Genomic DNA, 1,078,929 nt, shown 5'->3' with positions numbered 1-1,078,929 from the left:
AATACTATAGAACACATTTACGAATAGTACTTCAAAAATGCCAAGAATATATTAGCCAACGTAAGGACCATGAAGAAGTTGGGATGCCAGGAAGATCATGTTTATAGCTTTACATGGTATATATGTGTATTTTAAAATAATATTTTTATGTGATGAAAAATTATGTGAGTTCCTCCAACTGCTAAAAAAATCATTTATGCAATTCAACATAATTCTTTATGAAAAAAGTCAGAATGATGTAAGTATGTCCTTACAAGATCAAATACCTCAAGGCAAAGTCAGCTTTGACCATAATTTAAGCATTAGAAATGTTCTCATTAAGAATCAGCAGCAAGACCAGATGTGTACTTTCACCATTTATCACTCTTGTGATGAAAAAAAAATTTTAATTAAAGGATAAAATTGAAAGAGAGGAGGTAACATAATTTTTTTTGCTGTTTATTAGCTTATTTACTCAGAAAACAAAATAATCAACCAAAAATTTATTAGAAACAATAACAGACTGTGGTAAATTGACTAAGTAAAATTTAATATACAGAAATCAAGAACTTTCACGTGTATTGGAGATATAACTGGGAAAATTTCTCACTTAAAATAGCAAACAAAGAAGGTGAATAGCATGGAATGGATTTAACGAATAATGTATCAGATCTATATGAAAACAACTTGAGAGACAACATGAAATAGAAAGGCATATAATCAGCAATGTCAGTATTCCCTAAATGAATCTTTAAATTTAATGCAATCCAAATAAACATGTCAACAGAGTATTTGGAGGGGGGTGATAAGGACTGAAGAAGTTGACTTTAAAATTCATGGGGCGCCTGGGTGACTCGGTTAAACGTCCAACTTCCACTCAGGTCATAATCTTCCGGTTCGTGGGTTCGAACCCTGCATCAAGCTTTGTGCTGACAGCTGGGAGCCTGGAGCCTACTTCAGATTTTGTGTCTCCCTCTTTCTCCACCTCTCCCCTGGTCACACTCTGTCTTTCCTCTCTCTCAAAAATAAACATTAAAATAATTTTTAAAATTCATATATAAAAACAAACAAGAACAGTCATTAAATTTTGGGGGGGGGGGAAGGAGCAGTAGAAGGAGGAGCTGGCCCAACTATTAAACATATTAGAGGGGCGCCTGGGTGGCGCAGTCGGTTAAGCGTCCGACTTCAGCCAGGTCACGATCTCGCGGTCTGTGAGTTCGAGCCCCGCGTCGGGCTCTGGGCTGATGGCTCAGAGCCTGGAGCCTGTTTCCGATTCTGTGTCTCCCTCTCTCTCTGCCCCTCCCCCATTCATGCTCTGTCTCTCTCTGTACCAAAATAAATAAACGTTGAAAAAAAAATAGAAAAAAAATAAACATATTAGAAAGTGACATTAAGTATTTGTAAAAGCAAAATAGTGGACATTTCTAAATAAGGAGATAATATGCAGGCTTTAAAAAAGAAAGAATGTGGGACACTTTATGTACTGATATAAAAGACGTACAACATTTTGTTAAAAGAACCCATGAATAAAAGCTAATGTCTTTGTCATTTTTGTGTGAAAAAAAAAAAGAAGCAAAACTGTGTACACTGCACTCCCCTTTATGTAAAAATGGGGGCAAGGTGATTACTGAATTCAGAAACTAACATACATAGACGATCTCTGGAGGCATTCCGAAGATATTGCTAATATGAGTTGCTTCTGGAGAAAGAAAACTGGTGGCCTATGGGATAGGTAAGAGAAAGATCTCTTCACTGTTACATCCTTTGGTTCTTCTGCATTTTGTATAATTTTGAAAAATAAGTCAATATAGAAATATTTTATAATTTTTGGAATGTGTCCCATTTCAATTATCAAATGCCACCTATCTGGTCACTTCTGTTGAATCAAGAAGACAATATGCTTTGGGTAATTTATGATGCCTGTACATCACTATAGCAGCTCTATCAGATATCCTCCAAAGCGAAGATCAGGAAAATTCTCACATTAGACCATTATGGATATTTGCAAGGGTTGGAAGCCAACTTTGCTTGTCTGTTGCAGGAATGAAAAAAGAAAAAAAAAAACTCAGGAAAAAAAGTCAGGGTGGTCGGTAGGCCGCTGGACACATTTTCTCCTATGGTGGTCTGGTGTTCTGATTGTTACAGTAACATTGGGCTTTTTATTTCACAATGGCCCATTTTGGTAATTTTTATGCAAAACCCCATTCACTTCAATTTTGGAGTTAACTTCATACAGTTCTCATTGTCTTTATGTAAATGTTTCTAATTTATGGCTATAATCCTACCATACACTGTAAATTTTCCAGAGATTAAGAACACTTTCTGATCCATGCAATGGATCACAGGACCAACCCTCTCCTTACAACGTAATCAACAATGAGATTTTTCTGTTGGTTTGAGGCTTTTGGAGTCAGAAACTGGCAATATGCTTAAGCCATGTTATAGTAAGCCATATACAGCTCCATAATGTTATTTTCTATCCATATATTTCACTTGGTAAATGTTATCTGTCACTTAGCATAGCAAAGGGTGAGAATCAAGAATTTTAATATTTAGTTTACAGACTTCCAGGACAAATCCAGAAATAGACCCCAGCACTAGAGTGCCTTCTAGCGCACAGAAAAACAGACGTGTGGTGCCTATGGTAACACCAGTTGTATCTTGTTTGGCTCCTCAAATAAAACAAAAATTAGAAAAAAATATATACCGCCACAAAATAAAAACAGAAAGCGAAAAACTATACGATGTAAATATTTGGATAACTCTCAAACCTTTTTGCTGAACTTTCAAACATAAAATTTAAAGTTTCCAGCCTTGATTAGACACCCAAGTCATAATCTGTATCCAGTACCTACTCCCCAGACATTAGCAATTGCATCTTTCTCATGGCTACACTTTTGTTAGATGAAGAATGTCCTGGCAACAGATTTTACGGATGGAAGTAGTGGTTAGGAACTCTTTATGCGTGCCAGGTTTTTAAACACACTTCTTTCCTTCAGGATTGGAGTTGGGGCTCAAGCCAACGGTGCGTCATCAGGAAGGTTTGGCATTGCTCAGCAGAGAGATGCAGGAGACAAACGACAGATAGACGCATTGTGCAGAACAAGAGGGGTTCAGTGAAATGACAGTAGGGCCCCACTTTCTATATCAGGTAGTGAACAGACACTGCCTGGGGACTGTCACTCATTTCCTTTATTCCTGTTCTTTTGAAGGAGTACAGTTGACCCTTGAGCACAAACAAGGGGGTTAGGAGTGTCAACCCTTGCAGTCAAAAATTCACATATAACAACTTTTTAACTTCCCCAAAAGTTAAGTTTTAGTAGCCTGCTGTATTGGAAGCTTTTTTTATAACATAAACAGTTGATTAGCACATATTTTCAATTTTGATTTAATTTAATTTTTTATTTTAGTACAGGTAACATACAGTGTTATATTAGTTTCAGGTGTACAATACTGTGATTCAACAATTTCACATCACCCAGTGCTCATCACAACAAGTGCATTCCTTAATCCCCATCACCCATTTCACCCATCTCCCCCATCCACCCCCCCGCCCCGGTAATCATTAATTTAATCTATAAAGTTAAGAATCTGTTTCTTGGTTTGCCTTTCTCTCTCTCTCTCTCTCTTTTCTTTTGCTCATTTGTTTTGTTTCTAAATTCCACATATGAGTGAAATCATGTGGTATTTGTCCTTCTCTGAGTGGATTATTTCACTTAGCATTATACTCTAGCTCCATCTATGTCATTGCAAATGGCAAGATTTCATTATTTTTATGGTTGAATAATATTACATTATATATGCATCCATATATACATACATACACACATACGTACATATACATACATACACATGGCCCATTATGTTTATGTATATATATGTATGTATGTAATTATGTATGTGTGTGTGTGTGTGTGTGTATGTACATATGTATGTATATACCACATCTTCAGTCATTCAGTTTTGGATGGACACTTGGGCTTCCATAATCTGGCTATTGTAAATAATGCTATAATAAGCATAGGAGTGCATGTATCTCTTTGAATTAGTGGTTTTTGTATTTGGGGGATAAATACACAGTAGTGTGATTACTGGATCATAGGGTAGTTCTATCTTTAATTTTCTGAGGAATCTTCATATTGTTTTCCAGAGTGGCTGTACCAGTTTGCACTCCCACCACCAGTGCAAGAGGGTTATTTTTTCTCCACATCCTCTCTAACACCTGTTATTTGTGTTTTTCATGTTAGCCATTCTGACAGATGTGAGGTGATAATCTCATTGTAGTTTTGATTTGTATTTCCCTGGTAATACGTGATATTTTTTCATGCGTCTGTTGGCCATCTGGAGGTTGCTTTTTTTTTATTGTTACTTTGCTGTGCCAAATCTTTTTTTTTAATGTAGTCCCAATAGTTTATTGGACTATTATTATCCTCCCTTGCATTAGGAGACATATTAGAAAAATGTTACTATGGTAGATGTCAGAGACATTACTGCCTGAGCACTCTTCTAGGATTTTTATGGTTTCAGAACTCACATTTAGATCCTTAATTCATTTTGAATTTATTTTTGTGTATGGTATAAGAAAATGGTCCAGTTTCATTCTTTTGCATGTAGCTGTACAGTTTTCCCAACACAATTTGTTGAAGAGACTTTTTTTTCCCATTGGGTATTCTTTCCTGCTTTGTGAAAGATTACTTGACCATATAATTGTGGGTTTATTTTCAGGTTCTCTATTCTGTCCCTTTGATCTATTTTTGTGCCAATACCATACTGTTTTGATTACTACAGCTTTGTAACATCACTTGAAGCATGGAAATGTGATGCCTCCAGCTTTGCTTTTCTTTTTCAAAATCTCTTTCATTATCTTGGGTAACTTGTGGTTCCATATAAATCTTGGGACTGTGATGGAGGAGCCAAGATGGCTGAACAGCCTGGAAGTTTTTTGCGTCTTGCATCCATGAAATATAGCCAGATCAACACCAAACCATCTTACACACCTAGAAAACTGATTTAAGGATTAACACAATGATCTTCACAACCTGAGCCACAGAACTCAGCAAGTATGCATGAGGAGAGGAAAACTGGGGGAGAGAGGAGACGCAGAGAGCAGGGAGCTGTTTTTGCTGGTGCAGAGAGGGTGGAGATGGGGAGGGGAGAGTATGGTAAAAGCACCCCTCCCCCAAAAGCAGCTGGAGACAAAGTGGAAAAGCGGAAACAGCCGCATGGACTGAACTAAAAGAAAAAGGAGAGAGGAGAGGGTTTAAATTCCATTAAGACTCTATAAACAGAGGGAGTGCAGAGTCTAAAACTCTGCAGCTCAATACCTGGTAGTGCTCTGGTGGGAAGGGAAACTCCCCAGGAGCAGAGTGAAGTTCGTGGGGTCTTCGGGCCACATGGGGAGAGGTGCTTCCCCTGCTGGGAGGACATTTGGTAGAGGTGGTGAGGTTTCTCCATGGGCAAAGGTCCCAGCATACCTTGGAGAATGGCCATATCCACTGGTGTTGGAGCAAGGATGTTAAGGGTGAAGGCTGGCACCAGATGTGTGTTGTGATTTTCCATAATCCCTGATATGCTGTTGCCACACAATCATGTGAACTTTTTCTGGGATGGGCTGGCACCCAACCACAGTCTCTGGGCATCAGCAGCAGCATGGTCCCTCAAACGTTCCTGGGTGCAGCTGGCACATGGCCATTGCTCAATGAGACCCTACCACAGAGGGTCAGAATGGGTCAAAGCCGCAGTCCTTCAGAAGTGAGGGGTTGGGAAACACAGCAACATCTGAGATAAAACTCAGGAGGGAGGAGCCGCCTGGCATCCTGATGGCTTGGTCACAGACGGTGTAAAAGTGGAGAGTAGATGGAAGCCAGAGACAAAGGACAGGCTTGTGATTGCTGATGGGGGAGAACAGAGTTTCGATACTAGAGACTGGATAGCTGGGTGACACCATTTTCACCGCTCCCGTGCATACACACTTACAAGTACCACAACAGTCCACCCCAGTAAGCTAAGCAGCGCCATCTAGTGGAGAACGGAGTTGTTACACGAAGACTCGCCCAACTGGACCAACCTTGCTCTTCAGGAACACAAGTTTCTCTGCCTGATTAGTTTGTGGACTATAAAGTGCTTCATAGTTTAACTTCTAGGGGAAATGATGTAATTTCAATCGTATTTCAGTCTGTTCACTGGTCAATCTATTCAATTTTATTTTTTGTTCTTTTTTGTTTCTTTTCTTTCTTGAATACAGAAAGAAAAATATTATTTTTATTTTCAATTTTTATTAAAAATATTTTCTTTTTTTCTACTGTATTTTTTACTTTTTTGTAATTTTTTCAAATTCTATTTTACTTCCATCATTTCATTTTATTCTATTTCATTATATTCATTTTTTCAAATTTTCAAATGCTTTTCTTTCTTTTATCTTTTTTCTTTTCTTTTTTTCCTTTTTCCCATTTTTTTCTCTAATCTATCAAGCTCCGTTCAACACCCAGACCAAAACAGACCTAGGATCTAGCATTATTTATTTGATTTCTGTGTATGTGTGTGTTGTTTTTAATTTTTTAATTTTATTTTTTTACCTAATTAATTCTTTTTCTTCCTTCAAAATGATGAAATGAAGGAATTCACCCCAAAAGAAAGAGCAGGAATAAATGACAGTCAGGGACTTAATCAACTCAGATACAAGCAAGATGTCTGAACCAGAATTTAGAACACATTAATAAGAATACTAGCTACGGTTGAAAATAGATTAGAATTCCTTTCCACGGAGATAAAAGAAGTAAAAGGTAATCAGGATGAAATAAAAAATGTCACTGAGCTGCATTCTCGAATAGATGCCATGGTGGCAAGAATGGATGTGGCAGAAGAGAATCAGTGATATAGAGGACAAACTTATGGAGAATAATGAAGCAGAAAAAAAAAAGAGAGACTAAGGCAAAAGAGCACCATTTAAGAATTAGAGAAATCAGTGACTCCTTAAAAAGGAACAACATCAGAATCATAGGGGTCCCAGAAGACGAAGAGAGAGAGAAAGGGATAGAAGGGTTATGTGACCAAATCATAGCACAAAACTTTCCTAATGTGGGGAAAGATACTGACATCAAAATCCAGGAAGCACAGAAGACCCCCATTAGATTCAACAAAAACCGACCTTCAACAAGGTATATCATAGTCAAATTCACAAAATACTCAGCCAAGGAAAGAATCATGAAAGGAGCAAGGGGAAAAATGTCCTTAACCTACAAGGGAAGACAGATCAGGTTTGCAGCAAACCTATCCACAGAAACTTGGCAGGACATAAAGGAGTGGCAGGATATATTCAATATGCTGAATCAGAAAAATATGCAGCCAAGAATTCTTTATTCAGAAAGATTGTCATTGAAAATAGAAGAGATTAAAAGTTTCCCAGACAAACAAAAATTAAAGGAGTTCATGACCATGAAACCAGCCCTGCAAGAAATTATAAGGGTGATTCTCTGAGGGGAGAAAAGACAAAAAAAAAAAAAAAAAAGACCAAGGGCAACAAAGACTAGAAAGGACCAGAAAATACTACCAGAAACTCCAACTCTACAAGAAACATAATGGTAATAAGTTCATATCTTTCAGTACTCACTCTAAATGTCAATGGACTAAATGCTCCAATCAAAAGACATAGGGTAACAGAATGGATAAGAAAACAAGATCCATCTATATGCTATTTACAAGAGGCTCACTTTAGATCTAAACACACATTCAGATTGAAAGGGGATGGAGAACCATCTATCATGCTAATGGTTGACAAAAGAAAGCCGGAATAGCCATACTTATATCAGACAATCTAGACTTTAAAATAAAGACTGTGACAAGAGATGAAGAAGGGCATTATATCATAATTAAGGGGTTTTTCCATCAAGAAGACCTAACAATTGTAAACATTTATGCTCCAAATGTGAAGCACCCAAATATATAAATCAATTGATAACAAACATAAAGAAACTTATTGATAATAATACCATCATAGTAGGGGACTTCAACACCCCACTTACAGCAATGGGCAGATCATCTAAACAGAAAATCAATAAGGAAATAATGGCTTTGAATGACACACTGGCCAGATGGGCTTAACAGATATATTCAGAACATTTCATCCTGAAGCAGAGGAATATACATTCTTCTCCAGTGCACATGGAATGTTCTCCAGAATAGATCACATACTGGGACACAAATCAGCCCTCAACACGTACAAAAAAATTGAGATCATAGTGTGCATATTTTCAGACCACAATGCTATAAAACTCAAAATCAACCATAAGAAAAAACTTGGAAAGGTAACAAATACTTGGAGACTGAAGGACATCCTACTAAAGAATGAATGGGCTAACCAAGAAGTTAAAGAGGAAATTAAAAAGTATATGGAAATCAATGAAAATGATAACACCACAGCCCAAATCCTCTGGGACGCAGCTAAAGTGGTCATAAGAGGGAAGTATATAGTAATACAGTCCTTCCTAAAGAAGGAAGAAAGGTCTCAGATATACAACCTAACCTTACACCTTAAAGAGCTGGAAAAAGAACAGCCAATAAACCCAAAACCAGCAGAAGACAGGAAATAATAAAGATCAGAACAGAAATCAGTGCTATCAAAACCATGAAAACAGTAGAACAGATCAATGAAACTAGAAGCTGGTTCTTGAAAGAATTAACAAAATCGATAAACCACTAGCCAGTTTGATCAAAAAGAAAAAGGAAAGGACCCAAATAAATAAAATCAAGAATGAAAGAGGAGAGATCACAACCAACACAGCAGAAATAAAAACAATAATAAGAGAATATTTTAAGCAATTTTATGCCAATAAAATGGGCAATCTGGAAGAAATGGACAAATTCTTAGAAACATATAAACAACCAAAACTGAAACAGGAAGAAATAGAAAATTTGAACAGGCCCATAACCAGTAAAGAAATTGATTAGTAATCAAAAATCTCCCTCAAAACAAGAGTCAGGGCCAGATGGCTTTCCAGGGGAATTCTACCAAACCTTTAAGGAAGAGTTAACACCTATTCTCTTGAAGCTGTTCCAAATAATAGAAATGTAAGGAAAACTTCCAAACTCTTCCTATGATGTCAGCATTACCTTGATCCCCAAATCGACAAAGACCCCACTAAAAAGAAGAACTATAGACCAATTTCCCTGATGAACATGGATGCAAAAATCCTCAACAAGATATTAGCCAATATGATCCAACAATACATTAAAAGAATTATTCACACAATGAAGTGGGATTTACCTGGGGGGGCAGGGCTGGTTCAATATCTGCAAAGCAATCAATGTGAAGAAAGAACAAGAACCACACGTTCCTCTCAATAGATGCAGAGAAAACACTTGACAAAGTACAGCATCCTTTCTTGATAACCCTCAAGAAAGTAGGGATAGAAGGATCATGCCTCGATATCATAAAAGCCATATATGAAAGACCCAATGCTAATATCATCCTCAATGGGGAAAAACTGAGAGCTTTCCCCCTAAGGACAGGAACAAGACAGGTATGTCTACTCTCACCCCTGTTATTCAACATAGTATTGGAAGTCTTAGCCTCAGCAATCAGACAACACAAAGAAATAAAAGGCATCCAGATCGGCCAGGAGGAGGTCAAAATTTCACTCTTCACAGATGACATGATACTCTATATGGAAAACCAAAAGATTCCACCAAAAAACTGCTAGCTCTGATCCATGAATTCGGCAAAGTTGCAGGATATAAAATCATTACACAGAAATTGGTTGCATTCCTATACACTAACAATGAAGCAACAGAAAGAGAAATCAAGGAATTGATACCATTTACAGTTTCTCCAAAACCCATAAAATACTTAGGAATAAATCTAACCAAAGAGGTGAAAAATCTATACACTGAAAACTATAGAAAGCTTATGAAAGAAATTGAAGAAGACACAAAAAAATGGAAAAAGATTCCATGATCCTGGATAGGAAGAACAAATATTGTTAAAACGCCAATACTACCCAAAGCAATCTACATATTAAATGCAATACCTATCAAAATAACACCAGCATTCTTCACAGAGCTGGAACAAACAATTCTAAAATTAAAAAAAAAATTTTTTTTTTCAACATTTATTTATTTTTGGGACAGAGAGAGACAGAGCATGAACGGGGTAGGGGCAGAGAGAGAGGGAGACACAGAATCGGAAACAGGCTCCAGGCTCTGAGCCATCAGCCCAGAGCCCGACGCGGGGCTCGAACTCACAGACCGCGAGATCGTGACCTGGCTGAAGTCAGACGCTTAACCGACTGCGCCACCCAGGCGCCCCCCGTATGTATGTTCATTAGAGATATTGACCTGTAGTTATCTTTTTTTTATAGTGTCTTTGACTGGTTTTGATATCAGGGTGATACTGGCCTCATAGAATAAATTTGTATGTTTTCTTTCTTTTCCTATTTTTTGGAATAGTTTGGGTAGAAAAGGTATTAACTCTTCTTTAAATTTTTGGTAGAATTTTCCTGTGAAGCTATCTGGTCCTGGACTTCTGTTTGTTGGTGACAAAAAATTGGTTGATTACTGAATCAATCTCCTTCCTGGTAATTGGTCTGTTCAAATTTTCTATTTCTTTCTGTTTCAGTTTTGGTAGTTTATATGTTTCTAGGAATTCATTTCTTCTAGATTGTCTAATTTGTTGTCATGTGGCTTTTCATAATATTCTCTTACAACTGTTTGTATTTCTGTGGTGTTGGATGTTATTTCTATTTCATTTGTGATTTTGTTTCAGTTCTCTCTCTCTTTTTCTCTCTCGTTTTGATGATGATTTTGGCTAGAGGCTTATCATTTTTTTTGATCTTTTCAAAGAACCAGCCCCTAGTTTCATTGATCTCTTCTTCCTTTTTTTTCCTTTCATTTCTATATCATTTGTTTCTGCTCTAAGCATTATTATTTCCTTCCTTCTGCTGATTTTGGGTTTTGTTTGTTATTATTTTTCTAGCTCCTTTAGGTGTAAAGTTAGGTTGTTTATTTGAAATTTTTCTTGCATTTGAGGTAGGCCTGTGTTGCAATAAACTTCCTTCCTATTACAACTTTGGCAGCATCCCAAAGGTTTTGGACTATTGTGTTTTCATTTTTATTTATTTCCATGTACTTTTTGATTATTCTTTGATTTCCTGGTTGACCCATTCATTATTTAGTAGCATGTTATTTAACCTCCCTGTATTTTGTGGTCTTTCCATATTTTGTCTTGTGGTTGATTTCTAGTTTCACAGAATTGTAATAAAAAAAGATGCATCAATATTTTTGAGTTGTTGAGACTTGTTTTGTGGCCTAATATGTGATCTATTCTGGAGAATGTTCCATGTGCACTTGAAAAGAATGTATATTCTGCTGTTTTAGGGTTGAATGTTCTGAATATATCTGTTAAATTCACCTGCCCAGTGTGTCATTCAAAGCCACTGTTTCCTTGTTGATTTTCTGTTTAGATCATCTATCTATGTAGATAGATCATCTATCAATGTAAATGGGTTGTTAAAGTCCCCTTCGATTATTGTATTACTGTTGATTAGTTCCTTTATGTTTTTTATTAACTGTTTTCTATATTTGGGTGCTTTCATGTTGGGTACATATATTTATAATTATTACATCTTCTTGTTGGATTGTCCCATTTATGATTATATAGTGCCCCTCTTTGTCTTTTTTATAGACTTTGTTTTTATTGGGCTGTTGTCTAGTATAAATGTTGCTATTCTGGCTTTCTTTTGATATCCATTTGCATGATAAATGTTTCTCCATTTCATCACTTTCAATCTGCAGGTGTCTTTAGATCTAAAAAAAGCTTGTTGTAGGCGCATAGAGATAGGTCTTGTTTGTTTTTTTAATCCACTCTGCCACAGCTGAGAGTCTTACAGAGTTTCCTTTGTATATAAGCATCCTTTCTCTTGCAACCTTTAAACTTCTTTCCTTCACTATTTTTTTTTTGGTTGCCATTTTAATTACTATATGTCTTGATGTGGACCTCCTTGGGTTGAATTTGTTGGGGGCTCTCTGTGCCTCCTGAATCTGGATTTTGTTTCCCTTCTTAGTTTTGGGAAGCTATTATTTGCTCAGCTACATTTTCTGCACTCCTTTCTCTCTTCTTTTTTTTCTTAGATCCCTGTAATGGGAATGTTATCATGCTTGATGGAGTCACTGAGCTCTCTAAATCTATTCTCATGATGTAGTGTTTGTTTCTCACCTGTTCAGCTTGACTCTTACTCTATTCTCCAGGTCACTGATACATTCCTGTAGCCTACTATTTATTCTATCTATCATATTTTTAATTTCATTTACTGAGTTTTTTTTTAAATCTCTGATATGTTTTTTTGAATCTCTTTGCCAAGGATCTCACTGGTGTCCTCTACCCTTTTCTTGAGTCCAGTAAGTGTCTTTAAAATAATTACTTTAAATTCTCTATCAGTCATATTACTTATTTCTGTTTTTTTAGATCTTCTACTGTGATATTTCCTGTTCTTTTAACTGGGACATATTTGTCTCCTCACATTGTCTACCTCTCTGTGTCTGTTTCTCTGTGTTAGGAAAGTCAGGTACATCTGCTCTTAAAAGTAGGGGCTTTTTAAAGAAGCCATGTAGTGCCCTGCGGTGGAGTGTCCCCTGTTCACCAGGACCTGACCCTTCAGGGGAATCTCCTATGTGTGTTGCTTACATCCTGCTATTTTGTCTGGGTTGCTTTTTCCTTTCAATCCAGATATCTGCACTGACTCTCTGCTTATTGTGGACTGTGCTTGCTCTCTATGATGTTATTGAAACCCAGGCCAACCAGCACTGAGACGGTGTGAGGCAGCAGTATTAGAAAAAAAAGTTTTTATTTAAATTTCATATAGTTAACATACAGTGTAAGATTAGTTTCAGGTGCACAATATAGTGATTCGGCACTTCCATACCACACCTGGTGCTCATCACAAGTGCTATCCTTAATCCCCATCACCTATTTTATCCATCTTTCCCACCAACCTCCCCTCTGGTAACCATCAAGTATTAGAAAATTTGCACTAAGCTACTAATCCTGGGTCATATCCTCTACTGCCTGGTGGGCACATGACAGTGGTGGTGATGGCTGGGGGCACTCAGTGTCTGTGTGTGGGGTACCTGGGCAGGGCAAATTTGCACTGAGCCATTAGTCCTAGCATAGATACCCCAAAGCATGGTGCTTGCAAAGGCATGGTGTGTGGAGGTGGTAGCTGGGTAGGGTGCAACACAACATTAACAAAATTTACACCGAGTCCAGGGCTGAGGCCAACAGGCTTGGAATGGGCAAGTCCTCATCGTGCACCTAGGGTGCACTTTTAGCTGTTAGGTAGCACGTGTTTTGCAACACCACTTCCTGCAGATGGCTTTGTGTTTATGCTAGGGGGCAGGGGAGGAAAATGGAATCTGCCAGCTACTTTTTTTTCCCATAAAAGTCCCCAAACACACTCCAAAATCAGTATAAACACATCTCCCTCCCGTTGTACAAACTGCCACTTCTTTGTTGCCTCTCCATGTGTTGTTGTCTTTTTAAGGGCAGGGACTGGGCTATCACTGGCTCTCCAGGATCACTCAGTGCTGAGTCAGCTGACTTCTAAAGCTCCAGGCTCCAAGTCCTACTGGTTATACAAACTCATGGAATTCAGCTCCTCTGGTTTTCCAGGCCAGACGTTATAGAGATTTGTTTTCCTGTGTGGTCTCTCTGGTGCTTTCCCCTCTCTGCACCCACAGTGCCCTCCCTCCTGCGGGCAGCTCCCAACCACACTTTCTGTCCTTTCTAAACTCTTAGATGCAGCTTCTCTTCATTAAAAAAAAATTTTTTTTAACGTTTATTTATTTTTGAGACAGAGAGAGACAGAGCATGAACGGGGTAGGGTCAGAGAGAGGGAGACACAGAATCTGAAACAGGCTCCAGGCTCCGAGCTGTCAGCACAGAGCCGGATGCGGGGCTCGAACTCACAGACCGTGAGATCATGACCTGAGCCGAAGTCGGCCGCTTAACCGACTGAGCCACCCAGTCGCCCCAAAGCTTCTCTACATTTAGTTGTGGAGGTTTTTTTTTCGCCAGTCTTTGGATCACTCTCTGGTTTCTTTCTTTCTTTCTTTCTTCTTTCTTTCTTTTTTAATTAGATGTGAGTGATATCTGGTTGTAAATGTGGAACAAGTGAGCTTAGAGTTCTCCTACTCTGCCATCTTCCCAAGGGGCTCAACGCATATTTTTTATGTTACGTGTATTATATATGGCTTTCTTACAATAAAGTAAGCTAGAGAGAAGAAAATGTTAAGTAAATCAGGAGTAAAGAAAAATACATTTATAGCACTGTTCTGTATTTATTGAAAAAAGAAAGTGTAGAAGTGGGCCTGCACACTTCAAACCTGTGTTGTGTTCAAGGGTCATCTGTATTTCCAAATGTAACTTTGTTCTCTCTTTCCTTATTCTCTCACTCTCTTTTGGGAGTCTCACCTGTGTTCATGGGTTTAATAATGATTTCGCTTCTTTACTAGTTTTGTCCAGGTGTAGCTTGTTGCTCTATTCCAGTCCTATTTCTTCAAATGGGACAGATTTATTTAGAATATTTCACTATCAGGGGCGCCTGGGTGGCTCAGTCGGTTACGCGGCCGACTTCGGCTCGGGTCACGATCTCGCGGTCAGGGAGTTCGAGCCCCGCGTCGGGCTCTGGGCTGATGGCTCAGAGCCTGGAGCCTGTTTCCGATTCTGTGTCTCCCTCTCTCTCTGCCCCTCCCCCGTTCATGCTCTGTCTCTCTCTGTCTCGAAAATACATAAACGTTAAAAAAAATTAAAAATAGAATATTTCACTATCACTGCAGACCTAACGTCTCTAAAAACCCTCATCATCACCTCACTTGTGTGGGGTTCCCCATCTTTTATACTAACAGACTCCTCCTCAGTCACCAAATTCTGCAAATATTTCATGTACTTTTCTCTTTCAGATTCAGTTCTATTACTTTGGCCCTAATCTCCAGTCTAACTTCTTATAAGAGCTACTGAGTTGGCCTGTCTGGATATGGATTCTGTTCCCTCCAGTCATCTTGCATATTGTGACTGGAATGATCCTCAGTCAAATTTGTCAGCAATTTTCTATTTCCTATCCAATCAAGTGGAACCTCCTTTGCCTCTCTTTCAAGGTCACCCACATTCTTTACTGTCTCCCCCCTCCTCCCATACTCTGTCCTCTCTCCCCTAACACACACACACATGCAAAGGTGGAAATTATGGTGTCTACTCAGATGCTCTCTTCAGAGTATGAGAGTACGAGGTACCCATCCCATCTCACCTCACCCCCTGACCCCAATGAACATCAGCTGCTGATGGCTCAAAGCTGGATCCTTCACCAAGAGGGGACCTTAATGAAAGAGAATGCCTGCTTCCTCCAGGGGATGCCTGAAGCCAGTGACTGGCTAATGTGGGATCCAAACCCCTGTCCTCCTTGCTCCCATTTGGGACAACTCTAATCACTATCACAGCACCAGAACACATAGGATCAGATGAGACCTCAGTTGCAACCAGTTTGATCTTCCTGCTACACAACCCTATTTCCTCACTTCCTTACAGGTCTATGTTCTGAGACCACTCCCCAATAAATCTTCTGCACAAAACACTTGGTCTCAGAGTTTGGGAAACCAATCTAAGATAGTTCCAGGAGTGGTCCCAGGAAGTGTACTCTAACACAGGATTTGGAGATGGATCACTTGCCAGTCAGTTGACAGGGCCCTGGCATGCTGTAGCATGAACTGTTAATATTTTTCCCAGGCATAAACTGAGGTGGGATGTTGGTGTGGGGATTCCTAGACAGTGCAATACTTTTGGTGCTTAAGAATTATAAGGTACATGGGACACTTGGGTGCCTCAGTTGGTTAAATGTCTGACTTTTGATTTTGGCTCAGGTCATGATCTCAGGGTTGAGCCCCATGTGGAGCTCTGCACTGACATCATGGAGCCTGCTTGGGATTCTCTGTCTCCATCTCTCTCTGTCTCTCCCCTGGTCTCTCTGTCTGTCTGTTTCGAAAGAAATAGATAAACATGAAAAAAAGAATTATAAGGTACAGTGTGACTTTAAGGACTTTGGAATTGGGGAACAACTTCCAACTGGCATTGATTTGTTGAAGACTCAGGGTGATTTATGACCAATTCATTCAGAATACAAAAGCAATATGGTCTGACAGAGTTTAATTAGTCTCCTACAGTCAGGCAGACTCAATTGTACAAATGGTGCTGCTTTAGAAAAGTTTGGATTCTTAGCTCCAGCAAGTCTTCTGTGCCGAGGTTAGGCCTAATAAGGAAGGACTAACCCCTGAAATTGGGATGGGAATACCTTGGTAAATGTGGTCAAGAATCTCAGATTCCCCGATTCCCTTGAACCTGATAGGCCTCTTGTTAGGCACCCACCCCTACTCAAGATGTGCTGGGTCAGGTAAGGGATGAGAGTGAAGTCACTGCAGGAACCAGGAAAGTAAGTGTGGGATCATGTCCTGAGGGTACCGGATCAGGGATGGAGAGCAGAACATTAAGCTGGACATAACCATGGGAACACTCTCCCATGATTAAGGATTTAACGTTGTGGCAAACACCCCAGGAATGATGATAAGGTACTAGCCTGATTCTCAGGGTATCACAAAAACTGATCCATATTCAATGAAATAAAATTTCAAGAGTTTCCATGGTATATGGTGGAGGAAAGTATTCATAGGCTTAGAGAAGTGGGCATGCTTCTCTATGTGTCTGCTGTGTGAAGCTAAAAAAAACCAACAGCCAGTGAAGGTCCCAGGAGAGCCTACATTCACCAAAGCAATGTTGCCTATGTTTGTGTCAGGAAGAGCAGCAGCATTGAGAAGCTCAGCCATGCCTGTTGTCTGTAGCCCAGAGCTAGTGGTAGGAAGAGATGCTACAAAACTAGGCTCCCTGATGGATCTTATATTATTTCGAGCAAGATCTCAAAATAATATAAGCCAGATGCCAGTGCTTAACTTTCAGGAGTATTGTGGGCAAAATTATGGCAAAGACTGATGGGATTGGAGTGATATCCAGAAAATCCCAGCTTGGAGTTGGATAATAGAACATGGTGTTCCTGGATATGATATAGATGGGCTACCAACAAGGATATTATTTAATTTATACAGCCAAAAAAAAATCAATGATTGATTGTCAGAGACAGGGCAGTATCTCAGTAAAAATCATAATTCCTTGCTCAGTTTCCAGATCAGAATGGAACCCATTGGCTGAAGGAGGGGCTGAGTCTTTAGAAGTAAGGACTCTTCAATACCAAGGCATATATATTCACTTGTTATTCCCCTAGTACTTAACCAGGGAATTTAGAACTACCTACTAAGGTAAATGTGCTATGGTGATAAAGAGGAATACTCATAACTTTTGAAGATTATTGAACACTGGTTCTGAATTTACACAAATACTTGGAGACCCAGTAAGCCAACATGGCTCCATATTAAAGTGAGGGATATATAAGGGCCATCAGAGTCCTAGCCAAGGTCTGGTCCTCAGAGGGCCCACTCATCTATTGGTCCTTCCCCTAATCTCCAAATGCCTAATTGGTAGGGACACCCATGGTAGTTTGAAGAACCTTCACATTAATTCCTTGACTTGTTGAGTAAGCACGAATGTAGTAGGGAGGGGCAAGTAGGGATTCTAAAGCTTCCTACCTCAGCAAAAAGAGTAAATGAAAAACAATGCTGAATCCCAAAGGGAATGGAGTAAATTAATGAAACTTTCAAAGACTTGAATATCATGGTAACTCCTATCATATCCCCATGTATTTCATCAGACCATTTCCTGCAAAAATTAAACAGAACACGGCAGGTGATAGGACAGTAGCCCCATTGTAGTTACTTTGCTCAATGTGTTTTTTTGTTTGCTTGTTTTTGTTTTGCTAGAGCAGGTTAAAACACCACTCATCACTTGATGTAGGAAATATATTTTTAGCTGTAACTATCAGGAAAGAGAAGTGGATGCCATTGGCGTTCCCATAGGATGAACAGTGGTTTATGTTTATGGTCTTGCCCTCAAGTCTATGCAAGTTCTTTGTTTCTTTTTTTTAAAATGTTTATTTATTTTTGAGAGAGAGAGACAGAGGGTGAGCAGGGGAGGGGCCAAGAGAGAAAGGGACACAGAATCTGAAGCAGGCTCCAGGCTCTGAGCTGTCAGCACAGTGCCCCATGCGGGACTCGAATTTATGAACCACGAGATCATCACCTGAATTGAAGTCGGACACGTAACTGACTGAACCGCCCAGGTGCCCCAAGTCTATGCAAGTTCTTACATCCTTTACCAAGATGTAATCTGAAATAGGCTGGATTTTATGGACATTCTGTGAAATGTCATATTTATTCACCATATGATTGACATCATGTAATAGTAACAGATGAGAGATATAAGGCAAGTATGTTGGAGGCCTTTGTTTATACATAATATAAACACCAAATTATAAGGTTTACACACCATAAACCTTAGAGAATAGGTAGTACATCTACAAAGATTTATAGGATTTCTGGCTCCAGACAACATGGAGTAGACACAATCTGCCTACTTCTCCCACTATAGACTCTGGAAAAAAAAAAAAAAAAATATATATATATATACACACACATACACATATATATACATATAAATGTATATATATATATTTGATAGATATATCCAATATAATAAGGCTCTAAGAGGTGGAGAAAAAAAGGCAGATCAAGGAGGAAACTTGGGATCTAAGGAATGACATTACAGGGATTTCCCTTGCTTCTGCCCTCCTCCCTTATGTATCCCAGACTAAGTAATAGAGAGACCAACAACCCAGAAATGCCAACAGGTACAACCACCACCACCACAACAGAAACTACTTGTTTTCCCACTTTCCCCTTATAGTAAATGGCATCACTGACTGCTGTGCCTGAGAAGTAGCAGCAGTAGGATTGGGGGAAGAGGCAAGGGTGGGTAGAGGTTAAGAAGGATTTAAATGTGGGGTGCCTGGATGACCTAGTCAGTTAAGCATCCAACTTCAGCTCAGGTCATGATCTTGCAGTTCATGAGTTCAAGCCCTGCGTTGGGCTCTGTGCTGACAGCTCAGAGCCTGGAGCCTGCTTTAGATTGTGTCTCCCTTTCTCCTCCTCCCCGCTTGCACGCTATATCTCTCTTTCTCTCTCTCAAAAATAAATAAACATTTTTTAATTAAAAAAAGAAGGATTCAAATGATAATCCAATGATAAACAAGTTTTAACTGTATTATTTATGATTTTGTCTTCTTGGTTATCGATGATGTAGAGCTAATCATCAGTGGTGTAGATCAATCATCAAAGGAACTTTCTAGGGATACATACATTCTTATGTTGTTCACTCAAGAGCAAAAATTCATTTTCATTGACTTTATAACTTAAAAATCTATCAGCCAACTTCAGAAACAAGTGACTTGAAATATCTTATCCTCATTTAAGTGGAATATTCTGCCCCATTTAATAAACTAAGATAAATTATTTATTAAGTTAAACTTCATTCCTTTGAAATCCATAGAGTAAATCAACCATATGCAATTTTATTATAGTGTTTACTTTTTATTGATAATCGAGTTACGTGAATGTCATATAAGTCAATTGGTTGAAAAACAGAAACACTGTGATATCAAGAAATGTTGAAATGTTTGAAAGGTGATTGTGAAAACGGACAAAACTCAGGACAAATTCTGGCTTGTTGAAGAGACAAATGCGGTACCCTGGTCACTACAAGGAAGATGAACTTCTGTATTTCTTATTCAAAGAACACAATGAGAAGAGCTCAAGAATTCTGTCTTCAGCTGCTGACCAATCTGTAAGAGGCTTGGAAACTCCCCAAGACCAGGACTGAGAGCCATCCCCTTCACCTCTGATCCTTGAATGCCTGATTCTGATTCTCTTTGATGGTGCCAGGCCCCAAAGGGATTGGTTGCGTGATGTAGACTAAGGATTGAATTCACCACGACTGGACAAAAGCACTCTGAACACAGTGCTCCTTCATTGCCCACTGGAACAAGTTCTGAATCCCATCTTTTATGGCACTTCACACCAGGATCACATATAATCCTAGAGTATCTTTATTTGTTCTATAATTTAATAGTACACCTATAAAATAATTACATTATACTTATAGCTTTTCTTCATTTATAAACAGACAAAAAAAAACAATTAAATACAATTTGAGCCATTGTAAGGTAAACTTTGTACATACCCCCAGAAGGAGCTTCACACTGCAGCATATCATATTGCTTCCATTGCTACTCCCACAGTTGGGTTCAAAGAGTGTGTGCTCATGTTTGTATTCCGTGAGTTCATAGCTTAATCCTTCCCCTATCTACTTGGGTTCTGTGTTAATAAAATGACAGGGTTGCCTCTGTGGTCAGCCAGAGACTCCCACCCACCCCTACCCTACTCTACTCCGTTGACCTCAGGTACAGTCATGTGGACTTCCTTCCTTCACAGCGTTTCTGCTGTGGGCCCTGCACGGAGTCTGGCTTGAGGTTTTCCATTAACTGGAAAAATAAATTCGAAAGCTGGACACACTCTCCACTCTTTCCCTCTATCCCAAGGTTCCAGCCTTCAAGGATTTCTGTTGAGTTCTGCCTCCTGAGTTAGGGCTGTGTATAACCATTTCTAAAACCAATGCCCTCTTGTGCAACAGCACATTCTGCTCAGGTCTCATGGAGTTACAGAAGCGATAGAAACGAAACCCGCAGCGTAGAGGCAGGAGATGGATTCACTGTCATGCCACAACCTTGCTCTCCAGGTGAACACCTCCAGATCCCCCATCACGGTCAAAGGTCAGGAAGCCTCAGCTCTCCGAGCAGCTTGTAGAGGGTCTCACAAACCTGGAAATGGGTTTTTCTGAGGGCCTTTGGCAACAGCACTTGAGCCTGAGTGCTCGGGGGAATTACCAATGAAAGGTCTTCAAAGTGTGCTGCTTCCCGCCAATGGCATCTAATTCACATTTACAGATTCCATAAACGTTACTCACAGGGAAGTCTTTGCGGGGCAATCTAGCAAAGGGACTCAAGGTAAGTATAAGTTTTCAGGATGATAAATTATGTCAACTTTCTTATGCCAAGAGTTCACAACATGAAAACCTCAACGATTCATAAAAATGAAAAATGAGTTGGTCATCTTTTTGTTTTTTTCAAAAATTCCATTCTTTGAAAAGGAAGCTTCTGTAGGATAGTTTAACTAGCTTTCCGTTCTATGTATTTTATTTTTTATTTCCTCCTACACCACAAAGTGAATTGACTCCTTATACTTTTAAATATTTCTTTTACCGGGAAATATCTTTTGTTTAGTGTCATGGCAGTAAAATAGTATAACTTCTCACACCACATATGCATATTAAATATCATAGGGCTTTTAAGTTCCCCCTTAATGACTTCCCAGTGAGTCCCCTCCCTACACCCTTCCATCCCGATCCACTTCCTATATTGTGCTGCAATGCTTTAGGACCTTCAGTGAAATATTATTCATTGTCAAATCACAAGGTAAAATCACCTGGCGTCTCCCTGCCCAATCTAAGAATAGGTGCATGACAATGAACTGCTGACTAGGCATTATTTCTGAGTGAAACACCTTGTGGGCCTGACTCAGAATAGTGCTGCAAAGCCAGAGTCCAAACACGTGAAACAATACAAGGATAGGTCTATAGTGCTTTTTAACAGCTCTTTACAATACAGGTCAATTACAAAACCAGCGTTAATATGGAGACCTTTGTGTGTAATAATATTCTAATTGCAGCAATAATAGCATGCACATCAGGGTTCATCTGAGTCCACAGAGGGGGGGGGGGGTGGGGGGGGAAGTGAGGAAGAGGTGGTGGGGGCCGGGGGTAGGGGAGAGTGTGGCCTGCTGAGCAAGGTCCCCAGGGAAGCCCATTTCATGATCCCAGTGGCTCAAGTCGTCTTCTCAGTATTGGGTTTTTAGAAGAACCTCCCTGTGTCCGGACATCGTCCAGAACCGCATCACAGCAGCGCGAGGACAGCCCTCCCTTCCCAAGGGAACCTCTCAGCTGGAGGGCCCTGGCCCAGCGGGAGAGGCGTGAGGGCCGCATCGTTCACTTCCTGGGAAGGGGGAGCTGGAGTGTAGGGTGAGGCCAGGGAAAGACTCGCTTTTCCACATGGTGGAAACATCATTGCCGGATTGGCAGGGCAGCCCGGGAAAGGCCCTCTCCGGCCGCTGACTGGTGGACGGTGGGTTTCCCGCCACGTCCCTCGGGCCTGAAACGCAGCCCGTTTGGGACGCATAGGAGAGGCCCGCGGTCGGTCAGGAACACATCGCAGCGAAGCTCCGCTTGTGGCCCGCGCGTGTGACAAGGGCGCCGTGGGCCCCCGGAAACGTGCTTGCTGCGGAAGGGGCCACCGGGCAGCGCGTGCGTGGGCTCAGAGGACGGCGACGCAGGCGGCGGCGGCCCAGCCAACTGGCGCGCGGGGCGAGCTGCGTCCCGCCGCAGGTGCTCACTGCTTGTCCGAGTCGCTCAGGTTCACCGACATGCACCGACACTGCTTCACCTTCTGGATCTTCTTGAGTCGGAAGGGAGGGTCCAGCCCGGGACATTCGAGCTCCACCAGGACCGAGGTGACGCGCTGGGGCTTGCAGAAGGCGCACGACTGGAAGGACTCCTCCTCCTTGCGGACGTGGCGCGGGATGTAGAAGGAGTTGCACTGGCCGTAGCAGAAGCGGTTGAGGATCGTGCGGCTGCGGCAGCCCTCCTCGCTCACCGTCTGCCGCAGCGGCTGCGTCTTGCACCAGTCACTCTTGAGGTACTTGCGCTCGGTGACCACCAGGGCCTCCTGGCTGGAGGCCAACACCTCCTTGATCTGGTGCTGCCATCTCTCCGAGTGGTTGCTGCTGCCGTCCTTGTAGGGCGAGGGGATGGCGCCCGCCGGCCGGTTCTTCCGGGCCTCCGCCACTTTCACCAGCACGGCCACCAGGCACAAGGACAGGGAGAGCTTCCAGAACATCCTGCAACGAGAGAAGAGTTAGAGGGGGCGTCTGTGGCGGGTGCTGGCGGGCAGCCGGCCTTCGTGGTTTCATGAAGAATTAAAAAGCCAATGTTGTCCAAAATAGCGCAAGCCAGTTTGCTGCAGCGCCGGTAATAGTCAAGAAATGTCACTGCATTTTCACTTAGTACTTGCGCAGTGCCACCCTAGGCGCATCACGCGTCTACCTCATTTGATTCTCAACACAGCGGTGGATCGGAGGTGGCATATATTAGCCCTACTTTGTAATGAAGGCACTTGAGGCCCATAGGCATTGAGTAATTTGCCCAACGTGACACAATGGCTAAGAATGTCCCACGATTTCGAGCCAGGCATCTGCCTCCAGAGCCACCGAAAGTAACCGCCTAGGCATGGATATGATCAAGAAAATTAACAAGAAGTAAAGGAAAGGTGGGTATGGTTCCACAAGTTTCTTAACAATGAGTACTGGTGCGGAGTACTGGTGCGGGGTGGGGCGGGGAGGCGCCCGGGTGGCTCAGTCGGTTAAGCGTCAGTCTTCCTCTCAGGTCATGCTCTCACAGTTCGTGAGTTCAAGCCCCCTTCGGGCTCTATGCTGACAGTTCAGAGCCTGGAGCCTGCTTGGGATCCTGTGTCCCCATCTTTCTGCCCCTCTCCAGCTTGTGCTCTCCCCAAAATAAATAATAAATAAATAAATAAATATTTATTTAATAAATAAATTAAATAAATAAATAAATAAATAATGAGTACTAAACTTAGGAATGGCCACAGGTTAGGAAAAGTAGTATTTACACCTCTGTTAATTGCTATGAATAAAAAAATCACATTTCACATCTGCACGAAGATATCCAAGTTAATTCAAGTGAGTCATGAGTTAGTTTCTTATAGTGGAAACCACTTCCCAGTTGTGAATTAAGAAACGAAGGCTGGGGGCGCCTGGGTGGCGCAGCCGGTTTAAGCGTCCGACTTCAGCCGGGTCACGATCTCGTGGTCCGTGAGTTCGAGCCCCGCGTCGGGCTCTGGGCTGATGGCTCAGAGCCTGGAGCCTGTTTCCGATTCTGTGTCTCCCTCTCTTTCTGCCCCTCCCCCGTTCATGCTTTGTCTCTCTCTGTCCCAAAAATAAATAAACGTTGAAAAAAAAAAAAAAAAAGAAACGAAGGCTGTATTAAAACTGCCTTAGACAAGGCAATAGATTGTATCTTCCGTCTGCGTATTAGGGCCTGGTGACACAAGTGTGCAGGGATGGGAGCTGGAAGAAAACTTCCTTTGAAACATGTTTGGTAGAAAGCAAACTGATGTCTCTGAAGCTTAAGTCACAGTTTCCATTGTAATATTTACATTAATACCCTCAAGGGACAGCAATGCCTCTCAGTAGAGATGATTCTTATATCCCGACACCCGTAGTTCCTTCTTCACCCTTGTCATACTCACATGTGTTCATTGCCTCCCTGGGTATTTTAGCATTTGTAGAACTGCATGAGGCTCTCATCCCTTTAACACGCACACCCTTTTAACATGTACAAAATGGCATGTGGTTATATGTATATAAAAATTGTATAGTTGTAGAGTGTATACTAATTACATAACAGGCATAAACATCATGGCTAAAATTTATAGTAAGTATATTAACTCTCTGAAGTATTATCAACGTCTTAAATATATTTCTGCTAATAATAATAGTTCGTATTTCTTGGTGCTCAAAACCTATCACTCTTCGGGCGCCTAGGTGGCTCAGGTCATGATCTCAGGGTTCGTGAGTTGGAGCCCCGCATTGTGCTTTCCACTGTCAGCACAGAGGACAGCCCACTTCGGTTCCTGTCTCCTTTGCTCTCTACCCCTCCTCTGCTCTTGTGGGCTCTCTCTGCCTCTCCCTCAAAAATAAATAAACATTAAAAAAAAACATTGCTCTTACATTTTCCTTTCATGTATAAGCACATTTAATCGTCAACATTCTACGAAATAGCTATTATTATTTCTCCCATTTTATAGATGAGGAAACTGAGGCATTGAGAGGCTTCACAACTTATCAAGATCACATGGCCAGTATGTGAAGTATTTGAATCCTGGCTCCAGGCATGCTAGCTCTAGGTGAGTATACCTATCTCATTGTTAAAAATAGTGGTGTTAAAATATTCATGCTAAAATATTTCTTTATGTCATTATTAGTAGTCTAAGTGTAAGCCACAAGAGGCTTTTGCAAATCGTCTAGCAGAGAATTCCTTCATTCATCAAGTTTTGTTGAGTATTTATTCTGGAATAAACTTTAATAAGCCTTGTGAATTCCAGCACCTCCCACAGAGACAAAGCTAAAATTCCTCCAGTGTCAGATGAGCCCTGACAAGATCTGCTGTCCCCATCGTTACCTCACGGGCCTCGTCACCTACACTGTCCCCCTTGCTCATTCTGCTCCAGCAACACTCACTCTGTTTCCAGAACATATGTGGCATTTTTCTGCTCTAAAGCCTTATGTTTTCCTTTCTCCCACATATCTGCATGGCCTTCTCCTACGGTCTTCAAGTCTTTGGTCAATTATCGCCTCCCCAGTGAGGCCTTAATAGGTAACTTCACCATAACCCTGACATTCATTGTCTCCTTCATCCCTGCCTTGGTTTTCTCCATGGCACTTAGCATCCTATAGAATTGAATAATCTTACTGATTTTTGCATTGTCTGACTTCCAACTCGATTTAAGGTCCAAGAAGGAAGGACCGCCTATTTTCCATTATTATGTCTTGCATTCAGAACAATGCCTAGTACATTATAGGTACTCAATAAATATGTGCTGAAGGAACCATGAATGCCATGCATTTCATTGCAGTTTATTTTTTTTTAATTTTTTTAACGTTTATTTATTTTTGAGACAGAGAGAGACAGAGCATGAACAGGGGAGGGGCAGAGAGAGAGAGGGAGACACAGAATCGGAAGCAGGCTCCAGGCTCTGAGCCACCAGCCCAGAGCCCGATGCGGGGCTCGAACTCACGGACCGCGAGATCGTGACCTGAGCTGAAGTAGGACGCTTAACCGACTGAGCCACCCAGGCGCCCCTGAGCTTGCAATTTAGAAGTTAGAGAAAGGCATGCAGTTGACAGTGCTATAGTTTTAGAGACACAATGGCATAGGTTTCCATGGTGGTGATCCTGGGACGGAGAACCTCTGAATCACTGGGATGCTTTAGAATGTAGATTCCTCACCTCCACCCCAAAACATTCTGAATCAGTAGAGTTGAGGTGGAGTTTGAGATCTGTATTTAAAAAAAATGCTTTGGGTGATTTCCATTGGCACCAGTGCCCCCAGGGGGTAGGGGCACAAGGAAAGAGCATCAGTTCCTCCTGGAGAGGGAGCAGGGGATGCCCAGGAAGTAACAGGTAAATGGGTGGCTTAAATTCCAAAGAACATTCTTCCAGGCAGTGACACTGACGAGAGTGCAGAGGTAGATAAATGTAATGACAAGAGGCAAGGGAAGTAAAAACATTTAGAGCAGACCGGGGAAAAAGGGAAAGATTTTCTTTTTTTGTAAAAACATCTCGTGCAATGCAATTACTGAAATTATGAGGCCGAATTTTTAAAGGACTTTCCTCATGCCTCCTTAGTTCCAACACGAATTGTCATATTAAAATGGCCATGCTTCTAGCAGACTCATGGCAAGCAATTGAGTATTGGACTCATTCAACTTACACAGCTTATTATATTTGCAGAATGATTTGTGATCTCAGTAGTCTCTTAAAAAGAAAGTATGTTGGTTCCATTTTAATAACTTCCAAAATTATTAACATTCTGAGTAAACACAACCAAAAGTTTGTAAGTCCCGGCCAGGAAAGATTTACAGAGTCACCCCTGGTCCTCCATACCTAGTTCCAGGAGCAGCTTCACATGCATCTCTGATAGGCTAAAAAATGCATGCTTTCACTCAACAGGTCCTAGCTGTTGTCAGGGAGAACAGAACTAAAACATGTTCTGATCAATTTGGGGCAAAACCCCTTCGAGTCACAGTATTCGATGTGATGACTAACAACATGCATTCTTTGAACACTTGGAAACATTTTCAAAACATCTGGCAATCACCCTTAGAAGTTATGCCCCATAAGAACCTAAGAAGAAAAGCAAATCTCCCATTTTCAAGACCAAGAAAAGAGGCTGATGAGAGCTAGGTGACTGGGATCAACCCAAGCTCCTCTCTTTCCTTTCCTCCATCTCATATCTTTTTACTCCTTCACACATAGCAACAGGAAGGTTGTCAAGGATCTGGAATCTCAGTGTCAGGACAGGTAAGTAGGCAAGAGGTATTTGCTGCAGCCGCTGTTAGGCTGTATCCTCTTCACTTCAAGGGCACACTAAAGGCTCTGAGCCAGGTTTTGCTCATGGCCGATACTACAGTGGCCCTTAAGTGTGTGGGGTTCCTCAGGAGAGAACAGGCATGCCTCTTTCTTCAGTTCACTGTTTCACACACACTTGCACACACATGTCGGTGGCCCCACCAGGTCCTGAATTTAGCACTCCAGAGTCCAGCTTTGCCTTGGATCACTTTGCTACTCAGAGAAATGCATACAATTTGCATTTCGTTGTTTGCATCGAACATCTTTCATCTTACCCTCACATCTTGTGTTTGGCTTGTCTCAGAAGAAACTCGTAAATAAATCTTGCTGGTTTTATTAACCATCCTTGTGGCCTGACAAAGTTATAAATTTGCAAGGGGTGCCAGGACCATAAATGTTGATATGCTAAGCAGCGGGGTTGGTCAAAGTAGGCTGTGGGGAGAGAGAGGTAGCAAAAGCACTTTCTTCTTTTTTTTTTTTTTATTTTGACTTTAAAAAAAAATTTTTAACCTTTATTTATTATTGAGAGTCAGAGAGACAGGGGAGGGGCCGAGAGATGGAGACACACAGAATCCGAAGCAGGCTTCAGGCTCCGAGCTGTCAGCACAGAGCCCGACGCTGGGCTCGAACTCACAAACCTCAAGATCATGACCTGAGCCGAAGTTGGACATTTAACCGACTGAGTCACCCAGCCGCCCCAGAAGCACTTTCTTCTTAAGTAACACCCCCCGGGCCTGGCCTTTGTTGATACCAGAACAGGGGCTACACAGACCAGGGTAGTAGGTAGGCAGCTAAAGAATAACTGGCCCCTTCTGTCAACCTTTCCTAGAAGTGTCCAGGGGTTCTACAATAAGAGCTTGAGCAATAATGCTTCCTAATTTCTAGGAAAGGCCGTGGCAGTGCTGAATCCTCCCTGCCAAAAGGTGTATGTAAGTGACCAAAGGCCAAGGGTTCAGTTAAGCTGATTAACTCACTCCCAGAGTGACCTTATTGAGTTTTAGAGGTCGAGTCAAGACAGTACAGAGCTGTGCATTAGTGGAAGGGGGGATGCGGCCCGAACGTTTTCTGTGACCTGAGAATTCTAGGATATCTTTGGAAGGTTGAAGGGGAGCACCCAAGGCTGAATGTCAGCACACACATCTGAGACAAAGTTGCTCCCATGGCCCCAGTGAAAACAGAATCCAAATCAAACAGGAAACTCCAAACAAAACCCCCAACAGGGTTAGCATTTAGAGATTATTTTTGTGAGTTTTACTACTGGCACCTCAACAGCCAAAGGTACTTCATCTCCACATGGATTCTTGGGCTGGGAGGCTGTGCTTGAGCTCTCCAACTAGCGGTGGATATTCCTTGGCTCAGGCCTCCTCCTCCTAGCCTAGATCGCTTGTCTGCTAAAACCACTTGCTTTCAGCAACTGTAATCTGCAGCTCACTATGGCCCGTGGGCCTACCGCAACCTGAGGTCTGTTTCTGTAAACAAGGTCACGTTGAATACACCCATGCCTATTAGCTACATTTTCTTTACGGCTGCTTTTGTGTCACAAAAACAGAGTGAGCAGTGGGGACAGAGATGGTAGAGCCCACCAGTCAAAAATATTTACTGCCTGGCCTTTCACAGAAAAGTTTTGCCAAATCCTGTTCCAAACTTTTTCTCTCCCAATTCAGTCATTGCTTTCTTTTTTATCTTTGTCCTCTTCTGCGAGAAAAGTAGCTCTGAATTTTAAAATTTCTAACTGTGAAATATTTCAAACATAGGGCAAGCTAGAACATATAATAAACTCTCTCTACCCACCACCAAGATTAAAACAATATTAATATTTCCCCTCTTTATTTCGCTATCGCTTTCAATTTCGAAAGAAATAAAGCAATATGGGTGATACTAAAGTGTTGCCCTCCTATCCTTCCACACCCATTGAAAGGACCAGCATCCTAAAGTTGGTTATATCATTCCTAGTAACGCTTTTCCATGGTTACGGGTTATGTTTTGTGTATGAGGTCATGTTTTTGTGCACATGTTTGACCTTCACATATCAAGTATATATATATATATATATATATGTATATATATATATATGTACTTCACATATATATAGCTATACTCTTCTTGAGCAACTTTATTTTATTTTAATTTTTAAAAATTTCTGAGCAACTTTTAAATTCAACAATAGGTGTTTGAGATTTTACACATGTAGACGTTTTTAGGAGGAATCTATTCACCTCCACTGCTGAATCTTAAATACCAGTTTATAAATTCACCTTATTGAAGGACAGTGAGGTTGCTTCTGTTTGGTCACTATGACCAACAATGCTGCACTGAACAGTTTTGTGTATGTTTATTTGTGCCCACCTGTCACAGTTTTTCTAGAGGAGACACCGAGAAGGGGAGATCCTGGGTCATGGGGTATGTACAACTTGAGCTTGACTAAGTTTTGCTAAGTTACTTTTCAAGTGCTTACACCAGTATTCTTTCCCCTGAGTAATATGTGAGTCCCTGCTCCTACACACACTTGCTAACACCTGGTGCTAACGATTTATTTCCTTTTGCCTATCCGAAAAATTTGAAATGATGTCTTATTATTATTTTAAGTTGCATTGTTCCAATTATAAGGGAGTTGATCACTGAGCTCAAATACTGTAGTTGTACACTGAAAGGGAGTGATTGCAACTTATTCTAAGTAAAGGAGGAAAATTAAAATTTTAGGAAAGGAAAAATAAGAAGTAGTAACTATAAATCTTCTTTTTTTGAATTTTTATTTTTTATTATTTTTTATTTTTTTTAACATGAAACTTATTGTCAAATAAATCAAATAAAACTGTCATGAGAAGAATAGGAAGTGGCTTATGATTTCAGAGCAGAATGATCAGGGAAACCCACATGACTCAGAAGTTTGAAGTCCAGGGGCACCGGGGTGGCTTTGTCAGTTAAGCGTCAGACTTTGGCTCAACAGTCCTTGAGTTCGAGTCCTGCATCGGGTTCTGTGCTGATAGCTCAGAGCCTGGAGCCTGCTTCAGATTCTGTGTCTCTCTCCATCTCTGCCCCTCCCCCGCTCACGCTCTGTCTGTCACTTTCTCTCTCTCTCAAAAATAAATAAAGATTAAAAAATCTTAAAAAAAAAAAAAAGAAGTTTCAAATCCAAATGGATTCATTTACTTTTCCAAGTGAGATTGCCTGAATGGAACACTGACTATCATTTTGTTCCAGGAGAAGTTTAATTTCATCTGGAAAAATTAAATTATGTTTTTAAAAAAGGTTTTCAACCAAAGAAGAAATGATACTATCATTACTTACTTTGACTTCTGGATAGCAAGTGTATCATTTAGGAATTTGTGATCAGGGTTCTTAATCTTTGAAAAAATTGTTGGGATGAACTCAGTCTGGGAAATGTAACACTGAGGCAAGATGGCAACAAAGCATTAAGTTAAATAAGAAAACGGATGGGAAAGCTCTTTGAAAGCTGTAAGCTTATCCACACACGGTTGCTTTTCTCTAGAGCAGAGTCACTTGGGGATGGGAGTGAGAACATGGTTTCTGGGCCTGAGGCTGCCCATCTCATGACCTTATGTGACTCACTCCTAAGCTTCTCTGGGTTCTCCCCTGTAAAATGGTGTTAAAGGCACTTGCCACCCCCCATTCCATGTTTCTGTTATGAGGAATGTGGAACTGAGATCCAGTCATAGTCCAAGAACTCTCTGAACGAAAAGGACCATGAGTTTTATTTGAAAGGAAGGAAGAAATTATGAGCAATCTATTAAAGATTTTATAGCCCGTGACATTATTCTCTGCAGCCGTTAAGCAGAACCTTCATCGTCATCATCATCATCATCATCATAGTTATTATTATTATTATTATCATTTTCAGATGAAGATTTTAGGCTGTGGTTCAAGGAATCCGTCATACTTCAGTAATTCTGCACTCCTCAAGCCCTTGTGGGACAGCCTTGTGTGTTCAGGATGAGCTTCTAGAACAACAGGCTTCCACGTCTTCGACAGCAGGGTAAAGATTTTCCATCAGCGTACACATAAAAACAGAGTGGCCTGTCCAAAATGCTTTGAGCAAAATAAAAAGCATGTTGCCCAAGCACCCCATCAACTTTTCTTGTTCACTCTCTAATTCCAGCTACTTTGTTTCACTTGTAGTGTGACAGTGCATAACAGTGGGACATAGCATGTGCCGAAGCCTCACAAAACTGTGTACCCCCGGCTCACTTCCTCTGGAATTCACGACAAGAGTATTTTTATTCTTTCTCTTTAGTCTTTTGATGTGTTTTGCTGATTTTTCTCTCTCTGGCTTCCTCTTAGAGGTTAGTGTTCCCCAGGGATTTTTCCTGCTTTTTTCTTTCCTCACATTCCTACTAAGAATTTCATCTGTGCCGACTTCAGCCACCAGCTGCTATCTGCTTATGATTCCCAGACTCCACCAAATATTCCCTGGATGCTCTGTAGGCACCTCAAATTTTATGTGTTCCAAATCTCATCCTATTTCCTCACTCATCTCTTCGGAAAGTTACTATCTCAGAGGCCAGAGAGATGAGAGTGAGGGCAGGCCCTTGTTGATTTACCGCCTGAGAGCCAGAGGCACGATGCTGTTCAGGTGCTGGAGCCCAGGTTCTTCATGGATGCTTCCACATACCATGGAGCACAGAGTTGATAGGTCTAAGTCAATGAGTAACAAAATGTGAGAAACGACCCCCCTGGGAAAGAGTTTTACTCCCCAATAAAAAGAGACATGCCGGAAGAACTTATTCTGGTCTGGGTTGTGGTGACACAGGATCTGATAACTGGTGCTTCGGCAGCCACCATGAAGATACGGCATGGGATGAATGTCAAACCTTTGCCATGTAAAGCACAAAACGGAAAGCTGCTGGATTCTTGATTATGTTGGAAAGCCACTGAATTAATTATCCCTAGAGCTGCTTATCTGGACTTCAATGTTGTTAGTTAATAAACTCTTTAGTATTTAAATCACTTTTATTTGGGTATGGAGAGTATCCTATCTTCTCCCATATTAAATCCATTAATAAGACCTTATTGTCTTTCTTGCCTCACTGCTAAACCTTGCTGTTACTACCTTGGTCTGGGTGCTCATCTTGGTCTGGGTGCTGAATATTACACCAGTCTCCTCATTGGCCTCCTGCCTTCACACTCACATACACCTTCCAGAATCCTATTAGCATGAACATCCTAACATGCAGATCTGTCTATCCCTTTCAGTTAAACCCTTTTCAGATTTCCCATCATGTGTAAATTCAAAGTCTTTGGCACAGTGTATACAACTTCTGTGATCTCTGTCTCCTCCCGTCTTATCACATTATCCCCTCACAATATGGCCTTATGCTTGAAACACACAAAACTTTGTGTCCTACCACATGCAAGGCTGTTTTCCACCTGCAAACATTTGCACGGTTATTTCTTTTGTTTCTCTGACCACCACTGGGCATTTAAGTTTCATTCAAATGCCACTTCCTTTGTGACACCATCTGTGTTTCCTGTATTCTTCATTTCTGCCACCATCATACCTGTCTCATTACAACCACAGGGCACTGGATGGCTATTTGCTGCACACTTTCCCTCACTAGAGTGTACGTTATTGGAAGATAAGATATTTAATCTTTGTTTCCATACTGACTTGTAGTAGGTCTGCAGAATAGTTTTAAATGCCTGTTTATGTATGAATGAATGAAAGATTGAATGATTTTGTAGGTTTTAGCTACACTGGTATAGATGTGAATGTTTTTATTTTGATTTTTTTTTTTTGGTGTATTTATTTTGAAAAAGAGAGAAAGGGTGGGGGGTGCAGAGAAACAGAGGGGGAGAGAGAATTCCAAGCAGGTTCCAAACTGTCAGCTTAGAGCTCGACGTGGTACTCAGTCTCACCATCCATGGGATCAGGACCTGAGCCCAAATCAAGAGTTGGATGTTCAACCAACTAAGCCACCGACGTGTCCTTATTTTTTAAAAAATGTTTAATGTTTATTCATTTTTTTGAGAGAGAGTGAGACAAATACAAAGAACAAGTTTGGGAGGGGCAGAGAGAGAGGGAGACACAGAATCTGAAGCAGGCTCCAGGCTCTGAGCTGTCAGCATGGAACCTGACGTGGGGCTCAAACTCAAGAACTACAAGATCATTACCTGAGCCGAAGTCAGATGCTTAACCGACTGAGCCACCCAGGTGCCCCTATTTTCAAAAACTATAAAGAAGAACTTGAAACTGGGTTAACTTTTCAGTAGTAATGATCCTTTTTATGCAAGAGTCTAATCATGATGATTTAATGCATATTAGGCTATCAAAATCAGAAGTCAACATAACTTTTTAAAGTAGAATAATTTTTTTACAATCTAATAAACTGTTGCTTACATTTCAGTAGCTATATTTTTTGGGGTCCTTATTCTCTTTTTATTTCAAGCTGTTGCCCACTTTTTTTGTACTTTCTGCCACTGACCTAATGTTTTTGGCATCTCTCATCTTCCAACTGGCAGAAGTACAGTCCTGGGGGTTACAGAAAGTCTTTCCACATTTCCAAGAGGTATGTGTTCAAGGGTGGCTTTGAAGGAAGCAATTTTCAAATTCTCAACCTCCATTTGTTCCTTCTCGTCTCAGAGATCTGCCCTAGAAGTTGTCTTTACACTGAAGGTGTCCGCAATGGGACAGGCAAGTCCGCTGCTTCCTGCCTCTCTCAGTGTCCCTTCCCCCACTTGACAAAAGGAAATGACAGCTTTCATCCATCCTGCTTCTACTGTGTTGTATTGCTTGGGGTATAACAAAGATTCCAGGGTACAAAGTGAAAAGGCAACTCTCAATATTGGTGCTCTCACTAAAAAGTAAAAGTCATTTTCATAGTTCCTTTTCCATGTCAGATTGTTTCCAATAATTTGCTTTAAATCAACCCTGAAGGAAGACCTAAATTGTTGGGTGATCTGTCACCAAAAATAATTTTTTGTTGACGTGATATTTTGCATGTAAATAAGTTTGAAAGGTTTTAAGAAATGGAGACATTGTTATTAGAAAACACATGTCTATTACAACCTTTTCTTGTGAACATATTTCTTTAGCATAAATTGTACACATAATATAACCATACACACACACACACACACACACACACACACTATATGGTAGAAATTTTTCTGCTGATTTGCTGAATCTTGTTTCTTCCTGGCAATAACTAGTATTTATTCATGAAATTATAAATAACAATAGCAAGTCTCCATGTATGGGGCATCTTTTTAACAGAGGTAAATAATTAAAATTTACCTTTTTGTATTTAATAGTTTGTTTACTAATTTGTGACTTATGCTATTTTGATCAAATACTATTCTATACTCTAATGAGTAAACAATCAGCAGGAAATATCTAAATACTTAAAGCTTACAACAAGAGAATTAAAATTTGTATATATACCTTTTGGTCACAGAAAAAGAGGGACAATGTGAAAAGACTTTTAAACATAAAGCATGTTATAACAGGATAAATTCTATGGGGGAAACTAGAAAGACATATGAATTCAAGGAAAAATGATGTAAAATTTCCTTTCAGGAAGTGTGTCTACATGTATTTTTTTAAAATGTGTAATAGTGGGCATAAACTATAGCTGTGGTAATTAGCTATGATAGTATTTACATTCCTCTGGAGACATTAAAAAGTATTGTAACAATCTAATTTTAAAACATCAGTGTTGCAATATTCTTTAAATGATATTCCCTGCAAATTTTAGATGTCAGTTAAAGACTGTGAGAGCTTATATAGATTTAGAACTAAAAATGTTTATAGGCTGGTACACTAAGTATATGATTATATTACTACTTCTAAGCATTAGAATTGTGTTAATGATACTGGGCAAGAAGAATAATTTATTCTTGAATTCTGTGATACACAAAAATTTTATGACCCCAAGTAAATGTTATGAAGAAAGATCTCAGACTTTGTTTCTCTTCTATTCACACGCTCAGTCTCTTGAATTCTGCAGCCTCTCTTTTCTGATGGTTTTTCAAAACACTCTGTTGGCTAGTGGGTCCACAGAGGACTGGAAAGCCCCGTATTAAGTAATTTCATGGAAACAAGAAGTCTGGTTCAGTTGCTGTTAAATCTTATGCACCTTGCCTTTTTCATGTTAGCTCCTGTTGACAACTGATAGTGAATTCGGACCAATGAAAGGGTAAATTTAAGGCTTTTGATCGAAGAAAACAAACATAACCAAGACAACCAAAAGACTTATGCCAATGGATGTGGAATCATGGGAAAAGTAAAAAAAAAAAAGTATGAAAAACTTATTTAAAAAAAATTTTTTTTTCAACGTTTATTTATTTTTGGGACAGAGAGAGACAGAGCATGAACGGGGGAGTGGCAGAGAGAGAGGGAGACACAGAATCGGAAACAGGCTCCAGGCTCTGAGCCATCAGCCCAGAGCCCGACGCGGGGCTCGAACTCACGGACCGCGAGATCGTGACCTGGCTGAAGTCGGACGCTTAACCGACTGCGCCACCCAGGCGCCCCTGAAAAACTTATTTAAGATGAATACTAATACGCAAAACCATCTCTATACACCTATAATAGGCAATACTTTTACTAATGCTATAAACATTAATTGGTTTGTTCATTCGTTGAACATTATGCATGTTCTATGCCCTTTCCTAGGGGCTGGGATATAAAGATGAATAAGATATCAATTTCATGATAGAAATGAGATAAATAAAGATAAAGTCACATTGACTCTGGAAGTAGGAGACTAGTTAGTGAGCTGTTGGAGTAATCCATGAAAGAAACCAAGTGGGACAGAACGAAGGGGCAATGAAGTTAGAAGAGAAGGAAACATTTCAGATATTTGAACTTTAACATGTTGTCGTAATTGAATGGACGTGTGGATGAGGAAGATTGGGAAACCCAGGTATCTGCCTCAGCCAACAGGAAGACGATGAAAGGCTGCCTTTCTCATGACAGAGAATAGGAGAGGAAGAGCTGGCTGGCAATGATAAAGGAGTCTCCATGGCTCAAAAGAGCAATCTGGTAGATGGGCCTCACAGTGTAGATCTGAAGTGATATCATTATGTGGGGGTAATAAGATCACTCAGGGGTAGAGCAAGACGTGAAGTGGGCTGCAGGTGGAACTCTGGGATATAAGCTTTTCCAGACACTGAGGAGAGGAAACCTACAAAGGAGGCAGAGGAAGGGTAGAGCTAGGCTTTAAGAAGTCAGATGAGAGAAGATCGAGAAGTGTTCACTGGATTGATGTTTCATCAGTCTTGGCTGGAGAAGTGTTAGAGAGTTGACAGGGTGGGAGCAAGATTGCAGTGAGGATAATAGGTAATAGATTCTGGTTTCTGTACATTGAAATGTTGTTGGTAAGCAGGAATTCATCTAACCGTCCAAATATTTAACAGTGTACTCCAAATGGAGTAAAAGGACCAACTGGGAAAGACAGAAATTACTTTCTGAACCACATCAGCAACCCAACCAATATCACCTGAAAAGCTGAACAAAATGAGGCAAGTGCCAAGCTGATGCCTGTGATTGAGGTTCCTGGTACTTTTCCTAAGGTTTCCTTGATGTTCAGATAATCTTCTCCCCAAACACCTAAGCTGCTAGTCCTCTTCAATGGAAGACTCCATCAGAATATATATCAAGTCTGTTTTGATCACTACCATATCCCTGGAACTTAGCATGGGTCCTGGCATATAGAAAATGACCAATAAATATTTATTGACTAAATGAACAAATAGGTAATATTTTAGAGAAATTACAGATGTCATAATTGCTAATATTCAAACAGCCATAATACAACTGATATTTGAGAAAGAAGAAAGCCTGAGAGATTAGGAATCAGTCCTTTGCCTTTTATTTAGGAAATAAAGTAACTTTAAGTGTACCATTCAGGCAGCTAATATTTACTGAGTGCACATGTGCTCATGATATGTTTGGTGTCCATTCTGCTTTTTATAACTCTCTGTTTAGATCTTTTCTTGGATCACCCTAATTATAAATAATGTAAATAAAAAGACTCCTACCGAACTTTTGAAGTAATTCTAGAGAATGTTTCTTGTTAACGTCAAATAAAGCCAGTTATACCTTACGTCAAGCTTATCGAATATTTTCTAGTGTATTGTTTCCAAACACAAGTATTGGCACATATTTCTATAGAGCAAGTTCTATTGACAATATCTACTATCTGCATTCAATACAGATTCAACATAGGACTCTTTTTCTTTAATAAGTGGTCCTCAAACTTCACTATAAATGAGACACACCTGGGAACTCGTTAAAAATGCAGATCCCAGGACCTCATACTGCAGGAGTTCTGATTCTCAAGATTTGGGCTGGAATCTGAGAAATAGCATTTGTAATAAGCACTCCATATTCTGAAAAACACAGCCTAAGTTATTTGTCTAAGATATAATTATCTAGGTTCTGGTCCATTGCCCAGGGCAAAGTTCATTAATTATATCTTCATTAATAAGGACTAGAGACTAATCCAGTGATATGGAGCAATCAGTGTTAACGTTAATTGAAATTCAGATCTAACATCTCTTCGTTCTGTGAGCAATTTCCCTATGTTTAGAGGATTTCTTTAATGGTTTGTGACAGGAAGATGTGAGGGAGATGATTTGCTAGTAATTGTGCTGTATGTTTCCATTTAGGATGCCTTTCTCTCACGCCTGTGTACTGTGGCCTCTGCAGCTCCATGGATCTTAATGTTGGGAGAAATCCCTGCATGGGGCCCAGGTGAGAGGGTCTGGACCAGGGACCCGGCCAGTGCAATTCAGATGTAGTGGATGTTGGCTTTCACATGCATGCAGAGGCCTGCAAAGGAACCAACTCCAGAGATTGGAGGTTTCCAGAGGCTGGAAGTGGCATGGGGAATGGGGGACTATTAATTCATGGGAAAAAGATTTCTTTTCGGGGTAGTGAAAATGTTTTGAAACTAGATTGAGCTTGTGGTTGCACAACTTTGTGAATGTACTAAAATGTCATCGACTTGTGCATTTTAAAATGGTTAATTTTATAGTACGTGAATTTTGTCCTAATTTAAAAAAATAGCAGAGAAATTAAAATAAACAATGTCTTCAACAAATTCCATTTATAGTTAAAATCTAAATCAGTAAAAATCAACCATTTAAAAAAAAAGTACATGAATAGGTTTATAGCACATTAAATACTTTATCTCTGAGGGGCGCCTGGGTGGCGCAGTCGGTTAAGCGTCCGACTTCAGCCAGGTCACGATCTCGCGGTCCGGGAGTTCGAGCCCCGCGTCGGGCTCTGGGCTGATGGCTCAGAGCCTGGAGCCTGTTTCCGATTCTGTGTCTCCCTCTCTCCCTGCCCCTCCTCCGTTCATGCTCTGTCTCTCTCTGTCCCAAAAATAAATAAACGTTGAAAAAAAAATAAAAAAAAAACTTTATCTCTGAGAACATACGTAAATAAAAGTTCCATGATTGCCCTTCAAGGACATTATAAAAGAGATGTCTGCCTTGGGTGAAAAATAGCATTATGTATAACCCACGTTAATTTGCTTTTCTTTTTAAACAATGTTTTTGTCTTTAAAATAATATTTTCATATGGTGGCAAAAATTCTGTTTCATACTTCTAGAAAATTTGGATAATTCAGAAAACATTAAAGAGAAATACAAATAAATTTCAATGACTATAGAATTTTCTAATACATATGTGTTCAGTGTACTTAATTATTCTTCCGTTTAGATTGTGTCCCAATTTTCAACTTTTTAAGTATTACTGCTATAAGTATTTACCTGTGTATGTGAAGTTTGGAGTATCACACAGAGATCTCTGGACTCTAAAATTTAATGGGTTTGAGCATTTATTTAGGAAATCGAGTGTCTTGGTCCAGGGACAGATGGTTGAGGTAGCTGATGCAAGCCTTGATAAGAATGAGTGTGGAAACCAATAGTTCAGAACTCCTGACCAGTGAAAGAGCCCACAGAAGTGACAGGGGCGGAGCAGAAGCAGAGGAATGACCTTTGAGAGAAGGAATGACCTTTGATAGACTTACTATCTTCTCAGTTTACCATGTCAAAGATTTTTAAATATAACAGACATTTTTGAAGATCCTACACAGGAGAACAGTGAGAAGAAAACATTATTTGGGGGAGGTTCTCTTCAAATAAATATAGGAGAAGACTTTGCTGGTGAAGAATAAAGGAAACATATGAACAGAGTATCAGTATGAAGTGTCTATATGTGTGCTCAATGAATATCTAGTAATAAAAGGAGGAGTCTTGGGGTGCCTGGGTGGCTTAGTTGAGCATCTGACTAGATTTCAGCTGAGGTCTTGATCCCAGGGCTGTGCGATCAAGTCCTGAGCCTGCTTGAGTCTCTCTCTCTCCCTCTCTCTTCTTCTCCCCTGCTCATGTTCTCTCTCTCTTTCTCTCTCAAAACTAAAACTAAAAAATAATAAAAAATAAAAGGAGGAGTCTTGACATCAAATGGGACAATATCCTTTTATGTTAAAATAAATAAAATATTTTAAAAATGATTTCTCTGGGTAACTCAATAATAGGTTAGTAGAAGAATTCTGGAAATTATGGATAAAATTTCCTATTTTCTTCCTTAGGGCCCTTTTCCTCTTGTCACAATTAATTACAGATACATTTTGATCAGAGTTTCGTAAAATGCGGTTCCCTGATTAGCAACATTTATATCACCTGGGGATGTTCTAGAACTTGTCCCTCACTTCCATCCCCCAGATCTATTGACTCAGAAACTCAGGGGGAGGAGATGGGATGTTTTGGGGTCCAACAATCCACCTTTTAACAAGCCTTACTGATGATTCTGGGTTTTTTGTACATAAGCTTTCTATTACGAAACTTATAGGTAGAGGACTTTAATAATAAGAATTTCGAACAATTGCAATTACTTTGCTCCTTACTAATGGCACTACATTTCTTACCTGACACATTGATTTAAAAAGCAATGCAAGTGCTGTATATAAAGTGTCTTGGGGTGCTTGGGAGGCTCAGTTGGTTAAGCGTCTGACTTCGGCTCAGGTCATGATCTCACAGTCCGTGAGTTCGAGCCCCGCATCGGGCTCTGTGCTGTCAGTTCAGAGCCTGGAGCCTGCTTCAGATTCTGTGTCTCCCTCTCTCTCTGCCCCTCCCCCACTCACTCTTTCAAAAAATGAATAAACGTGAAAAGAATGTAAAAAATAAATTGTCTTAATCATTCCATATAAAGTTTTCATCCGAAATACTTAGTAAAATACTCACTAAAATGCTCATCTAAAAATTCATAGTTCATTTGTTATTTCATAGTTCCACTTTTTCTGGAAGTTACATTTAGTGAAGGTGCACAGGTAAGTGCACAGTGACACAGTAAGTGACACAAAACTAAGTTTCAGATAGCGGGAGGTCCTATGAAGAATGAACACCAGAATGATGGGAGAAAAAATAGTTTGGCTGGGGTGTCCTTAGATGGAGTGGTTAGGGAAGGCCTGTCTGAGGAGGCCATACAACCTGAGCCCAAGAAGGGATGATACTCTGATTTCTGGAAAGAGGGAAGAGCTAGCATGGGAACAGCCTGGGGTGAGGACAGCTTGTCATGCTCTTGCAAGAGAAATGCCAGTGTGGCTGAGGGACAGTAGCGAGACATGGGGAAGAGGCAAGTGGGACCAGATCATGTATGATCTTTTGGACTACAATGAATGTTTGGACTTTATTGCATGTTCAGTGAGAAGCCAGTACAAGGTTTAAAGTAGCAAAGTGGTATGCTATAATTTCATGCCTTAAAAACTGCTCTGTGAAGACAGGAGAGTACATTAGTAAGAAAGCAATTTGGAGACCATTTGGGGGGCTACTGGGATAATCTAGATGAGAAATAATGGTGGTAGAGAAAAAGAGAAGGAAATGGTTTTGAGACATATTTTGAGAATGAGAACAACACAACATATATTTGGCTAGATTTGAGAGTGAAGCAAATTTCTTGAAATAAAAAAGACTAAGGGAAAACTGGTTTTAGGTCAGAAATCAAGGATTTGATTTTGGCCATGTGAAGTGAGACGTCTAGTAGACAACCAAATGGAAAGGATCAGTTAAGTTGTTAATGAGTCTAAAGGTGAGATGTGACAGTGAAGGGGAGATGGTGTTCAAAGCCAGGCACACAGATAAGCATATTTAGGCAGACACTAGAGAAGAGTGAGTGCTAAGAACGGCTCTGGGGCCTTCCCGGCTTACAAAGGTATGCAGAGGAGAAACCAGCAAAAAAGATTGAAATGGAGCAGCCAGAGGTGAATAAAGTAAATGAGGAGTAAATGTCACATAAGCCAAGAGAAGAAGATGTTTCAAGAGGGAGTGGTTAACTCTTTGGAATGCTACTGAAATCAAGTAGGTGAAAAGAAAAACAACAACAACAACAAATGGTCCATGGATTTGACAACATGGAGGCCACTGTCAACTGAACAAGAGCTATTTCAGTGGAGATGCTTTAAAAGGAGGCCACATTACACAGGGATGAGGAGAAAATGAGAGATGAGGAAGTAGGAACAGTGGCTATAGACAACACTTTTTGGAATTTTGCTGTGCATGAGCACAAAGGAAGGAGATGGTAGTTGGAATGGGGAGGGGGGGCAGATTATGAGGTTATGGAAAGGTTATGGATGGTTTCAGTGTATGTGTGTGCAGTGATGCCATTAAGCTTGTTCTTCACTGAAACAACAACGAATGGCTCCAACTTATCCTATAAATCTTCAGGTCCAACCAACTGAATTTTAACTTTTTCTTCACTCACAATTTTGATTATTTATTAAATGCTTTTTATTAAATGGACCTATTAGTCCAATGTCTTTTTGCCTCACTTTCCCCCTGAATAATTTAAAGTATTAATTTGTGTTACCTCCCCTTTGATAAGGTCAAAAGACATTAGTATAAGATAATATCTCAGAAGCGCTTTAAGTCCCTTGGAGGTACTCTATATCAGCAAGGCTTTTATTATTTTTCCTCATTTACTCATTTCCTTTCTCTCTCTGGGAGGGCACTTCTGAGATTATACGAGGTTGGGATTTATGAGTTAAACAACACAAATACTTAACAACACAACTACTAGCACTTAAAGAAAAAGGGATAGGGGTCATTGCATAATATTGTAAATTTTGGGACTAACAATTTTGTTTTGTGGGTTTTCTTCCTGAGGCTGTGTTCCAGAGAGGGCAATAAAGGGTAAAACTCATTAGTGCATCATTATCTTTTGTCTGAAGGAAACAATGTGTGGTTTCTGGGCAGCCCACTTGGTGTTTGCATTGGTCCTGGATGTATTTCAAACCAACTATATTGTTTGAACAATTCCCTCTCTTAAACATGAAAAAGACCACCACTAAACCACAGAGTTGATGCTAAATTACTAGGTGATGACTCTTCTGGCTCCTAAAGGTTTCTAGATCTCAGTCACTGAAATCATGGATCTTTCTTCTAATGAGAAAGATCTAAGCCTTTATGGTAGACCTCCCATGCAGTCTCCCCACTGCTGCCCCCAGTGTGCTCCATGGACTTCTGAGAAGTTTGCTTTAGAATCAAGGTCGTTGAGTTCTCTCCAACCCTGACTCTTAATAGCAATTCTTTGGGAGCTACAAAGTATTCCCAGGTCAAATCTGCAAATTCACAATTATCAGCAATTGTATAATAAATCAATATGTTTGATAACGAAAATCTAGTCTGTTTTCTCATTATCAAAATAAGGCATTAAGTGGATAGTGGTGATTTTATTTTTATACTGTTGCTCCCTAAGTTTACTTATCTTCCTTAGGGATTTCATTGGACTTGATTTTTGTTTTTATTTTTTAAAACGGTGGCATCAGAAGAGCATCTATGAAGAAATTGAAAAAATACATTTGGGGTCATCTTGGCAGAAAATATTTTTTGTAAGGATTTCAATTAGATGTAGTACCATCTACTGTGCTCAAAAGATTTGTTGATTGATTTGTTTGATTTGCTTATTGATTGATCTATTTATTTTATTTATTGCTTTAATTGCTTCTAGGAATCATATGTCTAGATTTAAGCAATAAAAATAAAAACAATTGGTTTATATTATTTTCCAAAAATGCAAAAGTTTCAAGGTTTGAATGTCAGAGACCTAGAAAACTGTAGGTATAGAAGAGTCATCGTATAGTGACTGAGCCTCAAATCTGGGCCTGAATTGTGGGTTTTATTTTTGTTCTTATGACGATCAAGTGTCCAACATGATCCAGTTGTGCAACATATATGGGAAGATAATGGGTAAGCAGTGATACGGTTGCTCTGGAACCAAGCTGTCTGGGTTGCAATGCCAACACTTTCCATTGGTAAAATGGAAATGCAACACTGGTTGCAATTTCCAACACTTTCCATTGGTAAAATCTTGAGCAAGTTTTGAACTCTCCTTGTACCACGGTTTCTTCATCAATGACCAGCTAAGGAAACTGAAACTCCATCATTATTAAGAGCCAGGGTTCAAATTTATGTCTGACAAAATGTTCCTCGCTCTTTCCAAATATACCGCAATTACTAAAAAATGAAAATTTCCTTTACCTATGTATAGTTTAACAATGTGTCCTTCTAATTCTATCATTTAGATATAAAAAAAACACAAAATGATATTAAAAATGGAAGGAACTTATTGTGCTATTTTGAAATTCTTAGTAAATTTTGTATAAGGAGACCCATATTTTTAATTTTCTCTGAGTGTTCACACTTAGAGGCAGAGAATTCAGGAATTGTCTGCTCCAGGCCTCTCCTGGCTGCCCTCTATCTCCAAGGGGATTATTCCAGCACATTTATAATCTGCTGGGGCCCATTTGTGTGCCCTTGGTTAACACTGGATGGCAACTGTTTCTTCAAGATAAATTCTTTGATTTATTTTTAATTATGAATTTGTTGAAAGCAATTTAAATCCTGAAATACCACATTATAGCTAGGAATATACCTAGTGCCAGCAGAAAATAAGAGTCCTGTGACCTAGACCCACTACATAAACCCTTACCATAAAAAACCCAAATCCTATGTAGCATCATTCAAAGATACTTCAGAGATGCCAAGACAGTGAAGGTGATACCTTATGAAACAGCAGGTTTTGTCATCAATGTTTTTTCTATTCCCTTTCACAGTGTTGAGAACAAAATATCATCATTCCTGCAAAACATGCCTGTTAAACTCCTTTCACATAAGCCAAAGAGTTGTTTTTCACGTATCTAAAGATGTCAGTTTTTCCCAGTTAATTCAGGCTGTAGTTGACTTACTTGTGCTTTTCAAAGGACTATACATTCTTTTTTTTTTTTTAATTTTTTTTTCAACGTTTATTTATTTTTGGGACAGAGAGTGACAGAGCATGAACGGGGGAGGGGCAGAGAGAGAGGGAGACACAGAATCGGAAACAGGCTCCAGGCTCTGAGCCATCAGCCCAGAGCCTGACGCGGGGCTCGAACTCCCGGACCGCGAGATCGTGACCTGGCTGAAGTCGGACGCTTAACCGACTGCGCCACCCAGGCGCCCCAAGGACTATACATTCTTGGAAGGCAAGGGAATAGAGAGATGCTCTTGAAAACATGAAATGCAGTTTTGAAGTATTATCACCTGTCAAATTCAGCCATCAGAGAGACATGGCTAATTAACTCATGGTGAAAAATGTCAATAATTTTGCTAGATGTACTTGCTTTTTCTCTAAAGGTTCGGCAACAATTCTGAAAGGTCTATGTGATGTAGAGAGAAATGTGTCCTTTCCTTTTTTTCACTTTGTAGCTATTAATTCTTCCCATGTCTGAAGGTCAAAGTCAACTATTGAAGTGTAAGAGTTTCTAGATTGCTAACTAGATGAATTTATAAGAACTAGCTCTGTTCAAAAATTATGTTTTGACCAAAGAAGTATATTACATTCAGAAACATCCACTTCATGAAGAGAAACATCCTTCTGTGTAGCAACATATTTCACTCAGATCCTGCCCCAAATTTGTGCTTTTGGTCAAAAGAGGCTTTGGATTAAAAAAAAAAAATTGCATGGATTGCACAGCATTACTGGATGGTAATTGGAAAATAAAAACTCTCAAAGTAGAGACTGTCTTTATGTTAGGACAGCATGTTTTTATTTCTTGATTAATTTACCTTTTTTTTTTTTAACATTTATTTATTTATTTATTTTTGACAGAGAGAGAGAGAGAGAGAGAGAGAGAGAGAGCACAAGTGGGGGAGGGACAAAAAGAGAAGGGGGGAAAGACACAGGACCCGAAGCAGGCTCCAGGTTCTGAGGGGTCAGCACAGAGCCCAATGCGGGGCTTGAACTCACCAACTATGAGATCATGACCTGAGCCGAAGTCAGACACCCAAGTGACTGAGCCACCCAGGTGCCCCCCTGATTAATTTATTTCTTGATAGAATGTCAGTTACTTCTAAAGACCAGTGTTGTTGTGGGTTTTCGGAGTGCAATAAAGTGGTGGTGTTGATGGTGTTTTGCTTTTTCAAGTTTCCTGGGTTTGGGGAAGGAAGAGAACTGGTTGTCAGCTTCAAGAGATAATTGTCTTGGTCGAAACCACATTTTAGGAATTGATTCATTTTAAATGTATTAAAGCTAAAAGTTCATCACTACATGAAACACTCTTGCAATGCATTCTTTTAAAAGGCAGATAGTTTTGGAAATTGAAGGACCACCCCTTAAGTTTTCCAAATGTACATTTCACATATTAGGAGTATGTGAAAAACAAAAGTTAGTGATGTGAATACTCAATACATTTGGTCATACACTCAATGCTCTTAGGTTGGGGCTATAATTGTAATTGGTATTTTTTTTCTCTCCCTGACCAAAATAATAGCTTTTTTGCTTGTGTCACTATCTGGATGGATTCTTCTATCATGTCTCTCTTCTAGATTCTTCATTTTTTATTTTGCTTCCTTTTCATTTTAGTTGCCATCTTTATTTTCTCACTTTCTTATTTTTCCTCATAATAGGACCTAGCTTTTATGATCACCATTTCCGAAAATAGAATTTCTTTGTTCTCATTGGTAAACCAACCAATCATACTAAGTTTCTTTATTTTTGGACTTTAGGTCAAGATAAGCTGGCTATTACCATATATGGTATTCACTTGACACTTAAAAAAAAGTGAAACCACATTTGGTCTTTCTTCCTTTACCTTTCAATTTCTCTTGGTCTCCTAAAGTTAATCCTAGTGTTTGTCTAGTACGTTCTGGAAACAGAAAGGCACACTTCTTGTTTTTGATGATATAATCGAAGTATTTCCATTTTCCCATAAAATAAATTTAAAGCAAAATGAAAAAGACTTAAAAATGTTTTATGAAAAGGTCATCAACAGGTTGTCAGAAGTTGCTTTCTAATTTGTACAAGCCAGCTCGAACTCACCTACTTCTGAAAACATTTTTTGTGTATATCCCAAGATCATGGTTCTCCTACTCTCTTTTTTTGGAGGGGGGGGCAACTCATCTCGTCACCATTTCTGCATTTTCCTTATGTTCAGTTTCCCTAATTTGCTCTTAAAGTCTTTGAGTATAGGTGTCATGTCTTAAAACTGGAATGGGTCCTAGTGGTCTTCTTGTTCATTCTTCAGACACAGGAATCCAAGCTGCAGAATACCTACCTTGCTTTTGACTTTGTTTTCAAAAGCAGTGACACTCGGGTGAGACTCTGGGACAGAGTGAAATGCACACTCTGCTTGCAGATTAGCTGCTTCGAGGTACGGCCATGAAGCAGATATTTCATGGATGGATATTTAGATGGAAAACAAAACACTTTTCATGAAAGCGTTTTGTTTTGTTTTTCCATCTAGATTTTAAATTCATTGAGAGGAGGAATTATTTTTTCACATATATATTTCTTTTAAAAGTTTTTTTTTTTGTATAATATTTTGTATTAGTGAACAAAAAAGTTTTTTTTTTTCAATTTAGCTTAGAATCAACAATCTGCTTCAGCATCCTGTCTTTCATATTTTTTTTGGAAAGCAGGAAAAGTAGAATAAAGTACCAAAATAGACTCCTAATATAACTGTAGTTTGGGCAAACTTTGTTTATGATCCCACTAAGTTCTGTCTTTGAGTCCCTTAGTCTCTTCTGGTTTCTCTGCTCTGAGTTACAAAGGCTTCATATTTTCCTGACTCTGTCTTGTGAGTGATGGAAGCAGTTTATAAATGTCATTAGTGTGCTTTTGCTTAGGATTTCTTATTTCTATATATTTTAAATATGAAACAGAAAAATACAGAAAGTATCCCAAAGGAAGCACAAATGACAGGATATCATGTATTAATGACATCTGTTAGAATATTATCTATTCACAATGGAGAGTTTTCTTTAGATCTCTCATATTGTGCTTACAATGGCTAACTCTTTCTATCCTTAAGGATAGAAGGTATATCCTTAAGGAAGTATATATATTGCAATTCAATCAGGTTTCTTACAAATAAAAGTGGAGGACTGGATTTTTTAAATTGAAGTTTAGTTGGCATATAGTATTATTTTAGTTTCAGGTGTACAACTATTGATTCAACAATTCTATACATTATGAAATTCTCACCACAATAAGTATAGTCATATCTTCACCATATAAAGATATTTACAATATTATTGACTATATCCCCTATGCTATACTTTTCATCTTTGTGATTTATTTATTGTATAGCTGGAAGTTTGTAACTCTTAACCCCTTCTGAACAAATAAACCAACAAAACCAGAAATAGACTCATAAATACAGAAAACAAACTGATAAGACTGGTAATATTTATTATACCTTGGGTTGTTCATATAAGTGATATATATATATATATTTGTGTGTGATATGTGTTTTTAAATATAATTTTAATCCTACAACAATAATTGAAATGTCACAGAAAATCCTGAGGTGGGGAGAGAGAGATTGAGAAAGTGTTGAAACTAAAATAAAAAGTAAATATAAAGCACAGACTTGTGGAACATCTTTGTCAAGGAAAGCCATAAATAATACTCTGGGCAGAGTCTTACCTTGATCACAGTGAATTTGGCTTCTGACACATTCAAGGCTCTGTTGAATGCTTTACTTTGATAAAGCAGTTTTGGAACAGTAGTAATTAAAATGGGAAGGTAGAGTTTTAATGGGAAATACAATTTTAACACCTTTCTGTCAGTATCTAGCAGTGACATGGAGCGGGAATGACTACTAATGAAAATTTACAGTAGATTTATGAAACGATTCCAGAGAAAATTTTATAGGTCCTTTAACCTCTAAAGGCACCATTGTCAGGAGTTCTAATCAAAAGGCACCTCTGCCCTATCAGTTCCCTTGTATAGGAATGTTTGTCCTTGCCCCTGAGAAAACATTGACTTACACATTTGTAACTTCTAGTAATTTAGGTTACAATTTTCTCTGGTGTTTGCTAAGAACCAAAGCCTGTTTGGCCAGATACAATACACTGTAACTTCATTCTCCTGTTTTACTCTATTGTTTGAAGTACCTTTCCAGGAGTGAACATTCCATCTATGTTGAAACAATCAATACATATGTCCTTGAAACTTTCCAAGGGACAAGAGGACTCAAGAACAAAACACCAAATGAGTAAAATCAAAAATTTTTTCACACCCCCTACAGATTTTTTTTTTGGAGATCCAACAATGACTTTTTTTTTTAACAATGACTCTTTTAAAATAAATAGTATGTATACAAGCATGTAATAAAATGGAACAGAGTGGAGAGTTTCTGTCATCTCTCTCTTAGCCTAATAGGGATATAATATCATCAGTTTCTGATCGTTATTCTAGAGCAGGATTTCTCCTTCTTGGCGCTATTGACATTTTAGACTGGATAACTCTGTGCGGGGGGAAGTTATCCTGTATATTGTAGGATGTTTAGTAGCATCCCTGGCTTCTACCCACTGGATATGAGTTGCAGCCCTTCTCTCCCTCACAGACACAACACCAAAAAATGTCCCCCAGATAGTCCCAAATGTTCTTTGGGAAGACATTTAACAATATACCTAAAAAAACCTCTATAACGGTAACTCTCCACAAAGAGAGGTCTCACTATTTGGGAGATCCACACCATAATTCATTAAGTGCATTATGAGAATTTATTTAACTAGTAACTTATTGATATTCCTTTAGATTTTTTTTTTTATATAAAAAAGGTGCCAGTGAAACGTTACATGCAGGGTGCATATATATTCGGGATGCCAGTGAAAAGTTTCACACATGGATTATTTCAATCTATGTAATTTCACCTTTAATATAAATTGCTAGAAGTAAATTGCTGGGTCAAAGGTTATGTGTGTTTTTAATTTTGATAGGTATTTCTCAACAGCCCCTTTTAGAGGCCAATCAACTTCTTGGTGACAAGATTTTTTTGCGAACATAGTGTGTTGTTAACGTTTCGACTTTTGCCAATGTCATAGGTTAAAAAGTGGTGTTCCAATGTGCTTCTAATTGTCATTCCCACATTAGGAGAGAGATTAAGTAGCTTTTCATTTATTTGAAGATCTATTTATATATCTCCTTTTACGAATGTCTGTTCATATCCTTCACCTTTTTTAACTGACTTTTAGAAATCCTTTACAGACATTCTTTGTGATATGTATTGCAATATTTTTTTTGTCCAGTTCTTTGTTTTTTGACTGGCTTCTAGGACAGAATATAGGGTTTGGAAAAAGACTCAGATACATATGGATATTTAGAAAGTGATTCTGTTGGTATTTTGAATAAGTGAGGAATTAATAGGCTATACAATAAATGGTGTTGGGACCACTGAAAAGTCATGTGTGAAATATAAAGTTGAGTCAATAGCTTACATTGTACCAGTATAAGTTCCCATGGATCAAAGATTTAACTAAACGAGTAAGGAATCAGAAGAAGCCAGCGAAGTGTTTTTTAATAATCTAGGTATAGAGAAGATGTTCCCAAGTATCACAAAACAAACAAACAAACAAAACATACTAGGTTGAAATACATTTCCTTTTTGAGGCCCTTTCTTTTGTGCCCTTTTTTCCCACCATAATTTTCTGAACTTGTTCCAAGACCAAAACCGACATATCAGCAGGGCCTCAGCCCCTTTCGAACAAGCCTCAAGTGACCTCAGGATAATGACGTTGAAGCATTAATGGGGCGTTAACAGCCACACCACGAGCAGCTCAGGACTGTGGAGAGCCCGTGGGCTTTTGGACCAGGCACACCTGGTTCTCACCTTGTGTTCCTGCTGTGGAGGGACTCTATAGAACCTTGGGCAATTCACACAACTGCTCTGAGTCTTAGTTGTCTTCGCTTTCTCGTAACCTCAGCTGAATGAAATGTTACAAGGCATGTGAAGCGCCTAGAGGGTGTAGGTGCGAAATGACTGATGCTCATTCCCCTACTCTCCCTTCTCCCTGAAACACCGGATTCTGTACAAGCTTCTTCCTATATCCCCATGTCATCTCCAATTACACACTTACTGAGTAGGAAATGTCATCATTTCTCGGCTCAAGATTACTTAGCTGTACCCTGGTGCTGAGTCTCCTTTTAGAGGCAGTGTTGTAGGTAGGACTATGGCTCCTTGTCTTCTCTCCGAAGTACCTCCTTTGGAGAGATGAACAGCAAGCCCCAAGTATGTTTCTTTTTAAAAAAAAAATTTTTTTTCAACGTTTATTTATTTTGGGGACAGAGAGAGACAGAGCATGAATGGGGGAGGGGCAGAGAGAGAGGGAGACACAGAATCGGAAACAGGCTCCAGGCTCCGAGCCATCAGCCCAGAGCCCGACGCGGGGCTCGAACTCACGGACCGCAAGATCGTGACCTGGCTGAAGTCGGACGCTTAACCGACTGCGCCACCCAGGCGCCCCCCAAGTATGTTTCTTAAGGCTCTCCTGGCTGTGAGCCTGGAGCTACAGGGGAATTTTTGAGATTGAAAGGACAGGGGGAGGATCCTGCCCTGGAACCTGTAATCCTCCTGTATTCATTTTCTACTGTCATAGCAAATTACCACACATTTGATGCCTTAAATCAACACAGATTTATTATCTTACACTTCTGTAGACATGGAATTCAGTAGACTGAAATAAAGGGGTCTACGGGGATATGTTCCTTTCTGGAGGCTCTAGGAAGGAATCCACTTCCTGCCCTTTCCAGGTTCCAGAGGCTGCCCACATTCATTGGCTCATGGTTCCCTTTCTCCATCTTGAAAGCCAGCAAGGTTGCATCTCTTTGACTATTGTTTTGTACTCACATATCCTTCTGACCCAATCTGGAGGGGTTCTCCTCTAAGTACCCTTGTGTTTATTTTGGGCCCACCTAGATCATCTCCCCATCTCAAGATCATTAACTTAATTACCACTGCAAAGCTCCTTTGCCACGTGAGGTAACATATTCACAGGTTCCCGAAATTAGGTTGTACACACCCTTGAGAAGACATTATTTGGTCTACCATACCTTTATAACATGATCTGGATGCTGTGCACAATCTGGGTGGTGGGCAAACCATCCATGAGACATTGGGAATCATATTTTATAATTATGTCATCACGATAAATACATTGGCTGGGTCGTTTGGGGTGATGATTTTATCAAAATTAAGGCCCTTTGTATAACCAGCACATGATTTTAATATGCTGGTTTCTGTAGAAATCAAAGCAACTCAATCTCCTCTCTGCCTCTAGCATTAATCCAGCAAGCATTTAAACCCGTGTTCTCCCTGGCTTGCTTGGCCATCCAGGCAAGCAGTCCGAAAGGCCCTGGGTGCAGCTGCTCAGGCTATCATCCGTGCCATGGCTTGGATCAGGTTACTTTGGCCTTCTCTAACTTGGCTCCCTCCCAAGAAGTACTTTGATTTAAATATTCTATTACTGATCTACCAGGCACTCTCTGACCCCCGTCCATCTTTTTGGCAATTCCAAATTTCCATGCTTATATGAACGTGTCTTTAAGAGCATCTATTGGGCAGATGCACACTTCTTTCATTGCTTCCAAAAAACTGGACTATAATGAAAGTCTCTTAATATTGACACACAGCACAAAAAGTTAATGTTGCCAGGTTAGAAACTGCATTTCTAAACTGTTTTTCTGGGCCTATGAAGAGATGGCCTAAGTGCACTGGCTGGAGAGAAACTTGAGCCCCTAGGATGGGGTCAGTTATCTTGTTACCTTTTAACCCTATTAGCTGATGTTCCACTAGCTAAGCAGTACTCACTAACAGCGATCCTCAAAGCCCAGACTAGTGACAAGACAGTTTGAGAAGTCAAGGAAGGGAAACAGAAAGCGAGCTGGTGAACCGGAAGCCCGAATTAAGTCAACTCTGGGGAGAGGGTACTTCTTCAATACATTCATTGGTATCCACAGCATGTTGATTAATCTTGTTCAAAGTCTGTTGGCATTTTCTACCACTGTCTCAGGAGCCCATATACGAAATGGCATTAATTTTTATTAAAGAAAGGGAAATTTTATCTTGATAGGTTTAACAATATGTACAGTTGTTTATCTCCATAGATCACTGTCTATTTGTAACTTGAAGCCACTTATAGGTGTCACTAAGAGTCTTTAAAACAAAGATAATTGCAGGGGTTTTAAATCATTAAAGAACATTAGAATTAATTTTAGTGTTTTTGCTTTTGGACCAACTTCTTAGGGTATACTCAGATTTTACAGAAAATACCTTGTTTATGACAGCCCAATAGAACTAGAAAGAAAATAAAAATATTTTATAATGCCATTTCTGCTGTTGACAGTAGGAAGTGTTTTGAATATGTGTGTTGGTGGGTTTGGGAAAGCCATTTAGAAGGTGAAAGAAAAAGGAGTTAAGGTGTGGCAGAAAAGGAAGACGAGAAGGACTCTAGCTGCACCAAACTGTCATTTAGTTAGTGCTTATTGTACAGGTGGAATAAATATTTATAATCTCTCATCCTTAATGCAGGCCCCCACATGTGATACTGTTTTCCCAACCTCATAGATACACAGAGTAAGGCCTTAATTACTTGTCCGAGATCACATAGCCACTAAGATGTGGAGACAAAAGCAAATCCACTAGTGTCTGAATTCTGTCTTTGCGTATCCCATCATGCAATATGTAAGATTATAGAAATCACCCATGACTGATTCTGCTTTCTTAGCAGAGGAATATGAAATTATAGAAAGTGGGTTAATGTGGAAATGCCCCAAAAATAATTTTCAGACAGATACACAAAAAATAGGTATTTAAAAAATGCACTTACTATAGAATCCTTGATGGTATGTTCCAGGTAATGAACACACATCTTATTTAGTCCCTCCAGGGACCTTTAGGGGCATAGTAGGCTCCTTACTCCTCTGTTATATTTGAGGAAGCAGAGGCTCTAGAAGTTGGAACTCTATTTAAAAATTTATTTGAATGTTAAATTTTACTCAGAAGGATACAATTGCCTTTTAAATGATGAGATTTCCTACCGGATTTTGAAATTTCTGATATTGGATCTACTATGGGAATTTAGGGAAGTAGGTGCTCAACAATGTTTGTTCAGTTGGTAAATTCTAAGTCCCAAATAACCATGATTCTCACTGGCTACTCACTCTTTCTTTATTCATCTATCTCCAATTCCTAAAATTTCAGAAACATAATTGGCCATAAGGAGAAAGCTGTATCTGGATTGAAAAAGAAATATTTTGGAAATGGTAAGAATTGTTTTCTTTACAAAAAACAAACAAAAAAACAAACAAAAAACCAACCTAGAACCACAAAACAACTACATCAAGTTAATTAAATAAATAATTAGTACTAAACCCATTCTCAACATGTTCAGTGAGTTCCTTAGGGAAGTCTGACTTGAAAACACATCTCACAGGCCCCCTCCATGCATGTCCAAGTGTTCTGGCTCCTCAGTTCCAACATTACCCAGGGCCTTGCCAGGGAAATGATAAACAGCCTGCCTGCTGGGGTTTTATGACTTTCTAGCCTTAGAACAGCTCTTTATATCCAAGTAGAGCTTTAGATGGCCAAAGCCACATCAAGGAGAATCATTTAACTTGAATTGTTTTACATCTCTGATTCTTACACCCCAGTGAAAGGGCTCGTGGGGATTTTTTAAAGGGAGCATTTGATGAATCCCTATATCAGCAGCCAGAGTTGCCCTAAGGTGAAACAGGACCAAAACTGTTTGGATTCAGTTTCCTTTATTATCTGACCACTTAAGATGACAAGAAACTTTTAGCCTCAGTTCAGTAGGTATGTGAGGGTGTTGGGGAAGACATTCTTCTGCAGGACTTTCTTGTGAGGTGAGGGAAGTCAAAATGGATGGGTTCTTACAAAGTCGTGTCCCAGAGATGGCATGGTCATTTATATTGTGCCTTTTTGATTGACTCATTTGAGCCACTGGATAGGCTTCTCCTTAAAAATTGCCTATGACTTTGGTTTTCTTACAGTTTGTTAAGCTTGTGACAGCATGCTGGCATCAAAGAATTTAGGAAATAACAACAAGGCATAGAAAGTCAGAACCAGAATGAACATAGGAAAGTGACAGCTCATTTAGCAAAATGGCATATCCTCCCAAATTGCTGATCTCATGGCCCAGGGTGAAAGAACTGCCTCATCTCGACATGACTTCCCAGCAGCCTAACCCACGGGGCTTCTACCCTAAAGCAAGCTAGTGTAAATATCTACCTGATATGTCTATTATACAACATGGTTAGAAATGAATATATCAGATAAATAAAAAACAAAGAAAAACAAACAAACAAACAAAACAGAAACAACTTAAGTCTGCTCACAGCTCTGTTTTATTCACTAAATTCCAGGATTGTCAAAAAGTCCCGAATATATTTAATGACTTAGAAAAATGGTAGTGCAGTGAGTATATTAAGTTGTATAAATTTCCCTATGCTCCTGGAGAGTAGATGCTTTGGTGATGTACTTCCCAAATGATGTCAGTGTACTATTGATCCCCCTTAGGCTGGGCTTTCTCAGGTTCATTTCCACAGACACTAAGACACTGACCATACCGTTGTTGCTTAGATAAAAACAATGTATTTTATTAATAAGCAAACACAAAGCAAGTCCTTACATTTGCCACCCAAGGACTTTGATAGAGTAATCTTAGAACATAGGTTATCTCTAAATGCTAGTTAATGTTTCAGTTCCAAGATTCTGGTTTTAGATAATAACTGACCACTGACAACGTGATTGGGCCCCAAGTTTCTTAAGAAAAGGGAGTAGTTCAATGTTTCCTAAAACATGAATCTCAGAATGTTCGTTCCATGGAATAATAGAGTTCTGTGACCAAATGAATTATGGAGACTAGGGTTAACATGGCTATACAGCCTCCTTTTCTGAAAGACTTAAATGTGACTAATGTGATATGTGAGTCTCTAAAAGAGAGTTATAGTGTGAAGTATTTCCTGACTTCTCAGACAATGGAAACTTTGGAGAAGTATCTCACCGGACTAGTGTTACAAGCTAGGGACATACTTTGGGACCTTCCAGACAAGATGATTTCTAAAAGTTTTTCCTGCTCTAAATTCTCTGATAATCTTTGGTTCACACGAAAAACCAAGCTATTCTCCAGATACTTCCTATATGCCCAGCTCTCAACATTCCTTTCTAAAATATATGACTCCTTTAGAGTGTAAGGATCAAAAGGATCACATGTGGCTTCCATGAAAAGAAAGGTATTTTGAAATTGTAGTGCATAACAAAAACATACAATTCAAGGGGAACTTTACACATAGTTTTAAATAATGTTATCATCACTAACCATTCTGACATGGAACAATACTAAATGAAATCACTCTTTTAAAAAATGAAAAGATCAGTGTATACCAGGCAACGAAATGATAAGCTCTATGGAGAGCAGCTATTACCAAAAAGCCAGAGAGTCTTTCCGCAGTGGACATGTATGTATAAAGGACTCCAAGTTGAATGTCACGTCTCTCATATTTTTCCTTGCATATAAATTATAAAAATTGGGCCTCACACTTTGAGGGAATCATTCATTTTGTCTAACAACCAAATGCTTGTGAACAATAGTACAAAGTGAACCAATAAGCTGGATGGAGAGACAGTTGTTCCTAGAGCTAACTTTTGCTGTTTTAAAGAAATTTCAGAAGAAAAATAGACAATCCTGTACACTTTGAAATGCAGACAGACATGTAGAAGCCTGTGCTATTAAGGGCTTTATTTTATTCTATTGAGTTCTCAATCAGATTTGTTGACAAATAATTTGGATAACTGAACTTATTCCCAAGAAGTTTGTGGGATTAAGAAACTTGCTTAACCAAGGAAGACTCATTTAAAAGCTCCCGTTTAGATTCCCACAAGAGGAAGAAATAGTCTCAGCTATTTAGCAATTTTTTTTCTCTTTCTGGCACAAACTGATATTTTTTCTTGTATGTTCTCTCAATCTCCATTTATAGAGATTTTCTTTCTTTACCCTACCCTTCTGGAGTACCTCAAACAAATTGATGGTATAATTAAAATTTTGATTTTTCTGGGAGATAAGTTAATAGGGGAAGGCAACATAGTTAGAGCTAGACAGAAGTGGTGAGATTAAACATGATCAGATCTGCGTGCCAGCCCTGGGGAATGTGTCCATCTCAACTCATGGTTTACAGTCACTGGAGTTTTAATCAGATTTGTATATATTAGCATTTCATAATTTTCCACAGAGCTCTTTTTCCTTTCTTTGGAAAAAAAACCCTCCCAAACAAAGGAAATAAAGAAACAGAATAGTATAGTTGGTGTGTTGTTATGCAGCAAGGCCAGTCACTTTTCCACCCTTTTGACATCTTTCTCCTCCCTGGCATTGACTCAAGAATCTTAAGGTGCTCTCATTGTTCTTCAGATCTAACAGTCACAAATTTCATCAATCCAAACAACTGGGAATAATAGGCATTGATATATGCTTTGGTTCTAGTCCTGGATCTTCACTAACTAGCCTCTAACAAGCCATGTGATCGATCTATTAGTTCTTCATCTTTTTTAGCCCCTATTTCCTGTTATAAAAAATGAGGGTTTTGAACTAAATGGTCTTTATCGTCCCTTCCATCCCAAACATCTATGAGTCTTAAACGTAAAGAAAATTTTCCAAAATAAACCAGAGTTATACAATTTATTTTCATTCTTACAACAAATTTTAATTAAAGGACTAATAAATTAAAAAGTACAATTTCAAGCAAATTGCCAGACACAAGTAATAAAAATGGTAAATGACATTTGTTAAGGGCCAATCTATGTCAGGTACTGTAATAACCATATCGTAGAAGTTACATGAATTGATCCGTGCAAGAACCTCACTGTTACCACTTTACAGGTAAGGAATAATGCTTTGAGAGTTGCAGTACCTATCAAAAATAGATAGCTAGTGACTAGCCAAAGTGGAATTCAAACCCAGCTTCTTTATCCTCCAAAGTCATGCTCACAACCAATGCAGTTTACTGCCCCTAGAATTCTGCTTTGAATTGTACACTGGTTCCCTCATACTTTTCAAGCTTTTTAACTTTTCTGAACTTTATTTGTATTGGTGCATTCATTCATTCAACCAGCAGCATTTGAGTGCTTATATACCATAGGCATTATGATGGATATTACAATACAGGGGTGACTACAGCATTAAACCTATGTAGGAAGAGTTCTAGTTTTGTTAAGGAGTTGGGCAAGAAAGGTTGTGTTTAAAATAAAATGTAGTAGGTCTATGAGATATATGAGACAGGTGTGCATGGTACCTGGTAGTAGAGATCAGGGAAATAAAAATCAGTTCTTCAGAGAACAAGAAGTGAAGGGATATCTGAATTGGCACTTTAAGAACCAAGAGAAATGTGTTAGGTGAAAAGGCTAGGAAAGGGAAAGGCATTCCAGGCAAAGAGAACAGATGAGTTCAAGGGTTTGTGAGGGTATCACATTTTCTGAAAACCGTATTTATCATACACACAGTGCCTCTCCATAACTGAGGCACTGTGTGTATGATAAATACCGGGAGATGACTCTGTAAAACTCTATGACTGTATGGAACTCCATCCTGAAAACATTAGAGAGTCCCTCTAGAATTTTAAATATATTTATGTAATAGGGAGGTCTCTTCAGAAGCAGCGATAAGGCATGAGTAGGATGGAGGGTGTGGGTGGCCCTGTCTAGAGGTAGGAAGAAGATTTTAAAATGTTTCAGAATATGCAGCCCCCCACCCAAAACTCAAACAAAGGATTCAACTGGTGGAATATAGAGAAGCAGTTGAATATGAGTGATGTTTGGAGGCGGGGAAGCAGGATGGGAAGGATTTTGGTGATGGCACAGATATTGGAAGTAGAAGAGAAGGAGATACTAGTGGCTGTGTCTCCAAATTTCTGGTTTGGCTGACAAAATGGATGGTAGCTGGCTCTTTTCTTGGGAAACTAGTCAGCAGAAGGAGGAAAGACTTGAAGAGACACACAGTTGAGTCTGGAACATGATATTTTTGAGTTGCCTGTGAAGTTTCATTCAGGTAGGTAAACGTTCCTACCACATACCAAATAAGACATGGTGTGCTTACCTTGGGTCATGTAGATTTGAGAAAAGGACAGATTATAAACAAATAACAGTGTCAAATGTGTATTAGGCATAGGTATTAGTTAAAAATTATTATAATGGCAATAATATTAATAAAACTATAATTTTAATCACTATGTACAGGAATTGAGTACTGTATACTTTATATTGATGCATACATTACCCCATTAATGCCCTGATAACAGTTTGGATGTAAACATCTGGATATGAATCCTTTTTATAGAGATGAGAAATATGGATAAGATAATGTAACTTATCCAGGGTTATGCTGTTAGTGAAATTAAGTGTAAGAGCTGACACTTACAAACTCAGGTTTGTCTCTGTCTTCAAAGCCAGTGTTTTGTTTGTTTTCTTAGGCACAACACTTCTTTGAGTTTGTAAAGAGGGAAGATTATAAAAAGGAGAGATCATAAAAAGAACAAAGAGCCAAGAATGACAACGTCTAGAGAACAAATGTGAAAAAGAAGCATTTGTACAGCAAATTTTGGGTAAAAAGATAGAAAGCAAAGTTCAGCCAAGGCTTTCATATAAACCAACAGAAAGATAATATCAAGAAATAGGCAGTAATGTACCATGTTAGCTGTGGCCAGGAGGAATAAGATAAGGATTCAAGTGAATCCTTTGAATTTGGAGATATGCAAGGTATGAATGATATTTGTCAGAGCAATTTTACTGTGGCAGGTGTCACAGTGACCAAATTGCATAAGGCTGAAAACTGACAAGGATGTGAGAACTTGGCACCACAGTGCAGACTATTTGCTCTTCGTTTTAGGTAAAATTGGTTTATAACATTATAGAAGTTTCAGGTGCCAAATATTATTATCCAATATTTGTATGCACTACCGAGTGTTCAGTCTTAAAATCCAGCTACCATTCATCACCATACAATTGACCCCTTCACCCGTTTAACCCATTCCCCACCCCGCTTCCCTTCTGGTAACCACCAATCTATTTTCTGTACCCATAAGTTTGGTTTTATTTGTTTTTTAGATTCTACATATAAGACTATACAGTATGTGTTTTTCTCCAACATATTTAATTTAGCATATCTTCAAGGTACATCAATATTGTAAATGACAAGATTTCATTCTTTTTAGTGGCTGTGTAATATTCCAGTGTGTGTGTGTGTGTGTGTGTGTGTGTGTGTGTGTGTGTATGTGCCAACAATGTGTAGGTTTCCCTTTTCTCCATATCCTCTCCAATACTTATTTCTTGTCTTTTGATATAGCCATTCTAACAGCTATGGGGTGATACATCATCGTGGTTTTGATTTTGGTATTTCCATAATTAGTGGTGCTGAGCATCTTTTCATGTGCTTGATGGCCATCTGTATGTCTTTGGAAAAATAACTGTCTATTCAGATCTTTTGCTCATTTTTAATTGGGTGTTTTATTGTTGTTGACTGGTATGAATTGTTCATATATTTTGGAATTGATCCCTTCTCAGATATATGATTTGCAAAACACTTTTCCCATTTAATAGGTCTCTTTTTGTTTTGACAATGGTTTCTTTCACTTGTGCAGAAGCTTTTTAGTTTGATGCAATCCTCCTTGTTTGCTTTGCTTGAGGAAGCATGATCCCTTGCCTTTGTAGTCATATCCATAAAAGTATTGCTGAGACCAATATAAAGATTACTACCTATATTTTCTTCTAGGAATTTTACGGTTTCAGGTTTTACATTCAAGTCTTTAATACATTTTGAGTTAATTTTTGTGTATATTGTAAGATAGTGGTCTGGTTTCATTCTTTTGCATGCGGTTGCACACTTTCACCATCACCTTTTATTGAGAGACTGTACTTTGGATGTTCTGGGTTCCTTTGTCATAAATTAACTGTCCATATATGTGTGGATTTAACTCTGGGCTCTCACTTTTATTCCACTGATATGTGTGTCTTTTTTTATGCCAATATCATGCTGTTTTGATTACCATAGCTTTGTAGTATAGTTTGAAATCAGGAAGCATGATACCCCCAGCTCTGTTATCCTTTCTGAAGATTTCTTTGACTCTTCAAGATCTTTTGTGGTTCCATAAAAATTTTGGAATTGTTTGCTCTCCTTCTTTGAAAAATGTCATTGGAATTTTGATAGAGATTGCATTAAATCTATAGATTTCTTTGGGTAGTATGGACAATTTTAATGATATTAATTCTTCCAGTCCCTGAGCATAGAATATATTTCCATTTATTTATGTCTTCTTCAATTCCTTTCATCAGTGTCATAATTTTCAGATCTTTCTCTTCCTTGATTAAATCTATTCCTAGGTATTTTATTCTTTTTGATGCATTTTAAATGAAATTATTTCCTTAATTTCTCTTTCTGACAGTTTACTAGTGTATGGAAAGCCACAGATTTCTGTATGTTGATTGTGCATGCTGCTACTTTGTTGAATTCATTTATTAGTTCTAACAGTTTTTTGGTGGAGTCTTCTGGGTTCTATATTTGTCATCTGCAAATAGTGACAGTTTTACTCCTTCCTTTCTTTTCTTTTAAAAAAAATTTTTTTAATGTTTATTTCTGAGACAGAGAGAGACAGAGCATGAGGTGGGGGAGGGGCAGGGAGAGAGGGAGACAGAATCTGAAGCAGGCTCCAGGCTCTGAGCCATCAGCACAGAGCCCGACGTGGGGCTCAAACTCACGGACTGTGAGATCCGTGACCTGAGCCGAAGTCGGACGCTCAACCGGCTGAGCCACCCAGGCACCCCTACTCCTTCCTTTCTGATGTTGATTCACTTTATTTCTTTTTCTCCCTGAATATTTTGCATTTTTTATTTTTATATTTTTAAATTCAAGTATAATTAACATACGGTATTACATTAGTTTCAGGGGTACCATGTAATGATTCAATAATTCCGTACACTTGTTGGTGCTCATTAAGTGTACTCTTAATCCCCTTTATCTATTTTACCCATCCTCCACCTGCCTCTTCTCTGGTAACCATGTTTGGTCTCTGTATTTAACAGTCTGTTTTTTGTTGTTTGTCTCTTTTTGTTTGTTTGTTTGTTTCTCAAATTCCACCAGTGCAAATTCCTCCTGCACTGCTGATGGAAATGCAAATTTGTACAATCACTGTGGAAAAAAGTATGGAAGTTCCTCAAAAAATTAAAAATAGAATTACCATCTGATCCAGTAATTCCACTACTGGGTATTTAACTAAAGAAAATAAAAACACTAATTAAAAAAATACATGCACCTCTATGTTTATTGCAGCATTATTTACAATAACCAAGATATGGAAGCAACCCAAGTGTCTATTGATAGATGAACCCATGTTTTGCCTTTTTGTTGTCACACTTCAAATTTTCTTATTTTATGCATCTTTTAAATAATTATTGCATTTTTAATTATTTTTACGATTCTTACTATTTTACTATGAAGATTAAACTAGTTGCTTTAAAAGTGCATACCGTTACTATGCATTTACCTTTTCCAGTGAGATTTTTACTTTTGTATGTGTTCTGTTATTAATTAGTGTCATTTCAGTTTAGAGAGGTTCCTATAATATTTCTTATAAGGACAATGTAGTGTTCATGAACTACCTTAGCTTTTGATTATCTAAAAAAACTCAATCTTTCCTGCAATAATGAATGATAATCTTACTGGGTAGAAGTCTTCATTGCACTTTTTTTTTTCCTTTCAGGACTTTACATATGTTGTGCCACTCTGTCTTGCAAAGAAAGATTTCTGCTGAGAAATCTACTGTTAGCCTTGTAGGGTTTTTCTTCTGTGTATTATGCTGTTTTTCTCTTGCTGATTTTAAGATTCTCTCTTTATCTTTAACTTTTACCTTTTTAATTATAATGTGTCTTGGTGTGACTCTCTTTGGGTTCATTTTATATGAGACTTTCTGTGCTTCCTGGATCTGTATGTCTGTTTCTTTTCCAGAATTAGGGAATTTTTCAGCCATTATTTCTTCAAGTAAGTTTTCTGGCTTTTCCTCTTTCTTTTCTCTTTCTGGGACCCCTATAATGCCAATGTCATTCCACTTGATGTTGTCCGAGAGAGTCCTTTAAGTTATCTTCATTTTTAAAACTCTTTTTTCCTTTTGTGTCTCTACCTGGGTGAATTCTATTACTTTGTTTTTCCAGGTCACTAATCTGATCTTCAGATTCTCCAGTCTGTTGTTGAACCCCTCTACTATATTTTTCAATTCAGTTGTTTTATTCTTCAGCTCTGTAACTTCTGTTTGGATCTTTCTTATATTTTCTGTTTCACTGTATTCATCCATTCTTCTTGTGAGTTTAGTGAGCATCTTTATGGCCATTGCTTTGAACTCAATCAGATAGATTGCTTATTCCAATTTCACTAATGTCTTTTTCTGTTCTTTTTTTCTTTTGTTTGGAATGTATTCCTCTGTCTCCTTACTTTGCCTGACTCTCTGTATTAGGTAAATCAACTAACTTTCCCAGTCTTGAGGGAGTGGCCGTTTGTAAGAGATGTCATGTGGAGCTCAAAGCACAATTCCCTCTGACTACTAGAGCTAGGGCTCAAGCGTCATCCTTGTGTGAGATGCATACATGCATTTGTTGTTTTGAGGCCACATCCATGGTGCAAGGGTGGTGCCTAGCCTGGCTGCCAGTACAGACTAATCTTTCAAGAAAACTGATTAAGAAGGGAAGGCAAAAGTAGCTACACTGAGACACAGGTTATATTTCCATCACAGCAGTGACAATAAGACCTGTAACAATTTTTGCTAGGTTCATGAGTAAAGAGTGGATGCAACTAGACTTTTCAATATTAGAAACTATTAAGGAATAATGTATCTTAGATGATTTGCCAAAATAGCAATCAATGTATTTCCTACAATTTGCCTTCTAGGGCCCTAAAGTAAATTGCTTGAAGAAATTGGATCTTAAAGATTGCAGATTGAGAATTTTTGAAGTATATCCATATTCAAGCAGAGATCAAAGAATTTTGGGCTAACGATGATGACTGGGGATTGAGTAAAAATTCTTAAAAGAAACTTTTTTAACATTTATTTATTGTTGAGAGACAGAGACAGAGCACAAGCAGGGGAGGGGCAGAGAGAAGGAGACATAGAATCTGAAACAGGCTCCAGGCTCTGAGTTGTGAGCATAGAGCCTGACTTGGGGCTCAAACCCACAAATTATGAGATCATGACCCGAGCTGAAGTTGGATGCTTAACCAAGTCACCCAGGTGCCCCTGAAGAGTTCTTTTTAAATGAGCTATCTTGAGGTGTCTGGGTGGCTCATCAATTAAGTATCCTACTATTGTTCTTGGCTCATGTTATGATCTAACAGTTCATGATTTCAAGCCCCACATCAGGCTCTGCACTTAGAGTGCAGAAGCTGCTTGGGATTCTCTCTCTCCCTCTCTCTCTGCCCCTTCCCTGCTCATGCTCTCTCTCACTCTCTTTCTCTCTCTCTCTCTCTCTCAAAATAAATATTAAAAAAATGAACGTGCTACCTTGAAGATCATGACTCAGATTTTTGAGGAACTAAGGTATTTGACAGTGGAAGAAATCACATGTGAAATTCCTTAAATAAAAAATTGACTTTAAAACATAAGATAGAGAAAGAGAGAGAGAGAAGGCAAAAGATCAGCACTCAACTAGAGTGGTTAAAAGAAAGGCAGCTCCAAAGGAGGTAGTTTATTATTTATCCATTAATTTATTTTGCTAGATTACAAGTACATGTATTTTCAAAGCAGAAAGGGAAAAAGTAGAAGGAAGCAAGAGGTTTAAATTATAATAGTCATAGCCAAATCATATAGTAAGAGACTATAATGAATCCTGGAACAAGATCTGTAATGAAATGAGAATGAAGGGGCATTCAGCCAAATGCACAGGTAGATGTGCTGACCTTGAAATGATCAATGGGTAATTTGCCTTTGACTCCAGGGAAAATATGTAATGATGGAAGAGTAAATTGGTACATTTGTATAAAGAGGAGTGAGAAGGTGATGCTTGTGCCTGAGCCATTTAATTTTCTCAATCCAGGAAATCCAGGAGGGGGTATGGCAATTTTTTCCTAGTATGAAATATTGAAAATACGGGTTTCATGTATAACACAAAGTTCCAGCATGGGTTGTAGATCTGGAAGCCATCTGTTATGTGCATGAGGATAAGATCTTCCAGGAGTGATGTGAGGTTTAAAATAGGTAAACACTGAACCTTGGAGGAAAATGATATCTGGGACGAGCAGAGGATAAAATTCCTTCAGAGGAGATGGAGGAGTTTGGAAGGAGCATCACGCAGAATCCAAGAAAGGCAAGAGTACCAAAGAGCTGAGTGCTGAACAAAGCATACTGCCACACCACGTTAGAGAAGATAGGATGGAAATGACCAGTTAATTCCTAACAAACTGCCACACCACGTTAGAGAAGATAGGATGGAAATGACCAGTTAATTCCTAACAAAGTAGGTACCTTAGTTAAAGCAGTTTTGTTTATGCTGTGGGAGAGAAAAATAAATATAGAACTAGAACACACCTTAGAAATTACAACCTTCCTTCCTCCCTCCCTTCTTCTCTTCTGGTTCCTTCCTTCCTTCCTTCCTTCCTTCCTCCTTTCTTTCTTTACTCTTTTTTAAATTTCAATTTTAAGTGAAAGCTATTTCAATATATTTTAAATTGAGAGCAAAAAACGGAGTGTGAAAATAGAGGAAATAGAGAAAAGACTGGGCAAGATGGGACATTGCATTCTCTAAGATGGAAAGTAGGGAGAAAAGAATGGTGACTTGTGGATGGAAGTTCTCTAGGTGAGGAGATTCATGTCTGGTAGCCTCTCCATTCTGTGAAGCTGTCTACTGTGTTGACATGACTGTGAACATGGGATGAAAGCTAACAAAAACATGGTAAATGAAGGAAAGAGCACTGCAGGAAATTAAGAAGGGAGATAATTATGCTCAAGGAAACAACAGAAAGAGTTCGATAACCTCTACCTGTAGTATTTTATTATAAAAATGAAAAAAATCAATGATATAAATTCTGAAAAATACACACGATTTACGCAATAACTTCCATAAAGTCCTATGGAACTTTGTGTCAGACATTGAGCCCTGAAAGGATCGAAAGACTCCATTTCCTCCAATAAAAAGACTGAGTTCTGCCTTATTAAAACTAAAGAAACATTAAACCTCAATAGATTTCATATATTTGAAACATTACAATTTAAAACTAACAAAAGTCAATAGAGAGAGGAAAAAGTCAAATAAGATTGTCTAGAAAGTAAAATTTCCTGGCCACAGGGGCTTTAAATGTAATTACCCGTATTACCTCTGTACTAACTTAAAATGTCCAGGGGTTAAGCTTTAGTGTGTCCCCAAATGCCAAGGTCTGTGCCTATGTCTTGACTGTCTTAATTAAAAGAGATTTTTAAAAAATCATCTTGAGAATGGTTTTTCTTAGCTCTTTCTTGATTTATTATTTCCCTAACAATGTCAACCCATTTAAGTAGAAATAACATAAAGTAGCTTCCTTAACTTCAATAACCTGGGAAAAGGTTTACAGGAGTATGGAATCATCAAATTATCCTTCCATCCACGTCTGTATTAAGGACATGTAAGAACTTTTTAGAACAAAGTTTGGCAGCCAGCATATACTCAATTAATATTGCCTATTTATAAAATATTAAATTCAGTGAAATACTATGTGTATGTGTCTCTCCCAAAATGAATCTGAAACTTGGCACACTGGCTAAAAATGCTTTGAAACATCTCTCAAATGAACAATTTTTAGATATTACATTTTAGAAATGAAATAACAGTATCAGATAATTGGCAGCAAAGTCATTTTCCCAAGTACCGATGCCAAGCACATGGCAGACATCCATTATGGGTTGATGTAGATCAAAAGGGGCTGAGACACCATCTCATGCTTATAGAATTTCAGAATTAGAGACACTTGGAAGGGAAAAGTTAGCATCATTTGCCACGTGAAAGCCAAGCCATGTGCACTGAGCTGCATTTCCTCACTAGGCAGGACCCGTTCCTTCCATCCTTATTTACCACCCCCTCTGGGTTTCTTATAATAGCCAGTGAATGCAGAATTAGTCAAAACTAAATGCCTCACTCCAGTTACAACAAAGGCTGACTTAGGGTCTTCCTGTTGGTGATAGGTCTCCTCTCTGTGCCTGATAAGCCAGAATCTTTCCCCCTCTCCAGATAAGCGTGCACGGGTGAACCATCGAAAAGTACTTAGAGAAAAAAAACAAACCTCTAACACTTCTAGAGAAGGGAAAAGTCAAACACCGCTCTCCTTTCCTGGACCCCCACCCAAGGGCCTAATTTTCTTCTATTAGACCACATTCTCTGGTCGCTCTTTCACATCAGGCTCTTTAACAAAATAAATTTATGAATTGATGCATAGTTTTAAAATGTGCTTGAATACTTCCAGGACTTTGAAAGACCTCCTGAAATAATGTAGTCAGACTCGCTGGAACACATAATCCATACACACATGATGAAGAAATGACTTGGAGCTAACAGTAGGCTTTGGAGGGTAGGAGGAGGAAAAGGGCAATTGACTTGTCATGTTAAACTCCGTGTAACACGGATGAAGTGGAGATTTTAAACTGCAGTGTTATTGTAAATTTTCCAGTAATCTAGATTTCTGAATTGCAAATACTGGAAACCAGTTCTGCTTTCCTGCTTCACACTGACAGCGACACTTTGCTTACCCACATCTGAGATCTTGTGGCTTTCGATTCATTCTGTTGTTGATGCCTCCTCTTCTGTTTTCTCAAAACGTAAATATTTGTTCTGTCTGCATCCTAATTGCTAGTCTTGGTGTCTTATTGTGTATGAGGGCTGTGGTAACTCAGATGCCTCAGGGTCTCTTGCTATGTGCTGGGATTTCATGTCTTATGACATTAGCTTGGCATAGTAGTCAGCTACCCTGTTCCATGCCCCTGACTAAACTGCACTTATGTCTCTAATTGAAAGCCAAAATTATTTGAGTCCTCTCTACAGAGAGGAAACCCAGAACTATTATTCTGTACACACACCAAACCACAGGAGCCTGGGTGAGGGTCTGTAATGACAGGGCCTCCTACACAGCACATTTGCAAGCTTTCTACTAATTACCTTAATTTTCTTTGTCTAGACTAACTTATTGCATTGAAAAGCTCCTTTTCTAAAGGAGTGGGGGTGGGAGTGAAAGGGACATCGTTAGTCCTTCAATTCCTGCCAAGTAAAGAGGAGAGAAAGACATGAATAGAACCAAGAAAACAAATAGAACAGAACCAGAAGATTTGCCCTTGAATGGACTGTTTCCTAGAGCACATGCTGATTTAAAATTGATCTGGGAGTCTGTGATCTAGGAAGACTGGAATCACTACATCAGAAAATACATTAAACAATATATAAACCCAAAGAAGAAAGGTGTTTCATAAGAGAAAACAGTCACTAAGCAGGAAAATGACACTCTGATGAGTGTCAATTCCTACATCACCAGCAATAATGAAAATTCTGTTTTGGTCTGCTTTCTTGACATTTTCCCAGTTTGTCTTTTCAGACTGAAAGTAAATGGGTTTGTGTGCAATAACCTGGCTTCTCTTTGGCTCATTCTTGTGGTGAACACTAAGAGAAATTTAATGTCTCAGCTATAAGCCATTTTGAAAACTTTTTTTTGTAGATAAAGGGGTTGGATCAGCTCAAGTAACTCAGGCTGCATTTTCACCATCCTTAAAAGCTAGAGATGAAAACAAATATTGATATTTACAGATCGTATGGCTTTAAGGCTAGGAAGAGGAGCATGAGAGGTCCTCATAGATTGCCACAGTGAACTGAAAGGCCAAAGGGCAAGGCTGGCTCTTCCTGGGCTGCAGCTGCCCCTTTGGTTGTCAACAGGCCAAGGCCATGGGAACATTAGTCCTGGCTGGGAGCCCTAGAAACTCCTTTCCTGTGAGACATTCTCTTTAGCCAAATTCTTAAGGCCTGCTGGTTAACTGACTTCCCACCTCTCTTCTGTTGGGAACATTACATGTATTTCCATTTGCCATAAGCAAAGACTTACTGGTTTCCTAGGATATGATGATGGGCTTCATTTTACTGCTATCTTGTGTCTCCATTATGTTTCCCTTGATTGATCTACTTTTGAGTTAGGTTAAATTAACTCTCAGTGGACCAAAAATTCAGTTTCTATTTTTGTTTTCAGAGGTTTGTTTTTGCATCTTCATAAATTGTGCATAATAAAGATATTTTTCTGGATTAAATATACTGATAAATCCTCAAACTAGGTGTAAATTGAAGAACTGATGCCGTGTTTTTCCTAGCAGAACAAGGAAATAGCTTGAGTTTCTCTTTCTAAGTCTGAGGGCACCATTGTTGTGAAGGTCCCAGATGTGTCTTGGGTCACTGGCTCTAGGATAGGCATAGGTAATTTGGGCTGAGCAGCTACACACTTGGAAGTGAACGGTGCTGCTGCGGGCTTTGTCACTCATTTATCCAGAGTAATTTATTACAGACTAATTTATTACATTTATTATAGAGTAATCTCTGTGTCCCATTTCTAGGAGTGATAATTAGATATTGATTAGATTGGTGGTTTTTAGCCAGACGTGACTTTGCTCCCCAGGGGATGTCTGTCAATGTTTGGAGTCATTTTTGGTTGTCACTACTGCGGAGTGGAGTGTTACTGGAATCTAGAAGGATAGGCTCCAGGGATAATGCTAAACATCCTACGGTGCTCAGGACCATCCTCCACAAGAAAGAATTATCTTGTCCCTGATGTCAATAGTATCAAGAAATTTAATTCATGAGAAGTCATGAATTAAACTGACAATTTGCTATTCTCTCACATCTTTCCAGATTGACAAACCTTTCCAATTGACAAACTGACAATTTGCTGCTCTCTCACATCTTTCCAGATGCGATGGAATTTAGAGCTATCTCTCGTCACTCTACGGCAACTGATTCAGCATTTTACTTTCTTAGGAGCTGATTCGCTTTTTCTATAATGCTGGATAACTCTTTGGATTTTTTCACTCAGTTTTAATGGAACTGGAATCATAAGAAGCTTTGGCGTAAGAAATTAACACCAAGCTAATCTGCTATAAAACTTTGCTAATGCTTCTGATTTGGGATAAAGGTGTCATATTTTTTTATGCCTGGTAGATTTTTATCTAGATTTTTTCCTAGTAAATTAGGGGTTCTTATAAAATTATTCACCACCAACTGGAATAAAAAGTTCCTTCCATTTATACAAATTCTATAAAATCCCACAAAAAAAAATCACCTTCTTTTTGAAGCCTCCTACTTTCTTTCCAGCACATTCTCAAGATCTCATTAAAACATCAATTCCTCTGTGAAGCATCCCTAAATGTCCTAGGCTGAATTTTCTAGATCACTATATCATGTTTATTTGTCTGTAATTGTATCCCCCATCAGATTATGAATTACCTAAGGTTGGGGCCAAGCTTGCTTCATGTTAGGATGACTCTACAACCCAGCAGAGTAAACAGAGAAAGTGCTCAGTAAAATGTGTCAGATAATTAGTCTAGAAATTATCACAAATATTTCATGTTAGTTTTAGGAACAGAGTACACCTTTAAAAAATATTTGACATAAACACAAAATATGTCATCAAAGGTAACTTGCTATAATAGTAAACCTACCTTGACATTGATCTTTCCTTAGCAATAAGTAAATAATTACATTTTAAAAGGGTTGATACATAGGCTTAACACTATTTCTGAAATTTGACATTTTAAGAGAAAAACTATATATAAGACTATTATAATTTTAAAAGCATATTATATCCTTTGCTATGGAACCAAGAATAGAACTAAGGTTCATATATTCCAAATGCCCCAACTGTGACTTGAAAAACTCTTTGTATCAATCACAGCTATGTGGTTTCTATTATTATTAGAAAAATGATTCCACTCCCATGTTTTTAAGCATTTTCAAGTTCATCTATGCCCTTTCACACATCTCTTTTATTTTATGATCTTTGTAGTTTGAAATATGTGATTTTGGCATACTGAATGCTATACTCTTTTCCTTATCTTAATTGCTAATGTTGTTTTATGTATGATTTGTGTATGTGTTGTAAAGAACTAAACTATCAGACCACTCTAAATCTTCTCATCCCTCTGGCCCACGAAAAGTTTTACAATTCTCAAAATTCAAGACTTCACATTACCCACACCAATTCATTTCATAGACAAAATTAGATTGAATAGTACAGATCACTAAAACATAATACAATCAAAAGACAGTTTTGCATAAAACTATACAAAAAAAAAACAATGACAGTTGCTTAATTAACCAAGTAATACTTATTAATTAGTTATCACTTAAGTCAAAATATATGTTATTATTTATTTTTAAGATTTTATTTTTAAGTAATCTCTATGCCCAACATGGAGCTTGAACTCACAACCCTGAGATCATGAGTTGCATGTCCTATAGGGGCGCCTGGGTGGCTCAGTCAGTTAAGCGTCCGACTTCGGCTCAGTTCATGATCTCACGGTTCCTGGGTTCGAGCCCCACATCGGACTCTGTGCTGACAGCTCAGCGCCTGGAGTCTGTTTCAGATTCTGTGTCTCCCTCTCTCTCTGCCCCTCCCCAACTCGCGCTCTGTCTCCCTCTGTCTCAAAAATAAAATAAATATTAAAAAAAAAAATTAAGAGTTGCATGCCCTACTGACTGAGACAGCCAGGTAGGTGCCCCATAAATAACGTTTAAAACAAAACTAACTAATTAACTACTCCCAACTTATCCCCGTCTCTTCACAGTTGTTTCCAATTGCTCTAGGAAGAATTTGTCACTTCATAATTTGTCCACTTTATGTATGTCTCACAAAACCGCTCACTGCCAGAGCCAAAAGGTAGGGACATGTGCATGTGTCTCATCACATTTATCTTGCCCTCCCACAGTACCTATCACAGAGTTCTGCACATAACTCACTAAATTCAATGGAGGCATGCACTACAGAGAAGCTTGCAAGCAATACGCCTTGCATCTGCGCTTCAAAGGTAGGCTTCTCAGAAATTAGTAAAATGTACTGCAGTGTGTTGGCACTGTCCATGGTATCTTTTGGAAATGAGAGATCAAATAAGATTTGTATTTAATTGAAAGAAGTAGTTGTCAGCTCATAAATATTAATCACCTGCCTTGTCTGCTTAATATTTTAAAGTACCATTTTAGATGGTGGCAACACAAAGAAGCAACTTGTCCTTTGTGGGTTTATAATAAATACAATTAGGAAAGTAAAATGCACACACTCAATGTCAAAAAATGCATAGCAACATAGGTTATCATGTAGAAAATGCCAATGGAAGGAAGGAAATAGTGATACCAGAGTTCACAAGAGAGAAGACACTGAACAGTAAGGTCCCTGTAGATGCCCTAATGAAGGAGGTGAAAATTGGCCTGACCTTAAAAGGAAGAAAGAGATTTAAAGGGGAGGGGATTGGGACACCTGGGTGGCTCAGTGAGTTGAACATCCTACCTCGGCTCAGGCCATGATCTCATGGTCTGTGAGTTCGAGCCCCGCGTCGGGCTCTGTGCTGACAACTCAGAGCCTGGAGCCTGCTTCAGATTCTGTGTCTCCCTCTCTCTCTGCCCCTCCCCCCTCATGCTCTGTCTCTCTCTCTCTCTCTGCCAAAAATGAATAAACATTAAAAAATTTTTGTAAATAAAAAATAAAGGGCAGGGAATTATGAAAGGTATTCTTGGCAAAAAAAAATGTGAAGAAATGCCTTGGAAGCTGGAATGCATTTAGCATGGTTACAAAGGAGAGATGCGAGAGGAGTATTTTGATGTGAAAGAAGGTTAGGAAGGTGTCTCTAAGAAGACAGAGTGGTGCATTAGACTAAGAATGTCAGATACCAAAGAAATTTAGATTGGTCTTGATAACTGAAAAGATCTTTAACAAAGTAGTCAATGAATTAAGAGTTGTTTTTGGAGGACTAACATGGCACTTAAAGGAAAATTCTGGGAACAGGAAGTCTTTGGGAGAAAATTATAATCGTCTACTTATTATATTAAAAAAAACCAAGAAGTCAGGTTATCACACCTTAAATGCTGACTGACAAGTTATTGAATAAATGAGTAAATAGATTTGAGAATCACAAATATGTTATGTGATAGGAGAAAGAGAAGAGACTGTTAAGTTACTATAAAGAAAGACAATAAGATTTAGTGATAAACATTTGCTTTTTTAAAAAGGGAAGATTTTATATGGATTTTTTTATGTTTATATAAAAAAACATAGAAATAGGATTTAGGTTATTTAATCTCATAAAATATCTAAGACTTTCTTTTGAAACTTCCAAATCTTTCCCAATTGCTCAGATTTAATTTCTCCATCCTAGTCCTTAGAACTTTGTAAGCAGTTCTCTTAAAGCTCTCATACTTTGGTCTATATTGTATTATTTTAGTACAAGACTCAAAAGCTTTGGGTTTGGGTTGATAAGAAAATAGTGTTTCCAATAACTTATAAAGAATAACTAGTTTTGTCAAAAAAAAATACATGAGTCTAGTTTAAGATATTGAGAGTTTGAAGTAATTGTAGGACTTTTAGTAAGGGGTGTCTAATCGATAGGCAAAGATAAAGAGTTCAAGAGTGAGGATTTGACAAAAGTGTCCCTTTGAGCCATGAAAATATTCAGTTGAGGTTCCTGAGAGAAAAGGAAAAAGGTTATACAAAATGAATGTCCACGTTCAGGGAGGGAATGAAGAAAAATGAAGCCAGTGAATTTCCTTTAAAAGAAAATTTCTAAAGTAAAATAAGAACTAGGCCCATGTGGAATCACAGAAACTAAAGGAGGAAAGGAATTTTGGAAGAAGATAAGAGTAATCCAGGAGAATAATGACTGAAAGAAAGATCTTTGGCTTTGGTATTTAAAAGGTCACTGTTAACTGTTGAAAAAAAAGAAGACCCAGTCCAAGTAGCAACCAAAGTCGGATCAGACTTAAGAAGTAAAGCAAGAAGTAGAGATAGAAAATGAAAGGAGCTTGAAGGTAGTATGTTAATTACTGAGTCAAATTTAGAAAGAGATAAGTTACCATAGGGTTAAAAAAGAAGTTAGTGTGTGCCTAGGTGTTAGGAGATCTGAGCAGATTTACAAGGTAAAGAATCCATAAGGAGTAAAAGATTAAAGATGGAACAGGAAATACTGTGCATCAGAGCAGCAGAATGTTCAAGAGGATATGGGAATTTATGGTACAGAATGACTAGAGGGGGACTAGTCCTGTAAAAGAGGAGATGCGGCTCTTTCTCTGAGATAAGATGGTCCGGCAAGCTATGAATATGTGCTTTGAGGCTGTGAAAAAGATGTGGCTCTGAGTTGTGCAGAGGTGGCGAGGAATAAAAAGAAAGGTAGAGTTCCATTTATGGAAAGAAGTTAGCCCTTGAGAAGGATAGAACTGTGAGAAAAGACTCTGGAGGCAAGATAAAACAGGATTAGGGGCAAATTTAAACCATGAAGACCTTATAATGAGCTTATAAATGAGTAAGTTTTAAACGCATGGCACAATTTTTTGCTTTCTCCAGCAATGCTCAGAAGACTGAGTGAATGTGGATGTGACTCAGGATGTGGGGGGCAGCATAATTAAAGGCCCCAGTGAGATTTGGTGTGGGGGGTTGGGGAATAAGAGGAAATGGAATAAGGCCAAAAATGGCATTAACTCAAAAGCTAGAAAGGATTGCTTTCTGTTAAAATGAAAGATGAAAATAGAATTCTTTTAAACATTGTCAACACCCAGTTTCTAATCTTTAATTTTCTAGCTTTATAATGGCATTTCCTTTTTGGTCAGTCTGAAAAGATGTTAATGATACTTTTGTTATATGCTAATTAAAATGGTTTTCATTGCAAATTGCAATGTTTTGATTGATCAAAAGCAGATATTGTGCTGACGTATGCAATAAATGGGCATCTTGAAACATTCCCAGACTATATTCTTTAAATTAGGTCTTTCATATATCTGGACATATTGCAAATAGTATGACAAGACCATGAAGATCAATTAGAATGGAAACTTAGAATTTAAAATACTGATTTTGAAAAAAATAATCTTCCATGGCCTCAAGAACCTACTAAAAGTGTTCTATAATGAGCTAAATATTGCAAAATGTTCTTCCATTTGATTTATTCTGTTGTATTCTGAATTGGGCTGGTTTCTCATCTTCCCCATGCTTTCAGTGGAGCTGATCCAAGCACAGAGTCTTCTTTAACATTGGAAGGGACTTTGCATTTGGATCTCATCCACAAGGATTCAAAGCTAGATGGAACACTGGTTCTTTGAAATGAAATGACTGTGGATCTTAAGTCCCTGACATTTGAAAAAAAATCTGGTTGATTTGTGTGGAGATCTGAGTTCAGTGACGAATCCATATTTTGAGTATTGGGGCCTCCTTGTCATTAAACATTTTTTTTAAATGAACAGTTGAATGAGGTGCAAAGTTTAAGCGCAAATAAGAATGAAAAACACACATAGAAATCAGATGTGTGTTTTCTTTCTTTTTCCCTCCTTGAATGCTGAGTTCACACTAGTTGAGGCTATTGAAGACAAATCTTTGTTGAATTAATGGAGACAGGAGGAAGAATCATTTAGAAAATCAGAGGTTCTTAGGGCCAGAAAGGATCCTACAGATTATGTCACCATTCCTTATGAATTTTGTATATCCGGAAAACTGTGACTTCAAAAATAACATGATATGTCTAGGTTTACACACCTATTTACTGAATAATCCAGGACAATCCACCAGAACTGTCAGTTTAGTTAGCTAACTTTCCATTGCATCATGCTGCCTCTTAGAAGTTTTTCTTAACCCAAATAATTTATTAATTGGATAACTTTCCATAGAGAGTATAGATTTTTCTTGTAGCAATAGCATTAGGATTCTAGGGTAATTTATTTCTCTCCCTATAGGAATCAGCTCAATTTAAAGTATTCAACTAAAATAATTTCTAATAGTTATCTTTGAAAGTGATTCCAGTTTTTCGTAGTCTTCATAGTTTTAAAAGAGATTTTTATGTTTTTAGAGAAGTTTTAGGTTGACAAAATTTTTGAGAGGAAGGTAGAAAGATTTTCCATATGCCACCTGTCCCCACACACTCATAGCCTCTCCCATTATTAACATCACTCACCAGAATGGTACCTTTTTTTTTAGCTAAAGATGAACCAACATGAACATATCATAATCACCCAAAGTCCATAGTTTACCATAAGGTTCACTCTTGGTGATGTAAATCATGTGGGTTTGGAGAAATGTATAATGATGTGTCTCTTATCATTATAATATCATACAGAGTATTTTCAGTGCCCTAAAAATCCTCTGTGTTCTGCCTGTTTATCCCCCCACCCCCACCCTTTGTTGGCCACCACTGATCTTTTTATTGTCTTCATGGCTTTGTGTTTTTCAGAATGTCATATAGTTGTAACCACATAGTATGCAGCCTTTTTAGTTTGGCTTTTATCACTTCATAATGTGCATTAAGGTTCCTCTATGTCTTTTAATGGTCCGTTAGCTCATTTCTTTCCAGTGCTGAAAAATACTCTATTGTTTAGATATATCACAGTTCATTTATCCATTAATCTATTAAATGACATCTTAATTGCTCTCAAGTTTTGGCAATTAAGAATAAAGCTACTATAAACATCCTTATGCAGGTTTTTGTATAGGTATAACTTTTCAATTCCTTTGGGTAAATACCAAGGAGTATGATTGCTGGATCATAAGGTAACAGTATGTTAAGTTTTGTAAGAAACTGCTAAACTTGTTTCCAAGGTGGCTGTGCCATGTTGCACTCCCACCAGCAGTGAATGAGCATTCCTGTTGCTCCACATCCTCTCCAGCATTTGGTGTCATCAGTGCTCTGGGTTGTGGCCATTCTTATAGGTGTGTGGTATCTTATCATTGTTTTAATTTGCATTTCCTTGATGATATATCATGTGGAGCATCTTTTCATATGCTTATTTGCCATTTGTATGTCTTCTTTGGCAGTAGGCTTTATTTAAAAAAAAATGTATTTGTACATAGGAAAACAGTTTTTGGCGGAGCATAAAGAGTCCCAGGACAGGCATCAGTAGATTTGGTCTTGTCATGGATCTGCTGTCTACAAGCTGTGTGATGCAAGATCCAGCCTTCTTGAGCTCATGTTCATTGGCTGTAAATGAAGAATGATAAAGTTCTTCTAGCCCACTTTGATGTAGGGATGAATCTTATAAGATGTTATATTTTAAAGTTCTTGAAAAATGCCTATGTAAACTGATAACACCTTTTCCTAATTATTAAGCTCTTCTCTTATGTAGTATTCCATGGATATTAAGAGTAGTTGGTGACCACTCTCTATATATTTGAAGATTCTCAATCTCATTTTAAACATTTCTCTTCTATCAATTGCATTCTTGTCTAGGTACCTGGAAAACATCTTATAAGAAAGAAAAATTCAGTGGTATTTCTGCAAGAGACTCTGTATGGGAAATAGTATATGGCAACCTGATTTCAGCATGCTGAGATGCCAAAGAATGTTAGAAGTCTACGGGAAATCACAGAGGCTTTGAAGTGTCTGCATCTTGACCACTGAGCTAACGGACCCCTGAATCAAAATCTTGTCACTTGTGACAATGTGGATGGACCTGGAAGGCAAATGTTAAGTGACATAAGTCAGAGGACAAATACTATATGATCTCACTTATTTGTAGAATCTAAAAAGACCATATTCATTAGAAGCAAAGATCAGACTTGTAGTTGCCAGAGGTGGAGGTGGAAGGGGTGGAGGGGTGAGGGGGTGCAAGAATTTTGTAAAGATGGGCAAAAGGCACAAATTTATGCTAATTAGATAATTAACTTATGGGGAGATAATGTGCAACATGATAATTATAATTAATAATAATGTGTTGTATATTTGATAGTTTCTAAGTAAGTATATATTAAAAATTCTTATCACACGGAAAAAATTGTAACTAGATGAGGTGATGAATGTTAACTAATTGTGATAATTCGTGTATAATATATGCATATAAAACATTATGTTGTACATCTTAAGCTTATACATTGTAAAAGTAAAGGTACTTTCCATCTTGACCATGATAGGGCCTAAAAGGAGAATCTAGCCAGAGGGTGGAAGGCTAAACTACGTTTCAATTCTCTTGCAGTTGGTATGTTGCAGCTTTCATGGCCACAGGGCAAATGGCACATGCAATTTTTATTGTCATTTCCCCATTCTCTAGGAGTTAAATTACATGGTTTTCTTCTGATGTCTTCACTAGGGCTCTCTACATACTGGCCAATCTGTCAGATGTGTAAAAATCCCCTAAATTCAACACGAAATATGGACATTGACACAATCTGACAGGACTCCACATTTAATTAGGCACACGTTCCCAATGAACAATCATAAAGGAGCTCACACACTTTAAACAGTTAACACTTCATGTTTAAGGCGGTATGAGGTCTCAGGCTTGCCACCGTTTATTTACACAATGAATACTTTTGAGACCAATTGAAACGAGATGTATATGGAGAAGTATAAAGAAATGCTGTGCACAGGTCTATAAATAATCTAAGTAGAATTCAGTTCCTCAACAGATAACATCAGAACTCTTACAGAGTTTGGTTTTCTTAATTCCTCTCCTATAATTCCATGGAAAATACTCCACAGATTTACAGACAATGTGAATCTGCTTTAAAATACACTGACTTAGAGAAAAAAGTGAAGAAAAACAAATTCCAGGTATAGGTGGATGAACTCTTCTCCAAGAGTGAACAATCATCCCTGGTTGAGGGGCTTGCCAGTGTCCCATGAGTCTAGAAAGTCCCCAGCCTCTAGAGTTGCTTGAATCATCAACTCCAGACTTGGATGCTAAATGCATTAATGTCTTGTCTTCCTTTTTGCATCATTTCTTTCTTCTTTATCCTGGAAGAAAGCAGTGACCTATGATCTATCACTTTCCAGGTTTTTTGGAACAGTTTCTAGAGTCAGCACCTCTTTCTCAAATACTACTTATAACCCAAGAAGGAAGGAGATGTTCTTTGCAACTAGTGAGAAATAACTTCTTGAGCAGAGGACTATCACTGCCTTTAACTCTGCCTACACATTCAGGAAAGCCACATAACACAGTAAAATGGAGTTGTGAGTTGGAAGTTTAAAAATTCATTTATTCCAATTCAAATTAAATTGAGAAAAAAGTAATGTGTTCGTTTGATTTTCACTTTGAAAATGAGGAAGGTAGAAAATGAAAAAAAATTTTTTTGCTCTAACATGAGTCTTCAAAGACACTTGACATATAAGTTAGAGTTAGAAATAAATGCATAAATACGGAAATAATCTAAAGTAAAATTATACATTAGGGAAGCTGTCTTTTAAGTGTTTTCTCTTCGAAGTCACTATCTAAAATCCTCCTTTCAAAAAAATATAATTTATTGGACACCTAGAGTTGCACCCTGCAGTAATCCTTGGAGCTTAAACTTTTAATAAACAGACCAAAAATAAACCAACTCATGAATGCCTATCTGATTCTGCTGCCATCTTCCCTTCCCTTTTCCAAATAAAAATGAATCTGCCCAGGTCCCTTTGGGGTAGATCATTCCCTTCTGCTAAGTGTGTCCTTTTTGGTAGCACACTTAGATTTTTAAAAATAATTCCTTGGGATGCCTGGGTGATTCAGTCGGTTGAGCGTCCGATTTTGGCTCAGGTCATGATCTCGCTGTCTGTGAGTTCCAGCCCTGCGTCGGGCTCTGTGCTGACAGTTCGGAGCCTGGAGCCTGCTTCGGATTCTGTGTCTCCTTCTCCCTCTGCCCTTACCCCACTCATGCTCTGTCTCTCTCTGTCTCAGAAATATTAGAAAAAAATTAAAAAAATAATTCTTTGACGTTAAAAAATGAGAATTTAATGACTCTGGAAGAGCAGTGGGGAAGATACAAAAGACTGAATGGATTAATAAAAAAATGAATGAATTGGCAAATTCAAAACATATTTTTTGAACATCTTCTATGTTCCAAGCACTGGAACTACTAAAAAGAACAAAGCATATATGGCTCATAGATTCATGACACACAGTCTATTGATGACCAATAATGCCAGGATAGCAAAGTATTTCTCTGCCCTGAGTAGCCCATGGAAATTAGAGATAATTGCCTCCTCTCCAGTCACATAAGCGATTCTCTTGCACTGTCCATCTCATTTGAAGTAGATCATCTCATGCTTCTTGTTATAATAATTTATAAACATGTTTTAGCCATTCTCCACTTTATTTTTCTTTCACTTGATTTTAGGTTCTTTTGAGAACAGAAACAGGGTCTTATTTGTCTTTACATTATTTACAATAACTATAGCTCCATAGAATATTTTTAAGAAATTTAATTTGTTTTCTTCTGGTTCAGAAGAATGATCAAGAACAAATAGAAGGCAGAATTTTTTTTTTATTTACCTTCTTTATTTTTTTCATTTTCTTTTTTAAAATGAGAATACTTAAGTTCTACTCTCTCAGCAAATGTCAATTACACAATACAGCTTTATCAACTATAGTCACCATGGTATACATTCAGTTTCAGACCTTATCACAGAAAGCTTGTATCCTTTTACCAACTTCTCCATTTCCCTCACTCTCCAGCTCCTGGCAACCACCATTCTACTCTTCTTTCTACAGATTTGACTTTTTTTTTAAATACTATGCAGCATTTGTCTTTGCCTGGCTTATTTCACTTAGCATAATGCTCTCTAGGTTCATCCAGGTTGTTGCAAATAGCAGCATTTCCTTCTTTTTAAGGGTTGAATAATATTCCACCGTGTACATATATACCATATTTTCTTCATTCATTCATCTGCTGACCAACCCTTAGGCTGAGATGATCATGTGATTTTTATGCTTCATTTTGTGAATGTGGTGTATCACATGTATTAATTTGTGTATGGTGAAACATCTTTGCATCCCGGGAGTAAAACTCACTTAATTGTGGTGTATGATCCTTTTAATGTATGGTTAAATTTGGTGTGCTAATGTTTTGTTGATGATTTTTACATCTATATTCATCAGGGATGTTAGCCTATAATTTCTAGAAAAAGTGTGTTTTTTAATTTGGAAGGTTTCAGCACCTAAACTTAAAGTTCAGATCTTAGAAATCCCTAATTAGTTTCGAAAGAAAAGTTAGAACTGAATAAGCTGAAATATTTCATGGCGTATAATTTTCAGATACTACATAGTTCCTGAGTTGTACTTATTTAATTCTCATAGTCCTTTTGGTATAATGCTAAAAATTTTCAGACTTCAGCCCAGGAATCCTAGACAGAAAAGCTGGTAAATACACAAATGTTGCATTAGTTCAGAGTGCTTAAATCTATTCCAGAATGGTACCACCAGGAACACAGGTACAGTATGAGATTTTTTTTTCCCCATAGAGCCGATAGTATTTGGTTGCAGTTGTGATATCTCCTAACCACAGCTGTCCAAGTAAGCACTGATGTCCACGAGTAAATGTTGACATGGACAAACACATTTGCATAAGCAGAGCAGCAGTGATTACTAAATTGTTATAAAAATTTCACGTTGTCACAGAAAACAGAATCGGGATTTAAGTTTCATCGTTTGTGCACGGCATTTCCTTTTTTTCTTCACAGTTTTATCTCATTCCCATAACCACAGCATGTTTTCCCCTTTTAGAGTTGGAGTTGGCGCATCTTGTCCCCTCCCTCTCACTTCCTTCCGTGCTGTCAGTGCAGAGCCCAATGTGGGGCTCAATCCCACAAACTGTGCCATCATGACCTGAACTGAAATCAAGAGTCAGTCACTAACTGACTGAGCCACCCAGGCACCCCTAAAATAGAATTACAAAATTTTAAAAAAGGAATCAATCATAATTTAAGAATTATGGCCACATAACTAGGAGGCCATATTTTGTCATGTTAAATAATGCAGAATCTGTATCCAAGTTCAGGCCTCACTGTGCTTTGGTTCTACATTTATAATAACGAGTTGTTATAAGGACTGGATAGAGTTTCTATGTGAAAAACATAGCGTAAAAAGCATTAGAAATAGCTACGATTGGGGATCCTGGTTGGCTTGGTTAAGTGCCCTATTCTTGATCTAGGCTCAGTTCATGATCTCGTGATTCATGAGATCAAGCCTCTCCTCGATTGGCACTAGCAGTGCAGAGCCTGCTTGGGATTCTCTCTCTCCCATTCTCTCTCTCTCTCTCTCTCTCAAAATGAATAAAGTTTTAAAAAAGGAAGAAATAGCTATGATTATTGCCAATGTGAAAATGAGTACATGTTGGTTTCTAAAGTGGGGTGTATACCTCAAATATCATTTTAAATAAAGAGGATTAGTACCAAGATCAAGCAGAAATGAATGATGCAAAATGACCCTGTGACAGTATTTGGTGTGCCCTCCTATCGTCTCTGAGGATGGAAAAGAAAGCTGTACATAAACTAGGATTGAGTGTATATACCTCAGGGAATGTTGATGTCACCCTTATTTTGGTTGCAGATGATCTTTTTAGGAGTAATTTATCGGCAGATCAAGAGATAAGTACAAAATAGATCTTCAATGATTTGAGTTTAAGATATTTGTACTGGGAAGATATTCAAAGCATGTTATTCATTAACTACTCACCCCAGCTATCCTTGGAGAATAATGTTATTTGAAACAGATGCAAAACCTGCAGTCAATTCATAATTCCCACAGAATAGATAGATTTTAGTTGCCAGGACATTTTAGTCACCTTTGGTTTAATAGTCCTTGGGTTTTCTTTTCTCTGTCAAATTTATTTTTCCAAGGTGGGACAAAAATTAGCTTTGTGACATCTCTTTACAGTTTATATGAGTTTCTAGTAGAACATATCCTAAAAGTGTTTATTCAATAAATACTTGTTGCAAATGCTGAGAGACTGACTTTAGTCACCATTTATTAACGAGCTACAGTTTTCTCTGTCATCAGATTCCAGTATCTGTATGTGGCTTTATATACTATATTCATTTAAGTTATGTTTGATGTTTGAAAATGAATAAATCTTCAGTTAGTGTTATAATTAGTTCAAAATTTAACAAAATCTTTAAAATTTTCTTAGTCTTTGCAAATCCTGGAATATAAAATCTCTGACAAGTTTGGGAAATTTTGCTGAACAATAAGTAATAAAAATCAAAGTAGGCTTTTATTTAAAGGTAGCAAGTTGAACACATACAAAAACTGCCAATGCCTCCCAAAAAAACTGCTTAAATGACAGGATATTAAGAAAAGGATGAAGGATGAGCACCTGGGTGGCTCAGTCGGCTAAATGTCCAATTTTGGCTCAGGTCATGATCCCACAGTTTGTGAGTTTTGAGTCCTGCGTCGGGCTCTGTGCTGACAACTCAGCGTCTGGAGCCTGCTTCAGATTCTGTGTCTCCCTCTCTCTCTGCCCTATCCTGCTTGCATTCTGTTTCTCTCTCCCCAAAATAAATAAACATTAAAAAAATTTTAAAGAAAAGGATGAAGGTATTAGGTTAAAAAACAGATATAGGGGCGCCTGGGTGGCGCAGTCGGTTAAGCGTCCGACTTCAGCCAGGTCACGATCTCGCGGTCCGTGAGTTCGAGCCCCGCGTCGGGCTCTGGGCTGATGGCTCAGAGCCTGGAGCCTGTTTCCGATTCTGTGTCTCCCTCTCTCTCTGCCCCTCCCCCGTTCATGCTCTGTCTCTCTCTGTCCCAAAAATAAATGTTGAAAAAAAAATTTAAAAAAACCCAACAAACCAGATATAAATCAAAATGCATACAAATCCAAACAGGAGAACAGACAATAGCAACAAAATGTTGGAGGCTGGAAGGATGGGGTTGGTAATTCTCTAAAGACCATAAGCCAGCAGGGAAGCAGTCAAAAAGTAATTAAGTACACAAGGAATCTCACAAATAGGGGTGAATTGGGGGCTAAAAACAGGAAAGTTGGTTTAAGGTCTGTTTAGGACAGAGTCAGACTTTAGCACCTCTACTGCTCTATGTAGAAAGAGATCATCTTGCCCCAGAGTGTGATGTATATGTTTATTTTTTGAATACACACATGTACATTCATTCTTTGGAGATGGTCAAAGCAGAAGGTCTCTGGACTAAAAGACAGCTATAAAGTGAGGACGCTTGTTAAAAAGAGGGTGATTGAGGGAATGTTGGAACAGGAAGTCTCCAGACACCCTCCTAACTCAGCAACCAGAACTCTGGCAGCCATCTCCTAGACAGGATAGGAAGAGCCTTCCCAGGGAAATCTGTTAACCCAATGTGCAGTGGAAAAGGCCTAGTGATATTGCCTTTGGGGTCTCCCCAAATAAAGAACTAACATAGATCACTCATAGTACATTTTACTATTAGCAAGTCTATTCAGCAGTACTGCACTGCCAATCAGTTTTTTAGTTCAATTTTAAATTTGTACCAAAAACTGCGAGGATGTGTGGTAGGCATCTGAGGAAAGCCTTTAGTATTAAAGAAAGCCCCAAATCAGCCAACCAATGAGCAGAAACAATTCAGAGGAAAGAACTATTCGGGGAGAAAAAATCTTGACATCCTCAAGGAAGACATCCTCAATGGAACCTTTGGGAAAAAAGAAAACACCACCAAGAAAGGACTCTTCGGGGAATAAAAGCTAAGGAATTCTATAGCAAAATAATTAATAATAATAATAATAACGCAAAAAATTAGAAAAATGTAATAAAATGGGGAGATAAAGTTGAGGGAATCTTTACAAACTGAAAACAAAACAATAAAAAATGGAAAACAGGAGAGAGATGATTAAAAAAAATTAAAGGACCTGTCCAAGATTTATCTGAATAAAAGGAATTTCAGAAGGAGTGGAAGGGAAGAAATTATCAAGAAAATAATTGAAGAAAATGTTCAAGCAATAGAAGAATCCACCATTATCTATCATAATGAATGAAAACTACATACCTAAATACATTGTTAAGAATTTTCAAAAGTGAGGCAAGGTGAAAATCCCAAATTCTTCCAGAAAGGAAAACAAACAAAAGACAAGAATAGTTTTTACATAAATAGCCAAGGATGAAAATAGCATTGGACTTCTCAACAGTTCTACTAAAAGACAGAGCATGATGGAACAAGGGTTTCAAAATTCTGAGGCAAAATGATTTTCAAACTGCAATTCTCTTTCAAATTAATAAACCTATTTTTATTTATTCATTAACAATTAAAGTAATACATGTATTTTCAAACATGCACATTGTAGGAAGTTCAATCTCCCATGTGTCTTTTTTGATGAAGTTACCAGACTGTGCCACATCAAATTAAGGAGAAACATAATAAAGGGAAAGCCATGGGCTCAGAAACAGATGCAGTATTTGGTGAGCTGTGCTGGTGTGAGAGATCCCAAAGATGGCTGCTGTGCAGCTGGCCCCAGAGCAGCTTCCGGACTGGACCAGGTCAGAGGGCACTCACAAACACTACCTCAGTAAGATGAAAATCAGAGAACAGCTAATGTGATTAAAATATCAACAGGAGATGATGCAACTATGGAAAGTTTGTGGCTGGAGAAGCAATAAATAGAAAGAATATAAAAATAACAACCAATTATTAACTCAGGGAAAATAAAAGATGCAGGAAAGGGAAATTAATACTAGTGCACTGCATAGCTCCATAGTGAATTGTGTTTACATATTTATAACGGTATATGGAGTTAATATTTTACCTAACCAAATCTTTAGTATTAGGAGGATGTGTATTAGGGAACACGTGTGTGTATTTGGGAGATGGCAGTGATGGTTTTGGTGCCATGAGGTGACAAATCTCAAGCCTCATCTTCCACGGATGCTAACAGCTGAAAAATTAAGATCTCAAAATATAAGCAAGTTATATACAGAAATAGAGGTAAATACCAAAAAGGTTAGCTGTTGACATTGGAAATAATTGCCTTTCAAAAGTTGAAAATTTGGTGATGGACTAGCATCTGAGGGGTTTCTGATTTCTTAATTAAGCTTTGTAGAAAAATTTGCCTCCAAGCTGTGAGAATGCAACTTTGATGAATTAAAAAAATAAACTCAAGAAGGAAAAAAAGCCTAAAAGTATATAAAGCATTCAAATAAATAAATAAAATAGTAACTATGGAAAGAAAATACATAACAAGTAAAAGCAGATCGAAGAAGTTCAGCAAGTCCTGAATTATAATTTAAACTCTGATAATTAGTGAAGTACTTTGATTTCTTTTTCTTTTTTTCTACACTGATTTCTACTAATTGGAAAGATAAGGGAACAACTGAAAAGTGGATAAAGTCTTCCTTGGGCACTCCACAACTGGCTACTCCAGCAATTCTTGAACTTGGTCTTAGAACCTTTTTTACTCTTAAAAAAATCATTGAGAATCATGAAGAGCTTTTGTTTCTGTGGGTTGTATCTATCATATTAATCGTATTAGCAATTAAAACTTAGAAACTTTTTAAATTAACTTATTAATTCATTTACAAATAATTATAATAGATTCACTATGTGTTTTATGAAAAGTATATTTGCCAATAGGGAGAAGAGTAACATTCTTTTAGATCTTTGGTAAGTCTCTTTAATATCTGGCTTAACAGAAAACAGCTGGATTTTCATATCTGCTTCTGCATTCAAACTGTTGTGTTGAAGTACATGAAGAAAATCTGGCCTTACAAAGATATGTAATTATGTACCCTTTCTAGATACTTACTGTGAATGTTCTTTGGTAGTGCACCAAAACCTGACATAAAATTGTTTCTAAGGGTCAGTTGAAATGTGGAATTTAAAATGATATCAATTAACTTCCTGAACTCTGTTACATTAAAACTCATCGGTCTACCATTCGCTTCAAATGGATCTTGTATTCAAACAGGATTTCATCAACATCATGCACTGGCTTCCTGAAATGCAAAGATCCTGAAAATGCTGACACACTTATACAATATGAAAGAAATCAGCCATTATATCACTGCCAGTCTCATCAAGAAAGTCTTTGACAAGCTGTCAAACTACTGTGGCAGATAAAATTTTCCAAACTTCTAATATTTTCTTAGAAGCTCGGAGTTTTCCATTGGCAATAAATACTGTCAGTTGCTCTCCTTGAAGTGACAGACTCATTTGGTTCCATTTTGTTAAATTCTTCCAGATATACACGTTGGAGTAACCCTAGTTTTCCTGATGTTTGTTGGTGTTCAATGGTGTTCAACTCAGTCACCCAAGTGCTTTGCCTTGAAACAGTCATGGTGTTTCAGTGTGCAGCAAGAATGTTTTTTGTGTGCTTCTCATTTGCCACATACAGTATTAAAAAGACATCTACTCAAGGGTTGATATTTAATAAAATTAGGAATTTTTACCACTCTGTTGAGAATGTCCTTAGGTGAAACTGAAACTGGCAGGGTTCTTTTTTTTTTTTTTTTCTTTTTCTGTGATTGCATGGTCAAATACGACTATGATACAGTTTGGAGACACTGCCCTGACTGGTGCTGAGACACTTTAAGTTTTAGCCGCCACTGCTTTTGTACCATAATTGCCAATGTCAACCCAGTTAAAAAGACCAATAATGCCTTAGTATTATTATGACCTTTTGGACTGCCAGAAACTGTTTCAGGGACTCATTCTGGGCTAAACAGTATGCTCCTGGAAAGTGGTGATTAATCCTTACTTACTCGTCTTTGTTTCTATAATATATGGTCAAAAATACAATGACTTGAATGAAGATAGTTGAATGCAACATTTATGTGGAAAATAGTAAATTAATGGGAGAATGTGACAAGAGGCAGACCCTCAAATAACAAATTTAAACTTCTGTATGATACTACTGCTTACTATTTCCCTTAAACCTTGGCCTCCACTCATCCTCCACCTCCTCTACTGCTTCCCAACTGGCACTAAATTGGCCTATAGAACAAATCAGCGTTACGCCAAGCCTTGCATCCAAGACTTCTCCATCCAGCTGAAACCAGTGCCTTTATAGCTTCTTTTCCCTGATCCCTAATAAATTACTTGGTGTCTTTCCAAGAGCTGATTGTTCTGTCCCCCTACAGGCAATATCCTTCTGCTATTTCCTAACTTCTCTACGTTTTCCCTGGTCTTTCATATCTGGCTAAAATCCAAATATTTTTATGATGTATTTCCTGGTCACCTGACCCTAGTGACATATGCCATCCCTGGCCAATGATTTAGGTTAGGTTTCGATCACATGACTTAAGATTTTATAAGTAAGCAGTCAATTTCTTGCTAATTGATTCATGGGTATTAATCTTATCTCCCTAGACGTCAAGCTCTCGAAGTGTGGAAATCATCTCTTTCAAGATGAGCCCAAGAAGGAAGGAGACAGGTTCAATGAGTGGCTTGTGAACCAATAATTATTACATAATCTGTCATCATTTATTTTTCTTGCAGACTCCATAGTGTTAATATGATACAGGCTTATTATAGGTCTTCAATAAATACTTGTAGATTAATTGAATGCAGAAAGCAAGGGTTGCTATTTGGGAGAAAGATTATCCACCAGGGAGTTAAAAGACTTGAAGGGTTGTATGTGGTAAGTTTGAACGCAGCAAAACCAAGTAAAGTTGATAGATTCCAGTTTTCCAATTGATTTTCATTATATTTATTTGTCCACCATAATAGGCCCAGGCAAGAGTGGAAAAGAAGAATGCAGTTAAAAAGAATAAAGCCTTTTGGTTCTATAAATAGATTACTTTACATAAAATAGCTCTTTCAATAATAGTAAGATAAAATTTTCACAGAATCAGTCATTTTTGTGTCCTGATACAAGGTTTTTACTGAAAAAATTTTCTTGAGACACTTGCTTAAAACTGAGATTTGGTAATCAATCTCACAAAATAATGCAGCACTTAAAACAAAAAAAAAAACACCATAGAAACTGTGAAATGGAAATATTCATTGTATATTTATTATTTGTCAGATACGTGGCTATCACTTATTTAGTCCTCCCACCAAGTCTTCAAAATAGGTATTTTTATCCTCATTTAGAGAAAAAGTCACTGACACTTAGAAAGAGTAAGAAACTTGACCAAAGTCACAGAATGTCTAAGTGTGGGTTCAGTGTTGGGCACTATAGTCGGAACCCATGTTCTTTTCTCTCTATCCCATAAAGGGATTTCTTGTTTTAATAAGATGTAAAATAGCCTGATGAAATAGTGACTAATTAAATGTATTATAAGCTACTCTGTGACTACTAAATGCAATACTATGCTCCTTCTTGCTAGTTGAAAGATGCCCTACCAAAAGAAAAAAACATAAACTTTTTTGGATGAGGTGTGCATTCGGGGCGATGGTAGTTGTTTAGAGGCAGGTGATGCAATCGCCTGCTTGTTGCTGACTCAGAAGGGCAAAGCGATTGGAAACATAAACAGATGGTCCCAAGGTCCCATTCCTTTTGTGAACTATGTGACGCCAGCTCAACGAATCTCCAGCTGTGGCACTGGATGCCCTTCTACTACATCATTTTACCTTGTCAGTCTAATGAAATAACTGAAATTGAAAAATGACAGAGCTGCTGTAACCTTTAGAAGCAGCCCTGCCTCTGAGACACAGCCATTTTGTGCTCTGAGGGATTACGATTCCTACACTAACAGGTGGTGTCAGAAAGCAGAACCTAATCCTCCAGGGGCTGCCTTGGTGTTCAGTTTCGCCTTTCACTGTAGGTGTAATCCATGCCATTAGTTTAATATTTCTCTGTGGGAAAGACACCAAGAGACAGGATCCTGGAGAATGTCCCGGGATTTCCAATATCTCTAGAGGAAATTATTTATATCTGACGTAGGGCTTTTCCCTTTAGAATTTCCTATATAGACATGTATAGAACTACAGACTTTGTAGTGTATGTGTGCAGAAACATATTTGTTTTGAATTTAACATCTCTTTACACACCCACTGCATAGGCCAAAAAAGTATGAAGTCCTGTGTCTGGAGAACACAATGCTCCTTGGGCTAAATTCAGGGAGGATGCACTTCTGTTTGTTGCTGTACATTAAAGAGTAAGAAGCAAGTTAGCAAAGTTCCCTGTATGAATACATTCTGTCGTATAATGGCATAACAAATTGATTTAGACAAGAACAAAATAGCCGAGGATGGAAAAAATGTTCTGTGCCCAGCTATTAATCCAAGTATGGGATAGGATTGCTACCTTTTGTCTGAGTTTCCCAGGATGTTAGTGAAGGGGACCCATGTGTAACTTAGGCAGTCTCCATAGCAAGTGCTAGCATGATCAGGGCAACCTGGAATCCCACATCATTTTGCAAATGTCTGTGTTGGCAGGACCACATTATCTAGATGGCCTTGCCTCGCCCACCTTCCCACCCCTTACCCACTTTTTTTCCATTAACCTTTCTTCCACTTTATGTTCCTGGCCGAATAAAAAAATAAGACAGACTCGTTCCCAATGGCTTTTGAACTTTCAGTGTTTAGGGATACATAAAAAGAAGATCCATAGGAGCACCCAGAGTTGAATTTTCTAAAACTACTTTGGAGAGAGGTGAAGGTGTGACAATTTTAAGCCCTATTATCAGTATGTACTACTGCCATGTCTCTTGCCTTTCCTTCTCTGAGCTGAAGCTAGGATAAAGCTAATGACGTGTAACCTCAGGGTCCCCTAGAGGCTAGCAATATACTCACATGGTCATATGGTTTTGTAACATTTGCAAAGGTAAGGTCTATTAGCTGCAATTGGTTAATACTGAAAATCTTTCCATTTCAACCTGCCCTTCTGCATACTTTCCCTCGTCAGGTAATACTGGCATGGCCAGGGGCCTACTTTGCACTTTTCATCTCTAGGAGAAGCAGAGTTGGAAATATATTCATCCTGGGTTTGGTAGGATGTATTTATGTGGTTCACAGTCACTCCCGTACATGGCTGAATGAACTTCCAGTAACTGATGCCTTTTAGGAATAGTGCATTGACTTTCTTTTTGTCAGAGCTATATAGTTGTAATTTTAGATTCTGTTCCTTGGAGAGGTTCCTCAAATTAATTTTTAAGCCCCACGAAACCTGGATCTTCCCTTGACTTTCTTTTATACGTCTCTTGGTGTTTGCCTTATGTTAATATTTTATTCTCTATGGATAGAAGATTTCCTGTTGTTAAATGTATGATTGTGGAATCCTTATTACACTTTTAAAAATTTGGTTCAGGACAGTGTTCTATTCAGGGTTATGCATAGCCTCTGTATGTTCTAATGCCATAGTGTGTTTACTTTTGAGAAAGGTTTGAGATATGAATATTTTACATATGGCTTTGGGGACTATGTTTTTACTAATTGCAGTGAGTGTCATCTTTTAAAGCAATGTTTTAGGGAGTACATACCTAACGTTTACCTGTTGGTTACCTGAAGTTATTCCTATTTATTGTTTCCTCCATAAACTTAATGTCACTGAATTATTTGACAGTGTAGGGAATAGTCATCTTTAACTCTGAATGCTCATGTAAGATTTTTTATTTGCAGCGTTTTGCATCAAAGCCACAGATGGACACTAAATCATTTAATCTTTGAGCTTTTGTGTTTTTCTTTGAAACCGGGGGACATTTTTTACTTTGATATTTCAGCATCAAACTTTAAAGTATTAGTTAAAGATTCTGAGAAATATAAAAACACAACATCCTTCAAAAGAAAATGTAGATTTGTTTTATAACAGGTTACAAATTAAATTGAGGACCTCTGTTTCTGGCCAAGTTAGAAAAGAGGGGACTGAATTTGTGCTCCTGCCTCAAACAACCAAACCCCAAAACCAAAATCAAACCAAATAAAACAGACAAAATATTTGAAACTGTGGTTTTCAAAACAATGAACCCAAGGAAACAAAAGACACTGATCCTTGAGAGATGGAGAACAAGAAAGGTGAACCTTATGACTGCCCCAGCTTACTGCTTTGAGAGTTTCTAGGTTGTACTGCAGGGAGAGGGAGCACAGGCGGAGCCCTATAGACCTCCTGAATTGAAGAGATAAAGCTGAAAGTCTGGGGAGATCAAGGCAGCTAGAGTTCTCAAAACAGAGTCTGTAAGTGGAAAGAACAGCACAGGGAGAGAATTTCAGATGTCTTTCGTGGGTCCTCTTATAGCGTTCAGCTGAGTACTGATCACAGAATTCATGTGAAGAAACTACCCAGGGCCAGGAAAAGAATTATCTAAATGGATTAGAGATCCAAAAGGATCAAACTGCTTCCATGTAACTTGACCACTCCCCAGAACAAAACCCAAGAATTTTTAAAGCATTATAGAATTATCCAGTGCCCAACAAGGTAAAATTCACAATGTCTGGCATCCAATCCAAGATTACCAGGAATGCAAAGAATTGGGAAACTATAAACCACAATGAAGAGGAAAAGCAATTAATTGAAACCAACTAAGAATGGACACAAACGATAAAATTAGCAAAGAATTATACTAAAAGGTTATTATATTATAGCTATATGTTCAGAAAGTTGAGACACAAAAAATATAAAAAGACCCAAACAACTTCTAGAAATGGAAACTACAATATCTGAGATTAAAAATACACTGGGTAAGGATTAATGAAAGATTATATATTGCAGAATAAAAGATTAATGAACTTGAAGACACAGCAATAGAAACTACAGTTGACACTTGAACAACACAGGAATTAAAGGTGCTGACCCCCTTGTGTAGTCGAAAATCCACACATAACTTCTGGATCCTCAAAAACTCTACTAATAGCCTAGTGCTGACCAGAAGCTTTACCAATAACATAAGCAGTTGATCAAAACATATTGTGTATGTTATATGTATCATATACTATATTCTTATAGCACAGCTAGAGAAAAGAAAATGCTGTTAAGGAGATCATTAAGAAGAGAAAATACATTTACAGTCGTGTATTGTGTTTATTATAAAAAAAAAAACCCTATGTAAGTGGACCTGTGCCGTTCAAACGTGGGTTGACCAAGAGTCACCTTAAAAAAAGAACTTAAAAAATGAAAAGAGCATCAGTGAACTGAGGCATAACTTCATTTGGTCTAATATATGTACAGTTGAAATCCCCAAGGGAGGGGCTGAAATAGAAAAAAATATTTGAAAAAAATAGTCTAAATTTCCCAAATTTGGTGAAAACTATAAACCAACAGACCTGAGAATTTCAGTGAACACCAAGCAAAGAAATATGAGAAAAATTATGTCAAGGATCATCATAATTGAATTGCTCAAAAACAGTGAGGAAATACAAAAATTACGAAAGCAGCAATATAAAAGGGACATATGTACAAAGAAACAAAGGTAAGGATAGGAAGAGATTTTACTTCTGAAAGAATGCAAGCGAGAAGACAGTGGAACATCTTTGAACTATTAAAAGAAAATGTTAAAGCAAACACTAAAATAACAACAAAGAATTATAGATATAAGCCAACAAAGCAGTTATGTAAGATATATTCATAAAAATTTCTTATTTCAAAAGAAGGCAAAAAAGAAGTAAAGGAGAACAGATATAAAATAAATTGTTAGATGACGGACTTAAACCTAACAATATCAATAATTGCATTAAGTGTAAATGGTTTAAGCAGTCCATTAAAGGAAGATATTGCCAGATTGGATGAAAAGGCAGCTATATCTATAATAAAGACGCCTTAAATATGAAGTTAGATTAAAATAAATAAGAAAATAGATTAAAAGTAAATGGGTGCAAAATGGTGCACCATGCTAACACTAATCAAAAGAAAGCTAGAGAAGGTTCCAGGTGGAAAGGAAGGAGTAGCATTGTCTTTATTCTCAAATGACATAACTGTCTATGTAGAAAATCTGATGGAATCTATTAAAAGGTACTAGAACTAACACGTGAGCTTAGAAAGATTACAGAATACAAGGTGAATATATAAAATCAATTTTACTTTTATATAGTGGGAACAAACATTTGTAAATTGAAATTAAAAAGTGATATCACAATAATAACAAAAATATGAAATATTTAGGAATAAAACTAACAAAAGGTACACTATACACTACAGAACATTGCTGACATAAACTAAAGAAGACTTAAGTAAATGGAGAGACATCTTGTCTATGGATTAAAATACTCAATATTGTTAGGATGATAACTATGCTTAAGTAGATCCACTGATTTAATTCAATTTCAATAAAAACCCAAACAGGCTATTTTTTGTAGATACTGAGCTGAGTCTAAAGTTCAAATGAAAATGAAAAGAACCTGGAATAGCCAAAACAATTTTGAAAAAGAAGAACAATATTTGTAGGTGAACACTTCCTGACATTAAAACCTTTTATGAATTTATTGTAATCAAGATAGTGTAGGGGTGCCTGAGTGGCTCAGTTGGTTAAGCATCCCACTCTTGATTTCAACTTGGGTCATGATCTCACGGTTTGTGAGATCAAGCCCCGCATTGAGCTCTGTGCTGATGGCATTAGCTTGCTTGGGATTCTCTCCCTCTCTCTCTCTGCTCTGCCTTCCCTCCTTCTCTCTCTCTCTCTCTGTCAAAATAAATAAATGAACTTAAAAAAAAAAAAGATAGTGTGGTGTAGCATCAAGATAGACAAGTTAATCAAAGAAAAAGAATAGATTGTCCAGAAATAGATCCACACATGTATCCACACATGATTTTTGACAAGCATGTAAGGGTAATTCAGTGGAGAAAGGACAAACTATTCAGCAAATGGTGCTGAAGCAACCGAATATCCATATTTGAAAAAGTGGACTTTGATCCATACTTTTGCACTGTGTGCAAAAATTTTGTGATAGATATAAAATCACATATAAAATCACAAATTTGTGATAGATATAAATGTAAAACTTAAAATAAAAACTCCTTTAAGAAAACAGAAGAAATCTTTGTGACTGTAGGCCAGGCAAATATTTCTTAGCTATGGCACCCAAGGTAAAATGTATTTTTTAAAAAGCCTGATAAATTGGATTTTATCATCAAAATTTAAAATGTCTGCTCTTCAAAATAAACTGTGAAAGATGTTATTTAAAAAATGAAGACAAGAGCCACAGACTTGGAAACAATATTTGTAGCACAGATATCAGATAAGGGACTTGTATCCAGACTCAGTATATCCTAACGTCTCCAAATTCACTAATAAGAAAATAAACTAATACACGGGCAAAAGAACGGAGTCACCACTTCATTAAAGAAGATATACAGATGGCAAATAAGCACATGAAAAGATACTCAACATCATTAGTCATTAGGGAAATGCAAATTAAGCTCATAATAATACTGCTGCATACTTGTGAAAATGCTAAAAAGGGTGACCATATCAAGTGTTAGCAACTGGAACTATTTCACTGTGGGTGCAAATGTAAAATGGTACATCCAGTTTAAAAGACAGTTTGGCAGTTAAAATAAAAAACTTAAACCTGCACCTACCATTTGATACAGTCTTTCCATTTCTAGGCTTTAACCAAGTGAAAAGAAAGTATTTCTGTATCTAGACTTGCACAAAGATGTTTGTAGTAGCTGTATTTATAACAACTCAAATGCACATCAACAAAGTAAATGGATAAACAAATTGTGGTAGAGCCAAACAGAGGGAAAAAAAGACTGAACATAAGGATACATTGAACAAAAGGATACATGCAACAACATAGATGAATATCAAAACAATCACCCAAGTTAAAAGCCAGACACACTTAATGTTTCCATTTATACAAAACTCTAGAAAATGCACTGGGTGGTAGAGGGATTCCAAAGGGCTAGAGGAAGCTTCTGAGGGTGATGGACAGCTCACTGTCCTGATGGTGGTGATATATGTCAAAATCCTACATTTTAACTAAGCATAGTTTATTGTACAATTATACCTTCCTAAAGCTTTCTAAAAATGAAATTGAAAATATGTGTTAATTCTGTATTGGCTGTTGTTTGCTTCCCGCTGGTTTCCTGGTGGTCATGTGGACTTCTGATCCATTATGTTCTTACAATTTGGTTGGAAATCTCTTGTATTCTTCAGAAGCTTCAAGTTGCAGATGTACAGATGGAATTGCTTGTTTGATTTTCATAGGCATTGAAATACTTTCCCTGGGCTTAGTGTTGTTAGGTCTCTGATACTACCTTTTTAAAGCTAAATTAATGAGGATATGAAGGTTTTGTGAATAAGTTGCAGAAAGTTGAGGAAGCTCTAGTAAAGGACAAATATGCCTCATTTTAATAAAATGCCTGAAACACTTATTGTCTAGACAGCAATACTCTACTGATGGAATTGCGTTCTGTATCAGGGATTTTCAAAGTGTCTTCCTGGAAAAGTCAATGTAGTACTGATAATTCTGTTTTGTAGTTTCACTTCTTCATTTATTACCACCAGTAAAGTCATTCCAAAAATGACAGTGCCGGGTAACCTAAGTAATCATGTATTTGTAGGTCATGTGCCACATTGTTTTTGAGTGAGTATATTAGTAAAATGTACAAGATGTAATCATCTGCATATAATTCTATGTTAAATTCCTTGCTCTTTTGATATTAATCATTACTGTTCTGAGCCAAGTGCCCCATACCCTATGGGCATACAATTAGTGAATCTTATGATTTAAGTAGGAAACAGTGCATATAGGAGAGACCTGGCCTATCCAGGTTAAACATCTGGGTATTACCAATTTCATTCATATAATATTTCAACATTTGGAACACCTTTAAAATGTTATCATTAATTTTGATATAGAACCAGTACGTCTAAAAAAAAAAGAACTAGTATGTCTATAAAAGAAACATCCAGATTTTTTAAACTGAAATTTCACGCGAATGTATCTTTCTACTTTGTGAAAAAAAATTGATTCTACTCCATGATATTCTAATTATATTCAACTTAAAACTGGCAATCCTTATGAGCAAGCAGAACTGACTAGTAGAAGGAACATTGGATAACAAATTCCATAAATCTGTATTCTATTCTAAAAGGTGGGTAGCCTTGAAGAAGTTTTATCACCTGTAGAATGAGAGCTGTTTGGATTGACTGATTTCCAAGACCCCTCCCAGTGTTACATACCTGATTAGGACATATCTTTAGAGAAGGATTCAGGTCAGTTTCATATCTGGTATTTATGGTAGTCTCTGCCATGCAATGAACTTTTTAGGGGTGCTACATGGGTCCTCAAGTTCCACTACCAATTACTTCTCAGTTTTCTAATTGAAGAATTTGAATTACTGTGTTTGAGCACTGAGGAAATAATGAAGCCAAATGCAAGTGCTGGGTTCATCATCAATTCTCTAGTTCCTGAGACATTCTGACTGCCAGAATCAGGCATCTACGTCAGCATCACCAGTGAGAATTGGCTGATTCCAAGAGGGAGTCTAATTACACCCGCAGGGCCCCATGAGAATTTTGGCACCTTTTGATCCAAGATGTAATCGATGCCGAAGTAATGATAAATAAGCTTATTCTTCCCCTTCTCTTGTCTTCTCTAGTTTTAAGTACAGCTGGAATATTCCAATAAATTTATTAGGAGTCTTTTATTTTAGAACTTAAAAAGATATTTGTGTTCTGGAGTATCCAGACAAATCTTTTACATTGCACATAGTTTGTAGAAGAATTTCAAGCAGTAGCTAATGAGGAAATTGAGTTTATTGCACTGGTGTGTTCCCATCGCTTTAACTGTCTATAACGTAATAGAATGAATCAGTAGCACTGGAACAATAACAAAAGTACTTGACAGATGAGACATAGAATGACTTTTCTAAACCTTCTTTTTCTTTTTTTTTTTTTAAATTTTTTTTTCAACGTTTTTTATTTATTTTTGGGACAGAGAGAGACAGAGCATGAATGGGGGAGGGGCAGAGAGAGAGGGAGACACAGAATCGGAAACAGGCTCCAGGCTCCGAGCCATCAGCCCGGAGCCTGACGCGGGGCTCGAACTCACGGACCGCGAGATCGTGACCTGGCTGAAGTCGGACGCTCAACCGACTGCGCCACCCAGGCGCCCCTAAACCTTATTTTTCTATATAATTAGACACACCACCATTAACTCAAATTACCTTAAAGAGTTAAGTCTTCTCCAGCAGCTGACAAGTTACATCCCTATGTCAACAAAGGAGAGACATTGACAACATCTGGTTTATTTTATCCCCAGGTGGACTTTGCCTTTGACTAATGATTATAGAGAGTTAAAAATCGATTTTCTTACAGTTTTGAAGTAATCTCCCACAAGTCTTGTTTCGTATAGATAAGGCCCTGTTTTTCTTGGTGGATTCATCAATTCAAAAATGTTGACTGAAAACCCTAACTATTTCAGGCAAGCAGTCAAATAGGGTGACTAGGTGCATAATCATTAAATGAAGCATTTGTTTTACCCAAGTGTCTAGACTGGCACCACACATTGAGGTGTAAGGAGGGAAATGATATGAAAAAGGAGTTTTGTTGTGATAACACAGCTGACGCTAATTCTCACCTTGCTTTACTGGCAAAATAAAATGATGTATCTTTCATTTGAATCATAGAGTCTTTAATCTTGTATTAGAGTTAGTCATCTGCCTTTGGAAGTGAATCTATCAAAATAGGGCTAACATGTGGGCAGAGCTGGGACTAGGGTGAAGCAAGTAAGGTGCTTCCCTCAAATCAAAATTTAAGTAGGAGCAAAAAAAAACTCAGTAATTAAGATAAACAACATTTTTAAAAGATGCTAAAAAAAACCCCAAAACCAAGACAAACACCAAGTCCATGCAAACTATCCATGATGAATAAAAATATCAAAATTTTAATAAAGATAAAATCAGTATTATTTGGATTTTTATCCCTTGTGGTTTGAGCTTCATATGTATAACTTCACACAGTATCATTGCTGACACCATCTATATTTAAAACTTTGATATTTTGTTCATCATGGATTTTTTTGCACTAATTTTGATTATTTAAAATATTGCATTAAAATATTATTTATCTTGATTACTTAGGTTTTTGGCACCCTCTTGAATGTTGTACCAGAGGTGTTCTTGTCTTGCCCTTGTCCCAGCCCTGGCTTTCTACCTCAATGCCCAAGGTCAGGGATTGATATTCCAAGGTCACACAGTCAATAAGTGGTGAAGTCTGGATTCAACATTAGGCCTCATCAGGCCTTCTGTTGAGGACTGTGGTCTAATACTTCCTAAAGTGGCTGTGCAGTCTAACAGCTCTGGAGAAACCAGCTTTGTTTCTTTCCAGACTGGGATAGTAAATCCAGAGCTAACAATCTCAGAGATGAGATTGAACTTTGACAGGGATCCAGGAATGAGTTAAGAGCCAATTATCTCATGTCAGAGGAATCTTTACATTTTTTTTTTGTTATTGTTATTGGACAGGATTCAACCCTAAACACACACACACACACACACACACACACACACACACACACATACACACACACACACACACAAAGGAACTGGTAATGCAAAATGGTAACATCTAAGGAGTAATTTCCCAGAGAAGAATCTAGTTTTATATAGCCTAATGATGAAACAATAACTTCTCTAACATAGTCCTGGTGCTTTTCTGATGTTACCTCACCTGTGCATTTATTTCATGCAAGCAAGAGCTCTGGTACACAAAAGTAAGCCCTTGGAAGAGGAAGGGGTGCTTTCCTCTGAGATAGGACAGAAGATGTCAATGGCTAAAAATAAGGGAAAATGTTTACTTGCAGAACAGAAGAGGAATATCAGATATTTGCAGGTAGAACTAGTAAAGTTAAAGTTGCTCCAGACAGTCAGCTTAGAAGTCAGTGAAGTAGAACACTGGAACTATTGGTGGGCAGATGGGGGTGGTGACAATGTGGAAGGAGAGGGCAAAGAGGTGGACAGTTTTGGAAGACTCTTTGTAGTAAGTGTGGGGAGAGCTATTCTAATTTTTTCACAAAAAATAAGACCACAAGATCATACTCCAATGGGAACAAATCTAAGATTACATGGTGGAAGAGAATACGAACCTAAGGTTTACTTAACTGAAACTTAGTTTTCAATAACATTTCATTTTTCATTTAGGAAATTTTCCTAAAGGGTAACTCTTCTCTTCCATTTAGTGTGTTGTTGCATTTATATTATTAACATGTTGTTCATTCCAAGTACCATCACAGCAAGATTGTTCATTAAAAAAAAAAAGATTATACAGAAGGAGAATGAATAACATGGGTGATACATGCTATACTGGGAAAAAAAGAGGAAAGAACAAAATCACTTCTGTAAAATCATAGAGCATTATCAATGGTAAACCCAAGAAAGAAAGGCTATTTTCCCAAAGTAAGAAGCAAAATTAATCAAATTGCTATGTGTCCTACGGAAGTAACTTTTAAAAACATTTCTTCCAACTCCTCATGGCAAACAACCACATATCTTATAGAAATGAATTCTCTGGAGAAAACAGACAATGAAGAAAGAAAACCTATGAGCTCAATGATGTACACCAGCTAATCCATAAAGGCAAGCTGACTAGAAGTCTGAATTCATAGATTACTCACTTTGAATTACTGGGGCCAGCAATAGAATTGGCTATGTTCTCTCTGCACCTTGGTTTAGCTCCTCCACCCCCCTCCTCCCAAATGTAGTGTTTTTCCAATCTTGTAAATGGATCTGCCTTCCCTTTCTTGACTGAGCTTCCTGCTTTCTTCTAGGGAATGTAATGCAGCATTTGTGACAGCTGGTCACATTACTAGCATCGCCCTTCCATATTTTCTGTTCAGATATCAGGCAAGCCACAAATTCTGGAGAATCATAGCTTTGGTTTGGTTTGGTTACAAAATATTTTTTAAGAAACTGTGAAACCACACGAGTTCATAGCCCCAAAGGCTTCCAAGCATCCCTGGTGAACTTAGTTAGTACCGTAGTGGAAATGGGGGAGGGGTGAAACTTAAAGAATACAATTCTAATCAAAATATTCAGAAGGCTTCCAAAAATTTTAAACTGAACTCTTTAGAGTAAAAACAACTAAGCATTTGGATGTGATAAAGAATATATCAGAAATTATAACATTTTTTTCTAAAAATTTCAAGTATCCCAACGGGAACTATATTGCACCCAATAAACTGAGATTCATTGAGCTCTGCTAGTTCTTTTTACATTTGCTTCCAGTATTTTATTTTTAAAACAACCACATAATCAATATTTCAGAAAAGAATACATAAGAATACTTGGTAATATTTTTTATTCTGTTTCTGATGTATATTTCTTAGTAAAGTGCTACATGGTTTCCTTGCTCAGTCTCAGTATTCATCTAATAAACAAATCAACAGATTTATATTTGAAATATTTATACAAAATTTCCAAGTGAATTATTTTGTCTCTATTTATAGTAGGCTTCAAAATTTGTCTTTGGCTTATAGTGGGTCTTTCTTATTTTCCTTTACAAAGTCATGCAAAGCCAGGATCTCTTCTTTAAGTGAGTTTTAAAAACATTCCTGGCAGTGTCAGTATCAAAATAAATAGAAGTTCCATTCCTGAAAACTAACATGGAACTGAGTCGGCTATAAAAGTGATGTTGTCGCAACTTATTTCAACAAAGAGAACTTCTAAAATTAAAAACATGTTTCTTCTGTCATGTGTCATACAAGAAAAAAATTGGAAATAAAGGAAAACTCAGTGTGTTCCTAATTTAGATTCCTCTTCTCTACTATAAACATAACTTTCTCCGACAACGACACACAAATATGTTGTGCTACTCTTGAGTATTGAAGGAATTTCTTTTTTTATGTTTGGTTCCCACCATTTGGACACAGCATTAAAAAATAAAGTTTATATACATGGATGATAATGAGAGGTGGGTCTACTATTTATTTACACGTATGTTTTTTTTTTTTTTTAATTTTTTTTTTCAACGTTTATTTATTTTTGGGACAGAGAGAGACAGAGCATGAACGGGGGAGGGGCAGAGAGAGAGGGAGACACAGAATCGGAAACAGGCTCCAGGCTCCGAGCCATCAGCCCAGAGCCCGACGCAGGGCTCGAACTCACGGACCGTGAGATCGTGACCTGGCTGAAGTCGGACGCTTAACCGACTGCGCCACCCAGGCGCCCCAACACGTATGTTTTTTTAAATAGGGTGTTAGTCCTAACTTGAAAACCAGAGCATCATGAAACATATTTCTTTGAGAAATTATAGTTTGGGATGTTAGTCTGAATGCCAAGTTTTTAGATAGCTTGATTAATTCACAAATTATTAAATTACCTGATTAATGATATTAGCAATTTCTAAATCATAAGCTTATGGTTACCTATGTGTATGTTCTATATAAAATATTTTGTGATTTTAGTTATAGGTTTATGGAAAATTCACAATGAATATTAATCAAGTACAAATAAAATCCATGCAAGCAAATCTACATTTTTTAGAATAATTGAGCTGACTAAACAACTTATTTTCTAAAAGTAAAGTATCCAAGAATTTGAGGCCATCATTTCTTGAGAGCAAGTCATGTATACATGTATACATGTGGCATTAAATTCAAAGAGCAGGAAGCTGAAGGTGTGTGGTCTGAAGACTGTAGGGTGTTGGCTTATTCTTTTCTTTCTGGTTTCTCACTCCATGACCCTTGGCAAAGCAATTCTCTTTCTCCAGTGTGCTCTTCTAAACAATGGGTATAAAAGCACGTGCTACTCTACTATTTAGCCTGACAGAGGCTTTCTGAACAATGCTTCTGGTTTGTATGTCATATTTCCCAATTATTTTGTTTTTATTTGTTTCCAACCTGCCTCCACCCAGGTTCTGAGATCTCAAATTCACTGATGGTAAAATAAATTAAACTGGAATTCTTAACAGATGCTTCGCCATAAATTCTTACGGGTTTCAGCCAAATGCATGGCAAGCTTTACGGCTGCTTATGAGGGTTAATAAGATTAACATCTATGAAGGGCTCTTGGGAGGAAACAGCAAGTTAAAATGATCACACAAGTAATCCACATGGTGGACTCACAGGGGCACATTATATTCCCTTGTTTCCCAAATTGTGATCTACTAATCACTTTTATTAGAATTACGTTAAAACGTAGATTACAAGACTTTGGTAGACACTAATGAATCAGAAGTCCTAGAGCAGACATTGAAAATCTGCATTCTTAAAAAATCTCAAGATTAGGGAGTTGGTGAATCTTATTTGAGAATTTTATATCTCAGGCTTTCTTTACACAATGGGGCATGGAGATCAAGCTTGAGCTGAATATCAGCTGAAATCAGGGTGGCTGCTGTCATTCACTGTTACTATCAGCTTCCTCCTTCCCCTGGTTAGACTCCTAGTTTACAGTTCTCATTGAGATACCCAACTGAAATGATTTGGAAGGGATGGTAGGCAATTGTTTACTGGAGTGATACTTATCCAGAATACAATAAATAGTATATATTGAGTCTCATAAGAAGGAAATTGATTGAAAGGGAACAACCTTCACACTCAGGTAGGAATTCATCTAGTATTTGGCACTTTTGAGACTAGAAGATCTTCTGCCTCCTGTTCAGACACTTGTTGTCAGGGCATTTCTCGAAAACCCTCAGGGAGGAGAGATGAATTCCCTAAGCCATAGCTGCCAGATTCCACATAGCAATTACACCCATACCAAATTCTCTCTGCCACTACTCTCTGTGGAGAAATGTAGAGATTTGTAGAGAAGTCTACAAATTGTGGGAAAGCAATGGAAGGCCGTAACATCAACTTTACAGGAGGATCCCAACTACCCCAGAATTGATTAATTTATTTTTAAATTTGTCAGTTCATTCAACAAATATTTGAGGACAGATGTGCATTAGAAGGAGCACAGAGTCAGAGTGACACTAAGCCAAATACTATTACTCTCAGATTCATCATGTACCGTAAGAGAATCATGATTATGCCTACTTTACAGGGTAGATGTGAGGATGAAGTGGTATCTGGGCTGAAGGCACCTTCTAAATAAACTCTAATGCAGAGCAAGCATTCTTTTTCCCATGTGCAAGATGCTGCAGTAGAGGTTACAGGAATGCAAGGATGTTGAAGACATGTTTTCTTCCCCCCTCAGAGTAACTGCAGTGTCATAAGGTGTTGACATCTACACGAGCAGCTATAGTGTGAATGTCATGGGAGTGGATGAAATGCTAAAGTTCTGGAGGATTTTGTCTGGGATCACATGGAAAGTTTTGTTGCAGTGCATACTGGCATATTATTTGGGCTTTGAAGTGTGGTTAGGATCTCAAATGACGAGTAACTAGACGGGCATTTCTCAGAAAGGGAAGGACATGAGGAACAATGTAGGCTTTCAAGGATGGAAGATGTGCTTGGGAGAAGATACACTTTGCCTCTAAGTCCATCTCCACCTTGGGACCATACTCTTCCATGTGGCAGTACAGAGAGCAGCTATAAGAGGAGAGTAGCTAGGGTCAGCCATATATGCGTTGCTCTTCATGAGACTCAAAGAAACCTAAGCCAGTATGTCTCTAAAAATGGAGATTTCTCTCCAAGATGTTTGAAATTTGGGCAACTGTAAAACATTATCAAAATTCATGTCAATGCTAAAATGGTTCACAGTAATATGTATGCAAGGGTGGAACATGAATAGATAAATTAGGCTTTTGTTAAATTTCTCTTCTTAGCCTATTGAAAATAAAAATTGAATTTTCACAAGCTTTCTCTTCATACTAATCATCAACAAGTATTTTCATTTGTTGGCATGCTTAATCAATATATAGTTCTTGTTTAAAAAATTGATAACTCTCTTTGACAAAATGTTTATGGAGACACTTGTCTTAACTTGTTAATTACTACTACATGCTTCATCTTCTATGCAAAATTTAGTTGTAAAATATTCAAGATGTTGTATGTATTATATAAATATTTGCATTTAAAAACCTGAAATAATGGAGGGGGTAGCCAGTTAGTTAAGAGCATGAACTCTGGGACAACTGAGTGATTTGGTTGGTTAAGCATCTGACTCTCGATTTTGACTCAGGTCATGATCATCATAGTTTGTGAGTTTGAGTCCTGCGTTGGGCCCCATGCTGACAGCATGGAGCCTGCTTGGGATTCTCTCTCCTTCTCTCTCTGCCCCTTCCCTGCTAGTACCCTCTTTCTCAAACTAAACAAATAAACATAAAAAAAAAGGAGCATGAACTTGGAGTCAGACAGCCTGAGTTTGTAACACAGCTCTGAGATTTCAGTAGGCCTCTGATCTCAAGCCAGTTGCTCAACCTCTAGCTGTCAGTTACCATATGCAAAATACAGCTAATAGTATCCATCTTTTACAATTGCCATAAAGACTAGGAGGACCCTATATGTAGTAAATTCTGAATGGATTGTAGCTAATATTAAGTCCAAATATTTTAAATCAAATTGACTCACCAAAAAGCTTAAAGAGAGTTTTATAGCCTCATAAAAATGTTAATAAAATATATTAAATCAAATAACATTTTAGTTAAATTAAGTTATAAAAATTAATAATTTTACTTAATTTACGTTTTTATTATCTACAAAAGTAATGCATCTTATAATAATGTAATATATAACACATATATATTATATGTGATTTATATAATTATATTTTACATTAATGTGAATATATACAGTGATACTATAATAAACATAACATAAATAAAAATAAACAATATAAACATAAACATAAATATAATATATGTAAGTGTTACATATTATTTATATAATTATATTAATGTATTGTATAATAAATAATATGTATATAAAAGAATAATTCATTGATATTTTATTAAAGATGAATTCTCTTTCTCAATTGTATTGCTTTAGATTTCCAGAAGCATTTTTGGGCATGAAATATTTTCTAGATAAAGAATTAAACTTGGAATTGAGCATTTCTAATGCCTGTTAATTTACATATATAAATAGCTATTGACTAAATAAGGGTTCTGACATCAAATTGTCAATACAAAGATTTCTGCCTTTAATTTTTAAAAAGGTATTAATTACAAAATAAACTAATATGAATATATAATTGATTATGGTGGTTCACCAAAGTAAAGCATTAATATTAATAATTCAAGTAAACTCTTCAATAGATATCTATTTGGAACCTGTAAGGAGATTCTGTAATAAAGTGGTCCTCAAACCTCAGAATCATGTGAAGGCTCAGTAAAGCACTGATTTCTGGGCTTTATCCCCAGATCTCTGATTCAGGAGGTCTGGGTGGAGGTGAGAATTGCCTTTATAACAAGTTTTTAGGTGATACTGATGATGTTGGTCAGAGAACCACACTTTGAAAACCACTGCTATAATTCATTCCAAGAATTAAAAATGTTGGATTCTTATTGTCTCATATGAACAAAACTTTATTAAGAAATCTGTTATATTATTTTTCTCTTCTTTGAACCAAGGACCAATTATTTGTGTGTTTTTCTTTTGTCTTTCTTTTTTTTTCTCTTTAGACTTTTTTTTTTCTTTGAGTACAGCTGACACATAATGTTACATTAGTTTCAGGTGCACAACATAGTGATTCAACTTCTCTATATATTTGTTCTTGAATTCAAAGAGTAAATAGAATCTAGGAAAATCTGTTTCTTGGAAAACGATTTCTGGATTCCATTGCTGACATTTTTTTTTCCACTTTAGATATGCTCTACTAAGACCTCTTTGTATTTTATTTCTCCTCCTCAACATACTTTATTTTAGTGATAATGACAATCTCCCTTTATGGGACTTTAGGATTTTTCTTTGCCTAAGTCCTTAAAAAATTATTTCCTTGTATCTACCTGTACATTGTCTTATAATCTATAGTTACGTTGAATTACCACCTGGAAGTACAATTTCTGGAATGTGACACTTTGGAAATAATCCTTAATTGCAGAAAATGTTGCTTATTCAGCATAATGTGCATTAATTTCATGGAGGATAAAGGGGCAAAAGAGGGTAAGAATATGTTGAAGCCCGAGTAAACCTCAGAAGTATCCAACCACAAAAAATGCAGATGTCATTTAGGAAAAATAAAAAGATGTGACAAATAGCTAATAAGAAGTTGCCAATTTTCCTATTTCGCCAAACATTCATACCAGGAACTTTCCTTGCAGGTGCTGCACCAAATATGCCTGAAGTCGGTGCCTTTTTTTGAGGCAAGTGCTCCATTCAAACAACAGGGCTTGAATTGCCTTCTATAATTTTGCTCTAATGACCAAAATATGCTCTACATGAATTCAGACTTCTAAATCACCTTCTTCTATCCCCTTCTTCCTGCTTTCTTCCCTCATCCTGTTTTTGTCCATTTGATTCTGCATCACATCTAGTTTTGAACCTGAATCTTCTAGACACACGGCTATCTCCTTCCCTTCCTGGTGCCTGAACAAGAACGTGCAAGCAGTACTGCAGAGTTGGTCATTGCTGCCACCCTCCCATTTTTGTAGTTTCCTTCCCATTTGGAAAAAAGAGTGCGGTTTAGTACACACAGTGTGGCATTAAAATGAAGCTGTAGGCTCCAGTCTATCCATTAACTGCAATACCTTCACCTACAAATTTAGGTTCCTTATCATATTTGTTTGATTTCATGAGATGGTAGTGAGAATCAAACTAGATAATCCAGGTAAGTTTCTTTGTATGCTATGTAAGCATAACCTACATGACAGGGCCGGGACTAGGGTAAAGCAGGTGAATTGCCTGGGTGCAACATTTAGGGAGGTGCTCACTCTCAGGGTTGTGCCAACGCAGAGTGTGAAGGCTGCCTGCAATTTTCCACCCTTAACTGTTGTCACATGCAACTCAGCTGTGATTGAGGGGTTAAAATCAGAATGAAAAACTGGCATTAAGTAGATTAAACACTATTCTTTTTCCCAGGGGAGATGTAATTAACAGAGACAACAGTTTGGGGATTAAAGAAAAAGAAATAAAGCTCCTAGCTGGTGAAAGACCCCTCAAAAATTCGCAATGGATACATGGCAACATACTCTACCCACGAATAAGGCTAATCCTGGGTTTCAAGAACACTGATTTAAGAGTACTAGCCGGGAGGAAGCTTGCACTTTTAAAAAGAATTTGCATTGACTGAGTGCCTTCTCAGAACAATTTTCCCACTTGGGCCCTCAAAGAAAAGAATTTAGAAGAATTTTACTATATTTAATTCAGAACCCACATTAAAAACAAACAAAACCCACACATAATTAGAGCAGGAAGCCCTCTCTCTGACTTATCCTAGAAACTGTTATGCTTCACAAGCAGATTGAAGGGAAATTTTTCCCTGCCTCAACATAACATTAAGACAAAGATTACTACATAGTGACAAAGCTAAATCATCTCAGGAGGATAGAGTTCCTTGCTCACTAATGATTATCATGTGCCAAGAACTAGCATGCTATTAATACTTGCAAAGTTCTCTGGACTAGGAATCCATTACTAGCAAAAGTACAAGTCCATTTTTATTCTAGGTAATTAATCTAATTTGACTTTCTCCTGATTGCTGCTTAGCAGAAATGGATGCTGACTCCCTTCTCTGTAAAGAACAAGTAGACCTTTGCACTTCTCGCCGAGTAACCTTACAGCATAGTTCTCTCTATCACACCCTGTCTATGTTCAGTGAGTTCTCCAAGTGCAGAAAATTGTCCAGGGCTATGATTATTAGCATAAAAGATATCTAGTGCCCAATGGCTGGCATGTAAGGAAGGAGGGGGGCCTGGGAGAAAGGCCCAGGAAAGACCCACAATCCAGGCCCCCAATCCCAAAGGAAAATAATAACTAAACCCTACACATTCAAGGCGATTTTCCAGAGAATACAAAGTTAGGCAGCCTTCAACCTTCATATGTTGCCTCCTTCAAAGAGAGCTGAAAAAGCATTTACCTCACTATAAATAAGATGGCTTTTAAAGAATGAAGTTCAAAAGTGTTGATTTCAGGGATTTACTCAATCTCTAAAGATGCTTCAGGCAAAGAAACATGTTTGAAAATATCCTCCCAGGGTTCCATGCAACCCACTCTTCTACTGAAAGTGAATTAAATTGGACAAAATCAGAGACTGCAGAAAAGGGCTGAATACATATCAGTCATTAAAGCCGTCAGTGGAGAATTCTGGAAATAGATATGACATATATTATAGATATTTCTGGATTAAATTGATTTTACTCTTTCTCTCTAATCTGATTATTTGACCTACTCTTGGGTATGATTAATTTTGCTATTCTAAAGTTAAATTGTTCTAAGCAATATGTCAGAGAAAAATAAAAAGGCAGAGATAAATGGAGAATAAAATCCCTGAGAAACCTGCCACCCAAAAATCATCTCTGCTAAAATGTACACTGTGTATAAATATTTCCTTCCAGACTTTTATGCATACTTATATACATATGCATATGTTCATACATATGTTCAAAAAATTTTAACTTGTCACTTTAATGAGCATTTTTTCATGTAAATAAATAAGCTTTCATACATTATTCTTACCCACTGAATTGTGTTCCACTGTGTAGATATCATAGAAGTTATGAATGCTAAATTTAGATTAGACTGAAATATACTATAATGAATGGCATCCTCATTAGTCCAGATAGACCACAAATGCTTGTTTGTTTTTTTTTTTTAATTATGAAAAAATATCCTATGTTAGATATGGTCTTTACTAGGAACTCACTTATGTGGTGCAATCTCTAATCTTTGGCCTGATGTGCAGGCCACAAGAGTAAAGCCTGCCAGAGCCCCACCATGTTCCCTCAGTCTCCTTACCACTTCTGTGCACTCCAACCTGGTTCTCAGGAAGTAACTAACGCCTTCCTCTTTCATGGAAGACTGCCATCACACCGCCACACCGAGCTCACTGTGCCTGCATGCACAGGCAGCTGGCAGTGCCTGGGAGTCCATGTTCTCCCTGGGGCAACCCTCAGCCAGTAATTGATTGACAGATGTAGATGTATTAATATCTCAGCTCTTTCACTTCTGGGCAAAGATAATTCTGAGGCAAAGATAATTCTAAAGATAATTCTGGGCAAAGATAATTCTAATTTTGCACTGTACTTTGGTGTTGTCCCACAGGATTTAGAGCCAACTGCTCACCATGGTTGCTGGTTTAAAATGCACTCCTTACTGACTGCCTTGCTTTCCCTGGTCACTTCTGTGCACTTCCCAATATACTGCTTGCACTTGAATCCTTGGCCCAGGGTCTGCTTCTGGGATTACCCAAACTAAGACACCTGTTATGGTCTCTTCACCAGGAGGGTGCTGAAGGCACCCCCTCTGTGTTGTTGCAGAAGTAATGTGGGAATTCACCCAGTCACCAGACAGGAATACTCTCCTCACTGCACATCCGTATAGCATTTGATGTATTCACAGAAAAGCAAAGCAGTGAAGGCCACGTTTATTTTTCATATTGAAAAACTGCAGACTCTGAGGTTAAGCATATTTTGTACACGGTCATGCAGCTAGTTACCAGAGGATCTGTTTTCTTATCAGACAATTGCATCTTTACTAAGTAGCAGTTGTGTTTCAACAGTGAGGTTAGCTTGGGATGGATATGTTGCCTGAATATCTTTTATGAAGTCTCAGCCTTGAAATGTACAGTCTATTCAGAGTAGTTTAAAAGCATAGTTATTTGCTTTATTCCTGATCATAATCTCCGCTTCCCATCCTCTTGATGTTATGTCTGCAGCACCTCTTTCACTTCCTTTGTCACCTAAGGGTAAACTGTCTCTGCCGTGCACTCTATGGGGTCATAAACTCATAAGTGCCATTTAGCTGAGCCTTAGTAGGTTGGGCTCAAGGGGGGACAGTGATGTGCATAGTTATAGTTCAAGGCAGTGTGCCGTATAAGCACTCTAAGAGAGGTGGAAGGTCCTTTGGGAGGACAGAGGAAGGAAAGATAAATTCTGGCAGAGGGAGCAGGAAAGGCTTGATGGAACAGGTGGCCTTTAAGCTGGACTTGGCAGGATGGGCAGGATTTCAACAGGCGGATGTCAGGGTGGGGAGGGGCAAGGAGAAAAGAGCAGCATGAGCAAAGAAAAATGAAATATGTGCTCAGGGAATGTCAAGTGGAGTGGGGTAACGGGTTCACAGAGCACATCGTCAGAGATGGGAGAGACGTGCTTAACATTACATGCTGAAGGACTCCACTCTTAGTGCCTGGGGGGTATCATTTTATTTGGTGAGCGCAGATCTGTGAGCAAGGACATGTCTTACTTGGTGTGTATTTCAAGAATATTTATCTGAAGACACAGTTTTGTTTTTTTTTTTATTAAATGCTACTGTGTTGTACTCAGTCATCTTTTTGCTATAGAATAAAGTTCACACAGAATAACATCAGAGTCTTTTGCCATGACTCTGACACTGTATAGCATCTGGCTTTGCCTGCTTTTCCACCTCAAATCGTGCCACTGCCATTGGTACACTTAGCTCTGAGCACATTTGCTTCTAGAAGTTCCTGGAAGTTCCTTCTGCTCATCTCTGGCCCAGGGATTCCACACTGCTCCTCCTTCCGGCCTCCACTGGCTTCCTTCCCCCACCCCCCAAATTTTATTGAGGTATGACTGACACAGATCGTTGCATAAATTTAAGGTATACAGCATAATGGTGTGACCTACATACATTGTGAAGTGGTTACCACAGTAAGTTTAGTGAGCATCCGTCATCTATATAGAAACAATAAAAAGAGAAAGAAAAAAAAGAAAGAGACATTTTTTCCTGTGAGGAGAACTCTTAGGATGTACTTTCTTCACAACTGTCCTATACATCCTGTAGCAGCGTCAGCTGTCGTCACCGTGGTGCATGTCCCATCCTGGTGCTTACTTTCTTGTACCACAGGTTTATACCTTCTGACCCCCTTCCTCCAATTCTGCGCTGGCTTCTTCTTAACTGACATTTTTTTCAAAGAAAATCCCCTTGCCCACCCAATCTAAAGTAACATTTGTGCGATTTTCTACATAGAAACTAACAAAATTATTTATGATTTGTTTGTTGTACCCTCTCTGCCACTGTAATTGGCTCGTGAGGGCACGGATCCTATAGTCACGGTCTTTCGGGGCATCCCCAGAGCTCGGCAGGGCGACTAACACATACAAGAATCTAAACAAAAAATTGTTGAATGAATCAATTGAATGAAGTAGGATTAATATTGTTAGAAAACCGTAAAGACATTACACTGCTTTGAGATATCTCTAAATAAGGTATTCGGCATCTGATTATGGAGGTTTGTATCAAGGTCTCTGAAACATACTGGCTCAAGTGCGTAGAATATCATACAGCTTTGGATTTCCTTGCTAGCTGATGCATCGTTTCCAGGTGAAATTTCCTTTCACTACATTTGTTCCTTCTTCCCCACATTTCCCACCTCCAGCATTTTCTGGCCATTATTTCAACTAAGTGCTAGGCTTGGTAATTTTCCTAATGATCTGGAAATGGCTTGCTCTCTTGCAGATGGCCATCGATTGAGTTGCCCAAGACCTGGTCATAAGTCATGACTTGCTGAAAAGAAAGGGAGTTTTTTTGAAGTGGAGGGGGCCTTTGGAGGTCATCCAGCAGCTTTTGAAACACCTCCAGCATCCAAACTAGTAGACCCGGCACCTTCCCTGGCAATCTGGTTTCCTGATTTACTATGAGGTACGGAGCTGTTTATGATGCTTTTGATAGAAAATAAATGACTCTTAATTCCACTGTATGATGAAGTTCATATTTGAAATGTTTGAATAGGTTTTTCAGACCATGGTTCTGCAATTGGCTATAAAATTTTACAGTCTTGTTTCAAGGATTTAAAAATCTGTGATTGGGGCCTCTACTCCAGGCTACAACTGGAAGAATCATAAAGCTGAGGCTACAGCTGAGAGACACTTCTTCCTGGCTTTCGAATAAAAAAAATGCATCAAACTAAAGAATCAATGCGTAAAGGTTGGTAGGCCTGATTTAAGACTACTTCTAAAATTAAGCTTCACCGGGAGGCTGAATGAAAGAACATTAATTAACACACTCAATGATCTCTAGAGTGAAAGGCAATCAGAACTGTCAGACACAGTTTATTCCTAAACTGAGTTTACATGGAAAGAAATTACTTGTTTTATAATTATTTTTATTGTGCCAATAAATGGACACAATGAGATTTCATCACAATAGTGGCAGTTTTGATATCTAAAGGGAAGCCCTACCTTTGTTTATCATGTGGAATTTCTTCCTCTGCAAGCACATGATTTCTCGCTGTAGCTCCACGAACATAACACAACTCATTCTCAACATTTGAACTTTAGAATAACCCAAGGAACATATGTATATGAATTGCCCGAAGTTATGTTGTAGGTAAGTATCCATGGCTCGAATAGAAGTTAAAAGTTTGTATTTCCTGGAGCTGTATGATTCAAGTGGCTCCTCATATATGTAAATATTATTTATCTCACATCTTTGAATGCAGTCAAGAACTGGAAACCAAGTTAAAGTGATCTCTGAATAGCAAAAACGGGTGGTGCAAAATTCATGCACAAAATCTTCTGCATTTTTTTAGAAGACCATCTTCCACAAGCTTGTGTACCTTTATTTAATACTTAATTTTACTAAGCTCTGTTATTTGGCTTTCTGTTGCTAATAAAACAAATTCACCGTGGTTAAAAGTAAGGAATAAGAAACCACAGATTGGAAGGAGGAAAAGGAATAGACTTCTTATGTGATTCAGTACACAGCATACAGATGAGAAATGTCTCAGCCTCATAAAGATGACACGACTTAGTTATAAAGCATTTGGAACAGTACCTGGCACATAGCAAGCACACTATAGATACTTATTAAATTAATATAAATAAATGTGTGCTTAATAAAACATGAGGGCCTACGGCACAATTGATGTTCTCTAGGATGATAATGATTTTACAAAGGAGGGTTTTATCGCTTTTAGTACATTATGTTTAATAGGGCAGGAAAATAAACAATTTTGAAAATATTTCCATCAGGGAAAACAAAACATTTAAACTTAAAAAAATAGCCGTTAGAGTGGTACGTTGTGATTATTTTCAAAACTCACATAGGATGGAAGTCCAACACCTGATGTCATCTGACAAATAGGGTTTTCCGAAGTCTTTCTGTTCTTGATTTATTCCTTGATTTACTGTGTAACATGGAGTCTATCACAATTCTGAGATGTGACAGAAACTACTTTCTAGTGACAGCAGTATATTTGGAGTCAGTTTGTCATGTGAAAGGAAATGCTCGAGGTACAGTGGGGACCGAGGTTCTGCATCCATCTCTGGCCTTAACAGTGATCTCAAACTTACAGAAAACTGCCTAAAATCATATGCTTATGCACCTTCAAAATGTTGCCAACTTTGGGCCTTCTCCTACTCTCCACCATAGAGACAAGCACTCTGAAGACACGGGTCCTGTCACTGCCCCTTACACCATGATGCTGAACGGGAGAAATTTGCTTCCCTGGCTGGCCCTTTGCCTGGAATGTCTCCATCCCACTCCTCTACTCCCTGATGAAATTCCAGGATTTCTTCAAGGCCCATCGCAAATGCTGCCTCCTTTGTGATGCTTCCCCTCCCCGCATGCTCCACACACACCACAGGAAACGGGAGGCTTCTTTGTGCTCCACCATCACTTGGCATCTACGTCCACCATGACCTCTGTCTTAGTGTCCTCCACTGGGAAGCAGAAAAGCATGGTGGCTATGAGCTGAGGCCTGGAACCTGCATGCATCGAGGCTTGTAACCCGCTTCCACCAGTTGTATGTTGACAGACCTTGGACATGTTCTCCTTGCTGAGTCTCAGTATCCCAGTTTGAAAGGCCAGCATAAATATACTACTTAGTGTATAAGACTGAGTGAGAATTACACGGGATAATGAACAAAAAATCAATTAACAGAGAGGGTGTCATATGGACAGTTCTCAGGGAATGCTGGCTGGCACTGTTACTATTACTAACATAAGTCATGCATGTATCTTTTTTCACTAGATTGTGAGTGTCAACAGTGATTTCTTTTTTTTTTTTAATTTTGTTTAATGTTTATTTATTTTTGACAGAGAGAGAGAGAAAGACAGAGCATGAGTGGGGAGGGGCAGAGAGAGAGGGAGACACAGAATCCGAAGCAGGCTCCGGGCTCTAAGCTGTCACCACACAGCCCGACGCGGGGCTCAAACTCCCGGATCGCAAGATCACGACCTGAGCCGAAGTCGGATGCTCAACTGACTGAGCCACCCAGGTGCCCCAATAGTGATTTCTTAATAGTGCCCAGCCCCACCCTGGCACACAGGAAGTTCTTAGTACTTGTCAATGAATATATGTGATTGCCTTCAGTGTCACACGTGATTTTCCAGGACTGTGTTTTCCTGAAGGGCTTACACTCCCCGAGGGGCCAGACCACTCTTCTTCCATGCCTTTGTTTGCCTGTAATGGCCTGCCTTCTGCCTGTTGTCCCAGAATATTTATTAACAGCACCCACTTAACCTCTGAAAAATGTCTGGTTTGGACAATAAATTTTATGGTCACCTAGTTTCGAGAGGCATCTCATCAGCTTTATTCCCAGAAACTAAGTTCCTTGATGTACAGAACACATACGACATTTGACATTGTGGGGAACAGTCAATCAGTTGCTTTCTGGAGCTAAAGTCCTTCCTACAGAGGAAATATTCAATAAATAGTTGATAAAAATAAATGGATGAAAATTGAGTCATTATTTTCCTTTTTTGGGGGGAAATAAAATAGAGTGAAATACAGGATGTGAGTCTAGGAAGATAGGAATATTGGACTGAGAAACTCTTTCTGCCATTTAGAATTAGAAGTGGCATCACCCTACATGGGTAGAACATGAGAGCATTTAATAATAAATCCATAATGAGATATAAGGGCAAGACCAAAGAAAAACCCAAGTTAAGGGTATATATGCTTCTATATATGTTTGGCCTCAGATCTACTTATGAATAATATTTTCAGGGAATACTACTATGAAATTTAAAGAAAAAACTTAGTTCAGAGTTTTCTGGGTGTTTGCTTGTTTGTTTTTTGATTCTAGGCAGTGTGATTCACTAGCCTAGCCCTCAGGAAAATGGTGCAGTACTTGCTTCCTCATTAATCCTCTGGTTCCTTTTCCTAACTTATTTTTCTCTCTCAGCACTAGGCCCCCATCCCCTCCCTGTGTACCCTGTTTCCTGTGTCTCTCTCCCCCTGTGCACCTGTATACTGGCCTTGGCAATCCAGAGTTCTTTGGTCACTCTTCAAATACCCCAGCAGTGTTTTTCTTTCCAAGTCACTTTCCAAATTATGGAATGGAAGGTGTTATTTCCTATTAAGGGAATTTCAGGCACCAGAAAACCCACTGGGAGGAAAGGCAATCTGAGGATGAGGATAGCATCCTGGAACACGTCTGGAGGCAGCATATTGAGTGGATGGAAAGCATGGGCTTTGGAGTTCGGCCGAGTTGGGTCTGAATTCTGGCTCCTTGCTACTGGAAGTGTGGCTTTGGGTCTTCATTTGTGTGAAAGGAATAACAATAAGACTTGACTCTAAGGTTGCTTTGAAAATTAAATGGGATTGTCTTTGTAAGACACCTACTAATACGTGTGTAGGTTGTAATCTTGCTGAAGGTTATGAGTTAGAGCTTTGGAAGTAGATAGACAGAGGGCTTACCTTTTGCTTAAGGGGAAATAACTTGACACCCATGCTTCTGAAGCACAGAGATAGTGGTGCTTTTCTCAGGGTGGTTATTAAGGCTTAAGTGCATGTAAAAAAGACTGACTCCAGTCCTTGAAACATAGTAAGTCCTAAATGAGGTGTGGCTATTATAATAACAGTTATAATTAGATTGCTCTACTATGGTCGGGCCCGATGAGTGATAGAGATTATTTTTCTTGTCATTATTATTATCAAATCTTTGGCATTTCCGAGTTCGTTTGAGAGATGGATATCTTCCTTATTTCAACATAAGGTAGAACCCTGAATCTAATGAATCATTTTATATAATAACATTTCTTAGGTAGGGGCAACTTAGTCAGTGTTTGAAATCCATTATGTTTTTCCAGGGAGAAGCTAAGGAAATGCAAAAGTACATACAGATCACTTGTTATTTTCTGTCCCCCATCACCACTTACCACAGTCATTTGCATGCACCCACCCGATATGAAAAGGTGACTGGACCTATTTTTAATGCCATCTTGGGCTGCGGAGAGCGGTTTAGAGCACTCCAGGTAAGCCGCTGTTATGAAACAGGATTCCAGGTCAGCTGCCTCTAGTCACGTAGATGTACCCAAACTTATGCTCTGACAGAAAAACAAACATTTGGTTATCTCCTTGTGCGTACTTGGGGGAGAGGGGGAAAAAAAAGAAAAAAAAAAAAAGAAAAGGATCTGACCTTTTGATATTCACTTTCTCCATCCTGCGTTCTGGCCAGTGGACAAGTAAATAAAGGCTGGAAACTACAAGCCTGCTGTGCCATTCTTTGTCATGAACTAAAATCCAGCCAACGCCAGATATGAAACCAGAAACAAGGAGCATTACTACTCTACTGAGGCACATTGCCTTCCTCGGATCATGTTTTTCCGAAGAGCTACACCTGAATGTGACTTGCTGGGATTCCAATAATCCTTTTTTATGATCGTGGTTACGATCCTTTCGGAAAAAGCCAGTAATGAGACCCCTGTCTCTGGTGTGCAGCAAAACCCAGAAGCCAGAGCATTCCGAGAGCAGAGTGCCGAGGGAGCCTCCTGAGCCACGGGCAGGCAGACCAGCAGGACATTTTAGATGCCACGGACTGTCTGCATCTACTCTTAGTTCAAAGAACTAGGAAAAAGTTGCACAGCACATCTATTGTACTCTCACAAAAACAGAACAACAACAAAAACGAAACTGCTAAGCAGATGATGTGTGGGAGTTGTAAACTGCTTAGCATACCAGGCACACGCTCTCCTCCAGTACAATGTGTGCTTCCTAGTCTCTACAAAGCAAAACTAGTGATTCACATTTGCCCCTTTTGCCCTGTTCCCACTTCACTTAGCTCAGAGGTAGCCCTCCCTATTGAATGCTGCTGTTATCTGGTTGGCGTGTGTCTCCCCTGCTGGACCGGGTGTTGTAGGAGGCCCGGAGCACAGCTTAGTCCTTTTTTACATTCCTAGTGCCTGGCACACTGTAAACACTCAATAATGTGTGTGGATCGTATGTGTGTAAATCAGAACCCTGACGAAGCAGGGCAGAAGTTCTAAACTGATGGCCAATTTGCTAATATTACCGGTGACTTTTTCTACATTTAAACAGTTATAGATCCTTACGTTCAACTCCACATGCTCCAAGTTACTTGTTTTTTTCACGCACCCTAAAAACATTTTCAATGCACCTACCCTTCAGGCCAGCTACTGAAGGGGTTTACACAGATGGAAAAAATCTTTTCCCCTCCTTTAATGAGATTATTGAGTCTGTGTCATGAGCCACAGTCTATATATTCAGAAGCCTCCCTAATAAATATTTTTGGGTTTATTTGATAGTCTTGGCTGTCATTTGAAACAGAAAATCAGTTCAACACCACAGCAGTTACTATTGACTAAACAGCTCCAAACCTCAATTGGCCAATGTTTTAATCATATGGAGACAATCTGAATTTTACTGCCATTGAGAAACAACAGGAATATCTAATGCAGGAATTAGGAATGCATATCAATTTTCACAGTGCAGTGTGGCAATTATGAGAGTACACTTTCTTGTTGTCATTAAAAGGGCTTTCTGGTAGCCAAACTATTGTTCTGGTGTGTGGTGAGTCTAAAGACTCCAATGGCCTCTCTGCCTTTGATCTTTTGAGTTTCTAAAGTTGTGGGATTTTGCATGCTACACTGATAATCTGGGAAAATGTACAATCACTATAAAAGGAAATTTTCCTATTAGTCCAAGAATAATCGTTTATAGCAAAACCACCTGACAGAAACATGTGGGTGCATATCACCCTTGTGAAGACCAAAGATATTTTTACAACTGAGGATTATTTTCTTCCCTTTGTACAAATCCATATGGTGCCTATTCAGACATCAGTCATCAGCAATACTGTCTAATTCAACCCCAAGAATAGAGTTCACAATTTTTGCTCCAAATATGGATAAAAAGAAATTTTATGAAGAGTTAGCTGTTTCATCTTCCACAGCCCAATTACTTGAGGTCAATGGCATGTAAACTCAACTGGAGTAGGGAAGCAAACATGAATGAAGTAGCCAAGGAGTATGGCTTTCCTGCCTTGAACAGACCCTCCTTCATCTATGCCCTGCTTCCTGCTGCTTCCTCTCCTGGAGTAAAACATCTTCCTGACTTTGCAAAGGATAATGCTTCTCCCACACTGAACAGTCCATCTGTTGCCAACTCTCATGGTAAACTGGGAGCACCACAGTAAGGACTGCTGGGCCTCATTCATTCATTCAATAGAGAGTAAAGGAGGGAGGTGCCCACTATTTACTGGGGGATCTGTCCCAGGTGGATGTCTGGTTGTGCATGTCTGGTTCCAGAAATAAAAGGAAAGAGGAAGGAAAAAAAGCACTGTGCCAACATGACTTGGCTAAGGAAGAGCAGAATGTTTTCCTCCTGAGAGTGACCTTCCTCTGACAAACAAGAGGGAGAAGGTTCTGGATGGACTCTGACACCAACTCTTTTCTTTTCCCAAATCCTGTCCAGAGGCTCCATTCGTTGGTTAAAGTAATTCTAAGTATGGGGGCGCCTGGGTGGCACAGTCGGTTAAGCGTCCGGCTTCAGCCAGGTCACGATCTCGCGGTCCGTGAGTTCGAGCCCCGCGTCGGGCTCTGGGCTGATGGCTCAGAGCCTGGAGCCTGTTTCCGATTCTGTGTCTCCCTCTCTCTCTGCCCCTCCCCCGTTCATGCTCTGTCTCTCTCTGTCCCAAAAAAAAAAAAAAAAAAAAAAAACGTTGAAAAAAAAAGTAATTCTAAGTATGACCAAGTAAACCAGTCTCACTAGGGCATTTGAACCAGAGAAGACACTAGTTGTTGGGGATGAGGAAAAACCGGACTACATACATCATAAGAAAGAGCCATCCTGATCCAAACAGAAGGAAAGGAAAGTCATTGCCATTATTTCAGTAAGCCAAAATGTACTATGACACTTGGAGACCTGAGAAGAAGAATTTAAGGCTACTTTACTCCTCCTCCTACTTTATTCCATTTTCTATCTGTTCATCACTTGCATTGAAGACACTGCTGGACTTCTAAAAATGACTGGGACTATTTCAATGGACCTCAGCCTTGGAGAGTTCAAGCTCTGGGATTATTTAGTATTACAGAGAGCAGGAGAAAAGTTCATCCAAATTAAACAACAACAAACTCCACTGCATTTTTACAAAATCCTTCTACCGTCCCCAAAGCAAAGTGATTTCTCCCCCACTTTGGCACATATCCTGAAGGCTGCACCTTGGACCTTTGTGAAATCTCCTACAGCACTTCATGTACTGTTGATTTAGGCTTAGCGTAGTGGCGGAGGTCCACTGGGGAACGTGGTGTAGTAGAAAGAGAAATAGACAGGGAGACAGGGAACATGGATGCTATTACCAGTTCTACAAAAAGCTAGTTAACTGTCTTTTACAAAAATTTTTTTTGAAAAAGGTTTATTTATTTTTGAGAGAAAGAGACAGACAGAGTGCAAGAGACAGAGGGGCGGAGAGAGAGGGAGACACAGAATCCGAAGCAGACTCTGAGTTGTCAGCACAGAGCCCGATGTGGGGCTCGAACCCACAAACTGTGAGATCATGACCTGAGCTGAAGTCAGATGCCTAACCCATTGAGCCACCCGGGGGGCCCCCAGTTAGCAGTCTTAAAAATCACATGACTTTCTGGACTATCAGTTCCTTATCTGTAAAATGAGAAGATCAAATGAATTGTTTCTTTGTGTCTCTAAAACTGTAAGTTAGAAGACTAATACATAACACAGGTCATAGGGTGGAGAAAACAGAAAGGTAATAATGAAAAACGGCACACGGTATGATTTGCCCAGGCCTTAAGCATCAAAAATTCTTCAATGGAAGTGACATCTCAATCCTCCAACACCCTTGGCACCTTATCTGCCCACATCCTTACCAATTATACCCAGTTTTCATCTTGTGTTTTTATTATTGAAATATATGTTCTGTCTTCCCCATTAGCTATAAGTTCCTTGAAAATATAGTCCATCTCTGATATTCTGCCATTTCTAGCTCTGGACCCATAAATAATCTTCCAAAGAATCAATGGTTTGGACTTAATGTTTAATTCTCTAATTAACTTTAATTCTTCTACAAGTTATTACATTTGAAAGATAAAATTAAGACTCAAACATTGATCTCAGTTTATAAAATTGGATTTGAACTCTCAATTCTAAAGTACTCACAGAAATGAGTTGTTCTTTGATTAAACATTCACAGGTACTCATTCTGAGAACCTTTGCTTTTTTGCCCCAATGCACTAATACCAGAAGCCTGCTAAATACATCCATCCATCCATCCATCCATCCATACATACATACATAAAAACAAGAGTTACATTTTTGTGCCTGGGTTGAACATATTATCTTAAATAATTCTTAAAACAACACTATAGAATTTTAAATGAGGAATATTGCTACTAAGTAGCTACTAAGTCATAGTGCCACTCAGACAGGAATGGAGCCTGGTTTATCTGATTCCAAAGTTCATGCTTACCAGTGCATGCTCCCTCTGTGTTTGATTATCCACCCAACACAACCTACCTAGACTGTTGTCTCTGTGAGTCTTTAGTAGGAACCCTACATCAATGTGAGGCAATACAGCTAAAATTATTGAAGAAAAAGGCAGTATGTAAGAGCTTTGTTGTAGTGAAAAGGCAGTGAATTTTATTTGGAGTTCTTAATTTAATGCTTACTTAGCCCCCTGATGGCTTCACAATGTTAGGAAATTTACTGAAGCTTAATAAGCTTCAGTTCTTTGTCAGTAAAATGTAGACAATAGCACTTATTATAAAAAATTCAATGAGATATTGTATGTTGAAATACCTGAAATGCATAGTATGTGCTCGATAAGTCCTTCTTTGTCCCCCTCCCGAATCTGCCTTTCAGCATAGGCACTGCCTTCCCAAACAAAGTCTGTAACAATAAAAAATGCTTTACCTCCCTAGAAGTTACCGGAAGCCACCAAGGCTCCAGCCATCCTGAAAGCCATTTGCTATCAACACTTCCATTGAGTTGAATGGAAGTTGCTCATCCTGCCATATACAGGATTCTTTTTTGGGCCTTATTTGAGTACTTCGTGGTCCAGAACTATGTTCTCCATGAGCCAATCTCACAATGATACTTATATTGAGTAAAATCACAAGTATCCTTTCTCATATGTTCCTCCTTAATTTATTTTTTAAAAATGCGGCCACTGGTTCTGCAACAACAGTGACCTCTACAGGGGTATTCATCGATTCATTTGCCAAACATTAAGTGTCTTGGACTAGAGATGTAAAGATGAAAATGCATGGCCCCTTAGATATCTCACAGGACAGCAGGGGAGAAAAGAAATGAAAAGACAGAATGCAGCATAGAGCTATCTATGACTGACTGGGAAAGCCATGCAAAGAGTCTCTGACTCTTTAGGGCACTCGCCAGACCCGATCAGCAACTGTGGCCTTCAGCCATCCAATTCACTCATCCAACAAGTCCTTCCTGATGTTTGAGACTAGCCTAGAAACACTCGCAAAGATATGTGGCATGAGGCATGACTTTCAGGACTCTTCTCTCCTTATAGAAGCTGGTTGGCTCAAACCCTTGTAAATCCAAATTGAATAAAGCAACGTCTTTGTCTTTTGGTCTTGACCATGTAGCCTCAGTGTTATGTGGAAGCATCAAGGGCCAACTCTGTATCTGATGTATGACTCCCCTCAACTGAACTCAATCCAGTGCCCCCCTCACTGCCACCTGCCGGCAAAGCTTCCTTGGCTCACAGGGTGGCTCATTCCACTTGAAGCAACTTCAGCTGATAGAAAGTCTGCCATCGAATAAGCCAAATTTACCATCCTATAGAGTGAGGTGTCTTACATTTTTGTCCCCCATGGACTTCCTTTGGGTCTGATGAATCTCCTTTTCAGGATAATGTTTCTAAGTTCAGAAATGTATACTCTTAATAGAAGACTGTGTGTGTGTGTAATATAATAAAATATAACAACATATATTAAAAACAAAGTGTGATATAGATTCATGTGGTCTTTTTTATAACCTATTAATAATAAGATCTAGAAATAGGTATAATAATTACCATAATTTTGAAGTAGTGATATGTGTGATATTTTGAGACATCTGTATCAACTGTAATGTGATATGAAAACAGCTCTGGGGGTGCCTGGGTGGCTCAGTCGGTTAAGCGACCGACTTCAGCTCAGGTCACGATCTCGCGGTCCGCGAGTTCGAGCCCCACGTCGGGCTCTGGGCTGATGGCTCGGAGCCTGGAGCCTGCTTCCGATTCTGTGTCTCCCCCTCTCTCTCTGCCCCTCCCCCGTTCATGCTGTGTCTCTCTCTGTCTCAAAAATAAATAAACGTTAAAAGAAAAAAAGAAAATAGCTCTGATCTCTATTGGTGACAAAGCGATGGTTCTGCTAACACTACTGTGGTTTGTTGCTCACATTCATAACTAAAAGAAATGGGAAATGACAATCACAGGGTAGTGGAAACAAGGATGCAGTTTTTTTTTCCACCCAAATTCACAGACTCCCCTGAGTTCTCATAGACTACCCCAGAGTAAAGAATTCTTTCACAGAGATTTTTAAAAAACACTGTTCCTTGCAACCACAGAGAGCAAATAAGTCCTCTTGAACTCTCCTGCTTCTCCTAAATTAAGCCCTCCAATTCAAAAACTGACATTGTTTCCATATTCTTCAGTAACCTTATCACTTAGTCTGTATGAGATAGTTTGCTAATTCCTAATTAAAGCACTGAGACCAGAAAGTCAGCAAGTATTCCAGTGTGTTACAACTAGCCCACAAAACCCCAAAGGGATGAAGGATAAACTTGCACTGGCACCCTCTCATAATGAACTTGTCTCTCACAGGAGAAAAATCTGTCAAAATGGTCAGTAAGCATTTTAAAGTCAAAGCAATACTTTTTTAAAAAGAGGAGTCATTGACTTTTAATGACAGTTGATTTTCTTACTGAAATGATCATTTTAAACAAATGTGTAACACAAGGCATCAGTTACACAAAGCAAAAAATGAAAGTTTTTTCCCAAGATGACTGAATTTGTCATTTTTTTTTTTTTTTGGCCTATGCTACATGTGTGTATTTACAGGTTTTTGAAGACTGCACCTTTCAACAGATAATAAGCAGGAGTCTCTGATCCTAGCCATAAACTAGATATAATTGGATCTCAATAGAGGTACAATTAATTAAGCACCAATTCTGCTCTGGGAAATAAAAAGATGAATAAGAAATGGCTTCTGTCCACAAGGGAACCTAAAATTTATTGAAAGATGTAAACATATGACAAAAACAATTATACAAGGGAGACTAAAACCATCGTTTATTGGAGGGGAAGAAATAGCCAAATAATGTAAAGAAAAGATAATAATCAGTAGACTTATAATATTGTCAATCAAATGGTTTTGTTAACAAGGCAAAATGATACCATAGACTTTCAAGGCATCCTGTATTATAATACTATGCAAACACCATTATAATTACTAGGATATTCTTTGTCTTTCCCACTTGTTTGAGCTCTTCACAATTATCCCATATAACCTTGAAGCACCTCCCACATGGTATCCTCTCCACACATAATATAAATAAGTGAATGAAGGTGTAACATACTATGGGAAAGCTGGAGGACAGGGGTTTGAAACCCAGTTCTGCAATTTGCTTGGCTGTGTTAAATTTGAAAGCTCTTAATCTCTCTCTAAACCTTAGTTATCTCTCCTGTAAAACGGCGATAATAACAAGAATACTAGGATTTTGGTATAGATTATACGATACCTACAAACTGTTTAACAAACAATCATCCTTCAAGGACTGTCAGCTATCGTCACAGAAGGAAGCATGTAGAACTGATGCTCAGAGCTGGAATGAAATATGATGATCCACTTCCACTTTCTCCTTTTAAAGAGTGAACTCAAGAGACTGTAGGTTGTCCCTAAGGCCATACTTCCAGTGTGAAAAACAAGAACGGGTGAAATCCCAGTTCTCCTGAGTTTCCCAGCTTAGTAAGTTTTAATAATAACCAGATAACACTCTTCTAGGTCAAAAGAGTCTTAATACCATTTGGTTCTCTAAAACAAAGTAATGTTATTGTCTGTTTACTCCAAAGTTTACATTCTCTGAATTCATAAAAGTGAGATACCTTAAGTACCTTTCCCATATTATTTGTCAAGTTGAAGTCTTGGATATATATACCTGAAGCATTTCTATTGCTCCAAATATTTAATGAGGAACAATGAGGCATGCTCTCTGCAGGCTAGAGGATGTGGCCCTGAGACACGAGCACATCCTTAGCAAAAGTGTTAAAATTGACACCTATCTATTTTTCTCTCAGATAGTAGGCTTGAGGATTAATATTTTTCATTTGTTTATAGTCTATCAAATGAGACACTCCTATGACTACAGATATAAATCAAGCCACAGTCAATCAAGATTATTTCCATATATGTAATTTTAATCATTTAGTGATGAGTTGGTGACATAGAAAGAAGTTTGCTGTTGTTGTTTTTAACCGAATGAGTAAATGGCTTATACAGGAATTAAATGCAACAGTGTATGTGGAAATATAAAGGGTCATGCTGGTGATAATAACCATATTATTTTATTACTGTTGCTGTTGTTACAGCTATACAAACCAGAAGCTCAAGAGCTATTTGTTGAACGAACGCTTGCATAATGGCCACGTTCTTAGCTATCAAATGTTGTGGTTATCATCAACTGCCTTCATCAATAAAACTTGCAGAAGATAAATCCTTGAGGTTGTAGTAAAGATTAAATTACATAATATGCAGGAATGTGTCTAGAATAATCTGGTAAGTGTTAAGCCTTCCAGAAATGTTAGCTGAATCTTAACTTGTAAAGTGATGAATAAGGAAAAATTAAAGATAGCTTGAAACTTTGATGAAACTTAGATTCCTAGAAAAAGCAGTTGGCAATGAAATCTCAGTACAGAGCTGCTGGATTTAAATGAACTCTAAGTACAATATCACACATTTATCAACTATCCCCAAATGCCGCTACTGCAATTAGAAAATATAATGCATTACTCAGGGTTTGTGTTGTAATTGCATAAAAGCAGAGCGAAGGTGGCAAGTTTCCCACAGGTGATAAGATTAGCTTCCTCTAGCTTTTAGAATCATGGTCATAGAACCAGGTGGAATGATTTTTAATGCAGACAGTATTTGTACTAGACAAAGTCAATTTGGCTTAGCATTTCACATGAGCTAGTCAAGTGTTCGCCTGCTCAGTGTGTGCCCTTTTTCCGCTCTCTTGCTGTTTAAATAAATTATAGGAGAGGAGAATTTTAGCTTGGAACTGCCACTAATCCATAACATGAAAGTCATGTTTGCGAATATTTGTGCTCTTGGCATCATATCCTTCAAAAACTCTATTTCAGGAGAATTTTTCCATTAAGTCATGTATTTCCTTTGTTTCTAATTCCCTTGCATTCACAATTCAGAAATGTTTTCTTAGCGTAACATACCCTCAAGTATGTCTTTTCCTGAGGGTTCCTGCATCGGCCAGAACACTATGATCTTACTTACCCTGTTTTGCCTCTCAAACAGGTAAGTACCTTCAAAGAGATTTCTCCTTCAGCCATGGGATTCCTTTATTGCAAAGTAATCTAAAAAAAAAAGAGACGGAAACCAGAGTTTCTCTGACTGAAAGGAGCTTCGAAGCGATACAACAACTGAAAAGCCACGGTGGAGATTCTCAGCCTCTAGGATTTATCTCTTCCTCCCTTGTTGCTAACACCCCACTATTAAAGCATTGTGTTTGGTTCTGTGGTGACCCTGGATGAATCCTCCCCTTTCATCCAAGCTTTCTCAGCACTGGGGCACTGCATAGTTTCAGACGGTACATGGGAGTGCTACAGAGGCTAATCTGACTGCAAATGCGGAGGACACACAGTGACCTCCCTTTCTTCCCAGACACCAAGAAATCTTTACTTTGTCCTTGAAAAAAACCTTTTTCTCTGATTCAAGGACACCATACCTCCTAGCAGAGTAGAGTGGCACCAGAGAGAAGCAGCGATCAGAGCCTCCAAGGCCTCATTCGTACACACAAAATTGAGCCTTGCTGGGCAGCCCCTGAAGGTCCCAGGGTTCACTTTCCTGAATTAGCCTCAGAATTATCCTTTCTTGACACAGAGGTCATGGCTTCCCTCACCCTCATGTGCCTGTCCCCAGTCCAATGTCCCTTCTGCCTCCTCTTCTCCCAGGAGGAACCTCAGCTTTTCACCGAGAATGTTTTTTTCTGGGCCTCTCAGACTTTGTTTTAAAGCCCCCTCCTGAGCTGCCTCCTAGGGCCTTCATACTTAGTAGCAAGTTGTGTGGCATTTGAACTAAAGAGGGCAAAGAGACAAAAGTATCCTGTAGCTAAAATCACCAACTTAGCTAAATTGAGACGAAATGTGCAGAAAGTACCACCGCCAGTTACAGGCTTCCCACTTTAAGAGTGATTATCTCTCCTATGCACATTTATACTTTGCCCCCATGATTTGGCTGATCCGTGAAAGAGACAACAGTGCGAGGCTTATGAGCCTTGAGTTTTTAAAAGGCTGGACCAGGTGTGCTAAGGACGAGGTTTGACCATCTCTGAGATTCTAAGAGGTGGATGCATAATTCTTATTTTTTAGCACATGGTCTTAAACTCTGGAACGCTAAGAGACGCTATTCCAGCCCTTCTGTTTTGAAACCAAATGCGCGAGGATTCTACACACACTGTTGATTGCCAGCACATAAAATGTATTCTTGTGGCCTTGAACCTGCCTTTGACACATGCTTAATGTAAAGGCTAGGTTTATGGCTAAAGCAGCTCATAAGCCTTTCCCCTGGAGAACCAACTCAAGAAACCTTATTCTTTTTTTATCTCTTATTCTCTGCATTCTACTTCCCTTTTCCCCACCCACCTGCGGGCAGAGCAAAGATAAAGACTGAATAGCTTCAAAGAGTGAAGTTAATTCAAAGCAAGAGAAATTGAGTTCTCTCTCAACTATGTTGCTTTCCTTATTTTGCCAGGCGGCACCAAGTCTGGAGGCAAAAGTGGAAACAAGCCTTTCTGAATGTGGTATCCCTTGTTAAGTAAGGCCCTAGACTCTGCTTTCCAAAAGAAGGAAGGTGCCGACAATTAGGGAGGCAGGTTCAGCTATTTGGGGATTGGAGTCTCCCGCTGGTCAACAGGAGGCAACACTTTTCGGAGTTTGTATGCTGCCCTCTCCTGGCCTGTGTATACAGGAGTGTTAACAGCTCATCAAGTGTATCGATTTTCATCCCATACCTGTGTGCAAGGTACCTGTGTACACATGAGACTGTTTAGAATACTCAGAAAATCTCACTAAATTTTATACTTGAAGCTTATTTGAGGAAATAAACTCATTATTGCTTTGACTCTTGGATTCCAAGAGTCATATTTAAGGATGCCAATCTTTATGCCATCTTCTCTCATACCCCAGTGCTTTGACCCTCTCCTTATTCGTCCTCTTACTGCCATGTGGGACTCTGCTCTGCAAATCAGTGTTCCACATGAGCTGGGTCCTGTGGATGTGCTGGCCAAAGACATCTTCCCAACAGAAAGTGGTGGCCATGGGAAATATCTGTATTTAGATTAGTGGTTTGAGGACCATACTGCAGCCTGACATGTGATCAAGATTAATTCTATGCATTATTAGTCAGCACGTCCAATTCATATAAAGGAGTACTGTGTCGTAGGAAGAGAAACAGCTAAGTGAACACAGGAATAGATGGCACCGGAGGCCGAATTTATAATTGCATGTTTTCCCCTTCGAAACAATTTGTCTTATTTGTGCTGGTCCTTTGTGTGACTTGTTTTAAGCCCAATACTTGGCACGTTTGGTTGCAATAATTCATTACTTTCTCCTAAATACTTAAAGGACCCTGATACTGAGAAAATGCTTACAATCTGGCATGATTGCTGTAGCGACCCTGGGGTACAAACATGGCTGGTCTAATCTGTTGTGTGCCTGTGACTGAGCAGCCTCTCAATGTTTGTCCTTGACCTAGGCCGGCCAGGCCTCTCCATATCAATAGGAACTCGGGCGCCCAGACTGGAAGCCTAATTCCATTCCTTCGCTTTAGAAGAAGAGGGCTGAGGAAGAGGTGTTTACTCTAAAGAGATTTAAAGGCATGTACCTTGTTTAAACTTTACCAGACGGGTAACTTGCGGGCATCTAAAGCTCTGGCTGGCTATACTAAAATGCACAGGGAATGAACTTTTGATTACTTCTCTCAGTGAAGAATGATAGCACAAAACAATGAGTAATCACAGCATTGTTTACATTTATCTTCAAAAAGCCATCGTGTCTCTTAGTTCAGACAAAGTGTGTATATACATTCAGTCTCAAATTTACTTTGTCGCCACCAACATGACCAAAGTTGCTTTAGAGTTTGAATGGCAAGAGGGAAATGGGCCTCAATTTATTTCAGATATTATAGTTATAGATTGAAATTGTTTATAGTGACACAAGACTCCACTTTTAACTGTAAATAGAATTTAGTTGGGTCAATTAGTTAGTATTTATTTAAATAGGTGAATTCTTCACAGTCAGTTTCCTTTGTGATGTAAAAAGAGAAAAGTATTCATCTATAAAATAAAAATGCTCTCTCCTAAATAAAATATTCATTTGCCATGTATATTCTTTGACATGATTTCAAAAATACCCTGTTAAATCATTCAAACTTGGCAGTGGGCAAAAATATGGACATTTTTCATGACTACATGCATGCATTTTCCTTAATGGCAAAAGAACATGTTCATTTGATAAAAAAAAAAAAAACACGGGTCAATGTAAATTCTCCATTGTGATATGTAAAACAAATACCTTTCTTATAACTTCCTTATCTACCTTGGGCAGGCACATGTCTTGGATAAGGAGTGCCCTGAAAACCAGCCATGACAGAATGGGGAATTGATTGCGAATTACCAACGGATGGTTTGAATATGTTCCACCAAGAATCCACAGAGAACAGTGCTAGTAAGATAAGGTATTCTATTGCTCCTGCACCTGCTACAGTGACATTCTCTTGTTGAACTAGAGCCTCAATCCGAATATGTTCTTCACTGCAGGAAAAGCTGGTTTTCCAGGCATTCAGGGCAGTTATACGCCAGTTATTTGAGGATCGCCCAAAGCAAGACTAATCTTTTAACTCAGGCTTCATTCAATCTCTATTGGCTTTTCGAAGGGCAAGACTGAACTCATTAAGCAATGTTAATTTAATCACAAGTAATCAACAGGAAAAAAAAAAGTTATATAACCATCTTCAAATTTTGAAATCAAACATGGTAAAAACCCAGGGAATAGATTTTTTTTTTAAAACAAAACTCATGTCTCAAAATGAAATGAAGAAAAAATGGAAAAGAAATGGCCAGACGTCTACCGAATTTAGTATCAAATAAAATCAAACCAAAAATGGGCATTTCCTTACAAGTATCACATTTATAATACATTTCCAATTCACGACTCTTTCCTGTAGTAATATATGAGGTCTTGAAACTCATCCTGCCTGAGGGTGCAGAATACAAATGCATTTTCCACTCATAAGACGATGTAAAAATAAATCAGGTACACAAGAAGAGTCACTGACCATTACACTGAGAAATCCCTTTCTCCCTTCTCGCTTCTTCTTCAACCACAGCAAAGCGATACAGAGATATTTCACTCAAGAGCTTAGTCCACGTTGGCCATTCGCTTTAAAGATCAAAACCATGCTCAAGTCCGCTCTGGTTCCTGTTCCTCTGGGGAGGCTATTAACCTGATAGGTAGGTGGGCATGCTCAAAGCCTGCTTTCTAACAATCAGATAGTGTTTGAGTTGCTGTAGGTCACAGTTACAACGGAGGTCACCGAGATACAGAAGTGGGCAGCATGGCAACATGCAGGTACTGATGTTATTTTAAAGGAAGAGATGACGGTCAAGTTTGAAGGTCCTTGTTTTACGCTCACGGATAATTGGATAGGTGAATATACCCTGTGGCCCCCAAACACATGTTAAGAGCTTTGATTATCCAGGGTGAATCAAGCGAGCCACTCACTCAGTGCTTTCTACTCTGACCGGCAGTGGAACCAACGATGTCCATTACTTTTAAGTGCCTGGCGAACGTAGAAACCAGAAACCTTGTCTGTGCCACATTAGTCGTGACAAGCTGCATACCTGCAATGACGTGATGGAAGCCTCCTCCTCGGGTCCCTCTCCTCTGAGCTATATAGTCCACTGCCGGCCGCGCGCTGGCTCTCCCTCTGCCGCCTTCGGGGGCCGGAGTGCCGCGGCCGCGCATGCGGAGGCGCGCGGGGCTGGGGGCCGCGGGCAGCCGGCTCCGCGGGGCGCGCTGGGCTGCGGCTCGCAGATGTGCACGGGCGCGAGACTCAGCTCTGACTCGGCGCGGCGCTGCACCGGGATATTACCGCGGTCTGGGATTTCTATTGGCTCCGCGCACCAAACAAATCACACCCGCCACCCCCCTTCTCGGTTTCACTCAGCGCTTGTTTCTCATCTAACCCACAAACGTTGCAGCCACACACACTTCACTCGCTTGCAGTGTTTCTCTTTTTCTCCTTCCAGTCTGGATTTACAACCCTGTGGTCAGCTGTAACATTTTTTTTAGCAGACTTCCAATCCAAACCTTCTTGTTTATGTAGAGAAATTCTCCATCCTCCAAACCCGCAAAAACCACTCATTCCCCTCAGATCTTCCTCCTTTTGTTGATGGGTTTGCAATGTGAAGAATGTACAAAGCCTGTGTGTGTGTGTGTGCGCGTGTGTGATGCGTCCGTGTGCGCGCGCGCGCGAACACACACACGCACACACACGCACACACTCACACACACACACACCAGACTCCTTTTGTTTTGAATAACTGAGGTCAGTGAAATTAAAGGCAAGCTGAGCCCAATAACCTAAGTGAGAGCTCAACTAATAAAATCTTGAATGAATTCAGTGGAAAACACTCATTGCTTGAGTTTGTTTTCTGCTCCAAATAGAGCTTTGGTCATTATCCCTATTTTTGTTTATTGAATGCAGAGGTTTTTAATGCAAATCAGACTCTTACAGCATCCAGTGAACATGGAACAATGACGCCAGACCAATTCTTGTGCTGCGTGGGCTCCGTGTGTTGTATCAGAAGGCTCCAGTGACCCCTGCATGCTTTCTCTGATTATTTTTTGGTCTTCGGTCCACCGATGGTCTCAAGACAGACACTCTCTTAGTGCGATTCACTGGCCAAAGAAAGCTGGTGAGAGTCTGCTGATAAAGTTTCCTGAATTTAAAATTTCAATCTGTATATGCCAATAGTGAGGAAATGGGCCCCTCAGCAGAGAAGGAGCCCAAGAAGAATTTTCTGAGTCTGACAAACTTGGCTTGGAAAATTAAGAATAAAATAAAATTTCACTGTGTTTTCTCAAACAGACCTTCCCTTGGCTTCCGTCCCCCCTAAAATCATTTTTACTTGTGCCTGTGAAAATTTTAATGACAGTTATTTTTGATAAGAAACATTGCTTCTGAAATACTGAGCTCTATTTTGATTTTCGACTTGAGGTTTTTTCCTAATGTTATGACTTTTTTATACTATTTTAGTATTTGATATTCAGGTTTCAGCCCAGCTCGCAACACATTTTGTTGCAAAGTCACAGGAAATAAAAATTAGTTTTGAAATTTATTATCACCAAACAAACTACCTGCTTGTTTTTCTTGCTTGGACATGTTCCAAGAAGCCTTATTTTCAGAAGAGGCCAACCTGAAACCAGCCGAAATTGACAAAAGAAATACAAAACAAAACCACATTTATCCACATTGGTTTCTGTCAACCACAATCCAACTTGAAATGGCATCTCGTTATTACTTTTACAACTCCAGTCCATTCCTTTTCCTTAGTTAAAAAAAATAACACTGTCATAAATCTTTGAATGTGTGAAGTGTATTTCCTCTAAAGGTCTCAACATGTGTAGAAAGAAAGGAGGTATAGGTAAGACTTTCCAGATTTTCCAGGTGGAGAAACAGAGTCAGAGAGTGATAAAGTGATTTGCCTTAGGTTATGAAGGTAGACAGCAAACAGAGCTGGGGGATTCAATGATTGCTTTCCTTCTTATCTTTTGAGATTACTGTTCTATACAAATTATTCAACTCAAAGGAAAGTAAAGTGTTAATACAGCAGATTTTGGATTCCCATGTGCCCTTGCAAAGAAGAGCTAACAATTCGTGAAATCATATGATCAACTTGGTAAATAGTTATTTTACACATTATTCCAGGACATGTCATGATATGTTCTGATAAATTGCCAATAATTTGTAGTTTCTTAGAGTTGTCTTTCTAGAAAGAAGGAATTGACTGATAAAAACAGGCAGGTTATTATATTTTCTGCTTGTTATTGGGGGTTCACTATCACTCTTTGTATCCCTGAAAAGACAGCGTAAATAAAATCATGGATAACTTAAAGTCGCAGAGAAATCTTAAACTTTATTTTAGGTGATAATTCAAGCCTTCTTTCTTTTCATTAATGAGGAGCAAAACTGGATGGTTAAGAGACACCTCTTCTAACCAATTAGTCACATGATTAAGAGAAAATAAATGAGTATTTATTTTTCTACATTTTATTCTTTTGATCATTTTGCTACTCTTAAAAGATAGTTTTCGAATACCTTTCTCAAATGCTGCAATCCAATTTTCTCTTTGTACATGACGTAGGTGGCAGTAATAAGAAAAACTGCATCTCAGAATGAGCTACATTAGACAGGCAAGCAGATTAATGGCAGAACAATCCTATTTTATTTTCCACTCATTCAGCCACATCAGGATCATCTTGTTAAGGTCACTGTGTGTGGCACTTTTTACAGGAGACGCTCACAAATTGGCATGTATCCAGAGGAGTCAATAAGACACATGATTCTGGATATTATAATGTATAAGAGATGATGGAGAGAATTGGGAAGTTTGTCTTGGAGAAAGGACTTGAGGTGAACATGATAACAATTTTCAAATAATATATGTGAAAAAGGAAATATATTTATCATCCATATATGCTTCACATGTATTGTCATTTTCACAAATATTTTCTTGAATCTTTTAAGAGCCCTATGAGGAATATAGGATATGTAGTATTAGCCTGATTTTACAGATAAAGTCTGTATAGAAAAGGATAGTAAACTAACATGATTTAGTTATGGTTAAGCCAGTAAAGGATGGGAAAAACTTGAAAAACATTCCAAGCCCAGTGCTTTTCTGGGGAGAAGGCAAAGAAGGTGAACTAAGTTCCAAATAGGGTAAGATTTCTCATAATAAGGGGATGCAATTAATTGTGAGGATTTCCTGGGAAATTGATGCTTTGCCAAGGACTGAAGTGGTCAAGAAAGGGCTCACATTCATTGAAAGAGATGATTAAAGCATCGCAGAAAGGGTCAAACTGGATGATCCATGGTCTATTTCAGTTTGACAGCATCTTTGATTCTGTTATGGGCCTTTAGATATTATAAAAGAACTTGTAGTTTCACCACATGATCTTCATGATATATTATTAAGTTTAAAAAGGCTTTGATTATGATCTAAGTATATTTCTGGACTAAAAATGACTACAGGCAGTCTTGTAACGTTTTACAGGTATTATAATATGTATAGTTTGTAATAGGAAAAAAAATAAAAAATGATATATGGGGAAAAATAAAAGAGGTGGCAATTTTTCTCGACTATTCAAAGATATGAGATTTCCACACAACTAGCATACTGAAGACTGATTGCATTCCTAATAATATAAGCATCATACTTGATGTTTCCTATACCTATTTATCATTTTCTTTCCAATTTATATTAGATACCTTTTTAATGCTGATATTTTTTCTTGCTTATCTCATATTCATCTTAGTAGCTTTCTTTTAACCTCTCAATTTATTGATAAATGTATAAATAAATGCTTGTTTAGTCCTTTTATTGCTATAATAATTTCCCTTAGGTTATTATGACAGTTTAAATTTGAAATTATTAAAATGATTTTTATATGTGAAAAATGTTAATTCTTCAATTTAAATTTATAGTCATACATCAGATAAAAATCTTCATTTTATAGAAGGTAGAAACTCTGTTTATTAATGTTGTATACTCTCATCAAAATCTCCAAATGAAATAATATTTATGATTCCCTGATATATATGAATCTACAGTTTTACCACTCACAAATTTCTACTGTTTACATGTATGGAATAACATTTATCTCTCTTGTGTCACAATCTTCCTGCTCCAAATGCATACAAGTGATTTATAAGATTTATATGAGTTTTATAGCAAAAAATATAGCCCTTACTGGGTTGCAGAACAAACTCCTTGAGCATGAGAGTGCCATCTGTCATGTTTGTGTCACCCCAATGGAGCAGAGAGCACAACCCACAGAGGAGCTTGGGAAATTAACAGGAAAGGGAATGACCACATATTCAGCTCAAGCTCTATATTTTCCCTTAAGACCCAGGGAGCAGGTGGCTGTGGGTGTTTTTGATTCATTAGTTCCTGTTCATTAGATGTCAGCAAGGCCTCTGCACTGTACTCTTAGTTCTGAGATATGTATGGAAAGAAGCTAAGAGGGCAGATTCAGAGTAAAGGGAAGATAGAACCACCTCTGACTTCAATGTGCTTATGACGCAGCAAATAGAGGAGATAGTTAAAATAAGATTTAGTAATGACAAATGTAGTTGAGATAATGGCCAGGACAGTCTCAATTATAGTGCCTGCCACCCCACAGCTCTTTCCCCAACCTCACAGCCCAGTTAAGGAAGTACTAGATAGTTTCATAGATGAGTGTAAATGCATCAAACTCATGTCCCTATCGCTACAGATATCAGACTGGACTAGGCTCAATGGCAGCCAATCCATGCAAAGATAATGGTGGTAAACTGTCAAGGAGATTTCCTCTTTTGAGAATCTTGAACTAAGGCTATTTATGTATCTCTCTCTCTGTCTACCTACCTATTTATCCATCTATCTATATCTTTCCATCTATCCACTTATAGTTGGCAATTGATAGCAATAACATAAGGTTAAAAAGTCTGAAAATCAGAGAAAAGAGAATATCCTACTTATGATCATGCTAAAAATGGTCATTTATGAAGTTTTGGCTAAGAATGCAGCACTAAGAATGCAAGCCAAGATGAGGTCCAGTTGTTCAATCTTTCTTAGCTTCCACTGGCTCTATTTATATTTCTCTTGTTTGTATGCATTCTTATACTAAATCTCCCAATGCTTGAGGTAAGTTTTGTGAGTTTCTCCTCCTTGGAAATGAGACTACAAGAGGAAAAGAATGCGGTGAAATATGGGGGAAACTCCCATAATCTGAAAAGTTTAGATTAACCGCAGGCTGAGTTTTGGACGATGGACATTACTGCACTATCATTTGGTATGTGGACTTTGATGTCAACACAGGGGTGAATGCTGAGTCACTTACTGTTTGTGATTTCTGCTTTTCTTCTTCGGTTTTGGTTTTTACATATATAAAATAAGGTTAAAATACCCACAGTGTAGACTTCAAGGAAGATTAAAGTAGATTTTGCTTCAGAGAGATTGTACAATGCTTGGTCCAGAGAAAATACTTAATAAGATAAGGAATCCAAACTCAATAGAGCAGACATTTCATATGCTATGGATAGCAAGAGCTGCAGAAATTCACTAATCAGCATTTGAATGCGGATGGGAGAATCTATGTTCAAAATGAATTGGGAAGAGGTTGTCCTCTCTGGGGTTGCCTTTAACACCCACAATATAGTCTACTGATTTGATTTTTAGAGATAATCCCAAATCACTCAGAGCTGTACCATACGGGAAGAGACTAGGCTGCCTATTTCTATTTTAGAATAAATTAAGACAATACAATTATATGATGCGTCTCTCACCACTCCCTAAGGGCAGGGACTATGTCTCATTTGATTTTTTATATCCAGTGCCTACCAGTGTTCCTGGTACATAGCTGGCACTCATTAAAGTTTAGTTGAATGACTTATTTTATAAATAATTTTATGAGAAAATTGACCGATTGATGAGTTGGTTTGTTAATGGAACGATAACTTCTTTATATGGATTGTAAACTGGCTTGGAATGTAATTCTAAAAAAAGGGGTTCCAATCTGTTTTGTCCACGAGAAATACTGTTTGAAGTAAGTGGTTAATGGTGCTTGATTGTATTACTGTTCAAAATACTAATTTCCCCACTCGATTGTACCCATCCCTAAGAGAGAGTCATATAAGTCCTCTTCCTTGACTAAGACTTGGCAATTTGGCTTACTCTCGTCATAGGTTACATTTTATTTCCCCAACAAAGCTTTTAGAGCTATGCATGGCTCCCAGTTCCCCACCGGCTCTCATTTTCTTCCAGGAGACCAGCGAGGTCCTTGGGTCTCTGAATCAGGACAGCATGAGAACAGCCAAATTGATACAGATATGAGGATGAGAAATAAACTTTAGTTGTCATAAACCACTGTGATATTGTGGTCACTTAGTGACCGTAACAGAACATAGTTTCAGCTGACTGATACCACACATTTTAAGTCACTTAAGATACCAGAACTCTTTTGCTTAGATAAGATCCAGTATGCTTGTTAATAGGCAAATATCCACTTCTCCTACTTACATTGGATATTACACTAATATAAATGCTATGTAATGAAATGCTAATAAAGAAGTATCAGATTTGGCACCTAATTCTCCCTTCTGTGTTCAAGCTTTGTTCACCCCAGTGCCATATACTTTCTGAATACAAGGCTCATGTGTATTCAGGAATCATTTCTGAAGCTCATTTCCTGACATGAGGCCACAGAGGACACATTGGGTTGACAACTGTGATGCTCCAGAAGGGGCCCATGCTGGAATGAACATCCACACCAACAGGACCTCTGAATGTGTCTTGATCACTCCTTCCCTTCTTCAGTGACTCTCCTAGGAAGGACAATAGCAAAGGGGGTGGGTTTGTTCTAATTCTTACCAGACTTACTGATCTATCACACTTTGTTATAGAAGTCAGTTTCCACATCTGTAAGATGGGAATGTTAAGACTTATCACCCGACATTGTGTAAAAACCATCCATAGTATAAGCAAAGTGTTGAGCAAACAGTAATGTGTGTTTACACCTCTGTGGATTTTCACGTGCACTTTCTTCTTTCTGAAATAGTTTTTCACCTTGAAAATTCCTGCCATTCCTTGTAGACTCAGCCTGATGCCACCTTGTCCTTCAGCATCCTCTTTTTGTAGTGGATCAGACATTCCTTTCCTTCTAAAATTCCCATTATAGAAAGTCTCCCTTTGTCTTGTTATTCTTAGTGAATATAATATGTTGCCCATATTTTACTGCAAACTGCCCAGATTAACTTCACAATTAAGACAAAGAATTTGGGAGTCAGACAGCCCAGGTTCAAGCCTTCACTCCATCCGTGTCTCAATCTCTCTCTGACTCAGTTCCCCACGTATAAGAGGGATATCGATAACCCTTCTTCATGTATGTATCTGGTAGACTTCTTGGCAGTAGACATACAAATAAGCTTTGTTAAATGAACAAGAGGCTGCTCGTGCCATTGTGGAAAGAAACTCTACTTTTCCCTCTCTTCTAGTCTATTCTATTTAATAGACACGTTCCATGATTGCTATGTAACATCCATTGGTTACATCTCAGAAAAATTTCTGGAGGAACAGCCAGAACTTAAATACTCTGCAGTGATTTTCTTTGGTTGTGCTTATAATAGTAGAAGGTATTAATGTTTAATTAATTTCTGTTAAGAATGGCAATATACAATATTATTATTTCTTTAAACTCTAGTCTGGGTTACTTAAAATGTACATTGATCGGGTCACCCCTCTCCAGTTCAGAGCCAGAATTAAAATAAAACAGTCATCACTGTCGCTTCTGTTCTCCCACACACACATTCCTGCTGTCTGAAAGGACCCAAAGCAAATGTTCCTGATATATTTGGAAGGGAACAAAAATTAGTACGGAACAGCATTTGACCTCTGTCTTATATTAATGTGAATCTTAGGCTGCCCTACACGAATTTCCGAAAGTGACATATCTCCCTGTGGGATCAGTGACAGGGGGACAGCTGGCCAGCCTCAGAACAAGCTTGGCCCCATAAGGGCTGCAAGGCTGTCCTGTTAGAAAAGCAAGGGTAACAGACTCCTCCCCAGCTGGTGCCTTTGTATGGACTTTCTCATCAAGGGTAGTTACAGAACCAGGGTCAAGGAGTCACAGATCTATGGGGATTTGGTAACAATAGGATAATGTTCTGTTAGTCTTAAGAATTCAGAAATTCATGAATATTGAAGAAATGCATGTGGTCACCATAAGAAAATATTGATTAAACTTCTGTACCCAAGTGTCAGCATATTAGGAGTTAATAAAGTGAACCAAATTGATTGGTAACATTGATCTCTAACTCAGGCAGTGGAATTAGACCTTGGGTGGGTGAAGAAATCAAAACCAGTAGACATACCCTGTGTCTTTGCAAATAGGTCTAAAGTTTATTCTTTGGTTCCATATTATCAAAAATTTCTTTAATATTTATGTATGTGTGCGTGTGTGTCCCTGCATATATGCATGTATGTATGCGTGTATGTATTGACAGTCACTTGTAGACAGGATGCAAGACAGAGTTGAGTTTAGTGTGAGACCCCAAGGCATTCATATACATCACATTACAAACAGAAGTACCTTGTCCCTCTGTTCTCCTCTTGAATGGTTGGTTGCACTACTGAATAACTCCTTACCACATCTTCACTCAAATTGGGATAAATTAAAAGAACTAACATCTCTTATGGGTATATTAAGCTTTATGTACTTTCAGTGGTTTAATTCATTTAAGCTTAACTATAATACTTTAATTTAAATAGCATTGTTCTCATTTTACAGGTAAAAAAATCAGAGGCTTCCCCCGCCAGCAAATTTAAGACCTCAAATATGAATTTGAATCCTCCATACTCCACAACTTATGCTTTCTGTCTTGCAGTAAATATTTTCCCATAAGAAAAATAATGCATGCTTACTGTAAAGCTCTAATGTAAAGCTCTAAATGCACGGTTAAAAGAAAGCATATCAACCATAATTCCATCACTAACTTTTTAGTATTCTCTTTTCTGACTGTTCATTTTTTTGCTCAGTTGAGATCATACTCTATATTAAACTTCCATATTGCGTTTCTATTTAGTATTATATTTGAACATTTGAAATCTGAAACAAGATTATTTAAAAAAAATTTAAATGTTTATTTATTTTAGAGAGAGAGAGACAGAATGTGAGCAGGGGAGCAGCAGAGACAGAGGGAGACACAGAATCTGAAGCAGGCTCCAGGCTCTGAGCTGTCAGCACAGAGCATGATGTAGGGCTTGAACCCACGAACCATGAGATCATGACCTGAGCTGAAGTCAGATGTTTAACTGACTGAGCTACTCAGGCGCCCCATGAAACAAAATTGTTTATAAATCATGTTGTAGTTACATAATATTCTAGGTTATGAATACATTAAACCAACTTTTCTTATCAGACGTTTGAATTATTATCAGATTTGCTATTATAACTAAATCTGTAAATAAATTTTATTATATAAAAATAGCTATACATTGTGGATATCGTAAAAGATACATTCTGAGAGACGGTTCTGGGTTTTTGTATATTCAGCTTTTTTTTAAAGTTTATTTATTTTGAGAGAGAGAGAGAGAGTGGGGAGTAGCAGAGAGAGAGAGAGAGAGAGAGAGAGAATCCCAAGCAGGCTCTGAACTTTTCAGCATAGAGCCCAATGCAGGGCTCAAACCCATAAACTGTGAGATCGTGACCTGAGCCGAAACCAAGAAGCACGCTTAACCGACTAAGCCACCCGGGTGCCCTATGTACATTTAACTTTTAAGTAACACTAATTTTCTCATTGTGACATCCTTAGCCATCTATTCTTGCTAAATTTGGAATTCTGTGCATTAACTAACAAATATTTCAAGCTCTTCAATTCTTTTTTTTTTTTTAATTTTTTTATTTTTGGGACAGAGAGAGACAGAGCATGAACGGGGGAGGGGCAGAGAGAGAGGGAGACACAGAATCCGAAGCAGGCTCCAGGCTCCGAGCCATCAGCCCAGAGCCTGACGCGGGGCTCGAACTCACGGACCGCGAGATCGTGACCTGGCTGAAGTCAGACGCTTAACCGACTGTGCCACCCAGGCGCCCCCAAGCTCTTCAATTCTGATAATATCTTCCTTAATTTAATATTTATTTGCACACTTATTTATTGGTGATTAACACCCCTCAGAGAGGATTCCAGACAGAGCCAATTTCATGTGAACCGCAAGGAATTCATATAACTCACATTCTAAGCCTGAGTACCTTGGTTCCTCTATGATCCAGAGTGGTGCATCAGTCTTCATCTTGTTTTCCCAGAAAAGAAATTCCAGGTATTTTCCAGGTTCCAGTACATTTCTAAGTGAACTTTTATTTGTTTCTGACACCAGGTATTTGTCAATCATTTTAATATTTTATAGTATTTATCCTATTTGTTTTACAAAAACCAATGACTATTGATCGTGGAGGTAGGAAATGGAAATTATCATGTAGAGCCAAAGCGGCAAATTTTTATCCTCATTTGACCCTCACGAGCCTACAGTTATTTGACTATGTGTATGTTCAGTAATGAAAACACAATTAAGAAACATATGAAATGTTGAAAATGCATGTAAAAGATAGTGCTTAAACAGCGAGGTGAAATTAGGGATATTAGAATGACTTTAGCAATTTGGTGATTGAAACTTCTCTTTAGAACTATTTCTTAGTTTGTGGCCTGTGGATGGTCTGTGCCAGAATAACCTGGGGTCCTTTTGAAGAATGTAAATTCCTCTGCTTCCACCAGGAGTGAGAGGTGGACTAAGAAATGGCATTTTGATACATTTCTCAGGAGAATCTTCGCCACTTTAAACTTTGAAAACAATTGCCCTTAAAACTTCTTTTTCCACTGGTCAGCGTTTCCATGTTTGGCATTTGAGTGGGTTTTCAGAAATATGTGATAAATTCAAGGAATGTCTATAGTACATAATACTGGTAAAGGCTACTCATACACAAATCTAAAATTGCTTGAAAACTTTCTATGCTCTGCTGTTCCATCATCTATGAAATTGCTAGTTTCTTATTACAGGTATCATTTTTTTTCTCATTTGTCCAATCTTGGATTTGTCCTTTGTTGTTTCCCGTTTTTAATGACAGGACAATTAGGTGTGTGTGTGTGTGTCTTAAATTATCAGTGTGTGTTAACCAATTTATTTGCTTACAGTTGCCTCTTGCCATCCACTCTTGGCATCCAGGAGACAGTAGAGCATGGTGGCCAAGTGTGAGTCTGCGTTCAGATGAACTGGCAGACCCTGACCAAGGAGAAGACCCTGGGCAAGTCAACCCAAATTAGGTGTTATTTTCATCTGCACTGTAGAAGCCAGTGTTTACAACAGCCATGTGCCTTGGTATTCTGTAAACTGTTTCTTTGTATATGCTGTATTCCTTTGACTTTTAAGATCTTAGTATGTATTTTTCTGAATCTATGAAGTAGTTCTTTATATAGCAAAGGTCTTAATCATCTGCCATGTCTACCATAAATATTTCCACAGTAAATTGTTTCCCTATACATTTACCCATGCTATTTTAGAAATATAGCATAAAAGTTTTAAAGTATATTCTTTCAATATATTAATATATTTCTTTGTTATGTCTTTCATTATTTTGCAACATTTGAAATCTATTTCCCATCCAAGGGTGAAGTCAATTTTTGCCTATATTTGCTTTTATTTATATTTGAATTATAAAATTTGACAAAGAATAATATATTAATACAGGTTAATTTTAAGTAATATGAAGTAAATTAAATTTAAGTTAGGTAAAATGTATTTCATTACATAGTGTAAGGTGACATGGTTGGTGAATAACTAATACTTCTAATTTATATTAGACTAGATATTTGTATGTATGTTAGATTATATATGTTTTATATATTGATTATATTTTGTATAAATGATATACCCATTTCTCTGCTTAAACAGCCCTTAGCTAACAAAATAATGGTCCTGATCCTATTGGCTATGGGAATTTTCATAGTAACATAGATACTAATCAACAGAGTGGTTGTTTTTCTCCTGATTTGAATGGTAATAAGTGAAAGTTTTACTGTTTCCCCATTAGGTATAAAGTGGCTGATTAATATGTATAAATATTTGTCATAAATATAATATTTGTTATATGTCATTTTATATTGGTTAATTATGATAGGGAAACGTTCTTCTGCAGTAAGAGACTATTTTGAAAATGTAGTTAGTGTGCACTCCTCCTTATGCTCATTTTGTGTATAGCTAACTGTGCTTTAGGGTAGGGACCTAACAGCAAGAGGAGAGAAAGCATTTATTCAATGCTCAGCTTTCGAGTTTCAAAACAGACCTTCTATCTTCCACATCAGGACACTTTTGATTGTGAAAAGAGGCACGTTTAATTATGTTAGGACAACAGGGTAGGCCCAGACTGTCCCCAGCTACATTGAGAGAGTCACAGTCATTCCAATCACAAAGGATAGAGTTGGAATAATGCATGCAAATGTAAGAGGAATAAAAATCCTCAGAGCTGGTGAGACACCAGACAGTCGAAGGAAATGCAATGGATTTGGAAATTGTTCAATGTCCCTCAGAAGGGATTCTGAGCAGATACTCCAATTCCCTTCTGGGTCTAAATCCCCTGAAGGCAGAAGGCACCTGTGAAGTCCTAGTTATTCTTATCCTGCTAGTGTGAAGCTGACATGGCTGAGGGTAAGTTTAGGTACAGGTGGCTCAGTCAGGCTCATAGGACCGTGCCCAAACAGGGTGGCATGGGGAGCAGTCAAAGGAGTGAGGGATGTGCATGGGGAGCCAGTGAACCTGGCAAAGCCCCTTGATAGGGACCAGAAGGATGAAGGGGCAGATGTTGACGTCGACAGACACCTGGAGTGAGCAGGAAAACTAGTTTCGAGAAATGACAAAGGGAGGGGGAATGACCGCTAAGGACCATGGAGCAAGGATGTGTGTGACAAGATCGCGCTCTATATTCGGAAGATAATTCTGACAAAGTTATAGAAGATGTACAAGGGGAGGGATGTAGATGGAATCTGTAAACACCCAGCTACCAATACCGGAAATCATCCAGTCATCTTTGCTTTCCTCTCTCCCTCAGCCAAGCTTCCTGTATAGCTGAAGACCAAGTCCCATTGTGATCTTGAATCTTCTTGCTCTAACTCAGATCTTCTTTACATAATTCATGTACTTTGAAATGACTTTTTTTCTGCCACTCCTTCCACATTTCACTAGCTCTTACTCTTAGGAGGTAAGCCATGGATCTCGCTGAGAGTCTATTAAAATGTATAGGGGCGCCTGGGTGGCGCAGTCGGTTGAGCGTCCGACTTCAGCCAGGTCACGATCTCGCGGTCTCAGGCTCTGGAGCCTGTTTCCGATTCTGTGTCTCCCTCTCTCTCTGCCCCTCCCCCGTTCATGCTCTGTCTCTCTCTGTCCCAAAAATAAATAAACGTTGAAAAAAAAAATTTAAAAAAAAATGTATAGACCTGCTCAGTCCAATATGGTAGCCAGTAGTAACACGTGGCTATGGAGCACTTGCATGGTGTTGGCTAGTCCTAATTAAGATGTGCTGTCAGTGTAAAATTCATACCTGATTTCAAAGATTTCATATTTTGAAAGGATGTAAAACATATCATAATTCATTTTTATTATATTTTTGAAATGATAATATTTTGGATATATTGGGTTAAATAAATTAAACTTTCTATTAAAAATAATTTTACCTGTTCCTTTTATTTTTTATGTGAATTCTAGACCATTAAAGTTACATGTATGGCTCACATTACATTTTACTGGGCAGTCCCAGTATAGATACTTGCTTTAGAAAAATACACAGTCACGTGAACAATTTTTTTTTCAATATATGAAGTTTATTGTCAAATTGGTTTCCATACAACACCCAGTGCTCATCCCAAAAGGTGCCCTCCTCAATACCCGTCACCCACCCTCCCCGCCCTCCCACCCCCCATCAACCCTCAGTTTGTTCTCAGTTTTTAAGAGTCTCTTATGCTTTGGCTCTCTTCCACTCTAACCTCTTTTTTTTTTTTCCTTCCCCTCCCCCATGGGTTTCTGTTAAGTTTCTCAGGATCCACATAAGAGTTAAACTCTTATGTGGATCCTGAGAAACGTGAATAATTTAAATGCATATTTAATTGCTGGCATCTATAATCTTATGTAGGATTGGTAGAATCCAGGTAGAAAATCGTAGACCCAGGGGTGCCTGGGTGGCTCAGTCGGTTGAGAGTCCAACTCTGGCTCAGGTCATGATCTTGCAATGTGAGTTTGAGCCCCGCATCGGGCTCTGTGCTGACAGCTCAGAGCCTGGAGCCTGCTTCGGATTCTGTGTCTCCCCCTCTCTTTGCCCCTCTCCCGCTCATGCTCTGTCTCTCTCTCTCTCTCTGTCAAAAATAAAAATAAACATTTAAAAAATTAAAAAGAAAAAAAAGAAAATTGTAAATCTAATCTATTCTCCAGAATGCTCTCTGATGGAGCTTTCAAATAACAGGTATAAAAATGTCATGGCTGGATCTCTCATTACCTACAACATGAGATATGAATTACTGTAATATGAATTTCTGTATAATATTTACTTTTCCAGTCCTTTTTCTGGACACATCCTGAGCACACACATCCTGTCCTTCAGTTTCTCCAAACAATTTGACCTTCTCCCAAACAGATATGTATATAGCTTTTTTCCCTTTCTCAGCCTCTTCCCTCAGCCTAGGTATTGCCTCCTTCCTAGTTTTCCTGTCTAAAGACTCCTCATTCAACAAGTTTCCATTCAAGTATCATTTTCTCTGTTAATCATTTTCTGGCATCAAAGTTTGAGGTAGTTACTGCTATAGAGTCATTCTGTCCAATTGCAGTGTATTCACATCACTATTATGTCAATGTACTTCATGTTGCAGTTATATATACACATAACTAAGGGTATTACACATAGATGTATGTATCTGTCTTCCATACTGCAATATGAACTCTTTTAATCAATGACCTTAGTCGTTAATAGTAACAAAACCTAACCACACAAATAAACAAGAAAAACACCAAGTGAAAGAGAAAGTTGACCACAAGTTTCATATGAATTGACCTCTTTCTTAGCATATCGTGGGTGCACCATAAAAGTTCGTAATGAATGAAAAAGAAATCTTAGAGAAAATGTCACGTATTAGATTTCTGTTTATGTTAATAAAGGCTCAAACTATGTGAATAGAATTGTGGAAATAGAAGAGAGATAAAAGAGATCTATCCCATGTTTGGATAGAGAAAATAAGAGAAAAAAGAGGCCAAAGAGCACTTTGAGCCCACGTGATGGAAATGAATGATGATGGCATTACTGGAAATGGTGGGAGGCTGGGAAAAGCCAAAATGACAGAAAGGTTAAGATAGAGCACAGAAAGCTAGGTGCTGAGCTCAACTGGGTGTCCGGTAACAGCAGGGTATATTATGAGGAGATTCCAGCAGTTACAAAACATTTGACTAGAGAGTTTGGGTGACACTTGAAAATTATCTGCTTAAAATTTGTAAACACAGCCATGGGAGATGTGATCAAGGGAGAATATGCGGAAGAGAAAGAAGAGAATCAAGGCCAGAGTCCTGGGTGATAACACTTAAGGGTGGGAAAGAAGAAGTGAACCCAACAAATGAGATAAAGACAAAGAAATTAGAGATGGAGAAAGAGAGGGAGAAAGTTATGCCAGAAAAAAAAAAAAAAAGAATGGAACAAAATAAAATATATGCAAACTTGGGCAAAAATAAGTATCAAGATGATGAGGAAGTTGTGAGTGTTAAATGTCACAGAAATCAAGTGTGATGAGGACAGAGAAGAATCTATTAGATTCTATGTATGTGAGTACAATTTCTTTGCAAGGAATAGAAATTGTTTGGGCACTTCAAGCAGAAAGGGACTTATATGAAATTAGGTGTTTATGAAGTTGTTGACAGGGAAGGAATAGTGAAAATCAGGGGCTGATGATTGGTTTCAAACTCACATGGTCCTCGTGGAAATCGGTGGTCAGCATGGTTCTGCTTTTGTTCCTGCTGGTGTCACCACACCCCTCCACCCAGGGAGCTGACCACACTTGTCCACTTCAGGAGGAAGATGGTGATCACCTCGCTTCAGACTTCTGAGTCTCACGGGGATGCATCTCATTGGTGACACCTAACCGTGCCTGGAACTGTACTTGCAATGGAGTCTGAAAATTGTTGTTTTTATCGTTTCATCCCTTTCGACCTTGAGTAGCAGGATGAGGATTGAGGAAAAATAGATACCAAATATCAGTTCACCTTACCCAATATTTTGGGATGAACAAGTTACATGTGACCCGTGAAAGAATGGTTTTAGCAAAGCGGTAAGATCTGAACGCAGATCTGAATAGGTAAGAAATGCAGAGTAAAATGGAAGAGCGGCAGTTGAAGCATAACTGCCCTTTTGAGATGGTCCACTATTTTCTTGCAGGTTCGAAAACACCTCGCGCTTGTTAGGGGAATAGCCTCTGGACTAAATCTCAGCTATTCCACTTACTAGTTTTGAAATTCAGAGCAAGTAGCATAAGCTCTAACTATCCACTTGCTTATTTGTAGGATGAGGGTAATAGTAATACTTGCAGGATGCACTCTGAGGGTGAAATTATTTAATCCTTACCGAGTGCTCACAATAGCACTGGGCACAATGCAGCATACAAGGCTCTGGTACTCTTGTTAGTTGGGCCCCATGCCCTTTTGAGTAGGACCCCTAGCTACCATAACACGAATTTCCTAATTTTTATCAAGTGTTACATTAGTTTGCTAAGGCTACTATAACAAAGTACACAGAACAGGAGGCTTTACCAACAGAACTTTCTCACAGTTCTGGAGGTTGGAAGTCCAAAATGAAAGTGACAGCAGAATTGGGCTTTCCTGAAGCCCCTCTCCTTGGCTTATAAATGGCTGTCTTTTCCCTGTGCCTTCAAATGGTTTTTCTACTGTGTGACTGAGTCTAAATTCTCTCTTATAAGGAGGCCAGTAAGACTGGAGTAGGGCTCAACCTAATGACTTCATTTGAACTTTAACTCTTAAAAGATCCTATCTCAAATATAGTTATATTCTGAGGTACTTGGGGTTAGGATTTCAACGTATGAATTTTGGAGGGACAAAATTTAGCCCATAATAGGTGTATCTGACTGAAAAAAACTTTACATTTTATCCTTTGGGGAGGGAAATTTGGAAGCGTGTTAAAGGACTAAGTCAGATACAATTTTTCACCAGAGGAAGAACTAAAAAACTCAGTCATTAATTGGTTTGCTTGAATTCACACAGCTGATAAGTGGCAACAAATTCTGCCAAGTTCTAACACAATGTTGTTATACACTTGACCTCAGAGACTCTTATTTATGTCATCTAAGCCTGAATACTTCTATATATATAAGAACAATTCTTATAGCTTCCGTTATTTAGATATTGGATTAAGTACTGCTCTCATCCCATTAGGGTGGAAAAGGCAGAGAACTAGACGCTTTTACAACAGAGATTGAGTAAAAGACAAAAATACGAAAAAGCCCTTGGGGTAGGGCTGTCCCAAGAAGGCCACTTGCTACTGTGTGGCTACATGAAGTCTCCACCAACTCCGTGTAAAACCTGTTACTGGAATCCTCTAGCTCAGGCCCCATGGCTGCTTTTAAGGCAGTCTGTGCCACATATGTATCTGACTGATGTGGTCAGTGTGGTCATATCCAGCTTATTAATAAACTCTTTTGGCCTTGCAGATTGCCTAGAAGATTCCAGATTTCCCCAACTACTCTGTTTGCTGGGCAACTATCATCAAGTCTCAAGTAGCCCAGCCATCTCTGTCCTACTATTTAATGATTGGGCATTCTAATAGTATAATGTACTCACTTTAAACAGGTGATCTATTCTTTTTTTTTAATGTTTATTTATTATTGAGAGACAGAGGACGAGCATGGGAGAGGCAGAGAGAGGGAGAGACACAGAATCCGAAGCAGGCTCCAGGCTCTGAGCTGTCAGCACAGAAATCCACGCGGGACTCGAACTCACAGATTGCGAGATCATGACCTGAGCCGAAGTCGACGCCCAGCCAACTGAGCCACCCAGGCAGCCCACAGGTGATCTTTTCTAATCAGGAATTAAACAGTATATCAACTCTTCCTTCATCGTCCTCCGTGAGGCGTAGGCTTTAGAGGTTAAGGAAATACACTTGAATTTGATCCTAGCTCTGTCTGCCCGTTAATGGTTTTGTAACTTGGTGCAGATTTTAATCTTCCTAACCCTATTTTTCTTACCTGTGCAGAGGTAATAGTAGTGACTTCCCTTAAAGGTTATTGTGAGTATTAAGAAAATGCAGGTAGCACGAGTTGCATAGTCTATGGTATATAATATGTACTCAATAAATATTAGCTATTATTAATATATATAACTAGTTATGTTACATATAATATGTAATATATATAATATATAATAAGTCTTGGAGGAGGAAAAAATGCACATGGGGAAAATAGCTGAAAAATAAGCTTCTAGTTCATATTAAACAACTGCTATTTGGGGGCTAAGTTTCCAAATTTATATGTCACATATAAAATTTTTGTTCCGAGATCTAATCTCCCTTTTCACAGCTCACTCTTATTGATATTTCCAATTTTTGCCATCTATTCTATTATTATAAAATAATTCTGTGATGTAAAAAGTACGGAGAATAATACAATGAATAAGCACATACCTACAATCCAACGTGACTTCACACATGACAAAGCACGAGTGGAGCCTATTGTAAGTTTTTATACAATGCCCTTAACCTCTCTCTCCCTCTAGATCTTCAATCTTAAATCATGATTCCACCTTAAATCTTAAATTTTGAATCCTGATTCCACATTAAAATGGGCACGAAATAAGAGTTCTTCCCCCAAGTAATAGTTCTACTTGATAGCTAGTGAAGGAGCAAGGATAGAAACATCTATAACTGGGTACCAGACTCTGAAAACTGTGTTTTCCTAGTGAACATCGTTCTGTTTGTTAACTTACAGAGAAAACTGCCACCACCATACTTTTCTTACCCACCGTATTTAGAGGAATGGGTTTTAAATTCTATGCCCTTACTCATTAGTGAGTCATGAAATCAAGTTAGTGGGTTGTGGCCTGCATGATTAAAAATAATAAAATAAGACAAAACAGAAAAGAGAAATGAGGAGAAAATATCAAAGTGCACGTAACAAGGACAAATTTTCTTATGTGAACTTTTTGTTTCACTTGTTTCAGACTTGTACATGATTACATATTTATATATGTATACACAGTCGCTATGTGAATTATGTTTATGTATTATAATTCAGAAAATTAGATTTCTTCCCATGATTTCTATTGAAAAAATCTTAAAAATGGCTGAGGTGGAAGATTTGAAAATGCTACAACAGACCTGCTGTCCAGTCTTCAGCATCTGAGTGAAGAGGAAGCAATGAGATGATAGTGCAATATCAAGGCAGTGCTTCAAGACCAAGGCTTCCATCCATCCAGAAACTTGAGACAGGAAATGTGCCTTCAGTCCTTCTTCTCCCATGTAAACCATTCACTGCCTAGGAGTGTGTATAGACAAGAGTGCACCCTCCATCCTGAACACCAATACCTCTGAGAGCCGAGGTGGGGTCTTACTCTTCCTTGTGTTCTCCATCCCTCCCACTACCCAGTGACTTTCAAAGTAACATGCATGAAGTAGGCTTTTCACTAAATGTTTGTTTTTTATGGGGACCTGGGATTTATATTTATTATAAATGGTAAGATATGTGGACACAGAAAAGACTGTCATGAAGAAAGAAGTGTTGTACGCTCACAGATTCTGGAAACAAGAACCACAGCATGTCATGCAGGGCCACATGGGGAAACACCGAGGTCAGTCAGGAGGTAGAGAAAGTGAGGGAAGAGCATGGGCCTTTACTGTGGTTTCTATGGGAAGGAATGGATGAAACAAGCTAAGTGAGTTTTGGATCAGTTATTTTGAATTATTTCAGTGGCCCCTGGGGCCAAGGAGCTGTCCCGAGTTGTCTGGTACCTGACCCTCGGGTGATTAGGGCAGGTGGATAGTGGCCCAGAGTGTGAGAGCCCACGAAGCAGGTAGTTGGGTATATGGGCTCAGAATTGTTGGTTTGCAAATGAAAGGCATACTGAAAGGTGAACTGTTTGCTATCTCTAGGAATTGGCTGGTCAGAACCAGCATCAGCAAGACCTCAAGATATCAAAGCATCAAAAATACAGAAAATAAAGAGATATGATTAATGATTAACACAGTTCGAGAAATGGACATAGACTGAGTAATAAAGTTGTTTTGTAATAGTTGTGCTGTGAAGCATACAGCAGAATATATGTGTATAATTTTATGTTGTTCTCTCTCTCTCTTTCTCTCTTTGTCCCCTATTAATACGTCTAGTTTGGTGCTTGGTATTCATTTTTCTTTTTATATTTAAATATAATAATAATCTTGAGTTAGTAGATATAAATTAGTTTCTGCATGAAAGGAGATTCATTAGAACATCACTTTGCATCAAACCAGGAGTTATAATATATTAAATGAATGTATCTACTCATATGGAATCCTACTTTTTTGGCATAATAAAGCAAAGAAAGAGTGATAATAGTGGTTTATATTTGTTAAGATTTCCAGGTAAGATACAGAATGCCCAATTAAACTTGAATTTCAGATAAACAACAAAAATTTTTAGTATAAGTATGTTTCTCATACTTTAGTATAAGTATGAGATAGACTAAAGAAATATATTGTTGTTTTCCTAAAATTCAGTTTAACTGGGTATTCTATACTTTACTTTTTATTTTTTTTCCTTTGGCTAAGTCTAATACCTTAATGTGGTAGACAGAATTCTAAAAATGGCTCTCTACGACTCCACACCCTAATCTCTGGAACCTGTGAGCACGAGGAATTTCCACTCCCATGATTATATGATGATATATACAGTTCTATAGAACACAACTGACCTTAAGATTGGAAGGTTTTCCAGTGAGCCTGATGTAAGCAAATAAGCTTTTATAAGCAGAGAGCTTTCCCTGGCTGATGGAGGAAGAGGGAACAGAAAAGAGGGCAGAAGAAGAAATCAGAGAGACTCAAAGTGGGGACAAAGTGAAGACTCTACACTCCATGGCTGACTTTGAAGATGGAGGGGGACCGCATGATAAGGAGTATGGGCAGCTTAGAAGATGGGAAAATTGCAAGGACCTGAATTCTGCCCAAACGTGAATGAGCTTGGCAATGGATTTTTTTCCTAGATGCTCCAAATAAGAACTCAGCCCACCTAATACCTTGATTTTGGCTTTGTGACAAACTGCACATCGTACCCAGATGAGCCCATCTAGACTTTGGATCTACAGAATAGTGAACTTGTATTATGGATATTGTGATTAGCATCTATGTTTGTAGTACTTATGCAGCAGGAGAAAATAGAGATAGGCTTTATATACATTTGTTTTCAATACACTTCACATATATTTTAAAACTTGATTTTCAAATGGAAGATAGACACAAGATGAGTTTTACTGCAAAGTTTAAGGTCCTCTGGTTTTGCAGATATAATTAAAAATCAGATTGTCAGGAAGGTTTTGTTTTGTTTTGTTTTGTTTTGTTTTTGTTTTAAACAAGTGTTATAATAAAATACTTGAAATAAGGCATGGATGTTTGTGAAAACCTAGATTGTTTGTTCTTTGCTTTTTTTTTTTTTTTTAATCTCTCCCTTAATTTTCCAGATATGAAAGCCATCCTTTTGGAGAGGATTTCCCACGTTTGGTACCATGGAAGAGTTTTTAAAAGAAGTGAGCTTTAATGGGATTGAAAACTAAAGAAGGAGTCCGTTTGGGGGCCTAAAGTAGAAGAGATAGAGAGGATTAAGGGCCTACATATAAGGTACCAAGGGAGTAGCTCCAAAATTATTCTGTCACTTTGGTTGTAGAGATAATCCAAGGCTTTGTGTGTGTTCTGCAGACCCCTAGCCAAGTATTAAGTTCAAAAGCAGCCTGCTCCATTTTTCATTCCACATCTGAGCATGGCCAAGGAATAGGATTAGAAAGCAGTGAGCTGGGGCTCATACTCTGGCCCATGGGGCTTTGAGAACATGATCCATGTTTTCACAAAGAATGAAGACTGACAGTACGGAAGCTTGCCTGTTCTGGCCTAAGGATTCACACTGCTGAGAGATAGCGTGTCCTGAGCTATACCAGGTGTTTATTGTAAGGCCCACCCCAAACAGCTCCGCAGAAGGAGATTCACACCATTTTCTTCACCCCAGCTTTCTCTGACTATACACACAAATTCACTCTTTTTTCCATTGTCTGTAAGGTCAATAGCCCTTTCCCTTTAACCTAATAGTTAAGATCGTAAGCCCTAGAGGCAAATCAACTTGGGTTCAAATACTGGATGTAGAAAAAACTCTGATTTTCAGCAAATTACTTAACTTCTCCAAGCCTCAATTTCCACATCTGTAAAGTTGGAATAATAATAATCAAACTCATAGGGTGTGATAAGAATGAAATAATATGTAAATGAAGTTATCATTATGCTTGGCATATGTTATACATTTTTAATAATTAATACCATTGACTTTATTCATTATTTGTACTATAATTAACTGTTCATTTATGTTCATCTCTTACCAGATTATGAGTAAGTTTGGAGAGTAGTGGCCATATCTTACTTCTATTAATTTCCCTGAACGTCTATCATGATGTTTGGCGCATAATAGATACTCAATAAATGCTTGCTGAATGAATGGATTGATGAGTCAGAAATTGCTTTGAAGTGTCCCTGCTAGAAAATGTGTTTGGCTGCTTTTTTAAAAAATGAATAGTATGCAGTGGGTTTGGGTAAAGACAGAAGTTTTTCCTTACCAGGTCTGGGAAAACACATTTTCAGCATCCCTGTAAACTTGGAAAGAAAGAATTGGATGGCATGCTTTCCAGATATATCACATTAAGTGACAGGCCAGCTAAGTTTCAGTCTTGTCCCCATGTACTTTTTTAATTGACCAGCCATGGCAACTACCCAATCCAATGGCTTGCCTTCTCTCTGCCCATAGTCTGTTTCCCTAAATTTATCCCCATTATCAAAGTGAGAAAACTGCTCCCAAACTCACTGCCATGTGGACATACCAGCATGGTGTTAGTTCATATTTTGCCTGAGGTGTTAGAGCCATGTGGATGCACTTGAAAAACAGGAAAGCCAAAACGATTCCCAAAGGATTCCAGAAATTACTTTTGGAAGCACATTTAAAAAAATTCCAAGTGGATGTGTCTGGAGTAAGAAAAGCCTGCAAATGTGTATGTCCACCTTCAAAGTTAAAGTTTCTCTAACTCAATTGCATACTTATGGGTTTGTTGTTTCTAAATGTCTGGTAAGATGCCCTGAACTATTTGTGTACTATCACATACATCTCCATATTTCAGTGCAATTTTCCATCTAAAAACTTTCCACATTTTTCCATGGAGATAATGCAGTTTTCTTAAATCCACACATACTCCTTATGAGTCAAGTAACCTACATCATTATTCTCAGACAGGAAGTTTGTCTGTGTGTTTGTGTATGTGTGTATAGGCACACACGTGTGTGTGAGGTGGAAAAGTAATGTTTATGTTTGACTATTCAAAAGATTTCACTGATTTCCTTCCTCATTTCTAGAATATGGTCCTCTTTCATAAGATATGTTTCTGTTGGAGAGATTCATTTGGTTCCTAAAACCAATCACTTATACCTATAAGAGTGTTTGTTCAACAAACATTTTTGAGCACTATGTGCATAAGGCTCTGATAAGAATTCTGGAAAATGCAAAGTGATACAACAAAGCTCTGGATAAATAAGAGTCTGGTTGTATACAATTATACAAAATGCAAGCAAAAGCAGAAATGATACCGCTTATGGAGTTCAACAAAGAGTGATCATTTCTGGCTCTAGTGAGCTGGAAAGACTTTGGAGGAGGTGAAATTTGAACTCAACCTTGAAGTATGGGCAGGATTTTTGTCAATGGAGTAAAAGAAATATGGTGGGAGAAACTTCCCAAAAGGCAGATGAATAAGGAACAAAGAGACAGAGCTAACAGATTATAGGAATGTGTCAGGAATGCATACAGGCTTGTTTATCCAGAACAGAGCTTTTATGTTGAGAAGGAATAGGAGGAATATTTGCAAGGTAGACAAAAGTCACTAGAAAGGTCAAGAATGGCAGCTGTATCAGGACTCATTAGTTTGTAAATAACAAAATACAAGATAAATAAATGACTTAGAACTCTTCAGGAAAACAAATAAACAAAAGAACCCAAAATTGATACAATTCCAGGCTTCAGGAAAATAAGGTGTTGGAAATACCCTGTGGCACTTCAAAGAATCAAGAGAAGACTATAGGAACCAGAAGAAGGGATATAACCAGCAATCAGTGACTCCAGGACTCCAAATCCCCCTTCCATTTGCTTTATTTTATCCCTTTTGTTTAGTTGTATTCTTTTCTGTTATACAAATCTTTGCAGAATAGAGTTAAAAACAATGGCCACCTATAAACCCCCACTTCACATACCTCTACTGTCATGCTGTTAGAGGCAAAGCTGCCTCTTCTTCTGCTCTATATCAGGAAGCAAAGTGATTGGACTCTAATTTACTTAACTTCAGTCACACGACCACCCTAGTCCAATCACGTAACAATGGGAATTGCCATTATGATTGCCAGGCCTGTATCACATGCCCACCCTGTCATCCTATGAGAAATGAGCAAGCTTTCTGGAAAAAACAAGTACAGTAACAGCCACAATTTATTGCACCATGCTAAGAGTTTTATTCTTTTTGAATTAATTCACTCATTTATACATTTATTTCTTTGACTTTCATCATATAGACAAAGGGGAATCATTAAAGGTGTTTTATCTAGTAAATAAACCAATCAAAGCAGAGATTATAGTGTTCTCCAGGGTAGACTGGAATGAAGAAGAGAAAGCTATTTGATTATCATACAAAAAGTGACGCAGCTGGAACCAGGGAGGGGTCATGTGAATGAAGAGAAAGGAAGCGACAAACTGGATAGTTAAGAGGTAGATCATTATGGAAGAGACGAGAAGACTGCAATTTAAAATATGAATAATATAGGAGTCAAAAATGACTATTTACTGACCAGAGTAAGGGAGACAATTAAGGCAATACTAATTGAAATTGGAAAGTCAGAATGAAAATTAGACTGAATAAGAAAAGAATATTCCATAATAATAACATTCTGGAAATAATGGGTTTGAAGTGATAGGGAGTCATCCGGGTGATATTTCTTGCAGGTAGTTACAAAGTGCTCCAGAGGGAAGTTGAGCTAAGGATTCACACTGGGATCATCTGAATCAAGATGCAGTTTGAAGTTATGGGAGGGGACCAAAATTCCATAGGAAAGGATATAGAAAGACAAAAACCAAGAAAGCATATAGGATGATGGGGCAGGAGGAAGAAATCTTTAACCAACGATGGTTCTTATTATGAACAGAATTGTGTCCCCCTAAAAAGATATTTTGAAGTTCTAACCCTGGGTACCTGTGAATGTAACCTTATTTGGAAATGAGGTCTTTGTAGATAAAATCAGGTTAAGATGAGGTCATTGGCATGGACCTTTAATCCAATACGAGAGATATCCTTACAAGAAGGGGGAGATTTAGAGACAGACATAGACACAGAGAGAATACAGCTATGTGAAGGTAGAGACAGAGACTAGACTTCTGCTGCCCCAAGGCCAGGAGTGCCTGGGACCATGAGAATCTGGAAGAGATGAGGAAGGATCCTTTGTGAGAGGCGTCAGGGGAAGTACAACTCTGCTGACATCTTGATTTTGGAAGTTGTGAAAAAGGGCACGCAGATCCTATTATTGAGAGTCTGGAGCTCTTCAGGTTTGGGAGTGAGTTTTCATCTACTCTGAATAGAAACAGTCAGCGCTGTAGACTCTTCCACAGCTGAGCCATTAGGGAAATTTGGAAAAGAGAAAGTTTTAGGTTGGGAGGAAACATTTTGGGACTGCTATGTATTCCCAGGCAATAAACTATAAATGGAAGGAAAGGAGAATCACCTGGTCTCCTATTTCTGGAGTTGTGAACACTCCTGGATAATGTCACAGGCAAAATTAGGAGACAGAAGACATCTCTTAAAAAGGGCCCAGTGTTTGGGATACATATTTACTAAATTTTGTTAATATTTTAAAATTCCCTTTAGGCCCATGGGTTCTCTGTGTTTAAAACTAGGGGATTAATGTAGCCAACTGGACCATCCACTGGAGAGATTAGCCCATATTCTTGTGAAAAGCTTGAACCAAGAAAATCTGCCAGCTGCATAACAAGCTAGTCCTCTGACAAAAGGGCTACACATATTTTCACTATGCTTTGTGTGTTCACGAAATGATCCAATAGCTTTTTTGTCAGTGAAGACCCAATGGATTGCTTAAGATTACTGGAGACTTTCACCGACCTTCAAAATTTGATCTCAGTGCTAAGTTGTTTTAAGGCCCAACGTATTATGTAGCAAGAAATGGATAATGTTTTATAATAAATCCTTTAAAAATATGTCTATAAACATCCAGTGTTGTAATACAAATGCAGTAAATGTTATTCCTGGTAGCCAGAATAGGCTTCCATACCAGGAGCAGGCTCAGTCCTGCTTAGTGCACCAAGCTGAAATTCACTATCCTCAGGGTGGCCAGGATTATGAGTTTTACTTTAGATGAGGCCAATATCATGGTCAAATCAGAATGTTTCCTCCCCTATACATGCAATTCCTTTAGGAAAGAAGAAATGCTTCTAGAACTCAAACCTTGGGAAACGATACTCTCTTTGAAGTGTTTTCCTTCAGTTTTTGCACAGGTAGTTTAAGAATTGCCTGATTGAGACGTGAAAACTTTCTCCCGAGTTTTCTGCTGAAAGGAACATTTTGGCTACCATTTGGAATGAAAAGCATTCTTCTCATATAGGAAATCTCAGTTAAAGTACCACTAAATATATTAGCTATGTGACTTAGGGCAAGTCACTTCACTGCTCCAGGCCACAAGTTTCTCTTCTGTAAAATGGACAATAGATTATTTCTGAGCGGGTTGATCCTATAATTTACTTTCTCAAGTGAATTATACTAGCCACAGGAATGCACTGGAACTATCCTGGGGAAACTCGAATGTATACTTATTCCTCTCTCAGGAGTCAAATCTAATCGCTGGGCTGGTCTTTATGTTACAACTTTCCTCTGGGCAGGATGTGTCTATTCTGCTTTGGAGAATAGTTCAACTTAATGGAAGTGTTTATGTCTCTTAGGTACAGCAGAGGTAAATGTTAGGGCTTGGGTTGCTGCTGGGGAAGAGTCAGGTCTCTTATGTCTTATCTAAGCAAAACCCAACTCCAGACTCACTCTTCTCCCACATGGGTTGATATCCAGGTCCCGAGAGAGAATGTTTTATTCCTACAACCTGGGATCTGGGTAACCATGAGCCAGTACTAATACTTTGCTGTTCTGAGAGTGATATTAAAAACCATTGCGGTGAAGACTGTGCATAGGTTACTGTCTTTCATTTGTGGTGACAATAGCCATGATTCTTACATTGGAGGAGGTAATAGAGTCTAAAGGAACCTAGGAGTAGCCCATCTTTTTATCATTGGCAGATTGGAGACTAGAGATACGATTTTCAGTTTAGAACTAACCTACTTCACTTATGTAATAATTAATTCATCCAGCAAAAACTTCATGATTATAACTATGCACCAAACATTGTAGAGGAGACTCAGCTTATCGGCTGGGAAACTGATGATTACATTACAAAATTGATGGAATAGAAATCTCAACAAAACATTAAAAAACCACATACTTTGTGAGGTGGTTCTTATTTCTCTCCTTAATATGCTTTTCCAGTCTACATTATTTAAATTACTTCAACTTACTAAAATGCAGGAATTTAGTTAACCCTTTTGTCATCCAATTCTACCACCCTGTTCAGCCCAGAGGAGTTTAATGTTGGTTTAAAATGGATTTCTTGTCAGCTTATCTCTAATTTTTTTAAAAAATAGTATGAAAAACATATTTCATATTATTAAATGTGCATTTAGGAATAATTTATTTGGGGGACATTTACTTTGGCACCCATTTTAAATTTATTTCTCCTTTGTTATTTTAAGAGATTAAAGGTAATTCATGATATAAAAAATAATAAAATAAATAAAATAAAATGGATTTCTTGTTAATGACATTGAATTGACATCCAATGCAGTTATACCAGAGTGACACTGTATTTACACAAATTCCCTCTTGCTGGAAAGAATCTAGTTTCATCCATGTTTTTTCTCTCTTCTCATTTCTTTCATTTATTTTCCTTCTCTGTTCTTTCACACAGACACTTAGTCACACATATGGTGTTTCTGTGACACATATTCATCTTTGCCTTCTTCACTCTGTCACACGCTCACTGTCCTGGGCACATACACATCCCTATCACTCATCCTGTCGAAGCCTCTTACACACTGAGTTTCTCGCTCTTAACTACACATGATCTCAAGTCTGTAATTTCCTACAGATGCTCTCTGTCCCTGGAGACACATTCTCTCTCCTTTGAGCACACATCCTTTCTCCAACAGCTTTGCTCTCAAATGCACACACCCACATCTGCAGGCACTCATGCTTTTGGCCCCCCCCCCCGCACACCTCAGGCTTCCCACTGGTGATCAGAGTAGGGATAGGAGACAGGAAGGGTGGAGGAGATACCAGTAAGTCATCTGCCTTCCACCCACATTTTCTTTAATTTTTTTTCTTCCTTTCTGGTAAGCAAAGAGAAAACTTGCTGTCGTATGGTATGGCTTTTTCCAAGCATAGCTGTGGTGCTAAGGATTAATGTAATAAGAAGGCATTTGAGAAACCTTCAGAGTGATGTCTTTACAGGGGACAAGGAAACATTTTACTGTCCCCAAAGAGAAAAACCTATCTCATTAAACAGCTATTCTTCTAAGAATTGTGGACCACTGGGAGTAGTTCATTAAATAAGGCACTGTGCCTCTACCACAAATATTAGAATTCTAGAAGAGACAGTACATGAAATAATCAGAAGTTATTATTGAATATTGATCTATATCAGGAATTGGCAAACTTTTATGTAGCGGAAGCCATATAGTAAATATTTTTGGGCTTTTAGGCTACAACTATTCAACTGTGCCATCATAGAATGAAGGCAGCCATAGGTAACACATCAGTGAATATGTGTGGCTGTGTTCCAATAAAACTTTATTTATAAACACAGGTAGTGGGCTGGATCTGAACCATTGTGCCTAGTTTGTAGACTCCTTATCTACATAAAACACGATGTTTAATTATACTTTTTCTTTTTTCTTCCTCCCCCCGCTCCCCACCCCCCGTTTCTCTTACCATTTGATTTGAAAATGGCTGGATGAAATTCTCAGCAAATTTGGAAGATTCATTTAGAATGGTCAGATGTAAAGAAATCAGCTTTGTACTTCATGAAAAGTTTTCATTTGCTGGATCTAGAATCATGCTAAAAAGATAAGAAATCATTTTCTGAAGTAGTAACTGTATCATGCAATGAGAACAGAGAAGTAAACAACTGTTTCAAGTATAAGCCCCAATTAGATTTTTACCAGAATCAGGCTGCTGCTGCATATGTAGCCACCTCTCTCTCTCTCTCTTAGGATATTCCTGGTGTGTAAGGGAATAACATACAAGAGGAATGAGCCCTAGTACAGAGAAGCTGAGACAGTGGGAGTGAGCAAGACCTTGCTAATGGGCATGTTGAGGAAGGTTACGGCCACACAAGGGAAGCTGGGGAGAAGGATGACATGATCACCTTGGGGACTAGTTGACTCCAGTAATTCATAGTCCAATTAAGGTTTTTAATTTTTTTTCTCCTCCAGTAAACTCTCATCTGAAAGTATTTTGTTCTTTCTTTTTTATTATATATACATATATTTTTTTTGAGAGACAGAAATATTGAGAGCACAATCAGGGGAGGGATAGAGAGAGAGGCAGAAAAAGAGAGAATCCCAAGCAGGCTCCAGGCCACTAGCACAGAGCCCAAGGTGGAGCTCAAACTCATGAACCGTGAGATCATGAGCTGAACTGAAATCAATGATCCAATGCTTAACAGAATGAGCCATCCAGGCCTCCCTGAAAGCATCTTGTTCTTGAGCCAACTAGCTAGAAAGTAGCTGTAGATTTGCATGCTGCACTCTCTATTAGTTTTCCTTTGTTCTTGAAATACTATTTAAATTTGGCAACCATTCCTGTTTCCGATTCTGTGTCTCCCTCTCTCTGCCCCTCCCCCGTTCATGCTCTGTCTCTCTCTGTCCCAAAAATAAATAAACGTTGAAAAAAAATTAAAAAAAAAAGGGGGGGCGCCTGGGTGGCGCAGTCGGTTAAGCGTCCGACTTCAGCCAGGTCACCATCTCGCGGTCCGTGAGTTCGAGCCCCACATCAGGCTCTGGGCTGATGGCTCGGAGCCTGGAGCCTGTTTCCGATTCTGTGTCTCCCTCTCTCTCTGCCCCTCCCCCGTTCATGCTCTGTCTCTCTCTGTCCCCAAAAAAATAAACGTTGAAAAAAAAATTTTTTTTAATTTGGCAACCATTTCTGAATAGTAGAATATGGTGAAGATATGTGCATATTAAGATATTTATACAGTATATTGTTAAATGAAAGAGAAGAGCAGATTTTAGTGAGGTCCTTATAGGAAAATTTCACATTTTGTGTGCTTACATATAGACATAGACACACATACACATATACACACTCTTGTCTAGAAAAGTTCATACAAATATGTACAAATTTTTAACATGGTCATTTCTGGGCAGCATGGTACTACTAAGGTACTATACTTTCTCCTTATCTATTTCAGTCTCTGTCTTTGTCTTTCTAACCATAAGCAAATATTAGGCTTATAATTCAAAAGGTCAATGAGGATATTTTCACTTAGAATATTTTTTAAAGTTGAACAGTCATGACTTCAATTCTAGAAGGAGGGTTATTCTTATGTTGAGACTGGGGAGGAGAAAGCCTTCCTCTTATTTACCTTTCCAGGTCTTCTTGGCCCTTCCTACATGAGTTGTTGGAGTAAAGTTACTTCCCATATGATTCAAGAACGTGCTTTATGAAGTGAAAGGATAACTTTGTCCTTGCATTTAACATTATCTATGAGTCAACAGTTGAGCCATATTAAAGAAAAAAGAAGATTTTGAATGCAGTGTTCTTTGTAGATTTGGGCAAATTACTTAACTTCTCTGAAACTCTATTTCCTTATTTCCATAAAAAGAATTAATAACACATCTTACAAGTATATGAAGATTAAGTGATGGGGCAACTGGGTGGCTCAGTTGGGGAAGCGTCTGACTTGATTTCCGCTCAGGTCATGATCTCACGGTTCATCAGCTCGAGTCCCACATCTGGCTCTGCAGTGACAATGTGGAGCCTGCTTAGGATTCTCTCTCTCCCCTCTCTGTATGCCCTACCCTGCTTTCTGTCTCTCTCAATATAAATATATACATTTAAACAATAATAAAAAAGATTAAGTGACCAAACAGAAAACACTTAGCAGACCCTAACCCATGATAATCACTTAAAAACAAAAAAACAAACAAACAAACAAAAAAACCTAACTTCTTTCTCTTTCTCACATTTTCCTTATCCTCCAGCAACAGCTTTTCCAAATGAAAGGAAAAAGAAATGGGTTATACTGCCATGTTTAAAAAGTCCCATTGAGGGGCGCCTGGGTGGCGCAGTCGGTTAAGCGTCCGACTTCAGCCAGGTCACGATCTCGCGGTCCGTGAGTTCGAGCCCCGCGTCGGGGCTCTGGGCTGATGGCTCAGAGCCTGGAGCCTGTTTCCGATTCTGTGTCTCCCTCTCTCTCTGCCCCTCCCCTGTTCATGCTCTGTCTCTCTCTGTCCCAAAAATAAATAAAACGTTGAAAAAAAAATTTAAAAAGTCCCATTGCATGTTCTCTAAATTCCAAGCCATTTGCTTTCTCTTTCATTCTCTGAGAAGGCAAATACCCAGACAGCAAGAAAATACTGGCAGGAAGAAACAGATGCCAATCCAATCTGTGCTTTGAATGGTCAATATAATTTCATTTCATAATGAAAGTCTAGAAACAACATTTGAAATAATCCAATTATTCTTGACAATATCATTTTTGGAAAAAAAAATCTTGAGTCAGGCAGGTTTTATTTCAAACCAGAGATTTAGTTTAGTGCATGTGATAGCATTTCCCCAGATTCCCCAGTTCACCACTGAATCACCAACCCCTTTCCCTGATGCCTTGTGACCCAAAGACCACCAAAATTTACATAACATCCAGTTTCTTCCTGTTAGTGGAAGACTGTCATTCAAATGTGTGCACATTTCTTGGGTTTTCACTATTCTACACATCACTACCTCATGGTATGAACTGGCATGTCATGCCTCCCTATCAGGAATGTTGGGGTTTTCATTGTAGACAAAGATATTGATACCGATTATGTGATTTTTCGTATAAGGGAGAAACAGTGTCAGCCTCAGCACAGACCAAGGTGAACTCGAATGTTCTCTACAATGTCCTTCTCTTGCACACACTTTCTCTCATAATAGTATCACACTTAACCACATCATCCAATTTGAGGGTATCTTCCTTTGCTCCTCCTTTGTTTTTCTTTAACCATCTAGTCCTCTCTATCCCTGCCACCAATGCCAAACTCAGGCCCCTATCATCTTATCTGACAACTGCAAGATGGCCTTCCCATCTAGTGTACTTGCCCTCAGTTCCTTTTCCCTCAAATCCATTCTCCACATCTGTGTCATTACCAATGTTAATTTGATGGGACACTTTTTTGTTTACAAATACTCATTGGTCCTCAAGACCTACAGAAAAAACTCCATATTTTCTAACATGGCATTCAGGACCCTTTGTAATCTTGGGTCAGCATCCCTGGCTAGATACATGGATACATATCTTGCCATTTTCTGCTTCCAGTGTTTCATTCCAACAGCATAAAACAGATTCCAAATTCCCATATACATCATCCTATCTCATGAATTCTGTTTTTGGCTCATGTCTTCTCCTTTTGAAATGTATTTTTTCCCTATTGGCTAACTTCTAGATGTTCTTTGAGATATAATTCAAGTATAAAAATTCTATGAAGCTTTGCCAAACTCTCCTGGATAGATTAAGTCCCTCTTTTTGTGTGTGTTTTTATGTAACTTTTTCATTGCACTTATCAACTTGAACTAAAACTATTTGTGTATCCATATTTCAAATGGTTCTATTAGCTCTTTGAGGGCAGATAGCTTGTTTTACTGTGTCTCTGAAGGGTATCATAAAGACTGAAAGACTGTAGATGTCTACAGATACCTACTGAATAAATTGATTAATCCATAGGTATGTATTAGTTATCTGTTGCTTCATTACCTCAACATTTAGAGGCTTTAAATAACAGATATTTGTTATGTCTCATACTTTCTGAGAGACAAGAATCCAGGAGTAGCTTAGCTGGATGGGTCTAGCACAGGTCTCTCAAGTCAAGATGTCAGCTGAGGTTGTAGTAACCTGAGGGTTTGGATATGGTTAGAGCATACACTTCCAAGCTCATTCACATGGCTGTTGTCAGGGACACTTCATTTAACCTCTCCATGGGCATCTCCACAGAATTACTCATGACATGATAGCTGGTTTCCCCCCTAGTGAGTGATCTGAGAGAGAAAGAGAGACCATAATCTAGATGAAGTCACACCGCTTTTATAACTTAATTTCAGAAGTGCTGTAGCATTACTTCACGGTATTCTACTGGACACAAAAACCAACACTGATACAATGTGATGTGGATATCAGAAGGCAGGGATCACTGGGTCATCTTGGAGGCTGACTACAACTGGCAAAATTTGTCACATTCCTAAAATCCTCCTAAGTAGATATTCTCTCATTGCCTACTTATAGGTCATTTCTGGACATAGAAATTACTCACAAAGCAATGGAAATAAAAACAAAAATAATAGTCCAGTTGGGTTCCTAAACAAATGGTACACAATTCAGGGCAGAAAAGCATTCGGACAAGAACAAATACAATGGATGCAGTTTGTATTGAGCTCTGTAGACAACAGCTCAGCTAGCCAAACTCTTTGAGCCCTTTTGTTTGCTTGTTTAAAGAATGAGTGTACTGATTCACATATAAATATATTTTTCTAAAGAAAGACATACTCACTCATAGACAACCTTTTTTTAAAGAGGTGAGATGGCAGCTAGCCCTGCACAGAGGTTGCTTCCTCCCTGGCTGGATGCATAGTTTCCATGCCTCATATTTCTAACATGGGGTAGAGTTCTTGCCTCCCAGGAGGGAACGATTTTTTTTCATTCAGTTGTTTTCCATATTCCTTACTGACTTCCTTCCAGAGGAGGAGTAACTTACCTGGCTGGAAACTGGGAAAACAGTGCAGATCTCCATTTTTGTTTGTTTGTTTGTTTTGGATGTATCTCATATTTCTGGCCACTCATGACTATATGGACTATACCTATTCTCAGGCAGTCCATTTTGTCATTGGGTCCAAGCCACTTTCTCTGAACCTGTTTATTGTTAAATAAAGTTGTTACGTTGAACTTCTATGATTTCCATATCTGTCCCTCAGCTGGTTCCAATACACTACAGAATCCCAGGTTCAGTTATATTTCCCATGTATACATTCTCATTACACTCTAATTTTTCATGGCGCTCCTTACACGTGCAATGTATTTTTTCCTCTTCAGACAGACATGCGTTATGCCATAGCAGTTACAGTATGCACATGGAAGTCATATCTTCTGGGTTTACATTCCAGCTGTAATATTTATTATTTATATGCAGTTTAGCAGGTTACTTAACCTTAAGAAAATAGTTCACAGAAAAATTGAATTCTGAAAAAACAGAGTTCTCATATACTCCTTCTCCCCTTCACCACAATTTTCCCTATTCTTAACATCTTGCTTTGATGTGATACATTTTTTTTTACAATTGATGATCCAATATTGGTACATAATTATTAACTTAAAGTCCAGAGTTTAATTTAGGGCTCATTCTTTGTGTTGTGCAGTTCTCCAGTTTTTGTCAAGTACATGATATTGTGTATCCACCATTATTACAGTATCATACAAAATAGTGTCGCTGTCTTAAAAATCCTTGTGTTCATCCCATTCATCCCTCCGGCCCCCCAATCTCTATGAGACCAATTAATAAAAAAATAAGATATTGGATTTTACCTTTATTTATTCTTCCTTTAATGTTTTCTCTTTCATTATGTAGATCAGTGTTTGTGACCTATATCACTTTCCTTCTCTCTGAAGCTTCTAACATTTACTGCAGTACTGGTCTACAGGCAACACATTTCCTCAATCTATATTTGTCTAGATCCTTTTTTTCTGTGTTATTTTTGAAAGATAGTTTTGCTGGATATAGAATTCTAGATTTTTCTTTCAAGATTTTTATTTTCCTTTGATTTTTCTACAGTTTTAATTAATTTGTCTGTGTGTAGATTCCTAGGTATTTCACTTGTTTGGTGTTCTCTGAAGTAGTTGGATCTAGGGGTTGATGTCTGTTATTAATTTTGGAAAATTCTCAGCTATTATTACTTCAAACATTTCCTCCATTTCTTTCTCTTTTTCTTCTCCTTCTGACATTCCCATTATAAGCATGCTGTATCTTTTATAATTGTCTCATAGTTCTTGGATATTCTGTTGCATTATTAATTTAATTTTTTAAGTATAACATTCCCAGGACTTATTTTTTTTTTTGTGATTGGAAGTTTGTAGCTTTGACTGCCTCATCTGTTTTGCCAACCCTTCTACCCCCTACCTCTGGCAGCCACCAATCTGGCCTCCGTATCTGAGTTTGATTTTTTTAAATCCATATATAAGTGAGATCACACAGTATTTGTCTTTCTTATTTTACAGCATTTATCATACAGCATTTGTCTGACTTATTTCACTTAGCAAAATGCCCTCAAGGCCACAAATGGCAGAATTTCCTTCCTTTTTAAGGCCTATATATGAATATTACTAATATTCATATATTATATATATTCATATATATTATATATTCATATTATATATATTCATATTATGTATATATTCATATATATATATATATATATATATCGCATTTTCCTCATCCATTCCTGTTGATGGACACTTAGGTTAATATGTTTTGGTTATTTACAATAGGTTATTTAAATACACAGAAATGGAATTGGTAGTTGTATTTTTAATTTGGGGGGGACCTCCAAACTGTTTTCCATACTGGCTGTACCAGTTTACAATCCCGCTAACAGTGCAGCATGGTTATCTTTTTTCCACATCCTACACATACGCTTGTTATCTCTTGTCTTTTTTATGATGAACCATTCTAACAGGTGTGTAGTGATATCTCACTGTAGTTTTGATGTGCATTTCCCTGATGATTATTGACGTTGAGCATCTTCTCATGTACCTGTGGTCCATTTGTATTTCTTTTTGGAGAAATGCCTATTCAGATCCTAAATTTTTAATTAGATTGTTTGTTTCTATTGAGTTGTATGGGTTTTTTAAACCCATATATTTTGGTTATTAACCCCATGTATAGCCTTTATGATTTGCTCATATTTTCTCCAATTCAATAAATTGCCTTTTGATTTTGTTGATGGTTCTGTTTGCTATATAGAAGTTGTTAGTTTTATGTAGTCCCACTGGCGTTTTGTTTTTGGTTTTGTTGCCTTTGTTTTTGGTGTCAAATCCAAAAACATCTTTGTCAAGACTGGTATCAAGGAGTTTAGCCCTATGTTTTCTTTTATTTCCTCTGTTTCTTTCTCTTGTCCTCTGGCATTCCCATCACGTGCATATTGTATATTTTGTAATTGTCCTTATAGTTCTTGGGTATTCTATCCCCCTCTTTCTTCTTATTCTTTTTTTTGCTGTTTTGGGGTGGTTTTTTTTGCACCTCAGCTTTAGAAGTTTGATGTATTGATGTCTGTTTAAGCCCACTAATTCTTATATATCTAGTCTACTAATCAACCTGTGAAGTGCGTCGTGCATCTCTGTTACATTTTTTTTTTCTAGCACGTCTCTTTGATTTTTCCTTAGATTTCCCATCCCTCTGCCTACATTACACATCTGTTCTTGCATATTGTCCACTTTTTCTACTAGTGTACTTAGCATATTAATCATAGTTATTGTAAATTCCTGGCCTCATAATTCAAAACTCTGTGCCATGTCTGAGCTTGTTCTGTCTCTTCAGACTGTGTTTTTGCTTTTTAGCATGCTTTGTAATTTTTTATTGAAAGCTGGATGTAAGATATCTGGTAAAAGGAACAGAGATACATAGGCCTTTAGTCTGAGGTCTTATGACTTTGTGGCTAGGAGTTAATATGTGTTTCTCGCTAGGAGTTAATCTGTGCAGCTCTGATGTCAGAGGCCAAAATTTCATCTAGTGTTATTGTTTTTGTCTCCCCTGTTGGTTTTGGGTGTTTCTATAGACTATTTAAGTAGGGTATGAGGCTTGCAGTTATTTTAGCTCTAATCTTCTGGAACCCTCATGAAGTAGGGGGTAAGGAAGAGAGGAGGGAAAATATTACATAGTCCTACAATTAGGTCTCAATCTTTTAGTGTGTCTAAGTTAGCTATTTCCAAACTCAGTAAGTTAGAGGAGACTGGGGCACCTGGGTGGCTCAGTCGGTTAAGCATCCAACTCTCAGTTTTGGCTCAGGTCATGATCTCACGATTTCATGAGTTTGAGCCCCACATCAGGTTCTGTGCTGAGAGTGCAGACCTTGCTTCGGATTCTCTCTCACCCCCTCTCTCTACCTCTCTCCTGTTAACACTGTCTCTGTCTCTCTCAAATCAACAAACTTAATAAACAAATTTTAAAAAGTTAGAGGAGACTGGAGTTGGATTTTTCCATTTTTCCAGGTTGTTTAGGCTTTGGTAACAACTCCTGCTAGTTAGGATCCAGTAAGAGCATTTTCCTTGAGGCAGCCTATTTTTAAGGAGGACAGAGGAGTTGGGTCATATTTAAAATGGCTGCTTTTCCTTTCTCCTGCTGGAAGAAGGAGAGGATTTTTTTTTCCCTCAGGTTTTCACTGTGAGAACTTGGTAGGGATCCTGGAGGTAAAACTCACAAAAATGTGGAAGCCACCCAAGACTGCATCCCAGTACGTTTATTCCTCAAGCTAATCTACACCGAGCATCCAACAATGCACCAATTACAGTTTTAAGTGTTCAAGCTCATGCTGGATCCAGCTGTGGAATTTTGCTCCCGGGCTTCCTTTCCTCACAAATTGTGGTTCTCTGCATCTATGTGTTTGTTTCTCCAGTTTTCAGGGCAACAGTTTACCTCATTGCCTCAATTATCTGATGCATCTAAGAAGAGTTCTTGAAGTTTAGTTTGTTTAGCTTTCCTTTTTTTCCTGTTAGGAGGACAGGAGAGATGGCTTCCAACTTCCTTATATTTTGGAACAAAAACTGGAACTCCAAATGACTTAATTTTTTGTACTTTACTTTCTTCATTTATACAATGAGTAGAGTCATATCTACATTACAGGATTGATGTGAGGTTTAAATGAGTTAAGGGGTATGTAGAAATTGCAGCAGAGCCCGGCATGTACTAAATTGACAATTAGTAGTATTATTAAAGGGCATAGGGAAGGGACCAGGTTTGTCTTGTTCATTCTGCTCCCCAGCGCCTAGCACGGAGTAGGCCATAAATATTTGTTGCTAAATGGTCTTGAAGACTGACAAAAACTTTGTATCTCTAACATATCACATGTTTTCTTTCACTTCTACAATCATAGGATTGTGTTCATGTCTGTGGCTCTTTAACTCCAGATCACAAGCAAATGGGGCCAATGACACATGTGAGGAGGGACGGCATTGTAGCTACTTCCCACAGTCATTCATTGGAGATGAGGGGCTGACCGGTGACTAAAGAGATTCACATCATAGTACCATTTTATATTTTCATTAATCCAATAGAATGTATAATACAGGTCTGAACCAACTGTTAACTACTGCATAGGATGATGGCTTCCATCACCAACTCTATATCCCTGTGACATCTTGAGGTTTTTTTTTTTTTCTTTTTTTACCTAGTTGGGTCCTTTCTATTGCCTACATAGGGTACATCACATCCTTCTTACCTGAAAGTCTGGTCAGTCTAGGAAATTATGAACGTGACAGGGAACACATTCAGAATGTCTTATCAGAATGAATTTCACAACGTCCATGTCAGTGAGAACCCTTTACTATGTAGGTAATGGGATATTCTCAACATTTCAATACCAGGCAGATATTTTTGGCTTTACTCCATCTAGTGGTTAAAATCAGAAATATTTCCTTTGGCTCTTTCCCTTTCTTCCCACTTTATCCTTGCTTTTCTTCTAATTTCTTTTAAAATTTACTTTCCTTAATTTTAGGTCATCCAGTCTTCTCCAGATCTTCTGCCTCCTATAGATGCAAAGGGTTGTCTGAGATTGTAGATCTTTGGTTTTACACTTTTTGTCTTTTTGTTAAGGTGTTTTCAAAATAGCAGGTATTGAATAGGTAAACACAATTTATGCTTCTTTAAAAAAGATAGACTTTGGTCCTGTCTGTTTCCTTTTAAAACCCCTGTCCATTGAGAAAAGTAGGAAAGGTAGGCTCGAAGAAAAAGAATTAGCATTTAGTCAGCATTTTATCTCATTATTTTAATTACTTGTTCTAGAAAATAGTTAAGGTAGTTTACAAAGTCTTATGAACTTCAGGAAGAATTCTGCAATAAATAGAGTAAAAATAGGAAAAGGAAAGAGGCAAGGGCATAACGTGGAAGCTCAGACAATAAGACAATCAATAAAGATTGACAAACTTATATGAGGGCCACAAATTGCCTATAGAGTGTCCAGCAGTGACTCCTGAAAGGGAAGTCTGATTAGTCACTAGTTTCATAATTATGTATCAGAATAAACGAAATCAAAGATTCTGAAGAAGTGCAAGCATTCCTAACAGACTAGAGTGGAATATCTGCCCAGATTAGCATAAAGATTGTCCAGTGTGTTATTCTGACTCACACCTTCAACATTATTAATGTCAGTACAATGTTAAGGTATTATAACGCCACAGGGGCATCTTTCTTGATTCACATTACCCTCCTCAGAGGTATACATGAAAATGAGATCCAATTCATGTGGTTTGACAGGAGGTCAAGATGCTAAGGTTCAAAATCACGTCTTGTGGATGGTCTGCCTCCATAAATGGGTGAAATTTAGAGCCACAAGAGAAATGACTGAGTCTATCTATCCTGAAAGTTGTTTCTCTCCACAGTTGTTCCTAAATGTTGGGTGTCAGTGAGCTGAGATTGTTACAGTATCTAGTGATTTCTAATAAAATAGTGGTTTCTATATTCGTCTCTTCATGAGGGTTTCCCTGAGATCACCCCAGTTTAGACCAGCAGCCTCACACGTATTTGGTTGCACAGGCTCTCACATGGGTATCTCTGCCAAGAACCTGTCTTACATATTCCCCCAGACAAATCTTTCAAAATTTGCCTCTGATCACACCATTCCCTGTTTATAAAGATTAAGTGGTTTCTTTATTGTTTGAATACTTCAAATCATAAATCTTATTATTTAAAACCTTTCAAACTTACCATTACCGTGTAATGGTAAACTAACCTATCACATCCCCCTGCACAAATGTTTGAATCATCATACCATTGTTGACAGTGTTTTTGCAACTGTCTTATTTGTGGCCTCTTACATACACCACCAAACCAGCAGAAAGTGTATCATTTCTTCAAATCGTATTTCAAATACCAGCTCTTCCATGGTATGTTCTAGATCCCGCTTCCTCCTTCATCCTCTGCATTCTTATGTAGTTGGCACATCTTGTGGACCTCATCTTGTTCCAATTTACCTTTTCATTTCATTTCAAGTGCTTTTCTCCTAGCTCGCTGTGTTTCAGCCACCCTGGCTTCCCTTCAGTCTCCAGGGCCACCATGGACTTTTCTGCCTTGGAGCCTTTGCCACCCCTCTCTTGTCTGACAGGGTGTCCAATTATTGACTCTTTGCATGGTGACACTTATCTCAGTTCTCAAGATATCCCTGCTATAAGCCTTCCTTAAGAAAGCTCATAAAGCGGATGTCCCTCTTTATTCTCCATTTTTCCTATATGACACATTTTTCAAGACATAATTTACAGCTGCATTCATTTGTTTGCCAGTTAATTTTCTATCTTCCTCCACTAGATTGTGAACTTCAAAGAGTGGGCTTATAACAAAATTTTGTTCAGTGAATGAATGACATATATCATGCATGCTGTTATAGTAAAATATTGTAATTATTTGTTTTTATTAAACATCACAACTTCTCTATGCCTGGTACAGTACTGAAAACAGAAGATGATTGATAAATAAAGATGTTTCTTGAAATCAGTTGATTGTGTGGCTTTCTCCTTCATGGTTTGTAAGACTTTTGAGGACAACAATGGCGTTCCTATGTAATACTATTTCTCACAAAATGGTGCACATTACAGTAGTTGTTTTATTGTATTGAAACAATAAATAGAACATTGGATTATGGAAAATGCTTCCTTTTTATTTGTTCCAGAAAACCAGTACATTGAAACTATGAAATTTTATGGAAGATCATTATAGTGTGTTATCATAGTATCCACATGTAATTAAAGAAACACATTATAATGCATGTGTAAGTAGCAGGCATGTTTATATAGCACTGTACATTTTGGAGGCAATAACTTTAGTTGATAATGTCAGGGCAATCATCCTCATTTTCTTCTAAAATGGGCATGTTGCCATTTCTAGTGCTTCTTTTCAGGATTGAACGAATGTTATTTTCACTGGCTATTTTTATCACCCACAAAACACCGTTTACACACACAAAAAAACCCCCTTTTTTTTGTTATTTTGGTTGTCACAAAGTCCAAATGTAAATATCAACATTAATTAGTGGATTGGTAAAATAATGTAGTGGAAAAGAGCTTCAGCTTGAGCCTAAATCTGAAGTAGCTTTAAGCTAGGAACCAAACCACAAGAGACTCTTCAAAACTGAGAACAAGCTGAGGGTTTATGGGGGGTGGGAGGGCAGGGATGGTGGGTGATGGGTATTGAAGAGGGCACCTGTTGGGATGAGCACTGGGTGTTGTATGGAAACCAATTTGACAATAAATTTCATGTTAAAAAAAAAAATGAAGTAGCTTTAAGCTGTGGCTTTACAGTAGACAAGTTTGACCCTAAGAAAATAACTGGTCTCTTTTCAACCACAGTTTCTTTCTCCTTTTTGCTTAGGATTGCATGCAAAAGGGAATTTTGTATATTGCTCTATACACAGTAAGTGTTAAGTATTATATCCTAATAATAAATAAGGAGGAAAATTTTGAAATAGAAAAATAAATTCTTATTTCCTAGTAATTTTCCTAATGTGATCAAAAACTAGCCAATCTATGTGGCTCAAAAAATTTTCCACTTTATGTATGTTGATTTCTTGCCTGAAGACATAGTTATTTTCTGGTTTGGAATTTTTCTCAAACTTTGTTTCTGCCAATACTCTTTAGGGTAATGGTTCCATTTTAAAGGAAATAGAGTACTAGATGTATATAGAAAGAGCTGTCAACACCTCTGTTAAGTCAAGTGGAATCCAATCTGAGCCCACCCATTGCACATGGAGAAATGGTTTATCTGCAAACTGAAAAATCCACTTCATTAAAAAAAAATAGCTCTTTATGATGTGATCAATTACTCAGAATGACCTGAAAATGTCAGATGTGTGGTCCCTACTCCAGTCCAATGAAGGGAGTAATTTTCAGTCACTTGTCCAGTGGTTGAGCCAAGAAGAGAGTAAATATTTATAGGCTTATCCTAGGGTGCTGGCTAACAGAGTGCCTGGACAGCTTCTAGAGCAAATAAACAAGACTCCCCTACAGTATTTAAATTTGTCCACTATTTCTCAGCCAGCTTGATTATATACCACTCATTTCCAACCACATTTTGATTGTCCTGCTGCTAAGTTATAACAAGTATTTTAGAGGGGACAAGAGTTGTTTTCTTTCTTTCTTTCTTTCTTTTTTTTTTTTTTTTTGGACCGCATGTTTAGATTACATGAGCCATTGTGTTTATCCCATTTTTTACTCCTTAGCTTGCTTATTCCGTCTTAGTAGGTGACCACACTGCTTTTTCTCATTAAGCTTTTGAACATCACACAAAGTATCACAACAGAAAAGTATTTGAACAGTCGAATACATAAACTGATTAAGTAATTTCATCTGAAATCAAATATCTAGCTTTCAAGAGACTTGCCGTTGAGAGACAATTAATTTTATGAGGTTCTGAGAATTCATGAAGACTTTAATTTCCTGTTTAAATGTTCACTGATTGCATTAATAAAATCATATCTGTTGTAAGGATTTTTTTTAACCATGTGTCTTTTTAAGTTTATATGTGAATCTTCCTGACAAGTCTTAGAATTGATTCATCTAGGCCAAACCCCTGATTTTACAAATAAGGCAATTGACATCCTGGGAGGTTAGTGAGGGACAGGCCTCAAGACTCGATGATTGCTAGTGATTTTGTGGTATGTTTTCCCCAGACGAGCCTTCTAGCCTTCCTTTTTTTTTTTTTTTAATATATGAAATTGATTGACAAATTGGTTTCCATACAACACCCAGTGCTCATCCCAAAAGGTGCCCTCCTCAATACCCATCCCCCACCCTCCCCTCCCTCCCTCCCTCCCACCCCCCATCCACCCTCAGTTTGTTCTCAGTTTTTTTTTTTTTTCAACGTTTATTTATTTTTGGGACAGAGAGAGACAGAGCATGAACGGGGGAGGGGCAGAGAGAGAGGGAGACACAGAATTGGAAACTGGCTCCAGGCTCTGAGCCGTCAGCCCAGAGCCTGACGTGGGGCTGGAACTCATGGATCGCGAGATCATGACCTGAGCTGAAGTCGGATGCTTAACCGACTGCGCCACCCAGGCGCCCCTGTTCTCAGTTTTTAACAGTCTCTTATGAGCCTTCTAGCCTTCCTGATAACATTTTAATTGTTGTTTCATGAACATGGTGCTATTCCAAAACACAGAGAAAAAAAAAAACCCACCTGGTTTATCAAAATATTTCTTAAGCCCGTAAAGATGGTAATTAATCTTCTTTGGATCATAAACTCCTTTGAGAATCTGCTGAAAACTCTGGATACTCCCAATAGAAAAACTCACACAGACAGAAATTCACATCTCATTTCATGGAATCCATAGACTCCTGAAACCTTAATTCCAGGTTTATTTATTTATTAATAAAGATCTATCATAATCATGGTGGTCTAATTATATTTCTGTACTTGAGTCAATTTAGATATTAAATGCCATTTGAAGTAGTGTGAGGGTTACTTATTAAATGACAGCTATTATTACTAATAAGAGTAAAAATAATACACTAGGCAAAAATACTATTTTTGATTTCTATGACCACATTGTCAGAAAAAACGCGACTATTTCCTTTCAATTTCAACTCAAAAAAGTAAACAGGTTTTGTTTGACACGATGGAATGCTTTACAGACAACACGGAATGAATGTTCTCAAGATTCCCTAACATACATCTAAGAAATAGCAATAATAAATGCCACTGATCTACATTCAGGAATCGGAGGGGATTCCTGTACATCATAGCAGAGTGTTTTATCTGATATGCAATGGCCACATCGTAAGGGGCTTTCGTATGCAGTGGGAGGCTAGCACAAGTTTGTATCTCTCCAAGATTCATGCTTCAGATCTCAGCCACGGCAGTGTCAGCGCAGCTGTAAGGAAAGACATCCACACTTATTCACGCTTAAAGACATAAAGAGAGACCTTATGTTAAAAGGATACTATGTTAGCAGCTTCTAATCCGGCCTCTCCTAACAAATACCCCATCAAAATACCAAACAAGACAGAAAAACAAGCATAGGAAAAGATAGGAATCTGGGTGGAATTTTTAAATTGCCTAACTTAAAAAAATGCAGATGCCAGTGTTATTCTACCAAACAAAGCAAGTCTGCTGGCCTGAAATAAGGTCAGAAAACACTTCCTATTTCCTCAGCTGTTTACTGTAAACAAACATAAATAAACTGGAAAACTAGAAAACTGTATTTTGCAAAGATGCTGCTCTTGAAGGCAGGTCTGAACTCTCCAGCACCTTTTCTTCCACTTCTCTCCAGCACCCACTCAGAGGCCAACCCAGGAAATGAAGAGGCAAGAAGAAGGGAAGGGAGGCAGTGATGTGATATTGCCTTGGAGGAGAACGACTCACAGGAGAAGCACAGCGTCTTCACAAGTGATCCACAAAATGAGGAGGAAAAGGCTGTCTGACAAGGACATTTGCTGAGGATTATGGTCATCAAGAACAAAGTTTTACTCTGAAGTCACCAAGCATTGAGATAAGAGATCCAGCCTCATGACAGCTGAGTGATACTAGATGAAAGAAAGCCCTCCAGACTTTTGCAATTGGTTGAGGGGCTCTGCACATCAGCCCACCTTCCCTCCATTAATAGGAAATGTGGATTCAGCCAGAGTCAACGTGAGTAGAATGAATGAGCCAAGAATAATCCAAGAAGGCTGTTGGGTTTGAAAGTTTTTATTGAGGTCTTCTATTATTCTAGGATGAAGTAAAAAAAAAAAAAAAAGGAATGACTGTGATAAAATACTTCAGGACAAGGGAACAGAACCATCAGCATCTTAGAAAATTTGAATAAAAGCATGTTAAATCACATACTAATGTATTCATGATATGATAGTGAGTGTAAGAAGCAGGGCACAAATCTAGACATACACGATGAACTCAATTTCATTTTAAAATTATATAACACACCCATATACTCATATACCCAGATCGGTAAATGGTGAAATTACGGTTTATTTTTAGTTTCATCATAGTTTTATGTATAATTTTCCACCATAAACATCTGTCATTTTTGTATCAGGAAAACAGAAAAAAAGCTTTTAAGAAAATTAATAAAAAGAAATATTAAGGAATTGACTGAGGTAAAGAAACATGATCTCCAGCCTTATTTTAGCTCTTCAGTATAAGACATGAACAAGCAGAGTACCTTATATTTCACAATAATACCCATTATCACAGTGTGTTTGGACCACAGGGTGAATATATTAGTGGCTGATTTCTTTTGGGTTCTTAGGTTTAAATGTTTAAATATTTCATTTTTAAAAATTTTTTAAAAAAACATTTCAAAATGTTACTAATTATTTTATAACACAAAATTTTTATTTATTTTTATTTTTTTAAGTTTATTCATTTTTGAGAGAGAGAGAGAGAGAGAGACGGAGCATGAGTGGGGGAGGGGAAGAGAAAGAAGGAGACACAGAATCCAAAGTAGGCTCCAGGCTTTGAGCTGTCAGCACAGAGCCTGACTCAGGACTCGAACCCACCAGCCGTGAGATCATGACCTAAGCCAAAGTCAGGTGTTCAACAGACTGAGCCACCCAGGCATCCCAATACAAAATTTTCAACCAGTTGATGATTTATTAAATGTGTTTAGTTTTTCCCAAGAAACAAACAAACAATAAACAATACTAAATCTATTTTATTGCATGAATTTTTTTCATTAAATCCACTGCTTTGGGATTTCTGTGGCCTCTGTGTTTTGTTCTAAACCTTGTGCATTGGCAAAATCATTAGATTCCTTTGAGAAATATTGAGGCTATTGTCAGCAATAATTTTTCGCAGGGACTCCGTGATCAGCACACTTTGCCTTCAAATGGAGATTGTTGTGGTATTTGTGGTACCATTCAGTCTTTCCAATTCAAAGAATCTACTAGTGATAATGTGACTTATTATTTCCCACATACAGAGATCAATGCCAATGGTGCAATGTGGTTTCATTGGCTTGTAGGCAGTTCAGTATTTGCACTCATTGGAGACAACTGGATGTTTCAAGATAAGTCAGGCAATTCTCAGACACAATATAAGCCATGAGAATATACTCGGGTTTTGGTTTGCATTTTTCCAGACCTGTGGGCTAAGGTTGACTTATGTTAACATAACTAATCTCCATGCATGTGGAATAACAATTTTCATACCATTTATGAATAACTCTTTTTATCAAATTTAGAAGTTAGCAACACTAAAGATTGTCTTGCTGATTTGTCCAACTCCTTTACTTTAAATTGTTTTTTAGAACTAACAAATCTTGTACATTAATCTAAATTTCTCTAGTTATTGAGAAAAAGCTGATAAAAACATCTGTGTTAGCTTATATGTGGAATCTAGAAAAACTGAACTTGTAAAAACATAGAGTAGAATGGTGGTTAGCAGGGCCTGGGGGCTAAGGGAATTGAGAAGATTTTGTTTAAGGGTACAAACTTACAACTAATAGATAAGTAAGTTCTGGAGATCTAATGCACAACATACTGATTATGGTCAACGATACTGTATTATAAACTTTAAAGTTGCTAATAGACTAAATTGTAACTGTTTTCAATACAAAAGAAATGATAAATATGTGACATGATAAAAGTATAAACCAACATATTGCACACCTTAAACTTATACACTTAATATATCAACTATATCCAATTTTAAAAAATTATGAAAAAAGATCTGTGTTAGTATTTGTATCTTTGACATCCATGCTGCCGACGAATAACTAATGCTTTCCGTATTGAGATGTCAGAGAATATTGAACTGTGTGGAGTTCTCAAACTTGCACATACCTTTGGGCTCACTGTCCCACTTTTAAACATGATAGCATGTTTACAGGGAACTGATTATGCTGTAGGTGGGAGGGAAGGAAATTATAACCCCCTTAAAGGGAAGTCCTTATGTATCAGTATTTTGGCGTTGCCAAACTAATGCTATGTAACATACATTCCTGTAATCAGTATCTTAATAATCATAATAACATATTCTCAAGGATGTGCTAGTTGGTTAGGGTGACTCTGCTGCTTGTGACTGAGCTCATTCATGTAGGGTGGCTTGGATTTCTAGATCTAGCTGGGACACAGATGTATAGCTCTACTTTTTGCTTCAGGTCTGTGGGTTGGCCAGTAAGCTCAGCTCCACATGTTTCTCATCCTCCTTGGGGCAGCAAGCCAAGTAGGCAAGTTCTTCTGATGGCATGACAGGGGCTGAGAGGGCTGTGGAGCCAAGCACATGCATCTAAAGCCCCTGCTTGCATCATGCCTTAATGTTAATATCCCTATAGCCAAAGAAAGTCACAAGGCCAAACCCAAGGCCAAGTGGAAAGGAAGTACCCTTCTTCCAAAGTGGTCAGAAGAAGGAACGGAATTTTTTGAACAACAATCAAATGTATTACATTGTGGTAAGTTAAAATGCTGGTTGAAAAAAACCTGCTTCTGGCCATGATGAAGTAGCTTCAACTGGACTTAGCCTCACATTGGGAACTACTATAAAAGCTGGAAAAACTACAAAAACGACCGCTTGAAGACATCTCAAGTCCTAAGGCAGCCAGGAGTTGAGAGGCTGAAACCCAGAGACAAGAGAAGCACATGGAACTGAGCACCACATCGCCTTTTCTTTTTCTGTTTGGAGCACGTGCTCATTTGCAGCACGTGAAGTAGAGGCCACATGTAGAGAAGCATGTGGGGCTTGTAGCAGTCTCTCTGAGCTAGAGAGGTAGAGAACAAAGATCAGTGCTTCCAAGGCATCCACTACTTATGAAAATCAGATCAGAGAGAGAAGGAAATAGAACTCTAGAGACTTGAGCCTAAAAGTCTGTGTGAAATATTTCCCGGAGTTTTGTTGTTGTTGTTGTTGTTGTTGTTGTTGATGCTGCTGCTGCTTAATATGCACCTATGTGATGGGGCGCCTGGGTGGCTCAGTTGGTTGAGCGTCCGACTTCAGCTCAGGTCATGATCTCTCCATCTGTGAGTTCGAGCCCCGCATCAGGCTCTGTGATGACAGCTCAGAGCCTGGAGCCTGCTTCGGATTCTGTGTCTCCCTTTCTCTCTGTCCCTCCCTCCCTCGCTCATGCTCTGTCTCTCTCTCTCTCTGTCAAAAGTAAGTAAAACATTAAAAAATATATATGTACCTAGGTGAGGCAAATATTACTGGAAGGGGGGAGAGCTAGGAAGAGATTTCATCAGTCTTATAGTGCTGCAAAGACAGAGGTAGTTTGGGGTATGCCATGCAGGAGGAGACCGAAGAAATACTCTTCAATGAGAGTCTTCTGAAAGAGAACTACAAAATCTGTAAGTATTTGTAAATTAGGCAATACATTTCTAAGTGACTCACAGGTTGAAGATGACATCAACATAGGAATTAGAATATTAGTAATAAAAAATATTTTGAATGGATGACAATGAATAATAACATATACCTTGTGGGATTCTGCTAAAGCAAGGCCTGGAAGAAGATGTAAGTGCGTATTCTAGAACAGAAAAAAAAAATGCTAAAAAGAATTGATCTAAGTATTCATCAAATTAGCTGGGGAAAATATGGTAAATTAAGACCAAAGAAAGAATAAGGAGTGGAATAACAAAGCAAATGGCAGATATCAGTGAAACAGCAAACATAATATAGAGAAAATCAATAAAGCTACAAGTTAGTTCTTTGTAAAACCTAAGGTCCATAAACTACTAGGAAGACTGATATCATAAAGAGACGAAAACACAAATTGCCAGCATGATCATGTCTCATAGATATTGGAGAGGTTTAAAAAAGGATAGAATGAACAACTTTTGCCAAAATTAGGTTATGGTCAAATGGACAACATTCTTTAAATATAAAGGACTACTTAATAAAACCAAAATAAGAAAAAAAAAAACAGAAATTCTGAAAAATGAAATAATGAAAAAATTGAATCTGTGATTACACACCTTTACACACACACGCATGCGTGCACGCGCACACACACCCACACCCACACCTCCCCACCCCCCACACACACCAAAACAAAATCCCAAACCAAAAAACTCCAGGCTCAGTTGTCCTTACTGGTAAATTCTTGTAACATTTAGGGAAGAGATAAGGCCAATGCTTCAGAATCTCCTCCAGAGAATAGAAAATGTGGGAACGCTTCCAAACTCACGTTTGGGACCAGCGTAACCTGACTACTAAAACTCCTGAAAAAGATATTTGAAGAAAGGAATATGAACATACATAAGAATATCCTCCACAAAGTAGTAGCAACATATCAATTCCAGCAACATATCAATTGGACAATAGATAATGACCACATTGGGTTGATTTCAGGAATGCAAAGTTGTTAGATACCTAGAAAATAATGTAACTCACCTCATTAATAGGATAAAGGAGAAGAAAATAACATCATCTCAATAGATTCAATAAAGTATTTGATACATTTAATGTCTCTTATCAAACTAGGGATAAAATTGAAGATAAATGAGACTTCTATATGTAAAATTATAAAACATTACTGAAAGAAATTTTTTTAAAATGTTTTTATTTATTTTTGCGACAGAGAGAGACAGAACATGAGCAGGGGAGGGCCAGAGAGAGAGGGAGACACAGAATCGGAAGCAGGCTCCAGGCTCTGAGCTGTCCGCCCAGAGCCCGACGCGGGGCTCGAACCCACAGACTGTGAGATCATGACCTGAGCCGAAGTCGGACGCTCAACCGACGAGCCACCCAGGCACCCCTGAAAGAAATTTTTAAAACACCAAGGTAAATAGAGGGATAAATCATGTCTATATTGCAAAACTATAAATTGATCCCAAATTGGTTTATAAACTGAATACAACCTATGTAAGATCCCTGCACATAGTTTTGCATGTATGGGAAAATGACAAACTAACTTCGAATTTCATACTAAAATGGAAATGGCAAAGATAGTTAAGTCAATGTTGAAGGAGAAAAACCACAAAGAACTTGTACCCACAGATATCAAGAATTGTCTTAAAGCCATAGCCATTAAAACTATGCAGTATTGGGGGAAGTACAGATAAGGAGATAAGTGTAAATGGAAGAAGATTGCAGAAACAGATCTGCTTATATGCAGTCATTTAATTTATAAACATGCTGCTGCAATACTATGGGATTGTATCCAAAATATGAAGTTGTTCACAAAAACGATAATCATAGGGATTATCTTTTATCAGGAAACACATCATTTCCCTCTGAAATTGAAAGCGTCATTGGTTGATACCTGAAGAGCTGATTCACCTTTAACAGAAGGACCTGGTCACTTTATTGTAATTTTGACAAACAACTGAAGAACACTGTTTCTTAAATGCCAATCTCTTGTGTATTCTGTAAATTAGGCCGGGGCAAAGAGGCTCCTCTCTAACACACGAGGACATTCAGAGCTAAAACGAATTGTTATTATTATTTGGAATGAAACAAAGTGGAAAACAGTCTCCATTCTGCCGGTATAGACACTTCAAATTCAGGTAAAGTGCCTTGCACTTGGGTCATTTGTACTCTTACCAGAGACTGAAATTTTTACAGCTTCAAATCTATTATAATTTTTAGCTGGGAGGAGGAGAAAAGAGTAGGAAAAACCCCAGTTGTCAGGCAGAGCAGGTATCTGACTTGGTCTGAAGGCCATGCTTTAATTTCCAGCCAAACAAACAAGGTTTTTTTGTCTGTCTGTTTGTTTGTTTGTTTTGGTGGGTTTTTTCCCCCAAGTGATATCAAATATCTGCTACCCAGACCCACCATGGTATCCTGCAATGAAAATCCTTGGTTTTAATTCGACAAAGTATCAAAGAAACAGGCAAAACCCTTTTGGGACTAGTTTTAACATGAACTCTGTGCCCCCAACATGCCGTTCTCACTTAAATTTCTATTACGTGGCTGTTCTGAATCCGGTCGCCAATCTACAAATGGTAAATGCTCAGGCCCGGTTTCCTTTCTTGCGTCAAACATTCCCATTTGGCCAAAGTAAGGGAAGTAGAGAGGGTAGGATCAGCCACTGGTGTTTCTACTTTACATTGTTATTTATTTAGCTATTTAGGGTAAAGAAACTTGGAGAATCAAACTACTGGTGTTGAACTGGTTAAGCAGATTATTTTAGGGGATTTCTCTCTGCTTTTCACCAAGAATCCACTACATCAGGAGGAACTCTATTAATACGAGAGATGAGCCATCAACTATTTTATATTTTCAAGGCTTTGGAGGCTGATGTCAGCCCAGACGCATTATTCCCTGGAGCTCTCAAGTCAGGCCCACTACCTTTTAGTGCTGAGAATTTGAGTGATCTGCGTGTTCTGGCTTTACATAAGAGCATGTCGTAGCAGAAAACTGGAAAGTGAGGCTGGGTATTAAGTCAGTTACAAACTAAGTGGTTCTTAAGGCTTTTGCTGCTTTGCCATGAAATTTGCATCTAGGAAACTGGATCTGTGCTCTAGGCACCACATATGTTTCATATTTGCTAAATAAAGTTTCAAACCTTCTCCTCTTGTTCACCGATTTCCCATCTGTGATGTGCATCTCTTCCTTTTTCTCTGAACGACAGTCATTGTGTTCTGCCCTTTCAGATTATTATCTTATAGTGACTGGAACTCATTGGCTTCAGAAGGGTTCTTTCCCCCACCCCTTCCCCCTGCTTCGGGAATGTAACCAGACAGCTAGACCATTCCCAATGCAAACTATGATTGAGACAATACTGTTTCAGAGCTGGGAGACACAGTTTCGTGCCATGGCAGGTAACTGTTTTAGGTAAAAGACGTAAGACCAACACAATCGTGCAAAGGTCTTAATGATCGGAACAAAAACTGCCAATAAATAGAAATAGAAGAAAAGGGTCCACATGCTTAAGTGCCAGTTTACACTGGAGAGCATTTGGAATTCACCACTCTTGGTATGCCGTTGTCTTCTCTTATTTTATTTATCTGGTTTTTCTTTGGGGCAGGGTAGGAGGGAATGACCCGCCACTAATAAATCTGTGGGACACAGCTAATCACTGTCCCTCACTAATAACCTTGACTGACCCTATGTTCTCAAAACATTTTCAAAACTCATTTAAAAAGCTAGCCTGCACAGCAGGAGATATTAATCTATTGTATCTGCTAAAGAATTATACTGTCAGTGAGATTTCATGAACTGAATGCAAAATCGTGTATGGATACATATGTTTCTTTTTGGAGAGAGGTTGTATAGCTTTCTCCAGATTCTCAGAGCAATCCAATGCTTCCAAAAGGTTAACAGCCACTGTAATTAGAATTGCTTCTTTGTTAAAACACACCCAATCTCTGGGTTTTATACAAAGTACTGAAATTTTAGGTCTCTCTTGCTTGCCTAAGCTACCGTCATTTCTGTTTATTTTCTGGATTATCAAGAGTAAAGGGATCATATTGCTCTGCCTTTTGTGTTTTTTTTTTTTTAATTTTATTCTTGTCTACATCTGGGCAACTTTCAGAAAAGCAGAAATCTGTGTTTGGCTTCTCATCTTACTTTTGAAGGGCTGGCAGAGCAGTGACTGCCCACCCTGGTTGCTACAGGATTTTTGTTATTGTTGTTAATTATTATGTTTCTGGGATGCTTTTAAAATATTCTTTTTTTTTTCATTTCTGTCTCAATTACCCTCAGCTTTCTTAGCTCAGAGGAATTCAAATAAATTACTTGTTCCTGAGAAACTTTATGCTGGTAGATTCTTGAAAGACCTTCTCTGCTTTTCGCCTTCCATTCTTAGACACAATGATAGTTTCCTGCTTATCTTAAGGGCTATCTTGTTTCCATAGTTCACTTCAATGAAATTGCCAACTGTATAGAGAATTAGCTCTCTAGCTCCAGAGAGGTATTTGGGATTTCAGTAAGTGGAATTGCTATATTCTATTTACTAAAGAAAAATGCAGTCACCTTCATCTATCCCCCAGCTTTGCTTACATCACAGACCCACAAAGCTGTCTGGGTAGCCTACAGTCTGGCCATATTCATCCAGTTCATTCTTCGTTCAAAGATACCAGCCTACAGCCACCTGTTACCTTCCTACAAGATCTCTGGGGAGGTGATTTGTCAGTAACTGGGTCAGAGGACAATGGACTGGGATAAAAGTCAAAGTTTGAAAGTTAGATTTTTCAAAGTGCTTTTAAAACATTTTGAAAGAACAAGGAATATTAAAGAATATCCCTTGGTGATTTGAAAATCTTAAAAATTTGTTAATAGGTTCACACTTTTGAACTGGCAAACTGATGTAATGTGTATTATTTCATAATTTACACATTAAGGTAGATGGAAAGTGATCATTCAGCTAAGACTACTCATCTTCCTAATCAGTTAATTTTTTAAATTTTTTATATGTTTATTTATTTTTGATAGACAGAGAGACACAGAGCACAAGTTGGGGAGGGGCAGAGAGAGAGGGAGACACAGAACCCGAAGCAGGCTCTAGGCTCTGAGCTGTCAGCACAGACCCTGATGCGGGGCTCAAACTCACAAACCGTTTAGATCATGACCTGAGCCCAAGTCGGATGCTTAACCCACTGAGTCACCCAGGCACCCCCTAATCAGTTAATGTTTACTGGAGAGAAACCAAAGACCTAGTCAAATGGCCGGTACTGCCAAAGACTCAGAACACAAAAGTTGCTTACGAAAGCGTTCTCCCAATTTCTGCTAAAATTTCAAGAGACAACACTTGAAACGTTGCTTCACCTGAGAATATATTTGAGTGTTTTCCTCAAAACTACTTTTTTCTTTATTCAGTGTTCATTCTATGGGCCCTGGATTTGGAAATCCATAGGCTCGTTTTTGATAAAACATTTGCTGTTTTTCTGAGAATGGAGAGCCAAGGATAGCTGAGGCTAAGTGCATAAAAAAGTCTGAACTACGAGTCAGTGACCCACCAAGAAGCATGCACAGGTTATGAATGCCATTCGGTAATGAAGTTATTTTTATTAATCTTGAACTCAGGAAGTTAAAGTGTTGGACCCACAATCCTAATTTCTTAAAGGGCTGATCTTATGAAAATTTTAACCTTAGTTAACCCAGCTTATCACAATACTGAATAACCAGGATGAGTACATAGTTGTTATGAAAAATAAACTGGGCTCTCTGTGTTGTACAAAAAGCACATAGGAACAAATTTACCCTCTAGATTTTAGCACGAAGGAGAAAGGATGCAAGTTATCTAATGATCCCAAAGATAAGAGCAATTGTCTTACCTCCCATCCTGTGTTCTTGTTGGTCACTTGGGATCCAAACCTATAGTCTCCAAATCCCAACATCACTAATAGTGCTTACAGCCTACTGACTTCCACATAGATAAATGGCCCCGTGAATGTCAGGGCAGTTTTGTTTGTCTGTCTGAAGAACATACATCTGTATTTTAAATTGCGTTATCCAGTTTATCCATGGGATAAGAGATGTTTACCTTCACAAATTCCTGGCTTCTGAGCTGAACTAAACAGGGCAAGTTTAAAGACAGGAACTCAGAGCAGTTCATAGCGTTTTGGCAGCTCTGATGTGGTCTGCCAAGGCTGAGTTAGTAAAATCCAGGCTTATCTCTTGGCTTCTGGATTGACTGTGGTGGGATCTCAGGTCTTTTTTGCTACCTGCATCTCCAGTGGACTCCGTGCAAGGCTGGTAGTTGCAAAGACGATAAAATAACACCGCAAAGCATTGTTTGGCATGGGATGAGTGCTCACAGATGTGAGTCCAAGGAATTGCCCAACAGCTTGCGGAGGCCAAGTATGATCTGCCACATCAGTGGCACGCCTTCCTAGGTCACCTCACGCTGGCTCTGGTCCAGTTCAGTTGCTACAGCCAAACCCAGGCTTTTCTCTTCTCCTCTTGTTTCCAGTTTGCTGTGTGTCTATGAAATGAGGTGTTTCTTCATTATCAAGAAGGGCAGAAAGGTGGAGGGAGAATATGAGATAATGAGCACAGATTCTAACAGGTCAGCCCCTCCATTCCACTAGGTTTGTGCTGGCTTGGAAGTGAGCTGCTGACCAGTGTTGGACAGGGCAGCTACCTGCTGCCCTCTACTGTGTTCCCTGCTTCCATCAAGCACCTTACCACAGATCACAGTGAAGAAGGAATGGGAATTAGAGGAAGCAAGGAATGGGGAGTGTCCTCTTTACCAGGGAGATCCCCATGGTCATGCAGCTATGGATTCATGCCAACAAAGCAGCCACCTTTCCCATAGTGAATGAGCTACAGTGATTTTCAGGACATTTTTTTCTTTTCACTAAAATGTGATTATTTTTTCCATATCTGACATTCAGTAAGAAGGAAAATGTGTGTGCAAATAAATATAGGTTAGGTCCAATCGAATGCAAGGTGTCTTGTATCATTGACAATAGAATCCATTGGTCATTATTACACGTTTTGAACCTCTACTCAATAAATGTTGAATTAAAATGTAGAACAAAGAATTACTGGTGAGTAAGATTCTAGAGGTCAATTTAGAAGATATGCATCTAAAGATGATCTTTTGTCCTGAAGTCATCACATCACCCTCCCTTCCAACAGCTGAATCACTTTACTTTCTAAATCAGACTCCATAAATGATCCCATTTTTAAATTTCCAGATGCCGACAGTAATGTGTCTTCCAGTGGCAATTCTCAAGTGAACCAAGTAAAATGATATTTTATCTGAATTCATTGTTGGTCTATTTAGTTCTTGATTATAGATATTGCCCTCCCTGACTTCTGCCAAATGCAGTTTCCTAAATATAGTCAGTGTTTGGTCTGATGTCTTCTTTTGAAGACCTTTCACTTCTTTTTGTCCCAGATACTAATTTTAGAAATTCAAAGCAAAGACTCAATTTTGTTTAATTGTACGCATTAGGAATGAATCTGAGCTTAAGTGTTGAATAGGTTGCCTTTTCAAACCTTGAACTTATTTTCTCTTCCCATCCATTTATTCAGTTTCAATCATGATGAATTTGCTAATGAATTATATAGAAAATCTCTATTTTGCCTTCCTTCACTGTTAGTTTCTCACTTCCTAGCACTGTTTCACGAGATAAAGAATAGTTTTGTCCTACAAAGTTTATAGCATAAACTATATAAATTCTGTAACAGAGCTATAGATTAAGTTGAAGTGAATAACCATCAATCTTTAAATAATCTTTAAGTTGAAGTGAATAATCATCAATCTTTAAAGAGCCATGTCATCTTTACACTTTAACTGATAATGAGGAGGATTTTTTTTTTCATTCTCAGTCTTGCATAGGATGATATGAAATATTTCTTTCACTGCATGTTATAAGCACACATCTATCCTCTGCAAGTTTATTTGGTAGCTTGTCAATATCAGTCACCTTGAGGATAAGGTAACAGTAATTCGATGAGTAATTCATCCTTTTGTGAATTCTAATAGACAGTGCTATAAATTGGAAATGAGAAATATGCTGTGATCGGCCGGGTCCTGTGATGTGTGCATCTACTGACAAGAAACCATGAGCACGTGCATGAACCATATATCTAAGTTTATCTAATAATGTATATCTGTAAAGACAATCTTTCGTAAGTGGGTATTAAGCTTCCACTTATTTTAAAAGTTCCACTAAATGTTCCCACTACAAAAAGAAATGGTAGTTATGTGATGTGATGGAGATGTTAGCTAACACTGCAAGTGTATTTCATAAGTGCGTCAAATCAACATATTATACAACTTAAATTTACACAATGCTATCGATTGTATCTCAATTGTATCTCAACAATAATCTTTTGTGTGTGGGGGGGGGGAGTGTCAAACACTGTAATAAGGATCAGAATGACAAAATTGAAGCAGTGTTTACCTCTTTTGTGAAACTTTTACTTAACCATTGCCATCTCATAGTACAGTCTCACTCTTTTATACTTTGATTGTACTCCATACAGACAGTAGAATGTGGATTTACAACACTTGTTGAACTCTTCGTTTATATATCTCTCTTACATATTAGACTGTAATCTCATGGAAGAGAAACACTATGTTTTAATTACTCTGAACTTCTAGGTTTTGTTGCCTTACACTTAGCAGATATTTAATAAATAGTCATTGAACAAATGAATTAACTGTTTCTGATCTCAAACAGATGGACAAAAATTTCGGACACATGAATTGTGAAAGAGAAATTGAAGGTATATGCCAAATCCTTACATAGAATATTATGTGTGAAGATTGGACCCACAAAGCAGTTACTGTTGTATCTTTATCTTTTGTCTTAGAGTCAGAAACATTTAACTAAGAAGGGATAATGTGGCCTAATATGTTTATTTTGCAGAGAGGGGAAGAAGGACTTATAAAGGTCAAAAGACTTATCCAAGATAAACAGATGCTTTATCTGTTTAGAATTAGCACTAAAATCTCCTCATCCTTTGAAAAATACATGTATTTTTCAGGTTGCTAGTTGTGTGTTTTCAATGTGATATTTGTTATAGATCTGCCTCGGTTTACCCTTTAAGTATGCATTTGTGAGAAGTGTGAATGCACGTGATCATTAAAAATTATAGTTTTTATTGAATCAAAATAAAAGTAATAAAATTCATTAGTGTGTCATTCACAGTCATGTATGAAGACATACAATTAATAATAATGAATACTTACTTTTATTGAGAGCTTATATATTACCATGTATCAAGTGCCCTTCTAAGCATTAGTCATATATTAATTCATTAATCTTCTTAACAAACAGGTATATAAAGATAAGACAATAGTGACAAAGCAATTATGTGCATTGGCCAGTATCACAATCTAGTAAGTAGCAGAGGATGATTTGAACCCTATCTTTCCCTGGAATCCAAGCAATTGACTTCTAGGCTGTTTTCTGCTTCAGATCAGACATGGTCCTCACCATCGAAACAGATACATAAATGTGTGAACACAGCACAAGGCAACAAGTCCTAAAAGTTAGATATTTGAGAATCCAGAAGAAGTAAATAGTATTCATTCGGCTTCTAAAAGTGGCCATAGGGGCGCCTGGGTGGCGCAGTCGGTTAAGCGCAGACCGGTTAAGCGGTTAAGCTGAAGCGTGACTTCAGCCAGGTCACGATCTCGAGGTCCGTGAGTTCGAGCCCCGCGTCAGGGTCTGGGCTGATGGCTCAGAGCCTGGAGCCTGTTTCCGATTCTGTGTCTCCCTCTCTCTCTGCCCCTCCCCCGTTCATGCTCTGTCTCTGTCCCAAAAAAAATAAAATCAAACGTTGAAAAAAAAATTTTTTTTTAAATAAATAAATAAAAGTGGCCATAAACCAGCAGGGAGCTATGTATGCATTGTCATCTATAAACTTCGCAGGGCGTTAAGACCTATCACTTGACTCCCTCCTACAATAAGCTCACATTATCCTCCTTGGTTTCTTCTTCCATTGCACCAACTTTGGTGTTGAGTAAACATGTTGCTGGATCCTGCAGAGAATGTTTGTGGAGTATACCTTTTACTAACTCTTAGTCCTACAGATAACATTCACCAGTTAGGAGCTCTGACACTTAAAAACAAGAAGAGATTGGACTAACTCCGTTTCTCTCTGGATGTCTCTATGAGTTTCTTTCTCCTTTATTCCTCTTCAAAAATCCAATATATCATGTTTATTAAGAGACCTTGGCAGAAGATCAATAAACCCATATTACTGGGATTTTGATTTAGTGTTTAGTGAGTTTGGAATCAATACTAGAGTATTCAAACACATATCAGAATTGATCTATAATATAGTTGAGGTCCTGGTAACATATTTGCCATGGGGTTGCTTTGAAATGTGTTCCTGAATTCTCCTACCAGAGAATGTCAATTTCTCCTGTATTTAAATTTGCCCATTGAAAATTACAAGTCCCATGAAAACTTGAAATATATTATTGACACTATTTTTCATGACATAATATCATCTGTGTTTAAATAGCAAAACCATAATATGGAACAAAAAGCATTATTTACTTGCTTGTTCTTCTCTTTTCTTTCCATCCCTGAATGGAATAGTGGAATGGTTAGCACTAATGAGCTAAACCAACAATTGAAATGGATATAAGAAATCCAGGCATCCCAAAGCAGACACAGCTTGCTGATTTTAGACTCAATGTGGCACATAAGAATACAATCAGATGAATTTAATTTACACCTCTATTTTTGCATTTTATATTAAAATAGCACTATGATACAATGGAATGGCCATTTAAATCTTTCCTAGTTTTGCCACGAACAGGCTGTATGACTTTGAATACATTACTCAGCATGATTTTACATTATTTCCTTTTCTGTAAACAAAGAAGGTTGTAAATAGACTGGTTTCTTATTCTACTATCTTTAAGATTCTGAATCAAATAACATGGATAAATTTAATAAGGCTCTCAAGGTATTAACGTACTTTTCAAGAGTACAACTTTGAGTCAAACAAACCTGGGTCGAAGGCCAACTTTGCCACTTCCTAACTGGGATCTTGGGTAACATACTTAGTATTTCTGAGCCACACATTCCTCATCTATGAAATAGTGAGCTCTTTACCCATATCACTTGCTGTGTATATTAAGGGAATGTACACAAAGCCATTAAACACAAGATCAGATGTAAAATCAATTCCAAACAAATGGTTATTTCTCTTTTCCCATAAACCCCACAACAGATTATTCCTCTTAAAAATCCAACCAGTAATAGAACCATATCAACCAAGAATTATATCATTAGGTTTTATTTCCATTGACTAGAAAATACACTCTCTCTTTAACTTTGGGTTAAACTACTAATTCAATGATACCCGAAGCAAGGCATGATCAGCAGAGAACCAAAAATCTCTGCTGATAATCAGCATATCATGTGGATGATTAGTTTGGTTGGAATGTGCTTTTTGATGTTTTACTATGAAAATTTTAAATAAATAGAGGCGTTCAAGTAATTGTACAACACTCTAACGTAGCCATCATCTATACTCTACCTTAAACTGTTAATTTATTTGTTGTATCACATTTCTATCTACTCATTTTTCCTCCATCCACCTGATTGGCATTTATTGCAAAATTAAAAGAAGTTACCTCCATTAAAATCCTGAGAATAAAAATAAAAACTAGAAATATGCTTCCCCTAGAACCAGACCAAAACATATACCAATGTTTCAGAACTCTAAAAAATAATGAGATGTTTCCTATTCCATAAAATCAGGAAACAAATTTTTTACCTCTTTGATAGGTAAAATATTTATGATAACTATAAATTTTTTTTTTTCAACGTTTATTTATTTTTGGGACAGAGAGAGACAGAGCATGAACGGGGGAGGGGCAGAGAGAGAGGGAGACACAGAATCGGAAACAGGCTCCAGGCTCTGAGCCATCAGCCCAGAGCCCGACGCGGGGCTCGAATTCACAGACCGCGAGACCGTGACCTGGCTGAAGTCGGACGCTTAACCGACTGCGCCACCCAGGCGCCCCTATGATAACTATAAAGCAAGAATATTTAAAATAGTGGAACTGAAATACATTGTAAAATTAGACAGTTCAGCCATCATAGCAGAAGACACATATGTCCTTTATTTTTCGAACTTGAGATTAAAGCTAATTAATTATATTTATTGTATTCTATAGAAATTAACTCCAAAAAGTATTCTTATATGAACTGAAAATACAGAGGCACCTGGGTGGCTCAGCCAGTTAAGCCTCTGGCTCTTGATTTTCGCTCAGGTCATGATCTCATGGTTTGTGAGTTCGAGCCCCTCATCAGACTCTGCACTGACAGTGTGGAGCCTTCTTGCTATTGTCTCTCTCTCCCAATCTCTCTCTGTTCCTCCCTCAGATGTGCATTTGTTCTCTCTCTCTCAAAATAAATAACTTAAAAAAATAGAAAACAGCATCCTCCAAATGCCATATTTTGACACTTATGCAACTCAAATATTAGATGAAGAATATTTGGTTCTGGCAAACTTTTCTATGCCAAATTCAAATCCAAAGGAATATTTCTGTTTAATTATTCTACTATAATGCTGTCAAATGAGCACTGTTAATGAAGATCCCAGTGGTCACTTTGTTAAGGCACATAGTTGACCCTGGAACTCTCCATATTTCAGTTGGTTACAGCAAAAAACCTGCTTTGCAGCATTGTGAATATTTCTTTAGGAATGAAATATCCAAGGGCATTTATATGTTAGTTTAAACTATCTCTGTGTGCAAACTGTTTCTGTACACTATTTCTGTGCAAGCTCTGCCCATCTACGAATGTAATCTTTTAGACTCTGAGCTCTTTCTCCAGGTAGTTTCAGTTTCATGGGATCCATTCTTCTCTCCCTCATTGTGGCACTGCTGGTACCATTTCTTGCTCCCTTAGGCAAGTTCTATCATAATAAAGAGCAGCCTGTGTTTCTCCAGAAATGCTCATCCATTTCTCCTTGGGATTGTCTGCCCTGGAGAGATAGTGTGTTCTATAGAAATAACAGAAGCCCTTGGGCCAGTTATTCAAAGAATATTCACCAAGTGCCTGCAGGGTACCAGGCACTGTTCAAGGTACAAGATTACAGTGGAGTGAGATGCATCCCTTGTCTTTATAGAGCATACTTTCATTCAAATGAGATTGAAACAAGAAGTCTACAAAATGGCTAAGATAATTTCTGGTCCTGATAAGAGCAATGAAGAACATAAAGCAATGTGATAGGGGGTAATGGAGGAAGCTCTTTGGGGTATCAGAAAAGACCTTTCTGAGTAGCTAACAGTTGAATTTTTATCTGAATGATGAGAAAAATGGTTGTGGGCACATCGAGGAAAAGCCACTTCTCAAGCAGTTGAGGAGGAGATAACTGGAGGCATTTAGGTCTCAGGATGGTAAGGAGGGATCTAGTGCACAGAGTGGAGAGGCTGCCTTAGGCAGGGGTAGTGACTTACTCCACTGAAACAGGAGGGAGGCAGGTGTGGGCACTGACTCTGGGTGTTATAACAGTAAAGGCATTCTGGATGAAGCATGAGGTGCAGGCAACATCTGATGGTGAGAGGAGGTGAGGTACTGGATATTCTAGAAGGGAGAGAAAGAGAAGTGACTAGGGCAGCATGGAAAGAGTGTATGGCTTTGCTAAATGCCTGCTTCATACTTGTGGTCTTAAGCTTAATATGTATTCAGTTATCCTGGTTGTGTGACTTTTCTCAGACTATTTCAGTTGCTCTGGGGAGGGGGGTGGTATGGACTAAGTAGATGTTTGGAAATTCCAGACAAGTATGACTGTGGGAAAGAGGAGGAACAGAAGAAAGGATGTTGGTGGGGCAGTGGTTATTGAGGAGGATCATGGAAGCTAAGCTTGTTAAGAAAGGGAGGAAGACCATGTGAGGGTGATAAATGATGGAAAATGGTAGAAGGAATGAACTAAATGAGTTATAGGTGAGAACTTGAGTAAGTTCGCTGAAATTAGTAGAAAGGGATGTTGAGATGTGGGATATTTAAAGTGGAGATATTATAGGTGGTGACAATAATTCAAATGATAGTAACTGTTATTGCTTACTTACAATGTGCCAGGCAAAATGCCAGGAGGTTCAGAGTCATGAGTTCATTCAAACTACACAGCAGTTCTCAGAGTCAGGAAGCTCAGACGCAGCCATTTTACAGAAGAAACTACAGAAGAAACTACAGAACAAAAAGTAAGCAACTTGTTCAAGTCATGTAAGTAGAAAGTGGCTGGGCCATGTTACAAAAAGATAACCACATTTAGAGTGAGGCAATGTGAGTTGATGTCCCGGGTAGAGAAAAGATTATTGGAGCGAAGGAGGAAGTGGTCAGAAGGGCCAGGATGAAAGATAAATCACTGTGTGGACTGCAAAGATGGAGTTATGACAGGGATAGTAGCAATGGAAAGAAAGATGGTCACAGAATCAAATTCATCAGTACGAGGTCGAGTAACCAAGAGGTTGACAAATGATAGCACCAAGAGGAGTAATGGGTGTAAACTTCGGATCGCCTATGTCTCAAGCCATACGGAGGCTTTGAAGAACGAAGAAGAGGTGGTTTAGAGGCAGCAGTGAGGACCAAGGAAAGCCTGATACACCTCCAGAGCCTCAAGTATTTGGGAATGTATATGTTAACTATGTTCTCTTATTTTCTGTGTTCTTGATGGTCTGGCAGCTGGGGCCTCACCGACTAGGGAGAGACCCAATGGGGCTAACCAGTTCTTACAGATAGCAAACTTGCCCAAGGGTGTGCCTTTCATATGCAAACTATTGAATGCAGCTCTTCCCCTCCATCCACTACCCAGCCTGGCTTTTATACTCCAACAGTATAGCTACTCTAAGGAGTAAAGAGCCAGACAAATAGATCTAAGAAAGGCTTAGTCCAGAATCAGAAAGAGCAGTATCCAAAACATAGCAAAAGTTCATGTGCCTCGAGCACATGACTTCTGGCATATCATGCCCAAAGACTTCATCTACAGAGATGTTCAGAAAGAGCATCTAAAAGATGTGCAGCACTGAAAAGATGAGTTACACTCCAAGTTACTGTTCTCCTTCTTTTTTGGGTTCCCTTTGACGAGCATTGAAAGGGCACTGGCATAAGCTGACTCCGAAGGGGACCTTCTGCCTCTTGCATCCTTGTTCCATTTCCACACATGCCACATGCTTTATGTCATGCCACCAGTTATAAGTCAAAGATGAAAGAGTTTTCTCTCAGGAAGCTATTGATATTCTTGTTAAAATTTATTTAGCATTTGCACTTATACAAAGCATTTCATCATATATTACCTGAAGAATGATGCCAATAACAGTATAGATGACAGTAACAGAAGCAGAAAGATACTTGGTCACAAAGGCAGAATTCTATGGTGTGCATTATAGCTTTGCCACTTAGGAGATTGTGGTGCTTGGGAACGTTCTTTAACCCCTCTGGGCTCTGATTCCTATGAGATGCATGATCCTATTCCTCAAAGCTTTACGCTGTAAGTATTGACAAAAATAATGGATAAGAAGAAATCTTTAAATTTCCTAGTACATCACAGGGGTTTTAAAATGTATATTGTTTGTGCATGCATATACAGATGTATTAATACATATAATTTTGAAATATAAATTGTTGAATGTGAAAATACCCTAATTATTACCAGTCACTGAAGCTTAATGATTTCTAAGCAGTCTTGAATGATGTCACTATTGGTATTTTCTTTTCCAGTGGTACAGCTATCAGCTTATTTGAATATACAAAGTAACATATAGAACAGGGGTTAAAAAAAAAAAGGAAAATATTTACTTGTGCCAATAAAGTAAAAAAGCAAACAAACAAGTTAGTTTGAAGAAGATATAAATGGAGATCTAAAAACCCAGAAGATAAAAAATGAAGTGAATACAGAAAATTCTGAATCCTGAGAAAATTCATGGAAAAAACCCAAACAAATAGAATATTTATGGCAAAGAATGGAAGGAAGGAATTGCATACACCAGAAAGACAAGACCACAAAGCAGCCTGGCACCATGAAAGGAGAAAGCATGTCTAAGAGAAATGGAATAAAGCCAGTGAAGATGGGAATCATCAAGGGAAAACTGCTGGAATAGAATCATTGGGTAGGAAATCAAAAGCCAGTGAAATCCAGTTCAGAACAAGTATTAGAAGTAAAAACATTTTTTAAATATTGTGCTTAATAAAATGCCTTAAAACTGGATATTAATTTAAAAAATACCTAGATTGTCAAATGTTCTCTTTCTTCTTAAAGAAATTATATAGAGCCTCAATGTACTTGAATGTGCCAGGGTGAAAAGTAGGGCATAGTGGTCATCAGCAAACACTTTAATCATTGGATGTTTGACTCTCCTGAGGTCAGAGTTTCATCAATTTTTAAATTTAGTTTGATAATTTGGATGTAATTGGGGTATGGTGAATTAGTTTAGATGAAGTTTGCATGTTCATATTAAACATAGTTGCCAATGATTTCAAAAGTCCTTGACTGCCAAGATGAGATGCCTTCACATTTTCCCTGGCAAGGCTTTTCCTGGGTTTATCCTTCTTCATAGACATAATGCTGAGATGGAGCCAAACATGTCAGATATTTATATCCCTTTGCTCTTTCCATGCCATATTTAATCACTAGTCTTAGTTAAATTGCTAGATGAATTTATTTCAGGTAAGATGCAGTGATGGATGGCTGGTCCAAAGGGCCATTCGTTGAAAATGTCTCTTACATGACGTCAGAAAGGACATTGATAAATGATAGATGCTTAGGAGGACATTCATTCCAGGCTCTTTGTAGCTTTTTCCCTAATTCCCACTCATCTTTCAAGTCTCAGTTTAAATATCACTTTATCCATGAAGGTTTTCCAAACCCCCTCAGCTATGTTAGGAGAGCCTGTTTTCTGCTTCCTTAGCCCCTGATTTCTTAGTAACACACACATCATTCTTCTAATGACCTATCAGTGCAGTACTTCCCCGCCCAATCATAAGATCCTATGATTTGCTCAGTGCTGAAGCCTCGATATCTAACACAACAGCTTGGAACACAGTCAGCCCTTAATGAGTACTAGCCTAGCATACAAACTGGTAAATGACTATGTAAATGAAATGAATAGAATCTGAAGAAAAATTTGATAACAGTATGAACCACAAGGAAAACTTTCCACGTTCTTTTAGTCCCTGGAACTATCCAGAAGTACCGTGAAGCTGGTAAGGTAGGCAATAGTATGTCAATCTTATACATAGAGACTTGATCATTGTCATATGATCATAGACTTCCTACCTTTATGACAAGGAAAACGTTCATCTCACGGAATTCATGTTAGTTCATTTGGATATATGATGACTATAAAGCTACACATTGGCAATTTTATTTGATTTCCAACCTAAGAAAATTACTTATCAGCTCTTCATTATTGTTTTACTTTCTAAGTTCAGTGTGAGGTCAGATCAAGCATGTTGTCTCCCAAGGAGCACACTAAAGAAGAGAAGGCCAAGCTTTCAGTAATGCTGAAGAATTTGGAGAAAATTTTACATTGATACAAAGGGCCACTGTGGAAGACACTTGGACAAAACCAGAGTTTTGTCTTTGAACATGGATGATGAAGAAAATTGAAGGGATGGACAACAGTCATTGTTACAAACCAGGAGGCCAATTGTATTACCCATAAACCTTGACAGATGCTGGAATTTTCAGTCACAAAAAATATCTGAATATCTGGTAGAAATCATCTAATGGCCCCTCATTGCCTGTAGAACAAGTTCTTTGCACCAGATACAAGATCTTTCCCAGTCTCCCTAGAACCCACCTTCCCCTTCTCATAACCCACCCAAGCACCCTGCACTATGATCACATTACCTCAAAACAACACGCACTTCTCCATTCTGGGTCTTTGCAAGATGTTCTCATTCTTCCTAAAAGTTCTTTTTTGTGACACTTTTTTTTTTTGGTATGCTTAGACTCCCATACAGAATATTACCAGTTGGGGGGCTTGAAAACAGGAATTTATTTTACCACAGTTCAGGAAGTTTGAAATCCAAGATCAAGGTACCATCAGAGTTGGTTTCTGGTGAGTGCTCTCTTCTCAGCTTGCGGAAGGCACTTTCTCTGTGCATCTTCAAATGGTCTTTCCTCTGAGCACATGAGAAGAGAAAGAGATCTCTGATATTCCTTCCTCTTCTTGTAAGAAAGCCAGTACTAGCAGATTAGGTCCTCACCCTTTACCCCACTTAAACTTATTTACCTACCCCGAAACCTGTTTCCAAAGAGAGTTACATTGAGTAGTAGGGCTTCGGCATGTGAATTTTGGTGGGAGGAAAGGGGGCAGAAAAGGGACAGAATTCAGTCCAGAACACCTCTCCAGGGAAATTCTTACCCATCTTTTAAGATTCACACTGAATACTTAGGTACTAAGGGAATACAATAATCTAGGATTATTGGAGAGGGGAAACTTTAAATTGATTTCTAAAGGATGCGACACATTGTTCAGAGGGAAGAAAAGAAACTTAAGGAGGGTAATCAATGAAACAATGAGGCAAGAATCAATAAGTGTCATGAAAGAAAAGGGAAAAGACTGTGGCAGAGAGGTGCACGCTCAAATAAAGAAGCAATATCGATTAGTCACCAGACTTCGTAACAGACAAACTGAAAGAGACTGAACCCACCAGGGAATGACATACTCTAAAATAGAAATCTCTCTTGGTACTATCAATGTTAGTTAGCAAGTCTTGAAGAACCTGATAGCACCAGAGCTTACGGGTGCTTACGGACTTTCAGTGAAGAAAATGTTTCCCTTATTCCTTGGAAAGTCACTTGCAACTTCCTAGGATGGAGATAATTACTAATAATACTGAATGACCAAGCACATACAAATCTCTGTTTTTAAATCTAAAGATGCTATATCACTGCTTAGAAACACAGAGCAACAAGTTTCAAGAACAGACGTGTAATATCTACACACCTTCCTCCCTTCTCCCTGCTCAATGCACAAAAATGCTACTTCATTTCTTCATGGACTTGGGAGTCCCAGTCAAGGTCACTCCTGTAGGTGGAAGGTCTTTGGTGAAAGGCTAAATGAGAGAGGTCAGCATCTGGCATGAATGCTAGTTGTTATATATTGACCAGAAGGTTCTTCATCTCTTCGGCTAAAATGAATTATGTTCACAGGATTAGAAAATCCCCTGAACGAACCAGTAAAGCAATTTCCAGAAGAAAGAGGTTATCTGAAAGAGTTTCTTCTTGGAAATTTTTCTATCCTTAGAACAGACAAAACAAGTTTCACTTAATGGTCTCTTGAATAAAATGAACAACAACAAAAAAAGAGATAAATTTTAAAAGGCAACATATCCATTCCATTTCGTTCCAGACAGGCTTTTACTAAAAACATTGACCATGAAGGCACCAGCCTTAGTTTTCTAAACTTCAGAATTTAAAATAAACAGCTATCAGTCTCCTTTCCTACTGAGGGAGGTTAAATAGCACATTCTTTCCCACTAAACCAGAAGCAACATAATGCAGAAATTTTACTGACAGTTTTAAAGTGAATTACTGGATGCAAAAATAACAGTAACAGTCCCGCAGCGTAGCTAACCAATCAAATGCTTTGCATGATAAAAATACAAACATGGCCAAATCCTAGATTTAAAAGAAATAATATTTAGATGCTATTAGGATTCCCATTTCGTAAAGTAAATCCAACCTACGAGCTGTTGTCTTCAGCAACTGAAGCTTTTCTCTACAGCTATTACTACATATCTATACAAGGTCAGGATCTCATTATTCATGCTTAAATCGTTGCCTTTTCATTCTATTCTGGAATCTCACCTTCAACTTTTCTTCACTTCCATTCTTTACTGTACTAATCAACATTGAACGTCTTTATTTCCCCCAGCTTTATTGAGATATAATTGACACATAACACTGTGTAAATATGAAGTGCACAATGGGTTGATTACTTTGAATTACAAGTATGGATGTTAAGACTCTTTATCTTCTACTCCCATGCTACCGATCACCTTCACTCTTGCCCTAAAGTCTTCATGCCATAGTCTTTCTTGTATCCAGTGTACACCCAAGCTGCACCCTCTTACCCAGGTCTCTCCCTGAAACACCAATGCTGTAAGGCTCAGCACTGCTCTGCATCTGCCCTCAAGTCTTCCCTAAGAAACACAGCTGGTCTTAACGGCTTATCTCTCTTACTTCTCTTGCAACTGCTACTTACCCCTTTTCTCTTGTATTTTACTCAGTGTCAATACATTATCCTCTCATTTTATGCTTGTATGTTTGTCATTCTAGTTAGGGCTTTAAGAGCCCTGTTGATTTCAAAATAGTCCCCTTGCCCCAGCCAGTAATAAATATAGAATCTACATTCTAAATGACAATTGGCCGGTTGACTCTGGTTCAGCTGAGACCTCCAAAGCCCTTATTGTCCACTATTCTCAAACTTCACTGAGAGACAGCAAATAACAAGACAAACTAATCAAATTTTCTTGCCGCACTTTCCCTATCATTCTCTAAAACAAATTTTAATAAGACAAATTAATATAAAAGAGGAACAACAGTGCACAATAGGAATACTGAGGAAGAGATGAACTCTCTGCATTCAGTTAATTTATGACTGTTGAAATATAGCAACAGACCTTAGTCTTTAGAGAAATTTTAATGTTGTGGTTTTGGAGTAGAGATTCCACCTCCAACAGCCCTGAGACAGTTTGTATTATCTTATATGCTCTCTCTTCACCCTTCTTCCTGCCATATTCCTCTCTCTTGCTGCACTCCTCCATCAGGGCCCTGATCTGTAGCCTTCTGCTACATGGCACTCTACTGCTAGTTCAGGGGCTCTACCTCCAACGTTCTCTGACCCCTAAGGGCTTTAAGGAATCACAGAAGTGCCTTGCTTACACGAAGGGCAGGTACAGGGCTTTTGAAGGACTGTTTTCACAGTCTGACTGAAAAGGAATCAAGCATGGTGCCAATCGACAGTGTGCTAAGCATCTCTACACAGCTGAGTTTGACAATATTGACAAAAGAGAATCTATTGGATCTAGATTTCCCAACCCATCTGTGGATAATGTAGCTGACGTCAGAAAATTGTGTCAGCATCAACATGATTTGGTTGGGATATACATTAACTTGTATACAGAGAGATATTGTAGTCTAGTAGCAAATATCACTGCCCTCCTTCAAATCGCATCAATCCATCTATCCATTTGCAGTCTACACTATTTCACCCATGTGTCAACATCACTGAAGTCATCATGATTTGTCATTCTTCCCACTAAGTTTCTGAATTCTTCTGGAGAACTAAAAGATATTCTCCTTGGCCCTCCAAAAAGCCATACTAAGTGGACCTCTGTATAAGCTGCTATTTAAACACACTCCTCTCACTCCAGGCTTGCTTTATCACTTTCTTTCACCTCCCAAACAGCTTCTGAATCCAAACTTTGTCCAGATAATTTTTAGTTTAAATAAAAGATAAGTGATTACTTACTCTCATGCCATCTGCTGCATATCGAATGTTTGGATCCCTAAAATTCATATGTTGAAACCCAGTCCCCAATAAGACGGTATTTTGTGGGAAGACTTTGGGAAGTGATTAGAGTCATGAGGGCAGCCCTCATGAGTGGGATTAGTTTCCTTATGAAAGAGATCCCAGATAGCTTCCTTCCCCTCGGCTATGTGAAGACACAGTGAGAAGACAACCAGGAAGTAGCTTCTCATCAGACATTGGGTCTGCCGGAGCCTTGATCTTAGACTTCTCAGCCTTCAGAACAATGAGAAATATATGTCTGTGGTTTATAAGCCCCCCAGGTTATAATATTCTGTTATAGGAGCCCAAACAAAGACATAATACCATCCTGTCTCAATGTGGATTAGCCTTTCTTTTTTTTTTTTCAATTAAATATTCTTTTGCTTAGATATAATTACATTTATTCATTTTGTTTAGTGATGTGTTGGTAGAGTTTATAGTGATCTCATCTGTTTCTATATCAGTACCCTGTCTTAAGTTATCCATATCTTCATAGCAAGAAGGGATGCTGTAACATAGCCTAAAAAACTACTGAGGGCCAGGCACTGTGCTAGCTGCTTTTGCATGCATTATTACCTTAGTTTCCATTGAGTAGGACTATTTCATTTTCTTCACACTGTGCAATCTGTAGTAAATCACCAAAAACAGATGTGTACCCAATCATTCTGCGGTGTAGAAGGAAGATGACGTGGTTAGGATGATGATATACTTTATCAAAGCAAAACTACCAACAACAGCAGCCAAAACACAGCAAGAGATGATATCATTTCTCTGGAAATAACCATGCCTCCCAGAATGGAAAAAGCAACTTCAGAGAGAAAAAGAAAAATCCTTTTAAGTCATTTAAGCTGTGAGTGTCCTCAGGACATACTATTTTCTTGTGACATGATAGGCTGACAGAAGCTGTGAGCCCTCACTTTGTTCTATACTTCTCACTGCCTTGACCAAAAGACTGAAAGGGGCTTGCACAGGATTCAATTGCACAAGGGCTGGGTACCCTGAGAGCCCTCTGCCTTCGTGCTTCAAGGTTAACAGAGAAACAGTTTCCCCCAAAGGCTTTCCAAACAGAATTATTTAGGTCTTTTACACCTTTCAACATGTCTTTCTTCTCCTTCACCTCTACCTCCTCCCCCACTACCCTATTCACTCCTTCCTCTAAAGTTGGCTCTAAAAGACTTTGCATCTTGGTTTAGGGTTGGAGTCACATCAATTCCAAACTCAGCAGGCAGGCTCCAAGCCTGTCTACTTCCAAGGGGAGGCTGTCAGAAGCAAGGCTGCCTCTGTGACGAAGACCAGTGCAGGAGGGGAAGCCACATATTTCAGACCCGGAGGGGGAGGTGCTGGCCCCGTTGTGACGGATGACACGATGCCACAGGCTGTGAAACAACACCAACCCAGTGGGAGCTGCACCCTGCTGCTTGGAGATGGCTGTGCACATTTTGGCTGGACTTCGTTTCTCCTCTTCTGTAGACACTGAAGCCAGTGATTAATAGTGGGTTCCAGGGGTTTGAAAGTTATGCAAGTTCTCTGTGGTCTCCAGGGAAACTGGTGCCAAATCAAGTAAACCCATCACATGGTATCGAACCTCTACTAGGCACTTGTAAGCAAGCAGGTTTTTGGGGGGAAGGAAGACACAAAGAAGTAAATGATGTCATCTCTAACTTTCAGGGTTGCTGTACAGATTAGAGATTGTATCTTTAAATTGCAGGATACGTAACAGGCACTTAGTGAAAGAGAGCTTTGGGAATTGGAATGGTGATTATGCTTATTTACTCTTAGGTATGGAGGAAAATGTTGCTGTCCACTTTACAAAATGTACAGGTAGAGAGAGGGATAAAAGGTAGGCAATGTTTCCCTTCCAAAGCGCGCGCGCGCGTGTGTGTGTGCGTGTGTGTGTGTGTGTGTAATCATTTGTACCTTAATAAAAAGTTTTTCCAGAGACCCCAATGGACCGATAACAAGCAAGGTGGGGGTGGAGGCACGATAGAATTGATTGCAGCCAACTGCAATAGTTGTGATCCTTGATTTGAAATTAAACAGAATGGCGACCTGGTTGGCTCAGTTGGTTGAACGTCCCACTCTTGATTTCAGCTCAGGTCATGATCCCAGGGTTGTGGGATCAAGTCCCACATTGGGTTCTGTGCTGAGCATGGAGCCTGCTTAATATCTCTCTCTCTCTGTCTCTCTCTCTCAAAATAAAATTCAATTAAAATTTTTTTAAAAAAGGAAAATTAAACAGAAATGGCTTCTGGATTGTGTCCAAGTTATGTCACTTCTTTGAGGCTCAGTTACCTCAACTGTGAAAGGAAAAATAACAGTACCTTGTAGTGCTGTGATGAGAATCTAAATGAGAAAAAAGCTGTTAGGGTAGCACTCTGCCTGCCAAGCTGCAATTACTCTAGCAGTAACGCACCCAAGGGTTGGACCAGAGGGGAAAAGAAAAGGCTAGTTGAAGAGGCAGTAGATAGAGAAATAGAGAGACTTTGTGTTCAAAAGCTCAGTAGGCTACTAGTTCATTCAGCAGTCTTGGACAATTGGCATCACCTCTCTGGTTGTCAGTTTCCCCATTCTGGAAATATAATTAGAAGCATGTTAGTGTCCTTTTCACCACCAGTGCTCTGGGATTCTTTGAGATGATTTCACCTTCCCTAGAATTCTCCTCTCCAACCAAGTATAGATGGGGGTACTGGCAAAATGTTCAGGCTTTCACTCATTCTCTAACCCTAATGAAGAGTTAGCTCTGTTTTCCTGAGGGGAAGAAAAGGGTAGAATCTTTCTTAATCTCACATTCTGCTGTGTGACCAGGCACATATTATTATTATTCTTCGCTGTCTCTGCATATTATTAAATAGATGCCAAATTCAACTTGGCATTAAAAAAAAAAGCTTTCAGAAATGCAGACTGCTTTGGGATGTAAGATTTTTATGCAAATATAAAACATTAATACATTTAAAATTTAGAGCACTTTAGTCTCCAGGAGAGAAAGGCGTTTATTTTTAGATACTTAATTCAGTGCTTATTTAATAAGTATTTAATAAATATGAGGCAAATTATTTAACCTCTTCCTTTTTGTGTAAAACTAAGGTACCAAGCCTGAAGCAGTCTTCTTGAGAACTTGGGGGTGAATGAGGATAGAATTAGCTTTTTCTACCAGCTAGTTGTGAGGATTGGGCTTCCATTCAATGGCCTCATGTTAAAGCTAGCTGTGGAGTGTGGAGGATGAGCCTCCTACTACCGACGGGTTCACCTGTTACCATAGTAACCACACATCGTTTTGTTTTCTTCTTCTTCACCATCAACTTTATGGAATAGCTTTTTGGTGTAAGTTATTAAACTAAACCCCAGAAATGTAGCAATTGGTCTTCCCAAAGATAGGTGAACACAGAGTAAACAAATCTGAAGAAAACCAATTCTTTCCTTGAAGTGGGTGGAGGTCTGGAGCAAAAATTAAATTGAGAGAAAACAGGAAACTTCTTGTGCTCTATGAGACACCTCGCTCCCCATTGTGATGCTCATTACAAATGCGAGCTGATGGACCCAATGTGTGTGTGTGTGTGTGTGTGTGTGGCATTGGGGGGGGTGAGGTATGCATAAACTCTGAAAATTGGGTTTGCGTTTCATAAAGTCCACATAAAAATGAACCTTAGGGGAACTGGTAATCAGAGACTGGTGTTCTTATGTAGCATGGACATTTTGCTTTTAAATAATATTATTAATACACTTGGCTGCTTTAAAAATAATATATATTCATTATTGAAAGTTTGGATAAAATAGAGAAGAAAAAGACACTGGATAATCCCAGGATCTCCAAGTAACATTTTTCACTGATGGACTTCTGACATGATACATATATGTATTTCAGATTACAGTTAAATAGTAGTTAAATATAATGTGTATATCTAATGTGTATATTTAAATTTACATTATGAGTGGGTTTTTTTGCTACTTTATATTCTGCTTTAACAAATCTAATAGCAAGTTGTGAACATTTACATGGCCACCAAATATTCTATTGTAATTTGGTCAGCAAACTTTTTCTGTTAAAGGCAACACAATAGATGTTTTACTTTTTGAGTCACAAGGTATCTATTGCAACTACTCAACTCTGCAGTTGTTCAGAGTAAACAACCCCAGACAGACAATATGTAAATGAGTGAGCTCGGCTGCTTTCCAGTAAAACATTATTTACACAAACAGGTAGCAGGCTGGGTTCGAACTTCTCCAATAGAACAGTGTTTTAAATGACAGCATACTTTATTCTGAGGATGTACTCAAATAAAAAGAAAAGTCATAATTGTGTCCTGTTGAGCACTACACCTTGTCAGCATAGTGGTAATGTGTATTTTCTTTTCTTTTCTTTTCTTTTCTTTTCTTTCTTTCTTTCTTTCTTTCTTTCTTTCTTTTGTTTTGTTTGTTTTTTTGTTTTTGTAAATCAAACTCATGTGTCTATAAGATTCTTTCTTTGGAAAGAGAGATTTTAGGAGAAGAGCTGTGTAAGAGCTTGTGATACATACTAAAAGAAACTTTGGAAAGTTTATGGCAATTCCTGTGTAGATAGCTAGGGGTGACAGAGTGTGGAGCATTTTTTAAGATGAAAGAGGTTTACCATGACTAGATGCTAGAGCTCAACAAGGGAAATGACAATGAAATTGATCAGCCATTATTCTTGCTGCAAATATATTTTTTAAAATGTTTATTTATTTTGAGAGAGAGAGAGAGAGAACATGAGCCCATGAGTGGGGGAGGGGGAGAGAGAGAGAGAGAGAGAGAGAGAGAGAGAGAATCCCAAGCAGCCTCCATGCTGTCAGCGAACTCAGGGCTCTATCTCACGATGTGAGATCATGATCTGAGCCAAAATCAAGAGTCAGACCCTTAACCAACTAAGCCACTCAAGCACCCTTTTGTTGCAAAATTGATTTGTAGTGTTTTTTCTATACAGGAAGCTTAAACATTTTATTCAGCTAAATTCACCCATCTTGTTCATTGTTAATTTATGTTAAGAACTAAGAAAGTTTGGGGCACCTGGGTGGCTCAGTCGGTTAAGTGTCCGACTTCAGCTCAGGTCATGATCTCACACTCCATGAGTTCAAGCCCTGCATGGGGCTCAGGGCTGACAGCTCAGAGCCTGGAGCCTGCTTCAGATTCTGTGTCTCCCCCTCTCTCTGCCCCTCCCCTGCTCATGCTCTGTCTCTCTCTGTCTCAAAAGTAAAAATAAGAACATTAAAAAAAAGAATTAAGAAAGTTTTTCAGCTCTTGATATTGAAAAATATTCTCTTAAATTTCCCCCAAATGCCTCTTTGATATTCATTTTTCTGTTAAAAACTTGAATGCATCAGCAATTGACTTTGTGGTCGGTGTTGAAGGTCAAACTTTCTTCCTTTCATTTCTTTTTTTGCTTTCTCCCTGCTGGTTTTTTTCTTGCATTCTGCTTGCCTTCCTTTCTTCTTTGTCTTTCCTTCTTTCTTTCTTCCTTCTTTCTAATAGGCAGTAAGTACACACCAATTATTCTATGATCCATAGTTTTTCTATGTATCAGCAGTGTTATGTTGTCATTTAACACTATATTAGAAATCCATGTTTTTTTTTCTGATCAATCTATTTTTTCCCAGTACTTTCTACCTGTCCCTGAGTCACTGCAATATGGAACACTGTTTTGATAATCATGACTTTATTATGTCTCTTAATACATGCCAACCTTTGTTTTTTTAAAGCTATCATTTATTCTTCGAGAGCTTTAGAAAAATTAAGTTTATGAAGAAAATCAGAATTTTATAGCAATTATATTATTTTATAGATTGATTAGAAAAGAATCAACGTATTTCCAGTATTAATTCATCTCATCCAGTCCGTAAAGTATCTCTTAATTTATTAAAGTCACCTTTTAGTGCCTTGGCAATGTCTTCTACTTTATCTCTACAAGTTGCACGTATGTTTTATTAAATTCATTCCATTCAATTTTTGTGTGTTTTAGTACTATCGTGGATTGTCTCACCTTCTCTTACAATATTCCATTTTTCTATTGTAGCAGATATAAAGAAAAGCATTGAGATTTTAGTATAATTGTAATTAGTCAGCTTACCCAGCTCTCTATTGTTTGTTACAATAGTGTTTCAGCTGATTTTCTGTTACATTTCATCTCCTTTGTATATGAGCATTTTCCTTTTTTTCTCTCATTGCATTGTTTAGGGCTTTCAGGAAAACACTAAAAAAGTGTTAATAGCAAAAATCTTTATGTTCTTCCTCATATATTTAGATCAATTCTATTTTTTTGGCTAATATGAAATTGCCTATTATTTGCTACTCATATGCTTTACCATATGAAGAAAATACCCTTCTCTTAATAGTTTATGAAGAGATATTTTGAAACTAAAAACTGATAGATTTTGTCAAAAGAATTTTTTCCATCTTTCAAAGTGATTATGTGGTTTATCTGCTTTAATTCATTGGTATTGAACCATCATTGTATTTTTAATTAAATTACTCTGGTATTATTATTTTATTATGCTATGTAAGGCAGATGTTTGCATCTTTATTCATAAATAATATCTTAATTCTTGCAAATTGGAATAAAGTTAAAATGTCTCTTCCTCCTCCTATATTATAAATATATATAATAATATATAATATACATATTACACAATTATGTACATTATAATTACACACATATGTATTATATATTTAATGGCCCTATTCTTATTTTTAAAAATTTATGTATTTCTTTAAGAAGGATAATATTAAATACTTATGACAACTTCATTTCTCCCCAGTAAAGTCCTCCAAATCAGTTATAGCCTGGCCTTTCTGGCTGAGAAAACATTTGAAATAGAATTTCTTTTCCTTTAATCCAAATGCATGAGATTTTTGTATTATCTTCATTTTACAAGCAAAAAAAAAAAAGAATTTTGCCCTGTTTTTCCCCAAATAAGTGTTGTTGTTGTTGACTTTTGCATCCAAGATTTTCCCATTCCACATCCACTTTCTGCCATCCAAAACCACCTAGACATTTCTGCTGGTTTGTCTTCTGCCATGTATAATCCAGACCTTCTTTTTTTTTTTTTTTAATTGTCATATCTATTTTGGGTCTTCTATTTTACATATCTCTACACTGGTCTAGTGGCTTTCATTCAAACAATCATACCGAGCACTGCTTTCTGGGTAGGGGAGAGAGACGTAGTCATCTTGCCTTCAGAACACATGTGGAAGGATATTTATCCACACAATAATAACTAAATTATAAAGGCTTTTCTAATTCCTCCTCCTTTACCTATCCCTCTTCTCCGAGACAGGAAGGGAAACTCTCGAATATGTGGGATTTGTGTTCTTCACCGCCCCCCTCCTTGCTCATGCTCTTCCCCACCCCACAACTCCCAAACCTCTCAGTGTGACCCTCATTAATTGCTCTGACCTCACAACAGCCCTCATTTGTTCCCCAGAGTATCGCCTCAGATCTGTACATCACTTTGATGACTTCCACATCTGGGATTCGTCACACGCTTGTGTTAACCATGACCATGTGCAGAATTACCCAGCAGGATTTAGGAGACACTCAGTCAGAAAAATCATCCCTACTAAGACCAACATCTGGAGAAAATTAAGGGAAGATATTTTTCCATTGAGAATCCTTTGGAAATATATTTATGATGTAGAGACAGACAGACACTAGCACACAGGCAAAAACGGATGCTGCTTCTTCTGTCCTGACAGATAAGGAAGAGCACTACCTCTTCAGAAGATTCCTGAATTAATTATGCACCATAAATGCAAATGTCTGGCAAATTCACAAATAAACAAGGGATTTTCTCATAAAGTCTTGTTTAGAACCAGGCGTCACTCCCAATAGAAATGTCTCCATGGAGTTTTTTGATACCACGTGTGTGAACAAATAAAGATTTTATAAAAGGGAGGAGGGAAGTGGGCCACATTTTCCTGAGTTGGATCATTGAACATCTCCAACTATTTTCCAAAGCTTTGGGGTTGGCAAAAGCCAAAGTTGGCTTCGCCAAGCATTTTTCCCTTAATTTTTAAATCCATGTGCATTAAGGGAAATTTAATCCGTATGTTTCTGATTCATTTACACTTAACTCATCAAAATATTGTTTTGTAAGAGTCATTTGGCCCTCAAAAGGACTTAGGAGCCCTCTTAGCAGCACAAAAACTCTCTCTCTCTCTCTCTCTCTCTCTCTCTCTCTCTCTCACACACACACACACACACACACACACACACACACGAGATCACAAGGGTACTCACACATATCCTTGGTTCCTTAGAATCAAGTGTCATTACTCTCCCTGAACCCACATCTAAATGGCTTTGTCTTGGTAAATGATGGCCATTTAATGTGTTTTAGGCTGGAAAAAGTTTTATTTTCTACTCTTCTGAGTATATTTGGAATGAATCATTTCAGGAGTCCCTACTTCAGGTGTAGGCTGTATTCTGCCTCTGAATGAGTGGCTCCTTTAAGGACCTAATGTTAGGCAGCTTAGACCTTCCCGTGTTACTTTAGTGCAATATATAATAAAAAATGCATTAATTTTTAAAATGTGGATTACAGTCAGTTTAGAGGAGATCAATGATGATGGTGAAGATTTAAGGAAAGATAGACATGAGTACCTCCATGGAGCCTAGGGTTGAGGAAAGCCAAGTAATGTACATGAAGGTGTAGGTTTGGGGAAGGCTGTGCTAAGGTTTCATTTTTATATTCCCTCTGCTTTATATAAAGGAATGATTTACTGGCAGCTGTAGATTGTGGTAAACATTTCAGAAGTGTTCCTGATATTAAGAGTTGGAAACTATTAGAATGTATTCTTAAGAGAAGTAGCGAAATATGTAAGCCATCTAACAATACATCTCAAAGAAGTAGGATGAATTCCAGGACATCGTAATGCCTATGAAAGTCTCATCTTATACCTATTTTAAATAAAGTCCCATTCTCCTATATGGCAGATGGGAATTTGGGGTGGTAGTTAAGGAGGCAGAAGAGGGTTCAGTAGGTTTGCTGATGGGGGAATGACCTCCATTTCTTTCCCCAAGGCAACCACTAGGGATTTGGTGAACTCAATTGTCATGTTTTGCAAATCTAAACTAGAGGAAACAGGCTATTTGCAAAAATATGTCTGTTATTGGTGACAGCATCTTTTAAAGAGGGATCTGTCTTTCTATTGTTAGCATGACATCATTTGTTTCACCTGACTTTTTCACAACTCATGTTTTTCTTTTCTCAGGGAAATGTCTATAATTTAATTGTATTTTTCTAGTTTGACAGCAGGTAGTCTTTCTTCCTAAAGCTGTCATCTTACTGTGAACAATTTTGTCAGACTCTTAACAGATTTTACTTTTTTGAACATTTGTAAGTTTTCCTAAGTATTTACTTCCAAATGAAATTATACTTGTTTAATTTTGCTTAGGATTAAATACTATTTATATTTCTCCTCCAAGGTTTTGAAACAGAGTATCGCATAATGGATTTTATAAGAAGAATACATTTAATAGCCAATTAGATTAACTATCAAATCTGTTTAAAGAAAAAAAGAGAATCTGGTAATGGCTTGATTTCACCAAACTACTTTGTATATTTTTATTTTCTAAAAAAAAATTCTATTTCCTGGAGCTTAAGTTCTTCAAGTTTTTTTTTTTCCTCACTTAATTGAAACCACTATTTTCAAGGGAAATGAAATTAAAGAAAGATGATATTTTCTCACTCAGTAGAAACTTGTGTCATGTGAACAGCACAGATTCTCCATTGACATAATTTTACTCTTATTATTTTGTGTGTGAATGTTTTAAAACCGTAGCACTCCAGAAATCCTGCTTTCAAAGCAAAGACAACTAAAAATTTGAAACATTTAATCTTTGTTTCTGATCTCCCACTTTCACTCATCCCCAAACCTGGGCAGTTATTTTTCCTATTCCTGCATACTGGCTGTCTTCAGGCAGTGTGGCTGGGCATCCTGAAACTACATGGCCTTCCCTGCTTTCCACCAGCAAGTCTCTGCTTAGCCCAAGAAGATCCATTCAAAAGGCCACACAATGTGTTGTTTTCCCACCTCTCAGAACAATTTCCCACCTCTCTAGTCCTAAACAAGTATAACATCAGCTACCATTTACTGAGTGCTTAGCCTGTGCTAGCACTTTATGTAGCTGATGAGGTCAATGCTCACCTCAATGGGCAAACGCTACACGATTAAAAATGGGATTATTTGTATTTGGGTCTGTTTAATAGATTGGGATTTCCTGAAGTCAGGAATTTGATATGCTATTATATATACCCACTCAATGTTAATTGAGTTAAATATCAACAAACAGTCTTGGTAATGAGGCTTGTAGATATTATCCTTTCAAAGTGGGAAAATTTAGTCAAGAACATGGCAGATTCATTGAACTTCACACATTTGGAGTATAAACTCTATAACAGTGTATCCTTATTGTTTCATTCACGAATCTATTCCCATTTTTTTTGCGACTCAATTTTGTGACACTTAATTGGACACCTACTAGGTGCCTAATAACTGTTTTAGGTCTCTTGACCTCACAGGTCTTACATTCTATTTGAAAGAATCAGATAGAACATAATTAGACAATAACTGAATCCTATAGCAGATGATATAGATCCCGTGGAGAGAAGTAAGACCGTGTAAGAAGGAAAGGAAATACAAAAGATGGAGGTCAGGGGCTTGCCCTGGAGCGAGCAAGGAGGACCTCTTGGGTAAGGGGATATTTGGACAGAGGCACAAGGAGGGTAGAGAAGCTGGCCATGCTAATACCTGAAGGCAAATGCTCCAGCAAAGAAAACTGCAGAGCAACAGTTCTGATGTGGGTACATGGCTTTTGAGGAGCAGGAAGGAGGGCAGGTGGGTAGCAGCCAGTTAAAGGAGGCTGTGGCAGGAGATGAGATCAAATAAGACAGAGTCAAATCTTGGAGAGACTTTTAGGTGATGGGGTGGGAAGGTGGAGGGTTTGAACAGGGAAAAGCTGGCATTGACTTGTGTTTTAACAGAAACATCCTGGATGCTGTGTAGAGAAGCCTGAAGAGGAACAAGGACAGATTGGGGAGACTATGAAAGATGCTAATGCTGTAACCCTGGGAAGAAGAGCTGACGGGTTGGGGAGAAATGGTGGGATTCTAAGTACAGTTTGCAGTTTGAGCCAGTATGATTTGGAATAGTAGAATGTGGATTGCAATAGAAAATGAGGAAGTAAAGACTCCACACTTTTGGGCTTCAGAAACTTGAATGTTGTTGTGTCCATCTATTGAGGTGGAGGAGACTTCAGGGGAAGGAGACAGGCCAGGGTGGTGAAGAAAATGAAAGTCACACAAGACAAGCCAAGGCTAAGGCCCGGATCTGACTTATCCTACTGGTAAAGGTATAGTTTTATATTTCAACAGCTCATTACTTACCTACATAGTGAAAAGAAAAGTTCAAGGTGCCAGTTCCCAGTTCCCACACACCAAAATGATGACCCAAAAAAGAAGGGGCTACCTGATGGCAATGTGAATGTGGGGCAGTTCTGCTCAAGCTACCTCTTGAAAGAAGCAAAGTGGTTTTCTAGTCTGCAGCTCTATTCTCAGGGTGAGTAGGCAGAAAGCTTGGGAGGCGATGAGCAACTGTCTCATGACAGCCTCTCAGGGGATATGGAGAGGCGAGTAAGGGCTGGCCTTGTAGCCACAACCTCCAGGCTTCCTGTTATCTTGTGTTTTTGGGGAATCACGAGGCGTTCCGCCAAGACCTAGAATAGCTGTGGTTCAAGCCTTTGCCTACGTGGCCTCTTTGGATACATGCAAGGCCCCCAGGGTGACATGGTGTAGCCCTTGCTCTATGGGATTCAAGAGTTTGGGTTTGGGATATGTTGGACATCCACATGGATGTTTGAGACTGGGGTTTGGAAAGGGGGTGGGGGAAGAAGAGGCGCTGGAGTTTGGCCAGGAGATTATACATTCGGGTGTCACTGGCACATACATTTTAAATTAAAGCCAGGAAATGATGAGATCACCTAGAAATGAAATGAAGAGATGAGATGAGGTCCAAGTTCAGTATAAGCTTACTCATTAATTTGCATGTATTCAATTATGTATTTATTCTCCTCACCAAAGCATATGAAACACTTAGAATTAAGTTTTCAACTACCTCCACAATTTAAATACTAGATAGCAAAAATAAGGAATTGAAAGAACTTAGAAATTATAAAAGGAACCACGAAGAACAAAGCATGATGTAAAGAACCAAGTATTCAGGCCCTTTGCAGAAAAGAAGGAAGGCTGGGTAGGAGAGGGAGGCATGGTGATAACCATCTGCCGAGATCCGATGATCTCAGCTCTCCTGTACTGTCACTGTAAATAGGAAAAAAATTATACAACAGAGGAATTTTTCACTTTATCTTACTTTCTTCCGGGTATCTTTTTTTCAGCATGTGGTCAGGACAAGGGCAGGGTCAGAGGTGCATACTTCAAGAATAAAGGTATATATATCCCTGGTACTTCGAATGAATGAAAAAAACATTTTAAAAAATGTCAAAGAAGACAAATGCATCCAGAGAAAGAAATTTTATATTTCTACCTTCCCTCCTTAAAACTTGTTATTAGAGTGAGAGCCTCTAGCCCACGAGTCTAATGCTTGCCAACCCCCATAGCTGGAAGTCAAGCAGTAATTAGAATAGAAGACACCTGAAAACACCTTCTCAGTCACAGCTCCTCTGAGTGAGCGCGTGAACACAGAAAGTTTGGAGGTGGCACGTCAAAGTATTGATGATTTTTAACAGGCTTATCATGGGATTCTAAGTATCATCCCGCTCCACCTACTTTAGGCATAAAGTCAAGCGACATCTATTTATACGTTTGAATTTAAACGTCCCTAAGCTGTTATCCTGTTCTCGTTTGAATACCTTTCTCCCTCTTGAAAGCCCCACCTTGCCGAGATCATCAGTACCAAAGCCTCATGGATAATCCTCAGAACAAAGGCTCATTCCTAGATACTTTCCATTTCATCAGGGACATGTTGGTGTTTTTCAGGGTTGTGGCTGCTGCTGCTGCAAGGGCTGGTTACTGGAAACATCTCTGGCAGCCTGGTTCGCCCACCGGTGACCTAGCCAATGCCACCCCTGGTTGTAGAGGTCTGGCCTTTGCAGCATGTATGGGTCAAGAAATCCCTCCCTATTAGGATTCAATGTTGCTCCCTGACCCCAGGCTGGGCTGCCACTACATGAGCTTGCAGCCACACAGCTCTTCGAGCAAACAGCTTCACAGACATTGTCTGCAAGGCACCGCCTTGTCAGGCGGCTGACAAGTGCCCAGTCAGCCTCTAACATGAAGCAACATCCTGGCCTGGGACAAGGGAGACATTTTCTGTCTGTCCTGATCCCAGGCCTGCCAATTTCATGCTCTGGTATTTCATTTTGTACAAAGAACTCCTGTTTAGCTTGTTGTTGAACAACCAATGACTGTTGTAGACAGTGACAGTGCCAGAGCTCAGTGAATTTCTGGACACCTGTTACCTCCTGGATGTCACCACACACCCGTCCCTTGTTATCACACTTGTGCACATGTCCTAAGTCATTTGCTCAGTGCCCTTTTGGATCATGCTGCCCCTGGAAGCCTCTTTCTAACTTTTTAGAGATTTCTGACTCAGATAAGGGATCTGGGAGGATCCTCTGGGTAGGCTCTTAGACATTTCAGGGATTCAGAAGAGTTCTCCCAGAAACTGTGAGATACAAACTGAATAATATCATCCAGCTTCCACAGTGACTCAAACCTCAGTCTGCAAATCATCTTAAGGTGCAGTGTGCTTATCACCCGGGGCCCATGATCTATAAATTTAAAATCTTAGAGGCAGTCACCAAGCTTCGGGAGGGCTTGGCTGAGGTTAGAAGAATGTCTAGAGCAGTGTCCTTGGCAATCATACGTCATGACAAAGAGCTGCCCAAAGGCTTCTGCAAGAGGGAAGGGTCAGCATTACTTCAAAGGACAAGCAGTCTATGTCTTGTTGGAGTCTGCTCTCTCTCTCGTCAGAAAACGGGGATGTGAAGGGATTAAGGATTTCTTTGGTTGTCCTTTCTATTCAAATATAGCCTCCAGCTGGAAATTATGATATCTTAAAGAAAAAAAAGCAAACAGGATCAAAAAGGGAATTTAATGTCACTGATATACATACATTAATTGAATAGCACGCAATTCTAGAATTCTACACTAAGGTAGAGGTTTTTTTTTTTCTTTTAGTTGTCTTCAATTTTATAGATAGATGACCCATAATAATTTATTCACTCAGAAAAGAAAAAGCGCTCTTACTCACTCCCTCTGCCTTGAACTATAATAGCCAGTAAAGTATTTAGGGCAGCAATTTGGGTCTACTAATTTTTGTCATAAGAAGTTGGGCAACTCAGCAAGTCACTTAGCCCATCAGTTCTATCAGCTATAAATATTGTAATATTTATTTTTTTGAGGTTGCTAGGAAGACGATGATCTTTGAAGCATTTAGTGTGAAATCTGTCCCCTAGTATCATGTAAAATAGTTATTATTAAGATTGTTAGTAACTGATATGCACTACTCCATGCGCATTCTCGTTTTTCTGTCCCTCTCTTCCTTGTGAAGTGACTGCCTAGAAATTACATCTTTGAGTTGCCATAAATTAAGTTTTCTGCTTATAAACGGGTATAATAAACTTCAGAGTGATTTTCGTAATTTCCATCCTTCACCTTATACTGCAGTCTCACTGAATCTGTCAGTCAGAACTATGCTTAAAATGTATACCCAACACTTCTGTGAACTTGAACATCTGCCTCTGTCAGCCTCCTGAGAAATACTAAGTGACCACTAGATGTCAGGCTTGTTAAATAGTTAAAATGTACTGTATTTTTCTTTCTTTCTTTTTTTTTTTTTTTCCAACGTTTATTTATTTTTGGGACAGAGAGAGACAGAGCATGAACGGGAGAGGGGCAGAGAGAGAGGGAGACACAGAATCGGAAACAGGCTCCAGGCTCTGAGCCATCAGCCCAGAGCCCGACGCGGGGCTCGAACTCCCAGACCGTGAGATCGTGACCTGGCTGAAGTCGGACGCTTAACCGACTGCGCCACCCAGGCGCCCCTGTACTGTATTTTTCACCCCTATAATTCAGAAACATTTTTTTTTCTTTTTTTAAAACCTTTCTTCTCCTTTTAAATAAATTTTCAGTGCATTTGACCACAGTCTCATGACGGTCACGTCGCCACTGGTTTAGAATGTTCCAGTATGCTGCTCAATTTTATCTGAGTTTGTGAGTCTGTGATTCATGCCAGTATAATTTGGTTTGTTCAAAGATAAAACTATAAGGACAGACTCTAGTGTCTTTGTGCTCATGCGATGAAGCAGCTGACACACACATTCATCCATGGCCCCAAGTTAGGTTGAAGAAGACACACAACTGCAAAGCTCTACGGAAATCAAATGGTGAAGAGACACCGGGCTCAGAGAATGGTCCAAGGGTGGCGACAATCAGAGGCTACATCGGAAAGAAAACAGCTAGTATGATTTTTTTTAAACAGCAACTAAATTCTGTCTTAGACATTTAGGTGTGTGGGATAAAAGGTGTCTTCTTTTCCCTTAATTGCACTGGGACCCTGAAACTGGACGGTGGACATGTGAGCTTGGAATCTTGAAGGGCTGGTTAAAGAACCAGCTCTGAGGGTAGCCTGCATAAGTGCCTTTGCTTAGCAACATTAGTGTCTGGTTTAAAGAGGCATTTAAATGTCTGAATATAATGACGGAAGTGAGCCATAATAGGACTGAGGAAAGAGCAAAAGAAGAATGAATGACAGAAGAGAGCCCTCTGGGGGAAGAATAAGCTTGCCAAGGCACACAAGAGGAAGAACATTGTATTTTACAAATTATGTAGGTTCCCAGGGCCTAAAGTGCATAAACCAAGAAAACAAATAAATTTGATAAGAAAATTATATTAGTTCACTTTTTTCCCCTACCTATGTTTATAAGCTCTGAATTAAAAATACAACTTATTAGGGGCGCCTGGGTGGCGCAGTCGGTTAAGCGTCCGACTTCAGCCAGGTCACGATCTCGCGGTCCGGGAGTTCGAGCCCCGTGTCAGGCTCTGGGCTGATGGCTCGGAGCCTGGAGCCTGTTTCCGATTCTGTGTCTCCCTCTCTCTCTGCCCCTCCCCCGTTCATGCTCTGTCTCTCTCTGTCCCAAAAATAAATAAACATTGAAAAAAAAATCTTAAAAAAAAAATACAACTTACTCATTTGTGAACAGTCATACCCAAAATGTAAGTTTGTAAGTTTGCACCCTAAGTGCATTTCACAGTCTAGAGCTAACCATTACACATGGAACCACCCATGAAGCTATACCATTGTCCCATAAAAGGCAATATTATTCTAATTATCCTATCTTTATATTTCACCCTAGATCTCAAAAATGCTTTTCTGGTGTTTCTGCTGTTCTGGTGAAGGAAACTTTGAGAGCATCCATCCCAATTACTTACATTTCAAAGAGAAGCAAACACCTCCTGGAGTTGATAAATTTACTGCTCAAGATCTCAGTCAGCCTGAGATAATTCTTGGAGTTCATTTACATCTTATAAACATTTTAATTATTCGTGTAAGACAGCATTCTTCAATGTTTCACAAAGCAAACAGGAGAGGGAGGCTTCCCTGGTGTGGATATAGCACATCTCTTCATGGTGATGGCTAAGGGGACCCTACTATGAACTTTCAGAATTAAAAATAATAATAATACTTTATTTATTTTTGAAAGAGAGAGAGAGAGAACACGAGAGGGCCAGAAAGAGGAGACAGAGGATCTGAAGCAGGCTCTGCTCAGTGACTGTAGAGCTCAACGCAGGGTTTGAACTCATGAACTGTGAGATCATGACCTGAGCCAAAATCAAGAGCAGTCACTTAACCGACTGAGCCACCCAGGTGCCTATGAATCTTCAGAATTTGAGTGCAGTTGGCAGACTCAACCCCCTGAGACATTGCTCTCTCTCAAAGGTTTATTCCTTTACCAGCGACATTGGGGAAGAAAAATGGGGTGGATGGATCTTAACTTATCGGTTGGAGAGCCCTTTCAAAAGGAATCAAGTAAAATGTTGTCGGTTAATGGAGTGAACACAGGGTTTGAATGCATGGCCAGAGTTAAAACCTACATGACTTATTAATTAGCCTGGAGCTAATTCTCAGAGTGGCAGAAAAATCAATTGTTAAGGTTAAACTGCCCAGTTAGCCTATTATTACAGTCAGAATTAAAGGTAGTTTGTTGAGAATTCGGAAGAAAAAGCAGACATGGGCATAACTTGTGCAATGTAAAACACGGTAACATAATTTGAAAAATCATCTGGCTTTTCCAGGACAGTATCAAATTTCATGCAACAGAATATATTAAATGTGTAAAGCATTAAAAGTGTAAATATGTAAAATATGTAAATACGTAAAAATGTAAAAAACATAAAAAATGTAAAAAACATAAAAAATGTAAAAAACATTAAAAAATGTAAAATATGTAAAAAATCTTCTCTGTAAGACTTCTTCTACGCTTAGATTAGTTACCTTTTTTATTTATACTAGCCTTCTTTCTAAGAGATTGAAAATGGTTTATAGAAATACATAACTACAAACAAAATAAAATTAACTGCATTAGTCAGCATGTCCTGATGTACTTGCATATAAATACATTCAAATGCTGGAAAAACTCCTTGGGGAATTTATTTCTAAAAATATCCTCATTATTTGTCTAATAGTAGAAAAGCAAAAATGTGCTCAAAAGCTCTGAGGGGGAAGTGATTACTTTGGTGAAGGAAATCAAGAAGGACCTCACTAATATAGTACTGTATACTAAGCGGGATTAAAATTCAAAAAAAGGGAGGACCTTTGAGCTGGGTATGCAGTAAAGGATATAAGTGGGTGAGACTTTCAGGGAACCCTGAATCCCACCTCTAAATCCCCAGATGGCTCCTGATGGAGAAGTCTGGGGAGCTGTCCTATTGTGAATGCCATGGCAATTCTTACTGGTCCTGCTTAAATTCTTCCTAGAGAAAGCAGTAATATCAAGGATTCCTACATGATGCCTTCTGATGTCAGTGATATAAATACAGGACCCTTTTCCTCCTCTCCTCTCTTCTCCCTTCTGAATTCCTCTGCCTTCTTTCTTCTCATTTCCTTTTCAAATTTTCTTTTTTCCTCTCTCGCCTTCCTCTCCCCCCTCTCTTTTGGATTTGATTTGCTAATAGCCAATAAAAATAGCAAATATTGGGGCTTAAGTGGATGAAAAGTCCTCAAACTAATTGTCCATTACTTCTTCAACTAATTATCCTACTGATATATTTAAATATAAAGTGAGTCTGGCTCAACGACTCATACACTATTTCCCAAATCTCTCTGGCATGTGGGAGATCTGTTTTGCCCATTGGTGGGTAAAAAGTTCATTTCAGATGCCCTTCAACCTAAGGCCAAAATGCAAGTTCATTCTTGGTTCTTGTTGGAAATGGCATGAAGTTACACTGATTTTTATTTTTTTTCTACACTAAGCACTAGTTACCGAAAATCTAGCAGATTTAGATCATATTGTTAGGATTGAGAAGTTTTGTTATTTAATACCTGACAGTGTTTCAGACCTCTACTTTACTTTGCAACATTTCCTACATGATCTCTGCTATGTTCAGGACAAAGATGCTCTATCAGTGTTCTAGCCAGGTTTGAGTTTCTATTAATTTTTATTAATTTCCTAATTATTACCTTAGTTAACTCCATCATTATTAATTCAGTTTGGAATGGGTTTTTTATTAAGCCTATGAGTATTTCACATTTAGATCTGCAAGATTTCTGGCTCCAAATTGTATCATAAATAAACTTTAAATTGATATACGTTGCAGTTCAAAAAGAAACTATCTATAATATATCCAAATATTGACCTTGTTGATATAGCTAGTATATTTAATTCCACCCTGCCCATACCACTTTCCCTAAACAATGACATTTCAATGCTGATGTGTTGCTGATGATGAATTTGAGTACTTAAACACATTGCCATGTTCTGCCAAGGTAACCATAATCAAATTACTGTATGTAGAACATTGTTGCTACTTATTTATATTTTCTCCACCCTTGATGGTTAACTTTATGTGCCAACTTGATTGGACTATGGAGTGCCCAGATATTTGGTCAAACATTCTTCTGAATGTTTCTATTTTAACATTTAAATAAGTAGATTGAGTAAATCTGATCACCACTCCCTTACGTGACTTCATCCAATTGAGTGAAAGCATAAATAGAACAAAAACACTGACCCTGCCCTGAGTAAGAGAATTCTTTCCCACCTAAACGCCTTCAAACTAGGACATGTTTTTTTTTTTCCTGCTTTTGAACTCAAACTGAACCATCAGTTCTTCTGGGTCATGACTTACCCTGTAGATCCTGGGACTCACCACCTCCATAAACTGCATGAGTCAATTCCTTATAATAAATCAATCTCTCTCTCTCTCTCTCTCTTTCTCTCTCTCTCTCTCTTTCTCAGTATCTATTACCTATATATATCCTATCTATCTATCTATCTATCTATCTACCTATCATCTATGTATCTACCCTCTATCATATAATCTTCGACTGGTTCTGTTTCTCTGGAGAATTCTGACTATATATCTTCCAACATTTACTTTTCATTTCCAACAGCATCCCACTTGGAAATTATTTTACTCACACTGTGCACATATTACACACACCATTTTTCACAGTGGGACCTTAGGTACCTGTAATCTTGTTACTGAGACTAAACTGGATGCCTTTCTCACTGGATACTTATAAAGATAAAAGCACTGACAAGATCAATAATCATGCATAGAGAGGTCTTACTATGTGTCAGACACTGCTGTAACTACATTATATGCATTTTAACTCTTTTAATCACAAAGCAACTACTATGCTCTTTTTACAGATAATAAAAGTGAGGCAGAGAAAGTGAGATAACAACTGTTTTAGCCAGAATTTCAGCCATAAACATTCTGACTCCAGAGACTATGAAGGACCAGATAAGGAGCTTGGATTTTTACCTAGATGGCAACTGGAAGCCATTAAGAGGTTTTTCTTAGGAAAATCACATTGAAATTTCCCACCCACATGCATCTGGCTATGTCAATTGGGGGGGCTGACCCAGAAGTAGGAGGGGTAGGCCAGCTGGGCAAGAAATGGAGGATCCTTGACTGATGTGACCAGAGCTTCATTTAGGCCACTCACTTCTGGGAATTTACCTGCTTATTCCAAAAAAGCTAATCCAAGCATCATGCTCCAAAGAAGTGCCTCTATCCACTAGTTCTCAAATTGCTACCCAGCAGTCTTTTGACTTGTGTTCAAAACATTGGAAACTTTTCACCAGGACTGTGACATAGAGGGACAGAGTGTGGGAAGATGGCTGGAGTCCTCTCACTGCCCTGTGGGCCCAAGTGACGGGACCAGTGTTCCTACTACTCAGGCCACTAGGAATCCTCATTTCCAGGGCTGATGCTCCAGCTTCCCATCATCTTGTGTGAGTCCTGAAAGCCTTCCTAAATTTCCCTTTCCTTCAGGTGAACTATAGTGGGTTTCTGTTGTTTGTAAATGAAGAATTCAAATTGATATTCTAAGTTATATAACTCTTTTTATACAAGTGACTAAGTTATTTATATATACTTCTTTGTTTTCTTTGCTTTAGACAGAAAATTATTCTTAATATCAACGCTACCTTTCAGCTGGCATAACAGGGTATATGCTCTCTCCCAATGCTCCCAAATGTTCCAAAATTCCTGGGTACTGAAATGAACAGAAATTAAATTTCATTGTTAAAGCATATTTAAATTGCATTTCCTCCATCAGATTAGAAAGTAAAAATCTAAAACGTCTGTATAATATTATGAAGAGATATGCCATTAATATGGACAATTAATGGTAATAATAATATATAATAATGATTATGCCCGTTCTCTACAGCATTGGAATCCAGCTATCCTGATATGTGTCAGCACTATAATATTATTATAAAAAGGGACAGAAAGCATCCTTATATTCTAAAATTTCAATATTCTGTAATATGCTGTATTCTAACATTCAAGTGGATGAGATTAGGATGTACTTTGAATGATGGAACTGTTCTAGCATAATGTTTTGCTAAGATACTTTTGAATATTTAGCACTTTATGGTTAGAAGAGTGACATGGAGAGTCTCATCTCATGGAAGGAAGATCATCTCTTTTTGTCCCTCGCCTGTAAGTCACACAGACAATTTTGTAATAATGGATAAATCAATGGAGACACAGATAAATGAACACTAATTCTTTGAAATATTACATATTTGCCTTGTTTAGTGATTTAAAAAATGTTAACTCATTTGATACTTACTGAATAGCTCTGTGGATAGAGTAAGATAAATGCCATCATTATTTTCCCTGTAATACAAATGAGAAAGCTCAGATTCAAAGATATTAATAATTATTATACTTAATATTTGTTGAGTTTCCACTAGCTATCTTGAATTAATTTCTCACATAATACTTCAATAACAAAGTATTTCTATTATTGTTATTTAACGGGTGGGGAAATTGAATCTGTAGAAAATTAAGTATCTTGCCTAAAGTCCCACAGCTAAAGAGGATCAGGTTTAGAGTTGTGTCTCCCCTCTCACTCCAAACACTGGGCTCTAAATATTTTTCTTCTGTCACCTAAGATGACACAAATAGCAAACAGCAGACTCAAGGGCTCCAAGACATACATTTCCCTGCATATTTTACTTCTCTGAAATTGGGATGCATCTTATAACCAACAGCATCATGCAATCACTGTCTCCTGTCTTAACCATTGCTGCCTGTGTATGCAACCCTCCATTGCTATTCTTGGTGCAGGATTGGAATGCTTCAGTAAGCAGACCCTTTGGGGAAGAAATAAGAGATTTGGCTGTTGCCTGAAAGACCTTCCATTGACACCTTCTGGTAAGGTCAAGAAAAGATTGGCATCCCTACATTAAAGCAAATAAATATACCAATGCAACAGAATCAAGAGCCTGGAAATAAGCCAAATCTATACAGTCGAATCACTATATGATAAAGGAGCCAAGAATACACTGGGGAAAAGATAGTTTCTTCACTAAATGGTACTGGGAAAATTAGGTATTAACATATAAAAGAATGAGAGTGGACCCCTTTCTTACACACCACACACACACACACACACACACACACACTTACACACAATGAAATATATTCAGCCATAAAAAAAGAAGGAAATCCTACCATTCGCAATGACATAGATGAAGCTTTAGGGCATTGTGCTACTTGAAATAAGTCAAACAGAAGATCAAATACTGTATGATAACAATTATAGGGGGAATCTAAAAACAAAAAAACAAAAGCAAAAGCCAAACACATAGAAAAATAAATCAGATATGCAATTACCAAAGGTGAGGGTTGGGGGTTGAGGGAATTGGAAAAAGGTTGTCAAAAAGTACAAACTGCCAATTATAAGATAAACAAGTACAATGGGTATAATGTGCAGCATGATGACTATAGCTAATACTGCTATATGGTATATTTGGAAGTTGTTAATAGAGCATATCCTAAAAGCCCAATCACAAGGGAAAAAAAAACATTTTCTTTCTTTCTTTCTTTCTTTCTTTCTTTCTTTCTTCTTTCTTTCTTTTCTGCTTTCTTTCTGCCTTCCTGCTTTTCTTTCTTTTTCTTTCTTTCTTTCTTTCTTTCTTTCTTTCTTTCTTTCTATATGAGATGATAGATGTTACTTAAACTTATTTTGGTAATCATTTTACAATATATGAAAGTCAAATCTTTATGCTGTACATCTTAAACGTACATAGTGGTCTATGTCAATTTTATCTCAGTTAAATTGGGGAAAAAAGAAAAGGCCAACATCAAAACTTACAGCCTGGGTGCCAACACCCAGTTATAGTAATGCAACCCTCTTTTAAGAAGTGCTAGACCACCAGCCCTTGATGATATAGATGAAAGTGCTATGTGGAAAGATGAGGACATCAATGACTCTGGTTCCAAAAGTGACCATGAAGAGCCAGATTTTGAATGAGGAGAAACTTTTGGGATCCTTTGACAACCTATTCCTTTCCCATTTTCCTCTTTGTAGAAATGATAATGTGACTAAGTATTAGCTGAATAAGTTCTAAAGAAGGTTTCAATACATTAAAAATAGAAATTGTTATATAAAAGCATGGTGTTGGTTTGATTGGCAGTGTTTGTGGGCTCTCCCCACCCTTTTAGAGTGGTACATAATAAACTAGTTCATTTTACAGTTGATGCATCTTTGATGTGATGAAATATGGTAATATTCCAATGAGTTAATCTGTTCTTCACCATACCAAGCTGCTGGGTCCTATTTTTATATTTTATACATTTGTATTTTGTGCTTCCTTTGCCTTATAAGAAAGCCAGAGGTCAGAATGCAAGATTGAGATAGCATGTTAAACAACTATTCCAAGTGAGTACTGTGAACCCATGAACAAGTCTTAGACATTGGAAAGCAGGCCAAAATTACTTAGAACGTTCTTGCTTTGCTTATTGTTCAGAGCCAGGTGTCAGCAAGCCTCTGAGTCTGGCAGACATGAGGACCCAAAGAAGCCTTGTATACTTGAAGTTGCAGTTCACTTTAGATCCTAAGAAGCAAGGAGCACACACACACTCTCTCAACACTGTTTCATTGTAAAGGTATGTAGAACTTCCATGGCAGGTGGCACAGTAGTTTAAAAACTTCTGTCCAAAATTCACTGTATTCCATGCCCTGTGCTTACTCCTGGATTGAGCATGGCAGGTCAAACAGCTGTCCACATAAAAGACAGGGGCGCAAAATAACACAGATATAACTTGTCTCTGGTTAAGATGAAGAAATGCACAGCCTCATGGGGAAGGATCCCTGAGGCCAAAGGTAGGTGTTAAACAATGATGTATGAGAAAAACCTTCCTCACCAAGAGAAACAATTTCCACTTTACTAGGTTTCCCTGAATTCTTCAGTTGTTGAAGTTGAATGTTAAGCTAAGTCAAGATTTAGTCTTTGGTAAGAATGATAGAACTATGTATATATGAAATAAGCTGAATAGCCTAATGTGACATAAAAGAACCAAAAAAAAAAATCTGTCTCATCTAACATTGGATACTAATTGGTCTTCAATTTTGATGATCTATTAGATAACACACAAGTGTATTATTTCCTTTAATGTAAGCTGAGGTCAATTTATTAAGTCAGTTGTTCCACAGACACCAGTCAAAACTTCAATCTGGTAAATGTGAAACCTCTGTTGATTTCTGTGAAGTTGATTGCCTAAATAATGTTTTCTTCTTTATTGGAAACAGTTCTTGAAATTATGGGTCTTCACAATATTGTTTATTTTTTAATTTTCTTTTTAAGTTTTTATTTTAATTCCAGTTAGTTAACATGCACTGTTACATTAGTTTCAGGTGTACAATATAGTGATTTAACAATTTTGTACATCATTCTGGTGCTCATCACCACAAATGCACTCCTTAATCCCCATCACCTATTTCCTCCATTCCCCCACCCACAACCTCTCCAGTAACCATCCGTTTCTACTTACTAATTAAGAGTATGTTCCTCAATTTTTCTCTCTTTCCCCGTGCTTGCTTGTTTTGTTTCTTAAATTCCACATATGAGTGAAATCGTAGGGTATTTGTTTTTCTCTGACTGATTTATTTTGTTTAATATTACACACTCTAGCAACATCCATGTCATCACGAATGGCAAGATTTCATTCTTTTTTGTGTAAACAATGCTGCTGTAAATATTGGGATGCATGTATACCTTGAGTTAGTGTTTTTGTGTTCTTTGAGTAAATACTTAACAGTGCTATTGCTGGGTTGTAAGGTAGTTCTATTTTTAACTTTTTGATGAAATTCCATACTGTTTTCCAGAATGCAAGAATTTGCATTCCCATCAAAAGTGCATGAGGATTCTTTTTTCTCCACGTCCTCACCAACACTTGTTGTTTCTTGTGTTTTTGATTTTAGCCATTCTGATAGGTGTGAGGTAATATCTCATTGTAGTTTTGATTTGTATTTCTCTGATGATGAGTGATATTGAAATCTTTTCATGAGTCTCTTGGCCATCTGTATGTCTTCTTTGGAAAAATGTCTATTCATCTCTTCTGCCCATTTTTAAATTGGATTATTTGGTTTGGGTGTTGACTTGTATACCTCTTTAGATATTTTGGATACTAACCATTTATCAGATATGTCATTTGCAAGTATCTTTTCCCATTCCATAAGTGGCCTTTTAGTTTTATTAATTGTTTCCTTCACTGCGTGAAAGCTTTTTATTTTGATGTAGTTCCAGTAGTTTATTTTTGTTTTGTTTCACTTGCCTCTGGAGACCTTTCTAGAAAAAGTTGCTAGAGCTAATGTCAGAGAAGTTACTGCCTGTATTTTCTTCTATGATTTTTATGGTTTCAGGCCTCACATTCAGATCTGCAATTCGTTTTGAATTTATTTTTGTGTATGGTGTAAGAAAGTGATCCATTTCTTTCTTTTGAATGTTGCTGTCCAGTTTTCCCAACACCATTTGTTTAAGACAGTCTTTTTCCCGTTGGATATTCTTTTCTGCTTTGTTGAAGATTAAATGACTTTATAACTGTGGGTTTATGTCTAGGTTTTCTATTATATTCCATTGATCTGTATATTGATTTTTTTAAAGACGGAAGAGTTAAGATGGCAGAGAAGTAAGGGGAACCTGGGATTTCCTTGTCCCTCAAACACACCTGTGTTGAGGTCAGATCATTTAGAACACTCAGGAAATTGATTTGTGGACATGCAGAAGGGTCTCCACAGTTGGAGGGAGACGGCGTGGCAATTGTTAGGTGTGTGGAAGAGAGAAAAATTAGGGGAAAGTATAATAAATGTGCTGTGGAAGGAAGGGAACCCCTTTACCTGGAGAGACAAAAGGGAGAGAAAGAAAGAGGAGTTGAAAGAGTGCAGCATTGGGTTCAAACAAGAGGAAAACCTCTTGGGACCTGGACTGGGGAGCAAGAGATAATGAGTATTGTGGGTGTTTGTTTGTTTTTTTGTTTGCAAAGAATGTGTGGTCCTCAAACTCTGAGGTTTTAGAAGTGCTAGACTTTCTACAAAAAAGAGCTGTGGTGTAAGCTCCTGGGAAGAAGGAGGATATGGCCCTAGAGTGCATAGTGTAGTGTAAGGATCTCCTGGGTCCCACTGGGAGACAACATTACCTTTCCTGGAGTACTTTTGAAGAGGGTATAATACCTCTCCAAAGAAGAAAGACCCATTTGCCAGCTAAGGGCCTTTCATTGGCAGGGGACAGAGGCACTCACAGAGGGCAGACAACCTGGTTCCCGCTTTTAGCAGTGCTACATTACAGATTCCAAGCACTGCACAGACATGGGACTGTTTTTCTGGGACAAAGGACATCAGACACAGCACTGGAGAGGGCCCATTCAGGAGCAGAGGGACAGGTCTGTGTGGTGCCAAGTCCTTTGAAATTTTGGGTTTTGAATCCCAACCAGGTGCCAAAGGAAAAACTCAGGAGAGCTGTGGTACAGGGCACATTGACTGCCCTTGTTATTCTGTGAGGGTTTCCTGAACAGTGAAGTTGTGAGGTCTCCAGTCTGGGGACAAGAGAGTGGGGTAGCACCATTTCCTCCCTCAACACCAACATGGTGGGACTTCAGAGAACAAAAACAGCAGACTCCAGTGGAGGCGGGATCACTTGCATCAAACTCCACTCCCCTGTGCGTGCAACTGTTTATTTCCTGGGGCAGGATGGCAGACTCTGAGTCATCATGGAGGGCCTCTCCTCCAGAAGACCAGCACAGGCAGCACTCCACATGCACCAGGTATATGGAAAATAGAGTGCTTCAAAGCACTCTAAAGCAGTTCAGGGGGAAATAGAATGAGGTTTACTTTTTTTCTTCTTTTTTTTCCCCTTTGGAATCATGCTTATAATATTTTATTTGTTTATTTGTTTGTTTTTCTTTTATCATTTTTTTGGGGATCGGGCTTCTTTTTTTCTTTTTTTTTTTCTTTTTCTTTGGAATCAGGCATATAGTTTTTTGATTATCTGCTTGGTTATTTTTATTTCATTTCCTTCTCTCTCTCTCTCTCTCTCTCTCTGGATTACACTTTTTTACCTTTTTTCCCCAGACTTATTTTAACAAACAAATCAAAGCATACCTAGTTAAATGTCCAAACACTCCCCACTGCAAGCAATGAAGAACTCTGCAGAGGACTGAGCAGTGGGAAAGAATAGCCAAATGCAACAGCAGAATGCATGCAACATACATTAGAAACACTTCCTGAAGTGCCAGGCCCTGGAAAGTGTATGACTCCTTCTTAATATAGGATTACATTCAGGTGCAGGAAGCATAACAAGATTAAAAAAAAAAAACACAAAAGACAGAAAGATAGCCAGAATGACAAGACAGAGGTATTATCCCCAAAAGAAAGGTCAAGAAGAAATCACAACCAGGGACTTGCTCAAAACAGATGTAAGCAATATATCTGTATAGGAATTTAGAACAACTGTTGTAAGACTATTAGCTGGGCTTGAAAAAAGCATAGAATACACCAGAGAAACCCTTGCTGCAGAGATCAAAATCTAAAAACTAGCCAGGCTGAAATTTAAAAAATGCTATAAATGAGATGCAAAACCGACTGGATATAGTTACAATTAGGATTGAAGAAGCAGAGGAGAGAATAGGTGATATTGAAGATAACATTACCAAAAATAATAAAGCTGGAAAAAAAGAGAGAAAGTAGCTATTACATCACGAAGAGAAACTTAAGGAGCTCAGGAATTCCATAAAGCAAAGTAATATCCATATCATAGGAGTCTCAGAAGAACAGTGGGAAAACGGAGCAGAAGGTTTATTTGAACAAATTATAGCTGATGACTTCCCTAATCTGGGGAAGGAAACAAGCATTCAAGTCCAAGAGACATAGAGAACTCCCTCAAAATCAACAAAAACGGGTCAAAATCATGACATATCATAGTGAATGTGCAAAATTCAAAAATAAAGAGAGATTTCTGAAAGTAGCTAAGGATAAAAGGTCCTTAACCTACACAAGGTTAGCAGCAGACCTGTCCACTGATACTTGGAAGGTCAGAAGGGATTGTCAGGGACTATTCAACATAGTGAATGGGAAAAATATTCAGCCAATAATTATTTATCCAGTAAGACTATCATTCAGAATGGAAGGAGAGATAAAGAGTTTCCCAGACAAACAAAAACTAAAGGAGCTCATGGAAACTAAACCAGCCCTACAAGAAATTTTAAGGGGGACACTTTTAGTGAAAAAAAAAGGACCAAAGCAACAAAGACTGGAAAGAACCAGAGCACATCAACAGAAACACCAACTCTACAGGTAACACAACAGCACTAAATTCATACATTTCAATAATCACTCTGAATATAAATGGACTAAATTATTCAATTAAAAGACATAGGGTACAAGAATGGAACTTTAAAAAATCCATCTAAATGCTACCTTTAGACCTAAAGACATCTGCACATTGAAAGTAAGGGGATGGAGAAACATCTATCATGCTAAGGGACATCAAAAGAAAGCCAGAGAAACCATACGTTTATCACACAAGCTAGATTTTAAAACAAAGACTCTAATGAGAGATTAAAGGGCATTATAACATAATTAGGGAGTTTATCCATCAAGATGATCTAGCAATTATAAATATTTATGCCCCCAACTTGTTATCCATAAATATATAAATCAATAATAAAAATAGAGAAACTCATTGATAATAGCACAATAATAGTAGGGGACTTTAAATACCCCACTTACAACAATGGACAGATCACCTAAGCAGAAAATCAACAAAGAAACAATGGTTTTGAATGAAACACTGGACCAGATGGACTTCACAGATATATTCCAAACATTTCATCCTAAAGGAGCAGAATACATTTTTCTCAAGTGTACATGAAACATTCACTAGAATAAATCACATACTGGGTCACAAATCAACCCTCAACAAGTACAAAAAGATCAAGATCATACCATGCATATTTTCAGATCACAGTGCTATGAAACTTGAAGTCAATCACAAGAAAAAAATTGGAAAACCCTCAAATAAATGGAAGTTAAAGAACATTCTACTAAAGAATGAATGGGTAAACCAGTAAATAAAAGAAGAAATTTAAAAAAATACATAGAAGCAAATGGAAATGAAAACAAGAGTCCAAAACCTTTGGGATGTAACAAAGTTAGTCCTAAGAAGGAAGTATATTGCAATCCAAGCCTATCTCAAGAAGCAAGATAGGTCCCAAATACACAATATAACCTTACACCTAAAAGAGCTGGAAAAGGAATAGCAAATAAAGCCTAAAGCCAGCAGAAGAAGAGAAATAATAAAGATTAGAGCAGAAGTACATAATATAGAAACAGCACAACAAAAATCAATAGAACAGATCAACAGAACTAAGGTCTGGTTCTTTTAAAGAATAAGCAACATTGATAAACCCCTAGTCAGACATATCAAAAAGAACAGAGAAAGGACTCAAATAGATAAAGTCACAAATGAAAGTGGAAATATCACAACCAGCACCACAAAAATAAAATATAAGGGAAAGTATGAAAAATTACATGCCAACAAATTGGACAATCTGGAAGAAATGGACAAATTCCTAGAAACTCATGCACTACCAAAATTGAAACGGGAAGAAATGGAAAATTTGAACAGAACCACAAACAGCAAAGAAACTGAATCAGTAATCAAAAATCTCCCAATAAACAAGAGTCCTGGGCCAGATGGCTTTCCAGGTGCACTCTACCAGATATTTAAAGAAGAGTTAATACCCATTCATCTCAAACTGTTCCTAAAAATAGAAATGAAGGTTAACTTTCAAACTCATTCTATAAGACCAGCATTACCTTATTTCAAAACCAGACAAAGAACCCACTAACAAGGAGAATTATAGGCCAATATCCATGATGAACATAGATGCAAAAATTCTCAACAAGATACTAGCAAATCGAATTCAACAGTACATTAAAAGGATTATTCACCATGATCAAGGTGGATTTATTCCTGGGCTGCAGGGCTGGTTGATATTTGTAATTAAATCAATGTGATACACCACATTAGTAAAAGAAAGGATAAGAACCTTATGATCTTGTCAATAAATGCAGAAAAGACATTTGACAAAATACAGTATCCATTCTTGTCTAAAAATCTTTTAACACTTATTTATTATTGAGAGACAGAGCATGAGCATGGGAGGGGCAGAGAGAGAGGGAGACACAGAATCTGAAGCAGGCTCCAGGTTCCAAGCTGTCAGCATAGAGCCTGACGTGGGGCTCAAACTCACAAACCACGAGATCATGACCTGAGCTGAAGTTGGCCACTTAACTGGCTGAGACACCCAGGCACCCCTGCAGTATCCATTCTTGATAAAACTCCTCAACAAAATAGGGATAGATGGAACATGCCTAAACATCATAAATGGCATACATGAAATACCCACAGATACTATCATCCTCAGTGGGGAAAAGCTAAGAGCCTTTTCCCTACAATCAGGAGCAAGACAAGGATGTCCACTCTCCCTATTACTATTTAACATAGTATTGCAAGTCTTAGCCTCAGCAATCAGACAACAAAATGAAATGAAGGGCATACAAATCAGCAAGGAAGAAGTAAAGCTTTCACAATTTGCAGATGACATGATAAAAAAACCCCAAGACTCCACCCAAAAATTGCTAGAACCAATACATGAATTCAGCAAAGTGGCAAGATATAAAATCAATGTGCAGAAATTGGTTGCATTTTTACACCAATAATGAAGCAGCAGAAAAAGAAATCAAAGAATCTATCCCATTTGTAATTGCACCAAAACCCATAAGATACCTAGGAATACACCTAACTAAAGAGGTAAAAGATCTTCACTCTAAAATCTGTAGAACACTTAATTAAAGAAATTGAAAAGGACACAAAGAAATGGAAAAACATTCCATGCTCATGGATTAGAAGAACAAACATTGTTAAACTTTGCTAACCAAAGCAATCTACACATTTAATGCAATCCCTATCAAAAGGCCACCAGCATTTTTCACAGAGCTAGAACAAAAATCCTAAAATTTGTTTGGAACCACAAAAGACCTCAAATATTCAAAGCAATCCTGAAAAAGAAAAACAAAGCTGGAGGCATCACAATTCCAGTTTTCAAACTATATTACAATCTGGTAGTCATTAAGACAGTATAGTACTGGCACAAAAACAGATACATAGATCAGTGGAACAGAATAGAAAACCCAGAAATGGACCCACAATTATCAACTCATTTTTAACAAAGAATATCCAATCGAAAAAAGACAATCTCTTCAACAAATGGTGTTGAGAAAAGTAGACAACAACTTCCAGAAAAATGAAATTGGATCACTTTCTTACACCGGACACAAAAATAAATTCAAACTGGATGAAAGACCTATGTGTGAGAAAGGAAACCATCAAAATCCTAGAGAAGACAGGCCCAACCTCTTCGACCTCGGCCAGAAGAACTTCTTACTAGAAAAGTTGCCAAAGGCAAGAGAAACAAAAGCAACTATGAACTATTGGGACTTCATCAAGATAAAAAGCTTCTGCACAGCAAAGGATACATTAAACAAAACTAAAAAAGCAGCCTAAGGAATGGGAGAAGATATTTGCAAATGACCTATCTGTTAGAGTTAGTATCCAAAATCTATAAAGACATTGTCAAACTCAACACCCCCAAAACTAATAAACCAGTTAGGAAATGGGCAAAAGATATGAATAGACATTTTTGCAAAGAAGATCCAGATGGCTAACAGACATGAAAAGATGCTCAACATCAGTCACCATCAGGGAAATACAAATCAAACCATCATGAGACACCACCTCATACCTCTCAGAATAGCTAAAAATAACAACACAAGAAAAAATAGGTGTTGGCAAGGATGTGGAAAAAGGGGAACTTTTTTGCACTATTGGTGGGAATGCACACTGGTGCAGTCACTATGGAGAACAGTATGGAGATTATTCAAAAAACTAAAAATAGAACTACCCTATCATCCAGCAGTTGCACTATTCAGTATTTACACAAAGAAAACAAAAATACGGATTCTAAGGGGTACATGTATCCCAATGTTTATAGCAGCATTGTCAGCAATAGCCAAACTATGGGGAGAACCCAAATGCCCATCGACTGATGAATGGATAAAGAAGATGTCTTTTGCTCTTGGCTTCTGGCTTTAAAAGGTGAGTGATACACACATACACACACATATATACACACATACACACATACACACACACATATACATATATATATCCATATTCAGCTATACAATAGAATATTACTCAGCCATCAAAAGGAATGAAGTCTTGCCATTTGCAATGACTTGGCTGGAGCTAGAATGTATTATGCTAAGCAAAATAAATCAATCAGAGAAAGACAAATACCATATGATTTCACTCATATATGGAATTTAAGAAACAAAACAAATAAACATATGGGAAGGGAGGGTGGAAAGAGAAGAGAGGGAAATGAACCACAAGAGACTCTTAACAATAGAGAAGATACCAAGGATTGATGGAGGGAAGAGGGTGGGGGATGCGCTAGATGGGTGATCGGTATTAAGGAGGACATTTATGATGAGCACTAGATGTGGTATGTAAGTGATGAATCACTGAATTCTACTCCTGAAACCAATATTGTATATTAAATAACTAAAATTTAAATTAAAAGAACAACAATAAAGGAAAAGACAGAAGGAGCTTTTACTATATTTACATCCAACAGAACTTCACGAAGAACAATCCTTATTGCACAATCAGGTCCCTTGGTGGGCGAGGCATTTCACGTGGTGGAGTGGATTGGAAGGATTAGGACTGTATGGGGCATCAGTTCTTCCTGAGCATAGCTTGGGGCTCCTCTAGCTCCCCCGCCCCCAACTTCCACGAGTTTATCTGTGTTTTTGTGTCAGTACCATACTGTTTTGATTACTACAGCTTTATAATATAACTTGAAGTTCAGAATTGTGATGCCTCCAGTTTTGCTTTTCTCTTTGAAGATTGCTTTGGCCATTCAGGGTCTTTGTGGTTCCATGCAAATTTCAGGATGGTTTGTTCTAGTTCTGTGAAAAATACTCTGGTATTAATAGGAATTGCATTAAATATGTAGATTGCTTTGGGTAGTGCAGACATTTTAAATGTGAAGCCACCTGTGAAGCCATCTGGTCCTGGACTTCTGTTTGTTGGGATTTTTTTTTATTACTGTTTCAGTGTCTTTGGCAGTTTAAATTTTGGTCTGTTCAAATTTTCTATTTCTTACTGTTTCCGTTTTGAAAGTTCATATGTTTCTATGAATTTATCCATTTCTTCTAGTTTGTCCAATTTTTTCGCATTTAGTTTTTCAGAATACTCCTTATAATTGTATTTCTGTCATTTTGATTGCTATTTCTTTTCTCTCATTGCGATTTTATTCATTTGCTTTGTTTCTCTTTTTTTCTTGATAAGTCTGACTAGAGGTATACTGATTTTATTGATTTTTTCAAAGAACCAGTTCCTGGTTTTATTGATTTGTTGTATTGATTTTTTAGTTTCTATACCTTTTATTTCTGCTCTAATCTTTATTATTTCCTTCTTTCTGCTTGTTTTGGGTTTTGTTTGTTGTTCATGCTCTATCTCCTTTTGGTGTGAGATTCAGTTGTTTATTTGAGATGTTTCTTGCTTCTTGAGGTAGGCCTGTACTGCTATATACTTCCCTCTTAGGACCACTTTTGCTGCATCCCAAAGATTTTGGACCACTGTGCTTTTATTTTCATTTGTTTCCATATATTTTTTAAATGTTTTCTTTATTTCTTGGTTGATTGATTTATTGTTTAGTAACATGTTATTTAGCTTACATGTATTTGTAGTCTTAACAGATTTCTTTCTTGATTTCTAGTTTCATAGCATTGTGATCAGAAAAGGTACAGAGTAGGACTTTGATCTTCTAGAATTTGTTGATGCTTCTTTTGTGGCCTAATATGTGATCTGGAGAATGTTGCATGTGCACTTGAATGTGTATTCTGCTGTTTTAGGATGGACTGTTCTGAATATATGTTAAATCCATCTGGCCCAGTATGCAATTCAGTCATTGTTTCCTTGTTGATTTTCTGTTTAGATGATCTGCCCATTGATGTAAGTGGGTGTTAACATCCTACACTGTTATGGTATTATTATCAATTAGTTCCTTCATGTTTGCTATTAGCCTTTTTATGTATTTGGGTATTTCCATGTTGGGTGCATAAATACTTGCAATTGTTAGATATTCTTGCTGGATTGTCCCCTTTATTATGATATAGTGTCTTTCTTCTCCTCTTGTTACATTCTTGGTTTCAAAATCTAGTTTGTCTGATATAAGTATTGCTACTCTGGATTTCTTTTGATATCTATTTGCATGGTAAATGTTTCTCCATCCCCTCCTTTCAATCTGCAGGTGTCCTTAGGTCTGAAATGAGTCAGCCAACTGTAGGCAGCATATCGATGGATCTTGTTTTTTGTTTTGATTTGTTTTGTTTGTTTAATCTATTGTGTTACTCTATACCTTTTGATTGGAGCATTTATTCCATTAACATTCAAAGTATTATTGATAGATATGTATTTATTGCCATTTTATGACTTGTTATGTGGTTGTTTCTAAAGATTTTCTCCAATCCTGTGTTGTCTTTCTCTCTTTCAGGGTTTACTGGTTTTCTTTAGTGATATATCTGCATTTATTTATCTTTATTTTTCTCATATTTGTTAGTGGTTTTTCATTTGTGTTTACCATTAGGTGTGTGTATATCATCTTCTGCTTATAGCAGTCTGTATTAAGTTGATAGTCGTTTAGGTTTGAACCCATTCTTTTCTCCTCTCCTCCCCACGTTTTAAGTATATGGTATCATATTTTACATCCTTTTTTTTGTGAGTTCCCTGACATATTTTTTATAGAAAAAAATATTTTTACTACTTTTGTGTTTCCTAGTTTCATACTGTCATGTTTGGCTTTTTTTTTTTCATCCAAAAAATCCCTTTTAATATTTCTTGCAGGGCTGGTTTAGTGGTCATGAACTCCTTCAGTTTTTGCTTGTCTGGAAACTCTTTATCTCTCCTATTCTGAATGATAGCTTTGCTAGATAGAATATTCTTGACTGCAGATTTGTGCCATTCAGCACTTTGAATATATGATGCCACTCCCTCTGGCTTGGAAAATTTCTGCTAAAAAATCCCCTGATATCCTATTGGGATTTCCCTTGTATAGTTCTATCCTCTTATGTCTTTCTGCTCTTAAAGTTTTTTTCTTTGTCGCTATATTTTGCCAATTTAATTGCAAAATGTCTTGATGTGTATCTGCTTTTGTTGATTTTGATGGAGATTCTCTGTGCCTCCTGGATCCGGATGTCTGTTTCCTTCTCCAAATTAGGGAAGTTTTCAGCTATTATTTCTTCAAATGAAATTTCTGCCACCTTTTCTCTCTCTTCTTCTTCTGTGATTCCTATAATACAAATGTTATTACATTTGATGCAGTCACTGACTTCCTAAAAGCTATTCTCTTCAGTTTCACTTAATTACTTTTCGGAGGGGAAGATGGCTGCGTAGGAGGACGCTGGGCTCACCGTGTCCTGCTGATCACTTAGATTCCACCTACACCTGCCTAAATAACCCAGAAAACCGCCAGAAGACTAGCAGAACGGATTCTCTGGAGCCAAACACAGACGAGAGGCCCACGGAAGAGGGTAGGAAGGGCGGAGAGGTGGTGCGTACTACACGGACTGGCGGGAGGGAGCTGGGGGGGGGGGGAGGGGCAGCGTGCCAGCCAAGCAGAGACCCGGAGTCTGGCTTGCAAAAGTGGAGAGGCCGGAGGAAGTGTGTTCAGACAGCGAGCAGGACTTAACATCTTGAAGGTTATAAGTTAACAGCTCTGCTCAGAGAGCAGGAAGGCTGGAGGACAATGGGAGGGAGAGTTGTTGAGGCCCGGGATGACAGAGTTCAGCTTGGCAGGGAACAAAGGTGCTCGCCAGCGCCATCTCCCTCACCCATCCCCCAGCCAAAATCCCAAAGGGAACCAGTTCCTGCCAGGGAACTTGCTTGCCTGAATGTGCCATGTTTTAACTAGGTGTGCTCTGGTCTGTTTTTTAATTAACATCTGTCATTGTTATTGGAACTGAAGCTCCACAAATCTTTTGAGTCAAGAGAGGTGGTGTTGGCAGGAGTTTGTGCCTATCTTCTTGGGGAGAGGGGCCACCTCTCTGGTACTGAGGAAGGGCTGTTCCACCAGGGCCTAGGGGAGGCAGGACTTGGTATAAGTAAGGCAGGTAGTTAGCGTTTGCTCTGTTGCCACAGATGGCTTTGCTGATTGCCACAGGTGCCTCTGTGCTTATACTGAGGTGTCAGGGAAGGAAGTAGCACCAGCCAGTTCCTTTGTTCTAGAGGGGTCTCTCTGGGAACACTGTCTCTCTGGGACAGCTCCAAGGTAAGCAAATAACCTCCTCACTGTGTGCCCCAGGCGATCTCTAGATTGCTGCTTCCACACACTGTATGCCTGCTGGTTGTTTGCCTGACTTCTTTCCAAGAGCAACACAATTTGGTTGTCTGGATATCATATATCTACAGTGAAAGCAGATGAATGTGTCAGATGTTTTTCCCTTTTTACTAGCTGATCAAGATCTTCAGTTCATGGCTGATCGGCCATCATGTCATAGATGTTAGTCGGCCACATGCAGTGTTTTCAGTCTTTGGAACACAAATCCACACCCACACAGATCTGGGGCTTTACATCTTTGGGATATTGTTTCCTCACTCAGTAATCAGGGAGTTCAGAGTTCAGGGCTTTAGGCTTCAAAACCACCAGAGACTGAGAGGGCTGTAGATTACTCTCATCTGACATGGCATCCCTGAGACTAGTCTGCGTTTGGATGAACCAAGCCAGTGAAGTCTGTAAGAAGCTCCGTTGGTTTCACAATTAGTTTATCACTCACCTTTTACAGCCAGAAGCCAAGAGCAAAATGGGTATTAGACTGCCCAAAGATTCACTGTATTAAGTACTCAAGTGTCTTAAATGGAGTGTAGAAACTGCAGGTCATAATCTTCCCTTATCTCTACCAGTTTAATTTGTTTCTCTATACGGAATACATTTCATAGATAATTGCCTCTATTCTCTCTCCACAACCGTTTTGAAAATACCATGCTTTCTTCTTACAACAGCTGATAAGTTATTAGTAATAAAGAATTCTGCCTTTTCATTCTTAACTCATTTGAAATGCAATATATTTGAATACTTTAACATTCACCCTCAAACTAATCTTCTTCGGAAACATATCCCAGAAAGTCCAAAGTAAATGGAACTTTTTGGTAAATCAGACTTTTTATTTAGGGCAGGACTTAGAGATATTTTAATCTCTTAGGGCATAAAAGAATTTATAAATTATTTTAAACCAATGAAGAGTAGTATTTATGTATTTTGAATGTTAGCAACATCACCTTTACTGGAATGGGGAAAAGAGAATACATTTTGAAAGAAATACAAGAAAATGCATCCACAGTCCCACCAATTGGAGTTAAGCATATTAACTTTTTAGCATATTTATTTGTTTTTCCCCCCTCAGGTTAAAAAAAATGCACGTTATAAATGAACATACAAAAATTTCTTGAAAAATTAGAATGTTACTCCCATTTCCAAGTAAACTTTTATCTTCACCGTCACCTCTGTCATGATCCATATTGATTCAACCCCCAAGTACAGACAATTGCTTTATCAGAATGTTTCTATGCACTTTTATACACACCACACACACACACACACACACACACACACACACACACAAAGTGGTTTTTTTTTCTGAGTTTTTTAAAACATAAAATAGTTGTACACTTGATTTATAAGCTTACTTTTGCATTCAACATTATTTTTGCGGGCTCTCTGTATTGGTGAATACAGACAGAATAATTCACTCTTATAACAATTGAATGATAATCCATGGTATTTAATTTCATTATTTCCCTATTGCATTGTGAGGTTACTTTATTTCCTTTTCCATAATAAAGCATATGAAATGTTAACCTTTGTCTCTGTCTCCTTATCCAAATGTATTTCTTTAATCCAGAGATCTGAAAGTAGAATTGATGAGAGATTGGGTATGTACATTTTCACATTTAATACATACAACCAAATTGCTTGCAGAATGGTTGTAATGATTTTTACTCCCATCAGGGAAGTGTTGGAGAATGTGGATTTGTATACTCTCACCAATATTTAACACAGTTGGATATTAAAACATTGCCCTTCCAGAAAGATGAAAAATTATCATTACTTTATTTTTTAATTTAAACTTAATTTAAATTTTAGTCAGTTAACATACTGTGCAATATTGGTTTTAGGAGCAGAATTCAGCGATTCATCAATTACATACAACACCCAGTACTCATCACAACAGGTGCCCTCCTCAGTCAGTACCCATCACCTACCCAGCCCATCTCCTACCCAACTCCCTCCATCACTCCTCAGTATGTTCTCTATTGTTAAGAGTCTCTTGTTCATTTCCTTTTCTTCTCTTTCCAACTCCTCTTCCCATATCTTCATCTGATTTGTTTCTTAAATTCCACATATGAGTGAAATCATATGGTATATGTCTTTCTCTGATTGACTTATTTAGCTTAGCATAATACATTCTAGCTCCATCCAAGTCATTGCAAATGGCAAGATTTCATTGTTTTTGATGGCTGAGTACATTGTATGTGTGTGTGTGTGTGTGTGTGTGTGTGTGTGTGTGTGTGTATAATGGATACCTATAGTTATTTATAGTTAATTTGTATTCCCACCAACAGTGCAAGAGCATTCCCCTTTCTCTGCATCCTCACCAACACCGGTTGTTTCTTTTGTTGTTAATTTTAGCCATTCTGAGAAGTGTGAGGTGATATCTCACCATGGTTTTGATTTGTATTTCCCTAATGGTGATTGATGTTGAGCATCCTTTTATGTGTCTGTTAGCTATCTGGATGTCTTCTTTGGAAGTGTCTACTTATGTCTTTGGCCCATTTCTTAATTGGGTTATTCGTTTTCTTGGAGTGTTGAGTTTGATATGTACTCATAGATTTTGGGTACTAACCCCTTATCAGATATGTCATTTGCAAATACCTTCTCCCATTCCTTAGGCTGACTTTTAGTTTTGTTGTTTCCTTCACTGCGCAGAAGCTTTTTATCTTGACGAGGTTCCAAAAATTCATTTTTCCTTTTGTTTCCCTTGCCTCCTGAGACATATCTAGTAAAAAGTTGTTCCAGCCAAGGTCAAAGAGGTAGCTGCCTGTGTTTCTATATCCACTCATCTATTGATGGGCACTTAGGCTGCTTCCATAATTTGGCTAGAACAAATAACATTGCACTAAGCATAGGGGTGCATATATCTTTTCCAATTAGTGTTTCTGTATTCTTTGAGTAAATACTCAGTAGTAGAAATATAGGATCATAGGGTAGTTCTATTTTTGACTTTTTGAAGAAACTCCATACTGTTTTCCACAATGGCTATACCAGTTTGCATTCCCACCAACAGTGCATGAAGGTTCCTTTTTCTCCACATCCTTGTCAATACCTGTTGTTTCTTGGTTTTTTGTTTTTTGTTTTTTGTTTTTTTTTTTTTTTAGCCATTCTGGCAGGGGTGAGGTGATATCTCATTGTGGTTTTGGTTTGCATTTCCCTGGTGATGAGTGATGCTGAACATCTTTTCATGTGTCTGTTGGCCACCTGGATGTCTTCTTTGGAGAAAAGTGTTATACCTTTTTCTCATTTTTAAGGAGATTATTTTTGGTGTTGAGTTGTATAATTTCTTTATATATTTTGGATACTAACCTTTTTTTCAGATATGTCATTTGCAAATATTTTCTCCCATTCCATAAGTTACCTTTTAGTTTTGCTGATTGTTTCCTTCGCTTCCTCCTTGTGCAGAAGCTTTTTACTTTGATGTAGTCCTAATAATTTATGTTGTTTTTGTTTCCTTTGCTTGAGGAGACATATTTAGAAAAATGTTATGGCTGATGTCAAAGAAATTACTGCCTGAGCTCTCTTTTAGGATTTTTATGGTTTCAGGTCTCAAATTTAGGTCTTTAACCCATTTTTAATTTATTTTTGTATATGGTGTAAGTGGTGCAGTTGCGGTCTTTTGCATGCGGCTGTCCAGTTTTGCCAACACCACTTGTTGATGAGGCTTTCTTTTTTCCACTGCAAATTCTTGCCTCTTTTGTGGAAGATTAATTGACCATATAAAGGTGTCTTTATTTCTGGACTCTCTATTCTGTTCTATTGATCTATGTGTCTATTTTTGTGCCAGTATCATACTGTTTTGATCACTACATTGATCAAAGTTGTAATATAACTTCAAGTCTGGGATCGTGATTCCTCCTATTTTGTTGTCTTTCAAGATTGCTTTGGTTATTTGGAGTCTTTGTGGTTCCATAAAAAAATTAGGACTATTTTTTCTAGCTCTGTGAAATATATTCTGTTTTTATTTTGATAGTGATTGCATTAAATATGTACATTGCTTTGGGTAGTTTGACATTTTAACAATATTTGTTTTTGCAATCCATGAGCATGCAATAGCCTTCCATTTGTTTGTATCATCTTCAATTTCTTTCATCAATGTTTTCTAGTTTTCAGAGTTAACATTTTTCACATTCTTGGTTAAGTTTATTCCTAGATATTTTATCATTTTGTGTGTAATTATAAATGGACTGTTTTCTTACTTTCTTTTTTTATGTATTATTTCTTTCATTATTAGTGTATTTTTTATTAGATTTTTATTAGTGTATTATTTCTTTTATTATTAGTGTATAGAAATGCAATGGATTTCTGTATATTGATTTTGCATCCTGTGACCTTACTAAATTTATCAGTTTTAGCAGGTTTCCTTTCTTTCTTTCTTCCTTCCTTTTCTTTCTTTCTTTCTTTCTTTCTTTCTTTCTTTCTTTCTTCTTTCTGGTTTTCTCTGTAGAGTATCATGTCATGTGCAGATAGTGAAAGTTTTACTTCTTCCTGACCAATTTGGATTTATTTTATTTCTTTTTTGTGGTCTGATTTCTGTGGCTAGAACTTCCAGTGCTATGTAGAATAAAAGTGGTGAGAGTTGACATCCTTTTCTTATTCTTGACTTTAGGGGAAAAGTTCTGAGGTTTTCCTCATTGAGAATGATGTTTGCCGTGGGCTTTTCATATATGATCTTAATTATGTTGAGATATCCCCACTCTAAATTTGCTTTGTTAAGGACTGGAATTTTTTTCATGAATGGATATTGTATTTTGTCAAATACTTTTTCTGTATCTATTGAAATGATTATATGGTTTTATTCGTTCTCCTGTTTATGTGATAAATGACATTGATTTGTTAATATTGAAATATCCTTGCATCTCAGCAATAAATTCCACTTGGTCATGGTGAATATTTTTTAATATATTGTTAGATTTAGTTTGCTAATATTTTGTTGAATATTTTTATATCTATGTTCATCAGAGACAAGAGCATGTGTTTCTTTTTTTGTGGTGTCTTTATTTGGTTTTCATATCAGGGTAATGATGGCCTCAGAGAATGTATTTGAAAGCTTTATTTCCTTTTCTATTTTTTGGAATAATTTGAGGGAATAGTTATTAACTCTTCTTTAAACATTTGGTAGAATTCACCTGTGAAGACATCTGGTCCTGTACTTTTTTTTTGTTGGGAGTTTTGGATTACTGATTCAATTTCATTGTTGATAATCAATCCATTCAAGTTTTCTATTTTTTCCAGCTTCAGTTTTGGTAGGTTATATGTTTCTAGGAATTTTTCCATTTCTTTCAGGTTATCCAATTTGTGGGCATATCATTTTTCTTAATATTTTCTTATAATTCTTTGTATTTCTGTGATGTTGGTTATTTTCCCTCCTTCATTTCATTTTTTTGAAGACAGTACCATATACTCTATTGATCATACATGGCAAGGTAGGAATCCCCAAGCTCCTCCCCTTCCTCAGAGGGTCTACGATATAAACTGTGGAGGTTGGGAGCTTCTCAGTATGTTGGCAGGTGAGTTGGGGCAAGGACTTCCCAGCAACTGAGGGCCTCTGTCTTCCTCTTGCTCTTGCTGGGGCTAGTGGTCCAGGGGGGTCTTACTCCTTGGAGGCCATGTGGACCATAAGGTCCATCACCCAGTTGCTGAAGCCAAATTCAATGTGTCAAGGAAATGAGCTTGAAACAGTGGTCATTGAGAGCAATGCAGTCCCAGCATCAAACGTGTAAGAGTGAGTGTTACTGTGAAAGTCTCAGTAGACAACATGGTCCTTGGTGTAGTCCAGGATGCCCTTGAAGGGCCCCTCTGATGCCCGCTTCACCACTTCCTTGATGTCATTGTATTTGGCAGCTTTCTCCAGGCAGGGGGTCACATCCATGATTGACATGTTGAGGGTGGGTACATGTAAGGCCATGCCAGTCAGTTTCCCATTGAGCTCAGGGATGACCTTGTTTACAGTCTTGACTGTACCAACAGAAGCAGGGATGATGTTCTGGACAGCACATCTATCATTACACAGTTTCCCAGAGGGGGTATCCACAGTCTTCTGGGTGGCAGTGATAGCATGGACTGTGGTCATGAGTCCCTCTATGATGCTGAAGTTGTCATGAATGACCTTGGTCAGAGAGGCCAAGCAGTTGGTGGTGCAGGAGGTATCTTGACAGAGTTGTCAGACTTCTTATGATTCAAAACGATCACAAACATGGGGGCATCAGCAGAAGGAAAAGAGATAATGACCCTCTTGGCTCCACCCTTCAAGTGAGCCCCAGGCTTCTCCATGGTAGTGAAGACCCCAGTGAATTCCACAATATACTCAGCACCAGCATCACACCATTTGATATTTGTGGGATCTTGCTCCTGGAAGATGTAGCTGGGCTTTCCACTGATGAAAGTTTCCTGTTCTTGGCCTTGTCTGTGCTGTGGAATTTGCCATGGGTGGAATCATAGTGTGGAACATGTAGACCATGTTGCTGAAGTCAAGGAAAGGGATTATTGATTGCAACAATATACACTTTTCCAGTATTAAAAGCAGCCTTGGAACCAGGCCCCCCAATATGGCCAAATCTGTTTACTCGAACCTTCACCATCATGTATCAGGGACATGGCTGGCACTACACCAAAAGATGCACCTATCTGTCAAATGGGAAAGAGCAGAGAGCCTGTCCTCTTTTGTTTCTAATTTTGTTTATTTGACTCCTTTTTTATTTTTATGACTCTGGTTAAAGGTTTATCAATTTTGTTGATCTTTTCAAAGAACCAGCTTCTGGTTTCATTCATCTCTTCTATTTTTAAAATTTTATTTTCTATTTTGTTTATTTCTGTTCTAATATTTATTATTTCTTCCTTTCTGCTGGCTTTGCATTTTGTTCTTCTTTTTTAGTTTCTTTAGGTGTAATGATAGGTTGTTTACTTGAGATTTTTCTTGCTTTTTGAGGTAGCTCTGTATTTCTATATACTTCCCTCTTAGACCAGCCTTTGTTGCATCCCAAAGATTTTGGACTGTTGTGTTTTCATTTTCATTTGTCTCCAAGTGTTTTTTGAATTTTTGGTTGACCCATTCATTGTTTAGTAGCATGTCATTTAACCTACATGTATTTATGGTCTTTATAGATATTTTCTCATGGTTGATTCCTAGTTTCTTAGCGTGGTGATTGGTAAAGATCCATGATATGACTTCAATCTTCTGAAATTGTTGAGTCTTGTTTCATGGCCTAATATGCTGTCTATTCTGGAGAATGTTCTATATGCATTTGAAAATAATGTGTATTCTGCCATTTAGGATGGAATGTTCTGAATAGGATGAATAGGACGGACTGCTCTGTTAGATCCATCTGGTCCAATGTGTCATTCTAAGCCACTGTTACTTTGTTGATTTTCTGTTTATCTAAGATCTGTCCATTGATGTAAGTTGGTGTTAAAGTTATTATTGTATTGCTATCAATTATATCCTTTATGTATGTTATTAGCTGCTCTACTTTTTGGGGTGCTTCAAGTTGGGTGCATAAATATTTACAATTGTTAGAACTTCTTGTTGGATTTTTCCCTTTTTGATAATATACTGTCCTTTTTGTCTCTTTTTACATTGTTGGTTTTAAAATCTAGTTTGTCTAATATAAGTATTGATACTCTGGCTTTTGTTTGACATCTATTTGCACCATAAATGTCTCTCCATTCCCTCACTTTCAATCTGCAGGTGACTTTAGGCCTAAAACGTATCTCTTCTTTTTTTTTTTAATTTAAATCCAAGTGAGTTAACATATAGTGTAATAATGATTTTAGGAACAGAATTCAGTGATTCATCACTTACATATAACACCCAGTGCTCATCCCAACAAGGGCCCTCCTTAATACCCACTAACCATTTAGCCCATATCCCACCCAACACCCCTCCAGCAACCTTCAGTTTGTTCTCTGTATTTAAGAGTCTCTTATGGTTTGTCTCCCTCTGTTTTTGTCTTATTTTTGTTTCTCTTTCCCTATGTTATCTCTTTTGCTTCTTAAATTCCATATATGAGTAAACTCATATATTTGTCTTTCTCTGACTATTTCACTTAGCATAATACACTCTAGTTCCATCCACATTGTTGCAAATGGCAAGATTTCATTCTTTTTCATTGCCAAGTAGTATCCCATTGTATACATATACCATATCTTCTTTATCCATTTGCTAATCAGTGGACATTTAGGCTCTTTCCATAATTTGGCTATTGAAGATAATGCTGCTATAAACATCGGGGTCCATGTGCCCCTTTGAGTCATCATTTTGTATCCTTTGGGTAAATACCTAGTAGTGCAATTGCTGGGTCGTGTAGTAGTTCTATTTTTAATTTTTTGAGGAACTTCCATACTGTTTTCCAGAGTGACGCACCAGTTTGCATTCTCACCAGCAGTGCAAAAGGGTTTCCCTTCCTCTGCATCCTTGCCAACATCTGTTGTTTCCTGAGTGTTCATTTTAGCCATTCTGAGAGGTGAGGTGATATTTCATTGTGGTTTTGATTTGTATTTACCTGATGATGAGCGATGTTGAGCAACTTTTCATGTGTCTGTTAGTCATCTGGATGTCTTCTTTGGAGAACTGTCTATCATGTCTTTTGCCCATTTCTTAACTGGATTATTAGTTTTTTGGGTGTTGAATTTGGTAAGTTCTTTATAGATTTTGGATACCAACCCTTTATCTGATATGCCATTTGCAAATATCTTCTCCCATTCTATCAGTTGCTTTTTAGTTTTGCTGATTGTTTCCTTTGTGTGTAGATTTTAAATTGATGAGGTCCTAATAGTTCATTTTTGTTTTTATATCCCTTGTCTCTGGAGACATGTCAAGTAAGAAGTTGTTGCAGCCAAGGTCAAAGAAGTTGTTTCTTGTTTTGATGGCTCCCTGTCTTACATTTAGGTCTTTCATCCATTTTGAGTTTATTTTCATGTAGGGTATAAGAAAGTGGTCTAGGTTCATCTTCTGAATGTTGCTGTCCAGTTTTCCCAGCACCATTTGCTGAAAAGACTGTCTTTTCCATTGAATGTTCTTTCCTGCTTTCTCAAAGATTAGTTCGCCATACGTTTGTGGGTCCATTTCTGGGTTCTCTATTCTGTTCCAGTGATCTATGTGTCTGTTTTTGTGCCTATACTATACTGTCTTACAGCTTTGTAATACAGTTTGAGGTCTGGAATTGTGATGCCTACAGCTTTGATTTCCGTTTTCAACATTACTTTGTCTATTCGGGTCTTTTCTGGTTCCATACAAATTTCAGAATTGTTCTAGCTCTGTGAAGAATGCTTGTATTATTTTGATAGGGATTGCATTGAATATTTAGATTGATTTGGGTAGTATTGACATTTTAACAAGATTTGTTCTTCCAATCCAGGTGCATGGAATGTTTTCCCATTTTTTTATGTCTCCTTCAATTTCTTTCATAAGCTTTTCATAGTTTTCAGTATATAGATCATTTACCTCTTTGGTTAGGTTTATTCCCAGGTATTTTACGGTTTTTGATGCAATTGTGAATGGGATAGATTCTTTTATTTCTCCTTCTGTGGCTTCATTATTGGTGTATAGAAATGGAACCGATTTCTATACATTGATTTTATATCCTATGACTTTGCTGAATTCATGTATCTGTTGTAGCAGTTTTTGGGTGGAGTCTTTTGATTTTCCATGTAGAGTGTGTTGTCTGATTGTTGAGCCTAGAACTTCCAACACTATATTGAATAACAGTGTTCAGAGTGGACATACTTGTCTTGTTCTTGACCTTAGGGGGTAAGTTCTCAGTTTTTTCCCATTAAGGATGATATTAGCTGTGGGTCTTTCATACATGGCCTTTACCATCTTGAGGTATGCTCCTTCTATCCCTACTTTATTGTGGGTTTTTATTAAGAAAGATGCTGTATTTTGTCAAATCCTTTTCCACATCAATTGATAGATAATGTGGTTCTTATCCTTTCTTTTATTGATGTGATGTATCACATTTATTGATTTGTGAATATTGAACCAGCCCTGCATCCCAGGAATAAATCCCACTTGATCGTGGTGAATAATTCTTATAATGTATTGTTGGATTCAATTGGCTAGTATCTTGTTGAGAATTTTTGTACCCATATTCATCAGGGAAATTAGTCTTTAGTTCTCCTTTTTAGTGGGGTCTTCGGTTTTAGAATCAAGGTGATGCTGGCCTTGTAGAATAAGTTTGGAAGTTTTCCTTCCATTTCTATTTTTTTGAACAACTTCAAAAGAATAGGTATTAACTCTTCTATAAATGTTTGGTAAAATTCCCATAGAAAGCCATCTGGTCCTTGACTCTTGTTTGTTGGAAGATTTTTGATTATGATTAAATTCTTTACTGGTTGTGGGTCTGTTCAAATTTTTTTATTTCTTCCTGTTTCAGCTTTGGTTGTTTATACATTTCTAGGAATTTGTCCATTTCTTCCAGATTGCCTAATTTGTTGGCAACTAATTGTTCATAATATTCTTTTATTATTGTGTGTATTTTTGAGGTGTTGGTTATGATCTCTCCTCTCATTTGTGATTTTATTTATTCAGGCCTTTCCTTTTTCTTTTTGATCATTCTGGTAGAGGGTTATCAATATTGTTAATTCTTTCAAAGAACCAGCTCCTGGTTTCATTTGTCTTTTCTATTGTTTTTTGTTTGTTGTTGTTTTTTTTGGTTTTGTTTTTGTTGTCAGTATCATTGATTTCTGCTCTAATCTTTACTATTTCTCTTCTTCTGTGGTTTGAGCTTCATTTGATGTTCTTTTTCCAGCTCCTTTAGGTATAAAGTTAGGTTATGTACTTGAGACTTTCTTCCTTTTTTAGGAAGGCCTGGATTGCTATACACTTCCCTCTTATGACTATAGTTGTTGCATCCCAGAGATTTTGGGCTGTCATGTTATCATTTTTGTTGGTTTCTGTGTACTTTTTAATTTTCTCTTTAATATCTTGGTTAATCTATTAATTCTTTAGTAAGATATTCTTTAATCTCCAAGTATTCATGGCCTTTCCAAATTTTTTCTTATGGTTGACTTCAAGTTTTGTAGCACTATTCTGAAAATATGAATGATATGATCTCAATCGTTTTGTACTTGCTGAGGGCTGACTTGTGTCCCAGTATGTGATATATTCTAGAGAATGTTCCATGTGCACTTGAGAAGAATGTGTACTTTGCTATAGGATGAAATGTCCTGAGTATATCTGTTAAGTCCATCTGGTCCAGTGTGTCATTCATAGCCATTGTTTCCCTGTTGATTTTCTGCTTACACGATCAGTCCGTGGTTGTAAGTGGGGAGTTGAAGTCCTCTATCATTATGGTATTATTATCGATGAGTTGCTGTATGTTTGTGATTGATTTATATATTTGGGTTCTGTCAAGATGGGGGCATAAATATTTACATTAGATCTTCTTGGTGGAATATTATGATATAATGCCCTTCCTCATCTTTTGTTACAGTCTTTGTTTTATTTTAATTTTAAGTATGAAATTTATTGTCCAATTGGTTTCCATATAACACCCAGTGCTCATCCCAACAGGTGCCCTCCTCAATGCCCATCACCAACACTTCCCTCCCTCCCACCTGCACCCCCCCCCCAATCAACCCTCAGTTTGTTCTCAGTTTTTCAGAGTCTCTTATAGTTTGGCTCTCTCCCTCTCTAACTTTTTTTTTCCTCCCCCCCCCCCGCCCCCATGGTCTTCTGTTAAGTTTCTCAGGATCCACATAAGAGTGAAAACATATGGTATCTGTCTTTCCTTGTATGACTTACTTCACTTAGTATAACACTCTCCAGTTCCATCCATGTTGCTACGAAAGGCCATATTTCATTCTTATTGCCACGTAGTACTCCATTGTGTATATAAGCCACAATTTCTTTATCCATACATCAGTTCATGGGCATTTAGGCTCTTTCCATAATTTGGCTGTTGTTGAAAGTGCTGCTATAAACATTGGGATACAAGTGCCCCTATGCATCAGCACTCCTGTATCCCTTGGGTAAATTCCTAGCAGTGTTATTGCTGGGTCATAGGGTAAGTCTATTTTTAATTTTTTGAGGAACCTCCACACTGTTTTCCAGAGTGGTTGCACCAGTTTGCATTCCCACCAACAGTGCAAGAGGGTTCCCGTTTCTCCACATCCTCTCCAGCATCTATAGTCTCCTGGTTTGTTCATTTTAGACACTCTGACTGGCATGAGGTGGTATCTCAGTGTGGTTTTGATTTGTATTTCCCTGATGAGGAGTGATGTTGAGCATCTTTTCATGTGCCTGTTGGCCATCTGGATGTCTTCTTTAGAGAAGTGTCTATTCATGTTTTCTGCCCATTTCTTCACTGGATTATTTATTTTTTGGGTGTGGAGTTTGGTGAGTTCTTTATAGATTTTGGATACTAGTCCTTTGTCTAATATGTCATTTGCAAATATCTTTTCCCATTCCGTTGGTTGCCTTTTAGTTTTGTTGATTGTTTCCTTTGCAGTGCAGAAGTTTTTATCTTCATGAGGTCCCAATAGTTCATTTTTGCTTTTAATTCTCTTGCCTTTGGAGATGTGTCAAGTAAGAAATTGCTGCGGCTGAGGTCAGAGAGGCTTTTTCCTGCTTTCTCCTCTAGGGTTTTAATGGTTTCCTGTCTCAAATCCAGGTCCTTTATCCATTTTCAGTTTATTTTTGTGAATGGTGTAAGAAAGTGGTCTAGTTTCATTCTTCTGCATGTTGCTGTCCAGTTCTCCCAGCACCATTTGTTAAAGAGACTGTCTTTTTTTCCACTGGATAATCTTTCCTGCTTTGTCAAAGATTAGTTGGCCATACTTTTGTGGGTCCAATTCTGGAGTCTCTATTCTATTCCATTGGTCTGTGTGTCTCTTTTCGTGCCAGTACCATGCTGCCTTGATGATTACAGCTTTTCAGTAGAGGCTAAAGTCTGGGATTGTGATGCTTCCTGCTTTGGTCTTCTTCAATATTACTTAGGCTATTCGGGGTCTTTTGTAGTTCCATACAAATTTTAGGATTGCTTGTTCCAGCTTCGAGAAGAATGCTAGTGCAATTTTGAATGGAATTGCATTGAATGTGTAGATAGTTTTGGGTAGTATTGACATTTTAACAATATGTATTCTTCCAATCCATGAGCACAGAATGTTTTTCCATTTCTTTGTATCTTCTTAAATTTCCTTCATAAGCTTTCTATAGTTTTCAGCATATAGATCTTTTACATCTTTGGTTAGATTTATTCCTAGGTATGATTCTTGGTGCCATTGTGAATGGGAACAGTTTCTTTATTTGTCTTTCTGTTGCTTCATTATTCATGTATAAGAATGCAACTGATTTCTGTACATTGATTTTGTATCTTGCGACTTTGCTGAATTCCTGTATCAGTTCTAGCAGACTTTTGGTGGAGTCTATCGGGTTTTCCATGTATAATATCATGTCATCTGCAAAAAGTGAAAACTTGACTTCATCTTTGCCAATTTTGATGCCTTTGATTTCCTTTTTTGTCTGATTGCTGATGCTAGAACTCCAACACTATGTTAAACAACAGCAGTGAGAGTGGACGTCCCTGTTGTGTTCCTGATCGCAGGGGGAAAGCTCTCAGTTTTTCCCAATTGAGGATGATATTAGCTGTGGACTTTTCGTAAATGGATTTTATGATGTTTAAATGTGTTCCTTCTATCCTGACTTTCTCGAGGGTTTTTGTTAAGAAAGAATGCTGAATTTTGTCAAATGCTTTTTCTGCATCTATTGACAGATCATACGGTTTTCATCTGTTCTTTTATTAATGTGATGTATCACATTGATTGATTTGCGAATGTTGAACCACCCCTGCAGCCCAGGAATGAATCCCACTTAATCATGGTGAATAATTCTTTTTATATGCTGTTGTATTCGATTTGCTAGTATCTTATTGAGAATTTTTGCATCCATGAAAAGATGCTCAACATCACTCCTCATCAGGGAAATACAAATCAAAACCACACTGAGATACCACCTCATGCCAATCAGAGTGACTAAAATGAACAAATCAGGAGGTTATAGATGCTGGAGAGGATGTGGAGAAATGAGAACCCTCTTGCACTGTTGGTGGGAATGCAAACTGGTGCAACCACTCTGGAAAACAGTGTGGAGGTTCCTCAAGAAATTAAAAATAGACTTACCCTATGACCCAGCAATAACACTGCTAGGAATTTACCCAAGGGATACAGGAGTGCTGATGCATAGGGGCACTTGTATCCCAATGTTTATAGCAGCACTTTCAACAACAGCCAAATTATGGAAAGAGCCTAAATGCCCATGAACTGATGTATGGATAAAGAAATTGTGGTTTATATACACAATGGAATACTACGTGGCAATGAGAAAGAATGAAATATGGCCTTTCGTAACAACATGGATGGAACTGGAGAGTGTTATGCTAAGTGAAGTAAGTCATACAAGGAAAGACAGATACCATATGTTTTCACTCTTATGTGGATCCTGAGAAACTTAACAGAAGACCATGGGGGCGGGGGGGGGGGGAAGGAAAAAAAAAGAGAGGGAGAGAGCCAAACTATAAGAGACTCTGAAAAACTGAGAACAAACTGAGGGTTGATGTGGGGGGGGGGCAGGTGGGAGGGAGGGAAGTGTTGGTGATGGGCATTGAGGAGGGCACTTGTTGGGATGAGCACTGGGTGTTATATGGAAACCAATTTGACAATAAATTTCATATAAATAAATAAATAAATAAATAAAATCTTTGATATACTTATGGCTACTCTGGGTCTCTTTTGACATCCATTGGCCTGATAGATGGTTCTCCATCCCCTCACTTTCAATCTGCAGATGTCCTTAGGTGTAAAACGAGTCTCTCATAGGCAGCATATAGATAGGTCCTGTTTTCTTATCCTTTCTGATACCGTATGTCTTTTGATTGGAGAATTTAGTTCATTTACATTCAGAGTGATTATTGAAACATGAATTTAATTCTATTTTATTACCTGTAAAGTTGTTGCTTCTGGTAATCATCTCTGGTCCTTTCTAGTCTTTGTTGCTTTTGGTCTCTTCTGTTTTGTTGTCTTTCCTCCATTCTAAGAGTCCCACTTAAAATTTCTTGCAGGGCTTGTTTAGTGGTTACTACCTCTTTTAGTTTTAATTTGTCTGGGAAACTCTTTATATCTCCTTCTATTTTGAATGACAGCCTTTCTGGATAAAGAATTCTTGGCTACATATTTATGTATTTTTTATTCAGCACGTTGAATATATCCTGCTGGTCCTTTCTGGCCTACCAAGTTTCTGTGGACAGATCTGCTATGAACCTGATCTGTCTTACCTTGTATGTTAAGGACTTTTTTCCCTTATTTCTTTCATAATTCTTTCTTTGTGTATTTTGTGAATTTGACTATGATATGTCTTGGTGATGGTTGTTTTTTGTTGACTCTAATGGAAATTCTCTGTTCTTCTTGGACTTCGATGTCTGTGTCCTTCCCCAGATTAGGAAAGTTTTCTGCTATAATGTTCTCACATAAACCTTCCGCCCCTTTTTCTCTCCTCATTTTCTGTGACTCCTATGATTCAGATAGTATTCCTTTTTAATAAGTCACTGAGTTCTCTAAGTCTTGTATCATGATCTTTTTTCTTTGTTCCCGTCTTTATTTCTGCTTCATTATTCTCCATAACTTTATCTTCCATATTGCTGATCCTCTGCTTTGCTTTGTCCATTTTTTTCTTCATGGTGTCAATTTGAGATTACATCTCAGTTATGGCATTTCTAACTTCAGTCTGACTAGATTTTACTTCTTTTATCTCTGCAGAAAGGAATTCTCTGGGGTCTTCTATGCTTTTCAGAAGCCTAGCTAGTGTTCTTATATTCGTGGTTTTTTCTTACCTTTTTTTTTTTTCTTTCCCTTCCCTCTTTTCTCTATTCTATCAAGCTTAATTCAACAAGCAAACCAAAACAGACCTAGGATCTACTTTCCTTTATTTGATTTTTTTGTATTGTTTTTAATTTTTTAATTTTAGTAATTGTTTTCTTCCTCTAATCTACTATTAATTCTCTCCAGTATATTTTCAATTTTCTTTATTTAATTTTTCATTTCTGATTTTTTTTGTTTTCTATCTCTTTGTCTTACTGAGGTTCTCCACTCTTATCTCAAGTTCAGTAAGTATATTTATGATCATTAAATTCTTTATCATATTACTTACCTTTGGTTTGTTTAGATGTTTTGCTGTGATTTTGTCCTTTTTTTTTCATTTGAGATATATTCCTTTGTCTATTATATGTCTCAAATATATTCATTTGAGATATATTCCTCATTTTTGTCTAACCTCTGTGTCTGTCTCTATATATTAGAAAGTCAGCTATATGTCCTGCTCTTGAAAGTAATGGACTTATACAGAAGAGGTCCTGCAGTGCAGTGTCCCCTGTTCATTGGAACCTGGTGCTTCAGGGGTATCTCCTATATGTGTTGCATGCACCCTGCTTTTGTGACTGAGCTGCTTTTTCCATCAGTCCAATTGTCGGCAGTGACTTTCTTTGCAGGGTTTGGTCCCTGTGTTGTAATGGGTCAGTCTGGGGCCTCCTTGGGCTTGAGTTGAGTCAGACTAGCTGTTTGCCAGGGATGCAGTAGCACTTAACTACAGGGCACTTCCCAGTGTCCCTTGAGAAGTTTTCTTTGTTGGGTGAGACTTGCAGTCAGATCACCTGTCTTTCCCCATCCCACTGCTGCAGCCACAGTTGGACTGGTTTGTGTGGTTATCTTCTCCTCTCCCTGTGGCAGGAGTCACTTTGGAGTGGTGTTGGTCCCTGTTGGGGCTGCTTGCACACTGCCAACCTTGTGGCGCTGCTTTGAATGGGCTCCAGCCAAGTGCATATTGGAGGAAGTAGGTCTAAAGGAGAATGTAAGAGTGTGGCATCTTGTGTTAGCAAGGTTTGTTCAGGGCTGCTGTGGGAGGGGAGCTGGAGCTGAGGCCTGGCTGGAGGGGGTGTGTCCAGAGGAGAATGCTAAGATGGCAGTATTGTTAGCAAGTTAGGTAGTGAGTGTTGACACTTTGTTCCACAAGTGTTCATCTGTTTAGGCTGGGGGGCCAGGGAGGGAAATGAGAACAACCAGCTCTTTTGTTCCTGTAGAACAAAATCTCCCAAAGATCCCTGACCTCTTAGCACAGGCTCTAAGATTAGTAAAGAAATCTCCCCCACCCCATATGCCCCAGGTTTTTTTCAAACTGCTGATTTTATGCTGTATTTCCTTGGGTGTTTGTTATGCTGTCTCTGGGCAAGGACTCAATTTCCTTTCACCCTTCTGGTTCTCCCATTCCTGAGTCTGCTATTTTTAAAGTTCAAGGTGTTAAAGTCTGCTGATTGTAAGAACTTGTAAAATTATGCCCCTCTGATTTTCAAAGCCCAATGTTATAGGGATCCTCCATGCCTGGAGTGGCTGGCATGAGGGTCTTCTTCTTTACCTTGTCTGCTCCCACGGCATATCTCCATCCCAGGGAATGTTCTACAGATTCATTTAGCTTCTCAACCACATCTCCACCCTCCTTACCCTCTGGCCTTTTCTCTACATTTAGCTGTGGAGAGTCTGTTCTGCCAGTATTCTGGTCATTTTCTGAGTTATTTACACTGATGTGTTACCTAGTTGTATCCATGGGATGAGGTGAGCTTAGGGTCCTCCTATCCCACCATCTTCCCCAGAAGTCCAGTTGAATATAGAATTTTAAAATCAGATTTTCACTTTGCTGACTTCTGACATTTCACATTGCCAAAGATAATATAAATCAGACTTCTGTTTCTTTGCCCCCTGGCAACTTTTGGGATATTTTAAAATTCTCTTTCATTAGCGGTGCCTAGGTGGTTCAGTGGATTAGGTGTCCGACTTCAGCTCAGGTTATGATCTCGCAGTTTGTGAGTTTGAGCCCCACATCGGGCTCTGTGCTGACAGCTTGAAGCCTGGAGCAGCTGGAGCCTGCTTCAGATTCTGTGTCTCCCTCTGTCTCTCTCCCCCTCCCCACTCACACTTTGTCTCTCTCTCAAAGATAAATTAAACATTAAAAAAATAAAAAAAAAATTTCTCTTTCATTAGTATTCTAAAGTTTCACTATTAAACTCTTGGTATGAATTCATATTATCTATCTATCTATATAACTCTGCCTCCTCTTTTCTCATATTTAAATACTTTATTGCTTTAAAACTTTAAATACTTATATTGAGGTACTCTTCAGATTGACCTCGTCTTTTTCCTTTGGTGTAAATCCTTCCATATTCTGTCATTGACAATGCTTACCTTATAAGCATTTTTATGAACATAGTTTATAAGCTCACATTTCACACATTTCTCCTGTATTTTCTCCCATGGAAAGCCACAGTCTGTTTCATATCTCTGGGTCAGGGTACACTTTATGCTCAGGGAATGCCCTTCTATTTCCTGCCCTGCACATGCTGGTGTCATGACAGCACACACCTTTCATGTATGCAGGATGATACTGGACACTATGGCCATTGGAAATGGCTTAGTTCTCTAGTAACCTTGGGAAGTGTGCAAAGCTATCCCAGTCGCTGCTCATGGCAGAGTGTTGTGTTTCACAGTCTAAGCTCCCTGGAGGTAGTGTTAACTGAGTCTATGGTCATGGAAGTATGAGAGTTTTTGGCCACTGCCCCTGTACTTTCTGTTTAGATCCATGCCTAGCTCTCCAGTGCCAAGTTATTTTAGTTTCTGACAATATTCACTTTGATTATTTTCTTGTTAGAAATGGTTCCCTTTATCACTTTCATAAGCAGCTATGTGTTTTTTAATCTTGAAAATTTAAAAATTATTTCCATTTGGAGTGGAGATTTTAGAATGTGTTTAATCTACCTTCATAAATATTAGATCTTAGTCTAGAGGAAGCTGAAATTCTTTTCAAGCAATCTTGTGCTAGGGCCATTAAGGCTTATTATGGAAAAGAAGTAGAAAGAGGGGCTTTTGTGCCTGAACACTTGAAGAAACTTAGGAAGACCAAAGGTAAGAATAAATCAGGGACATGGGACGGAGAGTGCACACTGCAAACTGCAGTATGTACCATCATAAAGTTGGTTCCCTTATATATCTGCAGCCCCAAAAGAGCCAGGGCAAATAACTAGGATAAGAACTAGTATGTGGAATTATGTACCTCATTGCTGTGTCACCCCACTGAGTTGGCCTACGGGCAACTCTTTCAGATCCACTTTCCATCTCTTTCTGTAGCCTGTGCATTGCAATCTCACCTGCCAAATGGCCAGTTCTTACTTGACTGGGACTATCACCCAGCCTGGACCTGAGAGCTCACATGACAAACACCACAGCCCTATATCATGGAATCGAGGTTTCAGAGTGTTTAAGACCTTTCATGACCAATAATTCAGTCTGCCTATACTTCATATCCACTTCTCTGGTCCAGGAAACCTCTGGAAATGTAGTGTATGGGGAAGGAGACGTTCCTCTATTTGTACTTTGGGGCCAAAAGTCATCCTGCACTGAGAAAGATGGATGATTTTACCCCTGATATCTTATTACTACTGTCTTCTCTCCCTTGCAGGTCTAGCTCACACTAGCTAGGTTCCTAGAAGAGTTTCTGTCACACACACAGGTGAGACTACAACTGCTTTCTAACAACTCCTATTCCTATTTTCCAGAGATGCAGTTTCCAGTTTCATTTGTTCAGGATGCAGTCTCCTTGACTTAGCCAAGTTTCATTTTTTGGTCGCTCTTTTGGTCCTGATGCTTTATTGACTCCATATGGTTGGTAACCAACCTACCATCACACCTAACTGCTCTCCATGTCTTTCCTCTGGTCTCTGGTATTCTGACTCACCACTTGGCTTTGGCCCTCTGCACGTCAAACCAAATGATTCCACTTGGGCTAGGAGTGGTGTTTGAACATGTATTTTATCTTTTTAGAAAAATGACCTTTTGGAGGAAAAGAAAGGGAAAAGAGTAAAGTACATATTATTTTTGACTTCTATTTATGTGCCTAATTCTGCACTTGATAGTCTAGATATGTTGTCTTAATCCTTTCAATCAATACTGGAATTAGATGTTACTAACCTTTAAAAAGATAACAAACACCAATTCATTTGATTTCCAAACAAGTTGAAGTGATTAAAGTGTCGTAACTTAATAAAGACATCAAGATTTAGTAATCAGTTTATTAATCAAGGAGTACTCATGTCTACCCAGTAACTAATGATCTTTGCAAAGATGAAGTTGCAAATGGATTTTCAGCCCCAGGGAAACTTCCCTAGGCATTCAACGGCATATGTAATAGTTTCTGTCTTAATCTGACTTTTGAATAATGATGTCTTATGTTTTATACATCATTTGGTATTTTTTAAAGGTTAATTTGGTGTACAAAATTCTGAATAAAAAGATACAAAAACATGGTTGTACAACAAAATATGTGGGATATCTGCATGTGACACATGACTTTAGTTCTCTCTCAATTCTTCATGTTCATCAAATTCTTCTCTATTTTCTCAAAATGGCTTACTTCCCGTTGATGTTTTAGAGAGTATTAGAATAAGCAAAGGGTTACTCATAGACAACAGTAAAGCCATGGGCTATTTCAATGTATTCTTTCAAGTAGATAATTACCTCTGGTTGATGTTTTAGAGGGTATTAGACTATGCAAAGGGATAGTCATGGACAACAGTAAAGCCATTGGCTATTTCAATGTGCTCTTTCAAGTATATAATTAAGGACACACAAATCCTATGTGTGGAGACAATCAGTGCATTTACTTGGACTAAATTTATGCTAGTTAGCCAAGATTTGCTTTCCTCATAGACCAAAATTATTCAAAAACCATCATACATGTATAAAGAGAAATGAGCACTCAACAAGGAGAATGGTGGATGCATGAAAGTTCTGAGTAGCAACATGCACTCACATACTTGTAATGAAGAGGGAACGTTTTTGCCTTCATTTATTTTCCTGGTCCCTGACAGGGGTAGAATTGCTGACCATATTTCACTTACTTTTATTCAAGCAGAAAATCCATTGAAGTTCCACAGGAAACATTGCTGTAGACATTGCAAAGGGAAGAATCAGGTCAATGCAGTTTAGAGGATGAATTCGTTTTGCAATTGAGTGTGGACACTCTGGGCCACTGCTTCAGCGGATAACTTTGTAAATCGCTTTAAGGGAGAAAAAGACTTCTTAAAAACCATTTTAATCATTAGAAACTTGAGAGCTTTTCTTCTATGCTTTATAGATCAAATTGTCCCAGAGTCAGGTGGGAGATAGTTGCTATGTGCTTATTTGAGTGAACTCCAAGAACTCCAATATTTTCTTACATGCTCCTCCTAAAATACACTGTTTTGTATACCGAGCTTTGTCTAAAGTATATTAAATGGAGTCATTAGGTTATTTAAAGATTTTATGTACTTGAACTCAGAAACTGACTCACAGGCTTACTAGGAGCTCCTGACTTGAGGATACTTGCCTGAATATTTTTTTCCTATCATCTGTTGACATTATTACACCTTTCATTTCTGTATAAATTTTTGATTTAAAATTTTCAGTAAGGATGGGCATCCAAGGAATGACAATTTATAAGAGATAGCCTCCAAAAGAACCAATTCTATTTGTGCAAGATTCATTATCCATTCATCTAATAGGTATTGCTTTCAAATAATGTTTCTTTGAAGTAGCCTTTCAATGTAGCTTCAGTACCATCTGCCCAAGGCTGTCCTGAATGTTTCTAAGAGAGAGCATCTATATATTTATATTTATGTGCACTTTATGTACTCCTTTTAAAAAGTCATAGGATGTATAATTAAATCTTTTCTAAAAGTCTTAAAGTAGTTACAGTGTTCCGATTATTGTTCCTATGTAAATTTCTCCTATCAAGTGGCTTCCATTTTGTGACAGTTCTAGACACTAGTTCACAGACTTACTACTGATTTCTCACCGATGTTGGTAATTTTTTTTAGAATTTAAACTTATCTACAATAATTAATAATTACCTTATTTACAATATTATGTTTCTCTTTTTTAAATATCCAGAGTCGGGGCGCCTGGGTGGCGCAGTCGGTTAAGCGTCCGACTTCAGCCAGGTCACGATCTCGCGGTCCGGGAGTTCGAGCCCCGCGTCGGGCTCTGGGCTGATGGCTCAGAGCCTGGAGCCTGTTTCTGATTCTGTGTCTCCCTCTCTCTCTGCCCCTCGCCCGTTCATGCTCTGTCTCTCTCTCTGTCCCAAAAATAAATAAACGTTGAAAAAAAAATTAAAAAAAAAAATAAATATCCAGAGTCTGCAATGCCTACATGGATGCAAAAGCAAACAAGTTAGGCCCATTTCCCCACTGTGTGACCTTTTGTGTACCTGACCCAACATTTAAAATTTTTTTTAATGTTTATTATTTATTTTTGAGATAGAGAGACAGAGCATGAGCAGAGGAGGATTAGAGAAGGAAGAAGACATAGAATCCAAAGCAGACTCCAGGCCCTGAGCTGTCAGCATAGAGCTGACGTGGGGCTTGAACTCACGAACTGTGAGACCATGACCTGAGCCAAAGTCAGAAGCCACCCAGGTGCCCCTATTCCCGACCCAATTCTTAAAGGGAGTCAGGTTTCTTATTTGGGGCCCATGGATGAATTTCAGAGGGTATTCTGTGAATGCTCCAAAAGTCAGTGGAAATGTTTCCTGTGTGAGAGTGTATGTGGATTTTCATAAATTTTACCAAAAGAAGTTGGGTGGTGCAGTGGATTGGTGCAATAGAGTGGGTTCTGGAGTTGGACTGCCTGAATTTGTATAGCAACTCACTACATGGCTGTGTGACTTTGAACAGGGTACTGAAACTCTCTCTGCTTTAAAATTCTCAAAATAGCAGAAACGGGCTGCTGTGAGGATTAAATGTGAAGATTTTATGGGTATGTAAAGCCCCTAGTACTGTGGCTTGGCATTTACTAAGCACACACTAAAGATTAGTAATTACCATTGTGTTCTCAAAAGAATTTGTAACCGCCAAAGAGTTAAAAGCCACTGACTTAAGGCATTTTTAGGATTATACTTGAAAGAAAAATACCAGTTTCTGAGTTGGGAAGTCACACTCAAACCTAATTCCCATTAGCCATTAGCAAAACATAGAGATGCATATTCATAATGAGGCTGAAAGGGCTGGTAAATTGCTCTGAAAATGTGAAAGGTCAGTCTGTGTTGCTCCTGCATGAGAGAAAAGGCATCTACCCAGTCCTGGCCTAGCCCCCAGATGAAACACTTTCAGTCAGCTCCTGACTCCTGTACCATCCAAGCTTGCCTTAAAGCCCTAAAATAAACTTGCAGGGTGATAGCTTAAATTGCAAGTCTACATTTATGGATGTTTTTCAGCATTTTCTTTATCAGCGTGTGGAAGTCAAAACTACAAAAACAAGGAGATTCTGCATCTTTTAATGAAAGATAAAACAACAATATAAACATACACAAATTTACAGAGAAGGGATCAACTTTAATACATTTGGAGTAAAAGGTGTTTCTTATTTAAATATGGTATAAAAATAAATGCAAGAAACGTTAACTGAGAATGTATAGACAACAGACAAAGACAAAGCTTGTTTCTGACTGTGAACACATTGGTGAAATGAAACTTTCTGTGCTAACTTATTGTTTAATAAACGTGAAGCCATATGTATACTTATTGATATATGCTTTTTTCTTTTACAATTCTTCCAGTTTTTGACTGAGTGAATTTTCAGTGAACTGTGTGTCTAGCAGAAGCTTTAAGAGAAGGAAAAAAAAAAGGTTTACTCCACTTGAACTTGTTAAAAAGGAAACGACACAGATCCAGCTTAGTACAAGGAGAAAGTAAGCAGACAACATTTTGCAGTGGAGGCATTGAGACAGTAGAGTCCCTTGGAATGGCAATGCCTGAATGTACACAAAGAGAGAACAATTCAGGTCCTTTGCTCATGCAACATCTTGGCCTAATGTCCTCTGCTCCAGGTAACAACAAAGAGCTACAAAGTATATGCAATGACTCCAGTCTGCTTCCATGCTACAAGATGATCCTTTTAGTAGGACTGAACGAGGCTTGTTAACCTCTTTGACGTGAGAGATTTCCCCTGAGAAAAAAATATAAAACAAGGGGGAAAAAAAAGAGTATGATCACTGAAAACCCGATTAGGAGTAGCATTTATTTACTGCAGTCGATTTTAGTGCAAGGGTCAAAATGGAACCCTTTAGATACACCTTAGTTCAACTTCCTTCCTCCCTCCACCAACACATCAAACAAAATGATCCACCCCTCTTCTACCCTCCCACCCCTCTACCCACTTCCTCCCCACTGCAAACAGACTGATGGGTTCACAGCACAGATTAGCAAATAATAAAACATGTTCATAAACGTTTCATCAAGGCTTAGCAATGATGCAACACCTAGATTTGCAACTGGTTGTAAACATGTTACAACAAACCTTAGTAAACTGCTCTGAAAGATAGCAATGTGAATGCATTCTTGTTCAATTGCTGGAATTAGTGGCATGTTTATAAATATCTAGATATGCAGAGTGTATGACTTAATTAAATAAAATTCATTTTTTTGAAGGTGGTAGAAACTCACATTGAGTCTGTCCCCCATCCTATGTGATAATGGAGAAAAAAGTGCCAATTATACATCTACAGATAAAAGTCTATTTGCTTCTGACTTCAAACCATAGACATCTTCTTATCTTTTTCCACCCAATTTCCTCCAACCCCAACCTCAGAAAAATCCCATATATTCTGATTCCACATATGTGTTAATGCCTAGAGTACATATTCATTTTTTTTTGAAATCTTGAAAACCAACACTGTCCCTGTTAATACTAGTACTCTAGAGAGATAAAAAAAATTTAAATTTCTGATCAAAGTAACAGATTGTCAATTGATAGTTTCTGTTTCATGTTTCATTTTATATATACTAGTAATGAAAATAAGATGGTCCACTTACTGAATGAAATTTATATTTCTCAGAGGATAAAATAATAATGGAAAGACAAAAGATTTTTTGAGAAATATAATATTTTAGTAATAAATTACTCATAATAATAGTCTTGATTTACTGCTACTATGGATCAGATTTTGATAAAAAGTGGTCTGCTGTTGGGAGACAAATCATCACTCATGGCCATATTTCGGAGAAAAAAAGCAATATGTTTAAGATATGATCAATGATTTCAAAATCAAGCTTTCTTTACACGCTTCACAGTAACTGACAAGGGTCTTGAGGATGACCTGAACAGCAGCAATGAAAACCAAGCACCGTTTCCTTTTAATCGGGGAAAAGGGATCAAAACTTAGCTTTCAGCAACTAATAGTAGAAGATAATTTCCCACTGGCTATGCTTTAGTCACTTTATTGGAGGAAAAAAATAAAAGAAAAAGCAGTTTGTTAACAAGACACCCTACTTTACATTATATATTGGCCTTATAAACAAAATGTTTGCTTTTTGTCTCCACTTCTGTGTTTGTTTTCTTATCCATAAAATCGGGATAATCACAGTACCTACTTAAAAGCTTTCTTCTGAAGAATAATGAAGCTAAATTGCCTAAAACTAGTCTTGGAATATTCTATGTACTAAGTTCATGTTGGCTATTACCTCACTATATTATTGCTATCATTGTTTTTATTGTTATAGGTTTTCTAATTAGGACACTGAGACCAAAGTCACTATTCTGACTCTAAGAAGGGCATAGAGTTGCTAATGAATTGGAATCTAAAGTTTTACTGCTTTTCCAAACCCGGGCAAATTGATCAAATAATTTTGGAATCTAAAAGCTACCCTTCTATACTTGAAGACCACACTATTTCCTACATTTACTACTATATTCAATTCTTGTGCTGTTACTATAAGTGTGTACATGAGTTTATATATATATATATATATATATATATTTATTCTGAGGCTGAACAATATATTTTTATTTATTTTATTTTATTTTTTGAACAATATATTTTTAAAAAGTGCTTACTATCTCTAGTGTCATTTGTGGGATGAAGAAAATGTCATATTTATTGAGGCATAAGACTGAATGCTTGCACGGCAGTAGAGGAGGGGAAAGATGCTAATGTAAAATTGTTACTTTTAAAACTACTGATTAGTGCAATTTGTTAAAAGCTACTGGGAAGAAGAATGAAATAGTAACACAGAAAGAAATTCATTTGGAACTCATATAATCATTTTTTATTTGGACTATGAAAACCACTGTTATCTTTGAAAAAATCTAATAAATATTAACATGGCTCTCTTTCTCCAGAGTTTTGAAACATCCTTGAAGCTATTAGTACTTGGGATGGTATGGGCTTCACTAAAAAGGGAGTGAGGTACGACATTAGCTTGAAAGGCTATTGTCCTAGGAGATATTTAAAAAACACTCATTCATGGAACCCCATAGAAAAGTACAGGCCTACAGTCAATCTGGAAGTTTGTGATAACAGCAAAACAGGTGAACAGAAATGGGAAACAATCACATGATGAAACACTTTGTTTGATATGAACTGAATGTAATAAGGATATTCATTTTGTGCACTGAGACAACTAAAAGGCAAATTTGGGTACAACATTTAAAAAAAAAATTAAATTCCCCAGTCTGGGGTCAAAGTAAACAACATGGGTATGCAATGAGTCATGTGGATTTGAAGATCTGATTTGAATCTGTTGGTAAACCCTGTTCAAATCCTGCCTTGTTCACACACTGGAAAAAAAGAAAAAGATAGGCACTATTCTAGTGCAGAAGGAAATATAGTTAATCATTCTATTGGAAAACCTTAAATTAAAAGTAACACTGATCCTTTCTTGTAGGTAAGAAAGGGTGTATTTATGCACCTGCTGTTTTGTAAAAATCCTTTCCAGTGCAGTTCCTTGGAGGCTGTATGGAATCAGCCCTTGCCAATTATCTTTTCATAATTTTTTCAAGTTGAAGAATCTGAGAAATTTTTATAACTAAGTTCTAAAATCTTAATACTGGGAACTGAGGGCTAAAAAACCCTAAACAATTGCAATTTTTACCAAATTGCTTACAATTGAATTCTGTATGAATAACATTTATTTTTAACCAAATGACTACATATGTGTTGTGTCACTTATCCCTTTCTGATAAGATTCTAAAGAATAAGGATTACATTGGAAACAGCAATCCATAGGAAAGACAAAGACAGAAACTCAGAACAAAACAAAACAAAAATTCAAAATCCTATGAGATTTTGTAATATTTAGTTAGTGGGGAAAAAAAAGAAGCACATAATCAGTTTCAGGACAAAATACACCTCAGATTTTGCTGGCATCTAGGTGAATACTGTATCTACCTAATCTACAAACAATATAGTTGTCACAAAAATTCATATAAACAAGGAGAGTTTTCTGGCGTCTCACAGTAAAACCTCACCTCCATCAAATCAATTCCTCCTTATCTTAAATGCTGCGTCGAGATTTTGTTATAGTTAGGAAAATATGCCCCACACCCCAAAACAAAACAAGCAACCTATGTGTTTGTTCTTAGTTCTTCTAAAGTAACTAACAATATTTAAGAATTTTACATGATTTTAAAAATCTTTCTTGGTCTCAAAGTAGTAACACAAAGTTGACAATAAGGAACTGTGAATCAGTAGACATGAATACGAAAGCCAGGCTCTTGATTCTACTCTGAGAGCCTGAGACACTATGGAGATGGAGGTAACTCTCCATACTCCTTTCCATAAGGAGGAGTTCAGAGAAGCTCCTCCTAAACTCTTCCTTAAAGGGAGTTCAGAGAAGCTACATATGCTTGGGTGACTAAGCCACTTGTTTTATTACTGTTGTAAAAACACACAGCAGTCTTTCTCAGTCGATAGGACACTCAACAGACCAAGGAGAAATGAAGGGATAGATGTTTAGAAGACAGCCATGAAAGAGCTTAAAGAGAAAAGTAGGGGATTATTAGCATCTTTTGGATTAAAAAAAATAGTTAACCTCTTAACTCACGCATTCCCTTACCATTCCAACTTGTATGTTTCCTGTCATTGCATCCTACTGTCTCCTAAGTGTTGCTCTAGACCCTGGAGTACATTCTAGAATGTCTTGTAGACTCCAGAGGTCATATTGAGGGATTGAGAACAAGAAAATGCAAGTCTTGCCATTGAGTGCCTGTTGGTGTATGTGACCCAGTTGTCTCACATAGGCCAGCCCCACCCCTATGTGATAAGGAGCTGACTGCTTGGTGATGATGTGATACTGCTGGGCCAGATACGGGGTGTGCAATTAGAGGCACTGAACTCAAGGATGCTGTTTGGTTTTTTACTCTCATGTTGAAAAATGCCCTTGTTTAACTTACAAGTACAAATGTCTTTGCCTGAATTCCCAAATACTTCATAACATGGCTACCCTGGCCTTTCAAACTGCCTATCATCACTCCATAATATGGTTCATTTTATCTCTATCAGCTTGGGCCACTATCCATACATTTACCTGTTCAGATCCTATCCACTCTTCAAAGACAACTTTATCAATGTCTTTGCTAGAGTCTTCTAACTGGCCCCCTAAACTGCTCTGCTGATTCCCTCTCTTGGCTTTCTTGCCCATAGAATCAGAGCTAGTGTATTCACAAGCCGTTTTGTATAATTCATTAAGTTGATTGGTTTGGTGAAAAAAATCAATAGCTGTTAAACAACATTAACATTATAGAAGTCCTCAAATACATACTTGATTCTTTGCAGGAGTTGAGATCCTTGGCTGAAGTCATATTTTAAGACTAAACTTCCTGAAACCAGGGAAATGAGATTCAAATGTCTTGGGCTAAGTAAATTTTGACTTGGCGGAGGAGAGGCACAGTAGAGTGAAAAATGGGAAACACTCTAGTCATACCCTAAATATTGACTAATTAAATGACAGAATCTGGGTCTTTTTAATTCTTATTTTTCCCTGGGTGCTCCTATCAAGGAAATTAATTGGAAGGGTGTTAAGAAGGAATTGAAGCTAGACTACGTGTTTGGAAAGCTCTTCCCTGCTTAAAATGAAACCAATTCTCCTGGGTAAACTTGCAGGTGAGTTTACTGAACATGTGAATAATTTTAGCAAAACTATGGGGAGTGTCAGTTCCTAGAAAGTTAAAAATTTAACTTTAAAAAAGTTAAAGATGTAATCAAATGGTTGAGAGGAAGGAAGAAAAGAAGGAAGGAAGGAAAAGAAGGATTCGGTAGCTAGTTTGGGGGATGGTATATGTGATGTTGAGCACTGGAAAAAATTCTATCATTAGACTAAAAAGAGAGGGTTTGTGAACACATTTACATTTAAGTGTATATTACTAGCTTCCTGTGCATATTGAGAAAGAACAAGTAACACCAAATACTTTCATTTCCTTAGTTTAAAATATTTTCCTAAAATAAAAGTGGTATATATCCATTAGAAAAATGAGGGAAACATAGAAAAATATAAATAAGAAATAAACATTACTTAAATACAGTTATTTACATACTAATATATCCTTCTATGTTGTATGAATTTTTTTAATTTTATGTTTTTACAAAAAACTGAAATTTACAAGCCATTTTGTGCATAGCATTGGCTTATTATGAGTAACATACATATTATTCATGTTACATATTTTTTTGTAAAATAATTTCAAATTCATTGCATTAGTGAAAAAGGAAATCAATTTAGACAGATGCTACCAACATTAAGAAAAAAATTTAATATCAGCATGTATCAAAGTGCATCACACATCATAAGGGGATGTACTGTTTCTGAAATAGTATTTTAGTTCTACACACATATAAACACACACAAGCAGATTATACAGTAATACAATATACACACACACACAAACACATATTAATTATTATGTCAAATGTGGGTGACAATACAAAAAAAGATGAAAGCCACTGTTCTGAAATATAATTTTCAATAGTTGTATAATATTCCATTAGGTAGATATACCTTAATGTATGTAAGAAATTCACAATTGTTGTACATTAAGGTTGTGTTTTTGATTGACAGTTATATGGTACAATGAATATTCTTGTATATGTGTGAACATCTGGGTTTTCTCAGAATTAAATTATTAGAAGTTGAATTACTGATTGAAAGTGAAAGAATTTTGAAACTTTTGACATATTCTGTAAAGTTCTGTTCAAAAAAAGTGTTTAGCAATTTGTATTCCTATTAACTGTGTATGAAAACACTGATTTACTTACTCCCTTTCTAACACTAGATATTATCATTTTAGAATTAAAAAAAATTTTTTTATGTTTATTTATTTTTGAGAGAGAGAGACAGAGCATGATCAGGGGAGGGGTGAAGAGAGGGAAACACAGAATCCAAAGCAGGCTCCAGGCTCTGAGTTGTCAGCACAGAGCCTGACGTGGGGCTTCAACTCAAGGACCATGAGATCATCACCTGAGTAGAAGTTGGTCCCTTAACTGACTGAGCCACCCAGGCACCCCACTAGATATTATCATTTAAAAAAATAACCTATTTGGAGGAAAAGGTTATTTTGTTGTTTTTAAAATTTTACTTGACTATTAATGAAGATAGATTTTCTTTCTGTTTTGTCATATTTATTATTTGTATTCTTTTAAAACTGTTCAAGTCCTTTGTTCCTTTTTTGAATGGTATATTGCTGTTGTAAATATTTGTTTGCAAAGAACTCCTGTGTAAACTCTGCTAGGTCTTTGTCATGTACATGCTCACTTACTCATTTTTAAAAAGGGTTTAGCAGGGGCACCCGGGTGACTCAGTCAGTTGAGTGTCTAACTTCAGTTCAGGTCATGATCTCATGATTCATGGTTCAAGCCCTGCATTGGGCTCTGTGCTGACAGCCTGGATCCTGCTTCAGATTCTGTGACTCTTTCTCTCTCAGCCCCTCCCCCGCTTGTGCGTGTGCTCTCTCTCTCTCTCTCTCACTGTCTCTCAAAAATAAACATTGTATGGAAACCAATTTGACAATAAATTTCATATATTTAAAAATAATTAAATAAATAAATAAATAAACATTAAAAAATAATAATAAATAAAAAGGGTTTAGCAGACTTGAGGATAGGAGGTTGGTTGCTTTAACAAAGGTTTGTGGAGTAAGTCATGTAGCAGTCTTTTGTGGTATCTCTGTGGCCAAGATACAGAAGGGTCAATGAAGTTTGTAATTAAACAAAACACTATCTTCAAGGTGTGCTAATTATTGGAGTAGTGGAACTCTGTCTTCCTCTCTGTTCTCTATGGTCTTTTAAACAGCTATTTTCACCATTAAACTGATGTAGTTCTGATAAAATATATGCATACACAAACTTGGTAATCTTGGTTAAAAGGCTGGGTAACTAAGAGATACTTTAAAAACTTATATAAAGCTATAACTTACAAGATAAAGTTTAATGAAAAGAAGGATAGAAAGCCAAATTTAGATTAAAATAAACCACTCACCAAAAACCTAGCAAGATTGAGGAGACGTACTCTGAACTGATGAGAAATTTTTTTTTTAAGTTTAAGCCCCAAATGACTCTACATTTTGACATGGTTGTGGTGATTGGGAACCAGCGGGAGGGGAGGGAAGCTGGTGCAGTTTTCAGGCTGGTTTGTAAGTTACGTGACACATTTTTCTTCTTTCTTCTTTCTTTTTCTTTTCTGTTTTTATTTTAAAGTTTATTTATTTTGAGAGTCAGAGAGAGCATGCATGCACATGTATGCATGGGGGAGGGGCACAGGGAGAGAGAGAGAGAGGGAGAGAGAGGAGAGACTCCCAATCAGGTTCTGTGCTGTCAGCATGGAGTCCAGGGTGGGGCTTGATCTCACCAACCGTGAGACCATGACCTTAGCTGAAATCAAGAGTCAGATGTTTAACTGACTAAGCCACTCAGGTGACCCTCTATTTTTTTTTCCTATTGGGAAGACAGTATCCCCAATCTGTGCTGGTTAGGTTATGTCTCTAGTACTGTATTCAGTTACCATTTTGGAGGACTGCTGACTGGAGCAAATGTTTGAGGTAAGCAAACAAGATGATGAAAGAACATGAGACTATTACATGAGAAAACATTAGAAATACATTTTTATGATGCAAGTCTTACTCAGATTTAATTTAATAGCAATTTAAGGCGTCTTTACTATATTGAGTCCCATTAAGTATCCAGCTTAGTTTTCATAGAAACATCTTTCCTTTTCATACTCAAATTTCAGAAGCTGATATAGTTAGTTATGTAATTAGTATCAATTCAGATATGATAAAATGAACATGGCAACAAACATAATTGACTGTTAACCACATAATTCAACTGGTAGTTGCCGAACTCTGTGGGCACAACTGGAGGGTTGCCTCTTAGCTGTGACATTTGTTGTGCCCTTGGCATCTACCAGTTGGGAGAGAGCGTCCATTAGTCTAGAGCAGTGGTTTTCAGAGCGTGGTCTCAAAGCCAATAGGAGCAGTATCACTTAAGACTTAATTAAAAATGAAAATTCTTGGATCTCAGCAGAAAGCTGCTAATCAGACCTTATGAGAGGCGAGATTTAGCGATCTGTCTCATCAGGTGTTTCTGCTGCAGCCAAATATGAGAACCATGGATCTCTGGTAAGAAGAGGTCAGGTAGGAATGCTTCTACCTAGATAACAGTTCTTAAACGTTATTGTTCTGACATGTTTGTAACAAAATGTAAATGGGGGCGGAGGGGCAAAAGGAGAGAGAGAAGGCCTCTGACTCAGTTTATCTTGTATGAGGTAATGAAATCTGCATTTTCCAAGCCCCAGTGATTTTGAGATTATGGGATATGGGTAGTTGAACTGCACAGAAAAACAATAAATTTGAGATTTTAGCTAAAGAAAATAAAAAGAACATTTGAAAGGACTTTATGTAATCACGCCTTCAAGAAATTTGACAGCTGTCAAGATCTAGATAAATGTTTATTTTCTTCTGTCCAGTTCCAGAGACAGAACTAGGGACATTACATGGAAGCTACAGAAAAGTAGATTATGCTGAAAATAAGAAATGAATTTCTAATATGGGGCATGGACTTCCTGTGCCATCCAAGAGTACCACATCTCTGGAACTTACGAGCCAGGGAATGCTAGATGCCTACTTGTGACTGCACCCACAGAAGAGATTGATGCAATGTGCTGGACACTGAACCTGGGGAAATCGAAGCCTCTAAATTCCTTTTCAATTCGGAGGCTTAAAAAATTCATCTTTCTCAGTATCTCCTCAAAGTACCTTGAGGACTTAACTTTTATAATTAGAAAAGATAAAGACTTCCCAATATCTTTTACTAGTTTTATTAGAAATATGTTCCTCTTAGATATTAATAAGCATGTTTTAAGTGAATACCCTTGATAATAGGTGTTTGTTATCCCCCTTTGTGATTCAGCCATGTCTACTGGGTAATTTTTCTGTTCCTGATGAAATAGAAGGGAAAAAAATCTTTAATATCAAAGCAAGTAAATCAAAATGACTTCATAAACCAAAAAAAAAAAAATAAATAAAAAAAATAGCAGAAATTTTCCTTTCCAGAAACAATAGTCAGTAGAGTTTAGAAATGGTGTTTTAAATTTTCAATACCACAAGTCTATCTTAATAATGGTCTTTTCTGGTTGAAATTATAGGTATAAGCATTGTATTTGTAGTTGTCCAATGTTTGCTCTTATTACTCGTAGAACCTAGCCACTTAAAAACAACAACAACAAAAAAACAGCGATCAAAATGTGACGCATAATGCAGGAGATATGGGATTTTGCCCAGTCTGGGCTTGCTGGAGGGTATCTGGAGGTGCCTAAGAAAATGTAACAGGGTGACTGTAGGATTGAACATAACATATCTAGGTCAATAAACATGTATGCAATTTATATAAAGATGTCTATTTTTTAATTTTAAATTGCCTATTTTAGTTGTATTGCCTTGAAGTCCTAGCAAAAATTATAGAAAAGTAAAAATCTTTTTTTTTTTTTTTGACCAGTATGGCTGGTCATCAGTATAAAAATGGTGCTGATGAGCACATAGCAATGGTACATGTGGCTTTAGAATGGGTAAGAAAAAATGAGAAATAGATGGCTTGGTGATGATATAGGGTTGCCTAGTAAGACCTCATATCTAGAAATAATTAACATATTAATCTACTTTTAGCGGAAATTAAATTTAGACATCATAACAAAACCAATCTTTATCAAGTTAAGCTCCATTTTTATTTTCCTAGCTACATAAAACAAATTTCTGAAAAGAATATGTAAACATGCTGCCTTTAGACCATTGATGAACTTGTATTTAACTCTATGTAATTCTCTTAAATTCTATTTAACTCAATGAGGTAATTGAGACTGATACAGAGATTCAGTTGATTATCTGCAACTACTTTGCCAAACATTGTAAGACTGAGTACATAAGCACACTGGAACATTCCATATTCTCTTGCTTTACCCAGCTAAATTCTGCGACTTGATGTAAGATTCAGATATAGTTGAGTAATTTTCAATTTTACATATCTTCAAATAAAATCAAAGTGATAATGTAAAATTACTTATTATGTAACTTTTGCAATTCCTAGTTGATAGTTTGAAGTTTATTTTTCTATCAACTCTTCCAACAAACTTGGTTCAAAAATGTTTTAGCCTATATGTAAACTTATTGGTGTTAAAAGTTCTACACTCCCACCTATACTTTTTCTATTTTACTGGCCAAGTTCTTGTTATCTTCAGGTGTGGATTAATATAGTAGCTGCTAATCCTGCAAACATGTCCTCCTGTCTCTAGGTTCTCCTAACTTGCCCTCCACCCACATCTTCAGCAGAGATGAAGATGGCTTAGTGTGTGGATCCAGAATACAAGGTGTCTCCTTGATGACCTTCTTTTGTACTATGCTCCTCTAACTGGAGACTTCATGGCAGTCCCTGCCTGGGACACAGCTGCGTTTATCAAGTGCTCAGACACTTTTTCCAGTTCTACTTTTGTTCTCTCTCCTTCAGCGCCAGCTCCCCCAACTATCCAGTAGGCAGGTCTCTTGCTTAGGCCTTACTTAACTCTTCTCCCTGCCTACTCTGTGCTGCTTTAAGCATGATTTATATGAAGTAAGCTAGTGGGAAGCTAGTAGGAATTTCGTTCTGTTCATTGAACAGTTAACTTTCCTGAGAAGAATGAGCCAACTTAGGTGCACATTAGTGGCATCCCAAAAGTAGTTACTTCTGTTAATATCTGTTGTTATAAACTGTAAGCTTCCTAACAGTAGTAGCTATTTATTATCTATGTACTCTAAGGTAGGGAGCAAAGTGCCTGACCTACAGTAGGTGGTCAATTACTGTTTTTGTTGCTGTTGCTGTTGGATAAAAGAATCCAATAGTGCTTGGATACATGAGTACTATTGGGTTATAAACTTGTTATGCAGAGCCCCCAGGGTGGTTTCCAATTAAACAGGAAACTGGGACCTTGTAACTCCTGGTGTTAACCCAAGGCTTCCCGTATATTAGAAGAGTACTTTGGGAAATGCTATTAAACTTCTGCCTCTGGGATATGTACTAGGAATGGGGAAGTTTCCCACTGGGGACTGTCTACTCAGCAGCCTCAAACCATTCCTTAGGGGGCACCTGGGTAGCTTAGTCTGTTAACCATCCAACTTCAGCTTAGGTCACGATCTCATGGTTTGTGAGTTCAAGCCCGTCATCGGGCTCTGTGCTGACAGCTCAGAGCCTGGAGTCTGCTTCAGGTTCTGTGTCTCCCTCCTTCTATGCCCCTCCCATGCTTATGCTGTCTCTTCCTCTCAAAGATAAACATTAAAAATACATATTAAAAAAAAACATTCCTTAGGAACCCCCAGGGTTGCATTGGATGCTCCCTGACCAAAACCACCGTACAATCCACAGCTTATAAAACTTGAGTGGCAGTTTAAGAACTAATGATGTTACTAGGGGAACATAAAGGTATGCTGTCCAAATGAAATCAGCTACATTTCACACCAATCAATTTACCACATGCTGCAAGGAACCTGAAATTGCTTTCTTAGGCAAGTTGTCACCACAAACAGTTTCAGTAAAACAAGATAGATAGCCATATATGCCAACAACAAAATGATAAATGAGATAGTTTCAGGTCCAGAAGAGAAGAAAGAGGAGAAAATGTTTCATCCTTTAGCAGATAGATTTTAGGTATTTACTGGTAATATCTATGGTGGGAAACCCCAACAACCAGTTTATAAATTATGTTTACCTAAGATGCTCTAGGAATTTTCTAACATAGAGATCTCTATGAATATACCTGTAATCTCAAGCAAAGAATCTCAACCAGAAAAGAATATGCACAAAGTTCTCCTTCAGATTAGTATGCATTAGTATGCATTCACAGGTGTACAGATATAAGATAAATAAAAACCTTCCCTAATCTATGGTATATTCGTGATGGATGTTTATCTGAAGCAGAATCTGCTTCATTATGAGGGATGCTTATGTAAATCAAGGGTCTCACTAAGTCCTTGAAGCCTTTGCTGTAATGCAACTTCATTAGTAAAAACACAATCTGGAGAAGGACCATTCTGAATACTCTAAGGTATTGTGGTAGAAATTGGTATCAAGGGAAATGAAAGCAAAGACAGGCTATAGGATAGTCAAAACTTAATGTATACCGAGTGAATGAATAATCCAGAACTAGTAAAACAGTATATAAAAACAATGACAAAAATGTAGTGTATGCGTGGATCTTAGATTACCAGGTCATTTTTCTCTATTGGAATTACTCATAGTGAACAAATCTGAACAAGTGACAAGTTTCTACAGGATCCTTTCTAACAAAGCTTATCTACACTTAAGGTACCTGTAAGCCCAAAGGAAAATCTAGAGCACTCGACCAGAAGTGCCAGGGCTTAATCCTAAATGGAACCAATGTCCAGTCCAATGGGCAGTTGGGAGGTCCACATGAATAGATTTCACACTGCATTGCCCTACTCCTGGCATTGCCCCACAGCTAGTCTTGGGGCTGTGTTTCCCAAGCCCGGAATCTGTATTATTCATAGGATTATACTGAATTGACTGAATGGTCTCAATGTATAATCTTGGCGGTTATTAGGGTATGTGGAGAAGATTTTATGCTGGATTTCACATTTGATGAAAAACCAAGTTAAAAATCATTTAACCATGACTAGAAACAATCCATAGAGCCTTTGACAGTGTCTTAAAAAAAAACAGTGAAAGACTCCCAGAATGTGACTACAGTTCTTCATAGATTGAGGACCAAATGGTAACCAATTTTTTATTAATGTGTAACACAGTAGTTTTGAAATTAAGAATACAAAGTATGATTCCTGCCTTCTTCAACCAGTTATTTTTTCATCTAGTGTGTGCTCTCGTGTTAGGGAAAATATAAAGATAAGAGAGGAGGAAAAATAAATAAGTAAACATCTTTTATAACTTTGCATCCCATTTAACCAAGCAATTAAAATTTTTATGACCATAAGAAAAAAAACCCATTATTTTACTTGACAGATATTTATCATACTTTGATCTACAATATGAAGAAAGAAAGAAGGAACAATGTAGATATCCATCAATAGAAGATTGGAAAATAAATTTCAAGTATATCTATTCAGAGGAAATTTGTGTAGACAATAAGTAAAATTATGTAGAAGAATATGAAAAGACCTGGAAGATATTTGTGATGCATTTTAAGAAAATAAAGCATGTTTCAAAAGCATATTTAATGTATAACCCCATTTATTTATGTATTTATATAAAGAATACTTATATTCATTTATATATGTTTGTGCAAAGTGCTAACTAAAGCTACTCCTGGCTAGAGAGATTATAGATAAAGAAGCAGGGGTTCAGCAGTTTCTAAAAATTCGTATGGCATGAAAGCATGGATTAGGTTTCAAATGTAAATATTAACATGTCAAGCTTTCAGGTCTGGGCTCTTTTTACCTCATTTTGTTGCTTATATTAAATTTACATGAGGCGTGTTACCCAGCATCTCCATAATGAGCTCAGGTAAAAAATTTAATTAGATGTAAACAAAAAGAACATTCTAAAAGAACTAAGTATTCTATCTTTCTCACTTATTAACACTCCAAGGAAATTACAGGATTTTATTTACATTTGTTCTTATCAGTATGCATACCAATCAATTATAGTGTTACGTAAAGATTTGATCCCAAAAGATTAACTGATTTCAGAGTCAACTCAATGCTTTTGTTAAAATTCTCTCACAGAGTTTTCACAACTTCTGGTAATTTATGACCATCTCCAGAGCATGCCTTCCAAGCCTCATGCTTCCAAGCCTAGCATAAGTACTGGGGTCACAGGGTTGGGACAGCCAAGATGGTCATGATATCCTTTCTGTCAATTCTTTTTTTTTTTTATTTTTCTTAATTTTTATTTATTAGCTTTGAGAGAGAGAGAGAGAGGAGCAGAGAGAGAGGGAGAGAGACACAGAATCCGAAGCAGGCTCCAGGCTCTGAGCTGTCAGCACAGAGCCTGATGCGGGGCTCGAACTCACAAACCACGAGATCATGACCTGAGCTGAAGTTGGACACTTAACCAACTAAGCCACTCAGGCTCCCCTTCTGCCAATTCTTTTAAAGGCTCTGCAGATACTGGGCTTCATTGAGATAGAGTAAATTTTCTCCTCAAAAGAGGTTAGATTAGGCAAGTTCCTGGGAGCTCAACATGAACATTCCCTATTTCTCATTTCTCCTTTTATAGCCCAGAGCCAGGCTGATTTAATTTCCCCTTCACACAAACTAAGGAGAGGAGGTAAGCAGTACAGTCAGAACTTGATATATGAGTTTTGGTTGAAGGTGTGGACGATCAATCCTCTTACCCAGTTTCCCACCCCTCCCCCCTTATTTCCTATCCATTCTCCTTGTGATTTGTGTGGCAGACAGATGCCATGAGACTTCAGTGGTTGGAGAAATGGTGTCAGATTTGGTGATGGTGATGGAGGAAGAAAACAGCTGTTAGAATTAGCACAGCACATGAACTTTGTCAAAGGGAATGACGCCTATGTAGTAAGAATAACATTTAAAGGCATGAGAGAACATAGCAAACCTTGAAAGACCTTACCCTTAAGGTCTTATCTGATGGCAAGGAAAACAAAGTAATAAAAAAGTAAATCACAGGAAATGAGATGCCTTGAGACAACAAGGGCAAGGTGAAGGTATTACACAAATTTAATTCTTAACCCTCCCGTGTTGGGCAAAATGAAAAGAAAATAAGTAATCTATAGAGGAGTGAATTTAAAGTCAGAAAACTTTGCTTCCAGTCTTGGCTTTAATTCTCAACAACTGATTGATACTGGTGAAGTGATCTATCCTCGCTATTCCTTAATTTGCTCATCTATGAAAGGGTGGTGACACCTGCCCGACCACCTCCTCAGATTGTCATATATGTCAACAACAGTGACAACAAAACAAGCAAGAAAGAATGAGTGTCTCTGGAACATTGTAAAATGCTGTGCAACTGTTAACTGTTTATTCTGTAAGGTGCTGGCAAGAGTTTATTGGTCTCAGCAACCAACAGAAGTTTTAATGGTATTGGGAAGAACTGTTGAGCAAAACATTTTTGATTCTTGTGTGAAACAAAACAGTGATGCCATTTTTATAAGCCAGGTTATGAGTAACTGTGTTAGAACATGTAAATAAACTTCTACAAACAGATACTAATTGGAAACGGACTCAGACTCTAGAGGAGTGGCAGGTGGCTGATCTTCAATCAGTTGGAAGAATATGAAGGAGCAAGGCGATCAATGGAGAAAGAAAGAATTTGGGAACAAAATAAATGTGGGGTCAGTGCCAGGTCCTAATAACTGTGATTCTGGGCAAATTTTGTACCTCCTCCGACCCTTCAGTTTTCTCACTTATCAAATGGGTAACATAATGAGTATAATAATACCTAACTTGCAGGGTTAGATTATATTAAATTATATAATATAAAGTGCCTAGTGCAGAGACTGGTACATGGCAAGAAGAGGAGTCATTACTATCTCACTTTTCCCAGCCCCTTTCATAGTCTACATACTTGTTTACCTATATTTTCCCTTTTCTGTTTCTTCCTTGAATACTGTCTATCCTGTAGCCTCCCTGTATTTGCCAGACTAATCTGCACACAGGACTCCTTTAAAATGTTTATTTAAACTCCATATTGCCTTCATTATGTCTACCTGATTAATAATAAAATCATTTTTCATCCTGTGTTAGAATTATTGTATTGATCCTGTAAAGATATCCTATTAAATTTATTATGTAGGTACATTGGATTCCTAACACACCTGCTGACCCTAAAAGTAATCACAAACATGGAGGAACACAGAACCAAGGGGGAAAAAAAAGAAATGAGGATAGAAAGAGTTAAAGGGAACTTCAAATAGAAACTAATCATCCTAAGATTTAATATTGTATAGTATATTAATTTTAATTTTTGTATATAAATAATTGCCAGGATAGAAACTTTCTTCTCATGAGTAATAAAATAGATACAATTGTTTGTAATCTACTGAGGAAATCAGAGAGCCTTTCTAATTTCCTTATTCCATTTCTTTAGAGTACTACTGAAACAAAATATCCAATGAAAAATATTACTTTTTGTTTTCCTGGATGGAAAAAATAACCCCAAACAATTGTGTCTGAAGATTATCTGTAATTTATTAGTGTGTTGTGTGTATATCCGTGTGAATGTGACTCAACCTCGTTTTCTTCAGTAATTCCAGCCTTTTCTCCCCTTCTCCTTAAAAGGATGGATGTCCTTCTTGTCCTAGTGAAATCCACTTAAATGTAATTTCTTCTGGGAATTCTCGCATTACCTGTGGGTGCTCCCTCCCCACCCCAACACCAAGCAGAAAAGTTTATCTTTCTCCTGTGCATCACAACATCTTGTTTATACCATTAGATTCCTTAGCAATTAAGGTATCTACCTTATACACCCTCCTGAGACACAGCACAATGTCTGGAATATAACTGTCATTTCTTGTATGAATTTTGACTGAAGGCGTAGATGATTAGGCTTGCCTTCCCCTTATTTCCTATTGATCTTTTCTTAAGTTTGCAGTGTGTGACAATGTGGTACTATTTTAAAAGTTGGAGAAGTAGGTCAGAATTGGGGATGGTGTTGGAGGAAAGACAACTATTTTGCTTCCCTTTTCCATCTTCCATATGTTGTGTTATTGCTTTTAATCATATCAAAGAAAATTCCATTCCAATCTTTAGAACAATATTACTTCAGCATCATGTTAGGAAAGGATGAATTTGGAAGAATTATTAAATATTGCACAGAGCACTGTGCAACAGCCTACAGCTACTTTCTCCAGCAAAATCTTGAGGCTTTTTTTAAAATATTGTCTTTATCTTCCCATGATGACTTATGAGGCATGGTTAGGAAAATTTTATTTTAAAGGTCAGAGATTCCAACAGAACCAGCCAACATTTTTTGAAGTTTATTGAGTGATTAATTCCTAGAGTTCTTCATTTTCCAGCCCTTTAATTTTTGCAATCACATTGACTGTTCAAAGTATATACAGCTTTTTAAAGTCTTTCAAATACTCTGTTCCTAGTCACAACTGGCAATTCATAAATAGAACTGATTAACATTCCCCACCACAAAGATATTTGAAGGAAACTAAAAACAAAAAACAGCATCTTTGTTGACTCCAATTTGCTTACATTTCAACACACATAACTCCACTTAACTGGCCATCACAGCAAAAGCCACAACACACACACACACACACAGCAGCGTGGAGCTAACCACACAACTCAACAGACAATGCAGACAAACTTGAGTATAAACCAAGATTTTTCTACCTCTTTTTCATAACAGGTTAGTGCTGGCCCTCAGTGTTGGTGTACAGTTTTTATGGCATGGGAAAATAGGGATGTTTCTGCCCTATAAAAATAAATGTGTTGAAGGCTTTAGTTTGAGCTTACACAACGTCAGAAAGTTGCAAAGGCACTGGCACAATACAAAAAAAAAAAAAAAAAGGAATCCCACATACAAATATATCACCAAAATATCACCAAAACACATGGCAAGATACTAAGAAAACAGTGGTAGGAAAACTGGTTTCTTGGATGATTTATGCAACAGTTTTCAACACCTTCCCCAAACATAAAGCATAAGAGAGGCATGCTGGTGGGTCTTTGGTGGGCATATCTTGTCACCAACCACCATTCATACCAAGTCTTTGGCTTTAAACTGCTCATTAGGCCATTTTCTCTCTGCAGAGGTAGAAAGCACAGAACCCTCATTGCTCTTTAACTTTTAAAAAAGCCTTAGGAAGGGCTAAGAGAAAGAGCATGTAGAAATGCATGCACCATCTTTAAGAAAGAAAGGGATACATGGAATGAAAATAAAAATACATAAGAGATACTTTCTTCATTTTATATGCCATAATATATACTTCTTTCCAAACCTTAGTTTGACACAAATGGTTTCTTACGGATGACATCTTTACTCTAGAAAGAGCTGGGTCAGAAAGATAAGCAGGAAGCAGAAGTTCTGAGTTCGAATAAAGACAATACTTTTGTTACATCAACGGATGAAAGGTAAGTGATGGGGCTAGAAATTGGGAAAATTTCCCAATTAGACTTAATGATTTGTAATTCCTCAAAAAAAAAAAAAGAAAGAAAACTTACCACATTCTGTGCAAATTTCTCAAAAGATGTTCTGCGATCCATTGAGTGTTCCGACTTACATGAATGGGGTGGGTGTGGCAAAGGGAAATAGGGAACATAAATAAAAAGAAAGCAAGGAAAACAGCATAAAGAGACAGGATGATGAAAGGAGGCAATGCCAAATCCATGTTCTAAGTCACAGGGACCGGGAAGGTAGGAAAGCTGCCAAGGAAGGACGCTAGACACAGGACATAGGCTCTGTTTTTATTAGAACTTCTATTTTTAACACCAAAACTCTTCCTGTGCAAACAAAATGGTATGATTTCAAGCAAAATCAAATGACACTAAAATGAAGTAGATTCATGAAGGTTTTACGTTGACATTTGCAAAGCCTACATATTTGAAAATCAGTGGAATATCTTCAGAATTTCTTCATACTTTTCTGTTAGGACTAGATTTCTGTTGATTATGTCAATTCTGTCAAGCATTGCTGTCCAATAGAATTTGCTGAAAGGATGGAAATGTCATTCTATGTTGTCCAATATTTCAGAAGCTGAGGCCATTGAGTACATGAAATCTGGCTAGAATTTATGTACTCTTAATTTAAATTTAAATTTAAATTTAAATTTAAACTTAAACTTAAATTTAAATTTAAATTTAAACAATCCCATGTGGCTAGTGGCTGCTGTATTGAACAGGGCAAGTACAGAGTATTTATTGGCAAAGGCAATGGACTTTAAAAAATCAGATTAGCCTAAATGACAGTCATGAATTACACAAAATTATAATTTCATCTCAAAAATTTCAGGAAGCTATGGACTATTTTAACATTAAAAAGTAATGAATGATGTTCAATTTTTATATTCAGATTTTCCATACCCTGCCTTAATGATTACATTGATTATAAACATTAATTGAATAATGAGGTCTATTGCAGCTCTTCCAAAATGTGTTTGGCTACCTTGTTAGGTGTGTAAAGTTCACCATCAGGATACTAAGTAATCCAGGATGAATGCCAAATTAAAATATTTTGAATCGAACATAACTACATTTTGGCAACTATCATTGAAAATAATAAGCCTATATTTGGTTATGGGGTATGTGGCCAAAACCTTACACTCAAGCTTCCTGGACAAAGAAAACCCTCTTCAAGTTTTTGACCTAATGATGTTATTCTTTCCTTTTCATTAATTTTAATTTTTTATATTTTTATATCCATAAACTGGCCATACAAGAGACTAACATGAAACATGAAAACAGGTTCTAAAAAACGTAAAGCATGAACATCTGCAGAAATAAACAAAACAAAAAAGAAAATAAGCAATCAACAAACAAAAACAAAAACATCTCAGATGGCCCTTATAAAACACAAAGGTTTGGGGAAGGTCTTGGAGTGTGTTCACTTACCATTTGTCCAATACCCTGGCCTCAGTAGAAGGAACTACTCCATACAATTATAACTGAGAACCAGATCGAAAAAGGTCACAAAGAACCAATACCTTTTTCTTTGCCTGTAGAAGCTCTTGATAGGCACTGGATCTTATAAAACGTGGGTATGAATCACTTTTCATCAATTTGTAAATGTGCTCCTAAAAAGAAATAATGGTTGAAGCACTTCTTTATTATTTCTCAGGGAAAAATAAAACCCTGTGTCAAGAATACAGGGTATGGTTCAAAACAAATCTGGAAACAGCTAAAATTAATAATGATAATGTTGATGAGAATACTTTGTGTTTACAGAACATATGAATCTTCAGATTTATAATTTTATTCATGATCAATATTTAAAGTGGGTTGAGAGCTACAGAGGAGGCAAATCATATCCAGTCCTTGAAAAACATGGAATTCAGTTAATGGAAGGTCATGAAGTTATTTCAAATCAAGTTGTTGATTTATATAGGTCATTTGAGAATATAAATAAATCTACTATCTCTTAAAATTACTCCAGGCCAAAAGTGAATGATATGAAGTCAAGACTCAGTAATCACACTAGCTATCTACTTGGAGGATGCAGACTGCCCAGATGAATCATCTCTTCGGTACTAATTATATTAAAAAATTGTCATCCACATCCACTTTGGGCCAGAGCACAAATCCAAGAAATATTTTGTGATATTTAATTGCTAAATCTCCTAATTCGTATGCATTAAAAAAAACTTCCTTCAGTGACAGATTAGGTAAATATTTAATAATTTAAACCTATAATCAGTCCACAATGTCCTATTATGATGATGAATATTGATAGACAAAGAAGTCAAGGAAAAAAATATATTCATCCCATTCAGTTGTTAGCCCCATCTAGGGAGATTCTGCCCTGGCCTATTGAAGTTCAATGGAGCATAAATGCTCCTTCCTCTTTCTAGTCTAGTGAAAAATCAGTTAGATATAGAGAGTATCCTGGATGTCCCAATCTCTTTTTGTTTGCAGAAAAAAATATATTTTAGGAAATGACTCAGTTTCCCCAGTCTCAAACACACCATTGCCACGTAGAGCAGAAAATCCTCTCTGCTATGATTTGGAGTTATTCTCACTCAATATCTAGCCCAAGGCTCACCTCCAAAAGTATGGTACATTCAAGACCCTATCAGAATTTGTTGTTGGAAAAGTGGAGAGAGGTCTTGTTTTGGAGTCAAGCATTGAAGGTTTCAGATCTTATCTTGCTCGAGACCTGCCACTTACAAACATGTAAATTTAGGTCAATTATCCCATCTCTCTGAGCCTTAGTTTTCCACTCTGTACAATAGGGTTGTTGTGAGGCTTAAAGGAATGATACATATTTAGCAAAGAAGGGGAGTATGCATAGTAAGTGCTCAGATATACTTGCATATATACCAGGCACACTTCTAGTGATTGCCTGTATTAGTTAATTTAATCCTCACAAAACTTCAGTGAGGATGGGAACCATTATTATACCCGTTTTAAATATGAAGAAGGTCACAGAGCTCTGACTAGAACCCAGGCGATTTGGCTCTAGAGTCTGCTTTCTTAACCATTACACTGTTTCTTTTCTCAAAAAATGGCAGGAATTTTCATTACTATATTTTTGAGGATGGGGTTAAAAAACCCATCAACAACTGGAGTTAAATATCTGAGCTTAACTGAAAAAGAAGCCCAGGGTCAGGTGGTAATGTTTTCTATAGAAAATTATGCCTTTTCATTTTACTGAAGACCTATTAAGCAAGAATATTTTTAATGCCACAGATAACAAAGAAATGTTCTTTTTAAGACTTCAGGGAGATCATTTCAAACATTTTACATATTGTTGGCTCTAGAAAAATGCTTGAAATTTTATCTTGAACTGAAAGAAAGAAAAATCCACACAGAAGTAAGCAACAGGACTATAATTTTCATCCTGCTCTCTTGCATGTGTCTGTAATTATTTCTACATAGAAGGCCATGGGAAAGCAAAGATGGGTGTCTGTTTAGCTATCTCAACCTGTGTTAGTTTTCTATACGATGGCTCGTTTCTTTAGACCAAAGCCAGGAGAAATGTACTTTCCACCGGGAGTGAAAATAAGGTCTTTTAGATTTTAAAATCTTCTAGATTTTATTTTAGTAATATTGTTATTTGAAAAACAAGATACTTTCTAGAACTAATATTCTTCTTTTGAAGAGGTTTAAGAAATTAAGATGTATGCGTGTTCCAATTTAAAAAATTTACAGGGGCGCCTGGGTGGCTCAGTTGGTTGAGTGTCTGACTTCAACTCAGGTCATGATCTTACAGTTCATGAGTTCAAGCCCCGGGTCAGGCTTTGTGCTGACAGCTCGGAGCCTGTAGCCTGCTTCCGATTCTGTGTCTCCCTCACTCTGCCCCTCCCCCGCTCATGCTCTGTCTGTCTCTCTCAAAAATAAATAAACATTAACAAATTTTTTTAAAAAGCCAATTACAGCATATCATTAGGAAAATAATACCCAAAAGTTTAGTTTTCTTCTTGAGCACAATATTTTTTTAGAGAAGGAAAAATTCAGACTGTGTCTAAGGAGGCAATTGTGCCCAGTTTGAGGAAAAAAAATCTAAATATTTGTCTTAGGATATTAACATCTTAATATTAATTTCCTTTTTTTCCTTTTCACAGATTAAAAACTTAACTTGGGAAATTCATATATGCCTAATTCTATTATTTCATTGTATCATAAGAGACAAAACTGGCTTGAGTGTGACATAACTGTAACCTACTCTAGCTTAGCTCTGACTATTCATAATGATGAATAATTTAGGAATGTCAGCATCTTAGAATCTCCACATTGGAAGATACCTTAAAGATTTCAACTATGTGTTACTGAGCTGAGGTCATCATTAGATAAGTGTCTTCTCGCATACTGGGAGATGAAGTAGAAAAATGAAGTAAAAGTGTTCAAATATTTCAAATATTCCCCTTTAAGAAATTTTCACAGAAAGACATTCAAATTTATAACACATTCCCAAGCTTCAGAAACTGTTCAGTTTAATGTGTCTCTCTTTTCTTCCAAATCAATTGGAATTATTTTACATACAGTTACCTGAATTGAAAATATTAAGTCTAGCTGCCAATTACAATGAAAATAAAGCAGAAATACCTCAAACGTCAATTTTCCAGGAACACATTTGCGACATACTGTGAGGCCCACCCATATACCAACCTGAGCATCTTCGAACGTGTATCGTCCAGGTTCCTTCACATTCTGTGTGGTTTTATCATAGCTCTTAGAATCCAAGTTAATGGCACTGGGAGCTCCAGGAGCCAGAAATTCTTGCCATATTTCCTGAACTCGGGAAGGGACTTCTCTAATAGGCCTTTTCTTCAGGTCTTCCACTGCTAGCCAGAATCTATGGAAAATGTGACACCAAGCATTTACTGTGATGCCTTATAATTTGCAAATTCTTATAATATTGACTGATCACACAATTCACAATAATGCATAACAATAAACTCCTTTTTTTCTCAGGGCTTCCAATATATGGCCTTTACTGAATTTTTTTTCATTAGTTGTATTCAACGTTTTTTTTTAATTTATTTTTGGGACAGAGAGAGACTGAGCATGAACGGGGGAGGGGCAGAGAGAGAGGGAGACACAGAATCGGAAACAGGCTCCAGGCTCCGAGCCATCAGCCCAGAGCCTGACGCGGGGCTCGAACTCCCGGACCGCGAGATTGTGACCTGGCTGAAGTCGGACGCCCAACCGACTGCGCCACCCAGGCGCCCTCATTAGTTGTATTCAAAAGTATAAATGCTTTCAAAAGGAAATATTGAAAACAATCTCTTTTAAGTGTTTGCTATTGAAAGCAGATCTCCCAGAGCCCTGATTCTTCACAACTTTAATTTTTACTACAGCAAAATAGCACCACTAAAGAACCATTTATTAGAAAGGAAGAGGAGATTGTAGGGAATTAGAGTGAATGACACAGAGCATCTGCTTGGGGGATAAAGCAGTGCATTGTACTATATTCTTTGGATCTGTTGTCCATGTGAGCAATGAGAGTTAGTATGGAGAGGACTTTCTGCTCTACGTGGCAAGGGAATCACAGCGAAGCTTTACTGGAATTAAAAGAGGCCTGGACACAAGATCAGAAAAGGCCCTAGCTGGAGAAATCAGGGCAAGTAACTAATTTTAGGCTGTTTACTTCAGAGAGTTATGGAATGACAGAAGCAACAAGCTTTCACGTGCCACTGTTTGAAAGGTTTAAATTTGCAGAGGCATCAAAGCAATTCAGAAGCTCTGGAAAACAAACAAACAAAACAAATACTGACTTTCTTCTAAATATGTAAATATATTTTATATGCTTCTGTATAGAATATATATGCTGTAAGGAAAAAAACCCACCAGAACATGTTTTGGCTAAGAGCAAATAGCAATGTCTAATAATAAAGGGTCACATTGTATTAATAGGTTTCATTTCTTTAAATTTTGCTCTGTGTTATATCATTTTGGTTAGGACTAGAAATAATGTTGAAAAGATGAAGATGGCGGGTGCCTGGGTGGCTCAGTTGGTTAAGCATCTGACTCTTGGTTTCAGCTCAGGTCATGATCTCATGGTTTCGTGAGTTCAAGCCCCATGTTAATCTCTGTACTGACAGCATGGAGCCTACTTGGGATTCTCTCTCTTTCTCTCTCTCTCTACCCCTCCCATGCTCGTGGCCTGCCTCTGCCTCTCTCAAAATAAGTAAATAAACTTAAAAAATGAATATATATATGATATATATATTATATATATCACTATAATTTGTTAAAATGAAAAAAAAATACTTGAAAACGGAACATACTAGGTCTATGTTATCCTCAACATAGACCATTATCACCCTAATGGCATATGTAGTCATGAAATGGGAAAATGACAAAAGACAAAGTTCACTACAGGCTACAGAGTCTTAAGAGAGGTACAATATGACCTTTATAAACAGAACCTTCATACAAACAGAACCTTCATAATTATTAAGTTTTAACTTGGGCATTAATGAAAGGTCAGAAATAAGTAATAAAGCAGTTGAGCTAGAGTTAGAAAATCAAATACTACTCCATCTAGTGAGTTTCCAGTTTCTAGAGATTATTTTCCTGTAGATATACGTAACAGTAGATAGTCCAATTTTGGACAACGCCTTACACATGAAACTACCGTTATTGTCTTCAGAAGGGAAGGCTCAAGACTATTTCCTCCAAAAATGAGAGATTTGGACACTGTGCAATCTAATTGCCATCTGAGGGAGCATAAATTTGTAATGAATGCTCATTCAAGTCCATTCCAGCATGCTTTCAACACCTTAATTGAAAGAATTTTTCTGTCCTCAAAGAAGCACTAGAGAGAAAGGTACACCATTCAAATAACTGCCTAACATTAGGACCCCGGGAGCAGCTATCAAGGAACAGGGCAAACCACATAGTGTGGGAGTGCAAAGCAGGAAAAAGCCTTCTGCTGGGCAAAGCACTGGGCTGGTAAGGGAAAGCTGACATAGATGCAGTGACATCTTAATAAACTTGAAAACACAGAAAAATTAATTAGAACACTTACAGGAATAAGTGCAGGCTCTATTCTAAGCGGTTTAGTCATATTTACTAATTCGATCTCTACAGCACTAGAGTATGTGCTATTATTTCCCCCATTTTTGAGAAAAGGAAACTGAGGGCATGAAGATTAAGTCACTTATTTAAGGTTGCCCACTATGAGTGTCATAGCTGGGGTTTGCCCCTGGATAATTTGCAGCAGTTGATGTGCTCATAACTGTCCCTAAGAGCATCATCGCCTTTCTTTCTTTCTTTCTTTCTTTCTTTCTTTCTTTCTTTCTTTCTTTCTTTCTTCCTTATGTCTATTTGTTTTGGAGATAGACAGAGAATGAGTGGGAAAGGGGAAGAAAGAGAGGGAGACAGAATCCGAGCAGGCTCCAGGCTCTAAGCTGTCAGCACAGAGCGTGATGTGGGGCTTGAACTCATGAACTGCGAGATCATGACCTGAGCCAAAGTTGGACCCTTAACCAACTGAGACACCCAGGTGCCCCACATCATCACCTTTCTTATTCTCGGCCTTACTGTAGATGCTGTAATAACTCAGTAGAATGGAAAGGACACTGGTAAAATCCCATCATCCTTAATATATGGTAGCTGGAATATGAGGAAGTAAGTGTCTTAATGTCTTTGAGTCTTGAGTTCTTAATCAGTAAAATGGGATAATGATGTCTATCTCACCAGGTTTCCATTAGATGACAAGATAAATTATGTAAGAGGCACTTCTGAGTGCCTGACACATTTTTAGACACTCAACAATAAAACTCATATTACTATATTTCCTTAGTACTTCCACTATGCTGCATGTATTACCTGAAAAGGGAATGAGTAAAAACACACCAATGGACAGCAGAGGTTATATTTGAGGAATAAGTTATCAATAAACAGTATTTCTTGACTTTTTTTTCCTGTCTTAATTCTGGAAGAACATAGGAGTGTCATGCTTCTGTAAAGAGCAGGTGCTTACAGGCAGCTGCTTGATAAGACAAACTGAGACTAACTTAAGCTCAATTAGCCCTCCTGGACAACTGGACTATTCTTTCTTCCTCAGTGTGTGATACCAGAAACAGTGGGCTCAGATTTGGGGAGCAGTGGAGTATAGCCTCTATTGGCTTTTAGAAAGCCTAGGATTCCAATTACTAGCCCATCTGACTCGGACAAGATGCTTAGCCTCCCTCAGACATATTTTGCTTATCGGAAAATGGGGCACGAATGTTTAAATTTCATTTTTGTTGTGGTGATTAGATGTTTGATAATCAGAAAGAGTGAACACTAAATATACCATGGCATACTTATAACAGTATGGATAGGATTATAACATAAAATATTTTAAATATGTCATATTTCTTAAATGAAATGACTTAGATGGAAAACTAGCATGGTAGGGGTGCCTGGGTGGCTCAGTCGGTTGAGTGTCCAACTTCAGCTAAGGTCATGATCTCTCAGTTCCTGAGTTCAAGTCCTGTGTCAGGCTGTGTGCTAACAGCCCAGAGTCTTGGAGCCTGCTTCGGATTCTGTGTCTCTCCCTCTCCCTGCCCCTCCCCCCCCCTCTTTCTTTCTCTCTCTCTCAAAAATAAACATTAAAAAAATTAAAAAAAAGAAAACTAGTATGGCATAAAATTATTGACATAAGAAATGGTTAAGGCTTGAACTAAGGAATCAGCAGTGATTCAATTCATTCATGAAACAAACACAGTTGCCACTATTTCCTTTGCCCAGAGCTTCTTTCTTCTTACATTTTGGCTGGTTATATCTTGACATCCAAATCACAGCCTAAAGCTATTTCCCCTAGGACGCCTTTGCTGACCTCCAACTCTAGGTTAGCTATCCCTCTGTACTTCTCAGATCTAAATAACCACGATTTTGTGTTGTGATCTGTGTTCTCTGTATCCACCACTAGGCTGTAGTTTTAATGAGATCAGGAACCATTTTTATTTGGTTAGGTGATACTGGCCAGGCTTATTACTTGTTTATTTCTTAAGTTTATTTTTACTTATTTTGAGAGAGGGAGAGAGCACGAGCAGGGGAGGGGCAGAGAGAGAGAGGGAGAGAGATAGAATCTCAAGCAGGCTCCAAACTGTGAGCGTGAAGCCCAATGCAGGGCTTGATCTCACAAACTGTAGATCATGACCTGAGCCAAAACCAAGAGCTGGACCTTTAACTGACTGAGCAACCCAGGTGCCCCATTTCTTGTTTATTTTTTCATCATGATACCCCTGATGTTGGCATTTATTTAAACACTTAGAGAACTAGAGGAAATTCCATCTTCCCATCTGCTAAAAGGCTAAAAATATCTTTTATCTCTGCTATATTTTTTATGCATTCCTTTACTCAATAATTGATGATGTGACCTTGATAAAAAAAAAATCCTTAGCAGTGTAGATCTTCTAAAAGCCTTCCCAAGATGGGTTTGCACAAACTTGAATGAATAGAAGGCTGCATCCCAACAATTCATGACAGGCATGCATATATAATAAAATTATTCCAGGTTCCAACTGTGATCATCTTGCTTCAACCATAGGACATCTGTTAAAGTTCTACATGCTTCTGAATGGTTTGGTATTGGTATCTGTTAAATCATCTGTAAAGAATGTGACAATGCCTGGAGCTGCAGTGTTCCAATGAAAATAAATGAATGCTGGGACCTTACCATAAATGAGTTCCACAGGACCGCATAAGTCATGGGAAAGTAAATTCGGGTATCATTTTCAAAAGAATAATGAATTAAAGAGCTCATGGAAAAACATTTTTATGCAGTGGAAAGTTATCACTCACTTTGGTGATCTTAAAAAGAGCCATTAAAATCTATTGCAGTGTCTCACATTTAAAAATTCAATTTCCAGGTGCCTCTTAAGTTCGAAAAAATTCAAAAATATGTAAGGATGATGCATACAACAGATGGGTGGAATGCACACCCCTCTCCTACTAACAGCTCAGTGTGGTGCGGCCCTCAACTGTCCTGAAGCTGTATTTAAATGTGCCAAGTGCACGAACTGCCCCACAGTGTTGTTTCAAGTTATTTTTTAATAGGCACCCAGACCTTACTTTAAGAAGACCAATACTGATAAATAATGATAATTTAACTTCATAAATATTATTGGCCATTCTTCACTTTGCCAAACATTAGTTCAGGTATTATACTTCTTTATGGAGTCCATTTCAAATGCATCACACTTATATACTTAATAGATGAAGAGATAATGTAAAAATAAACCATTATAAGGAACTAACAATTCTGGATAGGCTTTTCCTTTGTTACCTTTTTCCCTCCGTCAGGAGGCAGAAATTCAATGGGTTCATCTTGTCATCATGTTGGTACAAGGGTAACTGATCTATTTGGTGCAAAATAACCAGCCATATCACAGTAAGTCTCTCTGACACAGAATAGGATACAAACAATGTGTCTTACCTTAAATTTTCTGAGCTGAATTCTGACTCTAGAAATTTAAGAAACTGTTCTCTCCCAACTGGGTCTTTCAATGCTTCATCCATGCCAAAACCCCACCGTTTTACCCTCTGCTGACTTGGTTCTTTGCTATAGGAGATAAAATGAGGAAAAATATACTCCTTTCATGCCAATTCTGTCTTCTGCTATTACACTTCCCCTCAAAATCATATATATCTTGAGGTTCCCATCTTTAACATATCTTTCAGGGAAAAAAGAATCTGTGATTGATGGCTGTGCATGAAATCATAGTGAAGTATACATTAGGCATTAACAACAGTCTAATCTTTATTAAGCCTAGGCACTAAGTGCTCTGGAGGGATTCTTTTAGATTTTTTTCTGCAACTTTTGAGACAGGTACTATTATAATTCTTATTTTATAGATGAAGAAATCAAGGCACAAAGAGGGTTTTAACTTGCCAATGTATGACACGTAATAAGGGGCGATATTCTAGCCATTCTCACCTCAAAGCACAATTTCTTCACCAGCATATAGTGTGGAGTCTCATGGTGGTATGTTGTACTGGAGGAAAATGCATTGGGAACCAAAAGGCCTAAATTCTAGTTATGAGTTTGTTGTTGATGAAATGTGTGACCTAACCCTGGCTGAATCACAACATTCTGGGGCCCCAATTCCTCATGTATAAAATCTCGAACTTATGGATGAAGAGCCTGCACTTGTCAAGCATTTAAGAACACTGTCTGGAGGCAAAAGAAAGAAAAAGTCCATAAACACAGTCTAGAGAAAGGCCATAGGATATGAAATCCTCACTCTGTATAGTGATAGGCACTGCTCTCCTCATGACTCTGTCAAGATTGATGCTGTAAGTCTTCCCTTATACAGGTCATGAAGGAAACCAGGGAATCTTAAATTGTGCTTTGGTTTTCTTAAGACGTCAGTATCTTGTCAGATTCTCTTAGAGTGTTAATGGCAAGTTCATTTTGTTTTAAAATTGAATGGATAGAGCCATACCTGTATTGTGCTTAAATAAGTATGGATTTAACAATCATTTTGCTTGAATACAGGGGCCTGTGTGGCTATGCGGAGTTTCAAAGAAGCAAAAACCATGAGCTAAATTTCAAGAACTGAAGATCCCAACTCTGAATAATCTATCCTGAAACTCCTGTACCTCTAATTTTGTGCCAGTCCTCTGGCAATGTGCATCTGAACACAAACGCAAGTATTTAAGGTTTAAAAACCATTACCTTGAACAAGAACTTTATATCATGGGCTAATAGAGACACAGAGTAAAATTAGCCTTACAATGATCAGTTATGGAATTCTTCCTATTTTACCCCAAACCTGAAATAAGTGAAATAATTGGAGAGAAAAGAACATATCACATACCTTGCTTCAAGTTCCCAGAAAGTAGTATCATCAGACAGCCATGGGTTAGAAGGGTCAGGTGGCACAAGAAATGGGTCATATTCTACATACTGTTCCGTGTAACTTAACAGACTAGAGAGAAAAAAAAAAAATTTTCATCTTCGTTCGTTTTTTCGCTGAGGTTATACCCAGCCCCAAATAAGGGATACGATATAAAAAGGTCTGGGCAAGGAATCACTTGCTTATAGAGTAAAACCCAATGGCAGTTTCCATGTTTCAATAACTTTTGTGCATCAACTTATTGTGCACCTTGGAAGACAAACGTAGCTAAGGAGTCCATGTCTGTCCATGCCCAAACCAAGTGAGGCAACATCCGTCCATTAAAATGAAATAAAATGGAAAGTGTCAGTGTGTGAAAAACAGTGCTAAGGGTCAGTTCCAATCCTTGGCCAGCCAGTCCACTCACAGCTGAAATTTTAGCAAACTTGGAGAACGGGTAAAGGAAATTTTTATTAAAAGTATCTAGACAGGGCGGCAAGATGGCGGCTTAGGAGGACGCTGGGCTCACCGCACGTCCTGCTGATCACTTAGATTCCATCTACATCTGCCTAAATAACCCAGAAAACCGCCAGAGGATTAGCAGAACGGAGTCGCCGGAGCCAAACGCAGACGAGAGGCCCACGGAAGAGGGTAGGAAGGGCGGCGAGGCGGTGCGCGCTCCACGGACTGGCGGGAGGGAGCCGGGGCGGAGGGGCGGCTCGCCGGCCAAGCACAGCCACCGAGTCTGGCTTGCAAAAGCGGAGGGGCCTGACGGACTGTGTTCCCACAACAAGCGCGACTTAGCGTCTGGGAGGTCATAAGTTAACAGCTCTGCTCGGAAAGCGGGAAGGCTGGAGGACAAAGGGAGGGAGAGCTGCTGAGCCCCCTGACAACAGAGCTCAGTTTGGTGGGGAACAAAGGCGCTCGCCAGCGCCATCTCCCCCGCCCATCCCCCAGCCGAAATCCCAAAGAGAACCAGTTCCTGCCTGGGAACTTGCTCGCTCCGCGCAAACACCCAACTCTGCGCTTCGGCGGAGCCAAACCTCCGGCAGCGGATCTGACTCCCTCCCGCTGCCACAGGGCCCCTCCTGAAGTGGATCACCTAAGGAGAAGCGATCTAAGCCTGCCCCTCCTGCCCCCGAGCACCTTGCCTACCCACCCCAGCTAATACGCCAGATCCCCAGCATCACAAGCCTGGCACGGTGCAAGTAGCCCAGACGAGCCACACCACCCCACAGTGAATCCCGCCCCTAGGAGAGGGGAAGAGAAGGCACACACCAGTCTGACCGTGGCCCCAGCGGTGGGCTGGGGACAGACATCAGGTCTGACTGCGGCCCCGCCCACCAACTCCAGTTATACACTACAGCACAGGGGAAGTGCCCTGCAGGTCCGCACCACTCCAGGGACTATCCAAAATGACCAAGCGGAAGAACTCCCCTCAGAAGAATCTCCAGGAAATAACAACAGCTAATGAGCTGATCAAAAAGGATTTAAATAATATAACAGAAAGTGAATTTAGAATAATAGTCATAAAATTAATCGCTGGGCTTGAAAACAGTATACAGGACAGCAGAGAATCTCTTGCTACAGAGATCAAGGGACTAAGGAACAGTCACGAGGAGCTGAAAAACGCTTTAAACGAAATGCATAACAAAATGGAAACCACCACAGCTCGGCTTGAAGAGGCAGAGGAGAGAATAGGTGAACTAGAAGATAAAGTTATGGAAAAAGAGGAAGCTGAGAAAAAGAGAGATAAAAAAATCCAGGAGTATGAGGGGAAAATTAGAGAACTAAGTGATACACTAAAAAGAAATAATATACGCATAATTGGTATCCCAGAGGAGGAAGAGAGAGGGAAAGGTGCTGAAGGGGTACTTGAAGAAATAATAGCTGAGAACTTCCCTGAACTGGGGAAGGAAAAAGGCATTGAAATCCAAGAGGCACAGAGAACTCCCTTCAGACGTAACTTGAATCGATCTTCTGCACGACATATCATAGTGAAACTGGCAAAATACAAGGATAAAGAGAAAATTCTGAAAGCAGCAAGGGGTAAACGTGCCCTCACATATAAAGGGAGACCTATAAGACTCGTGACTGATCTCTCTTTTGAAACTTGGCAGGCCAGAAAGAATTGGCACGAGATTTTCAGGGTGCTAGACAGAAAAAATATGCAGCCGAGAATCCTTTATCCAGCAAGTCTGTCATTTAGAATAGAAGGAGAGATAAAGGTCTTCCCAAACAAACAAAAACTGAAGGAATTTGTCACCACTAAACCAGCCCTACAAGAGATCCTAAGGGGGACCCTGTGAGACAAAGTCCCAGAGACATCACTACAAGCATAAAACATACAGACATCACAATGACTCTAAACCCGTATCTTTCTATAATAACACTGAATGTAAATGGATTAAATGCGCCAACCAAAAGACATAGGGTATCAGAATGGATAAAAAAACAAGACCCATCTATTTGCTGTCTACAAGAGACTCATTTTAGACCTGAGGACACCTTTAGATTGAGAGTGAGGGGATGGAGAACTATTTATCATGCGACTGGAAGCCAAAAGAAAGCTGGAGTAGCCATACTTATATCAGACAAACTAGACTTTAAATTAAAGGCTGTAACAAGAGATGAAGAAGGACATTATATAATAGTTACAGGGTCTATCCATCAGGAAGAGCTAACAATTATAAATGTCTATGCACCGAATACCGGAGCCTCCAAATATATAAAACAATTACTCATAAACATAAGCAACCTTATTGATAAGAATGTGGTAATTGCAGGGGACTTTAATACACCACTTACAGAAATGGATAGATCATCTAGACACACGGTCAATAAAGAAACAAGGGCCCTGAATGAGACATTGGATCAGATGGACTTGACAGATATATTTAGAACTCTGCATCCCAAAGCAACAGAATATACTTTCTTCTCGAGTGCACATGGAACATTCTCCAAGATAGATCATATACTGGGTCACAAAACAGCCCTTCATAAGTTTACAAGAATTGAAATTATACCATGCTTACTTTCAGACCACAATGCTATGAAGCTTGAAATCAACCACAGAAAAAAGTCTGGAAAACCTCCAAAAGCATGGAGGTTAAAGAACACCCTACTAACGAATGAGTGGGTCAACCAGGCAATTAGAGAAGAAATTAAAAAATATATGGAAACAAATGAAAATGAAAATACAACAATCCAAACGCTTTGGGACGCAGCAAAGGCAGTCCTGAGAGGAAAATACATTGCAATCCAGGCCTATCTCAAGAAACAAGAAAAATCCCAAATACAAAATCTAACAGCACACCTAAAGGAACTAGAAGCAGAACAGCAAAGGCAGCCTAAGCCCAGCAGAAGAAGAGAAATAATAAAGATCAGGGCAGAAATAAACAATATAGAAACTAAAAAAACTGTAGAGCAGATCAACGAAACCAAGAGCTGGTTTTTTGAAAAAATAAACAAAATTGACAAACCTCTAGCCAGGCTTCTCAAAAAGAAAAGGGAGATGACCCAAATAGATAAAATCATGAATGAAAATGGAATTATTACAACCAATCCCTCAGAGATACAAACAATTATCAGGGAATACTATGAAAAATTATATGCCAACAAACTGGACAACCTGGAAGAAATGGACAAATTCCTGAACAACCACACTCTTCCAAAACTCAATCAGGAGGAAATAGAAAGCTTGAACAGACCCATAACCAGCGAAGAAATTGAATCGGTTATCAAAAATCTCCCAACAAATAAGAGTCCAGGACCAGATGGCTTCCCAGGGGAGTTCTACCAGACGTTTAAAACAGAGATAATACCTATCCTTCTCAAGCTATTCCAAGAAATAGAAAGGGAAGGAAAACTTCCAGACTCATTCTATGAAGCCAGTATTACTTTGATTCCTAAACCAGACAGAGACCCAGTAAAAAAAGAGAACTACAGGCCAATATCCCTGATGAATATGGATGCAAAAATTCTCAATAAGGTACTAGCAAATCGAATTCAACGGCATATAAAAAGAATTATTCACCATGATCAAGTGGGATTCATTCCTGGGATGCAGGGCTGGTTCAACATTCGCAAATCAATCAACGTGATACATCACATTAACAAAAAAAAAGAGAAGAACCATATGATCCTGTCAATCGATGCAGAAAAGGCCTTCGACAAAATCCAGCACCCTTTCTTAATAAAAACCCTTGAGAAAGTCGGGATAGAAGGAACATACTTAAAGATCATAAAAGCCATTTATGAAAAGCCCACAGCTAACATCATCCTCAATGGGGAAAAACTGAGAGCTTTTTCCCTGAGATCAGGAACACGACAAGGATGCCCACTCTCACCGCTGCTGTTTAACATAGTGCTGGAAGTTCTAGCATCAGCAATCAGACAACAAAAGGAAATCAAAGGCATCAAAATTGGCAAAGATGAAGTCAAGCTTTCGCTTTTTGCAGATGACATGATATTATACATGGAAAATCCGATAGACTCCACCAAAAGTCTGCTAGAACTGATACAGGAATTCAGCAAAGTTGCAGGATACAAAATCAATGTACAGAAATCAGTTGCATTCTTATACACTAACAATGAAGCAACAGAAAGACAAATAAAGAAACTGATCCCATTCACAATTGCACCAAGAAGCATAAAATACCTAGGAATAAATCTAACCAAAGATGTAAAGGATCTGTATGCTGAAAATTATAGAAAGCTTATGAAGGAAATTGAAGAAGATTTAAAGAAATGGAAAGACATTCCCTGCTCATGGATTGGAAAAATAAATATTGTCAAAATGTCAATACTACCCAAAGCTATCTACACATTCAATGCAATCCCAATCAAAATTGCACCAGCATTCTTCTCGAAGCTAGAACAAGCAATCCTAAAATTCATATGGAACCACAAAAGGCCCCGAATAGCCAAAGGAATTTTGAAGAAGAAGACCAAAGCAGGAGGCATCACAATCCCAGACTTTAGCCTCTACTACAAAGCTGTCATCATCAAGACAGCATGGTATTGGCACCGAAACAGACACATCGACCAATGGAATAGAATAGAAACCCCAGAACTAGACCCACAAACGTATGGCCAACTCATCTTTGACAAAGCAGGAAAGAACATCCAATGGAAAAAAGACAGCCTCTTTAACAAATGGTGCTGGGAGAACTGGACAGCAACATGCAGAAGGTTGAAACTAGACCACTTTCTCACACCATTCACAAAAATAAACTCAAAATGGATAAAGGACCTAAATGTGAGACAGGAAACCATCCAAACCTTAGAGGAGAAAGCAGGAAAAGACCTCTCTGACCTCAGCCGTAGCAATCTCTTACTCGACACATCCCCAAAGGCAAGGGAATTAAAAGCAAAAGTGAATTACTGGGACCTTATGAAGATAAAAAGCTTCTGCACAGCCAAGGAAACAACCAACAAAACTAAAAGGCAACCAACGGAATGGGAAAAGATATTCGCAAATGACATATCGGACAAAGGGCTAGTATCCAAAATCTATAAAGAGCTCACCAAACTCCACACCCGAAAAACAAATAACCCAGTGAAGAAATGGGCAGAAAACATGAATAGACACTTCTCTAAAGAAGACATCCGGATGGCCAACAGGCACATGAAAAGATGTTCAGCGTCGCTCCTTATCAGGGAAATACAAATCAAAACCACACTCAGGTATCACCTCACGCCAGTCAGAGTGGCCAAAATGAACAAATCCGGAGACTATAGATGCTGGAGAGGATGTGGAGAAACGGGAACCCTCTTGCACTGTTGGTGGGAATGCAAATTGGTGCAGCCACTCTGGAAAGCAGTGTGGAGGTTCCTCAGAAAATTAAAAATAGACCTACCCTATGACCCAGCAATAGCACTGCTAGGAATTTATCCAAGGGATACAGGAGCGCTGATGCATAGGGCCACGTGTACCCCAATGTTCATAGCAGCACTCTCAACAATAGCCAAATTATGGAAAGAGCCTAAATGTCCATCAACTGATGAATGGATAAAGAAATTGTGGTTTATATACACAATGGAATATTACGTGGCAATGAGAAAAAATGAAATATGGCCTTTCGTAGCAACGTGGATGGAACTGGAGAGTGTCATGCTAAGTGAAATAAGCCATACAGAGAAAGACAGATACCATATGGTTTCACTCTTATGTGGATCCTGAGAAACTTCACAGGAACCCATGGGGGAGGGGAAGGAAAAAAAAAAAAAAAAGAGGTTAGAATGGGAGAGAGCCAAAGCATAAGAGACTTAAAAACTGAGAACAAACTGAGGGTTGATGGGGGGTGGGAGGGAGGAGAGGGTGGGTGATGGGTATTGAGGAGGGCACCTTTTGGGATGAGCACTGGGTGTTGTATGGAAACCAATTTGTCAATAAATTTCATAAAAAAAAAATAAATAAATAAATAAATAAAAATAAAATAAAAAAAAAAAAAAAAAAAAAAAAAAAATAAAAGTATCTACAGGAGTTAGGTAAGGGGGGAATCACTAACATTTTTTTTTAATTTGTATTAAAAAAAAAAGAAAGAAAGAAAAGAAAAAGACGGAGAGGAAAGGAAAGAAGTTGGAGAGGTGGGATTTGGCAATACTCCAAAGCGAAGAACACGTGTGCCGCTAATAACAGATTTAAATGAAGAAAAGGAAAATATCTAAAATCTGTGTTTAGTTCAAATTCTGAAGCCATGCAATAACTGAAAAGTGTCAATGTTAAGATGAATTTACAGAGAGGCTCTAAGTTGCCAAAAAGTAACTTGATAAATTGAAAGGTTCATTTCTCTCAGCAGGAGTGAAAAATTCAACTCCTTGGAAGTATCTTCTGTATCTGATTCTAGTTGTGCAGGACTGGATCTCGAGAGACTGAAGACAGTAATGATCATTCTTTCATTTAAACTATAACAGAAGAGTTCCCTGAAAGTTTCCTTCCCTCCCCTCCCCTCCCCTCCCCTCTCTTCTCCTTCCCTTCCCTTCCCTTTCCTTCTTTTCTCTTTTCCTTTCTTTCTTTTCTCTTTTTCTTTCTTCTTTCTTTCTTTCTTTCTTTCTAGGTTTATTGTTTTTTTTTTTAATTTTTTTTTCAACATTTATTTATTTTTGGGACAGAGAGATAGAGCATGAACGGGGGAGGGGCAGAGAGAGAGGGAGACACAGAACCGAAAACAGGCTCCAGGCTCTGGGCCATCAGCCCAGAGCCTGACGCGGGGCTCGAACTCCCGGACCGCGAGATCGTGACCTGGCTGAAGTCGGACGCTTAACCGACTGCGCCACCCAGGCGCCCCTCTAGGTTTATTGTTTTTGAGAGACAGGGAGAGATAGAGCACAAACAGGAGAGGGGCAGAGAGAGAGAGGGAGAAACAGAATCCAAAGTAGGCTCTAGGCTCCGAGCTGTCAGCACAGAGCCCAACGTGGGGCTTGAACTCACAAACCATGAGATCATGACCTGAGCTGAAGTTGGACACTTAATCGACTGAGCCACCCAGGCACCCCATTTTTGAAAGTTTTCTATGTACAAAAGAAAAAAAATAAAATTTCTTACAGGATCCCATTTTAAACACAGTTAACTGTCACATGAATTTTTTTTATTTATATGGGCATCTTGAAATACTTACCTATCAGCAACTTTTGACATTTTTAACCGATGTCTATCTAACTGTATTTGCCAATATTTAATCTGAAAAGAATTAAAGAAGTAGTTATGTAAGTAGTGACATTCTCAAAATTTTCAACTCGAAATTCTGATACACTGGGCAATTCTAAATAAGAATATGTTCCAAGTCAGTAAAATTTCAAAGTCTGAAAAATCAAATGAGATGACTCTGAAAATTAAAGTGTTTGAAAAAACATAGTCAATATCCCTTTAGAACAGCAATGAATTTGAACATTCTGCATACTTTGACAAAATATAACTTTATTTTAAAAGCATTATAGGGGCGCCTAGGTGGCGCAGTCGGTTAAGCGTCCGACTTCAGCCAGGTCACCATCTCGCGGTCCGTGAGTTCGAGCCCCGTGTCAGGCTCTGGGCTGATGGCTCAGAGCCTGGAGCCTCTTTCCAATTCTGTGTCTCCCTCTCTCTCTGCCCCTCGCCCGTTCATGCTCTGTCTCTCTCTGTCCCAAAAATAAATAAAAACGTTGAAAAAAAATAAAAAAAAATAAAAAAAATAAAAGCATTATAGAGATTTTAAACATTTATTCAGAGTGAAAAGCCAAATCAGAATCAATCCCCAATATTAAATTCAGAAAATAAATATATTTGTTATTTGTACTATAATTTTTTTTTTAAATGTTTATTTCTGAGACAGAGCATGAGTGGGGGAGGGGCAGAGAGAGAGGGAGACACAGAATCTGAAGCAGGCTCCAGGCTCTGAGCTGTCAGCACACAGCCCGACGCGGGGCTCGAACTCACGAACTGCGAGATCATGACCTGAGCCGAAGTCAGTCGCTCAACTGACTGAGCCACCCAGGTGCCCCATGTACTATAATTTCAAAGTAAACCCTACTTCCTAATACTAGCCCAAGAAAGCATCAAAGATAGGTGTTTGGGGAATAATTTTACCAACATTTCATAACAAATGTTCACAGGGACATAATCACACATAGAAAACTTCAAAACTCTCTAAATTACTTTCCATTCATGGTTATTATAAATATACTAGAGAAAGTATCATTACACTATTGCTAAACCAGATCACAATAAAATATCAGGGAAAAGAATAAAAAAGTTATTTTGAACCAAACCAAGAGATTTCACTATTATTTGATATGAGAGACCCTCGTGTTTGCTCTCGAATATTACTTGGGGCCCAAACTATTTATCAATTTGCGAAACAACAAGTGACATATGCCATTACTGCACACCAGTGTTACTGCAGGAAAACTTCAGAGGCTTATGAGGAGCAGGGGGGGAGAAGCGAGAAAAAGCTCTCCGTGAAGATCATGTCACATGATTGGATACAGAAAACACGTGACTCAACGGTCACCAGCTTCTAGTCTTCCGTTCTTCAAGAAGAGCTCCAGAGTACACAATAACTCTTGAAATGGAGACGCCTAATCATCAGTGTAGGTCATTTTAAAGACTTGGTTAGAGGAAGCAGGATTTGGGGAATTAAAGAGTGAAGAGATGTGAAAAACACCTCTCTATATTGATACATTTTCGAGGGACTACACACCTTAAAATAAGTGATTTCACTAACTTTTAACTGCAAATCTTCTCTATGAAACAGTCAACCCTTCAAATAACCTTTGAGAACCCTTGTCATTAAGATTCACCATGCAGTCTTCATAGCTACTACTCTGTAAACCCTTAACAGATCATTTTTTAGGTAGACCCACCTGTTGTTGTAATTCATCTTCTGTTGGAGGTTTAGTTTCTGGTGTGGGTGTGTGGGTAGGACTGTGACTTCTAATGTCATTTTGTAAACCATAGACAGACTATATTAAAGTAAAAAAGAAATATTTTAGGACAAAATATCATTTATAGCCACAGACTTTCTAAAAGGTAATTTTGTGTTATATATTCAGTAAGGTAACACAAAGCTTTGTTACATATTTGATTAAGCTTCTCATTAAAATTCAAAGACACTGCTGTCATAAATATCTTATGAATATAAAATAGAAGCCCAGCTCTTTGAAAAAATATGTGGTTAGATTATTAACTTTGACAGAATAATCGATTATATGGAAAGATCACGGTAAGTCTGATAATAAAATTTGGGGATGGACTGAGAGTACTAAGTTGGGAAATAACACTGTATAGCATTTAATAAATATTGATTTCAAAATAAAATAGGGGTGGATATAGAATAGATTAACACTTTATAAACCAAAAGAAAATGAAAAGAATCTGAGTTTTACAAAATGGAATACTGAAGAGAGAGACTACGTCAACAATTCTGTTGTTGATTTGGTTTCTGCTAGTGTGATCAAGGACACCCCAGAGTGCTCCAAATTTCCCACCTCAGCATTGGGTTATTTACCTCACCACACGGGCCTTGACATTTGGTGCCTTTGGGTGCCTTTTGCAAGCACCAGTGACCGCAAAGTTTTCTCCTATCTTTGGAATCCTCGATGCCCCAGTGCTTCTTTAGTATTTTGTCAAAAGGCCAAATCTACTGTTTAGGAATACTCTTTTTTGACAAAGACCCACTGCTTAGTACATACAAATAAATATTTAGAGTCTTACAGAGACAAAAAGAAGTCTTCACCTGAAGGCGAGGCATCTCACATATCAACTCAAGGGAGAAGCCAAATAACTTTTTCTTTCATATCAAAGAATTATGACTTTAAAATAAAGGATTTAATATAAGCTACTGAGCACTTTTTGTTTGGACAAGAGGATGAAAGATAAGGACATAATAAAACTGCTCAAGCCCCACAAAATTGAAGTTACCAGATAGGTTTGGAAGAAACTCTTGAAATCAGAAGAGGCTAGATACAGATGTTTAAATGAGTCAATTTTCAGGCCCATCACTAACCATACAAGTATCTCTACATTCTATCGTGTTTTGTTCCTGACCTGTTTTTACTCGGACTCTATCTTTTCTTAATGTTAACCTGTTAGCTCTATACATGGACCTTTGGACTTGGTTTTTCCCTTGTAACTCCTCCTTACTTTGCTCTTAGCCTTTCTTCAATAAATACTCACTTGGATTTAACCTGCCTGAATTATCCAATTTAGACTATCTTTGGTAAATCTTTCAATCTGCGCTCTCTTGACCTAGTGTCAACCTCTTGGAACTTAATTTCTGTCACTGGGCATCCATTTCAACCCAACAAATATGGGTTGTATTCACGTATGCCGTGAATTAATTATTAACAGGAGTGGACTGAATGGCTTAATTTTTTCTGTTCTTCCATTCATTCATTCAACATTTATTGAACACCTACTGTATGCTGGAGATAATGCTGAGCACTAGGGATGTAGAAATAAACAAAGATAGGTATGCTTCCTCCTCCATTGGAATTCACAACCTAGCGGAGGGGAAACATGTTACACAAATAATCACACAAATAAACATATGATTAAAACTGTGGTAAGTATCATGAAAGAAAACAATAACAAGAGCATGGGGCCTGTGTACAGGAGACTTAATTTTCACCGAAGAAACAGAGAAGGCCTATGTGAACTACTAATACTCATATTTGAACTTTGAACTCTGAAGTGACAGTTGAGGTTGATGATGTTTTTAAATTGGGTGAGTAAAAGATCACCAATTATTCAATAATTGTAGAAAATAAATGTAGACATTGTCCAATGTTTATTATTTTTCAGGTGTATTACATTAATTTTTATAGAGAAAATAAAAAGACTCTAAGGTTTAAACATTACATTCTTTTTTTTTTTTTTTTTTTTTTTTTTTTTTTAAATTTTTTTTTTCAACGTTTATTTATTTTTGGGACAGAGAGAGACAGAGCATGAACGGGGGAGGGGCAGAGAGAGAGGGAGACACAGAATCAGAAACTGGCTCCAGGCTCTGAGCCATCAGCCCAGAGCCTGACGTGGGGCTCGAACTCCCGGACCGGGAGATCGTGACCTGGCTGAAGTCGGACGCCCAACCGACTGCGCCACCCAGGTGCCCCTAAACATTACATTCTTATTTACCTTAGTTTAATTAAAGTACTTAATAAGAATCTATAGTTCATAGAAAAACGCTTATAAGATAAGATAGCTGACTATTTTAACAGTAAGTTTTTGGGTTAAGATTAAAAATAATTTAAAACACTGCTGGAAAAAATACTACATTTTGTGGTGTCATGGAAGTAAAATGATGTATAACTTATCTTCTGTCTCTCTATTTCTATGATTACTTCAGTATGTATGCACAGCACATAGGTTCAGGAAGGTCCACGGAAGAATCACATCACTGGAAGGTGGTGTTTAAAGCTGTCTTCTAGCAGTCTCGCTACTGGCTCTGAGGTTACTGTGGAGTTTCCATTTTTTGTCTTACATGCAGGTAAACATCAGGAGTCCTGTCTTTCATCAGTCAGAGTGCCTTTAATTTTCTGGGGACCAGTGATAGCTTTTAACTTTGATTCTTGGTTACAGTGAAAATGGCCACGAATAATGAGGTTTTACATAGAGGGCTTATTTTATGAACAAAGGAGGTAAGGAAATTGATACGAGTTTGGCAGACAGGTTATGAGGATCATCTGAAATGTAAAAGGCTTTGAATTTTTTTTTAAGTTAATATATTAAAATATTGGCCTAGGGTGGGTGGAGTAGACCTAGCAACAGGTAGGAATGGAGAGAAAGGGACATGGAGTTGTCTGAATGTCTCAATGTCTGCAGCTGGGGGTAAAGAAAATTAACTAATTGGGATCCATTTTGAGTTGTTAGCAAAGCTAGTTACTAATCAAGATGCTGTGACGTGATGAACATGTCCACTTATTCAAATCCAGGATTCCTGGACCAGCTTTCTTCATATAGGGTACCATCCAAATGAATACTGGGTAATTTATTCATAAAATGAAACAGATCTGATGTTCTACATAAATATGTTCATGTATGATTTCCCTTCACGTCTTAGAAGAAAGAGGTCTAAGAAAATTCTCTACTTTTAAAGCAGAAACGAAAGAGTGCAGACAGTTTTTATGCTTGTCTATACCGAGTGAAATCTCTGGGATTTTTCTGACTGGTGGTGGAGGGAGGGGATATTTCTCTTTCTTCTGGATTGCTCAGCTCAGCTAGAAAATGGATTGTGACCACATTTGCTGCCATGTGCAGGAAGCCCTGACAGAGAGAGGGTAGAGAAGAGAGGGCAGGGTTAGAGAGACCCTGATGAGTCCCTGGGCCCATCACCCCCAGGGCTAACTCTGCCCCTGCTGGCCCCCAAGGCTTTAGAATATTCCCTGCTTGTAGCCATTTTGATCAGAGTGTCTATTGCCTGCAAGTTTATTGTCCTTCTTACTTAAAACCCTTTTGTGTCACTGTAAGGCATGAGTAGTTTCTTCTGTTAAGATTAAAATGCCACATTATGCATCCAGACAGGAGGAAATGCCAGTATTTTTATGTATAAACAGCTGTAGCCACTGCATTAAAAGCAGAAAAGCTAGACATTTAATTGTGAATTTGCTAACCGTTCTTCCAGAATGTGCACATTAGCTATTAACTAAAATATAAAGTACCTCAATGCCTAAATGAAGGTGATAGAAAAAAGAAAAGTAATGAGACAAGAAACAGCTTACTGTTGTTTTGAAATATGGGCTCTGGAGTTATAGGAAGTCATCCAAAGTGTGGGTTCAGTCATGTATGCACAAATGCTTTTTTAATTTTCCTCCGGTTTTGTGTTGTTCTAGGACCCTTCTAGTTATTGTCGTAGAGAAGGATTCATCCTGTGATGCTTAATTTTTTGTGTCAGGTTGGCTGGGCCACAGTGCTCAGATATTTGTTCAACCATTATTCTGGTTGCTTCTTTGAGGATGTATTTTGAGTGAGATTAAAATTTAAATCAGCAGACTTTGAATAAAGCCTATTGCTGTCCATAATGTGGGTGGGCCTCATCCAATCAGTTGAAGGCCTGAAAAGAACAAAAAGATAGACCTCATCCAGGCAAGAGGGAATTCTGTCAGCAGATGGCAATTCTTCCCGGGGACTCTAGCCACTGGCCTACCTCATTAGATTTGGGGCTTGCCAAGCCTCTACAACTGTATGAGTCAATTTCTTAAAATAAATCTTTATCTCTGCCACTCTCTCCTGCCCCCTTTGGGGAACCCTGACTAATACACAGGCTGACCTATTATAATTAAAATTTTAGAAGCAGGCTGAAGAAAGCCAGGCACACAGTGCCCCTTAAAATTTGCCTAGATTAGGCTGACTTCCTTCTGACTATGCTACCTTATCATCCATAGAGACTTACAGAAACACATTTTCACCTACTTCTTTCTATTTTAGTAAAGACAGGTTTAAAAACTGCCTAAATACTTAAACATATCTCAAATAAGATATACATCTAAGCCTTCTCTTCACATATTTGATATACATATTTGAAATTCAACAATTAAATATAACATTCCAAACCCTGATATTGTTTAGGTACATGTGATGGATTACTACTTTAGGGATTCACTGAGTCCCTTATTCTTGTTATATAATCATGAGAAATATTATTGCAGCTGAATGCCAAATAAATTAACAGCAGCTCTCTCTGCTAAGCTCTCTCTGTTTGCAAAGATTAAATATAATTCAGGGGTTCCACTTTCTCACTAGCAGTGGTTTAAGACAGAGCGTGGTCTCACAGCTAAGGGAATAAAGGACACAGCCCAATTAGCTGTGGAAGACAAAGGCAGTTTCCAGAGGTGACAGATTGGCCTCTGCCATTTGTGTCTAGGGCTTACAATCCCACAGACTTGCCTGCTCCCCAAGGACATAACTGTGAACACTTCAGAGGATAGTGGGATAGTTTGTTGTTTTGCCATTTTTTAAAATAAAATGGTGTGGCAATTGAGAATCCCAAATCATTTAAATTCCCTCGATAACATGTTATGGACTGAGTTGCATCCCTTTGAAATTCATGTTGGAGCCCTAATCCCCAATGTCACTGTATATGGAGATGGAGACTATAAGGAGGTAATCAAAATTAAGGGAGGCCATTGGGTAAGACCCTAATCCCATGGAGCTGCTGTCCTGATAAAAGGGACAGACACCATAGCTCTCTGCCATGTGAGGACAGAGCAAGAAGACAGCTGTGTATAAGCCAGGAAGAGAGCTCTCACCAAAATCCAACTTAATCTGGGACTTCTAGTCTCCAGAACTTTGAGTAAATAAATTCCCATTATGTAAGCCATTTGGAGCATTTTGTTATGGTAGCTTGAGCAGACTAATATATACCACTTAACACAATTATGTGGCTATATATGTATAGACATTTGTCTGCTTGCTCAAGGTATACACTGTCATTAGATCATGAGCTATGAGCTCAAGGTCATGTCTGTCCCATTTATCATCTAAACACCAGTAAAAGCCTAGCATAGAGACCTGTTAAATCTACTGATTGAATGGCTCATTCCAGTTACTAACCAAATATGAGCTAAAGTAGCAGTGGTCATAATTCTAAAAAAGAAACCAGTATGTGGCTTAGAGTCCTATAACCTTCTATGTAAAATGACACTTGTGAAGATTCTAGAAAATTCAACATGTTTGAATATGAGAAGCTATATATATCCAAAGGTGAAAAAAAAAATCAGCCTTCTCCAATTGTTGAAAACAAGGGCATGCATGAAAACAAGGGCAAAAACTTTCTTTTTTCTCTGGTAATTTTAGAGTTAGGGAGCTCTGCTTTAGGCCCTGTGGTTCTACCATTATTGATTTACAGGAAACTCTACCACAACCAAGACAAATAGAGCTTAGTAGTTCCATCTCTACAGCATTTCACCTTGCCAGGCCTGGTGTTTTCCCATTGTTAAGTGAAGCACAGCAATGCCAAGTAATGCTTTTCAAGCGTTCAGAAAGCAGGATGCCATGTGAAACACCGTTAAAGTAACAATACCGGATGGCGTTAAGAAGACAGTGTAAATGATGGCTCTCTTATCTTTCAGTCCTATCTGCCCATCCATATGCTTTCTCTTTCCGAGTCAGAGCATATCTCAGTCGGTGTCTGATGGGAAAACTTGACACAAAGTGAGGTATCATGAAAAGTAATTCTTCAAAATTCAGAAGTAGTGATAGGTGGCTAAATGTGCTTTTGGAGAGCTGATTGCAGCTCTGGATGCCGTTCCACAGCACAAAGCCAGTCCCTAGTGCCCTCAGGCTGTGCTGTGTGCAGAGGACTGAAGGAACTGCATGAGGCCCGTCACAGGAGAGCAGGGCCAACAGGCCTGCTTTGCTCTGGCTTTGCCTCTTTCTCTCAGAGAGCCCCTGGGAGCCACAGCTTTGGAGCACTGCATCTGAGCAGGTTTTGTGGCACTCTTCCCTTGGCTTCTTTATCCTGACATCAAGGTAAAGTGCCTTAAAAGAAATAAAAAGTACTTGGATCACACTGGGGCCTCTGAACATGATATTTCTAGGGATAGAGGAAAAAGACCACAAGAAATAAGACTAGAAAAAAAAGTGTTTAGTGCCTATAGCAGGGACATACACCCTGGAAAGCCCTAATGCTACATAAGGAAACAGCCATAAAAGGGAAGGTCTTAAACTTCTGGGATGCTTTAATTCATTGGTGCCAGTCATGGGCTATGTCCTCAAGCCAGAAATTCTGATATGCATCAAGGGTTCTTCACGAAATGAATAAAAATGCCTTCTGTGTGTCTGTGTTATTAAATAAATATGTAGGTACTATTGCTATGTATTTTCAAGAGATTATTTACAATGCCACCGAATTCTGGATAGGTTTCTTTTTGTTTGTTTGTGATGTATTTGCTCATGTAACAGATACCAAATGAACAAACAACCACTCTCTTACGGTTGTGTCACAAAATTCTGGTGTTAAAAGGGGGTCCTCATGCAAACTCTGTAGTCCTGCATCTTTATGATGTCTCTTTTCCTTCAGAATTTTCTCTAAAAATGCCCTTCTCTCATCAACATCACTTTTTCCAAGATAATCTCCATCTGTGTTTCCTCATCCTCCGGGTTCTGAAAGAGAAGCCTTTCTCTGTTGATGACCCTTCTTTCCAATGGAGAGAGGAGGTATCCTTGGCATCTTTGCCCCATCAGGGCCACTTGCACGCCTTGGGACCTGTGCATGCTGGAAAACCACATGCTGGAGAACCGTGATGGTTCTACTTGGTCAGGAGAGATGGACTGATGGAAGACCAGGGTTTGAGCTCCCAGATTTTCTTCCAGCCAAGGAACAAGGAAGAGCAGGGAAGATGCTAGAATATATTCCAGGAAGTGGGAGAAAATTTGTTATGACTGGCATCCTCCTATGGCGTCCTCCTGTGGTGTGCAACTTATTACCGAGATCAGCACAGCAAAGGTGGATTTTACCTTCCGTGTTTTATGTGGGTTTCTCATTCTGGATGACTTCTTAATGTCCACTTCAGTGGTATTTACACATCCAGGCTGGAAATGGAAAAACAGAGAGACAAAGGAATCTTTGGGGATGAGGTTTTTGATTCATGCATTAATGACTTGCCATCCACAACCTGAACAAGAGCTGTGATGACGCAGGTCTCTGGAAGTTCTTTCTAAATGGCCACAGCCACCCATCAACGGAGCCAGTAAAAAAATATAGTACACTCTCACTCCTTGCACATAAAGGACTTCAGATACCATTCTTGAATATATTCCAGAGAAACAGGGACAAGAAATGCACAGGCTCTGCCTTTGAAAGTGGGTATTGACATTAGTAGGGGCTAATCCAACAGACTGGGAGCAAGGGTGTCCAGAGACCAAGCGGCTGATGGCCCAGCTGGTACCCACAGACAGCCCTGCTCAGAGTACTCCTCTATGTGAGGTGACACTGTTATCAAATGGCTGTTTGCTTCCCAAGTTGGAAAACTACAATTAGTTGACCCAGCTCAAATCCCAGGTGAACTTTTTTTGCAATGATTCGTGAAATTGGGGGACTAGGAATATTTGTTTTCCATACACAGAATAGGATTGTGGTCAGCCTGTTACTGGTTCTCTGACAATCTCAGGAGCATCATTTTGCCAGACTTACTGTTCTGTTGCACAGAAACAGAGAACTGTAAACCTTCTTTTGTATTTGGAAGAGGAGAGGGGTTGAGGGAGGGAGTAAGAAAAGAGGGAGAGGACGGGGCTGAGGAGGAAGGAGAGGGAGAAAAGGAAGGGGGGAGGGAGAGGGAAGGGAGAGGTAGTGGGAGGAAAAAGAGAAGAAAGGAGATTCAAGAATACAGGGGACCTTATATCTGGAAAGGTCCTTAGATATCACTTAGTCTTTAGAAGTGATTGGAAGGAAGCATTTTTGTGGGTTGTGTTTCCCTAACTTTCAAGTTTTGGTACCAGATATAGGGATCTCTGGTACTAGTGTAAGAAGTATCATGTTGTATAACTCTGTGCAGTTTCTCTGTTTTTTTCCCACAGAATGTAAGATCGTTAAACATGAGATATACTTGAGAGTGATTACAGAGAAACTATGAATGTGGAAAAAGACTTTTGCACAGTTGGGATGTTACGGGAGGAGGCGGGGCAAAAAGGCAGCAGTGATGTGATTCTGGAAATAAGCTGTTCTCCACACTCACTGGCAGGCAAGGGGCTTCACTTTTGGTTTAATGAAGACTTGCATGCAGGAATTTCCTTGAAGAACCCTCTCCTGATAGCACAGCCATTGGGAAGAAGCTCCACCATAATAGTGTAAAGGATAAAAACGTAAATAAAGAAAGCCCCTTTTCTTGATTTTTTTCTACATAGGTTGCATGTGAAATATATATACTACAGACACACAAATACACACATGCATGTGCATGTACACACACACACTGCACTAAAAATGAATAAATCACAAATTTGGTTTGCATATCTATATATGCAAACCATATATATAAACCATGATCTGCTTGGCAGTAAAAAGGAAAAACACCCACATGGGTGGGATGTAGTTACTAATTGACACTGAGTAACTCACTTTAGCTACCTCACCATACTGATCAATATCTGATATTCTGATTTAATTTTTCTGTGGCTACTAGCAGTATAAGTATTTTTCAAGAGACCCCAGTGAGTTTGATATGCAGCCAGAATTCACAACCACTGATAACAAAGATAACAAGTATAATGGTAAAACTATTAAAGTAATATTAAAGTGTTTTCATTTCCTATTCAGTTTCCATTTCCTTGCAGCCTTCCATCCGAAAGGCTCGGTCCATTAGGAAGACAAGGCACGGAAATTCTTTATGCTCTTATTGATTCATGGCAAGACAGATCATAGAAATCTTCTTCTATATGTTAAAGGGTGGGAATAGTAAGGGCATGCCCTTCCATGACCTGGAGAAAGACAGACCATTTATTATTTATTTAATAAATATTTATTTCTGATATTGTGATAAGTTTTGTGATAGTGACATACAAGGACAAAGGGATGATCTTCTAATATAGTAAGCATGATAAGTATGTGAATCATCACACTGTAGGAGCACAGGACTGGAGAGAAGTTTGGCCAAGGCATTATGCAACAGAACATTTCATATATCCATTGTTACGTACATCCTCTTGGCTCTCACCAACATGGCTGAAATATATTTATTTATCGTTTGAGCAAATTTGATCCCAATAAGACCATGCTGTCTTCGGTTATTTAATTTCTTTCTTTTAGTTTTAGAGAGAGACAGAGTGCAAGTGGAGGAGAGGGCCAGAGGGAGAGAGAGAGAGAGAGAGAGAGAGAGAGAGAGAGAGAGAAGAGAGAATCCCAAGCATGGTGCCCGATGAGGGGCTCAATCCCATGACTCTGGGATCAGGACCTGAGCCAAAACAGGAGTCAGATGCTCAAATGACTGAGCCACCTAGGTGCCCATCTTTGGTTATTTTAATATATAAAATGTACCACTAGCTGGCACCAGATCCACATGAAATGTTATGGCTAAATTGGTTTTCTGCACTACTAAGCATAGCTTCCCAAGAAAATACAAATAACATCACCATTACCAAGTAAGCACTCACTAAAAATGTTCAAACATGTACTCCTGGCCAGATATAATATTAAATTCATAGTATTGTTCAATTTAAGGAATAATGAAATAATATTTACACTGACCTAGAAAAGAGTCATAAATTATTTCTAGTGATTCAAAGATAAATTTATTTTCAATAGAATCAAGCTGTGTTGTGACATTACTGTAACACTATTTATTAAAAAGTACAATTGAATTCCTTAGAATCCATTCCTGAGGGAGCAAAAGGATCATATTATTGAGAAATATTACTGCCATAGTGTACATGTAAGTGTCTCAATGAGTTGCAAAACAGAGATGAAATTTTGGTTTCATCATTGATGAAACCATCATTTTACTTAAAACAATCTGAATATCATTTAGTTCCTGTCATGCAAAATGACATTATTGTAGCAGAAGGCACACTCTGCTCAGGATAACTGGGGAAACTTAAGGACTCTTCAGTGAAGAGAGTAATGGAGAACCACTTTCTTTAATTCAGTCCCAGTAGCCGAAGTGAAATTTTCTGAAGCGATTAAAACAATGTCCTAAATGACAAATAAATGGAGAGTTAAGAATAAGGTGGCAAATAGAACCGATAATATCCATATTCCTGGAAATTAAAAAAAAAAGACATGATTCTGGGAAAATCAAGACTTTGAATGTTGAAATATTTGTCTTTTTGTAACACAGTACAAGGTTTAAAAGTTCAATTTGCAATGTATTTTACCTCAATGAAAATGATTCTCTCCTTATCCTCATTAAAAGTGGTTATAGATTTTAGAGTGATCAATCTCAGGATACTTTTTTAAACATTCAATTGAAGCTTTTATTTCTGTTCTTGGGCCAACAGGGCTTACTAAATGCTACACACAAAGGAAGTTGTTTAAGGTAACTACACTGGAATTCCTTTCATTCACCCTATCATTCATCTGATTACTACTTAATCTTATTTGCTGGACACAGATCTGGATTATGTAATCCTGCTTCAGTGTAGGCTATGAACGAATTCTGAGAGTCAACAGCCAGAAGGAAGGCTCCTGCATCAGAGGGGAGGGAAATGTACCAAGATGCTTGGAGCTGTGGAAAGTGGTCGGGTCAGGTAGAAATTATAGCCCACAGTAAGGACTTTGATTTAAGTCTAAACATAAGGGGATGTCATAAGGGAAGTGACTTAATATGATTTATATTTTTAAAAACTCAATCTCTGTAGGGCACCTGGGTGTCTCTGTCAGTTGGGCGTCTAACTTCGGCTCAGGTCATGATCTCACAGTTCATGAGTTTGAGCCCTGAGTCGGGCTCTGGGTTGACAGCTCAGAGACTGGAGCCTGCTTTGGATTCTGCGTCTCCCTCTCTCTCTCTGACCCTCCTTGGCTCACACTCTGTCTTTCTCTCAAAAATAAATAAACACTAAAAAAATTAAAAAATAATCTCTGAGCCTGGAGCCTGCTTCAGATTCTGTTTCCCTCTCTCTCTGACCCTCACCTGCTCACTCTCTGTCTCTCTCTGCCTCTCAAAAAAAAAAATATATATATGTATATATATATATATATATACACATATATATTTATATGTATTTATATATTATATATAAATTATATATATTCATATATATAACATATATATTATATATAACATATATAATATATATATAAAATATATAAACTCACTATGGTTTCACAAAAAACGCAAGATGGATCATAAACCTTAATGTGAAATGCTAAACTATAACCCCCTGGAAGATAGCATAGGAGAAAATCTAGGTGATCCTGAGTTTGGTGATGACTTTTTAAACATGACACTAAAAGCACCATACATTAGAGAAATCAATGATACATTGGACTTCATTAAAATTAAAAACTTATGCTCTGTGAAAGACAAGCCAGATTGGGGAAAAAAAAAACCACAACGCTTGCAAATGGTACATCTGAGGAAGGACTGTTATCCCAAATATACAAAGAACTCTTAAAACTCAACAATAAGAAAAAAAAACTCAACAATGAGAAAATGAACAACCTAATTTATAGGTGGGTAAAAGTATCCACATATCAGTGAAGACATATGGTATCTCTCTTTCTCTGCCTGACTTATTTCACTTAGCATAACCCTCTCCAGTTCCATCCACATTGCTACAAATGGCCCGATTTCATTCTTTTTCATTGCCAAGTAGTATTCCATTGTATATATAAAACACATCTTCTTTATCCACTCGTCATTTGATGGACATTTAGGCTCTTTCCATAATTTGGCTAGTGTTGAAAGTGCTACTATAAACATTGGGGCACAAGTGTCCTATGCATCAGCACTCCTTCATCCCTTGGGTAAATTCCTAGCAGTGCTATTGCTGGGTCATGGGGTAGATCTATTTTTAATTTTTTGAGGAACCTCCACACTATTTTCCAGAGTGGCCGCACAAGTTTGCATTCCCACCAACAGTGCAAGAGGTTTCCCATTTCTCCACATCCTCTCCAGCATCTATAGGCTCCTGATTTGTTCATTTTAGTCACTCTGACTGGCGTTGAGGTGGTATATCATATGTGGATCCTGAGAAACTTCACAGAAGACCAGGGGGGAGGAGAAGGGGGAAAAAAGTTACAGAGAGGGAAGGAGGCAAATCATAAGAGACTCTTAAATACTGAGAACAAAGTGAGGGTTGATGGGGCGTGGGGGAGAGGGGAAAGTGGGTGCGGGCATTGAGGAGGGCACCTGTTGGGATGAGCACTGGGCGTTGAAACCAATTTGATAATAAATTATATATAAAAAATAAATAAATAAAGATGGATAAAAGGTCTGAACAGACACCTCACCGAAGAAGATACACAGATGACAAATGAGCGTAAGAAAAGATGCTGTACGTCGTGTGTCATTAGAGAATTGCAAATTCAAACAATTAAATACCACTACACGCTTATTAGAATAGCCAAGATCCACAGCCCTGACAACACCAAATATTACAGGGCATGTGAAGCAACAAGAACTCCTATTCCTTGCTGGTGGGAATGCAAAATGGTACAGCCCAGTAGTGAAAGCCTTGACGGGTTTGTTTTTGTTTTTGTTTTTGTTTTACCTTTTTGTAATTCAAGTGCCTGACTTGGGCATTGATGAGTGAGCAACCATTTCAAAGAGGAACCCACTTCAAAGATAAAGAAGCAGTTTGTCTCCAACACAGATGCTCCTTTGTTTTGGAGATCTTGGTTGGTTTCAATACTGATCATCTTGGCTACTTGTTTTTATTTTATTTTTGTTCTTTCTCTTCCAGTGTTTAAATTTCCACTCTTATGTTTTAAATTCACCAATAAAGAGTGAGCCCATGAAACCCTAGGCCCCCAACCTCAACCCCAAGAAAAGCAGTACTCTGGGGCTCATGCGCTCTCCCCTCTCCTCAACTTTATTATGTGGCCCCAGATGTGCTATGTAATTACTTTTTTCTGTAAGTTGTAAAGCATTATTTTTTTCAAAGTTTCCTGATAATTGTTGTGGAAGGGCAACTTGCAGAAGAACCACATCATTGATCCAACCATAAAACACTGGTTATTGATAGGCTGAGACCAACACAAAACAAGCCACTCTGGAAGACAGTTTGGCAGTTTCTTACAAAACTAAACATACTTTCACCATTTGATCCAGCAATTGTATTCCTTAGTATTTATCAAAAGAGTTTAAAAATTATGTTCCCACAAAAGCCTGCACGTGGATGTTTGTTGCAGGTTTAGTCACAATAACTGCCAAAATGTGGCATCCTTCAGTAGGTGAATGGATAAATAAACTGTAGTATGGAACACCATGGAATATTATTTATGGATGAAAAGAAATAAGCAAACCATGAAAAGACATGGAGGGCCTTAAATGCCTATTATTAAGTGAAAGAAGTCAGTCTGAAAAGGCTACCCTGTATGATTCCAACTATACGACATTCTGGAAAAGGCAAAACTATGGAAACAATAAAAAGATCAGTGGTTTCCAGGGGTTAGGGAGACGGATGGATGACTTAGGCAGATCACAGAAAATTTTTACAGTGGTGAAACTGTTCAGTATGATACTATAACGGTGGATACATCTCATTATACATTTGTTTAAAGCCATAGAATGCACAACACCATTACATTAGAGTGAACCCCAATGTAAATTATGGACTCTGGGTGACAATGATGTGTCTGTGTAGGCTCTCTGATAGCAACAGAGGTACCACCCTGGTGAGGGATGCATTTTGAAGTCAGAATCAACACAACTTGCTGATGGATTGGGTTAAGGAGCATGGTGAGGCAAAAGAGTCAACAATGACTCCTAGTTATTGGCAACTGGGTGAGGTGGTGCCATTTATCGACATGAGGAAGTCTGGGAGAGGAACAGATGTAAACAAAGAGAGAAATCAGGGATGGCTCCTGGATTTCATTTACACACAATTTTAGTAGTTTTACTGAATTCTCCAACTAGAATACAGCTCTTTATGCAGTCATTGTCAAGGTTCGTGGCTCAGAACACTTCAACATTAATGCTTATACAATAATCTGTCCCTGGCTGGCCACATCCTTTTGTGTCTTTGACTTTTTAGGTGCATATCATTGCGTGTGCAAAACCAATGTCTGATAGTCAGTTATGGAAAACCTGGTGGAGTAGCATCCCATTACTCACAGCCTCTACTACATTTCTCTAAATTCTTCTCCAGTGCATCCTACCACACTCTCTTAATCTGCTCTGGTTGAAATCAGACCACTTCTACTTAATATCTAGTAACTGTCTGTTCATCCTTCTGTGATAGTCCCTTTTTATAGACTAGCAGCTGCCATGCAGACAAGTACAGCCAGATTGTCACAGTTCTCAACAAGCTACCAAGAGGACCCTAATGAGTGAGCTTGCTATGGCTTCTCTGTGATCACAGGCATTGCTCATGTTTCATGTCCAGTTTTTAGACATTTAAAATATTTCTAGCTAGAATTTATTTGGAATAAAAAAAAATCACTGGGTAGAGGCTGAGTTGTCATACTTACCTTGAATAAAATATGAGCTCCTTCAGGAAGTGACAAAAGCCTGAGGCAGGTATGCATGGGTCTACCACTCATACAAGTGATTGATCTCCCTCATGTCCTATGATTTTTTTCTTCACAAAATGCTGGTTGCAATTTGAGGGCATGGAAAGATTTTTAGTTGGGGAATGAAAAAGACCCCTCTTAGACTGAACACACACACTCCAACTTACTGTGCACTAGGAAGTCCTGGGTTCGCATCAAGGGCATTTTCATAACCTACAGCTAACTGGCATTTGGGATGGCATTATGTTGCTGTCCTTCTGGGATCTCATTCATGGGAGGGTGAGTAGCAACATGATTTTGGGATTCCTCGTCCATAAGCTTAATATCATCAAATGTCTTCACTTTTTTTTTTTTACTTTAACTCCTAATGTGTTTGTTGAATGTAGTCATGAAGGAAATAAACCTAAACCAGATCTCTGATGGCAATGGAAATTTCCCCAGCATAAAAGTTAAGAGCTGAAAAGTAGGAAAATGGATCACTTAACTGAATTGGTGAAAACAATTTTGCAGGTAATATTGTTGGTCTTGATGATTTAATGGTGTGCTGTAACTGGTGAACAGAACCAAATAAAATTCCTCATAGTATAAATAACTCACCAAAAAATAACTAAAATTCCTAAGTAGTACAAATAAGTAACTTCAAAAGGCTTACAATAATTGTTGCAACAAATGACAATGGGACAACTAGAAAAGAACAACTTCATGAAAATCAGTGGATATTGGAATTGGCCTTGAATTCAATAGCCTTGAATTACAAAGGATATGGGAGAGTCTTAAGTCATATGTTCCCAAATGGAAAAGAGGCATATTTCCCTCTCCGGACCAGATACACAGAGAAAGGCTGTCTTTACACACAACTCAGCTCAGCAAGACCTCTATAAAGAAGATGAATTTCAAAGACACACTCTGTTGCATTAAACTTGATTTCCAAAGGTAGGAAAAGATAAGTATTTTATTTATCTAGTGGTGTCAGAAAAGAGAGGTTCACATAAAGTTATTTTGCAGATTAAATATTTATCACTGAGAGCCAAAACTCAATTTTATTTTCACCATTGGAAAAAAAAAGATATTCTAAAATAATTCCCACACATTCCTAGATTCTTGCACAATTATATCCAAAGCAATGCAATCTTTTCTTGTTGATTCAAGGTCATTATTGAGAACTACACTTACTGTGCCATCCTTAAGACAGCAATGCCTGTGAGGCTGGATGGCCTTAACTCTTAATGGTTTTTGAGCTTTCATGACATTTTAGGTCATTTTTTGAATGCCTCTGCCTTCTGCCAGTCAGTTGTCAATTTTGTTGCTCTCAGTGTCCTTCCTCCCAGCACCAACCCATCATCCTCTAATCTGTTACTTGGGTTCTGACAGGGGTCAGGAAAGCAGAAAAATGCTTCTTGAACACAGTGTCTCATATTTTTGCAAATGAGCCAACCAAAGCACCTGAGTTAGAGTGTGGGTGTTTTTAACAATTTCTCTGGCTAAAATTTTTGGAGTTTATTCTTGCCTAAGTGTTAGGTAGAATTAGGTTTTGGGATATGTGAGGAAGGAAATGCAAGAGGTTTGACAAAGGGAATCTAGGTAACTTCTCACATCTTTCAGAAAACTTATCAGGACATAAATATCTACAGGCTAATTAAGTGGGTCAGAGTAGATGACATGAAAACTTTTTCTGGAGTTCTGAGATACGGGGACTTCACACAGAAGGGGGGCTGGCAATTCATTCTGTGCTCAGGGGCGGGAGGAGAAGTGCAGTGAGACACTGGGCAGTGCCCCACAGGAGTGTCTGCCCCAAATCCTGCAAGGGAACCATCATGCCCCTGCTCTACCAACCACTGGTGGGAGAAGCCTTCCAGACACAGTACTGGTTTTAGATCAGTTGCTCAGAAAAGACACTGACCAGCCCTGAGCTCCTCCTAGCCTCCCCATTCCATTCCTCATTGCCTTTGCAGCAAAGGCCATATCCATCCACCAGGGTGTTCATGCTATGATCTGGCAGTCGTCGGCCACAGCTTGCTTTCCCTTCCTTCCCGCATTTCATTCAACAGCAAGTGTTGTGCACTTTACTCCAAACACATCCTGAATTTATCTGCTCCCCCTCGTGCCACCATCCTGGTCCAAGCTGCCATTATCTCCCACCTGGACTATCTCAGCAGACTTCTGATTTGTCTTCATCAATCCTTTCTTGGTTTTTACACTCTACACCCAAGTTGTTCTCTGCACTGCAGCCAGACTGACCCTTCACTACTGTAGCCATGTCACCACTCTCCTCTTCAAGCCTCTTCTTATCACATTTCGGATAGAAGGCAAACCCTTTCCCATGTTCTACAAGGTGCTACATAAATGGCCTCTGTCTACCTTTCCAACTCTGCTTGGTATCTCTTTGCCTCTGCTCACTTCAGTCCAACCTCATCCACCTCCCTCCTATTCCTTATATGTGTCAGGTTCTTCCCTTTGGACTGGCTGCTACTTCTTTCCACAAGTATTGTGTAGCTGGCCCCTTGCCATTTGGGTCCGACATAATGCTTCCAACCCTATCACCTTGTTTTTAATTATAGCACTTGCCTCTACATGTAATGTTCTTATATATTATCTTTGTTTATTCTTTCTCTACCAAAATGTAAGCTCCTCAAATATAGAGGCTTTGCCTGTCATGTTTAATGCCATCATTTTTTTTCTGTTACGTAGTAGGTGCTTAATGAATATTTAATGAATAAATCAATGAATGAATGAGAGAAATCATACATTTTACATAATAGCTATTTCTGAACACTAGTCGTGCTAAAAAGATGAAATGAGTTTTATTTACTGTGTTTTGGTATATGTGTGTGTATGCTCAAGCATATTGGTACCTATAACTTGAATCCCAGACCAATTGGTCATAAATTATCATTATTATCTTACATTATGAACAGGAAACATATTGTCTAATTCTTCAGTTAGGCTTCAAAGAAACATTTGTTTCAAGAAAATTTAGCTCAAATATTTTTTTCTCTTGAACTATAAGTAGCCCATTGGTTGATAAGTATATATGGCTAATGGTATATTGCTTCCAGATTTTATGGGGGTTGAATACTTAAAAAGCAGGAGGACACTGGGAACTTACAAAGGCTCAGTTTTAGAGAAGGCAATATGAGCAGACTCCTCTGCCCCTGTATTTACAATTTCCATTCAAATTGTCTCCATTTTGACCTACAGTCTTCAAGGACAAATAAAACTTGTGCCTCTGTCCATTTTCCCTACCTGGATGTTTAAGGCACAGTGGAGTTAAGATGAAACAACTTAGCTATAGGGCATAATAGCACAGCTCATGAGTCAGTTTTTGGTTTTCAAAAGCTTGTGGGTTTCTAACAATATAAAGTCACACAATCCATAAAAATGGGATGTCTTTCCATTTGTTTGTGCCTTGTTTAATTTTTTATCAGTATTTTGTAGTTTTCAATATACAAGTCTTTTACCTCATTATTTAAGTTTATTCCTAAGTATTTTGTTCTTTTTATGTGTCCTGTTGTAAATGGGATTACTTTCCTAATTTCCTCTATAGATAGTTTGTTGTTAAATATTGGAACCTTTGCACACTATTGTTGGGAATGCAAAATGGTGCTGCCATTATGGAAAATAGTATGGACATTTCTCTAAAAATTAAAAACACAATTGTCAAAAGACCCAGCAATCCCACTTCTGAGTATTTGTTTTAAACAACTGAAATCAGAATCTCGAAGAGACAGAAGCACTCTCATGTTAACTGCAGTACTACTCACGATGGTCAAGATGTGGAAACAACCTAAATGTCCCTTGACAAAGAAAGGATAAATAAACTGTGGTAAATGCATACAATAGAATACTATTCAGTCTTAACAGAAGAAAGAATGAAAGAATGAAAGAATGAAAGAAAGAAAGAAAGGAAGGAAGGAAGGAAGGAAGGAAGGAAGAAAGAAAAGAAAGAAAGAAAGAAAGAAAGAGAAAGAAACAAAGAAAATCCCACAATATGTAAGAACATGGATGAACTTTGAGGTCATGGTGCTAAGTTAAATAAGCTGACAACCTAGAAGAAATGGATAAATTCCTAGAAACATACAATCTTCTAAAACTGAACCAGGAAGAACTAGAAAATCTGAATATACCGATTACAAGTAATGAAACAGAATCAGTAATCAGAAAACTATGAAAAAATAATAGTACAGGACCAGATGGATCCAAGTGGATTCTACCACACATTTAAATAAGAAATAATACCTATTCTCCTCAAACTATTCCAAAAAACAGAAAAGAAAGGAAAACTTCCAAATATATTCTATGAGGCCAGGATTTTCCTGACACCAAAAGTACACAAAGTCATCATACACACAAAAAAAATCTATAGGCCAATAACCCTGATGAACATAGATTCAAAACTCCTCAACAAAGTACTAGCAACTACATAAAGTACATTAAAAAATTATTCATCGCAATAATGTAGGATTTATTCCTCGGATGGTATGATGGTTCAATATTCACAAAAATCAATCACATCACGTACCATGTCAAGAAAACAAAGGAAAAAACTCATATGTTAATTTTAATAGATGCAGAAAAAAGCATTTAACAAAATTCAACATTCATTCATGATAAATTGTACTGGAAGTCCTAGCCACAGCAATCAGACAGAAGAGATAAGAGACATCCATATTGGTAAAGAAAGAAGCTAAACTGTCACTATTTGCAAATGACATGATGCTATACATAGAAAATCCTGAAGATTCCACCAATAAACTACTAGAAATTACAAATAAATTCAGTAAAGTTGCAGGGTACAAAATTACAAATTGGTAGCATCTCTAAACACTAACAATGAAGTCGAGAAAGAGAAATTTAAGAAACAACACCATTTACAATTGCAGCAAAAAGATTAAAATACCTACAAATAAACATAACCAAATAGGTGAAAGACCTATACTTTGAAAACTATATAACACTGATAAAAGAAGTTAGATGACACAAATGGAAAGATATCCCATGCTCATGGATTAGAATTCATATTGTCAAAACATCTATATTACCCAAAGGAATCTACAGATTCAATGCAATCCCTATCAAAAGGCCAACAGCACTTAAAAAAAATACAACTAGAACAAATGATCCCAAAATTTACAGGAAACCACAGAAGATCTCAAATAGTCAAAGCAGTCCTGAGAAAAAAGAACAACAAAGTATAACAACTCCAGATTTCTTCTTAAAAAAAATTTTTTTTTAACGTTTATTTATTTTTGAGAGAAAGAGACAGAGCATGAGTGGGAGAGGGGCAGAGAGAAAGGGAGACACAGAACTGGAAGCAGGCTCTGGGCTCTGAGCTGTCAGCACAGAGCCCGATGCGGGGCTCGAACTCACAGACTGCAAGATCATGACCTGAGCCGAAGTCGGACGCTCAACCGACTGAGCCACCCAGGTGCCCCTAGATTTCAAGATATACTACCAAGTTGTAGTAATCAAAGTATGGTCCTGGCACAAAAATAAACACATAGATCAATGGAACAGAATGGGGAGACCCCAGAAATAAACCCACATTTATAAGGTCAGTTAATCTATGACAAAGGAGGCAAGAATAGACAATGGGAAAAAGACAGTTTCTTCCATAAATGTTGCTGGGAAAACTGGACAGCTACATGTAAACGAATGAAATTGGACCACTTTCTTACACCATAAATAAAAATAAATGAAAAATGGATTAAAGAGGTAAACATGAAACCTGAAACCATAAAAATCTTAGAAGAGAGCACAAGCAGTAATTTCTCTGTCATCAGCCATAGCAACATTTTTCTAGATACATGTAAGAAAGGAAATAATAGCAAAAATAAACTATTGGCACTACATCAAAATAAAAAGATTTTGCACAGTAAAGGAAACCATCAAAAAACAAAAAAAGTCACCCTACTGAACGGGAGAAGATATTTGCAAATGATATATTCCATAAGGGGTTAATATCATATATATATATATCTATATATCTATATATATATATATATATATATATCTCATACAACTCAACACCAAGAAATCAAACAATCCTATTTAAAAAAAAAATGGGCAAAGACCCTGAATAGACGTTTTCCCAAAGACATACAGATGGCCAACAGACACATGAAATGTTGCTCAACCTTACTAATCCTCTAAGAAATGCAAATCAAAACCACAATGAAGTATCACCTCACATCTGTTAGAACTGCTAAGACAACAAAGACAAGCAAAAACAAGTGTTGGTGAGGATGTAGAGAAAAAGGAACCCTCTTTCACTGGTGGTGGGAATATAAGCCAGTGCAGCCACTGTGGAAAACAGTATAGAGTTTCCTCAAAAAGTTAAAAATAGAACTAACCTATGATCTAGCAATTACTACTGTGTATTTATGCAAAGAATACAAAAACATTATTCAAAGGGATATATGTGCCATGTTTATCTCAGCATTATTTACAATAGCTAAGACATGGGAACAACATAAGTGTCCATCAATACACAAATAGATAAGAAAAATACGGAACAATGGAATATTGTACAGCCATAAAAACGATGAGATCTTGCCATTTGTGACAACATGCATGAACCTAGAGGGTATGATGCTAAGTGAAATAAGTCAGACTGATAAAGAGAAATACCATATGATTCCACTTACGGAAAAATGAAATGAATAACAAAAAGCAGAATCAGAACTATAAATGCAGAGAACAAACTGATGATTGCCACAGGGGAGGAGAGTGGGTTGGGCAAAATGGGTAAAGGGGAGAGGAAGATACAGCCCTCCAGTTTTGGAATGATTAAGTCATGGGAATAAAAGACACAACATAAGGAATATAGTGGATCATATTGTCATAGCCGTGTAATGGGACAGAAGGTAGCTGCATTGTGGTGAACATAGCATAGTGTAGAAACTGTCAAATTACTAAGTTGTACACCTGAAACTAATGTCAACTCTATTCAAAAATTAAATAAATAAATAAATAATAAGCCAGTTACAGAAAGACAAATACTACATGAGTGCACTTTTATGAGGTGTCTAGAATAGTAAAATTCACGGAACCCAAAAGTGGGATGATAGTTTCCAAGGGCTGGAGGGAAGTGGAAATAGGGATTTTCTAATGAACAGGTTTATCATTTGAGTTAAGGAAAATGAGTAAGCTGTAGAGATCTGATCTCATGTTAAGTATTCTCACTATAATATAAAATTAAAACAAAATGTGAGTTTTAGACATAGAATAAAAGAGCTTAATTTCCAAAGGACTCATTCTGTTATCACTGTTCTTCCTTGCTCTGTATTATGGAATTAAAGATGAAAACCCCCTAGGAAAAAAATCTAGATTCAAGATGTAAAACATACAAGTAATACAGATAATAAGAACAGTTCTTACATCATGGAATACTTTGTCATTTTCCAGCCATTGTCATTTGAGTTTTGTAAAACATTTTATAAACCACACAGGTTCAGTCATTCTGAAACTAATTTTTACTGAAACAAAACATCAAAGACTTGCACATCAGAAGAAGGCATCAATTTTATCTGGTCAAACCTAGCACCCAATTCAAGATTCCTTCTGAAACGTCTCTAACAGAAGTCATTCAACCTTAGCTGCTACAAGCATCACACTTTCCCCTAAAATTACCCCATCTATGTCCATTCTTTAGAATGTAGAAAATCTTTTAATAAGTCACTTATTGAAAGGGTTATGCTATCTTTTAAAATGTTACTACCACATGAAAAAATAGAAACAACATGACTACAAAACAGTTAGGATCATGGGCTGTATTAACTCCTGGAAAAGTTAAGTAGCCCCTGGGAGCCCGAGTGTCTCCTACACAGTGGAGGTGAGAGTAATGGTACCACACTTGTTGTTGTACACAATAATGTGTGTAAGGGGTTAGCATATTCCTGACACACAAGGTACATGGAGCACATGTTAGCTGCTATTATTATTGGAAGTAAAGTTTGACAAACAGAAAATAATTACACAGCAGGAAACTGGGTCTTTCAGACTGTTAGAATTTGAGGAAGTTACCGAATGGAACCAGAAAACAAAACGAACAGACTTTAGCAATTTAAGACCAGATACCATATTTAATCAATAAATGAGTGAGTACCTTTTGGGGACTAATTATAAAGTATTGTGGAGGGAAGAGTGCAGAGAGCTCTGTTCAGTTCAAAATCCTTCGGCTCCATCAAGTCAGGCACCAGATTCATACGTTTGAGTTTGCCTTCCTCAATGACTGCTTTAACTTTTCGCTTCTCAAAGGGCTAGCTTCTAACGTTTGAAAATATGTAATGACAAATGTCTTTATGTTGGAGTTTATTACATGAAATGTAATTTGGAAAAATCTAGCTGTTACTTGTGAGAAGATACATAAAATTGTTGAAAGGGAATAGCAGAGCCGAGGAGAAATTTTTAGAGCTTTCTGGGCTTGAAAGAGAATTTATTTTTGTTCTCATTAATTTAGATTGTTTTAAATTTCAACTTAGTTATGTTTATCAGAAAAAGAAAGTTCATTTGAAGCTGACACCTGACATTGGATTAAGAGAGCACAGCCTTTCTTTCTCTTTCTTCTTTCCTTCCTTCCTTCCTTCCTTCCTTCCTTCCTTCCTTCCTTCCTTCCCTCCCTCCCTCCCTCCTTCCTTCCTTCCTTCCTTCCTTCCTTCCTTCCTTCCTTCCTTCCTTTCTTCAATACAATTTGGGGAAATTGTATCTGAGGAAAATCAAATGACCAGAAAAAACAGAGCCCAAATAATCACTGTTCCCTATGGAATCAGAATCCATGCTGGCAGTATTGGCAGACTGAGCCCATTTTTGCTTGCTCAGCTATCCCTTTATAGACCATGTGCACTTATGTGCGTGCGTGTGTGCACACGCATGCACACATGTTTTTAACTTAAATTTCATTTGATTTCAAACCTATGGAAAAACTGTAAGGAAGTTCAAAGAACTCCATAGACTCTCAGATTCTCCAAAGATTTTTATTCTACTTCTCTGCCTATAGTAAAAGACCAGTTACTGGCGACTGTGGTGGCACACAGGACTTTACCTCAGCTGTCATAGGAATGGGTTCCTTTTCTTCCTAGCACTTGCCCAGATGCCCAGCAGATGCAAGACCAAAACTGTCCTCTACTCACTTCCCTGAGATGTTGGCTGCGGCCCTAGGGCCTTGCTCCCAGGACCACATCCACACCCTCACCATTTCAGAAGGAACAGGATAGAAATCTGAGCACAACATTTTGAAAAGCTGCCAACACACAGGCTATAGAAACACCAAGTTAATAAGGGGGAAGACGGTTTTTATTCTCACTCTAGCCATGGCTCACATAAATAGCATCAGATATTACATAATAATAGGACACTGTATCTCCAAATCTATTCCAGGATAGAAAGAACAGAGGAAGCATAAAAGATGTAACCAGGGAGCAAAAAAGAACAGTTTCACTCACAGAGGCTCATGATAGTTACATTGTCAAAATATTTTTTAATCCAAAGGAACAGATCAGAATGATAGAAAAGCTGTTCTTTTTTCATAATACAAAAGAAGATTTAAATTTGGATGAACACATTTTGGATTTCCTAAAACAGTGAAAGGAATCAGAAGCTGGATTGTGGACCACTGGTAGGCCTACTTGAGCACTGAGGACGGAAAATTGCAGCATTTCTATTGACTTCAGCATAATTTGTTTCTCATGGACACCCCAAAACTGACAATGCCAAAAGTTACAACAGGAATATCATTGAGACTTTTCAACAATATATAGGAATATATTAGGAATAGGAATATATTCAACAATATATAGAAATATATTCAACAATATATAGGAAATATGTTAAAGTTCTGCTACTAAGCTCCAAATGAACACATGGAATTATGTACATAAATTATACATACAGTACAGAAGTAAAAACTACCCCCGACACACACACAATCCATAGACTACTATACCTGCTCGTTCAAGTCCAGAGTTAGCCCTGGGAGTTTCTAGGTTTTATACCTGTCCCACTTATACAGCACATTTCACATCATGGCTCTTTCCAGCAGCCTAACATGGCTTATAATACTTAGCTCCTTTTCAGAGATGTTGTGATAACAGACATATACTGCTATTTGCCTGCCTCAGAGATCAAACAAGAAGAAAGAATGAAATCTTGCCATTTGCAATGGCATGGATGGAGCTAGAGACTATTACACTAAGTGACATAAGTCAGAGAAAGACAAATACCATATGATCTCACTCATATGTGGAATTTAAGAAACAAAACAAATGAGCAAAGTGAAAAAAAAAAAAAAAGAAAGAGGCAAACCAAGAAACAGACTCTTCACTACAGAGAAAATGATGGTTACCAGAGGGGAGAGGATGGGGGATGGGTTAAGCAGGAGGGCACTTGCAATGCACAGTAGACCACATAACAAATGAAAAGTTCAATTAATAATTAAAAAAAACTAGTTGCTATGCACAAAGCTGACGCTGGTGCAATAAAATAGACAGATGTGTATTATGAATTTACAAAGAATGATTGATTACTATTTAAATAGAGATTGCATGGGGTTTTGGAGCAAATGCCAGGCTTTTAGCCCTCAGTAAGGAATTCAGTCTAAGTCCTGTGATGGTTAACAAAACTCAACTCCTCACAGTCTTGCTTGTAAAGTAAGGACAATAATTACCCACCCTACAAAATCTCTGTAAGGAATGAGTGACATAATGAATGTAAAATGCCTTTGTATAAAGGTATTAATCAATGATCTTATTGTTATTGACATAAATCTACAAGTACTATTATTCCCTTACATTTTGCAGAGAAGAATCCATGTGGCAAGTATTTCACATGTGTTTCCGCTGAATAATGTACGTCTGAACAGAAGCACAGCTTGAACAGCTAAGTATCTGGAGCTCACAGACGATGCCATAAATCGATGAGCTTTGTGATAGCTGACAAAGTTCTGTTGACTCAGACCTGGTCACTGATGCCCTGGTTGGTTCAAATATCAGAGCCCTGTGACAGAAAAACCTGTCCTACGTCCTGCATCAGTGTGTTGAGTGCCACCCAAAAGGTGCATGTAGGAAAGAGGGAGAGCAGGTATCATTAATTTGCTCATAAATTCAAACTGTATCCACGGAGCATCCACCATGTGCCTGGCACTGGGGTGGACATAGTCAGGAGCAAGCTAACTGCAGGGGTGAGGACTCTGTATTTTTATAAGGAATGGGTGCTCCGGCATGCCTGCCATCTCATTGTCAGTAATAAAAATCATTTGTATGAGGTACTGTCATACTCCTCTTCATAATTTTGTTTTGTTCAGTATTGTGGCAGAAATTATTAGCTCTCTTAAAAATGTGAAAATTAAGGAGCCTGGGTGGCTCAGTCAGTTAAGCATCTGACTCTTGGCTTCAGCTCAGGTCATGATCTCATGGTTTGTGACATGCAGCCCTGCGTCGGGCTCTGTGCTGACAGTGCAGAGCCTGCTTGGGATTCTCCCTCTCCCTCTCTCTCTGCCCCTACCCTGTTCACATTCTCTCTCAAAATAAATACATTTTGAAAAATGTGAAAATTAAAGTTGAAAAATGTTGCCTAAAGGTCAAGATAGGCAGCAAGAGGCATTCTTTAGTTTAGGAATTATACCTTCATGTTCCTTCTCTGGGGATTTGGCAAGGAGATCACCTGGCGCAACTGTGAAACATGTATACAGTTTCCTCTCTCCCACTGACCTAGAACCCTGTGTCTCCACTTCCTACTTAGAGGTTCCCAGAGGCAGTGCCCTCAGCACTTGCATGGATCACCCATAGCAATGACAGGGATTTCATTCATGGTAGGATCGGACCTGGTTTCCTCTTTTCTATCCAGTTTTGTTTTCAAATTCTTTCCAGTGACTAAATTTCACTGTGGGAGTCACTCGCCAAGATGGTAGGTGATGTTCCCTAGTGATATCCTCCTGGTATTCATACCCCCACACATCACACTTTACTACCATTGGTCTGTGTGACTAATAGACTATGGCAGAGGTCATGGTGTGATACTTTGAAATCTGGCTATAAAGGAGTACTTGGGGCCCTCTTTCCATCTTGGGGTGTCGTGGGGAAGCTATGTCTTGAGTACCCTTACGTAGAGGTCTTTGTGGTCAGGAACTGGAGCCTCCTCCCAACCATGGAATGAGTGAAGTGGACTCCCCAACTCCTTCAAATGACTGCAGTCCTGGTCAACAGCCTGCCTATAGCCTCATGGGAGATCTTGAGCCAGAACCATCCAGGAAAGCAACTCCAAGATTCCTGACCCTAAGAAGCAGTGTAAGATAACAAACATGTGCTTTTTTTAATGCTGCTAAGTTTGGAGGGGGGGGGGTAATTTTTTATGCAAAAGTAGACACTATTACATTTATTAAAGCTTTGAACTTCAAATCCAGCTCTTTTAGTTCCCAAAAGACTTCAGTGATGCCACCAGCTCATACTTATCTGCCAACTTTTTTCACAATCTTACCCTTTGCGTTCTTGTCTCCCTCAAAAGCATGATTGCCAAAAGAACTTTAACTACCAATTATTGAACAATGACTATGTTCTATGTACATATAAACAACTTACATACTTTATCTCAGTGCATTCTCAATGGTCTACGAGGCAGCTGTTATTACCCACCTTTCACAACTGAGGAGCCTGAGACTTGAAGGTGTTTAGTAAGATCACATACCTACGCAGTAAGCTGGTATGGGAGCCAAGTGTTTTCAGCTGTAGTTGTTCTCCTGATGTACTACATCGAACTGAGTGGCTGTGCGAGCTCCCCTCAGGCCCTCAGCTTTCAAGACAGGGAGAATATAAATGGAGAGAAGCTGTGGTTTGTAGAGTTTGCATCGTAGGAGGAGTGGGGACAGAAGTGAGAAGCACGATTTTTCTGTCAAGCTTTATGTAATCTATCATTTGGATTTAGCTCACAATCAAATATTGCTCTACCTTATGTCTCATCACATGAAGGAGAGATAATCCCTTATCAAGATTTTCTGAATCATGGGAAAGCATACCAAGATAAATATCATCGCCCTTCTTTAACGATTTTGTTACAGAAATCAAAAAGAAACCTAATATGGGCCCCAACCAAACTTTTGAATGTCCATATCAAAATCCTAAATAAATAAGAACAAACAAAATCCAGTATTACATTAAGAAAACAATGCGTCACAACCAAGTGGGGGTTATTCTGGGATTTCAGGGATCAGTCAGCATTAGGAACTCCGTTAAGAGAATTCACATATTATTAATACATGTGAAGAGAAAACATGAAAAAAGCCTGAGAAAAAAAATTCCTCAATCATTCCTACTTAAAACAAAAGAACACTCTACACCAGCAGTTCTCTTTCAAGGGTTCTGCAAGATCAAAAATATTTTCATAGACTACTATGACATTATTTGTCGTTTTCACTGTCATTCTCTCATGGCTATACAGCAGTTTCCCAGGAGTTACATGGCATGTGACACAACAACAGATTGATTGGAAACCAGACATGAGGACGCAGCTGTCTTCTACTGATTAAAATGATTTGCAAAAGTATAAAACAGTGCCACTCTTCTCGCTAATTTTCCTTTAGTATATAAAATATGCCATTTTCCATTGAAATTCTAATTAATTTATTTTGTTACTGGTTTCTTGTCATTTTAAGTAAATCAAAAATATTTTTTTTAATATATCAGTTTTTTTTTAAGAGGGACAGAGAGTACACGTGCATGCAAGCAGGAGAAGGGGAGAGAGAGAGAGAGAGAGAGAGAGAGAGAGAGAGAGAATCTTAACTAGGTTCCACTCTCAGCATGAACCCCAACTCCAGCTGGCTCCCACAACACTGGGATCATGTGAGCCAAAGTCAAGAGTCAGATGCTGAACTGACTGAGCCACTCAGGCACCCCAGTTTTAATTTTAAATATAGTAGCTACCAATAGAGAAAACTCACATAAACAAAAATTCTTTAGGGCACATAATAATTTTTAGGAATGAAAAATAATAATATGACCTAAATATTTGAAAAATCACACCTATATAAGATACAAGTTAATGTCCACTTTCTTAATTATATACCTAGTTGCTTTTCTTAAGATATAAAAGTAAAGAAACACCATTTTTATAACTACAACAATTGAGAAAGAAGAAAGAAAGAAAGAAAGAAAGAAAGAAAGAAAGAAAAATGTAACAAGAAAAGTGTAAAAACTGCATGAGGAAAATTTAAGATGCTTGTGAAAGACACAAAAGGAGATATGAACAAATGGATAGGATGACTCAACACCATAAAGAAGTCAATTCTCCCAAGTTTTGTATAAATTTAACAAATCCAGTTAAAATGCTAAAAACTCTTTTTTTTTTCTTCTGATGCTAGACAAATGGTTCCAAAGTTCTATGGAAAAATAGCAAAAACCTAAAATGACGAACAATGGGTGAGAAGTGGAGTCCGAGGTGGAGGAAGCAGCCTTACCACACATTAAAACAGACTGAGATCAAAACGTCATGGTGCAGCAGGTGAAATCCCCAACCTGGACCTCATTCTCCTTCATAATTAAAAGGGAAACTAAAGAACCAACCAAGACAAAAAAATCATTAATATAAATGTCACCTTTCCTGTTTCTAAAGCACAAAAACAACCATTCAGTCTCTGGGATTGCTAGGGGTTTTTTTTGTCACTTTAAGTGCTACTTTTCAGGAACTTGAAAGTTGATGGGGGGAGGGGGCAGGGCAGAGCAATGCAATTACCCTTGTTGGTGTGGTGAAATATCAGACATTAATGAAGATTGATGAGGATACCGCATAATCATGTAAGTCTTTTCTGGCCATTTTTATTTTTATTTATTTTTTTTAATGTTTATTTGTTTTGAGAGAAGGAGAGACAGAGCATGAGCAGGGAAGGGGCAGAGAGAGAGAGAGGGAGACACAGAATCTGAAGCAGGCTTCAGGCTCTGAGTTGTCAGCACAGAGCCTGAGGTGAGGCTTGAACTCATGAACTGTGAGATCATGACCTGAGCCGAAGTCTGACGCTTAACCAACCGAGCCACACAGGTGTCCGTTTCTGGCCCATTTTTAAGTATTTTAAAACGAAGAGATAAAATGTAGGATGTCATATGAAGAAATCACATAACTACTTGCATATTTTAAGAGGTTTCTAGGCTTCATTTTCTCAGAAAGAAAATATGCTAAATATATTTTCTCTCGAAGAAAATATTGTCTCCTGTGGAGAGTGTATCCCAAGTTGCAATCACTTCTTTAAAGTAGTAAATAAAGAATAGTCTTATCAGAAATTTCTGTGGTGGAGTGGAGACATTTTCCTCAGGATAACCAAACATTATATGAACATGAAATTATTATGAAATTTATATTATTTTTATGATGATAATATCCTCTCAAACATAAAGTAAGATGTAGCTACTAGGTCCACATTCATACAAAAACTACCAACATTCTCAATATTTGAGTTAATGAAGCCAATGGCATAAGTTATTTGAAAATTGAACACCACTCTTCACAATAACAACAGCCAGAAAACAGCAGAACTGCTTGCAAAAATCGATTCAGTTTTTGATCCAATAAGAAAAAGGAGCAGTCACTCAATGTACACCAAATTTCAAAAGCACGTTATCTATTTTAGAAATGGAAAATATATGAAAAGCTATGTTGACTATGAAATATGCTAAAAAAATATTCAGTCAAGTTCTCTGGGAATGCATCCATCCTCCTTTCTGGAGTTACTCCAGAGAGCTGTCACTGCTTCTGAGGCTGAGTGGCATTGAGACAATTTAGGTGATTGCTCTCACATGTGTGAAAATCATGCTCTGGTCCTACCCAACACCACATCATTGGCTAAAAGGATATCAGATATTAATTCCACATGCAAAGTAATAGACTTTGGTTCACAGAAACACATGTGCAATCAAGGAGCAACCTTCCTGTTGATGGATTTAACCTTCAAACCTCTTCTTCCCTCTTCCGTCTGTGTGCCTAGTGAGTTTACTACGCATCTAACCCATAATGTACTGAATTTAAGATCTGTATAGATAAAAAAGCATCATGTATCACCTCTTTTCATTATGTTGACTGAAATATGATGCTCTCGAATTTCCGTCTGAAGTCCTTTAACCAATAACTTTCCGAGTGCATCCTCCCTGAGGGAGAAGGGCTGACTCATGTCAGAGGAGGGAGGTAAGGTCCAAGTTCTGACCTAAGAGAAGGGAACCTTATGCAGCAGTCCTGGGCTATTCAGAACACGAGATCTCCCTGCTCTCTGATGCCATCCACTGAACAATTAAAGGGATAAACACATTCTTCATTTAAAGAAAATCTGCCTCCTTTTTATCCAAAGAAGGATAATTCTCCTTTTTCCAGGGACAGCTGCTAAGATACTGGAAAACAGATGATTAACAGCATCCAGCTTTTCTGCCTTAAGCTTAATTTCTTAGCTCTTCTCACTCTTGTACATGTTATCACACCTTCCTGCCCGCCTCCCATCATCCTACTCATGCTCCTCACAAGATGGCCAGCATTTCTAGTTAGCCCCGAGAATGCAGTGCCTGGGGTGAGGTACCACTCTCTAAGTATGTTGTGACCACTTCAGAGCATGGCAGAGGTGTGCCTTCCCTCATCTGGGATGTTATGGCTCAATTAAGTGGTTCTAAGACTATTTGATCAAGTGTAGTTTTTCAAGTATAAATGTGATGCACGCTCCTTGTAGAAAATTTTAATTACCTATATATCAAATACCCAACCATTACTACAAATCAACATTTGGCATATTGTCTCCTAACTGCTTCTCTAAACAGCTGTTTTTTTAAAACAAACTTGGGATCATATTAAATATAATTATATATGCATAAAATTTCATTTCCTATTTCAGCATAGTTTTTCTCTACATTTATTTTTGTAAGAAAGACAGAGAGAGAGGGAGAGAGAATTCCAAGGAGGATCTGTGCTGTCAGCATGGAGTCCAATGTGAAGTCCAATCTTACCAACTGTGATATGATGATCTGAGCCCAAATCAAGAGTCGGATACTTAAATGACTGAGCCACCCAACTGCCCCAAATTTTCTCGACATTAAAAAAAATTCTTTGAAATGCTCATCTTGAATGGTTATATAATAGCTTATATTATGAATATACCTTACTTAACTACCTCTTATTTTTGAATATCTATGCTAGTTCAGATTTTTAGCTACCTGGATATATTTAACCACTGTAATTTTGCCTAGTTTAGGATAGATTAACTTACTGTTTTAAAAGATTTTAACTTTTTATTCATACTGCTTACTTACTTTTCAGGAATGTAATGTCAATGCACACATCTACCATAACACTTAGGAGTGATTCTCTCCCTATTGATCTTGGCAGGATTATGTAGGATTAATTTAAACTGTTTTTTTTTTTTTTAATTTTAATGTTTATTTACTTTTGAAGGAGAGAGAGACAGAGTGTGAGTGGTGGGGCGGGGGGTGGGGGGCGTCAGAGAGAGAGGGAGACACAGAATCTGAAGCAGGCTCCAGGCTCTGAGCTGTCAGAACAGAGCCTGACGCGGGGCTTGAACCCACAAACAGTGAGATCATGACCTGAGCTGAAGTCGGACGCTCAACTAACTGAGCCACCCAGGCACCCCGGATTAATTTAAACTTTTAATTTCAGCCCATTTTAATGGACTGAAGAAAATCAGCATATCTTTCTTTTAAGTTGCTCTTTTTATGACTAGAAAGGCTAAACGTGTTTCCTATTTTTAATAGACATTTATATTTTTGTGTGTGAATTGTCAGTGTAATGCTTTTTTCCACTTTTTATGTGAAGTCACAGTATTTTTTCTTTCTGAATTATATATTATTTTATACATTTAGAACACTAAAATTTATTTGTCATGCTTGTTCCAAATAATTTTCAAAGATTATCTATTCTCCTTTTATTATGTTTTTAAACATAAAAACTAATTTTTAAGTTAAATTTATTTGCCACTTATCTTTGTGATTTCTTTTGCTGTCTTTAGGCACAAAAAGTTTCCCCTATCCTAACATTAACTAAATGTAAATATATTTTTAAATCAGGATTTTGCACCTTTTTAATTTTGATTTCTTTCTTCCTTCCTTCGTTTCTTTTCCTTTCCTTTCTAAAAAAAAAATATGCCTTTTAAATGAATTTTATGTGTTTTGATGTGAATAATAAGGTGAAAAGTTATTTTTTCCAACTGACTTCTTTTAAGAGCATTTGTTGAATAGTCTACCTTGTGCTCATTATTATGTGATGTTTATTATATATCAAGAGCTTAAATATGCTTATGTTCATTTCAGAGCTATCTATTCTACCATTATCATAAGGTTTTATTCATTGCATATTAAAATAAACATGTGAATGATTTCCACATATACCACCAGTCTTTTAGATCATGGTTTTCACATATTTTAATTATTAATTCCATTTACCTTTGGTCAACTGGAGTAGTTCTCAAGTAAGATTTTTTCCCCCAAAACAGTTATGTGGGTGATATAGTAACATAGTTTCACTTATACCTGAGAATTTCTGTATTTTCATTGTACATGAAAGACAAATTACATATAATCTTTATTCCTTTAAATTATATACATGTTGTTTTGCTGTCTTGCAGCAGAAACTAAATTTTGATTGTATGTAGCTAGCTAACTACTTTTTTTTCCCTGCCTGGATAGTACACATAATATAAAGTGTTTTTTTCTTATAAATTTTTTTTTCAACGTTTATTTATTTTGGGGACAGAGAGAGACAGAGCATGAACGGGCGAGGGGCAGAGAGAGAGGGAGACACAGAATCGGAAACAGGCTCCAGGCTCTGAGCCATCAGCCCAGAGCCCGACGCGGGGCTCGAACTCACGGACCGTGAGATCGTGACCTGGCTGAAGTCGGACGCTTAACCGACTGCGCCACACGGGCACCCCTAAAGTGGTTTTTTTTGCACTTACAGAATATAGTTATAGTTAATTTTTTCTTAATTTATAGAGCTAATGAAAACAAAATTTTAACTTGAATAAGTGGATATATATGTTCTCAGTAACTTCCAAATGTAGCAATATTTTGAGAATGGAAAGGCTCATTTTAGGTAGAGTGGTAGAAAAGTTCAAATAGAAGGCCAAGAACCAGACAATCCTTAACCCTCCCACTCATTTTTGAAAATCCTTTAGCCAACATCACAGTTAATGGTATAACATGAAGCCCTTTCCCCTAAGAATGAGAATAAGACACGAGTGTCTGCTCTCACTGGTTCTATCAATGACTAGAGGTACTAACTAGTACAATGGAGAAGTCTTAAATCCCTTGCTAAACCTGGGGATGGGTGGACAGAATGAATACATCAGGAGTCAGAGAACAGGTGGGAACTGTAGAAAAGAGCACTTCAGTTAAGTCCAGCTTTATCTCTGTCCAAGCCAGGAGAGAAGGACTTTAAGAGACTTTTGTGAGACTTTAGTATGTGTCTCCTACAGTGTCAGGGACACCATAGATTGGTGATGGCACAATATTGAAAAAACTAGCACAAGAGGCAGCTTAACCAGCCTGTGGCAACAAAAGAGAGTTGAAGTTTTGCAAATGAGTGTGCTCCTAGGGTTCAATGGGACAGAGAACATGGGCTTCCAGAGGTCCAGTTGTAGTTCAGAGAAGAGAAAGCTGGATGGGTCTTCTAAGGTGCCTATCCAAGAGGTCCTCCTGGAGGGATGAAGAGACAGCAAATACAATAGTCCCCCCTTATTCAGGGCATACATTTCAAGACCCCCGTGGATGCCTGAAACTGCGGATAGTACTGAACACTCTGTACCATGTTTTTTTTCCTACACATAAACACCTATGATAAAGTTTAATTTATAAATTAGACACGCTAAGAGATTAACAACAATAACTAGGGGCGCCTGGGTGGCGCAGTCGGTTAAGCGTCCGACTTCAGCCAGGTCACGATCTCGCGGTCCGTGAGTTGGAGCCCCGCGTCAGGCTCTGGGCTGATGGCTCAGAGCCTGGAGCCTGTTTCCGATTCTGTGTCTCCCTCTCTCTCTGCCCCTCCCCCATTCATGCTCTGTCTCTCTCTGTCCCAAAAATAAATAAACGTTGAAAAAAAAATTTTTTTTAAATTAAAAAAAATAACTAAGAGTAAAATAGAACAATTATAACAATATATTGTAATAAAAGTTTTGTGAATGTGGTTGCTCCCTCTTTAAACCAGCTTACTGCACTGTACTTACCCTTCTTGTGACAATGTGAGATGATAAAATGTCTACGTGGTGAGGTGAAGTGAGGTGACTGATGTAGGCATTGTGATACAGTATTAGGCTACTACTAACCTTCGGACCATCCATCAGAAGGATCATCTGTTTCTGGCCCCATGGTGGACCTTTGGGTAAGTGAAACTGCAGAAAGTCAAACCACAAGTAAGCAGGGAGTGCTGTAGATATTGCTAGAACCCTAGGGGCTAAGGAAGAATTATGTAGCTAACCAGATTAGGGATATATTGTCCCTAATCAAAGACAGCTGCAAGCAATAAATCCCCAGAGATAGAGGTGTGGTCAGCCAAGGGCCTATACAAGTTCCCACAAGAGAAAGGTACTTTTGCACATCTCTAAACCCAGGGGTTATGAAAGCTAAGTCAACCTATCAGTCAAGTAAGTTAAGAAGATATCCGCTCCTAGCATCTCCAGCTCCCACCACTCTATCCCTGGATGTGTCAGAAATCATGGCTACTGAGATGGGAATAGGGAATAAGAAACTAGATTGGAAAAGGCAGAAGAAAACAACAATTGCCTCCCTTCCCACCTCTAGGAGCCTGGAAAACAGAAACCTCAATTTCAAATTAGATGTGTAGTTTGATTATGTCTTGCAATTGCATATTTGATCAAAATTATGTTTGGGAGTTACTGTAGCCCATAGGATGTTTCACCTAAGACCGAACAGAGAAGTCATGGGGTCCATACCAGTTTTTGTTTGGGTACAGAAGAACTAGCATGGTAGGATGTATTTAAAGAGGAAAGTAGGAACCTAAAATAGTTACTTTACAATCACTGGCATATGTCATACCATTTTCACTCAGCGTCTTTAAGTCAAATCCAGCCCACATTTGGCTTTTGTATGTAAGAAAAAGATCTCTGTTCCCTTAAGTCTTTCTTCCTTGGGATAATCATAACTAACCAATGACTCCCCAAAGCACTATATTATAGCTCCATTAAATATCTCATCATTTTCATGATAATTATCCTTATAAGTCTCCATCCCACTCATCCCAAGATAAGAATTTCTCCATCACAGGGACAGCATCGTATTCATCTTTGTGTTTCCAGCCTTCAGTACAGCAAGGTTCCATACATGTTGGTGGAAATATATACCAAATGAATGGGTCAATTAAAGAAACACTCTTTTCCAATGAAAACAATGTTTTTACCTTATTCCATTTTTTTTCTGGCCAACCACTTATCCTATTAATACAGGACTATATTTAGTATATTAATAGTATATTTAGAAAAATGTATTCCATAGGAATAATGAAATCTCATGATGTACTCGTTTGTTTAATGTGCACACTAATACATGATCACGCATCAAAACAGCATAGGGGTATACACATAGAGTAGTACAACTAATCCTTAAAAATGGAATTCTGATTTTTTTCTCCTTCTCTGAAGAATTATTTTGAATGTATTTATTCCCATCCAGGAGAAATGAATGGCAGGATTTTCCCAATACTATATTCATGGCCTACAGGGCATTAGCTTCATCCTTCAAAGAGATAAAAATGCCTGCAATTCATTTTTGTGGGACTTTGGTTTTTACCACTCCGATTTCAGATGTCAAAAACCCATCCACCATATAAGGCAAATAAACCAAGTATACTGAATACAACAGAAAACTAATAAATAGGCTTTATCATATTCTATTTCAAGGTCATGACTATACAGTGAACAAAGACATGCAGTGAAATAACCAGCAGGTTTTCTGCAAGACTGGACCTGACGTTATGCGGATAGAATTCATTTTTATCTTCTACCGTCATATGACATTGGTGTGTCCTTGTGATCAGACATTTTTCTGGGCTCATTGCTCCTGGGACATGCCCTCTATTTCACTTTAAAAAGATGTTTTTATCTGAGGTTAAAAAAAAAATTAATAGGATTTTTGAACAGCTTTAAGTTTACGGAAAAATTGAGCATAAAGTACAGAGATGTCCCATATGGTCTCTCACCCACCCCGTGGTTTCCCTTATTATTAACATTTTATGTGAGTGTAGTACTTTTGTTACAATTGAGAAGCCAGTATTAACACATCATTGTTAACTAAAGTCAGCAGCAAACACTGGGGTTCACTCTTTGTGCTGTAATTTTATGGGTTTTGAAAAATGTAGGACATGTATCCACCATTATGATATCCTCCAGATTAGTTTCACTGCTCCCCAAATTTCCTGTGCTCCACCTGTTCACCAGTTCCTGCCTCTATCTCAAACCCTGAAAACTATGGATATTTTTCCTGTCTAGTTTTGCCTTTTTCAGCATGTCACAGAGCCGGGATCATGTAGTACATGGCCTTTTTAGATTGGCTTTCACTTAGCACCATGCATTTAAGGTTCACCCATGTCTTTTTTGTAGCTTGACAGCTCATTTCCTTTTATTGGTGAAAAATATTCCAGTTTATGGACCACAGTTTCCTACTGAAGAACATCTTGCTTTTTTCCAAGTTTTGACAATTGTTAATAAAGCTTCTATAAGCATTTATGTCCAGGTTTTTGTGTAGACATGTTTTCAACTCATTTTGGTAAATATATGGTAAGAGCATGTTTCATTTTGTAGGAAACGCAGAATGGTTTTCCAAATTAGCCATGCAAATACTTAATATTTCACTCCATTCTCTTGTTTGCATGCTTTCTGAAAATAAGTCTGGTGTAACTGTTATCCTTGCTTTTCTGTATGGGTAAGGAGTTTCTCCCCCTCTGGCTTCTTTAAAGATTGTCTCTTGGTCTTGATTTCTGCAGTTTGAATGCAATATACTTACACTCAGATTTTTTGGTATTAACTCTGTTTGACATTCTCTGAGCTTCGTGGCTCTGTAATTTGGCACTGATTTTTGGAAATTAACAGTCATTGTTGCTTCAATCAGTCATTGTTTCAATTCTTCCTTTCTGTCTTCCTTCTCTTTCTAGTCTTCTCACTATTTATCTATCACACCTTTAATATTGTTCCACAGTTCTTGGATAGCTTGTTCTGTTTCGTTTTGTTCTTCTTTTTTTTTTCTCTATACAATTTAGTTTTGGAACTTTCTATTGATACTTCTGCAAGCTCACTGATTTTTTTTTTTTCCTTTGGCCATGTCCAGTCTATTGATAAGCTCATCAAAGGCATTCTTCATTTCTGCTACAGTATTTTTTTTCTATTTATAGCCTTTCCTTTTGACTTAAAAACATTTTTTAATGTTTATTTATTTTTGAGAAAGAGAGACAGACCATAAGGGGTCAGGGGACAAACAGAGAGAAGGAGAGACACAGAATCTGAAGCAGACTCCAGGCTCCGAGCTGTCAGCATGGAGCCCGATGCGGGGCTTGAACCCACAAACTGTGAGATCATGAGGTGAGCTGAGGTCAGATGCTTAACCAACTGAGCCACCCAGAGGCCCCACCTTTTGACTTTTTATTAGAGTTTCCATATCTCTGTTTATATCAAACCTCTGCTCTTACATGTTGTCAACATTTCCTATTAGAAGCCTTCGCTTATTCACCATACTTTTCTCAAATTCCTGGTCTGATTATTTCACTATCTCTGCCATATTTGAGTCTGATTCTAATGCTTTATCTCTCTTCAAACTGTTTTTCTTTTGTCTTTTTCTTTTTTTCTTTTTTTTTTCTATATCTTCAATTTTTTGTTGAAAGCCAGACATACATGATGTTCTGGATAAAAGTAACTGAGGTAAAAAAGCATTCAGTGTGTGGTTTATGTTTATCTGCCTAGGGGTTAGACTGTGTTTACTGTTTTCTATTGCTCTAGTTATCAGAGACTAAAATTTTCCCTGAGGTTCTTGTTTTTATCTCCCCAGCTGTCTTGGGGAGACAACCTAGGCATCTTAAGATCTGAGATGTGTAGCTCCTTCCCCTGTAATCCTCTGTTGTTACTTAGCACTACTAAGGTGGTGGTTATACCTGGGCGAGGGGAAGCACTGGACAGTGTATGGTTAGGTATTAGTCTTCTAGGGAGCCTGTGGCTCCTGGGCTGTAACCTTTACAAGATATTTTCCCCTCTCTCAAACTAGAGGGAGGCTTGAGTTGGTTAGGCCTTGGTAAAACCTTGGTCAGTTTGGCTCTATTGCTTCTCTTGAAGGCTAGTCTTTTTACAAAGAAGAGAATGTTCTGGGCATATTTAAAAATAGTTTCTTTTCCCTTTCCTCTGTGAAAAGCAGGAAGGGACTTTTCTCAGATCTTTGAATCTAGTCTGAATCTAGTAGAGATTCTGGAGGTAAAACTCACAAAAGTGTGGGGCCTGCCCCTAACACTGGCCTCCCCTGGAGTTGTCATTGTGAAGCTTGTCTACACTGAGCCTCTAGCAATTTGTCAATTATAGCTCAAGATTTCTTACCCCAGCACTGGGTCCTGTAGAGGTTTCTGTTCCTGGGATTTTCCCTGGTCAGTTGTGATCTCCTGTAACCACCTGTCTGCCTCTCCAGTTTTGAGGACTGACACTGGTTTGCCCTGAGACATCATTCCCTGATGCATCTAAAAATGGTTGTTGATTTTCAGCTTTTTCCTGTTATGAGAATGGAAGTGACAACTTCCAAGGTCTTTGTATGCTGGACTGAAAGTCTTGATTCACTTTTTAAAACTATTATTGTTTTTTTCTTATTATATGTTGGAAATCAAATGGCTATGTCCTGGGTTAGGAGATTATAGGAAATGCATTGGAAAGCAGAACACTGCTTTCTGGCCTTGCTGAAAACAGCAGCCACACTTTGCTTACCTAGTTAATGTGTATCTAGGGGTTAGGTCCTACCTATACTCATAAATTCCTTAGACCATGTTATCTCATGGAATATTTTATCCTGTCTTAACTTGTTTTTCTGCACGCTTTCTATACGTTCTTACTGGCACGTAGCCAATACTGACATATTGTGCAATGTTTCCCTGAATGTATGCTCAATAAATACGGGAGCCTGAGAGCAGCTCAGGGAGACTTCCCTTGGCCTCCCTCTCACCTCTCTTGACTTGCATGGAGTCTTGAGTAATACTTTCTGCCATCCTTGGCTTTGCTGGACAAAGTTGAAACCGAACCCACAACTATATATGTAAAGACCCATTATTTCTAATTTTAATACAAATCAGAAAGAGAGAGAGAGAGAGAGAGAGAGAGAAGACAAAATAAACAGAATTTCAACATTCAGAGAACACTACTGTTGATACTTGTGTATCTATCCTTTTCAGGGATTTCTCTATGCACACATCAGCCTGTCTATGTAACAATCTGTGTATCTATCCATCCATTTTTCCAACTACCTACCTATCCACTTACTCCTCTGCAACAACCAAATAACTACCTTTGGGCCTAAGATGGTAAGACTGTATATAAAATAAATGGTTGTGGTATTATCCTTTAAAAAAAAATCTTTGCAAAGAGGTTAGAGAGGGAGAGAGCCAAAGCATAAGAGACTCTTAAAAATTGAGAGCAAACTGAGGGTTGATGGGGGGTGGGAGGGTGGGTGATGGGCATTGAGGAGGGCACCTTTTGGGATGTGCACTGGGTGTTGTATGGAAACCAGTTTGACAATACATTTCCTATTAAAAAAAATCTTTGCAAACTTGATAGGTAAAAAAAAGTAAGCATTTTTCATTGCATTTTAAACATTTCTTTGATTTTTTCTCACTGATTTACAAGTTCTATATTTATTAAAAGATCACTCTTTTGCTATATATAATATGGTGTCATTTACCTTGTTTTTCTCTTTTGTTTTTGTGGTGTGTATCACTTTCGAACCTAAACACAAAAAAGATTTAATTGATGGTTTTGTGTGATAAATAAGTCTGAAGGAACTCAAGTTGAACTCAAGTTGAATATAATGAATTAGTGAAAATTATAAGTTGAATATCAAAATTATGGATGAGATGATGGAGTATTAATCATATGGAAGGTAATTTATCATCAGCATATAATGAAGTCTCCTTCTCCCATGCAATGAAAGTTATAAAATATTGAGGATAGCAAAGTACAACTACCTTCAATGATATGAAAAAAAAACTCATATGAAGATGCTTAATACAAAAGAGTACATGTTGATAGTTTCTATAAATTGATTATTTATATAAAGATTAAAAGTAGGCAAACATCTACATTGTATGGGAAGTTACTACTGGTAGAGAGAGTAATGACTGGAATGGTCACTAGTGGGGCTCTGGGATCCTCGTAATGTTTTTTTGTTGTTGTTTTGTTTTTTGTTATTTTTTAAACTGGATGCTTGTTACATGGCTGTGTTCAATTTGTGAAAATTCATTGATACTTATGCTTTATGCAGTTTTCTGTACGTATATTATACTTTAATAAAAGTTTAAAAGATAACTGTCCCTTGACCTCATGCTAGGTTTCCCTACCCTTTTCCCAAGAAAATGTGCCATGTTGGTGTCTCCAATAGCATATCTGCAGGAATATTTTTAATTATAGTCTTGTGCTTTATAGTTTGTGGTACAAATAATATTTCTTTTTAGTCCTGTCTTCAAAGTATAACTAGGCAACTGTGGGTTTTCAAGGTGAAGAGGAAGGGTGGCACACTATATATAGCCAACTCCATTTCTCAGGGCACACATCTGACTATGCCCAGAAGTAAAAGGGCCTATGTTCCCTAAATTACAGCTTTTTGGATTAACCCTCAAAGTCAGTGTTAATTAACTTGGTGGGGGGAATCCTTTCACCATGTATACGTATATGAAATCACCATGTTATACATTTTAAAATATCTTACAATTTTGTCAGTTATACCTCAGCAAAGCTGAAGAAATGTAAAACACAAACAAAACAAAACAAAACAAAACAAAAGTCAATTTAAAGGATGTAAGCTGGATCCACAGTTGTGGAGCACAAGTTTGGTTGGACCCAGAACACCACCACCATTGTGAAAGTCTCCACTAGACTTCCTTTTTTCCTTTATGGTGATTTTATTTCAAGAACCTCATTGCTCCTTTCTATTATTGGACTTCAGGCAGAATCACCAAAATCTAACCAAATAGGCCTTAGCAACTCTGAATCTTATGGGACTTATGCAGATCTATCACCTCTTCCCCCAGACGCCTTTAAACTTCCTATTTTTTTTAAAGTTTATTTATTTTGAAAGAGAGAGAGAGAGAGTGAGAACATGTGAATACACATGTGTGAGTAGAGGAGGGGCAGAGAGAGAGGGGAAGAGAGACAATTCCAAACAGCCTCTGTGCTGCCAGTGAAGAGCCAGATGCAGGGCTCAATCCCACCAACCATGAGATCATGGCCTGAGTCAAAATCAAGAGTTGGATGCTTAACCAACTGAGCCACCCAGGCACCCCAAAACTTCACATTTTAATAAATTTACACACACACGCACACACACATGCTTCATAATACTGCTTCATACTGATTTATTTGAAGAAAAAAATGTATAGGGAGCTTAAACACATTTTCTGGAATTATGGGACTATATATAAGGAAGAAGAAAGATAAGAAAACTTCTAAATGAATTACTAATTTTCTTTGACTCTGTTGCTTCCCACAGACAAACAGTTCCTGCCTCAGAGGCTCAATTGTTACCCTTAACATAATGAGCTTCAAAATTAATTTGATAGCCCTAAAACATCCCTTAAACTATGTCACAAATCTATAACTATAGGCATTTCCATCTGGATGTTATGTTGTCATACTCAGCATGCCTAAAACAAACTCAGCATTCCAAATCTGCACCTAAATTTTAGAAAAATCCTTTGCATATTTCATATTTCCCTGATCTCTCAATTACTTGGTTTGAGATTTCAAATTAAGTTGTATCCTACAAAATGCTACATTGAAGCACTGAAGACACACTCTTTGCTCTTAAGACCATGGTCTGACAGATATAAAACAAGTATTCTGAAGTTAGTGTCAATGAAACCATTAAAAATGCTAATATGCGACCAGAAGTCCTAGCCAGAGTAATCAGGCAAGAAAAATAAATAAAAGGTATCCAAATCAGAGAGAAAGAAATAGAATTACCTCTGTTTGCAAATGACATGATTATATATAAAAATTCCTAAAGAGCCTACCAAAAAAACCTGTTAGATTTAATCAACAAATTCAGTAAATTTGTAGGATAAAAGTCAACATACAAAATCAGTACTGTTTCCATACACTAACAAATAATTATTTTAAAAACAAATAAAGAAAACAATACTATTTACAATAGCATCAAGCACAATAAAATCCTTAGGCATAAATTTAACCAAGGAGGTAAAATACCTGTACACTGAATACACAAATAAATGGAAAGATATTCTGTGCTCATGGCCTGGAAGAATTAATGTTGTTAAAATGTCCATACTACCTAAATCTATCTGTAGGTTCAATGCAATTCCTATCAATATTCCAATAGCATTTTTATAGAAATAGAAAAAAAAATCCTAAAATTCATACGGAGCACAAAAGACACCAAATACCCAAAGTAATATTGAGAAATAAGTACAAATCTGGAGGCATTACACTTCCCAATATCAAATGATATTACATAGCTACAGTAATCAAGAGAGTATGCAATGGAAATTTAAAAAAAAAGACATACCTACCAATGGAACAAAATCAAGTCTAGAAATAAATCCATGCATATATGATCAACTTAATATTTTTAAAAAAAAATTTTTAACGTTTATTTATTTTTGAGACAGAGAGAGACAGAGCATGAACGGGGGAGGGTCAGAGAGAGAGGGAGACACAGAATCTGAAACAGGCTCCAGGCTCTGAGCTGTCAGCACAGAGCCCGACGCGGGGCTCGAACCCACGGACCGCGAGATCATGACCTGAGCCGAAGTCGGCCGCTTAACCGACTGAGCCACCCAGGTGCCCCGATCAACTTAATATTTGACAAAGGAGAACAGATACTCAAAAGAGGAAAGATAGTTTCTTCAATAAATAGTGCTGGGAAAATGGATATTCACATGAAAAAGAATGAAACTAGACCAGTATCTTAGCCACTCACAAAAATTAACTTGAAATGGACAATATGTTAAAAAAATAACTTGAGATGGATAAAGGCTTAAATGTAAGGCCTGAAACCATAAAACTTCTAGAAATAAATATAGGGGGTGGGGCACCTGGGTGGCTCAATTGTTTAGGGTATCAACTTTACTCAGGTCATGATCTCGAGCTCTATGCTGACGGCTCAGAACCTGGAGCCTCCTTCAGATTCTGTGTCTCCTTCTCTCTCTGCCCCTTCCCAGCTTGCACTATCTGTCTCTCTCTCTCAAAAATATATTAACATTAAAAAAAATAGGGTAAAACTCCTTCCATGGGTCTTAGCAATGATTTTTTGGTTATGATACCTAAAACACAAGCAACAAAACAAAAAATCAACAAGTGGGACTACATCAAATTAAAAAACTTCTGCACATCAAAATAAACATTCAACAAATGAAAGACAATCTATAGAATGGGAGAAAATATTTGCAGGCCATATACTGGATGAGAAGTTAATATCCAAAATATAGAAAGAACTCATACAACTCAATAAAAAAATAATAAATTCAATTTAAAATTAGGAGAGGATCTGAATAGACATGTTTTTTTCAAAGATGTCCAATGGCTAACAGATACATGAAAAGATGCTCAACATCACTAATCATATGGGAAATGCAAATAAAAATCACAACGACATATCACCTCCTATCTATTAGAAAGGTTATTATCAAAAACACAGGAGAGAAAAAGTGCTAGAGAGGATGTGCAGAAAAGGAATCCTCATGCACTGTTGGTGGGAATGCAAACTGGTGCAGCCACTGTGGAAAACACTATGGAGGTTCCTCATAAAATTAAGAATAGAACTACCATATGATCTACCAACTTCACTTCTGATGTATTTCTAAATGAAAAGAAATTACTATCCTGAAATTACTACCTGCAATTACTATCTGCATCCCCGTGTTCATTGTAGCATTATTTATAATGGGAAGATATGGAAATAACCTAAGTGTTGATCAACACATGAATGAATAAAGAAAATGTGGCATGTGTTACACACACAGACACACACACTGAAATATTATTCAGCCGTAAAAAGAAGGAAATCCTGCCATTTATGACAACATGGATGAAACTTGAGGACATTATGCCAAGTGAAACAAGTCACGGAGAAAGACAAATCCTGTATGATCACTTATATGTAGAATCTAAAAAAATATAACAGATTCATTGACACAGAGAACAGATTAGTGGTTGCCAGAGGCATGGAGTGTGTGTATGAAGGAAATGGGTAAAAGTGGCCAAAAGGTAGAAATTTCTAGTATAAGATAAATAAGTCCTAGGAATATAATGTCAGCATGGTGACTATAGTTAAATATGTATATTTTAAAAAGTGCTGAGAAAGTAAATGTTAAAAGTTCTCATCACACACACAAAATTGTAACTATGTGAGGTGATGGATGTGGTAATCATTTTGCTACATACACATACATCAAATGATTATGTTGTATATCTTAAGCTTATTCTATAGTATGTGTCAATTATACCTCCGTAAATGGAAAAATTAATTTATAAATGGTAATATATGTAAGAATAAGCCATTGTATGTGGAAGCCATAGGTAAATAATAACTATTTTCACTATTTTGTGATGAAGATTTGTTCAATTTAAAATCAGGAAGAAATGGGGCACCTGGGTGGCGCAGTCGGTTAAGCGTCCGACTTCAGCCAGGTCACGATCTCGCGGTCCGTGAGTTCGAGCCCCGCGTCAGGCTCTGGGCTGATGGCTCAGAGCCTGGAGCCTGTTTCTGATTCTGTGTCTCCCTCTCTCTCTGCCCCTCCCCCGTTCATGCTCTGTCTCTCTCTGTCCCAAAAATAAATAAACGTTGAAAAAAAAATTAAAAAAAAATAAAATAAAATCAGGAAGAATTCAAAGATTATTATTTTTATTTTGAACTTTTAATGAAGTACATTTCCATTTCCTGTACTTAAGTATTTTTATTCTGTAAGCCTTTTTTGAAGTACATGGCATGAATCAATCTCTAACAGATTTGGGAAGCAAAGAAGTTGATCTAATTATTGTCTGTTTGTTTGTTTGGAGATGGGGGGGAGGGGGGAAGGATGCAGAGAGGGAAGGAGAGAAAGAAATCCCAAGCACTCTCAGTGTGGAACCAAGTGAGACTTGAACTCATGAACCATGAGCTCACGACCTGAGCCAAAACCAAGAATGGGATGCCTAACTGACTGAGCCCCAAGGTGCCCCAAGTTGAACTAACTCCTGATACCTCATGCTGGAAGGACCACTAAAAATTACTAATCTCACTATACAAAGGAGAAAAGGAGAAAATTGCCTTTTCTCCGCCATATTTCTGGCGCACGGATTTCAAAGTATACTTGAATTAATCATTCCTATCATTTAAGGTTGGCAATGATATTTAGTTAAGTATTAATGAAGTTTTTACATTGAGATTTTATTTTCCAGTTGCTTCCACATTGGTCATACAGAATCCAAATGGGGTAAAAGAATAAGCCTCATTCCAACTCCACCTAATCAAATTTCCAAAATATGAAGACAACTTTCTTGCGTTTTCTTATCCTTAAGGCCACTAATCTCTCTGATAATTTCACAATTAATTTTTTTTCTTTATTTAAAAAAAAATTAATGTTTTTATTTATTTTTGAGACAGAGAGAGAGCATGAGCAGGGGAGGGGCAGAGAGAGAGGGAGACACAGAATCCAAAGCGGACTCCGGGCTCTGAGCTGTCAGTACAGAGCCTGACGCGGCGCTTGAACTCACGGATTGTAAGATCATGACCCGAGCTGAAGTTGGACGCTTAACCGACTGAGCTACCCAGGTGCCCCACAATTATTTTTTTCTTATTTTTGACTTTGCCCCTTTAACATTCACCTCAACTACAGCTCAGCCACATTTTTTTTTTAAGTATGGTTTCTAGAACTAGGCACAAAACTCTAAAATTGAGTTCCTCAGCACTGTGACAAGGGTAATTTTTACTTCAATTGAATTAGTTCCTAAAATTCTATTAATACAGACTAAGAATATGTTGGCCCTTGAAAGGGCTTCATTAAAATGTTGAAACATTAAATACAAAAATTAACATAAATCCCAAATTATTTGACATTTACTACAATTTAGTGTATTTCTCCAATTATGTTCTTGAGTAGTTAGTTTTTGACAATTCTATGTGGAATCCCTGAAAACTGAAGAGTCCTTCTTGGGGTTTATGACTTTACTTTTCTGGAGTAAACATAAGCATGCTCAGAGAAGCTAAATTTATTTCATAATGGTATTAAGTGCAATAGAAAGATTATATGTTAAGTGGCCTCATGGTTTTTTAAAAAGTAAAATCATATTACATATATTTTCTATATATTCTTCAAGTAGAAATTTATGTAATATAATATTTTAAATTAATTTTTAAAGTATACTTTAAAGACTCTGAGCTGCTGAGATTTCCCTTTCTCCACTACATTTCTAGCTAATGGCTTCCAACCCATTTTTGATTAAGTAAATGCCAGAGTAAAACCAGATCAAATCAAAGCAAACCAAACAATGCAATGTGGCAGATACTTGAATTAATAAAATCTTCATGAGGATTAACTGTTCTCTATTTTTTATTGAAATGTTTAATGGTAGGATTTTACAAGAAGAGACAAAATGAAAAAAAAACCAACAAATAATGCTATTAAAATAACTCCATTTCTGGTTTTTGAAAACAGAGATATTTTCTATATTGATGAAGCTAAAATCAATCCAGGAAAATGTAATTATGTGACTTAAAGGTCTTTCAATTAGGTTGTATTATAAACCAGTGAAATTTGAGTAGAGTTTTTTTTTATTCTAATGGGAATATCGATCTCTAGACTTTCAAGACTTATAGTGGTCAGTTAATATTTTTATAATTAGTCTTTTTGAAACCAAAATAAAAACAAGGGCATTCTTTGTGATCTTTTTAATGTACTAGTAATTTATGCCAACTAGATTTATCAATATATTTATAAAAATTTTAGATTGTTCTTGAAATAGTAGTAAGTTACACAAGATTATTCTATATGAATATAGGAGATAGTACTTACTGGAGAAACACTACTGGAACTGGGCCTTTAGATTTCATATTGTATAACAACACCTGACCACGGTGTTCCCTACATGGTAGCTGGGTGCCCCTAGATCAGGGATGTGTGGCCTACAGTGTTTTAAAGATGGCTTTAACTTTGGGCTCTTGAAAACAGTAAAATGAATGAAAAAAGAATATTCAAAAACCAGAAGTAAAATATACTAGTAAAATATTCCTATCACAAGACACCTATAAATATAGCCATATCACACATGCAATATTGCTAACTTTTTATCCCCTCTTTTTTTCAGAATGGAGGCATGCAGTGAGCATCTCACTCTTGCTGCAGCTGCTTTCTTTGACTGGAGCCACTCTACTCCCCTGTTGCTCCCCTTCCTTTGTGAATCAGACTATGGAGTAGAAAATAGTTGGTTCAGGCCACTACTAGCCTTGTGTACATGGGCAAGTCATATAAATCCCATGACCATCTGTATTTTCCCCCCAGAAAACAAATGTGTAGTCATGCCTGTCTTAAAGCGTTCGTGACTATGTTCATAAAATGCTTGCACTGGATGTGAATTTTAGGAATCAAGGACTATGTTTTAATCAACATTTCATGCAGTACAATGCCTGGCACATGTTGATACAGAGTAAGTAGTATTCTTACATGATGTTGCAACATTGTAGGAAGGGTGGCATGCTGAGGTATCCTGTGTTTCATGGGGTTCAGATATGGCTTTTGAAGGAAAAAGTGATTAGTCATTGTGTTGGCATGTGTCTACAGGACTGATCCATTTACCTAAAAAAGTTGGGGACAAAGGTTGTCCTTCAGACGTTTCAAAAAGTAAGTTTTAGAGGTGAATAGAGAATAATCCCTTCGAAGAGAAGAGTCAACACAATCAGATCATTCCAGATATATTAGTTGATAAACACCAAGGAAAGTCATGTTATAATTCTCCTATTGCCTAAACCTAAGAGATAGATTTCAAGTTAGAAAATAATAGCCTAAATAAAATGAAAAGTGTAGGAATGATACTAAGACAGATATCCCACAGATTAGCTTCCTCAACATTTGCAACTGCTGTCATCAGCACCTACACGTTGACTAAAGGAAATGAATTATATATATTCAGGGTGGTTTCTCCCTCTGGGCGCTCCTTAGGATGATTTTCTAATTGGAAGCCTAGTAAGGGGTGCAGCAGGGGACCCCTTGGAAAGCATTCATATGTGTTCCTTGCTGCAGGGAGACACAGAGGACTGAAGCATGACTCACACTAGACAGAGCAGAAACAACTGTGTACAAGTTCTGTCTCCAACAGGGCCACACAGAGGGCCAAGGACCATGGAATAAGTCCTCATGAGCAACCCTCTTGAGATGACAGGAGGATGCAGGCCATGAAAGCTGAACAAGGCTAGCGATGGGCCACCAGATGTCCAGGGGCATAAAGTGGATAAACACAGAAACATAATGTATTGACTGGTTTCCAAAGACAGCTTAAAACAAACAAATAAGTAAGCAAAATCCTACTTCATATTCTTTCCATTCTTATGCATGTGACCTTATAATCCTTTTTCACCATGAGTAACAAAACTCAAACTGAATATTGAGCAAAGAAGCCAGTTAATTCTCAATTCTAATCTAGAAATTCAAAGAGAGAAAAATTCAATATAGAATTTAACAATTGCATTGTTATCTGAAATTGAAATATATATATATATATATATATACGTAAATCTTTGGAAAGCAGATCTATTTTGGTCTGATCCTGAAGGAAGCTGAGAGGAAAATTTTAAAATATTCTCATCAATCTTGATTTGGCTCATGCTGTGATCCTGATATTTATTCTAATAATACTTACAGAAATATTATTCTCTAATGTCTTGCCTGCTTGTGTTTAAAGAAATATATAGAAAACAAAGACATACTATTAAAATATAAAGAAAAATATGAGATCAGACATGTTTTCTTGTGAATGCCCATAACCAGTGTTGAATTCCTTACCGAGTTTTCTGGCATTAATCAAGGACATTCATTATTTGTCACTCTGGGTCACACAGCTTATGTAAGACTGCTTTGTTGAAGTCTTTTTTCTTTCAAGCGTATAAAAGTATCAGGTACCTCAAATTCCAAGAGCGATGTCATATTGGGAAAATGCATAACTTTATAAATTAAGCGTGACACTACCGAATTCTGGTCATCTTACACGGAAGTGGCAATCCTTCCTTAATGAAATCATCAAGATTTATGGAAGAGTGATGGGGTTACCTCATTCTTCCCTCACTTTCTCAGGCATCCTTCACTTTCCAAAGGCTCAGATTATGAACTGGAGATAACGTGTGCACTCATGCTTACCACAGGTCTATGAACATCCCAGAACGCTCTCTCTTGGCTATCGAGGATCTTCCTTTCAATCTTGTCTCTCTTCTTGTCCACTCTGTCAACATGGTAACAATGGATAAGAAGTGATATTAATTGTAGCACCTCTCTGGACAAAAGGCCGCAACTTGAACAAGGTTTCCAAAAGACTCACAAGGACTCACTTTGCTTGTGCTTCTGCTTGCATGAAAATGAACTCCCACTTCCGGGCAAATGCTCTCTGCAGCCTGGCCAGGCTCTCCTGAAAAATACACCACAGGTGAAGACTTCCTGGTGCTCATGATCACTACTCCCTTCTCATTTATCTACCGTATGAATTTGTCAAGAAAACGTGGTCTCTAAAGTAGTAAGTGTCCTCCAGTTCTGAATGATGAGTCATGCTCACTGAACAGAACTCATCCTCATATTAACAGAGGAAACAGGGAAACCTATCACAAATATTAATGTTTATGAATAATTGACTTGAGAGAATACAAGTAAACATCTAAAATACTAAAATTACTTTGTATATAAAAAGTGCTCAGTACTAACCTATTGGAGTTTTCCGTGCCCGTTTTAGTGAGGAACAGAAAAGCAGTACATTCTTACTATGGATTCAGTCAATCCATCCAGTTCCTGACAAGAATGTAAACCCTCAGAAGACTACTACCATTTCTAGTCAGTGCTTCAAAGCCAGTAAATCACGGGGTGCCTGGGTGGCGCAGTCGGTTAAGCGTCCGACTTCGGCCAGGTCACGATCTCGCGGTCCGTGAGTTGGAGCCCCGCGTCGGGCTCTGGGCTGATGGCTCGGAGCCTGGAGCCTGTTTCCGATTCTGTGTCTCCCTCTCTCTCTGCCCCTCCCCCGTTCATGTCCTGTCTCTCTCTGTCCCAAAAATAAAATAAAAACATTGAAAAAAAAAATCAAAGCCAGTAAATCACAACATAGCAATTGTCGGAACAAATTACATCAGATTAATTTTACCTGCTGATGGTGACCAACCTGAAGGTTCTGCAAAAACCATTTACCCAAAGTAAATGTTCTTCACTTCTCTAAGTTTGGATGTCTTTACTATATTCAGGACACATCTCACATTTTCACACTTGAGTTTAGCAAGTAAGACATACTCCTCCCTTCTCCCATGAATTTGTGTGTGTAGAAGTTCACCGTCTCCAAGGAAGCAAGCAAATCAGGGATTTGGGCCATTATGATGCTCGATCCCTGGGAATCTGGTCCTTAAAATCCAGGCATGTAGAAAGTCAACAGAATTCCCAGAAATGACCATAGGCCTTATTCCTGTTCATTTTATGACATTCTTTGCCAGAAAGTCCTTAGTACTTACAGCTTCATAGTCAGCTAGTTCCAGCCTTGCCTTGTTTTGCATTGTTCTCTTGCAGAGATAAACCGCTAAAAGGAAAAAAAAAATTAATTACATCTTCCCTGCTTGTTAACATGAAGGCACTTACTGAAAATAAAAGATAGTGTTATAACTCAAGACATCTCGGTCTTTGGTGATTTTTTCCACTCATCATTTTCAATGATTTATTTTTTTGACAAAAATAAAGAAGGTATGACATTTTTACTGAAATTCAAACATAATGGTATTTATAAGAAAAAAGATGTTCATGGGGAGTGGCTCAGTTGGTTAAGTGTCCGACTTCAACTCAGGTCATGGTGTCATGGTTCATGGGTTCAAGCCCCATGTTGGGTTCTGTGCTGACAGCTCAGAGTCTGGAGCCTGCTTTGGATCTCTGTCTCCCTCTTTCTCTGCCCCCCTCCCCTGCTCACACTCTGTTTCTCTCTCAAAAATAAATAATAAACATAAAAAAATTTAAATTCATTCAAAAGACATAGAGTATCAGAATGGATAACAAAACAAGACCCATCTATTTGCTGTCTAAAAGAGACTCATTTTAGACCTGAGGACACTTTCAGATTGAAAGTGAGGGGATGGAGAACAATATATTATGCTCCTGGAAGTCAAAAGAAAGCTTGAATAGCCATACTTATATCAGACAAACTAGACTTTAAATTAAAGGTTGTAACAAGAGTTGAAAAAGGGCATTATATAATTACAGGGTATATCCATCAGGAAGTGCTAACAATTATAAATGTCTATGCACCGAATTCGGAAGCACCCCAATATTTAAAACAAACACAAACACAAGCAATCTTATCCATCAGAATGTGATAATTGCAGGGACTTTAGTAATCCACTTACAACAATGGATAGATCATCTAGACAGAGAATCAGTAAAGAAACAATGGCCCTGAATGATGCATTGGACTAGATGGACTTGACAGATATATTTAGAACTCTACATCCCAAAGCAGCAGAATACACTTTCTTCTCGAGTGCATATGGAACATTCTCCAAGATAGATCACATACTGGGTCACAAAACAGTCCTCAATAAATATAAAAGAACTGAGATCATACCATGCACACTTACAGATCACAATGCTATGAAGATTGAAATCAACCACAGGAAAAAGTCTGGAAAACCTCCAAAAGCATGGAGGTTAAAGAACTAATGGGTCAACCAGACAAGTAGAGAAGAAATTAAAAGACATATGGAAACAAATGAAAATACAACAATCCAAACCCTCTGGGATGCAGCAAAGGCAGTCCTAAGAGGAAAATACATTGCAATCCAGGCCTATCTCAAGAAACAAGAAAAATCCCCAATACAAAATCTAACAGCACTCCTAAAGGAACTAGAAGCAGAAGCGCAAAGAAACCCCAAACCCAGCAGAAGAAGAGAAATAAAGATCGGAGCAGAAATAAACAATATAGAACCCAAAAACAAACAAACAGATAAAACAGATCAATAAAGCAAAGAGTTGGTTTTTTGAAAAACTAAACAAAATTGATAAGCCTCTAGCCAGGCTTCTCAAAAAGAAAAGGGAAAGGACCCAAAAAGATAAAATCACAAATGAAAATGGATTTATTACAACCAATCCCTCATAAATACAAGCAATTATCAAGGAATACTATGAAAAATTATATGCCAAAAAACTGGACAACCTGTAAGAAATGGACAAATTCCTAAACAACCACACACTACCAAAAGTCAAACAGGAAGAAATAGAAAATTTGAACAGACCCATAACTAATGAAGAAATTGAATCAGTCATCAAAAATCTCCCAACAAATAAGAGTCCTGGACCAGATGGCTTCCTTGGGGATTTCTACTAGACATTTAAAGAAGAGTTAATACCTATCCTTCTCAAGCTGTTTCAAAAAATATAAATGGAAGGAAAACTTCCAGAATCATTCTATGAAGTCAGCATTACTTTGATTCGCAAAGCAGACAGAAACCCAACCAAAAAAAAAAAAAAAAAAAAAAAAACCAAAAAACCAAAAACCAAAAAACCAAAAAAAAGGCCAATATCCCTGATGAATATGGATGCAAAAATTCTCAACAAGACACTAGTGAATCGAATTCAACAGCATATAAAAAGAATTATTCACCATGATCCAGTGGGATTCACTCCTGGGCTGCAGGGCTGGTTCAATATTTGCAAATCAATCAATGTGATACACCGCATTAATAAAAGATAAGAACCATATGATCCTGTCAATAGATGCAGAAAAAGTATTTGGCAAAATACAGCATCCTTTCTTGATGAAAACCCTCAAGAAAGTCAGGATAGAAGGAACATACTTAAACATCATAGAAGCCATTTATGAAAAGCTCATAGCTAATACCATCCTCAATGGGGAAAACTGAAAGCTTTCTCCCTGCAATCAGGAACACGACAGGGATGTCCACTCTCACCACTGTTGTTTCACATAGTGCTGGAAGTCCTAGAATCAGTAATCAGGCAACAAAAGGAAATCAAAAAGCATCAAAATTGGCAAAGATGAAGTCAAACTTTCACTTTTTGCAGACGACATGATATTATACATGGAAAACCCGAAAGACTCCACCAAAAGTCTCCTAGAACTGATTACTTGAATTCAGCATAGTCGCAGGGTACAATTAATGTACACAAACTGGCTGCATTTTTATACACCAATAATGAAGCAACAGAAAGAGAAATAAAGAAACAGATCTCCTTCACAATTGCACCAAGAACCATAAAATACCTAGGAATAAACCTAACCAAAGATGTAAAAGATCTATATACTGAAAACTATAGAAAGCTCACGAAGGAAATTGAAGAAGATACAAAGAAATGGAAAAACATTCCATGCTCGTGGATTGGAAGAATAAATATTGTTAAAACGTCAATACTATCCAAAGCAATCTACACATTCAGTGCAATCCCAATCAAAATTGCACCCGCATTCTTCTCAAAGCTACAACAAAGAATCCTAACATTTGTATGGAACCACAAAAGGCCCTGAACAGCCCAAGTAATATTGAAGAAGAAAACCAAAGCAGGAGGCATCACAATCCCAGACTTTAGCCTCTACTACAAAGCTATAATCATCAAAACAGTATGCGATTGGCACAAAAACAGACACATAGACCAATGGAATAGAATAGAGAACCCAGAATGGGACCCACAAATGTATGGCCGACTAATCTTTGACAAAGCAAGAAAATACCCAATGGAAAAAAGACAGTCTCTTTAACAAATGGTGCTGGGAGAACTGGACAGCAATATGCAGAAGAATGAAACTAGACCACTTTCTTACACCATTCACAAAAAATAAACTCAAAATGGAGGAAGGACTTGAATGCGAGACAGGAAACCATCAAAACCCTAGAGGAGAAAGCAGGAAAAAACCTCTCTGACCTCAGCTGCAGCAATTTCTTACTCAGCACATCTCCAAAGGCAAGGGAATTAAAAGCAAAAATGAACTATTGGGACCTCATCAAAATAAAAAGTTTCTGCACTGCAAAGGAAACAATGAACAAAACTAAAAGGCAACCGATAGAATGGGAAAAGATATTTGCAAATGACATAATGGATAAAGGGCTAGTATCTAAAATCTATAAAGAACTCACCAAACTCCACACCCGAAAAACAAATAATCCAGTGAAGAAATGGGCAGAAGTCACGAATAGACACTTTTCCAAAGCACACATCCAGATGGCCAACAGACACATGAAAAGTTGCTCAACATCACTCATCACCAGGGAAATACAAATCAAAACCACACTGAGATACCACCTCACACTGGTCAGAGTAGCTAAAATGAACAAATCAGGAGACTATAGATGCTGGAGAGGATGTGGAGAAACGGGAACCCTCTTGCACTGTTGGTGGGAATGCAAACTGGTGCAGCCTTTCTGGAAAACAGTGTGGAGGTTCTTTAAAAAATTAAAAATAGACCTACCCTATGATCCAGCAATAGCACTGCTAGGGATTTACCCAAGGGATATGGGAATGCTGATGCAGAGGGGCACATGTACTCCGATGTTAACAGCAGTCCTTTCAACAGTAGCCAAATTATGGAAAGAGCCTAAATGTCCAGCAACTGATGAATGCATAAGGAAGATGTGGTTTGTATATATAATGGAATACTACTTGGCAATGAGAAAGAATAAAATCTGGCCATTTGCAGCAACGTGGATGGAACTGGAGGGCGTTATGCTAAGTGAAATAAGTCAGGCAGAGAGAGACAGATACCATATGTTTTCACTCATATGTGGATCCTGAGAAACTTAACAGAAGACCATGGGGGAGGGGAAGGGGGAAAAAAAAGTTACAGAGAGGGAGGGAGGCAAACCATAAGAGACTCTTGGATACTGAGAACAAACTGAGGGTTGATGGGGGTTGGGGGAGAAGGGAAAGTGGGTGATGGGCAGGGAGGAGGGCACTTGTTGGGATGAGCACTGGGTATTTTATGGAAACCAATTTGACAATGAATTATATTTTTAAAAATTAAAAAAAGGAAAAAATATATGTTTAGAAATTTTCTTTATCTTTATTAAATAAGAGGGAAAATAAAGCCTTTTAAATAAGACATCAAATGAGCTTTAACATCTAGAGATACAGATAACACCATTTTTTTGAAAGGAACTGCATGAAGAAGGAATCATTATTGGCACATTTGATTATTTCCATAATCTTCTGTCAACTGAAAGAATCTCTTATTGTAAACTGAAGGCTTCTTGGCATCTCCTTTACTACATTTCAGAATCATCAACTGTTTTTCCACTAGGAGAGAGAAAGCTGTAACTTCTTCCCTGAGTACAATATGACTTTTTAATTCCATTTTTCTGAGGACTCCGTGTCCTTGCTGCCAGGGGAAGCCCACCTGGGCAACAGATTTACAGGATGGGTGCCAGAGGGAGTGCGGAGGTCACAGCAGCTCTGATATTGACAAATAATGTTCCTTAAGTTATTTCAGGATTATTAGCAACTCTTATGATACCATCAAGACAATCAGAGCCCTCTGGTACAGTCCTGATTTCCAGGACATTTTTTGCCATTTTCCATAACATATGATATTTGAATCTCATGAAATTCAAGATAAACTATACATATGGTAAGTGCTGAATAGATCTGCTGGATGAAGAGTGTAAATTTCACTTTTTTGTAAGGTTGGTTCTGGAGGTGCTTTTATAATTCCCACCATTGTGCTAAGCTATGCCACCCTCAGTTTTCGATAATGAAGTCCAGCTGATACCACTGAGGAAATTATCTTACACAGAAAATCTGAGATCTCTGCAAACACTGGTGTTGTGTCTTCAATTTCTGCTCTCTAAAGCTTCTTTTATGAAGGCCCAGGCAAAGGAGAAAGCCAACTACGGCCCAATGCTAACATTACTACAGACACGTAAGAACCCAGGAGATGATTTGAGAGCATATCTTTGTATAAGCAACCATGGGAATTTTATTTTTCCACTAGTATTACTAGTAGTAGTAATTTTCAAAATTTATAATTCTCAAAATTAGTAAAAGACAACCTTCAAAAACAAAAATGACATGATGCATTCATTTTCTAATTAGCCATAGTTCATGCTCACTCTTGAAGAAACTCTTACTGATAGGGCAGATTTTTTTTTTATTTTTTATTTTTTTAATGTCAAATTTCTTGTCAAATTGGTTTCCATACAACACCCAGTGCTCATCCCAACAGGTGCCCTCCTCAATACACTGATCTTAACAAAATATCTAACATGTTCTCGGCAGCTGGTAAAAGAGATTGTAGTGTATGTGCAATACCCCTGAGAATGTCTCTTGTTGAGAGAAAGACAAAAATCTTCCTAAATATCTAAATTAAATAATTTCAGCTTTCCCATAGAATTACCTTTAACCAAATTTCAAGCTTGAACTACAAGCTCCATGGGTTTGTCCTCCTGCACCAGCCTCTACTTGCTTCATTTATTCTGGTCATCTAATCTTTGCTCTTTTCAAAATCAGACCCCCTCTGGGAAACATATTTCTACCCTCATTAGGTAAACTAATAAATAAAAGCAGGAGCAGGGTGATTTTTTTTAGATGCCTGTTCACTAAGAAGTTATGCATCCTTTAATATAGTTGTCCTTCAATGCAGTTTTCTTTAATTCTCTAGGAAACAAAGTGGAGGTGTGGACAGGCAGAACCAGGTAAATAGTAGTTGTTCCACAAGTATTTGTTAAATAGGGTCTTTTCCAAAGGAGTTATTTGGAAGTCAAATCTAAAGTGATTTCTACTAGTCTTTTTTTTTGTAAAAAGGAAGAAGGAAAAAGTCTGGGTTAGCAAGTGGGGAACATTCTGGATACTGTTAAAGATACCGCAAATACAGTTGGGACTGAAAGGGCCCAAACCTCACTGAACTAGTCTAGATACAGGACAGTATGTGGACAGGTAGAGATGATCCTTCCATTCTTTATCAGCAGAGGGTGTCAGCATTGAATAGGATGCAGATGAGAAGGGGCGTCTTAGATGAAAGAGGGTTTCAATTCTTATTTACAGTTTATTGAAGATTTTAAAAATGAGAGTAGTTACGCATCATCAAAACTATGGCTCAGGTCAAGTGTTTTTGCACTAACCCTTTATCATTTAGGGCACCAGAGTGCTCCGGAGGGCACTATATATGGACATAGGCCCAAGTGCAAGTATGAATATTCCTTAACAGAACCCTTGAGTTTTCTTCTGCAGTGCCAACATATTGAAAACAACTTTAAAAAATCATTTCCTGGGTTATTTTTAAATGTTTTCCATTATTGAGAATTTAATTTAAATTTCAAGTTTAAATATATCTCTCTGCAGTAATTTTCGACTAGAGAAGACAGTTTTGAGGACTTAGGCTCAAACAAACAAGAAATTTAATAGAAGGATATGCCACTAAGTGGAAGAAAGTTCGAGAAGGCTTCACATACCACTTTGGCTAAAATGGCCACGTAGTAAATGTGGCCTGAATATGCCTTAGGTGTAAAAGTTTCTGGATCACACATCTACTGAACATAGAGTGAATGCTGGCATTAATTTTTTCCATTTAATTTCATAAAGCTCTCCACGGTGGAATACTCTGTTGAACAAAAACCGATGTCTATGACAAAAGTGTTCAGAGCTATATCACAGAGGTCTGTGAGAAAATCATGAAGGTACCAATATGTAAACATTAAAAGAACATAAGTATATAATATAATTCATGAAGACTAGAAATATAATTGCCACATACATATTTGAAAAATATCCAACTTGCAACCAAAGTCATACAAATGTAACATATACTGCCATGATGAAACTGTTTATCTTTTCAAGTTTATTTGTGTGCACAAATCCTTCCAAGTCCCTGAATGAAAACTCAAGCAGTATCTACACTCTTGCTTGTCACTCAGGTAATTCAGAGTCCCAACTTATAAACAAGAATGTCTATCCTGAGTAACTGTCAAACATTCATGTCTGGTTTCAAGCCTTGAGGTCTGCCCCTCTCCCCCAGGTTCTGTGAGTAAGAGAAGCATGATTGTCTTCTTTGTCTTCCTTGTTCTTCTGTGTCCCTGCCAAGTATTGCTGACCAGGGCTTCTAAGCCTTCTAGAGTTGGAGGATAAGGAGGAAGGGGAACAAAGGAGGGTGCTGCCGTTCTTACTCGACTGATGCCAGTGTGGTGATCTAGTGTTGTCATTCTCTGGACTGGGCAGAGGTTTAAAGCTGATTATGTTTCTCATGTGACTTAGTAGGATGCTTTGGAGAAAACCCATCCCACCATTGCCGGGGATCTCTCACCTGTAGCCATTGTTGGGGCTGATCACTGCCACAGCCCTTGGACTGTACCTCTGGCCTCTCTCTCCAGTGTGTTTGCCTGTCCAGGCTGTTCCCTAGGACAGGACCATCTCTCACATACAGCTTAGATTACACATGCACTCTTTGCCACAGAACATAGCCACCCGCCTTTCAATTCCTCCATCCATAACAAGATAGCCTGTCCCTTGCCCTTTGTAATTCCAAGGCCTGGAATTCATGATCCACTGTGTCCCAGAAGTAGGTGACTCCTGTCAAGTATTCTCAGAAACCCCTTGAAATCTTTGTCACTGGACTTGAGGTGAGGTGCATTCCCCATTCATTCCTCCCACTTGGGGCTGATGGGGCCAATGACTTCTGATGACCTAACGGCTACAAAACTAATCTTTAAGCCAACATCTTATCCTTGAATACACTCAATGTGAGCTGACAGTAGCTAGTGTGACAATTTGTATGTCAGTGTAGCAGAGCACTTTCACACCTGGTCTTGATCCACTTAACACTTTGGCTGCATTTCCATTTTGTAACACCCAGTTACAAAAATCACTTTCCACTCATCAGAAGAGCAGAGATGTTACAGAGTGGCAATAACCCATTCTGGCCATAGAGCAGTGGAGCAACACTGTGGGTGGGCATGTGAACAGCAAAGATGTCTTTGGGGAAAAGATTTTGACAATGAGTAACAAAGCCTTGAAACATTCACGGCCATTGTTCCCGTACTTGCTCTTCTGAGAATATAACCCAGGGAAACAGCAGGAAAAACAGCGGAGGTGTAAGCCTTCATGGCAAGGAATATAGGAACACAGTGGGGCAATGAATTCATGCATTCAATGAAATGTTATATTGTCATTAAAAACGATAAACCCAAAGGGGTGCCTAGGGGGCTTGGTCGGTTGAATGTCTGACTTTGGCTTAGGTCACGGTTTCATGGTTTGTGAGTTCGAGCCCTCCATCAGGTTCTCTGCTATCAGGGTAGAACCTGCTTCAGATCCTCTGTCCCCCCTCTCTCTCTGCCCTCCCCAGCTCATGTGAGCTTTCTCTCTCAAAAAATAAACATGAAAAAAAAAATGATACACTCAAACTGGTTAACTTCAAAGTTGAAATAATTTGATTTTTAAAGTCCTTATCTCTCATTGTAAAAGTTCAGACAATAAAGAAAAAAATATAAATATTAAAGGAAAAATCATTATAATCTCACTTCTGTCATTGTTTGGCACATATTCCGGATTTTTCCCTTCTATATACATCCACTAACATGCACATGAATATCTGTATTTATATCAAAAATCTGCATATATTTACATAATCTGCATATATTTACTTAAAACATTTTCAAACTTTACTACATATGTTGTCTTATTAACTTTTTTCTTTAATATTATATTGTGGCTAACTTCATATCAATAACTATTGTTTGGTAATATTCATAAAAATTATTTCATGACAATCCATTTATTATTTATTTAATGAGCCATTAATGTTGAACACTTGGATTATACCCTTTGTCTTGCATTATTCATTAATACTTCTGCAAACATGTATGCATATATGTATACAAGTATGTATGGCTGTATATTTTTTAGGTATCTGCTAATTTCCTAAAGTACTATTGCTTTATGAGGATGTGTGCACCTTTCAATGCACCTTTCAAGTCCTTTGATCTGTGGAACTAAATTCCATAGAGTTTAGGCATGAGTAAGTCTTCTTATACCCTCTCCAACTCTGGAGAGTCCATTTTCAGCCAAGCAACCAGAGTTATTCTGTGAAGACTTAAATCAGATTTCTGGGGCACCTGGGTGGCTCAGTCAGTTAGGCATCCAACTTCAGCTTAGGTCATGATCTCAAGCACGGTTCGTGAGTTCAAGCCCCACGTCGGGCTCTGTGCTGACAGCTCAGAGCCTGGAGCCTGCTTCAGATTCTGTGTCTCCCTCTCTCTCTGCCTCTCTCTCTCTCCCTCTCTCAAAAATAAATAAATATTTAAAAAAAAAGACTTAAATCCGATTTCACTTTATTTTAACTTCCCACTTGTCAACTACTTCCTATCTTATTTCAGGTAAAAACCAGAGTCCTTGCTCATCCATTACTTTATCCTGGGACTTTGTTTCCCTCTTCTCTGGCAGTACCTGTGTCCCCCTGGGCCCAAGCTCCTTATCTCCCTCCTCAGGGCTGAACTGCCATTTTCCCAGTGACGCCTCTCCCCCTGCCCCCCCTCCCCCCAGCCCAACATCCTCTTCCACACAACTTTCCACCTCCTCACACACAACTTCTTTTTAAATTTTTTTTAAATGTTTATATGTTTTCGAGGGAAAGAGTGAGACAGAGCATGAGTGGGGGAGGGCCAGAGAGAGGGAGACACAGAATCTGAAGCAGGCTCCAGGCTCTGGGCTGTCAGCACAGAGCCTGACATGGGGCTCAAACTCATGGACCATGAGATCGTGACCTGAGCCAAAGTCGGCCACTTAACTGACTGAGCCACCCAGGTGCCCCCTCATACACAGCTTCTGTATCCATTCACATGAGTAGCTGAGGAGCTTACTCTCACCCCCTCCCACCTGCCCTGGAATGCCAGCTCTACGAGCACAGGGAGTTCTGCTGATTTTGTTATCCATGTGTCCCCTTGCCTAGAACATACTTGGCACATAGTAGGTGCTCAGGACATACTTGTTGAGTAAAAACACCACTAAATATTTCCTGACCATTTGGGTGTCTTTTTTCTTTTGTGAATTAGCTATTCATGACTCTGCTAATTTTTCTCTCGGGGGATTTGATTTTTTCTTATTAGACTTAAGTCCTCTTTACACGTGAGCAATAGAAACTAATTTTTAGGTATATATGCAGGACATATATTTCCCCATGTTTTTTGAGAAGTTTAATAAATGATACAGATAATATTGAGCATACTTCAGCAAGCATTGATTTACTTTTAAATTATATATGTGTGTGTGTGTGTGTATATATATGTATATGTATACATATACATATATGTATATATGTATATATATATGTATATATGTGTGTATATATGTATACATGTGTATATATGTATATGTGTGTGTATATGTATATACATATATGTATATGTATACATATACATATATGTATATATATGTATACACACACACACACACACACACACACACACACACACATAGCATTCATAGGACATGTTCCACAACCTGCTTTTTTTACTCGACTTAGTACTGAGATTCACACAGTTTTCCATAGTTTGTATCTCTTAACCGCTCTCTTCTATCCTGTGAACGCAGCCCACATTGTTTAAGCCATACAGCTATTATTAAATACTTGGATTGTTCTCCTTTTTTCTTTCTTCTCAGTTTTATTGGGACACAATTGACACGCAGCACTGTATGCGTTTAAGGTGCACAGTGTAATTACTTGACTTACAGAATTGTGAAATTATTACCACAATAAGTTCAGTTAACATTCAAAAATAAGGTTTTTTTTCCTTGTGATGAGAACATTTAGGATCCACTCTCTTAGCAACTTTTTTTTTTTAATTCCAATTCTTTTTTTTCAACGTTTATTTTTATTTTTGGGACAGAGAGAGACAGAGCATGAACGGGGGAGGGGCAGAGAGAGAGGGAGACACAGAATCGGAAACAGGCTCCAGGCTCCGAGCCATCAGCCCAGAGCCCAACGCGGGGCTCGAACTCCCGGACCGCGAGATCGTGACCTGGCTGAAGTCGGACGCTTACCCGACTGCGCCACCCAGGCGCCCCTCTTAGCAACTTTCAAACTATGCAAACAGCAGTGTTTGCTGTAGTCATCCTGGCACACATCATATCCCCAGAACTCATTTATCTTGTATCTGGCAGTTTGTACATTTTGACTCCCCTTCCTGCAATTCCCCCACCTCCCACCCCTTGCCTCTGATCTTTTTCTATTTTCCTAGGAGTCTGTTTTTTTTTCTTTCACACTCCATATAGTAGTGAGAAAATGCTTTCATTTTTCAGAGCTATTACAAATAATGACTCCATATAGGCTTCCGTTAGCATATTTTCTTGGAATTGGTAGCAGGGATTTGTGGGACAGGCACAGCATGCATTTTATAAGACACTGCCAAACTTCTGCCCAGTATGCCTTCCCAAATATGCCAGTATCCTCACCTTCAGGCCAGACTTGATTTTGTGCCAATCTGGCTTGAAAGAGACACTTTGATTATGTTTATCTGTTTTCTTTTTTTAATTTTTTTTTCAACGTTTATTTATTTTTGGGACAGAGAGAGACAGAGCATGAACGGGGGAGGGGCAGAGAGAGAGGGAGACACAGAATCGGAAACAGGCTCCAGGCTCTGAGCCATCAGCCCAGAGCCTGACGCGGGGCTCAAACCCACAGGACCGCGAGATCGTGACCTGGCTGAAGTCGGACGCTTAGCCGACTGTGCCACCCAGGCGCCCCTGTTTATCTGTTTTCTTATATTTTCACTGCTTGCACATGAGAGGTTTTAATGGGAAAGATGTCTATGGATTGCCCCCCTCACTAATGTGGCTCTATTTAATACTTTGTACCCCGGTTATTTTTCATTGTATCTATATTGCAAACCCTGGTTCCTTTTTCTAATTGTATTTGCGTGATACAGCTTTGCTTCACCACTGTAACTGATAGAGTCAGCATGTTTTACTTAACTTCCTTGCAGACAGATATTACTGGTTTTTATTTATGAGCTAACTTAAAGATGCCTGTTATTTTAATAGATGGACTTAAATATTTACATTCATTCTTTTTTTTTTTAATTTTTTTTTAACGTTTATTTACTTTTGAGACAGAGAGAGACAGAGGATGAACAGGGGATGGTCAGAGAGAGAGAGAGGGAGACACAGAATCAGAAACAGGCTCCAGGCTCTGAGCTGTCAGCACAGAGCCTGATGCAGGGCTTGAACTCACGAGCCGTGAGATCATGACCTGAGCCGAAGTTGGACACTTAACTGACTGAGCCACCCAGGCACCCCTTTACATTCATTCTTGTATCAGCTATGTTTATTATTCCTTTTCTTACATCTTCATGCCTCTGTCTCTCTCTCCTCCAGGATTGTAACTTTTTTGCTGTCTACTTTTTGTGACATGGAATGAGTTTTCTTTAATTTATCCTTTAATAATTTAGAATAAAACTTGCTACTATTCCATTAGTGGCCATTCTCATATGTTTAAATAAATGTCTAATATATTTTTCTTGAATTTTAGCTGCAGAAATTAAATACAGCCGAGTGCTGCCCCCCCATAAACGATGAAGAAAATAATACATCTTGACTCTCTGCTATTTTTATAATTTTAGTGACTAGATTTGACTGTATGCTCCATTACAGTTTTATAAAAATTAATTATAGTATTCACATTCCATTTGGAATTCCTTTTATCATAATTATTTAGATCCTGGAGGGCATGGAGAGAAAGCTGTTGTCTTGGAAAATTAAGGTGAGTAAACTTTGCTTTGCACATTTCTTTTTAAAACTAAATTTGCGAAAACTATTCTATCACAACTCAGATCTTCCAAAAAAGGAGGGCCAGGGCCCATTGTGGCTACCCTGTCTATTTCTAGGTTCCCCTGGTGTTTGCTCACTCATTTTGGAGTGAGGCCCCTGCACTGGTGAAGCTGACCTAGGGAACCCTGGGTTTGCTGTGGCGGCTGTCGGCCCAAAGCAACAACAATCCTGCAAGGATCCTACGTTCCTCCCCTCTCCCCACTTTCCCCCCTTTATTCTTAAGCTTGCTCCCTAAACGTCCGAGAGCCTGAGCTGCTTTATGAAATCCACGCCAGAGACAAAACATCAGACAAGGCATAGGACTGTCTCTTTGAGTGCTGCGTTTAAGCTAAGAAATCTTAATCCAAGACAGGGCAAGCCTTTCCCTACCCTCCCAATACTTACTTTTATCTCCAGCCCACATGGGTTGATGACTCATTAATGGGGTAGGTCTGAATTTCATCCAATTCCTTAAAGCTGCCCTAGTTTCTTGAGAAAAGAAATTGTAAGTCTGATATCACTTCCTTTCATTTGGCTAATTTCTGTTGATTCCAGAAAGAATACATCTTCCAAGTGAGTTGTATGTGGTGCCATTCTCTAATTTCCACACTGTCCTAGTAGTTCTTTCCATTCTAGTTTTGTTTTCTTTTCTTTTTATTCCATGCAGGGGCAGCGGGAGCAGTTTTGGAAGATGTCCTGGAAGTATAGTGTGTAAGTTCAAGATGCAAACATGTTTTGTAATTGTATCTATGCTGAATGAACATACCCTTAAAACTTCGATGAGTTTTGGATTTTTATTTAAAAAAATTTTTTTTTAACGTTTATTTATTTTTGAGACAGAGAGAGACAGAGCATGAACGGGGGAGGGTCAGAGAGAGGGAGACACAGAATCTGAAACAGGCTCCAGGCTCTGAGCTGTCAGCACAGAGCCCGACGCAGGGCTCGAACTCACGGACCATGAGATCACGACCTGAGCCGAAGTCGGCCGCTTAACCGACTGAGCCACCCAAGCGCCCTGAGTTTTGGATTTTTAAAAAAACAAGAAAAGCTTAAAAACATTACCCTTAATTTCACTCTAAAGGGAAGAGGTAATTATCTTCTTTAAGAACAGAATTTCCAAAATAATTCTTTGAAGGAATTTTAAATTTAATGATCACACAGTCCTATAAAATCTAATACTCATTTAATGATTCAACCACTGGGAATGAACTTGTAGGAATGAAAGGTAATGAATAGCAAAAATTTAGGGAATTTTATTTTCTTAAAATTTATAACTCAACGACAACTCATACATTAACTAACTGAAAGAAATTAAATCTTAGCAGAAAAGTAACTAGAGGACATATTACGAAAATAATTTTAAAATTCTTTAATTTTTTGATATATGTTAATGAAGACCTTGTTACTATAAAGTCGAAGTAGGACTTCACTACTGTATGAGATGAAATACCTTAACTAAAGAAGATTAATCAAGATAAGAGAGATCTACTATGGTAATTGAACACCTGGATGGTGAAAGTCTTCAAATAACTGCCTTGAAGGTCTAATCGTAAAAAGAATTCCTTTAGGGCATCTCTGGAATAGTAGCCAAACACCACAAAATGAAAAGAATCAGAGCTGTGGACTTGTATCTCCTCCTAAAGGAAGAGGAAGTGCTCTCTGATGATTCTACCACACAGACTGCTGCATCTTAAGGTGTTTACATGTATTATCTCATCCACAGCCTTACATCAACTATCTCAGAAAACGTATTATCATCTTTATTCAACTGACAGCAACAGTGAAATCCAGAGAGATTAAGTCTATCTCCAGAGCCATACAAATAAGTAGGTGAAATCCAGAGAGATTAAGTCTATTTCCAGAGCCATCCAAATAATAAGTAGGTGAGTCAGAGGATTCTTGGGTTTGTAATCACATAGCAGATACTTATCACATGCAATATAGGAAGGCAGCAGCCATGGGAGCCCCACACTGGCTCTCAGAGAGGGCTAAGAAGAGAAGTCTTTTGCATTTGTTTTCTACATGCTTCCATTTTTCTTAATTTCTGAGAATGTTGCTCTGAAATATAAGAACTATTACTGTTACTGTGAATCTTATTTTAATCCAGTTCTCTGGGCATTCATCCATAAATTATATTACAGATTGTATGCTCCAACCACTTAAACTGCTAAAGAAATGAAACAGAGCTGTTTAATTTGTCTTTCTTTGTAAATATACCAATGGTTCCTAAAAGGTTTGATTGCTTTGCTAAGGCTCATGAGTTTCGGCAATTTGTAATTCCGTATGTTGCCAAGATATTTTATCTCCTCAGATTTTCTTTCTCTTAAAAATTACAGCTGATCATCATTTGCTGATTCTGTACCTGAAAATTTTCCTACTTGCAAAAATTTATTTGTTGCTCCTCAGTCAGTACTTGTGATGTGTTCATGGTCATTCACAGCCATTCAGAGCAGCAAAACTTGAGTTTCCTGATGTACACATTCTCAGTTGAGGTGGAAGAAGGCAATGCTCTGCCTTCCTTTTCCAGCTCATTCTGCACACAAGTGCCCTTTCTGTGGTATTTTTAGTGCCACCTGTTTTGCATTTTTGTGCTTTTTCTTGGTGATTTTGCTACCTAAGATGACCCCCAAGAACAGTGGTGCCGTGATGTCTGGTGTTCCTAAATGCGAGAAGACTGCTATGTACTTCTTGAAGAAGATATATATGTTGGATAAACTTCATTCATGCATGAGTTAGGATGCTGTTGGTTTTAAGGTCAATGACAATTATGTGTATACATATATATGTGTGTGTGTGTATGTGTATATATATTTAACATATATATGTTAATTATATAATTGTATGATTATATATAAAATTATATATATAATGTACATATTATACATATTATATATAGATTGTATATATAATATATTATATAATATATTATATATTATATAATTATATATCATAATGATATAATTATTGTACCTGAGGCTTGCAGGAAGTGAACCCTGTATTTCCACAAGGAACAACAGCTCAGTATCCACTAATACAGTATTTGTGGCAACTTTATAGGACATGACTACCTCAAATAATAAGAATCAAGTGCATGTGTTTGTACCTTATTCCCTCCGTTGGAGAGCAGTGAGTTAAACAGAGCTTTTCTATGATAACAAAGATACCTTCAAAACTTTCAGAAGCTCTTTCAGAAGTTACTCGTAGTAGTACCTGACTTCTCATTCTTTTTTATGTGGCATTATTATCTCTGGTGCTTATAGCATTTAATAGGTTTTTAAACCAATAATGTATTTTTTAATGTAGCATAATAAGAAACGCCATAGTTTGACTTTTATCATGGTATTTCAGAACCACTGTTGTAATAAAAATATTAAATTTCAAGTAACTTTCCCATAATACTAGGTCAGGAGCACTTCATTTCTCTTTCTCTTATTTAAATTTATCAAATGAAGCAATAGGTTCTGAAAATCGGTGCCTTTTCCAAGGGTACATCAATAAAACATCCAGTAGGAATAGGAAACCTAACAGATAATGCCAAAGAGCTGTGTAACTTTCTAATGAATGAGTAATCTACATTCACTGAACTGGGATCAAGATAGTCATGGGAGTACCTGGGTGGCTCAGTCAGTTAAGTGTCCAACTGAACTGATTTCGGTTCAGTCATGATCTCACCATTCATGAGCCCTACATCACTATCTGCACTGATAACATGAAGCCTGCTTGGGATTCTCCCTCTCTCCTCTCTCTCTGCCCCTCTCCCACTCACAATCTCTCAAAATAAATAAACCTTTAAAAAAAAGTCATAAATAGTATTTTTGGATATCTGAACTTGGATCCTCCCCACTCCTTTTCCTTGGTTTCTTAGATAAAAGGAAAAAGACACAGGCAGTATGTTATAAAATAATATTATAATCTATAAAAGGATGAGATTGACATCAGAAATTACCGATAACTCGGGACATGAGACTCATGCTATGCCTATTGTCTAATCCCCGATCATCAATTTAGAAAGACAAAATCACAGATATCCTAGGAGAGGCCATGGGGTATAGGAAGTAGAAGGAGCAATGGTCCATGAGTTTTCAGATCTGGAGTCTGCCCACCCTCATTAACTGTGCTTTTGGAAAAGTCACTTAACCTTCATGAGACTCCAGTTGCTCACCTGTGTAATGAGTATAAAAATACTTGGTGCATCTATTCCACGAGATTGAGGTTAGGATTATAGGACATGATATACTGAAGAGTGCTGTGTTAACTCCAAAGGGAAAGTAATGTGTATAACAGTAGCTATACTGTTTTTCGGGTTCACTGGACAAGTTTCTTCTTATTACAGAGTACTTTTACAAGTGAAATATCCTTTTAAAAGCCTTGTTGGGTATGGATTTCTACATAAAGCTTTTTTTTTGTTCCAAATGGGACACTGCAGAGAGGGCCCTTGAGATTTTTTAGTATCTCACTTGTGAACTGTCTCTTCCTTGCAGAACTATCATGAATTAGCACCGCTAAGAATTTTAAATAATAAACTTAAGTACATATGTGTTGTTACATCTGAAGTACACTGTCCAACAATCTTGAAATATTTTCCAAACTTTATGTTAATACATACTTCAATTTTAAACATATGACCAGTTTTGTTCATAACAGGCAACCATTAAATTATATTTTTAATTTCATTATTCACTCTATTTTCTCATTCTTTTTACGCTTATTATCGCTCATCATTTGAATACTGAAACTCTATATAAAACTAAGTAACTGATCAATGTTTTATGTTAATAGCTGCACCATATTTTTGGGCCATCAGGAGAGAAAAATGATAGAAAACGGTTTTTTAAAATTCATTTATTTATTTAATTCAACAAACATTTACTAGATGCCTGCTATGCGCCAGATGGTGGGAGTACAACTGTGAATAAAACAAAAAGACAAGGGTCCTATTCTCAATGAGCTTACATTCCAGAGACACTCAAAATGAAGAGGGCCCCGAGAGGGCAAAAAAGACAGAACTTCCAACTGCCCAAGTACATACAGGGTGATGGGGGTCAGAAGCCTGGAGCTGGGTTCACTGCAATACTGTCTTCTACCCGCAGGGGGCCACATCATACCAATTACTCTTTCAGCCTTGGCTGGTAAAAATGGAAAAGTGTCGGTTTTATAAAGATTTTAAGAATCTTAGGATGAGAGGGGTCTATGTGAAGTAATTACATGAGTCTCCAAAGTATCTTTAGTTCCTGGAGAAGAACTGAATATCTGCCTTTATGAGGGGAAAAAAAAAAACAGAAGAAGAAGAAAAAGTGCAAGAGATGTGATGGCTATTGGATGCATTCCTTCATTCAGCAAATATTCATTGAATGCCTACAGAGTACCCGTGTTCTTCTAAGCCCTGGGGATAAAGTGATGAGGTCAGTGGTCCATCACTGCTCTCAGCTTATAGGGAACTGGTCTAGAGTGATGGGCAATGTATAGTACTATGAATAATGTGAAAGCAATGTCCAATATTTATTGAATACTTTCCATGTGCCAGGAACTATTCAAACATCTCACATACTTATCGTGTCCAAGTGGTGTAGCCACACCAAGCAGGTGCTAGTAGTTTTCCCATTTTGCAGATGAGGTAATGCAAGTAGGAGGAGATTAAGTAATTCTTAGTTGAGGCAAGAGTCAAAGTCAAACATTAGACATCCAAGAACACTGGTTAATCACCAAACCATGGTAGATACTGGGGTGAAGCCCCCACTTGCGCTAGCTCTGTGTCTTTCAAAATAAATAAATAAACTTTGTAGAAAATTACTCAAGCTCATATGAGGTATATGGATAGTAAATGGGAGAGAACAGATGACATAATTTTTAATAATAACAATGCAATAGAAAAATAACACAACATAGTTGCTATGTTAATGTGGTTGAAATATATTATTTTTTTGTTAGAAAATAGCACACCTGTTTTCTGTTATTCATCTAAATGGAGAGACTCTAACACAGAGAGAATCTAAATAGAATCTAAATCTAAACAGAGAGAATCTGATATGACTCACATAGTGATTTTGAAACTTGAACACAGAAAATCTCTAAATGACAGTGAATCTCAAAATGGCCCTGGGTCAGTTTTATGGCAACCTCTCCCAATGGATACTGGAGGTTGATGGTGGCTCAGAAAAGCAGCCGATAGGGTAGGAAAAGTTGATTTTTAAAAGTAACTTGGCTGACCTATATGCAACTTCCCTCTCAAAGTTCCCTTCCATCTCTTATTTCTTCACTCCTATTTGCCAAAACAAAAACTGGTTGAGAACCTTGGCTTCCCCGCCCCCTCTGCACTCCAACCCCCCCCCCCCACCCCTGTCAGCACTACAGAAAGTAGCCTCAATAAAATGAAACCATCTGCTTCCTTATGGACAGAACCACAATGACCTTTGAGGTCGTTTCTCTTCTTTTTAGGAGAAGATAATGCTTATACTAATAAAAGCTTGAAAATAATAAGGGGTATAAAAAGAGTAGTGATGAAAATACTACTAATAATAGTAATAGCTAACACTTCTCTAGCTCTTGCTATGTGCCCGCCACCATTTTAATGCTTTATAAATTAGACAATTAATCCTTCAAGCAACCCCATCAGGTGGATGTATTACTGTTATCTCTGTTTCACAGATGAGAAAATTGGGCACAGCGAGCTAACTTGTTCAAGTATATAGCTACTAAGGAGCTGAACTGAAATTTGAACCCAGTTGTCTGGAAACAACTATTCTTATTCGGAGAAATATTCAGTACAAACTCTGAATCAAGGGTGTATCCTAAAACGCAAAGTAACCTGGAGAACAGTTTCATGGCTCTCCAGGCTGAAATAAGAGGCCTAGGACGTTCAGGACAGTACAAAGTAAGAGTGAAGTAGCCTGATCAAGGCAGAAGAGGATTAGGGTGACAACTTTGCTAAACATCTAAGGACCTGTTTCCTGAACTCTTGTGTTTATGTTTTGCTCTTTGACTTTACGTGTTCATTATATTTCTTTCTCGTTCTTTGGAAATTCTGATAGGTTCCCTCCATGGACCTTCCCCAGAGGTGTCCTGATTAAAGGATATTAGCAAAAGCATCCGTGACCAGAGCGGCACTACAGGTCTGCAGACGGTAAGTTATTCCAATTAAGGTTGTAAAGACATTAAATAAACCAGATTGTGTCACAAACCCAAGAAAAACACACAACAGGTAAAAGTCAGGGCTTTGACAAATGAACAGATGAGACATAATTTCAAAAGTCAACAAGTGATGCCTGTTCCTAGGTGGGTGACAAAGTTTTCTGTCCTTTCTGAGTCTGATTCCTGACAAATGGGAATTTTAATACATTTTTTCCTGACTTCATATGATGGCTGTGAAAATGGAAGGAAATGATCAATGTAAAGACCTTTTGAAAATGTATAAGGTATTATGCAAATGTAAGATTAAATGTATCTGCAACAGAACTGATTATCAGCTTTTTAGCCAAGTCTGATGAAAACTCTAAGTACACTTCAGATTGAAAGGAACATATAATTTTTAGAAATAAGTTAGAATTTGACTTCATGACCTTGGCAATAATTCCATTTTAAATATTCAACTGTATATTTATAGTCTAGATCTCTCTGTAATGCATACATTTCTTTAAGCTATGATTAGCCAACTATATTAAGAAACAAAAAAAGATACATTTTTTTTTTCAAATTTACGTTGTAACTTTATATAAACTGAGATGTATTCATTTGTTCATTAATTCATTCAGTGTGCCAAGTAAGGTTCTCGGCACTTAGATACACTGAAAATTCAGTCAATATTCCTAGCTGCCTCAATCCTTACGTTAAGCTGGGAGGAGACGAATACATAGGTAAACAATAATTATTTTTAGTATTCACTATACATCTCATAAATAAATGAATAACCACCACTACTTTCCAAGCCAATTTCGTGTACAAGTCACTTCCACGTGTCTCCTCTCCACCTTCTCTGGGCCTGACAGAAATGATGTGAGCTACAAACATATACCCCACCTAGAGAGGGAGAGGTGCTACATTCTGGACTGAGATAGGAATACTCTGCTCATTTCTACTCTCTTCTGGACGAGAAGCTAACCACCTGTGACAGACATATTGCTCACCCTACTGTAATGCCTCTCTGTTCACTGAAGCTTCCCCTTATTTTCCAAATAAATCCCACTTTCTTCCATATTGAAGGCCATGCCACTGACCCTGCAACACCATTTCCACCATTTCCTCACTCTTTGCCTTTAAATGTTTAAAGAAGACATTTGTTTTTTTTAAACAAAAAGTTATATGGTCCCTTCAATCTGAAGTATACTTAGAATTTTCATCAGACTTGGCTAAAAAGCTGATAATCAGTTTCATTGCAGATACATTTAATCTTATATTGCATATATATATATATATGTATATGTATATGCAATATAGTTGGAAATATAAGGCTGAAGATGGAAGAGTTTGGCTAAATTTCTCAGAGGTAGTAAATGGAAGAGGAAGGGCTCAGCTCAAGGCTTCAGGACAAAAAGTTCCTAGAGTATCCCAGAGACTCCATGAGAATAGGAGTATCTTATCAGGTGCTGACCCTGGCAGTGGTAGTTTGTGGTAAAATCCCTCACACTGCTTCCTCATTTGGTGTTCATATAAGTTAATTAAATCAGAGTCTGGGGGTGCCTGGGTGGCTCAGTCAGTTAAGTGTCCACCTCTTGATTTCAGCTCTGGTCATGATCTCATGGCTCGTGAGTTCAAGCCCAGCACCAGGCTCTGTACTGCCGGTGCAGAGCTTGCTTAGGACTCTCTCTCTCCCCTCTCGCTTGGCCCCTATCCTGCTTGCTCTTTTTCTCAAAATAAATAAACTTTTAAAAATTAAAAAAAAAATCAGAGTATGGATAATGTATCCTATAATTAGTTTCTCTCATACACTTGCTTCTATTCTTTTTTGAGGTTCATAACAATTGTATGTCCATTTAGAATATGAAATTTAAACCAACTATTCTACATTGCTTTCATCCATTCACAACTTTTGATGGACTTCTGACATCTTACAATTTTGTCCCTTAAAAATCTCTCTTGATTTCTAGTACAAGGGACGTTTTATGACTGCTTAACTGTCATTTCAAGCCCCATAGGACCAGTATAGAGGTCCTCGTTGAAATTCAAAGATGGTCATCTCAAATATTGCTGTTCACAATCCCTACGTTGTTTGCTTCCTACAAGTTTGAGCATAGATAGTTGGCGTCTTTAAAGCTAAGTATAATTCATTGGACCACAAAATAAATCCTAGGGATCATTCAAAAATTCACTCAAAAATGTTTATTGAACACCTACTGAAACTTCGGCTATTGTCCTAGGCACAGGGGATACAAAGTGAAATAAGATCTAGTCCACAAACATTCAAGTGACTCACAATCCAGGGAAAGAAGATAGCTGCCTGCCCCTCTCACCTGGGCAGAGAGGATGGGGGCGAGAAAGGCTTCCCTAAGCTGACGGTATGTTTGCTTAGTCCTAAAGATCCAACTGTGTTAACCTAGCCATGACATTTTTACATGACTCAATTTTCCTTCGATTTTCTTCTCCTTTCCACGATGGGGATAAATCTATTGTGATAAAAAGTTACACATAAAGACATCCTTAAGAAATAAAAAAAAATCTTATTCTAGATAAGCAGCAGGAACTTAGTAGGACTCACTTTTCTTTTTCCCTTATTTATATAGTTTATGTTAAAATCATACATATTTCTCCCATAATGGAGCTTGTAATCAAATATTTAACCATGTTTTTCTGGGTGTTATTTTTGAATATGTCTTAGAACCCTTTTATCTGGAATTTGTCATGCCCAACCTTGCTCCAAGGATGCCCTCTATGAAAGCATGGACTCACCTCAGGGGGAAAAAAAAAAAAGCATTTTTAATTTGACTCCAAAAATTTTGGCATAACTTATTATTAACTTGCTTATTTTTAATTTTTTAGAGAGAGAACACAAGCAGGAGAGAGGGTCACAGAGAGAGAGAGAGAATCCTAAGCAGGTTCCATGCTCAGTGTGAAGCCTGAGGTGGGGTTCAATCCCACAGCCTTGGGATCATGACCTGGGCTGAAATCAAGAGTCAGAGGCTCAACCAACTGAGCCTCCCAGGCACCCCTGACATAAATTTAAATATTAATAAATCATATAATTCTAAAATGTAAATACCCACATTTAAAAAAATATGGGCTCCAAACAGCAAAGAAAATACATGGACAACCTCTTCTGTGGGAGGAATTTGTATTATTCTTTCTTCTTGAACTCATATATTAATTACGCTATCTCTATAGAACTGATCACTTGTTAGTCTGCTTTATAACAGAACTATATTTAGAAATTAGTTGACATTTGAAAATTTCCTATGATTATAAGGCTTCTCTGAAAAATTTTTCTGATTTCAGTCATCTTTACAATTGTTATTAATCTACAGTTTATGAAAAAACATAAATATATTGCAAAATTTTCTAAAGAATAATTTTTAAAGAGTGAAACCTTATTGCAAAATTTTCACTTTTTCTTAATAGGAAAATTTCATAACTGTTAGAAAGTCCACTGTAAAAAAAAAAATGAGGAAACATAGTTGTTTAAATCTATGGTTCCCTGGAAACCTTGACAAGTCTGTGAATACCTCCAGAGGAAAATGTAGCCCAGTCCTAACTATTCTGAAATTTCCAATGTGATTTTCTTCCCTGAGAATACCATTTTGAAGAGTGATTTTAAACTGTCAAACATAGGAGATATATGAGATTTTCAGAACTGATATATTATTATTGTCTGCCTTTTTAATTCCACTTTGATTTAAACTCTAAAATTAATTAGTTTTTAAAAATCAGTGTTTGTTTTGGCATTTATCAATTTTTTATCACTCTTTCTTGCATCTCATTCTTTCCTTTTCAGCATAATTTCCAAGATACAAATAGAAGTCATTCCCTCTTTTTGGAAGAGGGGAGTCAGGGTGGAGAAGAGACTGGAATCCACTGCACTTTTTTTAGCAAAATAATACACTAACTAAAAATAAACAATGCATAACCTTCTCCCAGAAAAGATAGAGGCTGTTAATGATATACAGCTTTGACGTTACTTAAAGCATGTTTTGCTATGCTTTTTGTGTGGTCCACATACGCAGACATACATGCACGGTGTGAGTATAACATAAATTTACTTTCTTCTGTAGTTTTGGAGTAAGTCTAATAATTTAGAGTGACTTGAGTATTCTTATTGAATATATGCCAGTCACCTGTAGTTTTACAAAAGGATAACATTTTCTCTCTGTCTTCCTTTTTCTCTCTCTGTAAATTTCTGTCATTCTCAACTTGCTCAGAAAGATTAAGCAGTAGAAATCTAAAGTTTAGAAAATCTGCTTTGAAAGAGAATACTTCTTTACTATTATAGAGTAAATTGTTATTCCCTAGGGGTGGGGAAGAGAAGGTTTGTAAAGGTTTATATGCATTGCCTAACACAGAATATTGATTAGTCAACCATGCTGGATAATGTGTGATATTAGCCTTAGACTGCAGAAAAATAATGCAAGCAGATGGACATAAACCTATTAAAAAAACAAATAAAACACAGTTCATATTCTTCCCAATTTCAATGAATAACTCATATTATTTAAAATGTTTCATACATTGTTAAATATACAAATATCATAAATGATACTAAAACATTGCGGTGCACCTACTGTTAAAGGTTACCAGTAGCTAATACTTTTTTTCCAGCTCAGAGGGCAGAAGATTTAAATGCCATGAGGAGCTAAAATGATCCATATCGCTATGGTTATGAGCCTTGAAACTTAGAGTGTGCACCTTAAACTCAATTTCAAAGTTTCCAAGGAAACCAATGAAGATATTTCAAGACAAGATTAATGTGATTTACAAATCAAAATCCACTTAAGACTGTTGTCACAGCATTACGAGTTAATTGGTGCTTGCCACATTTTTCTAGAAAGCCAGAAAAAAATCTTATATTCATCAACCCAGCAATAACTGAGACAGCAGCCCTCAGTTTCTTCTCTGCTTCGTTAACATAATATATTTTGAATACAATGAAGAATACATAAAAGAGTCCTTTGTTACGAACTCAGATTCTGTAAAACCTTAAAAAAAGAGACAATAAGAGCATCAAAAAGCCCACAGATCTGTGGGGATGTGCAAAAGAGTAAGAGAGAAAACTACTGATTGAGTAAACATTTATGACTGATGCTCTGCTAGGTGTAAAATGCGATTTGATTTTGAGATCCCATTATATTGATGAGGAAACTGAAATTCAAAAAGTTAAGTCACTGACACAAGGTCACAGCTAGTAAATGCTGAGTGAGGATATGAAGCAGTGTTTCTGGTTCCCAAACTCATGGTCTTCCCAGTGAATCATGCAGAAAGAATGGTAAGTGAAGTGCAACGTGTTCAGGGTCCTCGCGGAAGTTCTAAGGTGTGGAGTTCAAGTCCAGAGCTGATGTATGTCTGAGACAAAGAGCTAGAGGTGAGAGAAAGGTCATACTGGAGGTATGCTGGAGGGTAAGGTTCATTTGTGGACCCTGCCTGTTACCTCTCCTTGACTGCTGGCTGATGTGGATTAGGGACCGTCTCTCACTTACCGTTGTTCCTGCCACTGCATGAGCACAAGGCCTTGCACACCCCTAAATGCTCAGCATTTGTTGAATAGCATTGACATAATTGGTTGTGTCGGGTGTGAAATAAAACTGATTTGTGAAAATGTCACCTGGGGCTTTGAATCTTCAACTTCTAATTTCCCAGGGTCCATCTAACATGCCATCTGGCATGGTCCTGCTACTTATATTGTGACACAGACTTCAGCTGGGAAGTCCTCTGTGTCTGTGTTCACTACAGTGGCCTGAGGCATACAGATGCTACATGGGACCAGGATCTCTAAGCAAATGTTTATAAAGTTTACCCCAAGTTTGTGCTGGTCACTTCAGAAAGAGGTTGTGGAACTATTCACTTTGATATCTCCTTGTGTTTCTGTGTGACTGTGCTTTGGAAAGACTGCCAGTATCTCATTAACTGTCTTCTCAAGGTACTGCACGAGCCATTGTGCAGGATTGAACCTCCAAAGTGCACTCAGCAATTGCTACGTAGTGTCCTGGTGATTCCATTCCCAGAATTCACTCCTGACACATTTTATCTTAAGGGTCTTTTCATCGGGTGGTTTGAACAGAGAATTGCAATAGTCAGCTAGGCAGTGGAATTCGGGTTCTCTCTATAAACTAAGCAGAGTTACTCAGCTGGCAACATATGTCTAAAACAGAAATATGTTTCGGAAGGGTTTGCAACAACAACAACAACAACAACAAAAAGAAGAGTTTGCAAGCCTTGTCCTCTGCTTCCCTGCCACCCCAAGGAAAAAGCCTGAGGTATAGCCTGAAACTTGACAAATACCACAGTGATCTGGGAGTACAATGTGTTATCACTTTTATTATAACAGTTGGGAGCCAGCCAAGGCTTTATAAAGAAACCATAAAGCAACAGCAGGAGTTTGGGCAGCCTTAGAAAAATATTTCTTGGCTTAAAGAGAAACTTCGTAACAAGAATCTGACACTTCTAACTTAGCATGAAAGCACAGACCAGGTCAATCACAGAAAATTCAGCTTGCCAGAATTTGTTCCATAGCAATAATAGAAACACAATGGCAGAGCACATTTAGCATATACTTGGTAGCCTGAGAACAGTTGCAACCATTTAAGACTAAGTTATTGAAATTTTGTATTGGATGCTCTGCTAAACAGGGCTTCAGCTATCTTCCTACTTATCTCACTTTATAGTGTGTTCTAAATTTGGACAATAATGAGGGGTATGACTTTGGCCTGGTAAGTCCTGCCACTCTCTGGAGCTCAGTTGCCTCATCGTTAGCTGAGACCATTGAATTGAATCATTTCTCAGGCTCCCTCCAGCTCTGACATTCCACGGCTGGAGGAGGTCATGGTCTAACACTGACAGTAGCATTCCGGGGTAGGGAAGAGTTTTAGTGCATACAGCCCCTACACCCACAGAAAATTCAGATCCTGGCCAGGGTCCTCAGATTTCCTCTCTTGTTTCACTTTCCAGGGTTCTCATGACAGCCTTTGCCTAATGTGATTTAAAACAATCTAGAGGTGCCTGGGTGGCTCAGTCGGTTAAGCGTCTGACTTTGACTCAGGTCATGATCTTGCAGTCTGTGAGTTCGAGCCCTGAATTGGGATCTGTCCTGACAGCTCAGAGCCTGAAGCCTGCTTCAGATTCTGTGTCTCCCTCTGCCTCTGCCCCTTCCCCCACTTGTGCTCTGTCTCTCTCTCTTTAAAAAATAAAAAGACATTAAAAAATTTTAAAAAAATCTAAATCTCCCTTCTGTTAAGAGAATGTAGAAGCAAAATACTAAAAGTCCCCCCACCCCCTCTTTGCTCAAGAGGAATATAAAAACAGATATGCAAATCTCCCTTTAAGCAGGTACTTAAAATTTTTTTAAAGTTTATTTTGAAAGAGAGAAAGAGGGGCGCCTGGGTGGCGCAGTCGGTTAAGCGTCCGACTTCAGCCAGGTCACGATCTTGCAGTCTGTGAGTTCTAGCCCCGCGTCGGGCTCTGGGCTGATGGCTCAGAGCCTGGAGCCTGTTTCCGATTCTGTGTCTCCCTCTCTCTCTGCCCTTCCCCCGTTCATGCTCTGTCTCTCTCTGTCCCCAAAATAAATAAACTTTGAAAAAAAAAAAAAAGAAAGAGAGAAAGAAATTGTGCACCTGAGCATGGGAGGGGCAGAGGGATAGAGGGAGAGAAAGAATCCCAAGCAGGCTCCACGCTGTGCTGTCAATGCAGAGCTTAATATTGGGCTTGATCTCACAAACCATGATATCATGACCTGAGCCCAAACCACAAGATTTGGCAGCTTAACCAATTGAGCCACCCAGGTGCCCCTAAGCAGGTTTTAATTAAGGGATTTTTTTTTTTTTTTGGCAAATCACATGGACTTGGAAGTACTGTTATGTTTGTTGTTTCAACTCATGTTACAAAAAACCTCTGTTATCCAACCAGAGAATCACACAGTGTAGACTATTTACCACTCAGGCATAAAAGTTCTGCCTCTAATTTCCCAGGTTAACATTTCAAAGTAAGACTGAAAACTAAGTGAGCTATAATAGTCTGTTTTCCACCCCCGCCACTCAATACTCAAACAATGAAAAAAATAATACCTCTCCTGCTGATATGCTTATTAACCAAAACTGTCTTTTCAGCTTTAATTGCTAGACCTGAGAAAATTGAGTCTTCATGAAATAGTACTTCTAATTCATACAATCTAGGAATATTAATATTTATTTAAATTATAAATGATCTTGCCTATAGTCTTCTCTATTTTTTTTTAACTTTCCTTTTCATTCTTTGATCTTCAAAAAGTCGGCATGGGGAGTCCAGATCGTTTTTGTTTTCATCACTGCCATGGTGACTAGCTATTTTTTTTGCTTACTAAGACTTTAAATGAAATAAATGTACTTCCTGTTGTTATTATGCCTAAATATAATGGGATGTTTTGCTTGTACCCTGACACCATCAAAGCTCCCTACCTCCTTCCCATTCCACCTCTACCTAGGGGTGCCTGGGTGGCTCAGTCTGTTAAGCGTTCGACTTTGGCTCAGGTCATGATCTTGTGGTTCATGGGTTCGCGCCCTGCATCTGGCTCTGTGCTGACAGCCTGGAGCCTGGAGCCTACTTCAGATTCTGTGTTTCCCTCTCTCTCTGCCCCTCCCCTGCTCATGTCCTGTCTATCCCTCTCATAAATAAATAAACATTAAAAAAAAAAAAGAGGTCCACTTCAACCAGAATGTTTCCATCCTGATTCAGGTCCCAAAACATAATAACCACAATTACAATTTCCTAAGTGCTTCCATTGTGTCACTTGAAGAAAGGCACCTGATTGTGTGAGTCAAGTGATTCACAAGGAAGCTAGAAGGTGTCCTCAGTGAACTGGTATTAGGAGAGCTTGTTAATTCAAACAAACCCCTACAGCTGTGCTTGTCAATGCAAGGCCTGCAGTGCACTGCTCCAGGGATCCTGAGGGCTGTAAACGATGCAGTGATGCAAGTGTTTCCTTCAGTTTGCATCAGGAAATATCAGGCAAAAAGGTTACATTAAAATCTGGAATGCATAAACTAAAATCAGCTAGTGAACAGAACTTACTGAGGCTTCTAATGCAGACTTTGCTGAGAAGTCTGTCACATGATACTTGGCCAGAACGTTGCAAAGCTTTGAACACGCATATCCATGGATAATTGAGATTCCAATCATTTTCCAGGAGAATATTTTATCATTACTGAAGTCCCAGTGTTGTTTTCAGTTGGTCATGATTTTCAGTGACTGATGTCCATGGCTTTAAATAATTCAAAATTAATGCTTATCTTATGTCATCATCATCCACTTAGATTGTTCTGAACTGTTTAGTTAATCCCATGATGCATATTTGTATCAGTGGCATTCCTAGACAATAAGCTTCCAATAATTTCACAGGTAAACAGCACACATACATTACAGTTCATATATGAGTTATCCATACTCCTTTTTTCTGAAATAGATACACCTATTTCATAATTTTTCCTATACAGTGCCACCTTATGGTCATTTTTTTCCTACCTAAAACGTACGTGGGTAAGATAATGGAGACCTTATCTTTTACCCTACCTAAATGTGCCATAATAGAGTGGTTGAAATTCAGCTGTAAGTTATAGCATAGATGGATGAGAAAATGATTTCCCAAACAGCATTGCCCATTAAGGATCAGTATTCTAGAGAGGGAGAGGTGCTAGATTCTGGACTGAGAAAGGAATACTCTGCTCATTCCTATTGTCTTTTGGACAAGAAGCTAACCACCTGTGACAGACGTATTGCTCACCCTACTGTAATGCCTCTCTGTTCACTGAAGCTTCCCCTTATTTTCCAAATAAATCCCACTTTCTTCCATATTGAAGGCCATGCCACTGACCCTGCAACACCATTTCCATCCAGTGAGTAGGCTCACTCTTTACCTCTTTTCTCTCTTCCCTTATTTATCCATTCATCTCTTTTCCTTTTCCCCACTCCCTTGCCAAGTAGTTGAGAAAGCAGTCCCAGCTGCCCAGTTTCCTCACTGCCCATTCCCTCGTTGGAATCTGATCTCCACATCCTTTTCTCATTCCCTTTTGCTGGCTCCTCTTCTGGCAATTTCTTCCTACATTGTTAATATTCTCGAAATTCTGACCTGGTCCTTCTCTTTGTTTCACTCGGCATGTCCTTCCTGAATGATCTTGTCCACAACCATGCCTTGAACTACATTGTAGACACCGAGGACTCAAAAATCTCCCCATCTGATGCTGACTTCTCTCCTTTACTCCAGAATTACATTGGCAGCTGCATACTGACCATGTGTGGCTAAACATCCAGCTAGTTGTAAGTCTTGTAAACACCACCATGGTATGCAAATCTGAGAAACTCTCATGCTTAGTGGACCATGAAAGTAAGGCAAGTGTGGTAGAGCTTTATGGGAAAAGCATAAAACTCAGAAATCCTGGCTCCAATCCTGGCTGTGTCATTTTTAGCAAATAGGGAAGACTCTTTATCTCTCTGGCTCTTTTTTTTTCCATCTGTTGACTATGGCTAATACCATTTTGAAGATTTTTTTTGTGAGGGATTAAATCAGATAATGTACGTAAAGATGCGATATAAGCTGTGAACTCTTACTCAGATGTCTGATATACTATTATTTGAAATGCTGTTGGATAAACAGGGATATCCATTTAAAGTGAAACAAAATGTAAAACCACCAGGAATGCAAATATCAAACTAATCTGACTTGGCAGGGGCGCCTGGGTGGCTCAGTCGGTTAAGTCCAACTTTGGCCTAGGTCATGATCTCGCCAGTCCCGAGTTTGAGTCCCCCCATTAGGCTCTGTGCTGACAGCTCAGAGCCTGGAGCCTGCTTCAGATTCTGTGTTGCTCTCTCTCTCTCTGCTCCTCCCGCACGCACACACACACACACACTCTCTCTCTCTCTCTCTCTCTCTCTCAAAAATAAACATTAAAAATAATTAATCTGACTTGGTAAGCTAAATAAATATTGACTGCATGGCTTCCAAATATTAGCGTACATCTGGAAGTGCTTATTGATGCCAATTCTTGGGTTGGCATCTTAGATTTCATTGGTTGGGAAAGAGGCCAGGTTTCTGCATTTTAAAATTATCCCAGTTGATACTGGTAAGTCAGGGCCATACATTGAGAAAGAGTGAAATATTAGGCACTTGAGAGACTACAGGTCCCCAAAACTCCATTCTAGTGACTTGCAAAGGCATCCAGACTAATCCCCTATTAGGAAGCATTTTGATTATTTCATATTATAATGGATTTCAAGGCTTCCAAATTTGGGCTTTGTACACAGAGCAATCATCCATCACCCACCCCCAATACATATACACAAACATACACATGTATATTTACATATGTGTATCATAGACTGATTAATGGAAAAATTTTTCCTCGTAATATGCGAATAAATAATAATGTAAAGACACAAAATAATGCAGACATTAATTAGGCAGTTAAAAGTTGAATATGCATTGCTATAAGATATCAAATGTGTTTCTCTTTTTCTTGTCATACTGTTGATTGTGCGTGGCATAAAGAAAAGACTACAAGCCAGCAGAGGCCAGGGAATTGCTAAGGAAGAGCCAAACCAGAAACCAGTAGATAATGCAAGTCATTAGGCATGAGTCTTCTCAACAGATACGCTTCACTATTTGGACAAACAAGCATCAAGAGATTTCCAAGCTGGTGGCTCAGTTAATATGTGAAGTTCTTTTCAGTACAGCAGGGAGCATTTCTAGAGTTGAGATTAGAACTAGAGATGCATTTCAAAAATACTAATATAGTCTTAATTTTATTTTGTAGATACCATGTTTAGGGATGTTTAAATTTTCCATTTGGATAACCATATGTGTATTGTATGTAGGCATGATGCAAGTATACATATAATACACTTAAACGTGTGTGTGATATTCACATACATATGTAAATGTATATATGTACATGTCAATATAAGTGAAGAGAGTAAATCAGGTGTCTTCATTTTTGCCAAAGTCAGGTAAAAGTCAACTGTTTAGTGGCTTACTTTTTTTTTTTAATCAGTAAGTTTCGTGTCTTGAAATGACGAAGTGTGGGACATTTTATAAAGGAGGAGAATGATTTGTGCCAATATATACATTCTAAAGATGTCATAAATTCTTTACTTGTTTTTAACTAAAAGTCTTGGATGATGAGTTAATTCTCACATTATACTGGGTAAATGTGTTTTGTTTTTAGGACATGGTTTGTTGTTATTTGTTTTGGCTAAACTAGTTCATGGTGAATATTTAATTTACAAAATAGATTATAATACCAATACTACCCTTTATAACTCTAGTAATAAAAATACAGTATAGCTTTTCTTTTTTGTTAACAGAGATGCATGGGTGTTCATCAATTCTACAAACTAGAAGATTGCTGCAATTTAGCTGAATCAGTGGAGATTTTTATTTTTTTAATTTTGTGTTTTAAAATTTTAATTATCCCAGAGCCTCTGTAATTTTGAATGATGATGTGACATTCTTAGTGGGGTGTGATGTTTTATCTTTCTTTCCAGATGCAACTCTGAACTTGTGCCAGGGCACATTAATTTGCAAGTGACCACTGATCATGATAGCTTTGGGGAAAACATGTCAGAACATTAACATGTTAATTCTGTTCATCACAGGTTTATGGTGGAACGGATATAAAGTTTAAAAACGTGCAAGGATTATTAGAATTCAGTTTAGATGCACTCTTGGTTTGTCTACCCTTTTATCAAGGTCTGCCAACTTTGTGTGCCAGGTTCCTCTCTTTTTCCATTCTAGGCCACTTCCAAAGCTACAGGGAAATCAAGAGGAAAATAACAGCCTCAAATTTTCCATGACACTGATGGTTGGACTTCAGACACTCTCCAAAGGCCAGGGGAAAGGGAGAACACATGGAAAAGATACAACCAACTTTGTTTCCCACTTCTCTCAGATGTTGATTGAGAGATGATCCCATGATGAAATATTGAAGATAAAATGAAATAAAAGCAGAAACAAAATAGACAAAAACAACTTGCTTAGGAGTGATTTGTTCTTCCTTTCCCCTGTAAAAATCTGCTCTCTGGTTTCTGGCCCAGCATGTAAACAGCTTGGAAATCGTTATTCCCATCTATCCTCACAAAACTTTAAAAAGCTGAATAAAGTAAAAACCAACTGTTTCTTCCTAGATCCATCAGAGAATGGAGACCAGAGGGCAAATCACTGTCTCTAAACTAGAGAGGCAGACAGGCATATACAGAAAATCAGGACTCACTGGTGCAGAAGCCCAAAAGCAGAAACCTCCATCTGGGGTAGGAAAATTAAAACTGTTAACTGACTTATTGCTGGAAGCTCAGTATGAACAAGCTAGAACATTAAAAACTCCAGGGGACTGGGGACATCACCCATTTGTGAATTTTACCTCCAGGAGCCCTACCAGCTTCTCGCAGTGAAGATCTGAGAAAAATTCCCTCGTGCTTCCAACAAGAAAAGGGAAATAGCAACCATTTTGAAATACACCCAGAACATTCTGTTCTTTTTAACAAAGCTCTTCTCAGGCGAAACTATATTACATTACAGTGCCTAATAAACTGGGGTTATATCTGAGTCTAAACTACCTGGGGGAAAGGGAAATACCAATTCCAGCCCAGTCTTGTCTGCTTCCTGGGGATAAACAAATAACCAATTTAAGCCCCTTATACTGTTCCTATGTCACTTAAGGGGGGGGAGGGTGGGGGCCGGGGAGATCATCTCAAACAACCAAGGAGCATCTGTGAAGGTCACAGCTCAGGGGCACAATAAAAGACTGAGATCTAATCATTGGACTATATACTGCTTCCCTTCCCACACTTACACACGACTCCCTCCGCATTGATAAAAGGTTCCCGTATAAAAGAAGAAGCAAATGTAAAAAACAAAACAAAACAAAACTCATGTCTCAGACCTTATGTTAGAAGAGATATCTAAGGAAACCCAAATACAATAGGGGAGCCAAAAACAAATACACCAGAGGAAAATACAGCCTCCAAAACCTACAGCTACAGAAACAGGGAACGCAGCCTAAGGCCTAGTTAAACATAAAACCTCACATTAAAGGCCATCTTAGTTTCTTCTATGCAGTACATTATGTTCAACTTTCAACAAAAAATTACAAGGTACGTTAAAAAAAAAAAACAGTTTGAAGAGGCAGAGCAAGCATGAGAAGCTGATTCGGATGTAGAAGGGATTCAGGAATTATCAGACATGGAATTAAAGACAACTGTGATTAAAATACTCAGGGCTCTAATGGAAAAGGTAGACGACATGCAAGAACAGGCGAGCAATGTAAGCAGAGAGATGGATACACTAAGAAAACAATCAAAAGGAAACACAAATCAAGTGAGGAATTCCTTTGATGGGCTTATTAATATTAATATTATATTAATATTAATTATATTACGTTAATATATTAAATATTATATTAATATTAACATACCACAGCTAAGGAAAGAAATCAGTGGGCTTGAGGATGTCAACAGACACTTGCAAAACTGAGATACAATGAGAGTACCGGAAAAGAACAAAGAAAGAACAGAAAAAATATTTGAAGCAACGATGACTGAGAATTGTCCCAAATTAGTAATACTCAGTACTATGGATTGGATTGTTTCCCCTTAAAATTCATATGTTGAAGCCCTAACTCCCAGTAAGTTCAGAATAGGACTGCATTTGGAAATGGACCTTTAGAGAGATAATTAAGGTTAAATGAGATCATAAGACTGAGACCCTAATCCAACATGACCGATGTCTTTACAAGAAGAAGAAGAGACACCAGGGATATGCATGCATCGAGAAAAGACCATGTGAAAACACAGTGAAAAGGTGGCCATCACTAGCCAAGGAGCAAGGTCTCAGTTCTCCTGAGACTAACTATCCTAACAGCATTTTGATCATGGACTTCTAGCTTCCAGAACAATGAGGGGGGGAAAAAAAACACCTTCTGTTGTTTATGTTACCTAGTCTGTGGTATCTTGTTATGGGAGCCCTAGCAAACAAATATAGGCATCAAACCACAGATCCAGGGTGCTCATAGAACATCAGATATGATTAATACCAAAACATCTTCCCTCTTTCCCTCTCTGTCTCTGTCTCTCTTTCTATCTATATTTATATATCTATCTATATCTATATCTATCTGTATCTATATCTGTATCTATCTATCTATCATCTATCTCTATTATATTCTGAAGGTGAAAAACCAAAGACCAAGGAAGAAATTGGGGGGAACCAAAAGACGTTGAAAGAAATTGGGGGGAAGATGGGGGAAAACACATTTAGAGAACAAAGGATAAGAATTACATGAAATTTCTCATCAGAAACCACACAAGCAAAAAAAGAGTGGAATGAGATATTTAATATGTCGAAAGAAAAGACTGAAAACCTAGAATTCTTTATCCTGCAAAATTATCCTTCAAAAGTGAAGAAGAAATAGACACTTTCTCAGACAAATGAAAATTGAGGATATCTGTTGTCAGTAGGCCTGTCTTATAAGAAATGCTAACAGAAGTTCTTCAAAGAAAAGTAAAGTTATATAGCTTGAAACTCAGATCTACATAAAGAAGGAAGACTTCTAGAGAAGGAATCAATGAAGGCAAAACAAAGTATTTTATTTTTAGTATTCTTAATTGATCTAAAGGATAATCATTTGTTCAAAACAGTAACAGCAACAATATATTCAGTGATTATAGCTTATAATTAAGTGAAGGGAATGACAGCAGTGTTGTAAGGTTGGGAGGAAGAAAGTGGGGATATTCTCTTATGAGGTCCTTATACTACTCATAAACTTTATAGTGTTATCTGAAAGTGATCTTAGATTGGTTGTAAATGCATATTTAAAACTCTAGGGGAATCTTTAAACAAAAGCATATGAAATGCTCAGTTAAAAGAAGAGAAGGCAGAGAAAAGATGGAAGTAAAAAAGAAAGAAAGAAAAGAAAAACAAAGAAAAAGGGAAATAAATAGAAAATAGCTACAAATAGGATAGATATTAATCCAACTATATTAATAATCACTTTAAATGTAATGATCTAAATATGCCAATTAAAAGACAAAGACTCTCAGAGTGGACAAAAGATAGGACCTAATTATACGCTGTCTACAAAAAACCCACTTTAAAAATAAAGACACAGATAGGTTACAAATAAAGGGGAGGACAAAAATTTGCCATGCTAACACTAATAAAAAGAAAGCTAGAAGAGTAGCTAAATTAATTTCAAAGCAGACTTCAGAAAAAATAACAACTATTAAGAAGAAACAGAGACATTATTATGATGAAGGGGTTAATTCTTCATGAAGACATAAAAATCCATGTTTATTCTCCTAATAACAAGCATCAAAACACTTGAGACAAAAACTGAGAGACTTCAAAGAGAAATGGCAAATATATATTATGATTAAAGACTTCAGCACACATCTATCTGTAGTTGAGAGATCCCGTGGTGGAAAAATTGGTAAAGACAAGCTGAACAGAAGAGCATCCTCAATCAATCAGATCAAATTGACATTTATATCCATCAACAGCAGAATGTATAATCTTCTCAGGCTCCAATGGGACATTCACCAAAACAGACCCTGTCCTAGGCCATAAAGTACACTCTAACAAATTTTGAAAATAGAAATCTTACAGAGTATGCTTTCAGACAGCAATGAAATTAAACCAGAAATTAGTAACAGAAAGATCACTAGAAAGCCCTCACATGTTTGCAAGTAAACAACACACTTGAAAATAACGTTTTCAAAAAATTTCAAGACAAAAAAAAAAAAAACACTTTCACTAAAGGACACTAAGAATACAGGTTATCAATTCTGTAATGCAGTGAAAGCTGTGCTTAGAGGGAAATTGATAGCATTGAATACATTTTTTTACATTTTTTTAAAAAAGATCTAAAACCAATAAACTACACTTCCAAAATAGGAAGTGAAGAAAAGGAAGAGAGCAAATTAAATCCAAAGGAAGAAGAAGAAAAGAAATACTAAGAATTTACAGCAGAAATCAATGAACTTGAAACAGAAAACCAGTAAGGAAATTCAATAAAATCAAAAGTTGGTTATTTGAAGAGATCAATATTAATAAACCTCTAGGAAAGCTAACCAAGAAAACAAAGACAAAAATTACTAATATAATAAATTTTAAAAAGGGCTATTACTACTGATACCATAGACTTTAAAAAGATAGTAAAGGAATATTTTTTAATTGTTTTTTTTTAAAATTTTTTTTTAACGTTTTTATTTATTTTTGAGACAGAGAGAGACAGAGCATGAACGGGGGAGGGACAGAGAGAGAGGGAGACACAGAATCAGAAGCAGGCTCCAGGCTCTGAGCCATCAGCCCACAGCCCGACGCGGGGCTCGAACTCGCGGACCGCGAGATCGTGACCTGGGTGAGGTCGGACGCTTAACCGACTGCGCCACCCAGGCGCCCCTTTGATTGTTTTTAACGTTTATTTATTATTGAGAGACAGACACAGACAGAGCAGGAGCATGGGAGGAGCAAAGAGAGGAGGAGACACAGAATCTGAAACAGGCTCCAGGCTCTGAGCTGTCAGCGCAGGGCTGGAACTCACAAACTGCGAGATCATGACCCAAGCTGAAGTCGGTCGCTCAATTGACTAAGCCATCCAGGCTCCCCAGTAAAGGAATATTTTTGATTAATTAACTAATTAATTAATTAAGAGAGAATCCCAAGCAAGCTCCATGCTGTCAGCACAGCACCTGATGCAGACCTTGAGCCCACAAATCATAGGATCCATGCATGACCTGAGCCAAAACCAAGAGTCAGATGCTCAACTGACTGAGTCCCCCAGGCACCCCACAAAAAAAGATAGTAGAGGAATATTAAAAAAAAACTCTAGCCTACAAATATGGTAACCTATATAAAATACACCCATTTTTTGAAAGATACAATCTAAGAAAAGCCACACAAGGATAAAAACATAATCTGAATAGACCTATAACTGTTAAATAAGTTGAATCAATAACTGAGAATCTACCAAAACAGAAAGCACCAAGATGTTTTCAATGGTGAATTCTACCAAACATTTAAAGAAGAAATGATACCAACTCTCCACAGTCTCTTCCAGAAAAGAGGCAAAATAAAAAGGAGTCATTTATAACAGTCTATGAGTACAGTATTATCCTAAGAGTAAAATCATAAAAACACATTACAAAAATGGTAAAGTATATATCAATATTCCCATGAACATAAATACAAAGATCTCCAATAAAATATTGGCAATCCACATCCAACAATGTAAAAAGAATCATATACCATAGCTAAGTGACATTTATTCTTGGTACGCAAGCCTGGCTGACCATTTGAAAGCCAATTAATGAAACCCATCACATCAAGAGACTAAAAAATAAAAACTATATGATCATATCAATAAATGCAAAGAAAGAATTTTTTTAAAATTTTGTTTAATGTTTATTTATTTTTGAGAGAGACAGAGTGTGAGCGGGAGAGGGTCAGAGAGAGAGGGAGACACAGAATCTGAAGTAGACTCCAGGCTCCAAGCTGTCAGCATAGAGCCCGATGCGGGGCTGGAACTCACGAACTGCGAGATCATGACCTGAGGTGAAGTCAGGCACTCAACCGACTGAGCCACCCAGGCGCCCCATTGCAGAGAAAGAATTTGACAAAATCTAGCACCTGTTCATTAAAACAAAACAAAACAACTCTCAACAAACTAGGAATAGAGGGAGACTTCCTCAACTTAGTAGAGAACATCTACAAAAACCCTATGGCTAACAGCATAATAAATGGTTAGAAACTAGATGCTTTCCTGTTAAGGTGAGGAACAAAGCAAAGGTGTCCCTTTGCACACTCCTATTCAGTATCTTCTGTTAAGTTCTAGCTAATTCAGTAATACAAGAAAAATAAATTAAATGTATACAATTTGGACAGGAAGAAAGAAAACTGTCTTTGTTCACAAATGACATGTTTATCTATGCAGAAAATCTAAAAGGCAACCAAAAAACACTTAGAACTACTAAGTGATTATGACAAGTTTGAATGATAAAAATTTGCTTTTTTTGTAATCCAATAATGAACAATTCGAATTAGAAATGAAATATGCAGTACCATTAACATTAGCATACAAATGTAAATAGTGTGCTAAAAAAAATAGTTTCTTTTAAGAAATTTAATGAAATGAGTACCAGATTTTTTAAAAACAATATATTTCATTTGACTAATGATTCAAAATATTATTTTGACATTTAAAAATAAACATTATTTTTGACATTTATTTTATTGTTTAATGGGAGATTTTTAATTAAAGTATAGTGACACACAATATCACATTAGTTTCAAGTATACAAAACAGTGATTCAACGAGTTTATACATTATGCTGTATTCACCACAAGCCATTCTATTAGAATGGCTAAACTTCAAAATACTAAACACTGGTGAGGATGTCGAGCAGTAGGAGCTCTCATTCATTGCTGCTCAAGATGCAAAATGGTACAGCCACTCTAGAAAATTATTTGGCCATGTCTTACAAAGCTAAGCATAACCTTACCATATAATCAAGTAATTGTTCTCCCAAGGAGTTGTCCAAATGAATGGAAAACCAATGCCCCACAAACCCTGCATACTAATGTTTACAGCAGCTTTATTCAGTTACCAAATGTGGAAGCAGCCAAGACGTTCTTCAGTTGGTGAATGGATAAACAAACTGTGGTATATTCATAAAATGGAATGTTATCCTGTTATAAAAAGGCAGTGAGCTATCCCATCATGCAAAGACATGGAAGAACTTAAACACATGTTATTAAGTAAAAAAAAAAAAATCTGAAAAGGCTCCCTACTGTATTATTCCAATTATATGACATTCTGGAAAAGGAAAAACTACGGAGACAGGAAAAAGAGCAGTGGTTGCCAGGGGTTCAGGAGGGAAAAGGGAAGGATGAATAACTGGAGCACAGGGAATTTTTAGGGCAATAAACCTATTCTGTAGGACACAGTAATGGTGGATGCATGTCATTATACCTTTGTCAAAACCCACAGAATATACAATACAAAGATTAAACTCTAATGTAAACTAGGGACTTTAGTGAATTATAATGCATCAATATTGGTTCATCAATAGCAACAAATGTACCACTCTAATGTAAGGTATTAATAATAGGGAAGAGTATGAGTAGGATTGAGGTGGTTTTATACATTCCGTTCAGGTTTTTTTTTTTTTTGGTATACCTATCAAACTACTCTAAAAACTAGAAATTAGAAAAAAACTGGCTTCAAAAATAGACATAGGAGTATAGTTACATCAAAAGTGAATGATAAAGAATTTGGGAGTGGTATGGAGGACTATGAAATAGAACTGTAGATGCTCTTAAGTTAAAGCCCTTATGAAATAAACAACATCTAAATTACGTGCCAAAATGAATGAAGCTGGAGCAACCCTCTTTCCCCTCTGCAGTTTTGTTAATGGGATGGACTCATTGGAAAACTTCGCAATGTTTTAGGGCAGGAAACAAACAATGCCTACTTTTAGAAAAGTGAAGTTCTTTCATGGCTTCTGTTTCAATGTACAACTCTGTTACTGTGTCTACTTGTTAGCACAGTACTCTCGAGCTTCCTCGTGCCTTGTCCTCCAAGCCCTCACTGCAAGCACTTTGTGCTAGATCATTCTTGATGCACATACACCTGGGGAAGTCCATTCCTGACCCCATTTTAATTGGCTTGGAGTGGAATGATTCTTGCTCTTGGATGGAAAATATCAGAAATCTCACTTAAGTTGATTGTCAAAGAGTGGTGTTCATAGATGTGTAGCCCTGCAGCCCATACTGGCTTGTCTTAAGCACTAAACATAATCAACATATTCTGCTTTTCTACAACACCGAGGTGAATACAGAAAAGTGTTTCTCCACATAAACTGACCTGTAAAGGTTTATTTTTTGCAGAACCTACTTGGTAAATTCAAACTGGTGGTGGAAACAGAGGTTGGGATGCCAATATATAGTGAAAGAAAACATTCCTCAAACCTGCTTAAGCACTAAACTCCTGTCTGCCCCAAGTTATCTTAGAAAAGACAGACTAAGTAATCACTGTGCTTTGGGCTTTGTGGCCCAACCACATCACAGCATCAATATCCTCTTTATAAATTTTTTTTAATGTTTATTTATTTTGAGACAGAGAGAGACAGAGCATGAATGGGGGAGGGTCAGAGAGAGAGGGAGACACAGAACCTGAAGCAGGCTCCAGGCTCTGAGCTGTCAGCACAGAGCCCGACGCAGGGCTTGAACTCACGGACTGTGAGATCATGACCTGAGCCAAAGTCGGAAGCTCAACTGACTGAGCCACCCATCAATATCCTCTTTATAAACAGGAGCTCACATTTCATAACAGTATTTTTTAAGCACATGCTGGTAGGAAATTCAAAGTTGGATAATTTGTATTGCTGCTATGATTTATTTGTGTCTAAAAAGAAAAATCATAGAAGATGTGGCATCATCGCCTGTGGAGGTGATGCAGTGTCTAAGATCATGATTATTTACTTCCTCTCTTTTTTTTATAACATCTTATTGAATAACTATTTTTCCTTCACTTGTATATAATCCAAGCAAGCTAGACACAAACAGCTATATGTTTATTCAGGAGGGAAAATAAAATATGATAATTACAAGCTATGTCTATGGTTAGTTAACAAATTGCCGGTACTCCAGCTTTGGGTAGAAAATAGAAGGTGACCCTCTCTAAAATGGACACACTAGGAGTTAATGTGAAACCGAATTACATTAATCATTTTGAGATGACTGACTCTGAGGGATGTTCTGTAAATGATTTGCTGTGTAGGCCATGCCATTTCCTCAGGCTTTCCATTGGAACATCAATCTACTGTGAAATGAAACATGAGCCGTTATTGTGAACACTAACATATTTGTGAAGAACACAAAAGATGTGTCTAGAGAGAACACTGAGAGTAAGGATTTGCTTTTCTGCAAGGAACAGAGGCGATGTATCTGCCAGGCAATAATGATGATGAGCAAAAAACAATATTGATTTACTGAATATGAGAGGAGCAATGCCAGTTTCCTTAGGCATATTAATTTTGATTATTCCAATAACTTTAGAAAGCCAGTATTATTATTTCTGCTTGAAAAGTGAGCAGACTGGGACTCAGAAATATTACATGCCTCACCCAAAGTCACAGAGTTGGGACTGTCTGCCTCCAGCTCATGGGGTTTTGGCCGTGAGCTCTTTCTCAGCTGTTCAAGTGTTTCAACCACTAGAATTTCATCCTTTGTAGTGAGACAACTACCAGGCAATATCCCAGGTTAGAAAAGATCTCCACAAAACTCTCTAGATCAGACCCACAAAGAAGCAGCTGTTTTTTTTTTTTTAATAACTTCTTTCTCTAAGTGCCTCAGTTTGAAGAATGTGTGCCCTGAATGAATAAATCAGTGCTCTCACTACTGGAAATGATCATCTATTCTATTAATTTGTAAGTATTCCGGTTTTTAGATGGTTTCCCATGTTAGTTTGAATCTTTGATTGGCATCTTGGATGAAGTACTAAATTCAAGTTTCTGAAATGACAGAAGTGAAGGATAGCTCCATGGGATTTTTCTACAGCCTTCTTATAAAGATGTCTCTCTAAGAGCAATGCCAAAGAAGGCCAGATGCTGTAAAGCTTCTCACTGCCTTTGCATATGCTGGTCCTTTGCTTCAAATGTGTTCTCTGCATTGTCTCCTGACAAATTTCCCCTCCTCCTTCAAAATTCAACTCAAATGGCTCTCAGTTCTGTGAAATCACTCTGCAATTTCCGGAGAAAATTCAATCTCTTGTTTATTTTAAACTTGTACATAATTTTGCACACACTGCTGTTATATTCACTCAGCACTCTATAGGAACTCCTGTATAATTCTTTCTTCTCATCTAACCAAGAGTTACCCAACTTTTTAGATGAAGTCAGAGTCACCCTGTTACCCTAGCACCTAAGACAGTATTTGGTGTAAGAAAAAAATCCTCAATAAATATTTGTAGAAATGACACTTTAAAACCATGCAGTCTTATCTTGGAAAACTGTAGTCTTCAGGAAGATGTGAAAAGATGTGCACTTGTTGGGGGTCTATGTTCTTGAAGAGCTTACCTAAAATCATGGTTGTTGAACCAAGTTCATTCTAAGTTCACTAAACTTGATTTATTACAATTAAACTTCTGTTATAGCTTTCTTTTGCTTGCCTTCACCTTATTTAATATACCTTCTGCTTACAGAATCATAGGATGCCTGAAATAATAGTGAGAAAAATGGAGCCCCAGAAAGTCAAGGGACTTACCACGAATCACATAGCTAAGTGGGAGAGTAAAGTGGAACTCTGGGTCTCTGAGCCCCTTTGTTATTCTTTCTAGTGGACTAAGGTCCTACGGAAAAATAACAATAACTTTTTAAAGCTTGTTTATAGCTTTTTAACTTATTCACAAGAAACCGTTTTTAATAGTTGTGTGGGGCGTTATACCATGGAAAACGTTGCCACCAGGTTTGTGCCTTTCCAAACAAAGCCATTCACAAATTTGATGTTGGCACTATTGGTCCCATAGTGGTATTGTGGTTTTCTTTTCTCACTCACAAAGCAATAAAATGCGAGCACGTGTTCATCCATACATACTGGCTGTCAATAATAAAATGAGAAGATATTGTACTGACCGTAGTCCGTGTTTTCTGGCTCCCAACAATTTGATGGCCAAAAATAGGGTGTCTGTGGAACAAAAAGAAGTGGAACCCAGGTTAAGCAGACACAAAATTAGTAGAGTTCTTGGTTTATGAGCTGTGTTCATCTTTGGCAATTATCCAGAATAGTTTGCTAATGATGTATGTTTTGTAATACAGGGAAAGTACCCAAACAGGCATTGTAAGACTTTCCTTCTACGATTACTTGCTGAGCCATTGTTCAGTCCAAATATGTGCAGCACCAGCAGGTTCTTTAAATGTCATACATTTGCTGCAATTTGACGTCAACTGACATAATGGTAAAAGGTGTGATTGCATCATTCAAAAAAAAAAGTTTTCATCCACAAAGACTGAAAGCAGAGTATTAAATTCAGCACGACTCAAGATGAAATATATTTAAATATAACAAATCATTTTTTTTTGATTCATATATCTCATTATTGTCATCAGTAGACCCAAAAGCTCAACTGTGAAAATTTACCCTAAGATCTGGCTCTGTTAATTATATGATGTAGCTCTCAACATTATCCAACTAGATTTAAACTTTTCTGTCTCACTTAAAAAAATTTTTTTTTCAACGTTTATTTATTTTTGGGACAGAGAGAGACAGAGCATGAACGGGGGAGGGGCAGAGAGAGAGGGAGACACAGAATCGGAAACAGGCTCCAGGCTCTGAGCCATCAGCCCAGAGCCTGATGCGGGGCTCGAACTCACGGACCGCGAGATCGTGACCTGGCTGAAGTCGGACGCTTAACCGACTGCGCCACCCAGGCGCCCCATTCTGTCTCACTTTAAAAAAATATTTCTTCATAGGGGCACCTGGGTGGCTCAGTCAGTTAAGTGTCCGACTTGATTTCAGCTCAGGTCATGATCTCGTGGTCTATGGGTTCTAGCCCCACATCAGGCTCCATGCTGACAGTGCAGAGCCTGCTTGGGATTCTCTCTCTCTCCTTCTCTCTCTGCCCTTCCCCTGCTCATGCTCTCTCTCTCTCTCTCTCAAAATAAATAAATAAATTCTAAAAAATACATTTCTTCATAAAAACACTTACTGTTTTAAAATTTTAAACTGCACAGCCAGAAGTGATTTTTTAAAAACTAATTTTACTTAATCTTAATTTATTTAATTTTAATCTATTTTAATTGATTGGTGTGATTAACAATTGACAAATCTCAGTCTGTGAAGTTCTAGAACCTGACTGACAAAACCACAAAGAAACTGACCAGGAAAACCCTGTTATCATCAACATTTTGTATTTTCTAATAGTGATTTTCTAGCCCCACTAGTTGGACATGCATGACTCCAGACCATGGGGAAACTGAATGACTACTGTGTACTCTCTCAAACTTTGATGATTACTCCAGGACTCGACAGAACAAATGACTGCAGACATCAAACTTGTGGGTTTAATTATATTTATTAGTCAATTACGTTAGCTATCCATGTGTAATGAGCATATTGAGGTAATCTCTGATGAACCATTTGATAATTCCCTCTCTAGAAGATGGATTCTCAGGAAGGGGGAAAGGATAATTGGGGAGAACTGTTTGAATCTCTGAGGGAGAGCCTTTTCAAATTGCTTGAGACTTTCAGGGGATTTTGATTTAGCCTCTACTTCTGGGAATTGCTAATATAATAAAGAAGTCTACTGATGTTAATTGTGTACACATGTGAACAAAATGACAACAAGAATTCGAGGTGGGGCGAGTTGAAACACTAGAAAAAGCAAGACATCAAGAATTTTTATAACCCCATCCTCACCTGAATCCCACTTGACTCCTTGGGAGATAGAGCTTTGAGGGTAAAATTGGGTCAGGATTTAGGGGAACCATAGGGGGACAAGTAGTTAAAAATCTTGCTTTCATGAGGGCCATTGGTTTTTGAGATACTTCTCAAAAGTGTTATTTCCTGAGGGTTGCTTCTTTATTTTGTGAGGGGCGTGTGTGTGTGTGTGTGTGTGTGTGTGTGTGTGTGTGTGTGTGTACATGTACCTTACTTTTAAAACACTTCTTCTAGTCAGACTGGTCAGACACGTACTTTTTTTCTCAAAGCCACAAAGAATGTTCTTAACTTCATTCTCACCATTTTTCTTTATTCTTCCATCATTTACTTTAGTGACAATTCCCTGACTAAAAGTAACAGAATGAAGCTATTTTATGTTCTGATATTATGTGGAAATGCCATCAAACCAACATTCTTCACTAATATTGCAAGATTTTTTTCTAGGAAAAGTATTTTAATTTATAGTAAAAGAGAATTTAAAGAATAACAAATGCTTATAATTCACTGAAATTTAAAAATTTACTTTCAAAGTTCAACTAGATTTCAGGACGTTTTAATATATGAGTTTCTCTTTGCTTTTCAGAGTTGGCTTCTTTCAACTATGATAAAATTGAGCTAGCTATTCCTCAGTAACTTTTAGCACATATACTACTGTAATGAAAGTCAGGAAACTGACCTAGAGAATCATGTCAGATCTCAATTCCAGCTAGCTAATAGAGGATAATTAGACAATTGCAAGTTTACAATAAATATAGAAATCACATGCTTTATATTGTGCTGAAAAATGGAGACGAATTTACATACTGCAGCATATCAATGAAATTAAATGAAGAGTTCCATTTGTCTCAAGTTCATGCCCAGAAGCTTCTTCAGATTCCTAATGATAGTTAAAATCTCAGTCATTCACTGGTAGAGTAGTAAATATGATATGGCAAGTTTCCTATTTTAATTCATGATTTTTGAAATCCTCCCAGGGAGTTGAATTGCAGCTCAGTGTAATAAAGAACTTTCTGCTGCTTGGAACCAACACAAAAATGGAGGTGGACACCTTGAACAAGAATGTGTTTTCTCTTACTAGAGCTGTTCAAATAAAAACCGATTAATGCCTTCACAGTCATTACAGCAGGAATTCAATGACCCCTGACTTTTCTGGAGCTTCTTTTGTTTGCTTTTTAAATCTCAGTTTTAAGATCCTATGACTATTAGATATACAAATATGTCATATTTAGATCCTATTTCAAATGTTAATAGGTCTTTAAAACATTTACCATTTAATATTTAACATTAATTAATGTAATTTAAAAGACTATCATCTGTCATCTATGTAGGCACATTGAAAAATTGCTAGCCTTCTGCCAATACCTAGCAGTGATGTAATACATCTATCACTTGCACCCATTCCCTTGCTTTGTTCTAAAGCTCTTAAAAAACAGTCTCTCCTCTCTCCAGAATGTAGGGTGACCCATTCCCAGCTCTGCTCATCTTTGATCCATGGCCATGACTAAGACATATAAACCTTGTCTGCCTACTATTTCAATACAGGGAGGACAAGAGCAGAGTCAAACATTGTCAATCACGTTAACTCACAACATCATCACCAACTTTGGGCCATGTCTGAGCTAGTTTGCTTTAAGAAAAAAAATTTAAACTAGGTAATTCTCCAGAAATAAGTAGACTGTATACAATGCTTCCCTTACAGATATGTTATTTTGCACAGAGATAGTTTTACTTGTAATATGATTGTGAGGATAGATAAAAGTTGTTATTTTTGTAAAAACAAAAATCATATTTTTTGAGATTTTTATTAGGCCTAAAGTTTACTTATAGTCTGTATATGAAAAAACATTTTTAATTTTTTTAATGTTTACTTTATTTTTTAGATAGAGACAACAATAGATATTGGGGGAGGGGCAGACACACACACACACACACACACACACACACACACACACACACACAGAATCTGAAGCAGGGGCCAGGCTCTGAGCTGTCAGCACAGAGCCTGACATGGGGCTCGAACCCACAAACAGTGAGATCATGATCTGAGCTGAAGTTGGATGCCCAACCGACTGAGCTATTCAAGTGTCCCTATATGAAAAAATTTTTAAAGCAAGTAAGATTATATGGAAAATGCAATCTTCCAGTAGGAAAGTAACTCCCTTAAAAAAATCAAAAAGTCTTCCTAATATGCAAATAATTTATTTGCTAATAACTAATAATTTCTATTTATCAAAATGTTACCTTTTAAGACCACAAGGTACTTTAACTTCTCAATAAGCTATTTTAAGCTACCACCACATTAACTATAAAAAAGGATAATATTCCTCTATTTTAAAGCCTTTTAAAATTATGTAATTTGACTAGCATATGTTGCTTGAATATTTAGGTCAGTATCATGATTTCAGGAGACTGCTTTATCTCCTAGGTATTCAGTGCATGAAATCCTACGACTATTTGCCTTGTATAAAAGGGTCCTAAGGAAGTGACAGTGAGGGTGTTCCAGGAAGACAAAGATCTTTAAATGTTTTTAAAACATATTACCTCTTTGTTCTCTGTTTGCCCAAGCAAGTTCTTTGATACCCAGGTTATTGTTTTGTCATTTATTTATAGAACGTCTAATGATATTCAGAACAAATGAGAGAGAATTCTCCAATGTCTACAAGTTTGACAATGGGGAGAATCCTCCAAAAATACCTAGAGCAAGAGTCTCAACTCTGGCATTATATGTGCCCTAATTTTATGGGCTAGAATCCACCAGTCAGTTATTAAGAAATCATAATGTCTAATGAAATGTAGAACACACTTCAGGTAAATCATTATGAACTCAAGTGTCAAGTGCATGCTCAATGACCAAAATTAGAGTCCACAATCATTTTTTAAAGAATCTGCATTTTTGAAAGAATGAGCATCTATTTCATTTGAAAAGGATTTAGAAAAACTCGTGTCAGTTTACAGGTTATCTAAGGTATACTTCTGTCTCAGATGAGTGCACACACACAAAGCATCATGCACGTCAGTCTTCGCAGTCTTCTTGTAGGAAGGCCTCAGATACCAACATGCAGAAGGCCTTATAAGTAGCTAAATTCTGTATTGGAGCTTTCCCATGAGAATTTGCTTTAACCGAAGGCAGTCTGATATCATGGACAGGGTCCAGAGTATAATTAATTCAGTTACACCTCTCAACTTCCTTCCCAGTGGCTAATGCAGCTTACACATGAATAACTCTCCCACCTCCTGAATTCCAGTAGGCCACTCTCTGAATTTTTCTTAACATTTTATATAAAACATATCTTCAATCATTACACATTTTAACTTTCACAAGTCATCTTAACCAAGCACATTCCATCTTTCTCCACTTACTGTTTCTTCAGTTTTAAATTTAATATTAATTCATTTCTAACTAGCTAAGTCAAAAAAAATAAGTTCTATTTTCAAAATTTGTTTGTAAAAACAATCAACAAACAAAATGCAGATTTCTATTTTACAGTTAAGGAATATTTTCATCAAACTCACCTGAAACCGGTAAAAGGTGCCATCATCTTTGAGTGTGAGGACGTGATCCGAGATTGGAAAGAAGTAGCCATGGGCAGCCATTAATGTTCCCAAATGTAGTGCCTCCACTATTTCATGAAAACAGACAAATAAAAATGTATATAACACTTTAAACTTTTAAAAGTATTCTCACTTGTATCACCCCCCCAGCCTATGTTATGGATATCCAATACTATCAACAATTCTTCTAATGACATGGATTACTATTACATGATATCATCGGGGAACATTAAGGCATCTAGAACCGCTTATGCTGTGTTAAGTGAGCACTAAATAACCATTCATGCTGCTACTACAGTCCTGCGATCATCTGGAGTGCTCTAGCTTCTACAGCTCTATATTCAATGTTCTAGATATGGACTATGAAGATGTTTATTTCACAATGAAAATATTACGGTTTCCCAGAAGGCTGAGAAATGTTTGGAACATAATACTTTGATGCTCATTCTCCTTTTATAGCAGCCAGCAATTTCTTCCAATAAAATGGTCAATAAAATTTGGTCAACAGAATTATTATTGCATTTGTACAGGGACAACGTGAAGTTTGGCTACCTTAAATTCTAGAAAATATGAAACTCTATAAAATAATTTTTTAGTCCATCAACAAGTTAGATTTATTGATCTGTTTTGTATCTTTCTATACAATTTTGTAATGGATTTATTTCTGTTTTTTAGACAAGTAAATGGTTCTTTAATTCTAGAATTCTTGCAATAGTTCCAGGACTGTATAGATCTATCTTTATTTGTAGCCATCAATCCTGGGAGCTTTGATTCTCCAGCCAATACTGAGTCACTAAACTGCTGGCTGTGGTGCAGATAAGCATAAGAATCCTGTCCCTCCCCGCCACCCTCCCATGCTTATAAAAGCTAATATAAAAATAATTATATTTTTATAATATAAAAATAATATAATTATATTATAAAATATATAAAAAATATATATTTTATATATAATATAAAAATAATTATTAAATTTTATCTGTGGCAGTGCCCCTTTTAGTTGTCATCTATCATCTTGTAAACACTTCAATTGGTAACTTACTTCTGGCCTGTGTCTGTGCTGTTCTTGTCGATAATAAAGAACAACTGCCAATCATCCTCTTTGCCACGTTCTCGGACGACTGTTATTAAGTGTCCCAGGCATCTTATCCACACTACGAATTAAGTCCTTCCCTGCACAGAATTTATTTTTCTACAAAGGAGCATTTTTTCATCAATTATATATATATATGTGTGTGTGTGTGTGTGTGTGTGTGTGTGTGTGTGTGTGTATAATGTCTATATCCTTTTAGCTCAAAGCCAAGACCTTTTCAAAGCCTGTGCTGCTTACAGCTATATACGCACATATTCTTTGACTCTTGCTGAAACTCAGGAGCTAGTGTGGTGTTGTAAGAAGAACAAAACCTTTGGAGGCACTCACTAGTTTTTGTTACTTAAACAATGTGTGCCCCTCCCACCTTACAGAGTTGTTATAAGAATCAAACAAGAATATGTGTAAAGAAGTTGGAATAGTGTCCTGCGTATAGGAGACATTCAGTATATGGTTGCTGTTGTGCCTTCAATATTTACACATGAATTCATGTTACCTTAATCCAAATCACTGCTAGGAAATCCAGTTGCATAAATTTGTGTTCAAGTAGGCTGAGTGAGGGAAACTGGCAGTCCTAAATAGCATCCTAAGTAGCCACTTCCATATTATTTTGTGTATGTGTGGATCACTTATAAAATTGGAATAGTAAGAGAATCTATAAGGATTGCTGGTTCATAATAATGTGCAGGTGCTTATAGACTTGTTCATATTCTGAGTCCCTGGACTCTCCTGTCAGGTAGCACAGGTCAGAGCAACCCATTACATCTGTTTTCATATTTCAAAGTCAGATGGTGCACCTATAATGTTATAACCATCTTTATTTGTTATATTCCCAGCAGTCTATGGCTGAGGAAAACACGATTAACACTACTTTCCAGAAAGAGAATTGAATTATGGCACATGAGAAGGTTTGCAGGGAGTAGATTCAGGAAAGGAAAACTGAGATGCCCAGAAAGATAAATAGAAAAAGCCTTCTGAACTCTAATCACAGGACTGAGTGTGACTAAAGAAACAACAAAACCAGTGGGGTGCTAAAGTACTCATCAGGATTAAAAAAAAATATGGTGAAAGTAAACATAACGAAGCTGCAGGAAAAAAAATCAGAAGCAAACAAACGTAAGCACATTCTGACCTTCCTGCACCCACTGGATACTGATTCCGAGAGATCATACATTTCTGGAGGGGTAGGTACATGTCTGGAGGTTTTCCTCATGTAGCACTACCATGCATAGTCAGACTGTAACAAGTCATGTGCTTTGTCACAGGACCACCAGAGAACGTAGCTCCAGGACCCGAAAAATACTCAGAGGAAAAATCAGGGAGTTGGGGTGGATTGTCTGTTTTCTTTCAAACTTTTAAACTTGGCACTTAGCATATCAAGAGTGATAAGAGCTATTGAGCCAATATTTGCTGGATGAGTAAATAAGCAAATTTATGAACCACGACATATCAAAAATATGAACAACGTAGCACTGCATGAAAAAAGACAACACTAGCTATTTTGTGTTGTGATGATGAGCACCTTGTTCCGCTCTTCCAAGATAATGCAGATGTTCATAGTCTCATTTCACGATACTTTTGTAAGCTTTCGAGGTGAGGCTGTGGTAGGTATTTTAACTACGGGAAAAGGTAATCGCGAGCTTAATGGCATAAATGCCACTAAGAGATCTGAGAGTGGGCATGGTGTAGCGTTGGCGAGGTTGAACTGTTTCCCGCTAGTGATAAACATGGACCTGCACTTCCCCATGGTCCTTCCGCTTCTGAATCTCAGCACGGCCTTAACCTAATAAGAATCCAGAGGACGGCTGACAGTCTTGGAACAAAGTGTTGAAAGAGTTTAATGAGTAATCCATCAAGATGGCCCTCCAATAATGACACACCAGATGGCTCCACAACATTACACTTCTCGGCAAAATAATCACTAATTAATCTTGTACTTGTGTTATTTGCGTCACCCACACAGCTAAATAAAGTTCAACAACAAACCTACCATAAAATTCCAGTTTATTTTTCTTTTGGATAGTCAAGCCGTGAACAAACTGAGAGATAAAAATCCATCTCCAAACCACAGTTACGATGGGAACAGCCTAGTGTAGCTTTGCTAAGCCTGATCTATTCATTGCATTACTACACTCCAAACCCGGACTCAACAGAATTGTCAAAATTCTTTAAAAGCAAAGAGAATTCTGCATAACATAATTTACTTTTGAATCACAAGTACTTGAGAAAGTTAATAGGATGAAACGCATATTATAAAATAGGCTTGTGTTGTTCAGTGCTAGATTTCTGTACATAGAAACATACATATATTCCTATACTTACAACATATTTTCAAAACTCAGTAATATTTTCCTTATCCAGAGGCCCAACCCCTGGAAGTCCCAGCTCCTCCCAAATGTAGTCCATAATTGTGAAGTGATAGAAAAATGTCTCTGAATCAAGCAAATAATAATAAAATAATCTTGCTAAATTATGTTTTTATTTCTATCATACATTATTTATTTTTATTTTCTGTGTAATACTTAAGAATGGTATTGTTTCATCAGCAACACACAGCGTACTTGAGGTAGTAAATGTGATTAGTATGTGGGGAGAAATATTTTGGAAGGAAATCCACTCAAAATAGAAAAAAATGACAGCTGATGATATGATATTAGGGAGAAAAAAAGCTAAAAAGCAGACAGAGGTTAGTTGCTAAATCATAAAATAACAGGCCTTCATCAAGCTGATTCTGAGTCATAAAGATTTTGTTGAACTTCTTACTGTGTAAGGAGACAGGGAAGTGGTCATTTTAGAAACACTTCAAAATATTATATTTTTTTTCGAGTTGGCATTTCAAAAGGTGAAGTTAGTCATGTGGAAAAATCAAATAGGTAGCACATTTTATTCTCTCACAAGGTCAAATAAAAGTGAACTATTACTATATTTAGGAATTTGTGAGGTAAGTCCACATTCTCAATAGTTCTATGGTTACTGAAAGAAGTAGGTATTTCAGATTTCATTGATCTTTTTTAAAAGCATCATTTCCACATAGAAAAATCTTGTGCTGCTTGCTTTTTAACAATCATAATCAGGAAGTAGAAGTGGATAATATGGTGATATAGAATAGATAAGATAAAATAGATTCTGTTTGGAAGAAATAAAAACAGAGGCATAGTTTAGATCAACCGTGAGGAATGCACTAGGTAATTAAGTACATAATATTCCCAAATAAAGGAGCAGAGTACAGAGGCGAAGCAGCCAGGCCATGCAAACCTGCTGCCTGGGTTCAAATCCTGACTCCCTCACTTGCTGGCTGTGTGACTTGGCAACAGACTGGCATTTTCTGGGCTTCAGTGCACTCATTGCAAAATGAGGATAATAAAATATTTACATCAAAGTTTTGTTGTGAGGATAAACAGAGATAATATGTGCAATGTGCTTAAAATAAGGTCCGCCACGTAAAAAGCATTCTAAAACTTGAGTTATTATCACTTAGTTGATACTTAAGAAAGGATACATCGAGTAGCACTTAGTCTAGTGCTAAAACAATGAGGAAACTGGTAGCTGGTGTTGATCTAAGCCTCCAGGTCCTGTTAAACACTTATAATTCAACATCTTTAAAGTCCTCCAGGTGATCAAAGTGGAGTCTTTTGTGTGTAGACGATGAATCTGCTCTAGAATATACCTCTACTTTCTCCTAGACAGCAAAGAACACTACCAGGATCCCAAAGATTTGGTGTCATAGTTATAAAGAAAGATTTCCAGAGGTAATATACCCTGCACACTGGGTTTACAATCCAAAACCTGACAATGCCAGGGATCATCGAGAAAGCCTCTGGCTTAGGAGAGAGGTGGGCAGGACTGACTGACCAGGACATGCTGAGCTGACACTGCTGAGAAATATTGGTGACAGGGGAATCACAGTGACAGCAGCCAGAACACAGATGAATTCTTAGGAAACCGTAATATTTGCTCAGGATTCCAAAAAATCAACCCATTAAGAAAAAAACAATTGGCATTGAGAGTAACACAATCATAAATCAGTGGCCCTTATCAGAGACAGAGTAGGACAGTCAAGTTACCTAATATCAGCAGGTATTAAGAAATTATTGAAATATTAAGAGCGATGCTAATTTATTTTACGTTATATTTTTAAGTTTACTTATTTATTTAGACAGAGAGGGAGAAAGAGAGAGAACATAAGTGGGGAAGGGGCAGAGAGAGGATCCCAGCGCAAAGCCTGCCTTGGAACTTGAACTCACAAACTCCAAGATCAGGACCTGAGCTGAAGTCAAAAGTCAGATGCTTAATCGACTGAACCACCCAAGGTGCCCCTGCTGAAATTTGTTTTTAAGAGAGACCTATGTAATACTGGTGTGGAGAACTGGTTTAAGGTCTATGTTATATAATAACTACATGATATCAAGATGTTTATTTCACAAATACAGTATATCCCTCTGTATAACTGGTAGTTCCATCATTGTACAAAATGGACTACATTTCAACAAGACTCTATTATATTTATATGTATTATAGGTGCATAGAATGGTAATTCATATAAGAGAAAATCACTTTGAGTTCATCCAAGAACCGTGTAAGGAAACTGTAATAGTCACAAAAGCCAAGGCAATAATAAGTTATTCTGGAAAGCAACATTCCCTCTAAAATTCAGCATAGTGGAGTGCCTGGGTGGCTCAGTGGGTTGAGCATCAACTCCTGATATCAGCTCAGGTCATGATCCCAGGATTGTAGGATCGAGCCCCATGTTGCTTCTGTGCTGAGCATGGAGCCTGCTCAAGATTCCCTCTCTCTCTCTCTCTCTCTCTCTCTCTCTCTCTCTCTCTCCCCTTTCCCCATGTGTGCTCTCTCTAAAAAATAAAAATAAAAAAAACAAATAAATAAAATAAAATAAAATAAATAAAATAAAATTCAGCATACATTCTGTAAAATTTCCACCAGTGAGCCTGGCTGAATGAGCTGAAAGGAGGGTGGATGCAGTGAGTTAATTTATTAGACAGGGGGTTTCCCCAGCATGTGTTGGTTCACATGAGCAACAGTACATGCTACTGAACAAGCACACATGCGTATCAAGGAGAAACATGCTCAACTGCAGGTCGTGGGGTTGAATTTGAATCCCAGTTTAGTTCTGTGACTGCATATCCTAAGTCATCTTGTTTCTCTGGACCTTAGAGTCAGCATGCATAAATGCAGGGCTGGATTGCCACATTCTTTCCAACTTGGATTCTCTGGCATTCAACCAAGCTTCACCTGGAAGTTGTGGCAAAAATGCTGCCACCCTTATTTTTCCTCTTTGTGTCAAAGGGAAATTGGTTTTTCTTCTTCTGCAAATAATCCTTCTGTGTCTATGGCCAATTCTCCAAAAAAAAGAAAAAAGTACAGTATAAAGTATACTATCTGAATTGAATTTCAGTTGCTTAAAACTCAGTCCTCATGATGACCCAGGGCTGCTACAGTAAAGAATTTTGTGTGTCCAGAGCAAATATCACACTTATTTCAAACAAATAGGAACTGGACTGATGAGTATTTTATATTTATATATTTTCTGAAGCTAGTTGTAAAAATGCAGGCACGATATGGGAATAACCAGTAATTCACCCCATGTAACAAAATGACCTGGATGCATTTGGTTTGAAAATCAAATGTCACTCCTAAAGAATAAGCAACATAGTCTTCTGATAATACCTAATAGTATCTCTTTTTTCAAAAAAAAATTCACTATTCATTAATGTATTTAAATCATGATTAAGTATAAGACTTAGCATCCAAGATCCATAGCCTTGGTCATAGAAAAAGGCACAGTTACTATGAAATTTCTAAACAAAGCCAGATGTAATTTCCTTTAATACTATTTTGCAGAAACCATTGCTTCTACTGGAGGAGCAGTTTGGGGCATCAGAACTAATGTCTGAAACTCTCTAGATTATCTCTACCACCTGCTGTTCTTTTTTTAAAATAAAAATCCCAGTTGGCATAAACACATGTACTTATCAGTTTCATTTTCTCATGTTTGTGTCTTTATGCTGGGTTTTGTGTGTGTTGGAAACCAGTTAACCTGGAAATAAGCAATGTCTGGGAATTCCTGATTTTTAATACACAATACATGCCATGGTTCTACTCAATACAGATGGTCCCTTGCAAGGAGCAAAGTTTGGAAATGAGAAGGTGTAAATTTGTTAAATGAGATGCAATCATTAAAATGATTGCTCTTTTTTCCATTTAAAAACAGCACAGCCATCCATCAATAATCTGACTTTAATTTTAAATATCAAAAAGTTATGACATTTCACAGAAGTGAGAATGAGGCAGACTCACAAACCAGAATGAAGAAATACAGATGAGCTAATTAAAGGATTAACACCCCCTAAAAATTTATTTTTGTACAATAAGCCAAAATTTAAACACCAGATGTTTTTAAATTAAAATCCAATCTAAAAATACGGTTTCATAAGATTCTTCTAATAAAGTGTGTAGACAACCCTACTGCCAGAATTCAAATCAAGATATTCTAGATGCTATATAGATGAGAACAATAAGACATGACTGATCCTCAGTGGGTTTGTAATATTTGTGGACCACCCTTCTACGCTTGCACCTGCTGGAGAGTGCACAGCACTTTATGAGGCAGTAGTTAGAGCACAGACTTTGAGCAACATTGTCTGGCTGTGCTGCATATTAGAAATCCTCTGGTTTTGGATTTGAATTTTTAAAACTTTCACTATCATGAACAACCTTGTGATAAACATTCTGGTGACATACCTCCTGCTTGACTTCTCCCCTGAATAACTATATTGTATCCAAGAGCCTGTGTGACATCTCCACTTGAATATTGTATAGGCCCCTTGCATTTATCATTGCAAAACCAAACTGCTGACTTTTATCTCACACCTGCTCTTTTTCAGTCTTTCCCATATCAGCAAATGTCAGTGATATTCATTTAACTTCTCAAGCCAAAACACTTGAGTTGTTTTCGATGTCTGTCTTTCTTTCACTTATCACATCCAGTCCAGGAGCATATTCTGATGATTGTTCCTTGTGAACCCAGAATCTACCCACCTCCACCACCCCCAGCCCAAGCTTGTATCATCTCTTAATGAGATCTCATTCAGAGAGGAGATGACATTCAGATTAGTTTCCCTTCATGCCCTGCTCTTTGCCACAGTGATCATTTTAAAAGGTAAACCCAGCAATTCCATTTATAGGTATTTATCTGAAGAAAACAAAAACACTATTTCAAATAGACACATGCACCCCTATGTTCATAGTAGCAGTATTTACAATAGCCAAGATATGGAAGCAACCCAAGTGTCTATCAATAGATAAATGGATAAAGAAGATGTGATCACACACACACACTCACACACACACACACACACACACACACACACACACACACAGGAATATTAATCGGACACAAAAAAAGAATGAAATCCTGCCAATTGTGATAACACAGGTGGGCCTAGAGGATATTATACTAAGTGAAATAATTCAGATTGAGGAAGATAAATACTGGATAATTTCACTTATGCGTGTAATCTAAAAAAAATGAACAAACAAATCAAAACACAGACTCATATATACAGAGAACAAATTGGATGATTACTAGAGAGGAGCGGGTTGGGGGCTAAACAGAGTTGGTGAAGGGAATTAAGAAGTACAATCTTCCATCAGAATTACAAAAGTATGGCCAACTAATCTTTGACAAAGCAGGAAAGAATATCCAGTGGAAAAAAGACAGTCTCTTTAACAAATGGTGCTGGGAGAACTGGACAGCAACATGCAGAAGATTGAAACTAGACCACTTTCTCACACCATTCACAAAAATAAACTCAAAATGGATAAAGGACCTGAATGTGAGACAGGAAACCATCAAAACCCTAGAGGAGAAAGCAGGAAAAAACTTCTCTGACCTCAGCCACAGCAATTTCTTACTTGACACATCTCCAAAGGCAAGGGATTTAAAAGCAAAAATGAAGTATTGGGACTTCATGAAGATAAAAAACTTCTGCACTGCAAAGAAAACAATAAAAAGAACTAAAAGGCAACCAACAGAATGGAAAAAGATATTTGCAAATGACATTTCAGACAAAGGGCTAGTATCCAAAATCTGTAAAGAACTCACCAAAGTCCACATCCAAAAAACAAATAAATTCCAGTGAAGAAATGGGCAGAAAACATGAACAGGCACTTCTCTAAAGAAGACACAAGGCACATGAAAAGATGCTCAACATCACTCCTTATCAGGGAAATACAAATCAAAACCACACTGAGATATCACCTCATGCCAGTCAGAGTGTTTAAAATGAACAAATCAGGAGACTATAGATGCTGGAGAGGATGTGGAGAAATGGGAACCCTCTTGCACTGTTGGTGGGAATGCAAACTGATGCAGTCACTCTGGAAAACAGTGTGGAGGTTCCTCAAAAAATTAAAAAATAGATATACCCTATGATGCAGCAATAGCACTGCTAGGAATTTACCCAAGGAATACAGGAGTGCTGATGCATAGGACACTTGTACCCCAATGTTTATAGCAGCACTTTCAACAATAGCCAAATTATGGAAAGAGCCTAAATGTCCATCAACTGACGAATGGATAAAGAAGATGAAGTTTATATATACAATGGAATACTACTTGGCAATGAGAAAGAATGAAATCAGGCCATTTGTAGCAACGTGGATGGAACTAGAGAGTGTTATGCTAAGTGAAATAAGTCAGAAAGAGAAAGACAGATACCATATGTCTTCACTCTTATGTGGATCCTGAGAAATTTAATAGAAGACCATGGGGGAGGGGAAGGAACAAAAGTTAGAGAGGGAGAGAGCCAAACCATAAGAGACTCTGAAAAACTGAGAATAAACTGAGGGTTGATGGGGGGTGGGGGGGGGCAGGTTGGTGATGGGCATTGAGGAGGGCACCTGTTGGGATGAGCACTGGGTGTTGTATGGAAACCAATTTGACAATAAATTTCACATTAAAAAAAAGAAGTAAAATCTTCTAGTTATAAAAAGAATATGACACAGGGCTATAGTGTGCAGCATAGGAAATACAGTCAGTAATATTGTAACAACTTTGTGTGGTGACAGATGGTAACCTGACTGACTGTTGAGAACTGTCTAATGTATATAAATATTGAATCACTGTGTGATACACCTGAAACTAATAAATATTGTAGGTCCATTATTCTTCAATAATAAAATATAAATAAGATCCTGTAATTCTTAGTACACTCTTCCAACAAGTTCTCATATTTCTCAGAACAGAGCTCAAATTCCTCGACTTGGCCTTCGAAAATCCTACCTGATCTGGCCACCAGTTACTTATCTGTCTTCTATTATTCACTCCTTCACAGATCCTGCCCCAGAGCACAGACCTCCTTGCTGTGCCTCAGACATACCAGGCATGTGCCTGCCATGAGGCTTTGCACTCTCCGCCTGGAATGCCAGCACTCTTTGTCCAAAGAGTAGGTCATCCCACTTCATTCCTTCAGTTGATCTCTGGCCAAGGCCACGACATCAGTGATGACCTGACTGCACAGTGTAAAACAGGATTCACTCTCTACACATTTTTTTTACTTTGTCTTCTCTTCATAGCACTCACCACCACTTACCATATTACACATGTATCTATTTATTATTAATCTTCCAATGAACATGCAAGCTCCATGTGAATGGGAACTCTTTTTTTCTTTTTGGTTGTTTTTAATTTGTTTGTTTACTTTTTTGGTCTGCTATCTTATCAGCACCTAAATTGTCTGTAATATTACAAGCAACTAAAAAAAAATCTATCAGCAAGAATGGACACAAGAATCCTATATTATTTCATAGAATGAATTCTTAGAAATAATACAGTCGAAAGTTACAGACATTTTTAAAGCACTGCTAAATATTGCAAACTTAATTTCTAAAAGTGTATATAATTTAAATTCTCACCAGGAGGTTATAACTGTATTGGTATCCCTGTAAACTTATGAACCATTTTGCATTAGGATTCATTTCCTCATTCTTCATTTGCTGGAATAAATGTCCTGCTTTAATTTGAATTAATTTGTGTTGTGATACATTATACTGAATTTTAGCTAAAAAAAAAAAAAGAAAGAAAGAAAACACCCCAGTCTTAATATATCTAGCATGAGTGAAAGAAAAATACATACAAAGTTTTCAGTGAAGGCTTTGAGAAAGGCTGGGTTAGACCAGGCATGGAAGGGTATTAGACCCATGGGAAGAGTAAAGTCTTCAATTTCTCTCCAATCCTCCTAAAAATGCTTTCCTTTCTAATTCTTCATTTTTGATTTCTTTCCCTAGGATTTATCTTACTTACCTACTTAATTACATTATAAAACCTTTTATACTTCCTTTAATTTTTTCTCCATTATTGATTCATACCAGGCTTTAGCAATTTACTCCATGAGTCTTCATTTCTTCATCTATCCATTCATCTACCCAACCACCCGTCCATCCTTCCTTCCACTCATTCATCCATCTTGCTATTCATCTAACATATAATTATTCACTTTATGCTTGGTTTCATTCCATGGATACAAAAGTGAACGTAACATTCTCTCTGTTTATATCTTCAAAACACACAATGCAGTAGAATATGCTTTAAGAAAGCAGGTAATGACTCTGGCTTCAAATGAGACATGATAAAGAGCTTAGAAGTTGTCACTCCCATCCTGACAACAAGGAAAAGCTGAACAAGCTGAAAATCAACTTTTCCTGGAGCAATCAGACAACTGAGGTTGTGGGACAAACCTCTACCTGAAAATCTGCAGGGACAGGCTCATTCAGAGACATAGCCCAGATTTACTTACTTGGAGAATCAATTCATCCTTTCTTTCCATTAGTGATAAACCTAACAAAATATATACAGGATCAGTGTGTAAAAAACAGGAAAACACTGACAGAAGAAATAAAATACAGTATATTTCATGGATTGGAACACTAAGGTGCCATTTTGTTTCAATTTGATCTACAGATTCATTGCAATACCAATCAAAATCCCAGCAAGCTATTTTGTAGACGCTGATAGAATCATTCTAGAGTTCAGATGGAAAGGCAAAAGACCCAGAATACGCACCATAATACTGGAGAATAAAAACAAAGTTGGAAGAGTCACACTATATGACTTCAAGATTTACCTTAAAGCTATAGTAATAAAGAAAGTATGGTATTGGTTAAAGAATAGAAAAATAGATGACCAGGGGTGCCTGGGTGGTTCAGTTGGTTAAACGTCCGACTTCAGCTCAGGTCATGATTTCATGGTTTGTGAGTTTAACTCCATGTCGGGCTCTGTGCTGACGGCTCAGAGCCTGGAGCCTGCTTCAGATTCTGTGTCTCCCTCTCTCTACTCCTCCTCAGCTTGTACTCTGTCTCTCTGTCTTTCTCAAAAATAAATAAACATTTAAAAAAAGAAAAGAAAAAGAGATGACCAGAACAGAATACAAAGCCCAGAAATAGACCCATACAAATATAGTCAATTGATCTTAGACAAAGATGTAAGGGGTAATAAAAAAAAAAAAAAAAAAAAAAGGATAGTCTTTTCCAGGAATTATTTGTGGTTTTACACAACCAATTGTTATGTAAAAAAAAAAAAAAGCCCCAATGAACTTAGATACAGACACTTACATTATCACAGATGATGTAAGGTTCACTGTAAAGTGATGCCCCACTGCCCCGCCCTTCATATTTCTCTTTGGAAAGAAGTTATGAAATGTAGCCCAAACTTAAGGAGTGAGGAGTTACCCTCCATCTCATTAAGGGTAAAATGTATACATAAATTATTTGTAAATTTTTGGCAATGGACCTTTGTTTTTATCCTTTATTATTTATTTATTTATTTATTTATTCATTCATTCATTCATTCATTCATTCATTCATTCTCTATCAGTATGAACCTATGGATGTATTTTTAAAAAAACATTTTACAATATAATCCAGTGGTACTTGATTTTGTTGCAAAAATTGTTCCATCTCTGGTCACTGGGAACTCTTTCATTGGCTCCCATGTCCCCTTGGCATACCTCCATCATTATGTGTACCCTTAAATACATATTACTAACTGAAAGAAGCCAGCTTAAAAAGATTATAGACTGTAAGACTCCATTTATATGACATTCTAGAAAAGGCAAAGCAAGAGAGATGGTAAACAGATCAATGGTTGCCTGATGTGATGAAAATGACATTTTATATCTGGTTTTCCTGCCCCAAACTTATAATCCCAGTTTAATAATGAAAAAAAAAATCAAACATATTCCAATCCAGGGACAGTTTATAAAATACCTGACCATTACTCAAGACTGTCAAGGTCATAAAAAACAGGAGTCTGAGAAACTCTCACAGTTTAGAGATGGTTACCAAGACATGACAACTAAATGTAATGTGGTAACTTAGATGGGATCCTGGGACAGAAGAAGGACATTAGGTAAAAAGAAAGACAGTCTGAATAAACTATGGACTTAAGTTAATAATGTATCAATATTGGTTTCTTCGTTGTGACAAATGTATCATACTAACATAAGACATCAATAACAAAGGAACTAGGGTGGGAGAAATTGCGGAGAGCAATCAATGAAATTGTATTCAATAGCATGGAAGAGTTGAAGTTGTTTTCAAGAACTCAGAATAAAGATAAATGAAAGATGCATTGGTCACATCCCCAAAGGGCTTCCAGCCTGGCTGTCTTCTGATCTATGTTCCACAATATTGTCCTTTGATCTTCTAAAGAACAAACTCTAACTTTGTATTTGTTCTAAGGATCAAATATAATGCAACTAAAGTTATTTAACATAGTCTCTGGAACAGAGTAGAAACAAACAAATGTGGCTATCATTTTGTTGCTTTCCAACTTAAATCTATTCAAAGTTACCAACTTCTCCCCATCACCCAACTCAGTCCTTAATGATGTCCTTGGGGGCAAGTTTCATCTCTGCTCTACAAAGAAGTTGTTTCTGATAATTTATCCTGCCCAAGCCCTGCCTTTGCATTATATTCACTCATTCTTTCAGTCAAACTAGATGGTCTGGAGCAGGCTGGTTTTCTCTCCTGTGCCTTTACTCTAGTATTTATTATATACAGAAAAGCCCCCTGGCTTATCTTCACTGGGTGAAATTCTATGCAATCCCCAGGGTCCACTCAAATACAGCCTTCCCTCATGAAGTCTTTTCTAAACCCGCCAGGAGTGCACCCTCCCTCCAATGAGCTCCTAATGCTTGATATCTTTTATTGTAACTAATTGTGTTCTGGTATTAGTCTTTCATATTATTTCACAAAGATCCTGAAGGATAGGTTATCTGCTTAAACTCTTTTTATTTCCCTGGCCAAGCACTCTGCACCTGTTACATGTGGAATTTATCAACTGTGTTGAAAATAAAGAAAGGAAAAATGACTTTAACTTTAGAAAATATTTACTTTTGAGTATTTCTTTGATACCTATAATAAATTCCCACTTTGATAATAGATACAATTAAAGCTTGCAATTCAGGGGCTGATATATTACTTTTAAAATACAAAGTTGGAGAGCCTATGTGGCTCAGTTGGTTAAGTGTCCAACTCCTGATTTTGGCTCAGGTCATGATCTAACAGTTTGTGAGACTGGGCTCAACACCAGGCTCTGCGCTGAGGGCATCAAGCTTGCTTGGGATTCTGTCTCCCTTCTCAATGCCCCTACTCCACTTGTTCTCTCTCTCTCTCTCTCTCTCTCTCTCTCTAAATAATAAATTAATAAACATTTAAAAGACCAAATTAAGAGTTAATGTCTTGATTGAAGCCTCACATCTAATAGTTGCTCTAAGAATAACAAGAAGAAAATACGTAGTTTGTATGAAAGGATTATTAAATTTATTATTTTGTACCTACAAATTGCAGTGCTTACTATAATAAAACTTGAGAATTTATTAAATTTTGAAAATAACAGAGGATAGAAAAACTTCGAATGTCATCATCTCAATTTTTAATTAACACATAGCGCAAACACAAAAATTATTTCAACTCAATCAATCCACATTTTACATCCAAGTACATGCTTACATACATTTGGATAGAAAACAGCTAAAACCCAATTTACTTTTCTTCCAGAAATCTTTGAGCCCAACTTTGTTTTAAAGTAGGCTTCACCCTCAGCACTGAGCCCAACATGGAGCTTGAACTCACAATCCTGAAATCAAGACCTGAGCTGAGATCAATAGTTGAACATTCAACTGAATGAGCCACCCAGGCTACCCTAAACCCAACTTAAACAACAAAACAAAACAAAAACAAACAGTAAAATACTCAGACTAAAGGCATTTGAGGTGAGACTCCTGGAACTTGGGACCTTACCCATTCCTCCACTGATGACATAAATGGGCCTAAGTCTAGTCCCTTAATTTTGCCCAAGGTAGGAAATGTTGTATTGCCTAAACCACAGTTTTAGAGTAACTAGCTGAAACAAATTATGAATGTAAAAACTTCACAAAAGCAACACAGCTTGAGACTTAACTATGTTTAAAAAAAAAGAAAGAAAATATATTTTATTCACATGAAAAAAACTGTTAATAAGAACTTTAGTCTAATTACAAAAATGTCTAATGGGAATGGTCTATGAAGTGTGGTTATGAATAAAGATATGGTAAAATCCATTTTAATCATATTAATTATTTAGCATGTTCAGAATTTGAATCTGAGTAACAAAATAAATTTTGAAATTGGAAGAAAAAAGACAAAAGCTTTATATAAATAATTGCTTCCAGAATTTTTATTTATTTTTTTCAGAAATTTTTATTTACATCATTAATAATAGAACTAATTACTTGAATTGTTTAGTTTTTATTGATTAAAATGGTGGAAGTAGGGGCGCCTGGGTGGCTCAGTTGGTTGAGTGTCTGACTTCGGCTCAGGTCGTGATCTCATGGTTCATAAGTTTGAGCCCCAGGTCGAGCTCTGTGCTGACAGCTCAGGGCCTGGAGCCTGCTTCAGATTCTGTGTCTCCCTCTCCCCGCTCCTCCCCTGCTCACACTCTGTCTCTCTCTCAAAAATAAATAGATTAAAAAAAAAAAACTACAGAAAATGGTGGAAGTGGTAAAACTAATTTGTAAAGTAAGTCATGTAAATGTACAATTTGAATATGAAGAGAGCAAAGTTGTTAAAAATAAAAACTAGTATCAATGATAATAAAATACCACCCTTTTTAAAGTTAGCAAGTATGCAATGATAGGGAAACATACTGTATCAGAGAAATAAAAGCTTCATAGTAGTATTTATTTCCGCTTTCAATCTTCTTTGCCACCTCCTCCTTTGTTTCAGTTAATACAACAGTGATATCAATATGTAGGTACCAGGTTGATGGATGAACACCAACATTTTATCTGCCTTATATCAAAACAATCTATTATAAACTGGGAGCTCATTTTAGTTTTAATCAGCATCTTCACAAATTTACTGTAATTAATAGATAACAGATCACACCTGTCAGAATGGTTACAATCAAAAACACAAGAAACAAGTGTTGATGAGGATGTGGAAAAAAAGGAACCTTCATGCACTGTTGGTAGGAATACAGGTTGGTGCAGCCACTGTGGAAAATAGTATGAAGTTTCTTCAAAAAGTTCAAAATATAACTACCCTACAATCCAACAATTGCACTACTGGGTATCTATCCCAAAAATACAAATACACAAATTCAAAGGGGTAGCGCACCCCTATGTTTATAGCAGCAGTATTTACAATAGCCAAATTATGAAAGCAGCCCAAATGTCCATCAATAGATGAATGGATAAAGAAGATGTAGTATGTATACATAGTATTCAGCCATAAAAAAAGGATACCATCTAAAAAAAATTAAATCTTGCCATTTGCAGTAACATGGATGGGGCTAGAGAGTATAATGGTAAGTGAAATCAATCAGAGAAAGACAAATATCATATGATCTCATTCATATATGGAATTTAAGAAATGAAACAAGTGAGCACGAGAAAAAGAGAGAGAAACCAAGAAACAGGCTCTTAACTACAGAGAACAAAATGGGTGATGGGGATGAGGATTAAGAGCACACTAGCCACGATGAGCACTGAGTGATGTCTAGAATTGCTGAATCACTGTATTGTACACCTGAAATAAATCTAACACTGTATGTTAACAATATTGGAATTAAAATTAAAAACTTAATTAAAAAAGACTCAATATAGGTGTAGTTCAGTAAGCAGTCACAGGAGTGCCATCTCTTCTATGTAGAAATCACAACTCCAATTTATAGGATGCAAAAATATTTTACTATTACGCTCACACTTATTTTTACTTACTTCAAATGAAAACTTCTGTGCAACCAACTGAGGTGTCCAAACATAGCAGGCATAGACCAGGAATTTGATGAGTTGTATGCTATCTATTGGCATGCTCTATAGGACTTTAAATTTGAAGCGTTCCTTGTGATTACAGTATGTAATGAAGTTGTTAGCTCCCTGCACTCTGTCTTCTGAACCTGAAGCTTTACTAAATCTGCTCTCTCAGAAAGGTCACCGATGACTACCTAGTACAAAGGAGAGCTTCCCCTTGCTCTCTCAGTGCTCTCTCCTTAACAAGCCACTGATGAATCTCTCTTCGTGGAACCTCTGTTTGATGCCCTCCAAACTCTATCTATTTTGCTGTATTTCCCACTGGCTCCCAGACTCTTCTCTGTTGTTGTCCTCCCAAATGCTATAGTGAGGAACTCTCTTGAAATTTATCTTTGCAAGGGATCCCATTTGCCTTTACTTTTTCTATATGCTTTCTTCTTTGGCAAGCTCATCGAATTTCAAAGCTTTGATTTCCAAATGTATAGCTCATTCATTCACTTAGTACAGGGGGAAACAAGGAGGCAGTCCTATTCTTAGGAAGTGTGTAGTGTATTTTAATAGGTAAAACAGGCAAATAAATGGGCCAACCACACCATGTAATAAGAATTTCAAGGAAGTAAGTGCAGTGTTCTGGAAACACATTAAAAAGACATCCAATTCAATCTTGAGAGGTCAGGACACTGTTCTGAAAGAGTTGATATATAATTCAAACCCTAAATAAAAGGCAGGAGCTATGAAGCAAAGAGGAGGTTCCAAGTAAAGAAAACACCACATGGAAATGCTTGTGATCAAGAGGATAATGCCATTTAACAAACAGCCAGCAATCTGGTGGCTGTGAGGCACAGGGTGGGGCAAGAAATTGTGATCTGAGTGGACACAATGGTAAATATGGCTACCTCAAAAAGGGTTACATATTCAAGCTAAAAAGTTTAGACTGTATCCTATGGGCAATGCGGGATCAATTGGAGTTATGAAACCTCAGAAGAGACATGCTTAGATGGAGTTTTGGAAAGGTCATTGTAGATGCAGTAAAATGAATATATGGGTGTGGGACAAGGAAGAAGGGACATGAGTTAGAAGACTGTGGTCATTCCCCATAAGATGTGACTATGGTTAGAATTAGGCAATGCAGAGATATTTTTTTCCACTGAGGTATTTTATTTGTATGTATATATTATACCCCCAGGAAAAGAATTCCAGGACTTTCCCTTCTATGTGTTTTCGTCTTGCTTCTTCATGGTCCATGATGTGAGCTGAGGCTGCTAGTATAATGAAATCAAACTAGTGGGACCAGAGAAGGTTATTCTGCCATTTTTCTAGATCTTTGTGTTGTACATCAAATCTGGGGCTGATCATTCCACACTTGTTTAACATGTCCATGAGGTTCACAACAACTTTCCTAGTTTTGTGATCATCAATGACTTCAAATTCACCAATGTAACTAACCATGCTTCTTCATCACAGTTAGAAACTGGACAACGACTTCTGAACATGGCCTGAATGGACAGGGAGCTTAGCATCTGCTTGTATTTTCAGCATTGTTAATGCTCTAGAGAGCATCTGCTAGAACATTCATGAGCACCATTATGGCAGCACAGAAAGATGGTGGAAAGAGCAGTGGAGAGATATTTAAGAGAAGTCTACACAGATTTGAGGATAAAATGATGAGGTCAGTTTTTATTTGTTGAATAAATGAAATGCCTGCTAAAAATCCAAGTGAAAATCTCTGTAATATAGTTAGATCTATAGACTAGGAAGTCAGAAGGAATTCTACGTGCGTGTACACACTAGCAGTGAATTAAATAAAGAAGTACATGGCCTGTAGAGAGCCAATAAAGGAGAAAGACCATGTTTGTGTCTGAAAAACCCTGACAGTTAAGAGGCAAATAGAGAAATCTGTGAAGAATACTAAATCGGAGGGTGAGAAGGTTTTAGTGCAAACCAGACAATGGAGTAATGTAAGACAAGAGGGAGTCAAATGTTACAGTGAGGTCAAATTAAGGGCTGAGAAATGATAATTGAATTTAGCAACAAGAAGAATATTACTGGCCACACTAAGTAAAGTTTCAGGTTATAAGCAGAAGATACAAGCAAGATTCCAGTGAATTGAGAGATGAGTTATAGACAGAGGAATTAGAGACAGGACAGCTGAGTTTATAAAACTAAGAGAGAGGAAAGTAGCCAGGATGGCCCGTCTATCGACATAGAACTGTATTGTAATGGGGAAAACCAATGGTGAATAAACTGATAAATATACGGCAGTTCAGGATAGACAAGAGAAATAGGAAGGATGCAATAAGAACCCTGAGGTGGTGCAAAAGGTCAGGATAACAAGCCCAGGAAGCCTAACCCAGATGGGCAAGGAGACAAGAATGGTTATAGACACTGTCATGTTTTTTGTGAAGCATAGTGAGTCAGAAAGGTGACAAATTTCCTCTTTGATTTATATTTTCACTAAAAGTTACAGTCTGCTGTTGAGAATGGCAGAGAATGAGTCTATTGGGAGACTTCAGGAAAATGAAGAAGGCTTTGAATAATGACTCCCATTGAGTAGGAGCTATGACTACAAAACATGATTGCCAAGAGACCCTGAAGGCCTGATTGGGTTTGGAAACTGTGACACCTTGGGGACGATAATCTATAGCACCGAGTGTCTTTTCCATAGCACGTGCACAATTTCAGATAGAGACAGGCCCTTAGCGAGACTGACCCAGGATTATACACTCTGTTGGTGGATCACTGGAAGGACAGGCCAAGAGAAAATTGAAAGCATTTGTTAATTAAAGTGGCTGTTTTGCTCCTGGTACAATGATTCCTCTAATGTCTGTCTTGCCTGTGAGAGGGGCAGTATGGGTATATTGACACCACTGCACCTCAAATACAAGAACAAGCACATTTTGCGTGTGCATAATTGTTAAATGCATGAATGGTCCTATCTTCAAACCTGGGTCTCCAGTTACTGTTCAATCACACCATCACATCACAGGGAGAAGCCTGGGCTTCTACCATTCTCATTACTCAAAGAATATAACAGTCCACAGGGGTGTTGTTTAAGATGATGGGAGAATTTTGCATCATTCGTACGATATAATCTAAGCAATAGCTTACACTTCTGCCCCATTCTTTACTTTTAAACTGTCTGCATCTCTGTCAATTTGCTTGAAACTTTGTGACATGGTGTGCCTAAAATCAATTGTTTGCTCAAATGCCTCGGTTAACAGAGGTCTTCCCAACCACATAGCCTTATTTAACTTTTAGTGGCAGCTCCTGCAAGCCATGCCCCCAGGATTTGCTTAAGTGAGCGAATATGCAATGTGACGGAACATTTGCCAGAATCTGCAGAAGTGCAGGTGGACAATGAGCATAGGCATGAGAAGGAGCTGCATGAGCTCCTCCTTTCCAGCAATGCCGGCGGGGATGGTGGGGCCGGGGGGGGGGGGGGGGGGGGGGGGAGGGGGAGCTCCCAGGTGCCAGGTACTCATGCTCAACTCTTCGCTCTTATTTCTCTTATAAAGGGCTAGGTGGAACAGTAGGGGTGTAGTTAAAGGCAAGTTAAGGCACCAAATTAAAATTTCCTTTATACTTTGAGTAATTTCTTCCTGTTTATGATACTGCATCAGTGACCAAGAACTTATTAGGCTACCATTGTACATATGTTAGTATATTAAGCATTTTATCAAACTTGGGGGCCCAGTTGAGAGCTGGAAAACATTAATAAAATATAGGGGTTCATGATTATACAAAGGCAAGGAAATGGGAAAATACCTATTTCTAGAGGGACAAGATGTTCTCCTTCCTTGATGGCTGATCATTGCTTACCAGATGGAGCAGAAATGTCTCAGGAGAGCAATGCTAGGCTTTGCATGCCCAACCACCCAACACCTTCATCTTATCTCCTGTGTCATTCCAAAAAAACGGACCTACTTTCTCTCCCTAAACCATAGGAAAAGAAATGTCGACAGCTGCTACTTTTCTAAGCTGGAAGCAAGTGGTCTGACCTTGAATCATGTTAGAAAAGATAGGATATCTGAAGGGGTCAGGATACTTTCCAATGGCTTTACATTTGTTGAAAAATTCTCAGGAAAAAAAAAAAAAAACAAAGCATAACCTAAAGCAGTTATTTCACTTGCTATAATACCATTTCTGGCCTAGAGATAAATTTCCAAATGATAAATTTGTTTTTTTTATGATTTTTATGAGACTTTATTATGTCCTTGCTAGGCCTTTGCTTGGGTTTTCCAGTGTACTCTAATATTTCAACCAATAAATCAAGATTGCTTCTAATAGGATCTACTGTTTGCTCATAAAACTCATTTTTCCATGGAATAAAAGCAACCTCCTTTAGGCTGTTTCAGAACATTAGAGTAATTTCTTGTGGTTGGATAACATATATATCCTTGACTTTACTTAGAGGAAAATAGATTATTTGAAATCTATGGATTGATAAACCTGGAAAGTTTCACTTTCTGTTCTATAACTAGACACTCTGTATGGCACGGAGGGTCATGGGAACCTATTGTTTCGCACTTCGAGGTAAACTTCCATCTAGAGTGTGAACCATGAATATTGAAATATGAAAGATAAAAAATAATAACAGCCTATTTATATGTTAATATTTTCTTTGTTAAAAATATTCAATCAATAATATTTAAATGCCCAATATGTGCCAGGCACACTAAAGATGCCAGAGGCAGAGCAAATACAAAACGAAGACTCTGCTCACAAAATGCACATTCTTTTTTTTATTTTTTTTATTTTATTTATTTTTTTTTTAATTTTTTTTTCAACGTTTTTATTTATTTTGGGGACAGAGAGAGACAGAGCATGAATGGGGGAGGGGCAGAGAGAGAGGGAGACACAGAATCGGAAACAGGCTCCAGGCTCTGAGCCATCAGCCCAGAGCCTGACGCGGGGCTCGAACTCCCGGACCGCGAGATCGTGACCTGGCTGAAGTCGGACGCTTAACCGACTGCGCCACCCAGGCGCCCCCACATTCTTTTTTTTAAATGTTTACTTATTTAAAGTTTTTTTAACGTGTATTTATTATTGAGAGACAGAGAGAGACAGAGCATGAGCATGGGAGGGACAGGGAGAGGAGGAGACACAGAATCTGAAGCAGCCTCCAGGCTCTGAGCTGTCAGCACAGAGCCCGATGCGGGGCTCGATCTCACAAACTGCGAGATCATGACCTGAGCCAAAATCGGACGCTTAACCGACTGAGCCAACCAGGAGCCCCCAATGTTTATTTATTTTTGAGACAGAGACAGGGCATGAGTAGGGGAGGGGCAGGGAAAGAGAGGGAGGCACAGAATCCTGAAACAGGCTCCAGACTCTGAGCTGTCAGCACAGAGCCCTACATGGCGCTCAAACTCAGGAACAGCGAGATCATGACCTGAGCCGAAGTTGGACGCTTAATCAACTGAGCCACCCGGGCTCCCCTCAAAACGCACATTCTAATGAATAGGTGCCTCAGATTTTTTTTAAATGACCTGAAGTCAGACCATCATGTGACAGTGGAGGGACAGCCCATGCCCCTTTCAACAAGGGTGGTATTATGTCAACATGCCTTTGGAAGAGGTCAATCCTCAAACATACCCTAAAAAGAGGTCAGTCCTAAGATGTCCTAGGAAGAGGTGAATCCTGGAGTCAGATATGAGAATTCAGAAACTGTGGCCAAGAGTAGGATGAAGAATACCTGTATCCTTTTCTTATTGACTCTTATAAGCCCTGACTCTGGGCCTGAATATGCCTGGAAGGTTTTCAGGGTTTGGGATGTTGACCACTGTGCCTAGATGTGAGGAAGACAACAGGGAATCAGTTTCTAAAGGACTTATCATCAGATGATAAGTAACAGTTACTTTCCATGATGTATTTTCTTTTTACTATCTGTGATGCTCAAAAACATCTTGTGAAAACTTAGAGTCTGGGAGATGAAAGTGGGATTCTTTGAGGATGTACAGTCTTCACAGAACCCAAGGAGGAGTGGTGCCCTTGGTCAAGGTCCAAGTGATGGTAGCAGATGGTCACTGTGCTGGAACACAGCAATCTCAAAAGGGCAATGGTGGCTCTGGTAAGGATGTGGACATCACAAATAGGTGGAGGGAAGGGACGTGAGATACTGGTTCATGAGCGGCCCAGGAAAAATATAAGATATGGGGAAGGGAAGACATGAGTGGGACTAGCTCCAATAACAAAGCCAGTGAGAGCTCACGTCTTCAAAGGAGACTGGACAGATATGCTAGAATTTCAGCTGTCACTACCTGAGTGTTTTTTATGAATGCTTTTATTCTCTTCTTTATACTTGCCATATGAGCTATAGTGGGCTTATAATGGTGTTTTATAATTCAAAATGTTTTAACAACATTAATGTGTGCTCTATATAGTACCATATGTGACCGTCTGATATCCATCCCCAAGAAAAGTCTGTTGAATGACCTACTAAGCAGCTACTAGGGGGCCCTTGAGGAAATAACCAAGGAAAACCTGGCAGATCACTTAGTGAAGGTTAAGGTCTCAGCACTAAAGCCCCCAGAAGGATAATAAACAAGTGTGTGTCCATATCATTGGTTACAAAGAGACCCACAACCACCCAGACCACAGATATTTCCATGGATGAACCCCAGCAGAGGAAAAATCAAATGTCAGGTTTGCTGAAATAGCCAAGTAACCCTTGACAGTCTGAAAAATCTGACATCCTCTCTTTTTGTGGCTAGGATCAAAGTCGTAATGACGTCTGGCAGATCGCCTTCCAAAAAAACTGGATTAAATAAAAGGAGAAGTTATTTATAGAAAATGACAAAATCACAGTCCAAACCTGTGCCTTACATGAAATGGAGTTAATCAGAATTCTATGTAGTGTACATGATGTACCCTAGTAGGCTTCAATGTCCAGGTATTCGTGAATGCAGCAAAAAGGAACAATTCTGAATAATCTAGAGATACCAATCATTTAAATTATAATGTAATTGTAAAATTAAAAAGGTATTATTATTATTAGACATAAGGACTTCTTGGCTTACAGGGGAATTTTCAAAGCATAAAAATCCTATTATGTGTTTCACTGAGTTTCTTAGAGTCATTATTTTAAAAAAAGGTCTTCTTTTTATGTAAAAGCAGGAATCTTTATGTGTGGTTTGCAGCCAAAGGATAGTGAAGAGACTGGTGCATTCATGCCATGGTAGGATCACATTCTGGTCACAAATCTTCTGTGAGCACTGATATCACAGGTTCTATCCTGCTGTTGCAAGCATTTCTTGCCATTCTTAGATATAACAATTGGAAAAACTTTATGAATAACACAAGTAGCCTTGTTCTCAGCTCAAATAAAGACAGGAAAATCCCAATTCATTCTTCATTTGGGAAATGAAAAATCTGCTATCTTAGTGAAAGATAAAGGAGCCTGACTTTTCAGACAGCTCTTAGACAACAGTCTATGGCTCTCTCTGAATAACATATATAATTACTTACATTTCCCTGTCCTTTTTGAGTGGCTGATCCTGATGAACTGGTCTATTTTCAACAATGTCCTATGCTCTAGGCCTTATTATCTTTACCAATTCCTTTATAATTTCCTTTCCTTCTTTACAATTTTCTTTCCTCCCTTTCTTCCTTCTTTTCTTCCATCCAAATCTCCTACCTTTTTTTTTAAAGTGTACACTCGGGGCACCTGGGTGGCTCAGTTGGTTGAGCATTCAACTCATGATTTCTGCTGAGGTCAGGATCTCACGGTTCATGATGTAGAGCTCTGAGTTGGGCTCTTCACTGACATTGTAAAGCCTGCTTGAGATTCTCTTTCTCTCCCTCTTTGCCCCTGTCCCACTCATGCTGTCTCTCTCTCTCTCTCTCTCTCTCTCAAAATAGATAAATAAACTTAAAAAATGTGTATATTTCTTCCTCTCCCCCCAAAATCAAGTTGGCTTATAAAAGAAACATGTGTACACAAAAAAGTTAATAAAATAGACAGTGAAGACCTAAAAAGAAGAAAACAACAGAGAGGTCAACCAGCTGTTAGAAGAATCAGACAATGCCATGGGGCAATTGTGTTTTTCCATTAGGTCTTTATTTTTGTTTTTGTTTTTATTTTCTAGTGAATAGGATAGAAATATCAACCTCTGCTGATTTATGGAATGTTCCTAAGTGAGTTAAACAACTATTTAAAAGTACACTGAATTCTAGCATCATTATGCTTGCTCAAATTTTACAAGCAAAAGGACAGCAATTCTAATTATATTCCCAGCTGTTTTTAGTATTTTCCTTAACTGTTGGCAACTCTAATAAGTAATCTATAAAAAAAATCTGCCAATCAAGTAAAAATGGGAAAGATAATAAAACCCTGGGACTGGCATTTACAGGTGCGTGTGCTGGCCAGTACAAAGCAAAAGAGGAAAATGGCATAACCAGATGGCATCTGCCGAATCTCTAACAAATGTGCAGTGTTGATATCATGTCTTATATCCATCAGGTATGAATCCTAGCTCCCCATCTCAGCTCTTCTCCAAGCCTTAGAGACCTCATCTATAAAATAAACTTGATACTCCTTCTCTGGATCTGAAAATGTTAATGTTTTGATATCAAATGTATCTGGTTTGAGTATTGGTTCTATCTTTTAGTAGCTTCATGATCTGAGACTTAGATTTCTGATATACCATGTACTTCATGAAGTTTCTTTCTCTTTTTTCTTTAAGACTGAGTAACACATATCAAGTTCTCAACATGGTGTTTGCACATTGTTGGTGTTCAGTACACCTGAGTTCTCTTGTCTCTTCCCTATTTCCAAGAACTAAATAGGAAGGAAACATCCAGCATGGTACCAGAAGGCACCCAATTAATTAATGTTAATGTAGTATAATTATTTTCCATTGTTATTGCAATATAGTGATGGAGGGGGATATGAAGGCAGCCAGAAGCCCAAACCAGAAAAGGCTTCTATCAACAGGAAAAAAAAAGCCCTCTTGGTGGCAGAAACCATAGCAGATATGCTAGGAATAATGACTTCTATTTTGGTAATGAAAACTTCTATTCATCGACTTTATGAAGACCTTTCAGTATATTTTGGATTTTAAGTTTTAATTACGTAGAGCAACTGCAGAGATACATTCGTCAAATGACACTAGCAGGCACTTGTTCCATTATAAAGTGCATTTTTAAATGCAAATGCAGAACATGCATATGTACATACATGGAAAAAGTGATATTGTTAAGTAATAAGTTAAATGAGACAGTTGGCCTCAACAGGCTGGATGTGATTGGGCTTTACTTGTTGGTACTGATTACTTTGAATGGGAGACATCATGGAGCAAACATCTGCAGACTTTTTCACTTTCTGCATTTGTAGAGTATTCCCAAGGGGCAATGGGCACCAAGAGAGACTTTCCTGATGATATGAAATGTACAGGATACCATACTTTTTTAAAGGTGGGGTGGTAATAGAATATATGCAAAAAGGAATTACTGTTTTCTTCCGAGGAGAAGCTAGTAACACACTGAAAAGAATACATGAAGAAAACCATGGCTCCTGCTCATCTCATGTGAAAATAATTAGAACGACAAATAGTTTCCCTCGTGTAGTTAACTATGAAGGTTTGGCTGTGGTAGCAGACACATGGGTTGGGAGCAAGTGCCCAAAGATATGAAGCATTTATTCACGTCTCTTTAGGCGTTATTTATTTTTCTTTTTTTTTTTTTTTAATTTTTTTTCAACGTTTATTTATTTTTGGGACAGAGAGAGACAGAGCATGAACAGGGGAGGGGCAGAGAGAGAGGGAGACACAGAATCGGAAACAGGCTCCAGGCTCTGAGCCATCAGCCCAGAGCCCCACGCGGGGCTCGAACTCACGGACCGCGAGATCGTGACCTGGCTGAAGTCGGACGCTTAACCGACTGCGCCACCCAGGCGCCCCTAGGCGTTATTTAAAACAGAAAGTGCATATTTGAAATATGTATACTTGGGTTATGTCTACTACCTTGAACTAAGTCAAACTAATCAATCTTGTTAGAGGTGTATGAGATGGCTCTGATTTATGATTTCTTGCATGTTATCACCAGAAGGTTAAATGATGCCTTAAAAACTCAGAATGTTTTCCTAAAATGGTTTACTAGTATTGGAACAATCAATAATAAGGGAGTCACTTTATTTCTTTCATATTGACATGATAGCTTACAGAATGGACAATAAAATATGTATTTTATAAGGTTTTTTTTTTTACAAGAGGGTCTTGATATAATTTGAAAGAGTGTTTTAAATGTCTCTATTCTCTGCCACCCAAGTAAGATTGTTGTTTGAAGCAATATGAAGAGCACACAGAAAATATTTCTTTTTAATTTGGGGTGCCTGGGTGGCTTAGTCGGTTAAGCATCTGACTTGGCTCAGGTCATTATCTCACAGTTCATGAGTTCAAGCCCCACATCAGGCTCTGTGCAGGCAGTTTGGAGCCTGGATCCTGCTTCAGATTCTGTGTCTCCTTCTCTCTCTCTCTCCCCCTTCACTCACATCTGTCTCTCTTACAAAAATAAATAAACATTTAAAAATTAAAAAAAAGAAAAGATTTCTCTTTATTTTGAATGTAAGATATATGCATTGGAATATGTAGAAAATAGCTTTAACAAAGGGTATACCCAGGATGCATTAGCTAAATATAACACCAAATCTAAGAAAATCAATTACTGTATTCCAAAAGACACTATGTAAGGGACCATCTGATCAGCTGGATTCATGCACCTCTCATGGTTGTTAACCATGTAAGGAAAAGCAGAATCTAAGCCTGAAATAATTGTGCCAAAAGGAGAAGACACACAGGGTAGAGATTTGGAGATCAAAGTTCTGTTTCTTTGAACAGGTTTTTGTGTGATTTCGGACATTCACGTTTTTCTCAGTTGACTTTCCAATTGTAAAATGAATATGTCTTATGTCTGCATGGCTACTTCATACTATTGTTGTAGTATTCAAGTAAAACAATCTGTTTTAAATTATTTAGAATAGCATGAAATGCTTTGCAAGTACAAAATATTATCAAGGATAACAGAGACATTCTATACGTTCTCAATTCTGATATACCCTCATGTTCCTCGAGCTGATTTCTCTGGAAGGCCAACCAAATCCACAGGATATGAAGGCTACTTGTAACACAGTTTTATTATATTCATTAACAAAATTTGGATCATTTTGTCTAGAGGACTTGTAGAGAATTGGGAGGTAGATGACGGACTCTAATGGTGAGCATAATGGGTTGATTTAATTAATTCAGTGAACAAGATATTTGATCCAGTTGAATGATGTGTAAGTGAAATATCTGGTTGACTTACCTGAATCTCAATTTTCCAGATATTTTTACAATAGATAATTTTACAACTATTCAACATTCAGTTTTTATCCTGGATAAATCTCTATTTGTTCCTAATCTCATTCTTCTATCTGCATTTTAAACCACTTCTTTCAAATTGGGTTTGGTTTAGATAAAGAAAAATTCATTTGACATTTCTTTCTCTTCACTTTTCCTCATCTATTTAGGGGAACACAAACTGAATCATTGGTCATCAAAAACTTAATGTCACTTCAGTGGATTCCCATTAGTAAAAATCAAGCGATTATTGATAACTGACTGATCTTGACACTTCAGTCGATGACTGGAGAGGATGTATGTCTTCTGCCATTAAGATTTTTTTTAGATTTGACTAAAGCAATAAGACTAACATGTAAAATAAAAAATAAAAGATAAAATTAATAAACTGAGTAGCAGCAAGTGTAAATAATTCAATTGGGAGCTGCATTATAGAGAGAGTCTTCATAGAATGAATAGGTTGTGTTTGAAGGCTAGTATAAAAATTGCATGCATTTTAAAGAATCCAAGTTAGCTAAATATGCCTGCAAATGTTCAGAGTTTTAAAGGAATCTGGCCTATTTAAAAATAAAATCAAGATTTGGGCACACTAGAATGTTGACTCATTTAAGCTTCACAAAACACCATATTAAAAGCATTTTGCTGAAGAAGAATAAAAAGAGAGAGAGATTAACTACCTTGCCCATGCCTACAGCCAGTAAGTACTTGAATCAAGACTTGAGCTCAAGTATGTCTTCAGAGCCTATGACTCATTTTCAATGTCAGGTAGCATCTCAAGGAATACTGAGATCTGAAGAAGCATGGGTGGATGGAGAGAAAGAGAAAAGTGGGGCAAGCAGGGTACCATTAAGGGAACACAGAGAATGTACTTAATATTCTTTAATATCTAGTAGTCATAGTGAGGCTCATTTCAGATTTTGGCTACTCATTGGACTGAGGATCTTAAAGTACTCCTCACCTTGGTCAGCATCACTTCAAGAGCTTGGCAAGGGTGATTCTTCCAGTGAGAGGCAGCAAAGATTACAAATGAGCAGAGTGATGTCAAGAAGTTATTAATATCTGCCAATCATTTTGTGAAGGATGTAAAGTTCATTGAAGCTTAGTCTTTTGATAAATTTTCTCAAAATATCGTCCATAATTAATGACATGATTGATACTAGACGCAAAGCATATTTACTAACAAATGATGAATGGGTTCTGGAGGATAAATTTTGCAAACAGAAGCCAAAATATAATAATACATATCACAGAAAGGCAGATCTGAAAAGCAGAAGAAATACAGATGTGGAAGACTTTTGCAGTATTGGGCCAAATTTGTTCACATACCTCTGTATCCATGCTGTTGGATAGTCCTTCCCTACACTGGTTCTGGACTTGGCCATGGTACTTGCCTTGGCAGATGAAACTATAGAAAATGTGACTTAAGTACAAGCCACTATAGTAAGACACCAGTGCCAGCCAGCCAAAGGATGAGAGAATGAGATTCGCCTAGCTGACAACCTACCCAGTATCGAATACACCAAAAAATCCTAGATCATCCACCCAACCACCTGGCTACAATCCAGAAGAAGAAAGCCCACCAGAAATCAGCCCAACAAACCCCCAGAAAATGTGACCAGCCAATCCACAGAATTATAAACTAAATAAAATGGTTGTTTATTTTAAGCCATTGAGTTTACACAGCAAAAGCTATTTGATATGATAGAATACTGTTTCAAGCAATGAGAAAAACAAGCAAAAGGTATTACATACTTGTTTCCCAAATAGAGACCTAGTAATCCAGAAGGATCATACTGCAAGGACTGTGTGTGTGTCCAGGCATAAAGGGTTTGGACATCCTTAAAGAACCCCATACCTCAGGATGATAGGAGAGAAGCAGAATATTGTTGTACCACCAAAAGTAAAATAGAAAAGTACCATAGGGTCTTGGGAAGCACAGCGTACTTTCCCAGTGTGAAGCAGCATCACTTGGTGTGCCCCCAATCTAAGCTTGGTAGAAGCAAAGATTATAGACAGCCAGGAAGAGGTCCTGTCAATGTGAACATGAAATCACACAGAAGCAATGGAGTGGACCACCAACTGAAGACATTGGTGGTGGACATTATGCCTCCCAGTAGGTGCCGATATAGACAGAGATCCACCAAGGGCTAAATTCCTCCTCTTACTCTCCTGCCCCCATCCAACAGTTGATGTGCATCAATTTCCTCTCTATGAAACCAAAGTACCATTTTATTTTATCAGCTAGACTCTAACTCTGAGACTAATGCAATTTATTCTGGGCTTTGTGTTTTCATACATATTCTATGTTCTCAGCAATAGAGTTGAAAGGTATTAATAAAAGTATTAACTCTTCACACCACAAAAACATAAGCTAACTTTATAACTATTAACTCATCAACAACAACAACAAATCGCACAAACAGAAACCTGCATCCAGTATTAAAAATTAGGGAAGGGTGCCAAAACACATGACTCCAAAGTCTAATATACTATTAGACTAATCTATTGGATTAGATTGCAACAGCCTCCTAAGACGGTGCAACTCTCTCCCCTTGTCCCCAGATGGGCATCAGAACCTGCTCCTTTCCCCAGGAACTGGTGTCTTCTTCCAACTTGCCATAAAATCCTTTCAAAAATGATTGACATCTAGAACTTCCAACAATCCTAGAGGTCTCCAAACAACCACTTCACAACGAGATAGAAGCCTGACAGAAGTTCCTGTCTTCTTTTGAAATTTTCAGAAAATTTGTACGGTTAAAATTAGACCTTTTATTATAACAATTATTTAGTCTCTCTTTATGAGCAATTCCAAAATACTACGATTAATTTCATATCTGCATCCATCACAGTGAGTTTCATGATGTCAGTTATGTTCTTGACCATATTTAATCAGAATCATGCTGCCAGATTGATTCATTTCTGTGTGCACATCTGTTATATCTTCAGAGCAGTCATCAATGCTTCTCACTCTGCTTAAAATCTAGCCTTTTACTCTGCAGAGGTTAAACTAGTTCATTCAAACCAATCAACCAATCAAAAACTGTTTTTTTGGCCAGTCATAAATATGACTAAAGAACATATATGTTCCTTCCTGGATATGATTGAATTTATCTTTCCATATACCTTCTAATGAAGCTTTACAATTTCCTTAAACTGTTGAGCAGCCAAATAAAATCAGTTTTCAGACACATTATAGCTAAAATTGTATCTCATGTGTAAATTATAAACAATGATTGTTTCCTACTGGCTTATCATATCTGTACCTGTTTCCTGCTTCTTAGACTATTACCAAAGTGCCCTTTTGGTCTTAGCTTACAAGAAATATTCTTGAATCCACTTCACCCTTTGAGCAATAATATTTCTTGTAAATCAGTAGTTTCTTGGTTTTCAGTGACTGTGCCAAATGGGGCTTTGGTCTGGTGCTACAGTTTGTAAAGTCAGACTGACATGAGGCTAAAATGTAAACTCGATAAGACTGTGGCTCCCTATGCCAGTAACTATCTCCTTTTTTCCCTTAGTAACAATATGATGCTGCCCATAGGTGCTTCAACTTTAATTGTTTTAATCCTTTTTAACCTACTAGGATAGGCATGCTAAAAGCTCACGTACCAGATGAGCAGGGGGTGTGCACAGGCATTTATGTATGAAATTACACCTACAGTTTCTGATAACATGGCTTTATAAAGTTAGCTCAAAAGAAGGAAAAATACAAACTTTGCCTTTCAATGTACTGTTATTTCTAAACCATTCTAAGGTGGTGACCAACCGAGGCAGCAGCAAAAGCCATGCTAAACTCTTTTCTAATTGATGTGACAGTTTATTGTGTGGTTGGTGTATTGCCCTCTTTCCCTACTAAGTCATTCTCAGTCACCGTAATACCAATTTTTGTAAGATTTTTGTTTGTTTGATTTCTCAGCATCCTCTCTAAACAAAACACATCTTATTTTTCACTTTAGGGATGTAAACTGTTTCCTGCATGTGAAAGCTCTTACATGACATTTTTAAAAAGCCATTAAATGCCTTCCATATGAAGAATTTGTTCTAGGCAATGCACAATGTGAGCTGGTGGAAACTGTTCCCAAACTGTGGAAATTAGCTCAGTGCTCCAGAACAGACACAATGTCCACCACAGTAAATGGCTCCATGACTTAAATAAGAGCACTAAAAAATCATGTAGGCATGATCAAAGACTCAAAATTACAAATAACATTGTCTTCAACCTCATGCAAAAATGAAGTTAAGGAAAGATTATAAATTAATGAAATTTACCCTTATGTGTTTTATGAAGGGTAATTTCATTACTTCATAGTCATATATAATATAATCACATATATTATATCTACAATCAATTACGAGCATGTATACAGATTACCCATTCTGCAATTGCCAATCATCTGAATCAAATTTTATGAAATGGAACATTAAGTATGTGAAAAATTGTTAAAATACACTAAATAAATTTTAGTTAAATATATGTTGATTGCCATAAAATTTGTATAAATGCTAAAAGCATAGTTTAGATGTAATTATAATTTTTCAGATTGGCTTGCTTGTCATATTAGCCCTGAGAAAAACATATTTCTTAAAACCACAAAGAAAATAATTCTATCAACGGGAAAATGATTTATTTACCTGGATCTTCTATAGTTAGGTTCTTTATTAACCATTGAACAATGTCTGACCCTAGAAAAAGAAAAACACAAATATTTGTGAACATTTGTTTATATATGTTAACTCTAAGAACTTGCAACTTTTGTCACTCACGTTAGTAAGAATGTTTATTTTTTTAGTTTATGTTTTTGAGCATTTAAATATATATATATATATATATATATTAAAGACACATATATATATGTTTATTAAAGTATAGTTGACACACAATGTTACATTAGTTTCAGGAGTACAACATAGCGACTCAAGAAGTCCACACATCATGGTGTGCTCACGGCAAACATAGCTATCATCTGTCAGCCTATAACACTATTATAATACCATTGACTCTATTCCCAATGCAATACTTTTCATCCCCATGACTTATTTACTGTGTAACTGGAAGTCTTTACCTCCTACCACCCTTCACCCATTTTGCCCATACCGCCTCCCCTCTCCCCTCTGGCAACCACTAGTTTGTTCTCTGTAGGTATTTCTCTGAGTCTGTTTCTGCTTTGTGTTAAAATTCCACATCTAACATGAAATCATATGGCATTTGTATTCCTCTGTTTGACTTATTTCACTTAGTGTAATACCCCCATAGAAGTCCATCCACACTCAAATGGCAAGACTGAGTGTTTCTAATTGTTACAATAACATTAAAGATCAACCACATATGGAGTACTGAAAACAGAATGTGAATACATAGTTTGTTTTCAACGAGCCCAGGTGAATACTAGTAAATTATTTAATATTAAATATTTAGGCACAAAGGTTTAATATACCTGTACTGGATAAAATGATTCATTCATCTGTTCATTGAATAAATGCTTATTGAATGCCCACTATGTTTATTTTTTCCTTTTTTTTCAAATTTTTATTCGAATTCTAGTTAGTTAACATATAGTGCAATACTGGTTTCAGGAGTAGAGTTCAGTGATTCATCACTTACATACAACACCCAGTGCTCATCACAAGTGCCCTCCTTATTACCCATCACCCATCTCGCCCATCCCCACACACCTCCCTCCATCGGCCCTCAGTTTGCTCTCTATTGTTAAGAATTTCATATAGTTTGTTTCCTTCTCTCATTGTTCCTTCTTCCCTCCATATGCTCATCTGTTTCTTTAATTCCACATATGTGTGAAATCATATGGTATTTGTCTTTCTCTGACTTATTTTGCTTAGCATAATACACTCCAGCTCCATCTATGTTGTTGCAAATAAATGCCCACTATGTGTGAAGCACAATTCTGAGCATGGCATAACCAATATTTTATAAGATGGTCCCTTATATCTACTCTCAAGCTAAACCAACTTTGTTGTTAGCTTTTAAACACTCCTGTGTATTTCAGGTCTCCATGTCTTTATAGTACTATTCCCTTTGACTGAAATGTCTTACCACTATTTTCAAGACACTCAAGACTCATTTACAATAGAACTTTCCTTAACCCTCACTTTTGTCCACTGAGTTTACAACAACCTCCATTGGAATTCACTGGTACCTGTGTAGAATTGTATTGTAGAATAGATCACACAATGTTACAGCTGTTTATTTGAATAATGCCCTCAAGGAAGTACCTTGAAGTGGGGTACCATATTCATGTTCCTATATTCAGAACATAGCAAGTGGTTAATAATGTAGGAAGAATAAAAAAAATTATTAAATATGTGTTTTTACTTCCTAAAGAAGGAATGTGGGATGGTCTGCAGAAAATGTAATGTATGAGCTAGATTTTGATATATGATAGACAAAACTCAGTCGCTGGAGGCCTATGTCAAAGTTAAAGAGGGAAAAATAGCCAGCAAAAACTATTTGGTGTATTCTTTCTATATACTCCATGCTGGGAATAACAGGAACTTGACACAATAAAAGTATTCACAGTGTATTCAGCAGATCTTGAACTCCAGGCTAAAAAATTTGGATTTTTTTCCCCATAAGTCAGGCAGAGAAAGGGAGACACGGTGTGTTTGTTGTGTTTTGTTTTGAGCAGAAGAATAACCTTATCAGAACAAGTGTAAGGAATTTGATTGACAATACATAGGAAGTGCCTTGGGCCAGTCAAAAAGAAAGCAGGGCAGCCAACATTTCTACTGGTTGAGATCCAGGATTGAAAGAAAAAGTACTGAACTAGTTCAGTGTACAAGTGGGTTAAAGCAAAATTAGAGGCTTGCTTCTGGACTTTGTGACTAATTTGGTATGGAGGTGGCCAGTGGAAGAACGGAGAGAACTCAAGGTTTCCAGTGCAGGAGCATTGTGGATGAAAAGGATGGTGAAAATATGAGCAGAAATGGGAGATTCAGGAAGAAGACTTGATCTACCTGAAATATTAATTTCTATTTAAATGTGGCTTTCAGCATCATTTATTTATACATAAAACAGCAAAAAATATATATGAAAATAGTTTTGTCTACATAGTAAGCTGCATCAGGACTACATGAATGAACTTTTTTTTTTTAATTTTTTTTTTTCAACGTTTATTTATTTTTGGGACAGAGAGAGACAGAGCATGAACGGGGGAGGGCCAGAGAGAGAGGGAGACACAGAATCAGAAACAGGCTCCAGGCTCTGAGCCATCAGCCCAGAGCCTGATGCGGGGCTCGAACTCACGGACCGCGAGATCGTGACCTGGCTGAAGTCGGACGCTTAACCGACTGCGCCACCCAGGCGCCCCAATGAATGAACTTTCATGTGAGCTGAGATTCTACTTCTACTGCTCTCGGGGACTGGCCTCAGTTGCGTCTCAGATGTGTAGATGTACACATGACTGACATTAACAATGGCTAAATAATTATTACTGCTTGATGCAAAATAGCTCAAAGCTATCTTCAAAGTAAATCTGGGGGAGCCTAGCCAGCTCAGTCAGTAGAGCATGCGACTCGATCTTGGGGCTATGAGTTCAAGCCTCATACTGGGTGCAGAGATTACTTCAAAAAACTTTAAAAATAAAATAAATACACTTGATTATCAAATTTGAGAACAATATCCTAAAAGTTATAACAACACTAATACTCAACATTGATTTCCATATGCATGCATTTTTAAAAAGACTTCACATGTTGAAACTAACATATATTCTTTTATATGTTTTGTTTACAACTGCCATTGATTTCAATACATGTGAGAACATGGATTCACCTAGATCCTAAAGCAGCTCTGAGGTAAGGGAGGAAGGGAAACCACTCACAAGAACACAGGTATTTCAGAGAGCTATGTTCAGGATTACAACCTAAGGTTGAGGCATGGTCACCCCTTTAAAAAAGAGGACTCAGTTTTTCAAATATGTATGTATTAATACTTGACAAATGTAGAATTCTAGGTATTCAAATCTTATGTGCTATCTCCAGGTAACTTGCTCATTTTCCACATTTGAGCATCTACTTGGGGAACATATGTGAGCAGCCACTGGACTTTTTCCATTTTTTTGAAGAGAGCCAAACATTGGTTCCAAGACTATAATTTTCTCTTAGTGTAAAAAATGATTTAAAAATGCTTTTAGAAGGAGTTTTTTTAAGTTTTCTTCTTTTTTTTCTGAGCAGAAAGAAATACAAAAAAGCCTAATTTGAAACTACATTTAATTCAGGAAACAGGAAACTTTCTTTCCTAGCCTAGATTTGAGTACTTCTATTATGGTCATATTCTCTGCTCAGCTCTGAAAGGGATGATTGCACCACTTGTCAATATCACTTAGCAGATGCTATAGTGGTTTTATTGTTGTGTGGTCACCTCAATATATTTATGGGTTTAAGTGGAACATTATGAATTACTTTATTTTTAAATGTATACCCAAACTCACCATATTCACCTATTCTGCATCTATGACAGCAAGATCTTAACTCCAAGAGAAAGGTAGGACACAGCGAGAAAAAAAAAAATCCAGCATCATGATGGAAAAAGAAAACTGAAAGAGAAATGTGGTATCATAGTCATATTGAGACCTACAATTCAAACTTAAAAGGGTGCATCACAGCCAGGAGGGGTGTAGGAAAGAATGGCACATTTCTAGCAATGTGTCTCAGCCTTATGTTTAATGAATAAATGAACAGATATGTATATATGTTATATATATGTGTGTATAATGTATATATAATGTATATTGTATATATAATGTATATGTTATATATAATGTATATATAACATATATATGTGTGTATAATGTATATATCCAGAGTATTTTAGCATGCATGCATCTTTATTTTCAATGCCTTACAGTAACATGAAGAATTGTTTTCTCATAGTTTTTCTTTTCTTTAAAAGATGGCAAAGAGCTATTGAATAGCCATAATGTGAAACTAGCTAAGAGATGCAACAATATCTTAAACCCCAAGAAATAAAAAAAATACCTCTATGACTATAACTACCAGAAACTTTAGCCCTGAGCAGTACCTATTATTGCTTTGAATTCTTAGAGGTTACTCTTGTAACCTTTCGAGTTACAAAATTATGTGTTCCCTGTACTTAGCAGAAACAGTACAGGTTTTATTATTGTGTAATCCCAGTAATCTACGACTCGAAATGAAAACACGTTAAGACTGTTCCTCATACACTGCTCATAGTTGCTCACATGCTGTACTGTTTCTTACTTCCATGCCTTTGATGGTGCTATTCCATTTCCATCTCTTTTTCCTTTGGCCAATTTCAACTCAGCCCATTAAAGTTCAGGTCACACATTAACGATTCCAGGAAACCTACTCTACCCACTCCTCCTGCAGGGGGGTGTATTCATCTTTGGATCCCAAACACCCAAACCAGTGCCTCACATGTAAAAGATGCTCAGTAAATGTTGAAGGAATGGATGAAATGACCGCAAGGTTCCCTCTCCAGATCATTCTCTAAGAAAGTTTACAAAAAGATGGCATCCATCATACGAAGAATATTAGATTGGCATATAGTGTTCAGCCACCATAATCACCTTTCACAGTGATACTTGTCCCATTTAAAGGCTACCTCTTTACCACTCCACCCACAATTAAAGCAAAGCAAAGTAAGACATTTAGACATCAGTATTATTTCCTCACCCAGGCTATGGAACTGAGTGGAAGGGGCTTCCCCAATTCTGGCTCTGCTGCAGACTGACAAGACCTGAGCCAAGTCCTGTCCTATACCTGCATTACTTCCATTATACCCATGTTCCCTCTACTGATTAGAGTATACTCTCTCAGCTATAAGTGTCAGCTACAGCTATCTGATACTGAACCTGATGGGAGGCTCACAAAGAGAAAAATATTGTGAAACTTTTGCACATATATATGAGGACTTTGTAAAGCAACCAAAATGTTACACTTTTGATTTGTATCCTTTACGAAAATACTCATTTTGTAATTTCTGCTAAAGCCATTAATGAAAATTTTAGCTCTTAATCAGCAGAAGAAGCTCAAATATTCCTTTTCAATATTTCTCTTTCAGGAAAGTAAATAGGCTCTTTGCTTGGGGTAGAGTTCCTGGATTGGTTTTCAAGCAGATGTTTAATCAAGATCATGACAGTTTATCTGCACTTCTTAAACTTTGTTATGTAAGTTCCATAAACCGTAAAAAGATTTCGTCAGACACAAAACAAGGACTTTGTGACTCTTCAAAGCCTAAGAAGCCGTAAAGTTAGAAAGTAAAAACAGCAAAGCAGCAAAGATAGCAATAATCAAACGATATGAGAATATCAAGATGACCCTAAGGACAGTTTCCCACCCTCTCCCAGAACTCAAAATGATTACTGACCAACCAGAGAAGCTTTTTTTTTTTTTCCAAATTGTCTGCTCAGCAACACCACTCGTCTCTTGTATAAGATGGTAAGAATACATGAAATGTTGTGGAATTAGGCAAGGGAAGGGGAAAATGGTTCCTTGCTGTAGTCTTTGTTGTGATACACAACACTGTGAAAAATCAAGAGAAGGATGAGTTGGCCATAATGTCTCCTCATGATAGGGAGAGAGGATCCCTTTGAAGAACCATTTTTAAAATTTTATTTTATTTTATTTTTCTCTTTTTACAGTTCTTCAGACTCACAAGAAATGAAATAATTAATAAAAGTAGAAGATGTGCAAATCAAATATGAGTTAATGTGCAAATAAAATAACTATGAGTTAGCTAATCATTGGAATTTACCAATTCTATATGCTAGCCACTAGGCATAAAGAAAAGATTGTAGACCATTCCTGTCCTCAACACTTAAATCTCTTTAAAACTAAACACAGGCTATGTCTCATTGTCTCTGTGAGGAACTATGAGATGAAGAAAATATGTATTTATTGATAAATAAAAATTTCCTCCAGTGAAGTCTACAGCTGCAGTAGGAAGTTAGAGCAAACTAACATTTACTGAGTTTTGGGTGCATAATATGGTAGGTATTTCACATAAGTTTCCATTAAAATCTCTACTTCGGCTTTTAACAGTAACTTCTCAGAAATATACCAAATGAAAATATCCAGAACCAAAATAAGAATGAACCGTCCCAAAGGTATATTTAAATTGCAATGATCTTTTCATTGGCATCTGGAATCTGAAGACTTGAATGGCATACAAGGTCTTCCATGGCATGCCTCCTCTCTACCTCTCAGCCTCAGATCCCACCCTTCCATCTTCTGGATATTACAACTTAACAGCATCAATTTGAACTTCTTTGACCATAAATAGCATGATACTTTACACTCTATGCTTTTACAGACACTGTATATTCTGGTTGGAATAACTTCCTCCATTTAAGACACAGCCCAAGTATCACTTTATCTTGGAAGTTGTCTTGGTTATTATCCCCTTCACCTCCTGTTGCACCTGTTCCTGCCCTGGGATCTCATAGCACCATGTCCATTCTTCCATTACAAGATACCATGTTGAACATATAGCATCTAAACATGTATCGCTAGAGTAGAATCCTCCAGTACTTGAGCACAGCACCTGGGAGAGCCTCAAAAACTACTAGCCAAGATTTGAAACTAATTTCCCAAAGACCAAACTCAGAATATAGTATTCCTTAACACCATGGAATCTTCCTGTATTTTGAGGTAGTTGTTGGAATTCTTTAGCTGTTATTGCTAACCAAACAAGCTTATATTTTCAACGCTATAAAATTAAGAGGTATTTTATTTCTTTGGATTAACAATATCTTGTAAATAATCAGAATTCTAATAACAATTGTTAAATAGAGTAAAAAGGTAGTAATTTTGAACAGTGCCTTTTAAACTGGAAACTCTTCATTTTGATAAATAATAATGGTACTATTGAGATAAATACATGTATCCTGTTGATGATATTTATATTTAAGCACTTCTACTTTGCCTCATTTGGTCAATAAAGTTAATATATTCAGAGTTGAAAAGTAATTATACGTGGTCCACAACTACATTTTGGTAATTTTATTTTATTTTATTTTTTTAATTTTTTTTTCTTTTTTTTTTAATTTTTTTTCAACGTTTTTTATTTATTTTTGGGACAGAGAGAGACAAAGCATGAACGGGGGAGGGGCAGAGAGAGAGAGGGAGACACAGAATCGAAACAGGCTCCAGGCTCCGAGCCATCAGCCCAGAGCCTGACGCGGGGCTCAAACTCACGGACCGCGAGATCATGACCTGGCTGAAGTCGGACGCTTAACCGACTGCGCCACCCAGGCGCCCCTAATTTTTTTTTTCAACGTTTATTTATTTTTGGGACAGAGAGAGACAGAGCATGAACGGGGGAGGGGCAGAGAGAGAGGGAGACACAGAATCGGAAGCAGGCTCCAGGCTCCGAGCCATCAGCCCAGAGCCCGACGCGGGGCTCGAACTCACGGACCGCGAGATCGTGACCTGGCTGAAGTCGGACGCTTAACCGACTGCGCCACCCAGGCGCCCCTGTAATTTTATTTTTTAATTAAACTTTTAAAAAATAGACTTTATTTTCTAGTTCACATAAACTTAAGCAGAAGGTACAGAGATTTCCTGTATACCTCCTGTCCTCATACATGCATAACCTTTCCCAGTACCAAACCCTACCAGAGTCCTACATTTGTTACAGTTGATGAAGGTGCATTAACACATCATTATCACCCAGAGTCCCTAGTTTATATTAGAGTTCACTTAGTGTTATACATTCTATGGGTTTAGACAAATTTATAACGACATGTATCCACCATGTTGTATCATGCAAAGTAGTTTCATTGCCTTGAAAATCCTCTATATTCCACTATTCATCTCACTCTCTCTAGCCCCCATCAACTAATGATCTCTTTACGGTGTCCATAGTTTTGCTGGTTCTAAAATGTTGCATCATTTGAATCATACAGTATGTAAGCTTTTCAGGTTGACTTCTACAGTTAGTAATATGCATTTGAATTTCTTTCATGTCTTTTCACGGTTTGATAACTAATTTCTTAGCACTTTGCATTGCTTGAGGGTGCCTGGAATATGCAATGGGGAAAGGATAGTCAACTCAATGAATGTTGCTTGGGGAACTAGATAGTCGCATTCAAAAGAATGAAATTAGACCCCTGTATTACACCATACACAAAAATCAACTCAAAATGGATTAGAGATTTGAATTTAAGACCTGAAACCATAAAAATAAAACATAAAGAAGATCCTTGACATTGGCCTTGGCAACAATTTTCTAGGTATGATATCAAAAGCTCAGGCAACAAAAACAAAAATAAAATAATAAGTGGAAACATATCAAACTAAAAAGCATCTGAATAGCAGGGTAAATAATGAACAAAATGAACACAGAACCTATGAATTGGGAGAAAATATTTACAAACTATCTTATAAGGGGTTAGTATCCAAGATATATAAGAAATTCCTACAACTCAATAGAGAAAAAATATGGGCAAAGGGCCAGATAGATGGATAAAGAATAGGTGTGATAGTATTCAGCCTTAAAAAAGAAGGAAACCCTGCTATTTGCAATGACACAGATGGAGAACATTATGTGAAATAAGCCAGATACAAAAAAAGACAAATACTGCATGACCTCACTTATATGTGGGATCTTGAGTTCATAAAAGCAGAGATGGAATTGTAGTGGCTAGGGACTAGAGGGTAGAGGGTGGAGGTGGAATGGAAACATGTTGGCCAAAAGGTACAAAGTGTCAGTTACACACTATGAATAAATTCTGTACAGCTAGTGTATAACCTGGTGACTATAATTAATGGTATTGTACTGTATACCTGAAATTGGCTACAAGAGTATAACTTTAAGTGTTCTCACAACAAATAATGGTAACTATGTGAAGGGATAGATATGTCAATTAGATTGATTGTAATAATCATTTTCACAATGTATACACATATCAAAAGATCAAGCTGTATACCTTAAATATATGCAATTTTTATTTGTCAATTATACCTCAGTAAAGCTCCCTAACCCTCTCTCTGCCACATGAAGATACAAAAAGTATGTAGTCTGTGGGCTGGATGAGGGCTCTTAGCCAACCGTGCTGGCATCCTGATCTTGGACTTCGAGTCTCCAGAACTGTGGAAAATAAATTTCTGTTGTTTACAAGCTATCCGGTCTATAGTGACTAAGCCTGAGTTGACTAAGGTGAAGGACAAGTTTCAAGGTTTGACAACTATGAATGAAGCTGATCTGTGTGCGAGTTTTGTGTTTACAATTCCTTTGAATATATACTGAGGAGTGCAATTGTAGGGTTCAGAGCATGTTTGTTTGGTTTTATAAGACATCACCAACCTGTCTTCCAAAGTGGCGGTACCGTTTTGCATTTCCACAAGCAGTGAATGAGATTTTCTGTTGCTCTTCATCTTCAACGGTATTTCGTATTGTCACTGTTCTGGATTTGGGCGGTTCTAACAGGTGTATGGTGGTAAAATGTTTAAATTTGCATTTTTTTGACGACATATGATGTAGAACATCTTTTCATGTGCTTATTTGCCATCTGTATATCTTCCTTTGGGGGGGAATCTGGTTTTAATAAATGTTGGATTTAATAAACCTTTTAATAAACCTTTAAACCTTGGCTCAGGTTTTAATTAAGTTGTTTTCTTATTGTTGAGTTTCAAGAATTATTTGTATATTTTGGATAACAGTCCTTTATCAGATGTGCCTTCTGCAAATATTTCCTTCTAGGCTATAGCTTATCTTTTCATTCTCTTGACATTGTCTTTCACAGAATATAAGTCTTTAATTTTAATAATGCCCAGGTTATCAACGATATCTTTAATGGATTGTGGCTTTGGTGTTGTTATCTAAAAAGTTCTTGCCATACCAAAAGTCAACTTTTGGACCAAAAGTTTTCTCCTATGTTATCTTCTGGAATTTTTATAATTTTGAATTTTGCTTTTAAGGTCTATGATCCATTTTGAGTTAATTTTTGTGAATAGTATAAGGTCTGTGTCTAGATTTATTATTATTATTTTTTTTTTTTTGCAGGTGGATATCCAGTTGCTCTAGCACTATTTTTTTGTTTAAAGGACTATCTTGGGGCACCTGGGTGGCTCAGTCAGTCCAGTGTCCAACTTCGGCTCAGGTCATGATCTCACAGTTTGTGAGTTTGAGCCCCACATAAGGCTCTGTGCTGACAGCTCAGAGCCTGGAGCCTGCTTCGGATTCTGTGTCTCCTTCTCTCTCTGCCCCTCCCCAACTTGTGCTCTGTCTCTCTATGTCTCTCAAAAAGTAAACAAATCTAAAGAAAAAATTTTTTAAGCACTACCTTTGTTCCATTGCCTTGCCTTTGCTTCTTTGTCAAAGATCAGTTGACTATATTTTAGTGGATCTATTTCTGGCATCCTTGTTCTGTTCCATTGATCTATTTGTCTATTCTTTCACCAATGCCACACTGCCTTGATCACTGTGCCTTTATAGTAAGGTGTCAGACCTTCAACTCTGTTCTCCTCTTTCAAAATACCGTGTTGGCCTTCTGGATCTTTCACCTCTCCATATAAGTTTAAAAATCAATTTACTGGGGCGCCTGGGTGGCTCAGTCGGTTGAGCGTCCGACTTCAGCTCAGGTCACGATCTCGCGGTCCGCGGGTTCGAGCCCCGCATTGGGCTCTGGGCTGATGGCTCCGAGCCTGGAGCCTGCTTCCGATTCTGTGTCTCCCTCTCTCTCTTCCCCTCCCCCGCTCATGCTGTGTCTCTCTGTGTCTCAAAAATAAATAAATGTTAAAAAAAATTTTTTTTTTTAATTTTTTTTTTCAACGTTTATTTATTTTTGGGACGGAAGGAGACAGAGCATGAACGGGGGAAGGGCAGAGAGAGAGGGAGACACAGAATCGGAAACAGGCTCCAGGCTCCGAGCCATCAGCCCAGAGCCTGACGCGGGGCTCGAACTCACGGACCGCGAGATCGTGACCTGGCTGAAGTCGGACGCTTAACCGACTGCGCCACCCAGGCGCCCCCCCAAAAAAAATTTTTTTTAAATAAAAAAAAATCAATTTACTGATAACAAGGATATAACTTGCTGGTATTTTGATTGGGATTCACTGAATCTACAGATCCAGTTGGGAAGAACTGACATCTCAACAATATTAAGTCTTCCTGTTCATGAATGTGGAATTTCTCTTTATTTATTTAGTTCTTTTTTTTATTTCTTCCATCAGAGTTTTTTAGCTTTCCCCATACAGATCTTCTACATATATTTTCTTAGATTTATACCTAACTTTCCTTAATTAAACTTTTAATTTCAAAAAGAAGTATAGATTCACATGCAGTTGTAAGAAGTAAGACAGAGGAATACCATGCACCCTTTATGCAATTTCCACCAAAAGTTAACATTTTGCAAAACTATAGTGCAATATCACAACCAGGATACTGGCATTAATACAATGAAGTTATATTCTCATCACTACATCACTGCATCACTGCATCCTCATCACTACAAGTGTTCCTCATGATGATCTTTTATAGTCACACTCAATTGTTCTTAACCCCTGGCAACCACTAATCTATTCTTCCATTCTACATTTTATCATTTTAAGAATATTTTAAGAATATTATGTAAATAGGGTCATACCATACACAAACTTTTAACATTGACTTTGTTTTTCACTTGCTCAGCATAAATCACCAGAGATTCACTCAAGTTGTTGCACATATCAATAGTTCATTCCTTCTTATTGCTGAGTATTACACTGCTATGAGCATATCAGACTATTTAATCATTCACCCGTTGAAGAACATATTTGTCACTTTGGGCTATTATGGATAAAGATGCCATGCTATAAACATTTCTGGGCAAATTTTTGTATGAATATGCATATATTTTTATTTCTCTAGGATAAATGTCTGCAACCACACTTGCTGGGTCTTTTGGTGTTTCTTTTTTTGTTAGTATGAAATTTATTGTCAAATTGGTTTCCATACAACACCCAGTGTCTCATTTTAAAAAAAGTGTTTTGGGGGCGCCTGGGTGGAGCAGTCGGTTAAGCGTCCGACTTCAGCTCAGGTCACGATCTCGCGGTCCGTGAGTTCGAGCCCCGCGTCAGGCTCTGGGCTGATGGCTCAGAGCCTGGAGCCTGCTTCCGATTCTGTGTCTCCCTCTCTCTCTGCCCCTCCCCCGTTCATGCTCTGTCTCTCTCTGTCCCAAAAATAAATAAACGTTAAAAAAAATTTTTTTTAAATAAATAAATAAAATGTTTTTGAATGTTTATTTGGGGTGGGGGGCAGACAAAGAGGGAGACACAGAATCTGAAGCAGGCTCCAGGCTCTGAGCTGTCAGCACAGAGCCTGATACGGGGCTTGAACCCACAAACCGTGAGATCATGACCTGGGCTGAAGTCAGACACTTAGCTGACTGAGCCACCCATCGCCCCCCACCCCTCTCCACTTTTCTTTTAAAGCAATGGCCAAACTATTTTGCACTGTGGCTATTTTCCATAGCCACAAATTTTGTGGTGAAAATTTTGTGGTGAAAATTCACTGTCATTTTAATTTGCATCTTCCTGATGGCTAATGATGCTAGCATGTTTTCATATGCTTATTTGATGTATCTATTTTGATTTTTCTAAGTGTTTTTCAGGGTATTGCTTTGTATAGCCTTTCATAGTTACTGTTAAAATTACGTTACATACACAGAAGTTATCACAGCCTCTTAGTGTGTCATCATTTTACCAGTTTGAATGACAATAAAAATCTTGTGTTCTTTCATGTCCCTTTAATCTCCATTTTATAGTCTTTCCTAAGCAATTATTCTATCTATATTTATAACCACATCGTGCTTTGTTATATTGTTTTCTTCAACAATCAAACAATTTAGAAAACTGAAGATATGGTAAACCTAGTGTATTTGCCTATATACTCACTTACTATGTTATTCTTCTTTTCTGATCTTTTAAGCTTCCTTCTTTTAGTGTTTCCTTTCAATTTAGAAAACTTGCTTTGGCCATTCTATTCAAGTAGGTTAGCTAGTGACAATTCTCTCAGTTGTCCTTCATCTGAGAATGTTTTTATTTCCCCTTTACTTCCCAAGGAAGTAATACTGGGCGCAGTATTCTGGGTTGACAACTACTTTCTTTCAGCATTTAAAAATTTCATGTCATTTCCTTCTGTCTTCCACGGCTTCTGATGAGAAACCTGTGGCTATTTGAATTGTTTTTCCCTTCCAGTTAAAGAGTCGTTTTTCCCTGACAGCTTTCAATTTTCTTGTTATTGTTGTCTGTAGTTTCCAGAAGTTTAGTTCTGATGTATATTGGTGTTGATTTCATTTGGTTAATGCATCCTGTTCTCTCAGCTCCTTGATCTGCATGCTATGTTTGGGGAGTTTCCAGCCATTATTTCTTTGAGTACTTTTTTGCGCTAACCTTGTTTTTCATCTCCTTCAGGACTCCAATGACAGAAATGTTAGGTTCTGTGCTGCTGGTTCTAACTTTTCTATGAGGTTTCTCAAAATGAAAGCAAAGTATGGAAGTTTAAGGTAACTAAAGTGTATAGTCCTACTTTTACTGAGGTATAATTTACACACACTGCTTTTTGGTATAAAATCTGGTGAATTCTGATAACTATACATACCACTTCAATTAACATACAGAAGAAAACATTTGCATTATTGTGGTATCTTAAATGCCCTGACGATTGCTTCTAGTCAAGATGACCTCATATTCTGACAAAGAAAATGAGGATTGCCATTTCTGGCACCATGTTTTAGTTTTGGCTGTCCCAGAACTTTATAAAACAAAATCTGACAGTATGTACTTGCTTGTGCCTGGCCTCTTTCCTCAACAACTGTTTTTGACAGTCATTCATTTACTGCATCATCAGTTCTCCTTCTAGGTGCTGAGCTGTTTCCACTGGACGAATATACTACAGTTTGTTTATAGAGCTTTGGGTTGTTTCTGGTTTATGGTCATTGTAAAAAAAAAAAACTGCTGTGAACATTCATGTGCATATCTTATTGTAGACATACGTTTTCATTTTATTTGTTTTATTTCTGTGAATACCTTCCACCTGCTTTTGACAAAGACAGAATACAATATTTCTTAACCTTAAAAGTTAGAAGGTGGAGCGCAGACAAATGCCAGTGGTTTCAGTGGGTCAATAAATCTCAATCTGATACTGAATTGGCCTGAAGTATAGCTCTCATTGCTTTCACTTCAATTAAAAAATGAAGTTTAGCAGGTATTAACTCCATCAACTTACCATCCCCGCATGTACAAATTTGTCTCTATTTATTTATTTTTAATGTTTATTTAGTTATGAAAAACAGAGAGAGAGGGACAGAGAGGGAGGGAGAGGGAGAGGGAGAGGGAGAGGGAGAGGGAGAGGGAGAGGGAGAGAGAGAGAGAGAGAGAGAGAGAGAGAAGCAGAGAGAGGTAGAGAAAGAGAAGCCCAAGCAAGCCCTGCACTAATAGCACAGAGCCTGATGCAGGGCTTGATCTCATGAACCACGAGATCATGACCGGAGCCAAAATCAATAGTCAGGCACTCAACTGAGTGAACCACCCAGGTGCCCTTAAATTTGTCTGCCTTTAAATCTCTCCTCTCCTCTTTTCTCCCATTTTCTGAGGAAGACGGTTCTACCTTCCTACCCAAGGTGAATCCCTCCTTATCTTATTTTCTTCCGTCTCCTCAAGAGCTTCACTATACTTTGCCCTGAAGTCTTTTTCAAACTTGAAAAAAAAAAATGAAGCTTTACAGACAACAGCATGGCACTCAGACTCTACCAAGTGAGAAAATATTGCACAAACAATCCTACAATTCAATAGGTAACTAAAGTGACAAATGTGAATGCAAAGTAAAGGGAACAAGGAAAGATGAAAACAAAGGATCCTGGTTTAGCTTGCAAGCTTGGGAGGCTTCTCTGAGCAATTGGATAGAAAATGTTGAACTATGCATGAGGGAGAATTATAGCTAAGGAAGGTCCCAGAGCAGATAGACCAGAATTAGAATCAAACTACAAGGGATGTGATCTAGGCAGGAAGTGAAGCAAAACCCTTTTTATGAGATGGAAAGAAACAGTGTGACTAGAAAGTGAAAGTATTTTAAAAGGGTGGAAATTGTTATGTTTACATCTCAATTTTTCCTGTGAACCGGGAAGCATAACAATTTTTTGAGGCAGCTATGGGTGACATTTGGAATTTGAAGAAAGATGTGAGGAATTGGTAGTGCCTCTAAGAAAAGTGGGAGAGGCTGCTGATGCAGGATCAGTTTGCTACTGGGTGAGTTTGGGAAGCTTGGGCTCTGGACTGTGAGCACCCTCCCCCCACCACACACACACTCTCCTCCATCACCCCCATCCCCCAAATCTCCATCATTCCCTTCCCTTCTTCATCCCTATCGCCCTCCTCTCCCAACGCCTCCATCACCCCCCTCTGCACTCCCCTCCATTACCCCCTTCCCTCAAACCCCCATCACCCCATCACTCCTCCCCTCACACTCTCCATCACCCCCCTCCCTGCATCAAGTACTTCCCCCTCCTTTCTGCACACTTCCCCCAGCCCCCACCATGACACAGCTCTCAGCTATGCAGACACAACCACAGCACAAAGGCAGCAGGAGGTTTTCATGGTGTGTATGGCACAAAGACAAGCCCTGGAAGTCATTCACTGGTTGAGGGGGTTGAGAGGAACTGTTGAAAGAATTAGAGGAGATTCAAAAGTCTTGAAGTGATAATAAAGGTAGGGAAATTCTGTCATTCCTCTTAGCCCACAGCAAATGCACAAATATGTGATGTATGGGCAAATGGTCAATCTCTGCTGTATACAGTGGCAAAGGATGCAGTGTCCCTCAGGGAAAGACCAGGTTTCTGTTAAGGCCAGGAATCTGCCACCCAGTTTGTATATATAAGCAAGATTCAGTAACTTACATAAAACTCTAGTTTGTCTCCTCTTGAATGATAGAAAGTTACCTAGACCAGCACTAGCCAGTACCCCAGGGTAGAATGACATATGACAGTAGACCCAGAAATGGGAAGTGGGCATCTCTGTCATCTTTACAAATGAGTAGGTATGTTGGAAGGCACATTGTAAATGGCTGGAAGCAGAGTCAGTAATGGGGGACAGACTGGAAGGCAGAAAGATTAGGTCTAAGTACAGTGCAAAACTGAAGAGTTCAGCAAATGTTATAGGCTGAAATGATGTACCTCCCGAATTCCTATGTTGGAGTCCTAACCCCCAATAGCTCAGAATGTGACCAGAGGTATTCGGAGACGTAGTTAAGGTTCAGTCAGTCATAAGAGTGAGCCCTAATCCAATATAATTGGTGTCCCTATGTCAAGTGGAAATGAGGACACAGACATACACAGAGGGAAAACCCTGTGGAGACAGGGAGAAAGTGGCTGATGAGAGAGCATAAGGCAAGCTGAGGGCCAAGTACAGGCTAACAGCACCACACCCCTCCAGATGGGATATGTGTGATATTTCTTGGACACTCCTGGCTGCCCAAGAACAAAGGAAAGGAAAGAAAACAAATGGTTGACTGATAGAAATCAATCATGCACGGCAGGAGTCTCCTCCAGTCTACAGATATCTTAGTAAACTGCAAGAAAAAGGCAATCTTATCCATAGCCTAATCTCAAGAAACCTATAGACTTCATTGCCTGGAGCCCTAATAACACCCTCATCAAGATGTCAAGGGGGTTGCCATCATAATGTGGGAAACAAAGGCAAAGGAAAAATTAAATTCCCTTACTGTCTACAGCCCATTGACAAGTCCTTGAAACAGGCAGAGTGACCTTTCTCTAGAGACTCAGCTGCCTCAATAATGACACTCTGCTAGGGGAAAAAGGGAATCTTGGCTTAACATTATCCTAACCCCCCAGAATCCTATGAGTCTCCTTAAATATATAAAAATTCCTTTGCAAACCTCCTTTACCTATAACTCCCAAGTATATGTTGGCAATTATACTCCAAGCATATGGCCCCTGATATACATCTGAAGGGTCTCATGACTGAGGTTTTACTAACCAGCAATAAATAGTGTTTTCCTAACAACAGCTAGCCCCTCAAGGTCCTGGAAACCTCGCTTCCAAAATTCCTTAGAGACTTATGCTTTCCTTAACCCCCTCCCAACCTGAAGGTATATAATCAGTCACTCTTCACAACCCCAGTGCAGCTCTTTCTGCCCATGGGTCCTGTCCCTGTCTTTTAATAAAATCACTTTTTTTTGCAACAAAGACGTCTTCAAGAATTCTTTCTTGGCCATTGGTTCCAAACCCCACCATCATTCCAAGACTCGATCAGTGGCCATATATAAGCCAAAGAGAAGCCTCACGTGAAACCAAGCCTGCTGATGCTTTGATGTCAGACATCCAACCTCCAGAACTGTGAGACAGTAAATCTCTATCATTGAAGGCAGCTAGTCTGTGGCACCTTGTTATGGTAGCCCAAGCAACCAACAGAGTAGATAAGAAGGCCTTTGGGTAGGCCCTAGAATAAAGGTATAAGAGGCATGGTGTGACTTTATGGGCTGGTGGGATCTAAAGGGGACATGGCACTGAAGTGGTTGCCCATTGGTGCTATGATGAATCTCTGATGATGTACTTAGTGGATAGTCAAAGCATTGGGGTCCTCTATGGAGTCATGCTGACAGCAAAATACAAACATTTACCTGGATATAGATGTTTAAGATGAAAAAAAAAATCAGCAACTTACGGTTTTGTGTTTCTAACCCAAACACACCAGGGGAAGTCCCAAATAGATGAGGAACCCTGCTTTGTAATGATCTTTCTCTGGCAAATTCAACACCCAGAAAAGAACAATTGCTGATCATCTGTAATATGTCAAGAATGTAACTGCATTTTAGAATATTTTATTCTGTCCTCCTTCCTAGAAGAAAACACCAAGAGACAGAAATTAAATTGAAACCCATAGATCAAAAGTTTAGCTTGTCTTCCAGAAATGCATCCATATATTGGTTAACATTTATAAGAGTGGTCCCTTGGTGGTTGTATGACTTTTAAGTTAATATCTTTCTTCAACCAATGCTCCAATCTCCTGCTGATCCTATCAGTGGATCTCGTCTGGGAATCTCAGCATCTAGGATGCCATAAGAGGGAAATGTGCTGACTGCCTCCCAAGGAAGAGTGATGAGTTCCACCAAAGTCTTGATCCTCTTATCATAAATATCACCACCACCTCTCTTGCCACATGAGTTTCCCCTCTCTTGATGTGGCCCCTAGGCCTGGAAAATCTGTATAATGAGACAGTTTTCATAAATTATGTATAAGCACCACATAAATTGTTTTGGCCTCTAACCAGAACTGTATGTGTTTAATTTTAATTAAAACTGAATACATAACTCTAGTGATATAAAAGTAAGGTTTATTTTGTCTCAAGCAGAGAAAATCCTGTAAAAGAGTATGCTCCTGGGAGAGCTAATCCTTTTGGGTTAGTCTCAGAAACATAAAAGGATTTTTTTCCGAGTTCTTGGACTGCAACATTTAGGAGAAAGTACTGGTTGACTGCCATAAAAGGACAGAACCCATAATTCCTGAATAGCCAGAAATGTTTGTGGGTCCAAAGGCAGAATGCTGCATGTGCTACTTCTTAGCGCCAGGGCAGGGGCTGGCCTTGTGGAATGGGAATGATGGCAAAGGGGAACAGCCTCAGTAGAGAAACAATAGCATCTGGACTATTTGCTCAAGGAGGACCTGGGGGAGATGGAAGAGATCCAGAAAATTTTTGAGGCTTTTGGGTGCTAGGCATGGAAGCCAAATGATAATTAAAAAATATGTGGCTTACTGGGGTTGTTGCCAGCATGGAATAGGGTAACTATAGATGAGGGTGGCCAGTTACAGACAACACTGATGGTGGTGGGGTGGTGGTGGTGGTGGTTAGAGGGGGTGCCTTACATTGATCATGTCCAGAGAATAGACCATGGGCTGTACCAATGCTGGGAAGTGTGGGTGCAGCCAGGCCAGAAGGCAAGACCCAAAGACACAAGATACCTCAATGAAGGCCAGTTAGAGCCTGAGGGGCAAGGACAAGGACAAGATGCTTGTGAGAAGTTTGAGGCCCTTCCTGCAAAGCCATGTCATGTAACCTAATTATGCAGTGGAATACTAAGGAACTGGATGTCGGTAATGTCTCTCTTGTTCCATTTTACAGTAACAGCTTCTTAAATCTATGATCAAGTGCTGTTTCCATTTGTTCTGCATGAGTGGGAAGAGGCTCATTTATTGGGCTGGATCAGAATGTCATCTAAGAAAAGGGGGAGAAAAGGAAGGGACTTGGGGAGAAACTTTACCCAAAAGACAGTAAATCTCCAGGGAAGTGACAGTATAAATAGGAAGTGATTCAGTTTTATATAATAGGTAAGATTAAGCCATATTCCCAGTCTCTCACTATCCCCCTTCCTGATGATCCTTCATCTATGAATAGAAATTAGGTTCATGAAGGAGTTCAGGTCAGTTTTACAGAAATAAAAAGATGTATATTTTGTTCAACCTCATTGTGTTATGGTAGTTAATTTTAAAAAGCTGCAATAGCAATCTGAAAGGGAAACTTCTTTCCATTTCATAACTCAGAAGGCTTGACTATTGCCTCCTCCCTGCTGGTGAGAAAACCCAGCTCAGTAAATGAGCCTCTTCCCACTCATGCAGGGTCCAAGGAAATGACCCTTGTCAATGAATTTAAGACACTGTTACCATAAAATGGAACAACAGAGATGTTACCTACATCCAGGTCCTTAGTGTTACACTGTGTAATTAAAATGTCTCTACCATATCATATTAGTAAAAGACATAATGGCAGGAGGGGACAAAGTGAGGAAATGTCACTTCTGAGAGTCAGAATATTAATGGGACCTTTCTGGCTGATAATGTTACTAACCTTGTTAAATCCTATTCGGAGTAAAATTCTAAGGAGTGAGAGCCAGTAAGAAGATGTCCCTCTTGAATAACTTCAGTGGCATCAGGGAATTAACTTGAGAAATGGTGGTGATGGTCTGCTCTAGATAATAGACTTTAAAACGCTGTTTCCAAAAAGATCTCAGCTGTCAAATATCACATTCAAATCACCAACCCTATGTTTTCACCTTCTTGTCTTCATGAAATAATTTCTCTTCTTCTTCTTAGACTTTCATGGTCTACATTTATTTTATTTGAAGTCTTAAAATACAAAGTCCAGACAGTGTTACAGTACCTAACATGGAAAATGAAAATGATTTTCTTCTGTGCATGCTCTATGTTTGCATCCACCCCTCCATGTATAAAACTTGAGTCTGTCCAATAGTCAGATAGCATTGTATAGATAGCATCTATATGTCTTTATGATATTAACCTTTCATGCAATGCTATCTAATGATCAAATTTTAAATATTAACAGGTCACACAGCACTTGATCAATTTTAAATCCACTGGACAAATGCATTCGACATTACCTATCTATATGAATTTATAGAATTAAACTTTTGCAAGCTCCTTCCAGTCATTTTGTCTGTGACCCAAATCATGTCAAGACGAAGACAGAAGAAATTCCTAGGCCAACAAGTGGGTAATGGTACAGCCATTTCCTACACAGGAAAACTGCTCAACTCATTCATATATTCATTAATATTCTTTGAATATGTATTATGTTCCAGGAAGCACCATGATAGTAGAATGCCTAGTCATATGAAGGAAGTAAAACATTCCCATAAATAAATACAGTATGAACACTTCCATATGAGTAGTAGAAATAACTATGAAAATCCTGGGAAAAAGAAATATTTCCTGCTTCTGGTGATGACAAAAGGCATTTCAGCTGGCTGTGAAGACTGAGTAGGTTTTCACCAGACTGACATAAGACCAGCACATGGGGTAAAGCAGGTTTCACAGGTTGCACTAAAGGCAAAAATTTTAATGGAAGTGCCACATAGTTCAATTCAGATGGGATACAGTATGAGATAAAACTTTAAAAAGTTGCCAGATTTCAGAAGACTTCTTCATTCTCCTGTATATATATATATATTTTTTAAGATTTTATTTTTAAGTAATCTCTATACCCAATGTGGGGCTCAAACTTACAATCCTGAGATCAGGAATCATTTGCTCTATCCACTGAGTCAGCCAGGCATCCCTCTCCTATATGTTTCTAAGCATTGAATCATGAGTTGAAAAATTCTCTCATGTTCTTGATTCACGATTAAAATACCTATATACAAATATCCATGATTTCAAAAGATTTGCATTTTTTATCTCCAAGTTCTTGCAGAAAGTGGAAGCCATCTCTTGGAAGCTGAGAGAAAGCCATGACTTTCAATAATACATTTTCATTTTACCTCAAATTTTAAGTTTCATATGTTCATCTGTTCCATACTTTCTAGGCTCACTGTTCTGATACAACTTAGAAGACAAAATTAAATGCAAGAATCATTCAATAAAAGTTCCCATTCTGAATTAAGATTTTCACCACTTTTTCTTGGTTGCTAAAGAGGTAAGCTGTATTTAATTTGCCTTGGCTTGAACAATTAAAAAAACAGTCTAATAATAAGACGTTAACCCATTGATATTTATAGCCTGATTTCATAGAGATACTAAGAGCCAAAGTATGTGCTCTGAGATAAATTTGCCTCCCAGAAGGTTATAACCTTGTAAACTATGGATTAAATGATTGATCTTATACTGATTGACAGCACTGAACAAATGTCAACCTCCATTATTTTCATGTCAGTTTCCTCAAAATTTTGGTCTATCGTTATCAACTGAATTTATTTAAATTAATTTAATTAAAGAAATTAATTATTTGGGATAATTTCACTAAGATTTTTAGCCTTTTAAGAACAAGTATTTTCTTTCTTTCCAATGATTAACATTAGGATAATATCTGTTATAAAGAATCAAGTCAGATCAGAATAAGACATTGGCTTGCTCTGATTCTCCATTTTAGTTGTCTCTTCAAGTTGGAAAATTAACCAAGTTCTGTCTTGTACTATAGTTAGAACACTCCCATATAGATCAAAATCACAGAATTTTAAGACCATTATGTAATGGAGTCAAGCTGTTTGCTCAATCCATAAGTGGATCTGAATTTATTATTTAATTTATAAGGTTACAAGAAAAGTGCTCAGCTAAAAATAATTAATCAGGAAATAGGCAGAACTACCTCATAAGACTATGGAAGAAGTCACATGTAGGGAATGAGGCAGGGTGGGATTATGTGGCATATGGGGAATGATGATGAGTTGGCCCCTATATCATACCAAACCAAGCTGAAATTCCTTAGCAAAAATGTTATATGAGGGGCGCCTGGTGGCTTAGTAGGTTAAGCCTCTGAATATTGATTTTGGCTCAGGTCATGATCTCATGGTTTGTGGGTTTGAACCCTGCATCAGTCTCTGCATTGATGGTATGAAGCATACTTGGGATTTTCTCTCTCTCCCTCTCTCTGCCCCTCCCCTGCTTGTGCACTCTCTCTCTATCCCCAAAATAAATAAACACACACACATACATACTATGTATGTATGTATGTTACATGAAAACTCCTGATATGAAAATGAATACAGATAAGGAAATTAGGTCTAGAAAGTTTACATGACTTTCCAATGCCATACTGGGAGAGAATCCAGACTAGAAAAATCTTTCTCTTTCCTGCTACGCAGCATCTTCCTGAGTCTTTATGTTCTCACCGGGTTTTTATAGACAACGCATTATGGAATCTAATTTTTTAAACCCAAAGTGACTATCTCTGTCTTTACCTGGCATATTTATGCTATTCATATTTAAAGTCATTATTTATATATTTGGATTAAAATCGACCATCTTGGGGCGCCTGGGTGGCGCAGTCGGTTAAGCGTCCGACTTCAGCCAGGTCACGATCTCGCGGTCCGGGAGTTCGAGCCCCGCGTCGGGCTCTGGGCTGATGGCTCGGAGCCTGGAGCCTGTTTCCGATTCTGTGTCTCCCTCTCTCTCTGCCCCTCCCCCGTTCATGCTCTGTCTCTCTCTGTCCCAAAAATAAATAAACTTTGAAAAAAAAAATAAAATGGTACTGTAATAGTACCTACTTCTTTGAGTTGCAATGAATAATGAATACATTTTTGTAAAGCTCTTACAACAGTGCCTGGCACAGTGTAAACGCTGTTCCTAGTTACGTGACTTCTAACAACACAAACTTTGTTAGCATTCGGGCACATTTCTTGCAGGCCCTTATGGGTTTTTTTTTGTTTTTTAATTTTAATACTTTCATTGAGGTATAATTCACATGCCAGAACATTCGCCACTATAAAGTTTACCCTGGATAGTTTTAGGATAGTCCCAGAGCCGTACAACCATTCCCACAATTTCAGAACATTTCGATCACACCAAATAGAAACCCCATTCCCATTATCAGTCAGTATAAATCTATACCTGACCCTCAACCTCAGCCCTAGATAACCACTAACTGCCTCTCTGTCTCTAAAGATTTGCTTATTTTTGAGTATTCATATAAATGAAATCCTCTCGATCCACTTTCGGTAACATCACACCACTTCATTATAAGTGCAGGTACCTTCTAACAGAGAATTTCTAATTCCTCCTGTCCTTTGTGACATTGCTGTATTTAATTCGCTTACCCATATGCTATAATCACCCAATGATTGTGCCTATAATTGATTTTAAAAAGCCATATTTTAGGGGCGCCTGGTTGGCTCAGTCGGTTGAGTGTCCGGCTTCGGCTAAGGTCATGATCGGTTCATGGGTTCGAACCCCACATCAGGCTCTGTGCTGACAGCTCAGAGCCCGGAGTCTACTTCGGATTCTGTGTCTCCCTCTCTCTCTGCCCCTCCGCCACTTGCACTCTGTCTCCCTCTGTCTCAAAAATAAACATTAAAAAAAATTTTTAAGCCATATTTTAGACAAATTAAGAAAAATAACTTATTTTATTTTAATGTTCATTAATTTCTTTCCTGATGCTCTTGCTTTCTTTGTGCACGTGCAAGTTTCTGACCTAAGTCATTTTACTTCCGCCTGAAGAACCACTTTTCACATTTCCTGCAAGGCAAGGCTGAAGGCAGTGACTTTCTTCGATTTTTACTTGTGTGAGAGAATCTTTATCTCTCTATCACATTGAAGCATAAGCTAGCTAGACACAGAATTCTCGGATGGTAGATTTTTCTTTCAGTACTTCAAAGATTCCACTCCATTCTCTTCTTGACTGTATAGTTTCTAGGGAGAAGACTGCTGTCATTCTCATGCATTTCCTATTGATACATTGGTTTTTATCCCCCTGCTCCTTCTTTCAAGATTTTCTCTTTGTCTTTGGTTTACTGAAGTTTGAATATGATATACCCAGATTTTGGTTTTATTATTGTTGTTATTATTTAAAAAATCCTACCCCTCTTTCTTTTAGGCCTATTTTTTTCTACTATAGCTCTTAACATATTAGTCATAGTTATGTTAAATTCCTTATCTGATAACCCCAGTATGTTTTCTACACTTAGTTTGGTTCTGATGATTAATTTGTTTCTTTTTTTTTTTAATTTTTTTTAACGGTTTTTTTTTAATTTATTTTTGAGACAGAGAAAGACAGAGAATGAACGGGGGAGGGGCAGAGAGAGAGGGAGACACAGAATCGGAAGCAGGCACCAGGCTCTGAGCCATCAGCCCAGAGCCCGACGTGGGGCTCGAACTCACGGACCACGAGATCGTGACCTGAGCTGAAGTCGGCTGCTTAACCGACTGAGCCACCCAGGCGCCCCTAATTTGTTTCTTTAGACAGTGTTTTTCTGGGGTTCCTGGGTGGCTCAGTCGGTTGAGTGTCCGACTTCAGCTCAGGTCACGATCTTGTAGTCTGTGAGTTCGAGCCCCGCGTCGGGCTCTGGGCTGACGGCTCAGAGCCTGGTGCCTGCTTCTGATTCTGTGTCTCCCTCTCTCTCTGCCCCTCCCCCACTCATGATCTGTCTCTCTCACTCTCAAAAATGAATAAATGCTTAAAGAAATTTAGCCTGTGTTTTTCTCCCATTTTTGCATCTCTTGTAATTTTTGTGTTGAAAGCCATACAAGTTGTATAAGGTAGTCAGGATTGAAGTAAATGAGGCTTTAGTGTGACTATTTCTATTAAGATGGGAGTGTTCTATAATCTTGATTGTCAGCTAGTTAGTGGGACTGTTTAGTGCGGCTATGGGCTTCACATGTGTTTCTGTCCCACTCTCCTTGAGGGGTTCCTGTTCCCTTCCCTAGCTAGTGTTTCCAATATATTTCCTTGAAGTCCTGCCCCCTGGTGACTATGTTTTGTTTTTTTTTTTCTTTTTTCCCTCAGGTTAGGTAGTGCAGAAATGGGGTGGAATCCTCTTCCCCTAGCTAGAATAAGGTTCCAGAATCGCACTCTGGAAAATTGCTTTCCCCTGGAGACAACTCGTTTGGGCAAAGAGATTGGGACAGTTTCCTTTCCCTGCCCACTGTCAAGGCCATGTAGAAGTCTTTCTTAGAGCCTAACCGGGAGAACCTGGTCTGATTCCTGAAGGGAAATCCCAGAATGTGCACAGAATGTGTGAGGGCCTTACTATGAACCCAGGAGTTTCTCATTCTCATGCTAGTCTCCCTAAGCCTCCAGTAATTCATCACAGTTACTATTTAAGTGTTCCTGTCAGCTTGTGGTGTTTAGCATCTTCTGCTCCTGGTACGCAAGCCTGTGTCCCTATCCCCACCCCTCTGCAGCTTTTCCCCGGATGAAACTCTATCTGCAGGTTTTGGGGTGGCAGGTTGACCTATGACCCTAGTTCTCTGATAAATCTAAGAAAAATCATTGGTTTTAAGTTTGTTCCAGTTTTTCCTGTTGTAAGGACAAGAGTGATGAATTCCAAACTCTTAATATGTTGGAGAAAAAAGTAGAAATCATGTATCCTCTTATCTGTGAGAATGTTAGCAAGTTTCTAAATCTCTTTTTGCATCACTTTTTTTTTCCACCTGAAAACATGGGTGCAGAGTGATTTACCTCATGAAGTTGCTTTGAAGGGATAAGCTCTAGAAAACATTGGCTACAAAGCATGGCATGAAGTAGGGGCTCAATTAATGCTATCCCCATACTCCATAATGCCAAGTAACTAGTTTGGCTGCATGAAAAGGAATGAATTGTTGATTTGCTCCCCTGATTTCTATAAACATAACATATTTTTATAGGTAAGGGGATTTTTATAATAGTGGATCAAATGGCTGTTTCGTAAGCTGTATCTAAACAAAAGAGAACAATCCAATGAATTGCTCATTCCAGTGATATGGTCTGTCTAATCAATAAAATATGAATGTGTACTCTCCTAGGGCGATCACAGAAATTACCACAAACATGTGGGCCTTCAACAAATACAAATTTATTCTCTCATAGTTCTGGAGGCCAGCAGTCCAAAATGAAGGTGTCGACAGGGCCATGCTCCCTCTGAAAGCTCTCAGGGAAAATCTTTCCCTGCTTCTCCCAGTTTCTGGTTGTTCCAGGCATTCCTGTGGCTGCTTAATTCCAATCTTTGTCTCCATCTTCACCTGGCCTTCTCTGTGTCTTCTTCTTTCTTGTCTTCCATAAGAGCACACTTGTCATTAAATTTATGGCCCATCCACTTAATCCAGGATGATCTTATCTCAAGATTCCTAACTTCATTACATCTACAAAGGCCATTTTGCCAAGTTAAGTTCACACTAATAGGTTCTGGGGTTCAGGATGTGGACATATTTAGGGGAAACAACCATTTGACCGACTAAAATGCATTAGCTAGCCATGGCCCTGGGCAAGCCTATCGGTTTGGTTAAACAATTAAAGTTCTGTGTAAAGTTATAGATTGCCCCAGAAGAACAGAGAAGGGTGTTTTTATTCCTTGTCCAATATAATGGATTCTGTGATACAATCACCGGGGCTAGATCCTCAAAGAAACATGATCAATTGTATCAACTTACTGTTTTGTCCCAGAATGGGTCACAATATTTTGTCTTCAGAGGCAATTTTGGATGATTCCTTTGAAGAGAGAGGAAGCAAATAATATGGCTCTTACATTATAAATGGAAAATTAAGACAGAAGGGTAAGCCAGTTACTGTTTACAGTTTAATTAGAAATGCTGACAGAAAGACTTGCAGTGTTGGTAGAACTCCCTATTAGTGCTGTCAACATAGCTGCACTGCCTCATCTTCTTATTTTCTTTCTCAAATTTCAATCTGGGCTCCAGAACCAAAGAAGTTCTATTTTGCATGCATCAGTAACAATGAGCAATTTACACTTAGCTATCTTCGTCTGTGAAACCACAGCAGCTGCTTGGTACTCCTCATTCTACTGCGATAAGCAGGTTTGCTGTTTTCTTCCTCCCTGGCTCAGCACTCACGCCAGGGCTGGGGTGGAGGGCTGGGTAAACAGGAGAGCAAGGAGACAATAGCATTCCATTTCTAAACAAAAAAAGAGTTGTTTCAAAATCCGGTTTACTGTCTTAATTTCCAAGGTGTGTGATTCATTTTCAAAACGTTTAGATATTCTCTTGGATGTAATGCTTTGGCTTCAATCCTGAGAACATACATAGCATTTGGACAGCAGCACACCTCTGATTGGTGCAGAGCAATGCCAAACTGTACAGCTTACTGGAAGGATGGATGCACAAGAACATTTATCCAATTTCAGAGTAAGAACAAGGTATTAGCTGACTCAGTGGAATGTGGACACTTTTAGATTCTGTATTCATAACTTTTAAACCTATATAGGAAAATAAAAGTAAGTGGAGGGTCGACTCTTAACTAGGACTTAATGTTTTTTTCTTTACTATTAAAAATCTCAGAGGAAACATTCTAATGGATATGATAATATCCCAGTTTTATACCTTATGAAAATCTATTTAATTTGTTTCCATTAATCATTAATCACTAGGTGCCCCACCACTATAGCTGTACTTTACTTTTCAATACACTAGTATGTGCTCTGTTCAACTTGAGAAAAACAGTGGGAAAGGATGGCCTGAGGTGTGGGGGCGAGAACAGTGACAGGAAGGTGGCCTTGTGGATTCTCTCTGACAACTGGATGTTCTGCTGTACTGTTTAAGAAAGCCATTTTAGGTGCAGTGCAGGGACCTAGGACAATATTAGTTGCCCTTTCTTGATAACCAATTATACACAAGGCTTTTCATATTCAAAACCTCATTATTCTTCACAATAGCCCTATCATAAATGCTTTCAATTTCATGTTGTATATGATAAAAATAAGGCTTAAAAGGTCAAGTAACTTGCCAATGACCTCACTAAGCAAGAATTTATGGGCAGATCTGTTTGATTCCAAACTCCATTCTCTAAACCACAGATGCTATCCCTATCATGAATAATTAGTAATACTTTTTTTTAGCACCCGTGACATTGTTTTTAATACTTTACATGGTTTTATCCGTTTAATAATTATAAAAACTATAGGATGTAGGTACAGACCAAGATAGGATATTTTCCTCAGCTTGACTAAAGCTTAGACAGGCTTCTTCCTGAGTTTTAGCCCCAACCTCCCTTTTCTTAGAGCATTTACTTTTGAAAACCTGTAATTGTAAACCCTTTCCCTGACCTTTGGGGATGTAAATCTTTTAACACATCTAGCCTGTTTTACAACTTAGGACTGTCTGTCTCAAAGAGCTGGGAGCCAACTCCATGAAATGTAATCATCAAGAAGACAGCACCCCTAAGTCCCAATCTCTGTGAGAGGATAGGAACCTAATGTTAGCGGGGTCTTGACCCAAGTTGTACAACTATTCCCTCTCAGAAAAATACAAGAAAGATGACTTTCTCTTTAAGTAAGGCCAATTGACAAACACAGATGACCTGTGATCTTCCTCACCCAATTCTTAAAAACTCTCCCACCTCGACTTCAGTGGAGTTGAGTTCAGATTGCTTTCTGTTTTCTCTCCCTTTTGTGATAGTCCAAGTAAAGTTTTCCTTACTTGTTTAAATTTGTCCAGTGCAATTTTTGCTTTGATAGTGCTTTTTAACACCATTTTAAAAATAAGAGCTCTGAAGCCCAAAGATGAACTATTTCTCCCAAGATCACATGATTGGTAGGGCCAGGGCCGGAACTCAGGCAGTCTAGTTTTAGAGTCCTGCATGAATCATAATACTCAAAGAGAAATAGTATATTCACAGTGTTATGGGGAAACATGTGCCTTCACATAATAGGTGCTTGAAAGCTGAAAGCCATGCTTATGAAGAACAAGAAGGGAAATATGATCCAAGTCAAGCAGATCTGGTTCAGATGCAGGAGGTTCTTCTCAGTAACCTTCCAGCCTTGGGTGATCACAGTAACAGTTCCTGAGGTTTGTGCTTGTCTGTCCTTGTGGCTGAGTGGAAGTACAAGGGCCCTCATTTCCTCCACTGGCTTTACTCCTCTCTTAACCTTCCAACAAGAAGGTCACAAACACTACTGAGGGATAAGGAGCTAGTGTGTGACATTTCTGGGTGACCTCTCACTACATTACTTATTAAGGTCAAGAAATAAATGTGAACTGGCCCATTTTAAAGATAATCACATCTAATGTAAATGTCATTTGATAAGTTTAAGGACGCCAAACGGAAGACTAAATTACGGAGTGCAAAGTCGAGTTTAGTCAAGAAACTAATATATATACACAGAGAACAAAGGAAATTGTGGAGAGACATGTTTCTTTATGCTCAAAAAGGCCTTGTAGCTCATTGATTTGAAATGCTTATGTATTACTTTTAACTGAGGACAATTTAGGCCAGCTTTGTATTGTGCCCATATTAGAAAAGCAAATGTGATAGTCTCATCCCTTTATCAAGAACTAGAATAAGTCAAAGCAACCCCTGATTGCAAATTAAAATGCTAATTTCCACCCATTTTAATTTTTGATAAATTCCTACTGAGAGCTACTGATTTTAGAAACTTTCAAACTCCTCAGTAGCTTCCATTCTATTTTGTCCCCAGGAGTTTGCCTCAAGGGTCAATTGGTTTCAAGCTCTATTATGAGGAAGTCTAAAATGCTCTCAGGAAGAGTGAATGCCATCTTGGTAGAGAAAACACATTGCAATTTATGAAAGGCAAAGTATTTTAGGCCATTTAATGTGCTCTCAAATGCACAAAAGAGTTGAGGAGACCAGCTTTTAGGGAAAGTAAAATACACAGTCCTTAAGGATGACAGGCCAGTGGTTAGTAGGTAGTAGCAGTAACTGGAATGTGCAATCTAAGCTTTATTGAATGCTTACTAAGTGCCTATGAATGGCTGAAAGGCCTGACACGTGTTAGGCATTTTAATCCTCACAAAAAATACTTTAGATGCTATTATTATTCCCCTTTTATAGCCCAGACTAGTAAAACAGAGAAATTCAGTCATTGCCCAAGGCCATACAGCTGGGTAGCTGAGATTTGAACCTACAGGCTGACACCAGGTTCGTGCTCTTTTAGCCACTAATGCTTAGGGGTAGTGTGATTGTGGGAGGGAGCATTTCATACTATGTATTGTTGAAAATCACGAAGACCAAATTTGTAGGAGGGAGGACTGTTCTTTTCTTTAATCTGCACCTGGAAAGCTAGAGAGGATGAAGCATGGGAAATTGTAAAAGCTTTTCCTTGAGTGGAGGATACGACAGTTCATATAAGGACGTAACTGTAACAGGTTATGCTATAACTATAACAACTCTAACTCTAACTCTAACTCTAACTCTAACTCTAACTCTAACTCTAACTCTAACTCTAACTCTAACTCTAACTATACCTAACTATAACAATGAATTCAGTTACCTGATGGAGCTACTGGAAGGGAATACAGAACCCAAATGCCAAGAGGTCTACTAGATAATGAACAAAGTCAATACTATAAATATAATTGACAGTGCACTAACTTCCTGGAAGTGAGGGCGGACTGGCGTTAAAACTGAATCACAATAGGATGACATATCTCAGATGAAACAGAGTCTAAATTCTTCAGGCTGTTTTATTCACTACATAGAACGGACAGTACATGGTGATGTAGGCATACATTCTAAATATGACACTACTAGGTGGATACTGGTAAGTTATCTCTTTATAGAACTTCTTCTTAGCACTCAACAATCCATAAATAATTAACTGAACAGCTATTTGTTTAGTGTCTACTGCCACTATTTGAACATTAAGCTCTGAATGGGCAGTAACCATGTTTCTAACAGTGAACCAGACATGCAAAGTCAGGCTCTGATGGCACTTACATTACAGTGAGAGAGACAGATAATTGTAATGTTTGCATAAATGAAAATATTTCAGATATTAAATGCTGTGAAGAAAATCAAAAGCATACTATGAGAGGAATCATGAGGTGACAGGTTATGGTAATAATATTCCATTTGACTGAGAAATCACTTTACTGAATTGAAAATGTCTACATTAAGTTGTCTGCTAGGAAAAAGTTTCGAATTCATACTCAATTTACGGAATTACAGTGTATGCATAGCCAAAACTTGAATGTTGCAATATTATACTTGTTATACAGCTAGAGATGATGTATAGTTAGAGAATGGAAAAAGAGGGAATAATACACAGCCCCGTGCCACTGAATTCATCTCAATATTAGATTTTGAGCCAGGAATATTAGATTGAGGGTGACACGTAGAAGAGCCAGGAGAGCATGGCATTGCAAAAGCCAACCAAAAAAAAAAAAAAAGTGTCTCAGTCAAGAAAGTTATGAGTCAGCAAAGAAGGTGGAGACCAGTGAGAACCTAGACAGGCACAGTGAGTTTTGGTCAGGGTACAGATACCTTTTGGATAGGTAGAAAAGCAAAGGACAAGTAATGAGACACAAAACAGACAAGAGTCAACAACAATGTTTTTTGTCTTCGAAAGTCTAACAATCTGAGAAGCAAGACAGGATGGATTCATAACAAGATACATCTTCAAAACCAACATGGCAGTTGTAGTCAAGTGTCATCAATGATCCAGAAGAGACACAGAGAAGGATGAGCTGTGGCAGACAGGAGAGCTTCCAAGGATGTAAGACTTGATCCTTATCTTCAAGAAGTTAGGAATTAGATGAGAGAAGAGAAGGAGAAAGGAAGTTCTAGACAAGGTGCTTGACCAATGTGGGCAAGTGGGAGAAATCATTTGATTGCTGGGTTGCAACAGAGATTTTTCCTCAGGATAATGGAGGATATAATTGAACAGGCTGAGGTCAACAGGACACCTATCTTGAGGTGGTTCAGTAGGGTTCCAGGGTGAGGTTTTTGAAGTGAAAAAGAAAGCAACTGTTTTCTCACGGACACAACACTTACAGTGAGGAAAAAAAAAAGTAGTAATCTAGTAAAATGGATTGCATCCAATTTCTTTCAACTTCAGGTACAGATACCAGTACTTATTTTAAGTGATCTTTTAGGAAATTAAAAATAAAACAGGTAACATTCACTCATTTTAAAAACCCTTCCCCCCTGCAAATCTAGCTTTTTAATTAAAAAAAAAAAGGTTGACATGGGGTTTGGAATTGTGGTTTATGACAATTTGGGTGGTACATTTTAGAAATGAGTTTCCACACATTTGCTATAGAACCTGTTGTTGCCATTTGATCAGAATATTCTGTTCAGTGTCATGTGGAAAATAAGAGATTTAATATTTCATGCCTTCAAGATGAATGTTACAACATCTGAACGAGAATAAATGCCATGATTATCCAATTACCTTGCATCCCTGGGTCTCATTTGCCATCAGTTTTCTCAGCATGCTGATCTATTTATAGGTAAACTGAATAATTCTCCCTAAAGGGGATAATATACTCTACTGACATCTTGCCCCCAAACTCCCTGATTCCACAGCATCGATACATAAATATACTATGCAGGAAACAGTTGCTTATGTGCATAAGGTCTGACATAAGCCACAGCTGCCAAAAAGACTGAATTAGCTTAATCTTATTTCACTTCTTTTTGGTGGTGTTCACCTTTTAAACAAAATTGGTTGTGACAACATGTGAAATGGAGAGACACAAACCACAGACACATTATACTGATGATAGTTCTGCAGCTTTCTGCTGAAGGCATTCCCAAATGATGTATGACACAATACTACAGCATCCATGTTTGTCCAAGAGCATTTGATTAAACTATTATGCTGAGTGTAAAGATTACTCTTCTTAGCTTGCCACTTTCTCTCTGATGTTTGGCAATTTATTTAAAGGAATAAGCTACGTGTAGTGTTTTACCTCCTGTTATCAAGACAATACTGGATTGACTGTAAGGTTTAGAGGTGGTGTCTTTTTTTCTTTTACACCAACATGGTCTGTCAACACAACAGGTGCATCCAATACTGATTGACAGATGTGGATTTCTACTGTAATTCATTTAAGTTGGTCTGATTTTGTCACAACTTATGTAACTTTTAAAAGTGTACACACACACACACACACACACACACACACACACACACCCCTCAGTAGATGGCTCTGGCTCCTATCCAGCTGTACAAATCCTAACCTAGATCCTCCCTGTTCTGTCTCTTTTCCTCACTGTTCCCATCAAGTTCCATTGGCTCTGTCAGTACAAGAATCTCAAAACCTGATTCATTCTCACTTTCTCTGTCTCCACACTAGTCTAAGCTACCATCATCTCTCCATGGGCCTCTTAATGGGTCTCTTGGCTTCCACTCTTCCTTGTAAAGCCATTCTCCACAAAAAAGCCAAAGTAACCTTTTGAAAATGTTCCTATAAAAAGTCCTCTCCACATATCACCAAAGATGGAAGCTGATAGTCCAAGATTGTGATCAGGGGACAGTAATCTCAATTGGGCCAGCCCAAGTCATACCCCACCCCTCTGACCAACAGACACAGTGAGCCCTCCTCACAATATCCCAAGCTAACCATGCTGAATGAATTCTCCTTATAAAAGAGTAGGGGTTCTGATATCAGAAGAAAGGGAAAGCAATGATCCATACTAAAAAACAATGGATGTGTATTATATGCTCATGATGAAATTCTCAGATTGGTTCACAATAAAATGAAAAAAATAAATATGACATGTTGAAATTTTTATAAAGCTAAATATATTCAATTTAAAATTTTTCTATATTTTTATTGTCCTTTCTGTTTTTTTTTTTGGTGATAAAATGCCCTCCCTTCTAATAAATTACAGCAATAGCAGATTCCAGCTTTTCCTGTGTTTTCTTTACTTGGCAAAATAAGGTTAGCAACACTATGACAGTCCCCAAATATATTATTTAATTTTACTTGTTCATAATACCCAAACCTTTGGGAATCCTTAATTTAGAGCACGCATTTCTGAAGTATATTCTAAACTGCAGTTGAGGTTGCCTGCCACAAAAGGATAGAAGTTTATTGGTTTATTTTCAAATATGCTCAGAAGTGCTGGGTTAAAAAATATTTAAAAAGAGAAAAAAGGTATCCTTCTACAGAACTTTTCATAACCTTAAAAATGCTACCATACACTGTGAATCCCTCCCCCCAAAAGATTCAGCATATAGCATATCCCACAATTATTTGGCCAAGGAATTTTCTCATGAAGAATCAACCTAGGAGACTTATCCCGGGAACTGCTAATCTGGAAACACATGAAACACTTCAAACATTTGGTGTTTGCTGGTAAATATAAATGCATCATTATACTTTTTATAAAAAGAGAAAATGAAGAAAAACAAACAAAATTAAGATGTAAATTCTTAGTGTCATATTACCCTTGATTACAACCTTAGTATTTTTGAAATATTCTTTTCTTAGCTTGGTCTGCACATTTGTAAAAAAAGTAATTCTCATTCACATGCTTATATATTCCCAAATGACTGAGATAACAAGCCTTTGTAAGAGTTTGAAACAATATCTTTAGACCATGTCTGAAGTTGTATTACTGTTGCCAGAGTAACTATGAAGTATCACCAGGCAGGGGAAGGCACAAAAATATCTCTCTCTCCAGGTATCAAGCATTGAATAAAGCAAGAGGCTTGGAAACTTGTGATGGAACAGGATGTTACAAAGCTATCATTCCTGTACCTGTAGGTTAGAGCTAACAAGGTCAATTTAATGACAAAGAGTCATGAGACAGTTACACTCAGCTCCCCTGCAAAAGGAAACCATAAAAACTCAAAAATACCAAGCAACATGCTTCTTGCTGTAAAGTTATGCTGGTTACATAACAGGACACAAGTAGTTTTATAATCAGCATTTGTTTAGAGAGAGAGGTCTTATGCTGTGTCATCCATGGAGTAGCAATAGGGGTTCTGATTTATTCATTTGGATAGAATTTATGGAGGCCATGTGGAGAAGTGAGAGAGCCAATACACTAATGTTAAGTAGACTGGACAAGGGGCAAAGAATGATAACCAGAATAATGACAGATGTTAATAGACATCTGTATCACTGAGAGAAAAGGAGAGTATGAAGTAATACTCATTTAAGAAGATGGAGACATCCATCCTATTTCGTTCTTCTAACCCTCCAGTTATTTTCATACTTAATATTACTAGATACTCAGGGTAGAATGGCCACTATTTTAAGAAAGAAAGTACTAACAGGGAGGGATTATTGGGAGGGGGGAGACAGCTTTGCTGTGGACTCAGGATCCAAGCATGGCTGTAGGTCTCAGGATACAAGGGAAGACATCATCTCTTGTTGGGGTAGTGTTTGGTGGCAGGGAAATAGGAGAGCAAGGCTAGGTCACAGCATACAGGCATCAGGTAGTGTGCAGTCCCGCACCTGCTCTGAAGTTAAGTGACGTGATGTAAAGGGAATGTCTAAGTTTATCCCTAGAGTTCCCAGGCCAGAGATCATTAAAACATGGAGAAAGGCAGGGATGCAGACTTTCTCCAGGTACACACACACAGCGTGTTTACCTTTAACTCTAAAACACGGGGATCAAATAGAGGGATGTTAAAACAACAACACTCCAAGACCATCATTTCAAAGAAGGATCCGAAGTAATTCAGAGAAGAGAACATCGTCTCAGGGATGATTAGGAAAAAATTCAGAACTGGGGCACAGTGCAAAAGACACTCAGAATAATGATGTAGTGTGCTTTCTCAGTGACATCTCTCAGCGACTGACAGTTCTAAGGATGTACTAAATTTTCTCCTGAAAGTTATGGCCAAACCAACTCATACAATCACAAACACTACCATCACCACCATCATTACCATCACCATCATCATCCTGGTCGTCATGATAGCTAACAGAGATGGAAGACTTACCGCATGTTTATCACTATTCTTAATGCTTTACATGAATTAACTCTTTAAATGCAAACTTTCTTCAACATTCAGCTGAAAATCTCCCTCCCTTCATTGAGATTTCCTCTTCCTCTATAAACTCAATTATTTAATGGAAAAGAACATAACTCCACATTGTAATGCAGATATGTTACTTATTTACTTTCTTAAAGGACATATTGTGCCTGGTTCCACTTTATGCCTCTCAGTGTACCCAGCTACTAATAATTGCACAATAAACTTTTTTTGGTAAACAAACAAAATAAAAATAAAATGATCTGATATTTTGAAGACTCACTGTCATTTGGAATACAAACACGCCTTTGGATATATCATTCAAAGAGGTCAATTAATTACCTTCATTTACTTATGTCAAACTGTGTATCTTCAAAATTACCAGAAAATAAAAGACAAATTACAAATGAATCTTACATTAGTTGTGATACCAACTATCAGTTGATCATTAGCATAGTAAGGGTGCAAGTACATATCACATTGGAAAAAAAACAGAATAATTATGCTATTGGCTACTTATGCATTACATTCTTGATTTGCAACAGATTTTCATTCATTAGTCATGCCACTGAAGGCATAAAGGGCAAAGAAGTGTCATCCAGAAAACAGCTTTGCTGTAGTTGCTGGGTGCTTGCGGTGGTTGGTGGTGGTTGTCTTTAGCAACATTTATCACATAAAAAATCTAATTCTAAAGCACATACAAAGTTAGTATACTTTTCATTCCAAAGGTGTCTCTGCCCACTTCAACGAGCAATCACCATAGTTTCCTGAAGAAGCCTGTGAAGTTACGTGATAAGTTATTTGCTGCTCCATTGTACAAATATGGATAATTGGGAGCAGGGATCCAATGATTTGCGTAAGTGTTCTGTAGTAGAGACCAACTAACCAAATCTTCCTGGACACAGAGACACATGTGCCCAGCTTCCCTTGCAGTTGTGGTCATGTGACTGAGAACTAGCCAATGTAAGCTGAGCGGAAATTTCCAGGCTGGCTCATAAAAACTTCCCACATATGAACCTTCAGGCATTTTTCTGTTTGAATCCATGGACAAACATGGTGACCACGTGAGCCACAAAGTTAAGCTGAAGAAAAGCACAAGGTATAAGAAGACTGAGTGGCTGAGTCACAACCTGGAAGAAAGCTGACTAGGGACAACTGTTTTGGACTTTACACAGATAAGAAAAAAAATTTCTATTATAATGAATCAACTAATGAACTAAGATTTGAGGGTGTATCTTTTTTTTTTTAAATTTTTTTTCAACGTTTATTTATTTTGGGGACAGAGAGAGACAGAGCATGAACAGGGGAGGGGCAGAGAGAGAGGGAGATACAGAATCGGAAACGGGCTCCAGGCTCTGAGCCATCAGCCCAGAGCCTGACGCGGGGCTCGAACTCACGGACCGCGAGAGCGTGACCTGGCTGAAGTCGGACGCTTAACCGACTGCGCCACCCAGGCGCCCCGAGAGAGTTTATCTTTTAGAGCAACCAAGGTACGTTACTAACACAGAAATTGGCATCTGGAAGTGAGATGTTGCTATAATGAAAGCTTTAAGTTGGCTTAATAGTCACAGAGTACCTGCCTAGGAAATATCTATCTGAGGTTGGAAAGATGGAGATCTGTGTTATTGAGGATAACATAAGCCCATCATCATGTGCAATGCTGTGTAGACCAACTAAGTGCTCTGGGAAGTGAACAGGGAAAGTTAGATTCATAGCTGTATTTATTACAATTGCCTCTTGCTGGCACATCTTCTTTTTCTTTGGCATGCATCCAGAGTAGATTTCTCATGATCCTTTGCAATTCACTGTGGTGTATGACCAAATTCCAACCGTGTGGAATGAGTGATCTGTGCTACTTTCTAGGCCTGGCCACCAAAATCTCCTGTACATGATACTCTATGATCTTTCCTCTTATAGGATGAGGCACACAAGCCAGAGACCTTGAAAGTCACCTGGTGCCAATGGCAGAGCCATAAGATGGAAGAATGCTGGATCCATGAATCACTACTTCGAGGAGAGATGATGGCTGATCAGGGACACTTGCTTTGGATTGTGTGTGCAACAAATAAACTTCTATTGTATTTAGACTCTAAGACTTAGGGTCTTTGCTTTTAACTGACAGCATTACTCTAATAGTAGATTCATACCTGTGTTAAAGAAAATTGAACACAAAATGATTTCAAGGGTCCAAATGCTGCTTCTCCTAATATCCTACCCTAATCTCACTATGATGATGCACTAGGAAGGACAGAAACCAATCAGATATACTTATTCTTTAAGACAATTTTTACCTGTAGAGCAACTATGAAGAATAACCCAAGATGGACATGTCTTCCCTTGGCCACTCTTGGCCTTTTAGTGTTTGCTGTAAACTGAGTCTATTCTTTAGAAAACTGAGCTTTGATGGGCTAGAGCCATCAGAAAAGTAGAGGCATCATTTATGCTGAAGCCACTAGACTAAGGTTCTTTTCCAAAGAGTTTTATTGATTTTGGCAAATGTGCTTCCAAATATATTTGACATGCATAGGCATGGGTGTTTAATGAACAGCTTTTTCTACTGAATGTCCTTTTCCCCAAGGTTTTGTTGCAAGCAGCTTGACATGTGTAGATAATTATGGAAAAATATGTAGACTCACATTTTTACCTTTTTAAAAACCTTTTCCTGTTCTCAGAAATCTCGCTCTGGTTATTATAAATCTTGGTTCTAAATAACCAACAGCATATATTAACCCCTGTAGGAACATGTCTCTGCAACTCTCCTTTATGTAAAGTTGTTGTATTTATCCAACAGGTGTGTGTGTGCGTGCGCATATGATTAAATTACATATGCAGTTCAGAGGCAAATGTAGATAGAAGGCTATGCTAGAATTCATAGATTCAATGTTGAACTGTGAGACTCTCTGAAAATATAACATGCTTTTAGAGGCATATTTTTATTCCGATTATTACCTTTTGAAAGTGAACTGAAAGAAGAAAATACTTAGCAAATTATAGACACTTCTGAAAAATTGACAAGGGGCTTATTACTTCTGTTTCAATTTTTTAGTTTTATGAATTCCTCTGGCACTACTGGGAACTGAGTTTTACTACAATGATATTTCACTAACGTCAAATTAATTCCAATCACTTCAAAATCCAAAGTTTGGTATTGCATACTCGGCTTTCTCATCATCTCACTTCTTATTTTATTAACTGGAGAGGCTGAGGCCTAGAGAAACTACCTGTAGAAGTTTATGTGACTCTATATCCCTCTGTGATGTGCAGCCAATCTCTCTTATGAACACTGAACATAGCAATAACCCCTAAAAATGTAGCTCTACCCCAATCTTGAGGTTAAGCCCCAAATGCTGATACTTTCCACAGAGTTATCCCTGCAAAGATGTCCCTTCTGTTTGTCCAGTGGCGAAGGTGCCCCATTATATTTGATCTCAAAACTTCCACTTTTCCCAAAACCCTCATGCTGATGTCATCCACAGAAATGAAGCCACCAGACATCAGGCCCCAAACCAGCCTGATGTCACAGATACAAACTCTCAGTTACAAGCAGGGCAAAGGGGGACTGGAGGTTCACATCACTTACTACACTTAGGATTCTAGAGGCTCTGAGCACTCAGACTCAGTTTCAAAAACTCAGGATCCTGGCTGTGAACTAACTTAGTACCACTGTTGATAAAGGAGAGATATCTTTTGAGAGCAAACTGTCCTGCTAGACTTTGAACTTCTGGAGGATTGGAAGCATGTCTTGTTTGTTGTATCCTCAGAATCTATCAAGTACTAGGGCATGATGGGCTGTCTGAAAATGTCTGTGGGCTGGCGTAGTAAGGAAGAAGTCAAGACATCCTTGACCAACCACACTGACTAAGATACTGCAATGGAACACCTGCTATTCCTAAACTAACTAAGGTGATATGAATCCCCCATATAAGACAGAGAGAGAAAATACTTAGTGATGACTGCAGTTTCTTCCAAGTGAATCCTGTCATGTGTGTGGGACCCTGTAAGTATATACCCTCTGGTAACTACAATCTATGCATTTAGTTTGTTTAGCAACATATATAATACTTGCTGTAGAAAATTCAGGTAACACAAGAAGAGATTACCAAGAAGTAAAAATCTCCTAAAAGTCTATCACAGGAAAAAACTCCCACCATTTGTGTAAACATCTTTCCAGTAAGGTTTTTAAGGTATGTCTATGGTTATGCTTCCTATAATTTATTTTTATTTCTGTTTTTTGCTATATGAGTTGTACTTTTCTTCCTCTTGAAAAATGAAGGTGGTATGTATATGTGTCTTGTTTATTTTATTCGTGGTCACTTCTATAACTTTAAATAATACATTTTTAGCTTTATTTTAATTCCAGTAAATTAACATACAGTGTTATATTACTTTCAGGAGTACAATATAGTGATTCAACACTTCCATACGATACCCTGTGCTCACCATGACAAGTGCACCCCTTAATTCCCAGCACCTACTTCACCCATTCCCAACCCACCTCCTCTCTGGTGACCAGCAGTGTGTTCTCTAGATTTAAATCTGTTTCTTGGTTTGTTTCTCTCTCTCTCTCTCCCTTTGTTTTATTTGTTTGTTTGCTTTGTTTCTTAAATAGTACATTTCAACAAAATTTTAATTTATTAAGTTCAAATAGAAGACAATTCTTAATGAAAACTATAAAAAAGACTAACGGCAATTTACTTATATTTCCTCTCGTCTCCATTTCCTTGTAGCACGCTCCAGGATTTATACGCCCCCTTATCCTAGAGAAATTGTCATTAATTATTGCATGTAGTATAACATTTCCTTTCTTTTGTGTAGTATTTCCAATAGACATTGTGAAAGATTACATGTTCAAATGATTTTGAATGCTTGTTATTAGTCCATTCATACTACATATGAGTTTTAAAAAATTATTATCCACTTTCAGTTCAGTAAACTTTACCTTCTAGTGCATTTGCTGTCTTTGAAATTCTCTGGATATTTTTTTTTAAAGTTTATTTATTTAGGGGGAGGAGGGATAGGAAGAGAGGGAGGGAGAGAGAGAATCCCAGGCAGGCTCTGCACTGTCAGCATGTAGCCCAACGCAGGGCTACATGAGATCATGTAGATCATGACCTGAGCCAAAATCAAGATTCAGATGCTTAAGTAACTGAGCCACCACAGTGCCCCGAAACGCTCTGAATCTTTGAATTTGTGTACAGTGCTTCTGTTTTCTTTTTATGTGGACAATAGCATAGTTGACTAAAATATAACTTAATTACACAGTTTTGCCTCAAATTTTGTACATCTTGTTGCAATCCCTTTCGGAATACAATGTTGCAGAGGAAAAAGTCTGAATCCAAGGTAGTTTTTTCCTTTATAATTTATAAATTATAAATTTATAATTTATTTTACGTGTATACTTGTAGGAATATTTATAGATCCTTGTATCCCAATAACTACCACAGTTGTCTTTTTTCCTTTTCCAGTTTTATTGACAAATTTAATTTAATTGACAAATAAAATTGTATATACGGTCAATGTGATTATTTCATATATGCTTTCATTGTGAAATGATTACCACAATAAGTTTAACATTTCCATACCTCATATAGATATAGTGTGTGTGTGTGTGTGTGTGTGTGTGTGTGTGTGTGAGAGAGAGAGAGAGAGAGAGAGAGAGAGAGAGAGAGAGAGAGAGAGAGAACCTGTAGGATCTCCTCTCTTAGCATATGTCAAATATACAATATGGTATTATTAACTATAGTCATCATCCTGTACGTTGGCTCCCCAGATCTTATTCACCTTAAAACTGAAATTTGTATCCTTTGATCAACAGCTTCCTATTTCTTCCATCCCAGCTCTTGGCAACCACCATCCTACTCTCTATTTCTATGAGAGTTCACAGTTTTTTTCTTAGATTCCACATGTAAGTGAGATCATACAGTGTTTCTCTTTTTCCCTCTGGATTCTTTCACTTATCATGATGTCCTCCAAGTTATGGAGGACAAAATAATGCATTGTGTGTGTGTGTGTGTGTGTGTGTGTGTGTGTGTGTGTATACACATCCATTCCATTCCATTTTCTTTATCCAGTGATGGACACTTAGGTTTCCACATCTTGGCTATTGTGAATAATTCTCCAAACACAGAAGTGCAAATACCTTTCCAAGATCCTGATTTCATTTCTTTCAGACATATACCCGGAAGTGGGATTGCCAGATAAGTTGGTAGTTCTGTTTTTAATTTTTGAGGATCCTTCGTACTGTTTCCCATTACAGCTGCACCAATTTACAACCACCAACCGTGCACAAGGATTCCTTTTTGCCACATCCTCACCAAAACTTATCTCTTATCATTTTGATACTAGTCATTCTAACAGATGGTTAATGATCTGTTGAGCATCTTTTCATATACTTGAGCATCTTTTCATATACTTGTTGCTAACCTGTATATCTTCTTTGGAAAAATGTTTTTACAGGTCTCATGCCTGGTTTTTTTTTTTTTAATTTTTAATCAGGTTGTTTGATTGCTATTGAACTGTATGCGTTCCTTAATATATTTTGGATATTAACCACTTATTAGATACAGAGTTTGCAAATACTTTCTCCCAATCTGCAGGTTGTCTTTTCATTTTGGTGATTCTTTACTCTGCTTTACAGAAGGTTTTTTGGTTTTGTATAATCCTTCTTGTTTACTTTTGCTTTTGCTACTTGTGTGTTTGGTGTGATGTCCAAAAAAATCATTGCCAAAGCAAACCTCAAAAAGCTTTTCCTGTGTGTTTTTTTTCTAGAAGCTCTAAAGTTTCAAGTTTTAACATTTAACTCTTTAATCCATGGGGCACCTGAGTGGCTCAGTTGGTTAGGCATCCGACTTCAGCTCAGGTAATGATCTCACAGTTGGTGAGTTGGGACCCCGCATTGGGTTTTGTGCTGTGGGCTCAGAGCCTGGGGCCTGCTTCAGATTCTGAGTCTCCCTCTCTCTCTGCCCCTCCCCCACTTGCACTCTCTCTCAGTCTCTCAAAAATAAAAATGTTAAAAAAATGTTAACTCTTTAATCCATTTCAAGTAGTTAATTTTTTGTGTATGGTGTAAGACAGAGATCTGATTTCATTCTTTTGCATTCATATATCCCGTTTCCCTAGTACCATTTATTGAAAAATTATCCTTTCCTTATTTTGTGTTACTGGCACCCTTGTCAAAGAATAGGTAACAGTATAGATGTTGATTTATTTCTGGCCTCTCTGTTCTCTTCCATTGGTCTATATGTCTGTTTTCATGCCAGCCATATACTATTTTTATTGCTATAGCTGTGTAATATAGTTTGAAATCAAGATTGTTTTGGCTATTTGGAATCATATGGTTTAATACAAATTTTAGGATTTTTTCTATTTCTATGAAAAATGCCATTGGAATTTGTATAGAGATGGCATTGAATCTGTTTATTACTTTGGGTATAATGCATGTTTCAACAACATTAGTTCTTCTAGTCCATGAACATGGAATATCTTTCCATATATTTGTGTCTTCTTCAACTTTTTTTCATCAACATCTTTTAGTTTTCAAAGTACAGTTCTTTCCTTTTCCTGGTTAAGTTTATTCCTAAGTATTTATTATCTTTGCTGCTATTGTAAATGGGAATATTTTCTTAATTTCTCTTTGAAATAGTCTAATGTTAGTATATAGAAATGCAACTTTTTTCTTTAGGTTGATTTTGTGTACTGCAACTTTACTGAATTACTTTATTGGTTCTAACAGGTTTTTGGTGGTCTTTTGGGTTTTATATATGTAAAATATTGTCATCTGCAAATGGAAAATTTTATTTCTTCCTTCTTGATTTGGATGCCTTTTATTTATTTTTTTTTCTTGCCTAATTTCTCTGGCTACTACTTCCAGTACTATGTGGAACAGAAGCAATAACAGTGGGCATTCTTGTCTTGTTCCTAATCTTCACGGAAGGGCTTTCAGTTTTTCATCACTGAGTACGTTAGCTGTGGGCTTGTCATATTATGTTGAGGTATATTCTTTCTACATCTGATTTGTTGAGAAATTTTATCATGAAAACATGTTGAATTTAGTAAAATTCTTTTTCTGCATTTATGAAGATGATCATATGATTTTTATCCTTCATTCTGTTAATGTAGTATATCACATTTATTGATTTTTGTGTGGTGAACCATCCTTGCAACACAAGGATCTCACTTGAGCATGCTGTCTAATCCTTTCACTAAGTTGATGTATGTGGTTTGCTGTTTTTTTAATAAGAATTTACACATCTATGTTCATCAGGGGTATTGGTCTGTAATTTTCTTTTCTTGTGGTGTCCTTGTCTGATTTTGGCATCAGGGTAATGCTGGCCTCATAAAATAAGTTTGGAAGTATTATCTCGTCTTCAGTTTTTTTGGAAGAGTTTGAGAAGGACTGGTATTCCTTCTTTATATGCTTGGTAGGAAGTCATCAATGAAACCACATGGTCCTGGGCTTTTCTTTTATGGGAGTATTTTTATTTATAGATTCAATTTCCTTACTTGTTATTGTCGGGTTCTGGTGCTTTGTAATAAACATGTTGCTTTGTAATAAATATGCCTGAAACACCTTGGCTCATTTTAATCTATAGACTTGAGTCTGGATCTATCTTAAAAATCATTCTTGTTGTTCTGATGGTATAACCATTATCTGTAGGCTTAATATTCATTTCTTGCTCCCATATCTATGATATTTTCTCTAATTAAATAAGTCAACACAATAATTTAGAATAGTTTTTAAACAGAATATTCTAGTGCTCAGAATACTAACCACCAATATCATTAGTTGCTTTAACCTCTCCTTATTTCTTATATTTAGGCTGACTTCTTGGTCTTGCTCCTCCTATTACTGACTCAGCTCTGTAGTGTTGATTCTTCACTTTGAGTTTCTAACGAATTTTTAATTTCTTCAATGGCAATTACTTTCTCTTCAGTTTCTTTCCTTATTATGGCTAGCTCCCTTTACATCTAATTCCCTTGTATTATCATCTTCGATCTCTTCATTCAAAACATTAGATGGTATGCTTTAAATTTTACTAAATTCCTTCATGTTGTAAAACATTTGTCCAAAAATTTCTTCTAACTCCTTGTGTGTGCCTTCCCAAAATGTGTTCTTAAACAATCTTTTTCATGTTCTTTTACTTTTGGGCTACATTTTGCATACTTAACATAGGCAAGTTATGTTATGTCTAGGTATATTTGAATAGTGAGAACTATTCCATGGAAGCCTGTCTTTTGTCCCAAACTAGAATGGATAGTTTCTCCTTGAAACTCATCGTTGTTTATTTGAATATTGTTTGGAAAAATCTCTTTAGAACATGAGCAGGAGGGCTAGAATTTGCTCTTTTTAATTATTTTTTAATGTTTATTTTTGAGAGTGAGAGAGACAGAGCATGAGTCAGGGAGGGGCAGAGAGAGAAGAAGTCACAGAATTTGAAGCAGGTTCCAGGACCTGAGCTGTCAGCACAGAGCCCCACATGGGGCTCGAACTCATGAACCATGAGATCATGACCTGAGCTAAATTTGGACACTTAACTGACTGAGCCACTCAGGTGCCCCAAATTTATCTACTCTTTTTAAAAAGTCTTTCAAGAAGGAGTCTGTAAGAGAAGGGAAAAGGGCCCTGAGTAGTTATAGTCAGGTGATTCTGTTTTCTCTCTCCTACATTAATAACTCTGAATCCCCAGCACCAAGGGCTAGCTAGCTTTACAAAACTAAAAGTGTGCCCTGGTCTGTAGAAAGTCCCTTTGGGACTCTGACTTATTTATCTACTTTTGGGGTGGAATGGCCAAACGTTTTGTGATACATTTGTAGTTTATGACTTAAGAATTTTTCATAGTCTCCCAACTATTTCATTTTCTGCTGACATTGTGGGTAGAGACATTCAATCCCTAAAAAATTGTCTCTTAACTTGCCAAAGGGGAAGTGGTTAATATTTTGGTGCCATTCAAGTAAAGGCCTTGACAAAACATTTGTCTTTAGTGGGGAGGACAAATTTTGAATTATTCTGCATCTTCTTTGAACTGCCCATACCCTGAAAACTTCAGTGTCTCAAAATTAGAGAATACCAGTGACACTGTATTCAGAATTCTTTCCTGAGACTCCCCTCATGCTTCAGCGATCCCTCCAAATGGGAATGATTTCCCAAATCCTCATGTATTTCTTTTAGTTTGTACAAATGATTCTGTAGTGACACTGAAAGTGTTTAACATGTTATTGAGAACTTTCTTTAGGATGAAGGTACATTTTTACAAAACACCGTGAACTTAAGTATAAAATTACCTTTTTTTCCCCTGAGATTTCTTAATACTCAGAAAATTTTATAAATCAGAGGGAGACAATTGGGTAGATCAGATGAGGAAAAATTTCCTTGAAACCTGGAGTTTTTAAGAAGAGAGGCTCTAGAGTTGTTGAAAAAGCTGAACTGCTCCTAGAAGATTCTGTCCCAACTCCCAGTGCATTTTGGACTTATTGCCTGCCTTTCCTGTCTGGAAGTGTTTCATCTGACCTCAAATGTCCCCACTAATAGGACTTTTCTTTATAAACCCAGTGTCATTTATACTAATCAGGAGCCTAAAATCCACAGTATTTTTTCTGAAAAATTTCTTCCTGATCCTAACTCTACTGTGCCCCTGACAAACACCTAAATCGACAGCCATCCAGTTACCACTGGAGGACTTTGGAACAATTACTGATCAGGATTATTAGTGCTACATTTAGTTGTCTTATGCCATTTTGTGGGCTGGCCTAAAAAGATGAAATTCTATCAATGAGACATTATGGGAAAATTCATTTTATCCAACAGATGACAAAATAACTTATGAATTAAAATCTATTAATAATTGGGCACCTGTCTGTATTATGCTGTCATTTTGTGTGCATTCCTTTATCTCTTACAAGTTGTAGGCCTTTTAAAGGGAAAAAATGCCTTACTTACCTTTTTAAAAATTATCTACATACTTTGCAGGAAAATTACTTCTCTAAAGCTGGGGCTACTTTTTAAAGGGCTTCATTTTTAATAATAGTTTCTTACTTATCATGTTATTGCCTCAATTTGTTCATTTAACAATAATTCTACCATTACAGGAAAGCGAGGTCATGTGAGAGCCATGTAGTGGTCTCCTGTCTCCAACAAGGACTTTGAACACATTTCAGTGAATATTTCAAATTCGCTGCAAGAAGATGCTTAAGAAGCTCTGGGCATTAAGAGAGAAAGATGTACAAATATTTTCCAAAAATAGTAATTATCAAGTAAAAACATAATAATAAAAAGTAAAATACGGAGTGAAAAAATAAAACATTGAAGAAAGCTTAGCTGAAAAGTCACTTCTTCCAAGAAACTTCCCCTGACCCCTCAGACTAAACCAACTCCTTTGGGCATCCATAGCTTCCTCTGCATAATTCTGTCTTTGCACTCCCCACAATACTTGCAATCATCTGCTTACACATCTCTTTCTCACTAAACTGGAACTGTCACTTGTGGTAGGACAAGACTCTATTGATCTTTGTCTTCTCAGTGCCCAGGTGCTCTACAGAAAGATTAATTCTCCCTTGGAGTGTAACTAGAATGATCTATACCTCAAATCTGTAGACAGAAGGTTCTTATGCTACTCTTTAGCCACCAGGCTTTTTTCTTCCTCTTTATTATCCTTCTCAAACTGGCAATTCCTTATAAAAGGGATGTGCAATTCACACAGGTTTAAATTTTACTACCCCTAAATGCCCAAATGAACTCAGAAGAAACAGGATGAAGATAAACACTAGTGTTCCTCCAATGGCTTATTCTTCCAACAGCAGCAAATTTTCCGAATAGCCAACAGGCCCCAAGTCTCAGGTGTGCCTAGAGGCAGAGGGCTGCTGGGATTTAAAGCCTGTATTTATGGTCTTGATTACCTTTTACTCAGAGCAAAAGGAGAGGTTATAGAGAGAACCAGTCCTTCTGAGGTTTGCACTGAGGCCACATCTCTTCCAGGTTACTACAAATAATGATTGAGTATAATGGGGTTACTAAAACAGGCCATTCCTGGGAGGCACAGCACATTCTGACTATGATTTTAGCTTGAGAACTTCCAAATGGCCTTGCTGAACTTTTCATAGAACTGCACTGGAATCGGAGACACTTTCATCCAACATTCCTTCCTTCCATCCCTCTCTCCTTTTCCTCTTTCTTCCATCATCCCTCCTTCCTTCCTTCCTTCCTTCCTTCCTTCCTTCCTTCCTACTTTCTTTCCCTCCTTCCTTCTTTCTCTTCCTCTTTTACATGGGGTCAGATTTGTACTATGGTCTGACATACGTGCTTTTATAGCAATACAGTTCAAATCTTCATATTATATCCTTTATTATACTCTCTAATGTACTTCAGGCAGGGAACTCTGCATTCAATTGTCACTAATACTACTTACCACTTAATAGAAGAAGAGAATCACTTTCATATGAAAAAATTAACTAATCACGCAAATATCTAAGCCATTAAACACTAGGTACTATTCAAATCTTCTCGGTCAAATAATTGTTTACAATTCCCAATGGCCTGTGAATGGCCTTCAGAAACCATCATGGTACATATGTGTATGTGTATGTGTGTGTGTGTGTGTGTGTGTGTGTGTGTGTGTGTGTGTGTGGTGGGGGTGGGGAGCCACAGGTCACTGCAAAGTCTTAAGTCTAGAGAGTATTCCCCTGACTCAGGATAAAGTGTTCATATGATGTTCTCATGTCCCTGCTTCAGGTCCATCTATATTCATAACCCCAAGACAGGGTCAATGATCTGGAAACCAGACTCAAATTTCTTCACACGTGAGTCTAATGAAGGACATAAACAAAATATAAAAGTAAGTTTGATATCACCTCTTACAATCTCATTAGAATTATTAAGGAATAAAAAAAAACTTTAGAGAATTTTCTTAAGGAGTACATGAATGTTCTATCCTCATAATTTCCCTCTCCCAACCTCCACTCGAGGTCTACATAAATCTGATGAGAGAAACCCACCACGAGGGCATGGGCTCCCAGCCTCTCACCCACAGGTCATGGTGTCACTGCAATGGGACTATTATTAAAAATAGTACATGGTGCCCCCTTTCTAATTAAACTCTCTGGAAGATGTTATATAAGTCTGCTGCAAATTTGTTACTAAATTTGCTAAATAATGCCAAATCATTTATAACATCTTGGATGCAGCTAGAAAGTTTGCTACTAAATTTATGCCCCATTTCATTGGGGAAAAAAATCACATCCATATCAAATAACATTTAGCAAATCTCTGCACCTGCATAACTCCATACTTGTCATCAGGGCTATTAAATAACATCCATTGAGTGAAGATGCAACCCGCTCAAGTGGAAAAGGTGTATGACAGTTGTGGGTCAGGACACCTGAATTCCAGTATTCTGTCTGATGTACCATGAGCTCATCACCTGGGGTGAGTCACGTACTTTCTGGGGCAACCAATCAGTCAAGAATTTTTCTAGGGAATATACTGCTCCTGTCCCTCGGAGGTAACATTCTATGCCTCTACGAGACAGGCACACACAAGAGCTTGTGATTCTTTGGTCTTTTCATCCCACTGTTCAGCACTGTATCAGCTTTCTAGGGCTGCCACAACAAAATGTCACAATCCAGTTGGTTTAAAACAAGAAAAATTCATTGTCTATGGTTATGGATGTTAGAAGTTCTAAAATAGACATGCCAGCAGGGCCATGCTTCCTCCGAAACTATAGGACAATCCTTCCTTGCTTCTTTCTAGCTTCTGGTGTTTTGCTGACGATACTTGGCATCCCTTGGCTTACAGCTATAACACTTCAACCACTGTCTTTGTCATCATGGTGTCTCCATTTCTGTTTCTGTGCCTGAGTCTCTTCTCTTCATATAAGGACATCATGCATATTGGATTATGGCCCACACCAGTGACCTCATCTTAACTTGATTACATCAGCTTCCTGATATATTCCAAATAAGGCCACATCCGCAAATAGTGGGGGGTTAGATCTTTAACGTATCTTTTTGGGGGAACATGATGCAACCCACAACATTCACTAAGATTGGAAAACTGGATCATTGAGTTAAATATATTTCGATGTGTTCTTTAAAATCTGATTTCTATGCCTCTTACAATGAACTGGGAATTACTGATGGTGTCCCATATCCATGTTTTCAGAGTTCTGAGCTATCTTTATAACTTCTCATTTACAACGCAAATGCATCAGAAGCAAAGAAATCTTTATTCCTTTGGATATTTCCTTACCTTTGTAAAACATCTGAAAATAAAGACTATCCAGTCAGCTCAAATATCAAGAGACATCTTATTCCTCATGCTTCTGTGAAAGTGTCTCAATATCTTATTCTAATAGGTGATCAGTAAAAAGGGCTTTTCCGCCTTTAATCACAATTTACTGTGCACAACTTTTGTAATGAGTTGCATCCCAATGTTTCAGAAGACTTAGCTTGACCGTAAGTGGGAGGATGACCCATCTGGTGCATCTGGCAAGCTTTTGGCATACCACCAGGAGCCAGGGGATCTTCCTGTAAGAAATTTTTGGGGGGAAAAGATGAAGCTTGGCCCAGTGAACTTAGAAAGAAAGCTCTGGCCATACAAAGGCTGCAGAGTTGTTGAATATCTCAGTAAGTTCTATGCCTCTGTTTGTCTCCAGGCCCTTGGGACTGAAGTCTGGGATCCATGTTAGTAGGGTGGTTCACTTAGGATTGATCAAAAAAGCTATTTTATAAACACTAAGAGATTCTCCATAAGACAGTGAGGCACAGAACGTATGTGTTACTTGGGTGTATCCAGCACTTCCCTCAGACCTGGGCAAGAGAGGTCTGGCATCTCGTTGCATCAGGCTGCAGCCCCCCTCCTCGGACCTCCATCAGGTGAAGGTTCCACACAGCTAAGGGGATGGGTCCACCTACTGTCTATGCTCTTAATTCTAGGCCATGCTCTTGGTACTCAGAAACTCTGTACCCAAATAGACCTGATTCCTCTTCCATGGCCTTCCCAGGTCCACTCCCCCAATTTATCATCCTGATGGCAGATTGCTCATTCAGTATGCATACAGCAGGCTTGAAGGGTGGCCAAGGGGTTGCTATTCATAGAGTTGCTATGGATAGTGCTTGGATATGCAGAATGGAGCATCCATACATTTTTCCATGAGGCTGATTGGCATGTAAGAGAAAAACAGAGGTAGAAAAAGAAGCAGAAGTAGGCAGTAGGCCGGCAAATGGCATTCCAACCATCATGGAAATCTGAGGAGTGCAAGAATCTGGCCTTCCTGGTCATTATCAAGGTAGACTTATCAAGATGGGAAGGTAGAACATATATTACTGAACATTTTCTTAGCTTAATTCATAATTCAAATATGTAAGCCTAGATTATGAGGGTCCCCATTTGTGCTCCTGCCCTGAAAATGTTAAGAGTGGGTCTAGGTGCCCCTCTGCCACAATGCACCCCCAAAGAACAAGTGGGAGTAACTGTAGGTCCAAGGAAGAACAGAGAATAGCAGGGAAGCAGCTGGGATGACAAAACAGAAGTTCAATGAAGTTAGGTCACTGGTCCCACATCACGTACCTAAACAAGGGTAGAGATAGGATCCATATGCAGGTCTATTCCACTGCATTGCACTTTCTTTATATTATGAAATCTGGAATTACTTAGGGTTCTTTCTCTTCACTGTGTTTCATGATGTCTCTCATTCTCATAGTGCTAGTAGTCCAGCACATTGATAACAATCGTGTTCACATATCTATCCAACACCCCTCTTGCAGCAAGTATTATTAAGTTACTTTGGAAGAATGATTTTAATTTCCTTTTATCTTAACCAGATTCTCATAATTCACACAAACCGATCAAACCACCATGGAGCTCTAGCTACTTCTCTTTTGACTGATGCTGCTCTGACTTTTTTGGGAAGACCTGTCAGGACCATTCTGAGACAGGGGCTCTACCAGGGGCTGCGTACAAGGACTTCCGCAGATATCCCTGCCCCAGAGCACACAGCCTCTCACACTCCCCTCAGAACTGCTTTCACTGAAGCCTTGGCTTTAAATTTGAAGTGATGGGGATCGTGAGGAAAACATGCTTTTTTTTTTTTGTTTAGGAAAACATGCATTTTAAGAAAGGCAAAATTGGGGGGCACCTGGGTGACTCAGTCAGTTAAGCATCTAACTCTTGGTTTTGGCTTAGGTCATGATCTCGCGGTTCATGCGTTCAAGCCCTGCATCACTGAAAGTGTGGAACCGGCTTGGGATTCTCTCTTTCCCTCTCTGTCTGCCCCTCCCCCACTTGCACTCTCTCTGTCTCACAAAATAAATAAATAAACATTAAAAAAAAAAGAAGGGCAAGACTGGGCTTTATTATTTATCTTATCAGGTTATTTTTCACTGAAACCTTTTATATAGTTTTCCCCTATTTTCCATTTTGCTAACAAATGGATTGAATTTTTTTGTAATGGTAACACATTAAGATTAAAAAAAAACTAAATGTTATTAAAAAGATCCAAATTCATCTTGACTTGAACGATCCCCTTTAATGAGTTGATTTAAATATCCGCAGCCAACATTCACTAACATTTGGACAAAGTTGGCATTGATAGGAAGTACAGGAATTAAGGAAAATTTAGAAAATTATTTTAAATTCAGAGTCTAGTATTCACTATTTGACATTGCAACACTGGGGAAAATACAGTAGGCCCAAGAAATATGCTATCTTCATATATTGAGTCTTCTTTTTCCTCTATTATGAGAAATTTGGGAATGTTTTACAAAAGTTTTGGAATTAATCTTGCTAATCCATGTTCAAATAAAGCCACTGGCCCTCAACAACCAGTGAATGAAATGACCATTATTCATGAGGAAATGTGGCCCATCCACCGAAAGGTGGGCCCTGACTCACGGGCCACACCACAGCGGGAGGGAACTGGAAAATGTATGCACCCCGTGCCTGGTGATTTACATAGTGTTTAAGCCTCGCAGTAAGTTACACGGTGTTGTCTTCATACCTGAGGAAACTGGGATTCAGAAAGATTAACCTTCTACTTGAGTTTTAAAAAGTAGACAGTGACAGTCTCTTCAGACCCAGATCTGATGGTAAAGCTTTGTCTCTAACACAAAGAGTTAGAGCTGCCTAACTCTGCCTCAGAGCTGCCTCAGAGTGTGGGCAACCCACTACCACAGACAAACTCAGGACTTACAGCAACTCAAGTTTATTCCCTCACAGGCCTACAGAGCAGAGATCTGAAGCGGGGCTTACAGGGCTAAAACCATTGTTGACAGGGCTGCTCTCCCTCTGCAGGTGCAGAGAACTTGTATCCTTGTCTTTTCAGCTTTTTGTGGCTACCTTGGCTCCTTGAGCACTCTGACCTCTCTGCTTCTCTCTTCACATCCAGCCTCTCCAGCTGCTTTGCCCAGGGCCTTCTCCCTGCCTCCCTCTTGTAAGGACCGCTGTGATTTCACTGGGTTCCCCTGGACACTGCAGGCCACATCTCAGGGACAGCTGATTAGCTGCCTTAATCCCCCTTCTGGGTAACCCCATTTACCACGGGTCCCAGAGACCAGGGAATAGACAAATTCAGGAGCCCTGATTCTTTTTTTTTTTTTAACGATTTTATTTTTCTTAAAGTAATCTCTACACCCAGTGTGGGGCTCAAACTCACAACCCCAAGATCAAGAGTCACACGCTCCACTGACTGAGCCAGCCAGGTGCCCTGCAGCCCTGATTGTGCCTACCGCAGGCCGTACCCACCCACACATCTTCAGGTTTGTCATCAGGTGGCAGGGGATGAATCACACTCTGCGGTTACAGTGACAGGAGCCCTCGGAGCAAGAACGATGGAAGGAGTTGAGCAAATAACGGTGAAACAAGAACTCCACAACCAAGCGCTTGTCCACTGCTTCCTTTCTTGGTGAAATAAAATGTCAGTCTCACTACGGCTTGCTCTCTCTCTCTCACCTTTCTCCCCCTTCCTTTTCTACCCCCTCTCCCCTTTCCCCACACACTTAATTAGACAACCAACCTAAACCATTTAAATAGCTTCTGTGGGGGGCGCCTGGGTGGCCCAGTCAGTTAAGCGTCTGACTTCGGCTCAGGTCGCGATCTCACAGTTTGTGAGTTCGAGCCCCGCATCGGGTTCTGTGCTGACAGCTCGGAGCCTGGAGCCTGCTTCGGATTCTGTGTCTCCTTCTCTCTCTGACCCTCCCCAACCTGTGCTCTGTCTCTCTGTGTCTCTCAAAAAATAAATAAATGGAAAAAAAATAAATAAATAAATAGCTTCTGTGGGTAGAGAGAGCTTAAAATACAAATACAAAGACTGGATAGATTTTCAAAGTCACACAAGAAATCAGAGTACCAAGGCACATGACTTTACCTGCTGAGTAACAGGTAGCGGCTAACGTAAGCTGAGTGCTTATGTTGCGTACCATTCTAAGCACCTCACATGTGTTATCTTACTCACTCTTTACAGTTTCTGTATTCAGTAGAGACTGCCATTACTCCTGGCTCGTTTCACAGATAAGGACATTTGGAGCAGTTAAATAACTAGATTGCAATCACACAATTAAGTATTAAGTGGCAAAGTCAGTCCTCAAGCCATGCTCTAGACTCCCACACTGAGACCCTCATGGCCACATAACAGGCCCACAGTGCATGGTTTCACTCTGATCTTACCTGCAAATCCTCACTGAGCTTCCCCAGGGATATGTCCATCCTCCACAAACATACCATACACAACATTCATGACCAGCTGGTTCAAACCAGTTCAACATTTCCCAAGAGCCTAACATGTATCAGGGCCTGAATTAGATGCTGGGCCTACAAATATGAATAAACAAATGTCCGTGCTTTTCAAAATCTTATGGTTTATATGGGAAAATGGGAATACCATGAAATGTTAATTCGGCATGTTAGGGGCTAGGATAGAGGTATGCATAGTATGTTACAGAAGCCCAACGGAGAGGCCCTCCACCAGCGCTGCTGAGGAAAAGGAATGGGGTGGGGTGGGGGGACTCAAGTTTCCAGGTAAAGAAATACTTGAAATGGATCTTAATTGCTGAATGCAAGGTGAAGAAAGTAAGGATGGAGTTTCTAGTCAGGGATAGAGGCACCATCGAGGCCTAGGGACATGGGAAGCATGCCCCATTCGCAGAGCTATACATGAACCCTTTGCCCTCCACACTCTGGAAAGCCACGTATCTCGGCTTCACCTTTTCTATTTGGATAAATGATGAAGTCACTCCTCCCTCCTGTCAAGGTTGGAAACTATCTATTTTATTTCAAAATTGCCTGAGATGATTTAACCTGAGGGATCCCACAATAAACCTAACCTAATTCTTAGCAATTCCCAAGCAAAAGTATCAAATTAATGGCTCTCCCCTGAGACAAAGCAATTCTCTCAGGAGATATGGTCTTAAAAACTTGAATTTTACTGCATAGTGTGGGTGCTTTTTTTTTTGACAGAACACTGATTTCTGAAAATGAGTAGAAGCAAGCTGTGCAGCTGAACTTAAACGGCCTAATCATGTCATCTGTCTGCCAGAATAAGACAATTTTTTACCCTAATTCACACCATCCTCCGCTTGATTTGAAAGACACCTACATATATTTGACTAAATTCTAGGTGTTTCAAAATGTATACTGTTTCTTCCTAAAGGCATATGAATCTGAGAGAGAAATCCATTATCATAAAGCAATAGCACTGAAAATACCTCTTGACATATATTTAGACTTTCAGGAATAAAATGAAGATTGATGTCATACAGTGAAGTAATTCACCAGAACTCAGTGAAAATTGAGGCCAAATAAACTTTCGAACCAAAATAGTATCCCTTCCTTCTTGTTCTTAGACCTCCCTCCTCATTTCTTGGCCACACAACACAAAATCTCAACTGTTATCGCGAATATCTACAGCAAGGTTATTTGGGAAAGACACCCGCCCACCATATAGGACAAACAGATCCCTGCTCAGTTACCCGCTGGATACTCTCAGTTGCCACCTTGTAGATCTCTACTTAGTTTGCTTTAGTGAATACTGCCCACACTGACCCTAGAGGATGGAGCATTTTCCTAGCGTTTCCCCTGGGGCATAGGAAATTAATAAAGTTAATTTTGACAATTTTGAAATGAAGTTCCCATCCGTATTTGTCAAAGAATATAGCAAATACCAGTTATAATACAATGTACCTTTTGGCCACCTATTATTTCTAGATTGACTACAGATATATTTACATAATTCTACCTTTGGTGATCCTACCTAGTAATAAGGTTATTACTGCTCACTATTGCCATAATGAGTTTTTTGATGCGTAAAATATATATTAAGCGTCTACTCCTCTGTGTTCAGAAATGTTCTATGACCTATGCCTGTCCTGCTTAACAGGTATGTATTGATTTAATGGGTATGACAGAAACAAAAGAAGTAGAAGAGAGTCCTTGATCTCATTAGACTTACGATTAAGTCAGGAAGAGAATATATATGAATGGGGATTCATAAATCATCCCAGAACGATAGAAATACAACTAAGGGCTAAGCTGTGACTTGGTTACAACAGCTCAGCAAAGGGTGACACCAGGTGTAGAAGAGTCAGAGGGATGTGTATTAAGAGATAACTGTGTAAAAGGCAAAACCTCTAGTGCCCAAGGTGGCCAACCTCCTGGCCAGCCTCTTCCTTCCATCAGACTCTCTAAATGCTAACGATGTCCGGGCTTAAATCTTCATCATTCTCACATCTATCTGCATTGTCTCCTTTAGGGGAAAACATTCAGTTACGTGGAGCACATACCAATGATTCCCAATGATTCAACGTCTCCTATGCCAACCTCCCCTTTGAATACCTGATTTGAAGATCCAACCACCTACTTGACAGCCTCATATTTCACATCCAGTAGGCTGTTCAATGCATAACATGTCCAAAACAGAACGTTTAAACTCTCCCAAATATCCCCAATACCCTACAATACTTCCCAAGTATCCCACATATCCATTAAAGATGTAAAAGTCCAGCCAGTTGCTTGGACCAAAACCTAGGAGTCACCTTTGACTCTTTTTTTTTTTGTACATATATAATTCATCAGCAGATTCATCAGCACTCATATCAGATTAACCCAATCACTTCTCACCCTCTCCACTGCCCCCACCTTTGTGCAAGCCACAATTCTTTCTCTCTGCTCCACTTCTGCATGTCTGCTATCCAACAAGCAAAGTTACCTTTTCAACAGCCTAAGTCAGCACCCCACTTAACACATTCCAACTGGTTTTCCATTACTAACAAAATCCAAACTCTCTTACTATGCTTTACAAGACCCCACCCTATTAATAAATTATGAACCATTAATCATATCAGTTTGGCTCATTATGACCCACGTTAAAAATATTAGTGCAGACTAAAAAATACCTTGTTATACCATATACAGTAGGAGCAACTATTTTTTGTTTGTTTTTTAGTTTTATGTATGTAGGCTATGTGTGTATTTGTTTGCAATGCAAAATGTATTTATTAATATGAGTAGCATCTAACAAAACATGTTTGCATAGGGAAACCTGGGTGGCTCAGTCAGTGATCTCACACTTCATGAGTTCAAGCCCCACACTGGGCTCTCCAGGCTCTCTGCTGTCAGCCTGATTTGGATCCTCTGTCTCCCTCTCTCTCTGCCCCTCCCCGACTCTTACATGCTCTATCTCTCAAAATAAATAAACATTTAAACAAATGTTTGCAAGCCCCTGACCTACATGATCTGGCTCATACCCACCTCTCCAATCTTTTCTCACACCACACTCTATCTTTTTCACTGCAGCTCCACTGACCTTCATTTTAGTCCTCAATCAAGAAAATCATCCCTGCCTCGGGACCTTTGCACATACTACTCTCCCTGCGAATGATTTATCTTCAGATTTTTACATGTTTGGTTCTTTCTTATTATGGATCGCTATTCAAGTATAGCGATAGGTGCCCTATCAAAAGTGATACCTTCCTTTCCGCACTGTGTCCTGTGACTATCACATCACCCTATTTAAGCTTCCTCTTGACACTGTAGTCACCTCATCTTATCCATTCACTTATTTGCTTGCATCTATTTTCTTCGTCTCTGTATTAGATCGTAAACCTCCATGAGTTCAGAGTTACATCTGTCTGATTTACTACTCTGTCTTGGTATAAAGAATAGTGTGTATCATACAATAAGTGCTTCATAAGTATTTGTTGACAAATAAAGGAAACTGAAGACCAATTCTCTCCTATGGGGGCATAGCTAGGGAGATCTGTAGTCTCTCTTGGGCTTCTCAGGCTTCCATTTAGAGATGATAACGCAGAGGGATTAGTATCCAAAACTCCTCATTTTGGCTTTGTATTCAGTCTAAGAGGCCATTCATTTCAGCACGTTACACTGTTAATTATGGGTCCACCTTCTTCTATTATGTAGAAAGGATAAATAGTTATTATTAAATAGTCACGTAATAGGTAATGATTTCATTCAGGGAAATCATTATTAAAATTGCACAAACACATCAATGAGCTACTTATTTGACATTAGGACATACTGACTAAATAGATTCCATTTCTCTTTCATTCACCGTCATGTGTACTGCCTGTTTAGAATAAGGAGTCATTTTTTTGCTCTTCCTCCCCATTGATTTCTTAGTTCATGCCAACATGCACATCATTGCTATGATCAAGTAACTTTTTATAATAGTTATTTACTTCCAAGACAGTGATGTTATTCTGGCATTACTGACTTAGTTAACATTATTTTAGACACTAATTAGTTTCTTCATTCATTGTAGAGAATAGTCAAATTGATAATTTTATATAATATACATTTCGTAAGCATTGTTTTCCCTGAATTTTTTTGGAAGTGGATGGAACGTGATTCATTGAACAATGGACATCCTGGGTGTCAGTTAAGTGTCCAGCTTTGGCTCAGGTCATGATCTCATGGTTTGTGAGTTAGAGCCCCATGTCAGGCTGTGCTCAAACAGCTTAGAGCCTGGAGCCTGCCTTGGATTCTGTGTCTCCCTCCCTCTCTCTCTCTCTCTCTCTCTCTCTCTCTCTCTCTCTCTCTGTCCCTCCCTGCTTGCTCTCTCTCAAAAAGTAAATAAATAAGCATTAAAAGTACAAAAAGAAAAGAAAATCGATAGGAGAAGGAGATGAGAAGTCAGCTATTTAGTGTCCTGGTTCTAGCTCTAATCTTTACTAGCAGAAAGAAATGGGTAAGTCACCTAAATTCCTGGAGCCTCACTTTTCTCATCAGTACAAAAAAAGACACCAGTTTAGGTTAACAAAAATCCTACTCTTTATTGGGAGTCCTTGTACTCCAAGAGCTATTTTAAATTAATCCTCAGCTCATCCTCACCAAACCTTCTGGAGTAGGTTATATTAATTCACCCATTTTCCATATGAGGAAAAGGAGGCAGAGAGAGAATAAGTAACACAGACAATTAAGTGGTGGAGATGCTTTGAACCTAGGTGGTATGATTCCAGAACCCATATTCTTATTCACCTATGTTTCTTTAGGATCTACAGTCTTGTCTAACTGTTAAGAGTTAAATTTACATGTTTTGTATACTTACATCTTAGGTTAGCGTATTGTATACTTATCTCATTCATCTGGCAGATTGTAAACTACTTAAATGTAGAGACTATGCCCGGGTTTGAATAATCAGGGGCAATTAGCCTAGAGCCTCGCATGCCGTAGGATTCAATACTTAACTTTAAAAATTGTCAGCGTGGGGATGAATTCAGGCCACAATTTTGAGATGAACTGAAATGAATCTAAGGTTGTTTCTGAGAGTCTGTGATTCAGGGGTTGAATTCTCTTCTTGAAGGGAGTGCTGTGTCTGCATGACCTCACCTCTGACTTATTCTTCAATCTACTGCAGTATGGTTTTCACTCCATTCATGCCACTGAAATTGCTCTTGCCAAAGTCAACAACAAACTGCAAAAGAGTTTCTTATCTCTGTGTATGGTCTCTTCTGAGATCATTTGATATTTTTGCCCACCCCGTTTTTCTGAAAGCACTCATCTCTCTTGTACTGGGTGATACACCACCCCCCTGGCTTCTCTCCCACCTCTCAGGGTGCTGTGCTTGGTCTCCACTTCAGGATCCACTTTCTTTACCTTACACCTACAATATTGGCATCTCCCAAGACTCTGTCATAGGCCCTTCATGCGCTATCCTCCGAACACTGTATTTGGTCCTTTGGCTTTGCTCTATCATCTAAACACTAATGATAAATCTATTTTAGTAGACTTAATAGGTTTTAATAGATAATCATTCCAATTTTAAATCTATACCTCCAGCACAGATCTCTCTCATGAGCTTCACACCTGGTATAATGGTAAAAACTGATAACTTACTCTTAACAATACTTCATTATAGATGGTGCAATACATGTGTGGAGTGGGTTAGCATCTAAAGTGTCCAAATAAAGAATCCATAATCCAGGGATGGATAACTAGCATTTGGAGTTAATCAAGGATCCATATTCTAGAGGTGGTTTCATAAGTGCTTCATATTATAATAGTGTATCCCAGAAGGCTTAACTAGATGCCAAAGTTAGAAATAAAATTTTGCTTATGAAATGAGAGATGTACAAACTGTGTTTTTGGCTGTAAAGATCAAGCAAGCCCAGCAGTCCATCCCTCTGAAGCATCACTCAAGGGCTACCCTTGATAGACCTGTGTCTCCTCACTTCACAAAGAATGCTGTCATTTGACCTGACCCTATAAATGACTGGTCCTACCAGACACAAAGTTTAAGAAGTCTCATGTATCTTGAACACCTACTGCATAGTGCTTTGTATCTTAAGTTCAACATGTCCAAAACTGAACTGATCAACTTTGCATGAACTTGTTCCTCCCTGTAATGTCTTTTACATACTCAGTGAATGCATCTGCATTCACTCATGGTCTGAGCCAGAAATCTGGACATTACTTTTAACTTCTCCCATTCCTCCATTCTCCAAATTCAACCAATTACCAAGCTCCATCAACTTTATCACCTAAATAATTCTCTAATCTACCCATTTCTCTCCATATCCACAGGCATTTCTCAAATCTATGCCACCAACTCTTCTCTCTCCTGGGTTACTATAATGACCTTCTGTTTTTTTGGTTTTTTTTCTGTCACCAGTCTGCCCTTTCTATTTTATTCTCTATACACCAGTGACTAATAAAATGAAAATCTGTATTCTAATTATCCTGTATTTACTCATCATAAAATATGGGTGGTATTCAAAATACCTAACTGTTAATTGTATAGACACCAACTAGTCAGAACAAATACCAAAGAATTTACAGTGAGAAACTGTTGTAAACACCACTTTGAACAAGCCAGGTTATTTGTGCCATTGTATCTCCTACTAGTCTGTAAACAATGATGTTGTAAATTAGGTAGGTCAGAGTCAACCTTTGTATCCTTACCACATAGCTTGACATATAATAGGCTACTGTTAAACCAACAAAAGAATGTGAATGAGAGAAGAATTCAATCAGCAAGCTCATATTTTCAACCTGGTATCTAGAATCAATCTCAATCTAAATTGGGGTTAAGGAGTAGTGTGGATTTAAGGAATAGTGACCTAACACTTCTAGGCTCAGTATGAAATCACACCTGATGCTTTTGCAGCCCCAATACTGAACTCCACATTCACATTCTTACTGTCTCATTCTCATTTCTCTTTAGGAAGTGATTTCATTTCTCCTACTCTCATCTCCCCTTCACTTCCCAGTTTCCTTCTTAAGAACTGGAGATGTTTCTCAGGATCCACATAAGAGTGAAAACATATGGTATCTGTCTTTCTCTGTATGTCTTATTTCACTTAGCATAACACTCTCCTGAGAAACTTAAAAGAAGACCATGGGGGAGGGGGAGGGAAAAAAAAGTTAGAGAGGGAGAGAGCCAAACCATAAGAGACTCTTAAAAACTGTGAATAAACTGAGGGTTGATGGGGGGTGGGAAGGAGGGGAAAGTGGGTCATGGGCATTGAGGAGAGCACCTGTTGGGATGAGCACTGGGTGTTGTATGGAAACCAATTTGACAATAAATTTCATATAAAAAAAGAGAAAAGTTTATTGGTTAAACCTAAAAAAAAAAAAACAAAAACAAAAAGAACTGGAGATGCCCCAAACCTCAAGACTCAGTTCACTAAAGCCTATTGATTGACTTAGTGCAACCGAATTCTTAATTGCCTACCAAGGTTTAGTTGAGCCCAGTTGAACAAATATTTTTTGACAAATTCTTGGAATATAATGATGAACAAGTCATGCTCTCTTTCCCTTTAAGGGAGCACTGTGCATTGGTGGAAATAAATATATAAATGAGTCATTGAGTAAATGGCTAAAAAATGTTAAAAAAATGTTCTCCAACAAGAAGACTAAACTCATATTTAGGATATCAGCATAGTGGAGCACTAAGGACAGTAAGAAAACAATTAGAAGAGTTTGATATAGTTGTTATAAAAAGGAAGCAAAGCAAGTAGCAATAAACAAATTCATAGCTTTGAAGACTTCCTTAACCTTCCTCCCTTAACCTTTCTTAAGGTTACACAATAAGTAAGATTACACAACAGTCTCATCCTCCCGATACAAAGGACCTCTAAGAGTCTTAATCCATCTCTAATAAGTGCTAGGATAAAGACATAAATAGGATGGAATGGGAACACACACAAAAAAACAATGAATCCAGTTAAAGCAGGGGAGGAGAGCTTAGAGAAGAGAAAGCATTTTAGAGGAAATGATGTTTAAGCTAAGTGTTATAGGACAAGTGAAACAGGTGAAGGCTTGGGGAGCTGGGAGAGACAGGCAACCCTTTGGTGAGAGCCTTTCATCACACTTAATTAGATCTTCAATACTTCTGCTAGCCTAGAGCATCATCTCTTCTTATCTCTCTATTATCTATCCAATTTGCCACATTGAACCCTTTCTCTGTGTCCACTGTACCACTTCTGAGGTTTATTGAGCTTACAAGCCCTATACTTGGCTGGATCCCAACACCCATCCCAACGAGGCTGGTTTGTTCACAGTTTTTATTTTGCTTTTCCGTCAGGATCACCTGAACTTCTCTTTGCCATTAGCAAATGTCAGCTTGCATCACCACTATCTTTCAAAACCTTATTCAAAATTATTTTTCTTAAGCAGTCTTTCACAGTGGATAGAAGCATACAGTTGAAGAACTCCTTCCTTCTAAGTTTTTTTAAGTTTTTTTTTTATTTATTTAGGTAATCTCTACACCAAACATGGAGCTCGAACTCATGGCCCCAAGATCAAGAGTCACATGCTCTTCTGACTGAGCCGACCAGGCACCTCAGGCCTCCTTCCTTCTAATGAAAAGTGATCAATGCATTCTATTTAGAATTGTGTATTCATAAATATATATTCAAAGAAAATACATATCTGTATGGCCAGTGATAACTAATGTTATTCAGCCAAGACTGTGAACTTCTCAGCTGAAGGTATCCAATTTTTCATTGCTTCACATCGTCCTGTCATCATCTCAAATGCCTGGTAGAGAAACACCCACACAGTATGGCCACAAAGGCTCATTGAATTTTCACTTAGTTTTCTCATAATTTCTCACAAATGTCAGATTACTGGCAAAAATTTTATCAGAGGGAGCAAAGTAGGAAATTACTTAAATCTCTTGATGGAACTTAATCGTTTTTGAAGAATTAGGGCATTTCATATGGGAGCAATATCGAAATAGATGACCTGAAACAAAACTTGTTTCCCTGAGAATCTGCAACTCCTGAATTGTCTCTGGAGGCTGCTAATATTTTTTTCAGTTCTTTCTGAAAAGGAAAATAAACAAATGCAATCTACTTCTGCAATCACTCTTTGCTTCTCTATGAATACGAAGGCAATATTTTATAAAGGATATGCCTTAGACCACTGATCTTGTGAGGTGCTCTAGAAAAAAGGCTTCTTTGGGAAATAACTGGGAAACACTGCATTGGATAGCCCTGGTTTGGAGATGCACAGTAAACACTAGCATCTTAAACACCATGGTATCTCAGTAAATAGCCTAGTTTTACTTTGTTAAACCCTTCATTTCACAAGTGTAAATGAAAACAGATTTAACAGATTTTTCTCCCTCAACAATATCCTTAGCAACCCTACTGCGTGGAATGTCAGATTGGGAAATGCTATATTGTTCCCTCCATTGAATTCATATGCTGACAGATAAGTGCTGTGTAGTCTGAGGCATTTATTTTGACTTTATATAGAAGCTTAAAGTAGCAAGTATCTTTTTGATGTTTGTTGTATTTAACCACAGTAAACAAGCACAGAGTAAACAGTTCTTCGATGCTAAGTGTTTACTTGTGTAATCTAGTGGATTTTATTCCAACTTTTATAATTGTAGTAGTTACTGCTTGAATGAAAAAAACCTGAAAATAAAAATAGAAATTCTAAGAAATGAGAACACTAGCACTGAACCATAGTGCTGCAGTCTAAGCAGACATTCCATCATTGGGTTGATGGTGAATACAAAATGGATGTTTGATCACCATATACTCACTTGATATTCTCCTCCATAAGAAGTCTTGTTTCTGGCTTGGACTAGGGCCCAGCCAACTTCAGGAGAACTGCAGGCTCCCACATACAGATTCAGAGCAGAATTACAGGTTCTCAACATGGGATCCCCAGGGGGCATGTGACTTACTCAATAGGCCCCAAAGTAGTATTTTAAACATGGACCTGGTCTCTCTAAAGACACAGGATTTGTTTATTTTATTTGATAGCCATTTAAAACAGACTGTTTTCATCTGCCTTTATTTCCTTTTGGTGCCACTCTCTATTTCCAGAAGCTTCTTAAAAGTAACAAATATCGGGGTGCCTGGATGGCTCAGTAGGTTAAGCATCCAACTTTGACTCAGTTCGTGATCTCATGGTTCGTGGGTTTGGGCCCTGCATTGGGATTTGTGCTGACAGTGCAGAGCCTGGAGCCTGTATTAGATTCTGTGTCTCCCTCTCTCTCTCTGCCCCTCCCATGCCCATGCTCTGTCTCTCTCTCTCTCTCTCAAAAACAAATAAACATTAAAAAAAGGTAACAAATATACAGAGAATTGATAGGATTTCAACATTAGTGCTTTACTGAGTTTCAGTAAAGTGGGCTATTAATCTCTCGATAAACTATTGCAAATATTCAAAATGGAAAAACAACCACTAGCAAGAAATCATGGGTATAAAAACTCAGATGTTGATCCCTGACACTTCAGTTTTCATGCCTTAGCACCCCAACTCAATCTAACATTCTTTTTAACTGAACCCATGCACTGTGTCCCTTCCTATTTTCCAACATAGAGCAATTTCTTGCAATTATACCATTTATTCATCCATTCACTTGGCAAGTATTATTGACAGCCACTCACTGCTCTGGTTTTACATTACATTTGCAAAATGAAATCATCATTTGCTTTTCCAATTCAAGAAAAATTTACCTAGACTGAAGAATCTAAGACATCTTATCAAAAGGCAACTCATATCTGAAGGAAATCAGATAAGGGGCAGGCTATACATTTTGTAGGTCAATATTTTCCAAAGACATCTGTTTCAGAATCGCCTGAAGTGTGTTTGCAATGCAGACTAAAAGGCCCAAATGAGACTATCTGGGGTCATGGTCCAGGAATCTGCATTTCTAAGCCGTACTCTTGGTGTTCTCTGTGCACCTAAAATTCCATGGGGAATCCTCCTCTAAAGGGTTGGTGGATGGAAGTCTGCACACACACCCTTCAACAGGAACACCTCCACTCTTAAGTCTTCACTTTATTGAAGTTCCTGTATGAAGTCTTCAAAATCAATGGATTTCAGTGCTAGAGCTTCTTTGAAAACCACTTAAAGTGTGAGATCACCAGATAGTTTGCTCTATGGGGCTCTAGTTTGACCCATCATATTTTAAGCATGGAACAGTGGAGCAAGCATGGATTTTGGAATCAGAAAGATACCCGTCAACTAGTTACTAGTTGGGTATGTTTAACAAGCTAATTAATTTCTGTGGGTCTTTTCTCCTCTATAAAACTGGGTCAATAGCAGGGAATAACAACAAGGTGGTTGTTCAGGTTAGAAGATTGACAGTTAAATACTTAACCAAAGAGTTGGTTTATACTGGGTATTCTCCAAATTTTAAGCCTCACCCCTCCCTAATTTTTTTTAAATTTTTTTTAATGTTTATTTATTTTTGAGACAGAGCATGAACAGGGGAGGGGCAGAGAGAGAGGGAGACACAGAATCGGAAGCAGGCTCCAGGCTCTGAGCCGTCAGCACAGAGCCCGACGCGGGACTCGAACTCACGGACCACGAGATCGTGACCTGAGCTGAAGTCGGACGCTTAACCGACTGAGCCACCCAGGCGCCCCTCACCCCTCCCTAATTTTGTCAGCTTCTAGAGAGTAGCTGTATAAAAGTTCTTTTTAAATATTTTCTAAAATGCTGTTCTTGAAGACACTGGCCTTTATGTTGCATGAAATAACAAATGTTAAATTTCTTACAGAATGAGGTACTAGGATCAAGTTCATTATTTTCATTAAAACATTACATATTTCTGTATAACATCAATGGGAATTATTTAAACCACCACGCATTCTTTTACCTCTTTACCACAAAGTTTGGATACAACATTAATACTCAGTAACAGGAAACACTTCTTACTGTCTCTAGACTGCTTATGTTTATTTTTTAATATCATTTATTCAATAAAAATTTTAAGCCATTCGACAGATTTATTGAGAGGGTATACTGACAAGTGGAAAAGCTAGAATCTGATTACTTGAATATAAATAAACCTCATTTTTTAGCTCTAAGATGTTGGACAAACTATTTCTTAGCCTCAAACTCCTGAAATACTAAATTAGGCTAATAATAGTACCTTTCTCACAGAATTGTTATGGAAATTAAATAAAACAAACCATAAGTAGCACTTAGAACACTATCTGGCCTTTGCTATGCACTCTGACCATGCTATTTAGTATTATTTACCACAGGGAGAGTAGTTAGTGAAGATATATGGTTAAAAGGGCATGTAAACTACCTCAAATCTTCCATGAAAGTAAATGTAATATAAAGCATATAAGTGAATAATGTAGTAAATGATAGGCTCCTTCATCTCATGCAAAAAAAAAAAAACAACAACAACTTGACTACCATCATTATGTAATATTGATCTTGACATCAATGCTAGCTCTAACCCATTACTCAAGAAGACATTCCTCATTTACTTTCCTTGAGACTGTTTATATGAATCAATGGATGAGCAATCAGAAATGTATATGCATTCATGCACACTCCATTGATTTGTGTTATGAAGACCAGTAGACCTATGAAGCATCTAGTCCATTCTAGGACGGTCCCCGCTCAAACAGAGACACCTTCAGCACTGGTTTGTTCTGTCTCCATAAGGTTTGCAAAGGAAGGAACTACACTCATAGGACCTTTGTGGTTAAGTGGTTAGCTGAATAGCTCACTTCTATTTCCTTCTCCCTACCCACACTCTAGGTTCATTACTATTAAAAATCAAACAATGTGAGGTCTTGATTTAGTATTTTCATTTAGCAACACTGTTCCCTCAACACATAGTTCTTACAGCCTTCTTTCTTTTTAGACAAACCCAATTGTCTTTAGACAAACCCAATTGTCTAAACTTCATTTGCTCCTTAAATAATAATCACCATCACATCTAAAACATACTTAAACACTCTCACTGAAGCTTTTATATTAAGGTATTTGATTGACTCAGGAACAAGAACACCAAAACTGGGATCTGTTTTATTGTGTGCAACATTATTTCAAGACTTCCTGGAAGTTAAGGTGAAGCTAAACTGTTTATCCCTTGCTTTGCTTGTTGGGGGAGAAAATAAGATAGAATCTTTAGACAAAGGTGGCTATTAAAGAGCCTCTGGGGTCAGTGAAATAATCAACTGATTTGTGATGGAAAGAGGATAAATGTTTCCTTCCTGGGCTGAAGTACAGTATGTTCAACCCTGCATAGCTTAGCATCAGGGGCTTGGATTTTCCAAAGGGTGTAACTGCTAACTCCCAGGTGAAGTTGCTGGTTGAGCGTTGTTAAGCCTTAATGTTCCCTTTTCTGATGAAATTCCACAATAGTTAAATGAAGCTAAATGAATGATCTCTGCTATGTGTCTGGGCTTGACTTAGTTGGTTCTTCCTTTCTATTTCTATTCTGTACTATAAAGATCATTGTGTATCCCTCTGTCCCCATTAGCCAAAAACTCTTTAAGTATAAGGACTGAACCTGATTTAACTCTATTGCATGATCCTATCTTGACACTTAGTAGACCCTCAATCAATGTTTGTTAAATAATCAGAGACTACATGAGAACCACTAAAACTGTCTTTCCAGGGCTTTGAACAACCTACATACCCACTTAGTGAACATACATGAAAAAATTAAGAAATGAGAATTTTTTTCTGAGAACAAGATTTGCAAATAGGTTAATAATTAAAGAGATCATTATAATAAGAACAAGAAAATTGTGTTTTATGTAACTAGTTTCTGGCCTATAGGTTAGTGAGATGCATAGGTAACTGCTCCCATCTAAATGATCTAGACAGAGTAGAATGAATGTTCTGAGTTCAAGAAGATGGAATCATAAAAGTAAAGCCTTATACTGAGGATATTTTAAAAGTAACAGCATAGGGGCATCTGGGTGTCTCAATCTATTGAGGTACCGACTCTACTCTTGATTTTGGCTCAGGCCATGATCTCAAGGTTGTGAGATCAAGCCCTATGTCGGGCTCAGCACTGACCATGAAGTCTGCTTAGGATTCTCTCTCCTTCTCTCTCTGCCCCTCTGCTGCTCATTTTCTCTCTCTCTCTCTACCCGCCCCCCCCCAAATAAATAAATAAACTTAAAATTTAAAAAAAATATATAAAAAACAACAGTATAGAATGAGGCAGACTTGACAGGAACTCACGAGGTTTGTTGCCCTCCAGCAGCCAATAGTGGGATGAAGTTAACAAAGAAGCTAACACAGTATTCACAGAAATAAATCAGTGCAAAATTCAGTCAGAATTTTGAGTAGTGTAAAGTTTACTTTGAGCTTTTTGGGTTCTATGCATATATTATGTATATTAATTGAACACTATTTGTCAATACTATTTATTTGTCAATGCTATTTGCCAATCTCTAAGGACCCATATGATAACCAAAGCCAAAGAATTTATGAACAGCATAGACTTCATTTGGCTTTTCTTCCTTATTCTGCTCTATGATAACCAATAACTGTAGCTGAAGTCTGAGGATTTACCAATCATCCAGATGATACAGTAATATATATTACACATATTCTTACAATTACTCCCACTCCCTTTTTGTAGATGAGGAGGCAGAACAATGGCATTGGATAGTCTGTTCAAGGTCATATAGCTGATGAATGGAAGAGCTGGGTTTTAAGCAGGGAGGGCTTGAGTGTGTACTCCTTTTAAAAAAAAATTAGTGTTTATTTATTTTTGAGACAGAGACAGAGCATTAGTGGGAGGGGGGGCAGAGAAAGAGAGGGAGACACAGAATCTGAAATAGGCTCTAGGCTCTGAATTGTCAGCACAGAGCCTGACATGGGGCTCAAACTCAGGAATGGTGAGATCATGACCTGAGCTGAAGTCAGGCGCTTAACCAACAGAGCCACCCAGGCACCCTGAGTTTGCACTCCTAATCATTACCTCATAGCTCCTCTTCTCTGATAGGATTTGGAAATGGAAAACAGAAGAAAGCAGTATAGTCTTAGCAAGAAGGTAAAAGATGTTTAAAAGACAAGAAGAACATTAGGAGTATTTTTTTTCAATTTTGGTCAATATCATGTTCTTTATATTATCAGAGATATATAGATATTTTGACACTAGTACTGTATTTTTGTATAGGTAATGCATTGATATCTCTCATAACCCTCATGTTCCATTTCTCCATGGATGCAGTGCAGCCCTATGAATAATTTAAAAGCATTACTATCTAGCAGTGGGTGCCTTAAAATATTGCCAGATACTCCAGAGATACTCCAATACCTCAGAGCAATAAAGAGGAACAGGGGAAAATTTGTCAATACAGATTACTAGCGGAACCATTTACATCTTGGTAAATCTTCCCTGTACAAATCAGTAAGAGAGAAAAGAAAGCATTACATGAATGGCAGCCCTACTGAGGAAAATAAATTATACAATGACATTGGATCTCTTTGGGGAAGAGGGAAGAATATCACATCATTCCGACTTATTGAAATTTTCATATGTGGTTTTTTATATGACTGAAATGGTAAAGCATACATGAGGACATGGGTGAAAACGACATTGAGGGCTGTATGAAAATACAGGAGAAACATACTTTGGTTTCTTGCTAACTTACTTCTGAGACATGAAATTGTGCTAACCAAGAGTGCCCTTATTGTGGGGAATCTACTGGAGTTGTCAACACACTGAAATACCTTCTTCCCCTGTCATTTACTTGGTCACTGCCATGTACAGGTAGGTGAACAGCTGCCACCCCAGGGAGTCTTTTCCACCTACCACACATGTCACTCCCCAGTCTAGCAGCTGAACCTCAGAGAGGGCCAGCTTCTGGTTTGACTGTTAGATGCCTGTGCAATACCAATTATTAGATATGTTGAGTACTGCCCCACTGATGTAAATAATAAACATGTTTCCTCAAGGGCAAATAACTTCTTTAATTAAAAAAACATAAAAATCAGGGCACCTGGGTGGCCCAGTCAGTTAAGTGTCTGACTTCAGCTCAGGTCATGGTCTCATGGTCCGAAGTTCGAGCCCCACATCAGGCTCTGTGCTGACAGCTCAGAGCTTGAAGCCTGCTTCAGATTCTGTGTTTCCCTCTCTTTCTGCCCCCCACTACCCCGCCCATGCTTTCTCTCTCTCTCAAAAATAAACATTAAAAAAAATTAAAAAAAAAACATATGGAAATCAATTAAAATGTAATCAGTGATTTAAGGGACTGATTTGGCAGAAATTAAAAGTGATTCGGATGTAAAGGTTTAGGTATACGTATAGGTAAAGGTAAAGGTATAGGTTTAGGTATAGGTAAAGGTATAGGTTAGTTCATGGTTCCTAGGTAGACTCAGGGAAATAAGTCGAATCCAGAAATGTGCAAAATGCTGTAAAAAGTCAGTTACACAGTTAACTCAAAAATAAAACTGAAAAAAAAAAGTGTGCTTGATAGGAACAGGATATTGGAAAATTACATTGAAAGAAAAGTAACTGACAAAAAGTCAAATAGAATTTGTGTTAGGAACAATTCACATGCTATGAGTACCTTATGTTTATTACATATGTATATTTGTATTCATATTGTTACTTACATATTAATGTGTAATATCTATATATTATATATACACACATGTATATGGTCATTTAATGCTTATAATAACTTTATGAGAAAGGTATTCTCACCTTCACTTTACTCATGAGATAATTGGGTCCCAGATATACCATGTACTTTGCCCAGTGGCACACACAAGTTAGGCAGGTTTCAATGAGGCTCAGATGGCACAACCATCCAAACACAGGGCCACCCCAAGAAGGGTGGAGTTCTCAGTGCTCACAGGGAGATTACCAGCCCACCTGCACCCTGATCCCCAGGTAAGGAAGCAGGCGGGGAGAACTGGAGAGGCCACTGAAGAGGGGCTAGATTTTTAAGTTCACCCCCACCTATAGATAGTCTCGCAAAATGCTTTACCAAGCGGAGGAAGGTTTTTTTTTTTTTTTAATTTTTTAAAAATTTATTTTGGAGAGAGAGAGAGAAAGAGAGGGAGAGAGAGAGAGAGCGCACAAGTGGGGAGGGGCAGAGAGAGAGAGAGAGACAGGGACACAGAATCTGAAGCAGGCTCCAGGCTCTGAGCTATCAGCATAGACACCAACGCAGGGCTCAAACTCACAAACCATGAGATCATGATCTGAGCCAAAGTCAGACACCTAACCCACTGAGACACCCAGGCGCCCCACTGAGGAAAGTTGTTTTACACACAGCTGTGAGTGTCTTTCCGGGCCTTGGTCAGGGGCCAAGTTGAGCCTGCAAAGGAGGGCAACCAACTATGGGCTTAAGCAACCCCAGAGGACAAGCAAGGTGAGCTGGGAAAGGGGGATAATTATATTAGGCGTGGAATGTGGCATGTCACTGTGGGGAAATATTATGAGAACAGCCCAATGGAAGGCCACACTTGAGTGCTTAGCTATTGAGGACAATGTGGGATGCTCCCTGTTTAGAGGAGAAAAACGGGAGAGAATCTTTCATACCCACATAACTCAGAGGGGTAAGTGATGGGAGTAAAAAATTCCCATTGTTTTTCAAAGAATTTGACAATAGCTTTGGGTTTCCATTCTGTGTACTTTCTGTGAAAACTGAGTAAAAAGAGCTTGATTGTCTTCCTTTCACTGATATTTACTAAATATGTATTCTCCAGCTATCTTGGTGGTTAGTGGCATTTCTGTGAAAACCTGGCACTCATGACTACTTTCAATCTTTTCCTGTCTCCATAGGAACTTAGTTTGTAGCTGAAAGAACATACTCTGCAATTTGAGTTTCCTATTTCCTTTTCTAGGTGGGAGGTTTGGGACTAATTACATCTTAGGCAACAGGTATTCCTCAGAACCAGCATGCCTTGCCAGATATTTTGAAAATTATCGCAAATCAAAAAAGATATCCATTTACCTCTCATAGCATAATTTAGTAGATATTCTATGGTTTATGTTAGGAACTCGTCCTGAAGAGAAGGCTGGTTTGGTCCAAGAGAAATACAGAATGGGGTTTAATTAATGAATTCCCCAGTTGCTATTCTTATATTAGTTTGCTAGACCTGTCATAACAAAATACTACAGACCAGATGACTTCAACAATAGAAATGTACTACTCTATGATCCAGCAATAGCACTGATAGGAATGTAGCCAAGGGATACAGGAGTGCTGATGCATAGGGGCACATGGACCCCAATATTTATAGCAGCACTTTCAACAATAGGCAAACTATGGAAAGAGCCTAAATATCCATCAACTGATGAATGGATAAAGAAGATGTGGTTTATATATTCAATGGAATACTACTTGGCAATGAGAAAGAATGAAATCTGGCCATTTGCAGCAATGTGGATGGAACTGGAGGGTATTATGCTGAGTGACATCAGTCAGTCAGAGAAAGACAGATACCATATGTTTTCACTCATATTTGGATCTTGAGAAACTTAACAGAAGACCATGAGGGGACGGGAAGGGGTAAAAAAGTTACAAACATAGAGGGAAGGAGGCAAACCATAAGACACTCTTAAACATAGAGAACAAAGAGAGGGCTGATGGGGGTGGGGGAGAGGAGAAAGTGGGGGATGGGCATTGAGGAGGGCACTTGTTGGGATGAGCACTGGGTGTTGTATGGAAAAAAATTTGACAATAAATTATATTTAAAAAATAAAAATAAAAAATAAAAAAATAAAAAAAGAAATGTATTTTCTCCTAAAGCCTCTCCCCTTGAATTGGATATGGCCTCCTTACTGTGTCCTCACATGGACTTTTCTCTGCATGCACCCCTGGTGTTTCTGCATGTGCCCTAATATCCTCACACCAATCAGATTGGATGGGGGGGGCACCCTAAGGGACTCACTTAAGTTAATCACTGCCTTGCAAGGCCCTATCCCCAAATGCAGTCATATCCTGAAGTACTGGAGATTAGGACTTCAACCTGTGAATTTGGAGGGGATGCAATCATGCAAAACAGTGCCTTAGAGAACATGTATGAGATTAAAGATAATTATAACTAAGTAAAAATATGTCAGGCTTTTGTTCATGTCTTATTTTCATATTCACTCACAGTGTCCTTTTGGTCAAGACAGTTTTGCCCTCTAGTTTTCACTTACTTTGCTATAAAGTGGCAACAAAAAAAATTATCTGTACTTCACTTACTTCAGGTGCTAAATTAATTTTAAAACATAATTTCAAGGTATATATTTTAAGTAGGATGAAAATATCCTTTGCTACTTAAATTCGTATACATTCTTTAATTCTTATCTGATTAAATGCACCAAATTAAAAAAAAAACAGTTAATAATCAAAGGTCCAATAATGAAATATGGGGTGGATGTTCAAGTGTGCATCCTGACTCTCACTCTCTAAAGTCAGTTAAATCCCATTGTGAAGTAGCCCTATCCTTGGATAAGCATGGGACTACACCACCTACCCTACTAAAGGCAAAAATAAAGGAAAGGGGAAGGATGGAATGAAGGTAGGAAGGGAGAAGGAAGGAAGGAAGGAAGGAAGGAAGGAAGGAAGGAAGGAGGATCTTCATGTTGAAAATGAAGTTCTATGTAATACTAATTCTTAACTAGCATTTTATAGTTTTTGAAGAATTTATTATCACTTTCAGATTACACAAAAAGAGTGAAGTTGAAATTGTTAGTTTAAGAAATGGGTAGCACTAGATAACATTTATGACATTTTGGAAGGCATCAAACAAAACCCAGCACATCTGATAAGTTGAATAGATGTATTTCCTTAAAATATCACAGTGTTGAGGGGCGCCTGGGTGATTCAGTGGGTTAAGCATCTGACTTCAGCTCAGGTCATGATCTCACAGTCTGTGAGTTTGAGCCCTGCATCAGGCTCTGTGCTGAAAGCTCAGCTCGGAGCCTGGAATCTGCTTCGGATTCTGTGTCTCCCTCTCTCTGCTCCTTCCCTTCTCTCTCTCTCTCTCTCTCTCTCTCTCTCTCTCTCTCTCTCTCTCAAAATAAACATTAGAAAACTTTATTTTAAATATCACAGTGTTGAAAACCCAGGCCTTGAGAAGTGACAAGCACACGGACAGCTCTGCTAGAGTGCCCTGTGACCTGACGTGTGCCCACACAGCCCCTGCAGGCAAGGCTCATTCAACTGCAGTCTCAACCTTGTCTGGCAGTATGTTCTCTGAGATTCTTCCTGGAACATGGCAAGATGCTGGGGCATGAGGAGCTGCCACACAGCCTAAACTGCAGCAGGCTCTCCATCCCACAAGAGGCTGTCCATCCCTCAGGAAGCTGTCCATCCCACAGGAGGTTGTCCATCCCACAGGAGGTTGTCCATCCCACAGGAGACTGTCCATCCCACAAGAGGCTGTCCATTCCACAGTGGCCTGTCCAGCTCTCAGGTGGCTGTCCATCCCTCAGGAGGTTGTCCATCCCTCAGGAGGTTGTCCATCCCACAGGAGGCTGTCCATCCCACAGGAGACTGTCTATACCACAAGAGGCTGTCCATGCCACAGGAGACTGTCCATCCCACAGGAGGCTGTCCATTCCACAGAAGACTGTCCATCCCTCAGGAGACTGTCCATCCCACAGGAGGCTGTCTATCCCTCAGGAGGCTGTCCACTGTCAGGAGGCTGTCTATCCCACAAGAGGATGTCCATCCCTCAAGAGGCTGTCCATCCCTCAGGAGGTTGTCCATCCCTCAGGAGGCTGTCCATCCCACAGGAGACTGTCCATCACACAAGAGGCTCTCCATCCCTCAGGAGGTTGTCCACCCCTCAGGAGGCTTTCTATCCCACAGCAGGCTCTCCATCCCACAGGAGACTGTCCATCCCTCTGAATGCATTTAGCCTCCTTACCAACCAAATGTATGGACACGGGGCAAGCCAAGTGTTTAAAAATATATTCATGCTTTTTTTTATGAAGATAATTTATTGTCAAATTGGCTTACACTCAACTCCCAGTGCTCATCACAACAAGTGCCCTCCTCAGTGCCCATCACCCATTTTCCCCTCTCCCCCACACCCCCATCCACCCTCAATTTGTTCTCTGTATTTAAGAGTCTCTTGTGGTTTGCCTCCCTCCCTCTCTGTTTGTTACTATTTTTTTCCCCCTTCCCTTCCCCCATGGTCATCTGTTAAGTTTCTCAAGATAACACATGAGTAAAAACATTGTTTTAATCAGGTATGGTAAGATATGCAGACACAGAAATGATGGTCATGAAGGAAGATATCTTTGCTTACAGTTCCCTGACGCAGGAGGGACCTATGTGCCATGTGGGGCCACAGAGGGAAGTACTAGGGTCAGTCAGGAGGCAGAGAGGTCGAGGGGAAATCATGGGCAAGAGCCTCATTATCATTTTCATGAGGAAGGCAAAGTAAGATAAAGACAGCAGAAACAGGATTGCCTGGTTTGAATAATTTCAGGGGGCTCTGAGGAATAGGGGCTGTCCTGAGTTGTCTGATACCTGGCCATGGTGGGTAGTGGCCCAGGAGTGCAAGAGCTCTGTGACAGCCAGACAGAGGATGTAGTTTGGGGTATGGGCTTTGGACTGGTTGGTTTGCATATGAAAGGTCCCTGCAGGCCAGACCTTCACTATCTCTAAAAATTGGCAAGCCCTGGGGTGGCAGTGGTTCCAGGGTAATACAGCCCCAAGATGTCAAAGCAGCAGAAAATATGGGAAATAAAAAATATGGTTGACATACCACATTAGCTGACACTGTGCTATTGCTTAAGGATCGCTTGACTGCTCAACAATAGATATATAAAAAACATAACAAGCATTTAGGGGTGCCTGGGTGGCTCAGCTGGTTACGTGTCTGACTTCGGCTCAGGTCATGATCTCACGGTTCTTGGGTTGGAGCCCCACGTCAGGCTCTATGCTGACAGCTTGGAGCCTGGAGCCTGCTTCAGATTCTGTGTCTCCCTCTCTCTCTCTGCCCCTCCCTGGTAGTGCTCTGTCTCTTTCTGTCTCTCAAAATTTAAAATTAAAATTAAAATTAAAAAAATTAACAAGCATTTATTTAGTGTCTGTGTGTGGGGGGGATATAGAAGTGGGTGAGATCTAGTCCTAATCTCAAGAATTTACAAACCAAAATTAAGGAAATAGAAATGAACACCAGACCCCCCCCCCAAAAAAAAAGTCAGAAGGGGATGATCATAAATGTAAGAAGCTGATAGTGATTTTTAAAAACTTTAAGAAAAATATAATATATAAAAAATGTTTCAGAGGCATACCTTTCTCCAGGCATGTGCATGTGTGCACCTGTCTTCCTGCGTAATGTTATTTCTTTACACCCCCAAATAAATGTAGGACTGAAAAAACTACTAGCACAGGAAGGCCATTGCTCTGGGGCCAGTGACTTTCTTCCGAGGGGTGTCCCCTAAGATCCCAGCTAGGTAGTGTGCACATGATTGTCAGCACTCTGGAGACAGGCTGGGAAAAGGAGGTGAATGTCCCTGGGTTCAGTAATATAGATTTGCATTTATTTGCCTTTTCCACCCAAGCTCTCCCTACTGTACCTGATATTCTCTCATATCAGGAGATTCCCAAGATTTCCAGAAAATAAGCTGTGAGTTTGTTGAAAGTTTGCATGGGGTACAAAAGTGACCTGGGTCCAGTTGCTCTAGATTCCCATTCTTTCAATAAATTCATCTCTTTTCAGCCTTGCTCCTCAGCTAAGTCTTTCATAGTACAGAGTTCTATGGGGGTAAATTAGCTCATTTCTCACTGGTGTCCTCTGTTGCAAGTTGGGTGATAGTTCTGTCTACTCTGCTAAGAGTGGACACTTACTTCTCTTCCATAGCTTCCCTTATTCCAAACCAAATATATATATATATATATATATATATATATATACACCAAATATATATATATACACCAAATATATATATATATAAAATATATATATATATAAAATATATATATAATATATATATATTTGGTTAATATATATATATATATATATATATACACATATATTTGGTTATATATATATTTGGTTATATATATATATATTTGGTTATATCTATATATATATATGTATATCTATCTATCTATATATATATATATATATATTTGCATATCTCACCCATTGTTTTATTCTCTCCCGCCTGTTCTCCTTGTCCTTGTGGATTAACACTTTTCAAATATTCTCTTATCAACACTTCTGTGGATTTGAGGAAGAACAGAAGATAAACTGTCCTGGCCAGTGTTCCACCATGTGTAATGAGAAACTCCCAGTGCAGTTAGGTGGAGTATGCCTTCTGGTTTCTGTGACATCCACACATTTCACAGTGTCTGATTGTACAAGGTGCTCAACAAGAAACTATCACCAAAGAGGCAGCTGCATAGGACAAATGTACACTTTGCGAAGTTAGACTAGTTTGGTTCCACAAATATTTTCTGAGCACATATCCCATGCCAGGACCATGGACACTGGACATGAGGGTAAACAAAACATGACTCTTCCCCCCTGACCCATACTGTGATGAAATCCTCTTGGAAAAGGGCTAGTCTGAAAAATCACAGTGGGAACCAGAGTATGCATCACCCAGGCTTGTTTCTAGTGTTGGTTTCTAGCATCTGGAGGAAGAGAAAGCTGCAGAAACCTGATTACATTCAGATAATTTAAAAGTTAATGGGCAATACCCTGTGGGATTGATTCATCCTTTGTAAATGCCATTTCTTCTTTGGATCCCTGCAATGGGCAAATCAAGTGTGGGCTGTAGACCTCAGTGACAGAAGCAGTGACAAAGCAAAGCTGTCTTCGTAGCTTAGCTTATTTTAATTTTAAGAGAGAAAAAAAAATGATGCTTTATTTTGATGTTTCAGCCTAAAGGCCACTTAAAAAAGAAATTATCACCCAAAGGAAAAAAAATTTGATATAACCAAGTCAGATGCCAGACACAAAGTACCTCTGGGATACAGATGGACTGAGGATAATTAAGAGGAATGTATTATTCTGGGCTCATTACCAGAAGCCCAGGTTGAGCTAACTTAAGTAAAGTGGGAATTCACTGGCTCAGTAGCTGAAAGTTTTAGGAACCCCTGGATCCAGGTGCTTAAAAGTTGCTGCCAGGAGCAAATGGCTCTGCTCTCTTCTGCGCTGGCTTCACTTTCAGACATTTTCCCACTTTCAGGTTTATACCTACCAGCTTAACAACATTCAGGAATAGAAAGTCTTTTCCACAAATGTACCAGCTATGAGTCTCTGATTTCCCAAGCCTAAGTCACGTCTGCTCCCTCGCCATTGATCTGGAGATTAGGTTGTTCCACTCAAACCACATAGATGGAGAGTGTGGTGAGGTGGTTACCCAAAGGAAGTCAAGTAAATGGTGCTAAGAAGAGGAGGGATGGCTTTTAAGCCATCAAATATGATAGCTACTAATTGGTGTAAGATAACACTGGCCTTGGAGTTCTGGCTGCATCACTATTTTCAAAAACTCCCTAAGTTCTTAAACAAGCCAGACTGCTTAGCACGAAGGGGTGGTTCTGAGTGTAGCTATTTTTGAATTATTTACTGATCTTCCACTGCATTTGCCCCCATCAACCGTTAACATCCCTCTCTTGCTAAAAGGCCACCTGACCAGAAAGGTTAAGAAAAATATTCAGTAACCTCCAGAGAAAGGGTAGAATACTTATTTTTAGCTTTCTGGTATTTGATCATAAATGCTTTCAGCCTGGAATGACTTCAATGAGATTTGTACATCTGAAGGCTGCCAAAAAGAGAAGGGGAAAAAGTCAAATATTAAAGGAAACCTTGCTCTCATCCAAAAGAGGAAGATTCCTTAAATTTTTAAAGAAAATGTTAGTTCTATTTTTAACTCTGTTTTTAGGTTCTTTAAGGCTTCGGCTAAGAGGAGAAATAGGGTCTGATGGCAAAAAGCTTTAAAACCCAAAGGTTTTATACCCAGTACATGTTAACCCTGTATTAACAAGTCCTTGATAAAGGGGATAAAGCAGGTGTTCCATGTACAATCCAGTTGTCTATAGTCTCAGTATTGTCCCCAGATGGGTCCTGGAAGATTTCTAAAAGGGACTTGTTCTGAGAGAGAAAGGTCACTAAAAAAACATGATCGCATAAAAATAGATCCACATGACAATTGTCCTTTTAAATTAGTTTGTCACCTTAAGAAACCTATCTGTGGAATGAGTGATCAAGAGGCCAATGATTCTTTGCATCAAGTTTTTGTCAAGGTTTGCTTTTCAAACCTTTTAAATCATTGGTGCAACTCCTTTGAATGCATCTTCTAAGTTGACTCTTGGAATGGTACATCCATCACCAAACTCTGCTCCAAATTCACTTGAAGTTGGCAGTTTTAGGTTTCAAATTGTGACTTAACACCCAACCCATCCTAAGATTATACTGAGCATAGGGCAGCCCACCTGGAGGACCCCACAGAGAAGTATCCAGAGCTGCCATGATATGTGGAACAGATAGTTCCATTTGATTCAGGTGTGATGTTTCTCAGGCTGATTCTCTTCTAGGATGCTCTTCATTTGCTTCCATACCTCTCTCCTCTTCCTTGATAAGTCTTTCACTGATATCAAACCCCCTTTATTTTTTATTTTTTTATTTTAGAGAGGGGGGGGCAGAGAAAGAGGGAGAAAGAGAATCCCAAGCAGACTCCATGCTCAGTGTGGACCCCACATGGGGCCCAATCCCACAATCCTGGGATCACGACCTGAGCCAAAATCAAGAGTTGGATGATCAACCCGCTGAGCCACCCAGGCGCCCCCATCACAGACCTTCTTGATGGCTCCTCTCCACTCTGAACCCCACAGCATGAACAATTCAGCATTTAACAATATACCATTTTACATTCCTACCTAATTATTTCAAATGTGAAATTTTGTTCTCACAAGAATTTTAGCATGGCTGTGATAAATACCTTCTGGTTCGATACTTCACTGCACAATCTCTGAGCAGACGATCTGAAGCTCCATACACAGGTACTCCCACTACATATTTAGGTTGGAATGATTATTGAAGTTTAAAATCCCAGTACTATTATGAGGTAGAAAATTTATTGCTTATGCCAACAATAATTAGACTGAAAATCACATTAAAGAGATCTTTGGACTTCATTTAGTTATCTATTTAGTTTGAGGCTGGGTGTATAGTTTCTGTTTAAAGAAAGAATATTGTCCTTCATCTGTGCTGCACTTAATGGCCAATTGATTTTTATTTACATCCTGGTAATTCTTTGAACATTAGGTTCTTTAACATGAGAATTCAGCACTCTGCAATAAATATGGGGGGAAATTTTGCTCAGTGAGGAACTCCAATACCACAAAAGAAAGGGTGTAGTTTTCAAAACTCATTTTTGTTTGCACGGCAAAATTTGACCTGGTGAAAATGATTCTCCAAACCTCCAGCTAGAGAGGTCATGGTCTAAGTCCATCCCACAGCACAGACTAGAGACAAAATTGAAGGTCCAAGCCGTTAACTTTCCTCTTCTGGCTCTCCCTGGTCTAAACAAACACTCTGAAATCAACTGTTTTCTTTTCTCAATACAGCCCTGTGTACAGGGGAAAAATGGGATTGGCACAGAAAAATAATTTAGTATGTAATTTTTGAAGAAGAAATTTAAAAATAAACAACTACCCAAAATATTTCATTGTAACAAAATGTGACAAAGGGGAGTTAGGACAAAATCTCATATTTACACAAAAAGCACAACTGTTTCCCTGGAAACAGGCTGAGCAGTTATGCAAATGATATGAGCTTGTGGAAATCTGACCCAAAGACTAAATGAAAAAGACAAAAGTGGCTAACAAGGATACAAATATGTCCTGTGGTGATCAATGATAAGAACAAGTCTGAAAACCGTGTAATGTGAGAATCGTGGTATTTAGAGAGAAGTAAGGGACATACTGCTGTGGAATTTGGATGGGCCAAGATTTGGCCCAGGTTCTGGGAACATTCGGTACTTTGTTCCTGTGTCTGCTGCTCAGTCAGAGGAGGGCAAAGAAGGAGGGAAGGCAAAAGGGAGAGGGTCCAGTGTTTCTGGTTCAGGGATAGGTCTCCAGGGAGTTTACACCAACACAGTTCCTTCTTTAGGCTAGCCACTGTCCTGTTTGTTTTGTTCTGTTTTGTTGTGTTTCTTTGCACCGCATCATACTTCTTCAGCACAGGTTGGCATGCTGGTTTTCTTCTCCTTCTCCTAAATAAGCATGGCACTTCCTCACCAAATAAGGCACCAATGTCCTAATGTGAACAAACTGATACTTGTAATCAAGTCTTAAAACCAAAGAAAAAAGCCAGTTGATTGCTACTCATGCCACCTTCCCTTGAGAAGTCTCTTACTGGACTGGTTTCTCTGTGAAGAGAGAGACATTTTCTAGCTGAATACATAGTGAAACAAAGAAGGAAAATTAATTCAAATTATTTTAGGGAATCAGATTATGATATATATTATACTTCATATAACATGTAGCTATGTTATATAATATGACAATATAATTATATAATTATACCATCATGATATGTACAACTATATACACATTATTAGACTTACCTAGATTCAAATGTCAACTCTACTGCTTACTAATGGTATTACCTGGGCAAAGTTATTTAACTACTCTTTTACTTATCTTTGTAAGAACACTAATATAAAAATAATACATCTAAAAGGTTAACATTTACTGAGTGCCAAGTACATTGTAAGCGCTCATTAAATGTAAGCAGTTGCTATGATAGCTTCTTTGACCTAAATGTTTTCATATTCATATATGCATCAGAGACAGAACTGTCATTTTAACATATAATGTTCTCTGCAACATGGGAAATGGGACTAAAATCCACGTCTCTTTCCACTATTCCAGACGGGCTTTGAAGAATATTTACATTTGAATATGAGGATGCCCAATGTTCTAAAAATTCCCTTTCAGCCAAATAATAAAATTTAAATTGAGAGTGTTTTCGGCCTCTGGAGAAATTTGAAGATTGTGTTCAATTTCCTGATTCTCCATCCTGAAACCCATCTCAGCCAGTAACAGACAGCAGAACAGAACTGGCATCATTCTCGTGCTCCCCCCTGAGATAAAGGCCTCGTGCAGTGCCGGATGCCAACAGAGCAAATAATCACACTGAGTGCTCTTTCCACTGCCAATGAATCGAGAAGTGAAATTTCTTGTGAATGTACCTGAATGCCCAGGACATCAGCTGTCCTAGGAGAAGTCATTAACATTTGCCGAGTGTCTTCTACTGAGTACTACGGAGGATACGAATTGAAATGAAAGATTATTCTCATTGTCCAGATGCTTACAGCCTCTAGTAAGAATCACATCATGTGCCCATTGAGGATAAAATGTCAGGTAAAAGAAATTCCATGAAGAAGAACGCAGTGCTAGGAAAACCCACAGGTACAAATGATTATGGCAGGCGGGCCTAGGAAGGGGGCTGGGATGGGAGGGAGTAAAGGATGAAAAAGCTCTCTATCCTAGAGTTCTGGGAGGTGAGAATTTACAAGCCATTCTACATATGTTCTCGGAGAGAGGAATGAAGGGAAAACCAGATGGTGTCATCAGGATAAAAAGACAGCACAAAACACAGATGACAGACACACTTTGAACATGTGTGAATAATAATTCATTATTTCACAAAACACCTCCACGCTCACAATTCAGTCATCAAGATTTATTCATACTTGGGGATAATGAAGACTTTAGTGTCATCCTAACTAAATGTCTAACGCTACGGTTAATTTGGATTTCCTCTCAAAAGAAAGCAATGTTAATGGATTAATTCAAACAAATAAGCTCTTCTTTAATAGGCTTTTCTTTCGCAACCTATCATTTCTAGGTTTTTAGAAAACAACTAACCAAGGAACAAAATTAAGCTTTTCAGGTCTGTTGACTTAAAGACAAGTTGACATTTGTGAGAAATAATTTCCAGAGTTGATTACTACAAAATGAAAATGTCTGCATCAGTGAAATCTCCCAAGATAAATTTGCAAGATTGCTTGTGACTTTCACTCTTTTGTTCTTTCAGTAAATGTCCAGATGGCACAACCCCCTGAGTACTGACATTATAATAACACAGAAATTAGTTAAGAAAGTAAAAATGTGGGGCACCTGAGTGGCTCAATTGGTTAAGCACCAGACTTCAGCTCAGGTCATGATCTCACAGTTCATGGGTTTGAGCCCCATGTTGGGCTCCGTGCTGACAGCCTGGAGCCTGCTTTGCATTCTGTGTCTCCCTCTCTCTCTGCCCCTCCCCTGCTGGCACTCTGTCTCTCTCTCTCTCAAAAATAAATAAACATTAAATTGTTTTTTTTTAAAAAGTAAAAATATGATTTATTTAAGGAAGAAAACCAATATTAATATGTAATGATCTTTAAGTTCAAATGGTAAGATGTGAAAAGACCAATCAACAAATCTTTACATCCCTAAAAGATTTCACTTTGATATATATGTACAGCTATTTTGTTGTGAGGAATAAAAGATAGGACACATTAAAGAGTATTTAAGGCTATAAGGCACTTTGACAATGTGAAGAATGATTATTATTTAATTAAAGTGACAGAACTTAAGTTAATACCTTTTAAGTACCTACTAAGCAGACCTTGTACCAGATGTTACAGAGCATCCAACATAGATAATTCCTTGGTCTTGCAACATATTAGCTGCCTAGTAAGGAAGAGAATTCCAAATCCAGGCCAAAACCAAGCCTCTGGAAGGGGTAGTAAAAATCATCATCATAATATAAAGCATAACTATAATAATGTTTCTAATTATTGCTCATTTTCTATGTGTCACACACAGAAATAGTGACTTTCCCAGTAACATCAACATCAAAAACAAAACAAAACAAAAAAAAAGACAAAGCCTAAATATCCCCTTTTTTCCTTGTCATCTCTTGTGCATGTATTATTGTCTACTTATCTCTTTTCAAACTGTATTTTTAACACAGGACCAGTAACAAGTTCTACCTTTTAATTACTTAGTCTATAAATTCTTCATATCTCTTTACTGTAAAAGCTACCTTTTTAAGGGATACCCTTTTACTGATCTTTCCAAACTCTGCTAAGTCAACCCTGAGGTTTGATTCTTAAAAAATGGCATGAAATGGTCTCAATTCTGAGGAGCTCATATTCATTTGGTTTTGAATATGGGTAGGATGGTTTTCTATTTCTCTCCAATTTCCTTCCGTGTCATCTTCAATGCCTTACTCAAAACTTCATGTGGTCTTGTTCATCAGAGGAACACATTGGAGCAGTGACTTCAGGAGACTGGACTATTGGTGGCCCTCTGATTCATTTCATAGGTCTCAACTGTAGTGCTGAACCTGTCATCCTAAAGCTTGATTTTGTTTTATATCTTAAAAATAATTAACTTTCTATGTGGCTCAATCTTATCTCTGTTGATAACTTTCAGGACTTCCACATATTCTGGTGTCCTCATCTTTGAATTTTTTTCTTTTTTAGCTTGAATTGTCACTTTTTAGTACAATCTGGCATCCTCTGTAAATCTGAAGAGTCCAGGTGCCTATAAAGATAGTTCTTAAATGCTAAGATAAAATTCAGCACCAGCTGGGATTCCCCAGACTTCCAGAACATTGTTTGTTTATGACTGCAGTATGTTTTCTTCCTTTTCTATTGTCCCTTAACCATGCCAAAATAGTCCCAACTTTGCCATGTAGAAATTCTAAATAAATGATATCAATTGCCCCTTTCATAACGTCTCAAAAAGAAGTTACAACATCAGTAAGCGCATTCCTTCATAGTATCTTGGCTATGTGTTTGCCCATTCACTCTGTATTTAACTATGAATCCCATCAGATTCCCAGGGAGGGAGAGGAGAACTGTAAGTTCATACACATAGTTCTTTTCTAGTGAGCTCCTTAAGAATAGAAATCCAGTATTCTGTAGGCATGGGCATATCTGTCCATTAAAGTAGCATTTGGCCCACTGTAATGATTTACTCTTGAGGTCTGTATATAATCTTAAATAGAGAAATCTATCTCCAGAGATTTATTTACAGCTGTTGGTCATACAGCAATAAAATGGGTCAGTTGTGTTGGAAAGAGGCTTTCCTCTAGGGAGACATCAGAGGGAGAAGCCATGGTATTCTGAATAAAAGATAAGGTAACAGAACCATTCCAGACAACCAATGTGGTTGGTAGTCAGAGAGAAGTCTTATTTGTAGACTTTGATAGACATACTTGTGTATTTGGACAGAGTTTTTCCTCCTTGGAATGGAGTAATCTGGAGAACAAAATCAACCCCAATCACAACAATATTCACTTAAAATATAAAATGGCAAAATAAGATGTTTAGAAAGCACCACAGGGAAGCAGAACCACCATGTTCCAGTTACCTGGACAGAGAAACAGTTAATGGTCCTCGTTGATATGTCTATTAGAAAAGCTAAAGTGGGGTGCCTGCATGGCTCGGTCAGTGAAGCGTCCAATTCTTGGTTTCAGCTCAGGTCATGATCTCATGGTTCATGAGATAAAGCCCCATGTCAGTCTCTGCTCTGACAGTACGGAGCCTACTTGGGATTCTCCCTCTCCCTCTCTCTCTGCTCCTTCTCCTCTTTCTCTCTCAAAATAAATAAACTTAAAAAAATAAAAATAAAGAAGCTAAAGCTAAAATAAGCATTTAGATATTGCTCAACTTGTAATGTTTCTTCTCACATTCTGGTGAAAATAAGGTAAGTAAAAGCGTGCCATTCATCTTAGTCATAACAAATTGATCCAACCATATTATATAATAAATCATTTCCCTATAAATACAGAAAGAGCCCAATAAATGTCTTACCTCATCATTTCCCCCAATAAATATCTAACCTTATCATTTCCCAATAGCATTGAGCTATTAGAAAAAGAATTACCTAGAACATATGCCAGAATGTCCAAGCAGCTGAGATTAGAATTCTTTGCTGTTTCTAATCACTTACTGGTGCTATTTTACAATAAGGAAAGAGTGACAACGAAGAGGGAGTGAAGAACCTTTCACAGCAAAGATAATTTAAACACCTAGTTGATTATGTGACAGTTCAGCTTCTCCTCTCATTCCCCCATTTGGCTGACTGTGTAGTTACTATGTGCCAGTCACCTTGTCACTTTGTCAGAGAGGGTGTGGCAAGGAGATGACAAAGAAAGGATGGGCTTTTTGCAAATGTTCCTGTCTCTCACAGATCTAGTTAGCATCTTGTTTTCTCCAAGAACTTATTTTTTCAGAACTCAGCTTTAAAAACTGCCAATATTTTTTTAGAGTACTTTTTTTCTTTCTTATTTACCACCCATAAATTTCCCTTTTGCATTCTTGAATTTTCTTTGGGACATCATAACAACAAAATATTACAAGCATAATTTCTGCCAGCATATTTTATAATTATTTTGAAAATCAATCTCTTTCTGAGTTTCTGTATACCCCATGATATCCATTCCAACAGTAGATAAAAAAATATATATATTTCACAGTAAGCTGTCAGTTTCAGAAAGGAACATCTTAGACTCTTAGAAGCATCTTATAATTACCCAGATAGTCTTACAGGCTCCACAGAAAAACATTCCAGATTACTCATTCTTATTGTTTTTAAATTGATTCCAAATACAATCAGGGTTAAGTCATACAAGGCATCTTGAAAGTTATTCTCAAAAACAGTTAGATGTAAAATATGTACTTATTAAAACCTGCATGGCTTAGACCATATCATCAAGCTGGCTCTTTTTAATTCTTACCTCTACAACTATCCACATGACAAAGTTAAACCTACAGATTGTGCCTCTGTGACACTAATAAATATGAATATAACCCTTAGAGGAATAAAGGAGAAGAGGCAGGACATCTTTATATTATTACATTTAAAGGCAACTTGATTTTTATCATATACACTGCCCAATTTTCATATACATGGCTGAAAACAGCAAGGAAACACAGAGAACAGTGTACATTGTTAGACAGTCAAGTTAATAATAAAATATAAGTAATGATTCTATATCCAGTACTATAAAACATAACAATTCCTATTTCGATGCATTGGAGTAACTCAACATGTCACTCCTTTTGACATCAAACATGTTAAGAGAAAAAGTAGGACAGAGAAAGAAAAAAATGGTCAGAATAAATTCTAGAGAATTAAAATGTTTTTCTGAGCCTTAAGACCAGAGACCAACAGAATAATATTCAGTCTTGCAAAAGAAGGACATCCTGGCTTCTGTGACAATATGCATGAGCCTGGAGAACATTATGCTAAAGTGAAATAAGCCAGATACAAAAGAACAAATACATGATAGCATATATATGAGGAATCTAAGTTGGTCAAACTCATAGAAGCACAGAGTAGAACAGCAGTTGTCAGCAGCTGGGAAAGGGAGAAATGGTACAAAGTTTCAGTTATACAAGACGAGTAAGTCCTAGAGATCTACAAGATCATAGTGCCTAAAGTTAACAATATTATATTGTATACTTAAAAAATTTGCTAAGAGGGTAGCTCTTATGTTAAATGTTCTTATCACTCATAAATAAATAAATAAATAAATAAATAAATAAATAAATAAATAAATAAATAAAAATAAATAAAATAAGGTGGGAGGAAACCTTAGGAGGTGATGGATATGTTTATGGCATAAATATTGCTGATGGTTTCACCAGTTTATACTTATCTCCAAAGTCATCAAGTTGTATACATTAAATATGTATAGCTTTCTTATGTTAATAATACCTACATATGTAAAGTAGTCTAAAAAGAAAAAAGACTTGAGACCAGCCAAACCCACACACACAACATACAAACTATTAGACAACTTTTCTGGCCATAAATTTTGGTCTTGCCAATTGGTGGTAAGTGCTTTACATGAAATCACATTAAAAGTGACTCATCAGGGACACCTGGGTGGCTCAGTGGGTTAAGTGTCTGACTCTTGGTTTCAGCTCAGGTCATGATCTCATGGTTCGTGGGTTTTAGCCCTGCATCGGGCTCTATGCTAACAGTGCCGAGCCTGCTTGGGATGCGCTCTCTCCCTCTCTCTCTCTCTCCCTCTCTCAAAAATAAATAAATAAACATTTTTTAAAAAGTGACGAATTCTGATGAGAAATGGAATTAAGTTGCAAAAGAAGGACAGCAATGAGATTCAACTAATTATCAACAGGTTTCTGATGGAGAACCTTCTCAAGCTAATAAAAGACAAAAGACAGAAATTCAGGAACGGCTGACTAGAAGTCCCTCTTAATTTCTACCATTTTCTCCTCTATTTACAGTGCTTGGTGATTTAGAACAGGCACCAGCCTTTTTGGCTCCTGAAAATTTGTTCAGTAAGTTGAACCTTCAAATATGTTAAATAACTGATTTAATGGGGGCATTTTTATTTGATAGTTGCCAACAGGCAGTCCTGCAGACTTTTCTGATCCCAGTGGGCTGCTTAATGAAAACCCACATCATTTACAAAAACAACAAACAAAACAAAACAAAACAAAACAAAAAAAAAACTGAGAGGAGAATTCTGGTTTATTCCCCGCTATTGAAATTAATTTACAGGGAGTAGGGAGGTGGTAGTGGATATTTCTAGAACTATTACCTGAGGTTTGGCGAGCATTGGTTTTAAGCTTATCTATCACAAACACAGTGATGGCTTCGCTCCACATTCTTCTATAGTGCACAGACCATGATCCGTTTTGAATAAAGCAGATTAATGGGGGGTTTGAACCTCATGTACTAATTGGTTTTCTTTGTTAAGACTCAAAGAGAACCACTGGAGGGTTTTTCCCCCGAGTGCTACATTTCCAGACACAGAACAATGTGATTCTCAGCCACTTACATGAGATCTTTATGGAAGTGAAGTGAGGCCACAGTTCTGCAGGCCAGGACTTAAAGAGCAGCCATATATGAACCACATATTCTGCTCACCCCTAAGTACTCACACTCAAAGTGCACCTTTGGTCCTCTGATATCCTCCTTCCATACAAAACTCCAAAAGAGATCTCATCTACTCAGCTTCTAACCAACAAGTTACCCAGACCAGATCTCGTGTACTTATTGTACTGCTAAATACCTGTGAATTCCAGATATGTATATTCAACAGCTGGACATTTTACCTGGTTGTTCTGCGAGGATGATCTGAAACTCAACATGTTCAAAATTTACCATCCCTTCTCCACCATTTCCATGAAAAGGGAGGGGGGGTGGAATTCCTGTGTTTACCAGTTCATCTGTAAAAGGCATCATTGTGCATTCATTTTCAGGTCATAAATATTGGTGTCTTTGTGGGCAGTGCCTTCTTTCTTACTTGATCTAACCTCTCACTTCCCCTACCCCCACCCTGCCCTCTTGAATCCTGCCACTGAACTAATGAAGTCCATTCTCAGTCCTTAAAGTTTCTCATACATCTGATTTTTTCTTCAATTCCACTGGCCCTAAGGCTCAGGCTGTTATAATCTTTGCTCTAGATTGCAGCCTCAGCTCCCATCCTTGTCTCCCTTGTCTATAAACTGATATTTACTCCCTACATTTTTCCCAGACAAACTGCCATTTAAAATTTTTGAGGGGCGCCTGGGTGGCTCAGTCAGTTAAGCGTCTGACTTCAGGTCAGGTCATGATCTCACAGCTCATGGGTTTGAGCCCCTCATCGGGCTCTGTGCTGACAGCTGAGACCCTGGAGCCTGCTTCGGATTCTGCACATCCCTCTCTCTCTGCCCCTCCCCAACTAGCGCTCTGTCTCTGTCTCTCAAAAAATAAAATAAAAACATTACAATTTTGTTTTGATAATGCCATTTCCCTGATTAAAATTCATCAATTGCCTCTGACTCTTTATAGGATAAAATTCTGTTTCCTTAAGATTCTAACTACTGCTTTCAGTTCTAACTTCCTCTCTAGACTCTCCATATGCCTCATCCTGTGTCAAGGTCACTACAACTTATGAAGTTCCCTGAGCTTACTAGGCCCTTTCATATCTTGAGTTTTTGAACAACTGCTCCCCTTTTGTCTGCCTAACTCTGATTCATCCTTTACAGTGAATCTTAGATGTCACCTTCTCCAAGAAATGCCTCTGACCCCAAGAGCATGGGTTAGACTTCACACACTCCTCAGTGCTCCGGGTTTACCCCAACATGAAAATTACCTCACCTTATTTGTCCGTCTCCTCACTACAGAGTAGTCTCCTCAAGGACAGAGACCATGTCTCGCTTCTCTGTATCTCCAAGCCTGGCAAAATGTTCACAATACAGGAGGCTCCTATGGCGTATGTAATTTATTAGTAACAAACAGAAATCTATAGAACCTGCTACAACCAGCCCTAGATACCCACCTCAAAACATCATGGAATGAATTTCCAGGTTCTTGTTCATGTGGTTTATATTATAAATAAAGATAATATCATTAGATTCCAGAGAAAAAAAATTTTTTATTACTTAAACACAATTTAAAAGCCACAATCATTGACAAAGGTTTATAAAAATCCAAATAATTTATGTGTTGATAAAGCCACACAATAGTGCAACTACTTTCATGGTTCATATGAATGCAAATATCTCCTCTATAATTACTATTATTAGTTATCCACTTAACAAATATTTAATGAACACCCCTATGTTAGACATTGTTTTTGGTGCAGGGGTTACAAAACTGAGCATATGGAACCTTCTTATAGTTTACCGTATTGTCTGGAGGATAGACATTAATCAAATATTACCACTAATGAGTTTATAACTATGCAATAGAATAAAGTACTCCAAAAGAAAATAGTCTCATTTTATGAGAATAGATAAGAAAGGAAACTGGCCTAGACCCAAGATGGGTAGGTCTAAATTGAAAAAAAGGGGAAAGGGGAAGAAGCATTCCAAAAAAACGAGGAAAAAGCCTAGCAGTGGAAATCTTCCATGGCAAAAGGGAGCATGGTGACGTGTAGGAGATGAAAAGTAGCCCCTGTGGCTAGAACCAAGGGAGCAAGAGAGAGTCCTCTGAGAGATGGAGTCTGATGGGTAGGTAGGGGCTGAACTATGTTGCTGTTGGGAATCTTGTTCAAGATTTTCTCTTAATTCTAAAATGAGAAAAGGATTTAAATGGATCAGATCTGCAACTTGAAAATACCAGTGCGGAGAAAGATAGGATACGGCACGGAGTGGATGTGGAAACCAGTTAGGAATCAATGTGATAATTCAGACGAGTGGAGATGACAGTATGGACCTATAGCAATATAAGAGCAGACGGCAAAAGCCAACAGATTGATGGCTGCTTAGAAGAAAAAGGTGACAAGACTTGTTAATGAAATAGGTATGAGAAGAAAGGGCTGTAAGAGAGGTCAAGGTGACTCCAAGGTGATTCCAGTACTTCTGGCATATGCCATCTTTCCTGAGTCAGGAAACAGGGAAGGGGCTGTGGAAGAGACGTGAATTTGTGGAAGAGATGTGACACGTTGAGTTTGAGGCTTCTTTGGGACATGCATTGCATAAGGAGTTGAATATGTTGAGTTTCTGAGAAAAGATCTGCACCAGAGGAATAAATAAAGTTTGTCATTAAAGCTATGGGCATGGAGGCGTTGGTGAGGGAGAAAATATCTTTAAGATTTCCATTGATGCTTCATCAGTCTAGCTATCTCATGAATAGTCTACTCTGTTGTGTTCTCTTCCAGTAATCCTTTTCACACACTTTCCCCCACACTGGGTTCTCTGAATTCTAGAATGTATGTGGAAAGGAACCTTTGACATCATTACGTGTAACCTCTGTGTTTTAGAAGCAAAGAAAATGCAGCTGTTTTCCCCAGGTCTTAAAGGTCCCCAGAGGTAAAACAGACAAAAGCTCAGGTCTTTTTGTCAATCATTCCAGTTTTTACCCGGAGTGAGGACATGAGGACATGCTGGGAGATAAATGTAGGCGTCCCCAGTACTCAGAATCCTACAGATTCTGATATGTGTTCATTCATCATAATGAAAAAACACAGGCTCTAGCAAAGGACGAAACTTATTAGCAAAGGACGAAACTTATGGGGGAAACCCACAGCGCTGGCAAAACGGAAGTGGGATCTTGAGCTGAACTGATCTTGGTTTGAATATTAGTAAGCAAATATTGCTTACTGCAAAACTTGACTAAAAACTTGAACTCTCTAACCCCCTATTTCCTAATTACCTTCAAGTGTTATAAGGAATAAAACTGATATACTAAAAGCTACTGACCAGATAGTAGGCTTTCAGATTACTAACATTTTCCTTGAAAGTAGAAATAAATGTTTTTCATCCATTATATATAGATATACAAAATTAATATAACTTATATAAAACATATAATATATAATGATATATATTAGATATATATATCATTATATATATTTTAAAATATATATTAAATTATATATTAAATATATAAAACTATATAATATATAATTAATATAAAGCTAGAAGCTATTGTAATTGTTAATATGATACATAAGCAGTTACTATTTTAATATATAAAACCAAAATAACAAACCCTTATAAAAGAAACCGTTATTATTGAAAAGAAAATCCCAACATATGATTCAAACTCTTAAAACATTAAATATTGAACAAATAATTATTTACCTCATCAGGACTTAAATCCTATTTATTCTTATTAGACTCTTAAACTCTACAAATGTCCATGATTGTGAATGAACAAAAAATCTACATCCAAATAATATTCAATATTATTAAAATGTAATGTATTTTCCAGAAATAAAGCACTCAAAAAAGCCCCATTTCAACATTTTGTTGTTAAGCAACTAAAAAACTATGTAGTCAGTTTTTCTTTCTTTTTTTTTTTTTAAGGTTATTTATTTTTGAGACAGAGAGAGACAGAGCATGAACGGGGGAGGAGCAGAGAGAGAGGGAGACACAGAATTGGAAGCAGGCTCCAGGCTCTGGGCCATCAGCCCAGAGCCCGACGCGGAGTTCGAACTCACGGACCGTGAGATCGTGACCTGATCTGAAGTCGGACGCTTAACCAACTGAGCCACCCAGGCGCCCCTGTAGTCAGTTTTTCAATTCATTCAAATATGCATGTAGTCAAAGGTAAATGGTACAGTAGTAAAATACTATCAAAGATGGACCAAATGTTGTGGAAAATGTAAAATTAATCATTTCCTCTTATTCACAAACTTGTGCTCCATCTGGATTTGGATCTATATTCTGCTTCCATTCAGAGTTTAAACACAAAGGATTTGTGGCTGATATCAGTGTCACAGTTTGCTTTACCAAGGATTTTCAGGTGAGAGATGAATAAACATTGTAAGTTACAGGATATGAATTCTAGGGCAATAGTTACATCATAGGAGTAAGTTTTATGAGACTCATTCAGAGAAAATCCCCAGCAAAATCTGCAAATATTATATTTTTAGCTTCATAGTTATTTTTGTCCAATTTGAAGATGCAATTGTATAAAAACGCAGTGAGCACTTTTATGATACTTTTATGCAGTATTGTTTGAGCTTCATCTTTCATTTTATATTGTGATGGAGAGTTTGAGTTCAAAGGCAAGATGTAGCCCCACTTGAATGGTGAGGATTCTGGACAAAACAATTCCTAAGTACACGGACACTTCTCAGATCCTTCTGGATTTATTCCTTATCTATCTTTAAAACATGACTTGAAGCAATTTATAATATTAATCCCACTAATCTTTCTGTTTCTCTCTCTCTCTCTCTCTCTCTCACACACACACACACACACACACACACCAGATTAAAACAACAGCAGCAAGAAAAGACAGACAAAAATAAAAACAATTAGAAGAAAAAAGAAGGTGGATATGTCAGTGATGAGTCATGTGAGAAAGTACCAATGAGATGTTCAATTTAGCAATGAGCTTTCTAGAAACTAGAGAAAACAAGAAAAGGAAAATAGAAGTTACACATTTCTTTTTGTTTTAAAAAAGGAAAAAGTCAAGTTTATCATCAAAGACAAACTTTTCTTAGTATTATTATAGAAGAAGTGTATGCCATGGACCCTGTCATAAGCAATGTAATGAACATGATGTAAATATCCTCAATTTATATTTTTCAAAAGTTAACAAAGTAGTATGTAACTAATCATTTCTCTACCTAATCCAAAGGCTTCTATATCATCATACCTAACCTCAGAAAGGACAGGGATAGGCTCGATTGAGGCCAGATTGTAGAAAAGAAAAAAATAATAATAATCAGAGCCCTTGAAAGCCTGAGAAAAATCTGCACAAGCAAGTTGATGACTGCACTCAGTGCCCTGGATGAAACACAGGTGTGACCTAGAACTCATTCCAGTGCCCTGCTTAAGGCATACTTCTTAGGCTTTGGTGTTAAAACTGAGGTTCTGATTTAGTGGGTCTGGGGTGGGCCCACACACTCTGTTTCTAATAAGTTTCCAGGTGATACTGACACAACTGGTCCAGCGACCATGTGTTGAGCACCAAGACTTTAGGGAGCATCAACGGGTGACCTGAAAGAGCTGGGCTAACAATACTTGAGACACGTTTCCCTTGTGGAACAGTCCACACAAGACAGACTCCCAACAATCACGCCACCCTCCTCTCACATGTGACATCACTCGTTCATCGCAACCGGTTTCTGGTTCTGCTAAGGGTCGTGAAGCTAGTAGATTCCCTGTTTCGTTAGGAGCTCTGCAGTAGAATATGGGGCCCTCCTAGAGAGCAGAGGGAGAGGCAGACAGAGGAAGGAGAGCAAGCAGCAGGTGTCAACCGGGGCCACGAAAGAACACAGGAATTAATCCCAAATCACTGTAAGAAATATCAGGGGAGAAAAATTGCCACAAATACCAAAAACTGCTAGTCAAGCAGATGAGGCTTTATACCATCATAATTTGGGGATATGAAGAAGAAGAGGTTGGTAAATACTAGACATAATACTATTATGCCAATTAAATCTATAGAAAAACATCTCATTAAACCTGTGAGGCAGAGAGCTCCTGAAAAGTTCCCAGGAAACACAGAATGATACTTAGAAACTAATTACATTAATATGAAAATGTCACGGATATTCTCTTTATGTAGTAATTACCATTGTTGTTTTATGTTAATGAACATTCTTCATCTATATGTCCAATCTTACCTTAATTTTCTCTTTCTTTTTTTTTTGGGGGGGGGGGGAGAGAGTGCAAGCAGGGGAGAGACAGAGGGAGAGAGAGAGAATCCCAAGCAGGCTCCATGTCTAGCACAGAGCCCAATGCAGGACTTGATCCCACGACTGTGAGATCATGGCCTGAGTCAAAATCAAGAGTCAGACGCTTAACCAACTGAGCCACTCAGGGGCCCCTCCAATCTTACTTTTTAATTAAGGTCTTAATATTGTCAAGCAAGAGTTCTTCCAACAGGATGCTACATCAGAATAGTATGAATTTTTATGGAATCGTATGAGGTACTGCTCCTCAAAGAAGCCAACCAAAAATTTTAGATTTACTATTACAGTGGGTAACTCAAACTTGCAGCCCAGCTTAATCTGATGGGCTAAACTTTTCTTGTTCAGCCATTTTCATTTATGGATATTGTCATTAAGAATTCCTCAACCGCAGTGCCTTTACATAGGCCATGCCCTGTTGACTTGACCACAGTTCCCAGGGCAGATGGGTAGGTAACTTAGACCATTTATCTGCCTAGAATCTAACTGCATTTTGGGTTGTAACCCTCGTATTAGAGTATTTAAGGAGGTAAATTCTCTCATAGGTCATCAAAATATGAGTAATTTTCGTATTTGCGTTTAGATGTAAAGTTACCTTTAAGTTCCTGACTGCAAGAAATTAAATATTTCCTAGGGGATATAGGACACATTAAAAAAAACAAAAAACAAAAAAACAAAAAAACCTTATAAGACAAAGTAGAGCATAATAACTGCTATTAGAGAAGCAAAAAGACAAGTTTTTGTTTTTTTTGTTTTTTTTTTTTTTTGAGAGCACAGATAATGAAAGCTCAGGATGGTTTTCTCCAAAGAGCTCTCTGAACTAGCAGTTGAAGAATGGACAAAATTCTGCAGTCAGAAGGACCCAGAAGTGGGGAAGCGAGATGGTGAGAAGGGAAGAGATGGGGTACAGTCCCAGATGTTAGACAATATAGGCTATTGTCAAAGAAGAACAAGGAACTGGAACAAAGTGGGTATGAAAGGAAATAACAAAAAAGGGGGCATATTTTGTGAGAGCAAATTTCATTCTATTGCAACTTTTTAAAAAATATTTATTTTTGAAAGAGAGAGAGAGAGACAGAGCATGGGGGGGTGGGGAGGGGCAGAGAGAGAGGGAGACACAGAATCGGAAGCAGGCTCCAGGCTCTGAGCTGTCAGCACAGAGCCCTTCCCAGGCTAGATCTCACAAACTGTGAGATCATGACCTGAGCCAAAGTCAGACACTCAACGACTGAGCCACCCAGGCGCCCCCATTCTATTGCAGCTTTTGTCTGGTCCCTGTTCTCTCTCCCTTTCCATCAGAGAGAATTCAGCCACTAGACACAAACACGTAGGCCTACCTATCTGCAGTCTGGTAATTACTACCCTCTTACCAAGGCTGAAAACCATTGCTCTTCTTTCGACACTTGTTCATGACGAAGCACCACACACAACTCTTGTTCAGGAGCCCCATCAACACCCTTCCTCCACATGCTCTGCACCAGCCTCCTCAGCCTACTGACTCACTGTGGAGGCTCTGGCCTGTCTGATTCTGCCTCCTCTCCAAGCTGTGCTTGCCCAGGCCCAGCATGCCCAAGCCCCACAGCTCACGCACAGCCTCATTCTCGTGGAGCCAGAGCATCGATTTCTAACTTACTCCTATCCATGTCTCTAGGCTTTTTTCTAGTCCCTTTTAATCAAACCTGTGGGGTCTGCCTATTTCTGTTAACGAGTCCTTTGTCTCACAGCCACCCAAGTGAAAAACAAAACCAACACCACTGGGTCATATCCCCTAAAGCTTATATTCCCAGTTATTCAACAGATCCTCATGTTGAATCCTCATGTTGAATGAAGGCATCCTCTCTATGCCTTCACTTCCTGGATATCAGAATGTTGGCACCCAAACTATTCCTACACAGGCCTTAGACCTACCATAGTGACAGGCAGCCCCCACTGAACACCAATTCACCCTGAGCGCCTACGTGCTCTGTGAGAGTCTAAAGTGTGTCTCCATATTCTCCACACGTCACAGCTAGATTCATTGGATGGGCTTCCAAGACCCTCGTCCTCTGACCCAAGTCTGCCTGCTCCCTCTCTACAGCCCCTCCACACATTGCTCCCTCTACACATCCTCACCCTGGTCACCCCCAGTTCTGCACACACAGCTGGGGGTCTTGAGGCTGACAGGACTCCTCACTTTTCCAACTCAGCTCGCCTCTGCTGTCCAGGAAACCCTTCCTGACTCCTCATCGATTTTTTCATGCTCTCAATCCCTATATATAACCTATACCATATTGTTTCACATAATCTTTAATACCATCTTCTGTCATTTCACATTTGTTCATTATGTCTTTGCAACTGACCCAGAGTCGATTAAAGTCATGATTCTTACTTGTTTTCTTCTTTGTCTTTTGGATTTGTTTTACTGTCACTCCAAGGATCCAACGTGATGTTGGCATGAGTATTTTATAAGGAGTTGGTGAATACATGAGCTTGAGAGTTTCCATTCTCAGTGGCTACAATTGTTTTTAAATAGTCATGTCAAAGGTGCTGGAGAAAGGAGCGCTGTGCCGAATACACACTTACCAGAGAAGACACTAGGTATCTTGGAAAGAAAGCTTTTGACAGTACGAATAGGAATTCCGTTTTTTTCATCTTGCATGCGTGCTATGACGTCTTCCATCTGTAACAAAATAATTAAAACCCCTTAAAAGTTGAACTTTTTAGAAAAATCAGTTCTTGTAACAATTACACCAGTTTTCCCCAACTGAGTATAATACCACATTCTTGACTTTCTACACTTCATCATATTGATATTTTATTTTGGTTAAAAGACGATGGAGAAAACAGTAAGCAAAGTGGCCACTTTAAACTCCATTAAGCCACTAAAAGGAATTCTGTGCTTTGAATAGCACCCCTCTCTCCTGGTTTCACATTCTTTGGTTATAAAGGTCGACATAAAAGAGTGTTTATTTTTGAAGCTGTCAGAAACCACTGTAATAGCAAAATTCTCCCTCCGTTAATGTTTTCTCTATGGAACTCAGTGCAAAAGAAAAGAGAAACCTTAAAAGTGTCTGTGTGGATTTCCTCTTCAAGCAAGAGACTTTCTATGATTTGGTTTATTGTGAACTTTAACCCACCTAGAAAAGCAGGACCAACTGCCAGCAACTGAGGCTTCTCTTGCCCGGGCATTTACTCAAGGGTGATTCGTACCCGCATGATCAGATGCACGCAGCACTGTAGCTCTCGGCCCATTTCCACCGTATCTATGTTTCAGTCTGATTAGTACAGTATCTCCTGCTTTTGAGAAGTTTTCACGGTTTGAAAGAACTATGCTTTACAAAGCCTGATGTGGAATTTAGTTCTGAGTAACATTCATGCAAATCATAACCGCTGTGTGTCTCTAAACCTGTGGCGCACATATACGCACAAACACACAGAAGTGGTGTCATGGAGCTCAACATCCAGTCATTAACGGACTTGTTCCACAAACAACTAGGATCACCGACTCTAAATCAGACTTACTGATGGGCACTGTGGAAATGAAAATGAATGTAATACAGTGGCTGTCCTCAAGAAAAAGTCACAGTCAGTACTGAAAACAGTGGTAAAATCGGAGTAAGGTTTGTGGTTTGGTTAATAGTGTACCGGGGCGCCTGGGTGGCTCAGTCGGTTAAGCGGCCAACTTCGGCTCAGGTCGTGATCTCATGGTCTGTGAGTTCGAGCCCCGCGTCGGGCTCTGTGCTGACAGCTGTTTCAGATTCTGTGTCTCCCTCTCTCTGACCCTCCCCCGTTCATGCTTTGTCTCTCTCTGTCTCAAAAATAAATAAACGTTAAAAAAAAATTTAAAAAAAATAGTGTACCAATAGTAATTTTACTAGAATTCTATGAGATGTTTATATTAGTGGAAGCTGAGTAAAAGCGCATCTGGGAATTCTCAGAACTATTTTTGCATCTTTTCTGTTTAAAATTATTTAGGGGCGCCTAGGTGGCTCAGTAAGTTGAGTGTCTGACTTTAGCTCAGGTCATGATCTCACAGTTCGTGAGTTCAAGCCCCGTGTCGGTCTCTGTGCTCATAGGTCAGAGCCTGGAGCCTGCTTCAGATTCTGTGTCTCCTTCTCTCTCTTCCCCCCCCCCACTCATGCTCTGTCTCTCTCTGTCTCTCTCTCAAAAATAAATGAACATTAAAACAATTTATTTTAATTATTTAAACAGAAATGTTTAAAGTTTTAATTTTAAAAGCTTGAAATCATTCCAAAATAAAGTTAACAAAAATCACAGTCTAAACCCTATATCAGTGAATTGCCAAATTCTCACCAACACAGCTTCAGAATGGTTTTCAAATAAGAAATTTTATTTGCCTGGATGAGTATTTTTCAGACTTATTAACATGAGAAACTGTTCACCAGAAACTGGAGAAGTGGGAAGAATGGGTTTCTGACTCAGCTCTTCTTATGACCATCCATGTTGCTTTGAGCTAAGTAAGCAACCTCTCTAAGGCTGCTTTCTCACCTGTAAGTGGTGATAATAATATTTATAATTACTCCTTTACAGTGTTCATAGGGTGGGGTTGGGGCTGGGCCGGGGTAATGATTTTAAGGTTAAATGATACAACATACGTAAAGCACCATACACAGATAATAAAGCTTGGACCTCAAATATCCACGCGTACCCCCAATGCTGAGGGATGTTTATTCTCCACTCCCCATGTTTTGGTTTGTTTCTTGTTTTTCTTCAAAGGGAGCACCACTGCCTCAGTCCCCTACACCTTTCTGCCCCTCACACCTGCCACTCCAGGCCTGGGCTGACTGATCAGGCAGAAGAACTGAGAAATGAGCAATCGGTTGTGGGCCCATCCTCCCTCCATTGGGAAGCCCACATCTAACTCTGCTGTGTGAGAGACCTGCCCGAGTGAGCGAGTACGACTGATGAGGACTGGGTTTCAGGATTAAAGTTTATGTGTGCATGAACATTCTTCAATAATAGCTGTACCTGCAACGCAGCTGAGGCTGTGACTTCTTTCTGCCTTACGCTTTAGTTGTGGTTCTCAACTGGTTCGGAATTCGGAAAATGAAGGTGTTATAATCGGCCCTCCAGAGACCCTAACAACAGCTAAATTGTTTCACATAACGAACACTTTTCATCTAACTATAGAAAACTGAAAATAGTTATACTGTTATGACTTTTTGTTTTGTTACTGTTTGCCCTTTGTTCACCTGACAGTGTCCAGGAATTGAAAATAAGCTGTTCTGCGATGTATAGTGGCAGCCTGTAAACCCTTGGATTATCAGTTTAATGGTTTAAAGTAGGTCAGATTAGACAGATGTGGAAACTTCTGACACCCGTTAGTACCTCCAACACCCCAGGATGCGGCAACAATCAGCTCTGGTGGGGGATGAATTAAGGTTCATTGCTATGAGTAGAGGTGTTTTCTCTGCAAAGTCGCACCGCCTCTCAGTTCACTGGATCCCAAAGGAATGAGATTAGGAAACTGGGAATTGAAAGTGAGCTCTGTGGTTTTATTTTGAAAGTTTCAATTTTTTTCTGAGCCATAATTTCCACAATAGAAAAAAAAAATTAAACTCCACATAAAAAGAGGATGCGTGTTCTAGACTGAAAATGTGATCATCAAAAGGTATTCAGTTGTTTTTATCTTTATTCAGATATTATTTATCCATGAAGCTTATTTACCATGACCTAGAAGGAACAAAGAACAAATCAAACAACAAAACAAAAACAAAAACAAAAAACAATCTGGTTTCTAAAAGGTAACATCAGTCCCAGAAGCCACATGTAAAAAACATATCCATCTTACTTAAGAAAGTTTCCTTAAGCATTCACTTGGAGTCTATTTATTTTTATATTAAGCATGGTTTTAACACACTTGATTATCTGCTTTCCCACCATTTGCAGTGGCAACTTCGGTGAAAAACAGAATGTTAAAAGCAGAGAAACTAATAGAGAAAGCTAGGCAGCAAGAGGGACAAGAGAATACATAAAGTAACTCCAATAAATACTAAACCTCTGTAGGATGATTTAAATTTAAAGTCAAGGGGCACCTGGGTGGCGCAGTCGGTTAAGCGTCCGACTTCAGCCAGGTCACGATCTCGCGGTCCATGAGTTCGAGCCCCACGTTGGGCTCTGGGCTGATGGCTCAGAGCCTGGAGCCTGTTTCCGATTCTGTGTCTCCCTCTCTCTCTGCCCCTCCCCCGTTCATGCTCTGTTTCTCTCTGTCCCAAAAATAAATAAAAAAACGTTGAAAAAAAATTTTTAAATAAAAAAAATAAATTTAAGGTCAAAAGACTCAGATAGTTCTCAGATAGCTCCAACATTCCAAAAGAAGATATATACACATACACCCATCTATTGATCAATCAGTCTGTCATCTGTCATCTTCATCAGTGTGCCATTGAGCTGTGAAGGGTTAGACTGTGTTCACTCTCAAGCCCTAGGGTGAGGAAAATTTCAGCATGGGATGACAGAACACTGAGCATGACTGGTCACTGGGCATGCCTGGTCACTGAGGCTCTCTCTGAGTCTTATTTCCTTCACCCTTCAAACAAGAAGTTAGAGGCATGTGATCTGTAAGATTTCTTCCAGCTACAAAATCACTGAAGTCTGGAAATAATCATCACTTTTCAGAACTAGGTAAGTTTCCTCACTTAAGTTAAAGAGCCAGTTTCTGGGGTGCCTGGGTGGCTCAGGCTCAGTCAGTTAAGCATCTGACTCTTGGTTTCGGCTCAGGTTGAGATCTCAATGATTAGCGAGTTTGAACCCCACCATTAGTGCAGGGCTTGCTTGGGATATTCTCTTTCCCCTTCTCTCTGCCCCGCCCCTCCCCTGCTTACTCTCTCTCACCCTCTCTCAAAATAAACTTAAAAAAAAAAAAAAAAAAAAAAAGAGCCTGTTCCCTGTCAGAGACAAATAGATGAACCCATTAAATTGATCAGGAACTTTTACAAATTGCTTCCAACTGTCAGCACATTTTAATTTCAATGCATATAGCAAAGGGATTAAGAGCATGAACTGAGGCCAAATTTGTTTGAATCCTGGCTGTGCTACCTGCAAATTGTATGAACAGGTTAACTTCCTTTACAACTCTGAGACTCAGTTTTCTCAACTGTAAAATGGAGATAATACTAATAGTATACATCTTATCAGGGGTGAGGATTGATGAATCAATGCTAATTAAATGTGTACGCATAATACTGCTATCCTCCTCCTCCTCCTCCTCCTCATCATCATCATCATCAACATAAGTTTCTTCTCTCATCATTATACTAGGAAGCCACAGGCCTTCTCTCTTTCTTTGACAATCGGGCTGGCAGAGACAGCTGTGGTCAAATGCCAAATATTTATTAGAGGCAACCAACTACCAATCACGAAGTAGACAGAGGTACCTATGGACAAGCTCTCTCTTGGATTTCTAATAGAAGACTGGGTTCGTGTTGCCCCTCAAAAGACAGATTTGATTAGAAGAAATGTCAGGAAGAATATTTTTGCATATAAGCAAGGACTATGTAAACTATGAAAAATAATATTTAGAAGAAAGGGGGGAATGAATTACATTCTTTTTTGACAAAGTGAAAATGTCCCTGCTCTCATATTTTCTTGATGAATTTGCCTCTTGAAATTTAGAGGGTCAAAAGACTGAATTACAGGGCACCCGGGTTTCTCAGTTGGTTGAGCGTCTGACCCTTGATTTTGGCTCAGGTCATCATCCCAGGGTCATGAGATTGAGCCCCGCGCCAGGCTCAGCGCCTAGCAGGGATCATGCCTGGGATACTCTCTCTCTCTCTCTCCCTCTGCCCCTCTCCCTTGATTGTGCTCTCTCTCTCTCTTTCTCTCTAAAGTAAAAAATAGAAAAAAAAATTGATTTGAGATTGAGTACTCTTTGCAAAAGTAATCTTTTTTTCTACCCAAACTAATTCTCTATTTGTTAAAGAGTAAAAATTATCTCTTGCAAAGTAGTTTTGAGAATATCCACGGTTCAATTTGTTCAAAAAAGTTTTAGACCTCTATTACAGAGTGCTTCACATTTTAATTACTATCTTACATCTCCCTGTTCTCCCTCAGATGTGAACTTCCAAAAAAAGAAATCTCACCTTACTCATTTTTGTATTGTTAATATGTAAAGTATATGGCCCACAAGGTGGGGCAGGGGGAAGCACTGAATTTTTGTTTATAGCACGTTTGATTTTTCTGAGACCTAGAGCAAAAGTGCAAGTTAAATCATTTTAAGATTTCACTTTGAGATTTTGAAAATGTTTTATTTATTTTTTCCTTTTATCTGACATTTGGTGAAAAACTAGCCTGGGTCAGAAATATTAGAACAGAAGAGCTCAATGTGCAATAAGCTAAAATGTTATTTCTGTTCTATTTCATGCAGGGGTTCTTCAGCTTGTTTATTAGAGGAATTTCTTCCTTCAAAACATGGGGGTAAATCAGTGGCTGTTGATGAGGCTGTTTTCCTACTTGTCGGTGTGACACTCAAGTTCACTGTCACGTACGTGTAAGCTCTTGAGATGAAAGGCGCTACTGAACTCCAACACACTGCTCTTTCTCTGGGAATTCATAATTAGCCTTTCCTTTGGAATAGTTTAGATGTCACTTCAATGCTTGTGATGTATTTCAAATACTGCTCAGGTTAAACAGTGCCCGCCCTCACACTTGGTGGAATGAAAGAGAGAGCAGATTATGCAGGTACCTCTTTGAGGAGCTTTACTAATTATTCAAGAGGGGCCGTCAGATGGGGGACTCCCACGTACCTATGAAAACCAAATCACTGCCTTGAAACCTTTCTTGTTCCCTAATGTTCTAAACAATGATGGGAGTTTAATTAGATTTACTTGCAGCTATATTTGCCAGAACTTTATCATAATACCAGTACTACTGATTTCATGAAGCCAATAGTTGTACAGAGACACCCTGATTGTAGGCGAAACATTTGTATGAAACAAAGCGAAAACATTTTGTTCTCCGTAGTTCTAAAAGAGAAATGAGTCAATCAAAATCTCAAAAAGGAAGTTTCCCAACTTCTTATTGTAATTCACCATTAAGCACAGACATTTGGAAATATAAATGAGAGCCTGAAAGGGCATATTGAATGGATTTTTTCCTACGTGCACATGCTTTCAAATCATTGTGTGTGGCCATCATTTCAAGTGCTAGCTACGACAGAAACAATTACACAGGTGCTTCTTGGATAGCTTAGAATTTAGTGGTGGCAGGTATTATATAACTTAAATCTGCCTATAATTCTCTGCCCTTCAAGAAGCCTTGCTAAAGAAGTATATGATTTGCACTTCTGAATTCAGTGGTGACAGCGAGAAAGCAGAGTCCGCCTCTAATGAAGGTTAAATAAGAATAATGAGATTAAAATTTGCAACCCAAACTGTTTTCTGCTACAATAATTCAGTTAAAGTTGCTTCTAATTGGTATGATTTTCCTGCATGTTACAGTGATGGCAGTCAGTTTCTCAACCCAGAATTAATTGCTTTTTCACATGAAAAAGCTACCATTTTCATGAATAAATTATGACTAAAAAACACATTTATAAAATCTAGTTACATGTAAACCTGTTCTAGTTCATCTTGAGTGTAGATTTACTTTTTCAAGAGCAATAACTAATTTTAAGAAGGTAGAGATTTTATGTTTCTATGATTTTACAGAAGTAGAGAAAGATTTCTTCCAGTTTATGGATGTTATTCTCATTTGTTTTTAAATAAAGCAATTCTCTCATCTATGTTAAGGAATATAATAAACAAACAAACAAACAAACAACTATGCTCATTAGATTTGTTAGGATTACTTGGGTTACAAGTGATAGAATTCTGACTTAAATTGTCACAAACAAGGAAATGTGTTGTAAGCATTGTGGGATATTTTATGTAACTCAAAGATCAAAATGTGAGTGGGTCTCAGGCAGAACATTGTCTCTGCCTTTCATCTTGGCCCCTTTCATGTCTGCTTCACTTTTCTCCACCGTTCAGAAGCTTCTCCTCGTTCTCCAATGGATAGAGCAGGCAACATGGTGCCCCTACCTTCTGAGTTTTATAGCTTGTAGTCCAGAAACCCAAGGAGAAATCGCTTCTCCCTCTCATCCCCATACCTGAAATTGGGGCCAAAACTATGCTTTGTTGGGTGGTTGAGTTTGGAAGGGGTGCTGGCAGAAAAAAACAATTGTGTTCACTATAGCTTTATTCCTATTTTTCCTATTTTTTTTTATTCCTATTTTTCAATAGTAAAAACCTACTGAAAACAGAGGGATAGGGTGGTATGGTAGGAAAAAGAAATGTAAGAGAAGCAGTCTAGGGGAAAGAGAGAGAAACCTGCTGAATAATGATACAGCACCAAAGAAAGACAAAAGGGCAAAAAGAGAAGAACCATGGGGCAGGCAAGCAACTCAACAGAAGTAGTTTGCACAGCCATAAGAGAGAGAGAGAAGCTTCTTGGCTAATTTACACGTAATATGTGGTCATGGTAGTATTTGCCCATGAGTTAAACACACACACACACACACACACACACACACACACACACACAAAACAAAGCAAAACAAAACAAAAAACCCAAGAATATTACATATCTATGACAGAATAACTTACGTTTTCAGATTATTTTGTTGTTGTTGTTCCTCTGAGGGGCCATTTGTTTAACTTTCAAAAGGAGGCTAATGGCTACTTGTTACTGCAGTCAGAGTTCAAGTAGGAGAGTTGCCAGTGTCTCCTGAAATATTGGGAAAGGTTTCATGAAAAAGATAAGACTGAGCTGAGCCTACAGGGTAGCCAGGATAAAGCAATGGAAAGAGAAGGAGGATGCAGAACATGTGAATCCTAAATCAATTGCTCATCCTGGCTTCAAGAGGAGAATGAGCAAGACTCTTGCTTACAATGGTGACCTGTACAAGAATCCTTCTGCCACCTCATCCAGCTCTGTCCACCTCTCTGAAGGCTACAGTGATTCTCAAACCCATGTCCACTGTGTCATCATTTACTTCACGGGTAGCCTGTTTGATATTCTCTCTGTAATAGACTCCTGTTGGCACCTATCTTAGTCCGCTCAACAGACAAATTAACTTGGGAGCAAGTTGAATATGTCACCCTTTATTTCAATTTTTGATTGACCTGACGACCTCATAAACTCTCTGTAAGTTAAATAACAATTCAAATTTATCCACAGCAAGGTCCAAAACAATTATTCCAGCCTTGAAAATTCCCACTCTCCTCACAACGCCTCATGCTCTACAAATGCCCAGCTATGGCTCATTGCTTCACATTTTCTCATACCATTCCTTCTGCCAGCTGTGTCCTTCCTTTTTCTACCTTCTCTGGGGGCAATTCTATTATACTTTTAAGATAATTTTGACATTACTTTTCTTCCTGAAATCTTCCCTAATCCTTTCCCCTGCCTCCCTCACCCCAACTGAATACAATCATAGCTCCTTTGGAACTCATAGATAACTTTATTATAACTTTATTTTTTTTATTTATGCCCACCTTACTTTAAATGACTTGTGTATAAGTTGATTCTTTACCTACTTATCATTTCTTTTATTTTTTAATATTTTAAAATTGTTCAATGTTTATTTATTTTTGAGAGAGAGACAGAGAGAGCAGGGGAGGAGCAGAGAGAGAAAGAGAGAGAAAATCTCAAGCAGGCTCAGCACTGCAGAGTCCAGTGTGGGGCTTGAACTCATGAACTGTGAGATCATGACCTAAGCCGGAATCAAGAGTCAGACACTCAACAGACTAAGATGCCCAGGCACCTCCCTAAGTTTTTGTTTTGTTTTTGTTTTTAAGTAGGCTTCATGCCCAGGACAGAGCCCAACGCAGGGCTTGAACTCATGACCTTAAGATCAAGACCTGAGCTAAGATCAAGAGTCAGAGATGCTTAACCAACTCAGCCACCCAAGTGCCCCTCATTCCTTTTAGATTATAAATATTTTGATGGTGAGCCCCCATTATGTATTTGGGGGCAGAGACCATAAGGAATTGGTGGTGGAGATCCTCTGTTTTTCACTTTACATATTTCGGTGCTATCTGTAGGCTTGTTTGGTTTTTAACCATGCACCTTGTTTATATATTACCTTTATAATGTTTTTCATTAAAAATTTGGATTGAGAATGCTCAAATAATAAGATTAAAATCTTATACTATAAACTATTCAAACATCTATCATCACACATTTTGGGGTCAAATGTCCCCAGTTATGTGCTGTAATATACTGTATGTAAACATTCTGTGCGACGACTAGTGGTCTTCAGCAACTAGACCAGCGGTCTATCTAGAAATTATTTTTTTCTCTGCCTTTTAAATTCAGTGCTAATGGACTAAACTGTTTACATTCTTTTTAAATTAGTCACACCTCATTATCACCCTGGTAGACAGAATCAATAGTCTTATCATCAGCCCTCACTCAGGAGACAGGAGAAATCCTGATAAGTGAGAAATCTTTCTTGCTAACTTTCTCCTTGATGCAGATACCTGATTCTGAATGAGCTCTTTTCCTATTTTAGTTTCTGGAATTAGCTTGAAATTCCTCAGCCTCCAGGATTTAGCAAAGACAGACCCGTCATTCTCTTAAAATAACTTCTCAGTGAATACTTAGGAAACAAATGATCTAAAGACAGCCATTGCCTTGGGTGAGAGAAAAAGGAAGAGAATGCAGAATATACCCTGTATTTACTAATCCTCTGACATTAGGAGGAAGGACCAATAAGAGATGTCAGGAGGCTCTTGACTGAGCTTGCCATTTTAACACAGTCTCACTAATGGAAAGGGCCTCAAAGTACTGTCACAGAGTACAAGAGCTCAGCAATAGCTTTGGAATTATGCTAGTGTTTCAGTTCTTTGATCAAACCTTAGCTTCTCTTTAGAACCATGTATGTCTTCATTGTTCATAAATTCATCCAACACCTTCCGAACCCATTTAAGTTTTGTGGCTCCTTGGGTAATACATTCTGTTACCTGAAGTCATAGGTATTATTTAATTTTTTAACTAATATTGGACTTTCCCAAGTTTAAAAGATGCACCTTCATCTTAAAATTCAAGACTTTAGTGACTGAGACCTTGTCTATCACACTCATGGTACATAAATTATAAATTCTGATCCTGTGTTATCCCCTTCCCCTAATAAGGAGGCCCACCCTTTCGCAAAGTTCTGCATAGAGTACCTCCCTTGGTATTGCCAGCCCTAAATGATAAAGAAATCCTGGTCTATTGCTGGCCATTCAGCACCACAGACCCATTTCCAGGAGCCTGTGAAATAAACTCTATCCCTTCCTCCAAAACCTTCACACTTGGCAGAACAGAAATTTATGCTTACTACCTTATCCATCCTCCATCCAAGATTAAGAACAATCTTATACAATGGACGGACAGCATCTTAGCCATCTACATAAAGCGACTGAGATCAAGAGATCAACCCAGTGGCAGAAAGAAAGCTCTCATCATGGTGTTTTGTGATTCAGAAAATGCCACATTTGCTGAAGGCCTAGAACAGCCCCACTATTCTGTAAACCCCCTACAAAGTTGCAAATTTCATGCATGGGAACTGTTAAAACAAATGATGCTTCTATCAGTGACTTTGTCCTTCATCTTTCTCCTCAGACTCATCCCTCAGGAGAAATTCACTCAGCACTGTTTTCTAGGTACCTCTGTTCTCCAGGATCATTATGTTAAAATCTTTTATTATAGTTTAACAACATTCACACCTACTGCCGAAAGGGGTGAGTATCACCTGTGATATATTCCTGAGCTCCTAGATAAAAAAATTATGTCAAAATTATCAGAGTCATTGAAGTCTTCACTTGATTACAGAAAATCTGAATGTCTTCAAAAAGGTTTCAACGAATACAAATTCGTAAGAATTCATGAGCATAAAAGAGACAGGAATGGCTATGAAGGGAAGATGGAATTTAAATCAGGAGACATCAGATTCATTTTTAGCTTTTACATTAAAATATAAATTATTTAACCTGTAATTCAATTTCAACACAGTTATCTACAAACTATAAAATGCAGTGAAGTCCACCCTTCCACAAATTCAATAAGCATCCAGTATTTGTGACCAAAAACATCATTAACATGACATAATGAAGTTGAACATCCATGCTTAAATAACAAGACAGACAACAAAAACCTGACTTTATTTCATCCCCTCCTTTCTTGCTCTCAGCCTCATTAAGGAGTTCTCATATCATCAAGCTTACATAGTATTTTTAGCCAGGGGATGGGGGCGGGTAACAGTTAGAAATCAACCAAATAAAAGTAAAGACAGAAATATGGATGCCATGTTTCATCATTCCATTAAAGATATTACCACACATTCATTATTTGTTCTGTAAGAATCTATAGAGATTCTCAGAGAAAGACATGAGAATTCTTCTTTCAAGGTCTCTTGTCATTACACAATTTCCATAATGACACTTGGCATGATGTGGAATGATGTTGGGAACGGTAGGATCAAACACAGGAGGCAAGAAGTGAGGCAAGACTGTACAATTAATTTGAACACGTAAAGCTCCAGAGTTAGCCGAGTGTCTGGAGACAATGGAAGGAGGATGCTATGTAGTCCAGTCCAAATGTGAAATGAGACTAAGTTAAAGATTCAGGTGGGAGGCATATTAGTTCACTCATCTTGGGGAAGCCTCCCATTTGAAACGTTTGTATCTTTATCCATTAAATGGAGATAATTCTACTAATAATTCTATTAATTCTATTAGAAATTTCTATTAATAATTTAATAGAAATATTATTTCTATTAATATTATTATTTCTGTTAATATTATTAATAAATCAATAATTTCTAATAATAATTTCTATTAATTCTAATAGAAATAATTCTATTTCTCATGTTCAATGAGGAGCAAGTGACATATATGTATAAGATACATAGTTATAAAAACTATCAAGTATTATTATGAATACTATCCTTAAGTCACTGAGCACATGTACCAGGGTCTTCTTAAGTGCAGAAGTCGAACTGCAGTCTGATTTCAGAAGACCAAGCATTCAGTGGTAAAGTAAGAAGCAGTAAAAATAACAAGAAGCTTGACCTTTGATCCATCTTATACTCATTGTTTTTTGTCCTTTCTGTACCCTTAGCCTGGTAAGAGCTATAAATGTGCGATGAAGTTCTCAGAGTCCAAGCACTGTCAGGGAGACTTCAGATACAGATACTAATCAAGAGGGTCAAGACCAGAAAGGATAGCACACTGAGTGAGGAAATGTAAGAGATACATGTTCTTGCAGCATTGATCATGGTGGGAAAACATGACAAACTTTCTAAGTTGGAGAGACAAGGCATCTGTGTTCACCGTGGAATGTACTATTTCCCAACCTTGAACAGCCAGGCAGCTCTTTGCCCATATGCCTTCTTGGGAATCTAGCATCTGAAACTTCTTGCCAGGGCTCAGAAGCCAAAGGTGTGAGGTCCTTTCTAAGGATAATGAAAGGATGCTTTCCCAGTGGTTTCATTGATGTACAGGTTCACCTGGGTTAGACGCTTCTGTTATAAAAATGCAAACAATAATGCCAAATGAAGTCATGCCCTACACAGCCTTCTTTCTCAGTGAGGGTTCTGTAAGAGAATTAAGCCCTTCAGAATATGAATAATTATTTTCTCAATTCTCTCAAGGTTGGTAGAAGACTAGCAGCATTCCAAATGCATAGGAGAGAGGTTAATTTATCACATACAATGGCTCCCTCAGGCAATTAGGGCTTAATATTCTCAGAAAATCCAGGTTGAGAGTGCTGCTCTGGACAAAACCTGTCAGCGCATGGAGTGCTATTTTTGGAGCCAGAAGCAATAGCTGTGCTCTGCTTCCCCTGAGAGGAAGCAAGGGATTTGGATTAAGTGTAGGCATAAGGGCCGAAGACCCGAATTTTCAATGACGTGATACCAAGATATGTTACTTAAGTAACTTACTTTATGATAAATTCTTTTGTAAAATGGGGGCTCAGAGATGTCTCTGGGACAATTTTTGTGCAGTTTTGCCAGAAGTGATCAAAAAGATGACCTTCGGTCACCCCCACAACATGTAGGTTTCCCCCGTTATGAAAAAGTAACGTTCCCATGAAACCTCTCATAAGCCATAATGGCTTAAGGTGAAGAAGCCATTACCACTAATTTATTTGGAAAGTTTTCTGGACATTCCCAGACCCCCAAAATAAGTCTCCTAGGCTTTTCTGATACCTTAGGTCACATTTTGCCAACAGCTACACAAAATAAGTGGAGATAAAGCATAGAAGGTCACGGACAGAATTCAAAGCTCTGGTGGCATGATGCTGAAACGCTGAATGTAGTTCCTGGGGAAGGCACTAGCCAGCACCACGCTCCCTGACTGGGGTAAGCACTGCCTCTATTAAGGGCTTGCTGCAGAAAGGATGCTTAATATTCCAGTTTGGGCCTTTTTTTTTTTTTTCAATGTGTATTTATTTTTTTTGGGACAGAGAGAGACAGAGCATGAACGGGGGAAGGGCAGAGAGAGAGGGAGACACAGAATCAGAAACAGGCTCCAGGCTCTGAGCCATCAGCCCAGAGCCCGACGCGGGGCTCGAACTCACAGACCGCAAGATCGTGACCTGGCTGAAGTCGGACGCTTAACCGACTGCGCCACCCAGGCGCCCCGGGCCTTTTTTTGTAGAAATGAAAACCATCTTTGGATGTATTTTGGCCAGTAAAAACAGGTACTAAAATATCTCTTTCATAAAAGCAAAGTGGCATAAAGAGAACTTTCTAAAAGCAGGGATACCTGTACATGATTAGTGCTGGCAGAGGTTCATCCAGGCTGCTTAGTCTAAGAATTAATACCCTGCCTGTGACTCTCATTCAAAAACATTTTTTAAGGGATTATAACCTGAATGCAAGGCAAAAGCACTTTAGAAGGACAAAAGCATAATCACGGCCATCATGATTGCCATGATCATCTACTTCAGATGCACACACTAAAAATAAATATATGTATAGTGATTCGGCCATTTGCCTTAGGTTTCATGCTTTTTAAGGTTTTAAATTGGTTTTTGCTCCTGCTGAGCTTGACCTTTTCCTCTGTGTGACATTCCTTGGTTTACTTATTTCATACATTGATTTTTAAATTTCAATTTTCTAGAATTCTTTTGAGATCGATGAGTAAATTGTAGAAAGGCAAAAGGAAAAGCATTTCCCCTTTAACTGTCCCTTTGCTAAGTGCTGCCAATTCAAGGCACTACAAAGTTAAACCGGACTTTATTTTTCAGAAGCATTTGAACAGGCATATGGATCTTCCGAACCCACTGAACAGTTAGCTCTAAAGAAGAGAAAACTCAATGTAAATTTTCTGGCTCATCTTTTACATGTGCAAGCCTGGGAATGGGGAACAGGCAAAACAACCTCCTTGCTGATCCACCTATGAAAGAGCTCTCTCCATACGGGCTTAGTGCAACTGCTCATTCATTCTCTTGTACTCTAGAGAGAAATTAGGATGCATTGTGGATTTGTTTACACAAAATCCCTAAGCAAAGTAGGTCTAAGCCCAGACAACTGGATGGATAACTTCTAGCCCGATAACTTTCTTTTATATCCCCCGTGATTTTGTTTCCTCCATACCAAGGACATCAGAACTCTTGGTTGCCTTCTTCCCGACAAAAGTTCTCAAAGATTTCATGATAAACTGAAAAGACAAAACAAACAAAGGAATGTGCCTTACTTACTGCAAGACAACCTGTATCTATTATCTTAAACTTTGGACTTCAGAAGGTCACACAGACTCAGCAACTATGGCTGGCTTGCAGCTGTTCCACAGCACCAGCCAGAAATCCTGATCTGAAAACCTAAGTGTATTTGGCTATTGTCAGAGGCACACGTACCATGCCCAAAATAGTTCAAATACTGTAATGTTACAATAATTATTATTTATATGTGCACGTGTCTAACAAAATTATGGAATGTAATCATTTGCAATACTGGTTTGAAGGACTAGTCCTTATATCAACAATACTTCCCCTCCAGATTCCGTAAGCTGTGTGACTTTTACAACTATTGTCTCCTGGATCTAACGTGACCTGCAATATGTGCACTTGCATGCAACAAGAAGCCACATTATGATGGTGTCACATGGGGAAAAGTGTCTAACCCTATAATCTGTAAAGTGCTTCCTTGCATGTTATGTGCATGTGTAGCACCACATAATACTAAAAACTAAGCCATATTCGTAAGGAAATGTAATAAGATTGATTGGATGTGTATACAGAATTTGTACTGATATTATTCCATTTTTCATTCACATCTACTAACTTACTCAGTTCCTAAATGCATTCTGTTTCTTCCAGTGAATGTGGCTGAAGTGTAGCCAGAAAATACTGAGAAAACAGATATAAATGCTAAAAGCATAAATTCACCTAAAAGGCTGGGAAAGATCTCAGTGTCCCTTGTGCATGTTTAAACCCTTGCCAGGATGTGTCTTTCATTACAAAGTGCTTTTCTCCTTTAAGCCAACATCCCTTATTACAAAGCACAGTATCATATGCTATGTAATACATACATCGCCAAGGCAACAACAGAGCTCTGTGTCAAGCACGGAAAACAGAAATTAACTTCGGACAATTACCTAGCATTACAAAGAAGGAAAGTAAAATGTGACACAGTGTAACTAGGTAACACAGGTTGTGTGAATGGAAAAAAGAGTCCAGGTGAAGGGAATCACAGGGGAGATGCTATTAAAGAGATAGCTGGGGCAAACCTAATTTCAGCTACACAGAACAACTTACTCCACATGTTACATATATAGGAATTTGTATGCATCTTTTTGGAGGGTGGGTGAGTGTTAATGGGATGTTCATGTTTTTAAAGCACAGGAGTGAAATAATAGAAAAAATATATATTGATCTCTGCCCTGGGGTCCTGACACAGAGCTCCTAAATCCCTTGGCATTTCTCAGGTGAAAGCGTCTTTTGTTCTAATGAGATGACTCTTGATGGGCTTCTGGGTGGGGGCCAGTCACCAGAAAGACCAAGCCATGATTAAAAGCTTTGAATTTTCAGTCCCATCCCCCATTCTCTGGGCGGGAGGGCCTGGAAATGGAGTTAAGGATCCACCATGCCTAGGTGATGAAACCCCCATAAAGCCCCCAGAAGTAAGGGGTTCAGAGAGCTTCTAGGTTAGTGAACAGATCTACCTGCCAGGAAGATAGCACATCTCAACTCCAAGGGGACAGGGTTTTCTGCTCTTAGGACCCTTCCAAACCTATGTATCTGTTCACATGGTTATTCATCTGTATCCTTTACCATAGCGTATTTTTTATTATATAATAAACCAGTAAATGTATTTATCTGAGCTCTGTAAGCTTTTCTAGCAAATAATTAAATCCAAGGAGGGGAAGGATCAAGGGTCAAAAGTTGTGGGTAACCTTGGGACCTACTACTTGTCAACATCTAAGGTGGGGACAGCCTCATGGGACTGAGCCCTTACTTAACCTGTGGGGTCTGCACTAACTCCAGTGAGTGTCACAGTTGAATTGAATTGTAGGACACCCAGCTGGTATCTTAAATAATTGGTGTGGAAAAAAACCCACATAACTGGTGTTAGAAGTGTTGTGAGTGTGGTAGCAGTGTGAGGGTAAACAAGAACCACTTGGAAATAGATGGTTTTCCATATAATACACAAGTCTACATTTCAGTGATGACCTTAAAATCTGCCCTGTGACATGCATACACATACACATGCATGTATATGTACATGCTTTTCTATGTATATAACATTTTCCAACCCACCCATGCTGGAATTTCAGTGAAGTCTTTGATTTCTGACAATCCCTCCCTGCCCCCACCTCAACATACACACCTTTTTGCATCTGATCCCTTTTCTCTTGCTACTAATGCCACCATGAACATTACTATCCCACTCATGCGCAGCTACAGATTCCTGATTACTCTCCCATTTCCAGCCACCGCTTCCCCTAATCATTTCTTTCTGGATAATCCTGCCAGATCAACGTTTCAGAAGCATAGGTCAAAGCAAGCTAGTGGGTTCGTTATATGTAGCCCTACCACTAACTACACACTTAAAAATCTTTGGCGGACCTGGGTTGCTCAGATGGTTAAGCATCTGACTTTGGCTCAGGTCATGATCTAGTGGTTTCTGGGTTCAAGCCCCGTGTTGGACTCTGTGCTGACAGCTCAGAGCCTGGAGCCTGCTTTGGATTCTGTGTCTCTCTCTCTCTGCCCCTCCCCTGCTCACACTCTATCTCTCTCACTCTATCTCTCTCTAAATAATAAACATTTTTAAAAAATTTAAAAAAAACTTTAATGGCTCCACATCACATACTGACTTAAGTCTGACTTAAAATTTCTATTATGTTTCTTACCTCTAAGTGTTTGGTATTTGACATACTGTCTCTAACATGTGGTATGAATTAATTTACTTTTGTAATTAATAATTTTATTATTAATATTAATTTTATTAATTAATCAGCATAATTTGAAAATAATTACTAATAAAAATTAGTTTGTAATTAATTTGATTAATTCAGAAAATTAAACAAGGAGGCCATTAGATCTAAGTGGCTCTAATACGTGGCCTATATAAGCAAACTACAACCTTAGCCTGTAAATATCTCAATGTTAAGAAATTGAAACCTAAGGGGGCACCTGGGTGGCTCAGTCAGTTAAACGTCCGACCTCGGCTCAGGTCATGATCTCACAGCTCATGAGTTCAAGCCCCACATCAGGCTCTACGCTGACAGCTCGAGTCTGGAGCCTGCTTCAGATTCTTTGTCTCCCTCTCTCTCTACCCCTCCCTCACTCATTCTCTGTCTCTCTCTGTCTCTCAAAAATAAATAAACATTAAAAAAATTTAAAAAAAGAAATTGAAACTAAGGCCAACCAATAACAGTCAGCCAACTACACTTTTCCAAATAAGGCAAATACTAAGGACAACCAATCATAAACAGCCAAGTATGCCTGAAGCTATAACCCATCAATTTCCTTTCTTTGATTCTATATCTTCTCTAGATAAGACTTTCCCAGCTCCCATCTCCAGAATGCTGCTAACCAGTTCTGGTTTGGTAATGGCCTATTGGAATCAATTTTTGCTCAGATAAATTCTTAACATTTTTAACATTCCTCACTTTATCTTTTAACAAAATATACTCAGTCTATTTTTGTTTAGTCCTTCATTGTTTCATTGTTTGTCTAATCAAATGTCTATTGAATAAACAGGGAGGACCTTAATGGGAATTATAGCTAAGGGTGCTCCAACAAGAAACATATAAAGTACATTCAAAACCATGTCTTCATGAGCTATAATGCTTACTGGATTAATATTGAGTATCAGGAGGTTCTAGAACATTTAACTCGGCTTGATATGAAAGAAGGGGAAAGTGACATTTATTGTACACCAAATATGAGCCAAGTACCCCACACACATTTAATTACATATTCATAACAATTGCAAATTAGGTATTATTGAATATGATTAAATATAAGGTGATAACCCCCCAATAATTATCTATCAGAAAAGATGGGGCATATTTACACATGAAGTTTTACCAAGTTCCTGATAACGTGGAGATAACATGTGCTCCACAAAACATTGTCACTTGGATGCCAGCTCAATCAGTGACACTTTCAGATACTTATAAAGGTTATGTACTGGGATTAATTTTTAAAAGAGGCAAATTCACTTAACATACATTTAATAATTATGTACAACTTCAAATATCAGATATTGTAAACAAACTCTGAATGAGTGTATTTTTAACAAATACATCAAGCAATAACTTTTTCCAAAGTATACATATTCACCACAAGTCAGATGAGTGGGTGAGTGGGGTATAGTCCAGCTCAAAATTTGCCATATATGGTTTTGTCTTTACCCTACTGAGGAGAAAAGAGGCTCAGCAGGTTGGGACCTACCCAACAATACACAGCTGTGAATCAATCTGCATGGAAACACTAAACCACAGTGATGTTGAACCACTGACAATGATTTCCCCCTTTGTCAAGTGTAAATCCCACAGGGCCTCCAAGATAATCTGAAACAGCCCCACTGAGAATCATCAATTTCTTCAAGTCTCCACCAGTCAAGAAAAGCTTGTGAACTTTACTTTTTGTAGCTAGAATAAAGAAAACAATGCCTTTGGTTTTCATTGTCTTAAAGAAAAAAATAAAAATTAAATAAAATTTTAAAACTGTTATCTGCTTCCTTAACATTTTGATACCTTCATGGATATACAACTTTGGGAACTAGAAATAAGAAATATATGACCCTCGTCCAACAGAACCAGGTGGAAGTCTCAGTTCTGTCATTTGTTGAACGATTTTAGGAAAGTACAGTTCACCCTTGGATAACATGTGGGTTATAGACACTGCCCCACACCCCCACTAAACACAGATGAAAATCCACATATAACTTTTGATCCCCCCCAAACTTAACTACTAATAGCCTACTGCAGACCAGAAGCCTTACTGATAACATTGTTTATTAACACATATTTTGTGAGTTATCTATATTATATCCTGATTCTTACAATAAAGTGAGCTAGTGAGAAGAAACCGTTACTAAGAAAATCATAAGGAACAGAAAAATACATTTATAGTCCTGTATTTACTGGAAAAAAAATCTGCATATAGGTGGATACACACAGTTTTAACCCATGTTGTTCAAAGATCAACTGTAATTTATTTTTTTTTTAAAGATCAACTGTAATTTAACCTCTCTGAGCCTTAATCTCCTTCCCCATAAAATGAGAATTCTAATTCCTTGATGAAACACATGCTTTTCAACTCAACATTTGTTCCCCCTCCCTCTTCCCCCATAAACCCTGACATGACACTATTTCCAAAAGCACCTACTCTGAAGTGAAACTACCTATTCTCTGAGTGGCTATTGTGACTCTATTCCCTTTTAAACCTGTGCCCTAGGGGCGCCTGGGTGGCACAGTCGGTTAAGCGTCCGACTTCAGCTCAGGTCACGATCTCGCGGTCCGTTGAGTTCGAGCCCCGCATCGGGCTCTGGGCTGATGGCTCAGAGCCTGGAGCCTGCTTCCGATTCTGTGTCTCCCTCTCTCTCTGCCCCTCCCCTGTTCATGCTCTGTCTCTCTCTGTCTCAAAAATAAGTAAACTTAAAAACAAACAAACAAAAAAAACAAAAAAACTGTGCCCTATAGGGTTAATGAGGTTAAAACTAGCAGAACATTTAAAGCTTGTTTTGTTTTTCAGAGAACTGTTTTTCCTTAATCAGTTATTGTTTCTTTTCAGACCCCATGAACAAATCTACTAGCTCTCTCTGCAGAAGCTTGCACTCAAAGTCAACTGATTCCAGCCTATGAACAAGCAAGTCCTGCATACCTCACCTGAGATAAAAAGCCGAAGATCCCATCCATTTTATACAGACTCTCAGGCCACACCCATAGTCCCTTCCTCTTGGACAGCAGTTACCTCTGCTTCATTATAATGTTAAAGTCCCCACTATAGGAAGAGCACAAGGTTCACTAACATATCATACGATGCACATATAGGCATGTTTTCTAAGTATGCCTGCACAACTTTATGCCCATCTTTACATGCGATGACAAAGTTCCCCTTTCTAAATATTCATCTAAAACCCTAAACAAAAAGAACCCCTCACCCCTGCTCAGGGAGTCACGGCTTTGGAAATTATTCCCCATGATCTCCTTATTTGCTGCAAATAAAGATTAGTTTGTGTGACAGCCCTCCTGGTGTATTTTCCCCCTGTAACTCACCAAGGAGCGAGTGCACATTAGTTCAGTTACACTTTTATATCACACTCTGTATTACATTATAGTCATCTGTATACATCTCTTATTTGTTCTGTCCCCTTTTAATGGGGATAAATAGTTGAGGATAAATACTGGTTTAATTACATCTGTATGTGTAACCTGAACAGTACCTTCTGAGAGACTGAATACACAAAGAGAAAATAGCCAGGCCACACACGACAATGGAACGCTGCCCCACAACCTCTTCAATCAACCCAGGAAGCCAAAATCACAACATCACAGTGATCCCAGAGTTAGGACCTTGGTAATGACTATTGGCTTCCTCAATTTTTGCTCCTGCTTCTATCTCAGGATCAACCAGAGAAAGCTAAATGCTCTCCCTCAACCAATCATCTAAGATGCTCACCTACAACTTCCCACTTCAAACTCAGCAATGCCTTACTGCTCAGTTAAAAGCTATGGGTATAAAATTAACAGGATTTCTTCCAGGATACATTTACCCTCCTATTAAATAAATATCAGTTCATTTTTTCAAAAATCCACTTACCTACCATTGAGGGTCCTGAATACTAATTCTCAAATGGAGAGGCCAGAACAAGGGCACTGGCAGTGAATTCAGGCCCTAGTGGGGAAAAATGATTGTTTCTCCCCACTGTATTTGTCTTGTGTGGCTCAGGCTTACTTCTTTTCTTCTCGCCAGCCCTGGACACTTGTTTTGGATCAGTATCCTTGGGGAGTATGAACACTGTTCTGCCGTTAAAGGGCCATCTTTGTATCTTCGCGGTTGGTGTTAGGTATCGACAGACATGGAGGTGATAAATATGTCCTGTCTAGGAAATCTGTGCTCTTAGAAAGTAGAGTCATAGGAAACCAAATGTTATGTGACATACACTTAGACTGCTCTAAAATTCTCATTATATGTGCAATTTTTAAGGTTTTACTGCAGAAAAAATTAAATAGACACAAATAAACAGAATACATTGGACCCTTGTGTACTCATCACTCAGCTGTAGCAATCATCAATTTATTACACCAACTTATGTTTTAAAAGGAATATACACTCCCTCTACAAATAGTATTATTTAAGAAAATGTATATTGATTTTTCAGTTAGGGTGACTTTCTCACATAAGAAGTAACTGGGCTCCTGTGTCACAGTTTGGCTGCTGGCCTCCTACCGCTGAGGATACTTTGGCATCAGATGTGATCTTATTTAATAAGCAAAAAAGAACAGTTAATATACTAATAAAGTAAAATTTATACTCTACTTTTTTTTTTTTTTAATTTTTTTTTTTCAACGTTTATTTATTTTTGGGACAGAGAGAGACAGAGCATGAACGGGGGAGGGGCAGAGAGAGAGGGAGACACAGAATCGGAAACAGGCTCCAGGCTCCGAGCCATCAGCCCAGATCCTGACGCGGGGCTCGAACTCACGGGCCGTGAGATCGTGACCTGGCTGAAGTTGGACGCTTAACCGACTGCGCCACCCAGGCGCCCTATACTCTACTTTTATATACATTCATAGATAACATAATTTGTATTAACTCCTTTGTACAGATGATGGAAATAAGGGTCTGGAAAGCCAAGGGACAGACCCAAGGATAGACTCAAGGTTACACACTGGTAAAAAGTGGACCTTCTCGTGAGGCACACTTGTAGAACAGGACAATACGGAATAATATTTCCAAAAATATACACTGCCAAAAAGAAAAATGAACATCATTTTTTTCTTCAAATAAAATATAAATGTTTTTGTAATACAGTCCCCTCTCGGGGAAATTCGGGGAAAAGATTTATACCGCCCTGAAAATTTTTCACTTGGTTGCATACAATGACAGCAATCCTTTGCATTTCAACCAAGACCTTGAAATGTTCTCACTTTAAGTTCTGCTTGTCTTCTGACATTCCCTGGAATTGCTGCTAGGATTAATATAATTTTGAAACTACACAATCCACGTCATTCAATCTCTATGATGGTTGCTAGGATTAATATAATTTTGAAACTACACAATCCACGTCATTCAATCTCTATGAGAAGGGGTTTTTCAACTTATGCTTTTAGCCCTGAGTACAAATCAGAGACAATGAGTGGAGGGACATAGCCAAACCATGGGCGACAAGGCTTTGGATGAACTGGACCAGAACAGAAAGTTTGTCGGGCACTATCTGTAGGATTAAATTGAAGAGTGTTACACAGAAGCTTGAGTGGCAACCTGACAAGGGTGACAGAGAGAAAACCATAGGAAAAAGAAAAGCTGCAATGTAAATCAAATCTGGATAATCTAAGGTCTTGATGGAGAAGCCAACAAAGACAGAAAGGACCTTGGGCAAGAAAACAGGTAATGGCTTTGGGAATGATAGCCAGCACTGTAGAGAATCAAAACAGCACAAGGTTGAATCCAAGCCAAGGCTGGGCTAATATGACCATTTGTAAGAGTGATAAAGATTCTCTACTGCAAAGGCTTTCACACTTTTTCAGCAACCCGTCCAGTAAGATAAACATTTTCCACTGACTCAGTACAAACATGCGTATTCCTACATACATAGATTTAATTGAAACAAAAGTTTCACAAACCAACACTTACCTTACCCTACTCTCTGGTATTTTCCGTTCTATTCCATCATATTAAAATAAAAATACTGGTTACTACTTTCTCAGTTGCTTTCACAACCTACTAATGGAACGCAATTCAACAGGCAGTTTGTAAAATGCTACTCCACTGAGTGCATTCCATGAAGAAGTAAATATAAGCATGCAGTTTCCATCCTTAAGATCCAATCACAAAAATTAAACAAACAAATAAAAAAAAAACTACCTGCCCTCGTCTGCCACTATCTCATCTCATTTCATTTAAAGCTAAACCTCTTGCCTTCTAGAAAGAGCTAACACAGCAGTCTTTAAACTTTTTGATCACAGGACCCCTTCATATTTTTAAAAATTATTAAGAATCCTAAAGAGTTTGTGATTTATTAATATTTACCATTTTTGAAATTAAAACTGAATAACCTAAAATATGTATGTGTGTATATGTATATATATACTTGTTTCATCAAAATTATAATAATAAATCCATTACAAGTTAACATGTTTGTCAAAAACATGACTATATTTCCCAAGACATATTTAGCAAAGGGAATGGGATTATTTTACACTTCTGCAAATCTTTTCAAATTTGGCTGAGGAGAAGATAGCTGGGTTTTCATATCTATGCTGCAATCTGTTGCAATACATATATATACTTTTCCAGATATTAGTGTTTTTATTTTTTAAATTTTTTATTAAGTTTTTATTTTTAATCCCAGTTGGCTGACACACAGTGTTATATTAATTTCAGGTATACAATATAGTGGTTCAACAATTCCATACATCACCCAGTGCTCATCACAAGTGTGCTCCTTAAACTCCATCACCTGTTTCACCCATCCCCCCATCCTCCTCCCCACTAGTGACCATCAATATATTTTTTGGTTGCATAAAATCTGGCCTCACACAGAAAATACTTTGAAAATGAATAGGTGGGGCGCCTGGGTGGCGCAGTCGGTTAAGCGTCCGACTTCAGCCAGGTCACGATCTTGCAGTCTGTGAGTTCTAGCCCCGCGTCGGGCTCTGGGCTGATGGCTCAGAGCCTGGAGCCTGCTTCCGATTCTGTGTCTCCCTCTCTCTCTGCCCCTCCCCCGTTCATGCTCTGTCTCTCTCTGTCCCAAAAATAAATAAAAAACGTTGAAAAAAAATTAAAAAAAAAAAAAGAAAGAAAATGAATAGGTATTTTAATAGCCTTTTTATACAATTGAGGATACTCTGACACTGCACCAAACACTATAGGTAGTAGTTTCTTAATGGTTAGTTGAGCTATAGAATCTGAAGCCTTATCAGTGAACTTTTCATTCTCTATTACATTAAAATCCATTGGTCTATGTTGCACTTTGAATGGATCTTTTACCCAGGAATATAGTGGCAGTGGTTGTTTGGAAAATATTGGTTCACTGAGTTAGGAAGATCTCTCAAATACAGACACATTTCATGATACAATATCAAAAATGACACTTGTTAATATCACCTCTGATCCACTGAGAAGCCTTAACTATGGGAAGCTGCCAGATTCACCAAGCATGACAATTACACATTTTCCAGAATCCTTTCATGTGAAAGCCTGAACTCTGTGTATGGGCAACTAACATTGTCAGTTGTTTTCCTTGAATTGAATTGAATTGAATTGAATTGAATTGAATTGAATTGAATTTCTATATTTTGTTCATTAAAAATGAATGAACACGTCTTCCAAATACTCGTGTCTGAAAGAGTTTCTCCTTTGCCCATTCTTTCCAGTAACAATGGTGTTCCACTCAAAGGACACTAGGTCAGCTTGCCCCTCAAAGAGTGGCACAGTGCTGTTCCCAGAGACAACATCGTACTCAGGCAGGCAGTCATCACCTCTTCAAAGCCATCTTCCACATTGTGGGTAGAGTGATGTGAGTGAATTCAATTATTTTGCTTTTACTGAAAATGTTTTGGTGTTTCTCCCTTGCCTTTAGGCTTAAGCTCAAAGTGCTTGGCACTGTATGAGGTCCTCCCCATACTGAAATTCTCATCTCTTTTCCTTCCCACATCACAGTTTTCAGTCATTTTCCCAAGTGAGCTGTCCTCATGCCTCTGAGCCTTGGGACAGCCTGCCTACCTGGGAAAATTCTGCTTATCCTGCAAGATTCTTCTCGAGGGTCCATAGCGGCAAAACACCTTCTCTCATGCACATTGCTCTCCATATACCTCTATTATAGTCCTTATCACCTGATATTGCATTTGTCATCTATTTGTCTCTCCATTAGACTATGAATTTCTTATGGATCAAAATTGTATCTTGTACAGAAATCTTTTCACCTAGGATACATTATATGTCAGAAATACACTTGTTGAATGAGTGAGTGAATGGGCCAGAGATCCCTTGGATTCCCTTATACTTCCTGTTCATGGGCAGAACTGGTCTCAGACCTAGAAACACATGGGTCTGTAAGCAGAAGTGAATAAGGACAGTAGGCTTAGCAGAAAGGGGCTATTCCAGACACCACAGCAGCAGGTGATGGAGTCTGGTGCCCACATGGAGGATCTGGAGTTCAGGTGTACCAGTTCAGCACATTTTCAACAGATTTAGTAAGCCTGCTTCATACCACTTTGAATTGGGAGGAAAGACTGGCTAGAGGCCAAGCTTCTATACACACTGAGATCCCAGGAGAAGGCTGTGATCCCAGGAGAATGTGTCCCCATGAACATTACTCTCATGACTCCATGGAACACCTTGCCTTGGCCTCACATGTTTCTCCTGACTCTGAAGGATACCCAGAGTGCAGAATACTAGGGATTTGGACAGTTCATAGATGATATCAGGAAGCGGGATTCAGAGCCAAACTGTTTGTGGAATGTTGGGTAAAAAAAAAAAAAAAAGTTCTGAACAGATGTCTCCAATATAAGGCTTCCAGAAGTCTCGCTTTTCCAACTGCACCAAGATCCCTAAGAGAAGACTGTAGTATGCAGTGCTTCCAAAACAGTGGGGCTGCAGAACCATGTTTTATAGGAGAATATCAGAAAGTAATGCTCAGTAGAAGACACTTGGAATGACCCTGAGGTATGCAAGGGTCTAGGTTTCAGTAATGAAAGAACAACAAAGGAAAAGGAACATAACACAACTCCCCCAGGAAGTGGCAACAATAAAACTGTCATTTGAAAATTTGTCCAGAAATGAATCCTGTAACTGATGCAGCCATACATCAAATGTAACAAACTATGGTTTGACTTTCCAATGGAAAAATCTGGGGGGAAAACTAATTGTATGAAAGCTTCTAGAAGACCATACTACTCTAAATATCTAGTTAGAATCCACTTGTAACTTTGAGGTTTACAGAAGACAGACAAAGCGGGGGTTCTCCTGTGTTATCATTGCCAACTTGTTTTCTAAAGGTAGTGAATTATCAAGCTCTGTCGCAAGATTCCTTTACTACTTTTTAAAAAATCCCTTATAGTGTTGCCTTTAGCAAAGTCTGTGCTATGCAAACACAGTTGGCACCAACAGTGACCTTGGTCAATGGATTCACACTAAAGTAATCCAACGACTTGGCACTTCATCCTGCTGGCAAGAGGCACAGAGTGAAGAATGGAATCAATATGTGATCTTCAGCTAGCACTTGTACCTTCTGCTTAGTATTCTTCCTGTTCTTCACCATTCAAATGCCTAACGCTCATGTGGTGCTCAATAAACAATTGTTAAGTGACTGAACAAATGCTGAAAAGCTCCTGCTTTTGTGTGACCAGCTTGGCATGGTTGCTCTCATGAGTGCACATGAACCCCTGATGACATGAAAAAATAAATAAATAAATAAATAAATAAATAAATAAATAAATAAATAAAGGGTGGCCTCAATCAGGCTCTGATGACTCACCCATAGCTCGGCATGGTTGCTCTCATGAGTGCACATGAACCCCTGATGACATGAAAAAATAAATAAATAAATAAATAAATAAATAAATAAATAAATAAAGGGTGGCCTCAATCAGGCTCTGATGACTCACCCATAGCCTTCCCTACTGTGACCTCCAGGCCCTGAAGTTCTGTTAACACGCATGGCTCTGAGATCTTAAATCTAATGCAGCCCAGCAGCTCCCTTCTCCTTCCCATGTCTCCATTTTTAATAAATATTTATCTATTTTTAGAGAGAGCGAGAAGGGTGGGGCAGAGAGAGGGAGAGAGAAAGAATCCCAAGCAGGCTCCATGCTCAGCACAGATGCTGATGCAGGGCTCTGTTTCACAACCATGAGATCATGACCTGAGGCAAAATCAAGAGATGGATTCTTAATTGACTGGGCCACCCAGACACCCCTATTTCTCCATTATTTTAACCAGCCTCTATATGTGACTGGTTCTGTCTCATCAATGGCTCTCCAAACCACCTGCTCCTTTCTGTCAATGGAACAAGTTCCCTGGTTCAGACAATTACAGCTGGACTAATCTGAGAGAATGCCCTTCCTTCTACCGATAATCCGCTACTCCCTGGCAAGTGTATTCTCCCTAAAAAAAAAAAAAAAAAAGAAAAAAAAAGAAAAAAAATCCACAACCCATCAAGGCTTAGAGGCCAGATTCTCATCTGAATGTGGCTTTCGGTTTTGACACCAAACATGCTTGATAATATGTTACCCCAGAATGATGCAGATCTATCCCCCAGCTGTGGCCACAGTGGACTGGGCACACACAGCCTTCCCCTCCACCCTCCCACCCTCCCCAGGAGAAGCAGAGAATCTTGTGCTCCTTGAGGGAAGCTTGATCCCAAGGGAATGAATAAAGGTGGAGCTGGACTTAGAATTCTCTAACATCCTTCCAAAAGTTACTGATCAAATTAATCATGCCAATTTCCCAAGCGAGGAATTAAAACAGGAGTGGGGATAATCAAGGGCTATGCTTGGAGAAATGCTTCTTTATAAGAACCAGAGATAGAGGAAAGAGGCTTTCCACCACCAAGCTTTATCAAAGCATTAGTCAACCAATGGGAAGAGAGTTTTTAAGGACAGCTGGATCCCCCTTCAGATTTTTGTCTCATTCCTACAGAAGGTTGAGGTAAGGGGCCGGGGGGAACTCAAAGAAAAACAAAATAATAAAAAGTTGTTCCATTAAAACTGTAGTGTCAGGGGGAACCAGAAGTATTGCTTTGGAACCACTTGATCCCCATGGAAGGCCCTAGAGAGTTGCTCTGGTCAGGTGGACACACGAGACACACATCAGGGGTCCCTGCAGTGCCTGGAGGCTGGACTGTTGCTGGGTATCACCTCTTTCTGTAGTGTTAGACTGGTGAGGCCTGAAGGAGCTTGGTTACATGAAGATGAGGGGCTGCGTTCAGAGACTGAAGCCTTTGTCCTCTCCCAAGATGTCAGGCAGAAAATGCTTCAATCTGAAAACAATGCATCAATGTTTTTGGCATGGTCTTGCCTTCTTGCTTCATGAACCATAGCCCACACAGCTGGGATTCTGTGCCCTTGAGTTCATGGAGGATTACTTTGACCTTCCAGTGGACAATCTGAGGAAGTCTTAAGCCACCCCGAGATTTCCGCAAATTCCCTTTCTGGCTCAGCTCTGTCTAAACCCAGGGTCATTATTCTGTGCCTGTATTGTACTGAGCTCATATTCGGCCCTCACATGGGTCTCTACAAGAATGCTACTCACTCCAATATTTTGTGAGATCATCTTACCATCCAAGGGAGTAAGACAGAGGCTACATCTCACTGCAGTGTGCGGGTTCTCCTGTGGCCAGACACTTGGAAGCACATGTACACACACTGACCTGGTACTCCCCTTCCCCTGAGAAAAAATCATCCTCCTCTGCTCTGAGAACAGCTTCGCCACACCCAGCTTTCAGTTTCTACCCAAGTATGCTCAGCAAGGAATTTCCCCCAACAAACTCATTCTCTATTTAAGAAGAGTTCTCCTGCCAGCTGTTAAAAGAATAAAACAATTTCTCTGTCTTTCCAAACTAAAGTAATTTCGACACGTAGTAGGTTCTCAGAATATGATAGGTACATAAGTTGTTCTGGGTAGAGTCCTTTACACTGTGACCTGGCATGGAAGCAGCCTGGGGCTGAGGGAGAGTTTTATGTTCCCCATCTAATGTTTAAAGGATTAGGATAGGCATATATCAAATCCCCTGTACTGCATAGATCTTATTCCCTCTTAGAAACCTAAAGTACTTTCAGACACAATCTCACTAACACCCACAGCTCCTAAGGCGAGGAAGAAATGCCCTTGTCTCCAGTTAGAGATGGAGCCCAGAGATGTACATGAGCTAGGGCTCCCAAGCTTGCCCACAAGGAGCACAGCACAGAACCTCAGCTGGGACCACCAGTTTGGGGAACCCAACTGTAGGGCTACAAGACAAGGTTGCCTCACAAACAGTTGCCAAGGTTTGCTCCTTCTGCTCTCAAAAATGCTAAAAATGGAGGGGCGTCTGGGTGGCGCAGTCGGTTAAGCGTCCGACTTCAGCCAGGTCACGATCTCGCGGTCCGGGAGTTCGAGCCCCACGTCAGGCTCTGGGCTGATGGCTCAGAGCCTAGAGCCTGTTTCTGATTCTGTGTCTCCCTCTCTCTCTGCCCCTCCCCCGTTCATGCTCTGTCTCTCTCTGTCCCAAAAATAAATAAACGTTGAAAAAAAAATTAAAAAAAATAATGCTAAAAATGGAGCTTTTCCCATTTGTACTTATTGAGGTAGTATAGCATGGGGTTCACACTACAGGCTCTAGAACAAGTCTGCTGGGGTACAAACCATGGCAAACCACAGGCTCTAGAATGAGTCTGCTGGGGTAAAAACCATGGCTCTGCTACTACTCTCTAGTGTCTGATCCTGGGTAAGTCAGCTGACAGTTAAGTGTCTCAATCTCAGCATCTGAAAAATAGAAATGGTAAATAATAGTATCCACCTCACAGGGTTATTATGAGGATTAAGTGAATTTACACCCTCCTACTCCCAGCCCCCCATACACTCAATATAGAGCTTAGGAAAGTATCTGGTACAGAGAAACACCACAAAAGTGTTAGCTATAATTATTTCTTCTTTTCAAATTGTGCGTTCTTTATTTAGTAACTTGAGTTGATTTTTTTTGCCTGGGTGACAGCATTGTCTAACTATAGAAACTAAACTTGCAGAATCCTGAGCATATGATTAACTCCAATATATTACCATTCTATTGTTCACTCCCCTGCCTTCCTTCTTCCTTCCCTCCTTCCTTCCATTTTCTTTTTCATTCTTTCTTTCCCTTTCTTCCTTCCTTCCTTCCTTCCTTCCTTCCTTCCTTCCTTCCTTCCTTCCTGTTCCTTCCTCCCTTCCTTTGTCCCTTTCTCCCTTTCTGTCTCTTTCTGACCCTCTTTCTCTATCTTTCCTTCTTTCCTCCTTCCCTTCCTTCTAGAAAGATTTCCTAAGTGCCTACTATGTGACGATGGTACAATATTAGATTAGATACAGTAGTAAAGATAAATTAGAAGGTAATTGTGACTTAGGATCTTATGATCAAATAAATGTACAAATTGAAATTTTTTGTCAAAGAAATATCATAGGGGGAACACAGATAAAGGAGTATCTAATTCTATGTGAAACTGTCAAGAGAAACTTCTCTGAGAAGGAGGTATTAGAGCTGAATCTTGATGGATAAATAGGAGTTTGCCAGGTAAAAACACTTACAATATTTGGGAGATTTTTTTTCCAGAATACATACATTTTTGGGGAGCCCACATGCAACAATTATAAAAATAACCATATTTTATATGGTCATAAATCATGTTTCAACACATTTAATGGATTGAAACTATATAGAAAACCCAATTCTACTACGTGGCAATGAGAAAGAATGAAATATGGCCTTTTGTAGCAACGTGGATGGAACTGGAGAGTGTGATGCTAAGTGAAATAAGCCATACAGAGAAAGACAGATACCATATGGTTTCACTCTTATGTGGATCTTGAGAAACTTAACAGAAACCCATGGGGGAGGGGAAGGAAAAAAAAAAAAAAAGAGGTTAGAGTGGGAGAGAGCCAAAGCATAAGAGACTGTTAAAAACGGAGAACAAACTGAGGGTTGATGGGGGGTGGGAGGGAGGGGAGGGTGGGTGATGGGTATTGAGGAGGGCACCTTTTGGGATGAGCACTGGGTGTTGCATGGAAACCAATTTGACAATAAATTTCATATATTGAAAAAAAAAAAAGAAAGAAAACCCAATTCTATTAAGCCATAAATCAGTTACTAACACAATTAACAATGCATATTAGATGGCTGTTTAAAAAATTATAAATTTCCATGCTATTTTATCAATTAAAAAAAATATATGGGTAAATCTTTAAATAGTATAGACTACAGAGTAACACTGCTGTGTATCTATATTTATTGTCATCTATATATTTAAATATAAAAGCATAGTTTTAGAGGTTGTTCTCTACAAATAATTTAACATATTTCATAAATATATAAGGATGTTACTTTCAACTGAGAATGACAAAACAGCTTTTAAAAGTATATGTGAATAGATTTCAAGGGGGAAATATGAAGATGCATATTATAAAAAACTTCAAAAAATGTCACAACATCAAAAAATGTGAACTATGGAATACATGTATATATGTAAGCACATAAGAAAGACCTGCATCTCTATGAACTATTTCAAAATTATTTTGTAAAGCAATTTCTCAGGAGCTGATTATGCAAATTCTCTTTGGACAGGAGAACAATAAGCAAAGAAAAGCAGCTCTTCTGAGGAGTGAGTACGGAATCTTACGTCAAGAGGTGGTAACTCTTTTAAGGTTTTTCAGCCTTAGATACAGCTCACATTTTTCCTCCCATATGGATCTACCCTCTTGGGACCAGAAAGAAGATAAATTAAATAAATAATTTAAACAAGTAAATAATTATACTGATGTTCCCACCCAGAAATATTAACAGAAGGATAGGGGCAAATATCATTTTGAAGAATTTCTCAAAATTAAGCTCTTCTAACATCTTGAAAAAGAATTTTCAGGGGCGCCTGGGTGGCGCAGTCGGTTAAGCATCCGACTTCAGCCAGGTCACGATCTCGCGGTCCGTGAGTTCGAGCCCCGCGTCGGGCTCTGGGCTGATGGCTCGGAGCCTGGAGCCTGTTTCCGATTCTGTGTCTCCCTCTCTCTCTGCCCCTCCCCTGTTCATGCTCTGTCTCTCTCTGTCCCAAAAATAAATAAACGTTGAAAAAAAAAAAAAGTGTTGAAACATTTATTGATATCAAGTTCATGGAGACATAGGTTCTCCTATATTGCTGGTAAAAATGTGAATAGTTTCAGCCTTTATGGACCTCACTCTGGCAAAATGTTAAAATTAACAAGACATGTACACTTTAACCCAGTAAATCCCATTCCTGGAAATCTATCCCACAGAGGGAAAAAAACCGTCAACTTTTAAAAATGGATTTTATATGATTGGATATCTATTGAAGCACAGTTGATACAAACAAAAATAAAATAGTAAAGTAAATATACCTGAGCATACAAACAGTAAATTATGGTTTAACTACACCATGGAATATAATGGAAGGAGTCATTAAAAAGAATGAATTAGAGGGGTGCCTGGGTGGCGCAGTCGGTTAAGCGTCCGACTTCAGCCAGGTCACGATCTCGCGGTCCGTGAGTTCGAGCCCCGCGTCGGGCCCTGGGCTGAGGGCTCGGAGCCTGGAGCCCGTTTCCGATTCTGTGTCTCCCTCTCTCTCTGCCCCTCCCCCGTTCATGCTCTGTCTCTCTCTGTCCCAAAAATAAATAAACGTTAAAAAAAAATAATAATAAAAAAAAGAAAAAGAATTTTCAAAACAGAAGTGATATGAAAAGAGCTGAGTTTTTACTCTCAGTCTCTACTTAAAATAATCGTCAAACTTACCAGAAGACTTACTTGCAAAATGCCATAAATGACCTTGTATATTCAAGTATACCTAGAAGTTACTGGATACTCGAAACGAATGAGCAAATAAATGAAAAAACTAAACCTGAATATCTTCAGGCAGTTTGTTTTTTGTTTTTGTTTTTTTCATTTTTTGTTTTAAAGTTTTTTTAATGTTTATTTATTTTTGAGAGACACAGAGACAAAGCTTGAGTGGGGGAGGGGCAGACAGAGAGGGAGACACAGAATTCAAAGCAGGCTCCAGGCTCTGAGCTGTCAGCACAGAGCCCGTGCGGGGCTCAAACCCACGAACCGTGACATCACGACCTGAGCCGAGGTCGGACACCCAACCGACTGAGCCACCTAGGCGCCCATTTTTTGTTTGTTTGTTTTAAAATCCCACAATATAAGAAATCTTGAGTTAGGGTGACTTGAGATTTCATTAAACCAGGTCCTGTCCATATTTCCATTTTATACTATCAGCATGTGACCTTCATCATCAAAAGATGTCTGTAGCATCCCCAGGCATCATGTTCTCACATATCAAATTCCAAAGACAGAGGAAAAAAAGAAAAAAAAAAAAAGTCTGTCTTTTACTTTTACTTCCTTAAATAGAAAAGCAGTTTTCTGGGGCGCCTGGGTGGCGCAGTCGGTTAAGCGTCCGACTTCGGCTCAGGTCACGATCTCACATTCTGTGAGTTCAAGCCCCGCATCGGGCTCTGGGCTGATGGCTCAGAGCCTGGAGCCTGTTTCCGATTCTGTGTCTCCCTCTCTCTCTGCCCCTACCCCGTTCATGCTCTGTCTCTCTCTGTCCCAAAAATAAATAAACGTTAGAAAAGCAGTTTTCTTAGCAACCACAGAAAAAAAATCCCTTTAGGTTAAGTCACCCAGATTTGGGCTATGTGTGCTTCCTTAAACCAATCACTGGCAAAGAGAATGGACTACATATAATCAACCTCCCAGAAAAGCAGTGGTTCTCAAACCTGAATGTGCACCAGAGTTACTTGGAGGGTTTACTAAAACACAGATTTCTGAGTTGGTCTAGGGTTGGGTTCCTGAGTTTGCATTTCTAACAAGCTTCCTAGTGGTGCTGGCTTGTCTGTGCATGTCTTACACTGCCAGAAACCATGTGGGAACGTGAAAACCTACATAAATTCGGGGATATGTTAAGAGAGGGGCAGGGGTAATGACTCGAGTAATCAACCAAAGTTCGTCCTAAATCTGTCACTATTATTTTAAAATTCCTTTTCAAGAATTACTATGTTAAAAGGACATCACAGGTATAAAATGAGTATCACTTAGGCCAAGTCACTGTACCTCACCTGACTTCAGTTTCAAACTTCCCAAGAAATGTTTTAACAGATCAGTTGGGAATTTTCTGATAAACAACAAGAAGATAATCTGTCACTTGGACCCTCTTCAAGTCTCCAAAGGAAGATGAGTTAATCTCCATGATAAGACTCTGTCCTTATTCCTCCAAGGGAAAATGACCTTTCCCAGAATAATCCTTTTTTATTTTGCTTACAACTTCCTTGCCCGTCTCCTCCCTATAAAAACCTTCCCTTTGTACAACTCCTCAGAGCTCCCCTCTGCTTGCTAGATGGGCAGCTGTCTGATTCATGGATCATTTAATAAAACCAAGTAGATCTTCAAATTTACTCAGTTGGATTTTTTTTTAACAACTATTATATCAAATTAATGATATGACCATACTTCTGGGTAAGAATACAGCCAGAAAGTTACTATCACTGCTCAGTAACTGCATTCTTCAGATTCAATGTCATGTAGATGACAGTACCAAACTTCTAATAAGAATGAATATTGTTGAGGTGCCTGGGTGGCTCAATCAGTTGGGTGATTGAGCATCTGACTCAGTTTTGGCTCAGGTCATGATCATGGGATCAAGCCCTATGTCAGGCTCCATGCTAAGCGTAGGATTCTCTCTCTCCCTCTGCCCCTGTCCCCTGCTAGCACTCTCTCTCTGTCTCTTTCTCTATAAAGTAAAATTAAAAAAAAAAAAAAAGAATATTGTTTGGCTGACTTTAAAAAAGAATAAAGAAGGTGGAGATTAAAATTTTTCTAGCCCAGCAAGCATCCACTTGGTAACCACTTTTACATAAAAAAAATCCAAAAGAATGGACTTCACCAGATGTTCTTTTAATTTTCCAGGGATTAATTTGAGAGTTAATTATCCATTTTAAGTGATTAACAACAACAAAGGAAAAAAAAAACACTAAGCTCTGTACTGATGCTTTTAATTGTACTATGAACCATTGTTCATTTGCATTTTTAAGAACTAGAATCATTTTGACATGCAAAAAATGTCCTGAATGAATCTGCTATTCTGCTTGGCAACACTAAGCAAGTAATTATTTCTACAAATCCTGCAGGATACTCAGATGTTAATGTTTGTTAATAAGAAAGGAAATTATAAGAAAAACACAAAAATGACTTCAATGATGACTTCATGACCAAAAATATATATTTCTTAGTAACTCTAAAATCTTCCACTAACAAAAAACAATGGATTGTTGTTGGCTAAATAGCAACTTGGCTAAACCACCAAAGACCCAATTTTTTTCAAGTCACTTAACTTCTCTGAGCATTGGCTTTCTCACCTGACCCACTGAGGGTTTGGATTGGGTTTTTTTTTGTTTTTGTTTTTCAGTGTTCTTTCCACACATAATCTAAAAAACTCCTTTCTCTGTCCCATCCATTTTGTCTCTGTCCCATCCATTTTGGAGACAGGTGTTATAAGCAGTTAAATGATGGGGCACTTGGATGGCTCAATCGGTTAAGCATCCAACTTCAGCTCAGGCTGTGATCTCACAGTTCACAGTTAATGGGTTCAAGCTCTACATTGGGCTCTGGGCTGACAGCTCAGAGCCTGGCAGGCTCCAGGCTCTGTGTCTCCCTCTCTCTCTGCCCCTCCCCTGCTCCCGCCCTGTCTCTCTCTCTCTCTCTTCCAAAAATAAACATTAAACAAAGTTTTGTAATAAAAAATAAAAAATAAAATAAAATAAAGCAGTTAAATGAGAAATGATAGGAAAAAAGATTTAATTACAAAGTGAAAGAGAACAAGAGGTCAGGATAATTCTGGTCTGAAAGGTGAGTTGGTTGTGACAAAATAGTGATGCCAGTGATTTAGAAAGCAACATAACTGGATTACAGAGTTATTTAATGCCAGCTTGAAGAATGACATCTTTGGAGCGCCTGGGTGGCTCAGTCCATTAAGCTTCCAACTTCGGCTCAGGTCTTGATCTCACGGTTCATGTGTTTGAGCCCCACGTCAGGTTCTGTGCTGACAGCTTAGAGTCTGGAGCCTGCTTCAGATTCTGTGTCTCCCTCTCTCTCTGCCCCTCTCCTGCTGGCACTCTGTCTCTCTCTCTCTCTCAAAAATAAATAAACATATGGGGCACCCAGGGGGCTCAGCTGGTTAAGCGTCCGACTTCGGGTCAGGTCATGATCTCACAGTTTGTGGGTTTGAGCCCCACGACAGGCTCTGTGCTGACAGCTCAGAGCCCGGAGCCTGTTTCAGATTCTGTGTCTCTCTCTCTCTCTGCCCCTCCCCCACTCACACTCTGTCTCTCTCCCTCAAAAATAAACTTAAAAAAAATTAAAAATAAATAAATAAACATTAAAAAATAAGGAATGATGTTGTTGTATCAATGACATGTCTCCCTTTTTTAAAAACATTGAGAAAAATATGTTTTTCTCCTTTAGACTTCACTCTCTGTACCGTAAAAAACAAAAACACCTTTCCAGAGTCACACATGAGTCATACTGATTGTCAAATTATATTAAACACTCACAGAACACAGAGAAAGAAGCCAAATGGATATTTGGAAATGTAAGGGAATTTGAATCTCATTACATCCCAACCTCACTTTTTGCCAAATGTAAGCAGTAAAAATGTGCAAGCTGCAGCTGGCAAAGGCCCAGCATCCTATGTAACTTAACTAATTTTTTTCTAAGGAAATTAAAAAAAAAAAAAAACAAAACAAAACTTTGGCTCCCTTTGCTAGCTGCCCCATAATAAAATGCAGAGGAAACAGTTATTAGCCAAGCAAAGACTGAAAGACATTTTGTTAATCAACTTGAATCACATTACATATCCTGTTAAGAATAGGTGATGCTTAAAAACACACCAAACTAAATGTAGCATCATCACCCATGCTGACTGGAAAATGTGAAGGATCAGATTTAATGAAAGGAAACAGAGGAGGAGTGGTCCGTGATGTACACCTCTCAAAGGACTGTCACCGTTCACAAGCCAGGGATTCTGCTCCCTTTTTCATTAATCAGAAACTCCCATGGACACAGTTGAAGCCTTTGCAGAAGCCTGAAGACGACAGACATGATTATACTTGCTCTTATGTATCAAATACAAAAATAATTAAAAAGTAGGAGAATTTAGGGAACTGAATATTTCCAGAGAAGTGTTCATTCATTAGCCACTCAGTAATCATTACAGAGCATGCCCACTGGGCAAGGTCTGGGTAGGTAGAGACATGCCTGTCCTCATGGAGTTTACAGCCTATCAGTTACTAACAACACCTGGTAAAGAGCAATGTTCCACTCAATGCTTTTTTTAATCAAAGGAGAAAATGATCATACAACTAAATAATTAAATATAATTGCCAGGTGGGCGGGACACTCTGGAGCTCATGGTACAAATCTGTGAGAAGAGATACTTGAGTTTTTTCAGAGAGGTGTATTATTAGCCCAAAACTTCATAAAATATAAGCAATCTCAAAGTTAAAAATTGGTTTTATTATTAAAGGCATTAATAATTCAACTTAAAATAATGGATTCTCTGTAGAAAAGTCTCTGAAAAACATAGTGAAACAGTGAAGTTATATTATAATACATCGAACAAGTTACAAAATAATATGAAATAGTGTTTCTTTACATTGGTAAAGATTAGAAAATATAGTTAAGAGAAAATAATTAAAAAATAAACTTTTGTTTACCTAAAATTGACTATAAACAGAAATAAATGAGATTAGCTATATATCAAGCTGACAACCACAAAGAACAAAAAATTATTTCAAATAACTTTTCAGTATAGTTGTGCAGTTTTAGTGATATATAAGTCTAAGGACAAAAAAAAAGTGTGAAAACAAGCTCTACATTTTATTAGTGGGTTTGCTGTTTGTAATAATATGTATTCTAATCTTGAGACTTTTGGGTGCACACTGTACAGTAAAGAAACTAAGCAGATGTGTTGATATCAGCAACCATGATGCTTACTCCGAGGGAAAGGAAATACAAATGTAAAAGAAAAGAAAGCAAGAACACTCATGATATTACTTTTAATTGTTTTCTTAAGTATATTTATTTATTTTGAGAGACACAGAGACAGTGTGAGTGGGGGAGGGGCAGGAAGAGAGGGAGAGAGAGAATCCCAAGCAGGTTCCGCACTGCTAGCATAGAGCCTGATGGAGGGCTCGAACTCACAAAACCATGAGATCATAATCTGAACCGAAACCAACAGTCAGACGCTTAATCGACTGAGCCACCCAGATGCCCAATTTTCTTTTTGTTTTTGCAATTTTAAATTTAAATTGGAAAAAAATAGTGTAAACTAAAAAATATGTACACATTTTCTTCCCACAGTTCTTTCTACTGAAAAGCTTAGAGACATCAACACAGTAGCAATGAGAAAATTTAGCTCCTTGGTCCTGGTTTCCAAATACATTTCCCACCAGATAAAGAGCTGATGGAGTCCAAGTTTAGGTCTGGACAAGGTGAACTTGGGACAGTTTGGGGTGCCAAAAACTAATTGAAATCAAACTATATCAAAGGACTCAAAGGAGCCTGAAAGAGCTCCCATGGATTCACAATAAGAGAGAGGGAGGGAAGGAGAGAAAGAGAGAGAAAGCCAGGAAACAAAGAAGTCCGTAACATCATCTATGAAGTATTCCTGCCCAAAGTGTTTATCCTGAATCTGACCCAGTGTCTTCTCCGGCACTAATACCATGGCCATTAGCCACTTATAACTATTTAGGTTTAAAGTAATTTATGTTAAATAAATTTAAATTTCTGTTCCCTAAGCATCCTAAGATAACTCCCAGGATCTCCACCCCTCCCCCCCTTGACTGTGCTATGGTCACATGACAAAAAGACTTTACAGATGTAATTAAAGGCCAATAACCAGTGACCTCAAGACAGGGAGATTATCCATCTAATCACCTAAGCCTTTAAAAGCAGAGTTTTCTTCCATTGATTACAGAAAGGAAGCCAGACATTTGAAGGTGAGGGGGTTTAACTGGAGGATTCTAGTGCGGTCTGTGACATTGTGTGAGGGCCTCTGAGAAGGCCCAGGGCCAGGAACTCCGCTCAACATGGAGGGGCAGAAAGACAACACCCCCAAGGGTATCTCCAACCACAAGGACCTGAAGTCAGCCTACAACCAGAATGAGCCTGGAATCAAATTCTTCCCAAAGTCTTGAGATCAGAGTGTGGCCTTGTGACACCTTGACTCGCCTTGAGAGACCTTGGGCATGAACCCTGCTGAGCCCCCTGGACCTCTGACTTACAGAACCATGAGCTACTAGAGATGTGCTGGTTCAAGCTGCTAAGACCACAGTGAGGCAGCTGTGGAAAACTAAGATGTTTGAAGGTTGAACTGAGGTGGCATATGGATACTCACCACATTATTCCTCCAACTTTTCTGAACGTTGGACATTTTCAACATAAAAGGTTAATGAAATTTATATTTTTTTCTCTGAGTAAAAATCTGAGAAAATGCAGAGTAAATTAGAGGGCGGGACTTCTGGCTACTTCTGACACTTGACAGTACTGACCCTAATTTATGATCAGCTTTACTACAAAAGTCCATTTCCTGGTTCTGGATTCACAGAAAATCTACTTGAGAGCCCCAATCAATATTTCCTTTTTAAGTGGCGGAAGTATGGAGAGAGAGAGAGAGAGAGAGAGAGAGAGTGTGTGTGTGTGTGTGTGTGTGTGTGTGTGTGTGTGTGTGTGTAGCAGGGAAGTAGACTTGTGTTAGGAGAAAAACAGGTTATTTATTTCTTAAGGTGAATGGGCCAAAACTGAGAGAAGTGACAGGTGTCTCCACAGATGTTCTGTAAGAAGGGCACATAGATATACTAACAGAGAAGTTTACAAGTTTAAAAGACGTTGGCCTTTCCTTCTTCCCATACTCACTCCATCCCCACACCGACTCCCTAGAAAGAGAAGTCATCTGGGTGCCTCTGTGGCACAGTCGGTTAAGCATCCAACTTCAGGTCAGGTCACAATCTCACCGTTCATGAGTTAGAGGCCCGCATCAGGCTCTGTGCTGACAGCTCAGAGCGTGGAGCCTGCTTTGGATTCTGTGTCTCCCTCTCTCTTTCTGCCTCTCCCCCTCTCACTCTCTGTCTCTTTCTCTCTCTCAAAAGTAAATAAGCCATTAAAAAAAAAAAAAGGAGAAGTCATCCTTAGCTCTATAAAGTCTATGAGGGGAAAGCATCCTACATTTTCCCAGAGAGAGGAGCGGCTGGCAGGCAATGAATGGCAGAGAGGAAGCAGGTGCCCAGAGAGGAGAAGATTTGCCAGAACTGTAAAGGGAAAGAGATTCACTCTATCCTCACTACTTCTGGGACATCTCTTCCCATTTTTTGCAGCAGTGTTTTGAGAGAATAATGGGACTGTGTTCGCCTAGGGTGGAGGAAACCTACGTTCCAGGACTCCCATGTCTACACAAGACTCCTAAGAAGAGAAGCTGAGTAATCACGGGGAAGCAGGCACACAGTCCCACTGACAGATTCCCAGGAGCCACCATGGGAGCTGCCTGGAAGCAAACTGACCCCTGAAGTTTAAATGTGGACTCCAGTTGCATAGAGATGTCCAGCCAAGATTATCTCCCTGAGTATTCCATACAAAATGTCCACTCTGGACACCCTATCCCTCTTCAATAGTCTATAACATTCATAAGTTCCTCCCCTGGAGTGAAGTAAGGTCTTAGAAAACCAGTAAGAGGACAGAGGGGAGTCAGCAGTCACCACCCGAAGGTGACCACACAATGGTACACACCTGTACATGTGATGCTGCTTTGACTCTCTTTTTAATAAAATCATGTCCATGCACTGGCTTTCTCATTATAATGATGAAAACTATTTTTTAAAAAGACATGTTTGAAAAATGAGAAAATTTACTGACTGTGGACAACAAAAGAGAAACAGCGTTATGAACATAGTATAAATCTTCTTGAAGAGAATAAAATGTGCCAAACAAGATACATCAGGTCTAGCCGATCATTTCTTCACTAGCCAGTCAGTTTCCAATGAGCGAGCATTGACAGTGGAGGATGGATAACAAAGTTTGGTTCAATCACAAAAATATATTGATACTTTGCAACATCAGATATGGTAACGCGCTCTAAAAGGTGTAACAATTACTTCAGAGACTCAATAAAAATACAGGTTTCAAGGCTCAACTCCCAGAGATTTTGAGTTTGCAAGTTTGAGGTGGGGTCCAGGAATCCTCCTTTTTCAACAGAGATCCCCACTGTCTCCACAAGTGACTGTGTGATAGAGATTTGCCTGGGATAGCACCTTGTGAAAACCTGCTCTAGTGGTTTGGGAGTTGAGGATGCCACCCCAGGGCACTGCCCAGCCCCACTGAGTCCCGCCCCCTCCCTGCTCAATTTCACGGTGAGCGCCCCCTGTGGTACACTGGACATCCCGGTACTGAGCTCCAGCCACAAAGCCCATTAGGCAACAAAGCTGGGGTGAAGAAGAAACAGAACCATCTGGTTACCTGAAAATGGGTATAATCTCCATTTTTAAGGAACAAAAAAGTTGCTTAATTTTATTCTACCCTGTTTTCATTTCCAACTGGTTTTGGGACGGCCCCTACTCCCAGCTCAAGTACATTTGTTAACACACTTGTTTAAAAAATTAGAAATGGGGACTGTACTATCCTTACTTGTCACAGGGTGTTAGCATCTGACTTTCTCTTCCCTTTGTGTAAAAAATGCATAATTTTCACATGTGAGGCCTAGAAGGGCCCCAAAGCAGCCATGAAGATTATTCACCAGTTGTGATGGACATTTGGGTTGTTTCCACTTTGGGGCTATTATCAACAATGCAACACTAATGTACAATTCTTTGGATGGACATATATTTTATTTCTCTTGTGTAGAGAGCAGAAGTGGAATTTGTGGGTCAGACAGTAAGCTTCTGTTGAGCTTTTTCAGAGACTTGCCAAGCTGTTTCCCAAAGTGGTTGCACCATTTTCCATTCCCATGAATAAGTGTGAAGGCTCCCATTTCTCCACATCATGGCCAACATTTGTTACCGTGTGTCTTTTTGAGGACAGTTATTGTACTGGGTGTGTAGTTGTATCTCATTGTGGTATTTACATTTCTCTAATGACTACTGATGTTCAGCATCTTTTCCTGTGCTTAGGGCACACTTTCGAATAAAGGGACCATTTCAAAATATATTCATTTCACTAATCCCAACTAATCTTTTCTTCTATAAGAAAATGTCTTATTATCAATTTCTTATTATAAATCCCCATCTCAGAAGATACTCTCCTTGTCTTAGGAGTTTTGCCTCATCTAATATTTACAGTCATGATCTTGGTGCCAACCTGATTAGATTCTATACAATACACATCTTGTTTCTGAGGATGCCCCTTTAGGCGAGCGACCCTGCAAGAGGGAGCTGCAGGATGTCCTTGCTGGCCCTCCACATCTGCCCTGCTCTTTCTCCCCCCTACTCTGTGCTCTGCAGGCTGCCTCTATGCCAAGCTCCCTGTGTCCGGCTTCTGACTGGAACATGGGCAAGAAGGGAGCGGAACTGGAGAACATCCTCCCTCTGCTCCCTCCCTGTGGGCTGCAGTTTGGCAGTGACTCCTGCCTGACAGGCAGGCCCTTTCCTGTGGCTAGATGCTCTTGTCATCTCCCACCAAGATGTCCCTACCCTGGTATCTTCAGCTCCAGCAGTGGAAAGGGCTTCATGTGGTGACATTTCCCTTACTGTTCTCTATTCCCTGATGGTCCCTTAAACTTGCCATCCTCTGGGCCATCATTCACTCTCTTCAAATACCTCCTGTCCTAGGGTATTCTTCTTCCTGGTGGCACACTGACTGATACAGAGGGTGAGCAAAACTCCTCTTTTAAATGCAAGACCAGAACATAGATTCATATAAACAAAAGGTTAATACTACAGTTATCTTAAAGTAGTTGCTTCAGCCATATTTGGCAGTTACGCATTATGTTCATCCCTCTCTGATCTCACAGCATTTGGGCTTCTCTTGAGGACTTGAACTCTCTGTCTTGTTTTGTAGTCACTCATAATAGAAGAAAGTTCCACCACCTCTACCATAAATGGCATAATTATGGGAAAGCCACACTTTGGTTTCCCTACAGTCTACTAAGCAGCTTTCTGTAGTCCACGAGTATAAGCACCTTTAGAGCCTATGGGCCTTTACAAAAGATACTCTCTACCCAGACTGGAATTATGGATGGCTGATCATCAAACTTCTCTACCAACAAGGAGTGAGGGCAAGAGAGGAGCAGAGCCCCAACCAAAGCCTACAGAAGGAGGTCCAGGCAGAGTCTGAAGACAGAAGCTCACACCAATTAGATCTCTATAAAAAAGGAGCATGCTGACCTGAGAGAAGGCATCCCTACCACTTCCAGAAGCATTCAAAAAGGATTTTTGACAAGGGCTTCCACTTCTGGCTCAAGGTTGGGTTAGATAACCTTCAAAGTCATCTGCTACTTTAAAATTCTGATTGCATGCTCTTATTTCTGGTTTAATTAGCACTTCTAATGGTGAAATTAGAATGAAATTTGCATTTTCCTACCTTGCATACTTCCTGATAATCCTCTCCATTTTGGAGAAGATACAAGTTATAAGATTTTTGTCACTTAAGTTCTCCTTTAAAGGGAAAAACCACAGTCAGAAGAGGATAAAGTTTTTATATCTGTTGGCTAAAGATAAGGAGGTAATCACAGGTCTGCTCTGTGGGGGTGGGAGAGGCAGCTGATGAAGGGAGACAAGTGTGCTCTGGGCTGAAGCATTTCCCGAAGCGAGTGACCTAGGAGCAGAGTAGTCACACAACCGCTGCCTTACCCTTATTTAGTAAGATGCCAGCATCAGAGGAAATATCTGGAAAACCCTATGGTGTCACAGTAGCTGACTTCTGATCATAAATAAACTAAGGACAAGATTCCCAATCTACACTATATGACAAAGCAAAAAAAAAAAAAAAAAAAAAAAAGAAATCAGAAGTTATCTTCTTTCTCCCCAGAGGTCAGTCACTGTCTTTCCCAAGTATATAATGCTTCTTTTTCTTTTTTTCCCCCTTTGCTTTTTTAATAGCTAAGTTTTGCCATTCTGCCTTGGTGTTACCAATCACCACCTCCAGCCTGCCACATGGAACTGATAACACATACACATAGATTCTAATTTCCACCAAAGGCATCTCCAGAAAGAAACTGCTCAAAAAAAAAAAAAAAAAAAAAAAGGAAAAAAGAAAGAAAAAGAAATTGCTCTCTGGCTGGTCCAGAGATCATTGCAAACATCAGGACAGCCAGTGAATAATGCAAAGAAAGTCATGCCCCCATCCTTTTCCTCCACTCATTTGTATCCAATGTGATAATTCCTTATATGCCAGAACTACATAATCTAAATTAATCTCAATCTGCTGTAAGGTGAGACGACCATTATCATTCACTGTGATTAGCAAACCATAGCTTAGAAGTAGGAAAGCAAACCATAGCTTTCTCAGTATTGGATGAAAATGCTCGTTATATGATATATCACTCACCTTTCCCTGTCTTGGTCTTCCACCATCTATAAAACATAATGAATTTTCCCTTCTCCGTATATTATGATTAAGGAACAACAGAAAAAGTTTTGATAATGATAGACATAAATGATTTAGACAAAACAGTGCCGATACTGATAAGTAAATAACATAGTCTCAACATGGAATTCCTATGCAAGGTCCCAGAAAAACACATCTTTAAATCATTTGGGGAGTCAGTCCACAAAGCAATAGAATTTTGATATTTTTCCCTTTTTTGGTAGATTAAATATCCCATCCAGATTAAGTGTATACATGTAAGGAGTCAATACAATACCTAGACGATATGTTATATTCTTACCCCTCTTTTTACTCATTTGTTCATTTAACAAATATTTATTGAGAGACTACTATTTTTCCAGTAAGTGTATTGGGCCTCATAGGCTGTAACTAGATTCATGTGCCTGGTGACAAGAAAATCTGAATTGGTCTATATGGTTGTTTCAAATTTTCTATTGACTTTGCTTCAATTTAGTCAAATGGTAATGAATAGGTTCTACTGATAATCAGGGTCAGGATAAAACATAAACCCCTTGGCTTCCCTATGTATATCTTAACTTCTCATAGACTATGTCTCATTATTTTATTTCCAGCATTTAGCCTCATGCCTAGCACAAAAGAGACTTAAGGATTAGTTGAACTATAGAAAATAATCATAATGCTAAATGGCAACAGTCCCTCCAATTTCACCTCATGTTTTCCTGACCTGTAAATGATACAGATAGACAAGGCTGGTGTTTCCCAACCAGTTGGGTCAAGACTGGAGCTATTGTAAAGACCCAAAAATCCATATATATATTCTAAGCCTGTGTAAAGACTGAATACATTATTTGTCACATATGTACACAGACATAGACACACACACACATACACACACACACTAATATAATAACAAAACAGTTTTAGTGTATGTAGATTTTTGTGCCTAAGGAAATGAGGATCATTTAAAAGCATTATTGAATTTATAATACATTTTGTTTGGTCATTATATATATAATTTTTTAAGATTATTTTTAATCTTTATTTGTGTATTTAAGGTTGTCCTAAATTTATTTTATCTTTTAAGATGATTATTTGTGTGTGTGTGTGATAAAAATATTTAACATAAGATTTACTCTCTTTGCAAATTTTTGAGTATACAGTGAAGTTTTGTTAACTATAGGCTGTGTGACACCTGGGTGACTCAGTTAGTTAAGCTTCTGGCTCTTGATTTAGGCTCAGGTCATGATCTCACAGTTCATGGGATGGAGCCCCACATCAGGCTCGGTGCTGACAGGATGGACCCCGTTTGGGATTCTCTCTCTCCCTCTTGCTGCCCCCTCAATGGTCACTCTCTCTTTCTCTCTCAGAATAAATAAATAAACTTTAAGAAAATAAAAACAAGTCTCTCTAGGACTTATTTATTTTGTATAACTGAAACTTTGTGCCCTTGGACTAGTACCCCCTCCCATTTAAAATAAAATTATTTCAGTCTCAGTTTTACCTGAAGCACTAAGTCCTTCCAGGATTTGAAAAACAGATGGTCAGGGGGAAAAAAATCATGACTGAATACCTCAGTCATATTGAGAGTTCAAACTGGTAGGTTTGGAGATTAAAATAGGGTTTCCTTGGATAAGCTGCAGTATAAGCCCCATCCTGTAGGGTATGTAGGATATGCTCCTCCATCTGAGGGGATTGGAAAACTGATACATATCCCCTGGGGCTTGGATTGACGTCTGTCTGATTCATACCTAAAAATCTACAGGAAGAGAGATAGTAGCTGACAAGCAATGGTGACGGTGCCCTGAAGAGCAGGTGCTGCAGCCTGTGTCCCCAGAGTGTCACAGCAACAAAGGCTCTGAGGTAGACTCCTTGGACCCTGCCTGTGAAGACAGCCCAGATACGTGAGGAGGCTCCAACAGAAGGAAATTGAAGGGTATTACCCAGTATTCAGGGATTATAGAAGGGATCATAAATAACTACCAGAGGAGAAACACTCAACTATGTCAAGGACACTGGAAATGGGAGATATCAAGTGAACAGAGGGGGTGGTGGGCTAAGAGCCCTTTTAGGTATGAACTCCAGGTTGCCAACATACTTAGGTTACATCTCATACAATGACTCCACTTCCACTGGTTTGTTACTCTAGTGAGAAGATGCACTATAACACATTCATTAGACGAACTAGGAAAATATCAAATGAAATGCATCTCAAATTTATATTAATGAACTTTGTCTCAGAGGGAGAGATACCTTCTCATGTTGGCATCTACAGGTATTGTGAATGGAATACCAACTTCTAATACTAAATGATTATCTATAAAAACTTTTCCTCTACCTTGGGCTGTGGACTGAGCTACCTTTGCAAACTATGTCTATGGTACATTCATTTCATCAACAAAGCTATTCCAGAACATTCCACATACTTACTTCTTATTTGCTTTTATAACCTAATGCTTGGCCCTGTAAGTAGCATTCTCATTGATTCCAATGTTTATGTTTAATGGGTGACTTAATGGAAAATGAGGAAGGAATGTGCCAATATTTCTAGTTCACTGAGAGAGTCAAGCAAAGGGGATTTTAGGACAGACCAAAGTCCAGAGGAAAAATGAAAATGAAGAGCTGGATACCAAAGCCATGTATATTTGATACTTTTCCTGATAATTTATACCTAACTCTGGAACAAAAAAAATTCCCAGTTTGAAATTATCAAGAAGACATCATTTGACAATATGGATTTTTTAAAAACAGGGAAATGTAGGGGTGCCTGGGTGGCTCAGCCGGTTAAGTGTCCAACTTCGGCTCAGGTCATGATCTCATGCTCATCAGTTCGAGCCCCGCATTGGGCTCTGTGCTGAGAGCTCAGAGCCTGGAGCCTGCTTCGGATTCTGTGTCTCCTTCCCTCTCTGCTCCTTCCCTGCTTGCGCTCCCTCTCTCTCTCTCTCTCTCTCTCAAAAATAAACATAAAAAAAAAAAAAACAGGGAAATACAGGTCCCTGATAGTGCCTTTTTGCATCACTCTTGAAAATATTATCATTCATTGAAAATAGAGCAGCAGTACCCTAGCAAAGGCTCTTTCAAGTTGTTCAGAAATACTGAGAATGTCACCAATAGCAACTGTTATTTTTTTTTTGTCATTGAATGCAACTCTTTCATTAAAGTTGTGGACCATTCTAGATTCTTTCAGCCATGCTCTAGTGTGCTTTGATCTTGCCGACTCAGTGTATCCAGCAACACTGACATAGTCCCTAATGCTCCTCCCCAAGTATTTCAGAGTCTCCACTTCAGGGAGATGATAAGAGAGTACAAGGTGGACCCCTGTATTAAATGGAGCCATGTGGCCCAGCTCAGCCAAGGAGCTGTGAGTGGTAAATATGTGCCACTCCTGACAAGCATTCTACATATCTACTGGTGTGAGACCACCCTCTTCTGCCTACCTCAGCAGCCAGCAGTGTTTCAGTGGATGCGGACAGCACAGGGCAGTGCCCTCAGCTGGCTGTGCAGGCATGGAGCAAGAGTGAGGAACGGAACTTTGTTCTAAGTAGCTGAGATTTGGAAGTTATTTGTTTCTGTACTTTAAACTACTCTGATTGAAACAAATGTCTTATTGCCTGTCACTTGACAGATATATGTTGATGGGGTCACTTATTAAGTATGCCTGAACTGCAATAATATCTTTATTTTTATAACTCTGAGTTGTATAATTAGAATTCAGTTTAATAGAGATAATACATTTCTCATTTAAGTGTCACTCAAAATAAAAATCTGCTGATAGGGTAGCCGGGTGGCTCAGTCGGTTGAGCATCCGACTTCAGCTCAAGTCATCATCTTGTGGTTCGTGATTTGAGCCCCGTGTCAGGCTCTGTGCTGACAGCTCAGAGCCTGGAGCCTGTTTCAGATGCTGTGTCGCCCTCTCTCTCTGCCCTTCCACCGCTTATGCTCTCTCTCTGTCTCAAAATAAATAAACACTAAAAAAATTTTTTTTAAATAAACATCTGCTGCTAGTGAATAGTCATTGTGGATTTTGTGTAAATCCAGTGCAGAGAATGGTGTCAGAACAGCTGGCAGCTGAAGTGAGGGCAGAGCATTCCTGAGAGACCCACTCACTGTCTGCAAGATGCATGCAATTCAGTTCAATACACTTTAAAATAAAAAATAATCACTGTTTTCTATGAGCATCACATTATAACAAGCATGATGAGGTACTGTACAAGTCGCTGAAGAGGAGAGTTATAAAAGTTATACATATAAGATCAGATTTGACCCCCAAAAAAGTGATTAGTTTCACAAAGGCTTACAGGGAAAATGCATTAAGGGAAATATTCTGCTCTGGGGAATTCTTTCAACAGAGGAGGGGCATGGCCCAGGCTACTGCTGCCTGGGGCCCAGCAAGCAATCGCCAGCACATTCACCTGCAGATCCTCATCTCTTATGTGGCCTTATCAGTAATAATTTGATCAGTGGTAATTTGATCTCCTTGCCCTTACTGCTCTTTTCTGTGTCTCCATTTGTCCAGAATCTGGGCAGGGAGGGGGCACTGTTTGTTGGCCCCTCAGATGCAGCAACAGAAATGTGTAATGGAGAAGTCCAGTGTTAGCCTGAGCTTGGAAGCAGGGAAGAAATATGGTTTGGATGTGAGAGAAGTGGGGGAATATTCCAGAGTGGAGGATGCTGCACAAAATCAAGGATGAATATTCTTAGCTGAATGTATTTTGAATTCTCTCAAGGGCTTTCACCTACATGATAGAAGTGTATGATTTTTCAGATGGTCAGTATAAGGACCTCATGCCCTCTTCTAGGGACACAAGATTAACAGTGAAGGGCACAGACACATACTGCTTTTGTGGGCAACACTGTAATGGAGGAAGATGGACAAAATCAAGTGATAAGTATGTAAAACATTTATAGACACTAATGAGTCCCAGGAATAAAAATAAAGGCAGGCAAGAAGGCAGAGAAAAATGGGGGTTGGCTCTTTTGGACAGGTGGTTAGGGAGCTCTGGTCTGTGAACAGAGTTATTTGAACAGTATTTGAACAGAGAAAGAACCTGAGGAGATGTGGGTAGGGGATAATCTCAGACCCAGGGAAGAGCAGCTGTACATACCCTGAGGGAAAACTGGTCTGGCTTCCTGGGAGAGGAAAAGATGGGGGTGGGGGGTGGGAGCCCAGGACACAAGAGATAATAGGCTGGCAGTGGCAGGAGAGGCACCTTAAGAAAGGGCCAGTAAACGCCAGGGCAGAGCCCAGAGAAAGTGAAGTGATTAGAACATTCTTGAAAACGAATCTGCTGCTGGGTGTAGGGTATTTCCAGAACCACCAGGAAAACTGGCCAGAGCCCATTAAAATATTTCAGGTGTAAAATGATTAGAACCCAGCCTTAGGCAGTTACTGCAGATGCCAAAATCTGAAAACTCATACAAACTCGTATGAAGATAAGTTGGCAGAGCTCTGGAACATATTGGATGACAAGGGCAAAGAGGAGAGAGAAATGACAGACAAGTCAGGGTCACTGACCTGATTTCACTGCCAATGACGGCAGAGATGGGACATAAGGGCACCTAATAAATGATCACTCCAAAGGGAGATATAGTCACCAATGACAGTAGTTGGTTATATATATATATATATATATATATATATATATATATATATTCCAAACAGCTATGTTTTTTAAAGAAAAGATACAAATCAGAAAATCAAAATAAAGGTAATAAAAAAGAAACCTTATCACAAACTCACCAAACTCAAGATAAACTGCCAAAAAATGTCATGCTTAGTAATGAAAACAAAATAAATACCTTTTAGCCAGTTAATACTGAAATACAACCATTTTGATTATACACCTTCAAACATGAACAATGGAGATTTGCATACATGAATTTGTTAGAAAAAAATACAGTATCTTTTGTATTTTGCAGGGCCCAGTGAAAAACCAAGAAATTCGAGAACTGTCAGAAAGCCCTGAGTAATACATAGTCCAAAATTTATGCTCATTTGAAGAAAAATAATCCAAATTCCTGTGATGCCTAGTCAACTAAGAAACCAAATACCTTTAAATAAAGTTGTTTAAAATATGCATATTTATAATTTACTTTTTAAAGTTTTATTTATTTTTTGAAAGAGGGAGATAGAAAAAGAGAGAAAGAGAGACATAGAGACAGAGAGAGAATGAGTGGGGGAAGGGCAGAGATAGGGAGACAAAGAATCCCAGGCCGGCTCTGCGCCATCAGAGTGAGCACGATGTGGGGCTCGATCCCACGAACCATGAGGTCAAGACCTGAGTCCAAAAAAATCAGCCCAACTGACTAAGCTACCCAGCTGCCCCTAAAATATGTATGTTTATAAAATTTTTTTTTTCAACGTTTATTTATTTTTGGGACAGAGAGAGACAGAGCATGAACGGGGGAGGGGCAGAGAGAGAGGGAGACACAGAATCAGAAACAGGCTCCAGGCTCTGAGCCATCAGCCCAGAGCCCGACGCGGGGCTCGAACTCACGGACCGCGAGATCGTGACCTGGCTGAAGTCGGACGCTTAACCGACTGCGCCACCCAGGCGCCCCTAAAATACGTATGTTTAAAGTAAAGTTGTTTCCCCAGTCTCAAAATGAGATTTCCAGTAGCCTTCTATTTTAAAAATATGAAAAACAAACACAGATGAAGACAGTTAATCTCACAACTGAACACTGTGTTTCAGGTAGTATGACTCTTCAAATCCAATATTTAGGTATTGTCTGGTTTTTAGAAAAGGCCAAATGGATCACAGGCTCAGTCAGAAATCCTTCTTTGAGTTCCCTCTTCTTTTCTCTAAGCCTCAATTACTTCTTAGTAATTCCTGGGTGACTAAATCAAATTAAAGTAACCATCACAGAAATTATGATGTGTAGTCAGACATCAATCATCATTAATCCTTCCAGCAAATTATTTCAAGTGCTAACCACTATGTTTGGAGCTATAATATTAGAATTCTTAAATTTTCACACACATGCATGCACATGTGCACATACACACTAGAGGATTAATACACAGACAGACAGATGAATAGATGGAGACACAGATAGACAGATGGATCCCAGCACTGAAGAACTTACAGTCTGGGTCTGAGAGAGCAGACAGTAGACAGCCTTGAGCTGTCAACCACGTCAGGGATTGCCCTAGCTGCAGACAGCTGCCTCACACAAGGTCATATCCCTTCCTGGGTGGCTTACAATCTAATAACGCAATCAAGTGAGGGCATAAAGACCTGCCCATCTTGGCCCAATTTGGGACAACTCTGAAGGTCACTCTAATTCCAGCAATCCCCATGGGGTCTCTGCCACTGGGCCTGCATTGTAGCCTGAATTCTTCCTCTCCTGCCTCTTGTCTCCTTCTCTTCCCCTCCAGGTGTTGGTCCCAAGAATACTTCTTAATCAGTGTTTCATATCCCAAACTCTGACTACAATCTGCTTCCTGTACATGCACATGTGTATACATACGTACAGATGCATGAGTGTCATATATATTTAACAAGTCTTTATCAAACATAAGCATGCTACCTGCCACTCAAGCTGTTAGAACCCTTACTTCCACAGTGCAACTTGCATAAATATCCCACTGCCAGTTCTTGAAAGAAGAAAAAAAAAATGGAAGCTGGAAATAAGTGCCACTCTGCTCCCGGCTGGACATCCCTTTATATTGCTTCCTCCTACCTCTAGGATCCCTGGCTGGCATCAGCTCCTGAAAGTCTGATGCTCTAACATGAGTCAGTGAAGGAGGCGAGGAGTTGAGGCTAGGAAAGCTTTGGAAGTACGCAAAGGGACTTCCCACACTTCCTTCCTTCCACAACCCAGAGTGTGTTCCTTGTTGTGCTCCACATGGTAAACCACCTGCCATAGAAAATGGTTAGTAACTGGTGTGAAAATCATTCCTACTAATACTTAAGTAAAAACCGTTTGCAAGAAAGGGAAGCTTCTCATCCATGAAGCTTCGGAGTAAATCCATCCAGCAGATCCAGATGGCCATTCTAGCAGCAGAGACAATCATCTTTGTCTGGGATCAGCTAATATTGGCCTACGGGCCAAATCTGGCCTGCCACCTGGTTTTGTATGGCTTATGAGCTAAAAATGTTTTCTGGGTTTTTTGATGATTGAAAAGAATAAAAAGCATAATATTTCATGGTATGTGAAAATTACATGAAACTCAAATTCCAATATCTATAAATAAAATTGTAGTTAGAACACAGCCATGCTCATTCATTTATATATTTTCTATGGCCCCTTTGCCCTACAATAGCGGAGGTGAGAAGTTGTGATAGGTGTCATATGGCTCACAATGTCAAACATATATACTATCTGGCCCTCTACAGGAAAAGTTTGCTAACTCCTGAGCTATATAACTTAGGGTTCCATGGGCAAAATATCACACATCTGGTTATTGGTGAATGTCCCAATTTGGGTCTTCACATAGCTAGAGTGGCTACATATACACAAGTCTGTAAGTGCCTAGCCTCTCACAAAACTCTAAACACCTTCCACAAAAGTATACAATGATTTATAGACTCCAATTCAAGCTCAAACATAAAGGCTGTCTTTCTTCACATCTTTTTACATCAAAATATCTGCATTGAGTATGGAGCTGGAAAAATAACATTTGTCAAATAAATGGGAGCCACTTTAATGTTGAATAGGTGAATGAATGGCTTCATATTCTAATATTTAAGCAGTAGAAAAATGTGCCAGCAATGATGATGCCCATTGTGGTATAAAGAATATTTTAGATCTGCTTCTCAATGTAAGGTAGAAAATATTTTCCCTGGACTTTTCCCTAACATTTCCAAAAATTTAACTCATCCCTGGGTGTCAATGGCTTTGACACAGCACTTACTCTTCAGATACTAAAAATTATGTAGTCAAAGATATCAGAAGATTAGAAATGAGATGTTCAATCCTAAAAGTTCACGTTAAAGGTCAATTAAATATAAAAACGTCTGGGGTTCCTATAAGCACTGCAAAACATAAATATCAATTTGTTACAAATCTACCCATGAAGTCATCTATCTGTCTCTCCATGAATTTATTTATGCAATATTTCTCAAAAGGGCACTGAGGAATTTAGCTTACTCTTATTTTTCAAGGCATATTGAACTTGAGGGAGTCAGAGTTCACAAAGAAATGATAAATACATTTTTAAAAATATTTGTGAACACATAACCCATTTTTGTTACATCAATTATTACCTTAGAAGTGACAATATTTTCTTTTCCACTTATTTTAGCTTTAAATACCTTCCATAATTTAATCTCACCTGACCTGTCCAACATTACATTCTCTTACCCACCTGATTCCACTCGACCTCATCTACTTGCCTCACTATCTACCAAACCATTAAGTCCTTCCCCTACTCACCATGTGTTTTCAGTAACTGTATGTCTTTTGTTCTTCTTTCCCAGAATCCCCTTTTCTTTCTTCCCTTATTGACAAACACCTACCAACCTTTCTAGAACAGGCAAATGTAGGAACTTTCCAACTGCCCCAAGGAGAAATAAACATTACTTCCATCCATTTGTTATTCTTTATTTAAAAAAAAAAACATATTGGGCATCTACTATACACTCAAAAATAGACAAGAAAATGAGATGTTTCTGCTTAATAAGAGCATTGAGGTATGAGCAAAGTTTTATGGGATCAAAAAAGAACACAGAAGAAAGACACTTAGACCAATAGTACACCAGTGTAGAAAACATCTTTAAGAGGAGGTGATGCTGAGTTAGGTACATGCAGGGATGAAGGATGGGAAAGGGGAGAAGGTATTCTGGGCCAAAGGCATAGCAGGTGAGAAACCAGGAAACTTCTTGAAAAGGTTAAGTGAACATGGTAGGAAGAAAACCTCTTCCTAAGTCCATTTTGTCACACTTTTGATATAGCACTTGGAACTTAATGCTATCATTAAGCAATATGGACCTGATATCCCTATTTTAGCTCCTCTTTTTACAATCTGTCAGTTGCACAGCATCAATCTGGAAGCATTTGGGCTAGGCACTGTCCTGGAATTGATTTTGGAAGAACCATGGTCCATCGTTTTTGCCTTATCATCTTGTGATGCCGAGCATGACTCAGCCCTCAAAATCAACAAAACACCTTTCTTCTGAATAGGCCAAAAAGCTCTGGGTAAGATTCTCGTCCTCTTTAAAAAATTCTCGTCCTCTTTATAAAATTCACGTCAGATGTTAAATGGCAGATATTACTTTGTTCTTCCAAATGAGGGAGAGTGAGTGACTCATCACCTGAATAGTCTGTGACACGGAAGAAATGAGCAGCAATCAAGAATGGGGATATAGAAGAGTGTTTGAATTTAAAATGGAGTGTTCTTATAACTTTCATGCTCAAAAAATTCTGTGAGTCTTATGTACTGGTTTTTTATATGTATCATCAGTATACCTAATAAAATAAGCTGTTTCCACAAAGGTAATGAATCAATTCAGAATTAAAATGGTGATAAGTCAATTTGATGCGTAAACTGTCTTAGAATTATGGAGGAGTCGCATATCTTGTTTCACAGCATCTTATTCAATCTTTCAACTGAAATTCGATTTCCCTTTTCCTGACCCTACAAAACCACCCAGGCCTTACTTTCTATAGCAGGACTTTTCAAAGTGAACTCATATTGTTTATCACATTTTGTGACTTTGAAAAGACTATGTTAGATGCTGGAATATGGAAGAATTGAGAACAAATATGGAAGAAAACGCATTTGGAATTCGGTTAAACATGAATTAATAACACCCAAACCATCTGCAAAAATGCTTAAGAAATCTTCATAAAATACAACATCCTCTTTCAGGAGGAGTTCCAAAGCAGAAACGACAAAACTCCAAGGTTGTCTGTATATGCAGATGTATCAGGATAACTGAAATATAACTTTTGACAGGCCTTAGTTGTGAAAAAGGACACTATTAATGTAGTCACAAGTCCGCTGAAAGTTCTGCCACCGACACGGCACAGAGCTCACTCCACTGACAGAGCCAAAATCCCTATTCACATGTGGCCAGTCCACTCTACCTGAATGGTGTTTCAAAAACATGATTAAAAATGTTCACACAAATGGCATGGACCATAACAGTATTAGTAATAATAACTAACATTGAACTTAAATGCTTATGTCAATATATGCCAGGAGATTTGCTCAGCATTGTGTGTATATTATCTCATGGGATCATAACTATTCTATTAACCATATGTTATTATTATTCCCATTTTACAGATGGAAAACTCAGACTTAAAAGTTATTTATTTTCCAAGTTTATGCAGCCAGTAAATAGTGGAGCAGTTATTTGAGTTAAGATAATCTGAAGCTGCTTTTTAAACCAGTTTCCAGTTCTGATCATTGCTGCCTTCGTTAAAGCCTGTCCCATGCTTAGAAGGCAGACCTAGAGTCACTATATTGGAAATGACAGTGTTACATCCCAAAACTTATAAAAGATGAGAGTTAGGCTGCCCTGATATTTGCCACTATGAAAACCATATGATCAGAACAGATATGTGCAAAGTCTCTTTAAAGACAGGCTGGCGGCATGGCCAGGAAAGCGTAACAACTTGTGGCTTAACAGGGGTGACAAATGGGCTTCAGCAGAGGAAGCCAGGAAAAGAAGGAACCTGAAGCAAGCCTTGTAGTGACCTTCCAACCCTTTCAGTGGACAAAAGGGTGATTTAGCTCAACCTTTCAGTCCCAATGCTAAATGTGGCTTTGTGGAGATAACTGGGCAAACTGCTTCTTTTTAAGCACAAGGCCAGCAACCAGTTTTCCATTTGTAATTTGGCTTCTTAATTACTTTGTCTGTGAAGAGTATTTGAATTGACTAGAGAGCATAAGTTGGCAGAATTCTTGCCAATTTCCACTGCAAATTAATAAGTCCTGCTCTGCTTTAGGTACGATTTTATAAGCTGGGATGATACGTATTTCCATACTAGGGATGGACCGACTCTCGGTTGTGCCAACCAAATCAGGTCTCCGAGTCCCCAGGGCCAGGCCCACCCTTACAGCACAGTGGGTTAAACCCACTGAAATCATGCTCAGGGACTGTTTGGCAAAAGGACAAAGGCAGACCCCAGCAACCCCCAAGAGCTTCCCTTGTGCCTCCCATTCAAAATTCCTAAAGCCAAAAGCAAATCAAATTGGAACTTTCATTCCAACATACTAGAATAGTCATCTTGAAGGTTAATGATTTGCACCAACTTCTTCCCTATACTTTCTTTAGAGTTTTTTCTGAGGCTCGCCATTCTTCAAATAAAATGTCATTTTGTTCTGGGACAAGTAACATGTGGATTGGCCGGCAGAACATAAAGAACACTGGCACTGCCGGAAATTTAAACATGGTGGCCAATTCCCGTCATAACAATCCTTCCCATGTGCTGACCCCAGAGGAAAGGGTAAAAGAATGAAAAGCACAGCAGGGCTTTTAACAACGTACTCAGTAGGATGTCCTTATCAGATTGACAACCGTCAAGTTCTCAGGGCAGCCGGATACACCAGACCACATTACCTTCTCAAGAAATATTCCATACCAAATGAATTCACACTACTCTAAACATGTTAAGTACAAAATAATGCTTGGTACTCTTCATGTTTCCAGAGTTTGACTTTCAAGAAATATTTTCCATAGTTCTGTGAAATTTTTAGGGTGGTCTTTATTTGGTGGTAACAATCTGATAATAATATATATCTAATTATTTTCTGCACTTTAGCAGATTAATTCTCATCACTACCATTTAATTTTTTTTAATGTGTATTATTTTTGAGAGAGAAAACGAGCAAGCAGGGGAGAGAGACAGACACACACACACACACAGAATCTGAAGCAGGTTCCAGGTTCTAAGCTGAAAGCAGCAAGCTAAATACAGGACTTGAACTCACAAACCGTGAGATCCTGACCTGAGCCGAAGTCAGACACTTAACTGACTGAGCCACCCAGGCGCCCCCTTATCACTATCATTTTACGTAAGAGGCAAAAAGTATTTCTTTTTATAGAGAAAAAAAACACAAAAAGCAAAGATAACTTAAGCACGCTTGACCAAGAGAAAACACTGAAGAAAGTAAAAATGCTGAGTAGAACTGCAGAGAAATAGAGACAGAAGCAGAAGCATTGGTGCAGGGGCATGGAGCACACATAGTCAAGAAATGAGACTCATACAAAATCAAATGGTTGGCACTGACAGTCACTTTCAGAACACCTTGAAATCCCTGGACATAGTAATTACACTTACTATCCAGCCTTCATTTTGGTGAAAATCCTTTGTTGGTGGACCCCACTATGTCGTTCAAGATCGTCTCATGTACAAACATCTATCGACTTTCAAGTCTGAGAACCTCTCCTCTCTCAGTGTTGGTCCTGGCGTTTTGTTCTTTTTCCACCAGTAATTAACACAGATAATCAAGTGCATATTCCTGAGAGGTAACGGAAAGTCCTTTGGGCAGAGGTCACAAACAGAAAGATGTACGAATGCCATCACAAATTACATATAGACATTTCTCCCAGTGTTCCTAGCCAAATCCCACATTAAATAGGACTTTTGTCATAACTGCCCAGGAATTATCCTGCTTCATACATCCAGGTTAAGAATGGTAATTCTGATGAAAAGTAAAACAAGTTGATGAAGAGTGGCTTGTAGGCCAGAGTTAGCTAAAACTGAAACAGTGCTCACCAAGTACAAAGCCTGTTGGTGGTGGTGGCGGTAGTGCTTTGTTTATTTCATTGTTTTTTATTATCATTTGTTTCTGGTGACCCTGAAAAAGCAGGACTCTGAAATGAAATACTTTATCATGCGCTTGACACCATGAAGAAAGTAAAAACCAAAATCGATAGCCTTGGAATCATATCACTACCTTCAGTGGCAAAGATAAGAAGAGTACAAACTAAATGCTTTTAATAAATAGAACAGTTACACACAAAAAGGAAAGAAAGCACAGGAAAATCTCAGTGGAAATCATGCTCTTTGCTGAGAATCATTCTGCTTTGTTTTTTGTTTTGTTTTGTTTTGTTTTGTTTTTATCTTCCTCACATCAGTGGCAATTCATCTAAGAAAGACAAAAAAGACCTTTGGATCCTTTTGTTTTTTTCTCTCTTGATCCTTTGCAATAATTAGCAGTATCTCCTATAATACTTTATGCAAACCTCCATTACAGCGCTTTTACCATTAGATTTTTTGCTTCAGCACCGGTCTCTCCCAGCAGACCTAGTGTGCTTGGAGGGATAGGCCTGTCTTATACATTCCTTCACATCCATTCTCAGTTCCTGATACAAAATACATGTTCATTGATGTTTGTTATACAACCCAACAGGTTGAAAATTTAGTTGTCTACAGGAGGGCCAAGCAAGCAAATGTAAATGAATGAAAGCCAGGTATAAGATGAACAGTGGGGTGACGGTCACTCTTAGGAGCCCTTGACCCAACTAAATGGGGCAGATGCTATTTAGATCTGGCAGACCATCGGAAAGGACTTTTCTAAAGAAACTAGACATCTGAATACGTATGGGAAGATTTCCACATTTACAAATACTTTATAAGCCAAACAAAATGTGTCCACGTGGCAGATTTTGCCCATGACCACCAGTTTGCAAGGAGCATATGCTAACATACTTGGGATCAATAAATTTAATAAGAAGGAAACTTTTTTTTTTCCTTAGTGTCTGAATTTAAGGAACTATTCTCAGAGTTGTCAATAAGGTCTAATATAAACTGAACACCACCTAAAAACATCTATCTCAAACGGCCATAGCCATAAACAAAATACTGAGTTAGGCCATTCACATACAATCTCACTGGTCAAATTTCCATTCTATTCAAATCTTCAGCTTCCTCTGTGTAAAGAGCTCACTGATTTGTATGTGAATCTTCATGATTTGATGGACTGACTCTGGTAAAGAGCTAGGAGAGCTAGATATTTGTGATAGCAAGAGGTAGGCACTAAGTTTATATATAACTTGATTTGGGGGCACAGAAGTCTATATTTTTAAGCAGTTGGCTCATTCTGGGAGTGGAATATGTTGGATGAGTAACATACACAAATATGATTTTCTTAACCTACCAATTTATTAACTCACTCAGCAAATATTCAGTGGTTGTACACTGGGTGTCAGACTCCATGCCAAGGGTGAGCACACAATGTTGAAAAAGACAAATCTGATACTAAACTTTCAAAAACTTGTACCTAAAAGCAGTGGTTCTCTGGTTCTCCAAGTTCGACACTCCCCCCCCCCCACCCCCAGTCCAGAAGCATTAGCATGAGCTGGGAAATTATTAGGAATGTAAATTCTTAGGGCCCACCTTAGAAACACTGGGGGTGGAGCTCAGCAATCTGTTTTACTAAGACTTTGTGGTGACTCTGATACTTCATGTCCGAGAAGCAACATTCTAGAGGACAATTTAAAAAAATCAAATAAAAAAGAAAGTGTATTAGTTTTCTAGGGATGTCATAACAAATTACCCCAAACTTGCTGGTTTAAAACAACAAAAATTAGCCCTCTCACAGGTCCTGAGTCCAGAAGCCTGAAACCAAGGTATTGGGAGGGCCATGTTCCGTCCAAAGGCTCTAAGGGAAAATTTCCTTTGCTTATTCCAGTTCCTGATGGCCTCTGACATTTCTTGACTTGTGACAACATAACTCACGTCTGTCTCTATCTTCACATGGCCTTCTTCCTGGTATATTTCTCCATGCCCTCTCCTCCTCCTGTGAAGACACCAGCCACCGTATTTGGGGCCCACCCTAAATTCAAGATGATTCCATCTCAAGATCTTTAATTATATCTGCAAAAAAAAAAAAAAAAAGATCCTATTTCCAAATAAGGTCCTATTCTGTGGTTCTGGGTGGACATAAATTTGTTGGGACGGAGTGAGCACTACTCAACCCACTACAGAAAGCAAATTTTAAAATCATCCATTGAGTGAACATCATGAAGGAAACAAGGAGCCAAAATAGAGAATTTAGAGAATAAAAATGGGGAACTTGTTCACTTACAGTGGACAGAAAAGTCTCCCTTAATAGGCTACATCTGAACTTGGGAACTGACGGATGAGATGCAATCAGTTGCTGAAGGACAGGAGAAAGAACAAGACAATGAGTGGGGGGACACATTTCAAGGAGAAGTAGCATATGGCCATGACCCTGAGCAAGGAAAGAGATGCGCATATCCAAAAGAAGCCCCTGTGGTTGGAACCCAGGAAGCAGGAAGAGATGGAGAGAGTTGAGACCAAATCAGCTATTCCAAAGCAGCTCCAAGGTATAGCCCCAAGGCTGAGGACAGGGAAAAGCTGAAGCCATTATTTCAGAAGTCTCTAAGAAGTCACTCTGTAGCTGACACAGACTAGGATGGGAAGAGCCTGAGGTTTGGGATTTAAAATTTTCCTAGACAGTGCCTTTGGTTGTAGTTATTTACAGACGAGACCGTCGTGAATAAATGGATGAGAACACTTCTAAGTTTGTGAAAGACTATACTGCCAAATAAACCGTACTCCCAGCCTGCAAAAACCTGCCAATGTTCAGAATCCAAGAGAACCCTGGGCTCTAAAACTAACATCAACTGAACAACCCCAAGAAGGGCATGATCTCCAATGTCCTCCCAGGAATGAAGTCATGGGCAGTAATGCATGAAGAACAATCTTTCGGAGTGCTGAGTCAGAGGGCACAAAGACAGTGAAGAGTGGTGTTCCTCTCAGAGGGCATAACCTGGGCTTGCAGGATAACCTCAGTAAGAAAAAAGTGCTCTGCTACCAGGGAAGAAAATCTTTTGCTATCCCTGACCAGTCAGATTTGGTAATTACACTGAAACAGTGTCTGGCCTGTGTTCCCCATTCTCCTCTTCTATGAATGAGAATTTTTATTAGGGTTTCCTATGCCACTGATCCATTGCAGATGGGTGAGTTGGGGGACAAATAACTTGTCTTTTAGACAAAGAAAAACACTATTCAGACATGGGAGAATGTGTGTGGATGGCCCAGAATATCTTGGACTTTGGTTCAGATGCAATAACTGGTTAGGACTATGGGCTTTCCTCCTTTGGGGATCAAAGGAGATATGTTATACGTGTGGTGTAAAAACACAAATATTTGGGTGGCCAGGGGCACACTAAAGCAAAGATTGTTGGATTTCCTCCATTAACTATGCTCCACATTTCAGTGTGATAAAGACATCAGCTTTTAGCTGAGTATATTTCCACCCAGGATAAATACATTGTCTAGCCTTCCTTGAGGTTAGGTGGGATCTTGTGACTAAGTTCTAACCAATACGATATAAATAAAAATGTTGTGTGACATCATCCAGGAGTCATCCATACAAATACAAGTTATAAGCTTTGACTCTCCTTTTGTTTTGTTCTTACCATGACCCTGTTATCACCCAAATGTTGCTTGGACAGAGACAACCAGGGCCTTATCATAGGGTGGTATGGTAATGGGAGCTAGGAGAAGGGTGGACAACTAAAAAAAATATTGGAACAGAGCCTTGGACCACATGCCTCAAGATTTTGTGAGAGAAATAAAATGTATGTGTCAATTTGGGGTTTCTGTTATTTGCAAATAATCCAATAGCAACCAATGTAGACTTTCAGCCATTATTAACAGGAGTTTAGATTTTACCCTACTCATGAGATTTCGCGCAGCTTATGAGAGAGTTTCAGGCACTTATTACAACAGGACCCACTTTACATTTTGTTTCCAACTCTGTGAAGAATGATGGGAAAGAGAAACAGAAGTACAGCCCATGTGGAGTATAGTGGCCTGCATAACGATGGCAGTGATGGAGGCAGGGTGAAGGGGATACATTTGTGTTATGTTTTAGAGATAAAATACGGTACTTTTTGATGAACTGGATAAGGAGACTAAAGGGAAAAAAATAAAATATTGCCGATAACTCATGTAAAATACAAAAGATACTTATTTCCATTAAATTCACTGAAAACTGAAATTTCTCTGGGGTATATAAGCCCTTATATATACAAGTCCTCTAGGTTTTCTCCACCAGGACTTGGCTGCACTAGAAGTTGCTTTTCCATTGTTCCCACTGATTACACAATCACTTCTGTGCTGTCAAGATACCTTGCTGGTTTTGTCTTCTGTTTTCTAATTCTGCCAAGTTATTAATTAAAAAAAAAAAGCACAACTTATGTGACAATCTAGAGTCCAAGGTCTCTCCTGACATTGCTGATTATGCTTTTAGATGAATGAACACACTGACTTTAATAAAGAGAATGAAAAATATAAAGACTAAACTGGTAAAATAAAAAGATTTCCTATATTCAGATTTGATATAATGAATGTACTCACAGAAAAAATAATACCTTAATATCCAATACTTAACAAGAAGAGGAGGGCAAAGAATAAGATATGGTTATTGGAATTTGCACCTTTATATATATAACGTTGCCTCTCCTTGAGCATGAGCTAAACCTGAGAATACGGAAAATGTGATAGGATGTCACTCCCATGATTGTGCTATGCTATATCACAAAGCTTAAGGAATTTTTCAGATGTAGTTAAAGCCCCTATTGAGTTCATCAAAACAGAGATTATCCTACAGGGACTTGACCCTTTAAAAGCATCTAGAGGTCAGAGCCTTGAAGAAGCAAATGCTCTCTCTCCATTGCTGGCTTGGAAGAAGCAAACCACCATGAGTTACACAGCTGAGAGGAAGTGAATGGTGCAAATAACCTTAAGGAACTTAGAAGCAGATCCCTCCCTAGGTGAGCCTTTGGATAACAATGCAGCATGGCTGACATCCTGATTTTGGTTTTGTGAGCCACTGAGCAGAGGAACCGGTTAAGCTTTCCCCAGACTCCTGACTTTTGAACCCACAGAAACTGGGAGATAATAAGTGGGTGTTGTTTTAAGTCACTAGGACGTTTGTAGTAATTTGTTCTGCAGCTATAGAAAACTATACATATACACACACGTGTATGCTAAATACGTTCATATATAAATATAAAACTATATATACATAAAAAACTATATACACATATATATGTATATATACGTATATACTCCTTAATTTTATGCTCTTTAAGAAAATCACGAGTCTTGGGGCACTTGGGTGGCTTTGCTGGTTAAGTGGCTGGCTTTAGCCCAGGTCATGATCTCACGGTTCATGAGTTTGAGCCCCACATTGGGCACTCTGCTGTCAGCACAGAGCCTGCTCCAGATACTCTGTCTCCCCATTTCTCTGTGCCTCCCCTGCTCATGCTTGCTCTCTCTCAAAAACTAAATAAGCATTAAAAAATTTAAAAACAAGAAAATCAAGAGTCTTTTTCATCCAAATGTGTGTGTGAATGTGACAATGTATGTATATATGTAACTGTGTGCTTCTTTAGGCATTAGCTCAGCTGAGAATAGGTAACTGCAGCAATAAAGAATACATCCAAATCTCAACTGGTCTCTTAGTGACATCCCTAATGAAATTCTGCAATGACTCTATTGGACAGTTGCCATGTGGCTCCCACTTCAGAGATGCTCATCAGCATGAGGGGAACCACCAGGGCAGCTAACTAATACAAACAATAGCAGTATCCTCACATACAGGTTTTCTGGAATTTCCTTGACAGCTAACCCTTCTCACAAAGTGTGTCAGGGGCACCATTTATACTTCAGTAAATACTTGTGTTTTTCTTAGTATCCAAAGACTGGAAATAATGAATAAACTTGAATAAACTTCATTTTCATTTATATTCCTTTCTCTTTTGCCTACCTCCCTTTTATTAGTCACATGGATAGTGTCCTAAAAACGTCATTTTAAAAGTGAAACTTTAGGGGCACCTTGGTGGCTCAGTTGGTTAAGCATGTGAGTCTTGATTTTGGCTCAGGTCATGATCTCATGGTTTGTGAGATGAAGCCCTGTGATCCAGCTCTGTATTGACAGTGTGGAGTCTGCTTAGGATTCTCTCTCTCCCTCTCTCTCTGCCCCTTCCCTGTTTACTCTCTTTCTTTATCTCAAAATAAATAAACTTAAAACAAAACGTGAAGTAATCCATTTCACTTTTTTATCAAAACCAATTATCTTTAAATATATTTTGATTCTAGACAACTTTGCAGTCAGCCTGAAAAGATGTGTTTATTTACATTTATTTTATTTTAATTTTAAGATAATTATTTATTTATTTATTTGTTTGTTTGTTTTAAGTAGGCTCCATGCCCAACATAGGGCGTAAACTCATGACCCTCAGATCAAGAGTCTCATGCTCCACTGACTGAGCCAACCAGGCCACCCCTACAAACATTTATTTTAAACTTACTATGTATGTGAAGCACTGCAGTGTGAGGTATGAAGTTTATGATTCCTGCCCCAGTTTACCATGTCACTGAGGAAGAGTCAGGCTGGCAGAGTGATTATACAATGACAAGGGGGGCTGGTGTTCAACAGGCAGACGAAGATCATAGTGGCTGTGCCTGTGAAGTAGGGAAAGTTTCACTCTACCATTGTAGCACAGATAGAGAACCACTCCAGTTCCAAGAGGGAATTATTTATTTTGCATTTTACGTAAATCAATATTACTCTTAACAGGCTTAGATTCCTATTGTCTCCTGTAAATCTGATCTCACCCAAGCTTACAGAGCACTCAAGATTAGAAGCCATAATGTCGGGGCGCCTGGGTGGCGCAGTCGGTTAAGCGTCCGACTTCAGCCAGGTCACGATCTTGCGGTCCGTGAGTTCGAGCCCCGCGTCAGGCTCTGGGCTGATGGCTCAGAGCCTGGAGCCTGTTTCCGATTCTGTGTCTCCCTCTCTCTCTGCCCCTCCCCCGTTCATGCTCTGTCTCTCTCTGTCCCAAAAATGAATAAACGTTGAAAAAAAAATTTTTAAAAAAAAAGAAGCCATAATGTCATCTTTTTTTAGGATGTTGAGAAGTGACAGGTGATAGGAATAACCTAATTAGGTGAGCAAAGCACTCTGGGGCCATTGGATGTAGAAGCCATCAATTCTACAAATTTTAATAATCAAGAACAACATTATGGTTTTGTAGCCCACTTTGTAATAATAGCCATGAGTCATTAAAGTGAGGTTAAATTATGTTCATTATGTTCTATTTAATAAAGGAAAGAAACATGTACTATGTTAAATGTTTCCATCAAATTAGTTATTTTTAATGCTACCTAAATAGGTGAATGCCTTGAAATTTCATTCATCAAATATGTCATTTTCTCATAATGCTGGAAAAATCAAATGCTACCATACTAAGTAAAGCATCACATTACATTTGAATAGAGTTATTAATGGTTTCCAAAATTTTTCCTCATTTTTCACCATAATCCCATAAATCAGAGGTAATTCCCCTTGTGCCAATGACTCATTTGAGATGCAACCACTTAATCTTAGTCAAGTCAAGTACTCCGTCCTTTTAACTCCTATTAATGTTCCTTTATTTACTCATCCATTCACTCAGCACATGCTTATTGAGCATTAATATGACCCACAGTTCCATGAAATAAAATATCAGAAAGTTTAATTATGAATGTAAGTCCACAATTATAATATGACATGATTCAAAAATTCTCTGGAGTTTGGTTTGATAAGTAGGTTCTAGAGTTTTTAAATTACTTTATAATATCTTTCATGGAGGTACATATGGGAATACCTTGGGTATTTTGAGAAATGGATTATTTCTATACTTAATTCACAAGTGACATACGCAAATGAAATAGGAAGGATTCTAGCTTTCTCTGAATGCTCTTCAGATAATTAGTTAATTTAAACAACTTTGTAATGTTTTGTTAATCAGTAGGAGAAAAAAATTCAGTCAAGCTAATGCCTCTGTAGGGGCATCTGGGTGGCTAAGTGGGTTAAGTGTCTGATTCTTGATTTCAGTTCAGGTCATGATCTCACAGTTCATGAGTTTGAGCTCTGCATTGGGCTCTGCGCTGACAATGTGGAGCTTGCTTAGGATTCTCTCTTTCCCTCTCTGTTACTTCAATCTTTCTCAAAAAGAAATAAATAAACATTTAAAAAAAAGCTAATGCATCTGTAGACAAATGGATTAACTATATGTTTCTTTTTCAATGGATTTCTTTCGATAATATGTAGATTAGTGTATGTACTCTTCTTGAAATATCCCACGTAGCAACCAAGTTAAGAAGCGCATTTAACAAGTAGAAAATTGTGAAGTAGAAAGCTCAACTGAACTGATTTCATTTGAGCCCTTAGCAAACTAGGATTTCTCCAATAGGACTCACTGTACCAGAAGCTGCTTTTCCATTGTTTCCACTGATTATGCAATCACTTCTGTTCTGTCAAGATACTCGTTGGTTTTGTCTTCTGTTTTCTGATTCTGCCAAGTTAGTAGTTCAAAAAAAAGACACAGCTATGTGACAATCTAGAGTCCAAAAGTCTTTCCTAACATCACTGATTATGCTTTTGTATGAATGAACACATTAACTTTGACAGGAGAAGGTGAAATATAATGATTAAAATGGTAAAATAAAAAGATGTATTAGATGCAGATCTGAAATGATGACATTCATTCACAGAAAAAAATAATATATTAAAATCCAATACTTAACAAGAAGAGGAGGGCAAAGAATGGGTACAGTTAATGGAATTTTTGTGTGTGTGTGTGTGTGTGTGTGTGTGTGTGTGTGTGTGTTTAACTCACTGACCAAAACTAAGGTACTACCCATAGTTTAATGCTATATGGACAACAAATTGGACTCACATTAGAATTAGCCAGCCTTTGAACTGACAATCCAAGGACAAAGCAAATCTGGTTGTCTGAACTCAGCTTTGGTTTCTATGTCAGTTAATTTGCTGTTGACTTTGAAAACTTTAAATTGTTGCCATCCTCAAACCTTGAGAAATGAGTCATCTGTTTCTGTCAAATGGATAAGGACAAAATCAGCAGGGAAATTTTATTTTCAAAGTTCAGAGACAACACAATAAACACTAAAGATTGTTTACCAGTAACTGTGCTATTGTTTTTGTTTTTGTTGTTGTTGTGAGGTTTTTTTTTTTTTTATTTTCCAGAATTCACAATACTCCTTTAAAGAATACAAAAGGCAAGCAACTTTAAGAATACAAGTAACAGGGTGCTGGGTGGCTCAGTTGGTTAAGCACCTGACTCTTGATTTCGGCTCAGGTCATGATCTCACTGTAAGTCCCAAAGGCAGGGCTCAAATTTAGGAACCGTGAGTGCAGAGCCTGCTTGGGATTATCTCTCTCTCCCTCTCTCTCAGGCCCTCCTTAGCTCATATATGCACATGCTCTCTGTATCAAAATAAATAAATAAACTTTAAAAGAAAAAAAAAAGAATACATGTAACAATCAGGCATTCTTTCTGTCAAATTATTGCAATAAACCAAAGCCAACGAATTTGCTTGGTGTAACTATTTGCCCTAGAAAGGGAAGCATAAATAGGCCATTGCCATTTTTTCCCTTAGAGATTATTAGACCATCTTGTATCTTAAATGCAACTTCCAAATTATATTCCTTGTAATAAAGCATACATGATGACTACAATTATCTTCATTTTTCAGTTTAATAACTGAAGCTCAGAAGTTTTGTTTCCCTTGGCAAAAGTCACCATTCCTATGGGGCAGATGTAGGATTTGAACCACAGCGTGGATTACACCCCAGGCCTCTACTATTATTAATAAGCTCATGTCATCAGTGAATTTGGATACTTTCATTACCTGACTCTTCCTTTCCTTTTCTGTACAAAGAAATAACTATGCCTATCTTACTTAGGTTATAGGGTTGTTATGAATGTCAAGTTTCATAATGTCTAGAAATAAGTTCCTAAAAGGAACTTAACAGCCAGGAGGTTTTACTTCAAAGCATACAGAAAGTATGGTTGATTTATCTGAGAGAAAAGTGTGATTTGGCTTTAGGTTAGTCACTTTTATGGTAATTTGAAATTACACAGTTTTTGTCTCCTACCCACCCCCCAACCCCCACCACTACTCTTCCACCAGCCAAGCTAGAAAAGCCCAGTTTTACAGTCAGACATACTGCTTGAGGGAGTAATAGGCCACAGTGGTCCACATTCCCATCCTCCCACAGCACACGCAGCCAAAACACCTACTCATATTTATCCTGGAGGAAGGTTGAGTGAGAAAATACTATGCATGTTTCTGAGTCAGTTTTAACCTAACACCCACAGGATACAGAGGTTGACTCTTTTAAGGATGCAAATTATCCCCAAGTGTGTTGACTTCATATGTTCAAGGGGAGTTCCAGCACTTGCTACCTAACTTCAAGTCTGCTGAAGGGAAACCAATGAAAACTATAAACTTTTTTTTCATATTTTTCAATCCTTTTTCAGGACTACATTAGGGACCTTCCCAATACGTGTGGTGATCTTAAGAAACTAGTAAGATAGTACCCAATTTTTAAATAAAATGGTGAGCTTGGGGCATTACCTCAGGTACCACATTGAGAAAACTGAAAATCTGACATGGAAGCATCTCACCACTTTAGCTATGTTCCACAAAAACTATGCTCCAATCAGAGACAGAAAGCAAGGGCAACTTGAGGATAGCAAATCTTTGATTTAGCCAAATTTACTTGGCAGATTTGTATAAGTTTATTTTATTCCCAATATCAGGTAAGACACCGATATGTTCAGATCCACAGAATTAGAGTGAGCCATTAATACTGATGAGAACACAATGTACTGCACGGCACACCCAAGGGACACTTTTAAGATCTCAACTCAGCCATCCTTTTTGCCAGGCACTGGGCCAAGAGCTGTGTATGAAGTATTTTCATCAATCCTTACGACATTATTATATGGGGCTATCACTGATTCCTAGTTTGTACATCAAGAAAACCACTAGTTGGTGGTGGATCCAAAGCTAGAACACATCACACTCTTGAGCTGTTTTCAAAGGTAAGCCAAAAGTAGTTACACGAGGGCAACTCCTTCCTTCTCCTCCACACTTTTGTGGTCAACAGGAAGAGGACTTCTATCAGGGGTGGTTCCGTGAACAGTGAATAACAAATTATGGAGTTCTTTTTAGTGTATTTGAAAGGGAAAATCTGGGGCACCTGGGTGGCTCAGTTGGTTGAGTGTCAGACTCTTAGTTTTGGCTCAGGTCATGATCTTATGGTTTATGGGATCAAGCCCCAAGTCGAGCTCTGTGCTGACATCTCTGAGCCTGCTTGGGATTCTCTCTCCCTTTCTCTCTGCCCCTCCCCCACTTGAGCTCCTTCTCAAAATAAATAAATAAACATTAAAAAAAAAAAAAAAGAAAGAGAAAATGTTTCCCATATGTTTCTGGACTCTAATTTACAGAAAATATCAGAAGGAAGATGCATGAGAAAAAGAAGGCATTCTTGTCTCCTGTTACACATTAGTAGCTTGTAAGATTCTCTAGCAACTTTATACCATCACTGCAAGCAAACTAGAGAACAAAGGAGAGGGAAACTAGTTAGGTGCTACAGCAGAGACACTTCGGTCACCCCCAGTTTGGTGGGGATCCATCTAGCTCTCTGAGTGAGCACCGGATTTCTCACTCATTGCTTGTTGGGTAGTCTCCCATACTCCACAGGTGCAGAAGAAGTCCTCCTCAGAGGGAAGGCCAGGCTTTGGTCCCAGGTTAATGAGTTTTCACAGACCTCAAAGTGCCTGCAATCTAAGAAGAAAAGTGGATGGTACAACAATGGCGGAATGCTAGCAGTTTGTGATAGGTACCATAAGAGGGCCATAGAGAAACGTGAGAATTCTGAGAAAGGAGTGTGCCAAGCCATGTGCTGGCAGGAATCCATGGCAGAGGAGGCAGAGAGGCATACGCTGTCTGTTAATCTAAACATGGAAAGACCAGATGCCTAAGAAGGTTGACTAATTTAGCGAGGAGGTGATAGTTGGGGAGGACGAAAAAGAGGGCACTCCAGGAGGAAAGAACAGCTATAAACAAACTATTGAAACAGGAATGTATGTATCCATTTCAGTGACCCATTTGCTAAGAGAAATAGTGGATATATAAGAATAACATTTAAAGAACAGCGATTCTTTACTAGGAATTATCCTAAGTGGTTTACATGCAATTATCTTATTTAGTCTGTGCTATAGAGTATGTTCTGTCAACATAAGGCAAGAACCATCACTATTGCCACTTACAACAGGACCTTAGACTCACTGAAGTTAACTGGCCAAGAACCACCAGGCAGCCTGGCCCAGCTTCCTTTGTTATTCTGCTGTCCTTTGAAGCAAAGATATGAGAGATAAGGTTGTGAAGAGGTCACAGGCTGAAGTCAGAAGCCCCTGGATATTATCCTAAGATAAGATATGTAAGCAACAGAAAGCCTTGAAAATTTTGATCCAGGAGTTGGTATCAGAGATGAGCTTTGGAAAGATTAAAGCTTCCCAGAATACTGTTTTAAAACTTGGATTCTTAGTCTGTTTACTTGTTTACAAGCTTATCTCAAGGATGGAGGAAAAAATTTTTAGTTATTTTTGAGTCAGAATCTTTCAAGTGCTCATTTCACCCTCCCCTACCTCTGAACTAACATTAAGCACCTAGAAGAGTCAGATCAACTTTTCTAATTGGCTGAGGATTATAAACTGAGGAGCAGTAAATGAGGGTCTGAGATTGTGCTCAACCAATGGGGCAGGAAACAGGGCACTGAGGCTTGTATTTTACATAAAGACACAAAGGAGCTGTACTTCAGGTAGTCAAAGCTCACTCATTGTGCAGTCTCCCCATTATAGGATACAGTGAGTCTTGGATATGACCAACTATACTATCAACTTTATGAGCAAAATAGCTTCTACTCTGAAGCCTTATGACCTGAGAGAAACCCAGGAGAGTGAAGCCCTATGGCAGGCTCCTCTGTAGCCTAATGTGGGGATTCCCTCCTCTGAGTAATACTGAGATTGGGCATGAAGCAATCTCCAGAAAAAGAAATCTATGCATCTCTGCATTTCAGGTTGTAAGACGGTGATGAGTAAAATTGACATATCACTAACTCACCAAACTGAGAAGGCCTTTGAGGGCACACACAGAGCTAAGTGATTTACAAACACTGTTTGACTGACTTGGACAAAACATCAGATGACTATATGGATAAGTGCATAGTCTCAAGGGGTTTCCCTTCTAATGCAGGGAGAAAGACAACTGTAACACTCAGTAAAGAGAAAAAGAAAGGGGCTCTGAAAGAAAATCATATCATGTCATAAAGTAACCAAGTGGAAGCCTATATCCTAGCACTGGCCATGTCAACACATGAACCAGCAGTGACAAGGAGTCAGCGTGCAAAGGGCTGATGCAGAGGGAAGAGCAATTGCAATGGTACTGAGGTGGGAACACCTCCATTTATTCATACCAGATGTTTGGAATCACAGAAATAAACTTTTTATTCATCACCATCTCGACTATAACTTGTGTAACTGCTATAGATCCTACTGTAGGATTGATATGCACCCAAAGGAGCTGTATCTCTTCAGTGCTCACTGGGTAGAATTCTGAAGGTGCCTACTCCATGGTAGCTCAGCCTGAAGCTCACATGCTAATTACCTCCCACCATGCTGCTTCAGGGGCCACATGTCTACTGCCGTAAGCTTTAGGAGGGTGGGAACATGCCTGATATGTTCACATATACGGTCTTGGGATTTAACAAATGTCTACTATTTTTATATTCTCAAAAACATTGGTTGATGAGATGATTTATGATCAGTTAATGTTATGAGTCATTGTAGTACCAAATTTGGGCAAGTAAAGGGCTATTATCACTCCCACTTGACATATTGGAACAAGGAGGCCACAACTAAGCACAGTGCCAAAGGCAGGTAACTCCCATTCCAGATGCAAAGGCCTTCCATTATTCATAATACTACTGCATATTAAATCTCCACAAACACATGATTCATTACCACACAGATTCAGATGGACAACATGTGATCCACAGTTTCCCTCAACATAGTAATTACCAAAAGAAGGTCTAATGATTTCTAGTCTTCCTAAAAAGCATGTTATTCCAGTTCTCCACCAACTTCCAGAAAAACATGAAAATATGACAGTTTTTTGATTCACAGGAATTTGCCTTGGGTTTCTTTTTATATGGTGTATTGTTGGTACAATTCAGTTTTAGTGATAGGTTAACTGGCAAATATACATTAAATCAAACTCATAAGATACACTCTGATAGGTACTATCAGAAAAATAAGATACACATATACATATACATTTCCTGACCTCCAGGGGCCCTAAAATCTAGTCAAGGAGATGCCTTTCATTATATGAAATAGTAAATAATAATCTAACATTATAATAAAAGGGAATTGATAAAATGTTATGAGGACACATACGACTCACAGTCATCCATCCATCAGTGTGGTTCAGATATAAGGTGGGTAAGAATCTTTAGTAGAATTTTTGGTAAATACAGAAAGTGAAAAATAAACACAGTAACATAAAGTGTGTATGTGTGTGCACACGTGGTTTGTTCTCCCTTAAAATAAAAATTAGTTCCAGAGCATCAACTTTAAGAAACCCAACTCGATACCCGTTCTTGTTGCATGGCAACCACAAAGAAGCACAATGCTGCAAGGAAATCTCTAGAGAATAGCTTGGGTCTGGAACAATGTTTCCAAACAGAGAATAAGGTTTCTGTCTCTATAATCCCTCTTCTATTACAGTAACACCTCATTTGAGAAGCAGCATGCCATTGTAGAAAATCAGGAGTCAAAAGGGCTTGAAGTTGGAGTTTCCTGACTCTGCTACCAACTTGACCTCTGTCCTTTCCACCACCATCCTGGAGAGAGCTGCATGGACACAGGGAGTCAGGAGCTCTCTCCAGCTCTGCAGTCAGACACATCTGCCACTCGCTTTTTGTATAATCCCAGGCAGGTCATTCCGCTTTCACAGATTATATTTTTTTTCATCTATAAATTGGGAAGAACAGTACCTCTGTAAACTGAAATGCATGTTACTAAGTGAAAGAAGGTTACATCTGAAAAGGTTACATACTATGTGATTCCAACTACGTGACATTCCAGAGAAGACAAAACTCAGGGGACAGTAAAAAGATAAGTGGTTTCCATGAGTCAGAGGTTGAGATGAATAGATACAGTACAGGGGGTGTTTTTAGGGCAGTGAAGCCATTCTATATAATACCATAATTGTAGACAAATGTCATTATGCATTTATTCAAACACATACAATGTACAAGAGTGAACTCTAATGTAAACTATGGACTTTGGGTATTTATGACAGGACAACGTGCATTCATCGACTGTAACAAATGCACCACTCTGGTAGAGAATGTTAATAATGTAGGAGGCTATGTGTATGTATGGGGACAGGGAGAATATAGGAAATTTCTGTACCTTACTCTAAATTTTGCTGTGAATCTAAGATGGCTCTAAACACTAAAGTCTATTTAAAACAAAGAATAGTACCTTTAACACACAGTATTGAGAATTAAATGAGATACAACTTAGCACAGAACCTGCCAGGTAGCCAGTGTTCAATAAATATCAGCTATTACTATGATCTTGTTTCTTAGCCTATAAGTCAAAAGTTGCTGATTGCAGTGAAAAGTCAGAACTGCTAGAAGAAGACATACTGATGGTGAAAACATGTTACGGGAGAACACAGAAGAATAATGGGAAGAAGCATAAGAATTCTGAAAGAATGTTGTGTGGAGCCTGTACAGTAAGGACACAGTGCCCTGCATCTTAGCTGACCAGCGAGGCTTAGCACATCATGGCAATACAATCAACAGCACTGGCAGGTAAGAAAAGCAGGGTTGGAAATTCTCACTCTCCTTCAATCCCATGATTTGGGGACTCTGACTAAATCACTTCACTACCCTGAGCTGGGTCCCTGCCATCGGCACCAGCAACAGGATCGGCTCAGCTCCTGTCCGCCGCATGTCAGCTTACAGGACTAGGACCTTCCTGGCATGGGCCATCCTGTTGCAAAAAGCTAAGTAAGCCCCACAGAAATCCATTTGTCACAGCAATGATTGATGACCAATTTCTTCAACTATAAAAAAGGAGACAATATGCGTCTCACAAAGCAGTGGAAAGAATTGAATGAAATGATGCATATAAATCATTTAACACACACTCCCAGCATATAATAGATGCTACATCAGTGTTGGTATGGATAGGAATGCTTTCTAAATGACAGCTCACAGGGACTTTCAGGTGTCAGCACAGAGCTACATTTGCTGCTATTCTGACCTTGGTATTGTGTCTCTGCTTTGAAAACAGAGTCTGCATCACATTCCTGGGCCTTAGTTTTCCAGATCTTATGAACAAGCTGCTTTGTAACATAGCACCTGGCACATTTAGGTTCCCAGAAATGTCTTTTGAAAAAAGGAATGGATAAGTGTATGCATAACATGCTCTAGTCCCCGTTCACTTACCTTCATTTTAATAACCCTCTGCTAGCATTTGATCCCTGCCATGTCCCTTATCTAGTCCCTTTTCTAAAACCTGAAGCCCAGACTCAAAACTGAGTCTGGTGGCCACGCCCTTCTCTCTGTTAGAGAGCACCCAAAGTCCACATGCCTTACTGCTTGGACATACAAGTAAATCATGTTCCAGCTTCCCAGTCTTTGGACTTCACACATGTGTCTATTACACTATCAGCAACTTGCAGTATGATTTGGGTGTGTGCTATCTGTGGTATTTCATTTGCACTGTCGGCACTTACAAAAGGCTCAGCCCAGCTACCTTCATTCACTCCATCTCAGCAAAGAGGACTAGGATCTTTCTGGTCTGGCCCATCCTGTTGCAAATAACTAAATATGTCCTGTGGATGCCCAAAGTACAGTAACCATGCTCCATTTGTCACAGCTGTAATGACCCCTGGAATTCAGCAATCTAAGTATGTGTGGAAGACAGGTGAGTCAGGCCTGCAGTCAGTCTATCGACATATGGTATCAAAAAGTCTCCTGGCAGGGAAAATCGCTCTCAAGAAAGGAGTCAAGCTGGGGTAAGTACAAAGCCAAACTGTAGAGAAGAGGACTGATTCTATGAGTTCAAATCTGTTCTCCAGTCTAGTCCTCCCATAATTCCTGTCTGAATTTTGTCAGGAAGTGGGAAGGAGAGATCATGTGTAGAAAAACATGGGAAAACACCAGAGAACTATATGCGAACCATGTGGAAAAGTGGAGCATTAATGAAAAAGAGCATTCTTTCTACTTCTGTATGGCCTTGGCACATGAAGGACATCAAAGAACCTGACATCCCATAGGGATCTTCAAACCAAAGCACATCTGTGGCTTCATTCAAGAAAGAAACGGAAATAGCTAGAAGTGATAGTGTTGGCTACTTGAAGCAGGTGGACAGAGCACTGGATGATGGGAGTGAAGAGCTATCCACTGACAGTAACTCACCTCTAAGGATTCTAAGTATGTCAACAGAGAAGGGATAAGCACAGAAATAATGGATGTCATCTATTACCTGACTGGACAATTTGTGCACTCAAAGATTATAAACAGGGTGGTTAATTAATCAGCAAAAAAATATATTGAGTGAAGTATCCTGCTAAGGATCATGACTCCATAATTATTAAGTGAGGTCAACACCCAAGAAAATATAAATTACCTAGCCACTTTGTTGAAAATAACAGAAAATTATATGAGTTTATTCATCTATTTATCTAAAAGCAATCCCTAAAACACAACCACAGGTCAGGTTGCTATGACAAACAATAGAGAAGTATATGGCTAAGTTATTCTCAGAAGCATATGGTTAAGTTAAGATATTCATAGATATATCAAAAATCATAGAATTTCAGATGTCATTATAGAGATGTGATTGAAGAGCTATGGAAGCCCAGATTAATCTACTAGGAAAAAAGTAGTTCATAGAAATTTGGATGAGAAAGCAACATTTAATTTGGATATTCCCAAGTACAATAAAAGAGAAAGAAAATATTGTGCAGGTGAATTTTTATAGGAGACTGGGCTCTAAAGTAAATATATGAGAAAAAAAAATCAATAGAGTAAAATTTATCCTTGTATATTCCTGAAATCATCCATGAAGTAAACATGGATTTGAGTCTACACAATCCTGTAGAATTTTTAACTTTAAAGTCTGAGAACCACCAAGTCAATCTAAAGGACAGAATGAAAGAAACCATGTGTACATGGTCTATGCATGAAAATAATTCTGCTTTTAAAGTAACTTCTTAAAGAGGAATCAAGAGATAATTCTATTGTTTCTTTCTCTGTAGAATTTATCCGATCTTAACATGAAGTCTCTGTGATTGCTTAAAACAGAGCTTCAAAATTCATGAAGCAAAAAACTAATAAAACTGAAAGAAGAAATTTTAAAATCCAAAACTGTAGATGGAGATTTCAACATTTCTTTCTCTGTAATAAATATAACAAATAGGAAATAAGTAAGAATACAGAAAACTTGATCAATGGTACCAACCAAGCTGACAAAGGTGATATGCACATTCTTACTAAGTGTACTTGGGACACTCATCAAATGGACCATATTCTGGGCAGAAAACAAACATTAAGAAATCATAAAAATTAGAACCATACAAATTACTTAACCATAGTAAAATTAAACTAGAAACCAGGAATAGAAAGATAGCTGGAAAATCCCCCATATTTTGAAATTAAAAACATGCTTCTAAATAACTATGAACCACCACCAACAACAAAAAAAAAGTCACATGGAAAACTAGAAAATATTTTGAGTTGAATGAAAATGAAAACCCAACATCTTAAATATTGTGGGATGTATCCAAGACATTGCTTAGGGGAAAATTCATAGCATTAAGCACATAAATTAAGAAAAAAAATCCAAGTTTCCATCTTAAACGGTGGGAAAAGAAGAACAAATTAAACCCAAAACAAAGAGAAGTAAGGAAATATATTTAAGAGGATAAACCAGTGGAATCAAAAGCAGAAAACCAATAGAGAATATCAAAGGTTGGTTCTTCAAAAAAAAAAAAATCAATAAAATTGACAAACGTTAGTTTGATCAAGAGAAAAAAGAGAAGAAACAAATCACCAATATCGGGGATAGTAAAAGGGACCATCACTATAAAATCCTACAAATATTGAAAGAAAATAAACAGATGTTAATAACTAGATGTTAAATCACTCTTACCTACTCAAAAAACTTTTGTGCTCATCTAAAAACCTGTTCATGAAAGCCTATAGAGAATCTATTCATAATTCAAAAATCTAGAAACAAGCCAAAGACTCTTCATCAGGTGAAAAGAGAAACAATGGCATCCACAAAATACAATATGACTCAGCAATAAAAATGGATAGAAAGAATACTGATATATGCAATACCATGAACGAATTTCAAATGTGTTACACTAAGTGTAAGAAGACACATTCAAAAGGCTTTATGATATATGATTCCATCTATGATATATGATTCCATCTATAAAGGCAAAAATATAGGGACAGAAAACAGATCAAAGGCTTCCAAGGGATGGGAGAGGTGAGAAGTACTGACTAGAGCAGGATAGTATGAAGGAATCTTGGGGGATGATGGAATAGTCCGTTATCTTGATTGTGATGGTGGTTATGTCACTGTATTTGACAAAACTCATGGAACTTTAATGCAAAAAAAAAGTAAATTTTATTGTTTAGGAAAAACGTGAATAAAACACTACCTGTAACCTTACTGCATATTTTGTGATTTGTCTGTTACTTTGAATTAAAACAAAACAGTGGAGTTGCATCTTGGCAAAGGTCAAGTTCCAAAGTCAGTGATAAGTTAAATATAGGTGTAAAAATAACCACATGCATTGCAGACAGACTCCCATTAAAAACTGTTAAATTTTTAAAAAGTCATATTTTTTAAATTTTCTTTGAAGTGAAATTTAAAATTCACCCCATATAGGTATATAATTCAATTATTTTAGGAACATATATAGTGTGCAAACATCACCAGGATTCAGTTTTATAGCATTTCCACCATCCCAAATGATTTGCTTGTGCTTATTTGAAATCAATAACCAATCCCCACCCAATCCTAGGAAACTGCTAATGTACTTTCTGTGTCTTTAAATGTTTTTTCTAGTCATTTCATACAAATTATATCATACAGTATTTGTTCTGCTGTGTTTGTCTTCATTCAGTTTATATAATTTTTCTTAGTTCACCCATGTTGTTAACATGTATCAGTAGACTGTCTCTCTCTCTCTCTCTCTCTTTTTTTCCACATAGCACTATTGCATCAATATACCTACCACATTTTGTTGGGACAACTGGGTGCCTCAGTCAGTTAAGCGTCCAACTCTTGATTTTGGTCCCAGTCATGATCTCACAGTTGGTGAGATCGAGCCCCACACCAGTCTCCATGCATCAGCACAGAGCCTGCTGGGGATTCTCTCTCACCCTCTCTCTCTGCCCCTCCTCCATGTGCACACATGCATATTCTCTCTCTCTCTCTCTCTCTCTCTCTCTCTCTCTCTCAAAATAAATAAATAAACTTAAGAAAAATATATACCACATTTTCTATATCTATTACCAGCTAATGGACACTCAATTTGTTTCCAAACTTCGACTCTTATGAATAATGCTGCTATGAATATTCACATGTAAACTTCGTGTAGATTTTTTTCTTCATTTCTCTTTTCTTGAGTAAATAACTAGGAGTAGAATTGCTGTACTATATAGTTAGGTATAGTGAACTTTTTAAAAAAGTGACAAACTGTCTTCCGAAGTGTCTCTACAGTTTACATTCTCACCAGCAAAAATGTAAGTTATAGTTTCTCCAAATTTCCCATCAACATTTGCTACTGCAGTTGTTTTGATCACAGCCATTCTAGTGTGTGGACAGTGGTATTTCCTTGTATTTTAACTGCTTCTTCCTAATGACTAGTGATGTTAAACATCCTTTCAGAGAGGTTTATCTGCCATTTGTAGATGTTCTTTGTGGAAATGTCTTTTCAAAGCTTTTGCCCATTTCATTGGGTTGCTTTTCTTTAAGTTGTAAGAATTTTTTATCTATTCTAGATGCAAGTCCTTTGTCAGATATATATGTTTTGCATGTATTTTCTCCTAATCTACAACTTCTCTTTTATTATCTTAATGGCTTCTTTTGAAATGAAAAAGTTGTTAATTTTGATTATGCAAAAGATCACAAGATCCGTCATCTAAGATGTTTTTTCTAGCATTTTTACCTGATTCTTGTGGAACTTCATAAACTTCTTTTCTCTCAAAAAATCCATTTCTTGAACATGCTCCTTACCTGGCATTAGCATACAACTGTGACAATGAATTCCACACTGAATGAAAACAAATAGATGATGGATCTTGTGGTCTTTTGTCTTAACTCCATTTGCCTGGTATCATGATTCTCTCACATTATCCTCATAGTAACTTATGTTCTTTTATATCAAATCCCAATGGCTTCTCCAAAATACTGAAGAAGAATAGATTGCCCAGTTTAGAGATGAGAAAACTGTAACAATGTTGTTTTTCAAGTATGCAAAGGTTATAGTACAGAGAAAAGTATTCAGTATAAACCTCTGTCATTATTATCATTTTAAAAAAGGAAGGGTTGGGGCGTCTGGGTGGCGCAGTCGGTTAAGCGTCCGACTTCAGCCAGGTCACGATCTCACAGTCCGGGAGTTCGAGCCCCGCGTCGGGCTCTGGGCTGATGGCTCAGAGCCTGGAGCCTGTTTCCGATTCTGTGTCTCCCTCTCTCTCTGCCCCTCCCCCGTTCATGCTCTGTCTCTCTCTGTCCCAAAAATAAAATAAACGTTGAAAAAAAAAATTTAAAAAAAAAAAAAGGAAGGGTAGATGTTATAGAGGAGAGAAGAACTAAAAAAAAACAATAAATAGGGGAAATTTTAGTATTACAAATGAGATCTCAGTTTAGGTTCAACATACACTAAGATCTTACTTACTGGAAATCAGACACAGTATGTCACCTGATTTTATCCTCCTGACAATCCTGTGAGGTAGATAATAGATCTCTATCTATAGACAAAGAGAGCTAAGCTTGGAGTAGATAAATGACTTGTCCATGGCTGGGGCACCTCCATTGGAAGAGCATGCAACTCTTGATCTTGGGGTTCTGGGTTTGAGCCCCATGTTGGGTACAGATATTACTTAAATATATATATATATATATATATATATATATATATATTAAAATTTTTATGTATATGTATTTTTAAGAGCAAGAGAGACAGAGTGTGAGCAGGGGAGGGACAGAGAGAGAGAGGGAGACACAGAATCCGACGCAGTCTCCGGGCTTGAGCTGTCAGCACAGAGCCCGACATGGGGCTCGAACTCACAGATCACGAGATCATGACCTGGGCCGAAGGTGGATGCTTAACCAACTGAGCCACCCAGGTGCCCAATATATTTCTTTTTGAATGAGTTTCCAAGGCTTTATTGCTAGTAAGTGAAGTAAGAGTTGAACTCAAAATTAGAGATTGTATACTTTTTCTCAAGTGTTAATTTCAGGAGGAAAAATTATAAAATGCCAGCATACAATTATTTCAGGAAAGAGGAGGTCTTTACAGAAAGCATTTCAATTGTGTGTGACAAATGACAGTTCTTTTCAGGGTCAGTTCTATCTGTGGTGTACAGCTCAATAAAGGTGGGATGCCAAAGGTCAAACCTTTCAGGCTCAGGGTGGCTGCCCCACTTCATGCCTTTTTGAAGAAACCAACACTAACCAAGTGCATACTGCCATTTACCTTGCCTCATTTCTAAAATAAGAAAACTAAAAGTTACTGTCTAAGGCTCTATTCACCTTCAAGTATCTGTTTCCCTTCATCTAACATAAAGATTGTTTAGTGTAATTCCATTATTGAGTTTGATGTTAGATCACAGGGTATGGACTATCAAAGGTCTACCACATTGATTGCATTACGGCTTTATCTGAGGATAAAAGTAAAGTTAGATTTTTATCATTTCCATTCTAGTCCTTTCATTTCTGAAACACACACACACACACACACACACACACACACACACACAAGAAGACCTTAACTAATTACACGCAATGCTTTTCACAAGTGAATATGGTTAATTATTGATATAATCAATCTACTTTTTAAAAAGTTTGGTAGTTTTTCAGAAAAAAAGCACTTAATTTTAATAAACATGAAATATGTACAAAAATGAAAAGGTAATATCAATTATAAGGTTACTTTTTAAAGCAAAGTATTATAACACAGTAGTAATAAAAATGATTTTCAGCTTTCAATCCATGAAAATTTTATTTAAGTAATTTCATGATCATAGTTTTATTAACCCTCCTCACAAGTTTTACAAAGAAACCATGTTTAAGAGTAGAAATCAGTGATAGTAACAGTAAGAATCACCTTAGTGACAGTCTTGGAAAACTGAGAAAAAGCCCTAGGACTGGTATTGACTGATGTCATAGTTCTGTGACAACATTGCTGTGTGACCTTACATAGTAAATCAACCCCCCTCATAAGTGACTTACTTATTTAGAAAGAGGATAAGAATCCCTTCCTATTGACTACCTCAAAAAATTAGCTGAAAATTGTATGAGGAAACACAAAAGTACTTTGAATGTTTAGAAATTCAGCAGAAATTCAAACTATCAGCCAATACAATGCACCTGCTCTGTAAATCTAACCCTTATTATCTCTCAGGTTTTATTCAGGATGAAGAAACAAAATAGAAATATCCTATTATTTTAGTTTTAGATTTCTAACTCATTTGTGACAATGCCCTCTATTTCAGTTATTTATCCAACTGCCAAAAACATTAACAGAGGTCCACTTCCACCTGCTCAGAGCTATGCTAGGAGTCATGGAGAATATGGACAAAAGGCATATAAAAGACATGCTCAAGTGGTCCACAGTGTAGCTGAGGAGGCTGAGATAATGGACACTAAGAACAAGAAATGGTCTGCAATAATGAAGTAGAAATTAGATGAGATCAAGGAACTCCATCAGCAAGTGGTTGTCTCAGTCAATATATTCATGGATTTAAGTTCTTCATCTGAACAATTTATTCAATTATTACATTTTAATCAGGATTTTTATTTTAATATAGTAAGGTTCACATGCAGCTGTAAGAAATGATACAGCAAGTCTGGGTGGCTCAGTCGGTTAAGCATCACACTTCGGCTCAGGTCATGATCTCACAGCTCGTGAGTTTGACTCCCAAGTTGGGCTCTGTGCTGACAGCTCAGAGCCTGGAGCCGGCTTCAGATTCTGTGTCCCCATATCTCTCTCTCTCTCCCCCCCCCCTTTCTCTTTCTTCCCCTCCCCTGCTCGGCTCTCTCTCTCTCTCTCTCAAAAATAAATAAACATTAAAAAAATGTTTTTAAGAAATGATACAGCAAGATACCATGCACCCTTAACTCAATTTCCCCCAACGGTAGCATTTGCAAAACTATAGTATAATCAGGATATTAACATGATACAGTAAAGCTACAGACCATTTCTATTACCACCAGACCTTCAAGATGCCATTACAGCCACACTCACTTCTCCTCTGACCACACGCCCTCCTTAACTCCTAGCAACCACACCCATCTACTTTCTCAATCTTTCTACTTTTGGCATTTCAAGAATGCTATGTAAATAAAACCATGTAGTAGGTAACTTTTTTGTTGGCTTTTTTCACTTAGCATAACTCTCTGGAAAATCAGTCATACAGGCTGTCGCCCATATCGCTCACTGGTTTCATTCTATTGCTGCGTAGTATTCCATGGTATGGCTGTACCACAATTTGCTTCACCAATCATTTACTGAAGGACATCTGAATTGTTTCCCATTTGGAACTGTTATTAATGAAGGTCCTATAACACCTGTGTATAGGTTTTGGTGTGAACATAAGTTATCATTTCTCTGAAGAAGGCCCAGGAGTACAGTAAGTGTGTGTTTAGTTTTTCAGAAACTGCCAGACTGTTTTCCAAAATGACTAAACCAAAATGACTAATTTACATTACCATGAGCAATATACAGGTGTTTACATGCCTCCTCATTATCACCAGCCACTGGAGTTTTCACTATTTTTCATTTTACCATTCTGATAGGTGTAGAGTGACACGTCATTGTGATTTTGACTGGTATTCCGCTCGTTGATAATAATGTTGGACATATTCTCATGCGCTTATTTGTTATCTGTACATCTCTAGTAAAATATCTCTTCCTATCTTTGCCCATGTTCTAACTGCACTGTTTGTTTCTTGTACTGCTGAATTTTCTAAGTTCTGTATATATTTTCTAGATACTAGGCCTTTGTCAGATATGGAGTTTGCAATTATGTTCTCCTAGTCTGTAGCTGGTCTTTTTACCCTCTTTTTTAAATTTTTTTTTTAACATTTATTTATTTTTGAGACAGAGAGAGACAGAGCATGAACGGGGAAGGGCCAGAGAGAGGGAGACACAGAATCCGAAACAGGCTCCAGGCTCTGAGCGGTCAGCACAGAGCCTTCCGGTATCAAGTCTTATAGCTATTTGCCTTGGCCCAAACACTGAAGATTTTCTCTTCTTTTTTTAAAAAGGTTTATACTTTTATATTTTATATTTAAGTCTGATCCGTTTTTGGTTAATATATTTGAGTTTTATATAAGCTATCAGACTTTGAGACTCTCATTTTTTTTTTGGTCTATGAACATCTAAATGCTCCAGTATTAATTACTAAAAGATCGTCTTTTCTCCATTGACTTGTTTCTGACTCTTTGTCAAATTCAGTTGGTCATATTTGCGTGGATACATTTCCAATTCTCTATTCTGTTCCATTGATCTATGTGTGTATCCCACTGTTAATTCTACAGTTTCATAATGTAGCAGTATACTAAGTCTTAAAATCAGGTACACTGATTCTTCCCACTTTATTCTTCTTTTTAAATTGTTTTAGCTATTCTAGTTTCTTCGAATTCCATATGAGTTTTAGGCTAATAAATACTATAACACATACTATACTATACATATACTATAATGAATATATTATATAATACTATAATACTATAAAAATCACGGAATTTTTCTAGGAAATGTGTTAAATCTGTAAGTCAGTTTGGAAGGATTTGATATAGTAAAGATATCAAATAGTAAAGTTTTAAGTCTTCCAATCTATGAAAATATAATTAAAAATAAGGTATAATATTATGGATTGAATTGTGTCCCTCAAAAAGACATACTGAAATTTTAACCCTGAAACCTATAAATGTGATTTTTGCAGGAAATAAGGTCTTTGCAGATGTAATCATAAATCCTAATCCAATGACTGGTCTGGCTTCTTCATAAAGCAAAGAAAATTTGGATACAGACACACAGAGATGAGGACGCCGTGTGACAACACAGAGGCATAGATTGGAGTAATGAGTCTACAGGCCAAACAATGCCAAGGATTGCCACTAAGAACAAAGCTAGGAAGAAAACAAGGAGAAGATTCTCCCAGAGAACCTCCAGAAAGGAATCAATCCTATTGACTCCTTGATTTCAGATGCTAGCCTCCAGAACTATGAGAGAATAAATTTCTGTTGTCTTAAGTAAAAAATGAAAAAAAAAGAAGATATTTTTCTCTATTTATTTAGACTTTCTTTGATTTCCTTGATCAGTATTGTGTAGTTTTCAGCATATAAACCTTGCACATTTTGTTATATTTACACCTAAATACTTACTTCTTTAAAATTGTGAATGATTGTAAATGGCTTTTAATTTCCATATCCATGTGTTTATAGAGAAACACAATAGGTCTTTGTATGTTTATCTTATATCCTGTGTTTACTGAATTCACTAATTGATTTTAGGAGTTATTTTGTAGATTATTAGGATTTTCTATGTAGACAGTCATTGCATCTGAAAATAGTGGCAGTCCTGTTTCTTCCTTCCTACTCTGCATGACTCTCTTTCATTTTGTTTTTTGTTTTGTTTTATTTTGTTTGGGGGTTTTTTGGTAGATGTTTTTATCAGATTGAGAAAATTCCCCCCTACTGTAATTTTTATGAGAATTTTTTATCATAATTATCAAATTTTTAAAATGCTTTTTCTGAACCATTTGATATGATCATGGAATTTTTTTCTTCTTTAGCCTCTTAATAGGATGGAATACACTGACTGACTCTCAAATATTAAAACAGCTTTGCATTTCTGGAATAAATTCCACTTGGTAATAGAGTTTAACTTTTTATATATTACTGAATTTTAATTGCTAATATTCTATTAAGGATATTTTCATGTATATTCATGCAATATATGGGTCTACAGTTTGTTGTCATTATTGTTTTTGAATCATCTTTGGTTTGGGCATAAATATAATACTAGCTTCAGAAAATGAATTAGGAAGTACTGTTTCTTTGTTTTCTGGAAGAGATTCTATAGAATTGGTGTTAATTATTTAAACACCGGGTGGAATTCTCCAATGAAATCAAATGGGCCTATGGGTGCCTGGGTGGCTCAGCGGGTTAAGCATCTGACTTTGGCTCAGGTCATAACCTCAGGATTTGTGAGTTCAATCCCCGCCTCTGGCCCTGTGCTGTCAGCACAGAGCCCACCTCAGATCCTTGGTCCCCACCCCTCTCTTTCTCTGCCCCTCTCCTCACTCATGTTCTCTCTCTCTCTCTCTCTCTCTCTCTCTCTCTCTCTCACACACACACACACACACACACACACACACACACACACTAAATAAACAAAAATTATTTAAAACATTATAAATTCAAGTTCTTTAATAGTTATGGTGCTATTCAAATTATCTATTTCATATTGAGTTAGTTGTGGTACTTTGTGATGAATTGGACCATTTATGTGTGTAAAAGTTGTTCCTGTGGTGAAAAGGAATGCTTTCTATCAACCAGAATGGAGATAAATATTCAAACACCCCACTTGGACTTCTCTGTCATCAGGCTGCTGATGGTATTTGTTCACCTCATTACAGCCTCAGGAGGTGAAAGTCTCAAGTATCCCCCTGGGCCTCTTCTTACATGAATAGTGGTGGGGCCACATTTTTTTCTGTGGTATTTGGCTGGAGATTATTGTCTGAGAAGTTTCTGTCTTACAAGGCTGCCCCTTTCTTGCTCCTTTAATTAGAGAGAGCCGGCATTTCTTACTGTTTTGGTTTGGCTTGGGTTTTGTTTTGGTTTTGTATTATCCTCTGTGTCTGTGGACCTTTCTGGGATGCCAGCTCTTCAGCTTTCAAAGCTTATCACGATCCTGTCTCAGGTTCTAAAGACCTTAGAGAGTCTGTTTATTTTCTCCACTTTTCAGAGTCTCCTTATGTATTTTTTATATATAGTATTCAGACTTTGTAGTTGTACTTAGCAGGATGAATAGGGAAAAGTATGCCTGTTCTACCTCTCAGAAACAGAAGTCATCCAGGGCTTAGTTTTAAATAATTAGTTTCAAATAAATTGACAGAGATGAACTTGTGGTACATTAAACAGCCTGATCAAAACATAAATCTTTACTTATGAAACTAATCCTTTGCCCCTTTATGGACAGTCTGCTACGTCTCAGGAGAAGAAAGCTCAAGAGAGGAAAGGAGAAAAACAGAAAATAGGAGAAAATGGAAGAGTTTCTGTATGCCATTCCTTACTTTACTCCTGCCTCACCCTCAAGGCAAGTGTAGGACCCCAAAATACCAAAAGGTCAGGCATATTCTAAGGCTGACTCCAACATCAGTCTAGCCAATAGAGATTATCTATCTATCTATCTATCTATCTGACATATTTTAATCACTCACTTTTTAGGTACTCTCATGCTAAACACAACAGAGAAAATTACGTTAAAAAATCAAAGTCTCTCTCAGAATACCTTAACAACCTGTATACAAAAAATACTATAATAATAGTAAGGTTCTAGTGAATGACATAAAATAGGCCACATTGCTAGGAAAGGATTAAGTATGTTTGTATTGGGAACCATAAGTTTTTCTTTTTCTCTGGTTTCCTCGCTCCTTGTAACCAAATCCAACACCTACAAGATCAGACATCAGTTGTAAAAGCCAATTCTGAGAGAGGCTGGAAGTATACCAATTGATAAATAACTCATCCTCTTTAAGCCTGTAATGAGATGGCTAATCCAGGAACACTGGCCTCCTAAGCTCCCCTCAGAATTTCCTTCATCCTTTGCTGCACCAGAGGATGGGGCTGGCCAGCCCTGTGCATCTGAATCTCAGACTCACTTTATCACCGTCCTACGTCAGCACAGGGCTTGGCTCCTGCCATGTTTGGTCAGGTCTCCTACAATGGAATCTCCTGACATCCTGGATCATGAAAATTAGGTGGTGGGATTTCCAGCCACTGTTTCCCTCTAGCAGGTATTGTTACTCATTTCATTATAATGAAGCCAGTGACTTCCAGAAAATGGGTAATCTAACAAACAAAGATAAAGTTTTTGTTCTTCAAAAATGAAGCAGATTTCTGCTTCTGGCAATGGGAATCACTGTGTTTCTCACCAAGTGCCTGTTGAAAATACCTATAAAAGCTGAACAAAATATATAAAACTGTACATTTGAAGTCGTCAGAGAGTCATTAAGATAAAGAGAAGCTTCATGGCCAAGAGTCTGAAAAAGGGGAGCCAAGAGAAGTTACCCCCAAAGCCGCAGCTGAAAGGCTTACAGACTGAACGAACTACTTAAAAGTTGCGCAGGAAAAGGCAACAAAAACTTGAGTTCAGAGTCTTCCAGGGATTAATAGCCTTAGGTGAAGACATAGGATGTCATTAGGGACCCCAGGGCACTTCAGCCTACAAGTAAGTGTTAAAAGGAAAACAGATCAGCCCTCATAAGAACCTAAGAAAAGCCTTAGGTCAGCTCAACCCCTTAAAGGATTGAGGTGATTGGCATTTGACCAAGCTACTGGTCAGAAGCAAATCTAACTCCTACGTGGAAAAAGAACATTCATTTAGCCTCAAAATATCTCACGAGTTTTCTTTTACTATATATGACAATACAATATATGAGACTCAATAAAAAATAATCAGCATATTAAAAAAATCTGACCAGGGGCGCCTGGGTGGCGCAGTCGGTTAAGCGTCCAACTTCAGCCAGGTCACGATCTCGCGGTCCGGAAGTTTGAGCCCCGCGTCAGGCTCTGGGCTGATGGCTCGGAGCCTGGAGCCAGTTTCCGATTCTGTGTCTCCCTCTCTCTCTGCCCCTCCCCCGTTCATGCTCTGTCTCTCTCTGTCCCAAAAATAAATAAACGTTGAAAAAAAAAAATAAATTAAAAAAAAAATTTAAAAAAAATAAAAATAAATAAATAAATAAATCTGACCAAATAACCAGAGGAAAAAAAACAGTGCATAAAGACCCATGAGAAATCCAGTTATTGCATGTTTCTGATAGAAACTTCAAAATAACTGAGATTAAATAGTTAAATAACTTGATAAAATTAAGCAGAGTTAACAATGATGAAAACAAAGACAACGTAAATTCTAGAATTGAAATTAAGAACTTTGTAAATATATATACCAGTATGTCATACAGAACTGAAGGAAAAAAATCAGTGAATTGGAAGATGAGTCAAATATTAAGTTCAAAAGAAGGAGGGGCGCCTGGGTGGCGCAGTCGGTTAAGCGTCCGACTTCAGCCAGGTCACGATCTCGCGGTCCGTGAGTTCGAGCCCCGTGTCGGGCTCTGGGCTGATGGCTCAGAGCCTGGAGCCTGTTTCCGATTCTGTGTCTCCCTCTCTCTCTGCCCCTCCCCCGTTCATGCTCTGTCTCTCTCTGTCCCCAAAATAAATAAACGTTGAAAAAAAAAATTTAAAAAAAAAAATTAAAAAAAAGGAGAAAAAAAATGATAGAAAATGAAGAGCATGTCAAATCTATAGGACATGCACAAATGAAAAGATTACTATACATGTAATTTATTTTTTAATGTTTATTTATTTACTTTGAGAGAGAGAGAGAGAGAGAGAGAACACGAGCTGGGGAGAGGTAGAGAGAGAGGGAGAGCAAAAATCCCAAGCAGGCTCCATGCTGTCAGTGCAGAGCCCAACTCAGGGCTCTATCTCACAAACCATGAGATCATGACCTGAGCCAAAATCAAGAGTTGGATGCTCAACTGACTGAGCTACCCAGATGTCCCAACATACATGTAATTTAAATCTAAGTAGATAAATAGAAAAATGGGGCAATGGCGATATTTGAAAAGATGATCACAAAGCATTTTCAAAAACTGATCAAATACTGTAAGCTACTAATTTTTTAAAAAATTCTGTGAACAGGGGCACCTGGGTGGCTCAGTCAGTTGAGTGTCCAACTTCGGCTCAGGTCATAATCTCACCGTTTGTGAGTTCAAGCCCTGCATTGGGCTCACTGCTATGGGTGCAGAGCCTGCTTTGGATCCTCTGCCCCCCTCCTCTTTCTTCTGCCCCTCCCCAACTTGTGTGTGTTCTCTCTCCCTCTCTCAAAAATAAATAAAAACATTTTTCAAAATGCTATGAACCTTAAGAAGAATCAATAAAAAGAAAACAACCCAGCTAGGTATATTATAGTAAAATTGCTGAAGACCAAAGTCAAAGAGAAAACCTTAAAAAAAGATATATGATAAAAAAAAAAGTATATTAACTGCCAGGAGATGTGGACAATAAGACTGACAGCTGAGAGCTGACTTCTCAACTGAAGTAACAGACATCAGAAGACAGTAGAAAAATACCTTTCAAGGACTGGGGGCTAGCTTGGGGGAAAGGCACTAACCCATAACAAAGGTTGGAAACATACTAGAATGGGAGCAAGTGGAATTAAAGTATACTATAGCTCTTGCATTGAGTTGGTAATGGTAAAAAATGGTAATTCACATTAGACTTCAATAATTCAAGGATGCATTTTATAAACTAAGGTAACTAATAGTATAACGGTAAAAGAATGTGTATCTAACCAGCTCACATGGGGAGAAATGGAAAAATAAATAATACCAAATCCACCTGAAGGAATATAAGAGAAGGAAAATATAGAGCAGAATGGGTAAACAGAAAACAAATGGTTTTAAACTAAATTTATCAATAACATCAAATGTAGATAAACTATTCAATTAAAAACAAAAAAAAACAGTTCAGCTGAGTTGAAAATATATATATATCACATGCTGCTTACAAGAGACACACCTGAAATAACAGAATATACAAAGGTTGAAAGTAAAAATAGGAAATACATATACCACAAGAATACTCATCATAGTATTTCGATCAGTCTCAAAGTAGACTTTATGCAAGAAGAACCACTTGAGATGAAATGGCTATTCTCAATGATAAAAGAGTTAATCCATAAGGAAGATAAAACATTTTAAAATTTGTGCACAATTAATAAACAGACTCAAAACATATAAAGAAATTAGTGGGAGATTCAATTCTTTTATGCAGGAATGAATACACCAGACAAACAAGAACAATCAGTAAAGAGATACAACATAACAAAAAAATGTAATTACAAATTTGATCTAGTTGACCTTTTAGAACATTGCAATCAATAACTATATAATAACATTCTTTCCAAGTACACAATGTATCAAAATTAACATATAATGGTCCACATGCTATTTCAAAGGTTTGAAATTATAGAGCATATTTTTTAACCTTAGTGGAATTAAGCTAGAAATGACTAAAAATCTCACTAGAAAACACCACATGCTTGGAAAATAGGCTGTACATTTGATAACTCATAAGCAAAGAAGAAATCATAAGAGGGATTAGGAAATAGTTTGAACGAAATTATAATGGAAATACTGTACCTCAATACTTAGACGTTTTCTACAAAGTTGTGCTTAGAAAATAATTTACATCCTTTATGGGGTGCCTGGTTGAACATCCGACTCTTGATTTTGGCTCAGGTCATGATCTAATGGCTCATGGGATCCAGCCCTACATCAGTCTCTGCACTGCCTAGGATTCTCTCTTTCTCTCTCTCTCTCTCCCCCTTCCCCATTCTTTCTCTCCTCCCCTCAAAATAAATAAACTTTAAAAGAAAAAGAGAAAAAATTACATCCTTTAAAAATATATTAGAATAAGGACTGAAAATCAGTGATAAAAGAATACCAAGAAATTTTAAAAGAAGAGCATATTTAATGCAAAGAAAGTATTAAAGGAAACAAGAAATAAGAGTATAAGTTAATATAACTGAAACAAAGGCACAATGGAGGGATACAAAAAAAAGCGGTTCTTTGAAAAGACTAATATAACTGATAAACACTTGGCAATATTAATCGTGAAAAAATAAAAGGCAAAAATAAATATTATCAACAATGAAAGATGAGATTTTACTACAAATCCTGTAGATGTTAAAAAGATAAGAATGGACTATTTTGAGAAGCTGTGTGCCACTAAATTTGAAAATTTAGGCAAAATGGACAAATTACTAGAAAAATACAAGCTAACCAAAATGATCCCTCCAAAACATAAAAATATGAATAATCCTAACACCTATGACTTAAATAGTCTGCCTTTCTTTCTCTCTCACGCTCTGTCTCCCTCCCACCCCCTTCCTTTGCGTCTTTCTATGACTTTGCCTGGTTCTCTTCTACTGCAGATGTATCTCCTATAGGTGTGGGGGGGGGGGGGAGGTGGAAGAATGGCACTGGCTACAGAGACTACAGGTTTACCTCATCTCAGCTAGTGAGGCTCCCAAATGAGAGAACTTGACTCTTATGGCATTAGAATATAAAACCCCAGGGAAACCGGTGTGAAAACTACACGTGTCACATTCTCCCCCTAGAGTTGGGGTGAGGAGTGAGGTGGGGATATTTGGCAACCTCACGAGAACCCAACAGAAAGACAGACGGCTGGTTCCCCAAAAGAAAACAGGGTACTGCTTCCAGAAAAAAGAGAAAGGAGGCTGAGAATGAAAACAACAGCAGATGTCTACTATATTTCTCTTAATGATTCCCAGTCCTGAAGTATTAACAATATGCATAGCTATGCTGTTTTTTCCTGACATCAGGAAGAGTCAGAATTACGTTTTGAACCTCAGATGAGGAAAAACACTGCCATCACACAGAACATGGGTCACGTGGCATTCAGTGTTTTTATCTTCAAAATGTGGGTGCCTCTTTGTCTGTGTGAAGGCTGAATAAAATTATATGATGTATAAATCTTTAGATATGGGTATTAAATGCTATGCAGATTTTATTGAGATTATTAGTAACAACTCCAAAGCCTTGGTTCCTTCAGTCAAGGGAACCACTGAAATTAATCTCAGGTGTGGATAAATCACACCCCAAATCTAAAATAAACAGCTTTAAGAGATTATTTGAAAAAGGTTATGGTTTAAATTTATAAAAAAATTTTTTAAGTTTATTTATTTATTTTGATATAGAGGGGAGGAGAGGCTCAGAGATAGAGGAAGAGAAAGAATCCCAAGCAGGCTCTCAATGTCAGTACAGAGCCTGAAGCAGGACTCAAATTCATGAACAGTGAGATCATGACCTGAGGTGAAATCAAGAGCCGGATGTTTGACTGAGCCACCCGTGCACCCCTAAAATAATAAAAACTTTGTGAGACTCACATCAATGTGTTAGTCAACTATTTCCTTGGCCCTACCATAATATATTCTTTCCATCTCCTTCTTATGATTAAAAAAACCCTTTTAATGATACATGTGAGCAGAAAAATACATATGCCTTAAATGTAAAACTCACTGGGTTTTCATAAACTACACACATACATGTAACTAACATCCAGATCACGTTCTTCCCATAACTTGATCATATGGAAGATCTTTCAGATTGACAAACTCAGGTTGAAGTTAAGCAACTCATATTCTAATCTTAAAAATGCACTGTTTGGGATGCCTGGGTGGCTCAGTTGGTTGAGCATTCAACTCTGGATTTTGGCTCAAGTCATGATCCCACAGTCATGGGTCAAGCCCTGTGTCAGCCTCCATGCTGAGCATGGAGCCTGCTTGGGATATTCTCTCTCTCTCTCAAATAAAATTAAAAAAAATTTTTTTTTAATGTGTTATTTGATTTTAGGGTCTTCCTTATATCCTTTCTGCTACTTTTCCTCATCTAGAAGCTAAGAGCAACATATGCCCCACCTGTGTCACACTTCAGTTCTAGGACTATACTGCAGGTAACCAAGTCCCTCTCCCTAATAAACTTGTCTCTCCTTTGGTGTCCCTCTCAGCCTACATGAGCTTTATCTAGTCACCCTGGCTCACTGCTCAGTTTCCACCCATCCTCTGAATGCCTGCATTGCCCAAGACAGAATCCCGTCCTCAACTTTCTCCCAACTTCACACATTCTCATTCAATTCTCCTTCTCTGGCCAATTTCATCTGATCATTTTAGTGCTGTGACTCTCAAGGGTAAATCCAAATCCTGATTGTTCTCCCCAACTCCAGTCCAAGATTTTCAACTGCCAGTTCAAGTCCTGTTGATAAATCAAATATGACCTATCAAAAACAAATTCATCTTTCCTCCCCAAACTTTCTCCTTATTTCCTATTCTTTATTTCAGTTATCACTTTGTGACCCAGGTAAGGAATCTTGAAATGATCAACTCTCCCTGGCTCCTTTGCCAAGACTTGTTCTTTCTACTACCATAATGTCCTCTGAAATGAAATACCTCTTTCCCTCCATTCCTCCCCCACTCCTCTAACTCAGTTCTTTCTCTCCTGCCAGCACTACTACAAATGTTTCCTGACTGGCCTGCTAGTCATCAGTCTCATTTCTACAACCCATCTCCCATTCTCTAATTGATTTATTTTCCTAATGCATGTCAGATCATGGCAGGCTTCTGCTTCGGCCATTTTGCATTAGAGGCAGAATAAAGACCAAACTCCTTAGCCTGGCAACCTGCCTCATTTCCAGAACTTTCCACTATGAAATAGCTTCATACAATTTGAATTGGATCCTACAGGATCATTGCTCCTACATTTCAATAATACTATGCTTTTGTTTCTAATGTTCTGCCTCTTCTCTACTTACTACAACAGTATGTGTCCTTCAAAGTAAGGCAAGTATAATCCTCACAGAATAAATCACTCCATTTCAGAATCCAGAGCTTAAAAAAATACATACATTAAAACTTAAAAAGTACAACAATTTTGTGTATACTTCGTGCCAGCATTCTAATAGACATTTTATATAATTCATTTAATCATCATAGCAATGCTGTATTTTAGAGGTGACAACAAACTGGGGTTCATTAGGATTGAATGATTCACCCCAGATCTTACTGTGTCAGACAAATACAGGAACCAGAAACAAAATTCAGAATTATATGACTCCAAGTTCAATTTTCTTTATACTCTGTAGAAAAATTTCTATTAAGTGGTTGTCTATTCATCTTGCCCTAAGGAGAATGTATGTTCTCAGATTGCTGAGAATATGAATTATTTAGTTTTGTCCCCTCCCTAAACTTAGCATACACACCATACACACACACACACACACACACACACACCCTAGCTGGGTTTCTTTCATAACAATCTGACTCAGTAAATGTTGAATAAATGAATGGATACTTTGCCAGGATCCCTTCACAAACATCTACTCAGTTTTTATGATAGATATTAACAATAAAAGAGCTATATTTATCCCTGTGGAACTCACAAACACAGAGGACAACAAAAGTAAAACAACATCACTTGGCATAGTTATTAGTCTAGAAGTAGCTCACATATGAGACAAACCTACTTTTAATATGTATTCCCCTTCCCTAATAAGAAAACAGGTCTCTCTAATTATCAAACTAATTTGAGCGATAGCACCAAAAATAGAAGGAATCTAGCACAGAGATGGGTCCATTCTGAAATGCTTTGTTCTGAACACTCAGCATGTAATCTTGCTGCTTAGAAGATCTTTTACCTTTTATCCATGTATCTTTATCATTCAAACCCAAGGCCATGGTTCCATTCTGCAATATCTTCCTCTCTCTCTAGAAGCATCTGTATTTTTGGCTGCCATACCTTCCTACTGGGATCTTGGCACCTGCTTCTTTTCAAACTGGGTTCTCCAGTTTTCCTTTGATGATCATTCCTCACATGAGCACTGAGTGCCCTAAATTATAACCTTTCAGCAGATTTATTTCTGCTTACACCAATCAAACTAAGATTCTGTGATTTAAAATCAAGAATCCTGCCTGATACAATCCCAGTCTTCTGATTGACATATACAGGGCAATCACAAAACCAGTGTGCTAATCCCAACAATTCTATTTTTTTTTTTTTTTGCTGTTAAAATATAGCATATGGATCCCAGAAGAAGAGAAAGTTGGAGAACAAAAAGGCCAGACTGTTGTGTTTGTTTGCCAAGCTCTGGAACATTCTTTTTTTTTTTTTTTCACTTTTTGATTATTTTTCTGGAATATTCTCTTAGCCTATAGGCCATAAGAGAGGTTGAGATAGGTGAGATGTGATAAGCGAGTTCTTAAAATATATAGCACATATCACAAATTTGCAATGGGTATTGTACAATCTTGTTGGTGAATAAAGGAGAAATTCATCTAGCAAAATTTAAAATTAAAGTAACTGTAGCATTCTTTTTCTTAATGTTTGAAAAGCTAATTAATTGTGGTGCCTGCCAATTTAGAATAGAAATGTTTAAAGACAAAAGAATCTAATTTAGAGAACTCTCTACAAAAGTCAGCTAGATTTATCAACAAAAGAGAAGAGACTATTATCTCAAGTGTCTTTGTGCTGTTTTTTTTTCTTCCTATCCTCTATCAAAAAAAAAAAAAAAAGAATGAGAATATTAAAAGAAATGCTAATGGCAGAAGTTTTCACTAATGTTTTAAATTGGCTTTTTATAAAGCAACAATTACATGAACTATAAAATGGATAATATACAGAGGATCATTAATGAAATACACTGAGAGCTTCAAAATGACTTACAGTAAAAATTCATATTTGAACATCTTGCCATCAGAACTGCTGAGTGCAAAATAATATCCACATTAATAATATAAACACATAGGTACACAAAAGAAAAATTATTTAAAATAGATTCATCTCTTTTTATCTATGATCATGAAATTCAAGAATCAATAATGGATTCATTCCAGTCCCCTAAATTCATTTCAGTCATTATTTTCGAACTTTTTTGCTTAATTAATGAACTAATTAGCTCATTAAGAAAAAGCAAGTAGTATGATAGAATGGCCTATCTTGAATATTTTCCTGACCCTAACTTTGAATAAATTCCATAAAAAATCACCATAGGGGCCCACCAGTAATGAGAGGTAAAGAGACTCGATAACTCACAGCCTGGAGGAATGGAACAGTGGATGAGGTATGAAGACAGCCGACATCTCACAGTTGTAAGTTCTGAAAGGGCAGACCTACGCCGGCCGACTCCATCTTGTTCTGTGTCCTCCACCTTGACCACGCCTCCTCCCCTTGAGTAACCTCCCGCTCACCCGTTCAAACTTCCCGAACAGGACTCTGACCCTTCCCCAGCCAATCGGCTGAGGCCACAGCCATTACCTCACCAACTGCCCCTAGACCCCTATAAAACTTTTGTGCTTTTGAAACTCGCTCTCTCTCCCCGGCATCTCACCGCTGCGACGGTGCAGGTAGGGGATTGAGCTCGAGCTAGCTCGAATAAAGGCTCTTTGCTTTTGCATCGGACTCGGCTCCCTGGTGGTCTTTGGGGATCGCGAATTCTGGGCATAACATTTGGGGGCTCGGCCCGGGATCCCCAAGACCCCCGAGGGACCCCCGACCCGGAGAGCCTGACTGGCCACGGTTAGTGTCTGTTTGTTCCGTCTTTTCTGTGTGAGCTCATTTCTGAAATCGGTTTTGGAGGGACGTGGAATCCCCTCATCTGGTAGTGCCCGGCACAGTCTAAGTGGACGCACTGGAGGACCACGGGCAGGGAGTTTTGGAAGACGTTCCGATCCTCCCTTCTGGAGGGATGTGGAATCCCCTCATCGGTTTTGGAGGGACATGGAATCCCCTCAAAGGTCTGAGCTAGCTTTCAGTTTTGCTTCCACGGAGTTGGAAGACTGTCTCCAAGGGCCCTCTGTTTGTCTGTTTCTGTGTTTCTCTGTTTTGTTCTGTGGACTTACTGGACAGACGTTATGGGACAGACTCAGACTACGCCTGTACCCACCCTTTTGGCTTAAGCCCTTCCTAGCCCCACTCCCTCCGGAGCCAAAGCCCATTCTTGCTTTGCAGGGGACAAAGAAGAAGAAAAGTCTTACCCAGCCTTCAGCACCCCTCTCCCCTGTCCTACAGGGGGGTACTGAAGAAAATTAATTTTTCCTCCCCCGTATAACCCCTCTAGGATGCCGGAAGAACACCATCCTCCCCCTCCGGGGGAGGCAGACGCTGTTCCAAGAGTGGGAGGCGGAAACGCTCCAGGGAGAAGCCCGCCCTTTACCAGACAAAGGGCTCAGAGGGAGCAATCTGCCTCTGCCACCGACTCCACTATTCTGCCCCTACGAGCCACCGGACCCCCAGACGCGGAGGGGAATCAGCCCCATCACTATTGGCCTTTCGCTACTAGTGACCTCTACAATTGGAAAGCTCAGAAGTTTTCCGAGGAACTAGCAGGGCTTATTGATTTATTAGACTCTTCTTTTTACCCATCAGCCCACGTGGGATGATTGCCAGCAGCTTTTGCAGGTCCTGTTCACGACTGAGGAAAGAGAAAGGATCCTCAATGAGGCCCGAAAACTAGTTCCGGGCGCAGACGGGAATCCCACCACCAACCAGGCTCAGATGGACGCCTCCTTCCCCTTAACTCGGCCCCAGTGGGATTTCAACACGGCAGAAGGTAAGGAGAGGCTCCGGGTCTACCGCCAGACTCTAATGGGGGGGTCTCCGAATGGCTGCTAGAAAGCCAACCAATTTGGCCAAGGTAGGAAATGTACAACAGGGAAAAGATGAATCTCTGGCTGCCTTTTTAGAAAGGATCATGGAGGCATTCCGTACCTATACCCCCATGGATCCAGAGGCTCCGGAAAGCAAGGCAGCTGTTATCATGGCCTTTGTAAACCAATCGGCCATAGACATTAGGAGAAAATTACAGAAAATAGATAGACTAGGAGAAAAAAGTCTGCATGACTTACTGGTGGTAGCCGAAAAGGTATATAATAACCGGGAGCCTCCTGAGGACAAGCAGGCTCGCGCCATGGCGGATGCCAGCAGTAAGCAGACTCGAGACCCAGCCAGAATACTACTAGCTACCACTGCTGACTTCCCTGAGGAACGAGACCGCCGTCTCCGGCAGCTGGCAGACGACACAAGAAAAGGTAAAGGAACCACCAAGGTGGGGGAAGCAGAGGCTGAAGAAAGATCAGTGCGCATACTGCAAAGAGATAGGGCATTGGGACCGAGATTGTCCAAAAAGGGCCGGAGGGAAGGGAAGCAAGACTGATCAAGTAAAAGTCTTAGAGCTAGGTGAACTGAGTGATTAGGGGAGTCGGGGTTCGGACCCTCTCCCCGAACCCAGGGTAACTCTTAAAGTGGAGGGGACCCCTGTTGACTTCCTCGTCAACACCAGAGTGCAATATTTGGTCCTCCGCACCCCACAAGGAAACTAGCCAGCAAGAAGTCCCGGGTACAAGGGGCAACTGGTATGAGCCAGTATTCATGGACTACCCGAAGAACAGTAGATTTGGGAACGGGCCGGGTATCCCACTCCTTTATGGTAATACCAGAATGCCCCTACCCGCTGTTAGGATGGGACTCACTGACCAAGATTGGAGCTCAGATAACTTTCAGACAAGGGGGGCCTCAGGTCACTGATGGCAAGGGCCACCACATGCAGGTCCTAACCATGAAACTGGAGGATGAATACTGCCTCCACCAGGAGGCGCCCCCGAGAGAGGATAATATAGACAGATGGCTACGAGAATTCCCCTCGGTTTGGGCAGAGACGGGGTGGGGATAGGACTAGCTGCTCACAGGACCCGGGTCCTGGTAGAGCTCAAGCCAGGAGAGAGTCCGGTAAGGATCAAACAATACCCCATGTCTCAGGAGACCCGGAAGGGGATCCAGCCACACATCCGGAGACTACGAAGCTTAGAGGTACTAGTTCCTTGCCAGTCTCCCTGGAACACCCCCCTACTGCCGGTCAAAAAGCCTCACACAAATGACTACCGACCGGTACAAGACCTCTGGAAGTAAATAAGAGGGTCGCGGACATACACCCAACTGTTCCCAACCCATATACTCTCTTGAACTCCTTGGCACCCTCCAGGGTCTGGTATACTGTACTAGATTTAAAGGACGCCTTCTTCAGTCCGCCGCTGGCACCCCAAAGCCAACCCTTGTTCGCCTTCGAGTGGCATGATCAGGAGGAGGGCTACAGTGGGCAACTCACCTGGACACAGCTACCTCAGGGAATCAAAAATTCACCCACCATCTTCGACGAGGCACTACACGAGGACCTGGGTGAGTACAGAAGGGAGCACCCTGGCCTCACTCTCCTACAGTACGTAGATGACATCCTGATTGCTGCCAACACGGGCAAAGACTGTGAGCGAGGGACCCAGGACCTGCTGGCTACCCTGGGGGCCCTAGGGTACCGGGCATCCTTGAAGAAGGCTCAGATATGCAGGGAGAGGGTAAGTTACCTGGGATATATCCTGGAGGGCAGACAGGGGCAGTTATCAGATGCCAGAAAAAAAACTGTCCTAAAGCTCCCTACTCCCACCTCCCAAACAGAAGTAAGGGAATTCCTAGGCTCAGCCGGCTACTGCCACCTCTGGGTTCCAGGTTTTGCTGAGATCGCCAGGCCCCTATATGAAGCTACCAAAGAGGGGAAAACATTTAAATGGGCTGAAAAAGAAGAAATTGCCTTTAATCAGTTAAAAAAGGCCCTCCTAAGTGCCCCAGCCCTGGGCCTACCAGACATTACGAAGCCCTTCCACCTCTTTGTAGACGAACACAAGGGAATAGCAAAAGGGGTTCTAACTCAAGCCTTAGGCCCCTGGAACTGCCCGGTGGCTTACCTGTCCAAGAAACTAGACCCAGTGGCTGCCGGCTGGCCGCCACGCCTAAGAATTATTGCAGCGACAGCACTCCTAGTCAAGGACGCAGACAAACTGACCCTAGGACAGGAGATCTGGATCACGACCCCACACACCATTGAAGGGGTCCTGAAACAGCCTCCCGATAGATGGATGAGCAACACACGTATGACTCATTACCAAAGCCTCCTACTCAACCCTCCACGAGTGCGGTCCACCCCAGTGCAGCCCTCAATCCTGCAACCCTGCTGCCCGACCCTGACCTTGGTGCTCCACTACATGACTGTGCGGGAATCCTGGAACAAGTACATGGATTCCAGACGGACCTGACCGACCGGCCCCTCCCCGATGCCGAGGCTACTTGGTTCACTGACAGCAGCAGCTTTGTGCGAGACGGACACAGGAGGAGTTACAGCGGATCAAGAAACTCCCCATGGCCCAGGAGATAAAGGGATGGTGGTATACAACTAACAAGGAGCTCGTGCTGCCAGACCAGCTCGGAGTCTCAATATTAGAGCTCAGGAATCAAGATTCACCAACAGGACACCAAAATAGAGCAAGTTGTATCTGCCTGCAAGACCTGCCAACTCACCAGCACGAGAGCCACATCAAATAAAAAAGGAACCAGGCTCAGAGGCACCAGACCAGGAGCCCAATGGGAAGTCGACTTCACTGAAGTCAAACCAGGAAAGTATGGTTATAAATATCTTTTAGTATTTACAGACACCTTCTCTGGCTGGGTGGAGGCATACCCAACCAAGCATGAAACGGCTCAGACGGTGGCTAAGAAGCTACTAGAAGACATCTTACCCAGGTATGGTTTTCCTGCCATGATAGGATCAGACAATGGACCAGCTTTTATCTCGCTGGTAATGCAGGCAGTAGCCAAGGCGGTGGGGGCCCCAGAGCTCAGGACAGGTAGAAAGAATGAATAGAACCCTAAAAGAGACCCTTACCAAATTAACCATGGAGACTGGCAGGGACTGGGTGACTCTCCTACCGTATGCCCTTTACCAGGTTAGGAACACTCCTTACACCTTGGGTTTTACTCCCTACGAGATCATGTTTGGCAGGCCACCCCCTATTATTCCCAACCTTCGAGCTGAACTTCTTGCTGAGTTTAAAGATCAAGAACTTTTTCTTTCTTTGAGAGGGCTCCAGAGGGTGCACGAGGACATTTGGCCATGCCTCCGTGCCATCTACGAGGCTGGCCCGACCCCAACACCTCATCAGTACAGGCCGTAGACCCACCGAGAGACCCTCGAGCCACGCTGGAAGGGACCCTACATCGTGATGCTGACAACCCCCACCGCTCTCAAAGTAGACAGCATCGCGACCTGGGTCCATCACACCCATGTTCGGCCAGTGGACCCCTCCTCGATCCAGAAGGACTTCATCACGCGATAGGCCGTAAATCGGGACCAACACAACCCGCTCAAGCTACAGCACATTCGACCCACCTAATATTGGTAACTCTGTTAACTCTGCTTGTCATTGCTCATGCTGCCGGGAGTCCCCACGCCCCCCAAAACATCACCTGGCAGATCACAGACACCAGCTCGGGACAATACTTAATCAGACCTCCTAGAGCCACCCCAGGGACACTTGGTTCCCAGAACTTTGAGTAAACCTCCAAACTCTGTTCCCCTCATCACCATAAATGCAGCCGGTCCCATGATTGCGTCCGTAAGCTACATGACAAGGGGGGAATGAAAGGGCGGACCTACGCCGGCCGACTCCATCTTGTTCTGTGTCCTCCACCTTGGCCACACCTCCTCCCCTTGAGTAACCTCTCGCTCACCCGTTCAAACTTCCCGAACAGGACTCCGACCCTTCCCCAGCCAATCGGCCGAGGCCACGACCCTCCCCAGCCAATCAGCTGAGGTCACAGCCATTACCTCACCAACTGCCCCTAGACCCCAATAAAACCTTTGTGCTTTTGAAACTCGCTCTCTCTCCCCGGCATCTCACCGCTGCGTCAGTGCAGGTAGGGGACTGAGCTCCAGCTAGCTCGAATAAAGGCTCTTTTGCTTTTGCATCGGACTCGGCTCCCTGGTGGTCTCTGGGGATCACGAATTCTGGGCATAACAGCTCAAGCTGAAAATCCTGGCTGTAATTTCTGTATTCATATCCCCATGTCTAACTCATTAGCAAATTCAGTTTACTCACCCCCAAAACATACCTGAGAGACATCGATTTCTTTTCATTCTCCCTGGTACCACACACCATTATTAAGGAATGAACTCATACACCAGCCTCTTAACTGGTCTTCTGTTGCCACTATTACCCACCTGCAATCCATTTTCCACATGACCCAAGAATGAACTTCTAAAAACCTAATCGGATGGTTTCACCTCTCTTCTAAAAACTTCTCATTGGCTTCCCATACTCTCAGCATAAATTAGAAACTTCTTACTTTGACTTAAAAATCTATGTTACATGAAATTCCCATCTGTGTACTCAATCTTAGCCCTTATCACCACCTTTTTTTCCTACCATACTCATCCCACTGGTCTTCAGTTCTTCAACTACACTGAGCCACTTCCTCCTCAGGACCTGTGCACCGCCTATCATTCTGCTTGGAACTCTCTTATTCATCACCTTTACCTGTCAATCTTTATTTAAATGTTACTGCCTTGGAGAGGTCATGTGTCCAGCCTATTTAACATAATCTCCAGTCATGTTACATGGCTGAACCTTAACTGTCTTCATAGCACTTAATGCTGTCTGATCTTTCTTTCTCTTTCTTTCTTTCTTTCTTTCTTTCTTTTTCTTCCTTCCTTTCTTTTCTTCCTCTTCTCGCTCTCTTTTTCTTTCCCTTACAGATTAAATATCTGTTTGCCCCTCCCCCAATCCCAACTTCATATATTGAAGACTTAATGCCCAGTATGACAGTAAGAAAAGGCAATGGGAGAACAGTGAGAAATCAGCCATTTTCAAACCAGGAAGAGGCCTTACTAGGAAACCAACTGGCCAGCACCTTTATCTTAGATAGCCCAGTCTCTGGAAATGTGAGAAATAGTGTTCTGCTGTTTAAGCCACCCAGTCTATGGTATTTAATATGGCAGCCCAAAGTGACCCACTCTTTCTTTTCTTCCTCCTTCTCTCTCTCCCTCCTTCCCCCTCTCTTTCTTTCCTTTCCACTTTTCTCTTCTAAAAGTTAAGAAACATGCATGTATTTTTTTTCCCACCATTGTTCCAGGAACAGAGTGTATACTTAAAAATGTGTGTGTATGGTTTACGTGTTGATGTCAGAGAGACATCTACAAAATTCAGTTGTTCACTTAGTGAATATTTATCAAGCACCTATATAACCAGGGATTGGAATATGAGACAGACAAAGTCACTATCTTTATGCAGCCCACACCTAGCTGGAGGAGACAGAGAACAAGCAAGACAATTTCAGCCCATGATAACTGCTGGGAATGAAATTTTAAAAGTAATAGCAAAAAAGTTATGACAGACTCATTCAAAAGGGTTCATTAGCTGGACCCACAAAAATAATCAAGTGAGATGTAAAAGTGTTTTACAATTTTATATCTCATTCTGCTGTATCTCTAACACAAACAGAAGCAGCTAACTGGCCATAAACTACACTCAAGTGGAAGGTTCAGTGAATTGCTGCCACTGGGGGAAAAAGGTAGATTAGAAAGTAGACTGACTCTTTTAAGGTTTTAAGTAGAACCCCTATTATCGTTGCCTTCTGTTTTTTCTTGAAAATAAAAAAAAAGAGGAATAATTCTTGCATTCTTCTGAGGACATAATTCTTCTGATTTAGCCCTTGCCCCATACCATGCATCTCATGCCCATGTCTGAGCCAAACACTGGCCATCAGAATGGGATTGCTGCAACAGGCTTAGTGATGTCATGAACCTGGAGACATTTGCAAACCACAATGGGATTCTGTTGCTGTAAGATGGACAAAGGGCACTGATTCTGTCTGCTTTGCTGTGTGTGTGTGTGTTTCCTGACAGACTGAATTTTCTCCCAGCACCTGTCTCAGACTTGCCACCTCAGTGACAATGAGCAACTCAATGAGCTGGTTTAATTTTAATCCTCAGCCCTTCCCAGTTGGCCCTGTCCCTATGCAGCTTCCTCTGCCATAACAAAGAGGAACATTGCAGGTGAAAGGTATACCACCATGCCTTCCCTATTCCACCCCTCTGTCCCTCCCCAGCCCCATGTCAAAACCAGAAAAAAGATCCTGAAAATCTCATAACACTGCAATACTCTTGTTCTTTTCCAATCAGCCTATGTGGTCTGGCAAACAAAGGGAGGAAACCTTGAGAGATTTAAAAACATAATTAGCAGAGAGATCTTCAGGAATGGTAAGGGGACCCTTGATTGTTTTAACCACATTACCAGACAGTGAAAGAACTTGCTGAGAGGCCTTGGAGCCAGCGTTGGAAACCTGTAAACACTCAGGCAGGACAGGAACTTCTCTGAAGGCAGAGAGTCTATCTTCACCAACACCATGTCCCGAGTGCGGAACCCATTTCTTACAGCATATAGGCTGAATGATAATAATTCTGTGGCTTTTTACCTATAATGATAATAATAAAAATTCTGTGGCTTTTTACCTATCAAGCATCTAGCTCCATAGAAAACTAATTATTAAATCAGTGTCAACCTGGAGCAATGTCTCTCGTGGTCCATGGCAGGGCACTGTGTGAGGCACTGTCCAATCTGACACTTTCAGCAGTGACTTGACAACCTGGGGCACACAGATGACACACTTATCATCTGTGAAATAACACACAGCTCAGAGGAACACAGCATGAATTGGGCAGGAGCATCTTGGTCCAGATAAGAGGACATAATGAAATTTTAACAAGATGGTATTTAGTAAACCCCAAAATTATCTTTAAAATGAAACAAAAACTCTACAAGAATGAAAGGGCAGAATGTGATTGAACATCAATATGATTACAACTCAGGAGTTTTAATTGACTATTAATAACAGTAATAATAATAATCATGACAGTAATAGCAGCTAACATTTGTCAAGGGTTTACCATGTACTGGGCACTGTTCTCATCATTTAAAATGTGTTATTAACTAATTTAATCTGTACAACACCCGTGAAGTAAAGTATCAGTATCCTCATTCTACAGGTGAAGAAACTGAGACACAAAGACATAAAGTAACTGAAAATTAATCAATAGCGTAATGTGATTGCCAATCGTATTAGTATTAGTGTTATCTTAGGTATTATTAAAGAATGGTGCCCAGAACAAGAGAATCAATGACATCAGACTGCACTTAAATTGTTGTATTCTGTTCTGGGCTCTGAGAAAAGCAACAACTTTGAAAGAAAAAAATAAGTGGAACAGACCGGTGAATTTGTATCCAAAGAACAGAAAGAGGAGACGAACATCGTAGCTTGTGGGGATCCTCAAACCCAAGAGGCTGCTTTAGACACGGGCTGTGCTGTTTCAGAGGCCAGTCATGAGAATCATGGTAGCATATTCCGTAGACTATTTGCTCTCAGTTTCCCAAATTACCAAGAACGAGGATTAGATGCAAAAGAAAATAAATGCGAGCTCCACAAAAAGCTTTCTAGTGGGACTTTGTAAGATGGGAATCATACCTCACTGACAATATAAGAGCTGTGGACACCAGATGACGGAACCAAGTGACTACCAGGGATCTTTACTCTGTGATTCTAACACAATCAACTGTAGATGCTATTTTGGTAACACATCAGCATAAGTAAATCCCAGGCAAATGGTAAATTATGATAACCAAACTAAAAGTCCTTTAAGAAGACTTCTCTATCTGAACCTCTAACCGTTCTAATTAAATGCAATACTTACTGACTTTTATATGCCCAACTAGCCAGAGGCAGGGATCATGCCTTATTTATAAGCTTACAGCTTACTTCCCCCTGAATAGAAATAGCTATGTTGAAAGAACTATCACCTATTGTTTTGAAACAAATAGATATTTCAAGAGTGAACTGACCTAAAGCCAAACTGTCACCATCTGAATTTGAATTTGGCCACAGATTACCTTAACTGTATTTGCTTTCAACTACTGCTAAACCCATTTTGCATTTGTTTCAAATTGCCTTTCAGTATAATGCATGTGCCAGGTAAATAAATTAATTGGATTAAAAATTTTACTTTTTATTTTCGCATATAATCTGATTTGACTGAATTTACCTTTCTGAAGTTTAATTCAGGAATTTTTGGTTTTGGTTTTGGTTTTGGTTTTGGTTTGCTTATTGTTTGTTGTTTGTTGTTAGTTCCCTTACTATTGTCATTTTCCCCTAAATTCTGGCTTTGTCATTTTCCTCCCATTTCTGTGATCTCACTATATCCCCGTTTTGAACATTGTTCACCCTGGTTCATCCCCATTGCTGGGTATCATCAAGTTGTTGACAAAATCACTCTTAGAACATTTTCCATCAAGTTTTTCACCTCCTTCTAAAAAATAATTATTATCTATTTTTTAGGGAGTATATATAATCTTTTTCAATTGGTACAAATATTTTCTAATATTTTAGTGGCACAGAGAGGTTAAGCCAAGGTCACACAATTAGTAAGTGACAGAGCTAGAATTTAAAGTCCCAACCTTATGTATTAAGTCACTAGGCTATCCTCCTCTATCCACCTCACATTCCACCATGAAATAAAAGGCAGCATAGTATAGTATCAAGCAAATAATAGTTTTAAAATTATTTGGGAACCATGCCATCTCATTCCTGAAATGGCAACTTCACTGTAAAGTTTAGCAGTCTCTGAACTTCACAAAGACCCCATCACTTTACCTCAATAGCAAGAAACACAAAGCAGTGGCGACCAAAGCCATTCATAGGTAGGTCTCTTCTGTACTTGACAAAAGAAGAAATCAGAAAAGACTTTGCAGCCAAGGCTACTCCAGCATAGAGTTGGTACTCATGAGAATTTGTTGAATGGAGGCTAGGTTCTTAGGCTGCTGTACCAGTACTATTTTATACAAAGCAGTGAAATCAATCTGCCACATGAAATTGCACCTACCCCAGTTTGAACTGTCCAAACCAAAGTGGCATTATGCCCCACCAAGCTTTAGTTCATGGTGATAATGCAATGGGGTATAACAGTGTCATAGAAGGAAATCTAGACCAAGAGTGAATAAAAAAAGGGGGGGGGGAATCATTGTTGTGTCTCAGTGCCTCCGTTTCTTAATCCAAAAAATAACTGTATTGTTCACAGAATTCTAAGAATCTAATATACTTGTGTTAGATGAAAAGTGTTCTGTGTAACAGTAACAAGTTATACAAGAATAAGAAATCAGTATCACTATAAAACTCCTAGAAGGTAACCTAGGAGAAAATCTAGATGACTTCGGGTCCGGCAATGACACAAAAGGCAAAATCTGTGAACAAAAGAATTGATAAGCTGGACTTCACTAAAATTAAAATTTTCTACTCTGCAAACATCAATGTCAAGAAAATGAGAAGACAAGCCAAATCCTGAGAGAAAATATTTGCAAAGGAAACATCTGATAAAGGATTATTTTCAAAAATATGCAAAGAACTCGTAAAATTGAACAAAACGAAAACAACCCAGTTTTTTAAAAAATGGGCCAGGGCGCCTGGGTGGCTCAGTTGGTTGAGGGTCCGACTTCAGGTCAGGTCTGATCTCACTGTTCGTGGGTTTGAGCCCTGAGTCAGGCTCTGTGCTGACAGCTCAGAGCCTGGAGCTTGCTTCAGACTCTGTGTCTCCCTCTCTTTCTGCCCCTCCCCCACTCTCACTCTGTGTCTCTCTCCCTCTCAAAAATAAATAAACATTAAAAAAAATTTAGGGGCACCTGGGTGGCTCAGTCAGTTAAGCATCTGACTTTGGCTCAGGTCACGATCTCACAGTCTGTGAGTTCGAGCCCGGCTTCAGGCTCTGTGCTGGCAGCTTAGAGCCTGGAGTCTGCTTCCGATTCTGTGTCTCCCTCTCCTTGCCCTTCCCCCATTCACGCTCTGTCTCTCTCACTCTCAAAAATGAATAAATGCTAAAATTTTTTTTTTTATTTTTAAAAATGGGCCAAAGACCCGAACAAACATCTCACCAAAGAGGACATGCAGATGGCAAATAAACACATGAAGAGATGCCTCTGGTATATGTCATCAGGCAACGCAAGATAAAACGAGATACTACTGTGCACCTATCAGAATGACCAAAATCCAGAACACTCATACCAAATGCTGGAGAAGATGTGCGGCACTAGGAGCTCTCTTTCATCGCTGGTAGGAATGCAAATTGATACAGCCACTTTGGAAGATAGTTTGGCTGTTTTTTGCAAAATTAAACATTCTCACAATACAATCCAACAGTTGCTCTCCTTGATACTTATCCAAAGGAACTGAAAACTCATCCCTACAAAAGCCTGCACACTGACATGTATGGTCAGTGGCATAGCCTTATTCATAATTGCCAAACCTTGGAAGCAACCAACATGTCCTTCAGCACGTGGATGGATACATAAACTACCGTAGATCCAGACAATGGAAAATTATTCAGTGCTGAAAAGAAATGATCTACCAAGTCATGAAAAGACACAAAAGAAACTTAAGGGCATATTACTAAGTGAAAGAAGCCAACGTGAAAAGGCAACATGCTGTATGATGACAATTCCATGACATTTTGAGAAAGGCAAAACTATGGAGACAGTGAAAAGATCAGTGGCCACCAGGGATTAAGAGGAAAGAAGGAAGAAATGTGTGCAGCACAGAGAATTTTTAGGTCAGTGAGTGATACTATAATGATGGATACATATCATTATAAATTTGTCTAAATCCAAAAAATACACAACACCAAAGGTGAACCCTAAAATCAACTGTGGACTTTGGGTGATGATGATGTGTCAGTGTGGGCTCATCAATTGTAACAAATGTACCACTCTGGTGGGGGAGGTTGATAACGGAGATAGCTATGCATGTGTAGGGGTGGGGGTATGTGGTAAATCTCTGTACCTTCCACTTGATTTTGCTGTGTCTAAAGCTGCTCTAAAAATAAGGTATTGGAAAAGCAACATCAGTATTAGTTGTTAACTCAGTCTACGATGATTACGCTCAACCATGATCGTCATTTCTCTAATATGTCAGGTATGAAATTTGTACTATGAGGAGGCAGGTACATATAATTACAGTTTATAAATGTTCCAACATCAAATTTTTAATACTTGTATATTTGTCACTTGGGATATTCTGTATCCCTACTAAGTGTTCACAGCCAAATCCCATAGAGCACAGATGGCTTCCTGGACAGGTGATGCAGGCAGTCCCAGGTCTCAATGCTTAGAAGGGTCATATGTTTGATTTAATGCTCTGCTGTCTCTGTCTTGAAATTCTCATTAGTATTTGAATAAGGGGACTTGCATTTTTATTTTGCACAAGACTTCACAGATTATGTAGCTGGTCCTGCCAGTGGGATAAAAGCTGAATCTGATGCTACCACGGGTGGGCGAGTTTGAGGAAAAGGCAGGCTCAGGGAAGGAAGCTCCTGCATGTGACTGTGGCACTGAATCCAAATCACAGGGACCTCAGAAGTCATCCAGACCCACCTCTGATTTCAGTTGATGAAATCGAGGTCTCCCTTCAGAACTTCAGCACTTTGCCCAAGTTCCCCCCGCTCATCAGCGTTGTGTTTCCTGCATTCTGTCTAATGAATGACCTGCCCTGGAATAAGCAGATGTGGTTGCAGGACTGGCTTTGTGTCCCAGGTCACAGGTGTCCCTCATAATCTGCCTCCTACTGCTCTGTGGGTCACAGCTCCCATTTCCTCAGTAACTTGTCTTCTCACAAAGCCCCTAAAATCAGTCACTGAGAAAATGGGCTGATCCTTACTGGTTTTTGTTTTCCTATTTATCCTCAAGTATTGGCAGCCTGCTGGTGACCTTCAGACACAGGCTTTGGGCTCTGCACTGATGCTGCTTATTGGGAACACATTTACAGTGCTGTGTTATTTATCTATCAAAATGTTTCTGAAGGATGAGGACTCATTGATAGATAACGTCTTGTTTCCAAGCATGACCTTGGGCATCAGATGTTAAATTACCAACCATGAATCTCACTTGCGGTGGCTAAGCACTGAAATGCCTTCTGCTCCGATCATTACTTTATGCTCCTCACATACAAATCTGAGAGAATCCCAAAGTCACATCAAGTTATCTGATTCAGGCTGTTGCCACTCGTGTAAAATTAAACCACATATGACAGAAGGTAAAAGTGAGCCACAGGAATGGAAACAGGAAAATTTAATTGATGTCTGTATAGGAACTAGTCAACATCCACCTCCCTTATAGTCACGCTCAAAATCACTACTGAGAACGTTGGTATTCCTCTTTGTGCCTGTCTTCCAGTTGCTGCCATAGTGATTAGGATATGCATTCTTACCGCAGTTTACGCCTGGGATTAATGTTACATCACTTGATATTTAATGTAAGGGCCTGTGGATAGTGTAATTCCATTTACAGACCACTCAATCCTTTTGCTATGGTTTAAAGCACTCTTACCCATGTTATAAAAACTCCACGATTCACTGTTATTAACTTAGGTATGAACATCAGTTGACTTTAATTTTTATTTATTTTTTATTTCTTTAATGTTTATTTATTTTTGAGAGACAGAGAGAGACAGAGCATGAGTGGGGGAGGAGCAGAGAGAGAGGGAGACACAGAATCCGAAGCAGGCTCCAGGCTCTGAGCTATCAGCACAGAGCCTGACGCAGGGCTCAAACTCAAGAACCGTGAGATCATGACCTGAGCCGAAGTCGGACGCTTAACCTACTGAGTCACCCAGGCACCCTGACTTAAAGTAATTTTTAAAAGAAACTAAAATAGTCTTTTATTTACACACATATCAACAATGCCCTTTGCTTTTCTTTCTTTGCTGTGGGTCCACGTTTCCATTTGGTATCATTTCCTTTTAGCTTGAAGAACTCAATTTTAGCATAACTGGTATTGCAGAGGGGAGTTTACATCAGTTTACTGTAGACATGCCAGAAACAAATTCTCAAGTTTATTCATCTGATAATGTCTTTATTGTGCCTTAGTTTTTCACAAATATGATCTTGTTTATTTCTTTTTTTTTTAATGTTCATTTTTCAGAGAGGGAGACAGAGGATCTGAAGTGGGCTCCTCACTGACAGCAGAGAGCCTGATGTGGGGCTTCAACTCACAATCCGGGAGATCATGACCTGAGCCCAAGTCAGACGCTTAACCGACTAAGCCACCCAGGCATCCCAAATATGGCCTTTTTTTTTTTATTTTTTTTCAACGTTTTTATTTATTTTTGGGACAGAGAGAGACAGAGCATGAACGGGGGAGGGGCAGAGAGAGAGGGAGACACAGAATCGGAAACAGGCTCCAGGCTCTGAGCCATCAGCCCAGAGCCTGACGCAGGGCTCGAACTCACGGACCGCGAGATCGTGACCTGGCTGAAGTCGGACGCTTAACCGACTGTGCCACCCAGGCGCCCCTTTATGGCCTTTTTTAATATAAAATTGACAGGCTTTTTCCCCAGCACTTGAAAGGTATCATTCCATTTCAGTGTGATCTCAACTGTTGGCAACAACACATCAGCTATCCTAGAAGATTCTTATCACTTTTATCCAGGAATATGCTTCTTTTTCCTCTGACTTTAAGATTTCCTTTTAACCTTTGGATTTCAGCAGACGTGTCTGGATGTGGTTTTCATTCTGTCACTGACCAAAATTCTTGGGACTGGTGGAAAACTAACTGTTTTAGACCAAACTTGCAAAATTTTCTGCCAAAGTTTCCTCACCAATATTTTCTTCTTCATTTTCTCTTTTCTCTCTGTCAAAGACTATAGTTAAAGTGTGTTAGACAGTTGAATACTGTCCTTCAGATCACTGTGAAATTGTTTATTTTTAATCTTTTTGTGTCTCATGTTAGGTGATTTCTATTGATTTGTCACCCAATACATTGCTTCTTCTGCTGTGTCTCGTCTGCTGTTAATCTCATCCCATATATATATATATTAATTTCAGCTTTCATATTTTTCAGTTCTTATATTTCTATTTGGTTTGCTTTTTTTACATTTTTCTTATTTTTTCCTTGAACCCCCCACTTCTTTATGATTATCTCTATCATCTCTGGTAGGCTCTTTACATATTTATGATAGTTAATTTAAAGTAGTTGTCTGCTAATTGCAATATCAGTACTATTTGTGGGTCTGTTTCTATAAAATTATTTTCTTCTTGGCTAGGTCTAGTAATTTTTGATTGTTTAGTACATTGTCAATGTTTCACTGTAACATCTTAGAGTTGGTTGTCTCCCTCCTAAGAGTACTGACTTTTGTACCAGTAGGCAGTTAAACTACTGGTGAATCATCTTGACCAAGGTGAAATTTGATTTCATGTTTCAGGAGTATATACCTATTTTTAATGTCTATAGTCTTAGAGCAAATATCTCAGTCTGGATACATAGCATTTATTCTTAAGGGCAGAATTTAGAAGTTTTTAATGGAAAGTTGAAACAAGTTTATCAACATTCTCTAACCTGACAGGACTCAAATTTCAAAGCTGTTAGTAACAGGAAGCAGCTGAAATCCCTGCTAAACTCTTTCAGCTTCCAGCTGGTGCTTTCTCCTTGGGTTCTCTGGAGACTCAACCAGCACATGTGCAGTTCAGGGGTCAAGCAAGGACTTGATGGGAGTTTACATCGTATTTTGCAGCTCCTCCTTCTATCTCTCTTTTCTGGCATTTCTTTCTTCAACTTCCAGCTATCCCGGCCATTCCAACCTCTTTTTATGTTTATGGCTCCCCAGGCTGATAGGACTTTAACTTTCTGCCTCAGGTCTAGCCACCCATGAAATGAGATTTGGAAAGTGCTCCTGAAGGAAAACGTTTACAAATGTTGACTTGACCAATGCCAGTTCCCTTATTTGAAGGGTTGGATGCCCTCAACGCCTGTCTGCTTTTGATTGTTTTCCAGTGATGAGAATTAAAAAAAAAATGTTTCCAGGCTTTATAATTGTTATCAGCACAAGGGTTAGTTTTACACAAGCCTTTCTGCAATTATGAAGACCAGCGTGTCTCAGTTGAATTTTTAAACATGTGTTGTTATGTTGAACAAAATGATTTTTAAATAATTTTTTAATGTTTATTTATTTTTTGGGAGAGAGACAGAGTGGGGGAGGGGCAGAGAAAGAGGGAGACACAGAATTTGAAGCAGGCTCCCGGCTCTAAGTGTGTCAGCACAGAGCCTAACAAGGGGCTCGAACCCACGAAGTGCTGGATCATGACCTGGGCCAAAGTCAGACACTCCAACTGACTGAGCCACCCAGGTGCCCCATAATTTTTAAATAAATAGATAAGGCTATGTGCCTCTCTCCACAAATAATAATAACAGTATTTACTCTGTGCCCTATTTCTTTTATAATTTTAACATATATGAACTTCTTTTATTCTCATGACAGGCCCAATGAGGTAGGTTCTATTATTTTAAGTTTACAACTGAGGAAACTAAAGCTCAGAAATTTTAGGTGACTTGTATAGGTTCATAAAGCTAATTATAGAGTTACTTCAGGGCACACGATTTCCACACTAGCCTCCCCCTCTCCCCCACCCCAGAAAACTGAGATGGCTTTGCATTTCAGTTGAGTGGACTGCCTCCCAGACTGGACTATAAACTCTCTCATGGGAATACCTTAACTATGCCTTCTACCCACCAGTGCACATGAGTACAGTCATAACCATTGTTACATCTTCCATTTCATAACCATTATCATATCTTGCACATCAGTAGGCTGTTCTCCAATGCCTGAGCCTTTTGTCTCTCATATGAGTGAGGAAGATAATGCACTTTTAAATCCCTAGTAGGAAAAGAAAGCACCCTCCTAAAACTGGCATAATTACAATCCCTCATCTTTCAGCTCATCTACTTGAAAGAATAGACTTCATTGTAATTCACAAATTTATAAATTAAGTGAAGCTAATATACGGAAAATAAAATTCATAAGATAACTGAACTTCACTTTTCCAAAGTACTTGAAGGGAAAAGCATCAATGTTCACACATGTTAGAGACATAAGAATGTTGAATAGAACAGTAGAGAATTATACCAATTAAATTAGAATTATACCCACATCATTTGAAGAGTTGAGAACCTCACTGAACTTTAAAAAAAAGAAGAAAGAAAAGAAAACATGGCCAGTTTAATTCTATAGACTTAAAGAACACCTGATTAGATGATAACTTACTATAATTAAACCTTCAAATAGTGAATTCATTCTAAGTCCAACTCATTTTCAGAAAAAAAATACAAACCAAATGAGACAGGATCTTGTCACTACCAGCCATATTTGTGAGCAGGGAGATGTGGTTTTCTGGGCGAAGGTCCACTCTACCGAGAAAGTATAGTGGGGATGTTATTTCCACTGACAAGGATGGGTTCTCCTTTCCCCAGTAACATAATGTTTCCTCTGTGTAACTTCTCCTTTATTCTCCATCTATGCTATTGGACATGTCTGCCCCAAACCTAGCTCTAGCCACATAACCCAGGTCTGAGAAATTGGCCTCCTGATCAATGTAATTGATTTAGGAATGAGCTTGAGGCCCATATAAATTGAAAGAGATATAATCCTGGGAATATGAACAAAACAATTGGTAAAGGGAAGCTTTCTTTCACTGATGTTGAGGGTAGAATGTAAACTTAGAACCAGTGGTGGCCATCCTGCCAACTCTTAGGGAGAGTCTGAGAATAAAAACCAATGCTTAGAAATACTATATTTCTAAGAGTCCTAATAACTTCATTTAAACCAGAATCCTGAAGCTCTGGAAGGTATACCTGAACTTTCAGTTATTTTAATCTTCTAATTGTCCTTAAGACATTTTCAGTTGAGTTGGTATTAAAAACTGGATGTTTGTGCTCCCAAAATTCATTGGTGAAGGTGTAACCCCAGTGTGGCTATATTTGGAAATGAAGCCTCTAAGGAAGTAACTAAGGTTAAATGAGGTCATAGGTTGGGACCCTGATCCAGCAGAACTGGTATCCTATAAGAACAGATCTCAGAAAGCTCTTCTTCCTTCCCATCCATGCCCATGAGAATGCACAAGGAAAGGCCATGTGAAGACACAGTGAGAAGGCCTACACGCCAGGAAGAGAGCCCTTATCAGACACTGGATTTACTGGGACCTTGATCATAGACTTCTAGCCTCTAGAACTGTGAGAAAACAAATGTTGAAGCTACCGGGTCTGTGGTATTCTGTTATGGCAGCCTGAGTAGACTAATAGAGTTGGACTATTAGTTAAAACTATGAGTCTCTATGTAATACAGGAAGTAAGAGTCCAAAGGCAGATTTGTATTGCAACCTTATCATGCCAGTTCACTCCATTGACAAAACTTCCCTTCAATTAAAACCCAAATGATTTCAAAGACCCCATAGTGGGATCAGCATGAGACCCCACTGAGACTGCAAATCCACTCAGTGCCAACAAAAGCCTCCTAAATGCACTTTAAAAATTCTCCTTTCACATTTCCAAGTGGCTTACCTGCAAAACTTAAGGTTCCAATTAAATTTAAAGGGTTTTCCAATCACATGATTGGCACCAATTATTCATTTAATGAACATACATGTTAAGCCTAGGCTAATTACATTCCTCTCAAACCAGAGCCCTTCAGACTCAAGATTATTTCAACTTGACACAAAAAGGTAATACGGAAAATGGTAATCAAGAGTTCTCTAATGCAGGATAAGCCCTCAGATGGACTTCAATTGATTTTGCAGGTTCTAAAATTCAAAAGAGCAAAGCTAATTAACCATTTAGCTGGTTACTCCTTTCCATCTTTTGAGGCATTAATAAAAAGAAAGAATCATACAAGAATACTTGGTAAAATATATAAATAGGTAAATGGATAAATGCATTTGTATGTATGTGCCCATGTGTGCCCGTGTGTGTGTGTGTGTGTGTGTGTGTGTGTGTGTGTGTATCCTTGAATGACACTCTTCTTCACCCTCAGGTTCTGATAATTCTAATGAGGAAACGGCACAAATGTGTTTCCTTCAAGTCTCAAGTATCTTTTTTCATACTTCCTCTCTGCTCCTTTTTCAGGTGACAGCTTTTGCTTTAGAGAAAATGGGATTTAATGGGTCAAATTGACTCCCACTGAGTTTTGCCACAAATAGGAATTTTATCTATATTATGACCCATAACATATAGGCCAAAGTACATCCTCAGTAAATGCTAAAACCACTTCTAACCCACTGGGAAGACAAGCGCAGTCCCCTGACACGCTTTCACATCTAGTTAATGCACAGTGCCCACCAGAGAAGACCACTGTTATAGGTTCAGCGAAACACTCAGACCCATAGGCCTCAGACTGAGCATCAAGTCCCCCTGGAGCAATTGTTCTCAAACTTGAGCATGCGTCAGAATCGCCTGGAAGGATCATTAAAACACATTGCTGCTCCCCAACCCTCCCCTTCCACCTGGGTCTCCAATTCAGTAGTCCTTAGGTAAGACCCAGAATTTGAATTTTTAACTAGTTTCCTGGGGATAATAATGATGCTGGACTGGCAAACCACACTTTGAGAAACACGGACTAGAAGCTTTTTGGGACAGGAGATACAGCTTGCCAGTATGAAGACATCAAGTGTTCTTTCTGGAGGAGGCCTTATAGCTGGACACCCAGTTATCGGCAGTTACAAGATTCACATCTTGCAGGTTTGAGAGGCATCTCAGCGTAGAAATCACATGCCTCACATCTTTTTAAAATTACTCTATAAACGTAGCTTCCCGGAACCCCCCAAAAAACATGTTGATTACTTGAGTCATCATCTAGAAGCAAAATTATGGCTTCCAGCCAGGCATTTATAGGTCTCCCTGTCCAAGTACATTACTAATCAGGGGTCAATTTTACAATGTTGCCTAGTAACAAAGTTGACCCAAACCATCTTTATATGTTTCCAGGGAAACAACTGGAAGATAAGTGAAGGCCAAATTTTCGGGCAGAAGGGGAACGGACTGTTTTGTTTCCCCTGCCCACTGCACACATACCTCTATTCATATGATACTCCTGTTATGAAAGTTAAAATAAAAGTGAAAATAGTTATGTCCAAACCTTCCCCAACTCTTCGATATTGATGTAGCTGAATGTTAAAGCCACCAGTTGGAATGACCAGGCCAATAAAAGAAGAAGCTGACTTGTTCTGTGCTTCCTCGATGTCATATCACCATACACATGACAGTGCACATCTTTTACGTGTTGTGTGTTACATCACAGGAAGCCTTTAAATCCCATGCCAAGGACACTTGCTAATCTCTAACCTGATATGTAAATAAGAAATACATTTCTACTTCAGAGATTCTGTCATCAATTTTTTTCACCTCACTGCTATATGGACTGCTTCATTTTGTTAGGCTGCTTATTGAAAAAGACTTTATACATAAAATATTTTAATCCTGACAATGAATGGAATTTTGAAAAGAAGCAACTCTTAGCCTAAAGAATTCTTACTTCCAGTCACATTCACCTAGGGATCTTTTTTTTTTAAGACCAATTAAATTAAAATGTCGATATGAGATCCAGACACAGAATGTTCTTAAAACTCACCAGTCATTTCTGATGTGTAATCAGGGTTAAGCTCCTTTGATAGTAGAGTACATTCCCTAGAGAAAATTATTTTTCTTTCCTCTTGCCCTCCGTCCTCTTTTTTTTTAAGTAGGAAAGGGGGTAAATGCCCCTTCAATTAGAGCCAAAGGAAAGAAAATACTGGAATAGAGACAGATGTTCTAACTATGTGCCATGGTTAGCTGTTTAGGAGTCCTACTGATGTATCAGAAAGACCATTCTAAATCTTGGGACAGGTGGACTCTTCCTGTGTTAACAGTGTGATTATCAATATCATTAATATTGTTAATGCTCTTTATATTAGGAAGTGAGGTTATAATGAAATAAAATGAAGAAATGAAGCAAAGCTAAAAAAATTATACAAACACAATGTTCCACATTTCACTGAAAGAAGAAAGAAGAACTCATCCTCTATTAGTGAAAAAAATATTTATTTTTTTATTTCTTAAATGCAAAAGCAGCAAAGACTGGCCAGGTAGCTATCCATTTTCTCCCTTCCTGAGCACACACCTCAACCAGATTTTCCTGCCTTCCTATTTTTGGTTGTAGTGCTCTGACTGAGTTCTAGCCAGTGGAGTATGAACAGACATGATAAACACCACATCCAGGCCTGATTAATAAAAACTACTCATGCATGATTATAATGGTTAATTTTATGTGCTGACTTGGCTGGGCCACGATGCCCAGCTATGTGGTCAAAAATTATTCTAGATGTTTCTGGGAGAGTATTTTGGGAAGACATTTACATTTAAATTGGTACACTCTGAGTGAAGCAGATTACCCTCCATAGTATGGATAGACCTCATCCAATCAGTCCAAGGCCTGAACAGAACAAAAGAGTGGCCTCCTCTGGGCAAGAGAGAATTCTACAGCATCAGCCTTTCTGTGGATCTCAAGCCTGTCATCCCACTCTGAATATTTTAGACTTGACAACTGTCTTAATTGTGTGACCCAACTCCTTAAAATAAATCTCTCTATAAATGTGTGTGTGTATGTGTGTGTGTGTGTGTGTGTGTGTGTGTGTGTGTGTGTGCTCTCATGCATGCACCCTATTGGTCCCATTTCTCTGCAGAGCCCTGACTCATACTATGACTTTTTAGAAAGAACACTAAGAATTAAAGGAGAGTGAAAACAAAATGGTATGAGTTTGGTTTCCATGTCAGAAGTCCTCCTGACAACCGGAAACATCCACACTGAATGTGGGTTAGTGAGAAACCCTCATGGTGCTAAGCTACCAAGATCTGTGGGTTTGTTACAGCTGTAAGCATTACTTAATCTGGCTAATACAGCAGATGTTGAAATAGGAAGTATTATATCCTTGATTCTCTAACATTCTACAGCAATGATTCTCAAAGTTAGCTGCATATGAAAAAATGTTAATGTTTTAAAAGATAGTGGTGCTTAGTCTTCATTCCCAGAAATATATACTAATTAGTTTCTAAAATACAGCCTTAGAACTGCAATTTCCTAATGCTCTGCAGGTGATTCTGAAATGCAGATAAGGTGAAGAACCACTGGTATGCAGGCTGACAGAGACCAGACTTAAAACCAATATGGAAGAGAAGCCAAGAGAGTGAAAAGCTTAATATAAGTGAACAGTGCGATGTGCTTGGCACACATCAAAGTTCTTGAGCTATATTATCATTGTTGTTGTTATTAATGGTAACAGGAGGAGATACCCATATGTCTCAACAAAACTACTTCATAATTATTATGATTCCCACGTTTTAAATGAGAGAACCAAAGCTCACACTGAAAGGCGAGGTAACTTGTTCAAAGTCACACAGCTAAGGGCAGAGCTACAGTTTAATTAGTGATCTGGCTGATCTCATAGTCCATACTCTGAAGTCTAAGCTGCAAAATCTCCTGTTAACCTAAAGAAAATGTCCTGATGAAGATAACCAAGAAGCTCACTGTGCAACACACCGGTCAGCCTAGAACCACAGTTTAAAGATGACAGTAAAATTGTATCAGAGAGATGGGACCAAGTTGCTGGGCAATCTGCAAGCAGGTCCCACAAGAAATAGGTAAAAAGAATATGTAAGACTTGGGTTTTTAAAAAGGCAAAATTAAATTGATGAGTAAAGAGAAAAAAAATATTGGAAAATGAAAACATGACAGTGCCTTCAAATACTGGAGAAGTTAGGGGTGACTGGGTGGCTTGTAGGTTGAGCATCTGACTTCAGCTCAGGTCATAGGCTCACAATTCGTGGGTTTGAGCCCCACATCAGGCTCTAAGCCTGCTTCAGATCTGTGTCTTCCTCTCTCTGCCCCCTTCTGCTCATTCTCTCCATCCCCCCTCTTTCTTTCTCTCAAATATAAATAAACATTAAAAAATTTTAATACTGGAGAAGTTATAATATGAAAGATGTTATTATGGTTATTACCAGATAAAATAAGCTTATTCTGCTTATCTATAGGGAGTTAAATCTCCAGGACATAAGTGAGAAGTTACAAAAAAAGAAAGTTCTAGTTGATATAAAGAACACTTTCCAATAACTAGTGCTATTCTAAGAAGAACAAGCAAGGTTGCTATGAAATTTTAATGAGAAAATATGTTTTGTAAAAGTGTATAAAATTCTGGGTATTTTTGTGTCTATTCTCACTCACATTGGTGAGAGGTTCCATCCACTGAAACATTCAAGTAGATACTGAAATAGTGGTTCTGCACTAGAAGGAAACAAGACAGAAGATAATTAAGTCCCATTCCAATCCTGAGAGTCTAGTTTTCCATGGCTTGGACTCCCAAGGAAAGATGTCTTGTGAAATGCCTCATCTAGTGACTGGTGAACAGAACACACACACCACATTTATGCGGTCTATGGTTTCCAACACCATTTATAAGAACATACGGTCTCTTTCTTTCCATCACTTATGTTAAAAAGAAGGTTCACAGCAATACTCTGACCAGTTGTAGCTTGATGAAGACCTAACATAAGGCTAACTCTGGACTACTCTGAATCTCAATACCACAGAATTGAGAATTGAGATTACTAACTCTGGACTACTCTGAATCTCAATACCACAGAATTGAGAATTGAGATTACTAACTCTGGACTACTCTGAATCTCAATACCACAGAATTGTGGATAAAATACTTCCAGAGACAGAATGCAAGACCATGTATGTCTCTCTTCTCTAGAAGCTACCATGGTCAATCATTCCATTTCATTTCTGCATCTGTGCTTTGTCTCATCTTCTCCGGAACAAGCTTTTCAAACAGACCCACTACAGTTTTTTTGTTTGTTTGTTTGTTTTTAAAATTTTTTTTTCAATGTTTATTTATTTTTGGGACAGAGAGAGACAGAGCATGAACGGGGGAGGGGCAGAGAGAGAGGGAGACACAGAATCGGAAACAGGCTCCAGGCTCTGAGCCATCAGCCCAGAGCCTGACGCGGGGCTTGAACTCACAGACCGCGAGATTGTGACCTGGCTGAAGTCGGACGCTTAACCGACTGCGCCACCCAGGCGCCCCAGACCCACTACAGTTTTGAAGCCTGTGCAGTGTGTAGCAGGGCAGAGGAAGCACAGTGTGACTTCAACAGAAGTTTTATTTGGAAATTACCTAGACCCCAAAATGTTGCTTGTGGTCCAGCACTTGAAGCATAGTGGGGAACTGAGGAAAATGTACAATCTGGGAAAAATACATTTTAGATAGGTTCCTATAATTCAGGGAAAATTAAATGAAGGGGGCTTAAATTGTGCCAAAACTTCAAGCAATTCTGCAAAAAAGACATATGTAGCCAATATACCAACTATCTTAAGGTATAACATACCTGATTTCATTGCTAATATCATAAGAACTTTAACAAATCCTAAAACTCTGTGCTGTCTTTCCTCTCTCATAAAATGGACAGGTCACCTGAGGGCAGGGAGGATTCTTCTCCCATATTTAGCACTGTGCCCCCAGCACCTGGACCACAGTATCTGCTCCACAAAAACCCACTGGATGAATGAATGACTAAATGAATGAATGAGCAGGCTTTGAATGTGAAATGCGTGATGTGCCTTTTAGAGAAATATTCCAGGCCTCTGAGTGACTATGATATTTCCACCAAGCTTCTTTTTAGGCATATGACTTATTTAGCACCTTAAAGTTCATGTTGACAGAGAAGGTGAAAGTACGCACACTCCTTGGAGATCAGTTATTTCTGACTTGTTAGGTACTGATAACAGCAGTGATAACAGTCCAGCCTGAGCTGGATATAAACAAGAGCTGTATGCCAACTTCCCAATTGCAGTTTCCATGTTTCATCGGCTCTGTTTTGCTGCCACTGAGAAAAGAGTGCCATTTAGTGGTGGTTAGAGTTAGGGAAAAATGGGTCCACTGTGCTAAACATATAAAATCTCCTCTAGGTTTTAATGCAATGGCCCTCAACACCTGGGTTACAGCCAGGAGAAAGTTTGCGGCTGTCCAACAGGGCACTGATTCATCCACAAGGACAGCCCAGTGGCTACATTTCAAACTAAGAGTGGTGGAGGAAAGAGTGCCCCAAGTCCCTCATAATCCCCTCACACACCTTTTTGTAAAAGAGGCTGCTAGCCAAATGAAGACGCTGCCTCAGAAACAGAAAGCGAGAAGGAGGAAATCCATCCTATTCTCTAGGTGAAAAACTGAAATGTTTTGCAGGAATGTCAAAATCTCCTCCAAAAGGTACGAAATAATATGCTTCCTACTATCACAGTGTATAGGGACCGTGAGAGGGGCTGGAGAAGGCTTGGGTCCTTATCTGTGAGCACTTCCTCCCGGCATGCTATGGAAAAGGCAAGTCTCGCAGAGTCTGGTCCTTAGCATGATATGATCCATCTCAATCTAAAAAGTTAAGAGTGCTTTCCATTCTTCAACTGTACACTGAACCTTAGCTGAAAGCCTATCAGTGGTCAGGCATTGTAGTAGGCATGAGGCACATAATGAGTTAGTCAGGTGCCATGGGGCAGAGGCAGGAGGTAATCAACAGTGAATTACTGAATTACCTAAAAACTATTCCATCACATAACACTTGCGGCCAGTGTTAAGAAGAACAAGGTACCAGGAATTTGTATAACAGGGAAATCTGACCTGGTTACTTGAATGAGGTGACGTTTGAGCCGAATACTGAAAGATAAGCAGGAAGTGATTGGAGAAAGCCATCTTCACACTTGAGAGCAAAAGCAAACAATTGTTTTTCAAAACTCTTCACATTAACAACTTATTCACCATGTAGTTATTGTGTTGCTTTTTTTTAAACATAAGATTTGGAAAGTTTTAGAAACCACACTGTAATTGCAAATAGGCCTTATTTGCCCAGATGACACCATCACAAATTATCACCTTTTCATGTTACTTATGTGGGCCTTCAAATGCACAAGGACGTGTGGGGATCTGCGTGCAGCAATGACTATGAACTGACAACATGAAGGTCTGGTCTATGAGGATTTCCAAGGATGTTAAAATCCACTTCGGTCAACTGCAGAAAAATTTTCTAGGGAGGTATCCAGCATGCCAAAATAAGACCCACATGTAGGGTATTTCCACATGCACACATGCAGGAAGAGAATGAAGGCTGTGGGGATCACAGGAACCATCTGCCTGACTCCCCGAATCTCAGGAGAGAGCTCACAGAGAGGACACAGACTCTTCCAGGGCCCAGCAAGTGTGGCGGCCGAGGGCACCATCTGTGGGATGCCATGAAATCTGTCTCAGGGTGAAACAAAGTCTGTGTAGAAATTTGTTGATAGAGGGAGAAGGTAAAGTCTCTTAGGTAGCAGGTAATGAGTATGGAGCCTGAAATCCCAGGACAGAATTTTATTTGACTTCATTATGCAAAAGGACAGCTTTTGGGGCCAATAAAAGACATGTCAAATTAAAGGTAGAGGAAACTCTTAGCACTTAAGTGATGTGATTAACCAGGGACCCTGTGGAAATCTTCCACTTAGCTGATAACTCTTTATTATCATTCTTCTATTTAATGTGGTGGCAGATTGTTTTCTGAAGATGTTCCCCACCACATCTCCCATCCCACATCCCAATGTGACCTTGCCATGCTCCCATCAAGAGGTGAAGTCCAGTTTGCCTCTGCTTGAATCTATGTGGTCTTTTGACTTGTTGGTAGCCAGAAGAATGTGGTGGAGGTGATACTGAATGCCCTGGCTATGTCAGAAAGACCATGGGGCTCCTGCCTGGTTCTTTTGGGACATTTGCTCTGGAGAGGCCATCCACCATGGAAGCGGTCTGCCCATCCCACGACAGAGAAAAGCCTATACTGATCCAGACTTCCACCCACCCCTTCCAACATGCCACAAATTGAGGATGAAAAAACCATTTTAAAAGTGATCCCCTGAGAAATTTGAGTCTTCCCCCCTGAGCTCCCAGACATCCCAGAGCAGAAGAAAAACACCTCCCTGTACCCTAAATACCTGGCTCACAGAAATCATAAGCATAATAAAATTATACTGTAAACATAAATAAAAGCCACTAAGCTTAGAGAGGTTTGTAACACAGAAATAAATTATTAGAACAAATGTTTATAAGTTTGCTTGTTTGTTTTTAAAAAGGTTATTATGGGCATTGAGCTCATTGAACTCAAGAGAAACCCAAGTTGCAGAGAGATTAAGCCAATTAGATCATGGAATCATAAATAGAATTATACAATCACAGCAATCAAATGATCACCTAAAGTTTGTTTGAGGACGCTGAAACCCTGAGAAATAATGACTTGGATCAAGTTACATAGTTGAAGGCAGATCCAGGAAAAGAAATGAGATTTCCTAAAGATTCTTGGAATCCAGAGATCTTTCCAAAATATTAGACCAAGCATCATACAGTAAAAAGATCACATGTTCTGAAATCAGATCTAAAATGATTATACCCTTACTTAATGCCTCAGTGTCCTTATATTCAAAATAGGAAGAATCCTGAGATAGGTCGGTCAATAATGGGAAAACCACTGTGATTTGAAGGAGGTATGCAGTTTAATAGATTTGTACTGGTGTTAATTTCCTGGACTTAATCATTCATCTACGATTATATAATATGACACTGATATTAAGGGAAACTGTGTGATGGGTAAATGGGAACTTTCTGGACTGTTTTTTGTAATTTTTATAAGTCTACAATTGGATCTAAATAAAAACAACAACCAATACCTACTTAGTAAGATTTTTTAAGACAGTGTTTACAAAATGTCATGGTCGGTAATTAGAAAGCATTCAAATACAATTTCCCTATGCTTTCCCTATCCCAACCTGCTGATAAAGCCAAAACAGATGGTCTGCTGACTCGTGGTTCAGGTCTTGCTCTTCAAGGCAGTGTCCTCACGTATCATCGCTATATAGTCAAGCACACTGCAGCCAGGGAATTTCTGAGAACATTAACCGAGGAAGCGGGAGATGGGAAATGGGAAACTTCCCACAGGAGTGAAATCTCTACGCCTCTTCTCTGACCTATGATTGCTTGGCAACCACAAGCTCTGTTCCAGCCAAGAGTCCTCACACATGCAGCCTCCACATCTATTCGCCCTCGTGCGGAGGTTAGACATCCTCCGCACCACGGTCGTCTGATGCCATCTGTTTGTGGCCATGAGCTAGCTGAAAGCTCTCTGAAACAGCCTTCCAAAGCTAACTGAGCTGCTCTAAATATTTGAAGAGACAGAAATGGGGTTGCACCAAAGATGGTCTAATAAAATATTTAAAGAGCTTTTTTCTAACAGTGCATAGGCCACTTCCGTCTTTCTTCCTCCTCAGGGAAACATGCATCTTATCTGTTTACATCAGAATTGAACCTGACTGGTCTGGGAACCCTGCCATACCAGGACGGAGAGGTGGAAGGGGAAATTTCTGGGAAATTATCAGAATCATTTTAAAAGAATTTCACCAATGCATATCTTCAAATCCTGGGAACATTCATAAAACATATCTAGGAAGATAAAGATACTGAATAAATAGAATAGCAATGGGCTTGGCCTCCTACCTCAAAACCATGGGAATTAATTGTTCTTAAATATACTGTTGTGGGTCCATGACAGGAAACGGATAACCTCTTACAGTTCAGCTCAAGAGCTGTTTCTCAATAGTCAGAATTTGGAGCACAAGATGATCAGTCTGCATCAGTTTACAAAACCAATAACCTCAATCCATCCATACTCAAGGTTCTTTCTACAGTGCTCTACTGTTCTCTTTAACATTAAGCTAATTTCCTACCAAAAGTCCTTGTCTTACCATTCTTGGAATTCCTACTGGATGTGAATGCATGTAGAAACAAAACACATATAATTTAGGAGCACACAAACTCACTTTTTTAGAAAAAAATTGCTAAATATGCCATAAAGCCATGATCTATGGACCCGACTTTGACTCTTGCAATTCTTTTTTTTTTTTTTAATTTTTAAATGTTTAATCACTTCTGACAGAGAGAGACAGAAAGACAGAGCATGAGTGAGGGAGGGGCAGAGAGAGAGGAAGACACAGAATCTGAAGCAGGCTCCAGGTCCAGGCTCTGAGCTGTCAGCACAGATCCCGACACGGGGCTTGAACTCACAGACCACAAGATCATGATCTGAGCCAAAGTCGGACACTTAAACGACCAAACCACCACCCAGGCGCCCCTTGATTCTTGCAGTTCTATACTGGGTGAGCAATATTGGCCCTAAGGCTTGTACAATGAGTGAGAATTTTCTGAATCATTATGTAAAATTCAATGATATTTAACAAAGCCATAGGGCCCAATATTGTCTTATGCAGATTCCTTGAAAATCAGTTGTCCTTGGGTTTGTATGGAAATCTCTGCATTAGAATCATACATAATGAGAAGTCACTGTTCTCTTACCATACTAGATAAAGTTGTTCATTATACAAACGTTATCTATTTTTGTTCATTTTTACTTTATATCCTGGGAGAAATTATCTTTTATCTCTCTTTCCTCAACAATTTTATTATTTATGAAATTAGATCACATCTTACTATCTCCCTGAGATGTCAAATTCCCCCTAGAAGTTATAGTTCTTGGTCTGTACTACAGTTACCTGATCAGGCTGCTTTGTTCCTGTCCCCAACTATCTCCCAGAGTTAGTATGAAGCAAAATGTGATTCTACCCCTGGAGTTCTAGAAAATCATTAAAAGGAAGATACCTCATAACTATATTATGGTAATAAGTTATTTTTATCAGAACTAAAGGGGGTACACTATTAATTTTCATCATATAGCCTGTTATGTTTTATGTCCTCAAAAGGGATAAATAAATAGATGCTCTTTTGCTTTGTAAAATGCAAAACTACTGTCTGGCCTCAGGGACATTTATGTCATCCTCTTGTCCAATCATACAATCACATTTATGAACAAATGACTAAAATAGAGGCCATTTCAGATCTAGTTTTATCAAAGATGACTTGAGAAAGCTCTGATCTAAGTAAAAGACAACAGTGTAGAGAATTTAAGGAGTAGATTAGTCATGAGGACATCAGGAAAGGGCACTATCTAAGAACAAGTATTAATGCTCAGAGGTAAAATCTGAAAAGATAAGGAAACAAGAATTTATTAGGAATAAGTTGCTTCTCCATGTCCACTCCTATGCCCATAATGGCCAATAGAAGTGTGCTCTCTGCTTCCTTGAGCACAGGGAGGTAACCAGACCCAACGTGGGGATAGCTGAGGGGCTGGTTTCTTTTCTCAGACACGTCCCCAAGCACACATGCCATGACATCCATACTAGTGTCCCTCTTGTCACACCCTCTCCTGCCCACTTCTGGCCTGTGTCACCTTGACCCCTCACCTTCTCTCCTGCGGAGTGTTAACCACCTTCACCGAGTCATCCAAACCTACATTTCCGATCCTTAGGCATTTCCCAAGCAGCTGCTAACAACAATCATGATCATAACTTCAAATACTCTGATGATACTCTGCCAGGAGCTGGCAACTACTCTACGACATAAGTCTAATATCCCCACTTTACAGATAAGCAAACGGGCATGTTGGCCCCCTCCAATTTGGGTCCTTATCATTTCTTCCCAAAACAAGTGCTGTGAAATCATCTTCAAACCCACCTCCACTAAACTGCCACTGTTCCATATCTAAAAGATGACATAACCCAGGCCTTTGCCTGACTGCGTATCTTCAGTGTCTCCCGCCCCTGATATTGCCTAAGGGTGCACATCAAATCACCCAGGAACACTTTTCTAAAAGAAGTGCCCAAGCCCACTCCAAAACCTTGCGAATCAGAACCACTGTAGGGCATGGAGTCTGAACATCTCTGTTCTGTTTCTGATTTGTGTCTCTAATTCAGACCATAGACCAGTCTAATTCAGATCACTGTGTTCTGAGAGCACTATTGAAGTACAACTTACTTCAACCATTTTAAGTATACAATTCAATGATTTTTAGTAAATTTACAAACCTGGGAAACTATAACCACAATTCATTTTTAGAACATTTCTATAACCCCTAAAAGATTCTTTGTGTCCATTTGTAGTGAAGCCTGCCTCCAACCCTCAGCCCCAGGAAACATTTTGTCTCCACAGACTTGCCTATTCTGGATATTTCAGATAAATGTAACCTACTAAGTCTGGCTTCTTATACTTAGCCTAATGTTTCTGAGGTTCCTACACGTAACTTTTAGCAGTAGATGGCTCCTTATTAGTGCTATAAATATTCTACTATATGCATATACCTCATTCTTTTGTAGTCATTCACCATTTGAAGGATATTTGGATTGTTTCCATTTTGGCTACTATGAATAATTCTGCTTTAAGTATGTGAGTACATATTTTTGTGTGGATATATAATTTCACTTTGCTTGGTAAATACTTAAGTGTAAAATGGTTGAGTTGTATTCTAAGTTCATATTTAACTTTCAAAAGAAATGTCAGACCCTTTTCCACAGTGGTTGAATTATTGACATTCCCACTAGTGATGCAAGAGGGTTTCATTTTCTCCACAGCCCCACCAACAATGGTAAGTGTCTGTCTTTTTGATAATAGCCATTCTAGTGGGGAGAAGAGGTCTCTCATTGTAGTTTAATTTGTATTTCCCTAATGACAAATGATGTTGAGCATCTTTTCATGTGCTTTCATATGTGCTTTTAATGACTATTCATATGATGCATCTTCTTTGCTGAATGTCTATTCAGCTCTTTTCCCACTTTTTAAATAAATTGTTCTATTATTGAGTTGTAAGACTTCGCTACATATTCTGAATACATGCCTTCCTCAGATAAATGATTTGCAAATATTTTCTTCCAGGCTGTTGCTTGTCTTTTCAGTTTCTTAATGGTGTCTTTTGAAAAACAAAAGATTAGATTTTGACAAAATCTAATATATTCATTTTTATTTTGTGGATTAGGCCTCTGGTGTCATATCTAGGAACTCACTGCCTCATCCAAGATCATAAAGATTTTCTGCTATTTTCTCTTCTAGAAGTTTTATACTTTTAGCTCTATGTTCAGATCGATGACCAATTTTATATTACTTTTGTGTATGATGGAAGATAAGGATCTAAATTCATCACTTTCCATATGGATATCTCATTGTCCCACTTACTATTTTAACAACAGCAAAAAAAAAAACAAAAAACAAAAAAAAAAACCCTGTCCGAATCCCCTTTTAATCACCTTGACATGTTTGTTGAAAAACCAGTTGACTATTAAGTATAAAAACTTATTTTGGGATCTCTTAATTCTGTTTTATGATCTAAATTTGTATTCTTAAGCCACACTGCCTAATTAATGCAGGATCATAATAAGCTTTGGATTGGGTTGTATAAGTCCTCCGCCTATTTTCTTTCAAAATTGCTTTTGATATTCTGGGTCCTTTACGTTTCCATATAAATTTTAGGATTAGCTTATCAATTTCTGGAAAGAAAAAAAGAAAAAAGAAGTCCTGTGAAGACTTAGCTAGAGATTGTGTTGAATCTATAGGTCAACTGAAGAATAACCATCTTGACTGTATTAAGTCTTCTAATCCATAAACATGTAATTTCTCTGCATTTACTTAGATCTTCTTTAATACTTCTCATCCATGTTTTGTAGTTTTTGGGGTACACCTCTTGCATTTCTCTTATTACATGTATTCCTAAGTGTTTGGGGCTTTTTGATGGTAGTGTGAATAAAATAATGTTTTTATTTTCGTTGTTGAATTTTTCACTGCTAGTATATGAAATACAATTAGATTTGTAGACCACTGGTCTTTATAAAATAACATCTTATAATCTTTTTACAGAATTCATATGATGGATTTTCTTTTCATAAAAAGATTTCCATGCCACAATCTCTGCCTGCCACTTTAACATCATTTCCCATCATGCATAGCTCATAGTGTTTGTTTCCTTACTGCTGAACCCTTAGCAGTACCTTATACCCCTATGATGTTTCTTACTTAAATTTATCTTCTATCTCAAGTCTAGGTTACACATCACCTTATCCTAGAACCCTTTTCTATCTACCTGTTATACCACTCACCTTGAAGTGTGAAATGCATGTACACATACACAGAGTTGCTCTTATGTGCTGCTGAAATTCTAAAAATAGAGGTCTATTATTGTTTTTTCTATTGCATTTTAACTAAGTACTTAAATGTACACCTTGAGAAACTAAGACACCATGTGCAGCAAATTCTGCTAGTTTTTAATCAGTATTCATCTCCTTCCAAAGTAATAAATACTCTAAGTTTTCACTGGGCACATTAAAGACTGTATCTCCCAGGAGTTAGATGCAGCAGTGTGACTCCACTGTGGCCAGTGAGCAGGGGTTAATGAGGCAGCTTCCAGAGATCTTCCCTTCCTTTATCTCTTCCTCCTTCTCGCTACCTAGAATCAGACCTGATAGCTGAAGCTGTCCTGGGGCAGCCCCCCTGACCATGAAGTGACCGTAGGAAGAGACTCACACATAGCAAAGTGATAATACGGGAATATCCTGGGTCTCCATACACCAGCCTAGACAGCCTACTTTCAGTTTTTCTATCAGAAAGACATACATTTCTCCCTGATTTAAGCAGTTGTCTCTCTGTTACCTACTGTCAAACTCAATCCAAACATTTACACCACACTTTATTGTATCCTTAGTAGTGCCTACACATTGTAGGTGCTTTAACTGATATTTGCTTATTTATTCCAAAGGAGAAGCAAAAGTGGAAAAAAGAAACTTCATGGGATATCAACTTCTAATTCAATGCTGAACCATAGAGTCATGAAATCTATTTCTATGGTATTAAAATCCTAATTTTTAGGTATACAGTATGACCTTTAGAAACATCTCAGAGTTTTACATCTAATTTCTATTCTAGTTTATTTATCATGATACTAATAAGCTGGAGTGTTTTGTTTTCTGGGGTTTTATTTATTTATTTTTTTGCAGGGGTCATGTAGCAGAAAAGAGCAAATTTATTCAATGATTCCATGGATATTCAAGAGGCAGAAGGCCTGTAATTGAATATAATAATAGATCTCACAAAATCAGAATGGTTAGTGACAATAGCATACAAGCTATTAAACAACTGGATACCACAGATGAAAAGCTGAGGTTCAGAGACGTGGCATGAACTAATTCCAGGTCACACAAACACTGAATGGCAGACCTAATGTCACAACTCAGATCATCTGACCTCCAATTTGGTGTTCTGTGAATCAGTTAGTGTCCCTTTGGTTGTGAAAGGCAAACTGGCTAACTTAAGCGTAAAGGGAAATATTTTTTTTAATCTGGGAATTTCCAAGATCAAAAACTTGGAACAGATAGGAACCAGGTAGTTCTATGAGGTTTCCACGGCAATATTGGCTGCAGGGCTCATGTTGATGTGGCCAATGGAATGAATGGATAAACTCCAGCAACATATAATTTTTCATCTATATCATATATACATCATATATCACTTTTATAAGTATCATATATATATATATATATATATATATAATATACATATATTTTTCCCATTCCTCTCCTCCTTCCTTCCTTCCTTGCTTCCCAGGATAGTGACTGAGAATGCCAGGTATCCATTTTTCCTATTTTCCTTAACTTGATGTAGAGAAATAAAACATGAGGAAGTCTCTTGAAGGTGCTCTGGGAAGTGTTTGTTTTCTGAGAGAGACAGCCAGAAAAAGAGAGTTTTCTGGTTTCCTGGCTTTCCCCTTCACTTTCTATGAATGTACCTGTATGAATATGTGAAGACTCCAGTTTGGGCCCATGAGATGACAAAGTAGGGGACGAAAACCAACACCCTGAGGACAGTAAAGAGAAACTGTAAAGTGCCTGAGTCTCCTGTGGTGTCACTGTGCCACTGAGCCTCCCTGCCAATGACCTCCTCCAGATCTCTTGTTACGTGACATCACATATTTATTGCCTAAAGCATGATAAGTGGCTCATTTCCTGCTTTCAGCCACAGAACATCCCAATTGATACATCGCTCAGGATTTTAAGTTCTGAGGGTCTGAGGGACACAGAGTTTGAGTGGCCAACTCTGCATTTAGTGCCTGCTGTGATTGGAAATGGGACAGTGTGAGGAGCGATCCAGTGGAAGGAGCCTCTGGGACCCTCCACCTTTACCAGTACGAAGCCAAGCACCAGAGTGTGCCTTCCCACTGAGAAGCTGTGGGGAAGGGGAGAAGGAAGCAGAGCTCCCAAAACAAATGTCCCTAATATATGCATTCTTTGCATATTCACTGAGTGCATGAATACCACAAAGCAAACTGGCTAGTTCATGATTGTACCCCTTTAAACACTTAGAAAGTCACCAGTCCCCTTATCTTTTCATCTGACAGCTAGTAAAAAGTGACATGTATTCAGGAATATTATGTTATATAATACGTAATTTTGCAATTCAAGATTTTATTTTTCCTCAGTGTGTAGCCATGAAACAAATTTGCAGATATCAAATGACCCAGTTACATCTCTCACAAATGCTAATTTCTCTTGTTAACGTCTTGTCATTTGACCTTAAGGACTTCTGCATTCCCATAACATGTATAGCATAGTTTTCATTTTTTAATTTTATATTTCTAGCTTATAAACACATTGATTACATATAAGAAAGACCTCCTATCTTATTAAATTGTGCATGGTATTGGCCACTAAGCCATGGACTAAGTAAAACTTGGGCAGAACATAGTTTGACTTGACAGAATATGAACAACCTAAGACAGAGTAAATTTAAGTGGAAGGTCCCAGAATTATTATTATTATGCCCAAATTACTTCACTAAAGAAGCAATATGATTTTGGTTTGAATTTGAAGCTGACACAGGTTAAAACTTGAACATAGGGCTGAGTAGAAAACCTACAAGAAGAAAATTCAAGAACTCAACATAATTTTGGATCTAAAAAAATACATCTTATTTTCAATATATATACATACGAATTCTAGGAGCAAAACCTATGCCCTGTTAATGCTAAAAAGACAAACTCTTCATTCTTTTCAAAAGCTCTGCTTTGTCGGGGCGCCTGGGTGGCTTGGTCGGTTAAGCGTCCGACTTCGGCTCAGGTCATGATCTCACAGTCCGTGAGTTGGAGCCCCGCGTCGGGCTCTGTGCTGACAGCTCAGAGCCTGGAGCCTGTTTCAGATTCTGTGTCTCCCTCTCTCTCTGCCCCTCCCCCGTTCATGCTCTGTCTCTCTCTGTCTCAAAAATAAATAAACGTTAAAAAAAAAATTTAAAAAAAAAAGCTCTGCTTTGTCCATTTTAATCCATATGTAGCATTTTCTATGGAGAGCAGGCCAAGGAAAATGTACATCAAGCACTTGTTAATGGCCTTTTGAGAAAGTGATTTAAGTATATAGGCAAGTGCTGGGTCAAAGATGATGGTTTAAACCATAAAGGAAAGAAAACATGGGGAAAAGTTAGCCAATAATCCAGCTATTAAGGAACATAAAATTGAAACCTAGAGATCTTTGTCACATTCTCAACACATTCAAGAATTGGCATTACTTCTGGACCACAGAATTCATAATCACAGGTCAGAATATTTCAATTGAAACTGATTTGTATCCAGAGAGTATAATTTAGGAAATATATAAAACTTGGGGTGTCTCCCAGATTATAATAAAAATGGTACTAGGCAGGCAAATGTCACCCAGTTCTTCCTAAATGGGGGCCTTGTGCACATGACCATGGATCAGTACATTTCAAACTCCACCCACAGCGATGGTGTTTCCTTAAGAACCCCCATCAGAATCTCTATTTCAGAATCGCTGTCACTAGAAGCATATTTTATATAATCATTTGTCTAATACAAACCACAGAAACTGAGATTCCACCAAGCCTTCTCTGAAGGAATGAATACACAAAAGATAAATTAAGAAAGCTTTATTGAGAGACCAAAACGTTTTTAAATGTTAAGAAATGGTATCTTCCGTATTGGATGGAAGTTCTGCCAGGAGAGGCAAGGGGGCATGCATGACCAGTCAACCAAAGAAACTCCACTTATATTGTACATCTTGTTTCTAAATATTTTCTCTGAGGAAAGCATAGTACAGGGTAAAGCCTCCACACACAGTGTTCAAGAATAATTTGGGCCAGGAAAGATGTTAATGCAACTTTTGACTCTGTTATAGAATCCTCTGGGAAAGGAAGGCTTTTCTTGGGCTCCTCAGAGAATTTCAACTAGCTTGGACAAGACGAGTGTATCAAGGGCTTTGCAGATATGCTGAAATAAAGCTTCTCTGTGTGAGCCTAAAACTCCACCTGCCAAGATAGTTCCTGGGACTAAGCCTGGTAGCTGAGGGATAAATCACTCCCCCTCTTCTTTCATAACAGGCCCTTCCCTCCAGGGCCCCACATGCACTTGGAGAAGGCAAGAGTGCAGCATGGAAAAGGCTATGACAGAAATGTGGTGGAGGGTGTTGTGGGAGCAAGAGAGGGAGCCACGTGGGGCCAGCCAACCCATTTATCGTGTGTGTGTGTGTGTGTGTGTGTGTGTGTGTGTTCAGAAGTCTGGAGAGAAGGAAGAAAAGGATGCAGCAGTGGCTATAATCTTCTACAGGTAGTTTTTTGTAAATATTCAGTGGGCATGCTCTCAATATGCCATCTGGGATCAGCTACTTTGGGGCCAATGACTTTGCACCATCAAAATACATCCCAATTATAGCTTTATTACATATATGGTTGCCTCAAGAATTTTAATAAATACTATTTTCTCTTATGGTAACTTTACTAACCCTCTCATTTACCCATTACACTAGATCTATTGAGCAATCCAGGACAAAACAATATGAAAAAAAGAAAGTTTTAAATGTTATAAAGTAAACATATGAATAATGTCTAAAAATATCTAAAGTGGAAAGATAAGGAGATAATGAAGCACTAAAGAGCCTGATGAGGTTTTGAAATTTGTCATAAAACATTTTTAACCTGCTTTGCAGATTTTAATTGGCTGTTAAGTATCCAAATAGCTGTTGGATCTCTCTCAATCCTGTTTCCACTCTGTTGGTTCCATGCCATTAACCTCTCCTGTTCCAATCTAGATGGCATCTGCAGGTTAGTCTCTTTGTGTCCACTGTGGACCCCATCCAGGGTGTGCTCTACCCAGCAGGTGGAATGATCTCTGTAAATAACAAATGTGGTGGTGTCCCTCCTCCATCTAAAACCCTTCAATGGCTTCTCCTAATAGCCTTCAAGGTAAAGTCCAAACATTTTAGTCTTTCTTATGGCCCTCCATAACCTGACTCCTTTCTTGTTACTTACTCAACTTGTTATTTATGCTCAGACAATAGGACTCTCTGTTAAACCCTACACATGCCATGGTTTTGTGTGGCTCCGCTGCATTTACTGGCCATTCCTCTTGCCAAGGATGACCTGTCCCTGTTCTTAGTCTAGATTGGTAGTTCTCAAGGAACATCAGCAGTATCAACAAGGGGAACTTGCAAGAAATGCACAGTAATGCTTCACTGAGACCTTCTGAATCAGAAATCTGGGCACTGGGGCCAGCAATCTGTCAATAGATGATGTATATCATATACTTTTACCTGCTGTGTTTGTATCTAGGAAGACATGAAGTACAGAACTGGACAACGAAGCAGCATGTCATCAATTACTACATTGTCTGCACTTTGGGACCTAAAGACCATCAGGTCACTTGTTCAAACTAAAAACGAAGTGGCTTAAGGAGAGTAAATGGATAATGAGAGGGGCCCCGTGGCTTGAGGAGTCAGATAAACATTATAGAAGCAGAGACTCTCACTGTCTCATGAGTCTCAGGAGGTCAAGCTGTCCAATCTCATCATTTCACAGAGAATGAACACAAGGCCCCAAAAGGTGAGCAGCTTACTTGAGGTCAGGCAGATGGTCATGGGAAAGCTAAAACAAATGTGTTGTGGGAGGAAAAGGCTGCGTGGCAAAACGGTTGAGCCATTAATGGCCACTGACACAAGCCACCGAGGCAGAATGAGAACCGTGACAAGTGCCGCTCAAAATAATTCAGTGACCTTGCAGTTCTGACACCCTGCCACCAGGTAAGTAATACCCCAGTTAGGCTGACATGATTCCAACCAGTACCAGACTCGACTCGTGGATAAGTGTGAAGGCACTAGAAAGTTTGTTCTTTAAATCCGGAGACTATAGATGCTGGAGAGGATGTGGAGAAACGGGAACCCTCTTGCACTGTTGGTGGGAATGCAAATTGGTGCAGCCGCTCTGGAAAGCAGTGTGGAGGTTCCTCAGAAAATTAAAAATAGACCTACCCTATGACCCAGCAATAGCACTGCTAGGAATTTATCCAAGGGATACAGGAGCGCTGATGCATAGGGCCACGTGTACCCCAATGTTCATAGCAGCACTCTCAACAATAGCCAAATTATGGAAAGAGCCTAAATGTCCATCAACTGATGAATGGATAAAGAAATTGTGGTTTATATACACAATGGAATATTACGTGGCAATGAGAAAAAATGAAATATGGACTTTCGTAGCAACGTGGATGGAACTGGAGAGTGTGATGCTAAGTGAAATAAGCCATACAGAGAAAGACAGATACCATATGGTTTCACTCTTATGTGGATCCTGAGAAACTTCACAGGAACCCATGGGGGAGGGGAAGGAAAAAAAAAAAAAAGAGGTTAGAATGGGAGAGAGCCAAAGCATAAGAGACTTAAAAACTGAGAACAAACTGAGGGTTGATGGGGGGTGGGAGGGAGGAGAGGGTGGGTGATGGGTATTGAGGAGGGCACCTTTTGGGATGAGCACTGGGTGTTGTATGGAAACCAATTTGTCAATAAATTTCATAAAAAAAAAACAAAAAAAAAAAAAAAAAGAAAGTTTGTTCTTTAAACATGAACGCAAATAAATAAATAAATAAATAAATAAATAAATAAATAAACAAACATGAACGCAAATATTATCCATATAAAGGTGGGTGTGTAAACATTACTTGTAAGAAAACAGAGCCTATCAGATTCAATCTATTGTTGCTTCTAAGGTTACAGTAACCACAGGAAAGAGTAGATCTCATAGAAACATGGGTGTGCTAAATATCTATTTTATTTATAAATATAACATTTGTATGTATACATATATAAATACACTGTGCATATACAGCATATATATAAATACTTAGCATACTGAGTGTATATAAGTGTAAATACTGAGTATATATAAACACTCTGTCTATAAATATATACACTGAGATGTGGATAAATATATATAAGAATGTACATAAAAATTATAATTATAAAGACTATATATATAACTATATTACATGTAGTTGGGAACTATATATATGCATTTATATACTATATATTATATATGTTATATTTATATTCATGTATGTATAGTTAGGAATTGTAGACATAATTAGGAATATAATTATATAATTATAACATTGAAACTATCATGAAATTATAACATAATATTAATTATAATATTAAAAATTAAATGAAACTATAATACTTTAATAGCATTGTAATTTAAAACTGTAACAGGAAAAAAATAGATAAATGCTATTATTTGGGGGCAAATATCAACATCAACAAATCACTGCCCCACTCCCTGAGCCATTCCTGCTCGTGGTAAGCACTCTTCAGAGGACTCGTGCTGGCCTCCTGGGCTTCAGGAAAACCTGACATCAAAGTGCCTGTAGGTTCATTCTGACAGGTTCATTCTGCCATCATTTCTTCATCTTTAGTAAAGGTAGTCCATTTGCCCTCCTTAGGAGGTCAGAGCTAATTAAGAGGACAGCCTCAGCTCTCCCTCCCAGCACTCCTAATCAGCTACAAGAGTCTGTTTGTTTCCCTCCAGATCCTCTGCAGGAAGATCCCTTGCTTCTCCTCAGTGAGAGAATTAGGGCCTCAGGAGAGACTTATTTGTGCAACAGAGGACGGAAGCATTCCACTTCACAATTCAGGTAAAGGGCACAGTCCTTCTCTGACACACGCCTCATGACTGACCTTTAAATAAGAGTTGCTGCATTTTTCTGTAAACACTATTAACAATGCTTAGCAAATAAATTTAGCTCAATATTTCTTAAGCATAAACTTTTTAGAGCTGTTTTCTATTTTCATCTCAACATTCCATGGACTAAACGTCACAGAGCCAAGGACAGCACATATCCCTTCAAAGGGGGCTGCCTTTGATCTTAACCCCTCTGCCTCCTAGGAGTGCTTGGCAATCTCATGGACTAGCAACCAGATATGTTCCACACTTAGAAAAATATCTTTGGGATTTGGGCGTTCTTAAAAAACTCTCTCTGCTTTTCAGGTGTGCATGAGCTGTATATGATCCCTACACTCCCAACTTTAGTACCAATGACGGATACTGGAGCGAATGCACACACACATCCATGAACATGAACAGGGCCCTACTATCCATTTTTATATAAAGCCTATTCTTTGACAGGGTTGCCACCCAAGAAACAGCAACCTAGGGTGCATCTATTTTGTTTCCTCAGAAGTGTCAATACATTTGCTTTTTGAAATTTACTTCCTAAACATTTGTAATACCTTTTGTTACTCTTTTCTTCTTCTTTCTGCCTTTTGTTCATTCCACTCCCACTCCTGTTCCCCAACCCAATCTTGATTTGTCTTTATCCTGCAGAAGGGGATTTCATCAGAATCCTACAGCTATTATTTTAACTAAAGACGTAGAGTTGGGGAACCTAGGTGGCTTAGATCCAACTTTGGATCAGGTCACGATCTCATGGTTCATGAGTTTGAGCCCCACATCAGGCTTTATGTGGACAGCTCAGAGCCTGGAGCCTTCTTTGGATTCTGTGTCTCCCTCTTCTCTGCCCTCCCCAACTCATGCTATCTCTCTGTCTCAAAAATAAATATTTAAAAATTTTAGAAAAGTACAGTTGATGAGTGCCACCTGACTTATATTGGACATTTCATTAAACACAGTTCCATCTTGACCTTCCCTCTATCTTCACAGCCAGTGAGCCACCAAGAATCAAGAATCCTTCCTTCATCACATAAGATTTAATAAACCATGGAATGGAGTCTAAATGTTATTCTAAATACAGTATTTATTCTATCAGATATACTGCATTAGCAAGAAAGTTTTAGCAAGAAAGTTACATGATTTGGTTGTCACTTTAAAAGAACAGCCTGGTTTCTAGGAGGTACAAGAATGGGAGCAGAGAGACAAATTAGAGGCTTCCTAGAAAAATCTCAGGGTCACTTGACTAAGGGAAGTACAATAGATGACTTTGGGATACACTTTGTGTGGTATTAATGAGGCCATTGCTAATGGCTTGGAAGGAAGAAAGAATGAGGGCTATGAGGAAATGGAATGAATCAAGGTGGATACGTACGTTTCTACTTGAGCAACAAAGGGAAAAGGTTTCCCTTTAATGACATAAATACAGAGGAATAGGATAAATTTGGAGGAAGAAAGGAAATTAAGAGCTCTGTGTTGGCCACAGTGTGTTCCAGATGCCTACTAAGCAAGCAAATAAAAATGAATGAAAACGGTCACAGTCTTTTTATTGGAAAGGCAAGAACCTGAAAGTGTAATGATATTGGAGCATCCAGCAGAGAGATTTTCCATTACAAGAAGTAAACACTTGATTTTGTCTTGAAGGCAGCACATCTCATTACCCAAAGAACTTTTTTTTTTCCAGAAGGACTATAAGTAAATGCACAGCAGAAATTTTTCTGGATGCAGAGGTGTTAGAAGCTAAAAATAATAGAGCAGACTGATGTAAAAGAGCTCCTTTGTGGTGGGCAGTGTAGAATGTCTGCAGATTATTTTCTTTAGTGTAGAATTCCTTTCCCTAGTATGGATTTAAACTGGCTTAAACAATTACATATTGTCTTCCTTAAAAATGGATGCGTGTCTTTGGTGATAGGGTGTGGATGAAGATTGGGTGGGCTAGCTCAAAAGAGATCAGGAACTGATATCTCAAAATTAGCAGGAAGTATATATAGGCCACAGAATCCACTTCAAAGTGAGACATGACTGTAAAATAGAATGAAACGTGGCTTGATTAAATTTGCCTTTACTTTTCTACCTGTGTATTTCCAGACAATAACTCAGACATAGAAAAATATACTGATGCTTCACCATTGTGGTGTAGCATCACTATGTACTTTTAATCCTGGGGCCAAATCACATCTCTATATAGAGAGAAGATGAAATTTCTTCCGAAGGAAGTAAATATTTTCTCTGCCCATGTTCCAATGGAAAGATTCATTCCTGTAATGATATAAGATTTAGAAAAGTATGCCTTAAAGTAGAAGGAATGAAGATAACAAGAACAAATCTTATTCTTACTCAGAGACTTGGAGGAGCCGTGGCTCTGGATTACAAGTAGCAATAACTACATGTGAGCAGTCCTTTAGAGGTAGGTAAACAGACTTCCAGAACATGGTAATAGGCTAGAATACGAGGGATATGTGCGTGTCAGCTTTAACGGTGGCCACATCTAACAGCCACTATAATTTCTCTCTTCACTGTTTTCTTTTGTTATTCCTGAACATACTATAAATTTTGTAAAATTAAACACCCATGTTTGGAGGAAGCATCACAGGGGAGAGAAGCAGGAGTCCAAAGGGAGCCATTTCCAGGAAGTGGGGGCAGAGAAGAAAGCAAGTAGTGCCCACTGGGCAGCACTGAGATGGAAGCTGGCTGAGGCACATAGCAGCAACCAGAAGAACAAATTTAATAGTAACCATCCCCCAAGGACTATCAGAAATATATGGGAAGAGAACTTAGCAAAAAACTAGAATTACTTTTGGAGGGAAGGAGGCTGGAGCCATTGTACATCTGGACTTTAAAAGAGAATGTGTCCTCATTTTGTCTACAAAATGAGACATCCCTGGAACATTTGACTATATCCTTTTCTAGGCTATAAGCTCTTTCAAAATAAGAATATACCAGGTAAGAAAGATTTGAAAATTATTTCTGAATGAAAAGCTAAATATATCTTTGAACCAAACCTTTTAAAGAGGTCAGTTTGTTTTAAAGCATCACCAAGTCATACTTCTTGAATTTGTATACCACAAATTCCATTGTTATGAATGTTATGAAATAACTGCTTTTAAATGAGCTTGAAGTTGTAATGGTAGGAAGACATGGATTTTTCTGTGCATAAATCATTTGGTTGAATAGCCCCATGTCATTGTTCATTGCCAATAGTAGCAGAGACAGCCAGCCAAAGAGAGCCAGAGGGTAAGTACCTGTAATAGATTTCTTAATATAACACAGTCAGGTAAGTGGTGTGGGTGTCTCTACCAGGAACAAGAATTAACATGGATTTAGCTAGAGTAGCCTGGGGACTAACTGAGGTTCTCTTCCCAACTGAAAAACAAAAAACAAAAAACAAAAGAGCAATAGTGTGCTAGATCTCTAAATACTTTTATAAAGTTTAATAAGAAAATAAGTGTAAATCATATGCTATCTTTCTTTCTGTGACTTATTTATTTCACTTAACATAATACACTCCAGTTCTATCCACGTTGTTGCAAATGGCAAGATTTCATTCTTTATTATCACTGAGTAGTATTCCATTGTATATATATACCACATCTTCTTTACCCATTCATCAGTTGATGGACATTTGGACTATTTCCATAGTTTGGGTATTGTTGATAGCACTGTTATAAACATTGGGATGAGCACTGGGTGTCATAAGTAAGAGATGGATCACTGGGTTCTGCCCCTGAAGCCAAGACTACACCATATGTTACCTTGAATTTAAATTTAAAAATTTAATAAAAAGTTTCCATACAACACCCAGTGCTCATCCCAACAGGTGTCCTCCTCAATACCCATCACCTACCCTCTCCTCCCTCCCACCCCCCATCAACTCTCAGATTATTCTCAGTTTTTAAGAGTCTCTTATGGTTTGGCTCCCTCCCTCTTTAACTTTTTTTTCCTTCCCCTTCCCCATGGTCTTCTGTTAAGTTTCTCAGGATCCACATAAGAGTAAAACATATGGTATCTGTCTTTCTCTGTATGACTTATTTCACTTAGCATAAACACTCTCCAGTAAGCACAAATATTTTTTTAAATGACAGCATTTTTCAAAATAAAAACAATTTAATTAGAATAAAATCATTTAAAAACCTTTGCCTTTGAGATGAAATAAAAAAAGAATGTCTTGTATCAATAGACTTGTTTTATGCTTCAGTATGTAGGCTTTTTTGATACATGATCCATCTAAATTGAAATTAATGTGTATTCTTCATTAATTGGATTACTATTGTATGACTGTCAACATGGTCAAGTTGATGAATGGTGTTGACCAAGTCTTCTTTTTCTTCCCCTGGTTTTCCATCTACTTGTGCTGTCAATTACTGAGAAAGGAATGTTAAAAATTCCAAATATGTTTCCCCCTTTGTTTCTGAGAATTTTTCTTTTGTGTATAATGAAGCTATGTTATTAGGTGCATAAACATTTAAAATTGTTATTATCTACGGTAATATTCCTTGTCATGAAGTCTTTGATATTTACATAACTAACCAAGCTTTCTTATGCTCAGTGTTTGCAAGGATATACATTTTTCCATCCATTTACTTTCAACTAGTGTGTGTCTTTATACTTAAAACATTTAAAGCACTTAACTATAGACACCATATGGTTGGATCCTGAGTTTTTTGTTTTGTTGTGTGTTTTTTTAGTTTTCAAATAATATTTGCCTTTTAGATACAGTGTTTAGTCCATTTACATTTAATGTAAATAATGATGTAGCTGTTTCAGTCTCCCATCTTGCTGAGTTTTTCATTTTTTTTTATTTGTTCCCTCTGAACTTTGTTGCTTTATCCTTCATTTCCTACTCATTTCCTGTATTATTTTAGGCTAAGTGTTATTTTAAAAAATGTATTCCTATTTTATTTATTGTCTGTTTTTACCTTTTTAAAGATATAATTGACATATAACACTGTAGAAGTTTAATGTAGAAGTTAATGTACAGTGTAATGGTTTCACACACATATATATTGCAAAATGATTAGTTAACATCTCCCATAATCCCAAATACTTACCCTTTCTTTGTGGTGAGAACATTTAACACCTATTCTTTTAGCAACTTTTTTTTTTAATTTTTTTTCAATGTTTTTTTAATTTATTTTTGGGACAAAGAGAGACAGAGCATGAACGGGGGAGGGGCAGAGAGAGAGGGAGACACAGAATCGGAAACAGGCTCCAGGCTCTGGGCCATCAGCCCAGAGCCTGACGTGGCGCTCGAACTCACGGACCGCGAGATCGTGACCTGGCTGAAGTCGGACGCTTAACTGACTGCGCCACCCAGGTGCCCCTTAGCAACTTTTAAGTATAAAGTATTGTTAACTATAATCACAAAGCTGTAAATTAGATCCCCAGAATTTACTGACCTTGTAACTGGAAGTTTGAATCCTTTGACCAATATCTCCCTATACAAATGTGTGTGTGTGTGTGTGTGCACGTGTGTGTGTGTGTGTGTGTGTGTGTGTGTGTGTGTCTTACACCTTTATTCATTCATCTGTAGATGGATGCTTGTATTGTTTCCATATATTGGCTATTGTAAAAACAATGCAACAATGAGCATGAGATTGCAGACATCTCTTTGAGATCCTGATTTCTTCCCCTTTGGATATATACCCAGAAGTGGGATTGCTGAATCAAATGGTAGTTCTATTTTTAATTTTTTTAGAAATCTCCATACTCTTTTCCATAATAATTGTCCCAATTTATATTCTCACCAACAGGGCATAGGGATTTCCTTCACATTCTCACCATCACTTCTTGTATCTTATCTTTTTGATAACAGTCATTCTAAAATGTTTGAGTTAATATCTCATTGTTTCAATTACATTTCCCTCATGACAATGATGTTGAGCATTTTTTCAGGTACTTGGAAATTTATACATCTTCTTTGGGAAAATGTCCATCAGTTCCTCTGCCCATTGTTTTACTTGGATTATTTGTTGTATTACTATTGAATTGTAGGAGTTCCTTATATAGTTTGAATTTTACCTTTTAGCAGAAATATGGTTTGCAAATATTTTCTCCCATTTGGTATGTTGCATTTTCATTTTGTTGATATTTCTCTTTGTTATGCTTCTGCTATGCAGAAGCTATTTACTTTGATGTAGTTTCACTGTTTATTTTTTGGTTTTGTTGCTTGTGATTTGGGTGTCATATCCAAAAAATTACTGCCAAGACCAATGTCAAGGATCTTTATCCCATTTTCTTCTAGGAGTTTTACAGTTTGGGGTCTTACATTTAAGTATTTAATCCACTTTGAGTTAATTTATGTGAGTGGTACAAGCTAAGAATCTAGTTTCATTTTTTACATGTCAATATCCAAGTTTTTCATCATATATTTCCCCCATTAGGTAGTCTTGGATCATCAAATATTAACTATATATGCATGAGTTTATTTCTGGGCTCTCAATTCTGTTTTGTTGGTCCATATATCTGTTTTTTGCCAGTACTATACTTTTTTTTATTACTATAGATTTGTAATATAGCTTGAAATCAGGTAGTGTAATGTCTCCAACTTTGATCTTTCTCAAGACTGCTTTGGCTATTCAGAATCTTATGTGGTTCAAGAAAATTTAAGGTTCTTTTTTCTTCTATTTCTGTAAAAAATGTCATTGGAATCTTGATAGATATTTCAGTGAGTCTATAGATGGGTTTGAACAGTGTGGACATTTTACAATATTACTTTTTCTGATCCATGAACATGGGATAGCTTTCTATTTGTTTCTGGGTTTTTTCCCCATTAAAAAAAATCAATATCTTATTGTTTTTGGCGTACAGATCTTTCACTTTCCTTTTTTTAAAAGTTTATATTTTGAGAGAGAGAGAGAAAGAGAGACAGAGAGAGAGAGAGCACAAGTGGGGAGAGGCAGAGAGAGAGGGAGAGAGAGAATTCAAGAAGGCTCCACTCTGTCGGCACAGAGCCTGAGGCAGGGCTCGAACTCATGAACCACAAGATCATGACCTGAACCAAAATCAAGAGTTGGACGCTTAACTGATTGAGCCACCAAGTGCCCCAGATCTTTCAGTTTATTGACTAAATTTACTCTTAAGTTTATTTTCTGATGCTATTATAAACAAAATTGGTTTTTTTAATGTTTATTCCTAAGGGAGAGAGAGAGAGAGAGAGAGAGAGAGAGAGAGAGAGAGAGAGAGAGAGAAACAAAGCATGAGCAGGGCAGGGAAAGGGCAGAGAGAGAGGGAGACCCAGAATCCAAAGCAGGATCCAGGCTCTGAGCTGTTAGCACAGAGCCCGACATGGGGCTCAAACTCACAAACCATGAGATCATGACCTGATCTGAAGTTGGACACTTAATTGACTGAGCCACCAGTGCTCCAATGAAATTGTTGTCTTAACTTATTTTTTGTCATTTCACTTTCAGTATATAGAAACACAAATGGTTTTGTATGTTGATTTTATAGCTTGCAACTTTACTAAATTTGTTTATTATTTCTAACAGTTTTTTGGTGGAATCTTCAGGATTTTCTCTTTATAAGATTATATCATCTTTAAACAAAGACAGTTTTGCCTCATCCTTTCTGATTTGGATGACTTTTATTTCTTTTTCTTACCTAATTGCTCTGGTAAGAGTAAGCATCCTTGTCTTGTTCCTGATCTTAGAGGAAAAGCTGTCAACTTTTCACCACTGACTATAAAGTCAGTTGTGGGCTTGCCATTTACAGCCTTCATTAAGTTAGGTTTCATCTATAGCCCATTTTTTGACAGTTTTTAATCATGAAAGGATACTGTACTTCATCAAATGCTTTTTCTGTATTTATTAAGATGATTATATGGTTTTTATCTTTCATTTTATTGATGTAGTGTATCATATATTGATTTGTGTTTGTTGAGCCATTCTGGCATCCCAGGGATGAATCCCACTGCATCAATGATATATAATCCTTTCAAAATGCTGTTGAATTCAATTTGCTATTATTTTGTTGAAATTTTTTGTATGTATATTCATCAGTTTTCTTTTCTTCTAATATTCTTATTTTGCTTTGGTATCACAGTAATGCTGGCCTAATAAAATGAGTTTGGGAATGTTTTTCCTCTTCAATTTTTTGGAAGAGTTTGAGAAGGCTTGGCATTAATTCCTCTTTAAATGTTTGGTAGAATTCATCAGTGAAGCCATCTGGGCCTGAGTTTCCCTTTATTGAGAGGGTTTTTTTTTTTATTACTGATTCAATCTCCTTACTCATTATTAGTCTCCTCAGATTTTTTTATTTCTCCCTGATTCAGTCTTAGTAGGTTGTATGTTTCTAGTAATTTATCCATTTCCTATACATTATCCAAGCTGGTATATATTGGCCATAGTACTCTTGTAACAATAATCTGTGTGTGTGTGTGTGTGTGTGTGTGTGTGTGTGTGTGTGTATGAGAGAGAGAGAGAGAGAGAGAGAGAGAGAGAGAGATCAGTTGCAATGTCTCCCTTTCTTTTTCATTATTTTTCTGGTCTTTATTTCATTTATTTCTTTTTTTTAATTTTTTTGACATTTATTTATTTTTGAGACAGAGAGACAGAGCATGAATGGGGGAGGGTCAGAGAGAGAGGGAGACACAGCCTCTGAAGCAGGCTCCAGGCTCGGAGCACAGAGCCCAAAGCGGGGCTCGGACACGGACCATGAGATCATGACCTGAGCTAAAGTCGGACGCTTAACCGACTGAGCCACCCAGGAGCCCCTATTTCATTCATTTCTGCTCTGAGCTTTGTTATTTTGTTCCTTCTTAGCCTGTTCTACTTTTCCTAGTTCCTTGAGGTATTAAGTTGTTTAAGCTTTTTTTTTTTTTTTAACACAGTTGACCCTTCCACAACACAGGTTTCATCTACACAAGTCCACTTATATGCACTTTTTAAAAATAAATACATTGCAGTGCTGTAAATCTATTTTCTCTTATGATTTTCTTAATAACATTTTATTTTCTTTAACTTATTTTACTGTAATAATACAGTAAATAATAATATTATATACAAAATATGTGTTAATCAACTAGTGATGTTATTGGTAAGACTTCCAGTCAACAACAGTTGAGTAGTTAAGCCTCTGGGGATTCAAAAGTTATATATATATTTTCCAATGGAAGTGAGTGTCAGTGCCCCTAACTCCCATGTAGTTCAAGGATCAACTAAGCCTTTTATCACTATAAACTCTCTCAGAATTGCTTTTGCTGCATCCCTTAACTTTTTGGTTCTGTTTCCATTTTCATGTGTTTTAAGGTGTTTTAAATTTTCCTTTTGATTTATCTTTGACCCATAGTTTGCTCAGGAGTATGTTGGTTAATTTCCATGAATTTGTAAATTTCCATTTTTTTCCTCCTATAATTGATTCCTAGTTTCATACCATTGTAGTTAAAAAAGATACTTGTTTATGATTTCAATCTTCTTAAATTTCTTAAGAGTTGTTTCATAACCTAGCATATGATTTATCCTGGAGAATGTCCCAGGTGCACTTGAGAAGAATGTGTATTTTTGCTGCTGTTGAATGGAATACTCCATATATGTTGTTTAGGTACATTCAGTCTAATGTATATTTTAAGTTCAATGTTTCCTTAAGATTTTCCATCTGAACGATCAATTCATTGTTGCAAATGGGGTACTGCAGTCCCCAACTGTTATTGTATTGATCTATTTCTCCCTAAATTCTATTAGTTATTTGTTCAAATATTTAGGCACTCCAATGTTGGATACATATATATTTATGATTGTTATATTCTTTTTTGAACCCATTATCATTATATGATAACCTTCTTTGTCTCTCTTATAGTTTTTGAGTTAAAGTCTATTTTGTCTAATAGGCAACCCTGATGTCTTTTAATTTTCATTTGCATAAAGTATTTTTCCCATCCCTTCACTCAGCCTATATGTGACCCTAAATCTGAAGTGAGTCTTTTGTAGGCAGTGTTTAGTTGGGTCTTTTTTTTTTAATCCATTCAGCCACTCTATGCCTTTTGATTGGAGATTTAATTCACTTACATTTCGAGTAATTATTGATAGGTAAGGATTTACTAATGGTCTCTTAATAATTATTGTCAGGCTATTTTGTAATCCTCTTATTCCTCCTCTCTTGCTGTCTTCCTTAGTGAATTGCTAATTTTTCTGTATTATTATGCTTTGATTCCCTTCTTTTTATCTTCTGTGTCTCTATTGTATATTTTTGTTTTGTGATTACTGTGAAGCTTATATAAAATATATAGTCATTTATTTTATACTAAAAATAACTTGGATCTTATACAAAACCCCCACTTTCTACCCCTTTTTGTGTCTGATGTCACAGTTCATCTCTTTTTATATTGTGTATTCATTAAGTTATTATAGCTAAAATTATTTTTAATACTTTCGTGCTTCAACTTTTATATTAGAGTCAAGTGGTTTATACATCAACAAACTACAGTATTATTCTGAATCTGACAATGTACTTTCCTTTACCAATGTGTTGTATATTTTCAAGTGTTCAAGTTAGTAATTAGCATCTTTTCATTTCAGCTTGAAGGACTTGAAAGAAGTTCTTATAAGTTCTTATAAGGCAAGTCTACTGTTAATGAACTCCTTCAGCTCTTGTCTGTCTAAGTTTTTATTCCCTTCATTTCTGAAGGACAACTTTGTTGGATAAAGTGTTCTTAGTTGGAAATTTTTTCTTTCAGCACTTTGAATATACCATCCCATTCTTTCCTGAACTGTAAGGTTTCTGCTGAGAAACTCACTGACAAACTTATGGGGGTTTCCTTTTATGTGACAAGCTTTTTCTTCTGCTTTTCAGATTCCCTATGTTTTATATTTTTGACAGTTTTATTATAATGTGTACTAGAGAAGATCTCTTTGAGTTTAATTTGTTGGGGACCTATGAGCTTCATTAACTTGGACGTCCAAATTTTTCCACAGATTCTGGAAGTTTTCACTCATTATTTCTTCACATAAGCTTTCTGCCACCTTCTACCTCTCTTTTTATTGAACATGATGTTATCTCATAGTTAACATAGGTTTTCTTCACTCTTTTTTCATTTTTTGTTTATCTGTGTTCTTCTCTGACTAAATATTTCCAAAGGTCCTATCATCTACTTCACAGATTCTTTCTTCTGGTTGACCCATTCAGCTACTGATGCCATGGCATTTTCCATTTTATTTACTGTATTCTTCAGCTTCAGGATTTCAGTTTGATTCTTTTCTTTATCAGTTCTGGCTCTGTTAAACTTATTATTTTGTTCATGCATTGTTTTCCTCCTTTCACTGGATTATCTTTCTGTGTTTTTGTGTGGCTTGTTGTTTTCCTTAAAGTATCTATTTTGAATTCTGTAATTGGGTAAATCACAGATATCCATGGATTCAGGCTCTGTTACTGGAAAATTGTTGTGTTTGTTTGGTAGTGTTATGTTCCTTGATTTCATGTGCCTTGAAGTCTTGCATTGTTGACTTCACATTTGAGAGCAGCAGTCAACTCTGCCAATTTGTACTAATTGATTTCAGTAGAGAAATATCTTCTGTTAGCCCTGCTGGTATTCTGAGGCTTTCTCAGACCTTCTATGGATTCACCTGCTCCATGCTTCTTGCTCCCTCTTGTGGCATAATTCTTAAGTTTTTATATGCTTAAGTTTGTGGTCTCTCCCAGGCTAGTTTCTGCATGTGCTCACCACCCATCTGCAAAATTTTGCTTTTTCTGCCACTGGGAGTGCATACATGAGCCAAATACAGAGCAGAGAATGTGTGGGTGAGATGCCTGGAGCACTAGAGGTGCTTGTGGGCCAACTGGAGTGATCTGTAGGCAAAGCATTCCCAGTGGCTCATGGGTGGGCCTCCCAATGGAGTCCATGACATGGTCAACAAGGTCTATGTCCCATTGATACATTTTGGTCCAAGCCCTGGCTGCCACTCACTGCCTCCAAGTCATGAAGCTTAAAAATAAATCCCCTAGATGGGACAAGAGAAATAGACCTCTCTCCCAGCATCCATCACAGCTGAGGAAGCCAGGTTCTCACTCATAGTATCACTTTCCCTCACAGGAAAAACCATGGACCAAGATGGGCTTTCTTGGCACTGAGCTGAGGGAAGAGTGACAGGACTAAAAGTTAATCTGTTCTTACCCTCTCTAATGCATCGAATGGCCCACTGAAACTTCTCCATTGGACTCCTAGACTTCCACCAACCCTGTCTCATCCATGGGTGATTCATCTGGCCCAGAGTGGCTGGAGCCAGTTCATAGGTCAACTTCAGGGTCCACAAGCAGGACTGAGGCCTGTATGCCTTTACCCAATGCACTTGTGGGAAAGACTTCTCCTGGGTCTCATGGCATGTGGTGCTGGTGACAAAACCAAAGCCAAAAGGGTCCACAGCAACATCTTCATAGTTGTTCCCAGGCCTACAGCTAGGACTATGGTTGATGATTCAGCTCTCTGGTTGAGACCTGTCTTCTCAAAATGGCTTTCCTCATTCTTGGACTATTCCAGAGTTTCATAACCTCTTTATTTCCCACAGATTCCACAAAGGCAATTTTATCCATGTATGGATACCAAACTGTTGTTGTTGGGGGGGGGGGACAATTGAAGGAAATATATCTTATTTGGCCATTTTGCTGATGTCCCCTCTATTGCAGTTGCTCTAAAAATAAAATGATACCTCCCTAACTTGTCACAATCTACCTTGAATTAATATCATGCTAAGTTGTGAATAACGTAAGAATCCTTAAAGCACTATAATTTTATTTACATACTTTGTTATTATATGTTTTAATGTTACAATTGTCATATATTTTAATTTTATGTATGATATAAATCTCAAATACTGCACTATTATTTTTGCTTTAAATTGTCTATTGGCTTGCAAAGAACTTAATAAAAGAAATAAAAATAATCTCATGTTTATTGACATATTTGCTATCTTAAGTTCTCTTTATTTCTTTTACAGGCAAATTTCCTTTCCTGCCATTTCCTTTCAGCCTAAAGGACTTTAGTGTTCCTTTGAGTGCAGGTCTTCTAATGGTAAATTGTCTCATTTTTTCTTTATCTCAAATATATCTTCTTTTTTGAAAGATATATTCACTGAATATAGAACTCTAGGTTGACATGTTTTTTTTTTCTTCCTTTTAGTATTAAGCAATATTGTTCTATTGATTTTTGTCCTCCATTGTTCCTAGGGAGTCATTATCTGTGATCCTGATCAATATCCCCATCTGTTTTAAGTGGCTGCTTTAAAGATTTCTGGGGTTTTTTTTCACTTTTTTCCCCCAGAAGTTTTGTAATGATGTTCATAGATATGGTATTCTTTATCATTAATATGGTTTGGGACTTTCTCATATTCTGGATCTATGACTTATGGGCTTTGATCATACACACACTTGCTTTCCCAGCAATGATGGTTCTGGGCCGTAAGCAACAGGTGAATACAGGTAAGACATACTGATTGGCATAGATCACAGAGTAATTTGTCCATCTGGAAGAAACAAAGTTTCTGACTGGCCAAAATTATCTGTAATAGGCCAAAGATTATCACACAAAAAGTGGTAGAAAATATAAAAATATGAAGAAAAACAACAGAACAAAGAATAGTTCTGAAGCTCTGAGGGAAATATGTGGAGGCTGAAAATTAACCTGCACTTCAGTATTGCAGTGTTTGAAGAAAATAAACTAGAAAAATTTGCTGTATATGCTTGTCATGGGAGGAGTCATTGGATGTGAGTACTGGGTAGTGTGGCACGTGTGCATTTGCTGTGCACAGTGGTAGTGTTAAAATTTTTTTTTACCACAATTACATTTATATTTATAGTTTAGGACATGCAAAAATATTCATAATGCTTTCCTTAAATTAGATAGACAGATATGTACATATAGTTCATATAGCGTGTGTGTATATATATGTATATATATTTTAAAATGTAGCTTTATGTATATAAATATGTGTATGTGTATATATGTGTGTGTGTGTGTGTGTAGATATATATAAAGCTATATTTTAATCTAGTGCATTCTTTTTATATTAGGGAAATATTTGATATATTAATAATCTGTATCCATAGGCAACTACAATTTATAAAGTTTTTTAATATATGATTTCATATGACACTCATAATAAGCTTATTAAATAAATAGAACATGTCTTATTCTTATGTCCATTTAATAAATGAAAACCTCAAGGTCCAAGAATGTGTGGCTTACCTACGGTTGCCCCAATATAATAGGCAATGCTGAAGTGTGAATCTAATCAGGTCTGATACACTATATCCTGTCTAATTTTTAATCTGAAACAATTAAAGTGTTCTAGCATCTAATCCATACCTATCTACCTCAAATCCCCAGCAATTAAGAATTACTAATTCCCAGTGAGTCTGGGAGAAGCAAATTTTATTCTATTGCCTGCTTATAATTTTGAGGACATTTTCATTCCTATTATCTATACTTACTTAAAATGGTCTAAAAAGTAAGTATTATTTGTATTTTATTTATTTTATCATTGTTTTTAATATTTATTTTTGAGAGAGAAACACAGCATGAGTGGGGAAGGGGCAGAGAAAGAGGGAGACATAGAATCCGAAGCAGGCCCCAGGATCTGAGCTGTCAGTACAGAGCCCAACGCCAGGCTCACCCCCACAAACCGCAAGATCAAGACCTGAGCCAACATCAGATGCTTAACTGACTGAGCCAGACACCCCAGTGTTATTTGTATTTTAAAGGTAAAAAATAGAAACAGAAAAAATTTAATGACTTACTTAAGAGCACACAGTGACGGTTTAGTCTGGAGAGTTTATACTATCTGAGAAAATTACTCTGATTTCTTTTATGTTAGATACCAAACAGTTATACAGACATTTCACAATAACTAATGGCAGTATAATAACAACCTAGGTCGACTTAATGTGAAGACTGTGTCCCCCCAACACTCCCACACAGTCACAGCCCAGGCACTGGGAGGCTAGGAAGTAGATCTCATTCCTGTCTAATTTTCTCTACTTATAACAAGGAGCCCCCTTACTGGCTGCCAAACCAAAAAACAAATTTATTGGAGCACCTGGTTGGCTCAGTCATGATCTCTTGGTTCTTGGGTTTTAGCCCCACATCAGGCTCTGCACTGACAGCTCAGAGCCTGGAGCCTGCTTCAGATCCATTCTCTCTCTCTCTCTCTCTATCTCTCTCCTTCCCCCACTTGTACGCTCTATCTCTCTCTTTCTCTTAAAAAAATACACATTTTTTTAAAAAGAGAAATTTATCAGAGAAATACTGTCAAATTAATATTATCTGAGAAATACTTGAAACTATTTGCCAAAGACTATGTTATTAACTCTGCTACAGAAGTTATTTCAAGACCATTTCTTTTTTTTTTTTTTTGCCAGTTATTATTAAAACTTTATTTTACATATGACACAGAGAAAGGTTAGGTAAAATGCATAAGGTCACTCAGCTAGTGAGTGGCAGAAGTATGATTTTTACCCAGGTGGTATGACGCTGGAGCCCACACCCATAACATCCTTAACCTTACTATTAATGCCCCAAAGTATTAAAAGTATTCTTTAAAAAATGGCATGGATAGGGTCGATCTAAGAGGGGAAAGGGTAGCATGCAAAAGAGTTAAGGAATATTTGGTAGATGGATTTGTAACACTTGGTGACTTACATAATCAGCACCAACAAATAGATTTATACCATAAAAAAGGAAAAAATACAGGTCATACTGAGGTTCTAGCTTGGTTGACTGTACGTTGTCATTTGCTGAGATGAGAAGTACCACTTGTAGAGAAGACTTACATGGAATATGCAGCGGGAATTTGATTTCAAGACCATTTCTAAGTAGATTAGAAACTGTTAGTTGGCCATCTCTGCTCTAATCTCTGAGTTCAGAAGAAAAATGTGTATAAAAAACACAATTTTCAGAAATTCTGGTAACTCTGTTGAACTTATTCATAATAATTCATAGAAGGGTAAAAATTGAATAACACAGCCATAAAATAAAACAGGATAAAAGGGAGACTCTTGAAAATCCACAGGCTGTCTTCGAAATCAAAACATTGCTAAGTCAAAGAAAGAGGAATTTTCTTTACAGAGTTCCTTTTTTTTTTTTTTTACTTTTACAAGAAGATTGTATAAGAGTATCTGCAGATACTTGAAACCATTTTCAATGTTCAAAAACTAATTAAAAATGTTTAAAATTAGCCAGCTTCATTTCCTTAATGAAATGATCACATTAAAAATATAATAACATTTTATTAAAATAATACTTTGAATTTTGTAAAAAATTATTTTTGTTGGGAAAAGATCAGACAATAAAAAAGTTAAAAGAAAATTAAAGTCATGGAAATCTCACTTCTCAGTGATGACAACCATGAACTTCTAAGTGACTGTATTCAAGACATCTCTTCATATAAGCATACACTGATGTAGCAGGAATGTTTTACTTCAGCAATTTAGGGAATGAAATAACAAGTTAAATATTCAAGTTAGGTATTAATTCTGAGTATCTTCATCTTGCCCTTCCTTCCTCAAAGGCTGTCTTATCTCCCTAGGTTCTTTCTTTCTTTCTCCAATGTCATTGGAGGGAGGCCCATTCAGTCCATGGGGCAGATGCAGATATTACCCCAGGGAGCACAGTCTTCCCTGGACCCTACCAAACATTCTGTCATGACCTAGAGCTTAGGTCACTCAGGTGCCCTGAGCAATTCTTTTCTTTTCTTTTTTTTATGTTTTTTTTTTTAAATTTATTTTTGAGAGAGAGAGAGACAGAGTATAAGCAGGGGAGAGGCAGAGAGAGGGGGACACAGAATCTGAAGCAAGCTTTGAGCTGTCAGCACAGAGCCCAATGTGGGCTCAAACTCACAAACAGTGAGATCATGACCTGAGCCAAAGCCTGATGCTTAACTGACTGAGCTACCCAGGTGCCCTGAGCAATTATTTTCTAAGTGTGAGATTGCCAGGCCCAAAGAATGCAGTTGGGATATTCATACACATTTAGAAAGCTGCTTTCCACAAACATTCTATGAATATACATCAGCAGAAATACTTGAGGGGTGCCTGGGTGGCTCAGTTGGTTGAGTGTCCAACTTTTGATTTTTGGCTCAGGTCATGATCTCACAGTTCATGAGACTGAGCCCCAGGTCCAGCTCTGTGCTGACAGCACAGAGCCTGCTTGGGATTCTCTGTCCCTCTCTCTCTGCCCTCTCCTCTACTTGCAACCTCCTTCTCAAAATAAATAAACTTAAAAAAAATAAAAATAAATTTTAAAAAAGAAGTACTTGAGATTGCCTGTTTTTCTTTATACTGGATTTGTCGAGATTTTTTAATTTTTGAAAACCTGGTGGATGAAAAATATTGAGCTGCTTTTATTTGTACCTTTAATTATTTATGAAGTTAAATAAATTTATTGCCCATTTGTACTTTTGTTGTTTTTGTTAACTGCCTATTGATATACTATCTACATTTTCCTACCATGATATATTTTTTAATCAAGTTATAAAGCATTCTTTCTATTAGAGATATTGAAATTGGCCTTTAAAAAGGCAACCATTTTACCTGATTTTTAATTGGACGGTGTTGACTTGTAAGAGTTCTTTATATAGTCTAGGTACAAATGTATTGTTGGACATGCATTTTGAAAAACTTTTCTTAGTTTGTAGTTTGTCTTTTCATGCTCTTCACAGGACTTTTCAGAGAGCAAACATTTTCAACTTTCATGAAGTTTAACTTATTAGCTCTTTTTTTTTTTAGAGTTTTATGCTTTTCGTGTTGCATGTAAGAAAACTTTGTCAAATCTAAGGACACTAACCTTTTCTTTTATAAATTTTATATTTTAATTTTTTTAGTATATGATTCATTTTGAGTCCATTTTTTTTACATGGTATAAGGTTAAGAGCCAAGGTTCACTTTACTGGTTATGACTAATTTTTATGACTAATTGCTATAGCACAATTTGTTGAAAATAGTATCTTTTCCTCACTGAATTGTCCTAATATTTCCATTAAAAATCACTGACTACATATGTGTGGTCTATTTTTAGACTCCTATTCTGTTCCATTGATCTGTCTGTCTACACCAGCACACTGCTTTGCTTACTTTGTAAGTCCTGAAATTAGTAGTGTAAATTCTTCAACTTTGACCCCCTTTTCTCCATAGTTTTAGTAATTACAGGCCTTTTGCATTCTCATATAAATTTTGGAACCAGTATGTCACTGTCTGTCTGAAAAGCTTCCTGGGATTTTGATTCAGATTACATTAAATCTACAGATCTTCTGGGAGAGAATTAACTAGTAATAATCTTGTGTCTTCTTTTTTTATTGATACGCAGTGTTATATTAAGTGAACGACATAGTGTTTCAACATTTCTCTACATTCGTTACTCAGTGCTCACCGCAATAAGTATAGTTACCATCTGTCACTACACAAAGTTTATAATTTTATTGACTATATTCCCTATGATATACTTTTCATCTCTGTGGCTTATTTATTATATAGCTGGAAGTTTGTACCTTTTAATCCCCTTTATCTATTTTGCCAATCCCCATATCCAGCTCTCCTCTGGCAACCATCAGTTTGTTATCTGTGTTTAAGAGTCTGTTTTGTGTTTGTTTGATTTGTTTTTAGATTCCACATATAATTGAAATCATATGGTAATGGTCTTTCATATCATATTAATATTTGTTACTTAGCATGAGACCCTCTAGGTTCATCCATGTTGTCACAAATGGAAAGACCACTCTTTTTTATGTCTGAGTAATATTCCATTGTATAATAATATTGTATCTTTTGGGTATATGCCTACCTTATGACCCATATATTCTTCCCAGAAATATATGTTATTAGAAGCTCTTGGACAATGTGCCAGGAGACACATCAAAGGACGCTTCTAGTTCCATTGCCTGTACAAGAAAGATATTACAAGTTTTTCTTCATCAGCAAAGAGGATAAATAAATGGTGGTGTATTGGTGCATAAATAAATTATGGGATATTATATGGCAGTCAACAATGAATTGACTCAAACATAACAGTTACTTTAAAAAACATTTCATACAGTATGATTCTATTAATATTACACAAAGATATGTAAAGCTAGTAACACATTGTTTCATAATGCAAATATATGTGGTAAAAATGTAAAGAAGTGCTAGAGAATGATAAATACAAAATTTAGAATAAGGGTAACTTTTTAGGGAAAAGTGATGAGACTGGGAAGGCTTCAAAGTTTTTTTCTTAATTTAATGGTGAATTCACAGGCGCTTATTGAAGTGTTATCCTATACAGTATATACATATTTTACACTATTCGTATCTATTTAATATTTAATTAAAAATCATTTTTTAAGGGAAAGAGCAAGCAATTTTGTTGGGCAGGGAAATAAGGGTAAATTAAATCTGACACTAGTGAAAGAGGGCAAAATCCACTGTTTTAGTCCATTTGGATTGCTCTAACAGAATACCACAAACTGTGTGGCTTGTAAACAATGGGAATTTCCTTTTCACCGTTCTGGAGGCTGGAAAGCCCAAGATTAAGGAATCGACATTTTCAGTGTCTTGTGAGGTTTGCTTCCTGATTCACAGATGGTTGTCTTCACACTGCATCCTCACATGGATGAAGGGGTAAGAAAGCTCTCTGGGATCTCTTTTATACAGGCACTGATCCCACTCATGAGGGTTCCAGTCTCATGGCCTAATCACCTCCCAAAGGCTCCACCTCCCAACACCATCACATTGAGGGTTAAGATTCAACATACAAGTTTGGGGGGATGCAAATATTCAGCCCACATACACATTTGCAGTTCTTTTCCTTTTAATATCGTGCAACTGATTCTTTATTTACACCTTGCTACTTCTGACCTATAAACTGCAAAGCAATGTCCTAAATAATAACTGCTGTCACCAATGTAAACATTTTTTTTGACACCCACCTCCTACAAAGTAACTAAAGCACTTAAAAATGAAAGAAAAAAAATGTTGTTTAGAAAAATGAAGTGCATCTACACATAACACACTATAAGTAAGAGATAAACAGCAGACTCTGGTGTCAGTCTCCAAGTTTCTTCTCACTTAGAGACAGATGAGAACTGAAAGCCAGAACGGCTTGAAGAGTGTTCTGGGTCTGGCTTGGATCTCCATGTTGTAGGGCTTTGTTCTCTATAGTCTGACATGAACCTGACACTCATTTCTTGCTTCATGAGGTCTCCCTGGTGGCTGTAGATCTCTACGACGTGAGCACCCTTTGGGGAATTCTGATGATAGGAAGGAGGGTTTAAACCCCATTTGACAAGGAGGATCACCTTCTGCTTGAAGCAGAAATGAAAGTGGATCCTTAAGTGTGCAAGAGGCAAAGATAAAAAAAATACCATTCTTTGTGACACTCCAGCAAATAGCACCTGACACCAGAATTACTGTTTGATGACTTCATTCCCACCATTGTGCCAGCTGTACACATGGAGCAAGCACACATTTCTTTCCCTCTACAATTCTGATTCATGATGCATGAGGTTGAGAATAATGTGGAGCATGTGGATGTTGATAAGCTCCCCCAGGGTCTCTGATTCTGTGGCCCTCTCTCTTCTCCAATATAAAAGTAATGATTTAGAGGCTACAAGTAGAAAGGGAATCTCTTCTTTCTGTCAAAGAGACGGAAAAGGAGCAGTCAGAGATAGACCTAAGAAAACACAATTCCAGGAACAAGGATGACAGTGTCCCACGTGGTTAAGGAATGAGAAGAGCACTACACAGAGGCCCTTGGTTTTGATGGTTGATGGGTGCTATTAAAAAATGAGATATAGCTATGATTTAAAGGATAAGAAAGATTTAGAATAAGCTCATTTTATAGGCAATGTAATCCAAAGAGAGGGAGAGATTATCTTCAGATGTGTTTTAGTCCATTCAGGCTGATGTAACAGAATACTATTAACTGGGAGTCTTTCAACAACAGAAATTTATTTCTCACAGTCCTGGAGTCTGGGAAGTCTGAGATCAGGGAGCCAGCACAGTGAGATTCTGGTGGAGGCCTTCTTGGTTTGCAGAGAACCTTCCTACTGTGTCCTCATGTGGTGGAGACAGTGCGTAACCTAAACTACTCATCCCTCATAAGGGCACCAATCCCATCGTAAAGCCTCCATCCTCTTGCCCTCACCCAAGCCCAAATACTTCCCAAAGGTTCCACTCCTAAATAGCAAATACCATTGCACTGGATATGAGGGTTTTAACATAGGAATTTGGGGAACACAAACTTTCAGTCCATAGGAAGCTGGGTTTTGCGACTTCCATAGGAAGTCGTTGTACAATTCTTACAAATTAGTTATAAGATACCAACAATTCGTAAAATAACATTGACTAATCTCAAAATATTCTCAGAATAACCAAATAAATTGCAAACCAATAATAACATTAAAAATTATACTGTCTGGCATTTTTTACCACCTGGAAAGTGCTAGAAACCAACATTTCTGATGTTCTCCAAGAAATATTCAATGTACTCCTGAGATTGATCCTAAAACTCATCAACTCTGTGCTGAAACACCCACAACATAGCAACATAGAATTTTAGAGTAGGTAGATCATCCTGTCCAATTATCTTGTCTTCATTCCTTTGTAAGATGAAGAAAGTAGGTTTCAAGGAGGACAGAAGCTGATTGTGTAAATCTTTTCTAACCCTGAGGATACATAACATTAGAACTAGCTTGCTGAAGTTCTTACTATTCTTCTAAATAAGTAAACAATACCTTCTTCTGAACTTTTTTATATAATTTGTCAGCAACTACTGTTTTTCAATTCATCCAGGTGATACATGTGAAACACAACCGGAGTATCACTGGTTCTGGATCAGCTGTGCCCAATTTTATGACATAAAAATAAATGTATTTTGAGTTGCTCTTGGGAATGAAAATATCTCTCTATTATTTCACTCCCCAAACCAGGTTTTGTAGAGACTGGCATTAATCACCACTGAAAACCTTCCACCATGTCATCAACAGGTGCAGTTAGTAATGCCTAAGACTTGTACACAGTGTTATTCTGAACCAAACAGAGTTCCAGGAATGAACTGCCTACAGCAGGAAACACTAATGTGTAAGACATTATAAAGGGAGACATAAAAATGAACAGGCACTGAGCTTGAGGGAAGAACAAAGATGTCAATCATCACTACATTGAAACGAGGTAGGTAGCTGAAGAAAAATTGCTAACAGCATATAAGGGCACCATGGTCCACAAACATAAGCAGATAGGGCTCCATCACTGAGGGGTTTGTGATGTGCTTCTTTTTATAGATAGATGTGGAGGGGAATGGGCTCTGAATTTGGGTTTGACTGGAAGGAAGGTGTTCCTCACCCTTATGCACTTCACTAAATTCTCAAGTGGGTGTTCATGATGTAAGCATGCACAGAAAAATAGGACACGGGTAATTCCATTAGTCAAAGAAACCAGAAATTCTGACTTGGAGTCCAAAATATTTTATGACAATAATCTATATTTCTTGAAATTGTGAGATGCCAGAGATAGGGAAAAGAACAGACTGAGAAGTCCCTAAATAACTACAAAACTAAAAAGAGGAGAGGTTAGGAACAATAATACAAGCAGTTAAGGATCAGGTAAAGTTTAAAGATCTCTGATGACCTTTACCTATTGGGAATCCCTGCTCTAGAATCCTACACGCCCCCCCCCCCCTCCAAATTCACTGGCTAGTAAGCCTAGCCCATCAAACTATTTGTTTTCTATAAGATGATTTAGTCAATTAAGCTGTCAAGATTTTAAAATGTATGCATGTCTAGAGTGGCTATGGGTGTGTATAAAAATTTACATTATTTCTCCAAAGAGATAATTACTGAAAACACTTTGTTCTCAAAAAAATATCTGCCCAACACCTAGTATGATTTCAAAAAGCCTTCATACACATTAGCTATCAAACAACTGGTACCTACTGAAACACACAGTCACCAGTCATTAAGGACGAGGATCCATTGTAACTGTGAGGTATTCTCGCTGATCATTTATTTACAATTAGGAGTATTCTCTCAAAGCACTATGTTAGTTTGGGCTGCTATACAAAAATACCATAGACTGCATGGCCTAACCAACAGAAATTTATTTCTCACATTTGTGGAGACTGGAAGCATATTTGGCTCTCTGGTGACAGTGTGTTTCCTGGTCTGCAGGTGGGCATCTTCTTGTTATATCTTTACATGACAGCAAGCAAGAGCAGGCTCTCTGGTCTCTGCTTCTAAATTTTTTTAATGTTTATTTATTCTTGAGAGAGAGAGTGCACACACGAGCGGGGGAGGGGCAGAAAGAGAGGGAGACACAGAATCCTAAGCAGGCTCCAGGCTCCAACAGAGCCTGATGGAGGGCTCAAGCTCACAAACCATGAGATCATGACCTAAGCCGAAGCTGGACGCTAACCAACTCAACCACCCAGGAGCCCCTCTGGCTCTGCTTCTAAAGAACACTAATCTCAACCATGGAGGCCACACACTCATGACCTAATGACCTCCCAAAAGCCCCAGCTCCAAATACCATCATATTGGAGGTTAGGGTTTCAATATATGAATTTTGGACAGACACAAACATTCAGTCTATAGCAAGCACATTCTCAAACTTCTTCCCATAGACCAAAACCCCAACTGCTTTTAAACTATTATTAGAATAATACATCTACACATTACTGTTCTAAGGCTACCATCTCCTGATGAAAATTTTTGAACACTTTCCCAAAACATTAAAACAGCTGAAATTTTGCCAGAATGCACAAATCTATGAAACAAAAATCTGCAATTTTTGAGGCTTCCCTGTACAGTCTTAGGCAATAAGGGGAAAGTACAAGTTCCTGTCTTTAAAATTCTTCTAATCTAATTTAAGAGAAAAGAGCATACTTCCCTCTGGAGAATTTAATTCTGTCCAAAATGTAAGTGAAACATCAATTTCTTTTTAAAATTTTATTTTCAAGTAATCTCCACACCAGTGTGGGGTTTGAATTCACAACCCCAAGATTAAGAATCACACACTCTACCGACTGAGCCAGCCAGGCACCCCTCAACTTTTAATTCAGTAGGCCAACAACTAGGAGACTCCCCCAACTCTCCCCACTTCTTTAGCTTCCCACCCCTCATTCTCTTACCAGCTTGCAGGCACACAAAGGAGAGAAAAGAAAAGCTATGTTCTTGGCTCACAGAGAATTGAAATGCCTTGCCAAATTTCATGCAGAAAGTGCTTACTAGAATTAGAATTACCTTTTACTCTACTAATCATTAAATAAGTAGGCAGAACCAATCACCTTTACTGTTATTGAAAATTAACAATCTATAATACCATGCAAGTAGAAGAACTTAAATAGTACATTTAAAGACATTTTAGAGCCCAACTTCCTAAAACTTTAGATCTCCTGAAAACCTCAGACACAATTTTTAAAGTCTATTGACTATCTAATGAGACTGTCCCTGATAATTCTGATGTACATGGTTGGCAAGAGGTTAATTTTTTTTTTTCATTCCATCCCATTCATTTTGATTTATGGGAACTGGAAAGACTTCCTTTTCTTACAAAAGTAGAGTTAATTGGGACACTTCTTAATCTCAGTGACTCCCATTTTCCTCTGTGAAAATGAGGGTAAAGCTTTAGATTAAAATAGATAAAACTGACAGGGAACGTGGGTGGGAGAGAAATGAGAGAAACTACTCTAGACTAGGGGTCTTGTATGTTTCAGACACAAGAAGAGATAGAAGGATTTTAGTGGCAGCATTTAGTTTCACTGAATCTCGTAATTTATAATGTTTAAAGCTTTTGGTGACCTTTTCCAAGGCAATTAATTTACTTAACTATTTAGTGAGAGCTACAGCAGGCTTTCAGTACTCACGCATGCATGCCATGTCTTTAAAGGAACAGAATTAAGCAGATAAAATGAGAAAATCATAAAATACAACACTCTTTCTCAGGTAGCCACAGGTTCGTCTTAATCTATGTCTACATGAGCAAAGACCAAGGTCATACAAGTCAGACCACTTACAGTTTGAACAAGAAACAGACAATCCTTGGGAGGTTCTAATTAAACTGACTTTAGAAATTCTGTGAACATCACTGCAGCCTGAATTTTAACAAGCAAAAATTCAGGGGGTGGGGAGGACTATTCAAATGATCTACAGGAGGTAAGACACAAGGAAAGTCTCTTACACCAATGGAACTATGCCTAGCAACATGGTAATTCACATTTCCCTAGTGCTATCCTATAGGGTTCCAAAGAAAACAATTACTCTAAATCTACACCATCATTTTTTTTAACTTTCTAAATCTAAACAGAAATAATGATTCTCCAAGACTGTAGGCAATGCCAGTCACAATGGGGGATCATGTTACACAGCAGGACAATTATAGCAAGATAGAGCTATGAGACCCAATTCCTTTTTTTGTTTTTGGTCCACATAACCAAGGCCACTTCCCTCTTCTACACTCACTCCCCTTCCTCTCAGTTTCTAGCATCGATTTTAAGAACTACTGCTACTTTTCTCATGTTCCAAAAGGTTGAAAAGCACTTTAAATATCCTGCTTAATTCCATCTGGAAAATATTTATTGAGCAGCAGATATGTGGCAGACACTGTATTGGGCATAGCTCTATTTTCAACGAGCTCACCAGTTAATGGACCTGCAAAGAGGGAAAGGTACAAAAGCTAAAAAAGAAACCACAAAGATTAGGAACGAATTATGTAACACTAACATATTAAATCTAATAGCAACGATAATCATTTCTGACACCAAAGAATGAAAGTATCCAGGACAAACCAAGCAGGACACTAGCTTCTTGTGCCAAACCCAGCTATCTGCCCCACTGCACCTCCAGACCTAGCACCCCAGCCTCTACTGACACCACTCAACCGACACAGTTTAAAACTGTAAAATATTAGCACTAGAAAGGACCTTAGAGCTCCTCTAGTTTTACTCCCTCGATTTAGGACTTAAGCTAGAGATTAAAATTTTGGTCCATAATTCCATAATGTGTTGATTACTGGAGACCAGAATGAATGCAAGTCACCTGACTCCCAGCCACCTGTGCTCTTTTAGCTATACCCCCCAGTTTCCCATCATAATGCAATTTGCCCTGTACCTGCCGAATTCTCACTGCTTGGGCGGAGAAAAGCCCCACTTTCACCACGGAGTGCCCCCAACCACTGTGGCTCTCCTGGTCTCACTCTTTCGTGAGCTCCTACAATACTCACAAGCTAAGCCACGCAGCCGACCTATCAAACATATTGTTTCCTGTAGGAAACTCCCAAGTACATGGTGAGTGATTGGAGGGTACAGACTGGTTACCTGACACTGCTGTTTTGCTCCTGGCTTCTGTTGGGCACCAACAAGGCAGGTCTAAATACTTCCTCAGTGGCTGAGTCATCATTTAATGGAACCTAACTATTTCTGTCCAGTTAGGTTGGGTATATCAACAACCTGCTATTACCTGAAAAGGCCACACCTCTCTTCAAAGTTGCACTCCTGCTTTATCACAGGGCAGCCAATATAAGCATTTGGGCATCAAAATTCAAAAGATATTCAACTCAGGTTTAGAAAAGGCAAAAAAAAACCAAAGTGTGTTATAGTTTGAGGGGGGAGATTTGTGGGGGTTGCTCCATATGTGTCTAGACCTTGCCTAAAGCACTTAACCTCTCTGAATCTTGAGTTCCTCATCTCTCACATGGAGATAATGTCTACTTTATAAGTAGAAAATATAGTTGTGAAAATTGTGAAGATCAACCACAAACCAGTCTGATGCCCATTTCCTCCATCCCTATTCTTTTTGGCCCCTAAAACCAGATCTATCCCATGTTTCATTCTGCTAATTCCTTCTATGGGTCTAACAAATATCTAAGGAGTTAACTAAAATGAGCTTAAGATGAGATTCCTTCCTAAGATATGTATGCTTCAACAGAAGACTACGAAATCAAAAATGCTATTTTCTCTGATTCTTTGTGGTATATTGTGTGCAGATAAATCAGGGTAATTTTATGATTGAAATGAAACTAATGAATATGAACTGCATATATATATGTGGATGGGCCAGAGGAAATAGCTGTTATTTTCAAAGCACAGGTGGAAAAGGATTTTTCAAGCGAAAGAAAATTATGTCTCAACATTAGGGTACATTTCATATATCCTCAATGTCTGAATTTTAGACCCTCACATACAAGGTGAGAGCCCTCCTCGCCTACCCCATTCCTCATTCCCTCTTGCAGTGTCTTGGTAATTTACACTGTGCCTGGCAACGGAAAGGGAAGGAGACATCTCTGAGCAGTCCCAAGCACTACAAAGAGACTGCAGGAGAGGTGTGTGTGTCTACAACATGTGTCCTATTAGAATTAAAATATTTAGGGTCACTTTTCAGATTCTAGGGACCCAGGAATTCTATGGCTCCTGGATAAAATTGCAAAGTATCTCACTGTCAGTGAAGTAAATGAATATTTTATCTTAATAACATCATACCCAAGGCAGTAATACCTTTCAGCAAAAGGGCTACCAGAAGTTCACGGACACTATCAATAATCTCAATAACCCTCCTGAGACAGATTGTTTACACCTGTCCTTAATGAACATCCCTGTGGGAATAGAGATTCCTGTGTGAGGCTTGAAGCAAAACAGAAACTGAGCTTAGCCTCTGAATCAATAGTTCACAATCGTGACCTTTTTTTTTCACATAATTATTATTGTTGTTTAGAATGTGTGGGTTAGTTATTCCCAACTGATACTTCCCCGAGTCTGTATTTCTCAATTTCTAAATGGAGATACTGCACTTCTTCAAGAGAGTCATGACTATGGACAACCTATGCTATTCACATTTCATAAAGAAATCCAATATATCACAATATTTATCCCATTTATTTAAAATACCAACATCTCATATTCTTGCAGGTCCTCTGATCTGCGTCTAGCCAATGGCCCTGTGTCTGGGAAACACGTAATGAAACATGGGAATCATAAAGGAATCTTTACATTGAAATGGCTCGACAGAATATGGGTAGAGTGGAGTCGGTAAAACCAACAGGGCTGGTCCCTGGCACTTCTCTGTCTCATTCTGTACAAGCACAAAATAGAGCATCACCGACCATCTGTCAGTGTCTTTTAAATACACAACAGACAGAGGAGCCTGCACTGATCTGAACTAGGCAGGGTCCATACTCCTTAGCCAAGAAGATATCTTCTGGAAGCAGGTTGGACCTGTGTGGATACCACTCAAGCCATTCATTATTCAGCAGGCATTTACAAGATACCTGGTATGTGCCAAGGGACTGAGGATGCAGCAGAGAATAAGAGAGTCTGAAATGCCTGCCCCATAGAGCTTACATGTCCTAAGTTGTTGCAAATCCTGACACTGTCAGCTCTGGGGCCCTGACAGGGGAAACAGATGTGGATGGCCTAATATCCATAGAAAATGCTGCCAGAAAAAGTCAGAGGTCACAGAACTTCATGTCAGGGATTCACATAAATGCTGTATCTTTGGTTTTAAATAGGAGGTAGGGAAAACACTGTCCTTTCTAAATTATAATAAATAATGGATAATCTGATAGTTGGCCATGTTGCTTATTAGTAGCCACCATACAACACCCTGAATTTGTAGAGATATTAAGAGTTTATCCAATAGATAGCGTTATGTAAGTAAGCTGTTAACAGCTTAACTTGTGTTGGAGTATTTTTTAATTTCCATAAATTTAATTATGGACAGCTTCTCAAAAGAACATGTCTTTTTTTTCTTTTTAATATGGCATTGGTTCTATTTATTGATGGAAAACCCTTAAAACTTTACAGTCATTTTTTGAGAATAGTCTTTCTGGTCATAACTATGGGACTATGATCAGGGCATGCCATAGCTTGATTCCCTCGGCTATGAACCAAAGTTATCGAAGTTTCCATCAAGCTATTTTATTTTATAATAATAGTAGATCAATGCAGTGTATGTGGATCGACTTTCTCTCATGATGTTGCAAGAGAGGGAAAGGCTAATGCAGTGAATGGGGCAGGAAAGAATGATGTAGACATAAACACACAAATAGGGGAGGAGAGGCCTAAAAATAAGGCCCAGTATTAAATGTGTCTTGCTATCTGGGGAAAACCAGGACGGCTTCGAATGGCCTAACCGCAAGTTCCCCTCCCCATTGTGCTTCCACAGATAAGGTCACTTAGCGAAACAAAATACACAACGGACAGTTGTCTGTTTGCCTCAGGGAGGACAGACACAGTCCCTGCTTATCCCTGAGTAGTGGGCTTCAGCTCCCCATCAGCCTATGGAATTACTCAAACAAGTCAATCACATCTTCTTATAAGAACCATTACCCCAACTTCTTGTTACCTCAAAGGCTGCTTCCCACATCCCCTGCTTCTTCACTCTGTTCCCAAGGGCAGCCTCCATGTGGCTCTGTATGGTGCAGGGTTCTCCTCCTCCAGGCTGTGAGTATATGTGTCTAATACACTGTCTTTGATCTCACCTGTCCAGTGTCGGGTGTCATGTGTTCAGCCATCCTATAACCCTGGGATGATAATTTCTGCCTCATCACCAGGGCAAAGAGAAGGAAATCAAAACAGAGCTGTTCGAGTACAAAGTTAAAGCATACGGTTGATTCTGAGTATCTAGAAGGTGGTGAGGTATAGGGCATCCAGGAAGGCAACAGAGGCCAGGAAGATGCCGAGAGAGTTTCAACAGGCAAGTAGACAACAGCCATGAGAGGTGTAGCCAGAGGCAGCCTGATGAGATTGACATCTGTCCTCACAACGCAGGGTGAGAGGGCAGGGATGATGCCAGGGCTCCAACAGGGCTGGAAAAGCCAAAGAAAGGATGAACTTGGACTAGTTACAATTCAAGGACTGAGGCACAAAGAACCACATATAAATGAGTCAATGGGACATGGGAGATGTGCATTTAGTCCCAGAAAAAACTAGAACTTTGATTACTCAGGTTGAATTGTGAAGTAAAATAGCAGCATCCACGTCACCTTGATCCCAAGTTATCTGGGTAACACTAGAGCAAATTACATTCACCTCCCTCTTTCTCCTCGCTGCCTTTCAATGTACAAGACAGCCTGGTTTCCAGGAGCTACAGCAGAGCTGATCTGTACAAAGAGCTTGCAGAGAGCTGGAGAAAAATCGTGAGCCACTAAAACTTTAGGATTCTCACTTGGGATCCGAGAACCTCAGAGCCATACCCCATTCTTCTGCCCTTACCTCACTGTAACCAAGTTATTGTTCTGAGGATTAACACCAAACTTTCAAGACTGTTATTCGCCTATTTGAAAAATTATTTTGCAGCTTCTATGCATAATTCTGGCTTCATGGCAGGTCTCCATGATTCTCAGATAATTGGAAGTGCCTTATTAAATCTGTTAACTAACCCACTATGACTGGGGACTTGGGTATTGTCAAGATCACACATGGACTCCATTATCTGATTTCTGAAAGTGGCTTTTATCAGATTATCTCGGCTCCGTAATTGGCCAAATCTCTCCATTCCTTTTCCTTTAATTTAAAAACCCTATTCCGTTTTCAGTCACTGTTAAATACCCCTTCATTTCTTGAGCTTTCTCATCCAAAGTCACATTTATTTTGCCTGCATGTTATCTGCCCTCAATATATTTAGTAAGGGTTTCTATGTGGTCTTCACAATCCTTCCACATTTTGTGGAAGCAAAACATCATTCATTTATTCAACTCATATTTATTTGTGGAACACTTTTTTTCTTTATTTTATATTTGAGAGAGACAGACAGACAGACACAGAGACAGAGCACGAGCAGGGGAGGGGCAGGGAAAGAGGGAGACGCAGAATCTGAAGCAGGCTCCAGGTTCTGAGCTGTCCGCACAGAGCCTGATGCGGGGCTTGAACCCACGAACTGTGAGATCATGACCTGAGCTGAAGTCGGGCGCTTAACCAACTGAGCCACCCAGACGCCCCAATACTTACCATTTTCTAAGCATTGGATAGGAATTTCAGAGACAGTGAAGAATACAGTTTTATTTTCAGGAATTTAAGCATATCTTCTGGATATGAAATGTGACAACAAAACCAAGCAAATTCTCTTTTTTTTCTTCTTTTCCCTAAAACCTCTTCAGATCTTAGATCTGGGATTGTACTTATGAGAACAGCCCTATAATTCAGACCCCTGCTCTCTGTCTGTGCCATAATTAAGTCAGCCAAGTCTGAGCCAGTCTGAGTTAAAACCTGTGTTCCACTAATCCAACAAATCAGGAAATCATTCTGTTTCATTTCTCTTTCCCTGGAGACCTCTGTCTTTGTCTCCAGGCTGGACTGCATGCTTGCCAGCCCCCTGCAGAGCGGTTCTGACCTGTTCTCAGACATTCCCCAAAGGCTGGGACATTGTTTCCACAATCCCAAATTCATCCCTCTGTTCCTCCTCTTTTCCAGTATCTACTCAAAATCAAGGACAGGAGGTAGGTCTGGGGGCTCTTGCTTGTGTGGAAATGGAGACCTGCTTGCCTAATGGAGGGTCTGACTGGGTCCAGAACTCTAGATAGATGACTATGACCAGGCCACTATTCTTCAGGACCGGAAGGGATAATCCCATTAGCTTCTAGAGGAGGCACTGCTAATCCCAAAATCCTTTGTTGGGGCCTATTCTTCCTTCTGGCCCTCTAAAAATCCACAATGATTTGATTCAATTATTCCACTTCAGTTTTTGGTGCTGGATACTTGGCAGATCTTTCTTTCTGGAGACTCCTAGTCCTTGGTTTGGGGAATTATTCTCACATCTCTGTTTTAACTCTTTTTTTTTTTTTTGCCCTTATTATTTGTATTCTTCACAGCTTCCAATTGTCACAAGGTAGAATCCTAGTTTTTGTTTTCTCTCCAATTGTCAATTTCTTTGCCTGTTATTTTTCTTTCTAGGAAAGTTCTTCAACTTTTTTATTTGGCTGTTCTACTTTTTTAATGCCACATATTTTTTAATTTCAGAAAGTTCTTTCCTGTTCTCTGATTTCTCTTTTAAGCATCGAATACGTTGACTCTTGTTATCTCTCTGAGGATATTATGAGATTTTTTTGAAGTGTTCCTTTTTGTATACTTTATTAGTTTCCAGTGTTTACACTTTTTAAATTTTTAATTTCAGTTATTTCCTTTTAGATGTTGTTCTAAAATGTCTGATTCTGAAATATTTCTAAAATTCTTTCTGCCACTGATATTTAAAACTAATAATAAGCTGATTGGATCTCTGCAAAAATATTGGTGGTCTTGCCAGGTGAGTGGGGGGCTCAATGTTTGATGGGTGGGCAGCGAGAGGCATTTTTACTGGCATGCCCCAAAGCTCTTGTCTGGAGGCCTTTTCTTCTCTCCTGAAGAAAGAATCATCTGAGCTTCTGCCTGCTACTCAACATTTAGGAGCAGAGTGGCGAGGAGAGCTGGGGCTCCCACTGTTCAACATGCAGACTTCAGCTTAATTCTCTGATTCAGCGCTCTGCCTCTCCTCACCCCAGGGCAGGCTTCTCATCCTCTACTCTGGTGACACTTGGGCTAGGGAGGCTGTCCTATGTATTATAGGATGTTTAGCAGACCCCTGGCCTTTAATCATTAGATCCCCAAGTTGTGATAACTAAAAATGTCTCCAGATATTGACAGATATCCCCTGGGCAGGTAGGGAGAATAGTCCCTGCTTGAGAACCATGGCCATGATATGCCTAGGCTCTCTGAGACCAGAGTTTCTCCAGTTGTAGGGTTCTGGGCTCCTACAGAAGCAAGGGTAGGGGTGGACATGGGATAGAAACTAGAGGTCTAAACACTGTATGTATAGATTTTCCTGTAATCTTGCCTCATGCTGTCTGTGGTATCTGGAGCCTCTGTGTGCCTTTATGGAAATCTGTGTAGTGTTGCTTGATGACATCTGCCAGCATAAGTTACAGCTCTCTCTCTCCAGTCTCTACTCTTCCAACCTCTTCACATATTCCAAATATGCATGGGCACCTCTACCTACTCCTGACTCCTCTATTCTTCACTGCTGACCTGTCTTTTACGCCTTTTACTGGCATTTACATGGACTTTTAGAAGGGAGCTAAGGTGAACCATGGTCTGTTTTCAACTAGAAACCTGTACTAGTATTTCACACATTTGATTGTTTAGAGGAATATACAAGGATTGTTCCATAGCTATTCTAGAAATTCTGACTAATTATATGGAGTGATCCTGACCATCCCTGCTACTTTTTTTCCCCTAATCCAAACCAACTATCACATGTTGCCAGAGCATTAGTTTTAATAGTTTAAGAAAAATGAAAGAGTTGACAGAATCTTGGGCCTCTTTTATAAAAATCTGTTTTGTAACTAGCCTAAAAGCCTTAACTGAACATGGTAGGAGGACTGTGGAGGTGACGCTCCAGCGCCATGCTGCATTTTGTGGAAACGTGGGTGGACACCTTCTGGTGGACACACACAACAATGTCTAAGGATGCCAGCAAGTAAAAATAAACCTGAAGGAGGACTGGATTCAACCACACATTCCCTTCCCGAGGGCCCTCAAGCAAGACCTCCTGCCCAATCGTGTATTTGTATCATGATAGATTCCACCAGGTGCTAAGAGTGGTGATACATTCATCACATAATTTTCCAAAGCTCTTCCAAGAATAATTGCCAGACATGTGCATTCAACTTGTCTGTCTATATGCCTCTGGTCAGATTTAGAAACTAAGGAAAAGAGAAGAGAAAAGATGGAATAGAAAAACTGAGAAAGAAAGAGAAACCTTGAAGCAGAAGGAATCTGAAAAGAAAAGTGACTCCCATGGCAAGAGGGAGATCTGCTACTCTTTGAACCATAAATACATGTCTTCCATCTAGACGCACCGCACTTATCCCAAATCAGACCTGTTGGGTTTTCAAAACTTATTGTGTGGATTTTCCAGTGGAATTTTACACTACTGACTACACAACACAAGAGCAAAGTGTTCAGTGTACCTCACCCAGCAGTGTGGACTCAAAATTGGTTGGCAAACGTAGGACATTATGAAGCTGAATGAAATACAGCTCATTCTTTCTGAATGTCATTACTTCTGGCAGTGAGTTTATCAGCAAGTGAAATGAGTTGGATGGCACACAGGGGCAGATACACGTTTTTGAAAATGAACTCAGAGAACTTGAGTATTATGAAATCTTAGTTAGTTCACCTCATCTCCTTCAGAACCGGCTTAAGCCTCATCTCCTCTGGGAGGCCTACAGTGTCAGCCCTGCCTGACTCCACTGTTCCACTGATGAATGTCTGCCCCTGCCTCCTCGACTACACCCACTAACCTTAGCTTTACAGTGGTGTTCGCTCTCCCATGAGGCCAATTCCCACCAAGCTTCTCCACGTCAGTGGGCAGGACAGAATGGGGCTAAGGACAGTCTACCTTGCAAGCCCATACCCTTGGCCTAAAGCACTATATATTAAACTGGACAAGGGAACAATAGAAATTTATTCCTTCCATCTCTCATGGAGTGTAGAAATACCTATCTTTTAATGACCTTGGGTGTTATTTTGGTTTTTTCATTGCAAATCCTACATGAATAAAACTTCATCCTAAACCAGCTTAAACTTCTTTTTTAATGGACAAAATTTAAGCCATATTCCCATGGCTTACAAGCAAACTGAAGCCATGCTGTCCATTCTGATGGCCTTGGAAAGTGTACTGATAACTCAGAGATTGAGTATCTGCCCTAGTTTAAAGAATACAAGGACCAGTTAGAGCTCTGGCGAGTCTGCTTTATCTTCCTCAGGTAGGTCATTGGCATAGGCCATGAAAAATACAGAAGATTTAATATTCATAATGACTATGAAGTAACATTCATACAAATAAAACTCCCTGCCCAGACATATAACATCCCTTTTGATTTCTGCTTGGGTCCTACTTTAAATATCATTTCAGTGGCTGAAACATACATCACCTCACTTCTGACCTGTGTGGAAAGAGAAGCTGTGTATTTTCTGCTGGTGGAAATTTTATAATGTGAATTTAAAAGTCCAAAATTGTAAATGTATTTCATAACCTTTAAAATTATTATGATCCCCACCCATGGATGACCTCTGAGCTTCCAGATGTACAGACTACAGAGGTCACTAGAGAATCTTTCCTAAATTATCATTTTTGTGTCTCAAAAGGAGGAATCAGATGTGAAAAGCTGTCCAAGCATCCCTCTAGTCCAAACAACTGCCATCAAACAACTGCCATGTGTTCAGTCTCTCCAATGTCTCCCCAAAGAGGGATTTGCCCAATACTTCTCGCAAAGACCTACTCAAAGTCACACATGATCTCACTCCCGCTGACCTCCACAAATTATTTTCTGTATCTTCCCCCTCACTGGCCTCCTGCTGTCTTCAAACACCTCGGCATTAGCAATTTCGGGCTTCTCCACTTGTTACCTTACCTTTGAATGCTCTTAACCATATTTTACTGTGGCTTATGATTTCTGCTCAAATTATGGTAACCTCATATAGGCATTCCTAAACCCTCAGTCTGAAAAAAAGTTCTTAACCCCATCCATATCCAGTCTTCTCCTAGCTCTCTTTCCAAAGTTGAGAATTAATTAATTAATCAATGTTGAGAATTCTCAGCCACTCTTTCTTCAAACAGTTCTTCCCTCTCTTTTCTTCTCTCCTCGTAGGCTCCAATTACCTCTACTAGATCATTTGATATTTTCTCCAGCTTTCAAGTAGCCTGTTTCATTTTTTTCTCTTTCCCTTTATGTTACCATTTGGATCATTTGTTCACTCGTTCACTTGGTCAAGTTTAGGATCCTTTCCTCTGCTATTAAGCACATCAAATAAACTATTCTCTATTTTGCAGTTTTCATTTATGGCATAGCCATTTGGTTCCTTTTTATTTAGTTTCTCTCTGCTGAGTTTTCCTATGCATTTTCATATATTTTCCACTTTTCCACTGATCCTTTAACAAATATATCATAGGGTTTTCAAGGTTTTTCTGATAACTTCTCTACTTTTATTGACTATTTCCTCTCTTGACTTTGAGTTATAATTCTTGCTTCTTTGTACATTTCATAAATTTTTATTGTGGTTCAGACATTTTAGCATATTAAATAATATATATTAGATAATATATTAGTATCAGTATAGTATAGTACATATTACATGATAATATTAGAGACTAAAGAAAATATTAGTAATTTCCAGGAAAAGATATAGTCCTTCTCTTAGGGCTGAGTTAGGCTAATCTGTAGTTGAGAGGAGTCTGAGCTTAGTTTAGCTTTAGTTATATTCAGTTACCCACTGCTTTCAAAAGTATAAAGACACAATCAGGATTTTCCCTTCAGCAAGACTGGGTTGTTGGCAAGTCTCTGGAAATATTGTTCTGCTATGCCACCCAACTACCAAATTTTCAAGGTCTAAAAAAATCTCTATCTACTTTTCATCCCATCTTATAACTGTTTTTCATTTTGTTTTGTTTTGTTTTTGGTCTCTAGAGAGGTTTCTTTCTTCCTCCACTCCCACTTCTGGCTTTCTATACTCCTCAAGATATCTCTCTTAGTACTGCTGCCTAACTCCTAGCCGCTATAAGGCCTGCACAGTACATTCTGTGAAGTCCCTGATTCATCTACTGGGATGACTCTCAGCTTTCCCGCCCCTTGCCAGTGTTTGGGGGACTGCTGCACAGCCCAAAATGAAGGCCCAAAATGCCTAAGAGAGATCCGTCTCATCTCTTCTGCCCTATCCCTAGACTTCATTAGTCTTCTGCCTTATATTTAAGAAAAGCTTCCCATACCTCAGGGGTAAATTAGGTCAGCAAACCTGCTCTGATTCCATCATTTGCCATCATACTTCTGTGCATTTGGTGAAGGTCCCTAGGAAAGAGCTGGTAGATGGAGCAGATATGCTGCGTTTGAAGCTCCTTGGAATTCTAATCCTTCATGCTAACTCACACACAACTGTCAAAAGCTGAGGTGGTTTCTCTGTATCCTTTTGTCTATGATACGTTTTTCCTTTCCTACTGACACATCAAGAATGAAAGCAACTATGGGTCTCTTCCCTCATAGGAATAGTCTGTCACTTTCTGGAATGCAAATTCTGCTTTCTTTGTATACTGAGCTCTGATGGGTTAGGAAGGCTATAATGCTCTAGAGTATCTGGCTTGAAATCAAGACTGGAGTAAGAGTGACAGTAACTTCCTACATCCACTAGAAGTGGAAGCACCATCATGTCTCATTCATCTCTATATTTTCAGCATCTGGACTGGTGCTGATACTTGATAGTCACTCTATCGAATTTTTGTTGAATGTGTAAAAAGAGAAGGATGGTATTAATTAGACAGTAAATTAGTTGTATTAAACTGGACAAAGATTAATTAAACTAAACTTGCCCTGAATTTTTTGAGGAGATGATGACTACACAAATAATAGAACTATTTAAATCATGTTAGTAATGTTGCCATTCTAAGGCAACTTTGTGCTTGGAAGTAATGCTGCTTATTATGATTTTGTGACATGGATAGCTGCATAGATTTTGCAGATAAAGAAAAATCAATGTAATCTATGCTATATGATTACGACATCAACTGAGAAGAGAAACACAAACTATAACGTACTCATATGGAAAATACAGAAACGAAGTTAGAAAAAAAAATTAAGGAGATTTGAACTGGTTTATTACTCATGACTTTTCTAGGTTTAGAATGAATATAATTATATTATTAGTAAAACCTCATTGCTGCTCTTGGAAATGCCCTGTGGTTACATTCAATATTTCCTCTCAATTTCATGATGGACTATGGAAAATCACAAGCCTAGGGTTCTCCTGGCTCATATTAAGATGAGAAACTACACTGAATTAAATGTATCATCCCCCTTCTAGGTATGTGCTTTCTGATTATATCACAACCAGAGCACTGAGAAAACATTTCCTTATACAGAATGGACTATTCAAATTCACTTTGGGAGAGTGAACATGCTCTTGTATTATCTGGAAAGGTATTTTGTTTTACTGACAGAAATGAGAAGCAAGGGTCAGAACAGTCAGTGTACTATGAGTGTACTTATGGCATCCAATACCATACGCAAGCAAGGTATGGCTCAGCCGAACAAAGAGATCTCCCCTATTATGCAGACTAACTATAGCTAGCTCACCTCCATTCAGCTCTAGTTGGGGAACTGAGTGGGTTATTAGAACCATACATTAATAGCTGCAGCCCAGCAATAATACTTTGACCTAGGACTGATAATACACTTCTCAGTCCCTATTAATTCATATTATGAGCCAAGAAAGCTGTCTATTTTTCCAATCTCAGGAAAGGTAATATTCAGTAGGAATACTTTGTACAATGAGTCACTTGCATCAGTAAAAATACATGTTATAACACACCCTTAACAGGATACTTGTTTAGACATTCTTAAATGTGGTCACCTAGGGATTATGCTGGCTTCCTTTTTGCATCCTATGGTAGTTTAAGATGTTGACTTGATTCTTTAGAACGCTTTGTGGTAGGCAACGTTGCCAACCTTGAGAGCATCTTTCTCTCTCTTGTAGCAATTAAAATCAACCGATAATATCTTTAGTAATGGCCCCAGATGGAAACACAGTTAAGAGCAGGCAGGGTATTTATCCATAAAAGCATGTGAGGGAATTCCTTCCACTGATATCGCAGAGCCCTCGTTGACAACAGGGAGAGAATCAAGCATGCACACTTTCAACCAGCCACAGACCAAGCAATGTCATTCCACATGGCATTTTAGCTGCTATTTTTCCCTCAGTTCTGTCACTTGTACATACCTCTCTCAAAGAGTTACAGTAGAAAATGAAATCAAATCAGTAAAAGAAAGACCTATTTCTTTAGCAGAGGTATCAATATTTCAAATGGAGACTTATTCAAAATTTTTAATGAATCTATGTAAATGCCCTATAAAGGCTTGCATGGGTTAAATCATGACCAAAATGTGCTACACTGATGACTGAGAAACAGTGACATGGTTGTAGGTGAGATACTGGCGGGGGGGGGGGGGGGGGGGGAGGGGATCCAATTAGATTTATCATCTTCCCCCATTTAAAGCCTTTTCTCTGTCATAAAACTCTTGTGTGGGTAAGTGAGAACATAGGGGTTACAGTGAGGTTTGTCCTAAATAACTTGGAAATGACTGAAATAAGTGACTTTAAGATCAGCTCAGAATGAATCAGGCCCCAAGAAGATGCTGGGGACCTCAAAAATATTCTGTAAACAGTTTAGGCTAAACACGATTAACTTGGGGCAACTCTTGCCATTAGTACATTTAGCTCTTGATAAAGCCTGAGAAGTTACTATGATTCTTTTCATAGACACAGATATACCTTTCTGCCCAACAAGGAAAAATACAGTTCTTAAAAACAGAGTAAGAAATACCTTGGAAGTGCTAATTTTATTTCCAATGCTCAATTCCCTTTTTCATACTGTTAAATGGGTTTAAGGAGCAATGCTGACAATCTTGTAAGATTTGCATACTCAAACAACAATACGAATCTTCTTAAGCAATCTCTTTTGTCACTTCATTTTAGCTTAGTAAATGTCCACACAGTGTTTATTAAGCATCTTCTTTCATAAAAGTATTTTGAAGAAAAGCGGCAGAATTATAATGGTCTCCTCCCCCCAAGGGACTCATAATTTGCTACTTTGCCTATGAATATTTGCATCGTAAAATGGAAGGCAGTGAAGAAAAGTGAAGGGTGACTGTAAAGGGGATATTTTGAATAAACAAGTCTATTTCTTTTCTTTTCTGTTCTTTATCTTACTAATTATGATACACATACAGTAAAAAAAGAGTAAAAAAGAGGGGAGGTGTCCCTCTTACCTCTGCCTAGTGACAATCCCTATTACTAGTTTTTAAAAATATATCCTAAAATACACATAAATTAGCATTTCACTGTTTTTCCCATGAAATATATCTTGGAAATCATTCTGTATTATTATTATTAGAGTTGCTGTATTCTTTTGTCATATAATCTCCCATTGTATACATGTACTATAATTTAAAATTATAATATGTTTAAATATTCCCTCTTGATAGACATTTAGGTTGTTTTGATTCTTCTGCTATAAAAACAATTTGGGGGGATAAATGGTATAGAACACTGTTCCAATTTCTTCTATTTCTGCTCTAAATAATTTTGTGGAAAAGTGTAAGGCTGGGCTCAGCTTTTTCGTTTTGTTGTGCCCAAAGACTTTTGTTTTCAATTTTGAAGTCAGCTAATTTACTACAATATGTATCTTTGACTGTTACGTGTAAACATTTCTTGGCACTTGCATCTTGGGTTTAAGACTTCTTTTGATTATGAAAATTGTTCCTGAGTTGCATGTTTAGATTTTTTTTTTCCATTTCATTGTTTGACTCTCTTCTTCAGGAACAGGAAATGCGTGTATATGGTTTCATTTTGTCTTCCATACTTATCATTTTTTTTTCAAATCATTTAACACTTTGCTTATCATCTTCATTTTGATTGCTTTTCTTGATGTTGTCACACTCATATTCGTAATCATATTTATTAAACCACTTATTGAGATATGATTGACATGCAAAAAGGTGTATATGCTTTATGTATACAATATGTGAGTCTGAAGATAAGTATACACTCATGAATCCATCACCAAATCTTTGCCATAAACATACCCATCACCTGCAAAAGTTTCCTATTGCCCTCTTTATTATTTATCACAGAAACACTTAAGATCTACACTCTTAGAATCTACTCCTGAAATCATTGTTGGGCTATATGCTAACTAACTTGATGTAAATTTAAAAAATAAAATAAAATAAATAACATAACATAACATAACATAACATAAAATAAAATAAAAGAGACTGTGGGGGGAAAAAGATCTATGCTCTTAGAAAAATTCTAAGTATACAATACAGTATTGATAACTATAGGCACTATGCCATACAGTAGATCTCTAGGACCAATTCACCTTGTATAACCAAACATTGTACCATTTGACTAACACCTCCCATTTTTCCTACCATATTTTCAATAATCTCTAAATTCCTTTATGTTGCTGTCAAGCAAGACTCCATATTTGATGATTTTATTGATTATTTATTTTGTTTCACTTATTTACTGAGCTCAACCAGCTCGTTTCACCTTTTTCCATTGCCTCACATCTTCCATGACCTCTTACATATATAATTTAAGTTTTTGTTTTCTGGAAGCTATTGCTTTCTTTTTAAAAGAAAAAATTAAATAAAATACTATTCTGTTCAGAAAACTATTTTTTAGGTGTACATTCTCCATCTGCCAGTTGTATTTGTTTTGTCTAATCTTCCCTGTGTTACTTTAGTGCAAAATTTGTTCTTGGCTCTTCTTACCTCCTTCCCTGCCCCCCATAACTTATCATGTGTCTTTGAACAATGTGAGTTCCTCTCGGAGCAGGTAGAAGCAGTTTGTTGGATAGGCTCTGTGGGACACAGGGCTGGGTGAAGGTTCTTCCAGCAGCTACAGGCTGTTCACAGTGCATAGACTCCTTCACTCCCCCAGCTCACAACTATGGCGCATCTGTTTGACTTCTCATTCGTCCACAGCCAGCAATCCTTCCCTCACCAGCCCATGCACCTCATTACTGCTATTCCCAACAGTGAACTGTTGTTTTTCCCCTCAGATTGTGCTATGCACTTTGAAGGTCTGTGCTTTGTTGGTTTTGTTCTATAAACTGTCATTTTGAGCATCCTGACTCCATGTCTCTGCACACCTCTCCTCGCCTTAGTGCACTTGCCCACTCTTCCTCATACATTGTAGCCTGGGATGCCAGATGCCTTCTAGTTCCACTGAAAATGGATGTTGTTTCCTGTTTCCAATCTCCCTATTTTCTGAATAAAAAGTGGGAGCAGCACTCTCCTTACTCCATCATAAAAGGAACACCTACCCACAACCTTCACCTAAGGGCCTCCACCAGCATACACACCCTCCCCGTAATGGACACAATTAGTGCCTGCACTCAGTGGCTCCTTCCCCAATGAAGACCATGGGAAATCATGGGCAATATGGAAGGCAATGAGACCTCAGAACTTCCCTGTAATAAAACTGAGCACAGAAATACACTGGAAAACATGTAAGATAATTAGGACAAAGATGTAACTTTTTGGGGTGCTTGGTGGCTCAGTCAGTTAAGCATCTGACTCTTGATTTTGGCTCAGGTCATATCTCACAGTTGGTGAGACCAAGCCCCTTTTTTTTTTGTCTGTGTCCATTGTCACTGGCCTCTTCTATACCATGCCTGGCATTTGAGGCAAAGGGAAAGCCTAGAGAAGTCATTAACCATATCATCCTTCATTCTCCAAAGTCCCTAAACAGACTGACTTCCTCTCTCCTGCTTTCATAGTCTCATGTTTGTTCACATTTAGGTTTCAAGATGTTGAACTGTACTTAGAGTGTCCAAAAAGGAAAGGTACATATACTTCATCATCTTGAACACAAAAGTCTGTCCTAGGTATTCTACATGTAATTTCCACAATAACCCTCTGAAGTAAAATCATCATCTCCATGTTACATATGAGGAAACGGAGTCACGGAGAATTAAGTGTCTTAAGGTCATACAGCTAAAAGTGGCAGAGCCAGATTCAAACTCAAGAAGTTTGTCTCCACAGTCAGTGCCTTCAAACAGTATCCTAAAACTCCTCTCAAGTAATAAATGTTCATGAGGAAACCCTTTACTGGTCTTGGTTGGCCTTTCCCTGCTGGGCTGGATTCCTGACTATTATACAATCACTGGGAGGGTCCCCTGGGGAACACTGTCCTGGTTACATGCCCCAGACTTTCCCCATGCCTCATCCACAAACATACACCAAATCTAAGAGGTTCAGGTTCTTTACACAAAATAAATTATAAGTCACATTCCTGGTTTTTGAAGGTCTACCACAAGCATTAATAGCAACTTGAAAATGACTGCAAATGTAATCATAAGCCTTTTATTATTGATTGCATCCTTTTGGATTCAAAACTTTTGTTTTGTGCAACCCTCCTCCTGCATCATCTTTAAGGTAATCATTATTTTCTCCTCTTCAGGTCACTTCCATTCTCTCTGTCTTCAGCCCTAGTCATCCCATTTGCTCCTACTTCGCCCCACCAATTCTGTCAACTTCTCTCATACCAAAGCCATGGCAGCACTGAAGTAGAATGGAGCCTTACGGATCACTGCACAGGTTATAAGGTTACTAAGTGACCTGGACAATGTCCCACTGTTTCCTCATGGTAAAACTAAGACTGGAACATAGAATCTCCATGCAGTCTACTTTCTACCACATCACACTGGCCCTCTTCCTCAGCTCTAGAAGAGAAGTGTGAACTGGTTTCTCATTATTTAATACATGAGTCACTTCCTTTCCTTCTACCAAACCTAATCCAGAAACACTATCAGGAAGAATTCCCACCGTATTACAAAAAGGAGGGTGGATGACAGTATCCCATCAGCAAGTCTGAACGCACAGACTATCTCCTTGTTCAATCACAGACAGATTATATCAAAGCTGCCTCACCAGGAATCAGTCTGATTCAACCTCTGAGCTGCTTCTCTTTTTATCCACCTAGCAGCCCAAACTGAGATCTTCCTACCGGGTATTTGCGGCATCCTAAATAAGAGCCAGCCCCCTGCAGCTTTGTTGCGGCCAGCCTGACTATTGTAATTTTCCAGAAGTCTCCAGTTATGTCACACTGCTCAAGAAAAGCAAAATCATTAAAGTTGTTTCACAGTTCCATAAACATGCCACTTGTAGCCCTCTTCTTCTCCTTGGTGACCTACACCACCCACCACAATCAACAGGGGGCATCTAGATTTCAGTGCTGAATCCCTGCAGATCCCAACCATCTGCACACACTCTTGTGAAAGGCCGCACAATATAAATTTCTGTATTCCATGACGAAATAACCTGGCATTAATGCTCAAGGTAAAATTAACTACAGTATTTTTAAAAAGCCTTTAGTCCCCTTGCCTTTGCACTGTTGGTGGGAATGCAGACTGGTGCAGCTGCTCTGGAAAACAGTGTGGAGGTTACTAAAAAAATTAAAAACAGAACTATCCTATGACCCAGCAATAGCACTACTAGGAATTTACCCAAGGGATACAGAAGTGCTAATGCATAGGGGCACATGTACCCCAATGTTTATAGCAGCACTATCAACAATAACCGAATTATGGAAAGAGCCTAAATGTCCATCAACTGATGAATGGATAAAGAAGATGTGGTTTATATATACAATGGAATACTACTTGGCAATGAGAAAGAATGAAATCCTGCCATTTGTAGCAATGTGGATGGAACTGGAAGGTATTATGCTGAGTGAAATAAGTCAGTCAGAGAAAGACAGATATCATATGTTTTCACTCATATGCAGATCTTGAGAAACTTAACAGAAGACCATGGGGGGAAGAGAAGGGGGGAAAAGTTACAAACAGAAAGGGAGGGAGGCAAACCATAAGAAACGCTTAAATACAAAGAACAAACTGAGGGTTGATGGGCGGGGGGGCAGGGGAGAGGGGGAAATGGGTGATGGACATTGAGGAGGGTACTTGTTGGGATGAGCACTGGGTGTTGTATGTAAGCCAATTTGACAATAAATTATATTTTTAAAAATAAAATAATTTTTAAAAAGCCACTGGACATTGAAACATGCAGATACTGCAAAAGTAATCTAACCTGATCAATGCTGAGGAAAGTTGCAATGTGTCCAGGGGCCTTAGCATAAAAGAACTTCTCTGCCTATTAACATAAAAGGATTACAGTAAAGGTAGTACCCTCCTCTCAAGGCATAAAGGTTACATGGCAATGAGGTCACCAGTATAGTGTATGATATGTAAGGCCCTGGCTCAAATTTTCCCAAGAAGTGCTCTGCCTCATATACTGATCTGAGGCAAAGGAAAATTCTTCCAGTTATCCATACTTGTATAGACCCCTAACACATACACATCTGTCATGTGACATATGGATTTCTGTATAAACATCACATGCATTGCCAGTTCTGTTCTAAGAGAAATAACTGCCAGGCTTAGACATCTGTAGTAGCCACATTTTCTGGCTAAAAAATCAAATATGTGACACAGGACAAGACCCTTGAAAGTGGAACCCTTCTAGAAAATCAGAGGCACCAAGTTGCAGATCAATTAACATTTTATTTTTTATTTGATGTAGAAACTTAGGAGAAAACTGGGCCAATTGAGATAAAGCAAGTTGCCTAAGATCACATGGCTAGAAATGAGATTTAGGATTAGACTCCAGGTTTGTTCTTCTCCAAGGCTCCTGCTCTTTCTCATGTATCTAGTTCAGTCTCCTTCATCTCTGAGCAGGTGAGCAGACCAGCATGCCTTTATTTTTTCCCTCTGACAAGGCTTTGTGGAGGACATGAGCATTATGAAGTGCTCAATGGGTCCTCACCACAACTTCATCTGAATCTGTCATGAATTGTGCAGAAGCATGTGTGGCACAGTGATGTAAGGGAAGCAAAACTCCCTTCTGATCTCCAGACACCTCAGATGGGAAACCGCATCGCCACAGATACCAAGGTTATCTGTCAGCAAGCAAAAGTAAAGTAAGTCCAAGGGTCTACCTCCATTTTCAAACTGAGGACTTCCAACAATTGTAAAATCCTCTAAAGGAACACACTCATTTCTGAAAAGTCCTGAAAATTATCTTCATTGAGCCCTTCCAAAAGGATCTGGTCAAGAAATTTAGTACTTTCAGGATAGGATTCCTCCCCAACCCCTGGAACTTCTGGTCTACATTTGATTAGAGGTTCTGGCCCCAGGAACCTCTCCATCCCCACCCTCCAGCTATTCATCAGGACATAAGCCTTTCTGGAGAACAGGAAACATTATCACAAGGATGCCTCCCAAGGGCTGCATCCTTCATGCTAGATGCCAGTCAAAACCAAAGCAACCTTCCTGCTTAGTGATTGTGTAAATCCATTCAACTTTTGCCAATGCCCAGACCATTCTTTGTTGGTGTTGTTTTGGTTGTACAAGGTTTAATATGCAAAACAGACTGTGGCACCAATTCTTCCTTCCAGTGAGGGGTTCTGGTCTTGGAGGAGGAACCACACTCAGGAAAACACAAGCACCTTTTCCATGAGATGCTTAACATACAAGGCCCTCATGGTCTGTTTCCTATCTCTCTATCAAGCCTCAGCATCCAACTCTGTTTCTTCTCCAGTCAATTCAAACTAACTGTAGGGCCCTTAGGTCATACAAGGCCCTACATCACCCTTTCCTTAACTTTGCATTTTCCTTGGCATAAAAGTTTCCCTCTTTCTGTCCTATGAACCTTACCCATCTAACAAATGCCTATTTAGTCCAATTGTGCAGTCACTGGGAAACACTTCCTGATTGATGGGGTTGTCCTCCCACTGGGTCCCCCATACCAATTGGAGTTCAATAACAACTTATGAATTGACCAAACCTGCCCCACAATTAGATTCTATGTAATGTGAGGAAGTTTTCTTATTCGGTTATATAGTTCCAGATTCTAGAACATAGTAGTACTATGTAAGTACTTAATGAATCATCATGCACCCGACTCACTCAATGATTGAACAATATTTATGGAGTAACCACAAAGCATATATAGAAAACACTGGGTTCCTGAGCACCGATTCTAAGTTGTGAAAGCTTTCATCACTGCATCCTCTCAGGTGCCTTAGAGATCAAACAGACTCAAATAATCTGCCTGGGGGGTGTGGGGAGAGTAGGGCATGGCAAGGAGGAGGACAGAGTGGGGGCATTACTATGCCTGGGGATACCTAACTGGGAGGAGGATCCATGGAGGCGAGGTAGAGCAGAAGGACACTCCACAGCACTGCCCTGTATACTCACACTGAAAGAGGAAGGTCTTGGTGCCATCACTTCTTCTAGCTCAGTGGGAATTTTCAGTTGTGGAACTCCTTATCACACTAGGGACGATACCATGCAAATCCTTGCAAAGTCTAAAGCAGCACTGCATTTTCTACCTCAGTGTTTTTACCTTCCGGCTAGTTGTATATGTGTGTGCAAATCTCTCCTTAAATCTGAATGCCAGATTAGAAAGAAGGGTTCATACATACAGGTGTATGTAAGTGAGGAGTCTATATTTTAGAGAGTGCGTATGTAATAATGTCTCACCTAGAACTGCTATAGACAAGATGATCAAGAGGAAAAATAGCAACAGCTGATGCCAAATGTGTGATTCAGATGATTCAGAAATTAAATGGCATTCCAAAGAACGTGTGCAAATTTCCCTCAGACATGGTCCACTCGCCAACAGATTGAATTTTTAAGATATATGAATAACTTTTCTGACAAAAGCTTACTGAAATAAAGCACTGGCTTAGAAAATTAGCATGGTTTCGTGAGATCCAAATATCTCTCTCATCATCCCACTACCTCAGTGCTCAAAATAAAAATAGTTTGTTTCATTTTTACTTATGCTAAATAGAAAGGGAATTTTGGCCTGTTGTCATCCCCACTTGGGTTGCTTGATTGATTAAAAAAGAGAATGAACTCTCCTAGAATAATAAGCATTGCAGTCAATTGAATATTAATTGAACACCTCGGCAAAAAATTTATAAAAAGGAAGTGGTGTGGGAGGGTTGTAAAGAGGCTTTATAATTGGTTTGATCTTGATCTGGATACCAGGTTTATTAGTTTCCAGCTGTTTTAGTCTGGATAAATTACATAAACTCTCCCAAGCTCAGTTTTCTCAACTGCCAATGGGGACAGTATACACCTCATGGATTGGCTAGATGAATTATAAACTTGTCACAAACACCTTGCCTATGTGATCTCTACTTGCTAATATGGCACTAAAACTTCAAAGGAGATCTGCATGCATGTATGCAATTAACCAGAATATGATGGCAGCATAAAATGGCATAAGCATCATGCATGTAACCTAGCGTAGAGTGAACACTCATGTTTTGTTTCCACCCACCTCACCTTTTTGCCAGATTTCTGTTGGGGAAAATGTCAAGATAAGTAAGGCACTTCCGTGTCCTTAAGGAACTCAAACTGGTAAAGGGATAAGATATACACAAGTTATGCCGAACGGGGTACATGCTCTAAGAGCAGAATAAGCCAAGTACTGTGAGAACACAAAGGAGGAAGATTGTGTGTCAAGTTCCCTTGGACATCAGGATCAGCTCCATGAAGGCGGTGTTTTGATGGGCCCCACTGAATTGGAATCTTCTTGAGGTGTGGTTTACGTCCTCGATTAAGCCTCACAACTGAACTATACATGGTAACACAGAAAGAAATTGAAGCTAAGGCAGATGGTCTTCTGATAAAGGATCCTGGGGGAATTCCCACTGGTCACCAACTTGTGGAGTTGAATTGAGGGTCGCCACAGAACAAAATATAGGTTATTACCTAAAAATAGGGCAGTGCTACCAACCTAAGGGAAGGTCCAGCATGCCTTTTTCTTCTTCTGAACCAGAGAATTCCCAATGTTTCAACCAAAGCATGAGGAGCTCTCCCTCAGTAGTGCAACCACAAAAGAAATTGTGTCCTGGCCTATACCTTAACCCATACTATTCATTCTACAGCTTTTTACAGAAACTAACTCCCCCCACCAAAAAAAAATAATAATAACAATAAGGGAGGATGTCAGTGGGATCACTTAGGAAATAAACTACTCCCTGGAAAGGAGTATGATCCTAAGAAGCAAAATGCAATATGGTGGCTTGTGTAGTAATTTGGAGAAGAGCCCTGGTAGCAAGGGTACATTGGGGCTGTGGATTTTCAATATGTCTATTTAGTCCATCAGAGAGACAAACAGTAGGGACAGAACAACTCATTAATCTAAGACCATAGTGCACTGGTCTAGACATAGGGCTAGAAGCTACTCACAGCACCAGAAGCCCAGGCTGTGAGTCTAAGAAGACCCTACTGGCATTCAAACCAAAAGTGGGTAGGTCCATGGACAATCCAGCTGCTCCTGCTATAGCCAAATACTCAATCTATATCAAATGCTCCTCACCCCAAGGAAAATAATGAGGAAACAAAGAAAGGAAGAGAAGGAAGGAAATAAACCATGTGTCCTAAAGAAGAAAATAAAACAGTATAGGGATAATCATCCTAAAAAATCAGTGGAAAAATATACGTTCTCAAAATTATTTACTACAAAAACCAGAAGATTTCAAATAGATTACAGTATATCCATATGACATAATATTTTGCAAACTTTAGACACATGTTCTCAAATAACATTTAATATAACAGATTACAATGTAATATGAAGTGAAAATAGCTGATGTAAAACTTGTATTCATAGTGTTTACCAATATTACAAAATTCTGCATATTTGGTATATATATATATCAATTAAATTTGAGTGATCTATAATTCTTACATCTGAGTGATGTGATTATGCAAGAATTTTAGTTACTAATATTTTTCTACTGTCTTGCAAAATTTCTGTCATTTGGTTACTTCCATGACTTAAAATTTGTTATATTAAGAAAAATAAGTAAGTTTACAAGTGTAAAAAGAACAGAGGTTGAGAAAAAGAGTCTTCAAAGCAATGGGGAAATGTCATCAAGGACAAGTCTAGATGGAAACACAACCCAAGTCCCGAGTCGCCAGAGGACCAGGTGTGTGAGCGCCAACAGTTGTGGTGAGGCAGGAAGCAGGGACTGGAGTCAGATAACAAAGGGACACCACCCTCAGAGACACAGATTCCCTTCTGTCCACAGCACCTATTTTGAATATCAGGGAGGGGTGGGTCAAAGCTGAATTTTTGGATATTACTCCAGCAAGTAGCATCCTGAATGAATTAGAGGTGAGGGGCTATTCTAATAGCCCACGTGTCAAGAAGTAACTGGATAAGTGGTCTCAGTGGCACCCTTTCAGGTACAAGACTCACAAATGTTTAGATACAGATGGCCTGGGATAAAGGAGGACTGAAGATGGCCTCAAAGCCCTGATTCTGAGTAGCTAGAGAACCTTATTATTCACAAAAGTTGAGGAAGGAGTTCATTTTGAATATGTTGAATTTAAAGTGCCCACAGAGTACTGGAGAGAATTCTAACTGGGAGTTAGAAACATGAATTTGCAGCTTGAGAGAGAAGCCTGGACTGGTGATGTGGATTCAGGAATCATCTGAATGGACATGAGAGGTGGTCAGCTAATAGAGGAGGAGACAAGGGAGATGAAGAGCAGGAAGAGAGGGAGAAAGGAGAAGGGTCGCAGAGGAGTTGGAGCAGAGGACAGAGGAAACAACATTGGACAATCACACTTTGTAAGAGAAGAAGAAAAGCAGGCACTGACAGAGCCAGAAGGAAGGAAATGGAAAGGTGAGCCCTTGTTTCAGCACCACAGACAAGGAAGGGGTGGAAGATGCCAAGGGGAGAGTCGGTCTCCATGGTAAACACTGTGCGAAGTTCGAAGAGACTGAGCACGGAGTAATGGCTGCTGGAAATGGTGATTAAGAAGGAGGTCAATTAACATAAGCATTTTTAAGTAAAAAATAAAGCCTGAAATCATCTTGTGTTATGTAATTAGAATAGACATGTCTCTGCAGAAACCATAATGGTAAAAACACACCTGGAGTCCTGTACCCTAAGCATTGCATCATTTCTGCCTCCTCCAAATGCACCAGTGCTCTTCATCTCTGGAATGCTACCAGTTGGAGGCCAGCACCACCACAACCAACAGAACAGCTGTTGTAGCTCTCAGCTCTGCCCTTCGCCAACCACATCCCAGTCCGGGGCCTGCATAGAGATGAAACTGTTCTTCCAGACATTGCTGTGTGTGGGACTCAGCCTGATTGCAGGTGTCTGTGAACAATGTCTGATTTAGGGTATTTTTGGTAATTACTGGAATGATGGAACTGTCCTGTGGTTAGGTAGTAAGTAGGAGACACCAATTCACTCCTAGCTTCCTGGACTAAAAATACATATATTTATCAAGTCTAATTGGATTTGCTTTAGTTTTTTTAAGTCACAATTTTAGCAATGCATTCATCAAAATGACTCTTTTCCTTAATATTACAGAGGAAATTTTCACTTAAATATCCCTGAAAAAGGGTCTTGCTTATGTCTCATCATGCCCCCCAGGGCCAGTCTGGAATAAGGACAAAAACCAGCTGTATGGTTTTTAAATAAGTTGATTATCCTTTTATCTGTTTCTATGAGCTAAAGTAGAAAATACAGATGACTCTTGAATAGCATGGGGGTTGGGGTGCCAGATCCCATACAGACAAAAATCTGCATATAACTTTTGACTCCCCCCAAACTTAACTACTAATAGCCTAGTGTTGACTGGAAGCCATACCAATAAACATTTGGTTGATGCATATTTTGCATGTTATATCTACTATGTACTATATTCTTACAATAAAGTAAGCTGAAGAAAACAAAATGTTGTTAAGAAAATCATCACGGGGCGCCTGGGTGGCGCAGTCGGTTAAGCATCCGACTTCAGCCAGGTCACGATCTCGCGGTCCGGGAGTTCGAGCCCCGCGTCAGGCTCTGGGCTGATGGCTCAGAGCCTGGAGCCCGTTTCCGATTCTGTGTCTCCCTTGCTCTCTGCCCCTCCCCCGTTCATGCTCTGTCTCTCTCTGTCCCAAAAATAAATAAACGTTGAAAAAAAAATTAAAAAAAAAAAAAAAAAGAAAATCATCAGGAATAAAAAAAATACATTTACAGCACTGTACTGTGTTCATTAAAAAAAATCCACATATAAGTGGACCTATGCAGCTAAAACCCATGTTGTTCAAGGGTAAACTGTATTTAAAATTATTTGAATCTGGGCTACCTATTTGATATTAATAACAGTACTAAAACAACAAACAAAACCTGCTTGAGAAACAGTCCAGGGTAACTTCAAGTTGAAAATCCATGTATTACATTTCCTGCAATTACTACATATATTCGGTATAAATGTGTCACTATTGCAGGGTAGAACTCCCACAAATCCCAACTGTCTCAATATGACCTTGTGGCATGCAAGATCTCCAGTCCTCAACATAAACAGTGATAGCCTGGACTATCACTGAACAGAGATGTGGAAGAGTATTTCCAAGTATCAAGTAGATGTTTAGATTAGAACTCTGTTTCCCAAACTTATATACATCCCCAACTTCACAATTTATGCTACAACTGTGACCCTCTTGTACTATTATTCACTTAATTTTTCTTTAAACCGACATTTTTAGCTGAGCCTTTTTCAAAGTAATAACACAACTGACCTTATAGTATAAAACAAGTAAACATGACCAAAAAAAACGGAATTAACCAAACCACTAACAGGTTAATACCTCTGAGAGTTCTGAATCTTAAAGATTTATTCTTTGTACTTGAAAATTTTGTAGCGCATCGTTCATTTGTTATTGTTCAATTAGCAGACGTACCCATATCTCAATTGACCCCCTTCCTAATGAAGCTCAATCTCAATGTGAAACCTTTATGTAAAGGAAATCTAATTACAAATGACAGGATGATCTGCTATACCTAAAGAGCTTTTTAAGACACAAGTCATATGATGGAATCTGGACCCCGTTCAATTCAACAAATTCACCAGGTACTCTTTGGTACTAAGGGCAAGGCAGTGAACAGCAGATATGGTCCCTGCCCAACAGACCTGAGAGCAAGACATCAAACCAGGCAGGAGGGACCCAAGTGATTAGAGATGGAATAAGGGAATTTGGAGATTTGAAACCCCCAGAGAAACGGTTTCTAGCTTGAGATACCAAAGCTGACGTTAAAAAGGAAAATACCAACATATTAGAACAGCTACCACCAAAGTTCTTTATTTCATTCCTTGTGAGGTCATATTACTTAAACATAAGAGATGATTATTATGGAATTTATATTTTTCTTCAAGTCTTGGCCCTCTAGGACTCCATCCAAAATTCAAATTATTTAAAACAGCAAAATCTATTTCTACACATATCCTCTCCCCTTCCTCAGGTCAGTACTGAACGAAATTCTAGCCGCTGGGCAACTTCCACTGTCTTCAGTGCAGAATGAGAGTGTGTGGGCGTCAGGCCTGAGGAAAGCCCAGGAATGGCCTTGGCTCCTGACAAAGAGCAGAAGACAAAGGCTTTGTCTCAAACTTCCCATCTTCCTCTGGTCTTCCCCATCTCTCTCAGTAGGAACTTTTATATTTCCAGTGCCGCGGCCAAAAGACCCTGGGTCATCCTTGACTTGTTGCTTTCTTTCACATCCCACATCCAATCTGTCCCCACATTCTATTAGATGTATCTTCCAAATATACCTGGAATCCGCCTTCTCACCATCTCCATGGCCACCGCTCTGATCCAAACCACCACCTACTCCTACAGGGACTTTTGCAATAATCTACTAACTAGTCTCCCTGCTTCCAACAATATCCCTTACCATCTAATTTCCAGACAACAGCCACAGTAAATTCCTCCATGTGTAAATCAGCTCATGTCACTTCTCTCCCTCACAGCAAGATGTCCTCCATCTCCCTCACAGTAAAATGTCCTTGAGGTAGCCTACATGTCCCACATGGCCTGTCCTCCTGTTCCATATGTGACTATCCTCTTTTCCTCTCCCTATGGCCCTTCCCCTCCAGCCTCTCTTGTATACTTGTTGTCCCCTGACCATCCCAAACATCTTTCCACCTCTATGCCTTTCCCTTTTGCTGCTTTCTGTTTGGTCACTCTGCCCTCAGTAGTGCCTTCTCACTTCCTCTACATCTTCACTCAAAAGTTCGCTTTTACCAAGGTCTTCAAAAGTTAGCTTCTTACCAAGGTCTTCTCCTGGCCACCTGATTTAAAATTTCAGTGTGTCCACTAACACTCCACATCTCTCCTTTATTTCTATGATTCTCATCACCAATTAACATGCTGTGCATTGTACTTAGTTCTCTTACTCATTATTTTATCCCTTTAAAATATGAACTCCCCCAAGAGAGTGATTTTTGTGTCTTTAGTTGACTGCTATGTCCCCAGAACCTAGATCAACGTCTGGCCCATAGAATGTGCTCAATGGACACCTTTGGAATTAATTTGTAGAAGGAGGGATGGAAGGACAGACAAATTATAAAAGTGAATCCTAAGAAGGATAGCAGTCCCATTTCAGAGCAATATCAAGGTCAGTGGATTAAAATCAGAGAGGATACGAGAGTGTTTTACCGATGTAGAAGATGCATGGGGGAAGACATAGGGAGAAGATGTATATTGTTGCAATCAGGTATAGGATATATATAACCAATCAGCTTTCCTCATATCTATATTGGATGTGGCTTTTATTATTCAGCGTCACTAGAACAAAAATCAATAACGAATTTTGTGATCCTAAAAACCTCATTTTGGAAACCTGGAATTCCTTAGCAAGTAAGAGTGACCTTGTTACTAGGAAACTCACTACCAGGTAAAAATTCAACAATGTGATTGGTCAATACTAGAAACAACTACATGGTAAAGCTTGAGATGCTGTGAAGTCTATAAAAGGCATTGCTGAATTCTTGATATGAAAACAATTCCAGCACCATAGATCCTTCTTGGCTTTATAAATCCTCAAGTCTCTCATTAATCTAAGCTTCAGTAACTAATTGATTATGGAATTATAGCATTCTAAAAGTGTCTCAATCCTGAGAGGTAAGTGTACAGGTAATGGGAATCCTCTCTAATGAACAGTGTCTAAGAAAGTAACATCAACGTACCTTGCAGTGGCTCCTACTTCTGTGTAAAGGTGTCCAATGAAATGGTGAGGGAACAACTCTAATACATTGCAAAGTTTAATTACTACTAGACCTAAATCAAACACTGAAATAGGGGTGTGCTATCACTGTAAATGGAAAAGCAATATATTAAGACTTTTTTGAAAAAACGTTCAATCAGAAAACCAGCAAAATCATTTATTAAAAACAACCTGGGCAGCACAGAAAAATTTTCAAGCCAAGTCTCATTTAATTCCCATTGGATTCACTATCAGTACATCAATTCACTCCCCTCAAAGGAGAAGGTGGGTGAACAGACACCAAGAGGACACAGAAAATGAATCACAAATTCAAAATTATTCAAATCCAGATGTAAAGAAAAAAAAAATCTAACCACCTAACTGTGGATTACTAGGGAAGCGTGATATAAAATGGATAATCATAAAAAAATTAATTACAAACCAAGAGAAGACCATCATCCCAAGCCAACATGAAGCAGCCTGTGTGTAGACCTTGATGAGGGATCTTGAACTGTTTGAAAAGTTGAAATAAGGGCAATTAACCCAAGTAGGGTTTGCCTGACTGACACCTACTTGTTCTTTGGTTCCAGCTTGAATGTCACCAGTTCAGGGATACCTTCCCTTTCTCACCCCTCCAACTACAGAGTTTTCCATACATCTGCTGGTGGCACCATCAACTAGCACACAGCAGTCATCAGCACCCTCATGTGTTATTAAAGAGATGCTTAGCCTAAGTGGAAACTAAGACCCAACTTTAGAGAAAATCCTGGAGCCCACAGAGAGTGGACAAGAAGCTTCTCACAAAGAATTCTCCCCAAATAAGGCTTATTCCTTCTATGTATGTCAAACATTAAGCAAAAACTTGGGTGGTACAGCCAACACCATGCTAACTGGCGGTAGCAATATCACGAAAGCTCAAGCTCTTTCGAAGTCTCCAAGACTCTCATCATCTAATCTTCCAAGGAGAAAATCACATAGTCATGGAGAAAGAGTTTGGGGTTCACTGTTTTTATTCCTTCTACAACATTTTGGTGACCTTATGATAATCTTCTAGAAAAGAAATATGAAAACAAATGTAGTAAGATCAGTGAGCTGTGCCCAGGTCTGGGAACATCTTTGCCATCCCATAACTCAGCAGATAAAGAACAAGAGGCTGTAAAACTGCATGCACAGGGGAGTCCAGAACTGCTACACTGATCTCTGCAGGCAAGAAAAGTACTTCTTATCTCCCTTTAATTTTAATTCTGTTGTGTACAAGCTTAAATAGAGGATCAGTCCCCAAGAGAGGATGATATGTTCAAAAGAAAGGGATGGCTAAATAACCTGAGCGAATGCAGTCCTAAAGACTTGATCTTCCCTTTCTAATCTCTGGCACACATAGGCTTGCTAACAGTCTCCATATTTCCCAAGCAAGTCTGTGTTTCAGTTATTCTGTCCAGTTACCACAGTGACCATGTAATGGGTGTCATTCACATAATAGGTAAATACATTAACCTCAAAAAATACTATCATAGTTGCTAGAATGCAGAGAACTTATAAGCAAAAAAAAAAAAAAATATTTGAAAGTGAGCTATGAAAAAGCCAACTATCTTGAGCAACTCCAAAGACTTTTTTGGCAAGTCTCTTTGCTGAGAGCTTTGTATATAAATTCCATCATCAGCTTCGGCTGCTATGGCAACTGGAATATTTCGGAAATGATTTGCAGCAAGTATCACTACATAACCAGCATCTTTTGCAGGAAACAGAAAAGACCATGAGACCTAATCCACTCTAAATTTCAAAATACAGCTTCAATTTTCATTCCTGAAACCCATTTATGCTCCTATTTGCAATCAACTGATAACAACCTGGTACACTGACCAGCACAATGGAGGAGACTTTCATTTTATTCCTTAACTAGTCACATGAAGTCATCTCAGTTTTATTGGGCCTTTCTTTTTGTCTGTTTTAATAAACTATTTTTTACAGCAGTTTTAAGTTCACAGCAAAACTGAGCTGAAAATACATTCTTCCCACATCCTTCTGTCTACCCCCCCCCCCCCACCCAGGCCTGCCAACACACATATACACAGTCTGCCCTACTATCAACATCCCTAACCAAGGTGGCACATTTGTTACAACTGATGAACCTACACTGATACATCAGTATCACCCAAAGTCCATTATTTACATTAGGTTTATTTACTCTTGATGCTGTATATCCTATGGGTCCTATGGGTCACATCCACAAATGTATCAGGATGTGTACACACCATACAGAGTAGTTTCACTGTCCTAAGAATCCTCTGTGCTCCACCTATTCATCCTTCCCTCCCTGCTAACTCCTGGCAACCACTGATATTTTTACTGCCTCCGTTATGCCCTATAGTTGGAATCCTACAGAATGTAGACTTCTCAGATTGTCTCCTTTCACTTGGTAATGCACATTTACAGTTCTTTCATGTCTTTTCATAGCCTGATAACTCATTTCTTTTTGGTGCTGAATAATATTTCATTGTCTGGATGTACCATAGGTTATTTTTCCAATCACCTACTGAAGGACATTATGGTTGCCTCTAAGTTTTGCAATTATGAATAATGCTGCTATAAATATCTGTGCACAGGTGTTTATGTGGACAGAAGTTTTCAATGCATTTGGATAAGTAACAAGGAAAATGGTTGCTGAATTATATGGTAAGAGTGTGTTTAGTTTTGTAAGAAGCCACCAAACTATCTTCTAAAATGACTTCACCATTCTGCATTCCTACCATCAGTGAATGCGACTTCCTTTTGCTCCACATCCTTGCCAGAATTTGGTGTTGTTAATGTTTTGGATTTTGGTCATTCTAATAGGCGTATAGTGGTATCTCATTGTTGTTTTAATGTGCATTTCCCTGGACATATGATATTGAACATCTTTTCATATGTTTATTTTCCTAGGCCTTTCTTTTTAGTCATTTCATATGCCAAGGCCCAATGTCCCACTGAATGCTATGCAACAGAATGAAGACAAGCCCTTCCTTCAGTGATCAGTTGGCTCTGATTTAAGCAAAGAACCAACCATGGTTCTCATATTCTACACTGAAGCTCTCCTCTTCCTGGATTACTAAAAATAGCTAATTTTGTTTGCTAGAGCAAAGGAAACTGCGCAGAAATGGAAAGTAATGCAAACAAGTGGGAAATTCAATACAGCATTGGGACCCGTGCACCCTACTTACACATATGAAAAACAACATAAAAGATGTTCTCAAGCTCTCTGCTTATGCCATGATATGAAGAGAGTTCATTTAGAATTATCAGTGTTTGTCTAAAAGTCCAAACTGTCAAATTAACTCTTCCTTGAAATTTTCAGAGTCTTCCCCTAAGCATTTAGTGAAGTTTAACCCCTCCAAATGAATTTGTAGAAAAAGAGACATGCTAAGCTACCTAAGTATATGCTGCAGGATAATGAGGGAATCTGGGGGGGGGGGGGGGGGGGGGCGTTCCTATTTAAGCAAATGTGCTAGAACCCATAGGAGCTAACCAGCATTCTAATTAAAAATTATAAACTCTTGGGGCGCCTGGGTGGCACAGTCGGCTGAGCGTCCGACTTCAGCCAGGTCACGATCTCGCGGTCCGTGAGTTCGAGCCCCGCGTCAGGCTCTGGGCTGATGGCTCAGAGCCTGGAGCCTGTTACCGATTCTGTGTCTCCCTCTCTCTCTGCCCCTCCCCCGTTCATGCTCTGTCTCTCTCTGTCCCAAAAATAAATAAACGTTGAAAAAAAATATGTTTTAAAAAAAAAAAATTATAAACTCTTTAAAATAATGGCCAAGAAGTTTGGGGACTAAACTAATCAAACTGCCATTCTTTTCCCTCCTAAAGCTTATTGATCTTGTTTTTAAGACACTTATGATATTAGAGTCTCTTAAAAGATTCCTACCTGTGCATTCTTGATGTAGAAACACACTTACATTAACCTTTTGAGGGAAATTTAACACAGTCCACACTATTCTAATCAATATCAGAAAGTGTTTCCAGCAGCTCAATCTTCCAAAAACATATTTTAAATGTTGTAGTCAGTGTGGGCAATATATAAGAAGTGTCAAGCAAAGGGAAGAAAACTTTGATGACATTCATGGATGTCACCTCCACCCATTCATTCATTCAATAAAAATTGTTTCTAGTAACTACTGCATTCCAGGCACTGTTGTAACTACTTAAATATATAAAGTTCGCATTGATTTAACTATGTAAATAGTAGAGTATGTTGAAAGATGGTAAGTGCTATGAAGGAGGAGGACTGGGCTGGGGCTGTGGGCAGAATGGGACATGAAATGGAGTCCTTATTAGGAAGGTGGCATCTCAACAAAGGTTTGAAGGAAGTGAGGGAATGAGCCCTGTGGTCATCTAGGGGAAAGCATTCTGGGCTGAGACAGCATCCAGTACAAAGGCCCCAAGGAGGGGGCTGGTCTGGCACCCTGAGAGGCCAGCAAGGAAGCCAGTGTGAGCAGAACGGACTGAAGGGAGAGGGTCAGGTACAGGCCCTTTCAGTCACAGGCTGGACTTTGGTTTCTCCTCAGAAGGGAAGCCCCTGGAGGGGTTTCAGTTAGAAGAAATAACTTATTTTTAAAAACCTTTTCTATTTTAGAAAATTTAAAACACATGGCAAGTAAAGAAAAATGTGTAAGAAACCCCAGTGTATCTGTGACTTCGTCTAAAATACGGTATCATTTATACTCCCAACCCCACCCCTACCACAGATCATTTTAAAGAAAACCTCAGACATCTTGTCATTTCAACCATAACCATTTTGGTAGGAATCTCCAAAAAGCAGGCACCCTTTTTTCCAACAACACTGTGATATAATTATCGCCTCCAGTGTGGGCTGGAGCAGCTCATATTGGTCTGGCCTGCAAGCACCAAAGTGTGCAACCTGACCCTCTCGGGTTTCCCTGGCTTCACACTTGTAACTTGACACTGGCCGTGGGGGAGTATGTACTCCAGGGAAATCCACAAACACTCAAATCAGGGCTTCTATTTCTGGAGATCCAACTGTTAAATATTTACCATCTCATCTCTGATTCACGCTTGAAAGGATTAACAGTGCTTGTTGATAGCATTATGTCCACTCAGTGGTCACAGTTCCTTAGTAAGCTTATAATTTCTTTAGTTTGTATATTTGAAAAGGGGTCAAAAGAAGATCTACACTTTGTGATTGTTGATACTCTTGAGCCTCTTTTAATTTGTCGGGTCTTCAATATCTCACTTTTCTTGCTTGCTCATTTTTGTAGTTACTCAGTAACACCAAGAAACTAGGCTGCTCATCCTATAGAGTTCTACATAGTCTGGATTTTGCTGACTGCATGTGTGGTTTCACTTAACATGTTCCCGTTTCCTGTAAATTGGTGGCAAGAACAAGTGCCTTGCTCAGATTCAGGGTCCATTTTTTGGACAAAACTTCACACACATGGCAGAAGAGTACTTTCTTTCACCAGGGGCAACAGTAATGCAGGTTAAGTTTTACTTTGTGGTGCTAACAGCCTACTAATGACAATTTCAAAATGATAATTCTTTAATTCTATCACTTTTCCTTCATTTACTACTTGGAATACATTTATAAGAGAAATTTCCATTCATCAACCATTTGGTGAATTTACACTGTAATGGGATCACTGAGTGCTGTGCAGAGAAGAGACTGTAGAGATAAGTGTGGAAATAGATGAGTTAAGTATGAGCCACCATCAGGGCTAAGACTCAGGTGTAACCCTGGAAGCGTGAGAAGCTTCAGATTCTAGATCTGTCTTGAAATACATCCAACAAGAGGTCTCACTGGATTGGAGGTGTGGTTTTTGCTATCTGCACATGGTTTTTGCCACTTGCACATGTCCAGTGGGAGAGTGATAGTTGAAAGTTTATAACAGACCTAAGGCGGGAATGGGAGTTTTGGATATAAGTGCCAATCACTCAGCCAGAGGGTGAGGTGGGGTAGGAGTGGAGAGTGTAGAGGGAAGAACGTACCATCCAGGTTTCCTACCTATCAAAGCTCTGGGTTGCATGTCTATTGCTCAATATGCAATTAGCTCAAAATTACAGCTGTCTGCTTCTTAAAGATGGTAACAAACATTACTGATAGTTATGGTGCTAGCTTGTAAATAAAACACATATAAGTCTGAGAAAATCATGTATCTCTAAATATGTGGTGTTTGAAGAGGTCTTGGGAATGTAGTGTCAAAGATTTACTTACTTAACTGCACACTGTAACCGGGAATCTTTATTATTACCTATATTTAGGTATGTCATGAATTAAAATACAATGACTAATTGTAGTAATTACAGTCTGTTGTAATGCTCTTGATCTATCAAAAGAAAAAGTTGTTCCATTGCCTAACAACCAAATTTTACAATAAACTTCACCTGGTATATTATTTAAAGGTTTTAAAATGTTCAGACCTTCTGTGTATGAGTGGTCCAACTGCCTAATTTCCTTTGGATAATTTCCTTTTCTAAGTTTTAATGGAATAATTTACAAATGTATATATATTTTTCCAGCATATCTGTTCCCACTGACTAGTTTTCCCAAACTTATTAATTTAAAAAATATATATATACACATATATGTGTATATATGTTGATATATATGTATGTGTGTGTACACACATATATATACACATATATATATGTATGTGTATATATATATATATATATATATATATATATATATATATATATAACTAGGGAAACAGGCATTAATATAAAACTGCTTCTCAGCCCACACCATTTTCAACCTCATGTTTCTAGATCCATTCCTGTCTCTATGACCACCATGATCCCCTAGACTCTGGCACGGCCAAAGCCACCAATGAGTGTGCCAGGATATTACAGGGAGTGTGCCAAGAATCTGTGGGAGACATGTTCTCTGAGACATTTATAAAAGGAATAAAACAATCTTATAACTGGATGAGCTCCAAAGGTCTTCCGACAAACATTACTCTCTCCATGCTCTTTTTTATAGAAGGAAAAAGATGTAGAGAGGAAAGTGACTCCCTCTAAGGTCACTGTAACTAAGCAGTGGAAATGAGGTTGGAAGTGGTTTATGGGACTTGAAGCATGGAATTCAGATGAGAATAAAGAGAAGGCAGATTAATGTATTTCCCAATTAGCTAAAAGAGGACATCATATTCCCTCTCTCTCTCTCTCTCTCTCTCTCTCTCTCTCATACACACACACACATATTTGGGCACCCATTTTGGAACAGAAGAAGTTAACTGACAAAACTAATGTCCCATGACTGGTTGTCACAGTGTCTCCTTTCATAGGATACTAACAACAAGGTAATGAGATGGTTTTTAAAGGAGAAAGGCTGCAAAAAATGAAATCAAAGCCCTTGTCAGGCAAACCAGTATTTGCTCACCTGCTGGGTGTGCTTTGCTTGAATAGAGTTTTATTGAAAGATACTATTGTGTTTCCCATGATTTAGATATTACTTTTTCAGCTTTGTTATAATGGTGAACATAGAAAATGCTCTTGTTCCTGTCTAATTTCTATTTGCAATTTACTGAATGAGTCATTTATAGAGAGAATCCTGAAAACATCCAAAATACCATGAGTGGTCCCTGAAAGCACATTCTCTCCACTCCATCCTAATGAATTTAAAAGTGGTTAAAGGCAAACTTACTAAATTCATTGACCTATTAATAATGCCACATTGAAGAAGATTCTAATGGAAATTCTGTGTAACCAAGTACCAAGGGAGACAAATAACAAATGCATATTATATAAAAATAAGCAGACTGTTTCGAGTGCATCAATTACCTTGGTACTTCCCATGGAGCAAAGGCAGTGAATAGGTCTTTCAAATATATTTTTTAACTCACCAAAGGATCTCGACAAACTGCTAAAAGAGCTTTATTCATTCATTCAAACCTAAAAGATATAGGTGTCCTTTAGTACAATTAAAATCTAAGAAGAAGACAATGAAAAGATGCTGGTCACTGATCACCCCTTATATGGCATGCCCTATTCTGAGTTATATCAAGACATGAATGTTTCTATGCCGGAGCAGAAATTCCATAGGAGTAGGAGCCTTGTTTGCTTTGTGTCTCTGCTGTGTCCCCCAGCACCTGCAGTATCTGACAAACGTAGGTGCTCTGTCAATATTCTTGAATGAGTGAATGGAATGTCTTCCCAGGGGAGCGGCTGCTCTAAAGCACCACAGCATCCCGTGGGTGTCCTTAATGAAAGTCATGTCTTCCCTAGGCCTCAGGATACAGATACAGGAGGCAATAAGGAAATGTGTTCATTCAGTTGCATGTAGATACTCAGCTTTTCACCTCAGTCCAACAACTGATTTCCCTGTTATGATTCTATGCTTAAAATGTGCGGGTGGATGCACACATCCTTACCCAGGGGATATTAGGAATAACTCTGGACACAATGATCTCTATTCTTTGTCAAGGGCTGTTTCAGGCAATGATGCCACTTAGAAGCGGTGCCCGCAGTTGCTAGGGAGATGAAGAAAATGGGGTAGGGAAGCACTGAGTGCTTTCTTTAGCCGGCAGCCCAGGGCACAGTGACCAGAATTGAGAAACAAGGCCAGCCCAGCCGCCCAATCAAATCCCTCACAGTCCACTGAGGCTAGAAGTAGCTGTGATCCCATTTTTGGTATTCAAAATAGAACCACCAAAATATTAGCTTAAAACTCAGCTATATTCTCATATTTCAGTTTCGTTTAGTCAATTGCTTTAAAAAGTGGGGGGAGGGAAAAAAACAAAGCAGCCTTATCTTTTCACAGAGACGTGCATTAAGCCTCTGGAGAAAGTATTCCACTTCAGACATTGGCCCTGTACGATTACCAGTAACAAGCCTGCCAGAGGGACCGAGGAAACTGTCTTTTATCAGCTGGTCCATTTCCTGAGAGACTGAGAAAGGCTCACGCTCAGCTTGTAAGTACTTCTGAGGGCTTGGGCAAGACAGCTGCAAAGTATTCTCTAAGGTTTCTATCATGACCTGGAAGTAAGTCTCCTTAATCTAGTTTTACTGTAACTCTGGGCTGCTTCGTACAGCATGGTGTTCAGGCCTGTTCACTGGTCCACACCACAAATACTTACAGTGCATGCGAGTGCTCTGAGCTTAATGCACACAGAAAAAAAGCCCAGGAAAGAAAGGGGGGTTTATTAAAGGAAAGCTAGCTAATACAGAGTTTTAAACTAAACATGTTTGGAGTTTACATAACTCCAAACATTGTCCACCTGCTCTCCATCATCATTTCTGAACTGAGGACCAACATCACGTGTCAGAGTGGCATCAGTGAGCGAGTACCTGGGCAAACCAGGAGCTCAAAAACCTCCCATTTTGCTTCTTTTGCTTATGTTGCAACAACCTCTCCTGTAACATTCAAGGTATGCAAGCACTCAACAAAAAATGACAAGAATCAAAAACCCAAGGAGTCCCTAAGGAACAGAAAATCCAATCACCTTGGTCATGCCATAGGCTGCTGTAAAGAAATTTCACTATCAAAAGAAATCATTTCAGTGTCGTGGCATCTGGAATTAAAACTGTAGGTATCTGACGTTTGCCACTGGATATGGAAGATTTAGACAATAAACTCATCATGTAAAGTATTACTAGAATGCTATATGTGTTAAAGTCAGTATAATACCAGATCTGAGGAACATTATGTTATCACGTTATACTTTACAGTACATTTTCCTATAAAGGAGTCGTGGAAAAGGATACAGATTGTGACATTTGATTCTTTGGCATAGGAGACAAGGCAAAATGCAAATGTTAGAATCAATCTCATATTACAACATAGCACTTCACGTGGGAATTGAAATAGCAGATTCACAGATCGCCATGGTTGCCTCAGTTTAACTGTTCACCACACAGTGCTCACATTCTTGTTAACTCAGTTTAAAAGAATCCATTTTTCACACTGGCATAAGTAACCTTAAGAACTCTAGCGAGCTGGGTTGTAACACCATGGTTGATTCTACTCACAAAAATATGTTAGCATTCCAGAGCAAGAGGCACATCTAGCTCCAAAACACCACTGATGCTGTCCTGTGAGTAACTGAAATATTAACTTTGAGCTTCACAAAGGAGGTTTGATTACAAAATTAAGATCACTAGATTACTAACCACAGGAAGCCCTTCCTTTCCTTTTACAACCGCGCAACAAATTTTCATTCCTGATCGTTATTCATTTAGTAACTATTTATTAAGCAACTACTATGTGTCAAGCACTGTTCTAAGCACTCAGGATGCACCAGTGAACAAAACAAAGATACTGTCCTCACGGAGTTTACATTCTAGTAAGAGAAAGAGACCAGGGACAATAGCATGATACAGAAGTTACATCTAATGTTAGAGGGTAATAAATGTCATGAGTAGCAGTAGAGTAAAAGGTAATGGGAACTAAGAATATCAGGGAAAGGGAAAGGCAGAGTACTATTACAGGGGCAGGGATCATGGAATCATCACTAACAATAATAGACACTAAAATCATATCTATCAGGTAGTGATTGACACTAGGAAGAATAAAGCAGGGTGAAAACAGAGTAGTGCAGGGAGTGGGGAGCTGGCTATCTTAAATGGAGGGCTCAGGAAAGTTGATATGTGAGCTGAGAGGGATCGCAATTCTTATGAATAAATGGAGAAAGAGAATTTCAGACAGAACATCAGGTGCCCATCACTTGAAGTAGATGAGCTTGGCACATTCTAACCCCACCCAGAAGCCAGCACTGATGTAGCCAAGGGCCAGGGGGAAACCCCAGTGGGAGATTTGGTGATACTGGCAGTCAGAGCAATGGCCAGGCCCCGGCCTCGTAGGGCTTGGAGGCTCAGGCAAGGACCAATGGTGCGCTGAGGGTTTTGAGTACACCATGGCACAAGCTAATTGAAATGTTTAACAGAACCTTTTGGTTGCACTACAGAGACTAAACAGATAGTAGGTAGCAACAGTCTGGGCAAGAGATGACAGGGATAGCTATGGAATCATTCAATGTGGATAGAGTCATGGTGTATTTTAAAGGGAGAGCCAGGGGAACTTGTTGATGGATTGGACACAGGGTGAGAGAAAGGACAGAATCGAGAATAACTGAGGTTTTAAACAATGGAATGAATGCTGGTACCACTGTTTGAGATGCAGATGATGGCAGGCACAGATTGGGCTGGAGTGGAGAGGCACTAGAAATCAAGGTCAACTTAGTAGCAGCCAATATTTAACCCAAGAGAAGCCTCACAGTGATTTATTTTAAATTTAATGGTGGCCAATCTTACAATCTGCTTCATTTATAATGGGAATTTTAACGTTTGACTTTATGTACATTTTTAAACGAATAGTGACCCTCTCAAGTTGTGCATTTCCTCTCTCACTGACTTCCTGATGTCTGAAAACAGTTATACCCTATTGCCTTGAAATTTCAGAATAGGAGAAAAAATACTTCAAAAACTGAATGGTTAAAAAAAAATGTGTCAATAACTAACAATGAGTCACTTTCTCATGGTACCAAAGTTTTGAATGGATTCTCTAACAGGATCTCTTTTTGATAATTCAGCTAAAATACATCTCCAACTCTACCAACAATTCCCACCTTATTAACCGCCCCTCTACTGAGCTGCAGACTGCCAAACACAACTAGCTGACCAGATAAGGCCCTGATAAAAGAAGCAAACTATGTAAGACCACCATCCCACAAGGGATGTAAACTCTTCTGTGTCATAAACAGTTCTAATGCTAAATTTCTTGCTGGCCTTGGACAAAATAACGAAGTAGATAAAATTCATCTTTGATGTCTAACTCCCCATTCTGAACTTTTTCACTATCAACAATATCCCTGCTTCTCTAATCAGTGAAGCAATATGACAAATTCAAGCATACTATGACATAAATGACTACTAAGAACTCATGTGGCACTTCTCTCAAGAATGTTAACATCGTAGACAAACAGGAAGCCTTAAGCCCAAGAAACATATTGTTGATCACCAAGAAGAAAGAGGAGAAAGGGTTTTTCCACGATGTCATAAACAGCCACAAACTTTGAAAGTCAAGGGATAGGTGGCGTTGCTTTTGGCTTCTAGTTTGGCAGTGATGTGCTAACAGAGAAATAATTGGCCCTCCAAAAAAAGTATGCATTTTTACACATATAAATGTATGTTCAATAAATACAAGTTTATTATAAATTATACTGATATTAAGAGTATGTACCACAGAATTCATCAAGAATAAAATAGAGAATACCGCTTACTGTAAATTTCATACAGCCCATTGATACTCCCAAGGATGCTTACACCGGTTTCCACCCAATTCTTGTATCCACAGCCAGCCAGCCCATGGCTGAAATTTAACCTGGAGTTAACAAATGAAGTTGTATCTCAATCCATAATTCCTTTCCCAATAGAGTTACTGTCATAATTTTGTGTGTGGCATGAATGCTGGTTGCCGTTTTTCTTTATATTAACAAGTAAGACAAAAGTAAGATAAGGAAGATGAATGTCCAAATTTTACTTCTTTATCAAAGATGTGAGCAAATTCCTTTTGTTGACTCAGGTGAACAGTTTTCAAATAACCAGAGAACATTCCACTCCTGTTTTAAAAAATTTTTGCTATTTACAATGCAACAGCTACAGACACAACGCACCTTTAAGTTTTTATCTGAACTGCTAGTGTTTTCTCCAAAACTTTCTGAAGTCTAGACAGTCAATAAAACAATCAACCAAGTGCTAATTTGTACTGTTTGCTGATCTCTGTGGTGCAAACAGTCCCAACATGGCTATTCTAAGCTTCCAATTCCAATGTGTGACACAGAACCCAGAGTTGGGAAGAGATGAGCAGTTTATTTACCAGATGTAAATAACTTTTGGAGCATAATTATGAAATGTAGGACAATAATGAGGAATTTATGAATTTCAAGTATTTATTACATCCTTTTAATATAAGTTATTGGACTATATTAAAAACCGACAGAGACCTCCTGAGAACTTAACAATGGAGAAGAACACATACCAGCTCCAGAACACCACTGGTCACCAATAAGCAACCTGTTAGGATGGCCTGGAGCCCAATGTAGGAAAATGACCTGCCTCTTATTTTCTACGTTTATCTTTTCTTAGGTATCTCAATGTGCCTGGTGAGGGGCAGGGGTGGCAGGAAAGCTATCAGCTCTTTAGCTGAGTCAAACATAAACCCTGAGCCAGGCTTCTCACCCAGGAACGCACCACACTGAGGACCACATGCCTACCCACCCAGGATTCTGATGACGGATGTGGGAAGGAGAGATCATCAGTGGTTATCCACACACACCAGTATGCATCCTTTAGAAAACATCATGAAATAAACATCTCAATTGTTGACATTACAAATGTCCCTCCTTGGATTATCAAGGTTTCAGACTTCTGTGTTTTGGCCACTCATCAGTTGGTGTTGTTGGATATATTTTTAGGTTCTGAATGTATCTCACAAGGACAACAATATCATCATATCCTTTGCCAAAGCAGAAGATAACATTTGGCAGTAAACACTGATTCATATATCATCCTAGTTCTTCTGAGATTCATTCTCAAGGTTTTGTCTTGCCTCTAGAAAGTGTATCCTTTCTTGCGTATTCCACGTGATAACCATCTCCTGCCATTTTTCTTGACACTACCGCAGACTCACTTCACCCTCTTGATGGAGAGTTTGAGCATAATGCTTGTTCCTTGTGTCGTAGATTTGTCTATGCCTTACAGACATATACCTTGCCACCAAGGAGTTTACAGACAAAGCATAAACATTCTGATAGGGGCGCCTGGGTGGCTCAGTCAGTTAAGCATTCGCCTCTTGATTTCAGTTCAGGTCATGATCCCACAGTTCCTGAGTTCGAGTCCCACTTCAGGCTCTGCACTGACAGTGCAGAACCTGCTTGGGATTCTCTCTCTCTCCCTCTGTCTGCCCCTCCCCTGCTCTCTTTCTCTCAAAATAAATAAATTAACAATAAAAAAATTGTGATAGGAAAGTATAAATAAATACATACACACTGACAATAGATTAACATTATTTTTTTTAATTTTTTTAACGTTTATTTATTTTTGAGACAGAGAGAGACAGAGCATGAACAGGGGAGGAGCAGAGAGAGAGGAAGACACAGAATTGGAAGCAGGCTCCAGGCTCTGAGCCATCAGCCCAGAGCCCGACGCGGGGCTCGAACTCGCGGATGGCGAGATCGTGACCTGAGCTGAAGTGGGACGCTCAACCGACTGAGCCACCCAGGCGCCCCTAGATTAACATTATTAAGTCAACATTGGAATCCAAACATGAAACGCTAATGGAAGTGTTCACAGTTTGCATAATAAAATTTAACAGTAAAATTATATACATCTATAACACTTCACATTAAAAAATTAGGCTCGGTTGGAATGTATCTAGTGGATGGCCTCAAAGGACTCTCCTCTTTAAAAAGTCCATTCTCATATTTGATGGCATTTTAATGTACCCTCGGGTATATGTGTTCACTTGCCAGCAGTTAGGTGCTTCTATCATGAGTACTTTCAGTATGGGAGATTTATTTTACAATCAGAAATAGTCAACATTTATATTATTTGTAATCATTATAAAGCAATAACTATTTGATTATTCAATTCTCTGCTTCATTTGTAAAAAGCCATATAGGCTTAAGTCTTTAAAAATGCATGGCATTTGACTCTTTTTAAAAAAACATGGAAGGTAGAAACAGATGATCAAATGAAGGGCACTGATCCATAAATTGCTCCTCAAGTAAGACATCTGGGTCATCTGTAATTTTTCAAATCGTTCATCATATTGCTAAAGTGATTAAGGTGAACGGCTAGAGCAACAACAAGAAATCTATGTAGACAGAGTAGCATCCACAGGAACTTCTTATCTCCTAGACGTTGTAGTCTGGATCCCTCTGGCAACTTTAACTGGTTGACTGATAATATTTAATATGAAAACTGGTAGGTTGTCAATAAATGTTGACTTTCTTCTCCCTTTCTAAAATAAAAGCCATTTAGTGTGATTCATTACTTGACTTTGATTTTTCCTATGTTCATCCAAGGAATGTAGATATAAAATACTGATATAAAAGAAAAAAACATATAGGAATACATCAAAGTATTACTGTTAATGGTATCTGCTAAATGTTGACATTTTTACAATCTGTAAGAAAATACACCAAATATTAATGGCAGTAGTGTCTCTGGATGGAGGGACTATAGGTAGTGTTTTACTTAATTTTTTCTGTGTTGTCCAAGTTTTCAAAATGATCATATATTACCACTGGGTTAGAGAAAGTTTTATTGTTAGTAGAGTAAGAAAGAGAGAGCATAATCCTATCTCATTTAACTTGTTAAATAACTTTAAGCAAATATTTTATAAAATTAATTTCTGCTTTAAAAAGTTTTAATGGACAGAGCCTTCTATGCATTGATCAGAAAACACTTATCACACTGTAATAACTGCAGAGAGTGTGTTATTCCCAAGGGACTAGCACAGAGCCTGTGGAATAGTATATACTGTTTTGAATGAATGAATGAACAGCAATCAACTTTGACATTTTCATAATTTAAGCAAATGGCTGACCTTTGTCCTTTCTCTAACTTAAGTGATTGGCTCTTTCTATTTAATTTATTTTTTAAATTTACATCCAAGTTAGTTAGCATATAGCACAACAATGATTTCAGGAGTAGATCTGTTAATGCCCTTTACCCATTTAGCCCATCCCCCCTCCCACAACCCCTCCACTAACCCTCTGTTTGTTCTCCATATTTAAGAGTCTCTTATGTTTTGCCCCCTCCCTGTCTTTATATTATTTTTGCTTTCCTTCTCTTATGTTCATCTGTTTTGTATCTTAAAGTCCTCATATGAGTGAAGTCACATTATATTTGTCTTTCTCTGACTAATTTAGCTTAGCATAATACCTTCTATTCCATCCACATTGTTACAAATGGCAAGATTTCATTCTTTTTGATTGCCAAGTAATACTCCATTGTATGTATGTGTGTACATATATGTATGTATGTATATATATGTATATATGTGTGTGTGTATACACATATGTGTGTATATATGTATGTATGTATGTATATATGTGTGTGTGTGTATATATATGTATATGTATATATACATACATACATACATATATACACCACATCTTCTTTATCCATGATTGGCTCTTTGAATAGACCAGAGTGGTTATACCAACCAACAACATGTTCTGACACCTTAAAAAAAGTTATTTGGGTACAGTTATTTGTGTAAACTCAATCCACTAATTTAATTAACAGTATTTATTCAACAAACATTAACTGATGGCACAGCAGGTTCCAGGTTCTTTGTTAAGCACTGGAATAAAGGATGGAGAGACAGTGACTCTCCTCAGTCAACAGACTAGTGGAGATAGAAGTTAACATACAGTTAAAGTAGAGGGTACCAAGGCATGCACTTTCTGTAGCAGCAGCAAAAAGGGGTGGTGTGGGGTGTGGGAGCAAGCCTTCTCTGTTCTAACAATGTATTAAATTAAAATACAGCCATGTTTACAATACAAAGCAAAATAAAGATTAGACTGGACAATTGCCTGAGGAATATAATCAGCGTAAACACCCAATGTTCTGTAAGTTGAACAGACAAGAGGAAATGGCAACCCTCACTGCTATTAGCACAGGCTCACAATAGAAGACTGGAAGACGTGCTGACTGCCACTCACTGCAAGAAATCTTGATCTGGAAAGGGAACTTTATGAAGACTTCATAAATATTGAAGTCTCATGTTAATTTATCATTTCCCAAATCCAACTCCTAGGTCTGAAATGTGGGAGTGGGGTGAGATAATTTTTCCTTAACTTGTACCACCACAGGGAGAAATTCGTCTGGATCAAACTGCTGCAGAATACCAGAGTCACATTTTCCATCTCCACTTTAAACATTATTGTCTTTCCTGTCCCCCAAAGAAATGAAGTTGCCTCTATATTAAAAGTCTAAGCACGGTGTCTTTTTGTCTCCACAGCTTGCTACTTCCAATAATTGAGAATCCACAACTGGATTTGAACCCAATCTCCCTTGCACCTCAGCCAGCTACTATGCCTCCATGTCATTCCACAAATACAAAGCTGGGTGAAAAATCAGATTTACTTTCCAACGACATAATGAAAAACATTTAGCTTAATTCAGAATCAAGCCAGATATTTAACTACTTCAATTCAGACTCTTTCAAACTTTTCTTCCTAAGATTGTTACATCAAACCACAGAATACAGTCATTTATACATAACAACATGAAGATAGGAGCCTTGTGGTTGCTGCAATTCTGAGAATTACCACATGTATCCTATATTTACTCCCAACTGTAAATAACAAATCATACCTAGAACTAATAATCGTAATCTTAAATAATCTCTAGTATCTTCTGCACACAGTAGCAGGCCTCTTAAAACAAAGCTCAAAAATGTGTCCCTGATTCAAAAGCGTGTAATTCTTGCTCATTATTTGTGGAATAAAGTCCATGCTTCTGCTCTAGAATTCAAGATTCTTGACAATTCTGGGCAAACTGCCTCCAGTCTACCTCTTCACTGATTATCCGTGTCCTTTGCAAAATCTACACTCAATCCCCGAAAGACCTTGTATTGTTCCCTGAGCATTCAGAGCATCTTGCACCTTCATGTCTGTTCTCTCCCCGTTCTTCAAACCAGACGATTCTTCCTCTCAGCTCACCTATTCAAATCCAAATCATTCAACTCCCTCCTCTACAGAGCTTCCCAGATTCTCCCATCTGAGGGTAATGTCTCTGCCCTCCACACATTCATCTTTCTGGTTTACATCTCTCTTCCCGCCTCTGCCATATCTTACTCATTTTTATAGATTTCCACAGCAGTTAGCACATGGTAGGTGTATAATTACAGAACTACAAGCAAGTGACAGGACCTTTGAAAATAATTATTCAGAAGACATTCCAGAATTATTTCATTTCTCTGCATAATCACACCTATCCACTACCATTATTTGATGGGCACAGATGTTGTAAGATACTGGGAACTCTGTGTTTACTCTATAGCTGACATCACTAGTAAATATAGATAACAGCTTATCTGCCATTCATTTTTTGCTCATATAAAGAAAGATCATGAAAAAAAATCTAATGTTTGAATATCCTGCTTGTATAAATTTACTGAAACAGGAGTTTACTATTATTTGCCACCCTGAATTTAATTATCAGCTGTATGAATTGCCTTTTATGAGTGAACCCAGAGCCTTGATACTAAGCAACTCCTCAGACATTCTGAGGAAATTTCCTTCAGAAAATTTTAAGACCTTCCTGGCATTAAGTGATAAATACCAACATGATTATTACTTACGATGCTAGTTTTGGAAATCCTATTAAGTGGTACAACAGTGAAGTGTCAGTTCTTCATGGTCATGCCATCAGCCCTACCTTTTCCTAGAAAAATATTTTATAAAATGTAAGCGAAATATATTACCATTCGTGAATTCCCACGTGAGAGACAAATGAAAATAGAATCACAAATATTGCTCAGACCTTGAATTTTTATGCTGCAGCCTTGGAATACTCTGAAGGGCAGAAATCAATTTGGTAGGACTGAGAAATAAAATGAATTCTGAATTCTTCTGACAGTAAGAATTAGATATATAAATTTTATCAGGGTGGAAAACAAAAACCAAGGGATTTTGATGATTTGATTCAATCATTTAAATATATTTCTTTTCATGCACTACATGCTCCCCAAACTACTGTGATATTTTTTATTTGGAAATACAAGGAGAGATTTCTTAAAGAGTGAAGCATCTGATTCTGTGGTAATATAAAAGGTCTTGATAATATGCTCCTGTAGACATATTAAGTGCCAATGAATACACCAAGTTCTGGTTAATACACAATGTTTTAAATACCTGTAGATGTAGTGACAATTTCTTTCATTTCAACAATGATGCATTTGCAAGACACAGCATCTACCCCTTCTAAACCAATGAGGTACCTCTCACAGCCTGTGCTGAAGAGTCAGGCCCAGGGGAACAGACTTAATACCATTCTCCCTTCCCCTAGGTCCAGATACAGGAATAAGAAATGAGCCCTCACTCAAGGACATCTAATGCACAGACTAAGCTGTGACAAATCTATGCCCAAGTATTAAAAGATACACTAGGCAATCAGATTCCAAACTCAAAATTTTGGAGGCAGAAGATCAGAAGAGTGAGCCAGTATAAATTAATGTTGTGAGGAAGTACAAAAGGCCAAGTACAGGGTGAAGGCCAATCAGTAGGAGAAAAGGCAAATGAAGAAGTTAGGGAAGCCTTTACCAATCAAGAACAGGCCTGAGAGCTGTCTGTGTTCCTGAGACTCTGAGATTCCGATTCCAGGCAACCTGTCGGGTTACAGCTTCCCTCAAATATACCCCAAACTCCAATAAAACAGTCACAATATGCCCAAATAATTTAGAGAGATTATGGAGGTCCATAATAATAATTTAACATATTCTTGATAGACTCCTATAGCAAAGAGAAAGGCAAATGGTGCAGTTTTTTCAAGTCCAAGTTGCCTGAGCCCAAAGCCCAGTTCTACCATCTACTACCTGTGCAGCCCTAGGGAAATTATTCAATTTCTCCAAGCCTCGTATATCTCATGTGTAAAATGGGAACAAGTGGAGTGCCCTGAAGGATTATTATGAGCAAGAGGTGAGATGGTGAATGCATAGTGGTCAGCACTAGCCTTCAGTGTTGTTGGATGATGATCACAATTGTGATGATGGTAACAATGAGAGCTTCTTTTGCACTGTGGTATAATGGCTCAACAGAGACATAAATGAGCTTTAAATTCAAACTAACTCCATAGCCACTTATCACTAGCTTGTTCACTTAAAATAGGTAACTATTATAATAGTTAATATTTTAAATGCAGGATGCATTGCCTTGGAGACAATTTGGAATGGAAAATAATAGATATGGAAGTGGAAACCCAGAACTGGTTTTTTTTTCCCCTTATAACCTAGATTATGGTTGCCTTTCTATGGCCACCCACTGACGCTAGATCTCATATATAACCCATGCCTTTTTTTTCTCCATTTTCTCTGCAAACAGTATAACTCATGCTCTCAATTCCCTCCTGGGGATTTTACAAGGGCCTCATCATTGAACCTCCTGCCTTCTCATATGTGCATCCTTTGTTCTGCTTCAGAAGATCCTCCTAATTCATGGTCATCCCCAACTAAACACTCTTCTATACAGCATCACTGTATGCTTAAGAAAGACTAAATTTCATTATAGTGATCATTACAACCCTTCACAATCTGATCTCAGTTCCTGGCACCATTCCCTACTGTTACCCACCAACTTTCCATGGCCCTTTCCAATATGTTCATTCTCTCTGAATATTTTCCCTGCCTACAGGCCTCTTTTAACTTATATGTCTAGGTCAAATCTGTCCTACTTTGTAAGGCTCAGCTCACTTATTTTTCTTTGTGAAATATATTTAATTCCTATATTGAGAATTAATATTTTTTCTATGGCCAAAGAGTAATCTATGTTTCTATTATAACACATCACATTCTACTAGAAAGCTATGATTGTATCTTTAAAAAAAAAAAAGCTAAAGTTAAACTTTAAATGAAAAGGAATGAAAACATGATTGTAAATTTTGTAAACAAGGTAACTGGTATGAGAAAAATATTGCTAAATATATTTGAAACTTCTATATCATATATTTTAATGTCCACATGTGCCCATCCACAACCTGATTCTAAAGAGATTAAAAGGATTATATTAACTAAGAAAAAACAATCATTTACACAACAAAGAGTGTTTCTATTTCAACAGAACAAACTTTCCTAATATGTTGGTCATTTCTACTCGCTACAATGCCAGGCCTTCCTGGTGCTCTTGAGCACAACAGGTGAAACTAGGTGTCGGGGGCTCTGCAGCCCTTTTGAAATAATTCTTAGTGAGTGATCACTGTGATCCAAAACTAGCAGAGGATTCTTGCACCTACCAATTTTTCAGAAGTCGTACAATACTGATGGACATTTTTCCAGAGAAGAGCTTCAGGTGGCCCACAGGTGCACATAAGGGTACTCAGCATCACTGGATATTAATGAGGTACAGATGAGGGCTATGGTGAGGTGTCACTTCAGACCTTTGGAATAGCTGTCATCAGGGAGATGGGAGACAGCAAGAGCAGGTGGGAATGGGTGGCAGGCCTTGTGCACCGTTGCTGGGAATGTGGGTTGGTACAGCCACTGCAGAGAACACTATGGAGGCTCCTCAGAGAATTAGGGATGGAGCTGTCATGCAGTCAAGTAGTTCACTTCTGGGTATATGTCTGAAGGAAAAGAATTACCATCCTGAGAGAGTATCTGCACCCCCATGTTCCTACAGGGTTGTTTATGGTGCCCAGGACATGGAGGCAGCTTGGGCGTCCATCGGTAGATGGATGGGTATAAAGGACGCAGGATGTAGAGGTGGTGGCATCCTGTTTAGTTACAGAGGGAGGAAAGTCCTGCCATTTGTGATGATACGCATGGACCTTCGGGGCATTGTACCAGGTGAAGTGGGTCAGCCAGAGAAAGACAGATACTGTATAATCTCACTTATATGTAAAATATTAAACAAAACAAGAACTTATAGAAACAGAGATCAGATTTGTGGAGCAGAGGGAAGGACAGGGAATTGGGCAAAAACAGTAAAAGGCACAAACCTCTGGTTACAACATAAATTAGTTCTGGGGATGTGATGTACGTGATGACTACGGGCTGATATTACCCTGCATATTTGGAAGTCACTACGAGAGCAGATCTTAAAAGTCCTCATCACAAGGAAAAGGAAAAAAAAAGTAACTATGTGAGATGACAGACGCTAGTTCAACCAATTGTGATAACCGTTTCACAATATATACATAATCAAGTCATTATGTTGCACACCTTAAATTTACACAATATTATGTGCCAATTATATCTCGATAAAAATGGAAAAAAATAAAAGAAAAAAACATACAATAGGCACTACTTTCTGATTAAAGTCTATGGTATGCCTCTCCACAGTTACTCGCACAAAGCCATGAATACAAAATTACAAAACAACCACAGGACAGTAAAAAAGAATTATTTATATTGATTAAGTAAGAGCTAGAAGCAGGAGAAAATTAAAGGATCTGAACAGCTTCAAGGCATCTTTCATGTATGCACAACATACTCCACACACAGGTGCACATGCTTGAACCTGCTCCCAAATAAATCTTGTTTGACATTCACGTCATTACTATCGGAAAGTAACAACATATGCCTGTTGGCAAGAGGCTCTCACTCCATTTGGGTCACTGGCAACTTTATATAGAGACCATTTGGCAGACTCTAAACATCATGCATGGATTTCAGATCTGGTATTTGTTGTGCATGTGTCTCTTATGTTACAGGACAACATTCTGCTCACAAGCTATTATCACTTTTTTAAGTCAGCATCAAGTATTCTCTCTTTCCTCCCTCTCTCTCTCTCTGTCTGTCTCTCTCTCACACACACACACACACGTATGCGCACGCACACACACACACACACACACACACACACACACACCAATTGGAGGGGGGGATATCCATAAATTGATTAGAGAAAAAATGTCATATTTCTTACTTCTCTAGAGAAACAAGATGGCTTGTAACAATTACTTTTTTATCCTTCCTTTATTATTTCCCAAGTACTCTCTCCTCTACAGGCTACACCATTAAGCAAACTAAAGTACAGGGTAACAAGGATCTACTGATGAAACAGAGCAATCCTTCTGCCACCTCCTACAACAAAGATCAGCTTCCCCAAGGCCTATTAGGTTCCTCAGCAATATCATAAATTTGTTCAAAGCACTGGAAACCTCAGTTTCTTCCCTCAAGATTCATACCCAGAATGGGTACAGGAGCCTCATCTATGGTTTCACTGCTAATTGGAAAAGACTGAGGGAAGTAAGAAATCCCCCAACATGCTCCTCCTGGGACCCCAGCTGTGTTACCGCATCAACCCCTGATTGAGGAACAGAGAAACCCCATTCGGTCTGGACCCTCCAGAAAGTACTGGATATATCACAGACTGTCTTCTGGGCATATATTACATCTTCCTCATTTGCACTTCAGCTTATTTTATGTACAGACTCCTCCAGCTATCACCTTCCTTTCTTCATCTGTGTGCAAGTGTTTCTCCGGGTATTTGTTGGAAGAGGTCATCGAGAGGACATGACCACAGGTTGACCAACAACCTAGCCTCTAGCAACTGGAGACTCCTCACCTCCCCTCAGTTCTTGGAATGTAGTTCTTACCCTCTATTCCCACAGTGGGAGCCATTTTCAAGGACACAGCCTGGAGATAAGAATGTGGTGTTGAGACCACCATTGTAGGGTATCTGTGACTGAACCCCATTAAGACCACTATATAAACTTTAAGATTCTGGAGGGCAGTTGCAGGAATCTACTCGACTTGTGTCCACCCCATAAAACCTCTTATGTAAGTTCCCTGGCTCATTACACCAGCCATTTGCCATCTGGAGTGCCTACCTCCTCCTTCCCTGCTCTCTGCTTGCAGGGGCCAATTTCAGATTTCAGCCTGGGACCCCCGAGGGTATGAACCAACAGTATCAATTGGTATGCCCACAAAAGCTGTACCAAATTTTGTTTTTACTTATTTTTTGAACTTCATCTTGTGCTTTAAAAAATGTTCTTGAAGTTTATCTAAATTATTATATGTATCAGGGCACCTGGGTGCCTGACAGGCTGACAGCACAGAGCCTGCTTGACATTCTTTCTCTCTTTCCCTTTCTCTCTGCCCCTCCCCTGCATGTGTGCTCTCTCTCTAAATAAATAAATAAATAAATAAACTTAAAAAAATAATGAAATAATTACTTATATCATGTTTCAATTTTAAAATATATAGACATTCAATTACAAAGATACACTAAATTTAAATGATTAGAAAATCGGAGAAACAAAAATGACAGAAAAATTAAGAGCAGGTCTTAGATACAGTCAGGTAATTATAACACCTGTTTGTCATCTCTTATACCTCTGTGCAAGGAAGGTCACAGCTATGGCCTCTGAACATCCCCGTATTTGTGGGAAATTGCAACTGTTTACAGGACCTACAGTGTCATCAACTGTATAAGATTTCAGGGGCGCCTGGGTGGCTCAGTCATTTGGGCGTCCAACTTTGGCTTGGGTCATGGTCTCGGGGTTTGTGAGTTCGAGCTCCGTGTCGGGCTCTGTTATGACAGCCTCAGATTCCGTGTATCCCCCTCTCTCTGCCCCTCCCATGCTCATGCTCTGTCTCTCTAGGTCTCTCAATAATAAACAAACATTAAAAAAAACTGTATAAGATTTCATCTGTTTGGTGTGAGTATTTTCACACTACAGTGTTAAAGGAGATGAACAAAACAGCCCAAAGAACATTTGTATGGAATGGAATTCTTTATTAAATGATAATATTCATGGACTTGTATAGAATTCTTTATCAAATGATATAGAACAAGCAAGAAGAAAACCTGTAGCAAAAGTGTTCATGACTGAACCATGTAGACGGACCTCAATTGTTACACAATCCCATTATACAAGTCACTGTTGTATGAGAACTAGCAGCGTCAGGAGCTAGACCCCACAGCACATCTATGAGGCTGTGCTGTCCAGTGATCCATGTGACAAGCATGGGTAAGAATGCTGTGCTGATCACAGAGCTGGTGGTGTGCAGAAAAGACAGGCCATCACTCAAGCAAAAGTTAGAAGTAATCAATCAATGTGCGTAGATGTGTTTAGGTTTTGTAGCTATACATTTATGGGTATTTTTAAAGCTCTTATTATTGAAATTCCTACAGGAAAAAAATAACTGTAATTAGGGACTGAAACTCTTGAATATCCTTTTCCCAATGAAATCATTATTCTTGTATGTCAGGTTTTTGATAGAAAAAGATTTCTCAGGGTACAATTATCACATCAAAGCACAGACCGTAAAGTTAGGTAACCATATTTTTCAAATTGAGCAGAAATAGGGGCATATGGCTTGAAAAAAATATTTGAAGTTTATTTGTATAAAAAGATTATAATTTGTGTACATCTTATACTGATTTTCTATCTAATGGCTCTTTTAAAACTTTTTATGCAGTCAGGACTATCACAGAAAAATCTGGAATTTCTTTTTGGCTGAAGATGGATCCACTTTCAGGCAGTTAAAAAAAAAAAGCCCATCCTAGTTGCTCACAAAAATCTACCCATTTTAACATCTCTTGATATGTGCTGGGTGGCCATGTTCAGAGCCTTGGTTCTGCCACCAGCTAGCAACCATGGACAAATCACTTGGCTTCCAGAAAGTTTCATCTCTTCACATGTGAAATAAAAGTGTTGGACTACCTGGCCCATTATATTCTTAAAACTCTGTGACTCTGTAGGCTTTTGAAAAGACCACTAGTCAATCAACAACTCCAAGCCAGGCTGCAGATATTTAACTACCAGAAATCACAGGCCCAGGTCCATATTTAACATGGAATTAACACCTGTCCTGGCAGATTTTAAATCAAGTTCCTCTACCAGTGTGAGTTCATATAGCCATCCTCTGATGACTAGCACTTTAATTTTCAACACATCAATTTAGCCTAACTGAATTTCAAATCTTTGCCTGCCCACACCTCTAATTTTCAAATGCCCCATAACCAACGTATGTCACAGTTATCTTTTCTCCAGCATGCTTGCTCATAGCCCCAGGCTGGACTACTGTCTGGGAAGTTTGCCTTAAAGGGTTTTAAATGTCTAAGTGTTTGAAACCCCAGTTACAGCTGCCCGAAGGTCTTCACAGACAGAATGCCCATCACCAATGACAAAAGACCTGTCTCCTTCCCGCATTATCCTACTCAAAATAGTTCACAGGAGGCTTAACCATTGTGAAAATGCAATGCAGAGCTAATCTTCCACATGGGGCTTGGTGATGTCAGCATATCATATGTTCCCTTTAATATTGTTCCATAATGAGCATGAAGTAGCTAAAAATCATCAATAACCACTTCAGGAGGAAGTTCCCATGGGTCCTTAAGTGCTGGACCATGTGGCTCCATCCTTGGAATTAGATAGAAGGAGGATGTTCCTTAGCTCTAGGAACTTCTAAGACATTTGACAAAGTTGAAGATGGGCCGTAGATAGAAAAGATACATGATGTTTTATAATTAGATTTTACAGTTGTACACCAGAAAACACTGGTTAATAAGTCAATGAAAACTTGATGGCAAATTTCTAACTGAAGTGAGGCCTCATGGCTGGGTCCTCTGATGTGATTGGCTTCAAGTGGCGCATGTCATAGATCTGAGCGTGAAAGAAAATGTACCTTATAATCTGGCAGCTTAAAAAAACCTGACATTATGGAAAGCTGAATGGAATTTAATGAAATGTAATTGAACAGATTTCAACATAAAGCCCGAGTTTGGGTTTAAATAATCAAATCACCAAAGTAGTATTCAAAGAGGGTCTAGCTACACAGCAGCTTCTCTACAACATTAACTAAAGTCTTTCTATGATTGCAAGATCAATATGAAATAAATGGCAAGGGGGGTAATCAAACAAAAAGCTGTTGAAAACATTCATGTAAAAGAGAATTATAATATCCAGAAAACAGGTGGCAGAAAACTGTACCCTCTACTAGTCAAGCTAGTGGATGAATTTTCTTATGAAACTGTATTTCACCCTAGAATCTAGAAGCATAGTCTTCCACAATATAAAGCAAAATTAAACCTTATTTCTCTTTGCATGCAACAAATGTTTCCACTGATGCATCATTTCATCTCTGTTTAGTCTGGCTTTCCATGATTCCTATATTAAATGTGTTCTTCTTTAGTGGATTTCTCCTTCTGTTTTTCCAAACTGTTTGCTCCAGTAGATATCAAAAAACAACTAAAGAGATGTTTGAAATATACATACTATTTTGTTGCCAACTTCAGATCCTCTCTATAAAAAATGAGAAACTCTTAACCTAAGAAGGAAGGTATTATATTCAACCAGTCACTCACTCATTGTGCTTTTGTTATTAAACTGAAAGTCATCACTAAGTTTACAGAACCTCTTTGCTTCCTTTTGAGTGTGGAAGAATGCTGATGACACTTTACTGACAATCTACTGAATTTACTGCATTATAAGAGTTGAGAGAATGACCTTAAAAAAAATACGGTTTTGAACCCTGGCTCTTCAATTGGCATCCTGGCCTTGGCATGTTCCTTAAGTTCTCAAATGTAACTAGTTTAAGAATTTTACAAATAGCATATGTAAAGTGCTTAGCACAATGTCTCACACATAGTAAAAAAAATACAGTTTAACTATTATGTTGTTATTGATATCCTTATTAGTGTCATTATTATTACCATTAGTTATTACTTTTGCACACTATGAGACTAAGTTCTAGACTTAGGGTCTAGCAATCATTCTTGCCATTTTATTTCTGCATTTATTTACCAGTCTCACCTAATCCACAGTAAATGACTGACTTACAGCAGTAAATGAATGACTTATGGGCAATTTTATTGGCCAGCTGGAAGTGTGACCAGAAATGTTTCACCAAGAAGCAAAATGAGCGATACAGTTTATATTCAGATACCCCAAGTTATGGAGTCAGAAGGTGATTATTCATTCATTCACACACAACACAAAGACTTGTGGTAATACAGAGATGAAAAATGATCAGTGTCATGGAGGAGCATCAATAAAATGCTGGGAGAGTTCAGCAGATAGAGGGGGATTTGGTTGGCCCAGAAAGATTAAAACTGTAATGGACTAAGAGTGCAATCTAGTTTCTAAAATTGTTCTGGGGTTACTTTTATGCCGAATCTCCCTCCCACCTGCCGCACCTTCAGCCCCCACTCCAGTCCTGACATGTCTATGGGAATGACTTTTAAACATTTATTCTAAAAAGTACCAGGTAGTTTTAAAAGGTAATCATGTGAGACATAGTAATGGAAAGTGCAAGCAGAGGACGGGAGTGAAGCGAGGCATCAGCCTGTTAGAGCTTGTCCAGGGGAGACCAACAAATCAAGAAATGGATCTGCAAACCACATCATGTGTGACAGGGCTAAATGAAACAGAAACACTAATCATGGAAAAGAGAAAGCTTGGGAAGCCATGACTGATGTTTTTGTATAGGCAAAGTGCTCTTGTGTGAAAGAGGGTTGAGGTATCCCATGTTAATCCAGAAATGTAAATGAGAACCACGGGAAACTGTGCCAGAAAAATACATTTTATGTTCATGTAAGGAGCTAATTTATAATGGTTTGTGGTGTCCAACTATGGCTTCCTCCTGAGGAAGTGGACTCCTGTCTACCAACGGAGGTCGCCCAGAGGGGCACTGGGTAGGGAAGAATGTGTGAGACAGGATGCATGGCCCCTTCACACTTTGCTTATGGAATGTCTAAGACAGTGAAGCATTTTCCTTTTAGAGGAAACCTAATTAATTGTGCAAACTGTTTTCAAAACTTGACTGTGGTGTAGATCTCCTATTTGCTTATCTGTGAGCAAATGAGAAACAGAACTTTACTGAAGGCTTCACCTTCCTTGGAGAGTTTAGATGGAATGCCAATAAAATAAAGCCTCTGAATCCTCCCCACAAATTGACATGAACAAGACTAAGGAAAAAAATTACAGTTCCAACTTCTGGACCATCTAGTAGGGTGTCTGACATTACGGACAATATTACATGCAATAGATAGTCTACGTCCCCACCAGCTTTTGTTTTCACGGCCTCCTGCCAGGGAGAGAGAGTTTCATTCCAAAATGGTGAGTGATGATATCTGGAACTATGCCCTCCAGTCTGCCTCAGTTCACTCCCCACTTGCAGGGAAAGGATAACAAACACAAGGTTTCATTTTGCTTTGAAGGATCTTTCACAGGGAGGAAATTCAGGAGTGACAGTTTAGAAAGAATCTCCAAAGCGGAACAACAAGAGGCAGACCCAGGCTCTCCTCAAAGGCATCTGCTACAGGACTCATTTGTGTCTCTGGCTCTGAGGGCCTGCTGGACTCCTGGTTTTGATTTAAAAAAAAAAACAAAAAACCATTCAGTTGAGGAGATGAGGCAACTAAGATGAGAGTAACTTCGGAAAGTCTGTGTCTTCACAGGTGAAAATTTGCCGCTGATTGTGATAACTAGCTGTGTCTCATCTGGGTCATTCCAATCCTCACTTGGAGTCCATTATAACAGATGTATTCAAAATGACATCCAGGGGCTGGGGGACAAGAAAAGCCTTGGAAAGGGAGAATAGGAACTACCTTGTGAATTAGAAAACATGGGTTAATGTCCCTACATCTATAATCTTGACTAAGTCTGAAACTGGGTTTCTCATCTGCCCTACACAGTAAGGAAAGTAACTCACACAAGGTACTGGTGAGGGCTTAAAAGAAATGTTACCTGTAAAAGCACTCTGTAAAGTTAGAAAGGTACTTAGACGTTAGGTTGTGGCAATCTTTTACTATGCCTAGTAATCATAACTTGACTCTTTAACTCTCAATAATTTAGCAATGACAAAGTAATACTCTATATTTTCTTAATTTTTTGCAAGAATATCAAAACTATCTGCATGGGTATTATGATCTATTAATAAGGTTACTTAAAAGGAAATTTGGAGTTTTATATTTCTTTATTAGTACAAAAATGTTCTTTTTATTTTATATTCTAGTTTTCTTATCTCTAAAAAAAGTTGTCCTTGATATTTCCATTTTAATAAGTTTCTGTGAAAGCTCTACATAAATAGCAATTACAATGTTATAATGTCATGAACACTGTTTGGCTCTGCAATGTTGAAACAAAACAAAAGCAATAATTACAAAAGAACTTGCTCAAAAATCTACTGGTGTAATAAGTCAATGATACACATTATATATATACAATATATATACTTCTGGAAAGTGTTTAATCCCTTCCAAAAAAAAGGTAAACCAGAGATCAAATGTTTATCTCAAATAAGCAGAGGTCAGATGAGGGAAATAAAAGTTTTTCTGCATTCTCAGTTTCTAGACTAATATTATGAAAATAGCAGTTAACTGAAGAGTTAACAATCTTTTCCCTTTAAAGAGTAATTAAGGTGTCCACTAATTACAAGGGCAATTGTTGAAATAGCAGGATTCCTCCTCAGTCATGAGGTTAGCTGGGTCATAAAGACCACTCTAGACCATGTAATGCTTTAATATCAATGACACTACTACCACTTGTATGTTCATGACCGCAGAACTGGTGCACGTGTCAGGACAGGATATCCCCTCCTTTGTATATTCTAGGGCAACAGGGTCAGCATTATTGCCCCCAAACAGTAGAACCCACTCAACTGACAAAACTCTCCTTCCATACTATAGGGTTTTTTTAGGTTTATTTATTTATTTTGAGAGAGAGAGAGAGAGAGAGAGAGAGAGCAGGGGAGGGGCAGAGAGAGAGGGAGACAGAGAATACTGAGCAGGCTCCACATGGTCAGCGCAGAGCCCAATGTGGGGCTCAAACCCATGAACAGTGAGATCATGACTTGAGCTGAAACTGAGCCAGATTCTTAACCAACAGAGCCATCCAGGTGTCCCCTTACTGTAGGTTTTTTTAAGTAGCATAAGAAAGTCTGTGGATTTTTGTTTCCTTTGAACACCATGACCATTCTGTATTTTTATAAAAGAGAAAATTGCAGCAAAAAAGGTCATGCCTTGCCAAAGGGCCCCACCAGTGCTTCCAGTTATAAAATCACTTCAAGGATCATCAGTTGAGTTACCCAAAGAATCTTTAATGTACACAGACACAAAAGAAAGCAAATATTTCCACAAGCATTATTGAACTATGACATATTAGTTGTCATTAACAATCAGCAGGCAGGGGTGCTGGGTTCTGCCAGTCTAATGTTCCAAACAATCAAAAATAATATCCATGGGGCAATTAATTTCCTGCACATTGATTATTCCAATCCCCACACTCATAAGTAGGGCTAAACAAAATAAAATTAAACAGCATAGCAAGAGACTGAAGACTGAGCCCACTTGTAAGGGGCAGGGCTGGACAACAGGGGGCTGTAATCTCAGGAGATGAGTTACATCTGTCGGGTTATTGGGGAAGGGTAGGAAGTTATTCTGGTGCCGTGACGCATATCTTGGAAACTTACCGCTGAAGTCATCTTTACGTCATCTTTATCCCCTGACACCCCCGGCCCCCGCCTCCCATGTGCACAGCCACATGCATGCTGCACAAACCAAGAAATTAGGACCCAGACCCACTGTCCCAGCAAAATAGCTAATGATAAGAAGAGACCAGGGACTTCAGATTAGTCCAGTGTACTTTCTACTCTGTGGGGGCTAGGTGGCCGCTTAGCGCTCCTGGAAGTGGAGCAAATATCATTGCCATTAAGCCAACAAGTTACATAGCAAACTGCAAAACTTTCATTTTTGTCTTCATTGATGGAACTACTTACTAATAAAATGTTAGTCAACAAATGTATTGACTTTGTTGTAAAACTTTTAGCCATCAATCCTTATTCTGTCAGATGCTAATTAAATAGCCACTAAATCTGCCAAGCGATATATTAGTGTCTGTAGGGACACAGGAGCAAAATCAGACGCAGATCCTATTCTTAAAGAGCTCAAAAATTAAAAAACAAAAACAAAAAAGCATGCATGCGGACACAGACACACATACACCCAGTGAGGTGCTGGTAAATGTTTAACAACAATTAGGGAGGAAGGAAAGGGTGAAGAAGCCCTGACTTATAGCATTTGCTAACTCCCATGATGTAAATGCTCCTACTGTGGCTGATTTCAATCTGCCAACATGCCATCATGAAATGCAGAGTTGGGGAGAGATGTGCAAACTTGTCTAAGCTGACTCCAGGACACCAGTACTATAGTTATATTTGTACATATATTTACGTAAATTTACACACACACACACACACACACACACACACACACATATAAAAGAACTAACCAAATATTTTACAGATGTTACGTTAAAGCATTGGAATTTTGATTGATTTTATTTCTTCTTTATACTTTTTTTAGCATCCAACTTTTTTTATAAAGAGTATTTTAGGGGCGCCTGGGTGGCTCAGTCGGTTAAGCGTCCGACTTCAGCTCGGGTCATGATCTCGCGGTCTGTGAGTTCAGGCCCCGCGTCGGTCTCTGGGCTGACGGCTCAGAGCCTGGGGCCTGCTTCAGATTCTGGGTCTCCCTCTCTCTCTCTCTCTCTCTCTCTCTCTCTCTCTCTCTGACCTCTCCCGCTTATGCTGTCTCTGTCTCTCAAAAATAAACACTAAAAAAACAAATTAAAAAAAAAGAGTATTTTATTGATTTTAACTTTTTTACCCATTTTATTGAGCTACAGTTGACATATAGCACTGTGTATGTTTAAGGTATAGTATGGTACTGTATAGTACAATGACCTTACTTACATAAATGATGATCACAATTACTTTAATTGACATCCATCTATCATCTCATAGAGATACAGAAAATAAAGTAAATGAAAAGGGGGAAAAAAGTATTTTTTAGATCAGTATTAGCAGCAATATCCTTATCCCAGACCATTTTTTCTAGGCAGCCCTGGCGTTACTACAATTACCTAAGGAGCAGAAAAACGGAATCATTTTGTGAGCAGGGAAGGTACAGAGAGAGGGAGCAAAAGAGAATCCCAAGCAGGTTCCACACTGTCAGATGCAGAGCCCGATGCAGGGCTCGAATCAATGAACCCTGAGATCACGACCGAGCAGAAAGTAAGAGCTGGACGCTTGACAGACTGAGCCACCCAGGTGCCCCAAAACCGAGACATTTTAAAAGCACATCCGATTAGCATTCAAGCCACAGGTCCTGGTAGAAGTAAGATAGGCAACACTTTACCCAGTCTGTAATACGGAGCATTGCAAGACTTGGCTTAGCCCCACACCCTCCTGAGTCCCACCTTCACAGCCATCAGACTCTATAACCTAGAAGATACCTCCAGAGCATGCTCCTGCCACACGTTCTCAATCATGCCAAGTATTCCATCATACATGTCTGTACATGGAAGAAAGACAGGCAAGTGGGAACACCAGGAGGAAGATGATCTCTAAATAAAGTACAGGGATCCCGGTAAGAATCTAACTGCTTCTGCCAACCTCCCTACACAGCATTCAGTGATATGCCACCTGTCCCTTTTCGTGGTTAATTCTCCACAGTGTCTGCAGCTACCTTCGATAGTTCCTTCTTCAGCTTTCTTAATATACAGATGGATTTTGCTTTGTAACCAATCAGCTTTGCCTCTTCCCAGAAACTCTTCTCCTTCCCCTTTTCTACTTGCGACTATAAAAACTATTAAGCCTACAATCTGAAAAACCACTGATATTTACAACTATTTTTAATATAAAGAGCTGAAAGTTTCATGGGGGGGAAATAAAATGCCTTATTGCTGCATAATGTTTTAACATTTTTTTTTCAATATGTGAAATTTATTGTCAAATTGGTTTCTATACAACACCCAGTGCTCATCCCAAAAGGTGCCCCCCTCAATACCCATCGCCCACCCTCCCCTCCCTCCCACCCCCCATCAACCCCGTTTGTTCTCAGTTTTTAAGAGTCTCTTATGCTTTGGCTCTCTCCCACTCTGACCTCTTTTTTTTTTTTTTTTAACATTTTCAAAGTACCTCCACGTGTCTTATCATATATCATTGGCACAATAATCCTCTGAAGTGGCTGTTCCTAGCACCTCTGTATGTAATGGGAAAGAAGCTCCAAGAGCTTACAAGATCCCTCAAGTTCCCAAAGCCATAGAAGGGTAGCTCCCTGCCTTCAATACACTCACTTCAAGTTTCATATTCCATCCAATCCAACAGGGAATCGTCTGGCACAGACCTGACTTCAAATCCTGACACCACCATTTTCCTTCTGGGTGGCCTTCGGCAGAATCTTCACCCTCTCTGGACCTCACTTCCTCATATGAAGAATGGGGGAATAATATACACTCCATGGGACTGTTATGAAAATCAAACAGAATCAAAGTTGGCATATGATGGGTTTTCAAGACATTCACCTCCCATGTTCTTTTTCCTTTCTTTTTTTTTTTTTTGAGAGAGAGAGAGAGAGAGAGAGAGAGAGAGAGAGAGAGAGAGAAAGCAGGGGAGGAACAGAGGAAGAGAGACAGAATCCCAAGCAGGCTCCACACCCAGCATGGAGCCCAATGTGGGGCTCGATCCCACAACCATGAGATCGTGATCTGAGCCGAAATCAAGAGTTCAGACACTTAACCCACTGAGCCACCCAGGCACCCTTCACTTACCCTTTTCAAATTTGCTCTACCAAATTGTTCACCTCTTCTACCTCCTTCCCTTGTATCACCCTTTTTTCAAACACACTCATCTTGCGTCTCACCTGATTTGGCAATCCTCCCCAGTTCAGCAGTGTGTTAACAGTCCTTTGATGTATAGTGTGGTTTTTTTTTTTTAACGTTTATTTATTCTTGAGACAGAGAGAGACAGAGCATGAATGGGGGAGGGGCAGAGAGAGAGGGAGACACAGAATCGGAAGCAGGCTCCAGGCTCTGAGCCATCAGCCCAGAGCCCGACGCGGGGCTCGAACTCATGAACCATGAGATCGTGACCTGAGCTGAAGTCGGACGCTCAACCGACTGAGCCACCCAGGCGCCCCTATAGTGTGTTTTATACACAGTGTGTTTCTATAACAAGAATTAGCCCACACACAATTGGTAAATCAGGGAAACGTGTCAGTCCAACACAGAAGCCCCACCGGCTCATGCACAATTTTTCCAGCATAATACATTTTGTGCTACCATGACAAAGCAGCCAAACCCAAAGCACACATACACAGGTGGGCGCAGCAAGCCACGGAAGGATGCATCACCACCCACGTGGCTTGTTCCTCCTCTTGGCTCAACCTGGCTACACACTAGGTTTCAAAAGGGTTTACTGCACATTCCTCCCAGATATTTGAACAAAACAAATACACAAACACCAGAGAAGGTGCCAGGACGGTTTTGTGCCAAGCCTGTCACTGCTCCTCTACGTGCAGATTCCGATGCTAATGTCCCTCTATCCTTGTTTTGGGAATCTGGCAGACCCCATACTGCCTTATATGCTTCTCCATCAAGCCACCGTCTTCTTTACCTTTTAAAGATAAAGTCTTGTATTACTGTGTTATCCCTTTGTTTATGGGGAAAATAGGATGCTATTGTAGTTGAGCTATCATTTTTAATAAGATCACTATTGTTTTGGCTAATGTTTAATTAAACATTAAATGTTTTGAGTGATTTATTCCAATTCTATTTCCTTTAAAATGTCAGTTATTTTTAGTGTGTGATTTTTCAGAATGTGAGGGTTTTTTTTAAGGAATGTATTGTGCTACAGCAGAAATGCCCATATTTTGCTTTGTTGTGTGGATATTTTTGAAACATGGGGGCACTGCGGATTGATGGAATAAATGGTACAAATAAAGTGTTCTCACTGCACTTACTTAACTCTCTTTGCTAAAATTCAACTCAGCACCTCTTGCCTAGAGTTAAGAATGTACAAATTCTACCAAGGATGCTACCAAGGTGGGCAGTTCCTACTGATTTTCATAAACATGCTCAACAAAATGCTTCTAAACATAAAACAAGGTTCAAACACAGTGTTCAAATAAATCTACGCAGAATTGGCCTAGTTCTACCACTTAAAGCAGCTTTTATTATATAAAATTATCCCATTTTTAAATTAGCCAAACTTCTAAGTAAGCAAAGATACTGTGAGAAGACCACCTCCAGCTGTAGGATCTGTGGTATGAGTGAACAAGTACCAGGGCAAAGAAATAAGTTCAAATATTTTTTAAAGTTTTTCCTCTTACCCCTAGCACAAGTAATTTGCAGTAAATAAATAATATGGTTTTCATTTGCATTTGTTTTTGACATGGGCAAATAAGCTTTCCAGACCTCAGTTTCCTTACAGGAAAACAAGAATTTTTAAAAACCATATAACCGTACTGTCAACTTTATGAGGTTGTGTGTGTGTGTGTGTGTGTGTGTGTGTGTGTGTGAAAGTACTTGTGAATCTCTTGATTCTCCAATCTTGACATTTCAAAGTGCTCGGGTAAAGAACATACAATTGTCCTCACTGATTTTTTATCCCCTGACACTTCTAGTAAATTACCTTGAACATAATAATTGTTCAATAAGTTATCTGCTAAATTAAATTGAACCATATGCATAATTAACCAAAGTCCAAATTTCTCAATTAAGTTGTTTAAAAGAAACTAGATTTATTCCAAGATAGCAAATAGATTGTTTTTAAAATTAAACAAGAAACTTGTATTTCAAATAAAACTTGAGTCCTGTTACTATCTTACAGATACAAAATAAAAGGCATTGGATATAGTTTCCAAATTGGTTTGAATTTGGGTTTGTTGCAAGTGACAGGTACCCAAATTACAATGTCTGGAAGATAAGGCAGGCAGTGGAAAAACTGTTTACAATATTATGATAGATGCATGTCATTACATATTTGTCCAAACCCACAGGATATGTAACACCAAGGGTGAATCCTATGGTAAACAGTGGACTTTGGTTGATGATGATGATGATGATGATGATGTGTCCGTATAGGATCATCCTTGATAAGAAAATATACCACCCTGGTGAATAATGTCGATAATGGGGGGCTCTATGGAGGGGCAGGAGGTATAGGGGAAATCTCTCTACCTTCCTCTCCATTTTGTTGTAAACCTAAGAGCGCTTTAAAAAAATAAAATCTTGGGGCGCCTGGGTGGCTCAGTTGGTTAAGCGGCCGACTTCCGCTCAGGTCACGATCTCGCGGTCCGTGAGTCCGAGGCCTGCTTCGGGCTCTGTGCTGACGGCTCAGAGCCTGGAGCCTGTTTCAGATTCTGTGTCTCCCTCTCTCTCTGCCCCTCCCCCGTTCATGCTCTGTCTCTCTCTGTCTCAAAAATAAATAAACGTTAAAAAAAATTTTTTTTAAATAAAATCTTAAAAAAATAGAAGACGACATAAGTTAATTTTCCTTTAACATGAAAGTTTACGTAGGCAAGCCAGGTCAGTGGTCAGGGACCCAGGTTCACTCCCTTTTGTTGTTCTGCCATCCAGGTCTCTCACCTTCCACTTCACACCAGGATGACCTGATTCCAGCCAGCAAGAATGAGAAAAGGAAGAAAGAAAGATATATCCTTTTTTTAAAGGGCACGTCCCAGATACTACACAAACCTCTTCTGCTTACATTTCACTGGCCAGAAAGCATCACAGAAAGCACCCCATGCCCACCAGGTCTTGGAAGCCTAGGAAATGTGATCTTCACTCCAGTGGCCATGTGCCTCCATGTAAATGCAGAGTGCTATTACTCCAGAAATGTCCAGGACAGAGAGGTTTACCACAGTTCTATACAGCTACAATGAGCTTTGAATCAAACAGATCAATATGTACAGATAAGTTGATTAGCTTCTAATCAGTTCTCAGAGTAAGAATACCACTGATTTTTTACAGTATTTTTAGTATTTAAGGCCATATGTAATATAATGCTAGTTATCAGGAAGAGTCAGAACTCACCTCCTACAGATAAACTGCTTTAGCCTCAAGCCATTAAAACGCCCAGCCCAAATGACCTGTACTGAGACTTAATACTAAGGCATCTTCAAATTAAGTGTTCTAAGATACATAAATAAATAACTGCATAAGGCCAAGATTTAAGATGGAAGGAGAGATTAATTTGAAATTATCTTTTCTGGTTATAATCATGAATACATCTGTCTTCAGGATAGAGCTGAAGTGCTCTAAATGCTAAAATTCCTAAATGCTGTATTCACTATTATTATCCAAACTTAAATGCATTGGGAATAAAAGTGTGGGGAGACTATATAAAAGCCAAAGAAAGACAATGAATGTTATAATTTTGAGAGGGTCTGTGATAGTCTTTAAAGCATTTATAAGATTCTCTAAGAGATGTGAGACTTCTTGCCTCATCATAATACCCCCAAAGGCAGTTATTTCATAGATCCAAAACAAATAAAACTGAATTTATTTTTAAATGTGCTATTATTTAAGTTTTTTTATTCATTAAGCTTCATCACTACCATCACCCAAAAGAGTCAAATATGGAGGTTACACTCTTAACTAAAAACCTGGAAATTAATGACAGAACAAAGGACTTTAAAGTCCTTTTTTAATAAAAAAGCTAGCTCAGAATGTCACTTTGGCTCAGGTCATGAGCTCACGGCTCGTGAGTTCAAGTCCCACATTGGGCTCTGTGCTGACAGCTCAGAGCCTGGAGCCTGCTTCCAATTCTGTGTCTCCCTCTCTCTCTGCTCTCCCCCTCTCACATTCTCTCTCTCTCTTCCACTCAAAAAAAAAAAATTAAAAATTTTCTAAAAAGCTAGCTCAGAAGTTCAAACAAAAATAACAGAATTTTGGTTAGACAGAAATCTACACGGTCATACGGTTCATAGGTCAAAACCATTCCTGGGGACAGTCTAATCTGTATTTAAAAGCTCACAGATTCTCCAAAGAAGACATGAAAATGCCCAACAAGTACATGAAAAGATGCTCAATCATCATGGAAATGCAAATAAAAAACCACAATAAGATACTACCTCATACTCGTTAGGATGACTATTATCAAAGAGAACAAGTGTTGGTAAGGATACAGAGAACTTGTATCCGTTGTGTACTGCTGTGGGGAATGTAAAATGGTTCAGCCACTATGGAAAATGGTATGGTGGTTCCTCAAAAGAATTAAAAACACAATTACCATATGATCCAGCAATTCCAATTCTAGGACTTGAAAGCAGGGACTCAAATAGATATTTGTACACTCATGTTTATTCCAGCATTATTCTGTGAATAACAGCCAAAGGTGGAAGCAACCCAAGTGCTCATCCATAGATGATGGATAAACAAAACATGACACATATCCATACAATGGAGTATTATTCAGCCTTAGAAATTTCTGGCACATACCACAACATGGATGAACCCTGAGGACATTATACTTAGTGAAATAAGACAGTCACAAAAGGACAAATACACTATGATTCCATTTATATCAGCAATTACATTTATAAAGTAGCAAGGTGGTTGTCAGGACTGGGAGAGAAGAACAGGGAACTGGTGTTTAATGGGTACAAGTTTCAGTTTTGCAAGATGAAAGAGTTCTGGAGATGGACAGTGGTGATGGTTGTACAACAATGTAAATATACTTAGTGCCTCTGACCTGTACACCTAAAAATGGTTAAAATGATAAATTTTATGTTATATACATATTATCACAATTAAAATTTTAAAAGAAAAAATGATAGACCCATTTGAGCAAATATTTATTTTATTAAGTTTATTTATTTATTTTGAGAGAGACAGAGAGACACAAGAGAGGGAGGGGCAGAGAAAGAGAGAATCCCAAGCAGGTTCAACACTGTCAGTACAGAGCCTGAGGCAGGGCTTGAACTCACAAACCATGAGATCATGACCTGAGCTGGAACAAAGAGTTGGATGCTCAACCAACTGAGCCACCCAGGCACCCCAATTTGAGCAAATATTTAAAAAATAAAAAACTCATTAAGTAGGATGTACCATTATACTAAGGACTCAAGATGATAAAATGTAATTATCATTTCATTTACTTTTCCTTAACAGTAATCTAGCAGTCTACGCATATATGAAGGAATTTAGATCTTAAAAGATATTTTTTCTCAGATTTGCCTCAAAATAATCAACTGGGGGATAGCATAAGTGGGGACGTACCAGCGAAACAAGATTCACCTATGGTTAATAACTACTGACGCAATGCTGTGGACACATGAAGGTCCTTTATATCATTTTTTTACAGCTGTATTTGTTTCAATTGTGCCATAACTCAACAGTTTTAGTCACTTTTTATTGTACACTTATTGTATGAAACAGTTTTAAACAAAATTATCAAGAGCCACTAAAGAGCAGCAAATTCTACAATATGCGTAAGAAAGAACATTTTCAAAGGGAAGTGCTCCTTAGACATTACCACTTGCTTTGATAGAGAAACCCAGTTCCTATTCTTTGGGCTTTTGTAAGTAATAGTTAAAATATATTGAATGTTTCCTACTTATCTAGACTTTACATGCACTATTTTTGTAATCCTCACAATAACCTATTATTATCCCCATTTTACAGATGAGGAAACTGCAACTCAAAAAAGCAAAGTAGGGGCGCCTGGGTGGCTCAGTCGGCTGAGCGTCCGACTTCGGCTCAGGTCACGATCTCGCGGGCTGTGAGTTCGAGCCCCGCATCGGGCTCTGTGTTGATGGCCCAGAGCCTGGAGCCTGCTTCGGATTCTGTGTCTCCCTCTCTCTCTGACCCTCCCCCGCTCATGCTCTGTCTCTCTCTCTCTGTCAAAAATAAATAAAACATTTAAAAAACAAAAACAAAAACAAAAAACAAAAACAAAAAAGCAAAGTAATTTGATTCAAGTTCACAGGTATTATGTCAGCTTTAACCTAGGAGTCTGACTGCAAAGCCTTCAATTTGACAAGCACCTTCCTCTAATGCCAAGTCTCTTTCCCTTTCTTGGTAGCTAAGGATGGCCTCATCGATCCTGAGTGGCCAGAACTGATGATGCCTGACTGAGAACCTATGGAGGGAGACATTTCGTTTTCTAAGGGGTAAGACCAACACCTTTGCCTCAGTTGTCTCAGTAAAGCCCTGAGGATTTTAAACATTAGCTTAGCTCAATTTAGCATCAGAGGTTGTAAGACCTTGGGCACAGAAATGCAACAAGAAGATACAGATCAACATAAAATTTATTTTAGAAAACAAGATGGCCCAAAACAAGTAAACTTTCACATCGCCCATTTCTTCCCCTTTTGTGTTAATAATCATCCTATGATGAGTTGCTTGACATCTGTCTTTGCCCCCATGAAATAAGCTCAGTCAGGGCTCAGATGGTGTCTGCCTTGTCTACAAGTTCATCCCTGGTGCTACCATGGTGCTTAAACATAGCCAAGGCTCAATGTATGTGTGGTGAGAGGAACTGAATTCTGAGTGTCACGAGTGTTCACTAATTTAATTGGAAGCAACACGGTGAAAAGGAGAGTAGGGTCTTTGGAGCAAGCATTCATTCATTCATTCATTCGTTCCTTCACTCATTTGTGCATTTATGCAATCAATATTTGGGACACCTACTACATGCCATTTTTCTAAGTGCTGGGAACACAGCAATGAAAGATCGATGTCTCTACCTTGGCTCTGCTTCTAATCCCTGAGCAATCCTGGGCAGTCACTCAGTCTGCAGGGGTCAGTTTCAGCTGTTGTACCAGAAAAACAGGATACTAATAACCAATATGCAACATTATTTTAAGGAAAATGGGTAATATATGTAAAGAAGCAGGGTAAACACTCAATAAATGGCAACTATTCTAATTAGTGACAAATCAAAAGTCAAAACAAAATACTAAGTAGAAGACAGAGCAAGTGACAAATGGCATTTAACTTCCAGAGGAAATGCACCTAGCAAAGTTCAGTGAGAAAAAATGTTGGTAACAATGTGTTCTTTCTATGTGGTGCTTAGTTTTCTTCAAAATGTTTGGGATATATCATCTTAAATAGGAGTGAAAATCTCCCTAGATTTTTATACAAGAGAAAAAGTATCTATTGGAACCAGTTTGCTTGACATTCAAAAGCTTTGTGGCCAAAGAAGGTTATGCAGATTTAAACTGTTTTTGACATCTTCCAGCAATGACCAAACAGAGGAAATTATGTCAACTGAGCTTCTAAATGACCTACAGCCACGGAACACTTGGCAAGCTGGAAAAGACTTATTAGGAAGCCTACTGTAAAGTTTATTCTTTCAAGGAGTCTCGGTAATTTCCGCAATTCCCCCCCCCCAAAAAAAAAGGCTACAAGTCTTATTTGTCAATCACTCTCAGTCAAGAATTTCCACTTATATTTCATTTCATCTTCTCAAAGATTCTGTGAAGCAGTCTCTGTTAATTTTATGAGGGAAATGAAATTCAGAAAAGGTAAGAAATGTACCCAAGCTCACGTGGCTCGTGAAGGGTGGTACAAGAATCCACAACACAGCCCTTCGGATGGGGAGACCCTGCCCCTCTATCACTGTCACTTCCCACAGGCTTTCCACCATCCTTTCAACTTTCTGAGATAAGAAAGAGAAGTGGGCTTTAAAAATATGGATTCCTTATACCCCAACTTTAAATTCTCAACAAGGATTCCAACCACTGTAAATCCCTTTTACCTGAAAGCCTCTGGTTTTTTCTCAGTCCTGTTAGGAACTGGAAAGGCTACAATGCATCCCTGAGATGCCACAAGATGGGAGATTAGCTGAAGTGCCTTTGACATCAAGTCATCTGAGTACCTACAAGTGCCCTTCCTGGATGGTGTCGATAGGCTCTGGTCCCACAACCACTATCATCTCACCTTAGGAGAGCCACCCTCTCCAGATGCTGAAAGTTTCCACAGGATGAGAAAATAAATAAATAAATAAATAAACAAACAAACAAACAAACAAGCAAACAGAGTAGTCATTTGATATCATTTATCATAATATGTACCATCACCTTATCAGGCCTGGGTCTTCCTTCAAAACTTCACTTCTATTTCGTTCTTTTAAAAAAATAATTTGTTGAGCCCCACTTTGTTGCAAGCACTGTGTGCCTAGTGTCAGACTAGGTATAGCATATTCTTTATCTCTTCTCTTGGGTTTGATGCTGTTTTCCCAAAGGTCTTCACTCCTTAAGCACTGTCAAATACAATAGTCACTAGCCACAGGAGCTATTTAAATTTAAATTACTTAAAATTAAGTATAATTTAAAATCCAGGTCTTGGGTAACACCAGCCACGTGTCAAGTGTTCAGTTGCTCCGTGTGGGTAGTGGCTACCATATTAAACAATCCACATACACATTATTTCCACCATGGTAAGAAGTTCCACTGGACAGTTGGATGCTCCAACAGATGCTCCACAGAGCACCATGTTCTGTGTTTTCATCTGCCTAGGACTTCCAGCCAGCATCAAATCAAGAAGAGAACTACTCTCAGAGTAGGACAGACCAAGTTCCCGATCTTACCATTCGTGAGGCTCCAAAGGCTGGAGTGCAGAAGAAGGGAAAAAGGAATCTAGTAACGTATCTCTTGTGAGTGACTAGGCATCCAAGGATGCCATGGAGTAACCAGGATGCTGATTACCTACTGATACTGAATTACAAACACGAAGACTTATTGCAGTTATTTTAAAAGATGGAGAGAGCCACAGAAAGAAAAATAAAGACTCGAATTCAAGCTTCGTGACTGCAGACAAATTGCGTAACTTCTCTAATCCTAAATTTCGTCATCTGCAAAGTGAAAAGGTAGATCCATTCTAGGTTCCCTTTCATTTCCAAAATTCCTGGATTCAAAAGCTTTATTTACTTTACATAATATCCAAGGAACTGTGCAGACTTCAAAGATATATAAGATACCACTTCAAAGAGCTTATTAAAAAGAAGCTAGTAAATTTTAAAAAAGAGTAAAGGCTAGCTACATAGGGATAAAGAATATAAGAAAGGACATTGTGAGAGTCATGAAAATGGTATTACCAAAGTATCTCACAGAATCTGCCTCGCTAACTATCAGGAAGACATGCAAATGTTCACCTTTTTTCCCTTCAAAAAATTTAACAACATAGTAGACCCCATGGCACATACAAGGTGTTTCCTTAAATAAACAGGAATAGGAAAATAATAATAATTACTATTACTGTTACAGACACTTATTGAAGATCTAATATATGTTAGGTTCTATACAAGACACATCCCTAAGTAACTCATTTTGCCATCAAACAGCTCTATGAAGGAAACATTTTTGGTTTTCATTACTTTACAGATAAGGAAACCAAAGTGAAAGTAGTCCGTTGCTAACCCACAACCAGACAGATCAACAGTGGCAGAGCCGAGATTTAAAACCAAGACGACCCGGACACCTGGGGGGCTCAGTCGGTTAAGCATCCATCTTCAGCTCAGGTCCTGATCTCACGGTCTGTGGGTTCGAGCCCCGTGTCAGCCTCTGTGCTGATAGCTTGGAGCCTGGAGCCTGCTTTAGATTCTGTGTCTCCATCCCTCTGGCCCTTCCCTGCTCATGCTGTGTGTCTGTCTGTCTCTCTGTCTCTGTCTCTCTGTCTCTCTCTCTCTCTCTCTCAAAAATGAATAAACGTTAAAAGATTAAAATAAAACAAGACCACCCAACTGCAGGGCACATGTTTCTTCCACTTCACACTGGCTCCTGAAGAAAAAGTTTACTTGCCAATCACAAGGAAGGATGTCAAATAAGAAGGCTCCCAGCCTTACTCTTAAGAACCCAGCTAACGTCACAAAGCTGCCATTTTCCTATTTTTTCAGTAAACGGAAGAGCAACTTCTTCTCTCTGAATGGGCTCCTCAGCCAAAATATCCCAGCCTGGACCAGGTGGCAATTTTAATGAAACTGGAACCAAGTTCATGACTGTCTGTTAGAGCTCCAATGTCCTGAGACCTTTGTTAATTGAATTAGACACAAGACAAAGGGAAAAGAGGGTAAGTTAAATTTTCATATTGCCTTGGGCAAATGGCAGAAAGAAGTGGGCCCTGTTTTCCCTAAGGAACCGGGTACCCACTTTATCATTTACAATTATTTTATAATTAGATTGGTATTTTGTAAGACAGAAGTCCCTGTCACCCTGACCTTCCAATGCCTCCGTTTCACTGCTATGAACGGGAGGAGCAAGAGCTTGTTTTCCACAATTCTGTTTTCAAGGAGACTTAACATTTCATACATCACTAAACTATCCAAATCCAAAACATTTCCGTAGTCTCTGCAGTGATCGCATTCCATCACCAATACCACCTAAAAATACCCTGCTTTCCATCACTCAGTAGAACCACAAAGGCTATTAGAAGGCAATAAAATCCCTAGATAGCTTCTCCTTCCTACATCTGCACTCTCCCCTGATCAATTAGATTCACGGAGGCTGGAGGTGGGAAATAAAGGAAATAAAATTCAGGCCACAAATCCTTATCTTAATCTCACAAATAGCACTGACAAGCAACAACTGGTGCGGGAAAAGCTCAACCGTGGAAGGCTTTCCGGCTCTGAACTCAGGTTAATGATTATCCAAAATCCATCATTGAATTATTACTCATAACATGTCCACTTCTCAGCAAAAAATATCATAGATAACGGTTCTATTCTATCTCAGGGCACATGTCAGTATTTATGTTACTGAGGGGAAAACAGGTCTGCATTTGATTCAGACAGATTAAATTCATATTTATAGTAGACAATATCCCTTAGTCCAGAAAGGAGCTTTCAAGTAATCTAATTCTAGAAGACAGCCCATTTCAGAATTTTTGAGCAATGGCAAGACGTTTCTCCTGGTCCCTGCCTCCCATTGACGCCCCTAATTTAGAAATCTGAAGGTGTAAAGGCTCAGACCTTTTCTGATTACCTATTCGCAAGTACTCCTTCCTTTTCTCATGGGCCTTTCTCTTATCACTTATAAATATACTTCATCAGCACCCTAAACCCAGAAAGACCAAGACAAGTAAGGTTCAAAAAAGTCAACAGTCGGGGCGCCTGGGTCAGTCCATTAAGTACCTGACTTCGGCTCAGGCCACGATCTCACAGTTAGGGAGTTCAAACCCTACATCAGGCTCTGTCTACATGGAGCCTGCTTCAGATCCTCTGTCTCCCTCTCTCTCTGCCCTCCCCTGCACTCTCGCTCTCTCTCTCTCTCTCAAAAATAAACATTTAAAAAATGTCAAAAATTATTTTTGATAATGGAGTTCAAGGAGGGGGGGGGATATTGACACCCTCAAGGTTAACCAGATTGGACAATCCTAAAGAGACAAATGCACTGAGTTAATACAGAAAATGTCAGCTAACTCGCCACTAACAGACTAGTAACTGTCTGTGGCTCAATTCCTCCCAAAGAAGAAGCAAGTCCTTCCCCTTTCTTATGGGTACCTGTACTCTTATGAAACAGACAGACTTCACAAACAGCTTCCAAAGGCAAGTCTAGGTCAAGCCAATCAGCATGGGCGATCGTCCTATGGGGCTGACATCTCCCACTGCATCTTTCTGTAGGAAGGGCCAGTGGGCCCCTCTTGCTCTTCAAGAACAGAGCAATCGGTCCTTAAAGACTAACCTTTTGCCACACCACATACACAGCAACATATTGGACCCCATGGCACACAAGTTTAAAAGCACCCTTTTAAGAGCATGTGCGTAACATGCACCCAAACCAGACTGGAATCTGCTCTCTTCTCCAAAAGACATCATTTTATCTTTTACAACGAAACTGAGCATCATCTCAGGGAAAACTTAGTTTCACATTTAGGTCTGTCTTTAAAAGAAGAAATTAAAAGGAAAAAGCAACTGGAAGGAGAGTGAGCACACGGGAGATGAAGAGAGGAGAGGAACACAGGACAGAGGAGAGGACAGGTGAGGTGAGGTGAGGTGAGGTGAGGTGAGGTGAGGTGAGGACACAGGACAGAGGAAAGGACAGGTGAGGTGAGGTGAGGGCAAAGGACAGAGGAGAGGGCAGGTGAGGTAAGGTGAGGGCACAGGTTTGCTCCATCCAAAAACACATTCATCCCACCAAGGTAGTGAATGAGGAAAATATTTTGATTTTCTTTTCTGGCCATTGAAGCATAAATAGCTGCTGCAGTAATAGCAAAATTATTGGTCATTGTGAGCAGTTCTGCTGGTGAGAGGCCGGCATTCCAGACCATTTGAAATACTGGCCCCAAGGTGCCCTAGATATTTTGTTTTTCAAATGCAGGAATGTCAGCTGCTGGACAAAACGTGATGTATCCTGTCTAGTGGGCAGCATGCTGGCCAGACACCGGATTTGGAATGTGTGTCCCTGCACCCTGGGTTCTAGCTCGGCCGTCCTCCACAGCCAGTGCTGCATCCATAACAAGGATTCTGCCCTGTGGAACAGAGCGAGAAGGGAGCAGTGGTTGGGCCTCATCAACCAAAGCCAAAACTGCGTTCTAGGCTAGCACCTCTACCAATGTCTCAAGAAACCTCCCGAACCCAAGGCAAGCTGGAGCTCAGTGGGTCTCTTCTTAAGAAAGTGGGTTACTTCTCATTCCAATCTTAGTTAAGGCCTGCCGGGATGGAGCCTAGAAAGCCCGAAAATTAAATGTGGCCGAGACTCATATCTTATGAGCTTTCAAATAAAGTGTTCTCAAATACATAAAATGGCATAACGACTCTAACTTAATCACTTGCTTATGAAAAAACAGCGTTGTGAGTTGAAAAATTGGTAAGGCATATACTGCGTCCATATGGATGTTTAAAATGTACTTGACATCAAATGAAGCCTACAGAGACCCTTTCTTGTTAAAATTCTTTTAGTGAAGTGCAATGTTATATTAGTTTCAGATGTACAACACCCTAATACACTACTCTATACATTACTCGTTGCTCACCACCCTACTGTCGTCACCATCTGTCACCATACAACATCATTACAATATTAACCATATTCCCTATGCTGTAGTTTTCATCCCTGTGACTTATTTACAATTGGAAGTTTGTATCTCTTAACACCCTTTACGTATTTTACCCCATCCTTCCACCTGAGATGCCTCACATGAACCCAAAAAGCTGCTCACAGACATCCCAGGCTGACCTGCAGGTCCCAACCCTGACCATGAGGCAGCACCACGATTGTCCACAGCCTGCACCACAGCAGCACTCACTCTGCCTGGAGCATCATCCTTCTACACACTGTATATTTTTCCATAACATCACTACGGAATTCTCCATGGAAAGAGACCTTTAGAATCCTCCCGTCATTTGGAGGAACTCCTATAATCTGGATGAGAGTAATCACAAGAGAGAGACACATCTGACGAACACAAGAAACGCGTGCCTCCCAGCTCTTGTCTGTGCGTCCCACTTTGCTAACCATTCACTGTTCCCCTCTCTCACAGGAATGTGTTACGACGTGTCATTCATAGCCTACCCAGATAAAACGGAAAGGGCACATACATGTCTTTAGTGTGTGTGAATCACCACAATCCTGGTATAAACAAGAGGTGGCCTGCGGGGGAGGGGAAACAGTGAGAACACCGGTGAATGTGTCTAGCTCAAAACCTATTGCCAAGAACTATGTTTCAACAATGAAGCAGAAGTGGAAAACTGGCATGAGAGGACAAAAACAGCAATTTATCCACTCTCTCCGCTGCTACTGAGCAATGTGCCATGGTACCCAAGTTCTTTTCTAAACCTGTGATTGACTTCTTGATTGTTACGCATTTGTAACCCAGTGCTTCTTCCTTTAAGCAGGTAGCGATGAAACATCCTCGTAACAGATACCAGTCCTATACGCCTCTCCAACTACTTTGCTGTTCTTCACATTAAAATCTAGCCTGTACTGAAAATATAAATATAAACAAGGTGCAAGAAACAGGGGTAAAACGGTCACATGAGACCATGACGTCAGGGTTGTATGTCTCCAAACAGACATGGGCCATTTTGATGTGTGTCTTGTTATATAAATTATCTGGTATTTATACATTATTCTTTATATCACAAATACAAAATATGTGTGCTTGGAGAATAAAAGGATAGATAGGCAATCCATAATCAAGCATTATGAGCACAATTTACTGAACTGAGTTATTTTTTTTTTCTGAAAATGATTTAGCAGAGAAATAGTTTCTAAAAATAAATTGTGTCATTAATACTAAACACAGTAATAAAAGGAGGGAAAAATAAGTAATACAAGCATTTCCAAGCTTAACCAACAAAATGATAATGTTGAAAAGAATGAGGCATTATACTCTTTCCCTGAAGACATAGTCTGTTAACTTACCAGTAGCCCTAGCAGCAATTTGGTGTCACACAACAACTTACAGAGCAAATTCAAAATTAGCACTAAGAAGCTCAGGTACCCTAAATAATCTAATAACTATTTCTAAAACTCCTAGCCTCATATTTTCATTTATTCTCATAATAATTGACTAAATGAGACACACAGATTCATGTCATAGTAAGTTTATTTCTAATCAAGATAAGCATTAGGTGTCTGATCAATGTGACCCTAACCTTCTATAAGGAACCAGAAAAAGAATATAGTGTTTGACCAAACAAGAGTAGCTAACTACTGTAATTTTACATCCAAAAATCCAGCTTTCCACATGCACATGCCTATAAGATAGAACTTACGATTCTCATCTCTTGCATATTTTAATATTCAAAGCATACCAAACAATAAAAATATCATAACTTACTTAAAAACACATAACTGCCCTCCAAACAGCTCTTCTCAGAACGAATTCTATTTAGAATGGGCAAATATCCAGTTATTTCGATCGATGTAGCAATACAATCATAATAATTTAGGCTCAAGTGGATTATGTTCTTGATTATCCAGTTGGGATGCTTTAGGTCTAAAATAAGCAACTAATCTCCAATTTTTATTTCCTATCATACTGTGTTGTCCCAGACACAAAAAACTGCATTCACAGGTACAATACTGTTTGTATGGCTAAAGAGAAAAACAACTAATATTGCATCAGGATGTCCATTCACCTTCACATGAAAGCAATACCAATATTGCCTCAAACACATACTCATCACCATCTCTCGGTGATTTGGGCCCACATAGAAGAGGTTAGATCTATCACAGGTCAAGATAACAGACAGCTTTTCAGCTTTATTCATGAAAGAACATACACAAACTCATCCTGGACTCTTCAATGGGCTCATGCTAATTAAAACCTTTAACAATTTTCTTGATTCCAAGGTATGACTTCCTTTTCGTTATTGCTAATGTTAACCTAAAGAAATCTTGCCCCATAAGCGCTACAGGTAATATGCTAAGGAAAAATAATCCCAGCATAAAATGCAATTGAAACGACTGGCACAGAAGTTAAATAAAGAATATTGCTTCCTTAATTTTAGGACTATTGTTGATTATGACCAGAATGAAGTTACCTAAGCAACCACTCTAAAGCACACACAATATTCAAATGCATCTTTATTATGGTGGCTCAGTGTCTAGAAGTTTGTTGCTGCTAGCTGCAATAAAATGTATAAAGCTATCAGATCAGTTGGTGGCAAGAAAAAAAAAAAAGCAACCATAAACGTTTATGTAGGATTCATATGGCACTGGAACATAAATACCCATAAACAAAACCATAAAAATAACCCAAAGTAAAAAATAATTTAGGCTAAGACAAAAAACAAACCAAACACACACACACACACACACACACACACACACACACACACACACACACAAAGTTTAGTCGCAAGTAAACTGTTAACACCAACCATAGATTCATAGGCACATCAACTCTTTGCTGAACTGCAAAGTGGTCTTTTCATCTCTAAAATGCGATACCTTTATACAATCCTTATAACTCAAATGCTTAGGGGAGTATATGAAAAAGCTTCTGAAAACTATTACGGATGCTACAAAATCACAGGTGTAACAAAGTATGTGATGCCCAAACTTGCGGGTACTGCTGCTGATGGCAGGTTAATCTGCGTGAAGTCGGCAGGGAAGCTGAGGGAGGAGTACGGCCAGCCTCATTCACTTCACTGCGTCCCTACACACTTGAGAATCTCAGACCATCTTCAAGTATAGTGTGCAGTACTTTGTGATTTGGGAAGTCTGAGGCCACAAAGTTAGTATATATTCCGGGGAGAAAACAAAATCAAGGAAGACAAAAGTTTCCCTTTGTTCAAGAAAGTGAAGAAAGCCTTACCTTCCTGTACACCAGCATGTTGGGTGATTCATCCGCCACCCCGTTGCTGGTCTGCCCGTAATTATTCCCCTGGGCCATGTCACCCCACACTTGGTCAGCTCTCAGGCACTGGAACGATCCGTCTGCCCTGCAGAGGGTTAGAGAGACTTCAGTGAGATGTGAGTGGTGGTGCTCAGGGGGTTGACTTGAATCGTGTTCATAATCCACAGCTCCCACACCGGGCACACTTGCCGAGAGGCTGGCTGGAGGAAGCGGCACAGAAACAGATTTTTAAAAACTGAAAATACACCTACTGTACCCCCAGGGATTTGTGAGAAATGCCAGTCTTGCAGTTAGAATAGTCATTGGGCTGTGGTTTTAAGTGACTTGATCTTCTGGATACTCGTTTTCAAAAGTGTTTGAGGCTCACCTAAAAAACCCACGGTTAGCGTTTCCGCGCTACAGAGAGCTCTCCGGTCCCCAGTACTTGCATAGCGACTTGATGATGTTTTCCCAAAAGGGCGGAAAGGCAGTACCCTGCGGCGGCACACGCGCGCCCAGGTATCCGGCTAGTTTCCCCGCAGGCAGCGCATCGCACAGGCCCAGTCCGCGTGCCGTTCTCGCTCTCCATTCCCCGGGTCTCCCTCTGGGAGCCGGGGAGCTTCGCCCACTTGCACCTGCCCGGCACTGCCCGCCGCCCGCTCCCTCCCCTCCACTGCACTTCGGAAGTCAGGAGGGAACCGTGCCCGGTCTGTGCGAAAAGGCGCCAGAATCCGTCCCGAACACGGGACCGGGTGGGAGTCAACCCCTCGGGCCATTACCTGGGTCCCCGCGCGTGGCAGCCCGGCTGCAGGAGCCTCAGAGCAACCAGCCCAAGCGGCGGAGAGCAGCGAGACCCAGCTCCCGCCGCCCGGCTCCCCGGGCGCCACAAATGGCAGCAGTTTCAGCACCGCGGACCTGGGCGAGCGCGGCGCCCGCAGCCCGGCAGGGGCGCGGGGCTCCCGGGGCGGCCGCGCGGCGGGGCGCCGAGCGAGGGTGGGTGCGGGGCGCGCGGGGAGGCGCCGCCTCCTCCCCTCCCACCTCCCCTATTTACCTCCGCGGCCAAGGTCACGGCCCCGCGGCGTCAGCCCTCGCGGGCGGGCTGGGTGCCGGCGCTGTCAGCTGGCGGCGAGCGGAGCCCCGACGCAGGGCAGCCTCATCACACTCGGCGGATGCGGAACCGCGCGGCTCAGGCCACCGCCGTCGCCGCCGCCGTGCACAGGCCGCCCCGGCAGCCCGCCGCTCGCGCCCGCTCCCCCCCCCCCTCCCCGCCGCCTGGCTGGCCCGCTCCCGCCGCCGCCTCTGCTCCCGGGCGCGGGGACCAGCCGAGCGCGCGCCGCAGGCGAGGCGCCGGCCCGTGCGCGCGACTGGGAGGCGGGAGGAGGGGCGGTCACGTGGGCCGGGCGGCCGGAGGCGCGGGCGCCCCGAGGCCGCCCCGCCGCCCTCCCTCGCGCCCCGGCCCCGCGGGCGCACACCCCGCGCGGCCGCCGGTGCGGGCGCCGCGGGCGGCCTGGGGGCCCGCGCAGAGCGGCGAGCGGCAGCCGGAAGGGCAGGGCGGGCGCGCGGATGGAGGGATGCAGGGCTGGATGGAGTCCCGCGCAGCCGGCGCGTTTCATCACGTGCCTGCTGACTCCGCTGACAGTGCGAGGGCAGCGGATGATTGATTATCGCTGTGCTTAACTGACGGCGGGGCGAGATGCCGGCGAGTCCCGGGAGGCGAGAAAATGGCCAGGACCGATGGAGCCCTGCGGCCCGCCGCCTGCGGCTTTGTCGGCTTCGTCCTAAGTTTGAGCAATGGGAAGCGATTTGGAGGCTGCCCACTCGAGCTGGAAGCCTCGCCACCTGTGAAACCGAAGGGCCACCCATCCCCCGTGCGCGCCGCCTTCTTGCAAGGGAGGTGCTCAGAGGACCCACCTCTCCGCCCCTGCTCCCACCTGCTCGCAGGTTTCCGAGAGGCCCTGGGGTGCTGATCCCCCAGAATTACTCCTCCGAGTCGATGGCATTAATTCCGCTGTAAGGGTTGGAACGACATGAAGAAGCAAAATCACTGTCGCCCCAATTATAGTAAAGAAACTTGTGTCTCTGGCTTTCTGGGGCAGATTTGGGAAGCTATAAATATCAAGTTTTCTTTCTTTCCTCAGCTGGGCCAGGTGTGGGGGAGAGAGAGACAGGATAACCAAGACAGCCCCTTCTCAACATCCTAGCTGCACACAGAACAGAAGCGACCCCTGGTTGGGTCACCAGAGCCATGTGGCCCAGTGCATTTGCCCCAGTCCCATCTGGGCAGGCACGTTTCACCCAAGGAACAAACAGTTCTCTAACCTCTGTTCGAAGTGCTACAGGGCAAAGGTTCCCATCCCAAACTGCTTTGTACACACCCTGGTCTGACCCATCTCCCGCTCTTCCCCAGTTCCCCAACTTTCTCCATTGTGTGCTCTGGAAAGTATGCTGTTTTTCGCCAAAACTGTCATTTCATTTTTTGTTTTTTTTCTCTAGCATTTCCTAAACGTTCTGTTCCACCCGGAACCTACCTCTTCCCCCTTCAGCCCCTCTCTCTTCCTCTTTGCTCAGTCTACTTCTGGAAAGCTGGCATGAATGGGATTAATAAATTTGTAAAGAATAATTGGGTATGCTCACTCAGCTTGACCACTTTTCCTCTTAAGGGCAAGCTGCCTGAAGGAAGCAAGGTTTCTCCTTTGCATCACTAGACGAAGGGGGCCCTGCCCGTGCTCAGCACTGATGGACCATTCTTATCAATCAACAAACTAGCATATAGAATAGAGCCAACTTTGTATATTTTATGCATGAGATATAAAATACACCCCAGATGCATGGGACCCCATCTATCCATCCATCGTATAGATAGAACATCTATATCTATACCTGGGTCTAGATCTAGATTATCTTGCATAAGTTATCTGTACGTAGGTATAGACATGTATAAAATCTCCCTTGACACACTTTCCGCTATTTCCGCCCTATTTTTTTGGCTTCTTTGGCACCAAGAGTGTCTTTTCCTTTCATTTTGTCCTGAACCTATTCTATCCTGCTATCTCCATGCTACTAAACCAATGGGGAACGGTCAATTATCGTATCAAATGGCTTTTCAGCAGTCGTTAACGTTGATCTATCTCTTTCACATTCTCAAAAGCTTTCTACATTTAGCTACCAGGACACCAATATCTATTATTTCTCCTCTGCATTTCTGGTTGCTATTTATCAAGCTATTACTTGTTCCTCTTTTGCTTTTTCACCCTGAAATTTTGGAGTGCCTCAGATCTCAATCTGTGGGCCTCTTCTCCTCTAAATTTACATGCATTCCCTAGGTGGGCTAAACCAGACTCACATCTTTAAATGTTACCTAAATAGTAATAACTTCCAAATGTATACTTTAATGTAGGTCTGTACTCTGAAATCCAGTCGGTCAACTGGCTCTCCACTTGATACCTAATTGGTGTCTGATTCAGCTTTATGATAACAAGGATATTGTCTCTTTAACTCATTGCCATGCATTCCAGGCATAGGATAGTTCCTAGCCCACAGTAGATGCATGTTAACTAAATGAATCAATGTATCTAATAACAACAATCTGATACATAATCTTTATATTTAGTAATGCATTGTTTACATTATTATCTCATTTAATCCTCTAAAACCCTGCAGAGGTGGTTATAACTGTTATCTCTTTTACATCAATGCACCAACAGGGAAGGAAAGGATCAGACAGGTTAAGTAAACTGCCCCATACAACCCACATAACCACTAAGTGACTGTGGTGGTTTGTGCTGTGTCAACTTGATTAGCTGGAACTACATTTCCCAGGATGCCCTTCCTTGTATTCAAGTGAGGAGAGGAATTTGTGCAAGATTGAGAAAACAGTGAGGCTGCACCCAAGGAACATAGCACCTTCCTCTCTGGTGGCCTTTGCAGTCTGTGTGTTGACATGTACCAAGTCCCAGAAGGTTCTAGTATGTCCTTGCTCTCCCTCACTTCACATTCAGGTCTTCCAAATTCCTTCCCCTCCTGAGCAATGGTACCCCCACACACTTCACAAAAGCCTGAATGTGGACCTACAAAGACAGCAGCCACACAAAGACCACAGCTTTCCACTGACTTTCCTGCCAGCCTCCTTTTATGGTCCCCCTCCTGCACCTGGCCATGCCTGGCTCCCCAGCTTCCCCTGTAGACTTCAACTTGCCCACCCACTTGCCAAAGACCTCAGGGGGGTTAATAGTGTCTTTTTTTCAGATCTTCCCATTCCTTGTTCTGGAAAATAACTTCCCCGGCTTCCCTCACAATTGTATAAGCTCTTGTTCCCATAACACACCCCTTACTCCATTGCGTTCACAGTGTTTCTACTTCTCTGAGTTCTCTACCTCTCTGGCAGAGCTCAAATCCAAGTCTTCCTGGTACTTTTCACTATTCCACAAGAAATCCAAGTTACAGAGACAAAAACCTTGAAGCCATTGATACAAGAAAGTGCAAAACTGAACCACAGAAAGTGTGAAAAGAGTTGATATTCCAACCAGGCTTTTCAAGGACTGATAGGAGGTCTACCTGAAAGGTGATGAGGGAAGGAGTTTCCAGTCAGGCACAAAGGCAAATGCTAAAACCCATTAGGACAATGACTATAATAAGACAACCACTCATTGAATTCATACTACCTCTAAACACATTAAAAATATTCTCACCATTTCTGACAAAATCTACCCCATAAGCTATGAAAAGAAACGGATGTTCCAGTTAGGAAACTTGACTGTGATTGTATACTTTCTAAATATCAGAGTCTGGACTCGGACACACTGCTGCGTGACTCCAAAGCCCTATGAAAAACACCTGAAAAATGCCTCTAGCTACAGAATGGGTTTTTAAAAATCCGAGGGTCTCCCACAGAGATGCCTGTCATTCTTCCGTCTGCCTCCTCTCTCCTGGCACCTGTCTTCCCTCCACACACCTAACTCACACCTTTCTCACTGGGCACTAATAACTCAAGATGACTTATGGCTACTTATGGTTGCAAGGCAAATATCATGGAGCAAGGTTCAGGGCAGAGCATGATTCACCATTTCTTCTTCTGTTATTGTTAAGCCTCATTAGACGGATCATAATTTGTGTTACTGTGCATTGGAAGCAAAATTATGTCTTATTACCTTAATACTCCTAGGACTCGCATTTTTTCTTATCTAACCTTGAGGGAATTAGACTAGATCATCTGGATCTTAGAACATAAGGTTTTAATATGTTCTTTTGTACTCTCCTCCTACATAGTGGCCCTTTATGTTGTAAACAGCTAACAACATGGATATTGTGGTATGTCTTTCTTTCTTTCCAAAACCATGTAAATATGTGATCCTCAGCTAAACTCATGTTTTTATCATTTTCCTTGTGGACCTTATGTTTTGTGATATTTCTGTCAAACAAATTAAATTCTAAGATGTAATAATGCATCCATTTTTCCATTCCAGATAAAACTCCAAGGACCAGGTAAGAGCCCTGTTACTTCACTAGGTGGATAGAATTTCTCCCCAAATAATGGCATTCGTGGTTTTTGTTGGTATTGTTTTGTTTTTTGTTTGTTTTTAGCTGCAGCAGTCTTATCTTGGAAAAAAAATAGAATTTGATTTGTTTTTTAAATACTGGACATAGTTTCAGTAGTTTGTGAGGAGAGTTGTAACAAATTATCACGCACTAAGTGGCTTGAACAACAGAAATGTATTGTCTCACAGTTCTGGAGACTAGAAGTCCAAACTCAAGGTGTGGGTAGAGGTGGTTTCTTCTGAGGACTCTGAAGGAAAGATTTGTTCAGGGCCTGTCTCCTTGGTTTGTAGGTCACTGTCTCTCCCTGTGTCTCCTCACATTGTCGTCTGTGTTTGTTTCTGTGTCCAAATCTCCCCTTTCTATATGGACAAAAGTCATATTGAATTTGGGTTCACCCCACTGACCTCATTGTAACTTGACTACTTCTCTAAAGATCCAATCTCCAAACCAGGTCACAGTGTGGGCACAATTTAACCCATAGCTGCAGTGTTTATTTTTGCAAATCATTAGGGGCTCCAGAATTCCCAAACTGTGAGCTACTTCCTTCCCTCCTTTTTTTTTTATCAGTTGTGCGTGGAAGTGTGTTTTTTACATTTTCATTTTTACACCATACATACACATATATAACATATGTTATATAACATATACATATGGTGTATATATAAAGAATCTAAAGAAATATATGTGACTTTTGCCCTCAAGAAGTTTCCATTCTTTTTCCGAGGATAAAATTTCTCTTTTTTCTCACAACTCACACACAGACCAATCTGCAAATCCAGTTGGCCTCTACCTGCAAACTACGTCCAGAATTCTCACCACCTCCTCTGCTCCCAACCTGGCTTAAGCCACAATTTAATCTCTCCGGGGTGAGTACAATGACCTAATTGGTTTCTCTGCTCCCATCCTTCCCCATCTACATCTGTTCTCAATGTAGCAGCCAGTGATCACTTTAAAATGAAGCCATGTCACTTGTCCATGTAAAATCCTCCAAAGACACCCCATGTCACTCAAGGTATCCTCAAAAAGCCTCATGCTCTGACCCTGTGTTACCTCCTCTGACCTCAATTTATGCTGTTCACCTTCTTACTCACTCTGTTCTAACCACACTGCCCTCCTTGATTCTTTAAACACTCCAGGCATGCAGCTGCCACAGCTATTTGCACTGGCTGTTCCTACCGCCTTGAATGCTTGTCCCTCAGATATTGCTCCCTTCCTTTCTTCAGTTCTTTACTCAAATGGCATCCTGTCATTTGATGCCTATTCTAGAATAGTGAAGCCTATTCTACACACCTTAATTAAGATTATATACTCTCCTTGTACTCCCCTCTCTCATTACACTGTTTTATTTGCTTTCAGAGCATCCACCACCTTCTAGTATACTGTACTACTCAGTTACCGTTTCCTGTCTGTCTCCCCCTACAAGAAGTAAGTTCTGTAAGGTCAGGGATTTTCCCTCTCCTATTCGTTGCTGTATTCCTGGGGTCTAGAACAGAATATGGCATATAATTGACACCGAATAATTATTTGCTGATCTATTGCAAATAAATCCATGAACACGATTCGGTTGAAAGACTGGCTGGACTCAAAGAATCCGGTCAAAAACGTTGAGCAAAACTGAATTCAACTCAAGTTTCACTGTGGATGGAAATGCTCCACCCTTAAAATGCATTTCCTGTGTGTCATGAAGGAGAAGAATGATTCTCTTTCCCACCGTACACCCACTTCACAGAGGAACGGTTGAGAATTCATTAAGTGGTAAAGTGGAAAAGGCATTTTGAATTTCGAGGAGAAAGCACTTTATTAATTTGAGGCTCTTATTACATGAAAGAATTGTGAGCGACACAGGGGCAAGTAGAAAGAGGAGGAAAATGTTGATGAGATTACACTGTTCACAATGCTGCAATGGCATTTTCAGGGATAATTGATTTGAGATTGATAGAAGCAGAGTGAAAAAAGAACAGGGGTTTGTGAAATCTTACCCCATGGACAGGTTAAAAAAAAAACAAACCTTCTTCTCTGTAGTTAATTCTCAATTATTTTGATCACAAAACCCCGTTAATGAAATATTTTCCACTTTTACCATTCTTTTGTCCATTTTATGGCCATTTTCCTGCTAATTAGGACTCCCATAACAATGTCAGAGGGCTGACAAAGAAAAAGACTAAAACACTAAAATTTGTCCTTATCAGAAGTTGATTCCTCTCTCCTTTCTGTTGAAATGTTTAAATTCTGAACTAGATTACTTTCAGAATGACACCATTTTTAAATGTTATACACTTTTTGATTCACTAGAAAATGAGCTGGGCATGTATTGTGACATAACATTTCAGGGCAAATGAAGTCTTTTGGAAAGACAGTCTGGCGGTGATCATATTGACCACATCAAGAGAAGCAGTGGCATAGAAATAGACCATCACTTCTGCTGGTCAGACACCAGGGGTGGCTGTAACTATAGTAATTGAAAACAGTCCGTGCAACAGGCAGGATGTAGTATCTAGAATGTAGTGAAAACCAAGTAACAGGATCAGAATGGCAAAATAAGAGCTAAAAGTTAGTGCCCCTGCAGGAGGGCTAAGCATGGCAAGAACAGGCCATATTTGGAACTTTCGGCAGGCAGCAGGGCCGGGGGCAGAGCACCCCTAGCTGGATGGGGGCCATGGGGTTATGACCCCAGAAGATGGGAAAACAGAGCAATTTATTTCTTATTTGATTTCCAAACTCTTAGCCAGAAACAGTCTTCAAATTGGAAATGATAGAAGACATGATGAGAACAATAAACAATAAAAATGGAAGAGATAATCTTCAAATAATAAATAAAAAAAAACATGATATTGATGAAACAAACTTACTTTCTCCAGGCCACACAGCTCAGCAGAGTTACAGCCAGGACTTAAGCCCAAGCTTTAGAATCCAAATCTGATGCTTCTCCCAGTATGTGATGTTGCCTCTAAGAGGCAACCGAGACTCAGAATAAAGGAAAAATTGGTAAAAAGGCCCTTGATTGTTTTAAAAAGTTTGTCTCCAGAGTCAGAGCAGTTCCATTCTTTTGTCCTGAAAGAACTTGGAAAAGAAATTCTCAGGAACTTTTAAAGTGCGGTAGAGAAAAGATGATAGCAAAATAGGGCCAATGTGCCTGAAATAAGAGAGAAAATCGATACCCAGATTAAATTGGTACACAGACTCTGTCCATAGGAAAGTTCTGTCATAGAATCCAGTAAATGTTTATTAAGTCCCATGATACCAGGCATCATGTTAGTCTCTGATGATGAACACACCTTCCCAAGACAGAGGAGACAAATGGGTAAATCACTGTAGTGTGATGTGTTCGGGATATGTGCATATAAAGTGTTAGGAAAGCACTGAGCTGAGAAGCAAGGACATTTTATCAGTCTTTGAAACTGATGGGAATCTTCCAGATGGACAAAGAGGAGGAATAACACAGAAGCACTTCAGGTGGGTGGAATAACATGTGCTGGGCTGCAGAAACACGAGCAAGGATGAATGTTTGATGAACAGCAAAAAGATTGGTATGGCTGGTTTCAAAGAGAGGGGAAGACTTTGATGGAGGTGAAGCTGGTATACAAATTGGAGACAGCTTGTGAAGAGCCTACACAGCTCATGCTGCAGAGCTTGGGTTTTAAGCAATCAGAGAGTGGATGAGTTTTGAAAACTTAAAGGGAAAAGTGGTGATCACGAAGAGTCAGGGAGGGCCTGCCAGCTACGAGCCATGCAGACTAGTTTAACCTCCTCTGCAAGGATGGTCTCTAGACTGGCAAATGAGGGCTATGTGATGGCAATATATGTTATTCAGCACGGCATGTGATAGTTTCTTTTGTGATAGCTTTGTAGACATGATACTAAAATAGGGGCTTAAATAAGAGTTCATTGGATTCATTGGATTCATAACAGACTGAATAAGGTCGGCAAAAAGAGCACTGATTAATTGACCAGAACCCACCCAACAGGAGGACTTTATGGAAAAGGCTCAGAATTCTCAACTTAGAATTTCCCTAACTGGGCATGTGAACAGTGACTCTATTACAGGTGGAAACGGCCCAGTGACCGGATGTATAAATGGCAAAAAGCTATGAGGAGTAGCTAATGCACTGGAGAATAGCAGTAGGACCCAAAGAGATCAAGGCAGGCTACGAACCTGCCTTGATGAACCACATAAAATGGAATATACCAAGGAGAAATAGTAAGCCTCATATCCAGATCGAAGACAGCAGGATCAAGTACTAAATACAGGATGGACAAGATGTGACTGAACATCAGTTCAAATGAAAAAGACACTAGGTTTTTGTTTGTTTGGGTTGCAGTTGAAAGCAAACTCAATATTGTTCAAAAAGAGCGCACATCTGCCCCCAAAAAGCCACTCTGATGACTGGAAGAAAGAGATATTTTGTCAGTGAAGAAAAAGGCTTGGGCGACTTGGGATAATCCTCTGAAAACATTAAAGGACTCTCAGAATCAAACAATCTTTCAAGCCCCGGAGGACAAACTTCACTTTGACAGGTGGAAGTTTCAGGCATAGATTTCAGTTCAGCACCAGGAAGTACTTTCTAATAGTCAGGCTGTTCAGCTTTAATGAGGAGGTGAATTGCACACCCCTGGAGGCATCTGAGGTGTCTGAGGGTAGACCCTGGTCTGGAAGAGATAGTTGCTACATTGAAGATCCTAGGTCTAGATGACCTCCAAAGTTGCTTCCATGGTCTGACTATAAGATGAGACGGCATAGGAGGAAGCAATTTGAGAACTAAATGCTACCATTTTCCTGGGGGGACTTAAAATGATTTTGATCTAAACAGAGACAAGAATGACAGGAAATATTTAAAATGACAGATGAGTGAAGCCATAACACAGCCTCTCTTTGAGATCATGTTGGGCTTCGGTGTTGTCAGGGAAGACCTCACATGGGACGGGGACTTACTTAGCTTCGAACATTGGGTAGATGGAAAAGGGGTGCAATGGCAGTTGTTCAAGTGTGACCATGACAGACGCTCCACATGCAGAAACATTTATTTTCTATGTTCACGCGGATGGTTTCCACCACACAGTTGTCTTAAGTGCATCTGCCGCCCAGTGACTAGTAGGTCCTCAAAAGATGCTGATTTTATCGTGCTCAGGGCAAGAGGGCGCCTGCTCACCCCAAGTCAAGCCTCCCTTGTAATTCTCTAATTCTCCTTTCTCTGACTCTCCATCATCTCTACTTGTAAATATTGTTTAGCACTATCAGCTAACTATGCATTAGCACTTCTGAATTTCTACAAACCTAACTTGTGTTGAGAAGAAGGAATAGCAAGGAAAAAAATAGAAGAAGGAACTGAAAGCTTTACTTAAATTACTTACTACACTTCTGTAATTGATAGAAAAACATTTAGGAACGTGACCCTAAATTAGTTTGCTGTGTCCATCAACTTTGAATATGAAAATAAGGCAAATATTATAAGAATGACACTGTGACTGAAAGACTGTAAAGCAATCTAAGGTAAAGAGCTTGGTGTCTGAATTAAGATTCTCTGTTTGCTGTATCAGATTTTCTCTTATAGCATGTTAACCACCTTCTCTGCAGCTTGCAATCTATTTGGCACAGGGTGGTGTTCTCCAATTCTTTTTAAATATTAGACCCTTTTCTTTCTAATCGTGTGTTATTCGGGGATAATTGTTCAAGGTATGAAAATCCATATTATTTACCTTTGATTAAAAGAGCTCATTAACTGGATATTTGGAAAACAAAGCTGTTCCCTTTTTTCCTGAGATTCCCAGTGCAGCCTGTGGGCACCTGGGCACCCAACCTTCCCTGAGCAAGAGGCCAACGTCCTGGATTCATCTCTTTCAGTCCTCTCGGGCTCCTAAACACGTGTAACTGAGCCTCCCAAACACCTCAGCTCTTAAACCTAACAACTGTTTAATTCCTGATTGGCAAAAACGTTTTGTGTTTTGTTTTTGTTCGGATGCCTGAGCTCTGCATGTTGAGAAAGAGGTGGCCACGTGAGGGATCAGCAGAAAGAATGCTAGGTTGAGCAACCCTCGCCTGGCAAGGGCCGTGGCATTCCAGGCCTTCAGACCATCTGGCCTGAGGTGCTCCTTCTCTTCACAGACTCATATGTGAAGGTGCCAGACCCAAGTCGCCCATGTGAACACCCAAACCCCCATCACAAAGAACCGTATGTTGGACTCAAACACAATTGACACAATTCCACCCTGACCAGAGGCAGAACGGTCTTGCCGGGAATCCCTTGGGAGAGGACCCAGAGCTCCCCACTCAGCCTCTGAAGTGGGAGGGAAGCTGGGAAGCCACTGCAAGAACTCCTGCAGATTCCCCAACATCTGCCCCAGATACAGCAGTATTTTTTTCTGAATCATTCGATCCTCTATTCGTTAAGCAGCTACATTGTGCCTCAGAAGTTTCTGAATGAATGTCACAGTCCGAAGTAGATGCGGAATTTTCTAGACCCAAAACAGAAACACCAAAGAGGCCCTGAAGTGCCCCAGAGGACATGTCTTCCTGGCTCACCTTCTGTGCTGCCCCAGATATTCCTTATGTCCTATGTTGAACTCATCTAGTTCAATGGCTTTAAATACCATCGATAGGCTGATGGCACACCAATTTACATCTCCAGTTCTGATTTATCCTATATCCCAGAGCTCCAAACTCACATTTCCAACTGTTTACTTGACATCTTCACTGGGACGCTTAATAATCATTTCTATTTAAAGAAGTCCAAGACAGGGGCGCCTGGGTGGCGCAGTCGGTTAAGCATCCGACTTCAGCCAGGTCACGATCTCGCGGTCCGGGAGTTCGAGCCCCGCATCAGGCTCTGGGCTGATGGCTCAGAGCCTGGAGCCTGTTTCCGATTCTGTGTCTCCCTCTCTCTCTGCCCCTCCCCCGTTCATGCTCTGTCTCTCTCTGTCCCCAAAATAAATAAATGTTGAAAAAAAAAAATTTAAAGAAGTCCAAGACAAAACAAGTTTCTCAATCTACATCCCCAATTTTTCCTTTCCCAGAATTCCCCTCTGGGTAAGTAGGGCATTCTCTTCCCAGTTACACAAGAAAAGGCTAAGAATCATTTGGGTAAGTCATAGCCCTTCTCTTTTCCTCACAAGTCCTGTCAGTACAGATCAAAATAAATATCATGTCAAGATAATTCAATCCTCCCCCTTTGCCTGCCACTTTCCCATTTAAGCCACCAGCATCTCCTGACTAGACAGCTTAAGTAGTTTCTTGACTAGTTTTTAGGATTAGCATTCTCCAGATAAAACCAGAGTTGTATATTTAAAATAGGTAACGTATCATGGTGATGTTTAGCAGCTTAGATCTTTCAACAGCTTCCCGATTCCATTAAAATAAAATCCGAACCTTTTACTGTGGCCTGATAAGACCTTAAGTTATCTGACCCCTCATGACCTCTCCAAGTTCATCCCTTTTGCTCAAAACTCAAGAGGTGATCATCTCTATATCTTTTTAATGCAAATTTAAATGTCCCATATTCTTTAAAAGTTTAAATATGATAAAAGTTAAAAGCACTGATTTTAAACTCTTCTCATTTTTTAAAATTATTTTTTCTTCTTGCTGTTCTGAGCGGATAATTTCCACTGTTCTGTTTTCCAGATTGCTGATGCATTCAACTGCATCAGAGTGTATTTTTCAGTTCAGTTATTATATTCTTCATCTCTGATTCTTTCTTATATTTTCTACTTTTTTATTGAGATTCTCATTGTGTTCCACCGTTCTTACAAGTTCAGGAAACCTCTTTATGACCATTACTTTGAACTCTTTATCAGATAAAGTTTTATCTCTGATTCATCAGGTTTTTCCCCCCTGTGGTTTTATCTTGTTCTTTCATTTGGGACATATCCCTCTATTGTCTCCTTTTGCTTGTTTCTGTGTTTGTTTCTATGACCTGGGCAGAACAGATACTTTTCCTGGTCTCAAAAGAGTGGCCTTATGTAGGAATATGTCCTGTGTAGACTGCAAGTGCCTGGTGTCTTGGACAGACCAGCTGGAGCTGAAGCACATGTGGGTGGGTCCCAAGGCATACAGTGCTGTGGCCCCCCTGGTGAGCAGGCTGGAGCTGGTGTGGGCACAGTGTAGGGGGGTCCCAGAGCACACTGTCCCAGTGCTGCTTTGGCAGGATGGTTGCAGCTGGTGCAGTCTGAGGGTCCCAGCATTTACCACGCTAGGGCATGTACTTCAGGACACGTGCAGGCCTGGGGTCTCGGGACAGTCCTGGTAGGATGACTACAGCCAAAGCAGGCGTTGGCTGGGAGGTCCCAGGGCACTCTGTGCCAGGGAAGTCCCAGCTGTAGTGGACACATGACAGTGTGAACCACACTAGGGCCACCTAGGTAAGATGGCTATAGCAGGGACTGGCACAGATGGTGGGGGGAAGATCATGCCACATTAGGTTCACGTTGGAGGCATGACTGAGTCTAGTGTGGGCCAGCGGCCCAGGGCTGTACCTCGACCTTGCTCCTGCCCACACTATTTTTTTTTTTTGTTAAAAGTCTTCTTTATTTTTATTTTTTTCAATATATGAAATTTATTGTCAAATTGGTTTCCATACAACACCCAGTCAGTGCTCATCCCAAAAGGTGCCCTCCTCTATACCCATCACCCACCCTCCCCTCCCTCCCAACCCCCATTAGCCCTCAGTTTGTTCTCAGTTTTGAAGAATCTCTTATGCTTTGGCTCTCTCCCACTCTAACCTCTTTTTTTTTCCTTCCCTTCCCCCATGGGTTTCTGTTAAGTTTCTCAGGATCCACCTAAGAGCGAAAACATATGGTATCTGTCTTTCTCTGTATGGCTTATTTCACTTAGCATCACACTCTCCAGTTCCATCCACGTTGCTACAAAGGGCCATATTTCATTCTTTCTCATTGCCACGTAGTACTCCATTGTGTATATAAACCACAATTTCTTTATCCATTCATCAGTTGATGGACATTTAGGCTTTTTCCATAATTTGGCTATTGTTGAGAGTGCTGCTATAAACATTGGGGTACAGGTGCCCCTATGCATCAGCACTCCTGCATCCCTTGGGTAAATTCCTAAATTCTTAGCAGTGCTATTGCTGGGTCATAGGATAGGTCTATTTTTAATTTTTTGAGGAACCTCCACACTGTTTTCCAGAGTGGCTGCACCAATTTGCATTCCCACCAACAGTCCTGCCCACACTATTAAGGTGGAGGGGGAGCATAAAATATAGTGATCTTTGGCATCTCTGACCCTGGAGAGAGTTCCAGCAGTATGCCACCTGTTTCCCCAAAGTTGTAAGGTTAATAAATGGATTTCCTTCATTTATAATCTAATTTCCTCTTAAACCCCCCCTTGGTCTTTTTCTTTCTTTCTTTCTTTCTTTCTTTCTTCTTCTTCTTCTTCTTCTTCTTCTTCTTCTTCTTCTTCTTTCTTTTCTGTGCCCTAGGATAAATGAATCTGTGCATGGCTCTTCAGTGATATGTCTCCCTAACACTGGTTGCTGCTTTGGCAGTGGGATTTCCATCATTAGTATATCTCTGTCTGTCCTACCCTTTCTCTATGTGTCCCTTCTATTATGTGTGCAGAACTGGTTCAATCAGCCCTCAATTCTTCTTTCAGGAGGAACTACTCTGTATGTAGATATAGATTTTGTGTGACCACCAAAGGAAGAAAGCTCAGGGTTTTCCTACTATCTTGGACTATGCTCAATTATCTTTATCTTATACAAGCTGTTTCAGGGAATAGAAAAAGAGGAAAAATCAGGCAGTGTATAAATCTAGTATAACTTAATATCAAAACTTGACAAGGGCAGGGCACCTGGTGGCTTAGTCAGTTGCGCATCTGACTTTGGCTCAGGTCATGATCTCACGGTTCGTGAGTTTGAGCCCTGCATCAGGCTCTGTGCTGACAGCTCAGAGCCTGGAGCTTACTTGGGATTCTGTGTCTCCCTCTCTTTCTGCCCCTCCCCCACTGGCACTCTGTCTTTCTCTGCCTCTCAAAAATAAAGAAACATAATAAAAAAATTAAAAAAAAACTTGACAGGGGCAGGACAAAAAGAGCACATGATTAACCAATCTCTTTTGTGGTCCTAGAGTCAAGAAAAAGTTAAAGTAGTAAATTATTAAATGTAGTATATATCACACCTGACATGTCTATAAATTATATCATAATCTAAAAGTTAGCTCAAGGATGCAAGGATAACTCAACATCATAAAAATCTTTTACTATCGCATACCAGTAAATACAAGCAGGGAGAAAAAATGTATAATCATCTTATAGATGCATATATTATTCAGGAGAGGTGGGATGTGCTCTGATAAGAGACAAACCCCAAATTCTCAATGACTTAAAATAAGAAGGGTCTATTTCTTATCAAGAAAAGTCCAGATTAGTAAGTCAAATTTACTGTATGTAAAATTCATCATATATTCTGAATATAGAAAATTATATAGAAAAATTATAAGCCATCAACTATTTTACAGCCTTAAAATAACTATAGTGTCATGGAAAAGAGCATTGGACCAGAATTGTACAACTCTGGGCAAGTTATTTAATCTCTATGGGGCTTGATTTTTTCATTAGAAGAAATGGGTGGATTAGACTGGATCATCTTTAGGTTTCCTTCCAACTCTGACAGCTCTTATGTGTCAGCCTCAGCACCATCAATGGGGCTGACATGGTGTGGCTATCAATTTCCAAACACACTTATATTTTTAATTTTTTTCTGCTTTTGTCTAAGCTACTTCCATTTTCCTTTTCCTTTCATTTGCTGGCCATGTTTACATAACAGCAGAAACTATAAACTCTCCATAAATAAGTATTTTAGTCTTGGATCCATTTGTAAAGAGCGATGTGGCCCAGAAATGCCACCCGTAAGTGATCCTCAGTAAAGCTGACTTGTAACAGGGCTTCCATCATGCTTAGCCTCTTCTGACAAAGTGCTCATTTCTAGTGAACTTGGCTAAGAGTGTGAGATATAGTCACTGTCCTAGAAAAGGGAAAGGAATTGAAAAACATTTTCTAAAACCTTATAGAAAAAAAATACACGCATGGAAACATAATAGAAACGTAATTATATGGAAATGGAGCATCATTGGAGTTTCTTACCCAAGGAAATCTGAGCTCATTTCCTTTATATCCTGAGTGAAGGCCCTTCATACAGCCTCCACAAGACTAGGTTAGTGAGTATGTAAGAGAAAGTTCAGGCTATGCAGTCAGACCAGGATGCAGAGTGCTCTCCCATCACGTTAGAGCTCTCAATTTCTATATCCGAAAGGTGAAGATAATAAGACTTAGCTCATAAGATGGCTGAGGGATCAGTGTGGTAATACTTCTTGGTCCTTAGCATGGCACCTGGTACATACGAAGACCTGTATAGAGGTTAGTTCCTTTCTTTCCTCAATGTTTTGATAAAATAGCTTTACCCATACCTGAAGAAAATCTTATCTTCTAAGACAACTAAACTGAAAATGCCTAGAGAACATGGTTAACCAGAAACGGCAAATGTCAGTGCCATCTGTTAATACTAGTGCCATGAAAATTCTTCCAAATTTGGCACCAATGCAAAGATAATTCACAGCCACATTGATAAAGATCTTTGATCTCCTTAGGAGAAAGATGTTAAACACAGGCAAAAGTCCACTCCTATCATTCTTCAGTGGAAATGCCATGCTTAATTCATAATGCACTTTTCTTTCTTTCTTTCTTTCTTTCTTTCTTTCTTTCTTTCTTTCATGTCCCCATGAGACCCCTCAGTAGGTATTTAGACAAGCTGTATCTGTCACCACAAATAATGATGGCATCCAATACAGGGCAACTTAGAATAAACAGGTGAGAGAGACTGGACAGATGGTGAGCATTAACTCCTCCCAGGAGCAGATTTGACAAGGGACAAGAGAGGCTCTCAGAGAAAACTTGCATAAAATGCCTGGTCATCTTACCTTGCTCATGAGTTAAATTTAATTATGTTAGAACACCACTGCCTTATTCATTTCTCTAATGCATTATCAAGGACAGTCAGAGCCCTTTAGTGATCTAGAATTTATTAATGCCCATTGGCATTGACAGCCTGTTTGGAGGGAATGAAAATGCACCCTTTCAGCACTCCAGGGAGATAGAATCAGAGGTCTTTATCTTTGAAACAAAAGCTCTCAAAGACCTGAACTCGTAATCTCATTCATAGCACAGTTGAGAGAATAGCAAAGCCACTGGCAGCTGACCCATGATCATTATGGGAGGTGATGCTCCCTGTCCCTCCATCATTGTGTGCCTCAGGTTGACACTTGATTATCTGGCCTTAACACATCTGGGAGTTGTTTCTCTAGCCAAGATGTAGCAATATGCCTAAGGTGTTTTCTTCCAAGGAGCATGATTGGGCTAAATTTAAAAACCTATACATTATAGAGGGTGACTGGGTGGCTCAGTTGGTTAAGCTTCCAACATCAGCTCAGATCATAATCTTGCACTCCGTGAGTTCAAGCCCTGCCTTGGGCTCCGTGCTGAAAGCTTCAGAGCCTGGAGACTGCTTGGAATTCTGTGTCTTCCTCTCTCTCTGCCCCTGCCCTGCTCACATTCTGTCTCTGTCTCTCTGTCTCTCTCTCTCAAAAATAAACAAACATTAAAAAAAACCTATAGATTATAGTTAGAAAAGTGAAAAATAAAAGCATAAATAATTATAAGCCCATAGGTAAGGGAAGAAAAAGAGAGAAATAACATACAAAAAATTAAGGAGAAATTCCTTTAATAGAAGAGGGCAAGAAATTCTTCAATTTCAGCAAATTCTCTCCGTGGAGAACAGATAAGACATATGAAGAAAAAAAATGATAAAAAAAATACACAATAAAAATAAATTGAGATGCTCCTGGTAGCTCGGTCGGTTAAGCATCCAACTTCAGCTCAGGTCATGATCTCGCATTCTGTGGGTCAAGCCCCACATCAGGCTCTGTGCTGACACTTCAGAGCCTGGAACCTGTTCCAGATTCTGTGTCCCACTCTCTCTGCCCCATCCCCTGCTCACACTCTGTCTCTCCCTGTATCTCTCTCAAAAATGAATAAATGTTAAAAAAATTAAATAAATAAATAAATAAACATAAGCAACCTTATCGATAAGAATGTGGTAATTGCAGGGGACTTTAACACCCCACTTACAGAAATGGATAGATCATCTAGACACACGGTCAATAAAGAAACAAGGACGCTGAATGAGACATTGGATCAGATGGACTTGACAGATATATTTAGAACTCTACATCCCAAAGCAACAGAATATACTTTCTTCTCGAGTGCACATGGAACATTTTCCAAGATAGATGATATACTGGGTCACAAAACAGCCCTTCATAAGTTTACAAGAATTGAAATTATACCATGCTTACTTTCAGACCACAATGCTATGAAGCTTGAAGTCAACCACAGAAAAAAGTCTGGAAAACCTCCAAAAGCATGGAGGTTAAAGAACACCCTACTAACAAATGAGTGGGTCAACCAGGCAATTAGAGAAGAAATTAAAAAATATATGGAAACAAACAAAAATGAAAATACAACAATCCAAACGCTTTGGGACGCAGCGAAGGCAGTCCTGAGAGGAAAATACATTGCAATCCAGGCCTATCTCAAGAAACAAGAAAAATCCCAAATACAAAATCTAACAGCACACCTAAAGGAACTAGAAGCAGAACAGCAAAGGCAGCCTAAACCCAGCAGAAGAAGAGAAATAATAAAGATCAGAGCAGAAATAAACAATATAGAATCTAAAAAAACTGTAGAGCAGATCAACGAAACCAAGAGTTGGTTTTTTGAAAAAATAAACAAAATTGACACCTCTAGCCAGGCTTCTCAAAAAGAAAAGGGAGATGACCCAAATAGATAAAATCATGAATGAAAATGGAATTATTACAACCAATCCCTCAGAGATACAAACAATTATCAGGGAATACTATGAAAAATTATATGCCAACAAATTGGACAACCTGGAAGAAATGGATAAATTCCCGAACACCCACACTCTTCCAAAACTCGATCAGGAGGAAATAGAAAGCTTGAACAGACCCATAACCAGCGAAGAAATTGAATCGGTTATCAAAAATCTCCCAACAAATAAGAGTCCAGGACCAGATGGCTTCCCAGGGGAGTTCTACCAGACGTTTAAAGCAGAGATAATACCTATCCTTCTCAAGCTATTCCAAGAAATAGAACGGGAAGGAAAACTTCCAGACTCATTCTATGAAGCCAGTATTACTTTGATTCCTAAACCAGACAGAGACCCAGTAAAAAAAGAGAACTACAGGCCAATATCCCTGATGAATATGGATGCAAAACTTCTCAATAAGATACTAGCAAATCGAATTCAACGGCATATAAAAAGAATTATTCACCATGATCAAGTGGGATTCATTCCTGGGATGCAGGGCTGGTTCAACATTCGCAAATCAATCAACGTGATACATCACATTAACAAAAAAAAAGAGAAGAACCATATGATCCTGTCAATCGATGCAGAAAAGGCCTTTGACAAAATCCAGCACCCTTTCTTAATAAAAACCCTTGAGAAAGTCGGGATAGAAGGAACATACTTAAAGATCATAAAAGCCATTTATGAAAAGCCCACAGCTAACATCATCCTCAACGGGGAAAAACTGAGAGCTTTTTCCCTGAGATCAGGAACACGACAAGGATGCCCACTCTCACCGCTGCTGTTTAACATAGTGCTGGAAGTTCTAGCATCAGCAATCAGACAACAAAAGGAAATCAAAGGCATCAAAATTGGCAAAGATGAAGTCAAGCTTTCGCTTTTTGCAGATGACATGATATTATACATGGAAAATCCGATAGACTCCACCAAAAGTCTGCTAGAACTGATACAGGAATTCAGCAAAGTTGCAGGATACAAAATCAATGTACAGAAATCAGTTGCATTCTTATACACTAACAATGAAGCAACAGAAAGACAAATAAAGAAACTGATCCCATTCACAATTGCACCAAGAAGCATAAAATACCTAGGAATAAATCTAACCAAAGATGTAAAGGATCTGTATGCTGAAAACTATAGAAAGCTTATGAAGGAAATTGAAGAAGATTTAAAGAAATGGAAAGACATTCCCTGCTCATGGATTGGAAAAATAAATATTGTCAAAATGTCAATACTACCCAAAGCTATCTACACATTCAATGCAATCCCAATCAAAATTGCACCAGCATTCTTCTCGAAGCTGGAACAAGCAATCCTAAAATTCATATGGAACCACAAAAGGCCCCGAATAGCCAAAGGAATTTTGAAGAAGACCAAAGCAGGAGGCATCACAATCCCAGACTTTAGCCTCTACTACAAAGCTGTCATCATCAAGACAGCATGGTATTGGCACAAAAACAGACACATAGACCAATGGAATAGAATAGAAACCCCAGAACTAGACCCACAAACGTATGGCCAACTCATCTTTGACAAAGCAGGAAAGAACATCCAATGGAAAAAAGACAGACTCTTTAACAAATGGTGCTGGGAGAACTGGACAGCAACATGCAGAAGGTTGAAACTAGACCACTTTCTCACACCATTCACAAAAATAAACTCAAAATGGATAAAGGACCTAAATGTGAGACAGGAAACCATCAAAACCTTAGAGGAGAAAGCAGGAAAAGACCTCTCTGACCTCAGCCGTAGCAATCTCTTACTCGACACATCCCCAAAGGCAAGGGAATTAAAAGCAAAAGTGAATTACTTGGACCTTATGAAGATAAAAAGCTTCTGCACAGCAAAGAAAACAACCAACAAAACTAAAAGGCAACCAACGGAATGGGAAAAGATATTCGCAAATGACATATCGGACAAAGGGCTAGTATCCAAAATCTATAAAGAGCTCACCAAACTCCACACCCAAAAAACAAATAACCCAGTGAAGAAATGGGCAGAAAACATGAATAGACACTTCTCTAAAGAAGACATCCGGATGGCCAACAGGCACATGAAAAGATGTTCAGCGTCGCTCCTTATCAGGGAAATACAAATCAAAACCACACTCAGGTATCACCTCACGCCAGTCAGAGTGGCCAAAATGAACAAATCAGGAGACTATAGATGCTGGAGAGGATGTGGAGAAACGGGAACCCTCTTGCACTGTTGGTGGGAATGCAAAGTGGTGCAGCCGCTCTGGAAATCAGTGTGGAGGTTCCTCAGAAAATTAAAAATAGACCTACCCTATGACCCAGCAATAGCACTGCTAGGAATTTATCCAAGGGATACAGGAGTACTGATGCATAGGGGCACTTGTACCCCAATGTTCATAGCAGCACTCTCAACAATAGCCAAATGATGGAAAGAGCCTAAATGTCCATCAACTGATGAATGGATAAAGAAAATGTGGTTTATATACACAATGGAATACTACGTGGCAATGAGAAAAAATGAAATATGGCCTTTTGTAGCAACGTGGATGGAACTGGAGAGTGTGATGCTAAGTGAAATAAGCCATACAGAGAAAGACAGATACCATATGTGTTCACTCTTATGTGGATCCTGAGAAACTTAACAGGAACCCGTGGGGGAGGGGAAGGAAAAAAAAAAAAAGAGAGAGGTTAGAGTGGGAGAGAGCCAAAGCATAAGAGACTCTTCAAAACTGAGAACAAACTGAGGGTTGATGGGGGGTGGGAGGGAGGAGAGGGTGGGTGATGGGTATTGAGGAGGACACCTTTTGGGATGAGCACTGGGTGTTGTATGGAAACCAATTTGTCAATAAATTTCATATATTAAAAAAAAATGAATAAATGTTAAAAAAATTAAATAAATAAATAAATAAATAAATAAATAAATAAATAAATAGATTTGTCTTATGAAATGACTTCTTCTTCCAAGTATGAAATGTCTGACAACTTTGATGAAAGTTATTTTGGAACATTTTTTAATCTGGGCACATTATAATACATATACTTTGTCTTATTAGGAAAGGGCAAAAATAACTGTTCTTTTCCTTGTTAATTAAAATGTGTATCTTGCTGTTTTAATCAGAAATATCCTGTACTACAAGACCAGTGTACCGAATTCTTTTAAGGGGGCATAGAGAAGGGCATATATAAATCAATATTCCAGTGTAGCTAGGAAACTGCCCATCCCTCCAGTCTTGTTTTCAAACATAATTTGAGTGGTTATATGAACAGACTAAGAATGGACAGCCAGCAAAAAGTGACCTAAAGATATGAGTCTTCATTCCAGAAAAATACATACAAGTGGGCTTAAGAATATGAAATATATGTCATGACTAATTTATAAGATAAATGCAATTTAAAGTTATACTGATAATGGATTGAATGCAATCTCTATCAAAAACCCACCTACCTTTTAGGAGAAATTTACAAACTGGTCCTAAAAATTTACATAGAAATTCAACTGGCCTGGAATATCCAAAACAGTCTTTAAAAAAGAGAACAAAGTTGGAGGATTCACACTTCCTTGTAATTTTTTTTAAATTTTTTTTCAACGTTTTTATTTATTTTTGGGACAGAGAGACAGAGCATGAACGGGGGAGGGGCAGAGAGAGAGGGAGACACAGAATCGGAAACAGGCTCCAGGCTCTGAGCCATCAGCCCAGAGCCCGACGCGGGGCTCGAACTCACGGAGCGCGAGATCGTGACCAGCTTAACCGACTGTGCCACCCAGGCACCCTGACACTTCCTTGTTTATAATCTGCTACAAAGCTACAGAAATCAAGATAGTGTGGCACTGGCACAACAAACAAGAACACAGATGAACTTACACAATAATAGAATTGAATCCAAAATAAAACCCATACATTATGGTGAATCGATTTTTTTAAGATTTTATTTTTAAGTAATCTCTACACCCAACGTGGGGCTTGAACTCACAACCCCAAGATCAAGAGCCACATGCTCCACTAACTGAGCCAGCCAGGAAACCCTGGCCAATTGATTTTTTCACTCTCATCACAAAAAATTCCATGTGTGTTTTATTTTTTTACTTATCTTAATGGAATCAATTTTACTGAAGTATGGTTGATGTATATTATATTAGTTTCAGTTCTACAACATAGTGATTTAACAATTACATACATTACAAATTGTTCACTGTGATAAGTTGAGTTACCATCTGTCACCACACAAAGTTTTTATAATATTCTTGACTATATCCCTTATGCTACACTTGTTATCCCCATGACATATTTACTTTATAGCTGGAAGTTTGTGCCTCTTAATCCTGTCACCTACTTCATCCATCCCCCACCTTTCTTCTCTTTGGCAACCAGGAGTTTGTTCTCTATAGTTATCAATCTGTTTCTATTTTGTCACTGTTTGTTCACTTGTTCTGTTGCTTAGCTTTCACATATAAGTGAAATCATATGATATTTATCTTTCTCTGTATTATCACTTAGCATAATGCCCTCAAAGTCTATGTTGTTGTGAATGACAAGATTTCATTCTTTTTGTGGCTGAGTAATATTTTTTATCTATTTATCACATCTTTTTTATCTATTTATCTATCAATGAACATTTAAGTTGCTTCAATATCTTGACTATTATAAATAATGCTGCAATAAACATAAGGGTGCATATATTTTTTTGGAATTAGTGTTTTTGTTTTCCTTGGATAAATACCCAAAAGTGTGATTACTGAATCAAATAGTACTTCTATTTTTAGTTTTTTGAGGAACCTCCATACTGCTTTCCACAGTGGCTAAACCATTTTGCATTCCCAACAACAATGCATGAGGGTTCCCTTTTCTCCATATCCTCACCAACACTTGTTTTTCATCTTTTTGATACTAGCCATTCTGACTGGTGTGACGTGGTATTTCATGGTAGTTTTGATTTGAATTTCCCTGATGACTAGTGATGTTGAACATCTTTTTTTGTGCCTATTGATATGGCCAATTGATTTTTTGATAAGGATACCAAGACCATTTACAGAGGAAAAAATAGCTTATTCAACAAATAGTGCTGGGACAACTAAAATTCACAAACAAAGAATAAGGTTGAATCCTGTATCACACCGTTTACAAAAAGTAATTCAAAATAGATCATAGGCCTCAATGTAAAAACTTTAAAACTCTAAGAAAATCCTGAGAGTTAACCCTCATGGCCTTAGGTTAAGGAATAATTTCCTAGACACCAAAGGCACAAGCAACAAAAGAAAAAATAGATTCATTAGGCTTGATGAATGTTTGTAACTTTTGTGCTTCAAAAGACACTATCAAGAAAGTGAAAAGACAACCCACAGGATGGGAGAAAATATTTCGATAGTATATATTTGATAAGGAGCTGCTATCCCTAATATATAAACAGCACTTACAATTCAACAATAAAAAGATAAATAACCCAATTAAAAAGTGGGCAAAAGAGGGGATCTGGCTGGCTTGGTTGGTAGTGAACACCCATGAGTTCAAGCCCTGTTTTGGTTGGAGAGCTTACTTAAAAAAAAAAAAAAGTAGGTAAAAGATTTCTGCTAAAGAAGACGTAACAAGGGCTAGTAAGTACATGGAAAGGTGCTCAGCATCATTAGCATTACGGAAGTGCATATCAAAACCACAAAGAGAAACAACTGATGCTGAAATTAAAAAGATAATAACAAGTGTTGGTATAGATGAGAAGAAATGGGAACCTTCATACATTGCTGAAAGGTTGTCACATTGTTCTTTCACTATGGAAAACAGTTTGGCCATTCCTCACATTATTAAACATAGAATTAACACATAGCCCACCAATTGCACATGTAGGTATTTACTCAAGAGAAAGGAAAGAATCTGTCTATATAAAAAACTTGGAAACAAATGTCCATATCAGCATTTCTCATAGTAGCAAAAAAGTAGAAACAACCCAAATGTCTGTCAATGGATGAATGCATAAACAAATGTGGCATACTGGAATACGGGGGAATGATTCAGTAACAAAAGGAAATGAAGTACTGATATACACTAGAACAAGGCTCAATGGATGAACCTTGAAAATAGTATACCAAGTATAAAAACCCAACCACCAGTGATCTGATTCCATTTATATGAAATGTCCAGAACAGGCAAATCCATGGAGACAAAATATAAATTAGTGGTTTCCAAGGCCTAGAAATGGGGGAATGAGTGTAGGGTTTCTTTTTGAGATGAAAATCTTCTAAAATTACATGATGCTGATGTTCTTACAACTCTGTGAATACACTAAAGCCCACTGAACTGTGTACTTTAAAAGGGCGAATCTTAATGGTAAGTGAATTATATCCCAACATAGCTGTTGTTAAAACAAAACAAAACAACAACAACAATAAAACCAATGAGTTTCCACCAGATTGAAAAAGATTCAAAAGCTTGATGACATTGAGTTGCCAGAAATGTGTTGAAACAGGTCCTTTTACATATTACTGGTGGGGATCCGTGTAAACATAGTGCCTACTGAAGGGAAATTTGTCATGTTTATCAAAATTAAATATCTGCTTTTGGGCCCAACAATCCAACTTCAAGGAATTTATTTTGCAGATAGAACTTGCACATATGCAAAATGATGTATGTATTGAGATTACCCATTGGAGTAATGTTTGTAATAATAAAAGGCCGGAAATAATAAAAATGTCCATCAATAAACAACTAATTACTTAAATTATGGATGCCCATAAAATGGGATACTGTGTAGGTATAAAAAAATTAAAAAAACAAAACTATTTATGGACTGATATTCAAATATGTTCAAGATATATTAAGTAAAAGTACAGGGTATATTATGTAAGCTTAAACTTGGTGGACAATCAGCATTATTAATCTTTAAATATTCACTCCTACCAACCACTCCCTGTGAGGAATATGCTTCCCCACCTCATTGACTCCGGACTGGATCATGTGACTTTGTTTAACCAATGCCATACGGATGAAAATGAAAGAGTGACATTTGTAAGTAAAGGGTTTAGAGGCCTTGTGATGTGTTCGCTAGTCTCTCTGACGCTCCCACTATCTGCCATGAGAAGAACAAGTGCAAATTGTTGTTGCTGCCTCAGCTCGGAGTACAGAATGATAGATATATGGCTAAACCAGGCTCAAACCCAGCCAGATCAAGCTAGTACCAGCAGAGCCACATTTGGGACAGAGTTGACCCACAGACCCATGAGCAAAAGGTCCTTGGTATAAGCCATTGATAGTTGAAGTTTTTCATTGTCCTAATGAAAGCTGCTTTCAAAAACAGGGATAAAAAAGAATGTATGAAGTTTATTTCCTTGCATATACATAAAGTATATTTCCAAGCTTACACGAGAACCTAATAACAGAGGTTGACCATTGAGGAATTGAATCAGGTGGCTGAGTGACAGAGTGGCATGGAGGATTTCCACAGAATATTCAGAATATTGCATTAAAAAGCAGTCATTTACAGGAATTCCACTGAATAAAATAGATTTTATCAAGTTGAGTCACCCACAGCATAAGGCCAGGTTACTCTAAGAAGCTAACATAAGATAAAGAGAATACAAGTGTAAGAGGTGGAGATGTATGTAACTTCCTGAGGCCTGATGGCACAATCCATGAGACAGCTGCTCTCACAGCTCCTGAGATAGCTCTCTCTTTTGTTTCCAACCTCTCCATCAACTACAAGCCAGCTGTGTATCTTTGGGCAAGCCATTTAACTGCTCTGGGCCTAGTATCTGCATTTGTTAAATGAGTAGGAGTTTTATAAGACCTCTGACAGGAATCAGCCCGTTTTTTTTAATTCTAGAGATGACAAAATGATTGAGAGGAAATTATCACAAAATCCGTGTTAAATGACGTCCATAAAGCTAAGTGAACCTGCAAAAACTTAAAAACAGTTATCCTGTTGTTTCGTTGTAGGATAATTTCACTAACCAGTTTTCATGCAATGAGAATATGGAGGTATTTTCTTTAAAGTGTGAGTTTGTGTCACATTTTTTCTTCAAATTTATGATTTTAAAAGATTTCAAAAATTGTAACAAACTACCACAAAATTATCACCAAAACCATTGGACATCATGTATTTGCTACACCATGCAATAGCTGATAAAGAATTCTACATATGCAGATTTTTTTCTAAATAACTTCTAGCCTTAAACATTTAGCAACAATAAAAATGTTAAAACCTACAAGTAGCCCTGAATCATGCTGAGTTTTTCTTCACTCTCCCCCACAACTCTATTATTTACTCATAGATGCCAGCAACTCAAAACCTGCAAATTCTTTTTTTTTTCAAGGCAATAGTATCATGTTCAGATAGTAACCTCAAACCAAGAGCTGTTTCACTCCCTTAGAACTATACTTTATCCTTAAAAGAAGCCAGGCAGGAGTGTTTTCATTGGTTAAACAGGTAGCAAAGGAATGGAACAGAAGCAAGGGACAATAAATTCACTTCTTTCCATCTAGGGGAAATGAGATTGGTTGGCATGCAAGGCAACAAACAGACCCATAACCCCAGCCCCAATGTGTAACCACAAATGCCAATCTTTAAGACCAATGAACAGAACTACCCGACAGAACGGAGAAATTTGAAAGACTACAGAGTGTTAGAAATGCCATCATTTCAGAGTTTTTCCATTGTATTGCTCACATAAAATGTCTTTATAAGATAAATACCCCTGGGAGGTATTTCTTATGGAGAAATAGGAAGACTTAGTGAGCTCTGTAATAGAAGTCTTTTCCAGTTTGATTCATGTCACTTCTCCAAAATAATATTCTACTGCTACCTCCAGAGTCCCAAAGAACTCAATGAGATCAGGTCATTAGGATTTACTACCCAGCCTTTCACACTTTATCTCATGGTACCTGTCCTAAATCTAGTCTAAAGCAGTTCTATATATATTGAAACAACAATTATTACTATATTTCAAAGGTACTTTGTTTCATAATACTAGCAAGAATAATTGAGGTATTATAGGTTCTACAGTCTAATGTTATTCATTTAGTGTGATAAACTTTTAAATTATTTTAATATCCATACGATGTTTTACCTACTTCATTTCATCTTAAGTCATGACAATTTTCCCTGAACTCAGAATCTGGGATCATCTTCCTTTCTTTTTAAGCCAACTATTTCAACATTCACACTCAGTTGAGATATCTTCCTACATTCTAAATTCTTAGGAAAAAGCAGAGATCTCCTTGAGGATCATCAACCTTTCCCACTTCAAGTAAAGGTAACTTCAAATTTCTGTTACCAGGTAAGACAAAGTAACTTGCAGCAGACCTATAATCCCTATGAGATGATTAGAAAAAAATTTTTTTTTAATTTAATATTTGTTTAACAGCATAATACAGTTTCCAAAGGATAAAAGATCAAAGCAACCAAGATTCTGGAGAACAAAAAACTGCAAAAAGGTAAGCTGGTGTTTATTAGCCACTCTGACTGAGAGCCCTTGTCAATTCTAGTTGTAAGCCATGAGGTTGATAATTTAAGCTTCTCCTGGGGAGGTGGCCACAGCAAGAGAACCCAAACCAGAAGATACTATGTAAGTCTCACAATGTGGAGAGACAACACTGGAAGCTTGTGGAGGCAGAGAGTAAGGAAGAGTGGAAACTGGGTCTGGTGGAGAGCCACTTTCCTCTCCAGGAATTGCCTATTTCTGAAGCTAAATGTCTTGGGAGGCTATAAACCTGAGCAGAAATATCCTGAAATTCAGAGTAGTGCTTTTTGCAGTCTTACTGGGAGGTTGATACAGGAATTAGAGTTCAGGATTTGCTAGGGGGAAGGTCCCTAGTGAATAGATCAGGCTCTTAGAAGAATGCACTGAAAATCTACATTGTAGGATTTGGCATGACCCAAGGTAGACAGAGTCTTTTCAAAAATAAAGCATAGCCTTGACTTGGCCCATTTCCTGAGTGGAGTACAGTTGCAAGCCCCCTCTATATACACAGCAGAAAAAAAGGCAAAACTTCCTTGGAAAAATAGAAGCTGGGGCCTCTATAATTTTTTTTATGCACAATGTCTACTTTTTAATTGAAAAAAAAAATTACTAAGCATGCCAAGACACAGAAACAAATCATTGTAAGCTAAGAGGGGGGATAAAACAATAAAGATACCCAGAGGCAATCAAGATAGTAAATTGACAATTAAGAATTTCAAAATATGGCCTTTTGTGGCAATGTGGATGGAACTGGAGAGTGTGATGCTAAGTGAAATAAGCCATACAGAGAAAGACAGATACCATATGTGTTCACTCTTATGTGGATCCTGAGAAACTTAACAGGAACCCATGGGAGAGGGGAAGGAAAAAAAAAAGAGGTTAGAGAGGGAGAGAGCCAAAGCATAAGAGACTCTTCAAAACTGAGAACAAACAGGGTTGATGGGGGGTGGGAGGGAGGGGAGGATGGGTGATGGGTATTGAGGAGGGCACCTTTTGGGATGAGCACTGGGTGTTGTATGGAAACCAATTTGACAATTTCATATAAAAAAAAGAATTTCAAAATAATGATGATTAGCATGTTCAAGAATATACAGGCAAAGATGGAGAAAATGGAATAAAATATGGACACCTTAACCATAGGGTTGTAACTAATTTAAAAATGTTAAAATGTAAATTCTGGAACAGAAAAATATTATAACTAAAATTGAGAATCAAATGGGTATGTTAGCAGCAGTTTTGACACAGCAGAAGACAGGCTTAGTGAACTCAAAGACATGTTAACAGAAAATAGACAGAAGTATTGAGGTTAAAAAATGAAGAAGAAATACAGAAAAGAGTGGAAGATATTGTGAGCTACACTGAAGAGCTATAATGTACAGATAAAGAAGGGAGGGGGTAAAAACAGTATTAGGGCAAAAAAAGGTATGAGAATTTTCCAAAACAAGTAAAAAATTAACCCACAGATCAACTAACAACCAAGACCTTTGAAAATCAGCAGAAGTAGCCTTCAAACGTGAAAAAGAAATACACTTTCTCAATTAAACAACAATTGGGGAAATCTCTTACTAGTAGTCCTGCCTTGCAAGAAATGTTGAAAGTTCTTCAGAGAGAAGGAAAATGATATAGAAAAAACACTGCAAACCACAAGCTAAGTAAATCAAATAAGATGTAAACACCTAATAGCAAAGAATTTCTGTGCCAAAGATAAAGGAAAAGCCTTCACATCAGCAAAAGAAACGCATTACTTTAAAATGACAACTGAATTCTCAACCGAAACAATGGAACCCAGAAGATAACAGAATGATAGTTTTTAGGTGTTAACAGAAGATAATCGCCAACTTACAATTCTATAAGCAGTAAAAATACCCACTAAATATTTTTAAAAAGATATTTACACACACACACACACACACACACACACACACACACACAAAACCCCTAAAACTAAAACTAGAGACGTTGTTGCCAGGAAAGATGGAAATGAAAAAAGAAATGAAGACCAATAGAATGGGCGAATATGTTTGTAAAAAATAAATAAATATTGAATTTTTAAAATATTTTAACTATTTTACAAGATTTAAAATACATATAGAATTAAAATGCATGGTGAGAGTAACAAAACATTGGCAGGGAGTTGAATGGAGTTAACATGTTCTAAAGTTCTAATATTGGGCAAGTAGTCAAATGAATCAAGGGTGAGTGATGCATGTAACCACTGAAAGAATAGTGGCAGGGAGTGCTTGGTTAAGATGACACAGGAATAGGGCAGCCCTAAGCTTGCCTCCTCACTTGAACACAGATAGATAAATATCAAATTATTCTGAACACCCCATAAATCGATCCGAGGACTGAGAAAACAAAACTGCATGTCTACTGCATGTAGAAAAAATGATCACTTCAGGGAAGGTAGGAACTGTGGAGAGTTGATTTGGGAGAGAAAAGAGCTGTGGGTGTTCCAAAGGGGAGGGGACCCTGACTGCAGAAAGAAGAGTGACAGAAAAAGAGAGAGAGTGAAAAAAGACTGAAAACACATCCAGGAGATTACACAAGAAAAATTTCCCTAAAACCATTGACTGGGAAAAAGGAGAAGGCTTAAATACCACAAGTTTTTGTTACAAACAACAGAGCAGAGTCTCAAGTTTTAGAGGCCAGCACCTTCACCAGGGTCACCCCTGGTGGTTCTCCAGTGGGGGGAAGGAGGGCAGAGACCCAGTAGCAGGCATCATGGTCTGAGAATCCTCCGGGTCACTAGGGGAGAAGCAGTTCCCCTGCTTGGAGTGCATTTGGTAGAGGTGATACAGCATTCTCTGTGGGTAAAAGACCGGTGGGCATGATTCAGTACATTCACCAGCAGAGAAACAAAGACACTTGCCGAGGGCAGCAAACCATGGTGCCAGCTTTGTGTGCTGTGATTTACCATAAACTCCAAACTGCTTTCTGGGATAAGCCAGCATTGGCCACAGCATAGCCAGACCCTCCCACAGAGGATCAGCAAGGGGACCCACAGAGGGGGTCTCTGAAGTTTAGAGTTTTGAAACACAGCCATGCTTCCTGCTTGACATAAAACACAGGAGGGCTGCACCACCTGACAGGTACCCAGTTCAGACATAGACAGAGAGAAGGTGGGGACCTGATGGAAGCCATGGACACAGAAGACATAACTCTTTGCATGTGTGTGAAGACTTCCTGAGGAGTGACAGGCATAAGCCCCCCTCCCTCCACTCTGAAGATGAGAGAGAGAAGCAAGGCCATTTTCACACATCCCTGCCCACCAGCACCAATTCAACCTCAGTGAGCTAAACAGCACCATCAAGTGGAGACCAGAGCTGCTAAGTAGAGACCCTCCCCCACCATGGCTGGCAGGCACATCTCCAGTAGGGCAAGTCAGCCTGAGTAACAGCCCAACAACCCCTTCCCCCAGAAGACCAGCACAAACCACTCACATGAACTAAGTCTACTGATCATAGAGTGCTGCAAAGCTTCAGCTAGAGGGGAAATAGGATCCAGCTTCTTTTTTTTTTATTTTTAAAAATTTTTAAGTTTTTATTTTTTATCTATTTATTATATTTGTTTAGTATTATTTTTTGCATCTAGCTTCTTTTTTTTAATGTTTATTTCTTCTTGAGAAAGAGAGAGAGAGAGACATAGTGTGAGTGGGGGAGGGGCATAGAGAGAGGGAGACACAGAATCTGAAACAGGTTTCAGGCTCTGAGCTGTCAGCACAGAGCCCGTTATGGGGCTCAAACTCACAAACTATTAGATCATGACCTGAGCCAAAGTCAGATGCTTAACTGAGCCACCCAGGTACCCCTGGATCTAGCTTCTTATAACAAGCAGATCAAAACACACCCAGGATATAGTTGTTTGTTTTGTTGTTTTGTTTTGTTTTTCTGGACAAAATGACAAGATGGAGGAATTCACCCCAAAAGAAAGAACAGGAAGTAGAAATTATGGCCAGCAATTTAATCAATACAAATAAGAGTAATATGTCGGAACTAGAATTTAAAACAATTATAAGGATACTAGCTAGACTTGAAAAAAGCATAGAAGACCCTAGAGAATCCCTTACTGCAGACATAAAAGAACTAAAATCTAGTCATGCTGAAATTAATAATGCTATAACTGAAATGCAATCTCAAATGGATGCCATGACAGCAAGGATGGACAGAATAGAGCAGCGAATCAGTGATATAGAATTTATAATTATGGAAAATAATGAAACTGAAAATAAGAGGGAAACAAAGGCAAAAGATCAGGATACAAGACTTAGATAACTCAGTGAATTATTAAAAAGGAATAACTCTCATATCATAAGAGTCCCAGAAGATGAAGAGAGAAAAAAGGGAGCAGAAGGTTTATGTGTGTAGCTATAAGCTGAAAACTTCCCTAATCTAGGCGAGGACACAGACATCAAAATCCAAGAAGCACAGAAAATTCCAATTAAATTGAATAAAAGAAAACCATCACCAAGGCATATCATAGTCAAATTCACAAAATACATGGACAAGGAAAGAATCCTGAAAACACCAAGGGAAAAAAGTCCTTGACCTACAAGGGATGACAGATCAAGTTCACAGTATATCTGTCCACAGAAACTCGGCAGGCCAGAAAAGAGTTGCAGGATATATTCAACGTGCTGAATGGGAAAAATATGCAGCCAAGAATTCTTTATCTAGCAAGGCTATCATTCAGAATAGAAAGAGAGATAAAGAATTTCCCAGACAAAAAAAATAAATAAATAAAGGAATTTTTGACACTACACCAACCCTAAAATAAATATTATAGGGGACTCTCTGAGTGTGGAAAACATCAAAAACAACAAAGGCTAGAAAGGGCCAGGGAACATCACCAGAAACACCAACTTTACAGGTAATACAATGGCACTAACTTCGTACCTTTCAATAATGACTCTGAATGTGAAAGCATTAAATGTTCCAATCAAAATACATAGGGTATCAGAATGGATAAAAAAAAAGAAAACAAGATCTTATTTTAGACCTTAAGACACCTGCAGATTGAAAGTAAGGGGATGGAGAACCAACTATCATGTTAATGGACATCAAAAGAAAGCCAGAGTAGCCCTACTTATGTCCAGAGTAGCCCTACTTATGTCAGACAAACTAGATTTTATTATATTTTTATTTTTTGTTTTATTTATTATTTAAGAGAGAGACCATGAGCGGGAAAGGGATGGGGGAGGGGGGCACAGGATCTTAAGCAGGCCTCTGCACTGACAGAGTGACAGAAGGAAACCCAATGCGGGAGTCGAAATCATGAACCACAAGATCATGACCTGAGTCAAAGTCAGACACTCAACTGACTGAGCTACCCAGGTGCCCCCAGATAAACTAGATTTTAAAACAAAGACTGTAACAAGAGATGAAGAAAAGCATTATATCATAATTAAGACATTTATCCATCAAGATCTAATAATTGTAAGTATTTATGCCCCCAACTTAAAACACCCAAATATATGAATCAATTAATAACAAACATAAAGAAACTCATTGATAATAGCATAATAGTAGGAGGAGACTTTAACACCCCCCTTACAACAATGGTCAATTCATCTGAGCGGAAAATCAACAGGAAAACAGTTGCATTGAATGACACACTGGACCAGATGGATTTGACAGATATATTCAGAACATTTCATCCTAAAGCAGCAGAATACACATTCTGCTTGAGTGTACATGGAACATTCTCCAGAATAAATCACATACTGAGTCACAAATAAGCCCTCAACAAGTACAAGAAGATCGGGATCATATCATGTGTATTTTCAGAGCATAACGCTATGAAATGAAGTCAACCACAAGAAAAAATTTGAAAAGACCACAAATACATGGAAGTTAAAGAACATCCTACTAAAGAATGAATGGGTTAACCAGGAAATTAAAAAAGAAATTAAAAAATTCATAGAAGCAATTGATAATGAAAACACGACAGTCCAAACCCTTTGGGACACAGCAAAGGCAGTCATAAGAGGGAAGTATGTTGCAATACAGGCCTACTTCAAGAGAAAGAAAAGTCTCAAATACACAACCTAACCTTACAACTAAAGGAGCTAGAAAAAGAACAGCAAATAAAGCTGAAAGTAAGAAGAAGGGAAGTAGTAAAGATTAGAGGAAAAAAAAAAACAATACAGAAACAAACAAACAAACAGAAACTGAGTAGAACAGATCAAGGAAACCGAGAGCTGGTTCTTCGAAAGAATTAATAAAATTGATAAAACCCTCACCAGACTTATCAAAAAGAAATGAGTAAGGACCCAATAAATAAAATCACTAATGAAAGGGGAGAGATAACAACCAACACCACAGAAATACAAATAATCATAAGAGAATACTCTGAAAAATTATATGCCAAAAAACTGGGAAATCTGGGGAAAAATGGACGCATTTCTAGAAACATACACACTGTCAAAACTGAAATAAGAAATTTTAAAAATCTGAACAGACCAATAACCAGCAAAGAGATTGAATCAGTAATTAAAAATTTCCCAACAAACAAAAGCCAGACGGCTTCCCTAGGGAATTCTACCAGATGTTGAAAGTACAGTCAATACCTTTCTTCTAAAATTCTTCCAAAAAAATAGAAATGGAAGGAAAACTTCCAAACTCCTAGAACAAGGTCAGCATTACCTGGATTCCAAAACCAGACAGGGGAGCCAGGGTGGCTCAGTCAGTTAAGTGTCCAACTTCAGCTTAGGTCATGACCTCATGGTTAGTGAGTCTGAGCCTGGCATTGGGCTCTGTGCTGACAGCTCCAGATCCTCTGTCCCCTTCTCTCTCTCCCTTCCCCTGCTTGTGTTCTCTCTCTCTCTCTCTCTCTCTCTCTCTCTCTCAAAAATAAATAAACTTAAAAAAAAATAAGACCCTACTAAAAAGGAGACTTACCAGTCAATATTCCTCATGAAACTGGATGCAAAAATTCTCAACAAGATACTAGCAAACCCAATCCAACAGTACATTAATCGCACCATGATCAAGTGTGATTTATTCATGGGCAGCAGGGTTGGTTCAGTATTCACAAATCTATCAACATGATACACCACATTAATAAAAGAAAGCATAAGAACTATATGATCCTCTCAATAGATGCAGAAAAAGCATTTGACAAAATATGGCATCCATTCTTGATAAACACCTTCAATGAAATAAGGGTGGGTAGAACATACATCAACATCATAAAATCTGTATGTGGAAAACTCACAGCTAATATCATCCTCAATGGAGAGAAACTGAGAAACTTTCCCCTATGGTCAGGAACAAGACAAGGATGTCCACTCTCACCACTGTTCTTTAACATAGTACTGGAAGTCCTGGTCTCAGCAATCAGACAACAATAAGAAATAAAAGGCATACAAATTGACAAGGAAGAAATTAAACTTTAATTATTTGCAGACAACATGATACTCTGCATAGAAACCCAAAAGACTCGGCCAAAAAATTGCTAGAATACATGAATGCAGCATTCCAGGATATAAAATCAACATACAGAAATCAGTTGCATTTCTATACACTAACAATGAAACAGCAGAAAAAGAAATCAAAGAATCGAACTCATTTACAACTGCATCAAAAACCATAAGTTATCTAGGAATAAACCTAACCAAAGAGGTAAAACATCTGTACTCTGAAAACTATAGAACACTTATAGAACTGAGCAGAAATCAATAAGCAAAAACAAAAGTTAAAAGAGAAAACCAACAAATAAATTGAGGAGGACACAAAGAAATGCAAAAGTATTCCATGGATTAGAAGACCAAAAACATTGTTAAAATGTCTATACTACCCAAAGCAATCTATACACTTAATGTAATCCCTAACAAAATACCACAAGCATTTTTTGCAGAGCTAGAACAAACAATCCTAAAATTTGTATGGAAACACAAAAGACCCTTAACTTAAAAAAGTAATCCTAGGGGCGCCTGGGTGGCGCAGTCGGTTAAGCGTCTGGCTTCAGCCAGGTCACGATCTCGCGGTGCGTGAGTTCGAGCCCCGCATCGGGCTCTGGGCTGATGGCCCGGAGCCTGGAGCCTGTTTCCGATTCTGTGTCTCCCTCTCTCTCTGCCCCTCGCCTGTTCATGCTCTGTCTCTCTCTGTCCCCAAAATAAATAAACGTTGAAAAAAATTTTTAAAAAAAATAAACACAATTAAAAAAAAAAAAGTAATCCTAAAGTAATCTAAACTAATCCTGAAAAAAAAAAAGAAAAAAAAAAGAAAGAAAATCTAGAGGCATTACGATTCCAGACTTCAAGCTATATTACAAAGCTATAGTCATCAAGACTGTATGGTACTAGCACAAAAAACACACATGTAGATCAATGGAACAGAATTAAAAACCCAGAAATGGACCCAAAACTATAAGGTCAACTAATCTTCAACAAAGCAGGAAAGAATATCCAATGGCAAAAAGTCTCTTCAACAAATGGTGTTGGGAAAACTGGACAGTCACATGTAGAAGAATGAAAATGGACCACTTTCTTACACCATTCACAAAAATAAATTCAACATGGGTGAAAGACCTAAATGGAGACAGGAAGCCATCAAAAGTCTAGAGAACACAGGCAGCAACCTCTTTGATCTCAGCTATAACAACTTCTTACTAGATATGTCATCAAAAGGAAGAGAAACAAAAGCAAAAATGGACTATTGGGACCTCATCAAGATAAAAAGACTGATGAATGGATAAAGAAGCTGTGGCATATATATATCTCTTTCTCAAAATAATTAAAAATAAAAACTTAAAAAAAAAAACCTGGAGTAGCTATATTATTTTCAGACATAGCAGATTTGAGATCTAGGAAAATTATCAGGAATTAAGAGGGAATTACATGATGATAAAGGGGTCAATTTTCCAAGAAAATATAACAATATTTAATATATATGCACCTAGCAAATGAGCATCAAAATATGTGAAGCAAAAACTGGTAGAATTGCAAGAAGAAGTAGAAAAATCCACCATTATTGTTGAAGACTTCAACACCTCTTTTATCAGTAATGAACCAGTCCAGCAGGCAAAAATATCAATAAAGATATCATTGAACCAAACAGTACCATCCAGCAACTGGATCTGATTGACATTTATGGAATATTTCACCCAACAGCAGTAGAATACGCATTCTTCTCAAGCTTACATGAATGTTCACCAAGATAGAACACATCCTGGACCATAATACACACTTTAACAAATTGAAAGGAATAGAAATCATACCAAGTATTCATTCAGCCTATAATAAAATAAAATTGAAAATCAATGAAACAAAGAAAGCTAAGAAATGTAAAAATATTTGGAGATTAAACATCACATTCTAAATAACACATTGTCAAAGAATAAGTTACAAGAGAAATTAAACAGTCACTTAAATCAAAATGAATATAACTTGTCAAAATTTGTGGAATGCAGCAAAAGCACTGTTTACATGGAATTTATAATATTGAATGCATACATTAGAATAGATCTAAAATCAGTTATCTAGAAACAAGAAAAAAGAGGGGCAAATTAAACCCAAAACAAAAAGAAGAAAATATATAATGAACATATGAGCAGAAATCAATAAGCAAAAACAAAAGTTAAAAGAGAAAACCAACAAAACCAAAACCTGGTTTTTTAACAATATCAATAAAGTTTATAACCTCTAGCCAGGAAAATCAAGAAAACAGAAAAGAAACAATTACTAATGAAAAAGGGGCCATAAGTATTATTGCTATGGACATTAAAAGGAAAAAAGAGACAGTCAAGATTTTGCCTGAAGGAAGATGGTGGTGGAGGAGGACACTGGGCTCACCATGTCCTGCTGACCACTTAGATTCCACCCACATCTGCCTAAATAACCCAGAAAACTGCCAGAAGTCTAGCAGAACGGACTCTCTGGAGCCAAGCATAGACCAGAGGCCCACAGAAGAGGGTAGAAAGGGTGGAGAGGCGGTGCAGGCTACACGGGCTGGCAGGAGGGAGCCGGGATGGTGGAGGGGCAGCCTGCCCTGCAAGGCAGAGCCGCCGAGTCTGGCTTTCAAAAGCGGAGGGGCCTTATGGACTGTGTTCTGACAGCCAGCAGGACTTAACATCTGGAATGTTATAACTCAACAGCTCTGCTCTGAGAGCCGGGGGGCTAGAGGACAAGGGGAGGGAGAGTTGTTGAGCCCCAGAGGACAGAGCTCAGCTTGGTGGGGAACAAAGATGCTGGGAAGCGACATCTCCCGTGCCCATCCCCCAGCCAAAATCCCAAAGGGAACCACTTCCCCTCACGGAACTTGCTTGCACTAAGCAAACACCCAGCACTGTGCTTCTTTGGATCCATCCCTCTGACGGATCTGCCTCCGTCCCAGTGCCACAGGGCCCCTCCTGAAGTGGACTACCTAAGGTAAAACAAGCTAAGTCTGCCCCCCCCCCCCCCCCCGCCGTGCACCTTGCGGATCCACCCCGGCTAATATGCCAGATCCCATAGAAACAGCACCACAAGCCTGGCAGTGTTCAAGTAGCCCAATCAGGGGCCACAGCACTCCACAGTGAGTCCCGCCCCTGGGAGGTGGAAGATAAGGTACACACCAGTCTGACTGTGGCCCCAGCGGTGAGCTGGAGGCAGACATCAGGTCTGACTGTGGCCCCACCCACCAACGCATGTTACTCCAGACAGCACAGGGGAAGAGCCCTGCAGTTCCACGCCACTCCAGGGACTATCCAAAATGACAAAACAGAAGAATTCTCCTCAAAAGAAACTCCAGGAAGTAGCGACAGCTAACGAACTGATCAAAAACAATTTAAGCAATGTAACAGAACATGAATTTAAAGTAATAGTCATAAAATTAATCGCTGGGCTTGAAAAAACTATAGAGGACAGCAGAGAATCTATTACTACAGAGATCAAGGGACTAAGAAACAGTCAGAAGGAACTAAAAAATGCTATAAATGAGCTGCAAAATAAAATGGAGGCGACCACAGCTCGGATTGAAGAGGCGGAGGAGAGAATAGGTGAATTAGAAGATAAAATTATGGAAAAAGAGGAAGCTGAGAAAAATAGAGATTAAAAAATCCATGAGTATGAGGGGAGAATTAGAGAAATAAGGGACACAATTAAACACAATAATATAATCGGGATTCCAGAGGAGGAAGTGAGAGGGAAAGGTGCCGAAGGTGTACTTGAAGAAATCATAGGTGAGAACTTCCCTGATCTGGGGAAGGAAAAGGCATTGAAATCCAAGAGGCACAGAGAACTCCCTTCAGACGTAACTTGAATCGATCTTCTGCACAACATACCATAGTGAAACCGGCAAAATACAAGGATAAAGAGAAAATTCTGAAAGCAGCTAGGGATAAACATGCTCTAACATATAAAGGGAGACCCTTAAGACTAGTAATGGATCTATCTACTGAAACTTGGCAGGCCAGAAAGGAATGGCAGGAAATCTTCAATGTGATGAACAGAAAAAATATGCAGCCGAGAATCCTTTATCCAGCAAGTCTGTCATTTAGAATAGAAGGAGAGATAAAGGTCTTCCCAAATGAACAAAAACTGAAGGAATTCATCACCACTAAACCAGCCCAACAAGAGATCCTAAGGGGGATCCTGTGAGACAAGGTACCAGAGACATCACTACAAGCATGAAACCTATAGACATCACAATGACTCTAAACTCATTTCTTTCTATAACAACACTGAATGTAAATGGACTAAATGCGCCAACCAAAAGACATAGGGTATCAGATGGATAAAAAAACAAGACCCATCTATTTGCTGTCTACAAAAGACTCATTTTAGACCTGTGGACACCTTCAGATTGAAAGTGAGGGGATGGAGAACTATCTATCATGCTACTGGAAGTCAAAATAAAGCTGGAGTAGCCATACTTATATCAGACACACTAGACTTTAAATTAAAGGTTGTAACAAGAGATGAAGAAGGGCATTATATAATAACTACAGGGTCTATCCATCAGGAAGAGCTAACAATTATAAATGTGTGTGCGCCAAATACAGGAGCCCCCAAATATATAAAACAATTACTCACAAACATAAGTAACCTTATTGATAAGAATGTGGTAATTACAGGGGACTTTAACACCCCACTGGCTTTTGCAAGCCAGACTCAGGGGCTCTGCTTTCCCGGCGGGCTGCCCTTCTGCCCCGGCTCCCTCCCACCAGTCCGTGTAGTGCGCACCGCCTCTCCGCCCTTCCTACCCTCTTCCGTGAGCCTGTCGTCTACACTTGGCTCCAGAGAATCCGTTCTTCTAGTCTTCTGGTGGTTTTCTCCATTTTGATAATTTTTGTAACACCCATTAATAATAATGATAATGATGATAATAAGGAAAATTCCTAGCAAACTTTCTTAACCTAGATAAAGATGTCTACAAAAATGCAACAGCAAGCATATTTAATTATGCAACATTGAAATATTTTTCTTTGAGACCAGAGATGAGACAGTCATTAGCATTGTAAGAAAGGTTCAAGCCAATGCAATATGGCAAAAAAAAAAAAAGAAATAAAAGGTAATATGGACTGGGAATGAAAGAACATGACTTGCATTATGCACAGACAACATGATTATATAGGTAAAAAGCACAAACAAATCTGCAGACAAACTGTTAAAATTAATGAGTACACTTAGCAGTATGTAACTGGCACTACTTGGCTTCTGAGAGTTAAATGCTATACCTGGCCTTTGACTTTCCAGAACCCCATTATACCCATTGATAAAAGGGAGCCTAGTTCCATGGCAGCATCTCCCACTGTCAACCCTTCAAGCTTCAATGCCATCAAGCTTCTCAAAGATTTTGTTTCCTCCTTTCCTTTGCAAATGCAATCTTGATTGTCTTGGTGGAAAGACCTTCCTCTGACTACTTTGGCAAGTGATGGGTTTGAGTTTTACGTATAAATCCACCCTCACACTCTATATCCCTGAGCCTTCTGACCCCCTCAATCTTAAGCCAAGGAGACTTTGGCATTTCTATTTCATTTTTGTTCTAAGTCATGGTCATACCTAAGCTTCAAGGGTCCATCCCAACAAAATATAAGAACCAAATTCAGGCAGATATCCTTGCTTAAAAGCCTCACCAGTATGTCAGCCCCAAGAATTTTCATGGATTATATACCCCATACTTGGCACACATGTGACTTTCCAGGGCAGAATATTAAATTTTAACTCATGAGTAAGACCCTCCATGTCAATAAATTCTTCCCTATTTATTCTGCTCCAGCTTGCACAGCACTTTAATCCAATACCCCAAATGCCCCCTTTCATAAATATTCTGCCATTTCCTATTAGTGTATATTAGTCATGTGCTACATTTCTTTAACATGATTTCCGTTTTTCCTCAAACAGAGGTTTTGCTTTGCTGCTCAGGGTATGCTGAGGTCTGACCCTGTTTATTGGCCTGAAGCCAATGAGGAGTTGAGAGGGTAGAATTTGGGACCTAACATACTGCAAGTCACTTCATTCAGATGAGATTCTGTACAGTTTCCAGGCTAGGAAAATGTACTCTTCTATGGCAAAGGAAAGAAGACTGCTCTACCTGCCAGAGGTCTTGGGGGAATTTATAGGTAAAAGATGCTCAGGTTAATCCACCCAAGTGTCTCCATCCTAGGCCTCAAGGTCTTCTCTTCATTTATGATAGCCCTGACGTTGACACAGAAAACTTGTCAAGGCTATGCAGTCAGTCTCCTTTGCAATTCAGCAACACTTAGAATCAGATCCCAGACCTGATATTTCAGCATAGCATGGCTTGGGGCTACAGAGAACAATACTCCCCTTAAAAGCTGCCACAAAGGATCCCTAACATTTACAGTATTTCTTTTTTGTTTTTAATGTTTATTTTAGTGAGACAGGGAGATAGAGCATGAGCAGAGAAGGGGCAGAGAGAGAGGGAGACACAGAATCCAAAGCAGGCTCCAGGCTCTGAGCTGTCAACACGGAGCCCAACACAGGGCTCAAACCCATGAACCATGAGATCATGACCTGAGCTGAAGTTGGAAGCTTAACCGACTGAGCCACCCAAGTGCCCCTACAGTATTTCTTAAATTGGCAAGTAACTTTCCCGAGCTAATTGTTTATTTTTCTCACAAGACCATCGGTTCTTTCAAAAATACTCACCTCATACCACAGTGCTTATTCCTGCTCTTACACCCTTTGGTACAGCATCTACTGATCTCACCTCTTTCCCTTCCACCTGCACCTTGTCCCAATTAAATACATGTGAAAGCATCAGTATTTGCTATGTTCTAATTTCCAGAGGGGTTCTGGCATCACACTTGCTCCAACAACAGTTTCTTTTTGATCTCAGATGGGTGGAAAAACCATTATCAAAACCCCATGCTGAGTGTCTGCTTCCCAGAGCCACTCCTTATATCAATTTTTATCACCCAAATTCCCTGGAAAACAGAATCAAAGGCTAATCTTACACACCAATGCTTTATTCAGGTAGGAAGTTTTATTCAGGAAATTAAGAATGAAAGGAAAAGAAAATGAGAGAAAACAAATACACAGTGGTACATGGCCAAGTTGCTACAACCTCCAAGAAAGCAGTTCTTCTCTTCATTCACATAGGATGTCTCAAGGGTCTTGGAACTATTTTGCTATAAAACAGTCATCATAGGGAAGAAGGAAAAATATTGTATCTGCTGGATGTCTCTATCTTTTGTCTCTTATTAGTCAAATTTTATCATATGGAACATTTACTCCCCTGTACTTCCAGGTTATGAGAAGCTGCTGGGGAAGCCAGTCTCCCAGGGTAGCACTTTATCTGAGCCCAGAAGTGGTGGAAGAAGCCAGCACTTCTGGGTCCAGTCATACAAGATTTGGAGACCAGAGCCATAGTGACTTCCACCACACTGAGGATAATGGAGGTTGCTAGAGGCTGGTCCTCCTCAGGGGTAACTGAGACTCCCAGCAATCTTGACAAGAAGGTGGCAGCAGTTTAAGCTTTCTCCATTAAGTAAGTGGCCAACTATTTGGGAAGCGGAAGAGGCCACACGAATCTGGGAGACATAAAAATTGATATATACCATTTAGACAACTGTCTAGTGAGCATCTCCACAGGAATGGAGATACAATTGGCATGTCCAAAACTGAACTCATTATGTATCATCAAGCTATCTCTGCTGCACTCCCAGCCTAAGAGAATACCACCATTTACTCACTTACCAAGACAGAAAACTAAATGTCATCTATCCCCATCACCCTCCTGCAAATCAATCCCCATAGCTTTCTAATTTCCACCTTCTGAATATTGCAAGTCACTCTTTCTATAGTACAACTCCTACCTTCATTCAAGTGTGTATTGTTTCTTGCCTGGAAAATAAAAAGTGTCTTAATTAGTCTCATTGTCTTCATTATTGCTTCCAGCGAAGACATTCTCTAATCAGGGTATGGGGAAAGGGTGGAAATAAGGTAGAAACTAAGAGCACACACTCTGGGGACACCTGGGTGGCTCAGTCGGTTAAGCATCTGACTCTTGATGTTGGCTCAGGTCATAATCTCATGGTTGGTGAGATCGAGCCCCGCATTGGTCTCTGTGCTGACAGCGTGGAGACTACTTGGAATTCTCTCTCTCCCTCTTCTCTCTGCCCCTCCACTGCTCATGCTCTCTCTCTCTCTCTCTCTCTCTCTCTCTCTCTCTCTCTCAAAAATAAGTAAATAAATTTAAAAAAAAGAAGTGCTGTTATTTTTTAAAAAGCATACACTCTGGAGTCAGACTGAGTTAAATTTGATTCTAGTCCCTTTATTTATTGGCTGGGTGACCTTGGGCAAGTTAACTAACACTCCTTTACTTCAGTTCCCTGACGCTTTGGGTATCAGGAATGGGCATATGAACAGTATGTCTAAAGTGAGGGAGTATGATCTATTTCTAGATCTAGTTATGGGATCACTGAGCAGCAAAGTGTCCTACACTTATATTCTTTTAATTTTATTGCCTCCTTGATGCAAAGATGGTGGTCACCGTCTTGTCTTGCAAAAGTTTAAGGAAGATCATTCATGTGGGCACTTTGCGTGCAGTAAAGAGTCTTGCATTTCATGGCCTTCAACCTTTTTCAGGTCACTGATGTGATGGTTTCTAAGACTCGGGCTCTTTCTAGGGCATAGACGTTACTAATATAGTCCACTGAAAAGTGACAGAGTCAGGAAAATCTAGTGCTTTGCAATAATTTTTGATCCTGTCATTTGTGCCACAAGTAACTGGCTTAGAAGGTAAAGAGATTGCAAGAAGATATAAAGAGTATTTGTAAAATTGAAGTAATTTTAGATTTCACTTTATTTATTAAAGAGATTTGTAAGAGAAAAGCCACTTACAAAGGCATATTGAAGGAGCTGAGTGACTGCCTGTGTGCTGGACCCACAAATATGAAATGAAATGGCTGGCACAGAGATTACGTTAGGGAAGGGCATGATGTAGCATCCTACACTGACAAAGATGAAGGGCATTCTAGGGGCTATTTGGATCAAAATCCTCATTTTGTAGATTCCATTGACCCAGAGAACAAGACATTGGGGTCAGTGGTTCCCAGTTTATCTCAGTTTCTATTACAGTTTCCATAGGGTTTCCATAACAGATTACACAATTTTTCTGGCTTAATAAATTTAGTCTTGCATGATTCTGGAGCAGATAAGTCAGCAGTGCCACACTTCCTCTGAAGACTTTAGAGAACAATCCTCCCTGGATCCTCCCAGCTTCTACTGCTTACAGCCACATCAATCCAATTTCTGCCTCTGACTTTCTTCTGTGTATCTCTCCATGTCCTCTACTCATAACAATATCATAGGATATGGAGATGATTTCATCTTGAGATCCTTGACAAATTATATCTACAAAGATCCTATTGCCAAATAAGATGACATTATGACCTCACATGCTCCTCCTTGACACAAGGTTTATTTATTCATGGATCTAAGGGAGCAGGTGCTGGACCCTCCACCTCTCCCAAAGCCTTAGGCCATATCCTCAGTTACAAATGAAGACAATAACACTTCTCTCCTTACAAGAGCTTTACAGGGTCACAGTGGGGATAATGTGGGATATTCCACATGGAGCATTTATCCCAGCATGTGAAACATGGCTAAGGCTCAATAAATACTAGTTGCCATTAATCAAAGCCATCCTTGAGGCTTTGGAAGGGTTCACATAGTATACAAAATAAGATTCAGTGGTCCCCAGGCTATGTGGGGAGTGCCATCCAACAGCTAACTAGTTATTCCCAACTAGGTAACTCCTCTGACTCTGTTATGGGAAAAAGCCCAACCTCAATGCAAATACTTTCAGGGGTTTGTTCTGTTGACTCCTACCTGATTTTTCTGGCTCTTGGCAGTATTTTTTTGCTCTCTGACTAGTGCCAGGTTCACATTTGGAGATAAAGCTCTAGTATCTGGACTACATCAGAGATGAGCATAAATATACAAAGACTCTCAGAGTAAACAGATCTAGGACCTGGGCTTGAAAAGCTGGCTGCTGTCAGGAACCTCTCAAAGACAGTCTCTGAATTAAGTGGCTTGAGACTTGCCAGAAAAGCATGCTATAATCTCAGGAAATGGCCATTAGGATAGAAAGCTCCGGACCAGGACCAGGAAGACAGATGATCCCTAGGGTGGGGCCCAATGGTGGCAGCTCAATGTCCAGTTACAGCATCTTAAGAAAAAGCACAGTGAGATGCTGGGAAGGGAGCTGAGGTGATGAGGCATCTACTGAATCATGGGATCAGGACTGTACCTACTCTAGTGGATAGTTGGTGGCACTACCCAGATCCTCCTTCACGATGGAAGTGCTCACTCCCCCAGCCCTTGAGAGTAGCAGCTCTCAGACAACCTGCTTAAACTAAAGAGAGACACCTACCCAAGGTCACACACCCTCCCTGGACACAACCCATTGCCAATGTCTCATCTTAGCTCCAGAGCCCCTACAGGATCAGAGGAGGTTTCTGTTATAAATGCACAGCAGGCCAACTTCCCAATCAACCCAATCTTGCTCCTTTCCCTCCCCCACAGGTGTGATCCCAAGAAGAGCCAAATAAAACTGTTGCATGCAAATACCCTTCCAAAATCCTAGAAAAGCAGGCTTTTCAAAGTCATTTTATAGATGAGAAAATTGAACCTCCCAGATCAAGCAACTTCTCTGAAGACATACGGCAAAAGTACTGGTATTAAACCCAAGCACGTGCAGCCCCAAAGTCTTGGTTCGTTCACTTCAATCTCTGCCTTCAGTGAGTCACCAGTAATAAAATGGAGATTAAACATTTAAAGATGGGTAAATAGGAAGCTACATGTGCTGTTGTACAAGTAAGATTCCCTTTATGCTTTCCTGGCTTGCCCTGTTGTGGCTGTGGTGTTTTTTCTTGTTATCTCATTCAACATTGGTTGCTGAATGTTTGTTTTCTTTTATTAGCCCACTGTATGCTTAGGAACAGGCTCCAGTTTCCTAGTTGTGTTTGTCTAGCTCCTTCTAAGCTTGAGCCATCTGTTCCCCTTGAGGTGAATGAAATTCTCCCCAACCGCCCCCCCTGCCGAGATTTCCCTACTTTTTACTTCATAAGGGAAGTCAGACTAGGTGCTTCATTGTCACAATCCTCATCAGTATCCTCCTCCTTCTCATCATCATCAACATGAAAACACTAAGAAGCCTTAGGGAGCAATATGGTGGTCATTTCCATATACTTGAAATTATGTCACAATGATACCAGCAGCAGATTTGTCAGATTTATTTGGATTTAAAACTATGATCAAAGTGAAGCAGTGGAACACTGCAGTTAATCAAACAGAATTTTTTTTTCAGTTTTATTGAGAAATAATTGACATACATCACTGTATACATTTGAGATGTAGAGCATGATTTTATATATTGTGAAATGATTACAACAGGCTCAGCTAACATCCATCTTCTCATACAGATACAGGAAAAAGAAAGAAAGAAGAAAAGAAGAAAGAAATAAAAATTTCTCCTGTGATGAGAATGCTTAGGATTTACTTTCTTAACTTTCCTACATATCATAGTTATAGTCATTATGTCTTATCTCTTTTTCTACGAGTTGGTGTGGGTTGATTTTTTTCTTTTTTGCATTCTACATGTAAGTAAGATCATACAGTGTTTGTCATTCTCTGTTTTCACTTAGTATAATGTCCTCATGGGTCCATCCATGTTGTCCCAAACAGTATGATTTCCCCTTTTTTGTGGCTAAATAACATTTCAGTGTGTGTGTGTGTGTGTGTGTGTGTGTGTGTGTCCCAACTTCTTTATTTACTTGCCAATCCATGAGCACGTAGGTTGTTTCCATATCATGATGATTGTAGATAATATTGCTTTGAACATGAAGGTTCAGGTATCTTTTCAAATTAGTGCTATAGTTACTTTTAGATATATTCCCAGAAGTGGAATTGCTAGATCATATGGAAGTTCTGTTTTTAATTTTTGGAGGTTCTATATACTGTTTTCCATAGGGGCTGCACCAACTGACAATCCCACCAACAGTCCAGAAGAGTTCCCTTTACTCCACAACCATGCCAGCATGTGTTGTCTCTTGTCTTTTTGCTGATGGCCATTCTAGTTGGCATGAGGTGATTCTTTATGCTTTTAACTCATATTTCCCCGATGATTAGTGACATTGATAATCTTTTCGTGTACATGTTGGCCTTTCATGTATCTTCTTTGGAGATTTGTCTATTCAGATCCTTTGCCCATTTTTAATTGGACTATTTTGAAATTTCATTTATTTAGTTAGTTCTTTAGTTGTATGAGCTCTGTATGTATTTTGGACATTAATGCCTTATCAGATATATGGTTTGCAAATATTTTTCCCATTCTACACTTTGTTTTTTCACTTTGTTGATGGTTCTTTTTACTGTGCAGTTTTTTAGTTCCATGTAGTCCCACTTATTTATTTTTGATTTTGTTACTTGTGCTTTAGGTGTCATATTCAAAACATTACCAGGATTCATGTCAAGGAGCTCTATTCCTAAGAGTTCATTATTTCATACCTCACCTTTAAGACTTTAATCCATTTTGAATTAATTTATGTGAATGGTATAAAATAGAGTCCAGTTTCATTCTTTTACATGTGAATACCCAATTATCCCAGCACCATTAATTGAAAAGACAGTCTTTTCTTCATTGGCTATTCTTGGCTCCTTTGTCAAATGTTAGTTGAACATATATGCTTGGATTTATTTCTGGGCTCTCAGTTCTGTTCCATTGGTGTATTTGTCTATTTTTATGCAAGTACCATTCTGTAAAAAGTGCCATTGGAATAGACAGGGATTGTTTTGAATCTATAGATGGTTTTTGGTAGCACTGACATTTAATAATTTCAATCCATGAACGAGGTATACCTTTCCATTTATTTGTTTCTTCTTTGATTTCTTTCATCACTGTCAAAGTTTTCAGTGAATAGAATTTTCACCTCCTTGGTTAAATTTATGAAATATTTTATTGTTTTTGATGCTTCTGTAAATGGGATTGATTTTTTTTAATTTCTTTTTCAGAAATGTTATTGTTAGTTTATAGAAACACTACCATAGAGGTTAATTTTGTGTCCTGCAACTTTACTGGACTCATTTATAATATCTAAGAGCTTTTTGGTTGAGTCTTTAATTAGGTTTTGTTTTGTTTTGTTTTTTTTTTGCAAATAAGATCATATCCTTTGCAAATAGAGACGATTTTACTTCTTCCTTTCTGATTCTGATACCTTTTATTTCTTTTCTTTTCTGATTGCTGTAGCTAAGACATCCAGTACTATGTTGAATCGAAGTGGTGAGAGCGGGCACCTCGTCTTGTTCCAGACCTTAGTTTTTATCCTTTCACCACTGAGAGTGATGTTAGCTGTGGGCCTGTCATATATGGCCTTTATTACATTGAGATATGCTCCTTCTATGTCTAACTCTTTAAGAGTCTTTTTTATCATAAGTGCACGTGGAATTTTGTCAAATGTTTTTTTCTGTGTCTATTGAGATGATGATATAATTTTTATCCTTAATTTTGTTAATGTGGTATATCATGTCGATTGATTCATTTCATTCTATTAATGCAGCGTATCAGTTTGATTGATTTGCATATGTTACATCATCCTTGCATCCCAGGGATTATCACACTTTATCATGGTGAATGATCTTTTTAATGTGCTGCTGATTTCAGCTTGCTAATATTTTGTTAAGCATTTTTGCATCTATTTTATCAGGACCACTGGCCTGTAGTTTTCCATTCTACTAGTGTCTTTTTCTGATTTTCCTATCAAGATAATTCTGGCCTCATAAAATGAGTCAAACAGGATTTCTGAATCAAAAAAAATTTGAGTTGATTTTCTGTTTCAGCACATACTATCTATATAATCTTGAGTAAGTTGCTAAACTCCTATGTGCAGTCTTTTCATTTGTAAAATAGAGTAAATAATAGTAATTATTGTGTGTGTGAGATTATATATATATATATATATGTATATATATATATATATATATATATATATATATATAAAGGGCTTAGCACAGTGCTGTAAATATAGCAAATGCACTGTCAGAGTTATCTATTGCTATGTGGAAGTTAAAGGTGAATAAATTTGGATTGTTCATAAATATCATACATGATATTTAGAGCAGTTGAAGGAAAGAATAAGCTGAGTTCTGGCAGAAGATAGCTCTAAAAATGTCTTGGAGAAGTGCTTTTCATTCTGAAGGTTTTTTTTTCATTTTGGGGTTTAAAAATAAATGATTAATTTGGCCTCTGACATGGACAACAGGTTGGTCAAGTCCATGGACTGGCTGAGTAAACATAATAGCATGGTTTCAGGGTGTTTGTTCAGTATGAGATAAAAAGGGAAAACAATACATCAACTCCCATCTTCCCGTGGTCAAAATTTTACCTAAAAGATGGTAACTCCCTGCACTTCAGAGTGCATATGTATGGACACATTGTGGCATTGAGAGAGAAGTCCCAGATTTAGATGTATACACAAAAATGTATAAAGAACTCTGGAAGTGAATAAGAAAACATCAAACAACCCTACAGAAAATTGGTGTGTTGCTTGAACAGGGACTTCACAAAAGGGGATATTTAGACATCCAGTAAACATATGAGAAAGGGTTCATAATCATTTGTCATCATGGAAATGGAAATCAAAAGCACAAAAACATATGACTACACAACCACAAGAAACACCAAAAGTTAAAAGTCAGAGAAAAACTATCTTGGTGTGGAGATAGCAACTGAAATTCTTCCACACTGCTGGTGGAAGTGTAATTTGGCAAAATCCCTTTGGAAAGTAATTTGAATCATATATTCTAAAGTCGAACATGAACCTACCCTATTAGCCAAGAATTCCATCTCTACATATTTACCCAAGAGAAATGCAATGTAAATTCACAAAAAGACCCACACAACAGAGTTCATAACTAAACTACTGTAATGATCCTAAACCACAGTTTCTTGGCCTCAGTACTTTTAACATGTTAGATTGGATAATTCTTTATTGTGAGAAGCTTCTTCTGTGCTTTCAAGGAGACTTAGCAGCAACTCTGGACTGAACTCCAGTAACAACCCAGCCCATAAAAACTAAAAATGTTTCCAAACATCGCCAATATCCCCTGGGGGGCAAAATCACCCCTGGTTGAAAACCATTACCCTAAAATGTAAACAATCTAAATACCTATTAACAATAGTATGAATAAATCATTGGAAAATATTAATTCATTACAATATTACACATTGTATATGTTTATTCATCTATATCACAAAGAATGTTGGATGAAAGAAACTGGGACAATTGGCCTCATACCATAACATTCTCTCTATATAGAGTTCAAACACAAAACAAACCTATGATTATAGAAATCAGAATAGTGGTGGACTTTGGAGGAAATAATAACCTGAAAGAGGCACAAGACAGTCTTTCAGGATGCTGGTGATATTCTTTATCTCACTGGTATATTCAATAAACCAAATCAAAAGTTTTAGAGCTATAGATTTATGAGTTGTGTATGCATGTATATTATGTATTTCTGTATGTATATTTCAACATAGAATTGTATCCTCAAAACAGATTTTCTATTGGGTTTTTTATCAGGAGATTTTTCTTTAAAAGAATATATAGTCTGATACATCGCCCCAATGGGAAACATACAAACACCTTTTTTATTGAAATATAAATTGCCTTTTCCACTCTCCAAAATAGCACCTTCCCTCCTTCACTGAATATGGCCTCAATCTTAGGTCCCTCTGCTCTGCTCCTGATCACCAAACAACCTAAAGGAACCAATACAGGGATTTGAAGCACCATGGCATTCTATTAAACTGACCCCACTCTATAGTTTTCTCTTCTGAAGAGTACTGCACAATATGTATTTCTCAAGTTGCAACGTGTTTTTTGAGAATTTTCTACACTTTCCGATAAGTAATACCTTTCCAGTTTGGCAGTCAGTACACTAAAATAACTGATACATTCTACCTCAGTTAAGTTTGGCAATGGATGAATTGCATTTGATTTTCTGGGACTTCATATAAATCTGTTCACTTAGGACAGAATCCTCATATTTTGATCCACCTATATGTAGTTAGTTACAAACACTGAGTGACCACTCAGCTTAGTTACAGTTAGTTACAAATGCTTTTCAGACCACTGAAAGTCTTGTCTTCTCAAAAATTTCTCCACATAGGATCATTCTTGACAGTTATGCTATTTTAAGCTATTCTTTCCAGTTCTGAAAGCCCTCTTTAAAATGAAAACATTTTCTTTACAGAAGCAATATATTTATTTGTCAGAGTTCATTAAATTAGATAAAATGAGTTAACTTATCAGTTAAGTGATGAATGCAGTTCAAAGGACGTAAATTACAGATTGCTTATTAGAAGGTAGGTGGAGAGAGGAGGATGTGTAACTGAATGGGAAAGGTCATGTGGTAATTTCAAAATTGGTCCACAAATTCATTGACATTTTTCTCATCAAGAAGTAGGGTCTAACTTTCTTACACCATACACAAAAATAAACTCAAAATGGATGAAAGACCTAAATGTGAGACAGGAAAACATCAAAACCTAGAGGAGAAAACAGGCAACAACCTCTTTGATCTTGGCCACAGCAATTTCTTGCTTGACATGTCTCCAAAGGCAAGAGAAATAAAAGCAAAAATGAACCCATCATAAAGCTCTTATTTATCTTGATGGGACCCCATCAAGATAAAAAGCTTCTGCACCGCAAAGAAAACAATCAACAAAACTAAAAGGCAACTAATGGAATGGGAAAAGATATTTGTAAATGACACATAGATAAAGGTTTAGTATCCAAAATCTATAAAGAACTTACCAAACTCAACACCTGAAAAACAAATAATCCAGTGAAGAAATGGGCAGAAGACATGAGTAGACACTTTTCCAAAGAAGACATCCAGATGGCCAACAGACACATGAAAAGATGCTCAACATCATTCATCATCAGGGAAATACAAATCAAAACCACATTGTGATGCCACCTCACACCAGCCAGAGTGGCTAAAATTAGCAAATCAGGAAATAGCAGATGGATGTGGAGAAACAGGAACACTCTTGCACTGTTGGTGGGAATGCAAACTGGTGCAGCCACTCTGGAAAATAGTGTGGAGTCTCCTCAAAAAATTAAAAATAGAACTACCCTGTGACCAGCAATGGCACTACCAGGAATTTACCCAAAGGATACAGGAATGTTGATTCATAGGGGCACTTGTACACAAATGCTTATAGCAGTGCTTTCAACGATAGCCAAATTATAGAAAGAGCCTAAATGCCCATCAGCTGATGAATGGATAAAGAAGATGTGGTTTATATATACAATGGAATACTACTTGGCAATGAGAAAGAATGGAATCTGACCACTTGCAGCAACATGGATGGAACTGGAGGGTAATTATGCTAAGTGAAATAGCATAATGGCATAATTTCTCTTTTCAGAGAAAGACATGTGTGGAACTTGAGAAACTTAACAGAAGACCATGGGGGAAGGGAAGGGGAAAAAATAGTTACAGAGAAGGAGGGAGGCAAACCATAAGAGACTCTTAAATACAGAAAACAAACAGGATTGATGGGAGGGCAGGGTAGAGAAGAAAGTGGGTGATGGGCATCGAGGAGGGCATTTGTTGGGATGAGCACTGGGTGTTGTAGGTAAGCAATTGAATCATGGGAATCTACCCCCAAAACCAAGAGCACACTGTATATACACTGTATGCTAGCCAACTTGACAATGAATTATATAAAAAAAAAAAAGAGGCAGGGTCTATCTCTCCTCACCTTGAATGAAAGCTGGCCTTAGTAACTAAATTGTACCAATAAAACACCGCAGCAGTGTCTTCCCAGGCTTTGTGGCTGGGTCAGAAAAGGCTATGTGCTTTCTACCTGGTTCTCTCGGGCCACTTGTTCAGGGAAAGTCAGCCACCATGGATGAAGTCTGACTACCCTAGAGTCCCAGGCAGAGGAGACACTTTTCATGGACTTCCATCTATCCAACAGTCAGCTTCAGCTGCCACCCAGAGAAAGCCATCTTGGATGCCAGCCCAGCCAGACCCTCAGATGACTGATGCCGACATCTTCTAAAACTATAGGAGAGACCCCAAGCAAGCACAGTCTAGCCCAACCCTCCCAGAATTATTGACCCACAACATCATCCAGGAAATGGTTTTTTCAAGTGGTTGTTTCAAGTTCTTGCTTTGGGGATTAATTTGTTATGCAGCAATTTTAATCAGAACAGAAACAATCATGAGTTCCTTCTAAAGACAGCAGCTCCATTCAGTTGAGCTCAACAAGCACGTATTCAATTTCTACTATGTTTCATGCAGGGTACCAGCACCTGGAGAGTCCAAGGTCATACAGTTATAGCCTCTGCAAAGTAGTGGAGTCAGCCACATTGTGAACAACTACAACAAAGTACAATTATAGGCATAATAAGAGCTTTATGTATAAAGAAGAGAGGTGTGCAAACGAAGAAGTGGTTAGCCACTTCCTAGATATCAAGGTACACTGGCTTTGGAGTTGTTTAGCCAGATTCAAATTCCAGTATTCATACTACTTAATCCTGCAATCTTGGACACATTACTTCACCTTTCTGATCCTATTTTCTCCTACCTTATGGAAAGGGTTCCCTTGCTGTAATATTCATTCTTCCCCAGAAAATAAATAATTTAATTGGTAAGTTTGGGACATAAAGCAAGCAAGTGTGCTACCCTTTTCCTCTTTCTTTTTTCTTTGACTCTGGCTGTTTACAGACCCCAGGAATTTGCTCTTCTCCCTGCCATGTGGTGCTAGCGGTCTGCCCTTTCAGATTCAGGGTGGGGACTATTTGAAAACACGTGCCATAGATATATATCATGTTCTAAGCAATAGCTTTACTCATAACAGACTTGCTATGTGTTTCCAATACATCCTGTCTTAGTCTATTTGGGCTTCTATAACAGAATAACACACACTGGGTGGCTTATAAACCACAGAAAGTTATTTCTCATGGTTCTGGAAGCTGAGAAGTCCAACATCAAGGTGTCAGCATTATTCAGTGCCTGGTGAGAGCCACTTCCTGGTTCATAGATGGCCATTTTTTACTGTGTCCTCATGTGGTAGGAGGGGCAAGGGAGCCCTCTGGGGCCTCCTTTTTTTTTTTTTTTTTTTATAAGGGCATTAATCCCATTCATAAGAGTTTTAGTCTCAAGACCTAATCACCTCCCAAAGGCCCCACATCCTAATACCATCACACTGGGGATTAAGTTTCAGTATGCTAACTCTGGGGAGACATATTGTCTTATTGAGGATGGCTTATTTTTTTTTTTTTTTTTATCGGCTCAATATTTGGGCAGGGGGAAAAAAACATCCATTCAGCCAGAAATTTGAGAACCCAACCAAAATGATGTGGTAAGTCTTTAGTTGAGACGAGGGCATGGGCATTTAGGTGTGGACTTCGGTAAGCACAACTTTGACCCTGGCCTGTGGCCAGAGAGGCTGTTCTGAGATGAGTAGGTGCTTCTTACAACTGCATATTTATTTAGCATTTAGCTGTGGTTACCAAGGTGTGTAGCTTTAGGCGTGAGGCACAGCCATATGGGATTTCTCATCTTGGTGGTTCACAGCAACTTTGCCCACAGTGAGCTGCTGTTTCTATAGAGACCAAGCTGTGTGCACTAGAGCTTTGGAAAACAGTGTAAAAGCCTCAGCAAAGAGACAGTGTGTAGAGACGTTGCCAGCCTCCACAGCTTGACCTGGAACTAGAAGGTGTAATTTTTCTAAGCAGTTGTAGCTGAGGTAAGGATTCAACTTTAGGACAAAGAGAGTCCTTCATCTATAGGCCTTTTACGCATTATTGGGCAGAAAAATCATTGTTGCTTTCAAATGTCAAGGCACCTACATTCCCCCCTAAAGACACTAGAGGGGATTTACCTTTAAATTATTCATGCTCAGTCTAAGTGGAAATGCTAGATTCTCTGCCCAAATTCCACCCTGCCTTCCGGGGTAAGGAACAGTGAGTGGATAGCCTTGAATGTATGTATTTCATCCAAAGGCTGAACGTATTTTAAAAAGACTTCAAGGGGGGCGCCTGGGTGGCACAGTCGATTAAGCGTCCGACGTCAGCCAGGTCACGATCTCGCGGTCCGGGAGTTCAAGCCCCACGTCAGGCTCTGGGCTGATGGCTCGGAGCCTGGAGCCTGTTTCCGATTCTGTGTCTCCCTCTCTCTCTGCCCCTCCCCCCGTTCATGCTCTGTCTCTCTCTGTCCCAAAATAAATAAAAAACGTTGAAAAAAAAATAAAATAAAAAGACTTCAAGGGAACTGAACGAGCTTTCAAAGTGGGGAGACAACATCAGCATATTCAGGTGTTGCCTGGGCTAAAAGATGCCTGCAAGTTTTAGAGGAACAAGAGACAATAAAAGCAGCAAGTTCAAAGTGTTATAAACACAGCTGAGCAGTTCTGAACAGAAGACAATTAGCAGAGCTCTGTCCCACGCCTGCAGAAAAAGGTGGAATATCGAGGCAACACTGGAAAATTTAGTCCTCATTAGGCTCCAAAGCTTCAAAACATCCACAGAAGTTGCTGAAAGACTGTACAAGTGAGACAAGCTGGGGTCAGGAAAGACTGCCCCACAGGCAATGGGTTTCAGGGGATAAAACAATTCCTTAGGCAGCCCAGTGACATGCAGGGGAAAACACCCCAGAAACAGTAGCAGCCACAGGGCAGAACCCACTCATGTTAAGGCTCTGTCCAGAATAGTGTTTTAGCTGAGCACAGTGACCCTGTAACTAAAACTGGATTCCGTTATTGAGGAATAGGGGCGAATAAATGTTGGACAAGCAGCTAACAATCTGTCGGGGAGCCCTTTGCAGAAGTCACCGAAGGAGACTTCAGGAGAGCTTTTGCTTTCCAGATGAAACGGAAAAGTCGCAGTCTGCATAGCCCTTTGCCCTTCTCTCTTCTAGCCTTAAGTATGTGCCGAGACCAAGAAGCAGAATGCCCATCTTCCAGCATGCTGTGATGAGTGTGGGATGCAAGGCAAAGGCAAGTGGATCACAGGTTTTGTGGCCTGGTCATTGTCAAGTCACCGAACCAACATTAACAGCTGTGTCCGTGATTATATCATGTGACTAACTCCTAATTGTTTAGTCCCTGGAGTCACATTTTCTGCTGCCTCAGACGAAAATATTCATAACTGATAAAAATCCTAAATATTTGTCTTTTGGTTTGGGGTTTAGCTTCCTTTCTCCATGATCGTGTGTGTGCATGTGTGTGCATGTATATGCATATGTCTGTGTATATGTGTGTGTATGTATGCATGTGCGTGTGTGTGTCAGGAGAATGTTGTTGAAAGACTTACACCTCTGTCTTAGGCCTTCCTCACGGAAATGACAGGCAGCTTACGAAACTCCTTCAGTATAAAGTTTTCCCAAGGATCAAAAGGATCTCTAGAATTCATTTACTCCATTTTTATGTCTATATTGCCTACATCTTCTAAAGGAAATATCCTCCTCATTTTTCCATCATCTCAAAACCCATATATATGACTAGAGGTTTTTCTTAGTATTTAATTTGCGTCTTGCTGAATTATATTTCTCCTTTGTCCTTAGTGATCAAAGAGAACAGACATCCCATCTCCCTTGAGTGAAAACTGACCATAATAAATACCTCTCCAGCCTTCTCTGGCAAAATTAATGCGATTCCTTGAAACCCAGGGCCTAGAAGACAAATACTTCACCTTTGTCACCCTCTGACACTCCTGTGGACCACTTTCATGGCCTCCATATCTTACTTCTATAACTTGTCTGATGACAGAAAGAAACATGAAAAGAAAGCCTGACGAGTGTCCAGGACTGGGAGAGAACCATCTCCAACTGCCTTCAGGATTTTAGTCCTTATTTTCTAGCCTTGAAGATATTTCTCACTCTTTATTGTTTCTGACAAGGTCGGAAGCATCTTATTTGTTTAGGGAGTGCTGAGTATATGTTGAAGTTATCTGAAAAAAAAAAAAATAATAATTTCAGAAAATAGCCAGGCCCTGGCCCCAGCCTCAGAAATTCTGATTTAATTTGTCAGAACAGAATAGGGTCTCCTCATTGGCATTTCGTTAGAGCTCCTGGGTGAACCCACTGCACAGACAGGCTTGCAAACCAGTGAGCCATTGGCTCTAGCTGTTTTTTATTCTGCCTCCAGTTTGTTCTCCCAACAGGAATCCCTGTCACACCTAAGTGCTTACTGTCCATGGCCGTACCTTGCTGTATACAAACACTCAAGTCTTTCCACCTGAAAGGAAATAAAAAACAGTAAACAGACAAACAAAAAGTTAGTCTTCTGCCCTGAGAAGTCCTATAGCATTCACCCTTTTTTCCATAATAGCCAAGTTTTTGGAAAAAGCAACCTACTCACTGTTTCTTCATCTCCCACTCATTCTTCAGCCCTCAGAATTTTTAAACTGACCTCCTTCCTTATGCACCAATTACAGTCAAGGTGCCCAATCTAAAAACTACTTCTTGTTCTTATTTTACTTCAGTTCTCGGCAACAGTTCACATTACTGTCCACACTTTCCTTCTTGAAACACGTCCTTCCCTTGTCTTTAGAAAATCACACTCCTTTTCCCCGCCACCCTTATCCATTGGTTCTCTCTGCCCAACTAGTACTTTCAAAGCATGGTCTACTCCAGGCACCATCCTTGTCTCTCTCAAAAGTTTTTTTTTATTATTATTTTTAAAACTGTCTTATTTGTTTTTGAGAGAGAGAGAAAGCATGAGAGTCAAAGAGAGAGAGAGACAGAGGCTCCAAAGCGGGCTCTGTGCTGACAGCCGAGAGCCTGACAGGGCTCAAACCAGGAGATCATGACCTAAGCTGAATTCACACTCTTAACCAACTGAGCCACCCCAGTGCCCCTCCCTCAAAAATTTCTAAACACTCTCCCTGAATAATCCTAACTTCTCCCTGTCTTCAATCCCCTTGTTGAAGTGCTATCAATAGATCTATAGCTCTTCGTTCCAGTTTCCTGAGTTTCAGCCCCATGCATCTGGTTGCTTTCTGTCATGTATGCTGTCACACTTGATATCCCCAAATGGAATTAATTACTTCCCCTTCTCACATGATCCATCCACCTTCTGCTCCTGTTTTCCCTTGTCTTTATTAATGGTACCACTAATCATCCAGTCACCAAAAGCCAAAGCCCAAGAATGAGCTCAGCCTTCACTCGTGGACTTCTCTCATATTTTCACAAAATTTCATTAATTCTACTTCTATAGTATCTCTTAAAATTCCCCTCCATTTCTCATGCGTTAGTCCAAACCCTCAACTAAAAAACGATGTGTAGAATGGTCTCCAAATGGCCTGCATCCTCATGTTTCAGCTTTCTGTAATCTTTTCCACATAAACACTAGAATTTGATGACATTACTTCCCTAATTAACACACTTCAAACTTCCTGATTTCTTACAATCTGCTGTTCATTCATTGAGGCCTTTTGTGATCAGGTTTCTTTCTATCCATTTTCACCCTCACCAGGCACACTGAACTTCTTGGCATTATCTAGACAAGGGATATCCCCAAATCCTAGCATATATGATTATTCCATTGCTAGGAATATCACCAACAGCTGTCCATCTGATAAACTCCTCCTCATCTATTAAGGATGGTAAAGTCTGTTCAGGCTTTTTTATCTCCATTGTAACTCCACACCCCAGCATACCTTCCAGAGCATGGTAGGTTCTCAGTGAGTATTTGCCATATGTAACTTTCCCTGCTCACCCCCACTGCAGGCAGAGTTAAATCTAATAACTTATTAGGGTCTCTTAGCCCCATGCACATATGGTTGTAATAGTGTTCATCCTATTAGACTGTAATGATTTACTTATTTGTCTGAATCCCCTAATGAACGATCAGCTCTTTGAAGGAAGGGAATGTATTGTGCTTGCTTTAGCATTCCTATCACTGCACAGTGTCTAAAATATAGTCAACATCGCTGATTTTTCATTAATAAAAAAAATTAATTTTGTTGGTGGGGGAGAGGAGAAGAGGGGAGGAGATGGGAAAAATTTTATTAATTTATTCATAGAAGGAGTAAGACAGATAAATTGAATTGAGAGCTTTCAAAACATGAATGTGCAGCTTTCAAAAAATAAAGAGACACTCACACATTAAACTATATTTGTATTATTTCATATATATTTGCCTTTTCCAAGCTGTGCATGGAACCAATGTAAAGGAGACCAGATGATAATTGAGAGAAGACTGCATCCAGAAATGGTTCTATTTATGTGCTTGGATCTAGCTGCACAGACAAATCTTCCCCTTGGTTTTTTAGTGATGAGTCAATAAATTTCTTTTATTTAAGCCAGATTGAGTGAGATTATTTTGTCAGTGGTCCTCAAGTGTCCTACTGATAGGCAAGTTAAAGGCATCCTCTGGGGGTTAGCTCTAAAGAGGTACAGTGTGTTCCAGTTTACTATCTTTTAAACTCAACATAAATCACCTGAGCCATTTAGAGACTGATCAATCAGTTGAAATAAGATATATGATGCTTTCATTTTATTTTCCTAAAAGTAATACAGGCCAAAATTTAATGCATAATGATTTAGTTAAATGATGGTAAATGATTTCACTTTAATAACTGTGATGAAATTTTGAGAATTAAACATTTTTAATAATTGGCAAGACCAAGGCCATTGCAAAATAGTAGTTAGCTAATTATCTAGACCAGAAGTGCAAAATGCATATGTCTATAAAGGCCAGGGAGATAAAGTAAAAGAATAAAGTTCACCTGGTATCAAATACTAAGAAGTAGGTGGAGACTGTGGCCAACTGGAAATAAGATAAACAATTTGTGTAATCTGGAAACAAAGGCCAGCATTGCCCAATATTTCCTTTTTTTTTTTTTTTTTCCAAAATAAGACAAACCTACATTTAGGTGAAGATCTCCTGATTTTTAAACGTTGATGATGAGAAATTTAAAAAAGACCACTGCTGGGGCGCCTGGGTGGCGCAGTCGGTTAAACGTCCGACTTCAGCTCAGGTCACGATCTCGCGGTCTGTGAGTTCGAGCCCCGCCTTGGGCTCTGGGCTGATGGCTCAGAGCCTGGAGCCTGTTACCGATTCTGTGTCTCCCTCTCTCTCTGCCCCTCGCCCGTTCATGCTTTGTCTCTCTCTGTCCCAAAAATAAATAAACGTTGAAAAAATAAAAAAAATTAAAAAAAAAAAAAGAAAAAGACCACTGTTGAGAACCAGACCACAGTGTTCCCAGATCATATTCCTCAAGAGAAGATGTGTAAATAAGGTCGCTCCATGATCATGTCCAGAACAAGACACAGATAAGGCCACTCCATGACACAAGAATGACTAGCCATCCTCCTCTGCTGATGAACATCACCTGTTTCTGAGTAGATGCTCTTTTTCAGCAGCTGTACCTCTAGACTCACTTTAGTGTTCCTGCCTCCTAGGTATGAACTAGGAGGGTCTGAGTTGACCTAGCTTCTTGATAGCCCCAAATCCAAATCTAGTCTCCACTTCTGAGTTCCCCCTTAGAATCATCTAGCCTCTGAAATACCCTCTTAAGAACCCCTTCCCCAGATACCCCTGAGGTTTCCCCAGAGTGAAATCACCCTTGCTGTAACAATATAAAAAAACCTAATGTCCTTAACTACAGACATGTTCCTTATAGTCTCAGGCCCATTGGCTTAAAAGCAAGTACTTAGAAAATCTTTTAAAACACTGGGCTGAACATAACTGGCCTAGGAGCCAAGTTTGGCCCACAAAACACTATAGCCTTATCATCTCCACTGAAGCTGGTAACAAGAAAGGCAAAAGGGGATGTAGCAGGGGTGGGCAGATTCCTCCCCCCTTCTTCTGTTTTATATCATATGTTGTTTACTTTATCAGTAGATTAAAGGGGACTGGCAAATTAGAACATCTGGTGCATGCTGCTTAACTATAGTGATCATTTTTATGCATGTTAGGAGGGGGAACTTTACTTGATTTGAGCAAATTTATTATCAGAGCTTTCCACCTTAGACATTCCAAATTCAGTCCTCTTGGAGCTTGGAAGTCTGCTGTGTCTTAGAGGGCTTTTTCCTTTGTAATTTATTAAAATGCAAGAACAGAAATCAGGAAAAATGAGAGACCAGTAAAATGATTTCAATGTTTATAGAGGTAACCAAGATGTAATGGTTTTTCCTGACTAGAAGTCAGTTATATCTTCATTAGAGAAAGAAGATTCTAGTCCTAAAATCATATCTCATATAATTAGCAGATTAAAAAATGTATATATGTGTATATATATTTGTATATATACACATATATATGTGCATATATATGTGTATATATACACATATATAAAATGTATATATGTGTATATATACATAAAGATATATACACATATATACATATATATATACATATATACATATACACATGAAAGGCAAAGTCTGTGCTTCATGTCACTCTCCTTACCTATCTCAGTGTGGTAAAAATACATTTATTTTTAAAATTCTGCATGTATTCAGAATACAGGACTCTCAGTCAATTTTGAATGGTAAAAAAAATACCTCTCCTGTCTCTGGGTGCAGACTGGCTAACTGTAGTCTCAGTATCTTGGGGAAAAATCTATAACCACATAACATGGTTCTGAATTTTTCTTACTACTTATTCATGCACATGGTCTGTGTGGCAGGTGACAATCTGACCAAATGTTTTGCCACCACATAAGAAGGGTGACCATATTTGTAGCCTGAACTATCAGAGTCCCCATTGCCCAAAGCCCACTCAGCCAACTCCACATTTTAGAATCTCACTGGCAACATCCCCTTCCAGGTAAAAAATTCTGTCAGGTAGGATAGATTCTGCTGTGGCTACTGAATAAATCAGCAGGAGCACAGTCACCTACTACCCAGTTCACAGAAATGAGCTTTGGAGACAGATTTGCCAATAGTATTAACTAGTATTTCTTACACTCTGGCCATGCCAATTTCTTTGAGGAGCCGCTTAGGTACATGATTTACTTTATTTCTCACAACAGTCCTCTTCAATGGGTGGTATGTTAGTACAGTAAAACCTTGGGTTGCGAGTAACTTATTCTGCAAGTATTCCACAAGACAATCAAATATTTCTTTTTTTTTTTTTTAATTTTTTTTTTCAACGTTTATTTTATTTTTGGGACAGAGAGAGACAGAGCATGAACGGGGGAGGGGCAGAGAGAGAGGGAGACACAGAATCGGAAACAGGCTCCAGGCTCTGAGCCATCAGCCCAGAGCCTGACGCAGGGCTCGAACTCACGGACCGCGAGATCGTGACCTGGTTGATGTCGGATGCTTAACCGACTGCGCCACCCAGGCGCCCCGACAATCAAATATTTCTAATAAATTTTAACTTGCTAACGAGCGATGTCTTGCAATACAAAAGTAGTACGTGAGGCCAAACATCACAGGAACACAACTGAGCCAATGGTTCTTGAAATTCGCTTTGATATAAAAGTGCTTTGGATTACAAGCCTGTTTCCAGAACGAATTAGGCTCACAAGCCAAGGCTTTACTGTATCCTCACTTTATAGATGCGTAAATTGAGGCTCAGAGCTTCGGGGGGCTTTCAGTTTCACCCATTTGCTAAGTAGTGGAACAGTTATTTGAATCGAGATCTGAGTGTTACAAAAGCTAGTGCCCTTTATTATTGAATCATTTTAATCATTTAATCTGTGTTTAGGGTAAAGCTGCACCTTTGACAATGAAAGAAACACATTGCAAGTCAGCGTGCCCCATCACTGTATGACACAGCGGTTCCATTGCGGAAACTAGGTGAGTCCTTCACGTGCACAGAACAGAGCCGGCACTCCAGCACTGAGCTGCGTGGCATGCGAACACCACCACCAAATGCACAGTAGTTTTTATCTGAATAGACTGTTCAGGATGTAAACATCAGAAAATAATGAGTCAGGCTCTCCCAGGCATATGCTTCATTTTTAAGCCAAGCGTGTATAATCACTGCTACTAAATTGCCACAGTAAGAGCATGGCTTGAGGGCATAGTACTTGGGCACATGAGCAAGATGACCACCAGCGGCAATTAACAGGAATAGGCCAAGTGTCTTCACACTCTTCTTACCCCTGGGGGCTGCCAGCTATGCCCTTGTGGGGCCTGAAAGTCTAGGTGCTCTCAAACTGCGACACCTGCTCCCTTTGGAAATAGGCTGCACTTTCTTGGCTTGAATTGCCTCAGTCTCTCTCCTACAGCTCCTTTTGATCAAAAGGTGGTGGAGGGCACATCAGAATACATTAAATTGCTGGACTGTGGACATTTCATGGCCTCCCACAACCTGAGCAGGCTGGCAGTGGGATTAATGTGCACAAGGAAGGACACTTGACCCTGAGCCATGCCGGTCACTGGTGGCCTGGAGACCATGGTCCTAAAGAGCTGGACATGAGGGGGCAGTGGCCCCAGAGGCCTGGGCCCAACCACAGCCCTTTCAGAAGAGAGTGAGGCAGAACTAGTAACGGAGAGATTTTCATGAAAAATGTAATTATCTTAGAGTGTTTATGGATAGAGAGGATAAATGGCCAGATAGATATATGAATAGATATGATAAAAATGACAGATATGATACATAGAGAGATAAAACAGAGATAGTATTATACATTAGACAGTAATATTTATCAAAAGTATTTTGATATACATACTTGCATGCACAAACATGAACACAATCACAGGAAATAGAAAAAGCATTTAAAAATACAATACCATCTAAAAGCTGTCCCTTTGATAAGAGGGAAATGTAAAAGTACAATTCCTTTTTCTTCTCCTTGGTATGCCCTTGAGGAAATGACAATGAATTCCTCCCCCCACCGCTGCCCTGAGGTATAATGAACTGCCTTCAGTTTCTGCGAAACGGATTTTTATCTTTGTGGGATCCTTTGTTCCAATAATGTTATCTTTTCATTCACAGAGCTAATAGGAGTTATTACTGCAGCCCAATACAAAGATACCTCTCTCTAACACTTGTATCCCTAAAGAGTAGCATTGTGAATATTTAATCAATTGAACCATATTTTTTTTTAATGATGTAGAAGAGGACTTTTGCCTCTTCAAGCAATCAATTACAAATCTTTTGGTAAAATGTATAATTGACTTATTGTTTAAATCTACATCGGTATATACTGGGTTAATTAGAAATCTTTCTACCACAAGAGATACTCCTGCAAGTCTGAAGCCCAAGAGTGATTTTACAGGATCATAATGAGCAGATGAAGTCACCAAAGATGTAAGGTGACTCTGGGCTATAATGTGGCTAGCAAGGATTTCTAATCTCTTGTCTATTTCCTAATACCAGGGCAGGTAGAGGAGTCATTCAATGCCTCAGTCAGAATCAATGGCTGTGCAGAATTAAAGTATTAGAGAATGCTTTTAACAATGGTCCTGTAATAAAATTCCCACTGGACTGACAGTCTCTAGATTTTGAACTCCTTGAGCTCAGAGGATATGCCTGCCCATGTTCATACTTCATTACCCAGCCTGGTGCTTTGAATTGAAACGGTGCTTGGTATATGTATTTTTAACTTATTATAATACATATAAATATGATTCATGCTTTAGATAAGTGGGAGAGGAATGTGAGAGCAACACATGTGGCTCTTTGAGACTAGAAGCATCTCTCTTCCACATCCCAAATTCGAAGCTGGGGTGACAGAACTGGTATAAACAAAACAGGATAAAATTTTCACAGCTATCGGAAATAATTTGAATATTTGGAACTCGAATATCTTGTCTTGAATTCAAGTGAAACTAGACAGGCAAAAAGGGAAGGAATACAGTGCATAGAAGAGAATCAATCAATGGGCAGTAAGAGAATTTCATGTAACTACTGGCATATGCTCAAAAAATATTTTTAAAAATCTGAGGAGATCCAACATGGTGGAGAAGTGGCAAGACCCTCATCCTTCAAACACAGCAGTGCTGAGGCCATAGGACTTTGAATTCCCAGAGTCCGGGCTGCAGAGTGACAGAGATGTCTCCAGGAGCCCACGGGGACACCCTGGCGGGCCATAGGTGCATGATTGCGAAATTAGATAAAGCTGACAGCATAGACACAGAAGGGAGGTATCCCCTTCTGCAGAGAGACAAAGGGAAGAGAAAGAGAGGCTGTGAAAGTGGAGGACTATAACTGGACAAGAGAAAAACCATGGATGAGGATGGAGAAGGATCCAATCTCTAACTGTGGAGCTTTTTCCAGACTGGGCCCAGCTGCCCAGTTTGTGCACCTGGGGAGGAGGGGAGCCAACCTTGGGCTTGGTAACTAGGTCAGAGACACAGTCTGCAGAGGGAGAGACCAATCCCCTCCTTGGAGTGCTGTGGGAACAAGGTATACAGCCGTTCAAAGGACAAAGGTTCCTGCCTGTCCTGGCCAGCCAGAGGCCATTTATCGGCAGGGCAGAAGGCATTTCCCTGGAACCAGAGTACACGGAGTGGGACCCTTCAAGACATCGTAGTTTAAATCCCAGCTGAGTGCCAGGGAGGTGCGGGAGTCTGCAAAGCAAGACAAACCTCCTCGTTCATGCCCAGGGCACTGTGAGAACAGCCTGAACACAGTGGTTTGGGACACTGGACCTGGGGAAGAGATACTGGGGTGGCGCCATTTCTCTCCCCATCACCAACAAGGTGGGGCTTCAGGGAATGAACAGTGAGCCCACAGTGGAGGCAGGGCCTGCCCACACAAAACCATACCCCACTGCACCTGGTAACTGCTCCAGTATCCACTGGAGATTGACACTAACCAACCAGACAGCCCCTCAGGACAAGCACTGCCATGGGTTCCAAGGCACCCAGTGGGTTTGCATTTTCTGATTTAATTCTTGGACAATTGTTATTTTATATATATATATATATATCCTCTAATCCAGTTATTCTGGTTGTTGGTGTGTTTAAGCAGACATATTTAATCTATTCTCTTTATACCTGTTCTATATCTCCTCCTTTATTTTCCTCTCTCTATTCTCTGGATGAAGCCACATAGTTTCTCAGCCTGGTCAGTTTTCTTTTCTTTTCTTTTTCCATGCTCCTGTCATTTATTTGTTTGTATGGGACAATTGTTGTTGTTGTTGTTTGGGTGTTTGTTTGTTTTCTCCAGGGGTACTTCAATGAACAAATCAAAGCCTCCCCCACCCCCCAGTGGAGGTTCCAAAATATCACTATGAGTAGGGAGATAAAGCAACAAGAGTAACAAAAACACAGAGCAAGTAACACACTCCAAAAAACACCTCCTGAAGGGCCAGACCCTGGACAGTGTATGACACCACTTTAATATAGTGCTTGCAGGTACAGAACACATAACAAGCCTTTAAAACACATGATGAATTAAAAAATGCTGTAGATGAGGTGCAAAATAAACTAGATACAGTGACAGCAAGGATTGAAGAGGCAGAGGGGAGAATAAGTGAAATAGAAGATAAAATTATGGAAAAAGATGAAGTTGAGAAAAAGATTAAAAAATTCTAGATCATGAGGGGAGAATTGGAGAACTAAGTAATTCAATGAGACATAATAATATCCATATCATAGGAGTTCCAGAAGAAGAAGAGAGAGAAAAAGGGGCAGAAGTTGTACTTGAACAAATCATAGCTGAGAACTTTCCCAATCTGGGGAAGGAAACAGACATTGAAATCCAGGAGGCACAGAGAACTCCCTTCAGATGTAACAAGAATCAATCTTCTGCATGGCATATTGTAGTGAAACTAGCAAAATACAAGATAAAGAGAGTTCTGAAAGCAGCTAGAGAAAAACAGTCCTTCACCTACAAGGGTAGACACATAAGGGTAGTAGCAGACCTATCCACTGAAACTTGGCAGGCCAGAAGGGAGTGGCAGGAAATATTCAATGTGCTGAATAGGAAAAATATGCAGCCAAGAATCCTTTATCCAGCAAGGCTGTCATTCAGAATAGAAGGAGAGATAAAGGTTTTCCCAGACAAACAAAAGCTGAAGGAGTTTATCACCACTAAAACAGCCCAACAAGAAATCTTAAAGGGGACTCTGTGAGTGGAATCTTGCAAAGGCCACAAAGGGCCAGAGACATCACTACAAACATGAATACTACAGATAACACAATGACACTAAATCCATATCTTTCAATAATAATGCTGAATGTAAATGAACTAAATGTTCCAATCAAAAGACATAAGGTACCAGAATGTATTAAAAAAAAAAAAAAGAAAAAAACAGGACCCATCTATTTACTATGTACAAGAGACCCATTTTAGACCTGAGGACACCTTAAGATTGAAAGTGAGGGCATGGAGAACCATTTCTCATGCTACTGGAAGTCAAAAGAAAGCTGGAGTCACCATACTTATACCAGACAAACTAGATTTTAAACCAAAGGCTGTAACAAGAGATGAAGAAGGGCATTATATCATAATTATGGGGTCTATCCATCAAGAAGAGCTATCGATTATAAATGTCTATGCACCCAATTCGATAGCACCCAAATAGGTAAAACAATTAATCACAAACATAAGCAATCTTATTGATAAAAATGTGATAATTGCAGGGGATTTTAATACTCCACTTACAAAAACAGACAGATCATCTAGGCAGAAAATCAATAAAGAAACAATGGCCTTAAATGATACACTGGACCAGATGGACTTGACAGATATATTCAGAACTTTTTATCCAAAAACAGCAGAATTCACATTCCTTTTTTTTTTTTTTTAAATATTTTTTTCAACGTTTATTTTATTTTTGGGACAGAGAGAGACAGAGCATGAACGGGGGAGGGGCAGAGAGAGAGGGAGACACAGAATCGGAAACAGGCTCCAGGCTCTGAGCCATCAGCCCAGAGCCCGACGCGGGGCTCGAACTCCCGGACCACGAGATCGTGACCTGGCTGAAGTCAGACGCCCAACCGACTGCGCCACCCAGGCGCCCCTCACATTCTTTTTGAATGCACATGGAACATTCTCCAAGATAGATCACATATATGGAAACAAATGAAAATGAAAACATGGCAGTCCAAACCCTTTGGGATTCAGCAAAGAGAGTCCTAAGAGGATAATACATTATAGTCCAGGCCTATCTCAAGAAACAAGAAAAATCCCATATACAAAATCTAACAGAACGCCTAAAGGAACTAGAAGCAGAACAGCAAAGAAATCCCAAGGCCAGCAGAAGAGAAATAATAAAGATTAGAGAAGAAATAAACAGTATAGAATCCAAAAAAAAAAAAAAAAAGAACTGTGTAACAGATCAGTGAAACTACGAGCTGTTTTTTTGGAAAAAATAAACCAAATTGAAAAATCCTTAGGAAGACGTCTCAAAAAGAAAAGGGAGAGGACCCAAATAGATAAAGTCACAAATGAAATAGGACTTATCACAACCAATCCCTCAGAAATACAAGCAATTATCAGAGAATACTATAAACAAATATATGCCAAAAAATGGACAACCTGGAAGAAATGGACAAATTCCTAGACACCCACACACTACCAAAACGCAAATGGGAAGAAATAGGAAATTTGAACAAACCCATAATTAGTGAAGAAATTGAATCAGTTATCAAAAATCTTCCAACAAATAAGAGTCCTGGACCAGATGGCTTCCCTGGGGAATTCTACCAGACATTTAAAGCAGAGTTAATACCTATTCTTCTCAAGCTGTTCCAAAAACATAGAAACAGAAGGAAAGCTTCCAGAGTCATTCTACGAAGCCAGAATTACCTTGATTCCCAAACCAGACAGATACCCCCCCAAAAAAGGAGAATTACAGGCCAATATCCCTGATGAACATGGATACAAAAATTCTCAACAAGATACTAGCAAATCGAATTCAACAGCATATAAAAAGAATTATTCACCATGATCAAGTGGGATTCACTCCTGGGCTGCAAGGCTGGTTTGATATTCATAAACCAATCAGTGTGATACATCACATTAATAAAAGAAAAGATAAGAACTATATGATCCTGTAAATAGGTACAGAAAAAGCATTTGACAAAATACAGCATCCTTTCTTAATAAAAACCCTTAAGAAAGTTGGGATAGAAGGAGCATACCTAAACATCATAAAAGCGATATATGAAAAGCCTACAACTAATATCATCCTCAATGGGGAAAAACTGAGAGCTTTCCCCCCTGAGATCAGAAACACGACAGGGATGTCCACTATCAAAACTGTTGTATAGCATAGTGTTGGAAGTCCCAGCATCAGCAATCAGACAATGAAACAAAATAAAAGGCATCACAATTGGCAAAGAAGAAGTCAAACGTTCACTTTTCACAGATGACATGATACTTTACATGGAAACCCCAAAAGACTCCACCACAAAGCTGCTAGAACTGATACATGAAAAATAAATGAAAAAAAAAAAAAGAACTGATACATGAACTCAGCAAAGTCGCAGAATACAAAATCAATGTGTAGAAATCGGTTGCATTTCTATACACCAATAATGAAGGCACAGAAAGAGAAATCAAGAAATCAATTCTACTTACAGTTTTGCCAAGAACCATAAACTACCTAGGAATAACCCTAACCAAAGAGTTAAAAGATCTGTATGCTGAAAGCCAGGAAACTTATGAAGGAAATTGAAGAAGACAAAAAAAAATTGGAAAAACATTCCATGCTTGTGGATTGGAAGAATAAATATTGTTAAAATGTCAATACTACCCAAAGCCATCTACACACTCAGTGCAATCCCAATCAAAATTACACAGGCATTCTTCTCAAAGCTAGAACAAACAATCCTAAAATTTATATGGAACCACAAAAGACCTCAAATAGTCAAAGTAATGTAGAAAAAGAAAACCAAAGTGGGAGGCATCACAATTCCAGACTTTAGCCTCTATTGCAAAGCTGTAGTCATGAAGACAGTATGGCATTGGCACAAAAACAGACACACAGACCAATAGAAGAGAATGGAGAACCCAGGACTGGACCCACAAATGTTTGGCCAACTAATCTTTGACAAAGCAGGAAAAAGTATCTAATGGGAAAAAAAGACAGTCTTTTTAGCAAATGGTGCTGGGAGAACTGGACAGAAACATGCAGAAGAATGAAATTAGACCACTTCCTTACACCATTCACAAAAATAAACTCAAATGGATGAAAGACCTAAATGTCAGACAGGAAAACATCAAAACCCTAGAGGAGAAAACAGGCAACAACCTCTTTGACCTCAGCCACAGAAATTTCTTGCTGGATATGTCTCCAAAGGCAAGGGAATTAAAAGCAAAAATGAACTATTGGAACCTTATCAAGATAAAAACCTTCTGCACTGCAAAGGAAATAATCAACAAAACTAAAAGGCAACCAATAGAATGGGAAAAGATATTTTCAAATGACATATCGGATAAAGGTTAGTATCCAAAATCTATAAAGAACTTACTAAACTCAACACCTGAAAAACAAATAATCCAGTGAAGAAATGGAAAGAAGACATGAATAGACACTTTTCCAAAGAAGATATCCAGATGGCCAAAAGACACATGAAGATGCTCGTCACTCATCATTAGGGAAATACAAATCAAAAACACGAGATACCACCTCACACTGGTCACAGTGGCTAAAAGTAACAAATCAGGAAACAACAGATGCTGGTGAGGATGTGGAGAAACAGGAACACTCTTGCACTGTTGGTGGGAGTGCATACTGGTACAACCACTCTGGAAAATAGTGTGGAGTTTCCTTGAAGAATTAAAAATAAAATTACCCTAAAACCCAGAAATAGCACTACTAGGAATTTATCCAAAGGACACAGGAGTGCTGATTCATAGGGGCACTTGTACCCCAATGTTTATAGCAGCACTATCAACAATAGCCAAATTATGGAAAGAAACTAAATGTCCATCAGCTGACGAATGGATAAAGAAGATGTGGTTTATATATACAATGGAATACTACTTGGCTATGAGAAAGAATGAAACTCTGCCATTTGCAGCAACATAGATGGAACTGGAGGGTATTATGCTAAGTGAAATAAGTCAGTCAGAGAAAGATAGATATCATATGTTTTCACTCATATGTGGAACTTCAGGAACTTAACAGAAGACCATGGGGGAAAGGAAGGGGGAAAAAATAGATACAGAGAGGGGGGTAGGTAAACCATAAGAGACTCTTAAATACAGAGAACTAAGGGTTGATGGGGGGTGTGGTAGGGGAGAGGGGGAAATGTGTTATGGGCATTGAGGAGGGCACTTGTCGGGATGAGCACTGGGTGTTGTGTGTAAGTGATGAATCATGGGAATCTACCCCCAAAACCAAGAGCATACTGTCCACACTGTATGTTAGCCAATTTGACAATAAATTATATTAAAAATAAAAATAAATAAAATAAAACAAAATAAATAGATGATAGATAGATAGATAGATACACAGATAGATACATAGATAAATATTTTAAAATCTGAATTGGGCCCAAAGTGGTTTTTCTTTCGTCATTTACACTGAAATTTAAAGTTTTATGTGTAATTGAATATGGGATCTTTAAAAGCAAATTCAATTTCTTAAACTGAAATCATTCCACGAAATGGAGAAAAGAATGTTGCATATCAAAGAAAAAAACTTGGGAATATGGCTGAGGTCATAGACTGAGTTTCCTAAGCCTGGGGCACACTCTTCTTCTCTAATCACAGCTTTGCCCAATGTCCCTCATCCCATCCCTACACTGACTCTAGACTTCACATACAACCAGCTCTTCTCAGTGGTCCATCTGAGGATAATAAACTTTTGTCATGTTTTTGATCTTATTAAATCAGATCTAGCCTAAATCTGCATGAGATATCGTTAATGCACATTGAAAACATTGGATGTTTCAACTATCTTAGTCAATTCTCAACATGGTATTCTTTTAAACTTAATGATTCTTTTGCTCAAACACATTCAGTGGCTCCCTACTGCAGAAAGGAAATGGGAAAGCCTTTCCAGTGGCCTTCATGTGTCTGTATCTCTGTATTCTCACCCTCTCCTTCCTCTCCACACTGCTTATTATGTTCTAGTCCTACCAGCATCCTTGGAAAGTCTGCTACCAGCCAGCTCCTCCCTTGGAATCTTTGTTCAAATGTCATCTTCTCAATGACCACCCCATTTTAAAATGTAACCACTCCAAACCACACCCCATGCTGACCCCCTTTATCTTGCTCTATTTTCTTTTTATTATTTAAATTTTAGTTAACATACAGTGCAATATTGGCTTCAGGAGTAGAATTCAGTGATTCATCACTTACAAACCGCACCCAGTGCTCTATTATACTGGTTTCTCCAGTTTATTTACACTTTAAATATACAGTAAAACCTTCGGTTGCAAGTAACTTGTTCTGCAAGTGTTCCACAAGACGACCAAACATTTCTAATAAATGTTAACTTGATAAACGAGTGATGTCTTGCAATATGTGATGTCAGATGTCACATGATGTCACAACTGAGCCAATGGTTCTTGAAATTCGCTTTGATTTACAAGTGCTTTGGATTACAAGCATGTTTCTGGAATGAATTATGCTCACAAACCAAGATTTTACTGTACTTTACAATTTATTTTTTTACTATTGTGCTTATTGCTTATTTTCTATTCTTCACCCATTAGAATGTGAGCAATACAAGAGCAGTGATTTTTGTCATTTTTAAAAACTTATGTATCCTAAAATGCTTGGAAGAATGTCTGACATATGGAAGTTATTTGATAAATATTTATTGATAAACAAAGGAAGAAATATGTTCAGTATTTATTATCATTTACTAAATATAAAAATAATATGAAATAATGAAATTATTTCATGAAATAATATGAAATTCAAAGTTAATTATATGTGATTCTCCAGACTTTGGGTCTTATTTCCATAAATAGATGTTCCACTGAGATGTAGAGGAAAGAAACTGGCTTGGGTATCACCTATAACTGTGTTCAAATCACAGTTCTTCCCCTTACTACTTTCGCCATAGGGAAAGTTAAGTAAATTTCTGTGGGCTTTAGTAATCCCCTTTGTCAAATGGCAGTGATGTAGATATTCAATGAGCAAGTAGCACAGTTCCTGATGCAATGGGCACATCATAAACATGAGTCTCTTCATTTTCTCTTCCTCTAATCCCTCAGCAGTTCCCACAAAGTAGGAGACAAAAAGGAAAGTTGAAAGTACTTGTAGAGATCCATAGTGTGTCCCCAAACCTCTCTGCACAAGGAATTATGCAGCAGAGTGGGGAAAATGTTAAGAGGCACGTATCAAACCTCTTCTAACTCTTCTTCACTGGAGGACCTGGCCAGTGGGGATACTGAGAATGAGAACAGGCAAGAGCACACCTTACCCCTGACTGTGGTGACAGAAGTTACAGACTGAACATGGACAAGATAGTGGTGGAAAATGCTGACCACTCAGAGCCATAGAAACCCAACTAAACATCATCAAAGCAAAAACATGAACCCAGATGCCAAAGCTTAAGTGAAAGGATTAAAGAGGAAAAGGGGTCAAGAACAAGAAGGTTAAAAGTGACTAGAGGTAAATGGACTCAGTGAAAGTCATTGCAGGCAGCCATGTCCTGCAGCTGCATTGAAAGGGCTGACTGGAGAAGGTGTTTCTGGAGGTGGAGTGGCCCAAGTCTGTTAGAAAGTCCTGCACATAATGAACAGCATCCCCCACGGCCATGCCAGGCCCTTCTCTGGCAGTCTGGAGATTTTTTTCTACACTGATACTGTTTTTACACTTCTATAGAAGACTTTTAGCCTAGAGAAACTAGAAAAAGAGGCAGGATAGGGAAATATTAATTTTCTTCCTCAAATCAGAGAGAATATTACTTGATAACTCTGAAGCCAGAAAGAAAATTAAAGTAAAAATATGCTTCAAAAAATGCAGTAAATTTTAATCAATGTACATGGACACAATGAAAAATCATCAGCAAGTCAGTGAATGAGTATTTATTGAGTAAATGCCCTCAAGATGTATAACCACACTCCACACCTCTCATGCAAACACCACTTCCAGCTTTGATCTCTCATGTTAACTCCCACATTAGGAGTGATATTGATTGAGAAATCCTTTCAATAATATCAATGCAATGTCTGTATTGTTACTAGTTTTTGTAATCTTAGACATGAATATGATATCTTTTGTATTTAATAAGTAGCTAACCTGTTAAATTCCATAAAATTTATTAACAAAATAATGAACTCACTACTACTAACAGTAGTAAAACCAGGTGCCAGTCAGAGAGCTGAATAGTGGGCTCACAAGGCACCAGCATCCTCTCCTGGGGCTACTGGGCCTAGAATCTGGCTCTCACTTAGCAGGGTCAGAAATTGACTTTATAAAATCATCTGGTGATAATTTTTTTTTTAATTTTTTTTCAACGTTTATTTATTTTTGGGACAGAGAGAGACAGAGCACGAATGGGGTAGGGGCAGAGAGAGAGGGAGACACAGAATCGAAAACAGGCTCCAGGCTCTGAGCCATCAGCCCAGAGCCCGACGCGGGGCTCGAACTCACGGACCGCGAGATCGTGACCTGGCTGAAGTCGGATGCTTAACCGACTGCGCCACCCAGGCGCCCCTCATCTGGTGATGATTGATTTCTACTAAAGAAATTCACAAAACAGGTAAATTCAGATTTTCAAATTTAGGAAGAATCATAATAATCATTGAAGTCAATAATCCCCAAAGAATGTTCTGTGAAACATTAGTTCCTCAGGATGTTAATAATTTTCCTTGGGGGAAGAGTGCCTGGGTGGCTCAGTCAGGTGTGTGACTCTTGATCTTGACTCAGATCATGATCTCCCGGTTTGTGGGTTGGAGCCCCGCATTGGGCTCTGTGCTGGGCATGGACCCTGCTTAGGATTCTCTCTTTCCCTCTCTCTCTGCCCCTCCCCCTCTCAGTAATAATAATAATAATAATAATAATAATTTTCCTTCGGGGAAATACTGAGGTTCAAGTAAGTTTAGGAAATTCTAGGCTAAATAATGTTAAACATGTTCCTTTATCACAGACCTTCCCAGTCTTTCAAATCTAAAATTCTATATGAACCACAAAGAGAATCTCAAACAGTATGAAGTTCCCATATACCCTCTTAACCTTCCCTCTGCCTTAGTTTCTACTATTAACATGCATACATTGGTGTACATTTGTTAAAATTGATGAACCAATATTGATGCATTATTTTTAGCTGAAGTCCATAGTTCGCATTAGGTGTCACTCTTCAGGTTGTACATTCTGAATTTTGACAAATGTATAATGAGCTGTATCCACCACTGCAGTATCATACAGAAGAATTTCAATGCCCTAAAACTCTCTTGTGCTCTACCTATTCATCCCTTCCTCTCTCCCCAAACACCTGGCAACTTCTGATCTTTTTACTGTCTCCACACTGTGCCCTTCCAGAATATCATATAGTTGGAATCATGTGGGATATTCTTTTCTTTTACTCAATAATAATATGTATTTAAGGTTCATTCAGACTCTCGTGGCTTCATAGCTCATTTCCTTTTATTACTGAATCCAATGTATGGATGCCCCACAGTTAGCTTACCTATTCACCTGTTGAAGGACTTCTTGGTTGCTTCTAAGCTTTGACAACTATGAATAAGGCTGCTAAAAACATTTATGTGAAGGTTTTTCTGTGAATATAAGTTTTTAATCCATTTGCATAAATACTAGGGGAGCAATTGTTGGATCATATTTTTGTAAGAAGCTTCACTCTATCTTCCAAAGTAGCTGTGGCATTTTGCATTCTAACCAGCCATGAATGGGCTGTTGCTCCACATCTTCACCAGCATTTGGTATTGTCACTGTTTTGGATTTTAGCCATTCTAAGAGGTAGGTAGTGGTATCTTTTTGTTGTTTTAGTGTGGAATTTCCTAATGACATATGATGTGGAATAAGTGTAAAGATAAAATAATCAGCATTTCATATGATCATTTGCCACCTCTATATCTTCTTTGGTGAGATATACAGATATTTTGCTTATTTTTTTTATTGTTTTGCTCTTTTCTTATTGTTGAGTTTTAAGAGTTATTTGTATATTTTGGATACTTATCCATTGTCAGATGTATTTTGCAAATATTTTTCCCAGTCTGTGGCTTGTTTCATTCTCCGAACAGAGTGTTTTTGCAGGGCAGAAGCTTTTAATTTCAACGAAATCCAACTTATAAATATTTTTAAGGTGGATCATGCTTTCAATGTTTTATCTAAAAAGTCATTGCCAAACCCAGTTCACTTAGATTTTCTCCTATGTCAACTTTTAGGAGTTTTATCATTTTACATTTTAAATTGAAATCTAGGATCCATTTTGAGCTGATTTTTGTGAAAGGTGTAAGGTCTGTGTCTAAATAATTCTTCTTCTTCTTCTTCTTCTTCTTCTTCTTCTTCTTCCTCTTGCATGTGGATGTATAGTTATTCTAACAGATTGAGCACTGCTCTGTTTTAAGACTTTTATTTTGAAGGAGACAATTGGGAAAATGCTGACCTAATTTCTGTTTCAATTGTAGAAGTGAAGAAATTGAAATACGGAGAGGTGAATTATTTTCTCAAGGTCAAACAACACATTAGTATGCTGAATCAAGACTAAACACTGATTTACAAAACAGAATTTCGATTTTAATTTCCAATGGCACATATCTTTTCAATGACTGGTGTACTTGTGTCTGTTGCCTTGTTCCTTTCAAGTTGAAAGTTTTTCCCATATAGATTAAATAATCAGATGATTATTTGGTGAAACAGATCAAACGTTTCATCTGGGTAGTGGTGTAATCTGGATATTTTGTTTCCTATTTTGCTCTGTAGTCTCCTTTTCTAGTGACATATATTCTCAAATCTCTCAGAGATGGTGTCTTTTTCCTTAGTCACAATATATACGTGTATAAGATTAAAGAAAATTAAACATATGAAAGTTGTATGTGTGTATACACACACACACACGTATAATCTTTAATTTTCTTTCTCCTTGATTATATATACCACAATACTTAGGTATTATTACTTGAGGTATAACATCATTAATAAGCATACAATTTATCTTACACCAGTTACTGTTAATGCTAATAAATTCAACATTCAGTTCAATGCATTTTTACTGAGCTCTTTGAATCTTGGAGCTCTTTTACTGAGCTCTATGAAGGAGGGTGGAGATTTCAGAAATACCTGAAGGATTTTTGTTTGTCTGTTTGTCTGTTTGTTCTGTTTTGTTGATAAAGTTTTCAAAGATTCTCCCATGTCTTGGTTGAGCTTTGGAAATATTTCAAAATCTTATCTCTTATGTAGTTACCACTACAGACAGTTAATTTTTTTCATTTATGTTGACTTTTTTGACATTGTACCTAAATTCTAGAAGTTAAGACTACTTGGGCCTGATGATCCCTGGGGGACTGTCAAGAGAAAGGAGTCACCCTTCCTTTGGCTCTAACCATTTCCCCCAAATACATATTTTAATAAGTTCTGTGAATGTAGTATCTCCAATATCCAATTATAGGCTAGTCTATTTTTATGGGCAGCAAGTACTGAAAAACATTCTAAAACTATTCTTTCTATTCCATATTCTTTTTCAGGTGTTCAAATAAGTGAAGCTAGAATTACAAATAGCTACTTCACTTAAGTACATGTATTAATTACCCTTGGATAGGAGGAATTCACCCATGTCATCTCTAGATAAAGTAAATCAGTTTCCCAGAGTGAGACCTTATTGCCACTCAGACCATAGCATTGAATCACTGTCTCTGCTGGACATCACCTGAGGGGTCTAATTACTTTTTCCAAAACCCAATTATCTTACCAGATTGCAAGGTATCTTACTTTAGCAATTGGATGTTTTGAATTGTGGGTGTAAAAACCCCCATCATCTATAAGAAATCTAGAACAGAATTTGTCTGAGTTCATACAATTGACACTAATAAAGTTTCAGTGAAAAGGAACAAAAAAACACCAAATTTTAAGACAATAACATTGACTATCTGCTTAAACCAGCCAGGAACTGGAGGAATAAAAGAATGTAGTAAGCAACAAGACAAAACCCTGCACATAGTTGATGTTCAATAAAAAAATTTGTTAAGTTGAATGGACTTGAGTTAATTCATGGTTGAATTATAGACACTTAAGGACTTATGCCATATATGTGTAAAAGAGGTAGATGTAATTTAGACACCAGAAGTGTGGAAAACCAAGCTTACATTTTATTAATTTAGTTTTAATATTTATTTTTAAAATAATTTTATTATAAAATATGTTAAAACATACATTAAAGTAGAAGAAATTGTATAATAATAATATATATTATAATATATATCACATACATTATACATATACATATATATTACATACATTAAAGTAGAAGAAATTGTATAATATTATAATAATAAATCAACCAGCTTCAACAATTATAAATACATTGTCAATCTTGTTTCATCTATACTTCCCCACCCCTACCCATCTGCTGCACAAAATAATTATTTTCACTAAATTTAGAAGGTCGTGTACCATTACACAAATCTAGTTTTAGAACATTTCTCTAACCTCCCAAAAGTTCCCTTGTGTTGATTTGGAGTCAGTCATACTTCCAACCTCAGATCTAGATAAACACTAATCTACTTTCTGTCTCCATAGATTTGCCTTTTCTGGACATTGTATATAAATGGAATCATACAGTATGTAGTACAATGTTTCAGAGGTTCATCTAATTTTATGGCATGTATCAGTTTCATTCTTTTCATTACCAAATAGTCTTCCATTGTAGGGACATACTACATTTTGTTGATCCATTTGCCCTTTAACATACATTTAATGTAAGAAAGTGGTCTAGTTTCATTCTTCTGCAAGTTGCTGTCCAGTTCTCCCAGAACGATTTGCTAAAGAGACTGTCTTTTTTCCATTGGATACTCTTTCCTGCTTTGTCAAAGATGAGTTGGCCATACATTTGTGAATCCAATTCTGGGTTCTCTATTCTATTCTATTGGTTTATGTGTCTGTTTTCATGCCAATACCATACTGCCTTGATGACTACAACTTTGTAGACAGGCTAAAACCCAGGATTGTGATGCCTCCAGCTTTGGTTTTCTTCTTCAACATTACTTTGGCTATTTGGGGTCTTTTGTGGTTCCATAAAAATTTTAGGATTGTTTCTTCTAGCCCTGAGAAGAATCCAGTGCAACTTTCATTGGGGTTGCATTGAATATGTAGATTGCTTTGGGGAGTACCAACATTTTAACAATATTTGTTCTTCCAATCCATAAGCATGGAATGTTTTTCCATTTCTTTGTGTCTTCTTCAATTTCTTTCATAAGTTTTCTATAGTTTTCACGGTACAGATCTTTTACCTCTTTGTTTAGGGTTATTCCTAGGTATTTTATGGTTCTCAGTGCAATTATAAATGGGATCAATTCCTTGATGTTTCTTTCTGTTGCTTCATTATTGGTGTATAGAAATGCAACCCATTTCTGTACATTGTTTTATATCCTGCGATTTTGTTGAATTCATGTATCAGTTCTAGCAGTTTTTTGGTGGAGTCTTTAAGGTTTTCTATGTAGAGTATCATCACTCTCTTATACCATATACAAAAATAAGCTCAAAAAGGATGAAATACCTAAATTTCAGACAGGAAACCATCAAAACTTAGAAAACAAGCAATAACCTCTTTGACCTCAGCTGCAGCAATTCTTGCTCAACACATCTCCAAAAACAAGGGAAATAAAAGCAAAATTGAACTATTGAGACCTTATCAAGATAAAAAGCTTCTGCACAGCAAAGGAAACAATCAACAAAACTAAAAGGCAACCAATAGAATGGGAAAAGATATTTTCAAATGACATATCGTATAATGGGTTAGTATCCAAAATCTATGAGCGTATCAAACTCTACACCCCAATAAAAGAAATAACCCAGTGAAGAAATGGGCAGACCAACATGAATAGACATTTTTCCAAAGAAGATATCCAGATGGCCAAAAGACACATGAAAAGATGCTCAACGTCACTCATCATCAGGGAAATACAAATCAAAAACACAATGAGATACCACCTCACACTGGTCACAGTGGCTAAAAGTAACAAATCAGGAAACAACAGGTGCTGGTGAGGATGTGGAGAAACAGGAACGCTCTTGCACTGTTGGTGGGAATGCAAACTGGTGCAGCCACTCTGGAAAATAGTATGGAGTTTCCTTGAAAAATTAAAAATAAAATTACCCTAAAACCCAGAAATAGCACTACTAGGAATTTATCCAAAGGATACAGGAGTGCTGATTCATAGGGGCACTTGTACCCCAATGTTTATAGCAGCACTATCAACAATAGCCAAATTATAGAAAGAACCTATATGTCCATCAACTGATGAATGGATAAAGATGTGGTTTATATATACAATGGAATGCTACTTGGCAATAAGAAAGAATGAAACCCTGCCATTTGCAGCAATGTGGATGGAACTGGAGGGAAAAGTGGGTGATGGACTTTGAGGAGGGCACTTGTTGGGATGAGCACTGGGTGTTGTATATAAGTGAGGAATCACAGAAATCTATGCCCAAAACCAAAAGTACACTGTATACAATGTGTGTTAGCTAACTTGACAATAAATTATATTAAAAAATAAAAATAAATTAATAATGGGTGGATGGATAAATAAATAAATAAATAAATAAATAAATAAACCAATTCAAAAAATAAAAATAGAAGGATTGGAATGATTAACAAAAGAATGAAATTTGGGAAATCCTCAAATATTTTGATATTTTAAAAACACACTTTTAAATGACCCATTGCTCAGGGTGCCTGGGTTATTCAGTTGGTTAAGTGCCCAACTTCAGCTCAGGTCATGATCTCATGGTTAATGGGTTTGAGCCCCACGTCGGGCTCTGTGCTGACAGCTCAGAGCCTGGGGCCTGCTTCGGATTCTGTGTCTCCCTCCCTCTCTCTGCCCCTCCCCTGCTCACACGCTGTCTCTCTCTGTCTCAAAGATAAACATTAAAAAAATTAAATAATCCTTTCCTCTAAGGACAATTCATAAGAGTAATTAGAAAATATTTAAACTGAATATAAACAAAAACGCTATATATGAAATTGTATGAGTGGCTTTAAAATTGTAAAACTACTTTGGAAAACAGCTTGGCCTTTTCTTAAAAAGTTAAATGTAATCTCAGCATAGACCCAGTAATTCATTTCTAAGTTTCTGGAACAGAAACAAAAACATATGGCCACAAAACAACTTGCACATGAATTTTTATAATAGCCACTATTCATAATAGCCCCCAAACTGGAAACAAATCAACCGTATGTTATTTTTTTAATATAATTTATCGTCAAGTTAGCTAACACACAGTGTATACAGTGTGCACTTGGTTTTGGGAGTAGAATCCCTGATTCGTTGCTTACATACCACACTCAGTGGTATTTTCCCCTTTCCTTCCCCCATGGTCTTCGGTTAAGTTTCTCAAATTCCACATATGAGTGAAAACATATGATGTCTTTCTTCAACTGACTTATTTCACTTAGCATAGTACTATCTAGTTCCATCCACGTTGTTTATAGGAGCACATTCAACAATAGCCAAATCATGGAAAGAGCTCAAATGCCCAACAACTGATGGATGGATAAAGAAGTTGTGGTATACACACACATACAATGGAATACTACTTGGAAATGAGAAAGAATTAAATACTGCTATCCTAATACTTTTAAATCTATTGAAACTTGTTTTAAGATCTGGCATATTATCTATTCTGAAGAATGTTACATGTGCTCTTGAAAAGATTGTGTTTTCTGCTATTATTAGGTAGAACATTCTATAAGTATTGATTAGTATAAGTCAATTGATAGTCTTAATGAATTTTTATAAATCATTGCTATTTTTCTATATTGTTTTATCAATTACTGAGAGTGGATTCTTGAAGTCTCCAATTATTATTATTGAATTATATACTTTCCATTTTGATTCTGTAAATTTTTGCTTCCTGGATTTTGGAATTCTATGGTCAGTTGCATATATGTTTTTAGTTATTATATCTTCCTGATGAATTGACCCTTTTTACCAATATGAAATGTCCCTCCTTAGTAATATTTCTTCTCTTAAAGTCAGTGATATGTCTGTTAATCTAGTCTGTATTATATAAACACTTCCTCTTTGCTGTGATTGCTATTTCCATGTTGTATCTTTTCCTTTTCCTTTCAACTTATTTGTGTCTTTGAATTTAAGTATGTAGACAGCTCATAGTTGGATCTTGTTTTTATTTTCTTTTTATATCCAATCTGACAATATCTGCCTTTTTAGTGGAGTGTTTAGTTCCTTCACATTTAATGCATTTTAATGTAAGGCATTTAATACCTTTTGTTTGGAGTGTTTAGTCAATTCACACTTCATGTAATCATACATTCAATGTAATAATATTTATGTAATAAAATAAAGCAGGATTTGTATCTGCCTTTTTACTACTTCCTTTCTATACAGCTCATGTTTGTTGTTATTGTTTTCCTCTTTTACTGCTTACTTTTTTTGTTAAATAAATATTATTAGTATATCATTTAAATCTTCTTTTAATTATTTTTCTATTATAGTATGCATCTTAAATTAGTAGTCGAATTCAGATTAATACGAACAATTCTGGTAAGAGATAAGAAATTTTCTCCAATATCACTCTATTCTTTCTCTTCTTTGTACTATTATTGTCATATATTTTATATCTATGTATATTACAAATCCAACAATTATAATTAGTGTTTTATGCAAACTTGTGTTTTTTAAAGAAATGAAGAGAAAAAAGGAAAACAAGTATTCACATGACGTTTTATATTTACCCACATTTTTATTTTTTACAATGCTCCTCACTACTTGGTGTAATTTAAGTTACTGATGTTGTTTCCTTTTTTTGCCTAGATGACTCCCTTTAGTATTGCTTGTAAGTCTTGTCCACAAGCAATAGATTTTCTCAGTCTTTATCTCCAGATTTCTTTATTCCACCTTTCTTTCTGAAAGATAGTTTTGTTGGTTAGAGAATTCTCGATTGACATTTTTCCCTTTCAGCACTTCGAATATTTTATTTTATTGCCTTCAGGTCTTCTCTTTTTAAATGACAAGCCAAGTAGATGCTAGTCACATTGTTGCTCCCCTGTGTATGACTAGTCAGTGTTGTCTTGCTGTGTTCAAGATTTTCTCCTTGTCTTTGGTTTTCAACAGTTTGGGTATGATTTTCTAGATGTGGCTTTCTTTCTGTTTATTTTAATTGGAGTCTGTCAAACTTCTTGGATCTGAACATTAATGTTTTTTTCATCAAACTTGAGAATTTTTTAGCCATTATTTCTTCAAATGTTTTTTGTCTACCCCTTCATCTCTCTCATTGCTTTCTGAAACTACCAGAAGCCTCTGAAGATCTATTCAGATCTCTCATCATTCTTTTGTGCGTGTGTGTGTGTGTGTGTGTGTGTGTGTGTGTGTGTGTGTGATTTTTCAGGTTGGTAATTTCTATTCATCTATCTTCAACTTCACTGATTATTTCTTCTATTACCTCAAATTAACTCTTAAACCCAAGTTGGAGAGATGCATGCCTCAGGTTATTCTCACCCAAAGTTGTCATTTTTTTATGAATAACTGCTTCTCAAAGTTTATTACTTTATTAATTTCTATAGCCATGAAATGAGTTTTTCCAGTTACTTATTTTTTGGAAAGAGAATGTACAAATGTCTCACTCTATTATACTATAAGTCCTGCCTCTATGTTCCTGGACTTGTCTCCTAGGTCTGTCATAATAAAGAAGCATAAGTGTAATGACTTAAAATCACAGAAACTTTATCTTGCATCCCTCTGGACGCTAGAAATTTGAAATCAAGGTGACATCAGGGCTTCACTGTCTCTTAAGTCTCCAGGAAAAAATGTTTCTGTCCTCCTCCAGCTTCTGGTGGCTGCAAGTGTTCCTTGGCTTGTGGCAGCATAACCCCAGCCTCTGTCTGTCTTCACAAGGCCTTCTTGTCTATGTGTCTCATTCTGTGACTTTTCCTCTCCTTATAAGGACAGCAGTCATTAGATTTGGGGAACAACCTAAATCCGGGATGATTTCATCTCAAATATCCTTAACTAGTTAATTATATCTCAAAGATAATATTTTCAAATAAGGTCATATTTGGAGGTTCTGGGTGGTCATGAATTTTGAAGAGACCTCATTCAACCCACTATAGTTCCCAAGCTGACTTTTGACATCAGCATCCGGGCTGACGGATGCTAGCTCAAGTTTGCATGTGTTTTGGTGTCTGTGTTAACTTTATATCACACATATACAATAAATGCTTTGTTCTCTTGTAAATTCTGTGCCTTGATTTTCTCATATTTTAATGAGCTGGGAGCTAATAAACATACCAATCTGCTAGAGTTTTTGCAAAGACTAAATGAAATATTTTTAATGTCCTAATAAAAGTTTTTGTTACATTAAAAAAAAAAGAACTGTCATGTAAATGTCTGTTCCATGGCATTACATTGTTGCTTATTGATGATTTCACATGGGTTAAAACCAAATACAATGCATCAGCTAGTTTCCAAAATGTTTAGAGAATATTTTCTTCCAGCACCAATCAAGAAATATCTGTTATATAGGGGCACCTGGGTGGTTCAGTTGGTTAAGCACCCAACTCTTGATTTCAGCTCAGGACATGATCTCATGGTTCACGGTATTGAACCCCTCATTGGGCTCCTCACTGACAGCATTGAGCCTGCTGTGGATTCTTTCTCTCCCTGTCTCTGCTCCTACCCTGCTCATGTTCTCTTTCTCTCTCTCAAAATAAATAAACTTAAAAAATATCTTCTATATATAAAATGAATCATCAACTGTCATTTATACTTTAATGGTTATTGATAAGGTGCTTGGCTTCAAAATGAGAGATGCCACTGGCGATGCTCACTATCACTTCCTCCCCAAAGTGTCAAAATATAACTCAGTGCTAACCCAAACTTAAAATACACAAAAGATTCTTCCCATTTTAACATTTGTTTCTATAGTCTCTCACCTCTCACTTCCAGAGCAAACAAATGTACAATTATAGAATTGGATTGGGTTAAACGTTTTCTTTTAAAGACCTTTTATCTTTTATCCTCTTATCAACAGATTAACAAAATTCATAATCTTATTGAAGTCATACCAAAACCCAGTCATCTCAAAGACTAAAGGTTAATTAAATCTACCATTTAGAATACTGTATACCAAAGTCTACTCTCCTCACTTTTTAGAAAGTCAGTTGTGTTGGTCTCATGTAGGGAATCTAGCAATTAAATTTAAGATATTGTAACAGGACCACCCGGGTGGCACAGTTGGTTAAGCATCCCACTCTTGGTTTTGGCTCAGGTTGTGATGTCAGAGTCATGAGATTGAGCCCCACATCAGATGCCACGCTGAGCATAGAGCCTCCTTGAGATTCTCTCTCCCTCTCTCTGCCACTTCCCCACTTGTGCTTGCTCAGTCTCTCTCAAAAACCTTTTAAATTAAAAAAAAATTTAAATAAGATACCATAACAATGTATCGAGAACACTAAGGATTCTTTTTAGTGAAAGACACTCATTTGCCCTCATAACTTTAGAGATATGTAGAGCCAATGATCTGTATTCCCTGACCTGATAAATCTATGAAAATTTTGTCAAGTTCTTAATGAAGAAGCAGGACATTTTCTCCAAATCTCTAGTCTTTCAGGACTATCACTCCATGTGTCTAATAGCATTTTTAATAACTTTATTGAGGAATATAATTGAAAAATATAATTGTATATATTTACAGCACACAGTGTGATTATTTGATATACATACACATTGTAGAATGTTACCAAGGTCAAGATAATTAGCACATCCATCACCTCACATAGTTAACTCTTTTTTCTTTTCTTTTTTTAAAATGTGTATTTATCTTTTAGAGAGAGAGAGAGCACACGTGTGCTCATTAGTGGGGCAAGGGAAGAGAAAGAGAGGGAGGCAGAGGGTCCAAAGCAGGCTCTGCACTGACAGCAAAGACCCCCAACATGGGGCTCAAACCCGCGAACTGCGAGATCATGACCTGAGCTGAAGTCGGATGTTTAACCAACTGAGTCACCTGTGCACTCCAACTCTTTTTTCTTGTGGTAAGAATACTCAAGATCTACTCTCAATGACTGTCAAATATGCAACACCACATTATTAACTCTAGTCACCATGCTCTATATTCAATCCTCAGCACTTATTATTCTTATAACTGAAAATTTGTACCCTTTGAAATAATTGAAATTAGTAATTTGTACCATTAGGAAAAACAGTAGAAGCATTCCTCAAAAAATTAAAAATTGAAGTACCATATGAGTCAGCAATCCCGCTTCTGGGCATATATTTGAAGGAACTGAAATCAGTATCTCAAAGAGGTACATGCACATCCATGATCACTGGAGCAATATTCATAAAAACTAAGATACTGAAACAATCTACATTTCCTTCCATGGATGAATGGATAAATAAAATGAGATATATATAATGGAATGTTATTCAGTCATGAAAAAAGAAGATCTTGCCATTTGATTCAACATGGCTGAATCTGGAAAGCATTATGCTAAGTAAAATAAACCGGACAAAGAAACACAAATACTTACATGTGGAATCAAAAAAAAAAAAAATGCAGTGTCTAGCAGTATTATTAACTCAAATTTTATCCCAAGTCTATCTAACACAGCAAGCAATTGTTGAAATCTAATTAGCTTTCAGATGGTTTTCCTCCATCTTGTTGCATTTCCAGGGCTAAAACTAATAGGAACAAGAGGATATTTTGGTCTATTCTATCTGATCATAGGTATTTTTTTAATGTAGAGCACATAGGATTTTAAATAAGATACCATAACAATGTATTGAGAACACTAAGGATTCTTTTTAGTGAAAGACACACATTTGCCCTCATAACTTTAGAGATATGTAGAGCCACACAGATACATATATAAGGGATAATACATGAGGCCTGCTTGTTGGATTATATTAATGATAGCTTATAGTTTTTAATGGCCTAAGTGGCATTTTCACATTCTTTATTTCTTGTTAAGAAAATCTTTGAAGTTGGAAGAGACAATTATTTTAAAGATCAACGACTGAATGAAACTCAGAACAGTTAAGCAAGATGTCCAAGGTCATACAGCTAGAAATTGGCAGAATGGAAATTCAAATTTGGGTCTCTGAATCATCATATTGCTTTGAATATTGTCATTCTAATAAATGTACAATATCATTCATATGTTTGTTTGCCATTATTCACATTGGTTCCTAAAATATAGCTTTACTTTCTAATCTTAATGAAATATACACTTTTAACACTGTTCATGAAGGACCTTTCAATGCTCTCAACTGAGTTTTGGATTTTATTAGGACTGGAAAACAAGTTCAAGGAAGAATAATCTAAGAGCAACTGGGAGCCACAGATTCAAGGACTCTATTCAAGAATAGATCAAACTGTGTTTGTGCTAATGATCTGTAGAAGGCAGGTTGGCTTTCACAATCACAGGGTGATTTCGGTTTACCCATTATCTCCAAACTGTCCATTTTAAGTGATTAGGCATCAGTTTTCAGGGAAATCTATACATTTCTTTCCACCTAGAGTACTGTTTTTGCTTCCTGGTAAACATCAAAGAAAATAAATCCTATTTAGATTATTTCTTATGATTGACACCAATAATTGGTCTCATGAAGCTAATAAGACAAAATCATAAAAGTAGAACTCATTTGGAAAAATAGAGTTTAGAGATGGTGGGGCCATTAGTTGGAAAATGGAAATATCTCTTGAAATGCTCACAGCGTAGGATGGGAAACTGTATTTTATTTCTAAGTATATATTTAAAGGCACTGTGTGGATGCTGTGCTAATGGTACAAAGATTCACTCAATCAGAACTAAATCCAACAACTATTTGTCATGCACTTGGTACATGTTAGAGATTGCTACAAGTGTGGGGAACACAGAAGTTAACAAAACAAAATCTCTTTCCTCATGGTCAGGCCATGTGGCTAGCCTCACCAATGCAGTGAGGCTCCTCTTTATAGAAGAGATGTATGTTGAAGTGGTTAAGATGGAGATGTGTCTTATCACCCTGCCTTTTCTCCCTTCTGGTGTCAATGAGCCATCAGGGGTTGTGTGCTGATGATGTCAGAGCCTCTGTCAGCCTTGATCCACAAATGCCTTCAGGGACTGAGCCCCAATCCCCTGCCCACCCCCAAGAGAACATTTTCCTCATTTAAACTTCAATAAAGCATCTTCATACCCTGACTGCTTTGAGACCGAAGTGAGGGAGGGCACAAGAGGTGAGCAGTCAAGATGGGACAACAGATAAACTCCTCCTAAGTCAGGTGTTGGGAAGAACAAAGGCAAGTGAACAAGCAAAGAGAGCCAGAGATATGCAGGTTACATACACACCAGAAGAATCCCCAGATCTTCCTTTCTCATCGACTGGGACTTCTCCACTCCCATTCTGGTTTGAATGCTTCCCAATTTCTATCCTTTTTAAACAGTAAATAGGAAGTGGTGGCACAAAGGACCCTGACAGGACAGTAAACCATATTCTTAGAAAAAGAGGGTCCACCCTCTTTACTCACACTTAGTGCTGGTGGTACCTCCAGAACCCCAAACACATTCCCTGGGTCAACACTTGAAGAGGTCTTTGTCCTAACTTAATAAGTAGGACAGACTGGCAAATCCATAGATAAGTCAGGTGGTAGACCCTTAAATCAAAATGAACTCAGAAAAAGTTATAAAACTGGCCCAAAACAAAATAAGGTTTGGGGAAATTTTTAGGAGGGTAGATGTTGTTTTGCCCCTTTTTTAGGCCACTAAGTCAGTTAACAAGAGTTACACAGGGCTATTATTTCATGTCCAGAACACTCAGAACCCTCATAAAAAGATACATAAACTCCTACATATGCCATCATGTGCTCCTGGGCCACCCATGTCATAGAGCATATTATTTATTTCCATCCTTTCAGGGAAAGCTCCAGAGCAAATTAGTGTGGCCCTTAGTTCAGATTTTAAAATCTACAGCTACCATGTGACAGGCACAGGGTTGAGCAATTGATAAATATTCTCTCACTTAACCCTCACAAAACCCTAAATCCCTTAAATTAATGGTCTTTCCTTATGCAAATGAGTTTTCCCAAAGGCACCAGGGAGCAAGTAGCCAGGAGGATTCAGCCTCAGGATGTCTGAATCCAAAACCCATCCCGGATCACTACACCAAGCTGAGCTAAGGAGAGGAAGGTCTTACCAGTGCCCCTGACTCCACCTCATAGTCCGCCTTTCCACATTGGTTTCCCAGCCTTCCCCAAGGACCTTGAGCCCAAGTGTTCACTTTTCAGCCTTTGAATTATATTTCTGCACAATAGGGTCTTTCCTGTACCTGCTTTCTCATCAGAGACTTACCCTGAGGATTATGACCCACAGGGTGTGGAGATGAGCTGCAATGATCTAATTCATGCCATAGTGTACATATTCATCACAGCTTGACATGTAATGGCTCTCAGATAATCTCTTTGTATTTCAAGGAGTCATTATTAATAATACAAAAGAATGAGTTATGGAAGCATACTATTGTCCAAAATTTATACAATACAAACGAGGGGTGTGCTACAAATACAGATTTTTCCATTTTCTCTCATTTCTCTCATCCTGATTGAAAGGCCCTATCCCCCAACCCCCCTGATTGAGAGGCACAGGTGAGGAAGCCTGGAACTTCCAGGATAAGGTAACTTTACTTTTCATGGTAAAAACTACTTCATATCTAAAACAACTTAAAATTCAATTCCCTATCCATGATGTTTTTTCCTTCCAAAATGTCTTTCCTTTCCCATCTTTTCCTATAGGTATTGAGAGCACATGGCAGTTCATAGAAAACCTTCAGCATTAGTAGGGAAGCTTCTGTTCCTTGTCACTGGCTCCTACTGTCCTCAATTTGGGTTATAATTCCTGAAAGCTAGAAGTTCTAGGTTGTTGAGGGACCCAGGTTACATCCTAAGCCTTGGATCATCTCTGAATTTTTTTCCCTTGACCTATAGACCAGGAAAGCTTCTACTTCTCCTTTCTGTTGGGGAGAAACATCCCCAGTTAGTTTTTTTCTCTTACTCTATGGTGTGGGTCTATTCTTGTTGCCTTTCACTTGGGTAATAAAGCTTACTAATTTGCTGTAATGGTAAAAAAAAAGGCTACAGGGGGTGGTGAGAGAGAAAGCAGAGAAAAGAAAAGAAAATTAAAGAAAAGAAAAGAAAAGAAAAGAAAAGAAAAGAAAAGAAAAGAAGGGAGGGGAGAGAAAGGGGAAGAGAGAGAGATGGAGGAAGGGAGGGAGGGAGAGAGGAATAAAGACTGCATTAATGAAAGAGAAAACATCCAGAAGAGTTCTGGAAAATAATGTCTCCAATACAGGAGTAAAATCAGAGCTGAGGAACCATACTAGGTAAGAGGAGAGGTTTGTAAGATTTTTACCTCTCTGTGTACATGGGAAAGGCTTGGTTAAACTGCATTAATCCAATGACTTTAGCGTCTTTTCTTCCTTGTCTTTAGCCCAGGCCTAATTGGAGACTAATGAGTATATTAACTAGCTACATTGCAACCAGCAAACGTTTGGAGACAAGGCTGAATTCAAATCCGTGTCCCACCACTTCACACAGTATAGCCCTTGGGCAAATAACTCAGTCTTTTGGGGTGTCAGGCAACCTTTTAAAAGTGGCATCTACATGGCACTTGTGTGGCTCAGTCAGTTAAGCATCCAACTTTGGCTCAGGTCATGATCTCACAGTTTGCGAGTTTGAGCCATGTGTCCAGCTCTGTGCTGACAGCTCACAGCCTGGAGCCTACTTCAGATTCTTTTTTTAAAATTATTTTTAATGTATATTTATTTTTGAGAGATAGGAGAGGGCCAGAGAGAGAGGGAGACATAGAATCTGAAGCAGGCTCCAGGCTCTGAGCTGTCAGCACAGAGCCCGATGCAGGACTCAAACTCATGAACCATGAGATCATGACCTGAGCTGAAATCAGATGCTTAACTGTGCCACCCACGTGCCCCAGATTCTATGTCAACCTCTCCCTCTCTGCTCCTTCCCCCACTCACACCCTGTTGATCTGTGTCTCAAAACTAAATAAATACTAAAAAAAAAAATTTTTTAAATAGTAAAAGTGGCATCTACAAATATTATAACAAAGTTGTGTGGTGATCGGGGTGTCTGGGTGGCTAAGTCAGTTAAGCATCCAACTATTGGTTTTGGCTCAGGTCGTGATCTCATGGTTTGTGGGTTCATACTCCAAGTCAGGTTCAGAGACAGCACGGAGACTGGGATTCTCTCTCCTATTCCCTCTTTTTCTGCCTCCCTTCCCCCGAAAATAAATTAACTTAAAAGAATAGTTGTGTGGTGATAGATGGTGACTGCACTTATGGTGGTAAGCACTGAGTAATACACAGAATTGGCAAATCACTATGTTGTAGACCTGAAACTAATAACATTGCGTGTCAGCTATCCTTCAATAACTAAATAGGCAAATAAATAAAATGGTATCTATATCATTTACCATGAAGCATTCCATACAAAGCACCTCATGGAAGGGTCTGAACATAGTATATTTCAATATGTGTTTGTTTCCTTTCTCCACCATTGTCCTTTGTTAGGAAGAAATACGGAATGATATGCCCTCTGCAAGACGGCTGTCTGCAAAACCTGGAGGCGTTCCACTTTCTGGATAAACAGCCTTACGCCTGGCAAACTGTACTGATTAAAAGTTCCAATAGAGGAAGAACAAACTAATTTGGAAGGGGTAATTAAGACTCTCCATAGTCCAAACAGGATTATTTCCTGGCCATGCAGAGAACCAATAAACCTCCGTCCCAAAGAAAAAGTAATTTTTTGAAACTGCATGAGGTTCCTCCAGAGAGGGAGGTTTCCCAGAACACAGTGGTCATTGCCGTGCAGTCAGCCGAACAACCCAAAACTTCTGCATCAACGAGGGAATCGCAGAATTTTCTGCTAAAGAAACATGATTCTACTTAAACTCTTAAAATATGTACAAACTTGGGGCACCTGCGTGGCTCAGGCAGTTAAGCATCCTTAACCGGATTTCAGGTCAGGTCATGATCTTCTGAGATAGAGCCCTTCATCATGTTCCATGCTGGGCATGTCTCCTGTTTAAAATTCTGGCTGCCCCTCTCCCTCTGCCCCTCCCCCCAAAATATTTGTACACACTAAGTGTCCATAGTACTTAAAAATCACTGCAGGCCATTTGAACCAGGCAATGGTTCCCTCTTCTCATCCAATCATCTGAGATTTAGGAATCTCACCTTCTTCTGCTTTTGTTCATTACACATCCTCCTTTTGTCTCCAGATTGTACTTGGTGTTTCTTCTCACTTTCCATTCTTTTCTCTGCTGTAATCTGCACCTTTTCTTTCCTTGTGAATATTATACTCCATGTTCCCCTTTCCTGTGAAAATGTTACTATTATCACTAGAACAAGGTACTTCCTGAATGATTTTCCCCAATGGGGTCATATTCAGCTCCCCATTCCTCATGGTCTCCTTTGTCTCTAGTGCCTTAGGTTACAAGATGGCTCTCCAACGTTATGAATAGAACCTGGATTCTAGAGATGAGTTGAATTTCTTTGTGAGAAACTAGGTAAGCTTGTCTGAGGTTTAAATTCTAATTGCCAACTTGAGCATCAGGTGATAAGCTAGTAGGCATGTGTTCATGTCAAAAATATTTTCTGGCAGGGCGTCGGGTGGCTCAGTGGGTTAAGCATCCAGACTCTTAATCTCAGCTCGGGTCTTAATCTCAGAGTCATGAGTTCAAGCCCTGCATTGGGCTCTATGCTGGGTGTGGAGCCTACTTTAAAAAAATTTGCTGGCACACAACCACTGAGACAATCCATCTCAAACACAATCCCCACTGTGGAGAAGACCTCTACACAATGAGTAGGACAGAAGACCCAGCTTCACCCCTGGACTCATGGTTGGACCAAGAGCAGGCACTTTTTCCATTTGTAGCCAGTTCATATGTTGGCCACCTTGCTCCAAAGGAAAACTGACCAATAATAGACTTTTTTTTTTAAAAGGAATTTGAAAGGAAAATCAGGCAGGTAGCCCTGAGAGAGATAAAAGTGAAAGGTGCTTGGAAAATACAAGTAAAAACAAAAATCTTCAAAAACAAAAACAGAAGTCCTCCTTACAAAGATTGTAGAGAAATAAAACACCTTTGTTATTGAATAAGCATTAAACCAGAATGCGAGGAGCACCACAGGCGATCCGCTCAGAGATTGCAAAAACAGAAAGAAATCTTACCCTTTTATACAGACAAGCAGATACAACTTGCTACGTACATGTTCTCATGATAAACAATAACTAGTCCTTGAGTGTAATGACTTGCCAGCACCATTTGTCATCCAGAGTTTATCCTAACTCTACCTGGTATTGGGGCAACCATCTCTGTTAGCTAATTGGCTTTATCCAAAGGTAAAACAAGCATCTCATATCTTTATGGCAGGAGTAGATTGGAAACTTGGAGCAAGGAACCCACTAAAGTTAGGCCTCTACCCTCCCACAGAAACCAGGAGATGGGAGCCCTAGCTCCTCTGATGTTTACATTCCAAAGAGATGGCTCCTTCTTCCTTGAGAAAGACATTCATGGTCAAAAAGCTGACACAAGTCCTATCTCATGTTCAGAAGGATTTATATACATTTCAGAGAAGAGAAAGCATTTATAATTATAATTTAATTATAATTCAATTTACATAATTATAATTTATAATAATTTAATTATATTTGAATAGAAATTATTTGTTTATTTTATATATTTATTATATATAATATAGTGTTATGTATATTTTATATATTTATTATATATATTTAAATATAAATGTATTTTATTTATATTTATATAATATTTATTTATTTATAAATATAAATATATAAAATTAAATATAAATATATATTTATATTTATAAATATATATTTAAATATAAATATATTTAAATATAAATTAATATATATGTAATGTATAATTATAATTAAAGTAAATGCTCAAAGAAAAAGTGGGGAGGGAAATCTCTTTTCTAATTTCAATGGGAGGATTAAGACTTTTTATTTGTGTGTCCTTACAAAGATCCTGATGTAGAGAGAGGCAGGTCGAGAGGGGTAGGAGGACAGTCATGATGGACCTGTGTGAGCTTTACATGATGTGGTAACAGAAACAGTGAGTTAGCAGGTGCTATAAAGTAAACAGAGACATCTATCCCAATATTCATATTTATATCAATATCTAGAATTGAGAGTTAGTAGAAACAGACATGTGCATGTAGAAACTACGTGAACAAATCCACCATTTTTTCCTGTTGCAATTGCCTTCCATCCAGAATCGTTTTTTTAAGCCCTGGTTGTCCAGATTTCACTACATTCCTCTGTGTATATGTTATTATAACCACACACCCGTCCTCCAAACACACACCACTACCTAAAGTTGCACGAAGATGCTTTGTTTCTTGGTTTTAAAAAATGGTTGCTTAAAATATGATAGAAAGACTTTTCCCTGAGGGGTTGTCAAGAAAATTTGGGACCCCAGTGTTCTGAACACCCTGCCACCCTATTAAAATTGCCTCCCCTGGGGGGAGCCTTGACATCTGGAACATGTGAAGGTCATTCTATGAGTTCAGAGTCACGCAGAGAACTTTAGCGATAACTCTACATGGTTTTGTGGACATGTAAATTAACAAAGTGAATGAAGGATTGTGACTATAGGAGGCCATCTTTGGTTTCCTTAAATATCACAGCTCCTCTTTGGTACGAATTTAATAGAATTGGGTCATCTGGGTGGCTCAGTCGGTTTAGCGTCCAACTCTTGATTTCAGCTCATGTCATGATCTCACAGTTAGTGAGTTGGAGCCCTGCATTGAGCTCCATGCTGACAGTGAAGAGCCTGCTTGGGATTTTCTCTCTCTCTGCCCCTCCCGCACTCGTGCTCACTCTCTCTCTCTCTTTCTCTCAAAAATAAAAATAAACTTGAAAAAAATATATTTAATAGAATTAGCCTCTGTGCAAGATAGTCATCTGTTTGTTCCTTTGCTCATTCATTCAACCAACTGTTATTGGGCCAGGCAGGGTTCTATGAACTGGGGACACAGTAGTGGACAAGCCACACCAGGGCCCTGCTATTGGGTAGCTATGTCCAAGCAGAAAAGCATATAAAGATACCTTATACTGGGCAACAACTGGGAAGAAATAAAGCACAGGAGGGTGAGTGCTCGTGTAGATAGGTGGTCAGAGGGATCACTACATTCTGTATTTATTATCACTCTGGTGTAGGTTAGGCCCAAGGATGAGCTAAACCACGGCAAATTACATTTCCCAGGGGTCAGTGAAAAAGACAGCAGATGGCTGGAGCTAGAGGCTCTAAAAGAATAAATATGAAAACCCCTTCTCTGTGCCGTGGAGGTGGGCTATCTTCTTAGGGCCTCCTCTCAACATCCCCCAGAGAGCACTTAAAGAAGCCAAGTGAGCGATTAGTCATTGTCACTGCTATTAGAGTAAGGGGACCGTTGCTAAGGAAGCCCTGAGATGTCTTCCAACAGTGATAAAATCATAAAGCCCTGAGGAGGAAGGCCAGGCTGCCAGATGGCGAGGACACCCATCTAGCTACCCAGAGATGCCAGTGTTATCCCAAAGCACGCACTGGGTTGTATTTATACCTGGCACCAAGAGTCTAGCCCACCTGACATCTCAGTGTCATAGCATGGATGACATAGAGGGAGTTAACAAATGCTGTGTTTGGAATGAATGCTTACAGTTACAGCCCAAACCACTGCCAGCTGACTGTGTACCTTCCCTCCCAGACCATCATCAATCAGCTCCTGGAAGACAGGGACCTTGTCTGTTTCTCTTTTCACCGTCCAGTGTACTGCCTTGTGCTTGGCCAGTGGAGGGAACTTAAGGCAGCTGTTGACCAAGTGAGACCAAATCAAATGATCGGCAGTGGTACCCACTTCCTTTCCTTCAGCAAACTCCTCTTAGAAGCAAATGAAACTAAGAAATGATAATATTTCTGTTATTGTCTGGTTTGTATTCTATGTGGTGAGAGTGAACTGTTGTAAGAAAATAAATGGCTGGAGAGGGAGGTTTTTAAATGGCCCTTGAAGGTAAAGGTTTGGAGTGCTAGAATGAGAAGCTTGATAAAGCAATAGCTCCCCTCGGTGGCCATAAAGAGTCCTAGCTTTTAGGACACCCATCGCCACCTGTGTGTTTGTGCAACCGTCCCTGGTGGACTTCTGTCGAGGACAGTTGGTGACAAGACACAGTTTGTTCATGCTCAGACTCCCTTCTGGGGAAGACATCATGCCAGACTTCCCACCACGCCTCATCCTGTGGGGTTCTCCACTCCACCATCTTGCCCTGAGGGCTCCAGACAAAGTGCTCTTTGTGCTGAGGACACCTGCTCATTAATCACAATCACAGTGTTTAGAATGTGAATGCCTAGAGCCACAGTCTGTATTGCTCCTGTGAAAGTAAACTCATAGAAAATCACTGGAACTTCACAAAAGCACTCAAGTAAAGTGATGGGCAGGAAATTTGGGAGTGCTCAGTCCCCAAAGAAGAGTACAGTCAAATGCAAATTCTACCCCCAAATACAAATACATAACTCTATTTTGGACCATGCTCAGCAGGCATCACTCCGAGGAGAGGTTAGCAACCATCCCATGAAAGCAGGAGAGGCCCTGTGCCCAGAGAAATTGGCTTTAAAGAGGACTTTGGCCTGATTCATACCAACAATTACAAAAGCTAGGGTGTTAACATCTCTTACTCCTCACAGAGTCGAAGGAGGGAGCTACTCTGAGCAAGGTAGGTCTTTGTGCCCAGGCTGGGGGTTTAGGGGTCTGGCCAAGTATAAGACTGTGACTAAGTGCTGTGGCCAGAGGCAGACGGAGAGGCAGGGGGTACAATGGTGACAAAGGCTCTGAGTTACAAGGCAGATTTAGAGACGCCACTGACTACGTGATCATGGACCAGTGATCAGCACACAGTGAGTCTTGTTTCCTCATCCTCATGTCCATGCTGGACACGTCCCTAGAAGACTGCAGTGATCAAGGTGAAGCACAAGGTATTCTGAGAGCATGCGAGGAGAAACAATCAGAACTTCGATTTGCATTTTACCTTTATGTTTTTAAATTTCTATTCTTGTATATGTTTTTAAGTCACATGATAGTACAGGAGCGAATAGATAATCTTTAACTGTTGTGGCCAAAATAGGGTGAAGGCCACCAGCTTATGGCACCACCAGTTAGGAAAACATGGGTTCAAATCTCCACTCTGCCACTTATGAGTCGCCTAACTGTGAGCAGATCCCTTAATTTTTCTGAGCCTAACTTTCCATCTGGGTATTAGCAGGATAATAATAGCACACACGTGATAAGATTGTGTGGATTAAATGAGCACTGAGCGTGGTGCCTGGCAAGAAATAGGTATGAAATAGATAATAGCTCTTATTACTCATCCACAAAATGGAGATGATAATTTCTTTCTTGCCAAATTGTTGTGAAATTTAATGACATGGTGTATTTGAAAGCACTCTGTAGAGTATAAGTTCCATACAAGTGGAAGGCATTATTTTTCCTGCTTGTTGAAAAAAAGTTTTCAAGTGACAGACTTTTAGAGCGGTTCAGTCTGACCCTTCCTGTCTGGGGCCACCCGACCTTCTCTCATATTTCCAGGTTATGGTAGAAGGGTCCAGGAGATGATTCTCACAGCACTCGTGTCCTGAGATCTTTCTCTGTAAACACAACTTTAACATTACCTGGATGGCTGGATATGGCCTCGATAGATTCCTAGTATTTCCCCAAATTCTTCTCCTTTAATATTTAAGGTCAGAAATTGAGGCGGGTTGCTCACATAAAGCAGCGCTTTAGAAAACACAAGATTTATGTACTTAATAAGATCTACAGAATCCTGAGAGTTGATGCCAAACTAGGTTTCAAAGACACGGCCGGCTCCCTGAACGAGCTATTTACACAGAAGAGAACATAACCAACTGAATTCCAGCTTTCTTTTGGTAGAGTAAATGATTTATAACTGAAATCGTCACTGTTTTAGCTCTGGTAATACCATATGACACTGGCTGGCAGAGTGATGAGCACGATCAGAAATACACATGGGGCGCCTGGGTGGCGCCGTCGGTTAAGCATCCGACTTCAGCCAGGTCACGATCTCGCGGTCCGGGAGTTCGAGCCCCGCGTCAGGCTCTGGGCTGATGGCTCAGAGCCTGGAGCCTGTTTCCGATTCTGTGTCTCCCTCTCTCTCTGCCCCTCCCCCGTTCATGCTCTGTCTCTCTCTGTCCCAAAAATAAAAATAAACGTTGAAATTAAAAAAAAAAAAAGAAAAGAAAAGAAATACACATTCTGACTCCCCCTATTGAATCGCCTTTAATTTGTCTGTCTCAGTGACCCAGGAACAAGGTGGCAGAATGAGTCAAGATGGTGGAGGAGGCAGGCTGGCACTTAGGGTTGACTGAGGACATCTGGAAACAGGGTGTTAGGTCACGCCCTCACCTCTAGTTCCTTAGGGGCACCACGTTGTGGAGGATGAAACCAGCTCAGGGATGCAGCTACAGCCATCGTTCTCCAGTCCTGAGACTTCCCGGTGACGACACTCCCAGGAGCAAACAGAGTGGAACTTTAGCTGAGCCTGGGCGCCTGGAAAACAGTCAAGGACAAGAAATCCCCCCCTCTTTGTGTTCCGGGAAATGGCTGTCTGCAAAGACCACCCAGCCCTATGTGATAGGATTAGACAGGGCTCAGGGAGACTTCCTGAAGTACCTAGGACCAGGCCAGACACAGACCCTCCCAATTCCCACAGATGACTAGCTGACCAATTTGGAAAAATGCCCAGTAACTTAACTTGATTAAACTTGACCAAGCTTATCTCCTTCCCCCAGGCCCCAGAACTTTGCCTGCCCCTAAGCTTAAGCAAGGTTTCGTAAAATGCAGAACATCTTCCCCTTAATGGCCTTTTCCTGCCCAAGCTGTCTACTCACACCCCTTGCTCACCCACCCTACCCCTGAACATTCACTTCTCCGTAGCTGTCACTACTCTTTCCCGTGAAAGAAAAGACCTTTTTGCCCAACGTTTGAGACACTTTTAGATGTTATAGTCAGAGCCTTCTTCCTATTGCAGTGGTCCTCGTGATTAGAGTTTCTCCTCATCCAGGTCCAGATTTGTTTTTTGAAAAGAAAGCTACATTTTATATTCTACCTCTTGCATTTTCTCTTAAACATGATTTTTCTTGTATTCACCTATTAAACAAATATATACATACCAATACAGAAAGAGAGAGTTGAATCTTGGTGCTATGAATAAAAACAGCCAACTCTCTCATGGCCTTATGCTATTGGGGAAGAAGATGAGAGAGACAGAGAGAGAGAGAGAGAAGAAAACAATAAACATAAAATAATATGAAGTGCTTCAGAGATAAATAAAGCAAGGTAATTGGAAAAGGGTACCCTGGCTTTGGGATGAGTTGAAATTTTATGCATGATAGTCAGATTAGGTTTCACATATGCAAATAGACCTAAAAGAAATGATGGAGAGAGCTAACAGTGCAAAGGCTCTGAGATGTGTTTTTAGGGTATGTTTGGGGTGTTCAAAGAATTTCCAGGAGCCAAATTTGGTTATAACACAATAAGCAAGGGGCAAGAGATAAAATTAGAGAAGTAGCATGTTCTAGACCACACAGGCTTTATAAGCCAGTGCAAGGGCTTTGCTCCATACTCTGAATGAGATGGAACAACAGCAAGGAATGTGAGCAGTAGGCCCGTAGTCTGACTTTTTAATAGAACTAGTCTGGACCCAAGTGGAGACTAGACTGGGAGAGAGGAATGGAGAAGCAGAGAGAGCATGTAGGGATCTAGTGCAACAATCCCTACAATGGAAGATGCTGATTTACACTGAGGTGGTGACAAGTCATAGCACAAGACAGCAGGACTCGAGGAGCTGGCATCAGAACTTGAGTTTGGAGCATTATATATTTTATATGCTTATGAGATGTCAAATGAGAGTTCTAGGTGAAAATTATATATACCGACACAAGTTGTGAGTTTAAGACGAGATCTTTACAGAATCTGGATGTTAATATATAAGAAATGAATGTTATTACTTAAACAATTCTTTTAAGTCAAATAATCATTTAATTGTTTTGTGTATTCAAGCTAAGTGTGCGTATTTAGCTTTGCCTACTCCACAAGTCTGCTTTGTCACATATGCTAACTATGCTTTTGCCTCAGGCCTTTGTCCTCTGTCCCAGTGTAATTCAAAGCACAACAAGGTAGCAGTCGGAGACAATGAGCCAGACTGCAAACAGACACATTGTTTCCTTCCACAGGAAAGAAAATGCCAGCTGGCCTGAAGATTGTACTTCACTACACGGCTCCTTTACATTCTGGGACCATCTCTTTACCTTATCCCTACCTGGAAGCAAACATTTCACGGACCACACTTTGAGGATCACTGTTGTAGATCACCAACACATTCACAGATAACTACACAGCTCTTCTTCATTTCATTCAGGTCCCTGAACACAAATCACTTCCTTGGAGAACATTCCCTCTAAAGCAGCTGTCTCCATCAGCCTCCTTTACCTTGCTTTAGTTTCCTTTGTAGCAGTGACCATTATCTGACTTTACATTATGTAATTTATTTGTTTAGTTCCGTTGAATAAAGCGAGTTCAATTAAGGCGTGAACTTTGTTTTACTGAGTTTTATCTTCAGTGCCTAGGAAACTGCCAGACACATACAAGGTACATAAAAACGAAAGGGAATATGAAAAAAAAAAAAAAAATTAAAAAAAAAAACAAAAACGAAAGGGAATAAACAGAAATATAACGACTGAATGCTTGCTTACCAATATCTGTGAATCTGTGTTCCTTTATTTTGTGTTCATCTAATAAATCTTTGCACTTCTTTATTTTTAAAAACTCATTTTCCTTATTTTAGGTATATTCCTTGTAAACAATATATTATGAGATTTGCATTTTGCTTTCATTTTAAACCAACCTAAGAGTCTTTCACTTCAATCAGGGAATTTAATCCATTTACATTGTAAATTGATATGTTTAACATATATTAATTATCTTACTTTTTTTAACTGTCTTTTTCTTTAATGTTTATTTATTTTGAGAGAGAGAGAGAGAGCACGAGTGAGGGAGGGGCAGAGAGAGAGAGGGAGAGAGAGAATCCCAAGCAGGCTCTGCACTGACAGCACAGAGCCTGACACAGGGCTTGAATTCATGAACTGTGAGATCATAACATGAGCCAAAACCAAGAGTTGGATGCTCAACTGACTGAGCCACCCAGGCACCCCTACTTTTCCTTTTTTTCATAAAGATATATGTACTCTCCTTACTTTTTCATATTCTGCTATATGGACTGAGTTTGGGAAACTCTTTTCATTATTGTGTAGTTTCTCTGATTCTCACATCAGGGATGGAAGACTAATTTGATTCCTCCCCCCACCCCTAGCATTTACAATTATTAATTAGTAACTTTTTCCCTGTGTCCTCACCTAATCATCTTTGCGTTTGCAGTACATACATTCAGCATCCCCATGTAATCCTCTGTCCCAAAACTTCACTTCAGAAATATTAAAATCACTTATGGGATGGCCTCTGTTATGCCCAGAATTCGCGATCCCCAAAGACCACCAGGGAGCCGAGTCTGATGCAAAAGCAAAAGAGTTTTCATTCGAGCTAGCTCGAGCTCAATCCCCTACCTGCACCAACGAGCAGCGGTGAGATGCTGGAGAGAGAGAGCGAGTTTCAAAAGCACAAAGGTTTTATAGGGGTCTAGGGGCAGTTGGTGAGGTAATGGCTGTGGCCTCAGCCGATTGGCTGGGGAAGGGTCGTGGCCTCGGCCGATTGGCTTGGGGAAGGGTCAGAGTCCTGTTGCGCAGGTTGCCGGGCGTGTTTTGATCGGGAAGTTTGAACGGGTGAGCGGGAGGTTACTCAAGGGGAGGAGGCGTGGTCTGAGGTTTCTGCGATTTTCCCGGAAAGGGGGCATGTCGGGGACATAGTCACTCAAGGTGGAGGACACAGAACCAGATGGAGTCGGCCGGCGTAGGTCCGCCCTTTCAGACTCATGGTTCTGTAAGGGGTTAGAACTTCCCCTTCTCGGTCAGGCAGAAGATCTATTTCAGAAGAAAGCAATAGGATCACAATTATATTTGAGCAATCCATTTCATGTGAGTGCTGCATATTATCATAGATCCTATAATATCTCAGTTCAGTCATCTCAAGGTGAAGTTTTGACTCAAGCAAGAATTAGGGTGGATATTTTTGGTCCCAGCCCCATACCCTTTAAGGAAAAGTCCACAGATACAAACCATTCTCATGGTCTAAGGGCCTGGGGCAAGGATAGGGAACATAAATCATAGATTGTCACTTAAAGGACATCACCCATGCCACCAGCATTATCAACTCCCCAGATGAGAAGTCTTTGTCCCTGTTTTCCTCCTAGACTCACAGGGTGGGGAGCCAAGTCTAGCTGGTGCTTGTTCTTACTTTCCAGACCCCAGGAAACAAGAAGGAACACGGGATGAAGGGTTTACTCTTGGAACCCAAACCCTCCCAGTGGGAAAAGGCGGGAGGGAGTTAGATCCCCAGAGCCTGTTGCTGGCTTCAGTTCTAGAGCTAATCGCTTGTCTGAGAAGCTCTTCCAGAGTTCTGCATCCACTTCCGGCCCTGCTTTCTCAAATACAATCATCACAGCGTTCCTCCAACGCTTACAGGGTAAGGGTAATTTTTGTCTCTAGCTTTCAGCTACTTAAAAAATATGCTGGTCATTTAAATAGAAATTTGAAAGGAAAAATAAAAATGCCTTTTCCTCACACCACCGTCTTGCTCAAAAGTTATTTCTGTGGTATTCTACTGGGTAGCAAGCCCACTAGCAAAAAACCTGGGAGGCAGCTTACCAGTCAGGGCTCAGCTTCAATTCAATGCTGTTATCAAATCAATTTTGGTTGTGAACACATGAATACCATGACATGGGTATCTCAATCTCTGTAATTATCTAAACCTAAGGGAGTAATTATGGCTAGGTAATGGGGGAAAAGGAAGGGAATTAGGGAGAAATGAGTGATCATTTTTAATCAGCTGAAATCGTCCAGGACCAGGGGGGCAGGAGATCTGAAAGTAGATATTGGCTTTCCTCAACATCTATTATCTTCCAAAACCAAGATAGCAACAAGAATAGAACTTATAAAGTAATAAATAACAATAAGCTGACAAAGAAGGCAGAGCTGTATATCTAGTCTCAAGGGTTTAGAAAGCAAATAGTAGGTTTTCGTGTCTCCAGTATTTAAAATCGTGTATTAATTTTTCCATCACACGATATGTGGGCAATTCAGCAAAACAGAAATGATATAATTTAAAAATTGCCCTAAATTTCCCCTTCTGATGTTTATTCATTATCTTACTCATCTTCATTTCTGGCCAGAACTGTCAGGAGACAGATTCTCAATGAAGTAATCAACAGTTCTGTGTCATGGGGACAGCTGGTAGGTTTCAGTGGTGGGTGAAGTGGTTGACTTTTCACAGATATCTCTGGCAACTTAATTGATAGATTGAGGCATGACTAAAGGCTAGACTAATGCCCTTGTGGAGTTAATTTGAAAGAATCATTACCATATCAAAACACATGATTATCATTAACAAATAATACAATGCTGTTATTCACAGCAGCATCATACAGGCAAGTAGCAAAGATTAGCAGCCTTTCTGGGTTTGTTAATTTGCTCACAAATCACAACTATAGGAAACAAAATCCAGAGTTACATAATCAGCCCTAGAGGAGGCTTACTGGCTTGCCATATTAGCTAAGACATTTGGAGTATTATTCACAGGCTTGCTGGGGAGGGTTTGGAGGGATGGAGTCCTCACTCCGAGCAGCTGTAGGTGGTTTGCAAAGTGTAGACTTGTATGCAGAGACTGGAATCCAGGGAGATGCTTGGAGAAGGGAGTGGGGGGAGGGGTCGTGGAAACAATACCCAGTAACACTGGTGGTGGCGTGGGAGTGCAGAGGGCGTTGGGAAAGCACAGGGGTGAGCAGGCAGATGGGGAGTTGGAGGGTGCCTTGGAGACTGAGCTAGTTCCCCCTTATTTCTAAGTATAATCCAAAGGCAGATCAAATTTGAAACATTTTATTTTTGAAAACGAAAAAGCCTTTTCTTTCTTTTTTTTTTTTTCAACGTTTATTTATTTTTGGGACAGAGAGAGACAGAGCATGAACGGGGGAGGGGCAGAGAGAGAGGGAGACACAGAACCGGAAACAGGCTCCAGGCTCTGAGCCATCAGCCCAGAGCCCGACGCGGGGCTCGAACTCCCAGACTGCGAGATCGTGACCTGGCTGAAGTCGGACGCTTAACCGACTGCGCCACCCAGGCGCCCCAAAAGCCTTTTCTTTCTATTCATATGAAAGTCTAAGGTGGTGGCAAATATATAAAATGTGTGGTCACATCCCCTGAGTCCTGCAATTCTGCTATTTCCTCACTAAGCATGGCAAGGACCTTTCCTTACAATTACTAAACTGCATTATCTATTTGGAAACAGACCACGTGCTTCACAGGGAGCGAAGAGAGAGAAATTCAATCTCATTCTATTACTCTGGCACCTTCCCTGTCTTAGTCTACCAAGTGGCCTAGATTCAAATGTTGAGCTAGCACTATTTTAACTGGTGGTGATGAAACTAGGGATCAGAAAAATTAACGGAGATGGCCCCAAACAACACCTAGTTAATGACAGAGCCAGGCCCCTGGTCTCCTAGACCTTTAAATCGCTGTCTTTAAGTTGGGAGAGAAAGTTCTCTCCTAAGAGACTACAAGAAAGCAGCTGCCATATGTTGTTGAATTTCAAGATTTCATAAATTTTATGAACCACTAAGAAAAGAAAGATTACCAATTATGAAATTACGTTAATGGCAAGATGCTTACCAATTTTACAGATGCTAGTTTATAATATATGTGAGATATATAATATATATTACATATTAGAGATGCTATTCTATGATATATACACATAATTTATTATGTATATATTAGAGATGATATATCTATCTATCTTAGAAAAGCATCTTAGAACTAAAAAAAACATGCTAATAGAAATCCCCAGTGATCCCAAATAAAGTGGAAGCTCATCTAGGCAGGATTTTCCATTATTTCAGGTGCAAACCAAGCACAGTACCACACCCAATAGATTCAGCCATCTACTTTAATTAGTTGCTTATTCTATAGAAATCTTCACTGATTCTACAGTTGGTGATTTTATAGCATTTACTCTGTGAAAATCCAGTAACATAATCCATTTATATTCTGTATACTTTTGCATATTTTTTTTATTTTTTTTTAACGTTTATTTATTTTTGAGACAGAGAGAGACAGAACATGAACGGGGGAGGGGCAGAGAGAGAGGGAGACATAGAACCGGAAGCAGGCTCCAGGCTCTGAGCCATCAGCCCAGAGCCCGATGCGGGGCTCGAACTCACAGACGGCGAGATCGTGACCTGAACTGAAGTCGGCGCTCAACCGACTGAGCCACCCAGGCGCCCCTACTTTTGCATATTTAAAATTTTAAATTAATACACTTTTAGAGAGGTTTTATTTATTTTTTAATGTTTACTTATTTATTTTGAGAGAGAGGTTTTATTTATTTTTTTAATGTTTACTTATTTATTTTGAGAGAGAGAGAGAGAGCATGTGCATGGGCAGGGAAGGAGCAGAGAGAGAGGGAGAGAGAATCCCAAGCAGTCTCTGTGCTATCAGATAGCACAAACTGTGAGATCATGACCCGAGCCAAAATCAAGAGTTGGATGCTTAACCGGTGCCCCCGAGAGGTTTTAGATTTATGGAAAGATACACTCTCTCTCTCCTGCTCCCAGTTCCCCCCTATTATTAACATCATGCATTATTGTAGTACATTTGTTACAATTGGTAAGTCAGTATTAATACATTATTAATTGACTAAAGTCTATACTTTGCATCAGGGTTCATTCTTGTGTTATACAGTTTTGCAGGTTTTGACAAGTGCATAATGTTCATGTATGCACCATCACCGAATCATATAGAATATTTTCACTGTTCTAAAAATGCCCCTCTGCTTCACCTACTCATCCCTGCCTTCCTCCCTCTCCCCAAATTCCTGGTAACCATAGGATTACTAGGACATCAGCGAAGCTCCATAGTTTTGTCTTTTCCAGAATGTCATAGAGTTGAATTCACATAGTATGTAACCTTTTTAGACTGACTCTTTTCACTTTCACTTAGTATCTTTCACTGAATGTGCATTTAAAGTTCCTCCATGTCTTTGTATGACTTGATAGCTCATTTATTTTTATCACTGAATAATATTCCACTGTCTGGATGTACCACAGTTTATTTATCCACTTACTTATTGAAGGAAATCTTAACTGTTTTTAATTTTTGGAAATTGTAAGTAAAACTGTTATGGAATCACAAAAGACCTCTCTAACAGCCAAAGCAACCTTGAAAAAGAAAAACAAAGCTGGAATCATCCCAATTCTGGACTTCAAATTATATTGCAGAACAGTAGTGATCAAAAACGTATAGTACTGGCACAAAAATAGACATTTAGATCAATGGAAGTGAATAGAAACGCAGAAATGAACTCACAATTAAATGCTCAGCTAATCTTTGACAAAGCAGGAAAGTATACCCAACGGGAGAAAAAACAGTCTCATCAACAAATGGTGTTGGGAAAACTGGACAGCTACATGCTAAAGAAGGAAACTAGACCACTTTTTTGCACCAAACACAAAAATAAACTCAAAATGAATTAAAAACCTAAATGTAAGACTTGAAACCTTAAAAATCATAGAAGAGAACACAGGCAGTAACTTCTTTGACATTGGCCATAGCAACTTCTTTCTAGATATGTCTCCTGAGGCAAGAGAACCAAACTCAAAAACAAATTATTGGTACTACATCAAAACAAAAGCTTCTGCACAGCAAAGAAAACAGTCAACAAAACGAAAAGCAACCTATGGAATGGGGGAAGATATTTTCAAATGACATATCTGATAAAGGGTTGGTATCCAAAATATATAAAAAAACTTATCACACTCAACACCCAAAAAACAAATAATCCAGTGAATAAATGGGAAAAGGACATGAATAGACATTTCTCCAAAGAAGACATCCAGATGGCCAACAGAAGCATGAAAAGATGCTCAACATCACTGATCATCAGGGAAATGCAAATCAAAACTACAACGAGATATCATCTCACACCTGTCAGAATGGCTAAAACCAACAACACAAACAACAATAGGTATTGAAGAGGATGTAGAGAAAAGGGAACCCTCTTGCACTGTTGGTGGGAATACAAAGTGCAGCCACTCTGGAAAGCAGTGTGTAGGTTCCTCAAAAAGTTTAAAATAGAACTACCCTATAATCCAGCAATTGAACTACTAGGTATTTACCCAAGGAATGCAAAAATACTAATTCAAAGGGATACATGCACCCAATGTTTATAGCGGCAGTATCCATAATAGCCAAATTATGGAAACAACACAAGTGTCCATCGACTGATGAATGGATAAAGAAGATGTAGTTTGTATATACAATGGAATATTACTCAGCCATGAAAAAAGAATGAAATCTTGCCATTTGCAATGACATGAATGGAGCTAGAGAGTGTTATGCTAAGCAAAATAAGCCAGTCAGAGAAAGACAAATACTATATGGCTTCCCTCACTCATGTGTGTAATTTAAGAAACAAAATAAATGAGCAAAGGGGGGGAAAGAGAGAGAAGGGCAAACCAAGAAACAGACTCTTAACTTTAGAGAACAAACTGATGGTTACCAGAGGGGCGGTAGATGGGGAGAGGGGTGAAATGGGACATGGAGATTAAGGAAGGCACTTGTGATGAGCACTGGGTGATGTACAGAAAGGTTGAATCACTATATTGTACACCTGAAACTCATTTTACACTGTATGTTAACTAACTGGAATTTAAATTAAAACTTTTAAAAACCGTTATAAACTTCATGTGCAGGTTTTTGTGTGGATGTAAGTTTTCAGCTCATTTGTGTAAGTACCAAGTGAAATTGGTGGATCTTATGGTAAGATTATTTTTAATTTTGTTTTTTTTTAAATTTTTTTTTAACGTTTATTTATTTTGAGACAGAGAGAGACAGACCATGAATGGGGGAGGGGCAGAGAGAGAGGGAGACACAGAATTGGAAGCAGGCTCCAGGCCCTGAGCCATCAGCCCAGAGCCCGACGCGGGGCTCGAACTCACGGACCGAGAGATCGTGACCTGAGCTGAAGTCGGACGCTTAACCGACTGAGCCACCCAGGTGCCCCTGGAGTATTTTTAATTTTGTAAGAAACTGCCACATTGTCTTCCAGGGTGGCTGTGCCATTTTGCATTCCCATCAGCAGTAAATTAGAGTTTCTGTTGCTGCACATCCTCACCAGCATTTGGGGGAGTCAGGGTTTTGGATTTTCACCATTCCACTGGGGGGTAATGGTATCTCCTTGTCTTTTCACCTGCAGTTCCCTTATGACAATGATATATAATGTTGAGAATCTTTTCATATGCTTATCTGCATCTGTATATCTTCTTTGTTGAGGTGCCTGCTCAGATCTTTTACCTACTTTCTAATTGGGGAATTTTATGTTTATTGTTAAATTTAAAGACTTCCTTGTATATTTTACTTTTTAAATTTCTCATAATAAGACAGTTTAAATCATTCACAAATAAAATAATTTAAATAATTGGCAAATAGGGGCACCTGGGTGACTTAATGGGATAAGTGTCCCACTCTTGAATTCAGCTCAGGTCGTGACCTCATGGTGGTGGGATCAAGGCCCACAACTGACTCCACACTCAGAGTGGAGCCTGCTTGGGATTCTCTTTCTCCCTCTCTCTCTCTCTGCCCTTCCCCCACTCGTGCACTTGAATGTGCTATCTCTCAAAATAAATAATTTAAAAATAAATAAATAAATAATTGACAAATAAAGTATAAATAATTTTCATCAGAATGAGAAATTTGCATTAGCAATAAAAATAAAAACCTTGGGGTGCCTGGTGGCTCAGTCGGTTAAGCGTCTGACTTCAGCTCAGGTCATGATCTCGCAGTCCCTGAGGTCGAGCCCCTCACTGGGTTCTGTGCTGACAGCTCAGAGCCTGGAGTCTGCTTCTGATTCTGTCTACCACACTCTTTGCCCCTCCCCCACTCACACTCTATCTCTCCCACTCTCAAAAATGAATAAATGTTAAAATAAATAAATAAATTGGGGCGCCTGGGTGGCGCAGTCGGTTAAGCGTCCGGCTTCAGCCAGGTCACGATCTCGCGCTCCGTGAGTTCGAGCCCCGGGTCGGGCTCTGGGCTGATGGCTCAGAGCCTGGAGCCTGTTTCCGATTCTGTGTCTCCCTCTCTCTCTGCCCCTCGCCCGTTCATGCTCTGTCTCTCTCTGTCCCAAAAATAAAAATAAATAAACGTTGAAAAAAAAAAATGTTATGTGTCAAATATATGCATATATTAGTAACTGTGTTTGAGATAATAATAATAAATTTGAATGAATTGAAAGTGAATTAGGTATATGAGAAGTAAAAGACAGAAATTATAGCAGATATTTAACTATTTAGTATTCTTTTTTTTTGATAGACCTTATTTTTTACAGTAGTTTTAGGTTCACAGCAACATTGAGATTTTTGAGGTACAGAGATTTTCCACACAGCCCCGCCCCCACGTACTCACAGCCTTTCTCCCTTATCAGAATCCCCACCAGAGTAGGACATTTGTTATAACTGATGATTTTACATTAACACGTTATTATAACTGAAAGTGCATTGCTTACATAAGGACTCGCTGGTCATTTCTCAAAGTGAAGTTTGAAAATATGATGCCAAGCACTGGCCCTCAGCTCCCCATTCACCAAGATATTTGCTAGAGATATTTCCCCATCTCTGCTCATCTCCCATCATGCCTGAAGGAGCCCTCTATTCTTTAGACTTAGATTCTTGTTTATCATTTAGACCTTAAGGCTAATGAAGATCCAAAGACGTAATGTGTTAAATACTTATTGTTGAAAGAATGTTTGTTACATAGCACATATATATATACACCTCACCAGTGTCTTTGAGTTTGAATTTGTGTATTAATAAAGGAGACAAGTTTACAGCATTCGCCATTCAGGTCGTCTTCCTTAGCCAGTATCAAATCTTTGAACACTCCAGCTCTGAGATGTAGTGAAAAACAAACTCAATACTACTAGATGTTTCACTTGTAATTCATTTTCCCACTGAAAAATGAAACTCACAATATTGTGTTATATTTTGCTGTGTTGTAACTAGGGAAGCTGTCTATTTTAATTCTCACAGGACTATTTGATCTATTTATCATGCTTGGAAACAGCTCTTCTGTTTAGGTTTTTCAACGGTATGCAAAGCTTCGCTAATGCAAATGCTTTACTAATCAACCAACACGTGGTGTATGTTTCCTCTGGAAAAAAGTTCATGAGAGCTTGTTACAATGAGTTTCATGTTTCAATAGGAGACTAAACCAGATAACCTTTGGATGTGTGCCAGCTTTGTGCTTCTGTGGTGTAGCAGCACATCAGGGCTTACATTCAATGCTTGGTCTCCTGTGAGATAATCCTCCCAAACCCTATTTATCACACAGCTGAAATGAAAACTGAATTATGAAGTGACAGTATTCTAACTGCATATCCCTGAAACACAGAACTTCATACAACTGAGGATAGAACTATAACAGGGCAGCTAAGCAATTGTATATTTGGAAATCTAGTTTAAAATAAATTTGCTTTAGGGGCACCTGGGTGGCTCAGTCGGTTAAGTGTCCGACTTCGGCTCAGGTCATGATCTCACAGTTTGTGAGTTCGAGCCCCTCATCAGGCTCTGTGCTGACAGCTCAGAGCCTGGAACCTGCTTCAGATTCTGTGTCCCCCCCGCTTTCTGCCCCTGCTCTGCTTGTGCTTTGTCTATCTCTCAAAAATAAATAAACATTTAAAAAAATAAAAATTAAAATAAATTTGCTTTGAAAATGTGGGTAATGATTCCAACCTTCACATTAAACTAGATTCTTCTTATTATGTAGATTTCTCCCCTTATGCTACCTCTTTACCCTCCCCCCCAGCCCCTGCCACAGTAATGGTTTTGTGACTAAGACTGGTGTCACCATAATGTTCTTGGGACAAAATGATAGTCCAATGACTCATCAGGCACTAGAAAGGGAAAATATTCAAGAAACATAACATCATTGGCATTTGAAATATTTCAATACTGTGAATCTCTTCCTAAAAATAAAGACAACTAAAAAACTTGATTCACTGATAAAAGCCACAAACTGAAACAAGTGTGACAGAGTACAGAACAAATTATAATTACTTAAAGAATCATTATGATTACTCATAAATACCTTAACATTTGCCAAACAATTTTTCCTGTCAAAATACATTGTTTCTTCTGGGGCTCATACCCTCAATTTGCCCAATTACTTTCCACAAATGTTCTTTTTGGTGGCTGAGACGCACGATGATATTTTGCTTCCAAAGGCTTTTTTCTGTAGGAACAACATTTGAGAAGCAGATGAATACCTTTCAAAGGCAATTGTAGTTGAGGATGTGGGTGAGAAACATGGAAAAAACATTATCTGGGACTCTGGCTTATGCCAAGAAGTCATTGAGTGGAGCAGAAAGTCTGAAATGCAGCTCACGTAGCTGATGGCATGCAGTTTTCAAGATGGCTAGCATCCTATTTTTCTTTCTTTCCCTTGTTTTCCCTGGCTTCTCCCTCCCTTCGCTCAATCCGTGTGTCCATCACTTCTCTTCCCCTCCTTAGTCTTCCTTTTTCCGTCCTTCTCTCTGTGCATATCGACCTTTTGACGTTTACACCTCAGAGACAACTAGGTGTGGGACCTACAAAAATGGGTGTTAATGCCTTTCTGGTTACACCTCTGGGAAATGTTAACCACGCCCAAGATATGATTAATTCCACAGCAACTCATTTCTAGTAAGCTAGAGACTCAGACACATTAAATGTTGTATCGGCACAGAACTCACCCTGGAAAGTTGTCCATACCTTATTTAAGTGGCTGTTTTTATGAATTTACTCCTTGCTTTGAGTGATCCTCTTCCAATGCTTTTTCCTACTGGCTGTTCAACTGCCTGCCCACAAAGCACAGCCATGCCTCCCTGACCCAACAGTATCCTGCACTCCTGACCTTCTCTCATCAAAATTATGTCTCATTCCTCTAAGATACTGTTATGTGACTGAAGCCAACTTGGTTGATTACTGTAAGCCAACACCTTAATAATTTAATAGAGAATGTTTGCGTTTATTGGGATGGTCACCTAGAATTGAGGTTTTCTCAAAGAAGTGATTCAAATAAAGTTCTTATTTGATCAGCAAATGTTTATGAAGTTCTTATTATGTTCCACGGACTGTGTGAGATGTTGGTTATTCAGATGCAGACAAAAGGTACCTGGTCCCTGATAAGGTTTTGGGGTGATGGTGGTGGGGTTCGGAGCCAATGGACAAGAAAGAATTCTTGAGACGTCTAATAAAAAGGTGATTTTATTAAACCACAGAGACAGGACCTGTGGGCAGGAAGAGCTGCCCAGGGACCTTGAGGAGAGATTTGTTATATACTATGGGGTTGGGGGAGGTAAAGTCAAGGAGAAGTTTCCAAAGAGATTTTCATATGCTAAAGAAGACCCACAGGATACTGGAAGCCTATGTATTGTCAAACTAAGGTTGTTTTTTCCCTCTAGAAAAGTATTAGCATTACAACAGTAGTGGGTTCCTGGAGAAACTACTCTGCCTGTCTCAAGTATTTGTCAGTAGACTGCAGGTTATAAGGGCATTTAATTTTATCTGCCATTTCCTTCTGCCTTTGTTTCCTACATTAGTCCCTAGGCCCTATTTTCATGGAGCCTTATAATGCAGTGGCTCCTTAAGTCAACGTTATACAGAATGCACCAGACCCACAACTCCATACATTTTCATACCTTTAAAATCACATCAGGTAGGGTGACTACCTACTTGGTCACCACATGAATTGCAGAAATTTTTAAGTCATTCTTGGTAGCATTTAGATTCTGGAACACATCCCAGCACAAACAACAATCTTGTGAGTTAGAAAGTTCTATACTCATTTTGCAAAGGAAATTGGCTTCACAAAGTCCTCTCTACTTAGGGTCACAGGACAAGCGAGTAACAGTGTCAGGATCTGGAGAAGACTTTGGATCCTAAGTCCATCATTGTCCATCCAACCATAGGTGTCACTTTAAATCCTTCCCAAGGCCACTTGGATATGTACTCGGTAATCAGGAATCACATGCCATCTTCAGCTTCTCATTAGACCACACCTTTCTTTCCCACTGGAAGTATAGGACTGCAAGGTAGTTTTAAACTATTACTATTATAATAGCCTTATGCTAATAATGTGTCATTCTTACTGCATAAAATATTCTGGCTAAAGTCATTCAGCCAGTACCATCTTTGTCCTTTATAAACTCACTTTATTTCTATGTCTTCTCCACAAGTGTCAATATGGCACTGTGGGTAGATTCCAGTTGGTCTTTTTCTTCTGATACTTTATCTCTAGGTACAAATCTGCCACTCATTACTCATCATTCTCTTATGTCAGTTGATCAACAAGTGACTTAGTCCCCCAGCTCACCTTCAATAATCATGCATTACATTGGTGGTACAAGGAGTTGATGAAGCATGAGAAGAGCATGGTACTGCTTTACATTTATTCTATAAATGAACCCAAGATGGCTTCCGTTTATTGGTCCCTAGGTTATTCATTTCTTCCCTGAAGACAAAGACCTATTAGTTCAAGAGCCTGCTATCACCAAACTTAAATTTTTACATATCCAATTCTCTTAAATATTGTTTGAAAAAAGCAGATTTTTGGCCATTTAGATCTTTCTTGTTTTGTATACCTCATGTAACCGCAGCCAATATCTGCTATCAATAGATAAGATAAGCCTCATGTCATAAAGACCTCAAGCTGCTGTTGCCCTTTGGAGCTCTCTGACTCCAAGACTCCTGATGTGCTCTGAGTAGCTTTCCCTGGATACAGAAACCCCCTTTCCAGATTCTCCTCTAACCTGGGAGTTCCCCTGCCCTCCTTCTCTGAGTGGTTTCCTGAACCTGAGACTCTGGAGGGTCTCTGTGAGGGACTTCCCTCTCCAGCAAATCTGTCAGGATCACCCAGCAAGACTTGTGTATACTCCTGCCACCTTGTGGTCATGTCCTTCCTTGATTCCCTCCCAGATCCCTTAAAACCCCTGAAAATAATCTGAAGTATTTATTCTTGGTTTCATTCGAAGACACACACACACCATACACACAACTCCATACATTAGATGTGATTTCAGCTTTTTATTTTTCATTTACGAGTGGTTTTTGGCAATATTTATTTACCTGTAAGTATTGTGTGGCACTGTCATCACTTCAGAGACACACAATTTTTATTTTACAGTCATATTGGTTATAACAGAAGTGAACTAATTCACAGAGTAAATAATTACTAGTCATGTTAACTCATGAATTTTCAAAGGTAACACTTTGTCCACATAGAATCAGTCTTATTTCATCATAGAAATGTTTGAAGATTACATACAGACCAAATGAAGACAATTCTATGGTGCCAGGAAAGTAAGGAAACACTCACAAAAATCTGACAACTTGTCACATGAACACAAGGTCCAACCTAAATGGCTGAATTTAGAGAAAACTGAATCACAAAACAGATAATAATAATAGAAATTTTAACATGGAGAATAAAAGTTCATAATGTCATACTGTTACAAATAAATGAAAAAAATAAGCAAGTAACTGGGGAGAAGAAACAGATCTGCCTTACAGTAAGGTATAGGGGAGGGGGGAGGAGTTAAGATGGCAGAGCAGCATGGAGACCCTGAGCTTGTCTCCTCCTTAAAATACAGCTAGATCAGCACCAAAACATTTCGAACACCTAGGAAATTGATCTGAGGACTAACACAACAATGTGCAAATTTTAGCCACAGAACTTGACAGGTGAACTGAGGGAGAAAAAAGCGGTGGAGAGTAGGGAACTGTTTTTGCAGAGAAAGGATAGATAAAGAGAAAGGGGAAGAGTGCATCCATGGGTATCATGCAAGAAAAACACTCTTTTGAAAGTACCTGGAAAGAAAGAAGGAAAGCAATCTCTGGGGACTGAATGGGAAAAAAGGAGAGGGTTTCAATAACACCAGGATTCTATAAACAGTGAAGCACAGAGCCTGAAGTTACAGAGCTCAGTGCCTGGTAGTGCTCTGGTGAGGAAATAGGGTGAATCACCAAAAGCAGACAGTGGGGTCTAAGGAGTATGTGTGCCACACAGGAGAAGCACTTCCCCTGCTTGGAGAGCATTTGGTAGAGGCCATATGGCCTCCCCACAGGCAAATTCCCAGTGGACCCTGGAGAGCAGCTATGTTTGCTGGTATTGGGACAAAGACAAGAGACTGTGGTGAAACCTGGCACCGGCTATGTGTTGTGATTTGCCATACTCTCTGAACTTCTTCCACTGCACGATTGCATGAACATTTTCTGGGTGAAACCAGTACCCAGCCATTGCTTAGCAAGACCATCCCCCAGAGAGTTGCCATGGGTCCAAGTGTGGGGTTTTGAAACAGAACCCCATCTGAGATAAAACTCTGGTGGGAGGTGCTGCCTGGCAGGCACACAGCTTGGGCATGGACAGGGTAGAAGCAGGGAATGGATGGATACCTAAGAGAAAAGAGGAGTGCTTGATCACAGGTGGGTGAGAGCTCAAAGTTTCTGTGCCAGAGACTAGGGAGCTGGGTGAAGCCTTTTTCACCTCTCCCATGCAGACCCATGTGCACATGCATATAGATCCAACCACTCCAGCAAGCTAAGCAGTGCCACCTAGTAGAGAACAGAGCAATTACACCAAGCCCCAGACAACTACACCCTCCAAACACATCCCCTAGAAGACCAGCACAAGTCCCTCCACCTGCTTAGTGTATGGACTATAAAGGGCTTCATAGTTTTAGTTCTAGGGGAAACTGGATGTATCTTCATTCAGGTTTCATTCTGTTTGCTGATTCACTTATTTGTTCATTATCTTTGCTTCTACTTTTGCTTAAATTGTATTCTGTTTTCTTTCATTTCATCCTCATTGGATACAGAAAGAAAAATTCATTTTTATGTTATTTTTTTACTTTATTTTTGATGTTTTAAAATTTTTTATTTTAGTTTATCATTTTATCGTTTTTTTTTTTTTTAATTTTTTTTTTTTTTCAACATTTATTTATTTTTGGGACAGAGAGAGACCGAGCATGAACGGGGGAGGGGCAGAGAGAGAGGGAGACACAGAATCGGAAACAGGCTCCAGGCTCTGAGCCATCAGCCCAGAGCCTGACGCGGGGCTCGAACTCACGGGCCGCGAGATCGTGACCTGGCTGAAGTCGGACGCTTAACCGACTGCGCCACCCAGGTGCCCCTCATTTTATCGTTTTAATTTTTAAATTTTTCTTAATTTTTTTTTCTTTTTTCTATTTTTTCCCTTTTCTTTCCCTTTTTTCTCTATTCTAGCAAGCTTCTTTCAACAAGAAGACCAAAATAAACTTAGGATCTAGCTTCCTATATTTAATTTTTTTGTTTTGTTTTTAATTTTTATTTTATTAATTTTGTTCCTCCTCCAAAATGGCAAAGCTAAGGAATTCACCCCAAAGAACAGGAAGAAATTACAGCCAGGAGCTAAATCAGCACAGATATAAACAAAATGTCTAAACTAGAATTTAGAATCACTGTAGTAAGAATACTAGCTGAGGTTGAAAAAAAGCGTAGAATCCCTCTCTGTGGAGATAAAACAAATAAAATCTAGTCAGGACAAAATTAAACATGCTATAACCAAGATGCAATCTCAAATGGCTGCCACAACGGCAAGGATGGATGAAGCAGAGCAGTGAATCAGGGATATAGAAGGTAAAATTGTGGAGAATAATGAAGCAGAAAAAAGGAGGGAAACAAAAGCAAAAGAGCACAATACAAGACTAAGAGAACTCAGTGACTTATTAAAAAGGAATAACATCTGAATCATAGGAGTCCCAGAAGATAGAGAAAAAGGAACAGAAAGTTTATGTGAGCAAATTATAGTGGAAAACTTTTCTAATATGGGGAAGGACACATACATCAAAATCCAGGAAGCACAGAGAACTCCCATTAGATTCAACAAAACCTGACCGTCACCAAGGCATATATCATAGGCAAATTCACAAAACACACAGACAAGGAAATAATCCTGAACTCAGCAAGAGAAAAACAGTCCTTAACCTATAAGGGAAAACAGATCAGGTTTGAAGCAGACCTACCCACAGAAACGTGGCAGGCCAGAAAGGAGTGGCAGGATATATTCAACGTGGTGAATCAGAAAAAGTGTGCAGCCTAGAATTCTTTATCCAGCATTCTGTCATTCAAAATAGAAGGAGAGGTAAAGAGTTTGCCAGGCAAACAAAAACTAAAAGAGTTCGCGACCACTAAAAGAGTCCTCCAAGAAAATTTAAGGGGAACTCTTTGGAGAAAAGACAAAACAAAACAAAACAGACCAAAAGCAACAAAGACTAGAAAAGATCGGAAACATCACCAGAAACACCATCTCTACAGGTAACACAATGGCACTAAAGTCATATCTTTCAGTACTCACTCTAAATGTCAATGGACTAAACACTCCAAAGATATAAGGTATCAGAATGGATAAAAAAAAAAACAATATCTATCTATATGCTACTTTACAAGAGACTCATTTTAGACCTAGAGACACCTGCAGATTAAAGTAAGGGGATGGAGAACCATCTATCATGCTAATAGTCATCAAAAGAAAGCTGGAGTAGCCATACTTATATCAGTCAAACTAGTTTTTAAAATAAAGACTGTAACAAGAGATGAAGAAAGGCATTATACTACAGTTAAGGGTTTCTACCAAGAAGATCTAACAAGTGTAAGTATTTATGCCCTCAATATGAAATATATAAATCGATAAATCACAAACGTGTATTAATAATACAATAATGGTAGGGGACTTCAACACCCCACTTACAACAATGCATGGATCATGTAGGCAGAAAATCAAGGAAATCAATGGCTTTGAATGACACACAACGTTTAAATGAATAAACACTCTTTAAAACATTTTTAAAGAACATCAAATAAAGCCCCAAACCAGAAGGAAACAATAAAGATTAGAGCAGAAATCAATGATACCAACATCAATGATAAAAAAAAAAAAAAAAAGTAATGGAGATCAATGAAACCAGGAGCTGGTTCTTTGAAAGAATTTTAAAAAATTGATATACCCCTAACCAGACTGATCAAAAAGAAAAAGGAGGGGCGCCTGGGTGGCGCAGTCGGTTAAGCATCCGACTTCAGCTCAGGTCACGATCTCGCGGTCCATGAGTTCGAGCCCCACGTCAGGCTCTGGGCTGATGGCTCAGAGCCTGGAGCCTGTTTCAGATTCTGTGTCTCCCTCTCTCTCTGGCCCTCCCCCGTTCATGCTCTCTCTCTCTCTGTCCCAAAAATAAATAAACGTTGAAAAAAAAAAATTTAAAAAGAAAAAACAAAAAAAAAAAACAAAAAGAAAAAGGAAAGAACCCAAGTAAATAAAACCATGAATGAAAGAGGAGAGATCACAACAAACACTGCAGCAATACAAATAATACTAAGAGAACACTATGAGCAATTATATGCCAACAAATAGGGAAATCTGGAAGAAATGGAAAAATTCTTAGAAACATATAAACTACCTAAACTGAAACAGGAAGCAATAGAAAATTTGAACAGAGCCATAACCAGTAAAGAAATGGAATCAATAATCAAAAATATCCCAAAAAACAAGAGTCCAGGGCCAGATGGCTTTCCAGGGGAATTCTGTCAAACATTTAAAGAAGAGTTAACACCTATTTTTTTGAAGCTGTTCCAAAAAATAGAAATGGAAGGAAATTTTCCAAACTCATTCTACAAGGCCAGCATTACCTTTATTCAAAACTAGACAAAGACTGTACTAAAAAAGAGAACTACAGATCAATTTCCTGATGAACATGGATGCAACAATTCTCAACAAGATTCTAGCAAACCGGATCCAACAATACATTAAAATAATTATTCACCATGATCAAGTGGGATTTATCCCTGTGATGCAGGGCTGGTTCAATATCCACAAATCAATCAATGTGATATATCACATTAATAAAAGAAAGGATAAGAACCACATGATCCTCTCAACAGATGAAGAAAAGCATTTGACAAAATACAGCATCCTTTCTTGATAAAAACTCTCAAGAAAGTAGGAATAGAAGGATCATACCTCAAGAGCATAAAGGCCATTTATGAAAGAACCACTGCTAATATCATCCTCAATGGGGAAAAACTGAGAGGCTTCCTCCTAATGTCAGGAATACAACAAGGATGTCGTCTCTCCCCACTGTTATTCAACATATTGTTGGATATCCTAGCCTCAGAAATCAGACAACACAAAGGAATAAAAGGCATCCAAATCGGCAAGGAGGAAGTAAAATTTTCACTCTTTGTAGATGACACAATATGTGGAAAATCCAAAAGACTCCACCAAAAAACTGCTAGAACATGAATTCAGCAAAGTTGTAGGATATAAAATCAATGTGCAGAAATTGGTTGAATTTCTTTACACCAATAATGAAGCATCAGAAAGAGAAATCAAGGAAGTGATCTCATTTACAATTCCACCAAAAACCATAGAATACCTAGGAGTAAACCTAACCAAACAGGTGAAAAAGCTACACACTGAAAAGTATAGAAAGCTTATGGAAGAAATTGAAGACACAAAGAAATGGAAAAACATTCCATGCTCATGGATTGGAAGAACAACTATTGTTAAAATGTTGATACTACCCAGGGGTGTCTGGGTGGCTCAGTTGGTTGAGCATCCGACTTCAGCTCAGGTCATGATCTCACAGTCAATGAGTTTGAGCCCCGCATAGGGCTCTGTGCTGACAGCTTAGAGCCTGGAGCCTGCTTCAGATTCTGTGTCTTCCTCTCTCTCTGCTCCTTCCCTGCTCATGCTCTGTCTCTCTCTGTCTCAGAAATAAATTTTAAAAAAAATGTTGATACTACCCAAAGCAATCTACATATTCAATGCAATCCCTATCAAAATAACACCAGCATTCTTCACAGAGCTAGAACAAACAATCCCAAAATTTGTATGGAACCAAAAAAGACCCCAAATAGCCAAAGCAATCCTAAAAAAGAAACCCAGAGCTGGAGTCATCAAATTCCAGACTTTAAGCTGTATTACAAAGCTGTAGTCATCAAGACAGTATAGTACAAAAACAGAGACATAGATCAATGAAGCAGAATAGAGAACCCAGGAATGGACCCACAAATGTATGGACTACTAATTTTTGAAAAAGCAGGAAAGAATATCCAATGAGAAAAAAGACAGCCTCTTCAGCAAACAGTGTTGGAAAAACTGGACAGTGACATGCAGAAGAATGAACCTGAACCACTTTCTTACACCATACACAAAAATAAACTCAAAATAGAGGAAAGATCCAAATGTAAGACAGGAAGCCACCAAGATCCTAGAGGAGAAAACAGGCAACAACCTCTGTGACCTTGACTTCAGCAACTTCTTACTCAACCAGTCTCCAGACACAAGGGAAACAAAAGCAAAAATGAACTATTGGGACCTCATCAAGATAAAAATCTTCTGCACAGTGAAGGAAACAATCAATAAAATTAAAAGGCAACCAACGGAATGGAAGAAGATATTTGCAAATGACATATCAGATAAAGGGTTAGTATCCAAAATCTATAAGGAAATTATCAAACTCAACACCCAAAAACAAATAACCCACTTAACAAATGGGCAGAAGACATGAATAGACACTTTTCCAAAGAAGATATACAGATGGTTAACAGACACACGAAAGATACTCAACATCACTCATCATGGAAATACAAATAAAAACCACAATGGGCTACCACCTCACACCTGTCAGAATGGGTTAAATGAACAACTCAGGCAACAATAGATGTTGGTGAGCATGCGGAGAAAGAAGAACCCTTTTGCACTGCTGGTAGGAATACAAACTGGTGCAGCCACTCTGGAAAACAGTATGGAAGTTCCTCAAAAAGTTAAAAATAGAACTACCCTAGAACCCAGCAACTGAACTACTAGGTATTTATCCAAAGGATACAGGTGTGCTGTACATGTTTTTCAAGAAGCACATGCACTCCAATATTTATAGCAGCACTATCAACAATAGGCAAAGTCTGGAAGGAGCCCAAATGTCCACTGACAGATGAATGGATAAAGAAGATGTGGTATATATATATGTATGTATATATATAGCATATACTATGCTATGCTATGCTATATACTATGCTATATATATATATGAATATCACCTGGCAATCAAAAAGAAGGAAATCTTGCCATTTGCAACATACACTATGCTATATATATATATGAATATCACCTGGCAATCAAAAAGAAGGAAATCTTGCCATTTGCAACAAGGTGGATGGAACTAGAGTGTATTATATTAAGCGATATTATATTAAGCAGGGCATTAAGGAGGGCACTTGGAATGAGCACTGGGTGTGATATATAAGTGATGAATCACTAACTTCTATTCCTGAAATCATGATTACACTATATGTTAACTAACTTGTGTTTAAATTTTTTTAAGTTAAAATTAAACAAAAATAGAGAATCACTACTAAGCAAATGCCACCACAATAACTGTTGCAGATAAGATCCGTTATGGATGCAAAAATTGGTGGGTGACTGTTTGAGGAGAAATAGGATTTGTATAGTTTCAATATATCTCCCCCAGATAGTAACTGCAAAGGGAGAGACAGTAACTTTGCCATAGAAAAACCAACAACAGCCATAAATTTAACCATGTGATTCTGGTAAACAGCATTGGTAGTAAGAAATAGACATCATGTGCCTCTTGGTATGATGCACTGAGAACACCACATCATTTCTGTTCTATTCATGTAAAAAATGGATAATTTCATTGCCAGCATGAGACAATATCAGAAGAATCCAATGGAAGAACATTCTATAAAATCTCTGGTCTATACTCTTTCCAGGTATCAAGGTCATAAAAGATAAGAAAAGTGTGAGAAACAGATACAGACTGGGAAAGACTAAGAAGGGTTAACAACTAAATGCAATTTGGGACATCAGACAAGATCCTGGAACAGATGAAGGATAATAGTGAGGCATATGATGAAATTTGAGAACAAGACTATAGTTTATTAATAATATTGTACCGGGGTGCCTGGGTGGCTCAGTTGGTTAAGCGTCCAACTTCGGCTCAGGTCATGATCTCACAGTTCATGAATTCAAGCCCCGCGTTGGGCTCTGTGCTGACAGCTCAGAGCGTGGAGCCTGCTTCAGATTCTGTGTCTTCCTCTCTCTCTGCCCCATTCCTACTCATGCTCTGTCTCTCTCTGTCTTAAAAAAAAATTTTTAAGTAATATTTTACCAACATTAGCTTCCTGATCTTGAGCACAGTACTGTGGTTGTGTAAGATGTTTACATTAGGGGAAACAGGTTGAAAGATGTAAAGGAACTTTTTATATTATTTTCCCAACTTTTCTGTAAATCTAAAATAGTTCAAAATAAGAATCTTATTTTATAAAAAGGAAAATAAAAATAGTGGTGATCAATGAGGCAAACACTAGGATTTTAATGAAACAGCTGGAAAAATGAAGTGAAGTTGGATGACAAGCAGGATTTGATTCAATTTTCAGTTCAAAAAATTGAAATGAAAAAGTGCTATGATTTACCCAAAGCAACATAGACACAAATACCCTGGTTTTAGCTCAGGTTTGACCATTGCTGTTGTAGGCAAGCTGAGTCCGAGGGCCCAGAGGGGGCTGGGCAGGACCAGCCAAGACAGTCCCTGGCTACACGCAGGATAGAAATCAAACGTGAGCCAACAGGAAGTGAGAGCAGAGTTTGTTGAGGGTATAAAGAGAGAGCAGATACAGAGTATCTGGGAGACTCAGAAAGGAAAGGAGAGAAAGTCTGGTCTTTGCTTGGGATCTGGGGTTTTTATTGAGGAACATGGTCTAGTGTACATGTCCTCTCAGGCATCCAGGAACTGGTCAGAACAAGGACAAAGATGTAGGTGTCCTCACAAGTCACTTGTTCCTTGGAGCTGGGGGTCTGGAATACACACATGCGGCTTCATTCGATCATTCTCACCCAGCCCTTCCTTAGATGCTACCTAGTGTGATGGAAGACGCTAATGAAGTCATAAATCTTTTCTTTTAATGTTTATTTATTATTCATTTTGTGAGAAAGAGAGCTAGCAAGCAGGGAAGGGGCAAGGAGAGAGGGAAAGAGAGAGTCCAAAGTAGGCTCCGCACTGTCAGCACAGAGCCTGACACAGGGCTTGTGCCTACAAACCTGAGATCATGATCGGAGCCAAAACCAAGAGTTGATCACTTTAACCAACCGAGCCACCCAGGTGCATATCATTAACTCCTTGACCTTATAAGGAGGACACAAGTGTAAGGTGGGGGTTCAGGTCCTAGAAAGAATAGAAGCAGAAAAAGGAACCAAAAACAAATTTTTATGGAGTCTTTCAGTTTCCTTATCTCATATATATTCTGTGACAAATATAATTATATAAAATGAGAAAGCATTATGTGGTATATTACTGTGTTTTAGCTTTTGTGCCTGTAAAGTTTGGATGATCTTCCGAAATACATGTTCTTTTATGGTTAGGGAGTATTGAAAGTCATGGTGAGGAATGTCAATAAAACTACATCTAATAATTATGAAAGTATAAAGTCAAATATTGCTTAAGTTAAAATCAGAATAACCATAGACAGTACGTACTAAGTGTGGGGAGTCTGGGGGGGTCCTTCTTATTTGGGGAAAATATCAAAAAATTCCAAGAAACTATGGTCTCTCTATTCTCATCAGAAGGCTGTTAGTAATACAGAAAAACTGTTTATGAAAAATGTTTAATCATTAAGATAAAATGTCCATGAAAATTTCTCCCTTAATAATCAGAGTGCCTTTAAGATTTGAGAAAATAAAAAAGTAACCGGAGAATTTACAAGAACAACAGTGATTGGTCATGCAAAATTTTGCCAGATGATTTAAACAGCTTTATAACATGAATAGCACAAGGTACATTTATTAGACATACTAAAAATGATTTTAATTTTATCTGGAATATAATAAGTTGCTTACTTATGTATTGAAATATTATCATTATATTATACAAATTGGTGGTTCCTAGCCCTGGTGATCCATAAAAATTACCTGAGAAGCTTTTCATTAAAAAAATGCCAATGCCTGTCATCATTCCTCAGAAATTCTGATTTAATTCATGAGGGATGGAGCAAGACATTGATATTTTTTAGAAGTTGCCAGAGATTCTAATATGCTGCCCTTCCCCCACCAGCTGTGGTGAGAAAAACTCTTATAGTTGCTTTTTGTTCAAATATATCCGTCATGTGATATACAAGATAAACCCTGTAATCAAAAATTACATTTTGGTTGGGGCACCTAGGTGGCTCAGTGGTTGAGCATCTGACTCTTGATTTGGCTCGGGTCATGATCACAGTGTTGTGAGATCAAGCCCTGAGTCAGACTCCATGCTGAGAGTGGAGCTTGCTTGAGACTCTCTCTCTCTCTCTCTCTCTCTCTCTCTCTCTCTGCATCCCTTCCCCACTTGCACTCTCTCTTTTTCTCTCTCTCTCAAAAAAAAAAAATTGATGCCAGAAAATATGTTAAATAAATTGAATGTCAATAATTATAGTATAAACATGACCAAAGATTATTACAATCAGAATTCGGTTTGTCATTATCTCATCTCAGTAAAATGAAAACTCTCCCTATTTAAGATTTTTTACTATAAAAAATGTGGTCAGTTTAAACACCCAGCAACCCTCTCTGAAAAAGACTACAGTGTGTGAATCTAAACCTGTGTTTTTGTTTTGCATGTCTATCTATACATCAAATAGAATCATATGTAGTTACATAACCCAAAACCAAGAATTCAAAACTTATATTTGTTAATATTCTTGATTAATGCATCAATAATTAAACACACACACACATATACACACAAGGAAACAATCCTCTGCTGAGTTATTTGCTTGCAAGGCATTTCTCACCTTGTAAAAACTGTGAAATGTATTTGGAATAGATTTAATTAAAATTAACACATTTTTAGCTACTGTTGTGAGGTGACTATTTCCATCATCTATACTGTTGGTCTGATGATTGCAAAAACATACAGGTTTTATTTAGAGAATTGATCCAGAAATCTGGGTGGTGGTTTTCTCAGCATTTCAGTATGCAGTACAGGATTAAAATCCTGCAGGTTAGCCTTTGGCTGGAAAGACAGTTCACTTTGTCTGTTTTGTCTCTCAAACTCTCTTATCTCTCAAACTACAGCCCTGTCTTTTTTGTTGTTGTTTCCAAATATCTCAAAAGAGCTCAAGGAGAAAGTTGATGGATTTCCTGCACACCAAACATTCAGAAACGCAGCTATTAAGCAAAAGTAAAACTGGGAGAAAATATACATGAAATATGTCAAAGAGTCAATCAACTTGATATATATAAAGCTCATTGAAGTTAATATGAAGACAAAAAACCCAAGAGAAAAATAAGCAAAGTGCAAGGACAAAAAATTCATAGAAAAACAAATGACTAACAAACGAATCCAAAAATTAACATCAATAGTAATAGAAGAAATTCAAACTAAAACAATGAGGTATCTTAAAAGGAAAAAAAAAAAAACGTTCAACAACTTTTTGACATGGCAATGCTTATTATAAGCTGAAATAGTATCCTCATACAATTGCTACTAGCAACATAAATTTGTAAAACTTTTCTGGAAAAGAGTTTGGTAATACAGCCAATCTTCATTATTTGTGGATTTTATCTTTGCTAATTCACCTCCTGGCTAAAATATATTTGTAACCCCAAGTCAGTACTGCCAGCACTTTTGAGGCCATTGGTGGACATGAAAAATACAATGCAAAACCCGGGTCACGTGACCTGCACTCCCAGTGCGTTCAAATAAGGCAATCTCTGCCTTCTTGTTTCAGCTTTCATTCTGCAAACAGCAGTGTAGGGGCCAAGGGCAGGCTCCAAAAATGTGCCACCTTGGCATATTGATTATCTTAAATAAAAGTTTGTTAAGAAACAACCAGCGCAAGACACTCAGATTCTCCTCTGTCCCCCTGAAAGCAGGAAACAAATCTCCCATAAGAAAAACATTTTCCCTATACTAAGAAGTAAAAAAAAATCCTCAGTCTTTTAAGACCGTGACTTTAAAGTCGAAAAACCTGCAGAAATAAATGTTACTTTACCATCTACTACCTCAGCTGCTTAGAATTCCTCAAGTTCATTATTGGTCCTCTGAGTGCACATAATAAAACTTCGGAGGTATTTTCTCCTGTTAATTTATCCCATGTCAATTCAATTTTTAATCCAGCTGGAAGACCTTGAGAGTGGAGGAAAAATTTTCTTTCGCCAACAGTGTTCTTTTCATGGTCTATTTAGCAGTATGTTTTTCTCGTTCTGTGCTTTTTGTTGGTGACTTTGTTGTTTAAAATGGCCACCAAATGCAGTGCTCTCTGATGCCCTCAGGCACAAGAGGCTGTGGTGTGCCTCACAGAGAAAGTACATTTGTCAGGTAAGCTTAATTTAGGCGTGAGTCACAGCGCTGCCAGCCAGGAGTTCTACGTTAATGAATCAACAATGTATATTAAATAAAAGATTTTTAAGCATAAACACATAAAACAAGGTATTGATCAGTTGAGGAAGTGTGTTGACCAGAGTCTTGGAGGATCCCAACCTTGAATTTCTTGCAGGGGCGGTCGTTCAGTATTTTAACTTGGTCTTTGCCGTGACTTTTACAGAACATAACTGCCAGGAAAAATGAGAATCGATGGAATATATCAAAAGTACTCTTACAAGTTCATACTCTCAACACCCCAAACCTCCCGGTACTGTGTATCTAGGAAAGTAATTAGAAGAGTGGCCAGTAGTTCATGGCAGTGTTAAAATAATAAAAATTAAAAATAGTCAGTGGTGGTGGGAAGGTGTATGTGATGTGGCCATCCTGCCAGAAAGAGCGGAGGAAAATGTGACATGAAAGCAAATGCAAGCAGCCTCTAGACGCTGGAAAAGGCAGGGCAACAGATGGATTCCTCCCTGGAACCTCCAGAAAGAACCAGACCTGCCAGCAAGTGAAACTGACTTTGGACTTCCAACCTCCAAAACTAACTATAGGAGAATAACTGTGTGTGGTTTTAAGCCACTGATTTTGTGGCAGTTTGTTACTCCAGCAATAGCAAACCAAAATAGGCCTATATTGCATTACACATGGGTAGGAAATACAGGCGGAGCCATCTTGCCACAGAGCATATGGCGAATGATTTGAGCGCTCCTGCCACAAGCGTTTTGAGGTTTATTGTATACCACAAATATACAACTATTTACTTATTATTTGGTAAATTGTTTTTTTTAAGATTTTAATAAGCCTCGTCAGAAGGAATAAACTCAAAAACAGGTTCATTTTTTAAAATAATTTTTTCTTACTGTTTGCTTATTTTTTAGAGAATACAAAAATGACAGAATACAAAAACAGAATACAAGCTGGGGAGGGAAGAGAGAAGGGTGGGGGGGGGGGGGGACAGAGGATCCAAAGCAGGCTCCATGCTGACAGCAGTGAGCTTGATGAAAGGCTCGAACTCATGGATCACTCACGAGATCATGACCTGAGCTCAACCCACTGAACCACCCAGGCACCTCAGAAAGTGCATTTCGATCTCACTCTGTGAAGCGTAGCTTTTTCATTTACTTTTTTTTTTTTTAATTTTTTTTTTCAACGTTTATTTATTTTTGGGACACAGAGAGACAGAGCATGAATGGGGGAGGGGCAGAGAGAGGGGGAGACACAGAATCGGAAACAGGCTCCAGGCTCTGAGCCATCAGCCCAGAGCCCGACGTGGGGCTCGAACTCACAGACCTCGAGATCGTGACCTGGCTGAAGTCGGACGCTTAACCGACTGCGCCACCCAGGCGCCCCTTTCATTTACTTTTAATGACAGTCCTACAAAGTGAATGTCATTTGTTCCTGCTTGCCAGTTTTCTTGTGCTCACACCAGAAGTGAAGCTATAATGCACGTGACTGTGCATTTGTCCAAACCCGTGCGATACTAAGGGGGAACCCTAATGTAAACCATGGACTCTGGGTGATAATGATGTGTTAATGTAGGGTTATCACTGGCACAAATGTACCCACTGGTGCAGGATAGTGATAATAGGGGCCATTGTGCATGGGTAGGAGCAGGGATAAATGGAAAATCTTTTACTTTCCTCTCAATGTTGCTGTAAACCTAAAACTAGTCAAAGAAAAATAAAGTATTAAAAAAAAAAAAAGGAGCCATAAAGTTGGGTTCATTAACAGAGGAGTTACATTTTTGTATTAGTCACCAAGTGTTTCAAACAGGAAGTCAGTTATCTCCAATGATGATCAAAATCTATTTTTGTTGAGTTGTTGGAAGTGAAAAAGCATCATGGGTATTATTGTAAATGCTATTAAAAAGTTCAACATTGAGGATAAATGTTTTTAATCTTGTAGCAATATAGATACTTATTTTGGTGAAACACAGTGTGGTGGTAAAAACAATGTTTTCACTAAGTTAAGAAGCTTATGGAGCAAAAGCATACTTGGAACTGGTTATGGTCTAAACACAATTCAAATAAGCTGTGATATTTTCCTCGCTGAAATAGAAGATGTCCTTATCAAAATATATAAACATGTTACATACTTAATCAAAATTTCTTGCGAACAAGCTGACATTTGAAAATTATTTAAGCTAGGGTAGCACACAACGCTTTTAAAGAATGACTTCATAAATCATTGTGACATCCAGTAGAACTGAATTTTTTGTAAATGCAGCTTCTAAATTGTAATTGCATTTTGTTCGGAATTGTTTGGTGTAGTATGCTAAATAATGACTGTCAAAGATATCTAGGTCCTAATTTCTAGATCCTGTGAATGTTACTTCATATGGTAAAAGGGACTCTGCAGATTTGATCAAGGATCTTGAGATGGTCAGCTTGTCCTGGATTATCCAGGTGGACCCCAAAGGCAGCCACATGTATCTTCACTCTTGAAAGAGACAAAGAGGGAAATTTGACACAGGCAGAAGAGGAGGCCATGTGAGCATGGGATCAGAGATTGGCAGGATGCAGCCACAGGATTGCCCCCAAACACCAGAAGCTGAGAGGCGAGAAGAGATTCTCCCCAGGAGCTCAGGAGGGGTGTGGCCTTGTAGACACTGACTGTGGCCAGTGAGATGGATTTCAGACTTTGGGCAACCAGAACTAAATGTCTGTGTTGTAAGCCATCAAATGCGTAGTAATTCATTACAGTAGCCACAGGTAACTAATAAGATTGGAGATTTTTAATCTACATATTTGATAAATGGAGCACCAACAGCTTTAGGTAGTTCAGCTTTTTTTATTTTAATGTTTATTTATTATTTTTGAGAAAGAGAGAGAGAGAAAGAGACAGAGTGCGAGTGGGGAAGGGGCAGAGAGGGATACACAGAATCCGAAGCAGGCTCCAGGGTCTGAGCTGTTAGCACAGAGCCTGACACCGGGCCTGAACCCACGAACTGAGAGACCATGGTAAGAGCCAAAGTCAAACCGACAAAGTTTAACCGACTGAGCCACCCAGGCGCCCCAGGTATTCTAGCTTTGTAATTTGAATTGCAATGATTGAAAACAAAGCTTACAAACAAGGAAGACATTGAAATTTGTCCCAACAAAAAAAAACAAGAGGACTAAGCCAATTCCATGATGAATGCTCCAACCATGCATGATTTCACTTGGAGCATCTCAGCTTTTGAGAAAACTTTTTGTATGAAATTCCTACTTATAATTGTGCAAATTAACATTCTGTTTTGGAATAGGATGAATACCAAAATCCCACGATTTCACAGCATCTAAATATGGCAAACAAATCATAAATTAAAAAAAACTTCTTTGTTTACGTATTACACTTAGCATGTAACCTATTATGCTGAGTGTAGTAAGTCAGCCAGAGAAAGACAAATAGCATGTGATTTCACTTAGATGTGGAATCTAAAACGCAACAAAACAAAGGAATAAGTAAAAAGCAGAATCAGACCTATAAATACAGAGAACAAACTGGTGATTGCCAGAGGGAAGTGGGAGGGATGGGCAAAATGGGTGAAAGAGAGTGAGAGATACAGTCTTCTGGTTATGGAAGGAATAAGTCCTGGGGATGGAAAGCACAGTACAGGCATATAGTCAATGGCATTGTAATAGCGTTGGTGAAAGACCGCAGCTGCACTTGTAGTGAGCACAGCATAAGGTATAGAGATGTTGAATCACTATAGTGTATGCCTAAAACCAATGTAACATTGTGTGTCAACTATACTCAAATTTAAAAATTAAAAAAAAAAAACACCTATCAAAGTTAGCTTGAATGGGGGCAAAAAGAGAAATTGGGTCAAAATACTACACATGTCAATACAAAAAATAATATTATAAGTATGCTCAATTTAACAGAATTTACTATGAGCTTATCAGGTGCGTCAGCAGCTATAGAGAGACTAATTGCTCAATTAAAAATATCATATAGTCTACAAAGGAGAGTAAATTTAAAATAGCAAACTTTCACATTTATTAACCATTAACACAATTTTAAAGATTACAGACAATTTTGTGTAAAATTTGAAAATAATAAGACCCTACTGGAAAAAATACATTCCTAAAAAAAAAAAAAAAAAGTGACATTTTATTAGAGGAAGATAATCAGGAACTGACCAGGAGTGCCTGGGTGGCTCAGTCAGTTCAGGTCATGATCTCATGGTTCGTGAGTTCAAGCCCCGCCACATGAGTCTGACGACACGAGCTGTGGACATGAGCCCCACGCCAGGCTCTGCACTGACAGCTTGGAACATGCTTGGGATTCTCTCTCCCTCTCTCTGCCCCTCCCCTGCTAACATTCTCTTTCTCTCTCAAAATAAATAAACTTTAGAAAAAAAAAAAAAAACCAAGGAACTGACCAAATTCTATGAATAGGTACCAAGAGTTTTTGCTTCTATTTTTAATGTTCAGAAAATCAGAATTGTTTAAAATTTTGCTTTTTAATGTACATACACATACATATGTGTTGTTTATTATTTTGGAGAGAATTCTACTTTTGAGATTAGCTTTTGAGTAGCACTATTTGTAGGCCCACCAATATGATAAAAATAATTGGTTCATAGACATTTCAAAAATTGTATAATTTTAATTATTTGATGGCCTCCTTTAATTCTACAAAGTGTTCCAGCTTGGTTGATAAATTACACAGCTGGACACTCTTGAGGGGAAAAATCGCCAACTCTGATCTCACCCCAGCCTCATCCTTTTAAAAATCAGTTCAGTATTTGACAATTGTGCCCATTGTCTTCAAGGAATGAAACGGAGAAGCTAACTGGGGCAGGCATTGTGCTGGGTACTTTATATACTCGCATGAGCCTAGGGATAGAAGTATGAATATGTATCAATAGCTCCATTGTAAGGATAAGGTGATGGGTCTACAGGTCTTGAGTTGTGACCAGAAAGCCCCCCAGGAGGCAGCAGAGGTAGAACTGAACTCCACTGGATCTACCTGCTTTCTCCTCCTCCTCCTCCAAGTGCCTAGAATATGAGCCACTCCGATTAACCTCCATGCCCACATCTGTCTCTGTCAGTGGTTACCTCTCATTTTCCTTGTGTGTCTTGCTTGGCCATTCTCCATACAGCTTCGCATTTCACCTCTGCTTGAACATCTGATGTGATGAATAGCCCTGAGTTGCTGAAGAAAACATGCAGCTCTCATGAAGAGGTGAGAATTCCTTTCTCATCGGACTGAGGCAAAATGAATATTCTTGACCACAGATTCCTTATTTATTTTTTACAAATCATTCCTTTTTTTTTAAGTTTATTTATTTTGAGAGAGAGAGAAAAAAAAAAGAGCAAGCAGGGAAGGGGCAGAGAGAGGGGGAGAGAGAGAATCTCAAGCAGGCTCCGCACTGTCAGTGCACAGCCTGATGTGGGGTTCAAACTCACGAACCATGAGATGATGACCTGAGCCGAAGTCAGACGCTCAGCTGACTGAGCCACCAAGGTGCCCTTGACCACAGATTCTTAAAGAGGAGGCTCATCAGAGTGTAGTGTTTGTATTAGGAAACCTTCATTCTCTCCTACCCTTCAATCCCAGAGACCTCTCATTCCAGAGGCTCACGGGTGGATACGTTTGGTATCCACCAGTGAGCTTTTTGGTGCTCATCTTAGCAAACTGATCTGTAGCTGGGGACCCGTCTCCAGTCTGGGGGAAAACCCTGAAGTGCAGGGTGGGTGCAATGTTGGCAGAGGTCTCCAGGATGATCAGAAGATACCAACACAGTGGCCTCAGCTGTCTGGCATGACAGTGTTGCATATGCTCTGCCTCTCGACATCACAAATAGCAGACAAGAATCAGCAGCTTCTTTCTCCTCACCCAAACTGCAGGTGGGAGCAGCTTGAGATCAGTCGCTCAAAAGCCAGTTACTGAATGTAAATTTAATAAACTTGCTATTTAAAAACCTCTTTTTATGACGCAGTATGCAATTAGGAGCTTTTCTTCCAAAGTTTAAAGAATTATCAAAGTATAATTGACATGCAATATCCTGTTGGTTTCAGGTGTACATAATGATTAAACGTTTTCATATATTACAAAATGCTCCACACAAGTCTGGTTGCCATCTGTCACCATAGAAAGCTATTAAAATATTGCTGACTGTATTCCCTGTGCTGTACATTGCACTCCCATAACTTATTTATACTTGGAAGTTTGTACCTCTTAATCCCTACCACTAAATTCATTCTAGGTTGCCAGTTTTAAGCTTGTATCTTTCAAAACATGTATTAAATTTGTCTCTTCCAGATTGCTTGCTGTCATAGTTATAAAGCAAAAGGACAAATGAAGACATGTAAGAAAAGCCATAGTCAAGAACATGGTCTTTAAAATGTTTGAGTATGAAATATTCTACCAAATTCTTCTGAACATATTTTTTTTTCTGTCAACCAAATTAGTTTATTAAGTGAGCAAATTTAAATTTACCTTGTGACTATGAATTTCCCTAATGCTTCTGTGGGTCAAATTGGTGGTAGTTCCAGGTGGATCATGAATCCCTTGACTTTCTTCTCCTGAAATTAGTTTCTCAAGATAGCCTTTCGTCATTCTACAGGCTTCTTCACAATCACATGTGCACAATCCATGGATTGTTTTTGTGTCCATTTTAAACACATTTACCCACCACGTTTGTCAGTCCTTGCCCCTCGTCAGGTTTATCCAGTACAAATCTTTGGACATGTTGCTGGGAACAGGTCACTGCAGGCAGGAGCACCTGTGCTTGACTTCATGTTTCACGAACACTTTTCTGCTCCCACTCACACGGAGGGCATGAGACAGCTCACAGTTTCAATTCATCAAGTCACCGCAACTCCAGGACGCCATACATACACCAGGAAGTAGTGAAGCCTAACTGAATGGTGAGCACCTCCAAAGAGAATACTTTTCGGATTTGAGTTTTTCAGTCTCAACACTATTGACATCTTGGGCTGGAAAATCCTTTGTTGTAGGGGCCTGCCCTGTGCCTTATAGATGTTCAGCAGCATCTCTGGCCTCCACCCACTCCATCTCTGGCCAGTAACACCCCGTCTCCAGTCATCAGAACCAAAAAGGTCTCTAGATATTGCTGAATGTCCCATGGAAGACAAAACTCCCCAGTGTAAAAACACTGAAGTTGACTTTCAGTACAACCCTTCACCAGGGAATTCTAAAAACCTTACTTAGGATTACATCAGAAAGCAGTTTTCTTTCCTTCACAAACATCAAAGAAGGCAGTCAGCTCCCAAGTTTCAGTGACAACTTAAGTCATCAGGACATGACGATTTATAACATGTCATTCAGGAAATGGTAGACAGGTGTACATAGACTGAGACTAGGAACTCAATCCACTATTGTCCTTATTATGTAACTGGTTATGTCTCTAGTTGAGCCCTTAAACAACAGCCTATCTAGATGGAAGATGCCTAAGAAAGAACATCCAACATCATGAAGTTCCACAACTACAGATCGGTTGCCCATTTGGTTGTTGACTTTCAGGCACCGCTAAGCAATTTGATTTTATGTTTTCCAATAAAAATCTTTTTTTTTTTCCCAACAAAACAAAGAGAATGGGCGCTTTGTTTTAAAGCAAACTGCACAAACACCACATCATCCCCATGTAAAGAACACTGGCAGAAACAGTCACTGATGGGCTGAAAAGTAGATCCTATAGGTTCCACAGTTGCATGAAGAAAGCTTTGAGGGGTGCCTGGGTGTCTCAGTTGGTTGGGCATCCAACTTCGGCTCAGGTCATGATCTTGTGGTTTGTGAGTTTGAGCCCCGCGTCTGGCTCTGTGCTGACATGTCAGAGCCTGGAGCCCGCTTCAGATTCTGTGTCTCCCTCTCTCTCAGCCCCTCCCCTGCTCGTGCTGTCTCAAAAATAAACATTAAAAAATTTTTTTAAACAGCTTTGAAATCCTTTTTACAGCTAAAAAAAAAAAGTGTCCACTCAAGTTTAAGAGATTAGTTAGAAGAACATAATCTCACCTTTCATCACAATGTTTCTAGAAGTTTTAATTACAATTTTACATGCTATCTACACTGCCATCTAAATACTACAGAGAGTGGGGGCTGATGGCCAATTTTCCAGGAATAAATATCAGGGGTAAGTAAAAAAACACAGTTGATAGAGGAGATGCGAGATACTTTAACCAGTGGGACTGTCTCTCCACAACCCTGTCATTTATCATGAGAGAAAGTGCAAGAAAGAACAAAACAAACTGTTAGCTCCCTCCACAATGGAGGTTGATTGAGTTAAATAGCACCTTTAGCTTCAGGTTTAGAAGCTAAACCTGGATCAATCTGGCCTGGATCTCCCTAGAACTGCTTGTTCAAAATCCCCTGTGGTTGTTTCGAGCAAATTCCTGCTGAAAAGTCCCGGCAGTGGTGCGCAGAGACCAGGGGGCAGACTCACTTTCCCCACACCCTCCTCACTTCCCAAGTTCAGGCCTGTACCCTGGTCCTTTCTAATCCACATCCTAGAATTCCTGACCCATAGTCTGCAGCCTTTCTGTGGTAATTCAACTAAGGCCAGGTGTGTGTGTGTAATCAGCACACGGAATACATGTGCCCAGTTTTTTTTAACCTGTCCTACTTCCTAATAGACACATATATGCACATGCGCACATGTACACACAGACACTGACATCCCCACATAGTAGGCCCAGTGCTTGGTTACCTTATGCCCCCAAATCACAGGAAAATAAGAGATGTCTAAGTATATCATTACGAATCAGATAACAAGTACCTTTTCACTACAGGGGAATTGAAAACACCAGCTAAAAAAATTAAAACTCTTTAAAAATTGATACAGAATTTTTATAAAATATATGAATAAACACAGTCACAAAAATGAGATTCAACGACAATTAACATAAAAGAAAAAATGAGTCTGTTTGACTTCATACAATTTAATTATTTCATTTTACCCTTTTCAAATTCACTTTGGACCCAAGCACATCCCAGGGTTTTACACACCGATCAAAGAGCTCTGCTAGAGACAGTCAAGTTCAGGAGCGGTTTCCTTTCACATTCATCCATTTTTGCTTAAGAAATAAAAGGAGTCTTTTTCATTTTTTTTTTTTTTTATTTTATAGAACATAATTTTTTTTATTATAAATTCATTTAAATCACTTTGGACCCAGCATGTCCTTAGGTTTTACCCACTCATCAAACTGCTCTGCTGTGAGATAGCCAAGCTCAATGGCAGTTGCCTTTAAGGTTGATCCATTTTTGTGTGCTGTCTTAGCAATCTTGGCTGCCTTGTCATACCCTGAAGAAAAATAACACAGGCAACGTAGGAGTTAGTAGTGAAATTTGGTTTTCTAAAGCAAAAGATAATCATTATTTACTTGATACTGAGGCTACTGACATCCAAAATAACATTTTTAATCTTAAAAATATTTAACAGTGATCATCTTCAGAGTTATGTTTGATACGGGATAAAACCGTTACTTTTCTCATTTTTTTTTCTTTTAATTTTTTTTTTCAACGTTTATTTATTTCTGGGACAGAGAGAGACAGAGCATGAACGGGGGAGGGGCAGAGAGAGAGGGAGACACAGAATCGGAAACAGGCTCCAGGCTCCGAGCCATCAGCCCAGAGCCCGACGCGGGGCTCGAACTCACGGACCGCGAGATCGTGACCTGGTTGAAGTCAGACGCTCAACTGACTGCGCCACCCAGGCGCCCCCCGTTACTTTTCTTAATACAGACTTCACCATACCTCACTTTGGACAACAGATTTGTTACTAATTGTAGTTGCCAATGTCAATAGATTTTGGGTTCCCCTGTGTAGCTCTCTGGCTGAATTCTAGTGTATAAAAGTTTCATTTTTTATTTTTTTAAGTTTATTTATTAATTTCGAGACAGAGAGTATGTGAGTGGGGGAGGAGCAGAGAGAAAGATAGACTCCTAAGCAGGCTCTGCACTACCAGCACAGAGCCTGACACAGGGCTCAAACCCACAAACCATGAGATCATGACCTGAGCTGAAATCAAGAGTCAGACACTTAGCCAACTAAGCCACCCAGGCACCCATAATGTATAATAATTTTTAAATGATCGAAACATTATTACCAATCTCAATATTATACCAAAGAATAACTCAGATATTTTTGCAGGGGGAAGAAAAAGAAAATATAGCACCAAGACATGAAAAAACATCTGAGTAGTAGAAATATGTGTTGTTTCTAACATGTTTAACCAGAAGCGATCTCTGCACCAAAGCATAACCAGCTAACTGCTGCTGTGCCACCAGCAAACAGCACTGTGCGGGAGCTGCAGGGACTGGCTCTCAGTGGGAGGCAGGGGAACGAGGGCCTTGGGGAGGGATGCACCTGCCAGCTGCTTCCAACAGCACCTCTCTACGTGCTTCTCTACAGGCAGTGCCTGGTACCCTGACCTCTTCCCAGAAGCCACAAGGACGCAGTGGGGAAGTTTCAGCACAGATGGAATCATGTACTAAGACCCAGGTACGTTGTCTGCTTCGATCATTTGCTTCTGGAATGAACAAAGGGGCAGGGCAGCTTCTCAAGCTGTCTGCACTTAACACAATTTTTAAAAAAGGTCAGAGGGGCGCCTGGGTGGCGCAGTCGGTTAAGCGTCCGACTTCAGCCAGGTCACGATCTCGCGGTCTGTGAATTCGAGCCCCGCGTCAGGCTCTGGGCTGATGGCTCAGAGCCTGGAGCCTGTTTCCGATTCTGTGTCTCCCTCTCTCTCTGCCCCTCCCCGGTTCATGCTCTGTCTCTCTCTGTCCCAAAAATAAATAAACGTTGAAAAAAAAAAATTAAAAAATAAAAAAAATAAAAGGTCAGAAAGCAAAACAAGAAAAAACAGAAAAAAACAAAAATGAAACCAATGAAGGAGGAAAAAACCCCAAATACCCCCAGATCAGAGGACTATGGTCAAAGGAACAAAGCTTCCTGAGGCAACACTATTGTGAAGCTGGCATGTAACCAGTAACCATCTATGAACTAATTAGGAGCCATTTTTTCACTCAACTGAATTTGTAAATACTAAACATACTGAACAGGGTGCTTACTGATTAGAGGAACTTTGAGGAAGAATGTTCATCAAATGTTCAGGGTCAATATAGGAACTGTGTACATTTATTTTGATGACATTCGCGTCTAAGCCTTATGCTAACCATTCAGTTCTTCTCTTCAAGTCCTACAAAACCCTGTTCCCAACCAGCCCACCACATAATAAGCACACAGACAACCCAGGAAATGCAGCTGCAAGGCTCACGCTGCACCAGCAAGGTGTGGTTTATCCTCGCACGGCCTTTACCTCACAGAACACGGATTCCAAAAAAGACTAACCAATCGTCCAGCTTTAAGTGCACCTCTAGCTTCAGTGTTTTGGCAACAGGTTCTGAAGTACAGATGTGAGGGAACATTTCTCACATAAGCCTCTGGGATCCCCCGTGTAGCTCTCTGGCTGAATGCTAATGTACAACGATTTTTTTAATGTTTATTTATTTATTATGAGAGAGAGCGAGAGAGCGCGAGGATCCCAAGCAGGCCCCATGCTCAGCGCAGAGCCCAATGTGGGGTTCGATCCCATGACCCTGGGATCATGACCTGAGCTGATATCGAGTTGGGCACTTAACCGAGCCACCCAGGTGGCCCATGTACAATAACTTTTAAAGGATCAAAATATTACCAATCTCAACACTACATCAAATAATAGGCTATATCACATTGGGCTCAGAGTTACCTGAAGCAGTCAAATGAGTTCTTACTTTACAAAACTGAAATTATATGTTGATGTGAGGCCAATAGTAGAAAATCTGCCTTGGAAGTTCAGCATTATAGAAGAATTTTTTTTTAATTTTTTTTAATGTTTATTTTTGAGAGAGAGACAGAGCACAAGGAGGGGAGGGGCAGAGAGAGAGGGAGACACGGAATCGGAAGCAGGCTCCAGGCTCTGAGCTGTCACACAGAGCCCCATTCAGGGCTTGAACCCACAAACTGTGAGATCATGACCTGAGCCAAAGTCGGGCTCTCAACCAACTGAGCTACCCAGGGGCCCCATATAGAAGAATATTTTAAACAGCAAACATATCATGCCAAATGACTACATCAGAACCGGTTTTAAAACAGAAAATCAACCAATATGTTAACAACCTCAGCTTAGCAGAAGATGGGAAAAGGCTTTTAAGACACCATAATGTAATGCAATGAATGTGTCAAGACCTACAAGTCAGACGAGTATCTTTGGTGAGGATCACTGGGGTCAGTCTGCAATCCAAGTCGGTATGTTTGAATACATAATAAAATATTTGCAATTCTAGAAAAGGCTTGCAATAGAAGAGTCACAGTTTTAGATAAAATATTTGCATTTCCCCCCCTTTCCCTACAAGCAATGAATACTTAGTCCTTTTTCTTTTGTTCTTATTGGTAGCTTTCCACTTCTGAATTGAATAAAACAAGAAAATCAAAGTGTAGTAGGGCCTCTAGAGAAGGCAGAAAAATGAGTTCATCCCACACTGCTAATCAGCCAGTGCCACCTAGTGACGTTACCAAGTGAGGGCCAGGCGCTGCACAGAGCATTAAGCATCTCAATTCCATTAAGATTCATGGAAGTTTGAACTTCTGAGTTTACCACATTTCAAATAAAATGAAACCTAACAGACAGCATACTAATATATAAATAGTGTCTTTCAATGCAATTTCAAATATTTTATGAGATTTTACTGAAACAATGCCCAAAAGGAATTTGCTGTCCACCTTGATCCGATAATCTCTTAAAAATATTTAGCTTTTAAATTTTGTATTCAAAATGACATTATTATTCCTTAAACCTTACCTATATGAGGATTAAGAGCTGTCACCAACATTAGAGATTCGTTCATCAGCTTGTTTATTCTCTCTGTGTTGGCCTGGATTCCCACAATGCAGTTTTCTGTGAAGGAAACGCACGCGTCCCCCAGCAGCCTGGCTGAGTGTAACACATTTTTAATCTATGAGGGGAGTAGAACATGGAGAGGAGGAGGGAGGGAGAGACACAGAAGAGAGAGGCTTATTAACCCTAACGTTTTTTGTTCACTAGCATATATTATTTGCTGGCTCATAAATGAATACGTAATTTGATAAACAGCACTCCTACAACTTGTAAAGCACTATATCCATGGAACATTTGAGGACACTGAAATCTAAAAAACATAAAAGCCATAAATACAAATAAACTGAAACACAAGAGACCCTGTAGTGTGATAAAACATGGGTATGAAATGTTAGCACAGAGAAAGAGAAATTAATCCCAGTGGTAGGAACTGGTGAAGTCCTATTTGATGGAGGGGACTCAAACAACCAGAGATGGAAAAAGAATCCTCTGGAAGAGAAGCAAAGATGCAAATGTTAGAATGTTCAGGCTGTTGGAAGCAGTGAATGAAGTGAGGACTTCCCAGGTCTCACTGATCACATTTTTTATGCTTAACAAAACAAATATTCCTCAGGAACTTTAAAATGACCTTTCACACATTATTTTAAAACCAACGTAAAATCAGTTAGTTTTTTAGTTTTAGCATGTTTTTCCTTTTTGGTAACATTTCTAATATGTATAAAGCTATAGTCACATCCTACTCTCTTTTGTTCTAAAACATCAGGATCTGAAAACTATACTCCCAACAATGGACTCTACTAGAAGGCACAGAACCTCATGGTTAAATCTGATACTAATGACTTTAATGTAAGGCAAATTTGATTACCCTGATGTATTTTCTATTAAAGACAAAAAAACAGATTTTTGTGTTTTAACATAAAAAGATTAGCAAGACATTTGTTGCACACCTCTATTTGCCAGGCAGCTCGTATTGTTTGGAATCCAACAGGAAAGCAAAAGCTTACATGTGCGAGTTCTGCTTTGGCCTTTTATTTCTCACAAGAACGTACAGGCCTTGAGGACAAATAAATATCTTGTCTTCCTTATTATTCTACCACTGGTACTCAGTACAGTGCCTGATCTAGATTTGACAAATACACTGAATGAATATTCTTAATATTTGTCATTTGCATGTTCTTATCAAATTAAAACCAGACTTTATACCAGATACAAACTGGAAATGAGCCCTTAATATATTTTAGATATAACACTTTACACTAGTAACAGACTCCACGTGACGACAGCCCTGTTATCCGAAGCAGAGGAAAATGGATGAAAGATGATGTCACCTCATTCCATCTTCATGAAGATGAAGTAAAAGAACGATTTTTAAAAAATTTTTTTTTTTTAACGTTTTTATTTATTTTTGGGACAGAGAGAGACAGAGCATGAACGGGGGAGGGGCAGAGAGAGAGGGAGACACAGAATCGGAAACAGGCTCCAGGCTCTGAGCCATCAGCCCAGAGCCTGACGCGGGGCTCGAACTCACGGACCGCGAGATCGTGACCTGGCTGAAGTCGGACGCTTAACCGACTGCGCCACCCAGGCGCCCCAAGAACGATTTTTAGACACACGAATGTTTTCGAGGTCTGTGGAAGAGGGAAAACAGATGAAGGAAAGCCAGAGAGGGACAGAAGGGCATGGGAGGAGGATGCTGAGGACGCCAAGCAGAAGGGAGTCATGGCCAAGCTCAGAGGTCAGCAAGTCTATGGGCTTGCGGGGGTTCCAAATGACCAGGGGAACAGTTCAAGCACAAGTGGGGCGGGGGGAAGCCAGGAGTAATGAATCTGCCTGAAAGTGAATGTGGGTCATTCCTCTAAAAGACTGAACTTGAGAGAAAAAAAAAAGCAGCAGCATGAGGAGGAGACAGTTGAGGGACAGCCTGAGGAGACCTGACTTCTTTCTAGCCACTGGCATCCTCACTGGTGAGGGATAAGGAAGAAACCCACACCCTATTTCCACACTTTTTCTTCCTATTAAATAAAGCAAACCATCAAATTACTTGAGTTAAAAGTCACCTAAAAGTCATCAAATTACTTGAGCTAAAAGTCTTCTAAAAGGGCTAGTCACACTTCCCCTAGGCTTCCTTCCAGGCTTAATCTGCTAACATCAACATATGCTTGACTTCCAATTGCTACTTCTATCATCCCAGTACCTAATGTGAAACCTCCAAAGACTTTTATGAAAGAAAAAACAATACACTTAGATTTCAGTCAAAAAAAAAATTAAAAATCAGATTTAAAGCTTACCATCATTGGCTTGAAAACATTCAACTCAAAATGTCCGTTGCTGCCTCCAACGGTAACGGCGACGTGATTCCCCATGACCTGGGCTGCAACCATGGTGAGCGCTTCACACTGCGTAGGGTTCACCTTGCCTTCAAGAAAGCCACCAAGGAAAGACTCACATCAAACAAGGTCGTGAGCAGCTGCACCAGTTTGCATTCCTACCGACAGTGCAAGTTTATATACACAATGGAATACTACGTGGCAATGAGAAAGAATGAAATATGGCCTTTTGTAGCAACGTGGAAGGAACTGGAGAGTGTTATGCTAAGTGAAAATAAGTCATATAGAGAAAGACAGATACCATATGTTTTCACTCTTATGTGGATCCTGAGAAAGTTAACAGAAGACCATGGGGGAGGGGAAGAGAAAAAAAAAGTTAGGGAGGGAGCCAAACCATAAGAGACTCTTAAAAACTGAAAATAAACTGAGGGTTGATGGGGGGTGGGAGGGAGGGGAGGGTGGGTGATGGGTATTGAGGAGGGCACCTGTTGGGATGAGCACTGGGTGTTGTATGGAAACCAATTGAACAATAAATTTCATATTTAAAAAAAAAAAACATGCTCGTGGCTTCAAGATTAGGTATTATGTCAAATTATCAAGAAAAGAAGGAAATCTGACTTCATTAAATAAAGCAAGACATATAAGAAAGCAAGTGTCCAACCATCAGTGCTGATGCAATGAAGCAAACCAATCAAATAAGGAAGGACAGGTTGCCACAGACCGTGAATGGTTCAACAGCTAATGTGTGAAGAGTTGGGCAACCGCACATTGAGTCCAGCCCACCCCATCTTCTCGGCTTTCATTCATCATGGACATAGTTACGAAGCCAGGCACTGAATATGCAACAGTGGGTGAGAAAGGTGCAGCCCCTGGGCTGCAGAACTTGGGAGGCCAAGCAGAGACAGCAGGCAGCTACAGGACCTGAGGGGTAAATACAGAGAAGCAGGCTGCTATGGGAACTCTTAGCACCTCGCTGACACTTGGGAGACTGCTCAGAGGAAGTGGACGTTACACTGGAATGTTCCTATTCGTCTTGAGTCCCCAGAGTCCCAGTACCCTGGGAGCACCCCTCTGACGAGCTCAGGTGTGAACCTGACATACCAGGTTCTGCCTACCAGTACAAGGCAACACACTGGGAAGGTTATTTCCTCATCTGTGGATCTGGGTTTCTCTTTTCTAGGCAATCACCTTGCATTTGCCATCAACTAAACTCAAGTCATTTTTGAACATGAATTATTTTAAAATCAGATCTCTTCTCATTCTGTACACATGTGTAGATTTAAAAGAATCAACACTCAGGTCTTTCTTCTTCACTATTAGAAGTCACCTTGTCAGTTTTAGCCCAACACACAGAGGCCTCAATTCTGGCGTACTGCTGTTTCCTTACCTGCTCATGTGACCCACACGTATTCTCTGCTTTCACCCTCAGTCACCAGGGAAGTGGTGAAGTGGCAGAGACCTGCGGCCTGCTACTGAGACATGCCTCCAGTCTGAAGTCACCTCCTTATTGTCACTTAAGTGTCACTGTTCACCCACTACATTCGTCTAACAGAGCTACCAACACTTCCCCTCAGGATTCAGTGAATGTCACATGAATCTGTCAAATGGCTTCCTAGAATCCAGACATCCAAAGCCTGTGTAACTTCCCTTACTGAACAGGCCAAAACCCCAAGCAGAAAATGAAATAACAGGCAACTGGAATAATTCATTTTTATTCAATCCAGGCTGACCACTTTCACAGCTGGTTTCAGAATTCTTCTGGCTTTGGATTGTGAAAGAGAGATTCCTCTATTCTCTAATGTAGGAATCCACATACATGCTATTAAAATTCTCTTTTCCTATAATGTTGGGTGATGTTCCCCAATTCTGATCAAAGGTGGCCCACAAAGATATTCTGAAATAACTGTGCCACACACGTCTCTATCTATGTTTGGGATCACGCTTAACACAAGGAGACATGCTCTGTTCATGAGAACACCTGGGTCCCTGTCAAGTTCCAGCGCTAATCTTTACCAGCTAGTCATTACCTGGCATGATACTACTTCCTGGCTCATTTTCAGGCAAGATCAGCTCTCCCAGACCTGAGCGTGGACCAGAACCCAGAAAACGAATATCGTTTGCTATCTTCATCAGACTGCAGGCGGTGGTATTCATGGCTCCACTGAGTTCAACCAAAGCATCATGAGCAGCCAGAGCTTCAAATTTATTTGCAGCTGTGACAAAAGGCAACCCTGAAGAAAAAAATAACCCTATGAGTTATCGTCTAAAATTAAATAGTTTTCTAATTTCAGCAAGATAAATAGAAAGTTCCAGGATATGAAAAGCAAAAACAGAATAAACATATTTACCATTGAAATAAATGTCTCTCAACCATCCATTGATTTTGCCGGCTTTGAAAATGGGTATTCAGAGTTAAGATGGCAGGACCCTAAGCTTGTCTTGTCCCACAAACACAGCATGATAATTATCAAATCATTCTGAACACCCAAGAAATCAATCCGAGGTCTGAGAGAATAAAAACTGCAAGTCTACAAGTGCAAAAGCAACCACCTTTTGGAAAGTAGGAGGTGCGAGGGAGATAGAACTATGGATACGGCAGCAAAGAGGGAGCCCTGCTTACAGAGGCTACCACAGCGGAGCGAAAAACCTGAACTCTTGGAGTCCGCTACTGTGGGGGAAACAGATAAGGAAAGAATCCTGAATGTAGCAAGGGAAAAAAAGTCCTTAATCTACAAGGGAGGACAGATCAGGTTCGCAGCAGACCTATCCACAGAAACTTGGCAGGCCAGAAAGGAGTGGCAGGGTATATTTAACATGCTGAATGGGAAAAATATGCAGCCAAGAATTCTTTATCCAGCACGGCTGTCATTCAGAATAGGAGAAGCAGAGTTTTCCAGACAGACAAAAATTAGCAGAGTTCATGACCACTAAACGGGCCCTACAAGAAATTTTAAGGGGGGCTCTAAATGGAGGAAAAAAAGACTACAGGTAACAAAGACTAAAAAGGATCAAAGAGCATCACTACAAACACCAGCTCAGGTAACACAATGACACTAAATTCTATCTTTCAATAATCTCTCTGAATGTAAATAGACTAAATGCTCCAATCAAAAGACACAGGGTATCAGAATGGATTAAAAAAACAAGATCCATCTATATGCAGCCTACGAGAGACTCACTACTATTGACCTAAAGACACCTGCACTGAAAGTGAGGGAGTGGAGAACCATCTATCATATTAATGGACACCAAAACAAAGCCAGAATAGCCACACTTATATCAGACAAACTAGATATAAAAACGACTGTAACAAGAGATGAAGAAGAGCATTGTATTATAATTAAGCGGTCTATCCATCAAGATCTAACAACTGTAAATATTTATGCCCCCAATTTAGAAGCCCCAAATATATAAATCAATTAATAATAAACATGAAGAAACTTACTGATAATGATACAATAACAGTAAGGGACTTTAACATCCCACTTACAACAATGGACAGATCTAAGCAGAAAATTAACCAGGAAACAATGGCTTTGAATGACACACAGACCAGATGGACTTCACAGATATATTCAGAACATTTCATCCTAAAGCAGCAGCATATACATTCTTTTTGAGGGCCAAGGTAACATTCACCAGAATAGATCACATACTGGGTCACAAATCAGCCCTCAACAAGTACAAAAAGATCAAGATCAAATCATGCATATCTTCAGACCACCATGCTACGAAACTTGAAGTCAACCACAAGAAAAATCTGAAAAACCCTCAAATACATGAGGTTAAAGAATACCCTACTAAAGAATGAATAGGTTAACCAGAAAATTAAAGAGGAAATTAAAAAATGCATGGAAGCAAATGAAAATGAAAAGACGAGTCTAAAACTTTTGGGATACAGCAAAGGTAGTCCTAAGAGGGAAGTATATTGCAATACAGGTCTACTTCAAAAAGAAAAGTCTCAAATAATGGTGCCAGAAAAGGAACAGAAAATAAAGCCTGAAGGCAGCAGAAGAAGGGAAATAATAAATATTAGGGCAGAAATAAACAATATAGAAACACAAAAAAACAGATCAACAAAACTAAGAGCTGGTTCTTCGAAAGAATTAATAAAATTAATAAACCCCCAACCAGACTTATCAAAAAGAGAAAGGACCCAAATTGATAAAATTTTGAATAAAAGAAGAGAGATCACAACTACCACCACAGAAATACAAATAAGAGAATACTATGAAGAATTTTATGACAATAAACTAGGACAAATTCCTGGAAACTTACAAACTACCAAAACTAAAACAGGAATAAATAGAAAAATTGAACAGACTGATAACCAGCCAAGAATTTGCATCAGTAATTTAAAATCTCTCAACCAAGAAGAGTCCAGGGCCAGATGGCTTCCCACAGGAATTCTACCAGCATTTAAAGAAGAGTTAATACCTATTTTTCTCAAACTGTTCCAAAAAAAAGAAATGGAAGGAAAACTTCCAAACTCCTTCTATGAGGCCAGCATTACTTTGATTCCAAAAACAAAGACCCCACTAAAAAGGAGAATTATAGGCCAATATCCCTGATGAACACAGATGCAAAAATTCTCAATAAAATACCAGCAAATCGAATTCAACAGTACATTAAACGAATTATTCACATGGTCAAGTGGGATTTATTCCTGGGCTGCAGGGTTGGCTCAATATTCACAAATCAATGTGATACACCACACTACGAAAAGAACCATAGAATACTTTCAGTAGATGCATAAAAAGCACTTGACAAAATACAGCATCAATTCTTGAAAAAACCCTCAACAAAGTAGGGATAAGATGAAACATACCACAAGATCATAAAGGCCATCTACAAAAGACCCACAGCTAATATCATCCTGAGTGAGGAAAAACTGATAGCCTTTTTCCCCTACAATCAGAAAGAAAACAAGGATGTCCACTCTCACCATTTCTACTTAACATAGTGCTGGGAAGTCTTAGCTTTAGCAATCAAACAACAAAAAGTAATAAAGGGCATACAAACTGGAAAGGAAGAAGTCAAACTTTCACTATTTGCAGACAACATGAAATCTGTTGCATCTCTATACACCAAACATGATGCAGCAGAAAAAGAAATTGAAGAATCGACCCCATTTGCAATTGCACCAAAAACAATAAGATACCTAGGAATAAACCTAACTAAAGAGGTAAAAGATCTGTACTCCGAAAACTATGAAACACTTATGAAAGAAACTGAAGTGGACACAAAGAAATAGAAAAGCATTCCCTGCTCATGGACTGAAGAAAAATCATTGTTAAAAAGTCTATACTACCCAAAGTCATCTACACATTTAATACAATCCCTATCAAAAATACTAAGGGCATTTTTCACAGAATTAGAACAAACAATCCTAAAATTTGTATGGAACCACGAAAGACTCCAAATATCCAAAGCAATTCTGGAAAAGGAAAACAAAACTGGCAGCATCCACGATTCCAGATTTCAAGCTGTGTTACAAAGCTGTAGTGATCAAGACAGTATGGTGCTGGCACAAAAACAGACACTCGGATCAATGGGACAGAACAGAGAATCCAGAAATGGACTCACAACTATAGGGTCAAGTAATCTTTGACAAAGCAGGAAAGAATATTCAATGGAAAAAAGTCTCTTCAACAAAGGTGTTGGGAAAACTGGATGGCGATGTGAAGAATGAAACTGGACCCCTTTCTTACACCACATACAAAAATAAATTCAAAATGGATGAGAGACCTAAATGTGAGACAGAAAACCATCAAAATTCTAGAGGAAAACACAGCCAGCAACCTCTTTGTCCTCCATGTAGCAAGTTCTTACTAGACAAGTGGCCGGAGGCAAGGTAAATAAAAGCAAACATGAGCTATTGTGACTTCATCAAGATAAAAATCTTCTGCACAGGGAAGGAAACAATCAACAAAACTCAAAGGTAACCTACCAAATGGGAGAAGATATTTGCAAATGATATATCAGATAAAGGGAAAGTATCTAAAATCTATCATGAACTTATCAAACTCAACACCCAAAAAATAAATAGCCCAGTTAAGAAATGCGCAGAAGACATGAATAGACGCTTCCAAAGAAGACATCCAGATGGGTAGCAGATACATGAAAACATGCTCAACATCACTCATCATCAGGGAAATACAAATCCAAACCACAATGAGATACCACCTCACACCTGTCAGAATGGCTAAAATTAACAACTCAGGAAACAGGTGTTGACAAGGATGTGGAGAAAGGGGAACCCTCTTACACTGTTGGTGGGAGTGCAAACTAGAGCAGCCACTCTGAACACTATGTAGGTTCCTCAAAAAACTAAACAAGGAACTAGCCTACAACCCAGCAATTGCACTACTAGGTATTTCTGCAAAGGGTACAAAAGTACAGATTTGAAGGGGTACATGCACCCCAATGTTAATAGCAGTATTATCAACAATAGCCAAACAATGGGGAGAGCCCAAGTATCCATCAAATGATGAATGGATAAATAAAGATGTGGTGTATATATACGTATATGTGTGTGTGTGTGTGTGTGTGTATGCCTACACACAACAGAATATTACTCAACCATCAAAAAAGAACGAATCTTGCCATTTGCAATGATGTGGATGGAGCTAGAATGCATTATGCTAAACGAAATAAGTCAATCAGAGAAAGACAAATACCATTCGATTTCATTCATATGTAGAATTTAAGAAACAAAACAGATGAACATGGGAAGGGGGAAAAAGAGGAGAGTTTGTTCACAGAGAACAAACTGAGGGTTGATGGAGGGAGGTGGGTGGGTGGGGGATGGGCTAGATGGAGGATGGGTACGAAGGAGGGAACTTGGGATGAGCACCGGGTGTTGGATGTAAGTAATGAATCAATGAATTCTAACCCTGAAACCAATATTGCACTGTATATGAACTAAAATTTAAATGAAAATTAAACAACAGAAGAATAAAATGGGTATTCAAAACAGCTTTAAAGGGAAAATAATTGTAATACCACCAGAGAGTAAACAAGCTAGCACTGACAGATTTTAATTGCATACGGTATGAATCATAGGTGGGAAACTTTTAAAAGGCAAAAGGACTAACATTACCACTTCTAAAATAGATATAAAACACACGCTCGATGGGAAAATATTATTTTTAACTTTAAATTCACAAGAGTTTAAAGGAGAAACACCTAGAAAATATATGGACCAAAATAAAAAAGAGTCACAATTCATATTGTCACTAACCTGTGAGTGCAGCCACTTTTGCAGCAACCTTTTCTGCAAAGCCAATTCTAGTATTTAACCCAGTACCAACAGCGGTGCCTCCAGCTGCGAGCTCATAGATTCTTGGCATGGCGGCTTTTATTCTCGTCATTGCATATTTCACTTGTTGAACATAACCACTAAATTCCTGAAAACAGAAGGAAAAGAAGGTGAGACTATAGAATTTCCTAATGGCTGACAAGTTACTCTGACTGCATGAGACAAGAATTCCTTTAAATATGTTTCAGCTACTAAGTTATGAGCTACCAAGTGGTATTTGTACTATTTTACTTCATATAATGAGCAAAGTATAAGGAAGAATGAGGATTTGTAAACCTATAAGGTGGGACGATGCCACTGAGGATGATATGTAGCCTGTTTATAATCTCCTCTTTTACTAGAAAGCAAAGAAAAACAACACGGAAAATCAGGCTTAAAAAAGAACTTTAATACATTAAACTGTTGGTTTATTTGCAGGTGATTTCTTATTTTTTGGTGTATCCTAGACAACTCTCCCATGACAAATGGAAACACAGACATTTTCTCCGAACAATTTCAGTTTATAAACCTAACAGAGAACAGAAAGGTGCTTCACAAGGTCTCAAGAAGCTGAATGACTCACTGAACAGCACAAGCAGCACAAGAAGGTAACAGGCTAGAGTAAGATTATAGCTTCAGGATGCAATTTAATTCTGCTCTTAATGTCACACTGGTTCTCAAAATAGGACACACTTTAAAAAGGTAGCCACAGAATTTCTTGTGTCTGAACACAGCAAGGCCCCTTTTAAGAATTATGCAGGGACACTGCTAGGAATTTACCCAAGGGATACAGGAGTACTGATGCATAGGGGCACGTGTACCCCAATGTTTATAGCAGCACTCTCAACAATAGCCAAATTATGGAAAGAGCCTACATATCCATCAACTGATGAATGGATAAAAAAAAAATGTGGTTTATATACACAATGGAGTACTACGTGGCAATGAGAAAGAATGAAATATGGCCCTTTGTAGCAACATGGATGGAACTGGAGAGTGTGATGCTAAGTGAAATAAGCCATACAGAGAAAGACAGATACCATATGGTTTCACTCTTATGTGGATCCTGAGAAACTTAACAGAAACCCATGGGGGAGGGGAAGGAAAAAAAAAAAAAAAAGAAGTTAGAGTGGGAGAGAGCCAAAGCATAAGAGACTCTTAAAAACTGAGAACAAACTGAGGGTTGATGGGGGGTGGGAGGGAGGGGAGGGTAGGTGATGGGTATTGAGGAGGGCACCTGTTGGGATGAGCACTGGGTGTTGTATGGAAACCAATTTGACAATAAACTTCATATACTGAAAAAGAAAAAAAAAGAAGAATTATGCAGGGACAAAAGGCATAAACCAGAACTCAGCTGAGCAAGCCAGGATGTATGGTTACAGTAGAGTTGTCTTTTTTTCTGCCTAAAAACACTGAAAAACCATGAATACTTTTGATTAGTATTAGGATATATTACTATTTGAAAATAAAACATTTTAGGAGATATAATTCCTTTCAGGTAGACCTGATCCATCGATCCAGGATCACTAATACATACACTGGCTGGATTCACTTAAGAAGTCTATTTTTACTGGGGAAAACCTGCATAAACTCAAAAGACAGTTCCAATAAAAGCAAGTGTAAATGCTCTGGTAAGATAAAGTAGAAGAGAAAACGGTTCTGACGTAACAGGGGGACTGATGATCTTACAGAGGAGGCTGACACAGCCCAACCAGACTTTGGCATGGTGGTTTTCCCACACGGGACAAACAGAAAGGAAAACATTAGAAACCAGGGGATCCTCCAGCTTCAGACACACACTGTTCCTCCGCGGGAACCATGCCTAGGGCTAAGAACCCACGATGCAAAGAGAAGACAGACCAAGCCTTCAGAGGCAGCTGAAGCCAGGGAGCTCGCTTCACTCCTAGCATCTGTATTCCAATTAATCATTTCATTTTCCTCACTCCTTCTGTAATGAGATTAAGCTAAGTAATCAAGCTTTTGCAGTGTTCATCCTAGTGAAACTACAAGTGAGAATCTTTTCAAGTAAGCAAGCAGCACACTCTCACCTACCTCACCTCAATTTCTGCAACTCTATCACTTGATATTTGGTATATATAACCATCTTTTGGTATCAAATTTACGTATGCCCTATCTCCCAAACTAAACTATGAGAGAGTTTTACTATCAAAAACTATTATCCATATTCCCGTCATCTCCTTCACGGTGCATGCCATTAGACATTCTTCAAGGCACCGATCAAGAAACACAAAAATACCTTCTGGTATTTGGGGGAAGAGAGTAATCCTCTTTCACATGTGGCCCAATACAATCTTACAGAGTCAGATATGCCGTGATTAATCAATTTAAAAGTAATTTTTATGGAGCCTACAAATCTAGACTAAGAGACAAAAGGAGACAAGATAATTGATCTTGGTGAAGGTGAAGATGGGGACGATGGCAGCTAACACCTGCACGTGCTTCTTACTGTGGTCCCCATGGTTCTAAGCACTTAGTGAACCAGTTCATTTGAACCTCACAACGACGCTAAGATAGAGATAGCATTCTCCTCATTTTAAAGCTCAGAAAACTGAGGCACAGAAAAGCTAAATAATTTTCCCAAGGTCCCACAGCTTGTACTCAGCAACGCTAAGCTCTTGACCAGGCCCAACTGCCCCCAGACGGGCTCAGTGCTCCTCCCTCAGAGGATGTCAGTAAAGCTACTGATTGGTTAATGCAGAGCAATCTGTTCCGGTGAACTCAACTGTGATGAACTTGGACCTCTGAACTAGTATGGTTTGGAGGGTAATGTGTCGGCCATCTGCAGCAACCCCCAAATTGAATCAAATCCAATGACACTCCTATACCTGCCCAAGAGTGAGTGGAACGGCGTCCTGGGTGTGAGTGCGCCCAATTTTGATGATCTGGGCAAACTCTTTGGATTTGGCTTCGAGAGCATCATGCAGCTTCTGTAGCCCTGGCAGGAGCACCTCATGGACTTCTACAGCAGCAGCAATGTGCATCGCTGTGGGAAAGGTATCATTCGAACTCTGTTGGAAAATTTCCAAAAAATGCAAAATGTTAAATCAAAAGCAACAAAAAACACACTTGAATATCCCTGTTAAACATCTCGCTAAATGATTACTCGAAACTCATGCATTTAGTGCTCAATTACATTTATGTGTGGCAAGTCAGAGGTCACTTGAGGTCAAATAAGAAGCAACCTGGTTTAACCAACTCAGGACTGGATTCTATATGCAGCTTACTATCATATATTATTATTGTATCTGCTAATAAATGACAACAAAACCTAAAGAAGTACAATTAACAACTGCATGTAAGGAGAGCAATAATAAAACATCTTACAGTTATACAGTGCAAACAGTCCTTTACAAACATTTCTTCATTCATTAAACTTGAGGAAAATTCTTGTAAGATAGGTCAACACTTTAAAAATAGGAAGCCAAGCTCTCAAAGATATGTGACTTGCCAAAATATTTAGGAACTGGCAGAACTGGGACCTGACAAGGTAGTTCACACTCCACGCTCTGTAATCAACTGAAACCCCGTACTTTTAAACTATTATGTTATTTAAAATGATATATTGTAACTTTTTACTATGGAAAATATCAAACCACTCAGAAAAGTAGAGTGAATGGTATAATAAACACTCAAGTACCTACACCAAAATTCGAACAATTATCAGCACAAGCCAATCTTGCCTCACCTGTAGCTCTACCCAACTCCTCCATCAGACCATACATACTGGATTATTCTCATGCAGACTTCAGACTGAAGTATATATAAAAGTTTATATTTAATTGCAAGTAATAAGTTTGAAAAATCCTTCATACAATAAATTTATGTGAAAACACTTCCCCATTAACATTTAAAAATATATTAAATAACACCTAGCACCAGATCTTGAGTTCTAAATATTTTCCAGTAAGATCCTCTAAGAGTTCCTTGGAAAAATGGGTGCTGACGGGGGCTAGGACAGGGAAAACACTGATGAACATGGAACACCTAGTGGTATAAGAAAGCAAAGAACTGCTTTAAAAAAAAAAAAAAAAAGAAAGAAAAAAAAAAGGATGGCGGCACATCCAAAGGACACAGGGCCAACCCAGAGGGCTTCCAAAGCTGGAACGATGTGAGCAACAACATAAGTAACAGTACTGGGTTAGGACCTTAGGAATAAAATAAATATTCGCGAATTCATGTCGATACACATCAACAGTTAAATAAATATGTAAGTGGCGGGGAGGGGGGTAGACAGAAGAGGACAAATCTTCACAGACAAGTTTCAATAAATACATGCAGAAGGACTGAGAGGAGTAGAAAATCACCACTAAAACGCCACAGTAGTAACTGCTATAGGCAAGATCCACTATTGCATGCTAACACTGGTGGGCAAAAGTTTAAGGAGAAAGAAGATATTTGCAGTCTAAACATTACATATCAATTCTGTGTTGATTTTAACATATGACCAAAAATTTCTTGATACTACTTCCTTTAGCAAGTGAAGCTTAAGTGCCAATGCCTGAGCACAGGCAGATGTCAGTGACTCACTTCCAACAGAAAATGGAAGGTGGGGAAGCCCTGCAGACCCCGCCTAACCAAGTGATTAAAGTTCGTATCACCAGTCCCAAGTCACATGCCATCACATACCCCTGCCGTGAAGCAAGAAGAGCCCTTCACTTCTGAACAGTCTTCCCCAAACCCACAGCCTCTGTCCAATTATGAGAGAGTATCAAACAAACCCAAACTGAGGGACGTTCCACCAAATACCTGACCGCTACTTTCACAAGTGTTAAGCTGACAAAAGACAAACTGTCGAGAGACTGGACTGGACTAAGAACATGACTAAATGCAATGTGTAGTCTGGACTGCATCTTGCAAGAAAAAAAAAAGATATTGGTAGAAAACTAGGGAAATCCTAAAAACGTCTGTTTAGTTAATAGTATTGTATACCAATATTAATTTCATTGCGTGGTAAACATACCAGGGTTATAAAAAATGTTTAACATTAAGGGAAACTGAGAGAAGGGTATACAGGAACACTTTGAGGTATCTTTGTAATTCTTTCAGAATTCTAAAATTACTTAAAAATAAAGAGCTTTTAAAAAATAAACCAAATAATGCGGCGCCCGGGTGGCTCAGTCAGTTAAGCCTCTGACTTCGGCTAAGGTCATGATCTCGCAGTCTCTGAGTTCGAGCCCTGCATCCGGGTCTGTGCTGACAGCTTAGAGTCTGAGGTCTGCTTCGGATTCTATGTCTCCCTTTCTCTCTGGCCCTCCCCTGCTCACACTCTCTCTCTCTCTCAAATAGGAATACACATTAATAAACAAACAAACCAAACAATACAAATATACATACACTAAATTCAGGTGTCCTAATAGGGATTTTTATGAAGTTTAAGGCATAGACCCAAGATTCTTAAAAGAAATAAGAACCCATGTAAGAAGTCCTTTCTACTAAAGAATATAAGCCAAATGAAGCTTCTTCGCCAAAAAGCTAACGCCTGTTTTACAAGAATAATCTCAGGTATTCTTTTCAATTTATAACAAAGAAAAGAGGAGATGGTCCACTGACCTGGCTTTTATTAACGTGATCATTGGGATGCACAGGTTTCTTGCTACCAAGTTCACCTCCCAGCATTTCAATTGCTCTATTGCTAATGACTTCATTTACATTCATATTTGTCTGGGTTCCTGATCCAGTCTGCCATACCACAAGTGGAAAATGATCATTTAATTTACCTTCAGCTACCTGCAGAAAAACAAATTTAAGAAATGAGTTTTTAAAAATAAGCAGTATTCAATATTCACGTAAACTACCATAATCGACTACAAGTAAGTGATCGCCTATAAAGTGCTATTTAAAGATGCCCACTTCTCTCACATGCTACATGATTTTCAGATGGTGCTGCACAGCTTGTGGTTGTCCAGGAAGTCCAAGCTTCAGGATCCCATGTTCCAACCACCGCCACTTATAAAACGAAAATTTCATCTATTCTGAAAGATGCAATTTCATGGATTCCAAATGAAAACTGAATCAAAGCTATCTTTCTTCTGTATCTCCAACTGCCTCTTCTAATAACATCCAGATAGGGCCACCTATAAAGGCTGGCACATGTGGTAAGTTTTTAGGTACACTGACTGCAGTGCTCAGCGGGAACATCCAACAGATGTTACAGCTGGAGTCAGCATGATAATGAACGAATTACTTGAAAATGAGTTCGCTGATAGTTACTTCACTGCAGATGTCCAATGAGCAGCAACTGCCAAGTGCAGAGACATACACACAGTCCAGATCTGTCCCTGCTTCTGTCATATTTTTATGTGCCAGTTCTTGAATTATAAGCTCTCTAAGAGAGTTAGCGCTTAACTTCAGCTTCTAGAATGAGTTTAGCTTGAAAAAAATCAGCATGCACCTTAGAAAATTAGCACCTTAAATAATTAGGTCATTTTAAGTTTTTTTTTTCCAACATTTATTTATTTTTGGGACAGAGAGAGACAGAGCATGAACGGGGGAGGGGCAGAGAGAGAGGGAGACACAGAATCGGAAACAGGCTCCAGGCTCTGAGCCATCAGCCCAGAGCCTGACGCGGGGCTCGAACTCCCGGACCGCGAGATCGTGACCTGGCTGAAGTCGGACGCTTAACCGACTGCGCCACCCAGGCGCCCCAATAATTAGTTCATTTTAAAGTAAAACTTTTTTCCTAGTTATATAAAAATAATAGATGATCAGTGTGGAACATTTTGAGAAGTGAAAACGTTGTAAATTACAACAGCCCTACCCCTCAGGAACAGTGACTCTTGGCACACAATTACGATCATTAAATATATTTATTTAGGGGCACCTGAGAGGCTCAGTCGGCTAAGCGTCTGACTTTGGCTCAGGTCACGATCTCATGGTTCATGAGTTCAAGCCTCATGTCAGGCTCTGTGCTGATAGCTCAGAGCCTGGAGCCTGCTACAGATTCTGGGTCCCCCTCTCTCTCTGCCCCTCCCCTGCTCATGCTCTCTCTCTCTCTCTCTCTCCTCTCTCAAAATAAATAAATATTAAAAAAATATTTTTTAATTTTTAAAAATAAATGAATACATATTTTGCTACTCTCCCCACCCCATACTTATTTCATGCTAGGTTTATCCTAGAACATTCTTCAAGAAACCAATTTTCTATCGCTTCACAATATAACTTGTATAAGCATCTGTTATGGTCGGATACAGTCTAATTTGTTACTATCATAAATAGTACTGCAATGAACATCACTATATATACAGTTTTTTAACTGCTATCTCTATGTCCTTAAGATTACATGAAAAGTGGATTAGTGACATTACATCTCCATACATATCATCATCAAATAACCAACTAGTTTTAAAAGGAATCATGTATACATAAAATAAAAAGTCAAATCTGTAAGTTTAACACCGCCTCTTCAAGTTTTCTTTAAATTATATAAATTAAAAGGAAAAGTCAAGAGAATTAAAAAGGCATAAGATCATCCAGAAATTCTGCCACAATATTTTAAGCACCATATTAATATTCATCCTAACCAAACAAGAAGGCTGCCACATTACCCTGAAATTCATTAACTCAGGAACTCAGTGGCCCTTTCCTCCGCCTGGGCCTGACAGCATCTCGTAAACGCAAGGGGCCTGATGCCACTGCGTAAACAGCACACTTATGGGCTCCTACCTCATCGGCTGCCTTCATTATCGCATTAGCAATCTTCGAATCGAGACCATAATCCTGGTTTACTTCAGCAGCCGCTCGCTTCAAGATGCCAAAAGCTTTTATAACTGGGATCTAAAATGAATCGGAAAAACATCTCAAATTATCAAGTTTTGTTTAGCATAAAAAATTAAGATTAATATTTTATGCAAGTGCAAAAACTAAGTAAACGCTAACTGAAGCAACACTACAGTAACATAGGATTACAGACAGATAGGCGTGGAATGGACCAAGATTCGTCATGTATCTGTTTAGGGAACCAAACAAAAGCAAGTATGTTGACTCGTTTTACACGTTTTACACGTGTGTGTATTCCCTCCACACAAACACGTGCGCATATGCAATGTACCTACCACTCCTCCTGCTTTTTTATAATATGTTATAATGTATGTGTGTTTATATACATAAAAACAAACGGTGCTCAATCATTTCACCAGCAAGCACCATTATTTTCCCTCACTGGATCTCATACCACATCATTATTTTTCTTTTTTCTCTTTAAAAGCAATAAAAATAAAAGTAATATTTAACTGCCAATAAGTTTTAAATAACCAGTTATTAAATGGGTATCATTTCATCCCGAAGTCACAAAGCATGATATTCTAGTTATTGAGGGCTTGACACTCTGTAAGTCATTGAATATTTCTTCAAGCCCAGGGTACTACACACTGATACATCTAACTGAATTTCAAACCCTTTCAGTTTGCAGATCTCTTCACTTCCGGCTCGGAATCACCTCACCAAATTTAAAGGGATGAAACCGAGTAACTTTTGATGACGTTTTAAGGAAATGATATCTGGTTTTTGTAAGATGAAAGAATTATGTGTTCTTGCCAAAATTAACAGTGCAGACGGTAGTCTGGATTCCATACCAGGTTTGAAGGGAGGCAGAGTGCAAGCAAGAAAGGAAGGGTGGGGAAAAGAGGAAGGAATAGCACAATGGAAGCTTCAGTCCTCAAGGGAAATCAAGGTGAAAAAAAAAAAACAAAGAAAAGGAAGGAACAGGACACGTTAAACCTGGGCCAGAGAGAGGATACACTGAGGGGCAAACTGAAAAGGAAAAAACTAAAGAGTTTTCCTAGTTTGAATTCAAAGAAACTAAAATTAAAACATTTTAAGTGTTCTACCCAAATGAGATAGAGACCGATGGCACATAGGATTCGAAACTTAAAAACTTTAAACATGAAACAGATGCGGGACACCTGGGCGGCTCAGTTTGTTAAGCATCTATCGGACTCCCATTTTGGCTCAGGTCATGATCTCATGGTTCGTGGGATCGAGCCCCCTGCATCAAGCTCTGCACTGACAGTGCAAAGCCTGCTTGGGATTCTCTCTCTCTCACTGTCTCTCTGTCCCTCCCCTGTTCATGCATGTGCTCTAAGTAAATAAACCTAATAAAAAAATTTTTTTTAAAAAACATGAAACAGATGGGAATTGAAATTTCTACAGGGGCACACTGGTGGTGGCTTAAACTACTGCCAAAGTCATAAGTGACAGCCTGTCAGCTCTGGCCGTCCAAATGAAGTGACTCACCCCAGTGTCCACAGACTCGTAAAAATGAAAGAGGGTCACAGCAGAGTTTCACTGAACACTACCACAGTGAAATGGTAAACGGACACTGGGGAGAAAAGAAGGGTCTCATTATTCTTAATTGACTCACATTGGAAGTTCATGATCTTTTTTGGTTTCGTTTTCCGTTGGACCTCAGGGGCAAAGGGCTGGGTTTACTCATAGTACTCAGGTCAGGGCACATCATCGTCTGCTTTACATTTTTAAAAGTTCAGGATCTTGACAGAGATGAAACAAAACGTGACAAAACAGATACCCCACAAGTCCACCTTTTACAGACGTGTCATGTGCATAGCTGCCCAGTCTCTGGAGCAGCAGCGGCAATCACACCCCCCAGAACCCCATCCCTCGCCGCCTGAAGCAGGACCATTAAGAAGTGACATGCTTACTCCTACCAACACTGATGACGACTGACCTCCTTAATCCCAAGAGTTGAACTAGATGAGGATATTTTAGGATCAGCTGCTACCCTCTGTCGCCTAACCACGTCGTCTGACCCGAGTTTACCTCACCACCAAGACAGCTGTCAGTGACAATGACAAAAAAAGACTTTCTTCAAAGGAGAGTCAACTATAGCCACTTGTAAAATCGTATAAGCCTGTCAGAGATTCAGTCGTAAAGGCTTGGGAATGGGTTGAAGTTCCACACGGAAGTTAAAATTATTGTATGGTAAAAGTGTATTTAGAAGACAGCTATTAAACCGTATCTCACCGGAGGAGGGCTGGCTACTCCTAGGCTCCTACCCTACCTTGCACTGTGGCACCGACTAGTGCTCACAGTGCAGATGGGCTCCAGCAGCACAGGTAATCTACTCCTTCAGTTCTTTTCACACTCTGACATCTCTGAAACCAAGGCACATCAATGACACGTCACAGCTCTGACAGCCCTTCTTTTCTGGGGCTACAGAATGGTGTATCTTCTAACTGACGTCATCTTAAATTTAGCGAAACATGGTAGAAAGTTTTCTAATCAATCATTCGTGTAGCAATGAACATATACTTATATATTACCTATTATATGCCAGATATGGTTAAGAAGAATATTTTTATGTATTTGTGTATGCTTTCCTAGAAACTGCAACCAAGAAAGATAGAAAATATAGTATTGAAGAAAAATGTTTTCTTTTAAACCAGTTTAAAAAATTAAGTATTGAAACTAAAAATGTTTAAACTGTAAAATTCTAGTAAAAATCTGAATAATCCCAGCAAGAATAAAAAGACAAGTCACTGAGTTCTATCAAATAAAACTCTAAAATATTCAAAGTCACAGCTCAAAATAATAGTACTAAAGTTCAAAAAGGTCTTTGATATTTTAAAGAGAAATATCTTACTGTTCACAAAGCCAGTTACATAATAACTTCATGTTTTAACTCTGTAAAGTATTTATTTATAGAGTGAAGTGACTCATTTGAATAAAGCCAATACTTCCACAAAACCACTTACTGGCATGCGCTCCGTCACACCTCCAATTTTAAAGTTCATCGTGGATCTCACAGTCTGGGCGCCATAATACTTATCATTTGGGACCTTGAGTTCACCAAAGGTATCGAACTCTATCCGAAAGGAATTTTGGCTTGCCTAAAGAGAAAAATAAGACGCTATTATAGCTTAAAAAGAAACCGAGTATCAAAGCAATAACACCTTGTCAGCTGTAAGGGGAAAGAAACCTTAGTAAGTACCACAAAGACCAAAAAATCCCATTGGATTCTCATTCTACTACCCAGTTCTTTTCTTGAGAATTTTTTGTCTTTTTTTTTTTTTTTTTTCAATTTGGATACAGTTGACACCCACAATGTCACATTAGTTTCAGGTGTCCAACATGATGACTCCACAACTCTATGTCCATGCTGTGCCCGCCACAGTACAGCTACCCTCTATCACCACACAACACTATTACAATACCATGGACTATTGCCTTATGCCGTACCTTTTTTTCTGGTGATTTATTCATTCCATACCTGAAAACCTGTACCTTCACCCATTTTGCCCACCTCCCCCATCCCCCACCTCTTTGGCAACCAGCAGTTGGTGCTCTGCATTTATGGGTCTGATTCTGCTTTGTGTTTATTCCTTTGTTTGTAAAATTCCACATAGAAGTGAAATCATGTGGTATTTGTCTTTCTCTTATTTCACTTAGAATCGTACCCTCTAGGTCCATCCATGTTGCAAACGTCAAGATCTCATTTTTTGATGGCGGAGTAATATTCCACTGTGTATATATATCACATCTTGTTTATCCATTGGTCTATCAACGGACAGGTGGGCTGTTTCCATATCTTGGCTGTTGTAAGTAGTGCTATGATAAACACAAGGGTGTATCTATCTTTTTGAATTTTTTTCATTTTCTTTGGGTAAATACCCAGTAGCAGAATTACTGTATCTTATGGTACCCTTGTTTTTAGTTTTTTGAGGATTCTCCGTACTGTTTTCTACAGTGGCCACACCAGTTTGCATTCCCATCAAAAGTGCACAAGGGTTCCTCTTTCTCTACATCCTCACCAACACTTATTTCTTGTCTTTTTGATGCTAACCATTCTGACAGGTGTAAGGTAATATACATAATTGTGGTTTTGATTTGGAGTTCCTTGAAAATTAGTGATGTTGAGCATCCTTTCATGTCTCTGTTGGCCATTTACACATCTTCTTTGGACAAATGTCTACTCAGGTCCTCTGCCCATTTTCAATCAGATTATTTGGGCTTTTTGGTGTTGGGTAACTTCTTTATATATTTTGGAAATTAACCTCTTATCAGATATCATTTGCAAATACTGCAGATTTTAAGGACAGACTGTAGAATTCACATGCTATGCCGAGGTGAAATAAAGGACAGACTCTGAAGTAAAAATAATAGTCTTTTCCAGTTCAGAAGTATATCTCCTTTAGGAAAAGCTTTGACCAATGCAATGTGCAGTACTTGGGTTGATCTTTATTTTACAGGAAACTTTAGAAAACGGCCTAAAAATGATACTTTAAAGGTTGTAAATGTTACATACTGAAGCAGAGCTCAGCCATGGTCTACAAATACCAGGCATGATAGATAGATGAGTGAATATGAACAGCCCAGGCTTTGCAGTCAAGACAGCCCCCCACTTAGTAGCTGTGTCACCTTCAACAAGTCAACTTCTCTCACCTATAAATCAAATGTACAGACAAGGGAGGATGGGCTAGGTCAGTTCTTAACCTTTTCAGGGCAATGGAACCCTTTGAGAATATGAGGAAAGCTATGGATCCTTTCTCTAGGAAAATGAACACAAATACATATGCTGTATGCAAAATCTTACATATGATTTTAGAGAGTTTGTATCTTGAAGCCAATCCACTACCCAGAATAAGAACCCATGATCTAAAGTCCCTATTATGGAGACTCCAAGATTCTATCAAGTACATCAACTTATACTAATAAAAAATTTAAAAAATATATATTTATACTAATAAAAAATTAACTGCTCAACAAATATTTTAGAATATTATAAAAAAGACTTAATGTAAAGTAATAAAAAGTTGGAATTTACATGATACTTTATAGCAAGGAGTCTCCAGAGAGATACTCAGAGCTTTAATTAGTGTGCATTATGAAATAAACATGGTCAGATGATTCAAAAGATTTAAAAATTCCTAGCCAAGTAATTCTGTTTTACTAATAGTCCTCTGAAAAAGAAAAACGTAATTTGTAGTTATACCCTGGGACTAGACAGATTTACAAAACCCTTTATATGTTATAAAGCCTTTTGGATTGCAGAAACAGAAAAGTATCATTGTATCTATGTAGACATATAGTAGTATTACCAATGAGGTACATTTTCTTCTATTGTCTAAGTCTGTGGAGGACTAGCTTAAGCCAATAAGAAGCAGCAGCTAATAAAAATAATCACACCTTGGGGCGCCTGGGTGGCGCAGTCGGTTAAGCGTCCGACTTCAGCCAGGTCACAATCTCGTGGTCCGTGAGTTCGAACCCCGCGTCAGGCTCTGGGCTGATGGCTCAGAGCCTGGAGCCTGTTTCCGATTCTGTGTCTCCCTCTCTCTCTGCCCCTCCCCCGTTCATGCTCTGTCTCTCTCTGTCCCAAAAATAAATAAAAAAAACGTTGAAAAAAAAATTAAAAAAAAAATAATAATCACACCTCAGCATTATGTTATGCAGCAAACTCTTTTCAAGCATCACTTTATCTGACTTTTATAATCACTCTAGGAGACTGTGCTATTGCATCTGCACCTCAGAGGAATTGGAGATTTGGAGAGATTAAATAATCTCAGGAGATCACCCAGTTAGCAAGGGGAAAGACCTGAAACCCTCAAAGCCTGGACTGGCAAAACCCAAAAGCTGTTTGGATTTACTACTTTTTTATTACTACTTCCGTAAGCCAAGACACAGAGGGAGTAACTCCAGACTGGCCACAACAGAGCCTTGAGTTGTGCCCCTAACCCTGAAGAATAAAAGGAGGTGGACATGTGTGGTTAGATTTTTCTCTAACAGAGCTTGGTTATACTGACACCACTATACATCACTATAACTTGCTTCCTACCCTGTAGACCCAAAGCACCTGGGGCTCTGTGTCTCCGAAGCACTAATGAAAATATTTTGCATTACGATCTCTGTTTTAGGTAGCCTAAATAAATCTTCACGTATGTTAAAGTATACTTTGACCGGATAACACTAGCAATGACAGCAGGGGCACTCAACTCATAAACTCAGTGTTCTTCTTCTCATCACCTTGTTAGGAGACAGCAACAAGATGCCAGCTCTAAAAGGAGAATGGTTTCCATCAGTCACTTGTGAAATCAGGTTCAACCCCTTAGATTTACATCACCACTTTCTGCTTCAAAATTATTAAATTCTCGGGGCGCCTGGGTGGCTCAGTCGGTTGAGCGGCCGACTTCGGCTCAGGTCATGATCTCGCATTCCGTGAGTTCAAGCCCCGCGTCGGGCTCTGTGCTGACAGCTCAGAGCCCGGAGCCCGTTTCAGATTCTATGTCTCCCTCTCTCTGACCCTCCCCCATTCATGCTCTGTCTCTGTCTCAAAAATAAATAAACATTAAAAAAATTTTTTTTCAAAATTATTAAATTCTCATCATAAAACAGCAGTATCTTTGCCCCCTAAATAACTGGTTGCTATGATGAAACTCAGATCCATTAAAAGTTACTTGAAAGATCTAGACGAATACATTTTACCATGTTCTTCAGCTTAAACCTTAACAATTTTTGTATTCCAAATCAAGAAACAACAACCTAATCAAATTCTAGGATCCTGACAGTGATCATTAAAAAAGTACAGAAGTCAATCATGGCCAAAATCATAATCTCAGCAAAAACTTCCAAAAATATGCTTACTGTCCCTATAATAAAAATAAACATCCCAAATTTGCAACAATAAACACCGTCTGCAGCAGCTTAGCTAGCTAATAACAAATTCCAAAAAGCCAAACAGTTATCTCTTCATTTAACCCCAGGAAATATATAGGTTGCATCCATTTGTTGAACAGAAACTGAAGCAATGCTGTAAAACACTTTGAAAGGCACCAGGAATTAGAGAAAAACTGTCAGAGGAGGCTATGCTTATGTGGAGTTAGCATCAGTTAGATAAGCACATATATATCCATATCCATATATATATATGTATATGGATAGGGGAACAACGAACCAGGTAACTGCCAGGTCTCTTCAAACATTCTTTCAAATGTTCTTTACAATAATAACCCACAGAAAAAACCTTCCGACAGTGATCCGGTACATACATAAACACGTGCATACACGCACACAAGGCTGAAACAAAAATTTCATGAAACAGTATGTTACACACCCGTATTTTCCATTCTATGCCATTCTATTAAAATATTAATAATAATAATAATAATAATAATACTGGTAGCTACCCACTACACTGATTCCACCATCTACCTATGCGTCCACTTGAGGTCTGAAAAGCACTCGTGTGGTTTTCAAAATCTTCCACATTATCACATACATCATCTCTTCCCAGTGGCCTGGGCATGAAGAGAACGCTCATCCTCAAATAACTGAAAATTATCAGTGCTTTTGAGGATGAAGTGATGAATGGCATCTCTTAAATAGAAGTTTTTAATTCATATAATCCACTGTTACAAAAAAGTAGCATTTCTGAAAACCATGCCTTCTTATGCCATAATTCAGAGAGTTTCTAGCAGAAGGCAGTTCATCACTTCAGGTATTTAACACCAGGGCTTAAAGAGTTTAACCAGGGGCGCCTGGGTGGCTCAGTCGGTTAAGCGGCCAACTTCGGCTCAGGTCATGATCTCTTGGTCTGTGAGTTTGAGCCCCGCGTCGGCTCTGTGCTGACAGCTCAGAGCCTGGAGCCTATTTCAGATTCTGTCTCCCTCTCTCTGACCCTCCCCTGTTCATGCTCTGTCTCTCCCTGTCTCAAAAAAATAAATAAAACGTTAAAAAAAATAAAAATAAATAAAGAATAAAAAAAATAAAGAGTTTAACCAGCTGGGCATGAGGCAGACACAAAGTGTGACTTCCCAATGGTTCCTGTGAGGCTTGTGCTCATTTAAAATCAGCCCCCCTTCCGGAGAAGCATGAAGGGTAATGGTCCTGTTCTCTGCAGGCTTATTGCCATTAAGACACAGAAATACCATGTACTGTTAGCAGCCACTAACTCAGGAACCTCAGAAATTGATGAAATGGTCTCAAAATTTGCATGCCAGTCTAAACCAGAAAAGTCAATAAATACAGGCCTCGAGCCTCTAAGATGTCCCCCTGCACATGCATGTGTAAGATAACCATTAACTAAACCATGGCACTTTCTAAAGAAATGTCTTTCAGATTCTCAGTTTCAGGTGGTTTAAAAGAATATTCAGTGTTCAAGAAAATCCACATCATTTTGTCCTTGTAAAAGGACAACCTCCAAAGATAAAAATCCAAAGTCTGACTTCACAGCGTTTGGGTTTTAAGTTTCTTTCAGGAAAACTCTGGCTCAACTTAAAATATAGGGTGACCACAAAGTCTTGCAATACTGGCAAATATACAATAACTGTTTTATTGATATTGATACATTGTAATATAGAAGATATAATCTGTTTCCAGTCTTCATGGCCATCCTGCAGACCATTAAGGAAATACAGAAAAGAAACTTTAAAAGACGTAGGGCTTTCCATCCACCATGCCAGCAAGGCACTGTCAAAGCTGGTCTCCACTACATGTTCTCACTCTCACTGTGCTATTTCTCCTAGGCAGTATTTATCACATTGTAATTAACTGTGCATCATTTCTTTCCTTATTTAAACACCCCCAGTAATCTCTAAACTCTATGCTTGTAGCAACTGTCTTTTTCAAAGGGCCTGATACATAACAGGTGTTCAATAAATGCATTATCTTATGCTTGTAGTGACTGTCTTTTTCACAGGACTCAGATGCACAGCCTGCACTCAATAAATGCTACCTTCCTAGTGGATCAACATTTATGGCTCATTTGGATACAAGGTAACGTAGGGCATTTATGGTTATGTAAATTCTCAACAGTAGCAATAAAAAAAAAAGCTTTTAATAAAATCAACACAAAGATTTTGAACTGAGATTACAGGGCAAAAGATAGATTTGGAATTACGGGGGAGGGGGGAATCCTACCTCCATTTGATCTTAGCTAACATTACAACATTAAAAAAGCAAGGCAGTGCTATTTTTTCAATATTTATAACAGGACAGATTCAGTTCTCCAGCCGCCAATTCCCTTTTTACAAAACAGTAAAAAATACATACATGTTTTAAAGGCTCTAAATGCACTAAAATTATTAGAGCAGGAAACTGCAGGAATATGAAGCACCCCTGATTTTGTAGTTTCAAGTACAGTAATGCCATGAAATTATCTTAAAGTTCACAGTTCGGAACATGTCTTGGGCCTTTGAAATATGCTAGATGGAGGCATTTATTTAATGAGCACCTACTACTTGCCAAACACTGTCAAAGTACTTTCACATGGGCAATCTTGCTGGGTTCCTGTTATTATTTCCATTTTACATGCAGAAACTGAGGCACAAAGACAAGTTGCCCCAAATCTGAACTTTGAGCAGCAGAGTAGGATTTGAAATCACATCTCTGACTGCAGAGCTCAAACTACAGCACGGTGAACTTGTGCAGAACTGTACCTCTTACTAAACTACCACTTATTCTCCAAACTCCTCCTACCAATACGCGTGCGCCTAGGTATTTAAAACGCTCGTCAAAGCCCAAACTACTGAAGGTGACACTCGAACAGGCAAAGGACTTGAACTTGGACCTTTACGTTCCTTTGGTCTTTCTGAATTAAAAAATACTGACTCAGCCACAGTTAGATGCCATCCAATCTTCCCTAACATACTTAAGGACACTCTGTCCCCCTCAACAAATTTCAAGGTTTTACAAAAGTGGGGAAACCCATCGTCAGCCTACCAAAATTGGCAACTTCGTGAAAAGTAAAATCTTTGAAGTTCCCAGGAACCTTCAACCCCACCCCGAGGCCCGAAAGAAGTTCACCGCCCAGTGGTGATAAGAGGCCGCAGGTCCGGGCCGACGATCAGCACTGGGCCTGCTCAGGGGCAGGGGCGGCAGCGGCCCTCGTCCCCCGCCTCCCACCCCGGCACAGTCCCCAGGGCAGCGCCCCAGGGTGGGGGCCTCCGCACCGGCTGGATCGCCGCAGAACCACCCCAGGGGTCCCCGCAGGACCCTCGCCGGCGGCTGCAGCCCCGGCCCACGCGCTCACCCGGGGAGGAGGCGGCGCTACGAGGCCCGGAAGCCCGCCACGCGGGCGCGCGGCCCAGGCCGGGGTCGGCCGGGACGCCGCGGGAATCCCTCCCGCCGGCCGGGCCGGCGAGCCGGAGGGCTGAAGGTCACCGCGGGGAGGCCGGGGCTCGGGCGGCCAGCGCTCACCATTCCGGCGGCGTTCGGGGCCCGCAGTGGGAGGACCGGCACGCCTCCGAGGCCGGGAGCTGAGGCTGAGCCGGGAGGCCGCACGAGGCGACGCGAGCGCGCGAGGAGTCGGACGACGCGGTACATGGTGCCCCGGGAGCCTGGGTGGAATTTGGGGGCGGCTGAGGCCACGCCTCCACGCCCGCTGTCTGAACACACCCCTCCCACGGCGCCTCGCTCTTATCCAATCAAGCCGAGGGGGTGGGGTGGGGCCAATCGTGAATGGCCAGGAAAGAGAGAGGGGGCGGGCTTACCTCCCGTGTAGTTGGGCGGACCCTGGAAGCCCTCGGCTGCATTGGAAACTAGGGAGAAGGGAATTATGGGCAAGGAAGTTTACGTGGAAACCTCTTTGAAACAGCTTGATCGCTGTTTGAGGCAGAGGGAGGGCGAGAGTATTAGCTGGTGAATGAGTCAGTGTTGGTTGATGACATTCTAGAAAGAAATATTTATGTATCATATAATCACTCATTACATGTTCTCTCTTTGGAATCTTTTAAAATTTCTTCCAGGGGGCGCCTGGGTGGCTCAGTCGGTCAAGCCTCCGACTTCGGCTCAGGTCATGATCTCGCGGTCCGTGAGTTGGAGCCCCGCGTCGGGCTCTGGGCTGATGGCTCAGAGCCTGGAGCCTGTTTCGGATTCTGTGTCTCCCTCTCTCTCTGACCCTGCCCTGTTCATGCTCTGTCTCTCTCTGTATCAAAAAATAAATAAACGTTAAAAAATAAAATAAAATAAAATAAAATAAAATAAAATAAAATAAAATAAAATAAAATAAAATTTCTTCCAGATGACATCTTCCATATAGGAATTTTGGAAATTGAAGCGAAGTATAGACAATGAAATAATAATTATCCATAATGCCAACACTTGAAAAGTCATGTGGAGGTCTCTGCAGTTTCCTTTCTCTTCTAAACGGGTACACTCAAGAACTCTCTTTTAAAGTGTAGTGTGGAAGGTGTCCACAGTTACAGGTGATTTTGGAATCTTTATTATTTACATTTAGGTTCTCCCAAGTTTTTTTGCACTGATAATATATGCATGTTCACATTAAAGGCATATTGTTTTAGTATGAGGTGATGACAGAAAAGCACGAACTGATATAAAATTACATGTGAACCACAGTTTTATCTCTTCTCTCTTCTGCTTTGTATTCCTTGAAACCAGATGACAGTTAATCACGAAAGAAAAACATTGGATGATGTCCAGAAGTCAAAAGTCCAGGACTTGCAAAGCCAAGCTTATTATAAGAGTTAGCCTCTGTCAAACCCCTGGGTAACACTGCTTATGTTATTTTGCGATTTATGAATTTGACTCATGTATTTAAAATATGAAAATTTAAATGAGAGAGCATGATCCTTGAACTACAATCAAAACACTCCAAAAACCTCACCAGAACTCTTTATACCTCAGTGTCACCTCCCCGTGTCAACTCATGATTCAGAAATTACTAAAATTCTTGAGGAGGGGCACCTGGGTGGTTCAGTCAGTTAAGCATTTGACTCGGTTTCAGTTTAGGTCATAATCTCATCGTTTCATGGCTTCAAGCTCCACATTGGGTTCTGTCTGCTTGTGATTCTCTTTCTCCTCTTTCTGACCGTCTCCCACTCACGCTGTCTCTGACTCTCTCAAAAATAAATAAATGAACTTGAAAAAAAATAAAGTACTTGATGAAAAAGTGAAAACAGCAGTTACTTCGAAGTTAGGACAGAATAAAAGAAATTCAGAAATCAAAAGGTAATGCAATGGTTTCAGAAAGCAATGAACCCCCTATCCCATTCGTTTAGGCTTCCCACAATTAAAAGGCAAACAACACAAAGTTTAGTGTGTAAGTAGTATTCTTAGTGTTGTCATCAGTTTGACAGAAAACTACAGGAACGTTTACTAACAATCACTATCATTTCCTAGAAAATGCTAACATTTTGATGCATTTGCTACATATCCCTCATAAACTAAAAGAAATAACAAATTACTAATACTGGAAGGGCATTTTCTTCCCCATCTTCCCAGAAACTATCATTATTTTTGCTGTGTATCCTTTCAGTGTACCTGTGTATTTTTTGCTTTGTATACTGATATGCAAACACAATGGGTTTAAAATTTTAAAGCTTTACTGTTCTATAACTAAACTGTTTTTGAGATCTAGCCATGATATTTTTAACTTAATAGTACCCCTATCACGTGAATTTAGCACATTTTCTTAGCAATCTTTTAAACTTAGTATTCCACTGCATAAATATAAAATGTTTTCTTTATACAGTTTCTTGAAGAAGGGCATCTTTTGCTATTATACACAGTGCTTCAGTGAACGTAAGTTTATGGTTTCTTCATAGATCATAGAGTAACATCACATCATGGAATGACATCACTCTATATTCCTACTGCTGCTTATCATTTTAAACTCTTTTTTTCAGCATTGATATTTCTATGCTAGTTGGTTACTATTTGCCTCATGTATGTTTCTCATTTTATTTTGGATAGTTTTGTTTCCTTTTTACTTTGAGCATATCTCCTGTTTCCACCACACAGTTTAATGTTTTAAAATCCAAGTTGGTAGACTTTTAATAAATGGTCTATTTTAATCCTTTAATCCCTTCCAACAACCACCTGTTGATGCGTGTTACAATCCAGAAATGTTTCTAAGCACTTTATGCATTAATTCTTTTAACAATCAAAGCAGTCCTGCAACGTAGGGTCCTATTATTACTTCTGTTCATAGAAGAGAAAATTGATGCTTAGGGGCATTCGACTTAACAATTTTGCAGGCACATTGTGGGACTTATTTTCTGCATCATTATTAATATTTCTCAGGAAATGGTGCCTGGCACTGCACAGTGATAAAAAATAATTAAAAATATAATAATAAATGTGGTGCCTTGGTCACTTGGTCAGTTGAGTGTCCAACTTGACTAAGGCCCATGTCATGATCTCTGTGGGATCATGGGATTGAGTCCTGTATCAGACTCTGCACTGAGCATGGAGTCTGCTTAAGATTCTCTTTCTCTCTCTCTCTCTCTCTCTCCTTCTCTCTGCCCCTCTTCCTCACTTGTGCTAAAGAAAGAAAGAAAGAAAGAAAGAAAGAAAGAAAGAAAGAAAGAAAAGTTGAGGCAAAATTTATTTTCTTAATAGTGTTGTAACAGTGTCTCACATTCCATATGACCCCCTATAGTATGAATTTGCCACAGGAGAGTCTAAATACCCTCCCCTTTAATATTGGCTGGCCTTATGCCTCACTGATAACCAATAGACTCTGAGAACAGTGGCAGCTGAAGCTATGTCAGAAAAGCTCATGCCTCTTCCCTGTGGTTTCCTGAGATACTTGTTCTGTGGTAAGCCAGCCACCATGTAAGTAGTTTGACTACCCTGGGGCACCTGGGTGGCTCAGTTGGTTAAGCGTCTGACTTTGACTCAGGTCATGATCTCATGGTTCATGAGTTCAAGCCCTGCATCAGTCTCTTTGCTGACAATGTGGAGCCTGCTTGGGATTCTCTCTCTCCATCTCTCTCTCTCTCTCTGCCCCTCCCCTGTTGCTTGCTCTCTCTCAAAATAAATAAATAAACTTAAAAAAAAGAAGTTCGACTACCCTAAGACAGTCATTCCAGAGAGGCCACACACACAGGCATTGTAGTCAGCAGCCCTGGTTGCTCTCCCAGCTGACACCTAGCTTCAGTTCTCAGCCTTGTGAGTGAGGCATCTTAGATACACAACTCTGATGGACTTGCATAACTGGAAGCCCACAAATAGAACAGATTCCAACCTCACTGTTGTAGTTCTGCTTCTCTTCTTGGTTCTGCCCTTGGTTCTGCCCTTTTGTTTTTGAACTTCATCAAAAAGATGTGACCACTGCTTGACCCATGAGCTAGACCAGTGTATTCGGAGGCTCCTAATCCCCTCCCCTGTCCTTGGAATGTCTTTCCTGTCCCTAGCGACTGCTCCAAGGACATAGCCTTGAGATGATGATGTGTTGAAAACATCGCGGGGTACACGTGACTGAGTCAAGTTAGGACCTCTTCACAAACTTGTAAGATTTGGAAGTTGGGTGTGGGGATCCATTAGTCTTGCCACAACTCAAGATAAGCCTCATACATAAGTGCCCTTTGCTTATTAAAACAGCTACCTACAAACCCACAGTGGCCTACCTCTCTCTTGAGTTCCTCCCTGCCCTCTACGTTTGGGGGTGGGTTTCAGATTACACCGGGGAAAGTACCAAGAAGGCTGTGAACCAACACCTTTTCTTTGTGTAGGTTTCATCTTCAGGGGGGACAAGATGGCAGCAGCCATGCCAGACTTTGAGTCTTTTACTTTCAGTGAAAGAGGGGAACTCTTCTTTCCAGAAACTCTCCCCTGAGATGTGAGTAAGAGCTTTCCCAGCTCTTAGCAAACCTCTCTTCACATCTCATTGAGCTATATCAGATCATATGACGCTTCCAAATCAATCACTGGCAAAGCAGAATGGGATAATCTAGTTAAAATATTAAAATGCCATGTACTATTTTTTTAAATGTTTTTTTTTTTTAATGTTTACTCTTGAGAGAGAGAAAGACAGAAAGATGAGAGTGTGAGTGCGGGAGAGGCAGAGAGAGAGAGGGAGACACAGAATCCAAAGCAGGCTCCAGGTTCTGAGCTGTCAGCATAAAGCCTGACACAGGGCTTGAACCCATGAACCACGAAATCATGCCCTGAGCCAAAGTCGGATGCTTAACAGACTGAGCCACCCAGGTGCCCGTAAGTGCCATGTACTATTAATTCTATTTAAAAATTTTCATGTGGGAATGCAAGCTGGTGCAGCCACTCTGGAAAACAGTATGGAGGTTCCTCAAAAAACTAAAAATAGAACTACCCTACAACCCAGCAATTGCACTACTAGGCATTTATCCAAGGGATACAGGTGTGCTGCTTCAAAGGGACACATGCACCCCCATGTTTATAGGAGCACTATCAACAATAGCCAAAGTATGGAAAGAGCCCAAATGTCCATCACTGGATGAATGGATAAAGAAGATGTGGTATATATATACAATGGAGTATTACTTGGCAATCAAAAAGAATGAAATCTTGCCATTTACAACTATGTGGATGGAACTGGAGGGTATTATGCTAAGTGAAATTAATCAGTCAGAGAAAGACAAAAATCATATGACTTCACTCATATGAGGACTTTAAGAGACAAAGCAGATGAACATAATGGAAGGGAAACAAAAGTAATATAAAAACAGGGAGGGAGACAAAACAGAAGAGACTTATAAATATGGAGAACAAACAGAGGGTTACTGGAGGGGTTGTGGGAGGGGGGGTGGGCTAAATGGGTGAGAGGCACTAGGGAATCTACTCCTGAAATCATTGTTGCACTATATGGTAACTAATTTGGATATAATTTAAAAAAATAAAAAATAAAACAAAACAAAAACAAACAAAATATTATCAGAAGCAGAGCTTTGAAAAAAAATTCATGAAAACATCATTTTTAAAAATTAGAGATATATCAGATGTACTCAACACAGTAATGTAACTTTTCTAGAATTGTCTTTCATGTAAAAAGTTTTCATTTAATTCTAATGGGCAGCATTGCTCACTGAACCTTTAAAGCGTAGAGACAACTCATGAACACAGTTACAAAAATATTTACTGAGAATGTGTTTTAAAGTTTTAATAGGAAATATGCTTTCCTACCTTTTTATGTCTCTTGTTCCTTTTTTCATTATACTTTGCAACAGAACTATTGGAAGGTGTGAAACTTAGATTACAAATTAAATCTTTTGCATAATTCACAGCATTACGCCGCATTTTCAGAATTTCAGCTGACTTTGACTGCCACTCCCAAGAGAGTTTCTTAGGTTTCGTTTCAGTCTGGACTGGATACAGTCTCTGGTTGTACTGTGTCACTAAGAGAGGAACATTTTAAATTTTATTCTTTATTCCCATTTCTATTCAATGTCTGTCTACTTCAGGAAGATCAAGACTCTCCATATAAGGAGTCATGTGTGCAAATCCCTGTTTCCTGGCACCCTACGTGCAATGTGTTCCAGGGATATTTTGATTGTTCCTGCCTAGGTTGGCACTCTGCTTTGATACCCATCTAGCCCACCTCTTTCTAGGTTTCTAAGCTCAATGAGTCACCTCTGCCTTGTTCGCTGGGAATATTACATATTGGTCTTACAGGACTCATAAAAGTAATTTTTAAGTTGGAAGGGCACCTGCGTGTCTCAGTCGGTTAAGTGTCAGACTCTTGATTTTGGCCCTGGTCTTGATCTCATGGTTTGTGGGATCAAGCCCCACATAGGGATTCTCTCTCCCTTTCTCTCTGCTCCTCCCTTGCTTTCACATGCTCTGGCTTTCTCTCTCTCAAAATGAATAAATAAACATTAAAAAAAATTTTAAAAAACCTGTAACTGGTTGTTCTAGCCCTCTCAGACTTATCTTTGACACTTTTTAAATTTCCTATGACTTCTGGTAAGCCTGTTACTGGGAGCAGAGGAAAGGTGCTCATCACTAGGAGTTTGTTGGGGGAGGAGCCCAGCTCACCTCGCATCATCCGATGACAACTTGAATTTTCTAGAAATGGAATTATGGCTTCATATATCAACTTTTTTCTGTTTTTTTTTTTAATGTGCTTTTTTTTGGTTCATTTCTTCTTATTTTCTTTAGGTTAGTTTTGTGTTTTGTGGGGTTCTCCCCCCCACCCATTTCCTGACTTGAAATCTAATTCGGAGTTTCTGCAAGGGTGGGATGTATACCAGTGTTCATACCCCGGTGACTGAAGGTGATTAGTTAACATTGATCGTTATCTCACTTTTTATTTTCTTCCAGCCTTACCCATTTAGTAAGAAAGAGTCTTTTTCTTTTTCTTTTTTTTTTTTTTTTTTGGTGCAAACATATATTTTACACCTTTGTAACACTTGCTAATATCTTTTTGTAAAAAAGAAAACGTATATCCTTTTGTAAAAAATAGAGGGAAAGTCTTTGGTGAAAGTTCATCTATAGGTATAGAATTCTGCTACAGCTTCTACGTTTCCTTTCTACTCATCAATGAAACTGATTTTCCATTTGAAACCATAATATAAACTTATATTTTTATTTAAATAAAATGTACATCAATTGGAAATAAAATATTAATTATATTATGAAGGTGTTACGCAATAATTGAAATTTGGTAAACAATGGCCAGTTCATTTATTTCATTACTTAATGAAATTATAATGTAAATACCTTTGAGTTAATCATTGACATTATATATTTTCATTTTCAGATACAAACTTTTATCCATGTGAAAGAAGTTTTTTTCATTTTATGTAGAGGTATTTTTTTTTTTTTACCTTGAACTTTGTCTATAATAATAATGACCTGCTCTCTTCTTGTTGATATTTGTGTTTTGTTTTTGTTTCTATTTTGTTTACTTTCTGTGCAAGTCATAACTTGATGTCCTGCCATGAGCCAACTGAACAATGCAATAGTTTTCTCTTTCATCTGTCCCAAATCTCAACAGCTTGTTGCCAAAACTGATAGTAACTTTTGATTTCTATCAATCTAAATATCCTCATTATCCTAAGTAAAGACTTTGAAAATTCTACTTTAGGATCTCTCCAAGCCTGGGAGATTACTAGGAAATTTCTTAGAAGAGGGTTGGTAGTAAAGTGGGAAGATTTGGCTATAGAAGTCTTCCAGAAAGTAGAGCAAAGAGAAGAAAATATGGGACAAAAGTTAGTAAAATTAGAAATACAGTCCATTATGTCCAACATCTCAATGATTTTGGAAAACAAAGTAGAAGAAACCATTAAGCAAATAAATTTAAGAAAATATCTTAAAACCAGCAGACATGAGTTTTCAGAATAAAAGCCTACCAAGCGACCAGAACAACTGGGAACACAGGACAGAATAAGTCACATCATTGAGAAATGTTAGAACATGGGGAGCAAAGAGAAGAGTCTCCAGAGAGAAAAAATAAATGAGCCACATGCAGAGGATTAAGAATCTTTACTACTTCTCAACCACAACACTGGAGGGTAGAGAGCAGTTGACTGATGTCTTCAAATTGTTGAAAGAAAATTATTTCCAGCTTAAAATTCTATACCCAGACAAATCAAGTGTAAGGATAGAATAAAAATATTTTCTCATGGGCAAGTTCTCAAAAAAACTTGCTTCCCATCTATCCTTTTTCAGAAACCCCCCAGAGAAAGTGATCCACCAAAACTAGGGAGTAAACCAAGAAAAGGAAGGCATGGGCTTCAGAAAATAGTCTCCAACACAGGCAACAGAGACATGGAGAATTCTCTAGATGAACGTATGACAGCTTGCACTTAGCATATAGAACAACCATTACAGAATGAAGCAAATCAGAGGCCCCAGGAGGTATTTCTTCCAGAATATAAAATCTTGAAAGCCTGGAATATATTCAGAAGAGATTTAGATTATTGGAGGAGAATTTGGAAATTGAATTTCTGATAAGTCTCAGAAAATTCAGCAAAGGAAAACAAGACAACTATTAAATCCAGAAAAAAAATAGTTGTATTTCTCAGGAAAGGAAAAATAATCATTATTACATTTGAATAGTCAGTTATAATAAATCAAATATTCAATATTGACCTAACCAAAATTATGATGCAATGTTAAAAGAATAAAGAGATGAAAACACATTAATCCTCCTCTCTGATAGTGGGAAGTCATTACCTAAAACGATAAACTAAAAGAAACAAGAAATAACAGTACTGGCATGTTATTTAGAGACAGACATATACCTGGAGCTGGAAATGATGAAGGTAGAGAGTGATTATTGTTTATGCTGAATGTCTTTTAGAACTTCTTGATTCTTTAATTTTTTTTTCAACGTTTTTATTTATTTGTGGGACAGAGAGAGACAGAGCATGAACGGGGGAGGGGCAGAGAGAGAGGGAGACACAGAATCGGAAACAGGCTCCAGGCTCTGAGCCATCAGCCCAGAGCCTGACGCGGGGCTCGAACCCACAGACCACGAGATCGTGACCTGGCTGAAGTCGGACGCTTAACCTACTGCGCCACCCAGGCGCCCCTAGAACTTCTTGATTCTTAAAACAATGTGTATGTACAATAACCTTGGCAATACACTACAATTAACAACAACAACTGCAACAACAACAACACAAGCTGCCTCTCTGTTCCCTAAGAAAAATAAAGGAAAAAAATCAGTTCTTCTACTAATATGCTGGATTCCATATCCTCCCAAAGATATTGCTCCTTTCTTTAAATTTTTAAACATTTTTATTATTTTTGAGAGACAGAGAGAGACAGAGCATGAGTGGGAGAAGAACAGAGAGAGAGGGAGACACAGAATCTGGAGCAGGCTCCAGGCTCTGAGCTGCCAACACAGAGCCCGACACAGGGCTCGAACTCATGAACCGTGAGATCATAACCTGAGCTGAAGTCAGATGCCTAACTGACTGAGCCACCCAGGTGCCCCATAAAGACATTGCTCCTTAAATTTTCCATCCCTCTCCCTCTGTCATCAGTTTATTGGACCATTGCCACAAATTAATGCTATAACTTCCTGTATTCTCTCTCATGTTTAAAAAACAAACCTGCCTTGACCTCGCATCCCACTTCAACTACCTCCCTGTTTCTAGGACATACTGTATTTATTCATCATCTTCACATCTTCACCCCTCATTCTCTCTTCAGTGAGAGGGCCTGCCTCAGTCACAGGCTGCCTTCAGTCCCCATCACTCCACTGATAACTGCTCTTGTCAAGGTCACCAATGCCTTGCACTAACCAAGGGGCAGGTTCAATGGACAGTTTTCTGCATTTTCAGCAGTATTGATGCAATTGACATGCTCTCCCCTTGAAAATATCTTTCTTGATCTTTGTAATTTTGAACTCACCCTTTATTTCATTGGCTACTTCTTCACACTATTTTTTCCCAGCTCTTCACTTGTAGATGAAGAAGTGACCCAGGGCTCAATGCTAGATGATCTTTCCTTTTTCTTCCTTTAAAAATTCTGCTAAAGCTGCCATAGAGAGGTTTGAGTTAACCACACTCTTAACTTTATACCACATTATAAAGTATAAAGTCAATTCGTATTTGATTTCAATATTTTTTCTTTTCTATTCATCCCCTACCACTTTTAGACTCTAGAAAACTACTATAATGTTTTTCTATCATTTTATTTATATGTGTTCTTATAAAATATGTAGTTTTGTGCATTTTACAAATTTTATGTAAATAGGAATGAAATACACATGCTATTATTCTCTTTCTCAGCCATCTTCCTAGCCATTCTCTTTCACAAGGTGAGTTATCCCTTCACATGATTTTCAATATCACCTTCATGCTTATGTACAGATGCCTCCAAACTTATTTTTCCAGCCTAGACTTGCCCTCTGTGTTCCAGATTTATGTATCAAACTACATACTTAATATCCCTATTTAGTTACCTAACTCAATACTCATATCTCCAACTTATCCCAAAGGATGTCTTAGCTGCTATCCACCCCCTCCCCATTCTTTCATATTCAGTAAATGGTTCCAACAGTTACTCCAGCTAGAAACCTGGGAGTCTTCTTTGATTTCTGAACTCTGCTCTCATTCCCCAACAAATGCAGACAGTATGCCCAATTTACCAACAAATCCTGGCCATTCTACCTCAAAATTATATCTTGAGTCCATCGACTTTCCTTCCCGTTCACTTCCACTAGTATTTATTTGCTAATGAAATAAGTAAATAAATAAACCAGGTTTCAAAAAATAGTAAACTTCATATAATAGTAAAGGTAATAAAGGAAATAAGCAGGAAGATGTTTAGAGAACGATGGAGGGGGCACCTCTTTTATGCAGAGTGATAAACCTAGGGATATCGTGTTTGAGCTGAAACCTGAACACTGAGAGCTAGCCATACAAAGACAGAGGCATTCCAGGAAATAGCTGCAAGTGTAAAGGCCCTGGTGAAATGAATAAACAATTATTGAGCAAGCTGCATTCGTCAAAGTGAGATAATATTCTATTTTAACCGTAGGAGAATGACGAAAACAACAGAGCAAATATGGTATTAATTAATCTCTGCTAATTTTTTTATAAACTTTTATTCTTCCCAATAATACTGATTTATTGGTATAAATAAATACATAAATATATGCAGAGAGAAATGGAAATACTGTCTCTTGTAAAGCATAGTATAAAGTACACTCCTCTTGGAGTCATTCTGGTAGAAAGGACCTATTTTAGGGATTAACAGGTAACTGAATCCCAAAGAGATTGAACTGCAGCTGCTCCTGACACAGCAGTTACCCCATAAGCCCTAGCTTGTCCCACAGCCTCCAGGTCTTCATGCTCAGAGGATGGGAGAAAACCAGGTTCTTCATTTCTCCTCACCCTCAAGAAAGCCCTCCAGAGAAAGAAGGTGTGATAATCTTTAACTTCCTGAGGCCTCCCAGGGCCAACTGTTCCTACCTGACTTTTAGGAACAATAGAGGGATAACCAGCCATGCTCAAAATTGTAGTTTCATAATCAATAAATTTTCTTCAAGCTTTTGACACCCTGTTATCTTACCAGGCACCCAAGACCTTCATGCTATCTTTCAATTTCCAAAAGTCATAAATAATGACATTCTACCCAAATCCGTTTTCCCCTGCCCAACCTTATACAAAAAGTTAATTATCTCTTCCTTCTTACAACCCAAGGGACATCAAATCCACATTATTCAGATATTGTTATAAAATGTAGCTACTTTATACATTCAAATTTCACTTAATTTGGATTGTCAAAAAGAAAGAAGAAAGAAAGAAAGAAAGAAAGAAAGAAAGAAAGAAAGAAAGAAAGAAAAAAGAAAGAAAGAAAGAGAAAGGCAAGATGTGACTTGAAAATTGCCACCTACCGGGAGAAAGTCCTATAATATGGACTCTCCCTGTTACAGGGACTGAGGGAATTCCTGGGAGTTAACAGTACAAAGTAATTTTATCTATTCCACTGAGAATGAAATGAGAAAAGAGCCTGGACTTACATAAAAAAATGATAATCATTACCTGCCAGTCTATCAGCATATTGTTTAAAGGCTGTCTAGAAATGCATGATTCATTATTAATCCCTTTTATCTCTTTTACTTGTTTGATACATGCTTCTTTGGGCCATAACTGGAAATTAATTTGACCCACCTCATAAATAATCTAGAAATGTCATAGAACAACAGCTATCACCATCCTCATAGTCCATCTCAATGTCATAAATCATAGTTTTAATTACATCATTTGTGAGGTGAGCCAATACATTCATAAGAGTTGAAGTATCAATTTAAAAGTTATTTTTTTAAGTAATTGAGATGCAATGTTACTCAAATAATGATATACTAGCAGATGTGCTTCTTTGAATAGAAGAGAGAGGGCTCTCCAGCTATTAAAGAGAGAGGGCTTTCCAGCTATTAAAAAGAGAATTATGGGGGCACCTGGGTGGCGCAGTCGGTTGAGCGTCCGACTTCAGCCAGGTCACGATCTCACGGTCCGTGAGTTCGAGCCCCGCGTCAGGCTCTGGGCTGATGGCTCAGAGCCTGGAGCCTGTTTCCGATTCTGTGTCTCCCTCTCTCTCTGCCCCTCCCCCATTCATGCTCTGTCTCTCTCTGTCCCAAAAATAAATAAATAAACGTTGAAAAAAAATTAAAAAAAAAAAGAGAATTATGTGTAAATGTCGGGATATCTTATCTGTGCCCAACTGCCAATATGAGTACTTCCATGACTAGTTGTCTTCCAGGTGAATAACATTCAAAATGGGCACATCCCTGTTGTGTAAAAAATGTTTTGAATCCCTAGGCTAAAAGAGGGCAAACAGAATGAAGGCCACTAGCTTAGTCTCATCTGGACCCATATAGATACTAAAGGAACAACTATTCTAGAAACAGACAGATCCTAATTTTACCCACCAAATAAGTGCTGGAACACCCACAGAAAATGGCAGAAGCAAAAATAAATCCTCTCTAAAGCATTATACTGATATCTTAGGCTTCAAACTACCCCTACTTTTTTCTTTCAAATATAATTTTGAGCGCTCAGTTTAAAATGTGTACATGGAAATTAGAGATCATGGGTACCTGTCCCCCTGCCAAAATAAATAAATAACCAGCGACCCACACCCACTATAAGAATTATAGACACAGACCCTAAGGCAATCATGTTTGTTATGTTAAGTTACAAAACACAAGATTGAGAATTTGAGGAAGGATACTAGAAAATAAAAATTAGGCAGTAGATACAAAAAAGAACCCAATAAAAATCCCAGAACTAAAAATGACAATAGTCAAAATCAAGACCTCCATAGATGGGTTTATCAGATGATTAGACACAGAAGAAAAGAGAATTGATAAATTGGGAAACATTTAAAAAGGCTATGCATAACAAAGCACAAAAAAGTCAAAAAATAAAGGTGAAAGTGTAAGCAATGTGGAAATCTAAACAATATTTGAAGAGGTAGTGGCTGAGATTATTCTAGAACTGATGAAAGAAACCAATCCACATATGTAAGAAACCAAATGGTTCCCTATTAGGATACACAATCTTTACCTAGATCTATCTTAATGAGACTATAGAAAACAAAAGACTCAAGTTAAAATATAAATATTGTGGATTGGATTTTTAAAATATTTAAGTGAATGCTGTTCACAAAGGCCACATTAAAAGCATACAGATACAAGATAGTTAAATCAAAAGGTTGGGAAAGATAGGAATGCAAGCTGGTGCAGCCACTCTGGAAAACAGTATGGAGTTTCCTCAAAAAGCTAAAAATAGAACTACCCTATGACCCAGCAATTGCACTACTAGGCATTTATCCACGGGATACAGGTGTGCTGTTTCGAAGGGACACATGCACCCCCATGTTTATAGCAGCACTATCAACAATAGCCAAAGTATGGAAAGAGTCCAAATGTCCATCGATGAATGAATGGATAAAGAGGATATGGTATATATATATATATATATATATATACATACATACACACACACACACACACACACACACACACATATACAATGGAGGATTCCTCGGCAATCAAAAAGAATGAAACCTTGCCATTTGCAACTACGTAGATGGAACTGGAGGGGATTATGCTAAGTGAAATTAGTCAGTCAGAGAAAGACAAAAATCATATGACTTCACTCGTATGAAGACTTTCAGAGACAAAACAGATGAACATAAGGGAAGGGAAACAAAAATAATACAAAAACAGGGAGGGGGACAAAGTAGAAGAGACTCATAAATATGGAGAACAGAGGGCTACTGGAGGGGTTGTGGGAGGGGGGATGGGCTACATGGGTAAGGGGCACTAAAGAATCTACTGCTGAAATCATTGTTTCACTATATGCTAACTAATTTGGATGTAAATTTAAAAAAATAAAATTAAAAGGTTGGAAAAGATATAATATGCAAATGCTAAACAAATACACAAAGGAAATCTGAATATCAGACAATTAAGCTTCAAGGTAAAAAATCATACCATGAGTGGATCCTGGGAAGATGGCGGCGTAGGAGGACGCTGGGCTCACCGCGCGTCCTGCTGATCACTTAGATTCCACCTACACCTGCCTAAATAACCCAGAAAACCGCCAGAGGATTAGCAGAACGGAGTCACCGGAGCCAAGCGCAGACGAGAGGCCCACGGAAGAGGGTAGGAAGGGCGGCGAGGCGGTGCGCGCTCCACGGACTGGCGTGGGGGGGCCGGGGCGGAGGGGCGGCTCGCCGGCCGAGCAGAACCCCCGAGTCTGGCTGTCAAAAGCAGAGGAGTGTGTTCTGACAGCCAGGGGGACTTAACATCTGGAAGGTTATAAGCTAACAGCTCTGCTCAGAGAACGGGAGGGCTGGAGGACAACGGGAGGGAGAGTTGTTGAGCCCCAGACGACAGAGCTCAGCTTGGCGGGGAACAAAGGGGCTCTCCAGCGCCATCTCCCTTGCCCATCCCCCAGCCAAAATCCCAAAGGGACCTGGTTCCTGCCAGGGAACTTGCTTGCACCGCGCAAACACCCAAAGCTGTGCTTCTGCAGATCCATCCCTCTGGCGGGTCTGACTCCCTCCTGGTGTCACAGGGCCCCTCCCGAAGCGGATCTCTGGAGAAAAAGCGAGCTGAGCCTGCCCCTGCCGCCCCTGTGCACCTTGCCCATCCACCCCAGCTAATACGCCAGATCCCCAGCACCACAAGCCTGGCAGTGTGAAAGTAGCCCAGACGGGCGATGCCACCCCACAGTGTATCCCGCCCCTAGGAGAGGGGCAGAGAAGGCACACACCAGTCTGACTGTGGCCCCAGCAGTGGGCTGGGGGCAGACATCAGGTCTGACTGCGGCCCCGCCCACCAACTCCAGGTATACACCACAGCACAGGGGAAGTGCCCCGCAGTCCTGCACCACTCCAGGGACTATCCAAAATGACGAAACGGAAGAATTCCCCTCAGAAAAACGCCCAGGAAATAACAACAGCTAACGAACTGATCAAAAATGATTTGAACAATATAACAGAAAGTGAATTTAGAATAATAGTCATAAAATTAATCGCTGGGCTTGAAAACAGTATAAAGGACAGCAGAGAATCTCTTGCTACAGAGATCAAGGGACTAAGGAACAGCCAGGAGGAGCTAAAAAATGTTATCAACAAGTTGCAAAATAAAATGGAGACAACTACGGCTTGGATTGAAGAGGCAGAGGAGAGAATAGGTGAACTAGAAGATAAAATTATGGAAAAAGAAGAAGCTGAGAAAGAGAGATAAAAAAATCCAGGGGTATGAGGGGAAAATTAGAGAACTAAGTGATGCACTAAAGAGAAATAATATACACATAATTAATATTCCAGAGGAGGAAGAGAGAGGGAAAGGTGCTGAAGGTGTACTTGAAGAAATCATAGCTGAGAACTTCCCAGATCTGGGGAAGGAAAAAGGCATTGAAATCCAAGAGGCACAGAGAACTCCCTTCAGATGTAACTTGAATCGATTTTCTGCACGACATATCATAGTGAAACTGGCAAAATACAAGGATAAAGAGAAAATTCTAAAAGCAGCTAGAGATAAACGTGTTCTAACATATAAAGGGAGACCTATAAGACTCGTGACCGATCTCTCTAATGAAATTTGGCAGGCCAGAAAGGAATGGCAGGAGATCTTCCATGCGATGAACAGAAAAAATATGCAGCCGAGAATCCTTTATCCAGCAAGTTTGTTATTTAGAATAGAAGGAGAGATAAAGGTCTTCCCAAACAAACAAAAACTGAAGGAATTCGTCACCACTAAACCAACCCTACAAGAGATCCTAAGGGGGATCCTGTGATCCAAGGTACCAGAGATATCGCTACAAGCATGAAACCTACAGACATCACAATGACTCTAAACTCATATCTTTCTATAATAACACTGAATGTAAATGGACTAAAGGCGCCAATCAAAAGACATAGGGTATCAGAATGGATAAACAAACAAGATCCATCTATTTGCCGTCTACAAGAGACTCATTTTAGACCTGAGGACACCTTCAGATTGAGAGTGAGGGGATGGAGAACTATTTATCATGCTACTGCAAGTCAAAAGAAAGCTGGAGTAGCCATACTTAATCAGACAAACTAGACTTTAAATTAAAGGCTGTAACAAGAGATGAAGAAGGGCATTATATAATAATCACAGGGTCTATCCATCAGGAAGAGCTAACAATTATAAATGTCTATGTGCCAAATACAGGAGCCCCCAAATATATAAACCAATTACTCACAAACATAAGCAACCTAATTGATAAGAATGTGGTAATTGCAGGGGACTTTAACACTCCACTTACAGAAATGGATAGATCATCTAGTCACATGGTCAATAAAGAAACAAGGGCCCTGAATGAGACATTGGATCAGATGGACTTGACAGATATATTTAGAACTCTGCATCCCAAAGCAACAGAATATACTTTCTTCTCGAGTGCACATGGAACATTCTCCAAGATAGATCACACACTGGGTCACAAAACAGCCCTTCATAAGTATACAAGAATTGAGGTCATACCATGCATACTTTCAGACCACAATGCTATGAAGCTTGAAATCACCACAGGAAAAAGTCCGGAAAACCTCCAAAAGCATGGAGGTTAAAGAACACCTTACTAAAGAATGAATGGGTCAACCAGGCAATTAGAGAATAAATTTAAAAATATATGGAAACAAATGAAAATGAAAATACAACAATCCAAATGCTTTGGGATGCAGCGAAGGCAGTCCTGAGAGGAAAACACATTGCAATCCAGGCGTATCTCAAGAAACAAGAAAAATCCCAAATATAAAATCTACCAGCACACCTAAAAGAAATAGAAGCAGAACAGCAAAGGCAGCCTAAATCCAGCAGAAGAAGAGAAATAATAAAGATCAGAGCAGAAATAAAAAATATAGAACCCAAAAAAACTGTAGAGCAGATCAATGAAACCAAGAGTTGGTTTTTTGAAAAAATAAACAAAATTGATAAACCTCTAGCAAGGCTTCTCAAAAAGAAAAGGGAGATGACCCAAATAGATAAAATCATGAATGAAAATGGAATTATTACAACCAATCCCTCAGAGATACAAGCAATTATCAGGGAATACTATGAAAAATTATATGCCAACAAACTGGACAACCTGGAAGAAATGGACAAATTCCTAAATACCCACACACTTCCAAAACTCAATCAGGAGGAAATAGCTTGAACAGACCCATAACCAGCGAAGAAATTGAATCAGTCATCAAAAACCTCCAAACAAACAAAGAGTCCAGAACCAGATGGCTTCCCAGGGGAGTTCTACCAGACGTTTAAAGCAGAGATAATACCTATCCTTCTCAAGCTATTCCAAAAAAATTGAAAGGGAAGGAAAACTTCCAGACTCATTCTATGAAGCCAGCATTACTTTGATTCCTAAACCAGACAGAGACCCAGTAAAAAAAGAGAACTACAGGCCAATATCCCTGATGAATATGGATGCAAAAATTCTCAACAAGATACTAGCAAATCGAATTCAATAGCATATAAAAAGAATTATTCACCATGATCAAGTGGGATTCATTCCTGGGATGCAGGGCTGGTTCAACATTCGCAAATCAATCGATGTGATACATCACATTAATAAAACAAAAGATAAGAACCATATGATCCTGTCAATCGATACAGAAAAGGACTTTAACAAAATTCAGCAACCTTTCTCTTTTTTTTTAACTTTTTTTTTTTTTAATTTATTTTTGGGACAGAGAGAGACAGAGCATGAACGGGGGAGGGGCAGAGAGAGAGGGAGACACAGAATCGGAAACAGGCTCCAGGCTCCGAGCCATCAGCCCAGAGCCTGACGCGGGGCTCGAACTCACGGAGTGCGAGATCGTGACCTGGCTGAAGTCGGACGCTCAACTGACTGCGCCACCCAGGCGCCCCCAGCAACCTTTCTTAATAAAAACCCTCGAGAAAGTCGGGATAGAAGGAACATACTTAAACATCATAAAAGCCATTTATGAAAAGCCCACAGCTAACATCATCCTCAATGGGGAAAAACTGAGAGCTTTTTCCCTGAGATCAGGAACACGACAGGGATGTCCACTCTCACCGCTGTTGTTTAACATAGTGTTGGAAGTGCTAGCATCAGCAATCAGACAACAAAAGGAAATCAAAGGCATCAAAATTGGCAAAGATGAAGTTAAACTTTCACTTTTTGCAGGTGACATGATATTATACATGTAAAATCCTATAGACTCCACCAGAAGTCTGCTAGAACTTATACATGAATTTAGCAAAGTTGCAGGATACAAAATCAATGTACAGAAATCAGTTGCATTCTTATACACTAATAATGAAGCAACAGAAAGACAAATAAAGAAACTGATCCCATTCACAATTGCACCAAGAAGCATAAAATACCTAGGAATAAACCTAACCAAAGATGTAAAAGATCTGTATGCTGAAAACTATAGAAAGCTTATGAAGAAAACTGAAGAAGATAAAAGAAATGGAAAAACATTCCATGCTCATGGATTGGAAGAATAAATATTGTCAAAATGTCAATACTACTCAAAGCTATCTACACATTCAATGCAATCCCAATGAAAATTGCACCAGCATTCTTCTCAAAACTAGAACAAACAATCCTAAAATTTGTATAGAACCACAAAAGGCCCTGAATAGCCAAAGTAATTTTGAAGAAGAAGACCAAAGCAGGAAGCATCACAATCCCAGACTTTAGCCTCTACTACAAAGCTGTAATCATCAAGACAGCATGGTATTGGCACAAAAACAGACACATAGACCAATGGAATAGAATAGAAACCCCAGAACTAGGCCCACAAACGTATGGCCAACTAATCTTTGACAAAGCAGGAAAGAATATCCAATGGAAAAAAGACAGTCTCTTTAACAAATGGTGCTGGGAGAACTGGACAGCAACATGCAGAAGGTTGAAACTAGACCACTTTCTCACACCATTCACAAAAATAAACTCAAAATGGAAAAAGGACCTGAATGTGAGACAGGAAACCATCAAAACACTAGAGGAGAAAGCAGGAAAAGACCTCTCTGACCTCAGTCGTAGCAATTTCTTACTTGACACATCCCCAAAGGCAAGGAAATTAAAAGCAAAAATGAACTACTGGAACCTTATGAAGATAAAAACTTCTGCTCAGCAAAGGAAACAACCAACAAAACTAAAAGGCAACCAACAGAATGGGAAAAGATATTTGCAAATGACATATCAGACAAAGGACTAGTATCCAAAATCTATAAAGAGCTCACCAAACTCCACACCCGAAAAACAAATAACCCAGTGAAGAAATGGGCAGAAAACATGAATAGACACTTCTCTAAAGAAGACATCCAGATGGACAACAGGCACATGAAAAGATGCTCAACGTCGCTCCTCATCAGGGAAATACAAATCAAAACCACACTCAGATATCACCTCACGCCAGTCAGAGTGGCCAAAATGAAAAAATCAGGAGACTATAGATGCTGGCAAAGATGTGGAGAAATGGAAACCCTCTTGCACTGTTGGTGGGAATGCAAATTGGTGCAGCCACTCTGGAAAACAGTGTGGAGGTTCCTCAAAAAATTAAAAATAGACCTACCCTATGACCCAGCAATAGCACTGCTAGGAATTTACCCAAGGGATACAGGAGTACTGATGCATAGGGGCACTTGTACCCCAATGTTTATAGCAGTACTCTCCACAATAGCCAAATTATGGAAAGAGCCTAAATATCCATCAACTGATGAATGTATAAAAAAATTTGTGGTTTATATACACAATGGAGTGCTACGTGGCAATGAGAAAGAATGAAATATGGCCCTTTGTAGCAACATGGATGGATGTGGAAAGTGTTATGCTAAGTGAAATAAGCCATACAGAGAAAGACAGATACCATATGGTTTCACTCTTATGTGGATCCTGAGAAACTTAACAGAAACCCATGGAGGAGGGGAAGAAAAAAAAAAAAGAGGTTAGAGTGGAAGAGAGCCAAAGCATAAGGGACTCTTAAAAACTGAGAACAGGGGCGCCTGGGTGGCGCAGTCGGTTAGGCGTCCGACTTCAGCCAGGTCACGATCTCGCGGTCCGTGAGTTCGAGTCCCGCGTCGGGCTCTGGGCTGATGGCTCAGAGCCTGGAGCCTGCTTCGGATTCTGTGTCTCCCTCTCTCTCTGACCCTCCCCCGTTCATGCTCTGTCTCTCTCTGTCCCAAAAATAAATAAACGTTGAAAAAAAATTTAAAAAAAAAAAAAACTGAGAACAAACTGAGGGTTGATGGGGGGTGGGTGGGAGGGGAGGGTGGGTGATGGGTATTGAGGAGGGCACCTTTTGGGATGAGCACTGGGTGTTGTATGGAAACCAGTTTGACAATAAAGTTCATATATTGAAAAAAAAATCATACCGTGAGATAAAAAGGTTCTTTCATAATGATAAAAGCTTTATTTTGCCAGTGATATATAGCAATTTTAAATGTGGATTGTTCCATATAGAGAAAAACTCTGAGGAAATAGACAAATGCCAATCAAGAGTAAGATTTTTAACATACCTCTTTCAGTATTTGACCAAATGAGCAAACCAAAATTCAGTTAGAATACTCAAGTTTTGAACACATGATTTGACCTAATGAATATGTATAGGAAAATGCCCACATTGAGAGCACACACTCAGGCACAAGCAAAGCATTTATGTAAACTTACATTTTGCTGACCATAAAACAAGTCTCAACCAATTTCATAGGTTTGAAAATGTATTGAGTATATTCTCTGACCACAGTGAAATTTTGTTAAAAATCAATACCAGTAGGATAACTAGGAAATCCTATCTACTTAGAATTGAAGAAATGTACTGCTATTCTTTTGAACTGTGGGATTAGCCAGCACAGTAAGACAATTATTCAAATGATAGGAAATAAAAGAAAAGAATAAAATACTGTCATTATGATTATGGTAGGAAAAAACACCAAAAAATGTACAGATTATGAATATTAATAAGAGTTTTGCAGTGTTGCTAGATACAAACTCAACAGACAAAAATTAATTATATTTCTATATATCACCAACAGCAGAAAGCAAATTTAAAGATATCATTTACTATAAAATTGAAAACAAAACTATAATTGCCTAGAAATAAATCTAACACAAAGAAGGGCAAATCTTCTTTGAGAGAAAGTATAAAATTGGAGAGATTTTGAAGAAGACCCAAACAAATGGAGACAGAAGCCATGTTTCTGGATTGAAAAACCCAATATGCTAAATATGGTATGCTTTCCAGCTAGAAAGTATCTCAGTGTGTGTGTGTGTGTGTGTGTGTGTGTGTGTATTTTATGGAATTCACCGACTGATTATAAAACTTAGATCGAAATGCAAAACACTAAGAATAGTCAAGAAAATTACTGAAGAAGAACAAAGTGGGTGAAATAGCTCAAAATATCAGGGTTTATTTCATTTTATTTTATTATTTTTTTAAAGTTTTATTTATTTTGAGGGAGAGAGAGAAAGACAGAGAGAGGGGCAGAGAAAGAGAGAGAGAGTTTCAAGCAGGCTCCCTACTGTCAGTGTGGAGCCCGAGGTGGGGCTCAAACTCACGAACCGTAAGATCATGACCTAGCCAAAATTAAGAACCAGATGCTTAACTGCTGAGCCACCGGGAGCCCCTATTTTATTTTATTTTAAATGTTTATTTATTTTGAGAGAAAAAGGGATAGAGAATAAGTAGGGGAGGGGCAGAGAGACAGGGAGAGAGAGATTCCCAAGCAGGTTCCACACTGTCAGCACAGAGCCGGACACAGGGCTCAAACCCACAAACTGTGATATCATGACCTGAGCCGAAACCAAGTGTTGGACACTTAACCAGCTAAGCCACCCAGGCACCCCTATGAGGGTTTATTTTAAAGCTACAGTAATTTGGCTATGGCATTGGCCCTGGCATAGGCACATGCAGAGTAGATGGAATGAAATAAATTAGAAACCTGGAACCAGACCCACACATACATGAACACTATAGCTATGCCAAAGGAAATACTAGGAAAAGGAAAGTCTTTTCACTGAATAGTGCTGGTGAAAATTGCATATTCATTTGGAAAAGAAAATGAAATTTGGGGTATGAAAAAGCTTATAAAACATGATATAAAGCAAAAGCCACAGAGAAAGACTGATAGATTTTCATATAGTAAAATTAAGAATATCTTTTCAGGGAAAGGCCAAGATGGCAGAGCAGCATGGAAGGTTTTTGCATCTCTCGTCCCTGAAATGCAGCCAGATCAACACCAAACCATCTTGCAATCTAGAAAATGGATCTGAGGACTAACTCAGAAATCTGCATAACTTGAACCACAGAACTCGGCAGGTACGCAGTGTGGAGAGGTGAACTAGAGGAGACAGAAGCTGTGGAGGGTAGGGAGCTGTTTTTGCTTATGGACAGAGGATGGGGGGGGGTTGCTGGGGGAAGTATAGGACAGGCACTTGGCCTGAAAGCAGCTGGAGGAACAGAGAACGAGTGGAAACACCATTAACAAGAAAGGGAGAAAGGAGAAAGGAGAGGGTTTGGATGCCATTAAGAGTCAATAAATAGAGGGAGGGTAGAGGCTGAAATTCCACAGCTTGATATCTGGCAGAGCTCTGGTAGGAAGCACAAATCCCCAGGAGCAGACAACGAGGTCCAAGGGGTTGTCAGGTCACATGGGTAAAGGCAGTTCCCCTGCTGAGATGACATTTGGTAGAGGATGTGAGACCTCCCTATAGGCAAAGGTCCCAGCAGACTCTGGAGAACAGCCATGTTTGCTGATGTTGGAACAAGGATGTTAGATGTGGTGAAGCCTGGCACCAGATGTGTGTTGTGATTTACCATAATCCCTGAAAGGCTGCGGCTACACAATCCCACGAACTTTTCCTGGGGCAGGCTGGCACCCAGCCACAGTCTCTGGGCATCTGCAGCAGCACAGTTGTGCGAACGTTCCTGGGGGCGGCTGGCACCAGCCATTGCTCGATGAGACCCTCCCTCCAGAGGGTCAGAGTGGGTCAGAGCTGCAGAGCCCTCAGAAGTAAGAGGTTTGGAAACAGAGTCCCATCTGAGATAGAACTTGAAAGGGATGTGCCACCTGGCACTCTAAATCAACCACAAGAAAAAATTTGGAAAGACTACAAATACTTGGAGACTAAAGAACATCTTTCTAAAGAATGAATGGGCTAACCAAGAAATTAAAGGGAAAATTTAAAAGTACATGGAAGCCAATGAAAATGATAACATCACAGCCCAAAACTTCTGGGATGCAGGAAAGGCAGCCATAAGAGGGAAGTATATAGCAATGCAGGCCTTCCTAAAGAAGGAAGAAAAATCTCAGATATACAACCTGAACTTACACCTAAAAGAACTGGAAAAAGAATAGCAAATAAAACCCCAAAACAGCAGAAGATGGGAAATAATAAATATTAGAGCAGAAATCAATGCTATTGAAACAAACAAACAAACAAACAAACAAACAAACAAAAAGGCAGTAGAACAGTTCAATGAAACCAGGACTTGATTCTTTGAAAGTATTAACAAAATTGATAAACTCCTAGCCAGTTTGATCAAAAAGAAAAGGAAAGAACCCAAATAAATAAAATCACGAATGAAAGAGGAGTGATCACAACTAACACTGCAGAAGTACAAGCAATATAAGAGAATATTATGAGCAATTATATGCCAATAAATTGGGCAGTCTGGAAGAAATGGACAAATTCCTAGACATATAAACTACCAAAACCGAAACAAGAAGAAATAGAAAATTTAAACAGATCCATAACCCATAAAGAATCGAATTAGTAATCAAAAATCTCCCAAAAAACAAGAGTCTAGGGCCAGATGGCTTTCCAGGGGAATTCTACCAAACATTTAAAGAAGAGTTAACTCCTATTCTCTTGAAGCTGTTCCAAAAAATACAAATGGAAGGAAAACTTCCAAACTCATTCTGTGAAGCCAGCATTACCTTGATTCCAAAACCAGACAAAGACTCCACTAAAAAGGAGAACTATAGACCAATTTCCCTGATGAACATGGATGCAAAAATTCTCAACAAGATACTAGCCAACCAGATTCAACAATACATTAAAAGAATTATTCACCATGACCAAGTGGGATTTATACCTGGGATGTAGGGATGGTTCAATAACCACAAAACAATCAATGTGATACATCACATCAATAAAAGGACAAGAACCACATGATCCTCTCAATAGATGCAGAAAAGGCATTTGACAAAATACATCATCCTTTCTTGATAAAAACCCTCAAGAAAGTAGGGATAGAAGGACCATACCTCAAGATCATAAAAGCCATGTATGAAAGACCCACCACTAATATCCTCAATGGGAAAAACCTGAGAGCTTTTCCCCTAAGGTCAGGAACATGACAGAGATGTCCACTCTCGCTACTGTTATTCAAGATAGTATTAGAAGACCTTACCTCAGCAATAAGCCAACACAAAGAAATAAAAGGCATCCAAATCGGCAAAGAGGAGGTCACACTTTCACTCTTTGAAGACGACATGGTACTGTGTATGGAAAAACCCAAAAGATTCCACCAAAAAACTGCTAGAACTGATCCATGAGTTCAGCAAAGTCGCAGGATATAAAATCAATGCACAGAAATCTGTTGCATTTTTATACACCAATAACAAAGCAACAGAAAGAGAAATCAAAGAATTGATCCCATTTACAATGGCACCAAAAGACATAAAATACCTAGGAATAAACCTAATCAAGGAGGTGAAAAACCTATGCACTGAAAACTAAAGAAAGCTTATGAAAGACATTGAAAAAGACACAAAAAAAATGGAACAACATTCCATGCACCTGGATTGGAAGAACAAATCTTGTTAAAATGCCAATACTACCCAAAGCAATCTACATATTCAATGCAATCCCTATCAAAATAACACCGGTATTTTTCACAAAGCTAACAAACAATACCAAAATTTGTATGGAACCAGAAAAGACCCAGACTAGCCAAAGCATTCCTGAAAAAGAAAACCAAAGCTGGAGGCATCACAATCCCAGACTTGAAGATGTATTACAAAGCTGTAATCATCAAGACAGTATGGTACTGGCACAAAAACAGACACTTAGATCAATGGAAGAGAATAGAGGACCCAGAAATGGACCCACAAATGTATGGCCAACTAATCTTTGACAAAGCAGGAAAGAATATCCAATGGAATAAAGACAGTCTCTTCAGCAAGTGGTGCTGGGAAAACTGGACAGCGACATGCAGAAGAATGAACCTGGACCACTTTCTTACACCATACACAAAAATAAACTCAAAGTGGATGAAAGACCTAAAGGTAAGACAGGAAGCCATCAAAATCCTAGAGGAGAAAGCAGGAAAAAACCTCCTTGACCTCGGCCACAACAACTTCTTACTCAGCATGTCTCCAGAGACAAGGGAAACAAAAGCAAAAATGAACCATTGGAACCCCATAAATAAAAAGCTTCTGCTCAGCAAAGGAAACAATCAGCAAAACTAAAAGGCAACCAACAGGATGGGAGAAGATATTCGCAAATGACATGTCAGATAAAGGATTAGTATCCAAAATCTATAAAGAATTTATCAAACTCAACACCCCCAAAAGCAAATAATGCAGTGAAGAAATGGGCAAAGATATGCATAAAACACTTCTCCGAAGAAGACATCCAGATGGCTAACAGACACATGAAAAAAATGCTCAACATCACTCATCTTCAGGGAAATCAAAACCACAATGATATACCACCTCACACCAGTAAGAATGGCTAAAATTAACAACTCATGCAACAACAGATGTTGGCAAGGATGCAGAGAAAAAGGAACACTTTTGCACTGCTGGTTGGAATGCAAGCTGGTGCAGCCACTCTGGAAAACAGTATGGAAGTTCCTCAAAAAGTTAAAAATAGAACTACCCTATGACCTGGGAATTGCACTACTAGGTGTGTATCCAAGGGATACAGGTGTGCTGTTTCAAAGGGACACATGCACCCCCATGTTTATAGCAGCACTATCAACAATAGCCAAAGTATGGAAAGAGCCCAAATGTCCATCGATGGATGAATGGATAAAGAAGATGCTATATACACTCACACACACACACACACACACACATACACACACACACACACACACACACACAATGGAGTATTACTCAGCAATCAAAAAGAAGGAAATCTTGCCATTTGCAACTATGTGGATGGAACTGGAATTGGAGGGTATTATGCTAAGTGAAATTAGTCAGTCAGAGAAAGACAAAAATTATATGACTTCACTCCTATGAGGACTTTAAGAGACAAAACAGATGAACATAAGGGAAGGGAAACAAAATATAAAAACAGGAAGGGGAGACAAAACAGAAGAGACTCATAAATATGGAGAACAAACTGAGGGTTGCTGGAGGCGTTGTGGGAGGGGGGATGGGCTGAATGGGTAAGGGGCATTAAGGAATTTACTCCTGAAATCATTGTTTCACTATATGCTAACTAATTTGGGTGTAAATTTTTAAAAATAAAAAATAAAATTTAAAAAAGTAAACATATAAGAGTATAAGAATGAAAGATGTTATTTGCAACATATATAAAGAATAAAACTCAAATATAATGTCCACTTAAAAAAAAAAGACTACTCAACAAAAAAGCACTATGCAAAAAAAGAAAAGCAAATTGTGAATAACAAGTTAAACAGTGGTAACTTCATTAACAAAGAGTATAAATTAAAATGACTACAAGTGGGGCACCTGAGTGGCTCAGTTGGTTAAGGTCTGACTTGATTCAGGCTCAGGTCATGATCCCAGGGTTATGGGATCAAGCCTTGCATTGGGTACTGCACTGAGTATGAAGCCTGCTTAGGTCTCTCTCTCTCTCTCTCTCTCTCCCTCTCCCTCTCCCTCTCCCTCTCCCTCTGCCTCACTCATTCATTCACTCTCTCTCTGTCTAAATAAATCAATTAAAATAAATAAGTAAAAAATAAATAAGTAAAAAAATAAAATAAAAATAAGTAAAAAATAAATCAATTAAAATAAATAAGTAAAAAAATAAGTAAAATAAAATAAGTAAAAAATAAAAAAGTAAATCAATTAAAATAAATAACTAAAAAAATAAAAAAAAATAAATAAGTAAAAAAAATATATTGAAGTTCGAAAAGAGGTAAAACTAAGCTATCTTAAGGATGCATATATGTCAGTAATATTATAAATAAAAGCAAGAAAGTGATAAAGTCGGGATGGCAATTGCCTCTATGAAGGGTGGCTGGTAGGCAAGGGACACGTGTAGATTTCTGGGCTTCTAGCAATGTTCTTTTTCTTGGCCTAAATGGTGGTTACTTTATAATAAAATTTTGCTCTACAATAAGTAAAATTACACTACTGTATTTTGTGTGTGTGTGCTTTACTGTTTGTGTTACAGCCCATGATTTAAACATAGAAGAATGAGAAAGTTCTCTATATACTGATACGGAAAAATTCTTGAGTTATATGTTGTAAAAAAAAAGGTGTGGGAAAGTAAAAGTGTATATAATTTTCAAATTTGTTACTATTTATGGAAAGGAAGGGGGAGAGAGGGAGAGGAGGAGAAGAGAGAGAGAGAGAGAGATTGGCTTTAGAAGAGCAGGTAATGCAGACACTAAACAGGTGTTGTCTTTGGGCAGGAGAAATAGATGGCCAAGGGACAGGGTCAGAAGAGTGAGTATTCACTGTAAGACCCTTTGTTGTGTCTTTTGAATTTCACACCATCTGAATGTATTGCCTATTCAAAATAAATAAAATTACCTAAGAACAAAAAAGTTTTCTAGCAACTCTGACACTACTTACCCACAAGGGGCCGCTATTCGATGATGATTAACTATTCCCTCACCAGGGAGAAACCTGAATGCTCCTGCCTCTCTCCAGGAAGTGAAGAAGTGTCATCATTTAGTTCTTACTTTACTCTACACATCATGTTCCAGGGAGAAAAAAACCCTCAATTCAATTCAAAACTATGCACCAAAAATAAATAATACACATGTAACATGGGATGAAAAAAAGAAAAAGTGGAGAGAGAAAATAAGCCAGGGTTGAGTTTACAAGAAGCACAGCATTCACTACCTCTCCTGGAGTTAATGCGCAAGTTAGATTCTAAGGTTTCTTGCCTATGATGCAAAAAAAAAAAAAAAAAAAAAAAAAAAAGCTGGGGAAGGAAGTATGGCCAGTGACAAATTCACAATCTTGTTCAGGAGAATATTAATACTAGGAAAAAAATTTCCCTGGAGGCCTAAGACAGTCTGAGAGGACCCTCCATGTGCTCATCCTGACTGGTCTTAATGGCAATAATCCATGCACAGTTGGATTATGACTGTGTCACAGTTGTGACACGAAGCCACCTGTCTCTCCTAGAGAAGGGTAAGATGCTTTGGGACTTCAGATGAGGGCAGTTTCATTCATGGTTAGTCATGAATGAAAATGAAAGTAAGAATGCATGCTTTAGAAAAAGAGGGAAAGCCTCAACACTGTACTTAAAAAAAAATCCCCTGTCTTACACGTAAGGTAGAGAGTGGGTGTCTTCACTTGGCTGGATTTTTCAAAATTTGGTTATTGCAATGAATTCTCTTTTTTCTTAAAGCTGAACAGCTTGTGCTTTAGGCTACTAAGGGGTTAAATGCTATACTCTAAGTTCAAGGGGAATTAGCCCTGCTCAAATCACTGCTGGTTAACACAGGCAGGGCTCTGGGCAATATAAAGGCGGAGAAACCAGCGGCCAGGAGACACAGCTTCCTTTGTGACAGGAGCTACAACAATTATAAAAACACTTGGGCAGTCATGGAATTATCTGATATTCAAAGGAAAAAAATAGCTGTCATTGGTGGTGGCTTGGTAAGAATCTATTTGGATATATTATTCCTGTTAGTGATATTGTATTGGTTGTCATTATTCTTAATAATTATTATAAATCACTTGTACAGATTGTTCATCTTCTTGTGGGACCTTTCTGATATTTAAAGACACCTACTTTAAATGTGGTATCAGTTTTCACGTGCTGTTTCTTAGGAAAGGAATTTTATTTCCATGAGGTACAAAAGTGTCTGTTTTCCCTTATCATTTCAGATTAGCATTTCCTAAAAACAGAAAATAGAGCAAATTGAATTTGATTTATCCCCATGTTGACTATGTTTATAAAACAGATATTAGGGTAAATAGTCATTTTAATCAAAATATTTGCCTCATCTGGTGAATAACTCAGTTTATATTGTCTAATAATAAGAATAAAAGCTAATGCAAAATCATTATGTTGGATGTTTGCAAGTTATTTGAGTAATTGGGAGTAGCACCTATTTGGTCGCCTGACTTATTTGGCTTGTCCAATGGAGCACGTAAAGTGATAGAGTGAGGGGCTCCCATGTCACTGAGCAAATGAGATTAACCTGCAAAGTCTTGCCCCACACCTAAAAAATGGGGGGGCGGGGGTTCTCCTCTGAAGCCATTGTTATCTTAACAAAGCTTCTTCTGTTTACTGTGGGGCTGCCTGAAGTAAACTATATTGTTTTCCTCTCTCAACGGAACTCCTATTTTGGAATAAAAATATCACTACTAGTAAAAGCTTAATCATTTTGTTTTCACCTTTGCTGTAATCATTTGCAGGCTTTTAGCTCATAAGAATTCGTTCATTCATTTACTCAACAAAAATTTCTTAAGGGCCTAATATACACCAGACACCGTTCACGGCTGCATATAGATTAGTATAGTTTATACCACACATATATTTACATAGTATATGACAATTTTGTCTTTTGTTCTGCTATGATCTTTCCTCAAAGTACTGTGACAGAACATTTCTGGTTCTAAATTTCAAAATGCTAAGGAATGTCGTCACATGCCATGTTGGTAAATACACGTGACATATGTTGTCATTTCTTTATACTGGGCTTCAGTCTAATTCTTTCCTATCAAAATGTTGCATAAAGTGAGAATTCATGTATTCAGTGCAATGGGATTGAGTGCACACTATTTGCCAACATTGTTTTAGTTACTAGGAAGACAGTGGTGAGCATTCCATGGAGGTGAGGGAGAGTGGAGGAGAAAACAAATACATCATTTCAGTGAGAGATAGACCCTGTAAAGAAATGCAAATAGGGCAAAGCTGTAGAAAGTCTTCACGAGTGTCCATTTAGAGTGTGGTCAAGGGTGGCCTTGCGGAGGGGCCTGAATAATAGAAGGAAGCAACCATGTGAGGGGCTACAGAAAGCATTCCAGGCAGAGGGAAGAGCCTGAAGGGAAATGCTGAGGTGTTAAGGAGCAGACAGAAAGGCAGAAAGAACAAGGCTGGAGAAGAGTAGTTCTGCAGGAAAGAGAGATGAGACAGCCAGATCCTCCAGGGTCTTAGAGGGCGAGGCAAGAAGACTGGAGTTTACTCTGAGCACGATAGGAAACGGCTGGAGGACTTGAGGCAAGAAAGTGAGTTCTGATTTGAAAAGATTCCTTGAGCTAGTGTGAGGAGAAGGCCTGGAAAGTTTTAAGACAAGATAGACCCATTAAGAGGCTGTTGTGTTTGTCCAAGACTTGGACGAGGGTAGCAGCAGTGACACCTCTTAAAATGTCGCTTATCAAAGGGGAGATAACTATGTGGTTGCATATATGATTTTGGAAGGCATAAAAGTGTGACTGTCATCCGTGCATTTCTCACTGAATAACATTTAAAGTCTTCATCATGCAGCCACTTCACTATCTGGGCACAAACATGTGCTAGAACATGGAAGACATGTATTATATTAGAAGCAACTAAAATTCCTCTGCAAAGGAATTCTATCTACCTTATTATGTAGGCTCATACCCAGGAATCATGTTTGATTCCTTTTTTTTTCATTTTATGCAAACTCCTTTTCTCTTTTACTCCCCTAGTAAGCCTTAGTGATTTTCTTTTTCTTTTTTTTTTTTACACGTTTATTTATTCTTGAGACAGAGAGAGACAGAGCATTAACGGGGGAGGGGCAGAGAGAGAGGGAGACACAGAATCGGAAGCAGGCTCCAGGCTCTGAGCCATCAGCCCAGAGCCCCACGCGGGCTCGAACTCGCGGACCGCGAGATCGTGACCTGGGCTGAAGTCGGACGCTCAACCGACTGAGCCACCCAGGCGCCCCAGTGATTTTCTACTCAAAATCGATTTCATCTCCGGCCATTGCTACCATCTCAGTCCAGGCCATCATCATCCCTCATCCACCTCCTGTGTGAGCCCCCAGCTTCTCCTCTTATACACAGACAGTTCATTCTCCACATAGCACCCACAACGGTCTGCTTTTATTTAATTTATTTTTTTATTCTTGAGAGAGAGAGAGAGAGAACATGAGCAGGGGAAGGGCAGAGAGGAAGACAGAAAGAATCCCAAGCAGACTCTGCACTGTTAGCATGAAGCCTGATGCGGGGTTCGAGCTCACGAACTGTGAGATCATGACTTGAGCCAAAATTAGGAGTCAGATCCTTAATCAGCTGAGGCACCCAGGCTCCCCCCACAATGATCCTTTTAAAACATAATTCTGGTAATTATCACTCTTCTCTAATACCTTCCAATGGTATCCCCTTGCAAATAAAATAAAATCCAACTCTTTACCAAAGGTCCTAGTTGAACTGAGCCTGTCTACCTGCCTGGCTTCACCCTTTCCCTGTTTTATGTTTTTAAATATTATCTATCAGCAACCCAAAATACACACTTTATTTGTTCTGGGTTTTAACCTATTTATTAAATGTCAACTCCAACTAGAATATAAGCTCATATTTACCAATGTATTCCAGTGGCTGGAACCATGCCCTCACTACTTAATGTTATTATTTAGTTAGTATTTGATAGATGAATAAATAAGAGGGATGAAAATTCTCTTAAGGATATGAGCATGAAGGACATGTGACAATGGATGAAAGCTTGAATATTGAGTATATTATGAAAAAAGGTATTAAATAAAGCAGTTCAAGAAGGTTAAATTACATCCATAGAGGACAAATTAACTTTCTTGCCCATATTCTTTCTTGTGTCTTTTTGTTCACTTTCCCATTCTCTTCTTGCCCATGGGCCATATCCTAGGACTTTATACTGTCTACCACATTGAAGGCTCTCCCTAGCCCCTAGGGGAAAAATTGCAACATAGTTAAGAGCTTTCACTTAGAAGTCCAAAGAAAACAGTGAATTCGACTTTTTTTCTTTTTCTTTTTATTTTTTTTTTTGGTCCAGTGGTGGCCTTACCTAGTGAAAAGTCACCCTCTAAGAATTGCCCTTGCCTTGCTGTAAGTGGCCATCTGATCCTGTGATAGGCCAATTAATTTCTTTTCTTTGAAGACAAGCCAGATCAAAGAGGTCAGAAGGAATCCACAGATAAATGAAGGAACTCTCATTGAGAAACTAAAGATGAAAGAAACTAAACCCGAAAATTTTACAAAAACCTTAATCTGAATATTTAGAAAAATCACTGTGCGATTTAGACATTTTCCTCTTTCTGTGACACACTGCTTCCTAAACCCTTCTCCTGCAGATGGGATTACCTTCTGGCAGCTGAGGGATCAACCCATAAAGTCCTCTTGCCTCCTGGAAATGCCCACAGGGTTTTGTTTGCTTTTATCATATGCTGCATTCTATACAAGTTATTGATATGCATGGGTTATTTCCCCATGGAAGACATTTAACCTTCTAATTCTTGATATTGTCTTATCTTTGGGTCCTGCTCCCTTCCCTTTTATAAAGGTTATCCCAGTGCCTTATACTGTCAAACACACTAACATATTTTGTGTGTATGAGTTTGCTTTCAGAAGAAAGTAAGGCATCATGCATTTACAACTTGTGGGCAATCAAAAGAAAGACAATGTTTTCCATCAGAATGGTGTCATAAGGAATGTCATCCTTGAAAAAGGATTTGAAAAATAACCTCTATGTTTCAGGCTACAGGTGTAGCTTTCCAATTCTAACAAGTTAGCCTCAGGGGAAAAAACCGAGAGAATCTTCTTTATTCTGTGTTATAATATGTTTTCTGGTTGGTTTTTTTTTTTTTTTAAGTTTATTTTGAGAGAGAGAAAGAGAGAGAGAGCGCGCACAAGCGAGAGAAGGGCAGAGAGAAAATCCAGAGCAGGCTCCACACTCTCAGCGCGGAGGAGGATGCAGGGCTCAAACTCATAAACCGAGAGATCATGACCTGGGCCGAAACCAAGAGTTAGCCGCTCAACCAACTGAACCTCCCAGGTGCCCCTATGTTTTCTCTTTTTGCAAAGTGACAAGCCAGTGAAGTCAAAAGAAAGTCTATCTAACCTGTCCAGTGTCCTCAAGCTATGTTCATCCTCAGGTCCTTGGTATTCAGAAATGCTGCTTCTGATGACTATTATCAGTGTTTAGCAATATGATAGAAATGGCCGAGCCGAAGGGCACTCTTTGGGTGACAGCTACAGCTCCTTGAGCCCTCATTTTCTGTGTGAAGCCAGGAGCATTAGCTGAAAGAACTACTGAGGATTCCAGGCTCAGCTGTCACCACTGTTGAACGTGCCCACTGTTGTAGCACACATTCCAAAGATGTATCGCAGGGTGTCATTGAAGGATTTCTTCTGTCTCCTCTGCTGATAAGCAACCCCACTACACATTGTTTTGTGATTCATTCTCCCTATGATTGTGCTAGCAAAATTCTCCTTGAAAAGGTATTTAGAGGTTAAAGTCTCTCAAAATAGTCGATTGAGGAGAATAGCAAATTTTATGACTTGTTGTCCATAATCATGACCTGTCCGCTGGTATTCAAATCAGGTTAGTGGCCTCTGTTGATGAAATTGCTTTAGAAACAACTGATCCTTGACTCTAGGAGAGGGTGCGTGTCATGTCTATAGATGTCAGATTCCCTCATGGATTTATAGGCTTAAAGTGGTCTTGAGGCTATATTGGCACAAGAGTGTGTTTCTGTCCTGTATTCTTGGGATCTTTTGACCTCACCAGGCACTCTTCGCTCAGCTGATTGCAACAGAAGGAGCATTTGGTAATGAGGGGACTATAATCAGTTGGGAGGACAGGAAATACCACAGAACACCAGATCGCTACCTCTTTTAACTCTAAAATTTGACTGCTTCCTTTTCACACTTTCTTACCCACACACCTCTAGCTTTGTTCCCAATCTGGTCTTTGCAAAAGTAGAAATCAAATGTCACCTAGAATTTTTACTTTTGCCAAATATCCTAGATACGTATAAGCCGTCGATTATCTATAATCTTAGGTCAAGGCCTATAGATAGCCTGGTTCAAGTGCACATTTTTTATTTTCTGCAAATGTTAACAAGACAAACCATGTAAAGAACATAATTACTATGAGCCTTTATTCTTATTCTTATTTTATTAATATGAAAGTAAATAAAACTCTATTCACTCTACTCTTGATTTCTACTCTCTAGTCACCGAAACTTATATATGGGAAACGCTCATTTCTGCACTAATATCTATCCCTTCTTAAAAATTTTTAAAAATGTTTATTCATTTTTAAGAGAGAGCATGCATGCACATGAACAGGGGAGGGGCAGAGAGAGAGGGAGATAGAATCCGAAGCAGGCTGCAGGGTCTGAACTGTCAGCACAGAGCCCAATGCCAGGCTTGATCCCATGAACCAGGAGATCATGACCTGAACTGGAATTGGGCACTTAACCGACTGAGCCATCCAGGTGCCCCCACACTAATATCTATCTAGCACCTTCTACAAACAGGAGTGGAGTGGATTTCTCTGTGGCTGTAGAAGTCATCCTGAATTTGCTCTATGGCTAGGGACAAGTTTTGATCTCACTCTGTAGCTTTCCTCAGCCTCTTTTCTAGTTCTCCTTGTGCTTTGATCCCTCTCATCAAACAGGTTTATGATTAGTATTTAGCTGTATCTCTAATTCTCCAGGAGGTTTGACTAACGCTTTGAGATTTTTTTTTGTTGTTACCCAGACACTTTTTTTTTTTTAAATTTTTTTTTTAACGTTTATTTATTTTTGAGACAGAGAGAGACAGAGCATGAACGGGGGAGGGTCAGAGAGAGAGGGAGACACAGAATCTGAAACAGGCTCCAGGCTCTGAGCTGTCAGAGGACCGTGAGATCATGTCCTGAGCCGAAGTCGGACGCTTCACCGACCAAGCCACCCAGGCACCTCCCCAGAGAGACTCTTAAGGTGCCTCATGAACTACACTGTTACCTATGTAACACAGAGTTTGATCATTCACCCCTCAGAGTTTGCTCATTTACTGCTGTGTGAGCAGTACCTGCAATGGAACCAACATCTTTAGGGAGCTCAAAGCTTAACTGCCTCGAAGCTTAACTGTCTGTTTTGCTTTCCTTATCATTTGTCCCCAAATACTTTTGGACAGTTTGTCCATGATCCACACATACATCTGTCCACTCAAAGAGAAAAGTCCTCACACATGAGTGATTGTTGTCCCCTCATATTTAGGGATCACTCACTGTTGGTGGTGACCTAACTTGGTACTTCTTTTCTGGAAGACAGTTTGAAAAACTCTGTATCTATCAATATTCTTAAAAATGTGTGTGTGTGTGGGGGGGGGGGGATTTCAGAAAGCTGCACCAGCTATTTCGTTCTCGAAGCTGGCCTCAGAGAGGTATTGCCTTCAGAGGAACAATTATCCTTCAACCTAAGAGAGATGAAAAGCAATTAAGAATCTTTAACGTGGTCTCTCAAAAACACCAAGTCTGGGGAAATTCAAAACCTGCAACAAAACCTTAAAAATAATCTTGTCCCACACACTCTCAGTTTCTTTCACCTGCTTTGTAGCTACTGCAAAAACAAAACCAGAAAAGATCAGGCAAACTCCTACAACAGTCTAGGCTGTCAGCATCCTCTCCCCAACTTATTTCAGACCCCCTTCTTTCTCTCCACTCTATCTGCTTTCATTCCGCTATTATCTTTATTCCTCCCTGGTGCTAAGACCCAGGAGCCAATGGGGCACCATTTCATTATCGCAATTTTATCAAAAGAAATAAATGGGTGCATTATGATCGTTTATAATCCAAAAAATTAAAATAGTTTAATGTCCAAATATAAGGGCATTGCATACAAGGTAATGTAAAGCAATTATTTTAATATTTTGATTTAAAATATTTTCTGGGATTTCCTGGGTGGCTTAGTTGGTTAAGCATCAGGCTCTTGATTTCAGCTCAGGTCATGATCTCACTGTTCATGAGTTCAAGCCTTGCATCAGTCTCTGTGCTGATGCTGCAGAGCCTCTTTGGACTTCTCCCTCTCTCCCTCTCTCTCTCTGTCCCTCCCCTGCCTATGCTTTCTCTCTCTCAAGATAAATAAATAAAACTTCATAAATAAATAAAATAAATAAAGTATTTATGACATGGAATATATTCACAATATACTATTATTTTTTAAACAAAATAATAAAATAAAATCTACAATATGCTACCATTTTTAAGAGAAATATTATGTTTTATATACATAGAAAATTTTAACACTGGTTCTTCCTGATGGTAAGATTGTGGAAGATTAGTTTTTTCCTTCATATTTATCTGTGTTTTTTAACTTTTTAATTTAAAAATGTTGAGTTCTTACTAAGCATCAGGTATTGTGGCTTGGACTAGAAATAGAAAGAGTGATAAAATATGAGTCTTCCCAATATCATTACTCTCTGGGAACTTACAGCCTGTGGGAAAGTCAGACAGGAATGTAAATAATTAATTCAGTTCATTGTGATAGATATTAAAACACATATATTCATACAGATATCTGCAGAATTATAGATTCTCCTCTTTTGGAGGAGGAGAGGCATCAAGAAAAATGGCACTGAGAACATGAGTCTTGAAAGAAGGCTAAGCATTTTACAGATACAGAAAGCAGGAAAGGATAGTTCAAGTAAAGGGAACATTATATTCAAAGGCATGGAGTATAAAAACGCATGGCGTATTCAAGAAATGTGCAGTAACTTTGGTATGCCTAAGACAGAGAATGGCAAAAAAATGAATTGAAAAGAGAAGTTGGGGTCACATGTAAGAATCTTTTAGTTCATGTTAAAAATTTGGGACTTTTTTCTGCAGACTTATGAGGAGCTAATAAAGGACTTTAAGACAAAAAAAAAATTCATCCTCTAATTTTTGTCTCCTAAGAGACACCCCGGCCAGTGTGGAGTATGGCTTGAATAGGTAGAGACTGGGAAGATTCTTGGAAAACCATCACAGTAGTCCAGATGAAAGGTCATGACTTCTTTAGAGAAGTGTCTATTCATGTCTTCTGCCCATTTCTTCACTGGATTATTTGTTTTTCAGGTGTGGAGTTTGGTGAGTTCTTTATAGATTTTGGATACTAGCTCTTTGTCCAGTATGTTATTTGCAAATATCTTTTCCCATTCTGTCAGTTGCCTTCTAGTTTTGTTTTGTTTCCTTTGCACTGCAGAAGCTTTTTATCTAAATAATCCAGTGAACAAATGGGCAGAAGACATGAATAGGCACTTCTCTAAAGGAGACATCCAAATGGCCAACAGGCACATGAAGAGATGCTCAATATCACTCCTCATCAGGGAAATACAAATCAAAACCACACTGAGATACCACCTCACGCCAGTGAGAGTGGCTAAAATGAACAAATCAGGAGACTATAGATGCTGGAGAGGATGTGGAGAAACGGGAACCCTCTTGCACTGTTGGTGGGAATGCAAATTGGTGCAGCCACTCTGGAAAACAGTGTGGAGGTTCCTCAAAAATTAAAAATAGATCTACCCTATGACCCAGCAATAGCACTGCTAGGAATTTACCCAAGGGACACAGGAGTGCTGATGCATAAGGGAACCTGTACCCCAATGTTTATGGCAACACTCAACAATAGCCAAATTATGGAAAGAGCCTAAATGTCCATCAACTGATGAATGGATAAAGAAGTTGTGGTTTATATATACAATGGAATACTACTTGGCAATGAGAAAGAACGAAATATGGCCTTTTGTAGCAATGTGGATGGGTGTGGAAAGTGTTATGCTAAGTGAAATAAGTCATACAGAGAAAGACAGATACCATATGTTTTCACTCTTATGTGGATCCTGAGAAACTTAACAGAAGACCATGGGGGAGGGGAAGGGAAAAAAAAGTTACAGAGAGGGAAGGAGGCAAACCATAAGAGACTCTTAAAAACTGAGAATAAACTGAGGGTTGATGGGGGGTGTGAGGGAGGGGTAAGTGGGTGATGGGCACTGAGGAGGGCACCTGTTGGGATGAGCACTGAGTGTTGTATGGAAACCAATTTGACAATAAATTTCATATTAAAAAAAGAAAGAAAGATGGGGCGCCTGGGTGGCTCAGTCGGTTAAGCGGCCGACTTTGGCTCAGGTCACGATCTCGCGGTCCGTGAGTTCGAGCCCCACGTTGGGCTCTGTGCTGACAGCTTAGAGCCTGGAGCCTGTTTCAGATTCTGTGTCTCCCTCTCTCTGACCCTCTCCCATTCATGCTCTGTCTTTCTCTGTCTCAAAAAAAAAAAAAAAAAAAAAGGTTAAAAAAATTAAAAAAGAAAGGAAGAAAGAAAGAAAGAAAGAAAGATCATGAGGACCCTAGAAAGAGAATGGAGACTATGAGTAGGAGGTCTATTTTGAGAAAGGTTCAAGAGGATCAATAGGCCTTGTTGCCTGATTAAATGTATATTGGCAAGTAAAAGGGGTGTTAAACATTCTCCGAAGTATCCTGGTTGGTTGAACTAGTGGGCAGAGTTGCCATTCTCTAACATGGAATCCAGAAGGTGGAGGTTTGAAGCCTGAGGGAGGGGAATAAGTTGTATTTGAGGCATGTTGAGATGGAGATGCCTGTAAGACCCCCAGGTAGAAAGAAGTTCACTAAACAGACACGAGTTCAGGAGAGGGATCAAGGCTAGAGAAAAAGTCCTAAGAACACTCACAGTAAGTGTGTGTGACATTCACTTTTTCATCATCCGAGGAGGACAATCAAGACTACTTCTTGGCTTCAAAGAACAAGTCCAGATGATACAGGCTGGAGAGTTCAGGCTAAGGCTTAAATATTAAAACATATATGCAATAGCACTCAATTCTAGCAGATGTAATCATTACTACTCAAGTATGAAGACATTTTTATGTGCTAATTTCACAGTAAGTGCAGTTAACAATCTGGTTCTTTTCATTACACTGATATGTCCAAAGATCAAATTCTTGAGAAATCAAAGTATCGTTCAATGAGTGGGAGATATAAACAGGCTTTTCTGTTTGGTGACAAACTTAGGAAGGCCTATGATTCTTAGGGAGAGTTTTATGTTTCATTAAGTCAACACCACTTAACATTACATTATCAGATTAATTTCAAACACATAATAAAGAGGTATAAAATGCATGAAATTTTTATAATTATGATGCTCCTCCCTACTAGGGTCAGGATTTATAAATTAAAAGGTACAATTTTCCTGAACAATCATTGCCAGAGAGGTCACATGAGAACCCGCAGAAACTTGGCGAATCCTCTTGCATAAAAATGAGACAGCTAAACACCAGAGATGCATACTTCAGTATTTACATAAAAGAAATTTTCAATTTTTTTTAATGTTTATTTTTGAGAGAGAGACAGAGACAGAGCATGAGCAGGGGAGGGGCAGAGAGAGAAGGAAGCACAGAATCTGAAGCAGGCTCCAGGCTCTGAGCCATCAGCACAGAGCCTGACTTGGGGCTTGAACTCATGAGCTGAGCCATGAGATCATGACCTGAGCTGAAGTCGGAGACAACCAACTGAGCCACCCAGGTGCCCCTCAAATGATGTTTTTAATTAGTAAGTTAGGCATCAATATTATGGGCCAGGGTGGGGTCAAACATATGACTTGCAAAAAAAGAAGTCAGAAGAGACAGGAAAAGAAGGCAGAGAAACAGAAGAACAACGGGGTCAATCCATAATTATGTAACCAAGGAATCACCTCAGAGCTCTGTTTATGTATGAACAGGCTTGACTAGTTGTTATTAAAGCTTTTAACTTGCAAATTATTCTATGATCCAACAGTTTACTCTTGTGGACTTTTGGTGATTCAAAATAAATATAGAGACATTTCATAATTGTCTGCAAACTTAATAGAACCGCCCTTTCTCTGTCAAGGCTGACCTCCAAGAATGCACATCATGGAAAGCCTGTACTGCTCCTAGGTATCCTACCCTGCCCCATTTCTTCTCTCCTTTCACCTCTCTCATCTCTAGTTATGCTGAGAAACCAGCTGAGCCTTAACTGAGAGTCTGTGGTGGGCTCACGGTGGTTTACACACATTTTCCTTTCCATTTATATCTTTATGTCTTATTAGCTTTTTTGCCAGTGTAACAACTAAAGAAGGTGCTGACAGTTCCAATTAAGCACATTTTACAGAAGGTGAGAAGGGGAAATAAAGGTAGAATGAAAAAAGCACTTTATTAGCTATGTTACTAATCCTTCTAGCTGAGCTTGTATAACACCTACATATATATGAACACACTGTGGTCTTGCAGAAGACTTTTATTTACTTTTCTTCTTGTTTATTAATTATAATAAGAAGTAGTAACTCACCTCACCACTTAACACTAGAATTAACACATTGCCAATGACATCTATCACCCTCTGTGCTAATTATAAACATTGCCCTGAATCTTGTGTTTATCATTCACTTGCATAAGTTCTATGTATATATGATATATTTATCTCATATAAACACACATAAATAATTCACATACATGCTTCTAAAATTTACATGTCTACATATATCTGTGGTTTAGGGTTGGTTCTCTTTATTTATCAGAGTGCCATGCAGAATGAAATCATCTGGGGCTTATTCTTTTCCCTTATAGTACTACTAAAATATTCATATTATTTCCTTTCATTGTGTGAATATGCCATGATTTATTTTTCATTCCTCTTTGATGGCCATTTGGGCTGTTTCCAGTATTTTTGTTTGCCTGCTTTAGTTATGAAGAGTACTGCTCTGAACATTCTGACTTGTGCCCCCTAGGCATATGCCTTAAAGATACATTGCAGATTTGTCAGATATATGAGTATTCAGTTTGACAACATCATCACTAGTAATGTATAAGAGTTTCCACTGGGCCTCATTCTCTCTAACACGTGATTTTTCATGAACCAAGATTATGTTTAATCCTATTGTGTCCACATCACTTGGCATTCCATCTCCCCTTGCCCCATGAGGAACCATGTATACGTGTTCAGTTGGCGAACACACAAGAAATGTTGGGTACTGGAGAGGGATCAATACCTGCCAACCTTAGAAAAGGCTGAAGAGGAATATCCACTCTAGGCAGCTTCCTCTCCCCAGATCCTGGAATCAATATGGGTCAAAGAAAAGGAGCCTAAGAAACTCATGAAAGTAGACCAGTGGCCCCCCACTGGCTTGGAACTGAGTCTGTTCTGAGCACAGTCACTGAGACTTGCTTTTACATCCTTTCTTGTAGCTGACTTCCCAGGAAATGGATGAGGGCATTTCTTGCTTCTGTCAACTCTTAGATTATTTCCCACCTCAGGTTATCACTGATCATTAGTCACCTAGGTTGTGGCTTGTATGTGCTCCTTGTCTGACCTGTTTTCCCAATAAGGAAGATCAACTTCCACATTACTAGATTTAGCTTTATTCCAACATTCCTGACCCTGTTGGTCTCCTTACCAATATCCTTCCCAGTCTTGCTTCCACCATAAAAGGAGCAGTTAGAACTATACACTGTGAAAGAAAGAGACATTTCTCAAGCCTTTCTCTTTTTCTTCAGGGAGACTTAGTCCATTTAGGCTTTATTCACTTCTGTAATTGTTTTCTAATCTTCCAGATTTATTTTCACTAATACAAACTTATCACTACTATTGCCCTTACTAGATGTTCTTTAACACACAAATGAAAGGAATATAGATAGACAGGAAAGTTTTCATAAGTTGGAAGAGAGCAGAGAAGTAAGAAATTTAACATGTTTGTTTTTCAAAGAAGTAAATCAAAGGAGCTATAGTGGGGGGAAAACTGAGTCTAAGGCTGTGCTGGAAAGAAGTTAAAAGTTATGCAAAAGATGTTAAGACACACAGTGTTCTGTGCCAGGCACCGAGTCATACTGGTAGTTGAGGCATCTTGACCACTGTTGAGAAAGTGATGCCAGAAATAGAGATGAACTCACTTCAGATTGAAGAATTGAAAAGAAAGCAATCAGATTGAGGGATTAAAAGGAGAACAACTTGTAATGATCTATTCAGACACATCAAATGCCAGCAAGGAATGTGTTCATAATTTCAATAGTGGCTACATGGGAAATAAATGGTTTATTTATTACGACTTTTGTTTAGAGCAGTTTTAGGTTCACAGCAAAATTAAGGAGAAGGTACAGAGATTTCCCAATATTTCCAGCTCCCACACATGCATCGCCTCCCTTGTTACCAGCATCCCCCACAAAATTGGGATATTTGCTACAATTGATGAGCCTACATTGACACATCATCATCACTCAAAGTCCATAGTGTACATTGCAGTACATTCTGTGGGTTTGGACAAATGTATAATGACATGTATTTACCCTTAGGGTATAATATAGAGTGTTTTCAATGTCCTAAAAAATCCTTTGTGATCCATCTATTCATCCCCCACCCCAACCCTGGCATATTTATTTTAACAAAATAATTGAACAGGGATTCTTGGCTGGCCTTCCAGAATATTAAATATGTGAACTGCTTTGCAAAAAAATTAAATTTGAAACCTTTCTACGCACATAATGATTAAATAGGAGCAAAGTTTTAAAAATAACTATTATCAGTCTACAGAAATTGAATGATACGAAGGAAGTTTCGTGGCCACAGTATCAATGAATGGTGACAGGAACCCAAGCTTGAACCATTGGATTATTTAAAACAAAAACAAACAAACAAAAAACAAACATAGGTGCTTAGATGTGAAGGTGATTTGGAGCAGAGGAGGAAACACTGGCATGGAAGAAATAGAAGGCAAGACTCGTGTCAGCCTGTGCCTGCTCCTGTACTGACAGACCCTGAACATTGAGCTGGGGCATGGCCCTCTCCTTAGCTCCTAAACCACCAGGGAGCTGCTGAGAACCTCTGAGGCCTCCCACCTCTGGGCTCCTGGAGGGAACCATGGGGAGTACCCTCTCCCAGATGTGCCCCCATCTAGCTCTGTGATTCCTCTCTCCAGCTTCTCACTGCTACCTTCCCTTCCAGAGGGTCCTCTGGATCTCAGTTTTATGGTAAGCAAAATTTCCAGTGTGTTCACTTTACTTGTTGACTTTCCCCTGAAACTCCTGGCTTTAGTTTAAAACTTGCGGCCTTCTCCCACATCTTGAGTATGTCTGGATGGGGAGTTGGCATGGTATCCTTACTCTACACTGCAACTTCTGGACTTGTAGGCTTCCGTGTTATTTGCAAGCCTTCTGAGGCTTGTGTCATCTACTTATATTCCATTCTGTTGTTGTCAATCAACCTGAGCCACTTCCCACCAGTACTGAGGATTCCAGCACTTTCACATAATCTTTTTTCTAGATCCCAGCCCCACCATTCACCCTGAGGGACTATCAACATTCACATGGATGACCCATGCAGTTCCCTAGCCCCTTAATCTTTGAACTGCACACTTCCAGTTTCTTCAATCTCCACCATACTTCAGCCTCCAAGTCCCATGACCCGTGTTGGACTTGGACCTTGTCATCCCACAGCACTGCTCCATCTAGGGCAACAGAGTCAGACCTTGGACTCTGATTAAAAACCTCCTCACTCCCTCACACAGTTGCCTCTACTACATCTGCTCTTTACAGGGACCTCCTACTTCTCCCTGTTCGGGAGCCTTCTGCTGCTTTCCTTGCATTTCATCCAACTTGGTGGTTACTGTCCATCAGTTCAAATAAAATCTTCAAGTTCTTGCTTTCTATCCCATCCAAATGGCCAAAACCCACCCTTCCTTGATTCCAGTGGGTTTCTTCCTCTGCACAGTTCAGTGCTGCAAGAAAAAATACAACCTAACCTCACATCTTGGTGCCACTATAAATTCAGTCTCCATCTTCAACTGTATCTCCAATGGTATCCAGACACACTTCTATTTTATTGATAAAGCACTCATATTCTGGAACCAGACTGGATCCATTTGAATCTCCACATCAACTTTAGCACTCACTAGCTGTGTAAACTTAGGTAAGCCATTTCACTTCTCTGTGCCTCAATTTCTGTATCCATGAGACAAGATAACAACAGTACCTCCTTCACATGGCTGAAGTGCAGATTAAAGGAGTAGAGCAGTATACATCATGACTACTTCAAGGGCACTGTCCATCATCAGTGTTGTTTCCTAAATCAGATTTGTTTCATTCTCTCTAGTAGTTACTTTTAATGTTTATCATGTGCATCTTCTACTTAGAATCCTCCTCCTTCAGTTACATTTTTTCTCCTGGAAGTCATACCCTATCCCACTCCACACCCTTAATTTGACTTGAGCCTCCTTCCTCTGTACTCTCATAGCTGAACTTCCTCTACTATATTGTTGATCACCTTGTGTGGTAATTGACTGTAATCCCCTTGAGAGGCCTGGTATATCTTGCTCTCTGTTGTATCCCTAGCACCTAGCACATGGGTAGCACATAGGAATATGTGTGTGTGTGTGTGTGTGTGTGTGTGTGTGAAATAATATTAGAAAAAAATGAAGACTTACATAGGACTGTGAACTCCCTGAGGCAGCTATTTTCTCTGGATCACTTTTAATACCTAGCAAGGAATAGACATCTTGTAATACTTGGGAAGCAATAAGTATTTTTCAAATAGCAATTTTTCTGCATCTCTTGAGAGTTGTTTTTAAATTTCCAAGAGGATTCTTACTCTTTATCAACTTGCTTCTTCTCTACATATCAAAATAGTCTCATCTTTCAAAGCTCAAGTCAAAAGTAATGTTTTCCAGGAAGTTCTTTACCAATCCCTTTGTTCTGGTTATCTTTTGCTATGTAACAAACCACTCTAAAGCTTAGTGGCCTAAAACAATACTCTGTTACCATGCCTCACAGTTCTGTGAGTGGTCTGTCATATGGCTGCAGTCATGGAGGGCTTGACAAGCTGAACGTCCAAGATGGTGCCCTCCCATGATAGCCAATTGGTATGAGCTGTTGGTTAGTAGAGAGCTCAGCTGAGGCTCTTGATGGGAACTGCATATGGCCTGCCCTTGTGACTTGAGTTTTTCACACATGGCAGCCTCCAGTTATTTATTCTTCTTAAATGATCACTGGCTTCCAGAAGGCAGGAAGCAGAAGCTTGCAGGCCACCTAAAGACTATGCCTGGAAAAAGCTCAAGTGTCACATCTACTGCATTTTATTGATCAAGGTTATCACAGACCCTCCTGGATGCAAGGAAATGGAGAAATGAATTCCATCTTCTGATGAAGGAGTATCGAGGTCATAACTGTAGAATAGTATGTAGGATGGGATATACTGTTATGGCCATCTTTAAAAAATAAAATTTGTCACATCCCTCAAGGCAAAATTTATCCCTTTCTTGTGTGTTCTCTAGGCATTTACCTTTTGTTTTGTTTTGTTTTGTTTTTTTAATATTGATTTCCACCTCAGGGCCCTGAATTATTTTGCTAGGAAAGGTCTCTCAACCTATAGCACACAGAATACTTGGAAAATTGAATAAAATTACATGACTCAAACATACAGTAGACCCTTGAACAATCAGAGTTCGAACTATGTGGGTCTACTTATATGTTGATTTTTTTTTTTATTTTTTTTTCAACGTTTTATTTATTTTTGGGACAGAGAGAGACAGAGCATGAACAGGGGAGGGGCAGAGAGAGAGGGAGACACAGAATCAGAAACAGGCTCCAGGCTCTGAACCATCAGCCCAGAGCCCGACGCGGGGCTCGAACTCATGGACCGCGAGATCGTGACCTGGCTGAAGTCGGACGCTTAACCGACTGCGCCACCCAGGCGCCCCTATATGTTGATTTTTTGATAAATATAGTACAGTACTATAAATGTATTTTCTCTTCTTTATGATTTTCCTAATAACATTTTCTTTTCTCTAGCTTACTTTATATGTAAGAATACAGTATATAATATACATAACAAAATTTGTGTTAATATGTTATCGGTAAGGCTTCGGGTCAACAGTAGTTAAGTTTTCAGGGAGTCAAAAGTTATAGGTGGATTTTTGACTGTGCAGGGGGTAAGCACTCCTAACCCCCATATTGTTCAAGGATCAACTATAATTATTCTTGGGGTATATGTAAATATTCTGTGATTAAATTCATTATATATATTTTTAACCAACCTATATTAGAAATTTAAATGATGCTGAGTATCTGCAAAATGTTTATGTAAAAAGTGGGCCTTCATACTCAAAAATGGTTTACTAAGTATTAGTTGGTTTATATGTTTGTCTCTTCTTAACTGAATTAGGTGTTACTGCTCCCACAGACTTAGCTTAATAACCTTTAGATCTCTAAAGTGTAGTAGATTAAATCATATATCATAGCTGCTCAGTAAATTTTGGCTTGGTTTGGTTACAAATTTTATTTAAAAATTTAAGCTCTACCATCCATTTATACAATCAACAAATATTGATCAAGTACTTATTCTGCTACAAACACAATGGTAGAGGCTAGGGATAAAATGGTGAGCAAAACTAGTTTGCAGCCCAGGAGGGTAGACGGATATTGACCACACAATCTCCCTAAAGCTGTAAACTTCCAATTGTGAAAAGCTTTTTAGTTTCTGCGGTCTGCCAAACAAAATACCACAAACCAAGTGACTTAAAGAACAGAGTTTTGTCGTCTTAGAATCCTGGAGGCTAGAAGTCCAAGATCAAAGTTTCAGCAGATTAGTTCCAGCTCTCTCTCCTGGGCTTGCAGATGGCCAGCTTCTCCCCATGTCTCTTAATGTCATCTTTGCTCTCTATGTGTGTCAGTGTTCAAATCCCCCTTTTTATAAGGACACCAGTCATGTTGGATTAAGGTTCATCCTAATGACTTCATTTTAACTTAATTTCCTTTGTAAACATCCCGTCTTCAAATAAGTCACAGTCTAAGGCCCAGGGTTAGGACTGCAGCATGTGAGTTTGGGAGCGCACAGTTCAACCCTTAACATTTTTCAAAGGAAAAGTCTGTAGCACCATGAGAACTTATAAGAAGGGGGTTGAGGTAGCTTGAACGAGGAAGGCTTCCTCAAGGAAGTGAAACCAAATGGAATCCTGAGGATGAATGGGGGTTTACCAAGTAAAGAGGGACAGGAAAAAGGTTCTTGGCCATGGATATAGTATGTGCTAAATTCTCTGGTGGCAGAAAGAGTGTGGTGTGTACAAGCAGTTGAAAGAAAGCTATATGATCTGCATAGTTTTCAAATATTGTGGAGAAAATTTGAGGCCTAAGATGCATTTTTCTCTAGAGAGGCTTCTGTTTGCTTCTGTCAGGTGGCTGTGGTTCACAGCAGTCCCGGATGGATGAACATGATCCAAACAGGACTAGGGATGATTCCTAGGCAGTCCACTGTCCCTTTGATCATTGGCTCATTTCCAGTTTACTTGACTTCCAGGATGTACCTGTTTAGGGTCCTGACTCAAAGCCTGAGGATTTATTAAACCCTCCCAAATCAGGGTTGCTGTCCTGAGTCCCAGATTTTATCCATCCAGTTTCATGGTCATAAACTCTGTTGAAGTTCCCAATGGGTCCTGCAATTAGTGGATACCCTCAGACATGGCTCTAAACATCAAGTTCATCTCTATGTTTCCTTTACCTCGTAGCAGAAGTTAGTTCAGATAACCCATTTCACTGTTACACCAAATGGCTGCTTGCAGAGAATAGGTTGGCTGGTAGAATAGACAGAAAGCCTGACATTGGTCAAGCATAATGCTCATGATATGATAGAAGCGTAAGGGTAAAAATGAAAAGAGATAGGTAAAGAAACATTATAAGGTAGAACTGGCAGAGCTTGGAAGGGATTGGATGCAGAGAATGAGGGGGAGAGAAGTCCCAAGGATGACACTTAGTAATTTGAGTAACTAGATGGATAGGATAAATGGATATCATTCATTTACATAGGAATATGTGGAGAGAACTGACACAATGCAGGGCAAAATCACAAGTTTCAGTTTGGAGCCATTGATTCTGAGGTGCTTGGAGATATTTAGGAGGCTACAGCAATGAAACATTGTATGCATGAGCTCAAGAAGGAGATCTGGGTAAGAGATGAAAGTCTTTGAATCCCCATGGATGTGGATGATGGACTAGGCTGGAAGCTTGAGAAACTCTAATGTTTGACGGTCTTTCCTTGCAAGGATGAAAGAGAAAAAGAAGGAATGGCCAGAGATGTATGAAAACAACTGGAAAACAAAGGAAGGTTAGGGTGTCAACAAGAGAGTTAGTTAACAACATTCAATGTTGCTGAAAATTCTAGTGTGATCATTGAATATGGATGATCTTACAAAATCTGTTAGCAATGAGGCGGTAAATAAATTGCTATAACCTACATAAAGCTGTCAGAAGGCAACACTATAAAGTCTTCAGAAGACAACAGACAAAAAATTCTTCATAATCTCAAAGTAGGAAAACATTTCTTAAACAAGATACCAAATGCATTATTAATAATGTCAAAGATGGATAAAGGTGACTGCATTAAAATAAAGAACTCCTTTTTAAAAGCCACTGTAGAGTCTCACACTTGAAATGAATAGAACAATATGTCATCATACTTCAGTAATAAAAAAATTCTTTAAAGATATTGTAAAGTTTATTTTTTTTTTAAATTTTTTTTTCAACATTTTTTACTTATTTTTGGGACAGAGAGAGACAGAGCATGAACGGGGGAGGGGCAGAGAGAGAGGGAGACACAGAATCGGAAACAGGCTCCAGGCTCTGAGCCATCAGCCCAGAGCCTGACGCAGGGCTCGAACTCACGGACCGCGAGATCATGACCTGGCTGAAGTCGGACGCTTAACCGACTGCGCCACCCAGGCGCCCCAGATATTATAAAGTTTAAAAGGGAAGCCACAGAATGTAAGAAGACATTTGCAACATCTAAAAATGATGAAGACTGTACTCAGATCTATGAATAACTCAAGTTATCTGTAGGAAAAAAAGACAGATAATCCAATAGAAAATAGGCTAGAGGCTTAAACAGGCACTTTGTGGAAGAGATCCAAACAGCCAGTCAGTATATGAAAAAGAGTTTGACCTTTCTAGCAGTCAGTCATATGCAGATCAAAACCAAGCGCTTTCCTATCTTACCCATTCACCAGAAGATTTAAAAGTTTGAGAACACCAAGTGCTGGCAAAAATAGACTGTCAGAAACTGCTGTTGAGAAAACACACTGGTACAAAATTTCGAAACAGTTTGACACAATAAAGGTGAAGCTACATAAACCTTTGACCAGGAATTCCACTTCTGTGTATGAACCCTGCAGAAAATTTATGCACCTCTGTGCCAGAATACATGTACAAAAATGTACTTTGCAGCATTGTTAATAATATTCCTGGGCCATCATTTCACAATGTATACACTTATCAAATCATTATGTTGTGTATGTTAAATTTATACAATGTTATATGTTAATTATATTGCAATAAAACTGGATTAAAATAGGGGTGCCTGGGTGGCACAGTCAGTTAAGCACCCGACTCTTGATTTCGGCTCAGGTCATGATCTCACAGTTTTATGAGTTCAAGCCCCACATTGGGCTCTGGGCGGACAGTGCAGAGCCTGCTTGAGATTTTCCCTCTTTCTCTCTTTCTCTCTCTGCCTCTCCCCTGCTCTCACTCTCTCTTTCTCAAAAAATAATAAACTTGAAAAAAACTGGGAAAAAATATTCCCAGAGCAGAAACAGCTTCAACAGTAGAACAGCTAAATAATCTGTGAGATGTTCATGCAATGAAGAATCATACAGTAATGAAAGTGGGTGACCTGGAGTTTATGTGCAGATAGACGAATCTCAGAAGCATTATGTTGAGTTAAAGAAGAAAAGATAATAAGTGTGATTCTAATTATGTGATTCAAATGCAGACAAAATTAAACTATCCTGCCTTGGGATATATACCTAAGTGGTAAAACTATAGGAAAGCAAGGATGGGTTATTACAAAAGTCAGAATAACATTTACTCATAGGTGAAAGGCTGGGAATCTTAATTGGAGAGCAGGTGGGGGAGGTATGGATGGGTAGAGTGGCAGTTATATGGATGTTTGCTTTCTAACGATTCTGTAAACTGTACACGTTTTAAGATCTTTATGTATGAAAGTTATATCTCACTATAAAAATTAAAAAAAAAACACCAAAGCTACCTCTTGAAATGATACCGTTTAATCCTGAGTTAATCCCACTATTTTTCCAATGGTGCTTTCTGGTAGTGACTGAATAAATCGATGTGACAGCCAAATACAGTACAAATACAATGACACATGATGCTGCACTTTACCAGTAAAAATTCCATATATTTGTGACGTCAGATAAAAATATGAAAAACGTTGCTTTAATTCCTAGGTTGGATCATTAAATGCATGCTTCCTTGCAAAGAGGAATTTCCAAGTTGATGTATATGAAGCTAGGGAAGGTAAGACATTACTGAAAATTATGAGATGTGGTTCTGATTCTCTGATTTCTTTCTCATTACATTTTCTTTTACTGATATAACCATTGTATATCAGTGGTATTTCAGAATAGCAAGAAAAAGATTTCCACTGTAAAACATTCCTCTATCATTTTTCTCTTTCCTTTGTGTGTGTGTGTGTGTGTGTGTGTGTGTCCTTATAGGTATTTTATTTTTTTATTTTTATTTTTTTATTTTTATTTTTAATTTTTTAAATTTTTTTATTTAAATTTTTATTTTGCATCCAAATTAGTTAGTATATAGTGCAACAATGATTTCAGGAGTAGATTCCTTAATGCCCCTTACCCATTTAGCCCATCTCCCCTCCCACAACCCCTCTAGTAACCCTCAGTTTGTTCTCCATATTTATGAGTCTCTTCTGTTTTGTCCCCCTCCCTGTTTCTATATTATTTTTGTTTCCCTTCCCTTATGTTAATCTGTTTTGTCTCTAAAAGTCCTCATATGAGTGAAGTCATATGATATTTGTCTTTCTCTACTAATTTCACTTAGCATAATACCCCCCAGTTCCATCCACAAAGTTGCAAACGGCAAGATTTAATCTTTTTGATTGCCGAGTAATACTCCATTGTATATATATACCACATCTTCTTTATCCATTCACCCATCAATAGACATTTGGGCTCTTTCCATACTTTGGCTATTGTTGATAGTGCTGCTATAAACATGGGGGTGCATGTGTCCCTTCGAAGCAGCACACCTGTATCCCTTGGATAAATGCGTAGTAGTGCAATTGCTGGGCTGTAGGGTAATTCTATTTTTAATTTTTTTAGGAAGCTCCATACTGTTTTCCAGAGTGGCTGCATCAGCTTGCATTTCCATCTCTTTACATTTTAAAAAGAAATTTTTTTTTAGAAAGAGGAACTTCATTTTTTTTAACCTCAACTATCTAAATTTAACTTAATACAAAATTACTACTGTTAGTGTTTTCTTTAAAGGAGTTAACAAGGTCTTTTAACTTGGTCCTGAATGCACCAGTTATTCAGGTGCTATCTGCTCACTCTGTCCTAAGATAATAATGAGCTGTGTGTAATACAGAGTCTACTTTCAATGTCTTAGATCTCCGAGTGGCTAAATTTGCACGTGGAAGAAGCATTAACTTGGCCCTTTCTTATAGAGGACGGCAAGCCTTGCACGCCATTGGCCTGGAAGATCAGGTACCTTGTTAATGTATTTTCCTCGTAAAAGATAATACCTGCTATTTTCCAACAATTGCATGCTCTTGATTTCATCCGGGCTCAAAGCACCAATTAATGCCAAGAACCTTTGCATGGAAACTCAGTCTACAAAGGTTTTCAAACTTCTAAATTTGGCAGGAGGGTGAACATTGGACACTTGAGGCAGCCTGGGGAACTGGGACATGATGAGGGCAGGGGGATCCTGTGACTCTCCCTGATGATCTCTTCCGACACTGGGTTTGCAATCCAATGGTGGGTCTCAGCCTACAGGAAGTGTGACCTGAGGTTGCATCCAGGATGACAGGAGGCCGGCCTACAAACCTCATTCTTTTGACCATACAAGTCCATAATCTCTTACCCACAATTCTGTACTCCAAAGAGCTCTGGAAACAGAAAACTTCTCATCACTGATTCAGCAGCAAACTTGACCAGATGTGACGCTTTTTATGGCTTAAAAAAAAAAAAATCTTGGTTAGTGTGAATATGTTTCGCTACAGATATTTGTGCTGTGTTTTGGGGTGATGCCTCAGAGTCCACTGAGTGTTATGGGATATCCTTAGAATTACCTATCTAAAATTTGAAAACTTTAAAATCCTGAAACTGATGTGCCCTCAAGGGTTTGGATAAGACTTGTGGGTCCTCATGTAGTCTCAGCGTTGCCAAACTTCTCACTGTCTAGCAGTAGCTTGGAAATATGAACAGAAGTAATATATTTTTCTGCTATACTTTTGCTGACAAAGTGCCTTTTCAATGATCATATAAGCCAGTATGGATGTCAGTTCTATTTCCAGTTTCCTCAGATATGTGTGTGGGAAAATACCTTGCATGGGGTTTTGGGAGTCCTGGGTTTTACTCCTCATGCATTGCTCTGTTTTGTGATCGTGAGAAAATCTCTGACACTGACCCATTTCCCTTAATTGTAATATGTGATTTAGACCAGATAAAAAAGTCGATTCCAAAAGCTAAAGGTTAAAAAAATCAAAAATTAAGTTCTACAGGAACATAACTTTCCTTAAGTTTCCACAACACTGTGCTTCCACGGCTCTTTGCATTATTTTTTTAATTTTTTGAAAATATTTGAAAACTCACATTTTAAAACCAACATCTATCTTATTCTATGATGCCATATTATGCTAATTGAAATTGATATTTCTTGGTTTATTTCAGATTGTAGCCCAAGGTATTCCCATGAGAGCAAGAATGATTCACTCTCTTTCAGGAAAAAAGTCTGCAGTTCCCTATGGGACCAAGTCACAGGTTGGTTTACGCTGAAGATAATGTTTACTTACAGTGGAATCTAATGTCTGGACTTGACCCTTCCTTATTGGCCCTTCCTGTCTCTAGATCTGTCTTTGACATTGCCTGTGTCGGTCTGCAATTTGGACACACACACTAGTTAATAAATTAATCCATAGGAGATGAGATGCTTACAATTGGGCTCAGTTTCTAATAACCATTCAATAGAAGTAAGTTACATTGTCATCACTATTAGGCTCTTTGCCTCTATGCATTGTTCATGTTGGCCTGGGACACCCTTTCTCTCCCATCTTTCAGTTACACAGAGAAGATTACTATGTATTTATTGTCAAGCATAAAATGCAAGAACAACTCTAGAGGGTTTTACATTGTTGTTACCTTCTCCAAACTGACTCTCTTGCCCTAAATTTAACTGTAATGGAATTTAGAGAATGGACCAAAAATGTGTTTAGTGCTATATAATTTCTAAAACAACAGAGGCCAGATGGTGAAATCAAGTTTACAAAAGAAAATCCATTATTCTGCTTTGTGTTTCTATTATCTTTACATAGTAACGCACGGAGTGGGGAAAGTATGTATTTTTATCTAATATTTATACCTTCTAAGTTTGTTTCTTTGAGACAGAATGAGTGTACCAAACAGCTATCAACCAGAGAAAAACTCCAACTTGATTTTCCAACAAGGCCTTATTTTATTAAAGGCAGAGCCCAAATGAAGTTTATATTCTTTGAGTCTCTGAGCTCCCACAGAGCTCCCACTGCAGGTGGATTAGCGATTCTCAGACTCCTCTGGGATCTTGTTAAAGTGTGGAGTCTGATTCTGTAGGGCTACAGTGAAGGTAGAGATGATGCATTCTAAACACACCCAAGTGGTGTCCATGCTGCTGCTCCATGGACCACACTCTGGGCAGCAAGAGATAAAGCACATGTGCTCATGGGAACAAAGTCTGTGTGGCTCTTGTGATGACACAAGTGGCTGAAGCACCTCACACCCATTAGGATGCTACTCTCAGAAAACAAGAATGAAAACAGAAAATAACAAGTACTGGAAAGGATGTAGAGAAGTTGGAATGCCTGCTCACTGTTGGTAGGAATATAAAATGCTGCAGCCACTATGGAAAACAGTGTAGCCATTCCTCCAAAAATTAAAAATAGAATTTCCCATATGATCCAGCAGTTTCTCTTCTGGGTATGTATCCAAAAGAACTGAAAGCAGGGACTTGAAGAGATATTTGAACACTCATGTTCATAGTAGCATTACTTATAATAGCCAAAAAGTGAAAGTTACCCAAATGTCCATCAGTGGAGAAACAAAATGCGGTGTCCATGTATGTAAGATAATAAAAAAATCTATATTGGTTTCTACCCCTGGTTCCTGGCACAGAACTCCTAAAACTCTTGTAATTTCCTAAGTGATAAGAGCACTAGGAGATCTTTTCTTCTAATATTTGGTCTTTGATTGTAATTCCTAATCCAGAGCTCCTAAATCCCTTGGAATTTCCTGGGTGATAAGAGTGTCTTTTGTTCTAATGAGGTAACTCTCAGTGGGCTCCTGGATGGGGGCTGGTCACCAGAAAGACCAAGCCTTAATTAGAAGTTTGGAATTTTCAGCCCCACCCACCTGAAGAGAGGGGAGAGGGGCTGGAAGTGGAGTTAATGATCCAACATGCCCATGTGATGAAGTTGCCACAAAAATCTCAAAAGTATGGGGTTCAGAGAGCTTCCAGGTTCATGAACACACGGAGGTACTTGGAGATGGGTCACCCACAGAGGGCAAACACATATCTTGCCCTACACGTTTTTCCATCTAGATGTTTATCTGTACCCTTTAAACAGTAAGTCTACTGTTTTCCTGAGTTCTGCGAGCTGCCCTAGCAAATTAATTGAAACTGAAGAGGGGCTCATGGGAACATCTAACTTACAGCTGACTGGTTAGAAGCCCAGTTGCAAACTGTATTGCCATTGGCATTTGAAGTGTGTGTGGGGGGGAGTGGGGGGTACAATCTCATGGCACTGAACCCTAACCTTTAGGATCTGAGGCTATCCAGGCAGATAGTGTCAGAGTGATTAAATTGTGGGACAGCCAGCTTGTGTCACTGAGAAATGGCCTGGTGGAGGAATCTCCCCCCTCTCCCCACCCCGCGAAACACATCTGGTGTCAGAGTGTTGTGCATGTGGTAGTAAGTGGGAGTAAAGAAGACATTCACCAGAGGAGAAGGGGAGGTTTTCTATACAACATACACTGGAATACTGTTTGGCCTTAAAAACAAAGATTCTGACACCTGCTACAACATGGTTGAAACTGGAGGGGACTTTATACTAAGTGAAATAAGCCATTCACAAAAGGACAAATGCCAAATTACAGTTATGTGAGGTATCCAGAGTAGTTAAATTCACAGAAACAGAAAGTAGAAAGGTGGTTGCCAGGGCCTGGAGGGAGGGAGAAATGGGGAGCCATTGCTTAATGTGTAGAGAGTTTCAGTCTTATAAGATGAAGATTTCTGTGGATGGATGTTGCTGATGCCCATACACAGTGTGAATGTATTTAATGCCACTGAACTGTGTACTTAAAAAGGGGTTAAAATGGTAAATGTTATATCATGTGTGTTCTACTCGACAACATTTATTTAAAAAGTGGCAAAAAGTAAAACATTCCAACAACTAAGGGCCTATGGAGATGGGAGGGAGTGGGGAAAGATCCCTTTTTTTCCATTTAGTGACTTTCTAAAATAATAACCTGCTTATTTTTGGCATGGTAAAAACATAGGTACAGAGTCTTAATGTATGAGCCAGGCAGGAGAAGGAAGGGGAAGAAGATCCACTGATCATCCCTGATCAGATAAACAGTTTTGGATAATTAACACGTCCTGTTCAAGTGGCCCCAAGCTGGGCTTGGCGTTGTAGGAAAGGAACACAAGGTTTACACATACCAGTCAAGGGCAAGCTATACCTACTAAACGTATCCTGTCATAAACACTAACTCTTCTGTGTTCCATACTGCGTGCTAGTGCTGGTTACTGAGGACTGGGAGAGGAGCTTGTAAGCATTGAGGGAAGACGGTAATCAAGTTCTTGCAAAAAGAACTCTTCTGAGAGATGGAGTGCTCAGCTGTATGGTTTGGAGAAGGAAGAAGCTTCAGTTTTCCGAGAAGACCTCACGGAAAAAGCGAGGATTGAGGCGGACATTTTGTTTAAATATTAAATCGACAGCAAAATAGTGTTCTCCCAATTAAAGGAGCATCCGTCTATGGACGGAAGTTGGGTGAGACAAGAACTCTAAAAATATATAAATGTTTAAGCGCCCAGTGTGTATTGGGTAAGAACACTTGTGATGCACTTTCGCATTACAGAATCATAGCGTGATCAGCAACCTTGGATTCGTTGAATCCAACCACCTTGTTTTACGGATGATGAGACAGGCTGCATGAGTACATGAGGTCAACATCAAGGGAGGCACAGGGCAGGTGTCCTCATGGACAGTGGCCAGCGCAACATAGGTGTAGGAGGCGCTCCCAGGAGTGCTGGGCAGTATTGCTAAGTTGCATTATTGCTTTTCCTAAATTGAGAGTGACCACAGTAATCATCCCTACCTTTGTCTTGGATTCGCAGGGAGTTAGCTAAGAAGGCCAATTCTGACATCATTGCCTCCCCAGAGATTGGGTCAACAAAGTATGAGTAGACAGAGGAATAAAATATGGTTCAGAATATCAGAACATTAGATGAGCAGAGGGAAGTGGACCTGAGCACCAAACTGAGTTTCTTACCCCCAGCACTGGAGTGGGGGTGGGACAGCTTCATTTCTACTGGTGCCCAAGAGGTTGAAGGTGTTGGTGGGAGTTACCATATGGGACCTTCAACACAGAAGAAGCAGGAAGTGATCACTCACCCACGGTCCTGTCATTCTGAATTCTTAAGAACTCAGTCAGTGCTAAATTTGCAGCCACCTTTCTTTCTTTGGTTTGCATCATTACTCTTATGACAGGGTTGAACATGGGGCCTCCTTTAAGAACTACATAAAATTGCCTTGAATCACTTCCACAGCCTGTGGAAGTCAAAAGCCCTCCCATGACCCCAGGATTTCTGCAAATCCCCAGGCAGCCCATCTTCTGTTGGCATCAACCTTCTCTGAGCCTCCTTCCTCCAGCTGTTGTATTCTCTGCCTTTCCTCCCTGGCAGGGTCCAGACTCTTCCAGTCTTGCTCATTCCAGCCATCTCCCTCCCAAATTGTCCTGGGAACTATCAAAATATTCTCTGACATACAGAGCAGGTCAGAGCTCCCCAATTTTTTTAATGATGCAAAGAAAAAAAATTTTTAATTTTATTTTAATTCCACTGTAGTTAACATACAGTGTTATTTTACTTTCGGGTACACACGATAGTGATTCAACACTTCCATATACTACTAGGTGCCCATCAGGATAAGTGTACTCTTAATCCCCTTCACCTATTTCTCCCATCCCCCCCCCACCTCCCCTAGCTCCCTAGTTCCTATGCCCCAAATAGAGGAATAGAGCCCCCTTAGTAGAAAACATTCCCTTTTACAGGCTTTCAGGATATAGGGTATAAACATGTTTTTCTAAAATATCTGAAAAAGTCAGCACTGCAACTCTTGTTGTACAAATCTCCAAAGGAGATTATCAAATTTCCTTTAGGCTTCATTGTTAATGTTTTGGTTACAAGGACCTCTTTATACTTCCTGACTTGTTTCTTCTTTTTTTAATCACTGTTGTATTTTATTAAGGACATTTGTGAAGGTTCGTTTGAAACAACCTGGTCTGTAAAATACAACTGAGTCACTAAGCAGCAACAGACAGAAGCCAGTTTCAGTCTTGGATTAATGTCGAATTCATTTATAATTACTCTACTATATGTCTAGGAAGAATACATAGGATTTTTTAAAATGCAATATGATGAGTAAGGACAGTTGAATACTGACTCACAAAATAGACTAAATTGTAGTCATTTGAGCTGCTATTTGAAATTTATGGCTGCCAGCTGACAACCAGAGTTCTTTTTTGTTTTTGTCATTGTTGTGATAAATAAGTTTAATAAAGCTATCCAGATAGGAAATGTGGAGCTGGACTATGAGAATTATTTCTTTGTAGCCTTCACCAGAGATGCAGTTACCCCCCCCCCCCCAGTCTTATTGAGAAACAATGGATGTTCATCACTATAATAAGTTCAAGGCGAACAACGCTATAATTTGATTAACATGTATGGTGAAGACTTGTTTGTTCTTATTTTTTCTTCATAAGACCAACTTTTTAGAATAGGCATTGGAGAAGTGGGGCTTGATGCGGGAGGCTCTAACTTTCGCCTGCAGATGCCGGGTGGAAGGACAGGGACTCTCCACAGGACCCATGTGTGTATCAGTTCCCAAATGATGCAGATGTCAACCAAGCCTGGCCACTGATAAGGAAAGAATAGTTTCCCTCCGTATATGAGTTTCCCTAATTTAAATGTTTCCAAACATATTTTGAATGGCAAGTGTGGTTTCCATTGAAATTAGGTCATTAATGACACAGAAGACTGGAAAACAGAACAAAAGAGGCAGAGAATGAAGTCCTGTTCGTTTTAATTCACAGCAAAGACACAGGAAGCCCCTCTTCAGTCATTGCCTCTGTAGCATGACCGAATTGTTTTTACACCAACTGTAGGGTTCACTGTTAATATTAAATGTCTACTTTGGGATGAGGTGAAGATTTATAAAATGAGCATATTTGTATGAAATGATGTGATGTTTCAAAATTTGGGAAACATATGCTTTAAAGTTTTAAAGAATATATTCACCCTGAACTGTGAGGTTGTATTATGACTTTCACGGGCCCTAGGTGGGCACTTTCACCTTTGTGGGTCCCTCTCCCTCTGAAACAATAAATATTAAAAATTAGATTTTAGGAGGGCATTGGTATAAAGATGAAAATAACCCAGGCTGGGGTGCCAGGGTGGCTCAGTCAGTTAAGCATCCAACTTTGGTCAGGTCATGAACTCATGGTCTGTGGGTTTGAGTCCCACGTCAGGCTCTGTGCTGACAGCTCAGAGCCTGGAGCCTGCTTCAGATTCTGTGTCTCCCTCTCCCTACCCCTCACCTTCTCATGCTCTGTCTCTGTCTCTCAGAAATGAATAAACATTAAAAAAATAAATAAAAATAAAATAACCCAGGCTGGATTCATTCCCATAGATTCATTACAATTATTTTTTTCTTCTAATTTCAGTATAAACTAAAATTAAAACATTTTCGTGAACCCCTAAAAGTATGTGGACCCTGGGCATTGTGCCCACTGTGCCTTTTGGAACAGGCGGCCCTGTTTAATTGTCCTGTAAAGTCAGAAATAAAGAACACATGTCCCAGGGAGGGCTGACCCTGCTTCTATGCACAATTTCCTCACCATTACCATCCCCCCCCCACACACACATTCCTTTCACATTTAATGAATGCCTTCCAGGTAGTCTCTTTAGGAAATACCACATTTATTCCAACGTCGCTGTCATTACTGAAGTTTTTCTAACACATCAATTTGTAGATCTAAGATGAAAATACAAGATGTTGTTAAAACTATCTTAGTAAAAATAACATTTTTGCTATAAAAGAAGGATTTGGTTTTTATAATATCAAACCTTGAAAAAGCCAAAGTTGTAACTTGAACATTGTTTTATATGTATTTGGTTAAAGTGTTTATTTTTAAGAGGCTAATTAGCTAAATGGTTATGAAACTAAGTTGGCAAACGTCTGCTAAGTATTTCCTATTGCTGAATGAATAATAATGAATAATGTGAATAATGATGAATAATATTTGTCTATTCTTCAGAAGTAAACAGTATCTACTATATTTTTCTTGCAGTATATTCTTTCTATAAGCAGAGAAAATCTAAACAAGGAGCTGTTGACTGGTAAGTCCAATGCTTTATTCTGTTGTCACTTTCAGTAAAGCACGTAAGCCTAACCCTGTTACGTGATTCACTGGGATTTGCTTACTATTCCTTTTCATGGGTTATTCATGGGTGATTAAGGGCAAGGCTATGTACAATACAAAGTCCTTGAAAAGTAGTAGTGATGCATCCTCTGACATCTCTTTTTCATCTTGTCACTGATCTAAATAAAAATCATTTGTTCAACACACGTTGAATTCCTATTGTCTTTTCAACACCGGAATGAATGAGTGTTCACCCCGGAAGAACTCATGGAGTAGAGGAACAACAGATACCCTCGAATGATTTGCAAAATGACACGATTAGCTCTTCACTATGGAAAGATAAAAAGCAGTAGTTGAAGGCTGAAGAGGGCTGCAGTCTTCAGAGTATTATGATAATCCCTGGGTGCATAAAGCCAACCCTGAACTTAAAGCCAGAGCACAGGGGCCAATTTGTAGGAATTGTAGGAAACCAAATAGCAGAGGGTGTAGGAGGTTGAAAAAGAGGAAGGCATAAAACATACCTTGAGGACTCTAATGTGTTACAGACACACCTGTTAATGGAGAAGCCACTGGATTGCAAATTAAACTTGCAGCATGGATGATCAGTGCAATCACTTGCCAGGTAGCCGTTGGCCATAACAGCTTTTTCTCCTCTTCAGTATTTGTGCTAATTAGATTCATTCCCTGCAGAACATAACACTTGAGTAATTCTATCTTTTTTTTAACATTTTTTTAATATGAAATTTATTGTCAAATTGGTTTCCATACAATAGCCAGTGCTCATCCCAAAAGGTGCCCTCCTCAATACTATCTTTTAAATCAACTCCTCTCTGTAATCCAGAAGCCTCTGAGTTCTGGAGAGCAGAGTTTCTACATGATTATCTGTGTTTCTCCCCACCCTTCTACCCAGTGTTTCTGTTGAATTGAATTGAGCTGGCAGGAGGTGTGCTGGGAAGATCACTCTAGCTGATTCACCACGGACTTCAGAAATAGGGCTCAATATTCTTCTTAATTTTACTTCTTGACTTACATTTGCAAGACCATCTTTTGGATGGGTAGATGGGGGGGGGGGTAGGTGGCTAGATATACTGATATTGGTCTCAAGAAGCCACAAAACAGCTTTTTAAAAAGTGGTATGGCCAACCTAAGACAATCTCTTTAGAGCATCTCTGAATTTATTAAGAATGAGAGCAAACACTCACTGAGACCCCGGGGAGTGTGTTAAGTGCTCTATAGAGCACTCTATAGATGCTCTATAGCGCATCGATTTTTATAACCCTCCCAACAGCTCTGTGAGGGAGGAGCTCCTTTTCCCTCAGTTTGACAGGGGAGGAGGCTTCTCATGCTCCCCCTACAGCAGCCCACACTGCTAATAAGTGGTAGAGTCTGTACTGGAGCTGGATCTGTTACTCCAAAGTCCATGCCTTTATCTCCTAGAGTCAGTGCCTCCAATATTACACATGAAATATCTGCTAGCAGTAGGAGCTACAACCTGGGAAGAGCTGATCTTGGTGGGCAGACCAGAAGCTCCCATACCTGGTTTTCCTTGGGAACGTTCTGCACAGTGTGCAATTTCATAAATGCCAGAAATATGTGAATAAAGTGTACATACATGGAATTTCTCTTTTTTTCATTTCATTTATTTTATTTTTATTTTATCTTTTTTTTAAATAAGTTTCAAGTTTTTATTTAAATTCGTTAGTTAACATATAGTGTAATATTAGTTTCAGGAGTATTTAGTGTTGCATAAAATACCCAGTGCTCATCACAAGTGCCCTCCTTAATACCCATCACCCATTTAGCCCATCCCCCCCCCCCCAGGCCAAACAGACTCTCTTAACCTCCAAACGTTGTTTGGCATATAAACTCTTTCACACAGCTGTCCTTCCTTTACACAAACATGTGAGCTGCCAGCTCCATGTGCAAACACTCCCTCCTGACTGCACAGCCTCCCCTCTGAAGGTGTGGTAACAAAATCATTCCCCTGCATCTCATGTAGGATTGTTTCATGGTTCACTGTCCAGGGCCGGGAGGGAGGGGTTTGTTAATAATTGTTAAGCAAAGCAAGCAGGAAAAGGGCATGCAATCAAGTAAGTTTGATAAATCCTGCATGAAACAAATTTGAAAGTTTTCTTACAGTATTTCTCAGGGCCTTTATTCAGCTAGTCTGCATTGTGGATTTTCTAAGGCAACACTGTCCAAGATTTGGCCACAAAGGCCAGCCACTTGTATAATTTAACATTTTATATTAACCACATTTAAAGGCCTAAAAAGAAACAGGTGAACTTAATTTTAACAATATAATTATATCCGAAATATAATCATTTCAATGGGTCATCAATGGAAGATAGTGATGCATGAGACCTTTTTTATTTGGTACTAAGTTGTCAAAACCCAGTGGGTGCAACACATCTCCATTTGGACTAGCCACATTTCAAGGACTTGAGCCACATGTGTTTGAGGACCAGGACCGCACAGCCTAGAAGGTCAGAGTGTTAGCATTTTTCCAATCACTCTGACCACAAAACAGTTTTTTTGGGGGGAGCATATTCCAGGGCTAGTGTTCTGTGGAAAATTCTTTGGGATGTATTAGTGTACACTTAAAAAATAAACGTAATTTAATTTAATTTTTTCAAGAGTTAAAGCACATTTAGGGTTTATAAAAGATATCCTTAGTTGTTCAGATAAATTCTGATTTCTCCAAAGTTATTTGTCAAAAGATTTCTTAAACATAGAAAGTAGATCTGACTTGTAGCTTTAAGAACAGTAAATAACCTGTAATTATAGATCTCCTATCCATGAGAATTAATGGAGGCAAAAATCATACTTACTGCTATGGCAAGAATATGACAATTCATTAATTTCTATAGATTGCTAACAGGCAAAAAAAAAAAAAAGCACCAGAATACTTTGATTCTATTTATTGAGAAGTTTTAGATCTTCTTACTCATTTTTTCCCTCAGTGTTCCAGTGTTTGATTACAAAAAGAATTAGTATCAAAATCTATATCTGTGACTTGACTCAGAAGTCTAGAGAACTACTAAAAAGAGATATAGAATGAGGCATAGCATGAGAAAAGGAGTTTGGCTGAGTATTTCTAATCACAAAATCCGAAATGAGAGGCAAATTTTAAAATATGTGATGCCTGCTTCTTTTCCAGGGTGACAACCATCACAGTAACGTAAGAATTTGCATAATGGAATTAGTTGTATTTTTTTTAGATGAGGATAGTTGATTTGTATTCATCTCTTTTACTACCAAATTATCCTAGAACATTTGCCAAATAATTGTCAAATTACCACTTTGTGCTAATTCATTATTACAGTCTTAAGAATAAACATCTCTATCATTACTGTTCTCGGGAAATAATAATTTCAATTTCATTAAGTGAAATAAGAATTGGAATTTCATTTCCATTTGCTCATTTTCTTTGTCTCCTCAGCTGTTGAGAAATACCCCAATGCAAAGGTGCACTTTGGCCACCGGCTGTTGAAATGTAATCCTGAGGAAGGAGGGATCACAGTGCTTGGGTAATCAGTGGTCTTGACTGCAGAGGTGAAGGGTTAGAGCAGTGAACTGTATCTGTAAACTTTGTTCTTTGGCTTCTTTGAAAGATTTAAATGATTACTAAAAGGGACTCAAAGAAACATCAAAAACCAGCCTTTGGATGACTTCTGAATACCAACACAAGTGATTCTTCTTGATTCTCATGCGGGCTCGGCATCCTACCATGTTCCACACTGGTAGCCACACTCTTCAAATGCTCTCTGCCCTGTGTTCCCTCTCCTCTTTCTGGAAACTATTTGCCTCTCCTTGGCTGCCTCTATGTCCTCTAAAGTTCCTAGCTCCATGCCCCATCCTTGGGACATGTCATGGATTCCCAGTCCACTCAACCACCACTTAAAAATTCCCTTTGCTAAAATGAACCTCCCTAGCCCATGCCTCTGTCTCCCCTCTCAATTCTTCTTTCAGTACTGATCCATGTTAATGTTCTGTTAAACACCTTCACAGGCACCGCTTGCCATGCTTTCAAACATATCTTAAAACTTGACCATCAATTTCTCTCCAAGCATGTCCAGTCCTGACCTCCTTAATGTCGTTAATAATTAGAATCATTCTTGGTGTGCCCTTTTCCTTGCTTTCTCCCATTAAATCTATGACCCTGCCCCATCTTTCTTACTCCCCGGTTGGCTTCAGAGCCTATGTCTTTCTTCTGAGGCCCATGGTCCCTGGGTTCTCACACTTGCACACGCAGGCTACTGCAATCACCTTGTCCTCTCCTTGTCCTCTCCCCCCTGTACTCTGCCTCCAGTTCAATACCTCCAGTGCCAAATGAGTTTTCCTAAATTACCACTCTTCATTCACCATCCCCTCAATGGAAAAAGTTATTTTCTCTTTTGCCAGAAGAATGTATTTAAACCTTTTGTCGTAACATTAAAAATTCTCTTCTTCTCCTCCCTCTTTTCCTTCCCCATATTGTACTCTTTTCTTGAGCTTGTCTTCCAATACCCTCCACTCACGCTAAACACACTGTTCCTGGCAACTCCTGTGCCATCTCTGCCCTGGTCCATCCCTTCCCTCACTCTGCCTTCTTCTCAAGACTCTTCCTTTGTGCAGGGGACTCTAGCCTTAGTCACATTTCAGTGGCCTGGCATGTCCTTATTAATTGGTGTAGTGGTGTTATTCTCATTCTCATGAGCAACACCACCATAGAGGTGAGGGTTGTCATCTTAACTCTATAGCTATCAACTCTAAGCTCAAAATCAGATATGTACAAGTGAGGAGTGGCCCTCTTGAGTTGCTACTTTTTATATCCAAGTAGAGGAACAGCATCATTTTTACCACTAGATTATTTTTTTTGGATGGTTCATTTTATTTTTCAGATCTGACAAAGTTCCCAAAGATGCCACTTATGACCTCATTGTAGGATGTGATGGAGCCTACTCAACTGTCAGAACTCACCTCATGAAGAAACCACGCTTTGATTACAGCCAGCAGTACATTCCTCATGGGTACATGGAGCTGACGATTCCACCCAAGAATGGGAATGTAAGTCCTTTCCCTTCTTTGGCTCCTTCCCATAGCCCTCCTGCCCCTTGGACTAGTGAAGATGCATATTCTAGTGCACTTGTTCTCAATAGCATATTTGGATGAGTTCTGAGGTCTGCTATAGTCCTTTGCAAAGAATAATAAGTTGGGTGTACAAGTATCCCTTTAATATAATTTTGGGGATCCTGGATGGCTCAGTCAGTTAAGCATCTGACTCTTGCTTTTGACCCAGCTCATGATCTCATAGTTTGTGGGTTCGAGCCCTTCATTGAGCTCTGTGCTGACAACCTGGAGCCTGCTTGGGATTCTGTCTCCTTCTCTCTCTGCCCCTCCCCTGCTTGCATTCTCTCTCTCTCTCAAAAATAAATAAATAAACATAAAAAAAAAAATAACATCACTTCTCTCCCTTGCCGTCAAGATATGCTTTCTTGAGTGGTCAGGAAAGAAGAGGAATTACAGCTACCCTACTGGGAACACAGAGGGAATTTGTCTGACATAATAATGTCATTTTTCTATTTTTTTTTTGGTAGAAGAAAAGTGGGTCAGGAATCATTCTGTACACTGACAATCCAGAGTTCCTATACTCATGATTATACCAAGTAATGATTATTAAATAAAATGAATAGCAAGCTAATGCAAAGATATTTTCATTGCATGTTTTCTCACTTCCTGGTTCCCAGGTTAAAACCTATGGGGCTTGAGGCAAATACATCATAGCTATGTTTTATATTATCGTAGCAAATAAATGTAGAATCTTATTAAGGGAAGTTAAAATACCAACAGAAGCAATAAGGATATTGGCTTATAGGTAAAGATAAGTAAATAGCACTAATTTAAATTTGAGTTACATAAAGAACATCTATTTTTAAGGTATTTTTAAGATGTACTTTATCCTATCTGAAATCCACACGTCTATAACATAGCTAGTCAATTTGTAATAGTGCTATTATATATCAGGTATATACCAAATTGTATGAGCCAGTCAAATCTATAATATATCACTAAATCATTGTTTTCCTAGTTCTTCCTCCTGGTCAGAAAAGTAGTTAGTAATTCTTAAGTGCTAATTTTACATTTTTCAGGTGAACTTTGTTCTCATGGCTCAGGATCTGATAATTCTGGTTTACAAGATAATAGGATTCTGTTAAAAATTGTCCCAGACTAGGGGCCCCTGGGTGGCTCAGTCAGTTGAGCTTCCGACTTTGGCTCAGGTCATGATCTCACAGTCTCTGAGTTCGAGCCCCGTATCGGGCTCTGTGCTGACAGCTCAGAGCCTGGAGCCTGCTTCAGATTCTGTGTCTCCCTCTCTCTCTGACCCTCCCCCATTCATGCTCTCTCTCTCTGTCTCAAAAATAAATAAACATTTAAAAAAATTGTCCCAGACTTGAGTGGAATCAGGCCTTTTAACGTAGATTTAAGATAGCCATTTATGGGCGCCTGGGTGTCTCAGTCGGTTAAGTGTCTGACTTCAGCTCAGGTCACGATCTTGTGGTCTGTGAGTTCGAGCCCCGCATCGGGCTCTGGGCTGATGGCTCAGAGCCTGGAGCCTGCTTCCGATTCTCTGTCTCCCTCTCTCTCTGCCCCTCCCCCGTTCATGCTCTGTCTCTCTCTGTCTCAAAATTAAATAAAAACTTAAAAAAAAAAGATAGCCATTTATTTTCTAGGTGTTCGTATTTAATAGTGATAATTATTGGTTAACAAAAACTCACTGCTTTTAATTTTTTTTTTTAAGTTTACATCCAAATTAGTTAGCATAAAACTCTCTGCTTTTAAATAAGAAACACCGTTTTGACATAGCAATGGGACCCAAGCATGGGAGCATTTTAATATGTCCTCAAAATAATCTCAGGAAAACTAACTTCCTTTCCTCCCTCTCTTCCTCCCTCCCTCCCTCCCTTCTTCCTCCCTCCCTCCCTTCTTCCTTCCTTCCTTCCTTCCTTCCATCTGTCTCTATCCCTGTCTCTCTGTCCTACCCCTTTTAACGTAACAGACTCTTTCTTTAATGTAACAGACTCTTCATCTCTGAGGACTGTGGAGTGGGGGAGAAAGATTGGGTGAGGGACAATACTGGGTGAATATTGAGGGAGTGCTTTCAAGAATTTAATGGGAGGCTCATCTCAAAGCTGCTTTTGCACAGCAAGTCCCTGTTTTGCTCAGACTTCATGTTTGGAGAGACTTGTGGTGAGTGCCCAGTGGGGTTACGGGAGCCTGACCTTGGGACTGCTCTTGGATAAAGATATCTATTGAGAGCATGACTTGGTAATAAAGAATATGAAATTATAAGGGATTATTGTACAGCCATGAAATATGTGTGAACATCAAAATCTTCTTGGTATCGTAGTTGCTACATCAAAAACAATGTACAAATCACTATATATGCCAATGGTGAGGACAGGGGGTATATATTGTCTCCCAAACTTTTTCATCAGCCATTTTAACGTTTATCATTTAATGCAGTAAATGATAAATCAATTTCAACTGCCATTTCTCCACTCTTCCTTATCTTTTGGAGTTCTAAAAGGTCGTAGAAGTGGTCAAAAGATAGCAAGAGGGAAAAGCAATGACTTGTGCCTCATCCAGACTGGTCTCCTTACTCACACTTCCTAAATTCCTTCCCTAAAACACTGTTCATTTCTGCCACCTCTGCTTTGCTCAGCAAGTTTACCCCCACCCAGAAGCCACTGTCCTTCTCTTCTTATCCAATCAATGAATCCTTCCACACTTTTAACCACTTCAACCCCACAGATGTCTTACCTGCCCAGCTTTTATTTCCTATACTTCTACCTCAGCATCTGCCTATTCACCTGTGCCATAACCTGAGGCCAGACAGTTATGTACTCACTCATTTCTGTGTCTGTGTGTTGAGCTTTCTTTGAGCCTCTGAGATCAAAAGCCAGGAAGAAAGACACAAATAACTCCAACAGAGTGTGAAAATGCTGGCTAGGAGCCTAGGCTGTGCTTTATGTGTTTTTACCATGTAAGAGACACACATGGCAGGGGCTCCACAACCTTTGTAAAAAGTAATGCAAACTCAGAATGGTTGGAAATTGATTGCATGTTCTTATGTATATCATACCCCCGGGAATCTCCTGAATTTAGGTCGGTAGATATGCCCAAGCAATCAAAACTCACTCAGGCTCTTACTGGGTTGTCACGGGGGTCACTAAAGAGAGCAGATTTCTTTCTATTATTTATGCTGTAGGAAAGAAGTGATAAGAAGCTTGTTTGTAAAATTTTATTTTTCCCATGAAATGTAAACTTAGGACCTTTCCATTATACAAATAAGTCCTCAAGTAAGGTGAAAAATAAAGTATAAAGATATTACACACACATATATATGTACATACACATACATAGTTTGTATATGCATATATAGTATGTACGTATATATATGTATGTGTATAGGTGTGTTTTTGTGTGTGTGCATGGAAATAGAGAGAACATCTTATAGTATGTTCTTAATTCTTGATTATATCTGGTATCAATTATATCTGATACCACCTAAGTTATATGAGTTTGTAAAGTCAGGACAGAAAACATTTTTAAGACCATTTCTACTTTATTTATTTATTTTTTTATGTTTATTTTTTTGAGACAGAGTGTGAGTGGGGGAGGGGCAGAGAGACAGGAGGACAGAGAATTCGAAGCAGGCTCTACTGACAGTAGAGAGCCTGATGTGGGGCTCGAACTTAGGAACAGTGAGATCATGACTTGAGCTGAAGTTGGACGCTCAACTGACACCACCCAGGTGCCTCGCCAGTTTCTACTTTAAATAACAGTAGATGTGTATCACATGTTATCATCATGTGTATGATACTATTTGAGTTGCTATGGAAACAATTATAACATGAGCAGAAACAGTTTTATAGATGTGCTGCATTAATGCCCTAATCAAACATAAATATACTTTTTCCCTACAGTATGCCATGGAACCTAATTATCTGCATATTTGGCCTAGAAATACCTTTATGATGATTGCACTTCCTAACATGGTAATACAGAATTTGCCAATATAATTTTATATCTGTAATTAATGTTTTTCACTACATACTTTCGTATTTTGCATGTATGCCTAAATTCTTTTGTACTTAGCATATGTATGCCTAACATTATTGTTTAGTCTCTTCAGTGATTACATCATTGCAGCTTTGGGGTTCTTGAGGAAAAACCTGAAGGAATTCCAATTATTTATAGTGGAAAGGAGATTTAATATATATAAATGATAAGTGATAGATTGTGGATGGTGGTGCCTGTCATCTCTCTCAACACGGTGTACGAGGAAATGGTGTGCAAATAAAGTCAAAGAGATTCGGGTTCTACATGAGGCAGGACTTCCAGTCTTTGAGGTCTCTGGGACATTGGAATATACATTATCAAAAAAGAGCACGGCTGTTCTTCCATTAGACCCTAGAGACATTTTTTTTTCGTTATATATCTGGCTCTGTATTTCTCTAGTTGGTCTATTTTCCCTTGGTAGCAACGCTGATGCCCAGTGCCTCTTAACACTGTTTGAAAAGGAGAGAGAGAGGGAATAAGTGGGAAGAAATTCAATCCAACCACTATTCAATCCAACCTATTAGTAACCCAAGGAGTGTAGTGTTGGCTCGGTGAAAATGGCTGAGGTTTACCATGTAGAAATTCTAATAACCGAAAAGCTGCAGAGTAGCTGGGACTTGGTGGGGCTTTTCTCTGGGAATGAGGTTTGGGAAGGACGCCTTTCCTGTCTGCCTGGACATTCCTCCCAGGTGCCCCTTGGCCACAGCAAGAACCTGAGGGTAGGGCTCCCCATGTTCTCTCACACGTTTCCTCTTCTTGCAGGACAAATCTTTCACATGTACTTTGTTCATGCCCTTTGAAGAGTTTGAAAAACTTCTAAGCAGCAGTGAGGTGCTGAATTTCTTCCAGAAGTACTTTCCAGATTCCATCCCTCTAATTGGAGAGTAAGTTTCAAGATGTGCGATTGTGCCTTTTGCTCCGCTGTTTTGATTTATTCAAGGTTCAAATAAAGGTCATGCACCTTGCTTCAGTTTGGATTAAATGTGACTGATCCTGATGTGACCTGGACAGGAAGCCTGCCTTCGGTCAAAAGTCTAAGTGGGCGTTGTGCTGTGAGCAGGGATTCTGAAAACCCCATGCCATGGTCAACTTTTCCTGAGAAAAACAAGTAACCCACGTCCCCAGGTCTTTCTGCCTCCTGGGCAGGCTCTCAGGTCCCTCCCAGTTGTGCTGCAGAGCTGGGCTGTGCCTCCCTCTGCTGGTGGACACACAGGTCCAGGGCCCAGCAGATGCCAGTCTCTGGTTCCCCATGTCTTGGGGCCCTCACAGTAACATGGTAATAAATAGCAGTACCTGCCCCAAACGGCTGATGAGGACTGGAGGAGTTCATGCCTATAAATCATTTGGCACAGGACCTGGCTCATACAGAGCTGCCCGACTGGTAGCCAGCTTGTTAGCTGTCTGGCTTATGACCCATGGCCCCTCTGGCCCCTGTCAGCGCCACCCACCCCACCGGCATGTCATTTGGTCTCATTCTGCTCCCACTGTCCCTCCCTTGAATCCAGTCCATTCTCTGCCTCCAGCGATGTTTTCGTGGAGGCAGCACAATGGTGCAGAAAGCAAGATTTAATGCTGCTTCTGCCCCTTACTCCCAAGCCTCAGATTTCTTATCTTTAAAACGGGCATCAGGATATCTACCTTTCGGGGCAGTCATGACAATGACATGCACTATGTAAAAGGGATGACCCACTACCAGCCCAGAGCAAGTCTGTTTAAAACTGTCAGTTTTCATCCTTAGCTACAGATTTGGTGTTCACTGATCCCTCCTCTGATGTTGAAGAGAAATCTCCACATGCTGCAATTTTAGTCCCTATGTTTCCTGGTTGTTTCTTCCTCTCCAAACAGACTTAAAACTCTTGAGGGTAGGAGCTGTTTTTCTACTTACAGCTGCCACAAAACCTAGCTGGATATCAATTGTCCGCTTCCAAGTACACATAAATTAGCACTTCATTTTAATCTTGGTTTTGGTTCATGTGGTTTAGTCAGATGCACAACATCTTAATTTTTCCAGAAAAAACTAAAACACACCAGAATAGTTGAAAAATTGCATGACCTGGACACATGATAATAAAATCTCATGGCACATAACACACACATATTTCAAATTATTAAAATGCAGTCAAACCTATTCTTTTTGTATGTGATTAAGATCGTTGCAAACAAAACAGGTAAATGGAACCATGAGATTTCAGGAACTAGGAGAAACGTCGGTTTCTCCATTTCTCGTGTTCTTCCTGGCATTTTTGTGTGTGTTTCTCAATAAAATGCAACGGTAATGACGTCAGCCCATCTGAAAGAATTACGCAGGGTTTAATACCCAATCTAACATAATGGTTATGTTCTGATTGTTTTCCTCTTAAGGCAAGCCCTAGTACAAGATTTCTTTCTGTTGCCGGCCCAACCCATGATATCCGTGAAGTGTTCTTCTTTTCACATTAAATCACACTGTGTGCTGATGGGGGATGCGGCTCATGCCATAGTGCCCTTTTTTGGACAAGGAATGAATGCAGTAAGTCCTTTCTCCCAAAGTAAGTCTCTGACATTTTCCTGGGTCAGTCTCACCTGAAAAATCTTAGCTAAGAACCATGTCTGTGACTATCCTCACCTAATCTCTGACAAAACAATCCATTCCACAATCCTGCCAACGGTTTAGATTGATCACTAACTATAGTCAAGCCTTGGATTGCTTGATCCAGTAATTTCATGCAGGAAAGAGCATAAAGCTTAACATGGTTTCTATGCAGTTAGAAAATGTATTGATAGCTTGAAATTTGAGAACTCGCCTGTCAGCAATTCAAGACTTAATTGAAAATTTTTTTCTAGAGATTATGCCTAAGTATATAAATGTTAGGCTCAAAAAAGAAAAGAGCCCAAACTGTCTTTTGTTTTCTCCACCCTTTCTTTCCAAATGAAAGGAAAATGCATTTGACAGAGTTGAATAAAACTACGAGGGATTCCTGAGTGGCTCAGCCAATTAAGCATCCAACTCTTGATTTCAGCTCAGGTCATGATCTCACATGTTGTGAGTTTGAGCCCCGCATCAGGCTCTATGCTGACATCAAGGAGCCTACTTGAGATTCTCTCTCTCTCTCTCTCTCTCTCTCTCTCTCTCTCTCTCTTTCCCTCTCTTTTTCTCTTCTTCTCTGCCTCTCCCCACTTTTGCATGCGCTTTCTTTCTCCTCTCTCTCTCTCAAATACATAAATAAACATATAAAAAATTTAAACAAATAAAACTATGAAACAGATTTGATGTTGAATACTATTGCTTTCATGGAAGTTTCTAAAAAATATTTCAGGAAAGAAATAGTGCTCAAGTATTAAACATTAATTTCAAGGAATCCTAAAATGATTATCTAGACAGACAATTATTTTGTGTATGTGTGTTTGATAACTATAGCTTTATAATCACAGTCTTCTATTGTTTCGGTGATTGAGATATATTTCAAGTATAAGTAGGCTATAAATCTAATCAATTATAGTTTTCCACAAAGTAGTGGCAAACATTTTGTTTTATAAAAACATAAGAACATACCAATTTTAGTAAGCTGGATAAGGGCCCAGGCTCCGGCAGTATGAGGCCCAATTCAAATCCTGTCTCCAGGATTTATTGCACTATATTCTTGCACAACTAACTTAACTACTTTCTTGTCTGTAAAATTTGGTTTTCAATAGTGCCTATATCATAGAGAGTCTTGTGGAATAAATGAATTAATTAAGTAAAAAATTTTAAAGTGTTATTATTTCAGCCTATATGAAATTTTACATCTCTAAATTCCTGCAGCATTAATAGTCTATATAGCTGATAAGTATCTTTATTTGCTTCAGATGTAATTTCTATAATTGATGTGAAATTTTTTTTAATATTTACATATTTGTATATTGTCAGTAAAACTATCATTTGAATTCCTAGAAAGCAGGAAATCTATCTTTTGATTTTCTTCTATCCACTTCGTTTAGCGTACAACCTTATTAGGGTTAATTTTCTGGACTTCTTGACATTGGAAGTTTACTTTAATCTTGGCTTAAGGGAACTAAATTAATATGTGGGTTCTATCCTGTCATTAATTGCTCTAAATGTGAGTCTTAAAGACCTGATTAGTTTAAATGTGACTCAAATATTCATGGTAGAGCAATATAATTATTCTTGCTTCTTAAAGAAGCAATGGAATCCTTCAAAATTACATGAGTAATTTAAAATTTTGGTCAAATTCCAAATCATTGTAATCAATATGCACCAGGCAAAGACAATCCATCAAGCATGAAGTTGATGGTCTTTTATAATTGTAATTTAATACCAAGTGTGACTAAGCAGCTGTTGTGTGCAGGTTGAAGGTAAACATCCTATGAATTATACTCACTGACGGAAAGTCTGTTCTAATTGCTCAGAAGCTTTCATTATTTCCAGATGATTTTTTTCCATTTTTTTCTTATTTCAGGGCTTTGAAGACTGCCTGGTATTTGATGAGTTAATGGATAAATTCAATAATGACCTTAGTAAGTAAAATTTTTCAAATGGACATGGACTAGCCCTATTGATTAATTGTGGACCTATTTTTGACCCTGGATGATCACAAACCCTTGATACATAATTCCTGTTCAGGATTATAATTTTTCTATTACCAGCCTATGCCACTGTTGCCCATGTCCAGACAAGGAACACCCAGAGAAACAGGAAACAGTTTCTTTTAAGGTCTGTACATGGAGGCCTGTGCAGTGATCCCCACAAACAACATAAAAGCTCCCAAGACCAACGTTTGGCCAAGATATGCTCCTTGTTCTCCCTTTCCATGAGGAGACCCGAACCTGCACCTCTTACAGCATGCCCCAGAAACACTTTTAGGAGTTCCAGCACTTTCTTGCATGTTGCCTTATCAAGATGGCAGCTTCTACTTCTATTTGCCTTTGGTTAAAGCCGATTCCACCAAATATATTGATGTGACAGAGACTGATGTCTAAAATTTTTACATGTAATGTTGAAATTAAATTAAATGTACACCATTTCATCTGTAAAAGAAGTTACAAACAATAGCCTGAGACCTGGATAACTTTTACTGCATCTCAGAATCACATGGTCTCAAAGGCTGCCTCCGAATTTAAACCTGTTTCAGGTAAGGGATAGATCCAGAGAACTGGCTTTAAACCTACCTCCAGATTCCTGTCCTGACTTTCCAACTTATTAGCTGTGAGACCTTTGGAAAGTCATTCCAGCTTTTTAAAGTCTCAGGTTTTCTTTTTTTTTTTTTTCCATCTGTAAAGTGGGGACAATAATACCAACTTCAGAGAGATGTGAAGATGAAATAAAATGATTTGTGTAAAGCTTTAAAAATAAAATCCTGGCACAAAATGAGTTCACAGTAAATATTTGCTATGGTGTTATGGGAAGTCCTTGGGCACTGGTGTCTGGATCTGAAGACACTAGAGGGTCCAGGGTAAAGTTCTTCCAGTTTTCTGCCTTCCTTGTTCAGTCATCTTGCTCAGATGTTCTGGATCCAGAGGCATTTATTTTCTTACCTCCCTTATCAGCCCTGGTGTGATTGGTCTGCATATGATAGGGCTGATAGAGGGGATGGAGGGTTCCTATATCAGAATATACTGTCAACACTGGTTTTGGTTACTGCAGAACAATGATCAAACAGTACTGATTATGACAATGATACGCATAACTGGCATTACTGGATATTTCATATGTGTTGGGTATTTTGCTATGTTTTTTATTTTTTTATTTTTATTTTTTTTAAAATTTTTTTTTTTCAAAGTTTACTTATTTTTGGGACAGAGAGAGACAGAGCATGAACGGGGGAGGGGCAGAGAGAGAGGGAGACACAGAATCGGAAACTGGCTCCAGGCTCCGAGCCATCAGCCCAGAGCCTGACGTGGGGCTCGAACTCCCGGACCGCGAGATCGTGACCTGGCTGAAGTCGGACGCTTAACCGACTGCGCCACCCAGGCGCCCCTCATTCTTAAAATAAAAAAAATAATGATTTGGTAACCAACAAATATATTGTGTTAACTTCATCGTAAGTTTTATTTAATCACAATAGGTAATGCCTATTACTATGAATGTGTTACTATTCAGTATTCATAGACTATTGGTCATTCAGCCTGATCATCCAATGTTCTAAAAGATTAGAGAGAACAGTGGTAGAGTATACACCATTTAATTTGATTGGTGTAGAGGCCAGCACATTCTTACAGACTATAGTGGAATAGATGTATTATTCAACTTGGTTGAATGTATTTCAAATTGGTTGGATGTATTATTCAACTTGGCTCCTAGGTGTGTGTCTTCCTGAATATTCAAGATTGAGAATTCCAGACGACCATGCAATCTCAGACCTGTCCATGTACAATTACATAGAGGTGAGTGAGGAGGTTGGGCTCCATTCCATGTTAAGTGTACTCTTATACATAGAATTGTTGAATCACTGTATTGTATACCCGAGACTAATGTAACACTGTATGTTAATTATACTAGAATTAAATTTTTAAATTTTTTAAAAGAATAGACTATTTGTTAGAATATCAGTGAATGATCTCATCATGTTAAGTGCACTCTTAATGCCCTTCACCTATTTCACCCATTCCCCCCCCCCCACCTCCCCTCTGGTAACCATCTGTTTGTTGTCTGTAGTTAAGAGTATGTTTTTTGTCTCCTTTTTTCTTTGTTTTGTTGCTTAAATTCCACATATGAGTGACATCATATGGTGTTTGTCTTTCTCTGACTGACTTATTTCACTTAGCATAATACTGCCTAGCCCAATCCATGTCTTTGCAAACGGCAAGATTTCATTCTTTTTTATGGCTGAGTAATATTCCATAGTATATAGATACCACCTCTTCTTTATTCATTCATCAGTTGATGGACACTTGGACTGCTTCCATAATTTGGCTATCGTAAATGATGCTTCAATAAACATAAGGGCACATATATCTTTTTGAATTAGTGTTTTAATATTCTTGGATAATCCCAGTAGTAGAATTATTCATTCATATGGTAATTCAATTTTTAATTTTTTGAAAAACCTTCATACAGTCTTCCACAGTGGCTGCACCAGTTTGCATTCCCACCAACAGTGCATGATGGTACTTTTTTCTCCACATCCTTCTCAACACTTGTTGTTTCTGTGTTTTTGATTTTAGCCATTCTGACAGGTGTGAAGTGATATCTCATTGTGGTTTTGCTTTGCATTTTCCTGATGATGAGTGATATTGAGCATCTTTTCATGTGTCTGTTAGCCATCTGCATGTCTTCTTTGGAGAAATGTCTATTCATGTCTTCTGCCCATTTTTAATTGGATTATTTATTTATTTATTTATTTATTGGTGTTGAGGTATATATTCTTATATTTTGGATACTAACCCTTTATCAAATATGTCAAATATTGCAAATATTTTCTCCCATTCAGTAGGTTGTCTTTTAGTTTTATTGATTGTTTCCTTTGCTGTGCAGAAGCTTTTCATTTTGATGTAGTCTCAATAGTTTATTTTTGCTTTTGTTTCCTTTACCTCAGAAGACCTATCTAGAAAAATGTTGCTAAGGCCAATGTCAGAGAAATTACTGCCTGTGCTCTCTTCTAGGAGTTTAATGGTTTCAGGTCTCACATTTAGCTCTTTAATCCATTTTGAGTTTATTTTTGTGTATGGTGTAAGAAAGTGGTCCAGTTTACTTCTTTTGAAGATAGCTGAGCAGTTTTCCCGACACCATTTGTTGAAGAGACTGTTTTTTCCCCTTTGTGTATTCTTGACTCCTTTGTCAAAGGTAAATTGGCCATATAATTGTGGATTTAGTTTTGACTTCCCATTCTGTTCCATTGATCTATGTGTCTATTTTTGTGTCAGTGCCATACTGGTTTCATTACTATAGCTTTGAATTATATCTTGAAATCTTGGATTGTGATACATCCAGTTTTATTCTTCTTTTTCAAGATTGTTTTGGCTATTTGGGGTCTTTTGTGGTTCCATAAAAATTTTAAGATTGTTTGTCCTAGTTATGTGGAAAATGCTGTTGGTATTTTGATAGGTACTTCATTAAATGTGTAGATTTCTTGGGGTAGTATGGACATTTTAACAATCTTTGTTCTTCCAATTCATGAGCATGGAATATCTTTCCATTTGTTAATGTCGTCTTCAGTTTCTTTCATCAATGTTTATACTTTTCAGGGTATAGGTGTTTCACCTCCTTGGTTAAGTTTATTTCTGGGTATTTTATGATTTTTGGTGAAATTGTAAGTGGGAATGTTTTCTAACTTTCTCTTTCTTGTACTTCATTATTAGTGTATAGAAATTCAATGGATTTCTGTATATTAATTTTGTATCATGCAACCTGACCAAATTCATTCATCAGTTCTAGTAGTTTTTCGGTGAAGTCTTCAGAGTTTTTTATATATAGTATAAAGTCATCTGCACTTAGTGAAAGGTTTACTTCTTCCTTACCAATTTGGGTGCCTTTTATTTCTTTTTCTTATCTGATGCTGTAGCTAAGGACTTCCAGTACTATGTTGAATGAAAGTGATAAGAGTGGACATCCTTGTCTTGCCCCTGATCTTAGGGGAAAAGCTCTCAGTTTTTCACCATTGACTCGGATTTTTCACATATGGCCCTAATTATGTTGAGGAATGTTACTTTTATACCTACTTTGTTGATGGTTTTTATCATGAATAGATATACTTTGTCAAATGCTTTTTTCTGCATCTATGGAAATGATTATATGGCTTTTATCTTTTCCCTTGTTGATATGATGTATCACGTTGATTGATTTGTGAATATTAAGCCACCCTTGCAACCAAAGAATATATCCCATTTGATTGTGATGAAGGATTTTTTAATGTACTGTTGGATTCAGTTTGCAAGTATTTTGTTGAGGATTTTTGCATCTATGTTCATCAAGAACATAGGCCTATAGTTCTCTTTTTTTAGTGGAGTCTTTATCTGGTTTTGGTACAAGGGTAATGCTGGCCTCATAGAATGAATTTGAAAACATTCCTTCCTCTTATATTTTTTGGAATTTTTTGAGAAGAACAGGTATTAACTCTTCTTTAAATGTTTGGTAGAAGTTGCCTATGAAGCTGTCTGGTCCCGGTCTTTTGTTTGTTGGGAGCTTTTTTTTAAATTTTTGATTCAATTTCATTATTGGTAATTGTTATGTTCAAATTTTCTATTTCTTTCTGATTCAGTTTTGGGATGTTATATGTTTCTAGGAATTTACCACTTCTTCTAGGTTGTCCAATTTTTTGACATCTCATTTTTCATATTTTCTTTGTCTATAGACAATTCTTTGTCTTTCTGTGGTGTCCATTGTTATCTCTCCTCTTTCATCTCTGGCTTTGTTTATTTGAGTCCATTCTCTTGGGGCGCCTGGGTGGCGCAGTCGGTTAAGCGTCCGGCTTCAGCCAGGTCACGATCTCGCGGTCGGCAAGTTCGAGCCCCGTGTCGGGCTCTGGGCTGATGGCTCAGAGCCTGGAGCCTGTTTCCGATTCTGTGTCTCCCTCTCTCTCTGCCCCTCCCCCATTCATGCTCTGTCTCTCTCTGTCCCAAAAATAAATAAACGTTGAAAAAAAAAATTTGAGTCCATTCTCTCTCTCTTTTTATGAGTCTCGTTAAAGATTTATCAATTTTGTTTCTCTTTTCAAAAAATTAGCTCCTGGTTGCATCTGTTCTATTTTTTTAATTCTTATTTTATTTATTTCTGCTCTCACCTTTATTTTTTTCTTCCTTCCACTTTTGTTTGTTCTTTTTCCATTACTTTTAGGTGTAAGGTTAAGTTGTTTGAGATTTTTCTGGCTTCTAGAGGTAGGCCTGTACTGCTATAAATCTCCCTCTTAGACCAGCCTTTCTGCATCAAAAAAATTTGGGGACCACTGTGTTTTCATTTTCATTTGTCTCTATGCATTTATTATTCCGTCTTTGATTCCTTGGTTGACTCATTCATTATTTAGTAGCATGTTACTTAACTTCTATGTATTTATGTTCTTTCTAGATTTTTTTCGTGTAGTTGATTTCTAGTTTCATAACACCGTGGTCAGAAAAGATGAATGGTATATGACTTCGATCATTTTGGACTTGTTGAGACTTGTTTTGTAGCTTAATGTGTGATGTAATATGGGGAATTTTCCATGTGCACTTGAAAGGAACGTATATTCTACTGTTTTAGGATGGGTGTTCTGAATACATCTGTTAGCTCCATCTTGTCTAATATGTCATTCAAAGCCATCCCTTGTTAATTTTCTGTTTGGATCATCTATCCATTGATGTAAGTTGGGTGTTAAATCTCCCTACTATTACTGTATTCCTACTGATTACTTTTTTTATGCTTATATTAGATTCTTTATGTATTTGGATACTCCCATGTTGGTGCATAAACATTTACAATTACTTTATCTTCTTTTTGGATTGTTACCTTTATCATTATGTAATGTTCTTCTTTGTCTCTTGTTACAGTCTTTGTTTTCAAGTCTATTTTGTCCTGTATAAATATTGCCACCCTGGCTTTCTTTTCACTTCCATATGCATGGTAAATGCTTTTCCATCACTTTACTTTCAATCTGCATGTGTCTTTAGGTCTGAAATGGGTCTCTTATAGACAGCATATGCGTGAGTCTTGCTTTTTTATCCATTCTATCACCCTATGTCTTTTAATTGGAGCATTTAATACATTTACCTTCAAAGTAATTATTAATAGGCATGTATTTATTGTCATTTTGTTGTTTGTTTTATGGTTGTTTTGTAGTTCTTTTCTGTTCCTTCTTTTGCTCTCTTAACTCATGGTCTCCTAGCTTTCGTTAGTAATATACTTGGATTCTTTTCTCTTTATTTTTGCATATCTATTACTGGCTTTTCATCTGTGGTTTATACATAACAAAGTATGCATATATTTTATATTAAGTCTATATTAAATCTGCATATAAGTCTATATTAAGTTGATGGTCTCCTAAATTTGAGCCCATTCTAAAAGCACTAATTTTCAATCTTCTCCCCCTATCCCACATTTTAAGTATATGGTATCACACTTTACATCCTTTTATTTTGTGGATCCCTTGACTGATTTCTATAGATTTACTTATTTTTACTGCTTTTGCACTTTCTACTTTTCTTACTCTTGCTTATGGTCTTTCTCTTGTCACTCAGAGAATCCCTTTTAACATTCCTTGTAGGGCTGGTTTAATGTCATTAATTCCTTTAACTTTTGTTTGTCTGGGAAATTCATTACCTTTCCTTATATTCTGCATAATAGCCTTGTTGAATAGTGTATTCTTTGCTGGAAGTTTTTTCTTTCAGCACTGTGAATATATCATGCCATTCCCTTCTGGCCTGCAAAGTTTCTGCTGAAAAGTCAGCTCATAGCCTTCTGGGGTTTCCCTTGTATGTAACCATTTTCTTTACTCTTGCTGCTTTTAAAATTCTCTCTTTATCACTATTTGCTATTTAGTTACTATGTGTCTTGGTTTGAACCTTATTTTTGGGGTGCTCTCTGTGCCTTCTGGATCTTGATATCCATTTTCTTTCCAATATTTGGGAAGTTTTCAGCTATTATTCAAATAAATTTTCTGCCCCCTTTTCTCTCTCTTGTCCTTCTGGGATCCCTATAATACAAATATTATTGTGCTTAATGGTGTCACTGAGTTCCCTTAGTTTATTCCCTCTAGTGGATTTTTAATTTCAGCTACTGACTTCTTCATCTCTGATTGATTCTTTTTTATGCTTTCTATTTGTTGAGGGTTTCACTGAGGTCCTCCACTCTTTTCTTAGGTCCAGTGAGTATCTTTATGATTATTACTTTAAAATATCTATTAGTCATATTGTTTATCTTCATTTAATTTAGGTCTCTTAGTCTGATTTTGTCCTGTTCTTTTATTTGGGACTTATTCCTCTGTCTTCTCACTTTATCTCACTCCCTGTGTCTGTTTCTGTGTGTTAGGAAAGTCAGCTACATCTCCTGTGCTGGAAAGTAGTGGCTTTTTGAAGAAGAGGTCCTATAGTGCCCTGCAGTACAATGTCCCTGTTCACTGGCACCTGATACTTCAGGGTATCTCCTATGTTCGTTGCCTGTACCCTGTTGTGGCTGAGCCATATTTGCCTTCAGTCCTGTCATCTGCAATGGCTCTCTTTGCCTGTTGTGAGCAGAGTTTTGTCACTGTGTTGTTAGTGGGCCAGTCTGGGGTTACCTTGGGCTTGAGTTGAGTCAGAACAGGTGTTGGCCAGAGGTGTGGTACCATCAAACTACAGGGCTCTCTCCCTGTTTGTCCCCTGAGAAGCTATTTTTGATGGGCAGGGCTTGTAGTCAGATCAGATGTCTGCTTCCAGACCACTGTTAGGGCTGCAGTTGGACTGGTATGTGTGGTTATATTCCTCTCTCCCAAGGCAAGAGTAATTTTGGAGTGGAGTTAGCCCATTGGGGCTGCTTGCCACTGCCAGCCTTTGGCACTGATTTGGAAGGACTCCTGCCAAAGGTGTGTTGGAGGGGGCAGGTCTGCAGGAGAATGTGGGAGTGGATGTGCTCTTAGCAAGGTAGGTGGAGAATGTTGGTGCTGCCTTGGTTTCACCAGGTGTCCATGTGTTGAGGCTAGGGGACAGGGGAGGGAAATGGCATGCATCAGCTCTTTTTTTCTTGAAGAAGTCTCCCAAGGATACCTGTCCCTCCAGCATATGCTCTGAGATTACTAAATAAATTTTCACATATTTCCCAGGTATTTTGCAAACTGTTGCTTCTATGCTGTGTTGTATATCAGTGGGGATGTTTGTTATACTATCTCTTTAAGGGTGGGGACTTAGTTTCCATTCACCCTCTTGCTCTCCCCCAGTAAAGCCCTCTGATTTTTGAGGTTCCAAGCATTAAGCCCCACTGACTGTAAGAACTCTCCAAGATAGGCCCCTCTGGTTTTCAAATCCAAATGTTATGGGGGTGCCTGGGGTGGCTGGTGCAGGGTCTCCTCCTCTACCCTCTCTGTGCCAGCAGTGTCCCTCCCTCCTGCAGATAGTCCTGTGGGTCAGTTTGGCTTCTGGCTGTGTCTCTGCCCTTCTTACATTCTTTGATGTGACCTCTTCTCTACTGTGGAGAGTCTGTTCTGCCAGTCTTCAGTTAATTTTCTGGGGTTTTTACACTGATGTGGTTGTTATCTGGATGTATCCATAGGACCAGTTCAGCCTAGGAACTCCTACTCTGCCATCTTCCCCAGAAGTCACAAGTGTCCTTTAATTTTTCTTTGCCCCAGCCCCATTGCATACATGCTGAATGAGAACAAAAAGAAAACACACACACACACACACACACACACACACACAAACACACACACACACACACACACACACACACACACACAGCATTCCCTACACATGCATGGATTGTGATAGTAGACAGTGACAATGACCCACACACATCATCTCCATCTACATTTTAGGGATATTTAGGAGGTAACAAAGATGAAAAATTATCTGGTTTCAATCACTGATAAATTCACAGGCTTAAACCTTAAAAATTTGGTAGAGCTAGTAATATGCGATTTTAATGAAGATATAATTTTTATATGTATTAATGTATTAACATATTTGGAGGAATGAAAAGATAGTAAATGGCCTTACCATTCTTAACATTATAAGTTGCAAGTTTAGAGTAGCTTTAAATATTCTTTGGGGCCTTATGCACTGAAAAAAATACGTATATATTAAAGATATTCATGGTCAGAAGATTAACACTCAGAAGAAAAAACACAATTACATTTTGAGCCAGTCACATGAAAAGCTCACAACAAATACTTATGGTTACACTTTTTAAATGATCAAATGAAAAAAATTTCAGGATAAATTTAAAGAAAAGAGTGTAGCTGTTTTCCTTCTTTCCTGAAGAGAGATAAAAATAAAGTGGACTTTAGTTTGAGCAGAATTATTACATACGTGGTGAAGGAAGTTCTATAAGATACCAAAAATCTTCACTGTTGTAACTTGCTTATGTCTTTCTTTATTTTTTGAATCTTACAGACATTTATTTCCTGAAATATTGGCATCACTTATAAACAGAGCTTATGATTAATAACAAATGAACAATAAAAAATAACAAAAAAAATGATCTCACTTTTTCTTCCCTTCCCCTATGCTTATCTGTTGTGTTTTTCAAATTCCACATGAGTGAGATCATATGATATCTGTCTTTTTCTGACTGACTCATTTTGCTTAGCATAAGACACTCTAGTTCCATCCACATTGTTGCAATTGGCAAGATTTCATTCTTTTTCACTGCCAAGTAGTATTCCATTGTATATATATATATATATATATATATATATAATCTTCTTGTGTCCTTAAAAATGAGACAGCTACAACAGAATATTTGTTCTGAATATGGAGTAAGTCAAGAAAGACATACCTTCAAGGATCTCTTCTTTCCATGAAGAAGATTACAAATTAATCAGGAAACAATGACAATTAGTCAAACCTTTGGTCCCACAGACTATCCCCAGATCTGACTGAACAAGATTTTTGCTGAAATAGAGTTCCCATATTGCCTCCTGAGCAAAATAGAGTTCTATAACATGTTTTGTGCAATTGCTCAACCTTTTAAAGGTAATGTCTTATACTTTTACTGAAAAGGATTGGAAATAACTGTTAAGGAAACAAGAATTGACTACTTCGTGTCCAGATTTGCAGTGAATAGGAATGAAGTATAATAATAAGTTGTAGTAAATAAATAGAGGCTATTCATTTGAGATATTCTTTAAGACTCTTACATTATTGCAGATGCGAGCACATGTCAACTCGAGGTGGTTCATCTTCCAAAAAACCATGGAGAGATTTCTTCATGCTATTATGCCGTCTACCTTTATCCCTCTCTATACCATGGTAAGGTCTGGATTTAAGACATCTCCTCATTTTATTCTTCTGTTTATCCATTAAAGAATCACAAGAATACTTTTTAAACTTCCTTATAGGTTGCCTTCTCCAGAATAAGATACCATGAGGCAGTGCTGCGCTGGCATTGGCAGAAAAAGGTCAGAATAAATTGAAGTTCATAGTGGTATGGTTATGATTCTTCAGGCAAATACAGAAATGATGTGATAGACACTAAATGTTTGCTTCCAAATAAAAACTGTCCTGGGTACACAGAGGGAAAAGTGCCTAATGAACAAAATTACAAAAAGAGAAAGAGAAAGAGGGAGAGAGAGAGAGTGAGGGAGTGCTTCTGAAGGGAAGAAATTCAAAAAAGAAACAGATGCTACTATTTCTAAACTTCTTACTTTATTTTAGCAACATGACTACTTTTATTTAGCAAATTGGCTTTTGCTTCTGAAATACTCTTATGGATTTAATTTGTAAAATTGGACAGAATTGAATCACTTATAAAACACAATCTAATTTCAATGTAATGCCATAGTTTATTTTGGGAATTTGACCCAGAGATGTCACTAAATAGACATTCAGAATTCTGATCTTCAGATTTGGAAATCTAACAACTTTATTCATTCAACAAATGATTTTATTTAACATGTAGAGACAGAGCTGAGCATGTGATGAATAAGCAACAGCCCCTCTCCTCATGTAGCTCAGAAGCTGGTGAAGACTGGTGGAGAGGCAGAGCTGCCCTGGAGGAGAATGGGAGTGGCCAGGGTGGGTGGGGATCCATGGGGCTGGAAGGCAGCCCACAGGTGTGAGAATGGCCAGAGATGCAGCTGGGACGGTAAGAAGGACCTCAAGGATTTTGAATATTATATTGAGGGAAGCAGGGAGACCAATGGAGGCTAATAGATTCAGGTGTGGATTTTAGAAAGATTGCTTTGCTGTGTGGAGCCTTGATTGGAAAAAATCTAGATTTATTCTTACAAAGATGAATAAAATAGGATCCCTGCCCTCAAGGAGCCAAAAGACTACTAGGAGAAAGACAGTGACGCCAATGAGAATGCAGGAAACTTAGTGCCAAGTCAATTCTCATGGAGACTTTGTGCAGGTTCTGAGCAGTGACTGAGTCATTTGTGGCTTCAGCACAGTACTCTTCTAAAATAACACTCCTAACTCTTTTTTTCTAAAGTATGTGGGGGTTTTTTAATGGCTATACACAGGGAGACTGCAAAGAACTCTTTATACAGAACACATGGACTCAGTTATTTCTGGGAATGGAGAAAGGACAGAGATAGGAGGAAAGCTCCAAATTCTAGACCTTACTGGTCATTGTAGGCCTTGACCTAGTGGTCATTCAATTAAATTGCTGTTTCAGGTTAAAGAATAAAGAAGAAACTGTATACTCCTTGGTTGTTTAAGAAGGAAGTCTTTTAAGATTTTAATCTCTGGACAAATGAAATGAGACTTCTTGCTGTTTTTACAGGTGATAAATAAAGGACTCTTTTTCTTTGGAACACTGATAGCCATCGGTAGCACCTACCTACTTATGTGCTCCATGTCACTGAGACCTCTGCACTATGTCAGAAGACCATGGGACTGGCTCACTTACTTCCAGAAAACAGGACCTGTTTTCCTGCAAACTCCATGGAGTCACTAAAAGAAATTCCCAATGTCATTAGCAGGTGACATAAAGGTTCTGAAGTAGCAAATAGTTTAATTTCTTTATAACCAAAACTAAGGATCAAAACCATGTTTCTATCATCATATTTAATTCACTAGTGCAAGATATATGCCAGCTTACAATGAAATTCAGTATAGGATTTCTCTGTGTTCGTTGAAATTATTGAAAAAAAAAAAGAAAAAAAACAAAACAAAACAACCCCAAACCACCAGTTAAAGTTGCAAAAGGCAGTTTTCCTACAACACTACACATAGGTGTGGTCATTCTAAATATAAAAATGCAATGACTAAGATCTCTTTCACTTCTCCAAAAGTAAAACACCAGAGACCTTGAGGAAGACAGATCACATCCTTTCTTTAAAGGACATAAAGAAGGTCATGATAAGATTGACTCAACACCTAGGATTAAAAATTACAATTTGGCAAACATGTTAAGTTCACTTTTGATCCCCTGGATGGAACTTCTCCAACACAGAACTCAGATTCACGTGCTAAAACTAGAAATGTAAATGAGGAATTTGGGGCACTCTAGAGAGTTACAAAATGAACAAATTTTACTTCACAGTCTTCAAAGGCCAGTATTACCTTTTGAAGATTGAAAAAAGGGCCATTAATGCCATACTAAGTGAAGACTAAGAAGAGTTTTATTTACAAATTAAATAATATATACAACAGAGTGGAAAGGAAATAAGGGAAGACAGTTTTCATAGAAATTATTCCATTTAAGACTCCCAGAAGCAGTTTACTAACTTGCTATGGCAGAACCAGCAATAAACTTGATTTTGAAAATTTCATTTAGTGAAAACATTTTCTTTGGTTCTTCCTTCTTCAGTAGGCCAACTGAATTACTTAGAAGTCTTTCAAACATGATTATTTATGTAGATGCTCCACTAAGTGGGATAGTCATCTAAGAAATAAAAACTAGGCAATACAATAAAATGATTCAGTTTCTGTTTTACATTGTCAAAGAAATCTTTGAGTTCTAATAATCCATGTTAAGTCTAAACAATGACTTATGGGGAAATGGCCTCTTTACTAACACTGAGCATTGATTGTCCAGTAGACTGAAGAGCAAAAGAGATTAAATAATACACTTTATGAGTACTGTTTTACACTTACTCTCACCCCCTTCAAATTAGGTTTCATTTTTTGCTTGGAACTTCTTTTCTAAACCCAAAACTCTTGGCAAAATTGTGGCAAGTTGTTAAAAAGAGAGGATAATCTGGCCAAGTTATGTTTGAAATGAAACAGATGGAGATACCTATCTGCCATCAACACATCCTTCTTCATGTACACCCTCTGATAATGTATGATTTCCTAGATGCTATGATTAGCTTGAAATTCACCATCTTTGCTGTGTGCTTTTTAATAACCCTTTTAGAGCTTGCTTAGCAGCATATTCATCTGAAACTCATCTTTATCATGCTGCATATATGGCAAGTCTTTTGTTTTGGAGGAAGCCAGGGCGCTGAATTTCTTTGTCACCCTACAATTGACTCTGATAAATTTGATTGGTCAAACATAGGATGTGACAGTGATTAGGATCCAACACTACAGAAGATTCGAGATTTCCTAGTGATTTCACATGTGTATGATACAAAGTTATTTTTACAGCTATTTTTGAGCTGTAAATACAGCTAAGTATTTTTGAGAAAAACATCTGTGTGCCTTGGAAAATAGTGTCATTTAAAAAAATATATTCAAAATGAAAATTTCCAACATGTTAGAAGTTGATGGTGCCAGATGCCCATCTTGTGCCATAAGTGGTTTTTCATTGTGGAAAGCACCCATTGAATTAAAACAATTTGTCTTGCTCAGTTGTTTCCAGTGGCCAGAAAGCATATGGGCAATTCATACTTCCTGCTGGGCCACAAAAGTTCTGTTGATATTGTGGGGTCCTAGGGTAGGCTGCCCCAAAATATGCCACAATCGCATGATGATTCCTTTGAATTCAAGTTATTAAGAAACAGCAAGTGTATAAAAGATGCTCTGACCTTCCTTTGTTCCCCTGAAAGCAGGAAATCTCTCACGCGAAAGATACCTCCCTGCACCAGAAGGTTAGAGGGACATCTGTATCATCAGAGACAGAGAATTCAGGGCTGAAGAAGTCTACATAAGCAAACCTTGTTACTTTTACTAAATTACTACCCCAGCCCAAATTCTGTTTAGAACTCTACTAACCGAAGCTCCCAAACATAAGTTTCTTTGTCCTGACAATTCCTTATAGATTTATGTTTCTTTGTCTAAAACATATGAAAGCTGCATGCCTTGCTCATTTCTTTGGGTCTCAATTTTATTACTTGGCCTCCTTGCACACAGAATTAAACTTTTTTTCTCTCCTGTTAATCTGTCTGATGTTAATTTAATTCCTAGACCAGCCAGAAGAATCTTATAGGGCAGAGGAAAATTTTTCCTCTCCAACAATATTAACATAGAATGAGGATTCCAAAACAGTCCTTATAATGGAAGCCTAAAAGTGGTTTTCAATACAAGGCCTTGTCTTTCATTACCACTATTCCTTCCTATAAAGGACGGACTTGGATTACATCAACTTTTGACACACTGGTTTTGTCACTGTCTTCAACTGACAGTGATTCATCACTGGTGATGATAAAAATGATGGAAGAAGAATTAAAAGTCACTTTTTTCTTTGGCCTGTCCCCATCTTTTTGTGACATCACAATGGGTCTGATCTGCATTTCACTCCCATTGGTTGGTAGGTCCTTAGCAGGCCTCTGGCATCTCAGCAGTCGGAAACATAGCAGTTGCAGAAGGGATCTCCGAAACTGGGCAGGGAAAAAATAAAGTTGAATATTAAGGCCCTTAATCTGGATTAACATTCAATAAAATTAGTTGAGTTTAATTTTGGTTGTTCTTTTTTATTTGTTAGCTTATGTGTGTATGGGGTTAGGTGGCAATGCTCAGATGTACCTAAAGAAACCTGGAGTCTTATGTTTTCTATTTATTATAATTCTCATTAACAAAATCATATAGGACTATTATAACCTCTATGGATTCGAGTTTCATGCACCTTCTATGAGGGCAACTAAGTCCATTTCTTTAAGGAAGTTTGAATATCAATGCCTTCCACAAATATTCAGTGAGCACCTACTAGGTGATAGCCACTGTGCTACAATTTGGGAATATTTTGGGGCAGCAAAGAATGACAAGGCCCTTCCTGCAGAGTTTACAGTCTGCTGTCTCACTAATTTTCTGTTAACTAGGAAAAGAATTTTTTTTCTATCAAGATTACAAAGCATTTAGAGAAAAAATACTACAGTGGAGAATGCTAGCGTTCACCAGTGCCCATGATTCTTCCCTCTGTCCTGGACACAATGCTGAACCATAAGTTATTTAATTTAACTTTTATCCCCTTTTTTCAGAGCAAAATACATGGGCTTATTATACATAGGCTTTCACAGATCAGGGAGTAGTAATGAAAATTATGATAACCAGCTACATTGGTTTCTGTCTTCTTTAAACCCCACTTATATACAAGTTAGTATTTAGTTTATACTTACATTCAAAAATATTTGAGACTATTTCTTCATCAAATTACTGTTTCTTATATCAGGTTAAGTGCTAAAGATACATCATTATAAGGGTTTAGAGTATGTATGCCAAAATATGTTTTCCCACATAAATGGTGAGCTCCTTGTAGATAAGGACTATTGTTTTATGTATTTGTTTGTTTTTGTTTGTTTATTGTATCTTTTAGACTTCTAGTTCAAAGTGTGCTCCTGGAAACCAGAAACATGGGAACCATGTGGAAACTTATTAAAATGCAGAATCTCAGGCACCCAGCATAGCAAATCCGAATATGCACTTTTGTTTTCACAATCTCTCCAGGTGTGGTGTATGCATTTTAAAGTTTTCCAAGAACTAATGTATGACCTATTGGCCCAGAGGAAGAACATAAAAAAACAATTGTTAGGTAATATATTTAAAACGTACTTATTTGCCTGTCGAGGTGGTAGTTCTTAAAATATGGAGGTCTTATACTTCTTCAGAAAATCAGTTATAATCTATCTTGCTAAAAACAATTCACATGTGAACATTCTTAAAAAGTTTTACGACCAAGTTTCAGGGTTCTCATGACTCTCCTAAAGTCAATTCAAGTAATTCTCAGATTGTAAGGACTCCAAGTTGAAATTCTCTGGGTTCAAGTAAACAGTTAATGAAGGCAACATGAGAAAGAAAGATCAGTGAATACAGATCGAAACCATACGAAAGTAAGAAGAGAGAGGGAGATTTAGCAGTGAATATTATAAGGTTAATTTAAAAAAATGCCGTTATTCCAAATTCTTGAGCATTAGTAGCCTAAGTAGTTATTATTATCTGATATTAGTGTGACCTGTTAATTTAAAATTCCAATGGAGTAATTATTATTCATAACTTTTAAATTCTCTGATTTTTAAACTTTGCAACTTAGAGGCTTAGCTTCATAGCAAGCATAATGAGGGCTTTCTTAGTTATAACTGACAACCACCAAGTCAAAACCTTTCTACCGAAGAAATAAGCTTCCCATTAGATCTAGAGGAGTTTCTGAAGCCAGATTAATTTGAACTACACACTGGCCATGGTACATGAATGACCCAACTAATTGTTAATAGTATCTGTAACCCCAAGTGGGGAGCTATGTGTGTAGATTTTGGTATTCAAGCAAACAAGATTGGAATCCAGGCACCAATAATTCCTGGATCAGGCAAGTCATTTAACTTCTTTGACCTATGTTATAATTTATAAAGTAAGGAATAGTATTGGTGCCTGTCTCATGGTGTTTTGTAAAAATAATGGGTAACCTCCATAGTACTATAAGAATTTTAAATGAATTTTAACTTTGAACATAAAATGTTTTCTGATAAATGTTAATTTCAATAGATTTTTACTTAAGATCTATTGGTAGATCTTAGAATTTTTACTATTTTCTTTGGGAATATCTTACATTTCTTCCTGAACACTTTATTTTCCTCTAAAATTCTTGATTTAGGTTTTTATCACTGAAGCTCTTCTGAATAACCTCTATAAAAGTATTATATTTCCAACAGTCACATATGTATAGTGAAAACAATGAGTTTATTATTATTATGCTTACCTTTCTTATCATGAAGATATAAATAACTGGATTATATACAGTACTTGATTTAGCAAAGAGATATGAAACAATTGAGACTGTTGGAGTGACCAGGTGTCCATAACCATTAACCACCAAGAAACAGATCACAATATAAGGCATCCAAAAGATCAGGAAGGTAGATATCATTAAAAAGCACATTTTGGCCACTTTCTTTTCATATCTTAAAATCTTAATCACTTGAATTGTCTGAAGATCTTCAACACAACGAAGCTGCAGAAAGAAGAAAGAAAAGGTTGAAAATGAAAGAATCCTTTTCTTATGCTGTTTCAATAATAGATATGCAGACAACAAACCATAATGCTCCACTTCTCAAACCAGGCAGAAAACATGTGATGTCAGTTCTGCCTGGTTAAGCTGTCTCGATGAAACTTAATTGCCAGATGAATTCTTGCTGCAAGCTATGGTGACTTCCAACTCCGAGCCAATGACTATCACTACAAAGTGGGATCTGATGGGGACCTTGCTTATGCTTGGTTTCATCAGGACTCAGGTGCAGAGAATGCTTGTAGCCATATCCGTGTAAACTCAGCATATCTGATCTTAATTTATCCCCAGTAAAGGCACTGAGGAACAATGGTCTACAGTCTGAAAGTCGTTCAGGTTTCTTAAAGTTTCCTTAGAAGTTCCTTCTATTGTTATTATAAATATATTATTAGGGGGTGGGGGATAATATTCCTCTACACCAAAATCATGTTTTGAATAAAATAGTTTTTTCTGACCATTCTAAAAGGCTAATTTTGCTACAAAAATACAAATTTTTTTTTAAATTTAAAAAAGGTATTGTACATACTGTTTATACTTCACATATAATTTTAAACTGGGAAATTTATTGCATTTCAACAAATGTTCCTTTTGAACAACAAATGTTCAAAAGGTGTTCCTTTTATTCTAGCATTGTCATAAAAATTAAGGAAAAAAATTCCAAATAAATCAGAACATGTGCTTATAGTATTTAAGAGTATATTTGAATTGATGTAGCTAAATTATTTATACTATCTAAAATTATATTTAGGAAACTATATTCTTAGTAGAAACACATATTCATATCCACATAAAATGGAAGGGTTAATGGGTAATTAAAGTGATTGAGTTTTTTAAGAGTAGAGGGAATGTGTAGGAGTGGGCATGGTTGTCAAATGTCTGATACCATTATTTTCTGTGTGTGCAATTCTATGTAAATTTTTTTCATGTTTTGTTTTATTTTTTGAGAGACAGAGAGAGACAGAGTGCAAGCAGGGGAGGGGCAGAGAGAGAGGGAGACACAGAATCAAAAGCAGGTTCCAGGCTCTGAGCTGTCAGCACAGATCCCAGCGTGGGGCTTGAACCCACAAATACAAGATCATGACCTGAGCCAAAGTTGGACGCTCAACCAACTAAGCCACCCAGGTGCCCCATGTGCAATTCTATTTTAAAAGAAACTATTTTATTTAATATGATAGGATATTATTCTATTTTCACAACAGCATTTTTTGGGGGGTGGGTGGGAGATTTCCCCCCAGAGTTTTTAAGAAGGTTGTGGAGTTCTAGTAAAAGCTCTGGATTTGGAATTAGTTCTGGGTCCATATCCCAGATCGACCACTTTTGCCCTCTGTGTGACATTAAACAATTACTTCCTCTGAGAATCAAGACTAAAGGACATTCAAATGAATAACCTATTAGAAGTTAACAGAAGTTGGGTCCCACTTCCATACATATGACTTTGTGGGATTGTTCTCAAGATTATTTGTTTACATTGGAATTATATTTGAAACTAATATACTTCTATGGATTTGTACTTTTATGATACTATAGGATATTAGGAATCATGAGTTTTGGCTCCTCAAAGTTTCAACTAACAAGTAATAAGATGATAGTTCAATCATCCATCCCCAATTCCCCACCACCTAGGGACCCACAGACTCATCTCTACCTTTTCTGGGTAATTCAGTCCCCATCCTCTTACCATTTTTCAAAGCAGAGCCCGCATTTATCATCTTGGAATTACATGTATGCTGCAGAAGTTAATTTAAGGAAAATATTGGGCTATACTTTCACAGTTCCTCTTTGGCATAAGGATATGGTTCTAATGTTTTGGATTATTTGGGTTTGTATATGTGAATATACAAACATATTGACATATTTGATGTATTGACATATTTGAATATGTCCATGATTATTTTTCATTTATCTCTTTTTTTTCCTCTCTGTTTTATCATTATCTATTCTTTCACTCGATTCTTTCAATATTTTCCAAATAAAGAGCTCTAGTTCATGTCTTGCCCTATTTGTTCAATCATTTGAGTGTATTTTTCAAAACTGTTGTGGATGAAGCAAAAGCACATGCACAGTTGAATTTGTTCTGAAGGATGAACCACTTAAGACGATTCCCCATGTAGTCCCAGTAAAAGTGTTCTCTCCCTACACAAATAGTGCTTATTGATCCAGACACCTGCAGATTTTCAACAACTTCACTGTGAGTCCTCATTCTTATGTGAGAAGCTATTTCTCCATCACTGCTATGCATCACACCTCTGGATAAGGAAATAGAGGTGATTATGGTGCCAGGTTCTGAGTGGAGAATATTGCTGTCTAGAGTCAAATCTCTTTACCCTTGTACCACTTCTCCTTCCTATGAACACTGCCTGTAGCTCATTCCAAAAATAGTCTTTGATCAACTATTGTTTGAAAGTATTGTTCCAGCTATAGGTGAAAACTTAACGACTGGGTCTCTGCTTTTAAGGAATTCACTGTATGCTGAGGGTGACAGCACACATGTTACTTCTGTAGGTGATACATGCCATGGAGGAGTGACCAGAGAGGGATATGGGAACACACAAGATGGGTAACTGATTCAGATATGGGTAAGGGCTAGAAGATCCTGAGCTCAGCCTTCTGAGGTGAGTAGGAGGCAGCCAAGTAAGGTGGGACAGAATGTTCCAGGGAAAGGAAACATGTCAAGGCAAAGAGGTAAAAGAACCCATGTTAAGTTCTGGGAACAAGAAATATTGCACTTGGCTGGAGCCTGAGGTAGCAAGAGGGAAGGCATATTAAGAAATAAAGCTGGACATGCAGATAAGAGATGGCCTTGCAGGACCCTGGTAGTCATACTCAGGGGCTTTATATTTTTAAATCATGAAGGTAGGGGAACCTCTAAAGGATTTTAAGCTGGGAAATGACTTGAGAAAATTTGTATTTGAGAACAACTACTCTAATGGAAGTGTATAGAAAATGGATTAGATGAAAGCAAGAATAAAGGAAGAAAAACTAGGGCCCCTTTGAATTGAGTCTGTGGCAATAGGAGAAGGGATAAGGGACATATGGAAAAATATTTGAGGTTGAATAGATGAAATCGATAATTGATTGGGTGTAGGGGAGACCTGGATGAGGAATAGTCCAAGATTTACTCTATTATTTTTGGCTGAGGAATAATGACCATTTACTGAGAAAGGGAATGAGGAAGCAGCAGATCTAGGGGGAGGGATGACCAATTCGTCTTCACACACATAGAATCTGATGAGTCTGGGGGCCATTCCAGTGGAGATGTGCAATAGGCAACTGACTATGGGATCTGACAGAGGTCAGAAGAACATCCTGGGTCAGAAATAGAGATTCCAAAGTCACCAAGCTATTGTTAGAAGGAGAAATCCTAAGAGCATATGAGATGCTGAAGGCCAGTGTGTAGTATGAGAAGAAGGCTAAACACAGAATGCAGGTAGGCCTATGGGAAGCAGCCGTTGGCAGAGACCTAAGAAGATGGTCCGAAGTCAACAATAACTATAGGAGAGAATGGGGTTCTAGTGGAGGAGAAACCATAGTTCGGTGAAAGTTGTCAATAACATCACAAGTGTTAAATGCCACGGATGCCAGGAAAAAAATAGAAATGTGCCCATTGGAACTAACATTTGGTATATTATCAATTACCTCAATGAGGGCTGTTTCTGTGACAGTGTGATCAAGGAAGGAGACCAATTTGCAACGGGTTAAGGAATAACGACTAGCTGAATGTAAACTACAAACTCTTTGATACAGGGGCTATAAATTACACAGTGTTGTATTCTCAGTGCTTAGTAAATATCTTAGCTTGAGCTCCCCTAACAATATACCCTAGACTGAGTGGCTTAGACAACAGAAATGTATTTCTCACAAATATGCAGGCTGAGACGTCCAAAGTCAATGTGCCAGCATGGTAGGTTTCATTATGGGACCTCTTTTCTCAGCTCAGAGATGGCTACCTTCTCAATGTGTTCTCATATGGTAGAAAGAGAGATGGACAGAAGGGTGGAGAGATGGATGGAGGAAGGGAGAGAGAGACAGAGAGACAGAGAACCAGCCACTGGTTATGATTTAAAGTGATGTATGTCAAGGCAAAGAGGTTTTATCTTTTTCTTTCTTTTTTTTTCTTTTTTTATAAAATGTGAAAGCTAGACGGGATTATCAAGATGAGCAGGAGACTGATGAGCAGGAGTTCTGAGGAAAGAAGACACAGAACAGGAAGACACAGTGAGTGAGCAAGGAAAACATACATGGGTAAAGTAGGAGACTGGCATATAGAGTGTGCCCCATACTGTCACTTCAGACTCCTTGCTAGCACCCAACAGGAACCCTGCTGGTGGTCAGTTCTTATGCTTTATGATTCAAAAGTGATTTCCAGAAAAAAATATCTGTACTATTCTCTAGTGGGTTTATGTGACCTTTGAATGAATAAAATGATAGGAAGTGTGGAATTTCCTTGGTTAGAGTTCTTGAAGTCTAAGAGTGATGGAGAATGCAGGTGTTCTTCGTTGTTGTTGATTTTGTCTGTCTAGAGCCCCTTTCCTTCCTCTTTGTGGTTTAGAGAGTGGCGTATATAGAGTAGATGTCATTCCTCATGGGTCTTTTAGCGTGCACAATTATATCAAGTGGGAAGTCCGGTAGAGCTGTTTTAGCTGCAGACAACCACTGTTCATGTAGGAAGAGTTTGACTGTTTTCCACACAGAATTTTCCACCCTGGACATAGTCTAGGGGAGGGACATTTGAAGTCTTCAACTCACCATGTGAACGGAATACAGAATATGGCCATAGCAATGGGCTATGACGCCCACAGGCACCACCAGGCAGCCAAGAAATAAGAAAAGCACAAAGGAGGAGTCATTGGCGTCCTTGGATTTCCAGTCCACAGAGCAGCCTAGTCCGTGTACATCCAGGATGTACCTGTTCCAGCCCAGCAGAGGTGCTCCAGACCATGCCAGTGAGTACAGCCAGATGTAGGTAATGGCCCTCCAGGCCCAGGAAAAATTGATCACTCTGGCATGGACCACGCGAATATAACGTTCATAGGCCAGCACAGTTAGGGTGGTAATGGAAACAGTCCCTGAAAGAAGAGAAAGTGGGACAGTGTAACATGGAGCAGGGGAAGACAGACATAACAGACAATTCATTGCCTACTGGAGACACATTACAGAGTATATGGAACCAACAACGGCTCTAAAAGCTGACATATCTAAGAGGAATAATGCCTCACAGTCTCCAGGAAATTTGATTGGACACATATTTACCCAGAGAAGAAAACAAATGGTGTGTGGATTGCAGCAGGACAAAAAAGCCCTAAAACCAGCTCCACCCCAATGATACAGGTATTGTGTTATACTTCCTTCCTAAGAGAAACTCTGAAGAGAGTCAGGGAGAGTCACTGAGTGTCTCACTTGACTTTACCTTTTCTCAGTTGTGTCTGACTCAGGATTGAAGATAAAATTAAAGTGGGCTTCACAAGGATGAACTGGCCCAAGTTATGGTACAAGTATTCAGGGAGCTGCATTAACCTTCCTGCTAGCAGATATCAGCCTGTGAACTATTCTCCTGCAAGACTGCTAACAAGGGAGTGAAGCCTTCTGTGTTCCCACGGTCTTCACTTATACCTCCATTTTGCAACAAATACATGAAAACAATATTATTTATGTCTCTGCCTCTTCCCAAAGAGCGATTTATACATTCAGTAAGCTCCTACTGAGCACCTACCACGTGCCAGTCACTTTGCCAACACTGGAGGTTTAGAAGTGACAGAAAAGTGGAAATCTAGGTGCTTAGAAGGAATCCAGTTGTGTAAATAACAGTGAGATGGCAGGAGGTGTAAAGGCTACCATTCCCATACAGTGTCCTGTGGGAGTCACAGAACAGGGGGCCTTTGTCAACCAGGCAGGAGAAGCACATTCCAGGAAGAATTAAGAATTATGTACTGGAGCATAGAGACCATTTAAGGGTCTAAACCAGATGAGAGAATACAGAGGTGCCAGGGCTCAGAGCATACCAAGGAGAGAAAAGGTTAAAAGGAGCAGATGAGGCCATACATAATGGGAAAGACTTTCAATTTCTTGATAAGGGTTTTTGTTTCTTTTTTTGGTTCTTAAAAAACAAAAACAAAAACAAAAAACTTTTCCTGTATAAAATAGTAAATTATAAAATCTGTTACTCAATCATGTTTTTTTTAGGTGTGAAGTGACAACAGTTAAGTTCTCCTTTTCCTCCTCCTTCTCCTCTTTCCTCTGAAAGGGCACTCATTCCTGCAGTGGTATAGAATTCCAATCCTAGTTCAATGTATGGAGATCAGCTTGAAGGCCATTTCAGTAGTCCAGGGGCCCGAATTAGAGTACCTTTAAAGGTATGAACAGCAAAGTCTAGATTCCAGAAACAATTGGTGATTAGTGTCAACAGAACCCATTGGTTTGTTGAATGTGAAGAGAAAGGGAAAAAAAGGAGTCAAGAATAACTCGAGAGATTTATAACCTGCGTGATGATTTGAGGGTGATTACATTAACAGAGGTCAAAACTACCAGGTGTTATGAGCAGATATAGGGGAGAAGATGAAATTGTGAGCTCCCTAGAACACAACCAGCATAAATATTTGTTGAATGAGTGAATCAAGAGGGGTTGTATGAAAAGTGGTCCTAATGGAGAATGAAAATAAGACCTGTCTCAGGTAAGTAGGGAGAAGTGGGCAGGGGAGTGGTGGTGGCAAGTTTCAAGAAGCCTGGAGTGATCCTAGCTCTGTGACATTGGCAATTCATACAATCTCTTTAAGTTAGTTTTGTTTTGGTACTCATATAATTGAAAAGCTCTTGACATCATCAAATTTTGTGACTATGCATCTATAAAGGTGTGGAGTGAAGAGGTCCTAGACTCAGAAAGCCATTGTCAGAGCACAGTTAATATCCATTTATACTCTGACAGGTTTGTTATTGTGGGGAAGACAGCATCCCAGTGTCTGATACCTGTGATGTTTAATAAATGTTCATTGAATAAATGAGTGAACGTTTAGTAAATACGCAAGTGACTAGAAGAACAAGACTGGGTTTTGTCATATGGTAGAGGAAGTATTTCAGGAAGTAGTGTTATAATCAAAAATAATGAAGTTCAGATTATGTTAAGTAATTCTGGACACAAGGAAAATACCAAGTTAGATACGCTGCCTTCCGAACTAAGAGTCAACTTTCACCTCGTTAAATTTTTACCTGAAGAGTGATACCATCTTTTCTTTAACTGACTACATTCCCAGAAGGTAACCAAAAACCTAAAGATAGTGACATAATAAGTCTCTCATGAAATACTGATGGTTTTATTTAGTTTACAAACTTTCTTATCAAATATAATGGTATTTAATTATATAATTGCCTTTAAATATTAAAATATAATTTTTGGCCTTCAACGCTTAATTTACCTTGAATATGATTTAGGTCTTCTTCGGCAAGAAAACTTGCTGCAATTATGTTGTAGATTAGCAAATCCCAGTATACCTTATAGATGCATAAGTAAGTTCTTATGATTAAAGGAATAAGCTGCTATAATTTTAACCATCAATCACGTATTCATCCATCCATCCACCCATCCATCCATCCATCCATGAACTATTTACTGCTTATCCACATGTGTCAATCAGTGTGCTAGGAAATAGGTACAAAGGGGAGTGAAATAAACGCCTCATAGAACTTACAGTCTGCTAGATAAGAGTGATGATGTAATCAAGTCAAACACGTAAATTAATGACGTGGTATCGAGGAGAGAGAACATGTGAGGGAGGAGGCTGCAGACCTAGAGTATTTTTTTTAAGTTTACTTATTTATTTTGAGGGAGAGAGCATGTGGGGGAGGGGTGGAGAGGGAGAGAGAGAATCCCAAATAGGCTCTGCTCAGTTCAGAACTCTATGAGGGGCTTGAGATCATGACCCTAGCTGAAGTCTAGAGTCAGACGCTTAACTGACTGAGCTGCCCAGGCATCCCAAGGATGTGGCAGGATTAACTGGGAGTCGGGAAAAGCCTCATTGTACCCAGAGCTGAAGTATGGAAAAACCCCAGCTCTGTGATAAGTCAGGGTACAGGAGTGGAGGAATTTTCCTTCTTATTATTTAGGTCAAAGAGGTAAGAGATTTTTTTAAATGTAATAGGTTTTGGCCATGCCTGTATCATAGCAGGCACAATGAGCTTCCAAAGCCTGAATTCAGTTGCTGACATTCAGCACCATAACCAGTTAGTAGTCCCTGAATTTCCCAGTTTTTCAGGCCTTCCCTGACTGCATGGGTACATAAATGGTAAGCTTATTTGACTAAGTCTTCTGGGGTGACCCATTTGAAAAGACCTAAACTACATCCCTTCCTTAAAATTGTTTTTTCTCTTAGCAATTATTTACTCATAAATTTTGGTCCTGCCTGAGTCAAAATTATGTTCTGTATTCTGGAGAATGAGAACAAGAGGACTGTGTGACAACTACTTCATACATACATCATAACTGATGTGGAGCCTAGTTCTCTATTCCCTTAACATTGTGGACAGGGAAGGGGAAGGTGACGGCCCCACGATGAGCACCCATCGTATGGGAGGCCCCATAATGGTCACACTACATACAGTGTCCCTCTTTGTGAAAAAGGAGTTTGGTGGCTCACAACGTATAAGAAATCAATAGGTGGCAGAGACAGTTTTGAGAACCTAGGACTGACTGACTCCAAAATCCATAATTCTGCCTTTATCCACCTGTTCCCACAAGCTCTGCTAGGAGTAGCATGATGTCCCTGCTCTCCCTGCAAAGCTATAGACTGATCACACATGTAGTGTGTCTCCCCATGCTGAGAATGGTCTTCTAGGAGGAACCAGAGATGCATGGTGCCTACCCTTGAGGAGACTGCAATGCCGTACATTCTTGTAAAGCCGAGACCAGCTCTATGCAACATTTGAGGGCAAGATAAAATGATAGGAAATCGGATGTTAAGTTTACTGTGCAACAAGCCTGAAAAAGTAAGATTCCAGTGGATTATGCTGTGGGGATGGCATCATGAACTTGAAGATTAAGCTGGGTCTTCAAAGATGGAATACAATTAAGAAACAGAAAGGACCAGGGCAGGCATGCTGGGGTGGAGGAACTTCTACAAAGGCAAAGTGGCCCTCCTGGAATTCTTGCACGACTGTCAGACTCCAGATGTGTGGAGAGGTACAGAGGCCAGGCACGACCAGGTCTGTTGCAAACCTGCCTGTGTCTTCTGTGGCTGCCTTTGGGCCACAGCAGAGATCTTCAGCTTTCTTTCCTATTGCTTTCCCTAATAGAGTTTTGAAAACCTGTGTGCACTCTCATATATTTTTTTTAAATTTTTTTAATGTTTATTTATTTCTGAGACGGAGAGAGACAGAGCATGAGAGGGGGAGGGGCAGAGAGAGAGGGAGACACAGAATCCGAAGCAGGCTCCAGGCTCTGAGCCGTCAGCACAGAGCCAGGCACGGGGCTCGAACTCACAAACCCGTGAGATCATGACCTGAGCCGAAGTCGGTCACTCAACTGACTGAGCCACCCAGGCACCCCTCCACTCTCATATATTTAAAAAGCTATTGTGGGGTGCCTCGCTGGTTCAGTTGGTTAAGGGTTCAGCTTCAGCTCAGGTCATGATTTCATGGTCCATGGGTTCAAGCCCTGTGTTGGGCTCTGTGCTGACAGCTCAGAGCCTGGTGTCTCCTTCCGATTCTGTGCCTCCCTCTCTCTTTGCCCCTCCCCCACTCGCACTCTGTCTCTCTCCCTCTGTCTCTCTCTCTCTCAAAAATAAACACTAAAACAAATTTAAAAAGGGGAGCCTGCGTGGCTTAGTTGGTTGGGCGTCTGACGTTGGCTCAGGTCATGATCTCACAGTTCGTGGGTTTAAGCCCCACATCAGGCTCTGTGCTGACAGCTCAGAGCCTGAAGCCTGCTTCAGATTCTGTGTCTCCCTCTCTCTCTCTGCCCCTCCCCTGCTTGTACTCTGTCTCCCTCTCTCTCAAAAATAAACATTAAAAAAATTTTTTTAAAGATATGCTAAATTTTTTCACCTTAAGTTTAAAGAGCTGTGTAATATAAACACTTTAAAAGAAAACTATTACCTTATTTTTTCAAATAGATCAAGTAATTCATAAATATGTTAGTGATTTCATATTTACATCTCTATCTATACACAGATATATATAGAAACACACACACAGAAAAGATCAATCATTTAAACTTACATTTCCATCCCACTTTTCCCCTAGTTTTATTCTAGTGTAATATATTGGTCTGACTAAAAGATTTTAAATTATTTGTCTTTTTCTTCTCTATTTAGAAGTTGAAATTTTAAATTTCTTGGATAGTAAGGCTCTAAACATCAAAAAAAAAAGGTCTTATAGAGTGGGTTATCAGTTTCTATTAGTATACAACTGATCAAAATATTCCATTATATATTAGAAGAATTAATTAGAAATACCTCTCTTAAAGTGCAGCTTTCCCTCCCCACAAAGAATAGACCTATCCACAAGTTGTTCTAACTTATGCTATAATGATAAATTCTCTTCCTACTTTTCCTGTTTATAAAGTTAAAAAAAGATTTCTTGATCACACATGTATCCAGATCCAATGGAAGGAATTTTGTCATCTTTAATTCTTACTGATTATAAGACCATTCCTTCTATATTTAATTATTTGAACTCTCCTGAATTTATATGCCAAAAATCACAGTGTGTTTATTGTCAAAAGTTGTATTTAATGATCAATTTTGTTAACAGCAAGTAACTGGAGGAGCACCTGGGTGGCTCAGTGGGTTGAGCATCCGAGTCTTGATTTAGGCTCAGGTCAGCCCCACACCTGGCTCTGGGCTGAGCACGCAGCCTACTTAAGATTCTCTCTCTCTCTCTCTCTCTCTCTCTCTCTCTCTCTCTCTCAAATAAATAAATAAATAAATAAATAAATATAACGCATAAAATTGGAAACCACCTAAGTGGTCATTCACTTCCTCTAGTTCTTCATCAATATTTTAAATTGTCCCTTTGTTTTCCATCCTGGAATTTCCTTTCACCTCTCAAAATTATGGTAATTTTCCACCATAAGAGTTGGGATGGGTGAGGGGTTTATCTTTCGGTGTGAAGTGGGAGATGGGTGATGGAAAATGGGAGATGGGAGGGTCTGGATCACAGGGAGCTGGTTTCTAATACAAATTAAAGTTGAGAATTTCGAAGTTGATTCTCTTAAAACTGCCCTTGCCATTAGAAAGAGTTGCTATCAGGGCTCCCGGGTGGCTCAGTCCATTAAGAGTCTGACTTCAGCTCAGGTCATGATCTCACGGCTCATGAAATTGAACCCCACATTGGGCTTTTTGCCGTCAGCACAGAGCCCACTTCTGATCCTCTGTCCCACCTCTCTCTGCCCCTCCCCACTCGTGCTCTATCTCTCACTCAAAAATAAACACTAAAAATTTTTTTAAAAGAGTTGCCATATCGCAAGCAGCATGCATACTTCAATTTGAAGACAGAAGTCTATACAAACTAATCTCGTTGTCATATTATGGAGACTCGCCTTAATCCTCGGCATGCCTCAAACTGCCAGCCACATTCAAAACTGGCTGCTTTGACACCACTGTTCCCTCTACCTGAAATGCTGCCAGAGATCTCACAGCCTGAGGAGAAGACAGACATTTAAAGTAGTAATTTCAGGAATGGGGTAAGTACTAAACCAGAACTGTGTCTGCAAGCAGGAGGATGCAGTTGAGGAAGAGCGTATCTCTGCCTATGGAAATACTGAGGAGGGTTTAAGTGAAAGCGATATTTGAATTGATGAGTGAAAGAGAGTTTATCAAGTTGACAAGAGTGAGGCTATTTCAAGGCCAAGGATATAGCATACAAAAAGCACGGAAACGAAAAGAGGTATCCAAGGGTTAACTCTGCGCATTAGCTTGAGTCAAGTCAAGTTCTTTGTGATATAACTTGATGACAATGCATTCACTTACAACATTTATCAACAGGCCAATATCATGCACATGCAATATACCAGGCACTGTGCTAGGAAATGGGCAAAGATAAATTATGAAAGAAATAAACAATAGAATGATAAATTCTATAAGAGATGAATGTTTCTGAGGCCAGTCTTGGATTCAACTTCAGTTTCCATACATAAATATGTATCACTCTGCGAAAATTAACATCTATGAACCTCGATTTGCTTACAGTAAAATAGAAATAATAGTACCAAAATGCTGTCTCATCATGAGTGTGTTTGTATGTGTATTAAGTGAGAATATGACTGTATTTAGTAAGATGGTAATATGTAAGGTATCACTATTATTATTGAATAGTTGAGTATCTAGGGGGAAAATTAAGTGGTAGAAATTGGACACAAGGAACAGAAACAGTCAGAAGAGCTCTAGAGCTTAAATATATGAGGACATACGGGCACTGGGATGGCTCAGGTGGTTAAGTGGCCAACCCTTGATCTTGGCTCATGTCCTAATCTCACAGTTCATGAGTTCGAGCCCTGCTTCGGGCTCTGTGCTGACAGTGCACACCCTGCTTAGGATTCTTTCTCTTTTCCTATGTCTGCCCCTCCCCTGCTCTCTCTTTCTCTCTCAAAAATAAATAAATGTTTAAAAAATATGAGTATATTAATAATTCACACAAATACTCAAGAACAGTCATTCTCCCACTTTGGCCACTAGATGTCCACATTGAATCGCTTATTTATAGTTCAGTGGTCTAGACTCTGTAATGCACTAAATAGAATAAGTGCATAGAAGATATAGTGACTGGACCTGACTCCAGATCTGTTAATACCTGTTAGATTAAAAAGTTACTAGGACATGGTCTATGTCTTCAGGGAGCTCACACTCCAGAGAAGGGAGCATAAGGAGAAACTACAAATCCAATAATACAAAGACTATCCAGTTTAGATTTCCTCTGGGAAGAAGGCACTGAGTGAGTCTTGTGGATTAAGTACATTTTAACCAGGCAAATAAGAAGGGGTTAGAGGGGAAAGTACTGTCAATCCTATTCCAGGAAAAGGGTAACAGCTTCTGTAAACACATGAAGACCTGAGGAAATCTGCACAATTTGGGTTTCTGCAAATAATTCAATATGGTAGAAGCAGACAGTTCTAGAAAGAGAGAAATGAAAGACTAGGGACTCTCCCAGGAAGACCCGTGAATGTCATGAAAGGAGTTTGGGATATAACCTGAGGACTCCAGGGAGGCATTGCAATGTTTTTGTTCTCTTACATCACTATACTATTATTACTATTTCAGAGAATTTTGTTTTACTTTCTTTTGGTTTTGCTTTTGCAGATTTTCCTTATGTAAGGTCCCCTCTGGGTGAGATGTGGAAAAAGGATTGTGGGGAGGGACAAGTCTGGCTATTGGGAAACTTACTGGAGACACACCATTCTGGTGATGACGAATGGAACTGATGCAGAGACACTGGGGAAGGAGTGACAAGGAAGGTCAATAAATTTCAGGGATGTGAATCTCTTCAGACTGTGGGAATGAATGAAGAATCAGGACAAGTCTTGGGTTACTGGTTCGGGTGAATGAATGGTTGGTGTAGCACTGCTTTGGAAGGAAAATGGATGAGATGGATCTGGGAAGGAAGATGATTGGGGGATAATGCACTTCACTGTGGGTTTCCTGGGTGATTTTGAACAAATCACTCAATGGTCTGTGTTTCAAATTCTCTACCTATAAAACGAGACAACTATTAAACCTACCTTGTAGCAGGTAAAATCTTACAGATCATACAGTAAAATCTTGCAAGCTAGCTGTGTATACATTTTCTCCAACCAATGAAAATCCTAATTTTGTTCATTCAAAAACATGTAATGATTTGCAGAAAATTTCTAAATATGCAGCTTAATTACTTTCATACATGTAGTAATGGAAACAAAATTCTTTGAAGTTGCTTAATAAAGATACTACTTCATTAATTAGTGACCTCCACTTATTTGAACATTAAATAAGGAAAACAATATATTTAATATGCCTGAAAAAGCTTATTCTGTTAGGCAAGTAATGAATTCTTCTTTGAAATCTTTACATTGCTTGGTTGAGTAAGCTTTCTTGCTCCTTTTTACTTAATTAACAGGTAATTTCACCCAGGTAACATACTGGGCGTACTTCCTGGGCATCAGGTACTGTTAAGCAGTCTGTCTGCTTAGGACAGTACCTGATTTAATCCTCACAGCTCTGTAAGACATGTGGAAATTATTATCATCCCCATTCTGTAGGGGAAACTCAGGTAAAAATGAGTTAAATAACTTGCCCAGGTCTCAAACTAATAAAAAAATAGAGCCAAGACTCAAATCAATACGCTTTCAAAGTCCACACTATGCTATCTCATTTTCTAAATCCCTTTGGTAATTACCAAAAATTTATACCAGTATAGTAGACACTAGAGAAAGCATATATAATCCATGTGTTACCTACTTCATATGTTCTGCAATCTTGTCTACATTTGATATTTAAAAGGTAATTTTTTAAACTCAAGTTTTTAAGCTGAAGAATTTAAAGGAAATTAGAGATGACCATGCTAATTTGAATAGATCCCCAACCATTGGAAACCCCAGTTTCCATTTGATCAATAAAAGCAGTTCTTAGAAACACTCAAATGATGCAGGGTCTTTAGTACACATATTTTAGGCATTCATCAGCTGTCTATTAAGGCAGAAACTTCGTTGTAGTTAATAATTCCTTCTTCCATCTCTGTTTCCCTCCCTTTTTCAAATTGCATTTTTCAATTGTTTGTTCCCAAGACAAATTTACTGTTCTTCAGGGTCAGTACACAGACTCAGTTTCAAAGAAATCAAGCATATCATGAAGGTTACAGGTCTGTGGGTTAAAAAGTTATGATTTCAGGTAAGCAGTTTAAACAGAGATTTTGTGTTGACTGCCATGTGGAAATCCAGCCACCATATGCTTGTTGTGCATTAAGAACTGGGACCATAAGAAACTCTTAAAAACTGAGAATAAACTAAGGGTTGATGGGGGGTGGGAGGGAGGGAAAGGTGGGTGATGGGCATTGAGGAGGCCACATGTTGGGATGAGCACTGGGTGTTGTATGGAAACCAATTTGACAATAAATTTCATACTTAAAAGAAAAAGAAATTATTTAAACACACACACACACACACACACACACACACAAATGGAACTGAGACCAAAAAAAAAAAAAAAAAAGAATAAAGAAAAGCTTGGAAAAAATTAAAAAAGAAAAAAAAAAGAACTGGGAATCCCCCAAACCCAAGGGTCAGTGAATCCTCAGAAGCGAGGGATTCCACCAGGTCTGTGGGTCAACTTCTCAGAGTTGACGATGTCTGCAGTTGATCATGTCTGCACTATCGTCCCAGTTGTCCTTGCTCATGCTGCCTTCACTGGTATTTCAAGGGAGTGCATTTTCGCTCCCATTAAATCTAGTGATTTTTCAAAGGGGAGGCAGGAGCAAATAGTTGTTGATGTTGTTGGCAAAATACAGGAGAGTTTGTCTATCATGTGTGTCCCTCCACCGAGGCTACCTTGGCATCTTCACAGTAGCTTGGAAATCATCCCAGGCTCATCTCCCCAAAGTTATCTTTGATTCTTTCAATATCAGCACCTCCGCCTCACCTTCTTGGGCTTCAAACTTGGCTCCTTGTCTTCCTATTGCTCCATTTGGAAAGATAGCCCAGTTTTAGACTGTTTACCTTGTCTCTGATTTGACGGTTTTAGGGTTTGTTTTGGGGAGAGGGGAGAGCTCCATCTTGGGATATGTTCTCATTAGAACTTACTCTATATTTATGTCTGTTTGCCAGGGGAAGATATTGAAGAAGATAGCTCACACTGGGGAAAAAATGGATAATCATTACACTAACAGACCCCCAAAATACCCATTATGACCAGTGTGTACAGGTCCAGTGCAAAAGGACAGTTTGGATATAAAGTAACTGCTCTGCGGTTTGAAAGAGTGACAACATAAAACAGTCCAATGGAAGAATCTGTCAGGAATTGTGGTATTCTAAATTCTAAAAATTCGATTCTAAATTCTGATCCCAATTTAACTGCACTCATAGAATGGGAATGGGTATCACAAGTAAAATGGGAAACATACATTCTTTATTTTTACCACTTAATCAAAATGACTTCTTGAACACGGCAATCTAGATCTTATGATAATCCACTGCAACCTACCCAGAAAAGCTGCATCAGAGAACGCTCCTCTGGCAGGACCTCGCCTCTTCTGGTCCATGTTAGGAACATGTAGACTTGTTAAGACTTCCCCTTCTCCTCTTTCCTCTAGCTCGCATTTTCATTTCAAACTGACAGAAGGCTTTACTTTTGAAAAATTTCTAAACTTATCTCTGTGCTTCCTACCTCTCACTATTCTCATGCAGGCTCACATCCCACAAGTGATTGCTCTGACCTACTCCTAACCGATCAATTTTTTCCCTTTGTCCAGACTCATCGTCTCTCTTGCACAAAATACCAGTTAGAGACTGGACTTGGTTTATGTGTCCTCCCAGATTTCCTTGACCCAGCTCACAAGCCCCCATTCTCCAATATGGGCCGTGACTATCTGCCTCACTCCCCAGAAATGGGAGTTCTGACTACAGTCACACCTCAGCTGGTGCTGCTGCTGCTGCTGCTATAGCAACCACAGGCCTCTGTGCACCTTTGCCCTCACTGGACTGGACACACAGAGGCTCTGGCTTCCCCCACTGCTGCTCTGACCCAGTGAGCCCAGCCCAGTGGCAAGGGGTTGTTAGTACCTCATGGAGCATAATGGCACCGTATGAGTCAACAGACAAGAAGGGGCCAGTGATTAAATTGCTTGCACCCTCTACCCATTCCATGGGTTATTTCAAGGTGTGCTAGCTTCATACAGCCTCTCTAAAGATGTCCCGCAGGATGAAGCAATCAGCTGTTTTAGGGGAAGTTATGGTCAGCCCAGTGGTGCATCCTTTGATATTTGGAATCCTTTTTTCCTTGCCTCTTCCTTGACTCTCTCATTCTTGATTTCCTGGATATATATTCCTCTATAAATTATTCGTCCATATGTTTTGCCTTAGGCATTATTTGGGGGGAACTTGTAGTAATAATCTTACAACCTTCATAATCTCCCCTCTGGCATAATGACCTGCAAAGCTCCCTCTGCTTAATGTACTGGCATTCAAGGAACTCTGATTATTTTTTCCACTACCTACCCCACCTATTCTTTCACTATTTATAACTTCCTTAGTGCATACTACACTCTGCTCATGCACAGGACAGAGTGTACATTCATGGTTGCTGTTTACTGTGTCCTGTATTGTGGTCACCATTCTATGTTCTCATGTCTTATCTTCCAGTTAACTTGTAAACACCTCAGACATAGGGATCATGTCTTTTGTGTCTTGGCATCCTTCCTCGCTTCTGCAATGGTTAACAAGAGATTATTATATTTTTTGATGATAAAAGTTATGTATATATGGCCATATTTCTTCTCAAATAAAGAATAAAAACACTGGAGTAAACACAGGCACCCCTGTAAGTAAGTAAACACTAATGTGAAATGACGCTTAGCAACAGTCACAGTCAGATTTCAAAGAAAAGGAAAATATTTCTTATGGAAAATAGCAATATATAGAAGAACAAAAAACCAAACCAGCTCTCTGCTATTTTTCCTAAGGATCCCTATCTCAACTCAACCCACTATTCAACAGTCATCACTTGATATCTTCTGACTATTAAAAAGTCCCTACAAAATATTCATTTTTATGGATATCATAAAGTCAAGTGGTATTCCTGTTAGATTTGTCATCTCTTGTTCTCCAGTGACAATAACAAATTATAACACCAATTTCATATGGTGTCTTATAATTTTCAAAGTACTGTCCCATGTATGTTCATCATCAATTCTTCACAGACCTGTGAGGCAAGGCTCATGTCCTCATTTGGTTAGGGTGTGAGAAAGGGGGCTGGGATTTGGGATGAGCCTAAGGTCATAAGACAAATAACATCTTGCTTGGAGGAGAACCCACCTCTTCTGACTGCTAGTCCAGAGGTCTATTCAGATTTTCCTCAGAAAGATTTGACTAAGTGAGTTGGTTGTGATCAATAAAGCAGCATGAAGTCTTATGTTAACTCTATGGAAAAATTCAACACATGAATGAATTGTGGGATAGCCATGTGACCCCCTGCATGCAATGAAGATTCTAGTTTTTAAGTACTCCTTCCTGGATTATGAATCCGGCACCAAGATATGAAAATCTGAGATAGCCCAGAAGAGCAAATTAAAATATGAGGAAATCCGAGAAATACACAATTAAATCTTAATTCAGTTATTCATAATTTACCAAACCCTCAAAGGGCTCTCAGAGTTTAGGTTTTACAGCAGGTGGTAACACCCTGCTTCCATTTCAAAATCATTGTCTATCACCTTGTGGCTGATGCAAATGGAGAGTACTGAAATACAGCCAATGACCAGTGTCACTTTTCTCTCAAGGATGAATACAACACACTCAGCTTTAAGTGTGTGTGTGTGTGTGTGTGTGTGTGTGTGTGTGTGTGTTAAGTAACTAATCAACTAAAAAGTGTGCTGTGAGATACCTAAGGACTATAAAAGGAGAATGGTTACAAAAGATAACAAGCTTGGCAGAATGTGTTAAGGACAAATATAATTGCTGTGTCCCCTGGGCCGTGCAATGCTGGGAGACAATGCTTGAGGTTTAAAAGGCACATTTGAAGGGTGCCTGGGTGGCTCAGTCAGTTAAGTACCCGACTCTTGATTTTGGCTGAGGTCATGATCTCACAGTTCATGGTATTAAGCCCGCATTGGGCTCTGGGCTGACAGTGTGGAGCCTGCTTGGGATTCTCTCTCTCCTCCTCACCCTTTGCTCCTCCCCTGCTCACACTTGCTCTCTCTCAAAATAAATAAATAAACATTAAAATAAAGAAAGAAAAGGCACATTCAGGAGGTGGGCATGTAAGGTAAAACCTATCTGTGACTACTGTGGAACAGTTTGGATAGGCAAGGAAAGATCATTTTCTCGTGAGTCTTAGTCATCCTGAGCTGGGAATATCAAGTGGAAAACAGCTAAAGAAAGATTTACAAGTATTCTGCCTAAGGCCACAACTCAAAGCTAGCAGGTGTTGCAGTGGAGCTGATTTCCAGACCCACTCATATGCTACTGTTTCCACCTTCTCTCCCACATTGTCAGATTGGGCTTCATACGGATTCTCCCTTGATGTTTAATTTAAAACCTTCTACATCTGAGTCTGTCTCCCTTGGTAGGAAGAGTGACTCCAAATGCCAGCTCTTGAAATAGCCACAAATGAATCTCCTGGAGAAGTGGTTTGAATGTCGGTTCCAAGGTCCTGCCCATGAAGATTCTGCTTTAGGGGGCCTGGAATGCAACCCAAGTATCTGCATGTTTAAGAGACCCCCCTGATGATTCTGACCGACTTTGGGAATGGTAGGTCTAGATTAAAATCAAATCTCCTTTAATATAATCTCTCTGTGGCTATTTGCTCATTTCCCAGGTTTTCCTTCATGGACTCAACACCAGTGGAGGAACACAAGAAACTAGTACTTCATTTTACAAAATGGAATCCCACAGGGATACCAAAGGCTGCGTCACTCACAAAGCTCCAGCTCTGAGGAAGGGGACCTTGTCTATGTAGTATCGACAGCTTTAAGTTTCATCATAGTTTACTCACCTCTAGCTTAATTCCTGTCTGCCCTTGCATTTTGCAGTTCTGTATAAGCTGCCCCACTGCCATGTTTAATAGAACCAGATGTAACATACGGGAAAATAGCTGAAGGTGATGTCATTTGGAAAGGAGCTTTTATAAACCTAACTAAATGGCCTTGTACACGTGAAGCCTGCCCTGGCCTAGCCAGTTACCGAGACTCCAGAACCCATTAGAAGTGAGAAGTGTGTTGGAAAGATATCAACAGCAGTTTCTTCACAGAAAGGGAAGCAGAGTAAAGACTAATGTTACTTCCTAGGCAATTTTCTCATAGTAGGGAGAGTAGAGTAAATCCTGTATGCATAAGAAACTTGAGGCATATTTTAGGCAAATAAGATAAAATTATTCCAGGACAAGTCACAGCTTAAAAGCAGACAGGTACCATGCCAGGAGCGTCTAAATCTTCCTTAAATATTTAAGTTGCTCTAAACATGTGGGGCTCTGAGCTTACTGCTGGGAAAGCAAAGTCATCATATACGGTCCCTGATGTGAAGGGGAAAAGGCAGCACGGAAAGACAAACCAAAATACAAAATTGTATATTTGAAATTCCAAATGAGACATTCAGACCTATGTGCCATAGGAGCTCAGAGAGAGAAAAGATCACCAAGAAACTTGGGGGGGGGGGGCTTTATATAAAGGGATGGGACTGAAAGATAATTAAAAAAAACCCATTTGAAAATTTACCCATGCCCACCAGTTCCAAATTTACTTATATGCCCTAGAGCAGTGCTGTTCAGTAGAAGTATGTGAGCCATATATTATTTAAGTCTTTTAGTGGCCACATTTTATAAAGCAAAGAGAAACAGATAAAATTAATTTTTATAACATTTTATTTAACCCAACATATTTAAAATATTTCAATCTGTTTTCAACATAAACTAATTCATGAAATATTTTGTATTTTTTTCATACTAAATCTTCACAATCTGGTGTGTTATCTCAGTGTAGACTAGTGACATTTCAAGCACTCAAGAGGCACAGAGTAGTGTTACCATGTTGAACAGCACAGATCTAGAGAAACTCTTGTACATTGAGTAGAAGATGTAACTAGGATGTACTTTGAGGCACCATTTATTATGTTATAGTGAAAAACAGGAAATAGCCCAAGGCCCATCAAAAAGGGGAAATGGGTGAATAAATTGTGAGCAAAAGAACGGAAGTACTGCTTGGCTTCATGTTGCATTCATGTCTGCAGTGACCTCTAGGAGGGAGCAGGTGGATTGAACTAAAGAGAGAAATACATAGATGTAAATGTTATCTGTAATTTTTAATTCTTTAAAGATAGGTTAAAATAAAATTAGGAAGGTTCATCTCTGACCACTGTGGGTGGCAGATATATGGGCACTTTATCACACCCTTTGCACTTTTCTGTATTTAAAAACTTTTAAATAATTTACAAAATGAATAAAACTTGAGGATATGGAGGTAGCAAGTGGGAGGCAATCAGAAGACAGGCTCTTTAAACAAAGAACAGAATGGGGTGGTCACAAGTCAAGAGGCAGCTGGGGTGATTGGCTAGACGGTAAACTGGTGGGGATGATCTGGGAGTGGGAGAGAAGACTCTGAATATGAGCCAATAGCCTAAGCTTTACACCCCCTGCCCTTCTGTGTGACAGCTGAGTTCCATTTGGCAGCCTCACTGAGGGCAAGTGCAGAGGGACCAAAAGGTTTCACAGGGAAATGAGGGAGTAATGCTTTGGAAGCCACAGGGATACTCAGTGGGTCACCTTCTCTACTCCCTGGCCCTGGGGTCTATGGGGTATGTTAAGAGTTCAGCTAAGCTACTCCATGCTATTGCTGCCTCAGCATCCACTTTGTTTGGCCAAACAGCCTTCAGGGACTTTCACAGCAGCCCCTCGTGCACCCTAGCCCCAGGAAGTAGCCTACAGACAGAAGTTCCTCATGTGACTTTCCCAACAGCCCTTGCAATCAACAGTCTCCCCTCCCTGCCTGCCTCAGATAAGAGCTTTGTGTAGCATACCCACACCACACTCTTTCTGGTTTGAATTGACCCATCTTGCCTTGACTGGGGAACCCCAAAGCACTCTGCCCATGGACCCTAATAAAGGCATATGTGCTAGGGTCCTGCCTCTCCCTGTCAGCACCCTGCCTTGATCTCCCTCTGTGACCCCTCAAGGTATGTCATGTGCTTCCTCCAGGACCTATGAGTAATAAACTATCTCAGCTTCTCTTGTGGTCTGTTGTTGAACCCCAACTCACCATCCAGCACCCTCTATTCTATTTAACAATGTTCACTTAGCAACATTATAATAAGGCATTGCGGCGGCGGGGGGTGGAGGGCAGTTTCTGCTTGGTGGTGGGAAACCAGGGTCCACGGGGGCTGCCAGCATTAAGGAAAAGTAAGGAAACAGAGAAGATGTTCAGGGAAGAGGCTGAAGATACAAGAGAATTTGGTGCTCATGAGGAGAGGCTGAGCACACATGGCGGGAGCTCAGGATTGGATCAGATGGAGAAACACACCGGTCCATAAAGATTTGGGTCGTCACTGACTGGAGAGCCTTCCCTTTTGGCACCAACTGGTCTCAGCAAGGATGTGAGGTATGATGGGATTTGTTCTGATCATCTTTGGGGGCAAGAGGAGGTCAAGAGTGTTTCCAGAGTCTGAGTCCTGAATGATTTGCTTGCTGGTATGTTGATTTCTGAGACATCTGCTCTCTTAGGTATCACACTGCATATCTTTAGATTACTTTCAATTTTTGACTATCCTAACAATTCTGTGAGGAGAGACAGCACAACATAACCATCAAGGGTTTCAGTCTTATATCCTCCACTTTGTATGAAGCCTTGAACAAATTAATCTTCTGGGGCTTAACTCTCTTTAACTGAATAATGGGGTAATAGTATCTAACTACCTCACAGTGTTGGGATAAAGATTAAGAGTTAATATGCATAAAGCACTTATAACAATACTTAGCCTGTAGTACACACCTAATAAGCATTAGCCATGGACATTATAATCTATCAGCTATATATTTCCATACATCTATGATTACCTCGTTAGGATAAATTCTTGGCAATATAATTGTTGGGTAAGATGATGGACAAAATTTTAATGCTTTTAATACAACTTGCCAAAATATGCACCAGAAGATACATTAAATCCCATTGTATCCGATTAAATACCATTGTATCATCAGATACTTATTTTATTCCCACTTATTTATGTCACAAGGCATGACAACCCACTACCCACCCATCAATCAATTACAGTTGCCCTCTGTATACTCACCAACCCAGAATGAGGGAGTGGTGCCTGGTAATCTGTAGTTTAGAGATGTTCCCATTTGATTCATAAATACTCTTCAGTTTAAAGCCATTGTTCTAGAATTTTATCAACTGATAATCAATTGATAAATGTTATCAATTTAAATCAATTGATTAATGCTAAAACATTAGTATACCCAACCTTTTTGTAATACCAACACCTTAGACCAGGCTCTTTTTGAAATTCCCCTTGGCTTTTATAACACCTCTCCTACCTCATTTCCTATTTCTATGTCACTTTTTTTTTCCTTTAGGGGAAAAAAAACCTGGATATTTTATATAACTGGGAAGTCTAAAGTGGCACTGGCTGCAGGCACATTGTCCAATAGAAATAGAACATGAACCATGTAAACTTGGGGTCTGAAATCATTCATCAGAGTGCTGCCTCTCTCCTCCCATCATTGGCTTGCTTGCTCTCTATGTGGCCTAAGTCTTGGATGGGCTCTCTGGTAATCAAGGTACTGGCAGCCTCTGACTCATACCCTTGAGGCTTAACAAGCCCAGGAGAAAACAAAAACAAAAACAAAAACAAAAACAAAAACACACAGACAAAAAACAATGTATACCCAAGAATCCTAGAATAGGAATCTTCCCCACCAGGAACTAATCCAGGAGCAGGAGTTACCACATCAAACCCAGCAGAGTGCCATGTTTACATTCCCAACACGTCCCTATCTACCAGTTCCTTCTCAACTGTCTTCTGATTTCTCTTGCTTCCTCAAAGGATTCACAACCAATCACTGAGTCATGCTGATTTAATGTCCCCAGTTGTTCTCAAGTCTGTCCTCTGTCCTCACTGCTATGACCTTGGTTCAGACTCTCATCGTCTCTTTCCGTAGCCTTCTATCCGGTCTCCTTTCTACATTTCTGCTGCCCTTGGATTCATCCTCCATACATATCCAGATGCAGCCCATTTCCTTGCTTAATGACATTAAGTGCAATACCATTAGGACAAAGTCAAAAATGCCCTAGCATACAAAACTCTCTAAGACCTTCCAGAACTACTCCTGATCCTTGTATGACCAAACCAAACTCGTTTGTTTTTCCTCAAAACCTGTTCCCAATTTTGGTTAAATGTGTTCCACTCATTAAGTACCAATGCTGAAAATTTAGTCATTCTCAGCTCTTTTCTCTTTCTTTCTAGGTCCATATTTTTCTCTGCCTGTTGCACTCTGACCGCCCTGCCCAGGCCATATCATATTTCTCCTCTTTACCAGTCATCCGCGGAGTCTCTGCACCTTCCCAGCTTCTCTCCACATTGCCATCAGGTATCCCTTTAAACACAAGCTTTACTTAGAAAAACTTCAGCGGCTCCTCATTATCCACTGAATACAAGTCCCCTGGTATTGAAAATATCACAGACTGGAAATTAGTATGATTCAACACAACTGAAAATTATCGTGGTTCAACATGATTGATACTTTGGGCCCTATCCCCTGTGCCCCACCTCTCCACATCATGCAGGCAACCTCATTGTCCCCATGCCTGTTTCCTCTGTTCTCCGTGTGTGGAATGCTCTTCACAATGGCCTTTAGAAATCCTTCTCGATCTTCAGGGCCCTGGCTTTTTCTTCCATGAAGCCTTCCTAGATTTCCCTAGTCAGACAAAATAAATTCTCTGTGCATCCATTGAAGTTTGTCTATACCCATACCTATGTCACAGAAGTGATCACAGCCTGATTGATGCAGTAGTGAGCTGTGCACCAGTGTCAGCCCTAATGGCATGGGAGTTCCACTATTTCCCAATTCTATAACTTTGGGGAAATTATGAGCCTGATTTCTCATCTACACATGGCAACGTTAATACCTGACTCACAGGGTTATCTTAAAAATGAGATGATATGTATAAAGATATTAGAATAGCTCCTGGCACTTGTTCCTGGACTTGCTCTGACCCCTTCTGAAAACCCCACATCACATCTCAGTTACGCCTGTGCATTCTGGAGTCTGACTCCCTGGCACTGAAGCCCAGCTCTATCACTTACCAGCTGTGTGGTTTTGGTCAAGTTCTTTGTCTTTGCAGTGTCTGTTTCCCCATCTGCAAAACGGGGATAATAAGTGCATGTACCCAACTGGGCTGTTATGAGGATTAAGTAAGAGGAATATAGCAAACACTTAGAGCAGTGCTTGGCATAGAGGAAGTGCTCAGTGTTAGTTACAGTTACTATCTCTGCATTTCCGGGATCCAGCAGAAAAACTGGAGGACAGTGTTCCATAAATGTGTCATTGTACTGAACCCTGTTTCTCTTTGCAGTGTAATTTAGTTAAGGTTCTTCCCCACATTAACAATGCAAACCCATTCCATTACAATTTAGGTATTGTTTTGCTAACCCCTGTTTATAAAATGTCAAGCTCTACACTCTCTCATTGCTTGGTGAACCATTAGTGAGTGTAAATGTGGGTACAAATCAATTATGGGTGGTTTATTTAGTCTTGGATTGGCTTCTCTGAAACTCACAAGATATTATTATATACATGTAATTTGATTAATTTGCCTATAGCCTGTCAAGTGAACTGCACCCCTCTAAAAAAAGTATATTAAAATATTTTTATGTTGATTTTGAGGTAGTTGTTTGCAATATAAAGATATCATCTAAAAGAATAAGTTAATATTACAAAAACACTAAAATAAATATCATCCTGCATTTCTATAAATGTTTTTGCAGAATTATTTTATTTCTGGATGTAATGATTAAAAAAAAAACCCACAAAATCTCTAATCTATACTGACAATTGGGGCAGGATGAGATATATTCTCTAATTCTCTGAGTTTTGTTTTGGAGTTTGAGTTATCATAATGCTTCAGAAGGAAGCCACTATTGAGAGGGGCAGACAGGGGTGTGTGTGGGGGGGAACACAGGGGAGCAGCCAGGACTGCAGTTCCCACTGACAATGACCCTGCTGAAGAAGCACTTATAGTCAGAAGATGCGGAAGAAAAAAGGTAAAAGAAAGAAAAACAAATTCATTATAAATATTCAAAACTTGACTATAATGAAGTTTCTCAACCTTGGCACAATTGACATTTGGGGCTGGATAATCCTTGGGGCGGGGGGGGGGGGGTGGAGGGGGCTGTCTTGTGCACTGAAGAATGTTTAGCAGCGTCCCTGCCTTCCACCCACTAGGTGCTAATAGCACCCCCTTCCTAGTTCTAACAACCAAAAATGTCTCCAGACATTGCCAAATGTCCCCTGAAAGGCAAAATCACCCAGGTTTGAGAATAACTACCTTGATGGGAGAAAATTAGTAAAGGTATTAGGTGGAACATCTTATAGATTATTAAAAACGTTCCCTATTTTTAGGTATTTTTATTGACACACATAGGCTTATCATAAAACTAATGATCTGTACTACCAATAAAAAGACCCCAGACCATGGTTCTGATACATTTCCCCAGAGATTAGCACCAGGAGTCCTCTGTCTGGGATGAGGTGATGAAGGTAAACGGGGGACAGGGAAGGAAAGAGGTGCTTTAAAGTGCCAGTTGCTCTTTCCAACCAGTAAATCTATTTTTGCCCACCTGTGAGGTGCAAGACACTGCAGAGAATGTGGAGGTACACTGCACTCAGACTTTCCTTTAAAGATTATACTTCCATGACAAATGACTTCCCACCTTCTGCTTTTTCCTTTTAATAAACACCTGGTTGGTATTTGTTTCAACAGAGGCCATTAAAAATAGTGTTATGCAGTCAGAAAACGGGACTGTTAAAAGAACAGAAGGACATACAGTTCATTTCTCCATAATACTTCACTGAAATCATTTTAGGAAATTAACAATTACATTAATTGCCTAAAAACAAGATTCTCTGCTCTTCCTTGGCAGTACATTTCCCCCCAATTTCTTCTTTATAATTGGTAATAGAAATGCTGAAATTAGGATAAAAACTTTAAGCTTGTCATCATGATGAAATTAACTTATAATGCAAAAATAACACTTCCCTATACTGACTTAGCAATATTTCTACTTTTAACTATAGGGGATGAATAAATAAAGGAACACAAGTCTCAAACAGACATGGTGTGCTCAAGAGGTTTAATTATGTGGCGAGTAATAAAAAGAACTGGCATAAAGTCCATGGCACTAACATCCGCAAGGATTCCTATTTTCTTAAAACTAGAACATGCCTAAAGATGGATCTCCTGACCCAACTACAAACAGATATTTACTTCCTATTAACCTTTGTCAACACTGAAGTTCTGAAGCCGTTTTCCTCTAACGGCAGACATGCCTTTATTCATATTAGTTTTTCAGAGTGTTAGTTAAACACATATTTAGCAACAGCAAAAACAGCAGGGAGACAACAGCAGGAACCAGCAGACACTGCCTATGAGAGATGAAGCTCTTGAAATAAGTTACCAGGATAGTCTGCTTTGATTTCGGGCGTGAGCCTGAGTAATCCTAACCCTTCACCCACTTCCAACCCATCGTCCCCCACTTTAATGACACAAATCTTAATTTATAGGAAGATCTTTTGCTTTTTTTGGAAAACAAATGTACGCTCAGATTCTAGGAGCCACTTTTATAATAGTGATTTCTGTGTTACACACTCTTACATGCGACAGACCGCTCTGCTGAGAGTCAGGCAACCTGGCAAGTTCGACTTCGATTCTAAACACTTACTAGGAGTGCGTCCAGGTCAGACACTCAATTCCTCCTGGTCTTATCTAGAAAATGGGTATAAATACCTGCCCTTTCTTACCTGACATAATTGTCCTGAGGTTCATGTAAGAAAATGTAGTTGTCAAGAGAAAAAAGCACTGTGTTCCTACCGGTGCTGTGGCAGAATTGCTCTCTTAATATGCATGTTACAGTCCAATTCTTTCAGCTGAAATCAGCTTCTTTGTTCATGCCTTAGAGAGCTGGCGGTATTGTATCCCCTGCTGTTAAAATGTGAATACATTAGGTCATTGGTTAAAAGAATAACTATACTAGAAGCAATGCCTCTTCATGATGAAGGTAAAAATACTGAAATAAAAATTTTAAAGTCTTCAAAGATGAGGCAACTACCTTAATGCAGTAAGAGAATGACTTCTGTTTGTGCGCCCAAGGGGAAGGAAATAAAAATAATCCTAATCAGAATTTCTTGACCTTGACACTTTATGATCTGCTTCATCGTTTTGGCTTATTTACACTTCTGACTCCCGAGGCTCTCAGTGCCCTGGGCTCCTGGGACCCAATCTCTTGTACCTTCTCTTTACATCTTCCCCTGAGCAACACAAAAAACTTCCGATTAATGTCAGAAACATAATTAACTGAATGTTAGCTGAAATCGATTTCAGGAAGTATTAACTGATCTACCTTTTAACTCTTAAACTACTTGTTTCCAACTGTAGTAAACGGTTTGGGCACCCTACAAAGGAATGCTGTGCATCTCAAATCAGATTTCTCTTTTTGTTTTGGGGAAGGGAGTGGTGGTAGTGATAATGGAGAGTATGATGGATAGAAAACGTTTATATTCTCATTAAGATAAGAAGGTTTTATGTTCTCACAGAATGGTTCTCAGGTACAAAAGAACGTATCCATTTTTCTATTTTGAACTCTTAACGTCAATTCATAACCCATAGTTGATATTCAACTGATGTTTGTTGAAGTCAATCATCTTGTTTTGGATCTGTCAGGCTGACAGGTAGAAAGGGTCTGGTAGCATCCTCAGTCCCCTGAGATTTGGCCTTAGCTGGTCTCCCTGAGAGTACTCCTTAGATGGAGGCTTAGCCATGTCTGTGAATCCAAATCCATCCTTCAGTTCCCTGGCATTCTTGGATTTGGGTCCACACTTAAATTAGTATTTAATGTCTTCATATTGATGTCCTAGAATGCCTTAATATTATTTCTATTATTTCCACCCTTGGTTCTGGGGTTTCCATTAAAAAAAAAAATTGTCACAGTGTACCTTCTTATTTCTTAATACTGAGCAACTAAGAAAAGATACAAAAGATACAAAATCCATCCTAACCAAGAAGTCCCTTCCATCAAGAGTTGTAAAACATTCTGTCCATGTGTTTGGAATTATCTTTTGACTTTAACATTTTGACTCTAACATTTTTTTTTTTAATTTGAAGGAGAATTTTAGAAGTTTCCAAAAAAAAGTAACTTTATCACCAAATCAGTAAACCACGTTACCAATTATTTTTTATTTGTATTGCACACAATATTTTACAGAAAAAAAATAAAGAACCCCTTATTGTTAAACTCCAATTAATTACATGTTTTCTTCTGATTCTTCTCAATGTAGATACCTAAATTTTTACATAAATATAATCAGTACATAAAATAATTTAACACTTTTGAATCTCACTTAACATTTGTTCATACAATTTTACATATAGCAATATCATTTAATGACTATATAACAGTCTACAACAGCAATACCAATACATCAAAATCTGCTCATCCATTTCCCAATTTGGGGCTTTTTTTTTAAACCTATATGAATGAAATTGCTAGAAATATCTTTGTATAAGTACCTTATTTTTCTTTTAAATACTTCCCCAGGCATATGCTATTCGAAGTGAGTTGATTTAGCAAAAAAAGATTGGTTACAGAGCTCTTGTTGTAATCATCTAAATAATTCTTTTAAAAATTACTAATATAATAATGCTGACATGAAGACACGTGAATTTTAAAATGTTTTGCTGTAATAGCATAAACTAGGTCAAAGTTGTTTCAATTTGCATTTTTAATACTATTTAAATCTGAATTATCATTCCAACAATTCACTTTTATTTGTAGCTTCTCATTTGTACTCTATCTTTTCATTAATATGCTTAGTAAAGAGTAGAAAGCCTTATGATTTACATCTACTTTTTAAAAAACATTAAGCACTTTATTCATGTGTAATGCTAGCAGCTTTTTTTTTTTAGCCCAATCTTTTCATTTTCTTCCTGTTTGGTGTCCATTTTTCATTTTTCTTTAGTTGATCTCACCTACTTTCCCAATAATGTTTTTCACTGCCATAAAGTTTTTTTTGTGCTGCTGGGATGAGAATTGTAGTCTTTTTATTTTTACCTTTATAATCAACATTTTAATTCATCTGGAATGAATGGCCTTATCATATGTAAAGTGGGCCCCATTCTTTCTTCATACTGACATCCAGGCTAGTCTTTGCACCAGTAGTTATTTCATAATTACTTGTTTTCTAATTGGTTTGTCTTTAAATCCTAAACTTTCTAAATATACTATGATGCTGAGTAGGGAGTTTAAGGGCAAGACTCTCATTTTTTTCCCCTAAGTTAAAAAGACAAATCCATCTTTCCTTGCATATTTTCCTACTTTACACAATTCTGTCAAATTATTCAAAGTATCAGTTGGAATGGTGAGTGGAAGTGTAATAAATCTATATATTAATGTCATCTAGGGGCATTCCTTTGATAGGATTTCATACACATTACCTAACTTAATCCTCACAATAATTCGGCAAAGTATAGTTCTATAGATGCTGAAATTATCTTGATGGGTTTAAACCTAAAAATATACCCCATAAAACCACTTTATCACATTCAAAATATGCATAAATATTAAGACCAATTCACGACTTGTTTCCAGTAAGCTGTAAATTTCTTAAATCTTTTTCTCCTTTTCCTCACCTTTTAGCCTAGTAACATCTGCATTTCTTATAAGCATGTTGTTCAGATCAAAAGATACTCTAAAAAGCATTACTTTGTCAAAACTTAGCCAAATTCTGCTGCCAGGAGCTCCGCTGCTCTAAACTATGTTTTTAATTAATCTTAATCTTCCCATTTCCCTGATGAGAATCAGCTGAGAGACCCGAGTCTGGAGCAATGCTGCACTGACTTCCAGGAGCATGTTTCCCCTCCCACAGTACAGGCACTCTTGTAACAGTTAATGTTAGAAGAAAGCCTAGATTCCACTGTTGGCTCTTCTACACATACCAGACCCTGAGCAAATTAATAATTATCTTTCTTCTTTAAAAATCTATTCACTATCAGCCTCACAGGGTTGTTGAGAAACTGTACTTAGAAAGCACAATAAGCGCCTAACACACAGAAATGCTCCATTCCAGAACAAAAAATTGGCTTAATGGGCTCTCTTCCTGTAGGATTATCATTCTAAGGAACAGAAACAGGAGACTGAAGTGGATGGAGTTCACCTCTTCTCGCAACTCCACAGATATTCACAACTGTAGTACAACAGTTTTGGCTTCTGATGGTTCTAGAAAAAAAATGTTTCTGTTGTTTAGAAATCTACGGATGGTTTTGAGAAACCATCTGTAATCCCAGGTTAGAAATGCCTCACTCCATTTCTTCTTAGGAATTTCATAACAGCCAATCTGAAGTACCTTTTCCTGGGGGCAAGATACTTTTTCCTTTTGGCCTGAGTTAGAGTGTTGGAAGTTCTTTTCTTTTAGGTGCCAGCACAGGGCTCTGCAGCAATTTTCTGAAGTATTAAATCAGAACTAACCTTATGCCCTAGACTTCCTTTGGGACAAACTTCCCAAGAATGAACTCTTCAATGACTAAATGAATTCTCCAGCACTTTCTGTAATCTTCTGATTGTGGTGGTGTCCCTGACTCATAGGTTAACAAGAGTCAAACGGGGGAACTGAACTGCAAAGTGGAACTGACCTGCAAAGTGTATTGTAAACACCAGACCTTGACAAATAAAGGAACATGCAAAGCTAATCTTCTAACAGTTGGCACTTGCGTAAGTTGCTATTGCTACCATCATGTCTGTACATTGATATCATATACAAAACACCCACATAATTTACTGTGTAACTATTCAGAGGTGGTAGCAACTGTAATAACTGCAAAACTAATTAAAATATTCCTTAGGTATTATTGTTGTTATAGACAAATACAATCTGAAGATCATTAGTAGATATATATTACCTGCCGTTAAGCACAGTTGCTAATATGGAACCCTCACTTATACACCCAATACTAAAATAAAGTTAACCTTGTCCAACAGTCAATCAGTTACTGATAGGTTAACAAAGACATCCAATGACTGATGTCTCAAACAGAACTAAAGACAACATCTACACAGCATCCATCATATAACCAGTTCTAATTACTCATATAGGAAACTGTCCTCTAAATGAAAATACTCTGATGCCAGGACGAAGGCCCAAAATAGCACTTCCAGTTTGCTTCTTCCTAGTTTTCAAGATGTTTCCCTGGGCTTTCTAGGTTTTTGCTTCCCTCAGAGGAGTCTAGTTTGGCCATGATTATGTTATTGGTTCCAGAAACCTCTGGTTGTTTATCATCACCATCAAAGATAATGTCTTCTGGATTTGGAGGTGGGGGACAGAATTCTTCACTTGGAAAGATCTCCCGGAACAGTGTTTCAGCTTGCTTGACCGCATGCTCATTTCCCAGTCCACAGTCAGGCCCAGAGCAGACATAAACATTGGACGGTAAGCCATTATATGAGCTTCTGCTGACTCCGGAGGAATCTCTCATATTAAAATAAAGAGCCCACAAGAGTCTTGGCTTTGTAAGTTCCTCCTCATTTATTGCTGCTTCAGTATATGGAGTGAATAGTTTCTTTACTACTGACTCTAAGTCTTCTCTTGCTGTTTTAGAGGAGGAACAGGTCAGATGTACCAGATAAGTGTCTTTCATGCAGGTCATGGTTGAAGAACATAATTCTGTGACACGAACGGCACATGTTCCTGAGTCCGCTGGAGGCACTATCAAAATGGAAATTTGCTGATCTGAATCTGTCTTTAGTATAGATTGATCTGTAATGAGCACTGCCCTGGAGATCTGCTTATACTGTATATTTGAGCATGTTTTCTCAGAAAGGTAACTATCCTCCACAATAAAATATTTAGCATTTATTCTTTGACCTAAGTGATCTATAATTGCTTTACATCTTCCAGATTCTTTGTCAACTACAAGGCATTGAACTTTATGGCGAAGACAATAGATTCCACCAAAAACTGCACACATCCTGCAGAAACACTGGGGAATTTCTCCTTGGCCATATAAGGGAAATAAAAAGGGAGTGTTGCCAAACCGTCCAAGACACTGAAGGAAGTTTTTTGTTGCTTTAAGGCCATCTATTGTAGTGCAAGATGATTCTGTCATTGCAATGGAGTGCAGTACAAAATGCTGGAGGTTGGGGGTTAATTTTTTAGTTTTTAAGTACTCTGAAAATGAGCATTGCATGAAAGCTTGGTATTGGTCAGGATGTTGTTCATAGTCTAAACAAAATGTAAGAAATTTCATTAGTATCCTCTTTTCAACCATAGTGAGTTCTTTGCTATTGAAGACATCTGCTCTGGAACAAGGCACCTGTTCTACTTTTCCTTCTCGAAATGCAAGAATCCTAGTGACATTTTTAAATTCTGCATAACGACTAACATTTGATTTGATTAAAAGATCAATCAGCAACCCTTGAGAATACAGGAGCTTTGATACCAAATCAATATTAAACCTCCTGCTTTCTTTAACTATTTGAGAGTAAGTAATCCTATTTCTCTTTAGTTGATCAGTGTTGTCTTCCTCTATAGGTTTGTTTTCATCTGTATCTCCACCTGAAACTGTGTGTCTACAAGTTTCATCTCCACAATATTTTTCTTCTGCCAAGGGGCCCTCTACACCACTTACTTCTAGTGAAATCTCTCCATCATTTTTTGGAATGTCTTTGGCAGGCATTTCGTAGCTAGTGACATATGAGTGTGTTTCTTCAGACAAGCATGCAGAATCCAGAGGTTTAGTGAGAGTACTAGATGTCAGTGAGGAAGGATTTTTCTGCAGAGCATCAGTCTCTTCAATTTTGTCATCCATATCCTGATTGGCGTAACAAAAAACTTCTGTGTGTTGAATGGTTTCATCCGTCTTGCGCAGAGTGATGGCTTCTTCTGTTTCATGAATCAGGCCTTGCCACGAGGCAGTACTTTCTTCTGCAACATCACTCTTTTGCTGGTTCTCCTTCAACCAGGAGAGCAATCCTGAAAAGTTGAAACTTGCCCAGTTTCCTCCATAGTAGCTTCTTGAATCGAGATGCAGGACCCTCTGACCACTTCTTGAACACGCAGCTGCAAGGATGGATTCAGGCAGACCTGTCCCTATTATGATCACATCGAATTCTGTGGGGAGACTGTCCGCCATTCTGGAAGACAAAGCGTCTGCTGACAACTGCCGATAAAGGAAACACGTATGAGTCTAGGCTGAGGGCTCAGCTGGGACGTGAATGCGCCGTAATAAATCTCTCCTTGTGGTATTCCAGTTCATCCCAGAAGTACTGAGGCTGCAGGTCCTAGCTGTTTAACTGTCACCCTTTCTTAATACTGTTTTCCTTAGGTCAGTAGCATAAAAATATGATAAAATATATCTAATCACATCTGAGAACACTAAAACGGATGTGTGGTTTTCATTTCTGTATTTCATCTTAGCAGTAAATGTCAAAATGCATCACACATGCATTTGTGACTGGAACTCTTCTCTGAAAGAAGAAAATTCAAGAAAGAATACAATTGTAAACAATATTAAGAGAAAAGTAATTTCATGCAACAGCAATTACAATCCACTGGAGTCTGATTTGTTGTTAGGACATAAGCCTCTATGAAAGCAAGTCATTAAATGCTTTCTTACATATTTTCTAATTTCTTGAAAACAACAGAGATTTACCCCCCAAATTACATAATAATGAAGAGGGGACATCATAATGTCCCATAAAAATAAAGAACTTTCATAATACAATTCTAGAAGTTTTGCTTTTCTTTTTTTAAATATATATTGTTTTTACATTTATTCACTTTTTGAGAGACAGACAGGAGTGTGAGCAGGGGAGGGGCAGAGAGGGAGGCACAGAATCTGAAACAGGCTCCAGGCTCTGAGCTGTCAGCACAGAGCCCAATGTGGGGCTCAAACTCACGAGCGGTGAGATCATGACCTGAGCTGAAGTAGGACGCATAACCGACTGAGCTATCCAGGTGCCTAAAGTTTTGCTTTTTCTAATACTAATATTTGAATAAAACTATACAGAACTGTGAGCTTAGACTATAAGAAATGCGTGGTTCCACCTGTTTATGGAAACAGACTACATACTATGTGCACATTGTCATGACGAGGAATATTTCTGTGGCCAATTTAGTCAGTGGGTGTTTTTAGAACAGCTGAATGAAAGACATTTGCGTGCCAAAACCTCCCGTAGGATCTCGTGGTAGCATCATGAGACTATTTTAGTGAATTAACCAGATTATTGCAAAGGGATTAATTCAGTCAAACAACCGGCATTTTGAAATATTTAGGTGCATAAAAGGTCTACTGAAGGGAACACGCATTTATAACAAATCTTTATATGAACGTACATACACACACGTGTTTTTAGGTGTAAGTTAAAAAGGAGAATTTCTGCCTTTCTAAGTTAAAATATATTCATATAAATAATACCTACTTGTGAAATCCAAGTGAGCATGAGGTGGCTTGCATTTTGCCAGCCTCTGGCTCTGTGACCCTGAATCTCTGTATCCCAAGATAAAGGCCTATCTAAACATCCTCTGCTAAGATTAATATGTTATTTGGATTTTTGGAGGGGGTGGGAGGTGGCAGTGAAGAAACCACCCCCCCCCCCCCCCCCCGTTAACTTCTGGCATAACGCTGGTTATACACCATGCACAGAACATTTGTGTGGCTAAAGGGGCAACAGCGAAGGGGGTGTAAGGCATACTGCCCTGGCAGTTTTCAGGCTGACACACTATATATACACCATGTGATGTCTCAGCCGTCATCGTCATCGTGCAGCTAGAGGGGGCGTTCTTTGAACACTAATGTTCCCTACCAGTACACTCACTGAAATCTAGATCAGTACTAAATGGGCCTGCCTAGGCTAAGATGACAAATTACCTTGGACATTTGTAAAACAAGCCATTCGACCGAAAATTGGATTAAATCGACTAGTTCACTGAATGGACTGGTCAGTTTAAGTGAAATGGCGATCTTAACAGTCCTGTCTAGTCAAAGCCTCTGCCTCAAGAATATCAGGGATTCTACTTGCTGTCAGCATTCCCTGAAAAAACAGGAACTGAGCGGTAAAATGAGGCAGCCGCCCAGCCTGTTCATATATGTATGTATGCATTACTTACCCTGCTTTCTTCCAGCAGGGTGTGCAGAGGAAGACAGAACCCAGGAAGGTATATGAGGAAGTGTAACCACACCATGTGCTTATTATTGGCTTAGGAGACAGAGCAGAAGATACAAAGCCTAAGTGCTAAAACCAGGCACCTTCTAACCCACAGATGTCCAAAGAGTCCTCAAAACACCAAGCACATAGGACAGAACCACCTTAAAGAACATTTAGCTCACTCCTCCATGACATAACAAAACTGATGGCAGGAGAGTTTAGTGACTGGGAAACTCCATACAATCGGTTAGCCAGGCGACAGAGCAGAACCCACTCTCGTGTCATTGGGCCAGTGGGCTTTCCACTTGATAGGGCAGTGGAAACAAGCAGCCACTTTGGGAATTTTTAAATTTCCTCCCCCTACAACACTCCATGTTAGTTCTTGCTCAGGGAGAATGGGGGTGGGGGTGGGGATGTACCCTCCCTTTCTTCGACTTTAACTCTTATCTAGGAGCACAATCCTTGGAATTTACTTCACGCAAAGAAATTCTTAATCCTGGCTAAGAACTTTTTAAGTTCTATCATAACTCCACTGTTGACTTGTCTCCCAGGGCTTAAACAAGTCTCTGAATCTCTCAGCCCAGAGTTTCCACCTCTAATTTAAAATCAGGGATAAAGTCATGGTCGAAAGCGTAACTGTATGCCCAGAGAAACACAGAAGTCAAAACACCATGTGGTGAACGTTTCTACCAGTTTTAGATAATCCCTTCTGACTAGGATGGGACATGAGCAGGGAGAGGAATGAAGGAGGAAAAAGCAATGGAAGAGAAGGAGACGCAGCAGCAGAGTGAGGTCACAGAGAGGAGATAAGGAAGAGGGAGAAGGCTAGCACTAATAAAGAACTCCACACACCCTGTTTTTAAAGCCCCAGGCACAAAGTCCAGGTAGAAACAGAACTTCCCAGCACATAAACAGCACTTCTTGGAAATAAGAAATTTCATGTCTGTGATCAAACACCTGTTGCCCATCTCAGGGAGCGTTACTGATGATACTTCACAATTAAGCTTCGATCACCCTCTTTCTGAAAACTTAGCCTGCCTAAAAAATTGCCTGGCAGGTATTTTAAATATAAATAATATAATCACCTAGCCATCTATATTACCACCTACATACACTTAACAGCCCCCTCCCAAGTTTCAAATCTTTGTATAAATGAAATTCTCACATTAATGCTTATTGAGGAGGGGGGAAGTAGTATTGGAATATTAGAATCACTGAACCAATCAAATAAATGAAATCATGATTTCTATTACTTTTTTTCTGGTTTCCTTTAAAATACCAAAGAGTGAGTTATATCAAATATTTGGATTTGCCACAACATAGGAGATTGGTGAATAAGAAAATTTCTGATAATGCTGCAAAGATTTTGTTCTCAAAAACCTGCCAAGATAAAAGCAGTAGTAAATTATCAATACATTTCAGGATTTTTTTTTTTTTTAAGGAACTTTAAGACCTGAGAAATACACATTCTCATTTCACAGCCTGTACAAATGAAATGCCTGGAGCACACACAAAAAGGTACTTGCCAAGCTTCGAAAATCATGTCCTCAACGATACATTGGGTAAATCATCCTTCAAAATGTCAAGTCTCAGTGAGACTTGAATCTTCCACAGGATTAGGAATATTGTTGAAATAAATCTTCATTTTAACAATCAAGTTCTACTTTAATGAAATCTACTGGCTGCACAGCTAATTATTTGTCCATCTAGGGTGGGATTCTCAGAGCCAGATGTAATCTCACCTTAGATTTTGGTGTGCTGGAACCACTAAGGAGGTAAAATATAGTCAAAATAGCTTATGAGCCACAAGTCAATTTGCATTCTGAAGACCTGAATGAAGCTCTTTCACTTCCTAGGAAGCATTCAAAGGTTTACATCTGCTAATGAGCAAAATTAAAGAAAAGAAATACACACTGCCACTCGGCTACATTTCTACTTCTCATTTTAGAAAACAATATTGAGTGAATTAAATCTCTTCTCATCCCCCTCTCCAGCTTTCATGAGTTACTTTTTCTTGAATCTGTTGACTCTACAGCCCCTCGTTTCTTTCCTCAAAGTGTAAAGCCGCTGTTTCGTGGCCTGTTGAATTATATCGGGAGGTGAAAACAGAGAAATGAGATGAACTGGACAGTGGCTGGAGGGAGCTGGGAAGGAGCTGGGGCTGAAGCCGGGCCGGCTGCGTTGGAGAGGGGCGGCCACAGGCACAGAGCCGGGGCCGCCGCAGGCCGAGAGGAGGTGAAGGAAGGAGGAAGGAAAAGCCATGCGGCGCGGGGCGGACGAGCGGAGGCGAGGCCGGCGCGGGAGCTGAACTGCAGGGCGGGCTGGAGGGGAGGCCGCGCGGGGAGGAACTGGGAGTGGGCTGGGTGGCCAGGGGACGCGCAGAGATGGTGGCGATGCAGGGAACGGGAAGTTTTCGGAGGGGAGGATGCTTTCCTCCCAGCCCAACTCACCGAAAAGGCTGCTGCTAAACCCGTCCCACACGCAGCCCACGGTGTCCCAGACCCAGCCGTTCCTCAGGCAGGACACGAAGGTAAAGGTGACCCCGAAGAGGGACACCAGCAGGTCGCTGAGGCTGATGTTGACCAGCAAGAGGTGGGTGGGAGTGCGGAGCCGCTGGAACTTGTAGTAGAGGACAAGCACCAGCAGGTTGTTGCCGACGCCCAGCAGCCCGATAGAGCCAAGGAGCAGCGCCAGGCGCTCATAGGTGCCCGGGCTGAACAGCGGCGCGGGGCTGAGAGTCCCCGCCGGTCCCGGCCCCTCGGCGCCCGCGGCCCCGCCGCCCTCCCAGTGGCCCTGGCCGCCGCTACGGTTCCCCGAGTACATGGCCCGGCGCCGGCGCGCTCGGCGGCCGCGGCGCTCAGCCTCCTGCGCCGGCCGCGGCACGCTCCGCACTGGGTGGGGCTCGGGCTCCACCGCCCGCCCCGGCCATTGTGCGCGCCAGGACCTCGACACGTCACCAGAGGCCGCCCTCCTCCGCCCCTTCCGCCCGGCCCGCCACTGTAGTCCCGCCCCCTACCCCGCGCGTCGCGTTCCCGCCCCTCCCCGCTCCCCCGAGGCCCCGCCCCCTTCCCCCTCGGCCCTCTCCTGTAGCCCCGCCCCTATCCCCCGCGTGGTGCGTTCCCGCCGATCCCCACACCTCTAGCTCCCTCTCGTAGCCCCGCCCCCTTCCGCGCCGCGCGCCCGTATAGCTCCGCCCACTACACCCCCGCCCCTCTGAGCGTCTAGTTCCCTGCGGCTCCGCGCGCTCTCACCCTCCTCTAACCCCGCCCCCTCCTTCGGGCGCTTTTCCGCAGTTCACCTCTGGCATAGCCTCTGCTTTGCTCGCAGCTGGGCCTCCGGACTCTGTTTCCTGGCCCCAGCACCCACTGCCCCAGCGTGTGCCCGCACTAGTGGACAGCAGTAGGCGAGCAGGGAGGAGAAGGCAGTAGGGAGGCAAATCCACCGCAGTGGCTCCGCACATCCCATCTCCCTGCACCCGGCTTGAAAGCATCACACCCATGCACCCAATTCACCCGTGCATTTTCTCATTTATAAACATTTATGAGCGCCTGCGCCTAACACAAGCTAATGAGAGGGTAGGTGAGGGCCTCCCATCTTGGGTTTCTCACCATCCCAGGAAGCTGTAATAACTTACTGCTAGCCCACAACGTACTCTCATCTCACACAGGTAAGTGAGCCCCAGGCTGGACCCCTAGGCCCGCC

At 38.8% G+C, this 1,078,929-nt stretch overlaps 6 protein-coding genes, 1 long non-coding RNA gene and 2 pseudogenes across 14 annotated transcripts; 1 reads left to right on the top strand and 8 right to left on the bottom strand.

Annotated features, from left to right (window-relative positions):
- Window positions 1–19,533: 19,533 nt before the first annotated feature.
- GREM2 (gremlin 2, DAN family BMP antagonist) lies at window positions 19,534–131,135 on the bottom strand. 4 transcript variants are annotated; one of them, XM_047840959.1, is made up of 3 exons: window positions 130,645–131,135; window positions 126,021–126,100; window positions 19,534–22,965 (listed from the first exon to the last, which is right to left on the bottom strand). In XM_047840959.1, the coding sequence occupies exons 2-3, from the start codon at window positions 126,074–126,076 to the stop codon at window positions 22,458–22,460; spliced, it is 564 nt and encodes a 187-aa protein (XP_047696915.1). In that variant the 5' UTR covers window positions 126,077–126,100; window positions 130,645–131,135; the 3' UTR covers window positions 19,534–22,457. The 4 variants fall into 4 exon arrangements, with proteins under 4 accessions (XP_047696915.1, XP_047696916.1, XP_047696918.1 ...); XM_047840960.1 differs by lacking the exon at window positions 130,645–131,135 and adding an exon at window positions 130,080–130,624; XM_047840962.1 differs by lacking the exon at window positions 126,021–126,100.
- Window positions 131,136–243,369: 112,234 nt separating this feature from the next.
- Window positions 243,370–244,357, bottom strand: LOC125155759 (glyceraldehyde-3-phosphate dehydrogenase-like; annotated as a pseudogene).
- Window positions 244,358–252,287: 7,930 nt separating this feature from the next.
- On the bottom strand, window positions 252,288–780,442 carry RGS7 (regulator of G protein signaling 7). Of its 4 annotated transcripts, XR_007148335.1 has the most exons (19): window positions 780,269–780,442; window positions 779,197–779,323; window positions 535,041–535,137; window positions 436,255–436,305; window positions 402,848–402,954; window positions 397,531–397,582; window positions 353,484–353,548; window positions 352,329–352,405; window positions 352,141–352,222; window positions 308,940–309,014; window positions 301,352–301,450; window positions 299,632–299,693; window positions 291,992–292,102; window positions 290,608–290,733; window positions 284,844–285,030; window positions 281,723–281,812; window positions 279,414–279,495; window positions 261,523–261,788; window positions 252,288–252,298 (listed from the first exon to the last, which is right to left on the bottom strand). XR_007148335.1 is itself a non-coding variant. In XM_047841359.1 (18 exons), the coding sequence occupies exons 2-17, from the start codon at window positions 779,272–779,274 to the stop codon at window positions 279,421–279,423; spliced, it is 1,434 nt and encodes a 477-aa protein (XP_047697315.1). In that variant the 5' UTR covers window positions 779,275–779,323; window positions 780,269–780,442; the 3' UTR covers window positions 261,388–261,788; window positions 279,414–279,420. The 4 variants fall into 4 exon arrangements, 3 of the variants coding, with proteins under 3 accessions (XP_047697315.1, XP_047697316.1, XP_047697317.1); XM_047841359.1 differs by lacking the exon at window positions 252,288–252,298 and having other exon boundaries at window positions 261,388–261,788; XM_047841360.1 differs by lacking the exons at window positions 252,288–252,298; window positions 279,414–279,495 and having other exon boundaries at window positions 261,388–261,788.
- LOC125155212 (40S ribosomal protein S15a-like) lies at window positions 421,406–421,874 on the bottom strand (annotated as a pseudogene).
- A 56,948-nt stretch (window positions 780,443–837,390) lies between the features above and the next one.
- On the bottom strand, window positions 837,391–882,204 carry LOC125155849 (uncharacterized). The gene is made up of 4 exons (XR_007148379.1): window positions 882,168–882,204; window positions 878,953–879,096; window positions 837,735–837,766; window positions 837,391–837,479 (listed from the first exon to the last, which is right to left on the bottom strand). It is a non-coding gene; the product is annotated as an uncharacterized LOC125155849 (long non-coding RNA).
- Window positions 882,205–916,070: 33,866 nt separating this feature from the next.
- Window positions 916,071–947,971, bottom strand: FH (fumarate hydratase). Its single transcript, XM_047841008.1, has 10 exons — window positions 947,807–947,971; window positions 940,372–940,506; window positions 937,325–937,435; window positions 935,213–935,389; window positions 932,488–932,670; window positions 929,585–929,750; window positions 924,369–924,572; window positions 922,303–922,430; window positions 919,979–920,132; window positions 916,071–916,441 (listed from the first exon to the last, which is right to left on the bottom strand). Exons 1-10 carry the CDS (start codon window positions 947,930–947,932, stop codon window positions 916,299–916,301), a joined length of 1,527 nt encoding a protein of 508 aa, XP_047696964.1. The 5' UTR covers window positions 947,933–947,971; the 3' UTR covers window positions 916,071–916,298.
- Window positions 947,972–996,617: 48,646 nt separating this feature from the next.
- KMO (kynurenine 3-monooxygenase) lies at window positions 996,618–1,033,765 on the top strand. Its single transcript, XM_047841082.1, is given in 16 exon segments — window positions 996,618–996,653; window positions 998,681–998,750; window positions 999,864–999,961; window positions 1,001,150–1,001,239; window positions 1,008,080–1,008,128; window positions 1,011,594–1,011,681; window positions 1,013,035–1,013,200; window positions 1,017,121–1,017,192; window positions 1,018,019–1,018,140; window positions 1,019,618–1,019,765; window positions 1,021,693–1,021,750; window positions 1,023,534–1,023,616; window positions 1,031,984–1,032,085; window positions 1,032,175–1,032,234; window positions 1,033,563–1,033,694; window positions 1,033,697–1,033,765. Coding segments are annotated over 16 exon segments (1,443 nt in total).
- Window positions 1,033,766–1,034,489: 724 nt separating this feature from the next.
- Window positions 1,034,490–1,078,157, bottom strand: OPN3 (opsin 3). 2 transcript variants are annotated; one of them, XM_047840597.1, is made up of 4 exons: window positions 1,077,678–1,078,157; window positions 1,043,907–1,044,226; window positions 1,038,855–1,039,106; window positions 1,034,490–1,036,545 (listed from the first exon to the last, which is right to left on the bottom strand). In XM_047840597.1, the coding sequence occupies exons 1-4, from the start codon at window positions 1,078,048–1,078,050 to the stop codon at window positions 1,036,282–1,036,284; spliced, it is 1,209 nt and encodes a 402-aa protein (XP_047696553.1). In that variant the 5' UTR covers window positions 1,078,051–1,078,157; the 3' UTR covers window positions 1,034,490–1,036,281. The 2 variants fall into 2 exon arrangements, with proteins under 2 accessions (XP_047696553.1, XP_047696554.1); XM_047840598.1 differs by lacking the exons at window positions 1,034,490–1,036,545; window positions 1,038,855–1,039,106; window positions 1,043,907–1,044,226 and adding an exon at window positions 1,073,212–1,073,547.
- Window positions 1,068,248–1,077,786, bottom strand: CHML (CHM like Rab escort protein). Its single transcript, XM_047840596.1, has 2 exons — window positions 1,077,678–1,077,786; window positions 1,068,248–1,073,240 (listed from the first exon to the last, which is right to left on the bottom strand). Exon 2 carries the CDS (start codon window positions 1,073,211–1,073,213, stop codon window positions 1,071,252–1,071,254), a length of 1,962 nt encoding a protein of 653 aa, XP_047696552.1. The 5' UTR covers window positions 1,073,214–1,073,240; window positions 1,077,678–1,077,786; the 3' UTR covers window positions 1,068,248–1,071,251.
- Window positions 1,078,158–1,078,929: the final 772 nt, after the last annotated feature.

The sequence above is a fragment of the Prionailurus viverrinus genome, chromosome F1 (genome assembly GCF_022837055.1).
Source record: "Prionailurus viverrinus isolate Anna chromosome F1, UM_Priviv_1.0, whole genome shotgun sequence".
Lineage (NCBI taxonomy): Eukaryota > Metazoa > Chordata > Mammalia > Carnivora > Felidae > Prionailurus > Prionailurus viverrinus.
This window is presented reverse-complemented; position numbering and strand designations above follow the sequence as displayed.

What these genes read in the sequence shown, in the direction of transcription:
- RGS7 (XM_047841359.1), bottom strand. Translation starts at nt 779,274, where the DNA reads ATGGCCCAGGGGAATAATTACGGGCAGACCAGCAACGGGGTGGCGGAT. An exon ending in GCACCTTTTACCGGTTTCAG is followed by an intron (nt 397,583 to 402,847) that starts GTGAGTTTGATG and finishes TTTGTTCCACAG; the next exon opens with ACACCCTATTTTTGGCCATC. An exon ending in TTCAGCTCAGAAAATTTAAG is followed by an intron (nt 285,031 to 290,607) that starts GTAAGACACATT and finishes CATTTTCCATAG; the next exon opens with ATTCTGGCTAGCAGTGGAAG.
- OPN3 (XM_047840597.1), bottom strand. Translation starts at nt 1,078,050, where the DNA reads ATGTACTCGGGGAACCGTAGCGGCGGCCAGGGCCACTGGGAGGGCGGC. An exon ending in TTCTGTATTCCGTTCACATG is followed by an intron (nt 1,039,107 to 1,043,906) that starts GTGAGTTGAAGA and finishes TTCTTTCTGCAG; the next exon opens with CTTCGTTGTGTTGAAGATCT. An exon ending in ATATCTTCATGATAAGAAAG is followed by an intron (nt 1,036,546 to 1,038,854) that starts GTAAGCATAATA and finishes TTCCCTGCCCAG; the next exon opens with TTTCGGAGATCCCTTCTGCA.
- FH (XM_047841008.1), bottom strand. Translation starts at nt 947,932, where the DNA reads ATGTACCGCGTCGTCCGACTCCTCGCGCGCTCGCGTCGCCTCGTGCGG. An exon ending in ATCACGTTAATAAAAGCCAG is followed by an intron (nt 932,671 to 935,212) that starts GTCAGTGGACCA and finishes ATTTTCCAACAG; the next exon opens with AGTTCGAATGATACCTTTCC. An exon ending in AGGAAGTAGTATCATGCCAG is followed by an intron (nt 922,431 to 924,368) that starts GTAATGACTAGC and finishes GCTTTCTTGAAG; the next exon opens with GCAAGGTGAACCCTACGCAG.
- GREM2 (XM_047840959.1), bottom strand. Translation starts at nt 126,076, where the DNA reads ATGGCTGAAGGAGAAATCTCTTTGAAGGTACTTACCTGTTTGAGAGGC. An exon ending in TGTTTGAGAGGCAAAACAGG is followed by an intron (nt 22,966 to 126,020) that starts GTAAGTAAGATC and finishes CTCTCGTTGCAG; the next exon opens with GATGTTCTGGAAGCTCTCCC.
- CHML (XM_047840596.1), bottom strand. Translation starts at nt 1,073,213, where the DNA reads ATGGCGGACAGTCTCCCCACAGAATTCGATGTGATCATAATAGGGACA.